The 1153433-nt window shown below is 40.1% G+C and overlaps 2 protein-coding genes and 3 pseudogenes across 2 annotated transcripts; 4 read left to right on the top strand and 1 right to left on the bottom strand.

The window, feature by feature from the left end:
• The first annotated feature begins 152148 nt into the window (after positions 1-152148).
• Positions 152149-700014, top strand: L3MBTL4 (L3MBTL histone methyl-lysine binding protein 4). The gene is given in 23 exon segments (XM_010587124.3): positions 152149-152179; positions 155881-155975; positions 203348-203452; positions 204675-204810; positions 207262-207353; positions 208966-209002; positions 209005-209119; positions 220859-220935; positions 257155-257240; positions 259611-259712; positions 259715-259741; positions 318945-318989; positions 318992-319067; positions 371279-371381; positions 475148-475197; positions 475200-475235; positions 475238-475319; positions 504690-504760; positions 578768-578778; positions 598128-598143; positions 678137-678306; positions 696549-696611; positions 699666-700014. Coding segments are annotated over 23 exon segments (1794 nt in total). The 3' UTR covers positions 699834-700014.
• Positions 568428-570793, top strand: LOC104845545 (protein disulfide-isomerase A6-like; annotated as a pseudogene).
• Positions 700015-785146: 85132 nt separating the features above from the next.
• Positions 785147-787941, top strand: TMEM200C (transmembrane protein 200C). Its single transcript, XM_023544185.2, has one exon. It carries the CDS (start codon positions 785235-785237, stop codon positions 787086-787088), a length of 1854 nt encoding a protein of 617 aa, XP_023399953.1. The 5' UTR covers positions 785147-785234; the 3' UTR covers positions 787089-787941.
• A 28669-nt stretch (positions 787942-816610) lies between these two features.
• LOC100668330 (retinol dehydrogenase 12-like) lies at positions 816611-817191 on the bottom strand (annotated as a pseudogene).
• A 116695-nt stretch (positions 817192-933886) lies between these two features.
• LOC111749644 (small ribosomal subunit protein uS14-like) lies at positions 933887-934056 on the top strand (annotated as a pseudogene).
• Positions 934057-1153433: the final 219377 nt, after the last annotated feature.

The raw sequence follows: 1153433 nt of genomic DNA on the forward strand, positions 1-1153433 counted from the left end.
TAAAGCTTCTGAGGTTAAAGCATGAAAGCCACTTACCGTTAACTGCCACAGTTTACTAGCTGAGAAAACAGAGACCTGAATGTATCTGGTGATTATCCTTTTTTAAAATTTTTTCTACTTAGGATAAAGCGCCTCTGTCTAGCATTTAACGGTGTGCCTGGTATTTGTTCTAGACCATTATCTCTGTAAGATTTCATAGAAAACAGCCTCTTCATCTTCATAGGAATCATGGGAAACAAAGTCTTCTGTAGTTTACGTAGATGAGTGCTTTAGTTGGGCATCAGGGTGCTGTGACTTACCCAGTTTTCCAGAAGAAAAAACAGACACACACACCCACCACGCTTCCCTCTCATTGTTCCTCTCAAAAAATTTTTAAAAAGCCAGAATAACTAGAATCACATGGCTGGCATGGTGGGGAAGACACAGTTTCCCAACAGAGGGGGGCGCTGGTACCAGGACAGAAGGGTACTGAGCAGACAAGCATGTGAGGCCTTCTAGTGCAGAGCTTGGTCCCATTCATAAAATTTGTTTTCTGCTACTTAGACCCTTTGTTTGCTGAAAACAGAAACCCACGAGAGGTAACCTAAGGTAAAAGGGGATACTTACTGGTAGGATCCTGAGGATCTTTGCTTATGGAATCCACGGTCAGGATTGCAGGTGGTCTGAGAAGTAGAACCAGGGATTGCACCTGTGGAGGACCCTGATTCTCCTTTTTCTCCTTCATTCTTCTGTCTCACTACAAGCTGGTATCTCAGTTCTACAAGATGAAAATAGGTTCACCCAACAATTCCCAAGTCTACATGTAATAGTCCAAATATCCACTGAAAGATCAACCTGATCTTAGGTCCAGGTACACATTTCTTGGGAAGGAATCTGATTTGTCCAGCATGGGTCTGGGCCTCTCTGGAAGAGTCAGCTTTTGCCAGGGACTAAGATCATGTGGTAAACACAGGACAACTCTGTGGTAAAATACAGATGGTGGGGATGGCAGAAGATGGGGCAGATCCTGAAAAAGGAATGCTGGAGGACAGTCCTGTAGACTGTCATACCATTTACACAGGAAGGACAACTGGATATAGTGTGGGAAGATCTGCATTTGAGTCTTGGCTTTACTGTTTCGAGCTTCAGTGGCCCCGAGCAATTCTCTCAATGGGGGTGTGGGTCTCAGTGTCCTCCTCATCAGTATAATACATTTAACATCTTGTCTGGTACTTAGTTAAAAGGTCAGTCAGGGCTATTGCTATTGCTCTGCTGCTATTGTATAATACTGATATTATTATCCTCATCATTACCAATTCTGTCTACTCAGTGTCATTGCTAAGAGCATCAAATCAGCTCCACACACATATACACATTAAGGTAATATTGCTTAATCACTATCTCATAATCTAGTGTCATCCTTATTCAGTTTCTCTCAGTTTACCTCTTTATACCATTTATTTTAAGTGATAAATATCCTTTCAGAGTTTATTAGCTTTTGTAAAATTTTTGAATGTTTGATATATAAGTTCCTAGAAAGGCAGAAACCTCTACAGTAGAGGAGGAAGTGATTTAATCTCCCGTCTCATCTGACTTTCTTAACATCCATCTTACAGAGTTCCACTTGTGTGTGAAGTGTTTTTGAGACAGAGTACTGCCTTTTACTTGCCAACTTGTTATTAGTATGTCATGTAGTGATTGTGAATTATCAACTCATACTTAAATAATTATGAAATACAATGAGAGGAAAGAAAGGAAAGACTACAATTCCAAATTTACACACTTCATGAAGCCATTATGTTTGCCTTCTTCTGCTTGCTGTGCACAGGGAGGAACATGGGGTGAGATGCAGAGAAGGCAGGCTCTGATGGAGAAGTAAATCTGTGAAACACAAGGTCTCTCTCTCTCTTTTTTTATAAGCATCTGTTTTGGTCATCTAGTGCTTTGACACGGAGTGTTGGAGTCGTTCTGTCCAACTCCCTGGAATATTTTTCAGAAATTAAAATTGTTTCAATATAAAATCCCCCTCAGAATTCCCTAGAACAAATAACTTACTTAGAATGCTATGTTAAAGTAGTTTAGTTCCCTATTTCAAATATGTTATGACTTAGCCCTCTATCTATGTACAAAAGAAAAGAATGTTTAGTGAAAATTTGTTTCAGCCATTTGCTCAGGAGTATACTAAGGAATTGTTTGGGATCTTGATGCATCATTAAATGTTGACCTAAGAAGTAAGTAAATTACAGAATTTTATATTTTAAAATAATTTCAGAATGTCTTAAATGGCTGGTTAAATAAGCTCTTAATGTTGTGGGACTGGGATATGAAAATAACTGGCACAGAATGGAAACATTAGATTTTAATTAGTAAATATGGAAAGACCAATATGCTTTTTTTTTTTTTGCAAGGCATTTTCGTGACCTGAAATCCTACTGGGATTATCAACTGGAATATTAAACAGCCTAGAAATAAAAATTGCAAGTAACCCACTCAGTTTATCATCATTTGCTTCTTACACTTGTGTACACAGTCTGTGCTTGTGCAAACCCCCAGGAATGCAATATATCCCGCCTTTTTTTTTGGGGGTCTGGCCACCCTGCTTTCCTGGGACTGTCCTTTAGTCTGCTTTCTGTGAAGATAGGGCAGCCTGTGTATTTGAAAGTTAAGTTTGGTGAGCATAGAAATTGTAAACTTAGACCACACGGGCTTTTTTATGCTGTACCAGGTAAGGTCTTACAGGGGCTTGGGTTTGGTTTGAAGAGAACAGGAAGATGAGTGGGAAAACCAGAGACGCTGGCATGATGTTTAAGAGATGTTTACTTTCTAATCTTAAAGCCTTAGGCTTTTGCCAGCTTTCTTCCTTTTTGGAAGAATCTTCTTTTGGTGCTGTTGTAAAACTTTGTTGGTTTTGGAGGAACCTGCTTTGGAAGTATGCTAACTGTAGTAATTCTTACCTGTGTAGACCAAAACTAAAACCAAACCTGTTGCTGTCAAATCGATTACGACTCATAGTGACCCTGTAGGGCAGAGTGGAACTGCCCCATCATGTTTCCACAGCTGTAATCTTCACAGAAGCAGACTGCCACATCTTTCTCCTGCAGAAGGGCTGGTGGGTTTGAACTGCCCACCTTTCAGTTAGCTGCCAAGCAGTTAACCTCTGTTATCACCAGGGCTCCTTTACCTTATGTAGACCCATTGCCATCAAATCAATTCCGACTCATAGCGATCCTCTAGGACAGAGTAGAACTGCCCCATAGAGTTACCAAGGAGCGGCTGGTAGATTTGAACTGCCGACCTTTTGGCTAGCAGCCGAGCTCTTAACCACTGCGCCACCAGGGCCCCTACCTATGCAGAGGGACTTCTAAATAGGCAGTGGGCTATAGGGCAGCGCTGGGTGGGCTTGTCCCGAGCCTGTTACCAACTAGCTGTGTGATCTTGGCCAGGGCTCTGAATTTGTTTGTGTTTTAATTTTTCTTGATCGAAAATAAGGAGATTGGATTGACCTGGCTTAGCACTACATAAACTGTGTTTAATTAAACACAAATTTATTTAATAAGCACTTAATTTTGTTAGTGGAAACGCTGGTGGCATAGTGTTTAAGAGCTATGGCTGCTAACCAAAAGGTTGGTAGTTCAAATCCACCAGGCACTCCTTGGAAACCTATGGGGCAGTTCTACTCTGTCCTGTAGAGTCGCTATGAATCGGAATCAACTCAATGGCAATGGGTTTAGTTTCTTCGGGTATTTTTTTAGTATTTCATCATAGAGATACAGTGCTCAAGGTTTCTCAACTGTATTTGTTGAGCTCTAAGGTCATATGTTGTTTTTATTCTTAGCTGCTGTTGAGTTGGCCACTGACTCGTGGTGATCCCACACACAATGGAACAAAATGCTACCTGGTCCTGTGTCATCCCTATGATCAGCTGGGGATCAGACTGTTAGATCCATAGGGTTTTCATTGGCTGATATTCAGAGATAGATTGCCAGGCCTCTTTTCCTAGTCAGTCTGAGTCTGGAAGATCCATTGAAACCTGTTCAGCATCATAGCAACAGGCAAGCCTCCATTGACAGATGGGTGGTGGCTACACAAGGTGCATTGGCCAGGATCAAATGGGTCACTTGCATGGAAGGTGAGAATTCTATCACTGAACTACCAGTGCGCCCAAGGTTATAGAGTGTAAGGGTTAAGAGCCCAGGTTTTGGAAATAGATTACTTTAAATCCTTGCTCTGCTCTTTATAAATTATATAACCTTGGGCAAGTTACTTAAACTTAGTTTCTCTGTGTGTAAAGTAGAGACCCTGCAGACTAGATAATGTATGTAAAGCACTTTGTAAACTGCCTTACAAATAGTAAGTGCCCGATAAATGCTAGCAAGTCTTAGAAATAATAGATTATGGTTCAATGCTGACATATGTATCACTTGGTTCTAATATTTTCAATGATGGTGATAGATAAAGAATTGTTTCCATTGTATAGAAAACAAATTAAAACATAGTTTGAAGACCTTGGTTATAAGGTAGTGATATTAATAAGTAGTAGAATGACTTGATTGGGGCTTCTGATTCTGTTTCTAGCTCTCATTGCTCCCCCCAGCACTGCTTTCTGTAACCTTCCTAGAAGTATATCGAACATTTCTTAGGTTGAGATTCTACAATACTGTCAGTATTGTAGACCTTCTTTTACACAAGTACCTGGAATGGAAGATTGAAGGACGTTGTCCAAAATAGACTTACCTAGTGTAAGTTAGACCTGGAAGAGGTCTTAGAGAGGTCATCTTCCGGGATAGTCCAGTCCATTCATTTTATAAATGAGGTCCTTAGCCCCCAGAGCAGTGAAGTACCTGGCTTAGAGCCACCTAATTTATAGTGAAATCATTTTCAGCACCACGATGGAGGGAAAAGGTGAGACTGTAGAGAGGACAGCACGTTTTGTGAAGTTTGTCCTGTTTTATCTGTCCATGACTTAGTTAAGGAAATTTTTTAGCAGCTGCAGTTTTGTGTCTTCACGTGGAACTGAAAGAGGACTGTGAGGTAATGAGATTATGTTCTGAACTTTGAAGCATTAAATGAAGTCAGCCTGAGATAAAGCTCTTAATAGATGGATGCATGAGTAATTCCATTTTGATGTTTGTAGCACAAGTTATGCATCTTACATAATCTGTAATGCTTAGGCAACTGATTTTATCCACCAAGTGACCAAAGAGTCCTGCTGGTCTCTGTCCTTTACGCATGTGGTTTGATTTTTCTCTGATGATTTTTTTCAAAAGCCCTGATTGCGATAATTGGGGCCCAGTTGTCGAAGGAAATTTGCGCAGTTGCTTCTGTACATGTAGCATTTTGATCAGGGCAATTTCAAATCAGGCAATTGGCATTTGGAGACCTCTCTCATTCATATTAAGAAGAGCCATCTTTTTCTTTTCAAGTCTTCAGTACCTGGAATTAGAATAGACTAGAGGTGGGGGATGGTGGGGTGGATGGTTTAATAGGAAAGATAGTAAAAATGCATTGAGCTGCAGAAAGGAAAGAAGGTACGAGTTATTTCACTTTTCAGGATTTTTGTTTACTGCTTTTACATATGACTAAATTTTTTCTTATCAAGTTTCACCCAATAAAGATTTAGGAATTTCACATAATCTTTCAAATTTTGATAAGAATGTAACCAAGAAAACATACAATAGTGCCCAAGACTCCAGCTTACAATCACCGTTTCTGTTTAAGATAAATGTCAGTTGCCATCAAGTTGGCCCCCAGCTCACGGCAGCCCCATGTATCACTGCCTAGGCCTTGTACCATCCCCATGATTGTTTGGGGATGGGACAGTTATGATCCATTGGGTTTCCACTGGCTGATTTTTGTAAGTAGATGACCAGGCCTTTCTTCCTAGTCTGTTTTAGTCTGGAAGCTCCGCTGAAACCTGTTCAGCATCATAGCAGAACTCAAACCTCCACTGACAGGTAGGTGGTGGGTGTGTTTCAGGTGCACTGGCCAGAATTTGAACCTGTGTCTCCTGTGTGGAAGGTGAGAATTCTACCACTGAACCACCATTGCCCCCTTAAGATAAATGAGATTTTTTAATTGCATTTTTGGGTTAGACTCAAGCATGCTAAAATGTTTCAAGTAGAAACTAATTGGATAAGAATGAGGTAAACTAAACCAAACCCATTGCCGTCAGGTGTATTTCAACTCAAAGTGACCCTATAGAGCAGAGAAGAACTGCCTCGTAGGTTTCCAAGGAGTGGCTGGTGGGTTTGCACTACTGACCTTTTGATTAACAGCCAGGTTCCTAACCACAGTGCCACCAGGGCTCCAAAACACATGCCCAAGGTGGGGCCTGAACCCATGACTCTGAGATTGAGCCTCATGCTCTGCCTATGGAGCTAACGGGGTAAAGCAAAAGGCAGATATGTTTAGATTGATCCAAAATACCCATTACTACCCCCACAAACAAACAGAAACAAAAAACTTCTATAAGAAGAGGATGCATGCATGGCTATTCCAGTTGTAAGTAAAAGCTTTGGCAGGATGCTGGCCTACACAGTGTTGGTTTGGATCTCCTTTCTGCGGGTTGGCCTGTGGCTTTCTTGTGAGTAGTTGCAGTGCTCTCTGCTTCCCCAAGGCAGTCTTTGGAGTGTAAATGTGTTCTTACACTAGCTCCTGGCATGGTGACTTTGTGCAGACACAGAGAATACTACACAACTATTTTGGACTTGACACAGTGGCTGCAACAGTGGGCTTAAGCATAACAATAATTGTGAGGATGGCGCAGGACCAGGCAGCATTTCGTTCTGTTGTACGTAGGGTTGCTCTGAGTCAGAACTGACTCGACGGCACCTAACAACAACAACATTTTGGATTTTAAAATACACAGACACAGAAAGTCCAGATGAATCAAATGGCTTTTATTAGTAAGTAGAAAGAGCTTAGAGAAGATGGTATGAGAGTGAGGTAAAGAGAATGAAGTTTAGGATTTTTAAAAGCTAAGATCCAGTATCAGAGCAGGGATGAACCCTAGTGGCCCCACCCGTGCTGCTAAGGTGGACTTTCCTTGTGGTCCCAGAGGAGTGGGAATGGCCAACCCCTGGGACGAATCCCGCAGAAATTGGTGAGTCACTTTGCATACACATAGTACTAAAGTAAGATCTCACTATTTTGATCTTCATAAATTTGAATTAAGAAAAGTAATTCACATGAGTATTAGGGGGGAGTACTAAAGCTTATCATTACCTAGCACACTGTTTAGTCCTAAATCTTGTAAGTTAACGGAGTTTTAATGTTAAAGGGGTTGACTAACGTGCAATTGATAGGCTTTAAGTCATTGTGATTCACTGATGGAAGGTAAGTCCTGTTCTTGAATGTAGTCAAAGACTAATTCTTTAGAATTATTCCACTGTCCAGACCCTTTATGGTCAGATAATTGTTTCCACTGGTGTAGTGTTCCTATATTGCTAAGCTTCTTTACAGTTACCGTCTATTTTTTTGAGTACTGAGGCTCTCTTTAGACAAAGTGGAAGGAGGTCACTGTTACCCAGCAGTTTGATTGGCTTTCAGGCTTTCTGTCTTAAAAACAGCAACAATAAAGACCCTTGCCTTATCACAGCCTTGTTGAAAACATTTCAAGTGAATGAAGAATTGAGTTATTTAAAATCTTTTAAGGCACTAGCTTTGTGTGTTCTTGACAGAATTCGTTGTTAAAAAATCATCTCTCTGATATTTTTGTACTTTTTGTTTCATCACATTTGCTTAACTGAAGTCCAGAGAATTCTTTCCTCATGCGTGATATTAAAATTCTGTAATAGGAACGCTTATTGAAAATGACAAGTGGAATGCGTATGTGATTAGTAGCAAGCAAATATACACAGCTCTTTTGCTTTAATCATGGTCTTTTGAAAGCTGCGGTTTTAGCACTACCTCGTGAACAGTTTTGTTGATTTGTATCATGCTGTGAGTTTTTTTATGAGTTATGTATTATGTGGGAAACCCTAGTGGTGTAGTGGTTAAGAGCTACAGCTGCTGACCAGAAGGTCAACAGTCTGATTCCACGAGGCGCTCCTTGGAAACCGTATGGGGCAGTTCTACTCTGTCCTACAAGGTCGCGATGAGTCGGAATCGACTCGACGGCAGTGGGTGTGGTGTGCGTGTGTGTGTGAGTTATGTCAATGGCAGCAAACCAGTCTGTTTTCCAGCAGATTTTTCAAGTGTGTGTTTAATAGAGGTGAAATAATGTGGAAAGCTTATGAAACAGAATGTGTCCATTAAAAAACAATTGCTCATTAAATTGCACGTATTTGTGATTAAGTTATATTTTACGTGCACTTAATTCATTTTGTTCATAAGCTGATCTTGCTCAGTTAGTTCATGCTAGAAGGTCACAGCAGGTATTTGATTTTTAAAATAAGAATTTATATAAACTGTATGATAATCAGCTTTTCTTCAGGAAGATATGAAGAACAATTTAGGAGAAAAATGGAACCTACAAAGGAAAATAACTCTGACAGTTAAAATGCCTGAAAGAAGTCTATTTTCAGTTTCTGCCAGCGTTAAGGCTTAGCAGCAGTGTCTCCTAGTCTTTAAGTCCTCAGCACATAAGGTGGGAAATGAGCAGATAGAGAAACTGTGTCAGCCTTGATACCGACTGCCTGGGCATTTCCCGGCAGAACTGAGGTCATTGCCTGTGTGCTGCCTTAAGGGCGTCTGTGGCTGCAAGGCTTCCTGGCCTCTGCCTTGGGGAAAGCAGGACTCATGAGGTGGGAAATTACCCTTCCCTCATTTTAGGGATTTCTGCATTTTTGTTCGTAAGAGAATGATCTGTGATTTTCTTGTAATGCTTTGTCAGGTACTAATATTAAGTTTATCATGGCCTCAGAAAATAGATTGGGAAAGTTATTCTTTCTTTTTCCCCTGAAAGAGTTTGTGTGAGATTTGTGTTGATTCTTCCTTAAATATTTAGAAGAATTCACCCGTGAAGCTCTCCAGGTGCTATCCAGCTTGCTTTCTTTACAGGACCATTTTAATAAAGGATTCATTTTACAGATACAGTAGTATTCAGATTTTTACATTGTTATTTAGTGTGAATATGTTTTGTTTTTAAGAAATATATACTTTTCATCTAAATTATCAAATTTCTTAGTGAAAAATTGTTCATGATATATTTTTATTCTCTTCTGACTGTCTGAAGGCTTTACAGTTGTTTCCCTCACCCTGATACTGTCAATTTCTATTTTCTGCCTTTTTTTTTTTCACTTGCTAGGAGCTTATCAGTGATATTAACCTTTTCAGAGAATAAACTTTTGGCTTTGTTGAGTTTCTATATTGTACATTTGATTTCTCTTTTATTGATTTCTATTTATTATTTTTTTCTTTTGCTTTGATTTAATTTTCTGTTTTATTTCTAACTTCTTGACATTATTGATTTTTAATCATTTTCTTTTTCTAGTATATTCATTTAAAGCTATCATTTCTTTCTAAGCACCACCTTTAGCTGCATCTCAAAATTCTGATATGTTTTTTATTATCATTCAATTCAACATATTTCTAAATTTCTGTTGATTTTTTCTCAGATCAGTGGACTATTAGAAATATACTGTACAATTTCAAGGCAGTTGAGGATATTATAGTTAAGTGTTCCTTATTGGTTTCTTGCTTAATTCCTGTGTGTTCAGAGAAGATACTTTATGAGCCAGCATATGGTCAATTTGGTAAACGCTCCATGTACATTTGAACTAAGTTTATGTATTTTCTTTGCTGGGTGCAGTATTCTGCACATAGTCATATTTTGTTAATTGTATTGTTCAGAACTTCTATAGCCTACTGAGTTTCTTTTTCGGGCGGTGAAGTGTCTGGTTGTTCTATAAGCTACCTAGTTACTGTTGTTAGGGGCTGTTAAGTTGTTTCCGACTTATAGTGATCCTATGTGACAGAGCAGAACTTCTTCATAGGGTTTCCTAGGCAGAGTTTCCTAGGCTGTAATCTTTACGGGAGCAGATTGCCAGGTCTTTTCTCCCATGGAGTGACTGGTGGGTTTGAACTGCCAACCTTTCAGTTAGTAGCTGAGCACTTAGCTATTGTGCTACCAGCGTTCCTTGAGCTACTTAGAAAACCAAATGCCAAACCCATTGCCTTTGAGTTAATTTCAACTCATAGTGAGCCTGTAGGACAGAGTACAATTTCCCCATAGGGTTTCAAAGGAGCAGCTGGTGGATTCGAACTGCTGAACTTTTGGTTAGCAGCGTTAGCTCTTAACCACTGTGCCATCAGGGCTCCAAGCTACCTAGAGTGGTTTGTTAAAGTCTCCTATGTGTTTTTGAATTTGTCTATTTCTTCCTTTATTTGTTAGTTTTTGCTTTACATATATTGAAGCTCTGTTATTGGGTACACACAGATTTAGAATTGTTATATCTTCATAATAAATTGATGCTTTTATAATTGTGATCCCCCCCCCCCTTTTAAAATCTCTGGTGATACTTCTTAAAGTCTACTTGGGTTTATATTAGTGTATATTAGTATATAATATAAATAGTGTATATTAGTATAGCTTTTTTAAAAAAATTTTTATTGTCCTTTAAGTGAAAGTTTACAAACCAAGTCAGCCTCTCATACAAAAACTTATATACACACCTTGCTATATACTTCTAGTTGCTGTCCCTCTAATGAGACAGCACACTCCTTCCCTCTGCTCTCTATTTTCTCGTCCATTCGGCCAGCTTCTGCCCCCTCTGCCCTCTTATCTCTTCTCCAGACAGGAGCTGCCCACATCATCTCATGTGTCTATTTGGTCCAAGGAGCTCACTCTTCACCAGTATCATATTCTGCCCCATAGTCCAGTCCAGTCCCTGTCTGAAGAGTTAGCTCTGGGAATGGTTCCTGTCTTGGGCTAAAAGAAGGCCTGGGGTCCATTTAGTCTCAGTCAGACCATTAAGTCTGGTCTTTTTACAGGAATTTGGGGTCTGCATCCCACTGCTCTCCTGCTCCCTCAGGGGTTCTCTGTTGTGTTCCCTGTCTGGGCAGTCATCGGTTGTAGCCAGGCACCATCTAGTTCTTCTGGTCTCAGAGTGTAGCTTTCTTTTGATTAGTGTTCACATGGTATGTCTTTTTACATTTTAAAACATTTTTTTAGCTCTTCTATGTCCTTAAAGCATCTGTCCTGTAAGCAACAGGACAGATACTTTAAATAAAAAGCTAGTATACACTGTAATTGTATTAAATAAAAAGCTAGTATACACTGTAATTGTATTAAATAAAAAGCTAGTATGCACTGTAATTGTATATAAATACTAGATATAAAAATACTTCAAGTGAATCATTTACAAGAATGAATACTTAAATAAGCTGCTAAAGAATATAGTTAGCTTTAGATTTTTAAAAATTCACACTGATAGCTTAAGTCTTTTAATTGGAGCATTTGACCCATTTTCATTTATTGTAATTATTGACTTATTTGTGTTCATATTTATTAACTATTGCTTACATTTTGTTTGACACTGTTTTGACTCTTTATGTCTGTTTTTACTAGTCCTTTAGTGGCTATCCTAGTGATTGAAAATCTATATCCTTACTTTATTAGTGTAAAACAATTTATTGCATAATTTGTCTTCCTTACAAAAAAAAAATTATTGCATAATTTGTCTTCCTTAGAAAATGTAAATTCCCTTTGACCCACCTACCTTTTGTATTATTGTTGATATTCATGTTAATGCTAGACATATAAAACTCAGAAGACTATAATATTATTATGTATCAGTATTTATCTTTAGTTACCCACATGTTTTGCTTCCCCTTTCTTTTCTTTTCTTCTTACATTTCTGTGTTGTGCCAGGGCTCATTTTTCTTCCTCCTGGAGAACTCTGATTATTCTAATTCTAATAATTATTATTTTAGTAGCTTTCGTCTGTCATTAAATTCTCTCAGTTTTAATTGGTCTAAAAATATTTCTGTTTTATATTTATTTTTGAAGAATATTTCCACTGGTATAGAATTCTTGATTGCATTTATTTTATTATCATCATTTTTCTAGCATTTAATAATGTCTTTCCACTGTCTTCTGGCTTTTATTGTTCCTGTTCAAAGTCAGATTTATGTCTTACTGTTCTTTGAAAGTAATTTGTCTCTCCTTTACTTTTTTTTTTTATAATTTTTTGTGCTTTAAGTGAAAGTTTACAAATCAAGTCAGTCTCTCACATATAAGCTTATATACACCTTACTCCATATTCCCACTTAGTCTCCCCCTAATGAGCCAGCCCACTCCCTCCTTCTAGTCTCTCCTTTTGTGACGATTTTGCCAGTTTCTAACCCTCTCTACCCTCCTGTCTCCCCTCCAGACAGGAGATGCCAACACAGTCTCAAGTGTCCACCTGATACAAGTAGCTCACTCTTCATCAGCATGTCTTTCCAACCCATTGTCCAGTCCCTTCTATGTCTGATGAGTTGTCTTTGGGAATGGTTCCTGTCCTGGGCCAACAGAAGGTTTGGGGACCATGACCGCCGGGATTCTTCTAGTCTAAGTCAGACCATTAAGTCTGGACTTTTTATGAGAATTTGGGGTCTGCATCCCACTGTTCTCCTGTTCCCTCAGGGGTTCTGTGTTGTGCTCCCTGTCAGGGCAGTCATCGGTTGTGGCCGAGCACCAACTAGTTCTTCTGGTCTCAGGATGATGTAAGTCTCTGGTTCCTGTGGCCCTTTCTGTCTCTTGGGCTCATAGTTATCGTGTGACCTTGGTGTTCTTCATTCTCCTTTGATCCAGTTGGGTTGAGACCAATTGATGCATCTTAGATGGCCGCTTGTTAGCATTTAAGACCCCAGACGCCACACTTCAAAGTGGGATGCAGAATGTTTTCATAATAGAAATATTTTACCAATTGACTTAGAAGTCCCCTTAAGCCATAGTCCCCAAACCCCCGCCCTTGCTCTGCTGACCTTCGAAGCATTCAGTGTACCCCGGAAACTTCTTTGCTTTTGGTCCAGTCCAGTTGAGCTGACCTTCCATGTATTGAGTATTGTCCTTCCCTTCACCTAAAGTAGTTCTTATCTACTAACTAATCAGTAAATAACCCTCTCCCACCCTACCTCCCTCCCCCCTTCGTAACCACAAAAGTATGTGTTCTTCTCAGTTTATACTGTTTCTCAAGATCTTATAATAGTGGTTTTATACAGTATTTGTGCTTTTGTCTCTGACGAATTTCACTCAGCATAATGCCTTCCAGGTTCCTCCATGTTATGAAATGTTTCACAGATTCGTCACTGTTCTTTATCGATGAGTAGTATTCCATTGTGTAAATGTACCATAATTTATTTAACCATTCATCCATTGATGGACACCTTGGTTGCTTCCAGCTTTTTTCTACTGTAAAAAGAGCTGCAATAAACATGGGTATGCATATATCTGTTCGTGTAAAGGCTCTTATTTCTCTAGGGAATATTCCGAGGATTTTTTATGGTAGTTCTATTTCTAACTTTTTAAGAAAACGCCAGAAAGATTTCCAAAGTGGTTGTACCATTTTACATTCCCACAAGCAGTGTATAAGAGTACCGATCTCTCCGCAGCCTCTCCAACATTTATTCTTTTGTGTTTTTTGGATTAATGCCAGCCTTGTTGGAGTGAGATGGAATCTCATCGTAGTTTTAATTTGTATTTTTCTAACGGCTAATGATCGAGAGCATTTTCTCATGTATCTGTAAGCTGCCTGAGTATCTTCTTTAGTGAAGTGTGTGTTCATATCCTTTGCCCACTTTTTGATTGGGTTGTCTTTTTGTGGTTGAGTTTTAACAGAATCATATAGATTTTAGAGATCAGTTGCTGGTCGGAGATGTCATAGCTGAAAATTTTTTCCCAATCTGTAGGTGGTCTTTTTACTCCTTTGGTGAAGTCTTTAGATGAGCATAGGTGTTTGGTTTTTAGGAGCTCCCAGTTATCTGGTTTCTCTTCGTCATTTTTAGTAATGTCTTGTATTCTGTTTATGCCTTAGGGCTCCTAGAGTTGTCCCTACTTTTTCTTCCATGATCTTTATCGTTTTAATCTTTACGTTTAGGTCTTTGATCCACTTGGAGTTAGTTTTTGTGCATGGTGTGAGATATGGGTCCTGTTTCATTTTTTTGCAAATGGATATCCGGTTATGCCAGCACCATTTGTTAAAAAGACTATCTTTTCCCCAATTAACTGACACTGGTCCTTTGTCAAATATCAGCTGCTCATATGTGGATGGATTTATATCTAGGTTCTCAATTCTGTTCCATTGGTCTATGTGCCTGTTGTTGTACCAATACCAGGCTGTTTTGACTACTGAGGCTGTATAATAGCTTCTGAAATCAGGTAGAGTGAGGCCTCCCACTTTCTTCTTCTTTTTCAGTAATGCTTTACTTATCCGGGGCTTCTTTCCCTTCCATATGAATTTGGTGATTTGTTTCTCCATCACATTAAAAAATGTCATTGGAATTTGGATTGGAAGTGCATTGTATGTATAGGTGGCATTTGGTAGAACAGACATTTTTACTATGTTAAGTCTTCCTATCCATGAGCAAGGTATGTTTTTCCACTTAAGTATGTCCTTTTGAATTTCTTGTAGTAGAACTTTGTAGTTTTCTTTGTATAGGTCTTTTACATCTTTGGTAAGATTTATTCCTAAGTATTTTATCTCTTGGGGGCTACTGTGAATGGTATTGATTTGGTGATTTCCTCTTCGATGTTCTTTTTGTTGATGTAGAGGAATCCAAGTGATTTTTGTATGTTTATCGTATAACCTGGGACTCTGCCAAACTCTTCTATTAGTTTCAGTAGTTTTCTGGAGGACTCCTTAGGGTTTTCTGTGTATAAGATCATGTCATCTGCAAATAGAGATAATTTTACTTTCTCCTTGCCAATCCGGATGCCCTTTATTTCTTTGTCTAGCCTAATTGCTCTGTCCAGGACTTCTAGCACAATGTTGAATAAGAGCGGTGATAAAGGGCATCCTTGTCTGGTTCCCATTCTCAAGGGAAATGCTTTCAGGCTCTCTCCATTTAGAGTGATGTTGGCTGCTGGCTTTGTATAGATGCCCTTTATTATGTTGAGGAATTTTCCTTCAATTCCTATTTTGCTGAGAGTTTTTATCATAAATGGGTGTTGGACTTTTTCAAATGCCTTTTCTTCATCAATTGATAAGATCATGTGTTTTTTGTCTTTTGTTTTATTTATATGGTGGATTACATGAATGGTTTTTCTAATATTAAACCAGCCTTACATAAACATAGCTGGTATAAATCCCACTTGGTCATGGTAGATTATTTTTTTGATATATTGTTGAATTCTATTGGCTAGAATTTTGTTGAGGATTTTTGCATCTATGTTCATGAGGGATATAGGTCTGTAATTTTCTTTTTTTGTGATGTCTTTTTTTTTACCTGGTTTTGGTATCAGGGATATGGTGGCTTCATAGAATGAGTTAGGTAGTATTCCATCATTTTCTATGCTTTGAAATACCTTTAGTAGTGGTGTTAACTCTTCTCTGAAAGTTTCATAGAACTCTACAGTAACGCCGTCCAGGCCAGGGCTTTTTTTTGTTGGGAGTTTTTTGATTAACGTTTCAATCTCTTTTTTTGTTATGGGTCCATTTAGTTGTTCTACTTCTGATTGTGTTAGTTAGGGTAGGTAGTGTTTTTCTAGGAATTCATCCATTCTTCTAGGTTTGCAAATTTGTTAAGCACAATTTTTTGTAATAATCTGATATGATTCTTTTAATTTCAGTTGGGTCTGTTGTGACGTGGCTCATCTTGTTTCTTATTTGGGTTATTTGTTTCCTTTCCTGTATTTCTTTAGTGAGTCTGGCCAATGGTTTGTCAATTTTGTTAATTTTTTCAAAGAACCAGCTTTTGGCTTTGTTAATTGTTTCAATTGTTTTTCTGTTCTCTAATTCTTTTAGTTCAGTTCTAATTTTTGTTATTTGTTTTCTTCTGGCGCCTGATGGATTCTTTTGCTCGCTTTCTATTTGTTCAAGTTGTAGGGACAGTTCTCTGATTTTGGCTCTTTTTTTTGTATGTGTGCATTTATTGCTATAAATTGGCCTCTGAGCACTGCTTTTGCTGTGTCCCAGAGGTTTTCATAGGAAGTGTTTTCATTCTTGTTGCATGCTATGAATTTCTTTTTTCCCTCCTTAATGTCTTCTATAACCTAGTCTTTTTTGAGCAGGGTATTATTGTTCAATTTCCATGTATTTGATTTCTTTTCCCTGATTTTTCTGTTATTGATTTCCACTTTTCTGGCCTTGTGGTCTGAGAAGATGCTTTGTAATATTTTGATGTTTTGGATTCTGCGAAGGTTTGTTTTATGACCTAATATGTGGTCTATTCTAGAGAATGTTGCATGTGTGCTAGAAAAAAAAGTATACTTTGCAGCTGTTGGGTGGAGTTTTGTGTATAAGTCTATGAGGTCAAGTTGGTTGACTGTAGCAATTAGGTCTTCTGTATCTCTGTTGAGCTTCTTACTGGAAGTCTTGTCCTTCTCCGAAAGTGGTGTGTTGAAGCCTTCTTCTAAAATTGTGGAGGTGCATATCTCAGTTTTCAGTTCTGTGAAAGTTTTTTTAAAGTATCTTGCAGCCCTGTCGTTGGGTACATAAATTAATATGGTTATGTCTTCCTGGTCAATTGTCCGTTTAATCATTATGTAGTGTCCTTCTTTATCCTTTGTGGTGGATTTAACTTTGAAGTCTGTTTTGTCAGAAACTAATATTGCTACTCCTGCTCTTTTTTGATTGTTGTTTGGTATATATTTTTTTCCATCCTCTGAGTTTTAGTTTGTTTGTGTCTCTAAGTCTAAGGTGTGTCTCTTGTAGGCAGCATATAGACGGATCGTGTTTCTTTATCCAGTCTGAGACTTTCTGTCTCTTTATTGGTGCATTTCGTCCGTTTACGTTAAGTAATTGTAGATAAGAATGTATTTAGTGCTGTCATTTTGATGCCTTTTTGTGTGTGTTGTTGACAATTTCATTTTTCCACTTACTTTTTTGTGCTGAGAAGTTTTTCATTGTAAATTGTGTGTTCCTCTTTTTCATAGTAGTTGAATTTATGTTTGCTGAGTCGTTATGTTTTTCTTGGTTTTTATTTTGAGTTATGGAGTTGTTATACCTCTTTGTGGTTACGTTAATATTTACCCCTATTTTTCTAAGTAAAAATCTGACTTGTATTGTCCTATATCGCCTTGTTTTCCTTTCCATATGGCAGTTCTATGCCTCCTGTATTTAGTCCCTCTTTTTGATTATTGTGATCTTTTACATATTGAATTCAATGATTCCCTGTTTTGAGCTTTTTTTTCTTTTTAAAATTAATCTTAATTTATTTTGTGATTTCCCTATTTGAGTTGATATCAGGATGTTCTGTTCTGTGACCTTGTGTTGTGCTGGTATCTGATATTATTGGTTTTCTGACCGAACAATTTCCTTTAGTGTTTCTTGTAGCTTTGGTTTGGTTTTTGCAAATTCTCTAAGCTTGTGTTTATCTGTAAATGTTTTAATTTCACCTTCATATTTGAGAGAGAGTTTTGCTGGATATATGATCCTTGGCTGGCAGTTCTTCTCCTTCAGTGCTCTATATATGTTATCCCATTGCCTTCTTGGCTTCATCGTTTCTGCTGAATAGTCTGAGCTTATTCTTATTGATTTTCCTTTGTAGGAGATGTTTCTTTTCTCCCTGGCTGCTTTTAAAATTTTCTCTTTATGTTTGGTTTTGGCAAGTTGGATGATAATATGTCTTGGTGATTTTCTTTTTGGATCAGTCTTAAATGGGGTTCGATGAGCATCTTGGATAGATATCCTTTCGTCTTTCATGATGTCAGGTAATTTTTCTGCCAACAGATCTTCAACTATTCTCTCTGTATTTTCTGTTATCCCTCCCTTTTCTGGAACTCGAATCACATGCAAGTTATCCTTCTTGATAGAGTCCCACATAAGTCTTAGGGTTTCCTCATTTTTTTAAATTCTTTTATCTGATTTTTTTTCAGCTATATTGGTGTCAACTCCCCTGTCCTCCGGGTCCCCCACTCTCCATTCCAATTGTTCGAGTCTGCTCCTCTGACTTCCTATTGAGTTGTCTAATTCTGTAATTTTATTGTTAATCTTTTGGATTTCTGAATGCTGTCTCTCTGTGGATTCTTGCAGCTTATTAATTTTTCCACTGTGTTCTTGAATAATCTTTTTGATTTCTTCAACTGCTTTATCAGTGTGTTCCTCGGCTTTTTCTGCAGATTGCCTTATTTCATTTCTGAGGTCATCCCTGATGTCTTGAAGCATTCTGTAAATTAGTGTTTTATATTCTGTATCTGGGAATTCCAGGATTATGTCTTCATTTGGGAAAGATTTTGATTCTTTAGTTTGGGGAGTTGTAGAAGCAATCATGGTCTGCTTCTTTATGTGGTTTGATATCAACTGCTGTCTCCGAGCCATCTGTAAGATATTGTAGTGATTTATTTTGTATTTGCTCACTGAGTCTTATCTTGTTTTGTTTCTTTGAATATACGTAGATGGGCTTCTAGATTGCACTGCCTTGATTGTTGTAGCCCTTGAATCACTATGTCCTATTACCAGGTGTTTTGGGGTATTACCAGATATATAAGCCTAAGAGTCTGTTCACTATTCTTGAGTAGAATCTGATTTTGGGTCATCAGTTGTGTGGTGCAGACTGTCACCTATCCACCTAGAGAAGTAGTGGTGATAGTTGAGTGCAGCAGGTTCTAGTAGTAGCAGGGGTTCACACTCCAGGGGGGATAGGATGCTGACAGGCTTCCCCCAAGTGCCAGTGAGGTAGGTGTGTGTCTATTCCTGAAGCACTTCAGTGGGTGGGCTCTGCAGCTGTACCTTAGGCACCCAGTGCAAGTACCTCCACAGATTGGTAGGTGTCACCATCCTTAGACCCCTAAGGCAGGAGGCTCGGTGGTCTGGGGGGAGCTTCAGCCCTCAGTTCCAGATTGTGGGATAGTGAGAGCTCTGTTGAATATGCAAAGATATCAGACCTGGGAAACTTGTCTTTCCAATAATCCCCTAAAAGAATTACAGTCAGATCCCTATCAGAATTGCCTTTGCATTATAATAGCCACCTTGTTCCCTATAGGGATGAAAGCCCAAGAGTGTGGATCTCATATGCTTGGCTCGAGTTGGTTCTGTATTTTTAGTCCAATTAGGGAAGGCTTTTTGGTCCCTGGGTTTTTTGTAGCTGCTTCTTTCAGTCCAGGAGAATGAGTTAGGAAAAGACCACAAAAGAAAGAAAAACCGCAGAGCACTTCACTCTCTGGCTCAGGAAATTCCAATGTTAATGAAGCTGCCTGGCTGGGAAGGGGAGGGAAGGGATCAGATAAATAGGAGAGAGTAGCACCCCAGAATATAGACAAAGTTACTTATCTTGTTTGGTGATGACTGTTTTATCTGAGATTCCTGAAGGGTATGTAGCCTGTGAGTTGGCTGGGTTGAGATTGCCCCCGGGGGTCAGGCCTGCATCCTGTGCTTGTGCTGTCCCAGAAGCTGTGGTCAGTTCCTCTGCTCCCAGCGCAAAGCCCAGTGCTAAGGTTCCCCGGCTGGGATGCCGCACTCCAGGCTCTAAAATCATTCGCTGCCTCCCGGTGACTTCTCCTCCTGTCAGCTGCCTTGCTGCGGTGCCTGCTTGCGCAGCCTGGGTTTCCCCCGAGGTCGCTTCTGGGGGCTAGGGCTGCGTCCCATGTTTGCGCCGTCTCAGGAAGCTGTGCTCAGCTCCCTTGCGCCCAGTCCAAAGCCCGGCGCCAAGGTTTTCTGACTGGAATGCCCGCTCCAGGCTCCGAAAGCAGTCGTTGCTTCCCCGTGGTTGTTCGTTCTCAGTCTCTGTCACTCAGGTCAACTCTTTAGATCTGTGTTTGATGGTCAGGGTTTGTAGATTGTCATGTATGTGATCGATTTACTTGTTTATCCAAGTCTTTGTTGCAAGAGAGATCCGAGGTAGCTTCTGCCTAGTCAGCCATCTTGGCCCTGCCTCCTCCCCTTTACTTTTAAGATTTTTTTCCTTAGGCTTTGTTATATTAGCAGTCTTATTAAGATATGCCTGAATATTGATTTTGGAGTTCACAGAACTTTTCTTTAAGGAAAGTATCTATTGAACTTCAACATATACATGTAAACATGTGTGCAGAACATAAGAACATAGGTGTTCACTTTGAGTTTTCACAAAGTATATCTGTGTATCTAGCAACTATGTTAACAGAGCGTTACTAGCCCCCAGAAGTCCGTTCTCATATCTCTTTCCAGATACTATGCCCTTCAAGGTGACAACTGTCTTGACTTCCAAGGGTTTAGGTTACTTTTAACTAGTATTGAATTTTATATTCATGGACTTGTGTCTGTGTCCCTTTTTTTCTGGCTTCCTTCAGTCAATATTAATTTGTGAAATTCATCCCTATTGATGCATATAGTTATCTTTTGTTCATTCTTGTGGCTGTACATGCTTATTCATTTTTTTGGATGAATATACCAGAATGTATCCCTTCTGCTATTGATGAACATTCAGTTATTAGATGTACACTTTGAAAATTCTTATACATGTCTTTTATTTAGTATGTGTATGTATTTCTGTTCTGGAATCATTGTTGGTAAGTCATAGAGTATACATATATTCAGCTTTACTAAATATTCAACAGAGCTTTGAGAATATGTAGTTTGATGTCTTTCATCAATTTTGGAAAATTCTTGACAGTTTTCTCTGGAAAAACTGCTTTTTACTTGATCTCTCACTTCTGTCCTTTTGGGACCCCAGTTACATGCATATTTTTCCACTGTGCCCTACTTATCTTTTATGCCCCTCTTCTGTATTTTCCATTCTTCTTCTCTGTTCTTCCAATTCAGTATTTTCTACTGACTTGTCATTCAGATTACTGCAGCATCTATCTGGTGTTAAACCCATCCATTAATTAGTTTGAGATACCGTATTGTCCAGTTCTACAATTTCCATTTTTTTTTTAATTCCAAATACCTGGTGAGATTATCTTTTCATCTATTTTTTACATCTTTTCCTGTTTTGTCTTGAACATGTTAATCATAGTTTAAAGTCCTTGACTGTTAACTCCAATATAGGTATCATCTGTGGGCCTGTTTCTTTTATGGTTTTCAGTCATATTTTCTTATCTCTTATCATGCATAGTAATTTTTGATTGAGTGCTAGACATTGTGTATAAAAATTTGTAGAGGCTTTAAATGTTAGAATTTATTATTATCTTTATTTAGGGAGGTTTTTACTTTTACCTCTGCAAAGCAGATAATTTGTGAGATTGACCAGTTTAATTCAGTTACGTTGAGATTGGGTTAGAGTTTTAATAAGCCTCAGTGTATCTTTGGTTGGTCCCTGTTCCTAAGGCATACCTCTTCAGGGCTTTGAACTGACGATCTCTTGTGTTTGGCTCTTTGCCTTATTGAGTCCTCAGTTCTAATTTTTGTCTTCATAGTAATGTGAGATTTTAGAAACTCAACTTTGATTTTTAGGTGCTTATGGCTTTTTTTTTTTTATGGCTTAGCTTTTTAGCTTCTCACTTTGCTAAGCATTAGAGTGAAATGGTCTTATGTTTGAGGGCCTTCAGTCTGCCAGTTTTGACCCTCTAGTCTCACAAGACCTTGTAAGCTTCACCAGGGCCCTTTACCTGTGCAGATACAACCAGTAAAATTTTGCTGCAGATTAACAATTTACCTCCATGAGGCTTTGTCTTTTTTGTAATCTTAACCTTTTTAGGTCTCATTACTGTCATAACTCTCTAATGACTTTATCAGCTTCATATTTTTTTGCCTTTTATTGTTGTTACTGGAGGAAGTATTGATCCACTGTGAAGTATTTCATCCTACTCGGATATCCTTAATAAATGTTTCTTATAAAATTTAATGGCTTTTAGGGGCACATGGTATCACAGGTGTGACCTGTAATTTTAAGCCTTTAACCACAAGACTTGAAATAATAAATGACTGAAAGTATCTGGAATTAAAGAATGAGAACCTGTGAACTTTGGAAGGATAACTCACATTTGATTGGGGATCTTAGCACATATTATTAGAGCAAAGAAGCAGGCATTATTCTTATTTCATAAACCTCTATTGATTTTAGATCAATCATGAAACTGTAATACACATGTAATTAGTGAGCTGTGGTAGCATATTATTTTTATCTCTAAAAGAGCAACTCATTTCTGAGAGCCTTGATAACTTAGAAAGACAAATATTAGAGATTTTTAATGGTTCAGAAAGGTTACATTTTCCTTTTAGTGCCTTGGGCCATGTTATGGATTGAATTGTATCCCCCCCAAATATGTGTCCTAAATCCTAATCTCTATGTCTGTGGTTATAATCCCATTTGACAATGGGTTGTCTTTGTTATGTTAATGAGACAGGATTAGTATAGGATGTGTCTTTAGTTAATCTCTTATAAAATATGAAAGGAGCAGATTAAGCAAGCAGGGGATTGGGAGAGGGTAGATGCCAAGCCACAGGAAGTTCTCCAAGGAGCCAGAAAACACCAGCTGAAGAGAGAAGGACCTCCTGCCAGAGCCAACAGAGAAAGCCTTCCCCTAGAGCAGGTGCCCTGAATGTAGACTTCTAGCCTCCTAAACTATGAGAAAATAAATTTCTGTTGTTAAAGGCATCCATTTGTGGTATTGCTGTTATAGTAGCACAGGATAACTAAGGCAGGCCATATAAAAAGGGTGAATTTCAGAAATAAATTAAATCCTCTTATTTAACCCCAAATAGATTTGACAGAGCAAAGATGAAAAGACATGATTGTCAGTAGAGAGCTAAAATTACATGACTAATATTGTAAGGAAACCAGCTGATACGTTTTTGGGAATCACAAGGAAATCTCGGCACCCCAGAACCAACCATACCTCCCACGAACTAGAAAGTATATTTGCTATGTATGATTTCCCTATCAAAATTATTGTATTTCATCTAATATAAGATGCTGTATATCCCTGGGTGGTGTAAATGCTTAACATGCTTGGCTACTGACTGAAAGGTCAGAGGCTCGACTCCAGCCAGAGGTACCTCAGAAGAAAAAACTGGTGACTTACTTCCGAAAAACCAACCATTGAAAACTCTGTAGATCACAGTTTAGCTTTGACACACATGGGGCCTCCATGAGTCAGTACTGATTCAAGGGCAAAAATTTTTTTTTTGTAAGCTGCTCCATTATTTATGTACCAGTAATAAGAAAAAGTATTGCCAATCAAACTATTGTGTATTTTATTACTAGAATTGATATTTTATTGAAAGAGTTCCTCTATGCTTTTTTTAACTTACATTTTTAAATTATTCATCACTCTTGCAAATACACAAAAGGAGAATAATAGCTTAATAAATTGGGTGGTATTTTTCTGCAAAATATGACATTCTACGTCTGAATCTACTCAGTCACTTTTGACTCAGTGTCATCAGTGTGTTTTCCCAAACAGTATCAACCTGTGTACTCTCAGAAGTGTTAATGTTGAAATCATTTCTTAAAAGAGTATTTCAATATTGTCTCTGGGATCTTCTTCCAAGCTTTTGGCATATATTGTTGGTGTATGTTTTGATGGTATCATCAAATGGTGTATCTGTTTCTTTTTCAGTGGGCTGCAGATGGTATGTTGATCAAAGCATCAAAGGGTTACAGTTATTCTATCCAGCCGCCAGGAGGAAGAGCCAAATCTGTGATCATAGGAACTGCAACCTGGCTGGCAGTGATTTAAGACCATCCTGATTTCAGAGGTGTTAACATGTGCTTTATTGTCAGTCAAATAAGGCATACATTGGAATAATTATGGCTTTAATTCATGATGTGTTCTGTATTTCTGGCCACAGATACACATGTCTTGTGGCAGGCAGACTGGAGAGAAAGGATGAGTTTAGTGCTCTGGTTGACATTAATATTTGATATTCAGGGGTCGTGAAGGACGATCATAGTAAGATTATTGACTGATTAGGAATGTACAAAGACACAAGAGACCCTGAGAGTGGATGACAGAAAAAAAGATGTCTTGCTTCCATTGATTAGCCTGGGAGGCTTGTGTAGTTTCTTCTGAGCATAGTTGGAGTTGGGCTTAAAGGTATATAAGCACGTGAGCATCTCCTCTCACACCACTGTCATCTTCCCCTTACATGATAATCTCTTATTCATGGACAATTAGGTACTTTTTTTTTTTTTGCATCAAAATTTCACTTACTTTCCCTTTGGCATCGAACCAAACCCATTCATTATTATCATTGATCCCTGCGTTTTTAGGGAGTCCCTGATTGGTGTAAGTGGTTAAGCTCTCAGCTGCTAACTGAAAGGTTGGTGGTTCCAGTCCACCCAGAGGCACCTTGGAAGAAAGTCTTGGTGACCTACTTCCAGAAAATCAGTTACTAAAAACCTTATGGAACACAGTTCACCCCAGACACATATGGGATGAGTTGGAGTCTCCTTGACAAAAACTGATTTACCTTTTTGAAGCATTAATTGATACTTTCATTTTGTGACATCTCTTAATTCCCTAACATTCTAAATGTCATTTTTTATTACACTTCAACTAATTAAAAATCATGCTGTTTTGAAATTGATATTGATAATTTGTTGAGGTCTTTTAAGGCAATGGGAAGAGCTCTAAGACATAACAAAACCTAGATTGGATTCAGAAGATATGATATGGTTAACATGTTAGAATAATGTTGGGATTACAGTCCAGATCTTGGTCAGGGTTTTAAATTGGGGGACTGTTTAGAGAATAGCTGTCCTCTTGCTATCGCTGCTACTTCTGCTTCCTCGTTGCTAAAATATTTATTTTTCTGGAATTTTTTTTTGGTTGCAAAAGTCAGAAATTCTACTCAAACAGGCTGAAGCAGAAAAGGGAAGTGGTAGTCTTACAACACTAAGAAATCTTGGGATGGTATGGGATCAGGTATGGCTGAATCCAGGGGCTGGTCAGTCTCGACACTTTGGGTCTGCTTTCTTCTGTGCTTGCTTTGTTGTCAGTGTAAGTCTCCATGTGGGCTCTGTACACATTCTCTTATTTAACAATCCCAGCAGAAAGATTCCTTTGCTCTGTTATTTTCAAAGTCTTAGAATTGAATCTCCTTGGTTTTGCTTAGGTTAAAAATATCTATCCCTGAACCAATTACTGTGGGCAGAGGGTAGCTTTGGTTGAATTGACTTTTTCCAGGTGGGTGGAGCCTACCCCTGGAACATGTGGATTGAGAGTGAGGGAGAGCTGGCCCCCAAAGTAAAAATGAATGAACACAGAAGGAGGAAGTTGGACTGGTTAAACCAATAGAGTCTCCTCACTGACACTGTTAGCAGAAGCCCTGTGGCCTTCAGCATGTGTAAGCCATTTGACCCTATATGAAAAAGAGGGGGAAAGTAAAAACTATGGTGGTGAATTTGAAACTAGATTTCAACAAGTAGCTACCTCATCTTAGCTCTAATTTTGCCAGGTCTGTAGGGTAATATTACTTCCCTTACTCAAAATTATGTTAGTTATATCTGAAGGGCAAGGAGCTGATGACTCAATAGGGGAGCAGTGTGTGAAGGTAGGAAGAGTCCTTCCCGGGAGCCAGCAGTCATGTGTGCTACTTTGAGCTGTGAGAACGTAGGTCAGTTATTTTTCTGCTGGATTGTGAGCTTCTGGAGGGCAAGGACTATGCTTGATCTGCTTTTAAAACAGCTCCTCTCTTTTCTTTCTTTTTTGTCGTTTCTCCTTCTAAACATCCTGTTGGTTATATCTTGGGGCCTCTTAATGTATCCTCAGTCTCTTTCATATTTTTTAGTACTTGATCTTTCTGTGCTTTACTGGATGATTTTCTCAGCTGATTCCAGTTTACTTTCATGTCTAAAAAGTATACTTATTTAACATATCTGCAGCAGTTTTTAAGGAGTAGTTGTTTTTTTTTTTAGTGGTTTAATGGTTAAGTGATTGGCTGCTAACCAAATGGTCTGTGGTTCGAACCTACCAGTTACTCTGTGGGAAAAAAGACCTGGCAATTTGCTCCCATAAAGATTACCACCTGGGAATCCCTATGGGGCAGTTCTACTCTGTCACATAGGGTTGCTATGAGTCGAAATTGACTCAAAGGCAAACAACAGCAGCAACAGCAGTTTTTATATACCACATTATGCATTTCATTTCTAGATTTTCTATTTATTTCTTTATCAAGTCTGCTTTTTAATTTTTTTTAGTAGTGTCCTGGCTTTGTCTTACAGAGCCTTTTTTTTTTTTTGTACTTTATCTCTTTACGAGTTTATACACACTTGTAATAAAGTTCTCTTAGACTTTTTCTACTATGAAGATGTCTAGGATGCCTGTTGTTTCTGCTGACTCTCATGTTGGTGGATTTCCTTGTGTACTTTGCAAATTTAGTTTTTGAGCTCCTCTTCAGTAAGAGTTTTTCTTGTACATGTTCTGAGAGTATTCTGGGTTGCTTTGGGGCACTTTTGCTGCTGCTGACACTTTTTACGTTAGTTTCTGATTTAAACTTTCTGCATTGCTGGGTAAGGGAAGGTGTGGCCCCATACCTACATATAGTACAAATTTGGGTTTCTGATTTCTTGATGATTCTTTTTTTCTACTAATGTTTTGGTGAAAGTGGCTCTCTTCTGTGCTACCTCCTAAGGTTTATTAAAGGTTTACTAGTCTTTCAGGACAACCTTTTCTTAGCTCCTGGCACTGTGAAAAAACCCAACCCAACCCATTGCTGTTGAGTCAATTCCGACTCATAGTGACCCTTTAGGACGGAGTTGAACTGCCCCATAGGGTTTCCAAGGAGCTGCTGGCAGATTTGACCATCCAACCTTTTGGTTAGCAGCAGTAGCTCTTAACCACTACGCCACCAGGGCTCCCTTGGCACAATAGACAGAGATCATTTCTAGCTCAAAGCCATGCTTGGGGCTTATGGCTTCAGTTCCTGTCCTCAGATGGGAATAAAAAGGAAAGTTCCTAATGTGTATATCTGACTTAGTTCACTTCAGTCTAGCTGTAGTGGCGCATTGGTTAAGTGTTCAGCTGCTAACTCAAAGCTCGGCAGTTCAAATCCACCAGCTGCTCAGTGGGAGGAAGACGTGGTGATCTGCTTCCTAAAGATTATAGCCTTGGAAACCCTTTGGGGAAGTTCTACTCTGTCTTACAAAGTCGCTTTGAGTCAGAATCCACATGACAGCACACAACATGGCACCTGAAGATTTTCCTTTCTTGGTAATCAAGCGCTCAGCTGTTTTATACAAATATTTTTATTAGAACTTTTAATATTTCTTCTTTTTCTCCTTGCTTTTCCTTTTTTTGAGGGGAATGGTCTTCCTTCATCTGCTCAGAATCTTGGCTTGGAGTCACCTACTTGATTTTGTATTTCTGTCTTTGAGGTTAGTTGTACACACACATGTATGTTTGCGGACATGCACGTGGACACACACATACTTAATTTTTAAAATTTATTTTTTTGCTTAGTAACTGCAAAATATTTTTCTAGTTGGAATCAAGAATTTTACAAAGTTAATGGAAGAAGCTAGATGTGGATGAGGTTTAATAAGACTGTGGGGTGCCTTGGTCTCTAGGCTGGGGAGTTAGATGTAGAACTTAGGACTGGAGGGTCTTTCTGATATAGTCTGGCTTCTTGCATGCCACTGTATCAGGTTAGAGAAAGTTTCTGTAGTACTAGTGTTTTATTTGCCTGGTGAAGATTCCAATTAATGGAATTTACAAATAGCTAATGTTCCTGAAATGTACTTAGTAGAGCCATATCCTAGTAACAAAAGTATCATGTTACGTCTGCAAAGAATGTATTTTCATGTCATTTAATGTGGTATGTGATTTTAGGTAGTGACCAGTTATGATTCAAGTGCCAAAGTATTAAAGATATTCCTGGAGGGAAATTTGTTTGAACAGTGCTTAGTAGTATGATATTAGGAAAATGTAATTTTGGCAAGGCTTTAGAGTGGCACTTGTTAGAAAATTTGTTTCAATGAATGTAGTCTGTTCTCTTCCCTAAGATATGAAGTGGTCTGTTGTTTAAATCTTAGATCCTAGGTCTCCTCTGCTCTCAGCTGGCCACGTGAGCAGAGACAAGTAATTCATTTAAACATTTCCTCACTGACTGATCAAAAATATATGTTAATATTACTCTTCTGCAGTGAACATATTTTTCTTCCATGTTGTAGTCAGAGGGAGCAACAATATGCTTTTTGTAAGGTGTAAAATTTTAAAGTTAGACAAACGTAATTGAATTCTACCTCAGTGCTTACTGGAGGTGTCACCTTGGCTTTTTAAATCTGTTAGGGCTGTTGTGAGGCTGTCGCCGTGTGAGTGGCATGAACTAAGTGCTTACTTAATAAATGGTAATTGCAAGCATGATGATATTTATGACTTTTGAAGTGCCACAGTTTTTTTTAAGGTTCTTAGCAAACGGTTGGTACTGAGGAAGTATGTGACTTTTCGATGACAATATTAAGAGGCAAATGAAATCTTCAATGAAATAAATGTGAGGACATACAATTCCTCTTATGTAATTAGTCCTGAATGTTGAATTTTTATTATAAATATTTGAAATCCACAGTGAAGTATAGAGAATAAGAAAATAAACATCTCCATGTTGACCACCCTACCAACTGTCAATTTGTCATATTGTGGTGGCTTGTGTGTTGCTGTGATGCTGGAAGCTGAACCACTGGTTTCAAATACCAGTGGGGTCACCCTTGGAGGTCAGGTTTCAGCAGAGCTTACAGACTAAGATGGACTGGGAGGAAAGTTCTGGTGATCTACTTCTGAAAACCTGGCCAGTGAAAACCTTACAGAAACCTTACAGAAACAGCAGCGGAACGTTGTGCGCTGCAGTGCCAAAGATGAGCCCCTTAGTTTGAAAGACACTCAAAATCAACTGGGGAAGAGCTGCCTCCTCAAAGTGAAGTCGACCTTAATGATGTAGACGGAGTCAAGCTTTTGGAACCTTCATTTGGTGATGTGGCACAACTTAAAATGAGAAGCAGCAGCTGCAAACATCGTTAATAATCAGAACATGAAATATGTGATGTATGAATGTAGGAAAATTGGAATTTGTCAAAAATGAAATGGAATGCTTGAGGAGAGATATCCTAAGCATTGGTGAGCTGAAATGGACTGGTATTGGCCATTTTGAACCAGACAATCATATGGTCTACTATGCTGGGAATGACAAATTGAAGAGGAATGGCATCACATCACATTCATCATAAAAAAGAACATGTCAAGATCTATCCTGAAGTACAATACTGTCAGTGATAGGATTCTATCCATACGACTACAAGAAAAACAAGTTACTGGGACTATTATTTAGATTTACGCATCAATCACGAAGGCCAAAGATGAAGAAATTGCAGATTTTACCAATTTCTGCAGTCTGAAATTGATCAAGCATGCTGTCAAGGCACATTGATGGTTACTGGTGCCGGGGTGAAAGTTGAAAACAAAGAAGGATCAGTACTTGGAAAATATGGCCTTGGTGTTAAAAGTGACGCCAGAGATAGCATAATAGAATTTTTGCAAGACCAATGACCTATTCATTGTAAATACCTTTTTTTCAACAACACAAATGGTGAATATACACATTAACCTTACCAGATGGAAAAACAGGAATCAAATTGACTGTATCTGTGAAAGAGCCAATGGAGAAGTTTAATATCATCAGTCAGAGCAAGGCCAGGGGCTGACTGTGGAAAAAATTATCGATTGTTCATCCGTAAGTTCAAGTTGAAGCTGAAGAAAATTAAAACATGTCCACAAGAGCCAAAGTACAACCTTGAGTATTTCTCACTTGAATTTAGAGACCATCTCAAGAATTGATTTAACACGTTGAACACTAATGACCAAAGACCAGATGAGTTGTGGGATGACATCAAAGACATCATACATGAAGAAAGCAAAGGGTCATTAATAAGACAGAGGGGAAGAAAAATGGATGTCAGAGAAGACTCTGAAACTTGCTGTTGAGTGTAGAGTAGCTAAAACTGATGGAAGAAATGATGAAGTAAAAGAGCTGAACAGAAGATTTCAAAGGGCAGCTTGAGAAGATAAAGTAAAGTATTATAATGAAATGTGCGAAGACCTGGATTTAGAAAACCAAAAGAGAAGAACATGCTTGGTATTTCTCAAGCTGAAAGAACTGAAGAAAAAATTGAAGCCTTGAGTTGCAATATTGAAGGATTGTACAGGGAAAATATTGAATGACACAAGAAGCATCAAAAGAAGATGGAGGAAAAGCCAACTCTTCAGACAGGGATTGGACTGGAATATCGGATGGAAAATGATACTGGTGAAGAACGAGCTTCTTGGATCAAGTAGACACATTAGACTATGTTGGCATCTCCTGTCTGGAGGGGAGATGATAGGGCAGAGAGTGCCAGGAGCTACCTGAATGGACATGGGGAGAAGAAGTGGAGGGAAGAACTGTGCTATCTCATTAGAGGCAGAGCAATTAGGAGTGTATAGCAAGGTGTATGTAAATTTTTGTATGAGAGACTGACCTGATTTGTAAACTTTCACTTAAAGCACAATAAAAATTAATTAAAAAAAAAAAAAGAAGATGGAAGGAATACACGTAGTCACTGTACCAAAAGGAATTGATTGATGTTCAAGCATTTCAGGAGGTATCAAATGACCAATGACTGATTTTATTGAAGGAAGAAGTCTAAGCTACACTGAAGGCATTTGTGACAAACAAGGCTTCAGGAATTGACAGAACAGCAATTGAGATGTTTCAACAAATGGATGCAACACCGGAGTCACTTACTTCTATATGCCAAGAAATTTAGAAGACAGCCACCTGGCCATCTGACTAGAGGAGATCCATATTTGGCCCATTCCAAAGAAAGGTGATCCAACAGAATGCAGAAATTATCAAACTGTCATCACACACGAGTAGAATTTTGCTAAAGATCGTTCAAAAGCCATGATGGAATATATTTCACTCCAGCTCATTCATTTGATCGTTCTTTTTTTTTTTTTTTTAAATTGAACTTTTTTTTTTTTAGATGAAGGTTTGTAGAACAAACTAGTTTCTCATCAAACAGTACACGCATTGTTGTATGACATGGTTAACAACCCCACGACATGTTAACACTCTCCCTTCTCAACCCTGGGTTCCCTATTACCAGCTTTCCTGTTACCTCCTACTGTCCAGTCCCTGCCCCAGGGTTGGTATGCCCCTTTAGTCTTGTTTTGTTCCATGGACCTGTTCAATCTTCGGCTGAAGGGTAAACCTCAGGAGTGGCCTCATTACTGAACTGAAAGGGTGTCCGGGGGCCATACTCTCAGGGTTTCTCCAGTCTCTGTCAGGCCAGCAAGTCTGGTTGCAGCTCATTCATTTGAAAAGCTATATAGTATTCCGTGATTGAATATATCACAATTTACTTGTCCATTTTCCTGTTGATGTGTGTTTGGGATATTTCCAATATGTTTTTATTAGAAAAAATTCCTCAATAAATGATGTTCTTGTGTGCACATGTGCAAGAATTTCTCTATATGATAATCTAGAAATAGGTGGTTCCTAAGTGTGCATGACTTCAACTTCTGCTTTGTTATCTACCTCCTCAGCCATGTGTGATGGGTCTGTTGCTTTATAATCTCCCCAACTCTTGATGAGAGGTACCTTTCCAATCACCTTTGTGGATGTAAGAGGATAAAAAAAAAAAAAAATTTTTTTTTTTTTTTTATAATATGCATTTCCCTGGTTACTGGTGATGTTTATTCTGAGTGTTGCCTGCTTACATACTTTAATAATTATATTCCACCCCCACCCTTGGAATCAAAAGATTGTGTGCTTTGTTACTGCAGGTAAATCAAATGAGGGTTGTTGTGAAGAGTAAATGAATTAATGCTCATAAAATGCTTAATGTAGTGTCTGCCTTATAGTAAAAACTAGTTACCATTGCCTGTAATGCTTATCATCAGTGCAGCAGAACGTCAGGTAGCACACTGGGCTCCCATTATGTCCTCCTCTCACCACTGCTCATTGTCATCATGCAGTTGGAGATTAAAAGCTTGCATATGTACCTGGTTGACTTTATAGCCTGAGGTAGGGATTAGCTTTTATTCCCGCTGCTCAGCATCCATCTCTCTAGATCATATGCTCTATTTTCCTTTTGAGGAATTATGAGAGATTATATTAGGTCCTGGAGTCCCTGGGTGGTGCAACTCGTTAAGTGCCGAGTTGCTAATCGAAAGGTTTAAGGTTCAAGTCCACTCAGAGTTGCATTGGAAGAAAGGCCTGGTAATTTACTTTGAAAAATAAGGCATTGAAAACCTTGTGAACCTCATAAAAATTAAAAGATTTTGCTCATCAAAAGACTTTACCAAAATAGTGAAAAGACAATCTATTGATAGGAGGATATCTTCAGAAACTATATATCTGATGAGAATCTAATAGCACAAAACATATGAAACTTTGACAATTAAATGACAAAAAGACAACCCAGTCATAGAGTGGGCAAAGGACTTGAATAGATGTTTCACCAAAGAGGACGTTCAGATGGCCACCATGCACTTGAAAAGATGCTCAACATCATTAACCATCAGGGAGATGCAAGTCAAAACCACAATGATACACAATTTCATTCCCACTAGGATGGCTTAGATTAAAAAAAAGAAAATAATAAATTTTGATGAGAATGTGGGGAAATTGGAACCCTTATCCAGTGCTGGCTGGGATGAAAAATACTACAGACATTGTAGAAAACAGTGTGGCATGGCAGTTCCTCAAAAAAATAAAAATAGCACTACCATATGACCCAGAAATTCCACTCCTAGATATATCCCCAAAATACTTGAAAGCAGAGACTTGTACACCAGTGTTCACTGCAGCGTTACTCACAATAGCCAAAAGGTGGAAACAACGTAAATGCCCATCAAAAGATGAATAGATAAAGAAAATGTGGTACAGTCATACAATGAATACTACTCAGCCAGTAGAAGGAAACAGAGTCTTGATACATGCTTCAGTATGGATGGAGCTTGAAGACAGTATGCTGAGTAAAGTAAGTCAGTCACCAAAGGACAAATATTATATGACCTCCCTTATATAAAAAAGATAACATAAGGCAAATGTATAGAGACCAAAGTTTATTAGTGGTTACCAGGGTTGGGAGGGAGAGGAAAAGGGGGTTAACAGATGACATTGATTAAGGGTAGGGTTACATAGCCAGTTACTGTAATTGCTGTCAATAAGTTGTAAATCTGTAAATAGTTGAACTGGTAAAAGTTGTGTGATAGACATATTTACAACAACAAAAAGTAGCTGCTGAGTCTGCATATGTACAACCAGAACCTCATGGGGTTTGGTTCCTTGGTTTAGAAGTTTAGAGTCATGGTTTTATGGGACATTCTAGTTAATTGGCCTAATACCATGTTTAGTGCTTCTGCTCTACCTCCTAGTTTGGTGAGTAGTGCCTGAGGTCTTAAAAGCTTGCAAGCAGCCATCCAAAGCACAATTAGTCTCTATTCGACTAGAGCAACAGAGGAAGGAAGGAGAGTCAGGAGTAGGAAGAGGATATGGAATGTGTGGCTACTTGCCTCCATGAACAACTTCCTTCTTTGCCTTGAGACCAGAAGAATTGGATGGTGCTTGGCTACCATTACTGACTACCTTGATCAAAGATTCAGTAGAAGAATCCTGATTAAAAGGGGAAATGGAGCACAGAATTTCAAACGCTCATGGATGCCAGACTTTCTGGAGCTATGGGAGCTGGATGAACCCCTGAAACTATTGCCCTGTGATAATCTTTAAACTTTAAACCAAAAATATCTGCTGAAGTCTTAAAACTAAAGTTTAGCTTAACTAGTAAAAAAATAATCTGCCTTGAGGATTATGTTCTTTTAAGAACTGTCTCAAAGTGATAACAGCAAGTCAAAAGATTAGATGGGAACCATGGGGGGCAGTGAGTTTATGTTAATGGAGAGGAACAACCTAGAAAAGGAGGGACAATGGTTGCACAACTTGAACGGTGTAGTCAGTGTTAATGAATTGTACACATAGAAACTGTTGAATTGGTGTACGTTTTGCTTTGTATATTCCCAACGATGACAACAAAATAAAGTAAAAAAAGAAAACCCTATGTAGCACTGTCCTGCTCTCACCACATGGGGTTTTCAGGAGTTGAAGTTGGCAAGATCGCGACTGGAACTGGTTGTTTTCTGTCCTCCATTTCCCCATTGCCTGGTCTGAGAGTGCAGGAAGGCGGTTTAGGTTTGGTCAATTGAGTGTTCTTCACAGTACTTAAGAGAGAGACGAGAGGAAGGGACAGGTGGAGCAGCTGTTCTATTTACTGCAGGGCCTTGGCTCAGAAGCAGCAGAATGACCTATTGACCGGGCCGTTCTAGTCCTGGGATGTTTGCTCTGTGTCCTGCTTCCATGATACCTTTGTTTCCGTCTGATCCTGCCACAGATGTTGAATCTGTGAGCCCTGGGTAGTCTTCCAGGAGACACGTTTTTGCTTAAGATAACCAGAGTCAGTGTCAGCTTCTTATGATTTGCATACTTATCCTCTGTCTCTGCTCAGCTTTCACATGGTGAAGCTGAAAATGCCAGGCTCACCTTACATCTCCTGTCCTAAGAGAGGAGCGGTGTAGAGGGCTCATGCCCTGGTTCAGTCACGGACCCGCCTTCCTTGAGAATAGCCTGATCTCATGGAGGCAGTGGGAGTAGCGTGTGCTCCCAGTCTATTCACCTCTTGCTCCGATTACAGGAGAAAAGCAGGAAGCCTTGCTGAGAAAAGGGATTTAGAAATAGGAAAAATGGACCATTCTGTTAGAAAAAAAAGTATCATGTGTATTCTTCTACTTATGTTTCTTTTTCTCTTCCTTCTTACATTAGATGACTAGAGTGTACCATTATAGGTGACACAAAAAATCCTGTAATATTTTATACATATAAAACAATTATTTTATATGTGTGTTTGAAATATAAAAAGATACACCTATGAACCCACCATCAAACTTAAGAACCATATGGTCATTGATACTGGTAATATGCCTCTGCTTTCCTCCCTGGCTGCTATTCTGAATTTTATGTTTATCATTTGTTTACTTTTTCAAAATGATTTGCTGCATAAGAATACATATCTAAGGTTCATATTATATGCTTTTGCCTTGGTTTTGTGCTTTTAAAAAGTGGTATATAATCCTCTGAATTGCTTTGTTCAGTCAACAACATTACCAATATTTATGTTTCTGTATATGTAGTTGCGGTTGATTCATTTTCACTATGTAATGTATATGAATATACCGTAGTTTATTTTTTTCAGATTCTTGTTGATGGATACTTGGATTGTTTCCAGGTTTTTTTTTTTTTTTCAACCTGATTATTATGAACATATCTCCTAATAGGGTGCAAATGCTGGAGTCATGGGGTCATAGGATTTGCCAGAACATCTTCAACTTCAAGGTCAAGGTGAATTTTCAGTCACTGAACCAGTTAATCCTCTACAAGCAGACTATTAGAGTTGCCATTGCTCCTCAATCTTGCCAACACGTAATATTGTCAGAGTTTTTAATTTTTTTCCTGTAATGGGTATGAAATCGTATCTTACTATGGTTTTATTCTTTATTTACCTGATTACTCATGGGGTTGAGCAGCTTTTTGTAAATTTCTGTGTGAAATGCATACTCATATTTTTACCATTTTTTTTATATGGATTGTTACATCTGTCTGCTGTTGCTGTAAAAAATACTGTACCAAAAGCTGACCCAAAACTCAATGTCTTAAAACAGCATACATTTATTGTCATGTTAACAGGTCTTTAGGCCAGTTGTAATTGGACTATTCTAGTCTGTGCTTGGCTGGACAGCTTTATAAAAGTCTTCAGGCTGTGAGTCAGCCTGTGAGTCAGTCCTGGGTGCACTCTACGTGTGTTCATTCAGAGCCCCACCCTGAAGCAGCAGAGGCTAAAAGTGGCATGTTCTTTTAATGGCAGATAATTGCAGTGTTACTCCTGAAGCTAATGAGTGGGGGCTGACCAGACCAAGCGGGACTTCCTGGGGGTCTGATATGACTAGGAGGCATGATATAATCTAGCATGGTCACGTGGAGAGGCTGATAAAAGCCCTAAACCCTGAGGCTCAGATGAGCTTTCTGGTTGGTGACCTTGCACAGGAGAATGTAGCGTGTCTCTCTCTGGGACATGGAAATTCCATGCCAGGACCCCTCTCAGACCTTACGTTATGTGTCTCTTTGTTTGTATCCTTTTTGCTTGTAGTAAATCTGTAGCCGTAGGTATGGTATGTTGCTGTTATTAGGTGCCTTCGAGCCTGTTCTGACTCATAGCTACCCTGTGTACTACAGAATGAAACGCTGCCCAGTCCTGCGCCATCCCTACAATCGTTGTTATGCTTGAGCCCATTGTTGCAGCCACTGTGTCAGTCCCTCTCATTGAGTGTCATCCTCTTTTCCGCTGATCCTGTATTTTACTAAGCATGAACTCTGGTGATGTAGTGGTTAAGAGCTATGGCTGCTGATCAAAAGGTCACAGTTCGTACCCATCAGGTGCTCCTTGGAAACTCTATGAGGCAGTTCTACTCTGTCCTATAAGGTTGCTATGAGTCGGAATCAACTTGATGGCAGTGGGTTTGGTTGGAGCCCTGTTGGTGCAGTGGCTAAGAGCTTGGCTGCTAAACCGAAGGACTGACAGTTTGAATCTACCAGCTGCTCCTTGGAAACCCTGTGGGGGAGTTCTACTCGGGTTTGTAGGGTTGCTGTGAGTGGCAGTCGACTTGACGGCAACAGACAGGCATGGCATAGTCTGTGAATTCTGTGAGTTGTTCCAGAGAATTAGCTACTCACAGGGGCAGTGAGAGCCAGCAAGGGCTGGTGTCTGTCTGTTTAGCAGTCTGAAAGATTTCCTTTTAACTTTTGTGCTCTAATGTAGCTCTGGTTAGCTAGGGCCAGGGAAGGGTTGTATGGGCACCTAGTCTGAAAGTGTTCATCTAACTTATGAGCTCTGACTCAGCTCTGGTTGACTAAGGTCAGAGAGAGAATGTGTCACTTGGGCAGCTGGTGATGAGGATGGAGAAATGAAAGGGTTTCTAGATCTATTTCCACACTTCGTAGTTTGGATTCGTGCTGATCCTTACCAAGCAGTTGGCAATGAATGTAGGATTCACTGACTTTGCTCCTTGCTTAGCGCAAGACACAAAATGTTACGATGGTCCACCAGTCAGTGAAGGGGCACATGGAGGTCAGGTGATCAGTGAAGGGTTAGCTTAGGCCTGTCTCTCAGTGGGTGCAGTGAGTCCCTGAACCCATCCTGTAGTGATTTCCCATGTTCTAGAATAAAGAATTAGAATTGACATACTTTGCAGTTGGCAGAATCTCTGCATTGATTCCCCAACTTGTTTACTGCGGGCTACTATGGTAGGGAGAGCCCTGGTGGCACAGCGGTTAAGAGCTTGGCTGCTAACCAAAAGGTCCACAATTCAACTCTACCAGCCACCCTTTGGAAACCCTATGAGGCAGCTCTACTGTGTCCTATAGGGTTGGTATGAGTAGGAATCAACTTGATGGCAACGATTTTTTTTTTTTTTTTTATGGTAGGGGAGGACAAGTGGAAGCCTCTTGTTTATTTTTTCAAAGGCAAATAATAAAGCAAAAGCAATACTGAATTCTGGAGGGATTGCCGAGATTAACGCCACCATTAAGGAACTGAAGTATGCAGGGGTCCCCATTCAACTTGCCTATTTGGCCTTTGCAGAAAACAGATTTTGTGGAATGACTGTGGATTACTGTAAACTTATCCAGGTGGTGACTCTAACTGAGCACATTCTCTAGGGTATGCAGTTATTGATGTGGCAGATCCTTTTTTCTTGATTCCAGTTGTTGAAGACCACCAGAATCAGTTTGCTTTTATCTGGCTAGTCAACAATACAGTTTCACTGTCCTACTTCAGGGATACCTCAGCTCTCCAGCTCTATAATTTGTCTGCAGGGACTTCGATCGCCTTTCCTTTCCACGAGACATCACACTGGTCCGTTACATTCATGACATCATGCTGATTGGACCTAAGTGAGCCAGAAGTAGCAACTACTGTAGATTTATTGGTTAGCCATTTCCGTCTCAAAGGGTGGAAAATAAATCTAACTAAAATTCAGGGACCTTCCACCTCAGTGAAATTTCAGGGGTCCAGTGGTATGGGAGCATGTAGAGAAGCTCCTTCTAAGGTGAAGGATAAGTTATTACATCTGGCTCCTTCTGTAACGCAAAAGGAGGTGCAAAGTCTAGTGGACTTCTTTGGATTTTAGAAGCAATATATTCCTTACTTGGGTGTGCAACTGTGACCCATTTACCAAATGACCTCAAAAGCTGCTAGTTCTTAGCGGGACCCAGAACAAGAGAAGGCTCTGCAGCAGTTTCAGGCTACTGTGCAAGCTGATATGCCACTTGAGAAAATCCAGTGGGAATTGAGGTGTCATTGGCAGTTAGAAATACTGTTTGGAGCCTTTGGCAGGCCCCTACAGGTGAATCGCAGCATAGTCCCTTAGGGCTTGGGAACAACGTTCTGCCATCGCAAAAGGATAAGTACTTTCCTTTTCCAGAAACAGCCCTTGGCGTGCTACTGGGCCTTAGTAGGGACTGAATGGGCCACCAAGTTACCATGTGACCTGAGCTGCCCATCATGAAGTGGGTGGACCACTTTTAGTTTTCGTTACCTCAGGGGAGCTGGACTCTTGACTTCGCTGCCTTTCTCTTGATGTGGGGCTGGCAACAGGCTTAGGCTTTAAGCTCACTGACCGCTTTTCATCTGATTTGCTGCTGGTTTGCAGAGAGGCATGTTTGGTTTATCTATTAGTGGCCTTGTTCTTTGCTAAGAGTAGAGGGGGTGTCTTGAAGAAAGGATCCATAATCCTGTCTTAGCTGGAAATTGTCAACAGTGAATTTTCGGAAATTTTTCTCTCTCAGGTTTGGAGACCTCATTATGGATCAGACTCTAGGAGATACCGTCTTATAAGGAAGTAGAAGATATTTGTGTACATTAGCCACTAAATACCTTTAGATGAAGTGTAAAATGTTAAATGTTGTTCTAGAAAGAATTCAGATAGGTAAACCTTAAACTCAACATCCTGGACTTACTACTATGCTAACATTCCCAGTCCCCAAGGTGGGATTTGTGTCTTTTGTATTGCTGCTGCTATGATTGTGTGTGTGTGTGTGTGTGTGTGTGTGAAGGAGAGGCGGGGGATAGGAATTATGTTGCTAATGTACCTGACTTTTCTACAGCTGCCCTGGTGATGGAAAGTACTCACATTTGTAGTTTAACTAGTAAAGTGATTTCTCACAAAAACAGCCTTGTGCATGATTGCTAAAGCCTTAGGGCAGCCTACAGAAGCCGATAAAAGCCATGATGTAACTTAAACAGTGCATGTGGGTAAATGAATAATTGTAAAGGCAAGATCAAAATTTCAGGGATAACTGGGTTTAAACATTTGCAGTTTCACACAACCCTGCGTGATACGCTTTGGACTGTGAATGTTGGGTTCTTCCTGTGGTATTATCGTAAGGCATTTGTAAGACATAGGAGTACAGAATTAATATACATCAGTGACTGTTAATTTGTTAAGATTCTAAAATAAGTAATAAGGGCATATAATACAAAAAATCATAAGAGTAGGTGGCTACCCTGATGTAAGTAAAGTGACAGTACAAAGCACCTAAATTAATTATTTCATGAATAAGAATCAGCACAAAGCTGGTTCTTATCAGGCAGAGATTAAATATATCCCAGATTTCCAGCCTCTTGAAGCTGCTGTACCAGTTCATCATCTCTGACACTAGCCACTTCCCCTCCCCTCAGCACTCTTCTTTGGGTTTGTAATTTGCTATAACATCTCACAGAACTCAGAAACTATACTTATAGTTAAGTGGTTTATTGGGATACAATTAAGGAGACAACTCAGAATAAGATGTAACTTGGAAGTAACAAGAATAACTTAGGAACAGGAAGCACACATGCAAGGTCTGGAAGACTCCCCCAAACTAGAGAGCACATCTCTCCCTTCTTTGGTGCAGGACAGCTTTCAACCAGGACAGCTCTCTCAGCTCCTGTCTGTTATCAGACTTCTCTGCCATCAGGCCATTCTACCATCAGCCTCTCTGTGTTAGTCTCAGAAATGAAAACAAAGGTTTTTTCTCACTCATGCTGCACATTCATCCCCATTCGGCTGTAGCTCCGCTCCATGTCACTGTCACCCCATGACACAGGCTAAGTAGCAGCCTCTGTTGGGACCTTGCCAAGCAAGAGAGAAGAGAACCTACCGAACCACTCATAGGTGCCAAAAGCTTATGCTCACAAAATGGCGTCTGTTACTTTAGCTCACGTCTCCTTGGCCAGAGCAAGTCACAAGCCATGCTTGAGATCCACAGGGTGAGAATGTGCAATTCTGTGCAGGGCAGGGAATTGTGTATGGAAGATCACTGAAGCAGTCTACCCCAGGAGTCTTTGAGAAGGATGGCACCTGTTATTTGGACCATATGATTAGATCATTGTAGGAGGAGAAAATATATCCCAACAGAAGAGAAGATGTTCTCTAGGGGAATTTTATTCTAAAATGCTGTCCCAATATATATTTACTTCAGATATTGTTATCGTTAGGTGTTGTCTAGTTGGTTCCGTCTCACAGTGACCCTGTGTACAACAGACCAAAACACTGCCTGGTCCTGTACCATCCTCACAGTCATTGCTACATTTGAGCCCATTGTTACAGCCACTGTGTCACTCCATCTCATTGAGGATCTTCCTTTTTTTCACTGACCCTCAACTTTACCAAGCATGATGTTCTTCTCCAGGGACTGGTCCCTCCTGATAACATGTCTAAAGTACGTAAGGTGAATTCTCACCATCCTTGTTTCTAAGAAGCATTCTGTCTGTACTTCTTCCAAGACAGATTTGTTCATTCTTTTGGCAGTCAGTGGTATATTATATTCAGTATTCTTCGCCAACACCGTAATTCAGATGTATCAGTTCTTGTTCAGTCTTCCTTAGTCATTGTCCAGCTTTCGCATGCATATGAGGCAATTGCAGATACCATGGCTTGAGTCAGGTGTACCTTAGTCCTTAAAGTGTCTTTTAACACTTGGAAGAGGTCTTTTGCAGCACATTTTCCCAATGCAATACATTGTTTGATTTCTTGACTGCAGCTTCCATGGGCGATGATCTTTACTGCATTTAGCATGATATTGCTTATTGGTCCAGTTGTGATACCTCAGATGGGACATGGATAAAAAGAAAGAAGAAAACTGTTTAGCTAAAGTGAGAATCAAAAACGAAGATGTTGTGACTGGAGCTAGGGAAGCTGTATCGTTAACTAGAAATATTTAGAACAGGCAGTTAGTAATGCTTCAAATAAAAAAGTTACTATCAAGGTGATAGCAAATATGTAGGAAAGGCATTGATGTGGGGATATCTTGTCAATGGAAAACCAAAGAATATTCTCTCTGGGGAGGTTAAAGGCCCTGAGAAGAGTCTGGTCTAAACTCAGATCGGTATAAGCTTTCTACTGAGCAGATGAGATAGGAAATAATGAACTCAGGCTTGTTCTGGGGAATGGACGCAAGGGTAGAGCATAAAAGTGAAACTAGAGACAGCGTTAAAACATGTTCTCTGTGTAGCACTGAGTTATGCTGAGTCAGACTGGACCTGTAAGTTGTGTCCATTGTGTGTTTTCCAGATTTCTGTGTTGTGCTTCCAGACAGTTCTAAGCTCCACACAGCTCACCCAACATGGGTGTGCTGGTTGCACACCATAGAAATTTATCAGAAGAAGGTAAAGGAATAAAGTTACAGAAATCCCGTTTACAGAGAAGTCATTGAATCCCTTGTGAGATAGCCGAGGACCTGCTGGCCCCTGAAGTGTCTTTTTTTTTTTTGAGGGGCCTTGATTCACTACTCAGAGCCCTGGTGGCATAGTGGTTAAATGCTTGGCTGCTAACCAAAAGACTGGCAATTCGAATCCACCAGCCGCTCCTTGGATAGGAACCCTATGGGGCAGTTGTACTCTGTCCGGTAGAGTCACTATGAGTCAGAATTGACTCAATGGCAATGAGTTTTCGGGTTTTGATCCAGTACTATCCAGATTGTAGGAGCGTATAATAATATTGATTTACTTGAAAGATACATGTTGAGTATCTATGATGTGTGAAGCTCTTTTCTTGGAACTGAGGATATAGCAGTGAATTAAAGGACAAAAGTATGAGACCTTATGAAGTTTTCTTTATAGCTAAAAAGTTTGACAAAAAGCGAAACAAGTATAGCATGTATGATGTTGGAAAGTTGCATGTCCTGTGGAGAGAATAGAGGGGAGAATGGGGATTGAGTGTTGTTGGGGGTGGTGGTACAATCTTAAAAACAGTGGATAGAGAACGCTGTCATTTAAGTAAAGACCTAGGGAAAGTGAAGGAGTGAGCCAGTCATGCATATGGGGGAAGAAAGTTCCAGACAGGGAGAAATGAGGTATGCAAAAGCCCTTAGGTGGAGCTTACTTGGTATATTCAAGGGACAGTCGAGGAGACCAATGAAGGTGCGTGGAACTTAGCAGAGGGGAAAAGTCTATATATTTGATACTGTGCCAAGAGTATCCGGTTAAGTTCATGTCAAAAGAAGTGTTCCATTTGTTTGGTTAGAATACATTCTGTGAATTGGCATTTGAAGGGATTACTTGAAACCTGTCTGTCTGTCAGTGTCTGTCTATCATCCGTCCCTTGTGTAATATTTGGTGGAAAGTTGTATTTGATTTCTTTTTTGTCTGACAGCAAATCTTATATGGGCTGTTAAAAGCAAACAAACAAACAACCAAAAAAAAAACCCAAACTAGTTGCCTTTGGGTTGATTCCACTCATAGGGACCCCGCGTGATTCAGAGTGAAACTGTGCTCCATAGGGTTTTCATGTCTGTGACCCTTTCGATGGGCTCAAACCTCCAGCCTTTCAGCTAGTAGCCCAGCTCTTAACCATTTGTTCCAACCAGGGATTTATATATAGGCTATAAGATATCTTTTATATTTTTTATTTAATATTCCAAAATCTAAAGGGAATACAATTATTACTAAATCATATTTTGATGCTTTTCCATGATGTGAACTATTTTCATTTTTTCCTGATATATAATAATATAAATACAGGTTTTCTTGTTGCTTTAAACCAGGTTTATTGAACTAATTGCCAGAAATTAGCAAGACAGATCACTTTGATGATGAGGAACAAAACCTCCATAGCCAGATGATTTACCTTTGCCGAGCCATGGGGGGTTATTAATTGTGAAAGGCAAGTTGCCTAGGCAGCGCTAGTGTCTGGTGCAATCATACTTTCCTAGAGGCATCGAGTCTAAGCTGTTCATTTGCATAGATGTTCAGAGTATTACTGGGAGCTAGGCATGATGAATTGTATTTACATTCTACAAAATGAATATAATGTTATTGAATTTGGTAGGTAAGTGCCTGTCCTGAGGACATAAATATCATCTGACTAGAAACAAAATGCATATAAAGAAGTTTTTTTTTTTCTTTCTACATTAAAGAAAAAGGGAAAGGAGTTGTTAAGTTTGAGAGCTATGCTCACTCCAGTCATACAGTGTTCCAAAAGGGGTAATGTATGGATCAAGTTCTAATGTCTATTAGACTTACTGGCTTTGAAGCTTCTCTGTAGTTCAGAGAGAGGTCTTTATGCAGCCCAGATAAACAGGCACATACTGGGAGCCAACTGTGTGCTAGGTATATATTGTTGTTAGGTACTACCGAGTTGGTTCTGACTCGTAGTGACCCTATGCACAGCAGAACAATACGCTGCCCTGTCCTGCGCCATCATCACAATCGTTGTTTTAGTCTATTGTTTTTTTTTCTTTAGTGTACCTTAGATGAAGATTTACAGAACAAACTAGTTTCTCATCAAACAGTACACACATTGTCATATGACATTTGTTAACAACCTTACGACATGTCAGCATTCTCCCTTCTCAACTCTGGGTTCCCTATTACCAGCTTTACTGTTCCTTCCTGCCTTCCAGTCCCTGCCCAAGGGCTGGTGCACCCCTTTAGTCTTGTTTTGTTCCATGGGTCTGTTCAATCTTTGACTTAAGGGTGAACCTCAGTAGTGACCTCATTACTGAGCTGAAAGGATGTCCTGGGACCATACTCTGAGAGTTTCTCTAGTCTCTGTCAGGCCAGCAAGCCTGGTCTTTCTTTTTGAGTTAGAATTTTGTTCTACATTTTCTCTAGCTCTGTCCAGGACCCTCTATTATAATCCCTGTCAGAGCAGTCAGTGGTAGTAGCCAGGCATCATCTAGTTGTGTTGGACTCAGTCTGGTGGAGGCCATGGTAGATGGTCCATTTGTCCTTTGGACTAATCTTTCCCTTGTGTCTTTAGTTTTCTTCATTCTTCCTTGGCCACGAAGGGGTGAGACCAGTGAAATATCCTAGATGGTTGCTCACAGGCTTTTAAGACCCCAGACGCTACTCACCAAAGTAGAATGTAGAACATTTTCTTCATAAGCTATGTTATGCCGCTTTAGCTGGATGTTCCCGAGATCATGGTCCCCGCAGTGCTGAGCCCAGCAGTTCAATCCCTCAGGGAACTTGGATGTCTCTATGGAGCTGCCATGACCTTGCCTTGCACAGGTTGTGCTGGCTTCCCCAATATTGTGTACCGTCTTACACTTCATCAGAGCTACCACTTATCTATTGTCTATTAAGTATTTTTCCATCCCCACCCCTCTCCCCCCTTGTAAACATCAAAGATTGTTTCTTGTTGTATGTAACCCTTTTCATGAGATTTTACAGTAGTGGTCTAATACAATATTTATCCTTTTGTGATTGACTATTTCATTCAGCATAATGCCCTCCAGATTCATCCATATTATGAGATGCTTCACAGATTCATTGTTGTTGTTTATCATTGCATAATACTAAATCATGTGTATGTACCACAGTTTGTTTATATATTCATCTGTTGTTGGGCACCTAGGTTGCTTCCATGTTTTTGCTATTGTGAACAGTGCTGCAGTGAATATGGGTGTGCATATGTCTATTCCTGTGATGACTCTTATTTCTCTAGGGTATATTCCTAGTAGTGAGATTGCTGGATCATATGGTATTTCTGTTTATGGCTTTCTAAGGAAACACTGCATTGTTTTCCAAAATGATTGTATCATTTTGCACTCCCACTAGCAGTGCATAAGAGTTCTCATCACCCTGCAGCGTCTCTAGCATTTATTTCCTGTTTTATTGATTCGTGCCAGTAATGCTGAGTGAGATGGTATCTCATTGTGGTTTTGATTTGCGTTTCTCTGATGGCTAGAGATCATGAGCATTTCCTCATGTGTCTGTTGGTTGCTTGAATGTCCTCTTTGGTGAAGTGTCTGTTCGTTTCCTTTGCTCATTTTTTAGTTGGATTATCTGTCTTTTTGTTGTAGAGGTGTTATAGGTTTTAGAGATTAGAACTTGGTCTGATTTGTAATAGCCAAAATTTTTTCCCAACTGTAGGTTCTGTTTTTACTCTTTTGGTGAAGTCTTATGATGAGCATAAGTGTTTAATTTTTAGAAGATCCCAGTTATCTAGGTTATCCTCTGGAGCTTCTGTGGTGTTGGCTGTGCTTTATATCCTGTTAATGCCATGTGGTAGACACTCTAGTGTTGATCCTATTTTTTCCTGTATGAACTTCGTGGTTTTTGGGTTTATATTTAGGTCTTTGACCCATTTTGAGTTAGTTTTTGTATATGGTGTGAGGTATGGGTCCTATTTCATTTTTTTGCAGATGGACATCTAGTTTTGCCAGCACCAGTTGTTAAAAAGACTGTCTTTTCCTCATTTGATGGACTTTGGATCCTTGTTGAAGATCAGGTGACCATAGATGGATGGATTTACATCTGGCTTCTCAGTTCTGTTCCGTTGGTCAATGTATCCATCGCTGTACTAGTACCAGGCCGTTTTAACTACTGTAGCTGTATAGTAGGTTCTGAGGTCAGGTAGTACGAGTCCTCCTACTTTATTCTTCTTCTTCAATAATGCTTTACTTATCCAGGGCTTCTTCCCTTTCCATATAAAATTAATGATAAGTTTTTCCATCTCTTTAAAGAATGTTATTGGTATTTGGATCGGTATTGCATTGTATCTGTAAATCCCTTTGGATAGAGTTGTCATTTTTACAGTGTTGAGTCTACCTATCCATGAGCATGGTATGTTTTTCCATCTATGTAGATCTCTTTTGGTTTCTTGCAGTAATGTTTTGTAGTTTTCTTTGAATAGGTCTTTTACATCCCTGGTTAGATTTATTCCAAAGTTTTTTTTTTTTGGGCATTATTACAAACGGTATTGTTTTGCTGATTTTCTTTTCATTGTTCTCTTTATGGGTGTCTAGGAATCCAACTGATTTTTGTATGTTTATCTTGTATACAGCTACTCAGCTGAATCTTTCTATTAGTCCTAGAAGTTTTCTCATGGAGTCTTTTGGGTTTTCTATGTATAGTATCATATCATCTGCAAATAGGGACAGTTTAATGTCTTTGTTACCAATTTGGATGCCTTTTATTTCTGTTTCTTGCCTTATTACTCTAGCCAGGACTTCAAACACAATGTTAAATAGGAGTGGTGATAAAGGGTATCCTTGTCTTGTTCCTGTTCTCAGGTGGAATGTTTTCAGCCTCTCTCCATTAAGAATGATGTTGGCCATTGGTTTTGCATAGATGCCGTTTCTTAATGTTGAGAAATTTCCCTCTATACCTACTTTATTGAGAGTTTTTCAGGAATTGGTGTTGGACTTTGTTGAATGCTGTTTCTGTGTTGATTGAGATGATCATGTGATTCTTTTTATTTATGTGGTGGATTATTTGATTGATTTTCTAATGTTGAGCCATCCTTGCATACCTGGTCTGAATCCTACTTGGTCATGGTGTATTATTTTTTTGATATGATGCAGAATTCTATTCACTAGAATTCTGTTGAGAATTTTTGCATCTACATTCATGAAAGATATTGGTCCATAATTTTCTTTTTTTATTGTGTGTTTGCCTGGTTTTGGCATCAGGGTTGTGCTGGCTTCATAGAATGAATTTGGAAATATCGCTTCCTTTTCTGTGTTCTGAAATAGTTTGAGTAGTACTGGCGTAGGCTCTTCTTGGAATGTTTGATAGAATTCTTCAGTGAAGCCATCTGGGCCAGGTCTTTTTTTTGTTGGGAGATTTTTAAATTACATTTTCAATCTCTTGTTACGGGTCTTTTCAGATTTGCAGCATCACTTTGTGTTAGTTTGGGTAGATGGTCTCTAGAAATTTGTTTCCTCTATGTTTTCAAATATGTTGTAGTATAGTTTTTCATAATTATCTGTTACGATTGTTTTTATTTCAGTTGGATCTGTTGTAATGTCCCCCATTTCATTTCTTATTTGGGTTATTCGCATCCTCTTCTGTTTTTCTTTTGTCAGTTTGGCCAGTGGTTTGTCAATTTTGTTGATGCTTTCAAAGAACCAACTTTTTTTTTTTTCATTCTTTCTATTATTTTACTTACTTTTTTCCCCCACTTATTCCTGCTCTGATCCTTATTATTTCCTTTCTTCTGGTGGCTGTGGGCTTCGTTTGTTGTTCTCTTTCTAATTGTTAGAGTTGTGTAGCTAATGTTTTGATTTTGTCTCTTTCTTCTTTTTTTAACGTGTGCATCTATTGCTATAAATTGACCTTTGAGTACTGCCTTTGCTGTGCTTCAAAGGCTTTGGTATAATGTGTTTTCTTTCTCGTTTGATTCTAGGAATTTTTTGATTCCACTTGTGATTTATTCTATTACCCAGTGGTTTTTAAGCAGGGTGTTATTCAGTTTCCATGTAATTTATTTATTTATTTTTCCTTGCTGTTTCTGTTGTTAATTTCTACTTTAAAGGCATTGTGGTCAGAGAAGATCCTTTGTATTAGCTCAGTGTTTTGGATTTTGTTGAGGGTTGCTCTGTGGCCTAAGATGTGGCCTATTCTGGAGAACATTCTACATGTTTTGGAAAAGAATGTGTACTTTGCATCTGTTGGGTGGAGTGTTCTATATATGTCTATGAGGTCAAGTTGGTTGATCATGCTCTTTAGCTCTTTTTTATCTTTGTTGAGTTTCTTTCTAGATGTTCTGTTCTTTACGGAGAGTGGTGTGTTGAAGTCTCCTACTATTATTGTGGAATTGTCTATTTCTCTTTTCAGTGCTTAGAGTTTGTTTCATGTGTTTTGGAGCCCTGTCATTGGGTATGCAGATGTTTATTATTGTTAAGTCTTCATGATGGATCATCCCTTTAACCATTATATAGTGCCCTTCTTTGTCTTTTAGGGTGGATTTTGTTTTAAATTCAGTTTTAATCTGAGATTAATGTTGCCACTCCTGCTCTTTTTTGGCAGTTATTTGCTTGATATATTTTTTCTATCCCTTGCTTTTTAATAAATTTATGTCTTCGTTTCTAAGGTGTGTCTCTTGTAGACAGTATTGATGGATCCTTTTTTTTTTTTCAATCCAATCTGTCACTCTGTGTCTCTTTATGGGGGCATTTAGGATATTCACATTCAGTATAATTATTGATAGGTGTGAGTTTATTGCTGTTATTTTGTCATTCTTTTTTTTTTGTGTGTGTGTTGCTGACATTTTCTTTGTCCTCCTTACTCTCCTGTGCTGAGGTCCTTTTGTTTGTGGATTTCTTTTGTTTTTGTACATTTTGTTTTTTTTGAGACTTTATGTCTTTCCTCTTTATTTTGATGAGTAGGTTTGTTAACTTTCTTTGTGATTACCATGAAATTTACTCTCATGTTCCTAGGTTTGAACCAGTCTATTATTACTTGGTATCACTTTGCCTTTCTCTCCATTAGAAATTCTATACCTATACCACTTATTTCCTCTTTTATTGTTCTCACATTGTTGTCATTTACAGATTAACCTTTCTGGTTCCCTGCTGCAATTCTTTTCATTTCGGATAGTCCTTGAGAGTTTATTTCCCAATCTGGGTGGTACAATCTTACATCATAGATTCAGGCTGTGGTCTGATATTGTTTGTTTTCAGACTGAAGGACTCCTTTTAATAATTCTTTTAAGTTTGGTTCTGTTATTACATATTTCCTTAATTTCTGTTTATCTGAAAATGTCCTGTTTTCACCATAAAATTTGAACTGAAGTTTTGTAGGGTATATTATATTTGGTTGGCAGTTTTTTTCTTTCAAGGTTTTATATGTGTCATCCCATTGCCTTCTTGCCTGCATGGTTTCTGGCAGATAATCAGAGCTTAGTCTTACTGTTTCTCGTCTGTATGTGACTTTTTGTTTTTCTTATGCTGCTCTTGGGATTTTTTGTCTTTGGCTTTAGTGAGCGTGATTATGATCTGCCTTGGGTTTTTCTTTTGAGGTCTATCCTATATGGGGTTCATTGAGCTCCTTGATGGTCAGCTTTTCATTTTACTTGATATTAGGGAAGTTTTCTCTCAGCATATCTTCAGTGATCCTCTCTGGTTTTTCCGTTTTCTCCCCCTGTCCTGGAACTCCGATCACACATCAATGTTTGGTTTTGATTGTATCCCACATAATTCTCAGGGTTTCTTCATTTTTCTTCATACATTTTTCTGATTTTTCCTCAAACACAGTGGTATCCAAGGGTTTGTTTTCAGTTTCGCTGATCTCGTCTTCCATTATTTCAAACCTGCTCCTTAGCACTTCTATGACACTATCCACTTCTGAAATCTTGTTGTTTATCTTTTGGATTTCTAATTGCTTTTTTTTTTTTGGTATGATTTCTAGTTGTGGATTTATTTTGGCATTTTGTTCCTGTATTTTCCTGAATTCCATTTTTTGTCTGTATTTTTCATGAATCTGTCTGTCTTTTCCATAAATCTGTCTATTTTTTTCTGCTTTTTGCTTTACCCCTTGGATTACTCTGAATATTAGGGATTTGAATTTTCTGTCAGGTAGTTTCAGTGCTTTTTTTCCTACTGGAAAGTCATCTAGTATTTTATTTTGGATACCTACTGGAGCCATCCAGTCTTTTTTTTTTTTAATATATATTTTGATACTGTCTTTGGGACATTCAGTAGTTATTTTCTTCATTTTTTTTTTTCATCCTGCTTTTCTGTTTTATTTGGTTATGTCTTACCAGGTGGGCTTTGGGTTCTTTGTTGTTCGTTTGTCTGTAGTCACAATACTTTTCACTTTTTTGTTCAGTGGGCAGGGCCAGTCACTTAACTATGGTGAAGCAGGGCAGGTCCAGCTAAAGGGAAAGGCTGTGATGGATTGTTTGTGGTACATACTAGGGGTGACAGGGTGGGCAAGGCATCAGTGCTGGGCAGGTCCTTGTAGGCCGTGCCTGTTCTGATCAGGGATGTGGTGTTCACTGCATGGTTCAGGCAGGCAGGAAAGAGGGAGGAGGTTATGATGTGTGGAGCTAATATGGGTATGAGAGAGAGGAGAAATAGGAGCCAAAACAAACAAACAGGCAAAGGAAAAATCAAGAGTGCTAAGGGAGCTTGCCATTGGAGTGTAGAGAAGAAAAACTGAGAAATGGAGAAAAGCAAAAAGGAAAAAAAATTAAAAGGGAAGAAGGAAAAAAATAAGTAGATAATAATTTGGAAGCAAAACACCCCCAGAGGTTGCACCAGTGAGGCTGCGAAGACCAGGGAAGTGGCTCTCAGGTTGCACAGTATAGCCTGGCTAGAGGGGGTATAGATGTCACACAGCACCTGGTATTCAGGAGAAAGGAAACAAAGGTAAGTGTAGAGCAACGAGAACTGAGAAATGAAGAAAGATAGAAAGGGAAAAGAAGGAAAGAAAGTAAAAAGAAATGCTCTCAGGGGTCTCTACATGGCTGTACAGATTGGGCGAGTGGTTCCTAAGCCATGCAGTAGAGCCCAGCTAGAAGGGGCTCCCCAAATGTGAAAAGAAAAAACAGACAAAACAAAACAGAGGAAAGCAAAAAAAAAAAATAAAAAGCCCCTGGGATCCCACCAGCTGGTGTCCTGGGCCTAATGAATCAAGCAGGGCTTCATAGCCTTTTAAGAAGAAGCAAAGATGGCACACAGAGCCAGGTGTCCGGGAGAATGGAGGGAGAGCTGGTGGGAAGCACAGAAGAAACCAAAAGAAATGGAGAGAAGCAACACCAGCTCAGCCTGTGTGGTTGGGCCGAATCTAAGCAACCTAGGTCCAAAGCAGTTGCCTCCCGACCAAGAGACTGCACCTAGTGGGAAGCAGAGGAGGCTAAAGGCGGGGGGAGGGAAGAGGGGTGGGAGTTAGGAAAGAATATATCACTCCCCTTGTTACCGAGTGTCTGTCTCCAGCTGGGAACTTCATGAAGCTGCTTTCTCGTATTCCCTTTCAGCTGATATCTTATGTGGGTGGGGTGAATCCAAGCAGCATGAACGCTGTACTCCCTGGCTGACTGAGCCACTGCAGGCAGCCAGGAAGCTCGGAGGTAGGGCAATGGGGGAGGATGGGGGTGCGAAAACATGTATTGCTGATTACCAGGTGCTCTGTCTCCTGCTGGGAACTCCATGAAGCTGCTTTCCTGTGCTCCCTGTCCACTGATCCCCAACAGGAGTCTAAGATGGCAAATCCATGCTGGATTAGGTGATATTGGACCTCTGCATGTATTTTTCCTGCTCTCTGTCCTCTGTCAGTTTCTTATTCCATTCCGTATCGGCTGAATTCTTTATCTCTTCATTTGACACTTTGTGTTCCTGGAATGATGTTTGTCTCTGTTTTATTAGTTTTTCAGGTCTTTGCTGTAGAGGGAAGGTGTGGTGCTTCTGTCTATGGCACGTCGTTGGCTGGAAGTGTGTTCGAGCCTATTGTTGTGGCTGCTGTGTCAATCCATCTCTTTGAGGATATTCCTCTTTTTCGCTGACCCTCTCATTTACCAAGCATGATGCCCTTCTCTAGGGAATGATCCCTTCTGATAACATGTCCAAAGTATAGAATGGAAAGTCTCACCATCCTTGCTTCTAAGAAGCATTCTGGATGTACAGCCAGAAGAAATAGGTATATATATATACAGTGGAAAATAAGGATCAATAATTCACAGTCCTTGTCATTGGGATGCTTATTGTCTCATGGGGGAGATGTGTTTGTAAGTAAAAAACGTACAGTTTTAGTGTTAAGTACTGTGGTAAGGTATGCACAGGTACTAGGAGCCGGAAGTAGGCAAGGATGGCTTTTCTAATGGAAATTAAGTCAAATCATGAAGGGTGAATAAGAGTTAGATTGGCTGAAAAATGGAGAGGTAGGTAGCAGGGAGGGATTCAGAGGTTGAGGGATGAGCAGAGTATCAGCTAAAAAGCAGTAGGCATATCATGTTCCAAGGAACCCTAAAATGTTTTATTGACTGTAGCACAACATTGGAGATGGTCAGAGTTAGTAGGAGTAGAGGACTTAGATGAATTCAAGAAATCTTTAGTAGATGAAAAACCAGCAAAACCTGGAGCAGCGTGTGGGGTGTGATGGGAAGGATGCATTAACTCCTAGGTCTTTGGGTCAGGCAAAGTCAGGGGCACCATTAGCCCAAATGATGCCTTTGTTTGAATTAGAAAAACAGGTATTTTCTTCTGAGCAGATGCAACCCCATGGCAGGGGGAATGGTGTGTGAGAAGAGGGGTTACCTCTACCTGCCCCTTTGCTGGGTAAGCTTGTGCAGTGCACAGTTTGAGCAACTGTGAGGGCCAACTCTGGGCAAATGGGTGGATGGTCTTTCCATCAGTCAAACAGGAAGAGAGAGTAGAACCAGGAAACAATGAGGGGGGAATGATGAATATGTGAAGTTTGTAGAATTTGGGGGTCATTGTTCAGGTGAAAATATCAAGGAAGAAGTTAGATACATGAAGCAGTTGGATATATGGTTCCAAAGCACTGGGGACAATAGATGATTTAGATCTATTAATTTTTTTCTAAAAACATGTCAGTTAAAATTATTCAAAGTGAATGACCTTTTGAATTATAGCTCCAGTGGTATCCATGTGGTAGTGGTGGTTGCTTCTTCAAAACAGTTGACCTACTTTTTCAAAAAACATTCAACCAACTTTTCAAATAACATCCGCTACTGTTTATTAAACCATTAAAAGAATGCTCCTTAGAAGTGAGGATGGTGAGACTTCGTCTCACTTACCTTAGACATGTTACAGGAGAGGCTAGTCCCTGGAGAAGGACATAATGCTTGGTAAAGTAGAGGGTCAGAGAAAAAGAAGTCCCTCAACAAGATGGATTGACACAGTGGCTGCAACAATGAGCTCAAACATAACGACTGTGAGGATGGTGCACGACGGGGCAGTGTTTTATCCTATTATACAGTAAAACTTGGGAAAGCCAGAACCCATGTAAGGTAGAAACCTGTCAGAGAAGGATAGCTCAAATATTTTCCACTAAAACGACCCATTGAAAAGTGGTAAGACTGCACCCTGTCAAAGGCAGAAAACTTGCAAGACCTGGAAAAGCAAGGCAGTCCTGTCGAGTTCCAGCTCTCACAGGTCACTATGAGTTGGAACGAGCTCAACAGTACCTAACAACAACAATATTAATATTTTGAAGAGGAGTCGTGATAAATTGGATTGGTAAGCATTTTCCTTATTTTCTTTGTTCCAGATTGCTGTGATATGCCTTGCATGACTAAGACCTTTTAGAAAGAACACCTTTGTTCTGACACCTGGGGACGGTCAGACCACGTGAGTACAGAGGCAGGTTTTGAGGAGTTCTTGTTGGTCATGACAGCTAAGCTCCAAACTAATACCTGTTTTCCTTGAGATACAACTTCTAAATGAAGTAGAAAACCCAGTCTTTTCCCCATTATTTTATCATTATATTGGGACTTAGAAAATCAACTGTGGGATTTTTCTGTCAGCTTGTTTATGAGATTACTTGTAACAACCAATTGTTAAGAAGTATAACTGAAAGATGTTTTCTTGTTTTTGTAGCTCTGAAGGGGCAAATAACCCCCCAAATTTTGATATGGCACTATATTACAGGAAAACGCCACTGAGGAGCGCTGAAATGGCAATGAAACAGCCCAACAGAAAGAGGAAACTTAGTATGACTTCCAAAGAGCATTTGAATCAGGATGGATGCTTGGTAAGATGTCAGCACCTAGACTCTTCCTCATAGCTTATGCTCATTGTTGAAATGCATAGTGTAATTGTACAGTTTGTATAACCATAATTGTGTTTTTCAGTCACTTGAAACTGGCAGCTTCTGGTTAAGCTTTCTGAATAATGGAGGAGAATATACATGTCATCAAAATCTGGTAATATCACCTTGGTTTATCACCTGTATGTCTAGCTGTTGTATTGTGGTGGCTTGCGTATTGCTATGATGCTGGAAGCTATGCCACTGGTATTTCAAATAGCAGCAGGGTGACCCATGGTGGACAGGTTTCAGTGGAACTTCCAGATTAAGACAGACAAGAAAGAAAGGCCTGGTGATCTACTTCTGAAAATTAACCAATGAAAGCCTTATGAATTGCAAGAGAATATTGTCTGACTCACTTGATTTGGACACGTCTTGAGGAGGGATCAATTCCTGGAGGAGGACGTCATGTTTGGTGAAATAGAGGCCCAGCAAGGGCAAGGAAGACCCTCGGTGAGATGGATTGGCACAGTAGCCACAGTGGTATACTGGAATGTGCTGGCAATTGTGAGGATGACACGGAACCTGGAAAGGTTTTGTTCCGTTGTACATGAGGTCGCCGTGAGTCAGAGTTGACTTGATGGCAGCTATCTATCTGTGTGAAGTCTAGTACATTTTAAAAGGTAATTTTGATTTTAAAGGTGAAACAAGTCTTTTTTCTAGTAAAAGACCGAGATGTTAACTGTAAGGGTTATGAATCTTTCTTGATTCCTGCTTTTGCAGCATACTGTGCCCCAGTGTCCATGGCCTATGCTAGTGGTTGGCACCTTGGATGAAGAAGATGAATGTGGGCTTTAGCCATATTGAGCTCTAGTGCCCTTTTACAAGAGTAGGAGTTAATGGAAGCCACAGTCCTGATGCCCGGGTACATGGGGTTTGATGAGTTCTAGGCGTTGAAGGAGACATTTCAGGTGGTAGTCAGACCTGAGGTTGGTTTCAAGATATTAAATACAGGCTTGTGTAAAGCTAATAGTGCTCTTTTCTCTGTATAAGCCTCACTGGGAGGTGGGGTGGTTAACATGGGGCCAACTTTATCACCACTCTTATTCAACATTGTGCTGGAGGTCCTAGCCAAAGCTATTAGGCTAGATAAAGAAAGAAGGGGTATCCAAACTGGCAAAGAAGAAGTTATCTCTATTTGCAGATGACATGATCTTATACACAGAAAAACCTAAAGAATCCTCAAGAAAATTACTGAAACTAATAGAAGAGTTCAGTAGAGTATCAGAATAAAAGATAAACATACATAAATCAGTTGGATTCCTCTACACCAACAAAGAGAACATCGAAGTGGAAGTCACCAAATCAATACCACTTACGATAGCCCCTAAGAAGGTAAAATATTTAGAAAGAAATCTAACTAGAGACGTAAAAGACCTATACAAAGAAAACTATAAGTCACTATTGCAAGAAACCAAAAGAGACCTACATAAGTGGAAAAACAAACCTTGCTCATGGATAGGAAAACTCAACATTTTAAAAATGTCTATTCTACCCAAAGTGATATACAGATACAATGCAATCCCAATCAAAATACCAGTGATATTTTTTAATGAGATGGAGAAATAAATCACTAACTTCATATGGAAGGGAAAGAGGCCTCAAATAAGTAAAGAATTATTGAAAAAGGAGAACAAAGTGGGAGGCCTCACACTACCTGCCTTTAGAACCTATTATATCGCCACAGTAGCAAAACAGCCTGGTACTGGTACAACAACAGATACACAGACCAATGAAACAGAATTGAGAATCCAGACATAAATCCATCCACCTGTGAGCAGCTGGTATTTACAAAGGCCCAAAGTCTGTTAAATGGGGAAAAGACAGTCTGTTTAACAAATGGTGCTGGCATAACTGGATATCTATCTGCAAAAAAATGAAACAAGACCCATACCTCACACCATGCACAAAAACTAACTCAAAATGGATCAAAGACCTAAATATAAAATCTAAAACGATAAAGATCATGGAAGAAAAAATAGGGGCAATGCTAGGAGCCCTAATACATGGCATAAACAGTATATAAAACATTAGTAATAATGTACAAACACCAGAAGAGAAATTAGATAACTGGGAGCTCCTAAAAGTCAAACACCTATGCTCATCCAGAAACTTCATCAAAAGAGTAAAAAGATTACCTACGGACTGGGAAAAAGTTTTTAGCTGTGACATTTCTGATCAGCATCTGATAGCTAAAATCTACACGATACTGTAAAAACTCAACAAAAAGACAAATAACCCAATTAAAAAAGGGACAAAGGATATGAACAGGTACTTTACCAAACAAGACATTCAGGCTGCTAACAGATACATGAGGAAGTGCTCACGGTCATTAACCATTGGAGAAATGCAAATCAAAACTAAAATGACATTCCATCTCACTCCAACAGGGCTGGCATTAATCCAAAAAACACAAAATAATAAATGTTGGAGAGGTTGTGGAGAGACTGGAACGCTTATACACTGCTTGTGGGAATGTAAAATGGTACAACCACTTTGGAAATCTATTTGGCGCTTCCTTAAAAAGCTAGAAACGAAACTACCATAAGATCCAGCAATCCCACTCCTTGGAATATGTTCTAGAGAAATAAGAGCCCTTACAGGAACAGATAATATGCACACCCATGTTCATTGCAGCACTGTTTACAATTGCAAAAAGATGGAAGCAACCAACGTGCCCACAAATGGATGAATGGATAAATAAATTATGGTATATTCACACAATGGAATACTGTGTATCGGTAAAGAACAGTGATGAATCTGTGAAACATTTCATAACATGGAGGAATCTGGGAGGCATTATGCTGAATGAAATTAGTTGCAAAAGGACAAATACTGTATAAGACCACTATCATAAGAACTCAAGAAATAGTTGAAACAGTGAAGAAAATATTCTTTGATGGTTACGAGGGTAGGGAGGGAGGAAGAGGAATATTTACTAACTAGACAGTAGACAAAATTTTTTTTAGGTGTGAAGGTAAGGGCAATATACAACACAGGGATAGTCCGTACAACTGGACTAAACCAAAAGCAAAGAAGTTTCCTGAATACAACCAAACGCTTTGAAGGCCAGAGTAGCAGGGACAGGGGTCTGGGGACCATGGTGTCAGGAGACATCTAGGTCAATTGGAATAGCAAAATGTATTAAGAAAACGTTCTGCATTCCACTTTGGTGGGAGATGCCTGGGGTCTTAAATGCTAGCAAGTGGGCATGTAAGATGCATCAATTGGTCTCAACCTACCTGGAGCAAAGAAGAATGAACATCAAAAACATATGGTAAAGATGAGCCCAAGAGACAGAAGAGACCACGTAAACAAGAGACTCCATCAGCCCAAGACCAGAGGAACTAGATGGTGCCTGGCTACCACCGATCACTGCCCCAGGAAACACAACAAAGAATTCCTGATGGAGCAGGAGAACAGTGGGATGCAGATCTCAAATTCTAGTAAAAAGTCCAGGCTTAATGGTCTGACTGAGACCGGAGGGGTCATAGTACCCTGACCCTTTGTTAGCCCAAGATTAGAACCATTCCCGAAGCCAACTCTGCAGACAGGAATTGGAGTAGAGTATAAGATAGACAATGATACTGGTGAGGAGTGAGCTTCTTGGCTCAAGTAGACACTTGAGAGTATGTGGGCAACTCCTGTGCAGTGGCGAGATGAGAAGGAATAGTCTACAAGAGCTGGCTGAATGGACATAGGGAATACAGGGTGGAGAGGAGGGATGTGCTGTCTCATTAAGAGGAGGGCAGCTAGGACTACACAGCAAGGTGTGTATTACTTTTTGTATGAGAGACTGACTTGATTTGTAAACTTTGAAGTAAAGCACAATTAAAAAAATAAATAAATAAAAACACATGTCTGTTGTACCCACAGGAGTTTCCTTCTGCTTGAAGGACAGAGTGGTAAGGAGAGGTCTGGCTGACAGAACACTGTGACTGGGCTGGTCCTGTGTGTGTGAGAGTGAAGCGTGATGGGGAGCTTCACCTGGACTTGACTGGCTTCCCTAGGCAGTGGGGCCCCTGTTCACCCTAAAGAGAAAAATCCTTGCCTTGAACGAAGTGGGTGGAGTGGCCCCTTTTTTGCAGGCTGGTCCTTTTTGCATCTGAGTTTGATACTTTGATTCTACTGCCTGAACATGTGTGCTTGCTCTTTTTTCAATGATTAAAAATACTTTTAATTCTGTAAAAAAAAAAAAAAAAAAATGGGGCTGAGGTCCAGTTCCCAGATAAGTTTTATCTCTTAGATTACTTCCAGGAGAGGTGAGAGCTCTAAATGTATCCCAGAAGAGAACTTGCTCCCTAAGTGGTTTGTTGAACCAGATTTGGACGGTCCTGAGCCTGTTTTAGCTATGTGAGGATACCTTTCCTCTTCCTTTGGTTTGCTGTGCCGCTCCCTCTGAGACAGATACGAGCTTTTCATGCGTTCAAGAGTTATTCTGGGATAGCGGTTCTTCAGGTGTGGTCCCTAGACCAGCAGCATCAGCATCACCCGGGAGTTAGTTAGAAATACAAATTTTGGGCTCTATTCCAGGCCTACTGAATCAGAGGTGGAGGCCAACAGTCTGTATTTTAATGAGCCCTCCAGAAGATTCTGACCGTTCTGGAGATTGAGAACCATTGTTCTAAGGAAATAGCTAGAAACTTCTCACCTTCTAAAGGAGCTGTTGTTAATCAACATTGGCTGCTGCGTTTTTCCTAAAATTTTTTAATTTAACATTTGAGACCCCTTCCCCACCATCCAAACATATTTTTTACCTTTTAGCAGCATTATTTTCCTTTTAGCTGCTAATATTGTCACTGTCCCCTGTCTGTACTTCAGTTACGTTGCTCTAAAACCTGGTCATTTAACCTTCACGTCTCCTCTGCATTAGCAAATATCACCATTTTCTCTTAAAGCAGACCTCAGTTTCTAACTTAATCCTGATGGTTTTACCATTATTTCTAACCCACATTGATTTTTTTCCTTTTGGAACTCCATAGTGCTCAGCACTTTATAGGTGATGTGTCGGCGTGCAGCCTTGGTTGGCTGGATTTCTGAAATACATGTCAAAAATATATGTTGATGATGTTTTTGGTTTAATGGCATCTGCTTGCAAATGGATTTCTTTGATCAGTAAAAAGAAAATGATATCTGCAAGGTCCATATTACTAATTTAAGTTTTGAGACTTTTGGAATGTATAATTATTTAAAGGATATTCATGTAGGATGATTGAAAAGACATGAAACTAAGACCTAACCTGTGACGTGCATTTAGGATGAATACCAAATTGCACTGTCAGTTTGGGGCTCATTGCCAGTTGCAACCCCCATTTCCATTAGTTGAATTTAACTGTCTAATACAGTAAACAGGTTCACGTCTGTGGGTACATTTATTGTGGAGAAAAGAAGTTTACTCCTGTCTAAATTTTGCTAGGTTACTTGAAATATCGATAATTTTTTTTTTTTTTAATTTTCTGTGTTACCATTCAAATTTTACAAGTGACATTTCCAGTGACCAAATAAAATAGCCTTGGAAGATTAAGCACCTAACACAGCAAACAGATAAACTAGTTGGGTGCTTCTGAGACAAGTGAAAAAATGCAGGTAATTTCATATCTTGGATATCTAATAATTTTTCACTGCTAGTATTAATATTGGTCAGTGACTGTCTTCCTAGACTAATACTTTATGTGTAATAGATGCTGTAGGATTTTGTAAATATTTATTTATGTTTATCATAATACAGGCATATGGTTATAAAGATCAAATAGTACGGACACATATTAAAATAAGAAGTAAATTCTCCGCCATGTCCCCTCACATGCACATTATACTTCCCCAGTTTTTTCCTAAAGGTGTCATTTAAATTTCTTCTACAGTTCTGCTTACAGTTTCTTGTGTGTCTATGTAGGAAAAAAACAAACAAAAGCAAAAAATTGGAAATCCTTTCTGCATGCATGCATACAGTAAACACATGTATTCCAGGTGGGCTCTCACTCTGCTTATTCTGGTCCCGTCTTTTCTTGCATTTAATGCTGTATACTTGGAGGTGCAGATCTTCTCATTCTTTTTAATGGCATCTATTATTCCATAGTACTATAATTTATTTGCTGGTATAATTGCTCTACGTAGTGAGCAGTGAAGCATAATTTATTTAAACAGTGGCTTACTGTAAACATTTAGGTTGTCTTTATCTTTTGTGGTTACATGTCATGTTGTCACCAGTGTTCTTATTCATGTATCTTGGTGTATTTTGCAGTTTATTCATAGGGCAAAATCTTATCAGTAAAATTGTTATACTAAAGGATATGTACATTGACTTTTTTATTTTTATTGTGCTTTAAGTGAAAGTTTACAAATCAAATCAGTCTCTCATACAAAATGTATATACACCCTTGCTATATACTCCTAATTGTTCTCCCTCTAATGAGACAGCACACTCCTTCCTTCCACTCTCTATGTGTCCATTCGGCCAGCTTATGATCCCCTCTGCTCTCTCATCTCCCCTCCAGACAGGAGATGCCAACATGGTCTCATGTGTCTCCTTGATCCAAGAAGGTCACTCTTCACCAGTATCATTTTCTATCCCATACTCTAGTCTAATCCCTGTCTGAAGAACAGGTTTTGGGAATGGCTCCTGTCTTGAGCTAACAGAAGGTCTGGGAACCATGACCTCTGGGGTGCTTCTAGTCTCAGACCATTAAGTCTGGTCTCTTTACAAGAATTTGGGGTCTGCAGCCCATTGCTCTCCTGGTCCCTCAGGGGCTCTCCGTTGTGCTCCCTTTCAGGGCAGTCATCAGTTGTAGCTGGGCACCATCTAGCTCTTCTGGTCTCAGGCCGATGCAGTCTCTGGTTTTTGTGGTCCTTTCTGTCTCTTGGGCTCATAATTTCCTTGCGTCTTTAGTGTTCTTCATTCTCCTTTGCTCCAGGTGGGTTGAGACCAGTTGCATCTTAGATGGCCACTTGCTAGTGTTTTTGGACCCCAGAAGCCACTCTCCAATAAAATATGTGGTCTCTAATTGGTATATAAAATATCTGATATTGAATAACCATTAGTTCCCATTCTGCCTCTCCCTCTGTACTTCTTAAAATCAAGGAATCTGGGTATAATTAGTCATTTAGGTACCTTGGGAGGTATAAATATGAGGCAGTATTTTTTAATAAGTCTTAGCAAATACTGTGGAGAAATTTCATTCAGTGACTGAGACTAGAAGCACCCCAGTGGTCGTGGTCCCCAGCCAGTGACTGTAGCTATACTATCAACTATTTGAACAAAACGAGAGCATTTCCTTCTCCCTGGCTGTGTCTGAATTTCAGTAGACCAACGGGAAAAAAAATTTCACAAGTTCGGGTATTTTTATCTGAAAAGTTAATTTTATTTATCCTCAGTTTATATCTTACATTGGATCAGAGCAAAAAGGAATTTGGAAAGTGGATTTGAAACTGCCGGTAGAATTCAAATAGTAGTTTGTTACTATAGTTATTAAATAGAATTCCAGTGTTTTCTACAGTTCATGAAACTAATACATATCACCCCTGGGGCACAGGTACCGTGTTCTTAGGGAAGAGGAGCAGCATGAGATCTGACATTAGTGCTCAAGGGACTCCTGTCTGTCAGTGAGGGGAAGGAAGGGGCACAGTCTGATAGTTCTGAGGTACTGATTTGAAATTGCCAACCACAAATCAGTCATTGAAAATCCTTTGCTTTGTTCCATTGATTAGAATTTGTAGAGAGGGAATTCTAAACACTGATTAATTAGAAACATTACTGCTGTCTCTAGTCAAAGTATATGATCTGTCTGGTGCCATGAGAGGGAAGGAACATCAGGCCTTTTTGCTTATTTTCCCACATCCTGATCCTCTCTTCCAGAATGATGGATTTTAAATTGGTGAATAGAAATGTACCATAGCAAAGACTTAGTTTATGTTCCATAAATCATTATCTCTTCTTTTTCAGAGGCCGTTTTTTTTTTTTTTTCCCCTTAAAGCTTTATTTTCAGTTTTCAGAACTAAAATTTGCAACCAGAGAAATCACAGTAATGGTTTTATTTTTCTCAATTCATATTGATTTCCTTAAGTGCTCTGTCTGGGAGGATAAGGTGAAGTGTTCATTTTTCCTTTTATTTTTTAAGTCATTCTATTTTATTAATAGTGGTCTGGACTTATTACCTTTATGAAATAATTAATTATCCCAGACGTAAACAAAGAATGGTAAAGTTAGCAAGAGCATTGAAGAACAGTTAATCCAGTCCGTTTATTTCACAGATGAGAAAGATCAGGTCCAGAGAACATAAGTCAGTTGTTCAAAGTTAGTTTTTTATGTGTGAGATTGGGATTTTCTGACTCCAAATTCAGCAATTTCCCTGCTGTATCGTATGATATTAATTCTTTTGTATATCCGTAAAGTGTTAAAAATGAGGCCATTAGATCACAAGAGAAATGCAAATTTGTTTTGAAATACAAAACTATGATTTTTGTGTGTGTATATATGCCTTGACTTATTTAGAGAACCTATTTTTTTATGGATAAAAAAAAAATTTTTTTTTTTTTATGGACATAGGAAGTATGGAAAATTTAACTCTGAAGTGGGAGGTAATGTTATTTTTGTAAGGTTAATTTTTTCTATCTGGGCAAAATTTCAATAGCAAATAAAGAAGTGTGAACCAAACACCCTAACTTACTGACAGACAGCATATTATATATTTTTATTTTTAATGTTACAATGATTATAAAAATGCTTCAGTAGCTGTCATGTTTACATAATCAGCTCTTAAATACTGTTTTTTGTTACCGTTTCAGTTTTTGCAGTAGAACCTTTCTGAGAAGAGAATTGTGTTGTTTTGAATTATGCAAATCTCTTTTGTGTTAAGTGGGTAAAGAGGGATGAAATTGGGGTAGAGAGCTACCATTGAAAATTAGATCCGATTCAGGAGTATTTCATTTCACATGCAGTGGAGTTGGGGTAAATGTGATTGATTACTGCTGCCCCTACTGACACCTCTACCCTGTAGAAGACTGAGGACTCCCACTCAGGATGTGTCCACGCGTCAAAATAGGCATCTTAACAAGATCCCAGCTGATTCATATTCATGCCGAAGTATGAGAAGCACTGGGTACATTTTATCAGTATGCTACTTATCAGTTGCACAAAGATAGCCATAATTAGCTTGGAGGTGAAATCTGTCAGGCAGAAAAGTACTTTCTCGAGCCTTATGGTCATGCCCTCATAAAGCAAATATTTGTTGAGTTAGGCTAGATGCCAGGCTTTGGTTTGGGGATGAGACATGATGGTCAAAGTTGTGTGTCACCTTGGCTGGGCCATGATTCTCAGTGGTTTGGCAGTTATGTAATGATGTAGTCATCTACCATGATGTGATTTGATATGATCAGCTAATCAGTTGTAAGGGGAATTTCCTCTGGGGTGTGGCCTGCATCCAACATACGTATGGATGTTCTGGCAGAGCTTGCTTGCTTGCTGTTGATCCTGCATCCAGCTTGTCATCATCTGACCTCCAGTTCTTTGGACTTGAACCAGCTGCCTGCCGATCTTGGAATATTTCAAATTCTGCAGCCTATGAGACAGTGGCCTGCCATCTTACCTGCTGATCTTGGATTTGTCAGTCTCCACAGCCCATGAGCTAGTGGCCTGCCATCTGACCTGCCAGTCTTGGGTTCATCAGTCCCTGCAGCTGACACCTAACACACAGACTTGGGACTTGGTAGCCTCTACAACTGTGTGAGCTGTTTCCTTAAGATAAATCTCTCTCTCTCTCTCTATATATATGTACATATGCGCATCACTTGTTTTGCTTCCCTAGAGAACCCAGCTTCAGACATTTGGTACCAAGAGTGGGGTCTGAAGGAATGAAATGGTAAGAATGGGTTTTCTAAATTGGTCCTCAAGTCTGACTAGTCGTAAAGGTGCAGATGAGTCTGCCTCCAGTAGTAAAGAGAGTGCTGATAACCTATGGCATGAGGTGGCAATGTTAATACTCAAAATATCACCACCAATAGATCAAGTATTGGTGAGAAGTGCGGCTCTGGGTGATCACAAGTTTGATACTTTTCTACAAGTTTGTCAGAATGAAAAGTATAAGGAAGCTGATTGATTGGTCTTATTATTACTAGACAAAGTAGTGAAAGAAAAAGATGAGCTCAGGGCTTCAGAGTCACAGCTCAAGTGCTGTGTAAAAGACCTCAAAGTTGCCACTTGTGCCTCGAAAGAAAGCCTTATTTCCTGTAATAACAGAGCTGATATTGCCAAAAAACAAACCCAGAGCCTTATCATAAGAGTGACTGAATTACAATGCTGATTGAATTCTCAAACTCAAATGATGTCTGAAGTTAAAGTGGGAGCATTGACTGGGAAGTTATGGGATCCTAAAAATTGGGATGGGGACACATGGGCAGATAATTAGGAAGCTGGGGACACTGAGCCCCTGTATTCCATTGAATCATTCCTGCCAACAGAACCAACCTCCTCACTCCCATCTGAAGAAATCATTCTTTTTTTTTTTTCATTTTTTATTGAGCTTCAAGTGAACGTTTACAAATCAAGTCAGTCTGTCACATATAAGTTTATATGCACCTTACTCCATACTCCCACTTTCTCTCCCCCTAATGAGTCAGCCCTTCCAGTCTCTCCTTTCGTGACAATTTTGCCAGCTTCCAACCCTCTCTACCCTCCCATCCCCCCTCCAGACTATCAACACAGTCTCAAGTGTCCACCTGATACAAATAGCTCACTCTTCATCAGCATCTCTCTCCTACCCACTGTCCAGTCCCTTCCATGTCTGATGAGTTGTCTTCGGGAATGGTTCCTGTCCTGGGCCAACAGACGGTTTGGGGGCCATGACCGCCGGGATTCCTCTAGTCTCAGTCAGACCATTAAGTCTGGTCTTTTTATGAGAATTTGGGGTCTGCATCCCACTGATCTCATGCTCCCTCAGGGGTTCTCTGTTGTGCTCCCTGTCGGGACAGTCATCAGTTGTGCCCGAGCACCAACTAGTTCTTCTGGTCTCAGGATGATATAAGTCTCTGGTTCATGTGGCCCTTTCTGTCTCTTGGGCTCATAGTTATCGTGTGACCTTGGTGTTCTTCATTCTCCTTTGCTCCAGGTGGGTAGAGACCAACTGATGCATCTTAGATGGCCACTTGTTAGCATTTAAGACCCCAGATGCCACATTTCAAAGTGGGTTGCAGGATGTTTTCCTAATAGAATTATTTTGCCAATTGACATAGAAGTCCCCTTAAACCATGGTCCCCAAACCCCCGCCATTGCTCCGCTGACCTTTGAAGCATTCATTTTATCCCGGAAACTTCTTTGCTTTTGGTCCAGTCCAGTTGAGCTGACCTTCCATGTATTGAGTATTGTCCTCCCCTTCACCTAAAGTAGTTCTTATCTACGAACTAATCAGTAAAAAACCATCTCCCACCCTCCCTCCCTTCTCCCCTTGTAACCACAAAAGTATGTGTTCTTCTCAGTTTATACTTTTTCTCTAGATCTTATAGTAGTGGTCTTATACAATATTTGTCCTTTTGCCTCTGACTAATTTCACTTAGCATAATGCCTTCTAGGTTCCTCCATGTTATGAAATGTTTCACAGATTTATCACTGTTCTTTATCAATGTGTAGCATTCCATTGTGTGAATATACCACAATTTATTTACCCATTCATCCGTTGATGGACACCTTGGTTGCTTCCAGCTTTTTGCTATTGTAAACAGAGCTGCAATAAACATGGGTATGCATATATCTGTTCGTGTAAAGGCTCTTATTTCTCTAGAGTATATTCCGAGGAGTGGGATTTCTGGGTTGTGTGGTAGTTCTATTTCTAACTATTTAAGATAACGCCAGATAGACTTCCAAAGATGTTGTGCCGTTTTACATTCCCACCAGCAGTGTATAAGAGTTCCAATCTCTCCACAGCCTCTCCAACATTTGCTATTTTGTGTTTTTTGGATTCATGGCAGCCTTGTTGGAGTGAGATGGAATCTCATCGTAGTTTTAATTTGCATTTCTCTAATGGCTAATGATCGAGAGCATTTTCTCATGTTATTTGTTAGCTGCCTGAATATCTTCTTTAGTGAAGTGTGTGTTCACATCCTTTGCCCACTTCTTGATTGGGTTGTTTGTCTTTTGTGGTTGAGTTTTGACAGAGTCATATACATTTTAGAGATCAGTCACTGGTCGGAGATGTCATAGCTGAAAATTCTTTCCCAGTCCGTAGGTGGTCTTTTTACTCTTTTGGTGAAGTCTTTAGGTGAGCATAGGTGTTTGATTTTTAGGAGCTCCCAGTTATCTGGTTTCTCTTCGTCATTTTTGGTAATGTTTTGTATTCTGTTTATGCCTTGTATTAAGGCTCCTAACGTTGTCCCTATTTTTTCTTCCATGATCTTTATCGTTTTAGTCTTTATGTTTAGGTCTTTGATCCACTTGGGAGTTAGTTTTTGTGCATGCTGTGAGCTATGGGTCCTGTCTCATTTTTTTGCAAATGGATATCCAGTTATGACAGCACCATTTGTTAAAAAGACTCTCTTTTCCCCAATTAACTGACACTGGGCCTTTGTCAAATATCAGCTGCTCATACGTGGATGGATTTATATCTGAGTTCTCAATTCTGTTCCATTGGTCTATGTGCCTGTTGTTGTACCAGTACCAGGCTGTTTTGACTACTGTGGCTGAATAATAAGTTCTGAAATCAGGTAGAGTGAGGCCTCCCACTTTCTTCTTCTTTTGTAGTAATGCTTTGCTTATCCGAGGCTTCTTTCCATTCCATATGAATTTGGTGATTTGTTTCTCCATCACATTAAAAAATGTCATTGGAATTTGGATCGGAAGTGCATTGTATGTATAGATGGCATTTGGTAGAGTAGACATTTTTACTATGTTAAGTCTTCCTATCCATGAGCAAGGTATGTTTTTCCACTTAAGTAGGTCCTTTTTAGTTTCTTGTAGTAGTACTTTGTAGTTTTCTTTGTATAGGTCTTTTACATCTTCGGTAAGATTTATTCCTAAGTATTTTATCTTCTTGGGGGCTACTGTGAATGGTATTGATTTGGCGATTTCCTCTTTGATGTTCTTTTTGTTGATGTAGAGGAATCCAAGTGATTTTTGTATGTTTATCTTATAACCTGAGACTCTGCCAAACACTTCTATTAGTTTCAGTAGTTTTCTGGAGGATTCCTTAGGGTTTTCTGTGTATAAGATCATGTCATCTGCAAATAGAGATAATTTTACTTCCTCCTTGCCAATCCGGATGCCGTTTATTTCTTTGTCAAGCGTAATTGCTCTGGCTAGGACCTCTAGCACAATGTGGAATAAGAGCGGTGATAAAGGGCATCCTTGTCTGGTTCCCGTTCTCAAGGGAAATGCTTTCAGGCTCTTTCCATTTAGAGTGATGTTGGCTGTTGGCTTTGTATAGATGCCCTTTATTATGTTGAGGAATTTTCCTTCAATTCCTATTTTGCTGAGAGTTTTTATCATAAATGGGTGTTGGACTTTGTCAAGTGCCTTTTCTGCATCAATTGATAAGATCATGTGGTTTTTGTCTTTTGTTTTATTTATATGGTGGATTACATGAATTCTTTTTCTAATATTAAACCAGCCTTGCATAGCTGGTATAAATCCCACTTGGTCGTGATGGATTATTTTTTTGATATGTTGTTGAATTCTATTGGCTAGAATTCTGTTGAGGATTTTTGCATCTCTGTTCATGAGGGATAGAGGTCTGTAATTTTCTTTTTATTGTAGTGTCTTTACCTGGTTTTGGTATCAGGGAGATGGTGGCTTCATAGAATGTGTTAGGTACTATACCGTCATTTTCTATGCTTTGAAATACCTTTAGTAGTAGTGGTGTTAACGCTTCTTGGAAAGTTTGGTAGAACTCTGCAGTAAAGCCATCTGGGCCAGGGCTTTTTTTTGGGAGGAGTTTTTTGATTACCGTTTCAATCTCTTTTTTTGTTATGGGTCTATTCAGTTTTTCTACTTCTGATTGTGTTAGTTTAGGTAGGTAGTGTTTTTCCAGGAATTCATCCATTTCTTCTAGGTTTGCAAATTCGTTAGAGTACAATTTTTTGTAATAATCTGATATGATTCTTTTAATTTCAGTTGGGTCTGTTGTGATGTGGCCCATCTCGTTTCTTATTTGGGCTATTTGTTTCCTTTCCTGTATTTCTTTAGTCAGTCTGGCCAATGGTTTATCAATTTTGTTAATTTTTTCAAAGAACCAGCTTTTGGCTTTGTTAATTCTTTCAATTGTTTTTCTGTTCTCTAATTCATTTAGTTCAGCTCTAATTTTTATTATTTGTTTTCTTCTGGTGCCTGATGGATTCTTTTGTTGCTCACTTTCTGTTTGTTCAAGTTGTACAGAGAGTTCTCTGAGTTTGGCTCTTTCTTCTTTTTGTATGTGTGCATTTATCGATATAAATTGACCTCTGAGCACTGCTTTTGCTGTGTCCCAGAGGTTTTGATAGGAAGTATTTTCATTCTCGTTGCATTCTATGAATTTCCTTATTCCCTCCTTAATGTCTTCTATAACCCAGTCTTTTTTCAGGAGGGTATTGTTCAGTTTCCAAGTATTTGATTTCTTTTCCCTGATTTTTCTGTTATTGATTTCCAGTTTTCTGGCCTTGTGGTCTGAGAAGATGCTTTGTAATATTTCGGTGTTTTGGATTCTGCAAAGGTTTGTCTTATGACCTAATATGTGGTCTATTCTAGAGAATGTTCCATGTGCACTAGAAAAAAAAGTATACTTTGCAGCAGTTGGGTGGAGAGTTCTGTATAAGTTAATTAGGTCAAGTTGGTTGATTGTAGTAATTAGGTCTTCCGTGTCTCTATTGAGCTTCTTACTGGATGTCCTGTTCTACTCTGAAACTGGTGTGTTGAGGTCTCCTACTATAATTGTGGAGGTGTCTATCTCACTTTTCAGTTCTGTTAAAGTTTATTTTATGTATCTTGCAGCCGGTCATTGGGTGCATAAATATTTACTATGGTTATATCTTCCTGGTCAATTGTCCCTTTAATCATTATGTGGTGTCCTTCTTTATCCTTGTTGGTGGATTTAACTTTGAAGTCTATTTTGTCAGAAATTAATATTGCTACCCCTGCTCTTTTTTGCTTATTGTTTGCTTGATATATTTTTTTTTCATCCTTTGAGTTTCAGTTTGTTTGTGTCTCTTAGTCTAAGGTGTGTCTCTTGTAGGCAGCATATAGACGGATTGTGTTTCTTTATCCAGTCTGAGACTCTCTGTCTCTTTATTGGTGCATTTAGTCCATTTATAGTCAGCGTAATTATAGATAAGTATTAGTGTTATCATTTTGATGCCTTTTTATGTGTGTTGTTGACAAATTTTATTTTTCCACTTACTTTTTTGTGTTGAGATGTTTTTCTTTGTAAATTGTGAGATCCTCATTTTCATAGTATTTGACTTTGTTTGCTGAGTCTTTACGTTTTTCTTGGTTTTTATTTTGAGTTATGGCGTTGTTATAGCTCTTTGTGGTTACCTTAATATTTACCCCTATTTTTCTAAGTAAAAACCTAACTTGTATTGTCCTATATCGCCTTGTATCCCTCTCCATATGGCAGTTCTATGCCACCTGTATTTAGTCCCTCTTTTTGATTATTGTGATCTTTTACATATTGACTTCAGTGATTCCCTGTTTTGAGCTTTTTTTGTTTTTGTGTTAAATTAATCTTAATTTGTTTTTGTGATTTCCCTGTTTGAGTTGATATCAGGATGTTCTGTTCTGTGACCTTGTGTTGTGCTGGTATCTGATATTATTGGTTTTCTGACCAAACAATTTCCTTTAGTATTTCTTGTAGCTTTGGTTTGGTTTTTGCAAATTCGCTAAGCTTGTGTTTATCTGTAAATATCTTAATTTCTCCTTAATATTTGAGAGAGAGTTTTGCTGGGTATATGATCCTTGGCTGACAGTTTTTCTCCTTCAGTGCTCTGTATATGTCATCCCATTGCCTTCTTGCCTGCATGGTTTCTGCTGAGAGTCTGAACTTATTCTTATTGATTCTCCCTCGTAGGAGACCTTTCTTTTCTCCCTGGCTGCTTTTAAAATTTTCTCTTTATCTTTGGTTTTGGCAAGTTTGATGGTAATATGTCTTGGTGTTTTTCTTTTTGGATCAATCTTAAATGGGGTTCGATGAGCATCTTGGATAGATATCCTTTCGTCTGTCATGATGTCATGGAAGTTTTCTGCCAACAGATCTTCAACTATTCTCTCTGTGTTTTCTGTTATCCCTCCCTGTTCTGGGACTCCAATCACACGCAAGTTATCCTTCTTGATAGAGTCCCTCATGATTCTTAGGGCTTCTTCATTTTTTTTTTAATTCTTTTATCTGATTTTTTTTTCAGCTATGTTGGTGTTAACTGCCTGGTCCTCCAGATGTCCCAGTCTGCATTCTAATTGCTCGATTCTGCTCCTCTGACTTCCTATTGCATTGTCTAATTCTGTAATTTTATTGTTAATCTTTTGGATTTCTGAATGCTGTCTGTCTATGGATTCTTGCAACTTATTAATTTTTCCACTGTGTTCTTGAATAATCTTTTTGAGTTCTTCAACAGTTTTATCAGTGTGTTCCTTGGCTTTTTCTGTAGCTTGCCTTATTTCATTTCTGAGGTCATCCCTGATGTTTTGAAGCATTCTGTAAATTAGTTTTTTATATTCTGTATCTGGTAATTCCAGGATTGTATCTTCATTTGGGAAAGATTTTGATTCTTTATTTTGGGGGGTTGTAGAAGCAGTCACGGTGTGCTTCTTTATGTTGTTTGATATCGACTGCTGTCTCAGAGCCATCACTAAGATATTGTAGTGATTTATTGTATATTTGCTCACTGAGTCTTATCTTGTTTTGTTTTCTTTCAGTATACATGGATGGGCTACTAGATTGTGCTGTCTTGATTGTTGTAGCCCTTGACTCACTTATGAAGTATTAGCAGCTGGTTTGGGCTGTTACCAGATATATGAGCCTGAGTCCATTCACTATTCTTGAGTAGAATCTGATTTTGGGTCATTAAGTGTGTGATGCACACTGTCACCTATCCACCTTGAGAGGTAGTGGTGATAGTTGTGTGCTCCAGATTCTAGTAGCAACTGGGGTTCACACTCCAGGGGGGGCAGGATGCTGACAGGTTCCCCCCAAGTGTCAGTGAGGTAAGTGTGTCTCTATTCCTAAAGCACCTTGGTTGGGCTCTGCAGCTGTACCTTAGGCCCCCAATGCAAGTACTTCTACAGATTGGTGGGTGTCACCCTCCTTAGACCCCTAAAGGAGGAGGCTAGGTGGTCTGGGGGGAGCTTCAGTCCTCAGTTCCCTGTTGTGGGTCAGTGAGGGTTCTGTTGAATATGCAGAGATATCAGACCTGGGAAACTTGTTTTTCCAGTAAATCCGCTAAAACAAATGCTGTCAGATCCCTATCAGAAATGCCTTTGCATTATAATAGCCATCTTGTTCCCTGTAGGGGTGAAAGCCCGAGACGGTGGATCACATATGCTTGACTAGAGCTGGTTCTGTGTTTTTAGTCCAATTAGGGAAGGATTTTTGGTCCCTGTGTTTTTTGTGGTTGCCTCTCACGCCAGAAGAATGGGTTAGGAAGAGAAAAACCACGGAGCCGTTCTCCTTCTGGCTCAGGAAATTCCAACGTTAATGAAGCCGCCTGGGAAGGGGAGGGGAGGGTTCAGAAAAACCGGAGAGAGTAGCACCCCAGAATATAGGCAAAGTTACTTATCTTGCTTGGGATGACTGTTTTATCTGAGATTCCCAAGGGTTGCATCACCTGTGTGTGCTGGCTGGGTTGAGATTGCCCCCGAGGGTTAGGCCTGCGTCCCGTGCTTGTGCTGTCTCAGAATCCGCGGTCAGTTCCTCCGCTGCCAGTCCAAAGCCCAGCACCAAGGTTTCCTGGCTGGGACGCTGTACTCCCGGTTCCAAAAACAGTCGCTGCCTTCCGGTAACTTCTCCTCCTGTCAGCCACTTCACTGTGCCACCCACGTGCACCGGCTGTGCCCCCCCCCGAGGTCAGTTGAGGGGGCTGGGGCTGTGCCCTGTGTTTGCTCCGTCACAGGATGTCGTGCTCAGCTCCCATGCATCCAGTGCAAAGCCTCGCACCAAGGTTCTCTGGCTGGGACGCTGTACTCCCGGCTCCAAAACCAGTCGCTGCCTCCCGGCGAGTTCTCCTCCCGCCAGCTGCGTGCCTGCACAGACCGGCTGGGCTCCCTCCCGGGGTCAGTTCAGGGGGGGTAGGGCTGCGCCCCATGTTTGCGCCATCACAGGATGCCGTACTCAACTCCCCTGCAACCAGTCCAAAGTCCGGCGCCAAGGTTCCCTGACTGGGACGCTGGCTCCAGGCTCCGAAAACAGTCACTGCTTCCCCGTAGTTGTTCGTTCTCAGTCTGTGTCACTCAGGTCAACTCTTTAAATCTGTGTTTGTTGGTCAGGGTTCGTAGATTGTCATGTATATGATCAATTCACTTGTTTTTCCGAGTCTTTGTTACCAGAGGGATCCAAGGTAATGGCTACCTAGTCAGCCATCTTGGCCCCCTCCTCTGAAGAAGTAATTCTTATCTTTGTCTGCTAAGCTACGCTCCCCAGTAAAACCATTTTCCCGCCCACCTCAATCAGATGAGATTAATCCTGTGCCTGAAGATTCTTTGTCTGAGGTATCACTTGAAGTGGCATGGGGCATTGCCTGGGGCATTGCCTGAGGTAGATGCCTTACAAGACATTGCTTAATGTTCCCAGGACCCTACCCTTCACCCATTTTTGCTTCTAGACCTATAACTAGACTTTAGTCCTAGCAAGCCCCAAAACGTGAAGTACAAAGTGTGATCCAGGAGGAGGTATGCTACACTCCAGAATAACTGCTTGACTTTCTTAATACGCACAAACAGAAATCCAAGGAATATGTAAGAGAATGGCTATTAAGGATGTGGGACAATGGTACAAGGGGTACAAAGTTGGATTAGCCTGAGTTTATTGATATGGGCCCACTAAGCACAGATTTTCCATTCAGTGTTTCAGCACCAGAAGTTAGGAGAGGATCTGATAGTTTATTTGGCTGGTTTGCTGAAGCATGTATTATGCAGTGGCCAAAGTACCAGACGTACTGTAGTATACTATAGAAGAAGGTATCTGAAGGCTTAGGGAAATTGGCATGTTAGAGTGGCTTTATCGGGTTAGACCCAGAGACCTACACGTGGAGTGCCCAGAGGGCATACCTTTTACCACAGTGTTGAATAGCAGGTTTGTAAAGGGAGCCCCAACATCTTTGAAGACTGCTGTGATTGCTATTTTATGTAAGTCAGATTTGACAATAGGATCTACCTTAACTGAATTAAGACACTGTCATGGATTGAATTGTGTCACCTCAAAATAAGTGTCAGCTTGGTTAGGTCATGATTCCCAGTATTGTGTGGTTATCCTCCATTTTGTGACTTTCCTATGTGTTATAAATCATTATCTTCGCCTGTGGTTAAAAAGGATTAGGGTGGGACGTAGCACTGTTGCTCAGGTCACATTCCTGATCCAGTGTAAAGGGAGTTTCCCTGGGATGCGGCCTGTACCACCTCTTTATCTTACAAGAGATACAAGGAAAGAGATGTAAGAAGAGAGTGGAGGACCTCATACCACCAAGAAAGAAGCACTGGGAGCACAGTGCATGCTTTGGACCCAGGGTTACTGCACAGAGAAGCTCCTAGTCCAGGGGAAGATTGGTGAGAAGGACCTTCCTCCAGAGCCAACAGTGAAAGAAAGCCTTCCCCTGGAGCTGACACCCTGAAATTGGACTTCTGTCCTACTAGACTTTGAGAAAATAAATTTCTCTTTGTTAAAGTCATCCACTTCAGGTGTTTCTGTTATAGCAGCACTAGATGACTAAGACAGACACCTTACTACAATGGGACTGATTGGACCCTGTGGTGGTTGGGGCCAAATGATGGCACTAGGCCAACAAAGACATGGTGGGCATCCTTACTGTAGCAGACAGTGGAGTCAAAGTACTAAAGAGAATAGTCTGACTCAGATGGACTTACAGAATTGGCTATTTAGTCATGGTGTCCCTAGGAGTGAGATAGATCGGAAATCTAAGTATTTACTTGATCTGTACAAGTGGAACAATTGTAGGTCAACTGAACAGCAATCTAACTCAAATTGCCAGAACAGAGAATCACAGTCCTTCAGTCAATTCCCAGGTTAAGCCAGTGTATCCCTTGAATGAAGGAGAGGCCAGATCCCTTCGAGGAAGAACCCCACCATGCTGCCAAAAGTTTATTCTGTTAATCTTTCTCCCAGCCTTCTGCAAAAGGATCTACAGCCTTTTACGAGAGTGACTGTTCATTGGGGAAAAGGAAATAAGACTTTTCAGGGATTACTGGATACTGGGTCCAAACTGACACAATTCCAGGAGACCCAAAACGTTACTGTGACCCACGAGTCAGAATGGAGGCATATGGAGGACAGGTTATTAATGGAATATTAGCTGAGGTTCATCTCACAGTGGCTTCAGTGTATTTCTGAATCCACCCTGTAGTGATTTCCCCAGTTCCAGAATGAATAATTGGAGTAGATATACTCAGCAACTGGCAGAACTCCCACATTGGATCTCTGGCAAATGGAGTAAGGGCTATTATGGTAGGAAAAGCTAAGTGGAAGCCATTAGAACTGCCCCTACTTAGGAAAATAATAAAACAAAAGCAATACTGCGTTCCTGGAGGGATTGGAGATTGCAGAGATTACTGCCACCATCAAGGACTTGAAGAATGCAGGGGTGGTAATTTCCCATCACATCCCCATTCAACTTGCCTATTTGGCCTCTGCAAAAAACTGATAGATCTTGGAGAATGACAGTGGATTACCACGTGGTGACTCAAATTGCAGCAGCTGTTTCAGATGTCGTTTCATTGCATGGGCAAGTTATTATATCTCCTGGTACCTGCAATACGCAGCTGCTGATCTGGCTAATGCCTTTTTTTTAATCCTGATTTTGAAGGAACACCAGAAGCAGTTTGTCTTCATCTGGCCAGGCCAGCAATACACCTTCATTGTCCTGCCTCAGAGGTATGTCAGCTCTCCAGCCTTATGTCATAATTTAGCCCACAGGGACCTTGACCGCCTTTCCGTTCCACAAGATGTCACAAGTCCATTACGTTGATGATATTATGGTAGTAAGGAAGAAGTGTCAGTGACTCTGGATTTACTGGTAAAACATTTGCATGCTAGAGGGTGGGAAATTAATCCCACATAGAGTCAGGTACCTTTCACTTCATTGAAATTCTTAGGAATGCAGTGGTGTGGGGCATGGCAAGATATTCTTTCTGAAGTGAAGGATAAATTATTACATTTGGCCCCTCCTACAACTCAAAAGGAAGCACAATACCCGGTTGGCCTCTTTGGATTTTGGAGGTAACATATCCCACACTTAAGTGTGCTACTCCAGGCTCTTTATTAAGTGACTTGAAAAAGTTTCATTTTTTGTGGGGCCCTGAAAAAGAGAAGGTCTGAAACAGGTTAGGCTGGTGTGCAAGCTGCTCTGCCATGTGGACTGTATGATCCAACTGACCCAAATGGTGGTTGAAGTGTCCATGGCAAATAGAGATGCTGTTTAAAGTATTTGGCAGGTCCGTATTGGTGAATCACAGCTTAGATCCTTAGGATTTTGGAGTAAAGCCCTGTAATCTGCAGATAACTACTTTCCTTTTGCGAAACAGCTTTTGTCTTGTTACTGGGCCTTACTAGAGACTTAAATCCTTAACCATGGGCCACCAAGTCAGCTTGTCGCCTGAGCTGCCCCTCATGAACTGGTTGTTGTGTGATCCACAGAATCATAAAGGTGGATGTGCACAGCAGCACTCCATCATTAAATGGAAGTGGTATATATGAGATCTGGCTCAAGCAGGATCTGAAGGCACAAGTAGGCCCAGATGCCCGTGGTCTCCACTCTGTTCACATTACCTTCTATCTCCCAGTCTGCACCTGTGACCTCGTGGGGAGTTCCTTATGATCATTTGACTGAAGAAGTGAAAACTGCCTAGTTTACAGATGGTTCTGTGTGATATGCAGGCACCACTCAAAAGTCGACGGTGGCAGCACTACATCCCCTTTCTGGGACCTCCCTGGAGGACAGTGGTGAAGGGAAATCCTCTGAATGGGCAGAACTTTGAGCAGTGGTTCACTTTGCTTGGAGGAGAAATGGCCATATATATGACTGTATACTGATTTGTCAGTGGTGGTCAAGGGATTGGCTGAATTGTGGTGAGGAGGAGGTATGGGGAAGAGGAATGTAGCTAGATCTGTCTGAATGAGCCAGATAATTGAAGATATTTGTGTTTTGTGTGAGTGCTCACCAAAGTGTGGCCTTGGCAGAGGAGGATTTTAACAGTGCAATGGATGGGATGGGATGATGCATTCTGTGGAAACCAGTCATCCTCTTTCCCAAGCCACTTCTATCATTGCCCAATGGGCTCATGAACAAAATAATCATGGTGGCAGGGATAGAAATTATACGCGGGATCAGCAACATGGATTTCCACTCACCAAGTCTGACTTATCTACAGCCACTGCCAAATGCATACTCTGTCAGCTACACAGGCCAAGTCTGAGTCGCCGATACGGTGCCATTCCTCAAGGTGATCAGCCAGCAACCTGGTGGCAAGTTGATTACATTGGACCACTTCTGGCATAGAAAGGGCAGTGTTTCATTCTTATTGGAATAGACACTCTGGGTATGGTTTGCCTTCCCTGCATGCAATGCTTCTGCCAAACCTACCACCCGTGGACTTACAGAATGTCTTATCCATCATGGTATGTATTACAGCATCACCTCGGATTAAGGGACTCATTTTGTGGCAAATGAAGTGCAGAAGTGGGCCCATGCTCATGGAATTCACTGGTCTTACCATGTTCTTGAAGCAGCTAGCTTGATAGAACTATGCAATGGCCTTCTAAAGACACAATTTTGGCACCAGCTAGCTGGCAGTACTGTGCAGGGTCAGGGCATTGTTTTCCAGGAGACTGTGTTTGCTCTAAACCAGCATCCAGTATATGGTGGCGTTTCTCCTGTAGCCAGGATTCGTGGGTCCAGAAATCAAGGGGCGTAAATGGAAGTGACAAATTCACTATTACCCCTAATTACCCACTCACAAAATTTTTGCCTCCTGTCCCCATGACCCTATACTCTGGGTGCCGAGTGGTTAGTTCCAAAGGGAGGAATGTTCCCACCAGGAGACACAACAATGATTCTATTGAACTAGAAGTTAAGAATGCTACCTGGCCATTTTAGTCTGCTCGTATCTCTGGATCAGCAGGCAAAGAAATGGGTTACCAAATTGGCTGATGTGATTGATTCTGAATCCCAAGAGGAAATCAGATTTATATTACATAATGGAGATAAAGAAGAATATGTCTGGAATATGGGAGATCTATAGGATGCCTCTGGGTACTATCATGCTCTGTGATTAAAGTCAGTGGAAAACTACAGCAACCCAATTCTGACATGACTACTAATTGTCCAGACCCTTCAGGAATGAAGGTTTGGGTTACCCTACCTTCAGAGAACCAAGACCAGCTGAGGGTAAAGGAAATACAGAATGGGTGGTAGAAGAAGGTAGTTCAAAATACCAGTTATGATCACATGACCCAGTTATAGAAACGAGGACTATAATTGTAATGAGTATTTCTTCCTTCTATGTGTGCATCAATTATTTTTGTTTTCTTCACTTATAAAATATGTATGTTGTATGCATGTTAGTTGTATCATGTAAGGTGTAAGTATGATTTTGTAATTGTCTTTATTTAGAGATTGTGTATGGTCTGAAGAGATGTATACAGGTTCTAAGTTGACAAGGAGTGGATTGTGATGGTTAAGGTTGTGTATCAACTTGGCTGGGCCATGATTCTCAGTGGTTTGGGAGTTACATAATGATGTAACTTGGCAGTTAGATGATGATGTAGTTTGACCATTATGTAGTGATGTAGTTCGGCTGTTATGTAGTGATGTAGTCATCCTCCATGATGTGATCTGCCAGTCACTTGTAATGGGAGTTTCCTCAAGGGTGTACGTGCATCCAGTACTTATATGGACGTTTTGGCAAAGCTCGCTCGCTTGCTGTGGATCCTGCATCCAGCTCGTCATCATCTGATCTTTGGTTCTGTGGACTTGAGCCAGCTGCCTGTTGCACTGCCTGCCAGACTTGTGATTTGTCAGGCTTCATAACCTGTGAGCCAATGGCCTGCCGTCTGACCTGCTGATCTTGGGTTTGTCAGCCCCTGTAGCTTCTTGAGTCAGGAATATCCTCCAGCGTGACCCCTGACCCATGGACTAGGGATTTTCTGGCCTCTACAACTGAGGGAGCAATGTCCTTGAGATAAATCGCCCTCTCTGTCTCTCTTTATGTATATATGTGTGTGTGTGTATGCTTCCCTGGTTTTTTTTTTTCTCTTGAGGACCCAGCCTGAGACTGATGGCTAAGATACTGTCTGCCTTAAGTAGGCTCTCTGAACTGGAGAGATAAATGAAGCATAATTTTTGTGCAGTGTGATAGGTTCAATAATAGAGATCTGTATAAGGCATGGCTGGGCTTCAGAGGGTTATCCAAGTTAATGTGGGTGGGGTGGAGTGGAAGGGGGAGGGTCAGAGAAAGCTTCTTGAGTTGACTCCTAAAGGATAAGTGGGAGTGTATTAGTTTTCTATTGCTGTATGAAAAAATTACCACACACTTAGAGGCTTAAAACACTCATTTCTTATCATCTTACAGTTTCTGCACAGCTTAACTGGGTTCCCTGCTCCGGGTCTTAAATGGTGAAATCGCAGTGTTAGTCTGGCTGAGTTCCTTTCTGGAGTTCCGAGTCCTCTTCCAGGCTCATGTGGTTGTTGGCAGAATTCAGTTCCTTGTGGTTGTGACACTGAAGTTCCTGCTTTCTTGCTGGCTGTCAGCTGCCAGAGGACACTGCAGTTCCCCCTCTCACAAGACAGCAGCCTCGTTCTTCAAGGCCAGGAGAATTTCTCTCTCCAGTCAGCTAAGACAGAGTCTCACATTTGTACCAGATTCAAAGGAGTGACTGTGCCATCGCCTTTGCCATATTTTGTTGTATAGAAGCAAGTCATGGTTCCACCCACATTCAGGAGGGGGTTATGTGAGATTGTGACTCATTGGGGTCACCTTAGACTGGCTGGAGGAGGGGTGGTAGGATGGAGAGGTGAGCACATGGAGGCCAAGGTGTGGATGCGAGAAGCTGCATAGTGTGCTCAGTGAACTCTGAGCAGAGGATTAGAAGAGGTTTAGAGTATAAGATGATGAATTTGCTTCTATGTATGTATATGTTGTTTTAGGTACTTGTAGAACAAACAGATGAAGACGTGCAGTGGGACTCTGGCACTGGACGTTTGGAACTTGTCTTCATGGTTCTGACACAGGAAGAGCAGGTCCTGCACAGCAGGTCAGGAAGATGCATGGTGGGATAAGGCCCTGGGGGAGAGCAGCAGCCTGGGACTGCTGTGCCAGGGAAAGGAGCCCAGCAGGGACCGTGAAAGGGGGCCCGGCTGTGCGTGAGGAGGGCACAGTGCTGTGTCTTCAGAGTCAACGGGTGAGGCTGTAAGGAGGAGGCACACTTCTGCATTCATTTGTCAGCCAGTCAGTCATTCAGCAAATAGTAAACACCCATCAAGTAGGGGGGAGTAGTCAGTACAAAAATAGACATTGAATATTGTATTTGCACCCTTAAAACACAGCAGCACAGTTCTTGGTACACAGTAATTGCTTAATAAATGCTTTTTAAATGGATGATTAATTCAATTAGGGTTTTAAAATTCTTTACTCTCCCCTCAGAATTCTTCAGGGAGTTTGCTTATTTGAGATGTATCTTCAATCAGTAAATACAAATAGGCAGGCTAATTTGATTTTTAAGTCTCTAGATACATTCTTAGCAATTTGACATCTGGCACAGTAACTGTGATAGCTGTTATTAATTGAGTCAGCCGTGTGCCATGTGCCGTAACAAGGACTTTATCCATGGGTATCTAACCCTTAAAACAACCCTGTAAAGAGGCTGTGGTTTTCTCGAAGTCTCAAACTAGGAAGCGGAGCCTCACAGAGATTAAATAACTTGCCCAGTGCCACACTGTTAGTAAGGGTTGAGCCTGGGATTTGAACCCTGAGCTGTCTCACTCTTAAATTGTACAGAAACAACACTCTCTTGGTGTGTGTAAAACGCTAAGCAGTGTGGAAGTATAAGGCTGAAACAATGGAGACGGTGTATGAGTGGGACAGGAATAGGAAGATAGACAAAGAAACCAAATAGAAAAAAAGTAGCATATAATTCACATATCTTAGATGAATGGGGAGAAGCATGCTGTTCAGTAAGCGGTGTTGGACAAGTGAATAGCCATTTGGACAAAAATATTGTGTCTTTACTTCATACCATACCCCAGCACAAATTCCAGATTTATCAAAGATTTAATTGTAAAAAATAATAAACCATAAATATAATTAGAAGTAAACAAAAGGGGAATTTTTTATCTGTGAGTAGGGAAGGCTTTTCTAACTATTACTGAAAATATATCAACCATAAAAGAAAAGTTTGGTAGTTTTATTTCTTCATACACCTCTCCATATTAAAAAAGCCCTGGAGCAAAGTGAAAAGAGAAATGACAAACCTGAAAAAAATAATCGCATTTCATATCATAGACAAAAGACTAATCTTCTTAGTTTATGTGGACCAAAAGATGAATAATCATTCCAACAGATACAAAAATTTCAGCCACCCCTCCATAATGAACTAAATGCAAATTAAAACGACACGGAGATACCACTTTTCACCTGTCATAGCAATGAAAATCCCAAACCTTCATGCCAAGCCCTGTTGACAAGGCTGTGGGAATGAGACACCGCTGCCCAGCTGGCCGGTAGTCAACTGAGGTAGCGCTATGTGGGCCAGCGTGGTGGCCTCTGTCAGCATGAGGAGTGCAGGTCTCTGAGCCTGAGCCAGCGGTTCCACTTCTGAGAGGCCGTTTCACGCACATGTGCAAAATGACAAGTGCTGAGAGTTCACTGCAGCATTGTATATCCTAGGCAGAGAGGGGAAACAGCTTGTAAACAGCTGTAGGCAAGGAAGCGGTGAACTGACTGACTGATGGCATGTGCATTGAGCAGGATCCTATGCAGCTGTGAGGAGGATGAGGAAGCATCCTATAGACGATGGGACAGAGCTCAGAGGCATTTCGTTAAGAGGAGATGTGCCACCTATAGCATACAGAAGCAAGAAAATAAGAATATATATTCATGTTTCTTTGTATTTTTATAAAGAAAACTTTGCGAGGATGTATTAGAAACTAAAAACAGTGGTTCCTGGGTGGGGCTCTCATGAATTGGGAAGATGGGGAGAAGGATGGGTCAGAAAATTTTCACTGTTATTTGTCTATATATATATTTTTTAAATCTGGGAACTATATGAATTCCTAAAATAAAATCAATTATATATGTGTGCGTATCTGTGTGTGTGTCTACACACACACACACACACACAGGGACCTCATGTGTTACAGAGTAAAACTGCCCCTTGGGATTTTCTTGACTGTAGTCTTGCAGAGTTGGAATCCACTCGATGGTAGCAGGTAATCTTGTGGTGGAAGCAGATTCCCAGGCCTTTCTTTGTGGCACCACTGGGTGGCTTCAAACCACCAACCTTTAGGTTAGTAGTCAAGCACAAGCCACATGGGGCTACCATGAGTCGGAAACTGACTTGAAGGCTGTATATATATATATATACACACACACACACACACAAAAGCAGAGCTAAGGTATCTCAAGAAATCTGTGAAAATCAATTGAAATCCTGGTGGTGTAATGGCTAAGTGCTACAGCTGCTAACCAAGAGATTGGCAGTTTGAATCCACCAGACGCTCCTTAGAAGCTCTATGGGGCAGTTCTACTCTGTCCTGTAGAGTTACTATGAGTCAGAATCGACTTGACAGCAGTGGGTTTGGTTTTTGGTTATATAAGCAATAGGAGCCCTGGTGGTGTAGTGGTTAAGAGCTTGACTGCTAACCAGAGGGTCAGCAGTTTGAATCTACCAGCTGCTCCTTGGAAATCCTATGGGGCATATATATATATATATATATACGTATATATACATATATATACGTATATATATATATATATAAAAGCAATTAGAGGACTTGGTGGTGCAGTGGTTAATGACTTGGCTAGTAACAGAAAGGTAGAGGTTTAAACCCACAGTAGCTCCATGGGAGAAAAGACCTGGTGATCTGCTTATGTAAAGATTTCAGCCAAGAAAGCCTTACAGTGCAGCTCTACTGTGTAACACATGGGGTTGCCATGAGTCAGAATCAACTGAATGGCAACAGCTTCTTTTTTCTTTTATGAGCAGTTTTTTGTACTGAAAAGTCCTGCATCCCAGGAATCCTTCAGTTCTAGGCCAACCAGGACAGTTGGTCACCGTAGCTGGAACAATCGTTAAAATGAAGCCTAAAAATCAGATTTCGGGTAATAGAATCAGAGCTTTAAACCAAGTTTTTAAAAAGAACCATGCAAGCAGTGATTTATGTTAATGGGGGAGGAACAGCTCAGAAAAGGAGTGTGACAGTGGTTACACAGCTTGAAGAATGTAATCAGTGTCACCAAATGGTATTTGTAGAAGTGGTTGAATTGGTGTATGTTTTGCTGCGTGTATTCTCAACATCAAAAGAACCGGCCATATGGTCTTTCTTCAAGAGTGCTACTTGGTGTGTTAGAACTGCCAGACTTGGAGCTAGCAGCCAATAGCAAATCTCTTGTGCCTGTTGTATCATCTAGTGCTGCGGTAATGTGAATGTCACGAGTGGATGGCTTTGACAAACAGAAATTTCTTTTCTCACAGTTTGGGAGGGTAGAAGACTAAATCAGGGCACCGGCTCTAGGGGAAGGCTTTCTGTCTCTCTTGGCTCTGGGGGAAGACCCTTGTTTCTTCAGATTGTTTCCTGCCTGGTTCCCTGGAGCTCTCTACGTGACTTGGCATCTGTCTTCCCCCATCTCTGCTTGCCTGCTTGCTGGTTTAATCTCTTTTATGTCTCAGAAAATATTGACTCAAGACACACTACACTAATCGTGCCTCATTAACATAACAAAGACAACCCGTTCTCAAATGGGATTATAACCACGGGCATAGAGGCTAAGAGTTTTTGCACGTATTTTTTGGGGGACACAATTCAACCCAGAACAGCTATGTTAGTCATAGCTTAAAAAGGCATGCCTCAAAGACATATAGGAATAAACTCTAGAAATGAGTATTGGCCATACTTACTAAATCCTGGTGCTTATTTTCAGCATCATCCATCAACTACTCAGAGGTTTGTGTAATTCACCTGTTAAATTTTCATCTTCCCCCATGACAATCAGTTTTTCTTGGAAAATAATCGAAATTGTTGCATATCGATATTTCTGAAAGTGACATTGAAGCCCAATAAAACTCTTCATTTGGGAGATTTTAAAATCAGCCAATTCTGTTCCCCAACTTTTAAGTACGCAATTATTGAGTTTTTATAGGTAGCATACGTTGTTTATGAGCACAAAAGTATGGGATGAAGACACCTACTTGAACACCCAGTTTCAGCATGCACATTGCTACCATGAGTTTCTTTAAATAGAGAGATTCACATCTGAATCAGATAGTAACCTTTATGTGGGGGACTGCGGTGAGAGTGTCTGACACGTTGGGAAGGTGAGTGTGGCCACCCTCCTGCCTGCTCTTGGGCTGGGCTGCTCCTCGTATTCGGTCTGTGGCTACTTCGCAGGAATCTCTTTTTTTTTTTTTTAATTGTGACATAAATATACATAAAAATTGGCCAATTCAACAATTTTTACATGTATAATTCAATGACATTGATTATATCCTTCACACTGTACAATTGTGATCACCATCCTTTTCTGAAGTATTCCACTACCATGAACATAAAGCCTGTGCTCCCGAAACAGTACTCCCCCTTTCCCCCCTCTCTCACCCCTGATAAGACTAGTAAGTTTTGGTTTCTACACATCTGCCTGTGTCGTATAAATGAGATCGTATAGTATTTGTCCTTTTGTGACTGACTGACTTCACTCAGCATAATGTTTACAAGGTTCATCCATGTCGTGGCATGCATCAGGGCTTCATTTTTCCTTATAGCTGGATAATATTCTGTTCAGGAACCTTTGAAGTCATTTGTCCATTCTATAAAGGTCAATCTAGTGAAAATTAGGTAATTAGGTAACAGTATCCTAACTGAACACTTAGAAACTGGAGTAGACCGATCAGGTTGAAAGTAAAGGCAGGAGGGGCTGTCTCTCTGGTGAAGCCCACAGTTCCCTCCGAAGGGCACCCCAGTACTTCCTCTTGTGTTGTAGGCGACAGAGAATTAAAGGTGTAATGAAGGACACTTGCTGTGTCCCAGTGGATAGCTGTGTGCCCTGTTTCAGTTCCACCCCAGCCTGGACTGGGAACCGGGGGTACTCGCTGCTGTGTGCTGTCCCTCCAGTTCCTGGGGCTTCCTCCAAATAGAGAAGTTAGTGCTCAGTGTTTCAAACAGTAATACAGAAACACGGTCTAAGCTACCTCTTCTGTGTTCTAGAAGCAAGCTAAAGAAGAAGGCCAGGGAGGGAGCAGCACTTTCAAGTTGTGGTAATTGTCTTCACCCATTACAGTTTAATTCACCATGAACAACTTTCCAGTGAAATTTTTGTTAGGTAGCGTTAGTTGTTTAGGTATGTTGATTCACATGTATAATCATGTGTCTACCATTTACTGACAGTGTGTTACATATTCGTCTGCAGACTTGATCTTTGTCATCTAAGATTTCCATGTGTATACATTAAGAAAAAGGCAGAAGCTGTTATTTCTCATTTCTTAAAAAACTTGAAGTAAAACAACTTCTGATTTGTAATTTTTCCTTGTGGACAAGAGAATGAAAAACGTTCCTGAGTTTATTTATTCTTTTTTGCTTAAGCTTTTCTCAAATGGGTTTGTTCTTCTAATGATTTAATTCATATTTATTTATTAAAGTAATGTTCTAGAGGAAACAGTACAATTGCTTTAAAGTTAATATCCCTTATTAAGGTTTTTAATACATCAGTAGGTTTTAGTTAACAGCTGTTTAATATTAAACTATTTTTCTGATACTTTAAATCAACAGGTGAAGACGCTTTTCCCCTGCATTATATATTCTGTATATTTTGTGATGATTGCTACACAAGCAGACAGCTGTTATTAATTTTTCCTAAAATATAGTTTAATGCCCAACAATGTTTGTGCTATGGGAAGGAAGCATTTACATTTGATAACTCTCCTCTAATTTTTAAAGTACTTCAAATATTTGTTTACTCAACTTTTTTTTTTTTAAATAATGGAAACAAGTAGGAATACTTTGCAAAAATGACAAACGTGAATTCAGGTATTTAAAGAACATTTTATATTGCTTTGTCTCGGGACATGATATTGAAAATTTGCCATCTTCCACCAAAATGACTTTTTAAGTAAAATTAAAGTTTTCTAGTATAAGCAAAATGTGCTACTCTTTTCTTCTTTTGCTGCCACTACAGAACCGTCACGTTCTCTGCTGAAAAAGCAAAACAGAATGCAGTAATTTGATAATCATGTAACTTGATGTTCATATCTATTGAAGTGTGCTTCAGTTATGCAACACCGGAATTTTAGAAATAAATTTGAACTGTATCTGGCTCCAACAGCAGGGTTTTTTTTAAACAACTTCTTTTCTTCTCAGAGAGAGGCAGTGATTGATGATGTTGTTGTTTCCCCTGCCACTATATTTTCACAGTAATGTAAATTGTTTCAGGTTTCCTTATTCCATGGTTGGAGCATTTATTCTAGAAAAAGAAAAGTAGACTTAGACCAACACTTCCAAAATGTCTAGTCCCCAAATCTAAGATTCTTTAGTAATTTTAGTATCTGTAGTTTCAGTATATCTGGGTATATGTTTATCTTACCTAGTTTTTCAGCCCTAATAGAAAATAATTTTTTGCTGTTGTTCTTTTACTGTTAGACTTGTTTCAAGCTAATAGTCCATTCTCAAAAGTTTAAAACTGCTTCGTTCTTTTCCAGCTCCGCTATTGGTATTGTTGATGTTTTCCCAGTTGTAGAAAATAAGTAAATGTTTAGAAATACGGTGAGATTTGGTTTTTGTATATAGATGCTACGAACTGCTACTTGGGATGCAAATTCAATTATCTGAGTGGCTGTAAAAAACGACTTGGGGGAGGTATCTGACCTCTTCGAACCCCACAAGGGGGAAGGAACACCAAGATCAACAGCCCAAGGCTGATTCCTATGAGGTGGTGGTCAGACATACCTCCTCTCTCTACCATCTCTACCAATTCTGATACCAACTGTTCTTCCCAAAGCATTCTCTACTGGGTTCGATAATTCATTGCAATGGCCACGCAGAACTCACAGACCATACTCATAATTATGGGGTGTATTAGGGAAGTAACAGTTCTATCAGGACAGCGTTTTCTCAGCTGTGCTCACAGGCATGCCTCTCCATGGCCCTCAGTCTCTGCCGAAAAGCATTCAGCTTTCTCGCTCTGTGGGCTGGGAAGCCCATCACCCCGTCTCCAGCTGCTGAGTCTCAGCTGCTAGTGGGTTCTTCCTCTCTGCTCTGGAATTGGCTCTCTTTTAAGGCAAAACTGACCAATCCCCTTGGTAGGCCACAGTTATTCTATCACACAATCACCATGGCTAGAAAGGCCACACACAAAAGTTATTAATCACATCTCAGTGGTTTTGAGGTAATTTATGTTTTTAGCACTTTTAACGGGAAAAAGGAAATTCTTCCTTAAACTATTGTCCTAGTGTTATAATTGGAATTTTCCCCTTATAGTTCAAGAAAATAGTTTAATCTTTTTTTTTTTTTGGTTGCTTGCAAATGAGAAGAAATTTAATCATTTACCTCATGTCTTAAAAATAATAAAAGATAAACAAAAACTGTGTATGTACATATATATATACTCATGAACAGAATACTTGTATTGAAAAATAGATACCTAATTCTTAGTAGCTATCAAAACAAAATTTGTTTTGTTTATTATAGCAGCAGCAAGTATTTCTTTGGAAATCATTTTAAAAAATAATTTTTTGAATGCTGAATCTGTGCCACTGAGATTCTTAGGTGCTTTACAACCTTTAAATGATGTGGGGTCTTTAAACTTCACAATAAACTTCCAAGGGAGGCTATTTAAGTAGATGTTACAGATGATGAAGTTCTGAGAGTCCGTTTGATTTATTTTGGGCAAGTGTAGCTAGTTAGTTAGTGGTGGTTGCAGGGTTAAGCCCACATCTAGCCAGTTTTAAGGCCTGTTGTCTTTCTGCTCCAGTGTTCTGCCTTATTGGTGCCTATTAAGACAAAGGTAGAGAAAGCTATAATCCTGGTAAGAAACGGGAAAGGAAAAGTAACTGCTAATAATGATTGTTGTTGTTTTGTACCGTCATATTGATTCTGGCTCATAACAACCCTATAAGACAAAGTAGAACTGCCCCTGATTTTCTAGGCTGTAATGTTTACGGGAAAAGGTTGCCAGATCAAATTCTCCTGTAGAGTGGCTAGCGGGTTAGATCCACTAACCTTTTAGTTAGCAGCCAAGTGCTTAACCATTGTACCACCAGGGCTCCTTAATTAAAGTGTGGTTGTGTGCCCCTGAGTCGATTTGGACTCATAGTGACCTTATAGGACAGAATAGAGCTGCCTCATAGGGTTTTCTAGGCCAAAATCTTGACAGGAGCAAATTACCAGGCCTTTTCTCCCACAGAGCTGCTGGTGGATTCAAACTGCCAATCTTTTGGTTAGCAGCCAAGGGCTTAACCATTGTGTCATGAGGGCTACTAATTAAAGTATTCCAAAAACAAAACAAAACTCATTGCTCTCTAGTCAATTCTGACTCATAGTGACCCTATAGGTATAGGACACAGTAGAACTGCCCCATAGGGTTTCCAAGGAGTGCCTGGTGGATAAGAACTGCCTACCTTTTGGTTAGCAGCCATAGCTCTTAACCACTACACCACTGGGGCTTCCTAATTAAAGTATTAATGGTGTCTAATTCAGCCCTCTATGGCCCTGGGGACTGGCTTGTCATGGATTGAATTATATCCCTGCAAAAATGCATGTATCAGTTGGGCTGGGCCATGATTCCTGATTCCTGGTATTATGTGATTTTCCTATTCCCTGTAAATCCTGCCTCTATGATGTTAATGAGGGAGGATGGGCAGCACTTGTGTTAGTGAGGCTGGACTCAACCTACAAGTTTGCATTGTGTCTTGAGGCAGTCTCTTGAGATATAAAATAAGAAGCCAGCAGAGAGAGAGGCGGACTTCATACCATCAAGAAAGCAGTGCCAGGAGCAAAGCGTGTCCTTTGGACCTGGGGCCCCTGTGCTTGAGAAGCTCTTTGACTATGAGAAGATTGATGACAAAGAATCTTCCTCCAGAACGGACAAGAGAGAAAGCCTTCCCTGGAGCTGACACCCTGAATTTGGACTTGTAATCCATTAGACTGCGAGAGAATAAATTTATCTTTGTTAAAGCTGTCCACTTGTGATACTTCTGTTATAGCAGCACCAGATGACTAAGACATGGCTGAACTAGGATTTCCCTGATTTTGTCATACCCTGAGATTTTTTTTTTCTTTTTTGGTTCTTGTGGAAACTCTCTGAGCTAAACAATTTCTAGTAATTTGAAAAATTTAGTCCTAAGAAAGGGCTTGTCTCAGTGAGTATTATTTGTTAATAATTGTGTGTGATGAAACTTATAAAATCAGCGTAGTCAATCGCTATGCAATTCTAGACCTGGAAGCCTTGAACTTTCAAGTGTCTGTAATAAAAACAGCTGATGATATCTTCAGGTGGTCTGGCTTTCCCCTTCTAAATTTATACTTGCTCTTCTTAACTAATAATAATATTTGGGTGAGTGTTGGGGTGAAGAGGACTTTATTAACATAAAACAGAAAAATCATAAAGGAAAATTAGGTATATGCACTTTTTTGTACATCAAAGAACCTTATAATAAAAAATTAAAAAGGAAATAACAAATTAGCAAATATTTTGTAACAACTATAACTGACAAAATGTCCATAATAGATAAAGGAATTAGAAAAAGTAAACAGATACACTAAGATCTCCATGCAAAAACAGGCAAAGGACATGAATAGATAATTCATTGGAGAGGAAATAAAAATGGCTAAAAATATATAAAAACATATTCAGGAGAGGCAGGGCCAAGATGGCGGAATAGACATTTCTGGTGAGCCCCCTTATAAAAAAGACCCTGAGAAACAAGTGAAACGAGTATATTTATGATAAGCTAGGAGCCCTGAACATCAAAGGCAAAGTTATAAAACCAACTGAGCAGCAGGGGGTGGAAGAGATGGTTCAGAAGCAGAGAGGAGTTACCAGACCTGAATCGCGGGGAGCCCTCAGGCTCCATTCCTGGGACCAGTGGTGGTGGGCTGGTACTAGCGTCCGGCTGCAGTTCCCTCAGGGAGGAGCAGCCAGCCATACAGCCTACTCACAACTCCAAAACCAGAGAAGAATGGCGCTCTCGGCAAAAGCTAAGTACTTGCGTATATTTTACCGTGCCCCCCGACCCCAAACCAGCTTCAGTGGCTGTTGATTTCCCTGGGCCTGAGATAGGCCCTGTTGAGCACCTAGAGACATCCTCCCAGCCTTGGAAAAGGAATAAATTCACAATTGGGGGAAAAGATGATTTGCCAGCTCCATTAACCTGGGGAGATAGGACAGAAGCGGCTCCTGTCCAGGCATAACGGTCCGTGGATTTTGAGTACCTTTCCCCCTTGCATGGACCTGTGTGGACCAATTTCAGGAGAATAGGTCCTTGTTGACAGACTACAACTGTTTCAGCTGTGTGGTGGAGAGATGGGTGTTTGACATCATTTTGCTTACTAAATAGGGTCCTCACCTACCCACATCGGGGCCTAAGGCTGGTGGATCCACTCAGGTACCCAGCCACCCACAACAGGGGTCCAAGGATAACTGGTACCTTCCAGTCCCTATAACCAAAAACTGTGGATGCCCATGGTCCATCTGCAAAACCCACTCACCTGTACGTTCTAGGAAAGAGGGACGCGCTTTCCTCAGAAACACTTGGGGGACAATTCTCAGCCCCTTGCCTTGTTCAGAGCATGATCCCCTGCTGCAGCGAGACACCAGTACCTACACCAATTAACCCTGTGCCTCTAAGACTGTCGGACAGAGCCTGTACCACACATTTGATGAGCCCTACCTGGACACCTGGGCTGAATCCATAAAAGCTGGTAACATCTCTAGTCATCTGGTGACAGGATGTCAGAGCTTCAAAGGTGAAAATAATCAAGTTAGCTCACTCAAGCAACCCATTTGGGCATATCAAAACAAAAGCAATAAGCTAGGATACAGTAAGCAAACATAAACTAATACAACAACTTATCGATGACTTGGAGACAATGGTCAATAACAAATCACATAAAGAAATGGACCATTATCACTTCAACAAGCTCTCAAAACAAAGAATCAAGGGATCTTCTAGATAAAAGTGCCTTCCTGGAATTACTGGATGCACAATACAAAAGATTAATATACAGAACCCTTCAAGACATCAGGAAGGAGATCAGGCAATATGCAGAACAAGCGAAGGCACACACAGATAAAGCAGTTGAAGAAATTAAAAAGGTTATTCTGGAACATAATGAAAAATTTAATAAGCTGGAAAAATCCATACAAACACAACAATCAAATTCAGATGGTTAAAAATAAAGTTACACAATTAGACAACTCAACAGAAAGTCAGAGAAGCAGAATTGAGCAAGTAGAAGGCAAAATTAGTGAACTTGAAGATAAAGCACTTGGCAAGAACATCTTGAAGAAAAATCAGAAAAGAGAATTAAAAAAAATGAAAAAACCTTAGGAACCCTATGGGACTCTTTCAAGAGAAATAACCTATGAGTGATTGGAGTACCAGAACAGGGAGGGATAACAGAAAATAACAGAGAGAATTGAAGATTTGTTGGCAGAAAACTTTCCTGATATCATGAAAGATGAGAAGATATCTATCCAGTATGCTCATCGAACTCCACGTAAGGTAGATGTTAAAGTCACCAAGACGTATTATAACCAAACTTGCCAAAACCAGAGATAAAGAGAGAATTTTAAGAGCAAAGTCACCTAAAAAGGAGAGTGAATAAGAATGAGCTCGGGTTACTCAGCAGAAACCCTGCAGGCAAGAAGGAAATGGGATGACTTATATAAAGTATTGAAGGAAAAAAATTGCCAGCCAAGAATCATATATCCAGCAAAACTGTCTCAAATATGAAGGTGAAATTAGGACATTTCCAGATAAACAGAAGTTTAGGGAATTTGTAAAAACGAAACCAAAACTACAAGAGTATCTTAGATTATAAAATCAATAATATCAGGTATCAACCCAAGACTGGAACACTGGACAGAGCAATCAGATGTCAACCCAGAGAGGGAAATCACAAAAATAAATCATGATAAAAAAATGCTCAAAACAGGGAAACAGTGATGTTGTTATGTAAAAGAAGACAACGTTAAAACAATAAAGAAGGCCTAAGTCATAGATTTTTCATATGGAGAGGAAAACCCAGCAAAAGTTAGGTTTAAATTTAGAAACATAGGGGTAAATATTAAGGTAAGCACAAAGGAAATGAACTATCCTACACTTCAAAATAAAATAGAGGAAAAAGATAGAGACTGAGCAGAAACAAAATCAATAATAAGGAATAAGAGGAAAAGACAATATATAAGGATAAACTACTCAGAACCAAAAATTAAGTGGGAAGAGGAAACTTTCTACAACATACAAAAAAAAAGACATCAAAATGATGGCATTAAATTCATACCTACCCATAATTATGCTGAATGTAAATGGACTAAATGCATGTATAAATAGAGAGTGGCAGAATGGATAAAAAAAAAACATGATCCATCTATATGCTGCCTACAAGAGACACACCTTAGACTTAGAGACACAAACAAAACTCAAAGGATGGAAAAAAAATATGTCAAGCAAACAACAATCAAAAAAGAGCAGGAGTGGCAATATTAATTTCTGACAAAATAGACTTTAAAGTTAAATCCACCATAAAGGATAAGAAAGGACACTGTACAATGATTAGCGGGGCAATATACCATGAGGCTATAACCATATTAAATATGCACCCAGTGACAGGGCTCCAGGATATGTAAAACAAACTATCAGCATTGAAAAGTGAGATAGCGCCATAATTATAGTAGGAGACTTCAACACACCACTTTGGGTGAAGGACAGGACACCCAAAAAGAAGCTCAATAAAGACATGGAAGACCTAAATGGCACAATAAACCAACTTCATCTTGTAGGCATATACAGAACACTCCACCCAACAGCAGCCAAGTATACTTTCTTTTGCAATGCACATGGAACATTCTCTAGAATAGACCACGTATTAGGTCATAAAGCAAGCCTTAGAGGAATCCAAAACTTTGAAGTATTACAAAGCATCTTCTCTGACCATAAGGCCATAAAAGTGGAAATCAATAATAGAAAAAGCAGGGAAAAGAAATCAAACACTTGGAAACTGAACAATACCCTGCTGAAAAACGACTGGGTTATAGAAGACATGAAGGATGGAATAAAGAAATTTATAGAATCCAATGAGAATGAAAACACTTCCTATCAGAACCTTTGGGGCACAGCAACGCAGTGTTCAGAGGTAAATTTCTATCAATCAATGCACACATCCAAAAAGAAGAAAGGGCTAAAATCAAAGAATTATCCCTACAACTTGAACAAATAGAAAGAGAGCAAGAAAAGAAACCCTGAGGCACCAAAAGAAAGCAAATAATAAAAATTAGAGCAGAATTAAGTGAAATAGAAAACAGAAAAACAGTTGAACTAACAAGTCCAAAAGCTGCTTCTGTGAAAACATTAACAAAATTGATAAACCACTGGCCAAACTGACAATAGAAAAACAGGAGAGGAAGCAAATAACCCAAATAAGAAATGAGATGGGCAATATTACAACAGACCCAACTGAAATTAAAAGAGTCATATCAGATTGCTATGCAAAATTGTACTTTAACAGTTTTGGAAACCTAGAAGAAATGGATGAATGCCTAGAAACACAGTACCTACCTAAAGTAACACAAACAGAAGTAGAACAACTAAATAGACCCATAACAAAAGAAGAGATTGAAAAGGTAATCAAAAAACTCCCAACAAAAAAAAGCCCTGGCCTAGACGACTTCACTGCAGAGTGCTACCAAACTTTGAGAGAAAAGGTGTTTCAGACCATAGAAAAGGACAGAATACTCCCAAAGTCATTCTATGAAGCCAGCATATGCCTGATACCAAAACCTGGTAAAGACACCACAAAAACAGAAAATTACTTCCCTATATCCCTGGTAAACTTAGATGCAAAAATCCTCAACAAAATTCTAGCCAGTAGAATTCACATCATATCAAAAAAATAATGCACCATGACCAAGTGGGATTCATACCAGGTATGCAGGGATGGTTCAACACTAAAAAAACAATTAATATAATCCAACAAACAGGTAAAACAAAAAATAAGAATCACATGATTTTATCAATTGATGCAGAAAACGCATTTGACAAAGTTCAACATCCGTTTATGACAAAACTCTCAGCAAAATAGGAATAGAAGGAAAAGTACTCAACATAATAAAGAGCATTTATACAAAGCCAACAGCCAACATCATCCTAGATCGAGAGAGCCTGAAGGCATTCCCCTTGAGATCGGGAACCAGACAAGGATGCCCTTTGTCACCACTGTCATTCAACATTGTGTGGAGCCCCCAGCCAGAGTAATTAGGCTAGATATAGAAAGAAAGGGCATCCAGATTGGCAAGGAAGAAGTAAAAGTATCTCTGTTTGGAGATGACATGATCCTATACATAGAAAACCCTAAGGAATGCTCAAGAAAACTACTAAACTAATAGAAGAGTTCAGCCGAGTATCAAGATACAAGCTAAACCTACAAAAATCAGTTGGATTCCTTTATGCCAACAAAAAGAATATTGAAGAGGAAGTCACCAACTCAATACCATTTACAATAGCTCCTAAGAAGATAAAACACGTAGGAATAAATCTTACAAGAGATGTAAAAGACTTATACAAAGAAAACTACAAAACACTATTGCAAGAAACCAAAAGAGACCTACATAAGTGCAAAAAAATACCTTGCTCCTGGATAAGGAGACACAATATTATAAAAATATCTGTTCTAAAAAAACGATCTATGGATACAATACAATTCTGATCCAAATTCCAATGACTTTTTAATGAGACGGAAAAACAAATCACCAACTTGATATGGAAGGGAATGAGGCAGCAGATAAGTAAAGCATTACTGAAAAAGAAGAATAAATTGGAAGGCCTCTACCTGATTTTAGAACCTATTGTACAGCCACAGTAGTCAAAACAGCCTGGTACTGGTACAACCACAGATACATAGACCAATGGAACAGAAGTGAGAATCCAGACATAAACCCATCCACATATGAGCTGAGCAGCTGATATTTGACAAAGGCCCCAAAACAGTTAGCTGGGGAAAAGACAGTGTTTTTAACAAATGGTGCTGTCATAACTGGATATCCATCTGCAAAAAAAATGAAACAGGACCCATACATCACACCATGCACAAAAACTAACTCAAAATGGATCAAAGACCTAAATAGAAAGTCTAAAATGATATAGATCATGGAAGAAAAATGGGGTAACTGTAGGAGCCGTAATACATGGCATAAACAGTATACAAAACATTCCTTACAGTGCAGAGGAGAAACTAGATAACTGGGAGCTCCTAAAAATCAAAAACCTGTGCTCATCCAAAGACTTGACCAAAAGAATAAAAAGATTACCTCTAGATTGGGAAAAAGTTTTTAGCTATGACATTTCAGATCAGCGCCTAATTTTTAAAATCTACATGATACTACAATAACTCAACTGCAAAGAGACATATAACCCAATTGAAAAATGGGCAAAAGATATGAACAAACAGTTCACTAAAGACATTCAGGTAGCTAATAAACACATGAGGAAATGCTAAGGATAATTAGCCATTAGAGAAATGCAAATCAAAACTACAATGAGATTCCGTCTCACTCCAACAAGGCTGGCATTAATCCTGAAAAAGACAAAATAATAAATGTTGGAGAGGTTGTGGAGAGACTGGAACACTTCTACACTGCTGGTGGGAATGTCGAATGGTACAACCACTTTGGAAATCGGTTTGGTGCTTCCTTAAAAAGCTAGAAACAGAACTACTATAATAACATCCGGTATTTCCACTCCTTGTAATACACTCTAGAGAAATAAGAGCCTTTACACGAACAGATATATGCATACTCATGTTCATTGCAGCACTGTTTACAATAGGAAAAAGATGGAAGCAACCAAGGTGCCTATCAATGGATGAATGAATAAATAAATTATGGTATATTCACACAATGGAATACTGTGCATCGATAAAGAACAGTGATGAATCTGTGAAACATTTCATAACATGGAGGAATCTGGAAGGCATTATGCTGAGTGAAATCAGTCAGTTGCAAAAGGACAAATATTGTATAAGGCCACTATTATAAGAACTAGAGAAATAGTTTAAACAGAGAAGAAAATATTCTTTGATGGTTACCAGTGGGGGGAGGGATGGAGGGAGGGAGGGAGACGGGTATTCACCAGTTAGATAGTAGATAAGAACTATTTTAGGTGAAAGGAACAACAACATACAGTACAGGAGAGGTCAGCACAACTAGACTAAACCAGAAACGAAGAAGTTTCCTGAATAACCTGAATGCTCCAAAGGCCAGCATAGCAGGAGCAGGGGTCCGGGACCATGGTTGTGGGGGACATCAAAGTCAATTGGCGTAATAAAATCTATTACAGAAACATTCTGCATCCTGCTTTGGAGAGTGGCATTTGGGGTCTTAAACAGTAGCAAGTGGCCATCTAAGATGCGTCAATTGGTCTCAACCCACCTGGGACAAAGGAAGATGAAGAAGAGCAAAGACAGAATGTAATTATGAGCCCAAGAGACTGAAAGGGCCACACAAACCGAAGAGTATATCAGCCTGATATCAGAAGAACTAGATGGTGCTTAGTGATCACCGATGACTGCCCTGACAGGAACACTGCAGAGAACCCCTAGGGAGCAGGAGAGCAGTGGTATGCAGAACCCAAATTCTCCTAAGAAGAGCAGACTTAATGGTCTGACTGAGATTAGAAGGACCCTGGTGGTCATGGTTCCCAGTCCTTCTATAAGCCTAAGACAGGAACCATTCCCAACACCAACTCTTCAGACAGGGATTGAACTGGACAATGGAATAGAAAACAATACTGATGAAGAATGAGCTTCTTGGACCAGGTAGACACGTGAGACTATGTTGGCATCTTGTGTCTGGAGGGGAGATGAGAAGGCAGAGGGGGTCAGAAGCTGTCCAAATGGACACAAAAAGAGTGAGTGGGGGGAAGGAGTTTGCTGTCTCATTAAGGGGAGAGCAAGTAGAAGTACATAGCAAGATATATATAAATTTTTGTATGAGAGACTGACTTGATTCATAAACTTTCACTTAAAGCACAATTAAAAAAAAAAACGTTAATTCTCACTAGATAGTAAGGAAATACAAATTTAAAAGTAAGAATAACATTTTCTAACCTACTGAAGTAACAGTAGTTAAAAAAAAAAAATGCTGTTGCCCCTTGCTGGTAGGATGGCCGACGTCTGGCGCTATTACTCGGGGTATGAATTGACTGTAGTTGTGTTAGCATACTGCTTGTATTTATCAACTGTGAAAACATAAATTTTCTTCAACTCGGGAAAGTTCCATTTATCAGAATTTCTCCTGGTGAAATAATCATATGCATTATATTTATGCATATGCTCCCTTTTGGTGAGAAGTTGGAGATAACCTAAATATCCAAGAAATTTTAGAACAGCTAAAACATTATGGTGCATTTGTGGGTGGGCAGTTATTTAGTCTCTAAAATGCTTTTGAGGAAATTTAAATTACATGGGAGGGAAAGCTTATGATAAAATACTAATGGGAAAAGGAATCCCCGGAGATTATGACATAGTCTTAAAGCTGCTTGAAAAAGAAACTCACATATCTATCACATAGAAAAAAGATGCTAACAATTGTTATTTCAAGTTGTGAGATAGAAATATATTTTCTGTATTTCCCAAGGGTTTTTTTTTTTTTTTTTTACAGTTGTTCTTGTTAGGTGCCATCGCGTCGGTTCTGACTCATAGTGACCCTTTGCACAACAGAATGAAACACTGCCCGGTCCTGAGCCATCCTTACAGTTGTTATGCTTGAGCTCATTGTTGCAGCCACTGTGTCAGTCCACCTTTTTGAGGGTCATCTTGTTTTCCGCTGACCCTGTACTCTGCCAAGCATGATGTCCTTCTTAGGGACTGATCCCTCCTGACAACATGTCCAAAGTATATAAGACGTAATCTCGCCATCCTTGCCTCTAAGAAGCATTCTGGCTGCACTTCTTCCAAGACAGATTGGTTCGTTCTTTTGGCAGTCCATGATATATTCAATATTCTTCGCCAACACAATTCAAAGGGGTCAGTTCTTCGGCCTTCCTTATTCATTGTCCAGCTTTCACATGCATATGATGCAATTGAAAATACCATGGCTTGGGTCAGGCGCACCTTAGTGTTCAGGGTAACATCTTTGCTCTTCAACACACTGAAGAGGTCCTTTGCAGCAGATTTGCCCAGTGCAATGCGTCTCTTGATTTCTTGACTGCTGCTTCTATGGCTGTTGATTGTGGATCCAAGTAAAATGAAATCCTTGACAACTCCAATCTTTTCTCCGTTTATCATGATGCGGCTTATTGGTCCAGTTGTGAGGATTTTTGTTTTCTTTATGTTGAGGTGCAATCCTTACTGAAGGCCGTGGTCTTCATTAGTAAGTGCTTCAAGTCCTCTTCACTTTCAGCAAGCAAGATGTGTCATCTGTATAACGCAGGTTGTTAATGAGTCTTCCTCCAATCCTGATGCCCCGTTCTTCTTCATATAGTCCAGCTTCTTGGATTATTTGCTTATCATACAGATTAAATAGGCATGGTGAAAGAATACAACCCTGACACACACCTTTCCTTACTTTAAACCAATCAGTATTCCCTTGTTCTGTCCGAACAACTGCCTCTTGATCTATGTAAGGGTCCCTCATGAGCACAATTAAGTGTTCTGGAATTCCCACTCTTTGCAATGTTTTCCATAGTTTGTTATAATCAACACAGTCGAATGCCTTTGCATAGTCAATAAAACACAGGTAAACATCCTTCTGTTATTCTCTGTTTTCAGCCAGGATCCATCTGACATCAGCAGTGATATCCTTTGTTCCACGTCCTCTTCTGAAACCGGCCTGAATTCCTGGTAGTTGCATGTGAATATACTGCTTCAGCCATTTTTGAATGATCTTCAGCAAAATTTCGCTTGTGTGTGATGTTAATGATATTGTTCTATAATTTCCACATTCAGTTGGATCACCTTTCTTGGGAATAGGCATAAATATGGATCTCTTCCAGTCAGTTGGCCAGAAAGCTGTCTTCCATAGTTCTTGGCATAGATAGACGAGTGAGCACCTCCAGCGCAGCATCTGTTTGTTGAAACATCTCAATTGATACTCCATCAAGTCCTGGAGCCTTGTTTTTCGCCAATGCCTTCAGAGCAGCTTGGACTTCTTCCTTCAGTACCATCAGTTCCTGATCATATGCCACCTCTTGAAATGGTGGAACATCGACTAATTCTTTTTGGTATAATGACTCTGTGTATTCCTTCCATGTTCTTTTGATGCTTCCTGCGTCATTCAATATTTTCCCCATGGACTCCTTCACTATTGGAACTTGAGGCTTGAATTTTTTCTTCAGTTCTTTCTTCTTGAGAAACGCTGAGCATGTCCTTCCCTTTTGGTTTTCCATTTCCAGCTCTTTGCACATGTCATCATAATACTTTGTCTTCTTGAGACACCGTTTTTTATAATTAGGATGTAATAATGTTACAATTAGGCAAAGTATTATTAAATGAAAGAACTTCTTAAAATGAATTAATATTTTGAATAGAGGGTATCTGTCCTTAGAGTTCTTTTTTTATTTTTAAATCTTTTATTTTGGAATAATTTTATACTTACAGAAAAGTGGCAAAGATAGTACAGAGATTTCCTGTATGTTCATTATCTAGGTTCTCGTAGCGTTATCATCTTAACGTAACTACTGAGCTTTTGTCAGAGCTAAAGAAATTAACATTGATACATCGTGGTTAACTATAGACTTTATTCAGATTTCAGCAATTTTTCTACTTAATGTCCTTTTTCTGCTGCCACATCCATCCAGAATATCACTTTCCACTTAAAATTGCATGCAGGTTTCTTTTACTGTATATTCTCTCATCTTGTTCTTATCAGCATCCAAGAAGTCACCAGAAACATCCAAGTTTCTTGAGAGCTACACTGTCTCCTTATATGCTATTAACTCCTTCTCTCTCTGCCATCTGGCATCTACACTCCTCATCCCATGGAATATATTCTTGATTGGCATACCATTGCCTCACAGAATGTCACTAAAACGTTGCTGATTGAATGAATCAGAGAACTCCCAAATCAATGGATACTTTCATGTTCTTGTTTTTCTTACTCTGTAGACCTCACTTAGATATTAACACGGAACTCATCTTCATTGCAGTACTGCCCATCTGTTTCTCCTGAACTTGCTTGTCTCTGAGAAGGCACTATCACTGACCTACAGTGAAACTGGAATCCTGGAGACATCTTTGATTCCCCTCCCTCCTTAACCCCTGACTCCAGCCAAACAGTTATCAAATTTTCTCCACTTATCCTCTTGATATCTGAAATAACCTCTTGGTTAAGTGCACTGGGTTTGGTTTTGGTTTGGTTAGCTTAGATTAACCCCTAGGCACTTTTTGATTGTTGCAACCATCTTTTTATATTCTTCCAGCTAAAATATATGTGGCATTCTTTGGTAGACTGCCTTATATCCCTTCTCGAGCATGTCACAGAGGCCTGTCATCATAGGGCCCTTGCCCGTCACCGTTGCTCCAACTGAACAGAATGTGTAGTCACTGGACCTGGTATCTGGAGGAATTTTTTTTTCTGCTCAGAGGGTCCGTCTTTGGCCTTATTGAAAGAGCTGGATCCTCAAAACATTGTTACCTTCTCTCATTTCCTTATTTTGTATTTTTCTCCCTATTCTATTTTCTCTCAGCATGTCCTCAGTCATTTGGTCTTTAAAAAAAATTCAGTTATATAATATGCCGTGCTGTCTCACCAAGGTAGGCATCTTTTAAAAAGGCAAATAATCAGGTCCAATCAGGCCAGTAGGATCTATTGTTTAGTATTCTGAAGTCATAATTTGCTAAAGCTCTGAAGTATTAATTAGCTAAATGGCCTGAAGAAGAATTAACACAGCTTCTAAAAGTGCTTAACTCACTTTCTGGGAATACTTTCAGCACTGGGGGATGTGCCTCATTAAGTGTTTGTAAAAGCATTGAAGATGGCCCCTTGAACCTCACCCCCGGAGTCTTTTGTTAGAGTAGCTAGTTTACTTCCTAGGTGTAATGACAGAAGTACTGGTTTGCAAAGTAAATATATGTCGGTGCAACTAATGTTTGCATTTTCTAAACTCTGTGAGAGTTCTGTTCATTTCCACGAAGGTAATTCCTTACCTAAGAATGGATGCAAACGCCAGAAAAGGGAACATCAAATCTATTTTACTTTTTTCAATTCTTATAGATGACACTTATTGCTGCTAAATGCACACTTAAATATTTATTTGGGTGCTTTGAACCTGGACAATTACATTTTCACTGAGCCGTGAGACTATCTTTGGAGGATAAGCAGGGGACTTCAAGCAATAAACTTTCTTGGAGGAGCACTTCAGTAATTGAATCATACTACTCTGTACCAAAGGGGCTTGGGTGGTGTAAACAGTAATTTCCAGTGTATATATTCAAATAATTTCCTTGATCTTGATACTGGCTTATAAATGAGCTGTCTATGAACTCTGTTGCCAAACCTCTCCTCTGAATCGGTGGTGTTAAGATTATCAAGGGAAAGGCACACCTTGTTGTTCTTCCTGAAGTAGGTCTGTAGAGATGTCAATGAGTAAAACAGTAGAAAGCACAAAAAGGGGACAGGGATCTGTATTCATAAAGGCTGTCTTATAATGGCAGTCAATATGGGCCATATTGAATGCTTCAATATATGAAAATGTAAACCAGATTAAAATTTTTACCTCATTAAAGAACTTCCTGAGAAGACTTCAGATAATTCATACGCCTGAGCTGACCCACTGACGAACCACTCTAATGGCAGCGCTGAGTCTCTAGTACAGCTGTAATTGGAGGCCCCTGGTGTATAATAGGAGCCCTGGTGGTGCAGTGGTTAAGAGCTATGGCTGCCAGAATGTCAGTAGTTTGAATCCACCAGCTGCTCCTTGGAAACCCGATGGGGCAGCTCTACTCTGTCCTATAGGGTTGCTATGAATTGGAGTCGACTTGACGGCAAAATTTTTTTTTTGTTTTATAATAATAATTTTGAACTCTGTGGAGAGGGGACTGAGTACCCTGATTTTTAGATTGATTTAGCAAAGGAAAATGTTGCAGAGTAGCACTGTGTTCTAGTTGAGACATTTGTGAAGCTGTATAGGCATCTTGGAATCCTAAGGGAAGGCTGCCATCAGCCAACACTTCCCACCAAGGTAGAAGACCCGTCTTCCCCTCCTTCAGGCTCGTTCTCTTCCTAAGATCAGGGACTTCTGTTTCATTTTGAGGTTGGACCAAAGGATTCTATTCCTGTATTGTGCTTTGCTCTTTTAAAGCATATTTGATTTTTCTTCAGCATAATTACCTTTTGCTACTGAGATTAAATCTGCTACTTTGGGTCATTTTAATGCTCCTTTGAACTTAAACTGCTACATGTGAGGTATTTGGACTGTGGCTTGTTTGCTGACATGCCTATTTTAAAGGACTGCTCCATTTCCCTGGGGTCTCTTAGCACTGTACACTGAAAGTGTTCTTTTTCTCTTTTAAAAAAATTGAAGTACTATCAAACTTACAGAAAAGTTGGGTTGTGGATTGAATTGTTTCCCCCCAAAATATGTGTTTACATCCTAGCCCCTCTACCTGTGGTTATAATCCTATTTGGGAGTGGATTTTCTTTGTTATGTTAATGGGTCAATATTAGTGTAGGATGTATCTTAAATCAATCTCCTTTGAGACATAAAAGAACAGATTAAACAAGGAAGCAAAAATGCAGAGATGGGGAAAGACAGATGCCATGCCACATGAGATCTTCGAAGAACCAGGAAACAGAAGCTGAAAGAAATAAGGACCTTACCACAGAGCCAACAGAGAGAGAAAGCCTTCCTCTAGAGCCAGTGTCTTGAATTTGGACTTCTAGCCTCCTAAGCTGTGAGAAAATAAATTTTTGTTTGTTAAAGCTACCCACTTGCAGTATTTCTGTTATAGCAGCACTAGATAACTAAGACAAGTTGCAAGTACAATACAAAGAAAAAGTTTCCCTGAATTATTTGAGATTAAGTGACTGACCTGACTCAGTGAGTTGGAATCAACTTGACAGCAACGGGTTTGTGTTTTGTTTTTTTTTTTTTTTTGGTTTTTGGCTGACCTGATGCCTCATCACTCCTAAATACTTTCGTATTCTCTATAAACAAGAACATGACCCTATACAGCTCCAATACGGCTATTAAAAGCAGGAAATTAACTTCAATACATTACTGCCATCCAGTCTTCAGACCCCCGTGCCAATTTCATCAGTTATCCCAAAATGCCCTTTTTAATTAAAAAAAGGACCAAGTTCAGAGCCACACGTTATGTGTGCCTGTAATGTCTCCTTACTCCTCTTCCATCTGAAAAGAGTCCTCAGCCTTTCCCGCACTTCCATGACCTCGATACTTTGGGAGATTATAGGTGAGTTATTTTATAAAATATCCCTCGTTTTGGGTTTGTCTGATATTTCCTTGTCGTTAGATTCAGGCTTTTTGGAAGAATATCACAGAAAAGTGCCGTGTTCACATTGTACCCGATCAGAGGGCACATGGTTTCGGTTTGTCTCCTATCTAATGGTAGCTCTGATCTCTTGATTAAGGGTGGTGTCTGCCAGTTTTCTCCACTGGAAAGTTATCCTTTTTTTGTAAGTTTTTTTGTAGGGAAGTAATTTTAAACTGTGATTATTCTAATTGTGACCAAACTTTCTATCTTCTTGTTTTTATTTATATCAATATTGGCTTATGAAGAACATGGGGAAATGATAGTGTTATGGGTTTGGGCTTTAGTTAGTTGACCAGATTCTATAAGGTATGTAGGATTATAAAAATATACAGACTTTTGGAAAACTGAAGAAATATATCAATTATTTTGTCCCTGCCACAGGACACTTTTACGTGTTCTTCCTGCCTGGAATGTCCCTCCTCTCTCAAGTTCCTTCTCTCGCCTAATTATAGTGTATATCTGTTGTTAATACCTCTTTATCCCTCACTTGTTTAGCCACTTGTTTAGGAAAGTGTTCCCTGATCCCTGAGACCAGGCTAGGCCTGCTATTACACATACTCATGGCCATGTATTTCTACGTTTTGTATTTTTTGATTCTTTCCCATTAGAATTTAAAACTCAGGAACATGTTTTCTAGATAAACTTCATGTGTACCTTTGCCCAGTGTTGGTTCATAGAGCCCGGCACATGGTAGGTCTCCATAAGTGCTTGCTGAATGAGTGACTGGAGAAAGCAGTTGATGAGGCTGAAAGTTGGTTTGGGCTTGGTGGAGAAGCACCTTGTTTGCTATGCTAAGCAGGTTGGGAGTTAACATTTTGGAGTTAACATTTTGAAGCTTTGTGGGAAGAGAGGGATAACTCTCGTGAATCACTGGAGTCTGATTGGGGAGAGGGAGCAGGTATAAGAGAAACTGAGAGACTGATGTTGCCAAGAGTTGATGTGATGGGCTTGCTTGACCATTACCACACCTGTGGTGACTGAGAAGAGGAGACAAAGGTATTCAGGAGGAAGGGTCCACAGGACTTGGTAAATGACTGACCACAGGTGAAGGAGGAGTTGGAGACTCTAGTGTGCATAGTGTCACTGACTTAAGGAACGCAGGGACCAGAGTTAAGGAGTAGCCCTGGATTATTCACATTCAGATTGGGGGCCTGTGGAACAGAGGGATCTGGACCAGAAGCTAGTGAGAGGGGATTTGGGGGCCATTGAGTAGGGGAACTGTGAGTACAGGAGGCCTCTGTGGGAGAACACATTGAGCAGAAGGAAGGCTGAGGATAGATTTCTCAGGTGGGGAGAGGAAGACTAATACAGAGCCCTCAGAATTACGGAAGGTTTTGTGGGAGAATGGGAATCCTCCAGGCAGGCAGGTCTCAGGGCTCGGGGAGGTGCTCTGTACCTTAGGGCCATTGAGAGCCCTGTGGAGTGCAGTATAGTTGGTACCCAGAATAAATCTGTTTGTGTGTAGATTTTGAAGCAGGAACCTATTTTCTAGATAAACATCTATTCTATAAAGCCAGGTTTTACAAGTTTCTGACACTGTATTTTACTTTTGTTATATGTTGATAAGTATGCTATCAAAAATAAACCTATGGTTTGCCATTCTCTTTCTGTTTTTAATTATTTGTGGCTGTCGTCACATTGTTTTTGATCTTAGGAGAAATTATTTTTCTTAGCCAGTTGTCATAATTAATTTTTTATAATAACAAATATGAATTTAATAGGTCAAGTTTTAATTTGACAAAGAAGCTGTATTTTATTGATAATTTTTTTAAATATAAAAAGGATGCTTGGGAATTGAAACCAGTTATTCAAATTGGTGCACGTTTATTGCTTATCAGGGTAATTAGTCTATGAAATAGACATTTATGCCAGAACTAACCCTTGAGAGAATCACATTTTTCATTTTTAAAGTGATTAGCTGGTTTATTGGATACCTTTTAGCCCTGAAATTTTATGGCTGTGTTTAAAACAATTTTTAAGAGTTAATATCATAAGTGTTGTATACAAAGAAAAACAGGATAGTCTATGGGCTCTTTGGTGCTGTCTGCGTGTCCTATTATAAATTAGTTCCTTGAACATCTGCTCAAAGAGGGAGGAAAATGTTAGTGATGGATACATTATCTTAGTTCTTTCATAATTCTATCTATAATGAACTTCAGTTCAGATTAGAAAATACAGTACCTACTGAGGAGCCCTAGTGCAGTGGTTAAGTGTTCAGCTGCTAACCGAAAGTCGGCGGTTTGAACCCACCAGCCACTCTGTGGGAGAAAGATGTGGTGGTCTGCTTCCATAAAGATTACAGCCTTGGAAATCCTGTAGGTCAGTTCTACTCTGTCCTGTAGGGTCACTATGAGTCTGAATCGACTCCACGGCAGTGGATTCTTTATGTTATAACTTGGAGAAAATACTGAAGGTGTTAAGGATTTCATTGTACTTGGATCCGCAATCAGTGGCCATGGAAGCATCAGGCAAATCTGGTGCAGAAGACCTCTCTGAAGTGTTCAAAAGCAAAGATGTCACTTGAAGGACTAAGGTACGCCTGACCCAAGCAATGGTGTTTTCAGTTGCCTCATGTGCATGTGAAAGCTGAACAATGAATAGGGAAAACTGAAGAAGAATTGATGCCTTTGAATTATAGTGTAGGCGAAGAATACTGAATATGCCATGGACTGCCAGCAGAATGAACAAATCTGTCTTGGAAGAAGTACAGCCAGAGTACTCCTTAGAAGTGAGGATGGCAAGAGTTGGTCTGAAGTACTTTGGACATGTGATCAGGAGGGACCGGTCTCTGGAGAAAGAAATCATGCTTAGTAAGTGAAGGGTCAGCGGGAAAGAGGAAGACCCTCAATGAGATGAATTGACACAGTGGCTGCAACAATGGGCTCAGGCATAACAATGATGGTGAGGGTGGCACAGGACCTGGCAGCATTTCCTTCTCTTGTGGGTAGGGTCACTGTGAGTCGAACTAACTCAGTGGCATCCAACAACAACAACATGTGATAAATATTGTGAAAAGCTAAATTTATTATTTTAGATTCTTATTTTCACACAAAATGTGATTATTTGGTCGGTTTTCAGTTATTGAGTATTTAAAAGTTTTTTGTTGGCAAATTTGAACAGATTACTAAATAATCAGGCCTTATTCCTCTTTTATAGTTACTATTATGCAGGTATTGCAGTTTATTGTTGTAAACAAATTACGTATTACCACAGACGTAGTGGCTTAAACAACACATACTTATTTTCTTACAGTTCTGCACTAAGGGACTGTCATTCCACAAGGATCACAAAGAATTCTCAGTGGAGAATACCACCAGATGAATGGAACCTCTGCACTGGTTGCTTTGAACACACTTTCCAGGAATTTAATTTTATGAAGCAGGTATTTTAGATATTTTTACTTAATATTTTTTAAAATAGTGTTAATTTAGCTCTCAACTAATAAAAGTACTCCCCTTTGCCCCAGAGGTCTGCTAATGAACTGAAATTCAGTGTTCCTTCAAGAATTTTAAATTTACGTTTACTGAAAATAACTAGTGTTTTGAAAGGTTAGCAAGCTGTAAAGTTAAGATACGATTTTTTTTTAATTTTTATGTGCTTTAAGTGAAAGTTTACGAATCAAGTCAGTCTGTCACATATAAGCTTATATACACCTTACTACATACTCCCATTTATCCTCCCCACTCCCTCCTTCCAGTCTCTCCTTTCGTGACCCTTTTGCCAGTTTGTAACCCTCTCTACCCTCCCATCTCCCCTCCAGACAGGAGATACCAACACAGGCTCAAGTGTCCACCTGATAGAAGTAGCTCATTCTTCATCAGCATTTCTCTCCAACCCATTGTCCAGTCCCTTCCATGTCTGATGAGTTGTCTTCGGGAATGGTTCCTGTCCTGGGCCAACAGAAGGTTTGGGGACCATGACCGTCGGGATTCTTCTATTCTCAGACGATTAAGTCTGGTCTTTTTATGAGAATTTGGGATCTGCATCCCACTGTTCTCCTGCTCCCTCAGGGGTTCTCTGTTGTGCTCCCTGTCAGGGCAGTCATCGGTTGTGGCCGTGCACCATCTAGTTCTTCTGGATTCAGGATGATGTGTCTCTAGTTCATGTCACCCTTTCTGTCTCTTGGGCTCATAGTTATTGTGTGACCTTGGTGTTCTTCATTCTCCTTTGATCCAGGTGGGTTGAGACCAATTGATGCATCTTTGATGGCTGCTTGTTAGCATTTAAGACCCCAGATGCCACACTTCAAAGTGGGATGCAGAATGTTTTCATAGTAGAATTTATTTTGCCAATTAACTTAGAAGTCCCCTTAGCCATAGTCCCCAAACCCCCGCCCTTGCTCTGCTGACCTTCAGAGCATTCATTTTATCCCGGAAACTTCTTTGCTTTTGGTCCAGTCCAGTTGAGCTGAGCTTCCGTGTATTGAGTGTTGTCCTTCCCTTCACCTAAAGTAGTTCTTATCTACTAACTAATCAGTAAGTAACCCTCTCCCATCCTCCCTCCCTTCCCCCTCTCATAACCACAAAAGAATGTGTTCTTCTCAGTTTATACTATTTCTCAAGTTCTTATAATAGTGGTCTTATAAGATATTTGTCCTTTTGCATCTGACTAATTTCACTCAGCATAATGCCTTCCAGGTTCCTCCATGTTATGAAATGTTTCACAGATTTGTCACTGTTCTTTATTGATGCATAGTATTCCATTGTGTGAATATACCATAATTTATTTACCCATTCATCCGTTGATGGACACCTTGGTTGCTTCCATCTTTTTGCTATTGTAAACAGTGCTGCAATAAACATGGGTGTGCATATATCTGTTCTTGTAAAGGCTCTTATTTCTCTAGGGTATATCCTGAGGAGTGGGATTTCTGGGCTGTATGGTAGTTCTATTTCTAACTTTTTAAGAAAATGCCAGATAGATTTCCAAAGTGGTTGTACCATTTTACATTCCCACCAGCAGTGTATAAGAGTTCCAATCTCTCCGCAGCCCCTCCAACATTTATTATTTTGTGTTTTTTGGATTAATGCCAGCCTTGTTGGAGTGAGATGGAATCTCATCATAGTTTTGATTTGCATTTCTCTAATGGCTAATGATTGAGAGCATTTTCTCGTGTATCTGTTAGCTGCCTGAATATCTCCTTTAGTGAAGTGCGTGTTCATATCCTTTGCCCACTTTTTGATTGGGTTGTTTGTCTTTTTTGTTGTTGGGTTTTAACAGAATCATATAGATTTTAGAGATCAGTTGCTGGTCGGAGATGTCATAGCTGAAAATTTTTTCCCAATCTGTAGGTGGTCTTTTTACTCTTTTGGTGAAGTCTTTAGATGAGCATAGGTGTTTGATTTTTAGGAGTTCCCAGTTATCTGGTTTCTCTTTGTCATTTTATTTATTAGGGCTCCTAATGTTGTCCCTATTTTTTCTTCCATGATCTTTATCGTTTTAGTTTTTATGTTTAGGTCTTTGATCCACTTGGAGTTAGTTTTTGTGCATGGTGTGAGGTATGGGTCCTGTTTCATTTTTTTGCAAATGGATATCCAGTTATGACAGCACCATTTGTTAAAAAGACTCTCTTTTCCCCAATTAACTGACACTGGGCCTTTGTCAAATATCAGCTGCTCATATGTGGATGGATTTATATCTGGGTTCTCAGTTCTCTTCCACTGGTCTATGTGCCTGTTGTTGTACCAATACCAGGCTGTTTTGACTACTGAGGCTGTATAATAAGTTCTAAAATCAGGTAGAGTGAGGCCTCCCACTTTCTTCTCCTTTTTCAGTAATGCTTTACTTATCCGGGGCTTCTTTCCCTTCCATATGAAGTTGGTGATTTGTTTCTCCATCACATTAAAAAATGTCACTGGAATTTGGATCGGAAGTGCATTGTATGTATAGATGGCTTTTGGTAGAATAGACATTTTTACTATGTTAAGTCTTCCTATCCATGAGCAAGGTATGTTTTTCCACTTATGTAGGTCCCTTTTGGTTTGTTGCACTAGTACTTCGTAGTTTTCTTTGTATAGGTCTTTTACATCTTTGGTAAGATTTACTGCTAAGTATTTTATCTCCTTGGGGGCTACTGTGAATGGTATTGATTTGGTGATTTCCTCTTCGATGTTCTTTTTGTTGATGTAGAGGAATCCAAGTGATTTTTGTATGCTTATCTTGTAACCTGAGACTCTTCTAAACTCTTCTGTTAGTTTCAGTAGTTTTCTGGAGGATTCCTTAGGGTTTTCTGTGTATAAGATCATGTCATCTGCAAATAGAGATAATTTTACTTTCTCCTTGCCAATCCAGATGCCCTTTATTTCTTTGTCTAGCCTAATTGCTCTGGCTAGGGACCTGTAGCACAATGTTGAATAAGAGTGGTGATAAAGGGCATCCTTGTCTGGTTCCCGTTCTCAAGGGAAATGCTTTCAGGCTCTCTCCATTTAGGGTGATGTTGGCTGTTGGCTTTGTATAGATGCCCTTTATTATGTTGAGGGATTTTCCTTCAATTCCTATTTTGCTGAGAGTTTTTATCGTGAATGGGTGTTGGACTTTGTCAAATGCCTTTTCTGCATCAATTGATAAGATTATGTGGTTTTTGTGTTTTGTTTTATTTATATGGTGGATTACGTTAATGGTTTTTCTAATATTAAACCAGCCTTGCATACCTGGTATAAATCCCACTTGGTTGTGGTGGATTATTTTTTTGATATGTTGTTGAATTCTATTGGCTAGAATTTTGTTGAGGATTTTTGCATCTATGTTCATGAGGGATATAGGTCTGTAATTTTCTTTTTATTGTAGTGTCTTTACCTGGTTTTGGTATCAGGGGTATGGTGGCTTCATAGAATGAGTTAGGTAGTATTCCATCATTTTCTATGCTTTGAAATACCTTTAGTAGTAGTGGTGTTAACTCTTCTCAGAAAGTTTGGTAGAACTCTGCAGTGAAGCCATCTGGGCCAGGACTTTTTTTTTTGGGAGTTTTTTGATTACCTTACCACAATCTCTTTTTTTGTTATGGGTCTGTTTAGTTGTTCTACTTCTGATTGTGTTAGCTTAGGTAGGTTGTGTTTTTCTAGGAATTCATCCATTTCTTCTAGGTTTGCATATTTGTTAGAGTACAATTTTTCATAATAATCTGATATGATTCTTTTAATTTCAGTTGGTTCTGTTGTGATGTGGTCCTTCTCGTTTCTTATTCGGGTTATTTGTTTCCTTTCCTGTATTTCTTTAGTCAGTCTAGCCAGTGGTTTATCAATTTTGTTAATTTTTTCAAAGAACCAGCTTTTGGCTTTGTTAATTCTTTCAATTGTTTTTCTGTTCTCTATTTCATTTAGTTCAGCTCTAATTTTTATTATTTGTTTTCTTCTGGTGCCTGATGGATTCTTCTGTTGCTCGCTTTCTATTTGTTCAAGCTGTGGGAACAGTGCTCTGTTTTTGGCTCTTTCTTCTTTATGTGTGCATTTATCGATATAAATTGACCTCTGAGCACTGCTTTTGCTGTGTCCCAGAGGTTTTGATAGGAAGTGTTTTCATTCTCGTTGCATTCTATGAATTTCTTTATTCCCTCCTTAATGTCTTCTATACCCAGTCTTTTTTCAGAAGGGTATTGTTCAGTTTCCAAGCATTTGATTTCTTTTCCGTGATTTTTCTGTTATTGATTTCCACTTTTATGGCCTTGGGGTCTGAGAGGATGCTTTGTAATATTTTGATGTTTAGGATTCTGCAACGGTTTGTTTTATGACCTAATACGTGATCTATTCTAGAGAATGTTCCATGTGCACTAGAAAAAAAGTACATTTTGCAGTTGTTGGATGGAGTGTTCTGTATAGGTCTATGAGGTCAAGTTGGTTGATTGTAGCAATTAGGTCTTCCGTGTCTCTATTGAGCTTCTTACTGGAAGTCCTGTCCTTCTCCGAAAGTGGTGTGTTGAAGTCTCCTACTACAGTTGCGGAGGTTTCTATCGCACTTTTCAGTTCTGTTAAAGTTTGTTTTATGTATCTTGCAGTCCTGTCATTGGGTGCATAAATATTTACTATGGTTATATCTTCCTGGTCAATTGTCCCTTTAATCATTATGTAGTGTCCTTCTTTATCCTTGTTGGTGGATTTAACTTTGAAGTCTATTTTGTCAGAAATTAATATTGCTACTCCTGCTCTTTTTTGATTGTTGTTTGCTTGATATATTTTTTTCCATCGTTTGAGTTTTAGTTTGTGTGTGTCTCTAAGTCTAAGATGTGTCTCTTGTAGGCAGCATATAGGCGGATCGTGTTTCTTTATCCAGTCTGAGACTCTCTGACTGTTTATTGGTGCATTTGGTCCATTTACATTCAGTGTAAATATAGATAAGAATGTGTTTAGTGCTGTTATTTTGATGCCTTTTTGTGTGTGTTGTTGACAATTTCATTTTTCCACTTATTTTTTTGTGCTGAGACATTTTTCTTTGTAAATTGTGTGTTTCTTATTTTCATAGTAGTTGAATTTATGTTTGCTGAGTCGTTACGTTTTTCTTGGTTTTTGTTTTGAGTTATGGAGTTGTTAGACCTCTTTGTGGTTACCTTAATATTTACCCCTATTTTTCTAAGTAAAAACCTAACTTGTATCATCCTATATCGCCTTGTTTTCCTCTCCATATGGCAGTTCTATGCCTCCCGTATTTAGTCCCTTTTTTTGATTATTGTGATCTTTTACATGACTTCAAAGATTCTCTGTTTTGAGCATTTTCCCTTTTTAAAATTAATCTTAGTTTGTTTTTGTGATTTCCTTTTTTGAGTTGATATCAGGATGTTCTGTTCTGTGACCTTGTGTTGTGTTGTTATCTGATGTTATTGATTTTCTGACCAAACAATTTCCTTTAGTATTTTTTGTAGCTTTGGTTTGGTTTTTGCAAATTCTCTAAGCTTGTGCTTATCTGTAAATGTTTTAATTTCACCTTCATATTTGAGAGAGAGTTTTGCTGGATAAATGATCCTTTGCTGACAGTTTTTCTCCTTCAGTGCTCTATATATGTCATCCCATTGCCTTCTTGACTACATGGTTTCTGCTGAGTAGTCTGAACTTATTCGTATTGATTCTCCCTTGAAGGAGACCTTTCTTTTCTCCCTGGCTGCTTTTAAAATTTTCTCTTTATCTTTGGTTTTGGCAAGTTTGATGATAATATGTCTTGGTGATTTTCTCTTTGGATCAATCTTAAGTAGGGTTCGATGAGCATCTTGGATAGATATCCTTTTATCTTTCATGATGTCAGGGAAGTTTTCTGACAACATTTCTTCAACTATTCTCTCTGTATTTTCTGTTATCCCTCCCTGTTCTGGAACTCCAATCATACGCAAGTTGTTCTTCTTGATAGAGTCCCACATGATTGTTAGTGTTTCTTCATTTTTTTAAATTCTTTTATCTGATTTTTCTTAAACTATATTGGTGTGAACTGCGTTATCCTCCGTCTCCACCACTCTGCATTCCAATTCCTCGATTCTGCTCCTCTGACTTTCTACTGAGTTGTCTAATTCTGTAATTTTACTGTTAATCTTTTGGATTTCTGAATGCTGTCTCTCTCTGGATTCTTGCAGCTTATTAATTTTTCCACTATGTTCTTGAATAGTCTTTTTGATTTCTTCCACTGCTTTATCAGTGTGTTCCTTGGCTTTTTGTGTAGATTGCCTTATTTCATTTCTGAGGTTATCCCTGATGTCTTGAAGCATTCTGTAAATTAGTTTTTTATATTCTGCATCTGGCAATTCCAGGATTGTATCTTCACTTGGGTAAGATTTTGATTCTTTAATTTGGGAAGTTGTAGAAGCAATCACGGTCTGCTTCTTTATGTGGTTTGATATCGACTGTTGTCTCTGAGGTATGTATAAGATATTGTAATGATTTATTTTATGTTTGCTCACTGAATCTTCTCTTGTTTTGTTTTCTTTCAATATACGTAGATGGGCTACTAGATTGTGCTGTCTTGATTGTTGTAGGCTTTGAATCACTTATTTCCTCTTACCAGCTGGTTTGGGCGGTACCAGAAATATAAGCCTAAGAGTCCATTCACTATTCTTGAGTAGAATCTGATTTTGGGTCACCAAGTGTGTGGGGTAGACTGTCACCTATTCGCTTAGAGGAGTAGTGGTGATAGTTGTGTGCACCAGATTCTAGTTGCAGCAGGGGGTCACATTCCAGGGAGGGCAGGATGCTGACAGGCTTCCCCCAAGTGCCAGTGAGGTAGGTGTGTGTCTATTCCTAAAGCACTTTGGTGGGTGGGCTCTGCAGCTGTATCATAGGCAGCGAATGCATGTACTTCTACAGATTGGTAGATGTCACTATCCTCAGACCTCTATGGCAGGAGGTTAGGTGGTTTGGGTGGAGCTTCAGCCCTCAGTTCCCCGTTGTGGTTCAGTGAGGGCTCTGTTGAATATGCAGAGATATCAGACCTGGGAAACTTGTCTTTCCAGTAATCAGCTAAAACAATTACAGTCAGATCCCCATCAGAATTGCCTTTCCATCATAATAGCCACCTTGTTCCCTGCAGGGGTGAAAGCCCAAGACTGTGGATCACAAATGCTTGTCTGGAGCTGGTTCTGTATTTTTAGTCCAATTTTGGGAAGTCAGGGAAGGATTCTTGGTACCTGGGTTTTTCGTAGCTGCTTCTCTCAGGACAGTTGAATGGGTTAGGAAAAGACAAAAGAAAGAAAGAAAGAAAGAAAGAAAGAAAAAAAAAAAGCAGCTGAACACTTCACTCTCTGGCTCAGGAAATTCCAATGTTAATGAAGCCGCCCAGTAAGGGGACGGGAGGGATCAGATAGATAGGAGAGAGTATACCCAGGAATATAGAGAAAGTTACTTATCTTGCTTGGGATGACTGTTTTATCTGAGATTCCTGAGGGGCGTGTCGACTGTGTGGGCTGGCTGGGTAGAGATTGCCCCCGAGGGTCAGGCCCGTGAATCCTGTGCTTGTGCTGTCTCAGAAGCCGTGGTTAGTTCCTCCGCTCCCAGTCCCAAGCTCAGTGCCAAGGTTCCCCGGCTGGGATGCCGCACTCCCGACTCCAAAATCAGTCGCTGCCTCCCGTTGACTTCTCTTCCTGTCAGCCACTTTGCCGCGCTGCCTGTGTGCACTTGCTGGGCTTCCCCCGGGGTCACTGCAGGTGGCTGGGGCTGGGGCCCATTTTTGCGCCGTCTCAGGATGCTGTGCTCAGCTCCCCTGTGTCCAGACCAAAGCCTGGCCACAAGGTTTTCTGACTGGGATGCTGGCTCCAGGCTCCGAAAACAGTTGCTGCTTCCTCGTGGTAACGTGTTCTCTCGTTAGCCCCATCAGTGTGCAGCCTGCTTGCACTGGCTGAGTCTCTACGGAGGTTACCCCAGAGTGCTAGGGGTTATGGCTGCGTCCCGTGCATACCCCACCTCAGGAAGCTGCAATCAGCCCCGCCACTCGGCACCAGGGAACCGCGGGGTCTCAAGGCTTTGGGGTGGGTCGCGGGTTCCAGAAGCGGTTGCTGGTTCAGGGGGCAGCTTTTTGCTCACCTGTCACTCAGATCAACTCTTTAAATCTATGTTTGATGGTCAGGGTTCGTAGATTGTCATGTATGTGATCGATTCACTGTTTTTCCGAGTCTTTTTTGCAAGAGGGATTCGAGGTAGTGTCTGCCTAGTTAGCCGTCTTGGCCCTACCTCCTAAGATACGATTTTGAAAAGCACTTATTGTAAACACTTGTAGTGTCAACAGAAAAAGTGAAATACAATATTTTAAGTATGTCCATGAACTGAAGTCCAATAGGGGATATCTCCACTAGAAGAAAATCTACATTCTGACTGACAGAAGTACTTAAGTTAATGAAAGTAGCAGTAACAACTGGAGATACATTCTATTTAATGGATTATTATTATTTTTTTTTTTTTTTATTAGATGGCTCTAGGATATGTAGAAGAAAAAAGTCAAGGGAAATATGTTGTTAATCATGTTATTAAGAGTATATTCCTATCTCAAGTAGATGGTTAATTAATTTGATGACTTATGGGGTGGTATTCATAGGACAGTATTTTACTATCAACCTCATAATGATATTAGGTTTTTTTACAGAGTCTCAGTGGTGAGAATTATTTTCATAGACCTGCTTGCCCCACAGCTACAACATGTCTAGGGGGAAATATCTAACAGTGGAAAATCTCCACACACTTCACCATCTACTGAATATTCCATTGAGAGCTTTGAGATTTCTTAGGTATTTAATCTCCTCTATTGATGGGTTTACTCGGGAACCCTGTTGAGCATTCAGCCCCGTTGTTGAAGTGACCTTCCATCTACATGAGAATTTCTTGTTCCACTGTCACCAATCCCACTTGACCTCTCACCTGAGATGTTAACTATTTCTTCTTTTTTACCTCCTCATCCTTTACTGCCTCCTTATTCTTCCTCTCCCCTTCCTCGTCCATCTCAGCCTCTTTTTTCCTTCTCCTCTTTCTCCACTTGCTCTTTCCTTGTATACTGATACACCCATCTGTCCTGATTTTACATCTTTTTTTTTTTTTTTAATTGTGCTTTAGGTGAAAGTTTACAGCCCAAGTTAGTTTCTCATAGAAAAGTTTATACACACATAGTTATATGACCCTAGGTGCTGATCCTGTAATGTGACAGACAGCACACTCCTCCTTTCCACCCCAGCTTTCCTGTGTCCATTCAACCAGCTCCTATCCCTTTCTGCCTTCTCATCTCACTTCTAAACAGGAGCTGCCCATCTAGTCTCGTGTATCTGTTTAAAATAAGAAGCACACTCTTCACAAGATCATTTTATGTCTTATAGTCCAGTCTAGCCTTTGTCTGAAGAGTTGGCTTCAGGAATGGTTTTAGTTCTGTGTTAACAGAGAGTCCAGGGACTATGTCTTCTGGGGTTCCTCCAATCTTAGTCAGACCTTTAAGTCTGGTCTTTTTACTAGAATTTGGGTTCTACACCCCACTTTTCTCCTGCTCTACCAGGGGCTCTCTGTTATGTTCTCTGTCAGGGTGGCCATAGGTGGTAACTGGGCACCATCTAGTTCTTCTGGTCTCAGGTTAATGGGGTCTTTGGTGTATGTGGCCATTTCTGTCTCTTGGGCTCACATATTCTTGTGCCTCTGGTGTTCTTCATTCTCCTTTGCCCCAGATGGGTTGAGACCATTTGATGCATCTTAGATGGCCATCTGCTAGCTTTAAGATCCCAGACACCATTCACCAAAGTGAGATGCAGAACCTTTTCTTAATATACTTTGTTATGCAAATTGACCTAGCTGTCCCCTGAAACCATGGTCCCCAGACTCACACCCCTGCTATTCTGTCCCTTGAAGTGTTTGGTTGTGTTCAGGAAACTTCTTAGCTTTTGGTTTAGTCCAGTTGTGCCGACTTCCTTGTATTGTGTGTTGTCCTTCCCTTCACCTAAGATAATTCTTGTCTACTATCTAGTTAGTGAATTCCCCTCCTTCCCTCCACACCCTTGTAGTCATCAAAGAATGTTTTCTTCTGTTTTCAGACCTTTTCTTGAGTTCTTATAATAGTGGTTTCATACAATATTTGTCCCTTTTGTGAGTGATTAGTTTCACTCAGCATAGTGCCTTCCAGATTCCTCCATGTTATGAGATGTTTCATGGATTTATCGTTGTTCTTTATTGTTGTGTAGTATTCCATTGTGTGAATATACCATAATATGTTTATCCATTTTTCCATTGATGGATACCAAGGTTGTTTCCATCTTTTTGCTATTGTAAACAGTGCTTCAGTAAACATGGGTGTGCATATATCTGTTCGTGTAAAGGCTCTTATTTCTCTAGGGTATATTTCAAGGAGTGGGATTGCTGAATCATATGGTAGTTCTATTTCTAGCTTTTTAAGGGAGTGCCAAATTGATTTCCAAAGTGGTTGTACCATTTTAATTCCCACCAGGAGTGTATAAGTGTATAAGACTTCTCTTGAATTGTGTTTTGTCCTTCCCTTCACCTAAGATAATTCTTAGCTACTATCTAGTTAGTGAATACCCCTCTCCACCCTCACAACCATCAAAGAATGTTTTCCTCTGTGTTTAAACTTTTTCTTGACTACTTATAATAGTGGCCTCATACAATATTTGTCCTTTCGTGACTAATTTCACTCAATATAATGTCTTCCAGATTCATCCCATGTTATGAGATCTTTTGTGAATTCCTCATTGTTATCCTTGCATAGTATTCCATTGTGTGAATATGCCATGATTTGTTTATCCATTTGTTCATTGATGGGCACCTAGGTTGTTACTATCTTTTTGCTATTGTGAACAGTACTGCAGTGAACATGGATGTGCGTATATCTATTCATGTGATGGCTCTTATTTCTCTAGAATATATTCTAAAGAGTAGGATTGCTGGATCATATGGTGCTTTTATTTCTAGCTTTTTAAGGAAGTGACAGATTTATTTCCAATGTGGTTGTACCATTTACATTCCCACCAGCAGTGTCCTAGCTTCTTGTTTTGTTTTGTTTCGATATCCCCAGATAGGGTGGTCGTGTAAGCTAGTTTCACTCTTGGTGTCTTTGAAGCTCTCATGTCCTGTCACTAGGTATGTGAGCCCAGGAATCTGTTTACTTTTTTTGTGTGGGTTCAGGTCAGATGTCCAGGTTGTCAGCCGCTGATTGTGTGGTGGAGGCTCTCACCTACAGTCCTAGATGAGCAGGGGTGATTAGCATAGGCATAGGTGCCTGGGTGCAGTAGGGGGTCATGTGCCGAGCAAGGCAAGGGGTTGACAGCACCCCTGTCTGGGTGGAAGGTGTGTCCCTCTTCCCTAGAGCACATAGGTAGAGGCGTTTCTAGCTAGATTATAGTCATCCAGTGCTGTTGGCTGTAAGGACTGGGAGGCACCACTTATTTTGAACCCCTGCCGTGGGTGGCTAGGTGAAGTAGGTGGACCCACTAGTCCTCAGGCTTCTGATGTGGATAGGTGATGACCTTGCTTAACGGGCAGGGTGGTTTCAAACGTCACAAATCTGCTACTCCGGCTTATAGCTGATGCAGTTGAAAAGAGACTTCAGGTATATAGCCTGTTGTACTGTGTTAATGAGGGCCTGCACTCTTGAAATAAGCCTACAGAGGTCTGTGCCAGGGTGACAGGCATTCAGTGTCTATGGACCCCTTATGCCTGTGCTTAGGCAAAGAAGCTGTGCCTGCCCTGAGTTCCTGGTTTGGGGCAGCTGGCAGATTATTTTTTCCCGTTCGTTAATTTGTTCTCTCTCCAAAGCTGGGAGGATGGCTCAGGACGTGTTATGAGTCCTACTTCTGATGCAAGGGGTGCAGCAATCACTGAAGCCACACTGAGACCTGGAGCAGAGTGAGGAGGGAGAAGGTAAATAGGAGACAGGTATTTCCCAAAGGGTTTTTTTTTCTTTTGATCTGCATGGTAGGTTAGACGCATGTACTTATCTTTTGCCAACCAAGTGCTGCTTTTTGCTGATTCTGGAGGCTTGAGCAGACTCTCTGTGCTTGGTCTCTCCTGATGTGGAAAATACAACCTGAGGGCGCCACTGCTTGCCTCACCCACATGTGCCAGCTGATCCAGCGTTCAGGGTGCTGGCGCTGTCAGGTCAGTTCTGGTAACTCCTTGCTGCTTCTGAATTGTCTCTCACTTTCCCTGCCACTCATTCTGATTTCTCAACTTTGTTTTTGATGTTCAGGGCTCCTAGATTGTCATATATAATTGATTCACTTGTGTTTTTGAGTCTTTGTTGTAAGAGGGACCACAAGAAACATCTGACTGCTCTGCCATCTTGGCCCTGCCTCTGGTTTTACTTCTTAATGCTTTCTGTTGTATCATTCTTTACTCTCTACTCTCCATTTAAATGTTGGGATTTGCTGTGTTTCAGTTATAACCCACTGCCGACTCATGGTCTTCTTTATTTCTCTAATTTAAGTAACAATTTACACTTTTTCTTTGGGTGATTTCTGTTATCATCTTTATACTACCCCAGTTATTTCTACCTAACAGCAAATTCATGTCTCAACTCCATGCTAGAATTAGAGTCCACCTGGTTATCTTTCATCCATCTAGCAATGAATTTTAATATCTTGAAGTTCACACCCCACTTTCTTCACATCTTCTCTTTGTTCTTGTTCAATTTCATTTAATGCTGTTATCATTTACCTGATGTCCTAAACAGGATGTTCTGTAGGCATCTTAAGCTTAGTTACTAAATGAGAAAGGAAAAATAACCTAAAATATAGAAGTTAAACACATAGAGTAACACATTTGAAGAACCTGAGGGAACTCAATGATTTTCTACCAAAATGAAGATTATCAAAATGCACCCAAGAAAAAGGTGAATTTTTGAATAGACCATACCACAGAAGAGACTGGAACGGTGAGGAGCAGGCGGGGTCACAGCTGAATTTTTCTTCACCTTTTGAAGAACAGATAATTCCAGTGATGTTCAGACTCTTCCAGAAGATAGAAGAATGAAAGTTCCCTTATGAAGTCAGAATAATTTTAATACTAAAACCTGAGGAAGATAGTACAAAAAACAAAACTCCAGACTATAGTTGCATATCACGTATGAATACAGATGTAGATTTCTAAATAAATGTTGGCAAATAGAATTCAGCAATATATATTAAAAGAATGGCATCCTCTTAGCTAGGAGGGTGTAGTTCAGAAATGAAACATGTTTCAATGTTATAAACTCTGCCGTAAGTATTCAAATATCAACAAATTAAAAGGGAAACGCTTCCCTTAGCAAAACCTCGTATTTAAAGGAGGATTGACTATAATAAAAATCATTTACAAAAATGTAAGAATAAATACACTAAATAGCAAAACATCAAAGCTATTTCAGTTCAAATCAGAAAATAGATAGGGAGGTCCACTATCACTATTAATATCCAGTATTGCCTTAGAGGTTTTAATAAATAAGCAGAATTAAATGAGTTATATAGGCATAAAATATGAAACTATACATTTTTGCAGATGATGTAATTTTATATCTAGAAAACCCATAAGAATCTAATTATAGGCTAGAATTAATACAAGAATGCTCACGTGGTTGGATATAGGATAAATATATAAAAAGTCATTAACTTCTGTATTTCAGTTATCAGCCATATTCAGCAATTTAGAAATTGAAGAGGGAAAAATATCCATTTAAAATAACAATATAGTATACAATATCTAGAATAAATAAACTAGAAATGTGAAGCACCTTTATATCAAGAAAATTAGAAAATCCTATTGAAGGATGTAAATTAATATCTGAACAAAAGGAAAGGCATACCACAAAATTCCAATTCTCTCAAAATTAACATTAAATTTAATTCCAAAATATAACCTCAACTGGTTTTAATTTAAATTGAATAAAACGATTTTATACATAACTCTCCAATGTTCTGATGATATAGTAATAGACAAAGAATCTGTGGAACAGAAAAGAGAAACTAAAAATAGATATGTGAGAATGTCATATAGGAGAAAGATGGCAAATCAGTTTAGGGGGAGAAAGCATGGATTGTTTAAAAAAAGGTTTTTTACAGGAATATTTTTAGGCATTTAAATCAGTACTCTAGAGGTGAAGCAGAACTTAATCGAGAGTGAAAGCCTCTAGTCTATAAAAAATGGTAGGCATATCAAAGTCAGTTTTTATTTAATCTGAAAATTTCTTTATTTCAACCTCACTTTTGAAGCATATTTCCATTGGATATAAAATTCTTACTTGACGTTGTTATTGCTTTCAGTGCTAAAGATGTCTTCTTAACTTCATTGTTTCTGATGAGAAGTCACCATTTCTAAAAATTTTCAAGCCCCTCTTTGCTAATGTTTCCTAACTGCCTTCTCTGCTTTATTTTCTTATTAACATTTATTTTCATCGAACATACTAATTTTTTTTGGTTTTATTTTGTTTATTATCCATCTTCACCCACTACAATTAACAGTGGTTTTTTAATGACAGGGATTTTTGTTTGGTTGTTTGGTGCTATACTATAAACTCTTCACACATAGTAAGCATTCAGTTAATATTTGTTTAATGAGAAATGAATGGATTGTATCCTTGTGTTATTTTCTTAGGGCTGCCATGGAAAGTACTTTGGTGGCTTAAAACCACAGAAATTTATTCTCTCACAGGTCTGGGAATAAAAAAAAAATAAAAATTGAACAAATAATAAAAAGAATTGGTCGACATTCAGCCATTTCAGGAAGTAGCATATGATCAAGAACCAATGGTACTTGAGGACGAAGTCCAAGTTGCATTGCAGGCACTGGTGAAAAACAAGACTCCAGAAATTGACAGAATATCAGTTGAGATGTTTTAACAAATGAAATCGATACTTGAAGTGCTCACTAGTCAATGCCAAGAAATTTGGAAGACAGCTGTCTGGCCGACTAACTGGAAGAGATCCATATACCTCCCCATTCCAAAGAAAGGTGATCCAATAGAATGCAGAAATTATCAACCAATATTATTAATATCACATGCAGGTAAAGTTTTGCTGAAGATAACTAAAAAATGGTTGCAGCAGTATATCAACAGGGAACTGCTGGAAACTCAAGTCACATTCTGAAGAGGACAGAGAATGAGGGATATCTTTGCTGATGTCAGATGGATCTTGGCTGAAAGCAAAGAATACCAGAAGGATGTTTTCTTGTGTTTTATTGACTATGCAAGGGCATCTGACTGTATGCATTATAACAAATTATGGACAACACTGCAAGGAATGGGAACTCCAGAACATTTGATTGTTTGCATGTGGAACCTGTACATAGGCCAAGAGGCAGTCATTCGAACAGAACAAGGAGATACCATATGGCTTAAAATCAGAAAAGGTATGTATCAGGGTTGTATCCTTTCACCATACTTATTCATTCTGTATGCTGAGCAGATAAACAGAGAAACTGGATTATATGAACAAAAATGGTACATCAAGATTGGTGTAATTACCAACCTGTGATATGCAGATGACACAATCTTGATTGTGAAAGCATTTACTGATGAAGATCCAAGACTACAGCCTTCACTATGGATTACACCTCAACATAAAGAAAACAAAAATCCTCACAACTGGACCAATAACCAGCATCATGATAAACAGAGAAAATATTGAAGTTGTCAAGGATTTCATTTTAGTTGGATCCACAATCAATGCCCATGGAAGGAGCAATCAAGAAATCAAATCACATATTATATTGGGCATGTCTGTTGCAAAAAATCTCTTTAAAGTGTTAAAGAACAAAGATGTCAGTTTGATGTGGACTAAGGTGTGCTTGACCCAAGTCATGGCATTTTCAGTTGCTTCATATGCATGCGAAAGCTGGACAATGGAGGGAGACTGAAGAAGAATTGGTGCATTTAAATTACGGTGTGGGTCCAGTGCACTCTAGAGGACAGAGACGTGCCTTCCTTGAAAAAGCTTGGGGTAAGGTTGTCAGCCCCCTGCCTTCCTCAGAGTGTGACACCCTCCTGCTACCAAAAACCTGTGCATAGACCAATCACCACTGCTCCTCTTAAGATTGTTTAGGTGAGAGCCTGCACCACATACTAGGCAACTGGCTACCTGGACACCTGAGCTGAATCTATACAAGAATAGTGAATGAACTCCTAAGCTCATATACCTGGTAACAGCACTAGCCATCTGGTGACAGGACATGAGTGCTTCATAGGCTCCAGTATTCAAGTTAGCTCACTCTAGTAGCTTGTTCGGAAGTAGCAAAACAAAACAAAGCAAGAAGCTAGGACACAGTGAGCAAACATAAATTAATAGAATAACTTATAGATGGCTCAGAGACAATAGTCAATATCAAATCACATAAAGAGTAGATCATGATCGTTTCAACAAACTCCCAAAACAAAGAATCAAGGAATCTTTGGATGAAGAGGTCTTCCTGAAATTATCAGATGTAGAATACAAAATATGCAGAACTCTTCAAGACATTAGGAAGGAGATCAGGCAAAATGGAAAACAATCAATCCAAGGATCACACAGATAAAGCAATTGGGGAAATTAAGAAGGTTATTCAAGAACATAAATTTAATACATTGCAATAATTCATAGACAGTATTTTTTTTTAAATCAGAAATTCAGAAGATTAACAATTTCAGAATTAGACAACTCAACAGAAAGTCAGAGGAGCAGAATTGAGGAAATGGAAGTCAGAATTAGCGAGACTGAAGATAAAATACTTGGCAACAATATATTTGAAGAAAAAACAGATTAAAGAATTAAAAAAAAAATGAAGAAACCCTAAGAATCATGAGGGACTCTATCAAGAGAAATAACGTATGAGTGATTGGAGTACCAAAACAGAGAGGGAAAAGAGAAAATACAGGGAGAATTGTTAAAGATTTGTTGGCAGAAAGCTTCCCTGATATTGTGAAAAATGAGAAGATATCTATCCAAGGTGCTCATAGAACCACATACAAGGTAGATCCCAAAAGAAAGTTGCAAAGACATACTATAATCAAACTTGCCAAAACCAAAGATAAAGAGAAAATTTTAAGAGTGGCCAAGGATAAACGAAAAGCCACCTGCAAAGGAGAGTCAATAAGAATAAATTTGGACTACTCGGCAGAAACCGTGCAGCAAGAAGGCAATGGCACAACTATATAAATCATTGAAGGAAAAAAATTGACAGCCAAGAATCATCCAGCAAAATTGTCTCTCAAATATGAAGGTAAAACTAGGACATTTCCAGATAAACAGAAGTTTAGGGAATTTGCAAAAACCAAACCAAAACTACAAGATATACTCAAGGGAATTCTCTGGTTAGCAAATCAATAATACCAGGTATCAACCCAAGTCTAGGACACAGGACAGAGCAACCAAATATCACCCTAGACAGGGAAATCACAAAAATAAATCAAGATTTAAAAAAAGCTCAAAACAGGGAGAGAGTGATGTCATTACGTAAAAGCTGACAACGTTAAATCAATAAGGAGGGACTAAATAAAGCAATCGTAGATCTTTCATATGGAGAGGAAGTCAAGGTGTTATAGGGAGATAAAAATTAGGTTTAAAATTAGAAAAATAGGGGTAAATAATAAGGTAACCATAATATAGTCTAACAATCCTACACATCAAAATAAAATACAAAAAAAACATAAAGACTCAGTAAAAACAAAATCAAGGACAATGAAAAAGAGGAACACACAATTTACAAAGAAAAACTACTCAGTACAAAAAAAAGGAAAAAAGAAACTGTCAACAGCACACAAAAAAGGACGTGCAAATGACAGCCTAAAAAAACAAAAAAAAAAACCTCATACCTATCCATAATTACGCTGAACGTAAATGGGCTAAATGCATCAATAAACAGAATGACAGAATGGATAAAGAACTTGATCCGTCTATATGCTGCCTACAAGAGACACACCTTACACTTAAAATCACAAACAAACAAAAACTCAAAGGATGGAAAAAAATACATCAAGCAAACAAAAATCAAAAAAAAGTAGGGGCGGCTATACTAATTTCTGACAAAATAGACTTCAAACTCAAATCTACCACAAAGGATAAAGAAGGAAACTATGTAATGATTAAAGGGACAATATACCAGGAGGATATTACCATTTTAAATATTTATGCACCCAGCGATAGGGCTTCAAGATACATAAAACAAACTCTTAACAGCACTGAAAAGTGAGGCAGACAGCTCCACAATAATAGTAGGAGACTTCAACACACAACTTTCAATGAAGGACAGAACATCCAGAAAGAAACTCGGTAAAGACATGGAAGAGCTAAATGCTACAGTCAACCAACTTGACCACGTAGACGTATACAGAACACTCTGCCCAACAGCAGACAAGTATACTTTCTTTTCCAATGCACGTGGAACATTCTCTAGACTAGACCGCATATTAGGCCATAAAGCAAGCCTTAACAGAATCCAGAACATGGAAATATTACAAAGCATCTTCTCTGACCATAAAGCCATAAAATTAGAAATCAGTAACGGAAAAAACCAGGGAAAAGAACTCAAACACATGGAAACTGAACAATACTTTGCTCAAAAACGATCAGATTATAGAAGAAATTAAGGATGGAACAAAGAAATTCATAGAATCCAATGAGAATGAAAACACTTCCTATCAGAACCTTTGGGACACAGCTAAAGGAGACCTCAGAGGTCACTTTATTGGAATAAATGCACACATCCAAAAAGAAGAAAAGGTCAAAATCAAAGAATTATCACTACAACTTGAACAAATAAAAAGAGAGCAACAAAAGAAATCCTCAGGCATCAGAAGAAAGTAAATAATGAAAATTAGAGCAGAATTAAATGTACTAGAAAACAGAAAATCAGTTGAAAGAGTTAACAAGACCAAAAGCTGGTTCTTTGAAAAGATTAACAAAATCAATAAACCACTGGCCAAACTGACAAAAGATTTGGAGAGGAAGCAAATAACCCGAAGAAGAAATGAGATGGGCCATATCACAACAGACCCACTTGAAATTAAAAGAATCATAACAGAATACTATGAAATATTGTACTTTAACAAATTTGAAAACCTAGAGGAAATGGCCAAATTTCTAGAAACATGCTATGTACCTAAAGTAACACAAACAAAGGTAGAACAACTAAATAGACCCATAACAAAAGAAGAGTTTGAAAAGGTAATTAAAAAACTCCCAACAAAAAAAAAATGCCCTGGCCCTGATGGCTTCACTGGAGAATTCTACCAAACTTTCAGAGAAGAATTACCAGCACTGCTACTAAAGGTATTTCAGAGCATAGAAAAGGATGGAACACTCCCAAACTCGTTCTATGAAGCCAGTGTAACCCTGATACCAAAACCAGGTAAAGACACCACAAAAAAAAGAAAATTACAGACCAATATTGCTCATGAACTTAGACACAAAAGCCTCAACAAATTTCTAGCCGATAGAATTCAACAACATATCAAAAATATATTCACCACGACCAAGTGGGATTCATACTAGGTATGCAGGAATGGTTTAACATTAGAAAAACAATCAGTGTAATCCATCATATAGATAAAACAAAAGACAAGAACCCCGTGATCTTATCAATTGATGCAGAAAAGGCATTTGACAAAGTCCAACACCCATTCATGATAAAAACTCTCAGCAAAATAGGAATAGAAGGAAAATTCCTCAACATATTAAAGGGCATTTATACAAAGACAACAGCCAATATCATCCTAAATGGAGAGAGACTGAGAGCATTCCTCTTGAGATTGGGAACCAGACAAAGATGCCCTTTATCACCACTCTTATTCAACATTGTGCTGGAGGTCCTACTCAGAGCTATTAGGGTAGATAAATAAAGGGCATCCAAATTGGCAAAGAAGTAAAGGCATCTCTATTTGTAGATGACATGATCATGTATGCCTTTTGATTAGCAGCTGTAGCTCCTAACCACTATGCCACTAGGGTTTCTAGACACAGACCAGTGGAATAGAATTGAGAACTCAGACTTAAACCCAGCCATCTATGAATAATTAATTTTCAACAAGGGTCAAAGTCCCTTCAGTGTAGCAGAAACAGTCTCTTTAATTTTTAGTGCTGGCAAAATTGGATATCCACCTGCAGAAAAATAAAACAAGACGCATATCTCACACCATAAACAAAAACTAACTAAAAATGGATCAAAAACCTAAATGTTAAACCTAAAATAAAAGTCCTGGAAGAAATTATGGGATGAAAACTATGGGACCTAGTCTTCCTTAAAAACAGGACAACAAACATAACAAATGTATTAATAGAAGAAAACAACAGGTAAATAGGACCTCATAAAAATTAAAAATATATGCTCGTCTAAGATTTATTAACGTAGTAAATGGATAGACTACAGACTGGGAAAAAATCTTCAGGAACAACTTACCTGGTTGTAAAAATGGTGTGGGGACAGTGTCTGCCTTCCTCCAACCCCACTAAGGGGAAGGAGAACCAAGATCAACAGCCCAAGGCTGATTCCTATGAAGTGGAGGTTAGACAAGCCTCCTCTCTCTACCATCTTTTCAATTCTGGCACCAACCGTCCCTCCCACAGCACTCTCTGCTGGATCCGATAATTCATTGCAGTGGCCACACAGAAGTCACATACCGTAATCAAAGTTATGGGGTTTATTAGGGAAGTAATGGTTACAATTCAGGCTTAAGAACACTCAGGATACAATTCTTCCATCAGGATAGCCTCTCCTCAGCTGTGCTCGAAGGCACACCTCTCCCTGGCCCTCAGTCTCTGCCTAAAGGCCCTCAGCTTTCTCTCTCTGTGTGGCAGAATCCTACTGCTGCTGTCTCCTGCTGCTGGGCCTCTGCTACTGGGGTCTCTCCTGCTGGTGTCTTCTTCTTTGGTGGTGGTGGGCTCCTCTTCCTGCTCTGGAATTGGCTCTCTTTTAAGGCAAAACTGACCAATCCCCTTGGTAGGCCATAATTACTCTATCACACAGTCACCTGGGTGGGAGTTACCAAGGTCATGGCTAGAAAAGCTACACACAAAAGTAATTAATTGCACTACACTGGTGTTATGAATTGAATTGTTTCCCCCCAAAAAGTGAGTGTGTGTTAGTACATGATTCCCTAGTATTGTGTGGTTGTTCACCATTTTGTCATCTGATGTGATTTTCATATGCGTTACGAATCCTGCCTCTATGATGTTAATGAGCCAGGATTAGAGGCAGTTATGTTAATGAGGCAAGACTCAATCTATAAGATTAGGTTGTATCTTAAGTCAATCTCTTATGAGACATAAAAGAGAGAAGGGAACAGATAGATAGGGGGACCTCATACCACCAAGAAAGCAGCACCGGGGAGCAGAGCACATCGTTTGAACCCAAGGTTCCTGCACTGAGAAGCTCCTAGACTAGAGGAAAATTGATGACAAGGACCTTCCTCCAGAGCCAATGGAGAAAGAAAGCCTTCCCCTGGAGCTGGTGCCCTGCATTTGCACTTGTATCCTCCTAGACTGTGAGAGAATAAATTTCTTTTTGTTAAAGCCATCCACTTGTGTTCCCACTTGTGGTTTTTCTGGCTGTTGTAGCAGCCCTGGATAACTAAGACATCTGGTAAGAGCCTAACTTCTAAAATCTATAGAAAACTGCAACAATTCAACAAAAAAAGGGACAAGCAACCCAAGCACAAAATGAGCAAAGGACATGAACAGAACCTTCACCATAGAGGACATCCAAGCAGCCAGCAAACATATGAGAGGATGTGCATGATCATTAGCCATTAGAGAGATGCTAATGAACACTACAATGAGATACCACTTTCCCTGGCTAAAATGGCACTGATTAAAAAAAAAAAAACAGGTAACAAATGTTGATGTGGATATGGGGAGATTGGAACCCTTATCCATTGCTGGTGGGACTGTAAAATAGTACAGCCACTATGGAAAACAGTATGGCACTTTCTCAAAAAAAACTAGAAACAGAACTGCGCTATGATCCAGCAATCCCACTCCTAAGTATATACCCTAAAAACCAAACCAGTCCCATCGCCAATGAGTTTATTACAACTCATAGCGACCCCACAGGACAAATTAGAACTGCCCCATAAGGCTCCCAAGGGTGTAATTTTTACAGAAGCATACTGCCACATCTTTCTTCCGTAGTGTGGCTCCTTGGTAAATATACCCTAAAAAAAAATAATGACACGAACAGGCATACGCACCTTTGTTCATTGCTGTTTTGTTCACAGTAGCAAATAAATGGAAACAACCAAAGTGCCCATCAGTGGATGAATGGGTAAGAAAGTTGTGGTACATACATACAATTGAATATTATGCAATCATAAAGAACAATGATAATTTCACAAAACAGCGTGGATGGACATGGAGGGCTTATTGCTAAGTGAAATAAGCCAAGCATATTAAGGCAAATATTGTATGATCCCTCTTTTTATAAAAAGACAAGAATAGATGTATACAGAGAGACCATTGTGTATTGGTGGTTACCAGGGAGAGGGGAAGAGGGGCAAGTAAGCTTTAGATCTTAAACCAAAGACCTGTTGCCGTCAAGTTGTTTCCGACTCATAGTGACCCTATAAGGACAGAGTAGAACTGTCCCATAGGGTTTCCAAAGAGTGCTTGGTGGATTCGAACTGCCAAACTTTTCTTAGCAGCCCTAGCACTTAACCACTACACCACCAGGGTTTCCACTTGAGGTCTTAAAAAAAAAAAAAAATTTTTTTTTTAATTTTTTTTTTTAGATCTTAGAGACTTGTTATTCTTGGTGCTGGGAAAAGTGGCACCGATCGTAGGTATCATGAGCGCAGCAGAATCAAAGTAAAAACAAGTGTTTCAATCTATGTGAATGGGTATAGACATATTGGTACATAGGTGAGAGCAGGTAGAAGTATCTACAGGTATATCTAAATACAAATATGTGGATGCAGGCACATATATTTATTGAAGACAAAAATACGGATACTCCTCTCGTAAGAAGGTAAGTCAAAGTATTGCTACAAAATCATAGAAACATTTATTAAACAAAAATATTAAAATGTGAAGCTATTGTTTCTTGACATATTCTCTGTCTAGGGCTATACACTTCTGAAAGCAGTATTTCCATCTCTGTAACCCTTCCCAGAAGAATTCTGCACTCTTCGATTTACATCATGTCAAGAACGGCAGTTTTGGCATTCTCGAGGCAATTAAATGGTGTTCCTTTTAAATGTTCTTTGAGTTTTGGAAACAAACAGTTGTCTGTAGGGGCAAGATCAGAGCTGTAGGGCGGATGGGGTAAGATTTCCCAATGAAATCCTCATAGGACAGCCCTTGCTACCCTCGAAGAATAAGCAGGTGTGTTGTGATGGAGAAAAATTCCTAGGTGCAAATTTTCTGATGTTTTTCTCACCGATGCGATTTTCAGTTTTCTTAAAACGTATTCATAGTTAGCTTCCATGATTGTCCTTTGTCCTTTGAGAAAATCTATAAAGATTACCCCTTTGGAGTTCCCCCCGAAAAAACAATTGACATAACCTTCTGAGCGGTCTTACCTCTTTTGGCTCATCTTTGGGGTCTTCCTGACCTTCATTAAAATGCATTATCCATCTTAAAACTGTTGTTTTATATGGAACAGCATTCCCATTAGCTCGTTACAGTTTCAGTGATTTGGGAAGATGTCCATGTGAATTTTGTTAAAAATTTGTTATTAGCCCTGACCTCAAAATCATTTTTTTTTCATGGCACAAAAAGTATCCTTTTTTTCGAAGGTGCCCTGTCAATACTAAGACAAGTGTATTACCAAGAGAACTTGTCTGCAGCCATCCACTGATCTCAGAGACATGTTTAAACATGTCCTGTTTGGAATAAACCCATTCATGTATGAACTGGAACCGTAGTAGCAATACTTTCTGACTTAGCGTTATATAAGCAAACACCTTCCAAGATTGGTTTCCTGAGTTTGAAAGCTAAGGATCATAGTGTCATGGGACAGTTCATTCAGTTGACACAACATGGTTCACAACAACCATGATCTGTGTCCTGGTGAGTTGAGTAGCCTCTGGGGTCTTAAAAGCTTGTCATCAGCCATTTAAGACACAACTGTGAGTCTCACCAGGTACAAAACAGTAAGACAGTAACCAAAAGGTCAGAGAAGAAACAAGCGTACACAAGCCACAACCTCATCTACCCTGAGACCAGAAGAACTAGATGGTGCCCAACTACCACCGCTGTTTTGACGGGTTCACAATAGATGCTCTCAGATAGAATGGGAGAAAAATGTGGGGAAAGAAAAAGCCAGAGAAGCTGGAACAGTAGAGAACATAGGACTCCCTGAAACTATCGCCCTGAGACACTCTTTAAACCTATAACCAACCGTATCCCCTGAGATCACCTTTTAGCCAAACAGCAGATTGGCTCACAAAATAAAGGATATTACCCGTAAGATCGGCGCTGTAGTTAAAAACCATCAGTATGAGACTAAAAGGTCTACAATTACTCAAATGCAAAGATGAGAAGGTAAGGGGGCAGGAAAACCAGAGTGCTGGAAATGGAACAAACGGAGCACAGTTAAAGAGAATGTTGACACATTGTGATAAATGTAACTAATGTTACTGAACAATTTTTGTGGAAATTGTCAAATGGGAACCTAACTTGCTGTGTAAACTTTCACCAAAAACTTAATAAAGTACTATTAAAAAAAAAATTGAGTCCGGCCATATGTCAGGTTGTGGGTGATATTTATGTGTCCACACGTGTGTCTCCTCTCTCTCTGCTGTTTGAGAGCAGTAGTCAAGTTCGTTGTATTTCACACCATGTTCAATATACATTTTGGTTAGATGATCAATGAATGATTTATAAATTCAGTTTTAGTGAGATGAAAAGCAGTTTGCATATGTAAGTGAAAAATATTTTAAGAAGAGCATTGAAAAGTTTTTGCTGAAGTGACAGTCTTATTAAAACGGGAGTTTGGAAGGTGCCATTGTCTTCAGGGAGCTGTTGCTGCATGGGCTTATTACCCAGCAGTGATAACTTGTTGAAGTTTGGAAAATTGTATCATTTCCAGTTGTTACCATGAAAGAAGGCACTATTTATAACAGCATGCTGTACAATTTGTTGGTCGCTACTGGCAGTTGTCCTTCTCACATATTATAATACGGTAACTGGTAAGCCTTATGCAGTGTAACTTCTGAAATGAAGTTGAAAGATTGGTGTGATGGGTTCTGTTAACAGCTAATGGAATTGGAAAGAGGATTGCTGTGTCAAGATTTACATGGTTTTACCCTTGGGAATGATAATTTATTCAATCTTCACCCCTTTGCTATTTTTAATTTTAGTTCAGAAAAGTGCAAAATAAGTATTGTGCAGTTTTCTAGAGCTATGTGTTCTTAATGCCAAAGTGAGAGGTTAGTCTGTTAGTGGTATTTCAGTCTGTGCCCTCTGGGGTGGGGTGAATGGGAGGCCGAGTGGGCAGAGTGTGGAGAAACCACATTTGGAGTTTCTAATATTGGAGCTCCTAATATAATATCTCTGGAAATGTCTAACAGTGCAGCACATAATACAGTATCTTGGGAAGTAAAAAGGGGGCTATGCTATAGAGAAATTGAGGGCTTGAAAAAGTTGAAGTGCTAGGTGACATCTATGGTTTCTTTCATATTTAAGTAGCATGCTATACTTCTTATGTCATGGATTTTTATGAGTTGAGAACAGAAGCAGAGGTGCACACACTTGGAAGAGTATTCACATAAAGAATTCAGAGCTGTTGAAATGATAAATTAGGACACAATTGTGGTTTTACATAACCTAAAACGTCCCTCGGGATTAAGGTGGATCTGGTCTGGGATATGTCATACTCAGTGTGTGAGCCCCTTTTGCAAATGTGCGATTGGCACATGATGCTGTTAGGCATGTGAGCACTTTGTAAAAGTTTCTTCTAAAACCAAGAGCGCTGTTTATCCCTGTGTTCTGAGTGTCAATCAGGACGTGGCGTGGCTCCAGGTGTGTGCTTGCTCGTTCATAGATTACATCATGGGGCACGCACCGTTAAGAAAAGCAGCTGCCACACCAGCCTTCAGTGCATGCAAACATTGCACCTTCCTTTCCTCACTTGTGTTCTGCTTGGTTCCTTTTTTTGCCATGCTGTTAAATTTGTTTTTCTCAGGTCTTGACCCTCCTGCTCCACTGTCCAGTTTGCAGTTGAGTTCTCTCTCCTAGCAGTGCTCTTCCTTGGACCATCATTTCTGCAATTGACCCCTACTGTGAATGGCCTGGTGGGCAGTCCTGCCTGGGTCCAGCATGGTCTCTGGTTCATCCCCTTTGTTTGTATAGTTCCTCCGGGCCAGCACCTGGGGCTGCAGGCAAGAAAAATCAGCATGGCCAGCAGAGGACACTGGTTCATGGCCATGGTTAAAAATAGAGGCGTGGTGCACATGGTGACTTATGATCCTGTTAGTAGCTAACAGCATGAGAAACTAAACACTTAGAAGCAATTTGTTTCCGTCTAGTAGCATTGCTTTGGTCAACAAACCTGGCTTCTGTCATCTTGTTTTTTTGACATTTTACCTTGTAATGTCTTACATTTTTTTCGGTGTTCTTTGCTTTTAATTTCTTGTCTTCGCTCTTACTAATCTGATGAACAGGCCAACAACCTTTTAGATGTCTGTAGAAGAACAAAGCACAGCTCAGTGGCTGGTAAAGTGTAAACGTGTCACCTTGGCAGGCACAGTTTGCCACTTTTGTGAAACAAGTTGCTGCGCTTTTTGCTGAGTGCACATTTGCTGAGGGCAAGAAGATCATGCACTTCAGGCTTGCAGATGAAGTTGAGGGAGTCTCCCTTGCCTTTAGGAGAAAGGGAACACCTACCACCTCAGTGCTGCTCATAAAAGAAGAGACTACATGGCTTATATCCACACAAGGGCACAGCTTTGCAGTTTTCTGTTTTTTAAGTCGAATCACCTGTGCTCTTGTAGGGGAGTGTCTCGGCCATGGTGCCTTGATAACCTTGCACATGTCCAGTGAGGCCAGTAGACAAGGCTTATCCTCAGGTGATCTGAGCCCTGTGATCCCCTGGAGCAGGAAGTTAGGAGGCTGGGAAGAAGCTGCCCCAGGTCATTTTCATTCACCTCCTACCTCCCCCAGGAGGCCTCCTGAGATGGAACCTCCTGGGTTCTGATGAGATTTGAGGCTTTTTACCTCAGCGCTTCTTGAAGAGCAGCTGCAGGCTGTAAAACTGCGTAACTGCCACATGAACTTGGCTCCTCAGCAGCAGGGTGTCCTGCCGCCCCAGCTGTAGCATCTGGCCCCTTTTGGTTTAGTGTTACCTCGTGCAAGGACATGGGGAGCTGGCACTTTCAGCTACTTTTGCTGTTCATGGGCATAATAAACTGTCTGAATCTTAAAAAGGGTTTGTTGTTTCTTTCCCAGCCTGTTAGCCTTTATTTATCTGGCCTTGCTCCACAAATCTTAACTGCCTTAACATAGCAATGTTGATTCCCTTGTTTCATGATGGCTTTTATCCATACATAAACAAGTGCATAATGCTAATGTTTTGTATGAGCTGTGCTTAACTAATACAAAGTAGCATTATATCATCTTCATAATTTTTTGGATCTTTGTTTTTGGATATTTAGATTTTTCCCCCAACTTTGTGCTCTTACAAAGGCCATATTTATGAACATTTTTAAAAATTGTTTTTTAGGATAAAACGTTAAACTTGGGATGAATAGCTCAATGAGTATTAATGTCTTATTTTTTCACTCTATGTATTGTCAACATGACCTTCAGGAGTTTCAGTCAGATTGACAGAGCCACCATCAGTGAATAATCTTACTGATTTCCCTGTGGACTTAATTTTATGGTGGTTCTGAGCTTAAAAGTTCCAAATTTAGTAGACATTTCTGCTATACTTTGTGCTAAAGTGAGGCAGTATTGTCTAGTGGGAAGGCATGGACTCGAAATTTTTCTAAATCCAGACTTTTCCAGTTGACCTCCATGAGCCTCCATTTTTAAAACTGTAAAATAGGGCTATGAATCTAGTCTTTGGTCTTGTGAAGAATAAATGGGAAGATACACACTCACGCATATGTACACACTACATACACATGTACACACCAACTACCTAAGTTAGTACCTGACGTCTATATGATAGCTGCATATGAAGTAGCAGATCATATACAATCAAACATATTTTGTGTGTTAAATATACTTCTGTTTGGCAGGAGGGCAATATTGGAAGGTTTTGCTGTAACCAGTGAGTATTGTGAAAAGAAGTGAGTTTACAAACCTGTATGTAGATCTAATATTCTATAAAGTATATGTTATACCTGTTGTATGAGAAAATGGAATGAAAATAGTAAATTCAGTGCTTGGAACGGTGCTATCTCATAATTGATTCCTTCCCTCCAGGAAACTGAGAGTTGGTCCAAGTAGTTATCTTTTGAATTCATTATTTTTTTCCCTAAATTTTATTTATTTTGTTGTCATTGAGAATACACACAGCAAAACATAACCAATTCAACAGTTTCTACATGTACAGGTTAGTGACATTGATTACATTCTTCCAGTTCTGCAACCATTCTAACCCTCCTTTTGAGTTCGTTTTTAAGGCTGAAAGTGCTATCCTGCCTGCTTTCCTTCCTTTTAATTCATCCAACAAATATTTATGGCCAGGTGTGATTATAGCTCCAGAGATACAATGATGATCAAGACCGACAGCCCCTCTTTCTAGGAGCTTGCGTTCTAATTCCAGCTGAGCAGCCTGGTTCATTTTAGCTAATGTGAGTCCCATGGAAAAGAATGAAACAAAGCGATGGGAGCCAGGAGGGCGATGGGATTCCTGTGCAATCAGTGATTAGGGAAGGTGCCAAGGCACGGGGAGCTTGGTAGCCCCTCATCTCACTTGTAGGCACCATATTACTGAGTGGTTCTTTGCTTTAGTAAAATATTTAACTCATTGTATGTTATTGTTTGATATTACGTATTCCTTTTCTAATAAATTTCAAACAGTTTATTGCATGCTTATAGGATCATAAAAGGAGGCTTCAGATATGATTTACTTCTGGTGAAATGATAGTATGCAACAACTGGAAATATGATTAGATTGAGAACTTACACATAGCCTTCTTAAGAACACAGCTGTTGTAGAAAATGAGAACAATTGCTTTAAAGGCAACATCGCTGTAATGTTTTTTGTAAAACATAATTGTAATGCAGTAAATTGCTTGTGTGAAAATTGAGAAGTAGAATAATCTTACCAAAGCATCTTCAGGGTTTTTCAAATTGCCTTCTCTGTTTAGCAAAATAAAACATCTCAGGTTGTGGTAGAAAATGGCAGCAAACCTTTTTTTTTTTTTTTTTTTTTTTATTAAGCTTCAAGTGAACATTTACCATTCCAATCAGTCTGTCACATGTAGGTTTACATACATCTTACTCCCTTCTCCCACTTGCTCTCCCCCTATTGAGTCAGCCCTTACAGTCTCTCGTTTCGTGCCAATTTTACCATCTTCCCTCTCTCTCTATCTTCCCATCCCCCCTCCAGTCAAGAGTTGCCAACACACTCTCCCGTGTCCACCTGATTTAATTAGCTCACTCTTCATCAGTATCTCTCTCCCCCCCACTGACCAGTCCTTTTCATGCCTGATGATTTGTCTTCGGGGTTGGTTCCTGTCCTGTGCCATCAGAAGTTCTGGGGAGCATTGTCTCTGGGATTCCTCTAGTCGCAATCATATCATTAGGTGTGGTCTTTTAATGAGAATTTGGGGTCTGTATCCCATTGGTCTCCTGCTCCCTCAGGAGTTGTCTGTTGTGTTCCCTGACAGGGCAGACATCGATTGTGGCTGGGCACCAACTAGTTCTTCTGGTCTCAGGATAATGTAGGTCTCTGGTTCAAGTGGCCCTTTCTGTCTCTTGGGTTCTTAGTTGTCGTGTGACCTTGGTGTTCTTCCTTTGCCTTTGCTCCGGGTGGGTTGAGACCAATTAATGTATTTTAGATGGCCGCTTGTTGGCATTTAGGACCCCAGGTGCCACAATTCAAAGTGGGATGCAGAGTGTTTTCATAATAGAATTGTTTTGCCCATTGACTTAGAAGTCCCCTCAAACCAAGTTCCCCAGACCCCAGCCCCTGCTTCGCTGACCTTTGAAGCTTTCGTTTTATCTCGGAAACCTCTTTACTTTTAATCCTGTCCAATTAGGCTGACCTTCCTTGTTTTGAGTGTTGTCTTTCCCTTCACCCAAAGCAGTTCCCATCTACAGATTGATCAATAAAAAGCCCTCTCCCTCCCTCCCTCCCTCCCCCCTTTGTAACCACATAAGTATGTGTTCTTCTCCGTTTTTTCTATTTCTCAAGATCTTATAATAGTGGTCTTATACAATATTTGTCCTTTTGCAACTGACTGATTTCGCTCAGCATAATGCCTTCCAGATTCCTCCATGTTATGAAATGTTTCAGAGATTCGTCACTGTTCTTTATCGATGCGTAGTATTCCATTGTGTGAATATACCACAATTTATTTACCCATTCGTCTGTTGATGGACATCTTGGTTGCTTCCAGCTTTTTGCTATTGTAAACAGAGCTGCAATAAACATGGGTGTGCATATATCTGTTTGTGTGAAGGCTCTTGTATCTTTAGGGTATATTCTGAGGAGTGGATTTCTGGGTTATATGGTAGTTCTATTTCTAACTGTTTAAGATAACGCCAGATGGATTTCCAAAGTGGTTGTACCGTTTTACAATCCCACCAGCAGTGTATGAGAGTTCCAATCTCTCCGCAGCCTCTCCAACATTTATTATTTTGTGTTTTTTGAATTAATGCCAGTCTATTTGGTGTCAGATGGAATCTCATCGTAGTTTTAATTTTCATTTCTCTAATGGTTAATGATCGAGAGCATTTTCTCATGTATCTGTTGGCTGCCTGAATATCTTCCTTAGTGAAATGTGTGTTCATATCCTTTGCCCACTTCTTGATTGGGTTGTTTGTCTTTTTGTGGTTGAGTTTTGACAGAGTCATGTAGATTTTAGAGATCAGGCGCTGGTCGGAGATGTCATAGCTGAATATTCTTTCCCAGTCTGTAGGTAGTCTTTTTACTCTTTTGGTGAAGTCTTTAGATGAGCATAGGTGTTTGATTTTTAGGAGCTCCCAGTTATCTGGTTTCTCTTCATCATTTTTGGTAATGTTTTGTATTCTGTTTATGCCCTGTATTAGGGCTCCTAGGGTAGATCCTATTTTTTCTTCCATGATCTTTATCGTTTTAGTCTTTATGTTTAGGTCTTTGATCCACTTGGAGTTAGTTTTTGTGCATGGTGTGAGGTATGGGTCCTGTTTCATTCCTTTGAAAATGGATATCCAGGTATGCCAGCACCATTTGTTAAAAAGACTATTATTTCCCCAATTGACTGACACTGGTCCTTTGTCAAATATCAGCTGCTCATACGTGGATGGATTTATATCTGGATTCTCAATTCTGTTCCATTGGTCTATGTGCCTGTTGTTGTACCAGTACCAGGCTGTTTTGGCTACTGTAGCTATATAATAGGTTCTGAAATCAGGTAAAGTGAGGCCTCCCACTTTCTTCTTCTTTTTCAGTAATGTTTTGCTTATCCGGGGGTTCTTTCCTTTCCATATGAAATTAGTGATTTGTTTCTCTATTCCCTTAAAGTATGACATTGGTATTTGGATTGGAAGTGCGTTATATGTATAAATGGCTTTTGGTAGAATAGACATTTTTACTATGTTAAGCCTTCCTATCCATGAGCAGGGTATGTTTTTCCACTTAAGTGTGTCCTTTTGAATTTCTTGTAGCAGAGTTTTATAGTTTTCTTTGTATAGGTCTTTTACATCCTTGGTAAGATTTATTCCTAAGTATTTTATCTTCTTGGGGGCTACTATCAATGGTATTGATTTGGTTATTTCCTCTTCGGTGTTGTTTTTGTTGATGTAGAGGAATCCAAGTGATTTTTGTATGTTTATTTTATATCCTGAGACTCTTCCAAACTCTTCTATTAGTTTCAGTAGTTTTCTGGAGGATTTCTTAGGGTTTTCCATGTATACGATCATGTCATCTGCAAATAGTGATAGCTTTACTTCCTCCTTACCAATCTGGATACCCTTTATTTCTTTGTCTAGCCTAATTGCCCTGGCTAGGACTTCAAGTACGATGTTGAATAAGAGCGGTGATAAAGGGCATCCTTGTCTGGTTCCCGTTCTCAAGGGAAATGCTTTCAGGTTCTCTCCATTTAGAGTGATATTGGCCGTTGGCTTTGCATAGATGCCCTTTATTATGTTGAGGAATTTTCCTTCAATTCCTATTTTGGTTAGAGTTTTTATCATAAATGGGTGTTGAACTTTGTCAAATGCCTTTTCTGCATCTATTGATAAGATCATGTGGTTTTTATCTTTTGTTTTATTTATGTGATGGATTACATTAATAGTTTTTCTGATATTAAACCAGCCTTGCATACCTGGTATAAATCCCACTTAATCAGGGTGTATTATTTTTTTGATGTGTTGTTGGATTCTATTGGCTAGAATTTTGTTGAGGATTTTTGCATCTATGTTCATGAGGGATATAGGTCTAAAATTTTCTTTTTTTGTAATGTCTTTACCTGGTTTTGGTATCAGGGAGATGGTAGCTTCATAGAATGAGTTGGGTAGTATTCCGTCTTTTTCTATACTTTGAAATACTTTCAATAGTAATGGTGTTAAGTCTTCTCTGAAGGTTTGGTAGAACTCTGCAGTGAAGCCATCTGGGCCAGGACTTTTTTTTGTTGGGAGTTTTTTGATTACCGTTTCAATCTCTTTTTTTGTTATGGGTCTATTTAGTTGTTCTACTTCTGAATGTGTTAGTTTAGGTAAGTAGTATTGTTCCAAGAATTTATTCATTTCTTCTAGGTTTTCAAATTTGTTAGAGTACAATTTTATGTAGTAATCTGATATGATTCTTTTGATTTCATGTGGTTCTGTTGTGATGTGGTCCTTCTCCTTTCTTATTCGGGTTACTTGTTTCCTGTTTTTCTTTAGTAAGTCTAGCCAGTGGTTTATCAATATTGTTAATTTTTTCAAAGAACCAGCTTTTGGCTTTGTTAATTCTTTCAATTGTTTTTCTGTTCTCTAATTCATTTAGTTCAGCTCTAATTTTTATTATTTGTTTTCTTCGGGTGCCTGATGGATTCTTTTGTTGCTCACTTTCTATTTGTTCAAGTTGTCGGGACAGTTCTCTGATTTTGGCTCTTTCTTCTTTTTGTATGTGTGCATTTATCGATATAAATTGGCCTCTGAGCACTGCTTTTGCTGTGTCCCAGAGGTTTTGATAGGCAGTATTTTCATTCTCGTTGCTTTCTAAGAATTTCCTTATTCCCTCCTTGATGTCTTCTATAACCCAGTCTTTTTTCAGGAGGGTATTGTTCCTTTTCCAAGTCTTTGATTTCTTTTCCCTAGTTTTTCTGTTATTGATTTCTAGCTTCATTGCCTTGTGGTCTGAGAAGATGCTTTGTAATATTTCGATGTTTTGGATTCTGGAAAGATTTGTTTTATGACCTAATATGTGGTCTATTCTAGAGAATGTTCCATGTGCGCTAGAAAAAAAAGTATATTTTGCAGCAGTTGGGTGGAGAGTTCTGTATAAGTCAATGAGGTCAAGTTGGTTGATTGTTGTAAGTAGGTCTTCCGTGTCTCTATTGAGCTTCTTACTGGATGTCCTGTCCTTCTCCGAAAGTGGTGTGTTGAAGTCTCCTACTATATATGTGGAGGTGTCTATCTCACTTTTCAATTCTGTTAAAATTTGATTTATGTATCTTGCAGCCCTGTCATTAGGTGCGTAAATATTTAATATGGTTATGTCTTCCTGATCAATTGTCCCTTTTATCATTATATAGTGTCCTTCTTTATCCTTTGTGGTGGATTTAAGTCTAAAGTCTATTTTGTCAGAAATTAATATTGCTACTTCTCTTCTTTTTTGCTTATTGTTTGCTTGATATATTTTTTTCCATCGTTTGAGTTTTAGTTTGTTTGTGTCTCTAAGTCTAAGGTGTGTCTCTTGTAGGCAGCATATAGATGGATCGTGTTTTTTTATCCAGTCCGTGACTCTCTGTTTCTTTATTGGTGCATTTAGTCCATTTACATTCAGCGTAATTATAGATAAGTAAGTTTTTAGTGCTGTCATTTTGATGCCTTTTCATGTGTGTTGTTGGCCATTTCATTTTTGCACATGCTTTTTTGTGCTGAGACGTTTTTCTTAGTAGCTTGTGAGATCCTCATTTTCATAATGTTTAACTTTGTGTTTATTGAGTCGTTACGTTTGTCTTGGCTTTTTTCTTGAGTTATGGAATTGATATTCCTTTTTGTGGTTACCTTTTTATTTACCCCTATTTTTCTAAGTAAAAACCTAACTTGTATCCTTCTATTTTGCCTTGTATCACTCTCCATCTGGCAGTTCAATGCCTCCTATATTTAGTCCCTCTTTTTGATTATTTTGATCGTTTATCTATTGATTTCCATGATTTCCTGTTGTGTGTATTATTTTGTTTATTTATTTATTTTTTAGAATTAGTCTTAATTTGTTTGTTTTTGTGCTTTCCCTATTTAAGTTGCGTTGATATCAGGACGTTCTGTTTTGTGACCTTGTATTGTGCTGGTACCTGATATTATTGGTCATCCGGCCAAACAGTCTCCTTTAGCATTTCTTGTAGTCTTGGTTTAGTTTTTGCAAATTCTCTAAACTTGTGTTTATCTGTAAATATCTTAATTTCTCCTTCATATTTCAGAGAGAGTTTTGCTGGATATATGATCCTTGGTTGGCAGTTTTTCTCGTTCAGTGCTCTGTATACGTCGTCCCATTCCCTTCTTGCCTGCATGGTTTCTGCTGAGTAGTCTGAACTTATTCTTATTGATTCTCCCTTGAAGGAAACCTTTCTTTTCTCCCTGGCTGCTTTTAAAATTTTCTGTTTTTCTTTGGTTTTGGCAAGTTTGATGATAATATGTCTTGGTGTTTTTCTTTTTGGATCAATGTGAAATGGGGTTCGCTGAGCATCTTGGATAGATATCCTTTCGTCTTTCATGATGTCAGGGAAGTTTTGTGTCAGGAGTTCTTCAACTATTTTCTCTGTGTTTTCTGTCCCCCCTCCCTGTTCTGGGACTCCAATCACTCGCAAGTTATCCTTCTTGATAGAGTCCCACATGATTCTTAGGGTTTCTTCATTTTTTTTAATTCTTTTATCTGATTTTTTTTCAGCTATGTTGGTGTTGTTTCCCTGGTCCTCCAGAAGTCCCAGTCTACATTCTAATTGCTCGAGTCTGCTCCTCTGACTTTCTATTGCGTTGTCAAATTCTGTAATTGTATTGTTAATCTTTTGGATTTCTACATGCTTTCTCTCTATGGATTCTTGCAACTTGTTAATTTTTCCACTATGTTCTTGAATAATCTTTTTGAGTTCTTCAACGGTTTTATCAGTGTGTTCCTTGGCTTTTTCTGCAGTTATCGTAATTTCATTTGTGATATCTTCAAGCATTCTGTAAATTAGTTTTTTATATTCTGTATCTGATAATTCCAGGATTGTATCTTCATTTGGGAAAGATTTTGATTCTTTTGTTTGGGGGGTTGGAGAAGCTGTCATGGTCTGTTTCTTTATGTGGTTTGATATGGACTGCTGTCTCCGAGCCATCACTGGGAAACTAGATTTTCCAAGTAGTCGGCTAAAAAAAAAATGCAGTCAGATCCCTATCTGAATTCTCTCTCTGGCTCCGGGTATTCGGATGTTAATGGGGTCACCTGGGGAGGGTGGGGGAGGGATCTGAGAGCTAGGAGTGTAGCACCACAGAATATAGAGCTGAACACCACGTTCACGCTCCGCCCGTTCGCCAAAATCCGGGCTGGATGGGTCCCTGGCTAGGACACTGCTTTCCTTGCTCGGAAACCAGTCACTTCCTCCTGGGGACTTCCTCCGGTGCGCGGCACTGCTCGTGGGCACTGGGTGGGCGTTTCCCGCAAGAACGGGTGGGCCCGCCCCCAGGGTTTATTCAGGCGATTATAATTGGGTCCCGCGGTCACGCCCCGCCCGTGCGTACGCCCAAATCCCAGCGGGATGACTTCCGGGTTGAGACGCTGCTTTCCCCATTCCGGAACCAGTCACTTCCTCCCGGGGACTTCTCCTTCTGGTGCGCCACACCTCTCGCGCGAACTGGGTTGGCGTCACCTGCACGGCCAGGTGGGCCCGCCCCCTGGGTCAATTCAGGGTAATAAAAATGGACCCCGCGCTCACGCCTCGCTCGTGTGCGCGCCCAAGTCCCAGCAGGATGGCACCCCGTCTGGGACGCTACTTTCCCGCTTCGGGACCAATCACTTCCTCCCGGGGACTTCTCCCTCCGGTGTGCCACACCTCTCGCGCAAACTGGGAGGGCGTCACTCGCACGACCAGGTGGGCCCGCCCCCTGGGTCAATTCAGGGTAATAAAAATGGACCCCGCGCTCACGCCCCGCCCGCGAGCGCCCAGTTCCCAGCGGGATGGCTCCCCGTCTGGGATGCTGCTTTCCCTGCTTTGAGACCAGACTCTTCCGGGGATTTCTCCCTCTGGTGTGCCACGCCACACGCGCGGACTGGGTGTGCGTCCTCCTGCACAAACGTGTGGGCCCTGCCCTGGGGTCACTTTAGGGAAATATAGTTGACCCCTCCCCGCCGCTCGCGCCCCGTGGGCTTCTCGCCTAACTCCCGGCGGGACGGCACCCCAGCTGGGAGGCTGTTCTCCCCCCTCCCAGATCAGTCACTGCCTCCCGGGTGCTTCTCCCTCCGGCTGCACTTCTACGCCGCCCGCGCCAACCTGCTAGACTTCCTCCTGGGATGGGTTCGGGGGGGAAGGAGTGGGCCCCCTTTCTGTGCCGTCTGCCCCCCTGGGCTCTGCCCCAGGTCGGGCTCCGAAGGTCACCTGCCTGGTGTGCTGGCTCCTGGTTCTGAAAACAGTCGCTGTCTGCCCGTATTTGTTCGTTTTCCGTCTCTAAGTCTGTGCTTGTTGTTCAGAGTTCGTAGGTTGTTATGTATGTGATTGATTCCCTTGTTTTTCCGAGTCTTTGTTGCAAGAGGGATCCGCGGTAGAGTCCACCTAGTCCGCCATCTTGGCCCCGGATCCGGCAGCAAACCTTTTAAGTGATGTGATGGACTAACAGACTGAGGGATTCTTGATGAAAATCACACTGTCGATGTCTCAGTATTGTAGGAAACAAAGTAGGAAAATCCATCAGTGCTGATTCTGTTAGTTTACTTCGATGATTAAATGCTTTTAAAAATTTTTGTACTTTAGTGAATTATTTGTTTTAGTAAATGTATTTTTTGCAATATGAAGTTAGGTAGTTGTGACTAAGAAATACTGGGTATTAATGTCCATGCTGTGGGCATCTATTTTTTAACTGTAAATTGGTAAGTTTTTTTCTTTATTACCTAGCCTTAAGTTACTCCCTTTTGTTGTCAGTGAGATATATGAATATTAATGGAAAAAAAATGTATATTATTCAGTAATTTTTCCTCTATAGAGCAGGGACTGGGCTGTATATTTTTTTCCCCAAACGTACTTCTCAGCCCATTAACGGGCTCAGAAAAAATTTGTTTAAATGATTAAAAGTCTACATGAATTCTTCCTGCAGAACTTGATGCGTTTTTGTATTTGTTATTCCATAAGGCGGAGCCCTGGTGGTGCAATGGTTAAGCACTCAGCTGCTAACTGAAAGTTTGGCGGTTCTAACCCACCAGTGGCTCTGCGGGAGAGAAGACCTGATGATCTGCTCCTATAAATATTTCAACCTAGGAGACTCTATGGGGCAGTTCTGCTCTGTCACATGGGGTCATTGTGAATTGGAATTGACTCAACAGCACACAATAACAGCAACAATTTCATCAGGTTACTTTATCAGACTGAGAGGTTTCAGATGTTTGACTCAGGAGTCCATCTTTCCACCTTTCACCACTGATGCTAATGTAGTCCAGAGCTTTTACCATCTATACCTTATTCTGGAACATTTTGCAGCAAGGTAAATATTAGAATTAATACATAACACTTATTGACCAGTATTCTCCACATATTCTCCAAGGATATATGTCTGTGTGTGTATGTATAGTTAAGTCATACTTTGTAGTAGAGAATTTTAAAAATGTAGAAAGTAACACATAAAAACATGTACATTAATCCTACTGCCTACATATAGCCACTATCAGTATTTTGATATTTCTTTCTAATTGCTTTCCTATGTGTTTGTGTATGTGTATATTTCTGTTCGTGCTCACATATTCATGGTTCATGGCACACAGAAGTGGCTTAATAAATATATCGAATGAATATTTTAGTTTATACATTAATTTATATTTTAAAGTTTAGGATTATGTAATATATACAGTTCAGTATCACTACTTTTTTCCTTTTTATATTTTTATTGTACTTTAAGTGAAAGTTTACAAATCCAGTCAGCCTCATATAAAACCTTATATACACCTTCCTATATACTCCTAGTTGCTCTCCCCCTAATGAGACAGCAGACTCCTCTCCACCCTGTGTTTCTGTGTCCATTCAGCCAGCTTCTGTCCCCCTCGGCTTTCACATCTCCCCTCCAGACAGGAGCTGCACACGTAGTTTCATGTGTCTACTTGATCCAAGAAGCCTACTCCTTATTAGTATCATTTTCTGTCTTACAGTCCAGACCAACCCTTGTCTGAAGAGTTGGCTTCAGGAATGGTTTGGGCTAACCTCTGGGGTCCCTCTAGTCTCAGTCAGACCATAAACCTGGTCTTTTTATGAGAATTTGGGGTCTGGATCCCACTGCTTTCCTGCTCCATCAGGGATTCTCTGTTGTGGTCCATGTTATGGCAGTCATCGGTTGTAGCTGGGCACCGTCTAGTTCTTTTGGTCTCAGGCTGATGTAGTCTTTGATTTATGTGGCCCATTCTGATTCGTGGGCTCATACTTACCTCTTGTCTTTGGTGTCCTTCGTTATCCTTTGCTCCAGGTGGGTTGAGGCCAATTTTTGCATCTTAGATGGCCACTTGCTAGTATTTAAGACCCCAGACACTGTTCTCCAAAATGGTATGCAGAATGCTTTCCTAATAGCATTTATTATGCCATTTGACCTAGATGTCCCCTGAAACCATGGTCCCCAAACTCCCACCCCTGCTACGCTGGGCTTTGAAGTGTTTGGTTTATTCAGGAAACAGCTTTTATTATAGTCCAGTTGTGCTGGCTTTTCCTGTACTGTGTGTTGCCCATCCCTTCACCTAGGATAGTATCACAATCAGAGACCTAGTGGCACAGTGGGTAAGAACAGCTGCTAACCATAAGGTCGGCAGTTCAAATCCACCAGTTGCGGAGGCAGAGCCAAAAGGCGGAGTAGTCATAGACTTCCTGTGGTCCCTCTTACAACAAAGACCTGAAAAAACAAGGGAATCAATGATATATGACAATCTAGGAGCCCTGAACATCAAAGGCAAAGCTGAGGAATCAGACTGAGCAGCAGGAGGAGGGAGGGAGAGTTCAGAAGCAGCGAGGAGTTGCTGGACAGCAGGAATTGGCACCCTGCATTTGCTGACGTGAGTAAGGTGAGGCAAGCAATGGTGGTCAGGGCACATTTTCCACGTCAGGAGAGACCGAGCAGTGGAGACTTCAGTCACTCCTCCAGAATCAGCAAAAAGTGGCCCTCTCGGCAAAAGATAAGTACTTGCATTTAATCTACCACGTGGACCAAAAAAACACCCCTTTAGAAAAAACTCTTACCCATTTAGCTGACCACCCCCTACTCTGCACTGGGTCCCGAGCTGACTTCAGTGATAGCTGCTTTCCCTAGGCTGGAAGTAGGATATTTTGTACACCCTGAGCCATCTTGGAGAAGGAGTAAATTAACAAACAGGAAGAAAAAATAATCTGCTGGCTCTCCTAAGCTTGAAACTCAGGGTGGAAACAGCTCCTTTGCCTAGGCACAGGCATAAGGGGTCCATGGACTTTGAATGCCTTTCATTCCTACATAGACCTCTGTGGGCCCATTTCAACAGCATAGGCCCTCATTAGCACAGTAAATAGGGTATATATCTGAAGTCTAACTTCAACTGTTTCAGCTCTGTGGTGGAGAGGTAGGTTCATGATGTTTGACACCACTCTGCCTGTTAAGCGGGGTCCTCACATACCCACATCAGGGGCCTGAGAACTGGCGGATCCGCCCATGCCACATAGCCACCCTCAACAGAGATCTAAGGATAAGTTGTGCCTCCCAGTCCTTACAGCCAACATTGGGTGCTGCAAAACTCATCCATCTAGTCGCCCTAGAGAACGGGACATGTTTTCCTCACAGACACTCAGGGCTGGTTGTCAGTCCCCTGCCTTGCTCAGTGTGTGCCCCCTACTGCAGCCAGATACCTGTGCCTACACCAATCACCCCTGATCATCTAGGATTGTAGGTGAGAGCTTGCACCACACACTTGGCAACTGACTACCTTGACAACTGAATCCATACAAGAAAAGTAAATGGACTCCTGGGCTCATCTACCTAGAAACAGCTCTAACTACCTGGTGACAGGATGGATGTTAGAGCTTCAAAGCCACCAATAATCAAGCTAGCTCACTTGAGAAGTCTATTTGGGGGTATCAAAACAAAACACGAAGCTAGGATACAGTAAGGGAACATAAAATAAGTAAATACAATAACATATTGATGGCTTGGAGACAACAGTCAATATTAAATCACATAAAGAGGCAGACCATGATGGCTTCAGCAGGGTCTCAAAACAGATAACCAAGAAATCTTCTGGATGAAGAGAGAGAGGTACAGTACAAAAGATTAATATACAGAACTCTTCAAGAGATCAGGAAGGAGAACAAGGCAAGGAACAAAGGAACACACAGATAAAGCATTAGAGGAGCTTAAGGAGGTTAGAGAAGAGCATAATGGCAAATTTAATAGGCTGCAAGAATCCACGGAGAGCAAAGAAATTTAGAAGATTAACAATGAAATTTCAGCATTAGACAACTCAATAGAAAGTCATAAGGGCAGAATTGAGGAACTGGAAGTCAAAATTAGTGAGATTGAAGATAAAGCACTTGACACCAACATATTTGAGGAAAAATCAGATAAAATAATTTTTTTAAAAATGAAGAAACCGTAAGAATTATGTGGGACTCTATTAAGAGAAATAACCTACGAGTGATTGGAGTACTGGAACAAGGGGCAATGGGGGAGATACCAGAAAATACAGAGAGAATTGTTGAAGATTTGTTGGCAGAAAACTTCCCTGATACCATGAAAGATGAGAAGATATCTATCCAAAATGCTCACTGAACCCCAAATGAGGTAGATCCCAAAAGAAAGTCACGACATATTATGATCAAACTTTCCAAAACCAAAAATGAAGAGAGAATTTTAAGAGTGGCTAGGGATAAATGAAGTCACCTACAAAGGAGAATCAATAAGACTAAGCTCAGATTGCTCAGCAGAAACCATACAGGCAAGAAGACAACGGGATAACATATATAAAGCCTTGAAGGAAAAAAAATGCCGACCAAGAATTATATATCTTGTAAAACTGTCTCTCAAATATGAAAGTGAAATTAAGACATTTCAGATAAACAGAAGTTTAGAGAATTTGCAAAAAACAAGCCAAAATTACAAGACATACTAAAGGGAGTTCTCCTGTTAAAAAGCAGTAACATCAGATAACAACCAAAGACTAGAACACAGGACTGAGCACCCAGATATCAACTCAGATATGGAAATCAGAAAAATAAATCACAGCCAAAATGCTCAAAACAGGGAAGTAGAGACATCATTATTTAAAAGAAGATAACATTAAATCCAGAAAGAGGGACTAAAAGATAATGTAGTCATAGATCTTTCATATGGAAAGCTAGTCAAGGCAGTAAAAAGAAATAAAAGTATGATTTAAACTTAGTTTTCTAAGTTTAAATATTAAAGTAAATGTTAAGGTACTCACAAAGGAAACTAACAATCCTACACATCAAAGTTAAAAAAACAAAAACATAAAGACTCAGCAAATACAAAAGCAACAACACTGAAAAACAGGAAAAGATAATATATAAAGAAAAACTACCTGTCACAGAAAGTTAAGTGGAAAAAAACCTGTCAACAACACACAAAAAAGGCATCAAAATGACAACACCATACACACCAATAAAGAGACAGAGTGTCAGAATGGATTAAAAAAAGCCTCACAATTTGTATATATACTGCCTACAAGAGACACATCTTAGACTTAAAACACAAACAAAAACTCAAAGGATGGAAAAAAATATATCAAGCAAACAATTAAAAAAAAAAAAAACAGAAGCAGCAATATTAATGTCTGACAAAATAGACTTTAAAATCCACCACAAAGGATAAGCAAGGACACTATGTAGTGATTAAAGGGTCAATATACCACGATATAGCCATAATAAATATTTATGCACCCAATGACTGGGCTCCAGAATACATAAAAAAAACTAACAGCATTGAAAAGAGAGATAGACAGCTCCACAATAATAGTAGGAAACTTCAGCACACCACTTTCTGTGAAGGATAGAACATCCAGAAAGAAGCTCAGTAAAGACACGGAAGATCTATATGCCCCAATCAACCAACTTGACCTCATAGACATATACAGAACACTCCACCCAACAGCAGCCAAGTACACTTTCTTTTCCAATGCACGAGGAATATTCTCCAGAATAGATCACATATTAGGCCATAAAGCAAGCCTTAGCAGAGTCCAAAACATCGAAATATTACAAAAACAGCTTTTCTGACTGTAAAGCCATAAATGTAGAAAGCAATAATAGAGAAAGGAAGGAAAAAAAAAAATAAAAAATATGGTAACTGAACAAAACTTGCTCAAAAACTACTGGGTTATAGAAGATGCAAAGGATGGAATAAAGAAATTCATAGAATCCAATGAGAATTAAGACAGTTCTTACCAGAACCTTTGGGACACAACAAAAGCAGTGGTCAAAGGGCAGTTCATAGTAATAAATGCACACATCCAAAAAGAAGAAAGGGCCAGAATCAAAGAATTATCCCTTCAACTCGAACAAATAGGAAAAAGAACAGCAAAAGAAGCCCTCAGGCTCCAAAAGAAAGCAAATAATAAAAATTAGAGCAGAAATAGAGAGTAGAAAAACAGTTAACAAGACCAAAGCTGGTTCTTTGAAAAGATCAACAAAATCCATGAACCACTGGCCAAATTGACAAAACAAAAACAGGAGAGGAAGCAAATAACCTGAATAAGAAATGTGGTGGACGATATCACAGCAGACCCAAGTGAAATTAAAAGAATCATAACAGGACACTATGAAAGATTGCACTCTAACAAATTTGGAAATGCAGAGGGAATGGAAAAATTTCTAGAAACTCAATACCTACCTAAACTAACACAAACAGATGTACAGCAATTAATAAACCTATGACAAAAGGAGAAATTGAAAAGGTAATTTTAAAACTCCCAACAAAAAAAAGCCCTGGCCCTGATGGCTTCATTGGGGAATTCTACCAAACTTTCAGAGAAGAGTTAACATCACTACTACTAAAGATATTTCAGAGCATAGAAAAGGATGGAATACCCCCAAACTCATAACCCTGATACCAAAACCAGGCAAAGACACTACAAAAAAAAATTACTAATATCCCTCATGAACTTACACAGAAAAATCCTCAGCAAAATCATAGCCAATAGAATTCAACAGCATACCAAAAACACAATTTACCATGAGCAAGTGGGATTCGTACCAGGTATGCAGAGATGGTTCAACGTTAGAGAAATATTGATATAATCCACCACATAAATAAATACAAAAAAGACAAGAACCAAGTGATCTTATCAATTGATGCAGAAAAGGCATTTGACAAAGTCTGACACCTATTCATGATAAAAACTCCCAGCAAAATAGGAATAGAAGCAAAATTCCTGAACATAGTAAAGGGCATTTATACAGAAGTAAGAGCCAACATCATCCTAAATGGAGAGAGTCTGAAAGCATTCCCCTTGAGATCAGAAACCAGACAAGGATGCCCTTTATTACCACTCTTATTCAGCATTGTGCTGGAGTTCCTAGCCAGAGCAATTAGGCTACAAAAAAAAATAAACGGGATTGAAATTGGTAAGGAAGAAGTAAAAGTATCTCTGTTAGCAGATTATGTGATCTTATACACAGAAAACCCTAAAGAATCTGCAAAAAAACTACTCGAACTAATAGAAGATTTCAGCAAAGTATCAGGAAACAAGATAAACATACAGAAGTCAGTTGGATTCCTCTACATCAACAAAGAGAACATTGAAGAGGAAATCACCAAATCAGTACCATTTACAATAGCCCCCAAGAAGATAAAATACTTAGGGATAAATCTTACTAGAGATGTAAAATACCTGTACAAAGAAAACTATAAGACACTACTGCAAGAAACCAAGAGCGACCTACATAAGTGAAAAAACATACCTTACTCATGGTTGGGAAGACAACATTGTGAAAATGTCAGTTCTACCCAAAGCGATCTATAGATACAATGCAATCCTGATCCAAATTCCAGTGACATTTTGTAATGAGATGGAGAAACAAATCACCCACTGCGTATGGAAAGGGAAGAGGCCCCAGATAAGTAAATACTACTGAAAAAGAAGAACAAGGTGGGACTTTAAAATCTATTATACCGCCATAGTAGTCAAAACAGCCTCGTACTGGTATAACAACATATACATAGACCAACGGAACAGAATTGAGAATCCAGACATAAATTCATCCACCTACGAGTAGCTGATATTTGACAAAGGCCCAAAATCCACTAAATGGCGAGAAGATTGTCTCTTCAACAAATGGTGCTGGCATAACTGAATAGCCATCTGCAGCAAGATGAAACAAGACCCATACCTCACACCATGCACAAAAACTAACTCAAAATGCATCAAAAACCTGAATATAAAATCTAAAACGATAAAGATCATGGAAGAAAAAATAGGGACAACGCTAGGAGCCTTAATACATGGCATATATAGCATACAAAACGTTACTAACAATTTACAAACACCAGAAGGGAAACTAGATAACTGGGAGTGCCTAAAAATTAAACACACATGCTTATCCGAAGACTTCACCAAAAGAGTGAAAGGACAACCTACAGGCTGGGCATGAATTTTTTAATATGACAAATCTGATAAGCGTCTGATCTCTAAAATATACAATACACTGCAAAACCTCAACAACAAAAAGACAAATAATCCAATTAAAAAATGGGGAAAGGATACGAACAGACACTTAAGCAAAGGAGACATTCAGGTGGCTAACAGATACATGAGGAAATGCTCACGATCAGTAGCCATTAGAGAAACGCAAATGAAAACTACAATCTTACCATCTTACCTCAAAAAGGCTGACATTAATCAAAAAAACAATAAATGTTGGAGAGGTTGTGGAGAGATTGGAATACTTATACACTGCTGGTGGGAATGTCAAATGGTACTACTTTGGAAATGGATTGGGTGCTTCCTTTAAAAGCTAGAAATAGAACTACCATAACATCCAGCAATCCCATGCCTTGGAATATATCCTAGAGAAATAAGATCATGTACACAAACAGATATATGCACACCCATGCTCATTGCAGTGCTGTTTACAATGGTAAAATGATGGAAGCAACCAAGGTTCCCATCAATGGATGAATGGATAAATAAATTGTGGTATATTCACGCAATGGAATATGACACAACAATAAATAACAACGGTGAGTCCGTGCAACATCTCATAACATGGAGGAATCTGGAAGGCATTATGCTAAGTAAAGTCATCGCAAAAGGACAAATATTGTATGAGACCACTATTATTACTATTATTAGAACTCAAGAAATGGTTAAAACACAGAACAAAACATTCTTTATGGTTACGAGCGTGAGGAGGGAGGAAGAGGGAGGGGTGTTCACTAACTAGACAGTAGACGAATTATTTTAGGTGAAGTGAGGGACAATACACAATACAGGGGAAGTCAGCACAACTGGACTAATCCAAAAGCTAAGAAGTTTCCTGAATACAGCCAAACACTTTGAGGAACAGAGTAGCAGGGGCAGGGGTTTGGGGACCATGGTTTCAGGTGACATCTAGGTCAATTGGCATAACAAAGTGTTTTAAGAAAATGTTCTCAGAAGAACGAGATGGTGCCTGGCTACAACCGATGACTGCCCTGATAGGTAACACAACAGAGAACCCCTGAGGGAGCAGGAAATCAGTGGGATGAAGACCCCAAATTCTTATAAAAAGACCAGACTTAATGTTCTAACTGAGACTGGAAGGACCCCAGTGATCATGGCCCCCAGACCTTCTGTTGGCCCAGGACAGGAACCATTCCCGAATAGAACTCTTCAGACATGGATTGGACTGGACAATGGGTTGGAGGGGGATGCTGGTGAGGAGTGAGCTTCTTGGATCAGGTGGACACTTGAGACTATGTTGGCATCTCCTGCCTGGAGGGGAGATGAGAGGGTAGAGGGGGTTAGAAGCTGGCAAAATGGACATGAAAAGAGAGAGTGGAGGGAGAAAGCAGGCTGTCTCATTAGGGGGAGAGTAATTGGGAGTATGTAGCAAGGTGTGTATAAGTTTTTATGTGAGAGACTGACTTGATTTGTAAACTTCACTTAAGCACAATAAAAGTTATATTAAAAAAAGGAAAATGTTCTGCATCCTACTTTGGTGAGTGGTGCCTGCGGGCTTAAAAGCTAGCAAGTGGCCGTCTAAGATGCATCAATTGGTCTCAACTCACCTGGGGCAAAGGAGAATGAAGAACACCAAAGACACAAAGAAAATATGACCCCAGGAGTAAGAAAGAAAGAACACCAAGGACACAAAGAAAATATCAGCCCAAGTGACTTCATCAGCTTGAAACTGGAAGAATTAGACGGTGCCAAGCTACTACCAGTGACTGCTTTGACAGGGAATACAACAGAGAATCCGTGGTGGAACAGGAGAAAAGTGGGATTCAGACCTCAAATTCCAGTGAAAACAACAGACTTAATGGTCTGACTGAGACTGGAGGGACCCCAGAGATCATGGCCCCCAGAATCTCTATTAGCCCAAAACTGAAATCATTCCTGAAGGCAACTCTTCAGAGAAAGATTATTCTGGCCTATAAGACATAAATGATACTGGCAAGGAGTGTACTTCTTAGCTCCAGTAGACACATGAGACTATGTGGGTAGCTTCTGTCTGGAGACAAGATGAGTCAGAGAGGAACAGGATGAATAGAAGGAGTGTGCTGTCACATTGTGGGGAGAACAACTAGGTCCACATAACAATGTGGGTATAAGTTTTTGTATGAGAAACTGGCTTGAATTGTAAACTTTCACTTAAATCAGAATAAGAAGAAAAAAAAAATTCACCAGCAGCTCCTTGGAAACCCTATGGGAGAGTTACAGCTCAGTCCTATAGGGTCACTATGAATTGGAATCGTGTTGATGGGAATGGTTTTGGGGTTAGTACTTGGTTTTTGTACTTAACCCAGAATACGCTCAAGATATTTTAGAAAATATTTAAAAAATAGTTTTGACCACTTCATAATCATATGTATACCTTTATTTAACCTTTCTCCTGTATTAATACTGTTTGTATTTTTGCTATAATAATGTTGCAGTACACATTTTTACCTGCAACTTTTATCAGTGCTTTGACTAGTTCCTTGGGATGCAATCACAGAGGCGAAATTACTGGAGCACAGAATATAGACAACACAATTATTAATCCTTTTTGCCAGATTTTTATTATTTAAAAATTGTATTTTTATTGAATTAGAGAGACTAGCTATTCATCCCAGAAAATTTGGAAAGCAGAAAAGCAAAACAGAAGGAGAATTGGGAAGAAATTGCTAATAATCCTGACACCTAAAGATGACTTCATTTAAGATTTTTATTTACAGACTTTTAGGCTTTTTAGATGTATTATATATTTTACCAAAGAAGATCCTTTTGTTTTCTAAAATGCTCTTTTTTCACTTAGTAGTATATTGTTAAATTGTCTATGTTTGTCATTAGGCAGTCTCCTACAATTATATTTTACTACCTATTATTAAAATAATAAGCACTTGGCTGCTATCCAAAAGGTCAGGTTAGCCACTGCTAACCAGTAGCTTCACAGGAGAAAAGACCTGTCCCCACAAAGATATACATCCTAGAAAGCTCTTTGGGGCAGTTTTTCTCTGTCATATAGGGTGGCTGTGAGTCGGAATCTACTCCATGGCACACAATTATTAAAATAATGCCTCTGTACAATGCATTTAACTGATCCCCTCTTGGTGGACCTTTAGTTTGTTTGCAGTGTGTAATTATCATGAAAAGTTCTAGGATAAGAGCTGTTTGCCTCTTAGACACATCTGCTGTGATTGCACTAAGACAGATTCCCAGAAGGACAGTTGCTAGTTCAAAGTGTATGAATATTTTTAAAGACTTGCCACATTGCCTTCTGACAGGTTGGCAGAATTTACATTCTCATCAGTTTTACATTCCAGCAAAAGGAGATACGAAAGTGAAGAGAGACTATAAAACATTGCAGGTCATTCACCTTAAAATTAGCCAAATCACCTTTCAGAAAACCTGTGCCTATTTGTTTATCTTTTGGAGGTATCTGTTTTAAGTGTTGTTCAGCAGTCTCCTTGAAGGAGAGATGTATTCATAAGCCTATTCTAAAACAGGAAGAGCTGAATATGGAGTGTGTCTTAGGCTGGGCTGTCTAGAGAAGCAAAACCAGTGAAACAGTTTTAGAGAGAGAGAGAGATCTATCTCAAGGAAATGGCCCTCTTGGGGTTATGGAGGGTAGCAAGTCCCAAATCTGTGGTTTAGGCATCAGGCTGGAGGCTTCTTCTGACTCACATGGTTTCAGGGATCAGACAACAAGCTGCTGGCTCACAGGGCTGCGGAAGCTGGCGAATCCCAGTATTGGCAGGTCAGATGATGATGAGGCAGATGCAGGATCCAAAGCAACAGTGAGTTTGCCAGAGTGTTCATATATATTGGATGTAGGTCACACTCTCAAGGAAACCTCACTTGCATCAGATACTTGTGTAAGGTGGTGACTCGAGTAAGGCTGTGACGAGTAAGCCTGTGACTTGAGTAAAGCTGTGACTTGAGTTGCGCCGTTAAGGGTGTGACTTAGGATGAACCCACGCTAATCCTGCCTCATTAACATATAGAAGTTTAGAATGGAGGACAATTATAGTAGATTCCAAAACACAATACTGGAAATCATGGCCTAGCCAAGTTGACACATAACATTTACCATCACAGAGCGGTTAAATGGTTTTCTTAAGCTCTCACAGAAAGTGAAAGAGAAGGCTCTTATTAGTTGCTGAATCTTCTGATCACATGCTTACCTGGCTTCAATTAAATTTTATTATTTTTCTGTCACTACTTGTTTTCAAAAAAGTCGTGGTGTTTTCTCTTCCAGTCCCTTCAGCGGCTGCACAGGACACGTGGTCTTGGGAGCAGTACCTGACAGCACAGAAGGCTATTATAGCAGCACCTGTGGAACTGTTTTCTAAGGTGAGCCACTGAAGGTGTTATATTTTTATGAGGAAGGAGCACTTAAGAAATTTAGGCAAAAATGAGCTCATTTGCCTAGATAGCTTACCAAATTAATGGAGTTTGTGCATATTCTTGGAAAACTACATAGGAAAGATGACCAGAGCCTTAGTATTGAAGAGTGTGGACTCTGGAGTGGGTGTAGGATCCAGAGCAACTGTCTAAATTGAAACTCAGTGCCACTGCCTGCCTGTGCTGTCCCTGCCTCAGTTTCCTCCTCTGTAAAGTAGGGAAATACTATACCTACCTCCTTGAGTTGTTGGAGGACTAAGTTATGCATATAAAGGAGTTAGAATGCAACATGCTCAGTAATTGTTAGTGTTTGTTTTTATTAGCTAATGTTTCTCAATTGGAAACCCTGGTGGAGTTATGGTTAAGTGCTATGGCTGTTAACCAAAGGGTCAGCAGTTCAAATCCACCAGGCACTCCTTGGAAACTATGGGACAGTTCTACTCTGTCATGTAGTGTCGCTATGTGTTTGAATTGACTCAATGGCAAAGAGTTTGGTTTTTTTGGAATGTTACTCATGCATATCCCTCTTAAGACCAGGTTAGAGGGATCTCTTTGATGTGTTGTATGGAAGTGATGGGTCAAACAAGACGTTGGAGGAGACAGTGAAATCCCTACAACATTCTGTCCATGACTGTGGAGATATACAGAACAGCCCACGTCAACTGTTTGACCAAGGAGTCAGGAACTCGGGGCTACAGGGGCCATCTTTACCCAAGAACCATGCCCTCTGCTGCCCTTTCTGTTCTTCTTGGTTTATGTTTTCGGTATTTAAGGGAACACTGATATGACAAGTTGCATCACAGTTGCATCATCATATTTAAGCATTTTAACCGGGAGTAACCCATTGCCACCGAGTTGATTCTAACTCATAGCAACCCTATAGGACAGAGAAGAACTGCCCCACAGGGTTTCCAAAGATCGGCTGGTGGATTCCAACTGCTGACCTTTTGGTTAGTAGCTGAGCACTTAACCATTGTGTCACCAGGGCTCCTTTAACCAGAAGTAGGAAGCTGCAGATAGATATGTAGTTATATCAGCACCATTTGTTGAAGAGACTGTCTTCTCCCCATTTAACAGACTTCGGGCCTTTGCCAAATATCAGTTGCTCAGAGGTGGATGTATTTATGTCTGGATTCTCAACTCTGTTCCATTGGCCTATTTATCTGTTGTTGTGCCTACTGTACCAGGCTGTTTTGACTACTGTGGCAGTATGATAGGTTCTAAAATCAGGTACTGTGAGGCCTGCCACTTTGTTCTTTTTCAGTAATGCTTTACTTATCTGGGGCCTCTTTCCCTTCCATATGAAGTTGGTGATTTGTTTCTCCATCTCATTGAAAAATGCCATGGGAATTTGGATCCAGATTGCAATGTATCTGTAGTTTTTTTACGCATTCTGCCACTCTCTGTTTCTTTACTGGTGCATTTAGTCCATTTACATTCAGTGTAATTATTGATAGGTATAAGTTTATATTTTTTTTTTATAAGTTTATAAGTTTAGTGATGTCATTTTTGTGTGTGTGTGTTGTTGACAGTTTCTTTGTTCCACTAAATTTTCTTTGCTGAGTTGTTTCTCTTTATGTATTTTCTTTTCATCTTTTTTCATTATTGTTGATTTTGTACTTGCTGAGCCTTTATGTTTTTCTTGTTTTTTATTGTGATGTGTAGGCTTGTTAGTTTCCTTTGTGGTTACGTTAATATTTACCCTTCTTTTTCTAAGTTGAAACCAGTCTTTTATTTCTATATATCCCCTTGACTTACTCTCCATATGAAAGTTCTATGACTACATTTTTTAGTCCCTCTTTTTTGTTTTAATGTCATCTTTTACATAATGACATCTTTGTTTCCCTGTTTTGAGCATTGTAGCTTTGATTTATTTTTGTTGTTTCTCTATGTGGTTACCTGGTTGCTCTGTCCTGTGTTCTAGTCTTGGGTTGTTACCTGATGTTATTGTCTTTCTAACCGGAGGGCTACCTTTAGTGTTTTTGTAAGTTTGGTTTGGTTTTTGCAAATTCCTAAACTTTTATTTGGAAGTGTCCTAATTTTTCTGTCATATTTGAGATACAGTTTTGCTGGATATGCAATTCTTGGCTGGCAATTTTTTTTTCCTTCAAGGCTTTATATATGTCATACCATTGCCTTCTTACCTGCATGGTTTCTGCTTAGTCTTACTGACTCTTCTTTGTAAGTGACTTTTTGTTTATCCCTAGCCTCTCTTAAAATTGTGTCTTAATCTTTGGTTTTGGCAAGTTTGATTATAATATGTCCTGGTGACTTTCTTTTGGGATCTACCTTGTGTGGGGTTCGATGAGCATCTTGGATAGATATCTTCTCATCTTTCATGATTTATCAGGGATGTTTTCTGCCAACAGATCTTCAACAATTCTCTCTGCATTTTCTGTTATCCACCTCTATTTTGGTACTCCAGTCACTGGTAGGTTATCTGTCTTGTTAGAACCCCACATAATTCTCAGAGTTTCTTCATTTTTTAAAAACTCTTCTATCTGATTTTTCTTCAAATATGTTGGTACCAAGTGATTTATCTGCAGTCTCACTAATTCTGAGTTCTAGTGCCTGAATTCTGCTGTCATGACTTCCTATTGAGTTGTCTAATTCTGAAATTTTATTGTAAATCTTCTGAATTTCTGTTTGCTGTCTCTATATGGATTCTTGCAGCCTATTCAGTTTGTCATTGTGCTCTTGTATAATCTGTCTAAGTTCCTCTAATACTTTGTTTGTGTGCTGTTTGGCATGTTCTGTGTTTTGCTTGATCTCCTTCCTGATGTCTTGAAGAGTTCTATATATTAATCTTTTGTATTCTACCTCCTGTAATTCTAGGAAGTTATCTTCATCCAGAAGATTTCTTGATTCTTTGTTTTGGGAGCTTGCTGAAGGCGTTGTTGTCTGCCTCTTTTTGTGATTTGAGATTGACTGTTGTCTCCGAGCCATCGATAAGTTATTGTGCTTATTTATGTTTGCTTACTGTGTCCTAACTTCTTGTTTTGTTTTGATATGCCCAAATAGGCTGCTTGAGTGAACTAGTTTGATTATTGGCATGTTTGAAGCTCTAACATCTTGTCACCAGGTGATTAGAGCTGTTACTAGGTATGTGAGCCCAGGAGTCTGTTCACTTATTTTTTCTGGATTTAGCTTAGGTGTCCAGGTAGTTAGTCACCAAGTGTGTGGTGCAGAATCTCATGTACAGTCCTAGATGAGCAGAGGTGATTGGTATAGGCACAGGTATCTGGCTGCAGTAGGGGGTCATGCGCTGAGCAAGGCAGGGGGCTGAGAACCACTCCTGAGTGTCTGTGAGGAAAGTGTGTCCCTGTTCCCTAGAGCACATAGGTGGGCGGGTTATGCAGCTGGACTATGGGCACCCAATACTGTTTGATGTAAGGACTGGGAGGCTGCACTTATTCTTGGGCCCCTGTTGCAGGTGGCTAGGTATCATGATCTGTCCTCAGGCCCCCGATGTGGGTATGTGAGGACCCTGCTTAATAGGCAGAGTGGTGTCAAATGTCATAAACCTGCCTCTCCACCATGTGGCTGGAACAGTTGAAGTTGGACTTCAGGTATATACCCTGTTGTACTGTGTTAATAAGGGCCTACGCTGTTCAAATGGGCCCATACAAGTCTATGCAGGGATGAAAGGCATTCAAAGTCTGTGGACTCCTTATGTCTGTGCCTAGGCAAAGGAGCTGTTTCTGCCTTGAGTTCCCAGCTTAGGGGAGCTGGCAGATTATTTTCCCCCCGTTTGTTAATTCGTTCCCTCTCTAAGGCTGGGATAATAGCTGAGGATGCATCCAGGGTCCATCTTCCAGCCCAGGGGATGCAGCCACCTGGGACCCAGTGCAGAGCAGGAAGGGAGCAGATAAGCAGGAGATACGTTTTTCCCAAAGAGGTATTTTTGAATCTGTGCAGTAGGTTAAATGCAGGTACTTATCTTTTGCTGATTGAGGGCCGCTTCTGGTTTGTCGTGGAGGGTTGAGCAGACTCTCTGCCGCATGTTCTTTCCTGATGTTGAAAACGCGTCCTGAACGACACTGCTTTTCTCACTGTGCTTGTGCCAGTAGAATCGGCCTGCAGGATGCCAGTTCCCACCAGGTCAGGTCTGGCAACTCCTTGCTCTTCTGAACCATTTCTCCCTCCCCCTGCTGTTCAGTCCAGTTCCTCAACTTTGCCTTTGATGTTCAGGGTTCCTAGCTTGTCATATAAAATTGATTCACTTGTTTTTTCGGGTCTTTATTGTAAGAGGGACTACAGGAAACGTCCAACTACTCTGCCATCTTGTCCCCGCCTCTAGTTTGTGTATATTTTTTAAGGTGAGTGGACCTATTTTAATTGCACACAGGTTCATTCCATATTTACAGGCCTATTTTAAATTTCTTTTTGTATAAGAGAAAGTAAAGTGTTTTATATCTTATGACTTATCTTACCATCAGGTTAGTAAGTATACAAGGACATAAACACCTTTTGTAAACATGGGAAATTTAAAAACATTTTCTCTTCATTACTAGTGAAATATGTCTTTCTTGCTTTGATTTAAACTTCAAAATATTATTTTCCTTTATTTTGAGGTTGGTATGCAATGGGTTGAGTTGTGTCCCCTCCCTCAAAAGGTATGTTCAAGTTCTAACCACTGATAACTGTGAATACGACCTTTTTTGGAAATAGGGTCTTTGAAGATATAATCAGATTAAGGTGAGTTTATACCGGATTTCCAGAAACAAAAAGGAAACCCATTGCTGTCAAGTTGATTCCTACCCGTAGTGACCCTGTAGGACAGAGTAAAACTGCCCCATAGAGTTCCAAGTGGTGCCTGGTGATTTTGAACTGCCGATCTTTTGGTTAGCAGCCGTAATGCTTAACCACTACACCACCAGAGTTTGCATACTGCCTTTCAGTGGGCTCTAAATCCAATATTGGTGTCCTTTTATAAGTAGAGAGAGATTTGGAAACACAGAGGTACACACAGAATAAAGATGACTATGTGAAGATAGAGGTAGAAATTGGAGTAATACAGCCATAAGCCAAGGAATGCCAAGGATGCTGGCAACCACTAGAATCTGGAAGAGGCAAAGTAGGACCCATCCATAGAGGCTTCAGAGTGATCATGGCCCTGCAGCATGTCTAGAACTATGAGAGAATGAATTTCTGTCGTTTGAAGCCATCTACTTTGTGGTACTTTGTTGTAGCAGCCCTAGTGTTCAGATCTTTCCCCTCTTACCTCCCTGCCAGTCCTCTAACCATCGACTGTACCTTCCTAAGCATCGTTTTCACCCTGATACCCACCATATCAAGTCCACACATTTCTTCTTTGCTTTTCAGGCCTGCTGTCTCTGACCCGCCCACAGTTGCGCACGTACACAGAGCTGTGCCCATGCCATCAGGCTGGTTATATGCAGGAGCTCCTGCCTGGGCTGCCTCCTCCTGATTGTTCCGAGTGGTTATCCAAGTTTGAAGGCCTTTGTGTCTATTCTTCCTTTGTAAACCTCACCAGTCCAGGTCCCGCCTCAGGATCCTCCTTTGTGGTGGTTAAGGTTGTGTGTCAACTTGGCTGGACCACGATTCTCAGTGGTTTGGCAGTTATGATGTAGTTTGACAGCTATGTAGTGATGTAATCACCTCCATAATGAGATCTGATGTAATATTATCACCTGCAAGATGAGATCTGCCATGAGCAGCCAATCAGTTGAAAGGGAGTTTCCTCGAGTGTGTGGCCTGCATCCAATATATGTGAACTTCCTGGCAGAGATTGTGGGCATTTGCTCTGCTCTGGATCCTGTAGTTGGCTCCTGTTCATCTGACCTCTGGTTCTTGAGACTCGAGCTTGCAGCTTACCTGCCAGTCTTGGAATTCGTCAGCTTCTGAGCCTGTGAACCAGAGGCCTTCCACCTGACCTGCCAATCTTGGGTTTGCCAGCCCCTGCAGCTACGCGAGTCAGGAGAAGCCTCTAACCTGACCCATAGACTCGGGACTTCCCAGCCTCTACAACTACGTGAACCATTTCCTTGGTATAAATCTCTCTCTTTATGTATATATATATGTATGTATCTGCTTCACTAATTTTGTTTCTCTAGAGACCCCAGCCCTAAGACACCCCTTTTCATGAAGCTGTCCCAGTCCATGACTCAGACCTGTAGACGTGTATATATGAGCAGCTGCCATCTGGTCATCTCACAGTGTGGAGAGGGAGGGGGCAATGTAGGAGCATCATGAAGACCCCATGCAAATGCCTCGTGTCACCTGGCCTTTAGCAGGCCCCAGTCTCCGCTTGCACCAGCCATGGCACTTTGGGAGCAAGTTGCGCCTGCAGCGTCGGGAGGTCTCTGACCTGAGGGTGCACAGCCTGTCTGATTCCAAACACTGTCCTCTCTGTTGACAATGAATGCCACTAAGTTTCATGTCCGTGTTGTCCTGTCACTGGCCTGAAGGCAAGCTCTGCTTTCTCTCCTCACATTCTGTGCTGAATTGTCAGACAGACAGATTAAACATGTGCTTGCCAATAAAAACCATTGTCGTTGATTCAGTTCCGACTCAGCGACACTCTAGGGCAGAGTAGAACTGCCCCGGAGGGTTTCTAAGGAGCGGCTGGTGGATACGAACTGCTGACATTTTGGTTAGCAGCTGAGCTCTTAACCACCGTGCCACCAGGGCTCCACTATGCGCTTAGGGGCCCTGCAAAGCAGGGACATACCCACATTTGTGAAATAATTTGATATTTCAGAAAAAAAAAAAAACCATCATGAGAAAGAATAGAACTCTCTTAGCCTTCTTTAAGCATCTTTCACCATTTAGGATATAGTTTTAACTTGAATTCCATTTTTTTTTAAATACTGTATTTGTTTATTGCTACTGTAACAGATTATCATGAATTTAGTGGCTTAAAACAACACAAATTTATTATCTTTCATTCAGAAGGTCAGACGTATCCACTGGGTTATGCTACACTCCTTCTGTAGGCTCTAGGGGAGAATCTGCTTTCTTGCATTTTCTAGCTTCCAGAGGCCCCGGGCATTACTTGGCTCATGGCCCTGTACCACTTGAACCTCTGCTTCCGTTGTCTCATTTCCTTCTCTGACCATTCCACCACCTCCTCTAAGGACTGCTGTGATTATATTAGGTCCACCTAGATAGATAATCACAACTGCAAAGACTCTTTTGTCATGTAAGGTGGCATATTCACTGGCCTCAGAGATTAGGGCGTGGATATCTTTAAAAAACAAAAAACAACCCATTGCTGTTGAGTTGATTTCTGTCCAACTCATGGTGACCCTGTGTGTTACAGAGTAGACCTGCCCCATAGGGTTTTCCTGGCTGTAATCTTACAGGAGCAGATTGTCAGGTCTTTCTTTCACGGCACCTTGGGTGGGTTCGAACTACCAACATTTAGGTTAGTAGTTGAGTGCAGTCTGTATGCCATTCTGCTGCCGCAGATACATCATCTTTTCATTGCTTAGGTCCTAATCTGTCCCTGCCACAGACCTCACTGGCTTCTCACTGATTGATTTCCTGTCAGATTATTCTGCTGTGACTTCTGCAACACCTTTTCTGTGGCAAAAGAATTTATAAAACATGTTCAATATCTCTATATATCATTGCTTACTTTTTCTGGCCGAAATGCATGCCTGCTTCTCCTTCTTGTCCACTGCTTCCTGAGTGCACACCGTCCACCCTATCATACACCACCTTTCCACGTGTAGGGTGTGCAGGCAGACCCAGCCTTCTCCTCGCTGCCCATACCCATCAACTCTACCATCTTGGAGGCTTATGCAACCTCATTGCTAGCAGTTTTACTCTTTGTTACTTCATTAGATTTGTGTGTTTGTGTGTGTGTGTGTGTTTGCTCACATTGCCAGCCTTCTGGCACCTTCTCACCTTTTCCCCTCCCCCCCGTCATGTTCTCATCTTTGTCACCCCTTTGCCTGTGTGACAGTCTTTCCAACTCTCAGAACTCTGAGCACCTCCACTGCAGGGACCTCTGCGTCCTTTTCAGTGCAGCCCATCTGCCCTCATGGCCATAATGTCTTAAGTCCACCTGGAACCCTCTGCAGTTTTGAACTTTAAATCTTACCAGCTGATCTTGTCCACTGTCCTTCTTGAAAGTTAGCTTACTCCCCGTTCTGCTTGCAATTTAGCTTTCTTTTCTCTTCTAAAGCTTTCCATTTAGAATACAAATACACTCAAGTCTATTCCCTCTTTAAAAAAAAAGAAAAGAAAAAACTGCCCCTTGATTCTGCATTTTTCTCTCTAGATCCTTTCCTTATCTCAGGTCAGCTTCTTGAGACTTTAGACTACATTTTCTCTTCTTGATTTTTTCACCTCTTCCACCTCCAGCCTCTGAAACTTTGCCTTACTCGCACACTGCCTGAAACCACTTGCTTATTCCCAGCCACTCCTTACCAGTCTTCTCAGAGTCCTTTCCTTGCTCTCGGGCTGAGTCTCAAGACCCCCTGTGCAGGGGCTCGCTGGGCTACCAGTCTACCTCCCTAGCATCCGCTGAGATGCAGCAGAGTCCCTGATCATCTCACAGCTCTTTCTTCTGAGCTGCAGACTAGGACCTATAGCAAGGTAGTGACTGCTCACCTGAGGGCACGGTTCTGTCATGCTCAGTACATCGAAAACTCAACTCATCTCAACCTCCGTCTGTAGAGTCTGCGTTTCCATGGATGAGGCTCTGTATCGCGGTACCTGTTCTATGGGTTTATTCCTTCCTCTCCGCTTTGCTCTGTGCTTGTGTGTTTGGCAGTCTTGTCTTCTCAGGTTTCACGTCTTAATTCTTCAGTCACTACTCTCCGCCTTGACCACTGCTGTCTTTATTTAGTAATTAGCCCTAAGTTCATTATACATTATAGCAAAAGCCTCCCAAATGGTCCCTTTCTATCCAGGTTGGCCCTACCTTTAACCTAACCCCACACTGTTGCCAGAGTGACCTCTGTGAAATGTGGGTCTCTCTATCACTTGTATACTTAGGGTTTTGACTGCTGCTTATGCCATTTGGGTGGTCACATGTCTGTATTTTGTCTCTTCAGTGGAATTGTAACCTCCCCAAATATGATGGACTGACTGGGTGTTCTTTTTTTTTTTTTTTAAAATATCCTTCTGCTTTATGGTTCTCTGGGAGAAGTACATTTCTGAGCCCCTATTACTTGATAGATGCTTTTACATCTGCTGCCTCAGTAAGTCCTTCCAGCTCCTTTCCCTCATTTTATAGAAGAAGGACGCCATGGCATACCTGTCTGACTCATATTAATAATACCACCCATTCTCAGAGATTTTTGAGGAATTACATCTGATGTATGTGAAGTGTCTAGCATACCACAGTACCAGACATGTAATTCAATTTATCGAATGCAAGGTATTTTAAAAATGACTCTTCTTTCAGATCATGTAGTCTTTTTCTCTCCCCAGAAGCTTCTTTGTGCCCCCTCTTGGTGGCGCCATGTTCTCAGACCTCTCCCTTCCTTCAGAGCATTAACCAGGGCCCCATCTCTCCACCTTCACCCTTGTGAGGACTTCCCCCTTTGACCACAGCTCCCCCTGTCCTTCACGGAGCATGGCTACCAGTGAGGGTGTTCCTGATGCTCTGAGCTGCGCAGAGCAGTCTGAAAAGCATTCACCATGTAAGCCTCATCTGATGTCTTAATGTTGGCAGATACTGGTACTCTGAAACCTTTGCTTTCTCATTGTGGTGTTATTTCTTCTCCCTCTTGCCTTCAGAGTTAATGGCTGATTAACTTTCTTCATGATGAAAACAGAAACATTTCCTCATTGGAGTCCCCTTTCTCTCTTACCACAAACAAAATTCCTGTATCAACTCTAGTATTTCCACTACTTCTTTCAGGGACGTCTTTGTTTTGGTTGCCCCCTTACACTGTTTTCTTGTCTTTAGTGCCCTCATACCCTGTCCCTCTCCTCCTCTTAAAATCAAGTATAATCTATTATTATTTTGGAAAGAAGTACTTTGTCTTGAACCCTGGTAAGAAAATTCCTGTCATTTATAGGATGGAGGAAAAACAAACAAACCAGTTGTCAAGTCAATTCCAACTCATGGCGACCCCATATGTTACAGAGTAGAACTACTCCATAGGGTTTTCTTGGCTGTAATCTTTATGGAAGTAGATCACCTGACCTTTCTCCTGTAGAACCTCTGGGTGGAATCAAACCATCAATCTTTAGGTTAGTAACCAATTGCAAACTGCCTGTGCCACCCGGGGACCTGTATCTATAGGATGAGGGGGGCAGTGTTTATCTTGTGAGGGGCTGGGAGTAGTTGGGAAACAGACACCTTCCTGGTTTAGCCTCCTAATTGTCCTAGGTGTAAAGACACCTTATTTGAACCCCTTCCTGTCCTCTCTTAGCCTTTCTTACTTGAAGTCCAAGAGAGAGAAATTACTCACTCATACTTTAAATTAAACATTTTCTAAAACACAGGCCTAAATTACATTAAAAAAGTAATTTTTCTAAATATGGTAGTACATTAGATAGAGTCTGAAAAACCTATGTGTGTGTGTGTGCCCATGTCTTTTGTTTGATCAAGTCTGGATTGTATTTAGCTCACAAGTGTACAAAGATGCTCCTATGAAGGATCCTGTTTGGTAGTACAGCTGTGAAACTATGGGACACCTAGAAACTTCCAACCCAAACTCAGCCAGATGTCAAATTTTTGTGCTGTGAACATGCTTAACTAATCATTTTGTAACCAGTAAGAACAGTGCCATAGTTTTAATGTAGATCCTTTTTAGACAATGGAAACCCCGGTGGCGTAGTGGTTAAGTGCTATGGCTACTAACCAAAAGGTCGGCAGTTCAAGTCCGCCAGACGCTCCTTGGAAACTCTATGGGGCAGTTCTGCTGCGACCTGTAGGGTCGCTATGAGTTGGAATTGACTTGATGGCAACGAGTTTGATTTTTGTTCTTTTCTTAGATAATACTGTGAATATGATTGCAAGCCAAGTGACGACCATGGGTACCTTTTTTAGTAGTTATATAAACTATAATGAAAGACCTGTTATGGATTCTGACATACTTAGAATCAATTATAGCCTCAGTTCATTTGCTCTTTTTATTTGTCTGAAGTGTTTGTGTGTTTACCTGTTTTTGTCTTCTGTATGTATTTTGTTGTCCCCAGTAACAGCTCCTACTACACTGGGTTTTAAGGCTTAAATTTTTAAACTTCATTGGTATTTAAAAATTCTCCCCCACAAAAAAAACATCGCTTGAGAGATAAGTGTACCTTAGCTTCAGATGTGTGGTCGGGTTGTAAAATGCAAGGCACAAGGAGGCCAACAGAGTCAGTGTATTTCAAACTAGAGCATAGCCTTATGATACACTCCTTTTCTGTGAAGCCATTAAAGCGGATTGATTTCTGGGGCTCTGAAGAACAGAAAGAATCTCCATTCATATTCATATTCATGTCTCATATCCTCTAATGTGTAAGCTCTGGAGCAAAATTGAGGATGCATCCTGGTCTCGTGGCTCAGATACATTTTCTCTGCTTAATTTACTTCTCTGAAATGATGTGATTCAGAGTGTCAGTGGGCTGTGGAATAGTGAGCAAGTCTAAAGGAGTGGGACCCTGATCAAGGCCGCGCTTCTGTTGGAAGGGCGGGTGGGGACTTAAAGTCTCATCAGGCTGCTTATCTGCAGTGCCAGCTGGAGGTCTGGGGTCCTGTTTAGAGCTATTCTGAAAAGAAGTTAAAAGAAGAAGATGGAGGCATTCAGAATGGGGAGAAGACAGTTTCCAGGGCTCTTCTCCTTTAGTTGAAGAGATTTATATTAGAAGTAGCCTTGTCTTTTTTTCCCCTGGGAGGGCTGAGTCCTTGAGGAGGGGGGAATTTTGGGTTTGTTTTAGAAATTATACTCAGAAGATTCTTGGAACCTACTCGGTGAGGGCCATTGAGTTCTCAGACGACTTCAGAAGTTATTTTAAGTTATCCGTATGCAGTTGTTGATTGTGTGTGTACTATGTGTGTTCTTTTTCATTCTTCATAAAAATATTTGTTTCTCGAAAGCTGCCCAAATCCAGCAGGCTTTCACCCACTCTGATACGTGCTTTCTTTTTGTTTCTAAAACTATAAATCAGCCAGTGGTTACAGTGATTGGAGCTATATATGTGTCTGCATATAAAAATATTTACTGTGCAGCCACACTTTTTACACTCCATAGGTTTTGGGGAAATGAGAATTTTTTCATCTGATATTTTAGAAGAATGGATTCACAGAAGCCAGTAAGAATTATATTTATTAATTAAAGTATACTTTTGTTGTGTCATAAATTCTGTGTTATCTATTTGTAGATGGCTCTTGTTATAATCTTGGCAGCAGTTTGGGATTCTGAGTTCAGAATTAACCTATGGAAAATGTTCAAAATAACAAGGAAGTAGTCTCTAAGATGAGAGTATAAAAATATACAAGCAGCCATCCTTCACTGCCATCTGAACTGAAACATTGCAGCAAGTTATATTTAATTATGTAGGTGATGATTTTCCCCCATTAGCACAAATAGATGGCAAAAATAGGAGTCCCTTTGAAAAAGTAGAATTTAAAGATTGCCTTGCTGCCTCGCCCTTAAAACCATGATGAATAGCTGTTGTAAACTGCCGTGTTCTGTGTATTGAAGTCTAAATAATATGTTAATCAGTGCATACATTATTGACAGTCTCCTTGAAGGACAGTCCTGTATGGCTCTTAATCTTTTTTTTTTTTTTTGGTCTCTAGACCCCTTTGAACACGTAATGAAAGCTATTGAGACTTTCCTTAAAGAAAAGCTTATATTCATTTGCACACAGAATTTTACATACTCTCTAGAAGGTTCTAGAATCCCTGAAGACATTGTAGACCCCCCTCATTATCATGTAATTTGAACTAGGATAGAATAAATATGCATTATTTATGTGATGTGTATGTGTGTGTATTTATATAAATATGTGTGTGTATATATACATATACATATATATATAAACCAAACCAAATCCACTGCTGTCAAGTCGATTCCAACTCATAGCGACCCTATAGGACAGAGTAGAACTGCCCGATTGAATTTCCAAGGAGTGCCTGGCGGATTCGAACTGCCGACCTCTTGGTTAGCAGCCATAGCACTTAACCACTATGTCACCAGGGTTTCCCATATATATAAATATAAATATAAATATAAATATAAATATAAATATAAATATAAATATAAATATAAATATAAATATAAATATAAATATAAATATAAATATAAATATAAATATAAATATACGCACACATACACACACATGCTTATTTTTCCCCTTGAGTTCTCCATCATCTCTGTGATTAAAACAAGAGGAAGCCAGAGAGGTTCTAATATTCTGTATAATTGCAATTGTTTGTTTACGTGAAAATCATAAAGCCTTCTTTAGGAAAAAGCAAGGAAAGAATTTTATATCCTTTTATAATTGGCCAGTGTCCTGAAGTGAATAGACTTTAACCATGAAAAGATTCATTGCAAGATATTCAGCAGACCATTGAGCTATGGTACTATACCAGAAAGTTAAATGTAAGGTACAAAAATGTGTTTGTGAAGTCTGTTATATCAGTAGATATTTTGGTAACATTATAAAAGTAAAAAGTATTACATAATGGAACATTTCTTTCACGTCTAAAACTGGGCATCAGTTTAAAATTCTCTGCCTCCCTTCCTTTCACCCTCTCCCTGCATGGCCGTCATCAAGTATTGCCCATTTTATGTCCTCAGCAGGCCTTGAACCTGGCCCGTCCCCACTTCCCAGCTCTGTGTCTGCATTGGGTGAGGTCTTTGTGGTCACTTGTCAAGGCCATTCTTGTGACATTCTGCAATGTGATATAACTTACTGTGTAGTTATGAGCACAGGCCAGGGTTTGAATTCCAGGTTTTCTATTGACAGCTGTGCAAATGGAGCAATTTGTGAACTTCTCCGAGCCTGTTTCCTCACACGTGAAATGGGGATTGTAATAGCTTCTACTACCTTGGGTTTTAAGGCTGAAATAAGCTGAGCTAGTTTTAGTTGCTGTACATGGCACACAGCAAATTCTCAATTAATGGTAGATACAAAGAGCCCCCTTAACTGTCATTCCTGCTTCTAGGCTTGCTACCTTTCTGATTAATTCTCCACACTGCCACTAATAACGTCTTCCTAAAATGTAAGAGTGGCTCTTTCTCCCCATTGCCTAAAACATTTTATTGGTGCTTCATTGACTAAAAATAAAGTAGAAGTTTTTTAGCAAGGCGTACAAGGCTTCTCTTAGCCTGTGTCTTGCCTACTTGCCTAGCGTCTTCATCACCTGATCATGTGAGTGTGCTTTTAAATTACAATGCCATTTAAAAGTCTAACGAGAAAAAGGTGAACCACTCAAAATAATTTGATGTGTATACTTTCAGATCTCTATATCTGTGGTTCTATAGATATGTATATCAAAAACCCAAGCCCATTGCTGTCCAGTTGATTCCAACTCATACTGACCCTGTAGGACAGAGGAGAACTTCCCCATAGGGGTTTCCAAGGCTGTAATCTTTATAGAAGCAGACTTCCATGCCTTTTTTCTGTGGAGCACTGGTGAGTTTGAACTGCCAACGTTTTGGTTAGCAGCTGGGGGCTTTAACACTGGTACACCAGGGCTCTAGATATTTATATAATGTTCTTATCAATAGTCTTTTTTACAAAGAATGACAGCATGTGTATGCTCTTGTAATACTTGCCTGTACTTATCAGTATGTTGTGACTAGCATGCCCCTCAGTGGATCCTGATCTGTGTCTTGCTTTCTTAATTGCTGTGTTGTTTTCCATTGTATCATGCCTGTTTCCTCGTCATCTAAAATTATTTGTGTATGTGGTATCGTGGTAGGAAACTATTTTAGTTTTTCTCCCGAGATGCTTAGTCACATGATCTAAAGTCATTTATCTTTGCTCTACTGATTTAAAATGCCACCTTTATTGTGTGTTCAATTCCTAAAGATGGAATTGTCCTCAAACTCCTGGCGCCTGGGGTTTACTTAATGGCCATATCACGTATACTTAGATTATCAACTTTAGATACTGTAAAATATCATAATACTTTTTAATTATAAAAGTTTAATAATTATGGAGAGTTTTTAGTAGTGAGGGTGATGGTATATTGCTTATAACTTCTCACAGTAATGCAGCACGGTGATTAATGGCCCCTTCACGAAAGCCAGAAGGTACCTACTCCATAGCCTGGGGCAAATTACATAATCTCTGTGCTGCAGTTTTCTCACCTGTGAATTGTGCATGATGACATCGACTTCTTATAGTTTTTAATGAAGATGGAGTGAGTTAATATTTATAATGTGCTCAAAACAGTGTCTGATGCAGAGGCTAAGTAAGAGTTTGCAGGATTAAAGGCCTTCATATATGGCTTGGTAAATGACAGCTTAGCCTCCATAGTGTTCCTTCTTATTCATTATTCTTCATTTCTGTTTAATGAAAACATTGTATTTAACCATTATAGATTGTTAGTTATGATAAGTGTTTGGTGGCTCTTCACATAGTTCTGGATCATCCTGGATATTCAGATCAAATGTAATCCCCAAATTTGAAGACTCTTTTGTTCCATCAAATGTTAAGTTGACAAGAATATCCCACTTAAAACTACTCAGCCAGTAGGAGAAATGAAGTCGTGATACGTGCTACAGTATGGGTAGAGCTGGAAGACATTATGCTGAGTGAAATAAGCCAATCACAAAGGACAAATACTGTATGACCCTACTTATATAAAAAGATAAAAAAAGGCAATGTGTAGAGAACTAAGTGTATTAGTGGTAACCAGAGAGGGAGAAGGGAGGTTAACAGTGAAGGAAGAATTGCAGGGTTGCACAGCTGATTATCGTAATTGCTGTCAATAACTTGTTTACCTGTAAAAAGTTGAATTGGCAAAATCTGTGTGATAGATATATTTACAACAATGACAAAATAAATAAAAAGAGTAGCTGCTGAGGCTGCCTATGTACGACCAAACACCTCATGGGATTTGATTCCTTGGTTTAGAGGTTTAGGGTCTTGGTTTCATGGGACATTCCAGTTAATTGGCCTAATGACATGCTTAGGGCTTCTGTTCTACCTCCTAGTTTTTGCATAGCGCCCATGTCTTAAAAGCTTGCAAGTGGCCATCCGTGGCACAACAATTGTCCTCTATTCACCTGGAGCAACACAGGAAGAAGGAGAGTCAGGAACATGAGAAGAATATGGAATTTGTGGCTAATTGCCTCCATGAACAACTGCCTCCTTTGCCATGAGACCAGAAGAACTGGATGGTACCTGGATACATTGCTGAACATTTTGATCAAAGATTCCATAGAAAAATCCTGATCAAAAGGGGAGAACGCAGAATAGGATTTCATTGGCGTTAGGATGACTAATGGATTCTAGACTTCTGGAGCCATGGAAGGTGGATGAACTCCTGAAACTATTGCCCTGAGATAATCTCTAAAACTTAAACCAAAAATTTTCCTTGAAGTCATCTTAACACCAAACAATAGTTTGGCTTAAGTCGTAAAAAAAAAAAAAAAAGTCTACCTTGAGCATTATGCTCTTTTAAGAACTGTCTAGGAGGTGGAGCCAATATGGTGCCCTAGACAGACACATCATACTGTTTCTATGCAGCAAAAACCAGAAAAACTAAGTAAAACAAAGCAAACGTCAATCCTGGAACCCTAACCATCAAATGAAGGGATAAAGAACTAGAGCAAACACTGAATGGGAGAAGAAACTGAAGAAAAACAGAGAACAAGTAGAGATTTGTAGTGGAGATCCTCTGCCAACTAACATGACACAGCGCGACCATCTTTAAGCACAGCCAGGAGTGACCCTGGACAAGGAGTTTGAGAAAGGAACTTCATGGAGCTCCCAAGAGGAGACACACACACAAAAAACATGTTGCCATCAAGTCGATTATGACTCATAGCCACCCTATAGGACGGAGTAGAACTGCCCCACAGAGTTTCCAGAGTGCCTGGTGGATTTGAACTGCTGACCTTTCGGTTAGCAGCTGTTAGCACTTAACCACTATGCCACTAGGGTTTCCAAAAAAAGGACCCTGTAACCAGAGAAAAACACTTTCTCATCCCTCACCCTTCTCCCCCATATGCCACCTCCACCACTTCCCAATGGGCCATGTTGTGCTGCTCAGCTAGAGAGCTACTGGCCCACTGCCAGCCTGGGTCCACCTTAAACCGACCTGCTGGCTTCTGCTGTGCCAATTTTTCCTTTATTCATTGTCTTTCTCCTTCCACCTAGCCTCATATGCCACCCCCACCCCTTCCCAAAAGGCCACACTGTGCCACCCAGCTAGAGACCTACTGGACTGCTATCACCCTGGGTCCCCACCACCCCCACCCGCTGACTACTGTGTGCTGTTTTTTCCCTTTCTTCCTTTTCTTTCTCCCTCCCACCTAGCCCCGTGTGCTACCCCACCTCTTCCTGACAGGTCATGCCATGCCACTCAGCTAGAGAGCTGCCAGCCTGGCCTCACCCTAGATCTGCCCTACTCGTACCCGCTGGCTCCTACCATGCCATTTTTTTTTCCTTTCTTCCTTTCTCCCTCCCACCTAGCCCCAGATTCCATCCCTACACATTCCTGCTAGACCACCCCATGCTACCTTGGCTAGAGGGCCACTGGCCTGCTGTCAGCCCAGGTCTCCTCCACCCCACCTGCTGGTTCCTACTGTGCCATTTTCCCCCTTTCCTTTTTTTCTCCCTCCCACCTAACCCTGTAAGCCACCGACATGTCTTCTTGCCAGGCCACATTGCGTTGCCTTGGCTAGAGCGCCACCAGCCCACTTCCACCCAGGGTCTGTCTTGCCCCCACCTGCTGGCTCCTGTCATGCCATTTTCCCCCCCTTCTTTTTCTTTCTCCCTCCTGCTTAGCCCTGTATACCACCTTTACACCTTCCCGCCGGACCTTGCTGCACAGCCACAGGTAGAGACCTACCAGCCTGTCACTGCCTGGGGTTCCACCTGCTGCCTACCCGCCAGCTCCCACCTCTAACCCTTCCTGCCTGGCCATGCCACACCACTGTGACTAGACAGCCATCAGCTGGGTCACTGGCTACTGCCACATAATTTTTTTCTTTTATTTTTTCTTTCTTTCTCTTACTGGCTCTCTCTGGGCTATTTTTTCCCCTTTTCTTCGTCTTCTTTCTCCCTCCCACCTAGCCCTGTATGCCACATCCCCCCCACACTGGCCCCCAGGTCTGGCCTGCCCCCACCCACTTGCTACCCTTTTTTTTTCCCTTGCTTCTTTCTTCCCCCCACCTAGCTCCTTATACCAGCCTCCCTCCCCACTGGCCCTCACTGTGCCGCCATGGCTAGAACATCCCCAGATCAGGCCTGCCACCACAACATGCTTACCTTGCTGCTCCCCTCTTGCCACTTGACCGCTGCTGAGCAGTGGGAAGTGAGCTTGTACCACTCCCCATCTGACACACCCACCTGTCTGGAGAGCAGCTATGAACACTCCCAACCACTGGACCAACATCAAGAGGCAGACAGTGCTTGCCCAGCCTGCCTTCAGCCATCGTGTGAAACTAGTATACAGCAAAGTATTCTCACCCTGCCTCCTGCTGTCCTGTACACCCGGTTAAGGTGGTGAGAGCTGTCATACCCACAAATGAGCAAGCAGCAAAGCATGCAAGGACCACCTGCCCTGACATATCAAAACAAAACAAAGAAACAAGATGAAACAAATGAGCATGCAATCAATAAATAAAGAAAATAATACTTTAATGTCTCAAAGACAGCAGATAATATTGAAACACAAAAGAAGGATGAGATGGCTGAGCAAATGACCAAAATAATCAGATCACCTTCCAGTAGAAAAAAGGCAGTGGAATACCTGAGATGGAATTCAGAAGACTAATATTTAAGCCTCTCCAAGAGATTAAGAAAGAGATCAAGGAAAACACAGACAAAACCAAGGAAAAAATAGAGAAAATCAAGGGAAACAAAACTAAAACCAAAGAAAACATAGCCCAAATCAAGGAAAACACAGACAAAGCAGCAGAATTGAGGAAAATAATACAGGAACAAAACATCAAAATAAATAAGCAATTAGAAATCATGCAAAAGCAGCAACAAAAAATCCGAAAGGTAAATAAAAAAATTTCAGGAATGGAGAATTCAATAGAAGGCCTTAGGAACAAATTTGAAACAGTGGAGAACATAATAAGCGAGAGAGAAGACAAATCCACAGACGCCACTTTGAGTAAAAATCAGAGAAAAGAATGAAGAAAACCTAAGAATTATGTGGGACACAATCAGGAGCAAAAATTTGCATGTGATCGGAATTCCAGATCAGGGGAAGAAAATGGAAAAGACAAAGAAGATTGTTGAAGATTTGCTGGTAGAAAACTTCCCAAATGTCATGAAAAATGAAAAGCTAACCATGTAATGAACCCCACATAGGACAGACCTTGAAAGAAAGTCACCAAGATATATTATAATTACTATTGTCAAAACCAAAGACAATCCTGAGAGAAGCTCGAGAAAAATAAAGTCACTTACAAATTGGACACAATTAGACTAAACTCTGATAACTTGAAATAAACTACACAGGCAAGAGTACAATGGGATGACATATATAAAACCTTGAGAAAAAAAAAATAGTGCCAACCAAGAGTAATCTGCAAAACTCTCTACTACGATGGCAAAATTAGGACATTTCCAGAAAAAGAGAAATCCAGGGAATTTGTAAAAACCAAACTTATAAGAACTATTAAAGGGAATCCTTCTGTAGAGAACCAACATCAGACAACAACTGGAGTCTAGGATATAGGACAGCATCAGCCAGAAACCAACTGAGTTAAAGAACACTCACTAATAAAACAAAGCTAAAAGACCTAAAAGAGGGAAACAGAGACATCAATCTATAAATGATGACAGTGGCAAAACAGTAAAAGAGGGAATAAATGATGTAAGTATAAAACTTTCAAATGGATAGAAAGTCAAAGAGTTATCAAGCAATAAAAGACTGGTTCAAATTTAGAATGATAAGGGAAATTCCAAGGTAACCACCAAGAAAGTTAACAAACCCACTCATCCAAAGAAAACAAAAGAAAAATAAACTGAGCAAGAGAATCTCAACAGACCCACAACAAGAGAAGAGATTGAAGAGGTAAAAAAAAAAAAAAACTCCCAACAAAAAAAGCCCTGGCCCAGATGGCTTCACTGAGGAATTCTACCAAATACTCGGAAAAGGGCTGACACCAGTACTACTCAAACTATTTCAGAGCACAGAAAAGGAAGGAGTACTCCTGAATTCATTCTATGATGCTAGATAAACCTTGATGTCAAAGCCAGGCAAAGATACCACACAAAAAGAAAATTACAGACTAGTGTCTGTGAAGAATATAGATGCAAAAATTCTCAACAAAATTTTAGCCAATAGAATTCAGTATCATTCAAAAAAATAACACACCATGACTGACTGGGATTCATACCAGGTATGCAAGGATGGTTCAACATTAGAAAATCAATTAATGTAGTCCATCATATATATAGAACAAAAGAAAATTATCACGTGATCATCTTAATTAATGCAGAAAAGGCATCTGATAAAGTCCAACACCCATTCTTAATAAAAACTCTCAATAAAATAGGGATAGAAGGGAAATTCCTCAATGTAATAAAAGGGTATCTATACAAAACCAGCAGCCAATGTCATTCTCAACTGAGAGAGGCTGAAAACATTCCCTCTGAAAATGGGAACAAGACAAAGATGTCCTTTATCACCACTCCTATTAACACTGTGCAGGAAGTACTAGCTATAGCAATAAGAAAAAGAAAAAAATGGCATCCAAATGGGAAAGGAAGAAGTAAAACTACCTCTACTCACAGATGATATGATCCTATATGTAGAGAACTGAAAGATTCCACAAGAAAACTACTGGAACTAATAGAAAGATTCAGCAGAGTAGCAGGATACGAGAACAACATAAAAAAAATCAGTTGAATTTCTGTACACCAACAAAGAGAACTTCAAAAAGGAAATCAGGAAAACAATACCATTTATAATAGCCCCTAAAAAAAAAAAAAAAAACTTAAGAAAAACTCTAACCAGGAACGTAAAAGACCTATACAAAGAAAACTACAAAACACTATTGTAAGAAACCAAAAGAGACCTATGTAAATGGAAAAACATAACACGCTTGTGAATAGGAAGACTCAACATTGTGAAAATGTCAATCCTACCCAAAGCAATATACAGATATAATGCAGTCTGATCCACATACCTACAGCATTCTTTAAAAAGATAGAAAAATTAATCTCCAACTTTATATGGAAAGGAAAGAGGTCCTAGATAAACAAAGTATAATGGAAAAAAAAAAAAGTATAAGGCCCCATACTGCCAGATCTCAGAATCTACTATACAGCAATAGTAGTCAAAACAGCTTGTTACTGGTAAAATGACAGACACATAGACCAATGGAATAGAATAGAGAACCCACAGGTAAATCCTATAGATACCTATGGTCAGCTGATCTTTGACAAAGGGCCAAAGTCCATTAAGTAGGGGAAAAGATGATCTTTTTAACAACAACAACAACAAAAAAAACCCATAGTGCTGGCAAAACTGGATGTCCATCTGTCAAAAATTGAAACCTACTTCACACCGTACCCAAAAACTAACTCAAAATGGATCAAAGACCGAAATATAAAACCTAAAACTACAAAGATGGCAAAAGAAAAAATAGGGACAATGCTCAGGGCATAACTAACAGTGCACAAACACCAGAAGATAAACTAGATAGCTGGGAGCTCTTAAAAATTTAAACACTTAGGCTCAGCAAAAGACTTCACCAAAGGTATTGGGAAAATTTTTTTAGCTACAACATATCCGACAAGTCTCTAACCTCTAAAATCTGGAGAATACTTTGAAACCTCAAGAACAAAAAGACAAATAATCCAATTAAAAAATGGTCAGAGGATGTGAACAGACACTCACCAAAAAGACATTTAGGCAGCTAACATTCACATGAAGAAATGCTCAGTGAGCAGCCAGCCATTAGAGAAATGCAAATCAAAACTAGAATGAGATACCATCTTGCCCTGACATTACTGGCATGAATCAAAAAAAAAAAAATGTCGGAGAGGTTGCAGGGAGATTGGACCTCTTATGCACTTCCGTTGGGAATGTAAAATGCTCCAACCATTATGGAAAATGATATGGCACCTTTGTAAAAAGCTAGAAATAGAAATACTATGTCACCCAGCAATCCCACTCCTAGGAATATGTCCAGAAAAATAAGAGCCATCAAATGAATAGACATATGCTCACCCATGTTCATTGCAGCATTGTTGACAATAGCAAAAAATGGAAACATCCTAAGTGTCTATCATCAGATGAATGGATAAGCAAATTATGGTACAAGCATACAGTGGAATACTGCTTAACAAAAAAGAGCAGTGATGAATCCAGGAAACATCTCACAAAATGGATGAATCTGGAGGGCATTATGCTGAGCGAGATAAGTCAGTCACAAAAGGGGAAATACTGTATGAGATCACTATTATAAAACTCAAGAAAAGATTTACATACAGAAAAAACAATCATTTATGGTTATGAGGAAGAAGATGGTTTGGGAGGGGAAATCACTAACTAAATAGTAAACAAGTTAACTTTAGTAAAGAGAAAGACAACACACAGTATTGGGGAGGGCAGCACAACTTGACCAAGGCAAAATTATATACACTTCCTAGACACATCCAAACACCTTCAGGGACCATATTACTGGGACTTAGAGCTGAGGACCATGGTTTGGGGGATGTCTAGATCAATTGTCATAGTTCATAAAGAAAATATTTTACATCCTACTTTGGTGAGTAGCATCTGGAGTCTTAAAAGCTTATGAGCAGCCATCTAAGATACATCTATTGGTCCCATCATGTTCGGAGTAAAGGAGAATGAGAAAAACCAAAGACATGAGGAAATTATTAGTCCAAAGTGCTAATGAACCACATGAACCAAAGCCTACACCACCTTGCACCCAGAAGAAAACTAGATGGTGCCCATGGACCACTCTGACAGGGATCATTGATAGAGAGTCCCAGACAGAGCGGGAGAAAAATGTAGAACAAAATTCAGATTCACAAAAAAAAAAAGACCAGAATTACTGGTCTGACAGAGACTGGAGAAAAACCTGAGACCGTGGCCCTTGGACACTCTGCTAACTCAGAACTGAACCTGCTCCCCAAGTTCTTCTTTCAGCCATAGATTGTTGTTGTTAGGTGGCATTGAGTCGATTCCAACAAATAGCGACCCTATGTACAAAAGAATGAAATACTGCCTGGGTCTGTGCCATCCTCACAATCATTGTTATGCTTAAGCCCGTTGTTGCAGCCACTGTGTCAATCCATCTTGTTGAGGGCCTTCCTCTTTTTCGCTGACCCTCTATTTTACCAAGTATGATGTTTGAGAGCGGGTTTCAGAGTCTCTTCTGACATCCGTTTTGGTCTTTTCTTTCTTTCTTGTCTTTTTAATGACCTCTTGCTTGTTTCATGTATGATGCCCTTGATGTCATTCCAGAACTGGTCTGGTCTTCCGTCATTAGTGCATCAAGTCTATTCTTGAGATGGACTCTAAATTCAGGTGGGATATATTCAGGGTTGTACTTTGGCTCTCATGGACTTTTTCTAATTTTCTTCAGTTTCAAGTTGAACTTGCATATGAGCTAGTTGATGCTCCGTTCTGCAATCGGCCCCTGGCCTTGTACTGACTGATGGTATTGAGGTTTTCTACTGTCTCTTTCCACAGATGTAGTCGATTTGATTCCTGTGTATCCTATCTGGCTAGGTCCACGTGTATAGTTTCCGCTTTATGATAGTGAAGAAAGGTATTTGCAATGAAGAAGTTGTTGGTCTTGCAAAACTTAATCATGCCATCTCCAGCATAATTTCTATCACCAACTACATATTTTCCAACTACCACTCCTTCTTTGTTTCCAACAGTTGCATTCCGATCACCAGTAATTTTCAATGCATTCTGGTTGCATTTCTATCAATTTCAGACTGCAGAAGCTCATAAAAATCTTCAACTTCTTCACCTTTGGCCTTAGTAATTGGTGCATGTATTTGAGTAATAGTTGTATTGACTGGTCTTCCTTGTAGGCATATGGATATCCTATCACCGACAGCATTGTATTTCAGGACAGATCTTGAATTTTTTTTTTTGTGATGAATGCGATGCCATTCCTCTTCAAGTTGTCATTCCCAGCCCTGTACACTATAAGATTGCCCAATTCAAAATGGCCAATACCAATTCATTTCGGCTCACTGATGCGTAGGATATCTATGTTTATGTGTTCCATTTCATTTTTGATGCTTTCCAACTTTCCTAGATTCATACTTCATACATTCCAGGTTCTGATTATTAATGGATGTTTGCTGCTGTTTCTTCTCATTTTGAGTTGTACCACATCAGCAAGTGAAGATGCCAAAAGCTGGACTCCATTCATGTCATTAAGGTCGACTCTACTTTGAGGAGGCAGCTTTTCCCCAATCGTTTTTTGAGTGCCTTCCAACCTGAGGGGCTCATCTTCTGGCACTATATCAGATAATGTTCCTCTGCTATTCATAAGGTTTTTACTGGCTAATGCTTTTAAGATGCAGACCATTGGGCCCTGCTTCCTAGTCTGTCCTAGTCTGGAAGCTCAGCTGAAATCTGTCTACCATGGTTGACCCTGCTGGTATTTGAATACCAGTGGCATATCTTCCAGCATCAGAGCAACACCCAAGCCCCCACAGAAGGACAAACTGACAGACATGTAGGGAGTCATAGGTTAGACAGGCCAATAAAACAAACAACACACACGAGGAATGTGTTTCTTAGTTCCATCAAGTATAGGAGATCAAATGGGCAACACCTGCCCGAAAGCAGTAAGGGACAGGAAACAGGAAGAATGGACACAGAAGACCCAGAGTGGAAAGGGAAAGTAGGAGAGTGCTGACACATTGCTGTCACAAAACAATTTGGATATAGATTTTTGAGTGAAAAACTAATATGTATTATAAACTTTGACCTACAATCCAATAAAATTAATATATATATATATAAATAAAAAGATGCAGAAAATCTGGACATGCTTAAAACTTGTGAAAATTAAAATTTAAAAAACACTCACAGTATATGGGATCAAATTGACAATAGCAACTGGAAAGATTACATTGGAACCTTAGGGGGCAGTGGATTTCTGTTCATTAGGGAAAAACAACTGGAAGAATGTTATTGATGTCACTAAATTGCACATGTAGAAACATTGAATTCGTGTTTGTTTTGCTGTGTATATTCTCAGCAACAACAAAATTAATTTAGAAAGAAAATTAAAAAAAAAAAAGAACTCACGAGACAACCAGAATGGGATTAATTAAAATGTTGGCGTGCTTTGAAAAATGTAATCAATGTCACTGAATAATTTGTGTAATTATTAAATTGGAACCTAATTTTCTGTGTGAACTCTCACCAAAAACTGTATATATATATATGAACATACACTTAAAACTTGAGGTGCAAGAGTTCCTAACTTACCTTTCCTTTTGGTTGTATTTGTCTGAAGAAAATATTTCTTCATCATCCCTTCTGCAGCATTTGAATTGTTTTGCACGTTACCAATAACATGATTGATTTTTTTTTTTTTTTCCTATTGAGTAAAATCAAACGTTTAAAATTCTGTGTGGTCGAGCTGATCATATGATAGCTTGTCCTGATGTCTCCCCCTTAATGTTTGAAACTGTGGCATTTGAGCTGTGAAGATACACATTTAGACAGTTTAAGATGCAGAAGATGTTGCTGAGATAAGCCATTTGAGCAGGCCATGAACTCATGGCAACGGTCTTTAAAGGTATTATTGGTCTTATAAGAAATTTTGTGTTTTTCTCTTTTGCTTATAAAATCTCCCATGAACATCTTTCCCTTTGACAGTCACCGTGTGCAAGTTTGGAAATCAGAAGTCTGCAGTCCTTGCCCAGTCTTTTGGATAGCATGCTAAAAATGTTTACCTCAGTGGCTACGATTGAACAGCATGCCCAATTTCCCCAGTTTCTGTCAACATTGAGTTAAGATCAGGAATATACTGTTGGCTGCCAACTCTTGCCTGTGAATCAAATGGAATGCTGATGAGTACTCCGATACTGTCTTTCATTTAGTGCATCAACACTTTTCTATAACACATCTAGCTGATGCTCTGCCAGAACTGATAACCACCCACCTCCTCCAGCCTATGGGGGCTCAAAAATAAACTTCACAAAGAATAATCTCTCTCTTTTTGTAATGTGGATTTTCAGAATAAAATGCTAACCAGAATTTCTCACATATTTCTACCAAGTGTCCAGGAACCGTTCACTATGCATGTTAGTGAATTTTTCCATTGATGGAGCAAAAGGTCTGCTGGTGCATACATGTGATGATAATCACTCTTACATGTTGTATTTCATAAAGGAATTTCGCCAATACTTTCTCAGCTTTTTGTGTAGCATGTCGCTTGTTTTCGTTTTCAAATGCTGTGACTCATTGTACAAGCTTTTTAGCAATAACACATAACTTGCATTTGCTTTTGTTATGAGGTATGAAACTTTGAGTGATGCATCTTTCCCTTCATTACTGACAAAATTCCTCACTTTCATATTAGAAAGCATTATTTTGCAACTGTTCTGGGAAAAGTAAATGGCAAAGCAAAACAATGTCTATCCCCAGAAGTGCTGGGTTTCTTGCTTTATGTGGAACAAACAATTGGCATACTCTCAGGAGACTTGGGTCCTTAGTTACACTCTGCTCTTAGACTGGTTGTGTGACCTTGAGGACATCTTGTAATCTCTGTTGGAGTGAGGTTATTTATCTGTAACCTCAGGTCTACAAACCTTATCACTTCTTATGACTGAATTTAATGGGCTTCTTGATTGCTTCAAGTGTGTAGTTTTATTTCCTTTTCTCACAATAAAAAATATAATTTTATAAACGAAGCTATCAAATGTGTTCCTAAAATATAAATTTTTTTTTTTTTTTAGGAAAAAAAAACAACTTTAAGAAATATGTCATGTCATGAATAAAACCGTTGAAGGCGTACTTATGAAAGAGGCTGATCAAAGCAGTGATGTTGCTCACTCAGTGTTGCCTTTCAGATTGTTAAAACGAATGCCATATTTTTTATTTGAAACCTTCCAAGGAATGCTGTGGTTGTTCTAGGTATATAGTGTTACTTGTGATATTAGGTAAAGCTTCCAAATGCTCAGTGGAGAAATAAGTTTGAAATGCTCACAAGGGTAACATTGATCATCTTAGCTCTTGGCTGTGGACGATTGCCAGTGTCTCAAATTTACCATTCATGGGTGACAAGAGGTATAGTCTGCTCGAGGGAATACTGTTGCCTCCCTGTCCTTGATTTTGCATCTTTCAGTTTTGTTAGTACATTAGAAAATATTCTCTTAGTTTCTATAGCTTCTTAAATTAACTTTTTATACTGTTAATGTACCCCCTTCATGGTGTCTCCTTCCCCTTTGCCTTTTTATCAATTTTGTGTGTATGTGTATGTGTGGAGTGTTTGGAGTTACTGAGAAATTTCAAAGCCATGAACAGGAGGTAGTCACACAAAACATGTTAAATACAATCTGCTGGAAAACAGAGTAGATGTGAGAAGAAGCCTAGGAGAGTTAAACACACATGACATTTATTTTTATAGAAGTAAAATACTCCTGAGAAATCATTCATTCTTGCCATTTCATTTTTGGGTTTTGTCATCTTTTAAGTTTTTCCTTGGAAGCTTCTAAAATGATGTGTGAATGTAACAAAGTTTAAAACATTTTGTAAGCCAATTCAGAAAGGCTCTAAAACAATTTCATGTTTGTATGTAAAAAGCCTTGCATTCAAGTATAAAAGAAGATTGAATGGTATCTGCACACAGTGGAGTACAGTGTAGCTGTAAAAAAAGAATGTGGACAATCTGTATGAAATGATACAGAGTCATTTCCAGTAGATATCATTAAATAAAGTCGAGTGCAAAAGAGCACATAAAGTATGTTGCCTTTTGTGCAAGAAAGAAGAAAAATAAGCAAAACATACATGTAACTGCTTTTCTTTACAAAAAGAAACTTGAAAGGGTAACCCAGAAAGCAATGAAGTTGGTTACCTATAAAAGGTGACACGGAGAAGGAGGTGGAAGGGGTGCGGGAAGGAGAGACAATCCTTTGAAAACCTTTTGGTATAGTTCTAACTTTTGGAAGTATGTTAATATTCAACATATTAAAAAAATCAAAATAAGTCATTGGAACTGAAAGTAAACTGAAACAAATGAGCCTAGTTCCAATTAATACCATAACTACCCTAATGGTGAAAAAGAACTAACCCATGTAGTTTATGAACAGTTTTTAACTACTCCATTCTCGGATGGGAAAGGGGAGGAAATTGCAAACAAACCTTGAACTCTTTTTAAGTTTGTTTATTATAGTCGTGTGAGTGAGACCATTCTGAACCTATTATAGATATTTTATAGGATTTAGTATATGAACAAATGTGTTGGTACTGTTAGAGGAGACATGCAAATATAGATGGAGGAAGGCAGAAAAAAATGCTGGGCTTGAATTGGAATTAGAGCTGTCCTTATGCATGGATTATGTATGTCCATACATAATATGTGTATGTATGTTTTGTGCATGTATAATTGTGCTTGTTTATGTATATGTGCATGCTTACGTAACTATATAGTGGAGAAACTGGACAACATTGTGATTGGGTGAGCACTGTGAACATCACCACTGAGGGGTGGAAGGCAGGAGATTAGTGAAAAGTATTGTATCAAAGTTAAATTTTTGAAGTTGTTAATTCAATAGTGATTATGTGAAAGAATGTTCACATTTTCAGGAAATGCACACTGAGGTATTTAGAGGTAAAGGGCTCGCAAATGGTTCAGAAAATTATATTTACACATACACACTCACACGCTTACATATACAAACACTCAGGAAAGAGAGAGCACACAAATGATCAAACAATTGGGGTAAAACGTTAATAAATGAATCTAGGTAAAGGCTATATATAGGCAGTCTCTGTACTGTTTTGTTTTTGCAACTTTTTTTTTTTCCCAAATAAAAGGATTAAAAAAAAACTTCAATCTAAAAAGGGCATTTAGTAGTTACGCAGTAATAAATAGCAAAACAGTGATTAAAAAGCAGCTCTAGATCTAATAGAACTGTATTTTAGTCATCATTTTCTGTTAGTATATTTATAAGTTTATTTGAAATTAAAAATGAATTTATTAGTAATGCTTGATCTGCTCACAACAGTTTGCTCAGAAATAAGGAAAATTGTTCAAGACTCTGGGAACAAAACCAGCCTTGAAAAAAAACAAGACTTTCAGCCAACATGGCACCATAGACAGAAGCCCCATGTCACCCCTCCACAGCAAAGACCCAAAAAACTAAGTAAAACAGAGACAAACTTCATTCCTGGAAGCTGAAATGTCAAATGAAGAGATAAAGAACCCAGCCAAACACCGAATAGAATAAGAAACTGACAGAGGACAGAGAGCAAGGAGAGATAAACATGCAAAGAGCCCTTATCAGTTTAAGGGGGGTGTTTCCACCATATTGGACTCCTTTTGGGGATTGACGGACAGGGAGCATGGGAAAGCAGCTTCACGGAGCTCCTGGCAGGAGACAGAGCACCTGGTAACCAGGAATATACACCCCATCCTCCCCCATTGCCCAACCTTCAAACTTTCTGGCTGGCTGCAGTGGCTCTGCCAGCCAGGAAGTACAATATCTGTGCTGCTTGGATTTGCCCCACCCACATTGGAGATCAGCAGACAGGGAGTACGAGAAAGCAGCTTCAGGAAGTTCCCAACAGGAGACACAGTACCTGGTAACACCCTTCCCTAACCCCTACCCTCGTTCCCCTCCCGCTTCCTCTGCTTCCCACTGGGTGCTGCAGTCTCTTGGCCAGGAGGCAACTGCTTTGGCCTCAGGCGGCTCGGATTCACCCGGCCCACACTGGCTGGCACCCTGAGCTGGTGTTGCTTCCTTCTGTCTCTTTTGGTTTCTACTGTGCCTCCCACCACCTCCCCCTCCTTTCTCTCAAACACTTGGCACCCTGTGCCATCTTTGCTTCTTCTTGAAAGGCCGTGATGCCTCACTCAACTGGGGAACTACTCTCTGGCCTGCAACACCATGCTAGTGGGATCCCTGGGGCTTTTTTTCTTCTTTTTTTGCTTTGTTCTGTTTTCTTTTTCTTTTTGTGGCTTGGGAACCCTTTCTAGCCAGGGTGTACTGCTTGGCTTAGAAGTCACTCCCCCAATCTGTGCAGCCGCATAGGTGGGATCCCTGTGGATGTTCTTTTTTTTCTCTTTCCTTCTTTTCTCTTTTTCCCTTTCTGTCTTTGTTCGTTTCTCAGTTTTTATCTCTCTATACTTACTTTCTTTTCCTGTCTCCTGAATACCTGGTGCTGTGTGACATTTATACCCCCCTAGCCAGGCAATACTGCGCAGCCTGGGAGCCATATCCCCAGTGTTTGTGGCCCCACTGGTTGGACTCCTGGGGACTTTTCTTTTCCGAATTTTTATCCAGTTATTTTTTGTTTTTTTCCTTTTTGCTTTTCTCGATTTCTTGGTTTCTCATCTCACCACTCCAATGGCAAGCTCCCTTAGCACTCTTTTTTCCCTTTGTTTTTGGCTCCTGTTTCTCTCTCCTCTTCTCTTCTTTCCCATACTCCTATTAGCTCCACACGTCACAACCTCTCCTGTTTCCTGCCTACCTACACCATGCACTGAACATCACACCCCCGAGCAACACAGGCATGGCCTACCAGAACCTGCACAGCACTGATTCCTGGCCTGCCCTTTTGGCCCTAGTATGTGCCACAAACAATCCATCCCAGCTCCACCCCGTAAGCTAGACCTGCCCTGCTGCATCATAGCTGAGTGACTGGCCCTGCCCATTGGACAAGGAGGGGGAAAAGTATTTTGACTAATGAAGAGCAAACAACAAAGAACGCACAGGCAGACTTCTCAGACATAACCACATAAACAAAAAATCAGGACAAAACAAACAAATATGCAATCAAGAAACAAAACAAAACAAAAACTACTGAATGTCCTGAAGATATAAAAAAATGTGAAAACATATTAAAAAACAGGACAGGATGGTCCCAGCAGGCATCCAAAATAAAACACCAGGTGACTTTCCAGTAGAAGAAAAGGCACTAGAACTGTCTGACAGGAAATTGAAATCTCTAATATTCAGAGCTATCCAAGAGTTGAAGCAAGAAGCAGACAAAAATGAGGAAAAAATAGGCAAATTTATGGAAAAGTCAGACAAATCCATGGAAAATACAGGAAAAAAAAAAAGGAAGAATTCAGGAAAATAATAGAGGAACAAAATGCCAAAATAAATTCACAACTAGAAATCATACAAAAACAACAATTAGAAATCCAAAGGATAACAACAAGATTTCAGAAATGGACAGCATCATAAAAGAGCTGAGGAGCAGGTTTGAAATGATGGAAGACAAGATCAGTGAAATAGAAGACAAACACTTGGATAAAACTCTGAGGAAAAATCAGCAAAAAGAATGAAGAAAAATGAAGAAACCCTGGGAATTATGTGGAATACAATCAAAAGCAAAACTTGGCAAGTGATCAGAGTTCCAGAACAGGGAGAGAAAATGGAAAATACAGAGAGGATCATGGAAGAACTGCTGACAGAACACTTCCCTAAAATCATGAATGATGAAAAGCTGACTGTTCAAGAAGCTCAGTGAGCTCCATGTAGCATAGACTTCAGAAGAAAGTCACCGAGGCACAACCTAATCACACTTGCTGAAACCAAAGACAAATAAAAAATCCTGCCAGCAGCTCTAGAAAAACAAAAAGTCATAGAGCGAGAAGAAACAATAAGACTAAATTCTGATTATTTGGCAAAAACCATGCTAGCAAGAAGGCAATGGGATGATGTATATAAAACCTTGAAAGAAAAATGCAAACCAGGAATAAATATATCTTGCAAAACTTTCATTCAAATATGATGGTGAAATTAGAACATTTCCAGATGGACAGAAATAAGGAAATATGTAAAAGCCAAACCAAACCTACAAGAACTATTAAAGGGAGGCCTTCGGTCTGAGAACAACCGACATCAGGCCACAGCCTGATTCTAGGATGCAGGATTGTACCAGCCAGATACCAACGTAGGAAATGAACTCTCAAGGACTCTCCAAAACAAAAATAATTGCAACAAGGAACCAGAGAGGTTAATTTGTAAATGTCAACAGAGTCAGAACAATAAAAGAGTGAATAAATGGTATAGATATAGAACTTTCTAATGGAGAGGAAGACAAGGTGATACCAAGTAATAATAGACTGGTTCAAACCTAGGAAGATAAGGGTAAGTTTCAAGGTAATCACAAAAATAGTTAACAAACCTATGTATGAAAATAAAGAAGAAAAACAAAGTCTCAATAAAAACAAAATCTACACAAACAGAGGAAATGAAAAAGAAATCCACAAAAAAAAAAAAAAAAACTCAGCACAGGAGAGTAAGAGGAACAAAGAAAATGTTAGCACCACAAAAAAAAGCACTACAAAGTGACAGCAATAAACTCACACCTATCAATAATTACACTAAATGTAAAAGGCATAAATGCATCCATAAAGAGACACAGAGTGACAGAATGGATATATATAAAAAAAAAAAGACCAGGGTCCTTCAATATGCTGTCTAAAAGATACACCTTAGAAACAGACACAAATTTATTAAAACTCAAAGCCTGGAAAAAAAAAATCAAGTAAATAACTACCAAAAAAGAGCAGGAGTGGCAATACTAATCTCAGCTAAAATAGACTTTAAAAGAAAATCCACCATAAAAGACAAAGAAGGGCACTGTATAATGATTAAAGGGACAATCCATCACGAAGACTTAACCATAAACATCTACACACCCAATATCATTGTTCCAAAATTTATAAAACAAACTCTAAAAGCACTGAAAAGAGAATTTGATAATTCCACAGTAATAGTAGGTGACTTCAACACACCGTTCTTGGAAAAAGACAGAACATGTAGAAGGAAACTCAACAAAGATCCAGAACAGCTAAAGAGCACAATCAGCCAACTTGACCTCATAGACATACATAGAACACTCCACTCAACAGCTGCAAAGTACACATTCTTTTCTAACGCACATGGAACGTTCTCCAGAATAGACCGCATCTTAGGCCACAGAGTAACCCTCAACAAAATCCAAAACATTCAGATAATGCAAAGTATCTTCTCTGACCACAAGTTTGTCAATGTAGAAATTAACAACAGGAAGAGTAAGGGGAAAAAATCGATTACGTGGAAACCGAATAACACCCTGTTTAAAAACCACTGGGTAATAGCAGAAATCAAAGATGGAATCAAGAAAACCCTAGAACCAAATAAGAATGAAAACACATCATACCAAAACCTTTGGGACACAGCAAAGGCAGTCCTCAGAGGTCAATTTACAGCAACAGATGCACACAGCAAAAAAGAAGACAGACAAAATCAAAACATCAGCTACACAGCTTGAACAAATAGAAAGAAAATAGCAAAAGAAGCCCACAGCCACCAGAAGAAAGGAAATAATGAAGATCAGATCAGAAGTAAATGAAATAAAAAAAAAAAAATAGAGAATAGAAAAACAATAGAATCAACAAAACCAGACATTGGTTCTTTAAAACCAGACTTTGGCCCTTTGAAAGAATCAACAAGATTGACAAACCACAGGCCAACTTGACAAAAGAAAAACAGGAGAGAATGCAAATAACCCAAATAAGAAATGGAATGGGGGAGAGGGGGGCCAAGATGGCGGACTAGGTGGACGCTCCCGCGGATCCCTCTTGCAACAAAGACTCGGAAAAACAAGGGAATCGATCACATACATAACAATCTATGAACTCTGAACAACAAGCACAGACTTAGAGACGGAGGACGAACAAATACGGGCAGACAGCGACTGTTTTCAGAACTAGGAGCCAGCGCACCAGGCAGGTGACCTTCGGAGCTCGATCTGGGGCAGAGCCCAGGGGGGCAGACGGCACAGAAAGGGGGCCCACCCCTTCCCCCCCGAACCCATCCCGGGAGGAAGCCTAGCAGGTTGGCGCGGGCGGCGTAGGGGCGCAGCCGGAGGGAGAAACACCCGGGAGGCAGTGACTGATCTGAGAGGGGGGAGAACAGCGTCCCAGCTGGGGTGCCCTGCTGTCCGCCGGGAGTTAGGCGAGAAGCCGACGGGGCGCGCGCGGGGGGGGGGGTCAGCTGTGTTTCCCTGGAGTGACCCCAGGGCGGGGCCCACGCGTTCGTGCGGGAGGACGCGCACCCAGTCCGCGCGTGTGGCACGGCACACCAGAGGGAGAAATCCCCGGAGGTGTCTGGTCTCAAAACAGGGAAAGCAGCATCCCAGACGGGGAGCCATTCCGCTGCGATCTGGGCACGCGCGCGCGCGCGGGCGGGGCATGAGCGCGGGGTCCATTTTTATTACCCTGAATTGACCCAGAGGGCGGGAATACCTGGTCGTGCGAGTGACGCCCTCCCAGTTTGCGCGAGAGGTGCGGCACACTGGAAGGAGAAGTCCCCGGGAGGAACTGATTGGTCCCAAAGCGCAGAAAGTAGCATCCCAGACAAAGTGCCGCCCTGCTGGGGCTTGGGCGCGCGCACGAGCGGGCCGTGAGCGCGGAGTCCATTTTTATTGCCCTGAATTGACCCAGGGGGCAGGCCCACCTGGCCGTGCGGAGGAACTGATTGGTCCCAAAGCGCAGAAAGTAGCATCCCAGACAGAGTGCCGCCCTGCTGGGGCTTGGGCGCGCGCGGGCGGGGCGTGAGCGCGGAGTCCATTTTTATCGCCCTGAATTGACCCAGGGGGCGGGCCCACCTGGCCGTGCGGAGGAACTGATTGGTCCCGAAGCGCAGAAAGTAGCGTCCCAGACGGGGTTCCGTCCTGCTGGGGCTTGGGCGCGCGCACGAGCGGGGCGTGAGCACGGAGTCCATTTTTATTGCCCTGAATTGACCCAGGGGGCGGGCCCACCTGGCCGTACAGGTGACGCCAACCCAGTTCGCGCGAGAGGTGTGGCGCTCCGGAAGGAGAAGTCCCGGGGAGGAAGGGACTGGTTCCCGAACAGGGAAAGCAGCGTCTCAACCCGGAAGTCATCCCGCTGGGATTTGGGCGCGCGCACAGGCGGGGCGTGACCGCGGGATCTAATTATAATCGCCTGAATAGACCCTGGGGGCGGGCCCACCCGTTCGTGCGGGAAACGCCCACCCAGTGCCCACGAGCGGTGCCGCGCACCGGAGGAAGTCCCCAGGAGGAAGGGACTGGTTTCCGAGCAAGGAAAGCAGTGTCCTAGCCAGGGACCCGTCCAGCCCAGATTTTGGCAAACGGGGGCGGAGCGTGAACGTGGTGTTCAGCTCTATATTCTGTGGTGCTACACTCCTAGCTCTCAGATCCCTCCCCCACCCTCCCCAGGCGACCCCATTAACATCCGAATACCCGGAGCCAGAGAGAGAATTCAGATAGGGATCTGACTGCATTTTTTTTAGCTGACTACTTGGAAAATCTAGTTTCCCAGTGATGGCTCGGAGACAGCAGTCCATATCAAACCACATAAAGAAACAGACCATGACAGCTTCTCCAACCCCCCAAACAAAAGAATCAAAATCTTTCCCAAATGAAGATACAATCCTGGAATTATCAGATACAGAATATAAAAAGCTAATTTACAAAATGCTTAAAGATATCACGAATGAAATTAGGATAAATGCAGAAAAAGCCAAGGAACACACTGATAAAACTGTTGAAGAACTCAAAAAGATTATTCAAGAACATAGTGGAAAAATTAACAAGTTGCAAGAATCCATAGAGAGACAGCATGTAGAAATCCAAAAGATTAACAATAAAATTACAGAATTTGACAACGCAATAGAAAGTCAGAGGAGCAGACTCGAGCAATTAGAATGTAGACTGGGACTTCTGGAGGACCAGGGAAACAACACCAACATAGCTGGAAAAAAATCAGATAAAAGAATTAAAAAAAATGAAGAAACCCTAAGAATCATGTGGGACTCTATCAAGAAGGATAACTTGCGAGTGATTGGAGTCCCAGAACAGGGAGGGGGGACAGAAAACACAGAGAAAATAGTTGAAGAACTCCTGACACAAAACTTCCCTGACATCATGAAAGAAGAAAGGATATCTATCCAAGATGCTCAGCGAACCCCATTTAAGATTGATCCAAAAAGAAAAACACCAAGACATATCATCATCAAACTTGCCAAAACCAAAGACAAACAGAAAATTTTAAAAGCAGCCAGGGAGAAAAGAAAGGTTTCCTTCAAGGGAGAATCAATAAGAATAAGTTCAGACTACTCAGCAGAAACTATGCAGGCAAGAAGGGAATGGGACGACATATACAGAGCACTAAACGAGAAAAACTGCCAACCAAGGATCATATATCCAGCAAAACTCTCTCTGAAATATGAAGGAGAAATTAAGATATTTACAGATAAACACAAGTTTAGAGAATTTGCAAAAACTAAACCAAGACTGCAAGAAATGCTAAAGGAGATTGTTTGGCCTGATGACCAATAATATCAGGTACCAGCACAATACAAGGTCACAAAACAGAACGTCCTGATATCAACGCAACTCAAACAGAGAAAGCACAAAAACAAACAAATTAAGACTAATTCTAAAAAATAAATAAATAAACAAAATAATACACACAACAGGAAATCATGGAAATCAATAGCTAAACGATCAAAATAATCAAAAAGAGGGACTAAATATAGGAGGCATTGAACTGCCAGATGGAGAGTGATACAAGGCGAAATAGAAGGATACAAGTTAGGGTTTTACTTAGAAAAATAGGGGTAAATAAAAAGGTAACCACAAAAAGGAATATCAATTCCATAACTCAAGAAAAAAGCCAAGAAAAACGTAACGACTCAATAAACACAAAGTTAAACATTATGAAAAAGAGGATCTCACAAGCTACTAAGAAAAACGTCTCAGCACAAAAAAGCATGTGGAAAAATGAAATGGCCAACAACACACATAAAAAGGCATCAAAATGACAGCACTAAAAACTTACTTATCTATAATTACGCTGAATGTAAATGGACTAAATGCACCAATAAAGAGACAGAGAGTCACGGACTGGATAAAAAAACACGATCCATCTATATGCTGCCTACAAGAGACACACCTTAGACTTAGAGACACAAACAAACTAAAACTCAAAGGATGGAAAAAAGTATATCAAGCAAACAATAAGCAAAAAAGAAGAGGAGTAGCAATATTAATTTCTGACAAAATAGACTTTAGACTTAAATCCGCCACAAAGGATAAAGAAGGACACTATATAATGATAAAAGGGACAATTGATCAGGAAGACATAACCATATTAAATATTTATGCACCTAATGACAGGGCTGCAAGATACATAAATCAAATTTTAACAGAATTGAAAAGTGAGATAGACACCTCCACATATATAGTAGGAGACTTCAACACACCACTTTCGGAGAAGGACAGGACATCCAGTAAGAAGCTCGACAGAGACACGGAAGACCTACTTACAACAATCAACCAACTTGACCTCATTGACTTATACAGAACTCTCCACCCAACTGCTGCAAAATATACTTTTTTTTCTAGCGCACATGGAACATTCTCTAGAATAGACCACATATTAGGGCATAAAACAAATCTTTGCAGAATCCAAAACATCGAAATATTACAAAGCATCTTCTCAGACCACAAGGCAATGAAGCTAGAAATCAATAACAGAAAAACTAGGGAAAAGAAATCAAATACTTGGAAAATGAACAATACCCTCCTGAAAAAAGACTGGGTTATAGAAGACATCAAGGAGGGAATAAGGAAATTCTTAGAAAACAACGAGAATGAAAATACTTCCTATCAAAACCTCTGGGACACAGCAAAAGCAGTGCTCAGAGGCCAATTTATATCGATAAATGCACACATACAAAAAGAAGAAAGAGACAAAATCAGAGAACTGTCCCGACAACTTGAGCAAATAGAAAGTGAGCAACAAAAGAATCCATCAGGCATCCGAAGAAAACAAATAATAAAAATTAGAGCTGAACTAAATGAATTAGAGAACAGAAAAACAATTGAAAGAATTAACAAAGCCAAAAGCTGGTTCTTTGAAAAAATTAACAAAATTGATAAACCATTGGCTAGACTGACTAAAGAAAAACAGGAAAGGAAACAAATAACCCGAATAAGAAACGAGAAGGACCACATCACAACAGAACCAAATGAAATCAAAAGAATCATATCAGATTACTACATAAAATTGTACTCTAACAAATTTGAAAACCTAGAAGAAATGGATAAATTCTTGGAACAACACTACTTACCTAAACTAACACATACAGAAGTAGAACAACTAAATAGACCCATAACAAAAAAAGAGATTGAAATGGTAATCAAAAAACTCCCAACAAAAAAAAGTCCTGGCCCAGATGGCTTCACTGCAGAGTTCTACCAAACCTTCAGAGAAGACTTAACACCATTACTATTGAAGGTATTTCAAAGTATAGAAAAAGACGGAATACTACCCAACTCATTCTATGAAGCCACCATCTCCCTGATACCAAAACCAGGTAAAGACATTACAAAAAAAGAAAATTTTAGACCTATATCCCTCATGAACATAGATGCAAAAATCCTTAATAAAATTCTAGCCAATAGAATCCAACAACACATCAAAAAAATAATTCACCCTGATCAAGTGGGATTTATACCAGGTATGCAAGGCTGGTTTAATATCAGAAAAACCATTAATGTAATCCATCACATAAATAAAACAAAAGACAAAAACCACATGATCTTATCAATTGATGCAGAAAAGGCATTTGACAAAGTCCAACACCCATTTATGATAAAAACTCTCACCAAAATAGGAATTGAAGGAAAATTCCTCAACATAATAAAGGGCATATATGCAAAGCCAACGGCCAATATCACTCTAAATGGAGAGAACCTGAAAGCATTTCCCTTGAGAACGGGAACCAGACAAGGATGCCCTTTATCACCGCTCTTATTCAACATCGTACTTGAAGTCCTAGCCAGGGCAATTAGGCTAGACAAAGAAATAAAGGGTATTCAGATTGGTAAGGAGGAAGTAAAGCTATCACTATTTGCAGATGACATGATCGTATACATGGAAAACCCTAAGAAATCCTCCAGAAAACTACTGAAACTAATAGAAGAGTTTGGAAGAGTCTCAGGATATAAAATAAACATACAAAAATCACTTGGATTCCTCTACATCAACAAAAAGAACACCGAAGAGGAAATAACCAAATCAATACCATTCACAGTAGCCCCCAAGAAGATAAAATACTTAGGAATAAATCTTACCAAGGAAGTAAAAGACCTATACAAAGAAAACTATAAAACTCTGCTACAAGAAATTCAAAAGGACACGCTTAAATGGAAAAACATACCCTGCTCATGGATAGGAAGACTCAACATAGTAAAAATGTCTGTTCTACCAAAAGCCATTTATACATACAACGCACTTCCAATCCAAATACCAATGTCATACTTTAAGGGAATAGAGAAACAAATCACTAACTTCATATGGAAAGGAAAGAATCCCCGGATAAGCAAAACATTACTGAAAAAGAAGAAGAAAGTGGGAGGCCTCACCCTACCTGATTTCAGAACCTATTATATAGCTACAGTAGTCAAAACAGCCTGGTACTGGTACAACAACAGGCACATAGACCAATGGAACAGAATTGAGAATCCAGATATAAATCCATCCACGTATGAGCAGCTGATATTTGACAAAGGACCAGTGTCAGTCAATTGGGGAAATAATAGTCTTTTTAACAAATGGTGCTGGCATACCTGGATATCCATTTGCAAAAGAATGAAACAGGACCCATACCTCACACCATGCACAAAAACTAACTCCAAGTGGATCAAAGACCTAAACATAAAGACTAAAACGATAAAAATCTTGGAAGAAAAAATAGGATCTACCCTAGGAGCCCTAATACAGGGCATAAACAGAATACAAAACATTACCAAAAATGATGAAGAGAAACCCGATAACTGGGAGCTTCTAAAAATCAAACACCTATGCTCATCTAAAGACTTCACCAAAAGAGTAAAAAGACCACCTACAGACTGGGAAAGAATATTCAGCTATGACATCTCAGACCAGCGCCTGATCTCTAAAATCTACATGATTCTGTCAAAACTCAACCACAAAAAGACAAACAACCCAATCAAGAAGTGGGCAAAGGATATGAACACACATTTCACTAAAGAAGATATTCAGGCAGCCAACAGATACATGAGAAAATGCTCTCGATCATTAGTCATTAGAGAAATGCAAATTAAAACTACGATGAGATTCCATCTGACACCAACTAGACTGGCATTAATTCAAAAATCACAAAATAATAAATGTTGGAGAGGCTGCGGAGAGACTGGAACTCTCATACACTGCTGGTGGGATTGTAAAATGGTACAACCACTGTGGAAATCCATCTGGCGTTATCTTAAACAGTTAGAAATAGAACTACCATACAAACCAGAAATCCCACTCCTCGGAATATACCCTAAAAATACAAGACCCTTCACACAAACAGATATATGCACACCCATGTTTATTGCAGCTCTGTTTACAATAGCAAAAAGCTGGAAGCAACCAAGATGTCCATCAACGGACGAATGGGTAAATAAATTGTGGTATATTCACACAATGGAATACTACGCATCGATAAAGAACAGTGACGAATCTCTGAAACATTTCATAACATGGAGGAATCTGGAAGGCATTATGCTGAGCGAAATGAGTCAGTTGCAAAAGGACAAATATTGTATAAGACCACTATTATAAGATCTTGAGGAATAGAAAAAACGGAAAAGAACACATACTTTTGTGGTTACAAAGGGGGGAGGGAGGGAGGGAGGGAGGTAGAGGGCTTTTTATTGATCAATCTGTAGATGGGAACTGCTTTGGGTGAAGGGAAAGACAACACTCAAAACAAGGAAGGTCAGCCTAATTGGACAGGATTAAAAGTAAAGAGGTTTCCGAGATAAAATGAAAGCTTCAAAGGATAGCGAAGCAGGGGCTGGGGTCTGGGGAACTTGGTTTGAGAGGACTTCTAAATCAATGGGCAAAACAATTCTATTATGAAAACACTCTGCATCCCACTTTGAATTGTGGCACCTGGGGTCCTAAATGCCAACAAGCAGCCATCTAAAATACATTAATTGGTCTCAACCCACCGGGAGCAAAGGCAAAGGAAGAACACCAAGGTCACACGACAACTAAGAACCCAAGAGACAGAAAGGGCCACTTGAACCAGAGACCTACAATATCCTGAGACCAGAAGAACAAGTTGGTGCCCGGCCACAATCGATGTCTGCCCTGTCAGGGAGCACAAGAGACAACTCCTGAGGGAGCAGGAGACCAATGGGATACAGACCCCAAATTCTCATTAAAAGACCACACCTAATGGTATGATTGCGACTAGAGGAATCCCAGAGACAATGCTCCCCAGAACTTCTGATGGCACAGGACAGGAACCAACCCCGAAGACAAATCATCAGGCATGAAAAGGACTGGTCAGTGGGGGGGAGAGAGATACTGATGAAGAGTGAGCTAATTAAATCAGGTGGACACGGGAAAAAAAAAAAAAAAAAAAAGAAATGGAATGGGGGACGTTACATCAGACCCAACTGAAATAAAAGGGATCATCAAAGAATATTATGAAAAACTATACTCCAAAAAAACTGAAAACCTAGAGGAAATGGACAAATTTCTAGAGACATACTACCTACCCAAACTAACAGAAAATGATTTTGAAAATCTGAACAGACCCATAACAAGAGATTGAAAAGGTAGTAAAAAAAAAAAAAAACAAAAAACTCCCAACCAGAGGAGAGCAGTGAGATGCAGACCCCAAATTCTCGTAAGACCAGACTTAATGGTCTGACTGAGGCTAGAAGGACCCTGGTGGTCATGGCCCCCAGACCTTCTGTTGGCCCAGGACAGGAACTATTCCCGAAGCCAACTCTTCAGACATGGATTGGACTGGACAATGGGTTGGAATGGGATGCTGGTGAAGAGTGAGCTTCCTGGATCAGGTGGACACTTGAGACTATGTTGGCATCTCCTGCCTGGAGGGGAGATGAGAGGGTAGAGGGGGTTAGAAGCTGGCAAAATGGACATGAAAAGAGAGAGTGGAGGGAGAGAGCAGGCTGTTTCATTAGGGGGAGAGTAACTGGGAGTGTGTAGCAAGGTGTATATGGGTTTTTGTGTGAGAGACTGACTTGATTTGTAAACTTTCACTTATAGCACAATAAAAATTATTAAAAAAAAAAAAAAGCTCCTGACTACAAAAAGCCCTGGCCCAGATGACTTCACTGGAGAATGCTACCAAATATTCAGAGAAGAGCTTACACCAGTACTACTCAAACTATTTCTGAACTCAGAGAAGGAAGCGATACTTTCGAATTCATTCTATGAAGCCGGTATAACCCTGGTACCAAAACCAGGCAAAGACACCACAAAAGAAGAAAATTACATACCAATATGTCTCATGAATATAGATGCAAAAATTCTCAACAAAATTCTAGCCAATAGAATTCATCATAATATAAAGAAAAAAAAAATACAGCATGAGCAAGTAGGATTTCTACCAGTTATACAAGTATGGTTCAACATTAGAAAATTAGTCAATGTAATCTACGACATGAATAAAAGGAAAGGAAAGAATCACATGATCATCTCAATTGGTGCAGAAAAGGCATCCAACAAAGTCCAACACCCATTCCTGAGAAAACTCTCAATAAAATAGATACAGAAGTAAAATTTCTCAACGTAATAAAGGGCATCTACACAAAACCAGTGGTCAACATCATTCTTAATGGAGAGAAGCTGAAAACATTCTCCTTGAGAACAGGAACAAGACAAGGATGTGCTTTATCACCACTCCTATTTACCGTTGTTCTGGAAGTCGTAGCTAGTGCAGTAAGGAAAGAAACAGAAATACAGGGAATCCAAATTGGAAATGAAGAAGTTAAACTGTCCCTATTTGGAGATGATATGATATTATACTTAGAAAACCCACAAGACTCCATGAGAAAACTACTGAAACTATTAGAAAGATTCAGCAGAGTTGCAGAATTTAAGACAAACATACAAAAATCAGTTGGATACCTATACACCAATAAAGAGAACAATGAAAAGAAAATCAGGAAAACAATATATTTTTTTCTTTTTATAATTTTATAATAACCCCTAAAAAAATTAAATACTTGGAAATAAATCTAAGCAGGGATGTAAAAGACCTGGACCAAAAAAAAAAAAAAACTGTAAAATACTACTGCAAGAAATCAAAAGAGATCTACATAAATTGAAAAACATACCATGCTCGTGGATAGGTAGACTCAACATTATGAAAATGGCAATTCTACGCAAAGCGATTTACAAATACAATGCAATTCCGATCCAAATTCCAGAAACATTTTTTAAAGAGATGGAAAAACTTCTTATTAACTTTATATGGAAAGGGAAGAACTCCTGGATAAGTGAAGCACTATTGAAGAAGAAAAATAAAATGGTAGGACTCTCACTACTTGACCTCAGAACCTACTGTACATCTACAGTAGCCAAAACAGCGTGGTACTGACACAATGACAGAAACATTGACCAATGGAACAGAATTGAGAATCCACAGATGTAAATGCATCCACCTATGGTCACCTGATCTTCGACAAGTGTCCAAAGTCCATCACATGGGGAAAAGACAGCCTTTTTAACAAATGATATTGGCACAACTGGATATTCATCTGCAAAAAAATGAAACAGGACCCATACCTCACACCATATACAAAAATTAATTCAAAATGGGTCAAAGACCTAAATATAAAGCCCAAAACCATGAAGTTCATAGAAGAAAAGATAGGATCAATGCTAGAGGTCCTAATACGTGGCATTAACAGGTTACAAACCACTAACCAACAACACACAAGCTCTAGAGGATAAGGTAGATAACTGGGCTCTTCTAAAAACTGAACACCTATGCTCATCAGAATACTTCACCAAAAGGGTAAAAATAGAACCTACAGACTGGGAGAAACTTTTTGGCTGTTATAAATCAGACAAAGGTCTAATCTCTAAAATGTACAGGAAAATCTAACACCTCTACAACAAAAAGACAAATCCAATTAAAAATGGGCAAAGGAAATGAACAGACACTTCACCAAAGAAAATATTCAAGCAGCCAACAGACACATGAGGAAATGCTCACAATCTGTAGCCATCAGAGAAACGCAAGTCAAAACCACAATGAGATACTATCTCAATTAAAAAATGGGCAAAGGAAATGAACAGACACTTCACCAAAGAAAATATTCAAGCAGCCAACAGACACATGAGGAAATGCTCACAATCTGTAGCCATCAGAGAAATGCAAGCCAAAACCACAGTGAGATACTGTCTCACCCCGGCATTTCTGGTACGAATCAATAAAACAGAAAATAAAAAATGTTGGCGAGACTTTGGGGAGATCAGAACTCTTATGTGCTGTTGGTGGGAATGAAAGATGATACAACCATTTCGGAAAAACGATATGGTGCTTCCTTAGAAAGCTAGAAATAGAAATACCATGTGACCCAGCAATCCCACTTCTAGAAATATATCCTAGAGGAATAAGAGCCATCACTGGAATAGACATATGCACACCCATATTCATTGCAGCGTTCACAATAGCAAAAAGATGGAAACAGCCTCAAGGCCCATCAGCAGATGAATGGATACGGAAACTGTGGTACAAACACACAATGGAGTATTATGCAAAGAGAAAGAACAAGATGAATCTGTGAAGCATCTCATAATGTGGATGACTCTGGAGGGCATTATGCTGAGTGAAATAAGTCAGTCACAAAGTGACAAATATTGTATGAGACCACTACTGTAAAAACTCATGAAAAAGTTTATATACAAAAAGAAACAATCTTTGATGTTTACAAGGGAAGGGAAGGGTTGGGATGGAAAAGCACTTACTAGACAATAGATAAGTGGTTGCTTTGGGCAACTTTGGTGAAGGGTAAGATAGCACACGATACTGGTGAAGCCAGTCTACCTGTACAAGGCAACGTCATGGTAGCTCCCTCAGGGACCGAATTGCTGGGCTTAGAGCTGTGAGGACCATGGTCTTGGGGAAAACCTAGGTCAATTGGCATAGCATATTTTGTAAAGAAAATGTTCTACATTCTACTTTGGTGAGCGGTGCCTGGCATCTTAAAAGCCTGTGAGAGGCCATCTTGGATAGTCCACTGGTCTCACCCCTTTGAGAGCAAGGAAGAATGAAGAAAACTAAAGACACAAGGAAAGGATTAGTCCCAAGGACTAGTGGACCACATCTACCACAGCCTTCACCAGACTGAGTCCAGTACAACTAGATGGTGCCCTGCTACCACCACTGAGTGCTCTGGCAGGGATCGCAACAGAGGGTCCCGGACAGAGCTCGAGAAAAATGTAGAACAGAATTCTAACTCAAAAAGAAAGACCAGACGCTGACCTGACGGACTGGAGAAACCCTAAGAGTATGACCCCTGGACACCATTTCAGCTCAGTAATGAAGTTACTCCTGAGGTTCACCCTTCAGCCAAAGATTAAATAGGCCCATGGCACAAAACAAGACTGAAGAGGTGCACCAGCCCTGGGGCAGGGACTGGAACGTAGGAGGGAACAGGAAAGCTGGTAATAGGGAACCCAGGGTTGAGAAGTGAGAGTGTTTACGTGTCGTGGGGTTGTTAACCAGTGTCAGGCAAAGACGTGTGTATTACTTGTTTGATGAGAAAATAGTCTGTTCTGTAAACCTTCATCTAAAGTTCGATAAAAAAAGAAAAAAATAAATTAAAAAAATATTAATGAATGGGAACAAATGAGAAAATACATTGTGAAAAATATTGCATTTACAATAACAAATATTAAAAGGTACCCAGAAATAAGTATAGTAGAGTATGTTGTAATCTTACTGGAAAATTTTTTTTAATTTTTGAAAATTAGAAATAATCAGATTAAATGGAGAACACATTCCTGAATTAGAAGAGTCAATATGATAAAAATTGTTCTCCAGGAAGAAAGGCTCGGTATAAGCACATGGATAGTGTGATGTAAGCAAATAATCCAAGTGTCATGGTTTGAATTGTGTCCCCCAAAAGTGTCTATCAACTTGGCTAGGTCATGATTCCCAATATTGTATGATTGTCTACCATTTTGTTATCTGATGTGATTTCCCTATTAGTTGGAAATCCTATCACTATGATATTAATGAGATGGATTAGCGGCAGTTATATCAATGAGGTCTACAAGATTAGATAGTGTCTTAAGCCAATCTCATTTTAGATACAAAAGAAAGAAGCAAGCAGAGAGACAGGGGGACCTCATACCCCCAACAAAGCACCACTGGGAGCAGAGCACATCCTTTGGACCGAAGGTTCCTGCGCAGAGAAGCTCCTAGACCACAGAAAGATTGATGACAAGGACCTTCTTCCACAGTCAACAGAGAGATAAAGCCTTCCCCTGGAGCTGGCGCCCTGAATTTGGACTTCTAGCCTACTGGACTGTGAGAGAATTAACTTCTGTTTGTTAAAGCCATTCACTTGGGGTATTTCTGTTATAGCAGCACTGGATGTCCAAGACACCAAGGAAACAGAATAAAGAAGCCAGAAGTAGACTCGCAACTATGTAGAAATATGACAAGGCAGAGGTGACTTTGCAGATCAATGAAAAGCATGGACTATTCAAAAAATTGTTTCAAATAATTTATTTTTCATATGAAAAAATTAGACTGCTACCTCACACCATAAAAAAAAAATAGAGACGTCAATTCCAGTTACATTATAGATTTAAATTCGAACAACAAAACTTTGAAAGTTTAAAAAAAATATGGGTAATGTATTTATGTAACTTAAGGCTTGGGAAGGTATTCATAGGCTAAATGTGCAAACCATATAGGTGATAATTGGTAATTCTTGATTGTATATATAGGCACACCAAGTGTTTAATATTTTTTTTTTAATGAAGATATTTCAATGGCTAAAGTTGTCTCTTGGAAACCCTGGTGGCATAGTGGTTAAGAGCTACAACTGCTAACCAAAAAGTTGGCAGTTCAAATCCACCAGGTGCTCCTTGAAAACCCTATGGGGCACTTCTACTCTGTCCAATAGGGTCGTTATGAGTCAGGGTTGACTCGAAACGGCAATAGGTTTGTTTTTTTCAGTTTTAAAGTCATCCGTTGAAAGTTCATAGGACCAATCCTTTCCAGAATATGAAAATGGTTTTCAGGTTGGGATGCGATTGGAAGACATCGATCCCCTACATCCGTCTGTATTCTGCATGCTTTCTGTAGCTGAGGTAAGAGATGGTGTCTTTGCCTGGGCCAACTGCACAGTGACAGAAAGAAAATTATCTAGAGAATAATGAATTTGAGTTTTTTCTATTATAAATAAGCTCAAGTATATTATGGAGTTATTTTGGGCAGTGATGGATGAAAATATGTTTCTTACTGACTCTTTTCTCCTCTGGAGATGAATTTTCTAATAAGCCCTTCATTAACTAGCAGGTAATCTTGGCTTAATTGGTAAAGAGTTTTCACCTGAGATTTATAACTATCAGTGGATCCCACAGTGTTGCTTTTGCCTGTTAAATGAGACAATTATTCAAGTTTTAGCTGAACTAGTGAGAAATGGGGATGGGAAATAGTTAAGCCTATGAATGATGTGTTTGTATAATATATACATTTTGTGAAAATTATATAGAATGGAGCCTTTGATGAAAGTAAATGGCTTATACAATGTAATACTAAACATTTTGTATTATTAAATCAAAAAAAGGTCTATATTTTTAATATCATGGGACATAGAACACAAATTCATTTACTTTACTGATTGGCTGTAGCTACTAAACTTTTTCAGCATGTGTACAGGATGTATTTCTCAGACTGTTTTATTATTCCCTTTATTGAGTATTGAAAAATACGGTGTTTTTTGCAAATAATGTGCCCGTGTAAATAACTTGCCCACACATATAATGCTCGGCATGGCGAGCATACGAAAATAGTGTGGTGGCATTTGTGCTGTCGGCAGAAATTAAAATAAAAAGGATAATGTGTGCCATTTGCATAAAAATACAGTATGTTTGATCAGTATGTTAAAGGTGAAGTAAAGCCGTGCCCATGTTGGTTTTGCTTAGTAGTTTAGCTTATTACCCTGTCTTGGGATATGAATCCAAGCCAGACAGCAGAAGATAGGGTTTCTGAAAAGAACATTTGACAGGCATTGAATTAATAAATAAACTAGTTAATTGATGAATATGTAAATTGACCTCAGATTCATAGATTGAGTAAAAGGATTTTTTTTTTCCTGCAGAGGATCTAGATATCTGAAAGACTGTGCCCATTTTGTCTTTTTCACATATTCATCATCCATAAATTTGTTCGCTAATAAAAACACACTTGGATGGAAGGATTGTGTTTTGTATGTTGTTGGCACTGAGAGTATATGAATATTTTGTGAATCTTGTATCCACTTCAAATGCATGACAATTAATGAGCGACTGCAAACATTCCATTTTGCAGGTGTGTGGATACCATCTGCAACTTTGCTTTGATGGTTATTTAAGTTGCTATGATTTTTGGACCAATGCTGGTTCCCCTGACATACATCAAGTGGGGTGGTGTGAAAAGACCAAGCATGAATTGCACATCCCCAATGGTAAGGAAACCCTGGGGCATAGTGGCTAAGTGCTATGGCTGCTAACCAAAGGGTCGGCAGTTCGAATCCGCCAGGCGCTCCTTGGAAACTCCATGGGGCAGTTCTACTCTGTCCGTTAGGGTCGCTATGAGTCGGAATCGACTCGACAGCACTGGGTTTGGTTTTGGTTTGGTTTTAACGGTAAGAATGCATTTACCAGTTGGGAAGAGAGTCTAATTTAAGTTTCATGTTAATAGCGTTTCATGAAATACTAAGGAGAGAGCCTGGTGTGAATTTATTTCCAAAATGAAAGTTTGAACCACAAAGAGCGGTAAGAAAAAAATGATAAGCACCCTTAAAATAAATACCTCTAAAAGAAAAGCACCAATGACTGGTTAGTTCAAATACTGCAATAAGATACCCAGGACAAATAAATACTGTGGGACTATTTTATTTTATATAAAGCTTTTAAACCCTTTAAGGGAGTTAAAGTAATATTTAAATCATGGTTGAAATGATATACTTCACTTTAATCAATGGTGCCACACTGTGAGGTAACTTGATTCACTGTAAATCATTTGTTTGAAAATGAGGAATCATGGAAAACAAGAACTATGAAAGCAGAAAAACAGTGCACCATCTGTTTTCTTTGGGTAGGAATGAAAACCCCATTTTATCTTTTGCTCTGTGTGGGAGGAACCTGGGGGGAGGCCGATGTGGCTGAAGCTTTCTCTGCTGTGGACAGCAAGGTGAGGGCTTGGTTAATATGATGCCGATGGGCCCGTTTCTGTGCTCTGCAACTTCTGTACAAGGTCTTCTACTTGGGTGTTAGACCATTCTGTGACTGGCAGTTCCTGGAGTCAGTGCATAGTCATTTGATTCTTAGTAGTTGTCTTAGGCTGGGTTTGCTGAAGAAGCAAAACCAGCAAAGCGTATATACGGAGAGGGAGAGAGAGATTTATATCAAGGAAATGGCTCATATGATTGTACAAGCTGGAAAGTCCCAAGTCTCTGGGTCAGGCATCAGGCTGGAGGTTTCTCCTGACTCACGTAGCTGCAGGGGCTGATGAACCCAAGATCGGCAGGTCAGACAGTAGGCTGCTGGCTTAAGGCTGTGAAGGCTAATGAACCCAAGATCAGCAAGTCAGATGGCAGGCTGCTGGCTCAAGTCCCAAGAACCAGAGTTCAGATGATGACCAGTCGAATGCAAGATCCGGAGCAGAGCAAAAGCCAGCCAGCTTTGCCAGAAAGTCTACAAATATTGCATGCAGGCCACACCCCCAAGGAAACTCTCTTTCAACTGATTGGTTGCTCATAGCAGATCTCATCATGGAGGAAATTACATTATGTCAGATCTCATCACGGAGGTGATTATATCATTACATAACTGCCAAACTACATCATAACTGCCAAATGGCTGAGAATCATGGCCCAGCCAAGTTGACATACAGCCTTAACCATCAAGTAGTCAACTCAGGTGTCCTTGGGACTTGTCCCTGAGGCTGACAGCTGAGTCCCTTAGATTTCTGGAGTTCATGGCAGCTGGTCACAGGCTACAGGCTTGTTCATTCATTGACATGCAAGCACTGGGACAGAACAGTGAATAAAACAGTAAAAGTCTCTGCCTGCATGGGGCTTTCATTCTAGAGAGGGAGAAGGATAATATATAGAGATAAAATGCAGTGTCTTGCAGTGACAGGGTAAGGGGTAGAAGGGGTTGCAGGGGCACCCCTTAGGGCAGAGTCTAGGATGAAATGAAATGAGTGACTGCTGGATCAGAGCCACAGGAGGGGAGAAGCAGGATGCAGTAGGCAAGAGTGTGCTTGGTGGGTGTGAGGGTAGCGAGGAGCCCGTGGGCTGGAGCAGAGAAGCCAGAAGAGAAGGTGGGCAGCGTGATGAGAGATGAAGCCATGGCCTAGCAGGCAGAGCCACTTTAGGGCATAGGAATGGGGAGGGTAACGTTTTTTTTTTTTTTTAAACTGGGAAACCTGTAAGGGTACGGAACGGAAAGCTAGAGCCACCTAGTCGTCCTTGGATTGTGAAGGGGTCAGTGTAACTACTCCACATGCCTGGAACCCGGGACAGTTGCTGCTTTGGGACCACTGGCGGTCACAGTGATGCAGCTTCCTTAGGGGTGGTGGCAAACTCAGGAACTTTTATGTCTCATCCCTTTGCTCATTTTGGAGGCCTCAGTGGGGGAGAGGCCTCCCATGAAGCCAGCCCAGCACCAACTCCCTGTCTCTATGAATATTAAACACTTGTAGGGAATGAAATGTATGACAGGAAATCACACTCAACAGTTTTGAATTTCATACATTAACAACATTGAAAGAACATGGAGGTTTTAATTTAAATGTTTTGTGGTCTGCTAAGGACATTGGGTTTATGACAGGACACAGAATAATAATAATGATTAAATACACGTGTGATTACATCTTATGGGTATTTACAGTAAATGTGTACTTTTGTTAGGTTATAGAAAAGATAAATTTGTTTGGATGGATTACTTGAATGCCTGCAAATTGCAAAATGCTCCCAAGAACTTATTCAGAAGCAGAAGCTCTGTAAGTATTTTCTCCTGTAGTGTGGATGAGATTTTTTCCCTGAGCTAATAATGTATCTTAAAATTCGGTGTACATTCTATTGTATTTTAATCCTTTAAGAAATTATGGAAATGCTTAGCTGCCTGTGATTTTTCTTACTTAATTTGTCACAGTGTTCTATGGGCATATCTTTCTTTTTCTTTAAAAGTGTAATCAAATACTTCAGTTTGATGAGAAAAGTTGAAAAACTTACATTTAGAGCCTGCTACAATTTAAGATATCTTTAGAACATGCGTTTCCCTTTTGCTTCCATGAGTTAGTCTTCTAAAATTAGCTTTGGTGTTTGAAACTAGTAGGTACTCAGGTAGACTTTGAATGTACCCATCCTAGATAGGCTTAAGTGCAGTGATAATGAGAGTAACTTTTCCTACAGATTCACAGGGTGTTCTCATGAGGATTGGGGTAGAGCATACTCCCAGTGCCATCTGTGTCCCAAATCTTTGGTGGGAAGTGAGAACAAGTTGCAGCCCCAATTCCTCTTAGCTCCTCTGTGGGCCCAGAGGCGATGCTGGCAGTTTGGGGAGGGGGCCAGGTGCAGTACATGTCATCTAGTCAGGGGTTGGCCTGGTTGCCTTCGCCATGTTGTGGAGAGCGCTCAGTGAACTTCTCAAATCTTCAGTTTCCTGATCTGTGAAATAATTGCTCAGTCTGTTTCATAGAAACATATCAATGTGAAATTGCTTTAAAAATATACTGTGCAAAAGGAAAACAAAAACTAGAGTTCAGTGTGCGTAGTAAATCAGTAGAGAAAAAAAAAAAACCCTTTAGTCCCCAGGAATTTTTTGTATACTTTCTAAATCCCAGAGTGGCTAATTGTCACTGTATAAAAAGTGGGTTTTGTTACTGAATTTTATTGTAAATCCTAGTTCATGGTTTTTAATAACCTCAATGTGATGTGCAGATGCTAATAAAGGATTTGTATTTTTTTTAACAATGATTTTATTCATGAATTAGTGCATGTGTTCCTTAAGTATTGAGAAAAACCACTATTTTCAGATTAAATAATCTAAATTATGGTTTTGGTGATAAAGGGCATATCTTTACCACTTTTCTAAATGGTGGTGTTTGAAAACTTTTTGAAAGCCTCTGAGGAGCAGAGAAAATTTGCTGTCTGGTGACAGAAATGTTTAAAGCCTTTTGAAGACAGGCCTGGTGATCTACTTTTGTAAGATCAACAGCCGTTAAAAACCATACGGAGCATAGTTCTACTCTGCCTCACGTGGGGTAGCAACTGGTTTGGTTTTGTGCATTTAGGTGTTTAGTAAACATCATATTTTAAAATCAATATAAACTATCCTGAGAAGTGAAATGGGAAAATAAAGATGATGAGGGAAATAAAGCCTACTTGCAGAGCAAAAGAGAAAAACACAAAGTCAAAGCTATTTCCTGTGTCTTTGTTAGAGCGAGCGGTAAACCGTGTAATAGTTTGTTGGAGTATTTCTCACTGGCATTGCCGGCTTAATTCCAGAGAGTAGATCTTTCTGATGCTAGGCATCACAGACATTTGACAGTGGCTTTTTATTCCTGCTTGGTGGTGTTTCTCTTTGTGCCTCTACCCCCTCTGCTGTGTCAGGACTGGTCAGTGCCCAGGGAGCTCCAGGTTGGGATGAAGTGCAGGCTGTGGACAGGAAGAGCCCTGCCTTGGTGTGTGTGGCAACCATAGCAGACATTGTCGAAGACCGCGTGCGGGTGCGTTTTGACAATTGGGAAGATAGTTACAATTACTGGTGAGAAACTGACCCTATGCATCGCTTTATTTTTGTGGGTTCATATGCCTGGTGTTAACTTATTTTCATTTCAGAACTGTCACTGGTCTTGCTGTTGTTCTTATAGTAATGACCATCAGGGACTTAGTGGTTGGCTTTTCACTACCTTTTCCTCCCCACGAATTGTTGAATTAAAGAGCCAGAGAACCTTTTCCCACCATTATATGAGTGGTTGCCTAATGAGGCCTCATCTGAAATAGTGTGAGCAGTTCAGGTCACCTCACTATGTTTTCTCTGGTTTGTAAATGAAGCATTTCTGTGAAGGGAAGTTAACAGCATGAAGCATTTTTTATTTCCTGAAAAATGTTGGTTAATGCAGCCTGTTACTTTTTAAAAGGGAAGATTCAGGGAGAATGGGAGGAATTATTTGGAAGCCTGTGGGGAGCAGAGAAAATGTTTGCTATGATACCATTAAGCTAGTACTACATGGATTAAAACCTAGAATATAGAGGTCGTGGCAAAAATAATTTTTGTAGCATTTCTTCACAGTATGCCCTGAATAATGGACCCGTCTCCTGCCTGAGGCCGTGGCTCTTTTTGTGCATGAAGAAGGGCCTGTCTTCTCCTTTGAACTAAGAAGCGGAGTGTAGGTTAAGTGTTATCTGTGTCTTGGTAGAGAGATTCTGGGTTCTATGAGAGAGAGAGGGAGGACATGTGCTGTCTTGTTGAGTCTGAGTGGGATGTCCTGTTAAAGTTTGGACTGGTTAGTTCACATCTGTCTTTGCTGCTACCAAGAAGTAGAGGAGGTTTTTTAAATTTTAATTTAATTTTGTTGTTGGGAATGTATACAGCAAAACATACACCAAGGCAACTGTTTTTACGTGTATAGTTCAGTGACATTGATTACATTCTTCGAGTTGTACAATTCTCACCTACCTTTTCTGAGTTGTCCCTTAAGGTTCCTGTCTGATATTTTCAGTTGCTGTTGTTGTTTCGATCTCATATAGATAGTTCTTAAAAGACCATAATGCACAAGGCAGGCTTTTTTTTTTTTTTTAACTAGTTAAGCTAAACTGTTGTTATTATTTAATTAAACTTCATTTTGTTCTTGTTGAGAATATACACAGCAAAACAAACCAACAGTTTCTACTGGAACAATTTGTTAACCTTGATTACGTTGTTCGAGTTATGGAACCACTCTCAGTCTCCTTTTCTGAATTGTTCCTCCCCCATTAACATAAACTCACTGCTCTCTAACTTTCCTATCTAAACTTTTGAGTTGTTGTTACCAATTTGATCCCAGATAGATAGTTCTTAAAAAGCATATGATTAAAGCAGACATTTTTTACTAGTTAAGCTAAATTATTATTTGAGTTTAAGAAGACTTCAGGGGTTATATTTGACTTAAAGTTTAAAGATTATCTCAGGCCAATAGTTTCAGGGCTTCATCCAGCACCTTTGGCTCCAGAAAGCCTGCAGTCCATGAGACTTTGAAATTGAGTTCCGCATTTTCCCCCTTTTGATCAGGGTTGTTCTGTAGAATCTTTGATTACAGCATTCAGTAACGGTAGCTGGGTACCATCCAGTTCTTCTGGTCTCATGGCAAAGGAGGCAGTTGTTCATGGAGGCACTTAGCCACATATTGCATATCCTCCTCCTATTCTTGACTCACCTTCTTCCTTTGTTGCTCCAGGTGAGTAGAGACCAAATGTTGTACCTTACATGCTTGCTTGAAAGCTTTTAAGCCCCCAGGCACCTACACAGTGAACAAGTAGGTGGAACAGAAGCACTAAATAGATCATTATGCCATTTAACTGATTGTCCCATAAGACCGTGACCCTAAATCCCTAAACCAAGGAACCAAATCCCATGAGGTGTTTGGTTGTACATAAGCAGCCTCAGCAGCTACTCTTTATTATTTTTCCTTGTCATCGTTGTAAATATACCTGTCACAGAACTTTTGCCAATTCAACTCTTTGTAGGTGTACAACTTACATCAAATAATTGGCTGTGCATCTCTGCCTTTAATCAATACGATGTTTCCATCACTGTTAATCTACCCTTTTCCCATTTCACCCGCCCCTGATAACCACTAATAAACTTTGATCTCTGTACATTTGCCTTTTCTGTCTTTTAATATAAGTGAGGTTATACAATATTTGTCCTTTTGATTAACTTATTTCACTCAGCATGTCTTCCGGTTCCGTCCACATGGTAGCATGTATCAAGACTTCATTTCTTCTATTGGCTGAGTAGTATTCCATTATATATGTGTACCTTATTTTGTTATCCATTCATCTGTTGATGGGCATTTAAATTGTTTCCACATTTTGGCTGTTGTAAATAGTGCTGCAGTGAACACTGGTGTACAAGTCTCTGAATCTCTGCTTTGAAGTCTTTTGGGTATATGCGTAGGACTGGAAGTGTTGCGGTCATATGGTGGGTCTATTTTTATTTATTTTTATTGTACTTTCCATGAAGGTTTACAGAACAGACTAGCTTCTCATAAAACAGTTAGTGCACGTATTGTTTTGCAACATTGGTTGCCAACCACCCAACATGTCAACACTCTCCCCTTCTCAACCTTGGGTTTCCTGTTACCAGCTTTTCTGTCCCCTCCTGCCGTTTCACCCTTGCCTCTGGCCCGGTGTGCCCGTTTAGTCCCATTTTGTTTTATGGACCTGTCTAATCTTTGGCTGAAGGGTGAACCTTAGGAGTGACTTCATTACTGAGCTAAAAGGGTATCCGGGGGCCATACCCCTGGGGTTTCTCCAGTCTCTGTCAGACCAGTAAGTCTGGTCTTTTTTTTGAGTCAGAATTTTGTTCTACATTTTGCTTCACCTCTGTCTAGGACCCCCTATTGTAATCCTTGCCAGAGCAGTCGGTGGTGGTATCCGGCTACCATCTAGTTGTGCTTGACTCAGCCTGGTGGAGGCTGTGATAGTTGGTCCATTAATCCTTTGGACTAATCTTTGCCTTGTGTACTTGGCTTTTTTCATTCTCCCTTGTTCCAGATGGGGTGAGACCAGTGGAGTACCTTAGATGGCCGTTCACAAGCTTTTAAAGCCCCAGACGCTACTCCAAAGTAGAATGTAGAACATTTTCTTTATAAACTGTTATGCCAATTGAGCTAGATGTTCCCTGAGACTATGGTCCCTACAGCCCTCAGCCCAGTAGCTGGGTCCCTCAGGGAGTTTGGATGTGTCTATGGAACTTCCATGACCTTGTCCATTGCCTTGTACAGGCTGGGCTGGGTTCCCCAGTGTTGTGTACTGTCTTATCCTTCACCAAAGTTACTACTTATCTATTGTATATATAGTGATTTTCTATCCCCACCCCTCACTTCACTCCTGCCCATCAAAGATTGTGTCTTTTTGAGTGTAAACCTTTTCGTGAGTTTTATAGTAGTGGTATCATATTTGTCCTTTTGTGATAGACTTATTTAACTCAGCAGAATGCCCTCCAGATTCATCCATGCTGTGAGATGCTTCATGTATTCATCCTTGTTCTTTATCATTGCATAGTATTCTGTTGTGTGTCTGTACCTTAGTTCGTTTATGCATTCATCTGTTGATGGGCATCTAGGTTGTTTCCATCTTTTTGCTATTGTGAACAGTGCTGTAGTGACCATGGGTGTGCATATGTCTATTTATGTGATGGCTCTTATTTCTCTAGGATATGTTCCTAAGAGTAGGATTGCTGGATTTTATGCTATTTCTATTTCTGGCTATTTAAGGAATGGCCATATCATTTTCCAAAATGGTTATATGCAGCAGTGCATAAAACCTCCAATCTTCCTGGAGACTCTCCAACATTTGTTATTTTCTGTTTTTTTTATTCGTGCCAGTAATGTCGGGGTGAGATGGTATCTTGTTGTGGTTTTGATTTGCATTTCTCTTTAATGGCTAGTGATGGTGAGCATTTCCTCATATGTCTGTTAGCCGCCGAATGTCTTCTTTGGTGAAGTGTCTGTTCATTTCCTTTGCCATTTTTCAATTGGATTATTTCTCTTTTTATTGTAGAGGTATTGAATTTTTCTGTAGATTTTAGATATTAGACTTTTGTCGGATTTATCATACCCCCAAATATTTCCCAGTCTGTAGGTTATCTTGTTACTCTTTTGGTGAAGTCTTTTCATGAGCATAAGTGTTTAATTTTTAGAAGATTCCAGTTGTCTAGCTTATCTTCTGGAGTTTGTGTGTTGTTAGTTATGGTTTGTATCCTGTTAATGCTGTGTTTTAGGGCCTCTAGCATTGATTCTATCTTTTCTTCTATGATCAGTTTTTGGTTTCATATTTAGGTCCTTGATCCATTTTGAATTAGTTTTTGTGTATGATGTGAGGTATGGGTTCTGTTTCATATTTTTGCAGATGGACATCCAGTTTTGCCAGAACCATTTGTTAAAAAGACTGCCTTTTCCCCATGAGATGAACTTTGAACCCTTGATTGTAGGTGTGTGGATTTACATCTGGGTTCTCAAATCTGTTTCATTGATCAGTGGATCTGTCATTGAATCAATACCAGACTGTTTTGACTACTGTCTGTCTTTGGTAGTTTCTGAGGTCAGGTGGTACGAGTCCTCCTATTTTATTCTAATTCTTCAATAGTGCTTTACTTACCCGGGATCTTTTCCCTTTCCATATAAAGTGAATGATTAGTTTTTCCATCTCTTTAAAGAATGCTGTTAGTATTTTGATCAGGATTGCATTATATTTGTAGATTGCTTTGGGTAGAATTGTCATTTTTACAATGTTGAGTCTATCTATCCACGAGCATGGTATGTTTTTCCATTTATGTAATTCTTTTTTGGTTTCTTGCAGTAGGGTTTTGTAGTTTTCTTTGTATAGGTCTTTTATATCCCTGGTTAGATTTATTCCTAAGTATTTTATTTTTTTTAGGGACTATTATAAATGGTATTATTTTCCTGATTTCTTTTTCAACATTCTTTTTATTGGTGTATAGGAATCCAACTGATTTTGGTATATTTGTCCTGGTACTCTGCTGAATCTTTCTATTAGTTCCAGTAGTTTTCTTATGGAGTCTTTTGGGTTTTCTATGTGTAGTATCATATCATCCACTAATAGGGATGCTTTCACTTTTTTGTTACCAATTTGGGATGCCCTTTAGTTTTTTTTTGCCTCTTGTTCTAGCTAGGACTTCCAACACAATGTTAACTAGAGGTGTGATAAAGGGCATCCTTGCCCTGTTCTTGTTTTCAGCCTCTCTCCATTAAGAATTATGTTGGCTGTTGCTTTTGCATAGATGCCCTTTTTTATGTTGAGGAGTTTCTCTTTTATACCTATTTTATTGAGAATTTTTTCAGGAATGGGTATTGGACAGTGTTGAATGCCTTTTCTGTGTCAATTGAGATGATCATGTGATTCTTTTATTTATGTGGTAGGTTACGTTGATTGATTTTCTGATGTTGAACCATCCTTGCATACCTGGTATGAATCCCACTTGGTCATGGTGTATTAGTTTTTTGATATAATGTTGAATTCTATTGGCTAGAATTTTTTTGAGAACCTTTGCATCTATATTTATGAGAGAAACTGGTCTTTAATTTTCTTTTGGAATATCCCTTCCTTTTCTTTGTTCTGAAATAGTTTGAGTAATACTGGTGTAAGCTCTCCTCTGACTGTTTTGTAGAAATCTCCAGTGAAGGCATCTGGGCCAGGGTTTTTTTTGTTGTTGTTGTTGTTGGGAGCTTTTTTTTTTTTTAATTACCTTTTCAGTCTCTTCTCTTGTTGTGGGTCTGCTTACATTTTCGACTTCAGTTTGTGTTATGTAATGTGTTTCTAGAAATGTGCCCATTTCCTTTAGGTTTTCAAATTTGTTGGGAGTACAGTTTTTCATAGTACTATGTTATGATCCTTTTTATCCCAGTTGGGTCTGTTGTAACGTCCCCCATTTTTTTCTTATTTGGGTTATTTGTGTCCTCTTCTGTGTCCTCTTCTTTTGTCAATTTGGCCAGTGGTTTGTTGATTTAGTTGATCCTTTCAAAGGACCAACTTTTGGTTTTGTCGATTCTTTCTGTTGTTTTTCTGTTCTCTCATTTATTTCTGCTCTGATCTTTATTATTTCCTTTCTTCTGGTGGCTGTGGGCTTCTTTTGCAGTTCTCTATTTGTTCAAGTTGTGTAGCAGATGTTTTGATTTTGTCACTTTCTTCTATTTTAATATGTGCACCTTTTGCTGTAAATTGACCTCTGAGCACTGCCTTTGCTGAGTCCCAAAGGTTTTGGTATGATGTGTTTTCATTTTCATTTGATACCAGGAATTTTTTGATTCCATCTTTGATTTCTTCTGTTACCCAGTGGTTTTTAAGCAGAGTGTTATTCAGTTTCCATGTATTTGATTTTTCCCCATGCTCTTCTGTTTTTAATTTTTACTTTGATGGCATTATCATAAGAAAAGATACTTTGTATTATCTCAATGTTTTGCGTTTTGCTGAGGGTTTCTTTGTGGCCTGAGATGTGGTCTATTCTGGAGAACATTCAATGTACACTGGAAAAGAATGTGTCCTTTGCAGCTGTTGCATGGAGTGTTCTATGTATGTCTGTGAGGTCAAGTTGGCTGATTGTGCCCTTTAGACCTTCTGTACCTTTGTTGAGTTTCTTTCTAGATGTTCTCTCCTTTACCGAGAGTGGTGTGTTGAAGCCTCCTACTATTATTGTGAAACTATCAATTTCTCTTTTCAGTGCTGTTTGAGTTTGTTTTATGTATTTTGGAGCCCTGTCATTGGTGCATAGATATTTATTATGGTTATGTCTTTATGATGGATCATCCCTTTCATCATTATATCATGCCCTTCGTGGTCCTTTATGGTGGATTTTGTTTTAAAGTCTTTTGTGTCTGAGATTAATGTTGCCACCCCTGCTCCACTTTGATAGCTGTTTTCTTGATATATTTTTTCCATCCTTTGATTTTTATTTGTATGTAAGGTGTGTCTCTTGTAGACAGCATATTGATGAGTCCTGTATTTTTATCCATTCTGTCACTGTGTGTCTCTTTACGGGTCCCTTTTTTTAGGCTATTTACGTTCAGTGTAATTGTTGGTAGGTGTGAGTTTATTGCTATCGTTTTGCAGTGTTTTTTTTATTTTGTGGTGCTGACATTTTCTTTGTTCCTCTTACTGTCCTGTGCTGAATTCCTTTTGATTGTGGATTTTTTGTTTGTTTCTTAAGTTTTTATAATTTTTGTGTTTACGAGACTTCCAGTTTTTGTTCTGTGTTTTGATGAGTAGGTTTGTTAAGTTTCTCTGTGGTCGCTTTTAAATTTACCCTTATCTTCTGAAGTTTGAGCCAGTCTTTTACTACTTGGTATTGTCTTGACTTCCTCTCCATTTTAAAGTTCTATGTCTACACCATTTATTCCCTCTTTTATTGTTCTGATATTATTATCATTTACAGATTTACCTTTCTCGTTCCCTGTTGTAAATCTTTTAGTTTTGTTGTATCCTTGAGAGTTCATTACCTAGATTGGTATCTGGTTGATGCAGTCTTGCATCCTAGATTCAGGCTGATGTTGTTGGTTCTATAACCAAAGGACTCCCTTTAAAATTTCTTTTAAGTTTTGTTTGGTTTTTACATATTCCCTTAGTGTCTGTTTATCTGGAAATGCTGTAATTTCACCATCATATCTGAGGTAGAGTTTTGCAGGATATATTGTTCTTGGTTGGCAATTTTTTTCTTTCAAAGTTTTATATATGTCATCCCATTGCTTTCTTGCCTGCATGGTTTCTGCTGAGTAATCAGAGTTTGGTCTTATTGATTCCCCTTTGCATATGACTTTTCATTTTTCTGAAGCTGCTCTCAGGAGTTTTTCTTTGTCTTTGGTTTTAGTGAGTGTGATTATGACAAGTCTTGGTGATTTGCTTTTGTGATCTGTCCTATATAGTGTTTGTTGAGTTTTTTGGATTGTCAGTTTTTCATCCAGCATTATATTGGGGAAGTTTTCTGTCAGCAATTGTTGAACGATCCTCTCTGAGTTTTCCATTTTCTTTTCCAGTTCTAGAACTCCAAACACTTGCAAATTTTTGTTTTATATTGCATCCCACATTGTCCTCAGGGTTTTCTCATTTTTCTTTGTTCTTTTCTCTGATTTTTCCTCAAAGTGGTATGCAAGAAATTATCTTCAGTTTTGCTGGTCCTGTCTTCATTGTTTCAAACCTGCTCCTCAAAGCTTCTATGACGCAGTCCATTTCTGAAATCTTGTTTATCTTTTGGGTTTGTGATCACTGTTTTTTTAATGATTTCTACTTGTGAGTTTGTTTTGACCTTTTGTTTCTGTATTATTTTCCTGAGTTCTTCCATTGTTTTATCTGTCTTTTCCATGATTTTGTCTGTGTTTTCTTCATTTTTGTTTCTTTTTCCTTCATCTCTTAGATAGCCCTGAATTTTAGAGATTCATATTCCCTTTCAGCGTAGTTTCAGTGTGTTTCCTTCTACTGGAAGATCATCTGGTGTTTTATTTTGGACTCCTGCTGGAACTATTCTTTTCTGTTTTTTTTTTTTTTTTTTTTTTAATATGTTTTGATATTATCTGCTGTCTTCAGGACATTCAGAAGTTATGTTCTTACTTTATTGCTTGTAGATTTGTTTGTTTTGTCTTGCTTTTTTGTTTTATTTGGTTATGTCTGAGCAGGTGAGCTGGACATTCTTTGTTGTTTGCTCGTCTGCAGGCACGATAGTTCTCACCGCCTTGTCCAATGAGCAGGGCCAATCTCTCAGCTATGGTGCAACAGGGCAGGACCAGGGGAGGGGGAGGGGCTGTGATGGGCCATTGGTAGCATGTACTGGGTATGACAGGGCAGAGCTGGGGGGGGGCAGTGCAAGGCAGGTTCCGGTAAACTGCACCTATGCCACTCAGTGGTGTGATACTCAGAGTGGGGTGCAGATAGGCAGGAAGGAAGAAGGAGGATGTGATGTGTGGAGCTAGGTGGGTGTGGGAAAGAAGAGAACGAGGAGAAAGAAACAGTTGCCAAGAAAAAGAAAGTGCTGAGGGAGACTTTCATTGGAGTGGCATAGACCCAGGGAAACGATGTGCTGGTGGCTTTCTCACTGGGTGGTGTGACACAGCCCATCAAGAAGGGACATATATGGCTCATGCAGCTAGGTGGGTGGGAGAAAGGGAAGGGAGAGAGAGATAAGAATGTAGATTTAAAAAAAAGAAAAAGAGAAAGGTACATGCACAGAGGTGGTCAGGATAAAAGGAAGCAAGATAGAAAGAGACAAGAAACTGAGAATAAAAAGAAGAAAAAAATGCCCCAAGGGATCCCACTGGAAGTGGCTCCCTAGTCAAGTTGTGCTTCACGCCTGTCAAGAAGGAGTAAAGATGGTACATGGTACAAGGTGTTCAGGAGAAGGGGAAGGAAGGAAGTTAGAGAGAGACAAGAAACCGAGAAAAGAAAAAAAATCTTCTGAGGGAGCCCACTGGTGTGGTGGCACAGACTGTGGAAGAGGCTCCCCAGATAAGTGGCACTGCATAGCCCATCAAGAAGCAGCAGAGATGGCGCACGGCTTCAGGTGTCCAGGAGAAAGAAAAGGGAGGGAGGTGGAGAGAGACAAGAAACTGGGAGAAGAAAAATAAAATGCCCCGAGGGAGCCCTGTGTCTTGGTGGCTCAAATCAGAGAAGTAGTTCCCCAGCTGAGCGGCACTGCGCAGCCCATCTAGAAGGAACAGAGATGGCACATGGTGCCAGGTGCTCAGGAGAAAAGAACAGAAGGGTGGTAGAGAGAGACAAGAAACTGAGAAAAAAAAAATACCCAAGGGAGCCCACTGGCTTGGCAGTGCAGAACTTGGACATGGCTCCCCAGCTGAGTAGCACTGCACAGCCCATCTACAAGGAGCAGAGATGGCTCACAGCACCAGGTGTTCGGGAAAACAGAAAAGAATAAAGTTAGAGAGAAGAAACCAAGAAATGAAGAAAAACAAAAAGAAAAAAAAATGCCCCCAAAGAGCCCACTGGCGTGGTGGCACAGACTGGGGAAGTGGTTCCCCATCCGAGCCACTGTCATGAAGGAGCAGAGATGGCACATGGAGCCAGATGTTTGAGAGAAGGGAAAGGAAGGAGGTGAGAGAGAGACAAAACAAAAAGCTGTGAAATGCAACAAAAAAATGGCAGTGAAGGAGGCAGCTGGTGTGGGCAGTGTGAATGTAAGTGGCAAGGAGCTGGTGTCTCCCCAGTTGAGTGGCCTCGGCCCTCCAGAAAGCAGCGGAGGCTGAGCCAGGGGAAGAAAGTTGGGAGATGGAAAAGCGTGTGTCACTGGTTTCCGGGTGTTCTGTCTCCTGCTTGGAGCTCTGTGAAGCTGCCTTCCCATATTCCCTGTTCCCTTTTCTTGGTGGCTGAGCTGTCCAAGATGGCAAAGCTGTGACTCATTAGCTGATAGGGGACCTTCATTCTGTAGCTCTGCTTGCTCTTTGTTCTCTGTTAGTTTCTTACTCCATTCGGTTCTTGGTTGAGTTCTTTATCTGTCCATTCGACGCTTAGGGTTCCAGAATTTTGTTTTTTACTTAATTTTTTGGGTCTTTGCTGTGGAGGTACGGCATGGTGCTTTTGTCTATGGTGCCATGTTCGCTCTGCCTCCAGTAGTTATATTTTTAGTTTTCTGAGGAACTGCCATGCTGTTTTCCACAACAGTTGTACCATTTACATTCCTACCAGCAATGGATCCAAAAAAGAAACAAACCAAATCCATTGCTGTCGAGTCAATTCCAACTCATAGCAACCATAGAGAACAGAGTAGAATCTGCCCCATATGGTTTCCAAGGAGCACGTGGTAGATTCGAACTGCTGACCTTTTGATTAGCAGTCGTAGTTCTTAACCACTGTGCCACCAGTGTTTCCAGCAATGGGTAGGGATTCCAGTTTCCCCACATCCTTGCCAACATTTGTTATTTTCTTTTTTTTTAAATACTTGCTATCCTAGTGGAAATGAAAATGCTATCTCATTGTGGTTTTGATTTGCATCTCTTTGATGGCTAATAACCATGAGCATCATTTCATGTGTTTGGTGGTCATTTGAAATGTTCTCTTCGGTGAAATGTCTGTTCAAGTCTTTTACCCATTTTGTGATTGGGTCATTTGTCTTTTTGTTGTCAAGTTGTCGAAGTTTTATAATATGTATTTTGGTTATTCTTGTCAGATATATGGTTTCCGAGGATATTCTCCCAGTCAGTAGCTTGTCTTTTCAGGATTTTTTGGAAAATCTTTTGATGAACAAAAGTTTTAAATTTTTATGAGGTCCCATTTATTTTTTTCTTTTGCTGTTTGGGCTTTTGGTATTAGATAATCCGTTGATGAAAGCTAAGGCTGTTGCCCCTCCTTGTTCTTCTAAGGATTTTATGGTTTTAATTTGCACATTTATGTCCTTAATCCATCTCGAATTTGTTTTCGCATATGGTGTGAGAGGCATGTGGAAATCCGATGTTCATTTTTATGCATGTGGAAATCCAATTTCCCCAGCACCGTTTATTGAAGAGACTCTTCTTTCCCCATCGAATGGACTTAGCACCCTTGTCAAAAATCTATACACATGTGTAGAAATAGCAGTTAAGGTCTTTGTCAAACATTTTTAAAAAATACTTTTAAACTTCAAGAAAGTTACTTAAAATAGAAGCTTGGTCACTCAGCTTACAACATATAGTACTAAAAATAACTTGTAATTCTGCTTAGCTATAAAGTAACATTTTAGCTTTACAGTAATATTTTTTGTGATACCTCTTAACGTCCAGAATGGTCATTACTCCTGTTTTTGCAGGTGTGATGTTAATAGTTCTTACACCCAGCCAGTTGGTTGGTGTCAACAGAATGGAAGAACTCTGATTGCACTGCAAGGTGAGTGGACCAGCTAGGTTGTCCCTGAAGTCAGGCCTGTGTGAATTAAAAGGCATATATTTTTTTGTTGTTAATGCCAACCACATTTCAGTACAAGGTGTATGATGAAAATACCATGTAAAATTCTTTTGATCACCAAGTGACCCAAATGTTTGAAATCTGCACATCCTTCTCTGTAATGAAAATGGACTGTGTTTATAAAGATGTATTGTTGTTGTTGTTGTCATCAAGTCGATTCTGAGTCATGGTGACTCCACATGTGCACAGTAGAGCAGCTCCATAGGGTTTTCAAGGCTGTGACCTTTCAGAAGCAGATCACCAGGCCTGCCTTTGGAGGTACCTCTGAGGGAGTTTAAACTGTCAACCTTTTAGGCAGTAGTAGAGCACTTAACCATTTGCGCCACTCAGGGACTCCTAAAGATGTACTGGGCATCCATTAAAAAAAAGTTGCTGCTTAGGGAATTTTATCCAACAAAATGAGTACTGTTGCCAAGGGCCAACATTTAAAGCCAGCTACTCCCAGTTACACAATTTATCTTGTAACTGAATTTATTAATGAACTACGAGATTATCAAGTATAGTTAATTTTGGAATGAAATGTAGAAATCTAAGAAGTGAGAATTAACTTCACAGTGAGTCTCCAGATTTGTCAGACTGCCTTTACCAAGCCAACTTAATGGCTTAGCCAAACACTGAAATAAGGACTCCTAATTGTTTACATTACATTCCCATTGTAGAAATATTTAGAGACTTGATCTATCAGATTTCTTTGGTTTTTAATTTAAAAATGAATTAATATAGTGGCTGTCTAATCTTGAATTTTTAAAATAAGCATTCCAGGAGAAGTCTATTTTCTTTAAATAAAAAATGCACAGGAGAAAATGTAGAGTAAGGATATGCTATTCTAGAGGTGAGCAAATGTGCCTTTTAATTTGAATGACTAGAGTTTTGCTGGTTTTAAATCTTTAAGTATAGAAAAACATTAGGATTTTCCATTAAATCTTGAATTTGGTGAAAAAATTTAAGAATTAAAAGCAATCAGCAAAACAAACAAAAAACCCCCAGTCTATTAAAAAATATCCAATTAGTCTTGGGAGGTTTTATGAAATATTTAACAATTTTCTCAAATGCTAGTTTTGACACATAGAGACAGATTTAGGGATGTTTGTCCCATTTCTCTGTAAAAATGATTAATGCTAACTTTAGTTCCTTAAAATGAGGTGAAATGTTTGTCAGGTCTGGAAACATGAAGTTTGAGTTGGTGTGCCTGGAGGTACATCATGTACCCCTTCCCACCTCTGTAGTGAGCACCTTCTCCACTGCTTCCACTGGTGCTCACCAGACTTCATGGACAGCCTCAGGTTTAAGTCCGTCGCCTTGTCTCTTGGTGCCATGTGAGTCTAGAAATATTCTGTGCAGCACATTAGGAGTTGGATATCCAAAGACTCACCATCATTGACATGAACCAAGGAGTAAGGGAGAAAACTTCTCACCGCCCGGAAGAGTCTGAGCTTCTAGGCCCTGCTAGGATGTGATAGGAGACTGTTTATAGTTCATAAAATCAATGATGTGGCCACAGAGCTCAATTCATGTTTGTAGCTTTCAGTGTAGAATTGATTGTTTATGAATAGAGTCTGCATGCTGAAATATGAGTTATAGTTTGACCATAGACTAATTTAGTAGGAGAAATTCTTCAGTGTCAAATGATCTTTTCTAAGAGGTTTAAAATTCTTGAGTGGAATTGCTCAAGCATATAGTAAGTCTATATTTAACCATTTGAGGAACTGCCAGGCTGTTTTCCACAGCAACTGTACCATTTCAGTCCCCACTAACAGTATGTAAGCGTTCCAGTTTCTCCACATCCATGTCAAAACTTGTTATTGTCTGTCAGTTTATAGCCATCCTAGTCGGTGTGAAGTGTTATCTCATTGTGATTTTGGTTTGGATTCTCCTAATGACTAATGATGTTGAGCATATTTTTGTGTGCTTATTGCCATTTATACATTCTTTTGAGAAATATCTATCAAATCCTTTGGCCATTTTTAAATTATGTCATCTTTTTATAATTGGGCTATAAGAGTTCATTATGTGTTCTGAATATTAGACCCTTCTCAGATATATGACTTTCAGGTATTTTTTTCTGTTCTGTGGTTTTTTTTTCTCCACTTTATTTACAGTGTCCTTTGAAGCAAAAAAGTTTTTAATTTTGATGAAATTCAGTTGATGTATTCTTTTGTTTGTGCTTTTGGTATATAACCATTGCCTAACCCAAGGTCGCAAAGATTCAGAACTATGCTTTCTTCTAAGAGTTTTATACTTTTAACTCTTACATTTGCGTCTGTGATGCATTTTGAGTTAATTTTTGTATACAGTGTGAAATAGGAGCCCTAATTTATTCATGCATTTATATAGTTACTCTACTATTATTTGTTGAAGAGACTATTCTTTCCTCATTGAATGGTCTTGGCACTGTTGGAAATCAGTTGACCATAGATGTATGCCATTATTTCTGGACTCTCAAATCTATTTCATTGGTCTATATGTGCCTCTTTACACCAGTACCACATTCTCTTGATAACTGTAGCTTTGTAGTAAGTTATGAAATCAGGAAGTGTGAGTCCATCTCTGTTCTTTTTTTTCAACATTGTTTTAGCTATTCTGAGTCCCTTGAATTTCCCTATAAATTGTGATATCAGCTTGTGAATTTCCACAAAACATTTCAGCTGGGATTTGATCAATTTGAGGAGTATTACCATCTTAACAACATTGTTTTCCAATCCATGAGCAGGGGATATCTTTTCATTTATTTAGGTCTTCTTTAATTTCACAGTAATATTTTGTAGCTTTCATTTTACAAGTATTGCACTTCTTTTATTAAATTTGTTTCAAAGTATTTTATTCTCTTTTATGCTATTATAAATGGAATTTTCTTTATTTTTTGTATTGTTCATTGCTGCTCTGTGGAAATACAATTGATTTTTGTATGTTCATCTTATATCCTGCAACCTTGCTGAACTTGTTTATTAGTTCTAATAATTTTGGGGTGGATTTATTAGAATTTTCTAGGTACAAGACCATGTCATCTACAGAGATAGTTTTACTCCTTTTGTTCCATTGGGATGCCTTTTATCATTTGCCTAGTTGCCCTGGCTAGATCCTCTAGCACAATGTTGATAGAAGTGGCAAGAGCAGACATCCATTCCTTGTTCCTGAATTTATGAGGAAAAGTTACAGTCTTTCACTATTAAGTATGATGTTAGGGATGGGTTTTTAGGAGAAGCTGTTTATCAGGTTTAGGAAGGTCTCTTCTACTTCTCATTTTATAGTATTTATGTCATGAAAGGGTGGTCCTTTATTCTACCAATATGGTGTTATTATGTTAATTGATTTTCATATGCTGGACCACTCTTATTTTCCTGGGATAAACCCCACTTGGTCTTTGTGTATAACCCTTTTTTACATGGGTTCAGTTTGCTAGCATTTTGTTGAAGATTTTTGCCTCTGTTTTCATAATCTCTTCCACTGTGTACATGTCTTTATTCATAATAGGGTATCTAAGGCAGCTCTGAGGGTGAAGGAAAAACATGAGGAACAAGAAATTGCAAAGTTCAGTTTTATAACTTGTTCATCCACAGGATGATCAATTATCTTAGGAGGAACTTGGCTGTGTCATAAAGGGGTCTCTTCTTATGGTACTGCAGGGGGCTTACCCTGCATGGTGACCTTCATTGAACCCTAGGCAATTTCTTACTTGGTAAGGTGATATGTAAAATGAGAATTTGAGTAGATCAGCCCTATAGTCAAGGTACAAACAAGATGGTGGAGTGCAATGAAAATATATACAAACGAGCCATGAGCAAAAATTGGGTGAAGGCAATTAAAGCTCAGCATTAACCAAAATTGCTTAAAGCTGGTGATGAGTAATGATCATTCTGGCCTGTAGGTTTGTGTGAAAACCTGAGGGCATCAAACATGTTGGATTACTGCTAACTGCATAAGGGAGAAAGAAATGAAGCCACAGATAGTCGGCAGGGTCCTGAAGCCACCTAATAGGATACTGTGTATCTTAGGTCGTTCACAAATGGGAATTTAAACATTAGGTTTTAAAAGGAAAATCAGCCATCTCAAATCATCTCCAGATATCCCTTCCCCTGAGACAAGCTGGAGCTAGGACTGCTTGATAAGTATGTACCTATATTTTTAGCATATAAATATAAGCAAAGGATAGAGAAATTAAGAATTGTTCATTTGAATAATTTGATTCAGGTAGTCGTTTGTCTCCAGCATTTGTTAGCTGTAGTTATTTTGCCAAAAGTTAATTTTTATTTTAAACTGCATTTTATGCCTATGGACTTTTACAGTAGATTTTATTTTCTTGTTGCAATTATATTGTCAAAAATGTATTTGCTATACCTGTCATAGCCTATGTATGTGTATGTGAGAGTATGTCTGTGTGCATGCATGTATGTGTGTATGCGCCTGTGTGTAGTTGTACTTCTGAGAGCAATTAAAAGTGCTTACAAGTAGAGCACCATATGCTGATGGGTATCGCTGCCCCTGACGTATGTGCAAATTTTCTTAGATTCCAGTTAAAAGAACCTACGGTGGGGGAGGGGAGAAGGCCAATTTTTAAAACATGTAAATTATAAAATAAATGTAAAGGTGCTTTTCACCAATGAAAATTTAAGGTGTTAGATATTCTCTTCGATATCTTTCTTGTGACAGCTTTGAAAAATATGGCAGGGCTTTCTCTTCCTTCAGGAGAAGCAGCCTGCTGGGATTTTAGCTGAAGTTACAGAATGAGAAAAAGGCGTTAGGTAGATCTGTATCAAACCCTAATACCACAAGCCTCACTGTTTGAAGAAGACAGGCTCCTCTAAGTAGGGTGGTTGGGCCTCACAGCGAGATCTTGATCTTCATTCAGGAGGGACAGGTAATGCCCCACTAAGAATCACCTCATTACAAATAGGGGTTGATCTGATCCTTTGGTTCATGTAAAATCGCCTAAAGCACAGCCCTAGGTGGTACATCATGTGGCTAGCTCTGTACGCTTAGGCATTAGATTGGCCTGTTAAAGACTGTTAAAATGATTATCAGCGGAAATTTAGATTTCTTGCTTTTTCCATTATCTTGAATGGTATTGCTCTTTAGAAAGTAATTCTGGTTGCTTTGTACATTCACGAAATTTTCAGTGCTCTGTGCTGCTTGGAGTGGCTTGTTTACCAGTTAAAACAGTATTGAGGAGGTTTTCTGAGTGTGAAAATCTGTTGTGTAATTGATGGCAGGACCCACCCACCCCCTCCTGCACACCCCAGGCAGGTAGGGGAAGTCTGCAGAGCCCTGAGGGCTGTGTGGGCCTGCTGACTGCACTGGGGGCCGCCTGCCCCTGGAGGAATGATAGGCCAGCAGAGAGCGCCTCTCCAGAGCACACACTGCAAGTACACCCAGATTCAGTTCAGTCCAGCGCTTGTTTCTTTAATGGCCTCTATGGGAAAACCAAATAAGAATAAAACATGATGCTTGCCCTGAAAGAAGGCATGTGTGTGTGTGTATGTGCATAAAACAGCTTTATTGAGATACAATTCATATATCATGTAATTCACCCATTGGAAGTGTATAATTCAAAAGTTTTTCAGTATATTTACAGTGTTGTATAACCATCACCACAAAAAAAATTTCTAACAATTTCATCACCCCACCTAAGAAATCCTATACCAGTCAGGCAGTTATCACACCTTAATCAACCCATCACCCCTGAAACCTCTGGCGACCGGTAGTCTACCTTCTGTCTTTATAGATGTGCCCTTTCTGGATACTTCATATAAATGTTGTTGTTAGTTGCTGTTGAGTCGATTCTGACTCATGCTGACCCCGTGCATGCAGAGTAGAACTACTCCACAGAGTTTTCAAGGCTTTGAGTCTTTGGAAGGAGATCACCAAGCCTGTCTTCCAAGGTGCCTCTGGGTGGGCTCTAGCCACCAACCCTTTCACCTAGTAGATGAGCACTTAACCGTTTGCTTCACTCAGGGACTCCTTCGCATAAATAAAATCATATAATGTGTGGCTTTTTGTATCTGACTTTTTTCAGTTAGCAGACTGATTTTTGGGTTCCCCCATGTTGTAACATCTATCAGGACATCACTTCTTTTTATTTCTAAATAATGTTCTGCTGTATGTATGTACCACATTTTTAAAATCCATTCATCAGTTGATGGACGTTTGGGTTGTTTCTACTTTTTGCTAGTATATATAATGCTGCTGTGAGGTTAGTGTACAAGATTTGGCTTGAACACATACATTCAATTCTCTTGGGTATATACTTAGAAGTGGAATTGATGGGTGATGTGGTAATTCTATGTATACCTTATTGAGGAACTGCCAGATTGTTTTCTGCACCAACTGTACCATTTTACCTTCTACTGGCAGTGGATAAGAGTTCCAATTTTTCTACATCCTTGCTAACATTTGTTATTGTCTGCCTTTGTTTATACCCACCTGAATTGTACATGTTGAGGTTGTTGAAATGGTGTATCTTTGACTATGAATGCTTTGACTAGAAAAAAAATTAAACAAAGCAACAACAACAGCAACAACAACAAAAAAAACAAGCAAACACATACATGCAGAACAAACAAGCAGATTGAACCCAGGCTCACATGTTGCATTTACTTTCATGTCTTGTTTGTATCTTTCATTCCGCAATAATTCTTCAGTCTTTCCTTGACTTTTATTGATTTGACACTTGTGAGAATTGGTGTTAGCTGCTGTTGAGCCAGCCCCCAACTCATAAGACACCGTGTACAATGGGATTGGATTGTGGTGATCTGCAGAGTTTTTTAAAACGCCCCCCACTTTGGGCTTGTCTGATGTTTCCTTGTGATTAGATCTGGGTTATGCCTTTGGAGGAAAACCACAGGAGAGATGTGGTGTTCTCGCTTTGATAAGGCGGAGCATGATTTCAGTCTATCCTGTTCCTGAATGTCAACTTTGGTCACTGGGTTAAAGTGGCATCTGCCAACTTTCTCTACTGGAAAATTACTCTTTTTCCCATTGTAATTACTAAATATTTGGTAGGAAGTTACTCTGGGATTATGTAAATATTCTGTTCCTCATCAAACTTTTACCCGGTAGTTTTTAGCCTCCATTGGTGCTTCTTGGATGAATTGTTAGTATGATGTTTGTCACATGGTGATTTTCTGATTCTGTCATTCTTTCTGTATTTGTTAGTTGGCTTTTCTTCTTCTAAGGAGCCCTGGTGGCATAGTGGTTTAAGTGCTTGGCTGCTAACCAAAAGGTCCGCGGTTTGAACCACCAGCTGCTCCTCAGGAGAAAGATGAGGCAGTCTGCTTCTGTAAAGAATTACAGCCTTGGAAACCTATGGGGCAGTTCTACTATGTCCTATAGAGTCGCTGTAAGTCAGAATCAACTTGATGGCAATGGGTTTTTTTTTTTTTTGGGTTTCCTCTTTTGCCATTATTTTGTTTATTTATTTTTTAAACTTGTAGTGGTATGGAGCTGTGGATTCCTGTTTTATTCATTGGGCTATAATCTGTTTCTGTCATTAGGAGGACCATTGATGAGGGAAGATGGGATGTGAAGATTAGTGAGCAATCTTCCTTGCCCTCGGGGCTGGCAGTCTACCCGGGACTGTTTGTTAAGTAATTAACTGTCACAGAGGTCCAGCAAGGCATTTACTCAAAGAGGTAACACCTGACCAGGAAGAGTAGGAAATGGTTCATGGAGAAAACGATATGATGGAGGTATTGCTCTGTCACAATTTCCCACAAACTTAGTGGTTTAAAATGACACAAATTTATTATCTTACCGTTCTGGAGGTCAGAAGTCTGAAATGAGTCCCACTTCAGTTTTGAAGTATTAATAAGGAATTAGTGGGATGGGTAGATTGAGGCCATTTTATGAAAGACCCTTAAAAGCCAGGATGAGGTGTTTATATGCAGAGCTGTGATGTGACTCTGTTTAGGAAGGATTTACGTGGTCATAGTAGGCCAGATTAGAAAGGAGGGACTTTCTACAGTATGTGAAAATAAGGAGAATGGGCTTTAACCAAAAGCAGAAAAAAACCAACGTTGTCATCGAGTTGATTCCGACTCATAACCAGGGCAGTGGATATGGGGCTAGGAGGACGTAAAACACTTGGGATTATTGTTTGATTTGGCAAGTGTCTGAACAAGAAGACACTTAGGAACTCTTTATTCACAGTTTCTTGTAGTCTGGCGGACTCTAAATTGATGGGCTAGAGAAATAAATTCGGTTCTCTTACCTACCCAGGCTCTATTTCTTCTTGTAAATATCCTGTTGTTCAACAGTAAATGTATTTTAATGTGATAACAGAGAGCCACCCAAAGGGGGGAAGATACTAAGGTTGTAGTGGGACAATTTCTGTGGCCATTTAATACAGCGTGAGATACTGTTGTAGGTAATTGTATCTGAATCTCGGTAGACAGTCTTATCCAGGGGTCCCGTGAGACAGCTTTACTGTGATTCCATTAGTAGGTGATACCTGCCACTGCTAGCACAGGCTGTCGTCATCTTTTATCTTGTTCTTAACTCGACTGCAGATCAATATCGCTGTTTCCCCATGGCATTTCACGCCAAGTGAATTCTCTACACATTTTATACAAACAGCGTAAAAAGATAGTGTTCTCTTTCTCTGTAAAGAGTGCTCAGTCAGCCAAGCTCTACACTGCAGGAATTAAAAGTTTATTTTATCATTAGATCTTTTATACTTTACACCAATGAAGTGAAGCAGTGGGCTTCTATAAGTTAAACTTCCTTAAAGTAAAAGTTAGGAATACTTTTTGCTTATTATAAAACTATAGGAAATCTGTAAAATATGAAACTTTATATTGAAAAAAACAAAAGTTTTAATCTCACAGAGTTTAGCGTTATTATTCTTTCATTTATTAAATCATTTTTTTTTTTTTACCTACATATAGTTAATTTAAAAAATTAGATCTCTGATCTTACTGGTCATGCTGCTTTTTTTCTTTTACTTGAAAATGTAATTTGAACATATTCCCTTATCTTTAAGTAGTCTTTGATTTATGACTACATAATTATCTATGAATATACTACAATTTATTTAGGTTTTTCCTTTGCGTTGGACACTTTTTCTAGTTCCAATAAATAATGATGTGGAGGATGACGTTTTAAAGGAATTGTTATATATATTTGTTATTTCTTTGTAGTTGTAAGTGAACTTATTGGATTAAAGAATATAGAAACAATTCTGAACATTTTGTAAATATTGCCAGATTACCTTTCGTAAATTCTTTTTCTAGTTTATCCTTTCAGCAATGTTAGAAAATTCAGACATGAGAAAGGAAAAAAAAAAGAACAAAACTAGATCTCTCAAAATACAGGTACGCTTTTATTATGTTAGCAAGGACCATATTTATTATTTGTTTTTCTCCCATTTTGTCCTCAAGTCCTGATATGTAAAAATGCTCAATAAATCATAATTTCTATTAAATGTTCACTAAAATAACTCATACACATAGTTGTATTACAAGTCTTATAAATGAAAAAAAACATCGGTTCTCTCCCATTCTCCTTTCCCCCAAATTCCTTCTATCGAGGGGCAAAAATGGTACTTTTGACATTTATGTCCATTTTCTCAAGCTTGTGTTTGTGCTGCTACATCTTGCTATGTGGAGCCCTGGTGGCGCAGTGGTTAAGCGTTCGGCTGCTAACCAAAAGGCGGGCAGTTTGAATCCACCAGCCGCTCCCTGGAAACTCTAAGGGGCAGTTCTACTCTGTCCTAGATGGTCGTTATGAATTGGAATCGGCTCAATGGCAGTGGGTTTGGTTTTTTTTAATTGTTAAATGCTGCTTACATTATTCAGTTTTACCTCTTCTACTACTCACCTAAGCAGTAACTTCCCAATGCATATAGTATTTCCTTAAAAAATTAATACAGGTATCCCCCACTTTTTGAAAGTTTGCTTTACACGACTTCACTTTTATGAAAGACCTACATTAGTACCTGTTTTCGCTAACAGAAAGAAATCTGAAGAGAATTTTTGCTTTTACGAAAAAAGGTAAAAAGTAGAAATAGCATTCAGTATTTGTTTTGCGGTGAGCCGTTAAAGAGGCAGTGCGCACCCCAAGCAGCCGGAGTGGCGTCTCCAAGCTCCTTCTCTGGGAACTACAGCCAGCATCTCAGCATCAAGCCGCCGTAGCTTTGAACTGTGTCTGTGAAACTACACTGTGAATACATTATTTCTAGTTTTACAAGCTCATATTTATGACATCATTTCTGCTTTTACTATATGTTAATGTTATTTTAGATTTTATGTGTTATTTGGTATGTTTTTATAGGTTATGATGTTTTGGGTCTGGGAAAGCTCAAAAATTTTTCCAATATAAATTAATGATAATTGCTTCTTAGCTTTATATGATTTGCGCTTAAGAAAGGTTTCATAGGAACATTCTTCTTTTGGATAATGGGGAAAAACATGTAATTATGTTTAAGAGTATACAATTAAAAAAAAAAATCAGAGTTTCATAGGATTACGTTTCTTTTCCTCATAACATTTTGTTTTCCCTAGAGTTGATAATTGCTTCATTTTTTGTCTGTATAGTTTTCTGTTTATATAGCACTAAGTCATCTTCACATTCCCCACTGGAATAGAATTCCAGGTTAAAAATAATTTTCCTCAGAATTTTGAGGAAATTCCCTTTCCCATTGCTTTCCAACTTCAAGTTAGTTTAATGTCATTACTGGTTTTTGTACATGACCATTATCCCCACTTACTATGTCTTTGGGGTCTTCTCTTTAAATCTAGTCGTCTGAGCTGTCACAGTGCTATGCCTTCATGAGGGTGTTTTTCATTCATTGTGTCAGCACTCTGTGGAAACTTCGAATCTGGAAAGCCTTTCCTTCATTTCTGAAAAATTATCTTGATTTATGTCTTTGATAAATTACTCCCATCTGTTTTGTTTTTCTGCAACTCCCATAATCTGGAAAATATAGCTCCTGGACTGGTCTTTTGATTATTTATTTTTTATCTTCAGTTTTCCATCTCTCTATGTCTGTTAACTTTATTGTCCGTGTTACATAATTTCTCAGGAATATTTTATTTTCTAGATATACCTGTCCCTTCCCCCCTTTTAAAAAGTCAGGTTTATTGAGGTATTATTTATATAGAGTTAAATTCATTCTTTTTTAGTCATACAGTTCAGTGAGTTCAAATAATGTGTAGAGGCCTGAAACACCTTAACAAGTTACAGAATCTTTTGATTACCTCCCAAAATTCTATCCTGCTCTTTTGTAGTCAATTCCCCCCTCCTACTCTCAGCCCCAGAAAACCATTGATTCCACTTATGTTCCTACAATTTTGCCTTTTCTAGAATTTCATATAATAGAATCATATCATATGTAGCTTTCTGTGTTTGGCTTTTGTCATTTAACGTAATACTTTTGAGATGCATTATTTTTTTGTGTATATAGGCAGCCTCCAGGTTACAAATGAGATCCGTTCCTATGTCTGTCTTTAAGTCGAATTCGTAGGTGAATCAGAACAGTTACATACGGGTCTGATTTAGTGTCAGTCAAATGTTAAGAGCCCTGGTGGCACAGTGGTTCAAGTACATGGCTACTAACTGAAAGGTCAGCGGTTCAAACCCACGGGTCACTCCTTGAGAGAAAGATATGGCAATCTGCTTTGGTAAAGATTTATAGCATTGGAAATTGTATGGGGCAGTTCTCCTTGTCTTATATGGATGCTATGAGTTGGAATTGACTCAGTAGCAGTGGGTTTGGTTTTGGAGTCAGATGTTTGTCTTAGTATATAGTATATGTTTTACGTTTGTATGCATATAAAGGAGGTCAGGTGGTATAGTGGCTAAAAGCTTGGCTGAGAGCCAAAAGATTGGCAGTTTGGATCCACCAGCTGCTCCTTAGAAGCCCTATGGGAGCAGTTCTACTGTGTCTTATAGGGTTGCTATGAGCTGGAATCCATTCTACAGCAATGGATTTTTATGCATATAAAACATTTAAGAAACACTTCACGAGTGTCACAAAGTAGTGCTTGCGTTTGTTACGAACCATTGTATTTAAGTTGGATTTTTTTTCTTTTTTATTTTTATTTTGTTTTAAGTGAAAGTTTACAAATCAAGTCAGCCTCTCATACAAAAATTTATATACGCCTTGCTATATACCCCTAGTTGCTCTCCCCTTAATGAGACAGCACACTCCTTCCCTCCATTCTCTATTTTTGTGTCCATTCAGTCAGCTTCTGACCCCCTCTGCCCTCTCATCTCCCCTCCAGACAGGAGCTGCCCATATAGTCTCATGTGTCTACTTGTTCTAAGAAGCTCACTCTTCATCAGTATCATTTTCTATCCCATAATCCAGTCCAATCCCTGTCTGAAGAGTTGGCTTTGGGAGTGGTTCCTGTCTTGGGCTAACAGAAGGCCTGGGGACCATGACCTCTGGGGTCCTTCTAGTCTCAGTCAGACCAGTAAGTCTCGTCTTTTTACAAGAATTTGAGGTCTGCATCCCACTGCTCTCCTGCTGCCTCAGGCGTTCTCTGTTGTGTTCCCTGCCAGGGCAGTCATCGGTTGTAGTTGGGCAGCATCTAGTTCTTCTGGTTTCAGGCTGATGTAGTCTCTGGTTTATGTGGCCCTTTCTGTCTCTTGGGCTCATAATTACCTTGTGTCTTTGGTGTTCTTCATCCTCCTTTGATGCAGGTGGGTCGAGACCAATTGATGCATCTTAGATGGCCACTTGCTAGCGTTTAAGACTCCAGACACCATGCTCCAAAGTGGGTTGCATAATGTTTTCTTAATAGATTTTATTATGCCAGTTGACCTAGGTGTCCCCTGAAACCATGGTCCCCAAACCCCTGCCCCTACTATGCTGGCTTTTGAAGCATTCGGTTTATTCAGGAAACTTCTTTGCTTTTGGTTTAGTCCAGTTGTGCTGACCTCTCCTGTATTGTGTGTTGTCTCTCCCTTCACCTAAAATAGTTCTTATCTACTATCTAATTAGTGAAAACCCCTCTTGCTCCCTCCCTCCCCTCTCTTGTAACCATTAAAGAATATTCTTCTCTGTTTAAACGGTTTTTCGAGTTCTTATAATAGTGGTCTCATACAACATTTGTCTTTTTGCAAGTGACTAATTTCACTCAGCATAATGTCTTCCAGATTCCTCCAAGTTATGAAATGTTTCACAGATTCATCATTGTTCTTTATCGATGCGCAGTATTCCATTGTGTGGATGTACCATAATTTATTTATCCATTTATCTGTTGATGGGCACCTTGGTTGCTTCCATGTTTTTGCTGTTGTAAACAGTGCTGCAGTGAACACAGGTGTGCATATATCTGTTTGCGTAAAGGCTCTTATTTCTCTAGGATGTATTCCAAGGATTGCTGGGTCGTATGATAGTTCTATTTCTAGTTTTTTAAGGAAGCGCCAAATTGATTTCCAAAGTGGTTGTACCATTTTACATTCCTACCTGCAGTGTGTAAGTGTTCCAGTCTCTCCACATTAAGTTAGATTTTTAATACAATAGGCTTTATGGCAGTTCGTTCTTAAGTACGAATGTCTGTAAGTCAGACATTCTTAACTTGGGGACTTATTGTGCCAGTAGTCTGTTCTTTTTTATTGTAGAGTAGTGTTACATTTTATGGACAATTTGCTTATTCGTTCTATTGAAGGATTTTGGGGTCATTTTCAGTTTTCCGTTATTATAAATAAAGCTTCTCTAAAGATTCATGTTCAGGTAAGCATTCCTTGGGCGAACATTTAGGAGTGAGATTGCTGAGTCTCATTTTTTTCTTTATAAGAAATTGCCCAAGTCTTTTCCATAATGGCTCCACCATTTTGTGTTCCCAGCAGGAATATATGAGCGTTCTAGTTGCTTTGCATCCTCACCACCACTTATCAGTTTTTAAAATGTTAGCCTTTTGATAAGTTTATAATGGTGTTTCATTGTCTAAGGTTGGGTTCTCTAGAGAATCAAAACCAGTAAAGCCTATAAATACATATATAAAGAAAAAAAAAGTTGTTTTTTTTTTTTTTTTTATAGAGAGGTTTATATCAAGGAAGTGGCTCACGTGATTGTAGAGGTTGAAATGTCCCAAGTCTGTGTATCAGGATAGAGGCTTCCCTCAATTCACGTAGCCACAGGGTCTGGTGAACCCAAGATTGACAGGTTGGAGAGCAGGGCTCCTGCTTTCAGGGTGCAAGGAGCAACAAATTCAAGATCTGCAGATAAGCTGATAGCTTAAGTCCCAAGAGCCGAAGGTCAGACGAACAGGAGGCAGTGCAGGATCCAGAGAAAGCAAAGAAGCCAGAACTGCTTATATTTGGATGCAAGCCATACCCCCAAGGGAACTCTCCCTCAACTGATTGGCTATTCACAGCAGATCACATGGGAGTGATCACATATAAACACTGAGAATCATGGTCCAGCCAAGTTGACACACAATCTTAACCATCCCATTCACTATGGTTTTAATTTGCTTTACTTAATGGTTAATGATCTTAAGTATCATTTTGTGTTTTTATTTACTATTAATATCTCTTGAGTGAAATGTCTATTGAAAACTATGTCCATTTTTTAAAAATTTGATTCTTTTCTTATTGTTGAGTTTTTAAAGTTCATATAAAGAATATATATAAAAACCTGGAATCGATCTCTTTACCAGATATATTTTGCAAGTATTTTGCCTTGGTTTATCGGTTGTCTTTTCATTTTCAGAAAAGTGTTGTTTGAAGACTAGAATGTATTTTGATGAAGTACAGTTAATCAGTTTTTTTTTTTTTCTTTCATGGTTCATTCTTTTTGTGTCCTCAGAAATCTTTTCCTGTCTCAAGGTCACAAATATTTTCTCCTAACTTTCAGTGAGATTGATTTTTGAGTGTTGAACTAAGCTTTCATTCCCAGAATGCAGTTCTTTCTGTTATGTATTATTAGATTTGATTTCTTAGTAGTTTGTTAAGGATTTTAACACCATGTTTGTAAAGGATATTGAACTGTGGTTTTCTTGTTATTTCTTTGCCTGGATAATGATGACTTCATAAAGGAATCAAGAAGGTATTCTTCACTTTTATAGTTTCTGAAAGAGAGGGCAAATCATTAGTATTGTTTATTCTTCAAATATTTGGTAGAATTCACCAGTAAAGCTATTTGGGCTTGAAGTTTTGTTGGTGGGAAGGTTTTAAACTATGAATTCAATTTCTTTACTAGATAAAGAACTATTCGGTCTGTCTGTTTTTTTCTTATGGAGTAAGCTTTGGTAATTAGTGTCTGTCAAAGAATGTGTCCAGTTCATCTGTACTATTAAATTTATTGGCATAAAGGTCATAATGTTGTTGGCGTTAGTTGTTAGTTACTGTCAAGTTGGCTCCAATTCATGGTGACCTTATGTGTAACAATGAAATGTTGCCCGGTCCTGCATTATTTCCGTGCATGATCTTTGATACATTTGAACCCATTGTTGAGGCTATTGTGTTAATCCATCTCATTGAGGGTTTTGCGTGTTTTAACTGACCTTCTACCAACATGGTGTCCTTTTGTAGCAATTGGTCTTTCCTAATGACGATCTCAAAGTAAGCAAGACAAAGGCTCACCATCCTCGCTTCTATGGAACGTGCTGGGTGTATTTCATAATAGTTCCTTATTATACTTTTGGTGCCTGTAAGATCTGTGGTTACGTCCCCTCCTCCTTTCCTAGTGTTGGTAATTTTTGTTTTCTCTAATTTCTTTCTTTCTTTCTTTCTTTTTTTTTTAATCTGTATGGCTAGAAGTTCATCGGTTTTATTAATGTTTTCAAACAATCAGCTTTTGGTTTTCATTGATTTTTTTCTTTTGTTTTCTATTTTCAATTTGATTTCTTAATATTTATTGTTTCTTTCCTTCTATTTGCTTTAAACCTTATGGGGCAGTTCTACTCTGTCCTACAGGGTTGCTATGAGTCAGAACCAGCTTGACAGTAAATAAATAAAAATAAAAATTTTAATTTTTTTTTAATAACAACAGCATTTGCTTTGGTTTTAATTTGTTTTCGTAGCTTTCAAGGTTGAAGCTTAGAGTATTGACTATAAACTTCTCTTAGTTTTCTATGGCTGCTATATCAAAATACCACAAAATGGGTGGTTTTAGAGAACAGAAACATGTTTTCTAACAGTTAGGAGACTAGAAGTCCAAATTCAGGGTGTGGCTCTAGGGAAAGGTCCTTCTTTGTCTATTTCAGCTTCTAATAGCTGCAGCGCTCCTTGGCATTCTTAGGCTTGTAGGTTCATCTGCCTCTGTCATCATGTATCATCTCTCCTTCCCTGCATGCGTGCCTCTGTGTCTATTCTGTTTTTTTATAAGATACTTCTCAGAAGGAATTAGTGTTAGGATCAATCCTACTCTAGAATGACCTTATTAAGATAACAAAGGAAATCCCCTATTTCCAAACAGGATCACATTCACAGGTGCAGGGGTTAGGATTACAATATATTTTGGGGGACACAATTGAATCCATAGCACTTATTTTCTAATATTAACATTCAATACTATAAATTTTTCTCTAAACATTGTTTCAGCTGCATCTCACCAATTTTGATGTATTCAGTTTTTATTTCTATTAAATTAGAAAACAATTTTTAGGACCTTTTTTACTGTGCTTTAGATGAAGCTTTACAGAGCAAATTATTTTCTCATTAAAGAGTTGATAAACATATTGTTTTGTGACATTGGTTGCCAACCCCATAGATGTGCCAACATTCTCCCATTTTTGACCTTGGGTTCCCTATTACCAGCTTTCCTGTCCCCTCCTGCCTTCTTGTCCTTGCCCCTGGACTGGAGTGCCCATTTAGTCCCATTTTGTTTTATGGGCCTGTCTAATCTTTGGCTGAAGGGTGAACCTCAGGAATAACTTCAGTACTGAGCTAAAAGGGTGTCTGGGGGCCATACTCTCTGGGTTTCTCCAGTCTCTGTTAGACTAGAAAATCTGGCCTTTTTTCATGAGTTAGAGTTTTGTTCTACATTTTTCTCCAGCTCTGTCGGGACCCTCTATTGTGATCCCTGTCAGAGCAGTCAGCGGTGGTAGCTCGGCACCATCTAGTTGTGCTGGACTCAGTGTGGTGGAGCATGTGGTAGTTGTGGTCCATTAGTCTTTGTGTCTTTGATTTTCTTCATTCTCCCTTGATCCAGATGGGATGGGACCAGTGGAGTATCTTAGATGGCCACTCACAAGCTTTTAAGACCCCAGATGCTACTCACCAATGTAGGATGTAGAACATTTTCTTTAAAAACTGTTATGCCAGTTGAATTAGATATTCCTGAATACCGTGGTCCCCAGCCCTCAGCCCAATAATTCGGTCCCTCAGGGAGTTTGGATGTGTCTGTGAAACATCTATGACCTTACCTTGGTTGAGTTTTGCTGACTTCCCCAGTACTGTGTGCTATCTTGCCCTTCACCAAAGTTACCATTTATCTATAGTTAGTGTTTCCATTAAAATATTTTTAAATTTTCCCTATGGCATTCTGTCTAACTTATGGGTTTTTTAGAAGTAGATTGTTTAATTCAAAAACATGTGGGTTTTTTTTCCTATATCTTTTTGTCACTTATCTCTAATTTCATTTTATTGTTTTCAGAGAACATCTTTGTATGATCTATATTCTTCTAAATATATTGAATTTGGTTTTCTATGTGACTTATTTTTGCTGTTAGAATATACAAAGCAGAGCATATACCAATTCAATAATTTCTAAATGCATAATTCAGTGACTTTGATTACATTCTTTGAGTTGTGCTGCCATTCTCCCCCTGCTTTTTTGAGTTGTTCCTCCCCGTTAACATAAGCTCATTGCCTGCTAAGGTTCCTATCTGATCTTTTCAGTTGCTGTTGTCAATTTGATCCCATATAGATAGTTCTTAAAAGAACATAGTGCTCAAGGCGAATGTTTTTTACTAGTTAAACTAAACTATTGTTTGGTTTTATGAAGATGTTAGAGGATACATTTGGTTTAAATTTTAAGGCACTAGGCAATGAACTAGGAGGTAGAACAGAAGGACTAAACATGTTATTAGGTCAGTTAACTGGGACAGCCCATGAAACCATGACCCTAAACCTCCAAACCAAGTAACCAAATCCCATGACATGTTTGGTTGTACGTAAGCAGCCTCAGCAGCTATTCTCTCTCTCTCTCTCTTTTTTTTTTGTCATTGTTATAAATGTGTCCATTACACAACTTTTATCATTCAACTTTTTAAGGGTGTGCTGCTTATTGACAGCCATTACATTAATCATCTGTGCAATCCTATCTTTAATCAGTGAGATTTCTCCATCACCAAAAACCTAAACTTGGTACTCCATAGCAGCATCTCCCCCCTCCCCTCCTCCCTCCTATGCTTGGTAACCACTAATAAACTTTGGTCTCTATGTATTTGCCTGTTCCTGTGTTTTTATAAAAGTGAGCTCGTACAGTATTTATCCTTTTGTGATTGACTTTTTTTTCACTCAGGATAATATCTTCCAACTCTATTCATATTGTAGCATGTATCAAGACTTCATTTCTCCTACTGGCTGAGTAGTATTCCATTGTATGTATATACTGCATTTTGTTTATCCATTCATCTGTTGATGGGTATTTAGGTTGTTTCTACTTTTGGTTATTGTGAATACTGCTGCAATGAACATTGGTGTACAAGTCTCTGAGTCTCTTCTTTCAAGTCTTTTGGGTATATACCTGGGGTGTGTCTTAGTCATCTAGTGCTGCTATAAACAGAAATACCACAAATGGATGGCTTCAACAAAGAGAAATTTATTTTTTCGCAGTCCAATAGTTTAGAAGTCCAAATTTAGGGTGCCAGCTCCCGAGGAAGGCTTTTTCTGTCGGCTCTGGAGAAAGGTCCTTGTCATTAGCCCTCCCTTGGTCTGGGAGCATCTCAGCACAGGAACCTCAGGTCCAAAGGACATGCTCTGCTCCTGGCACAGCTTTCTTGGTCGGATGAGGTCCCTACTCTCTGCTTGCTTCCCTTTCCTTTTATCTCTTGAGAGATAAAAGTGGTACAGGCCACAGCCCAGAGACATTCCCTTTACATTGGATCAGGGCTGTGAACTGGTAAGGGTGTTACAATCCCACCCTATTCCTCTTTAACATAAAATTACAATCACAAAATGGAGGACAACCACAGAGTACTGGGAATCATGGCGTAACCAAGTTGATGCACACATTTTTGGGGGGACATAATTCCATTCATGACAGGGTGTAATTGCTGGGTCATATAGTAGTTCTATTTTTTTTTTTTTTTTTTTGACTGACTGCCATTCTGTTTTACACAGCGGCTGTACCATTTTGCATTTCCACCAGCACTGGATAAAGGTTCTATTTCTCCCAGATCCTTGCAAACATTTGTTATTTTCTGTTTGTTTGTTTTAGTATTTTGTTTGTTCGTTTTTTAATCTTAGCCATTCTAGTGGCCACAGCATTGCCCTTGCATTTTCTTCTAAGAATTCTATAGTTTTGGTTTTCACATTTAGGTCTTTAATCCGTTTTGAACCTTTTTTTGTGCATGGCGCGTGAGGCATAGATCCTGTCTCATTTTTCTGCATGTGGAAATCCAATTTTCCCAACACTGTTTATCAAAGAGACTCTCCTTTCCTCACTGAATGGACTTAACACCCTGGCAAAAATCGGTTGGCCTTCAGTGTGTGGGCTTATTTCTGGACTCTCAATTCTATTCCGTTTGTCTAAGTGTCTATTGTTATACCAGTACCATGCTGTTTTGATTACTGTAGCTGTGTAGTATGTTTTAAAATCAGGACGTGTGGGTCCTCCTACATTGTTGTTCTCTTTCAGCATTGCTTTAGCTATACAAGATCTCCTGCCATTCTATATAAACTTGAGGATTGGTTTTTACATTTCTACAAAGAAGGCTGTTGGAATTCTGGTCAGGATTTTGTTGAATCTGTAGATTGCTTTGGGTAGTATTGACATCTTAACAATTTTAAGTCTTCCAGTCCATGAACAAGAAATATCTTTCCATTTATTTTAGCTGTTCTTTAATCTCTTTCAGCAGTGTTTTATGATTTTCGTTTGTTATAAGTGTTTCACATATCTGGTTAAATATATTCCTAGGTATTTTATGATATTTTATGGTGGTGTGTTTGTGATCACTAATTCAGTCTCTTCATGCGTTATGTGTCAGTTGAGAATTTCTATTTCCTTTTCAGTCAGCTTGTGTAGGTTGTTTGCTTCTAAGAATTTTTCCTTTTTTTTTTAAATTTATCTAGTTCGTTGCCATGTAGTTGTCCGTACTTTTCTGTCATAATTCTCTTTATTTGCATTGAGTCAGTTCTAATGTGCCCTCTTTCATTTCTTGTTTTGGTTATTTGCATCTTCTGTCTCTTTTTGTCAGTCTAGCTAAAGATTTGTCAATTTTATTGATCTCTTCGAAGAACCAATTTCCGATTTTGTTGATTCTTTGTATTGTTTTTCTGTTTTCAGTTTTGTTTATTTCTGCCTTGATCTTTGTTATTTCCTTTCTTCTGGTAGGTTTAAGTTTAGTTAGTTCTTCTAGTTCCTCAAGTGTTAGAGTTAGGCTGTTGCTTTCAGATCTTTCTTCTGTTTTCATGTAGGCATTTATTGCTAAAGGTGCCCCTTAGAGTACTGCCTTTTCTGCATTCCATAAATTTTGGTGTACTTTCATTTACATTTAACTCTAAGGAAATGTTATTTCTCTTTTGATTTCTTCCTTGACTCATTGCTAGTTTAATAATATGTTTGATTTCCATATGTTTGTGTATTTTCCAGTTTTCTTTCTGTTACTGATTTCTAGTTTCACCCCATTGTGCTCAGAGAAAATACTTTGAATGATTTCAGTCCTTTAAAATTTATCAAAACTTGCTTTGTGACCTAACATGTTGTCTTTCCTGGAGAATTATCCACGTGCACTGTAGTAAAATGTATATTGTGCTTTGTTGGCTGAAGTGTTCTATATATGTCTGTTAAGTCTAGTTGATTTATTGTGTCAATTAGGTCCTCTGTTTCTTAGTTGATCGTCTTTCTAGTATTGGAAGTAGTGTATTGAAGTCTCCAACTATTATTGGTATATTGAAGTCTCCAACTATAGTAATAGTTGTCCAGTAATCCAAAACAGAAAACAAAAATAAATCAGAAAACTAGTAGAAGGAATAAACAAAACCAGAAGTTGGTTCTTTGAAAAGATAAATAGAATTAACCAAAAAAAAAAAAGAGAAAAGATTTGACTATTTCTTCCTTTAGTTCTATCAGTATTTGCTTTATATATATATATATATATATATATATATATATATATATATGTATAATATATATGTATAATATATTTAAGTAATATATAAAGCAAATACTGATAGAACTAAAGGAAGAAATAGTCAAAACTTTTCTCTGCAATGTTGGGTGCATATATATTGAAGTTTTTTTTTTTTAACGACTTCGAATGTAGGCTTTCTTGTGAATGTTTTACCTGCATTTAAAAGAGTATTTATGTTGCTTTTGTTGGGTGGAGTGTTTGATAAATGTCAATTAGTTCAAGTTGTTTGAGTGTTGTTCATATCCTCTGTATCTTTACTGATTTTCTGTCTCCTTTTTCTATTGATTGATTACTAAGGGAGGATTATTTACAACTCCAACTATAATTACAGATTGGTGTATTTCTCCTTTTAATTTTTTTTTGTTTGTTTGTTTTAAATATATAAATATACAAACCCACTCCTCACTTATCAACACAGTTAGGTTCCAAAGCCCACATCATTATACAAAAAATTGCCAGTACGTAAAAGTGGAGGATTTTTTTTCCTGTTTTTATACCATTTGATTTTTTTAATTTAGAAAATATGATCCTAGAAATAATAACAGCTAAGATGTACTGATGTGCTCATCACTGTGATGAGTCCAGTTATGGATTCTTCCTCTGTGGATAAGGAGGTTTGGGGGAGACAAAGCTGGATAAATATGGGTTGTGTGACTGACTGGAGGTCCCTCAGCTTAACCACTTCACCTTCCTCCTATACTGGGTGACAGCTTCCCCCGTGGAGCCACCTCCAGGATCAACTTCCACCCCCACAAGCCCTGCATTCCGGATCCTGGAGCCTGCTCTGCCCTTTGAGCCTGGTGAGTCACTGAGGCTCAGGGCTTCCTGGGAGGGCACTGAGAGCCTGGCTACACACCTGGCCACACCGAGGTAGAGGCTTCAGGCCTAGTTTGCCTCACTTTAGGAGGGTATTAAACTTGCATACATTTCTTCCAAACACCCTCTCAGATGCCTCTTCCTTTCCTCCCTTCCCACCCCACAGCAGTTTTGAGCTGCAGGGCCTCCGGCCGCATAGGAGCTAGCCCAGAGCAGGTGCCTACTGGCTCAGTGCTGCCTGTACATCCACTCAGAGTCATGGCCGTGGAGGAGGCTGGCCCCACACGGCAGCTGGATGTGGTACCCCCACCGGCAGGAGGGAGCAGAGGGTTTGGGGCACTGTGGCCCAGCTTCCTGGATGCTGCCCAGAGACCTGCTTCTACAGAGTAGAACTGTGCTCCACGGGGTTTTCTTGGCTGTAATATTCATGGAAGAGGTTTGCCAGGCCTTGTTTCTGATGGGTGGGTTCTAACCACCAACCTTTCAGTGAGCAGCTGATCAAAATTGCTTGTAGCAATGGGCATATGTGGACTGCATGTAGTTGGTTCTTGCTCTCTTTTATCCAATCTGACTGTCTTTCTTTTAATTTGGGTGTTTAGATTATTCATATTTAATGTATTTATTAGGCATTATATGCTGTACATATTTTTATAGTTCTCATATAATTCTGTTGTATATGCATGCAAACATGTACACATATACACTCATACACCCATATGCTGATGAACCCATGCCCCTTTTTTGTTATTTTTGTGCTGTAAAATGAGATTACATTATGTATGTATTTGTGTATTTTTTTTTAAATGTTCCTCAACTGTGTTCCTGGTAGTTCTTTCTAAATCATTTGGTATAGTTCTCATTTCCTTTTTTTTTTTTTAATTTTTATTAAGCTTCAAGTGAACATTTACCATTCCAATCAGTCTGTCACATGTAGGTTTACATACATCTTACTCCCTTCTCCCACTTGCTCTCCCCCTATTGAGTCAGCCCTTACAGTCTCTCGTTTCCTGCCAATTTTACCATCTTCCCTCTCTCTCTATCTTCCCATCCCCCCTCCAGTCAAGAGTTGCCAACACACTCTCCCGTGTCCACCTGATTTAATTAGCTCACTCTTCATCAGTATCTCTCTCCCCGCCACTGACCAGTCCTTTTCATGCCTGATGATTTGTCTTCGGGGATGGTTCCTGTCCTGTGCCATCAGAAGTTCTGGGGAGCATTGTCTCTGGGATTCCTCTAGTCGCAATCATACCATTAGGTGTGGTCTTTTAGTGAGAATTTGGGGTCTGCATCCCATTGGTTTCCTGCTCCCTCAGGAGTTGTCTGTTGTGTTCCCTGACAGGGCAGACATCGATTGTGGCTGGGCACCAACTAGTTCTTCTGGTCTCAGGATAATGTAGGTCTCTGGTTCAAGTGGCCCTTTCTGTCTCTTGGGTTCTTAGTTGTCGTGTGACCTTGGTGTTCTTCCTTTGCCTTTGCTCCGGGTGGGTTGAGACCAATTAATGTATTTTAGATGGCTGCTTGTTGGCATTTAGGACCCCAGGTGCCACAGTTCAAAGTGGGATGCAGAGTGTTTTCATAATAGAATTGTTTTGCCCATTGACTTAGAAGTCCCCTCAAACCAAGTTCCCCAGACCCCAGCCCCTGCTTCGCTGACCTTTGAAGCTTTCATTTTATCTCGGAAACCTCTTTACTTTTAATCCAGTCCAATTAGGCTGACCTTCCTTGTTTTGAGTGTTGTCTTTCCCTTCACCCAAAGCAGTTCCCATCTACAGATTGATCAATAAAAAGCCCTCTCCCTCCCTCCCTCCCTCCCCCCTTTGTAACCACAAAAGTATGTGTTCTTTTCCGTTTTTTCTATTTCTCAAGATCTTATAATAGTGGTCTTATACAATATTTGTCCTTTTGCAACTGACTCATTTCGCTCAGCATAATGCCTTCCAGATTCCTCCATGTTATGAAATGTTTCAGAGATTCGTCACTGTTCTTTATCGATGCGTAGTATTCCATTGTGTGAATATACCACAATTTATTTACCCATTCGTCCGTTGATGGACATCTTGGTTGCTTCCAGCTTTTTGCTATTGTAAACAGAGCTGCAATAAACATGGGTGTGCATATATCTGTTTGTGTGAAGGGTCTTGTATCTTTAGGGTATATTCCGAGGAGTGGGATTTCTGGGTTGTATGGTAGTTCTATTTCTAACTGTTTAAGATAACGCCAGATGGATTTCCAAAGTGGTTGTACCATTTTACAATCCCACCAGCAGTGTATGAGAGTTCCAGTCTCTCCACAGCCTCTCCAACATTTATTATTTTGTGTTTTTTGAATTAATGCCAGTCTAGTTGGTGTGAGATGGAATCTCATCGTAGTTTTAATTTGCATTTCTCTAATGGCTAATGATCGAGAGCATTTTCTCATGTATCTGTTGGCTCCCTGAATATCTTCCTTAGTGAAATGTGTGTTCATATCCTTTGCCCACTTCTTGATTGGGTTGTTTGTCTTTTTGTGGTTGAGTTTTGACAGAGTCATGTAGATTTTAGAGATCAGGCGCTGGTCTGAGATGTCATAGCTGAATATTCTTTCCCAGTCTGTAGGTGGTCTTTTTACTCTTTTGGTGAAGTCTTTAGATGAGCATAGGTGTTTGATTTTTAGGAGCTCCCAGTTATCTGGTTTCTCTTCATCATTTTTGGTAATGTTTTGTATTCTGTTTATGCCCTGTATTAGGGCTCCTAGGGTAGATCCTATTTTTTCTTCCATGATTTTTATTGTTTTAGTCTTTATGTTTAGGTCTTTGATCCACTTGGAGTTAGTTTTTGTGCATGGTGTGAGGTATGGGTCCTGTTTCATTCTTTTGCAAATGGATATCCAGGTATGCCAGCACCATTTGTTAAAAAGACTATTATTTCCCCAATTGACTGACACTGGTCCTTTGTCAAATATCAGCTGCTCATACGTGGATGGATTTATATCTGGATTCTCAATTCTGTTCCATTGGTCTATGTGCCTGTTGTTGTACCAGTACCAGGCTGTTTTGACTACTGTAGCTATATAATGGTTCTGAAATCAGGTAGGGTGAGGCCTCCCACTTTCTTCTTCTTTTTCAGTAATGTTTTGCTTATCCGGGGGTTCTTTCCTTTCCATATGAAATTAGTGATTTGTTTCTCTATTCCCTTAAAGTATCACATTGGTATTTGGATTGGAAGTGCGTTGTATGTATAAATGGCTTTTGGTAGAATAGACATTTTTACTATGTTAAGTCTTCCTATCCATGAGCAGGGTATGTTTTTCCACTTAAGTGTGTCCTTTTGAATTTCTTGTAGCAGAGTTTTATAGTTTTCTTTGTATAGGTCTTTTACATCCTTGGTAAGATTTATTCCTAAGTATTTTATCTTCTTGGGGGCTACTGTGAATGGTATTGATTTGGTTATTTCCTCTTCGGTGTTGTTTTTGTTGATGTAGAGGAATCCAAGTGATTTTTGTATGTTTATTTTATATCCTGAGACTCTTCCAAACTCTTCTATTAGTTTCAGTAGTTTTCTGGAGGATTTCTTAGGGTTTTCCATGTATATGATCATGTCATCTGCAAATAGTGATAGTTTTACTTCCTCCTTACCAATCTGGATACCTTTTATTTCTTTGTCTAGCCTAATTGCCCTGGCTAGGACTTCAAGTACGATGTTGAATCAGAGCGGTGATAAAGGGCATCCTTGTCTGGTTCCCGTTCTCAAGGGAAATGCTTTCAGGTTCTCTCCATTTAGAGTGATATTGGCCGTTGGCTTTGCATATATGCCCTTTATTATGTTGAGGAATTTTCCTTCAATTCCTATTTGGGTTAGAGTTTTTATCATAAATGGGTGTTGAACTTTGTCAAATGCCTTTTCTGCATCTATTGATAAGATCATGTGGTTTTTATCTTTTGTTTTATTTATGTGATGGATTACATTAATGGTTTTTCTGATATTAAACCAGCCTTGCATACCTGGTATAAATCCCACTTGATCAGGGTGTATTATTTTTTTGATGTGTTGTTGGATTCTATTGGCTAGAATTTTGTTAAGGATTTTTGCATCTATGTTCATGAGGGATATAGGTCTAAAGTTTTCTTTTTTTGTAATGTCTTTACCTGGTTTTGGTATCAGGGAGATGGTAGCTTCATAGAATGAGTTGGGTAGTATTCCGTCTTTTTCTATACTTTGAAATACCTTCAATAGTAATGGTGTTAAGTCTTCTCTGAAGGTTTGGTAGAACTCTGCAGTGAAGCCATCTGGGCCAGGACTTTTTTTTGTTGGGAGTTTTTTAATTACCGTTTCAATCTCTTTTTTTGTTATGGGTCTATTTAGTTGTTCTGCTTCTGAATGTGTTGGTTTAGGTAAGTAGTATTGTTCTAAGAATTTATCCATTTCTTCTAGGTTTTCAAATTTGTTAGAGTACAATTTTATGTAGTAATCGGATATGATTCTTTTGATTTCATTTGGTTCTGTTGTGATGTGGTCCTTCTCATCTCTTATTCGGGTTATTAGTTTCCTTTCCTGTTTTTCTTTAGTCAGTCTAGCCAATGGTTTATCAATTTTGTTAATTTTTTCAAAGAACCAGCTTTTGGCTTTGTTAATTCTTTCAATTGTTTTTCTGTTCTCTAATTCGTTTAGTTCAGCTCTAATTTTTATTATTTGTTTTCTTCGGGTGCCTGATGGATTCTTTTGTTGCTCACTTTCTATTTGTTCAAGTTGTAGGGACAGTTCTCTGATTTTGGCTCTTTCTTCTTTTTGTATGTGTGCATTTATCGATATAAATTGGCCTCTGAGCACTGCTTTTGCTGTGTCCCAGAGGTTTTGATAGGAAGTATTTTCATTCTCGTTGGTTTCTAAGAATTTCCTTATTCCCTCCTTGATGTCTTCTATAACCCAGTCTTTTTTCAGGAGGGTATTGTTCATTTTCCAAGTATTTGATTTCTTTTCCCTAGTTTTTCTGTTATTGATTTCTAGCTTCATTGCCTTGTGGTCTGAGAAGATGCTTTGTAATATTTCGATGTTTTGGATTCTGCAAAGATTTGTTTTATGCCCTAATATGTGGTCTATTCTAGAGAATGTTCCATGTGCACTAGAAAAAAAAGTATATTTTACAGCAGTTGGGTGGAGAGTTCTGTATAAGTCAATGAGGTCAAGTTGGTTGATTGTTGTAAGTAGGTCTTCCGTGTCTCTATTGAGCTTCTTACTGGATGTCCTGTCCTTCTCCAAAAGTGGTGTGTTGAAGTCTCCTACTATATATGTGGAGGTGTCTATCTCACTTTTCAATTCTGTTAAAATTTGATTTATGTATCTTGCAGCCCTGTCATTAGGTGCGTAAATATTTAATATGGTTATGTCTTCCTGATCAATTGTCCCTTTTATCATTATATAGTGTCCTTCTTTATCCTTTGTGGCGGATTTAAGTCTAAAGTCTATTTTGTCAGAAATTAATATTGCTACTTCTCTTCTTTTTTGCTTATTGTTTGCTTGATATATTTTTTTCCATCCTTTGAGTTTTAGTTTGTTTGTGTCTCTAAGTCTAAGGTGTGTCTCTTGTAGGCAGCATATAGATGGATCGTGTTTTTTTATCCAGTCCGTGACTCTCTGTCTCTTTATTGGTGCATTTAGTCCATTTACTTTCAGCGTAATTATAGATAAGTAAGTTTTTAGTGCTGTCATTTTGATGCCTTTTCATGTGTGTTGTTGGCCATTTCATTTTTGCACATGCTTTTTTGTGCTGAGACGTTTTTCTTAGTAGCTTGTGAGATCCTCCTTTTCATAATGTTTAACTTTGTGTTTATTGAGTCGTTAAGTTTTTCTTGGCTTTTTTCTTGAGTTATGGGATTGATATTCCTTTTTGTGGTTACCTTTTTATTTACCCCTATTTTTCTAAGTAAAAACCTAACTTGTATCCTTCTATTTCGCCTTGTATCACTCTCCATCTGGCAGTTCAATGCCTCCTATATTTAGTCCCTCTTTTTGATTATTTTGATCGTTTATCTATTGATTTCCATGATTTCCTGTTGTGTGTATTATTTTGTTTATTTATTTATTTTTTAGAATTAGTCTTAATTTGTTTGTTTTTGTGCTTTCCCTATTTGAGTTGCGTTGATATCAGGACGTTCTGTTTTGTGACCTTGTATTGTGCTGGTACCTGATATTATTGGTCATCCGGCCAAACAATCTCCTTTAGCATTTCTTGCAGTCTTGGTTTAGTTTTTGCAAATTCTCTAAACTTGTGTTTATCTGTAAATATCTTAATTTCTCCTTCATATTTCAGAGAGAGTTTTGCTGGATATATGATCCTTGGTTGGCAGTTTTTCTCCTTCAGTGCTCTGTATATGTCGTCCCATTCCCTTCTTGCCTGCATAGTTTCTGCTGAGTAGTCTGAACTTATTCTTATTGATTCTCCCTTGAAGGAAACCTTTCTTTTCTCCCTGGCTGCTTTTAAAATTTTCTGTTTATCTTTGGTTTTGGCAAGTTTGATGATGATGTGTCTTGGTGTTTTTCTTTTTGGATCAATCTGAAATGGGGTTCGATGAGCATCTTGGATAGATATCCTTTCGTCTTTCATGATGTCAGGGAAGTTTTGTGTCAGGAGTTCTTCAACTATTTTCTCTGTGTTTTCTGTCCCCCCTCCCTGTTCTGGGACTCCAATCACTTGCAAGTTATCCTTCTTGATAGAGTCCCACATGATTCTTAGGGTTTCTTCATTTTTTTAAATTCTTTTATCTGATTTTTTTTCAGCTATGTTGGTGTTGTTTCCCTGGTGCTCCAGAAGTCCCAGTCTACATTCTAATTGCTCGAATCTGCTCCTCTGACTTTCTATTGCGTTGTCAAATTCTGTAATTTTATTGTTAATCTTTTGGATTTCTACATGCTGTCTCTCTATGGATTCTTGCAACTTGTTAATTTTTCCACTATGTTCTTGAATAATCTTTTTGAGTTCTTCAACAGTTTTATCAGTGTGTTCCTTGGCTTTTTCTGCATTTATCCTAATTTCATTTGTGATATCTTTAAGCATTCTGTAAATTAGTTTTTTATATTCTGTATCTGATAATTCCAGGATTGAATCTTCATTTGGGAAAGATTTTGATTCTTTTGTTTGGGGGGTTGGAGCAGCTGTCATGGTCTGTTTCTTTATGTGGTTTGATATGGACTGCTGTCTCCGAGCCATCACTGGGAAACTAGATTTTCCAAGTAGTCAGCTAAAAAAAAATGCAGTCAGATCCCTATCTGAATTCTCTGTCTGGCTCCGGGTATTCAGATGTTAATGGGGTCGCCTGGGGAGGGTGGGGGAGGGATCTGAGAGCTAGGAGTGTAGCACCACAGAATATAGAGCTGAACACCACGTTCACGCTCCGCCCCCATTCGCCAAAATCCAGGCTGGATGGGTCCCTGGCTAGGACACTGCTTTCCTTGCTCGGAAACCAGTCACTTCCTCCTGGGGACTTCCTCCGGTGCGCGGCACCGCTAGTGGGCACTGGGTGGGCATTTCCCGCACGAACTGGTGGGCCCGCCCCCAGGGTCTATTCAGGCGATTATAATTGGGTCCCGCAGTCACGCCCCGCCGTGTGCGCACGCCCAAATCCCAGCGGGATGACTTCCGGGTTGAGACGCTGCTTTCCCCGTTCCGGAACCAGTCACTTCCTCCCGGGGACTTCTCCTTCCAGAGCGCCACACCTCTCGCGCGAACTGGGTTGCCGTCACCTGCACGGCCAGGTGGGCCCGCCCCCTGGGTCAATTCAGGGTAATAAAAATGGACCCCGCGCTCACGCCCTGCCCGTGCGCACGCCCAAATCCTAGCGGGATGACTTCCGGGTTGAGACGCTGCTTTCCCCGTTCCGGAACCAGTCACTTCCTCCCGGGGACTTCTCCTTCCGGAGCGCCACACCTCTCGCGCGAACTGGGTTGGCGTCACCTGCACGGCCAGGTGGGCCCGCCCCCTGGGTCAATTCAGGGCAATAAAAATGGACTCCGCGCTCACGCCCCGCTCGTGCGCGCTCCCAAGTCCCGGCAGGACGGCACCCCATCTGGGACGCTACTTTCTGCGCTTCGGGACCAATCACTTCCTCCCGGGGACTTCTCCTTCCGGTGTGCCACACCTCTCGCGTAAACTGGGAGGGCGTCACTAGCACGACCAGGTGGTCCCGCCCCCTGGGTCAATTCAGGGTAATAAAAATGGACCCCAGGCTTATGCCCCGCCCGCGCGCGCCCAGATCCCAGCGGAATGGCTCCTCGTCTGGGATGCTGCTTTCCCTGCTTTGAGACCAGACACTTCCAGGGATTTCTCCCTCTGGTGTGCCGCGCCACACGCGCGGACTGGGTGTGCGTCCTCCCACACGAACGTGTGGGCCCCGCCCTGGGGTCACTTTAGGGTAATATAGTTGACCCCCCCCGCTCGCGCCCCGTCGGCTTCTCGCCTAACTCCCGGCAGGACGGCACCCCAGCTGGGACGCTGTTCTCCCCCCTCCCAGATCAGTCACTGCCTCCCGGGTGCTTCTCCCTCCGGCTGCGCCCCTACGCTGCCCGCGCCAACCTGCTAGACTTCCTCCCGGGATGGGTTCGGGGGGGAAGGGGTGGGCCCCCTTTCTGTGCTGTCTGCCCCCCTGGGCTCTGCCCCAGATTGAGCTCCGAAGGTCACCTGCCTGGTGCGCTGGCTCCTAGTTCTGAAAACAGTCGCTGTCTGCCCGTATTTGTTCGTTTTCCGTCTCTAAGTCTGTGCTTGTTGTTCAGAGTTCTTAGATTGTCATGTATGTGATCGATTCCCTTGTTTTTCCGAGTCTTTGTTGCAAGAGGGATCCGCGGTAGAGTCCACCTAGTCTGCCATCTTGGCCCCGGATCCCTCATTTCCTTTTTAATGTCTGCGTAATATTCCATGATGTGTTCAGTCAAAATTTATCTAGCATTTTCTCTGCTGATAACCATTAAGTTATAAAAATTCCTTTACTGATAGTTTTGTAGTATTTAGAATGTATTAGAGCTGAAAGTATGTGTTGATTCCCACATTTTTAAATTGGGAGTCTAGTATTCAAACTTGTGAATGAATGCTGAATGAAAGTTTACTTGCAAAGAAAAAAACCTATAGTAATTGGTATTTTTTAGAGGTAATGAAATGTTCTTTGTAGGAATAACAGCAGTTGGTTTCTCGAGAGTCACCAATTGGCTGGAAATACTTAGCAAATATTCTAGATGTTTATTGAGCACATAGAAGTATTTATTTTAGAAAATTAATGTTTTGATATACAATACCTACTTAAGTTTACTTCATAATTTCCTTGCAAAGCTAAAATTACAAAAGTGGGATATACAGTATAAATATATCTTTTATTTAATTGCAACATTAAACATTAACTTTTTTTTAGCCACACTAAGAATTATTATATTTTAAATGACATTATGCCATTTCCTGTAGATGAATTCTATTGGCAGAGAAAAGTATAATTAATTAAACATATTAGTTGAATGCCTGCAAAGTCGAGGACAGCTAGGAGCTGACATTATGACAAAGGACAATAAAGACATAAGCAACATGTGAGAGTAGTTAGGTCAGTCATAAAATATCATTTAATGGGATATTACATAGTAAGAGAAACTGAGAGAAAAACAGAAGCAAGATAACCAGGGTCTTTTTTTTTCCCCCCTATAATGTTAGGTATTTCACAAAAAAATAAATAATTTTAAATAAAAATAAATAAGTAAATAAAAGAAAGAGTGAGAGACAGGGTCATGACCCAATGTTGACTGTCTACCATTTACAAAGCGTTGTGTTAGGTTAGGCACTGTTGGAGCCAGGGGCATTTTGAAGACACTTAAAATGCCACGTCTCACTTTCCTGGTGAATAAAATGAGGAGTCAGGTGAAATGACCTCCTAAGTCCACCCAGGGTGTGTTTATGATCAATCTTCTGTTCTGGTTAAACCTTCTTAGTAAGACTCTTAGCAGATCCCCTTTTATTACTCAAGATTCTTGTCCATTAATTAAAAATTATTTGTTCTGGGATACCTGTAATTTCTGGTTCTCAATGTGATTATAGTTGTTATGCTTCTCTAGGCGCCATGGGACAGGCCACCCAGACCAGGACCTCAGGGACTTAAGGGCTCTACTGTTTGTTTGTGAACCCCAGTTCTTTAAAGAGAATGTTCCAATGGCAAAATTATGTCTCTGCTTAGGTTATTGTTCCTGGAAGAAAAATATTCGAGGATATCATTATAGGAAGAATTTACAACTAATTTCATACTTGAGTTCGTCTTTCCTTTTTTACATGGAACAAACAATTGAGGAGTATCACACTTCCCTTGTACAGATGCCACAAATACAAAGCATCATCCAGTCTGCTACTTGGAATCTTATCCAGAGTAATCCACCAGCAACATCCTCGTGTTCTAATCATACCTCTGATACTACCAGCACCAGCAGGAAAACAATTTTATATCAGAGTTCCATTTGGTATTTTGAAACTAGACCAAAATCGTTTTGGCTCATATCACTGTCATTCTTGACCACCACAATATTAAATGCGAACGTCTCAGGAAATATATTTCATTCATTCACCAAATATTCACCAAATATTTGTTGAGTGACAGCTATATTCTAGGCATTGTTCTAGGCTCTGAGGATATAACAGAAGAGTGAATAAATTTCTGTCTTAAGGTAGTTTATGTTCTAATGGGACAAGGAGAGATGACAAATGTGTAAAATATACAACGTGATAAACGTGATAGGTGGTGATAAACGCTATGGAGAAAAATAAGGGTTAGGAAGCGTGCATATATATGGGTGGGGTAGTTTTTATATAGGGAGTTCGGGGAAGGACTTAACCTGAGCAACGGCTTACAGGCAGTGGTGAGGTGGTGAGTCTTGAGGATCTCTGGGGAGAACGTACCAGACAGAAGAACAGCAAGTGCAAAGAACTGGAGGGAGGAGGTGCCTGCAGTATTGTAGTTACAGCAGGAATGAAGTGAAAGGGGATGAGTTCAGAGAGACACCAGGCCACGTCCTGCAGGGTCTTGTAGGTCACTGCAAGGACTTGCTTTTCCTAAGTGATAAAGTGAGCCATGGAATGACATGAATTTAGATATGTCTTAACTTTTTTTTTTTTTTTAAACTCAGTGTTACCCTTAGGCTTTTCCTTTCTTACTGTCATCCCCATATTTGCATCCTCCAGAGGATTTTTTTCTTGACTCTAAATCCTTTCCACTCCAAGCTCTGGAAATGGCTTCACCCTTCCCTGTCTCTGCACACAGGGCTGTCTCTGTTGCCCACCTTGAGGCTACCACTTCCCCTGCAGCTTCTGAAGGCGATGGACAGACTGTCCTTCCATATCCCAGCAGTCCCACTGCTTCTTCTAGAGCAGTTCTCCTCCCTGAGGGCCCAAGCTGTTCTACCCCCCCATACCCAGTCCCTCCTGTGTGTCATCTAAGGGCCTTTTAATTACTCCCTAACATTAATTGGAGACATTTATCACCTGGCTCTTCCTCCCACCCAAAGAAGTGCCAGCCCCATGGGGAAATTGAGGGGTCGTGTGACTGATGCCTTATGGTGTAATTCCTTGATATCATTTTCTGTGGCCTTTTCCCTTGCTTTGGTTTAGCCACCCATATTCACAGTTTCAGCTTTGACCTCATTGTTTCTTCAGTGATCCATCTCTGAAGTTTTAAATCCTAATTAGTGTGAATGGAGGAGGGGCATGAATAAATACATTGAGATGGTACATAGCCCAGTCTCCAATCAAGCCTTCTCTATTCCTGCCCTCTTTCTCCCTCTCTCAGTACTACTTACTGACCCCTAGAGGGAGCTCAGATTCTCAGTCTTGAGGCAAAGAGTGATGGCCACTCTTGAATCAAGGATGCTTTGGGTTACAATACTAGAGGGAAGTGGTGGTAAAAAAAAAAAAAAAATTTTTTTTTTAAAGTATGTGGGAAATAGAAGCAGACATAATTGTTCAAATTCTATTTCTTCCACTTCCTAACTATGTAACATTGGGCAAGCTGCCGAAACTCTGAGCCTCCCCTATAAGATGAAGATAAGAAGGTATCCATCATAGGTACATGTGAGGAGTAAATGACTTCATATAAGTGAGGTACTTAACACGATACTTGTCAAAAATGGAAGCCAGCAAAAGGTTGATTTTTGTTAAGCAGGTGATGAGCTTAAAGGCTGCTGTTGTCCTATGGGGTGTTCTCATGCATTTCCTTCTTGTTTTGACTAGGAATTTAAGTTTTGAAATGCTTCTGTCCTGTTGTTGCCACACTGCTGTGTGAAGGGGCTGCTCCTCACCCCTTCTTCTGTGCCCCACTTCTGTCCCCAAAGCCTAGTGGAATCCTAGCTGGTGCCGGGGGAAGAAGGTGGCAGCAGGTGTTGCAGGCCTCCTTAGGGCAAAAGACATTCTTCTCTTCCTTGGCTTCATTGGAGCAGAGGATGTGGAATGTACAGGTGATACGGGTGTCCTTGCATAGCTCCTTTCTGGAGGGTGGCACAGAACCAAATTCCACTTAAGAACAGTAGAAAACAATTGTCGTAGTATGCCAGCGGGTAGATTCCGGCTCACAGTGACCCCATGTGATAGAGTAGAGCTGCCCCATAGGATGTCTAGGCTGTAATCTTTATGAGAGCAGATCATCAGATCTTTCTCCTGTGGAGTGTTGAGTGTGTTGGACCCACCAACCTTTTGGTTAGCTGCTAAACACTTAACTGCTGCACCACCAATTATAGCCTATTATTTTCACTTGTTTATCATGAAAAGAGGAAAAAAGGATAGTGCTGCTCATAGCAGCACTCCAGGTCTCTTTAAGGGGCTAGATCACGACTAATTGCTGTCTCTTCTACTCACCTTACACACACTCAACTCTGGTATCTTTTCCCACCATTCCACTGACTCTGCTGGCCAGGCCTAGATATTCTTATTAATGTCTCAAGCAACTACAAAAATTAACCAGTTGAATATATCTTAAATAAATAGTTGGCCAATGATTAAATCAAGGTAACAATTATAGAATATAATTGTTCTTTGAAAATAAAAGTATGAAAAAAAGTAATTCATAAAAGCGTCTATAGCTGTACTAAGTGGCAGCAATGGCAAGTTCATAGTCTTAAGTGCTTTTATTATTTAAAAAAAGGAAAATATGTTTACAATTCAAGTTGGAGAAACAAGTCTTAAACCTAAGGGAGGTAGAAGTAAGGAAGTAGTAAGAGTAAAAGCAGTGAACAAATAATTAGAAAACAAAACGATAGAGCTGGTGAATAGCTCTCAGTACTTATTACTTGGAAAGGAAAGGAAAGAAACACGATAATACAGACAGATCTCTGACAAATCAGGAGGAAAAAAAACCACAAACGTAAAGATAAGAACCAGCTGGAAGAAATATTTTTAAAAAATTGAAGAGTACTTTGTGCAGTGTTTTACCAATATACTTATTTAAAATGCTATGATAAATTACTATTTTTAGAAATTATAATTACTAAGATTTAGTAGGAGCCCTGGTGGCACAGTGGTTAAAGCACTCAACTGCTAACTGAAATGTCAGTGGTTCGAATCTACCAGTTGCTCCACAGGAGATTTGGCAGTCGGCTTCCGAAAAGATTTACAGCCTTAGAAACCCTATGGGGCATTTCTACTCTGTCCTATAGGGTCACTATGAGTCGGAATCGATTGGACAGCAGTGGGTTTGATTGGTTTTTGGAAGATTTAATAATGAGAATAAAACCCTAACAGACCTAGAATTACTGAAGAATTAGAAAGATTGTCAGGGTCTTTTTACGTTAAAGATTTGAGTCCAGACAGATGTTTTTTCACACTTCTTAGGAGGCTTCCTGGTGGAGTGTAGGAGGATGACCTTGGCCAACTTACTTAACCTTGTTGAGTGAATGAACAAAGAAATGAATGAGTGCTTGCATGCCATCTCAGAGGTTATCATAAGAGTTGAGTGAGACAATATATGTGAAATTCTTAGCATAAGTCCTGCTAAAGAGTAAGCATTCAGTTAACAGTAGGTGTTACTATTATTGGATGTTTTGTAGTATATGGGAATCCATATATCAATGAGTGAATTTTTGGTATTTATATATATATTTTTCAGATTATCCTGATCCAGAAAAATTTTCCTGGATAGAATATTTGGAAGCTACTCAAACTACTGCAGTTCCTGCCAAAGTTTTTAGAATGGTAAGTTTTATACAGGTTTGGTTGTTGTTAGGTGTTGTCCAGTTGATTCTGACCCACAGAGACCCCATGTACAACATAATGAAACACTGCCCATTCCTGTGCCATCCTCACAATGGTTGCTATGTTTGAGCCCATTGTTGCAGGCACTGTGTCAGTCTATCTCATTGAGGATCTTCCTCTTTTTTGCTGACCCTCTGCTTTGCCATGCTTGATGTCCTTCTCCAGGGACTGGTAACATGTCCAAAGTACGTGAGACAAAGTCTTGTCATCCTTGTTTCTAAGAAACATTCTGGCTGTACTTCTTCCAAGACATATAGATATATACTCTTAAAGATGTCCATGTTGAGTTCTGCTTTTACTTTTTAAATTCAAGAGGTATTTTCATAATCAATTTGTTTCCTTTTTAAAGTAGGTGACTCGTTTGCTGTTGTTACTATGTACAAATGCAGATGATGGTTTCCCTCAATGAAAAACGCGGTAGTCCCAAACCAGAGGGACTGTTGAAAGCACTTAATCAACCCTTGCTGAATGAATCCTGTGTTTCCAGTTCTCCATATTAGCCTGACAAGTAGAACCTTTAGCAGTATCAGTTTTTCAGGGACTGTTTGAATGCCATAATAAAAAAGTTAATATATGCAGCCGTTGTATATATGGTTTTAGCCAATTTGTGGGAAACATTTGTATTAGAATTTGTTTTGATAAGAATACCAATTTTTAAAGTTCACATTTATGTTTATATACTTATTCCAGGTTGAACTAAGTATGAATTAAATTTTAAAGGAAACTGCATTGTTAATATAGTGGTTTTCAAACTCTGCTCCCTTTCAGCTTTAGGCTCCCCAACTCATCTTTAATCAGAATTTTATATATTGACCTTCTAAGTCGAGGGCACTGGGTTAAGTACTATTTTATTTACTGCTGGTTTTCTAGGGATAAGAAAGGATTTGAAATAAAATACTATTTCATTGTTTAAAAAATTGATTATAATATCATGGTCTTGGGGGAAGATGTCTAATCAAATTCAGAATACCCAAAGTGCCGGACTGCTGAAAAAGGTTCTAAGAATTGCAGAAATCCAATCAGCAAAATACTAGCTACTTGTAGACTCTGTCTCTCTGTCTCCCTTGCTTTCTTTCAGAACTTCATTTTACTTTTCCAAAGGAAAATTACAGGAAAATAAAATTATGAAAAGATTTAGTTCAAAAGGCCACTTCCAGACTTTGTCATGGAGTTTTTACAGATTCAGCTCAAGCTGTTTATCTTTATCTTTTACCACACTAAAAGGTTGCATTTGTTGGTTAGGGCAGTGGGCTTGGGAGAAGAGAAAGATTCTCAGGGACCAGAGACCTAGTTGTAGTCAGCATACTCCATTTAGCAGAGCACAATACTGTAGTAATGCATTTTAGAAAGAAAAAATGCACCAACCAGCGCTGCAAGAACCCAACAAAAGCTAAACCCACCGCCATCGAGTTGATTCCGCCTCATAGCGACCCTAAAGGACAGAGTAGAACTGCCCCATCGAGTACTGCAAGAATGCTCACCATATGTTGGAGAAAGATTTCACTATTAATTAGCCACGTATTATGAGGGTTTTTTTTTTTTTTCCTGTTGCCATATCTATACTGGAGAGTTCAATACATTTTCAATAACATCAGTTGAACACTTTGATGTATAACAGCTTTCAAAGTGAAACTTTTTGCCCACCTAAAAGAACAATCAGTTGTCTTTTGACTTTGATTTTTAACATTGAAATTGTGTTAGTTTCAATGGCTCGATAAGTCACAGTTTATTTTTTTTCCACTCCATTCTCTTTATCACTGCCTGTGTGTCAGTCATCATAGCCTCTTAGTTCATAGCATTTTAATAGTAAACTTTAATACAGCTCAGTACTCTTACGCTACGATGAAGTAACAAAAGCACAGATATGGCTTTAAAGTATAGTGTGGCATGCTTTTAAAACCTTCTACAGTTGAAATTATGCAGCTCTTATCTAAGTAAGCCTTCCTATTTATTCAACAATTTTGCTTTCTGGATCATATGCTCTAAAATTAAGCTGTGAGAATAGCCAATAATTTCTTAATTTATAAGATTAATTTTGGAAAAAGAGAAAAAAATCCACCCCAATAGATAAACTATAGTAAGATGCTTTTTGAACCTTGTTGTGATAATTAATGAATTTACTGTAATCTGTCTTTGTCTTTTTAGCTATCTTCAAAATGACTGAAAAATTATTTCTCCTCTCATAGACTTTTGTGAAACTGGATGAAATAATATGCCTAGAGTCCCATGTGCTCTTGAAACTAAATTTTAGTTTTATTAAAGACCTAAATATAAGAATCAAAACAATCATATTTCAGAAGAAATTCAGAGGAATATCTGAATTGTTGAATTTTTGCACATGGTTTTCTGCCCAACATGAGACTTGAAATTGTGGATAAACGAAACCCCAGGTTAATCTGTGGTGCTACAGTTATATAGATGTCGATGACCAAAGAATAAAGGTGCACATTTTATATTACTACACCGATTTTTTTTCCCCATGTTTCCTCTGCTTCCTCCACTCCTAGTCTCTTTACTTTCTCAAATTTTTAATTCATCTGCATAGCAGCTTTCTCGGGGGGAAAGGGAACACCATTCCGGATCTGACCTTGAAGACTGGCCTTGACTAAGATGGGACTAAGAGTAATAGATTCCCTGAGACAGACAGGCAGCGTAACCCACATACGAGGCTGGCTACGGAGGCTCTGATTTCTTGGCAGAGTAGAGAAATAAAACTCCAGCTGACTTCATTTCTAGTCACAGGTCTTTCGGGAGAAAGATTTCAAGCTTATATGCCTGTGAAGTGGGAAATCTGTACATTAGCCACGATTGAATTTGAGAGGAATTCTAATACATTCCTGTTTTAATTTCTGTTTAGACTTTCACTATATTTTTTTTTTCTTTAGAGCTTTTTTGTTGTTTTCAGCATTATCAGATTTGTTTGTAGATGCTGTCATTAAATACCTTACCAAGAACAATTAAGCCTTTATTTTCTAATTTTCTTTGTCAGAGCAAAAAAAATGAAAAGCATCTAAATCACTGTAGCTAAAACTAATGGGTAGATTTGGAAGAAAGAACTTGATGAACAGAATTCTATACTGTCCTGGCTGAAGACATCTGGTTTTTGTTTTACATATATATCTTTAAGATGAATTTTTTCTGTAACGAAAGCTTTTTATTTTTTTCTTATACAGAGAGCTGAAAGCATCTGTGGAATTCATTACATCATCTCAGAATATGACAGTTGAAAAATTATTTTCCACCCAAGCACAGTTTAGTTTCATAATAATAAAAAGACTGAAGTCGACATAGTTTTAGTAGGCACTACCCAGAAAGATACATTTAACTTTTATATACATTTGACGTGATTTGAAAGAAATCTTATTTGCTCTATCCCTAAATTGGAAACAATTTCTAATTCGTCTTATAGAGAATAATCAGTACATGTGTTTTGTCAACATTTGAGATGAGCATCTGGCTTGGCCACCGATTATTAGGAGTGCACCTTGGAAACGTCCTTTATTCTTCTGAAAAATGAAAACAGTAACTAACTGTATTAAACACTATTCAGGAATAATGTGCCATAAGTATTTTCTTCCTTATAGCTTGTTATTAATGTTTTATATTAAATTTAATTTTAAGCTCATTATTTAAATTCTTGTTTATTTTGCCTTTTTGTTGTTTCCTCTTAAGGTACTTGCTCTGGAAATGACTTTAGGTATCATAATTACATTGTAAACTCAGGCATATTTTGTGTTAATTTTACTGTGAAATTATTACTGTATTTCTAGGGAAAAATCTTAAAAGTATATCAAATCACATTTACAATTTTAATTTACAAACGGTTGCGATTTTTAACATACATATTGTAGTATTCGGTCAAACGTTTGTTGCCAGCTTATTATGTGAATACATTGAATTGACCTGGTCCCTTAAAATAGCATTTGAAAAACATTAGCTTCTACAGTGAGTTTATTACATTTCTTACTCACCACCTCAGCATTGATATTTTGAAATCTCCAAGCACTTAGCTGATCCTTCCAAAGAAATAGTTCACGTCTCCTCGTTCTTTTTTATTTCATGGCAGTTGCTTTGTCCTTTGTTGTAGGAAAAAGAGTTGAAAAGTACCTGGTGCCTCTGAAAGGATTAGAACCATAGTGGTTATTTCTGTTGTTACAGGCAAAATGAGACTCATTAAATTGGAAAGCACGTACACGCTCTAGGATTTTAGGGCTAAATTAAGACGCGTTTATGCAAGTGACACTACACACCCTATGGAACGATGCTTTCTAACATGTGAAATACCGTTCAGTCCATCAAAATACATCAACCGTGGAATGAACATAGTTGTTTTAGGGATTCACATCATGGCTCTGACTCTTATTCACTATGTTACTAACTTGCAGAAGTTACTCGACTTATTTGAACTTTCTTTTTCTGCAAATGATGGGGTTAGTAATACCTACTTCATAGGCTTGTTTTGAAAGTTAATGTGGCGTAATGTGAAAATTAATTACCTAATGAAGCAATGTGTGTAAAATTCCCAAAACAGTGTCTGGCTCTTTATAGGTACTTGAGTGGTAGCTGCTGTTGTTGTAAGTGGGTGCAGATACTCTGTGTAGCTCTCTCCTGGTTGTATGTATTATTTTTTTTTTTTTTTTGCGTTAACGAAGGGGCTTCATGGGAGGAGTTGCCCTTGGTAGAAGGACAAGGAACAAGACCACAGTCCTTGGTGAGAAAAGCAGGGAGGTGATTGTGGGATGATAATGTGAGCATGTGTGATTGCTCCGTGGGCTGCTTTTGATTGTGGGAGTAGAGAAAGGTGGCTCTAACAATAGCCACAGGAATGTTAGTGGTGATGATGATGGTGGTGATGGCATTTAGCCTTCCTCAGACATTGTTCTTAGGGCTTTGCATGCATTATTTCAGTTTCATAGCAACTGTATGATATATGTACTTTTATTATGCATTTTACAAATGAGGAAACTGAAGCACAGAGAGGTTAAGTAATTGGTCCAAGGTTATATGTTGTGTATGGCGGAGCCAGGTTTTAAACTCTGGCTTTCAAACCCTGTTTTTAAAACTCTAGAACTTAGTCTTCTCACTCTTTCTACTCTTGTGTTCTAATTTTTATCATAAATAACCCACTTCACAGTGGGAGAGTGGAATATAGGGAGTAGAGAACACCAGTAAGTACATCGCTGTTACTTTGTCTCTTGTGCCTCAGCCCGTATTCCCTACAGTTCCTGGATGTTTGTGTATGGGACTGGCATTCCCTGGTAGATCCAGTAAGGACTGAGTTTATTCCCTCCTGCCACTCCCAAATGTGTAGTTGGCCTTATGTATTTTATTAGGTATTTTTTTTATAACAGGGTTTTTTTTTTTTTTTGAGGTAAAATTCACACAAAATAAAATTCAGTGGTTTTGAGTATATTCAGAGTTGTGCAATCATCACCATGTTGAGAACATTTTCATCTCCCCAAAATGAAACCTCATACCCAACCGCTCACTTGCTTTCTGCCTTGATGAATTTGCCTCTTCTAGGCATTTTATATAAATGAAATCATACAATGTGTAGTGTTTCGTGATTGAGTTCTTTCACTTAGCATACGGATTTTAGGGTTCATCCATATTGTAACATGTGGCTGTACTTCATTTGTGTTGTGAATAATCCATTGTACGGGTATGCTTTTTGTTTATGCACTCATCAGTTGATGGATATTTGGATTGTTTTCACTTTTTGGCTATTATGAATATTGCTGCTATGAATATTTGTGTACAAGTATTTGTGTATGTTTTCACTTCTCTTGGGTATGTACGTAGTAGTGGAATTGCTGGGTCATCTGGCAATTCTGGAGCCCTGATGGTGCACTCAGCTGCTAACCGAAAGGTCAGTGGTCAAACCTACTAGCCATTCCATGGGAGAAAGATGTGGCAGACTATTTCCATAAAGGTTACAGCCTTGGAAACCCTATTGGGCAGTTTTCCTCTGTCCTGTAGGGTCACTGTGAGTCAGCATCAAGTGCACAGCAATGGGTTTGGGTTTGGTTTTTGGATGACAAATCTAAGGAGCCTGGTGGCACAACAGTGAAGTGTTTGCCTGCTAACCGAACTCACCCAGTGGCTCTAAAGGAGAAAGCACTGGTGATCTGCAACTCTGAAGGTTACAGCCTAGTAAAACCCTATAGGGCAGTTCTGCTGTGTCACGTGGGGTCTCTGTGTGTCAAAACTGACTTGACGACACCTAACAACAACAACATGGCGATTCTATGTTTAACATTTCGAGGAACCCCCAAACTGCTTTCTAAAGTGGCTTCACTGTTTTTATTTTACATCTCCATTGAATATGTAGGAGTGTTCCAATTTCTCATCCTCACCAACACTTGTTATTGTCTTTTTAATTGTAGCTGTCCTGGAGGGCCTTGTAAGCTTTAGATCCGGTGACTCCAACAGATCTTCGTTATTGCTGTATACGTTTTCACTAATGACGTCCTGGCCAAGAGAAGCGGGAAGGAGTGGTAGCAGGAATGGAGGTGGTCACAGTAGTGGGTGTAGTGGTGTAATACCAGGAGTAATAGGGGTGAGAAAGTAGAGTGAGAAGACCCAGCTATGGAATGTGTACTTTGTTCTAGGCATCTAGCCAACTATGCTATGTGTTGTATCTTTATCCTCACAACAGCTCATCCAGGCAGGTGCTGTTTGTTTTACAGTTGGCACGGTGAATTTAAGTAATTTGACCAGACACAGTTTCACAATTAGTAGTGGAAGAGCTGAGCTCGAATGTAGACATTTCTAACTCTCTACGTTTTTACCATTACCCTCTAGCTCTGATAAGCCATTGGAATTAGAGACCATAAATCCTCAGCGTTGGGGCTGGCATGGCTCTCGTAAGCCACTTGTACTAGTCAGACCAAAGTTCTGATTTTCATGCTGGAAATTTGAGTGAGTCTGGTTGTACATGGTCATTGATAGGTGAGTTGTGAGGCTTTTCTTGCCATGGCAAGGTTTTGAGATGCTCTTTTCCCTTGTGCTGATTACTAGGTTTATTAATTACCATGGTTACTCTCTAATAAATATTTATGATGTGCTCAGGGTATATCCTGTTCGGTTTACAGCCAGCTATTATGTTTAATAATGATTCTTCTGTTTGCCTGCACAGTGTGCTCCATTGTATCTGAAAGCCCATTACTGTCAGCTTATCAAGAAACACACATTAAATTACAATAGACTGATGGATGCTCTTTGGAAGTTTAGCTTTTATTTGGGAAAAAATGTATTCTTCTACAAATAAATGCAAAGGGAGGACTTAAAACAGAGTAATATTTGATAAATATTTACGCTCTGGGAACTGCAGCTAAGCTGTGAGATGAATTATAAATGAATTCCAAATAGATGCTTTTCGGAAGTTCTACTGAATCATTAATAAAAGTTGAGTCTCCTCAGCAAGTCTTTTCATATTTAATGCATTAACTGGATGTACTTGTGGCATTTGTAAATGAAGTGAGAGCATTGTGACCGAGAGAAATTGTCACGGTAAGTTGTCTACTTAAATGATAGAAACTATTTTGAATTTTAGGTCAGACCAATAAGTTTAAAGCTTTTGTTTGGAGAAAAAAAAAAAAAAAAAAACCTGCAGGTGCATTAGTGTAAAGCAGAAGTCCCAGTACAAGTCAGTGAATGCCCACTTTAATTCAGAGCTGCCTGTGCTTCTAGAAAGCCGCTTGACCCCTGTGAGTCCTAGTTTAATTATCTGTCAAAAAGGGAGCAGAATCTGGAATATATCATCTCACTTGCCAGACTTTCTAACTGGGATGCATTTCTGAAAATGGTTTTGAAACAGAATAGAACCAGAAACTAACATCAAATAGTGACTGTCCTTTGAGCTAAACTTCTAATTAATAGCCATGACAGTTTCACAGTGATGATGACTGTCTTCATTTGGGACAATTTTCAAAAATTAATGAAAAAATAATTTTTAGAGTAGGTAGAAGTATAAATTAATGTCATCCATAGTTCCAGAATAGTTGAAGCACAGAGAACTTCCTAGTTTACTGGTGTAATTTTAGTTATACCAGCGATACTGCCAATATTCATGATGGCTAACTCGAAGGTGGTACCTACAGATTGCTGCTGTGTGCTTTCCATTCACCTTTTCATGTAATCCTCCTAGTGACACTATAGGGTACGTATAGGTGAGGAAACAGTCACAGAGCATGCCAGTGACTGGCTGTAAGGTCACAACAGCTAGTATGTGGTAGATCCTGGTGAGAACCAGGTGGCTTGGTCTACGGCTGGTGCTCTTACCCCAGAGACCAGCACCTTTTTTCTGGAGAGGTCCGGATAGTAAATATTTCAGGATTTGTAGGCCAAATGGTCTCTGCCACAAGTACTCAGCTCTGCAAACAAAATGCAGTATAGCGCAAAAGCAGACATAAACGATATGGAAATGAATGAGTGTGGCTGTCCCTCAATTAAAGTTTATTTACGGACACTGAAATTGAATTTCATGTAAATTTCACATCATGAAATATTTTTTTGATTTTTGCCCCAGGTGTTTAAAAATATAAAAACCATTTTTAGCTTGTGGAGTTCACAAAAACAGGTGGTGAGGCCCCATTTGGCTCCTGGGCTGTAGATTGCTGACCCTTGTCTTAACAGATAATATTCCACTGATTAGACTCTGAGAATACCTGGCAGTTCCCTGTTGATGTACAGCTGCAGGCACTTTTGAATGATCTTCAGAAAAATTTTACTTGAGTGTGATATTAATGATACTGTTCGATAATTTCTGTATTTGGTTGGATCACCTTTCTTGGAAATAGGCATAAATATGGACCTCTTCCAGCTGGTTGCAGGTAGCTGTCTTCCAAATTTCTTGGCCTAGACAAGTGAGCACTTCTAGCGCTGCATCCGTTTGTTGAAACATCTCAGTTGGTGTTCTGTCAATTCCTGGAGCCTTGCTTTTTTTCTCTAATGCCTTCAGTGCAGCTTGGACTTTGTAGTGGTTAAGATTGTGTGTCAACTTGGCTGGGCCATGATTCTCAGTGTTTTGGTAGTTCTGTGATGTTATGGTCACTTCCCTGTTGAGATCTGATATGTGATCACCCCCATGATAGGATCTGCTGTGAGTAGCCAGTTGTTTGAAGGGGAGTTTCCTTGGGCTTGTGGCCTGCATCAAGTGTGGGCGGATGTTCTGACAGGGCTTGGGGGCTTTTTGCTTTTTCTGGATCCTGCTGCTGGCTGCTGTTCTTCTGACCTCCGGTTCTTGGAACTTGAGCTAGCAGCTTACCTGCAGTCTTGCCTGCCAGTCTTGGGATTTGTCCACCTTCACAGCCTGTGAGCAACAGCCCTGCTCTCCAACCTGCCGATCTTGGTTCACCAACCCCTGTGGCTATGTGGATCAGGAGAAGACTCTATTTTGACCCATAGACTTGGGACATTCCAGCCTCTACAACCACGGAGCCATATCCTTAATATAAGTCTCTCTCTCTGTATATTTTTTATGCTTTACTGGTTTTGCTTCCTTTAGAGAGCCCAGCCCAAGACAGACCTTTTCCTTCAGTACCATTGGTTCCTGATCATATGCTACTTAATGAAATGTTTGAATGTTGACCAATTCTTTTTGGTTTAGTGACTCTGTGTATTTCTTCTATCTTCTTTTGATGCTTCCTGCGTCGTTTAGTATTTTCCTCATAGAATCTTTCAATATTGCAACATAAGACTTGAATTTTTCTTCAGTTCTTTCAGCTTGAGCAATGCCGAGTGTGTTCTTCCCTTTTGGTTTTCTACCTCCAGGTCTTTACGTAAGTCGTTACAATACTTTGCTTTCTCTTCTTGAGCCACCCTTTGAAATCTTCTGTTCAGCTCTTTTACTTCATTACTCTTCCATTTGCTTTAGCTACTCAAAGTTCAAGAGCTAGTTTCAGAGTCTCCTCTGACATCCATTTTGGTCTTTTTCTTCCTTTCCTGTCTTTTTAATGACCTCTTGCTTTCTTCATGTATGATGTCCCTGACGTCATTTCATAACTTGTCAGTTATTCCGTCATTAGTGTTTAGTGTGTCAAATCTGTTCTTGAGATGGTCTCTAAATTCAGGTGGGATATACTCAAGGTTGTATTTTGGCTGTTGTGGACTTACACTTTGTACTTCAGGGTAGATCTTGAAATGTTCTTTTTGATGATAAATGCAATGCCATTCCTCTTCAATTTCTTATTCCAGCATAGTAGACCATATGATTGTCCAATTCAGAATGGCCGATACCAGTCCGTTTCAGCTCACTAATGCCTAGAATATCAATGTTTATGTGTTCCATTTCATTTTTGACAGTGTCCAATTTTTCTAGGTTCATACTTCACACATTTCAGGTTCCAATTATTAATGGATGTTTGCAGCTGTTTCTTTTCATTTTGAGTCATGCCACATCAGCAGATGAAGGTCCTGAAAGCTTGACTCCATCCACATTATTAAGGATGACTCTACTTTGAGGAGGCATCTCTATCCTACTCATATTTTAAATTCTTTCCAACCTGAGGGGCTCATCTTCCCATACTGTATCAGGCAGTGTTCCACTGCTATTCATAAGGTTTTCACTGGCTAATTCTCTTCAGAATTAGACCACGGGCCCTTCTTCCTGGTCTATCTTAGTATTAGTGGAATGAGGGATATCATTGCTGATGTCATGGATCCTGGCTGAAAGCAGAGAATACCAGGAAGATGCTTACCTGTGTTTTATTGACTATGCAAAGTCATTTGACTGTATGGATCATAACAAATTATTGATAACATTGCAAAGAATGGGAATTCCAGAACACTTAATTGTGCTCCTGAGGAACCTGTACATAGATCAAGAGGCAGTTGTTCCAAGAGAACAAGGAGACACTGTGTGATTTAAAGTCAGGAAAGGTGTGCATCAGGGTTGTGTCCTTTCACTATGCTTATTCAGTCTGATGCTGAGCAAATAATCCGAGAAGCTGGACTATATGAAGAAGAACATGGCAATCAGGATTGGAGGAAGAGGCATTAACAATCTGCGTTATATAAATGACCCAACCTTGCTGAAAGTGAAGAGGACTTGAAACACTTACTGATGAAGATCAAAGACCACAGCATTCATTATGGATTATGTTTCAACATAAAGAAAACAAAAGTCCTCACAACTGGAGCAACAAACAACATCAGAATAAATGGAGACAAGATCGAAGTTGTCAAGGATTTCATTCTACTCAGATCCACAGTCAGCACCCATGGAAGCAGCAGTCAAGCAATCAAATAACGCATTGCATTGGGCAAATCTGCCACAGAAGACCTCTTTGAAGTGCTAAAAAGCAAAGATGTTAACTTGAAGCCTGTCATGAATTGAATTGTGTCCCCTCAAAATATCTGCCAGCTTGGCTAGGTCATGATTCCCTTATATGATTGTCTTCTGATGTGATTTCCCTGTGTGTTGTGAATCCTGTCAGTATGATGTAATTGAATGGATTAGCGGCAATTATTTTGATGAGGCCAGCAGAATTGGATAGTGTCTTAAGCCAATCTCTTTTGAGATATAAAAGAGAGAAGTGAGCAGAGAGCCATGGGAACCTCATACTATCAAGAAAGCAATGCCCTGAGCAGAGTGTATCCTTTGGACCTAAGGTTTGTGTGCTGAGATGCTCCCAGACCAAGGGAAGATAGATGACAAGGACCTTCCTCCAGAGCCAACAGAGAGAGAAAGCCTTCTCCTGAAGCCAATGCCCCGAATTTGGACTTCTAGCTTACTGGACTGTGAGAGAACAAACTTCTCTTCATTAAAGCCATCCACTTTTGGTATTTCTGTTACAGCAGCACTAGATGACCAAGACAGACTAAGCTGTGCCAGACCCAGGCCATGATGTTTTCAGTCACCTCATTTTTCATATGCATGGTAAAGCTGGACGATGGATAAGGAAGACTGAAGAAGAATTGACACTTTTGAATTGTGGTTTGGCGAAGAATATTGCATATACCATGGACTGCCAAAAGAACAAATAAATCTGTCTTGGGAGAAGTACAACCAGAATGCTCCTCAGAAGCAAGAATGTCAAGACTGTCATATACTTTGGACATGTTATCAGGAGGGATCAGTCCCTGGAGAAGGACGTCATGTTTGGTAAAGTAGAGGGTCAGCAAAGAAGAGGAAGACCCTCAGTGAGATGGATTGACACAGTGGCTGCAACAGTGGGCTCAATCATAACAATTGTGATGATGGTGCAGGACCTGGGAGTGTTTAGTTCTGTTGTACGTAGTGTCGCTATGAGTTGGAACCAACTTGATGGTACCTAGAAGCTAACAACAACAGGCTCTGAAATGAAGTTAATAAATTGTTCTTTTCAGTGTAAGCAGTTTTATATTCTTGACTCATTTTTTCTAATACTTGATTTTTGAACCAAACGTTATGTATATTCGATTTTTAATCCACATTCCAGACTTAAAAGAAATATACTTTTTCCCACCATCCATTTTATTTGGTTTTCAATGTAAATGTAGTCAAGCCCCCAAAATGATGTATAATCTTTCTCAAATATAGTGGGTTTAACTAGAGTTGTGGTTTCCCAAAACTGTTAAGTAGAGACTTACCTTTCAAACTTTTCTTAAAGTCAGCGTATTCAGAACAAAAGTGTGTGTCCAAGTGAAGCACTGCCCTGGTGAGGAATTGGGTACCCCAGTCCTGTGCCCTTAGATGGCCTTCGTCCACCCATCCTCCCAGCCCTGGCCCTCAGAGCTAATGAAGTCCTGACATGTGATTATTTGGCTGGAGGCATCAGCTTAGTCATAAGCTAGCTAGAATGGAAATAGAACATTTCACAGTTTTCTATGCAGAACACCGTCTGTGTGGAAACTTCTTAAATAAAAGATGACGCTATAGTAGCACTGGTTGTTCTTCACCCTCGTTTTAGGGTTAGTCATTTCTCTGAGCGCCTGCAGAGTGCTGCTGTTGCTTTTCTGCAGGGAAGGTGCCCACACATGTGACCATAAATGTGGGATTCTGGTCAGATTCAGGGTACGTGGGTCTTTGAGTAAGGACTTCATTTCAGACTAACAGTTCTTAAGTTGATAAGACAGACTGTCCATTCTCGGTACTCTTGTCACTTCATTCCAAGCTAAAAAAAAGTACGAGACCCCTGCCCTGCTGCAATAATGAAGCTTCTTGTGTCTGAGACCTTCCGTCACAGTGTGCACTGGGGACTCACCGTGTTCCTTCTGATCAAACTTGAGGATATGAGGGGTTGTTCTTAGCTTGGGAGGAGACTTACAGGCCCTCTGCTGTTTTTCTGAGCGGAAGTGCACTGTTTCTGACTGGCAGCAGATTTAACATTCCCCATGCCCTTACTAACGCTGCTGCTTAGCTAATTATGCGGAGCAGCGTCTCCCTGTCTCCCGTCCTGCTCCATAGGCACTCTGTTCTTGCGGCTGGAAGAGCATCTATCAGAAATAAATGAAAGAACAAAAACGCCGTGGGAGAGACTGACTTAGCAAGACGGTGAGCACATTTTTTGTCCTCTTGTTCCAAAATCTCTATGTCGTTTCTTGTGATGTAAGGAATGATGATAGACTCAGAGAAAGGATATTCTTCTTCGAGACAGGAATGAGTAGATTGTGATAGCAGATGAATTTATTTCCAAAATGTAGCTGTATTATTTTCCTATTGCTGCTGTGACGAATTGCCACAAATTTAGTGGTTTAAAATGACACAAATTTATTATCTGACAGTTCTGAAAGTTGGAAGCCTCAATGGGCTAAAATCAGGGTGTCAGCAGAGCTGCATTCTTTCTGGAAGCTATAGGAGATAATCGTTTCCTTGCTGCTTTCAGCTTCTACAGGCCACCCACATTCCTTGGCTCATGGCCCCTTCTTCCGTCTTCAAAGCCAGCAGTATCACATCTTCAAACGTCTCTGTCTGTCACTTGTGCTTCCCTCTTTTAAGGACCCTTGTGAATTACCCTTGACCCATCCTGATAATCCAGGATAATCTCCCATCTCAAGATCCTTATAGTCCCTTTCACCATGTAAAGTTACATATTCATGGGTTCCGGGGATTAGGACATGGACATTTTTGGGGACTTATTCTTCTGCCTCCCACAGTAGACCCCAAACCAAACCTACTGCCATCGAGTCAGTTCTGACTCATAGCAACCCTATAGGACAGAATAGAACAGCTTCATAGGGCTTCCAAGGAGAAGCTGGTGGATTCAAACTGCTAACCTTTTGGTTAGCAGCCAAACACTTAACCACTTCGCCACCAGGGCCTCCCACAGTAGCTCTAAGTTAAAATATTCAGTGAAAAGAGGTAGAAGTGATGAGGCCTACCATGCAATCAACAGCTGTTATTTATTAACAGGTGGGCGGGACCATTCCTACCTGCCTGAGCCGTGGGCTGTGTGTACAAGGTTAAGACATGGAACATACTCTTGTAATCTAGTTGGGGCGATAAGATAGAATCACAGTTAAAAATAATAGCATGCTGCACCAACCGGCCCTCACTGTGGAAGTTCATCACAGAGGCAGCTCCATTGTGAGCACTGCTGCCAAGGGCAGATGGCTTCTCAAGGAGAACACTCTTCCTTCTCTGTCACATGCCTTGTTTTATCTGTACTTCCAAACACCAAATGTCTTCATTTACTATGATATAGATACAAAGGATACTTTAATCAGCTTTAATGCGTGTGCGTGCACACACACATGTATGTATATACATTTTTTTTTCTTTTTAAAAATTGAAGTCCCCTTGGGCAGATGTGCATAAAAAATCTTTATTTTCAGGCTAGTATGGTTGCAGGGAGAAGATGGAGGCAGGAATAGCAGGCGGCCTCTGTGGACTGGGCTTGTGAGTCACCAGGCTTTGCTTTGATTTAGGGGCCATCACAGCTCAGCTCAGGAGATAGAGAAGGAGGGTCCACAGCTTAGGCAGCTGTTGCAGACCTCCTTCTTCTTCTGCTGCAGCTTCTTAGAGGCTTCTTCACAGCATATGCAGACCCAGGACTCCATCAGAGGAGCTGTGGCAGAACCAGCCCTGGGCTGTAAAAACGATGGGACCAGGCTGCATTCATGGCCACTGTCTTCCCTCAACCCCAGGGGTGCCTGTTGATAGTAAAGAAGGGGTGTACAGATCCAGCAATCTCTAAGGATGGATTACTATTTCAGGGTTGTTGGACTGAGAATGGGACCCAGAGGTGAAGCTGGAGAGGATGGCAGCCCGGTGAACAGGCCCAAGAAGCGTCCAGGCAAGTTTCCACTTCCAGGATCCAGGGCAGGCCTGTGGCCATTGAGTCTTTGTTCCTGCACTGGTTGGGACATTCCAAAGATTTGGTGCAGGTGAGGGCTTTCTGAAGCCTTTGTAGTCAAAGAGTGGTCCAAGGATTGGCAGCACCAGCATCACCTTGAGCTGGTTAGAAATGCCCCACCCCAATCCTACTGAATTACAATCTGCATTTTAACCAGATCCCCATTTACATGTATGAACATTTACATTTGAGAAGCCTGCCCTCAAACATGAATAGGGAATACGTGTTTACTACTAGGGCAGGTGGTCTGGCTGCCCCCCACCCTGGTTTTTAATACTTTTCTCTATATGGGTTGAGGAGGTGGTAGGTGCGGTTGTGCTTCCTCCATAACGAGGTAGGGATGGGTGGCTGCTTTTGGCTGTGAATTCAGCAGAGATCAAGATCTGCCCTGAGGAGCCATCCCACCTATGACACTGCTTGTAAGACAAACCTTATCTGCTAATATACTGTGGAATTTGGTTCCCAAGGTGAGGATTATGTTAGAGCTTCAGAGGCTGGCACCCAGGCTTTGGGTCACTAAAGGAATGACAGGAAAAGTTCCTCCTCCCCTGGGGTTTCCCTCTGCTCTTTTGGGGGGTAATTTCATTGCAGATTCTATATAGTGACATTCCCCTGGTTTTCCTCTACCTGTTTGTTCAATTTTAGTCTTCTTTGTTGTCATCTCTCCTCTTCTTGACTGTTAAATGTTGTTCCTTGTTGCACTGCCTTATCATTCCAGAGCTTTTGCTTTTCCCTCTCTATGCTGGTGGATCTGAAGCTGGACTGTATATTTAAATCACCCAGCAGGCGGCAGTCTTTTGTAAAGCTCCCCTACCCGGACCCATTGCTCTCAAGCCCATTCGGACTCATAGTGGCCCTATAAGACAGTAGAACTGCCCCACAGAATTTCCAAGGAGCACCTGGTGGATTCGAACTGCTGACCTTTTGGTTAGCAGCCATAGCACTTAACCGCTACACCACCAGGGTTTCCATAGGTGATTTTAATACAGTGCCTGAGCTGAGAACCACAGTTCTACTCTCTCCCTGAGTAAGCTTATCCATACTCTTGGTTTTTTAGTACCTTTATTTGCCAACAAATTTCAGATTTCTTTTGCCACGATCTCTCCTCCATGCTCCTGAGTCAAATATTAACTGTTACTTGACATCTTTTGTATTTTTCACAGGCTACTCAAACTTAGGCCCCAGGCTACTCAAACTTAGGCCCCAGGCTAAGCTCCTCAATACACATAACCAAATCTGTTTCTCCCTAGGCTTCTGCAAATTTGCAAATGACAGCCTTATCTACCAGGGTGCTCAGACGAGAAACCTGGGAGTCACTCTTAAAATATGCCCTTCCCAGAACTACCACATCCTATTGTTAACCACCACATCCTATTGATTCTAACTCCAAACTCTATTTACCCAGTCCACCTTCATTACCATCACCCTAATTATCATCTCGGAGCTCTGGTGGCGCATTGGCTAAGAGCTTGGCTGCTAACCAAAAGGTTCAGCAGTTTGAATCCACCAGCTGCTCCTTGGAAACCCTTTGGGGGAGTTCTACTCTGTCCGATAGGGTCAGTATGAGTGGAAAGTGACTCGACGGCAACAGATTCGGTTTATTTATCATCTCACCTGGACTACTACAGCTACCTCTAAGCTGGTCTCCCTGCATTCACCCCAAGACCCTGTTGAATCCATTCTACACGAAGCTGCCGAAGTGATCTGAACAATGTGATCTGGATCACAAGACCACTTTGCCTAAGAAGTTCAGTGTGTTAGGTAAGAAAGAATCAGTTCTTTTAATGAGACCTACTGGATTCTGCCTAACCTAGTTCTAATGTATTCCTCCAGCTTGCCTTATTCCACATTTTATCACCTTTAGAAAGAACTCAAATTTGGAGAAAAAGGGAAGAATAGCAGGATTTGACCAGTGACTTTTGACTTTAACACTTTTTCTTTTAAATTGAGAATGATATTTCACTCCCAGCTTTATGTGAATGGCCACACCCCTGTCTTCTACCTCTGAGAATGCTATGATCCTTCCTTAGAACATCAGCTGTATTCCACACCCGTGTAGGCAGTCACAGCTACTTCACGACCAACTCCTCCAAACGGCAGCTGACAGAGTTCCTCAGAATTGGTTGTCAGGTGCATCTTGATCTCAGAATCACTGCAATGTGGTTCAGGTTTGAGGGGATGCGCATGATAGAATCAGGGAGCTAGAATGATTCCTTTTTCTGGTTCTTTCAACAAAGCCTGGTTTTGTGAGGTCAGCAGATTTGTTTTACTAATAAGTGGAAGTGAGCTTAATTTTCAATGTACCAAATTTGTAAATGGGCAGAGAAGTTTAAAGCAAATATGGAGCTAATTTTAGGGCCCTTAAAATCAATGTCTGTAGGCTGCCTTCAAAGGTTATTGTATAAAGAGCCTTCAGTGAAGCAGATACTGTCCCTTTGAGCACGAGTGCAGCGAAGTTGACATTTGCATTGTCGGTAAACCTTTTTCCATGTGTGTTGTCTTTTCATTCTGTTTTCAGTGCCCCTCTGAAGCCCCTCACTTCACTGAGAATGTATGTTTGCCCATTCTCACATAGCTGCCTATTTGCAGATTTCTGAGTAAGCTCAAATTTGATCCTTCAGCCAAAGAAAAATAGAGAGCTGTCCGAAAGGTCTGACTTTAATTTTATCTCTGCACATGTCCAAGTAGATTCTAAGCCTGCTCTTGCAGTCCTGCTCCATTTCCCTAATCAGTTCATGTATCCACTTTCCAAGAAGACTCTCTCACATCTGTCTTCATACCCTACTCCTCATTCCCTCTAATGACCCTGCTTCTCATCCACTGAGAAACTAGAAGAAACTCACAGTGAACCTGCTCGTCTTCCCATGGCCACATCAGCCGTTCTACCTACTCTGAGTAACTCGGTGCTGCAATGAGAGAATTATCCCCACACCCATCTAAAGCAGTTCCTTATCCCCTTACATGAAGTTGATCTTCATCATAAGACTTACGAGCATCTGACATTAGATTACGTATTTGTTTATTTATTCCTTTAAAGCTTGTTTTACCCCTAGGGTGTAGCCTCTTGGATGAGACACTTTTTCTTTCCTGATTACCTAAGTGCTCTGTTGATAACCTCAGTGCCTGTAGAACAGCTCTTGACATTTCGTGGGTGCTCCATAAATATTTGCTGAATGAATAAATGAATTTACATGAGTTAAAAATAAAAGTGTACTGATATTTATTGGCAGTAGATTACCATTTATTAAGGATTGCTTATTACTTATTCCTTATACGAAACAAGCACAGGCACTAGCCTTTGGCATTAACTAGATGCCTGCTACATATTCCCTCACGGAAGTGTAGCTGTTATAATAACATGGAAAATTGGATTAATTGGTGCTACTGTATTTACTAATGTATCTTTGATAAGCTATATGCTTATTATAAGCATGGCTAAGAATTATATAGTACTTGAATAATCAAAACTGTGCATTATTTCATTGTATATGATGTTTTCACCCTTAGAATATTGACATAGTGAATCATGGCAGAGTTATAGAAGTGTCATAGAGTCATAGCCCATAATGAGGCCATTATGCTAATAATGTATGACAAACAGTGCAACTGTGGAGTAGTAATGGATGCATAATGGATAATAAATGGTTGGGATTCTGAACAGTAATGGTTGCTAGTGATTTTCTAGTAGTAATAACCTCCTTCTCTTAAAATAAATGTAACTTTAATGTCAAAAGCTGCCAGTGGCAGGAAGGGTCCAGATTGCTTTTTGAGGATGGCCCATTTCACTCTGCTGAGCCTCTTCATCCAGAAGCCCCAGCTAGCCTCCGGGCTGCCCAGCCAATAGGCGAGCTCCTCTTGTAGCCTATGCCCACAGTAACCAGCGTTTCTACCACGGTCTATTCGTGTAATGTACTTTAATACATAGGAGACCCCCAAGCCCCAAATTGATATATCCTGTAGTATATGAAATATATCCCATCTTCTCAGTGGCTGATAGTTTCTCATTTGCATCTAAGATCCCCAGATGAAAAGCAATTTCCCTGCAGATGCCTGGCTGCTGCCTTCAGGAAACATGCAGCATTGGCCTCTAGGACTGTAACCCTAGCTCCCGTGCTCACTAGTCCCTCCTGTCATCGAGGCTTCATTGGTGGCTTCTGCTGGCAGCAGCCTCCTTCCAGGGGGTGACTCTTCCCTCTGCTGACATTGCTGCCTTCCTGCCTGGGCCCCCTCCAAGCCCTGTAGCTGCCCTTGACCTGGGTGTTGAGGTGAGATAATTTGTCCATCCTTACCTTCCATGAGGGAGACCTGTGTTCAATTCCCGGCCAGTGAACCACAAGCACAACCATCACCTGTCTGTCAGTGGAGGCTTGAGTGTTGGTGTGATGCTGAACAGATTTCAGCAGAGCCTCCAGTGTAAGACAGACTAGAAAGAAAGCCCTGGTGATTACTTCCGAAAATCAGACAATCAAAACCCTTGGATCACAACCGTCTGATCTGTAACAAATAATGGCACAGGTCTGGCAATATTTCATCCCATTACGCATGGAGTCATCATGAGTTGAGGGCCGCTGTATGGCAGCTAACAACAATCACCACCCATAATCCAGATTGGCACTAAAACTGAGATCTCTTCTGTTGGAGTGCATTTTAATATTTCATCTAAGTTGCCTCCATAGGCTGCATTTCTTCAAGAATAAGTTCACAGCAGACCCCTCTGGCCCCAAATGTCCACCTCCTTGTCCTTAAGATTTCCCTTTTGTTTAGGGTTGTGGATGGCATGGCTGAAACCTCCCCCTAGCCCTGCCATTCCTCCCACCTCATGGTTGTAGGGCTCAGTTCCACTTTCTCAGACCATGCTACCCACTTGTCCATGAAGTGAACTGTACCCATGTTTATCACCTATACGCTCTGTATAGTAATCAAATCATCTAGGGGAGTGCTGTTCGATGGAACTTCCTGCAGTGATTATTCTCTCACTGCTCCCTTCAGTGCATTAGCTGCTGGCCACATGTGGCTCTTGAGCACTTGAAGTGTGGCTAATGTGCCTGATTTAATTTTAGTCAACCTTAATTGATTTAAATCGAAATATCCACATGTGGACAGTGACTGTCACACTGGATGGTACAGCTGTAGGGAACGTGGTGGCAAGTAGACATGGTGGCTAGTATGTGTCTACATAGGAAGACCCTGTAAGGTGTGGGGACAATGACCTGCTGCAAAAAGCTGATGGTTTACTGGATATGGGGTCATCTGCCCTTATGCTGTCATCCTCTATGTCAACTGTGTCTTAAGGTCAGGTATCTGTTGTCTAGGAGTCATTGGATGGCACATATGGTTAAGACTGACTACTAACCACCACGTTGGTGGTTCAAGCCCACCCAGAGGCTCCTGGGTAGACAGGCTTGCAATCTGCTTCCTCAAGGTCACAGCCTCAGAAACCCTATGGAACAGTTTTACTCTGTACATGTGGGGTCACCATGAGTGGGAATTAACTCGATGGCAACTGTTTTGGTTTTGGTTTGAATCTGTTGTGTCTTTAACATTATTAGTGACTATCAAAGCTTAAAAGATTGAATATACAAGTCAGATGAGAGTTGGGAAACTGGTTAAACATTAAGTAAAAATAATAATTACTCAGTGATGAATCCTGAAGCTTAAAAACATCTAAATTAACCTTTCTATTTCTACTTGAAAATATTTTTTCAGGATTGTAAACATCATAATAAGTAGATGTAGCCTGGTCAGGCTGAGAGAATATGCCTGCAGTTCAGCGATTTAATAATTACTCTCTGATACCACGTGCAACCAGCCTAACTCTCCCTGATGACATCGAACGTCCTGGTGATCACACAATGAGCACAGTGCTCGCTTTGGAAAGGCTGAGGGACCTTCACTGAATACTGCTTACAAAGCATGGTCATTTATTTTCAGTTTAAACTGATTTGGAGAATTTTAGATTTAGACTATTTTTGGAGTGAGTTTCATTTTGCTAAAGCTCCAAGTAGGTGGTCTGGAGAAAGAAACAGACCACGGAACACATAAGAAAGAGACATGATAGAAACTAAGGTTTGTAGACCTGTGTAGTTATTCATTTATTTTAAAATATTTACTATGGGGGTGGGGCCAAATGGCGGCATAGTCTGATGCTTCCCGTGAACCCTCTTATAACAAAGACCCCAAAAAACAAGTGAAAAGATTACATTTATAACAAGCTAGAAGCTTTTTAGAAGCCCTGGACATCAAAGGCAAGTTAGAAAACAGACTGAGAAGCAGGGGGAGGGAAAGACGATTCAGAAGCAGAGAGGAGTTGCTGGACCTGAATTGCTGGGAACCCTCAGGCACTGTACTGGGAGCGGCTGTGGTGGGCTGCTGGGAGTGTTTGGCCGCAGTATCCTCAGGGAGAAACATCCAGCTGCACAGCCTACTTATACCTCCAGAACCATTGTAGAATGATGTCCTCGGCAAAAGCTAAGTACTTGCAAATATTTTACTTTACCCACTGCCCTGAAGCTGGCTTCAGTGGCTGTTGATTTCCCTTGGCCTGAGATAAGTTCTGTTGCATACTCTGAGCCATTCTTCTGGCCTTGGAGAAGGAATAAATTCACAATTGGGGAAAAGATAATCTGCCAGCTTCACTAACCAGTGAAGCTCAGGACAGAAGCGGTCCTGTCCAGGCATAAACGATCCATGGACTTTGAGCACCTTTCCCTTCTGCATGGACCTGTGTGTGCCTATTTCAGGAGAATAGGCCCTTGTTGTCAGACTGCAACCATTTCAGCTGTGTGATGGAGAGGTGGGTGTTTGATGTTTGACACCACTTTGCCTATTAAACAGGGTCCTCACCTACACACATCAGGGGCCTAAGGACTGGTGGCTCCACTCAGGTCACCCAGCTATCTGTGACTGGGGTCCAAGGATAACTGGTACCTCCCAGTCCCTACAGCCAAAAGCATTGTGTGCCTAAGGTCCATCTGCAGAACCCACCCACCTGTATGCTGTAGAGAACAGGGACACGTTTTCCTCATAGACACTCAGGGGACGGTTGTCACCCTCTGCCTTGTTCAGAGTGTGACCCTCTGCTGCACCCAGATACCAGTACCTACACCAATCACCCCTGCCCCCCCCCAAGACTGCAGGACAGAGCCTGTACTACACATTTGTTGACCAACTACCTGGACACCTGAGCGGAATTCAAACAAGAAAAGTGAATGGAGTCCTAGGCTCATATACCTGGTAACAGCTCTAGCCATCTGGTGACAGGATGTTAGAGCTTCAAAGGTGAAAATAAGATAGCTCACTCAAGCAACCCATTTGGGATATCAAAACAAAACAAAGCAAGAAGCTAGGATACGGTAAGCACACATAAAATAAACTAATACAATAACTTATAGATGGCTTGGAGACAACAGTCAATATCAAATCACATAAAGAAGCAGACCATGATCGCATCAAGTTCTCAGAACAAAGAATCAAGGGATCTTCTGGATGAAGGTGCATACCTGGAATTACTGGATGTAGAATACAATATACAGAACTCTTCAAGACATCAGGAAAGGAGATCAGGCAATATGCAGAACAAGCCAAGGAACACACAGATGAAGCAGTTGAAGAAATTAAAAAGGTTATTCAAGAACATAATGAAAAATTTAATAAGCTGCAAGAATCCATAGAGAGACAGCAATCAGAAGCACAGATGATTAACAGTAAAATTACAGAATTAGACAACTCAATAGAAAGTCACAGGAACAAAAATGAGCAAGTGGAAGGCAGAATTTGTGAGGCTGAAGATAAAGCACTTGCCACCAATATACTTGAGGAAAAGTCAGATAAAAGAATTTTTAAAAAATGAAGAAACCTTAAGAATCATCTGGGACTCTTATCAAGAGAAATAACCTACGAGTGATTTGAGTACCAGAACAGGGAGGGATAACAGAAAATACGGAGAGAATTGTTGAAGAATTGTTGGCAGAAAACATCCCTGATATTGTGAAAAATGAGAAGGTATCTATCCAAGATGCTTATTGAACTCCACATAAAGTAGATCTTGAAAGAAAGCCACCAAAATATAACCAAACTTGCCAAAACCACAGATAAAGAGAGAATTTTAAGAACAGCTAGGGATAAATGAAAAGTCAAATACAAAGGAGAGTCAATAAGAATAAGCTCGGACTACTCAGGTGAAACCATGCAGGCAAGACGGCAATGGGATAACTTATATAAAGCAGTGATGGAAAAAAATTGCCAGCAAAGAATCATATATCAAGCAAAACTGTCTCTCAAATATGAAGGTGAAATTAGGACATTTCCAGATAAACAGAAGTTTAGGGAATTTCCTCTTTGATGTTCTTTTTGTCGATGTAGAGGAATCCAAGTGATTTTTGTATGTTTATCTTGTAACCTGAGACTCTGCCGAACTCTTCTATTAGTTTCAGTAGTTTTCTGGAGGTTTCCTTAGGCTTTTCTGTGTATAAGATCATGTCATCTGCAAATAGAGATAATTTTACTTCTTCCTTGCCAATCTGGATGCCCTTTATTTCTTTGTCTAGCCTAATTGCTCTGGCTAGGACCACTAGAACAATGTTGAGTAAGAGCGGTGATAAAGGGCATCCTTGTCTGGTTCCCGTTCTCAAGAGGAATGCTTTCAGGCTCTCTCCGTTTAGAGTGATGTTGGCTGTTGGCTTTGTATAGATGCCCTTTATTATGTTGAGGAATTTTCCTTCAATTCCTATTTTGCTGAGTGTTTTTATCATGAATGGGTGTTGGACTTTGTCAAATGCCTTTTCTGCATCAATTGATAAGATCATGTGGTTTTTGTCTTTTGTTTTATTTGTATGGTGGATTACATTAATGGTTTTTCTAATGTTAAACCAGCCTTGCATACCTGGTATAAATCCCACTTGGTTGTGGTGGATTTTTTTTTTTTTGATATGTTGTTGAATTCTATTGGCTAGAATTTTGTTGAGGATTTTTGCATCTATGTTCATGAGGGATATAGGTCTGTAATTTTCTTTTTTTGTGGTGTCTTTACCTGGTTTTGGTATCAGGGATATGGTGGTTTCATAGAATGAGTTAGGTAGTATTCCATCATTTTCTATGCTTTGAAATACCTTTAGTAGTAGTGGTGTTAACTCTTCTCAGAAAGTTTGGTAGAACTCTGCAGTGAAGCCGTCCGGGCCAGGGGTTTTTTTTGTTGGGAGCTTTTTATATTACCTTTTCAATCTCTTTTTTTGTTATGGGTCTATTTAGTTGTTCTACTTCTGATTGTGTTAGTTTAGGTAGGTAGTGTTTTTCCAGGAATTCATCCATTTCTTCTAGGTTTTCAAATTTGTTAGAGTACAATTTTTCATAATAATCTGATATGATTCTTTTAATTTCAGTTGGGTCTGTTGTGATGTGGCCCTTCTCGTTTCTTATTCGGGTTATTTGTTTCCTTTCCTGTATTTCTTTAGTCAGTCTGGCCAATGGTTTATCAATTTTGTTAATTTTTTCAAAAGAACCAGCTTTTGGCTTTGTTAATTCTTTCAATTGTTTTTCTGTTCTCTAATTCATTTAGTTCAGCTCTAATTTTTATTATTTGTTTTCTTCTGGTGGCTGATGGATTCTTTTGTTGCTCACTTTCTATTTGTTCAAGTTGTAGGGACAGTTCTCTGATTTTGGCTCTTTCTTCTTTATGTATGCGTGCATTTATCGCTATAAATTGACCTCTGAGCACTGCTTTTGCTGTGTCCCAGAGGTTTTGATAGAAAGTGTTTTCATTCTCGATGCATTCTGTGAATTTCTTTATTCCCTCCTTAATGTCTTCTATAACCCAGTCTTTTTTCAGGAGGGTATTGTTCAGTTTGCAAGTATTTGATTTCTTTTCCCTGATTTTTCTGTTATTAATTTCCATTTTTCTGGCCTTGTGGTCTGAGAAGATGCTTTGTAATATTTCGATGTTTTGGATTCTGCAAAGGTTTGTTTTATGACCTAATATGTGATCTATTCTAGAGAATGTTCCATGTGCACTAGAAAAAAAAAGTATACTTTGCAGCTGTTGGGTGGAGTGTTCTGTAAAAGTCTATGAGGTCAAGTTGGTTGATTGTAGTAATTAGGTCTTCTGTGTCTCTATTGAGCTTCTTACTGGAAGTTCTGTCCTTCTCTGAAAGTGGTGTGTTGAAGTCTCCTACTATAATTGTGGAGGTGTCTATCTCACTTTTCAGTTCTGTTAAAGTTTGTTTTATGTCTCTTGCAGCCCTGTCATTGGGTGCATAAATATTTAATATGGTTATATCTTCTTGGTGTGTTGTCCCTTTAATCGTTATGCAGCGTCCTTCTTTATCCTTTGTGGTGGATTTAACTTTAAAGTCTATTTTGTCAGAAATTAATATTGCTACTCCAGCTCTTTTTTTTGATTGTTGTTTGCTTGATATATTTTTTTCCATCCTTTGAATTTTAGTTTGTTTGTGTCTCTAAGTCTAAGATGTGTCTCTTGTAGGCAGCATATAGACGGATAGTGTTTCTTTATCCAGTCTGAGACTCTCTGTCTCTTTATTGGTGCATTTAGTCCATTTACATTCAGCATAATTATAGATAAGTATGCGTTTAGTGCTGTCATTTTGATGCCTTTTTGTGTGTGTTGTTGACAATTTCGTTTTTGCACTTTTTTGTGCTGAGACGTTTTTCTTTGTAAATTGTGTTCCTCATTTTCATGGTAGTTGAATTTATGTTTGCTGAGTCATTATATTTTTCTTGGTTTTTATTTTGAGTTATGGAATTGTTAGACCTCTTTGTGGTTACCTTGATATTTATCCCTATTTTTCTAAGTAAAAACCTAACTTGTATAGTCCTGTATCGCCATATGGCAGTTCTATACCTCCTGTATTTAGTCCCTCTTTTTGATTATTGTGATCTTTTACATAATGACTTCAATGATTCCCTGTTTTGGGCATTTCTTTCTTTTTAAAATTAATCTTAATTTGTTTTTGTGATTTCCCTATTTGAATTGATATCAGGATTTTCTGTTCTGTGACCTTGTGATGTGTTGGTATCTGATATTATTGGTTTTCTGACCAAACACTTTCCTTTGGTATTTCTTGTAGCTTTCGTTTGGTTTTTGCAAATTCTCTAAGCTTGTGTTTATCTGTAAATGTTTCAATTTCACCTTCATATTTTAGAGAGAGTTTTGCTGGATATATGATCCTTGGCTGGCAGTTTTTCTCCTTCAGTGCTCTGTATATGTCATCCCATTGTCTTCTTGACTGCATGGTTTCTGCTGAGTAGTCTGAACTTATTCTTACTGATTCTCCTTTGTAGGAGACCTTTCTTTTATCTCTGGCTGCTTTTAAAATTTTCTCTTTATCTTTGGTTTTGGCAAGTTTGATGATAATATGTCTTGGTGATTTTCTTTTTGGATCAGTCTTATATGGGGTTCGCTGAGCATCTTGGATAGATATCCTTTTGTCTTTCCTGATGTCAGGGAAGTTTTCTGCCAACAGATCTTCAACTATTCTCTCTGTATTTTCTGTTCCCTCTCTGTTCTGGAACTCCAATCACACGCAAGTTCGTCTACTTGATAAAGTCCCACATGATTCTTAGGGTTTCTTCATTTTTTTAAATTCTTTTATCTGATTTTTCTTCAACTATATTGGTGTCAATTGCCTTATCTTCCACCTCCCCCACTCTGCATTCCAATTGCTCGATTCTGCTCCTCTGACTTTCTGTTGAGTTGTCTAATTCTGTAATTTTACTGTTAATCTTTTGGATTTCTGAATGCTGTCTCTCTATGGATTCTTGCAGCTTATTAATTTTTCCACTATGTTCTTGAATAATGTTTTTGATTTCTTCAACTGCTTTATCAGTGTGTTCCTTGGATTTCTCTGTAGATTGCCTTATTTCTTTTCTGAGGTCATCCCTGATGTCTTGAAGCATTCTGTATATTAGTTTTTTATGTTCTGCATCTGGCAATTCCAGGATTATATCTTCATTTGGGAAATATTTTGATTCTTTAATTTGGTGAGTTGTAGAAGCAATCATGGTCTGCTTCTTTATGTGGTTTGATATCGACTGCTGTCTCCGAGCCATGTATAAGATATTGTAATGATTTATTTCATATTTGCTCACTGAGTCTTATCTTGTTTTGTTTTGTTTCAGTATACCCAGATGGGCTACTACATTGCATTGTCTTGATTGTTACAGCCTTTCAATCACTTATGTCCTATTACCAGCTGGTTTGGGCTGTTACTAGATATATAAGCCTAAGAGTTCATTCACTATTCTTGAGTAGAATCTGATTTCGGGTCACCAAGTGTGTGGTGTAGAGTGTCACCTATTCACTTAGAGGAGTAGTGGTGATAGTTGTGTACACCAGATTCTAGTAGCAGCAGGGGGTCACACTCCAGGGGAGCAGGATGCTGACAGGCTTCCCCCAAGTGCCAGTGATGTAGGTGTGTCTCTATTGCTAAAGCACTTTGGTGCATGGGCTCTGCAGCTGTACCTTAGGCACCCACTGCATGTACCTCTACAGATTGGTAGGTGTCACTACCATCAGACCCCTATGGCAGGAGTCTAGGTCGTTTGGGTGGAGCTTCAGCCCTCAATTCCCCGTTGTGGGTCAGTGAGGGCTGTGTTTAATAGGTAGAGATATCAGACCTGGCAAACTTGTCTTTCCAGTAGTCCCCTAAAACAATTACAGTCAGTTCACTATCAGAATTGCCTTTGCGTTATAATAGCCACCTTGTTCCCTGTAGGGATGAAAGCCCAAGACTGTGGATCTTATATGCTTGGCTAGAGCTGGTTCTGTATTTTTAGTCCAATTTTGGGAAGTCAGGGAAGGATTTTTGTTCCCTGGGTTTTTTGTAACTGCTTCTCTCAGGCCAGGAGAATGGGTTAGGAAAAGACAAAAAAACAAAAACAAAAAAAAAAAACACAGAGCACTTTACTCTCTGGCCCAGGAATTTCCAGTGTTAATGAAGCTGCCTGTGAAGGGGAGGGGAGTGATCAGATGGATAGGAGAGAGTAAAACAAAAAATAAACTTCTATAGGGCAGTTTAGGAGAGAGTAGCACCCAGGAGTATAGACAAAGTTACTTATCTTGCTTGGTGATGACAGTTTTATCTGAGATTCCAGAGGGTCGTGTAGCCTGTGTGCGTTGGCTGGGTCGAGATTGCCCCTGAGGGTCAGGCCCGCATCCTGTGCTTGTGCTGTCTCAGAAGCTGTGGTCAGTTTCTCCGCTCCCAGTCCAAAGCCCAGTGCCAAGGTTCCCTGGCTGGGACGCTGCACTCCAGGCTTCAAAACCAGTTGCTGCCTCCCGGTGGCTTCTCCTCCTGTCAGCCGCGTCGCTGCGCTGCCTGCTTGCACTGGCTGAGATTCCCCCGAGGTCACTTCTGGGGACTAGGGCTGCGTCCTTTGTTTGCACCATCTCAGGATGCCATTCTCAGCCCCCCTGTGCCCAGTCCAAAGCCTGGCGCCAAGGTTTTCTGACTGGGACGCTGGCTCCAGGCTCCGAAAACAGTCGCTGCTTCCCCATGGTTGGTCATTCTCTCGTTCGCTGCGTCAGTGTGCAGCCTGCTTGCGCAAGCTGAGTCTCTACCGAGGTAACCCCAGGGGACTAGGGGTTAGGGCTGTGTCCCGTGCCTGTCCTGCCTCATCAAGCTGCTCTCAGCCCCGCCACTCAGCACCAGGGAACCGTGAGGGCTCAAGGCTGTAGTGCTGGTCGCCGGTTCCAGAGGCAGTTGCTGCTTCAGGACGCAGCTTTTTGCTCACCTGTCACTCGGGTCAACTCTTTAGATCTGTGTTTGATGGTCAGGGTTTGTAGATTGTCAAGTATGTGATCGATTCACTTGTTTTTCCGAGTCTTTGTTGCAAGAGGGATCCAAGGTAGCTTCTACCTAGTCAGCCATCTTGGCCCCGCCTCCTCAGAAAATATTTTTTGAACGTTACGAGAGCAGGGAGGGAGGGAGAGTGGTTTTCACTAATTAGGTAGTAGATAAGAACTATTTTTTGTGAGGGGAAAGACAGCACACAATATAGGAGAGGTCAGCACAACTGGTCTAAACCAAAAGCAAAGAAGTTTCCTGAATAAACTGAATGCTTCAAAGGCCAGCATAGCAGGGGCTGAAGTTTGAGGCCTATGGTTTCAGGGAACATCTAAGTCAATTGACATAATAAAATCTATTAAGAAAACATTTTGCATCCTACTTTGGGGAGTGGCGTCTGGGGTCTTAATGCTAGCAAGCGCCCGTCTAAGATGCATCAATTGGTCTCAACCCACCTGGAGGAAAGGAGAATGAAGAACACCAAAGACACAAGGTAATGATGAGCCGAAGAGACAAAAAGGGCCACATAAACCAGAGACTGCATCAGCCTGAGACCAGAAGAACTATATTGTGCCCAGCCACAACCGATGACTGCCCTGACGGGGAACACAAGTGAGAACCCCTGGGGGAGCAGGAGAGCAGTGGGATGCAGACCCTAAATTCTTGTAAAAAGACCAGACTTAATGGTCTGACTGAGATTAGAAGGACCCCAGAGGTCATGGTCCCTTGACCTTTTATTAGCCCAAGACAGGAACCATTCCCAAAGCCAACTCTTCAGACAGGGATTGGATTGGACTATGGGATAGAAAATGATACTGGTGAAGAGTGAGCTCCTTGGATGAAGTAGACGCATGAGACTATGTGAGCAGGTCCTGTCTGAAGAAGAGATGAAAGGGCGGAGGGGGGCAGCAACTGGCTGAATTTATGTGAAAATAGAGAGTGGAGGAAAGGATTGTGCTGTCTCTTTAGAAGGAAAGCAACTAGGAGTGTATAGCAAAGTGTATATAAGTTTTTGTATGAGAAACTGTCTTGGTTTGTAAACTTTCACTTAAAGCATGATAAAAATTTTTTTTTAATTATCCTGTAGCCAGCGTTCAGAGCATAACATATGATGCAGAAATAAGCCAAAAGACTCTGTTAACCTTGAGATCTAAGTAAAGAGTCGCCAAAGTGACATATATTGAGAATAGTGCAGAATTTCTGACTTTTGAAGTAGTGTTTTATCTTTCCCTGAAAAATATCAGAAATCTTGTTATAAACAGGGAATAAATCAGATCAGCACACCAGAAAACAAAACAGAGAAATGGAGCTAAAATAAAGTACACACATCGAGCATGAGTGTTGGCCACCTGAGGTAAGCTTTTGTGCAGGCATTATGTTATTCTCAAGTTGTGTTCTTCATATTTCCTTTGAAAATGTGTCTAGTAAGAATAATATGATTTTTCATCAGCAATAAAATATCCACAAAGAGAGACTGAAGAAACATGAAAGCAATATTTAGATGAGCTTAAGAGATCACAGTGACATCAAGGAAGAGAAAGAGGATCAAAGAAATAGGCTGAAGGAAGAGCACTGAAAGGAGGTGAGCCAAGGATGTGAAAAAGAGGCACAGCCAGCCAACCCCGAGCTTAGAAATTGTTCTCTAGAGCTATGTGTTCTTTGTGTGTCTTCTCCTTTAAATGTGTCTCAGGGCAGCGGTGATAGCAAAGGAGTTTATACCTCCAGAAATTGGGGTCTTGAAGTCCAGGTCACTAAGTTGAAATGGATGCAGAAACACAGAGACAGTCTTTCATCATGTGTGTGTCTAGTTATTATCTATTTGGTTCAGAATTTGAACCAAAGCCCCAAATGTTGAGAATAAAATTGTATGCATTCAGTGTAAAGTTACGAATCAAGGGATATTGTGGGGTAAAGGACTTAGTTTTACCCTAAGTAAGGTGACTTTTGTCCTTGGCTCTGGAGAAATAACCCTTGGAGTAATTGAGGTGCCTTGATCTGGGACTTCCAGGACACACCTGAGACTCTGCTGGTGAGTGGGAGCTGGCCAAACCAGAAGAGACCTGGGAGGCTGATATGAACTTGTCTCAAATGTCATGATTTAGCCTGTTCTGCAGCATTAGTCGATAAGTGCTCTGAACATGAAGGCTTGGAGAGCTTCCTGGTTTATGAGAACATCCATTCTTCTGGGAGGAACATGGAAGCTTTGTGTTGGGAACCTTCCAAGACCTTGCTCTATGCATCTGTTCATTTGTATCCTTTTTGGCTATGATGAATCTGTGTTCATAAGTATGGTATAAAAAAAAAATGGTGTACTCTGCATGAATTCTGTGAGTCATTCCAGCAAACTGTTGAACCCACAGGGGCAGTGGGAACCAGCAGATCAGAAAGTAAGAATGCCAAGCTTGCCTCTGGCATTCCAAAGGAGTAGTGAGAAACCAGTCCCAAATAGGTAGCCAGCAGGTTAGAATGTTGCGGTGTTATGTGGATTCCCCAAATGTGCAACTGGTGTGACCATTTGGCAGTTTGAAGGATCATGTCCTTCTAACTTGTGAGCTCTTACCCAGCTCTGGTGGCTAGGGCCAGAAACAGAGTGCCTTGGGGGAGTGTGTCAATGAGGATGGAGAAGTAGGAAGGTGTGGACCGGATCAGTCTCCAAATTTGGGGGGTTGGATTCATGCTGATCCTTACCATGCAGATCTGTGGAAGAGGAACTGTAGCTAGGCCCTGATCAGGGTGGTCGTCGCCCCTGTGGGAGAAATCAGTGTCCGCGGAGCCATCAGTGATGCTAGCATCTGCCTGGGCGTGCATTGGGCACCAGAGCTGCTTATGGTGGGACCGAAGATGGAGAACCACCCAGAAAAAACACATGAGCTAGAGGCTAGGAGTCTGGCAGGAGGAAGGGCCCGAGGGTGGTCCGGGCATTGAATAAAGAAGACTAGATGAGCAGTCCCCCGTGGGGGCAGCATACTGTGGGGGCTTCTCATCTGCTGACCATGAGCGTCTACCAGAATACCTTCTTCCGTCATCTTTCGTGGGCTGGTTTGCAAAAAATTCTTTAAAATTCCATTTTGTTATTCTCCTGCAGGAAAACCAAGCTGGGTGGAATAGCTAATGTGGCCAATCAGATAAGCAACAGCATCTATAGAAATTAAACTGAGCAGAGGCAGGGGCTGCATGAAAGTTTTAAAATGTTTTCCCCTCAGCTACAAAATAATTTGAACTTAAAATAAATGCATCTGCAATAAAAATAAAGTTCTACTGTTTTTCAACTGCAAACATTTTGGCGAGGCTTTTTCTGAATTTACTCTTTGCTGACTTTTGTGTGTATGCTTCTCAGACAGTCTGAGACACAGCTTCATCCCGGCCTCTGCCCCACGTGGAATTGGTGTCATGTAGCAGAATGCAGCTTCTGTCAGCCCACGCAGTGTGCGCTTGCGGCAGCAGACGGCCACATCTCCAGGGGTTAGGGGCACAGTAGGGGCTCAGCAGCATCCAGGTGGCAGGGAATTCCAAGGCAGTGCCCACTGCCAAGGGCCCAAAATTCCAAGGCAGTGCCCACTGACAAGGGCCCAAAGATCCCCCTGCATGTTCGCCTGGGGTGCACTCAATTCCAGAACCAGACATTGCCACATACACTGACCAGCAGCTCAGACCATGGCCTCTTGGTGAATTGTATTACTCCCAACCCAATGTCACCTCCGAAGGTTTCTTTTTATGGTCTTTACATGATACCATCATTGAGCGCCTCCCCTGGGACAGGCACTTTACATACATCACCGCCAATCCTGACCTTGCACTTGGGCAGATTCAGCATTATCACTTCCACCATGTATGAGTATTTTGCCCAAGGCCACTCAGCTGCAAAGGGCAGAACTTGGAGGAGAAGAAAGATGGTGGGTGTTTTAGGGCCTTTGGTGTGTACAGTGGCTTCCGGATCTGATGGTTACTGGGCTTCAGCATTTTGGGCTCTTGCCTACCTGCAGATCTGGGCAGGGCTCGAATGCTGGGCGAGCTCAGGGTTCCTTTGTGGCTTGTGCCCCGCTGCATTTCTTCTCTATGTCCCCCAATAGACAGGATGAGGTACAGGAGCTCTGTGTCTGTTGCTGGTTCTTTGGCTATCTTTTTGATCTGACTTGCAGCTGAGAGTTCAGGACCATGGTGCCTGGGCTGGGGAAATAGAGACCTTTCTGGTGGCTGTTCTGGTTATGCTGGAGTACTGTAGTTGTGAATTATACCATTGTTTGGGCTATAGTCAATTAAATAGGTCATTTCCGTCTGTGCTTACTTTTAAATTGGTAATAACTGATGCTTCAGTTCTGTATGGAAAAAAATATTTTAAGAAGAGGAAAAGATTACAGCTAAGGTTGCTTTTAGCAGCCTACATACAGAGCTCATTCCAAAGATGGCATTTGAGCCAGTTTCCAGAGTGGGGTAGGCCCCTGTGTCTACCGTCACCTACCACCTTCAGGAAACACCCTCATGGAGTCACTTTCCTCACTTGGGTTGTGGGATATTTACTTGTTTTGGTGGCAGTGTGAGCAGGTGTGCTACTGACTTTGAAGAAACACGACGCTGATCACTATGTAGTGGGAATTTAACATTCACTGGTACCGAGACTTTGACTTGTTTTCTTCTAGTGAGGAAGGATTTAAATAGGCTCAAATCTTTTTTCCTCTCCTTAACTTAATTTTGGAAAGCTTGTCTGGAGGGCATTTAGTGAGGCATACTTCATCTCAGTTCCACAAAACTGCAGTGAGCCCTGCCAGCTCCAGCTGAGTCCCATTATGTATTAGCTGAGGTCAGAGGCCTCATTTGTCCCTCTTCTCTGGTGTGCTTTTGGCCAAACAGCAGGAGCTAGGAGCCATACAGTGAAATTGTACTGATGAAAGAGTATTTAAGAATGTTCACAAGAGTGGCCCAGATGCTCGGAGTATGACCCAGCCTTCCCTGTCTGTCCCGGTACCCACTCCTCACTATCCCGGCCCCCCCAACTCGCAGCCTTGCCTCAGCTCACTTCTGTGGCTTTGATTGCCGTGTGCCTTTTAGCCCCATTCTTCCCAGTTTGGTCAAGAAACCCAGGATCCCAGGCCACCTCTCAGCTTTCCCCAGCCCTATGCTCTGTGTCCTCTGGAGTTCACAGGCTATCAGCAGAATGACCCCCTCAGCTCTCGTCTGACCCTCCTCCTCACTTTCTGCTCCAGTCCAAGCCTGGCTCCCCCACAGGGTACTGTCTCCTGCAGCCTCCTATTGGGGCCTGGGGTCTGGGATGGGAGAGTCATCTGCTTTGCTCCTCATTGTCATTTCCAGGCCTTCTCCCTTCCTCGCCTTGAAGTCCTCCAGCTTTGAACCTCATGTCATCAAACTGTATTAGCCACTACTCCTCATACTTGCAGTCCCCCACTAATGCCCCTCACTCCCTGGCTATTTTAATGGCTGTCTCACTGTCACTCTTCAGCAGTACTCCAGCCTTAATTCTTGGTGGTTTTAGCATACATGTAGGTGATCCTTCCAGTGCCTGTCTTCTCAGTACCTTAAACTCCTCTCTTTGGGTTTTCTTTTACTCCATGCTACATTAGACGCTGGCCGTGTTGTCATACCTTAAAAAACAAAACAAGAGGCGGGGCCAAGATGGCGGACTAGGTGGACGCTACCGCGGATCCCTCTTGCAACAAAGACTTGGAAAAACAAGTGAATCGATCACATACATAACAATCTTCGAACTCTGAATAACAAGCGCAGACTTAGAGACGGAAAACGAACAAATACGGGCAGACAGCGACCGTTTTCAGAACTAGGAGCCAGCGTACCAGGCAGGTGACCTTCGGAGCCTGATCTGGGGCAGAGCCCAGGGGAGCAGACAGCACAGACAAGGGGCCCAGCGCTACCCCCCCTGAACCCATCCCAGGAGAGAGTCTAGCTGGTTGGCGCGGGCGGCGTAGCGGCACAGCCGGAGGGAGAAGCACCCGGGAGGCAGTGACTGATCTTGGAGCGGGGAGAGCAGCGTCCCAGCCGGGGAGCCCTCCCGCCAGGAGTTTGGCGGGAAGCGGGCGGGGCGCGAGCGGGGGGGGGGTCAGCTATGTTTCCCTAAAGCGACCCCGGGGCGGGGCCCACACGTTCGTGCAGGGGGACGCCCACCCAGTTCGCGCGTGTGGCACGGCGCACCGGAGGGAAAAGTCCCCGGGAGGAAGTGACAGGTCTTGGAGCAGGGAGAGCAGCGTCCCAGCCGGGGAGCTGCCCACTGGGATTTTGGCGAAAGCGGGCGGGGCGTGAGCGCGGGGTCCAATTATATTCCCCTGAATTGACCCAGGGGGTGGGCCCACCTGGTCCTGCGGGTGACGCCCACCCAGTTCACGTGAGCGGTGCGCGCACCGGAGGGAGAAGTCCCCAGGAGGAAGTGACTGGTCTCGGAGTGGGGAAAGCAGCGTCCCAGCCGGGGAGCTGTCCTGCTGGGATTTTGGTGAAAGTGGGTGGGGCGTGAGCACGGGGTCCAATTATATTCTCCTGAATAGACCCTGGGGGTGGGCCCACCCGTTCGTGCGGGAGACGCCCACCCAGTTCGCGCGAGTGGTGCCGCGCACCGGAGGGAGAAGTCCCTGGGAGGAAGTGACCGGTCTCGGAGCGGGGAGAGTAGCGTGCCAACCGGGGAGCCGTCCCGCCCGGATTTTGGCGGACGGGGGTGGAGCGTGAACGTGGTGATCAGCTCTATATTCTGTGGTGCTACACTCCTAGCTCTCTGATCCCTCCCCCACCCTCCCCAGGCGGCTCCATTAACATCCAAATACCCAGAGCCAGAGGGAGAATTCAGATAGCGATCTGACTGCATTTTTTTTTAGCTGATTACCTGGAAAATCTAGTTGCCTAGAGATGGCTCGGAGACAGCAGTCCATATCAAACCACATAAAGAAACAGACCATGACAGCTTATCCAACCCCCCAAACAAAAGAATCAAAATCTTTCCCAAATGAAGATACAATCCTGGAATTATCAGATACAGAATATAAAAAACGAATTTACAGAATGCTTAAAGATATCACAAATGAAATTACGATAAATGCAGAAAAAGCCAAGGAACACACCGATAAAACTGTTGAAGAACTCAAAAAGCTTATTCAAGAACATAGTGGAAAAATTAATAAGTTGCAAGAATCCATAGAGAGACAGCATGTAGAAATCCAAAAGATTAACAATAAAATTACAGAATTTGACAACGCAATAGAAAGTCAGAGGAGCAGACTCGAGCAATTAGAATGTAGACTGGGACTTCTGGAGGACCAGGGAATCAACACCAACATAGCTGAAAAAAAAATCAGATAAAAGAATTAAAAAAAATGAAGAAACCCTAAGAATCATGTGGGACTCTATCAAGAAGGATAACTTGCGAGTGACTGGAGTCCCAGAACAGGAAGGAGGGACAGAAAACACAGAGAAAATAGTTGAAGAACTCCTGACACAAAACTTCCCTGACATCATGAAAGACGAAAGGATATCTATCCAAGATGCTCATCGAACCCCATTTAAGATTGATCCAAAAAGAAAAACACCAAGACATATTATCATCAAACTCGCCAAAAACAAAGATAAACAGAAAATTTTAAAAGCAGCCGGGGGAAAAGAAAGGTTTCCTTCAAGGGAGAATCAATAAGAATAAGTTCAGACTACTCAGCAGAAACTATGCAGGCAAGAAGGGAATGGGACGACGTATACAGAGCACTGAACGAGAAAAACTGCCAACCAAGGATCATATATCCAGCAAAACTCTCTCTGAAATATGAAGGAGAAATTAAGATATTTACAGATAAACACAAGTTTAGAGAATTTGCAAAAACTAAACCAAGACTGCAAGAAATGCTAAAGGAGATTGTTTGGCCTGATGACCAATAATATCAGGTACCAGCACAATACAAGGTCACAAAACAGAACGTCCTGATATCAACACAACTCAAATAGGGAAAGCACAAAAACAAACAAATTAAGACTAATTCTAAAAAATAAATAAATAAACAAAATAATACACACAACAGGAAATCATGGAAATCAATAGATAAACGATCACAATAATCAAAAAGAGGGACTAAATATAGGAGGCATTGAACTGCCAGATGGAGAGTGATACAAGGCGATATGGAAGGATATAAGTTAGGTTTTTATTTAGAAAAATAGGGGTAAATAATAAGGTAACCACAAAAAGGAATATCAATTCCATAACTCAAGAAAAAAGCCAAGAAAAACGTAACGACTCAACAAACACAAAGTTAAACATTATGAAAATGAGGATCTCACAATCTACTAAGAAAAATGTCTCAGCACAAAAAAGCATGTGGAAAAATGAAATGGCCAACAACACACATGAAAAGGCATCAAAATGACAGCACTAAAAACTTATTTATCTATAATTACCCTGAATGTAAATGGACTAAATGCACCAATAAAGAGACAGAGAGTCACGGACTGGATAAAGAAACATGATCCATCTATATGCTGCCTACAAGAGACACACCTTAGACTTAGAGACACAAACAAACTAAAACTCAAAGGATGGAAAAAAATATACCAAGCAAACAGTAAGCAAAAAAGAAGAGGAGTAGCAATATTAATTTCTGACAAAATAGACTTAAAACTTAAATCCACCACAAAGGATAAAGAAGGACACTATATAATGATAAAAGGGACAATTGATCAGGAAGACATAACCATATTAAATATTTACACACCCAATGACAGGGCTGCAAGATACATAGATACATAAATCAAATTTTCACAGAATTGAAAAGTGAGATAGACACCTCCACATTTATAGTAGGAGACTTCAACACACCACTTTCGGAGAAGGACAGGACATCCAGTAAGAAGCTCAATAGAGACACGGAAGACCTAATTACAACAATCAACCAACTTGACCTCATTGACTTATACAGAACTCTCCACCCAACTGCTGCAAAATATACTTTTTTTTCTAGTGCACATGGAACATTCTCTAGAATAGACCACATATTAGGTCATAAAACAAATCTTTGCAGAATCCAAAACATTGAAATATTACAAAGCATCTTCTGAGACCACAAGGCAATGAAGCTAGAAATCAATAACAGAAAAACTAGGGAAAAGAAATCAAAGACTTGGAAAAGGAACAATACCCTCCTGAAAAAAGACTGGGTTATAGAAGACATCAAGGAGGGAATAAGGAAATTCTTAGAAAGCAACAAGAATGAAAATACTTCCTATCAAAACCTCTGGGACACAGCAAAAGCAGTGCTCAGAGGCCAATTTATATCGATAAATGCACACATACAAAAAGAAGAAAGAGCCAAAATCAGAGAACTGTCCCTACAACTTGAACAAATAGAAAGTGAGCAACAAAAGAACCCATCAGGCACCAGAAGAAAACAAATAATACAAATTAGAGCTGAACTAAATGAATTAGAGAACAGAAAAACAATTGAAAGAATTAACAAAGCCAAAAGCTGGTTCTTTGAAAAAATTAACAAAATTGATAAACCATTGGCTAGACTGACTAAAGAAAAACAGGAAAGGAAACAAATAACCCGAATAAGAAACGAGAAGGACCACATCACAACAGAGCCAAATGAAATTAAAAGAATAATTTCAGGACTTCCCTACGTGTCACAGGCCCTCCCTCCAGGGATCTGAGGGCTGTGGAGTGCAGGGCACTCTGTCCTCCAGCCCCTGCCCACATTCTCCTGTTCTGCTACCACCAGCAACACTTGGCTGGGAGAGAAGTGACAACCAGCTCAGTGTCTGCAAAGCCCCAGATTCCAGCATGCAGTTTGCCCGTGCGGCTCCTAAAGCCCCCACTGGCTGCTGGTTCTCTGCAGAACCCTTCTGCCTGTGGCAGGTGGGATCTCTGCTTCCCCACATGCAAACCTAGCAAACTCCCCGGGATGGATGAAGCAGCAATGACCTTTGCTCACTTAGGAAAGGGCCCCTTTTCTCTGGAATTCATATCATTTAGACTTCTTTACATCTGCATCTCCTCAATTAGTTAAAAAAAATATATGGTTTATAACTTTTTTGTAAGTTTCTAGACATTTCCTAGTTTTATTACTTCTAATTGGCCTACCCTGACAACATCCTAGCCAGAAGCAGAACTCCCTAATGTGTCTATTGCAGTTTTTAATTATTAAAATTGCCATCTTGTACCATCTGTGTGAGGTTAGTGGACCAGTCCATGAAATGTGTGGGGTTAGGGGACGGTGTGTGATCTGTGTGGGGTTAAGGGGACGGGGTGTGATCTGTGTGGGGTTGGAGGGACGGTGTGTGATCTGTGTGGGGTTTGGGGGATGGTGTGTGATCCATGTGGGGTTGGGGGGACGGTGTGTGATCTGTGTGGTGTTTGGGGATGGTGTGTGATCTGTGTGGAGTTAGGGGGATGGTGTGTATCCATGTGGGATGAGGGAGCGATGAGTGATCCATGTGGCGTTAGGGGGATGGTGTGTGATCCGTGTGGGGTTAGGGGGATGGTGTGTGATCCGTGTGGGGTTGGGGGGATGGTGTGTGATCTGTGTGGGCTTAGGGGGACAGTGTGATCCATGTGGAGTTAAGGGGATTGGTGTGTGATCTGTGTGGGGTTTGGGGGATGGTGTGTGATCCGTGTGGGGTTGGGGGGATGGTGTTAGGGGGACAGTGTGATCCATGTGGAGTTAAGGGGATTGGTGTGTGATCTGTGTGGAGTTAGGGGGATGGCATGTATCCATGTGGGGTGAGGGAGCGATGAGTAATCCCATGTGCGGTTAGGGGGACGGTGTGTGATCTGTGTGGAGTTAGGGGGATGGTGTGTGGTCCATGTGGAGTTAGGGGGACAGCGTGTGATCCATGTGGATTTAGGGGGATTGGTGTGTGATCTGTGTGGAGTTAGGGGGACAGTGTGTGATCAATGTGGAGTTAGGGGGATGGTGTGTGCTCTGTGTGGAGTTAGGGGGACGGTGTATGATCTGTGTGGAGTTAAGGGGACAGTGTATGATCTGTGAAGGCAAGCAAATTGTTTCTGACTTCAAATTCCAGGTTCTAGGCACCAAAGTTAGAAAAGTGGGAGAAGGCAGGGAATGAATGGATAAGTTTGAACTATTAGGTGTATATGTGCTGAAATATTAAAAATTGTTTCTGCCTGGACAAAAATGATTTTTTTTTTTTTGGCTTTTGTCTAAATTAAGTTACGTAGAAAATAAGCCCTAGGTGATTATATCTTTGTGTGATGGTTTTAATGTATATTGTGTTTAGCTGTCATGGCATGTACAGTTTTAGAGGGTAGAAGCCAGGTTGTGAACCTTTTTTTTTTTCTCTCTACGAAGAGGAGTCCTGTGGACATCCAGTATTTTCCAACAGAAATAATTTAGGATTCTGATAATTGAATTATGAACAAAATTATAAAAATGAACAAAAATTTAATTATAAACAACCTTTCATTCTCTGTTACTTGAAAGTTATTTACTGGCTTGAACGGTACTTATTTTCTCCAGAAATTTAATCCGTTTTCAGAACATATTGTTCTAGTTGTGGCACTTAGTCATTTATACATGAAAAAAAGAGAAGGCCCCTGTAGTCGAGTGGATGAATTACCTGTTTCAGAGCGTTACAGTACATGGAAATATGAGGAATTTGCACAGAATTTTAAATTTGTAAAACCGTTTTAAGCTCCATCTCCTTGTTCCGTAGAAGCAACATATATTTATTTTAATAACTCACTGTACTTTATAGGACATGAAAATAATCCATATGTAAATGAAATCTACTAAACCTAGATTTTATTGTAAATAGAGCCAAGATCAGCATCTATTATGATTTGACTTTTTAGATGGAAATCTTTGAATTTGAATAATGTTGCAGCCAATACAGTTTTTTTTTAAAAGAAACTATGCAAACCATTAAAAAGGAGACAGCTCAAACATATTTGCGAAAAGCAAGCCTCTAGGCCTTGCATGCATTTACTCTGAGTATGAATAGAAAGTAATAGCAGCTTTCTACATGAACTTTGATTTTCACCCACTTCATCTGTACCCAGATTAGAGCAGAGGACGCAGAGAATTATTGATTCAAAGGTCTTGAGCTTCATTTCTTGCCTGGTGTCTGCCCCCATCCCCACATTTTGGACCTTGGCATCACACATAGCAGTGCCATCTTTAAGATTTTGAACTTGGAACCGCAGTTTGTGAGCATAGTCTTCTATCCAATTAGCTCTCCCTGTTGCTTCTCTTGCCCTGCAACCTCACCCAGACACCCACCCAGGACCCCACCCCACCCCTCACCAACTCTCCAGGTCTGTCAGCTTTCCCTGGGAAAGCTGACAGTACATCACTCAGCTCCTGTGAACTCTTGTGAGAACTTTTAACTCCCTCCATGGAGCGCTCTGCATGTGCCCCCCTTCCCCCTCCCCCACCTTCTTCAGCCCTTCGTCTACCATAAGAACAAACATCAGCTGAAAGAATAGGGCCTTTGCCAATTTCTAATTTGCTGTTGCAACATGTCTTCCTGATCTTGGACCACTCTCTGCCTCAGCGGAAGATCTTGTCTCCTGTCTGACTGAGAAACTAGAAGCTCTCTCAGTTTATCTCCCCTTCACTTTAGCCATACTTACTTTTTCTTAAGCACCTCAGAGAAAGCTGTCACTTCTCTTTCCTGAGACTAAGTTTCACTTATTTATCCCATTGTCCTCCACTTTTAGTCACATCTTCAATCCCTCTCTTTCTGCAGGGCCTTACAATTACTATACAATCCAGTTTCTGCAGTCCTAAACACATCCTTCCTTAGGAAGCTCCACTGCTGTTATCATTGCCACCATCATTGCAACATGGGCATTTTAAATTTTTAATGTGTCTTCTCTGTGGCATCAGCACATTTGACCACATGGGACTTGTTGAAATAGACCCCCTTGGCTGCTTCTTCACCATTCTGTCTCAATTCTCCACCTCCTCATCTTAGAGTTCTTTATTGCTTCTTATTCCTCTGCCAACTTTTTAATAGAATTCCTCAGGATTCTTTATAGACTTGTATATCCATCAGGTCGTGTGGAAGGAGATGGCACAGCGTACACACTTTAGTGAGGAGCCATTTACAAAGTTTTGGGCAGGACTGAGAGACACCAATAAGAAATGGGGCGGGGCAGCCTGGAGAAAACTGGAGCTGTAGAAGACCCACAAGGCAGGAGCTGGGCCTGAGCTAGGGGAACTGAGCCACTGCCCACATGTAGCCCAGCAGTTTGGGGGAGGCCTGGGAGTAAATACCCTGACCTCTCTCCCCTCCTGTCCTTCTGAGTCTTCCTGATCCTTCTCTTTGGCCAAAACCCAATCAGAAACCAGAGGGCAAGGGAGCCCCCTGATGGCATCCGTAAGAGTCAGTCTCCCTCAGCACAGTGTGGATCTAGAGGGCAGATGAGAAAATATCCTATCCTGTACTGTGCATTTCTCTGTCCAATTCTCACTGTCTTTTTTTTTTGTCAGCACACATACGCCCCTGGCTTCAACTGCCACCTATATGCTTGTGACTCCTAATTCTATGCCTGATCTTTCTAAAGAGAGATCCTGGAACTGATTTCCATTTTCTGCTGGACATTTTTGCTTGCATATCCTGAAGGCATTTCCAATTTAATATGATCAAAATGGAATTCATTATATTCCTCCTTCAACAAAAAATAAGCCAAACCAAACTAAACCGAAGAAAGATCAAAACCCCACTTCTTTTCCTGTATTTCCAGTCATTAAGTAGCTTCCTCATGCTAAGAATTTGTTTTCACTTTTATCAAAGTTATACTCACACAATGTGGAAAAAGTCAATTCTAGAAGTTTCTATGTGGAAAACTTGTCCCAAGGCCCCCTTCTCCCATAATTTCACCTCTGCAGAGTAAACCACTTTTCTTTATTTTAGATAATTATTATAGTACTTATCCCTGTGATGAAAAACATAGGCTTAGTTTGCAACTGCCTAATTTTTATGTGGGATTCTTGCAATGTGGAAGGTGGATGGAGCGCATTCCTCCCATCCCTTCATGTATACATGTTCTTCCCTTCATCCATTCTCTCAGTGTAGATAGACTGTGATTTCGGTATATCAAGATTCTTATTTACCCACAACATATTAGTGGTTATAACCAAGAGGAACATGTATCCACTTTGTATTCTAAAAGAGTAAATGGCTTCAAAGAATTTCCAATTCATCCACATCTCTTCAAGTATCATGTTTCTTAAAATAAAAAAAGTAGATAGTTCAAAAGATAGAACTATAAAATAAATGGATAAATCACTAGGCTTAGATTAAACTTAAATGAATCCTTTAGATGTATTTGTTTGATGATGTTTATATAATTTTAATATGTGTATTTGAATTTATACTATCACTTATTCATTCATTCATCCAAAAAATTGTTGTTGCTGTTAGTTATTGTCAGAAGGGCTCTGACTCATGGCAACTGTGTGTACAACAGAACAAAATGTTGCCTGGTCCTGTGCCATCTTCATGATCACTGAAGTCCAATCTTGTGGCTACTATGTATTTTGAGTGCCTTCCAATCTAAGGGACTCATCTTCCACTATATCAGACAGTATTCTATTGTGAGCCATAGGGTTTTCATTGGCTAAATTTTGGAAGTAGGTTGCCAAACCTTTCTTCCTAGACTGTCGTAGTCAGGAAACTCACTGAAACCTATCCACTGTGGGTGACCCTGGTGTTATTTGAAATACTGGTGGCATAGCTTCCAACTTCACAACACTCAGGCCACTACAGTATGACAAATGGGTGGTGGATCAAACAAATAGAATGCTAAAATACTCCAGTAAATATGCTCTGGATATTATCTAGTACTAGAGACAAAAAAAAATTTGGAGATAAAGTGTCCTCAAAAAATAGTCAAAATACTATAACAGATGTGAAAGTAGAACCAGAAAATTAAAGACATTCTTGAATGATCAAAATCTCTTTTATGTGATTAATTTAGATCTTGATATCAATAAAATGTATGTTGTACTAATAGTTAAATTATAAGAATTGATAGCAAGAATATGTAATTTATCTCTGACATCAAAAATGGTATAGAAATAGTGCTCACAATGCATTCAGTTCATAAGTATACATATGTATGTGTGAATGCCTATGTGTATTATGTATATATATGTATGTGTGTATCTATCTATGCATATGTATGTATGTATATCCACCACTCGTCTGTCAGTTTGTGGTCCTCTCATGGCTTGCATGTTGCTGTGATCCTGGAAGCTATGCCACCAGTATTTCAATTACCAGCAAGATCACCTATGGTGGATGGGTTTCAACAGAACTTCTAGGCTAAGACAGACAGGAAAGAAGGACCTGGCAGTCTGCTTCTGAAAAAATTGGCCAGTGAAAACCTTATGAATAGCAGTGGAACATTGTCTGATATAGTGTTGGAAGATGAGCCCCTCAGGTTAGAAGGCACTCAAAATACAACCCGGGAAGAGCTGCCTCCTCAGAGTTGACCTTAATAATGTGAATGGAGTCAAACTTTCAGTACCCTCATTGGCTCATGTAGCATGATTCAAAATGGGAAGAAATAGCTGCAAACATCCATTATGTTTTCTAGATTTATACAAAGTATAAATCTAGAAAAATTGGAAGTCGTCAGAAACGAAATGAAATGCTTCAAGATCGATATCCTATGCTGCACTGGTCTCACCGCTTTGGGAGCAAGGAATAATGAAGAAAACTAAAGATATGAGGAAAGAATTAGACCGAAGGACTAATGGACCACATCTATCATGGCCTCCACCAGACTGAGTCCAGTACAACTAGATGGTTCCCAGCTACCACCACTGACTGCTCTGACAGGGATCACAATAGAGGATCCTGGACAGAGCTCGAGAGAAAAGTAGAACAAAATTCTAACTCAAAAAGAAAGACCAAACTTGCTGGCCTGACAGAGAGTGGAGAAACCATGAGAGTATGGCCCCTGGACACCCTTTCAGCTCAGTAATGAAGTCATTCCTGAGGTTCACCCTTTAGGCAAAGACTGAACAGGCCCATACAACAAAATGAGACTAAAGGGGCACACCAGCCCAGGGGCAAGGACTAGAAGGCAGGAGGGAATAGGAAAGCTGAAAATAGGAAACCCAAAGTTGAGAAGGGATAGTGTTGGCATGTCCTGGTGTTGCTAACCAATGTCATAAAGCAATATGTGTACTAAGTGTTTAATGAGAAACTAGTTTTTTCTGTAGACCTTCATCTAAAGTACAATTTAAAAAAAGAAAAAAAAAGATTGCAACCTTAGAAACCGTATGGGATGCCTATGAGTCGGAATCAACTGGACGGCAGTGAGTTTGGGTTTTTTATCGTTCTAAAGAGTAAAGTGGTGGATCAACGTCTTTGGTTATGCTCTTAACGAGAACTTAACAAAACAGCTAAGTGACTTGGTAGCTTGCCTAAGAGTTATTTATAAAATTAGTAGGTGAGGAATACTGAATTATCAGACTTTAAAATTCTGTGCACTTATTCTGTGCACACACCATGTGTGTGAAGGAGCACACACTAATAAGAAGCAAAGTAAAATCTGGCATTTGTATCATTGTACTTGCTGAATAGTTGATGGAGCGTATCTGCATTTATTGGGGTAGTTGGTGGGGGAAGCTAACCACCTTATAAATAAACCACTTTATGAGTTAAAAAAAGATTGATATCCTAGGCATTAGTGAGCAGAAATGGAGTGATACTGACCATTTTGGATTGGACAGTCATTGGTCTTCTATGCCAGGAATGACAGATTGAAGAGGAATGGTAGTACATTCATTGTCAAAAAACATTTCAAAATCTGTCCTGGGATACAACTCTGTCAGTGATAAGGTAATATCCATATGCCTACAAGGAAGACCAGTTAATATGAATATTATTCAAATTTGCACACCAACCACTAATGCCAAAGATGAAGAAATTGAAGATTTTTATCAACTTCTGTAGTCTCAAGTTGATCAAACATGCAATCAAGATTCACTGATAATTACTGGTGATTGGAATGTAAAAGTTGGAAACAAAGAATAAGGATCTGCAGCTAGAAAATATGGCCTTGGTAATGGAAACAACACCGGAGATGGCATGATAGAATTTTGCAAGATCAATGACATTTATTGCAAATACCTTTTTTCAACAGCATAAATGGGGACTATACATGTGGATCTCACTGGATGGAATTACAGGAATCAAATAGACTACATCTGTGGGAAGAGTCAATGGAGAAGCTCACTGTCATCAGTCAGAGCAAGGCCAGGGGCCAACTGCAGAACAGACCATGAATTACTCTTGTGCAAGTTCAAGTTGAAGCTGAGGAAAATTAAAACAAGTGCTATAGTACAACCTTGAGTATATCCCACCCGAATTTGAATACCATCTCAACAGATTTGATGCACTGAACACTAGTGACAGAAGATCAGACGAGTTGTGGAATGACACCAAGGACATCATACATGAAGAAAACAAAACGTCATTAAATAGGAAAGAAAGAAAAGACCAGTTGGGTGTCAGAAGAGACTCTGAAATTTGCTTTTGAACAAGAGCTAAAATGAAGAAGGGATGAAGTAAAAGAGTGGAATGGAAGATTTCAAAGGGTGACTCGGGAAGACAGAGTAAAGTATTATAAAGAAATGTGCAAAGACCTGGAGTTAGAAAACCAATAGGGAAGAACATGCTTGGCATTTCTCAAGCTGAAAGAACTGAAGAAAAAAATCCAGCCTCAAGTTGCAATATTGAAGGATTCTGTGGACAAAATATTCCTGGGTAATCCATTCAGTTAAGTATTTGACTACTATCAGAAAGGTTGGCATTTCAAACCCACCCAGAGGCACCTGAGAAGAGAGGGCACAGCCTTGAAAACCCTATGGGACAGTTCTACTCTGTATACATGGGGCCACCATAAGTCGAAATCTCCTTGGCAGCAGCTAATAACAACACCATAAACATATTACCTTTCCATTTTGCTGATGTTACCTGTGTATACATTATGTAGTCACATACATCATTATATATGCAGTACATCATCTTATCCATTGTGTTAGTCAGCGTTCCTTATCTAAATGTCTGCATAATGAATTCACACCGGGGGAAATTTTCTAACTTTAACTGGTATGATTTTTTTTGTTTGTTTTCATATTATAATGAGGATTGTATAACATTTCCCTTTTCCACTAGTTTACTGGAAATTGAATGTTTATAGCAATAATCCTTAGACTATGTAGATTGCTCATATGTCCTACCTTACATGGGATAGTTCTGGATTATGCTTGTTGTAATTTTGTAATTATTAATACTACTATGAGTCAGAATCGACTCGATGGCAACCGGTTTGGTTTTTGGTTTTCACTCTCAAACATGTCCCGTTTGGACAGTAAGTTATATGGTCTCTTTAGCTGTAACCATCTTTTTGTCTTTTACATGCCTCATGCCCTGTGATTCTTATTTCAAAATCCTATCTTTTATTGTAGCCAGCTCCGGTCCTTTTTGAGTTGGCAGTTTATAAATAATAAGAGTACAAATGCTATGTGATTTATTAGAAAAGCCTTGATGATTTGATGTAGGATCCAAGGTGGAAATTCAGAGTCCAGAATCTCAGGACAAATTGCAGGTGCATATTGTGACAATTTCCATCAAAAGGGCCGCTGTCCTGAAAGGAAGATGAAGGACAGTGCCTGGTGAATAAGCATAAAGGAAATGGTCTTTAACTTGACACAATAAAATGTGTGGTGTGTGCCATCACTGTCCAGCTTGCTGCTTCAGTGCTGAAAATTTTATGAACTTTATGGCAGGGCCTGTAAAAACATTTACGTTAGTTATAACCATAAACTGATCTGCAAATTGTTTGTACTCACCTTGCTTATGAAGGAGGTTTTTCCTCCTGAAATATCACCCACAGACATACACTCACAGAGCCCCAATTTTGACTGCTTTTATGCCCAACCCAGATGAAATACTTGAAGATTTTCTAGTAAGAAATAAGACCCTAGGGAATCTATTAAAATTTGACATTTGTATTTCTTATGGTAATCTTAAGGGAAAAATGAGTTGTATTTATCATTGTAACCATAGAAATAGAGAAATGGAAACTATATAGACATTTATCACAGATGTTAACATTACAGTTGAATGTCTTTTCCATCAGGCCTTCAATCAGATTTCTCTTGGACTTCACGTCTAACAAAAGTAAAACAGGTTTATGACTTTTTTAAAAAATTAAATTATTCTTGATTGCTTTAGATAGAACCATGGGGTTCTATATAACATCTTGGTGGCAAGTTCAATTGATTAACAAGTCTGTTTGCATGTTAATACCTTAATGAAGCATTTTTTAAAGGTTTACTGAAAAAACACCTTCAGTAGTATAATCTAAGATGTGTGTTTAAAAATGCAGATTTCCAGGCATCCAGTGAATTAGAATCTTCCAGGCAGTGGGCTGGATTTTGCTTACTGAATTTTGAAAACCATTGCCCTTAGAAGGAAGATTAATTTGGACATTGACCTTGAAAAATGAACAAGTTTGGAAAAGCCATAATGAAAAGTATTAATTTTCCAATTTTAATGATTAATAGTTTTGTTTATAATAATTACTATGGGCATGGACTAGAAAGGAGATGGAGACAATTGTATCCATAACAGAGAGGATGGGTTTTGGGGAAAATAAGCAGGGAAAGGGAACTGAGATAATTTACCAAAATTGGGTGTAGGTAAGTGAAAAGGACCATGGGGCAGCCAATTGTTGCCAAAACACAGAAGGTAGTTTCAGGCTCAGGGCCTGGGGTGGAGAAGTTTTGGAGTCACAATGATTTAGAAATGCCAACCACATTTCTTAATCCCTATGCGTCTGGTGGCACAGTCGCAGTGGTTAAGAGCTCGGCTGCTAACTAAAAGGTGGGCAGTTCAAATCCACCAGCTGCTCCTTGGAAGCTCTCTGGAGCTGTTCAATTCTGTCTTGTGCGGTTGCTATGAGTCAGAATTGACTCAACGGCCACAGGTGGTGTTTTTTGTTTTGTTTTGTTTTGTTTTGTTTTGATGCATCTCAATAACCTCAGATGTAAAATGGGGTGATAACAACATGTGAGACTATAAGTAAAATGTGTACAGTTAATTCTATTACAGTTCCTTTCCTCATGCTCCCTAACCCTCCATGCTTACCTGGAGACAGGTGAACAGAGTGATTCCATGTGGGCTTAACTTTTTGAAGTGGAAGAGTATAGGTAGTTCTGGAGTGAATCCCTGCATTGTTCCATTTTCTTTTCTTTTCACTATGAAAGTACTTTTATGTTTTTAAAATGTAACTTACCTCTGCTACAACAGAGTTTTAGTTATTGTCATCCCAAATATCCTCATATTTTATTTTCTTGTGTGGAGCTCTCAGTAGACAGTTGGCAGCTGAAGTCCTGGTTTTGCCATTGACTAACAGTATGATCTTGGCAAACCTCTTAACCCCTCTGAGGCTCCTATTCATCGTCTAGGAAAACAGTATAATGTGAAGATTAAATGAAAAAAGAAAGGGAACAAATGTGTCTCCTACAACTATACTAGGAATATATAAATGTACCATAAAAGTGAGTTCCCTGCCCTGCCCAGCACTCTTGGACTGTGGCTAATGTTTTGCTGAGATGAGGTATAAGCATGCCTGTCGTGCAGTAGAACAGATGTCTGGCCTCAGTGCTATCCTACACCCCCATGCCATCCCTCCATAGACCCCTGAATCATAGGAAGTAAAATGAACTGTAGCATTATTGGCACCAGTAGTTATGAGTAATAGATATCAAGATAACATATTAAAACTCATTACTTCCTAGAATTTAATTTGAAGCTAAGTCTAGTTAACTGAAAATGCATTAAAGCTAGAAGAGTACAGAAAGGGTAGAGCCTGTTTCTGAATAAGATAACATCATATATATGCTTATGATTGTTTCCTATATACATTTAAAATAGATGTGAGACCTCTGACAATAAAATGCACACATCCAATAAGCCTGTTAAAATGGAAATTAAAAATTTAAAAACCATATAGCAGGAGCAAACAAACATAATGCCCACTTAAAGAAAACAAAATTATTGTGATTGAGCATTGAATTTAGCCTCAGTGTTTCTAAATAACTTGTTTATCTTCCAACTACTTAAAGGAACAACTAGGAGTGATAATGGCAGGCATATGTTTTGTTCGGCAAATATATTTGACCACTAAAAATGTGCAAGCCACAGCACTAGTGTTACGGAAGTGTTCCAGAAAGAGTGAAGATGAGTAAGACATAGTGGTAAACCTCGAGGGGTTAAGAAAAAGTCCCTGGAGTGTACAGAGAGAGGGCAGTAGGATGTCAGATGGTAAGTGATAATGAATTGGGGGAGGCAAGGCAAGAAAAACAGTGTCAGCCCAGATGATTGATAACATTGCATTTGTGCTAAAGAGTTTGCCCTTGATTTTTTTATATTTTTAATCTAATTCTTAAATTTCCACTTTATTTTACCAGTCGTTAATAACTAATGCATATAATGCCATCAGGAAGCATTACTCTTTAAGGATAAAAACTTGAGACAGTGGTTGATTAAGTGGTCTGACCTTTGTTTTCTACTTTATCAAAGCCAGTTCAAGAAGAGTTATATGTATCCTTTACTTTATGAAAACCCAAATATGTGAAAAAATAGTTTTCAAAATACTTTGCTGTACAAGAAGGAGTCTCTATAGACTTTCTTTAAATGCCAGTTTCCTCTCTTGACCATCTGGTTAGAATGTTAATGATTAGATTTTTAGTCCAGAGTTATGAAAGATTCAGAGATTTGAAAATATCATTCATAAAGATATATATGGTATATGTCTGTCTATCTGTCTATTTATCTATTACTTATATATAATTTCCAAATTTAGACAACCTTTGTAAGGGAAAAAAGAAAGAAATCACATCATTGAATTAGGAGGACTATTTTTAATTCTCATAGTTTCATTGCAAGCAATTATTTACACCCTTGGAAAGAATAATGTAATTTAGTATTTCTTAGTGAATATAAGAGAAAAAGTTGAATGTAGCACAAGAAAACATGGTATCTACTGTCAAAAGTTTTTTGAAAAAGATACTTTTACTTTTTCAATTTTAGAGCTAAATTTCATAGTAGGATTCCCAGGCCTGGGCACAATGGCTGAAATAGGAAGGCCTTGCTGAGCTGTTTGGTCTGTCTGAAATGTATGTGCTTAAAAATGGTTTTCTTATTTTTGAAACATAAAAAAATTACACTGCATTTAAAAGAGAAAGACATTGCAATTTAATAGGTTTAAATATTAAAGCTTTTTCTTATTTTTTCATTTCTCAATTATGCATATACACATAAGCTTCTTTCTACTGGGAAGCCCAAAGCAGCAGACATCATTCTGAAAAAGAATATTTAATTCCCTGGTACTGACAGTATTATGGTGCTTGGTTATCTCTAGAATGCTAAAACATCACGATAATAAAAAACCAGAATAGCCACATGACAGTATCTACATGTAGAAATGTTCTTTTAAAAAATAAATTAATTTCAGCAATGAGATACGATTTCACTCCCACTGGGATAAAAAAAGAAGAAAAAACATGGAAAATAACAAATATTGCCAGGATGTAGGGGAAATTGAAACTGTTTTCTGTTGCTGGTGGGAATGCAAAATGGTACACCCATTGTGGAAAACAGTGTGGTGTTTCCTCAAAAAACTAAAAATAGAATTACCGTGTGACCTAGCAATTCCACTTTTAGGAATATACCCAAAGAACTTGAAAGCAGCGACGCAAACAGACATATATACACCAGTGTTCACTGCCACATTATTCACGGTAGCCAAAAGGTGGAAACAACCTAAATGGCCATCGATGGATGAATGGATAAACAAAACATGGTACATACATACAACGGAATACTAGTCAGACAGAAAGAGAAATGAAGTCTCCATTTATGCTACAACATGGATGAAGTTTGAAGACATTATGCTAAGTGAAATAAGTCAATCACAAAGGGACAAATATTGTATAACCTCACTTATAGAAAAAAACAAGAACAGGCAAATGTATAGAGACCAAAGTTTATTCATGGTTACCAGAGGTGAGAGGGAAGGGGAATGGAGGATTTTTTGCTTATGGAGCACTGAGTTTCGGTTTACCATGATTGAAAATTTGTGTTGATTAAGTGTAGGGTTGTACAACCTATTAATGCAATTGCTGTCAATAAGTTGTGCAACTGTAAAAAGTTAAATTGGCAAGAGTTGTGTGATAGATGTATTTACAACAACAACAAAAGAGTAGCGGCTGAGGCTGCTTATGTATAACCAAACACCTCGTGGGATGTGGTTTCTTAGTTTGGAGGTTTACAGCATGGTTTCATAGGACATCCCAGTTAATTGGCCTAATATTGTGTTTAGGACTTCTGTTCTATCTCCTAGTTTGTTTCTTAGTGCCTGGGGTATTAAAGACTTACAAGTGGCCATCCAAGATACAACAATTGGTCTCCTATTCACTTGGAGTAACGGACAATGAAAAAGAGTCAGGAATAGGAGAAAGAAATGCAATGCGTGGCTAATTGTCTTCATGAACAACTGCTCCTGTTGCCCTGAGATCAGAAGAACTAGATGGTGCCCAGCTACTGTTTCTGAACATTTTCATCAAAGATTATATGGTAGAATACTGATCAAAAGGGAGAATATGCATAACAGAATTTCAGATTCTCATGGAACCAGACTTTCTGGAGCCATGGAGGATGGCTGAACCCCTGAAACGATTATTCTGAGGTAATCTCTAAGCCTTAAACCAAAAATATCCCCTGAGGTCTTCTTAAAACCAAACAGTAGTTTGGTTTAACTAGTAAAAAATGTCTGCCTTGAGCATGGTGCTCTTTTAAGAACTATGTCTATGGGATCAAATCGACAACAGCAACTCAAAATATTACGTAGGAAACTTAGGGAGAAGTGAGCTCGTTAATGGGGGAGGACCAATTCAGAAAAGGGGGGTGAAAATGGATGTACAACTTAAAGAATAATCAGTGTCACTGAATTATACATGTAGAAATTGTTAAATTGGTGTATGTTCATTGTGTATATTCTCAACACCAACAAAAATAAAATAAATTATTTAAAAAAATTAACTTCAGGACTGATGTCAACAAAATGATGGAGTATTGTTGTTGTTATTAGGTGCTGTCAAATCGGTTCTGACTCATAGCAACTGTCTTAGACCGGGATCTCTAGAGAAGCAAAAACAGTAAAGTGTATAAATACATATAAAGAGAGATTTATATCAAAGAAACAGCTCGCACGATTGTAGAGGCTGGAACATCCTAAGTCCGTGGATTAGGACAGGGGCTACTCCTGATTCATGTAGCTACAGTGGCTGGCAAACCCCTGATCAGCAGGTTGGAGAACAGGGCTCCATTTACAGGCTGTGAAGATCAAAGAATACAAAGATCCATGGATAAGCTGATAGTTCAAGTCCCAAGAACCAGAGGTCACATGAACAGGAGGCAGCCACAGGATCCAGAGCAAGCAAAAAGCTGGAACGTCTGCTTATATTCAGATGCAGGCCACATCCCCAAGGAAACTCCCTTTCAGCTGATTGGATACTCACAGCAGATCCCATCATGGGAGTGATCACATATAAACACTGAGAATCATGGCCCAGCCAAGCTGACACACAGTCTTAACCATCACAGAGACCCTGTGTACAATAGAACGAAACACTGCTCTGTCCTGTGCCATTCTCATGATTGTTGTTATGTTTGAGCTCGTTGTTGCAGCCACTGTGTCAATCCACCTCATGGCGGGTCTTCCTCTTTTTTGTTGACCCTCTACTTTACCAAGCATGATGACCTTCTTCAGCGACTGGTCCCTCCTGGTAACATGTGCAAAGTATGTGAGACGTGGTCTCACTATCCTTGCTTCTAAGGAGCATTCTGGCTGTACTTCTTCCAAGACAGATTTGTTCGTTCTTTTGGCAGTGCATGGTATATTCAATATTCTTCACCAACACAATAATTCAAAGGCGTCAATTCTTCAGTATTCATTATTCATTGTCCAGCTTTCACATACATATGACGGGATTGAAAACATCATGGCTTGGGTGACTTCTTTGCTTCTCAATGCTTTAAAGAGATCTCTCGCAGCAGATTTGCCCAATGCAATGTCTTTGATTTCTTGACTGCTGCTTCATGGCTGTTGATTGTGGATGTAAGTAAAATGAAATCCTTGACAACTCAATCTTTTCTCCCTTTATCATGATGTTGTTTTTTGGTCCAGTTATGAGGATTTTTGTTTTCTTTTTGTTGTCATGTAATTCATACTGAAGGCTGTGGTCTTTGATGTTTATCAGTAAGTGCTTCAAGTCCTCTTCACTTTCAGCAAGCAAGGTTGTGTCATCTGCATAATGCAGGTTGTTAATGAGTCTTCCTCCAATCCTCGTGCCTCACTTTTCTTCATATAGTCCATCTTGGATTATTTGCTCAGCATACAAATTGAATAAGTATGATGAAAGGACGCAACCCTGACATACATCTTTCCCAACTTTAAACCACGCAGTATCCCCTTGTTCTGTTCAAATGACTGCCTCTTGATCCATGTGCAAGTTCCTCATGAGCACAACTAAGTATTCTGGAATTCCCATTTTTCACAATGTTATCCATAATTTGTTATAATCCACACAATCTAATGCCTTTGAAAGTCAATAAAACACAGGTAAACATCTTTCTGGTGTTCTCTGCTTTCAGCCAGGAGCCATCTGACATCAGCAGTGATATCCCTGGTTCCATGCCCTCTTCTGAATCCAACTTGAATTTCTGGTAGTTCCCTGTCCATGTACTGCTGCAGCTGCTTTTGAATGATATTCAGCAAAATTTTGCTTGCATGTGATATTAATGATATTGTTTGATAATTTCTGCATTTGGTTAGATAACCTTTCTTGGGAATAGGCATAAATATGGATCTTTTCCAGTCGATTGGCCTGGTAACTGTCTTTCAAATTTCTTGATGTAGATGGGTGAGCACTTCCAGCACTGCATCCATTTGTTGAAACATCTCAATTGGTATTCCATCATGATGGAGTAGGTAGGCAGCTTCAAAAGCTTCAAATGCCTGTCCCTTCATGGAAGCATCAAAAAACAAACAGGAACAGTAAGAACCAACTTTATCAGAACTCTGGAATGAAGTGAATGCTGAATCAAGAAAAAGGCACCTTTAAAATGGAAGGAAAGCTTTGTGGTATTTTTACTTCCCCATGTCCCCCCCCCCCCCCGCCCCGGCTTGGTGGCAGTCTTGAAAATGGCAGCTTGCATTCTTAGTGTGGTGCCCTTGTCCCTTGTTCTGGAGGGAGAAGAGCAGATCTTATTTACAAATTACTGTTTTTGACTCTTCTAACCTGTCTGGGGGTAACTGAAGGACTTACACAAGGTACTGTTTTCTGTTTTGCCTAACTCAGAACTCACCCAGGATACAAAAGTAGTGAACATTCCTTAAAAAGGTGAACAAAAGCCCACAGCCACCTGTGGAAAAAGATTTGAATTCAGATATACACTAGACAGCCAACAGATTGGGAGGAAGAGCTGGGACAGAGTTGTTGGTTTTTTGTTTGTTTTTGTAATTAAGGCATTCCGAAGTGCCATGTATACTGGGAATTTAGAAAACCATATGCATGCCCATGGCAGGATGCATGCTCAAAGAAGACTAGAGAGGACCTTAAGCTTTCACCTTTGGGTGATGTCTGTGTAAGCAGGAAATAAAGGTTAAGGCAGAGTTGTAAGTGACTGGGCTAAGGGTTGAAGAAGTGCTTCATTACAGAGCCAACCAACGAAGACTGTGGAGGTGGATTTTTTTTTTGGGGGGGGGTGCGGGTTTTGGGGAATGTTAGTTTTTACTCCAGACATTAGAGGATATCTCTGTAAAAACTTTAGCTGAACACAAAGTAAAGGAACAGACTTCAGTGACCACAAATGATAAGGAATGCACTCTTTGCAAAATAGTTTGGAAAAGTTATTAAACAAACAGGTGACAACAGCCTTTAAAAATTAAGAACAGAAGGCACTAGGAAAGGGGGAGAATGTGATTTTCAGAGTAACCACATTAAAAAAAACCCAGTGCCATCGAGTCAAATGGGTAACCACATTATAATATTAAAATGTCCAGTTTTCAATCAGAAAATCACAAAGTGTACAAAGAAACCAGAAAATAAGGCCCATCTAAACAAGTAAAATATATTGTCAGAAACAAATCCTGAGGAAGCCAAGACATTGGAATTACTAGACAAAGATGTTAAATCAACTGTTTTAAATACTTAAGAACCAAAGGAAATCATGGACGAAGCACTAAGGAAATCGGGACAGGAAAACAATGTATGAATAACAATAACATGAGAATATCAGTAAAAACACAGATTATAACAAAGACACAAAAAGAAATTATGGAACAGAAAAGTATAACCACAGAAATGACAAATTCACTAGAGTTGCTCAACAGTGGATTTGAGTAAGCAGAAAAAAATTCAGCAAACTCAAAGGTAAGAAAATTATAATTACCTGGTCTGGAAAGCAGAAAAAAGAATGAAGAAAAGTAAACAGAACCTAAGGGACCTATGAGGTACCAGGAAGCAGACCAACAAATACGTAATGGTTTTCCCAGAAAGAGAAGAGAGACTAAGTGGTGGAAAGAGTATTTATAGAAATACTTGCTGAAATGTTCCCAAATTTGATGAAAGATGTAAATCTACACGTTAAAAAAGCTCAGTGAACTCCAAGCAGGATAAACTTAAAAGAGTTCCACACAGAGGCACATTATAAGCAAACTTCCAAATACCAAAGACAAATAAAGAATCATGACAGCATCAAGAGAGAAGTGAGTTATCACAAATAAGGAATTCTCATTAAGAGCCATTTCTCATCAGAAATGGTGGAGGCCAGAAGGCAGTGGAATGGCATTTTTAAAGTTTTGAGAGAAAAATTAGGTGTCAACTAAAAATTCTTTGTGTATAAAAGCTAGCCTTCAAAAATGAGGGTAAAAGTAAGACATTTCTAGATATTAATAAGCTTAGAGAATCTATTATCAGTAGATCCACCCTACAAGAAATGCTAAAGAGATCACTTCAGTTTGAATGAAAGGACACTGGAGTGTAACATGAAGCTGAATGAAGAAATGAAGGTCACCAATAAAAGTAACTACCTAGATAAACATAAAAGCTGTATTTTTTGTTTAAAATGCCACTTTTTATTTCCTACATGATTAAAAAGATGAATACATAAAATGTAATTATAAACTATGTCATTAGACATACAATGTATAAAGATGTAATTTATGACAATATGGGAGGGGTGGTATTGACAGCAATAATATATGTTGTCAGTTGTTTAAGTCAATGGAGGGGGTGTGTAGTGTAGGTAGCCCCTGACTGGATGTATTCTTTGAGTTACAAAGATCAGCACTTGTGACCATCCACGTTTTTCTTTGTACATCTTATCATGTACTACATAGTGTTGCAGCAAGTAACTTGCGTGATCTCATCATTCTCGAATGTTCACTCGCAGATGTTCGATTTTGTGATTACTGTTCAAAATATGCTGTGTAGATTTAGTTTTCTAAAGTAAGTCGGGGGCTTCAGTTGCTTGAAAACATGGACCAAATGCTGATCACTTTGCTAAAGTCAATAGGTAGATTCGGGAAACAGTGAGATGTGAGCACGAAATATAGGAAGAAAGAAAAGAAAAGAACCATACAGACAACTCTAATTTTCTGACTAGAAATGCTGTCCCCATTACCAGGGATAATCCAGATAATCCAGAACCTTCCACAAGTAGAGTTACTACCACAACTGACAAAACAGCAACATTTTCCAACTTTTCTTCATTATCAGAGTAAATTTTTATGATTTCTGTATTTTTTTTTTTTACATATGTATGTGTTACAGATTGAATTATGTCCCCCCAAAATGTGTGTCAATTTGGCTAGGACGTGATTCCTAGTATTGTATGATTGTCCGTCATTTTGTCATCTGATGCGATTTTCCTATGTGTTGTAAGTCCTACCTCTATGATGTTAATGAGGCAGAATTAGAGGCAGTTATGTTAATGAGGCAGGACACAATCTACAAGATTGGGTTGTGTCTTAAGTCACTGTCTTATGAGATATAAAATAGAAAAATGAGCAGAGAGACAGGGGACCTCATACCACCAAGAACCAAGAGCCAGGAGAATAGCATGTCTTGTGGACCCTGCTCTGAGAAGCTCCTCGACTAGGGAAGATTGATGACAGGGACCTTCTCCAAGAGCCAACAGAGAGAGAAAACCTTGCCCTGGAACTAGGACCCTGAATTTGGACTTCTAGGCTACTGGACTGAGACAATAAAATCTCTGTTTCTTAAAGCCATCCACTTGTGGTATTTCTGTTATAGCTGCGCTAGATAATTAAGACAGTGTGTATATGAACAGATATATGCACACCCATGTTTACTGCAGCACTGTTTACAATAGGAAAAAGATGGAGGCAACCAAGGTGCCCATCAGCAGATGAATGGATAAATAAATTATGGTATATTCACACAATGGAATACTGCGTTATCTTATGTCTTTCTGTATTTCATTTATGTTTCTCTAAATGGAATTGTTTGTATTTGTTTTGTTTTCCAATTAATTGTTGTCAGTATATAGAAATACAATTGATTATTTTATATTGATCTTGAATCCTGCAACCTTGCTAAATTCTGTCATTATTGGTTTTAATTTTTTTTTAGGATTTTCTACACGACAATCGTGTCATCTGAGAATAAGGACAGTTTTATCTCTTCTTTCTGACTCAATGTGATACCATTGATTCAGTTTTCTTGTCTTTGCCCTGCTGTACAGCATTAACTAGAAGTGGTGAGAACAGATAACACTTTCTTCATTCCAATATATATCCTCATTTAGTATAGTGTTAACTATAGGAGATTCACAGGTGTTCTTTATGCAGTTGAGGGAGTTTCTATTTCTAGTTTGCTGACAGTGTTTATCACTGAGTATTGAACTTATTAAGCCACTTTTTCTGTATCCATAGAGATCATCGTATGATTTTTCTGTGTTCTTTTATGTAATGAATTGGTTACAATTAGAGTGTTAAACTAGCCTTGCATGTTTTCTTAGGTTTTCTATTTTTTGGTGCTCTTTATTCATTCCTCTAGATCTCACTTTCCATGTGATATCACTTAATTTCAATTTGAAGAACTTTATTTAGTATTTATAGTAGTGCAATCACTATGTGCCTATCTGTTTGTTGTACTGTGGTGACTTGTGTGTTGCTATGATGCTGGAAGCAATGCCACCTATATTTCAAATACCAGCGGGGTCATCCATGGCGAATGGGTTTCAGTGGAGCTTCCAGACAAAGACAGACTAGGAAGAAGGAACTGGCAGTTTACTTCTGAAAAAAACTGGCCTGTGAAAACCTCTCGAATAGCAGCAGAACGTTGTCTGATATAGTGCGGGAAGATGAGCCCCTCAGGTTGGAAGGCACTCAAAACATGACTGAGGAAGAGCTGCCTCCTCAAAGTACAGTTGACCTTAATGATATGGATGGAGCCAAGCTTTCTGGCCCTTCACTGAGGTCTTGTAAATAACCCCACATAGACTTTGGCTCACCCCTGTTGCAACACCCCCTTCTCCTGTACCTTGCCCTCTAATTTCCAGCAGCTTTGGCAACTCCAAACTGTACGTTGTGTCTCTTCAGCACAGCGTGACTGCTCTGTTTATGGTTCTCCTACCTCTGCTGCAATCAGGGAATTTTCTCCAGGTCAGCATTAAAGCTGACTCTCGGGTTCACCTGGGTGTTCATCTTCCTTTACGTAGAGATTGCGTTTCTGTGCTGCCTGTTGTTTCATGTCTATAAACAGTCACTTCATGTATTTTGTCCAGTTTTCTAATATTAAAGTGAGAGGGCACTTACACTTAGGCCAGAAGCCGAAGTCTGGTAGAAATATTATGAGACCTATTGCTAAGATCAGAAACCCTGGTGGTGTAGTGGTTAAGACCTACGGCTGCTTAACCATAAAGATACACAGTTAGAATCCACCAGCGGCTCCTTGGAAACCAGTGGAGCAGTTCTGCTCTGTCCTATAGGGTTGCCATGAGTTGGAATTGACTCAATGGCAATGGGTTTGGTTTGGGTTTTTTGTTGTTGTTGTTGTTATTTTTGCTAAGATCACTGGTTCTCAAAGCTTATCTTGCATCAGATTCGTTTGGAGGTTTTGTTAAAACAAATTGTTAGGTCCCACCCCTTAAGGTTTCTGATTCTGTAGGATTGTATTGTGACCAAAAATGTTGCATTTTTACACATGACCAAGTGATGCTGCTGCTGCTGTTCCAGTGATCACACTTTGAGAACCACTTGTTTAAAAAATGGATCTTGAGAAAAAAATTAAGACTTTATTTAGGACTCAATGCATACACATTTCCTTTTTTGTGTGCCACATGTCCTACATAATATCTTTGTGTTTTAGTTGTTTTATTATAGTTCTAGTTATCTTGCTCTTTTTATTCAAAGTGTAATATTTAAAAGTTATGAGGTTTTTGGTTTGTTTTTTTGTTTTTTTTGCATTGAAAAGGATAGTCTCCGTTTGTCAGGAACAGAAAATAGGTAGGAGAGTAAGTAGAGTTACATAGTAATGAACTCTTATCATCCTTATTTTTTATTCTGTACAAATTGTCGCTTCCATCCAGATGTGAAACTCTTGGGACATGGAGAGGAAAGATTAAAATTTGATAATATATTTCAGAAGTAAATATTTGACTTTTGTTTCAGAAATTGGGCTATATTTTTATTATCCCCAGAGCTGGTCATAAATGTGTATGTCATGTATATTTGTGTGCCTTGGAAGTAAGATACAAAATAGTGCTAAATTAGGTTTGTTTTGATCTCTTACCAGTAAAGTGTCCGGAACTTGGGCTCTGTCTCTTCTTGGAATGTTCCCAATAGTTTACACTTTGCCCTTTAATAGCTATTACAGTCCTTCTGCCCCAGTAGCATATCTTGTCCATCCTGTTTGTCTTCGTTGTTCCAGTGGGCCCGCCTAAATCAGTTGACCTTTGCAAAGATTTGGGAATGTCTTACTTCTTCACACTCCAATCCATGGTCTTCCCATCAGTGTAAGGCTTGTACTGATGTCAATTTGGTGGCTCTTCTCAATGATGCTGCTGACATGGTTCTTGCAGTGACCTCCCAGACAGTTGTCCAGGAGAGAAGTGTCATCTCAATAACATGACAGTGTTTTTCTTAATTGGGAAAATGGATTGCTCTTCCCCTTCAAATTCTAACAGATCCCTGGCAACATTTTTGTTTACTATACTAAGTTCTCTGAAAACATGGCCCAGTAGCCTTTGGTGGCTAGATTAGAAGGCTGGAGGCGCTCCTTGGAAACTCTATGGGGCAGTTCTACTCTGTCCTATAGGGTCGCTATGAGTCAGAATTGACTTGACGGCACTGGTTTTTATGATAGCACATTTTACAAACTGTTTCAGCTGTAATGCCTGGTTAATAAAGTTTCGACCTCACTTTCAGAGATGTGTTTGTATATATTTTGATGCAAGGATAGTGCAATACTAATTTATCAAAGTGTATGTTTTAACAGGTTCGTTTTGATGGCTGGGGCCATAAATATGACTACTGGATGGATGTGTAGACAGCCCTGACATTCACCCTGTTGGGTGGTGTGATGTCACAGGGCATCCGCTGGAAGTACCACATCATGAGTGTTGTGCTTTTGTGTTGCTTTTAAAATACTTTAGCTTGAATTCCAGCCTTCATGTTGCTTATATCTGAATGCTAAATATCAACTAAGTGAATTAATTAATCACCACTACAGCTACACTGAAAGCCAATTATTCACAATTAAGCCTCAAAAAGCATACTATGTATAAATGAAAAGTAATAATCATTAAGAAATTGTTTCAATAGTGTTGTCTGAAGGAATCTTTATTTTCTACGTTTACATAGTTTGGAAAATGACCCAGCAGGTCCAATTCCATCTAATCTTGGCCACCCGGCTTTTAGCTGAAGTCAATTTTGTTTTTTTAAATGCTCTATCTTAGTTAGGAAACCCTGGTGGCGTAGTGGTTAAGTGCTACGGCTCCTAACCTAAAGGTCGTCAGTTCAAATCCACCAGGCGCTCCTTGGAAACTCTATGGGGCAATTCTACTCTGTACTGTAGGGTCGCTATGAGTCGGAATCGACTCAATGGCAGTGGGTTTGGTTTTATGGGTATCTTAGTTAACTTTATTTTTTAGATTAGAGTACAAAAAGTTTTAGAAAAAAACAACTGTTTTGGATTTCAACAATTTCTTGAGGTTTTTAGTTGTTAAAAAAAAAACCTCCATTATTACTGGTATCTTCATTATTTCTGTCTTTCTAGATACTTAAAGAGGAAATTAACCATTCTTCAAGTTCTAATGAAAAGCTTGAACTTCTTATCCTTTTGTCTGCATGATCCTTCTCATCTAGGTAGTCTGACATGATGAACAACTAGTTCTCGACACATGTGCAAGCATTCTTCAGTCTTAGGTTTGATTTTTTCCCCTCACTGCTTCTCTTGCCCTCCCTTGGCTTCTTGTGATAAAGCTCATGTTACTCTGTTAGTTGGGATGGCTTACATTGAGCCAGCCTGATGCTTGAAACATAGACCTGAAAGGACAAGCTGTATCTTTGAAAGAATCCATAATTTCTTGTAGAAGTAGGAATAAACCCTGACTTATTTTTTAATACTTACTGTATTTTTATGCAAATAATGCGTGCCTTCCTCATTTGTTTGCCACCCATGCCTTCCTGCTGTGAGGTATTTTCATAAGCACTGCTGTGCCAATTTTTTTTTTTTAACATGTTGTGTAACTTTCTCAAGTAGGAAAGATTCCGACCAAAGTCTTTATATGTAAATTCCATATTTTAGGTATAGACACAGCTCTCTTTACCCTTACCTTACCTTGCTTGCCCCTTTGCCAAGCTGCCTACCTGGCTTCTCTACCTAAATGTCTTATAAGTATCTCGACATTTATGTATCAAACCTGAATTCCATCCCAAGCCAGACCTGCTCTTCATACGCTTATTCCCATTTTTCTCCTAAATTCCTGCTTCTTACTGCAAAATCACTTCAGACTCCCCCCCTTATTGCCCCTTTCTTGTCCTGCACATCCAATAAGTCAGAGAGACCTGATGATTCTCTTTCTTAATTTCTCTAGAATCCGTCTCCCCCTCCATGTCATTGCTTTACTTAGGGTCCTAATTATAGTTACAAATGATTCTCAGCATATGAACTCCAGCTTGCTAGTGAGTGACACAGGCATTCCCAGTGAGCCTAGAGTGCATCCAAAAATGCAGATTCTAGAGGTAGTGTAGCCTAGTGGTTAAAAGTATGAAATCTAGAGTCAGAATGCTTGGGTTTGAATCTTGCTTTTACTTAGCTGTGTGACTCAATGTTCCTCAGTTTCCTCATCTATAAAATGGAGAAGAATATTTGTATCTATCTCATACATTTATTATAATGAAATGAGTTACAGGGATGCATAGTGTTTCAAAAACTGCTTGACTTACAGTATGTGCCCAGTTAATGTTAGCTGCCATTAATCAGGAAATGATATTGCATTCTATAGGTTTTCATTTTTACATGAAACTATGTTAAAATGGGTTACCAAATTTGAAATTGAGCTAAAATAAATATGTGACCAGAGTTTTCCAAATATTTCAATTCCGCTTTCTCTAAGAAGTTTGGCTTTTATGCATTTTAGGCAATATTACAAGATTCTTGGTTTGTATGCTCACACTCAGCTAATGGAAATCCTTACAATTTTGGGGAAAGGTAACTTGTAATTGTCTGTCTTCAATTGGTCAAGCTTTTCTGTAGCTGCTGTCCTTGCTTTTTTGTTATAAATTTCTGTTTGTTTAGATTAATCATTATTAATTTGGTTTGCTGTGGGTTGTTTGGTTAATACTACAGCTCATAATGATGCATATTTGCATCATTAGTATTTATGTGTTATTAATTTTTAAATATTTAGGCTACAACCACATGCTTGTAATGTGGTTCAGTCTGAACCATCCCCCTGCCTATTGTTAAAAAAAAAAAAGATACATACATAAAATTCTACTCCAGAATTAGTCCTGTGTTGTTTATCACAGAATTCTTTTTCCACTGTAATGTGGAAACAAAATGCCCAGTTGCACCAACACAACAAAGTTGGAGGATGTAGAGTTGCAGTAGCTGCCTGACTGTGCTTTCTTATTTCTTTCCTATAGTTTTTGTTCATTGCGTATAGTGTGTCAGCTCCGACTCAAGGTGACCTTACGTATAACAACAAAATTTGGTCCAGTCCTGTGCCATCATTACTGTGTTTGAGCCCGTTGTTTCAGCTGTTGTGTCAACGCTCTCACTGAAGGTTTCCCTCGTTTTCACTGACCCTCTACTTTGCCAAACATGATGTCCTTTTGTAGTAATTGGTCTTTCCTGATGAAGTGTCCAAAGTAAGCAAGCTGAGGTTTTAACCATCATTACTTCTAAGGAGCATTCTTGTTGTATTTCTCCTAAGACTAAGTTGTTCTTTTGGGAGTCCATAGTACATTCAGGATTCTTCACCAACATCACGATTCAAATGTGTCAACTCCTCTTCTGTCTTCCTTACCCATTGCCTAGATTCCTCATCATATGAGGCAACTGGAAAGACCGTGGTTTAGGTCAGGTGCGCTTTAGTCATCAAAGCAACATCTTTGCTTTCTAATACTTTAAAGAGATCTTTTGCAGCAGATTTGCCCAGTGTAATATGTCATTTGATTTCTTGACTGCTGCTTCTACGGACATTGATTGTTGATCCAAATAGAAGGAAATCATTGACAACTTCAGTTTTTTCCTCCATTTCCTGTAGTAGTCTGTGTAAAACCCAAATTTCACCACATTATCTCCATTCTTAAAGCTCTTCATTGGCACCAGTATCCTAGAGGCATCCCATTCCTTTGCATGTACACAAGACACTTCACAATCTGTTTGTTCACCTCCACACCTGAGTCTTCCATGATTTGTCACCGAGAACCCTATATTTACACAGTATGGAATTAGTCTCAGGGCCTTGAATGTTGGCCTCCTAAAGATTTTAAAGACAGCATACCACTTTCCTGTAGCTTCTCTCTATAACTTAGCTTCCTTTATAGAAAAACCCTACGCCTTGGATGTGTCAGTGCCCTGTCAGAAGAATTGGCAGGAACATTGGCTCTGAGTATGAACTGCATATACCATCTTGACTCTAGCCTCTATCTATGGGTAATATTTGTACAAACAATACATCCAATCATCTTTTATTGCTGAGTGCTATTTTAAGTCAAAGGACCAGTCTTACCTACTTATGTAATTCAATATCACTATAATGTCTAGTAACTTTGATAATCAGATAGATGTAATTACATTTTTGTAAGTAGAGCTATAAAACCAGAGAAACAGTATTTCATCATATATGAACAGATAAAGTCATCTGACCAATATTAATATTTAGGTATTTTTCAGATATTTTTCTATAGTTTTATCTATGTGATTCTACAGTTGCCTTCAATACTTTATTATATATAATATGATTGTTTTATTGATCAAACACTGCAAAGGCTACTAAAAGTTCAGGGCTTGGAAAAGTCTTGGAGATCATCTAATCTCCTCTGTCATTGTATGAAAGAGAAACCTGCCTTGAACTTTATTTTACAGATTTATTCTAGTGAATTTTACAAAAGATAATCACAGCAGATTGCCTACTAGTGGTATTCTGTGAAAATAAGAGCAAAGAAAATATAAAGAAGATAGTTTTTGATCTATAATTCTCACCTTGTTTTTCTTTATGAGTATTTTTCCTTTGATGCTTTTCCAGCATATGTGTAGCTTGATGTTGTAATAAATGCCTTGGAAACAAAGGAAGAAAAATGCACGTGTATACGCTTTTTGCCTCTCTCCAGTGAACTCCAATTTATGTACGCAATAGGATAAAAATGCAGAGCCACCTATGAACAAGTGAAAACCAAATGCACATTGGCCAACGTGGTCTTAAGGAGTGAGCAGGATGCCATGGAGTTCATCCAGCAAGGCCTATTGGTAGGGTTTTCTGAGGCAGATTCAGAAGAGCCCTGTGGGCCTGGAGGAGTGGAGCGACAGTGAGTCCTCGCAAGGAGATGGAAATGGCATGAGCGTAAGCAGCATTAGAAATTGTTGGTCCTCAGGCAAATTTTATTAAGTAAAATCTTATGCTTTTTGAAATGAGTGGCAATCCCATTAGTTTGTTTCTATTTTCCTAATGTCATTTAATCAATCACATTTATACTCATTGCAGGAATTGAGCCAAGATATGGGACATGCTGTAGCTCCAAGCTTCTGCAGAAATGCTTTTGTGGTATATTTCAGCCAAGACACTAATATTAAATCATTAAGCCCTAATATAAGGGCACTAATGGCTCAGTGGTAGAATCCTCACCTTCCATGCGGGAGATGCAGGTTCTGTTCCTGGCCAGTACAACTCAGGTGCAGCCACCACCTGTCTTTCAGTGGAGGCTTGCTTGTTATAATACCGGACAGCTTTCAGCGGAGCCTCCAGACTCAGACAGACTGGAAAGAAAGGCCTAGCAATGTACATTAAAAAATCAGCCAGTGAAAACCGTATGGATCACAACAGTCCAATTCCATTGTGATTAGGATTGCCATTGTTGCCGAACCCTAGGGTACATATTTGCTCTGAAGTGACAAAGAGCTGACATGCAGAGACAAGACCTAGTGGGGGTGTGGTGTGTCCCACGGGACGGCTCAGGCTCTCCAGGGATTGCTGTATGACGTGCCCCAGAGCCATCCCCTGTGCAGGTGGCCATCACATTAAATGAGGCTGGCCTCACCATCTCTGATACGAGCACCTTGCACCATAGACTTGATTGGAACAAAGCTGCTCTCTCAGCTTGGGTATGAAAACAAGTAGCACAAGAGAGATGGTTTTATTCGTCTTCTCAGAAAGTCCAGGCCAACCTAGAAAAAGTGAAACAGGCCGCTCAGCCATATCTTGAATAGTACCTGAGCCAATTTTTTTTTTCCTTCTTCTTTCTTCCTTCTCTTCTTTCCCTCCCCTAGCCCATCCTTGCCTCCAAGTAAGATCCTGATGTTAGCTCCCCAAATGGATAAGTGTTAACCAATGTTTCCTCTAGGACTGTAGAAAACAAGTGACATTGATCTAAGCCTGTCAAATTCCCCTAGCCCATCCCTGCCTCCAAGTAAGATCCTGATGTTAGCTCCCCAAATGGTGAAATGTTAACCAGTGTTTCCTCTAGGACTGTAGAAAATAAGTGATATTGATCTAAGCCTGTCAAATAAGATGAAGGGTGGCACTAGCCACCCCCTGAGCCGATGGGATAATGGCAGGAAAAAATCGACGTGTGTGAGATACAGCCACCCAAACCAAATAGAAGAAAGACAATGCGCATTCCAGAAGTCCCTAAAACTTATAGCCCCTTTTCCCGTAAAAACCGGAGCTGACCAGTAGTTCGGGGAGACAGATGACTTTAGGAGGAGATCATTCCCCTCTGTCTCCATATGTAACTGAACACCACTCAGGTTCTTGTCCTGTCTTATTAGTCAGTTGAAATAAGACAGACACTAATTGCAAGGGAAACAAAGTGCCAAGTTTATTGTCTGCGCATACAAGGAGTTCATAGGGTCTAGCAACCATAAGGCTACGTGCTCACAGTGTAAAGGGGCTGAGGAGCTTTTTGTTTCCTTTGGCGTTGGGGGTTGGGTTTGGTACCCGGAATCTTCTGCCCTTAGTCCTCCCATGCCCATATTTGGGGGTCTGGATATTAAATCATCTTCTGTAGGATGTGCATGTAGTGGGACCCCTTGCTTCTAAAATGGAATTGGGTGAAATCATGGGCTGGGAAATATCGTTCTTCTGGTGACAATCGGGTCCTGGAGTCGGTTGAAGGATGTGATTTCTTCAATCTGCGCGTGCTTCAAGGTGTAGCTCGGGCTAGTTCAGTGGATGGAGCTACTACCTGCTGTGACTTCCTGAAAAATGTTGCTCAGAAGAAGCTTGTGGTTAGCAAGACAAAGAAAGGGGGGAAGGGGTGTTGATTGGGGTTTTCAGTCCCTCTTCTAATATACCCAAAACCAAACCCAGTGCCGTCGAGTTGATTCTGACTCATAGCAACCCTACAGGACAGAGTAGAACTGCCCCGTACAGTTTCCAAGGAGCCCCTGGCAGATTTGAACTGCCAACCCTTTGGTTAGCAGCCATAGCACTTAACCACTACGCCACCAGGGTTTCCCCCCCTTTAATAGGTTCCTTTTAATCTTAAAAAAGGGGGGGATTGGGGTGGAGGTCTCATCTTCCATAACTTCTTCATGCTGAAAAGGGGTGAAGTTAGGGGCCTTCATGGAACCTCTGTACTGCGTCTTCTTGGGAGATGGGCTGGAATCCTTGACTGCTACCATTTGGAAATGTAACTTTTCAAGTCTGGAAGAAACAAACTTTATGAGACAAAAATACAAGGGCCAAATAGAAGAAGAGCGAGGATCATTCAGACTGGGGGGACTAGGGGCCAGTTGTGAAAACCACCCTCCCTTTAAGTTGCTGGTAATGCCAGGCAGATTGCTGGTGGATATGAGGGTGATTTGTAGCCTTTTTAACCAAGGTGCTTGTTCAAGAATGTGCTGAATATTGATCTCTACTTTGGCTGAGTTATTAATATATGTACAGCAGGCGGTATTAGCCATGGCACACACTCCTCCTTCTTTACTGAGAAGGAAGTCTAGCGCCATAGTGTTGTCAGTGCCCATGTTAGAAGGGAATCTAGGTATGGTTGTTGAAGCTTGATGGAAGTTCCTATTTCATTAGCAATGCTCCAGGGTGTAAGTGAGATTGGCAAGCATGAGCTCATGATTTAAAATGCCTGCCCAGGGCACTGCCAGGTTGAATGATTTTATTGCCCAAAAGATAGTGTTATCTAAAATCCTTCGTTTTGTCGGGGAGATTTTATCACTTCCTGATGCTGCTATTAAACATAGTTATGGGCAGTAGTATGTGGGCTAGTGCACACCGTCCATTTGTGAGGAAGGGGTTTAGACAATGGGTGGCTACAACTTGGAGGTCATCTCGCCTAAAACCAAAAAAAACCAAACCCAGTACCATCGAGTCGATTCCGACTCATAGCGATCGTCTCGCCTAGGGATATGCAATTGGGGAAGTGAGGATTGCCCATAAATGAAGATGTATCCAGGTGGGGCACATGTCTGATGACTATTTAGGGTGATGTTAGTTTGGTTATACCAGGAATCAGTACCTACACACCCTGGTAGGAGGCCTGGGGGTCTCCAAGTTCTTCTTAGCTGACATGCAGGCTCCCAGAGTTTCTGGAGGTTCTTATTAGCACAAGTCTGGGACAGCTGGGCCCAGTTTCTGGGATACTGAGGTACTAAGGCCCAAGGATGTGCCCCTCGTATTAAGTATTTACAAGGCATTGGTTTACAGTCATTTCTACAAACATTTCTACTGTGGTTAATACAAGCATGAGTTGTATTTGGGGAACATGATATAGAGTTCCGGTCTGACATCCGTTCCCAGGTTTTATCAGTAAAGGTGAAGGGGTCAGTAAGCTGGGAAAGTGTATGGTTCCAAATTAGGTTTTTAGTGATCTCACAAGTAGACTGGTTCCCCTGGGTGTAGTTATAAAAGTCAGTCACTTTAAAACACAGATATTGCTGTGGTATGTTAAGGAGGGTCACGATGAAAATTGGGGTAAGGGTATATATTGAGGCTCTCTCTCCTTGGACTACCTGGGGTGCATTTGACAAATTGGTTACAGGGACACTGGTAGGTAGGCCACGCCCCTCACTTTGGAGATGTTGATGTCAAACCCAACAACTTTTGAGATTGCCCCCAGTGGCGGCAGCCTAAGAAATTTGAATAACAGTATTTTCACCCCATGGGGAAAGTAGGGTTTTGAGTTGGGTATTAGAGGAGGCAGTAACAGGTCTCCCACTTTAGGCCAAGACAAAATTAAGGGTTAGGCTGAGCATCATACCCTTAAGAATAGTAGAGGCAGTTAAAAAGAAGTATTAAACAGGTTATATGGAAGGTTGATAGGGGTGTTTGAAATAGAGCGTCTCAGGCAAAAAACCTATTTTCACTTATCTCTTAAGGGTTATTTTTCTTGAACAGCCACCTGAGTGTTCTGCTTTCCAGGGAGTGTCACAGCAAACTGTTTTCTGTGTTGCTAGAAGTTCTGGTCTCAGCAACAGGTGGAGCCTTCTTTATCTAGGTGTAATGGACCCAAAGCCTCACTCCTTCTAGTTTTACAGAAGAGTGGGTGGTTAATAAAACAAGGTAGGGTCCCTCCCAATGCTTCCTGTAGGCCACGATCTGTCTCCCAGTGTTTAAGGAGAGCCCAGTCACCCGGTTGCAAAGGATGGAGAGGGATATCAGAAGGAAAGGACAGAGCTTTTTCAGAGTATTGAGTTATTGAGGAATGAGCTGCCTGCAAGGCTTGTAGGTAAGCTCGGATTGAGGCCTTTTGTTCTAAGTGAGGGTCCCAATCCTCCCGCCTTAGGAAGGGCCTCCCATATAACATTTAAAAAGGGCTTAATTTAAGCTGGCTTCTAGGAGCAACCCTTATCCTCAAGAGAGCCAGTGGCAGAGCCTTTACCCAAGGTAGGTGGGTTTCTTGACACAGTTTGGCAATAGTCTTTTTTTAAGGTGTGGTTCATCTTTTCTACTTTTCCTGAGGATTGGGGCAGCATGTAATTGCCATTTAACTCCCAATGCAGAGGAGATGGAGTGTGTCATTTCAGCCACAAAGGCCGGCCCATTGTCTGATTGGATGGAGGCCAGGAGCCCAAACCATGGGATCATTTGTTCTAACAAGGCCTTTGCCACTTCTGCAGCTTTCTCTGTCTTGCAGGGGCAAACTTCAACCCAATTTGTAAAGGTATCTACCAAGACTAGTACGTATCTCAGGGCTCCAGGGGCAGGGGGTATGACTGTAAAGTCTACCTGCCAGTCTTCTCCTGGCTATTGTCCTCTATATTGTGTTCCTTGAATGGGGAGTAGCCGTGTGTGTCGCGGGTTGTTCTGCGCACAAATTTCGCATCTGCAAACTATTTCTCGGATGACACAGGTCATTCGAGGTCCTGCCATTACGGGTCTAGCCCAGTTTTGAGTAGCTTCCACTCCCCAGTGGGTACCTTCCTGGAGAGTTTTGAGGATCATCCACAATTGTCCCTCAGGTATATATACCTTGCCCTCAAGATTTTTATATCAGTGTCCTTCTTTTTCAGTGAACCCCCACTCTTCCTTCCTTTTTCTGTCTTTGAGGGTATAAATGGGCTGAAGGTCCCTTAGGGGGTCCATGGGAATAAGGGGACATGCCTGGGGCAAGCTTACCTGTCATGCTGCTTGTTTGGCGGCTTGGTCAGCAAAGTTGTTACCCTGGGCCTCTGGAGATGTCCCCTTCTGGTGTCCAGGGCAATACACAACTGCTACTTCAGTGGGTAGGAGTACAGCCTCCAAGAGTCCTTGTATTTGTTGTCCATGTTTAATTTCTTTCTTGTTAGCTGTTAACATTCCCCTCTCTCGCCAGATGGTGCTGTGGGCATGTACCACAGAGAAGGCATAACGTGAGTCAGTCCAAATTGTGACCCTCTTACCTGTGGCCAAGTGGAGGGCCCTGGTTAAGGCTGTTATTTCTGCCTTTTGAGCCAGTGTCTCAATGGGTAGGGGTTTGGTTTTGATCACCTCTGGAGTGGGTTTGATGGTGACAACTGCATACCTAGCATGTCGCATACCCTCTTTTACAAAGTTGCTGCCATCGGTGAACAGCTCTAGGTCTGGAGCCTCTGGGGGCTGGTCTCACAGCTCTGGACGACTCGAGAAGACCTCTTCTATTGTCTCGACACAATCGCGTTGTTGGTTCCTGTCCAGTGATGGTGTGGGGAGGAGGGTGGCAGGGTTCAAGGTGGCATACCTTCAGGGTGATCAAGGAGTTGTCCAGTAAAATGGCCTGGTACATTCCCATCCTATTGGTAGTTAACCAGAGTCCACCCTTTTGTTCTAGCAGAGTCAAAAGTGCATGAGGGGTGTTTACTACCATGAGCTGTTGCATAGTCAATTTTTCAGCTTCCAGGATTAGATCACAAGTGGTTGCCGCTGCCCTAAGGCAGGCAGGCCGGCCCTGGACTACAGAGTCTATCTGTTTTGAAAAATATCCTACCAGTCTCTTCAGGGGCCCCAGCATTTGTGTGAGGCCCCAAGAGCAACTCCTTGTCTATCATGTACATAGAGCTCGAAAGGCTTGGTCAGATTTGGGAGGCTGAGGGCGGGGGCCCTCATGAGGTAGGCTTTTAGTTCTTGAAATGCCTGTTGGCACTGGTTTGTCCATATAAAAGGATCACTATCTGCTCTCTTTGTGGCCTCGTATAGGGGTTTTGCAATGAGTCCAAAGTTAGGTATCCAAATTCGGCAGAACCCTGCCATCCCCAAAAACCCTCGGAGTTGCCGCTTTGTTGAGGGGACCTGAGTTTGGCAAATCACCTCTTTACAGGCTGAGAGGATAGTTCTTTGTACCTCCGTAAGGGAGAAGCCTAGGTATTGGACCTCTTGGCGGGTAATCTGGGTCTTTTCTTTTGAGACTTTGTAGCCTAAGGCTGCCAGGTGATTCAGGGTTTTAATTGTATTTTTGTCTGAGGCCTCTTTATTGGTGCTGGCAATCAGTGGGTCATCAACATATTGAAGAAGGACCTCCTCCTCTATAACTTTTGGAGATCTCTCCCTAGGATTTCCCCAAAAATAGTGGGGCTGTTTTTGAACCCTTGGGGCAGCACTGTCCAACGATACTGAGATCTTTGCCCACTTTTGTTCTCCCACTCAAAAGCAAAGATTTCTTGAGAATATCTTTCAAGGGGGATGCAGTAGAAGGCATCTTTTAGATCTAAAACGGTGAACCATCTGCTGTCTCCCGGGAATGCAGATAATAAGGTATATGGGCTGGGGACCACAGGGTATATGTCACTTATGATCTGGTTGAGGGCTCTCAGATCTTCTACAAACCGATACTCTCCAGTTGGTTTCTTCACCGGGAGGATCGGGGTGTTGTAGGGAGATTGCCAAAGCTGGATCAATCCATGCTTCAGGAACTTGCCTACCACCTCCTGGAGTCTGTCTTTTGCTTCTTTCCTGATGGGATACTGTTGCAGGCAGGGATGGGAGCCCCTTCTTTGAGCCAGATTCTAACAGGTTGGGCAGAGACTGCCCGTCCTGGGAGTCTGTTAGCCCACACACAGGGGTCTACCAGCCCTTCCCAGTCTTTTTCTGGGGAGAAGTTCTCACCATAGGGCCTTCAGGTATTAGTGAGGAATGCCTGTAAGGCCATGCTTGTTCTGGGGGTACGCTTACCTCAAGTGCTGGTGAAGCGAACGTGACCTGGGCCTGTAATTTGGTTAGGATGTCTCTCCCAAGCAGGGGGATAGAGAATTCTGGGATATACAGGAAGCAATGCACCAATTGGTGGGCCCCTGCTTTGCAGGTCAGGGGTTTCAAGAAATTCCATTTTTCTGGTCATCCTGTAACTCTTATATGTTGAGTTTTTTTTTAGATAGAGGGTCCAGGGCTTGGTTCAAGACTGAGTGTGTAGCCCCAGTGTCCAGTAAGAACTCAACTTTTTCTGGCCCCACATGCACAGTTACCCAGGGTCCTTTGGGGGAGATTTTAACTGACCCCTTAAGGGGATCAATTGTATTCCCTGAGCCCCACCACTGTGAACTTGGGTCTTGACTCACCACCTGGCATTCCCTCTTCACATTCCCTTCATACCTTCTTCTCCAGGGGCATCCTTATTGCCAGTGGCCCTCCTGTTTGCAATATGTGCACTGGTTTGGGCCCAAAGCGGGGCGGCCTCTCGGCTCCCTGGGCTTCTCTGAGTGGTCTCTTGGCTCTCTCTCTTGGCGTTGGGGAACTTGGGTCTGGCCTGTAGGTGCTGGTTGCGTCAGGGCCGCTGCCAGGAGGGTGGCCTGTCGTCTCATTTTTCTGTCTTCTTTTTGTTAAGTGTCCTGGTCCCTGTTGTTAAAAACTCGAAAAGCAATTCCTACCAACTGAGATATTGGCATACCCGGCCCCCCTTCTATGTTTTGGAGCTTTTTCTTGATGTCCGGAGTGCTCTGTCCGATGAAGATCACGTTAATCCATCCGCTGCTTCTCTTGTGCTTCTGGATTCAGGTCCGTGTGTTGTCGGAAGGCCTGAAAGATCCTTTCAAGAAACTCAGAAGGATTTTCTTTAGGTTTTTGTACTACTTCATATATTTTAGAGAGGTTTTTTTTTATTTTTGAGCCCCCTCTTTTAGACCTGTTAGTAGACAGTGTCGGTAGTGCCTCAGACTGTTCTGTCCTAGTTCCTGATTGGGATCCCAGTTGGGGTGCTGCCCTGGCATGGCTAAAGATGCTTCTTGTTTAACTGGGTCCCGTAGGTTCTCAGTATGTTCTCGCTCTACCTGTTGCCTAGCTTTTTCTAGTGTCATTCTCTTTTCTTCTGCCGTAAGGAGGGCCTCCATTAGAGCTTGGCAGTCTGCCCAGGTGGGCTGGTGGGTGTTCAAAATGGAGGAGAACATATGCATCTTTAGGGGGTCCTCTCTATAGGTGGGTAAATTGTTTTTCCAATTAAACAGGTTTGAGGTGGTAAAAGATACATGGATGAGAGTGTATCCCTGTGGTTGACCGTCTGCAGTGCTCCTGACTGGAGCCTGCCTTTTAATGGAAATTGGCCTTCACTGGTTGAGGATACAGGTGGCTCCTGGCTGAAAGACAGACCACTACAGGGTGGGAGTGGGAGGCTGTCCCTACTGCTGGGCTTGTTTCCCTTGGCCCACTTCTTCCTGTGGCCTGAACCCCACTCCCTGACATTCTAGCCCCTGGTCCTGGATCAGTGGGGGCCCTGTGGGGAATCTGAGGATAGAGGAGTTGATATGGGGGAGGGGCCGAGAACAGGATCCTCCTCCAATTGTGGGAGGACGGGGTGGGGTGGGTGCTGCTTTTCTTTAGGCTTTTGTCTTTCCACCTTTGGACCATAATTTTACACTGTTTTTGTAGACCCTTGTTACTATAGAGGCCCATAAAGATCTGTACATAGGGGATCTCATCCCACTTTTCTTCTCTTTTACAAAATAAATCTAGCTCTAAAATGGTGCTGTAAGCTATAGAACCCCCAATTGGCCATTCTTGTTGATTCCTTAATTGGTACTGGGGCCAAGCTACATTACAAAAGAAAATTAATTGCTTTTTCCTCGTTCTCTCAGATTTGAAAAAATTCCAATGCTTTAAGACACATCCTAAGAGGGAGTCACAAGGTATTGAACTTCTATTCCCCATTTAGATATTTACCACTACTAGATTTCTGTCTCTTGTATTTAATTAGGGGTCTGACACTACAGCCCCTAACCCAAATGAGGCTGGAATTTCTTTTTTTAAAAAAAAAAAAAGAAAAAAAACTTTAAGGCTATGGAGGGACTCTCAAGCTTGTCTTCTTGGGCTATTCCCAGACTGAGACCTACATCTACAACCCACAGCTAGAGTTGGTAATTCTTGGGATTACAGTCTTCCCAGGGGTGAAAAACCAGCCTTTTCCACATGGAGAGGAAATAAAAGACCGAGAGCAAAAAGAGAGGAGAGTGGATACTAGGATGAGAAAGGGGAGAAGAGTTTTCTGAAAAAATGCAGAAGGACTTAAACCCCTCTAGATCACCAACAGGGTGAGGGCCTCTTAATTAGGCAAGAGTGGGTCCCAGTGGGTCACAACCCCTATTTCCCTTGTTGTTATGGGGTCTGGTCTTAGGACTGTGCTTGGCCACCCTCTTCTTGCCTAATTCCCTGAGACCAGTGGAACAACCTGGTTGAGTGCGCTTACCTGAAGTTAGAGGCCTCTCCTGTCCAGTTTCTGTTCCCGAGCTGAGGTGGGGACCCGGCGGACTTCCTCCCAAGCTTGAATCGTGGTGGCCGTCCAAGACTCCTTGCCAATCAAATAAGATCGAGGCGCACCTTAAGGGGTATTGGGGGTCAGGATACCCACCACCCGGGTTTTGCAGTTGGCAGTCCTGGTGGAGTCTCCAGAATTTGTAACCAAATGCCACTCGGGTTCTTGTTCTGTCTTATTAGCCTATAGAAATAAGATGGACACTAAATGCAAGGGAAACAGAAAGTGGCAAGTTTATTGCCTGCGCATACAAGAAGCGAGTGGGGTCTAGCAACCATAAGGCCATGTGCTCAACATCTAAGAGGGCTGGGTAGCTTTTTGTTTACAATGGTGTCGGGGTTGGGTTTGGTACCTGGAACTTTCCACCCTTAGCCCTCCCATGCCCATATTTGGGGGTCTGGATATTAAATCATCTTCTGTAGGATGTGTATATAGTGAGACCCCTCGCTTCTAAAATGGAATCAGGTGAAATCACAGGCTGGGAAATATCATTCCTTCTGGTGGCAATCGGGTCTGGGGGTCAGGTGAAGGATGTGGTTTCTTCAATCTGCGCATGCTTCGAGGTGTAGCTGGGGCTAGTTCAGTGGATGGAGCCTCTACCTGCTGTGACTTCCTGAAAAATGTTGCTCAGAAGAAGCTTGTGGTTAGCAGGACAAAGAAAGGGGGGAAGGGTGTTGATTGGGGTTTTTACATATACTGGTATATGTAATGAAGTTTTTGCTACCCACCTCACCCTTGTGTCACGAATTGGCTGTTTGTGGCAGGCGGCTCTAACTCGTGAAATTGCGTGGCCCCTATGGGGTGCTCCAGCCGTTTGAGTCATGGTGGCAGGGCCTGGGCCTGATCTACAGTTCTCCTGCGAAGCGGCTGGTGGGAACTCTGTTTGTCCCCAGAGGCTGTCCCCAGAACTGGGCTTCCCTGCAGCACCACTGGTCCCCAACCGCACCAAAGAGATGGGTAAAGGGAAGACCTAACCAGGATTCTGAGGTGAGTCTGTGACCTTCTCCCTGTTGGACTCAGGGCCGGGGTGGTTAGGGCGGGCTAACGTGGCTCCTGGAACTGGACCTGGGCCCTTGGTTTCTAAGGCGAGTAGCCCCTTGGATAACTGTCCCCGTGAGTAGGATCGCTAGGAAGGACTCTTGGTGACTGTAGAGTTGGGCAGGCATATGAGTGTGTAGCGGCCGTCCGTTTTGTGTTTAGATGTTGTCTGTCTCTGGTTGGTGCACCCTGGATTTGGGGAGTGGATATAGACGTCTCTATCGGTTTAGATGGGGAGATTGAAGCCCCTCCATCTGACATGCGGGTAGGAGGTATCTGGAGGATTGAAGTGAAGATTCAGACATTCCGAGTAATGTGTTAGACCTCACTAAGATTATCCTCATTCCCCCTTTCCTTCCTGGCTTGTCTGGTCTGAGCGCTCTCTGTTTGTTCATCTTATGGGTAAATCTTATGTGTGACCGAGGTTGTCTGGGAGTTTGAGGCTGCCAAGATCACCTCTGTAACCTGGCTGGCTGTCTGGGAGGTTGAGACTGCAAAATTATCTCCGTTGCCTCTGTCTGTGTCTTATGTGTAATTTATGTGTGATGCATAAAAAATAATTGGCGAAAAAAAATTCAGGGTGAATTAAAACATACTTTTAGAGACTCCTGAAGGTTTATTGATTGGGCTGAAAAAAAAAAAAAAAAAAAGGAGAGCTGCTTGGGGAGAACAGATTTTCAGTCTAGACTGGGATTTGAATCACAATACAGAGAACACTCAGGGCAGAGTGTTAAGATTTAAAAGAAAAATGGCTCTCTCCCAGAGCTGAGAAAACTCTTGGCTACAGTGTGTGAGACACATAAATTACTATTAGACTAAAAGAAAAGCTGGTGGTATCAACAACCCATAAAAATAAAAAGCTAGGTTCTTAAAAAAAAAAAAATCTTAGGAACAGTTAATTGGACAGAATGAAAAATCAAGAGAACGTACTAGGAGGTTCACCCCTAGGGTTCAATCTTAAATATTGGAAATTCTGAAATTCATTTCTTACAGTCAATTAAAAAAAGCTTAGCTTCAAAAACTGAAAGAAGTACAGGGTGAAAAGTCTCTTGGCTAGTAAAACTGACCTGCCAAGTTTACTCTAACTGAGATAAGGAGAAAAAAAAGGGGGGGGCAGCTTTCCTAACTGCTGCGTTGCAGGCTAAAGACTATCCCCCAAAAGAACAAAGAAAAGGAGGGAGACAAAGGCCGCAGGAGCAGAGAAAGCCCAGCAGCCCTCTGGAAAGAGACCAGTGCAGGTGATGTAAAAAAAAAAAAAAAAAAATTATGTCTTAAAAGAGAAGTAACAGTTCTAGAACAGCAAAAGAGAAAGAAACTCTTATCTTTTGCCTTTCAAAATGCCTAGGTGCACTTAAACATATATAAATGAATTAGGATGACTCCCTCCAGTCCCGTTTGTTTTTCTCCAGTCCCCAGTCTTCCTAACTAAGAATTGATGGATTCATTTACAAAATTGCTAAAGAGCTTTGGTACTTACTGGGTAAATAACCTTTCAAAATGCCTTCATCAATTTAAACTTTTTTTTTTTTTTTAAATGAATCAGAATGACCTAATCTTGACTTCTACCTAGAGTTAAAAGGCAGGTAGGGCAGGGCAAGATTAGGCCTTCTCAGCCCCCAGCCCTAGTCTCCAGGGTGTTATAGCTCCAGGGAGCCTTTTAAAAGATTCCTTTCAACCAGGTAGAGACTCTTTTAAGACAAAAGATAAAGAAAATTGCTGTTTTACTATAGTTATCAGAAACTGGGTGGATCCCAATCATAAAAGAAAAAAAAAAAACTGTAAACAAGTTCTCTCTATTGTAAGAGAACTTTAAGAAGCCAAAAAGAAAAATATGTATGTGTGTATTTGGGTCTGCTAACAAGTGAGTTAATTTTTGCCATTTAAAGGGATATACCATAAGAGATATACAACAAAGAACGTTTAAGAGGTTTATTGAAAAAAAAAAGAAATTCACTTGATAATGGTCAAAAGTTTTATCTGTCTGACTAAAGTTTAATGGTTTAATTTATGATATTTTTAAGAGCTTTAATGTTAATGTTAAGAGCTTTAATTAGGTTTCTCACTGGTAAAATAACAATTTTCTTTGATTACTGCGTTAAAGAGTTAATCTCTTCTGTTTGTAATCTGCTTCAAAGACAAAGTTTCAGTCTGTCATTAGAATAAAGATTTCTGAGTCAGAAACCAAGGCATAATATGGCTTTAGGAAAAAGAAACAAAACAAAACAAAACTAAGGTTTTACTTTAAGATTTTTGGTTAAGTATTGTTTCTTGGTAACTTACGATAATCTGACAAGTTGGGAAGCCACAACATTTTTATAAAGAAAAAATGCTAAAAAGGTTTACTTAACGTGTTATAAATTACATAGAACATGTTATTAAAATCATGAGAAGTGCCTAATTCTTTCTATTTGGGTTAAAACTTATATGTTAGCATTTCCTCTTATGTTTTTGCCTAATATTAGACAACAAACATGTAATATTATGCCATAATATTATTATTTCTTTATTGCTCACCTGGTGGCAGATGTATTTATTTATTTTAATCTAGCGTCGTTAAAGCCAATGGTTTGACTGGAGAATTCACATCATTTACCTATGAAGTTATTTTTGTTACTATTCAGGTATTTTGAAACTTGATAATCTTGGTATATTCTTAATATGTATGATATTGTCTCAAGATTATTATGTTTTATATCTGAAGCTCTATACTTTTATCTAAAGTTTTTTTTTTCTTTTAACTGATTTTTGTTTGGCCTTTGTGTTGTGCTTGTAATTGATTTCTATCAGGTCTTTCACTATTAAAAATTGTGTTTATAAATTAATCATGACCATATTAAGTTTTGTCATCTGCACATGAGTTTTTACTTTACTGATTTCCTGAAAACATTTGACCAGAATATCTCAGCAAAAAAGATGGACTATTAGACTTATGAAAAAGACTGACTAGACTCAATCAAGATTTCCAGAACTCCTGTGCAAAAGTTGATGAGTTTGCAAACTGCAGTCGATCCAGAATCACTTAGAACAAAAATTAACTACGTAAGACTGAGTAAATGAAAAGATACTATGAGTTGCATGTAAAAATACTGTTGATGTTTTAAAGTCTTTGTTTCTAAAAATAAGAAATGCTTAACCATTTTCCTCCTGTTACCAGATTAGGTGGGCTTACACCCACCAGATTATGGTCTGTGCCCTGGAACAGTCAAGCCAATGAAACATACTCCAAGTTAGAAAGAGTGAGAACGTTTGTTGAAGAGATGTGTATATCACCTCGGACCCGGCACGGACACGAACTGTCTCTGTGGAGTCTCGGGGAACAATTTTACATTAGAGCTTGTGTGGGGTTTTATAGGGGTTAAAACTGTCTTTGTAGCCCACAGATGGCTGAAAGAGTTTTTCATTGCAGAACGGTGACGGGGACTCTGTCAGACTAAAGAGACAGAGGCCAGGAACATCGCTTTATCAGGCTAAAGACATAACAGACACTTGGGCTCTAATCTCCATGTGCGGGGTTCTAAGTTTCAGATAGGTAAAGCAAAACAAAGTTGTTTACATCAAATTAAAACAAAACAAAAAAAGCCATTAACAGAGGTATGTGAAAGAAAAGACAGAAAAAAGAAAAACTTGTGTTTATCATGGCGTTAGTTATGTCAACCTCTCGGTTGCCCCTTTTGGAAAAAAAAAAAAAAAGTACTAGAGAGTATTAGAGTCACACTCCTTTCTCCTAAATTATCTAACTAGTGAGTTTAAATATTACAACTCTTGAATTGGAAGTTCCTGTTAATAAATTTAACAAAGTTGTAAATATCGTACCAGAAAAGTGTCTGAAATTTGACCTATGATTTTACAAATGAAAATAACATTAGATTTCCTATTAGCTCTCTTGAGACAGTTTTGTGCCTTAATAAATAATTCTTGCTGTATTTATATTAATACACAAGCTGAGGTTTTGCCAAATATAGCTGCTGCTGAGGCACATGAAAAACAGTTACTGATGGTGCTTATGCATAAACACCTCATGAGATTTGTTTCCTTGGTTCAAAGACCTTAGAGTTATGGTTTTATTAGTTATTTCAGACGATTGGCCCAATATTATTGTTAGTGTTTCTATTCTATCTCCCGATTCGCTATATGGTGCCTGAGATCTTAAAAACCAGATAGTGCCCAATTACCATTTATTAAACATCTTTGATCAAAGATTCCATAACCAGATTATGATCCAAGAAGAAAACTATGAGACAGTTATATGTAATTCTCCTAGAATCCAGATTTCTGGCTTTCATGGAGGTTGGGGCAACCTTCATAGGTGTCCTTTTGAACCTCAAGCTTTAAAAAAAAAAAAAAAACTGATTCCTGAAGCCACTTTGAGTCAAACGGTTGTCCAGATAAACTAACAAGACCATTTTGCTCTGGGCATTGTATTTTTTTAAAAAAGAATTCAGTCTGTTTTGAAAAACTAACTCCGAAGATCAGAGTGGGAATTATGTTTAAGGTAAATCAATAATCGGTTTAGTCAGTCTTCAAAACAATGTTGTATGATGAAATACCTGTCTAATGTTTGTAATCAAACTCTCACCTTCTTGCTATACAAAGAATTACATATCTTAAAGAAACCAGGCTCTCACAAGAGAGAGACCTCGTGGCTCAGACTGCATTCTGTCTTAGGTTTCACTTCTGCTTCTAAATAAGTGACCCATGACTGTTAATAGGTAAACTAAGGAGGGGGAGCTTGCCCTTGAGAAGAAAACTTAGTATGTTTTAAGCAAATTAACAAGAAACCTCCAACAGGAGAAATCCATCCTGTATTATCTTGCTAATCATGTATTCTTTAATAGAAACTTGTTTGTCACATGTAAATTTTGTATACTTTCTGTTTTCTCTAGACAAACTTTGTGTGCTTTATAAATATGTTTTTGTGTGTTAGATCCAACTATACTCATTGAAATGATTCCTTTCTAACTAATAGTGAATTTATGTGGGCAACCTCTTATTTAGATTCCTGGCAAATGAGTGGGCAATGTACTTTGAGAACTTTAAGATTATCTTTAGATATTCATAGTAAATACTAGAAAGGTAATGTTAATTTGTTACCCTTTATAAAACGAGAGTCCATTGGTCCAACACTCAGGGTATGGTTGGTAACTTTAATTCCTACTTATGGTATATTTGAATTAGAGAAATCTTTAAGAAGTTTATCAGTCACTTCGGGACAAATAACAGACAAAGTTGCTAGTCGGGTGGAAATAGAACAGTGGTCTCTGACCTCATTAAGCCAAGGTGACATAAGGTAACAAACAGCCTTAGATTTTTATTTATGGGTCCAAGAAAGTGTGATATGTGCTGTAGCAAATACCTCTTGTTGCATTTAGATAAATAACACAAGAGAAGAACAGGATATACAAATAGAATTGGACAGCAAGCTAATTGGTTACACACTGTAACACCCTTACAAATACCAGATTTATTTGCAGTACTACAAATAATATTCTTAGTCTACATCCTGATAGTATTAGGCATAATAAAACTTATCTTCTATTGTCTTACACACCTAAAAGACAGAAGAAGGTCTTGGGCTGAATGTCGATGTACATTGAGTTTGCTCACTTTGGCAATGCAACTGATGAGAACATCACTCTTAACATCCTGGTGAAGAGCCAGATGGTATCCAGTGGAAAACCAGCACCGTGAGTTTAAATAACCTGCCATGGCCTCCGTCCAGGTATTGATCATCGATGTAGTATCTCCAATCTCAGATCACAAGGAGGGAATGATTTAAGAAATAATATTAGAGTCATTATTCCCTGTCCTTAAACACAGAGAATGTGACCCAGCTGGAGCTGGAGCTGGGCTCACAAGGACTCACAAGGACACATCAACTGGGCCCTGAGGTATAAAGACAATAGGTAGGATAATCTTAGAAAATGTCTTTTAGGGAATCTTTCACATAAGCCTGAACACAAAAGACTTTCCACACTTATCTTTTTCTATTAACATTTAGTAAATAGAAATTTGTTGGACCAATGAAGACCCTCCTGACTGTCCTTACTGAAACCTGTACCAATGATCATTAAAAAAGGCAATTCAAAATAGATCACAGTTTCTAGCCAATTTGCGAAAAGGTGAAGCTTTCAGTGGTTTTGCTCATTTTATACCCTGTAATATTCTTAAATGGAAACCCTGGTGGCGTAGTGGCTAAGTGCTATGGCTGCTAACCAAAGGGTTGGCAGTTCGAATCCGCCAGGTGCTCCCTGGAAACTCTATGGGGGGCAGTTCTACTCTGTCCTATAGGGTCGCTATAAGTCGCAATCAACTCGACGGCACTGGGTTTGGTTGGTTTTTTTAGTATTCTTAAAACTTGAAAAGACATGACTCTGGCAACATGCTTGTCTGCTTCCTACTTTTGCCTTTTTTAAAAATATGAACCAGTGAAAAGACTTAAGTGGCTATTCAAGAGACAAAACAAAGACCGATAAATAAGTATCATAAAAATAAGTACTATAGAAGTATTAAGAATTGTTTTTGTTCTAGCCCGTTTACTAATTCCTATTTTAACCTTTGCTTGTGTTGCTCCTCTCTCCAGACAAGCTTATGTGTCTTGGTGTATGCCTTGATGAGTTGGTGCCTTCTCCCCAGAAGGGTAGAGTCATTTCAAGTGACTCAAAAGTTCCAGCTCCAAATGATGGTTGCTCAGAAATTTCAACCCATCCCCCATCTATAAGAGAGACAATAGCCTAATAAAGGGCCACTATATTTTTATAGATCCAAGAGAGGTATAACAGTTTAACTCAGACAACACAAGAGTTCCACTTCTCTAACCCTTAGGCCTCTGCGCCCCCATCCAGCAGGAAGCAGCTAGAGAGAGACATGGCACCCTGTTTCCGAAGATTGAGAAACCTACAACAAAAGGAGGATATTGAAACAGGCTGCTCAACCATATCTTGAACAGTACCTAAGCCATCTTTTTTTTTCTTCTGTTTTCTCTTCTTTCCCTCCCCTAGCCCATCCCTGCCTCCAAGTAAGATCCTGATGTTAGCTCCCCAAATAGTTAAGTGTTAACCAATGTTTCCTCTAGGACTGTAGAAAACAAGTGATATTCATCTAAGCCTGTCAAATAAGATGAAGGATAGCGCCAGCCACCCCCTGAGCCGATGGGATAATGGCAGGAAAAAATACCAAACATAAGAAAGAGAGTGCACATTCCACAAGTCCCTAAAACTTATGGCCCCTTTTCCCTTAAAAACCTGAACTGACCAGTAGTTCAGGGAGACAGATGACTTTAGGAGGAGATCATTCCCCTCTGTCTCCATGTACCAGTATATCTACTAAAGTTCTTGCTACCCACCTCACCCCGTCTCAAGAATTGGCTGTTTGCAGCAGGTGGCTCTAACTCACGAAATTGCGGTAACAAAAGCACTTTATCCTTGGCAGTCACCAAAGATATGGGCATAGGATATAAGCTGACGGATCCTGAGAGCTCCTCAGACCCAAGCCTAGCTGGAAAGTGAAGGATTTGCACAGCTTGTAGTGGACAGAGGTGGGTCTATGGCCTTGGTCAAAATGTCCTACCTCGCTTCCCACATCCTACAGTATGTGCTTTTATAAATATTTGGTTAGATACTCCCACAGTACTCTCTTCTCTGAACCAGAAGGGATCACCCAGCTGGTGTGGGGTTGTGACCTGGGCTTGGCCCAGGGACATGCTGAGAGTGGGCTTGTCACTCTGTCTTACAGCATTAGCACTGTCACATGGCCTGCTGCGAAGGTACTGACACTGCAGCACAGTCTGTACCTGGAGAGTCTGCAGCGATGTCACATCCTCTGTGACAGTCAGCAGCTCACAGGGCATGCAGCTGTTCCAGGGCAAAAACTAAACCTTACCTGTCCATAGAGAGGAATCCCTACTGGGCCTGGGAGGAATCTGCTGCTCATGCCTCAACTTCCTCCAAGGAGTATATACTAGGCAGCTTCCTTCAGGTCTGCTGTGATCCTAGCTGTTTGCTCTAGTCTCCAGGTCTATCCTTACATGGCCCTCGATCTTGACCCCAGGCTTATGCTAACCTACCAACCATCTTGGAGACTCCTTGCCTCCTCACTGAGGCATTTGGGAACTTCTGGGCCCCTCCATAACCCGCACAGGCTGTGCTGAGGTAGAAGCATGGCCTTGGGCTCATTGATCTGGCCACTGGCCACTGCCACATCATCACCTTCAACCATGTGGCAGAAGCCAAGTGACATCTTTTCATAGAGATGAACAGCTACCCTTAGTATAGCCAGGAAGCAAATAGCTAGCTGTTGGCCCACCCTGTTTGGGTGCTTCCTATTCATAAATAGATGCGCACTCCAATGCCAGACTTAAGAGGGGGATAATGAGAACAAAGGAAGAGTGAATGTGAGTACGTACAACTCTGGCCATCTTGTCTTTCTTTTCCCTCTCATAGGTGCCACTTACTCCCTTCTTTCAACTTCTTGAACAGAGCCCTTTCTGCCCAGGGCCTCTGCATATGCTGTCTCCTCTGCCCACAGTGATATGTCTGCCCTCCTAATGGATGACTTTTTTTCACCTTTAGAGCTCTCTCTGGTGATCCCTTCTTAGAGAGGCCTTCCCTGGCCACATTATCTACAACAACCCACCAATATTATTTTCCATTTCACCACTTCATTTTCTCCATGATTAGTTTAGTTGTCTGTTTCCACGCTTGCAGTCAGTAGCTCCCTGAGTGAGGACCATGAGGATGCTGTCTGTCAGGGTTTTTACAGTGTCTGGCTTCCAGTAAACATGAGTCTGTCTAGTTACCCATCTCAGAGGTGGTTTATAAATTATGCCAAACCAACACACATCTCTAGAGACCTCCTCATGCTCTTGCCTGTACCTTTACGGAGTGAATTCTCGAGTAGTAGCTATGGAATTAGTCTAGTCAGGCATAGTAGGAGAGACATTAGGCAGAAGAATCCCCAACTGCTAATAAAGGAAAACTTTCATAAATATGAAGTTGACAGGCGGAAAAAGGAGATCTCCTAACTGGCTTCCATGTCTAAATAATTTTGTCATTGTTCTTTCTTTAGCCTCTGATTTATAATTAGGAGTAATTATGATGCTTGATTACAAAGTAAATTAAATGAAGCATTATTAGGAAGTTAAATTGTATATTAATAGAATAATGGTATAAAAACAATAATATAGGTACTCTTCATAATTCATATTAAAGATCTTGAGAACATTGCTAATTTATTTAACTGTTAAACGTAAACAAGCATAATAGAACATAACTTGATAAAAGATAGAGTTCATTTTTATCCTGTTTGTTTCATTACACAGCAGATGAATAATACAGCAAAATGACTTGTAAGTATACAGTATGGCCTGGTACATTGTTTATCCTGTTGAGTAAGATAAAATACTTACTCTGTGTTTAGAAATAAATGATTAATGACACCCTTTTTGTGAGCATTTGGGACCCTGTGGAATTAGAAAGGTTTTGTTCAGCCAGAGACGGGAAATTCACTGAAATGATAAAATCAGAGTTAATGAAGTTACAGTCTAGCTTTGGGAAAATAAATATGATGATGGGTATCATTCTGATGAAAAATTAAAAAGATTGTTAACTTAGCCGTGTAACAGCAGTTTTCACTTTTCCACTTTAAAGAGGATTTCATAAGGAATTTTTAGTTCTTGTTCTTCCAAAATATAGCAAGCAAGTAATCAGCAGTTATAAGAGTCCCAGAGTACTCATTGACTTAATAGACAATTACAGCACATGGTGTTAAAAAAAAAAAAAAAGCTATTTTAGAAGTCCCTAATTACAGATTTACATGATAGACTTATCAAGGAAAAATAATACATTTCAGAATGTACTTACAGTCTTAATGATATTATCTAACTTAAATGTTCCTTATTGAAGTTCTGTCCTTGGGTGCTCTACCTTCTGGAGGTGTAAGGACAGAATTCATCTGCAGGCAGTCCCTGGTTACCAATGGGATCCGTTCCTAACTGTCTTTAAAGCTTGAAGTCAGATTTGTAGGTAAGTTGGAACAGGTGCATAAAGACTCGAGGCCTTTTCAGTTTGAAAGCTGCAATGCCGAAAGTGAAAATGCTTGTGATGAATTTGTGGCAAGGAGGGGTTGGTTCAGTTGTTTCAAAGTGAGAGCAAATCTGCATTACATTAAGGAAGAAGTAGGAGTTGTCCATAAGTAGGACGTTAGTAACCCAGGACTTACACTGTACTTTGTTCTAAACTTGTTCTTTGGGTGCCTAGTGCTGGCTCCAAACAGTTTTGCAGACCCTTGCCTCATCATAGCTGGATGACTCCATTCACAGTTGGTCTCTGTTCACAGTTAAGATGCGATGTGACAAGAATGGGCATAGCACTCTGTTTAGACACTAAGAGATTGTATGTAAACAAGGCACAGCTGTGTAAAAATTTGCAGCCATGTAAAAATGCAATACTCACTGACTTCTAAAAGTAATGGGATGACTTGGGCTTGACAGTAAGCGAAAGAGATTCTCAGCTGCTTCCCTCAAGTTTTCCCTTGTCCTTGATGACTCTTGTTTCTCTCTCTGCCTAGCCTTGGAACTTTTGGAGATAGCTTTATACGAGCTGGAGGATCTCCCATGCTATTGATTTATGACTGTAGGTTTCACGGAACTCAGCATAGGGGTGTTTGTGGGGATCCTGGGTGGGGCAGGAGACTTTCAGGAATTGCTCAGAAAGAGTTCTGAACCTATTCAGAAGACTGTACTGCCTTCCAGGGAGAGGAGGGGCCCGGACTGCATTAATTATACTCTTTCTGCTACATTGCCCTGTGGTGCCTAAGTAATGGATATCTTGAGTGATTAACTGTCTGCCTGAAAATATTACTTGAGGAAAGGTTTTGCCATTTCAGACGGTAGTACTTCTGTTGTAATTTAATAAATTTTTATTTGATATCTCTAACATACTGAACACTGTTCTAGGACTGGGAAAGTCCTGTGGGACATACTTCTGCCCTGGTGCCACAGGTGACAAAGGCACTAAAAAGCCACAGTTTAGAAAACCACAGAAAGCCAAAGCTGGGTGATGCCGTGGTGAAGACATCACAGAAGGCCAGTATGGAGATGTTTGGCTACTGCATGCATGAGTATTTAACGCTAAACAAACAAACAAAAAAAAACTAGGAGATGAAAATTCTCCTCCCAAGGATACTTTTTCCTATTCTCACCAGTGGCTTGTCTTTCAAAATTGGGGATATGAGTGGGAGTGGAAAGAGGGTGAGGGCAACTCCGGGTTTGGCTTTAAGGACAAGCTTTAGTGATATTAGCACCTAGGGAAATGTTTTGTTTCTTTGTCTTTTATGGTATTAGACAGATGAAAAAAAATACTTGTCAGTTTTGTTTTATAAGTAGATGTATCCTTAAATGACTTCTAGGAATGAAGATAGAATCAAATTTTTTTTTATAAATGTAAAAGAAACATTATGCATTTGTATTATGAAAGAGAGCTATATAAAGATTGATTTTCTTTTTTTTACATTTCACTCTGCATTCCTAAGCAACGAAGAATCAAGAAGTTGAAAATGTATACAAACCTAAAGTTCAGTGAACACAGCACATGACAGACTTAGAGAAGGGAAAACCTTAGAGCATATTTGGGGACTCAGAGCCTTTGGCTTCTATGTTACTTTTCAAATATGCTCTGATATTTACTTCACACCAAACAGTAAACATTAGAATTTTTTCCCTTAGCAAAGCGTTAAGCTTTACTTCAACACAAGATTACTGCAGTTATGAGATGGCAGAGTACTTTCCATAAGTCGTGGGGTTAACAGCTGTCGGCACCTGTATATTCAGCAGTCGTAACCATCGATTTTTTCTTCCAAGACCTCCTCCCAGGATCTATGTACTTAGGAGCTTCTCCTTCTAGGGGCTGCGCCACACAGCCAGGGACTTTGGCCAGCCAGTGGCCTTGCCCTGCTGTACCTGACACGGCCTCTAGACTTAACGTCTGGAAGTTCGGTCTTCAGCTCCATTTCACCCACCCTTTAGCATTCTTTAGAACACTTCTGATTTTACCTCCATCATCCGTTCACAAACATTTTCTGTATGTGATGTTATTTCTGTGATTGCCAAATAGTTGAAAGTCGTTCAGGGTGAGGACATGGCTGCTGGTAGCATATCACTTCTCCTCCTCCATACTGACCTCTTCATCAATACAATACTCTCCTTGAACCCACCCCATTGTCCTCATTGTTGCTTTACTTGACTGTTTTCCTGAACATTAAAAGCTTTTATTGTCCTAAGGAATTGTAGAGCAGAGTAAAAAAGTATGGTTATGGAAATTTTCATTTTTTAATGTGCAGTGTGTCTTTTTAGACTGATAGGAACATCTATCATTGTCTTTGAAGTCATCATTCTCTTTATCATGGCTGCAGGCTTGTTTTGTAACGGAAATCATTAGAATAGGAGAAGAATCTTTTTATGTGATACCTGCGACCAAACTTTAAACCATGCCAGGCATCCACAGAAAATTCAGTGACATCGTGGAGTCCCTTCTTATTCTAGGGTTAGGTTCGAAATTCAGTGAGTAATACAAAATTGCTGAAAAAGTTTGTCTCTCACTAAGCCCAGCATGGCAGATTATTCCTTCATCATTGACTTAGATCGTTGATATGTGTTAAGCATTAGGGGAAGTCATTGGCTCGAGTTGAGGGTCATCCTGTATGAAAAATACATATTTTAAACTGCCCAGACCCTTCCAGGGTTAAGAAACAGCTCATGTCAGGAGAAACCCAGTAGAACTAAGGAAAGGAGCAGCAGCCCCTAAGTCCCATCACATGCTCCTTCCCAGATTCCATTGTTGGGCAGTGTGCTGGGATCACCTGTAACTGCAGTCACCTTTATACTTTTCTTTACCTTCTTTTCTCCCCTGGTGTATGTATTTGAATTTTCATATATGCTGGAACTCTCTTTTATTTCAGATCTTTAACTACCTTGATATGCATGGCTATCATTTAAAGCTAGGAATGGTTGAGGAAAGAAGGTTTGTGTGTATCAGTTACTTATTGAACAGAGTAGCAGAGTGAATAGAGTATGGATCTGCAAGTAAAGAATCTTGAACTCTTGTCCTGAGTGCCATAATATGATTTATGAGCTGGCACAAATAGTTTGACCTCCTAAGACTTAATTTCCTTATTTGCAAAAATAAGTGGATGTACTGGGCCAGTGGCTCTCAACCTGGGCGGAGTAGGGTACACTTAAGAAGGTTTACAAGCTGACCTCTGGAATTCTGATTTTGTGAGGCCTGGGCATTTATATATTTAACCATCTTTGAGGCCCTTGTGCCTCTGTATGCCAGCAGTAGGGTCTCTGTCCCTTCCCTGATAGCCTCCTTCTGTCCTTCTGTGTCCTTGGCCTATGACCTTGTGGGGCCTTGTCTGTGATTGTCCTGCAGCTTTAGACTACTGAGTCTTGGTAGTCGTGTGGTACATCATGCTGTGGGTGCTCACACAGCCACAGGCCAGTTAGAATTTGAATGTTCAGACCACAAGGTAGGAACTTCCCCTCTTCTCTGAGTGGATTGCCTTTATATTGAGAATAAAGTGAACATTGTTATTTGCTGTTTTGATGGGCAGCCTTGCCTATAGGAACTCTAGTTTTGTTGCATTTTTTTGCAGGGAGCTCCCTTTGGGCAGCACTAATAAACACACTCAGCAAGGATGTGTTCCTCTCTGTCAGTTCTACAGTCCAGGTGAATCCACAGCTAGTAGTGAATAAAATGGTGCACAGGCCTTAGAGGGAAGGTGACTGGCTATTTCCATTCCATTCAAGAATCTATTATAGACATCAGGGAAGGGGATTTCTTTCTCATTAGAAAGTTTACTCCCAACTCCAGCTCATTCAGTAGGGGAGTGTTATTAATTGTAGAGCTAGGTTTAGGTTAGAAGCCCCAAGGAGAAAATGTAATTCGAATGATATGAAAGGAAATGAAGATCCTCTCGAATGACTCCCAGTGTTCTTTTATTGAGAAAGGCCAAATGCTTATTAGTAATGAAAACTCCTAATATGGTTAATTTGTGGAGGGCTTATGGCTGCCATAGTTACTGTTTTAGATGTACTTCCCAGGTTGCTGAAAGGATGTTATATAGCCACCCCACTTTGGAGTCTTAGGTTGGCAGTGTTGTTGATTCTTCTAAAGAATTTATATGTGTTTGGTTATGAGAACATAAGATGTTTCTGTCAGCAACTAGTCAGTTTGATTTTAAGTCAGCAAATTCTATGTGACACCTTCAATGGAAACAGAATTTATTAACTAATTTTCTCTTTTGGTAAAAGGGGAAAAGAGCAAGAATCTGGAAAAACTCAAAAACAATTCATAAGTAACCATGATATATTTAAAATTTCAGGCCTGTTCCCTATCTCCCTTCATCTGAATAAGAAAAATCATAGGAATGAGAAGGGCAATTTGTCCTCCTTTTGGCTTGAGTTTAGTGTCACTTTGAATGAGACAATATGGAGAAAGAAAGACAAGGAGAAGGAGAGAGACAGAGCGTTTTGCAGCATTTCCACTTATGTTAGATGGGAACACTTCATTTATGTAAACCAAGTACCAAATTAGTTCTTTTTAATAAAAAGAGGGCTAGTTTCATATAAAAGACAAGCTAAAGGAAGTTCAGGGAAACAAAGTAGTTTAGTTTTTAATAATATTTTAGAGAGATTTAGAAGGTGTGTATAAAACGTAATGTTTAGAAGACCAGTGCATCTATTTTGATCACAGATTCTTATTCTTATAAATAATTGCTTCTTTCAATTTCTGAATTATCTTGGAATTTAGTTATCTTAAATATTATGGTGGTAATTTCCTAGTAAAGAATTTTACTTAGAAAATAAGTAGCAAACAAATATAAGGTTACAGAAATGATTCTGAGTGACAGTTGAATAACTAGAGTTATATCATTATTTCCATACCTATTAATTGTATAGTCTTAGGGATGTCACTTAAGGCTAATTTCTACCTGGCCTACCTCGTGGGCTGTTATGAGACACAAATGATATAATATCTGTAAATTGTTACACTAACACAAAATGGAATTTTTATAAACGTAATGAACTCGGTAATGGATTTATTCTTCAGGGCCCATATCCACACAAAATGGAGTAAGGCTGCCTGGTGAAATAATATTTTTGTTAAATATTTTTAGATGCCATATTACCGTTAAGCCCCTCAAAACAAGGTAATCCATTCGGGGAAGGTATATTTCTATTTGGTTTTGTTACATGTAAATCAACACATATTTTGGTGCCAGTAACCCCTAACGTTCTTTTCTACTTTTCAAATTCTGTACTACTGTGTTATTTATGTGGGCCACTCCCAATTTTTTCCCATCCATAGCTCACCAAAGAGGTTGTTCTCCTGGAGTTTTGAAAAGTTAAAAACTGGGTTCCAAAACAGTCCAACATTTTAGGCAGTATTATTCCTTTGGATAATATAAAAAGAACCTGTTTTTGTATGTTTAAATAGTTGTGGTATAAATCTTTTAAAATACTAGTATGACATCCTTGAATGGAGAGATATTTCAAATTAAATATACATTTTCCCTCTGTTCTTTAGTTCTGTTATATCTACGCATCAGTTAACAGCATATATGTACCTCTTCACTGTCTTACCCTAATCCTAACAATGATCCATGCAGTACACAACCGATCTAAGACATTTTATCCAGGATATTGTTACTGTTCACAGCGGCTGGTGTGTCTGTCCCCAGCTCATGGGGACCCCATGTGCAGTGCGACCAGACCTTTATCCAGGTGCTTCAGGTTGAGTCATTTCATTTTCCATCAAACTCCTGTTCTTCTTGATACAGTACTCTGATTTAAACAGATCTTCCTTTTCTGTGATCTTTGTATAATCACATAATTACCCACTGTATTATTCTTTCTCTTATTTACAGCTCAACATATGATTTAAAAAAAAAAACTAGTTACAGTGGAGTTGATTCAACTCATGGCGACCCCATGTGTGTCATAGTAGAACTGTTCTCAGTCGGGTTTTCAGTGGCTGCTTTTTTCAGAAATAGATTGCCAGGCTTTTCTTCTGAAGTATCTCTGAATGAACCTTAAAGCTTCTGATTAGCAGCTGAGTGCTTAACTGTTTGCACTACCCAGGGATTCCTCAACATATTATAAATATATTGCATTATATTTTGCTAAGAAAATCTTTGCCTTCATTGAAGAGCTGGTCTGTGGCTTAGTTTTTTGTTCTTTTTTTTTTTAAAGAACCCATTGCCATGGAGTCAATTCTGACTTGTAGTGACCCTGTAGGACAGGGTAGAATAAACAAAGCCTGAAACGTTTCTCTTTTATCCTAACCTCCAGGATCCTGAACCACCTTGAGCATCAAGCAACTGTATTAGCCCTTCTGTTTAACATATTCTCTTCCTCCTCTTGTTCTGCCTCGATTATTTTACTTGCTAGTTTATTACCTTATATCTTTTGTTATAAACTGCCTAAAAGTCTTACTGACAATAGATGACGTGTGTCTTAGTTTGGTAGTACTGCTATAGCAGAAATATCACAAGTGAGTGACTTTAAGGAACGGAAATTTATTTTCTCACAGTTTGTTGTTGTTAGTTGCCTTCCAGTTGATTCTGGCTCACAGTGACCCTATGTGTGTAGAGTAGAACTGCTTCATAGGGTATTCAGGGCTGTGACTTTCCAGAAGCAAGTAGCCCTCCCTGTCTTTCAAGATGCCTCTGGGTGGGTTTGAACCACCAACCTTTCAGGTAGTAGTCAAGCACTTAACTGTTCGTGCTACCCAGGGACTCCTTCTCACAGTTTAGAAGACTAAAACTCTGAATTCAGGGTACTGGCTTTAGGGGAAGGTTCTCTCTGTCTGATCTGGGGGAAAATCCTTGTCTCAGCTTCTCTAATATACTTCTCCAAATTCCTTCAAAATCTCCAGGTGGCACTTATCTTCCCCCCTTCCTGCTTGGTTGCTTCTGTACCTATTCTGCTCCTCTTATATCTCAACAGTGATTGGTTTAAGACACACCCTACGCTGATACAGCCTCATTAGCATAACAAAGAAAACCCTCCTCCCAAATGAGGTTACATCCCCAGTATAGGGGTAGGATTGAAGTAGAGAAAATGCATTTCTTTAGAGTTTTAAAGTTAAAGTACACAGAAAATATTTTCTCATTTGTTTTAGTATAGCTGTATAAGCTGTGATTAATCTCTAGTCTTCGGTAAATGGTGCAGGTTCTGTTCCAGATATAGCTGAGCAGCCTGTTCCACTCTTAACAAACACCCTAATACCTTACAACGTGTTTTCTCCTGTTCACAATGGGTGACAGAGCTTGACATAACTAACGCCATAATGATGCTCTAACTAATCTCTAGACATTTTTTTATTGCACTAGTTACACCGGTCTCTTCCAAAGGAGTGTGGAGCTCTCTCAGCTCCTGTGGCTTGGTCTCTCTTCTTCTATTTTTTGTTCTCTTGAGAAATGGCCTTCAGCCTGCAAAACGGCAGAAAGGCTGCCTGACATTTTTAATCTACAACTTTCTTTCTTGCTCCCTATCTCAGCCAGACTGGACTTGGCAGAACAGTTCCACTAGCCGAGAGTTTTTCCAGCCTGTTACAAACATACAGATTAGAGTGCAGATGCCTGACATGCATATCTTTAGTTTAAAAAAGAGTTTCTTGTAGTTGTTTTGTGATGTATAAGACCATCGGTGGACTACATGCTCAAAACATTAGGTAACCCTGATCTTCACCATATAAAACCCTCCCATCAACCCTTTAGGGTAGACAGAATTTGGGAGAAATTTAACCCCCTCTGTCTCTTAGATGCTGGTGTTCAGTAAAGCCCTCTTGCTGCTTACCTCCGCCTGTCTCAGTATTGGCTTTGTGGCAGGTGGCTTGAATCTGGGATTTGCGGTAACGGGATTTACAACACATGTTTTGGAGAGACACTCCTCAATCCCTAACAATATATAAATTAATTGAGTAATGAAAATAAGAAAATCTAGATTTCTGGTTCCCCTTCTTTGAAGAACTCATCTGCTGCCTACTTTTCAATAATGAACAATGCCTAACATACTATGTTGCTCTTTTTACTTTATTTATTTTTTTTTTTTCCCCAGGAAGCTTTGTCAGCTCTTTGGAAGAGACTTACAGAAAACTCTTTGCTGCTGTTGCATTTTTCTTATATATTTGTTTTATGTGGTAGAAAAACTATTATTGTTATTATTTTCACTGGTCTTCCTTAGGATATTTCTAAATGTTTTCCTGGATTAGGTAGATGGTTAATTTACCTTCCTTTTCATATTTTTAGAAACTTTTTTTTTTAATTCCTTTTTGCATTTTCATTTCACAAAACTATTGTTCTGTGTTATTTATACATCAGGAAACCTGACAGCCTGAAATCTAAGTACAAGCAGCCGTGGTGTTTGGTTATTGTAAAAGTAGTGGTAGTGTCAGAATTTGCCTAACTCCAGGGGGAGAGATGAGAAGCAGCATGAGGTGCAGGTCAGACATACCCTCTCTCCAAACTTTTTATCAATTCAGACACCAGCCGCCCCTCCTGCAGCACTCTGCTTCTCTGCTGGATTGAATAATTTGTTGGGAACTCACAGATCATACAGTTATGGGGTTTAATAGGAAAGTAACAGGTTACAATTCAGAATCAGGATCAACTTGGAAGTAACAGGAGCAACTCAGGGTACAGTTCTTCAATCAGGACAGCTTCTTCTCGGCTGCTGCCACTGGGCCCTGTGCCGGCCCTTGCTGCTGCTGGTACGTGCCAGAGGCACCCCACTCCTTGAAGAAGCCTCCTACCCAAAGGCACTCATTTGTCTTGCTCCATGGGTCAGACTGTCAGCTGCAGCCGTCTGCCGGTCCTGTGCTGCTGCAGTCTCCAGTGTTACAGCTCCCCAGTGTTACAGCTTTGTCTCCTGGATCTAAGAGGCTCTCGACGCAGGGACTCTGGGTCCAAAGGACACACTCCATTCCCAGTTTTTCTTCTTGATGGTAGTGAGGTCTCCCCCTCAGCCTCTGGGGTTAGTTCTTTTTAAGCCTAGTGGGATGGCAAAACTGGCCAATCCTCCACAAGGATTCCACAGACCTTATTTGCATAGTTCCAGCCAGTCATTTAACAAGAATTATACAACCATGGCTAGAAAGCTCATATAAAAGTGATCCATTGCACTATTTTCTTCTTCTATTTGAGAAACTCATTATTTTAGCCCAACAAGTGTTTACTGTCCCTAATTTCATTAGGAGATGGAGAATAGGCATGATTAACCTATAATTTCAGTTTGAAAGATATGCTTATTATTTGTTTTCTCCAACATTCAAAGATAATTATTTCATTAAATCTTAGCAAACTACAGTATAAATTTTCTTGGGGTAGGGGAATGTGGGGGAAAAAAAAATAGAACAGTAACGTAAAAGTTTCCAATCCCAAATAAAGAATAGTGAAAGCTTAATTATTTGAAATGACAGCATGTGTGTATTTGAACAGTTGGCTTTTTTTCTCAGTTCTGGATTTAATGCTCTTGCTCCCCTTGTGCCAGTCTCAGTCTCAGCTGAGGAACTTGCTGCCTATTGCTGAGAAAATGAAAGATGTCGGTGAAGGAGTGTGCCACCTGTGACCACCAGGCCCACCAGAGCACCTGCCTCTGGGCTCACGTAGCTAGCCTTTCCTTCGTTGGAACTGATGAGTTTCACTGGGGCACTGGCCCGTCATTCTGTGCCCACTCGGAGACTTTTTCCTCGTTCTGTTTTCACTTCTTACATTATCAAATGCTCCCTCTACTGAAACATCCCCAACACCACTCAAACAAACAATAATCAAATACTTTCTTGACCGTAAACCCATTTGAGCCACCACCTTTTATGGCAAAACTCCTTAAAAAACTGTTTAAACTATTGGTCTCTTCTTTTTTCCGGTTTCCCCTTGGACTTGAGTCAGTCTTGTTCCCCCCTTTTCTCTGAAAACACTCTTGGCACACAACCCCGCCTATCTCCAAACCCAGTGGCCAGTGCCCAGGCCCTAACATCTCAGTGTCACTGTGACCAGCAAAATAGGTGCACTACCTTCCCAGGTCTTCTCAGATGTTCTTTTTCCTCCATCCCTGGGTGTAACTTCTTGGTCTCTCACTCCACTTCTTTCTCATCTCTACACGTTGACATTTCTCAGAGCTCAGTCCTCAGCCTTCTCTTCTCCATCGACAACCAGCTTCCTAGGGAATCTCCTCTGCCCTGTGTCTTTAAACACCATGTGTGACATCAGCTGTTCCAGTGACTCCCAAGCACATACTTCCAGCCCCAACCACAATGCAGAACTTACACAAGTTCTTTGGAAGTTCCCTGTAGAAGAAGCACGAACTCCCCAAAGAACAGGGGCTCGATAACCATGTTCCCACTGATGGAGTTGCTCCCCAACTCCATGCTGTTCAGTGTCTTCTGTCACCCTCAGAATAAAGAGAACCCTTTCGTTTTGGCCCACATGATAGCATCTCTTGCGTCCCTTCTTTCACTCATGTGGTTCCAGCTACCTTGACCTTCTTTCTGCCGTCCCGGGACATCTTCTGTCTTGCTTGTGCAGGATTCTGCTGCAGGGTCAGATTGTCTTCCCTGACTGCTGGCCTTCATGAGCTTCCCACCGACACCCATAGCACTTGTTCTTATTATTCCACCTTATATATCTTCATAGCGCCATAACCTTCTGATGTTGTATTACAGTTCTTACTGATTATTTACTCTCTGTCTTTGCACCAGAACGTAAGCTCCAACAGAATTGGGCCTTTCACTTTGGTTTGCTGCCATATCCCTAGCACCTGGAGTACTATCTGGTACATAACAAGCAATGACTCTTAAAATGAATAATTCTGTGTAGTTATTTTATTTAAAAAATAAGAAATGGGGTATCTTTACTTCTCTGTTATGACATTTAAATCTGTTTCACTTTTCAAAGAAGCAGTGTTTATATATCATCTAGTGGATATCACCACTCAATGCTAATGTCATTTCTATATAAAAAAAGTTTGGTAAGTGCATCAGGTCAAATTGAATACTTTTTCAGCAGTAGGTAGTGTTGAAATAAGTGTACAAATGCTGCCTCTTGATCCTCACTTCCTGATGTTGGCCAGTGTAAATCTGGAACCTCATCCATGTATTTAAATGAGTGGATCATCTTAATTTCCTTCCATCAGTGTCAGCACTGTCATACTGCTCCAGGTCATCTCTAAACCAAGTGAAAACAACAGCTCTGAGAGGAAGCTGCTTCCTGCTCAGGAGGAGGGAGGTGAGCTCACTCCGACCTGTAGGGGATGGAATAAAAAGCCTCTCATTTACATTACTCATGGTGCCACTTTGGGCCATTTTTGAAACAAGAAAGGACAGTTTCCTTTCACATTTCTAAAGATGAGTAAATCTCTCATTTCTTGATTTTCCCTTGCTATTTTACATCATCTTTACATGATAATAGGTCTAATACCCACATGAAACTTTAGGATTGTGTGTGTGTGTGAGTGTATTTTAATGGAAATTACTTGATTTCACAAAAGGGAAAACGAAATAAAATTGTTTTATCATAGGAATTTTTCAGCTACAAGTAACACAAAAACCTGTTTACAATGGCTTAACCAGAGAGAGAAGCCATGGTGGTACAGTGGTTGAGAGCTTGGCTGCTAACCAAAAGGTCAGCAGATGGAATCAACCAGCCACTACACTCCTTGGAAACCCTGTGGGGCAGTTCTGCTTTGTCCTATAGGATCAGTATGAGTCGGAATTGACTCAAGGGCAATGGGTTTGGATTTTTTGGAATCAGAGAGAGAGTTATTCTTCCTATATGATAGCATCACTGAGGTATTGGCTCAGGTCTGGCAAGGCCATGGCCCAGGCTCAATCTCTCTTCATTCTCGGTCTTCCTCGACACTTGTGCTTTTGTCTTTGAACTTGACATCTCATGAGCATTTACATCTGCATTGTAGGAAGGTCAAAGCAGCACCAGCCTCATCCTTACTGTCTTAGTCATCTAGTACTGCTATAACAGAAATACCACAGGTGGATGGCTTTAACAAACAAATTTATTCTCTCACAGCCTAGGAGGCAAAAAGTCCAGATTCAGAGCACCTCTTCCAGGGTGAGACTTTATCCCTCTGTCAGCTCTGGAGGAAGGTCCTTTTTATCAATCTTCAGCTGGTCTAGGAGCTTCTCAGCACAGAGACCCCAGGTCCAAAGGATCCACTCTGCTCCTGACACTACTCTCTTGGTGGTATTAGGTCCCCCTGTCTCTGCTTGATCCCCTCTCATATTTCTCAAAAGAGGTTGACTCAAGATACAATCTAACCTTATACATTGAGTCCTACCTCTTTAACATAGCTGCCTCTAATCCTGCCTCAATAACATCATAGAGGTAGGATTTACAACATGTAGGAAAATCACATCAGATGACAAAATGGTGGACCATCACACAATACTGGGAATCATAACCTAGCCAAGTTGACGCACATTTTTGGGGGACACAATTCAGTCCATCACTTACGTTTGACTAGGAAAAAAAGAGGCTGTTATGGACATCACTGCAGTGCCTTTCCCTTAGGCCTTAATCTCCAGAACAGTGTCTAATGGCCGCGTCCTACTGTAAGAGAGGCTGGAAAGTGAACATATGTTGCTCGGCACCTTGCTGGCCTCAACAAAATCAAGGAAGGAGGGTAGGAAACTAACAGCATACTTCCACGTGAATGGGTCCAAGGAGGACCTCTTACTACAAGGTTATGCTGGTATTTAGTATTATTCATTATTCACATAACTTCCAGTTTGCAAGAGTATTTTCCCTTTCTTTTTTGTCCTTGCAAAAAGAACATTGCCATTAGATTTGTTGCTGCCTGAGAAAAATTTTCATAGAAAAGTTGGAATAAATTAGGAGTTATTCATGTTGCTTGATATAGTGAATATTTCTAAGTGTTTAGAAATAGAAGACTGGAGATCAATTTTAGACAAGCTCTGCTCTGAAATGAGAATGAAATAGTGATTATCTTGTACAATTGTGGTGAGGATCTATTGAAATAACCTATACATAAATGCTTTGCTTCCAGGTGTCGATTGTTGCCATTACTAATTATTCATGCATCGAACAAATTTTTATTGAGTATCTATTATATGTAGGTGCTAGACATACAATGGTAAACAAATTGTTGTTGTTAGTTGCCATTGAGTTGGCTCCAACTCATGGTGACCGTATGTCTAAAAGAACAAAATGGCGCCCAGACCTGTGTTACCTTGGTGATCATTTGTATGTTTGAGTCCATCGTTACGGCTATTGTGTCAATACATCTTACTGAGAGTTTCCCTTGTTTTCATTGGCCCTCTACTTTACCAAACGTGGTGTCCTTTCCTAGTGATTGGTCTTACCCAATAATGTGTCCAAAGTAAAAAAAAAAAAAAAAGTAAAGGAGTCTGTTAATTTGTTATACTGTGGTGTCTTGCCTGTTGCTATGATACTGGAAGCTATGCCATCAATATTTCAAATACCAGAAGGGTCACACATAGTGGACAGGTTTCAGTAGAGCTTTGAGCCTAAGACTAGGAAGAAAGGCCTGGCAACCTACTTATAAAAATTAGCCAATGAAACCACTATGATAAACAAGTTAATAAGGTAAATGTCCTCATTCTAGTGAAGGGAGACAGTGATAAAAAATGAACTAGGAAGATAATTTCAAGTAGAAGCGGTAAAAAAGAAGATAAAAAGGGGAATATGACCAGTGAATGAAGATCAAAGAGCGCAGCCTCCAGTATGGATTACACCTCAACATAAAGAAAACAAAAATCCTGACAACTGGACCAATGAACAACATCATGATAAACAGAGAAAAGATTGAAGGTGTCAAGGATTTCATTTTACTTGGATCCACAATCAACAGCCATGGAAGCAGCAGTCAAAAAATCAAAAGACACATTGCAGAGGCGGAGCCAAGATGGCGGACTAGGCAGATGCTACCTCGGATCCCTCTTACAACAAAGACACGGAAAAACAAATGAATCGATCACATACATAACAATCTACGAACCCTGAACAACAAACACAGATTTAGAGGCGGAGAACGAACTAATACGGGGAAGCAGCGATTGTTTCCAGAGCCTGCAGCCAGCGTACCAGTCAGGTACGGCACAAGCACAGAGAGCTCCTCCACCCCCCTGAACTAACCCCGGGAGGGAGACCAGCCGGTTCCGCGGGCAGCGTGGGACGCAGCTGGTAGGAGAAGTCCCCGGGAGGCAGTGACTGGTCTTGGAGCAGGAAGAGCAGCGTCCCAGCTGGGGAACCGTCCCGCAGGGATTTGGACTGGACGCAGGTACGGCATAAACACGGAGAGCTGCTCCACCCCCCTGAACTAACCCCGGGAAGGGGCCCAGCCGGGTCGCGTGGGCGGGGTGGGACGCAGCCGATAGGAGAAGTCCCCGGGAGACAGCGACTGGTATTGGAGCAGGGAGAACAGTGTCCCAGCCGGGACACTCGGTCACGGCACAAGCACGGGGAGCTGCTCCACCCATCTGAACTAACCCCGAGAGGAGGCCCAACTGGTTTGCGGAGGCGGCAGGGCCACGCGGCTGGAGGGACGAGAAGTCCCCGGTAGGCAGCGAGTGATTTTGGAGTCGAGAGTGCACCGTCCCAGTAGGGGAGCCTTGACGCTGGGCGTGGGGCTGGAAGCGGAGGATCTGACCGTGACTCCAGCGGGCCAGACCCCCCAGGGGCAATCTCCACACAGCCAGCGCACATAGGCGACGCGCCCGCGGGAATCTCAGATATAATAGTCATTCCAAGCAAGACAAGCAACTCTGGCTATATTCTGAGGTGCTACTCTCCTATCTCTCTGTTCCCTCCCCCACCCTCCCCAGGCGGCTTCATTAACATCTGAATAGCCTGAGCCAGACGGAGAACTCTGATAGGGATCTGACTGCACTTTTTTTTTTAGCGGATTTTCTGGAAAAACTAGTTTCCCAGTGATGGCTTGGAGACAACAATCCATATTGAACCACTTAAAGAAGCAGACCATGACAGCTTCTCCAACCCCCCAAACAAAAGAATCAAAATCTTTCCCAAATGAAGATACAATCCTGGAATTATCAGATACAGAATATAAAAAACTAATTTACAGAATGCTTAAAGATATCACAAATGAAATTAGGATAACTGCAGAAAAAGCCAAGGAACACACCGATAAAACTGTTGAAGAACTCAAAAAAATTATTCAAGAACATACTGGAAAAATTAATAAGTTGGAAGAATCCATAGAGAGACAACCTGTAGAAATCCAAAAGATTAACAATAAAATTACAGAATTAGACAACGCAATAAGAAGTCAGAGGAGCAGACTCGAGCAATTAGAATGCAGACTGGGACATCTGGAGGACCAGGGAATCAACACCAACATAGCTGAAAAAAAATCAGATAAAAGAATTAAAAAAAATGAAGAAACCCTAAGAATTATGTGGGACTCTATCAAGAAGGATAACCTGTGGGTGATTGGAGTCCCAGAACAGGGAGGGGGGACAGAAAACACAGAGAAAATAGTTGAAGAACTCCTGACACAAAACTTCCCTGACATCATGAAAGACGAAAGGATATCTATCCAAGATGCTCATCGAACCCCATTTAAGATTGATCCAAAAAGAAAAACACCAAGACATATTGTCATCAAACTCACCAAAACCAAAGATAAACAGAAAATTTTAAAAGCAGCCAGGGAGAAAAGAAAGGTCTTCTTCAAGGGAGAATCAATAAGAATAAGTTCAGACTACTCAGCAGAAACCATGCAGGCAAGAAGGGAATGGGACGACATATACAGAACACTGAAGGAGAAAAACTGCCAGCCAAGGATCATATATCCAGCAAAACTCTCTCTGAAATATGAAGGCGAAATTAAGATATTTACAGACAAACACAAGTTTAGAGAATTTACAAAAACCAAACCAAAGCTACAAGAAATACTAAAGGATATTGTTTGGTGAGAGAACCAATAATATCAGATACCAGCACAACACAAGGTCACAAAACAGAACGTCCAGAAATCAACTCAAATAGGGAAATCACAAAAACAAACAAATTAACATTAATTCAAAAAAAAAAAATACACATAACAGGGAATCATGGAAGTCAATAGGTAAAAGATCACAATAATCAAAAAGAGGGACTAAATACAGGAGGCATTGAACTGCCATATGGAGAGTGATACAAGGCGATATAGAACAATACAAGTTAGGTTTTTACTTAGAAAAATAGGGGTAAATAATAAGGTAACCACAAAAAGGTATAACAGCTCTGTAACTGAAGATAAAAGCCAAGAAAAACGTAATGACTCAACTAACATAAAGTCAAACACTATGAAAATGAGGATCTCACAATTTACTAAGAAAAACGCCTCAGCACAAAAAAGTATGTGGAAAAATGAAATTGTCAACAACACACATAAAAAGGCATCAAAATGACAGCACTAAAAACTTATTTATCTATAATTACCCTGAATGTAAATGGACTAAATGCACCAATAAAGAGACAGAGAGTCACGGACTGGATAAAAAAACACGATCCATCTATATGCTGCCTACAAGAGACACACCTTAGACTTAGAGACACAAACAAACTAAAACTCAAAGGATGGAAAAAAGTATATCAAGCAAACAATAAGCAAAAAAGAAGAGTAGCAATATTAATTTCTGACAAAATAGACTTTAGACTTAAATCCACCACAAAGGATAAAGAAGGACACTATATAATGATAAAAGGGACAATTGATCAGGAAGACATAACCATATTAAATATATATGCACCCACTGACAGGGCTGCAAGATACATAAATCAAATTTTCACAGAATTGAAAAGTGAGATAGATACCTCCACAATTATAGTAGGAGACTTCAACACACCACTTTCGGAGAAGGACAGGACATCCAGTAAGAAGCTCAACAGAGACACGGAAGACCTACGTACAACAATCAACCAACTTGACCTCATAGACTTATACAGAACTCTCCACCCAACTGCTGCAAAATATACTTTTTTTTCTAGTGCACATGGAACATTCTCTAGACTAGACCACATATTAGGTCATAAAACAAACCTTTGCAGAGTCCAAAACATCGAAATATTACAAAGCATCTTCTCAGACCACAAGGCAATAAAACTAGAGATCAATAACAGAAAAACTAGGGAAAAGAAATCAAATACTTGGAAAATGAACAATACCCTCCTGAAAAAAGACTGGGTTATAGAAGACATCAAGGAGGGAATAAGGAAATTCTTAGAAAGCAACGAGAATGAAAATACTTCCTATCAAAACCTCTGGGACACAGCAAAAGCAGTGCTCAGAGGCCAATTTATATCGATAAATGCACACATACAAAAAGAAGAAAGAGCCAAAATCAGAGAACTGTCCCTACAACTTGAACAAATAGAAAGTGAGCAACAAAAGAATCCATCAGGCACCAGAAGAAAACAAATAATAAAAATTAGAGCTGAACTAAATGAATTAGAGAAGAGAAAAACAATTGAAAGAATTAACAAAGCCAAAAGCTGGTTCTTTGAAAAAATTAACAAAATGGATAAACCATTGGCCAGACTGACTAAAGAAATACAGGAAAGGAAACAAATAACCCGAATAAGAAACGAGAAGGACCACATCACAACAGAACCAAATGAAATTAAAAGAATCATTTCAGATTATTATGAAAAATTGTACTCTAACAAATTTGAAAACCTAGAAGAAATGGATGAATTCCTGGAAAAACACTACCTACCTAAACTAACACATTCAGAAGTAGAACAACTAAATAGACCCATAGCAAAAAAAGAGATTGAAACGGTAATCAAAAAACTCCCAACAAAAAAAAGCCCTGGCCCGGACGGCTTCACTGCAGAGTTCTACCAAACTTTCAGAGAAGAGTTAACACCACTACTTCTGAAGGTATTCCAAAGCATAGAAAATGACGGAATACTACCCAACTCATTCTATGAAGCCACCATCTCTCTGATACCAAAACCAGGTAAAGGCATTACAAAAAATGAAAATTATAGACCTATATCCCTCATGAACATTGATGCAAAAATCCTCAACAAAATTCTAGCCAATAGAATCCAACAACATATCAAAAAAATAATTCAGCCTGATTAAGTGGGATTTATACCAGGTATGCAAGGATGGTTTAATATCAGAAAAACCATTAATGTAATCCATCACATAAATAAAACAAAAGACAAAAACCACATGATCTTATCAATTGATGCAGAAAAGGCATTTGACAAAGTCCAACACCCATTCATGATAAAAACTCTTACCAAAATAGGAATTGAAGGAAAATTCCTCAACATAATAAAGGGCATCTATGCAAAGCCAACAGCCAATATCACTCTAAATGGAGAGAACCTGAAAGCATTTCCCTTGAGAACGGGAACCAGACAAGGATGCCCTTTATCACCGCTTGATTCAACATCCTGCTTGAAGTCCTAGCCAGGGCAATTAGGCTAGACAAAGAAATAAAACGTATCCGGATTGGCAAGGAGGAAGTAAAGTTATCACTATTTGCAGATGACATGATCTTATACACAGAAAACCCTAAGGAATCCTCCAGAAAACTACTGAAACTAATAGAAGAGTTTGGCAGAGTCTCAGGTTATAAAATAAACATACAAAAATCACTTGGATTCCTCTATATCAACAAAAAGAACACCGAAGAGGAAATAACCAAATCAATACCATTCACAGTAGCCCCCAAGAAGATAAGATACTCAGGAATAAATCTTACCAAGGATGTAAAAGACCTATACAAAGAAAACTACAAAGCTCTACTACAAGAAATTCAAAAGGACATACTTAAGTGGAAAAACATACCCTGCTCATGGATAGGAAGACTTAACATAGTAAAAATGTCTATTCTACCAAAAGCCATCTATACATATAACGCACTTCCGATTCAAATTCCAATGTCATATTTTAAGGGGATAGAGAAACAAATCACCAATTTCATATGGAAGGGAAAGAAGCCCTGGATAAGCAAAGCACTACTGAAAAAGAAGAAGAAAGTGGGAGGCCTCACTTTACCTGACTTCAGAACCTATTATACAGCCACAGTAGTCAAAACAGCCTGGTACTGGTACAACAACAGGCACATAGACCAATGGAACAGAATTGAGAACCCAGACATAGATCCATCCACGTATGAGCAGCTGATATTTGACAAAGGCCCAGTGTCAATTAATTGGGGAAAAGATAGCCTTTTTAACAAATGGTGCTGGCATAACTGGATATCCATTTGCAAAAAAATGAAACAGGACCCATACCTCACACCATGCACAAAAACTAACTCCAAGTGGATCAAAGACCTAAACATGAAGACTAAAACGATAGAGATCATGGAAGAAAAAATTGGGACAACCCTAGGAGCCCTAATACAAGGTATAAGCAGAATACAAAACATTACCAAAAATGATGAAGAAAAACCCGATAACTGGGAGCTCCTAAAAATCAAACACCTATGCTCATCTAAAGACTTCACCAAAAGAGTAAAAAGACTACCTACAGATTGGGAAAGAATTTTCAGCTATGACATCTCCGACCAGCGCCTGATCTCTAAAATCTACATGATTCTGTCAAAACTCAACCACAAAAAGACAAACAACCCAATCAAGAAGTGGGCAAAGGATATGAACACACATTTCACTAAAGAAGATATTCAGGCAGCCAACAGATACATGAGAAAATGCTCTCGATCATTAGCCATTAGAGAAATGCAAATTAAAACTACGATGAGATTTCATCTCACACCAGCAAGGCTGGCATTAATCCAAAAAACACAAAATAATAAATGTTGGAGAGGCTGCGGAGAGATTGGAACTCTCATACACTGCTGGTGGGATTGTAAAATGGTACAACCACTTTGGAAATCTATCTGGCATTATCTTAAACAGTTAGAAGTAGAACTACCATACAACCCAGAAATCCCACTCCTGGGAATATACCCTAGAGATACAAGAGCCTTCATACAAACAGATATATGCACACCCATGTTTATTGCAGCTCTGTTTATAATAGCAAAAAGTTGGAAGCAACCAAGGTGTCCATCAACGGATGAATGGGTAAATAAATTGTGGTATATTCACACAATGGAATACTACGCATCGATAAAGAACAGTGACGAATCTCTGAAACATTTCATAACATGGAGGAACCTGGAAGGCATTATGCTGAGCGAAATTAGTCAGAGGCAAAAGGACAAATATTGTATAAGACCACTATTATAAAATCTTGAGAAATAGTAAACCTGAGAAGAACACATACTTTTGTGGTTACGAGGGGGGGAGGGAGGGAGGGTGGGAGAGGGTTTTTTATTGATTAATCAGTAGATAAGAACTGCTTTAGGTGAAGGGAAAGACAACACTCAATACATGGAAGGTCAGCTCAATTGGACTGGACCAAAAGCAAAGAAGTTTCCGGGATAAAATGAATGCTTCAAAGGTCAGCGGAGCAAGCACGGGGGTCTGGGGAACATGGTTTGTGGGGACTTCTAAGTCAATTGGCAAAATAATTCTATTATGAAAACATTCTGCATCCCACTTTGAAATGTGGCGTCTGGGGTCTCAAATGCTAACAAGCGGCCATCTAAGATGTATCAATTGGTCTCAACCCACCTGGAACAAAGGAAAATGAAGAACACCAAGGCCACACGACAACTAAGAGCCCAAGAGACAGAAAGGGCCACATGAACCAGAGACCTACATCATCCTGAGACCAGAAGAACTAGTTGGTGGCCGGCCACAATCGATGACTGCCCTGACAGGGAGCACAGCAGAGGACCCCTGAGGGAGCAGGAGATCAGTGGGATACAGACCCCAAATTCTCATGAAAAGACCAAACTTAATGGTCTGACTGAGACTAGAGGAATCCCGGCGGCCATGCTCCCCAGACCTTCTGTTGGCACAGGACAGGAACCATCCCCGAAGACAACTCATCAGACATGAAAGGGACTGGTCAGCGGGTGGGAGAGAGACGCTGATGAAGAGCGAGCTAATTATATCAGGTGGACACTTGAGATTGTGTTGGCAACTCTTGTCTGGAGGGGGCATGGGAGGATAGAGAGAGAGGGAAGCCAGCAAAATTGTCAAGAAAGGGGAGACTGAAAGGGCTGACTCAAGAGGGGGAGAGCAAGTGGGAGTAGGGAGTGAGATGTATGTAAACTTATATGTGACAGACTGATTGGATTTGTAAACGTTCACTTGAAGCTTAATAAAAGTTATATAAAAAAAAAAAAGACGCGTTGCATTGGACAAATCTGCTGCAAAGGACCTCTTCAATGTGTTGAGGAGGAAAGATGTCACCCTGAAGAATAAGGTGCGCCTGACCCAAGCCATGGTATTTTCAATCACATCACATGCATGTGAAAGCTGGACAATGAATAAGGAGGACCGAAGAAGAGTTGACGCCTTTGAATTGTGGTGTTGGCGAAGAATATTGAATATACCATGGACTGCCAAAAGAAAGAACAAATCTGTCTTGGAAGAAGTACAACCAGAATGCTCCTTAGAAGCAAGATGGCAAGACTGCACCTTATATACTTTGGATATGTTGTCAGGAGGGATCAGTCCCTGGCGAAGGACGTCATGCTTGGCAGAGTACAGGGTCAGTGGAAAAGAGGAAGACCTTCAACGAGGTGGATTGACACAGTGGCTGCAACAATGAGCTCAAGCATAACAGCGATTGTAAGGATGGCGCAGGACCAGGCAGTGTTTCGTTCTGTTGTGCATGGGGTCGCTATGAGTTGGAACCGACTTAACGGCACTTAGCAACAACAACAACATGACCAACAATGGTCTCTCTGAAGAAGTGATATATGAGCTGAGAACATTTTTCTTGAGATCTAATTCACTAAATATCCATGTTACAAGTCAGATATTATTGGAGAAAACTCAATTATTATCTGGAGAAAAACACTAATTTGATTTATAGATAGGTTACCATTATCCAAGAGGCAATAATAGGACCTGTTGTAGAATTTACAGATGTCTTTTCCCCAAGGGGTAGCTCTCTGTCTAACCCACCATTGAATCAACCCGTTATGCTTCATCATACACAATTTAATAAGAAAGTTGTTAGGTTTGGTGCACTTTTATTGCATGTTCTTCTTGATTTCTTCTCTGTTTTGTCCCTTGCTGTGATTCTTAATATAATAATAACTCTTCTCCCGAGAGTTGAGGTCATACCTTTCCTAACAGCTCTAACAAGGGGAAAATTATGGCAACCCTTAGAGATCTGGAGATGAATATGCATTGATAAATACTGAGAATATAATTTTGAATCTTAGTTTAATCAAGTGTATGAAAACAGTCCGGAAAAAAAACATTTAATAGCATTCATTGAGAGTTCATTGCCGGTGGGATGTAGTCTAAACTAAGTTACATCTGGGCTGGCTGGTGCAGAGTGTTTTTTGTTTGTTTGCTTCCGGGTTTAATGTTGACGGTTTTCGTGATGGTGGCCTTGGTAGTGTAGTATAAGACAGTTTGGAGAAAAGTCTTTTTATATTCTATAGTTGTTTCTTAGCTCTTATATTCCTTTATTACTGATTGACGCAGCATGTTTCTTAATTGGGGACCTGTTCACAATTTTTAAACATCAGTTCCTCTGATTTGTTCTAATTATTTTTGCATATGAATAGGACATCTCTTACTCCTCTATTCCTCCCTCAAGGTGTTTTGCAAAGTCATGAGGACATAGTAAATGTCTAAGACATGCTTTCTTATCATTCAGTAAATGCAATGAAAATATATGTGAAGTGTACATATTTGTCCTAACATCACCACACTATGGGACCTAGCCTCAGTCAGTATTTTCATGCAACATAATCAGACTGTAATGCAATTTTTTGGATTATTTGTTGACCTCTTTTTTATATTATGAGCATTTCCAGGGAAGAACTATGGAATACTCATCTATTCATTCACTAAGCATTTACGGAGCACCAAGTATGTGTCAGGCTAGGCAAAGTGTTGGGAACTGGTGAACTAGACTTAGGCTTGCAGCTTACCATCTAACAAGAGAGGTAGACAAACAAATGCTTAATTTGTAGGCAAGGTAAGTTGTATATAAAGTGGAAACCTACACTATTGTTGGAAATTAGCCTGAGGAAGTGAAATATAAGCTGTGACCTGAAGGATAAGTAGGAGTTAACCAGGATAACAGATGGGAAGCTCATTCCAGTATATGCAAATGCCTTGATTATGAAAGACCCTTTCGGGGTCTAGGAATAGGAGGAGGCCAGTATAGATGGAGACTATTGATAAGGAAGAAAATTGAGTTAGACATATCTGAAGAGTCAGATCAGGTAGGCCAGGCTGAAGATCTTGGACCTAGTGAGAACCCACTGAAGGTCTTTAGCAGGGAAGTGACATGATTAGATTTGTGTTTTGAAAATATCACTCTGGTTGCAAGATGGAGAATAGATTGCGATGGGTAAAGAGTGCCTGTTGCAATTCTCCAAGCAGGAGACTGGAGAGTTGACTTCAGTTAGGCTGGTCACAGTGGTGAAAAGAGAAATTAGGTTTGGTGCAGATTAAAGAAATATGTGAGGAACTGAAGATTGATTGGAAGTTGAGGTGAAGTGGAATGAGGGAGAAGGGATGTCAAAGATAACTTCCAGGTTTCTGGCATGGATAGTAATGTGACTTATTGAGGTGAGCACCTCTAGAGGAGGAGAAGGAACAAGGTGGGGCACAAGACACCAAGTCCCGAAGATGTTGGGTAGAAAGTTGGATATACTGGACTGGAACTTAAAGAATGTCTGCCCTATAGTCTATGAGTATTTATAACATCTGGTTGGTGAATAAAACTGTAGAAATAGATATCACCCAGGGAGTTAGTATAAAATGCAAAGAGAGCCCAGAAACAAACTTTGAGGTTCTCTGACATTTTAAGGCGAAGTAGAGGAGATAAAACTGGCAAAGAAGATTACAAAAGAATGTTCGTGTACAGAAAGGAAACTATGAGCATGGTATCACTAATTGTTACAGTGGATAGTGACAACTCGTGAAGGAAATAACCAAATGCAATGACTATTTCCATGTGATTGAATACGATCCACTCTAAGTAGTGCATGTCAGACTCAATGCACAGAGGTAATTAGAACCTTAGAAGACAAATTGAAGTGGTTTGAGAAGTGAGATGTGAGGAAATAAAGATAACTTATTTGAAGACACAGGAGACTATCTGGGCAGCTCCTATGTGGAGGGGAGATGTGAAGGCTGAGGGGACAGAAGCTGGCTGAATGGACAAGGAAACACAGGGTGGAGAGAAGGAGCGTGATGTATCATTAGGGGGAGAGCAACTAGGAGTATGTAGCAAGGTGTATATAAGGTTTTGTATGAGAGACTGACTTGATTTGTAAACTTTCACTTAAAGCACAATAAAAATTAAAAAAAAAAAAACTTATTTGAGAAGTTTGACTATGCAGCAGAAAATGGAAACTAGAAAATGTTTAAATGTTGGTAGAAAGAATTCAGTAGACAGAATGACTGAAATATATGATTGCCCAAAGATTCTGGAGAACATGAGGTGGATGAGATCCTCATGTGTGTGTGGAGGCATTTGCTTTGGTGAGGAAGAATGCCCCTGCATTGTAAGGGGAAGGAAGAGAGGAAATGACGACACACAGGTGGGTGGTTTTAGGTTGAAAGCCACGCTCACAGAGCTCCGTTACTGGCTCTTATTTTCCAGTGAAGCAGGAGGAAAAGCCAGCTGCTGAAAGCCAAAGAGTGGAGGGCAGTGGAAAGTTAGGGAGAGTGTAGGAGAGCCCAAGTGACGCTGAAGATGGCAGTGTCTTGGTAACACCTAGTCTGCACTGTTATGTCATTTTTTTACCAGCAGGACTTGGTTATGCAAAGCACAGAAAAGCAGGATGGTTCAATTGATCCATGTTTGGGTTTTATTTTACTAGGAAGGTGTGATAAAAAGTCACAGAGGCAAGAGAGTTTAGGTTATTTGCAATAGAGTCAAATAATAATTGACAGAATGAAGTTAGACCAGAGAAAAGTGTTATGATGAGAGGGCACTGATGATGAAGGGAAATTAATGGCCTCAAATGGTTGCAAACCATTGCAGGTGGGGCACCTGAGTAAGCCATCTGGAAGGACATGAATATGTGGTCAGATGGGATGTTGGTTAGTGATTTTAGAAGCAGTCCATTTGGGCAATGACAAGATCGAGAGGACTTCCTTTGGGTCTTTAGCCCAGATAGATTCACAGAAGAGGCCACAGGAACTGAGATGGTTGCTGATCTTCAAGGGGAGCATATTGGACGTGGGTATCGAGGGCAACTAGGGTGATAACAGCAGGAGCTGGGGCTGAGTGGGTGCCAAAGTCTCACTGAAGGATATGGAAAACAGCAGTTAGATGGACGAGGTCAGTGAGAGGGTGGATGTGATGGAGCCCAGTGTCATTAACCTCAGAAGAACAGGGGTTTTCTAAGAGTGTGAGAGAAGTGTGGTCTAGAAGAGGCACTGGGAGGAAGAGAGGGCACTGACGTCTCTACCGATCCTCAGGTACATGCAGTGTGAGAAAATAAGAGGGCAGCAGGAAGCTATCTCTTCAACCAACAGCTATGCTTAAATTAGAGCTGGAAGATGGAGAAAATATTGAGACTAGGATGAGAAAATAGGGAGTTTGTTGGCTGGAAACTGAGGTCCAAGAGCTGTGGAGGGAGAAAGAAGGTACAGGATTGTCAGGGAAGTAAGGCCAGAACAGTATGACAGTGTGGAATGGGACATTCCAGAGGTTTATACCTGTGTGTGTGGACTAAGACAGAACAAGGTGTCTTAGGCATCTAGTGCTGCTGTAACAGAAATACCACAACTGGATGGCTTTAACAAAGATAAATTTATTTTCTCACATAGGATAGAAGTCCAAATTCAGGGTGTCAGCTCCAAGGGAAGGCTTTCTCTCTCTGTCTGCTCTGGAGCAAGGTCCTTGTCATTAGTCTTCCCTGGACTAGGAGCTTCTCTGCACAGAAACCCCGGGTCCAAAGAACGCACTCTGCTCCTGGCACTGCTTTCTTGGTAGTATGAGGTCCCCACTCTCTGCTTGCTTCCCTCTCCTTAAATCTCTTGTAAGATAAAAAGTGGTGCAGGCCACACCCCAGGGGAACTCCCCTTACATTGGATCAGGGATGTGACCTGAGCAAGGGTGTTACATCCCACCCTAATCCTCTTTAACCACAGGCAGAGATTTACAACACATAGGAAAACCACAAAATGGAGGACAACTACACGGTACTGAGAATCATGGCCTAACCAAGTTGACACATTTTGGGGGAACACATTTCGATCCATGACCCAAGGTATGGGAGTTTTAATCCTCATAATCTTTAGAGGTAGATTAGGCCTGGCAGAATTCACTGCTGACCTGGAGTGGTTAGAGCATGGTCCAGGGTCAGATGGTTCTTTCTGCAGCTAGCTTCGACATATGTGAATGAGCCTGGATAGGGCCACTCTCACTGACGACAGCATGCTCTGTGTGTTAGCTCAGGTTTGTTCAGCATTTTGGGAATCCTTGCTGTGGTGGGGTGAGCCTCAAACCAGACCTCACGTCCTGAGCTTGTAGCTGTATTGTTAGGATTAATGCCTGAAAGAAATAAATGAATATACTCATACTTGTTTCTTTTTTAATTTTCTTCAATGTGTATTCATTTTCTTCTGTCTCTGATATTAGTTGCTGTTAGTGTTATTTATTACAGCAGGGATATTTTCTGTCTAAATCATTTTATACAACATTGTTAGTACCCAATAAGTACTTTTTGATAATGGCTTGTTTTTCATTTGTAAAGTCTCAATTAAGATCATGTACGTATTTTAGCCTTTCCAGTTCTTCATTGAGGGTATTTTCAAGTAGGGTTCTTTTACTTCCTGAAGGACCAAATGATGTGAAAATCCTGCCAGGTCAAGCTGTTTGTCCCACTCCAGGGTGCCAAGGAATAGGCCATATCCACCATCCATGTTATTCAAGACATCACAGGTAAAACTTTTTCTTGTTTAAATTATTCCAGGGATCAATTAAAACACCGTGCAGATTAACAGCTGCACAAAGGAGCACAAGTGACTCTCTTGGAACCAGATGCCTCCTGTCACACTCCCTTCTCTGTGTTCTAAGGCCCTTCCTAGAGCCCCCTTTGATTCCTGAGTCACCTCCCAGACCCACCTCAGTCCTTTGTCCTCTGTCCTCCGACAGTTTTCTTAACAGGCGTGTCCTTCCTCAGACACATGACCCATGCTGTATCCACCCCACCCCTGAACTGTCTCCACACAACTGCTGAGTCTCGCCTTCTTCTGGAGAAATTACAGAGCCTCTTGTTTTTATCTTGCACATTTCTCTTTTTCTTACTTATTTGGAGGTGAGATAATTCCGTGAAACAACAGAAGAGGAAAAGTACGAAGTTATATGGCAGAATATGCCCTTGTTCTAAATGTTTGAAAGTAATATGCAGGAGTGAATGCTTATAAGGAAAGTGAGTACAAGTGAATGCGCAAGTCCTCGCTCCTTTTCTGTCTGCATCAATAGGCAAAATACTGCCTAGATGAATTATTCATATTGGTGGTGTAGCAACAGAATATGTAAGTTAAGTCTGAACAGATTTGTTGTTGAATTAGTCAAACTCACAAATATACAAAACAAACATCATAGATAAGTATAAAGAGAAAAAAATAAGTCTTATAATATGTGAAGCAAGAAAACGTTTGTTTGAATAAAATAAGACCCAGTTGGGCTATAGGAAGGCCTTCTTTATGAGGTAGCTATAATCACTAGAAGATAAAACAGTTCTGAATGAATCAAAACATATGTTCCTACAGGAAATAATGGTAAACATTCCCACATAGCATATATAAATATGTTATATATGTAAATATAATGTTAATAATGAAAAGAAAATAATATAGTATCCATAAAAAAAAAATACATTGAAGAAATGCCAACACATTGGTAACTTGTACAAATCTGCGGGACTCATGGATTACGAGTATGGAGCTGGACCTGATGGGGATGTCAGTGTGGGATGAGGACAGGCAGGAAGGAGAGAAAAGGGCATACAGAGGGAGAGAAAGAGACAGGACAGAGTCCCATAATTGCGAGGTGGTTTTCTGTACTAGGTGAGGACACTGTTGGAGCTATAGAGCTGCTTTCCAGACATCACCAAGGATATGTGGCTATAGAGAATCTTCAGGCATTTTCTATGTTGTTTTAATATCTAGAGCTGAGATGGTAGCTACTAGTCACATGTGTCTATTCATAAATTTAAGTTAATTAAAATTAAATCTTCAGTTACTCAGTCACACTGACCACTTTCCAAGTACCCGATGACTGTGGCCAGTGGCTGCCACGTTGGACACCACAGAGTATGGGCCATCTCCATCACCACAGAATGTTCTGTGAGACAGCACTGAGAGAATTTAGTATGTTCAAATATCATTGAAGTTTTTTTTTTTTAATTTTTATTGTGCTTTAAGGAAAGATTACAAATCAAGTCAGTCTCTCACACAAAAACTTATATACCCTTTGCTACATACTCCCAGTTGCTCTCCCCCTAATGAGACAGCCCGCTCCCTCCCTCCACTCTCTTTTTGTGTCCATTTCGCCAGCTCATAACTCCCTCTACCCTCTCACCTCCCCTACAGACAGGATATGCCGACATAGTCTCAAGCGTTCACCTGATCCAAGAAGCTCACTCCTCATCAGCATCCCTCTCCAACCCATTGCCCAGTCCAATCCCTGTCTGAAGAGTTGGCTTTGGGAATGGTTCCTGTCCTGGGCTAACAGAAGGCCTGGGGACCATGACCTCCGGGGTCCTTCTAGTCTCAGTCAGGCCATTAAGCCTAGTGGTCTTTTTATGAGAATTTGGGGGTCTGCATCCCACTGCTCTCCTGCTCCCTCAGGGGTTCTCTGTTGTGTTCCCTGTTAGGGCAGTCATCGGTTATCCCAGGCACCATCTAGTTCTTCTGGTCTCAGGCTGATGTAGTCTCTAGTTTATGTGGCCCTTTCTGTCTCTTGGGCTCCTAATTACCTTGTGTCCTTGGTGTTCTTCATTCTTCTTTGATCCAGGTGGGTTGAGACCAATTGATGCATCTTAGATGGCCACGTGCTAACATTAAGATCCCAGACGCCACTCTCCAAACTGGGATGCGGAATGTTTTCCTAATAAGTTTTATTATGCCAATTGACTTAGATGTCCCCTGAAACCATGGTCCCCAAACTGCAGCACCTGTCACGCTGGCCTTCGAAGCATTCAGTTTATTCAGGAAACTTCTTTGCTTTTAGTTTAGTCCAGTTGTGCTGACCTTGCCTGTATCGTGTGTTGTCTTTCCCCTCACCTAAAGTAGTTCTTATTTACTATCTAATTAGTGAATACCCTTCTCCCCCACCTTTGTAACTATCAAAGAATATTTTCTTCTCTGTTTAAACTATTTCTCGAGTTCTTGTAACAGTGGTCTTATACAATATTTATCCTTTTGCAACTGACTAATTTCACTCAGTATAATGCCTTCCAGATTCCTCAATGTTATGAAGTGTTTCACAGATTCATCACTGTTCTTTATCGATGCTTAGTATTCCATTGTGTGAATATAACATTATTTATTTATTCATTCATCTGTTGATGGACACCTTGGTTGCTTCCATCTTTTTGCAATTGTAAACAGTGCTGCAATGAACATGGGTGCATATATCCATCTGTGTAAAGGCTCTTATCTCTTTAGGATATATGCCAAGGAGTGGGATTGCTAGATCTTATGGTAATTCTATTTCTAGCTTTTTAAGAAAGCAACAAATCGATTTCCAAAGTGGTTGTACCATTTTACATCCCCACCAGCAGTGTATAAGTGTTTCAGTCTCTTCACAGCCTCTCCAACATTTATTGTTTTGTGTTTTTTGGATTAATGCCAGCCTTGTTGGAGTGAGATGAAGTCTCATTGCAGTTTTGATTTGCATTTCTCTAATGGCTAATGATCATGAGCATTTCCTCAAGTATCTGTTAGCTACCTGAATGTCTTCTTTAGTGAAGTGTCTGTTCATATCTTTTGCCCATTTTGTAATTGGGTTATTTGTCTTTTTGTAGTTGAGTTTTTGCAGTATCGAGTAGATTTTAGAGATCAGGCACTAATCGGAAATGTCATAGCTGAAAACTTTTTCCCAGTCTGTAGGTAGTCTTTTTACTCTTTTGATAAAGTCTTTAGATGAGCATAGGTGTTTGATTTTTATGAGCTCCCAGTTATCTAGTTTTTCTTCTGCATTGTTAGTAATGTCTTGTATACTCTTTATGCCATGTATTAGGGCTCCTAAAGTTCTCCCTGTATTTTCTTCCATGATCTTTATAGTTTTAGATTTTATATTTAGGTCTTTGATCCATTTTGAGCTTGTTTTTGTGCATGGAGTGAGGTATGGGTCTTGTTTCATTTTTTTGCAGATGGATATCATTATGCCAGCACCATTTGTTAAAAAGATTGTCTTTTCCCCATTTAACTGTTTTGGCGCCTTTGTCAAGTATCAACTGATCATATGTGGATGGATTTATGTCTGGATTCTCAATTCTGCTCCATTGGTCCATGTATCTGTTGTTGTACCAGTACCAGGCTGTTTTGACTACTGTGGTGGTATAATAGGTTCTAAAATCAGGTACAGTAAGGCCTCCCACTTTGTTCTTCTTTGTCAGTAATGCTTTGCATATCTGGGGCCTCTTTCCGTTCCATATGAAGTAGGTGATTTATTTTTCCTTCTCATTGGAGAATGACATTGGAATTTCAATCAGAATTGCATTAAATCTATGGATTCCTTTTGTTAGAATAGACATTTCTATAATGTTAAGTCTTCCTGTCCATGAGCAAGGTATGTTTTTCCACTTATGTTGGTCACTTTTGGTTTGTTGCAGAAGTGTTTGGTAGTTTTCTTTGTATAAGTGTTTTAAAACTCTGGTAAGATTTATTCCTAAGTATTTTATCTTCTTGGGGGCTACTGTAAATGGTATTAATTTGGTGATTTCCTCTTTGGTGTTCTTCTTGTTGGTGTAGAGGAATCCAATAGATTTTTGTGTGTTGATCTTGTATCCCGATGTTCTGCTGAACTCTTCTATTAGTTTCAGTAGTTTTCTGGAGGATTCCTTAGGCTTTTCTGTGTGTAAGATCATGTCATCTTCAAACAGAGATAATTTTACTTCTTCCTTGCCAATCTGGATGCCCTTTATTTCTTTATCTAGCCTAATTGCTCTGGCTAGGACCTCCAGCATAATACTGAAAAAGAGTGATGAAGGCATCCTTGTCTGGTTTCTGAACTCAAGAGAAAAGCTTTCAGACTCTCTCCATTTAGGATGATGTTGGCTATTGGCTTTGTATAAACGCCCCTGATTATGTTGAGAAATGTTTCTTCTATTCCTATTTTGCTGAGAGTTTTTTTTATCACGAATGGGTGTTGAACTTTGTCAAATGCCTTTTCTGCATCAATTGATAAAATCACGTGATTCCTGTCTTTTGTTTAATATATGTGGTGGATTACATTAATTGTTTTTCTAATATTGAACCATCCCTGCATACCTTGTATGAATCCCACTTGGTCATGGTGAATTATTTGGTATGTTGTTGAATTGTATTGGCTAGAATTTTGTTGAGGATTTTTGCATCTAAGTTCATGAGGGACATAGGTCTATAATTTTCTTTTTTTGTGGTGACTTTACCTGGTTTTGCTATCAGGGATATGGTGGCTTCATAGAATGAGTTTGGGAGTATTCCGTCCTTTTTTATGCTCTGAAATACCTTTAGGAGTGGTGGTGTTAACTCTTCTCTGAAAGTTTGGTAGAACTCTGCAGTGAAGCCATCGGGACCAGGGTTTTTTTTTTTTTTTTTTTTGGATGGGAGTTTTTTAATTACCTTTTCAATCTCTTCTTTTGTTATGGGTCTGTTTAGTTGTTCTACCTCTGTTTGTGTTAGTTTAGTTAGGTAGTGTGTTTCTAGGAATTCATCCATTCTTTCTAGGTTTTCAAATTTGTTAGAGTACAATTTTTTATAGTAATCTGATAATGATTCTTTTAATTTCAGTTGGGTCTGTTGTAAGACCACTGAACTCATTTCTTATATGGGTTATTTGCTTCCTCTCCTCTTTTTCTTTTGTCAGTTTGGCCAGTGGTTTATCAATTTTGCTGATTTTTTCCAAAGAACTCGCTTTTCATCTTGTTAATTCAACTCTTTTTCGATTTCCTATTTCATTTAGTTCTGCTCTAATTTTTATTATTTGTTTTCTTCTGGTGCCTGAGGGTTTCTTTTGTTGTTTTCTTTCTTTTTGTTCAAGTTGTAGGGATAATTCTTTGATTTTTTGACTTTTCTTTTTGTGTGTGTGCATTTATTGATATAAATTGACCTGTGAGCACTGCTTTTGCTGTGTACCAAAGGTTCTGATAGGAAGTGTTTTCATTCTCATTGGATTCTATGAATTTCTTTATTCCATCCTTAATGTCTTCTATAATCCAGTGTTTTTTGAGTAGGGTATTGTCCAGTTTTCAAGTGTTTGATTTCTTTTCCCTGCTTTTTCTGTTATTGATTTCTACTTTTACGGGCTTATGCTCAGAGAAGTTGCTTTCTAATATTTTGATGTTTTGGATTCTGCTAAAGCTTGCTTTATGACCTAATATGTGGTTTATTCTAGAGAATGTTCCATGTGCACTAGAAAAGAAAGTATATTTGGCTTCTGTTGGGTGGAGTGTTATGTATATGTTTATGAGGTCAAGTTGGTTTATTGTGCCATTTAGATCTTCTGTGTCTCTATTGAGCTTCTTTCTGGATACCCTGTCCTTCCCAGAAAGTGGTGTGTTGAAGTCTCCTACTATTATTGTGAAGCTGTCTATCTCACTTTTCAATGCTGCTAGAGTTTGTTTTATGTATCTTGCAGCCCTGACTTTGGGGAAGCAAATATTTAATGTGGTTATATCCTCATGGTATATTGTCCCTTTAATCATTATATAGTGTCTGTCCTTATCCTTTTTGATGTTTTTAAATTTAAAATCAGTTTTGTCAGAAATTAATATTGCCACTCCTGCAGTTTTTGATTGTTGTTTGCTTGATATACTCTTTTCCATCCTTTGAGTTTTAGTTTGTTTGTGTCTCTAAGTCTAACATGTGTCTCTTGTAGGCAGCATATAGATGGATCATGTTTTTTAATCCATTCTGCCACTCTCTCTCTCCTTAATGGTGCATTTAGTCCATTTACATTCAGGGTAATTATGGATAGGTATGAATTTAGTGCTATCATTGTGATGTCTTTTTTGTGTGTTGTTGACAGTTTCTTTTTCCCACTTAATTTTACGTGCTGAGTAGATTTTCTTTATGTATTGTCCTTTCCTCATCTTCGTTGTTGTTGATTTTGTTTCTGCTGAGTCTCTATTTTTTTCTTGTATTTTATTTTGATGTGCAGGATAGTTTGTCTCCTTTGTGGTTACCTGATTATTTACCCCTAGTTTTGTAAGTTTAAACCTAACTTTTATTTCTTTGTATCGCCTTATCTTCCTCTCCATATGGAAGATCTATGACTACCTTTCTTAAAAAAAAAAAAATTTTTTTTTAACCTTTCTTAGTCCCTCTTTATTGATTTAATGTTGTCTTCTTTTACATTATAGCACTGCTTATTACCCTATTTTGAACTTCTTTTATCTTTATTTATTTTTTTGATTTCTGTGTCTGTGTTGACTTCTGATTGCTCTGCCCAGTGTTCTAGTCTTGGGTTGATACCTGATATTATTGATTTTCTAACCAAAAAACTTCCTTTAGTATTTCTTGTAGTTTTGGTTTGGTTTTTACGAATTTTCTAAACTTCTGTTTATCTGGAAATGTCCTAATTTCACCTTCATATTTGAGTGATAGTTTTCCTGGACATATGACCCTTGGCTGGCAATTTTTTTCCTTCCATTTTTTATATACATAATCCCATTGTCCTGCCTTCTTGCCTGCATGGTTTCTGCTGAGTAGTCTGAGCTTATTCTTATTGACTCTCTTTAGTAGGTGACTTTTCCTTTATCCCTAGCTGCTCTGGAAATCTCCTAATTCCACCTTCATATTTGAGGGGCAGTTTTGCTGGATATATGATTCTTGGCTGTTAATGTTTTTTTTTTTTCCTTCAGGTTTTTAAATAAGTCATCCCATCGCCTTCTTGCCTGCATGGTTTCTGCCAAGTAGTCCAAGTTTATTCTTTTTGGCTCTCCTTCATACGTGACTTCTTTTATCTCTAGCTGCACTTAAAATTCTCTCTTTATCTTTGGTTTTGGCAGGTTTGATTATAACATGTCTTGATGACGTTCTTTTAACATCTACCTTATGGGGAGTTCAATGATCTTCTCATCTTTCACGATATCAGGGAAGTTTTCTGCCAACAAATCTTCAACAATTATCTCTGTATTTTCTGTTATCCCTCCCTGTTCTGGTACTCCAATCACTTGTCAGTTATTTCTCTTGATAGAGTCCCACATGATTCTTAAGTTTTCTTCATTTATTTTTAAATTCTTTTATCTGATTTTTCTTCAAATATATTGGTGTCAAGTGCTTTATCTTCAATGTCACCAATTCTGCCTTCCACTTGCTCAATTCTGCTCCTCTGACTTTCTACTGAATTGTCTAATTATGTAATTTTATTGTTAATCTGAATTTCTGAATGCTGTCTCTCTATGGATCCTTATAGCTTATTAAATGTTTCATTATGTTGTTGTATAACCTTTTTAAGCTCTTCAAGTGTTTTATCTGTGTATTCCTTGGCTTGTTCTGCATATTGTCTGATCTCCTTCCTGATGTATTGAAGGATTCTGTATATTAATCTTTTATATTCTGCCTCCGGTAATTCCAGAAAGTTAGTTTCGTCTAGAAGATCCCTTGATTCTTTGTTTTGAGAGCCTGTTGAGGTGATCATGGTCTGTTTCTTTATGTGACTTCATATTGACTGTTGTCTCTGAGCCATCTATAAGTTATTATATTAGTTTATTTGTTTCCTTACTGTATTGTAGCTTCTTGCTTTGTTTTTTTTGATATGCCCAAGTGGGTTGCTTGAGTGAGGTAGATTGATTATTTTCACCTTTGGAGCTCTGATGTCCTGTCCTCAGATGGCTAGAGCTGTTATCAGGTGTATCAGTCTAGAAATCCATTCACTTTTCTTGTATGAATTCAGCTCAGGTGTCCAGGCAGCTGATCATCAAGTGTCTGGTACAGGCTCTATCCTATAGTCTTAGTGGGACAGGGGTGATTAGTGTAGGTACCGGTATTTGATTGCAGCAGGGGGTCACACTCTGAACAAGGCAGGGAGCTAAGAATCGTCCAAAAAGTGTATTTGATGAAAGTGTCCCTCTTCCCTAGAGCGTACAGGTGAGTGGATTCTGCAGACGGACCATGGACACCCAGTGTTTTTGCTTGCAAGGACTAGGTGATACCAGTTATCCTTAGACCCCTGTCGCGGTTGGCTGGGTGAACTGAGTGAAGCCACCAATCCTTAGGTCCCTGATATGGGTAAGTGAAGACCCTGTTTAATACGCAAAGCATTGTCAAGCATCAAACACCCACCTCTCCACCACACAGCTGAAACAGTTGTAGTCTGCCAACATGAGCCTATTCTCCTGAAATAGGCCCACACAGGTCCATGCAGGGGGGAAAGGTACTCAAAGTCCAGGATCATTTATGCCTGGACAGAAGCCGCTTCTGTCCTGAGCTCCGTGTTAGTGGAGCTGGCAAATTACCTTTTCTCCCTGATTTGAATTTATTCCTTTCCCTGGGCCTGGAGGATGGCTCTAGGTGCTCAACAGGGTCTATCTCAGGCCCAGGGAAATAAACAGCCGCTGAAGCCAGCTTGGGGGCAGGGGGCATGGTAAAATATACGCAAATAGTTAGCTTTTGCTGAGAGCGCCGTTCTTCTCTGGTTCCGGAGGTGTGAGTAGGCTGTGTGGCTGGCTGCTTCTCCCTGAGGAAACTGAGGCTGAATGCTAGTACCAGCCCACTGTAGCTGCTCCTGGGAATGGTGCCTGAGGTCTCCCAGAGATTCAAGTGTGGTAACTCCTCTCCGCTTCCGAACCGTCTCTTCCTCTCCCTGCCCCTCAGTTCATTTTCTAAGCTTGCCTTTGATGTTCAGGGCTCCTAACTTGTCCTAAATATACTCGTTTCACTTGTTTTTTTGGGTCTTTATTGTAAGAGGGCTCGCCGGAAGTATCTGTCTATTCAGCCGTGTTGGGTCCTCCTCCTGACTCCTAATATGCAAATTTTTCTAACTTAAATTCTTTAGGAAACTCAGGCTAGGGATGATTACAATAGCACATTTAGGGTTCTGGGAGAATGAAGCCACATTTTGAAATTCTCATCTCTTTGCCCATTTCCTTTATATATAAGAGGCAGAATGTATAATGACAACCCTTGGGTGTGTTAAGGCAAATTTCTAGCAGGGCTGTGTGTGTGTGTGCAAATATATGCACGTGTGTGTGGTATTCTCAGCAAATACTGACAAAGATATGTACTGCAGAGGAACATTATAAAAAATTAAAAGTACAATAACAGAAATAACATGAAAACAAACTCCAGAGATTATGGATACTATCAAAACAATTTTTACCCTACTAATTAAAAAAAAAAAAATTACAAAAGAGTTTAAAGAAATTCTTAAGTTATACCCACAGTTACATTAGTAAGCTGACTAAATTGGTAAATGCCATGCAGAATGTGATTGCCTAGTGAGTTAAAAACAGAATTGGTAGTTTAAAGAAAATCAACATATTAAATGTAAATGAATATAGTCAGTGAATGAGTAACTCTAGCAGCTCAAAGGTAAACTTCTTAAGGAGAGATTTATCACTAAAAATGATTAAATGGTTAAAGCCAGAGAGGAACGTCAGTGCCTTACTAGGGCTAAGCTTTCATTATCTGTGATCCCCACTATCTAATAACTGCCTGGCAATCAAAACTAACTCCACCCAGAAATCAGTCCTCATCCCTTAGATATAAAATTGTGGTAAATTTAATAATTTGGATATCTACATTCCCTTCCATAAGTAAGTTAGAATTTACTTACCTGGTGGTTGGAATGTCTCATAAACCCTACATAAAAATGCAAGTTAAGGAAAAATCCTGTTCCCTTATTTTTATATTTTCCATTCCAGACAGAAGGTACTGCAGGTATTCATTGTGTTTTATTTTTCATTTATAAGACATCAAAATCCTTAAGCTTTAGAAGACCTTGTTCTTACCTCCACGGGGCCTGCTCTGGCATAACAAGGTCTGGAATTGGATAAAAGCCCTGACCCACTTACAGAGGGTCACCCTGAGCAGCTCTGTGCATGTGTGTGTGGGGAGGAATGGTAATGTCTCTCACCTTTGAGCTCCCTAAAATGCCCCAGTGTTCTGACTATTACATGAGTTCATTATAAGGCTTTTTTTTTTTTTTTTTTTCTAAGCCTTGCAGAATGCCTTTCTTTAATCTCTAATTTTATGCCCTTTTAGTTTCTTCAGGAGTTCTGAGGCCAACATTTAGAGGCCACTTGCTGGATAAAAATCATGTCAAATAATCTCAATATTATTCATAATTGTTGTTAGTTGCTGTAGATTTGATTTCAACTCATGGTGACCCGATGTGTGTGGAGTAGAAAGGCTCCATAGGATTTTCAAAGCTGTGACTTTTTGGAAGCTGATTGCCAGGACTTTCTTCCAAAGTACCTCTGGGTTGGTTTGAATAGCCAACATTTCAGCTAGCAGTTAAAGGCTTAACCATCTGCACCACCCAGGGACTCTTATTCATAGTTAGGTAATACAAATAAAAACAACAATTAGACACTATTTACAACATATGGGAAGAGTAAAACTTCAAAGCAGCTGCTGGAAAAAAGTGGGGTGCCCCCACTGTGACTCTGTGCACAGCCTTCTCAGAATCCAGCAGGAAGGGGTGAGTCTGCTACATAGAACGGTGTAGGAAGCAAGTCAGCTTAAGTCAAGTGGAAGAAGAGGCCCTGCATGAGCTGCATGACAACCTTAGGGGCCTGCCCGGACATGATATTTGTTATTTTGGCACAAGTGCCACAGAAGGAATCCCTGGTGGTGCAGTGGCTAACTGCCTGGTTACTAACTGATGGAACCCGCCAGCTGCTGTGTGAGAGAAATAGGTGGCAATCTGCTTCCGTAAAGACTACAGCCTTGGAAACCTAGGAGGTATTTCCACCCTGTCCTATAGGGCCACTATGAGTAGGAATCAACACAAAGGCAATAGGTTTGGTTTGGGTTTTGGCCAAAGAAGGGTAAATTCCGGAAAGGTCCAAGGGCAGATTCACCAAAACGTTATGCCTGGGAGAAGCTGGTCTGGCTACCATTGAGGATCGTGATTCACGTTTGGACGAAGGCACTAAGATTGCCAGTTATTTCATCTGGAAATAGTTGCGACTCAAAAATCTTCAGTGAGGAAGCGGAGCCAAGATGGCGGAGTAGACAAATGCTTCCAGCAGGCCCTCTTTACAACAAAGACCCAAAAAGCAAGTGAAACGAGTATATTTATGACAAGCTAGGAGCCCTGAACATCAAAGGCAACCTTAGAAAATGAACTGAGGGGCAGGGAGAGGAAGAGATGGTTCAGAAGCGGAGAGGAGTTACAGGACCAGAATCACAGGAGCCCTTAGGCACCATCCCCTGGAGTGGAAGTGAGGGGCTGACACTAGCATCCAGCCACAGTTTCCTCAGGGAGAAGCAGCCAGCCACACAGCCCACTCACACCTCCGGAACCAGAGAAGAACGGTGCACTCGGCAAAAGCTAAGTATTTGTGTATATTTTACCGCGCCTCCTGTGCCCAAGCTGGTTTCAGCAGCTGTTCATTTCCCTAGGCCTGAGATAGGCACTGTTGAGCACTGAGAGCTCTCCTCTAGGCCCTGGAGAAGGAATGAATTCAAATCAAGGGTAAAGGTAATTTGCCAGCTCCACTAACCGGGGAAGCTCAGGACAGAAGCGGCTTCTGTCCAGGCATAAATGATCCATGGACTTTGAGTACCTTTCCCCTCTGCATGGACCTGTGTGGGCCTATTTCAGGAGAATAGGCCCTAGTTGGCAGGCTACAACTGTTTCAGCTGTGCAGTGGAGAGGTGGGTGTTTGATGTTTGACAACGCTTTACCTATTAAACAGGGTCCTCACCTACCCACATCAGGGACCTAAGGATTGGTGGCTTCACCCAGTTCACCCAGCCACCCGCGACAGGGGTCCAAGGATAACTGGTATTGCCTAGTCCTTACAAGCAAAAACACTGGGTGCCCATGGTCCATCTGCAGAACCCACCCACCTGTACACTCTAGTGAAGAGGGACATGCTTTCTTCAAATACACTTGTTGGACAATTCTCAGCTCCCTGCCTTGTTCAGAGTGTGACCCTCTGCTGCAATCAGGTACCAGTGCCTACACCATCACCCCTGCCCCTCTCAGACTGTAGGACAGAGCCTGTACCACACACTTGATGATCAGCTACCTGGACACCTGAGCTGAATTCATACAAGAAAAGTGAATGGACTCCTAGATTGATATACCTTATACCAGCTCTAGCCATTTGGGGACAGTACGTCAGAGCTCCAAAGGCAAAAATAATCAAGCTACTTACTCAGGCAACCCATTTGGGCATATCAAAACAAAACAAAGCAAGAAGCTCCAACACAGTAAACGAACATAAATTAAACTAATACAGTAATTATACATGGCTCGGAGACAACAGTCACATAAAGAATATCAAGTCACATAAAGAAACAGACTGTGATTGCCTCAACAAGCTCTCAAAACAAAGAATCAAGGGATCTTCTAGATGAAAGTAACTTCCTGGAATTACAAGAGGCAGAATACAAAAGATTAATATACAGAGCCCTTAAAGGCATCAGGAGGGAAATCAGGCAATTTGCAGAACAAGCCAAGGAACACGCAGATAAAGGAACTGAAGAAATTAAAAAGATTAATCAGGAACATAATGAAAAATTTAACAAGCTCAAAAAATCCATAGAAAGAAAATAATCAGAAACTCAGAAGATTAAAAATAAATTACAACAGTAGACACCTCAATAGGAAGTCAGGGGAGCAGAATTGAGTAAGTAGAAGGCAGAATTTCTGAAATTGAAGATTAAGCACTTGACACCAATATATTTGAAGAAAAATCAGATAAAATACTTAAAAAAAAATGAAGAAACCTTAAGAATCATGTGGGACTCTTTCAAGACAAATAACCTACGATTGATTGGAGTACCAGAACAGGGAGGGATAACAGAAAATACAGAGATAATTGTTGAAGATTTGTTGGCAGAAAACTTCCCTGATATCGTGAAAGATGAGAAGATCATTGAACTCCCCATAAGGTAGATGTTAAAAGAACGTCATCAAGACATGTTATAATCAAACCTGCCAAAACCAAAGATAAAGAGAGAATTTTAAGTGCAGCTAGAGATAAAAGAAGTCACGTATGAAGGAGAGCCAAAAAGAATAAACTTGGACTACTTGGCAGAAACCATGCAGGCAAGAAGGCGATGGGATGACTTATTTAAAAACCTGAAGGAAAAAAAAAAAACATTAACAGCCAAGAATCATATATCCAGCAAAACTGCCCCTCAAATATGAAGGTGGAATTAGGAGATTTCCAGAGCAGCTAGGGATAAAGGAAAAGTCACCTACTAAAGAGAGTCAATAAGAATAAGCTCAGACTACTCAGCAGAAACCATGCAGGCAAGAAGGCAGGACAATGGGATTATGTATATAAAAAATGGAAGGAAAAAAATTGCCAGCCAAGGGTCATATGTCCAGGAAAACTATCACTCAAATATGAAGGTGAAATTAGGACATTTCCAGATAAACAGAAGTTTAGAAAATTCGTAAAAACCAAACCAAAACTACAAGAAATACTAAAGGAAGTTTTTTGGTTAGAAAATCAATAATATCAGGTATCAACCCAAGACTAGAACACTGGGCAGAGCAATCAGAAGTCAACACAGACACAGAAATCAAAAAAATAAATAAAGATAAAAGAAGTTCAAAATAGGGTAATAAGCAGTGCTATAATGTAAAAGAAGACAACATTAAATCAATAAAGAGGGACTAAGAAAGGTTAAAAAAAAATTTTTTTTTTTTTTAAGAAAGGTAGTCATAGATCTTCCATATGGAGAGGAAGATAAGGCGATACAAAGAAATAAAAGTTAGGTTTAAACTTACAAAACTAGGGGTAAATAATCAGGTAACCACAAAGGAGACAAACTATCCTGCACATCAAAATAAAATACAAGAAAAAAATAGAGACTCAGCAGAAACAAAATCAACAACAACGAAGATGAGGAAAGGACAATACATAAAGAAAATCTACTCAGCACGTAAAATTAAGTGGGAAAAAGAAACTGTCAACAACACACAAAAAAGACATCACAATGATAGCACTAAATTCATACCTATCCATAATTACCCTGAATGTAAATGGACTAAATGCACCATTAAGGAGAGAGAGAGTGGCAGAATGGATTAAAAAACATGATCCATCTATATGCTGCCTACAAGAGACACATGTTAGACTTAGAGACACAAACAAACTAAAACTCAAAGGATGGAAAAGAGTATATCAAGCAAACAACAATCAAAAACTGCAGGAGTGGCAATATTAATTTCTGACAAAACTGATTTTAAATTTAAAAACATCAAAAAGGATAAGGACAGACACTATATAATGATTAAAGGGACAATATACCATGAGGATATAACCACATTAAATATTTGCTTCCCCAAAGTCAGGGCTGCAAGATACATAAAACAAACTCTAGCAGCATTGAAAAGTGAGATAGACAGCTTCACAATAATAGTAGGAGACTTCAACACACCACTTTCTGGGAAGGACAGGGTATCCAGAAAGAAGCTCAATAGAGACACAGAAGATCTAAATGGCACAATAAACCAACTTGACCTCATAAACATATACATAACACTCCACCCAACAGAAGCCAAATATACTTTCTTTTCTAGTGCACATGGAACATTCTCTAGAATAAACCACATATTAGGTCATAAAGCAAGCTTTAGCAGAATCCAAAACATCAAAATATTAGAAAGCAACTTCTCTGAGCATAAGCCCGTAAAAGTAGAAATCAATAACAGAAAAAGCAGGGAAAAGAAATCAAACACTTGAAAACTGGACAATACCCTACTCAAAAAACACTGGATTATAGAAGACATTAAGGATGGAATAAAGAAATTCATAGAATCCAATGAGAATGAAAACACTTCCTATCAGAACCTTTGGTACACAGCAAAAGCAGTGCTCACAGGTCAATTTATATCAATAAATGCACACACACAAAAAGAAAAGTCAAAAAATCAAAGAATTATCCCTACAACTTGAACAAAAAGAAAGAAAACAACAAAAGAAACCCTCAGGCACCAGAAGAAAACAAATAATAAAAATTAGAGCAGAACTAAATGAAATAGGAAATCGAAAAAGAGTTGAATTAACAAGATGAAAAGCGAGTTCTTTGGAAAAAATCAGCAAAATTGATAAACCACTGGCCAAACTGACAAAAGAAAAAGAGGAGAGGAAGCAAATAACCCATATAAGAAATGAGTTCAGTGGTCTTACAACAGACCCAACTGAAATTAAAAGAATCATTATCAGATTACTATGAAAAATTGTACCCTAACCAATTTGAAAACCTAGAAGAAATGGACGAATTCCTAGAAACACACTACCTACCTAAACTAACACAAACAGAAGTAGAACAATTAATGCACCCATAACAAAAGAAGAGATTGAAAAGGTAATCAAATCACTCCCAGCAAAAAAAGCCCTGGCCCTGAGGGCTTCACTGCAGAGCTCTACCAAACATTCAGAGAAGAGTTAACCCTACTGCTACTAAGGGTATTTCAGGTATATAAAATGACGGAACACTCCCAAACTCATTCTATGAAGCCACCATATCCCTGATACCAAAACCAGGTAAAGACACCACACAAAAAAAGAAAATTACAGACCTATATCCCTCATGAAGTTAGATGCAAAAATCCTCAGCAATATTCTAGCTAATAGAATTCAACAACATATCAAAAAATAATTCACCATGACCAAATGGGATTCATACCATGTATGTAGGGATGGTTCAACATTAGAAAAACAATAAACCAGTGCCGTCGAGTCAATTCCGACTTATAGCAACCCTATAGGACAGAGTAGAACTGCTCCACAGAGTTTCCAAGGAGCGCCTGGCGGAGCCAACATCATCTTAAATGGCAAAATCCTGAAAGCATGCCCTTTGAGATCCGGAACCAGACAAGGATGCCCTTTATCACCACTCTTATTCAACATTGTGCTGGAGGTCCTAGCCAGAACAATTAGGCTAAATAAAGAAATAAAGGGCATCCAGAATGGCAAGGAAGAAGTAAAAGTATCTCTATTTGCAGATGATATGATCTTATACACAGAAAACCCTAAGGAATCCTCAAGAAAACTACTGAAACTAATAGAAGAGTTCAGCAGAGTATCAGGATTCAAGATAAACATAAAAAAATCAGTTGGATTCCTCTACGCCAACAAAAAGAACATCAAAGAGGAAATCACCAAATCAATACTATTTACACTAGCCCCCAAGAAGATAAAATACTTACGAGTAAATCTATCAGAAATGTAAAAGACTTATACAAAGAAAACTACAAAACACTTCTGGAAGATACATAAGTGGAAAAACGTACCTTGCTCATGAATAGGAAGACTTAACATTGTAAAAATGTCTATTCTAACACAAGCAATCTATAAATTTAATGCAATTCCAATCCAAATTCCAATGACATTTTTTAATGAGATGGAGAAAGAAATCAGGAGCTTCATATGGAAGGGAAAGAGTCCCTGGATAAGTAAAGCATTACTGAAAAACAATAACAAAGTAGAAGGCCTTACTCTACCTGATTTTAGAACCTATTATACTGCCACAGTAGTCAAAACAGCCTGGTAGTGGTACAACAACAAATACGTAGACCAATGGAACAGAATTGAGAATCCAGACATAAATCCATCCACATATGAGCAGCTTATGTTTGACAAAGGCCCCAAAGCAGTTGAATGAGGAAGAGACAATCTTTTGAACAAATGGTGCTGGCATAACTGGATATCTGTTTGTAAAAAAATGAAAGGAGACCCATACCTCACACCAGGCACAAAAATGAACTCAAAATTCATCAAATACCTAAATGTAAAATCCAAAACGATAAAGGTCATGGAAGAGAAAATAGGGACAAAGCTAGGAGCCCTAATACATGGCATAAAGAGTATACAAAACATTACTGACAATGCAGAGGAAAAACTAGATAACTGGGAGCTCCTAAAAATCAAAACATGTATGCTCACCCAAAGTCTTTGCCAAAAGGGTAGAAAGTTTACCTAAACACTGGCATAAAGTTTTTAACTGTGACATTTCCGATCAGCGCCTTATCTCTTAGTTCTACATGATACTGCAAAATTTCAACTACAAAAAAAACAAATAACGGAATTAACAAATGGGCAAAAGATATGAACAGGCACTTCACTAAAGAAGAAATTCAGGTAGCTAACAGATACATGAGGAAATGCTCACCATCATTACCCATTAGAGAAATGCAAATCAAAACTTCAACGAGATTCCATCTCACTCCAACAAGGGGGGCATTTGTCTAAAAAAACGCAAAGTAATAAATGTTGGAGAGGTTGTGGAGAGGCTGGAACACTTACACACCACTGGTGGGGATGTAAAATGGTACAACCACTTTGGAAATCTATATGGCGCTTCTTTAAAAAGCTAGAAATAGTACTACCGTAGCATCCAGCAATCCCACTCCTTGGAATATATCCTAGAGAAATAAGAGCCTTTACACCAACAGATATATGCACACCCATGTTCATTACAGCACTGTTTACAATAGCAGAAAGATGGAACCAACCAAGGTGCCCATCAGTGGATGAATGGATAAGTTATGGTATATTAGCACAATGGAATACTATGCATCGATAAAGAACAGTGATGAACCTGTGAAACATTTCATTATGTGGAGGAATCTGGAAGGCATTATGCTGAGTGAAATTAGTCAGTTGCGAAAGGACAAATATTGTATAAGACCACTATTATAAGAACTCAAGAAATAGTTTAAACCAAGAATAAAATATTCTTTGATGGTTACAAGAGGGGGGAAGGCAGGGAGGGAGGGAGGGGGTACTGGGTAATTTGATAGTAGATAAGAGCTACTTTAGGTGAAGGGAAAGATCACATACAATACAGGCGAGGTCAGCACAACTGGAGTAAACCAAAAGGAAAGAAGTTTCCTGAATAAACAGAAGGCGAAAAAAAAAATTTTTTTTTTTTAAAGGCCAACATAGCAGGATCAGGGGTTTGGGTATCATGGTTTTGGGGGACATCTAAGTCAATTGCCAGAATCAAATCTGTTAAGAAAACATTCTGCCTCCCACTTTGGAGAGTGCCATCTAAGATGCATCAATGGATCTCAACCCACCTGTAGTAAAGAAGAATGACGAACATCAAGGACACAAGGTAATTACGAGCCCAAAAGACAGAAAGGGCCCCATAAACCAGAGACTACCTCAGCCCGAGAGCAGAAGAACTAGATGGTGCCTGGCTGCAAACAATGACTGCCCCGAGACGGAACACAACAGAGAACCCCTGAGGGAGCAGGAGAGCAGTGGCGTGTAGACCCCAAATTCTCGTAAAAAGACCGGACTTAATGGTCTGACTGAGACTAGAAGGACCCTGGTGGTCTTGGCCCCCAGACCTTCTGTTAGCCCCGGACAGGAACCATTCCCAAAGCCAACTCTTCAGACAGGGATCGGACTGGACAATGGGATAGAAAAAGATTCTGGTAAAGACTGAGCTTCTTGGACCAAGTAGACTCTTGAGAGTATGTTGGCATCTCCTATCTGGAGGGGAGATGTAATGAAAGAGGGGGTTAGAAGCTGGTGGAATAGACACGAAAAGAGAGAGTGGAAGGAAAGAGCGGGCTGTCTCATTAGAGGGAGAACAATTAGGAGTATATTTTAGCAAGGTGTATGTAAATTTTTGTATGACAGACTTGATTTGTAAACTTTCACTTAAAGCACAATAAAAATTTTAAAAAATGTTTGCACATTCCAAAAGAAAAGTTTTTTGTTGTTGTTGTGTTTCTTTTTTTTCCCCTCCATTTGTCATACATGTGCCCCTTTACCAAAGACGCATCGTTCTACAGGATGCTTTTTGGAGTCTCTAATCCAGAAGATTCTTGGGCTGGCATTCTTACATTAAACAAAAAAAAATACCTCCAGTTTTACTAAAGGCTTATATAAAATAACAGGACTTACACGCTGACTTCTGTTTTCAAAGCCTTCGAGGAGCTTGAAAGTACAGAGCTTTGCTTTAAGGAAGATGGCTATTTCAGCTGCTTCACTATAAAATGCTTCCAGGCAGTGAAGTGCTTGCAAGTAGTGAATTTTGTTTCTACCATTTCATGTCAGAATTTCTGATCCTAACATCAAAGACTTAGCGTTTTGAAAAGAAGCAAACGGTCTTTTTAAAATAAGTTATTAGCTTCTTATTTTGCACAGCTGGCAAGGAGGACTATAATACAGATATCGCTAAAGGCATTTGAAAATAATATATCGCTTTAATAGATCAGGTGGACCCCTTGATGTCCTTTTTAGATGAATTTCAGGCAGTTATTTTCATTTTCATTGAAATAGGCAAGGGGTTAACAATAATATCCAAAACTGTTTGCAATTTATGTAGAATCTGCATAAACTATTAATTGAAAGAAATTGCATCAGTTCTTATCTGTATGAAAATAGAACTTTTGGCATACAATTAGCACACCATTTACATTTTATTTAAATGAATTTATGTAGTGAATAAAATGATGTAGGTGTACTTGTTAACATAGAAGTGTTTAAAGGTGACAGTATTTGGACTAAAAGGAATAAACTACTTTGGAGCCAGGGTCAAAGATTAGACATGAAGTTATGTCTTCTAATGAGTGGAACATTGAAAATCTTGGTCTGTCTCATTGTCATTAAGCATGTAAAGGTGATTTATTCAAGAACTAATAATTATATTCTTTACCTAGAGAGCTAGATAGTTTTACAACTTAGAACTTCTTGCCCGGTGCTCCTGTGAAGGATGCAGGACACATATGCTCGTGAGTCACACCTTAAAGAGTGCAAGTAGAGCAGGAGCAGCGACCGCTTAGAAGAAGATGTGTCAGTTAAGTCTAAGAGGCTTTTGGTGTCCTTCATGATAATGTACAGCATTGTCCCCAGCCTTCAGTCATGGTTGTTCTGGAGTCATTTTGTCAATTCAGTAACGATGGAAGTTGTTTCAGATATTTTCTCTTCACACCTGTTCCCCTACTTGCGTGCATGTGTGCATGTGCGAGTGTGCTTGTGTCTCTATTCATGTTCAAGGCTCAGACTGGCCCGAGTTGGACTTCCAGACCAGACATTTACAAATTATGTAATTTGTGACCAATTATTCCACTGTTTTTAGCCTCACTTTCCTCATCTGTAAATGGGAGCCTTGTGCAGTAGAAAAGAGTAAATTCCACAAACAACACAAGTTTTTATTCACTAAATATTATTGAAAGCATAACTGCAGGAAATATAAGGAGAAACACAATACTATTAGGAGACCTTAACTCATCCATGTCTGACTGATAGATTCAATAGACAAAATCAAGGATAGAGAGAATCTGAATAACATGGTTTTTTTAAAAAGAAGATTGACTGAAAGATATATACCAAACAGAAACAGAATAAACCTACCTAAAAGCTATTTTGAAACCTTGGCTAGCTAGTAGGCCACAAACAACTCATGAAATTCTGAAAACTAACAACTTCAGACCTATTTTCTGATCAAAATGCAAATAAAAGAAGAAATTTTGGTGAAGAATCCCAATCACCTGGAACACTTATGCAAACACATGAATAAATATAACTTAAGCAATTATAGGATCAAAGGAGAACTCAAGTTGGAATCTCAGCAAATCTAGACCTAAGTGTCATGATATAACTAAAGATACAACTTTTGGGATACCACTACACACATGTTCATAGGTACAGTTTTATTCTACTTAACAAGAAAAAATGAAAGGGAACATTCAACTAAAAAATTATAAAAGTAAACAAATAGGAAATGGACAGAAATGTTAAATTAAAAGTTGAAAAGAATTAATCGGAACACAGAAAAACAGGAAAATGGTAAGAGTACCCACCCAAGAGTTGGCTCATCGAAAAGCAAAACAATAATACTATTTCTATAGCACAAGCTAGTTCAACCATGTAAACAAAAAAAACATAAAGTACAAATACTTAAAATTAGGGATAAAACTTTTATAGTCGAAAATTCAATTAAATTAAAATTCAATCAAAACAGTGATAAGCAGTCTATTTGAAAAGCTGTGAAATCATTTGAATTTCTTTTTAGTAATATAAGTTCCTAAAACCAAAACACAATTAAATACAAAACAAAATGAAACCAAAGCAGGCAATCGTGAAAGAAAAGTGAGAGTTACTTCTCATATTCACCCCATCTCTTCCTCCCTTCCCTTCTCATTACCAAAAGAGTTTTGAGTCTAGATGGCTTCGTAGGTAAATATTTTAAAACAACATTTAAGACACAAGTAGTTGTAATATAATTTAGATATTGTCCAGGAATAAAGAAAAAAAAAACTTACAGATATACACATTAAAAAAAAAAAAAAAAACGTTGCAATCAAGTCAATTCCAACACACAGCAACCCTGTAGGACAGAGTAGAGCAGTCCCATAGGGTTTCCAAGGAGAGGCTGGTGGATTTGAACTGCTGACCTTTTGGTTATTCAAGAACAAAACTTATGTTTTTGAAAAAGAGGATATACAGGATATACAGGTACAATAGCATGTCCTTCCCTTTCCTGAGGCATTAAAATATACTAACAGTGATTGCCTTTGGGAAGAGGGATGAGAGATGTCCTTTTCCTTTCTTGAATTTTTTCATATTATTTGCATTTTCTTACCATCTATGAATATTACATTTTTAGTGTAATAGGGGATTACTGAAATAAGATTATGTGTTTTTTTTCTTCATTGTCTATTTCTGTATTTAAAAAGATTGCTGTTCACTTTATAATTTAAATAAGAGTATTTATTTAGGTAATAATCTTATAGGTCCTTAAGGTATTTTCTTAAATTGGCTTCTGTTTTCATGAAGGATATATTCTGTTTACTGATTTGCCAAGAATTGTATGGAAATTCAAGAGAAAGATTGAAAAGTGACCTTTAATATTTTGCTATAAGGAAGGAAAGGAGGCAAAGGGCAACATTAAATCCAAAATAAAAGGAAAAATGAAATAACACCATACTTAGCAAAATATGTAACAATATCGTTGAGGAAATTATTTTGGACAGTCAGTGCATTGCTCCGAGAATCCAGGCCCCCCCTGAAGAAAGAACATAGATGAGCTCTTGGGTTTCTTGCTGTCCCATCGCTCTGTGCATAGTGGCATGTTTTAAACATGATCGCTCTGTGCATAGTGGCATGTTTTAAACCATTGCCCTCATTTTTACTGAGGTTTGCGGGAACCCTTCTCAGGCTCTTGATTTCAAAGACGTATCTCCTAATATTCTCAGAAGTAGCCTTTTCTCCTCAATGAACACCTTTCCTCTGCCATCCTCCTTCCTCTTGGTTTGGTTTCTCATTGGTAGCCCTGGTTGCATCCCAGTGCATGGGACCTGGAGAAGCAGCCTACTCCACTTGCCTTTGGATCCTCGTAGCCTCTGCCCTGGGCAGGCTCCAATTCCTTTTGCTTAGGTACCGCTCACCTCTAAAGCTCTTCCCAGTGCTGTCAGACTCATCGGGTGGTCTGTTAATCAACTTCCCCCCACCCCACCCGTGAAGGCAACCCTTCCAGAGACCTCTGTCCTCCTCCTGCTCTGCCTGCACTGGTTTCTCTCCAGGCGGCTGCAGGGCTCTCTTCCTGGGACTTTCGTGCCTTCTAGTGTGGGTTAGTAGGGATTCCTTTTGCCCCCCTTCTACTAGCTCCTCTATTTCCTGGATTCTGAGTCTTCTCTTCCCTGGTGTATTTTCAGCCTTTGGTAGCTTTTTGGGGAAGAGTCGTGGAAGATTATATTTTTGCTATATCTAAAGTAACATTAATCTCTCCTCAATCATAATAGTTAATTTAGTTGTAGATAGATTTCTAGTTGGAAATCTTTTTCCTTCAGAATATTGAAAGCAGTACTCCATATTCTCTAAGTTTGCCTTTGATCCCTGAGAAGTCTGCTGCCCCTCAAATCTCAAACCATAGAAACCATTGCTCTTTCTCTCCCAGCTCACTTTCCTCTTGAGAATTGCAGGTACTCCCTGTCCAAATGTGGAGGGCCTTCTCTTTATTCCTACTGTTCCGAAATGTCACAAAATTGTGCCTTGATTTGGGCCGTTTTTAGTATTCCAAGCCCTTGGTGGGCTCTTTCAGTCTGGAAATTTACACCTTTCATTTCTAGGAACTTTTTTATATTATTTCTTTAATAATATATCCTCTTCTCTATTTGCAGTTTGCCCTCTGGCTGGTACTTTCCTATCTTCAAACGCCTTGTCTTTTTATTCTATCTTTCGAATATTTCCTCAGTTTTGTCTTCCAGCCCTTCAATCACACGTTTTAATCGGTTTTGTTGTTGTTGTTGTTGTTGTTTTTTCAGTTTCTGAGAATTTGTTCTTCCTGCTTGGTTTTTATTGCATCCTGTTCTTTGCAGATCGAAATTGTACATCTCATCTCTCTAATAGTGTTGGAAGTTTATTTTTTTCCTTCACTCCAAGCATTGACTTTTTCTCAAGGACTTTTGTTTTAGTTTTTGGATTGATTGCTTGGTTTCCTTTCATCCTATTAAAGGCATTTCTCAGACCCTGGCAGTTCTTCCCGGTATGTGCATTTTTGAGAATGAGGTACCAAGCTTTTCATGCGAGCTTGGGGTTTGTGGCTAGTGGCTCCTTGTAATATAGTATATTCAAAAGGATTCCCAAAGGCATGGTTTTGATTTTATCTGTACAAAAAAAACCCAAAACCAAGCCCACTGCTGTCGAGTCAATTCTGACTCATAGCAACCCTGTAGGACAGAGTACCACTGCCACATAAGGTTTCCAAGGCTGTAATCTTTATGGAAGCTGGCTGCCACATCTTTCTCCTGAGGAGGGGCTGGTGAGTTCCAATCACAGACATTTCAGTTAGCAGCCAAGCACTTAACCACTATGCCACCAGGGCTCCCATTTATCTGTGCCCAAACAAAACTAAACCCATAACCATCTGGTTGATTCCGACTCATAGCGACCCTATAAGACACAGTAGATCTGCCCCATGGTGTTTCCAAGGAACAGCTGGTGGATTTGAACTGCTGACGTTTTGGTTAGCAACCAATCTTGTAACAGCTGTGCCACCAGGGCTCCATTTATCTGTACAGTACTTCTTAATTTATTGTCACATGCAATGAAACCAGGAGCCCTGGTGGTGCAGTGGTTAAGTGCTTGGCTGCTAACTGGAAAGTCGGTAGCTCGAACCCCCAGAACCCACCAGCCACTCCACGGGAGAAAGATACGGCACTCTGCTTCCATAAAGATTACAGCCTTGGAAACCCTGTAGGGCAGTTCTGCTCTGTCCTAGAAGATCGCTATGAGTTGGAATCGACTCCAGGGCAATGGGTTTGGTTTGGTTTTTGGTTTGCAGCAGCGAAAGCTTTCATTTTGCCAAGAGAGCACCTCAGTGACATGTTGTATCTGTCTGAATCCTTTGTCATTTGACCTATTATTTCCTTTGACTTATGTTATCTCAGAGTGAAATTGAACTGGGTGCAAATTTAAAAATAAACTTGCAGATTCATTTTTACTTTATTAAGTAAAAGGAAAAAGAGTATCTGACTTTAAAAATCACTTGTAAGTTTCAAAAAATAACTCAATTAACTATACAACTTAGTAAAACCATTGATAAAGTAACCAAATATCTGTCTGTGGATCTTCAAAGCACTTCTGTCCATTACTATAAAATTCTTGAAGGTTAATATATAGGTCCAATTTTACTGAACTGAGAATTTAAAGGTTTTTTTCAAGTTAAGTAAGAAAATTACATATGGAATGCTTAGTTTTGCAGGAACTGGGGCCTTGATTTCTAAAGATACTATATTCTTCAACACATTCCAATGATTTTATTAAATACAAAATTCCAAATTATATAAATTGCCAAGGTATGGGAACTGTATCCTTATTTTGATCTAAGCAGACGTGGCTTTGCCTTATTTCTGTGTAAGAGCAGTATTTTAGCAATTAACAGAGGGCAAAATGACAATATCTCATAATTTTCCAATCACCTTGAAAACTAAAATCAAAATAAAATATGGACAAGGAAAATGCATTCTCTCAAATATTAGAAATAGTACCACATGTAATATTTTAAAATTGCTGCCTCGTTGTGAGCTTGTTGCATACTCAGTGTTAGAAGTTTAGAGAATATAGAGAAGCATTAGAGAAAATAAACAAAACCAGTCATAATCACACAGTGACGTTGTTGTTATTCGGTGCTGTCGAGTCACTTCCAACTCACAGGGACCGTATGCCCAACAGAACGAAACACTGTCCAGTCCTGCACCATGCCCACAATCTCTGTTATGCTTGAGCCCATTGTTGCAGCCACTGTATCAGTCCATTTCGTTGACTCTTTTTGGCTGACCCTCTACTTTACCAAGCATGGTGTCCTTCTCCAGGGACTGATCCCTCCTAACAACATGTTCAAAGTATGTAAGATGCAGTCTCGCCATCCTTGCTTCTAAGGAGCGTCCTGGTTGTACTTCTTCCATGACAGATTTCTTCATTCTTTTGGCAGTCCATGGTATATTCAATATTCTTTGCCAACACCACAATTCAAAGGTGTCAATTCTTTTTCTGTCTTCCTTATTCATTGTCCAGCTTTCACATGCATATGATGCGATTGAAAATACCATGGCTTGGGTCACACCCACCTGTCTTCAAGGTGACATCTTTGCTTTTCAATACTTTAAAGAGGTCTTTTGCGGCAGATTTGCCCAATGCAATACGTCTTTTGATTTCTTGACTGCTGCTTCCATGGTCGTTGATTGTGGATCCTAGTAAAATGAAATCCTTGACAACTTCAATCTTTTCTCCCTTTATCATGATGTTGCTTATTGGTCCAGTTGTGAGAATTTTTGTGTTGAGGTGCAATCCATACTGAAGGCTGTGGTCTTTGATCTTTATCAGTAAGTTCTTCAAGCTCTCTTCACTTTCAGCAAACAAGGTTGTTAATGAGCCTTCCTCCAATCCTGATGCCCCATTCTTCTTCATATAGTCAGCTTCTCGGACGATTTGCTCAGCATACAGATTGAATAGGTATGGTGAAAGAACACAATCCTGATGTACACATTTCCTGACCTTAAACTAAACAGTATTCTCTTGTTCTGTTCAAACAACTGCCTCTTGATCTATGTACAGGTTTCTCATGAGCATAATTAATTGTTCTGGAATTCCCATTCTTTGCATTGTTATCCATAATTTGTTATGATCCACACAGCTGAATGCCTTTTCATAGTCAATAAAACCGAGGTAAACATCTTTCTGGTATTCTCTGCCTTCATCCAAGATCCATCTGACATCAGCAATGATATCCCTGGTTCCACATCATCTTCTAAATCTGGCCTGAATTTCTTGCAGTGTCCTGTCGAGATACTGCTGTAGTGTTAGGCCTAAAATTTGTTTTGTCTTTTCCAGGCTATTTTCCACATACGTACACATATGTATTTTTCATGAGTAAAACCAAACACGATATACAAATTTGTGTTATTTGCTTTTCATTAAATTATCATACGTAGTTTCTGATTTTGTTAAAAATTTTTCAAAACGTCAATCAGATTTTATATTGTTTGGCTTATAAATTTCATGCCCATCCTGTCTGTGTTATGGATTCTGTAGTAGTTAGCAATGACTGTGTGTCCAGTATTTTCCCATCTCCTCTGCTTTGTCTCATATTAATAGTGCCAAACCAAAATTCTTGTTTTTTGAATATTCATAAAATATTTTTGCCTATTCTATTATTTTTAGCCTTTCATGCAACTTTATCTAGGTAAGCATATAATTGTCTTAAAAATAAAATACAGTTTAATAAAATAATCTTTTCCTGATGGTAGTAGAGTTTAACCTATTTGCTGTTATTATTGTAATTATTACATAAATTATACATATGTTGACTTGTTTTATGCCTTCAATATTTGGTTGCTTTTTGTTTAGTGTATGTGGGCAGGGGAGGGCCTTCTTCCCTTTCTTCTTCCCTTCCCTTCTCTTCCTTCCTTCTTTAGGAGAACATTTTGTTTGGTGATAACTTCTGGTTTAGAAGGAGGTCTTTCTTAATTCTTCTAGTGGCTATCCTAAAGTTTTTCAGATGTGTTACTGAATTTACATTTACTTAACTATTAAAATTATTAGAAGAACATTAATCTTTGTCTCTTAGAAAAGATGAAATGCTAAATGCTTTTGACTTTTGTTCCTTAGCACAACATAATTTGAATCTGAGTTTATATACTTCACTGTTTGCTTCCTTTCCATTTTTTGAGCAATATAGTTCAATTCTTGGAAATTTTGCAACAGTACTTAAAACAATCATACACATTTATTTCTATATATTCTCATAATTGCAGTTGTAACTGCCAGTCCTTTTCAGCCACAATTTCCTCTATATTTCTTGATTTAAAACTTTTATTTCCAGTCCCAGCGCAGTTTTCAAGTTTTGTTTTAGTTTGTCAACGGAACCTGCATATTATATTTAAAATCTTCTCACATCAGAAAATGCATCTCATCCATGGAAGCAATTGGACAGGAGACAGATGTTTTGAATCCAGATATTTTTCTTTCAGAGTTCTGTGGTGGTTGCTTCATGTCATCTTATTGAGGTGGTGGAAAAGTCTAACACTGATTGCTTGTCCTTCAGGGTTTGCCTGACCTTTTATCAAGTTTCCTTTCAAAACAGTTTTCCTGTCCCTTTCTGCCTTCTCATCTTTGATTTGGGCAGGTGTTGCCCATTTGGTCTCATGTATTTGATTGAACTAAGATGCATGTTCCTCAGGTATATTATTGTTTATTTTATAGACCTGCTAACCAAGAGGTCGGCAGTTCAAATCCGCCAGGCACTCCTTGGAAACTCTATGGGGCAGTTCTACTCTGTCCTATAAGGTTTTTATCTAATGTCTGGCTGAAAGGAGGACTTTAGGAGTGGCTTCAGTTCTCAGTTAGCAGGGTGTTTGGGAGCCGTAGTCTCAGAGCAATCTCTGTTAGTCCAGTAAGTCTGATTTTGTGTGTGTGTGTGTGTGTGAATTTTAATTTTATTCTATATTTTTCCCTAGCTGTATCCAGAACCCTCTATTGTGAGCCCTGTCAAGCTGTTAATGGTGGTAGCTGGGCACCATCTAGTTCTTCTGAGCTGGTGGAGGCTGTGGTTCATGTGGTCCATTAGGCCTTTAGGCTAATATCTCACTTGTGTGTTTGGTTTTCTTCATTCTCCTTTGCTCTGGATGTGATGGGACTAATAGATGTATCTTAGATGGCTGCTCGCAAGCTTTTAAAACCCCAGATGCTACTCACCAAAGTAGAATGTAGAATGTTTTACTTATGAACTATGTTATGCCAATTGACCTAGAGATCCCGAGACAATGGTCCTCAGCCCTTAGTCCCAGTAATTCAATCCTTCAAAGTGTTAGGATGTGTCTAGGAAGCTTCTACTGCTTTGCCTTTGTCAAGTTGTGCTAGCTTCCCCTATATTGTGTGTTCTCTTTCCCTTCACCAAAGTTACCACTTATCTACTGGCTAGTTAATGATTTCCCCTCCCCACCAATCCCCTCCCTTGTAACCATCAAAAATTGTTGTTTTTTTTTTTTTTCTGTGTGTAAACAATTTCTTGGGATTTTGTAATAGTGGTCTCATACAATATTTATCCTTTTGTGGTTGACATATTTCACTCAGAATAATGCCCTCCAGATTCATCCATGATGTTAGATGTTTTGCAGATTTGTCATTGTTCTTTATAATGAACTCCATTAGTATTAGTATTCCATTGTGTATACGTACCATAGTTTGTTTATGCATTCATCTCTTGATGGGCATTTAGGTTGTTTCCATCTTTTTGCTATTGTGAATAATGATGCAATGAACAAGGGTGTGCATATGTCTATTCCTAGGAGTTGGATTGGTGGATAGTATGGTACTCCTATTTCTAGCTTTTTTAGGTAGGCACTATATCGTTTTCCAAAGAGGTTGTACCATTTTACATTCTCATCAGCAGTGCATAGTAGTTCTAATCTCCTTGCAACCTCTGCAATATTTGTTATTTTCCTTTTTTTTTTTTTAATGCCAGTAATGTCAGGGTGAGATGTTATCATATTGTAATTTTGTTTTGTAATTCTCTATGTCTGATGATCAAGACTATTCCTCGTGTGTCTGTTGGCCACCTGAATGTCTTCATTGGTGAAGTATCTGTTGATATATCCTTTGCCCATTTTTCAAATGGATTAGAGAGGCGGAGCCAAGATGGCAGAATAGACAGACACTTCCAGTGAGCCCTCTTTACAACAAAGACCTGAAAAAACAAGTGAAACGAGTATATTTATGACAACCTAGGAGGCCTGAACATCAAAGGCAAACTTAGAAAACGAACAGAGGGGCAGGGGGAGGAAGAGATGGTTCAGAAGCGGAGAGGAGTTACCAGACCTGAATCGCGCAGAGCCCTCAGGCACCATTCCCGGAGCTGCTCTGGTGGCCTGGTACTAGTGTTCAGCTGCAGTTTCCTCAGGGAGAAGCAGCCAGCCACACAGCCTACTCACACCCCCAGAAACTGAGAAGAATGGAGCTCTTAGCAAAAGCTAAGTACTTGCGTATATTTTAACACGTCCCGCTACCCCCAAGCCGGCTTCAGCAGCTGAATTCCCTGGGCCTAAGATAGGCACTGTTGAGCACCTAGAGCCATCCTCCTGGCCTTGGAGAAGGAAAAAATTTGCATGTGGGGGAAAGATAATTTGCTAGCTCCACTAATGAGGGGAGCTCAGGACAAAAGCAGCTCCTGTCCAGGCATAAACGGTCCATGGACTTTGAACACCTTTCCTCCCTGCATGGACCTCTCTGGGCCTATTTCAGGAGAATAGACCCCAATTGTCAGACTGCAACTGTTTCAGATGTGCGGTGGAGAGGTGGGCGTTTGATGTTTGACACCAATTTGTCTATCAAACAGGGTCCTCACCTACCCACATCAGGGGCCTAAGGACTGGTGGCTCCACTCAGGTCATCCAGCTATCCGTGACTGGGGTCCAAGGATAACTGGCACCTCCCAGTCCCTACAGCCAAAAGCATTGTATGCCTAAGGTCCATCTGCAGAACCCACCCACCTGTATGCTCTAGAGAATAGGGACGCACTTTCCTCACAGACACTTGGGGGATGGTTGTCACCCTCTGCCTTGTTCAGAGAGTGACCTCCTGCTGCACCCAGATACCAGTACCTACACCAATCACCCCTGCCCCCCATGACTGTAGGACAGAGCATGTACCACATACTTGGTTATCAGCTACGTGGACATCTGAGCTGAATTCATACAAGAAAAGTGAATGGACTCCTGGACTCATATACCTGGTAACAGCTCTAGCCATCTGGGGACAGGACATCAGAGCTCCAAAGGCGAAAATAATCAAGCTAGCTCACTCAAGCAACCCATTTGGGCACATCAAAACAAAGCAAAGCAAGAAGCTACGACACAGTAAGCAAGCATAAACTAATACAATAACTTATAGATGGTTCAGAGACAACAGTCAATATCAAATCACATAAAGAAACAGACCATGATCAGCTCAACAAGCTCTCAAAACAAAGAATCTAGGGATCTTCTAGATGAAAATGCATTCCTAGAATTACCAGAGGCAGAATACAAAAGTTTAATATACAGAACCCTTCAAGACATCAGGAAGGAAATGAGGCAATATGCAGAACCAGCCAAGGAACACACAGATAAAGCAATTGAAGAAATTAGAAAGATTATTCAGGAACATAATGAAAAGTTTAATAAGCTGGGAAAATCCATAGACAGACAGCAATCAGAAATTCAGAAGATTAATAATAAAATTACAGAATTAGGCAACTCAATAGAAAGTAAGAGGAGCAGAATTGAGCAAGTAGAAGCCAGAATTTCTGAGCTTGAAGATAAATCACTTGGCACTAATATATTTAAAGAAAAATCAGATAAAAGAATTAAAAAAATATGAAGAAACCTTAAGAATCACGTGGTACTCTTTCAAGAGAAATAACCTACGAGTGATTGGAGTACCAGAACAAGGAGGGATGACAGAAAATACAGAGAGAATTGTTGAAGATTTGTTGGCAGAAAACTTCCCTGATATTGTGAAAGATGAGAAGATATCTATCCAAGATGCTGATCGTACTCTACATAATGAAGATGTTAAAAGAAAGTCATCAAGACATTTTAAAATCAAACCTGCCAAAACCAAAGATAAAGACAGAATTTTATAAGCAGTAGAAATAAATGAAAAGTCACCTACAAAGGAGAGTCAATAAGAAGAAGCTCGGACTACTCGGCAAAAACCATGCAGGCAAGAAGGCAATGGGATGACTTATTTAAAAAACTGAAGGAAAAAAATTTCCAGCCAAGAATTGTATAGCCAGCAAAACTGTCTCTTAAATATGAAGGTGAAATTAGGACATTTCCAGATAAACAGAAGTTTAGGGAATTTGTAAAAACCAAACCAAAACTATAAGAAATACTAAAGGGAGTTCTTTGGTTAGAATATCAATAATATCAGGTATCAACCCAAGACTAGAACACTGGGCAGAGCAATCAGAAGTCAACCCAGAGAGGGAAATCAAAAAAACGAAGCAAGATCAAAAAAAAAAAAAAAAAGAAAGCTCAATTGGATTATTTAGCTTTTTGTTACTATTTATGTGTTGGATTTTGTTACTATTTATGTGTTGGATTAGATTGGTTGATTTTCTAATGTTGAACCATCCTTGTATAATAAAATTTTTTATTTTTTTTTTTTACTTGGCATGAATCCCACTTGGTCCTGGTGTATTATTTTTTTGATATGATGCTCAATTCTATTGGCTGGTGTTTTGTTGAGAATTTTTGTCATCTATATTCATTCATAAGAGACACTTTTTGTTACTGTTATTTCTATAAATTTTGGAGATTAGACCCCTGTCGGATATGTTATAGTCATTTTTTTTTTCCCCGTGTGTGGGTTCTCCTTTTATTCTTTTGGTGAAGTCTTTAGATAAACATAAGTGGGTAATTTATAGTAGCTCCCATCTGGTGTTTGTGCATTGTTAGTTATGGTTTGTATTATATTTATGCTATGTATTTGAACACCTAGCATTGTCCCTATTTTTTCTTCCATGATCTTTTTTGTTTTAGGTTTTACATTTAGGTCTTTGACCCATTTTGAGTTAGTTTTTGTGTATGGTGTGAGATATGGGGTCCGTTTCATTTTTTTATGGATGGACATCCAGTTTTGCCAGCACCACTTGTTAAAAAGGCTGTCTTTTCTTCATTTAACAGAATTTGGTCCTTTGTCAAAGATCAGCTGACCATAAATGGATAGTTTTATGTCTGGGTTCTCGATTCTGTTCCATCGATCTATGTGTCTCTCATTGTACCGGTACCAGGCTGTTTTGATTACTGTGGCCGTGTAGTAGGTTCTAAGATCAGGTAGTGTGAGGCCTCCTACATTGTTCTTTTTCTTCAGTACTGCTTTGCTTTTCTGGGGGCCTCGTTACTTTCTGTATAAAGTTGATGATTAGTTTTTGCATCTCATTAAAGAATGCTGTTGGTATTTGAATTGGGATTGCATTATATCTGTAGATCACTTTGGGCAGAATTGACATTTTCACAATGTTGAGTTTTTCTGTCCATAAGCATGGTATGCTTTTCCATTTATGTAGGTCTCTTTTGGTTTCTTGCAATAGTGTTTTGTAGTTTTCTTTGTGTAGGTCTTTTACGTGCCTGGTTAGATTTATTCCTAAGTATTTTATCTTTTGGGGGGCTAGTATGTATGGTAAAATTTTCCTGATTTCGTTTTCAAAGTTCTTGTTGTTGGAGTATAGGAATCCAACTGATTTTTTATGTTGATCTTGTATCTTGCTACTCTGCTGAATCTCGCCATTAGCTCCAGTAGTTTTCTTGTGGAATCTTTGGGGCTGTCTATATATAGGATCATATTATCTGCAAAAAGGGATAGTATTACTTCTTCCTTTCCAATTTGGATGTCCATTATTTCTTTTTCTTGCCTTATTGCTCTAACTAGGATGTCCAGCACAATGTTAAATAGGTGATAAAGGGCATCCTTGCCTTGTTCCTGTTCTCGGGGGAATGCTTTCAGCCTCTCTTTCTAGGAATTTGTGCATTTCCTCTAGGTTCTCAAATTTGTTGAAGTACAATTTTTATGGTATTCTCCTTTTTATTTTATTTGGGTCTGTCGTAATATCCCTTGATGTATTTCTTATTTGGGTTATTTGCTTTTGCTCCTGTTTTTCTTTTTTAGTTTGGCCATTGGTTTACCTATTTTGTTGATCTTTTCAAAGAACCAACTTTTGGTCTCATTGATTCTTTCTATTGCTTTTCTGTTCTCTGTTTTGTTTATTTCTGTTCTAATCTTTATTATTTCCTTTCTTCTGGTGCGTATGGGCTTCTTTTGCTATTCTCTTTCTATTTGTTCAAGTTGTAGCCTAACATTTTGATTTTGGCCATTTCTTTTTTGATGTGTACATTTATTGCTATAAATTGACCTCTGAGCATTGCCTTTGCTGAGTCCCATAGGTTTTGGTATGATGTGTTTAAATTTTCATTTGATTCCAGGAACTTTTTTATTCCTTCTTTGGTTTCTTCTATTACCTAGCTGTTTTTAAGCATGATATTATTCAGTTTCCATGTATTTGATTTTTTTCCTTGTTCTTCCTTTTATTGATTCCTACTTTTATGGCAGTGTGATCAGAGAGACTGCTGTGTATTATTTTGATGCCTTGAATTTTATTGAAGGTTGCTTAGTGGCTTAAAATGTGTTCTGTTCTGGAGAAAGTTTCATGTGCGTTGGAAAACAATGTATACTTTTCTGCTTTTGTGTTAGAGTGTTCTATATATGACTATGAGGTCAAGTTGGTTGATTTTCGCCTTTAGATCTTCTGTATCTGTGCTCAGTTTCTTTCTAGATGTTCTTTCCTTTACCAAGAATGGTGTGTTCAAGACTTGTACTATTATTGTGGAACTGTCTGTTTCTCTTCTCAGTGTTGTTAGAATTTGTTTTATGTATTTTGGAGTCCTGCTTTTTGGTGCATAGATATTTATTGAGGTTGTCTTCTTGGCAGATTGTCACCTTAATCATTATATAATGTCCTTCCTTGTCTTTTATGGTTGGTTTTCCCTTAAAGTCTATTTTATCTGGGATTAGTATTGCCACTCCTGCCCTTTTTTGGTCACTGTTTGATTGATATATCTTTCCTTTCTTTGATTTTTAATATATTTATGTCTTTGTGTCTAAGATGTGTCTCTTGTAGACAGCATATTGGTGAGTCATGCTTTTATATCCATTCTACCACTCTTTCTCTTTATGAGTGCATTTAAGTCATTTACAATCACTGAGATTTTCGATAGGTATGAATTTATTTCTGTCATATTGTTGTGCCTTTGTGCGTGTGTGTGTGTGTGTGGTTCTGATGTTTTCTTTGTTACTCTTACTTTCCTGTGCTGAGTTCATTTTGTTTGTGGATTTCCTTTTCTTTCATTATTATTGAATTTCTATTTACTGAGTCTTTATGCTTTTCTTCTTTTTTATCCTGATGAGTAGATTTAACTTTCTTTGTGGTTACTTTGCAATTTTCCCTTATCTTCCTACGTTTGAACAAGCCTTTTGTTACTTGATATCCCTTGACTTTCTCTCCATTTGAAAGTTTCATACCTGCACCATTTATTCCCACTTTTATTGTTTTGATTTTGTCATCAGTTAGAGTGACACTTTGTTTCCCTGTTTTAAGTCTTTTAGCTTTGTTTTATTACTGAGTGTTCTTTATCTAGGTTGGTATCTGGCTGATACTGTCCTGTTTCCTAGACTTTGGTTGTTGTCTTATGTTTTTTGTTCTCTAACCTGAGGCCTCCTTTTAATATTTCGTGTAAGTTTGCTTTCATTTTTACCAATTCCCTGAATTTATGTTTATCTGGAAATGCCCTAATTTTTGTCATCATATTTGAGAGAGACTATTGCAGGTTATATTAATCTTGGTTGGAAGCTTTTTTCTTTCAAGGTTGTGTATATGTCATCCCATTGCCTTCTTGCCTGCATAGTTTCTGCCAAGTAATCAGAGCTTTGTCTTATTGTTTCCCCTTTGTAAGTGACTTTTCAATTGTCTTCAGTTGCTCTCAGAATTCTTTCTTTGTCTTTGTTTATGGAAAGTGTGGTTATGACATGACTTGGTGACTTTCTTTTTTCTAGTCTCTCTTACATGGGGTTCGTTGAACTTCTTGGATGGTCAAATTTTTGTCTCTCATGATATTTGTGAAGCTTCCTGCCAGCAAATCTTCAGTGATCTTCTCTGTGTTTTCCATTTTCTCCCCCATTCTGAAACTCCAATCATGCAAAACTTTTTGCTCTTAATTCTGTCCCACATAATTCTTAGGCTTTCTTAAAAGTTTTCTTCTTTCTTTTCTCTGATCTTTCCTCAAACAGATTTGACTCAGTCTCACTGATTCTGTCTTCTGTTGTTCCAAATTTGCTCCTAAAACCTCCCATTGATTTGTTCATTTGTGAAATTTTGTTGTTTATCTCTTGGGTTTCTAGCTGCTGTTTTCTAATTGTTTATTTATCTTGATGTTTTGTTCTTGTATTATATTCCTGAATTCTCCTATTATTTTGTCTGTGTTTTCCTTGATTTTGGCTATGTTTTCTTGTTTGCCTGTGTTTTCCATGATTTTGTCTATGTTTTCTGTGGTTTTGTCTGTATTTTTTTTTTATCTCTTTCTTAATCTCTTGGAGATCTCTAAATATTAGTCTTTTGAATTCCACTCCCTTTTCTTCTACCAGAAGACCATCTGATTCTTTATTTTGAACACTTCCTGGAGCTGTCTTGTCTTGTACTTTATTTGTTTTGTATTGTCTACTGTCTCCAAGACATTGGGGTATTATTTTCTTTATTTGTTGATTGTATATTCATTTGTTTCATCCTAATTTTTGGTTTTGTTTTAATATGTCAGGGCAGGACAGCCAGGCGTCTTTGCTGCTTGCTCACCTGTAGAAACGATAGCTCTTATCACCTTGTCTGGTGGCAGGCAGGGTGAGTTCACTTTGCTGTAAACTGGTTTGGCGAGGTGGCGGAGAGCAGACTAGGCAGGCACTGTCTGCCTCCCTGATATTGATCTAGTGGTGTGGAAGCATTCACAGCCCTTTGCTGGATATATGTGAATATCTGATGGGGATCATGTGGACTCACTTCCCACCATTCAGCAGCTGGTCAAGTGGCAGAAGGGGAGGGGCTCTGTGGGTCCATGGTGGCAGGCCTTAGTTCCAGGGGCTCCCTAGCCATGGTACCATGGTAGGGGCTGGTGAGTAGGGTGGGTAGCATACCTGGCTAGGTTGAGGGGAGAATGATGGGATGTGTGGGTGGCATCCAGGGCTAGGTGGGAAGTAGAAAGGAAAGAAAGGGTAAAATAAATGAGGGCACAGTGGGGCCCAGCAAGTGGGGGTTGGGCATATCTCGGGCAGCAGCATGCTGGTACATCTGTGGTACTCTATCCATGGTGGCACAGTGGGGGCAGAAGTAAGGGTAAGAGGTCGCTAGGTGGGAGGGACAAAGAAAAGAAAAAAAGAGAAAACAAAGGGCAGCACAGTAGGGTCGGCCAGTGGGGTTGGGTGGATCAAGAATCCATTAGGAAGAGAAGGAAGTTAGTTTATGGGGCTTGGTCCATTACCTGTTGCTATCAAGTCCACTCTGACTCATAGCAACCCTGTAGGACAGAGTAGAACTGCCCCATAGAGTTTCCAAGGAGCACCTGGTGGATTTTACCTGCCCACCTTTTGATTAGCAGCTGTAGCACTTAACCACTGCACCACCAGGGTATCCATGGGGCTTGGTGGGGGGGGGAACTAATATAGGAAATAAAATGGTATTGTGATGGAAGTCAGTTGGTGGGGCTGGGGCAGACCCAGAGCTGTGGTGTTCTGGTGCCACTCTAGCTGCAGCAGTGCGGCAGGAGCTGGTGGAAAGCAGGAGGAGGTTGTGTATGAACCTAGGTGGGAGGGAGAAAGAAAAGGAAAAAAGGTAAAAGAAAATAGAAAAATGGTAGCACAGTGGGGGCCAGCTAGTGGGGGTAGCCAGTCCTTTGGGCTGGTAGAAAGGGAGAGGAGGTGATGTACTGGGCTAGGTGGGAGCAAGAAATAAAAGAAAAAAAAGGAAGAAAGGAAAAATATAATGGCTGCATGGTGGGGGTCATGGGTGGGGGTGAGGCGGACCCAGTGCAGTGGTAGATCAGCGTGCTGGTGGCTGTCTAGCCGTGGTGGCATGGCAGGATCTGGCATGCAGAGGGGAAGATGGTATAATACAGGGCTATATGGGATGGAGAAAGAAAAGGAAGAAAGAGAAAGCAAATAAATAAGCCAGGCTGTACAGTGGGGGCTGGTGACTGGGGGCAGGGCATACCTAAGGGCCAGTGGAAAGGGAGGAGACACAGCTTATGGTGACAGGTAGGAGGGGTAAAGAAAGGAGAGAAACTAAAGAGAAAAAGAAAATGGTGGCACAGTGGGAGCCAGCGGGTGGGGCTGGGGTGGACCTGGGTTGACAGCAGACCACTGGTTCTCTAGCCACAGCAGTGTGGCTGGGTCTAGTGGCAGGGGGGTGAAGTGGTGTATGGGGCTAGGTGGGAGGGAGAAAGAAAAGGAAGAAAGAAAAAAGAAAATAATAAAAAAAGTGAATAAGTAACCTGGCAGCATGGTATAGGCTAGTGAGTGGCGGAAGGGTGGACCCAAGGGCCAGTTGTAAGGGAGGGGAGGTGACATATGGGCTAGGTGGGAAAAAAAAAAAGGTGGGAGGAAGATAAAAAAGAAAGAAGAGAAAGGAAAGAAAGAAAAAAAATGGCGATGTAGCTGAAGCTGGGCAGGGCAGACCCAGGGTGGCGGTAGGCTGTTGGCTCTAGCTGAGGTGGCACAGCGTGGCCCAGCAGTAAGGTAGTGTATGGGGTGAGGTTAGGGAGAAAAAAAGGAAGAAGGTGGGAAAAAAATGGCACAGCAGAACTGGTGGGTAGGGGTGGGATGTACTGGGCATGACAGTGGGCTGGTGGCTCTCTAGCTGTGCAACACAACGTGGCCTGACCAGAAGGGGTTGAGGTGTATATGGGGCTAGGTGTGAGGGAGAAAGTAAAGGAAGACGGGGAGGGGGGGGATGGTGCCGCGGGACCAGAGGGTGGGAATAGGGCAGAACTGGTATGGTAGCGGGCCAGTGGCTCTCTGGCCAAGTGGCTGAGCGTGGCCTGTTGAGAAGGGGTAAAAGTGGCGTATGGGGCAGAAGGGTGACTGGTGAAAAAGCATGTTTCTCTGGTTATGTGGTGTTCAGTCTCCTGTTGGTAGCTCTATGAAGTTGCCTTCCTGTATTCCTTGTCTGAGGTCATTGCTGGTTGTGTTCCAAGATCACAACACTGTGCCATGTTACTTGGCAAGAGGACCTCCACTCCATATTTCTCCTTGTTCTCTGTATTCTGTCAATGTCTTCTTCCATTCAGTGTTTGATCTAATTCTTTATCCCTTCATATGATGCTTAGGGTTCCAGGATTGAAGTTTATATCTGTTTTACTTAGTTTTTTGGATCTTTGCTGCAGAGGAACAGCATGGTACTTCTGTCTATGACACCATGTTGGCTCTGCCTCTTGACTTTAAGAATCTAGTACACTTGTTAATCCCAACACATAAACTTTCCTGGAGTGGACTGTATAAAACTTCTGCATTTCTCCATTTATTTTTTCAAAATTAAAGCAGTTCCAAATGTGCTTAGCCCTTAATTAGAGGTGATTTAAGAAGATTCCTTATAATCAGGTAGTGAAACAAAGGACAAGTTCACATCATCTCTGGGCCTCGGTTTTTTCTTCTGCAAAACAAGATGATGGATTAGGTGATTTCTCATTTCAAGTTATGGTATCTGTGATACGGTTTACCCCAATAATGTATGTCAGCACAAATCTATAAGATCTACAGCATTCTGCCTGGATAAGACTTATGCCAACTCCAAGTAATTTATTAATATGTGAATTTCATTGTTTATTACTGTGTAAGTACCTGGAACCCAAGATTTATGTTCTGAAGGTAAAGCCCTTAACTGCAAAATTAATTTGCTGTGATTTCCTGAATTTACTCAAATTGTTAAAGAATTTATTTTAGTTAATCTTGATGCATGGAAAACTCTGGAATGTGAACTAAAAGTGACTCTTTTTTTCCCCCAAGAAATAACACCCCTAATCCTAGGAAGTGTGTTACTTTCTATACTGTCTTTTTATAGATAAGTTAGGATTAAATAAATTTTTGCAAACTCTATTTTCTTAATGTTTAGATAAGCACCATTATTGAAAACACAACATGTGAATGAAGATAATGTTGATAGTACAACTTTTTTTCTGGAAGTTATTTGCAGTGACAGACTATAACAAATAGGGTGGACTAGACTGTTAAAGTTTTTCCCTTTGGAAAGAGACTATTGTATAAGACAGTAATAACTATAATAATAATACCTTACATTTGTATACCATTTAACTGTTTACATGTTTTCACGTGCATTATCTTATTTAATACATTGAATAAGCAGTTCTGTGATGTGTTATTATCCCTATTTCCTGAATGAAAAAAGTGAGTCTTGGACAGTTGTGTCTTCCCATCAGTACACAGCTCGTGAATGGCAGGGTTTATGTAAACTTAGTGTTCTCCAACTGCTCGTCGGGTGCCCTTTCTCCTGCTCTCAGATACCTGTGTGCAACTGGAATGGTAGTTGGAATTCTGGCTCTCGCTTACAGGTTAGAAAGGTTTAAGGTCAGAAATAAATTGACACTAAACTGCACACAAACCTACTATATTGGCTCTGGATGATCAGCTGTTGAGTAGACTGTTACAAAAAAAAAAAAAAAAGCTTTTCTCTTGAGGCAAGAGCAATATGAAATGATCCTCAAGATTCCATTCAAACTATAAATTTCCCAGCTGCAAAATATACTTTCTCTTTCTCTCTCTCTCTCTCTCAAAGACAACAGTGGTCGTTACTTATAATTTGTTACAGATAATAGAGACAGATATAAACTACTTGGATGTCTACCTCCATCCATCTCGGTATGTAGAGTTGTTAAATTACTCCTAGTAAAACATGAAATATCAATACGAAGCTTACAAAACTTTAGTTATGGGATATTGAGTATGATGGTTTTAGTTATCCCATTGACTTGATTGTTCTCATTTTTATGTTATAATAAGTATGGCATCATACTTCAATTTCTGTTACTACCGTTCAGTGATTCCATATGTCAGATTTAATATTTGTTTGCCTGTCTTTCTGTAGAGGCAGATGGGAGAGGTGCATTGTCTATTTATAAGAACTAGCTTTTTTGTAAATTCCTTAAGTGATAACTATGGGTATGGTTGAGGGGGGGTTAGGATTGCATTAGAAAGGCCAGAGTAATAATCCAAAGTAAACAATGCTGCACCGTGTGAAATGATCGTGGTGATCACTAAAATAGACACAAGGGCATTGGCCTCAGTTATCATACCTGCTGCTGAAGGTTCAAGTCTGAACCAGGAACAGATAATTCTATATGCAATAAATAGAGAAGCTTTGATCTTAGGGGGCTTTTATACAATGTTAAAGACATCGATTACATAGTAAATACCAAAAGTAACCTCAAAAGTATTGTAATTCTATTCCTAGTCATATGCCCAAGAGGAATGTGTACATAAATTCACTAAAAGACACATACCGGAATGTTCATAGCAGCACTGTTCATATACCCAAACCTCTAATCTTCCCAAATGTCCATGCAGAGTAGAATGGCTGAATTGTGGTATAGTCACATAAGGGAATGCTACACAGCAATGAGAATAAATGGGCTCTAATGACAGACACACTACAACATGGTTGAAGCTCACAAACATTGACTGAAAGAAGCCAAACATAAATGGTAATAGTGATTCCTGTGATATAAAATACAAAACCAGGCAGAACTGATATTCTGTATTAAAGTAGGACTGTGAGTCCCTTGAGGAAGAGTGGCTGAGAAAGGGGCCTAGAGTGGCTCCTGGGGTCATGTTCTGTTTCTTGATGTAATATTTTACAGGAATGTGCTCAGTGTGTGAAAACAACTTACAAATTGTGCATTTTGTGTGTAAGTCCTACTTCAATAAAAAAATTGCAAAAACATTTAGTTACCTCAATAATATTGAAGTAGCCTTCTTAGCTAACATTACTCCTAATTTTCCACAAGCTGACCCTCTACATTTGGTAGACCTAGCAAGAAGCTGAAATGTAAATTAGTAATGCTGAGCTAGAGGAAACTGTCCAATCATTCCTTCATCTCCATAGACATCTAATAACAACCCAGGGAAAACAATCATAGCCTTGTGAAGGCTTGCTAACCAGCTCAGGGCTGGTGGCCACCTCCACGGCGTCCCCTCCTGTAGGCTGAGTAAAGCCCAGCAGAGGGAGTGGAACCGTGTCTGTTCCATTTTAAGACCTCACTGGAGTTTCACAGTCTACAGTCCTTGTTTTAGGGTTTAATCTGCTTCACATGCCTCTATCATAGATTATAATGAGTGAGCAGAAGAGAGGAGAACGTTTTAATTTTTCCAGTTAGGAATGAGGAGACTTCACTCTTAACCCTGTTTTCTGGGGTACTTTCCCTGTTGTTGTTGATTTGTTTTTGCTTTCTTTTCACTTAGCTTTTGGAAGGGTGGGGGTTGTGTATGTGGGAGTAGAAAAAGGACAGTTCCTTCTAGTAAAATTGATATTTCATGAAAAAATGTGGTCTTTATCCTGTAACTAAACTTGGATACACATACCTCCCACATGCCTGAGAGGCGTGGAGTCCCCTGCAAACTGATGGCTCTCAGGCGAGATTCTGTGCTATTTAAACGAGATGATAAAATAGATGATAGAATCTCTAAAGAATAAAACAGCATGCCTCACTATTCTGAGTGTTTCCTGAACAGGGATCCACATGTTACCAGCCTAACACCCTACTTCCTTTTCTCATCCCAACCACCCACACGTATATCTAAGAATTCTTTGGTGGTAATTCACAAACACTAAAAAAGTCTTTTTAAAAAGAATGAAAAATTATGTTTTGTCGGGCAGCAAAATGATACTGTATCCTGAGCATAAGAAAACCCTCTAAGATTTTACCTGCTTGTATGCACCCTTGGTGGTGGGTCAGTTGTTTTCACAATCCTGTTTTTCCAGCAACTCATGATGCCCTTGATAGTGGCTCCAACAGCTTCTACTTTCTATTCACAGATACAAGTGCTAAGGAAGGGGAAGGATGACCCAGTAAGCAAAGTAAGAAAGTGTTTAGGGCATCAATAAAACAGGTCACCAGCCGTCCAAAGCAAAAACCCATAGTTGCCAAGTGGACAGGACACAAGGAAAATCAAATGTTGCAGTGGAAGGGAACTGGCAGGGTGCTAAATGAAATTGATACCATTTTATAAATTTTGTATATACAGTAACAATTATATTTTCTTTTTCATTTTGGACCAATTGAGTATAACCTCATGCTCACTTCTTTCTCATTGACCATATAAGAACACGCCAGTGGCAGCATACCCACGTGACTCCTGACATACCTGGCCCTGCGTAAAGTGAGCCAAAACACGTCTTCAGATTGAGCATACCCTTGTATTTGTATCTTGCTCTTTGTGATTGTGCTTCCCCCTGTGGGGTATCAGCAGTAGTCCAATGGACTTTGAAGATTCAGCATCAAAGGGCAGAAAGTGAGTGCGCGAGTTTTTGAGTATTATTTGAAGACAAAAGATACTCATGTAGATCTGCAAAGAGCCCGTCAACAAACATCTTAGGACAAACAAATGAAATTATTTCTGAGTGCCTTCTAAGTACTATTTCATTTGACTCTCCCAGACCTGAAGAACAAAATTACGTGGTCTGAATCATTTTTTTTTTACTTACTAATTTTCAAATGAAAACATTTTGTGTTTAATGTTCCAATTGTAAATTTTATCTTATAAATTTTACTTGCTTTATAAACTTTATTTTCAATTATTCAAATATATTTGCTATGGTAGAACCAAATTTAAAAAGTGATATACTTTTATATCTAGGTAAAATGAAATGGCAATAACTAAGTAGAAAGCAAAAATGAAAGCTTGCAGAAGATAAAAAGAAAAGAATTTGTGAATCCCTAAAGATAATTCTAAATTAACTTCCTTTTAAAAATGTAATGAATCAGAAGAGACTTCTTTCATTGAATGTTCGAGTTTAATGGATGAAAATAGTTGTAGTAGTACCACTAATGCTTAAATTACTAATAGCAATACGGATATAACAGAATTTGTTCTGAATTCTGCATCCATTCCTTGCTGTAGTAAAAAAAATTAATAATGTTGTGCAAAGTGAAACTCTTAGAATCTGAAACTGTCACATCTGCAGACCCCATAAATAACAGAAATACAGGTCCTGCTTTGTGGAATAATTTTTCTTCTGACGATGTAAATTTTTGGATTAAAAGAAAGCCAAGTGATTATCGGCATCACAGTGGACCATTTGAAAATTCATGTCAAAAATTTCTGGATGGTTCACAAACAAGGTTCTGTAGATGGAGTGCATTTCTAGGGTTCAGAACCAATGGTGAAAATTATAAGAGGGAGCAACTACTGTATTCTCTGTCTGCTGACTCAGTATGTTGTTTTGATTGCAAACTATTCAGTTCTAAGTCGTTTAATTCTCAGTTTGCTATGGATGGACTACCGATTGGTGTAACTCAAATATGATTGATAAATATGAAAACAGTTCAATTCACAGAGATTGTATGCTGTCATATTTAAACCGAAGACATGGTTTGGCTTAACTCATGAACTGGAAACACAAATTAATGAAGAACATCAGTTTTGGAAAGGTTTTTTTTTTTCTTTTTTTTTATTGTGCTTTAAGTGAAAGTTTATAAATCACATCAGCCTCTCATACAAAAAGTTATATTATGCACCTTGCTGTGTACTCCTAGCTGCTCTCACCCTAATGAGACAGCACACCCCTCTCTACCCTGTATTCCCCGTGTCCATTCAGCCAGCTCCTGTCCCCCTCTGCCTTCTCATCTCACCTCCAGACAGGAGCTACCCACATGGTCTCATGTGTCTACTTGAACCAAGAAGCTCACTCCTCACCAGTATCATTTTCTGTACTATACTCCAGTCCAATCCCTGTCTGAAGAGTTGGCTTTGGGAATCCTTCCACTCTTGGGTAACAGAAGGCCCAAGGACTATAACCTCTAGGGTCCCTCTAGTCTCAGTCAGACTGTTAAGTTTGGACATTTTACGAAAATTTGAGGTCAGCATCCCACTCTTCTGCTCCATCAAGGATTCTCTGTCGTGTTCCCTGTCAGGGCAGTCATCGGTTGTAGCTGGGCACCATCTAATTCTTCCAGTCTCATGCTGATGTGATCTCTGGTTTATGTGGCCCTTTTTGTCTCTTGGGCTCATATTTACCTTGTGTCTTTGGTGTTCTTCATTCTCCGTTGCTCCAGGTGGGTTGAGACCAATTGATGCATCATATGTGGCCGCTTGCTAGCCTTTAAGACCCCAAATGCCAGTCACCAAAGTGGAATGCAGAATGTTTTCTTAATACATTTTGTTATGCCAATTGACCTAGATGTGCCCTGAAAACATGGTCCCCAGACCCTCATCTCTGCTACTCTGGACTTTGAAGCATTCGGTTATATTCGGGAAACCTCTTTGCTTTTGGTTTAGCCCAGTTGTGCTGACCTCGCCTGTATTGTGTGTTGTCTTTCCCTTCATCTAAAAGAGTCCTTGTCTACTGTCTAATTAGTAAGTATGCCTCTCCCTCCCTCCCCACCCTTGTAACCATCAAAGAATATTTTCTTCTGTGTTTAAACTATTTCTTGAGTTCCTATAATAGCAGTTTCATACAATATTTGTCCTTTTGCAGCTGACTAATTTCACTCGGCATAATGTCTTCCAGATTCCTCCATGTTATGAGATGTTTTACAGGTTCATCATTTTTCTTTATTGATACATAGTATTCCATTATATAAATATACCATAAATTATCCATTCATCTATTGCTGTGCATTTTGGTTACTTCGATCTTTTTGCTATTGTAAACGGTGCTTCAGTGAACATGGGTGTGCATATATCTGTTTATGTGAAGGGTCTTATTACTCAAGGATATATTCCAAGGAGTGGGATTGCTGGCTTGAATGGTACTTCTATTTCTAGCTTTTTAAGGGAGCACCAAATTGATTTCCAAAGTGGTCGTACCATTTTACATTCCCACCAGCAGTATGTAAGTGTTCTAGTCTCTCCACAACCACTCCAACATTTGTTATTTTGTATTTTTTGGATTAATGTCAGTCTTGTTGGACTGAGATGGAATCTCATTGTAGTTTTGATTTGCAGTTCTCTAATTGTTTTTTTTTGTGTGTTTAATGCCTAAAGATCGTGTTCACTTTCTCATGTATCTGTTATGTTAGCTGCCTGAATGTCTTCTTTGGTGAAGTGCCTGTTCATATCTTTTACCCATTTTTTAATTGGGTTGTCTCTTTGTTGTTGAGGTTTTGTAAAATCATGTAGATTTTAGAGATCAGATGCTGATTGGATTTGTCCTAGCCAAAAACTTGTTTCCAGTCAGTAGGTAATCTTTTTACTCTTTTGGTGAAGTCCTTGGATAAGCATAGGTGTTTGATTTTTAGGAGCTCCCAGTTATCTAGTTTCTGTTTGTGCATTGTTGGTAATGTTTTGTATACTGTTAATGCCATGTATTAGGGCTCCTAGCATTGTCCCTATTTTTTTTTCCATGATCTTTATGGTTTTAGATTTTGTATTTAGGTCTTTGATCCATTTCGAGTTAGGTTTTGTGCATGGTATGAGGTAGGGGTCTTGTTTCATTTTTTTTCAAATGGATATCCAATTAGGCTAGCACCGTTTGTTAAAGAGACTGTCTTTTGCCCATTTAATGGACTTTGGGCCTTTGTCAAATATCAGCTGCTCCTATGTGGGTGGATTTATGTCTGGATTCTCAGTCCTGTTCCATTGGTCTATGTATCTGCTCTTGTACCAGTACCAGGATGTTTTGCCTGCTGTGACAGTGTGATTTGTTCTAAAATCAGGTGGTATGAGGCTTCTCACTTTGTTCTTCTTTTTCGGTAATACTTATCCAGAGCCTCTTTTCCTTCCATATGAAGTTGGTGATTTGTTTCTCCATCTTGTTAAAAAGTGTCATTGAAATTTGGATCAGGATTGCATCGTATCTGTAGACCGTTTGGGGTAGAATAGACATTTTTACAATGTTGAGTCTTCTTATCCATGAGCAAGGTATGTTTTTCCACTTATGTAGGTTTCTTTTGGTTTCTTGCAGTAGTGTCTTGCAGTTTTCTTTGTATAGGTCTTTTATGTCTCTGCTTAGATTTATTCCTAAATATTTTATCTTCTTCAGGGCTGTTGTAAATAGTATTGATTTGGTGATTTCCTCTTGGATGTTCTTTTTGTTGGTGTAGAGGAATCCAGCTGATTTTTGTATGTTTATCTTGTATCCTGATACTCTGCTGCACTCTTCTATTAGTTTCAGTAGTTTTCTGGAGGATTCTTTAGGGTTTTCTGTATGTAAGATCATGTCCTCTGCAAAAAGAGATATTTTTACTTCTTCCTTACCAATCTGGATGCCCTTTATTTCTTTTTCTAGCCTAATTGCTCTGGCTAGGACCTCCAGCATAGTGTGAAATAAGAGTTGTGATAAAGGGCATCCTTTCTGGTTCCTGTTCTCAAGGGGAATGCTTTCAGACTGTCTCATTTAGGATGATGTTAGCTGTTGGCACTGTATAAATGCCCATTGTTATGTTGAGGAATTTTCCTTCTATTCTTATTTTGCTGAGAGTTTTTTATCATGAATGGGTGTTGGACTTTGTCAAATGCCCTTTCTGCATCAATTTATGAGATCATGTGGTTCTTGTCTTTTATTTATGTGATGGATTACATTGATTGTTTTTCTAATGTTGAACCAAACCTACATACCTGTATGAATCCTGTTTGGTCATGGTGAACTATTTTTTTTTTTTTTTTTGGTATGTTGTTGAATTCTATTGGCTAGAATTTTGTTGAGGATTTTTGCATCTAAGTTCATAAGGGATGTAGGTCTGTAATTTCCTTTTTTTGTGGTATCTTTACCTGGTTTTGGTATACTGGCTTCATAGAATGAGTTATGGAGTATTCCATCCTTTTCTGTGCTCTGAAATACCTTTAGGTGTAGTAGCGTTAACTCTTCTCTGAAAGTTTGGTGGAATTCTCCAGTGAAGCCGTCAGGGTCAGGACATTTTTGTTGGGAGTTTTTTAATTACCTTTTCAATCTCTTCTTTTATTATGGGTTTATTTAGGTTTTTTTTTTTTTTTCTTTATCTCTCTTTGCCTTAGTTTAGGTAGGTAGCGTGTTTCTAGATATTCGTCCATTTCTTCAAAGTTATCAAGTTTGTTAGGGTACAATTTTTCATAGTAATCTGATATGATTCTTTTAATTTCAGTTGGGTCCATTGTGATATTGCCCATTGCATTTCTTATTCAGTTATTTGCTTTCTCTCCTGTTTTTCTTTTGTCAGTTTTGCTAATGGTTTATTGATTTTGTTAGATTTTTTCCAAGAACCAGCTTTTGGTCTTGTTAACTCTTTCAATTATTTCTCTGTTCTTTATTTCATTTAATTCTGCTCTAATTTTTATTATTTGTTTTCTTCTGGTGCCTGAGGGTTTGTTTTGTTGCTGTCTTTCTATTTGTTCAAATTGTAGGGATAATTCTTTGATTTTGGCCCTTCTTTTTTTGGATGAGTTCATTTATTGCTATAAATTGACCTCTGAGCACTGCTTTCACTGTGTCCCAAAGGTTCTGATAGGAATTCTTTTCATTCTCATTGGATTCTATGAATTTCTTTGTTCCATCTTTAATTTCTTCTATAACCTAGTAGTTTTTGAGCAAGGTGTTGTTCAGTTTCCAAGTATTTGATTTCTTTTCCCTACTTTTTCTGTATTGATTTCTACTTTTATGGCTTTCTGACCAGAGAAGATGGTTTGTTATATTTTGATGTTTTAAGGCTTGTAATATATGGCCTATTCTGGAGACTGTTCCATTTGCTTTGGAAAAGAAGGTATGCTTAGCTGCTATTGGGTGGAGTGTTCTGTATATGTCTGTGAGGTCAAGGTGGTTGATTGTGACATTTAGATCTTCCATGTCTTTATTGAGCTTCTTTCTGGTTGTTCTGTCCTTCATCAAAAGGGGTGTGTTGTAGTCTCCTACTATTATTGTAGAGCTGTCTATCTCGCTTTTCAATGTTGTTAGAGTTTATGTATCTGGAAGCCCATTTGTTGGATGCATAAGTATTTATTATGGTTATATCCTTCTAGTGTATTGACTCTTTTATCATTATATAGTGTCCTTCCTTATCCTTTGTGGTCGATTTTACTTTAAAGTCTATTTTGTCAGAGATTAATATTGCCACCACTGCTCTTTTTTGATTGTTGTTTGCTTGATATATTTTTTTCCATCCTTTGAGTTTTAGTTTGTTTGTGTCTTTAAGTCTGACGTGTGTCTCTGGTAGACAGCATTAAGACAGTTTGTGTTTTTTTATCTATTCTTCCATGCTCTGTCTCTTTATTGGTGCATTTAGTCCATTTACATTCAGCGTAATTATGGATAGGTATGAGTTTAGTGCTGTCATTTTGATGTCCTTTTTTGTGTGTTGTTGACAGTTTCTTTTTCCACATAATTGTTTGTGATGAGTAGATTTTCTTTACATATTGTCTTTTCCTCTTTTTCATTGTTGTTGATTTTGTTTTTGCTGAGTGTTTACGTTTTTCTTGTATTTTATTATGATGTCTAGGATTGTTAGTCTCCTTTGTGGTCACCTTAATATTTACCCCTATTTTTCTGCATGTAAACCTAACTTTTATCTCTTTATATTGCCTTGACTTCCTTTCCATATGAAAGATCTATGACTACATTTTTCAGTCCCCTTTATTGATCTCACATTGTCATCTTTGACATAATGACATTGCTCTTTCCCTGTTTTGAGCACTTTTTTATCTTTATTTTTGTGATTCCCATATCTGGGTTGATATCTGGTTCCTTTGTCCTGTGTTCTAGTCTTGGGTTGTTATCTGTTGTTATTGACTTTCTAACCAGAGAACTCCCTTTATAATTTCTTTTGTTTTTGGTTTGGTTTTTACAAATTCCTGAAACATCTGTTTGTCTTGAAATGTCCTAATTTTGCCTTCATATTTAAGAAACAGTTTTTTTTTTGAATATATGATTCTTGGCTGGCAGTTTCTTTTTCCTTCAGTGGCTTATATATGTTGTCCCGTTACCTCCTTGCCTACATGGTTTCTGCTGAATAGTCCAAGCTTATTCTTATTGACTCCCCTTTGTAGGTGACTTTTTGTTCATCTGTAGCTGCTCTTAAAATTTTCTATCTTTGGTTTTGGCATTTTGATTATAAAACATCATGGTGACTTTCTTTTGGGATCTACCTTATGTGGGGTTCAATGAGCATCTTGGATAGATATCTTCTCATCTTTCACAATATCAGGGAAATTTTCTACCAACAAATCTTCACCAATTCTCTGTATTTTCTGTTTTCCCTCCCTGTTCTGGTACCACAATCACTCGTAGGTTATTTCTCTTGATAGAATGCCACATAATTCTTAGTATTTCTTCATTTTTTAAAAATTCTCTTATCTGATTTTTCTTCAAATATATTGTTGCCCGGTACTTTATCTTCAGTCTCACTAATTCTGACTTCCATTTCCTCAGTTCTGCTCCTCTAACTTCGTATGGAGTTGTCAAATTCTGAAATTTTATTGTTAATCTGAATTTCTGATTGCTGTCTTTCTATGGATTCTTATAGCCTATTAAATTTGTCAGTATGGTCTTAAATAACCTTCTTAATTTCCTCGACTGCTTTATCTGTGTGTTCCTCAGCTTGTTCTACATTTTGCCTGATCTGTTTTCTGATCTCTTGAAGAGTTCTGTGTATTAATCTTTTGCGTTCTACCTCTGGTAATTCCAGGAAGATCTTCTTGTGCAGATGATTCCTTGATTCTTTGCTTTGGGAGCTTATTGAAGCAATCATGGCCTGCTTCTTTATGTGATATGATATTGACTGTTGTCTCCGAGCTCTCTATAAGGTATTGTATCAATTTATTTTATGTTTTCTTACTGTGTCCTAGTTTCTTGCTTTGTTTTGTTTTGATATGTCCAAATAGGCTACTTGAGTGAGCTAGCTTGATTATTTGGGGCTTTGAAGCTATAACATCCTGTCCCCAGATGGCTAGAGCTGTTAAAATGTATAACAGCCTAGGAGTCCATTCCCTTTTCTTGCATGGATTCAGCTCAGGTGTCCAGGTAGTCAGTCACCAAGTGTGTGGTGCGTGCTCTCTCCCACAGTCTTAGTGGAGCAGGGGTGGTTGGTGTAGGCACACATATCTGGTTGCAGCGGGGGGTCACATTCTGAGCAATGCAGGGGGCTGACAGCTGTCCCCTGAGTGTCTGAAGAGAGCTCATCCCTGTTTTCTAGAGCACACAGGTTGGTGCGTTCTTCAGCTGGACCTTGGGCACCCACTGCTTTTGGCTGTAAGGACTGGGAGGCACCACTCATCCTTAGACCCTTGTTATGTGTGGTTAGGTGGCACGGGTGGAGCTATCAGTCCTCAGACCCCTGATGTGAGTAGGTGAGGACCCTGCTTAATAGACAGAGCAGTATCAAATGTCAAAACCTCCCTCTCCACCTTACAGCTGAAACAGTTTAAGTCAGATCTCAGGCACATACACCTTTACAGTCTGCCAACAAGGGCCTAAGCTGCTCAAACGGGCCCACACAGGTCCATGCAGGGTTGAAAGGTATTCATTGTCCATGGACCGTTTGTGCCTGGACAGGAGCCACTTCTCCTCTGAGTTCCTAGTTTAGGGGAGCTGGCAGATCATTTTTCCCCCATTTGTTAATTTATTCCTTCTCCAGTGCCAAGAGAATGGCTCAGGGCATGCAGCAGAACCTATCTCAGTGCCATGTAAATTGACAGCCACTGAAGCTGGCTTGGGGGCTAGGGCAGAGGGAGGAGGTGTCAGATAAATGGGAGAGAGTTTTTTTGCAAAGGGTAGTATTTGGTCCCCACAGTAAATTAGACACAAGCACTTATCTCTTTCTGAGAATGCTGTTCTTTGCTGATTCCAGAGGCGTGAATAGACTCTGTGCGGCTTGTTCTCTCTCCCTGAGGAAACTGTATCTTGAAAGCTACCACCAGAGGATTGTGCCTGAGGGGTGCTGGTTCCCACTGAGTCAGGTCCGACAACTCCTCGCCACTTCTGAACTGCCTTTCCCTCTCCCAGCCTCTCAGTCTGACTTCCTAACTTTGCCTTTGATGTTCAGGGCTCCTAGCTTGTCATGTATATAATGGATTCACCTGTTTTGGGGGGTTTCTGTTGTAAGAGGGATTGCCTGAAGTGTCTGACTACTCCGCCATCCTCAAAAGCTGTTTTGCAATGCATTGTTGTTGTCATTATAGTTATCACTGAATGTAGACTATCTTTTTGAGGAAGAAATGAGATGTTTGGGTCCCCACAAAATGGAAATTTTGGGGGTTTACTTGAACTTTGATACCTTTTTGGCAGGTCACATCTCAAAATATGGTAGCACAGGGGAGGGAAACCCATCGTATATATCTAAAACAATGTGCGCAGAATTAATAAACTTAATAAACGATAGTGTTCAATCAACTATTTTCAGTATAGCTTGATATTTCAGTTTGTGGATTTCATTCCTGATCTTTCTCATATGGGTCAGCTAAGTATTGTTTTAAGATACATGTCTTGAACAGATGGAAAACCTCTTGAGCAATTTATCACGTTTACTAGCTTAAAAAGTCATACCAGTGAAGCAACTGCAAATCAAGTATTTCACTATTTATGTAAAGTTTACAAAATTGATTTTTTTAAGTGCAATGGCCAGTCCTATGATAATACTGCCAATATATCGGGGTGTTGTAAAGGTATGCAACAGAAAATTTCAGAATATAATGAATATGCCATTTTCCTACTATGTGCTGTGCATTCACTTAATCTTGTAGGATGTAGTGCAGTAGATTGTTGTCTGGAAGCAGTTGATTTTTCTTCTACTGTTCCATTTTTTGCCACCTCTACTCACCGATGCGCAGTTCTTAAAATGTATTTAGGCAATGATCGAGTATTACAATGTCTTTTTAATACACTTTGGAAAGTGCATGCTGTAGCAACAAGTGCAATCCTGGAATCATACACTCAGAGTCCACGTGCCTTAGAAAATATTGCCGAAGATCAGACATAAAAAGGAGATACTAAAAGAGAACCTGATAACATCACCAATAAAATGCAAACACTAGAGTATGTATTCATGTTGGTTATGTGGAATAATAAATTGTAGCATTTTCATCAGACAAGTCAAGCTCTCCAAGATTCAGAAGTAAATTTAAAGATACGCACAGCTCTCTACCAGTCATTAACAGTGTATTTACATAACTTAAGAGAAGATTTTGAAAATTTTGAAAACACAACAAATACTGCCAAATACTAATTATCAAGCAGTTCACCATTGCAGAAGCATGAGAAGGAAACATGTAAATGACAGAAGTGCTCCAGAAGTTTCATTGAATGCCAGAGAACAATTTCACATAACCACGTATTACAGCATCATTGGATCTTATCATACACACTTAAATCTTGTATGATAAGAAGTGAGAAAGTATATGAAGTTCTTTCAAATAGATTTTCCTTCTTAGGAATGTGGATATTTCTGATGAAGAATGCATGAAAGCATCCAAGAAATTAGGGCAGGCCTATCCTGATGACTTAAACAGAAAACTTTATGGAGACGTGAGACAATTTCATTCTTACATGAAAACTAAGTTTACAGATTCAGGAAAGAAATTTTACTCATGTAGGCATGCATGATTCCAGAATAAAAGATAAAATACAATGTATATTTCCCAATACTGAAATTACTTTACATATACTCATAACTTGAATGATCACAAACTGCACAACAGAAGGCGCGTTTTTGTCCCTAAAGAGACTCAAAAACCCTCAGCATACAACAATGATTCAAGAAAAACTCGATTCATTATCCTTATTATGTATAGAAGCAGATATTGTTTGGCAGCTTGTAATGAAATCATTGGAGAATTTGTAAGAGCAAACAGGATATTTGCAAATAGAGTGGAAAGGTTTTTAATTATAACATATTAGAAATGAAAGATCTATCTGAAAATAAAATATAGTAATTTGTTGTAATATTTGTTTTCTGATCACTAAATTTTCTTTTATGATGTCTTTTGATTTGATCATTTATAATTATAGCATTCATTATGAAACAAGCATCAAAATTGAAACATGAGCTGTTTAAAGCAAAATTGGTGAAAGTCAGTTTTTCGTTGTGGGAGATCAACAGAATTTTACATTGATTATTGAAACAACTAAATTCACTGACTCATTTTCTTTATTTTAGAGTATGTGGAAACTTCTTTTTGTAGGAAATGTGTTGTATATAGTAAAAAAAAATACCCCACATCCACTAAAAAATTTATAGTCCAGTTCATCTCATTCCACTAAAATGACTTACACCACTTTTGCATTCAATCACTAATATTATAGTTACATTTAAAAAGAAGTTACATCATGGACAACTAAGACACGTGTGTGTGTGTGTGTGTGTGTGTGTGTGTGTGTGTGTGTGTGTAAAACTCACATATCCCCTTCAAATGCCTGAGTAAGCGGAGGAGGGGGCACCACAGATTATCAGTGTTAGGGCCCTCATGTGCTTGAATCTAGCCCTGGCTAAGGATTTTTGCACAGTTTGCCTATCATATTTCTAAACAGTCAAGTCAGTAGCTAGTGGTAAAAGAAACTCAAGCTCTCTCTGTCACTATCTGTGACCTCGTGTAATTAATATTGTTGATGGCTTGTGGAAATGCAGTGATTGGCTGTCTACATTCTAACCCAGTTTAGATGTGTATTAGCCTTGTCATGGAAGCTCTTTGAAGGGAAGGAGACAGTTCTGGTAACAAAATAGACTGTACTGACTTCACTAAAGGTCCTGGATAAATATATTTATGTAATCGTACCTTGATGTAAACATTTGTGCCTAGCTTTGAAGCACTACTCTTCTCTAATACGTGTAAACAAATTGCAAAACCCTGAAAGAATTAATAACTATGTTCATTTTTTAAATATTTAATTTTTGGTGAAAATATATACATAGCATAACATACAGTTTTTCATTGATTTCTCCATGTACAATTCAGTGACATTGGTTACATTCTTCACATTGTATCATCATTCTCACTGTCTCTACCCAAATTATTTCATCACCATCAACTTAGACTCACTGCCCCCTAAACTTCTCATCTATGCTTTATAGTTACTGTTGTGAATTTGGTCTCATATAGATAACTCTTTAAAGAGGCGCAATGCACAAGACAAACATCTTTTAGCAATTGAGCTGGACTGTTATTTGGTTAACGATGACTTCAGGGGATATTTGCAGTTTAAATTTTAAAGATTATCTTGGGGCAGTAGATTTGAGGGTTTCTCCAGTCTCAATGGATCCAGTAAGTCTGGACTCTATAGGAATTTGAAATTCTGTTCTACATTTTTCCTCTTTTGATCAGAATCCATTTACTGAGCTCTTGAATAAAATGTACAAAATAGCCAGGCACCATCCAGTTCTTCCGGTCTCCTGGCAAAAGAGGCACTAGATCATGGAGGCAATTATGTCTACAGTCCAGTTCCTTCTTCAGTTTCTGGGCCTCCTTCTTACTTTGCTGTTCCAGGAGAATAGAGACCAGTTGTGCCTTGCATGGTCACTGGCAAGGTTGTAAGACCTCAGGCCCTACTCATCAAACTAGCAGATAGAACAGAAACATTAAGAACTGTATTAGGCCAATTAACTAGATTGCCTCTCAAAGTCATGACCCTAAGCCCTCCAGCCAAGAAAACTAATACTACGACATGCTTGGTTGTACCTAAGTAGTATCAACAGCTGCACTCCCTTTATTTTCAGGTTTTGTTGTTGCTGTGAAATTATATATAGCATATCCGCTGCCATTTCACCCTTTTTCTGGTGTACAGTTTAATGATTTTCAGTAAACATTGGTCAAGTTGTGTAACTATTGTCCTTAATGAAGGTCAATTTTCCCCATCGCCATAGGGAAAACCCCACTATTTCCCAGAGAATGATTCTCTCTCTCCCCTCTCCTCCCCCTGGTAACCATGAATAACCATTGGTTTCTATGTATTTACCTATTCTTATCATTTCATATAAGTAAGATCATATAATATTTGCCCTTTTGTAATTATTTCACTCAGCATTTGTGTCTTCATGGCTCATCTAGGTTGTAGCATGTCTCAGGACTTTATCTCCTTTTATGGCTTAGTAGTATTCAGTTGTATGTATATACCAAATTTTGTTTATCCATTCATCCGTTGATAGGCGCTTAGGTTGTTTCCATCTTTCTGCTATTGTGAATAGTGCTACAGTGAACATAGGTATACATATGTCTGTTCTTGTTGCTACTTTTAGATTCCTACAGTATATACCTAGGAGTGGAATTGCTGGGACATACGGTAGTTCTATTTTTAATTTTTTGAGAAATTGCCTTACTATTTTCCACAATGGTTATACCATTTTGCATTCGCACCGGCAATGCATAAGGGATCTCCCCACAGCCTTGCAAAATTTGTTATCTCCTGTGTTTTGATCATTGCCGTTCTAGTAGAGGTGAGATACTTTTGATTTGCATCTCTTTAATGGCTAATGATGGTAAGCTTCTTTTCATTTGTTTGCTGGCTGCTTGAATATCCTCTTTGGTGAGGCATCGGTTCCACTTGTTGTTCAATTAATCACTTCTACTTAACAGTAATTAAAAATAAGGTCACCTAAGTAACCAATGAAAATTTTATGTTGCCTGTCAAGGGTTTCTTCTGAATGGAATAGCTATGCACCTCAGAGAAAAATGCTGTAGGAATTCATGACTTGTAACAAGGTAGTTAAGTGTGATGGTTAAGCATTTGGCTGCTAACTGATAGGTCAGCGATTCAAACCCACCCAGAAGCTCCGAGGGAGAAAGATGTGGCAGTCTTTTTCCATAAAGACTTCAGCCTTGGAAACCATATAGGGCAGTTATATCCTGTCCTATAGGATCACTATGAGTCGGAATCGACTCAAGAACAACCATTCTTATATATTCAGCACTGTGCTACACTTAAGACTATAGCAGTAAGTAAGATATATCCTTGTTTCTAGGAGCTCACAGCCTAAGAAAGAAGAGAAATAGATTTATGAATATTTATAATTATTTTTAAATTATAAATTTTATATTTAAAGTATAATTATACCCTGGTGGCGTAGTGATTAAGAGTTTGACTGCAGACCAAAAGGTCGGCAGGTCGAATCCACAGGAGCTCCTTAGAAACTCTATGGGGCAGTTCTACTCTGTCCTATAGTGTTGCTATGAGTCGGAATCAGCTCAATGGCAACGGGTTTGGTTTTTGGTTTATATATACCCACTGCTGTTGAGTCGATTCCAACTCATAGCGACTCTCTAGGACAGAGTAGAACTACCCCATAGAGTTTCCAAGCAGCGCCTGGTGGATTTGAACTGCCAACCTTTTGGTTTGCAGCCATAGCACTTAACCATTATGCCACCAGTATTTCTGGTTTATATATAGAATTTTTAATTTATTTTTAATCATTTAGCATGTGTGCATATTTGTGCTTTTTTTAATATATAGAATATGTCTAACAAAAATAATAATAAAAGTTTAAATGTGAACAAATCTATTTATATTTAAAAACAAAAGTATTTCCGTAACTTTTCCCCATCCCTCCCCTGCCCATCACCACTAGACATCCTCAAAGAATGGTTTGTTCCTCTCCTTCTCGCCTGCCCCCTCGCTGCTGGTTTCTGTGCACCTCCACTGCCCCTGCCATGACACCATCTACCTCGTGTTGCTGAACCTTGTGGTCATTTCTAAGCCTTTCTACTTCCTGTTTTCTGCCATACTGGAGAAGTCTATTTCTCTCCAGGTTGACTGCTACTATAGTTGCTACTGACTTCTCTTTCCTTGACATTACCTTCCATGCCATTTCTGTGACATTACCTTCTCTTGCTCTTCTGTCTCTTTCCTCAGTCTTCCTTGTGGATTTCTCTTACTTGACCTGCCTGTGAAGTGCTGTTCCTCTGCATTCCCTCTTAGGATGTCCTCTCTGTCACTCCACTTCAGTAGTGTGCAACACTGGCTTTGCAGCTGGAAAGCTTTCACCTGGAAAGCTTTGAACAAATTTGGGTGCCTGAGCCCCACACTCAGAGACTCTGGTGTGATTAGCTTGGGGTGGGACTCAGGCATCAGGGTCACTTTAAAGTTCTCTGGGTGATTCTGCTCTGCAGGAAGGCTGAGAACCATTCTGTGCTTGCTCACTCAGCACACCCGCCTTGAGTCCTTCTGTGGCTACATTTATCACCACGGCTTTCATTACATCAGATGCCGTGGCCTCCAGTTCATACCTCCTGCCCAAGTCACTCTCTTGAGCAGAGAGCCATATACCCAGTTGCCCAGTGAGCATCTTCTGGGTGCGTGATTGGTGCCTCAGGTCATTATGCTCAAAGCTGAACTCATCTTCCCTACCAGAACCCACTCACTTTTTTCTGTTCCCGTTTCAATGAATGGTATGATCATTTATCTAGTTAGACGTAAATTATAAAGTGGAAAAACATTCTTAACCCACTTCCGTCTCTTATTCCTGATATTTAGTCAATCACCAAATCCGGTCCATAGATTCTGCTTCCTAAATTCTTCTCAGCTTTGTCAATTTCTCTCTAGTTTCATGGATGCTTTAGTTCAGTCATGCCCATTGTCACTCAATTGAACCACTCAAAGCCTTTGATTGGGTACCAGTTTGTGTTCCTCAATGGAGTCAGGCTACTCTTTCTGACATGTAAATAGGACCATGTCGCTGCTCTGTTTTAAAAACTTGCTTCTCCTGATAGAAATCATCTTGCCATGTCTATCTGCCACTTCTTGGAGATTTCCACAGTTGGCTGTTGTCAGTGTTAGGTGTGACCTCACATGGCTCCCACGACTCTGCCCCCTGCCCCCGCTGCCACTGTACCTGTAACACTCTTGCAAGTGTCAGCTGACGCACTGGGCAGTGATTATGAAGGTGGGCAGGAATGTTAATCTTCAGCGCGCCCTACATCCAGGAGGACATGAGTAATGGAAAGTAATAGACAGCTTGAATGAGTTGAAAAAAGATGTAAGAAACATAATGTAAAGAAATACATAATGGAAGAAATTCTCCAAGTAAATCAAATGTCAAGTATTCGTTGAACAAGAAATGATACAATTTTGTTTCAGCGATATTCTTGACTATTTATTCCACAGGCTTTGATTGAGCTATGACTTTGTCTAAGGCACTATGACAGAAGCTGCAAGAAGTAAAAAAGGAAAAGGAAGAGTACAGACACTCAGGAGCCTGTAGTCTTGTAAGGCTGAAAATACATTAATACCAGGAAAAAAAGGAAAAAACAAAAGTCGTTTCCAGTTCATGGTGACCCCATATGTGTCATGGTAGAAATGTGTTCTATAGGGTTTTCAATGGCTGGTTTTTCAGAAGTAGATTGCCAGGGCTTTCTTCTGAGGCACCTCTAGGTGGACTTGAACCTCCAACCTCTCAGTTAGCAGCAGAGTGTGTTAACCATTTGTATCACCCTGGGACTCCATATGAAGAACAGATGGTTTAGATCAAAATAGAAAATGATGAGTATATTAGAAGAAGCATAAATAAGTATTTAGGGTTTGAGTGTAGAGAGAGATTAATATGAGATGCAGCGATCACAGAAAGCTTCCTGGAGGCAGCAAGGTCTGTACTTGAGTGGAGTTGGCCAAGTGCGCTGTGTGGAGAGGGTGGAAACGGTTTCCTGGCAGAGGGGAAGTCTGGCTTGCTCCTCAGCTCCTTAAGTTTTAACTCAGTAGGACTACACACCCAAACACATATAAGCATTGTCTTTCCGTCCCCTGCTTTTATCTATCATCATCTGAAATACATTTTTTTTACTTTTTTTTTTTTTTATCTTAGAGTATGTGTGTGTGTGCATGTGCGCTAAAATATAAGCTCCTGGAGCACAGGGATCATTGCCTTGGTGTTCACTGCTGTGTATTGAGTGCCTAAACCAGTGCCTGGCACACAGTAAGTGCTCAATTAATATTGGAAAGGAGGAAGGCTTCCTGGAGGAGTTGGCATTTGCATTTGGTCTTAACATCCAAATAGGTAGGATAAGGAGAGTACATAGGTGATGAAAATGTAGTTCAGATGGAGGGATCCTGCATACTTGCCCTAAGTGTGCATTGGAATAATTTCAAGCACCTTACTTCATGTTTACTATTATCTGGGCTTTAAAGATCCAGATTTTGAAAAAAATAATTATGACAGTAAATTCATCTGAGTTTTTTCATGATTAATTTTTGTTGTTAAGTGCCATCAAGTCAATGTCAACTCATAGTGACCTCATGTGGCAGAGTAGAACTGCCCCATAGGGTTTTCTAGACTGTAATCTATAGGGTCTCTGTGAGGTGGAATCAACTCAACAGTATCTTTACAGGAACAGATCGCCAGATCTGTCTCCTGTGGAGCTGCTGTGGGGGTTTGAACTGCCAACCTTTTGGTCAACAGCTGAGTGCTTAATGGTTGTGCTGCCAGGGCTCCTTTCATAATCTATAGTAGGTCATACAAAGGAAACTGCCCCAAGAGTGGAACAGAGGAAATCAGTGGTGTTAATCTTGAAATAGGTGAATGTTTTTGAGAAGTCTTTTTCCATTTTAATTCCCTATTGGCTGTATTTACCAAGTAGGGGAAAATTACACTTGGAGCCTATGAGCGCCATTTTCAGATAGTTTATTTGCAATTCTTTCAGTATTTTGGAAGTGAAGTGTTATATAAGTTGTTACTCCTTGTTTTTCATTTGCTTTTTTTTTCCACAAACAGTGCAATTACATTTGCATCATAGTTTTACTTTCAATGCAACAAAGCTTTATGCTTGTGTTGTACAATGTAGCATTTTAATATTTTGAATTTTTTTTTTTTTAGTGTTTTTTCTCTTCCATCATGGTTTCTAAAAACAGAGTTAATAGTTACCATTTTGGTTTATAAATATGTCAGTCTTTAATGCTTATCAGGTAATACACAGACATGTACTCAACATGAGATGGTAATTCTTTATCTCTCTGAAGGACTTCTGTCCATCTCCTTTTGTTTTTGTTGCCAGTATGTCTGCTTTTTGTAAATTATTTTCTCCTAGTTTATCTCTCCTGAAGTTGCTTTATGGGAAATGTTGAGAGAAGGCTACATTCTACAAACAAGTTGAATTCAGTGTGAAAGGCTGGTGATTTGTACTCTTTTCCTTTATTGATGTGCCGGAGGGTTAACCAGGCACAGCTCCTCAGCACTAAGGGGAAAAGTCATCATTTTCTGTGTGCATTCCGAGACAACACAGAGACAATTTCCCACCTCATTTGTTATGTAACCTGATTACTTCTAAATCTACTAAAATCCAAAAAGGATCTGTTTTATCAATCATACACCTTAAAGATTACCACTCATTAATTTGAATTTGAACTCCATTGGAAGAGACATCCTCTTCAAAAACCGATTTCTTTTTACATAAACATATCTAAGACATCCTGTGCACTGCAGTGACATCTGTGAGAGCAGGACTCAAGGGGACTGCCTCATTTTTCCCAGTCTCACGAGTTTTCTGCGTTTGACAGGGTGCAGTCTTATCACTCTTCTACCGCTCATTTTAGTGAAAAACACTTGAGTTTTCTTTCTCTGACAGGTTTCTGCATTACACAGGTTCTGGCTTTCACAGGTTTTGCTGTATATTCCTTGTTATATGCTGCCATGTTTTAAATGTAATTTACATTTTAATTGCATTTTAGGTAATTCTTAAAATTCAGAAAATAATACTTTTCTCCATTTGCTTCAGAAATTTATGTGGACATTCCTTGCTTACTTAGAGGTGAGTTAGTCTTTCCGCAGGTTTACCCCTGTGGAACAAAACTGAGACCTAGGGAGTGAGCAGAAAAAAAGTGTCAGTGCAAGCAGACAACATGCATCAGGCCCAGGTACTCCATTCACAGGCTACTGAAGAGGACACGCTCAATTTAAACACTTGCGAAGATGGGGTTAACTGCGTTCCTAGCCCAGTAACGAGAACTGAAGGAAAAAAAGGGAAGGGGACTTTTAGGTGTAGTAATTACAGAGAAAAGGAAACATCCTCAATTATCAAGAGACATAAAAATTGGGACCCATCCATTTTTAGAAAGAAGTTTAAAGATACATATTACTGTCTTAGGAGTCCCTGGGTAGCACAAACGGTTAAGTGTTCAACAACTAGCCGAAAGATTAGTGGTTCAAGCCCACACAGAGACACTTTAGAAGAAAGGTCTGGCAATCTGATTCCAAAAGTTCACGCCTTGAAAACCCTATGGGGCAGTTCTACTCTGCGCACACAGAGACGCCAGGAGTTGGAATCAACTCAGCAACTAACAATGACGACAATGTTAGTTTAGAAACAGAACAGAAAGTTTTCACCAAGTGTGTGCTCACATCTATTAAAGTGGGGACCATAAAGTACCTACTGTAGACTGAGGTGGACTTAGCACAGAGCCACTCCATACTGAACACTCAACAAATGTAAGTTATTATTATTGTAGTCATATTGGTGTCATCATCATTATTATTCTTCAATTATCCAAAAATTCTCTTCTGTAGAAGATTCCAAATCAACATGTTTAAAAGAAAAAAAGCATGCGTGTGTGTGTGTGTGTGTGTGTGTGTGTGTGTGTACTCTTATCTATGGGATTGTTCCAGAAATAGAACTATGAGAAATCTGTAGTAAGCCTTCTGAGGACTGTTCTGACAGTGACACAAGCCGTTAGTTCAATTACACATTTTCTGTGTGTGTGTTTGCAGTGGTCAGGGAATTTGGGTTCTAGCATTGCTATGCAAGTAAGCATCTCTATGAGTTAATTGTGTAATTTTCCCTAATTAGAAATGTGTTCAGGAGCTGAGAGGAAAAAGGTAGACCAATACTCATCAGTTCACATCCCAGAGAAACTGAACCAGGTGACTCTTGTAGCAGGCTATCTCTTATTTTCTATCTCCCTCTCGATTGCATTTTCAGCTTTCTTTTATGGATTCTTCATCTCTAGTCACATTTGCTCTGCTAGTGGTACCCTGAAAGTTCCCATCTCTGACTTCTTACTCTGAGTAAACCAGTTTTCTCTCTCTGCTTGCCTGCAGAAGGAGTCCAGAATTATACTACCGGCCCTGCCGCTTGAAATGTTAGAAACAAAGTACATCATCTAACCCTGAAAATCAGCATCTCTCTGTTACTCATCTTTATAATCACACTCATGAATTTTTGTTCACTGTTTTCTTTAACAACTTCAGAATCTTGTAAGTTGCCAAGTACTGCTGACTGTGTTTCTACAGTGTGTGTCAGAATCAACTTTTCCTTCTGCTCCTGCCAATCTTGTCCAGATCCTCATTCATGGTCTCCAAAGTTTGCTCAAACCATCCCTCAGGTTAATTCTATGAGCCAGAGCTGTTAGGATGATCTTCCAGACCTTTGTCTGGTCACACTCAATTCAAAAACTTATTATGTCGCCAATCAATGGAGAACTCTTAGCCAGAAATTAAGGATTCCTTCTCCCTTGACTCCCCCATATTTTAAGGACGTGTCCTCCACAGCCCTGTTCCGTGGCCCATTTCATCTTGCTTCTCTGTCTCCACCCTTTAAACTTGCTGAGGACAATCCTATTTTAAAAACCTACCCCCATCCCCTCTTCTGCAACAAATTCAGAAACAGCAGCAGTAGAGGGAGAACAATTTTATAAAAGCCTTTCCTTCCTATATTTTATTTATTTAATGAGATAATGTAGATGCATGATTGTGTACTTATCATAATGTTTAGTCACATATTAAATGTTCAGTAAGTATTGTTATCGTTATTATATCATTATGTAAGTACATGATATACTATATGTAATAACAGTAAATAATGACATGCATTGCTTTTGCTTTATAGATTTTTTAATTTATTTTTGTTTTTTTGACCCTTTATGTCATAGACTTGAGGTAGGATCTTTGCCATACCTTGCGTGTCTGTAACGTGTGATATAGTGTTGTGCATACAGTGTGAATTTTGTAAATATTTGTAAATTGAATAAAATTTCAGAGTTTTTGCTTTCTATGGTGGACCTCAACTAAAACAGGATATGGACACTTGTGTTAGGTAAAGTGTTGTGTTAGGCTTAGAGATGCAAATCAAGTGTGTGTCTGTGTGTTTGACTGAATTTAAAAATTTTTTCATTTACAAATAAATTAAGGAGAGTGACATCAGCAAAAATGGTAGAATAGGTAGCTTCAAAGGCCCATTATCTATCCCTCTATAGAAATGTGGAAAGATCATGCAAAAACTACCAGAATCAACTTTATCGGAACTCTAGAAAACTGTCAACGGTTCACAGCAATTAAGCAAATATTTAATTAATAAAAAGGCACCCTAAATGCAGTAGGAAAATTTTTTGGTATTTTCACTTGCCTTTTTTTTTTTTTTTTTTTTTTACCTGTCCCCCTCTTAGTTTTGGTACAGTCTTGAAGACAGCAGCTCATGTTTCCAGTGTGGGATCTTGATCCCTGTTTCCATGTGGAGCAAAGCAGACCTATTTCTCAAAGAATTGTATTTGTGTGTTTGGACCAGTTTGGGGATCACCTAAACAACTGATCCAGTGAGTTTGCCTTTGCTTCACTTTATTTGGAACAGAAAAGAGACTACTCACAGGGCATTTCTTGAAACCGTTGTAAGACAAGTAAACAACCCACTGTGACCTGAGGCAAAAGATTATATTTGAGGAAAACAATATGTTTTCCTAAAGTACATGGAAAGCCTAGGCAGAAAAGCTGAGGAAATAATTTCTTTGGGAAACTGGGATATACTGGGAACTTTAGAAAGCCACATGCATCCCCAAAACAAGATGCATGCTCAGAAAAAAACTAAGAACCTAAGCTTTTACCTTGGCCTGATCGCTAGGCTCAGTGAAAGCAGGAACTGAAGGGTAAACAGAATTTTAAATGGCCTGGCTGAGCATTGAAAAAGTGCTCACAGAGCCCATCTGCAAAGACTGGAAGAGTTTTTTTTTTTTCCTTTACTTCTTTTACTTTGTTTTTTGTTTGTTTTCCTGTTTTTACTTTATTTTTTACTCTAAACATTTGAGGAAATCTCTGTCTAAATACTAGCTGAACATAAGCTAAAGGCAAAGAGACTTCAGAGATCACACACAGTAAAGAATGCAGTCTCTTAAATACTTTAGAAAAGGCACTACAAAAACAAATAATTATAACCCACAGCAAGCAACAAAAGTAAACTCTAAGGAGGGGGAAGAATCTTATTTCCAGAGTTACCACACTATAATATTCAAAATATGCAGTTTTTAACAAAAAAATTACAGCATGCAAAGATACAAGAAGGTATGGCCCATTCAAAGGAGAAATCAAGAGACACTGATCCTGAAGAAGCGCAGACATTGGATTTACTAGGCAAGACTTCAAATCAACTGTCTGAATTATGCCCAAATAGCTAAAGTAAACCACGAATAAAGGACTAAAGGAAACCAGAAGAATGATGTATACACAAATAGAAAATATCAATAAAGAGTTAGAAATTATAAGAAGGAACCAGCTGGAAATTCTGGAGTTGAAAATAACAGAAAAAAAGTCACAGGAGGGTTAAAAAAAGCAGATTTGATCAGGCATAAGAAAGAGCCAGCAAACTAGAAGATATATCAGTTGAAATTATCCAATATGAGAAGAAGAAACAAATTAAAAATGAACAGAGCCTAAGAGACTGTGGGACACCATCAAGTGTACCAACATATACATAAGAGGAGTCCCAGAAGGCAAAGAGAGAAAGAGGTGGAAAGAGTATTTGCAAAAAATAATAGCTGAAAACTTCCCAAATTTGATAAAAGAAATTAATCTCTGCATCCAAGAAGACTAATCAACTTCAAGAAGGATAAACATAAAGAAGATATCCCTACCAAGACACATTATAATCAGGGCTTTGAAAGACAAAGAATCTTGAAAGCAGCAAGAGAAGCAACTTGTCACATACAAGGTATACTCAATAAGATTAACAGCCAGTTTTTAAGCAGAAACCATGGAGGCAGAAGGCATTGGGAAAAGTGCTGAAAGAAAAATAAAAACTATCAACCAAGAATTCTATATTTAGCAAAACTATCTTTTTAAATAAGGAAGAGTTTTAGATATTCTTAGATAAACAAATATGGAGGGAGTTCATCTCTTGTAGACAACAAATGATAAAGGAAGCCCTTTAGGCAGAGATGAAAGGACACAGTAATATACAGTAATTCAAGGCTGTATAAAAAAATTAAACAACTCCAGTAAAGGTAGCTATGTAGGTAAATACAAATGCCCATTTTACTAGGTTTTTAGTTTGTAACTTCTTTTTTTCTTTTCCACATGATTTAGAAGACAAATGCATGAAATAATAATTATAAATCTTATGTTAGTGGACACACAATGTATAAAGACATAATTTGTGACAACAACAACATAAAGGGGTAGGGACAGAGGTGTATAAGAGCAGAGTTTTTGTATACTATGGAAGCTAAGGTATTCATTCCAAATAGATTGTAATAAGAGTTTAATTGTTTAAACTCTTAAGAGTTTAATTGCAGTCTCCAGAGTAAACACTAAGAAAATGAAAAATATACAGAATAGGAAATGAGAGAAGAATCCAAATGGTACATGACAAAAAATGAACTAAAGAAAAAGAAGACAGTAATGGACGAATGGAAGAATAAAAACATATAAAACATATAGAAAACAAGAGTAAAATGTCAGAAGTCCTTTCTTATTAGTAATGACTTTAAATGTGAATGGATTAAAGAATCAAAAAGCAGAGATAGAATGAATAAAAAACATGATTCAACTGTATGCTGTCTACATTAAAGCATAAATAAATTGAAAGTGAAATATTGGAATAGGATATCTCATGCAAATAATAACCAAAAGAGAGTTGGCATGGCTACACTAATATTAGACAAAATAGACTTTAAGTCAAAAATTGTTAGAAGACATGTGAAGGATATAATATATATTGATAAAAGGGTCAATCCATTAAGAAGATACAACTATACATCTGATAACAGAGCTCCTTTATATATGTGTATATATATATATATGAAGCAAAAATCAACAGAATTGAAGGGAGAAATATTTCTACAGTAATAGTTGGAGACTTCAATACCCATCTTTTAATAATGAAGAGAACAATTAGACAGAGGCCCAATAAGGAAAGGTAAATAAAATAAAAGGAAAGGTAGGGCTTAAAAAACATTATAAACCAACTAGACCTAACAGACATATTAGAACACTCCACCCAAAAACTGTAGAATACACATTTTTTTCAAGAGTACATGGAACATTCTGTGGGATAGACCTTACATTAGGTCACAAAACAAGTCTAAATAAATTTTAAAAGATTGAGGTCATTTAAAGTATACTTTGGAATAAACTATGAAGAACAGAAGGGAAACTGGAAAATTCACAAATATGTGGAAATTTAAAAACATACTCTTAACCAACCAATGAGTCAAAAACAAATCACAAGGTAAATTAGAAAATACATCGAGATGAATGAAGACAAAAACATACCATAACATAACGAAGTAAAACATACCAAGATTTATGGAATGGAAGGAAAGTAGTTCCCAGAGGGAAATTTATAAACACCTACATTAAAAAAGAAAGAATGAAATACCTCAAATTAGTAGCCTAACTTTACACCTAAAGGAACTAAAATGGAAGTAATCTAAACCCAGAGACAGCAGAAGGGAGGCAATAATAAAGATTAGAGGGGAGATAAGTGACTTAGAAAATAGAAAAACACTATAAAGCAAAAACTGATTTTTTGAAAAGATCACCACAATTAACAAAACTTTAGCTAGACTGTCTAAGAATAAAAGAGAGAAACTCAAATTACTAAAATCAAAAATGAAAGTGTGGATATTACTGCCAACCTTTCAGAAATAAAAAGCGGTTTAAGAAAATACTATGAATAGTTGTCTGCCAACAAATTAGATAACCTAAATTCAATGGACAAATTCCTAGAAACGCACAAACTACCAAATTTGACTCTAAATAAAAATGGAAAATCTGAACAGACGTACAAGTGAAGAGACTGAATTGGTAATCAAAACTTCCCAACAGAGAAAAACCTGGGACCAGATGATTTCACTTGTGAATTCTGCCAGTATTTAAAGAATTAACATGAATTCTTCGCAATCCTTTTCAAAAAACTGGAAGAAGAGAAATGACTTCTTAACTCATTCTACAAGGCCAAGATTACCCTGATGCCAAAGGCAAAGGCATGACAAGGAAAGAAAACGACAACGTTCTTATATCCCTTATGAATATAGATGCAAAAATCCCAAACAACTAGCAGACCGATTTCAGCAGCGTAATGAAGGGTTATATGCTGTGACCACTTTTGATTTGTTCCAGAATTGAAAGAGTGGTTCAAACAAAAATTAATCTATGTAATACCCCACATTAATAGAATGAAGGGATAATACATGATCTTCCCAGTTGATGCAGAAAAAGCATTTTACAAACTTCAACACCCTTTACTGATAAAAACAATTTAGTGATAAAAACTAGGAATAGAAAGGAATTTCACCAGTCTGATAAAGGGAATTTATGTAAACCCCACAGCTTAGTTCCTGAGATGAGCAACAACACAAGGATATCTGCTTTCACTACTTCGACTCAATATGGTGCTGGACGTTGTATCTAGAGCAGTTAGGCAAGAAAAAGAAATAAAAGACATTCAACTGGAAAGGAAGAATTTAAATGATCTTTAATCTCAGTTGATAAGAAAATTCCAAAGACTACAAAATACTACTAGGGCTAATAAATGAATTCAGCAAATTTGTAAAATCAGTTGTGTCTTTAAAAAATCATTTTGTCTCTGTACACTTAGCACTGAACAATTCATAAAGGAAATGAAGAAAACAATTCCATTTACTGTAGCATAAAAAATGTAGTATAAATTTAACCAGAGAGGTGCAAAACTTGAATACTGAAAACAACAAAACATTGTTGAAAGAACGTAAAGAGCCCTAAATAAATGGAAAGACATTCCATATTCATGAATTGGAAGACTTAATATTGTTAAGATGTCAGTAGTACCAAAAGTGATCTACAAATTCGGTGCAATCTCTACCAAAACCCAGCAGCCTTCTTTTGCAGAAATGGAAAAGCTGATCCTTAAAGTCATATGATATTGCAAAAGGCCCCAAATGGCCAAAACAATCTTGAAAACAAGGAACAAGGTTGAGGATGCACACTTACTGCTTTCAGACTTACTACAAACTGCAGTGATAAAAGCTGTATGGCACTGGCGGAAGGACAGACGTACAGACCACTGGAATAGAATTGAGATTGACTGATTTTCAACAAAAGTGCCAAGACCATTCAAATGCGGGAAGAATAGTCTCTTCAACAAATGGTGCTGGCATGACTGGAAATCTACATGCAAAAGAATGAATTTGGACCCCTACTTTACACCGTATACAAAAATTAACTCAAAATGGACAATGACCTAAATGTAAGAGCTAATCTTCATTACCTTGGATTTGGAGTCTTAGCTATGGCAATGGATTCTTAGATATGACACCAAAAGCATGAACAGAAGGGAATATAGATAAATTGAACTTCATCAAAATTAAAAACTTTTGTACACCAAAGGATATTATAAAGAAAGGGGAAAAAAATCTGCAGAATGGGCGAAAATATTTGAAAATCTAGCACATATAAAGGACACTTACAACGCAGCAACAAACAACCCAATTTAAAGATGAACGATGGAATTGAAAGACATTTCTCCAAAGAAGTATATAAATGACCAAAACAAACAAAAACCACATGAAAAGATGCTCAGCATCATTAGTTACTAGGGGAATACAAATCAAAACCACAACGAGGTTCCACCTTACATCCACTAAGATGGCTGTTATTTAAAAAGTGGAAAATAACATATTGGCAAGAATGTGGAGAAGTTGGAACCTGCGTTTATTGATGGTGTTAATGTAAAATGATGCAGCCACTGTGGAAAACACTTCGGTGGGTCCTCAAACGTTACGTAGAATTACCATACAGCCCAGCAATTCTACTCAGAGGCGTAAAACCAAAGGAATTGAAAACAGGTACTCAAATAAATAAACTTATATATGAATGTTCATAGCAGCACTATTCACAATAATAGCCAAAAGGTGCAAACAACCCAAATGTTCAACAACTAATGAATGAACAAAATGTGATATACATATAATTGAATATGACTCAGCTGTAAAAAGGAATGAAGTACTGATACATGGATACATACGTACACTGATACATACGTGAGTGAACCTCAAAAGCATCACGCTAAGTGAAAGAAGTTAGTCACCAAAGGTCATATATTGTATGATTCCATCATATGAAGTGTCCAGAGAACACAAGTCTCTACAGATGGAAGAGCCCTGGTGGTGCAGTGGTTAAGCATTGGGCTGCTAACCAAAAGGTCAGCAGTTCAAATCCACCAGCCACTCCTTGGAAACCCTTTGAGGCGGTTCTACTCTGTCCTATAGGATTGCTATGAAATCGGATTTGTGGTTGCCAGGGATTGGGGGAAGGGAGACTGGACAGTGCCTGCTTAATGGGTATGGGGTTTTCTTTTGGGGTGATAAAAATGCCTTGCAACTTAATGTGGGTGGTGGCTGCACAATACTGTGAATGTTCTAAATACCACCAAATTGTACACTTCAAAATGGTTAATTTTATGTATGTGACTATCACTCCAACGTAAAAGAAAAAACAAAAGACAAATGTTAGTACTGGGCTATATGATCTTTTTCTGGCAGAAAGTCAGGACTGTATTTTCTCCTCTGTTTTCTTCTCTATTCTCACAGTTTTATAAATTACAGCTTGTTCCAATAAAAAAAAAATATCCAGATGGTCAATTCTTCACATCACATTTAATTCCATGCAGAAAATGTGCCTTTGTTTCTAAAGAATCTCTTCTTTACCACCTGTTCTATTCTTGTGGCAACTCAGTGCATTTGGGAATGAAATTAAAGAACTCAACGCAACACTAAACAATCTGAATTTCCTCAACATATTCTAATTTCCCTACTTGTTCTCCATATATAATGAACATTACCAAAGATGTTATAAAATAGGTTAATATCATCAACATCCATTTGGCAAAGCACCTTGCATGCACAAGGCCCTGTGCCAGATATCGTATCATTTCTATTTTCTCTAATGTATTCAGAGAAAAATCTAGCCCCAGAGGCAGTTTGGCATAGTGATTAAAAGCCCAGACCCTGGCATCAGGCTGGATTTGATTTCTAACACCACCATTTCTTAGCTGTGTGACTTTGAATGACTTACCTAACCTCTCTGTACCTCAGTTTATTCATCTGCGAAATGCGGACAGTAATAATGCCTACTTCATAGGGGCGTTCTGAGGATAAAGTGATTTAATATCTAAAGAAAACTGAAATCAGGATTTGTTGTTGTTTTCAGTTGATTCCAACTCATGGCAACCCTATAGTGCATAGTGAAAACATAGAACTATATAGCCTGTTGTTAATGTTATTAATATTCGACTAATTAAGTTGTGTTTTGATAGAGTCTTTAATTTTGTTATAATTTTACTACCTGAATTTCATTAGAAATAAAGCTGTCCCTTGATATATTTTAGATTGTTGTTTGTTGTTCGTTGCCATTGGTCAATTCTGACTCATGGCGACCCCATGTGTGCAGAGTAGAACTGCTCCATAGAGTTTTCAAGGTTGTGACCTTTTGGGAACAGATCACCAGGCCTGTCATCTGAAGTTTGAGCCACCAACCTTTAGGCTACTAGTTGAGCCCTTAACTTTTGCACCACCCAGGGACTTAGCCTGATAGTGTTATAAACTATTTTACATACCAATTCTCAGTAACAAATCATTAAAATACAAATTATTTGAATAATATTTTTAAATAGATTGTGGTAGAAAAGGCAGTTTTAATCACATTTCCCTGAAAGAAATAGAAGTCTCCCTGAACTTTACTATCTCAGGGTTGTTTTAAAAACAAAAACGACACAGCTGTTTTTAAGCAACTCCTTTCAAGATTTAATGAAAGACTCCTAATGTCACTTATTTCTAATTAAGACAGTATTGTTTTACCCACACTGAATTAAACTACACATTTGCCTGTGACCTGTTACCTTAACTAATTTAGAGGAAATAGAACAGGCAATCAACTTTTTAAATTTGAAACCTGCCTATACGTATTTGAAACTACAAATGAGTTTTTATTTGCAGACTATAAAGTGATAACAGGTCAACTTTAGAACAGAGGTCCCGAATGCATACTCTAAGAGCCCTGAGATCCTTGCTTAGGGAAGAGAGAGGGCAGCCAGGCTTCTGCAAACCCTCTAGTATCTATCAGGGTTTGGGACTACTGTTCAAGCAGCTAAAAGGTGCTTTGTTCTCTAACATGGGGAGTTTGATTTTCCTTTTACATAACACAGACTACTTTTACATAACAGAGCTCATAGGTGTGTCAGGTTAACTGAAAATTTATCGCTTTGAAAAAGAACACTCCCAAACAACATTTGAGTGCCTTTGTTGACATTGTTAGTATCAGCGTTTAATGCATGTCACATGTTTGTGGGTGTATACAAATATAAAGATATGCAAATGTATCCTCACACCTATCCAAATAACTTTTTACAGTTTTGTTTAAATTACGTACATTGAATTTAAAGGCTTACAAATAGTAAAAACATTTTATTATGGTCCATGAGCCAAAATGTATACTTTTTACTTACAGAGATGTGTGGGTGCACGTGCCTGTGTGCTTGGAGCATTTTGAGTAGAATCATTCTCCAGGTGCCCCTTGGATAATTGTCCTAGAAAATAATTTCACTTCCATGTGATATTCTGTATAAAAACAATGCATGCTTATAAAAAAAGAAGGAAAATATATTTTAAAGACATTTGCAGAAATTAAATGTATTTCAAATTGGAATATTTCAATTAAAAATGCACTTGGCAAATTAAGCTCTAAAAAATAACCTTGACACATTCTTAGCACTTAAACAAAATATTAAAATGAAAAGGTAAGAATAACTTATGTATAAACCCATCTCCATTGAGTTGATTCTGACTCATAGCAACCTTTTAGGACAGAGTAGAACTGCCTCATAGGGTTTCCTAGGCTGCAGTCTTTATGGAAGCAGACTGCCATCTTTGTCCTGCAGAGCAGCTTGTAGGTTCGAATCGCCAACCTTTCGGTTAGCATTCAAGCATTTTAACCACTGTGCCACCAAGACCCCTTAATTTATATATTAAAAAAAATCTGTTGCCACCAAGTCGATTCCGACTCATAGAGACCCTAAAGGACAGAGTAGAACTGCCCTATAGGGTTTCCAAAGAGCACCTGGTGGATTTGAACTGCCAGCCCTATGGTTAGTAGCCATAGCTCTTAACCACTATGCCACCCAAAAATATTCATTGTAATAATAGAAACACAAACTTATCACTATAATTGTCCTGATGGAATCAACAATGGAACATGTTAATCACTTCATTTGTTTAACGGACTGCTTAATATTAACTGTGTAGATAGTGTTCTGAAAGAAATTTTTAAACTGTATATTCTACTCGTTAAATCTTCTCCATGAACAAATTATACAATTTACATGCTTAGTACATTATGTTGGGTTCAGCTTAAAATTTTTAAAGGCCATTAGTATGCTATTTAGTATACTGTAACATTCTTTGACAGTAACTTTTTTCCTTAGAAATTTCTACTAACCATACACTAAAATATTTCACAGGAAAGGGAGTACACACATACACACGCACACAAACTTCATTCTTGATGGCTTTTTCCTTCCTTGCCTATTGTTGTGTGCTGTCGATTCCAACTCAGCGACCCTAGAGGACACAGTAAAACTGCCCTATAGGGTTTCCCTATAGGATTCAAACTGCCAACCTTTCGGCTAGCAGCCTGAGCTCTTAACCACTGCGCCACCAGGGTTCCTGCTTAGTTTGCTCTAAATATTACCTATAACAGAATAGCTCACATAACATTATTGTGCAAACTCAATGAAAGGGTACTTCCTAATGCATGTCAGTTAAATGTCACATCTTAGATTTGACTTTTTACTAGCAGGAGAGACATTAATGAAATGACTAGCTTCATAGCTCCAATGAAACAAAAGCAAATGGATATTGGATTTGATGCTCCTCTATTTCTGTGTGCACCAGCTGCGGGGTTTCATATTCTTGGCATGTAGCCTAGTCTTTAACAGTTTCTAATTTGTGAATATTTCCAAAACCACCTCAGGAGCCCAGTGAGCTAAATTGATAGGGGCTACAGCTTCCCTAGAGAAAGAACTGGTTCACCATCTCTGTAGTTGGGTAATTGTTGTTACAACTGGACGATGAGTAAAGATTTGAGAAAGCAAGAAAGGTTTGGTTAATTTTTCTAGAAAGTACAGAGGCAGCACTGAGAATAAAGGACTTACGTAGGATGGTTAGCGAGGGCACGGGAAAAAGAGGAACCAACCTGGGCTGAGTGCGGAGAAGTTGTGTAAAGAAGAGAGATGAGCGATTTAGAGCAAGTTCTATGCTTATTGAGATATTTGAAGTCTTTCCGCTCAGTATTATGTTTGCAATTCTGCTTTGCATCCCTGTAAGTGACATCCATAAATAGACAAAATTTTTCCTCTCTTTTAATATCTGGTGTTTCTTTAGAAAATAATAGCTGCTGAGAGCACAAGGTAGCCCCAGTCTTCCTCAGTTCACACTGATGTGAACAATTATGACTCCGACTCTAAAAATCTTACTTACAGGGGAGAAGAGAGATGTATACAACCAACAGTATAACAAGAAAACTAGTCATAAAAGTTGGAAAGTGTGTGTTTAACCTGGAGAGCAGTGGTTATTCTGATGTGGCTAAAGCTTAGGTTTTATGGCCAGTGAAGACAGAGATGAGCTTGGGAAGGTAACCTGGGTCAGACCAAGAGGTCTGTGAATGCCATGCTAAGAAATTTCACCTTGGGTCCAAGAACATTTATAACAAGTGGAAGGAGGAAAGAAAGAAACAATGGCTCCTTTCTGAAATGCATCTGCAGTACGAAAACTGAATTCCTATAAATAACAGTAACCTGAATAAAGGGAAAAATTAGAATGGAAAGAAATAGCACTTATCGAGTGCACCTATGCCAGATACTGTATTAAGCACTTTGTATCCAATGTAACTCTTACATTGACACAGCAAAACCAAACCAAACCAAACTCACTGCCATCAAGTCAATTCTGACCCATGGCAGCCTGTAGGACAGAGTAGAACTGCCCCACAGGGTTTCCAAGGCTGTAAATCTTTACGGAAGGAGACTGCCACGTCTTTCTCCCATGGAGTGGCTGGTGGGTTTGAACTGCCAACCTTTCCATTAGCAGCTGAGTGCTTAATCACTGCACCACCAGGGCTATTATTCATTTTACTAATGAGGAAACTGATCCAGAGACTGCAAGGATTGGTATAGGAGCAGGACTGACACTCGACTTGGCTTGTCTGAAATGTGTTTTTGCTACCACAGGGCTCCTAGGCACTGTACTTGAATGGAATAGACTCTTTTTTTTTATTAAAAGTGAGGAAGAAAGAGGATTGCTGCCCAGGAGGACCCTTCAGTAAAGTTTCTTTTTTTTTTTAGTTATTTTATTGTGCTTTAAGTGAAAGTTTACAATTCCAGTTAGTTTCTCATACAAAATTTTATACATAGTTATGTGACCCTAGTTGCTCTCCCTATAATGTGGCACTCCTTTCCACCCTGAATTTCCAATGTCCATTCAACCAGCTCCTGTCCCTTTTTGCCCTCTCATCTCACCTCTGGACAGGAGCTGTCCATATAGTCTCAGGTATGTACTTGAGCTCAGAAGCACACTCTTCACAAGTATCATTTTATGTCTTACAGTCCAGTCTAATCTTTGTCTGAAGAGTTGGCTTCCGGAACAGTCTCAGTTCTGGGCTAACAGAGAGTCGGAGGACCATGTGTTCCAGGGTCCCTCCAGTCTCAGTCAGACCATTAAGTCTAGCCTTTTTACTAGAATTTGAGTTCTGCACCCCACTTTTCTCCTGTTCCATCAGGGACTCTCTGTTGTATTCCCTGTCAGGGCGGTCATTGGTGGTAGCAAGGCACCATCTAGGTCTTCTGGTCTCAGGCTAATGGAGTCTCTGGTTTATGTGGCCCTTGCTGACTCTTGGGCTGATATTTTCCTTGTGCCTTTGGTGTTCTTCATTCTCCTTTGCTCCAGGTGGGTTGGGACCAATTGATGCATCTTAAATGGCCCCTCGCTAGCTTTTAAGACCCCAGATGCCACTCACCAAAGTGGGATGCAGAACATTTTCTTAATAATCTTTGTTATGCCAATTGTTGGAAACGCTGGTGGCATAGTGGTTAAGTGCTATGGCTGCCAACCAAAGGGTCGGAAGTTTGAATACACCAGGCGCTCCTTGGAAACTCTATGGGGCAGTTCTACTCTGCCCTATAGGGTCGCTATGAGTTGGAATCGACTCGACGGCACTTGGTTTGGTTTTTGGTTTATGCCTATTGACCTAGAAATTCCCTGAAACCATGGTCCCCAGACCCCTGCCCCTGCTACTCTGTCCCTCAAAGTGCTTATACAGGAAACTTCTTAGTTTTTGGTTTAGTCCAGTTGGGCTGACTTCCCTTGAATAGTGTTTTGTCCTTCCCTTCACCTAAGATAATTCTTGTCTACTATCTAGTTAGTGAATACCGCTCTCCCTCCCTCTCTACCCTCACAACCATCAAAGAATGTTTTCCTCTGTGTTTAAACTTTTTCTTGACTACTTATAATAGTGTCCTCATACAATATTTGTCCTTTTTTGACTAATTTCACTCAATATAATGCCTTCCAGATTCATCCCGTGTTATGAGATCTTTTGCGAATTCCTCATTGTTATCCTTGCATAGTATTTCATTGTGTGAATATGCCATATTTGTTTATCCATTTGTTCATTGATGGGCACCTAGGTTGTTTCCATCTCTTTGCTATCGTGAACAGTGCTACAATGAACATGGATGTGCATATATCTGTTCTTGTGACGGCTTTTATGTCTCTAGGATATACTCCAAGGAGTGGAATTGCTAGATCGCATGGTACTTCTATTTCTAGCTTTTTAAGGAAGCGCCAAGTCTATTTCCAAAGTGGTTGTACCATTTTATATTCCCACCAGCAGTGTATAAGTGTTCCACTCTCTCTACAACCTCTCCAACATTTATTATTTTGTGTTTTTTGAATTATTGCTGGCCTTATTGGGGTGAGATGGCATCTCATTGTAGTTTTTGATTTGCATTTCTCCAATGGCTGATGATCATGAGCATTTCCTCATGTATTTGTTAGCTACCTTAATGTTTTCCTTAGAGAAGTGCCTCTTTATATCCTCTGCCCATTTTTTAATTGAGTCATTTGTGTTTTTGTTGTTGAGCTTTTGCAGTGTCTTGTAGATTTTAGAGATCAGATGCTTATCAGACATGTCATAGCTAAAAACTTTTTCCAGTCAGTAGGTAATCTTTTTACTCTTTTGGTGAAGTCTTTGGATGAGCATAGGTGTTTGATTTTTAGGATCTCTCAGTTATTTAGTTTCTGTTGTGGTGTTGTGCATTGTAAGTAATGTTTTGTATGCTGTTTATGTCATGTATTAGGGCTCCTAGCATTGTCCCTATTTTTCTTCCATGATCTTCATCATTGTAGATTTTTTATTTAGGTCTTTGATCCATTTTGAGTTAGTTTTTGTGCCTGATATGAGGTATGGGTCTTGTTTCATTTTTTTGAAGATGGATATCCAATTATGCCAGCACCATTTGTTAAAGAGACTGTCTTTTCCCCATTTAACAGACTTTGGGCCTTGATAATATCAGCTGCTCATATGTGGATGAATTTTTATCTGGATTCTCAATGCTGCTCCATTGGTCTGTGTATCTTTTATTGTACAAGTACCAGGCTGTTTTGAGTACTGTGGCGGTATAGTATGTTCAAAAATCAGGTAGTGTGAGGCTTTCCACTTTGCTTTTCTTTTTCAGTGCTCCTTTACTTATCCGGGGCCTCTTACTTTTCCATAATAAGTTGGTGATTTCTTTCTCCGTCTCATTAAAAAATGCCGTTGGAATTTGCATTGGGATTGCATTGTGTCTGTAGATCACTTTGGGTAAAATTGACATTTTCACAATGTTGAGTCTCTCTACCCATGAGCAAGGTATGTTTTTCCACTTATGCAGGTCTGTTATGGTTTCTTGCAGTAGTGTTTGTAGTTTTCTTTGTATAGGTCTTTTACGTCACTCGTTAGATTTATTCCTAAGTATTTTATCTTCGTGGGGGCTATTATAAATGGTATTGATTTGGTGAATTCCTCTTCGAAGTTCTTTTTGTTGATGTAGAGGAATCCAACTGTTTTGTTTATATTGTATCCTGATACTTTGCTGAAATCTTCTAAATAGTTTTCTTGTGGATTCTTTGGGGTTGTCTGTCTATAAGACTATATCATCTGCAAATAGAGATACTTTTACTTCTTCCTTACCAATTTGGATGCTGTTTATTTCTTTTCCTAGTCTAATTGCTCTGGCTAGAACGTCCAGCATAATGTTGAATCAGTATTGATAAAGGGCATCCTTGTCTGGTTCCTGGTCTCAAGGGGAATGCTTTCAGACTCTTCATTTAGGATGACGTTGGCTGTTGTCTTTATATAAATGTCCTTTATTATGCTGAGGAATTTCCCTTCTATTCCTATTTTGCTGAGAGTTTTCATCATGAATGGATGTTAGACTTTGTCAGATGCCTTTTTTGCATCAATTGATAAGATCATGTGGTTCTTGTCTTTTGTTTTATTTATGTGATTCATTACATTGATTGTTTTTCTAATGTTGAGCCATCCTGGCATAGCTGGTATGAATCCCTTTTGTTCATGGTGAATTATCTTTTTGATATGTTGTTGAATTCTACTGGTTAGAATTTTGTTGAGAAATTTTGCATCTATATTCATGACGGATATTGGTCTGTAGTTTTCTTTTTTTGTGGTGTCTTTATCTGGTTTTCATTTCATGGTTATGCTGGTTTCATAGAGTGAGTTTGGAGTGTTCCATCCTTTTCTGTGCTCTGATATACATTTAGTAGTAGTGGTGTTAACTCTGATAGTTTGGTAGAGTTCTCCAGTGAAACCGTCAGCGCCGAGGCTTTTTTGTTTGTTTAATTACTGTTTCTATCTCCTTTTGTTAATAGGTTTATTTAGTTTACTATCTCTGTGTTAGTTTAGGTAGGTAGTGTGTTTCTAGAAATTTGTCCATTATCTCTAGGTGTTCAAGTTTGTTAGTGTACAATTTTTCACAGTATTCTGTTATGATTCTTTTCATTTCAGTTGGATCTATTATGATATCATTTCTTACTCAGGTTATTTGCTTCCTTTCCTGATTTTCTTTTGTCAGTTTGGCCCATGGTTTATCAATTTTCTTAATGTTTTCAAAGAACCAGGTTTTGGTCTTGTTAACTCTTTCAGCTGTTTTCGTATTCTCTGTTTATATAATTTTGCTCTAATTTTTAATATTTCCTTTCTTCTGGTGCCCAGGGGCTTCTTTTGCAGCTTCTTTCTATTCATTCAAGTTATAGGGTTAATGTTTTGGTTTTGGCCCTTCCTTCTTTTTGGATGTGTGCATTTATTGCTGTAAATTGACCTCTGAGCATTGCTTTTGCTGTGTCCCAAATGTTCTGACAGGGTGTGTTTTCATTCTCATTTGATTGTGTGCATTTCTTTATTCCATCCTTAATTTATTCTATAACGCTGTAGCTTTTGAGCAAGCTGTTGTTCAGTTTCCATGTGTTTGATTTCTTTTCCCTGCTTTTTCTGTTATTGATTTCTACTTTTACAGCTTTATGGTAAAAAAAGATGCTTTGTAATATTTTGATGCTTCAGATTCTGTTAAGGCTTGCTTTATGACCCAATATGTGGTCTCTTCTGGAGAGTGTTCCATGTGCTTTGGAAAAGAAAGTATACTTGGTTGCTCTTGGCTGGAGCCTACTGTATATGTCTATGAGGTCAATTTGGTTGATTGTGGCATTTAGATCTTCTGTGTCTTTATTGAGCTTCTTTCTGGGTGTTCTGTCCTTCACCAAAAGTGGTATGTTGAAGTCTTCTTCTATTATTGTGGAGCTGTCTGTCTCTCTTTTCAATGCTGTTAGAGTTTGTTTTATGTATTTTGGAGCCCTGTCATTGGGTGTATAAATATTTATGATGGTATAGCTTCCTGGTGTATTGACCCTTTAATCTTTTTTTTTTGATATCTTTTGAGTTTTAGTTTGTTTGTGTCTTTAAGTCTAAGGTGTGTTTCTTGTAGGCAGCATACAGATGGAATTTGTTTTTCTTATCCATTCTGCCACTGTCTCTTTTTTTTTTTTTAATAACTTTTATTAAGCTTCAAGTGAACGTTTACAAATCCAATCAGTCTGTCACATATAAGTTTACATACATCTCACTCCCTACTCCCACTTGCTCTCCCCCTCTTGAGTCAGCCCTTTCAGTCTCTCCTTTCTTGACAATTTTGCCGGCTTCCCTCTCTCTCTATCCTCCCATCCCCCCTCCAGACAAGAGTTGCCAACACAATCTCAAGTGTCCACCTGATATAATTAGCTCACTCTTCATCAGCGTCTCTCTCCCACCCACTGACCAGTCCCTTTCATTTCTGATGAGTTGTCTTCGGGGATGGTTCCTGTCCTGTGTCAACTGAAGGTCTGGGGAGCATGGCCGCCGGGATTCCTCCAATCTCAGTCAGACCATTAAGTTTGGTCTTTTTATGAGAATTTGGGGTCTGTATCCCACTGATCTCCTGCTCCCTCAGGGGTCCTCTGCTGTGCTCCCTGTCAGGGCAGTCATTGATTGTGGCCGGGCACCAACTAGTTCTTCTGGTCTCAGGATGATGTAGGTCTCTGGTTCATCACTGTCTCTTTATTGGTGCATTTAGTCCGTTTACATTCAGTGTAATTATTGATAGGTATGAGTTTAGTGCTGTCATTTTGATGTTTTTGTGTGTGTGTGTTGTGGACAGTTTCTTTTTTCTCCTTAGTTTTCTATACTGAGTCATTTTTCTTTATGTATTTTCTTTACCCCTTTTTCATTGTTGCTAATTTTGCATTTTCTGAGTCTGTATGTTTTTCTTTTTTTATTTTGATGTGTAGGTTCATTAGTTTTCTTTGTCGTTACCTTAATATTTACCCCTGTTTTTTTAAGTTTAAACCAATCTTTTCTGTCTTTATATCACCTTGACTTCCTCTCCATATGAAAGATCTATGACTACTTTTTTTAGTCCCTCTTTTTTGTTTTAGTGTTTTCATCTTTTACATATTGTTGTCTGTTTCCCTATTTACAGCATTTTAGCTTTGATTTATTTTTGTGACTTTCCTATCTGGTTGATATCTGGTTGCTCTTCCCTCTGTTCTAGTTGTGGGTTGTTATCTGATATTACTGAATTTCTAACTGGAAGACTCCCTTTAGTATTTCTTGTAATTTTGGGTTGGTTTTTACAAATTCCCTAAACTTCTGTTTTTCTGGAAATGCCCTAATTTTGCCATATATTTGAGAGACAGTTTTGCTGGATATATAATTCTTGGCTGGCAATTTTTTTCCTTCACGGCTTTATATATGTCATCCCATTGCCTTCTTGCCTGCATGGTTTCTGCTGCATAGTCCAAGCTTAGTCTTATTGATTCTCCTCTGTAGATGACTTTTCATTTATCCCTAAGTGCTCTTAAAATTCTTTATCTTTAGTTTTGGTAAGTTTGATTATAATATGTGTTGGTGACTTTCTTTTTGGATCTACCTAATGTAGAGTTCGATGAACATCTTGCTTAGCTATCTTCTCATCTTTCACAATATCAGGAAGTTTTGTGCCAACAAATCTTCAACAATTCTCTCTGTATTTTTTTTTTAATCCACCCTATTCTGGTATTTCAATCATTCATAGGTTATTTCTCTTGATAGAGTCCCACGTAATTCCTCAAGTTTCTTCATTTTTTAATTTTTTTATCTGATTTTGCGTCAAATAAGTTGGGGTCAAGTGCTTTATCTTCAGTCTCACTGATTCTGACTTCCATTGCCTCAGTTCAGCTCCTGTGACTTTCTATTGAGTTGTCTAATTCTGAAATTTAATTGTTAATCTTCCAGATTTTGGTTTGCTGTCTCTCTGGATTCTTGCAGCCTATTAAATTTGTCATTATGGCCCTGAATAGCCTTTTTAAGTTCTTCTGTTGTTTTGTCTGTGTGTTCTTTGGCTTTTTCTGCGTTTCGCCTGATCTCCTTCCTGATGCCTGGAAGAGTTCTGTATATTTATGTTTTGTATTTTGCCTCTGGTATTTCCAGGAAATTCTTTTTCTCTGGAAAATTTTTTGATTCTTTGATTCAGGAGCTTGGTGAAGCCATCGTAGTCTGCCTCTTTATGTGATTTGATATTGACTATTGTCTCCAAGCCATTAATGTTATTATATTTATTTATTTTATGTTTTGCTTACTGTGTCCTAGCTTCTTGTTTTGTTTTGTTTTGTTTTGCTATGCCTAGATAGGCTGCTCGTGTGATCTAGTTTGATTATTAGTGCCTTTGAAACTCAAACATTCTGTCACCAGGTGGTCAGATATGTTCCTAGGTATGTGAGGCTAGGAGTCCATTTACTTTTCTTGTATGGATTCAGCTGAGGTGTCTAGATAGTCAGTCACCAAGTGTATGGTGCCGGCTCTGAACTACAGTCCTAGACAGGCAGGGGTGATTGGCTTAGGCACAGGTATCTGGCTGCAGTAAAGGGTCACGTGCTGAGCAAGGCAGAGAGCTGACAGCTGCCTCTCAGTGTCTGGGAGGAAAGCGTGTCCCTGTTCCCTAGAATGAGTAGATGGATGGGTTTTACAGCCAGACTATGGGCACCCCATGCTGTTCGCTGTATGGACTGGGAGGCACCACTGATTCTTAGAACCCTGTTGCAGGTGGCTAGATGGTGTGGGTGGAGCCACCAATCCTCAGGCTCCTGATGTGGGTAGGTGAGGATTCTGCTTAATGGGCAGAACAGTGTCAAATGTCACAAACCTGCCACTCCACCATGTAGCTGATACAGTGAAATTAGGCTTTAGGTATATAGTCTGTTGTACTGTGCTAATCAGGGCCTACACTATTGAAATAGGTGGCACAGGTCTACGCAGCAGTGAAAGGCATTCAAAGTTCACGGACCCCTTATGCTTTGCCTAGGTAAAGGAGCTGTGCCTGCCCTGAGCTCCCAGCTTAGGGGAGTTGGTAGATAAGTTTTTCCTGTTTGTTAATTTGTTCCCTCTCCCATGCTGAGATAATGTCTCAAGGCATGTGATGGGTCCTACTTCTGACCCAGGGCAAGTGGCAATCAGGAATTGCTGAAGCTGGCCCAGGACCAGTTTAGAGCAGGATTAGAGGTTCTCTGCAAACGGGATGTTTTTTGATACTTGCAGTAGGTTAGACGCAGGTACTTACCTTTTGCTGATTGAGGGCCACTTCTCACTCATTCTGGAGGATTGAGCAGACTCTCCACCACTCAGTCTCTTCCAACATGGAAAATGCATCCCAAACGCCACTGCTTGCCTCACCACGCTCATCGGCCTGTCTGGCCTGTAGGTTCCCAGTTCCCAATGGGTCAGATCTGGCAACTCATCACTGCTTCTGAACCATCTCTCATTTCCCCTGCCAGTCAGTCTGATTGTTCAACTTTGCCTTTGATGTTCAGGGCTCCTAGATTGTCATATATAATCAATTCACTTGTTTTTTCAGGTTTTTGCTGTAAAAGAGACCACAGGAATCATCTTTCTACTCTGCCATCTTGGCCCCGCCTCTCAATAAAGTTGTTTAATATTAAAAGGATAATTAGGGGACTTCCTTTTCTGGAAAGGTGGAGTAATTGTACTTTTCTCTATTCCTTCCACTAAAACCTTGGAATTATATGTATAACAAACATAAAAAGACTATGAATGGTGGAGAATAAAAGGTAGACCAGTTAGTTACCTCAGGACCTGGAGAACAACACAGTGGTGAGTTCCCTGGGTTTCCATTCCTCATATATCCTTCACAGGTTGTAGGAGGAGCCCACAACCTGGAAAACTCAGTGGTAGTGGCAAATAGAGCCCCAAGAAAATCCTGGTTTCTCTCCAGGAAGGGAGAAGTATAGCAAGACAGAGCACTTTTAGACAATAACCACTGTAGTCCAGCCAGACACCACAGAAAAACTGTGGCCCCACACCCACCAGTAAAAACTGGGTGAGGACCCCAGCCTCAGTCACCCCTGCTGAGGTGGTGTCAGAACAGGCTAAAAGGAGGCCAGGGCTTTCCTCTGTGCCTGGTAGGACTTCCCCTGCGTGTCACCGGAGACCTTCTGGGGAGTCTAGGCTTACATGCCCACCCAGCAGTAATGAGATGCCCCTCCCCATCTTCCCTGGGGTTATGTCAGAGGTGGCCTAGTGGAGAGCCAGAACTTTCACCAAGGCTTATCATTAAGGAGGACACCCCCTCTACTGTGGTGTCAGTAGAAAGGTAAGGATACACCCCTGATCCTCCCAGCCAGGGCAATATAAGTGGACAGCTAGGAGAACAAAGACTTCAGCCTCCATCTGGCAATAACGAAGCCGTGCACCCTTCCCCTGCTGGAGCTGTGTCTGAGGAGTCCCGCTAACATAATTGTCCAGGCTTCTATCAAAAATTACTCATCACAGAAAGAACCAAGAAAATCTTAACTTGAACAAGAAACGACAACCAACAGAGATGCCAACAAAGACACATTGTTAGACATAGATATTAGAATTATCTGACAAGAATGTTAAAGCGGCCACCATAAAAATGAAGTTAAGCAATTATGAAAACACTTGAAATGAATGAAAAATAGAAAGTCAGCGAAGAAATAGGAAATCTTAGGAAAGAAATGGAAAACAAAAAAAACCAAATGGAAATATTCAAGCTAAGAAAAAAATAACCAAAATAAAGGGATTATTAGTATTGTATTTCATATCAGAATGGGCCTTTTTTATTATGGTAAGATACACACCCCCCATCTGGATCAAAGGAGAATGAAGAACATCAAGGACACAAGGTAATTATGAGCCCAAGAGACAGAAAGGCCACATAAACCAGAGACTACATCAGCCTGAGATCAGAAGAACTAGATGGGGCCTGGCTACAACTGATGACTGCCCTGACAGGGAACACAACAGTGAACCCCTGAGGGAGCAGGAGAGCAGTGGGATGCAGACCCTAAATTCTCATAAGACCAGACTTAATGGTCTGACTGAGACTAGAAGGATCCCAGTGGTCATGGCCCCCAGACCTTCTGTTGGCCCAGGACAGAAATCATTCCCAAATCGAACTCTTCAGACAGGGATTGGACTGGACAGTGGGTTGGAGAGGGATGCTGGTGAGGAATAAGCTTCTTGGATCAGGTGGACACTTGAGACTATGTTGGCGTCTCCTACCTGGAGGGGAGATGGGAGGGTAGAGGGGATTAGAAGGTGGTGAAATGGACCAGAAAAGAGAGAGTGGAGGGAAGGAGTGTGCTGTCTCATTAGGGGGAGAGCAACTGGGAGTATGTAGCAAGGTGTATATATGTTTTTGTGTGAGAGACTGACTTAATTTGTAAACTTTCACTTAAAGCACAATAAAAATTAAAAAAAAGAGATATACATCCCCATGTGTCTGTCAGTTGGTCATACCATGTGGGCTTGCATGTTGTTCTGATGCTGGAAGCTATGCCACTGGTATTGAGATAAGAGCAGGGTCACCCATGAAGGACAGGTTTTAGCTGAGCTTCCAGACTAAGACAGACTAGGAAGAAGGACCCAGCACTCTACTTCTGAAAACAATTAGCCAGTGAAAACCTTATGAATAGCAGTGGAAGATTGTCTGATATAGTGCCGGCAGGTGAGCCCCCAGGTTGGAAGTCACTCAAAAGACTATTGAGTGCCTCAAAGTAGAGTCCACCTTAATGACGTGGATGGAATAAAGCCTTCGGAACTTTCATTTGCTGATGTGGCATGACTCAAAGTGAGAAGAAACAGCTGCAAACATCCATTTTAATTATTGGAACCTGGAATGTGCAAAGTATGAATCCAGCAAAATTGGAAGTTGTCAAAAATGAAATGGAACACATAAATATAGATATCCTAGGCATATAGGGTCACTATGAGTTAGAATTGACTCGACAGCACTGGGTTTGTTTGGGTTTAGGCGTTAGTGAGCTGAAATGGACTGGTGTTGGCCATTTTGAATTGGACAGTCATTTAGTCTACTATGCTGGAAATGACAACATGAAGAGGAATGATGTTGCATTCATCGTTAAAAAGAACATTTGAAGATTGATCGTGAAGTACAGTGCTCTCAGTGATAGGATAATATGCATACTCCTACAAGGAAGACCAGTTAATATGACTATTATTCAAATTTACGCACCAACCACTAAGGCCAAAGATAAAGAAATTGAAGGTTTTTACTAGCTTCTGCAGTCTGAAATTGATTGAACATGAAATCAGGATGCATTGATAATTACTGGTGATTTGAATGTGAAAGTTGGACACAAAGAAAAAGGATTGGTAGTTGGAAAATATGGCCTTGGTGATAGAAACAATACTGGAGATCACATGATAGAATTTTGCAAGACCAACGACTTCTTCATTGCAAAAACTTTTTTCACAAACGTAAACGGTGACTATACACATGGACCTCACCAGGTGGAACACACAGGAATCAAAATGACTACATCTATGGAAACAGATGGTGGAAAGCTGAATATCATCACTCAGAATGAGGCCAGGGGCCGACTGTGGAAAAAGACCATAAATTGCTCATATGCAACTTCAAGCCGAAGAAGAAAGAAGAAAATCAGAGCAAGTCCACGAGAGCCAAAATACAACCTTGAATCTATCCCACCTCAATTTAGAGACCATCTCAAGAATAGATTTGACATGTTGAATACTAATGACCGTAGACCAGACAAGTTGTGGAATGACCTCAAGGATATCATACATGAAGAAAGCAAGAGGTCATTGGAAAGAGAGAAAAGACCAAGGTGGACGTCAGAGGAGACTCTGAAACTTGCTCTCCAACGTTGACCAGCTAAAGCAAAAGGAAGAAATGATAAAGTGAAAGAACTGAACAGAAGATTTCAATGGGTGGCTTGAGAAAGGAAAACAAAGTATTATAATTACATGTGCAAAGAGCTGGAGATAGAAAACCAAAAGGGAAGAAACAACGTTTCTCAAGCTGAAAGAACTGAAGAAAAAATTCAAGCCTTGAGTTGCAATTGTGAGGGATTCTATGGGAAAAATATTAAACAACGCAGGAAGCATCAAAAGAAGGTGGAAGGAATACACAGAGTCATTATACCAAAAAGAATTAGTCGATGTCCAACCATTTCAAGAGGTAGCATATGATCAGGAACTGATGCTAACGAAGGAAGAAGTCCAAGCTGCATTGAAAGCATTGGTGAAAAATAAGGCTCCAGCAAGTGACTGACTATCAATTGAGATGTTTCAACAGATGGATGCTGCGCTGGAAGTGCTCACATGTCTATGCCAAGAAATATGGAAGACAGCTTCCTTGCCAACTGACTGGAAAAGATCCATATTTATGCCTATTCCCAAGAAAGATGATCTAAGCGAATGAGGAAATTATCGAACAATGTCATTAATATCACACGCAAGCAAAATTTTGCTGAAGATCATTTAAAAGTGGCTGCAACCGTATATCGACAGGGAACTGCCAGAAATTCAGGCCAGATCAGAAGAGGATGTGGACCCAGGGATATCACTGCTGATGTCAGATGGATCCTGGCTGAAAGCAGAGAATACCAGAAGGATGTTTACCTGTGTTTTATTGACTGTGCAAAGGCATTCGACTGTGTGGATCATAACAAATTATGGATAACATTGTGAAGAATACGAATTCCAGAACACTTAATTGTGCTCATGAGAAACCTGTGCATAGATCAAGAGGCAGTTGTTCAGACAGAACAAGGGGATACTGAGTGGTTTAAAGTCAGGAAAGGTGTGCGTCAGGATTATATCCTTTCACCATTCCTATTCAATCTGTATGCTGAGGAAATAATCCGAGAATCTGGACAATATGAAGAAGAACAAGGCATCAGTATTGGAGGAAGGCTCAATACCAACCTCTGTTATGCAGGTGACACAACGTTGCTTGCTGAAAGTGAAGAGGACTTGAATACTTCTTGATGAAGATCAAAGAACATAACTTTCAGTATGGATTACACCTCAACATAAAGAAAACAAAAATCCTTACAAATGGACCAATAAGCAACATCATGATAAATGGAGAAAAGATTGAAGTTGTCAAGGATTTCATTTTACTTGGATCCACAATCAACAGCCATGGAAGCTGCAGTCAAGAAATCAAAAGACGCGTTGCATTGGGCAATCTGCTGCAAAGGACCTCTTTAAAGTGTTGAAAAGCAAAAATGTCACCTTGAAGACTAAGGTGTGCCTGACCCAAGCCATGGTATTTTCAATCACATCATATGCACGTGAAAGCTGAACAAGGAATAAGGAAGACCAAATAAGAATTGACGCCTTTGAACTGTGGTGTCAGCAAAGAATATTGAATATACCATGGACTGCCAAAAGAACAAACAAATCTGTATTGGAAGAAGTACAACCAGAATCCTCCTTAGAAGCAAGAGTGGCAAGACTGCGTCTTACATACTTTGGACATGTTGTCAGGAGGGATCAATCCCTGGAGGACATCATGCTTGGTAAAGATTGGGGTCAGCAGAAAAGAGAGGGACATGATGCTTGGTGAAGTTCAGGGTCAACAAGATGGATTGACACAGTGGCTTCAACAGTGGGCTCAAGCATACCAATGATTGTAAGGGTGGCACAGGACCAGGCAATGTTTCGTTCTGTTGTGCATAGGGTCGCTATGAGTCAGAACTGATGGGACAGCACCTAACAACAGCAATATCATTCATATCACATGGAAGTAAAATTTTACTGAATATCATTCAAAAGCAGCTGCAGCAGTATATTGACAGAGAACTGCTGGAAATTTAGGCTGGATTCAGGAGAGGACATGGAACCAGGGATATCATTGCTAATGTTAGATGGATCTTGGCTGAAAGCAGAGAATACCAGAAGGATTTTTACCGTTGTTTTATTAACTATACAAGGGCATTTGACTGTGTGGATCATAACAAATTATGGATAACATTGCAAAGAATGGGAATTCCAGAATACTTAATTGTGCTCATGAGGAACCTGTACATAGATCAAGAGGCAGTTATTTGGACAGAACAAGAGGATACTGAGTGGTTTAAAGTCAGGAAAGGTGTGCGTCAGGGTTGTATCCTTTCACCAACCTATTCAATCTGTACGCTGAGTAAATAATCTGAGAAGCTGGACTATATGAGGAAGAACAGGGCAGCAGCATTGCGGAAAGACTCATTAACAACCTGTGATATGCAGATGACACAGCCTTACTTGCAGAGACTGAAGAGGACTTGAAGTACTTACTGATGAAGATCAAAGACCACAGCCTTCAATATGGATTACACCTCAACATAAAGAAAACAAAAATCCTCAAACTGGACCAGTAAGCAGCGTCATGATAAATGGAGAAAAGATTGAAGTTGTCAAGGATTTCATTTTACTTGGATCCACAATCAACAGCCATGGAAGCTGCAGTCAAGAAATCAAAAGACGCATTGTATTGGGCAAATCTGCTGCGAAAGACCTCTTTAGAGTGTTGAAGAGCAAAAATGTCACTGTCATGGATTGAAGTATGTCCCCCCAAAAATGTATGTATCACCTTGGTTAGGCCATGTGTGGTTGTCCTCCATTTTGTGATTGTAATTTTATGTGGAGAGGATTAGGATGGGATTTTAACACCACCCTTACTCATGTCACCTCCCTAATCCAAGGTAAAGGGAGCTTCCCTGGGGCGTGGCCTATACCACCTTTTCTCTCTGAAGAGATAAAAAGAAGGGGAAGGAAGCAGAGATTTGGAGACCTTATACCATCAAGAAAGCAGCACCGAGAGCAGAGCACATCCTTTGGACCTGGGGTCCCTGTGCCTGAGAATCTCTTCAACCATGGGAAGATTGAGGACAAGGACCTTCTTCCAGAGCTGACAGAGAGAGAAAGCCTTCCCCTAGAGCTGAGACCTTGAATTTGGACTTTTAGCCTACTTTACCATTAGGAAATAAATTTCTCTTTGTTAAAGCTATCCACTTGTGGTATCTCTGTTATAGCACCATTAGATAACCAAGGCAGTTACCGTGAAGATTAAGGTGTGCCTGAACCAAGCGATGGTATTTTCTATTCTATCAGATGCATGCAAAAGCTGGACAATGAATAAGGAAGACGGAAGAGGAATTGATACCTTTGAATTGTGGTGTTGGCAAAGAATTTTGAATATACTATCAAGTGCCAAAAAACAAACAAATCTGTCTTGGAAGAAATACAACCAGAATGCTCCTTGGAAGCAAGGATGGTGAGAATACATCTTACATACTTTGGACATGTCATCAGGAGAGATCAGTCCCTGGAGAAGGACATCATGCTTGGTAAAGTACAGGGTCAACAAAAAAGTGGAAGACCCTCAATGAGATGGATTGGCACAGTGGCTGCAATAGTGGGCTCAAGCATAACAATGATTGTGGGCATGGCGCAGGACCAGACAGTGTTTTGTTCAGTGTCCATAGGGTTACTAAGAGTCGGAACCTAAAAAGAACAGCAACAACAAGATACACACAAAATAAAAATACCCATTTTAACCATTTTCAAGTGTACAATCTGGTGGCATTAATCACACTCACACTGTTGTGCAGTTATCACCATAATTTGTTTCCAAAACTTGGCCATCACCCCAAACAGAACCTCTGTACCCAGTAAGCAAAACTCTCATTCCCCTCCCCACCAACCCATGGTGACCACTAATCTACTTTCTAGTTATGCATTTGTCTGTTCTGGATATTCCATCTAAATGAGATTATGCAATATTTGTCGTTTTGTGTCTGACTTATTTCACTCAATATGTTTTCAAGGTTCATTCATGTATCAGGACTTCATTCCTTTTTTTGGTGAAATCATACTCCATTGTATGTATATGGAAATGGTGGCTGGATAGTGATTAAGAGCTACAGCTGCTAACCAAAAGGTCAGCAGTTTCAATCCACCAGGCACTCCTTGAAAACCCTATGGGCAGTTCTACCCTGTCCTGTAGGGTGAGTATGAGTTGAAATCAATGATGGCGACAGCTTTGGTTTTTGGGTTTTTTTGTACACATATACCACATTTTGTTTACCCATTCATCTGTTGATGGACACTCGGATTGTTTCTACCTTTTGACTATTGTGGATAATGCTTCAGTGAACATTGGTATAGACTAGGCCTTTTTAAATTAAAAATTCGTGGGCATTTAATTTGTGCTGGTCACTGTATCAAGCCCTTGTATGAATTATCTTATTTAATTTTCACAAAAACTTCTATGAGGAAGAAAGTATTATCACCATTTTATAGATGAATTAGTGAAAGACAAAGAGGTTTTAGTAACTTGCCCAAAATTTTAAAACTAGTAGCTTTAATCCAACTTGCTCTAGTTCTTAAAGTCTATGCTCTTAATCACTATAACTTGTCAGATTGTAATGCCTAATTTGAGTAGTAATTCTCTTCCAAACTCCTAATTGAACATTTCAGCAAGTTCAATAATATCTAGGAAGATTTCACAGGCTGAATTACTCCAGAGAAATAGAAATCTAGAATCAAATTTATTTCATCCAACTCTTTGAACTTTTTGAATTCTATAGATGTAAGTTTCTTTTAACTCTTCTTATGAAATGTTTAATATTCATATTTGTTTTTTACTGTATATGCATTAATTTTTCTAGCACTTGAAATGACAAATAAGTGAAAGTCAGCTATTTTATGAACAAAAGTTAGTCAGAATTAGGAATGTGCCTGTAATATATCTTGACTGCCTTCATTTTAAAGCCATAAGAATTTGAAGAAAATATACCCTAAGACCTTAGAATTGTATATGTATTGATTGATTTTTTTCTCATCTCTGTCTATGAGGATAATATAATAGAAATTGTGTCCCATCTTCAGTAGATAATAGAAAACTATAGTGGTTCTACCTTCTTGGTCTCTATTGCAACATGCATCATTTGTACTTGATTTTAATCTTCATAGAAGTAAAATCAGCAACAATTTGTCATACATTAGCTTTTAAAAGTTATTATGAAAGTGCTATTCCACAATTTCAATAATCTGCATTAAGGTATTTATCATGTCTTTTGGTGCTATTTATCCAAAAAATCAGTTTTTTCTTAAGAATAAAAGATGTGCATTTAGCATTTTTACACTGTGTAAATTTAGACTACCCACATAGTAAAGACAATAGAATTCTGAAAAGCAGTGAGTTATTTTTATAAAGGAAAATGGCAGTGAGGACGAACAGTGTTCAGCTCTTACCAGGAAATAACATGTGGGGACACATGGCGGGGGCAGGAGGGCTGCTTTTCTTTTCTGACAGTTGCGATGGGAGCAGGAGCACCTTACCAGTCACCTCAGCAGAGCCCACCTACCAGAGGATGGGACCCACAGAATAGGGCTCTTGCTGTCACCATGGCCCAGGCCACCTGTGAGGCAGGCCACACTTGCTTGTCTTGCTCATTCTCACTTTCATTGCTGAGCCCCTTTCTTGCCAATTCCTAGCACCCTCTCGTTTGTTAATAACATCCCTTCAGTGCCTCCTTGCTGCCCTCTGTTTCTGTGAGGCAAACCCCTCAGACCTTCTCTTCATGAACGCTCACAAAGGAAGCTGCCTTCCAGACACTCAAACAAATAATTCTTCATCTCTTTGGAAGATAGACAAAAAGACTTTTAGAATCTAGCCCCCCAGCTATGATATGACTCTTGTATATCATCTTATCTAGGTCTTAGGAGGTAAAGAATGTGGTTGGCTTGTAAAATAATTGAAGCTAAGGTATAAAATACATTATGCCTCACCTAAAGGTAAGTTGGAGCCCTGGTGGTGCAGTGGTGAAGAGTTTGGCTGCCAACCAAAATGTTGGCAGTTCTAATCCACCGGCTGCTCCTTGGAAACCCTGTGGGGCAGTTCTACCCTGCCCTGTAGGGTTGCTCTGAGTTGGAACTGACTTGACGGCAATGGGTTTTTGTAGAGATGAGTTAGTTACATTTCTAAGAAAATTCTTTAAAATCTAAATGTGCCTCTCATTCCTGGGATATGAGAGCATATTCCTGGATAAGTGCGCCTCCTGGGAGCTGTTTCTGTTTTGGGCAGCTTCACTTTTCAGAATCAGGAGGAAGGTTGTCAACAACTTGACACTCCTGAAATACTGCTGACTCTGGTTTTTCATTGATATTTTGAAGTGTAGCACTCAAGAGGCTATTTTTTCTTAGCCTTTTCCTTAAATATATAATGCTTCCCAGCCTTTTTAATGTCATGTCACAGAGAGAAAATGATCATCAGTATTTGGGAATGAGAGGGGATTTGGAGCCCTGGAGGAGGCTACTCTCAGCAGGAAGACCTGGTCTGGCAATGCAGGTACGCCAGGCCATACCTGGCCACCCAGAGGTTGTGTAGTGGCACACGGGTTTGGGAGCTGCTGGCGGATAAGCTGTGATAACTCAGTTATGATCTCCATGTGCAAACTGTCCATCTCCCAGGATGGACAGAGCATGTCCCATTGTTTTCAGCAGAATAGAGTATATAGAGTCAGGATCTAGACCTGCCTCTTGGGTGTGAGGAAATGGATGCATTGTTCGTAAAGAAGATAATGTAGTTGGATAAGCAGAAGTTGGTGTCCCAGGGGTTTGGCCACCAGTAGTCATCATCTGGATTCTTGTAATTTGGGCCAGATGGGAGGAATCCAAGATGAAGGTAGGGATGAAAATCAGCAGGCAAAACACGGTAACAGGGAGTTCAGGGCGGGAAGCACTTAGACCAGCCAGGTGGCCTCTGGGCAGTGTGTCCTCCCATGCCCAAGTTGGGATTAGTAAGAAGAAAACTTGTCATGGGAAGGAGGCAAGAAGAATAAAGGGAAGACTTAAGGCTTCAATGTTTGTAGGGCCCCTGAGTTCTAGTCAGGCCAGTAGAAGAGGCATGTGGGAACAGGGACCGAGGCAGATGCCAGGTGAGAACTGGAGTCCACAGGCTGACAGAACTCAGGGACAGGGCTGAGCACAGGCACCAGAACTGGGCTATGCTTCAGGCGTGAGCCTGTGGGCTTAGAGTGAGTAGCTGGGATTGGTGAGTTGGCCCCTGCCTCCAACCAGGATTGTCCCTGGCAATGTGGGAAAACCGAACCAATGGTGGTATCGCTCACTTCGTGCTGAGAAAGGATGAAAGGGAGGAAGATTCAGAGGCTGAGACTCTCCCGGGCCTGCGCAAAATGCTAGGATCCCACATTTGGCTTTCCATGCTGCTGCTTCCCAGCCTCTATCCCCGTTAAAATGAGATGGCAGAACAATTTCAGGAATAAAATAGCTGCTCTTAAAAAGAGAGCCGGACAATTTTTTTAAGGAAGAAAAATATACTGATACAGTTAAACTTTCCGTTTATCCTCAGATGTTAAAACTTAAATATTCTTTAAAAAAAAAACCAGTGTTTTGAATTACAATCTTTTCTATGTTTCCTTCCATCATGGGGTAAGAGTGCCACCAGGACCCCAGGTTTAGATCTGTCAAAAAAGTTCTCGTGTAAAAGTTTGTCTGCAACCGTCTGGCAGCTTTCTGCTTACTGAGCATATCCCGCTGCCTGTTCATTCTGTTTGGCTGTTGATGAGTTGGGGCTGACATGTTTTGTAAATTTTTTGGTTTGAATATGAAATATGCATTTGAAAATGCAGATATTCTACTGTCTTTGACTGTTAAAAACTACCATTTCATATGGCTCAGCCTCATGGTTCCTGCTGTTTCTTCTTTTCCTGCAAACAACAAACGCAAATCGAATTAGGGCGGGAACGGGCAAATGGTTTGCTCAGTCACAAGAGCCAAGCCTCTAGCAAAGGCATTACTGCTCAGGACACCCCTCTCAGCCTGCGAGTTTTAAGCTTGCTTATCCAGGCCTATAAGGAGCCTAAATTTGAATATGATTCTTCTCTATCAGTCAGAAACTGACATTTTTCCCTTGGTCAACAAAGCTTTAAGTCAGAGAAATTTCAGCTTATGTCAGAAATTTTCTAAAGAGACTATGTCTTTTAGAACCATTTTCCCCCAATACCTGGTTTAATTCAAAACTTCAAAAGTAAGTTTAAAATAGTTTCATCTCCCCTAGGACATATGCTTCAACTGTTTTTTGTTTTCCCATGTGTATAGATTTGTACTGAATCATGTAAGTTCTTAAACACACACACGTGTGCATACAGGAGTGAGGGTCTGAGTTTGCAAGAAGGCAGACCAAGGTTCAGGATGCCATCTGCTTCTCTAAACAGCGTAAGTAAGCACAGTGTTGGAATGCAGGAACTTGTTCACAGCAGAATCACAGAGCACGGGTTAAAATCTGTTCAATTATATCCAAAAGCCCCTCCCTGCTTCTTTTGTATTTTGTTTTTTCTCCCATCTTTGCCTTCTTTCAGGTTCTTCGCCAGCATCTTCTTCTGCAAAGTAGGTTTGTGTCATTTAATATGTTCTTTTGAACCTCAAATTTTACTCTGATCTGTATAAACTGGAAATGGTCCTCACAAGCCTTTCCTCAGGGAATTGGAATTCCATCCTAGTGATGCCCTGGGGCCTTGCCTTTAGTTTTGCATACCTTATTATCAGAGAGATAAAGAGGAGCAAGAATGAAATCAGGCAATATGGAGTAGTTAAATGACTTACCACCCCTTTGCCTTGGAGTCAATTCTGACTCGTAGCGACCCTATAGGACAAAGTAGAACTGCCCCATCGGGTTTCTAAGAAGGGCCTGGTAGATTTGAACTGCTGACCTTTCTGTTAGCAGCTGTAACTCTTAACCACTATGCCACCAGGGTTTCTGGTGAAATGGCTAGAAGGCCTGATTTATGAATGAAGATAGAGGGAATCGACATTTCATAGCTGAAGGGTACTGAGCAGGAGGGTCTATGGTCACTGTCCACAAACACTGTACAAATAAGCCTTCTGAAGAGACAGCATTAGTGCCATACTGCATGAATCAATTAGGAGTGATGACAAGAAGTTAAAGAAAAGAAAATTCATGGCCATAATGATCATTAAAAACTCTCTAATTGGACGTATGTATTAGATGGATAGCTTCTAGCAAAAATTCTGAGTGATGGTGTCTTAATAAAAGCTCCACAGTGCTCTAGATCAACATTTCTCAGTCTCCCTTAGGTTAGCCTGATGTCTTCCAATTATTCTCCTCAGACCCTAAATCTCCTTGTTACGGCTTAAACAGACTCCCTCTTCCTGTTACTGGAGACAGGACTTGGTCACAGAGTGGCTCCTTCCCCAGTACTCTAGTATATGCTGACACATTTTCCCCTCACCGTTAAACCAGGCAGACCAAACACTTTTTTGACTTATAAGCACTTGCCCCTGATTCTCTTTGCACAAGCATTATGGCATGGTTTCCTTGACTTTTTGTTTTGTTTTTTTAATTTCATGGTGTTAAACACCTTGTCCTGCTTCTGCCGGCCTGATTGGTGCTAATAATTAAATGAACTATTTTGGGGCTTCCAAGAAAGTGCCAAGTGACCTTCAGAAATTTGCTTAGCCATTTAATCCTATCTTCTTACCTGTAAAATAAATACATTAGTGCCATCTTCAGGTTGTTAGTAATAAATATTAGAAATAATATGTGTAAAACACCTTGTGTTATAATGGACCTATCATATACACTCAATAGGTGGTTGCTGTTTGTTGTTAGATGCCATTCAGTTGGTTCTGACTTATAGCCACCGTATGTACAACAGAACGAAACACTGCCTGTCCTTGCGCTGTCATCACCATCGCTGCTATGTTTCAGCCCATTACTGCAGCCGCCGTGTCAGTCCATCTTGTTGAATGTCTTCCCCTTTTTCAGTGACCCTCTTCTACCTTACCAAGCATGATGTCCTTCTCCAGGATCTGGTCCCTTCTAATAACATGTCCAAAGTACGTGAGAGGAAGTTTCGCTATCCTCACTTCCAAGGAGCACTCTGGCTGTATTTCTTCCAAGACAGACTTATTTGTTCTCCTAGCAGTCCATGGTGTATTCAGCATTCTTCCCAACACCATAATTCAAAGACATGAGTTCTTCTTCCGTCTTCCTTATTCATTGTCCAGCTTTCATATGCATATTAGGCGATTGAAAATATCATGGCTTGGGTCAAGCACACCTTAGTCCTCAAGGTGACATCTTTGCTTTTCGACACTATAAAGAGGGTTTTTGCAGCAGATTTGCCCTATGCAGTGCGTCGTTTGACTTTTTGACTGCTGCTTCCATGGGTGTTGATTCTGAATCCAAGTAAGATGAAATCCTTGACAACTTCAGTCTTTTGTTTTTTTTTTTAATTATTATTGTGCTTTAAGTGAAAGTTTACAAATCAAGTCAGTCTGTCATACAAAAATTTATATACACTTTGCTATATACTCCTAATTGCTCTCCACCTAATGAGACAGCACGCTCCTTCCCTCCACCCTCTCTTTTCATGTCAATTCAGTCAGCTTCTAAGCCCCTCTGCCCTCTCATCTCCTCTCCGGGCAGGAGATGCCAACATAGTCTCATTTGTCTACTTGATCCAAGAAGCTCATTCTTCACCAGTATCATTTTCTATCCCATAGTCTAGTCTAATCCCTGTCTGGAGAGTTGGCTTTGGGAATGGTTCCTGTCTTGGGCTAACAGAAGGTCTAGGGACCATGACCACCCAGGACCTGATAGTCTCAGTCAGACCATTAAGTCTGGTCTTTTTATGAGAATTTGGGACCTGCATCCCACTGCTCTCCTGCTCCCTCAGGAGTTCTCTGTTATGTTCCCTGTCAGGGCAGTTATCAGCTGTAGCCAGGCACCATCTAGTTCTTCTGGTCTCAGACCGATGTATTCTCTGGTTTATGTGGCCCTTTCTGTCTCCTGGGGTCATAATTACCTTGTATCTTTAGTGTTCTTCATTCTCTTTTGCTCCAGGTGGATTTAGACCAATTGATGCATCTTTGATGGCCGCTTGCTAGTGTTTAAGACCCCAGACACCACTCTCCAAAGTGGGATGCAAAATGATTTCTTAATAGATTTTATTATGCCAGTTGACTTAGAAGTCCCCTGAAACCATGGTCCCTAAACCCCTGCCCCTGATACGCTGGCCTTCGAAGCATTCAGTATATTCGGTAAACTTCTTTGCATTGGTTTAGTCCAGTTGTGCTGACCTCTCCTGTATTGTGTGTTGTCTTTCCCTTCACTTAAAATAGTTCTTATCTACTATCTAATTAGTGAAAACTCCTCTCCCTCCCTCCGCCCTCTGCTAACCATCAAAGAATATTTTCTTCTCTGTTTTACAATTTCTAGAGTTCTTATAATAGTGGTCTTATAGAATATTTGTCCTTTTGCAACTGACTAATTTCACTCAGCATGATGCCTTCCAGATTCCTCCATGTTATGAAATGATTCAGTTTCATCATTGTTCTTTATCTGTAGTACTCCATTGTGTGAATATACCATAATTTATTTATCCATTCATCTGTTGATGGGCACCTTGGTTACTTCCATCTTTTTGCTATTGTAAACAGTGCTGCAGTGAACATGGGTGTGCATATATCTGTTTGTGTAAAGGCTCTTATTTCTCTAGAATGTATTCCAAGGAGTGGGATTGCTGGATCATATGATAGTTCTATTTCTAGCTTTTTAAAAAAGTGCCAAATCAATTTCAAAAGTGGTTGTACCATTTTACATTCCCACCAGCAGTGTATAGTGTTCTAGACTCTCCACATCCTCTCCAATATTTATTTATTTTGTATTTTTTAGATTAATGCCAGCCTTGTTGGAGTGACATGGAACCTCATTGTAGTTTTGGTTTGCATTTCTCTAATGGCAAATGATCGTGAGCATTTCCTCATGTATCTGTTAGTTCCCTGAATTTCTTCTTTAGTGAAGTGCCTGTTCATATCTTTTGCCCATTTTGTAATTGGGTTGTTTGTCTTTTTTAGTTGAGTTTTTGCATATCATGTAGATTTTAGAGATCAGGCACTGATCAGAAATGTCATAGTTAAAAACTTTTTCCCAGTCTGTAGGTAAATCTGTTTACTCTTTTGGTGAAGTTGTTGGGTGAGCTTATGCGTTTGATTTTTAGGAGCTCCCAGTTATCTAGTTTCTTTTCTGCATTGTTGATGATGTTTTGTATACTGTTTATGCCATGTATGAGGGCTCCTAACATAGTCCCTATTTTTTCTTCTATGATTTTTATCATTTTAGATTTTATATTTAGGTCTTTGATCCACTTTGAGTTAGTTTTTGTGTGTTACATAAGGTATGGGTCTTGTTTCATTTTTTGGCAGATGGATATCCAGTTATGCCAGCACCAAGTGTTAAAAGACTATCTTTTCTTCATTTAACTGACTTTGGGCCTTTGTCAAGTATCAACTGCTCATATGTGGATGGATTTATGTCTGGATTCTCAATTCTGTTCCATTGTTCTATATATCTGTTGTTGTACCAATACCAGCCTGTTTCAACTACTGTGGGGTTATAATAGGTTCTAAAATCAGTAGATTGAGGCCTCCCACTTTGTTCTTATTTTTCAGTAATGCTTTACTTATCTGGGGCCTCTTTCCCTTCCATATGAAGTTGGTGATTTCTTTCTCCAACTCATTAAAAAATGTCATTGGAATTTGGATCAGAATTGCATTGTATCTATAGATGGCTTTTGGTAGAATAGACCTTTTTTCAATGTTAAGTGTTCCTATCCATGAGCAATGTTTGTTTTTCCACTTATGTAGGTCTTTTTTGTTTTCTTGCAGTAGTGTCTTGTAGTTTTCTATGTATAAGTCTTTTACATCTCTAGTTAGATTTATTCCTAAGTATTTTATCTTCTTGGGGGCTACTGTAAATGGTATTGATTTGGTGATTCCTCTTCGATGTTCTTTTTGTTGGTGTAGAGGAATCCAATTGATTTTTGTATGTTTATCTGCTGCACTCTTCTATTAGTTTCAGTAGATTTCTGGAGTATTCCTTAGGCTTTTCTGTGTATAAGATCATGTCATCTGCAAATGGAGATACTTTTACATCTTCCTTGCCAATGTGGATTCCCTTTATTTCTTTATCTAGCCTAATTGCTCTGGCTAGGACCTCCAGCACAATGTTGAATAAGAGTGGTGATAAAGGGCATCCTTGTTTGGTTTCCCGTCTCAAGGGGAATGCTTTCAGACTCTCCATTTAGGGTGATGTTGGCTCTTGGCTTTGTATAAATTCCCTTTATTATGTTGAGGAATTTTCCTTCTATTCTTATTTTGCTGAGAGTTTTTATCATGAATGGGTATTGAACTTTGTCAATGCCTTTTGTGCATCAATTGATAGAATCATGTGGTTCTTGTCTTTTGTTTTAATTATATGATGGGTTACATTAGTTGTTTTTCTAATGCTGAACCATCCCTGCATACCTGATATGAATCTCACTCGGAATTATTTTTTTGTTTTGTTGTTGAATTCTGTTGGCTAAAATTTTGTTAAGGATTTTTGCATCTAAGTTCATGAGGATTATATGTTTGTAATTTTCTTTTTTTGTGGTGCCTTTACCTGGTGTTGGTATCAGGGATATGCTGGTTTCGTAGAATGCGTTTGGGAGTATTCCGTCCTTTTCTATGTTCTGAAATACCTTTAGTAGTAGTGGTGTTCATTCTTCTCTGAAAGTTTGGTAGAACTCTGCAGTGAAGCCGTCCGGGCCAGGGCTTTTTTTTGTTGGGAGTTTTTTGATTACCTTTTCAACCTCTTCTTTTGTTATGGGTCTATTTAGTTGTTCTACTTCTGTTTGTGTTAGTTTAGGTGACAACTTCAGTCTTTTCCCTGTTTATCATGATGTTGCATACTGGCCCAGTTTGAGGATTGTTGTTTTCTTTATGTTGAGGTGTAATCCATACAAAAGGCTGTAATCTTTGATATTCATCAGTAAGTGCTTCAAGTCCTCTTCAGTTTCTGCAAGCAAGGCTGTGTCATCTGCATGTCACAGGTTGTTAATGAGTGTTCCTTCAGTCCTAACGCCCCATTCTTCTTCATATACTCTGCCTCCTTGGATTATTTGCTCAGCATATGGGTTGAATAAGTACGGTGAAAGGTTACTACGATGACTTTAAACCACTCAGTATTACCTTGTTCATTTCAAATGACTACCTCTTGGGCTGTATACACGTTCCACATGAGCACAATTAAGTGTTCTGGAAATCCCATTCTTCTCAATGTTGCCCATAAGTTGCTATGATCCACACAGTCAAATGCCTTTGTGTAGTCAATAAAACACAGGTAAACATCTTTCTGGTATTCTCTACTTTCAGCCAAGATCCGTCTGATACTAGCAATGATTGTCCCTTGTTCCACATCCACTTCTGAATCTGGCATAAATTTCTGGCAGTTCCTTATAGATATACTGCTGGAACTGTTTTTGAATTATCTTCGCAAAATTACACTTGCATGTGACATTAATGTATTTTTCAATAATTTCATCATTCTGTTGGATCATCTTTCTTTGGAATTGGCATGTATGTGGACCTCTTCCAGTTGGTTGGCCAAGAAGCTGTCTTCCAAATTTCTTGGCATAGATGAGTGAGCATTTCTAGCATCGTATCTGTTTGTTGAGACATCTTAGTTGGTATTCCTTCAATTCCTGGAGCCTTGTTTCTCACCAGTGCCTTCAGTGCTTCTTGGACTTCTTCTTTCAATACCACTGCTTCTTGATCATATGCTACCTCCTGAAATGGTTGAATGGTTTGGTATGGTGACTCTGTGTATTCCTTCCATTATCTTTTGATGCTTCCCAGGTCATTCAATATTTTGCTTATAGACTCCTTCAAGATTGCAACTGGAAGCTTGGATTTTTTTCTTCAGTTCTTTCAGCTTCAGAAATGCTAAGCATGTCGTCCCCTCCAGGTTTTTTTCACATTTCATTATAATACTTCACTTTGTTTTCTCAGCCTGTCCTTTGAAATCTTCTGTTCAGCTCATTTACGTGATCATTTCTTCCTTTCGCTTTAGCTATTCTGTGTTCAAGAGTAAGTTCCATTGTCTCTTCTGACATCCGTTTTGATGTTTTCTTTCTTTCTTGTCTTTTTAATAACTGTTTTGCTTTTTTCATGTATGATGTTCTTTGTCATCCCACAAGTCATCTGGTCTTGGGTCATTAAGGTTCAGTGCATTAAATCTATTCTTGAGATGGTCTCCAGATTCAGGTGGGATATACTCAAGGTCATATTTTGGCTCTTGTGGACTCATTTTAATTTTTTTCAGCTTTAACTTGAACTTGCATATGAGCAATTGCCGGTCTGCTCCTAAGCCAGCCCCTGTCCTTGTTCTAACTGATATTGAGGCTTTCCATTGTCTCTTTCCACAGATGTAGTTGATTTGATTCCTGTGTTTTCCATTCAGTGAGGTCCACCTGTATAGTTGCCGTTTATGTTGGTGAAAAAATGTGTTTGCAATGAAGAAGTCATTGGTCTTGCAAAATTCTGTCATGCAATCTCCTGCATCATTTCTATTACCAAGGTCATATTTTCCAACTACAGATTCTTCTTCTTTGTTTCCAACTTTCTCATTCCAGTCACCAGTAATTGTCAATACATCTTGATTTCATCAATAGGTGGTATGTATTTTTTAATTTAAGTGGTATTTATTGCTTTTTCACTAGAGTGTATATTCTCTAAAGTGCTAGAATGTAGCAGATGCTTAGGTAATTGATTGTTGACTCAATAACTGAATAAATGCATGAACTAATGAATCAGTACCGATTTTTATAAACTGTGGAACATGAAGGTAAAGATGTCCTCCTGTCTGCAGCAAAGGCTGCCGATCCACCACGGTGCTGGTACAGATTCACCGTACAGGGTGGGCCTGGCTGGTATCATCCTAATGGCTCGGCCCCCAATTCCAGAAGGTCTGTTCTAGAGAAATGCTAGTACTAAAGTTCTGGGGTTAGATTGCTTACAGCTTCCTCCTCCCCCCAAAATTCAATCTACTTTAAAATAGAGGAAAAACTGCACTGGCCCTTCATTTCATCACAACCTTAAAAAAGCAAAAGGAAACTTAAATTTACTCAGAATTTATACTGCACTGTGTATCAGCAAATTTGCAGTAAATGAAAAGGCAGTCCCTAAAAGAGAACCAGCTGCCAAGATGTGGATGCTTTTGACTTGGAGCTCTTCTAGATGTAGGTAATGAAACAAAATGATAAATACAGGAGCTACCAGTTAATGGAGAGAGAGAGAAAGAGCGTGCGAGTGTGTGTGTATGGGGGGGGTGGTGGTGGTGATTTCTCATGCTCATTACAAGCCTTATAGATCAGATCACATTTTCCTGACATTTCTCTGGTGAGAAACTGTGAAGCTCAGAGTTAAGTATCTTCCCCAGAGTGGCATACAGATGATCTCCAGGCGTGTCTGTGCTTTACCTCCTCCGCAGCAGCAGAGGAGGCATGGGCCTCTGTAGATGCAGGCACATGGGTGCAGAAATCTAATGGAAACTGCTGATCGATTGGGGAAGGAACCAGAGAATTTGCTCACAGTCAGGTCACAAGAACATCCAGGAGCAGGCATCCAGGGTTTGAGGCTCTACCCTTTCACTTACAAGCTGTCCCTTCACACAAGTTCACTATCTGTAGAAATGAAATGCAGATATAATATTGCTAGATAAACGAATATTAAGAAATGAAAGTGTAATGTTGTCTGATACTGGTGAATATTTTTAGTGAGTGTTTAGTGATATAGGTGGGCAAACCAGGACATAAATATTTGAGGATATAACTTTGGAGTCAACTGTTATATGATGTATTTTCCTTGCTCCATTGGAAGCACATCTTTATGCTATTCCTAAATTTGCAAAATTGTAAAAGCCATATGGGCCGATGAAGCTACCTTTGCTGACCAGTGTGCAGGGTCCAGAACCTGAGGTTTGCTCAGACAAAGGACAACATAGAAAGAAACTGTTATTTGAGTGTGTCCAGTGAGAGAAGAATGGCTCTATTCAGTTTTTAAATATTGGCTTTAAGTCTGTTCCAATGACAGAGAATCCCTGATTTATCACTAGAAACTGACAGCTGTGCTTTTGTTTTTATACAAACCAGTGCTTTTGGCTGCCCATATTCAGACATGAACTTGAAAAAGGAGGCAACGCTTATGATCATCTCAGAGAACAAACACGTGAAAATTTGGATTAGACTCCTCACATTCAGAATCGAAAAACCTCGGTAGTTTGAATTTCAGTGGAAAACATGAAAAGGTGACCAGCCAGCCCAGGTAAGAAACTTTTTGAAAGTGTGAACCAGAAAATAAACCACATAGAACAGTAAAAGAACCAATCTGTATTTCTCAAATAATTATTTTTATTTCTGGATATTATTATGTTTACTGGGGCAGAGAATTCATCTAAGCCTTGGTCTTTTGATCTTCATTTTTACAATATTTTCTATTGCTTCCTCCTCAAAAATTGGAATTTTCCTCTTTCTGAATGTATGTATTGTATGTAAGCAATAGAAAGACTATCTCATCTGTAAGATTCTATGATTCCCTTTTCTCTTTAAAAGCCTTTTTTGTTCTTTAGACTCATCTCCTAGCTGGTACCTCTTTTGGCACATGGACAGATATTTGTCTTAGTTATGCTGAGATTTCCTCTCTTATCTGTTACTTGTCTCTTGTCAGCTTTAATCCAGATGTACCTCACAGAAGGTTTCTTCTTGCTCTAAATACTTTCCATTTTGATTTGTTGATAACACATCATCCTTTTTTTTCCTAAATGTTAACTTATGATTTGAAGTATCAGTTTTTATTTACATATGATTTTCCCTAAGGAGCTGTAAATACAGCCTTATTTGACATATTTTTAACACCTTTTCTCCAAAGAGCTCCATTAAAAAAAAACTATAAACATGTGAGAATCTAACATGAGGTAAAGAATTGGAGATCAGACAGAGACTGAGCCCAAAAGCTGGGCAGAGGGTGAGAAGCAGGTGGTTTTAACACCACACTGTAGGCAGAAGGCAGTCACGTTCAACCGTGAAGGACTCTAGAGCCTCCTTGTGCGAGCTTCAAAGGAGCTGCTGCTGAGGGGCTGCCGTTCCTCCAACACCTTAGAACTTTCTTTTTCTCTCAGCCAGTGTAAAATGGAAGTGCACACGCCTCTCTGTGGATGAGGAGTTTCAGCTATAACACCTCTGTCCCAACAAGAATCCCAAGGATATCCCCAGGGGTCTCTTCTTTGGGAGGATGTGGCTCACAGGATACTCCTATCACATGGATTTTACATCCAAGATTGTGTGCATTTTTTTTCCATGCAGATGTTACATAGCACTTGGGTGACATTTCATTTTTGTCAGATAGCGTCTATTTTTCACTTTGACGGCTCCACACATGGCCGTGTGGGTCAGCTCTCCTCTGGCGTTATCTATTTCCTGTGAGTACGCATGCCTCTATTTTTGTAGCTGCATCTTGCGTTTTCATCATTGGTTATACACCCACTCCTCTTGTTGAAACTTCACAGGGTCTAGTTGTTCTTTTCTGCTATTTCACACCCACACTGTTTACAATTTTAAGTAGTTGAGAGCTTGAACAGCCTTTCCATTTACTGGTGGGGGAAGAATTTTTTCCCTTTTTTTTTTTTTTTCAAAAAGTGTTTCCGAAGCAACAATATTTTCAATGGGTAATTAAACGATGGGGAATTTTCTATGGGGAATTAAACGATGCAGAGGCATCAAAAGAAGATGGAAGAAATACACAGTCATTATACCAAAAAGAATTAGTTGATATTCAACCATTTCAAGAGGTAGTGTATGATCAGGAACTGATGGTACTGAAGAAAGAAGTCCAAGCTGTACTGAAGGCATTGGTAAAAAAACAAGGCTCCAGGAATTGATGGAATATCAGTTGAAATGTTTCAACAAACGGAGGCAGTGCTGGAAGTGCTCACTCATCTATGCCAAGAAATATGGAAGACAGCTTCCTGGCCAACTGACTGGAAGAGATCCACATTTATGCCTATTCCCAAGAAAGGTGATCCAACCGAATAAGGAATATATAGAACAATGCCATTAATATCACACGCAAGTAAAATTTTGCTGAAGATTATTCAAAAATGGCTACAGCAGTATATCGACAGGGAACTTCCAGAAATTCAGGCTGGTTTCAGGAGAGGACTTGGAACCAGGAATATCATTGCTGATGTCAGGTAGATCCTGGCTGAAAGCAGAGAATACCAGAAGGATGCTTATCTGTGTTTTATTGACTATGCAAAGGCATTCGACTGTGTGTATCAAAACAAATTATGCATACCATTGCAGAGAATGGGAATTCCGGAACACTTAATTGTGCTCATGAGGAACCTGTACATAGATCAAGAGGCAGTTTTTCAAACAGAACAAGAGGATACTGAGTGGTTTAAAGTCAGGAAAAGTGCATGTCAGGGTTGTATCCTTTCATCATACCTATTCAATCTGTATGCTGAACAAATAATCTGAGAAGCTGGACTATATGAAGAACAGGGCATCAGGATTGGAGGAAGATTCATTAACAACCTGCGTTACGCAGATGACACAATTTTGCTTGCTGAAAGTGAAAAGGACTTGAAGCAGTTACTAATGAAGATCAAAGACTACAGCCTTCAGTGTGGATTGCACCTCAACATAAAGAAAACAAAAATTGTCACAACTGGACCAATGAGCAACACTGTGATAAATGGAGAAAAGGTTGAAGTTGTCAAGGATTTCATTTTACTTGGATCCACAATCAACAGCCATGGAAGCAGCAGTCAAGAAATCAAACACGGAGGCGGGCCAAGATGGTGGAATAGCCAGATGCTTCCGGCGAATCCCTCTTACAACAAAGACCCAGAAAATCAAGTGAAACGATTTTGTTTATGACAAGCTAGGAGCCCTATAGGGTTGCTATGAGTCAGAATCGACTCGAAAGCAACAGGTTTGTTTTTTTGGTTTAGGAGCCCTGAACAGCAAAGGCAAACTTATAGAATGGACTGAGTGGCAGGGGGAGGGAGAGTCAGTTCAGAAGCAGAGAGGAGTTCCCGGACCTCAATCACTGCTATCCCTCAGACACCATTCCCAGGAACAGCTGCAGCGGCTGCTAGTAGTGTTCGACTGCAGTTTCCTCAGGAAGAAGCAGCCAGCCTCACAGTGTATGCACACCTCTGGACCCAGAAAAGAAAGACACTTTCGGCAAAAGCTAAGTATTTGCGTATATTTTACCGCCCCTCCCAAGCCAGCTTCGGTGGCTGTTGATTTCCCTGAGGCCCAATTTAGTGCCCTGAGCCATGCTCCCCAGCTTGAAGAAGGAATAAATTCACAACTGGGGGAAAAGATAATTTGCCAGCTCCACTAAACTGGGAAGCTCAGGACAGAAGCGGCTCCTGTCCAGGCATAAATGGTCTTCAGGCTTTGAATACTGTTCCCCTCTGCGTAGATCTGTGTGGGCCTATTTCAGGGGAATAGGCCCGTGCTGGCAGACTACAACTGTTTAAGCACTGTAATGGAGAGGTGGGTGTTTGATATTTGACACTGCTTTGCCTATTAAACAGGGTCCTTACCTACCCACATCAGGGGCCTGAGGACTGGTGGCTCCACTCAGGTCACCCAGCCATCCGCTACAAGGGCCCAAGGATAACTGCTACCTCCCAGTCCTTACAACCAAAAGCACTGAATGCCCATGGTCCATCTGCAGAACCCACCCACCTGTACACACTAGGGAACAAGGACGTGCTTTCGTCAGAGACATTCGGGGGATGATTCTCAGCCACCCGCTTGTTCAGAGCATGACTCCCTGCTGCAACCAATACTGGTACCTACACCTAACACCCCTGCCCCTCTATGACGGTAGGACAAAGCCTGTACTACACGCTTAATGACCTGGACACTTGAGCTGAATCCAAACAAAAAAAGGGAATGGAATCCTAAGCTCATATACCTGATAAAAGCTCTGGTCTTCTGGTAACAGGACATCAGAGCTCCAAAGGCAAAAATAATCAAGCTAGCTCACTCAAGCAACCCATATGAGCATACCAAAGAAAACAAAGCAAGAAACTAGGATACAGTAAGCAAACATAATAAACTAATACAATAACTTATACATGACTCAGAGAGAACAGTCAATATCAAATCACATAAAGAAACAGACCATGATGGCTTCAACAAGCTCCCAAAACAGAGAATCAAAGGATCTTCTGGATGAAGGTGTCTTCCTGGAATTACCAGATGTGGAATTCAGAAGATTAATATACAGAACTCTTCAAGACATCAGGAAGGAGATCAGGAAATATGCAGAAAAAGCCAAGGAACACACAGATAAAACATTTGAAGAAATTAAAAAGCTTAATCAAGAACATGATGAAAAATTTAATAACCTACAAGAATCCATAGAGAGACAGCAATCAGAAATTCAGAAGTTTAACAATAAAATTGCAGAATTAGATAACTCAATAGAAAGTCAGAGGAGCAGAATCGAGCAAGTGGAAGGCAGAATTGGTGACCCTGAAGAAAAAGCACTTGGCACCAATCTATTTGAAGAAAAATCAGATAAAAGAATTTTCAAAACAGGAAGAAAACTTAAGAATTATGTGGGACTTTTTTTATATCAAGAGAAATAACCTTACGAGTGATTGGAGTACCAGAACAGGAACGGATGACAGAAAATGTGAGAGAATTGTTGAAGATTCGTTGGCAGAAAACTTCCCTGATATCATGAAAGTTGAGAAGATATCAATCCAAGATGCTCATCAAACTCCACATAAGTTAGATTTTAAAAGAAAGTCACCAAGAAATATTATAATCAAACTTGCTAAAACCAAAGATAGAGAATTTTAAGAAAAGCTAGGGATAAACAAAAAGTCACCGACAAAGGACAGTCAATAAGAATTAGCTTGTACTACTCAGCAGAAACCATGTAGGCAATGCGATAACTTATATAAAGCATCGAAGGAAAAAAATTGCCAGGCAAGAATCATATATCCAATAAAACTGTCTCTCAAATATGAAGGTGAAATTAAGACATTTCCACATAAACAGAAGCTTAGGGAATTTGTAAAAACCAAACCAAAACTACAAGAAATACTAAAGGGAGATCTTTGGTTAGACGATCAGTAATATCAGGTATCAACTCAAGACCAGAACGCTGGACAGAACAATCAGATGTCAACCCAGACAGGGAAATCACAAAAATAAATCAAGATTAAAAAAAAATACTCAAAACAGGGAAACAGCAATGTTATTATGTAAAAGAAAACAACATTAAAACAATAAAGAGGATCATAGATCTTTCATATGGAGAGGAAGAAAAGGTGATACAAAGAAATAAAAATTAGGTTTAAATTTAGAAAAATAGGGATAAATATGAAGGGAACCACAAAGGAGACGAACTTTCCTACACATCAAAATAAAATACAAGAAAACAATATAGACTCAACAGAAACAAAATCAACAATGAAGAAGAGGAAAAGACAATATATGAAACTACTGAGCACAAAAATTAAGTGGGAAAAAGAAACTGTCAATGACACACAAAAAAAAACATCAAAATGACAGCACTAAACTCATACTATCCGTAATTGCGATGAAAGTAAATGGACTAAATGCACTGATAAAGACACAGAAAATGGCAGAATGGATAAAAAACATGAGCCGTCTATATGCTGCCTACAAGAGACACACCTTAGACTTAGAGACACAAACAAACTATAACTCAAGGGATGGAAAAAAATATATCAAGCAAACAGCAATCAAAAACGAGCAGGAGTGGCAATATTAATTTCTGGCGAAATAGACCTTAAAGTTAAATCCACCACAAAGGATGAGGAAGAACACTATATAATGATGAAAGGGACAATATACCAGGAGGATATAACCATATTAAATACTTATGCACACAATGACAAGGCTGCAAGATACATAAAACAAACTCTAACAACATTGAAAGGTGAGATAGACAGCTCCACAATTACAGTAGGAGACTTCAACACACCATTTTCGGTGAAGGACAGGACATCCAGAAAGAAGCTCAATAAAGACACAGAAGTTCTAAATGCCACAATCAATCAACTCCACATTATAGACATATACAAAACGCTCCACCCAACAGCATCCAAGTATACTTTCTTTTCTAGTGCACATGGAACATTCTCTAGAATAGACCACATATTAGGTCATAAAGCAAGCTTTGGCAGAATCCAAAACATCGAAATATTACAAAGCATCTTCTCTGACCATAAGGCCATAAAAGTAGAAATCAACAACAGAAAAAGCAGGGAAAAGAAATCAAACACTTGCAAAATGAACAATACCCTGCTCAAAAACGACTGGATTATAGAAGACATGTAGGATGGAATAAAGACATTCATAGAATCCAATGAGAATGAAAACACTTCCTATCAGAAACCTTGGGACACAGCAAAAGCCGTGCCCAGAGGTCAATTTATATCTAAAAATGAACACATACAAAAAGAAGAAAGGGCCAATATCAAAGAACTTTACCTACAACTTGAACAAATAGAAAAAGAGAGCAACAAAAGAAACCTTCAGGCACTAGAAGAGAGGAAATAATAAAAATTAGAGCAGAACTAAATGAAATAGACAAAGAAAAACAATTGAAAGATTTAACAAGACCAAAAGCTGGTTCTTTGAAAAAAATTTAAAAATTGATAAACCGTTGGCCAAACTGACAAAAGAAAAACAGGAGAGGAAGCAAATAACCAGAATAAGAAATGAGATGGGCAGTATTACCTCAGACCCAACTGAAATTAAAAGAATCATATCATATTTCTATGAAAAATTGTACTCTAACCAATTTGAAAACCTAGAAAAAATGGATGAATTCCAAGCAGCACACTCCCTACCTAAACTTACACAAACAGATGTAGAACAACTAAATAGACCCATAACAAAAGAAGAGATTGAAAAGGTAATCAAAACACTCCCAACAAAAAAAAACAAAAACAAACAAAAAAAAAAGCCCTGGTCCGGATGGCTTCACTGCAGAGTTCTACCAAACTTTCACAGAAGAGTTAACACCACTACTACTAAAGGTATTTCAAAACATAGAAAAGGACATTCCCAAACGCATTCAATGAAGCCAGCACATTCCTGATACTAAAACCAGCTAAAATAAAATTTAAAGACACCTCAAAAAAAGAAAATTATAAACCTATATCCCTCATGAACTTAGATGCAAAAATCCTTAACAAAATTCTAGCCAAGAGAATTCAACAACATATAAAAAAAATAATTCACCATGGCCAAGTGGGATTCATACCAAATATGCAGGGATGGTTCAACATTAGAAAAACAATTAATGTAGTCCATCATCTTTTTTTTTTTTTATCATATAATTAAAACAAAAGAGCCACAAGATTTTATCAATTTATTCAGAAAAGGCATTTGGCAAAGTCCAACACCCATTCATGATAAAAACTCTCAGCAAAATAGGAATAGAAGGAAAATTCCTCAACATAATAAAGGGCATTTTTTATACAGAGCCAACAGTCAACATCATCCTATGTGGAGAGAGACTGAAAGCATTTCCCTTGAGATCAGAAACCAGACAAGGGTCCTCTTTATCACCACTCTTATTCAACATTGTGCTGGAGGTCCTAGCCAGAGCAATTAGTCTAGATAAAAAAAAAATAATAAAGGGCATCCAGTTTGGAAAGGAAGAAGTAAAACTATCTCTATTTGCAGAATACATGATCTTATACAGAAAAAACTCTAAGGAATCCTCAAGAAAACTACTGAAACTAATAGAAGAGTTCAACAGAGTATCAGGGTACAAAATAAACGTACAAAAATCAAGTGGAGCCCTCGACACCAACAAAAAGAACATCGAAGAGAAAGTGACCAAATCAATACCATTTACAGTAGCCACGAAAAAGATAAAATATTTAGGAATAAATCTTACCGGAGATGTAAAAGACCCATACATAGAAAACTACAAGACACTACTGCAAGAAACCAAAAGAGACCTACATAAGCGAAAAAACATGCCTTGCTCATGAATGGAAGACTTAACATTGTAAAAATGTCTATTCTGCCTAAAGCAATCTATAGATACAATGCAACTCCAATCCAAATTCCAACGACATTTTCTAATGAGATGGATAAAGAAATCACCAACTTCATATGGAAGGAAAGAAAAGAAGCCCTGGATAAGTAAAGTGTTACTGAAAAAGAAGAACAAAGTAAGAGACCTCACTCTACCTGATTTTAGAACCTATTATACTGCCACAGTAGTCAGAACAGCCTGATAGTGGCAGAGCAACAGATGCATAGACCAATGGAACAGAATTGAGAATGCAGACAGAAATCCATCCACATATGATCAGCTAATATCTGACAAAGGCCCAAAGTCAGTTAACTGGGGAAAAGACAGTCTTTTTAACAAATGGTGCTGGCAGAACTGGATATCCATCTGCAAAAAAATGAAACAAGACCCATACCTCACGCTATGCACAAAAACTCACTGAAAATGGATCAAAGACCGAAATATAAAATCTACAATGATAAAGATCATGGAAGAAAAAATAGGGACAACTCTAGAAGCCCTAATACATGACATAAACAGCATACAAAACATTACTAACAATGCAGAAGAGAAACCAGATAACTGGGAGCTCCTAAAAATCAAATATGTATGCTCATCCAAAGACTTCACCAAAAGAGTAAAAAGATTACCTACAGACTGGGGGACAATTTTTAGCTATGGCATTTCCTATCAGTGTCTGATCTCTAAAATCTATGTGATACTGGAAAAACTCAACTACAAAAAAGACAAATAACCCAATTAACAAATGGGCAGAGGATATGGACACGTCACTAAAGAAGACATTCAGGTGGCTAACAGATATATGAGCAAGTGCTCACAATCATTAGCCATTAGATAAATACAAATCAAAATTACAGTGAGATTCCATCTCACTCCAACAAGGCTGGCATTAATCCAAAAACACAAAATAATGTTGGAGAGGTTGTGGAGAGACTGAAACACTCATACACTGCTGGTGGGAATGTAAAATGGTACAACCACTTTGGAAATCGATTTGGCGCTTCCTTAAAAAGCTAGAAATAGAACTATCATAGGATCCAGCAATTCCACTCTTTGGAATGTACCCTAGAGAAATAACAGCCTTTACACGAACAGATATATATGCACATGCATGTTCATTGCAGCACTGTTTGCTATAGCAAAAAGATGGAAGCAACCAAGGTGCCCATCAATGGATAAATGGATAAATAAATTATGGTATATTCACACAATGGAATATTTCACATAGATAAAGAACAATGATGAATCCATGAAACATTTCATAACATGGAGGAATCCAGAAGGCATTATGCTGAGTGAAATTGTTGTTGTTGTTAGGTGTCGTCGAGTCGGTTCCAACTCATAGCGACCCTATGCACAACAGAACGAAACACTGCCCGGTCCTGAGCCATCCTCACAATCATTGTTATGCTTGAGCTCATCGTTGCAGCCACTGTGTCAATCCACCTCGTTGGGGGTCTTCCTCTTTTCCGCTGACCCTGTACTCTCCCAAGCATGATGTCCCTCTCCAGGGACTGATCCCTCCTGACAACATGTCCAAAGTATGTAAGATGCAGTCTCACTATCCTTGCCTCTAAGGAGCATTCTGGCCACACTTCTTCCAAGACAGATTTGGTCCTTCTTTTGGTAGTCTGTGGTATATTCAATATTCTTCACCAACACCACAATTCAAAGGCGTCAACTCTTCTTTGGTCCTCTTTATTCATTACCCAGCTTTCACATGCATATGATGTGATTGAAAATACCGTGGCTTGGGTCAGGCGCACCTTATTCTTCAGGGTGACATCTTTGTTCTTCAACACTTTAAAGAAGTCCTTTGCAGCAGATTTACCCAATGCAATGCATCTTTTGATTTCTTGACTGCTGCTTCCATGGCTGTTGATTGTGGATCCAAGTAAAATGAAATCCTTGACAACTTCAATCTTTTCTCCGTTTATCATGATGTTGCTCATGGGTCCTGTTGTGCGGATTTTTGTTTTCTTTATGTTGAGATGTAATCCATACTGAAGGCTGTGGTCTTTGATCTTCATCAGTAAGTGCTTTAAGTCCTCTTGACTTTCGGCAAGCAAGGTTGTGTCATCTGCATAACGCAGGTTGTTAATGAGTCTTCCTCCAATCCTGATACCCCATTCACTTTCATATAGTCCAGCTTCTCGTATTATTTGTTCAGCATACAGATTAAATAGGTATGGTGAAAGAATACAACCCTGACGCACACCTTTCCTGACTTTAAACCAGTCAGTATCCCTTTGTTCTGTCCGAACAACGGCCTCTTGATCTATGTAAAGGTTTCTCATGAGTACAATTAACTGTTCTGGAATTGCCATTCTTCGCAGTGTTATCCATAGTTTGTTATGATCCACACAGTCAAATGCCTTTGCATAGTCAATAAAACACAGGTAAACACGCTTCGGGTATTCTCTGCTTTCAGCCAGGATCCATCTGACATCACCAATGATATCCCTGGTTCCACGTCCTCTTCTAAAACCGGCCTGAATTTCTGGCAGTTCCCTGTCGATATACTGCTGCAGCTGTTTTTGAGTGATCTTCAGTAAAATTTTGCTTGCATGTGATATTAATGATATTGTTGTACAATTTCCACACTCGGTTGGATCACCTTTCTTGGGAATAGGCATAAATATGGATCTCTTCCAGTCAGTTGGTCAGGAAGCTGTCTTCCATATTTCTTGGCATAGACAAGTGAGCACCTCCAGCATTGCATCTGTTTGTTGAAATATCTCGATTGATATTTCATCAATTCTTGGAGCCTCGTTTTTCACCAATGTTTTCAGAGCAGTTTGGACTTCTTCTTTCAGTACCATCGGTTCCTGATCATATGCCACCTCTTGAAATGGTTGAATATTGACTAATTCTTTTTGGTACAATGATTCTGTGTATTCCTTCCATCTTCTTTTGATGCTTCCTGCATCATTTAATATTATGCCCATGGAATCCTTCACTATTGAAACTCAAGGCTTGAATCTTTTCTTCAGTTCTTTCAGCTTGAGAAACGCTGAGCATGCTCTTCCCTTTTGGTTTTCCATCTCCAGCTCTTTGCATATATCATTATAATACTTTGTCTTCTTGAGACGCCCTTTAAAATCTTCTGTTCTTTTACTTCATCGATTCTCCCTTTTGCTTTAGCTGCTCAATGCTCAAGAGCAAGTTTCAGAGTCTTCTCTAACATCCATCTTGGTCTTTTCTTTCTTTCCTGTCTTTTCAGTGACCTCTTGCTTTCTTCATGGATGATGTCCTTGATGTCATTCCACAACTTGTCTGGTCTTTGTTCACTAGTGTTCAATGTGTCAAATCTATTCTTGAGATGGTCTCTAAATTCAGGTGGGATATACTCGAGGTCATATATTGGCTCTTGTGGACTTGCTCTGATTTTCTTCAGTTTCAGCTTGAATTTGCATATGCGCAATTTATGATCTGTTCCACAGGCAGCCCTTGGCCTTGTTGTGATTGAGGATATTGAGCTTTTCCATCATCTCTTTCCACCGATGTAGTCAATTTGATTTCTGTGTGTTCCATCTGGTGAGGTCCATGTGTATAGTCGCCGTTTATGTTGGTGAAAGAAGGTATTTGCAATGAAGAAGTTGTTGGTCTTGCAAAATTCTACCATTCAATTTCTGCCATTGTTTCTATCACCAAGGCCATATTTTCCAACTACTCATCCTTCTTCTTTGTTTTCAAATTTTGCATTCCAATCGCCAGTAATTATCAATGCACGTTGATTGCATGTTCAATCAATCTCAGACTGCAGGAACTGATAAAAATCTTCTATTTCTTCATCTTTGGCCCTAGTGGTTGGTGCGGAAATTTGAATAATAGTCGTATTAACTGGTCTTCCTTGTAGGCGTATGGCTATTATCCTATCACTGACAGCATTGTACTTCAGGATAGATCTTGAAACGTTCTTTTTGATGATGAATGCAACACCATTCCTCATCGAGCTGTCATTCCCAGCATAGTAGACTATATGACTGTCTGATTCAAAATGGCCAATACCAGTCCATTTCAGCTCACTAATGCCTAGGATATCGATGTTTACACATTCCATTTCATTTTTGATGATTTCCAATTTTCCTAGATTCATACTTCGTACATTCCAGGTTCCGATTATTAATGGATGTTTGCAGTTGTTTTTTCTCGTTTTGAGCCATGCCACATTAGCAAATGAAGGTACTGAAAGCTTTACTCCATCCATGTCATTAAGGTCGACTCTATGTTGAGGAGGCAGCTCTTCCCCAATCATCTTTTGAGTGCCTTCCAACCTGGGGGCCTCATCTTCCAGCACTATATCAGACAGTGTTCTGCTGCTATTCATAAGGTTTTCACTGGCTATTGTTTTTCAGAAGTAGACTCCTGGGTCCTTCTTCCTAGTCTGTCTTAGTCTGGAAGCTCAGCTGAGACCTGTCCTCCATGGGTGATCCTGCTGGTATGTGAATACCAGTGGCATAGCTTCCAGCATCAGAGCAACACACAAGCCCCCACAGTACAACAAACTGACAGACATGTGAGTGAAGAAAAAATGATTGAAATTAGTCAGCTGCAAAAGGACGAATATTGTATAAGACCACTATTATAAGAACTCGAGAAATAGTTTAAACAGAGAAGAGAATATTCTTTGATGGTTAGGAGAAGGGGGAGGAAGGGAGGGAGGGAGAGGAGTTTTCACTCATTAGATAGTAGATAAGAAGTATTTTAGGTGAAGGGAAAGACAACACACAATACAAGGGAAGTCTGCAGAACTGGATTAAACCAAAAGCAAAGAAGTTTACTGAATAAACTGAATGCTTCGCTTCGAAGGCCAGCGTAGCAGGGGCGGGGGTTTGGGGATCATGGTTTCAGGGGACATCTAAGTCAATTGGCATAATAAAATCTATTGAGAAAACATTCTGCATCCCACTACGGAGAGTGGCGTCTGAGGTCTTAACCGCTAGCAAGCCGCCATCTAAGATGCATCAATTTGTCTCAACACACCTGGAGCAAAGGAGAATGAAGAACACTGAAGACGCAAGGTAATTTTGAGCCCCGAGACAGAAAGGGCCACATAAAGCAGAGACTATATTAGCCTGATACCAGAAGAACTAGATGGTGCCTGGCTACAACTGATGGCTGTCCTGACAGGGAACACAAGAGTAGTGGGATGCAGACATCAAATTCTTGTAAAAAGACCAGACTTAATGGTCTGACTGAGACTAGAATAACCCCAGAGGTCATGGTCCCCAGACCTTCTGTTAGCCCAAGGTAGGAACCATTCCCAAATCCAACTCTTCAGACAGGGATTGGACTGGAGTATGGGATAGATAATGATACTGGTGAAGAATGAGCTTTTTGGATCAAGTAGACACAGGAGACTGTTAGCATCTCCTGTCTGAAGGAGAGGTGAGAGTGTAGTGGGGTAGAAGCTGGACAAATGGGCATGAAAAAAGAGAGTGGAGGGAAAGTGTGTGCTGTCTTATTGGGGGAGAGCAATTAGGAGTATATAGCAAGGTGTTTATAAATTTTTGTATGAGAGTCCGTCCGACTTGATTTGTAAACTTTCACTTAAAGCCCAATAAAAATTTTAAAAAAAGAAATCAAACAACGCATTGCATTGGGTAAACCTGCTGCAAAGGACCTCTTTAAACTTTTGAAAAGCAGGGATGTCACCTTGAAGACTAAGGTGCGCCTGACCCAAGCCATGGTATTTTCAATCACATCATATGCATGTGAAAGCTGGACAATGAATAAGGAAGACCGAAGAAGAATTGACGCCTGAATTGTGGTGTTGGCGAATAATATCGAATATACCATGGACTGCCAAAAGAATGAACAAATCTGTCTTGGGAGAAGTACAACCAGAATGCTCCTTAGAAGCAAGGATGGCGAGACTTCATCTTACATACTTTGGACATGTTGTCAGAAGGGATCAGTTCCTGGAGAAGGACATCTTGCTTGGCAAAGCACAGGGTCAGCAGAAAAGAGGAAGACCTTCAACGAGGTGGATTGCCACAGTGGCTGCAAGAATGAGCTCAAGCATAGCAACGATTATAAGGATGGTGCAGGATTTGGCAGTGTTTTTTTCTGTTGTGCATAGGGTCCCTTGAGTCAGAACCAACTTGATGGCACCTAACAACAACAGTAAGTAGCTGATCCGGACTGAAACACAGACCTTCTGATTAAGTCCAGTGTACTTCCACACACACCCACACACCAAACTCATTGCCTTCAAGTCGATTCTGACTCATAGGAACCCTATAGGACAGAGTAGAACTGCCCCACAGGGTTTCCAAGGAGTGGCTGATGGATTCAGACTGGCCGCTTATTGGTTAGCAGCTGAGCTCTTAACCACTCTGCCACCAGGGCTCCATTTCCACTATAGTAAACTGATAATAGCGACACGAAAAATAGCAACAGTGATATCTGGTATTAATATCAAACACTTAGCATGATATTAAACAATTTATATACTTTATGTTGTTTAATTTTATTTCATCCTCACAATAGTCCTTTATGTAGTATTATTATTATGATTTTAAGTTTAGGTATCCAAAGCTTCAGAGAGGTCTAGCAGAGTTTCCAAGATCACACAGAGAATCAGGAGTAAAGTCGGGATTTGAGTACAGAACTGCCTAACTCCAAGTCCTCTATACATTTCACCTACATTGATCTAGCCAAAAAGTTACCATTTTAAGGCTTTGAAAATGCCTCACTGGGTTTATATTTAGACTACTTTCTACTTCTAAGGTTCTCAGGGTCATCTCATAACGCATTTTTGTGTTTTCGTGAAATAGAACTATGGACAGAGAAGAATATTACCGTGTTTCCCTCAAACTGTTTATTCTTATTAATGCTATATATATGTATTTCAAAATCTTCCACCATGCACACATATCATTCTAATATATTAAAAGTTTCTATCTGTAGCAAGAGGATAAAATTATAGTCATTAAAACAGTCTCACCCTCGAGAAAATTACTTTGCCATATAACTGTGCCCCCCTGTATTTTCTGTTGGCTGGTTTCCTTGGGCCTCAGTAGGACATTGTTTCAGCATTTTCCACCTACTTAGGTGTTCTTTAATAACTTCTTTTGCCTCCCCAAAGCTGTGTTTAATGTATTCTAATTCACACAAATGACAGAACCACCATTAGTTAAAATAGCTGTCATATTCAATCAATGATATTGAGAAAACCTAAGAAAATACCTAGCAAAGCTCACTTTGTTTTTCCTAATGCTTGCCATATTACAAATTGTATGCATTTCTCTAAGGCCTATGTTGGCAATAAAAATGACTGGGCACATTATAGTAATCAGAGAGAATGACATGTAGTGGAATAGTTCCTTAATAATCTTTATTATAAATTGCACTGCCATAGGCCAACTAGTTTATTTCCACTACTTAAATTAGCTATAACATAAATACCTTCTATGAGGTTCATCCTCAGAATTATAGCACTGTAAGTTGGTTGTTCCTTATTAAATCTTTCAAGTCAGTAAACAGATTTTCTTTAATCCGTCATTCTTTTTTTTATATAATTTTTATTGTGCTTTAAGTGAAAGTTTACAAATCAAGTCAGTCTCTCACACAAAAACCCATATACACCTTGCTACACACTCCCAATTACTCTCTCCCTTCACTCTCTCTTTTTGTGTCCATTTTGCCAGCTTCTAACCCCCTCCACCCTCTCATCTCCCCTCCAGGCAGGAGATGCCAACATAGTCTCAAGTGCTTACCTGATCCAAGAAGCTCACTCCTCACCAGCATCCCTCTGCAACCCATTGTCCAGTCCAATCCATGTCTGAAGAGCTGGCTTCGGGAATGGTTCCTGACCTGGGGCAACAGATGGTCTGGGGGCCATGACAACCGGGGTCCTTCTAGTCTCAGTCAGACTATTAAGTCTGGTCTTATGAGAATTTGGGGTCTGCATCCCCCTGCTCTCCTGCTCCCTCAGGGGTTCTCTGTTATGTTCCCTGTCAGGGCAGTCATCAGTTGTAGCCAGGCACCATCTAGTTCTTCTGGTCACAGGATGATGTAGTCTCTGGTTCATGTAGCCCTTTCTGTCTCTTGGGCTCGTAATCGCCTTGTGTCCTTGGTGTTCTTCATTATCCTTTGACCCAGGTGGGTTGAGACCAATTGATGCATCTTAGATGGCTGCTTCCTAGCATATAAGACCCCAAATGCTACTCTTCAAAGTGGGATGCAGAATGTTTTCTTGATAGATTTTATTATGCCAGTTGACTTAGATGTCCCCTGAAACCATGGTCCCCAGCCCCCTGCCCCTGCCACACTGGCCTTCAAAGCATTCAGTTTATTCAGGAAACTTCTTTGCTTTTGGTTTAGTCCAATTTTGCTGACCTCCCTTGTATTGTGTGCTGTCTTTCCCTTCACCTAAAGTAGTTCTTATCTACTATCTAATTAGTGAATGCCCCCTCCCACCCTCCCTCCCTCCCCACTCTCGTAAGCACAAAAGAATGTTTTCTTCTCAGTTTAAACTATTTCTCAAGTTCTTATAATCGTGATCTTATACAATATTTGTACTTTTGCAACTAATTTCACTCAGCATAATGCCTTCCACGGTTCTCCATGTTATGAAATGTTTCACAGATTCCACAATGTTCTTTTTCGATGCGTAGTATTCCATTGTGTGAATAATTTATTTATTCACATAATTTATTTATCCCTTCATCTGTTGATGGGCATCTTGGTTGCTTCCATATTTTTGCTATTGTAAACAGTGCTGCAGTAAACATGGGTGTGCATATATATCTGTTCGTGTAAAGGCTCTTATTTCTCTGGGATATATTCCAAGGAGTGGGATTGCTGGATCTTATGGTAATTCTATTTCTAGCTTTTTAAGGAAGCGCCAAATCGATTTCCAAAGTGGTTGTACCATTTGACATTCCCACCAGCAGTGTAGAAGTGTTCCAATCTCTCCACAGCCTCTCCAACATTTATTATTTTGTGTTTTTTGGATTAATGCCAGCCTTGTTGGAGTGAGATGAAATCTCATTGTAATTTTGATCTGCATTTCTCTAATGGCTAATGATCGTGAACATTTCCCCATGTATCTGTTAGCTACCTGAATGTCTTCTTTAGTGAAGTGTCTATTCATATCTTTTGCCCATTCTTTAATTGGGTTATTTGTCTTCTTGCAGTTGAGTTTTTGCAGTATCATGTAGACTCTAGAGATCAGGCGCTGATCAGAAATGTCATAGCTAAAAACTTTTTCCCAGTCTGTAGGTAGTCTTTTTACTCTTTTGGTGAAGTCTTTGGATGAGCATAGGTGTAAGATTTTAGGAGCTCCCAGTTATCTAGTTTTTCTTCTGCGTTCTTAATAGTGTTTTGTATACTGTTCGTGCCATGTATTAGGGCTCCTAAGGTTGTCCCGATTTTTTCTTCCATGATCTTTATCATATCAGATTTTATATTTAGGTCTTTGATCCATTTTGAGTTAGTTTTTGTGCATGGAGTGAGGTATGGTCTTGTTTCATTTTTTTGCAGATGGATATCCAGTTATACCAGCACCATTTGTTAAAAAGACTGTCTTTTCCCCATTTAACTGTTTTGGGGCCTTTGTCAAATATCAACTGCTCGTATGTGGATGGATTTATGTCTGGATTCTCAGTTCTGTTCCATTGTTCCATGTATCTGTTGTTGTACCAGTACCAGGCTGTTTTGACTACTGTGGTGGTATTATAGGTTCTAAAATCAGGTAAAGTAAGGCCTCCCACTTTGTTCTTCTTTTTCAGTAATGCCTTATTTATCCGGGGCCTCTTTCCCTTCCATATGAAGTTAGTGATTTGTTTCTCCATCTCATTAAAGAATGTCCTTGGGATTTGGATCGGAATTGCATTAAATGTATAGATCGCTTTTGGTAGAATAGACATTTTTATAATGTTAAGCCTTCCTATCCACAAGCAAGGTATGTTCTTCCTCTTATGTAAGTCTCTTTTGGTTTCTTGCAGAAGTGTACTGTACTTTTCTTTGTATAAGTGTTTTACATCTCTGGTAAGATTTATTCCTAAGTATTTTATCTTCTTGGGGGATACTGTAAATGGTATTGATTTGGTGGTTTCCTTTTTGATGTTCTTTTTGTTGGTGTAGAGGAATCCAACCGATTTTTGTATGTTATCTTGTATCCCGATACTCTGCTGAACTATTAGTTTCAGTAGATTTCTGGAGTATTCCTTAGGCTTTTCTGTGTATAAGATCGTGTCATCTGCAAATAGAGATACTTTTACTTCTTTCTTGCCAGTCTGGATGCCCTTTATTTCTTCATCTAGCCTAATTGTTCTGGCTAGGACTTCTAGCACAATGTTGAGTAAGAGTGGTGATAAAGGGCATCCTTGTCTGGAACCCGATCTCAATGGGAATGTTTTCAGGCTCTCTCCATTTAGGGTGATGTTGGCTGTTGGCTTTGTATAAATGCCCTTTATTATGTTGAAGAATTTTCTTTCTATTCCTATTTTGCCAATAGTTTTTATCATGGATGAGTGTTGAACTTTGCCAAATGCCTTTTCTGCATCAGGTGATAAAATCATGTGATTCTTGTCTTTTGTTTTATTTATGTGATGGATTACATTAACTGTTTTTCTAATGTTGAACCATCCCTGCTTACCTGGTATGAATCCCACTTGGTCATGGTGAATTATTTTTTTGATATGTTGTTGAATTCTCTTGGCTAGAATTTTGTTGAGGATTTTTACGTCTACATTCATGAGGGATATAGGTCTATAAATTTCTTTTCTTGTGGTGTCTTTACCTGGTTTCGATATCAGGGATACGGTGGTGTCATAGAATGAGTTTCGTAGTATTCCATCCTTTTCTATGCTCTGAAATACCTTCAGTAGTGGTGGTATTAACTCTTCTGTGAAAGTTTGGTAGAACTCTGCAGTGAAGCTGTCCGGACCAGGGCTTTTTTTTTGTTGGGAGTGTTTTGATTACCTTTTCAATCTCTTCTTTTATTATGGGTCTATTTAGTTGTTCTACCTCTGTTTGTGTTAGTTTAGGTAGGTAGTGTGTTTCTAAGAATTCATCCATTTCTTCTAGGTTTTCAAATTTGGTTGAGTATAGTTTTTCATAGTAATCTGATATGATTCTTTTAATTTCAGTGGGGTCTGTTGTAATATCACCTCTCTCATTTCTTACTTGGGTTATTTGCTTCCTCTCCTGTTTTTCTTTTGTCAGTTTGGCCAGTGGTTTATCAATTTTGCTGATTTTTTTCAAAGAACCAGCTTTTGGTCTTGTTAATTCTTTCAATTGTTTTTCTGTTTTCTATTTCATTTAGTTCAGCTGTAATTTTTATTATTTGTTTTGTTCTGGTGCCTGTGGGTTTCTTTTGTTGCTCTCTTTCTATTTATTCAAGTTGTATGGATAATTCTTTGATTTGGGCCCTTTCTTCTTTTTGGATGTGTGCATTTATTGGTATAAATTGGCCTCTGAGCACCACTTTTGCTGTGTCCCAAAGGTTCTGATAGGAATTGTTTTCATTCTCATTGGATTCTATGAATTTCTTTATTCCATCCTTCATGTCTTCTATAATCCAGTCTTTTTTGAGCAGGGTATTTTTCAGTTTCCAAGTATTTGATTTCTTTTCCTGTTATTGATTTCCACTTTTATGGCTTTATGGTCAGAGAAGATGCTTTGCAATATTTCAGTGTTTTGGATTCTGCTAAGCCTTGCTTTATGACCTAATATGTGGTCTATTCTAGAGAATGTTCCATGTGCACTAGAAAAGAAAGTATACTTGGTTGCTGTTGGGTAGAGTGTTACGTATATATCTACGAGGTCAAGTTGGTTGATTGTAGCATTTAGATCTCTGTGTCTTTATTGAACTTCTTTCTGGATATCCAGTCCTTCACCAAAAGTGTTGTGTTGAAATCTCCTACTATTATTGTGGAGCTGTGTAGCTCACTTTTCAATGCTGATATAGTTTGTTTTATGTACCTTGCAGCCCTATCACTGGGTGCATAAATATTTAATATGGTTATATCTTCTCAGTGTATTGTCCCTTTAATCATTATATAGTGTCCTTCCTCATCCTTTCTGATGGATTTAAGTTTTAATTTGTCAGAAATTAATATTGCCACTCCTGCTCTTTTTTGATTGTTGTTTGTTTGATATGTTTTTTCCATCCTTTGAGTTTTAGTTTGTTTGTGTCTCTAAGTCTAAGATGTGTCTCTTGTAGGCAGCATATAGACGGATCTTGTTTCTTAATCCATTCTGACACTCTCTGTCTCTTTATTGGTGCATTTAGTCCATTTACATTCAGGATAATTATGGATAAGTACAAATTTAGTGCTATCATTTTGATGTCTTTTTTTGTGTGTTGACAGTTTCTTTTTCCCACTTAATTTTATGTGTCGAGTAGATTTTCTTTATATATTGTCCTTTCCTCATATTTGTTGTTGATTTTGTTTCTGCTGAGTCTGTGTTTTTCCCTTGTATTTTATTTTGCTGAGTAGGGTGGTTTGTCTCCTTTGTGGTTACCTTATTATTTACGTCTATTTTTCTAAATTTAAAGTAACTTTTATTTCTTTGTATCGCCATATCTTCCTCTCCATATGGAAGATGTATGATTACATTTCTTAAAAAAAAAAAATTAGTCCCTCTTTATTATTTTAATGTTGTCTTCTTTTATATAATAACATTGCTGTTACCCTGTTTTGAGCTTTTTTTTTTTATAATCTTGCTTTGTTTTTTGGATTTCCCTGTCTGGGTTGACTTCTGGTTGCTCTGCCCAGTGTCCTAGTCTTGGGCAGATACCTGATATTATTGATTTTCTAACCAAAGAACTCCCTTTAGTATTTCTTGTAGTTTTGGTTTGGTTTTTACAAATTCCCTCAACTTTGTTTATCTGGAAATGTCTTAATTTCACCTTTATATTTAAGAGACAGTTTTGATGGATGTACGATTCTTGGCAGGCAATTTTTTTCCTTCAATTTTTTAAATATGTCATCCCGTTGCCTTCTTGCCTGCATGGTTGCTGCCGAGTAGTCCAAGCTTATTCTTATTGGCTCTCCTTTCTAGGTGACTTTGTTTATCCCTCGCTGCTCTTATAATTCTCTCTTTATCTTTGGTTTTGAGAAGCTTGATTACAATACGCCTTGGTGACTTTCTTTTAAGATCTATGTTTTGTGGAGTTCGATGAGCATCTTGGATAGATATCTTCTCGTCTTTCACAATATCAGGGAAGTTTTCTGCCAACAAATCTTCAACAATTTTCTCTGTATTTTCTGTTATCACTCCCTGTTCTGGTACTCCAATCACTTGTAGGTTATTTCTCTTGACAGAGTCCCACATTAATCCATCATTCTTTTCTCTCACTTCTTGCTGTGTAAATTACTCTGCTTTGGTGGGCATCACCTGCTCAGTGTCCCCACCCACTAACCTTTGCATCCACAGCATTCTTTTTATTCCTGACATTACACCTTCGTTCCCATCTTTTGTTGATCCTTTACACCTGCCTGAATCTTTCCATTCTTCAAGGTTCATCTCTTTCTTGAAGCTTTCTGTAGCAATGTAAATCCATGTAAGCTGCTCTGCATTTCTGACACTTAGTATAGTATAAGGAAACCCTGGTTCCGTAGTGGTTAAGAGTTTGGCTGCTAACCAAATGGTTGGCAGTTTGAATACAGCAGGCACTCCTTGGAAACTGTATGGGTTAGTTCTACTGTGTCCTATAGGGTTGGTATGAGTTGGAATTGACTCAACAGTAACGAGTTTGGTGTTCTTTTTTTGTTTTGTTTGTTTTTGTTTTAGTATAGTGTAATGGCTAACCCATGAGAGACACTCAACAGTTAAATGGATTTTGAGTAACCACTCTATGCCAGGGACAGTGCTAGGCCTTGATATGCAAAGTCTTATCCCTTGTTCCCCAGCATTTTGATCCTTTTGGTCGATAGTTTTGTGCCTACATGTGTCTTTTTAATACTTACTGGGTGTGTGCCTTGACATCTCATTAGATTGCATGTAGGCAGCTAAAGGGTAAGAACCAATTTTAATTATGCTTTTGTTTTTCTTTACTATGTGGTTCTATTCTATCCTAGAGGGTCACTATGAGTAGGAAGTGACTTGACGACACCTAACAAAAACATCATTCACATTATAGGTTCTCAGTAAATCTAAGTAGATTGATTCTGGTATGTACAAGACTTCTCTCAAAGCCTCAGTTTCTTCACCTGTAAAATGGATATAAAACATGAGGCTTATATAAGATTTTGAATATAGGCATATAGATGTAGACAGAGATATAGATATGCTATAGATATATGACTTGACAGCAACTAACATCAACAACACAGATGTGTGAGTAGACCTATCACATACTGGGAACCTGTTGGGGCAGTGGTTAAGAGTTCAGCTCCTAGCCAAAAGGTCAACAGTTCAAATTCACCAGACACTCCTTGGAAACCCTACAAGGCAGCTCTACTCTGTTCTATAGGGTCACTGTGAGTCAGAATTGACTCGACAGCAACGAGTTAGGTTAGGGTTTTTTTTTTTTCTTATCACATAGTAGAGGCATTGTTGATCTTAAAGCCTTGCATTTAGGCCAGTTCGAGCTGCCCATATCACACATCTCAGCCCCAAGCACAGAAATTTACACCTTTATTATTTAGTCTGAGGTAATGCTAAGGATCTGGAACTAAATTAAACCTCTTAATCAGGTGAGCAGAGATCCAAACACCAGGACAACCCAGAGTCCTCCTGGGCCTGCAGAGGGTTGTGGAAGCAGGAAATTCCCAGGCCACTCAGAGAAGCTCCCTCCAGCTTCCCACTTCCAATCTGACTCTGAGGAACCTCAGTCTCAGAAATGAGAAAGGACTGAAAAGATTATCTAACCCAGCTACCTCTGTGTACAAATAAGGAAACCAAAGCCCGGGAGCTCCATGCTCTCCAGCACCCCGGGCATTGCCTGCTCACTCTTCCGTACTGCTCCTACCCCTAACTTCAACTCCTGGGATGGCTTAGAGTGGAATCTGTTTACAACATAGGGATAGATAACCCAATAATGCTCATCTTATTGAATTCAGGGTTGTGTCCATAGCCAGGTTCTAAAATTAGGCATATTCATTCATTTATTCACGTTCATTTGTTGAATAAATGTTTAGAGCAAGTACTGTTTTAAACCCAAGAATTAGAATAGTGAACAAAACAAACAAAAATCCTTGTCTTATTAAGCTTACATTTAGTGATGAGGAAATCCTCAAGCTAGAAGATGGCAGAACAAGGATTTCAGCTTAGGTGAGATGACTCTGGTTCCTGCATACTTGGCAATGGGCATATTGATCCACTCATTGCAACAAAATTCATTAATTCAGCAAATATGTAAAGAACTTCTACTAGTGCCAAATGGCATGTTAGGGTGCTGGTGATACAGTGTTGAACAAAACAATTCCATCCTTGGCTGGAACATATTTTCAAGAAAAAAATATAAACCATAAATGAACAGAAAATGTATAGAGTGTGATAAATGCCATGAGAGAAATGACAAGAGGGAGGGTAAACTCAAAATGTTTTCTGCAGTTACCTACCTTAGCACCCTAGAGATGGTAAGCAGATCCAACCATCCAGAAAAGAAAAGAAAAAGGCTCTGCTGAACATTTTGCAAACTGACAATGAAATGAGCAGTGTCAGGATAGCTCAGGGATGTAGACAGAACTGTGATCAGACAAAGGAGTCACCCCTTCTTGGTCCCACCTTCCTTATAGCTCTGTATTTTCTAAATAAATTTACAGTTTTGCCAAAATATTATGAAATCACCAAGTTATGACTTGAAAATGCTTTAAGAAATTATTTTTCTGAGTTGATTTTCATTAAGATATTTCATGATTTATTGTGAGCCTCTGGATTTCTGGAATCCTGCCTTGGCCCAGGCTCTTGATAATTAAATGGTACAGAACAGCATGTGCTAAAATGCCTGTGTTCCTGCAGAAAGGATACATTGGTGTCCTGGACCCCCAAAAAACAAAGCTTTGCTCTCCAAGCATCAGTGGGCATTTTTTTTTTTTTCTCGTGGGCATTCTTTGTCTGGCTTTAAAATATTTATTGCCTTTTTATTAATTACGTTACAAATAGTAAAGTTTGGACATGTAACAATTATTTTTTCCTCATTAGTAAAGCAGTGTTTATTTATTATAGGAAAATTAGAAAATACAGAATAGCAAAAATAAAAAAGTTAAAAACATCAATAATATCTCTACCTTTTTCTATTAAACAGCATAACTTATAGGCTTATAAAAAAATAATAAAATGCCCACCCAAATGATTAAGGAAATATTCTTAAATTTAAAAATTGAACTATTTCCCCACTCTTCAACTCTGATTCTGCCTCCCGAGATGGCTAGCACTAATAGCTTGTCATGAACCCTTCTGCACCTCTGCTAGGCTTCTGCACACATAAAAAAAAAAAAAAAACTAGGCTTCTGCACACATACATATGTAGATATGCGGTCACTCTTTTTTGTTAATCTACAATATGCTTTCTTTAATTAAACAATATGTCATGGACAACTTGGCATATTGACACAAATGATTCCAGTGCGTCATTTTTTTAAATAACTGTATTATAGTCCATGGAAACCTTGGTGGCATAGTGGTTAAGTGCTACGGATGCTAGCCAAAAGGTCGGCAGTTCGAATCCACCAGGCGCTCATTGGAAACTCTATGGGGACAGTTCTACTCCGTCCTGTAGGGTTGCTATGAGTCAGAATCAACTCGACAGCAACGGGTTTTATAGTCCGTGCAGCCCTGGTGGCACAGCGGTCAAGAGCTATGGCTGCTAATCCAAAGGTTAGCAGTTCAAATCCACTAGCTGCTCCTTGGAGACCCTATGGGCCAATTCTAATCTGTCCTATAGAGTCACGATGAACTGGAATCGGCTAGACAGCAGTGGGTTTGGTTTGGTTTGTCATAGTCATGGCGTAGATATATCTTAACATATTCAACCCATTTCCCTATTGATGGATATTCAGGTTGTTTCCAGTACTTTCGCTCTCATAAACAAGGCTGCAATAAACATTCTCATATGTGTTTCATTGTTTACCAATGCTTTATAATACAATAGTTTTAAAAGTTAATTACTTTTTATTTACATTCTAGACATTCTTTAGACTGATAGAGCCTTGCATGTCTTTGGTCTATTTGCTTTATTATAATTAAATAAATCCATGTATATAAACCTACATGCATATAAGAATATGTAACATAAATACTGTATACATACAAACACAAATACAGTCATACATGTGCATGTTCATAAATACATACATACATACAAGGAGAGCTCCTGGAGCCCTTGTAATTGGCTCCAGCCCACATTTCCCACCTTGTTGCACCCCAAACCCCATTACTAATCTCACCCCTGCCTGCCCACATGTTCAGGCCTTTGCTTTGTCATCCCTCCTGCCTGCAATTTCCTCCTCCTACTTTTTCTGTAGTAAAAGTTTGTTTTGGGGCCTAGTTCAGATTTCATCTCTTGAAAGCTTTTCCTAATCTCTCCCACCTTTCAAGCAGAATCATCACCTCCTACTCTGTTATCCCAAAGTACATCTTTTATCTCTTCATTATGGCTCTTTTCTCAGTCTGCTCTGTGTGAAAGTTGGCAGCGGTCACATCTGTATCCCCTGACAGATCCCAAGTCTCTTGGTGGCAGAAACCATCTCGGCCGAACGCGGCATGTTTGTGCAACAAGAGCACAAAGAAATGTTGATTGAACTTGGAAAATCTGCCTAAAAGTAAGAGAGTCTGAACCCAATGCTTGCCTTTCAAGCCCTATTATAACTGTTGTTAGTGTTGTTGTTAAGCACCATCGAGTTGATTCAAATCATAGCGACCCAGTATAACAGAGTAGAACTGCCCCATAGGGTTTTTTAGGCTATAATCTTTTCAGAAGCAGATCGCCAGGTCTTTCTGCCACAAAGCTTCTGGATGCATTAGAATTTGGTTAGCAGTCAAGAGCTTAATCGTTGCACCACCAGAGCTCCTTAAGTTATAACTAAATACTGTTTTAAAGGCAGTTTTGGGAAAGGGTAGCAATGTAAAATAATCACTTGCTATTTTCAGCCTTATGTAGTCTTTTCTTTAATTCTAGAAGTCAGCAAACTTTTCTGTAAAGGGACAGACAGTAAATGTCTTAGGCTTTGAGTCACAGCTACTCAACCCAGCCACTGAAGTGCAAAAGCAGCCGTAGACAACACCCAACTGAATGCGCATGGTAGTGTTAGTAAAACTTCTACAAAAACAGGTAATGGGCAGGATATGACTTGTGAGCTGTAATTTGCTGACTCTTGTCCTGGGAGGTATCTAGGTACAGTTAGGCTAATCTGGGTTCAATTCAAATTCTGGCTCCAATTCTAATTCTGGCTCTTCCACTTATTCTGTGACTTTGGGCAAGTTACCCTCTTTCTTTCTCAACACATAAATATAAGATTAATATTACCTTCTTTTTTTTTTTTTCTTCATGTTAGGTACCGGGGCCTAGAATTTAGTGATCCATAAATGGGAGCCACTAATAATGTCTTGTTAGGAAGAGTGAAAGCATAGGAAGAGGGCCAGAGGACATGTAGCCCTTTCAACTAAAAGGAGCAGAAGCCTCAGGAAAAGGCAAGATGAAAAATAGCTAGCAGATGCTGTTGGATGAGAGGACCAGTTTCCCCATTAGAATCAGGTATAAGCAAACAAACAGGTATCTTGACACGTGCAGCAGCAACAGCAGTACTATTAACAAAAGATTTGGAAGCTTGTCTAGGGTGCCTGGAGCTATGAGGACTATATGAAAAGTATGTGCCAGGCTCTAGGGAAAATTACTGGTGAAATATTAGTACCTGAACAGTCAGGTGGCATTACTTTTTTAGCTAAAATACAAACAAAGTACCAATCTTTGGCACATTACTAGCCTAGTCATCTCCAAACCTTTTTACCAGCTATATGCAATAGATTATTTCAAGATGCAAATGCTTCAATGGTTTTCCACTGCCAACAGGATAGTTCCAACACTTGAGAAGAGCAGGCGAGGCTCTCCACAGTTTGACTCTGCCTTATTCTTTTAGTCTTTTCTTTGTTTCTTCTTTTCCTTGCCCAGTGCAAATGCTTCAGCCAAAGGATTTGATTAGCTTATTAATGTCTCCAAAATACTTCTCCCTCCCATTTTACTTGTGCTAATTCCATTTCAGTTCCTGGGTACTTCTCTACACCCTAATTCTCTAGACCTTTATAAACCCATTGGTCATCCTCATCCCCATTTCTTGAAGACCCAAGCTGGCCACATCACCCTCAGAAGTCTCTGACCAGCCCAGTGCCAAGCAGCATCACCACCTCCAGGAGCATTACTGATTGTCCCTGTCCTTGCTCTGCCCAATGACATCTCCTTATCAGTGCCGTCTGTAAATGTTCATTGAACCCTGTGTTACTGGAAGGTGGCATGTAGAGTAGAAGACGACCTGGGTTTGGAGTCCAGAGATGTGCGTTTGAGTCCGACCTCCACCATCTACTCACTGTGTGCCCCTAAAATGGGGCAGATTACTTACTACCCCTGGGTCTCAGTTTATTTATAGAGTATGTGTGAGAATGAAATGAAGTTAAGATGAAGAGCGTGAGAGTCCTCAGAAGGTGCCACAGTCACTAGAGAGACTAGGACATGGTAACTGAATTTGCACTGGGCCTGGGCTTTGCCCTGGCACATCTTCCTAGTGATGTAATAATCTTGAAAGCAAGAACTATACCTGTGGTTAATCGCAGTGTTTGGCATTAAGGAAAAAAAGCCACTCAATCAATGGATTTAATTTATTGTTAAATTACTTTTAAAAATGCCCTCCAAGTTATTAAGGCAGATTATCTTCTGTCTTTTAAATGTTGTAAAGTAGGAACTGAGGTCTTCTTCATATTGGCATGTATTGCAGAAAAATAACGTGATTTGAAAAGTGTTCAAAATCCCATAAAATGTGTGAATTTGGAGGGAAATAGCCAAAGATTTGCCAAAAATATATAAATAGACCTAAAATTATTCTTTTTTTCCATCCTGTTCTTTGAGAAATGCCCCCACTGGGCTGCTCAGAGTGCTTGTTTCACTTACTGAAGGGGCTTGCTGCTTGTGTCTAAGCCTTCCTATTATAGTTTCTGCCCTTGCCTACAAGACGTGAATCCATCCTGATGAGATCTAGTGAATATATGGAAAATTGTAATATGAATTACTGAAAATATCCCACGTTTTTATACTTTACATGTCCATGGTACACAAGAGTTTGTAAACTGTTTTTGAATGCTTTGTTTCACTAATTGTTCAGTACAGCATTGTGAGGCAGGTCCTGCCTCCATTCTGCAGATTGGGAAGCTAAGACTCAGAGAGTTTAAATAGACTTTCTGGGTCCTAGACTTGGTGAGCGGGTGCTGGGACAGGAGCCCAGGTTCCTAGCATCAACTGTACTGGACTCTCCAGTGCACACAGGTGATTAACTGACTGCGGTGCCTGTTTGCCACAATGTGCCAAGATGAGATTTGAATAAATATTTATTCTTTCTCAGTTTCTTGCCTTATTGATAAATAGCCTTAACTGTTAAAAGCTATCTAACTGGTCAATAGAATGTGTTCTACCATGACATACAAGTTTATAGAACATATAGGTAAAATCACCTCAGATTATGTACACATTACATAGGTTTCAAGGTAAGATTTTGGTAACTGCATCAGCTTCCTCCCTAAAACAAAAATTGAAACAGTGCTGTGTGCCTAAGTCAAAAGATTGTCAGTGAAGATTAAAGTGAGAGCCCAAATGTAAATTAAATATGTACATGTGCAAACCGAGGTACTATAATTTTCATTAAAATCATAAGTATATACCGATAAACTAAAATTTATAAACTATCTCAAGTTCTGTCTACCTAAAATTAATTACTGGGCGATTAACAGCACTGGAAAAGTTTCATTTTAGGAACTTCCAGATTCATTATAAAGTATGAGCCTCAAGTTTTAATAAAGTTACATGATGAAAGAGTTACAAAATTAGACTTAACTGCATTTTAAGTTAATCAATTCTCTGACATTCAGCAGTGTAACTAAATTACTTCATACAGTTGTTTGAGCACAATGTCTATAATCTTCTGATTAAAATAATAAGCACTAAAATTATTGAAAACTCTGGTGGCATGGTGGTTAAGAGCTACCACTGCTAACGAAAAGGTCAGCAGTTCAAATCCACCAGGCGTTCCTTGGAAACCCTATAGGGCAGATCTACTCTGTCCTATGGGGTGCTATGAATCAGAATTGACTCTATGGTAAAATTTCTTTTTTTTTTTTTTTACCACACCATCACTCCCTTTCCCCCTACCCCTTATCTCTTTTAGCTTCTTCTCAGAATCCCAAGAGATTATTCTCCAGACGGCTCTGGAAACTCTTTGCTGTAATAGAATGGGGAAAACAAAAGTGTATTTTTTTTATCCTGAAGAAAAGCTCTAAGATGGCTCTGTGCTGCAAAATACCTGCTAATTCACTATTGTTTACCCTGTGGTTTCTGTTTAAATTTGTGCTAGTATCATGATTTGTTCCTGCCTCATTGGATAATGAATATAGATTTTATTTCTGTTCTTTGCCCAGACTTGTACAGCAGGCAAAGTGTTTGAAAATCAAAGAAAAAGAAGATATTGATTTGGATAATCTCTTCAGAGGTAAAAACAAAACAAAACAAAAATCTAGCAAGAGCACTACATATACTGTTTGTTGGTATTTATCATTTTCCAGTGGGAGAATGATCGAAAGAGCCTGAATAGAAGCCAAGAGATGCGTTCTATTCCCAATCCTGAGAATAATAAATTCCATCACTGCACTTCTCTAAACCTCAGTTTTCTCAGTCTTAAAATAAAAGGAGCAGTCTCTATCATCTCTGTGATTCCCACTCCTGATGGGACAAGTCTAACCCTACTGAAGTAAAAGTCTGTCGGCCATCTACAGAGGGCATGACAGGGAGCTAGAGCGTCGGCCATACTTGTGTAAGTGGCACATGGTGTGCCTCCCTAGTAAGGCAGACAAGAAGGTCATTCGAAAATGAGGCTAACATCAAAACCTGAGGGACTTGTTAGGGTATAGAAAAAAGCGAATTGCATGTTTTCATTTATTATTATTATTTTTCCAACGAAGGCTCAACATAGACAGAGTTTTATCTGTAACTTTTGAGTTTGTTTTGTAGCAAGCTGAGGCATTTTCCCTTGGTTATGTTGTTTTAGTGCAAAAATTTTTAATTTGGTCGGATAAAAACATTAGTAATTTGTAATGACTGTCCTTGTGTCTTCAGCCATCGTGGTTCTATATAAAGTCTGTGTCTCACAGAACACTGTAGATCTGTTTATGTTCTAAAGAAAAAGAAAATTAGTCAGTGAGTTTTCTGCTGACTTGACCGAAAGTGCAACAAATTAGCCTAATGTGGTGGTACTGTACTTCATCTCCAACACAATCACCCACTCGGCTTTTCTGAAGAGAAAAAGAATATACTTGACAGTCAGTGAACAAAGGGGCTGCGATTTCTGTGAGCAATGCTTAATTATTTTTGCTCATTTCAGTGAGGGACGAAGCTCAGCTTCTGGTTAGAGAACTCTTGATTTCATCTCAGCCATAAAGGGAGGAAACTCTCGCTCAGAAAATGGAAGGCAATGAAGTCAGTTCGGTTTCATTTACATCTACACCTTTGTCCCCAACCAGAAAAATTTCTGTGTGATATAACCAGAGTTGAGCCTCACTTTACATAAAGTAAAATAAATAACTTTGATATTCAGAAACTGTCCCAATAAGAATGTTCTAAGCCATTTTACCAAGGCTTCAGTCTGTAAACAGCATGTTTTGGGAACATGTAAGAGTTTCTAAAAATGCGTCAGTGTTTTAATTCATCTTTTAACACTTTTGAAAATATCTCCGTGGAGTAATTACAAACACATTCCTGTGAAAACAGATACTCAGTCAAATTTGTAGTTCCCATAGTAAAAGTAGTAATCATCTTAAAAGGGATCATCCTATAAAAATCAGTCAAATTTGTAGTTCACATCGTAAAAATAGTAATCATCTTAAAAAGGATCATCCTATAAAAATAGAAAATATTGCTAGCAAAATTCATTTGTATAATTTAATTCTTTGGTATGCACTTGTTTTTGTCTGCATCACTTACAGGACGTTTATAAGCATATAAGCATATGCTTGACTTTATCCGTGCATTTACTGTGCTCTTTCATTTAAATATTTCAATTTCCTCATCAGGAAGGACTATGTTAACAGATACAGAAGTAATGTCAGAATAGCATGTGGTACAGTAGCCTGCCTTATACCTCACACGCAGTTGCCTGTAGGACCCATAACGATCTCTTGTTAAAGAAATTCTATCAAGAAACTGCTCCAGGAGAACAGTGGGGTGCAGACCCCAAATTCTCATAAAAAGACCAGACTTAATGGTCTGACTGAGACTAGAAGAATCCCGGCGGTCATGGTCCTCAAACCTTCTGTTGGCCTAGGACAGGAACCATTCCCAAAGACAACTCATCAGACATGGAAGGGACTGGACAATGGGTTGGAGAGAGATGCTGATGAAGAGTGAGCTACTTGTATCAGGTGGACACTTGAGACTGTGTTGGCATCTCCTGTCTGGAGGGGAGATGGGAGGGTAGAGAGGGTTAGAAACTGGCAAAACCGTCACAAAAGGAGAGACTGGAAGGAGGAAGCGGGCTGACTCATTAGGGGGAGAGTAATTGGGAGTATGGAGTAAGGTGTATATAAGCTTATATGTGACAGACTGACTTGATTCGTAAACTTTCACTTAAAGCACAATAAAAATTATTTTTTTTAAAAAAAAGAAACTGCTCCATTCCATAAAAATTTACAGGATTTATTTTGTACCTGCTTTTTACTCTACCCTTTTGTTATGCAAGGTGCTTCTTCCTCATATTGGACTAATCCCAACACTGTAATTTAAGTTAATTTTCTCTGATTCTAACCTTGATGAGACAAAATAATGAGAATAAATATGTTGCTACTGTGACAAAAAAAAGTTGCCATGGAGTTGATACCGACTTATAGCAATCCTATAGGACAGAGCAGAACTGCCCATAGGGTTTCCAAGGAGCAGCTTGTGGATTCGAAGTGCCAACCTTTTGGTTTAACAGCTGTCATGGATTGAATTGTGTCCCTCAAAAATGTGTGTAGCAACTTGGCTAGGCCATGATTCCCAGCGTTGTGTGGTTGGCCATCATTTTTTCATCTGATGTGATTCTCCTACGTGTTGTAATCCTACCTCTATGATGTTAATGAGATGGGCTTAGCAGGAGTTATGTTAATGAAGCAGCACTCGGTCCACAAGATTGGATTGTGTCTTGAGGCAATCTCCTTTGAGACACAAAAAAGAGAAGCGAGCAGAGAGACAGGGGGACCTTACACCACCAAGAAAGCAGCACCGGGTTCCTTTGGACCTGGGGTTCCTGTGCAGAGAAGCTTCTAGTCCAGAGGGAGATTTATGACAAGGACCTTTCTCCAGAGCCAACAGAGAAAGCCTTCCCCTGGAACTGACACCCTGAAATTGGATTTCTAGTCTGCTAGACTGTGAGAGAATTAACTTCTGTTGGTTAAACATCTACTTGTGGTATTTCTGTTACAGCAGCACTCGATGACTAAGACAGCAGCTGAGCACCTAACCATTGTGCTCCAGGGCTCCTGTGACATTGAATGGTTATTTAATATTTCCCTTTAATTTTTTAAGGCTATAAATCTAAGCATAATTTAAAAACCTTGCCTTTTTAGGGGGGCAGGGGGGTCTGGGCATAAAAAAAATAAAGAATTATTTATTTATTTATTTTTAATAAATACCTTCATTCATTATACATATTTTTTAAAAAAGGAAAATGAGCTAAAATGTGTTCTCCATTTCCCCCCAAAGGGGAAAGATTGTGATGTTAGAAGCTCTGTGTATACACACCCATGTGCACACGCAGCTGCTGCTCTTCCTGTGTTGGCATGTTTTAAACTTTTAGTTGGAAACATCTTTTCCTCTAAAGGACTTTGTTCCCCACAATATTTATGCTTATCAGATATAATGAAAATATTTCTAATGCTACCCATTATTTTCAAGTACAGTTCTGAAAATTCCCACATTTTTTTCCTTTCCCATCCATACTAATGTATAAAAGTAAGATTGGATGGCAGAAATTTTAATCAGTTTATAATTATACAAATTTGTTGAGGAAAGTATGGTTATCTAAAAGAATGGTAGTAAAATTGGCAGAAGTAAGTTCGAGTTTGTTTTACTAGCTGAAGCTTTACAAGTAAGCTTATTGAGCATCACATCCAAGCTACAAACAACGGTAATTACCCTTCGTGCTTTTTGTAAAGTAAAATAATGCATTCACATATAGCTGAGAGTGCAGCTCTCCCAGGTTCCCTTCTCCAGAAGCGAGCTGAACATCTGTGCAGGTACCTTTAAGGTTTTTCCATTTGCTCAGTGAGTATCCCACAGACAACGGTGCTAAATCTCCTTTGAACACAGGTTGAGTGAAGCTAATTAAAGTCCACTTGCATTAATTATAAATGATCTGCTCATCTAAATGATATGTCCTCTGTCCCTTAGATAACTCTAGAACCACAGATCTAAAATTCAGTTGCTTGGCGACACAAATAGATACCGCTATGAAAGATACCACTTCTCACAACTCCAGGAGACTGCTAAAAAACTCTTTCATTCTTTTTTTTTTTTTTTACTATTCATTATTTTTGGTTTCAAAAGTAAGACTAATGCTCATTGTAAAAAAGAAAAAATCCAAAAATTTCATAAACAAAAAATGAAAATTGAAAGGGATAAACATTAATAAATCCTCCATAGATTTATATTGGATATGATAATTCATCTTGTTTTTTCTTTACCGGTACAGAATCATAGTATATTTGGTGATCTACAATTAGCTTATTTTCGATTATTAATAAATCATGATTGTCTTTCTAAATCAGCACATATATATTTGTCAGATTCTTTTTTTTTTCATAAAGCACACAAGAGGTGACACCAACCTGACCATCACTCAGATCAAGAAACAGAACATGATTGGAAGCCCACTTTATACCCTTTTCCAAGTTCTGCCTCCTGCCACGGTAACCACTGTTCAGATTTCTATCACTATCAGTTTTGCCCCATTTTGAACATTTTATGATTGCAATCATTTCTATCTGATTTCTTTAGCTAACAATAAGTTTGTGAGATCTATCCAAATAATGGTTTGTCTTTTATCATTGTTGTATATTATTCACTTTCATAAAGATACCACAATTTAGCGGAGCCAAGATGGCGGACTAGGCAGACGCTACCTTGGATCCCTCTTACAACAAAAACACGGAAAAACAAGTGAATCGATCACATACATAACAATCTACGAACCCTGAACAACAAACACAGATTTAGAGACGGAGAACGAACTAACACAGGGAAGCAGCGATTGTTTTCAGAGCCTGGAGCCAGCGTACCAGTCAGGTACGGACGGCACAAGCACAGAGAGCTGCTCCACCCACCCTGAACTAACCCCAGGAGGGGGATCAGCCGGTTCCGTGGGTGGCGTGGGACGCAGCCGGTAGGAGAAGTCCCCGGAAGGCAGTGACTGGTCTTGGAACGGGGAGAGCAGCGTCCCAGCCGGGGAACCGTCCCGCCGGGATTTGGACTGGACACAGGTACGGCATAAACACGGACAGCTGCTCCACCCCCCTGAACTAACCCCGGGAGGGGGCCCAGCTGGTTCCTGCAGGCGGCGTGGGACGCAGCCGGTAGGAGAAGTCCCCAGGAGGCAGCGACTGGTATCGGAGCGGGGAGAACAGCGTCCCAGCCGGGACACTCGGTCACGGCACAAGCACGGGGAGCTGCTCCATCCACCTGAACTAACCCCGGGAGGGGGCCCAACCGGTTTTCAGAGGCGGCACGGCAACGCGGCTAGAGGGACGAGAAGTCCCCGGGAGGCAGCGACTGATTTTGGAGTCGAGAGTGCACCGTCCCAGCAGGGGAGCCTTGACGCTGGGCGTGGGGCTGGAAGCGGAGGATCTGACCATGACTCCAGCGGGCCAGACCCCCCGGGGGCAATCTCCACACAGCCAGCACACATAGGCGACGCGCCCCGCGGGAATCTCAGATATAATAGTCATTCCAAGCAAGACAAGCAACTCTGGCTATATTCTGAGGTGCTACTCTCCTATCTCTCTGTTCCCTCCCCCACCCTCCCCAGGCGGCTTCATTAACATCAGAATAGCCTGAGCCAGAGGGAGAACTCTGATAGGGATCTGACTGCATTTTTTTTCAGCAGATTTTCTGGAAAAACTAGTTTCCCAGTGATGGCTCGGAGAAAACAATCCATATCGAACCACTTAAAGAAGCAGACCATGACAGCTTCTCCAACCCCCCAAACAAAAGAATCAAAATCTTTCCCAAATGAAGATACAATCCTGGAATTATCAGATACAGAATATAAAAAACTAATTTACAGAATGCTTCAAGACATCACAAATGAAATAAGGCAAACTGCAGAAAAAGCCAAGGAACACACTGATAAAACTGTTGAAGAACTCAAAAAGATTATTCAAGAACATACTGGAAAAATTAATAAGTTGCAAGAATCCATAGAGAGACAGCATGCAGAAATCCAAAAGATTAACAATAAAATTACAAAATTAGACAACGCAATAGGAAGTCAGAGGAGCAGACTCGAGCAATTAGAATGCAGACTGGGACATCTGGAGGACCAGGGAATCAACACCAACATAGCTGAAAAAAAATCAGATAAAAGAATTAAAAAAAATGAAGAAACCCTAAGAATCATGTGGGACTCTATCAAGAAGGATAACCTGCGGGTGATTGGAGTCCCAGAACAGGGAGGGGAGAGAGAAAACACAGAGAAAATAGTTGAAGAACTCCTGACAGAAAACTTCCCTGACATCATGAAAGACGAAAGGATATCTATCCAAGATGCTCATCGAACGCCATTTAAGATTGATCCAAAAAGAAAAACACCCAGACATATTATCATCAAACTTGCCCAAAGCAAAGATAAACAGAAAATTTGAAAAGCAGCCAGGGAGAAAAGAAAGATTTCCTTCAAGGGAGAATCAATAAGAATAAGTTCAGACTACTCAGCAGAAACCATGCAGGCAAGAAGGGAATGGGACGACATATACAGAGCACTGAAGGAGAAAAACTGCCAGCCAAGGATCATATATCCAGCAAAACTCTCTCTGAAATATGAAGGCGAAATTAAGATATTTACAGACAAACACAAGTTTAGAGAATTTGCAAAAACCAAACCAAAGCTACAAGAAATACTAAAGGATATTGTTTGGTCAGAGAACCAATAATATCAGATATCAGCACAACACAAGGTCACAAAACAGAACGTCCTGATATCAACTCAAATAGGGAAATCACAAAAACAAACAAATTAAGATTAATTAAAAAAAAATACACATAACAGGGAATCATGGAAGTCAATAGGTAAAAGATCACAATAATCAAAAAGAGGGACTAAATACAGGAGACATTGAACTGCCATATGGAGAGTGATACAAGGCGATAGAGAACAATACAAGTTAGGTTTTTACTTAGAAAAATAGGGGTAAATAATAAGGTAACCACAAAAAGGTATAACAGCTCTGTAACTGAAGATAAAAGCCAAGAAAAACGTAACGACTCAACTAACATAAAGTCAAGCACTATGAAAATGAGGATCTCACAATTTACTAAGAAAAACGCCTCAGCACAAAAAAGTATGTGGAAAAATGAAATTATCAACAACACACATAAAAAGGCATCAAAATGACAGCACTAAAAACTTATTTATCTATAATTACGCTGAATGTAAATGGACTAAATGCACCAATAAAGAGACAGAGAGTCACAGACTGGATAAAGAAACACAATCCATCTATATGCTGCCTACAAGAGACACACCTTTGACTTAGAGACACAAACAAACTAAAACTCAAAGGATGGAAAAAAATATATCGAGCAAACAATAAGCAAAAACGAAGAGGAGTAGCAATATTAATTTCTGACAAAATAGACTTTAGACTTAAATCCACCACAAAGGATAAATAAGGACACTATATAATGATAAAAGGGACAATTGATCAGGAAGACATAACCATATTAAATATTTATGCACCCAATGACAGGGCTGCAAGATACATAAATCAAATTTTAACAGAATTGAAAAGTGAGATAGATACCTCCACAATTATAGTAGGAGACTTCAACACACCACTTTCGGAGAAGGACCGGACATCCAGTAAGAAGCTCAACAGAGACACGGAAGATCTAATTACAACAATCAACCAACTTGACCTCATTGACTTATACAGAACTCTCCACCCAACTGCTGCAAAATATACTTTTTTTTCTAGCGCACATGGAACATTCTCTAGAATAGACCACATATTAGGTCATAAAACAAACCTTTGCAGAGTCCAAAACATCGAAATATTACAAAGCATCTTCTCAGACCACAAGGCAATAAAACTAGGGACCAATAACAGAAAAACTAGGGAAAAGAAGTCAAATACTTGGAAAATGAACAATACCCTCCTGAAAAAAGACTGGGTTATAGAAGACATCAAGGAGGGAATAAGGAAATTCATAGAAAGCAACGAGAATGAAAATACTTCCTATCAAAACCTCTGGGACACAGCAAAAGCAGTGCTCAGAGGCCAATTTATATAGATAAATGCACACATACAAAAAGAAGAAAGAGCCAAAAGCAGAGAACTGTCCCTACAACTTGAATAAATAGAAACTGAGCAACAAAAGTATCCGTCAGGCACCAGAAGAAAACAAATAATAAAAATTAGAGCTGAACTAAATGAGTTAGAGAACAGAAAAACAATTGAAAGAATTAACAAAGCCAAAAGCTGGTTCTTTGAAAAAATTAACAAAATTGATAAACCACTGGCTAGACTGACTAAAGAAATACAGGAAAGGAAACAAATAACCCGAATAAGAAATGAGAAGGACCACATCACAACAGAACCAAATGAAATTAAAAGAATCATTTCAGATTATTATGAAAAATTATACTCTAACAAATTTGCAAACCTAGAAGAAATGGATGAATTCCTGGAAAAACACTACCTACCTAAACTAACACATTCAGAAGTAGAACAACTAAATAGACCCATAACAAAAAAAGAGATTGAAACGGTAATCAAAAAACTCCCAACAAAAAAAAGCCCTAGCCCGGATGGCTTCACTGCAGAGTTCTACCAAACTTTCAGAGAAGAGTTAACACCACTACTTCTGAAGGTATTCCAAAGCATAGAAAATGGCAGAATACTACCTAACTCATTCTATGAAGCCATCATCTCCCTGATACCAAAACCAGGTAAAGACATTACAAAAAAAGAAAATTATAGACCTATATCCCTCATGAACATAGATGCAAAAATCCTCAACAAAATTCTAGCCAATAGAATCCAACAACACATCAAAAAAATAATTCACCCTGATCAAGTGGGATTTATACCAGGTATGCAAGGCTGGTTTAAGATATGAAAAACCATTAATGTAATCCATCACATAAATAAAACAAAAGACAAAAACCACATGATCTTATCAATTGATGCAGAAAAGGCACTTGACAAAGTCCAACACCCATTTATGATAAAAACTCTTACCAAAATAGGAATTGAAGGTAAATTCCTCAACATAATAAAGGGCATCTATGCAAAGCCAACAGCCAATATCACTCTAAATGGAGAGAACCTGAAAGCATTTCCCTTGAGAACGGGAACCAGACAAGGATGCCCTTTATCACCACTCTTATTCAACATCGTGCTGGAAGTCCTAGCCAGGGCAATTAGGCTAGACAAAGAAATAAAAGGTATCCGGATTGGCAAGGAGGAAGTAAAGTTATCACTCTTTGCAGATGACATGATTATATACACAGAAAACCCTAAGGAATCCTGCAGAAAACTACTGAAACTAATAGAAGAGTTTGGCAGAGTCTCAGGTTATAAAATAAACATACAAAAATCACTTGGATTCCTCTACATCAACAAAAAGAACACCGAAGAGGAAATAACCAAATCAATACCATTCACAGTAGCCCCCAAGAAGATAAAATACTTAGGAATAAATCTTACCAAGGATGTAAAAGACCTATACAAAGAAAACTACAAAGCTCTACTACAAGAAATTCAAAAGGACATACTTAAGTGGAAAAACATACCTTGCTCATGGATAGGAAGACTTAACATAGTAAAAATGTCTATTCTACCAAAAGCCATCTATACATTTAACGCACTTCCGATCCAAATTCCAATGTCATATTTTAAGGGGATAGAGAAACAAATCACCAATTTCATATGGAAGGGAAAGAAGCCCCGCATAAGCAAAGCACTACTGAAAAAGAAGAAGAAAGTGGGAGGCCTCACTCTACCTGATTTCAGAACCTATTATACAGCCACAGTAGTCAAAACAGCCTGGTACTGGTACAACAACAGGCACATAGACCAATGGAACAGAATTGAGAACCCAGACATAGATCCATCCACGTATGAGCAGCTGATATTTGACAAAGGCCCAGTGTCAATTAATTGGGGAAAAGATAGCCTTTTTAACAAATGGTGCTGGCATAACTGGAAATCCATTTGCAAAAAAAATGAAACAGGACCCATACCTTACACCATGCACAAAACTAACTCCAAGTGGATCAAAGACCTAAACATAAAGACTAAAACGATAAAGATCATGGAAGAAAAAATTGGGACAACCCTAGGAGCCCTAATACAAGGCATAAACAGAATACAAAACGTTACCAAAAATGATGAAGAGAAACCCGATAACTGGGAGCTCCTAAAAATCAAACACCTATGCTCATCTAAAGACTTCACCAAAAGAGTAAAAAGACCACCTACAGACTGGGAAAGAATTTTCAGCTATGACATCTCCGACCAGCGCCTGATCTCTAAAATCTACATGATTCTGTCAAAACTCAACCACAAAAAGACAAACAACCCAGTCAAGAAGTGGACAAAGGATATGAACACACATTTCACTAAAGAAGATATTCAGGCAGCCAACAGATACATGAGAAAATGCTCTCGATCATTAGCCATTAGAGAAATGCAAATTAAAACTACGATGAGATTTCATCTCACACCAGCAAGGCTGGCATTAATCCAAAAAACACAAAATAATAAATGTTGGAGAGGCTGCGGAGAGATTGGAACTCTTATACACTGCTGGTGGGAATGTAAAATGGTACAACCACTTTGGAAATCTATCTGGCGTTATCTTAAACAGTTAGAAATAGAACTACCATACAACCCAGAAATCCCACTCCTCGGAATATACCCTAGAGATACAAGAGCCTTCACACAAACAGATATATGCACACCCATGTTTATTGCAGCTCTGTTTACAATAGCAAAAAGTTGGAAGCAACCAAGGTGTCCATCAACGGATGAATGGGTAAATAAATTGTGGTATATTCACACAATGGAATACTACGCATCGATAAAGAACAGTGACGAATCTCTGAAACATTTCATAACATGGAGGAACCTGGAAGGCATTATGCTGAGCGAAATTAGAGGCAAAAGGACAAATATTGTATAAGACCACTATTATAAGATCTTGAGAAATAGTAAAAAATGAGAAGAACACATACTTTTGTGGTTACGAGGGGGGGAGGGAGGGAGGGTGGGAGAGGGTTTTTTATTGATTAATCAGTAGATAAGAACTGCTTTAGGTGAAGGGAAAGACAACACTCAATACATGGAAGGTCAGCTCAATTGGACTGGACCAAAAGCAAAGAAGTTTCCGGGATAAAATGAATGCTTCAAAGGTCAGCGGAGCAAGGGCGGGGGTCTGGGGAACATGGTTTGCGGGGACTTCTAAGTCAATTGGCAAAATAATTCTATTATGAAATCATTCTGCATCCCACTTTGAAATGTGGCGTCTGGGGTCTTAAATGCTAACAAGCAGCCATCTAAGATGCATCAATTGGTCTCAACCCACCTGGAGCAAAGGAAAATGAAGAACACCAAGGCCACATGACAACTAAGAGCCCAAGAGACAGAAAGGGCCACATGAACCAGAGACCTACATCATCCTGAGACCAGAAGAACTAGTTGGTGCCCGGCCACAATCGATGACTGCCCTGACAGGGAGCACAGCAGAGGACCCCTGAGGGAGCAGGAGATCAGTGGGATACAGACCCCAAATTCTCATAAAAAGACCAAACTTAATGGTCTGACTGAGACTGGAGGAATCCTGGCGGCCATGCTCTCCAGACCTTCTGTTGGCACAGGACAGGAACCATCCCCGAAGACAACTCATCAGAAATGAAAGGGACTGGTCAGTGGGTGGGAGAGAGATGCTGATGAAGAGTGAGCTAATTATATCAGGTGGACACTTGAGATTGTGTTGGCAACTCTTGTCTGGAGAGGGGATGGGAGGATAGAGAGAGAGGGAAGCTGGCAAAATTGTCACGAAAGGAGAGACTGAAAGGGCTGACTCAGGAGGGGGAGAGCAAGTGGGAGTAGGGAGTGAGATGTATGTAAACTTATATGTGACAGACTGATTGGATTTGTAAACGTTCACTTGAAGCTTAATAAAAGTTAATTAAAAAAAATAATATTTTAAAAAAACAAAACAAAAAAAATTAAGAAACATTTGGGAACAAATTCATAGCAAAGAGTGGAAAATTTTGTTAGTATTTGCAAATATGAATCACTTTTTTACATAGATGCAGATGCATTAATAATTGTGCCAGCACTTGGAAGTAAAATTGCATTCAAAGGAATAAGTTTGTACATTCTTAAATACATCCCACGTATAATTGCTCAATACAAAATGTTTCTCCCATGCCTGTTTCCACTACTTTTAAAAGAACACCAACATTCAAAATTTAATCGGGTACTAAATTGTCATGTCACAAATTACCTAGTCACACGTAACTTTTAGCATCAAATAAAGAAGCATTCACAGCAAATATTTCTAAGGTTAAATGTTCAATGCAATAATATATTAAAAATAATTTGGGGTTTGTGTGAAAGAAAGCCTGATGTAGCTAAATTGCCCTCTGATTAGAAAGTGAAAATGAAATAGATGCCTAAAGAATAATACAGTAAAAATTCTTTACTTATTTTAAAAAAAAAAAAAAGATACCACAATTTATTTTCTCATTTTAATATTGTTTCCAGTTTTGCCCTCTTACAAATGTGCCACCAGGAAAATTCTAGTATGTGGTTTGGTGGATATAATATGGAATTCTGTAGGGTATATACCTAAAGAATTTCTGGGTAATTAGATTTCCATAAGTTCAACTTTCATAGATAATGTCAAACATTTTTACAAAGTGATCATACCAGTATATTGCTAATAGCACTTTATGGAAATTCCAGATACTCTACATCCTTGCCAGTGACTAGGATTTGTTGGTCTCAATTTTAGCCATTCTTTTGAGTTTACAGTGCTATTTAATTATGCTTGTAATTTTACATTTCCCTATGGTCTAAGGAGCTTGAGTACACCTTTATGTTTAGTGGTCATTTGAATATTCTCTTTTGTGAAGTACCTTTTCCCCACTTATCTTTTAGATTGTTTTTATGCAGGAGTTTTTTATATCTGCATATGAGTCTGTTGTCCAATCAACATCTCCTCCAGTTTATGGTTTACTTTTCCGTTCTCTTCCTAGTGCCTTGTGATGAACAGAAATTCTAAATGTTAATATAGCCCATCAATCTTTTCTAATTTGGTTAGGACTTTTAGCATCTTGTTTAAAAAAATAAAATTTGCTTACTCTAAATTCATGAAGATATTCTATCTTTTATTCTAGAATCATATTTAAATCTACAATACAGCTGGAATTGATTTTTTTTCCCCCTTTGAGAAAAGTTTACAATTCAAGTCAGTTTCTCATACAAAAACTTATACACACATTGCTATGTGACACTAGTTGCTTTTCCTACAATGTGACAGCACATTCCTTCTCTCTACCCTATATTTCCCGTGTCCATTCAACTAGCTCCTGTTCCCCTCTGCCTTCACATCTTGCTTCCTGACATAGTCTCATGAGTCTACTTGAGCTAAGAAGCACACTCCTCACCAGTATCATTTTATGTCTTATAATCCAGTCTAATCTTTGTGTGAAGAGTTGGATTTGGGAATGGTTTTAGTCTTGGGCTAACAGTCCGGGGGCCATGACCTCTGGGGTCTCTCCAGTCTCATTCAGACCAGTCTGTTCTTTTTGCTAGAATTTAATGTCACTGTTTTCCTCCTCCATCAGGGTATCTCCGTTGTGTTCCCTGTCAGAGCAGTCATTGGTGGTAGCCGGGCACCATCTAGTTCTTCTGGTCTCAGGCTGATGTAGTTTCTGGATTATGTGGCCCTTTCTGTCTCTTGGGCTCCTATTTTCCTTGTGACTTTGGTGTTCATTCTCCTCTGCTCCAGGTGGGTTGAGACCAATTGATGCATCTTAGATGGCCACTTGCTAGCTTTTAAAACCCCAGACACCATTCACCAAAGTGGGATGCAGAATGTTTTCTTAATACACTTTTTTATGCCAGTTGACGTAAAGGTCTCCTGAAACCGTGGTCCCACAGTGTCGAATAAGAGTGATGATAAAGGGTGGCCTTGTCTGGTTCCTGTTCTCATGGGGAATGCTTTCAGACTCTCTCCATTTACAATGATGTTGGCTCTTGGCTTTGTATAAATGCCTTTTATTATGCTGAAGAATTTTCTTTCCGTTCCTATTTTGCTGAGAGTTTTTATCATGAATGGGTATTGGACGTTGTCAACCGCCTTTGCTACATCAATTGGTAAGATCATGTGGTTCTTGTCTTTTGTTTTATTTATGCGATGGATTACATTGATTGTTTTTCTAATGTTAAACCATCCCTGAATACCTGGTATGAATCCCACTTGGTCATGGTGCATTATTTTTTTGAAAACTTGTTGAATTCTGTTGGTTAGAATTTTGTTGAGGATTTTTGTGTGTAAGTTCATGAGGGATATAGGTCTGTAATTTTCTTTTTATTGTGGTGTCTTTACCTGATTTTGGCTTCATAGAATGAGTTTGGGAGTATTCCATCCTTCTCTATGCTCTGAAATACCTTTAGTAGTAGTGGTTTTAACTGTTCTCTTAAAGTCTGGCAGAATTCTCCAGTAAAGCCGTCAGAGCCAAGGCTTTTTTTCTTGGGCGAGGGGGAGTTTTTAAATTACCTTCCAATCTCTTTTTTTTGTTATAGGTTTATTTAGTTTTCTCTCTGTCCATTTTCTGTTAGTTTAGGTAGGCAGTGTGTTTCTAGAAATTCATCCATTTCTTCTAGGTTTTCAAATTTTTTAGAATACAGTTTTTCATGGTATTCTGTTTTGATTGTTTTAATTTCAGTTGGGTCTGTTGTAATATTGCCCATCTCATTTCTTTTTTGGGTTATTTGCTTCCTCTACTGTTTTTCTTTTGTCAGATTGGCCAATTGTTTATCAATTTTGTTGATCTTTTCAGAGAATTAGCTTTTGGTCTTGTTAACTCTTTGAATTGTTTTTTGGTTCTCTATTTCATTTAATTCTGCTCTAATTTTTAGTATTTGCTTTCTTCTGGTGCCCAAGGGCTTCTTTTGCTGCTCTCTTTCTATTTGTATTTGTTTCTATTTGGTAGGAATAATTCTTGGATTTTGGCCCTTTCTTTTCTTTGGACGTGTGCATTTATTGCTATAAATTGACCTCTGAGCACTGCTTTTGCTGTGTCCCAAAAGTTCTGGTAGGAAGTGTTTTCATTCTCATTTGACTCTTTGAATTTCTTTATTCCGTCCTTAATTTTTTCTATAAACTAGTAGTTTCTGAGCAAGATGTTGTTCAGTTTCCATGTGTTTGATTTTTTTTCCGTGCTTTTTCTGTTTTTGATTTCTGCTTTTATGGCTTTATGGTAAAAAAAAGACTGCTTTGTAATTTTTCGATGCTTTGGATTCTGTTCAGGCTTGCTTATGACCTAATGTGGGATCTATTCTGGAGAATGTTCCATGTGCATTGGAAAAGAAAATATACTTGGCTGCTTTTCAGTGGAGTGTTCTATATATGTTTATGAGGTCAAGCCGGCTGATTATGGCATTTAGATCCTCTGTGTCTTTATTGAGTTTCTTTCTAGATGTTCTGTCCTTCACCAAAAATGGTGTGTTGAAGTCTCCTACTTTTGTTGTGGAGCTACCTGTCTCTCTTTTCAATGCTGTTAGAGTTTGTTTTATGTATTTTGGAGCCCTGTCATTGGGTGCAAAAATATTTATTATAGTTACATCCTCCTTGTACATTGACCTTTTAATCATTATATAGTGTCCTTCCTTATGCTTTGTGGTGGATTTAGCATTAAACTCTATTTTGTCAGAAATTAATATTGCCACTCCTGCTCTCTTTCGATTATGGTTTGCTTGATACTTATTTTCCATCCTTTGAGATTTAGTTTGTTTGTGTCTTTAAGTTTAAGGTGTGTCTCTTGTAGGCAGCATATAGATGGATTGTTTTTTTTAATCCATTCTGCCACTCTCTGTCTCTTTATTGGTGCATTTACTCTGTTTACATTCAATGTAATTGTGGATAGGTATGAGTTTAGTGCTGTCATTTTGCTGTCTTTTTTTGTGTTGTTGACAGTTTAATTGTTCTGCTTAATTTTCTGTGCTGAGTAGTTTTTATTTGTATGTTGTCTTTTCTGCTTTTTCATTGTTGCTTTTTGTCTTTCCTGAGTTTTTTTGTTTTTCTTGTTTTTTATTTTGATGTGTAGGATTGTTAGTTTCCTTTCTGGTTACCTTAATATTTACCCCTATTTTTCTAAGTTTAAACAAAACTTTATTTCTTCGTATCGCCTTGACTTCCTCTCCATATGAAAGATGTATGACTACATTTTTTAGCCTCTCTTTTTTGTTTTAATGCAGTCACCTTTTACATAATCACACCTCTGTTTCTCTCTATTGAGCATTTTAGCTTTGGTTTATTTTTGTGACTTCCCTATTTGGGTTGATATCTGGTTGCACTGTCATGTGTTCTAGTCTTGGGTTATGATTTAATGTTAGTGAGTTTCAAACCGGATGACTCCCTTAAGTATTTCTTGAAATTTTGGTTTGGATTTTGCAAATTCCCTAAACTTCTGTTTATCTGAAAATGCCCTAATTTCACCATCATATTTGAGAGACAGTTTTACTGGATATATAATTCTTGCCTGGCAATTTTTTTTTCCTTCAATTTTTTATATAAGTCATCCTATTTCCTTCTTGCCTGCATGGTTTCTGCTGAGTAGTCCGAGCTTATTCTTATTGACTCTCCTTTGTAGGTGACTTTTCGTTTATCCCAAGCTGCTCTTAAAATTCTCTGTTTATTTTTTGGTTTTGGCAAGTTTGGTTATATTTCTTGGTGACTTTCTTTTGAGATCTACTTTTTGTGGGGTTCGATGAGCATCTTGGATGGATATCCTCTCATCTTTCACAATACCATGGAAGTTTTATGCCAACAGTTCTCTCTGTATTTTCTGTTATCCTCTTCTGTTCTGGTACTCCGATCACTCGTAGGTAATTTTCTTGCTAGGATCTCACATAATTCTTAGGGTTTCTTCATTTTTTTAAATTCTTTTATATGATTTTTCCTCAAATATGTTGGTCTCAAGTGTTTTACCTTCAATCTCACTAATTCTGACTTCCATTGCCTCAGTTATGCTCCTATGACTTTCTATTGAGTTGTCTAATTCTGAAGTTTTATTGTTAATCTTCTGAATTTCTGGTTTATGTCTCTGTATGGATTCTTGCGGAAACCCTGGTTGGCTGCTAACCAAAGGGTTGGCAGTTTGAATGCTCCTTGGAAAACTCTATGGGGCAGTTCTACTCTGTGCTATAGTGTTGCTATGAGTCAGAATCAACTCGACGGCACTGGGTTTTGGTTTTTTGGATGGATTCTTGCAGCCTATTAAATTTGTCATTATGGCCTTGAATAACTTCTTTATTTCTTCTACTGCTTTTTCTGTGCGTTCCTTTTCTTGTTCTGCATTTTACCTGATCTCCTTCCTGATCTCTTAAGGAGTTCTGTATATTAATCTTTTGTATTCTACCTCTGATAGCTCTAAGAAGTTCTCTTCATCTGGAATATTCCTTGATTCTTTTTTTTTTTTTTTGGAGCTTGCTGAAGCCATCATGGTCTGTCTCTTTATGTGATTTTATATCGACTGTTATCTCTAAGACATCAATAAGTTATTGTATTTATTTATTTTATGTTTGCTTACTGTGTCCTAGCTTCTTGTTTTGCTTTGTTTTGATATGCCCAGATAGGCTGTTTGAGTGAGCTAGTTTGATTATTGGCACCTTTGAAGCTCTAACATCCTTTCCCCAGGTGGTTAGAGGTGTTACTAGGTATATGAGCCCAGGAGTCTGTTTACTTTTCTTGTATGGACTCAGCTCAGGTGTCCAAGTAGCCAGTCACCAAGTGTGTGGTGCATGTTCTCACCTACAGTCCTAGACGGGCAAGGGTAATTGGTGTAGACACAGGTATCTGGCTGCAATAGGGGGGTCACATGCTGAGCAAGGCAGGGGACTGACAACCACCCCTTAGTGTCTGTGAGGAAAACCTGTCCCTATTCCCTAGGTGGGTACATTTTGCAGCTGAATCATGGGCACCCAATGCTGTTGGCCCTGAGAACTGGGAGGCACCACTTACCCTCAGACCCCTGTCAAGGGTGGCTAGGTGGCATGGATGAAGCCACCAGTCCTCAGGTCCCTGATGTGGGTAGGTGAGGACCCTGCTTAATAGGCAGAGCGGTGTCAAACCTCATGAACCTACCTCTTCACTATATAGCTGAAACAGTTGAAGTTAGACTTCAGGTATATATCCTGTTGTACTGTGCTAATGAAGGCCTACACTGTTGAAATGGGCCCACACAGGTCTATGCAGGAGTGAAAGGCATTCAAAGTCCGTGGACCTCTTATGCCTGTGTTTAGGCAAAGGAGCTGTTTCTGCCCTGAGTTCCAAGCTTATTGAAGCCAGCAGATTATTTTTTCTTGGTAAACTCTACCAAATATTTAAGTAAGAAATGATTCTCATTCTTTACAATCTTTTTCAGAAAATAATGCAAAGGGAACACTTCCTAACTCATTCTATGAGACCAGTATTATCCTAAAATAAAAATGAATTTAAAAAAAGCATTACAAAGATAACTACAGATCAATATCTCTCATGAGCATAGACACAAAAATTCTCAACAAAATATTAGCAAGTTGAGTCCAAGAATGTATAAAAATAAGTATAAATATGACTAAGTGGAATTTATTTCAGGTATGCAAGGCTGCCTCAACATTTAAAAATCCATTAGTGTAATTCATTACATCAATAGGCTAAAGAAGAAAAAAAATCATATGATCATATCAATTGGTGCAGAAAAATATTTGATAAAATACAACACCCATTCATGATAACTCAACAAACTAGGAATAGAGAAGAACTTCCTCATCTTGATAAAGAACATCTACCCCCCCCCAAAAAATACCCCTACAGCATAAAATCATGCTTAATGAGAACCTAGATACTTTCTGCATAAAGTGAGGAACAAGGATTCTCCTCTCACCACTCTTATTCAACATTATACTGGAAGTCTCGTTGTTAGTTGCTGTCAAATCAATTCCAGCTCATGAAAACCTCATGTGTTACCGAGTAGAACTGCTCTATAAGGTTTTCTTGTCTATAATCTTAATAGGAGCAGATCATTAGGCCTTTTCTTCCATGATACCACTGGGTGGGTTTGAACCACCAACCTTTAGGTTAGCAGTTGAGAAGAAACCACTTGTACTGCCTAGGGACCTACTGGAAATCCTACCTAATATTACAAGAAAAGATGAGGAAATAAAAGGTATATACAGAATGGGAAGGAAGAAATTAAACTGTCTTTGCAGATGGCATGACTATATATGTAAAAAAAAAAAAAATGTAGAAAATCCAAAAGTAAAAAAATTCCTGGACCTAATATGCAATTATAGAAAATTTGCTGGATACAAAGGTAATATACAAAAGTCAATTTCTGGGACGCAGGGCCAAGATGGAGAAGTAGTCAGACACTTTCAGTGATCCCTCTTACAACAAAGATCTGGAAAAACAAGTGAATCAATTATACGTATGAAAAGCTAGGAGTCCTGAACATCAAAGGCAAAGTTGGGAAATCAGATTGAGCGGCAAGGGGAGAGAGAGACAGTTCAGAAGCAGCAAGGAGTTGCTGGAACTGACTCCGTGGAATCTGGCACCCCTCAGGCATGATCCTCTGGCACGACCATGGCAGGGCTGGCGGTAGTGTTCAGGATGCAGTTTCCTTAGGAAAGAGAACGAGCTGCACAGTGTCTACTCACACCTCTGGAATCAGCAAAGAACAATGCCTTCGGCAAAAGATAAGTGCTTATGTCTAATTTACTATGTGGATCAATAGGATCCCTTGCAAAAGAACTCTCTCCTATTTATCTGATCCCTCTCCCCTTTGCCTAGCCCCCAAGCCAGCTCAGTGCCTATTAATTTCCCTGGGCCTGAGATAGGTCCTGCTGCATGCTCTGAGCCATTCTCCTGGAGTTGGAGAAAGAACAAATTAACAAATGGAGAAAAATAATCTGCCAACACCTGTAAGCTGGAAACTCAGGGCAGAAACAGCTCCTGTCCAGGAAGAAATGCTCCATGTGCTTTGAATGCTTTTCAGCACTGCATGGACCTGTGTGGGCCCATTTCAGAAGCTTAGGCCCTTGTTGGAAGACTGCAACGGTGTATGTGCCTGAGATCTGACATCTACGGTTTCAGCTGTGCGGTGGAGAGACGAGGTTTTGACATTTGACACTGCTTTGTGTATTAAGCAGGGTCCTCACCTACCCACATCAGGGGCCTGAGGACAGGTGTCCCCACCCGCACCACCTGGCAACCTGCGACAGGGGTCCAAGGATAAATGGTGCCTCCTAGTCCTTACAGCCAAAAACATCGGCTGCCCATAGCTTGGCTGCAGAGCTCACCCACTTGTGCGCTCTAGGGAACAGGGATGAGCTTTACAAATACTCAGGAGATGGATCTCAGCTCCCTGCCTTACTCAGAGCATGACCACCTGCTGCAACCAGATACCTGTGCCTACACCAATCACCACTGCTTCTCTAAGACTGTAGGAGAAAGCCTGCACCACACAGTTGGTGACTTACTACCTGGACACCTGAGCTGAATTCATACATGAAAAACAAATGGACTCCTAGGCTTATATACCTGGTAACACCTCTAGCCTATGGTGGCAGGACTTTAGAGCCTCAAAGTTTCAAATAATCAAGCTAGCTCACTCAGGCAGTCTATTTGGGCATATCAAAACAAAACTAAGCAAGAAGCGAGGACACAGTTATCGAACATAAATTAATACAATAACTTATATATGGCTTGGAGTCAACAGTCAGTATCAAATCACATAAAGAAGCAGACAATAATCAGTTCAACAAGCTCCCAAAACAAAGAATCAAAGAATCTTCTGGACAAAGATATATTCCTGGAACTACCATGTATAGAATACAAAAGATTAGTATACAGAAGTCTTCAAGCAATCAGGATGAAGATCAGGCAAAAAACAGAACAAGCCAAGTAACACACAGATAATGCAGTTGAGGAAATTAAGAAGGTTATTCAAGGGCATAATGACAAATTTAATAGCCTGCAAGAATCCGTAGAGAGACAGCAATCAGAAATTCAAAAGATTAGCGATAAAATTTTAGAATTGGACAACTCAATAGAAAGTCACAGGAGCAAAATTGAGGAAGTGGGAGTCAGGATTAGGGAGATTGAAGATAAAACACTTGGGACCAATATATTCAAAGAAAAATCAGATAAAAGAATTAAAAAAAAAAAAAAGGAAAAAACCCTAAGAATCATGTGGGACTTTATCAAGTAGAATAACCTACGAGTGATTGAAGTACCAGAACAGGGAGACAGAGCAGAAAATACAGAGATAATTGTTGAGTATTTGTTGCACAAAACTTCCCTCATATCATGAAGGATGAGAAGATATCTATCCAAGATGCTCATCAAACCCCACATAAGGTAGATTCCAAAAGAAAGTCACCAAGACATACAATAATCAGATTTGTCAAAACCAAAGATAAAGGGAGAATTTTAAGAGCAGGTAGGGATAAACAAAAAGTCACCTACAAAGGAGAGTCAATAAGACTGAGCTAGGACTACTCAGCAGAAACCATGCAGGCAAGAAGGCAATGGGATGACATATACAAAACATTGAAGAAAAAAACTGCCAGCCAAGAATCATATATCCAGTAAAACTGTCTCTCAAATATGAAGGTGAAATTAGGAGATTTCCAGATAAACAGAAGTTTAGGGGATTGGCAAAAACCAAACCAAAACTACAATACTAAAGGGAGCCCTCTGGTTAGGAAATCAATAATATCAGATAACAACCCAAGACTAGAACACAGGACAGAGCAACCAGATACCAACTCAGATAGGGAAATCACAAAAATAAATCAAGATAAAAAACACTCAAAACAGGGAAGCAGCGATGTCATTATGTAAAAGGTGACAACATGAAATCAATAAAGAGGGACTAAAAAATGTAGTCATAGGTCTGTCATATGGAGAGGAAGTCAAGGCAATATGAAGAAATAAAAGTTAGGTTTAAACTTAGAAAAATCAGGGTAAATTCTGAGGTAACCGCAAAGAAGACTAACAATCCTACACATTAAAATGAAATACAAGAAAAACATAAAGACTCAGCAAAAATGAAATCAACAACAGTGAAAAAGAGGAAAAGACAAAATATAAAAAAATCCTACTCAGCACATAATATTAGGTCGGAAAAGGAAACTGTCAATGACACACAAAAAAAGACATCAAAATGATAGTACTAAACTCATACCTATCCAGAATTATGCTGAATGTAAATGGACTAAATGCACACAAAAAAAAGTTTGTCTATCTGTTGCCTTCAAGAGACACACCTTAGACTAAAGACACAAACTAAAAGGATGGAAAAAAATACATAAAGGAAACAACGATCGAAAAAGAACAGGAGTGACAATATTAATTTCTGACAAAACAGACTTGCAAACTAAACAACACCTTGCTCAAAAATAACTGGGTTATAGAAGAAATTAAGGACAGAATAAAGAAATTCATTGAATCCAATGAGAATTAAAACACTTCCTATCAGAACATTTGGGACACAACTAACGCAGTGCTCAGAGGTCAATTTATAGCAATACATGCACACATTCAAAATGAAGAAAGAGCCAAAATCCAAGAATTATCACTACAACTTGAACAAATAGAGCAACAAAAGAAACCCTCATGTACCAGAAGAAAGCAAATAATAAAAATTGGAGCAGAATTAAATGAAATAGAGAAGAGGAAAAAAAAAATGAAAGAGTTAACAAGACCAAAAAGCTGGTTCTTTAAAAAAAAAATTAAAAATCGATAAACCATTGGCCAAACTGACAAAAGAAAAACAGGAGAGGAAGCAAATAACCTGAATAAAAAATGCAATGGGCAGTATCACAACAGACCCAACTGAAATTAAAAGAATCATTCAGATTACTATGAAAAATTATACTCTAACAAATTCTTGAAAACCTTGAAGAAATGGACGAATTTCAAGGAATACACCACCTACCTAAACAAACACAAACAAAGGCAGAACAACTAAATAAACCCGTAACAATAGAACAGATCGAAGAGGTAAGTAAAAAAAAAACTCCCAATAAAAAAAGCCCTGGCCCTAACGGCTCCATTGGCGAATTCTGTCAAACTTGCATACAAGAGTTAACACCACTACTACTAAAGGTATTTTGAAGCATAGAAAAGGACGGAATACTTCCAAACTCATTCTCTGGATCCAGCATATCCCTGATGCCAAAACCAGGTGAAGACACTACCTCCATCCCTCACAAACTTAGATGGAAAAATCCTCAACAAAATTTAACCAATAGAATTCAACAAATTTGCAAAAAAAGAGAAACTAGATAACTGGGAACTCCTAAAAATCAAACACCTATGCTCATCCAAGGATTTCACCAAAAAAAGTAAAAAGATTACCTATAGACTGGGAAAAAGTTTTTGGCTATGACAAACCCAATCAGTCTCTAATCTCTAAAATATGCATGATACTGCAAAAACTCAACTACGAAAAGACAAATAACCCAACAACATTATGGGCAAATGCCATGAACAGGCACTTCACCAAAGAAGACATTCAGGTGGCTAACAGATACATGAGGAAATGCTCAGGATCATTAGCCATTAGAGAAATGCAAATCAAAACTACAATGAGATACCACTTCACCACAAGAAGGCTGGCAATAATCCAAAAAAGATGAAATAATGTTGGAGAGGTAGTGGAGAGACTGGGACACTTATACACTGCTGGGGGGAATGTAAAATCATATAACCACTTTGGAATTCGATTTGGTGCTTCCTTAAAAATCTAGATATAGAATTACCATATGATCCCGCATTCCCACACTTTGGAATATACACTAGAGAAATAAGAGCCTTCACAGGAACACATGTGTATGCCAATATTCATAGCAGCACTGTTTGCAATAGTGAAAAGATGGAAGCAACCAAGGTGCCCATCAACAGATGAATGGATAAATAAATTATGGTATATTCACATAATGGAATACTACACAACAATTAAGAACAATGATGAATACATGAAACATAACATGGAGGAATCTGGAAGTCATTATGCTGAGTGAAATTAGACAGTTGCAAAAGGAGAAATATTGTATAAGACCACTATTATAAGAGCTGGAAAAATAGTTTAAACACAGAAGAAAGTATTCTTTGATGGTCACGAGGGTGGGGAGGGAGGGAGAGGGGTATTCACTAATTTGACAGCAGACAAGAACTATTTTAAGTGAAGGGAAAGACAACACACAGTAGAGGAGAGATCAGCCCCGCTGGACTAAACCAATAGCAAAGAAGTTTCCTGAATATAACTGAACATTTCAAAGGCCAGAGTAGCAGAGACAGGGGTCTGGGGACCATGGTTTCAAGGGACATCTAGGTGAGTTGGCTTAAGAAAATGTTCTGTCTCCCGCTTTGGTGAATGTTGTCTGGGATCTTAAATGCTAGCAAGTGGCCATCTAAGATTCATCAATTGTTCTCAACCCACCTGGAGCAAGGGAGAATGAAGAACACCAAAGACACAAGGTTAATATCAGCCCAAGAGACAGAAAGGGGCACATAAACCAGAGACTACATGAGCCTGAGACCAGAAGAACTAGATGGTGCCTGGCTTCAACGGATGACTGCCCTTACAGGGAACACAACAGAGAATCCCTGATGGAGCAGAACAGTGGGATGCAGACCTCAAATTCTTGTAAAGAGTCCAGACTTAATGGTCTGACTGAGACTAGAGGGACCTCAGAGGTCATGTTCCTGGGACCTTTTGTTAGCCCAAGACTGAAACCATTCCCGAAGCCAACTCTTCAGACAGGGATTGGACTAGACTACAAGACAGAAAATGATACTGGTGAAGAATGAGCTTCTTGGCTCAAATAGACGCATGGGATGATGTGGGCATCTCCTGTCTGGAGGGGAGAGAGAAGGCAGAGAGGGACAGGAGCTGGTTGAATGAAGGTGGGGAATACAGGGTGAAGAGGCGTTTGCAGTCTCATTATGGGAGAACAGCTAGGAGTACCTAGCAAACTGTATATAATATTTTGTATGAGACACTGACTTAATTTATAAACTTTCACTTAAAGCACAATAAATTAAAAAAAAAATCAAACTCAAAAAAAGAAAATCAATTGTTTTTCTGTGTATTTGTGTGTGTTAGCAATGAACAATTGGAATTTGAAGTTGAAAACAATACTGCTTACATTAGCACCAAAAACAGTAAAGCACTTTGGAATAAATCTAACAAAACTTGTGTAAGTTCCATTTGAGGAAAGCTATAAAACTTGTATGAAATAAATCAATGAAGATCTAAATGAATGGAGAGATATTCCATGATCATAGATAGGAGACTCAATATTCTTAAGATCAGTTTTCCTAATTTGATCTACAGATGCAACACATTCCAATCAAAATCCTAGCAAGTTATTTTGTGGATTTTGACAAACTGATTTTAAAGTTTATGTGGAAACAGAGAAGACTCAAGAATAGCCAACACAATACTGAAGAGAAAGAACAGTCAGAGGATTGAGACTACCCAACTTTAAGACTTACTATGAAGCTATAATGATCAGCACAGTTTAGTACTGGAGAAAGAATAGACAAATAATTTAATAGAACAGAATAATGATCCTAGAAATAGACTCATACAAATATGGTCAACTGATCTTTGACAAAGGAGAAAAGGTAATTCAATAGAGAAAGGATAGTCTTTTCAACAAACAGTCCTGGAACACTTGACAACTGCATTAAGAAAGAGAGAGGGAGAGAGCGAGAAAAAGAAAGAAAAATCAATCTAGACACAGATCTTAAAACGTTCATAAAAATTAACTCAAAATGGATCATAGACCTAAAATTAAAACTATGAAACTTCTAGAAGATGACATAGGAGAAAATATAGGTGACCTTGGGTTTGAAAACAAATTTTTAGATACAACATCAAAAGCATAATTTATGAAAGAGAAAACTGCTAAGCTGGACTTCATTAAAATTAAAAACTTCTGATCTACAAAGACACAGACATAGAATGAGTAGACAAGACATAGACAGGGAAAATATCTGCAAAATTCATATCTGATAAACAGCTTGTATCTAAAACATACAGAACATTCTTGTAAGTGAACTATAAAGGTGGGGCCAAGATGTTGGAGTAGTCAGACACTTCCATTGATCCCTCTTTCCACAAAGACCCGAAAAAACAAGTGAAACGATTATATTTATGATGAGCTAGGAGCCCTGAACATCAAAGGCAAAGTTCGAAAACAAACTGAGTGGCAGGGGGACAGAGTGATGGTTCAGAAGCAGAGAGAAGTTACCAGACCTGAATCTCCGGGAACCCTCAGGCACCATTCCCAGGAGTGAATACTACAGGCTGGTGGTAGCGTTCAGCCTCAGTTTCCTCAGGGAGAAACATCCAGTTGTACAGCCTACTCACACCTCTGGAACCAGAGAAGGATGGCGCTTTTGACAAAAGCTAAGTACTTGCGTGTATTTTACCACTTCTCCAGCCCCCAAGCCAGCTTTACTGCCTGTTGATTTCCCTGGGCCAGAGATAGCTCCTACTGAACACCCTGAGCAATTCTTCTGGCCTTGGAGAAGGAATAAATTCACAACTGGGGGAAAAGATAATCTGCCATCTCTACTAGCCTGGGGAGCTCAGGACAGAAGCGGTTTCCGTCTAGGCATAAATGGTCCATGGACTTGGAATAACTCTCCCCACTTCATGGACCTTTGTGGGCCTATTTTAGGAGAATAGGCTCTTGTTGGCAGACTGCAACTGTTTCAAGTGTGCTGTGGAGAGGTGGGTGTTTGACATTTGACACCACTTTGCCATTAAATAGGGTCCTCACCTACCCAAATCAGGGGCCTAAGGACTGGTGGCTCCATTCAGGTCACCCAGCCACCCACGACAGGGGTCCAAGGATAACTGGTACCTCCCAGTCCTTACAACTAAAAGCATTGGGTGCCTGTGGTCCATCTGCAGAACCTACCCACCTATGTGCTTTGGGGAACGGGGATATGATTTCCTCACAGGCACTCGGGAATGGTTATCAGCCCCCTGCCTTGTTCAGAGCATGACCCCCTACTGCAACCAGATACTGACCTGTACCCACACCAATCACCCCTGCCCCTCTAAGACTGTAGGACAGAGCCTGTACCATACATTGATGACCAACTACCTGGACAACTGAGCTGAATCCATACAAGAAAAGTGAATGGACTCCTAGATTGATATACCTGAAAACAGCTCTTGCCATGTGGTGACAGGATGTTAGAGCTGCAAAGGCAAAAATAATCAAGCTACCTCACTCAAGCAACCTATTCAGGTATATCAAAACAAAACAAAGCAAGAATCTACGATATGGTATGCAAACATAAGATAAATTAATACAATAACTTATAGATGGCTCAGAGACAGCAGTCAATATCAAATCACATAAAGAAGCAGACCCTGATCGCTTCAACAAGCTCTCAAAACAGAGCATCAAGGGATCTTCTGGATGAAGGTGCCTGCCTGGAATTACTGGATGCAGAATACAAAAGATTAATATACATATCTCTTCAAGACATTAGGAAGGAGATCAGGCAATACTCAGAACAAGCCAAGGAACACACAGAAAAAGCAGTTGAAGAAATTAAAAAGGTTATTCAAGAATGTAATGAGAAATTTAATAAGCTGCAAGAATCCATAGAGTGACAGCAATCAGAAATTCAGAAGATTAACAATAAAATTACAGAACTAGACAAATCAATAGAAAGTCAGAGGAGCAGAATTGAGCAAGTGGAAGGCCGAATTGGTGAGACTGAAGATAAAGCACTTGGCACCAATATATTTGAAGAAAAATCAGATAAAAGAATTAAGAACACTGAAAAAAAACCTAAGAATCATGTGTTACTCTATCAACAGAAATAACCTACAAGTGATTGGAGTACAATCACGGGGAGGGATGACAGAAATATAGTGAGAATTGTTGAAGATTTTTTGGCAGAAAATGTCCTTGATATCCTGAAAGATGCAAAGATGTCTATTCAAGATGCTCATCGAACTCTACATAAGGTAGATAGTAAAAGAAAGTCAACAAGACATGTAATAATCTAACTTGCCAGAACCAAACATAAAGAGAGAATTTTAAGAGCAGCTAGGGAAAAATGAAAAGTCACCTATAAAGGACAGTCAATAAGAATAAGCTCGGACTACTTGGCAGAGACCATGTAGGCAAGAAGGCAATGGGATAACTTATATAAAGCATTGAAGGAAAAAAATTCCCAGCTAAGAATCATATATCTAGCAAAACTGTCTCAAAAATATGAAGGAGACATTAGGACATTTCTAGATAAACAGAATTTTAGGGAATTTGTAAAAACGAAACTAAAACTACAAGAAATACTAAAGGGAGTTCTCTGGTTAGAAAATCAATGATATCAGATAATCAGCCCAAGATTAGAACACTGGACAGAGCAATCAGATGTAAACCCCGAAAAAACCAAACCTGTTGCTGTTGAGCCAGTTCCGACTCATAGTGATCCATAGGACAGAGAAGAACTGCCCCATAGAGTTTCCAAGGAGTGCCTGGCGGATTTGAATTCCCAACCTTTAGGTTAGCAGCTGTAGCACTTAACCACTACGCCACCAGGGTTTCCAGATGTAAACCCAGATAGGGAAATCTTAAAAATAAATCAAGATTAAAAAAATGCTCAAAACAGAGAAACAGTGATGTCATTACATAAAAGAAGACAACATTAAAACAGTAAAGACGGACGAAGAAATGTAGTCATAGATCTTTCATATGGAGAGGAAGACAATGCCATATAAAGAAATAAAAGTTAGTTTTAAACTTAGAAAAATAGAGGTAAATATTAAGGTAACTACAAAGAAGACTAAAAACCCTACTCATCAAAATAAAATACAAGAAAAACAGAAACTCAGCAGAAACAAAATCAACAACAATAAATAAGATTAAGGGGCAGTGTATAAAGATAAACTACTCAGCACTAAAAATTAAGTGGGAAAAAGAAACTGTCAACAACACACACACAGAAAAAAAAATCAAAATGACAGTACTAAACTCATACCTATCTATACTTACGCTGAATGTAAATGGACTAACTGCACCGATAAAGAGATGGAGAGTGGCAGAGTGGTTAAAAAAAAAACACGATCCATCTATATGCTGCCTACAAGAGACACACCTTAGACTTAGAGAAACAAATTAAAATTCAAATAATGGAAAAAAATATATCAAGCAAACAACAATCAAAAACAAGCAGGAGTTGCAATATTAATTTCTGACAAAATAGACTTTAAAGTTAAATTCACCACAAAGGATAAAGAAGGACAGGACACTATGTAATGATTAAAGGAAAAATATACCAGGAGGATATAACCATATTAAATATTTATGCACTCAATGACAGGGCTGCAAGATACATAAAACAAACTCTAACAGCATTGAAAAGTGACATAGACAGCTCCACAATAATAGTAGGAGACTTCAACACACCACTTTCGCTGAAGGACAGGACACCCAGAAAGAAGATGAATAAAGACACGGAAGATCTAAATGCCACAATCAACCAACTTGACTTCATAGACATACACAGAACACTACCCAACAGCACCCAAGTATACTTTCTTTTCTAGTGCACATGGAACATTCTCTAGAATAGACCACATATTAGGCCATAAAGCAAGCCTTAGCAGAATACAAAACATTGAAATATTACAAACCATCTTCTCTGACCATAAGGCCATAAAAGTAGAAGTGACAGAGAAAGCAGGGAAAAAAAATCAAACACTTAGAAACTGAATAATACCCTGCTTAAAAATGACTGGGTTATAGAAGACATGAAGAATGGAATAAAGAAATTCATTGAATCCAATGAGAATGAAAACACTTTCTATCAAAACCTTTGGGACACAATGGAAGCAGCACCCAGAGGTCAATTTATATCAATAAATGCACACATACAAAAAGAAGAAAGGGCCCAAATCAAAGAATTATCCCTACAACTTGAATAAATAGACAGAGGACAACAAAAGAAACCCTCAGCTGCCAGAAGAAAAGAAATAATAAAAATTAGAGCAGAATGGAATGAAATAGAAAACAGAAAAATAATTGAAAGAGTTAACAAGACCAAAGCTAGTTCTTTGAAAAAATTAACAAAATTGATAAACCAATGGCCAAACTGAAAAAAGAAAACTAGGAGAGGAAACAAATAACCCAAATAAGTAATGAGACGGGCAATATTACAACAGACCCAACTGAAATTAAAAGAATCATATCAGATTACTGCAAAAAATTGTACTCTAAGAAATTTGAAAACCTAAAATTGGATGAATTTCTGGAAACACACTACCTACCCAAACTAACACAAACAGAGGTAGAACAACTAAATAAATCCATAACAAAAGAAGAGATTGAAAAGGTAATCAAAAAAGTCCCAACAAAAGCCCTGGCCTGGACAGCTTTACTACAGAGTTCTACCAAACTTTCACAGAAAAGTTAACGCCACTACTTCTAAAGGTATTTCAGAGCAGAGCAAAGGATGGAACACCCCCAAACACATTGTATGAAGCAGCATACCCCTGGTACCAAAACCAGGTAAAGATACCACAAAAAAAAAAATTACAAACTTATATCCCCCATGAACTTAGATGCAAAAATCCTCAACAAAATTCTAGCCAACAGAATTCAACAACATATCGAAAAAATAATTCAACTAGACCAACTGAGATTCATACCAGATATGCAGGGATTGTTCAACATTAGAAAAACAATGTAATCCATTGTATAAATACAACAAAAGACAAGAACCACCTGATCTTATCAATTCATGCAGAAAAGGTATTTGACAAAGTTCAACACCCATCCATGATAAAAAGTGAGCAAAATAGGAACAGAAGGAAAATTCCTCAACATAATAAAGGACATTTATACCAAGTCAACAGCTAACATCATCCTAAATGGAGATAGTCTGAAACCATTCCCCTTGAGATCGGAAACAGACAAAGATGGCCTTTATCACTACTCTTATTCAACATTGTGTTGGAGGTCCTAGCCAGAGCAATTAGGCTAGATAAAGAAATAAAGGGCATCCTGATTGGTAAGGAAGAATTGAAAGTATCTCTATTTGCAGATGACATGATCCTGTACACAGAAAACCCTAAAGAATCCTCAAGAAAACTACTAAACTAATAGAAGAGTTCAGCAGAGTATGAGGATACAAGATAAACATACAAAAATCAGTTGGATTCCTCTACACCAACAAAAAGAACATCCAAGAGGAAATTACCAAATCAATACTGTTTACAGTATCCCCTAAGAAGATAAAATACTTAGGAATAAATATTTCCAGAGATGTAAAAGACCAGTAAAAAAAAAAACTACAAGACAGGACTGCAAAAAACCAAAAGAGACCTACATAAGTGGAAAAACATACATTGCTCATGGATAGGCAGACTCAATATTGTAAAAATGTCTATTCTAACAAAATCGATCTATAGATACGAAGGAATTCTGCTCCAAACTCCAATGACATTTTTTAATGAGACAGAGAAACAAATCACCAACTTCATATGGAAGGGGAAGAGTCCTTGGGTAGGTAAAGCATTGCTGAAAAAGAAGAACAAAGTAGGAGGCCTCATTCTACCTGATTTTAGAACCTATTATACCGCCACAGTAGTCAAAACAGTTGGGTATTGGTACAACAACAGATACATGGACCAATGGAACAGAATTGAGAATCCAGACATAAATCCATCCACATAGGAGCAGCTGATATTTGACAAAGGCCCAAAGTTAAATGGGGAAAAGACAGTCTTTTTAACAAATGGTGCTGGCATAACTGGTTATCCATCTGCAAAAAAATGAAACAAGACCCATACCTCACACCATGTACAAAGACTAAATCAAAATGGATCAAAGACCTAAGTACAAAATCTAAACCAATAAAAATTATGGAAGAAAAAATAGGGACAACTTTAGGAGCCCTAATACATGTCATAAATAGTATACAAAACATTACTGACAATGCAGAAGAGAAACTAGATAACTGGGAGCTCCTAAAAATCAAACACCTATGCTCATCCAAAGACTTCACGAAGAAGAGTAAAAACATTACCTACAGACTGGGAAATGGTTTTTAACTATGACATTTCTGATCAGTGTCTGATCTGTAAATCTACATGATACTGCAAAAACTCAACAACAAAAAGGCAAATGATCCAATTAAAAGATGGGCAAAGTATATGAACAGGCAGTTCACTAAAGAACACATTTAGGTAGCTAAGAGATACATGCTGAAATGCTCACGATCATTAGCCATTAGGGAAATGCAAATTAAAACTATGATGAGATTCCACCTCACTCCAACAAGGCTGGCATTAATCCAAAAACACAAAATAATAAATGTTGGAGAGGTTGTAGAAAGACTGGAACACTTATACACTGCTGGTTGGAATGTAAAATGGTACAATCACTTTGGAAATCAATTTGGTGCTTCCTTAAAATACTAGGAATAGAACTGGCATAAGATCCTGCAGCCCCACTCCTTGGAATATATCCTAGAGAAATAAGATCCTTTACACGAACAGATATATGCACACCCATATTCATTGCAGCACTGTTTACAATAATAAAAAGATGGAAACAACCAAAGTGCCCATCAACAGATGAACAGATAAATAAATTATGGTATATTCACATAATGGAATACTACACATCGATAAAGAACAGTGATGAATCTATGAAACATTTCATAACATGGAGGAATCTGGAAGGCATTAAGCTGAGTGAACTTAGTTGCAAAAGGACAAATATTGTATGAGACCACTATTTGTGGAGGGAGAGGGGTTTTCACATATTAGATAGTAGTTAAGAACTATTTTAGGTGAAGGGAAAGACAGCACACAATACAGGAGAGGTCAGCACAACTGGACTAAACCAAAAGCAAAGAAGTTTCCTGAATGACCTGAACGCTTTGAAGGCCAGCGTAGCAGGGGCAGCGGTTTGGGGACCATGGTTTCAGGGGACATCTAAGTCAATTGGCATAATAAAACCTATTAAGAACACATTCTGCATCCCACTATGAGCGTAGCACTTGGGGTCTTAAGTGCTAGCAAATGGCCACCTAAGATGCATCAGTTAGTCTCAACTCACCTGGAGCAAAGGAGAATGAACACCAAAGACACAAGGTAATTATGAGCCAAAGAGACAGAAAGGGCCACATAAACCAGAGACTACCTCAGCCTGAGACCAGAAGAACTAGATGGTGCCCAGCTATAACCAATGACTGCCCTGACAGGGCACAAAACAGAGAACCCCTGAGGGAGCAGGAGAGCAGTGGGATGCAGACCCCAAATTCTCATAAAAAGACCAGACTTAATGGTCTGACTGAGACTAGAAGGACCCCAGAGGTCATGGTCCCCAGACCTTTTGTTAGCCCAAGACAGGAGCCATTCCCAAAGCCAACTCTTCAGACAGGGATTGGACTGGACTTATTTTTTTTTTTTTTTATGGGATAGAAAATGATACTGGTGAAGAGTGAGCTTCTTGGATCAAGTAGACACATTAGGCTATGTGGGCAGCTCCTGTCTAGAGTGGAGATGAGAAGGCAGATGGGGTCAGAAGCTAGGCAAATGGACACAAAAATAGAGAGTGGATTGAAGGAATGTGCTGTCTTATTGAGGGAAAAGTAACTAGAGTACACAGCAAGGTGTATATAAATTTTTTTATGAGAGACTGACTTGATTTGTAAACTTTCACTTAAAGCAAAATAAAAATTAAAAAAAAAAACTGAACTATAAGAAAATAAACAACCCAATTAAAAATAGGGCAAAGATCTGAACAGACACCTCACCCCTTACCCTGTTAACATTGAGATGGCAAATAAACCTGTAAAAGAGTTCTCAGCATATTTATCATTATGGAATTGCAAATGAAAAGAACAATGAGATACCACATACATCTATTAGAATGGCTAAAATCTAAAACACTGACACCACCAAATACTAGAGAGGATTTGGAGTGAGAAACTCTCATTAATTGCTGGTGAGAATGCAAAATGTTATAGCCATTTTGGAAGACATTGTGGCAGTTTCTTACAAAGCTAAACATAGGGTTATTAATGGACCCGGAAATCATTCTCCTAGGACTTGAAATGATGTTTGGAGGTCCACATAAAACCTGCACACAAATGTTTATAGAAGCTTTTTTCTAATTGCCCAAAATTGGAAGCAACTAAGATGACTTTCAATAATAGATAAACAAAATGGTACGTCCATGCAATGGAATATCATTCAACAATAGTCTTAATTTCCTAGTGCTGCCGTAACAGAAATACCGCAGACGAGTGGCTTTAAAGCACAGAAATTTATTTTCTCATAGTTAAGGAGGCTTGAAGTCCAAACTCTGGGCACAAGCTCTAGGGGAAGGCTCTCCCTCTGTTAGCTCTGCGGGAAGACCCTTGTCTCTTTGAGCTTCTGTAGCCCCAAACATTCCTCAATTTCTTGGTGAACTTTACATAGCGTTTATCTTTCTCCATTTTGCTTGCTTGTCTCTATGTCTATGCTGCTCCATGTAACTCAGCAGTGATGAGGTTTAGAACACAACCTACATTGATATTGCCTCATTAACATAAAAAAGAAATTAGGGGGGAGCACAACTCATTCCATTAGAGTGATAAAAAGAAATCAGCTAGCAAGCCACAGAAAGAAATGAAGGAACCTTAAATGCATATTGATAAGTGAGACAAGCCTGTCTGAAAAAGATACGTACTGTACGATTCCAAATCTATGACATTCTGGAAAAGGCGAAACTATGGAAAAGATAAAAAGATTTTCAGAGGTTGGTGGCCAGTGGGGGTGAAGTGGAAGAGAGAATAGGTAAAACTCGGGATTTATAGGGCAGTGGAACTATATATATATACATATATATTTCTGTATGGTAGTGTAATTGTGGGCACATGACATCATTTGTCAAAACTCATAGGACTGTACAACATAAAGATTAAACTCTAATGTAAACTATGGACTGTAGTCAATAATAATGTATCAACATTGGTTCTTCAGTTGTAACACATGTACCACACTAATGCGAGGAAACTGGGGAGAGGAAGGAGCTCTGGTGGCACAGTGGTTAGGAGCTCGGCTGCTAACCAAAAGATTGGCAGTTCGAACCCACCAGCCACTCCAAGGGAGAAAGATGTGGCAGACTGCTTTCATAAAAGTTTACAGCCCTGGAAACCTTATGGGGCAGTTCTACTCTGTCCTATAGGGTCACAGTTGACTCTATAGCAGTGGGCTGGGTTTGGTTTGGATTGGGGGTTGGGGGGGGCAGTGGTTCGTAAAAGGCATATGGGAACGCTCCATACTATCTACTCAATTTTTCTGTAAACTTAAAATTTCCCTTGAAAAAGTTTCTTCATTTAAAAAATTAAAAAGCAGAATGTAAGTACTCAGTGTCTTTGTAATGACTCAGCAGTGTTTGGTATACCTGAACTCACTGCAATGTTTCAGGTACTTGGGCCAGTATAGAGGAAAGGGGCAAGCTGGAGTAAGGGAGAGAGATAGGAAATTATTTGCAATAGGCCGAAGAATGATTCTAAGGGTAGGAGGTTGACAGCCACAGTTAACTCAAGAATAATATTCTGACAATTAACTAGAAGGAAACTAATGGCATAATAGAAGTAGTAATGAATATTCTCCGTTTTAGCCTAGAAAATTTTCAACAGTGATTATAAACATTTGCAGTGCTGTAAGACAACATAAATGATGTACTGTTTCTTGTGTTGCATGGATAATTGCCATCTCTTCTTAATAGTACCATCCTGCAGGCAACCTGCTACTTTTCTTTAGATGTGAATTAAAACATAATCATAAAAGTTTCAAGATAGACTAGAATTAATAAACATTTCTCATTAAAATGGAGTAACCTTACCTTGCAAAGCAAAGTAAATAACAGAGGACTTTTCAAAAAAAAAAAAATTTTTTTTTTTTTTATCCCAAGTTGGAGAGTAGCAGAGATTAGAGGTGTTAAGATGAGGGATATTAGAGGTGCGGAGAGTCAAATGATTGTTGTGCTTCCCTACCAAATGCACTGAAACACCCATACTCACAAGGCCTGCCGGAAGCTGCCATCATAGGCAGCTAGTAGCGCGCTAAAAAGTGAGAGGAAAATTCCTGGAAGTGAGCTGAGAGGTCTGGGTGTCCTCTTAGCTAGGATATCATGGGCTTTTTTTTTTTTTTTAAACTTCATTTTTAGTATATTCCATATTATTTTTCAAAAAAAATCTGCTTGCCCTTGTTTTCCTGCAAATTCCTTTCCCATCAAGTTCCCAAAGCAAATAAAAATGAGAAAGCCAATTCCCTTACTGGAATCTAGACACCTTTTATAGTTTATGGATTCTAGAGAATGGTATTATTGACAAAATATTTTGAAAATTTAAATGTGGAGAAAAGTTATAGTGCAAGACCTTTAAAAAAAGTCTGAGTAAAAATAAATCAGCTTTAATAAGTAAATACTTATTTTTAGTTATAAGGCTTGAGGGACTGACAACTCTGAACACTAAGTTCTACACCCCCAAGTCTGGTGTGATGTGGGCAGCCATGCCATAAGCTTCCTCAGAGTATTCCAGAAATAGCCCTCTCAGGATGGAATCAGTCTCTAACACATCCTCGTCTCCACACTGACACCATTTCTGGTTACATTACAATGCAGCTACACCTTCCCAAATCACCCCAGACTAGATCTAGATATATATATATCCGGTCCCTTAAACAAGGTTGTGGAACAGTAATGGTATACCAGTTGTCAAGCTGAGGGTTCTCAACTTGTTTACCATTCAGAGCAGTGGAAGAGTAGAGAACCCAGAGATGACCACAGAAATAGATTGTATTTCTGGAATAGAATTAGAGCTTTGTGTTCCAATGCTGCGCAGTATTGTTTCTCCAATGCCTAAATGAGATTTCTAGATTCTGGACTCATCGTTCTCAGGCCAGATAGTTGGAGATCCTATAACTTCACCTTCTTCCCAGTGTCAGACCAATATGTATGTTTGACCCGAAGGATGTGGTCATTCCCATCCTTAGATTCCCTGAATACATAGAATTGTGTGGGTGTGTGTGAATGTAGTGGATGTCCCCAAAGCAAAACAGTTCTTGCCTTTATTCCTCTTTATTTCTCCCAGAGCACTGCCAGGTTTTGTCTTTTTTGCTTCTAATTTTAATGCTAAAGGGAAATATACCCAGTCTAGAGACATCTGCTCGAACTTTCACCTTCAAATTTATCTCGAACCAAAGAGAAAAAGACCCTACATTTTGCCAATAGATTGGTAATAGGAGATACTTGTTGGCCTTGATGATAGGTACTGGGGGTTTGAAAAAAACTGCCCTGATGTAGTCTCCTTAGGGAAAACATACCTATTTATAAGAAAAAAATTCCTAAATTTAGGGTTTATACTCTACCTGTTCCGGAAATAGTAAAGAAGAGCCCAGGTCTTATTCTAAAAATACATCAGAAAGGCTAGACAGGACAGAAAGTTCAAGATACTGGAGGAATTTAGGGAATGAGGCCATGAAGTTCATTTTCTTAAAAGTCTTCATAATAACCGTGAAGTAGAAAATGAGAGTTGTTGGGGGCTCCAGTACACTTGAGTTTTTGTTTTTGTTTTGTTTTAAAGTCATACTGATCTATTACATAAGTTGGGCTACACAAGAAATTTTCATCTCTTTATAAAATGAAGGGAGAGCTATTAAAGTGAGAATTTCACATAAGGGGCATGAAACATTTCAGTCAACATGAAAAATAGGTATGTGAAAAATACTTGAAATATGGATAGTGTATCAATTAGGTATTTGGTTGAGTCACTCTTAAGTACATCACTTCTTGTTGCCATAGTTACCATTGCCTTGTGGGGGGTACATTGTTACCATTTATGCCATAAACAAACAAACAAAAACAAACCTATTGGTGTCCAGTCCATTCTGACTTCTTTATGCCTTGTTGTTGTTGTTAGGTGCCATTGAGTCAGTTCCGACTCATAGTGCCCCTACAGGACAGAGTAGAACAGCCCCATAGTGTTTCCAAGGAGCAGCTGGTGGATTTGAACTGCCGACCTTTTGGTTAGAAGCCAAGCTCTTAACGATTGCGCCATCAGGGCTCCTTATGCCTTAGACTTTATTAGCAAAGATACCAGTTTATTCTATTATTTGCATGGTTCTCCCTCATGGACTATTTTCTTATGCTTTTCCTCATTTATTTGTTTTCCTTTTTTGAACAATTTTAGACGATGCAATTTTTCCTTCACATTTTGAATGCCAAGCCTTTAGTGGTTTTGATGTGCAGAAGTTCAGGTTATAATATACTTATAACACACACATTGTATTCCATCATACTAGAATTTTTAATTGTTTTAACTCATATATGGAAGAATATTTATTTATAACAATATAATCGTAAGAAGTATGATTGTGCCCAGGGTGGCGCAAATGGTTAAGTGCTTGACTACTAGTTGAAATGTTGGCGGTTCGAACCTACCTAGAGAGAGGCTGCCTGGATGACAGGCCTTGTGATCTGCTTCCAAGAGGTCACAGCCTTGAAAACCCTGTGGAGCACAGCTCCACTGTGAAAAACAGGGGGCTACCATGATTCGGAAATTGACTCAATGGCAACTAACAACAACAACCATAAGAAAGTATATAATAACATAAGTATTTAAGAAAACTTGAAACCAAAAAGAAAAATTCTAAATTATTGTAGATGTAGCTATTTTGATGACTTTTTGTTCGCATTTGGAAACCCTGGTGGAGTAGTGGTTAAGTGCTATGGCTGCTAACCAAAGGGTTGGCAGTTCAAATCTGCCAGGCGCTCCTTGGGAACTCTATGGGGCAGTTCTACTCTGTCCTATAGGATCGCTATGAGTCGGAATCAACTCGACGGCACTGGGTTTTTTGTTTGTTTGCGTTTATAAATATGAGAATTTTTAAAATGTATTATGTGTTTTCCAGTGCTGATGGGTTGTTGTCTTTCATACACTTTTACCTAGATTTTATTCTGTAACTATGAAAGAGACTTTTATTTTCAACATTTCTTAGCAGCAGCATCAAATCACAGCTCTTAATAAGCTCACTGTGATAGTAATGATAATAATAACAGGTTCATCTAGCTCTTCCTGTATTGTAAAGCAGTTTCATGTGTATGTTCCCATTTCCCTCTAAAGAATTATGGTTCCCATTTTGCTCTGGAGGCAGTTGAGACTCAGAGTGGGTGACTTACCCAAAGTCCCACAGACAGAGTTATGACTTCAGTTTCCTTCTGAATTTCCAAACCTTTCACCGTGTCCCACTGTTTCATCACGGCGCAGTCTCAGAGTTAACTGATGGGTTGGTTTAGTGGAAGTAACATCAGAAGAGGTGCATATGTCACTTTGAGCACTAGCTCAGCCACACACTCACTGCCTCAGAGTTGCTAAGCCATTTACAACGTGAGCCTGAGTCTCCTTACCTGTCAGATGGAGATGTCTCTACCTCTCAAAGTAGCTCAGTGAATCAAAAGAGAAAATTGATATGAAAGAACATTAAAAATAAACCATTATATATATGAAAGTATGACCAATACTCAAATAAACATTTTTCTGTACACTAATCACAGGTGGCTTGATAACAGTTTGGATTTGACCTGAATGGGTGCCTTGTGCCTGGGTGGGCTCCAGGTGGGGTGTGTGCTCTCAGTGCTATGGGAGCTCCCGCAGCCTCATGGCTCACTGCAGCACTGGGAGCAGCCTTCATCGAGCTGAGGGGTTTTCCTCTGGTTTCTTCCTGGAGATGTTTTCTATTTTATTCTCTGGAACTACTGAGGGAGGAGAAAAGAGAAATACAGATGCCCCTAACCCGTGCTCAGACATCATGAAGAAAAATGTTAAAAGCTCAAAACTTTTGTTTCCTGACTATTGCTGAGTTCTCACTCAGACATAAAGGAAAACTTTGCAGAAACTTCAGTAATTTTGCTCTATGCTGAATAGATTGGCATTGGAGTCCGAAGTCAAAAGCCATTTCAATGTCTCTGACATTCTTATTCTGTTTGATGACAGGCTCTCTTTCCTTAAGAAGAATGCCTTTCTGCTTGGCCAGAAATTTCTCCTTGGAGATGATGGAATCGCTGTCTTACTATTAATAAATTTCACAGCCCAAATCCTTTTTGTATTAAAGAAATGTGGCCGTATCTACCCAGAGCCATGCTTTAAAACAAAACAGAGGAAACCACCACTACCCGGAAACTTGGAGGTGTTTTCAGCCTTGCTGTTAAGTGCACCTCAGATAATTGCCTCTAGCCACTTGCAGAAGCAATTTCTTTCATAGTTGGTATTGATGGGTTTAAAAGAGAAATACAAAGTTTCTGCATACAGAGAAGAGGCTGAAAATAAAAGTTTAGTCGTCTGTTTTTCATATATATATCCTGAAGTACAGTGGAAAGATCTTTACCTGGGTGTCTAAGAATCTGGGCTCCAACTCAGTCACTGTTTCTGTGCCATTGTACAACCCTCCCCTGGGATGTCTGTCAGGTGATGGATTGGCCTTTGCTAAATCACAAGTTTTTGTTTTTTTTTTAATTGTTTCTTTGATGTATGTTTCTATTAAAAGTTTTTTTTTTCATTTCTGTAAACACTGAAATAACAAGTTTTTGAAGTAACCCTGGTTTGTTATTTTACTGTTTAGCCTTAAAATTAAGACTGTTTCCTGACCAGTCAGTCTAGATCACCACCATCACTCCTCAAATCTGCATCTTGAGTATACTGCCAAAGGAACTTTACTTTCACATATACTAGCTCACGCAAATGGTTCCTTGTCTCAGTGGTCATGGCAATTTAGAATGAGCTGCTTAGAATGCTACACCTCTATCTAGCATTCAGCAACTTTTAAGCCTAGTGATTTTCAAGGTAACTTGGTATGGGTGAAGTAAACATGATAATACCAGATGTCTTCAAACAATATAAATTAATCTTGAAATGAATGCCAAAAATATTAGAAATAATTAAATCACTTTCTTTGGGGGCTTCATTCTACTAGAGGTTAAGCCTCTTTAAATACCATGAACCTCTAGAAAATTACCAATTCCTTAGAAAAGTTGTAGTTGGTTAAAATGGTTTCTTCCTCATATATATCTCGGCTGACATAACTATCACTGAAAACAGGAGAGAAGTGTAATTTAAGTTGCTTCTCTAACAGTAGACAGCCCTGAGGTATCTATTCATACTCTCACATATTTCTGAAGGAAAAAGGTGTATGCCCTTAGAAAGCATTTTGAAAACAAGTAGTTTTCAAACTGTATTTTAGTATCTTTTAATAGAATCATATGGAATAACCTTAAAACTAAAACAGATAAAAGCTGAGCTACTGGGAAAGGGAAGAGCCTGAAGACAACCTTCTTGGTGTTGGCTACTGGCCATGCAGGGGTCTTGTGGCATTTCCACAGAACCATTTCTGTGGAAGTCAGCATTATGCTAGACATGGGGCTGCCACAGTGAAGGAAGCAGAGCTGGCCTCTGTTGTCACGGAGCTCATAGTCTCAGGAGAGTGACTGACATTAAGCACGTGAGGTGGCAGCTGAGATAAGTGCCAAGAAAGAGCAGCACAGGGTGTTACAAGGCCAGGCAGGGAAAGCTTCTCTGAGGAAGTGACAGGAGGGGCAGGGACAGATCTGAAGGGTACAGGAGAAGAATATGGAGTGGAGGAGGGGCAGAAGACAAGGGGGGAAAGGAAGGATGTTTTCTAAGTGTTGCCATTAGCTGATCATGTTTGAACTCAGGTTGTCTGCAGATCCCTCAGGCTAGGCCACCACATTGCACTGCCTGCTCTGGTGAGCCGGGCACTGGAGTCGGGGTGGGGCAACAGGGATGTGTGGGGTGATCTGTTTGCCAAAAAAAATCAATGTGGAGATGGGGGTGGAGTCAGATGTCTTAAGCCATCACTTCTTGCACTAAGATTGAAAGTCTCAGTAGGAAAGATGTTGTCACTAGAACAGGCAAGCACACTGAGAGCCTTTGCAAATAGTGCAGACAGAGCAGCCTGAGTGCAAGGACATTTGGTGTGGAAGAGCAGTGGAGGAGGCGCTGGCCAGCACCTCATTCAGAGCTTAACAAGACTAAAAATTAGGCTTTACTTTCTACATCCTATGTAGTCCAGGTAGCCTTTCTTATATATGTCATCATTTTGTGCCCACAGGCTGTGAAATTTTTGTAGGTGGAAAACCAAATTATATTTGCATCTTCTGGGCCTAGCCTGGTGCCAGTCTGCAGTGGACATTCAATACATGTTCAGAAGATGAATAGTGTAGCTTTTTTGGAACAAAGTCCCGTGCCCATGGTCTGCTGAGTGTTTATTGCCTTAACAAATTTATATTTCAGCCATTCTAACAGATGTTTGTTGTACCATGGTGGCTTTTTTGAGTGTTGCTGTGACGCTGGAAGCTATGTTACTGGTATTTCAAATACCAGCAGGGTCTCCCTGGTGGACAGGATTCATCAGAGCTTCCAGACTAAGATTAGGAATAAGGACCTGGGGTCTACTTATGAAAAAATTAGCTGGTGAAAACCTTATGAATAGTAGCGGAACATTGTCTGATATAGTGCAGAAAGATGAGCCCCTCAAACTGGAAGACACTCAAAATATGACTGGGGAAGAGCTGCCTCCTCAAAGTACAGTCGACCTTAATGACCTGGATAGAGTAAAGCTTTCATGACCTTCATTTCCTGATGTGGCATTAGTCATAATGAGAAGAAACAGCTGCAGACATTCATTAATAATCGGAACATGGAATGTATGAAGTAAAATTGGAAGTCAGAAATGAAATGGAACACATGAAGATCAATATCCTAGATATCGAAGAAATGGACTGATATTGGCCATTTTGAATTGGACAATCATGTGGTCCGCTATGCTGGGAATGACAAATTGAAGAGGAATGGCATAGCATTCGTTGTTAAATGGAACATTTTAAGTTCTATCCTGAAGTATAACACTTGGCAATAGGATAATATCGATACACCTACAAGGAAGACCAGTTAATATGCATATTGTTCAAATACACCCACCAACTATTAATGCCAAAGATGAGGAAATTGAAGATTTTTACCAACTTCTGCAGTCTGAAATTGATCAAACGTGCAATCAAGATACATTGATAATTACTGGTGATTGGAATTCAAAGGTTGGAAATGAAGAAGGATCCATCGTTGGAACATATGTCCTTGGTGATAGAAAAGATGCTGGAGATCACATGATAGAATTTTGTAAAAACAATTTATTCATTGCAAATGCCTTTTTTCAACAACATAAACCACGACTATACACCGGGACCTCACTGGGTGAAAAACACAGGAATCAAATTGACTACATCCAGAGAAAGAGATGATGGAAAAGCTCCATATCGTCATCAGAACAAAGCCGGGGGCAAATTGTGGAAAAGACCATCAATTGCTCATATGCAAGTTGAAGTTGAAGCTGAAGAAAATTGAAACAAGTCCATGTAAACCAAAGTATGACCTTGAGTATATCCCATCTGAATTTGGAAAGCATCTCAAGAACAGATTTGATGCACTGAACACTAACGACTAAAGACTAGATGAGTTATGGGATGATATCAAGGACATCATATGTGAAGAAAGAAAAAGGTCATTAAAAAGACATGAAAAAAAGAAAAGACCAAAATGAATGTCAGAAGAGACTCTGAAACTTTCTCTTGAATGTAGAGCACCTAAAGCTAATGGAAGAAGTAAGTAAAAGAGATGAACAGTAGATTCCAAAGGGCAGCTCCAGAAGACAAAATAAAGTATTATAATGAAATGTGCAGACTTGGAGTTAGAAAACCAAAAGTGAAGAACACACTCGGCAACTCTCAAACTGAAAGAACTGAAGAAAAAATTCAACCCTGCAGTTGCAATATTGAAGGATTCTATGGGCAAAATATGGAATGACCCAGGAATCTTCAAAAGAAGATGGAATAAATACACAGAGCCACTGTACCAAAAGTAATTAGTCATTGTTCAGCCATTTCAGGAGGTAGTATATGATCAAGAACTGATGGTACTGAAGGAAGAAGTCCAAGCAACACCGAAGACATTGGTGAAAAATAAAGCTCCAGGAATTGATGGAATACCAGATGAAATGTTTCAGCAAAAAGGTGTAACACTGGAGGTGCTCACTTATTTATGCCAAGACATTTGAAAGACAGCTACCTGGCCAACTGACTGGAAGATATCCATATTTGTGCCCATTCCAAAGAAAGTGATCCAACAGAATGTGGAAATATTGAAAAATATTATTAATATCACAAGCATATAAAACTTTGCTGAAGATCACTTAAAAATGGTTGCAACAGTACGTCAACAGGGAACTGCTAGAAATTCATGCAGTGTTCAGAAGACATGGAATGAAGAATATCATTGTTGATGTCAGATAGATCTTGCCTGAAAATAAAGAATACCAGAAAGGTCTTTATCTGTGTTTTGTTGACTGTGCAAAGGCATTCGACTATGTGAATCATTATCAAATTATGTGTAACACTGAGAAGAATGGTAATTCCAGAACACTTAATTGTGCTCGTGAGGAACCTGTCCATAGACCAAGAGGCAGTGGTTCTAACAGAATGAGAGGATAGATACTGCATGGATTAAAGTCAAGAAACTTGTGCATCAGGGTTGTAACCTTTCACCATACTTATTCAATCTGTATGCTTAGCACATAATCAGAGAAGCTGGACTTTTTGAAGAAGAACGTGGTGTCAGAATTCGTGGAAGACTTGTTAACAACTTGTGATATGCAGATAACACAACATTGCTTGCTGAAAGGGAAGAGGACTTGAAGCACTTACTGATGAAGATCAAAGACTACTGCCTTCAGTATGGGTTACACTAAAGAAAACAATAATCCCCACAACTAGAACAATAAGCAACATCATGATAAATGGAGAAAAGATTGAAATTGTCAAGTATTTCATTTTACTTGGATCTATAATCAACACCCATGGAAGCAGCAGTCTGAAATCAAAGGACGTATTGCATTGGGCAAATCTGCTGCAAAAGACCTCTTTAAAGTGTTGAAAAGAAAAGATGTCACTTTGAGGACTAAGGTGCTCCTGACCCAAGCCATGGTATTTTCAATCACTTCATATGCATGTGAGAACTGAACAACGAGTAAGGAAGACCTAAAAAGAATTGACATCTTTGAGTTATGGTGTTGGCAAAGAATATTGGATATACCATGGACTGCCAGAAGAACGAACAAATCTGTCTTGGAAGAGCTACAGCTATGGTTCTCCTTGGAAGCAAGGATGGTGAGGCATCATCTCCTGTACTTTAGACATATTAGCAGGAAGGACCACTGCCTAAAGAAGGACATCATTCTTGGTAAGGTAGAGGGTCATTGGAAAAGAGGAAGACCTTCAACAAGATGGGTTGATACATTGGCTGCAACAATGGGCTCAAGCATAGCAATGATTGTGAGGATGGTGCAGGAACGGGGAGTGTTTCCTTCTGTTGTACATAGGGTCGCTATGAGTCGGAACCTAACAACAAAGCAGATGTTTTATTAATATGTATAAATAGATTACAACTGGTCTTGACTATCTTAAACCAAAAACCAAACCCAGTGCCATCAAGTCAATTCTGACTCATAGCAACCCTATAGGACTGAGTAGAACTGCCCCATAGAGTTTCCAAGGAGCGCCTGGCGGATTTGAACTGCCGACCCTTTGGTTGGCAGCCGTAACACTTAACCACTACACCACAAGGGTTTCCTAACTATCTTAAGATATATATGTAATACACATATGCACATATATATAATATATGTTCCAACTCATAGCAACCCTGTAGGACAGAGTAGAACTGCCCCATGGGATTTCCAAGACTGTAACATTTATGGAAGCAGACTGTCACATCTTTCTCCCATGGAGCAGTTACTGGGTTTGAACTGCCATCTTTTCAGTTAGCAGCCGAGCCCTAACCACTGCACCACCAGTGCTCCATTAATTTAAAAAAGAAAATTCTTTTATGCAGTCATGTATATGTATAAAATATATATATATATATATATATTTTTTAAAGAGCCAGCACTAGCTGAAAGTACTTATGAAAACTCCTTATAACATTTAAAAATAAGAAGACATAATACATATGGACAGAATGAGAATTACATGTTCATATATTGGATTTGTTCTTTCAGATGATTCATTTGTTGTGGGGAGTGTAAACTGACAGAACTTGCTATTGGAATACCCTAAATTTTAAATGGTTCCTGCCTTGTCATCTGTCATGCACTGTAGATTAGGGATTTGTGGCATTCAATTTGCATAGCATGCTATGGGGCCTTTGCAGTGTATTTTCCTGTTTGTTGGCTTGTTCTTTCCCCGAAAACTAGCAGTGTCAGAATTCTTTATGTCCATTAGCCTACTTACTCAATGAGTCCTGAAGCAGAAAAACTCTTCACTATTAGCATAGTAAGAAAAAAGTTAGCCACTTGCAGAACTTAAATGGAGATTGTTTAACCTCAGAAAGTTAGATGGAAAAATACATGAGTTTTGTAACTTAATGTCCTTTCAGCTATGAAGGTCAGTTGACTTTTTGCCATTTGCTTAAATGTTTGAAAACTAATCTTTATTACTTCACAAGAGGCTTATAAACTGCAATAAGCCCATTTGTGCATTGTGACCAGCATCTGGCAAGAGGTAGGCACCCATACATATTTATTGTAATCCAATATACTGATTAATTGAAAGTTAGCTACATGTCAACTGCCATATTCTGAAAATTGCAATTAATTTAATACTGAAAATATGCTGAGCTTACTTGTTTTGTGACTCAGAAACCACTCCACAGACTCATTAGTGCTTTAGAGCCATTGTTTTAACATCACTTTAATTGTATCGATCCATATGAAAGTGCCAGCTGATAGAAATTTCCAATCAATAGTATGCTCCCAGTACCTATCTGTATTCCTAACTTTTAAACCAAAACATCAAAGAAAAAATGCTAATGAAGTTGATTTAAAGGCAAGTTTTTATTTATTGCTGAGTGTTTCTCTAAACTACTGCCAATTGCTTTTCAAAGAACTCCAAAATAGAGATTTTATAATTGAACAACGCGATGTTAGAGAAGTCATAAGGGAAGCTGATGAGGGATCTGCCACTGAGCACGCTGGCCAATAAGTACCTTCAGGATTTAACGAGACACAGCCTCAGGCCCTTCTGGTGTTTCTGGCAGCCACAGCTGCAACCTCCCTTTTTTTTTTTAATGAATCTCCCTCTGAGTGCTGCTTTTGCTGTATCCCAGAGGATTTATTTTTCCCTTTTCTTTTACACTTTTTTATTTTTATTGTGAAAGTTTACAAATCAACTCAGTCTCTCATACAAAAATTTGTATATACCTTGCTATATACTCCCAATTGCTCTCCCCCTCTTGAGACAGCCCACTCCTTCCCTCCACTCTCTCTTTTCATGTCCATTTGGCCAGCTTCCAAACACCTCTGCCATCTCATCTCCCCTCCAGACAGAAGATGCCAACGTAGTCTCATGTGTCTACTTGATCCAAGAAGCTCATTCTTCACCAGTATCATTTTCTATCCCATTGTCCACTCCAGTCCCTTTCTGAAGAGTTGGCTTTGGGAATGGCTCCTGTCTTGGGCTAACAGAAGGTCTGGGGACCATGACCACTGGGGTCCTTCTAGTCTCAGTCAGACCATTAAGTCTGGTCTTTTTATGAGAATCTGGGGTCTGCATCCCACTGCTCTCCTGCTCCCTCAGGGGTTCTCTGTCGTATTCCCTGCCAGGGCAGCCGTCAGTTGTAGCTGGGCACCATCTAGTTCTTCTGATTTCAGGCTGATGTAGTCTCTGGTTTATGTGGCCCTTTCTGTCTCCTGGGCTCATAACTACCTTGTGTCTTTGGTGTTCTTCATTCTCCTTTGCTCCAGGTGAGTTGAGACCAATAGATGCATCTTAGATGGCCGCTTGCTACCGTTTAAGACCCCAGACGCCACTCTCCAAAGGGGTATGCAGAATGTTTTCTTAACAGATTTTATTATGCCAATTGACTTAGGTATCCCCTGAAACCATGTTCACCAAACGCCTGCCCCTGCTACGCTGGCCTTCAAGCATTCAGTTTATTCAAGAAACTTCCTTGCTTTTGGTTTAGTCTAGTTGTACTGACCTCTCCTGTACGGTGTGTTATAGTTCCCTTCACCTAAAATAGTTCTTATCTACTATCTAATTTGTGAATACCCCTCTCAATCCCTCCCCTCCTCATAACCATCAAAGAATATTTTCTTCTCTGTTTAAACTATTTCTTAAGATTTTATAATAGTGGTCTTATACAATATTTGTGCTTTTGCAAATGGCGAATTTCACTCAGCATAATGCCTTCCAGATTGCTCCATGTTATGAAGTGTTTCACAGGTTCATCACTGTTCTTTACAGATGTGTAGTATTCCATTGTGTGAATATACCATAATTTATTTACCCATTCATCCGTCAATGGGCACCTTGGTTGCTTCCATCTTTTTGCTATTGTGAACAGTGCTGCAGTAAACATGGGTGTACATATATCTGTTCGTGTAAAGGCTCTTATTTCTCTAGGATATATTCCAAGGAGTGGGATTGCTGGATCGTGTGGTAGTTCTATTTCTAGCTTTTTAAGGAACTGTCAAATTGATTTCCAAAGTGGTTGTACCATTTTACATTCCAACCAGCCGTGTGTAAGTGTTCCAGTCTTTCTACAACCTCTCCAACATTTATTATTTTGTGTGTTTTGGATTAATGCCAGCCTTGTTGGAGTGAGATGGAATCTCATGGTAGTTTTGATTTGCATTTCTGTAACGGCTAATGATCATGAGCATTTCCTCAATTATCTGTTAGCTACCTGAATGTCTTCTTTACTGAAGTGACTGTCTTCTTTACTGAAGTGACTGTTCATATCCTTAGCCCATTTTTGAGTTGGGTTATTTGTCTTTTTGTAGTTGAGTTTTTGCAGTATCATGTAGATTTTAGAGATCAGGTGCTGATCAGAAATGTCATAGCTAAAAAATTTTCCCAATCTTTATGTAATCTTTTTACTCTTCTGATGAAGTCTTTGGTTAAGCATGAGTGTTTGATTTTTAGGAGCTCCAGTTATTTAGTTTTTCTTCTGCACTGTTGGTAATGTTTCTGCCATGTATTAGGGCTCCTAACGTTGTCCCTATTTTTTTTTCCATGATCTTTATCATTATAGACTTTATATTTAGGTCTTTGATCCATTTTGAGTTAGTTTTGTGCATGGCATGAGGTATGGGTCCTGTTTCATTTTTTTGCAGATGAATACCCAGTTATGCCAGCACTATTTGTTAAAAAGACTATCTTTTCCCCCATTTAACTTACTTTGGGCCTTTGTCAAATATCAGCTGCTCATATGTGGATGGTTTTCCGTCTGGATTCTCAATTCTGTTCCATTGGCCTATGTATCTGTTGTTTTACCAGTACCAGGCTGTTTTGACTACTATGGCGGTATAATAGGTTCTAAAATCAAGTACAGTGAGGCCTCCCACTTTGTTCTCCTTTTTCAGTAAAGCTTTACGTGTTTGGGGCCTCTTTCCCTTCCAAATGAAGTCAGTGATTTCTTTTTCCATCTCATTGAGAAATGCCACTGGAATTTGGATCAGAATTGCATTGTATGTATAGATCGCTTTTCATAAAATAGATATTTTTACAATGTTAATTCTTCCTATCCATGAGCAAGATATGTTTTTCCACTTACGTAGATCTCTTGGTTTCTTGCAGTAGTGTTTTGTAGTTTTCCTTATATAAGTCTTTTACATCTCTGACAAGATTTATTCCTAAATATTTTATCTTCTTGGGGGCTAGTGTAAATGGTATTGATTTGGTGATTTCCTCTTCGATGTTCTTTTTGTTGTTGTAGAGGAATCCAACTGATTTTTGTGTGTTTACCTTGTATCCCAATACTCTGCTGAACTCTTCTATTAGTTTCAGTAATTTTCTGGAGGATTCCTTAGGGTTTTCTGTGTATAAAATCATGTCATCTGCAAATAGAGATACTTTTACTTCTTCCTTACCAATCTGGATGCAGTTTATTTCCTTATCTAGCCTGGTTGCTCTGGCTAGGACCTCCAGCACAATGTTGAGTAAGAGTGGTTATAAAGGGCATCCTTGTCTGGTTCCTGTTCTCAAGAGAAATGCTTTCAGTCTCTCTCCATTTCGAATGATGTTGGCTATTGGCTTTGTATAAATTCCCTTTATTATGTTGAGGAATTTTCCTTCAATTCCTATTTTGCTGAGAGTTTTTATCATGAATGGGTGTTGAACTTTGTCAAATGCCTTTTGTGCATCAATTGATAAAATCATGTGATTCTTGTCTTTTGTTTTATTTATATGATGGATTACATTAATTTTTTTTCAAATATTGAACCATCCCTGCATACCTGGTATGAATCCCACTTGGTCATGGTGAATTATTTTTTTTATATATTGTTGAATTCTATTGGCTAGATTTTGTTGAGGATTTTTGTATTTAAGTTCATGAGGGATATAGGTCTGTAATTTTCTTTTTTTGTGGTGTCTTTACCTGGTTTTGGTATCAGGGATATGTTGGCTTCATAGAATGAGTTTGGGAGTATTCCATTGTTTTCTGTGGTCTAAAATACCTTTAGTAGTGGTGTTCACTGTTCTCTGAATGTTTGGTAGAACTCTGCAATGAAGACTTCCAGGCCACAGCTTTTTTTTTATTGGGTTTTTTTTTATTACTTTTCAATCTCTTCTTTTGTTATGGGTCTATTTAGTTGTTCTACCTCTGTTTGTGTTAGTTTTGGTAGGTAGTGTGTGTCTAGGACTTCATCTGTTTTTTCTAAGTTTTCAAATTCTTTAGAGTACAATTTTTCTGTAGCAATTGGATATGATTCTTTTAATTTCAGTTGGGTCTGTTGTAATATCCTCCACCTCATTTCTTATTTGAGTTATTTGCTTCCTCTCCTGTTTTTCTTTTGTCAGTTTGGCCAATGGTTTATCAATTTTGTTGATTTTTTCAAAGAACCAACTTTTGGTCTTGTTAATTCTTCCAATTGTTTTCTGTTTTCTTCTTCATTTAATTCTGCTCTAATTTTTATTATTTACTTTCTTCTGGTGTCTGAGGGTTTCTGTTTTGCTCTCTTTCTATTTGTTTACATTGTAGGGATAATTCTTTGATTTTAGCCCTTTCTTCTTTTTTTATGTGTGCATTTATTGATATAAATTTTCCTCTGAGCACTGCTTTCACTGTGTCCCAAAGGTTCTGATAGGAAGTATTTTCATTCTCATTGGATTCTATGAATTTCTATATTCCATTCTTAATGTCTTCCATTTTTTTTTTAAATCTTTTTTGAGCAAGGTATTGTTCAGTTTCCAAGTGTTTGATTTCCCTGCTTTTTCTATTATTGATTTCTACTTTTATGGCCTATGCTTTGTAATATTTCAATGTTTTGGATTCTGCTAAAGCTTGCTTTATGACCTAATATGTGGTCTATTCTAGGGAATGTTCCATGTGCACTATAAATGAAAGTATAGTAGACTGCTGTCGCATGGAGAGTTCTGTATATGCCTATAAGTTCGAATTGGCATTTAGATCTCTTGTCTCTTTATTGACTTTCTTTCTCGATGTCCTGTCCTTTACCGAAAGTGGTGTGTTGCTGTCTCCTATTATAATTGTGGAGCCATCTATTCACTTTTCAATGCTGTTAGAGTTTGTTTTATGTATCTTGCAGCCCTGTCATTGGGTGCATAAATATTTCGTATGTTTATATCCTCAAGGTATATTGTCCCTTTAATCATTATATAGTGTCCTTCCTAATCCTTCGTGGTGGATTTAACTTTAAAGTCTATTTTTCAGGAATTAATATTGGCACTCCTGCTCATTTTCAATTGTTTTTTGCTTGATATATTTTTTTCCACCTTTGAGTTTTAGTTTGTTTGTGTCTCTGAGTCTAAGGTGTGTCTTGTAGGCAGAATATAGATGATTTTTTTTTTTTAATCTGTTCTGCCACTCTCTGTCTCTTCATCAGTGCACTTAGTCCATTTACTTTCATAGTAATTATGGATAGATATGAATTTAGTGCTCTCATTTTGATGTCTTTTTTTGTGTGTTGTTGACAGTTTCTTTTTCCCACTTAATTTTTTGTCCTGAGTAGTTAATCTTTATATATTGCCTTTTCCTCATATTCATTGTTGATTTTGTTTCTTCTGATTCTCTACTTTTTTCTTGTATTTTATTTTGATTTGTAGGATAGTTTGTCTCCTTCATGGTTACCTTAATATTTACCCCTATTTTTCTAAATTCGAACCTAAATTTTATTTCTTTATATCGCCTTGTCTTCCTCTCCATATGAAAGATCTATGACTACATTTATTAAAAAAAAATATATATATTAGTCCCTCTTTATTGTTTTAATATTGTCTTCTCTTACATAATAACATCACTGTTTCCCTGTTTTGTGTGTGTTTTTTACCTTGATTTATTTTTGTGATTTCCCTGTCTGGGTTGATATCTGATTGATTGCTCTTTCCAATGTTCTAGTCTTGAGTTGATACCTGATATTATTGATTTTCTAACCAAAGAAATCCCTTTAGTATTTCCTGTAGTTTTGGTTTAGTTTTTATGAATTCCCTAAACTTCTGTTTATCTGGAAATGTCCTAATTTCACCTTCACTCTTGAAAGATAGTTTTGCTGGATATATGATCCTTGGAAGGCAATTTTTTTCCTTCAATTTTTTAAAATATGTCATCCCATTGCATTCTTGCCTGCATGGTTTCTGCCTAGTCGTACAGGCTTATTCTTATTGACGGTCTTTGTAGGTGACTTTTCGTTTATCCCTAGCTGCTCTTAAAATTCTCTCTTTATCTTTGTTTTTGGTAAGTTTGATTATAATATGTCTTGGTGACTTTCTTTTAAAATCTACTTTATGTGGAGTTCGATGAGCATCTTGGTTAGATATCTTCTCATCTTTCACGATATTAGGGAAGTTTTCTGCCAACAAATCTTCAACAATTCTCTCGTTTTTTCTATTATCTTTCCCTGTTTTGGTACTCCAATCACTTGTAGGTTTTTTCTCTTGATAGGGTCCCACATGATTCTTAAGTTTTCTTCATTTTTTTAAAAATTCTTTTATCTGGTTTTTCTTCAAATATATTGGTGCCAAGTGCTTTATCTTCAAGCTCACCAGGTCTGCCTTCCACTTGCTCATTTCTGCTCCTCTGAGTTTCTACCGAGTTGTCTAATTCCGTAATTTTATTGTTAATCTTCTGAATTTCTGATTGCTGTCACTCTCTGGATTCTTCCAGCTTATTAAATTTTTCATTGCTCCTTAACAATCTTATTAATTTCTTCAACTGCTTTATCTATTTGTTCCTTGGCTTGTTCTGTGTATTGCCTGATTTCCTTCCTGATGTCTTGAAGGGCTCTATGTATTAATCTTTCGTATTCTCCATCTGGTTATTCAGGAAGGCACTTTCATCTAGAAGGTCCCTTGATTCTTTGTTTTGAGAGCTTGTTGAAGTGATCATGGTCTGTCTCTTTATGTGATTTAATATTGACCGTTGTCTCCGAGCCATCTATAATGTTATTGTATCCTAGCTTCTCGCTCTGTTTTGTTTTGATATGCCCAAATGGGTTGCTTGAGTGAGCTAGCTCTGACATCCTGTCATCAGATGGCTAGAGCTCTTATCAGGTATATCAGCCTAGGAGTCCTTTCAATTTTCTTGGATGTATTCAGTTCAGGTGTCCAGGTAGCTGATCATTAGGTGTGTGGTACAGGCTCTGTCCTACTGTCTTAGGGGACAGGGGTGATTGGCGTAGGTATGGGTATCTGGTTGCAGCAGGGGGTCACTCTCTGAACAAGGTGGGGGCTGAGAATCATCCCCCAAGTGTCTCTGAGGAAAGCACTTCCCTGTTCTCTAGAGCATACAGGTGTGTGGGTTCTGCAGACGGACCATGGGCACCCAAAATTTTTTGCTGTAAGGACTGGGAGGTACCAGTTATCCTTGGACCCCTGTCGTGGGTGGTTGGGTGACCTGAGTGGAGCCACCAGTCCTTCGGCCCCTGATATGGGTAGGTGAGGACCCTGTTTAATAGGTAAAGTGATGTCAAACATCAAACACCCACCTCTTCACCGCACAGGTGAAGCAGTTGTAGTCTGCCAATAGGGGCCTATTCTTCTGAAATGGGCCCACACAGGTCCATGCAGGGGGAAATTCCATGGACCGTTTATGCCTGGACAGGAGCTCCTTCTGTCCTCAGCTCCCCAGGTTAGTGGAGCTGGCAAATGATCTTTTTCTCGAATTGTGAATTTATTCCTTCTTCAAGGCTGGGAGGATGGCTCTAGGCACTCAACAGGGCCTATCTCAGGTCCAGGGAAATCAACAGCCACTGAAGCCAGCTCGGGGGCAGGGGACCTGGTAAAATATATGCAAGTAGTTAGCTTTTGCTGAGAGCGCCGTTATTCTCTGGTTCCGGAGGTATGAGTAGACTGCGTGGCTGGCTGCTTCTCCCTGAGGGAACTGTGGCTGAATGCTAGTACCAGCCTGCCACAGCTGCTCCCAGGAATGGTGCCTGAGGGCTCCCAGAGATTCAGGTCCAGTTACTCCTCTCTACTTCTGAACCGTTTCTTTCTCCCCCTGCTGCTCAGTCCATTTTCTAACTTTGCTTTTGATGTTCAGGTCTCCTAGCTTTTCATAAATATAATCATTTCACTTGTTTTATCCAGTCTTTGATATAAGAGAGCTCACTGGAATCGTCTGTCTATTCCACCATCTTGGCCCCCTGCCACTTTCAATTGTCCCTACTATTAGGATTCATCCTGCAAAGCCAGGAATGTTTAATACAATGTAATATGAGCCATTGCTGAAACACAGGGCACTTAGGACACCAGGGTCCATTAACATGGCACAGCACCCCCGAGATACTTTTCCATCTGCTGGGGTCCTGCATCCTTCAGACATCCAAGCCAAATACAGTCAGATGGGCTCCTCCCCTGGATGAGGCTCAGCATCACCACCAAAACCATAGAATAAATTCACCCACTGGTGAAATTTTCAAGAAAGGGCTGAATTCATCCATGCATCTATCACACCAAGGAAATGCACCAGCATTTTGCTACCTTCTTGTTGCATGAGAGTATGAATGTAGTCTGTGATGGCCTTGATGGCATTGCATTGCTCCAGGGCTGGGGAGATTGCAGTCAGAATCCTCAGGACTGGCCACCAAATCAAGTCGGCAGCGTGTGTTCTGCTGAGCTGTCCTGTATTGAAGATGTAGTGTGGAGCACCACACACTACACCTTGCTTCATGTCAATCTGAGAAGCAGGACACAGATCAACATCAGGGCTCTGACAACCACATGTGGATCTCAGAAGCAGCTGTGACCCTCACCTGTCATGTCTGTTTCCCCCAGAGACCCAAGACCGGAGGAAAGTAAGTATCGTGGCATTGAAAGAGATGAACTCTGTTATTGTGTTGATGTCCATGTCCTGAGTCTTTTATATGTAGTATATTAGGAAGATTTCTAAGACTTTTAAGAGTAAGGCAGTACATATTCTACAACAGAATTTTCTGTTTAATTCCCTACCCATACCCCACATTTTCAGCAGATCGCCTACTGAGGGAAAAAACCCCTACCCGTTGCTTTTCCTCCCTTTCTCCAGAACTCATTTGCAGACTCATGTTTTTGCCCTAAGAGAAAAAAAAAAAAAAACCTGAAATCATACACTTCACAGCACAGCCCCATGGAGCTACTGGGGAACAACATATATTTTATTCAAAGAGCAAATCTGAGAGATCTTATACACACTGGAGTCAGATTATATTTGCATTTCAGGAAATATTATTTGGCAATGATTTTACTGAGTTGCTTAAAATTAGATACTTTAGAAATTAATGTACATAGGTATTAATAGAGAGTATCATAATTTATAAAGCCTGAAGAACTTTGCTCTGAAAGTTGTAAAAATTGCACAATGAAGTTATTAATATTTTTCATCACGTAAGGACTACAAGGTTAATTGCTTTTCAGAATGATGAGACTAACTAGTTTTCACACAGCTTCTACTTAAAGGAAAAAGCTAGGACTAGATTAGCCAGCCTTTTATATAGTCCTAAAGAATCTCTCTGACATACTATGTAGAAATATACAGGGAGAATAGAATTTGGTGAGAAGTCAAGTTATGCAAAGTTCAGGAAAAGAGTATAGAGAATTAACTTTGAGCCCTTCTTTGATCCAATGTCCTCCAAATAAAAGAAAAAAAAATTATAGAATTTATTGAATAGAGTCCTGTCTAGGCACTTTGTAAAGTTGTTTCATTTGGTTTTTTGTTTGTTTTAAGTTTGGTCTCTTAATATGTTATACCAAATTTGGTAGTATGAGTGTAGTGGATAATTTTGCAGCTCACTTACTTTAGACATGTCATCAGGAAAGACCAATTGCTGGAAAAGGACATCATGTTTCGTAAAGTAGAGGGTCAGCAAAAATGAGGGAATCCGTCAATGAGATGGATTGACACAATAGAAAAAGCTATGGACTCAAACATACCAATGATCATGAAAATGGCCCTAGACCATGCAGCATTTCATTCTGACAGCCCTAAGGTTAATGAGTTGGAGCTGACTTGACGGCACCTAAAAACAGTATTCAAAATGTTATATTTACTGCTTTCCTGAAATTTTTTTTGGACAGTATTTTGTTAGCTCATATCTTGATTGGTTAAAAAGTTACATTAACAGGTACAGAATGTGGTAGAATTGTATAGGTGTTACGTGCAATTACAAATATGGCTTATTGCTCACAGTTACTTTTCTGAAACCACACTGTACTAATACAAGTTGAAGAGTTTCTATTGCTGTTTTCTCTCTCTCCTATTCTGAATGATAATCAGAAGAATGCACAAAGGAAGAGTGCAAAGCTTGTCAAGCTATGGTTCTGGCTGTCAGCTGGATCTGTTGTTGGGGGTGGTGGAGGGATACAAGTTCAGTTACAGGCAAATCTACTGTGGAGACTTAGACTGAAAACAATAATAACAACGACACGTTCAGGTAATTGAAAGCAGAGCCAGTTCTGTGGTCTTTGGGGGCAAAATGTACTCTACTGTTCAGGCACTTGAGAATGGGAAGATGTTTAAGTGAAGGTGAGAAAGCCCACTATGTGCCAGCTCTATAGATGATTCCCTCACTTATTCCTTACAACCGTGTAAGTTAAGTTGTATTATCTTATGTATTTATTATTTAAACAAACAAACCATGGAAAAATTGCAGTGTACAGAATGTAGATAATCTTCCTGGGGCCACATAGCTAATGAGTGAGAGACACCAGAGCCGATGCTTGGTCATTCACCATAAAGACCAGCAGGACTGGGTCATGTTCGGAGGGATTGTCTGGCTGCAGAGATCGGGGTGGCCAACATGTGTTACACCTGTTGAGAAACACCTCACTGAGTGCCATCTTGAGGCAGAGTGGGAGCTGGAGTAGCCAGTGCCCCACCACCTTCACATGTGGTCGTGGCATGATGTCAGACTCAAATGAAAGATGTACATATTCTCATCAGAGTGTTCTCACTCTGCTTCAAAGAACTAGTGCCATATATCAGTGTTAATGTTCTCTTAGTGCATTCTTATATGGCTTTTTCTTACAGCAGTCATCTGAGCACTTGCATCCAAACACAATTCAAAGCCATGCCAACTCCATGGGTCGCCTGAAAACAAGAGCAATCATATCCTCTACTACTGCTCTTGAGAAAACATCCATACTTAGCTTTGATTCAATGAAAGTAAATTACAAAATAATTAACCTAAGGGAGGCTCTCACTCTAAGATCAGCCATTCAACAATTTATGGAACAATTACTGTGCACCAGGCACTGTGAGTTTCAGGCAGTCAACCAAACTAGCGAGGTCAAAGGAATAATGTTTTAATTAACAAGCTCTGGAAAGTCCTGGTCATTGGAAGTGAGATGAAAGAATGCATTGTTTTGTAATTTAACTCAAAAACTTAAGTCTTTATCTCCATTGTGGCTAAGAGTGGGGTTCATTTATACAGCCCATTTATAGAGAGCTTAGCAACACTGTGTTAGGTACTGGGGTACCTAATGAGCGAAACCAAGTACAGTCCCTGTCTTCATTGAACCTTGTCTATTTGGGGAGACAGGTTAATCAAACAACCATATTAAAAAAAAAAAAAAAAAAAAGCCTGTGCCTGTGGCAAGTGCTATAAAGAAGAACCTATAGGAGGCTTTGAAAAGCTTATTTATTTCAAGAGGATTTGATGTAATTGAGGAAAGAAGATGAAATTTCTGAGGAAGTGACCCTTAGAGCTAAGAGTTAAGTGATGAGCAGAATGTAATGAGGCAAGGGGAGGGAAGAAGGAATATAACAGCAGAGGGCAGTAAGTACCAAAGCCCTGTTGAAGGGGAACAATAGAATTGGGACTAAAAGAAAGCTTCCTTTGAGTGGAGAGAGTGAACAGTTGTGAAGAGAGCAAGGTTCTAGATGAGCCTAGAGAGGTGAGTTGGGACCAGACCATATTAGAGAATTTGGTTTTTATTTCTAAAGGCAATGCCAAGGCATTGATGGATTTAAAGCAGGTATAATGAATTGTAGGGAACTGGGCAGAGAAAATGCAAGTCGATGAGTTAGAAAACTTGAAATTTTCCAGGACAGAGGTGATCACAGCCCAGCCTTGTGGTGTGGGAGAGATGAAGAGAAGAGAATATACCCAAGGGGTAAACCTCCACAGGACTTAGATATTGGGGGTGAAGGACAGAAGGCATAAAAGAAGACTTGGACCATTGATTAGATGGTAGTGCCTATCAATGAAATAAGGAAGCTAGAAAAAGACCAGGTTTGGGATTAGGGCAGTGAGGGGTGAGAATATGAGTTAAGTTTTAATATGTGGACTTTTGAGAAAGCCAAGGGGAAATGTCAAGTAGCAGGTATACGAGTCTAGAGCTCAGAGGTGAAGTGTGGGCTAGAGGTTCACATCTATGGTGTCATGGATTGTGTCCCCCATAAATATCTGTCCACTTGGTTAGGCCATGATACCCAGTATTCTGTTGTTGTCCTCCATTTTGTGATTGTAATTTTATGTTAAAGAGGACTAGAGTGGGATTTTAACACCCTTACTAAGGTCACATCCCTGATTCAATGTAAAGGAATTTCCCTGGGGTGTTGCCTCACCACCTTTTATCTTACAAGAGATAAAAGGAAAGGGAAGCAGGCAGAAAAGGGGGGGAACTTACACTACCAAGAAAGCAGTGCCAGGAGCAGAGTATGTCCTTTGGACCTGGGGTTCCTACACAGAGAAGCTCCTTGTCCAGGGGAAGACTAATGACAAGGACCTTCCTCCAGAGATGACAGAGAGAGAAAGCCTTCTCCTGGAGCTGACACCCTGAATTTGGACTTGTAGTCTACAGACTGTGAGAAAATTAATTTCTCTTTGTTAAAGCCATCCACTTGTAGTATTTCTAGATGAATAAGACATATGGGTAGCCTGCATAAAGGTGGCAATCGAACTCCTGGGTGAGATCACCTAGGGAAAGGTATAGAGGGGAAGGAGCCTTTGGGTGGTACAAACATTAAGCACTCAGCTGCTAACTGAAGAGAACCTTGGAGCAAAGACCTGACAATTTGTTTCCAAAAAATCAGCCACTGAAAAGCCTATGGAGCACAGTTCTACTCTGACACATATGGGGTCGCCATAAGTCAGAGTCCACTCAACAGCAACTTGTATAGAGGGAGAGGAGGAGCAGGTCTGGACCCAACTCTAACACTTAAAGACTGGTTCGAAAGGCATAAGATGTAAAGGAGATAAAGGGGGAAAAGACTGTTCAGAGAGGAGAAAGGAGAGCCCAGGACTGTCATGGCTGCCTAAAGACTATTTTAAGAAGGAAGGAGGAGGTCAAGTAAGATGGAGACTGAAAAGTATATGTTGGACTGAAAATACAGGATGTTGGATGGAATGACACTAAGGTCATTGAGGACCCTAGTGAAAGCTGCAGGTGTAGTCATCGGCCAGGCTTAAGTGCATGAACAGGTGTGTGAGAGGTATAGACAGGAGACAGCGAATAACGTAACTTATTCAAGAAGTTTGGCTGAAAAGGTCAGGAGAGACAGTGAGGACTGGAGGCAGATGCGGCATCTATGAGATTGTGTGTGTGTGTGTTTGCTCTTTAGGTGGCAGACACTTGGGAGTGTTCTAGAGCCAATGCGAAGATCCTGGTGAGAAGAGAGTCAGAATTTACAGAGGATCCAAGGGATCACGGAGGCTGTAAATTGAGCAGGCACAAGGAGATGGGGTTAGCCATGGGTGGGAGGAGGCACAGCGTCTGTAAACTTGGGCTGGGGAAGATGAAGGCAGTCCAATTTGGTGGGTTCTATTTTCTCTGCTGGGAGGGCTCAGGGAGGCACAGTTGGGGAAATCTAAATGGGCGGGCTGAGGCAAGTGGAAGTTTGAAACAGCCTGCTGGAGAAAGTTAAGGCAAACTTACCACAGCAGTGTGGTAGGGCTGCAGGGCAGTGAGGAAGGTCTCCGTGGGGTTGGTGGTTACGAATTTATAATGAGGCCAATCTGCCCTTTTTCTCTCTCTGCAGGCACAGAGAATATGGGTAGCTAGATTTTTCCCAGACTACAGCTTGGGCCAGATGGTTGCAATGAAAAGACAGAGAGGTAAGGGGACATGGAGTATTTCCAAGACATTAAAAATGTCCATAGAATCTGAGCAGAAAAACGAGGAAGGTGAAGAAAGTAGTCCAATAGATGGAGAGGAATTAGGAAGATGAAGTAATCGAAGACCCCTGGAGGCCCAGGCATTCACTTGTTTGGAAATAGGGATGACAAGGTGGATTTAGTCTCCATAGTCACTTGGAAGCTGGTGGGCACTGAGACGGACAGCTGGACAACTGTCTCCCTGGGCCAGGGTGATGGTGGGCCCAGAAGCTGCAGGCTCTGCAGGCTGTATGAGCAGAGTTAACAAGGACCCCCGGCTGCATACTCAGGTTTGCTTTGGTGACCATGGCCCCCTTGCTTCTACATCTGCAAACAGCATGGACTTGGGCAGGCAACTTACCCTTTCCAAACCTCAGTGTCCTCATCTGGATACAGGTGTTAGCCGTGTAGGCTTCCCACAGTTTTAAGGACTGAATAAGGTTATGGGTGTAAAACAATACTTGATACCTGAGAGGGAATAAGAAAGTTCAGTGGCTGCTGTTTTCTGTTGTGACACAAACATTTTCTAGGCAAACTGCAGGTTTTGTTGTTGTTGGGTTTTTTAATTCTAGCATTCAAGGCCAAGAAACATTTTGAATTTTGTAGAAATAATGTGATTTGTAAAGACATTGTTATGTTGACTTAATCTCCTACCCTGGGACTCTAGAGTTGAGAGCCAGGAGGTCTGCTGTGGGAGGGCCAGAATGAGGGTCGGTGATCCTGCAACAGGTGTCCTGTGAGCAGCTGTCTTTTTCACACTAGTATTAATTTAGGTTATTTTCATAAACCTCAAAATGGAAGTGTCAGACACTGAGTGACTTAGGCCATCAAAGGGCCCTTTACCTCAAAAGAGGAGGTGTGAGTGAAGGCTTCACTCATGTAATGATTGTTTGCTTAACCTGTCGCCACACTCAGCAGAGATGGGACTGGGTTCTATCTTTCAATATTCAGATTCACAGTAAGTGCACAAAATTGTTTGTTGTCTGGAGTAGACTATAATTAGTAAAATGTCCATTTCTATAGTAAGCTAGAGCAGAATTTATCAGCCTCAGCACTATTGATGTTTTGGATCAGGTAATTTTTTCTACGGGGGCTATCCTGGGCATTCCAGGATATCTAGCAGCATTCCTGGCCTCTCCCCACGAGATGCTAGTAGCGTACACACACACATACACACATAGCACCCCCAGTTGTGACAATCAAAATATCTCTAGACGTTGCCTCCAAACGTCCCCAGGAAGAGGGAAGAGCAAAATTGCCTCCCATTGAGAACCACTGGATTAGAGAAGATCTTTAACATAATTTATTGTGTTTTTTTGTTTGTTTGTTTATTATACTATTTGCAAAGAAAGTTTGAACTATAACCCAAAATATTTATTTTATTGTACTTTAGATGAAGGTTTACAGAACAAAGTAGTTTCTCATCAAACAGTTAGTACACACATTGTTCTATGAGATTGGTTAACAACCCTGCGACATGTCAACACTCTCCTTTCTCGAACCTAGATTCACTATTACCACCTTTTCTCTTCCCTCCTGCCTTCCAGCACCTGCTCCAGGGCTGGTGTGCCCCTTTAGCTTTGTTTTGTTTCATGGGTCTGTTCAGTCTTTGGCTGAAGGGTGAACCTCAGGAGCGACCTCATTACTGAGCCGAAAGGGTGTCCAGGGGCCATACTCTCAGGGTTTCTCTAGTCTCTGTCAGGCCAGCAAGTCTGGTCTTTCTTTCCGAGTTAGAATTTTGTTCTATATTTTTCTCCACCTCTGTCTGGGACCCTCAATTGTGATCCCTGTCAGAGCAGTCAGTGGTGGTAGCTGGGCACCATCTACTTTTACTGGACTCAGTCTGGTGGAGGCCGTGGTAGATGTGGCCCATTAGTCTTGCGGAATATCTTTCCTTGTATCTTTAGTTTCCTTCATTCTTCCTTGCTCCCGATGGGGTGAGTGCAGTGGAGTATCCTAGATAGCCCTTCATAGGCTTTTAAGACCCCAGATGCTACTCACCAAAGTAGGATGTAGAACATATTCTTTATAAACTCTGTTATGCTGGTTGAGCTAGATGCTCCCTGAGACCATGGTCCCCACAGCCCTCACCCCGGGAATTTGATCCCTCAGGGAGTTTGGATGTGTCTATGGAAGTACCATGACCCTGCCTTGTACAGGTTGTGCTGGCTTCCCCAGCATTGTGTACTGTCTTATCCTTCACCTAAGTTTCCACTTATCTATTGCCCATTAAGTGTTTTTCCATCCTCAACCCTCCCCTCTCTCGTAACTGTGAAAGACTGTTTTTGTATGTAAACCTTTTCATGAGTTTTTACAGTAGTGGTCTCATATAATTGTCCTTTTGTGAATGACGTATTTCACTCAGCATAATGCCCTCCAGATTCATTCATGTCATGAGATGCTTCACAGATTCATCTTTGTTGTTCATCATTGCGTAATACTCCATTGTGTGTATTTACCACAGTTTACTTATCCATTCACCTGTTGATAGGTATCTAGGTTGTTTCCATCTTTTTGTTACGGTGAACAGTGCTGCAGTGAACATGGGTATGCATATGTCTATTCGTGTGACAACTCTTATTTCTCTAGGATATATTCCTAGGAGTGGGATTGCTGAATCATGGCATTTCTATTTCTAGCTTTCTAAGGAAGAAGCCATATTGTTTTCCAAAATGGTTGTATCATTTTGCATTCCCACCAGCAGTGCATAAGAGCTCCGATCTCCCCACAGCTTCTCCAACATTTCTTACACCCTGTTATATTGATTTGTGCCACAAATGCCAGGGTGAGATGGTATCTCATTGTGGTTTTGATTTGCATTTCTCTAATGGCTAGAGATCGTGAGCATTTCTTCACGTGTCTGTTGGCCACTTGAATGTCTTCTTTGGAGAAGTGTCTGTTCATTTCCTCTGCCCCATTCTTTAATTGGATTATTTGTCTTTTTGTTATAGAGGTGTTGGATTTTCTTGTAGATTTTAGAGATTAGACATTTGTTTGATTTGTAATAGCCAAAAAGTTTTTCCCAGTCTGTAGGTTCTCTTTTTATTCTTTTGGTGAAGTCTTTTGATGAGCATAAGTGTTTAATTTTTAGAAGATCCCAGTTACCTAGCTTATCCTCTGGAGCTTGTGTGTGTGTTGTTGGTTGTGGTTTGCATCCTGTTAAAGCCCTCTATTAGGGCCTCTAGAGTTGGCCCTATTTTTTCTTCTATGAACTTCATGGTTTTTGGCTTGATATTTAGGTCTTTGATCCATTTTGAGTTAGTTTTTATAAATGGTGTGAGGTATGGGTCCTGTTTCACTTTTTTTTTTTTGCGGATGGACATCCAGTTTTGCCAGCAGCATTTGTTGAAGAGACTGTCTTGGGGAGCACAGTGTGCAGTGGAGCTCAAGTGGCAGCTGAGCAGGACTGGACTTGGGGCGCTCAGCATAGCTCACCTAGTGCTTGGTCTGGTGAGCTATACCTTCTTCCTAGCAGTGAGTGGTCTATATTCTTCCAATGATGATGTAATTGAATTAATGCCATCAAATTTCAACCAAGAAGTTATTCAAAGTGATAGTTTGTGGCTTGTAGAATTCTATGCTCCATGGTGTGGCCACTGCCAAAGATTAACACCAGAATGGAAGAAAAGTAAGAACTGCATTAAAAGATATTGTAAAAGTTGGTGCAGTTGATGCAGATAAGCATCAGTCCCTAGCAGGGCAGTATGGCCTTCAGGGATTTCCTACCATCAAGATTTTTAGATCCATCAAAAACAAACCTGAAGATTATCAGGGTGGCAGAACAGCTGAAGCCGTTGTAGATGCATCTCTCAGTGCTGTAGGACAGCTGGTAAAGGATCGTCTTGGGGGAAAGAGTGGTGGATACAGTTCTGGAAAACAAGGCAGAAGTGAAAGTTCAAGTAAGAAAGACGTGATTGAACTGATAAATGACACCTTTGATAAAAACGTTCTTGATGTTTGGATAGTCGAGCTTTATGCTCCTTGGCGTGGACACTGCAAAAATCTAGAGCCAGAATGGGCTGCTGCACCTACAGAGGTAAAAGATCAAACAAAAGAAAAAGTGAAACTAGCAGCTGTAGATGCTACAGTTAATCAGGTGCTAGCCAGCCGATATGGGTTTAAGGGATTTCCTACAATCAAGATTTTTTTCAGAAAGGCGAGTCTCCTGTGGTTTACAATGGCAGCCGGACAAAATCTGACATAGTTTTACGGGCCTTAGATTTGTTTTCTGATAATGCCCCACCTCCTGAGCTGCTTGAGATAATTAATGAGGACATTGCCAAGAAGACTTGTGAAGATCATCAGCTCTGTGTTGTGGCTGTGCTGCCCCACATTCTCGATACTGGAGCTGCAGGCAGAAATTCATATTTGGAAGTTTTTCTGAAGTTGGCAGAAAAATACAAAAAGAAAATGTGGGGGTGTCTGTGGGCAGAAGTTGGAGCCCCGTATGAACTTGAGAACGTGTTGGGGTTTGGAGGGTTTGGATACCCGGCCATGGCAGCCATCAATGACGCAAGATGAAATTTGCTCTTCTGAAAGGGTCTTTCAGTGAACGAGGCATTAATGAGTTTCTCAGGGAGCTCTCTTTTGGGCGTGGATCCACAGCACCTGTAGGGGGTGGGGCCTTCCCTAATATAAGTACAATAATAGAACCTTGGGATCGCAAGGATGGTGAACTTCCTGTGGAGGATGATACCGATCTCAGTGATGGGAAGCTTGATGACTTAGGGAAAGATGAGTTGTAAGATGCGCAGCATAAAAACTCGGTTTTCTCTTCTTGGGAGCAGATTTTGCCAGCAGTGAAGGAACATTCTTAACAATCAGATGGATCTACCAGTGGCCTTTTCTACCAAGACGTAATGCTTGATTGGTCATTTGAAAACACTGCAACGGTGAACTTTTGCATCTCAAGAAAACATTGAAAAAATTCTATGAATTGCTGTAGCCAGTGAATTGGGTTGTATTCTGCCAAATAATATCTTGAAGAAAACCGATGGTTTGTTGAAACATTTTTTCCATCCCTCTAACTGCTGCCTGAGTGTTCTTTGAGGCTGTTTCTTATGTTTTTTAATGTTTTCCTTTCATTTGAATATTAATAGCTTTTTTCCATTAAAGAATAAAACAAATATTTTGGAGAATGCTGATAAATGTGTGAAATTAGTGTCCATATCATAAATTCAGAGTCTTCTGTTTAGCCAGTAAATTAATATCATGAAGTGATGTCCCAGATGTCTTTCGTCCTTATAAGCTTTTTTAAAAGAAAAAAAAAAAGACTCTTTTCATCAAGTGATATTATGTGAATACCTGCCACAATACAGATTTTGTGTGTTCTAAAATTTCAAATTCCATTTGTAAACGTAAAGCAATTTTTAAAGTATGGTAGACAATGGATTGTCATTTGAGAACTGATTTCATACCCAGTATTTTTTCTTTGGGCTATCACTAGTGACTGTTTGGGAATATGAGCTCCTGGTGTTTTATATTCTTATCAAACTCTCAAAATATTGAGACAAGAGATACAGCAGCAGGTTACTAGTTTATAGGTAGTTCACATTAATGTAAAACAGAAAAATGAAAAGCTAAACAATAAAGACTGAATCATGTTAGAATTTAAGTGAAGAGGCAATTCAAAGGACTGAGAGCAATTTCTTTATTGAAACTTAAAATAAATAAATAAATACAACTGTACCTAAAAAAAAAAAAGACTTCTCTCCATTTGATGGACTGTGGGCCCTTGTCAAAGATCAGGCGACGATAGGTGGGTGGATTTACATCTGGGTTCTCAATTCTGTTCCCTTGTTCAAAGTATCTGCCGTTGTACCAGCACCAGGCTGTTTGACTACTGTAGCTGTACAGTAGGTTCTGAGGTCAGGTAGTTCGAGTCCTTCTACTTTATTCTTCTTCAGTAGGGCTTTACTTATCTGGGGCTTCTTCCCTTTCCGTATAAAATTAATGATAAATTTTTCCTTCTCTTTAAACAATGTTGTTGGTATTTGGATCCATATTGCATTGTATTTGTAAATTGCTTTGGGTAGAATTGTCATTTTCACAATGTTGAGTCTAGCCATCCGTGAGCGTGGTATGTTTTTCCATTCATGTAGATCTCTTTTGGCTTCTTGCAGTAGTATTTTGTAGTTTTCTTTGTATAGGTCTTTTACATCCCTGGTTAGATTTATTCCCAAGTATTTTTTTTTTTTTTTTTTTTTTTAGGGGCTATTGTATTGTTTTCCTGATTTCCTTTTCATTGTTCTCTTTACTGGTGTTTAGGAATCCAACTGATTTTTGTATGTTTATCTTGTATACAGCTGCTCTGCCAAATCTTTCTATTAGTTCCAACAGTTTTCTTGTGGAGTGTTTTGGATTTTCTATGGATAATGTTATATCATCCACAAATAGGGAGAGTTTAACTTCTTCATTACCAATTTGGATGCCCTTTATTTCTGTTTCTTGCCTTATTGCTCTAGCTAGGACTTACAACACAATGTTAAATAGTTAACACAATGTTAAGTAGTTAACACAATGTTAAATCGGAGTAGTGATAAAAGGCTGAATGTTTTCAGCCTCTCTCCATTAAGAATGATGTTGGCCGTTGGTTTTTGTATATATTCCCTTTATTATGTTGAGAAATTTTCCTTCTATACCTATTTTATGGAGAGTTTTTATCAGAAATGGGTGTTGGACTTTGTCGAATGACTTTTCTGCATCGATTGAGATGGTCATGTGATTCTTTTTCTTTTTATTTATGTGGTGCATTATGCTGATTGATTTTCTGATGTTGAATCATCCTTGTATACCTGGCATGAATCCTACTTAGTCATGTTGTATTTTTTTTTATATGATGCTGAATTCTATTGGCTAGAATTTTATTGAGAATTTTTGCATCTATATTCATAACAGATATTGGGCAGTAATTTTCTTTTTTTTTGTGGTGTCTTTGCCTTGTTTTGGTATCAGGGTTATGCTGGCTTCATAGATTGAATTCGGAAGTATCGCTTCCTTTACTATGTTCTGAAATAGTTTGAGTAGCACTGGTGTAAGCTCTTTTCTAAATATTTGGTAGCCTAGGGCTTTTTTTTGTTGGGAGTTTTTTTTTTTTTTTGATTACCTTTTCACTCTCTTGTTACGGATCTGTTCAGATTTTCAACATCATTTTTTGTTAGTTTGGGTAAGTAGTATGTTTCTAGAAATTTGTCCATTTCTTCTAGGTTTTCAAATTTGTTGGACTATAGTTTTTCATAGTACTCTTTTATGATCCCTTTTATTTCAGTTGGGTCTGTTGTAATGTCCCCCATTTCATTTCTTTTTTGGGTTATTTGCATCTTCTCCTGTTTTTCTTTTGTCAGTTTGGCCAGTGGTTTCTTGATTTTGTTGATCCTTTCAAAGAACCATCTTTTGCCTTTGTTAATTCTTTCTATGGTTTTTCTATTCTCTATTTCATTTATTTCTGTTCTGATCTTTATTAGTTCCTTTATTCTGGTGACTGTGGGCTTCTTTTGCTGTTTTCTTTCTATTTGTTCAAGCTGTGTAGCTGATATTTTGATTTTGTCCCTGTCTTTTTGATGTGTGCATCTAGTGCTATAAATTGACCTCTGAGCACTGCCTTTGCTGTGTCTCAAAGGCTTTGGCATGATGTGTTTTCATTCTTGTTTGATTCTAGAAATTTTTTTTTTTTTTTTCCATCTCTGATTTCTTCTATCACCCAATGATTTTTAAGCAGGGTGTTATTCAGTTTCCATGTAATTGATTTTTTTTTTCCTTACTATTCCTGTTGTTAATTTCTACTTTGATGGCATTGTGGTCAGAGAAGATCCTTTGTATTATCTCAGTGTTTTGAATTTTGTTGAGGGTTCCTCTGTGGCCTAAGATGTGGTCTATTCTGGAGAACATTTCATGTGGGTTGGAGAAGAATATGTACTTTGCAGCTGTTCAGTGAAGTGTTCTATATATGTATATGAGGTCAAGTTGACTGATTGTGCTTTTTAGCTCTTCTGTATCTTTGCTGAGTTTCTTTCTAGATGTTCTGTGCAGAGTTGAAGTCTCCTACTATTATTGTGGAACTGTCAATTTCTCTTTTCAGTGCTGTTAGAGTTTGTTTTATGTATTTTAGAGCTTTGTCATTGGGTGTGTAGATGTTTATTATGGTTAAGTCTTCATGATGGATCATCCCTTTAATCATTATATAGTGCCCTTCTTTGTCTTTTATGGTGAATTTGTTTTAAATTTTATTTTATCCTAGATTAGTATTGCCACTCCTGCTTTTTTTTGGTAGTTATTTGCTTGATACATTTTTTTTCTATTCTTTAATTTTTAATAAATTTGCATCTTTGTTTCTAAGGTGTATCTCCTATAGACAGCATATTGATGGATCCTGTTTTTTTTAGTCCTATCCATCACTCTGTGTGTCTCTTTATAGATGCATTTAGGCCATTTACATTCAGTATAATTATTGATAGATGTGAGATTATTGCTGTCATTTTGTAGTGCTTTTTGTGTGTGTGTGGTGCTGACATTTTCTTTGTTCGTACTCTCCTGTGCTGAGTTCCTTTTGTTTGTGGATTTCTTTTTCATTTCTTGTGTTTTTGTGTGTTTTGTTTTTATCAAGACTTTATGTTTTTCTTCTTTATTTTGATGAGTAGGTTTGTTAACTTTCTTTATGGTTGCATTGAAATTTACCCTTAACTTCCTAGGTTTGAACCAGTCTATCATTACTTGGTATCACCTTGCCTCCCTCTCCATTAAAAAGTTCTTTTCCTACACTGTTTATCCCCTCTTTTATTGTTCAGACATTGTTATCATTTACAGACTGATTTCTCTGGTTCCCTGTTGCAATTCTTTTGGTTTTGGATAGGCCTTGAGAGTTCATTTCCTAAGTTTGTATCTTACTGGTACAATCTTGTGTCCCAGGTTCAGGTTGTGGCCTAATCTTGTTTGTTCTCAGATCAAAGGACTCCCTTTAATAATTCTTATAAGTTTGGTTTGATTTTTACATATTCCCTTAATTTCTGTTTATCTGGAAATGTCCTAATTTCACCATCATATTTGAATGAAAGTATTGCAGGATATATTATTTGTGGTTGGCAATTTTTTTTCTTTCAAGGTTTTATATATGTCATCCCATTGCCTTCTTGCCTGCATGGTTTCTGCTGAAAAATCAGAGCTTAGTCTTGTTTCTCCCCTTTATGTGAGTTTTTGTTTTTCTTGAGCTGCTCTCAGGACTTTGTCTTTGGTTTTAGAGAATGTGATTATGATATGCCTTGGTGCTTTTCTTTTGGGGTCCATCTTATATGGGGTTCATTAAGCCTTTCTTCCAAGATCCCTCTGGGTGGACTCAAGCCTACAACCCCTCAGTTATCAGTGAGCGCATTAAATGTTTGCACTATGGAGGAATTCTACAATAGAAACGTAAATAACTCAAATTAGAAAATACTGCTTGTGGGGAGAAAGATAGCAAGCATGATTAGAGTATGTAGATAAAATAATTTTAAGTTTAATACTTAGGCAATAATAAAACTGAATATTTTTTAAATGTTTCAGAAATGCTTTTTCTTCTCTGGAAAAATCTCATTTTTCCTTAGTGTGCAGCTAAGTTACTTTCTCTGGAGAAGCCACCTGTGAATATGGCACTTGTACCATTGTCCTTGTATAGACCCTTATTATTATTTTTTTTTTAATTGTGCTTTAGGTGAAGGTTTACAGCTCAAGTTAGTTTCTCATACAAAAATTTATATGCATATTGTTATGTGACCCTAGCTGCTCTTTACATAGTGTGACAGCACACTTTCCCTTTCCACCCCAGATTTCCTGTATCCATTCAACCAGCTCCTATCTCTTTCTGCCTTCTTATCTCACCTCCGAAGAGGAGCTGCCCATTTAGTTGCATGTATCTACTTGAACTAAGAAACACATTCTTCACGAGTATCATTTTGCGTCTTATAGTCCAGACTAATCTTTGTCTGAGGAGTTGGCTATGGGAATGGTTTTAGCTCTGGGTTAACAAAAGAGTCCGGGGGCGTGTCTTCTGAGATTCCTCTAGTCTCAGTCAGACCATTAAGCCTGGTCTTTTTTACTAGAATTTGAGTTCTGCACCCCATATTTCTCCTGCTCCATCAGGGACTCTCCAAAGTGTTCCCTGTCAGGGCAGACATTGGTGGTAGCTGGGTACCATCTAGCTCTTCTGGTCTCAGGCTGATGGAGTCTGTAGTTTATGTGGCCCTTTTTATCTCTTGGGCTCATATTGTCCTTGTGTCTTTGGTGTTTTTCATTCTCCTTTGCTGCAGGTGTGTTGGGACCAATTGATGCATCTTAGATGGCCATTCACTAGCTTTTAAGACCCCAGACACCACTCACCAAAATGGGATGCAGAACGTTTTCTTAATAAACTTTGCTATGCAATGGTTTTTTTATGCCAATTGACCTAGATGTCCCCAGAAACCATGGTCCCCAGGCCCCCACCCCTGCTACTGTGTCCCTCAAAGTGGTTGGATGTGTTCAGGAAACTTCTTAATTTTGGTTTAGTCCAGTTGTGCTAACTTCCCCTGTATTGTGTGTTACGCTTCACTTCACCTAAATAATTCTTGTCTACTATCTAGTTTGGTCTAGTTTCGTGGGTTACTATCTAGTTGGTGAATTCCTCTCTCCCAGGCCCTTATTTTTTGCAGTGGCTTTATTAAAACAACATAACACTACATTTGTTTGCTAAAACATGAAAATTAATACTTGCTAAACAGTCAGACAGCATGCATATATGTGCTTCTGCTTTCTTCCATTTCACAATCTACTTCTCCCTGACTGTTTTTTGTTAGCTGCTGTCCTATCACCCAGAAGTTTGAGAAGGCTAGAAAATATAATATTGATTGGTGAATAGGTAATATATGCACTTAGAACAAAATTCATAAGGTACCAAGGGTATAGAGTGAAAAGTAAGTCCCTCAGCCCTGCTCCTGTCCTTCCACCCCCACTTACCTTCCCTAAGGTTGATCACTCTTATCTTTTTCTTGTGTCTTTCTCCATAGATACTCTCCCTTTATTTCAGTATATTTGTGTGTCTGTGAGTATACACAAGTAACGGCATACCATACGTATTGTCAAGCGAGGCCCTTTTTTTCATTTAGCAGTGCAACTGACACAGGTTTCCTACCAGTGCATAAGGAGCTACTGCATTTTTTTTTCCTACATAGAAATGCCATAATGTGTTTGACCAGTCCTTTTTTGACAGCCATTTAGCTGATTTTGAATGTTTGCTATGTAAAGAATGCTGAAGAGACTGTTTTCTGCATTCACTACTTCACACTTGTGAGCCTATCACAGGATAAATTCTGGAAATAGAATTCCTGGCCAATGGGTATGTGCATTTTAATTTTGATAGCGAATGCTCAATTTCTCTGCCTAAAACTTGTACCAGTATATTTCCACCAGCAAAGTGTGAGAAGGCTCACCTTTTCACACATTGTGTTCAGAAGCTTTTTTATCTAAACAATCAAATGAGTGAAAAATGGTATAAAAAAGTGAAGGTGAGCATCTTTCCAACTATTTAAGAGCCGTTTGTATTCATTTTTCTGTGACTGGTTGGTTAAATCCTTTGCCCATTATTCTTTTTAGTGTGGCTCTATGTGTACATACATAGAGGAATTAGCCAGTTTTCTGTAATGCAAATTGTAAATGTTTTCTCAGCTTATCATTTATCTTTGGACATGCTTATAGCACTTCCATCACTTATACAATGGCTGCTAATCAAAGGGTCAGCAGTTTAAATCCACCAGGCGCACCTTGAAAACTCTATGGGGCAGTTCTACTCTACCCTATAGGGGCTCTATGAGTCAAAATCAACTTGATGGCAACAGGTTTTTTTTGAAAGCTATACATGTATGGTTGTGGACAGACTTTTATTATTGACATTTTCTGTGAGAAAAATAACTTTGTTTTTGCTTGTCTGAAACTCTGTAAATCCCAACCCACTTTTTCTTGTGAAAATAATTATTTTGATGACATGATTTCTGGATTTCCTATTAATATAATGCTCCTTTTATGTGCTAAGCCTTTCTGTATTGTTTAATCTCCTCTCAACAACCCCGTGAGATGGTACGACTCCATTTTCCAGAATAGAAGACTGAGGCCCAGGAAGGACAAATAACTCAGCCAAGATTACTTAGCAGGCAAAACTTAAGGCTGTTGAGTCCATTCTGACTCATAGTGATTCTGTAGGACAGAGTAGAACTGACCCATAGGGTTTCCAAGGCTGTAATTTTGTTTTTTTTTAATTTTTATTGTACTTTAAGTGAAAGTTTACAAATCAAGTCAGTTTCTCATACAAAAATTTATAACACCTTGCTATATACTCCTAGTTGCTCTCCCCCTAATGAGACAGCACACTCCTTCCCTCCACTCTCTATTTTTGTGTCCATTCGGCCAGCTTATGACCCCCTCTGCCCTCTCATCTCTCCTCCAGACAGGAGCTGCCCACATAGTCTCATGTGTCTACTTGATCCAAAAAGCTCGCTCCTCACCAGTATCATTTTCTGTTCCATAGCACAGTCCAGTCCCTGCCTGGAGAGTTGGCTTTGGGAATGGTTCCTGTCTTGGGCTAAAAAAAGGTCTGGGGAACATGACCTCCGGGGCCCTTCTAGCCTCAGTCAGAACATTAAGTCTGGTCTTTTTACGAGAATTTGGGGTCTGCATCCCACTGCTCTCCTGCTCGCTTAGGGGTTCTCTCTTGTGTTCACTGCCAGGGCAGTCATCGGTTGTAGCTGGGCACCATCTAGTTCTTCTGGTATCAAGCTGATGTAGTCTCTGTTTTATGTGGCCCTTTCTGTCTCTTGGACTCATAATTACCTTGCGTCTTTGGTGTTCTTCATTTTCCTTTGCTCCAGGTGAGTTGAGACCAATTGATTCATCTTAAATGGTGGCTTGCTAGCATTTAAAACCCCAGACGCCACTCTCCAAAATGAGATGCAGAATGTTTTCTTAACAGATTTTATTATGCCAATTGACTTAGATATCCCCTGAAACCATGGTCCCCAAACCCCTGATCCTGCTACGCTAGCCTTCGAAGCATTCAGTTTATTCAGGAAACTTCTTTGTACTGGTTTAGTCTAGTTGTGTTGACATCTCCTGTATTGTGTGCTGTCTTTCCCTTCACCTAAAATAGTTATCTACTATCTAATTATAATATTAATTATACTAGCTAATTATTGCAAACCCCTCTCCCTCCTTCCTTACCTCCCCCCCTCTCATAACCATTAAAGAATATTCTTTTCTCTGTTTAAACTATTTCTCCAGTTCTTGTAATAGTGGTCTTCCACAATATTTGCCCTTTTGCACCTGATTAATTTCACTCAACATAATGCCTTCCAGATTCCTGCATGTAATGAAGTGTTTCACTGATTCAGAATTATTCTTTATCGATGTGTAATATGCCATTGTATTTATATACCATAATTTATTTATCCATTCTTCCATTGATGGGCACCTTGGTTGCTTCCATCTTTTTGCTATTGTAAGCAGTGCCGCAATAAACATGTGTATGCATACATCTGTTCCTGTAAAGGCTCTTATTTCTCTAGGGTGTATTCCAAGGAGTGGGATTGCTGAATTGTATGGTAGTCCGAGCTCTAGTTTTTTAAGGAAGTGCCAAATTGATTTCCAAAGTGATTCTACCATTTTACATTCCCACCAGCAGTGTATAAGTGTTCCAATCTCTCCACAACCTCTCCGACATTTATTATTCTGTGTTTTCTGGGTTAATGCCAGCCTTGTTGGAGTGAGATGGAATCTCATTGTAGTTTTGATTTACATTTCTCTAATGACTAAAGACCGTGAGCATTTCCTCATGTATCTGTTTGCTACCTGAATGTCATCTTTAGTGAAGTGCCTGTTCATATCTTTGCCCATTTTTTAATTGGGTTATTTGTCTTTTTGTAGTTGAATTTTTGCAGTATCGTGTAGATTTTACAGATCAGATGCTGATCAGAAATGTCATAGCTAAAAACTTTTTCCCAGTCTGTAGGTAATCTTTTTAATCTTTTGAAGTCTTTGGATGAGCATAGGTGTTTGATTTTTAGGAGCTCACAGTTATCTAGTTTTTCTTATGGATTCTTAATAATGTTTCGTGTACTGTTTATGCCATGTATTAGGGCTCCTAACATTGTCCCTATTTTTTCTTCCATGATCTTTATCCTTTTAGAGTTTATATTTAGGTATTTGATCCATTTTGAGTTAGTTTTGTGCATTGAGTGAGGTATGGGTCTTGTTTCATTTTTTTTGAGATGGATATCCAGTTATGCCAGCACCGTTTGTTAAAAAGACTGTCTTTTCCCCATTTAACTGTCTTGGGGCCTTTGTCAAGTATCAACTGCTCATATGTGGATGGATTTATGTCTGGAATCTCAATTCTGTTCCATTGGTCTATCTGTTGTACCAGTACCAGGATGTTTTGACTACTGTGATGGTATAATAGGTTCTAAAATCAGGTAGAGTGAGGCCTCCCACTTTGTTATTTTTCAGTAATGCTTTACTTATCTGAGGCCTCTTTCCCTTCCATATGAAGTTGGTGATTTGTTTCTTCATCCTATTAAAAAACATTGGAAATTGGATTGGAATTGCATTGTATCTATATTTGGCTTTTGGTAAAATAGACATTTTTACAATGTTAAGTTTTCCTATCCATGAGCAAGGTATGTTTTTCTACTTATGTAGGGCTCTTTTGGTTTCATGTAGAAGTATTCTGTAGTTTTCCTTGTATAGGTCTTTTACGTCTCTGGTAAGATTTATTCCTAAGTATTTTATCTTCTTGGGGGCTACTGTAAATGGCATTGACTTGATGATTTCCTCTTTGATGTTCTTTTTGTTGATGTAGAGGAATCCAACTGATTTTTGTATGTTTATCTTGTATTCTGATGCTCTGCTGAACTCTTCTATTAGTTTCAGTAGTTTTCTTGAGGATTCCTTAGGGTTTTCTGTGTATAAGCTCATGTCATCTGCAAATAGAGATACTTAAACTTTTTCCTTGCCAATCTGGATGCCCTTTATTTCTTTATGTAGCCTAATTGCTCTGGCTAGGACCTCCAGCACGAGATTGAATAAGAGTGGTGATAAAGGGCATCCTTGTTTGGTTCCCGATCTCAAGGAGAATGCTTTCGGACTCTCTCCATTTAGGATAATGTTAGCTGTTGGCTTTGTATAAATGTCCTTTATTATGTTGAGGAATTTTCCTTCTATTCCTATTTTGCAGAGAGTTTATCATGAAAGAGTGTTCAACTTTGTCAAAAGCCTTTTCTGTATCAGTTGATAAGATCATGTGGTTCTTGTCTTTTATTTATATGATGGATTACATTAATTGTTTTTCTAATGTTGAACCATACCTGCATACCTGGTATGAATCTCACTTGGTCATGGTGAAATATTTTTTTGACATGTTGCTGAATTCTGCTGGCTAGAATTTTGTTGAGGATTTTTGCATCTAAGTTCATGAGGGATATAGGTCTGTAATTTTCTTTTTTTGTGGTGTCTTTACATGATGTTGGTATGAGGAATATGCTCGTTTCATAGAACGAGTTTGGGAGTATTCCATTGTTTTCTGTGCTCTAAAATGCCTTTAGTAGTAGTGGTGTGCACACTTCTCTGAAACTTTGGTAGAACTCTGTTGTGATGCCTTCCAGGCCAGGTTTTTTTTTGTGTGTGTGTGGGGGGGGGGTGGAACAGTTTTTTAATTATGTTTTCAATCTTTTCTTTTGTTATGGCATTATTTAATTTTTCTAATTCTGTTTGTGTTAGTTTAGGTAGGCAGTGTGTTTCTAGAAATTCATCCATTTCTTCTAGGTTTACAAATTGGTCAGAGTACAATTTTTCATAGTAACCAGATATAATTCTTTTAATTTCAGTTGGGTCTGTTGTAATATCACCATCTCATTTCTTATTTGGGTTATTTGCTTCCTTTCCTGTTTTTCTTTTGTCAGTTTGGCCAATGGTTTATGAATTTTTTAAATTTTTTCAAAGAACCAGCTTTTGGTCTTGTTAATTCTTTCAATTTTTTTTTCTGTTCTCTAGTTCATTTAATTCTCCTCTAATTTTTATTATTTGCTTTCTTCTGGTACCTGAGGGTTTCTTTTGTTGTTCTCTTTCTATTTGTTCAAGTTGTAGTGATGTTTCTTTGGTTTTGACCCTTTCTTCTTTTTGTATGTGTGCATTTATTGATATAAATTGACCTCTGAGCACTGCTTTCGCTGTGCCCCAAAGGTTTTGATAGAAAGTGTTTTCATTCTCATTGGATTCTATGAATTTCTTTATTCCATCCTTCATGTCTTCTATAACTCAGTCGTTTTTGACCAGGGTATTGTTCACTTTCTAAGTGTTTGATTTCTTTTCCCTGCTTTTTCTGTCATTGATTTCTTTGTAATATTTGAGTGTTTTGTATTCTGCTAAGTCTTGCTTTATGACCTAATACGTGGTCTATTCTAGAGAATGTTCCATGTGCACTAGGAAAGAAAGTATACTTGGTTGCTGTTGGGTACAGTGTTCTGTATATGTCTATGAGGTCGAGTTGGTTTATTCTGGCATTTAGATATTCTGTGTCTTTATTGAGCTTCTTTCTGGGTGTCCTGCCCTTCACCGAAAGAGGTGTGTTTAATCTTCTACTATTATTGTGGAGCTGTCTATCTCACTTTACAATGCTGTTAGAGTTTGTTTTATATATCTTGGAGCCCTGTAATTGGGTGCATGAATATTTAATGTGATTATATACTCCTGGTATATGGTCCCTTTATTAATTGTATAGTGTCCTTCCTCATCCTTTGTTGTGGATTTAACCTTAAAGTCTATTTTGTCAGAAATTAATATTGCCACTCCTGGTCTTTTTCGGTTGTTGTTTGCTTGATATATATATTTTTCCATCCTTTGAGTTTTAGTTTGTTTCTCTATGTCTAGGGTGTGTCTCTTATAGGCAGCATATAGAGGGTCATGTTTTTTAATTCATTCTGCCACTCTTTGTCTCTTTATCGGTGCATTTAGTCCATTAACATTCAGCATAATTATGACTAGGCATGAGTTTAGTGCCGTCATTTTGATGTCTTTTTTTGTGTGTTTTTGACAGCTTCTTTTTCCCACTTAATTTTTCGTGCTGCATACTTTAACTTTATATATTGTCTTTTCCACTTATTCATTGTTATTGCTTTTGTTTCTGCTAAGTCTCTGTTTTTTTTCTTGTATTTTGTTTTGATGGGTAGGATTGTTAGTCTCCTTTGTCGTTACCTTAATATTTACCTCTATTTTTCTAAGTTTAAACCTAACTTTTATTTCTTTATATCACCTTGTCTTCCTCTCCATATGAAAGATCTATGACTACATTTCTTAGTGCCTCTTTATTGTTTTAATGTTGTCTTCTTTTACATAATGACATCACTGTTTCCCTGTTTTGAGTGGTTTTTTATCTTATTTATTTTTGTGATTTCCCTATCTGGTTTGACACCTGTTTGCTCTGTCGTGTGTTCTGGTCTTGGGTCGATATCTGATATTATTGATTTTCTAACCAGAGAACTCTCTTGGGTATTTTTTGTAGTTTTGGTTTGGTGTTTACGAATTCCCTAAAGTTCTGTTTTTCTGGAAATGTCCTAATTTTGCCTTCATATTTGAGAGACAGTTTCAGCAATGGGTTTGTATAGCATTTTTTATATATTTTTTCTAATCAAATATATCAGTCTTCTTTTGTGGATTCTATTTTTATAACATACTTAGAAAGGGCTTTACTTTTCCTAAAAAAAAAAAATCTACCATGGTTGCTTGGAATGCTTTTATTGTTTCATTTTTTTGGTTTCAAATATTGCTCCGTTTGGAATTTACATTCGTGTAAGGTGTGAAGGAGGGGTTCAGCTTACTTTTTTCTTGATGCCTATCTAGTTGTCCCTGCACTATTAAATGAATAGTTTATATTTCCTCCAATGATTTGAAATTTCACATTTTCATATGTTAAATTCCCATATGTATTTTATTTATGTGCATTGTTCTATCTATTCATGAGTTAGTCCACATTAATTGCTGTGGCTTTACACTACCCGTTACTTACCCATTGCTGTCGAGTCAATTCTGACTCATAGCAACCCTATAGGACAGAGTAGATCTGCCCCATAGGGTTTCTAAGGAGCTCTTGTCAGATTCGAACTACCGACCATTTGGTTAGCAGCCGTAGCACTTAACCAACATGCCACCAGAGTTTACACTAGGTTTTAAAAATCTAAAAAGCAGCTAATCTCCTCTTATCACTGTTATTTTTCAGAATTTCCCCAGCTATTCTTGCATATTCAGTTTTCCCAGTGAACTTCAGAATTAGTTTTTCTGGTACCAAAAAAAAAAAAAAAAAAAAATTACTTTTGGTAATTTTTTTTTTGGATTCTCATAAATTTATGATTTAACTTTAAATTTGCACATTTATGAACATTATAAACCTTTTCCATTACACAAAAATTGTCTTTCCTTTAAGAGCATTTATAGCCTTCTTCATCCACCACTCATCTGTCAGTTTGTCATGCTGGGGTGGCTTGTGTGTTGCTGCAATGCTGGAAGATATTCCACTGGTATTTAAATACCACCAAGGTCACCTATGGTGGACAGGTTTCAATAGAACTCCCAGACTATGACAGACTAGGCAGAAGGATCTGTGGTCTACTTCTGAAAAAATTGACCAATGAAAACCTTATGAATAGCAGTGGAACGTTGTCTGATATATTGCCCAGAAATGAGCCACTCAAGTTGGAAGACATTCAACATACAACTAGAGAAGAGCTGCCTCCTCAAAATAGAGTTGACCTTAATGACATGGATAGAGTAAAGCTTTTGAGACCTTCGTTTGCTGTTGTGGTATGACTCAAAATGAGAAGAAACAGCTGCAAGTAACCATTAATAATCAGAACATGAAATGTATGAAGTATGAATTTAGGAAAATTGGAAGTCGTCACAAATAAAATGGAACACATAGAGATGGATATGCCAGGAATTAGTGAGCTGAAATGGACTGGTATTGGCCATTTTGATCTACTATGCTGAGAATGACAAGTTGAAGAGGAATGGCAGTGCATTCATTGTTAAGCAGAACAGATCAACATCTATCCTGAGGTACAACGCTGTCAATGATAGGATAATATTCATACACTTACAAGGAGAACCAGTTAATATAAGACTATTCAAATTTACTTACCAACCACTAATGCCAAAGATGAGGAAAATGAAGATTTTTACCAACTTCTGCAGTCTGAAATTGGTCAAACATGCAATCAGGATGCATAATTACTGGTGACTGGGATGCAAACAATGGGAAAAAAGGAAGAGGATTGGTAGTTGGAAAATATGGCCTTGGTAATAGAAATGACACTGGAGATCATGTGATAGAATTTTGCAAGACCAATGACTTCTTCGTTGCAATACCTTTTTTCAACAACATAAACAACAGCTATATATGTGGACCTCACCAGTTGGGATACACAGGAATCAAATCTTTTACATCTGTGAAGTGAGACAATGGAGAAACTCAATATCATCCGTCAGAACAAGACCGGGGTAGACTATGGAAGAGACTATCAATTGCTCATATGCAAGTTCAAGATGAAGCTGAAGAAAATTAAAACAAGTCCACGAGAGCCAAAGTATGACCTTGAGTGTATCCCACCCGAATTTAGAGACCATTTTAAGAATGGACTTGATGTGTTGAACACTAATGACCGAAGACCAGACAAGTCATGGGATGACATAAAGAACATCATATATGAAGAGAGAAAGAGGTCATTAAAAAGGCAGGAAAGAAAGAAAAGACCAAAGTGGATGTTAGAAGAGACTGAACTTGCTTTTGTACGTAGAATAGCAAAAGTGAAAAGACAAAATGACCATGTAAACAAGCTGAACAGAAGATTTCAAAGGGCAGCTCCAGAAGACAAAGTATTATAATGACATGTGCAAAGACTTGGAGTTAGAAAACTAGAAGGGAAGAACACACTCAGCATTTCTCAAGCTGAAAGAACTGAAGAAAAAATTCAAGCCTAAAGCTGCAATTTTGAAGGATTCTATGGGCAAAATATTGAATGTCACAGGAAGCATCAAAAGAAGATGGAAGGAATACACAGAGTCACTGTACCAAAAAAGAATTGAGGGACATGCAACTATTTCAGAAGGTAGCATATGATCAAGAACCAGTGGTACTGAAGGAGGAGGTCCAAGCTGCACTGAAGGCACTGGTGAAAAACAAGGCTCCAGGAATTGACAGAATAACAATTGTTTCAGCAAACAGATGCGGTGCTGGAAGCCCTCAGTCATCTATGCCAAGTCATCTATGCCAACCAACTGGAAGAGATCCATATATGTGCCCATTTCCAAGAAAGATGATCCAACAGAATGTGGAAATCATCGAATAATATCATTAATATCACACGCAAATAAAATTTGCTGAAACCATTCAAAAGTGGCTATAGCAGTACATCAACATGGAACTGCTAGAAATTCAAGCTAGATTCAGAAAGGGACTTAGAATGCGGGATATCATTGTTGATGTCAGATGGATCTTGGCTGAAAGCAGAGAATATTAGAAGGATGTTTACCTGTGTTTTATTGAATATGCAAAGGCATTCGACTGTGTGGATCGTAATAAATTATGGATAGCATTGTGAAGCACGGGAATTCTGGAACACTTAATTGTGCTCATGAGGAACCTGTACATAGATCAAGAGGCAGTTGTTCAAACAGAACAAGGGGATACTGAGTGGTTTAAAATCAGGAAAGGGGGGCATCAGAGTTGTGTCTTTTCACCATACTTGTTCATTCTGTATGCTGAGCAAATAATCCGAGAAGCCAGACTATATGAAGAAAAACACAACATCAGGATTGGAGGAAGCCTCATTAACAACCTGCAATATATAGATGACACAACCTTGGCTGCTGAAAGTGAAGAGGACTTGAAGCACTTACTGATGAAAATCAAAGACTACAGCCTTCAGTATGGATTGCACCTCAACATAAAAAAAAAAAAAAAAAGTTAAAGAAACTAAAAATCCTTATAACTGGACCAATAAGCAACATATTGATAAATACAGAAAATATTGAAGCTATCGAAGATTTCATTTTATTTGGATCTACAGTCAAGGCCCATGGAAGCAGTGGTCAAGAAATCAAAGGGCATATTGCATTGGACAAATCTGCTGCAAAAGACCTTTTTTTTTTTTATGGTGCTTTAAGTGAAAGTTTACAAATCAAGTCAGTCTCTTATACAAAAACTTATATACACCTTGCTAGATACTCCTAATTGCTCTCCCCCTAATGAGAAAAGACCTTCTTAAGTTCACTTTGAAGACTAAGGTTTGCCTGACCCAAGCAATGGTATTTTCAATTGCCTCATATGCATGCAAAAGCTGCACAATGAATCAGGAAGGTGGAAGAATTGATGCCTTTAAATTATGATGTTGGTGAAGAATGTTGAATACACTGTGGACTGCCAGAACGAACAAATCTGTCATGGAAGAAGTATGTACGGCCAGAGTGCTCCTTAGAAGCGAGAATGGTGAGACTTAGTCTCATGTACATTGGATATGTTATCAGGAGGGATCAGTCCCTGGAGAAGAACATCCATCCTGCTTGGTAAAGTAGAAGGTCAGTGAAAAAAAGGAAGACCCTCAATGAAATGTATTGACGCACTGGCTGCAACAATGGGCTCAAACGTAGCGATGGTTTTGAGGATGGCGCAGGATGGGGCAGTGTTTTGTTCTGTTGCACAAAGGGTCACCTAACAACAAAACTAAAATAGAATAAAACAAAAGTGGTAAACTGCTACAACAAATGGAATCATTTCTCACTTGCTACGCTCTAACTAGTGTTGTTTGTATGTAAAGGCTGTTGATTTCTATATATTAATTTTACCCAGCGACTGTGTCAAATTCTTTTCTTCTTTGTAATTTTGTGTGTGTGTATAATTATTTTGAATTTTCCAGGCCAATAAACATGTCGTCTACAAAGAATTATCGTTTTACTTAATGAAATTTGTTTTATTCTATTTTTTCCTTAACTGAAATAACTTAAAGATGCTAGGCCGGCCTATGTAAGCAACCTCTCTGGCAGGTACAATATGGCTCCTCTGAAATTCCGGGGACCGCGTCTCCCACATAACCAACCAGGGCTTATTACTGCTTTCACTCAATTCTGCCTTTACTTTTATTTCAGTTTTGTTAGGTTATTTTCTTATTTACTGTTTTGTTCCTAAAACAGTAGCATAGAAGGTGGCCCCAGATTTAATGATCTGAACTCTGTAAGTTTCCTTACAAATTCTGTTAACATTCAGAGAGGAAAAATGTTAAGTTGCAGAAGGTATTAAGCTTACTCAATTTAAAATATATGGGCTACTATTTTAATATCGAGCACATTTTACTGTAGTCTCATCTGAAAATTAGCAATCTTCTGAGAAAGCAAATTAATTTTTTTCTTTGTTCTATAACTTAATTCAGGGGGACTACAGTATCATAATGCCTTTGAGTCTCATCAGTGTAAACGTTAGCTCTTTTACTGATGAGTGGACATACAAGTTAATTAAGATTCCTGCTTGAGAGAATATTAATAATCTTAGTTTTAGTGCAGTGAAATTCAACATACGGTGAGGAAAATTAATGCAAAAGAGTTATGGATTTGATCTTAGCTGAGAAACCCATTCATTGTTCAACACTTGGCAAATCATTTAATCCCTCTACTTTGATATTTTAAATTTGTGAATGTGAATATTTTTAAATATTCATAAAACCGCTTATATTTGTAGCTGTACAAATATGAAGTCATTATTTACAATTATTATGAATCCTCACTACTCAACCCTTTTATTGATGCTATTACTCAACTATTGGTTATTTTGATCCCAGTATGGTGTTTTGGATAAGGAAACTGGGTAGCTCTTTATGACTTCCCCCATATCCTTCAGCAGATTGAAAGAAAGGCTAGGATAAGAACCCACAGCTTTAGGATTTTAATCAGCTGCTAATTTTAACTTAACTGTAAACTCATCACACAGCCTCCTTGCAATTTATTGTCTAGTTACTTTTCAGAAAGTTCTTAAGGATTACTTCTTACCTCTTGCTAAAGCCATTGTAAATTGGAAATGTTAGATAATATAAATGCCAGTAGACCTCCAAGGTATAAGACACTGGCATTATAAAGCACTGTGAAGATTTTTAAAATATTTTAACTAAGGAAGATAAACCCTATTTGAAATAATAATCGAAAGGGGCACCAACCAAGATTTCCTTTGAATTATATAAACCAAACCCTTTTCCTTTCCTCTAAGCCAGCACTCTAGTATTTGCTCCTGTTCTTTTTTGTACTTTCTTATGATGTCCTATTTTAACATCCCTAGGACTGGAAATCTCACCATTTCAATGAAATAGGTTGACACAGTGGCTGCAACAATGGGCTCAAACATAGCACCAATTGTGAGATGACAGAGGACAAGGCAGTGTTCCTTCCTTTTATACACAGGAGCGCTATGAGTAGGAATCAACGCAAGAGCACTAACAACAAAACTATAAAAAAGTCCACAGCAAAAGGGTCAGTGGGAGGAAAAGCCACGTGTTATAAGTGAGTTAATATCACGATGAAGCTACAAACTTGCTGAGTTCTTATTTTTCTTCAGCTGACATAACTTAAGTGCTACTGTACAACCAACCATTGTTAACCCACCAGGCATCAGAATGGGAAGAAAATATTCACCGAGAGTTTAAAATACAGAATAGAAATCCTGATCAAACTAATGAGCAGTATGAAACTACATAAAGTAAAGGTTTAGAAGAGTAAAACAGAGCGAATGTTTTCAGAAATGGGCAAAACTGAAGCAAAGGCACACACAAATGAAATAATCAGACTGTGGTAGCAGGAAAGGACTCAGGTTTGTCTTGAGTTTATGATTCATATTGAAAACATCAGATGAAGCTTAGGTTCATTCCATTAGATAGTTGAGGGGATGGGAGTTAGCTGAAGCCCTGTCTGATTTTAGAGGCCCCTCAGGGTAGAGGCAAAGGAGTGCCCATCTTTTCTTAACCAAGGATCTGTGATATTCAAGCATATGTGTTTGTCACCTGGAAGATCAGGGCTGCAAATACTCAATGGAGGATTCATTTAAGTATTTCTACTCTAGGATATCATTTTTCCAGGATTTTGTTTTGCTTTGTTTTTACCAGAACCCGTGTTTTTCTAATAACCCTCTGCAAAATGGTAATTCTCCTGAGGCATTTGGAGGGACACATGAGGACAGTCACCCTGAGGAAGAGAGGTGGCCTGAAGGGGCAATCACGAGTAAATCAGGAGCAGAAAAGAAGCTGCTTGGAGGAGAAGGAGAGGAAGAGAAATTATTTTTAAACACCCTCTGTGATTATTTAGCTAAATGCAGGAGGCGTACTGAACTTTATTTTCAACTATATGACCTTTTCACAATCATAAAATGCGTACCCGAATGTGCCAGAATGTGCAGTAGTTTTAATTAACAACCCTGTCGTGTAAAACCCACAACCAAACTGTGAATATGAGTTAAAAAAAAAAAAATTTATTTGAGTAATTAGAAAAAAGAATCGTAAGCAGCATTCTTCAGCTGAGTTTATCCTGGCTGTTTTGGTTTTAACTAGGGTAGGACAAAATATATATATGTATGTATGTATAAACACCATCTGGTTTCATTTAATGGTTAAAAAAATGGACGTGACCAACATTAATTAACAGAGGCACCATTTTATGTACTGGTACCTTTAAGACAGTGTACCTTACAGGGGAAAATATAGGTGGTGTGTGTCATTTTCTCTGTGGGCTTCAGTGACCATGATTTCGCAAGGCAATATCCTAGAATATGTTAGGAAATATAAGCAATGACAGGCTCATTTTGTATCTTGTGCCCTGAAAAGGCATTTATGTAAATATAAGTAGTATATTTACAATATAAAAATAGTTGGAAATGCAGGCTCTTCAGTCAGGTTTTGTGAGATGATAGTAAGAGAAGGAGAATTAGGAATCCCTTAATTTTGCTGTGATTATTAACTCTGTATATAAAAAATGCATGGATATGCCCTCCTTTTAAGAAATTCCAATAGGTGACTATCCAAACTTTAAAATAAGTTAAGGTACTTGCGAACACTGCCATCAAATAAGAAGTATAGAAGAACATAGAGGAGAGTATAACAATTATCAATTTTACATATCTGATAAATTGAGCTTATCTCTGAAAATCTATGATACCATAGCAATAAAAAAAATAGTGCCCTATTTGGAAAATGTTGATTCGTGAACAACTTTGCAGGGATGCATCTGTTGCATAAAGTGGGGGTATAGTTTTTTAATCTTGATGCGATTTTTTCCAGTGTAGGAACTATGATACAAATAAGCCATGCTGGTAGGTTTTTGGAAACCCTGATGGCGTAGTGGTTAAGAGCTACAGCTGCTAACCAAAAGGTTGGCAGTTCAGATCCACCAGGCACTCTTTGGAAATTATGGGGCAGTTCTACTCTGTCCCATAGGGTCGTTATGAGTTAGAATCAACTCGACGGCAACGTGTTTGGTTTGGTTTGGTTTCGGTGGGTTTTTAAAATGAGAGTAGCAGACTTGTAAGTGTAATAATTATGTATTTGCAAAGGTACTGTGTTGGCATGGAAAGTGCATTGGGTTCAAATCTTGAATCTACTACTTTTAAACTACACAAATGTGGGCACAGTACTTAACTTCTCTGAGCTCAGTCTCCAGCTCCATACATTAGGAATAACCGCCCTCTCCCCATGCGACTGTGAGGACCGGGTAGCGATATGTGAAGGGTATAGCCCAGCTCTGGGCACGTAGGTTAATGTGGTTATCACTCTATATGGAAATAATTTTCAGTTAAAAGTACTTTAAATACTTCTTCCATGCAATTTTAATAGATTACAAGCCCTCCCCCTTCTTTTTAAGTATTACCCAAAATGCAATAGATGAACGGGTGGATGGTTGGATGGATGGATGGGTGAGTGGGTGGGTGGGTGGGTGGGTGGGTAGATGGATGGATGGATGATGGATGGGTGGGTGGGTGGGTGGGGGGATGGATGGACGATGGATGGATGGATGCCATGTAGTCAGATCCAACTCATGGCAACCCCCATGTACAACAGAAGAAAACACTGCCCAGTCCTGCACCATCCTCATGATCTCTGGCATGTTGGAGTTCATTGTTGCATCTGTTATGCCAAACGATCTCACAGAGGGTCTTCCTCATGCTTACTACGTAGTACTTGACAAAAAGTGGTACTTAATAAATACTCAGAGCATGTTGGATTATTTAATCCTAACTAATTTGTTGTCTTATTTCTTAGAAAACTAAATATTAGCTAAATTCTTCCACAAGAATTTAGCTATTTATTTCTACATTTTTTGCTGGAATCTTTTTCATTCTCTCCAAAGGAAAGAGAAGCTGAGACACTTCCCGTAGATTTTTACTTTCTTTTTCATTTGCGGTTTAAGGACTATAAAAAACAGAGCTTTCTTTTATCTTTCTGCGTATCTTAAATTAGTGCACTTAGATGCAGAGATCATTCTTCACTTTTCTCATTTTTCCTGTTTTTATTGTCATCTCCAAAGTAATAAGCACAACTGTTCTCAGTATATTCTTTCTCATGGAAGTCATTATGCCTAGCCACATAAGTGATTTATTGTAAACTTTTAATATAGCCATGTCTTTATTGAAAATGAACAGGAACAATTGCACAGGGAGACAGTGACCTTGCTTGGATTGAGCCCTGACCACCCGCCAGGCACACCTTTTGCAATGTTTTGCAAGTTTAATCTCACTTAATCCTCCCAGCTTTCCACTCGCCCTGACTTTACCAATGAGTAACCTGCAGCTCAAAGAGATTAGTCACAAGGCTAGAAAGTGAGGATGGCAGGAGTCAAACCCAAGCAATACGACCCAAGAGTCAGCATCTTAACCACTGTGTGCTGCTGTCTGGTAAGTTATCAGTGGGGCCTCTCCCAACAGAAGGTACAGGTAAATGTTCATAATACCCGTTGATTTCTGAAAGTGGAAGAAAGTAAAACATTTTGAAATATACAAACTCTGGGTTTAACTCCTAGCTCCCACATGTGTAGCCAGGTCACACTAGGCCAAATCATTTAATCTCTTTGTGCTTTATCTGCAGAACAACAAAGAAAGATAGTACTTTCCTTACAGAGATGTTGTTGGGATTGGATGAGCTCATCCATATGAAGCAGGCAGAAGAGTGACTGGTGCACAAGTGGGTGGTGAGGCTGTAAAGGCTGATTTTGAAAGAACTTTTAAGCAATGCTTAAGAGCTTCAGTTATAATCTGTTGGCAGTAAGGAATAATTAAGTTTATAAACTTACCCAGGAGTTACATGATCAGATTTTTGGTTTTGAAAGATGAATTTAAAAGCATTATGGAAAAAAAAAAAAATTATGGAAGATGTAATAAATGACAGCGAGACCAGAGCCAAGGAGACCAAGTAGGAGCCTGCTCCTGTGGCCCACTTCTATTCATAAGGTTTTCAGTGGCCAGTTTTTTCAGAAGTGAACCACCAGGTCCTTCTTCCTAGTCTGTCTTAGTCTGGAAGCTCTGCTGAAACCTGTCCACCAAGGGTGATCCTGCTGGTATTTAAAATACCGGTGGCAAAGTTTACAGTATCACAACAACACACAAGCCGCCACAGTAGGACAAACTGACAGCATAAGTTGGTAGCGTATGATCAAGAACCAATGGTACAGAAGGAGGAAGTCCAAGTTGCACTGAAGGCATTGGCAAAAAAACAAGCCTCCAGGAATTGACAGAACAACAATTGAGATGTTTCAATGAATGGATGCGGTGCTGGAGGTGCTCACTTACCTATGACTAGAAATTTGGAGGACAGCTGCCTAGCCAGCCAACTGGAAGAGATCCATATTTGTGCCCATTCCAAAGAAAGGTGATCCAACCAAATGTGGAAATTATTGAACAATGTCATTAATGTCACACACAAGTAAAATTATGCTGAATTTTGCTGAAAATCATTCAAAAGCAGTTGCAGCAGTACATCAACAGGAAACTACCAGAAATTCAAGCCAGATTCAGAACAGGATGTAGAACGAGGGATGTCATTGACGTCAGATGGATCTTGGCAGAGAATACCAGAAAGATGTTAATCTGTGATTTATGGACTACGCAAAGGCATCCAACTGTGTGGATTATAACAAATATAGATAATATTGCGAAGAATGGGAATTCCAGAACACTTACTTGTGCTCATGCGGAACCTGTTCATAGACCAAGAGGCAGCTGTTCGAACAGAACAAGGGGACACTGCATGGTTTAAAGTCAGTAAAGGTGGGGACCAGGGTTGTATCCTTTCACTATACGTATTCAGTCTGTATGCTAAGCAAATAATTTGAGAAGCTGGACTATATGAAGAAGAACGGGGCATCAGGGCTGGAGGAAGACTCATTAACAACCTGAGTTAGGCAGATGACACAATCTTGCCTGCCGAAAGCAAAGAGGACGTGAAGCCCTTATTGATGAAGATCAAAGACCACAGCCTTCACTATGGATTACACTTCAACGTAAAGAAAACAATAATCCTCACAACTAGACCAATAAGCAACATCATGATAAACAGACAAAATATTGAAGTTGTCAAGGACTTCATTTTACTTGGATCCACAATCAATGCCTATGGAAGCAGCAGTCAAAAAATCAAAGGACGTATTACATTGGGCAAATCTGCTGCAAAAGAACTCTTTAAAGTGTTAAAAAGCAAAGATGCCACTTTGAGGATTAGAGGTGTGCCTGACCCAAGCCGTGGTATTTTCAGCTGCCTTGTATGCATTTGAAAGCTGCACAATGAATAAGAAAGACTGAAGAATTGACGTCTTTGAATTATGTGGTCGAAAGAATACTGAATATACCATGGACTGCCAGAAGAACAAACAAATCTATCTTGGAAAAAATACAGTTGGAACAGTCCTTGGAAGCAAGAATGGTGAGACTTCATCTCATGTACTTTGGACATGTATCAGGAGGGACCAGTCCCTGGAGAAGGACATCATGTTTGGTAAAGTGGAGGGTCTGGGAAAAAGAGGAAGACCCTCAGTGAGATGGATTGACACACTGGCTGCAACAATGGACTCCAGTATAACAACAATTGTGAGAATGGCACACACAGGACCAGGCAGTGAACTCAAGGGCACTGAACAACAACAACTTGTGGCCCAGGCTAGAGATTAAATAAAATTTTTAAGTAGGATGATTGGTGGTTCCATAGATACTGTACTGGAAGGGTTGAAGCGAATTAGTTGTCGGTTTAGTATGGAGGTAAGGAAATAAAGTAGTTACACATGATCTTGAGGATTCCAGTAGCCAGGTGTATGGTGATATTATTAACTGAAAATAGAAAATATTACACAAGAAACAGATTTTATGGTGAAGATAATGAGGCTCATTTAGGACATGCTGAATTTTAGATTTCCTACGAAAGAATCTTAGAGAAAATATCAGAAATTGGCTCTGCAGTTCAGAAGCTAAGTCTGAGATATGGATCAAGATTTGGGACCTATAGGAAGGTGGCAGATGAAAACCCAGGGGTAAAAGACTACCAGTCAGTCTTGACTCTGGTTAGCATCACTAGCAATATCCCCATCACAATGGCGCTCATAGTAGGTGCTCAGTAAATGTTTATGGAAGGAAGGGTAAGAGAAAAGGAGGGAATGACTAGAGAGAAAGTGTAATACCCTAAGAGAAAGGGGAAAGAAGAGGAGCATGGTAGGGGCAGTGAAGAGCCAACCAGGAGACAGAAACAAAACTCAGGAACAAAGGAGTGTCACAGTACGGCTTTGCTTCTTAATTTACCTTTATATGTCTTTATTGAATAGATCAATTTTTTTCCCCTTTTTTCACTCCTCCAAAATAGTCTGAATACTGCTATTTAGTCACTTCAGTGCAGAGTCCCATGAAAAGCAGGGTGTCCTCCACTGGAGGGTAGTTTATGGAAGGGAAACACTGTCAGAATGTCTGTCCGGAGTTCCTAGAATTTACACCTACCAATTGTGCAAGGTATTGTGCTTCCCAGCATGTTGTATCTTTGAAAATAAGTGACTCATGGTTCTAGCTCTTTGTCTCCTTTGGAACATTTTTTCATTATACCTTTCTGAATGTGTTCACCAAGCATTATTCTACCCTGCACATATACCTGTTGGCAGCATCTCTCACAGCTGTATGGAAATACATTGAAAAAAGAAAAAAATAATAATAGAGTTTCATCGTGCTCTGGATTTCCATGAGAACACTTGGGTTTAAGGTGTGCCTTTGCCACTAACAAGCTCCCCAGCCCAGTACTAAGCCCACACCAGGCCAGCTTCACTGCCTTTACGCATGCCACTGACATTGCCCTCCTCAAGGTGACCACTGACCTCCACGTTGCAAAGTCCATTAAACTTTTCAGGAATTCATTTACTTGACTGTCAAAGTGCATTTGCTCCTGTAAGGCCAGCCTACCATCTTGAAAAATTCTACTCTGGCTTTCTAGACATGACCACTGTCCTAATTTTTCTTCTCCCTGGCCTTTCCTTCTTTCTCATGTTCCTTTGCTGCCTCTTCTTTCTCTGTCTGACTTTAAATATTATTCCATGGAGCTCTCTTCTCTACCCAACTCTGAGTAATCTCATTCAGTCTTTTGAATAATGATTTCCGAAGTTCTATCTCCTGCCCATATCCCACTTATCTGCTTAATGAACACATTCCCTTGGGTATACCCCAGACATATTAAACTAGTCCAAAACTAAACTTATTATCTTATATTCCTAGCCTACTTCTACATAGGTGTTTCCTAAATCAGAAAAGGACTTCACTGTCTATCCATCACCCAAGCCAGAAAACGAGCATCATCCTTGACTCCTGTCTATCTTTAATTACCCATATCCAATCAGACACCAAACCTATGGATTCTGCCCTCAGAGTCTTCTACCCATCTACACCACCACTACTCACCTTGACTACAAGACTATGTTTTCTTATCTGGTCTTCCTGTCTCTCTAGTGACTCCCCTTATGTTATTCTTCCCTTTGCAGTTAAAGTGGTCTTTTCCCTCATTAGACCTTTCCTGCCCACACATCTCTGGCCCCACCACTTCCTTTCCTCCCTCCCTCTGTGGGATAGGAACCCCTGCTCTGTAATTTCATGAACCCTGTGATTCCTGTGCTTCTCTTATCATAGCATTGATCATACTCTATTTTAATTGATTGATTAACTGTCCAGTTCTCCTCTACAGTGTTAGTTCCAGTGGGGAGGGCATGTCTGTCTTGTTCATCCCTTTATCTGCAGAGCCTAACTTAGGATCTAGCACCCAGTAGGCATGTAGGACTTCTACTGGGTAAGTGATGCTTCCTGGGAATGCAAAGATTGACAAGAAGACATGTATCCTGCCTTTAAAGAACCATGATGGTATAAGAAGAAAGACTTACAAGCAATTGTCACATACTAGATAAAGTAATGGCAACCCAGACACAATCCAAATTACACAGAAAACAGAGTGGATAACTTTGTCTAGATGACTTGAGTTAGCCTTTAAAATGTGAAAGAGCCAGCATAAGGTGGTCACCATAGTAGAAAGAGATCTGATTTTGGACGTGGGTCTGCCACTACTTAGCTGTTTTATTTTAGACAAGTTACCTAACTTCTCTGAAGCTTAATTTCCTGCTCCAGAAAGTGGGATATTACCTCACTCCACAGAACTGTTGCAAGGATTAAATAGAGAAATTTGTTTATTTTCTGAAGTGAGTTTAAGTGCTTTTTATTTACGTAGAGAAACTTAAATGACATATACAAAGTATGGCACCTAGCAGGTGCTCAATAGATAATTGCCCTTCTATCATTTGGACAAATTTAAATTCGTTGATCCAATGCTTCTTGAATGAATGTACCTGAAGGCTAATGAGAAAAAAATAGTCTATTTCTCAAATGTAGCTAAAATTACAACTTCAGCCTGAGTTTATGTGAGGGAAGTTTCTAAGCTATAGCCTAATAACGTAATTTATGATTTACCTCCATTAAGCTGTAATGCACTATTAAGAACCAAGGGACAGGCTTTATGCTAGAAAACTCCTTTTAATATGGCCTAGGGGATTATTTGCTGTTTTGCATTTGTGGTTAGTTTTGCTAACATTGGGCTATCTTTATTCATCCATTTTGATTTTGTATGATATTACATAATAAGCTCTCTTCCCTGGACCTCAACCTCACCAGCCTGGTCTGCTCAGGGGGGTGTACTTTAAAAGTGCAAAATCTGTAGCTATCTTTGTGCCATGTACTATGAAATGTAATTCTGATCAAAAAGATAGGTAATATCCATGTACTACATTTTATTTCCTTGAGAAAAGAGCCATGCCTTCTAAGCCTACTCTTTGCGATGTTGGTGATCTGAAATATCTGAGTACTTTAATCCTAAGAGGTAATATCATGAAATTTCTGTCACCCACTTTCATAGCACTTTCAGACTACCAACAAGTTGATTTCAGTTGATGTGGGGTCCCTAAGATGATGATAACTCATTAACTGGCATGCTTTGCTTAAGGAAACTTTACTGGAATCTTTAACATTGTGCTAATCAAAATGTCTGCTCTCAGATTTCTGTCAAACCTTTTAGAGCACAAGCATGGCATTGGTTTGAAGTTCCCTAAGGAATTATCCAGTTATCTAAAAATTAATGTGCCTGTTTAGATGTTCAGAAATGGACTCTTTACCAGAAGAACAAATTACCCTTAGAATTCAGGGTGGGGAGGGAATATTAGGACTTTTTTCTGTTGTAGCACATATTTAAAATCACATTGCACACTCGCAACACATAGTATCTCCCTCACTAGTGGATGTCATAGATGCCACTGAAGTCTTTAGTAAATACTCAGTGATAATTGCCATTCCTGAATCTACCGATAGCTATATTAAGACTTAAATTTGACTCTTGGTAGGTAGGAAAAGGACAGACATATCACCCTTAATTTCAAAACCTCTCATGGTTCCACGTAGCCCAAGAAGTGGTATTCAGCCTTGGTGGATATCAGAATCACCTGTGTAGCCTTTTCTTACGTACGCATGCTCATGCCCCACCTCAGCATAAGTTAGAAATCCCTGGAGCAGAGGCCAGACATATGTATATTTTTTATTTCCACAGTGATTTGGAAATGCAACTAAGGGTGAGAATTACTGCCCTGTGACTAGCATTCAAGAGTCTTCATAGGCAGCCTTTGATCCAATTTCCTGTCTTCCTCTCCCTCTGTGCACCCAGGACTCTAATCCAATCAGTCACTTGCATACCTCCATGTCCATGTCATCTCTACCTATAATGGATTGAATTGTGTCCCTCCAAAATATCAACTTGGGTAGGCCATGATTCCCAGTGTTGTATGATTGTCCACCATATTGTCATCTGATGTGATCTTCCTATGTGTTGTAAGTCTTTGTGATGTTGATGAGATGGGATTAGCGACAGTTGTGTTGATGGGGTGGGACTCAATTTACAAGATTAGTTGTGTCTTAAGCCAATCTCTTTTGAGACATTAAAGAGAGAAGCAAGCAGAGAGACATAGGGACGTCATTGAGAAAGCAGCACCAGGAGCAAAGCGTGTCCTTTGGACCGGAGGTTTCTGCACGGAGAAGCTCCTAGACCAAGGACAAGGACCTTCCTCTAGAACCAACAGAGAAAGCCTTCCCCTAGAGCTGACACTCTGAATTTGGACTTCCATGCTTCTAGACTGTGAAAGAATGTTTCTCTTTGTTAAAGCCATCCACTTGTGGTATTTCTGTTATAGTAGCACCGGATGACTAAGGCACTACCTCAGTTCTAACCCACCACCTCCCTCTTTTTCTATCTACTGAAAGCCTACACTAGTAAGGACTTGCATTTTGATATGATGCTGAACAGGTTTCAGTGGAGTTTCCAGACTAAGACAGACTAGGAAAAAGGCCTGGCAACCTATTTCTGAAAATAAGCCAATGAAAACCCTATGGATCACAACATCCTGGTCTACAACCAATCATGAGGATGGTGCAGGATGAGGAGATGTTTTGTTCCATTGTGCATGGGATCGCCATGACAGTAGCTCGTCAATAGCTAACAACACAGCAAACCTTGATCACATAAGAAAACCCGGGAACATCTGAAGAAGTCCTATTCCCAATACTCCCTCCCCCCAGAGATTCAGGTTCAGCAAGGATAGGGTCCAGGGGGGTCTTATAAAGGTAAGTCCTCCAGTCAACTCAGAGGCAAAATGGCCTCCATTTTGAGGAGCGCTCTTTAAGCTATAGGGTGTCTATAAGTCGTAACTGACTTGATGGCAATGGGTTTGGTTTTGGTTTTTGGTTCTTTATGCTTGCTTTTGCACAGCCCTTCCCTAGTTGCAGCGTGCTGAATCCATTGCCCCTCCCTTGCTCCCATGGGCTTTTCCATCCCACTAATGTAACCACTCAACGTGACATTAGGGGCTGTTGCTTCCTGTCTGGTACTTCATAGGAATGGGATCTTCCAGGGCAGGGGCCATGTGGTCTGATTGCTGTGTCCCTGGTGCTAAGCTCAGTGCCTGGCGCCATTCAGACAGTATATGCTAAATAGATGGTAGTGTTTCGTGACAACATGTATTTATAATTTAAAATTACAGTGTAAATGTAGCAGAAGTAAATGAAACACCGCAGCTGCTACTCTGTGACTCAGTGTCGCTACTGAGAGTGAGCACTCTCCTCCCTGGTGAGGCCACTGTGCTGCAGTGTTGCCCATGCTGCCACTTCCCTAGAGGGGTCTCTGATCACAGCAGATTCACAACATCCAGCTTGAATTTAAACGGCATTTACGTTTTGTATTTTACGTGTCTCTTTCACTGTAAACTTTTGGAATAAATTTCTAAAGGGACAAAAATGCAGTCTTCTGTCAGGCATCACATGGTTATAGCTGTTCTTTGTTTTTTGACAAGTTTCTATGCAGGGCAGGGCCAGGATTCTGCTGAAGGCATTTGTGTTTGCCTGATGCCCCTGTGCGCCAGGTAGACCCTGGGCTCCACCCTACAGATACCAACTCAGATGGGCCCTTTGCCTCACTCTTCTAGGGGAAAATGGGAGGATTTGGTGCAACTCGGGCCTCACTGGCCTCTCCAGCCTCTTCACTCCTCACCACTGACCAGCCATAGGGCTCATCACAGCTCTCCATCTGGAACTTTCTCTCTGCCTGCAGTACCCCCTCTTCACCTCCCTTTCCTTAATGCCTCACCCTCAGTTCTCAGCATAGCTGTCATCTGCACTAGGAGAACTTTCTTAATCTTTCTTCAACTGATTAGGGGCTGTCTATGCTCTCCCAATGCACTGAGCCCAGCATATTGAAATTGCCTGTTTACTTTCTGACAACTCCCATTACTTCCTAAAAAGCATCTTGAAGGCAGGAACTATGTCGTAAAACCAAAAAAAAAAAAAAAAAAATTGCCATCGAGTCGATTCTGACTCATAGTGACCCTACAGGGCAGAGTAGAACTACCCCATAGGGTTTCCAAGGAGTGGCTTGTGGATTTGAACTGCCACCATTTTGGTTAGCAGCCAAGTTCTTTAACCATATCATAGTCACCTTTTTTTTTTTTTTTCCTGTTACCTCATACTGTTCCTGGCATGTGGTAAGTATTCAATAAATATTTGTCAAATGAATAGTACAGAACAAGAAGCCAAATTCAGAAGTGGCAACATCAACAAGGGTTGTTGCTCCAAGACAAGGGAGGGTCTTCAGAGCCAAGCAGAACCACACTGCACCTAATAAACCAAGTGGTTCTGGCTGAGCTGTGTGCATTCATTCTGGCCATCACAGACCACAACACCATCTTTCTAATTCCATCCATATGAAAAGTATTTGAATTAAACACTGTGGAGTAATCAAAGGGTAAAAAGACATGGCCCTTGCCCTCAAGTTGCTTACAAGGAAATTAGGGCAATAATCACACAGGGCCATATGTGATAAAAGCTGAATGGTGCCCAAGGAGTAAGCATTATATTATTGACTCCCCATTATCTTCAAGATCACAACCTGTCCTTCTATACCCACCTCCATCAGGCCTCCTCCAGATGCTCTGCTACAAGTCTATTTTTCTGACCAAGTGGGTCTGTTTTTTGCTCTCCAGACAAGCCCTGCTCATTCCCTTCTCCACACCTTTGCATACAGACTCTCCATCAAGTCCACTGCTGAGTGACGCCTGTCCTGACTGCCCCATGCAACAGCAGCCAGTCCCTGCCTGGAAGCCTAGAGCACTTATCTTCTGCAACACTCAGAGGACACTCAGCGTAGACTGTACTTAGTTATGATGTACTTTGCGTAAATTCTCTCTCTTCTCAAGGACCATACTTTTTGTCTAAGTTCCCAATAGAAGCCCTGGTGGTGCAGTGGTTACACGCTTAGGTGCTAACCAAAAGGTTGGCAATTTGAACACACCAGCTGCTCTGGAAACCTTATGCAGAAGTTCTACTTCAACCTAGAGGGTCACTATGAGTTGGAATCAACTGGACAGCAAGGGATTTTTTTTTTTAATTTCCAATGCCCAATGCACAGTAGGGGCTCAATAAATACTTGGATATGGTGACCACTTCTGAAAGTAGAGGTCTTTGAAGATTCCCCAAGGACACAATGCAAGGAGAGGTGGTGAGTGGCTCTTCTCCGCCACCCCTAGAAATATAAGGCCTGAGTCCATGGTTTTGGCACAGGGTAAAGAAGGGCAGCACTGAGCATGGTTGGGAACCCCGCCTTTGGAAGCTTCAGAAGCAACACGTTCCCTGACTCTCCTCCCACATCACCAGCCCATCCTTCTTAGACTCCTTTACAGATTCTTCTTCCTCTGCCTGCCATTGAAGTTTGAGTTCTTCAGGGCCCTCTACTTTGACGGGCCCTCGCCTGCTCTTTTTTACACTTCCTTTTAGGGGATATCATCTACTCCAGGGCATCAGTTAGCAATCTACCTGCTAAACACTTTGAAATTTACCTGTATATCCAGCTACGTCTCTCTCCTGAGCAGCAGACCCTGAGCAGCTGTTTGTTGGACGCCTGCATTTGTTTGTCTGCAAATCACTTCTCCTCCTCACAAACCCTTTCTTCTCCCCTTGTCTCTGGGTCAGTGAATGACACCTCTTTCCACCAAGTCCCCAAAGCCACAAACCAGAGAGATATCAATGATATTTCCCTCTTTTATCTACATTATCCCACTTCCTCGAGTCCTGTTGACTCTACCTTTTGATTCCTATATCCATACACTTCTCTCCATTCCTACATGATAACCTGAATGGAAGCCACCATAATTTCTCACCTTGATTACTACAGGGCTAGTCTTATTGTTCCTCCTGTTTCCACCTTTGCTTTCTCTAATCCATTCTCCACACTACAAGCCAGAGGGATTTTTTTTTTAATTGTACTTTAGATGAAGGCTTACAGAACAAACTAGCTTCTCATTTAACAGTTAGTACACATATTGATTTATAACATTGGTTAAAAACGCCATGACATGTCAACACTCTCCCTTCTCAACCTTGGATTCCTATTACCAGCTTTCCTGTTGCCTCCTGCCTTCAAGTCTTTGCATCTGAGCTGGTGTGCCCCTTTAGTCTCATTTTGTTTTATGGGCCTGTCTAATCTTTGGCTGAAGGGCGAACCTCAGGAGTGACTTCATTACTGAGCTAAAAGGGTTTCTGGGGGCCATACTCTTGGGGTTTCTCCAGTCTCTGTCAGGCCAGTAAGTCTGGTCTATTTTTATGAGTTAGAATTTTGTTCTACATTTTTCTCCAGCTCTGTCTGGGACCCTCTATTGTGATCCCTGTCAAAGCAGTCAGTGGTGGTAGCCGGGCACCATCTGGTTTTACTGGACTCAGTCTGGTGGAGGCCATGGTAGTTTTGGTCCATTAGTCATTTGGACTAATCTTTTCCTTGTATCTGTAGTTTTCTTCGTTCTCCCTTGCTCCCAAAGGTGTGAGACCAGTGGAGTATCTTAGATGGGTGCTCACAGGCTTTTAAGACCCCAAGCACTACTCTCCAAAGCAGAAGGTAGAACATTTTCTTTATAAACTATGTTATGCCAATTGAGCTAGATATGCCCCAAGACCATGGTCCCCAGAGCCCATAGCCCAGCAGTTCGGTCTCTCAGGGAGTTTGGATGTGTCTATGGAGCTACAATGACCTCACCTTGTACAGATTGTGCTGGCTTCCCCAGTATTGTGTACTCTCTTACCCTTCACCAAAGTTTCCGTTAATCTATTGCCTATTGTTTTTCCACCCCCACCCTTCCCCTCCCTCATAACCACCAAGGATTGTTTCTTTTTGTATGTAAACCTTTTCATGAGTATTTACATTAGTGGTTTCATACAATATTTGTCTTTTGTTATTGACTTATTTCACTCAGCATAATGCCCTCCAGATTCATCCATGTTATGAGATGCTTCACAGACTCATCATTCTTTATCGTTGCCTAATACTCCATTGTGTGTATGAATAACACTTTGTTTATCCATTCATCTGTTCATGGGTATCTAGGTTGTTTCCATCTTTTTGCTATTGTGAACAATGCTGCAGTGAACATGGGTGTGCATATGCCTGTCCGTGTGACAACTCTTATTTCTCTAGGTTATATTCCTAGGAGTGGGATTGCTGAATCATATGGTATTTCTATTTCTAGCTTTCTAAGGAAGCCCCATATTGTTTTCCAAAATGATTGTATCGTTTTGCATTCCCACTAGCAGTGCATAAGATTTCTGATCTCCCTGAAGCATCTCCAACATTTGTTATTTCCTATTTTATTGATTCGTGCCAGTAATGCCAGGGTGAGATGGTATCTCATTGTGGTTTTGATTTGCATTTCTCTAATGGCTAGAGATCGTGAGTATTTCCTCACGTGTCTGTTGGCTGCTTAAATGTCTTCTTTGGTGAAGTGTCTGTTCATTTCCTTTGCCCATTTTTTAATTGGATTATTTGTCTTTTTGTTGTAGAGGTGTTGGATTTTCTTGTAGATTTTAGAGATTAGACCTTTGTCTGATTTGTAATAGCCAAAAAATTTTTCCCAGTCTGTAGGTTCTCTTTTTACTCTTTTGGGGAATCTTTTCATAAACATACGCATTTAATTTTTAGAAGATCCCAGTTATCTAGCTTATCCTCTGGACTTGTGTGTTATTAGTTGTGATTTGTATCCTGTTAATGCTGTGAATTAGGGCCTCTAGCATTGATCCTATTTTTTTCTTCTATGAACGTCATAGTTTTGGGGTTTATATTTAGATCTTTGATCCATTTTTAGTTTTTGTATATGGTGTGAGGTATGGGTCCTGTTTCATTTTTTTGCAGATGGACATCCAGTTTTGCCAGCACCATTTGTTAAAAAGACTGTCTTTTCCTTATTTGATGGACTTTGGGCCCTTGTTGAAGATCAGGTGACAGTAGTTAGGTTCTCTATTCTGTCCCATTGGTCAATGTATCTGTCATTGTACCATTGCTAGGCTGTTTTGACAACTGTATAGTACTTTCTGACATCAGGTAGCACGAAACCTCCTACTTTATTCTTCTTCTTCTGTAGTGCTTTATTTATTCAGGGCTTTTTTTCCTTTCCATATAAAGTTAGTGATTAGTTTTTCTATCACCAGAGGGATATTTCTGAAAGTCAGATGTAACTGTGTAATGTTTCTGCTTGAAGCTCTTCATAGTGTCTGCCTTCCTCTTAGGATAAAGTCAAGATTTCCTGAAAGGACCTCCATCATCAATTCCCCTCCAGCCTCTCCTTCTCCATTCTTGCCATCTCTCCTGCTCCCATATCCCAGCCCTAAGCTTCAGCCATAATCATTCTTCATGGTTGGATTTCTCCATACCCCTCTCACCTCCAGGCCTCTACTGATGAATGCCCACCCCTACCTGCCACCTCTCTGCTATCTTATGCACACATCCTGCACCTGGCTAACTCCTATTGACCAGATTTGATCTCAGGTTAGAGCTCGCATACCTGGAAGCCTCCTCTGGCCTCATGATCTGGGTGGGACATCGTTTTCTCTGCTACCATCGCTTCTCTGCTTCTCTCATGGATCTGGTCATGCTGTGTTATGGTGGCTTGTTTAATTTTGTGCTCGGTGACAATCTGTCTAAAGGATGAATGGATGTGTGACATGTGTACTGAAAAGCTAGTTTCTCTGGAAAGAAATCTACTTTGAAGAAGAGAGAACACATTCTGGAGAGTTTAATAATGGCATGGTGAAATCATAAGGGATGATGGTAAAAGCATCACAAAGTGTTTTATTTTTAAAATGCATTATATTTGTGTAACTCTTGTCTTTATCAGGCACCTTTAAAAATCAGTTTGGGCACACTAAGCTCGCAACAACTCCATATGAGGCAAAAGAAGCAGAAAAGATTAGCCTTTGTTTACCGAAGAGACAATCAATGCCCAGAGCGATGAAGCCTCTGGCTTGTGGTCATAATGTATTTGCTGAGCTGGGACTAAAAGGAAGTTCTCCTCGCTGACCATCCTGCCACCACAGACCATGTGCCTAGGCTCCTTGCCCTTAGGCTAATTACCAGAAAACAGGTAACTGTTTTCTCTCTACAAGGAAGGTCGTTGGTTAAGAGTAAATGGTTGAGAAAGCATATCCTAAGAAAAGAACAAACATCAGATCAATCCCTTCTATTTATTCAATCATTTAGCAAATTATTTTGATTATTTGATATATGTCTAATACGTTCTAGGTACTGGGGATAGACTGGTGAACAAAAATGGAAGCTTTTCTGCCCTCATGTACTTTCAGTGGGAAAGATAGACTTTAACCAAAAACATGGGAAATACTGTGAAATTACAATTGTGAGAAGAGCTGTGAAGGGCAGGCATGTGTGGCACCTCAACAGCAGATAACAGAGATATTTGACTAAGTTGAGGTGTCTGAGGACATACTGAGGAATAATAAGTGTTTACTTGGCAATTGTGGGCCTGGGAAGGACCATAAGCAGAGAAGACTGTGTAAGACTGAGCAGGAATCTACTAGTTTCATGGAAGTTTAAGGATCAGAAGAAGAGCACAGATCCTCATCATGATGAAATAATGAAAGAGATTAACTATTTAGGTTAAAGTTTTTTATACATTCATTCTGAGTTAGCATAAGACTGGTGTCTCAGCCAATTATAGCTGAAAAGTTAGTGGAAGAACAAGAGAATTCAAGAAGCTGTAAGAAAATAAAAATGGCACAGAAAAGAGCATATGAATTTTCTCTTGATTATTGCCTTCAGACTTTAAAAAACTCCCATTGCCAGTGGGCAGGTATCTGTGTGCCTCTGGGTGCTTGTTGAAAGTCACTTTGGGCTGGGACATTTCTCCTGGCAACAGAATTGAACCTGAAGGGGCCTTGTAGATAGTGGCTGCTGAAGCCTGTTGCTTTGGTTCCCCTTCGAAGAGGGAAATATGTTTGGGTCATCTATCTGGTCACTCTGATCCATCAACCATGAAAAGAATGCCCAACCTGAGGAGCTGTGTATAAGGCAGATTTCTGGCATCTGCAGTGGGAAGGGAAGACAGGAGAAGAGAAGAGAAGAGAAGAGAAGAGAAGAGAAGAGAAGAGAAGAGAAGAGAAGAGAAGAGAAGGGAGGGGAGGGGAGGGGAGGGGAGGGGAGGGGAGGGGAGGGGAGGGGAGGGGAGGGGAGGGGAGGGGAGGGGAGGGGAGGGGAGGGGAGGGGAGGGGAGGGGAGGGGAGGGGAGGGGAGGGGAGGGGAGGGGAGGGGAGGGGAGGGGAGGGGAGGGGAGGGGAGGGGAGGGGAGAGCTGGAACCCAGAGGGGCAGGGTGGCATGCAGAGTAAATGCACAGCTTGCCTCTAGAAGTACATAGACCCAAAAGAAGTGCCATGTGTCCTCAAGGATTCTTACAGAGTTTAAGATTAAAAAATGCCAGGACTGAGAGGCGGAGCCAAGATGGCAGAATGGACAGATGCTTCTGGCGAGCCCTCTTTACAACAAAGACCTCAAAAAACAAGTGAAACGAGTATATTTGTGACAAGCTGGGAGCCCTGAGCTTCAAAGGCAAGCTTAGAAAACGAACCGAGGGGAAGGGGGAAGAAGACACCCTTCAGAAGCTGAAAGGAGTTACTGGACCTGAATCGCGGGGAGCCCTCAGGCACCATTCTCGGAGCAGTGGTGGCAGTGGGCTGGTACTAGCATTTGGGCACAGTTTCCTCAGGGAGAAGCAGCCAGCCACACAGCCTGCTCGCACCTCTGGAACCTGAGAAGAACAGCGCTCTGGGCAAAAGCTAAGTTCTTGCGTATATTTTACTGTGCCCTCCCTACCCCCAAGCCGGCTTCAGTGGTGGAATCCCTGGGCCTGAGATAGGCCCTGTTGAGCACCTAGAGCAATCCTCCTGGCCTTGGGGAGGAAAAAATTTGCAATTGGGGGGAAAGATAATTTGTTAGCTTCGTTAACTGGGGGAGCTCAGGACAGAAGTGGCTCCTGTCCAGGCATAAACTGTCCATGGACCTTGAGCACCTTTCCCTTCTGCATGCACTTGTGTGGGCCTATTTGGGGAGAATAGGCCATTGTTGGCAAACTCCAACCATTTCAGCTGTGCAGTGGAGAGGTGGGTGTTTGCTGTTTGACATTGCTTTGCCTATTAAGCAAGGTCCTCACCTACCCACATCAGGGACCTAAGGACTGGTAGCTCGACTCAGGTCACCCAGCCACCTGCAACAGGGGTCCAAAGATAACTGGTACCTCCCAGTCCTTACAACCAAAAATTTTGGTTACCCATGGTCCATCTGCAGAACCCACCCACCTGCACGCTCTAGGGAACAGGGACACTTTTTCCTCAGAGACACTTGGGGGTCAGTTCTCAGCCCCCTGCCTTGTTCAGAGCGTGACCCCCTGCTGCAATCAGATACTGGTATATACACCAATCACCCCTGCCCCTCTAAGACTGTAGGACAGAGCCTGTACCACACACTTGATGATCAGCTACCTGGAAACCTGAGCTGAATTCATACAAGAAAACTGAATGGACTCCTAGACTGATATAGCTGATAACAGCTCTAGCCAGCTGGGGACAGGACATCAGAGCTCCAAAGGCGAAAATAATCAAGCTAGCTCACTCAAGCAACCCCTAGGGGTATACCAAAACAAAACAAAGAAAGCAGCTATGACACAGTAAGCAAGCATAAACTAATACAATACCTTATAGATGGCTCGGAGACAACAGTCAGTATCAAGTGACATAAAGATACAGACCATGATCACTTCAACAGGCTCTCAAAACAAAGAATCCAGAGTTCTTCTAGATGAAAGTGCATTCCGGAATTACCAGATGCAGAATACATCTGCATACAGAATACAAAAGTTTAACATACAGAACCCTTCAAGACATCAGGAAGGAAATGACACAAAAAAAGCCAAGGAACACACAGATAAAGCAATTGAAGAAATTAGAAAGATTATTCAGGAACATAATGAAAAGTTTAATAAGCTGGAAAAATCCATAGACAGACAACAATCAGAAATTCAGAAGATTAACAATAAAATTACAGAATTAGTCAACTCAGTAGAAAGTCAGAGGAGCAGAATTGAGCAAGTAGAAGCTAGAATTTCTGAACTTGAAGATAAATCTCTTGACACTAATATATTTGAAGAAAAATTAGATAAAAGCATTAAAAAAAATGAAAACCTTATGAATCATGTGGGACTCTATCAAGAGAAATAACCTACGAGTGATTGGAGTGCCAGAACAGGGAGGGATAACAGAAAATACAGAGAGAATTGTTGAGGATTTGTTGGCAGAAAACTTCCCTGATACCATGAAAGATTAGAAGATATCTATCCAAGATACTCATTGAACTCCACATAAGGTAGATCTTAAAAGAAAGTCACCCAGACATATAATCACACTTGCCAAATCTGAAGATAAAGACAGAATTATAAAAGCAGCGAGAGATAAACAAAAAGTCACCTACAAAGTAGAGCCAATAAGAATAAGCTCAGACTACTCGGCAGAAACCATTTAGGCAAGAACGTAATGGGATGACATATTTTAAAAAATTGAAGGAAAAAAATTGCCTGCCAAGGATCATATATCCAGCAAAACTGTCTCTTAAATATGAATGAGAAATTAGGACATTTCCAGATAAACACAAGTTTAGGGAATTTGTAAAAAACAAACCAAAACTACAAGAAATACTAAAGGAAGTTCTTTGGTTAGAAAATCAATAATAACAGGTATCAACCCAAGACCAGAACACTGGGCACAGCAACCAGAAGTCAATCCAGACAAAGAAATCCAAGAAAACAAAACAAGATTATAAAAAAAAAAGCTCAAAATAGGGTAACGGTGATGTTATTATATAAAAGAAGACAACATTAAAATAATAAAGAGGGACTAAGAAATGTAATCATACACCTTCCATATGGAGAGGAAGATACGGCGATATAAAGAAATAAAAGTTAGTTTTAAATTTAGAAAAATAGGGGTAAATAATAAGGTAACAACAAAGGAGACAAACTATCCTACTCATCAAAATAAAATACAAGGGAAAAATAGAGACTCAGCAAAACAAAATCAACAACAACAAATATGAGGAAAGGACAATATATAAAGAAAATCCTCAAGAAAACTACTGAAACTAATAGAAGAGCTCAGCAGAGTATCGGGATACAAGATAAACATCCAAAAATTAGTTGGATTCCTCTACACCAATAAAAAGAACATCGAAGAGGAAATCACCAAATCAAGACCATTATTTTTTTTTTTTCCAAGAAGATAAAATACTTAGGAATAAATCTTACCAGAGATGTAAAACACTTCTACAAAGAAAACTACAGTACACTTCTGCAAGAAACCAAAAGAGACTTACATAAGTGGAAAAACATACCTTGCTCATGGTTAGAAAGACTTGACATTATAAAAATGTCTATTCTACCCAAAGCGATCTATACGTTTAATGCAATTCTGATCCAAATCCCAAGGACATTCTTTAATGAGATGGAGAAACAAATCACCAACTTCATATGGGAGGGAAAGAGGCCCTGAATAAATAAGGCATTACTGAAAAAGAAGAACAAAGTGGGAGGCCTTACTTTACCTGATTTTAGAACCTATTATACAACCACAGTAGTCAAAACAGCCGGGTATTAGTACAACAACAGATACATGGACCAATGGAACAGAATTGAGAATCCAGACATAAATCCACCCACATATGAGCAGTTGATATTTGACAAAGGCCCTGAAACAGTTAAATGGGGAAAAGACAGTCTTTTTAACAAATCATGTTGGCATAAGTGGATATCCATCTCAAAAAAATGAAACAAGACCCACACCTCACTTCATGCACAAAAACTAACTGAAAATGAATCAGAGACCTAAATATAAAATCTAAAAGGATAAAGATCATGGAAGAAAAAATAGGGACAATGTTAGGAGCCCTAATACATGGCATAAACAGTATGCATAAGAAAAACTAGATAACTGGGAGCTTCTAAAAATCAAACACCTATGCTCATCCAAAGACTTCACCAAAAGAGTAAAAAGACTTCCTACAGACTGGGAAACAGTTTTTAGCTATGACGTTTCTGATCAGCACCTGATCTCTAAAATCTACATGATACTGCAAAAACTCAACTGCAAAAAGACAAATAACCCAATTAAAAAATAGGCAAAAGATATGAACAGACACTTCACTAAAGAAGACATTCAGGAAGCTAAGAGATACATGAGGAAATGTTCACGATCATTAGCCATTTGAGAAATGCAGATCAAAACTACAACGAGATTTCATCTCACTCCAACAAGGCTGGCATTAATCCAAAAAACACAAAAGAATAAATGTTGGAGAGGCTGTGGAGAGATTGGAACACTTATACACTGCTGGTGGGAATGTCAAATGGTACAACCACTTTGGAAATCGATTTGGCACTTCCTTAAAAAGCTAGAAATAGAACTACCATATGACCCAGAAATACTACTCCTCAGAATATGTCCTAGAGAAATAAGAGCCTTTACATGAACAGATATATGCACACCCATGTTTATTGCAGCACTGTTTATAATAGCCAAAAGCTGGAAGCAACCAAGGTGTCCTTCAATGAATGAATGGATAAATAAATTATGGTATATTCACACAATGGAATAATACACATCGATAAAGAACAATGATGGATCTGTCAAACATTTCATAACATGGAGGAACTTGGAAGGCATTATGCTAGGCGAAATTAGTCAGATGGAAAAGGACAAATAATGTGTAAGACCACTATTATAAGATCTTGAGAAATAGTTTAATCTGAGAAGAACACATTCTTTTGTGGCTATGGGGGGGGGAGGGTTATTTACTGATTAGATTGTAGATAAGAACTACTTTAGTTGAAGGGAAGGACAACACTCAATACAGAGGAGGTCAGGACAACTGGACTGGACCAAAAGCAGTTTCCTGAATAAACTGAATACTTCAAAGATCTGTGGAGCGATGGCAGGGGTTTGGGGACTATGGCTTCAGGGGACATCTAAGTCAATTGGCAAAATAAATTCTATTAAGAAAACACTCTGCATCTCACTTTGAAGTGTGGCGTCCGGGGTCTTAAACGTTAACAAACGACCATCTAAGATGCATCAAATGGTCTCAACCCACCTGGATCAAAGGAGATTGAAGAACACCAAGGTCACAAGGTAATTATGAGCCCAAGAGACAGAAAGGGCCACATGAACTAGAGACTACATCATCCTGAGACCAGAAGAACTAGATGGTGCCCGGCCACAACCGACGACTGCCCTGACAGGGAACACAACAGAGAACTCCTGAGGGAGCAGGAGAATGGTGGGACACCGACCCCGAATTCTCATAAAAAGACCAGACTTAATGATCTGACTAAGACTAGAAGAATCCCGGTAGTCATGGTCCCCAAACCTTCTGTTGGCCCAGGACAGGAACCATTCCCAAAGCTAACTCAGCAGACATGGATTGGACTGGCCAATGGGTTGGAAAGAGATGCTGATGAGGAGTGAGCTACCTGCATCAGGTGGACACTTGAGACTATGTTGGCATCTCCTGTCTGGAGGTGAGATGGGAGGGTAGAGGGGGTTAGAAACTGGCAAACCGGTCACGAAAGGAGAGACTGGAAGGAGGGAGTGGGCTGACTCATTAGGGGCAGAGTAAGTGGGAGTATGTAGTAAGGTGTATATAAGTTTATATGTGAGAGACTGACTTGATTTGTAAACTTTCACTTAAAGCACAATAAAAATTATGAAAAAAAAAAAAAAAAGCCAAGACTGGTAGTGTTTACCTGTTTGGGAATATTCTGTATTCCATTGCCATGAATCAAGAAATGGTCATTTCCGTTAATTTCTGGCAAAACACATTAAAATAATATGCTTGTGCATGTTTTCAAAAGTTATTTTCTACAGCCAGGGCTTGAAACCTGAAGGTTTTTGTTGTTGTTGTTTTTAACCACCTCTGTGACAATGTACCTTGTTTCACAAGGTTTTTGCTTGTTTTATTTTCCCCTTACTGGTCTATTTTTTATGACAAGTAAACATAACTTTAAATTTCCCGTTGCACTTGCTGTGTCCCTGTCCCTCAACTCTTTGTCTTCGCTGTCATGTGGTCTTAACCATGTGGTGTCCATGGCCCTGTAATCTGCACAAGGTGTCAGTGGCAGTCACATGGCCCTGCAGTGGAGTCCTGAGCTCACAAGAAAATGCCCACTCTTGCTGCTATTCCAGCCGTGTGCCTGCACATGGTCTCTTTGTAAGGAAAACTTGCTCAAAGTGCTTAAGGCTAAAGTACAATAGAAAAGGTTGCTGCCCAGAAGCAAAGAATTAGAAAAGCAGCCAGACCATTGTTTAAACAAGTAATGACTATTTTTTCTCTAGTTAAGAATCTCTTTAACAACTGTCCTCCAGCCAATCATCCTGTTATTTTGCGCCATGTGTTTGTGTTGTAACAGGAATGTGAACATAGGGGAAATGGTTTCACCACTGAGCTGCTGTCCTCCATGCCTGAAAGGTCACTTGTATTTCTCAAACCGCTGTGTCCACTTTGAGCTGGCCTGGTCAGTAGATGGTGAGGGTGGTGGAAACCGAGTGTTGACACCCAAAGTGTGTTGGTATGTTATTGCCTTCCCCAGGGTAAATCAAGGCTGGGAATACATGAGGAGCAGTCATTTTTAATAGATTGAGAGGGAAGTAAAAAAGCCATTGATGGTCAGGAACTATGATAACGAGGAAATAAAAATTCAGTCACGTATCAATCAAAATACAAGCAAATCACCAGTTTATACGTTGCCCTTGTCACCTGCCCCTCCCCCGCTTTTCATTGGACGTCAGATGTCTGCACACAAAGATGTTGACCTCACCAGCAAATACTGCAATTATGCTGAGATGACAGAAGAGAATCTACTTCTACCTCTTGATCTGTTGTATTTTTTCTGTCTTCCTAAATATGCTATTATGACTGACAGACTAAATGAGGACTTGTCACATGCCACTTTAGCTTGTTTCCTTGTATATTTTCAGCCTACATTAAAAACACATATAGTAGTAATTAAATATTCTTTAGAAATAATCTCTTACTGGTAATGGGCTTTTCGGTTTCCCCAATGAGACACCTTAACTTGATAAACTATTCTGTTGGCAGCAGTAATAATAACAGAGTCAGCATAATTGTAAACCCTCCTGGTGCTCATACTTTGAAAGTAATTATCCAGGCTGATTTTCTCCTAATGTTGGAATAAGGAGGCCAAAGTTAGCAGGGTATCTGAAAGACTCCTTCATTCTGTCTTTTAGGATGTCGTTTGATGAATGGGACGTGATTCCAAAGCAATGAACACCTTATAGAAATGCTCTGGCTGCTTTAGGGCCTCACCTCCTGCTCATTTTGCTGAGTTTGAACTGGTGGTGAGGCCAGGTTGCGTATAAATCCAAAGGAAAGATACTGAGTTTCACTTTGAGATGAAAAATTTTCCATATCTTTTACTTCCATTTTCCCTTTTAAAAACTTAGGAGTTGTTCAGGGAAAAATATATTATATTATGTAAATACAAGGAGACAGATGGGTTAAAGGGGGAAAGAATATTTCCATTTTAGCTCAGCTTTGCAAATCTAGGCCAACACTGATAAAAACTGAAGAAACAGATTGAAACCAGATCTGTCTTAAAAGAGAAATGCTGCAGTATTGACTCCAGCAGCAACTGGCTTTGGCCAGAAGAGCCACGTGCACTGGCTCAGAGAGGCTGCTTTCCAACTACACTTGTTCAGGGGCGAATTTTGTTTTTGCTTTTTTAATCATTTGAAACATTACTGATCAAAATGAATCATGAATGATATTTTACGTGAAACTTGGAGGAAGTTTCGAAGGCATACAACAGATCATCTCAGAGCTGTTAGATCCGTCTTGTTCGTCCTGCAGTTCCTACTAGATTAGCAACATCTTAAAATCTAAACTCTTACTTGGTAACATTTCATTAGCACTTCTTGCTCCATGTTCTGGCTTTTAAATTTTAATGACTGTCTTATAAAAAAAGGGAGAGTAGCGACTTCTTAATCAGAAATGTATTACTTTCGATTCACTGTCTTAAGCAAAAAAAAAAAAATTTGTTGAATAACCACCAAAACCAAACCCACTACTGTCAAGCCAATTCTGACTCTTAGTGACCCTACAGGAGAGAGTAGAACTGCCCCATAGGGTTTCCAAGGCTGTAATTTTTACACAAGCAGACTGCCAATTCTTTTGGTGGGTTCCAACCTCTGACCTTTTGGTTAGCAGCCAAGTGCTTTAACCCCTGCGCCACCAGTGGTCCTCCCATATTGTTGAATAGCTAGTCATAACTAGAACTTGAAAGAATCATGGAAAACATGACGAGGATAGAGAAGGCAAACACTGAAAATAAAGAGCCAAAAATAAGAACTGTAATGGAGGAGTGAAGTACCTTTTTGTATTATTCTGGATGAGAAATGACTAAGGAATAACTGAAATACTTTAGGTCCCTAAATGAGTCATAGATGAGATGGTGGACAACTTTGTTCTTTGTCTCGATTAAGAATAGAACTGAAGCAAATAGACTTAGGACATCAAAGATAGCTGATGCTCTAAGAATCCTGGCCTACTTGTGCATAAATTGGCTTCTTGGACTTGGCTTGAGTGTTTACTGTGGGAACACAAGCATTGTACTGTGGCAAGTTAGAGAGCCCGCAAAGCCTGGTGAATGTGGCTGTGCTCTCAGGCTCCCAGGGGTCTCTCTTTGGCCCTGACCACAAAGCCTTCACCCAGTCCATCTTATTTTCCCTGAGGATTGGGGCCGCCTCGTCCTTGGCCTGGTCCTGGGCCTGGCAATTGCTCATCTCCAAGGTGTGCCCAGCACTGACACTTCCTGTGCTCACAACCTGGTGCCCAAGCTCCTGAACTCACTTCCTGACCTGACTCTGATTGCCAGAGACCTTTAAGCCCTGCCTGATATGCTGCCTTTTGTAACCAGAAAATCTCTCTGCAAGTCTGCTCACCCAGCTTTCTACCCTCAGCTGACTCAACTCCATTTCTGCCATCACCTCTCGCTTCCCCAGGTCTGCATGGCTCACCACACCTGTGTGCCACCCCTGCCCCAGGACTTGTGCTGAGAGGTGAACACTACTATTGATGGCAATACAAGAAGTAATGCCCAGCCCTCTAGGAGCTGTCAAACCCTGAAGCAGTCTCCTAAGAGAGGGCTGTAGAAATAGGAGAGGCTCTCACATGTCTGAAATGGTTTATGTACAGCCTGTTATAGGACACAAGACTAGCTGGTGTCTGGCCCTCCAAGTTCCTAAATATCAAGCTTTATAAATACGTTGGCTAAGAGAAAGGCCAAATTATAACAAGCAGAACCCAGCATGGGAATGTATACAAAATCCTCACCCATGGATAAAGATTTGAACCATCTCATATCCTCCGTTGTCGAGGAGCCTGTATATGTCTTTGTGTCAGATGCACATGGACCCTCCTTGGGCTGCAGCATGCCCCTGAGGGCAGAAGCCAAATCTAGGGCCAGGCCGTAGCCACCCCGCGGAGGAAGAGTGGGGCACAGAGAGGAGCACAGAGCCGGTGTCCTGCATTCTGTGCGGGATACCGTCCCATTCTCAGACTGCAGGGGTAGGCTCCTGGGACCACTCACCCACTCAGGTAAGAGAAAGCTCGACTTTTAGTATGTGTCTTTCTAAATCAGGAAATAAGATAAAAAATGAATCATATTTCAAAGGTACTACATACAGCCCTGGAGGCACGGTGGTTAAAGCAATCCCCACCTCTAACCAAAAGGTCGATGGTTCAAAGCTACCAGCAGCTCCACAGGAGAAAGATGTGGCAGTCTGCTTCCATAGAGATTTATAGCCTCAGAAACCCTATGGGGTCACTATGAGTCAGAATTGACATAATGGCAGTGGGTTTGGTTTGGTATGGTAAAGCCAGACACAAAACATAACAATCTTAGCATTTTCTTTTGCCTTTATAATTTAATTTTTGAATAGGCCCGTTCTAAAGAAAGGTGATCCGACAGAAGGTAGAAATTGTTGAACAATATCATTAATATCACGCTCAAGTAAAATTTTGATGAAGATAATTCAAAACAGTTGCAGCAGTCATCAACAGGGAACTGCCAGAAATTCAAGCCAGATTCAGAAGAGGATGTGGAATGATGGATATCATTGCTGAGGTCAGATCTTGGCTGAAAGCAGAGAATACCAGAAAGATGTTTACCTGTGTTTTATTGACTATGCAAAGGCATTTGACTGTGGGATCATATCAAATAATGGATTACATTGCAAAGAATGGGATTTCTAGAAGACTTAATTGTGCTCATACAGAATCTGTAAAGGGGCAGTCATTAGAACAGAGCAAGAGGATCCTGAGTGGTTTAAAATCAGTAAACATGTGTGTTAGGGTTGTATCCTTTCACCATACCTATCCAGTTTGTATGCTGAGCAAATAATCCAAGAAGCTGGACTAGATAAAGAAGAACGCTGCATCAGGATTGGAGGAAACTCATTAGCAACCCGTGATATGCAGATGACACAACCTTGCTGAAAGCCAAGAGGACTTGAAGCACTTACTAATGAAGATCAAAGACTACAGCCTTCAGTATAGGTTATACTTCAACATAAAGAAAATAAAAGCCCTCACAACTGGTCCAATAGGCAAGATCATGATAAACAGAGACAAGATTGAAGTTGTCAAAGATTTCATTTTACTTGGGTCCACAATCAACACCCATGGAAGCAGCAGTCAAGAAATCAAATGACACATTGCATTGGGCAAATCTGTTGCAAAAGACCTCTTCAGAGTGTTAAGAAGCAAAGATGTCACTTTGAGGACTAACGTGTGCCTGACCCAAGCCACGATATTTTCAATCACCTCATATGCGTGCAAAAGCTAGACAATGAATAAGGAAGACTGAAGAAGAATTGACGTCTTTGAATTATGGTGTTGGCAAAGAATATTGAATATACCATGGACTGCCAAAGGAATAAACAAGTCTGTCTTGGAAGAAGTACAACCAGAGTGCTCCTTGGAAGCAAGGGTGGCAAGACTTCATCTCACGTACTTTGGACATGTAGTCAGGAGGGACCAGTCCCTGGAGAAGGAAATCATGCTTGGTAAGGTAGAGGGTCATTCAAAAAGAGAAAGACCCTCAAGGAGATGGATTGACACAGTGCCTGCAACAATGGGCTCAAACGTAGCAAGGATTGTGAGAATGACACAGATCCGAGTGGTGTTTCGTTCTTTTGGACGTAGGTTCGCTATGAGTCGGAACCAACTCAGCAGCACCTGACAACAACAACAGTGTATCACATGATATAATTTTAAAAATGCCTAAAAAGGTACATGATGAGAAGTCCCCCACCTGCTGCTGTCTTCCAGCCACACAGTTCCAACCCCCGCCCCCCACCCACCGCATATGCCACTCTTGTCTCTGGCGTAGTCTTCTTTAGTTTCTTTATGTGTAAGCAAGCAAATGTAAGTATATTTTCTTATCCCTTTCCTTTTTTAAAAAACACAATAAGCAGTATACTGTATAAACATACTTATTTTTTTTTTTTCCCCTTAACTATCTCCTGGGGATTTTCCCACATTAGTACTTAGAGAACCTCTTCTCAGCACCCAGAGAGTACTTTTTGGCTGCATAGTAATGTTCCATTGACTAGATAAGCCATTATACCACTAGTGTTCTATTGTGGATATTTAGGCTATTTTCTATCTTTTGCTATTACAAATAATGATGTAATGAATTACCATCTACACATGTCATTTTGCACTTTGCATCTGTGCTAGTAGGTCTATAGGATGAATCCCAGTAGTGAAGTAGCTAAATCAAAGGGAATACACATTCCTTACTTTAGTAACAAATTGTCCTATCTACACAATACACTGATTCATATTCCCTCTGGCAAGTTTTCTAATTGCCTGTTTCTCAATACCAACAGAGAATGTTATCAAACATTTAGACTTTTTGCAAGCATGATAATTGAAAAATGCTATCTTAGTGTAATTTTAATTTACATTTTTTATTATGAGTGAAGTTGAGCATCTTTTCAAATGTTTAAGGATCATCTGTTTCCTTTTTAGTGAACTCTGCCAATTTTTCTGTTGTGATATTAGTCTTTTACTCACCAATTTCTCAGAGCACTTTATCTTTATGTATTAGGAAGATTAGGACTTTGTCCATGATGTGAGTTGCAATGCTTGTTCCTGTTTTGTTATTTTGGTTTTACTTACGAGTATTTTGTTGGTTGGTTGGTTGGTTGGTTAGTCAGTTGGTTTAGGTTTGCCCTGTCCTTATTTATCATTTTTTCTCTTTTGGATTTGATGACACAATTAAAAAAAGGCTTTCCCAGACCATGGTTGTAAAAGAATCTGGCTATATTTTCTTCTAGTATTTTTTTTTTTTATTATTGTTTACAATCAATATTTTATCCACTTGGAATTATCGTGCTTGTATTGTATCATGGTGTGTCATGTTTTTTTTTTTTTTTTGTCCTGTAAGCTACCCTGTTGATTCAACACTGTTTATCAAATAGTCCACCATTTCCTCACTAATCTGAGATGCCACCTTAGCATACAGTAAATTTCTGTAAGTACTTGGTTTATTCATGAGCTTCCTATTCTGTTCCATTACCTGTGTCACATTATTTTAATTATTAAAGTTTTATAACATATAATAATCTAACAACATGATATATCGGGTCGGTCAGTCATGCCTCATTGCTAGTCTTGTTTATCTGTTTGTTTATTATTGTCCATATTAACCTCAGAATTACCTTGTTGGTATATTTTTGGGATCATGTTAAACGTATTAAAGTAACGTAAGAAGTGAGACCTGTATGATACTGATTTTTCTTCTCCAAGAACATGCTGTGTATTTTAGTGTGTTCTACTTTTCTTTTGTGTCCCTCAGTAGTATTTTAAAGTTTTATTAGTATAAATCTTGCACATTTCTTAAGTGTATTCCTAGGTATGCATAATTTTTTGGTGACTTTTATAAATGGTCTCTTTTATCACACCTTCTAACTAATGGTTATCTGTGTATACAAGTACTTTTGATACTAGTGCTTTAATTTTGTACCCTGCTAATTTACTAAATTTTCTCTTTTCTGTAGTTTTTCAGTTGAGTCTCATGGTTTTTTCAGTTTACAATTAACCATCTGCAATAATAATGATTTTATCTTCTGCTTTCCAAATGTTATACCTCTGATACCTTTCTCCTGTCTAATGGGGTTCACATGGGCTCAAGTGGGGCAATGATACTTATAATTAATAATAATGGTGATAGTAAGCATCCTTCTTGTTCACAAATTTACTTGAAATCATTCCAGTTTATCCCTTTTAAGCATGAAGCTGACTTTTGGACTACAATAGAGACATTTTTTTTATCTTAAAGAACTGTAACAAGTTCCTTTACTGAGTGATTTTATCAATAATGGTTGTGGAATTTTGACAAATTTCATTTAATTGTCTATGGAGATGATCATATGCTTTTCTCCTTAGGCATTTTAATATGAATATATTCTCTGTTACTAAACTGTCCTTACATTCTTGGAATCAACCCCACCTTGTCATGTTGTATACTTCTATACACCAATAGTTTACGTAGGATTTCAGCATTGATATTGATAAACAAAAATTTCCTGTAGTTTCATTTTATGTGTATGTGCATGCCATCTTTGTCAGATTTAGGTGTCAATATTCTACTTACTTTATAGAATGAATTTGGGAGTTTTTCCTTTTACCTGTTCTCTGGAATAATTTTAAATACCACTGGGATTTTTTCCTCTTTAAAAGTTTGATAGGGCCACTGTGAAACCACCTGTACCTACCTAGAGCTTTTGAGGGAGTAGAGAGTGAGGGTAGGTTTTTGAGACTATTGTCTGTTTCTTCTATGAAAAACATCTATCTGTTGAAATTTTCTACCTCCTCTAGAATTCATTTTTGGTAAATTATATTTTCCCAGAAAATTACCTACCCATTTTATCCACTTTCAAATGTATTTGCATAGAGTTGAGTATAAGTAGTTTGCATGTGAGTGAGTGTGTGTGTGCGGTAAATATATACATAACAAAACATTTGGCATTTGATTATTTTTTATATGCACAATTTAGTGACGTTAATTATGTTCATCATATTGTTCAGCCACTACCACTTATCTATTTCCAGATTTTTCCAACACCCTTAACAGGAGCTCAGTGTCCCCTAAGTAATGAGTCAGCCTTTGTCCCTTGTGTCCACCCCTGGTAACCACTAATAAACTTTGGTCTTTATACACTTGCCTATTGAGTATAATAATTCAGCCACAAAAGGACAACCATCATATGACCTCACTTACATGAAATATCTGTTTGTTTGTTTTTTTTTAATTTCCTCTGTTTCTGTGATTGTTTCCCTCTTATCATTCTTATTTTCTGTTTTTATTTTATTTTTTTGAAGTCCTTCATATATGGTCTGATTGCTCTTTTTTGTGTGTAATTCTTCTGAAATTTAAGATTTGTGTTTTTGTTCAAATGGTCACCATTACAATTTTAATTTTATATAAAATGTTTAGCTTTCTTTTTCTGGAAAGGACATTATCTAATTGTTTCCTGCTGTAAGTAATCATAAAATCAATATGCTTTCTCCTCCTCCCCTCCACACCAGATTTTAGTCAATGTTATCTAACTGAGGTTTACCTTTGTACCGTTAAATATGTGTTTACTTCTGTTTTTTGATTTTTTTGTCTTTAAATAATACCCTTTGACTCCCCATTCTTATATATCAAGCCATTAGAGAACAAATTCCACCTCTTACCTTACCCCCCTTGCTCTTCCCATGTTCTTATGGTCAGAGCATGTGTTGTTACACCATTCTGTCGCCATATCCTCTTCTTTTTGTTTTAGATCTACCATTAAACCTATTCAGTGCTCAGCACTAGTCCTCTTACTGAAGTTTTCCTCTTCTAGTGATATTTTCAAGAAAGACTAATGGGACCAATATTCCCTGAGTCCCTTCATGTTCAAAACTATCTGTAGCCTGTATATTTGAAGGACAGTTTTGCCAAACATAAAATTCTTGTCATACACTTTTTTGTCTTTTCCATTGAGTATTTTATAGAGTTAGGTTCACTGTCTTCTGTTTTTGAAGGTTTTGAGGAGATCTCTCAGGTTTGTCAGGCTGCCCAAATGAGTCATTTTCTTTAACTCTGGTAATTTTACTAAGATAATCTTGTTACTGAATTCTGGTTCATCTACTGTTGGCACATGATGGAGCCTTCCAGTGTATGAATTCAACTATATTCAAGCATATAAATTCAAAATGCTTAGGAAAGTTTTAAAAATTACATATTTAAATATTTGTTCTGTTTCAGTGTTTCGGTTTTTCCCCAGAGACTGGTTATATATTTGCTGAAACTCATTTTTCTTTTCATCATTTTTTTTCCTAAATTTTATTTTTGTTGTTGTTGAGAATATACACAGCAAAACAATACACCAACTCAACAGTGTATACATTTACAGTTAATTGACATTAATTACATTTTTCAAGTTGTACTAATTATATTCTTCGAGTTGTACAAGCATTCTCACTCTCTTTTTCTGAGTTGTTCCTCCTTCACTAACCTAAACTCACTGCCTGCTGAGGTTCCTATTGAATCGTTTGAATTGCTATTGTCAGCTTGATCCCATATAGACAGTTCTTTAAAAAAGCATAATGCTCAGGGCAGACCTTTTTTTACAATCTAAGCCTAACTATTGTTAGATTTTAAGATGACTTCAGGGGATACTTTTATACTAAGGTTTAAATATTAGCTCAAGGCAATAGTTTCAGGGGTTCATCCACCCTCCATGGCTCCGGAAAGTCTGGGATCCATGAGAATGTGAAATTCTGTTCTGTATTTTCCCCCTTTTAATCAGGATTCTTCTATGGAATCTCTGAGCAAAATGTTCAGTATTGATAACCAGGCACCTTCCAGCTCTTCTCGTCTCATGCCAAAGGAGGCAGTTGTATATGGAAGCAGTTAAGCCCACATTCCATGTCCTCCTACTATTCCTGACTCTTTCTCTGTTGCTCCAGGTGAATAAAGACAAATTGTTGTGCCTTGGATGGCCTTTTACAAGCTTTGAGACCCTAGGCACTACACAATGAACTAGGAGGTAGAACAGAAGCACTAAACACGTTATTAGGCCAGTTAACTGGGATATACCGTAAAGCCATGATAGTAAACCTCCAAACCAAGGAACCAAATCCCATGAAGTATTTGGTTGTACGTAAGCAACCTGAGTGGCTCTTTTTTTTTTTTTTTTTTTTGTCATTGTTGTAAATATATTTATCACACAACTTTTGCCAGTTCTACTTTTTATAGGTATACAACTTATTGACAGCAATTACAATAATCAGTTGTGCAACCCTGCCCTTAATCAGTGTGATTTTTCCAACACCATTAACCCTTTCTCATCCCTCCTGTCCCTGCTAACCACTAATAAACTTTGGTCTCTATACATTTGCCTTTTCTTGTCTTTTTATGTAAGTGACGTCATATAGTATTTGTCCTTTTGTGATTAGCTTATTTAACTCAGCATGTATCAAAACTTCATTTCTCCTACTGGCTGAGTAGTATTCTACTGTGTATGTGTACCACATTTTGTTTATCCATTCATCTGTCCATGGGCATTTAGGCTGTTTCCACCTTTTGGCTGTTGTGAATAGTGCTGCAATAAAGAGTGGTGTACAAGTCTCTTTTTGAGTCTTTGCTTTCAAGTCTTTTGGGTATGTACCTAGGAGAGGAATTGCTGGGTCATATGGTGGTTCTATTTTTACCTTTGTGAGGAACCACCACACTGATCTCTACAGTGCCTGTACCATTTTTTATTCCCACCAGCAATGGATAAGTGCTCCAATTTCCCCACGTCCTCGTCAGCATTTGTTATTTTCTGGTTTTTCTTTTGTTTTGTTTTTTTAGGGAAGTGAAATGGTATCTTATTGTGGTTTTAATTTGCATGTCTCTGATGGCTATAACGACTCTGAGCATTATTTCATGTGTTTGATGGCTATTCTAATGTCCTCTTTGGCGAAATGTCTATTCAAGTCCTTTGTGCTTTCTATAATTGGGTTGTCTTTGTTGTTAAGTTGTCGAAGTTTTAGATTCTTGTTGGATATATGGTTTCTGAAGATATTTTCCCAGTTGGTGGTTTGTCTTTTCACTTTTTTTGTAAAATCTTTTGATGAACAAAAGTTTTTAATTTTTATGAGGTCCCATTTATTTTTTCTTTTGCTGTTTGTGCTTTTGTTATTATACTAGATAATCCATTGTTGAAAGCTAGGCCAGACAGTGTTGCTCCTGCTTATTATTCTAAGAATTTCATGGTTTTAGTTTGCGAATTTAGGTCCTTAATCCATTTTGGATTTGTTTTTGTGTATGATGTTAGCCATGGATCCTATTTTTCTGCATGCAAAAATCCAGTTTTCCCAGCACCATTTATTAAAAAGACTCTTCTTTCTGCATTGAATTGACTTAGCACCCTTGTCAAAAGTCAGTTGACCATAGATGTATAGGTTTATTTCTGGACCCTCAGTTCCTTGGTCTATGTGTTACATCAGTACTAGGCTGTTTTGATTACTGTAGCTGTGGTTAAGAGCTATGGCTGCTAATCAAAAAGTCAGCAGTTCAGATATACCAGGTGCTCCTTGGAAACCTTATGGAGCAGTTCTACTCTGTCCTATAGGGTTGCTATGAGTTGGAACCGACACAAAGGCAATGGGTTTGGGTTTTTTTTTTTTTTTAATTTATAGTATGTTTTAAAATCAGGAAATACGAGTCCTCCTACTTTGTTCTTCTCTTTCAACATTGTTTTAACTATTTGGGGCCTCTAGCCAGTTAATATAAAGTTGAGAATTGGTTTCTCTATTTCTGTAAAGAAGGCTGTTGGAATTTCGATCAGGTGGAAATTAGTCTTTTTTTTTTTTTTAGGCCTTATTTCAATTTCCTTTTACTTTTATCATTTATGTCCCTTATGCCTCTTATTGTGTATTATGCAAGACCTGTTCTCCCTATTTGTTCCTCTGGTTTGAGCTTCATTCCTGTTATGGTTTTATTTGTCCTCCTACTTTCTTGATCCTGCTTAGCTGGGTTTCACAGACTTGCCATCTCTTCCTTGAATTTTTGCATTTCTGCTCTGTGTTTTTCATTCATAGGGATAATTGCTTCACTAAGCTTTTTTTTTCTAAACACATATCAATATGTTTAATTATTCTTTTCATCTCCTAAGTGGCAACATTTTTCCTGAGGGTATTCTTAATCTGTAATAGCATCCACTGGTTAATTCCACATTTTTTTCGTGGCATCTTTGTAACAATGCCATAACAACTCCTGTTCTTTTTTTTTTTTTAGATCATTCACTATAGCTCTCTGCACACATTTCCACAGTATGGGGCCAAGCTTCACAACTAAAACTTTTCAACATTTTACCTGACAGTGATACAGACTGCTTCCTGAAAACATGGTTGTTAGTTGCCACTGAGTCAATTCCGATATTGGCTACCCTACTTGTGCAACATAGAACTGCTGCACAGGATTTTCAAGGCTGTGACCTTTCAGAAACAGATCACCAGGCCCGTCTTCTGAGGCACTTCTGAGTGGGTTCAAACTGCCAGCTTCTCAGCTAGTAGTTGAGAACTTAATCGTGTGTGCTACTCAGGGACTCATTACAAACATGGCTGGTTGGAAAGACTCTTTGTATTGCCCTGAATCCTCTAACTCTCTGAACCAAACTGAGTCCAGAAGGGCTTCTTCCACCAGCCCTGCTCACCCAATGTCCTGTCCCCACTTTTGCAAGCAAGGGACAAGCAAGGAAGCCTTAGCACTCTGGAATTGGGCTCTTACTGCCACCACTGGGCCCCTCTTCCTCCCCTTGCAGGATTTCTGGCCAATCACAGTTTTCTCTGGCACCTCTTGCATATGCATTGGAACCTGGAGACTATATCTGTCTCCTAGTTTTACTGAAAATAGAATTTATAGTATTTTGTTTGTTTATTTTATTTGTTGTGTTAGTGTGACTCCAGAAAGCTAATGGGAAATGCTCACAGCTGCTTTCCTTACTGGTTAGCATGTTTAAAGCTACCCTTTCTTTTGTGTAATTCAACGCATCTTTATTAAGCACAGTACACTCATTAGGCACCACAGAGTGCACAGAAGAAGTAGCCTTTTGTTGAGGGGGGTAGAGACGGGAACAACTACTACAGATTCAAGATGACAGGGATAAGAGCTACTTTACAAGTTTGAACTAAGAAATTCAGAAAAGGGCAAAAGAATAATTTCATTTTGGGGAATCAGAGAAATTTTATGGAGAAGATAGCATTTGAACTGGGCCTAAGTAGTGGGTAAAATTTCAACTAATAAAAAGAAAAGACATTCCCAATGAGCAAAACCCATCATCAAAAGCACAGCAATAGAGGCAGGGCCAAGATGGCAGAGTAGTCAGATTCTTCCTGTGATTCCTCTTACAACAGAGACCCCAAAAATAATTGAAACAGTTATATTTATGACAAGCTAGGGGGGAGGGGCCTAAACATCAAAGGCAAAGACAGAAAACAGACTGAGTGGCAGGGGAGGGAGAGACAGTTCAGAAGCGGAGAGGAGTTGCTAGACCTGAATCACTGGGAATCCTCAGGCACCACTTCTGGGAGCAACTTCATTGGGCTGGTGGTTGCATTTGGCCTCAGTTTCCTCCGGGAGAAATAGCCAGCCACACAGCCTACGCACACCTCTGGAACCAGAGAAAAACAGTGCTCTAGGCAAAAGCTAAGTACTTCCGTATATTTTACTGTGCCCCCAGTCCCCAAGCCAGCTTTAGTGGCTGTTGATTTCCCTGGACCAGAGATAGGTTCTGCTGAGCACTCTGAGCCATTCTACCAGCCTTGGAGAAAGAATAAATTCAAAATTGGGGTAAAACATAATCTTCCAGATCCACTAACCTGGAGAGCTCAGGACAGAACCGGCTTCTGTTCAGGCATGAATGGTACCTGGACTTTGAATACTTTTCTCCCCTGCATGGACCTGTGTGGGCCTATTTCAGGAGAATAGGCCCTTGTTCACACACTGCAACTGTTTCAGCTGCGTGGTGGAGAGGTGGGTGTTTGATGTTTGACACTGCTTTGCCTATTAAGCAGGGTCCTCACCTACCCACATCAGGGACCATAGGACTGGTGTCTCCACTCAGGTCACCCAGCCACCCACGACAGGGGTCCAAGGATAGCTGGTACCTCCCAGTCCTAACAACCAAAAGCATTGGGTGCCCACGGCCTGTCTGCAGAACCCACCCCTCTTTGTGCTCTAGGGAACAGGGATGTGCTTTCTTCACAGACACTCGGGGGACAGTTGTCAGCCCCCTACCTTATTCAGAGCATGACCCCCTGCTGCATCCAGATTTTAGTACCCACACCAATAACGCCTGCACCTCTAAGACTATAGGACAGAGTCTGTACCACACACTTGATGACTAACTACCTGGACACCTGAGCTGAATCCATACAAGAAAACTGAATAGACTCCTAAGCTCATATACTTGATAACAGCTCTAGCCATCTGGTGACAGGATATTAGAATTTCAAAGGTGAAAATAATCAAGTTAGTGCACTCAAGGAACCTATTGGGGCATATAAAAAAAAATAAAGCAAGAAGCTAGGATACAGTAAGCAAACATAAAAGAAATTAATACAATAACTTATAGATGGCTTGGAGACAACAGTCAACATCAAATCATATAAAGAAACAGGCCACGATCTCTTCAAAAAGCACTCGAAACAAAGAATCAAGGGATCTTCTAGATGAAGGTGCCTTCCTGGAATTACTGGATGCAGAATACAAAAGATTAATATACAGGACTCTTCAAGGCATCAGCAAGGAGATCAGGAAAGAGATCAGGCAATATGCAGAACAAGCTAAGGAACACACAGATAAAGCAGTTCAAGAAATTAAAAAAGGTTATTCAAAAACATAATGAAAAATTCAATAAACTGCAAGAATCCATAGACAACAATCATAAATTCAGAAGATTAACCAATTACAGAAATTACAGAATTAGGCAACTCAGTAGAAAGTCAGAGGAGCAGAATTGAGCAAGTGGAAGGCAAATTGGTGAGATTGAAGATAAATCACTTGGTATCAATATATTTGAAGATAAAGGAGATAAAAGAATTTTTTAAAAAATGAAGAAACCCTAAGAATCATATGGAAATCTATCAAGAGAAATAACCTACTACTGACTGGAGTACCAGCACAAGGAGGGATAAGAGAAAATACAGAGAGAATTATTGGACATTTGTTGGCACAAAACTTCTCTGACATCGTGAAATGAGAAGATATCTATCCAAGATGCACATCAAACTCCACATAAGGTAGATATTAAAAGAAAGTCAACAAGACATAGTATAATCGAACTTGCCAAAACCAAAGATAAAAAGAGAATTTTAAGACCAGTTTTGTTTTTTTTTTTCTTATAGGTATAAATGAAAAGCCACCTACAGAGTCAATAAGAATAAGATCAGACTACTCGGCAGAAACTATGCAGGCAAGAAGGCAATGGGATGACTTATATAAAGCATTGAAGGAAAAAAATTGCCAGCTGAAAATCATATATCCAGCAAAACTGTCTCTCAAATATGAAGGTGAAATTAGGACATTTCCAGATAAACAGAAGTTTAGGGAATTCTTAAAAACCAAACCAAAACCACAAGAAATACTAAAGGGAGTTCTCTGGTTAGAAAATCAATAATATCAGGTATCAAACCAAGACTAGAACACTAGATGGAGCAATCAGATGTCAACCCAGATGGGGAGATCAAAAAAAAATCAAGATAAAAAAATGCTTAAAACAGGAAAACAGAGATGTCATTATGTAAAAGAAGACAATATTAAAACAACAAAAAGGAACTGAGAAATGTAGTCATAGATCTCTCATACAAAGAGGAAGAAAAGGGAATATAGAGAAAGGAAAGATAGGTTAAAACTTAGAAAAATACAGATAAATATTAAGGTAACCACAAAGGAGACTAACATTCCTACTCATCAAAATAACATACAAGAAAAAAACAGATACTTAGCAGAAACAAAATCAACAATGAATAAGAGGAAAAGACAATATATAAAGATAAACTACTCAGCACAAAAAAATTAAGTGGGAAAAACAAACTGTCCAAAGCACAGAAAAAAGACATCAAAATGACGGCATTAAACTCATACCTATCCATAATTACGCTGAATGTAAATGGACTAAATGCACCAATAAAGAGACAGACAGTGGCAGAAGGGATAAAAAAACACAACTGGGTTATATGCTGCCTACAAGAGACATGCCTTAGACTTAAAGACACAAGCAAATTAAAACTCAAAGGATGGAAAAAATATATCAATCAAACAACAATCAAAAAAGAACAGGAGTGGCAAAATTAATTTCTGACAAAATAGACTTTAAAGTTAAATCCACCACAAAGGATGAGGAAGGACACTATGTAATGACTAAAGGGACAATGTACCAGGAGGATATAACCATATTAAATATTTATGCACCCAATGACAGGGCTGCAAGATACATAAAACAAACTCTATCAGCATTGAAAAGTGAGAGAGACAGTTCCACAATAATATTAGCAGACTTCAACACACCACTTTTGGTGAAGGACAGAACATCCAGAAAAAAGCTCAGTAAAGACATGGAAGATCTAAAATGCATAATCAACCAAATGATCTTATAGACATATACAGAACCCTCTACCCAAAAGCAACCAAGTATACTTTCTTTTCCAGTGCACATGGAACATTCCCTAGAATAGTCCACATATTAGGTCATAAAGCAAGCCTTTTCAGAATCCAAAACATTGAAATATTAAAAAGCATCTTCTCTGATCATAAGGCCATAAAAGCAGAAATGAATAAGAGAAAAAGCATGGAAGAGAAATCAAACACTTCCAAACTGAATAATACCCTGCTCAAAAAAGACTGGATTATAGAATACATAAAGGATGGAATAAACAAATTCAAAGAATCCAAAGAGAATGAAAACACTTCATATCAGAACCTTTGGGACACAGTGAAAGCAGTGCTCAGAGGAAAATTATATCAATAAATACACACACCCAAAAAGAAGAAAGGGAAAAAAATCAAGGAATTATCCCTACAACTTGAACAAATAGAAAGGTAACAACGAAAGAAACCCTCAGGTACCAGAAGAAGGCAAATAATAAAATTCAGAGCAGAATTAAATGAAATAAAATAGAGAACAGAAAAACAATTGAAAGAGTTAACAAGACCAAAAGCTGGTTCTTTGAAAAAAATTTTAAAATTTTATAAATCATTGGCCAAACTAACAAAAGAAAAACAGGAGAGGAAGCAAAAAAACCCAAATAAGAAATGAGATGGGCAATATTACAACAGACCCAGCTGAAATTAAAAGAAGCATATCAGATTACTACAAAAAATTGTACTCTAGTAAATTTGAAAACCTAGAAGAAATGGATGAATTTCTAGAAACACACTACCTACCTAAACTAACACAAACAGAGGTAGTACAACTAAATAAACCCGTAACAAAAGAAGAGATTGAAAAGGTAATCAAATAACTCCCAACAACAACAACAAAAAAAGCCCTGGCCCTGATGGCTTCATTGCACAGTTCTACCAAACTCTCAGAAAAGAATTAACACCACTACTCCTGAAGGTATTTCAGAGCATAGAGAAGGATGGAATACTCCCAAACTAATTCCATGAAACCAGCATATCCCTGATACCAAAACCAGGTCAAAACACCACAAAAAAGAAAATTATAGACCTATATCTCTTAAGAACTTAGATGCAAAAAATCCTCAACAAAATTCTAGCCAATAGAATTCAACAACATATCAAAAAAAAAAAAAAAAAAATTCACCGTGACCAGGGATGCAGGGATGGTTCAACATTAGAAAAACAATTGGTGTAATCATCATATAAATAAAATACACAAGAACCACATGATCTTATCAACTGATGCAGAAAAGGTATTTGACAAAGTTCAATGCCCATTCATGATAAAAACTCTCAGCAAAATAGGAATAGAAGGAAAATTCTTCAACATAATAAAGGGCATTTATGCAAAGCCAATAGCCAACATCATCCTAAATGGACAGAGTCTGAAAGCATTCCTCTTGAGATCAGGAACCAGACAAGGCTGCCCTTTATCAGCACCTTTACTCGACATTGTGCTAGAGGTCCTAGCCAGAGCAATTAGGCTAGATAAAGAAACAAAGGGCATGCAGATTGGTAAGGAAGAAGTAAAAGTATCTCTATTTGCAGATGATATGATCTTATACACAGAAAACCCTAAAGAATCCTCAAGAAAACTACTGAAACTAATAGAAGAGTTCAGCAAAGTATCGGGATAGAAGATAAAGATACAAAAACCAGTTGGATTCTTCTACACCAACAAAAAGAACATCGAAGAGGAAATCACCAAATCAATACTATTTATAGTAGCCCCCAAGAAGATAAAATACTTAGGAATAAATCTTACCAGAGATGTAAAAGACCTATACAAAGAAAATTATAAGACACTACCACAAGAAACCCAAAGAGACCTACATAAGTGGAAAAACATACCTTGCTCATGGATAGGAAGACTTAACATTGAAAAATGTCTATTCTACCAAAAGCCATCTATAGATACAGTGCAATTCCGATCCAAATTCCAATGACATTTTTTAATGAGATGGAGAAACAAATCACCAGATTCATATGGAAGCAAAAGAAGCCCCAGATAAGTAAAGCATTACTGAAAAAGAAGAACAAAGTGGGAGGTCTCACTCTACCTGATTTTAGAAGCTGTTATATTGCCACAGTAGTCAAAACAGCCTGGTACTGGTACAACAACAGATACATAGACCAATGGAACAGAATTGAGAATTTAGACAAAAAATCCACCCACATACGAGCAGATAATATTTGACAAAGGCCTAAAGTCAGTTAAATGGGGAAAAGATTAGTCTGAACACATGGTGCTGGCATAACTGGATATCCGTCTGCAAAAAAAATGAAACAAGACCCATACCTCACACCATGCACAAAAACTAACTCAAAATGGATCAAAGACCTAAATATAAAATCTAAAACAATAAAGTTCATGAAGGATAAAATAGGGACAACTCTAGGAGCCCTAATACATGGCATAAACAGTATACAAAACATTACTAACAGTGCAGAAAAGAAAGTAGATAATTGGGAGCTCCTAAAAACCAAACACCTATGCTCATCCAAAGACTTCACCAAAAAAATTAAAAGATTGCCTACAAACTGGGAAAAAGTTTTTAGCTATGACATTTCTGATCAACATCTGATCTCTAAAATCTACATGATACTGCAAAAACTCAACTACAAAAAGACTACCCAATTAAAAAATGGGCAAAGGATATGACCAGGCACTTCACTAAAGAAGACATTCAGGTAGCTAACAGACACATGAGGAAATATTCATGATTATTAGCCATTAGAGAAAAAAGCAAATCAAAACTACAATGAGATTCCATCTCACTCCAACAAGGCTGGCATTAATCCAAAAAACAAAATATTAAATGTTGGAGAGGCTGTGGAGAGACTGGAATACTTATACACTGCTGGTTGGAATGTAAAATGGTACAACCACTTTGAAAATCAATTTGGTGCTTCCTTAAAAAGCTAGAAATAGTAGTGACATAGGATCTAGCAATCCCACTCCTTTTAATACATCCTAGAGAAATAAGAGCCTTAGCATGAACAGATATATGCACACCCATATTCACTGCAGCACTGTTTACAATAGCAAAAAGGTGGAGGCAACCAAGGTGCCCATCAACGGATGAATGGATAAATAAATTACGGTATATTCACACAGTGGAATACTACACATCGATAAAGAACAGTGATGAATCTGTGAAACATTTCATAACATGGAGGAATCTGGAAGGCATTATGCTGAGTGAAATTGGTCAGTTGCAAAAGTACAAATATTGTATGAGACCACTATTATAAGAGCTCAAGAAATAGTTTAAACAGAGAAGAAAATATTCTTTGATGGTTACGAGAGTGGGAAGGGAGGGAGGAAGGGGGTTTTCACATATTAAAAAAAAAAAAAAAGGTGAAGGGAAAGACAGCACACAATACAGGAGAGGTCTGCACAAATGAACTAAAGCAAAAGCAAAGAAGTTTCCTGATTAAACTGAACGCTTCGAAGGGCAGTGTAGCAGGGGCGGGGGTCTGGAGACCATGGTTTCAGGGGACATCTTAGTCAATTGCCATAATAAAATCTATTAAGAAAACATTCTGCATCCCACTTTGGAGAGTGGCATCTGGGGTCTTAAATATTAGCAAATGACCGTCTAAGATGTATCACTGGGTATCAACCCACCTTCATTTTCCAGGAAAGGAAAATGAAGAACACCAAAGACACAAGGTAATTATGAGTCCAAGAGACAGAAAGAGCCACATAAACCAGAGACTACATCAGGATGAGACCAGAAGAACTTGATGGTGCCCATCCACAACCAATGACTGCCCTGACAGGGAACACAACAGACAGCCCCTGAGGGAGCAGAAGAGCAGTGGGATGCAGACCCCAAATTCTTGTAAAAAGACCAGACTTAATGGTCTGACTGAGGCTAGAAGGACCCCAGAGGTCATGCTCCCCAGACCTTCTGTTAACCATTCCCAAAGCCAACTCTTCAGACAGGGATTGGACTGGACTATGGGATAGAAAATAATACTGGTGAAGAGTGAGCTCCTGCATATGAGACTAAGTGGGCAACTCCTGTCTGGAGGGGAGATGAGAGGTCAGAGGGGGCCAGAAGCTGGCCAAATGGACATGAAAATAGAGAGTGGAGGGAAGGAGTGTGCTGTCTCATTAGGGGGAAAGCAATATAGTAAGGTGTATATAAATTTTTATATGAGAGACTGACTTGATTTGTAAACTTTCAGTTAAAGCACATTAAAAATTGAAAAAAAAAAAAGCAGAGCAATAGAACCGTGTGGGCATTTTCAGGGCACTGTGAGAATCTGGCTGCGCTGGAGTTCAGGACCCGGAGATGGAAGCGAAGTAAGGTGAGGCAGTCGTGAGACAGGAGAGGCAAGGGTCTTGAGTGCCATGCTAAGAGGTGTCTTCTTTATAGAGAATTTGGGAGTGGTGTTAATTCAGTGTGTTGCCTGTTCTGTTTTGTTTTGATTCAGAGGATAGTGACATGGCTAGATTTGTACCGGAGAAAAACTCTGGAAGCAGATTGGTAGAGAATTAGAAGTAGAAGCGGCTGAGGACAGAGGCCATGGTGGGCTACTGCAAGTGGTGCCTGGCTGGTATGCTGACTGGAGAGAAAGGAGGGGACAAAACCAAATCACCATGCCTGTCCACTGAATAGAAAGAGGAGTTTAGGGCTGGAGGGAGGACTCAAGCACCGGCTTAGACTGAGAGGCAGGGTGACCTGGTTTTGTTACTGGCGATTTTAGTGTTACTTCCTTTTGCCCATTTGAAGGATCTATGGATTTAGTATGTGGATAATGCCTAAATCCTATTCCTTGTAAAGATATTCCTGCTGCCCACAAGTCCCCACCCCCCTGTACCCTGGTGATCCCAGTGTACTTTCAGATACTTCACTGAGTCTTCATCTCCGGCCTTGAAATGCTTAGTTCCTAGCATTTTGAACGTGCTTCACCATCTCCACTTACGTTAATTCAGAACTAATGGACAAGGTCAGGCGTTTGCCATGGAAAAGCTTCCTCTGGCACTCGTTTCAGGGATGGTTAACAGAAAGCAAATTCTGGAGGCTGAAATCCCAGAGTGTACCTGAGAAGACCAAAGCCAGGGCATGTGCGGACTCCCTTTCCTGGACCTTCATCCCAAAGCCATGCTTCTCATGGGGATTAACCCGTGCCCTGTTTGATAGACAAGAATCCCTCACCTTCTTTTAAAGAATATTGAAAATTCAGAATCACTAAAATAGCATTGCTTAAAATCAATGGAATCAGTGGGTAAGCCACCACACCCAGCACCACCCCCTCCTCTACCCTCTTATCGATCCCTGTGCTTTGGTTTGATGGTTTTCTGTTACTCGGTCTCAGCTTTCATTTACTGCACTTGTTCTTGAGCTCTGTCCTGGGAACACTACATTCGCTCTCTTTGGACAGATCTGTGTCTGCCCAAGAGTGAAGGTACACCCTCTGTGATACAGGTGAAATGAGTATTCGAACATCATTGAAAGTGAAAAGAAAAGAGCAAAGCTATGTTCATGTCCAGATTGCCTAAGAATACATTTCATGTACCTGGAACTTGGCTGAATTCTGAGTTTCCATTTTTTTATTTTCATAAATGAAATTTTCATAAATTAGAAAGGCCATCTTATAAATTTTCACAAACATTGCATCTGTATAAAACATGTTGAACTGAAAAGAAAAAAAGTTTCAGACATTGGTCTCCAGCATTCACCGTCTCTGAAAATAGGGGTTCAAGTCCCATGTTACAATGCAGTAGAACACAATGGCGGTTGAGGCCAGATTTCATCAAATCCAGGGAGCCCACTGCTGTTTTATTTTACAAATCCGTGATTGCATCGTCACCTTTTGAGTCACTGCAGGCACGGTCGCCTCTGCGGAAAGCACAGATGGTGACTGTCAGACCCATGCATCAAGCCTATATCCCTTCTGGGTGTGGCCATTTTCTCTAGCTGGAATTCTGAATCTAGTTGGAGTTTGGAATTCAGCTATTTTCCAACCATATTGAAAATTAGTTTAGGATCCATAAGTACACTTTTGGAAAATCATGTTTCTGGGTACACCTCTTCTAATGATAACATCATCTCAGTAAATCAAGATGATGAAAGGGATACCTACCTCAGTTTAGGAAAAAACCTGAATTGGGGAATGTTTGTAAAGACGTATAAATGTGTTATATCTAAAGAGCCAGAAAGATCATGTATTTGTGTGTGAAAGAGAAAAGTGGCTATTTCGAGGCTATTGCAGATTGCAAAACTGGCGCTAAGGGGTAGAAGTTTAAGGCTGTAATTTTGTCTCAATCTAAGGAAGGTGCAGCTAGTGTTCATGGCCATGCGTGGGTGGAGCCGGCTGCCTCCTAGAAGTCAGGCCCTGTTGCAGGAGGTGGTGGGCTGGAGAGAGGCTCCTGCATCAAAAAATCCCCAGGATGCCTTTTACTCCAAGAGGGCAGCACACTGAGTGATCACTGGCATGGAGTCTGAGGCCACACTGCCCAGCTCTAATCCTGCCTCCACCATTTACTGGCTTTGACACCTTGGGCAACTTCCTTTACCCCTCTGTGCCTTAATGTCCTTACCTGTAATGGGGCTGGTAATTTTGAGGTGTTTATATTTGGAAAAATAAAAACAAAAACTTGAGCAATTATTGGCAGGTACATGGTAAGTATTATTTAAGTGTCCATTTAATATAAGAAAAACATTCTCTAAGATGTTTGAGAGATGCCAAAGAAGATTTTTTTTTTTTTTTCCTTGAATCAACCCAAAGGCAATAGGTTTTTTTTTTTTGGTTTTGTACTAAGCAGCTCTGGGGTTAACTTTACCCAGAGAATTTGATCTTTGTCCTTGTTTCCTAAGAGATAATTTCTAAAACCTTGGAATTTTCCTAGTAATCGTATTAAGTATCTTTGATGAGGGCTCCAGATCACACCTAACCTAACAGGTTATGCTAATGAGATAACTCTGTAGGTGAGGGCTGGCCAGGCCAGAAAGACTCACCTCACCTCAAGATATCCATCTATCTCAGGGGGAGATGCTGGAGTTCGAATTACCTAAGGACATCACCAATAAAAGCTTTAGTCACAGAAGCTCTGTGGAATTTCTGGTTAGTAAAAGATGCAGTTGCTCCTGGGAGGGTAGTGCACCCCTTTTTTGGGACATAGAAACTCTGCATTGAGAACCGTCTCAGACCTTGCCCTATACCTCTCTTCATTTGTATCCTTTTTGCTGTAAGAAGCTATAATCGGAAGTATACACTCGCCATGAGTTTTGTGAGTCATTTTAGCGAATTATTGAACTCGAGGGCATAGTGGGAGCTGGCAGATCAGAAATGATGGGACTCCTGGGGACTCCTGAGCTTATGGCTGGCATCCTGAAGGGGCAGTGGGAAAACCCCACATTTGTAGGCAACAGATTAGAAGTAAGGGAGTGGTGAGGACCCTCGAGCTTGTGGCTGGTGTTTGAGTCTTGAGCATACTGGGCGGTCTGGAGGAATGTACCCTTTAACTTGTGAGATGGGACCTAGCTTCGGGTGCTGTTCCCAGCAGCAATTGGGAGCCAAATTGAATTGATTTGCTTGGTCCCTTCAGTTTGGTGTCAGAGACTTAAGAAGTAGAATTTGACTTTTTTACACACAGCAAACTAGACATCAAAGAAGCAGCAGTAAACAAGATAGACACAAGGCCAGCCTTCAGGCAGTTTACAGCTTACATGGGAGAGACAAGCAAATAGGTGACCAGAGTACTGTGAGAAGTGCTTCCCTGACAGAGATCATTGCGGATGGAGGGGACTCACTCAAACTACCTGGAACCTGGTGGAAGGGCTGCTTGCTGGAGAAAGTGCTAAAAGAGGAGCAGGAGCTGAGGGGAGGGGACTTGTGTTCCTGGAAGAGGACAAGGTTAACTGGAAATCCTGGGCTGGCCCATGTCTTCCTCCCAGTGTCCTCTGCCACTGGTCTCTTTGAAGCTCTGCTGACTTCATTCAGGACCAAGGTTCCTTTAAGCTGCTGATTTATTTTTTACTTAGAGTTAAGATCCTAAAAATTCTTAGTACAAAAACATGTTTGTTTGCTTTTAACTTTGTCCGGTGAGAAGGGTACTCTACTGGAAGCATATATAACCTTTCTGAATTGTTGCAAATTCCATTCATGTGTGGTCTGAATAAAACTATTGGGGGAAAACGTAGTATTTATTCATGTTGTGTCCTTGAAGAAAATAATGATTATAAACACAGTTCTACTTTTTCATGATTTTTACTACCTAGGTTGAAATAATCAAAGGAATTGTGTGATAATTATTAAAATGCACAATTTTATAAAATTTTTGATTGAAAACTCTCAATGAACATGCTCTAAAAAATGTGCTCAGGCTCCAGTTGCCATTGAGCCAACTCTGACTGATAGGAGTTCCGTGCGTGTCAGAGTAGAACCGTGGTCTGTCGTGTTTTCAAAGGCTGATTTTTCTGAAGTAAGTCACCAGGCCTTCCTTCTGAGTAGACTCCAGCCTCCGACTTTCAGTTAGCAGCTGAACACATTAACAATTTGTACCACCCAGGGACTCTGTTCCCAGGCCAGCCCATCATATTTTAGTTTGGAAATTAAGGTTGACGTATCAAATGCTGTATCCCTACCCAAAGCAGTGGGGATATACTCTTTCAAACTCAATAAACTTTTTAAAACTTTTGTTACTTCAATATGTGGAGGCCTGCTGTTCAGGTGAAATCTAAACATTCAGTTCCCAACCCGTTTTCTTCCAGGCTTATCTTTGTCCCCAGATTTGCCTTGAGCATCTGTCTCGTTTGGAAAGACATGGCCATTCTTGGAGACATGGAACTCTATTGAAAGGCTCATATGGAAAAAGTTCTGTATGAAAACAGAACGGTGTCCATAAGAGAATTCCTCACACATTACAAATGCACTGGAACTACTCTGATAAGAACTCAGTAAAGAGAACAACGGCCATGAGGCCACCAGAGCTGCCTTTTCTCGGAATCTCCAGACACAATTAACTGCTAAAAATGCTCTTAGTCTCATGTTCCACCAACCCATCTTCTACCTCCAACTTGTTCTTTCTAGAACTTAAGTCTGATAGAGTTCTCCATACATAAGTCTCTGTCATGGCTCCCCATGAGCTTCAGGGAAACATTCAAACTGCTTAGTGTGGAGTCAGGATTTCCATTCTCTGGCACCTACCTTGCCTTTCAGCCTCATGTGCCACATCTTTCCCCACAGGAGGGCATGCTCTCACCTTATCTTGACACACAGGCTCCTCAAATATAGTACTGTTCCAGGAACCAAGTTGTCCCTATCCCTGTAAGACTCCAATCCCCACACCCACAATAAGCTTCTATTCCACCTTTAAGCTCCAATCAAACATCTCCTCAATTCAATCCATAACATTCCACCCTTTGCCCCCCGCCCAATTCATGCCCTTCCAACATGCAAAAGCACATTTACCCTATCACAGTATCCCAAAAGTCTTTTGTCACTCTAAATCCAAAATCTTATCTTCTAAATCATTGGGATGATTCTTCTGAATTATATAAATCAAGTAAGAATGAGAATCTGGATATAGTCCATCTCCATTCTTTCCATTTCTGTTGTTGTTGTTATTAGGTGCCAGCAAGTCTGTTCTGACTCATAGCGACCCTACGTATAACAGAACCTGAGAAATTTAGATATGAGTTATCTGTCTGCAAAATACAATGGGGGAACAAACACAGGGTTGTTGTCGTTGTTAGTTGCTGTCGAGTTGATTCTAACTCATGGTTGACCCCATGTATGGGAAAAATCACTGACACCAAGCAAGTCAAAACCTAGCAGAGCAAATTTGATCAGCTCTCAAGTCTTGAAAATAATCCCCTGTTCTCCAGGACCATCTGGGCAATGGCTCCACCCTCCAGACTCTGGATGGAGGCCTCTCCACCCTGGGCATCAGTCCTGTCTTCTAGACCCACTGGGACAGCAACTTTGCTCCCTCAGCTTTGGACAGCCCCATTCTTCTAGTCCATCTGAGTGGCAACACTACCCCCTCAGCCCCAAGTGGCTCTGTTACCTAACCAGCAGCCCCACACTCTAGAACCAAGGTAGTGGAGATCTGACTCTTTGAAATGGAGATGGTGGTTCCACCCTTTTAAATGAAGGCACCTCTGCCCACCATGGTCCCTCCTACAGTTCTACTGATCTCCAGTCTCTTCAGGATAGTGCCTGCTTTTCTTGGAGGACAACAGATGTTTGCAACCAAGTCATTCCTCTGGCCCATTTCCTGCCTGTAGAATTCCAGGAGTCAGGCAGCTTTCCTTCCTTTTGTATTGTCTCTGCCCCTTTATGCTGCAGTGGTTGCATAGATCCATCAGTCTCAGGCTTAATCTCTTGAAAAAAATAGAGTAGCCATACCCTTAGCAAAAGTCTTTTCAGGACATATTTCCTTAGTTTGTACAAAGAAATTCTCCAAGTCTTTAAGTTCTGGTTTCATTTTGAATAGTTCATTTTTAAGCCCATCTCTTTCCTCTTGCATTTTACTATCGGTGGCAAGGAGAAACCACATGGCCTCTTTAAGATCTTGCTTAGAAATCTCCTCAGCCAGATATCCAAGTTCATCACTTGCAAGTTCTATCTTCCACCAGACATTCGAACATAATTCAGAGAAGTTCTTTGCCACTGCCTGAAAAGCATCAGCTTCCCTCCAATGTCCAATCACATATTCATCATTTTCTTTTAAAGTGTTGCCAGAAGCAATTTAATGTCACATTTCTGGCAACGTTCTGTTTATGGCGATAGAAGTTTTCATCACAGCTCTCAATTCTTTCTGAGCTCTAATCAGAATTGCTCTTAATGTCCATAATTCTACCAACGGTCTCTTCAAGGGAAACTAGGGCCTCAAAATTCTTCCAGATTCTATCCATAACCCAATTCCAAAACCACTTCCACATTTTACATATTTGGTACTCGCCGGTACCAAATTTTGTTTTAGTTTCTTAGTACTGTTATAACAGAAATACCACAAGTACATGACTTTAACAAACAGAAAATTTATTTTTTCACAGTTTAGGAGGCTAAAAGTCTGAATTCAGTGTGCTGGCTCTAGGGGAAGTCTTTGTCAGCTCTGAGGGAAGGCCCTTGTTACTTTTCAGCTTCTGTTTCTGGACAATCTTCATGTGAGGAGGCATCCATTTTCCTCCATCTGTGCTTTCTTGCTTCTGTGTCTAACCTGCTCTTTCATCTCTCCACATCCTATACTGATTAGGCCTCATTAACATAACAAATAAAACCCTATTCCCAAGTGAGGAGCCCTGATGACGCAATGGTTGAGCACTTGGCTGCTAACCAAAAGGTCGCAGTCACTCTGCATGTGAAAGATGCGGTAGTCCGCTTCCATAAAGATTACAGCCTTGGAAACCCCACGGGGTAGTTCTTCTCTATCTTAGATGGTCATTTTGAGTAGGAATCAACTAGACAGAAACGGGTTCATTCTCAAATGTGATTACATTCACAGGTTTAAGGGTTTGAATTTACAACACATATTTTCAGGGGACACAATTCAATCCATAACACCCACCTGATGAGCTTCTATTTCACCTTTAAGTCCCAATCCAGCAACCCTCCATGACCACCTGGGTGGGTGTGGTCATCCCTCCTTTCCCATCCTTGGACCCAGTGCATGAGGCTCATTGCACTTATTGTTCTGCCGCAATCAATTCACACACAGGCCTTTCCTGCTGGGCCATGAGTTTTTTGAGGGCAAAAAAATAATACTTGTTCCTTTTTGTATTCCATGCACCTGGCGTAGGGTTGGATGAATGAATGCATTGTTGGTAAAAGTCTAAAAGTCTAGAGCTCCTGGCTCTTCTGTAGAGGTCCCTGGACAAAAGGTGGGAGACAGAGGAGGAAGTGCCACCTGTGCAGTGGAAGGAACCCAGCCAGGACACCAGGCTCCCTCCAGGTCTCCTGAGGACTGGCCTGGCCCAGTGCTTGAGTGGATTCAGCCCCAGAATAGGATAGCCAGGGTCGAAATGCTCAGATGACCTGGTATTTTATAGCTGAGCAGGACTCCAGAAATATTTCCAAAATTTTTAATGTAGCTAAAGTTGATATACTAAAATTTTATTATAGAAATTTTAAAGATAGGGCTAGCTAAGGAAAAAGTATTTTTATAATCCCCTGCTATTATAAATTCATTTTATTTACGCCACTGGATATGAATTTTTCTTAGTTTGCAGTACCTCGATTGTCCTCCCCTTTCCCCACTCTGGTTATAGAATGGTGTAAGTGTGAGAATAAGTAAACATGTAAACATTATAGCAGTTCTGGCATAGTATAGACAGAAGAGGCCAGGCCTCAAGTCATGAACTTGCAGTGTGACTGGTGGCAAGTCATTCCAAGTCAATCAACAGAACCTTTAAATGCCTAAAAACTGCACCACCTATACATCTCGGGGTTGCGGTGGGGGAAGTGAATAAGAGATAGGCTCTGCCCTCCAGAAACTTAATATCCATCCACTCGTTTGCTTCGCATGTATTTGTTAAGCCCCTACTGTGTGCAAGGCCCAGAGCTGAGTGCCAGGTGTACAGCCGTAGGGACACAGAAAACAGGTGGACACACACATGTATGGATATATGGACAGGCTTTACATTGACGACTGACTGCTCTGGACCTGGGTGATTCAAGATGAATGAGAATTTTGTCTAGCAGCCTAATGTTTATCTGTCTTATCTACAGAAAAAGAGTTGGCTAGGTAAATGAGTATTATATAAGTGAGATTGCTTTAAAATACTTTTAAAAACTTGATTGTTTTTAAGGATGAAATGCAAATGCTGACTTGAACTAAATATAATTTGTGCTTCTTATTACAAAAATAATAATTTGGAAGCTACTAGCAAGAGCTGCGAGTCTATCATACAAGACCCCTCTGACAGCCATAGAATCGTTTTTATTGTGTTGTATGTTATCACATAGCCCAAAATTCCACTGGAGTCTAATTACTCTAGAATGATTTTATGACTGTTGGAATTCAGCTGTGTGTGCCACAGAGCTGCTCATCCACAGCTGTCCTCTAGTGCCACAGCTGTAATGGAAAACCTCTTTCCTCCAAAGCCCACTGAATTGCTGAGGAGCTGTGATGTCCTGGCAAGTTCAATGCTGGCCGTTTTGGGAAGATTTTCCTGATTAGGGGTCTGACAATTGCCAGAGTAATTCATGTGATGACTTTAGACAAGAAATTTCATAATTTTAATAGCTTACCATGTCTTCATATTTTAATATAATTATGTTTAATTATATATTACGGTATGCATTGGCTCAGGTTTGTATCTGGGTCTGAGTAGAACACAGCTAGTGGAAAATTTTCCTCCAGTTTGTTTTTGACAAGGAATTAAGTCCTGAAGTGAAACCGAATGCAAATCCAACAAGCAGTCTCTTGCCAGAGAAAATATTGGTGTAATATATTTGAATGGCCTAGTTTATCCGTTCATTTGGCTCACTCCCTATATCAAACTCTGGCTTAGATTTATTTCACAAGTTCTGTTCCTCACCTTTCCACTTACCTACTGTTAGCAATTTCTGTTTTTGTTTTTTAAACTAAAAGGCAGTCTGAGTGAGGGGGATGTTGGAAACATCTATTAAGTAATGCCGTTCATTATAGTCACTGTTAAAAGTAGAGGGAGAGGGAGTTGGCAGTAATGGCCACATGAGGTTTGGGGGGTTTGTTGATCTGTGTTGCCCATAGTGGGTTAACTTCTAGACATGAACATCAAGGGCTAGAGTGTAGCTGGCTCCTGTTTAGCCTGCCCCTCGCTGAGCAGCGTTAATGAGTTGTTTGATACCATTTCACACTGCTGAGGTCTGGCCAGGATTGAATGAGAGCAGGCACAGTGGAAAAGTGTTCGTGTTAATGTGAATTTGGGTGGACTTCCACCTCGGTCTCCTTTGAGAAGGAAGTAAGCCCATGCTGGAGTGCCCTCCCACTCTCTCTGTTCCCAACATTTCTCTTCTTACTTTCCAGCATCTTTACTCTTCCCCAGAGAAGTCAAGACAGACTGAGAGAAGAGAGCAAAAAGGGAGCCACTCAGACGCTTCCTCGTCTGAAGCATTTTTAAGAGCACAGAGGCAGCTACTCTTCAAAGACACTCTTGAGGCTTAGTTACCTTCTTCTTGTTGTTGTTAGTTTCAATCAAGTCAGTTCTGACTCATGGTGGCCCCATGTGTTACAGAGTGGAACTGTGCTCCACAGGGTTTTCCTGGCTGTAATCAGTGGAAGCAGCTCTCCAGGCCTTCTCTTCCTTGGTACCACTGGGTGGGTTCAAACTGCTAACCTTTAGGTGAGTAGTTGAACACAAACAGTCGAGCTCAAACTGTTTGCACCACCCAGTGACCTTGTATTGTTTTTGTTGTTGTTGTGTGCCATCAATTCAATTCCGACAGATAGGAACCCTATAGTACGGAGTAGAGCTACCCCACAGGGTTTCCTAGGCTGTAATCTTTACAGGAGCAGATCACCAGGTTTTTTCTCCTGCAGAGTAGCTGGTGTGTTTGAACCGCTGATCTTTTGGTTAGCAGTTGAGCACTTACCCATTATGCCACCAGGGCTCCTAATTACCTTGCAAGCCTCAGCAATTCAGCAAGATCTCAAAGGCATCGTAAACAGACAGGTCCAACCTTCTACATTCACAGAAGGTGGTACCTACTGGCCTTTGCATTTAGGGGTTTCTTACTCCCTGGTCTGGAAGGGGAGATGGCAGGAAAAAGGAGTCACTTTTGACATTTGTGTACTGCTTAATAATATTTGGGGTGCTATGAGTCGGAATCCACTCGATGGCAACGGGTGTGGTTTGGGTTTTGGTATCCCATACAAGGACCCCTGGTGGCATCATGATTAAGAGCTTGGCTGCTAGCCAAAAGGTCAGCAGCTCAGATCCACCAGCTGCTTCTTGGAAAACCTATGGGGCAGTTTTGCTCTGCCATATAGGATCACTATGAATCCGAAGTGACTCGACAGCACCTAACGACAACAACAACGATCCCATACAAATGATTTAATTCTCTTAACAATCCTGTCACATAGGTGTTAGTAGTTCCATTTTCCAGAGAAGAAAATGGAGGCTGAGGAAGTCAGACATCTAAATGACGTCTGCACAGAGACTGCACGGTGGAGCTGGAGTTTGCAGACAGGCTTGTTGACTCAAGTCCAGTGTACTTTACACTGCCCACTGCATGTCACAGCCGGGGAAAGAGCTGGGTCATTAGCACGATCACAGCCAGACACACACACTGTGGTAGCGCCCGAGATAAGAAAGGCTTTTCTGCACAGAACTGTTTGTTTTGCTTTTAGCAGAATTTCACAGTGCCTATTTTGAAAGTGTTGCTTTAGGATACACTAGGAAAGGAAAAACATTTAACAGCTATCAGAAGGAAGGTAAGGGAGAGGAAACCTCCAAGCTCAAGGCTCCCAGGGAAAGTTTATTAAAGGTTACCCATCCTGTGACACAGCGCCCAGCCACTAACATGTGAACTCTAGAGATGAGCAAACAGAACATGATGTTACTGGAAAGAGCAGTGGTCCAGAAGTCGGGTGCTGGATTTTGTTCCTGCCTCTACCATTTGTTGCTCTGTGACCACTGACAGATTAGGCAACCCGTGCATCAGTTTGCTCATATGAAAATGGATCTGTAGTATCGCATAAGATTTCTGTGAAGCCCAAATACCCTAATCTATGAAATGCACTTTAAACCTAGGAAAGACTATATAGGCAGAAGGTATGATCATTCGTATGTATGTACCTGTCCGCTGTCTGAGTGGAGCAGATTAGAGGCATGATCTCTTTGAGCCTCTCTCACTGCCTGCTTATTTTACCCTCAGGTGAACCAGCTGCTCCCCCAATCCAATTTTTGTGGACTGGCTGCATTCTGTGACCAGGTCACTCTTGATTTCCAGACCTAGGCCAAGACTGCATTATTGCTCAGTGCCCTTAGTTGCTGGCTGATCCCAGATCCACCTGCTCTAGTCATACCTCCCGGTCTATGCCCCTCCCTGAACCTCACTACCATCCTCCACCCTCTGGACCCCAACTGCAGACAGTCCGTCAAGTTCGCTTCTGTCCAGGTGCAATTTGCAGTGTCCTCCCAACCCTCACTCTTTTTAATCTGCATGATGTTCTTTGCAGGCTGAACTGCCTCTCTGATCTCATGTCCTCTAAAATCCACCCTATATCCACCACACCTCGAGTCATAAACACCCCACCTCCCAGGAGGGTGAATAACTCCCTCACTGTGTTATCTCCCTAGAGTCTCACCTGCAGACCAATGTTTGCCTGTTTGTTGATGGCATTCCTTTACAAGTTAAATACCCTTCCATTCCTTAATAAAGGCAGCGTAACATACTGGTCAAGAGCCAGGCTCGAAAGCCAGACAGCCTAATTGTGAAACCCAGCTCTGCCACTTTGTAGCTGTGCAATCTAAGAAAATTCCATTCCCTCTCTGCACCTCATTTTCCTCACCTAAAATGCTTCAGACTCACCTGGCATGGAGTAAGTACTGGATAAGTGCTGGACCTTATAAGATGGGATCACTAGGCAAAGGGAACAAAAGGAGCAGAAAGTTTTACCCAATATTTAATAGTATATTCTTTGCCTCTAGTCCCAGGCCCAGGGATTATTTTGCACCTACAACATTAAAATATAAGTCTTATCATCTTACCGCCAGGGCTGTTTCAGATTAGCCTTAACTAAGTCTCCATCTCCTGGTTTCCAGCTGATTCCACTATGATCCTCTTTGCCATTATTTCCTTTGGTTCAATTCATTATGTACTTCTTTCCCAGCTTGCATTTCTCCTTTGTGTCTTCACTCTTGCACCTAGCTCTCTCATTTGAACTCTAAGTGGGTAAAAGCTTTTTACTTAAATTTCAGAGCAGTTTATATATAGGCTGCTTAGTTTTAGCCACCAGGTAAAAGCTTTCATTAAATTGTTCTTCCTTCCCATAGTGCTCTGATCTGGAGCTCTGAGAAATGAGGAAAAGTTGAGGATTACATTTTTCTCATCATTAAGAAAGCTTAGTTTGAGGCCCAAGCAGAGTTTTCCTTCTCCCTGCCTAGAATTGGCCAATAACCTACATCCATAATTTTTTCCTGTGAGAAAAAATCCCCTAAAGACACCTGGATCATCATCCATGTTTCAAGAAAGCTGAAGTCCAAAGATAATTCAGAAGCAAGGTTCAGGTTCACTCTGAACGCAAATGATTCTAGCATATCAATTAATTTTTTCACCACGAAAGAAATGCAAACATAGCAGCAATAGCCATCTATGACAGAATAATATATTAAAATGGCAGAGGAGAGGAAGTGGGGCCAAGATGGCTAACTAGGCAGAAGCTTCCGCTGAACCCTCTTGCAACAAAGACCCAAAAAAACAAGTGAATCGATTACATATATGACAATCTACGAACTCTAATCATCAAACACAGAACTAAGTGACAGGAGAGCAAGAGACCGCGCAGAAGCAGCAATGAGTTGCAGAGCCCACACAGCGCCTCAGCTCCGATTCCTTGGTGCTGTTCTTTGGTGCGAATGTGGCGAAGCTGATGGTAGCTTACTGAGATGTGGCAAGCACAGGACGCAGCTCTAACCCCCAGGGGCAATCTTAGTGGGGACCCAACCAGCATACACAGGCTACACACGCTTCTGAAATCTGAGATAAAACGGTGCTCTCAACACAAGATAAGAGATTTTGTCTATTTTTTTTTTACCACACATGGATCTAATAGCTCCTTCTAAAGTACTCTCTCCTATCTATCTGATCCCTCCCCTCCTGACCCCAGCCGGCTTCATTACAATTGGAATTCTCTGGGCCTGAGGTAGAAGCGACCTGCTTTTTCTGACACATTCTCCTGCCCTGGGAGAAAAAGCAAATTAACAAACAGGGAAAAATACTTTCCTAACTCCCCTAAACTGGAAGTCCAGAGCAGAAGTGGCTCCAGTCCAGACATAAGCGATCCACAGACTTTGGCTTTCACCCCTACGTGGAACCAGGTGGCTATTATAATGCAAAGGCAAATCTGTTAGAGGTCTGACTGTAATTGTTTCAGCTGTGCCGTGGAGAGGCACATTTTGGAGGTCTGATACCGCTCTACCTATTAAACAGAGACCTCACCTACACACAGCATGGACCTGAGGGCTGAGGATCCATCCACACCACCTAGTGACCAGCAAAAGGGGTCTGAGCTTAGTGGTGCCTACCAATCTTTAGAGGGATAAGCACTGGGTGCTTATGGTACAGCTGCAGAGCCCACCCACCAGAGAGCTCTAGAGAACAGAGACGCTCCTTCCTCGTTGACACTCGTGGGAAGGCTGTCAGCACCCTGCCCTCCTCAGAGTGTGACCCCCTGCCACTACCAGAAACCAGTGTATACAACCATCACCACTACTCCTCTAAGATAGTAGGTGAGAGCATACACTACACACTAGGTGACCAACTATCAGGACATCTGAGCTGATTCTATTCAAGAATAGTGAATGGACTCATAGGCTCATATAACTGGTAACAGCTCTAACCATCTGGTGACAGGACATTAGTGCTTCAAAGGCTCCAATAATCAAGTTAGCGCACTCTAGTAACCTATCTGGGTATATTGAAACAAAGCAAAACAAGAAGATAGGACATAGTGAGCAAACATAAAATAAATTATTATGATAACTTACAGATGGATTGGAGACAGCAAAACCAAAAAACCCACTGCCATCAAGTTGATTCTGACTCACAGTGACCCTATAGGACAGAGTATAACTGCCCCACAGAGTACCCAAGGAGCACCTGGCAGATTCAACCTGCCAATCTTTTGGTTAGCAGCTGTAGCACTTAACCACTACACCACCAGGGGTTCTACTTGGAGTCAACAGTCAATATCAAATCACATAAAGAAGCAGACCATGATTGCTTCTACAAACTCCCAAAACAGAGAATCAAGGTCTCTCCCGGATGAAGATGTATTCCTGGAATTGCCAGATGTAGAATACAAAAGATTAATATACAGAATGCTTCAAGACATCAGAGACAACATCAGGAATGAAATCAGGCAATGTACAGAAAAAGCCAAGGAACACAGATAAAGCAGTTGAAGAAATTAAAAAGATCATTAAAGAACATAATGAAAAATTTCATAAGCTGCAAGAATCTATAGAGAGACAGTATTCAGATATTCAAAAGATTAACAATAAAATTACGGACTTAGACAACTCAATAGGAAGTGAGAGGAGCAGAATTGAGGAATTGCGATGCAGAATTGAGGATATGGAGGATAAGGCACTTGGCACCAATACATTTGAAGAAAAATCAGACAAAAGAATTAAAAAAAAAAAAATGAAGAAACCCTAAGAACCACGTGGGACTCTACCAAGAAGAATAACTTGCATGTGATTGGAATTCCAGAATAGGGAGGGATAACAAAATACAGAGAGAATTTTTGAAGATTTATTGGCAGAAAACTTCTCTGACATTGTGAAAGATGAAAGGATATCTATCCAAGATGCTCATCAAACGCCATACAAGGTAGATCCCAAAAGAAAGTCACCAAGACATATTATCATCGAACTTGCCAAAACCAAAGATAAAGAGAAAATTTTAAGAGCAGCCACAGATAAACAAAAAGTCACCTACAAAGGAGAATCAATAAGAATAAGTTCAGACTACTCGGCGGAAACCATGCAGGCAAGAAGGGAATGGGATGACATACGTAGAGCATTGAAGGAGAAAAATTGCCAACCAAGAATCATATATCCAGCAAAACTCTCTCTAAATTTGAACATAAAATTAAGTCATTTACAGAGAATTTGCAAAAACCAAACCAAAACTACAAGAAATACTAAAGGGAATTCTCTGGTTAGAAAATCAATAATATCAGATATCAACATAACATAAGGACACAGAACAGAGCATCCTGATATCAACTCAGATAGGGAAATAAAAAATAAAATAAGATTAAAAAAGCTCAAAACAGGGAATTGCTGATGTTATTATGTAAAAGATGACAATAATCAATAAACGGACTAAATACAATAGGCATAGATTGTCCATATGGAGAGGAAATCAAGGTGATATAGGGAGATACAAGTTAGGTTCATACTTAGAAAAATAGGGATAAATATTGAAGTAACCACAAAGAAGACTAACAATCCCATACTTCAAAAATAAAAACCAAAATAAACATAAAGACTCAGCAAAAACAAATTAAACTAAAATGAAAAAGAGGAGCATGCAATTTTCAAAGCAAAACTTCTCCACACAAAAAAGTAAGTGGAAAAATGAAACTGTCAACAACACACAAAAAAGGCATCAAAATGACAGCACTAAACTCATACCTATCTACAATTACTCTGAATGTAAATGGACTAAATGCAACAGTAAAGACATAGAAAGTTACAGATTGGATAAAAAACATAATCCAGCTATATGCCGCCTACAAGAGACACACCTTAGACTTAGAGACAAAAACAAACTAAAATTCAAAGGATGGATAAAAATATGTCAAGGAAACAACAATAAAAAATGAGCAGGAGTGGCAATATTAATTTCAGACAAAATAGACTATAAAGTTAAATCCAACACAAAGGATAAAGAAGAACACTATATAATGATTAAAGGGCCAATATACCAGGAGGGTATAACCATATGAAATATTTATGCACCCAATGACAGGGCTGCAAAAAAAAAAAAAAATTTTTTTTTTTAAACAAGATACATTAAAAAAAAACTCCATCAGCATTGAAAAGTGAGATAGCTCCGCAATTATACTAGGAGACTTCAACATACCACTTTCAGTGAAGGCCGAGACATCCAGAAAGAAGATAAATAAAGACACAGAAGATCTAAATGCCACAATCAACCAAATCAACCACATAGGCATAAACAGAACCCTCCACCCAACGGCTCCAAAGTATACTTTCTTTTCTAGTGCACATGGAACCTTCTCTAGAATAGAACACATATTAGGTCATATAGCAAGCCTTTGCAGAACCCAAACCATTGAAATATTTCAAAGCATCTTCTCTGACCATAAGGCTATAAAAGTAGAAGTCAATAACAGAAAAAGCAAGGAAAGGAAATCAAACACTTGGAAACTGAACAATACCCTGCTCAAAAAAGATGGGGTTATAGAAGAAATTAAGGATGGAATAAGGAAATTCATAGAATCCAATGAGAATGAAAACACTTCCTAACAGAACCTTTGGGACACAGCCAAAGCAGTGCTCAGAGGTCAATTTATATTAATAAATGCACACATCCAAAAAGAAGAAAGGGCCAAAATCAAAAAACTGTCCCTACAACTTGAACACTTAGAAAGAGAGCAACAAAAGAAACCCTCAGGCACCAGAAGAAAAAAAAATAATAAAAATTAGAGCAGAATTAAAAGAATTAGAGAACAGAAAAATGATTGAAAGAGTTAACAAGACCAAAAGCTAGTTCTTAGAAAAAATTAACAAAATTGATAAACCGTTGGCCAGACTGACAAAAGAAAAACAGTAAAGGAAACAGCAAAATTGATAAACCATTGACCAGACTGACAAAAGAAAAACAGGAAAGGAAACAAATACCCCAGGTAATAAAGGCAATATCACAACAGACCAAACTGAAATTAAAAGAATCATATCAGATTACTACAAAAAACTGTGCTCTAACAAATTTGAAAACTTAGAGGAAATGGATGAATTCCTAGAAACACACTACCTACCTAAACTAACACAAAGGTAGAACAACTAAATAGACCCATAACAAAAGAAGAGATTGAAAAGGTAATCAAAAAAAAGAAAATTACAGATCTATAGCCCTCATGAACTTAGATGCAAAAATCCTCAACAAAATCCTAGCCAACAGAATTCAACAGCATATCAAAAAACTAATTCACCATGATCAAATGGGATTCATACCAGGTATGCAGGGATGGTTCAAGATTAGAAAAACAATTAATGTAATCCACCACATAAATACAACAAAAGACAAGAACCACATGATTTTATCAACTGGTGCAGAAAAGGCATTTGACAAGGTCCAACATCCATTCATGATAAAAACTCTCAGCAAAATAGGAATAGAAGGAAAATTCCTCAACATAATAAAGGGCATTTATACAAAGCCAATAGCCAGCATCATCCTAAATGGAGACAGTCTGAAAGCATTCCCCTTGAGAATGGGAACCAGACAGGGATGCCCCTTATCACCACTCTTATTCAACATTGTGCTGGTGATACTAGCCAGAGTAATTTTGCTAGATAAAGAAACAAAGGACATCCAGATCGATAAGGAAGAAGTAAAAGTATCTCTAATTGCAGATGACAGGATCTTATACACAGAAAACCCTAAAGAATCCTCAAAAACAAAAGAAACTACTGAAACTAATAGAAGAATTCAGCACGGTATCAGGATACAAGATAAACATACAAAAATCAGTTGGATTCCTCTACACCAACAAAAAGAACATCAAAGAGGGAATCACCAAATCAATACTGTGTACAGTAGCCCCCAAGAAGATAACATACTTAGGAATAAATCTTACCAGAGATGTAAAAGACCTATACAAGGAAAACCACAATATACTACTGCAAGAAACCAAAAGAGACCTACATAAGTGGAAAAACATCCTTGCTCATGGATAGGAAGACTTAACACTGTAAAAATGTCTATTCTACCAAAAGCCATCTATAGATACAATGCAGTTCTGATCCAAATTCCAACAACATTTTTTAATGAAATGGTGAAACAAATCACCAACTATATATGGAGGGTAAAGATACCCCAGATAAGTAAAGCATTACTGAAAAAGAAGAGCAAAGTGGGATGCCTCACTCTACCTGATTTCAGAACCTATTATACTGCCACAGTAGTCAAAACAGCCTGGTACTGGTACAACAACAGATACACAGACCAATGGAACAGAATTGAGAATCCAGACAAATCCATCCACATATGAGCAGCTGATATATGACAAAGGCCCAAAGTCAGTTATTTGGGGAAAAGACAGTCTTTTTAACAAATGGTGCTGGCATAACTGGATATTCATCTGCAAAAAATGAAGCAAGACCCATACCTCACTCTGTGCACAAAAACAAGCTCAAAATGGATCAAACACCTAAATATAAAACCTAAAACAATAAAGATCATGGAAGGAAAAAAAGGGACAACGTTAGGAGCCCTAATACATGGCATTAACAGTATACAAAACATTATTAAGAATGCAGAAGAAAAACTCGATAACTGGGAGCTCCTAAAAATCAAACGCTTGTGTTCATCCAAAGACTTCACCAAAACAGGAAAAAGGCTACCTTCAGACTGGAAAAAAAAGGTTTTAGCTATGACATTTCTGATCAGTACCTGATTTCTAAAATCTACGTGATTGTGCAAAAACTCAACTACAAAAAGGCAAATAATCCAATTTAAAAATGGGCAGAGGATATGAACAGACACTTCACTAAAGAAGACATTCAGGCTGCTAACAGATACACAAGGAAATGCTCAAGATCATTAGCCCTTAGAGAAATGCAAACCAAAACTACAATGTGGGGCAGAGCCAAGAGGCAGAATAGACAGATGCTTCCGGCAAGCCCCATTTAGAACAAAGACCAGAAAAAACAAGTGAAACGAACATATTTATGACAAGCTAGGAGCCCTGGGCATCAAAGGCAGGCTTAGAAAATGAACAGAGGACTAGGAGGAGGAAGAGATGGTTCAGAAGCAGAGAGGAGTTATTGGACCTGAATCGCGGGGAGCCCTCAGGCACCATTCCTGGAGCCGCGGCAGTGGCCTGGTACTAGCATTTGGCTGCAGTTTTTTCAGGGAGAAGTAGCCAGCCACACAGCCTACTCACACTTCTGGAACCAGAGAAGAGCTGTGCTCTCGGCAAAAGCTAAATACTTATGTATATTTTAATGCGCCCCTCACTCCTAAGCCAGCTTCAGCAGCTGAATTCCCTGGGCCTGAGATAGGCACTGCTGAGCACCTAGAGCCATCCTCCTGGCCTTGGAGAAGGAAAAAATTTGCCATTGGAGGAAGAGGAAATTCGCCAGCTGCACTTACTGGGGGAGCTCAGGACAGAAGTGGCTCCTGTCTAGGCATAAACAGTCTGCGGACTTCGAGCACCTTTCACCTCTTCATGGACCTGTGTGGGCCTATTTCAGGAGAATAGGCCCTTGTTGGCAGACTCCAACCATTTCAGCTGTGCAGTGGAGAGGTGGGGGGTTGATGTTTGACATTGCTTTGCCTGTTAAACAGGGTCCTCACCTACACACATCAGGGGCCTAAGGACTGGTAGCTCCATTCAGATCACTCAGCCACCCACAATAGGGGTCCAAGGATAACTGGTTCCACCCAGTCCTTACAACCAAAAACACTGGGTGCCCATGGCCCGTCTGCAGAACACACCCACCTGTATGCTCTAGGGAACAGGGATGCACTTTCCTGAGAGACACTTGGGGGTCGGTTCTCCACACCCTGCCTGGTTCAGAGCGTGACCCCCTGCTGCAACCATACTGGTACCTACACCAACCACCCCACCTCTCTAAGACTAGGATATAGCCTGTACCACACTTGATGATCAGCTACCTAGACACCTGAGCTGAATTCATACAAGAAGTGAATGGACTCCTAGACTGATACACCCGATAACAGCTCTTGCCATCTGGGGATAGCTCCAAAGGCGAAAATAATCAAGCCAGCTCACTCAAGCAACCCATTTGGGCATATCAAAATAAAACAAAGCAAGAAGCAACGACACAGTAAGCAAACATAAACTAATACAATAACTTATAGATGGTTCAGAGATAACAGTCAATATTAAGTCACATAAAGAAACAGACCGTGATCACCTCAACAGGCTCTCAAAACAAAGAATCCAGGGATCTTCTAGATGAAAGTGCATTCCTGGAATTACCAGAGCCAGAATACAAAAGTTTAATATACAGAACCCTTCAAGACATCAGGAAGGAAATGAGGCAATACACAGAAAAAGCCAAGGAACACACAGATAAAGCAATTGAAGAAATAAGAAAGATTATTCAGGAACATAATGAAAAATCTAATAAGCTGGAAAAATCCACAGACAGACAGCAATCAGAAATTCAGAAGATTAACAATAAAATTACAGAAGTAGGCAACTCAATAGAAAATTAGAGGAGCAGAATTGAGCAAGTAGAAGCCAGAATTTCTGAACATGAAGATAAATCACTTGACACTAATATATTTGAAGAAGAATCAGATAAAAGAATTAAAAAAAAATGAAGAAACCTTAAGAATCATGTGGGACTCTATCAAGAGAAACAACCTATGAGTGATTGGAGTACTAGAACAAGGAGGGATAACAGAAAATACAAACAGAATTGTTGAAGATTTGTTGGCAGAAAACTTCCCTAATATCGTGAAAAATAAGAAGATATCTATCCAAGATGCTCATCAAACTCCACATAAGGTAGATGTTAAAAGGAAGTTACCAAGACATATTGTAACCAAACTTGCGAAAACCAAAGATAAAGAGAGAATTTTAAGAGCAGCTAGGGATAAACAAAAAATCACCTACAAAGGAGAGCCAATAAGAATAAACTCAGACTGCTCGGCAGAAACCATGCAGGCAAGAACGCAAGGGGATGACTTATTTAAAAAGTTGAAGGAAAAAAATTGCCAGCCAAGAATCATATATCCAGCAAAACTGTCTCTTAAATATGAAGGAGAAATTAGGACATTTCCAGATAAGCAGTAGTTTAGGGATTCGTAAACACCAAACCAAAACTATAAGAAACATTAAAGGGAGTTCTTTGGTTAGAAAACAAATAATATCAGGTATCAACCCAAGACTAGAACACTGGGCAAAGCAATCAGAAGTCAACCGAGACAGGGAAATAAAAAATACAAAGCAAGATTAAAAAAAAGAAAAGCTCAAAACAGGGTAATGATGATGTTATTATATAAAACAAGACAACATCAAAACAAGAGAGACTAAGAAATGTGCTCATAGACCTTCCGTATGGAGAGGAAGACATGGTGATACAAAGAAATAAAAGTTAGTTTTAAATTTAGAAAAATAAGGGTAAATAATAAGGTAACCACAAAGGAGACAAACTATCTTACTCATCAAAATAAAATACAAGAAAAAAATACAGACTCAGCATAAACAAAATCAACAACAACAAATATGGGGAAAGGACAATATATAAAAATAATCTACTCAGCACATAAAATTAAGTGGGAAAAAGAAACTGTCAACAATGCACAAAAAAAAGACAACAAAATGATAGCACTAAATTCATACTTATCCATAATTATGCTAAATGCACCAATAGAGAGACAAAAAGTGTCAGAATGGATTAAAAAACAAGATCCATCTATATGCTGCCTACAAGAGACACACATTAGACTTAGAGACACAAACAAACTAAAATTCAAAGGATGGAAAAAAATATACCAAGCAAACAACAATCTACAAAGAGCAGGGGTGGCAATATTAATTTCTGACAAAATAGACTTTAAAGTTAAATCCATCCGAAAGGATAAGGAAGGACACTATATAATGATTAAAGGAACAATATTTCTTTTTTTTTTCATACCAAGAAGATATCACCATATTAAATATTTATGCACCCAATGACAGGGATGCAAGATACATAAAACAAACTCTATCAGCATTGAAAAGTGAGAGACAGTTCCACAATAATATTAGCAGACTTCAACACACCACTTTCGGTGAAGGACAAGACATCCAGAAAGAAGCTCAATAAAGACACAGAAGATCTAAATGCCACAGTCAACTAACTTGACCTCATAGACATATACAGAACACTCTACCGAAAAGCAACAAAGTATACTTTCTTTTCTAGTGCACATGGAACATTCTCTAGAATAGACCACATATTAGGTCATATAGCAAGCCTTAGCAGAATCTAAAACTTCAAAATATTACAAAGCATCTTCTCTGACCATAAGACCATAAAAGTGGAAATCAATAACAGAAAAATCAGGGAAAAGAAATCAAATACTTGGAAACTGAACAATACCCTGCTCAAAAAAGACTGGATTATAGAAGACATTAAGGATGGAATAAAGAAATTCATAGACTCCAATGAGAATGAAAACACTTCCTATCTGAACCTTTGGGACACAGTGAAAGCAGTGCTCAGAGGTCAATTTATATCAACGAATGCACACGTCCAAAAAGAAGGGCCAAAATCAAAGAATTATCCCTACAACTTGAATAAATAGAAAGACAGCAATGAAAGAAACCCTCAGGCACCAGAAGAAAACAAATAATAAAAATTGGAGCAGAAATAAATGAAATAGAAAACAAAAAACAATTGAAAGAATTAACAAGACCAAAAGCTGGCTCTTTGAAAAAAATCAACAAAATTGATAAACCATTGGCCAAACTGACAAAAGAAAAACAGGCAAGGAAGCAAATAACCCAAATAAGAAATGAGATGGGCGATATTACAACAGACCCAAATGAAATTAAAAGAATCAGATTACTATGAAAAATTGTACTCTAACAAATTTGAATTCCTAGAAACACACTACCTACCTGAAATGGATGATTTCCTAGAAACACACTACCTACCTAAACTAACACAAACAGAGGTAGAACAATTAAATAGACCTATATCAAAAGAAGAGATTGAAAAGGTAATCAAAAAACTCCCAACAAAAAAAAAAAACCCTGTTCTGAACTGCTTCACTGCAGACTTCTACTAAACTTTCAGAAAAGAGTTAACACCACTACTACTAAAGGTATTTCAGAGCATAGAAAGGAAGGAATACTCCCAAACTCATTCTGTGAAGCCACCATATAGTTGATACCAAAACCAGGTAAAGACACCACAAAAAAAGAAAATTACAGACCTATATCCCTCATGAACTTAGATGCAAAAATCCTCAACAAAAATCTTGCCAATAGAATTCAACAACATATCAAAAAAATAATTCACCATGACCAAGTGGAATTCATACCAGGTATTTTTTATGGAGTATTCAACACTAGAAAAACAATTAATGTAATCCATCACACAAATAAAACAAAAGACAAGGATTACATGATTTTATCAATTGATGCAGAAAAGGCATTTGACAAATTTCAACACCCATTCATGATAAAAACTCTCAGTAGAATAGGAGTAGAAGGAAAATTCCTCAACATAATAAAGGGCATTTATACAAAGCCAACAGCCAACATCATCCTAAATGGAGAGAGCCCTAAAGCATCCCCTTGAGAACAGGAACCAGACAAGGATGACCTTTATCACCACTCTTATTCGACATTGTGCTGGAGGTCCTAGGCAGAGCAATTAGGTTAGATTAAGAAATAAAGGGAATCCACATTGGCAAGGAAGATGTAAAATTTTCTCTATTTGCAGTCGACACGATCTTTTACACAGAAAAGCCTAAGGAATCCTCCAGAAAACTACTGAAACTGCTAGAAGAGTTCAGCAGAGTATCGGGATACAAGATAAACATACAAAAATCAGTTGGATTCCTCTACACCAACAAAAAGAACATCGAAGAGGAAATCACCAAATCAATACCATTTACAGTAGCCCCCAAGAAGATAAAATGCTTAGGGATAAATCTTACCAGAGACGTAAAAGACTTATACAAAGAAAACTACAATATACTTCTGCAAGAAACTAAAAGAGCCCTACATAAGTGGAAAAACATACGTTGTTCATGGATAGGAAGACTTAACATTGTAAAAATGTCTATTCTACCAAAAGCGATCTATACATTTAATGCCATTCCAATCCAAATTCCAATGGCATTCTTTAATGAGATGGGGAAACAAATCACCAACTTCTTATTGGAAGGGAAAGAGGCCCCGGATAAGTAAAGCATTACTGAAAAAGAAGAGCAAAGTGGGAGGCCTTACTCTACCTGATTTTAGAACCTAGTAGTCAAAACAGCCTGGTACTGGTACAACAGATTCATAGTCCAATGGAACAGAATTGAGTATCCAGACATAAATCTATCCACATATGAGCAGCTGATATTTGACAAAGGCTCCAAAACATTTAAATGGGGAAAAGACAGTCTTTTTAACAAATGGTGCTGGCATAACTGGATATCCATTTGTAAAAAAATGAAACAAGACACATACCTCACTCCACGCACAAAAACTAACTCAAAATGGATCAAAGACCTAAATATAAAATAAAATGATAAAGATCATGGAAGAAAAAATAGGGACAATATTAGGAGCCCTAATACATGGCATAAACAGTATACAAAACATTACTAACAACTCAGAAGAAAAAGTAGATAACTGGGAGCTCCTAAAAATCAAACACCTATGCTTATCCAAAGGCTTTACCAAAAGCGTGAAGAGATTAGCTGAAGACTGTGAAAAAGTTTTTAGCTATGACATTTCTGATCAGCAGCTGATCTCTAAAATCTACATGATACTGCAAAAACTCAACTACAAGAAGACAAATAACCCAATTAAAAAATGGGCAAAAGATATGAACAGACACTTCACTAAAGAAGACATTCATATAGATAACAGATACATGAGGAAATGCTCACAATCATTAGCCATTAAAAAAAAAAAAACCAAACCCACTTCTGTCGAGTCGTTCCGACTCATAGCGACCCTATAGGCATTAGAGAAATGCAAATCAAAACTACAATGAGATTCTATCTCACTCCAATAAGGCTGGCATTAATCCAAAAAACACAAAACAATAAATGTTGGAGAGGCTGTGGAGAGATTAGAACACTTCTACACCGCTGATGGGAGTGTAAAATGGTACAATCACTTTGGAAATCGATTAGGCACTTCCTTAAAAAGCTAGAAATAGAACTAGCATATGATCCTGCAAACCCACTCCTTGGAATATATCCTAGAGAAATAAGAGCCTTTACATGAACAGATATATGCACAACCATGTCCATTGCAGCACTGTTTACAATAGCAAAAAGATGGAAGCAACCAAGGTGCCTGTCAATGGATGAATGGATAAATATAGTATAGTCACACAATGGAATATTAGGCATCAATAAAGAACAATGATGAATCTATGAAACATTTCATAACACAGAGAAATCTGGAAGACGTTATGCTGAGTTAAATTAGTCAGCTGCAAAAGGACAAATATTGTTTAAGACCACTATTATAAGAGCTCAAAAAATAGTCTAAACAGAGAAGAAAATATTCTTTGATGGTTACAACAGCCGGGAGGGAGGGAGAGTGGTTTTCACTTATTAGATAGTAAAAAAATTAGATAAGAACTATTCCAGGTGAAGGGAAAGACAACACAGTACAGGAGAGGTCAGCACAACTGGACTAAACCCAAAGCAGTTTCCTGTATAAACCGAATGCTTCAAAGGCCAGTGTAGCATGGGTGTGGATTTGGGGATCATAGTTTCAGGGGATATCTAAGTCAATTGGCATAATAAAATCTATTAAGAAAACATTCTGCATCCGACTTTGGAAAGTGGCGTCTGGGGTCTTAAACCCTAGCAAGCGGCCATCTAAGATGCATCAACTGGTCTCAATCCACCTGGAGCAAGGAAGGATGAAGAACACCAAAGACACAAGGCAATTATGAGCTTAAGAGGCAGAAAGGACCAAATATGCCAGAGACTACACCAGTCTGAGACCAGAAGAACTAGATGGTGCCCATCCACAACTGATGACTGCCCTGACAGGAAACAAAACAGAGAACCCTTGAGGGAGCAGGAGAGCAGTGGGATGCAGACCCCAAATTCTCATTAAAAGACCAGACTTAATGGTCAGACTGGGACTAGAAGGACCCCGGAGGCCATGGTCCCCAGACCTTCTGTTAGCCCAAGATAGAAACCATTCCCAAAGCCAACTCTTCAGACAGGGATTGGACTGGAATAAGGGATGGAAAATGATACTGGTGAAGAATGAGCTTCTTGAATCAAGTAGACACATCAAACTATGTTGGCATCTCCTGTCTGGAGGGGGGATGAGAGGGCAGAGGGGGCCAGAAGCTGCCCGAATGGACACGAGGAGAGAGAGTGGGGGAAAGGACTGTGCTGTCTCATTAGAGGGAGCGCAATTAGGAGTGTATAGCAAGGTGTATGTAAATTTTTGTGTAAGAGACTGACCTGATTTGTAAACTTTCACTTAAAGCACCATAAAAATTAATTAAAAAAAAAAAAAAAGGTAGGGGAGGGGAAAACCCATAAATCTTCCTTTTCTGTTCATAATCTGAAGTGGAATTGCCTCTGAAATGTTTTGAAAGACATTTTTTCAAATATTGAGTTATATGAAGGATTCCGTGCATCTTTACAGCGACATAATTATGTTTAGCATATTCTTTGGATTTATATTAATCGGTCATCATGTCCAGCTTTGAGTGACATAGTGGAACTACTAAACAGAGAGAGCTGTGAAAATGAGTGAAGAGAAACTTTTTTCTGTGGTACATGGACGTTAGAACTATAGCGGTAAGGGGGCAGTATTCAAACTCAAGGTACAGGCAGCACTAGCAGACTTCGGAGCCGTGGCTCTGATTGCTTATCCTTGCATCAGGAGGTAAGTTAATATGCCTTCTACATTTACATGGTCTTTAATAGGTTTCAAATGATACTGCTATTCCCAGGCTAGAATAATAAAGCCTGGCATAATAAAGTCTCACCATGTAACAGAGGAGTATTTAGTATGAGGATATCTGCCTTAATGAAGACCAAAAGATGAGGTGCAGTTTTCTTCCCTGGAGAGTCAGGTTATTTGGGAAGCAGGAGGGGTCGTTTGGCCTCAGAAACTTGCTGTTTTTCATTTATTTCAGGCATATTTTCCATCCCGGCTATTGTGTTCTGTCACCACTCAATCTTGTTCTCAATGTTTTCTCTTTCAACTGGTTTATTAGAAGCTCTGCTGACTGTTTCTAAATATTACCCATCACAGCAAATGGGGTTTTGAAAAGTGTGGTGACAGCTTACCTGAATCAGTCTTCCTCTAACACTGGCTTTTTCAAAATTCTCTTATTTTCTAACACTGTTTTTTTTTTTTTTTTTTTTTAACTCCCCACCCACCCACACAAACACACAGATATTAGCAGCTTGCCTTTTATTCTTGACAACTAAGAAAAAGGTTCCCTTGTTTTAAATGTGGATATTACCACCTTCCGTCTCTCATTCAGTAACAGCAACCTTACCTTCCATATGACAGAGCAATCCTTAAACATACAACCCTTAAAACATGACCTCATATTAGGGACACCCCTTCCATGATATCTTCAAGCAGGAGGTAGTCTTTAGAGAAAATTACTGATTCTAAATGCAGTTATTTCCAGCAGCAGCTTAAGCAAGGCTTTGTATACAAGTATTATTTATTGAGAAAGGGCTTTCCATGTCATTACAAGTAAGAAGTCCCCTTCATATTGGAAATGAAGCCCTTAATTTATGACAGACTGTGCTTCCTTCTGATATTAGCGACACAAGGCTCCTACAACAGTCTCATCAATTTTTCATATTATTGTCTCTCAGTGAGATAGATTGACACAACAGCCACATCAATAGACTCAAATAATACCAACAACCATGAAGACGGCACAGGACCGGGCACCCTTTCCTTCTGTTATACAAGAGGTCGCCATGAGTCAGAGCCAACTCAAAGGCGACTAACAACAACATAGAAGTAAAAGACCAAAGGAAGCTGGCGTCTCTCTGCTGAGATGACGAAGCCTTCAGCCAATTTCCTCGACTGCCTCTTGTTTATTAATTGAATTCCTGATGTGGTAGGTTTGAACTAGCTACTTAGAAGTAGAGAGCATTTAACTAATTTAAAAATACAAATTTTCAAATTCTGTACCTTTTTTTGATGTATTCTCATAAATGGGGAACAACAGTTAATTAATTCCAAGACAAATCATACCATCTATTATTCCACGACAGTCCCACCCCCTGAGCACGCATGTGATAAATGTGGAAACTTTGGTTCAGTCTCTTGTATACTTTTTTAAAATGGAAATGAGATAGGCTATCATTTTGGCGAGATACTATAAATGTGTAAAATGAGCATCTGAAACAAATGCGTGCTGTAAAGACAATAGGATCCTAAACTTAATTCTTCTGGACTGTAATATATCCTGGTTTGTTTTTAAAATTGCCAAGGGTCTATTTCTCATCTGCCCTTTCTAAAGCCCTGCCAATTGACTTTGTCGGGGTATTTTCCATGACCTCCGATGGACTGTATGGAGCCCCAGGTTTCTGAATGGTTTTGTCTTCCTCTAGCTCCATGTTTCCACACGGAATTCTAATTGAAGAATGTGAATTTCAGGTGACAGAGACCCTGCCTCAGCCTCATTCAATGTTCTTGGCTCATAAGCTAGCATATCATCAGAAAGCCGTGTCTGACTGTGTCAGTAGCTCAGCAGGCCTAGAAATCAGTGCTGCACAGTGCAAGGGGACCTCCCGGCTGAAATGAAGAAAGGGGACTGCTAGCGGCAGGCAATCAAGGAGCAGTCAGAGAAGGGGGTACGGGGCAGGGTGGCCGGAAGCAGCCACAGATGCAGGAAGGAAGGAGCACCTGGGCAGGAGGGGGCTGCATAGGCCATGCTCAGATTGGAGTTGGTATTTCCAACTGCTTTTGAAACATAAGGTTGAGATGCAAGCAGATCCTATTCCTTCACTATCCCTTTGCTTCAGAGTTTGTTTTTAACTTGTGCCAGGTACTTGTTCCTTCCGTTTAATTAAACGCTTGGTGGTTTTTTCTTTCCCCTTTTTTCAAAACATAAAAGTAAAAAAATAACAGCTGTGAAAGCTTTCTGTTTTCCTGAATGCTGATAAGTTGGAAAAGGTCAGATATATTATCTGTGCATACTGGCATCAGATGATATTTATTTTAGTGGAGAAAATAGATTACTGAACATAATAGCTTGTGTAGAGCTTGGAACTGAGTTTCTGACAAGATTGAGTCATGTAATGAAGAGTAGCAAATTTTGGGGTGGTTTTGTCCATCTCCAGAACAAATGGATTTTCTTAAATGTTGGTGTGATTTAGTGTTTCTTTTTTTTATTATTATTAACTTTTATTAAGCTTCAAGTGAACATTTACAAATCCAATCAGTCTGTCACATATAAGTTTACATACATCTTACTCCGTACTCCCACTTGCTCTCCCCCTATTGACTCAGCCCTTTCAGTCTTTCCTTTCGTGACAATTTTGCCAGCTTCCCTCTCTCTCTATCCTCCCATCCCCCCTCCAGACAAGAGATGCCAACACAATCTCAAGTGTCCACCTGATATAATTAGCTCACTCTTCATCAGCGTCTCTCTCCCACCCGCTGACCAGTCCCTTTCATGTCCGATGAGTTGTCTTCGGGGATGGTTCCTGTCCTGGGCCAACAGAAGGTCTGGGGAGCATGGCCGCCGGGATTCCTCTAGTCTCAGTCAGACCATTAAGTATGGTCTTTTTATGAGAATTTGGGGTCTGCATCCCACTGATCTCCTGCTCCCTCAGGAGTTCTCTGTTGTGCTCCCTGTCAGGGCAGTCATTTTTTTTTCTTTTTATATAATTCCAAAATTTTAAAAATGTTGAATTCTATAAAATGCTAATGATTTCTTTTACTAACATCACAAAGAAGGCTAGCCTTAATTTTATCTTCTATTTTACCAATGTATTTTCCAACCTTCACAGCCCATTTACTCTCTGTAATTAGCACAAGGGTGTGGCCACTTCCAGGGACCCAAAAAAGCTGAGAGAGAAAGCTCATGCTAAAATGTTGAGAGCATGACAGCACACATTTGTATTTGTGTGTACAGAGGGGCTCATCAGAAGGTAAGTAGCAGGGGAATTTGGAATGGGCTCAGTTGTCTGGGCAGACTTTACCAAGCAGGGACTGCCAAGGATGTCTGTCTTCCCTGGTCAGCCTGTACTACACGAGGGTGTACAGCGCAGGAGGGAGTGAGAATTAGCCAACCCCAGAGCTGTGTGAGAAGCGGCCTTTCTAAGAGTTCACAGCTGAGTCTTGCTTCTATGAGAAGCAGGAAAAGCATTGGAAATATGTACAACTCCTAAAAGAAGCAAACCTCCCATAAGCTGCTTTCTCATTGAAGTTGTCCAAAAAAATGAAATGTGAAAAGAAGTTCACAATCTAATTTATTTATGTTTTCAATAAAAGAAAAACCCACAACTAAAAGGGAGCAGTTGGTTTTACCTCATGGAGGGGCAGTTTTGCTTCCCAAAATGAGCAGAAAGGCACATTCTGGGTAAAACACACGCAGTCTCCAGGGGTCCTGTTCTGGGCTGGAAGGCTTCTCTGAGAAACACCTTTCAAATGGACAGAGCTCCTCAGCAAAGCGGGTGGGGCAACAAGCCTATAAGAAAAGGCTGGCTCCTGAGACACCCAAATCTGTCACTTGGACCTCACAGGCCTTTCCAACGCAGACTGATTTATTTCATTTATATCTGTAAGCACGTCAGCACCTCCACAAGGGGAGACCTTGGCACCACCTCGGAGCCAGCATCTGTGCTATGCTCATTGCCAAGGAAGGGGGCTGTTCTTGGTGCCAGGGAGGAAGATGGTGAGCACATGCTGTGTGAGCCCCCAGTGCTAGGCCCAGCCCCGCTGCTTTTTACCTCCTGCCAAGCGCAATACCAGGTTCCTTTTCATTACCATCTTTTACGTGTAGCTTTTATCAAAAAAAAAATTTTTTTTTTATCAAGTCTATGTGGGCTCCAGGTAGAGTCCCTAGAAGCATGCTTATTTTGAGGTAAGTCAGACAATACTTCAAAGGATCTGTTTAGAAGTGCAGATACTTAATGCTGCAACCTAGAAGCTTTCCTTATTAAAGAACAGGCAGCTCTGTTTTTCCAAGAATGATCAGGGAACTACCCCACCTCCAGGTGTCACTTGTACCTTCAAGCTGTCTGCCTTTAGGCAGGAATGCAAAGGCACTGACCAAAAGAATCCTGACTAAAGGACTGGAGGAAAAGAGGAACGAAAAAGGAATGCCCTGTGTGGTGGAGAGAGCAATGGCACTGGCACAACATCCCAGCGCTGCCCTTGCCACTGAATAACTTTTGCCAAGTTACCTGGTGTCTCTGAGGTGGCTGCATTATTTGTAAGGAGGGTCAATAGCCCCACCTCCCCCCACCCCTCAGTAGAGTCCTGTGCAATAACACGCACGGAGAGTTTCCCAGCGTTTGTTGGCCCCTTGGCCCATTCTGACCCCAGGAGCAAGTCCAGCCAGTGCTGGCAGAGCTTCTGTGAGAGATGCTTGCCCATGGTCCTGGCATCGTGGGTTCATCCCACTGGGCTCCACTCATGGATCTGACTGAGCCCTGCTGGGTGAGAGCATAGAAATGTGCCCTGAGCTAGCTGTGCCTCCCTGTGCCCAAGAGACCTTGGACTCACACTGGACCTGGGGGATCTTTTGACCTGGGGGTCTCTGTAATTGAGTGGAACACCCAAAGACTCCTTGCTCAAACATGTGCCCACTGGTTGAAAAGAGGGCAGTACAGAGAAAAAGACCATGTGGTACAAAGAGTCACCCATAGAGCTGTCTAGCGTTTTGCCACTGGTTACACTGTGCTGCCACTCCAAGGGTGGGTGCCCATACCCTGCTGTACACTGAAAGGGTTCACTTCTAAATTCGTTTGCCACAAGGAATTATTGCTCCTTCCATCCAGTACCTCCACCTACTATTGGAATAACAGCACATGGAAGCTATTTCTTTACATACTGTAATGTTTTCTTTTGTGTCATATTCACATGTGTGTAAAGATGACGGTAGGGCCTTTTCAATTTTTCATAATGATCAACACAGCTTGTCATTCCTGTCACTGCAGGTGTAGACTCAGGAGTTTCCTCAGTGAGATGGTCTGACACCACAGCTGCAACAATGAACTCAAACATACCAACGATCATGCAGATGGAGCGGGATGGGCAGTGTTCCCTTATACATAAGGTGGCCATGAGCTGGAGTCAAAGTGATGCAAAGCGGTGGGGAGTTACAAGTCACACAAAGTCCACTGTGAAAAGAGCGACTCCAGCTCTCTGGTCAAGTAGATGGTATTGTGTTCATTTATAAATAACTGGTCTCACCTTTCAAGGGAAGGAAAGTGGTCTTGCAGAGTACAAAAATGTATGCTGGGTGATTTAGTTGTAGCATTCAATCAACAGAAGTTAATTAATGATGTCTCAAACTGTATGAAGCAGATATTAAGCTAAAAGGTTATCCGTCAGACATCAAAAAACATGCCGCAGTGTTGTCTTTTATTAGACAACTAATATATCAAATGTTAATACAGGTTTCTCTGCGTTTTTGTTAAAATGAAACCAGGAGATATCATCTTCAGGAGTATCAGACTAAGGCACTAGTTAGATTCCAAATCACAGTCAATTCCCAGCTTCTTCAGTAATGAGCATATTTGGCAGATGAGTGTCCACAGGATGGAAATTCGTTGTTTTCACTGGCACGGACTAAGTTAACATTTGCCACTGCATCATTTGTCTCTGCAGGAAAATTCCTCAGATGGTTCCACAGTACCATCATGTATTAAGCACCTGTGCTATGTTGTACCATGTGTCAGATGTCCGCTACATTGTGGGATTATGAGGGTGGATTGGAAATGATTGCCCTTGACGTTACACTCTACTAGACAAGAGACTGAACAGTAAGCAGACAACTTCAGTGTAGGGTAGCAAGTGATGTGGGTCCTAAAAAGCAGCCTGAGGAGGCAGGACCCACCCCTGCCACACTTAGGACAGGCTGGCAGAGATGATGAGGCCCAGGTTGGAAAGGGGTGAGGTGGTCTGGTCAGAGTGTTTCTGGAACAGGGCCTGGGGACCCAGGAACCCTGAGTCTCTAGACCTAGGAAACCCTGTGGATAGACTTCCTGGGATTGGAGCCCCTTCAAAGAGGTGCGTACTAAAGTAACATCAAAAGAAGGAACTAAAACTCGGCCTTCAGGAGTAAAAGCTGAAAGCTAAATCCCTTCATGGAGTAGGGGACTGATTGCTCCTCTAGGAAGGGTGACATATTTGCCACTTCCTGATTAGTAACTGTTTTATTCCATCAAGATCCAGTTGTGTTCGGCAGCAAGCCCCTTAGACAGAGCCTTCTTGGAAACAGCAGGGCAGAGGATGCCAGGGAGGGCTTGGGAGGAGTACACCCTAAGGACAGGAGAAGATCGTGGAAGTCCCTGAAGGAGGAAGGAGCAGATTTAAAGATTCTGTGTCTAAAGATTAGACCAGACTATAAGACATAAAATGATACTGGTGAGGAGTGTGCGTCTTAGCTCAAGTAGACACATGAGATTATGTGGGCAGCTCCTATCTGGAGGCAAGATGAGAAGGCAGAGGGGACAGGAGCTGGTTGAATGGATGTGGGAAATACAGGGTGGAGAGAAGGAATGTGCTGTCACATTGTAGGGAGAACAACTAGGGTCACATAACAATATGTGTATAAGTTTTTGTATGAGAAACTGACTTGAATTGTAAACTTTCACTTAAAGCACAATAATAGTGGTGGGATTACATGCAGCTTGGGTTCCTGCTGAGTAAACTGTTAGAGGAGAAGCGAAGTCTGCCCTCTCTGAAGAGAGGGGATGCTCCATGTAGGGAAGGGGCAGAACTGCGGGTGGTGGGTGGGCCAGGGGATGCACAGGCCTGAGCCATCACCCACCTATGAGGAGGTTCTTCTAGTCCCCAGAGACTCATGGAAAGAGGTCAGCATGGAAAGGTCATGCCCAGTGAAGGGAGGACTAGAGTGAAGGGAGGGCCTGTGAGCTGGGTTGTTAAGTGTTCCCAGGACGAGTGCACATGACCAGAGGTGGGAAGGTCAGTTGGTCAAGAGCAGAGAGGTTGGAGTGTAAAGCTCGAGGGAAGCCAGGCTTTTCACGATGATCAAATAGGAATGCTTCAGAAATGGCAGGTGGGAGTCTGGAGCCTGCACAGTTCTTGTTCCCTAATTCCTTGCCTGCCAATACCCATGAACAACAGCAGCTGGGTTACCACACACCCTGTAGTATTTCGTGATTTGGGATCTGAAGTGACACTTTTAGAGAAAGTGGCTCTAAATTTGTACAGCTCCTAACCTAGTTTTCGAAGTCATTCTTTGCTTTTGTAGTAAACAAACAAAAGGAGTCCCTACTTTCCTTTGCACACATTCACTTATTCATCTATTCATCCAGTCAGCCGATATTTATTGAATACTAACTGTGAGCCAGACAGCATTCCCAGTCTCATGACTAATAAATGGTAAAGCTAAGACAAGAACTTCAGTGGTCTGTCTACAAATAAACTTAACTACTATTGAAGACTGTCCATATCGCAGGTCTTCCTGTCTTCTGCCATTCTTGGGGTGGTTGTGGCTCCTTGGAATACAGACTACCTCAAGCCACATTATCTTTAGTTCAACAAGAGTAATGTTAATTCAATCCAGCCACCTAACCACCTCCAGCACATAAGGCAGCTTCTGAGAAAGGCAATGGGCCAGTACCATCCAATAGAAATATAATGCAAGCCACATATGTAAGTTTAGTTTTCTAGTAAAGCAAACCGAACCTGTTGCCATTGAGTCGACTGTGACTCATAGTGACTCAATAGGATAGAGCAGAATGCCACATAGGATTTCCAAGGCTATAAATCCTTACAGAAACAGACTGCTGTATCTTTTTCCAGGGCAGAGGATGGTGGCTTGAAACAACTGACTTTTCGGTTAACAGCCTAGTGTTTAACGACTGTGCCTCCATGGATCCTAATTTTCTAGTAACCATATTTAAAAAATAAAAACAAATAAAATTAATTGCATGGAATACTTTATTTAATCCAATATACCAAAAATATTATTTCAGCATTTAATCAAGATAAAAATTATCACTGAGATATTTTACATACTTTTTTTTTTTTACAAACCATCAAAATCCAAGATATATTTTATACTTAGAGCACATTTCCATTTTCCTTAGTCACATTTAAGGTGGTCAACAGCCACATATGGCTAGTGGCTACTGTATTGGTCACTGAAGATCTAGAACATCCAAGTTTCTTCTTTCAACTTCTGACTCTCTCGATAGTTCACCAGACTGTCCCTGGCAGATCTCTGAATTTCCTGTGCTTTATCTACTATGTTCGCATAAAATCAGTAGAGAGGAAACAAGCTGTGATGAGGGATGACGAGTAACTATGATTATAAAGCACTCTGCAGGCCTGAGTATATGAATTCTACGTAGGAAGGGTATGAGAACACAGAATATAGTACAGCGAACAGATCACGCCACGTGATTTAGTAGCAGTTATGATTAGACATATAAGAAATAGCCCACCATAAATCAAATGTTCTTAAGGAGCCTATGTTCCCAGGCAGGCGTAGAAGGTTTTGCTGATCATGTTTGAGTTTCCCATGTTCTTTTGCTCTTGCTTTGGTGATGTGGAGAGAGAGAAAAAGAAGAACGGAAATGAGGAGGGACCGAGTGACACCCAGAGCATCAAGATCAAAAGATGAAGTATGCAGACCACGAAAACAGGTGATCATGAAAAAGATTACCAAGTGAAAAGCCCGGTTTTTGAACATTTCCTTGCATCTCGGGCAGGAGTCGGTTCTGGAGTCCACTGCTTTGAACAGAGTAACTTCTGAGTATGTGCTTCGTAAGTTGATATGATACAGTTGGTGACTACCACAGATTAGACACATTAGGCAAGAGAAAAATACATAATTGGATATCAGGATGCGTTGCAATTGTATTTTGTTGTTGTTTCCTCCTTTTTGGAGCACGGAACACAGTGGAATTGGTTATTTGTGAAATGGGTCTCTGTTTTTAGTGGAAATCAAAATAACTGGAGGTCCAGCCAGGCAGGCTCTGGCTTACCATTTATGACTCACGTGCTTCAGTTTTGTTGTATGACCCTTTTTTGAAGAAAAAGCCATATTTTTAAGGAACATTTCCATAAACGATTGTTTTTTTTCCTTTTGTGGGGGTAGAGCAACACTGAGAAGGACGTGTGAGAAGGCAGAGAAGAAACCAGGGACCTACTTCCATGTTCTTTTCAGCTGTCACCTTTTGTTTCTAAATATTTCTTCAAAATTTGTGGAATTGGGAAGTAGACAGTGCCGTGTCATCATTTTACCCAAGACACAGCCCATATGTCGCACACCATCGCCACCGGCCCAGGCTCTGCTGTCTCCACAGACAGGAGAAGATGTGCCTTCCCCTGGCTAGGCTTTCCCCATCTTGGTGGCCGATCGCACTTACCATCCCACATACCACTGACTCATTTTTGTATGTCACATCAGGGAGTCAGTTGGGTTCCAGCATGTTATTGCCCCTGCAAGGCAAGGTGATGACTTACTCTTTTGGGAGACATAACTATTTCCTCCTCCTTGTAAGTTGCTGAAGAGACTGAGATAGGAGGCCAAATCTTCCAGACTGCTAGTCCAGGACCTCCTTGGATCCTGGCTTTGAATATAGAGCTGAGGATGTCAGCCCTGGGAAGCTGAGCATACTCTTAAGTCTCTAAGTACCTTGACTGAAATCATTAAACACTTCGTTATAATTTTTTTAAAGGCATAAAACCCAAAAGAAATACCCAGTGAGAGAAAAGTAGTAGTAAAAAAATCTTCTGGCCAAACTACTCCACAAATGCCCAACAGCCAGGGGCAGATTATCCAATAGGCAAGGTGAGCACCGTGCTTACCTTGCTTACCAGATCATTTGTTGTGAACAGTTTCACATTTTTTCACCACATCAAAGATTCTGCTTGTAGATATGGCTGGCCATCTGCCTGTCTCCCAACCTCACAGCGTCTTCCTATAGAATCAAAGCCTCTTCTCAAATTTACAATCCCTGATAAGGGCAGATGACCCAGTAAGTAAGGTAAGCACGGGCTTACTTGTGCTTACTTACTAATTTGTAGTGAACAACTTCACGTGGCTTTCACCCTGCCAGCAGCTGAAGTGACAAGTCTTTTGAGCTCTGTTTTCTGGAAGGGGAAAGCACCTTAAATGTAGGGATAGCTTTATTTACTCTCACTCACACATTGGTGTTAGAGGCAGAGCAGATTATATATACGTTTCTTTGTTTCTTTTTTCTCGCATAATAAGCGTCTGGATTCATTACATGTTCAAAACCTCCACTAGGGGCACTGCTTTTGCAGACAGAACTTCCTTGGCTGGCCTTTAAGAGGAAACCCTGATGGCATAGTGGTTAAGTGCTGCAACTGCTAACCAAAGGGTCTGTAGTTCGAATCTGTCAGGTGCTTCTTGGAAGCTCTATGGGGCAAGTCTACCCTGTCCTATAGGGTCGCTATGAGTCGGAATCGACTCGACGGCAATAGGTTTGGTTTTTGGGTTTTTTTTTCTTTGGCCTTTAAGAGTCTTACAAAAAACAAAGAATTAACCCCAGTGCCCTCGAGTCCATTCCGACTCATAGCGACCCTATAGGACAGAATAGAACTGCCCCATAGAGTTTCCAAGGAGAGCCTGACGGATTCGAACTACGGACCCTTTGGTTAGCAGCCGTAGCACTTAACCACTACACATCCAGTGTTTCCTTAAGAGTGTTGGGTAGGACAAATTCTCGTAAAAAGACCAGATTTAATGGTCTGCCTGAGACTAGAATGACCCCAGAGGTCATGGTCCACAGACCTTCTGTTAGCCCAAGACAGGAACCATTCCCAAAGCCAACTCTTCAGACAGGGATCGGACTGGACTATGGGATAGACAATGATACTGGTGAAGAATGAGTTTTTAGATCAAGTAGACACATGAGACTATGTTGACATCTCCTGTCTGAAGGGGAGATGAGAGGTAGAGGGGGTTAGAAGCTGACCAAATGGATTGGAAAAGAGAGAGTGGAGGGAAGGAGAGTGCTGTCTCATTAGGTGGAGAGCAATTAGGAGTATATAGCAAGGTATTTATATATTTTTTGTATGAGAGTTCAACTTGATTTGTAAACTTTCACTTAAAGCACAATAAAAATTAAAAAATAAAAAGAGGAAAAAAAAAGAGTGTTGGGTACAATCATTACTGCTGTAATGAAGTGCACGAGTTACCCAGCTGGGCAGACCATTCTGCCCCCATTTATAGTAGACTTTCTTTTCTAATCTGGAAGCCTCTTTTTATGCAATGTGTCCCAAGAGAGACTAGTCTGATCCTTTCGATTTGGTAAGAATAATTTCTGAGAACAGTATCCCAATATGTACTTTCGTCACAGGCTATGTTCTTCAAGTTATGTTCTTCATGATAGTAAAAAAATCTTTGGGCCAAACTACTCACATGTCCAACAGCCAGGGGTGGATTATCCAATAGGCAAGGTAAACATGGTTCTTATGTTCTTCAAGCCCAGCACAGCCCATGTCATATTAGCTTCTCACTGTGAGCAGCTCATATGACATGGGCTGTGCTGGGCTTGGTAAAAAATTAAAATCAGTGTGTTCACATTTTCTAAAAATTGAAAATATGCTGATTTTTAAGTGGCTAGTTTAAAAAGTTTAATTCTGTACACAGAATTTAAAATAATGCAAATCACCCCCAATTTTAAAAGTCTGAATAGTCACATAGTTTTGAAGCTACAAGCCGAGTGGATTTTACAGTGATGAGGCAGTTCACCGTGTTGAGGGGAAGCAGATGCCCTCCCTTCATGGAACCTGCTCGTTTCCTTCCACTGCAACTCCTACAGATGACTTTGGGGACCACAGCACTGCCTCTCCAGGACCACTAGGGTGTGAAATCTGAACATGGCGCTGAACAGCCTGAATTTCAGCTTGAGATGTGTGGGCACATCTGGCCACGCTGGCTTAGGAAACTTTATATGTCCCTACATTCACTATTGTTACAGCTTAAAGTATCTTCATATCTTATCATAGTGTATGCTATCTAACATGGATTAAACACTTACTGTGTACCAGAAGCTGTTCTCATCACAGCTACTCAGTTAGGTACGAGTGCTATTATTACCCCACTTAAAAGATGAAAAACCCTGATGCATAGAAGTGAAGTATCTTATCCAAGGTCACTCAGCTAGTCCGTGGAGACAAAGATTCAAAACCAAGCCTGCACTCAGGCCCTGCATCACCATTTGCCTCTGGGGCGAGCTCATCCAAGTTGTCTTTCAGCTAGACCTGAATATTCCACCTAGGAGTCATTGGCTTTGGAAAAATTATTGGCCGTCGTTAGTTGCCTGACTCATGGTGATCCCATGCACAACGGAATTAAACACTGCCAAATCCTGCGCCGTTCCCATGATCAGTTGCAGATTGGCCCATTGTGATCTGTAGGGTTTTCGCTGGTTGATTTTCAGTGGTAGATCCCCAGGCCTTTCTTCCTAGTCCATCTTAGTCTGGAAGTTCTGTGGAAACCTGTTCAGCATCAGCAACACAGAAGCCTCCGCTGGTGGCGGGCTGTGCATGAGGTGCATTGGCGAGGAATTGAACCCACGTCTCCTGCATGTTGTTGTTGTTGTTAGGTGCCGTCAAGTTGGTTCCGACTCATAGCGACTCTGTGTGCAACAGAAGGAAACACTGTCTGGTCATGTACCATCCTCACAGTCGTTACGCTTGAGCACATTGTTGCAGCCACTGTGCCAATCTTTCTCGTTGAGAGTCTTCCTTTTTTTCACTGACCCTCTAACCCTGGTGATGTAATGGTTAAGTGCTACAGCTGCTAACCAAAAACATCCTCTTCTGAATCTGGCTTGAATTTCTGGTAGCTCCTTGTCGATGTGCTGCTGCAGACACTTCTGAATGATCTTCAGCAAAATTTTTCTTGCCTGTGATATTAATGATACTGTTCAATAATTTCTACATTCAGTTGGATCACCTTTCTTGGGAATAGGCATAAATATGAATCTCTTCCAATCAGTTGGACAGGTAGCTACCTTCCAAATTTCATGGCATAGACAAGTGAGCACTTCCAGCACTGCGTCCATTTGCTGAAACATCTCAAGTGGTATTCCATCGATTCCTGGAGCCTCGTTTTTTGCCAGTGCCTTCAGTGCAGCTTGGACCTCTTCCTTCAGTACTGTCGGTTCCTGATCATATGCTACCTCCTGAAATGATTGAATGTCGAGCAGTTCTTTTTGGTATAGCGACTCTGTGTATTCCTTCCATCTTCTTTTGATGCTTCCTGCATCATTTAGTATTTTCTCCATAGAATCCTTCAGTATTGCAACTCAAGACTTGAGTTTTTTCTTCGGTTCTTTCAGCTTGAGAAAAGCCGATTGTGTTCTTTCCTTTTTCTATCTCCAGGACTTTGCACATGTCATAATACTTTACTTTGTCTTCTCAAGCCACCTTTGAAATCTTCTGTTCAGCTCTTTTACTTCATCACTTCTTCCTTTTGCTTTATCTACTCAGTGTTCAAGAGCAAGTTTCAGAGTCTCTTCTGACATCCATTTTGGTTTTTTCTTTCTTTCCTGTCTTTTTAATGACCTCTTGCTTTCAACATGTATGATGTCCTTGATGTCATTCCACACCTCATCTGGTCTTTGGTCATTAGTGTTCAATGTGTCAACTCTATTCTTGAGATGGTCTCTAAATTCAGGAGGGCAAGGCTGTACTTTGGGTCTTGTAGACTTGTTCTAATTTTCTTCAGTTTCAACTTGAACTTGCATATGAGCAACTGATGGTCTGTTCCTCATTCAGCCCCTGGCCTTACTCTGACTGATATTGAGCTTTTCCATTGTCTCTTTCCACAGATGTAGTCTATTTGATTCCTATGTATCTATGTATGCCATCTGGCAAGGTCCACATGTATAGTTGCTGTTTATGTTATTGAAAAAAGGTGTTTTTTTTTTTTTTTTCAGATTTCAAAAAGATCTCCTGCACAGAAGGCAAGAATTCTGCCACTGAACTGCCACCCTCCCCCTTCAGACAAAAAGTTTGATTTAATAGGGACACACACCCGTTCCTGTCGACTTGACGCTGAGTCATTGCGACCCTATAGGGCAGAGTGGAGTTGCCTCATATGGTTTCCAAGGAGCACCTGGGTAGATTCGAACTGCTGACCTTTTTGGTTAGCAGCCGTAGTTCTTAATCACTACACCACCAGGGTTTCCAATAGGGACACAATTAACTATTTTCATAAGCCATAAATAGCATAAATAGCATAAAGCCAGCCTGCCGTCAAGGGTACAGCATAAAGCTAGAACTCCCCACCTTTTTTGTGGCATAAAGGCCATCTTACTACCTGCTCTGAGGTTCCACTTCGGCCACTTCCTGGAGTCCAGGACTAGTAGAGACAATGACAAGCAGTGGCCTGAGGAGCCACAGTTCTGCTCAGCTGCTGGCAGACACATTTAGGTATATTTCCAAGTATATGCCTCTGCACCCAAAGCAGACAATTTGCTTCCAAAATTATGGGGTGGAAAAATTTTCTGGTTGGGAGCACACAGGTTTTTACTTTTTACATTTTTGATGCCTTCAGCCGTTATTTCTGAATCACATGAATCTGATAACCATTGCTCAACATCTTTGTATCTCCAAATACATAGGATTCATTGTATCTTTTCCGAGTCCTGTATATTTTGGGAGCTGAGTGATTGACTTACCCAGGGCATGGGCTTAAGATACATATTTTTTTTGTTTGTTTGGGGGGGGTTTGTTTGTTTTTTGGTTTGTTTGTTTTCAAGCCCATGCTATTTCAGCAAAATCCACCAACTGGTTAATGCAGTGATTCTTTTTCAAAGTAAAGCCTGGCTTTGGCTCAGATCTTAATCCCTAAAAGTGCATAGCTTTAACCCTTGGTCTCCCAGTAAAGCCCTTGGCTATTTCTGCATCATTGGAACTGCAGACTTGCTCTCTCATGATGCTTCCACCCTAGGTTCCGAGGGCTTGTTTTGTGCATGTTCCTTGCCCAACCTGATAGGTTTATTAAAGAACATTCACATTTGCAAACATACTAAGTTTTCTAAGAAAATTTGAAGTTTTCCTTTAAAACCTACAGCCTTACCTACTGTTGGCTGAACTACAAGGAGAGAGGTAACCTATTTACATACCAAAAAAGTCAGTGTTGGACGATCAGCATTAGGGATGAGTTTGCTTGCTACTGAAGCATAAGCATTTGGGAGAAGCTGGCAATTTTGCTGTCTCTAATTTTTTTTTTTTTTTTTAATCTGTATAGACAGCGAGCATTGGTCTGGGCCAGCCACAATAACAGTATCTGACAGAGAAGGCCGGTGATTGACAGCCCCTTCATCTAGAACCTTCCTGATTATGAATGGGTTTGTGACTGTGTGACTGTGGAGTTCAGGTCAGCCTCATCCACTAAATACTGTAATTAATTTGAGGTGGGAATATTTGCATAAAGCAACCTCATCTTTTCAGATGCTGTTAGTACAACACAAACCGTCATAATAGACCTTAAATTATGTCCCTACTGCTGATTTAACCTGCTATTTGCATTAGAAAAGATAGATTTTTAGAGGGCTTAAAATATTTCCTTTTGTGTTCTTTCTTTTCAAAGTCTTTTTAAATATCAACAGTGTTATTTTGCTAATGTGTGTTGAAAGTATCTTAAAAATGTCTTCTTATGAAGATACCGGCTTTCTCTGAAATTTCAATAATATTTTTGCTCTTTATCTATTTGTAGATTCAAAGCAAATAATTAGGGATAAACATAAGAGTGAACACACTCTCAAAGATAGGCAACTAATCCGGAGAGGCTGTTGATAACTGTGACACTGGGGAGAGTCAAGATCCAGTTGAAGTTTTTCTCCTTGGTAATAGCAGCCAGCTACTGGCAGGCAAGCAGCAGCTGTCCTTGGTGCCTTAGGGTAGTGGTACATTCAGAGCTTCTGCTCAGAAAAGACAGAGCCTCACTAAGGGTGCCCATGCCAAGGCGGTCTCAGCTCAGCTTCAGCTGCTCACCACAAGTCCCTGGTGGCACACGTTTTCACCAGGGTGAAGTCATCTTGCACTGCTGGGGACCTACAGCAGCAGCTGGCATCATCCCAGGCCCTCCCTGGGGCTCCTGTGCTGCATTTTATATGCAGTATCACCCCAGGCACTTATGAAGCCAGATGTGGGCCTGGGCTCGCCCATCTTTAGGGAGGTATAAAGCAATTTCCAAAGGGAAACTGTTCTTTGTGTACACCCATCATTGATAGTCCAGTCTGCCAATCAGCTCAATATTCACATCCTGTGTGGTCCTATGATTCCTGTGACTCCTGATTTGAAGAGAAAGAAGCCCATGGCAGTGACAAGCTGGTTCTTCCTTGGCCATTAAGCCGTAACTTACAGAGATGATTTAGTTAGCAAACGGTCACCATCTTCTGGGCCTAAAGTAGCATGTGTTTTTAATGACCACTGTTTGGAAGCAGGCCAGTGGTACGGGATGTGCACAGGGCTCCTGGCAGTGTTACGACAGGTGCTGTAAGACCAGACGTCAAGGGTTTGACTGTGTCTGCACTTCTGGGCCTCAGTTTCCCCCACATCATGAGGGACTGACAGCACCAACAATCACGAGCCACAGAACCTGGGCTTCCCTTTGTTCTGCCTATTTTTTCAGAGTACTGAGCAGAGCATAGGCAGCAGACGCTCCACCAGTTGGTCTTCATGGCATCCATGTCAACCCACCCTTTCCAGGACCTTCCCCTGGGCAGAGATCAGCACTGCAAGCTGCTTTCCAGTGTGGCAGATGTACGGGCCAGCAAGGTGGCCCACTGGACTGCGGATGTGGCGAACGGCATTATGGGGCCTAGGATGCACTGCTTAGCCCATGGCCGAGGGTCTCTAACATGGGCAGAATGGCCCACACTGAGGGTTTCCAACACGAGTACAATGGCCCACACTGAAGGTCTCTAGCATGCGTAGAATAGTCTGCGCTGAGGATCTCTAACATGGGTAGAATGGCCTGCACTTAGGGTCTCTAGCACGGGTAGAATGTCCTGCATTGAGGGTCTCTGTCATGGATTGAATTGTGTCCCCCAGAAATATCTGTGGTCTGTGTTAGGCCTTGATTCCCAGTATTGTGAGGTTGTCCTCCATTTTGTGATTGTAATTTTATGTTAAAGAGGATTAGGGTGGAATTGTAACACCACTCTTACCCCAGTCATGTCCCTTCACCACCTTTTATCTCTCAAAAGATAAAAAGGAAAGGGAAAGGAGCAGAGAGAGGGACCTCATACCACCAAGAGAGAAGTACCAGGAGCAGAGCACATCCTTTGGGCCTGGAGTCCCTGTGCAGAGAAGTTCCTAGTCCAGGGGAAGATTGATGAGAAGGCCAACAGGGAGAGAAAGCCTTCCCCTGGAGCTGACACCCTGAATTTGGACTTCCAGCCATCTCTTTGTTAAAGCCATCCACTTGTGGTATTTCTGTTATAGCAGCACTAGATGACTAAGGCAGTCTCTAACATGGGTAGAATGCCCCATGCTGAACGTAACACGGGTAGAATGGCCTGCAGTGAGGATGTCTAACAGGGATAGAATGGTCCGCACTGAGGGTTTCTGGCACGGGTAGAAGGTCTGCACTGATGTTCTCTAACATGGGTAGAATGCCTTCTTTCTAAGCACTGAAACTACTATGTCAAGTTTAAGACCTGTATCTGTAGGAGGGAGCAGGCATGGTTGTGAGGAGGTGAGGCAGGTTGGCTGTCTGGTGGCCCTTTGGTTTTGGACCTGCTTGTCCTTGCTTCACACCAGCTCCAGCTCTGTCATGGTTTGCCACTGGTCTCATTTAAGCAGAGGGGCCTCGCCTCTCAAATTGCACAGCACAGATTTCATTTGGGGAAGCACAGCGGTATGAGCACCTCGACTTTGACCCCACAAACCTGTGCTACTCCCCAGTCCAGGGGCCTGCTGCTCCCTGTCAGGCTCCCTTGGCTGCAGCCCCAGGTGGCCTGCAGGGTCACATGCACCCCCCACTCCCAGCTGCTCTGCACCGCCAGTTTATCCATCCTAAACCACAAGAAGATTTGGTCAACCTGAGGTTTATTTTTAAAGTGTATTTGATCAAAACATTGCCCAAGGTGCTGTACACGGGGAGAAAAAAAGGATCAGATTTTAATATAAGCATGCCTTATCATATTGGTTTTTAATAAGAATCAGTTAAGCCCCATTGCTTACTGTAATATTGTAGAAATGCTTTGCATTGATAGCAATTTTCTTTTATGGAATGCAGACTCTGATGGAAATTCCTTTTGATGAAGGTATTGTTTTCACTTAGTCAGGTCTTAGGTAAGTTTTTTGTTTTTTAATGAAGGCAAGACCTAGTCCACTCAGAACAAGGAAGGAGCTGGAGCTGAGATCTCACAGCTGTTCATGGACTCCCTTTCCTGCCCAGGACAGGCGAGGGAGCGAAGGCCCAGCTCCCTCTCCCTAGGCACCTGCAAAGCACACCCTGCACAGACACTACGGACCACACCTCCCTCCCTCTCTGTCCAGAGGCCCGTGTGGTCCTGGAAGCAGGGTTAGCTGTCCTGTCCACCCCAGGCGCTGGCTGGGCATTATAGGATGACTAAAATGTGATCCTGCCCATAAAGCCTCTAGAGTCTGCCCCTTGTTCACCAGTTTACAAAGCGGTGAGTTCCATGACCCAGCAGGCTGAGTAAAAACCTATTGGGGCTAAATCAGATTATGTATGGATTTGCCCCTGAAGCATTGAACACCACGGGAAGATCAGCGGGGAACTGAAGTTCTCTCTTTTCTTAAGACAGAGAGCGGCTGCTCTTCCCATGCCTGTGGCTGTGCTCTTGGCCTCCAGCCCTATCACTGTCCTGCACAGAGTGATGGGGGGAGAGGGGCGCTGCTCTGCCCGCAACTTACCACATGAAGGTGCTAGAGGAGATGAACTCCAAGGCCCTCTGCCTCCGCAGACAGTGTAGTTAGAGGAGCAGGAGTGAATGTGTAGAGAAGGAGAATTCTGGGCACGTCTCCCCTGCTCTCTAAATAACACCATCCTGCAGGATTTTCTCTGCCCTCCCCTGCAGCCCCCCCCGCCACCACCACAGTCTCACAGTCCTGCTCTAACACCCAGCAACGGCCACTGCCCATTCCCACCCCACGTGTCCTCCTGCTTTCACTGTCACCTGCACTTGCAATGCCCCGCTCCCACTCAGCAGAGCCCCACCAGGCAGCTGTTTGGTGCTCCCCCCCGCAAGTCCCTGTTTCCTCCTGAGAACCTCAGTCCCTGCACATACACCGGCTTGTCTGTCCCCTGCGGGGTGAGCAGACCTTATCTCACCCGTCCTGGTGCTTCAGAGCCTCTCACTCTGCCTGACAGTACAAACCCAGTAAAGGCTGGCTGAGTGGATGTTTGATGACAAGGGGGTTGCTCCCTGGATTTTGAAGCAAAAGTAGACTGCCTATATCTAGGTGAGAGAAGACAGCAGAGGGAAAAACAAAGGCGTGTATGTGCAGGTGAGGGCGCAGGGGTGGCAGTATGCTGTATCTCTACTAACAATAATGAAGATAATATTAACATCACAATAATGAGGTAAATACTGTAGTTTTCCCATTTTACAGATGAAGAAATTGAGGCACGAGGAGAGTAAGTGTCTTGCCTAAGGCTGCACGGCCAGAGACAGGTCCTAAGTGTGACTTAGCCACCATGCACACTGTGGAGTGGGATATCCCAAAGAACTAACAAGGGTGAGGAAGGTAGACGACAAGGAGGCCCCAGAGCCAGGCCCAGGGGTTGGCATATTAACTCAGCCAGCACTTGGGGCCGTATTATGTTCATATGCAGAAAATCACTTTGTGAAGATGATGCTTTAGGTAAACGGGATCACTAAAGATAGGAAACAGTACGAGTGAAAAAAGGTGAGGAGAGGGAGACGGCAGGACATCATCGCAGCAGCCCTGGTGTGGAAAGATCAGGCCTGGGCTAGGAGTTGCACTAAGAAGGAAGAAAGCCTGAATTTAGTAGAAGTTTTAAAGTCAAAAGCTATAGTCCTGGGGAATAGATTAGATATAGCAGACGAAGACGAGAAGTGGGCCAAATGTGATTTCATTTATAGTCTCAGCACTCCACAGTTTAGCACTTAATTGGGATAATGATATGTGAGAGCTAGCAGACCCATAGAGTTCATTTGGAAGAATGGAAAACAGTGGTGTTACTGAATTAAAAGGAACTTTGGAGAAAAGAGGCCACTTTGGGGTGTGTGATAAGATGGTGAACTTATGATTCAACACGTTGAGTTTGAGGTCCCTGTGAAGTCTATCAGTGCATGCAGAACTCTCTCAGCAGCTGGAAATACAAGGCCAGTGTCATTAACACGTGAAGGCCAGAATCACTGAGTGAGAGCTCTCTGTGGAGGAGAGGCCCAGCCTCTTCTGACAGGCACTGAGCAGAAAGGCCAGGACACATGGTTGGAAGAGCAGTAGGGGAAGAGTAGATGGAAGGGGGCTGTCTTAGGCTGGGTTCTCTAGAGGAGCAAAGCCAGTGAAGATTTATTTCAAGGCAATGGCTCACACAGTTGCGGAGGCTGGCAAGTCCCAAATTTGTGGATCAGGTGGCAGGCTGGAAGCCTCTCCTGACTCACATGGTTGCAGGGGCTGACGAACCCAAAATCTGTAGACCAGGTGGCAGGCTGCTGGCTCACAGGTTACCAGAACTGGCACATCCAAAATCTGCAGGTCAGGCAGCAGGCCGAAGGCTTCTCAAATCCCAAAACCAGAAGTCAGAGAATGATAGACAAATGCAGGATGAAGAGAGAGAGAGCTTTGCCAGAACATTTGTTTTTATATCATGAATGCAGACCACACACCCCAAGGAAACTCCTCTTCCAACTGATTGGCTGCTCACATCAGATCACAAAATAGGAGGTGACGCCTAGTGTCTGCAAACCACTGAGGATTATAGCCGAGCCAAGTTGGCAAGTAACAGTAACCATCACAGGGGCTTCTGAGGAAGAGTGGGAGGGAACTGGTGAAAGAAAATTTTCTTGGGCAGGTTAATCACTAGTGTTAGATGTGGAAGCCAGATTTAGGTCAGGTTCCTGAGGGGCCACGGAGGTGGCTTCAGGGTTTTTGTGAGAAATAGTATGTGTACAGTATGCGCATTTTTTTTCCTCAAGAGGAGGGCCAGAGCCTTCTTAGCTTCTCCAGGGGTACCAGCATCCAAAGAACAGGATATTAAACAGCAGATAGGAAATGGGGGGGATTGGGCTGATGAGTTTGGTAATGAATGAAAGCTACAGATTGGGAGATGATTAAAGGGAAGTACCTGCTGCAAGTATTATTAAGTAAAAAGGAAGCGACTCCTGGGGAGAGAGACTGAGGATGCTATCAAGAATTATTATGACATTCCTTAAAACTTTCTAAATTCTCTATAGAGGGTATGTATGGAATCTCTGCCACTTGAAGAGGCCTTAGAGATTTTACAGATAAAACAAGAACCAGAAAAACTAAGTGTCTTGCCTAAAGTCACCCAGCTAATCCCCAGTGTTGCAGTTCATACTGCTTCACCATGCTGCCATTACCAGTTCTGGATGCATTCCGAAGAAAGCAGTCTGATTATTCCACACTATTTAATATAGATTAGTATTTATATCTCCCCAACTAGATGTCCCTGAGAAAAAGGGCCACGTCTTAAATTTCTTTCTTCGTCCTGAAAGTCTGTAGCATGTTTTCTGGCACCAAAATAGGTCTTCGAGAATAATCTTTGATTGGCTGAAGTGATGGGCTTTGTGATTGTTCTGATTGTATCTTTGAAAATGAGGCAACTCTCCAAATGAGTTTACTTATGGGGCATTCCAGAGAGTACCAACTGACAACAGAGTCTGAGACTGCTACAGATGCCACAATAAAAATGGTGAACAGGATAGTGATGATTTGAAAAGGCAGTTCAGGGCTGAGCAGCACTGTGTATGGGGTGGTGCCTTTTGTGCTCTGTTAGTCTGAGTGTATTGTAGAGGGGTCCCAGGAGCCAGGGGCAGAGCATGTTGGAAGAGAACTTACGCTTCCTGTGCTCAGTGCCATTCAGTGAAGCTTAGAAAGGACCTATAGCAGCAGATGGAGTGAAAGGACACTCCATTTGTCTGCTCCCTGGCCTAGGAGCCAGACCTCTGTGCTGCTTTATGGGAAATGTGTAGAGAAGCCAAGCACAGGCCCTTGTGACCCTCCCCAGAGCCCTGTGTTGCTATGGGTTGTTTCTACTAGAGCACTTTTTTTTTGAAACAACAGGTAGGCTGTGAAGTCAATGTAGTGGTTATAAAATGAAAGACAAAAATAACTAGGATAGCTGAGGGTACATAATATGTATAGTAAAGGCTGCTGTTTTGTAGAACTCGTGTTTTGACTGTTAGAGATGTGTATGGGTATGCACACACTTAAGGTAATGTATAGGTAAGGGGTGCTTCTGGGTCATTGTACCGAGTTTGTCATGTCCGGTACAAAAGTATAAGCTTTTAAGAGTAGGGTTTAAAATATTGTCATCTTAGAGAGGGGCAGGGACAAGATGGCGGAATAGACAGACACTTCTGGTGACCCCTCTTACAATGAAGACTCAAAAAAACAAGTTAAACAAGTATATTTATGGCAAGTTAGGAGCACTGAACATCAAAGGCAAGATTAAAAAACGAACTGAGGGGCAGGGGGAGGAAGAGACAGTCCAGAAGCAGAGAGGAGTTACCGGACCTAAGTCACTGGGCACCCTCAGGCACCATTCCCTAGAGTGGCTGCAGTGGGCTGATACTAGCCTTTTGCCACAGTTTCATCAGGGAGAAGCGGCCAGCCACACAGGCTACTCACACCTCCAGAACCAGAGAAGGATGGCACTCCTAGCAAAAGCTAAGCACTTGTGTACATTTTAGGGCACCCTCCCGTCCCCAAGCTGGCTTCAGCAGCTGATTTCCCTGGGCGTGAGATAGGCCCTGTTGAGCACCTGGAGCCATTCTCCGGGTCTTGGAGAAAAAATACATTTGCAATTGGGGGAAAAGATAATTTGCCAGCTCCACTAACTGGGGGAGCTGAGGACAGAAGCAGCTCCTGTCCAGGCATAAATGGTCCATGGACTTTGAGTACCTTTCCCCTCTGCAAGGAGAGTAGGCCCTTGTTGGCAGACTACAACAGTTTCAGCTCTGCGGTAAAGAGGTGGGTGTTTGATGTTTGACATTGCTTTACCTATTAAACAGGGTCTTCACCTACCCACATCAGGGACCTAAGGACTGGTAGCTCCACTCAGGTCATCCAGCCACCCGTGACAGGGGTCCAAGGATAAGTGGCACCTCCCAGTCATTATAACCAAAAGCATTGGCTGCCCATGGCCTGTCTGCAGAACCCACCCAACTGTACGCTCTAGGGAACAGGGAAATGCTTTCCTCAGAGAAACTTGGGAACGATTCTCAGCCCCCTGCCTTGTTCAGAGTGTGACCCCCCTGCTGCAACGAGATACCGGTACATACACCAATCACCCCTGCCCCTCTAAGACTGTAGGACAGTGCCTGTACCACACACTTGATTATCAGCTACCTGGACACCTGAGCTGAATTCATACAAGAAAAGTGAAAGTATTCCTGATCTGATATACCTGATAATAGCTCTAGCCATCTGGGGACAGGATGTCAGAGCTCCAAAGGCAAAAATAATCAAGCTACCTCACTCAAGCAACCCATTTGGGCATATCAAAACAAAACAAAGCAAAAAGCTACCACACAGAAGCAAACAGAAAATAAACTAATACAATAACTTATAGATGGCTCAGACACAACAGTCAATATCAGGTCACATAAAGAAACAGAGCACAATCACCTCAACAAGCTCTCAGAACAAAGAATCAAGGGATCTTCTAGATGAAAGTGCCTTCTTGGAATTACCAGAGGCAGAATACAAAAGATTAATATACAGAACCCTTCAAGACATCAGTGAGGAAATCAGGCACTACGCAGAACAAGCCAACAAACACAGAGATAAATCAGTTGAAGAAATTAAAAAGATTGTTAAGGAACATAATGAAAAATTTAATAAGCTGGAAAAATCTATAGATAAACAGTGATCAGAAATTCAGAAGAACAATAAAATTACAGAAGTAGACAACTCAATAGAAAGCCAGAGGAGTAGACCTGAGCAAATGGAAGGTAGAATTTGTGAACTTGAAGATAAAGCACTTGGCCCCAATATATTTAAAGAAAAATTAGGTAAAAGAACTTAAAAAAAAATTAAGAAAACTTAAGAATCATGTGGGACTCTATCAAAAAAAATAACCTATGAGTGATAGGAGCATCAGAACAGGGAGGGATAACAGAAAATACAGAGAGAATTGTTGAAGATTTGCTGGCAGAAAAATTCCCTGATATCGTGAAAGATGAGAAGATATCTATCCAAGATGCTCATCAAACTCCACATAAGGTAGACTTTAAAAGAAAGTCACCAAAACATAAACAAATTTGCCAAAACCAAAGATAAAGAGAGAATTTTAAGAGCAGCTAGGGATAAACAAAAAGTAACCTACAAAAGAGAATAAATAAGAATAAGCTTAGACTACCCGCCAGAAACTAAGCAGGCAAGAAGGCAATGGGATGACTTACATAAAAAACTGAAGGAAAAAAATTGCCAGCCAAGTATCATATATCCAGCAAAACTGTCTCTCAAATATGAAGGTGAAATTAGGACATTTCCAGATAAACAGAACTTTAGGGAATTCGTAAAAACCAAACCAAAACTATAAGAAATACTAAAGGGAGTTCTTTGGTTAGAAAATCAATAATATCAGGTATCATCCCAAGACTAGAACACTGGGGAGAGCAATCAGAAGTCAACCCAGATAGGGAAATCACAAACATAAATCAAGATGAAAAAATGCTCAAAACAAGGAAACAGCAATGTTATTATGTAAAAGAAGAAAGCATTAAAAGAACAAAGAGAGACTAAGAAATGTAATCATAGATCTGTCATATGGAGAGGAAGACAAGGCAATACAAAGAAATACAAGTTAGGTTTAAATTTAGAAAAATAGGGTAAATAATAAGGTAACCACAAGGGAGACAAACTATCCTACTCATCAAATAAAATACAAGAAAAAAATTAGAGACTCAGCAGAAACAAAATCAACAGCAACGAATATGAGGAAAGGACAATATATAATCTACTCAGCACATAAAATTAAGTGGGAAAAAGAAATTGTCAACAATGCACAAAAAAAGATATCAAAATGATAGAACTGAATTCATACCTATCCATAATTATGCCGAATGTAAATGGACTAAATGCACCAATAAAAAGACAGAGAGTGGCAGAATGGGTTAAAAAACATGATCCATCTATATGCTGCCTACAAGAGACACACCTTAGACTTACAGGCACAAACAAACTAAAACTCAAAGGATGGATAAAAATATATCAAGGAAACAATCAAAAAGAACAGGAGTGGCAATATTAATTTCTGACAAAATAGACTTTAAAGTTAAATCCATCATAAAGGATAAGGAAGGACACTATATAATGATTAAAGGGAAAATATAACCATATTAAATATTTATGCACCCAATGACAGGGCTGCAAGATACATTAAAAAAATTATATCAGCATTGAAAAGTGAGATAGACAGCTCCACAATTATACTAGGAGACTTCAACATACCACTTTCAGTGAAGGACAAGACATCCAGAAAGAAGCTCAGTAAAGACACAGAAGATCTAAATGCCATGATCAACCAAATAGACCACATAGACATAAACAGAACCCTCCACCCAACAGCTCCAAAGTATACTTTCTTTTCTAGTGCACATGGAACATTTTCTAGAATAGAACATATATTAGGTCATAAAGCAAGCCTTTGCAGAATCCAAACCATTGAAATATTTCAAAGCATCTTCTCCGACCATAAGGCTATAAAAGTAGAAATCAATAACAGGAAAAGCAAGGAAAGGAAATCAAACACTTGGAAATTGAACAATACCCTGCTCAAAAAAGATGGGGTTATAGAAGAAATTAAGGATGGAATAAGAAAATTCATAAAATCCAATGAGAATGAAAACGCTTCCTATCAGAACCTTTGGGACACAGCGAAAGCAGTGCTCAGAGGTCAATTTATATCAATAAATGCACACATATAAAACAAGTAAGGGCCAAAACTAAAGAATTATCCCTACACCTTAAACAAATAGAAACAGCGCAACAAAAGAAATCCTCAGGCACCAGAAGAAATCAAATAATAAAAATTAGAACAGAACTAAATGAAACACAAAACAGAAAAACAATTGAAAGAACTAACAAGACCAAAAGCTGGTTCTTTAAAAAAATCAACAAAATTGATAAACCACTGGCCAAACTGGCAGATGAAAAACAGCAGAATAAGCAAATAACCCAAATAAGAAATGAGATGGGTGATATTACAACAGACCCAACTGAAATTAAAAGAATCAAATCAGATTACTATGAAAAATTGTACTCTAATGAACTTGAAAACCTAGAAGAAATGGACAAATTCCTAGAAACACACTAGCTACCTAAACTAACACATACAGAGGTAGAACAACTAAACAGATCCATAACAAAAGAAGAGATTGAAACGGTAATCAAAAAACTCCCAAGAAAAAAACCCCTGGCCCGGACGGATTCACTGCAGAGTTGTACAAAACGTTCAGAGAAGAGTTAACACCACTACTACTAAAGGTATTTCAGAGCATAGAAAAGGACAGAATACTCCCAAACTCATTCTATGAAGGCAGCATATCCCTGATACCAAAACCAGGTAAAGACACTACAAAAAAAAAAAAAAAAATTACAGACCTATATCACTCATGAACTTAGATGCAAAAATCCTGAACAAAGCTCTAGCCAATAGAATTCAACAACATATCAAAAAAATAATTCACCATGACCAAGTGGGATTCATGTTAGGTAATAATCCATCACATAAACAAAACAACAGACAAGAATCACATGATTTTACCAATTCATGCAGAAAAGGCATTTGACAAAGTTCAACACTCATTCATGATAAAAACTCTCAGCAAACTAGGAATAGAGGGAAAGTTCCTCAACATAATAAAGGGCATTTATTAAAAGCCAGTAGCCAACATCATCCTAAATGGAGAGAGCCTGAAAGCATTCCCCTTGAGAATGGGAACCAAACAAGGATGCGCTTTATCACCACTCTTATTCAACATTGTGCTGGAGGTCCTAGCCAGAGCAATTAGGCTAGATAAAGAAATAAACTGCATCCAGATTGGCAAGGAAGAAGTAAAAGTATCTCTATTTGCAGATGATATGATCTTATACACAGAAAACCCTAATGAATCCACAAGAAAACTACTGAAACTAATAGAAGAGCTCAGCACATTGTCAGGATATAAGATAAACATACAAAAATCAGTTGGATTCCCCTACACCAATAAAAAGAACATCAAAGAGGAAATCACCAAATCAGTGCCATTTACCGTAGCCCCCAAGAAGATAAAATAAAAAAATACTTAGGAATAAATCTTACCAGAGATGTAAAAGACTTATACAAAAAAACTACAAAACACTTCTGCAAGAAACCAAAAGAGCCCTACATAAGTAGAAAAACATACCTTGCTTATGGATAGGAAGACTTAACATTATAAAAATGTCTGTTCTACCAAAAGTGATCTACAGATTTAATGCAATTCCTATCCAAATTCCAACGACATCCTTTAATGAGATGGAGAAACAAATCACCAAATCCATAAGGAAGGGAAAGAGGCCCCAGATAGATAAAGCATTACTGAAAAAAGAAGAACAAAGTGGGAGGCCTCACTCTACCTGATTTTAGAACATATTATACCGCCACAGTAGCCAAAACAGCCTGGTACTGGTACAACAGATACATAGACCAACGGAACAGAATTGAGAATCCAGACATAAATCCATCCACATATGAGCAGTTGATATCTGACAAAGGCCCCAAAGCAGTTAAATGGGGGGAAAGACAGCCTTTTTAACAAATGGTGCTGGCATAACTGGATATCCATCTGCAAAAAAATGAAACAAGATCCATACCTCACACCATGCAAAAAAACGAACTCAAAACAGATCAAAGACCTAAATATAAAATCTGAAATGAGAAAGATCGTGGAAGAAAAAATAGGGACAATGTTAGGAGCCCTAAGACACGGCATAAACAGTATACAAAACATTACTAAGAATGCAGAAGAAAAAGTACATAACTTGGAGCTCCCAAAAATGAAACACCTATGCTCATGCAAAGACTTCACCAAAAGAGTAAAAAGATTATCTACAGACTGGGAAAAAGTTTTTAACTATGACATTTCTGATCAGCACCTGATCTCTAAAATCTACATGATAACTGCAAAAGCTCAACAAAAAAAGAATACCCAATTAAAAATTAGCAAAGGTTATGAACTGGCACTTCACTGAAGAAGACATTCAGGTAGCTAACAGATACATGAGGAAATGCTCATGATCATTAGCCATTAGAGAAATGGAAATCAAAACTGCAATGAGATTCCATCCCAGTCCAACAAGGCTGGCTTTAATCCAAAAAACACAAAATAATATATGCTGGAGAGGTTGTGGAGAGACTGGAACACTTATACACTGCTGGTGGGGATGTAAAATGGTACAACCATTTTGAAAATCGATTTGGCACTTCCTTAAAAAGCTAGAAATAGTAGTACCATATGATCCAGCAATCCCACTCCTTGGAGTATATCCTAGAGAAATAAGAGCCTTAACAGGAACAGATATATGCACACCCATGTTCATTGCAGCACTGTTTACAATAACAAAAAGATGGAAGCAACCAAGGTGCCCATCAATGGATGAATGCATAAATGTTGGTATATTCACACAATACCACATATTGATAAAGAACAATGATGAATCCGTGAATCATTTCATAACATGGAGGAATCTGGAAGGCATTATGCTGAGTGAAATTGGTCAGTTGCAAAAGGACAAATATTGTATAAGACCAGTATTATAAGAACTCGAGAAATTGTTTAAACAGAGAAGAAAATATTCTTTGATGGTTAAGAGAGTAGGGAGGGAGGGAGAGGGGTATTCACTAATTAGATAATAGATAAGAACTACTTTAGATGAAGGGAAAGACAGAACAAAATACAGGCGAGGTCAGCACACTGGACTAAACCAAAAGCAAAGAAGTTTTCTGAATAAACTGAATGCTTCAAAGGCCAGCGTAGCAGGGGCAGGGGTCTGGGGACCGTGGTTTCAGGGGACATGTAAGTCAATTGGCATAATAAAATCTATTAAGAAAACATTCTGCATCCCATTTTGGAGAGTGGCGTCTGGGGTCTTAAATGCTAGCAAGCAGCATCAATTGGTCTCAACCCATCTGGATCAAAGGAGAATGAAGAACACCAAGGACACAAGGTAATTATGAGCCCAAGAGACAGAAAGGGCCACATAAACCAGAGGCTACATCAGCCTGAGACCAGAAGAACTAGATGGTGCCCGGCGACAACCAATGACTGTCCTGACAGGGAACACAAAAGAAAGCCCTTGAGGGAGCAGGAGACTTAAATAGTCTGACTGAGACTAGAAGGACCCCAGTGGTCATAGTCCCCAGATCTTCTGTTGGCCCAGGACAGGAATCATTCCCAAAGCCAACTCTTCAGACAGAGATTGGAATGGACAATGGGATGGAGAGGGATTCTGGTGAGGCGTGAGTTTCTTGGATCAGGTGGACACTTGAGACTGTGTTGGCATCTCCTGTCTGGAAGGGAGATGAGAGGGTACAGAGGGTTAGAAGCAGGCGGAATAGACAGGAAAATAAAGAGTGGAGGGAGGGAGCAGGCTGTCTCATTAGGGGGAGAGCAAGGTGTATGTAAGTTTTTGTATGAGAGACTGAGTTGATTTGTAAACTTTCACTTAAAGCACAATAAAAAAAAATTTTTTTAAATTGTCACCTTTATAGCAAAGTGGATTGCACATAGGAGGAGTTTGGCAAATGAGTGAAGGGTGGTCAAGTGAGTTGCATGAAGCTGCATGGACAGGATGTGATACATCTTTGCACCTTTACAGCCACATCTGTGCTCGGTGCACATAGGGGTGCTTTTATTTCTTATACATAAAGCACCATATGTAAATTGCCCTAGCCTCCACCGAATGCACTCTAAATGTTCATTAACTTTAAAAGATGGCAGTCACTTTAAAAGCAGTCTTTACACAGGAGGGAATGTTTTGAAAAATTCAGGGTACTGCTAAGCACAGCAGCCTCATACAACTGGGCCCTTTAAAAAGGACAAATGACAAACTCTGCTGTTAAAAAACGAGACCAGGGCTGGAAGAATGGTCCCTAGTGGACTTGCAGCCGGTACAATCAGGCTCAGAGCCACAGCTCAGCAAGATGGAGCAGCCATGGTCGGAAATATTCCAGCCACAAACAAGGTCTGCCGCCCTCTGAGAGGATGCCGGGCAAGTAGGTCGTTGAGGGGAAGGAATTTGGGTAAAGTAATGGGCTCATCTAGGTGCCTGGGAAGTGTCATCCTTCTTAGTATCCCAAACTGCTGCCTCAAACCTAGAACGTATTCCATGGCCTTCTCTAGGGGACCGCCCTGAGAGGTGGGACCCCCGCATGTCAGCCCCACACGCCGCGGCGCATTTCCTGCTGCAGGACATCCCGGCGTCGAGGCGCACATGCATCAGTCTGTCCGTCTGTTAGCGGTTTTCTCTGAGCTACAAGGAAAATGGTGTCAGTTTCCCTTTGGCAGAATTCTCTTCCCTCCAACCAATCCAAACAAAGCCAGTGCCGTGGAGTCCATTCCGACTCATAGCGACCCTATAGGACAGAGTAGAACTGCCCCATAGACTTTGCAAGGAGCACCTGGTGGATTTGAATTGCCGACCTCTGGGTTAGCAGCTGTAGCACGTAAACTCTAGGACACCAGGGTTTCAACCGCAGTTCTCCAAATTTTACTGCAAAGTTGAAGGGAAAAAAATTTCTTGCGTTGAAGGAGAAGATGATAGGGAAACTTTTTTATATTGCTCTGCGGTGTTTCAAAGCACACCACTTTACATTCATAAAATTTGAACTAAAATGAGCTTTGTATATATTACATATAATATATATTGTATATTATGATATATAAGAATAATATAATTTATTCTTAGGGGAAATAAATAATGACTCTGAATAAGGATGGAGGCCTTCAGATTTTTTTTTAAAAGTATTGGCCAGGAAAGTATCCCTTAGTAGATTTCATGGAACTTGTTCTTTGGAAAAAAACAGAAGGATTGACTAGAATCAAAATTTCTTTCCAGAAACACGGAGAATTTCAGACAAGTGGTTAAGCAAACTCTCTGTAGATGCCCTCAATCTCTGAGAAAGTCAGAAAAGAGCAGCACTGGTTCCGTTTACTCTTCGGGTTGGCTTACCACATTGTTTATTCCCATTAAAAAATCCAATCTACTGGTAACATGGACAGTGATTTCTTGGCTGACAATACTGAGGAGGGGGGATGGGATTCTTTTTCATTTGTCCAGAAAAGAACATTTGAACATATGCAACCCATTAGGGCAACTCGCTGGGCTTTTGCTGTGCACAGACATCCTCTGAGCGTGTTTTTAAAAAGCAACTGTCTCTCCAGCCACTTCATTTACCAGTGGGAAACCAGGGTCCCTGTTGCTGACATAGCTTCCCACTGGAGCTATTTTTAATTCGTTTTTCCTACGATGCCTTTTCCTCCTTCAGAAGAAACAAGGAAGGGTAATCTCAGGAGAGCCTTCTTTTGGGCCAGTGGTTCTCAAGCACCAAGGGATATTTGACAACATCTGGAGGTATTTTTGGTTGTTGCAACTTGGATGGCGGTGGAGGGTTGTTAAAAAAAAAAAAAAAATTTTTTTTTTTTTTTAGTGGGTAGAGGCTAGGTATGTTGCTGAACATCCTACAACACACAACAGCACCCACAACAAAGAATCATCTGGCCCCCAAATGTCAGTAGTACTGAGGCTGAGAAACCGTGCTTTAGAGCATTTTTCCTGGACTCAGCTTTGATTCTTTTTGCACCAGGTCCTACCTGTCACTAGATCCTAAAGCTGTCAGCTCTGCAGGTCTCCAGCCTCCAGCTCTTTGCTCTCTTGAGCTTCCAGATCCAGTATTTCCCATGGGAGTGCTTGCTGCAGGCACGTCCCTGCCCAACCCAGCGGCTCCAGCCTGAATCCATGCAGACACTGTGAGGTCATCTCTCAACTGTATCAACTGGGAGCTTTAAAAAATATACCCAGAGCCCCAGCCCCAACCCAGCCCCACCAATCTGAAATCTCTGGTGGGTGAGACCTGGACTTGAGTGGGTTTTAAAGCCCTCCAGGTGGCTCCAGTGTGTAGCGGCCGTGGAACACCCCCTCCAGGGCTCCCTGCTGCTGGCTGGTAGACATGCAAACCTCCTGGCGGTCTCAGCCCCTCACTCCCTTTCTTGTCCTCAGCTCTGCCAAGCTGGACTCCTGTGGTTCCATGTTCACTGTGCAGCCCTGCTTCCAGGTTTGCTCCTGTGATTCTCTGTGCCTAGAGCACTTTCTCCACCCATCCGCCCAAAACTGCCGCTAGTGGAAATATGGTGCACCCATCAACACCCACCTCAGGGCCACCTCCTTGTGATACCTTTCCTGAGGAGTAATCCATTTGTTTTAAAAGCGCATATTCCTTATATCACTCTAATGGACTTTAACTTCGGACCATGTAGAGTGATTTAGAGGCTTTTTCCTCTACCCTGCTACCACTAATCCAACAGTAGGCTCATTGGAAGTGCAGGCTCGGCCGGCTCCTGTGTACAGCCTTGCCAGCATCCCACCTGCTGCGGGCACACAGCGGTGGGTGGGGCAAACCTATTGGTCAAGAAAGCAGCCTGGGGGTAGTGGAGTGCTGCCCCACCCCGTACTGCTCAAGACCCTGTCCCCAAAAAATACTTCTGTTGGCTATACTCAGATGACGTCAGAGCTGGCCTCACCTCCCCATGTTTACCATGTCTGAACTGGTCATTTTTAGGCTTTAATAAGCTGCCTGAAAATTCCACACACACACCGCTCCATGCTTTTGGCTCACTTGGAAAAGAGGAAGCCTTATTAACTCAGCAAATGGGTCCAGCCTGGAGCACCAGGTTCTCAACTAAAGCAGCTCGTAATTGCTGAGACAAAGGCTGGCAGGAGGCACACTGACACCCCCAGGTGCTTCTCTGGCTTGATATCTTATTTCATGGCAGTATGATAATTGCTTTCCAAGGTTTTTTAAATCTTGGTCATCCCATACTTTAGAAGGAAGGTGTAAAATGACATAGTGTCAAGAGGTGAGTGAAGCAGGCGCCAACCTGCCGATTGCCTCTAAAAAGATGTTCTGACATCGTCATATCCACACAAACTAAATATAGCTGTGAGACAAGGCGGGACAGAGCTCTGGGTATGAGCACTTAGGTGTTGTCAAGCCCCGTGGGTGCTGGCCCGTTACTACTCTGTTACCTTGAATATCGGTGAGCACCGTGAGGTTCTCTTCTGCAGCCTGGAAGGCACCAGCCTCCTGTAACATCTCCTTTGGGGATTCCCCAGGGAGGTGAGGGGTCCCAGAGCTCTTTGCTTGTGGAACCTGTTGAGGCAGGGCCCTGACCTCTCTGGCCGTGTCACATGCCTTCCCTGTCGGAGATGGGACAAGAAAGGAGCATATGCACAGCTCAGCTGACACAGGGCAGAGAACCAAAAAGAAACACCAAGAAGACTCTCCCATCTTGTTATGAATTGAATTGTTCCCCTAAAAAACATGTGTTGAAATCCTGGTCCTTGTACCTGTGAATATGATCCTGTTTGAATAATAGGGCTTTTCTTTCGTTATGTTAATGAGGTCATACTAGTTTAGGTGTGTCCTAAACTTAATCACTTCTGAGTTATAAAACAATCAGAATAGACAGAGAGACACACACAGGGGAAGACAGATGCCAGGTGAAAATCATCTGCAAGCCAAGCAATGCCAAGGAGCCAAAGAGCACCGGGCTACCAACAGGGAAGGAATCAACATGGCTGAGACCTGATTTGGACTTTTAGCTTCCAGAACTGTGAGAAAATAAATTTCTGTTCTCTAAAGCCATTCACTTGTGGTATTTGTGTTGCAGCAGCAGTAGGTAACTAAGACACGCGTATAAATACCCTTCCCAAGGTACCACTTACTATTGCTTTCCAGCTTGTCTTTCATCCCATGCAGCAGTGCCAGGCCAGCCAGAAATGGCAAAGTCCAGCTGTCATTTTGGCTGTTTATCACATTTGTTCAGTTGGCTCTCCAGAAGAAATCTATTGGTAACACTTGGTGGCTTCCTGAACTTATAGCTGGGCCTTCGCCTGTTATCTGTCTTATTAAAAAAATTGAGGCATGTGTAGACGGAGGAGGAGGAAAAGGTAAGGGTGGGAAATTGAGCTGCAGGAGGCGGCATCCCCATAACTCTGAATTTGAAGTCAGAAGACCAGAGTTCCAAGACCGTGCCTGCCACTCACTGGCTGGGTGAGTTAGTAAACCTCTTAGAGTTTCAGCTGCATTGTCTTTTACTTGGGACTATCACCTCTGCATAGATGTCTTATGTCCCTGTTGTTTGTGAGGCAGTGTATGAGGGCCTGGAGATGGTGCATAGATAAGACACAGGACCACTGCCCATGAAGGGAAGCCTCTGAAGTGAGGAGACAGGTCCTCATCTCCAGGCAGTCATTAAAGTAACTGCTCCTGCACAGGCCACCAGCCCTGCCCTGCCTGCCTTCACAGGTGACTGGGAGGGTCAGGTGAGACAATGTTCAAGAATGCCAAAGCTCCACACAGACAGAGGCTGACAGCGTTACAGTGATAACCATAACCCTAAGTAGGTCAGCCTGGCGATTACACGTTGGGGAAGATCCTGGAGGCTGGTCTGTTTCCTGAGCTGGCGAAAACTAATGTGATTTGATAGTTCCTATTTAAATCCCAAGTGTCTGAGGGATTTGAAGTATAATTTTACTCACATGCTGAATTACTACAGCCCAAGAAATTATTTCAGCTGCATGTTTTAAATTCAGCTCTTCATTTTCCACTGTAGGTAGCTGGGTTCGTACAGTCCCTTATGGGCTGTGAAGAGCATGCCAAGTGCTTCAAGGAAGAGGTAAGAAATAGAAATTATATGTGTTTCTTTACTTCTAGACCCAGAAGTGCTTTTCTTCAGTGTAAATAAAAGCATGTGGTATGGGTGGAGGACAAGAAAAAGGAGGATCCAGGCAGGAAAAGAGCCCACGAGTCGAGTTTGGAACAAAGGGAGCTCAGCCTCCATCTTCTGGTTTTCCTGTGTTGCTATGTTTTGTCACAGAAGATTGGGCATCTCATTCTTGCATGCTTGGCCCATACCACATGCTCAACAATATATTATTTGGTTGAAGAACAAACAGACAAGGTACTTTAGTCTTACCTTGGTGGGGTGGGGGGGCATAAAGTCTCTGCACTGGTTACTTTAAGCCACACTGGGGGGAGCCAAGAATCCCCCATGGGCTGCACCCAGGGAGAAGAGAGGCTTAGTATACTCCAGAGAGAAATTGTGCCATCCTGTCTGTCCCTGCCCTACATCTGCTTCAAGAGGGAGGCAGAGAGGCCACAAAATCCTTCTAGGGGTTGTCTACGTCCTGCTTCCTCTCAGTTAGGAGTACATTGAATTGCCTAATATTTGTCCAGAAATTAGTATCCACAGCTATAGGGGCCCCAGAAGAGACTCCACCCGCTGCAGAATAACAATACAAATAATGATAGTTATTGTTTCTTGGGGGTTGCCATGTACCAGGCTCTGTGTTAAGCATTTTGCATAATTGTCCTTTGATCATCACAGTAACTCTACCAAGGCAGATTGCCAGTGTAGAAACTAAGGCTCAGGAAGGTTAAACAGCGCAAAAAGGGCAGAGCAGGACTCTAACCCATATCCATCTGATTCCAGAGCCTCAATCATTGCTTTAGAACCCTCCAAGAAAACTACTACTGTAGACGCAGTGCACAGCTCTCCCTCTCTAGAGTCCAGAGCTTAGTTCCAAGTTCTCTTTGAATTTTGGGCCCTAGATCCCTCGGAACCTGGCAAGCTCTCTCTCCAGGGAACTCAGGGTCAGGGTGTTTTCCATCTGTGGGGCTGCCTACAGGAACGTGGGGTTTATATGGTTCAGCCTGAGCCAAGGAGGGCTCAGGTATGGCTGGCCTATCCTTACATGTGCAGTTCACTCTGTGCCTGGACTTGAGTCTGTCCACATGGTAAGGTAGAAAGAGTGCCTCTTTCCAGGTCATGTTGCTCAAGCTTGGCACTTACTTACCAGCAAACCACCCAGCCTCTCTTCTCCATCCTAAAAGCACAGACTCATTTGAGGAGACATTTTAAAGATCAGGGATAGTATGTTTACAACAATGATTGTGAGGATGGCACAGCACCGAGCTGTGTTTCATTCTGTTGTACATGGGGGTCGCTGTGAGTCAAGCCCACTCGACAACACCTAACAACAACAGCAACAGCCCAGTTCTTGTCTCAGAGTTGGCATTTAATAAATGGCAGCCATAGAGAGCACAGGGTCTCCTCTGGGATCCAACCAGCCTATCCTGAAATACGAACTTAGCCACTTGTACACCATGTAACCTTGGGCAAGACATGCATCTTGTAATTCCAGGTTTCCTCATCTACTTTATGGGGTTGTTGAGAGGATCAAGCACATATAAGTAATTATAACATTAGTTGTTATCATCATCATCACCACCATCATTATCTTATTCATATGACAACCAGCTATATATTTGGTCAGTGAATTTTGTCTGAAAAAGAGGAGCTAAACCCAGGTTAGCATCTGAAATTAGGGAGATTCTCTCCTTTGCTATTGGAAATATGCTCTTTACCCCTTGAGAAAGGTATCCTGTCTTCTAAATGAATGATTCTCCATCAAACATTGTATCATAAACACATGGGAACCTTTTAAAAACTTTTTTAAAGCTTAAAATCTTTTAAAACTTAAAATGTTAAACCCCACCCCAGAGGCCTAGGGATAACACCCTACCTCAGTGAGAGAAATACCTGTCAAAGAGACTTTGACGCTGAGGAGTTGTAGTGTTAAATTTAGAAAGGCTTGAACCATGGTGCTTGGTTCCTGGAGGGGAAAGGTCTTTCCATAGAAAACCCTTTCGTTTCTGCCTTCCTGGTTATGGGACCAGGAATCATTCCAACCCAGTCAAGTTAAGGGCACTCCAACAGTCCCCAGAACTAAAACTGAAATTGTGTCTGGGCCTCCAGAAGCTGAGGGACCACAGTACATCTGGTGGCCACTGGCTGTCCTGTGGACCTCAGGAAAGCTATTAACTTTCAAACAATGGTATGTTTTTAAAATTAACAAATAAGACATATATTTGTATGTTTTTCTTCTTGTAATTATATTTATTATAGTAAAAATTTTAAATATGGGAAATTTAAAATAGGAAAATGAAAATTAACCACTATTCCACCAGCCAAAGATAACTTCTTTTGGCATTTAACTAAATACTTCAAATATCTTAATTATGCATATGCATACATGCATATTTAATTTACAGATTAAAATTGAGATCTTTCTATATCGTCATATCAAGCTTTGTTGCTTAATAGTTCATGAAAAATTTCCCATGTCATTAAATGTTTCATTAAGGTATGAATTTTGGTGACTGAATTTTAGAATTTCGGTATACCATCCTATGATTATGCCATAATTTATTTACTTTTGCTGTTGTTAGAATCTGCATTGTTTTCAATATTTCATTATTAAAAATTATGCTGGAATGTACACATTGCACATTTTTCTCTTGAGAAAAATTCCTGGAGATGTACTTGGTAGATGAAAGTAAGTTATTTTTAAGTCTGCCAATAGAAATTCAAGCCAAGATTTTAAAAAATCCTAATATAAATTTAGCCTGGTAACAGTTAGTATACTTTGAATTCATATATAATAGAGTGAACACCTTTTTAGTTTAACTTAATTTTAAAGTTCTGAAAAATAAAAAATAGAGTTGACCAGTCCATGCTGACCACACAGTGTGAGGCAAGCTCTCTTCTCTGTTGCTGCTGAGCTCTCTAGTGAGGTTCCTTGTCATCCAGCGGAGCACCCAGGAGTTACCTGTGAAGAATACAGGCATTAATGGTAGGATATTTTTATTTGTTCTTATTTATTTGCAGTAGATTGATGGCAAAGCCTTCCTGCTTCTGACACAGACAGACATTGTCAAGGTGATGAAGATCAAACTTGGCCCAACCCTGAAGATTTATAATTCCATCCTGATATTTAGGAATTGCCAGGACCTCAGTGAAGAAGACACTGCCTTAGGCCAAGGCATCCGTGGGTAAACATATTCACTGACCTTTTCCTGGCACCAGGACCTGTGTTCTTCCAGCAATAAAATTGGTGTGAATTGATTTGATTTTAACGTTCCACACAGTCATATCCATATTTAATCTGGACATTTTAAAATGTCAGTGGTTTATGTTCAGAAGATTGTGATGACTGACCAAGTGCCAGCAGCTCAGAGGCTTAGGCAGGTGGATAGGTTTATCTTCGTCTGTGGTGGATCCTTTCAGCTTTGATGTGTTAAAACAAACAGACCAAAGAAGCCCACACACACACACCTGTATTCTTTTCCTTCATCCATGAAAGAAACCATTTCCCCTTTTGCAAGCCAAAAACTCTCAAGTGGTAAAATATTAGAAAAACAATTCATAAATACACTGTTGATGTATTCAACAGAAAGACATCTGAGCTTGGCTCGGATCTGCCATCTGGGTGTCAGGGAATCTAAGAGATGGAGGCCTCGTGCTTTAAAAAGACTCCATGTGAGATTTCTGTGTACTTTACTTAGGAAAGTGTGAATCTTAAAAAAAAATAAAAGAAAGAAAGAATCACATGTTTTCCTGATTCATTAATTCTCCTTTTTGTTCCCTTAACCATTTCTTGGTTGTGATGCAAAGGTCTCCTAGAGCTTACAAACTGGGATGATCTGAGAGCCGTCAGCCCAGACATTTAGCAAAGCTGGTGAACCCTAATGAGGACCCTCCACCAGAGCGCCCTCTGTAGGACTGAGAGAGCCTCGTCATGACCCCGGTTAGTACTGGCTAGTGGGCCAGACACCCACCTGTGCGTGAATCCCTCAGGAGAATTGATTGTCCTGTGATCTGGCTGAATCTATGTAATGAGGAGCTGTGTTATATCTTAAAAATAGAGTCACACTATTAAAAAGAGAGATCTCTAAAGTGGGGAGCTCAATATCTATTACTTGAAAAATTCTGATTTGTTATCAGACCTCATTTGATTTCTATGAGTGATGTATCTACGACCTAAGTTGTGTGGAGTTCACGGTTTTGAAAAACAAGTGCTTCTTTTCTTACATCTGTAGTAAGAGCTACAAGTGCCCTCATGGAATTGAAGATCCATCATTTTCTAGTGGGAAGGGAAAGAGTAGATAAAAGAGACTGAAGCAAATCATACCCATTTGCTTCATTAAGAATGTTATGATTTTGGGAAGTTCATTCTGCTTGGAGAATTTCTCAAATTTCAGGTCAATGAAGAAAAAAAAGTTCTTCTCTAAGGGGCATACATATATTGCATTTCTCCAGATTCCTTACCTAGATGGGATTTTAATATATTAGTGGTTGATGTAAATTTTTGTTCCTGTGTTTTGTCTTTGTAGATTGTCATTTGCAATTAAAATTCCTGCTTCCGCTATGTAAAAAATTTAATATATTTTAAGTGATAATAAATAGAGAAAGCCCACACCTCATTGCCTTAATGACTGTATTATTATGATCTGCACTCACACCACATACTGGAGGGGTTTTTTTGTCAGCTATGAAGGAAAGAAGTCGGCCATCTTCGAATACCATGTTTCCTGGGATACATTTCCTTAGGGAAGTAAGATAAAAAAAAAAAAAAAAAAGATTAGGTGTAAATAATTAGAGAAATTAAATTGAAGAGGTTTTTTAGGTAAAAAGAACCTCAAATTGCTCTTTTTATATACTCCATGGACGATGTATGGAGATTTGTGGTTTGTGTATTTAATACATGTCATTTAAATAGAAGAATCTAGAACAGAACAGACAGTAGCTAATTGAATTGGGGTTCAGCTGTTGTGTCCTGGAAGAAGTGTGATCATATAGGAGGAGCTTGATCCAAGCATCTAGCTACCTGCTGGACACCCCCCCACCACCCGTTATGTCACCCAAATACCTCAAACTTGACATTTTCAAAGGGAACTCAAATCATCCCACCCTAGTATTCCTCACCTAAGTAAAGGATACCATCATCCCAGTAGCTGCTCAAGCTTGGAAATTAAAATCATCCTTGACCCTTTCTTCCACCTCCTCTCCCAATCCAAGCAATCTGCAAGTTTTATGGGGTCTACTTTTTTTTTTTTTTTTTTATAGCTGTATCTTCCAAACAGGATACTTGGGCCCTCCATTGCCATCTCCTCCTTAATTCAGATGACCATTGTATATTGCCACTTCTGCAACAGCCTGATAACTAGTCTCCCTGCCTTCAACCTGATTTCTTTCTTTTTTAATACTGAAGCCAGGGTGAACTTACAAAAAGTCAACTCTGAACATTTCACTTCCCTGCTAACAACTTGTAACGGCTTCTTTTTGTCCTTTCAGTGAATTCCAAATATGACTTATAAACGCGGGTGGAATGCGGGTAAATAACAGCTAGCTCTCCAAGAAAAAAAAAAAAAAACCTGATTTATAGCATTGCCAATTTCTGTGGTATAAATTTTTCCACCATAGCTGATGTCAGCATGACACACCGAACATAGTGTTGGGAAGAAAAAAGGGATGTGGTTAATCAGCAATCACGAGCTGACCCAGTCTGCCTCCAGCACACCACTGCAAGCACTCCACAGTCTAGCCCCTGCCTACCTCTTCTGTTTTCTCTCTCTTTACTCTCTTTCACATTCTATGCTCCATTTATACTGAACTTCTTTTTCTCCAAACTTGCCCTGCTCTTATGTCTCTTAGCCTTTGCGTATGCTAATCCCTTTGCCTAAGGTTTACTCTCCTCTGCCACTTCCACTTCCTCAATAGAATCTTCCTTGATACCTAAACTGTTAGGTCCCTAATTTACTTTATGAACTCACCTCTGCCTATACCTCCCCACATGTTGCTCTTTGCTCTTTATTATTGTACTTGCTTGTTTTTCCTGCCAGTCTAGAAGATCTGTGAGGACAAGAGTCATAAAGGCCTTCTTCATCATTTATTCCTAGCATTTGGCATACTGTCAGGCATTTAAATGGTACACAATATCTGTCGTATCAATGAATAAAGCAAGCCAATCAAACTTAAATCCAAATCCCAGCTCTGCCATTTCCTAAATATATATAACTTCTCCATAAATAGGAAAATAATGCCAAAACTGTGTTTTCATTTTGATTTGACTTTGAGGATGTGTACATATATGGGAATTTAAATGACATAATGTGTGTATGTGTATTGTTGCATGCCAACAAGATTTGGACCCCTAGTGACCCTACAGGACAGAGTACAACTGCCCCATAGGGTTTCCACGGCTGTAATATTTACAAAAGCAGACTGCCACATCTTTCTCCTGCAGAGCGGCTGGTGGGTTCAGACCACTGACCTTTTTGTCACCAGACAAGCACTTAACCATTGCACCACAAGGGCTCCTTTTATATATCTGTCTTGGAAAATGTACAGCCACAATGCTCCTTAGAAGTAAGGACGGTGAGACTATATCTCACTTACTTTGGCCATGTTATCAGGAGGAACCAATCCCTAGTTTACATCATGCTTGGTAAAGCAGAGAGTGAAAAAGGAAGGCCCTCAATGAGATGAATTGACACAGTGGCTGCAACAATGGGCTGAAACGTAGCAATGACTGTGAAGACGGCACAGGATCAGAAACTGTTTCATTCTAGTATGCATAGGGCCACTGAGTCAGAACTGACTCAGTAGCACCTAACAACAACTATATGTATACACACACACACACACACGTGTGTGTATGCTGTCGAGTCGATTCTGACTCAACAACCCTATAGGACTCTTGAAATACGGCTGGAGGAGGTAAAGTATAGTGAAAGTACTGAGCTTTGGAGAGAGACCCAGGTTTGAATCTTGGGTCCTGTGGCTTGCCAGACGATGATCTAGAAGCATTTCTTAAGCTCCCAGCAAGTGACCGATTTGCCAGATCTATTTGTTTTTGTTTTTGAAATGTTGAGTTTTTGCTGACTGCGTTAAGTTTTGCTTCATACCATTTTAAGGAATATTCAATTTGTTTCTGCAACTCCCAGAGCAGAAGAATATATTCTTAAATATGAAACATTCATATGACTATATTCTTAATATTCAAGAATATATTCTTATGAACATTTTTCTTATAAATATATTCTTCTTAAAAATTTATTCATGAAGAATATATTTGCTAACAGATTCTTGAATATTCAGAATTCTTACAAATGTATTCTTCTTATGAATAAATATATTAATGAATAATATATTCAAAAGAAATATTCCTTCAAAAATAGACTCATATCCTGCTCTCTCAGCCCCCCTCTCTTCTCAGTTTATAGCTTCAGCAGGAAGTTGGGAAAGAGACAAATAGTTCTTAGTGGTTAAGAGCTTGGCTGTTAATGAAAAGGTCAGCAGTTGGAATCCACCAGTTCTACTCTGCCCTATAGGGTCACTGTGAGTCAGAATCGACTCAATGGTTTTTTGGAGGAAGACAGGTCAAAAACTGGCCAGCTAAAACTCAAGAGTTTAACAAGTTTATTGGTGATTTCCCCTGTACCCCCAAAACTCTGTACCCATTACGGAGGGCAGTAACGTACCACTCTTCCTCTTCCGGGCCCCCGGTATCACTAATCTACTTTGATCTCTATGTATTTGCCTATTCTAGATATTTGACATAAGTGAGGCTATACAGTATATATCCTCTTATTTCTGGCTTATTTCATTCAGCATAATGTTTTCAAGATCCATCCATGTTTAGCATGTATCAGGGCTTCATTCATTTTATGGCTGAATAATATTCCACTGTAGGTATATATTTGTGATGAGCGATTTATCTTGGTGAAAATGTCTGTTCCAAATCTTGGGGCCATATTTTTCTTTCAGGCAGATGATGGATTTTGAATCCAGCACTCAAGGAAACGTACCTCTGCCACCTCCGTATACCTAGGCTGGGATCTGCAAGGATGTCCAGAGGCCGGTAAAGTCAGCTGTGAAAACACAGCTCTATTTAGTGATAATAAGGAATGGTGAAAGCATGCAGTGTCCCTCCCTCCAGTGCTGCATCTTGTTGAGGGCAAAGCTGCAGAGTCCCAGTGGTCATATGTTGAAGGTGGTTCACAGGATTGAGATAAAGATGGAGAAAAGCCAGGGACAAGGGATATACGTGGAAAATTTTTTAAACTACCATTAAAAAAGGGAATGGTTTTAAGAAGTGTCTGTATGGGATCATATTGTCAACAGCAACTCAAAAGATTAGATAGGAACCATAGAGGGAGGTAAGTTTATGTTAATGAGGGAGGAACAACTCAGAAAAGGAGGATGAGAATGGTTGCACAACTCAAAAAATGTAATCAATGTCACTAAATTGTACATGTAGAAATTGTACATGTTGAATTGGTATATGTTTTGCTGTGTGTATTCTCAACAACAACAAAATAAATAAAACTTAGAGGAAAAGAAGGAAATGGAAAGAAAAAGGTGATAGAAATAAGACTTTTGAGTTTAAAATGTTGTTGTTAGGTGCTGTCAAGTCGGTTCCAACTCATAACAACCCTATGTACAACAGAATGAAACATTGCTTGGTTCTGCACTATCCTCCCAATTGTTGCTGTGTTTAAGCCCATTGTTGCAGCCACTATGTCAATCCATCTCTTTGGAGAATCTTCTTCTTTTTTGCTGATCCTCTACTTTGCCAAGCATGATGTCCTTCTCCAGGGACTGGTCCCTCCTAATAACATGTCCAAAGTATATAAGACGAAGTTTCCTTATCCTTCCTTCTAAGGAGGATTCTGGCCATACTTCTTTCAAGACGGAATTAGTTCATTCTTCTGGCAGTCCGTGGTGTATTCAATATTCTTTCACAACACCATAATTCAAGTACATTAACTCTTCTCCGGTCTTCCTTATTCATTGTCCAGCTTTCATATGCATACAAAGCGACTGAAACCACCGTGGCTTCGGTCAGGCATGCCTTAGTCCTCAAAGTGACATCTTTGTTTTTCAACAGTTTAAAGAGGTCTTTTGCAATAGATTTGCCCAATGCGATATGATTGATTTCTTTGACTGCTTCTTCCATGGGCATTGATTGTGGATCCAAGTAAAATGAAACTCTTGGCAAATTCAGTATTTTCTCTACTTATTGTGATGTTGCTTATTGGCCCAGTTGTGAGGATTTTTGTTTTCTTTATGTTGAGGTATAATCCATACTAAGGCTGTAGTCTTTGATCTTCATCAGTAGGTGCTTCAAGTTCTCTTCACTTTCAGCAAGCAAGGTTGTGCCATCTGCATATTGCAGGTTGTTAATGAATCTTCCTCCAATCCTGATGCTCTGTTCTTTTTCATAGAATCCAGATTCTTGGATTATTTGCTCAGTGTACAGATTGAATAGGTATTGTGAAAGGGTACAACCCTGATGCACACCTATCCTGACTTTAAACCACACAGTATCCCCTTGTTCCATCCAAACAACTGCCTATTGATCTATGTGCAGATTCTGCATTAGCACAATTAAGTGGTCTGGAATTCCCATTTTTCAAAATGTTGCCCATAATTTGCTATGATCCACATAGTCACATGCCTTTGCATAGTAAATAAAACGGGTAAACTTTTTGGTATTCTCTGCTCTCAGTCAAGATCCATCTAACATCAACAAGGATATTCCTCATCCCATGTCCTCTTCTGAATTGGCTTGAATTTCTGGTAGTTCTCCATCCATGTACTGCTACAACCGATTTTGAATGATCTTCAGCAAAGTTTTGCTTGCATGTGATAATGATTTTGGTTGTTAATTTCCATGTTTTGTTGGATCACCTTTTTTGGGATGGGAACAAATATGGATCTCTTTCAGTCAGCTGGCCAGGTAGCTATCTTCCAAATTTCTTGACATAGATGAGTGAGCACTTCCGTTGTTTCATCAGTTTGTTGAAACATCTTAATTGGTATTCCATCAATTCCTGGAGCCTTGTTTTTTGCTAATGCCTTCAGTGCTGCTTGGACTTCTTCCTTCAATACAATCAGTTCTTAATTACATGCTACCTCCTGAAATGGTTAAACATTGACTAATTCTTTTTGGTACGGTGACTCTGTGTATTCCTTCCATCTTCTTTTGATGTTTCCTGCGTTGTTTGATATTTTGCCCATAGAATTCTTCAATATTGCAATTCATAGCTTGAATTTTTTCTTCAGTTCTTTCAGCGTAAGAAATGCTGACCATTCAAGAGCAAATTTCAGACCCTCTTCTGACATCCATTTTGTCTTTTTTTTCCTGTCTTTCTTCAAGTATGATGTGTAATGTCCTTGGTGTCATTCCACAGTTCGTCTGGTCTTTGTTCAGTGTGTCAAGTCTGTTCTTGAGATGGTCTCTAAATTCAGGTGGGGTATACTAAAGGTCATATTTTGGCTCTCGTGGACTTGTTCTAATTTTCTTCAGCTTCAAATTGAATTGCATATGAGCAATTGATGGTGTGTTCTACATTCAGCCCCTGGCCTTGTCCTGACCGATGATATTGAACTTTCCACAGATGTAGTTGATTTGATTCCTGTGTATTCCATCTGGCAAGGTCCAGATTGTATAGTTACTGCTTATGTTGTTGAAAAAAGGTATTTGTGAAGAAGCAGTCATTGGTCTTGCAAAATTCTATCATGCGATCTACCATATCCTTTTTGTCACCAAGGCCATATTTTCCAACTACTGCTCTTTCTTTGTTTCCAGCTTTTGCGTTACAATCACCAGTAATTATCAATGCATCTTGATTGCACGCTTGATCAATTTCAGACTACAGAAGTTGGTAAAAATCTTTAATTTCTTCATCTTTGGCATTTGTGTTTGATGCATACTGAATAGTAGCCTGATTCTGATCTTCCTTGTAGGTATATAGATGTTATTCTATCACTGACAGTGTTGTATTTCAGGACAGAATTGAAATATTCTTTTTGATGATGAATGTGACGTTGTTCCTCTTTGTCTTTACCACTATAGTAGACCATATAATTGTCTGATTCAAAATGGCCAACACCGGTCCATTTCAGCTTACTAATACCTAAGATATCAATCTTTAAGCATTCCATTTCATTTCTGACAACTTCCAATTTTCATGGACTCAAACTTTGTGCATTCCCCATTCCTATTATTAATGGATATTTGCAGCTGTTCCTTCTCATTTTGAGTCATGCCACATCAGCACAAGCACATGAAGGTCGTGAAAGCTTGACTCCATCCATGTCAATAAGGTTGACTCTACTTGGAGGAGGCAGCTCTTCCCCAGTCATATTTTGAGTGCCTCCCAACCTGATGGGGCTCATCTTCCAGAACTTTATCAGACAATATTCCACTGTTCTTCATAAAGTTTTCGCTAGCCAATTTTTCAGAAGTAGATCGCTAAGTCATTCTTCCTAGTCTGTCTTAGTCTGTAAGGTCCGCTGAAACCTGTCCATCATGGCCGACCCCGCTGGTATTTGAAATACTGGTGTCATAGCTTCAGGCATCACAGCAACACACAAGCTACCACAGTGCAATAAACTGACAGATGAGTTGGTGATGAGTTTATAATGCTGAGTTAATTAGAAAAGCAAACCTTAAAAGATCTGCTTCTTTTTTCTCCATATAGTCCTATTTCTTGGGATCAAACTAATGGTTTTGTACTCTGTCTTGCCTACAAGGCAATACCATTAATTTCCCATTTACCTCAGTTTGAAATGAGATTGTATTCCCTTTGATTTAGGAATTTAGGCATCAAAGAAAATGGATGAATACAGAACACAAAACGGTGAGAAATCCCAGGTTAAACCCAGGTGTTCCCATCATGGTTGAACTGCAACTGATGGTGTCATGTTAAATACTCACCAGGACTATTTGAAGTACAGCAGCCTGTCTTACTGTGAAATGTTGGGGCCTCAAAGGCCTTTTAGTAGGAAAAAAATCCCAAGAGCTATTGTCTAATATTAAACCCCCTCGCCCCCAAAAAACCTGTTGCTGTCTAGTCAATTCTGACTCATAATGACCCTATAGGACAGAGTAGAACTGCCTCATAAAGTTTCCAAGGAGCGCCTGGTGGATTCGAACTGCCGACCTTTTGGTTAGCAGCTGTAGCTCTTAACCACTGCACCACCAGAGTTTCCTGTCTAATATTAGCACAATTTAATTCAAAAATAATTAAACAAAAGCTGTTTCTGCAGGACCTGTACCTGAAAATGCCTGAGTCGCTTCATTAGCTAGTTGTGTTGTCAGTTTTTCTCTATAAATTGTTCCATGATTTGAATTAGTGTCTGCTCCTCTGAAGTTTCCTTCAGAAGGCAGTGGAGATTTGGTGGTGGTTGTTTTGTTTTTCCCCTAAGAAGAAACAATTCGAATTTCATTTGGCCTGGCCTCGCCAACAAAAAGTGACAAGCCAGTCAAAAATTAGTTTATTACAAAAAAGACTCACTCAGGATACTTGGTGATTAGCTTTTTTTTTTTTCTTCCTTCATATTTCAACTGGCTGTTTCAACATCACCAGTAGTCCTGATTTTTATGCAAAGTTGTCCTCCAGAACAGCCAATTTTCTGTTTCTGTATTTTTCTTTCTTTCTTTTTGGATTAGAGTTTCCCTTGTTGCTATGAGTTTGAAACCTGAGGTTATCCTTCCTAGGCCCTCAAAGAGATCCCCCCAACTCCACCCAACCCAGGCCTTTTAGGCTGAGGTTAAAAGTCTAGGAAAGTGGGAGAAGAAGTAGCACAGGTACACATCCATATTGATTCTGAAGTTTTCCTTGAATGAATCAGTAAATTCACCTAAACAGGTGTTCCCGTCTTTGGAAATGGTGGAAATTATTAAATTAATTCATTCAACAAATGTGTATTGAGAGTCCACTATGTACCAAGCACGACTGGCATTTGGGATGTACCAGCAGACGAATCAGATAAGAATCCCTCCCTTCATGGGGCTTACATTCAAGTCAGTGAATACAGACAATAATAAATATAAAAATAGGAAGATAAATACAGGGAGGATAAAGAGAGAAAAATCTAGGGTTTTATGATCTTACGGCTTCTCAGAGATCATAGACAATATGATCAGGTAGGTGGGTCATTTGGAGGAATTCCCTGGCATTTAGGTACATGTGGACTGTCCACACAACTAGCTGCTATCTGTCCACACAACTAGCTGCTACCTGTCCACACAACGCCACATTCCTGCACATATCCAGGTGTTGCTATGATTCTTTCTAGGCCTTTACTCATGCTCTGTGTTCTAAGTCTTTGTTCATGCTCTACCATTGTTCTCATATCTCCCCACAGGACCTAGAACAATCCTCAGCACACAGGGCCTCTCAACACATATTGCCAAATGACTAGCTCAGTGGTGTGAATTAAGTACCAGTCTGATGTTAGTAGTTAGTAACCTGTTACCTGGCAATTTTTAGAGTTTCCCCCTTTCCCCAGATTCTAAGTAGCAATTACCAAGAAATAATCAGAGATACTTATAATGTGATTAATTAAAATTGTCATCAGGCAGGTAATTTTAAATACTGCCATACTTTAAATACGGGCTCATTAATTTTAGCTCAGTGGTATTCTAAAATTTATTATGTATACAGAATAATTTTAAATATGGATTTTTTTACACAGCTATGTTTGGTAATCCTGCCATCCAGAAAGGTTACCCAACTAATACTTAATTCTCACAGCCCTCCACTAGGGTAGCTAAAAATTAATAATATGATTTGAGAGTATGATACTGAACTGAAAAGGATAACATCTTGATGAGATCTGTTTGTGAAGAAAGGGACAAGACTTAAGCCATTAGGTGAATCTACATTAAGTACCTAGAATAGATCAAATTACAACCGTTGTCATTGCCCCCAGAGGAATAATTTGTCAAAATAATCTTTTTTGGTATATGTTGACTTGAAACTTGATTAGACTTAAAGCATGCACAATTTTAGGAAAAGCAATCTTTTTTTTTTCTCAAGAACTGTAAGTTTTCTTCTAAAAAGTCTACAAGTTAACTACACAACCAAAAGTAACAATGATGAGTCCGTGAAACATATTAACATGGATGGACCTGGAGGGCATAATGCTAAGTGAAGTAAATCAAGTGTATAAGGACAAATATTGTATAATCCCTCTTTTATAAGAAGACAAGAACAGATACATTTAGAGAGACCAATATTCATTGGTGGCTACAGGAGAGAGGACGGAGGAGGGGAAAACACGGTTTAGACCTCAGAGACTTGTTATTTGTGGTGATGGAAAAGCTGGCACCGAATGTGGACGTAGAGAGCACAGCACAACCAAAGTAAAACTGAGTATTTGAGCACGCAGGGATAGGTATAAAAAAAAATAGACACAATTAAAGAGAATGTTGACACACTGTGATAAATCTAACTAATGTCAATGAACAATTGGTGTGGAAAATGTCAAATGAGAACCTAACTTGCTGTGTAAACTTTCACCAAAAACTCAAAAAAAAAAAAAAGCCTACGAATTATAAGAGTTTGACAAGAACTGAGTTTGGAGTTGGGGGAAAACACCAATTTTGCATGTTTGGGTGGTTGCTTGAAACTTTGAAAATTCATTTGAAACTTGTGGCCACTCTAAGCAGACATGAGTTGACAGAAACTTATTTCACAATTCAATCTATATTATGTGCAGACAATTGGAATATATGCCTTCAGTAGGAAAGAGTAAAGAAATAAAGAACTCACTAACTTAAAAACTTTAAATTCAAAGTTGTGCACTCCCTATTTTACTAGTTTTAAGCCGGTAAAGGTATTTGTTCCATAAATCTGTTTTGCCATCTTTTTCCATTCCCCCATAGACAATCAATCATTACACACGTCCATCCACATACATTTCCCAACCTCGATGTGGATCTCAAAATAAATTATAGTAATAGATAAAAAGAACATGACTTGAACAGTTGGAACATGTGATTATAGTCTTTTCCATTATCCCATTTCCGAAGAATCCCAGTGAAAGCAACTATACAAGCCCTGTCAGGGACCCATGCAAAACAGGCCTTTGAAGGGTTATGTCCTGTAAAATTTCTACTCCTCTCAGTGTCTAGCTGAAGCTGGGTAAATAGAAGCTAATATTTAACAACTGTGTCGTGCGTAAGAGGCGCTCTATACATTTTATTGAAGAAATAAATATGTATTTTTTGAAATCTAGCTTATCATTCAAGCTTCCGCTGCATGTGTAAGATAGCTGATCCATCGCTGTTCCCATAACATCATCTGTCATGTATTTTTGAAGACCCTAATGAAGCCATCCTCAGGCTTTTCTTTTCCAGACTAAATCCCCCTTCCTTTGGGCTATTTATATAGGTTTCTACTTTGATAATTTGAAGCTTTGGCTCTACTATTAATTTTTTTTCTAATCTTCCTCCCCACCTATGCTCATAGCTATCTGCTCCAGTAGAAAGCCCTCTTGTTATCTCTACCTGATCCTTTAGAGCCAGCTGTTGTCACTGTGACCTATGGCTTGTTTCTGCTAAAAGTTAATGATGCTGTAGATATATTTACTCTCAGTCCAGGTCAACTCCTGCAAAAGTGTAATCTGTGTGACACGAGGCGAAAACAGCTTTAGAAAGGTGTTGATTCATGCTGCAGTGACTTGCCAGAACCAGCATACCAGGCCCTGAAAGGCTAGGAAAGAACTTCCAGGGACTGTTATTTTGTAAAATATCACACAAAACAAGCACCTAAATTTAGTGAAAAGGTGTTAGACAAATTAAGAATCGAGTTTTCAGCCATGAGTATGTTACGTGAGTACCTCTACTGTGTTTCCCTATGTTTGAAGACTTTTCCACTTGACCCATTTCATTTTGTTTCCGCCCCATCTGAATTTCTTTCTTACTTATAGTTAGTACCACATAGTTTAAGCAGCTCTGATTTTTTTCTGCAGCACCTTGCCCAGGGGAACATAGTAAGTACTCAGTAATTAATTGCTCAGTTATATAAAGTTGGTTGTGCAGAGAATTGAAAAAAAAAATTTTTTAAGAACTTACCTTCAATCTAGGAACTATTAATGAAATAACTTCCTTTGCATAAAGCTAATGCATATTAGCCAATTTTGTTGTGGTTCTATCCTTTATGAGTAATATAAATTTGGTCCAACGTGATCTGGCATAACATAGCTGTGACCAGAATCAGTATAGCCTACTCCAAACCAAGCATACTCTTCCCTTGGGTGAGTACGTTAGCAAAGAAGGAAGCCCTGTCTTAGTTGTTAAATTGAACTTGGGATGTTCATCCAAGTACCCTTGGTTTATTCTACCTAGAGTAATTATTTAATTAGGAGTTTGGAGGGGAAACAAGAAAAATTAGTTAAAAAAATAGCTCTAGGGAAAACTAAGTAAAAAAAAAAAGTAAAGCTTCACTTAATTAAGTCAATCATGTATTCATTCTTTCATTCAGCAAACATTTAGTGAGCATCTGCTTACTTCAGGCGCTGTGCTCATCACGTAAGCACAAGTGATTACATATGGAATTTTTTATATTTGAATGTTTAATTAATGAATGACTGAATGTCCAAGTAAATGAACAAAAGTAAGAATCAGAATATAATTTTAAAACTATGAAAAACAATTCATACTTCACAAGATTTTTGATAAAGTATTTCAGAAAGTCAGAAATGTTTGAAGAGCTTCATCTTAGATCACAACCTGGTACACATACATAGCTATTTATATACACATGTATGTGGGGCCCAGGTCTTGCAGTGGTTAGGAGCTTGGCTGCTAACCAAAATGCTGGCAGTTCGAATTTACCAGCCCTACTTGGAAACTCGATGGGGCAGTTCTACCCTGTCCTATAGGGTCACAATGAGTCAGAATCAACTCAATGGCAACAGAATATTTGTATGTATATACACACACAAGTTTCTGTTCAATCATTGTTTTTAAATTCTGGTCCCAACTCCTTGAATTGATTTCATAACTAATGAATGAGTTGTGACTAAAGCTTTGGAAAGCACTGCCATGGCTTACTCTACAGCAGTGCTTCTCAGTCCTGGCGGCACAGAAGAATCATTGATGAGTTTATAAAAACTAAGGGTGCTTATGCCCTACCCCAGACCAATGGAATCAGAATCTTGGGAGGTGAGGCCTGAGCTTTGGAGTTTTATTTTAAAACTTCATCTGTGACTCTGCAGTCCCTGGGTATGGCATACAATCGACATGCTCTGCTGTGAATGAAAAGGCTGGAGTTACCGTCGGAAGAAAGGCCTGACGACCTACTTCTGAAAAATCAGCCACTGAAAACCCTGTGGAGCTCTGTTCTACTTTGACACACATAGAATCTCCATGAGTCGCAATCAACGTAATGGCAACTGGCACTATGTGATTCTAATGAACTCTGAAGATCAGGGATTGTTACTCAGCATGATCGGAAAAATTCTTTTAAAAAACCGCCATTTTCAATCATAAAAATAACGTATGCACCTACTGAAAAATTCAAATTGTACAGATGGTTAAAAAATGAAAACTAAATCTCTGACTCAACCCTTTGCCCCTCACTCTCACTGCCGAGAGGTATATTTCTTGTAGATCTTTCCAAAAAAAGTGGAGCAGATACAGGAAATTACAGGAATCTATATCGTTTCCTTAGTTCATGTTTCCAGATAACTTTCATATTATATTTTCAAATTATAAAAATTATTTTCAGTATTTTGATGAGGATTACATTGGACTTACAAATTAATTTAGAATAAATTGAACTGCTTACAGTGTTGTATCTTCCTATCTGAGAATACAATAGATCTTTCCATTCATTGAATTTTATTTTAGGTCTTTCAGGAAAGCATCACAGTTTTGTTTTTGATTTGTTTATTTTTAGGTCCTACACATTACAGTTTTTTTTAGGTCCTACACATTTTTCGAGGCCTCGTGACATAGTGGTTAAGAGCTATGGCTGCTAACCAAAAGGTCTGCAGTTCAAATCCACCAGCCACTCCTTTGAAACCCCTATGGGGCAGCTCTATTCTGTCCTATAGGGTCACTGTGAGTCAGAATCAACTAGATGGCAACAGGTAAAGGTAAAAGTACACGTTTCTTGGAGCCCTGGTGGCACAGTGGTTAAGAGCTCAGGCTGCTAACCAAAAGGTCAGCATTTCAAGTTCACTAGCCGCTCCTTGGAAACCCTATGGGGAAGTTCTACTCCATCCTATAGGGTCACAATAAGTCAGAATCAACTCAATGGCAACCGGTGTACAGGAACACATTTCTTATTAAATTTATACCTAGGCATTTTATCTGTTTTCATGCTATTATAAATGAGATTATTTACTCCATTATATTATACAGCTAAAGATTATTTATTGAAATGCTACTGATGTTGGATATTAATTTTGAAACCAGTCCACCTAGCCAAGTTATCTTCTGTTGTGAACAGTTTCTCCCAGTGGATCCTTTTGCATTTTCCAGGTAAACAAGTACATATATTGTCTGTAAATAATAATAATTTTGTTTCCTCAGTTAACGTATCGATGCCTCATATTTTTATCTAATTGCATTGACTAGTACTTCCAGGACAATGAATGCTTGCAGAAATTAACATCTATTATAAAAATGACATACCTCTAAGGATTATGTACTTGTCTGCCTGTCTGTGTGTCTGCATTGCATGTTAGACAGGATATACCTCAAACTTCCAGGCAGCCATTAGACTTCTAGGGGTGAGACACACACACACACTGGCAGCAACGATCCAATGGGTACTAAGTCCTTCTGTGATTGAGCCAGACACATGAGACACACAGTATTGGCAAAGTGAAAGCCATTATTATTATTTATAGAAAGCTAACAATATTTTTTAAAAAAACAATAAAAATAACAACAGATTCTCAAAGGAGAAATGCTTACCCTTCCCCAAACTACCGTGTCTATTCTTACGCCCCTGGGTAGGCACACTGTGGTTCAGATGAGATGCTGTGTCCATGTCATTGCTGCGTCTGGCTACCACCACGCTGCCTGGGAGGCCTGCATGGCTCCTGAGGGTTCTGCTCTCCTGCTGGGCCTTGCCTTGCTGGCAGGAAGACCCCTGCACAGGATCTCTGGAGCCTCTGCTTCTGGACCCTTCTAGGCCTCCGCAACAGTTCCCTCTATGCTCCCAGAGCCTGCCATGCTGCTGCTGGAGAGGGGGGGGTATAACCCCTGCACAGGCACACTCAGGCCTATAAAGTGAACAACATCCGTGAGGAAGTGCTTCTCAGAACAATCAACCACAAGAGACCAAAAGGGCAGCATTTGCCCAAAAATGAAATCTAAAAGGCAGGAAAGATGGGCAAATGGAAATGGAGAGCTCAGGAGGAAGTGGGTAGAGTGCTGTCCCATTGAGGGGATTGCAATTAATGTCGCAAAACAAAATGTGTATAAATTCTTGAATGGGAAACTAATTTGCTCTGTAAACTTTCACCCAAACCACAATAAAATGTTCAAAAAAAATTTTTTTTTTTAACTAGGTGTCCTTCATTTCTATTTGCTGAATTTGACAACCCTTGTTTTGTTTTAGGTTCTCTCATGATGTCAAATTTGGTAACAAATATTTTCCTAGAAAATTTTTCATTTAGGTTTTCAAAAATATTGACATAACATTGAGCAAAGTGGTCTCTTGAAATATTTCCTCGTTTCTAACTTTGTGTTTTCTCTCATTTTCTTTTTTGAGTCAGTTAGTGGTTTATTTATTTTATTGACTAAATTAAAAACAGTTCTTGGAATCGTTATCTGTGTTTCTGTTTTTCTCGTTTATTAAGGTTGACATTTATGTCTGCGTATTCCTTCCTCTTACATCCTCTAGGTTAATTTAGCAGTTTCTCAGCTAGAAGAGATTTGGGCTGGAGATGAAATTTTGGAATTCCCAGATTGTAGTTGATACTGCATTGAGTGAGTACAGGATGCGAAGAGAAGGGGCTGAAATAATCCTCAGGAAACCCCAGCATTTAAAGACCTAGTAGAGAAGAAGGAATTCAAAAGAAAGCCTGGGAAGGAATGGCCAGAGAAGCCAGACAATGCCAAGAAGGTCTTTCATTACTCAATCACTCTAAGTCTCAGCTTACTCATTCCTAAAATGGGAATGGTGTTCTCTGCCTTCTAGTATTAACAATGTTGTTGTTGTTCTTCTTCGGTGCCATAGAGTCATTTCTGCTTCATGGCAACACCACGTGACAGAGTTTTCTTGGTTGTAATCTTTACGGAAGCAGATTGCCAGGTCTTTCTCCCGAAGAGCTACTGGGTAGGTTTGAACCACCAACCTTTTGTTTAGCAGCTGAATGCTTAACGGCTTGCACCACCAGGGCAAATTCCCAACTTAGAGTTGCTGTTCAAGTATTATCATTAGCAATTAGCAATATTATTATTACGGGTGAGTGCTTCTGTTGCTCAAGTCCAAGTCTGAGTCCTGTTTGTTTGGCAGCTTCCCTCTTCCCTACTCTTCTTGGGTCTGACACTATTGCATGCCGGTCTCAGAGGCTCTCTGACTTCCCTCTACATTTACTTAATGCCCCAACAAGGACTCGCTGCCCTTGACTTTAGAAATGTACTTGCTGCTGCTGCCGCCGCTGCTGATTTTATTGCTACGGCTGTTGCCCTGCTCTTGGCCACCGGCACATTCCTGTTTAGGACTTGGTCTCCTTCACACTCATTGTTGTCTGCTGCCCTCTCATCTGTACTAAAGGCTTCCCTTTTTCTTTGGTCTTTGACTCTCAGGACTCACTATGTCACCTTCCTGGACCACACTGACCAGTGACAACACTAAAACCATCTTGCCTCATGACCAGTCCACTGTTTAGCCCAACATCTACTCTGGTCTTCGGTCTCTTAAGGCTCGAGGGCATGATTCTCTCACCTGATCTGAGATCCAAACAAACCCTGGCTGTCACTTCAGAACCCTGGAAGGAATTGTTTATCCTGCCCCATGACTTTGGACCTGAAGGAAGAGCTTCTGAATAGAAACATTATCTATCTAGAGAATAACAGAAACTTTTTTTTTTTTTTTAATGTGGTCTTGGCCATATTCCTCTTTAAGAGAAAAAAAAAAAACAAACCTCTTTCCCACAGCTGAAAGATGAAGCAATAAACAAATGGTCATCGCAAATATCCAGAAAGCATGGTGGCCGTGTTTCTCCTTCCGCTGGGAAGGAGAAAATTTCCTCTTAGCTTCTCACCTTTAGTCCTTTTGCCTCTTTTGTGGGAACATTGTAGATGCTACTTTCAGTCTGTTCTGATATTTCCATCGTGGACCATCCAGTGCAGTAGCCACTAACCACATGGGTCTATTTAAATTAAATAAAACTAATTCAATTTGAATGAGGATCAGTCACAGTAGCCACACATCCAATGCTCAATAACCACACGTGGCTTGTGGTTACCTTCTAGGTAGCACAGATGATAAGACACACTTCCATCACCACAGAAAGCTCTATAGGGCAGCCTGTCCTCAACTTTCACTTTGGCCATAGAGTCTAAGAACTTTACACAGTCACCTTGGAAAGCCAAAGTCAGGCAGATCAAACCTGGGTCCTGCCATCCTTATTCCAGGAATGACAACAGTTCCCTTCTCTTGGTGATTGAAAAAGCCCACTCCAGGAGCTTGGGAACGAAGGCATCAACCCAGACAATAGATCTTTTACTCAAAGTTTTCCATGTGGAAAGGAAGACATCATATTGTGTCCTTGGTTTCAAAAAACCAAACCTGTTCCCAGTTCCAACTCATAGAAACCCTTTAGAGACCCTGTAGGACCCCATAGGGTTTCAAGTAGAGACTGGTGCGTTCAAACTGCCAACCTTTTGGTTAGTAGCCAAGCTCTTAACCACTGTGCCACCAGGGCTCCCCTTGGTTTCAAGGCTCCCTTTATAGTATGAAGAGAAAACAGAGGAGGCAATCATCTGCATTCCCCTCTCCATTCCCCCTCTCCGTCTTAGAGCTGAGAAGCAGGCTTAAGAACAGAGCTCTTTCCTCTGCATCCAGCCCACCTCTAGCTTCTAGGAGGGAAGGGCAACAACAGGTTTTAAAAAAGGACAGAATCATCTTGTTCTGTACGGGATACTTTTTTCTCAGTCACATGGACAAAAGCCATCACCTACAGCATCAGCTTTGTCAAAGCAGGGGCCATGCTATATGCAGCCTGGTGGACCAGCACCTTGAGTGCAGGTGGAAGGGACAGTCTTGAGTCTGTCCCCTCTGGCTTCTACCCTCCCCTTTCAGCTCCTTGTCTATCCAAGTTGGAAGCTGGCCAAGCCTCCACTCCTCTGAACACTGAGCTCCTCATTCAGCCCCAGTTCTCCTCTCAGCCATGAGCCCCAGCACAGAGCCACCTAGTCCCCTCAGGAAACCAAAAATAGCAAAAGTTGCTGCCATCTGTTTTGCCTTGGGAATGGGTCCCTTCTGTGGAGGGGCACTGTATGGCACAAAAGAGAGAGTCTGGCCTCCTGGAATTTTACAGGAGCTTGTTTTCTCCTATTGTGTACCTCTGAGGATGTTTTGCTGCTAGTGCTGCTTTGGCTTACAGTAATAATAATGACATTAATGACATAGCAGTACTTTTCACTCATTAATTCACTTTTCACAGCAACTCATGCAGTGGGTACTTCCACTACCCTTATTTTACAGGTGGGAAAATCGTCACAGGCAAGTTATATCACCTGCTCAGGGTTACACAGGTAGTGAGTGGGATTTGAACCCAGGTAGTCTGGGCATACTGGCCCTACTAGTAAGTACTGCAACAAAGTGGGGCTGAAGGAATCCCTGAGAAAAATAGCAAAGTTTTCTTCCTCTTCTGCATTTTGAATTTTTTTTTTTTTTAATGATCTGGCTCAGATAATTGGAAAATGTTGCTAACAAACCCCATCAGGGCCAGTCAGCCTTGGACAGAGGAAATTTTGTAATGGCAGGCCACATACCGTACTCCCAGCCTCAGCAAGTTGACTGGAGGATGTGCACAGGGAGAGACAGGAAGGGGTGGGGACAGTGCAGTCCAAAGCCTCACTGCTCCTAGGGAAACAGATGGTACACGGTTTATTGATAGGGCAGTACTGGCTTACACAGGCCTCCCTAAGTGGTACAAACAGTTAAGTGCTGGGCTGCTAACTGAAAGGTTGGTGGTTCAAACCCACCCAGAGGCACCTTAGAATGGTGATCTACTTCTGAAAAAGCAGCTGTTGAAAATCTTATAGAGCACAGTTCTACTCTGACATACATGGGGTCACCATGAGTCAAAATCGACTAGACAGCAACTAGCTGGTTTTGGTTTTAATTTTGGCTTATACATCCATTAGGATTTTCTGGGTGGTACAAACAGTTAAGCACTCGGCTACTAGCCAAACGGTTGGCTGTTCGAACCCATCCAGAGGCACCTCAGAAGACAGGCCTGGGAATCTGTTTCCCAAGGGTCACAGCCTTGAAAATCTTATGGAGAGATTCTACTCTGCTCACATGGGTCACCATGAGTCAAAGTCTACTCAATGGCAACAACAATACATCCATTGATTCTACAAATACTGGCTGACACGCAGCGGGTGCTAGGTGTTGTGTTCAGCTTCAAGGGGTAATAATGTCAGTTATCATGGGGCCAAGCACTATGGTGAGCCTTACCTCAGCCTCCAGCATATAAGCATGGGTTTTATTCCAAGAGACCCCTTCTCCTCTGATGGTTTTTCTTTGGACCAATCTCTTCAAATGGCTTCCCCAGTCAAGCTCAGCAGCAACAATAGTGAATTCTACAGACTTGGTGCTCAACTGACAACTTCTACATGGCTGAGTGACTAGGCGAACACAATTGTGCTGCACCCCTCCATCATGTATGGTAGTGTTCCAGGATTTTTAGTAGCAACCGCACTGACATTTTGTTGCTATCTACTTCCCTCTCACCATAAGCTGATGTACTTAGATTCTCACATCATGCCTTTGAAAACTGTACTACAGAGCTCTGCTGTGCAGGCTGCTTCCCCTAGGCCACATTCAAAGACAAGTCACAGCATCAAGTCCATTTTTAAAGGGCCTGGGCAGAAAGTGCATGGTCCCACAGCTTTAGAGACTGCCTCAGCAACTGAGCCTGCTGCCAGCAGTGCCTGGGCTCCACCAGGAGATGGCCCTGCCTTTTCAACAGGCATCAGTAGGTCTGGGCCATCGGGAAGCCAAAGCCTGAGATCTCAGTGAGGCTTTTTACCTACCAGAGGATGGTTTGTCTTTTCTAGCCTGCTGGGCCCGCTTCAAATGCAGTGGCAGTTCCGTGGCAGAATCCTTGTCTTCAACGCAGAAGACCTGGGTTCAATTCCTGGTCAATGCACGTCATGTGTAGCCACCACCCATCTGACAGTGGAGGCTTGCATGTTCCTTTGATGCTGAACAGGTTTCAGTGGAGCTTCTAGACTAAGATGGTCTAGGAAGAAAGGCCTGAAGGTCTACTTCTGAAAATCGGTTATTGAAAACCCTATGGATCACAAAGATGCAATTTGCAATTGATAATGAAGATGAAGCAGGACTGTATAGAATTTTGTTCCACTGCATGTGGGGTCGCCGACTCCAAGGCAGCTAATGACCACAAACCTGTCATGTGAGCAGGAATTCCACAGGCAGTGTAAGTAGCACCACTTGCCCAGGGAGATTGCTGCCTCTCATTTTTCTGTTAAAACTCGACAATCCACTGAGAGATTTCATACCATAAAAATAGAAAGCAATTCTATATGTTAAAAACAGTAATAAAATTAACACCAGGAAAACATTTGCTAAAATAGAACTGCAAAGAGGTTGTAATATATAAATACGTCTTCAAAATGAGTAAGGCAATGACTAATGTAACACAGAATATTGGGCAAAGGACATAAATGACAGAAAGTAAAATCATACTTAGCCATAAGAGAAAATACCCAATATTAATAGTAATCAAATACATGTCAAAAGTTCAACTAATGCAACATCACGTCTTGACTGACATAGTCATAAAAGATTAATAGAGGGTGAGCCAGTGGACAGCAAGATGGACACGCTCACACCACCCTCTCCCCTGATATAAGGTCAAACTTCCCCAGAGGTATGCCTAGCTTCTTGTCTATCTTTCCTGACTTCCAGTAACACAGCTCAATGCACAGCAATAAGGCATTCTCCCTGACACTTTATGGAATCAAGGAGCCCTGGTGGTGCAGTGGTTAAGGACTCAACTGCTAACCATAACGTGGCTGTTGGAACTTAGCAAAAGAAGGGGAAATCTGCCTTGGTAAAGATTACAGCTTAGGAAACCCTATGAGGCAGTTCTATTCTGTCCTATAGGGTTGCTATGAGTCGGAACCAATGGGTTTGGTTTTTGGTTTTGGTGGTACCAAGGGCAGCCAGTGGTCTCCTGCTGTTGAGCCCAAACCAAACCAACCCTTATTTTTAAGCCTCATACCCTCAACTTCGGTAGCCCTCCCCTCCCCACCTCCCCATTTTTTTGGCCACTGCTTTGCACTCAGTCTCTTTAAAGGCCTCTCTCCCTCAGCCTGTTCACGCTGGTCTCCCCCATTGATCAAACTCTATGGGTTCTCACTGGGTCAGCTCGTCGACCTGTTCTAAGGCCTGTGCTGCCAGAAGGCTGATCATTTGGCCCCACTTCGCACCAAATAGTCTCTCAATAATTGCTCAAAGTATATTTAAAGGTAACAATTGCATAGACATCCTCCTCAGAAAGCAGATTATTGATTATCTGTTGCTCCTTCAGACTCTCACCTCCTCACCCCAGCTAACCTACCAAAATATTCCTCCCTGATGGAGGTTCTTGAAAATACAGTTTTTCTCCATCTTGTTGGCAACATTTGCCACCCTTTCTGTATTGGGGTCGCAGATCACTGCCTGGCCGGCTCCTCACTCCATCTCTGTAGATCAGTGGCTCCCGAATCTGTAGGCTTCAGCCTGTACTCACTCCTCCAGCCAGACCTGTAGATGAGAGAGCTTACTTTGCTTCCACTTGTGTTTCCTCTTTAAATTCGGTATATTCAGAACTCAACTCAACTTACCCACCATCCTCCACACTGCACAGGTTCGGCCAGCTTCTTTTCCTATGGCCTCTTTCTGCATGGGTGGCACCCCCATCCACCCACTCTGTAACTCCACACTTGTCTGCCATCGGTCCCCATGTCTAATCAGTCACTGAATCGTGTTGACGTAGTTCTCTCAATAACTTGGGAACTGTCCCCCTCCAAACACACTGCTGATCCCCCATTTAAGTGATAAGTTTTCTCACCCAGATGACTTCTGCAGCCTCCTGACTGTCCTCCTGTGCCCAGCCCTCCCCCCTTGTATATGTTCTCCACTCTGCAGCCAAAGTGACCTTTATACAGTACAGATTTGATCCCATCCCTCTCCTACTTAAAACTTCCAATGGGTCCTTATTGTCCCAAGATAATGTCCAAACTCCTCAAATGCCTTAGAAGGTTCATGCAATTCAACCTTACTCATCTTTACAGACTTTTCTCTGACTACTTATAATCCAGCATTGTTGTTGTTGTTAGCTGCTGTCCAGTCAATCCTGATCTATTGAAAACAATGTGCTACAGAGTAGAACTTCTCCATACAGTTTTCTTGCCTGTATTCTTGACAGAAGCAGATCGCCGGGCCTTTTCTTCCACGGTACCACTGAGTAGGTTCGAACTGTCAACCTTTAAGCTAGCAGTCTAGCGCAAAGTCTTTCACCACCCAAGGCCCTTGTTATTGTTCTTAGTTGCTGTTGAGCTGGCTCCAACTCATGGTAACCTCCTGAACAATGGAAAAAAAAGTTGACCAGTCCTTTGTTATCTTCATGAGCATTGGTAGGCTTACGTCCATTGTTGCAGCCACTATGTATTTTGAGTGCCTTCCAACCTAATGGGCTCATCTTCCAGGGCTGTATCAGACAATATTTTATTGTGATCCAAAAGGTTTCCACTGGCTAATTTTCCAGATGTAGATCACCAGACCTTTTTCCTACTCTGTCTTAGGCTTGAAGCTCTGCTGAAATCTGTCCACCATAGGTGACCCTGCTGGGATTTGAAATACCAGTGGCATAGCTTCCAGCATCACAGCTACATGCCACCACAGTAAGACAAACTGACACATGGGTGGTAGAATCCAGCATTACTGAGCTTCTTTCAGTAACTTTCAGTAGCTTGAAAGCACCGTACTCTCTCAAAATCTTTGTGCATCTTATTTCCACTTCCAGAAACACTCTGTCCTATCCCACTCCTAAGTTCTCCTGGAAAATCCTTACTGTTTTTTAGGCCTCAGGTTGGATGTCATTCTTTCTGCAAGCCTTCCTGGGCCCCCGTTGTCAGTGCCTGGTGTACCTGCCATGTTGTCCAACCAGGAACTTTCCACATCTCAGCTTGTGGTGTGTTGTACTGTGTCTCTAACCTTTCTCTGTTACCTACTGGACTGTGAGCTCCCTGAAGGTTCCAACCAGTTTTGCCTCCTTCCTCGCTAGGCACAGGGCCCAAGACAGAGCCCAGGGCCCAAGACAGAGCCCGGCACTGCTATCAACCAAAATTCACTGAAAGAACAAAAGTAATGTTACAAACTTCTAAGATGTTCTAAAAGAAACTTCTAAAAAAAAATCTGTCTTAAGGAAATCATCAGAAATATGGATCAATGCTTCTGCACAAGTATGTTTAAAAAATTTTATAACTGAACAATACTGATAATACTCAACAGAGGAACAACATTCCAGTTAATTTTGATGTATCCATGAGAAATAATGCTATGTAGCTGTATGGTATTTCCTGTCCTGCAATATTAAAGGAAGAAAAAAAAGCAGGATATAAAATAGTATATTGCAATTTAGTAATATTTTAAATCTGTATAAGAAAAAGGCAGGAAAGGGATTCCCAAAAATGTTAATAATTTTTACCTACTAAGTAATGGAATCATGGGTCATTTATATTTTTTCTATGTACTTTTCTATATTTTCCAAATTTCCTTAATTGAATGCTAATTAGCAATATTTTTGTAATTGGAAACATACATGTGTGCCAGTTGACATATACGAGCACGTGCCCTTGGGCTCTGCAACATCGAAAGATAACACTCGGACGGCAGGACTTTGGGTCCCACTTTGGGACTGACTCCCCTGGGGCAGCTGTGATCCTTCAGTGGATAGTGCCCACCACATCAAAATTCTGCTGCACTCTTCCTCGGAGTTCCTTATTAAGTCCAGAGACCAACACCAATACCTTCATCTGCCCCTCTGTACCTGAACACTCAGGGACCTCTGTTCTCATTAGAGAACTCCTCCCCCTTTTCAGCTGGCCTCATCCAAAGCCCAAGCCCACAGCCCCCAAGTTCTTCCATTGCTCTTGAACCAAGCTTGCCTTCTTTTTCAGTCTTTACCTTTTAAAAAACAGCTCAGGGACAGCAGACTCTTAGAGTTGAAAGGTACCTTCTGGATCATCTATAGTAACTTCTTATTTTGCAAATGAGGAAACTAAGATGATCCACAAAAAGAAACAGTAAAGCTTAATCCACATCATGTGTCTGGGGGTTATATCTGCTGACATGTTATGTAATGGTTTAATATGGTCTCTAATCTGCTTCTCTTTAAAAATTATCTGATTCTTTTAAGAACTGAAACTTTAACGTGTTGATTAACCGTGTGTCGTTTACCCAGGGTGGGCCTGAAAGGAAAATGGAGAGTTTGGGGCACTGACACCCAGGTTACATTCTACAAAAATACAACCAAGAAACAAATGGGAAGGCGGAAAACCATACCCCATGAATTACTAAAGGGTCCTACTTCCTTTGTAGCATCCTGAGATCCAGTTAGTTCCGTTGGCTGCCCTGGTGCCTCAGACTTTTCTCTCCTCTCTGACTCTAGCTTCTGTCATAGCTGACCCTAAAACCTTCAGTGATGCTTCCAGCTGGGACCCTGACCCAGGTCTACACAGAGCCCTGCAACGTGTGATATGGAAGGTGTGTCTGCCAGTGCTGAGGGTGCTCTCCTGTCAACACAGAAGCTGCCAGCACCAGCCCTGATGATTCCCTCTTCTCCCAGTGTCTGGCACTTTCATTTTTATCTGTCTTCTGCTGTAGTCCGCTCTCCCCAGGCTTCCACATTAGCCCATGGGACCAGGTCTGGGCAATGCAAGACACAGACAACTGCCGTATTCAGAAGCCCTTGCCCTCCAAAACTTGCTGTAATCAATCAAATGTGTGCTGCTCAGTGATCCCTTTATTCTGGCTGCCTTCTTTTCCACGGTTCTCCTTGGTTTCTCGTGGTTCCTCTTTGGCAGTTCTACTCTGCTCCAGTCCTTCGGCCATACCCAGAAAGGTCTAAATCCTGAAGTGCTTCCAGCAATCATTCTTGCTGCATCAACTAATCATTATACCTGTGATGGGTCAAACATTAGGGGTGATGAATGTTCCCAAAACCCCTTGGGCCTCTAATGAGGGTTCTGACTTTGCTTACCCAAGCTCACCTCTCCAACTACCCTCCAAACATGGTTGCAAGCATGGTCCTTAGGCTTGTGTGGTACATCCAGCATCAGGAGAAAGGGAATAGGAAGAGGGTTGGCATCCACGTAGGAAATGGGAAGAACTTACTGACGTTTGAGAAGAAGAGGCTTTTAGGAAGAGCTATTACATGCAATTTGCATTATTTTTTAAAATGTTTCATTTGTTTGTTCTCATGGTGGGTTTTTTTGTTCTGGAGAATCTGTCATATTGGATCATGTGTGGAGCATGTGGCTTATGACTTCAATAGGGTTACATATTGTTTGTTGGAAAAATACAAGTGAGCATGCAGAATGGTTTGTCCCTGTTTTCCCCCATAGTCTCTCTATGCCAAATAAGCATAATAATATGCCATGTCTACCATGTTACTTGCATTTGGGGGCAACATGGTAGGAATCAGTGTGAAATTAATAACCTTCTTAAGAAAACCCCTAACAATTTTGTTGAGGACCATTGTAGACATGCTACAGAATAGATCTGAGAATTGAACTTCAAAACCAGTTGTTGGAACTCAAAACTTGGTTGTGGCCTGCTTTTCTCATCAGCCAAGAGGATATAAGCCACTAAGATATTGTATAGAGCTTTCTAGTTTCTCAAGTGATTTCATATATATTAAAAAAAAAAAAAAAAACCTGAATATTCAGACAGCCTGGGAGGACAAAAAAAAAAAAAAGGCACGTATTATTACCTAGATTTGGAGATGATGAAACTGAGGTTCAGGAAGGTGTTAAATAACTTGTTCAAGTTCATGTGGCCAGAAAGAGCTACTGATGATGATGGGAAAAAATTGTCGAGAATCTAGATGAGCCAAGTATCACCGAAGCCCTGATGAGATTCCATTGAATGACTCAAGTGCCTTTGATACTGTCAAAAGAGCGGGAGTCCTTATTAGTTGATTGTTAGAGGGAAAGAAGCTATTTAGATTAATGTAGATTTTCAGGCCTGGAAAGAGGGAAATCAAGTTGCTGTTAATTTACCACTTTATGCAGCATTTCCATAATACTTTGGCACCTCCCGTCTCATATTGACAGCTATATCATCACAAAGACATGGAAAGTATGAGATCACTGCTATAGCTTGGGGTCTTAGTAATGATTCATAGCAGTGGAGAGATATTTCTGAAATTATCAACCAGGCTGGAGGAGGAGGTTGAAAATTTTCAAGCCAGGAACTTTGCAAAGTTGCTGACGATAGACTTTACTGCCAAACTGTATCTTTACACCAAAGTCATTTGAGTCTACATTGACAAAAACAGGGAAAAACTGTTCTGAAAATTTTTCTAGTAGATTGCTACAAAAAAAAAAAAAAAAAATGCTTGCGATCTTGTGATCATGATGCCTGTAACCTAAAGAGCACAGCCATGCCAAACCCCAGTTGGCTATTGGGTTTCATGTATGAACTGGGTGTAACAAAGGGAACAGGGTTTCTCTCTTCTTCGAATACATTATCATCTCAAAATTATTTGGAAAATTTTTCATTAAATACATCAACAGTTAAAGGCCTGGTTAGGATCCAAATATCTGAGGTGGACCCTATTTCTGTACTAACTTGCAGCATGACCTTGGGGATGCCCTAAAAATCTATCTGGGCTTCACTCAGTCTACCCGAAACTCAGATTCCTCCTCCTCTTTCAGGAGAGGATAAAAGGGTCATGGCCTATAGGCCATTTTTTGAAGATGTGGAAGTAAGCAATCAGATGAAAAGCAAGAGGTGATTATCTGCATACACCTGGAACATTGGCTCTGTCTCTTCACTAGTTGACTGTGAACCTACCATGTCCCTTCTCTTTGTTTTCAGGCTTACTCACCTGCTACCTTCTCCTTCTTGAAGCTTTTCCCACCCCCAAAATTGATCATGTCATCTGTCTCTGCATTCAGCTCTTTTTGTCTTTATTTCTAATTTAGAATATACGTTATGAAACCCGTCTTTTATTTGTGGCAGAAGTACATGAAATCATATGAATTTACAACGTCTTCCTCCTTTATCATCTAAGGAGGGTGGGGCTTCCAAAAGATCCTTGCTCTGCCAAGCTCTTGAGAATATCTGAAGAAGTGGGAGGATAGGACCAGAACGAGGAGGATAAAGAAAGTAGAGAAGGAATGAGAGGAGTAACATCCAGTGGCTGCTATGGGAGTAATAGTTTGGGGGAAAAGAAAAAAAATATTCAAAGAACATTTCTAGAAAGCTTTTCCGTATGGTATGAAATGTAATTCCTACCTTAGTCTTTTTGTGCCCACCCTTCAGAAGCCTTTAATAAGAACCTTCAGTGTGTGTGTGCATATTCTGATGTAATAGTGTTCTGAAACTGACTTTAAGGTGACCACAGGCAGCCTGGATATATATAGTATTACAGAAATTCTCTTACATATTTTTGCTTGTGCGCACCTTGTCTCTCTCTGAATTAAACACTTCTTGAGGAGTATTATGTGTAAGCTTATACAATTATTTTCTGCATTTACAATCTTACCATTGCTGTCAAGTCCATTCTGACTCATAGCCACCCTTTGGACGGGGTAAAACTGCCCCAAGGAATTTACAAGACTGTAATCTTTACAGAAGCAGACTGCCACATCTTTCTCCCTCTGAGAGGCTCTTAGGTTTGAACCACCAACCCTTCAGTTAGCAGTCGAGCACTTAACCACTACACTACCAGTTCTCACTATTGTTACGTCTTGTGAGACACTGGTTAAGAGCTCATCTGCTAACCAAAAGGTCAGCAGGTCAAATCCACCAGACTCTCCTTGGAAACCCAAGGGGCAGTTCTGCTCTGTCCTATAGGGTTGCAATGAGTTGGGATCGGCTCAACAGCAATAGGTTTTTTTTTTTTTTTTTTTTTGGTTTACATATGATTAATACTCATTAAAATTTTTATGCCTTGATTGGCAGAAAAATCTTGTATGTCAAGAATTATTATAATTTGGTACAATGAGAAGCCAATATTTTACAACATAAGAGATTCAACAACTTCTTTAAAAGGACACATTTTTGTTGGGATTTTTTAAAAAAGATACTCTAACGACTAGGAATAACTGTGCCCTTTTTTAACCTTGGGGGAAAAAGCTTAGTATTTAGTCTTATTGAAGAGAAGCAAAAATGCACTAAGCTACTGTGTACAACCAGTCAAACTGTGCACAGCAAGCAGAGCTGTCCCTGAAGTGGCCCTCCTTCTGCTTTGGAAGGTTGTTTTAGGGGAAATTAACTCTGGGCTAAAAGGATTCTGATGGGCGCAGTGGTGGTTCAGTGGTAGAATTCTCAACCTTCCGTGAGGGAGACCAGGTTGGATTCCAGCCAATGAACCTCATGCACAGCCACCACCTGTCGCTCAGTGGAGGCTTTCCTATTGCTATGATGCTGAACAAGTTTCAGCAGAGCTTCCAGGCTAAGATGGACTGAGAAGAAACTCTTGGTGATATACTTCCGAGACTCAGCCAGTGAAAACCCTATACGTGGATCACATTGGATCACAACAGTCTGAGCTGAAACTGATTATGGGGATGGTGCAGGATCGAGAGGCATTTTGTTCTGTGGTGTGTGAAGTAGCCATGGGTCGTGGGCCAACTCAATGACAACTAACACCAAGAAAAGGATTGTGAGCAGTGGTATAGTGGCAAATCCTTAACAACCAGCTGTAGTGTTTGCCAGTTTTCATGGTGTAAATATTCTCATCAGGGCTGATTTCGAGCTACCAATGTAACATCACTGAATGTGGAAATGGAAAGACATATGTGCACAATCAGCTCTTCCGAGCCAGTGAAGTTGGCTCCAGCACACCCTGATTCTAAGATTGTCCTCTGTAAACACCCAAAGAGCAAGACTGCAAGTTGCAGAGAAAGGTGTTTTGTTTTGTTCAGAAACATGAGATTGAGACTTAGGAAAGTTACATAAGGCACCAAGAATTATTTTTTAAAACATTATAGGAAGAATAAAAACATGAAATAAAAATATAACGCCTGTCAACAAGCTAAGAAAATATACTCACTTACAATGTTATATTTGCAAAGGCTTCTTGAATTTCATGAGCCCACCAGGCTAATGTGAGTGTACCAGAAGATCCAGAACATCAAAATTACAGATTTTCAAGACCTCAAGGTCATTCAGCTAGCTCCTGTGAGACACGCGGTTTTATTCTGGTTAGTGTAGAACAGGAATGCGCCAGCATCTGAACTTAGGTCAATCATCTGAAGGTTTCTTCTCTGCTTGGCCTGAATCCTTTTTCTTCTGATACTCCATTAGTACCCTTTTCTGTGCCTTGTTTCCCCCCAAGGCCTAACTAAGATGTGCTAACTTGCTCAGGTCTGCTGACCCACAAAACTGGGAACAAACTCAAAACAATTGAGGGCTTGTTGCAAGTCAATTTACTTTGTCTTTTAAAGCAATCTATTTCTGGTATGGGTATTGCAAATGGGGTGTGTGTGCGTGTGTGTGTGTGTGTGCACGTAGGCACGTACCTCCCATGCACCCCACCCCCAGCCTAATCCCTTACCTACCACAGGGATAAGAGATATGAATGGGAGGGATGAGGGCTCACCAAGGGTTCTTATTCATTTTGATAAGACTGGCCCTTTTCTAATTAATTAACAGAGGTGCTTACTCTAAAAGGTTATAAATACTTCTTTGCTAGGATTCCTGCACAATGATAATTCCTATAAAAGCTACAGAAAGCAGGGCAGCTCCTGTCCAGAAGCTAGATAACTGGAATCTTCTAAAAATTAAACACTTAAATGCTCATCAAAAGACTTCACCAAAAGAGTAAAAAGAGAACCTACAGACTGGGAAACAGTTTTTGGCTATTACAAATCAGACAAAGGTCTAATCTCTAAAATCTATGAGAAAATCCAACACCTCTACAACAAAAAGACAAATAATCCAATTAAAAAATGGGCAAAGGAAATGAACAGACACTTCACCAAAGAAGACATTCAAGTGGCCAACAGACACATGAGGAAATGCTCTTGATCACTAGCCATTAGAGAAATGCAAATCAAAACCACAATGGGATATCATCTCACCCTGGCATTATTGGCACGAATCAAAAACAGGAGGTAAAAAATGTTGGAGAGGCTGCAGGAAGATCAGAACTCCTATGCACTGCTGGTGGGAATGCAAAATGATACAACCATTTTGGAAAACAATATGGTGCTTCCTTAGAAAGCTGGAAATAGAAATACCACAAAGTCCAGCAATCCCACTCCTAGGAATATATCCTAGAGAAATAAGAGTTGTCACACGAATAGACACATGCACACTCATGTCCGTTGCAGTATCATTCACAATTGCAAAAAGACGGGAACAACTTAGATGCCCATAAACAGATGAATGGATAAACAAACTGTGGTACATACACACAATGGAGTATAATACACAACGATAAAGAACAATGATGAACCTATGAAGCATCTCATAACATGGATGAATCTGGAGGGCATTATGCTGAGTGAAATAAGGAAATCACGAAAGGAAAAATATTGTATGAGACCACTACTGTAAAAACTCATGAAAAGGTTTACACACACAAAAAAACCAATTTTTGATGGTTACAATGGAGGGGAGGGTGAGAAAGGGAAAACACTGAATAGACAATAGATAAGTGGTAACTTTGGTGAAGAATAAGACCGTACACAATACTGGGGAAGCCAGCACAACCTGTATAAGGCAAGGTCATGGAAGCTCCATAGATACACCCAAACTCCCTGAGGGACTGAACTGCTGGGCTGAGGGCCGTGGGGACTGTGGTCTCAGGGAACATCTAGCTCAATTGGCATAACATAGTTTATAAAGAAAATGTTCTACATTCTACTGTGGTGAGTAACGTCTGGGGTCTTAAAAGCCTGTGAGTGGCCACCTAGGATTCTCTACCGCTCTCACCACTTCAGAAGCAAGGAAGAACAAAGAAAACTAAAGATACAAGGGAAAGATTAGTCCAAAGGACTAATAGACCACATCTACCACAGCCTCCACCAAACTGAGTCCAGTACAACTAGATGGTGCCCAACTACTACCGCTGACTGCTCTGAAACAGACCAAAATAGAGGGTCCTGGACAGAGCTGGAGAAAAATGTAGAACAAAATTCTAACTCAAAAAGAAAGACCAGACTTGCTGGCCCGGCAGAGACTGGAGAAACCCTGAGAGTATGGCCCCCGGACACCATACAGCTCAGTAATGAAGTCAATCCTGAGGTTCACCCTTCAGCCAAAGATTGGACTGGTCCATAAAACAAAACAAGACTAAAGGGGCACACCAGCCCTGGGGCAAGGACTAGAAGGCAGAAGGGAACAGGAAAGCAGGTAATAGGGAACCTGGGGTTGAGTAGGGTGTGTTGACATGTTGTGGGGTTGTTAACTAATGTCATAAAACAATATGTGCACTAACGGTTTAATGAGAAACTAGTTTGTTCTGTAAACCTTCATGTAAAATACAATAAAATAATAATAATAGATCAAAAACCACTTTTTAAAATACATAATATTATGTATGTTTATAATATTTTATATTGGCTTCAAGCTCTTCTTCCTGTATTGAAACAGAAGTATCATAAACAAAGTTTATATTATTTTCCCTGAATATATTGCCTTCCACTTGCCCACACTAGAACGCATTTGCTATTTCTCTACCCACTCACGAAACCTCATGAGATCTTACTATGGTTTATCCTTGTCAGATTGACATTTCACTTCCATCTTTAATTTTGGAGATCTCACTGTGAACTCTCTGATTCAAATCACTTTTAAAACTATTAAATAAACTCAACATTTTCTATTGGCAGAAGCAACTATTTTCCCTTAACTTTTGTTTCTTATTAAGCTAATTCTTTATATAAAGCAAAACAAATACTACCCCCACTTCACTTCCTGGCTGGTGGCAAATGTTTTAACTACCCCCCTCTTTTTCATCACCATTCCTTCACTTGTTAGGGGGAAACATTGTATAAAGGAAAGATCAGATTATAGAGTCAAATTCACCTTCTCTGGCATCTACTAGTGGCCTGACTGCAGGTCAGTTTCTTAGCATCTCTGAGCTTCACTTTCCTCATCTGTAGAGTGAAGATAACATGTCAATCTTAATGGAAAGAAGTGACGATTATATAAAATAAAGTATATCAAATGTCAAAATGCCAAGTAGAGTGGCTGGTATAAAGTAGGTTTTCAATAAATACAAAATATCCTTATCAGCATCTATTTGCAGCAAGATTCTGAAAAAGAATATGTTGTCTACATTAACTTATACTCCAAGGATGCAGAAAACTTGTTTTTTTTGTTTTTTTACTGCCCTCTCGGGTTCAATAAAGCAGCAACATACCGTCATTTTCAATGTTAGTAGATAACGATGACTCATTTCAAACTCCAAGAAACATGGAGGCTTCATGTTCCACATAAGCAGTGGTGTCTTTTAAAGCTACTTTGAGGTGTTTGAAAGGAAAGAAGTTAGACTCTGGAGTAATTATGGTGAGCAGCAATGAATCCTGTAGAAGTGTTGATTCCAAGCCCTGGGTCACCAGCGAGGTCCTTCACAAACCAGGTATGAGCTATGTGTGTGACTCACTGGAGGCAGGGACGTGCTGTCCAGCCAAATTTCATAATAATGTGTTCAAAGGGCACATTTAAAATATATGAAATGTATATGAAATACAGTCATTGAGAACTGTAAATATTATAAGCCTCAAGCTAAAACAGGCAGGCTTAATAAAGAAGCACAATAGAAATTCAGACTAGGAGGCAGCCCAAAATGGCAGCGTAGTCAGACGCCTCAAAATGTCCTCCTTACAACAAAGACCTGAGAAAACAAGTGAATCAGATATAGATGACAACTTTGGAATCTCGAGCGTCAAAGACAAGGCTGCAGAATCAGAACGAGGGCCAAAAGGAAGGAGAGAGTGTACAAGAACAGCAGATACAGAGAATTACAGGCTGTTGGTGCCCTGCCAGCCAAACCTGCACAATGCAGCAATGTTGAGACAAAGCAAACAGCATTCCCAGCTGAAGCCCCCATTACTTGGTGCAGCTAAGCAGGAGCAACTCTGCACTGAAATCCAGAGCCAGGCAGGAGTGCTCCCTGCCCTGTGAAAGTTAAGTGCACTTACTTCACCCACCATGCCCCCCATAAGCCCCAGTGTCAGAGGCCCTTAGACTTGTGGTATGCCCCCAACCCCATCACTCATCCTCCCGTTGCCCCTGAGCTGGGGGCCCATAGTACCTGTGGACTGGTAGGGCCTACCACTTTGCCCAGACACTGGCTCCAGGGCCCCACAGAATGGCATCTTTCCCTCTTCTGCCCATGCAACCGTGCTGGGGGTCTGTGATCCAGCAGTGCCCAATTCTCAGCCCAGACACCCATGCCAGCAGCCCATGAAAGGGAAGTGCCTCCTCTTCTGCCCATCCACAAACACCAGGAGGCTGTGGTCTGATGGCACCCCTCCTCTGCGTACCCACCAAAGCTAGGGGCCTACAGACTGGTGGGACCTGCTTCTTGGCCCAGCCACCTGATCCAGGGACTGTGGAACAGTGGCATCTGCTTCCACCTGGATGCCGGCACTGGGGGTTTGGGGACCAGTGGCACCCACTCTCCCACCCAACCAAATGCGCCAGGGGCCTGAGTATCAGCAGCACCCACTCTGATACCCAGCAGCCCACACGAGAAACCAACAGATGGAGGCACCTGTTACTCTACCCAGTCACTGGCACTGGGGGCCTGCAAGCCAGAGGCACCCACTCCTATACCCAGCCACCCATGCTGGGGCTTGCAAACCAGCACCACCTCCCACTACCTCCAGCCACCTGCAGCAGGGGCCCAAGGACTGACAGCACACCCTCCCCCATGTTGTGCTCCAGCAAACAGAGGCATGACCTCTTAGCAGGCACCCATGGTCTGGTGGCATCCCCCTTGCCTTTCTCCCTACAATGTCTCCCTGCAACCTGAGGCTTGTGCCTGCTCCGGCCACCCCCATACAGCCCTGCCTGCTCAGGTTCCTTGGTGAGAGTTTCCTAGCACCCACCTGGTAATCAACAACCCAGGCACCCTTTTCCCAGCCATCCAGCAACCAACAGTGCACACACAATACCCAACCCAGAAACCAGTGAGAATGCTCCCTGCACCCACACTCAGGTGACCAGCTGGACAGGCACATCACCTCATCAGCAATGCCAGCTCCATCCTCAGCCACCCTGCAAGACCAGCAAAGAGAGACCTGTGCTCACACACCCAGCTGCTGCCCTACCCACCAGGAGACAGGTGGTGAGAGCTCTGGAGCAACAAAACTACTGACCAGAGTAGCACACATACCCTACCTACTTGGATATATCAAAACAAAACAAAAACTCAGGATGTAGCAAACAAATGTACAATAAATAAATAGATCAATATAATAATGTCTTAATGCCTCAGAGACAGCAGGCAATATTGACTCAGATAAAGAAGCAAGACAAGATGGCTCCAGCAGGTTATCAAAATAAGGAACCAGAAAACCTTCCAGAGGAAGAAATGGTAATGGAACTACCTCACAAGAAATTGAAAAGACTAATATATAGAGCTCCCCAAGAGTCAAGGAAAACACAAAGTAATAGAAGAATTCAGGAAAACAATGCAGGAAAAAAAAATGGCAAAGTAAATAGATAATTAGAAACCATACAAAAACAACTTAGAAATCCAAAATATTAACAATAAAATTTCAGAAATAGACAACTCAATAGAAGAACACAGGAGTAGAATTGAATCAATGGAAGATAGAATCAGCAAAATAGAGGACAAACCCTTTGACATCAATTTGTTTAAGGAAAAATCAGAAAAAAAAAAGAATGAAGAATATTTAAGACCTATGTTGGCCTCTAATAAGAGGAAAATTTATGCATGATCAGAATTACAGAACAGGAGGAAGTGGGGGGGAGGGAAGCCATAGAGAGAATTGTCGAAGAATTGCTTGCAAAAATCTTCCCTAATATAATGAAACACAAGAAGATAATCCAACTAAGAAGCTCGACAAACCCCATACAGGGTATGTCCCAAAAGAAAGTCACCAAACCATATTATAAACAAACTTGCCAAAACCAAAGACAAAGAAAGAACCCTGAGAGCAGCTCAAGAAAAAGGAAAAGTCACCTACAAAGGGGAACCAATAAGACTAAGCTCTGATTACTCACTAGAAACCATGCAGGCAAGAAGGCAATGGAATGACATAAATGAAACTTTGAAAGAAAAAACCTACCAACCAAGAATTATATACCCAGCAAAATTGTCTCTCAAACATGATGGTGGAATTAGAACATTTTCGGATAAACAGAAATTAAGAGAATTTTTAAAAACCAGATCAACCTTACCAAAAATATTAAAGGAAGCCCTTCAGACAGAGAATCAACAATATCAGACAATGACCTGAGATTAGACACAGGACAGCATCAACCAGATACCAACAGATAAAGAATTCTCAAAAATGGAACAAAACTAAAAGACTAAAAACAGGAAATGAGAGATGTCAATCTGTAAACAAAAACAATGTCAAAACAAAATGGGGGGATAAATTGTATAGTTATAGAACTATCATATGGATAGGTGATATCAAGAAATAAAACACTGCTTTAAACCTGGGAAAATTAGGTAAATTTCATGGTAACCACAAAGAAAATTAACGAAACTACTCATCAAAATAAAAAAGAAGAAAAACATAAGGACTTGGTGAACACAAAATCAACAATGAAAAAAAAAGAAATCTAGAAGCAAAAAAACACTCAGCAGAGAAAATTAAGCAGAAGAAAGGAACCATCAACAGCACACACACACGCACACACAAAAGACAAGAAAATGACAGCAGTAAACTCATATCTATTATGATCACACTGTGTGTAAACGGCTTAAATGCACCAGTAAAAAGTCAGACAGTGGCAGAAAGGATTAAAAAACATAACCCATCAATATGCTGTCTACAAGAGACACACCTTAGGCATAAAGACATAAACAAACTAAAACTCAAAGGATGGGAAAAAATATGTCAAGCAAACAATAAACAAAAAAGTGCAGAAGTGGCAATATTAATCTTTGATGAAATAGATTTTAAGCAAAATCCACCATAAAAGATAAGGAAGAATATTATATAATGATTAAAAGATGAATCCACCAAAAAGACATAACCATAGTAAATATATATACACCCAATGACAAGGCTCAAAAATGCATAAAACAAACTTTAAGGGTATTGAAAAGAGAAATAGACAGTACACAATAATAGAAGAAGACTTCAACACACCACTTTCAGTGAAGGACGGAACAACTAGAAAGAAACTCAACAAATAATACAGAATATCTAAAGTCCGTAATCAACCAACTTAGCCTCATAGACATATACAGAACGGTAGCGTAGTATACATTCTTTTTCAATGCACATGGATCATTCTCCATAATAGATCACATTTTAGGCCACAAAGCAAGCCTCAATAAAATCCACAACATCGACATAACAAAGCGTTTTCTTTGATTCCATGTTATAAAAGTAGAAATCAATAACAGGAACAGAAGAAAAAAAATTAAATACATGGAAACTAAATAACACTTTGCTGAATAACCACTGGATAAAAGAAGAAATAAAAAATGAAAATTAAAAAAATCGTAGAATCAAACAAGAATGAAAACACAATATACCAAAACCTTTGAAACACAGCAAAAGCAGTGCTTGAAGTTCAATTTATAGCAATAAACACACACACGAAAAAAGAAGAAAGGGCCAAAATCAAAACATTAACCCTACAACTCAAACAAATAGAAAGAGAACTGCAAAAGAAGCCCATAGTCACCAGAAGAAAGGAAATAATAAAGATTACAGCAGAAATAAATGAAACAGAGAATAGAAAAACAATAGAAAGAATCAAGACCAGAAGTTGTCCTTTTGAAAGAATCAATAAAATTGACAAACCACTGGCCAAATTAACAAAAAAAAAAAAAAAAGGAGAAGAAGCAGACAGCCCAAGTAAAAAATGCAATGGGTGACATTACAACAGAATCAATTGAAATAAAAAGGATCATAACAGAATACTACAAAAAATTGTACTCCAACAAATATGGAACAGAATTGAGAACCCAGATGTAAACCCAACCACCTATGGAGAGCTGATCTTTAACAAAGGGCCAAAGTCCATCAAATGGGGGAAAAGACAACCTCTTTAACAATGGTACCTGTAAAACCGGATGTTTATCTGTAGAAAAATGAAACAGGACACATATCTCACACCACACACAAAAACTAACTCAAAATGGATCAAAGACTTAAATATAAACCCTAACACTATAAAGATCATGTAAGAAAAAAATAGGGCCCTAATATATGACATAAATAGAATACCAAACATAAATAAAAATTCACAAACAGCAGAAGGTGAATTAGATAAATGGGACCTTCTAAAAATTAAACACTTATGGTCATCTAAAGACTTCTCCAAGAGTAAAAAGCAAACCTTTTTTTTTTTTTTATAGACTAGGAAAAAAAAATTGGCTACGACATATCTAACAGGGTCTAACCTCTAAAATTTACTGAAAACTTCAACACCCCAACAACACAAGGACAAACAACCCAATTAAAAAATGGGCAAAGGCTATGAACAGACACTTCACCAAAGAAGACATTCAAGCAGCTAACAAACATGTGATGAAATGCTCAAGACCATTAGCCATTAACCCATTGCCATAGAGCTGATTCTGACTCACAGCAACTGTATAGGTCAGAGTAGAGCTGTCCCACAGGGCTTCCAAGGAGCAGGTGGTGAATTCTGAAGTGCTGACCTTTTGGTTAGAGCCAAACGCTTTACCACTGCACCACTAGGACACCCACACTAAGGCCCCACCGAGCCATTAGAGAGATGCAAATCAAAGCTATGAAGAGATACCATTTCACACTGACAATAATGGCACTAAAAAAAAAAAAAACAAACAGAAACTAAAAAATGTTGGTGAGGTTGTGGAGAGATTGGAACTCTTATATGCTAATGGTGGGAATGTAAAATGGTATAAACACTATGGAAAACAGTATGGCACTTCTTTTAAAAGCTAGAAATACCATATGATCCAGCAACTCCACTGCTAGGTGTATACCCTAAAGATATAAGAGCCATGACACAAGTGGGCATGGGCATACCCATGTTCACTACAGCATTATTCACAATAGCAAAAAAAATGGAAACAACCTAAGTGCCCATCAGTGGATGAATGGATAAATTGTGCTATATACACACAATGGAATACTATGCAATGATAGAAAATAATCACAAATCCATGAAACATCTGACAATATGAATGAATTCGGAGGACATTAGGCTAAGTGAAATAAGTTGATCGCTAAGGGCAAATATTGTATGAGACCACTATTACTTAAAAAAAAGAAAAGGGTTACATGCAGAAAAATGATTCTTTGATAGTTACCAAGGATGGGAGGGGAAAGAGGGGATTATTAACTAGACGGAAGACATATATTAAGATTGGTGAATGGAAAGGCAATATGCAATATGGGGGAAATCAGCAAAACATGGCCAAGGTAAAGAAAGACACTGAGGGGTAGGAAAGAATAAAGGGCAACTAGTTTTTTTTTTTTATGTAATTACTATAACAGACAATCCTGCAACAACAGCATTAACAAACAATAATTTATGAATGGATACATCGGTAGATAGGTATGCTGAAGAGGTGTGGGAGGATGTACTTACGTAAATGTAGGTGCTGCATGTATATTGATATAGACAAAGAGGACACAAGGGGCACAGTCATGGAAACTTCTTAGAAATAACTGAACACCTTGCAGAATGAAGTTCCTAGGTGAGGAGATGAAGGACCATAGACCTGGAAGACATCTGTGTGAATTGGCACAACATAGTTCATAAAGACAATGCTCTGCATCCTACTTTGGTAAGTAGCATCTGGAGTCTTAAAAGATTGTGAGCAGCCATCTAAGACAAAGCTATTGGTCTCTTCCTGTGCAGGGCAAAGGAGAGTGAAGAAAAGGAAAGACTCAAAAGACTAATGGGCCACATGAACCACAGCCTACATGACCTGAGACAAGAAGAACTAGATGGTGCCCAGCTACCACTACTGACTGATCTGATAGGATCATGACAGAAGGTTCCGGGCAGAGTGGGAGAAAAATGTAGAAAAAAAAATCAAATTCGCAAAAAAGACCAGACGTACTGGTCTGACAGAGACTGGAGGAACCGCCAAGATTATGGCCCTAAGACAGACACCCTTCTGACCTGGAACTGAAGCCATTCCTGGAGACCGCCTTTCAGCCAAAATAGACAGCCCCATAAAATAAGCAATAACACCCAAGAGGAAAGTCCTTAGAACAATCAATTGCATGACATCAAAAGGGCAACACTTGCCCAAAAAGGAGATATAAGAAGGCCGGAAGGGGTAGAAAATCCAGATGAAAGGCAATGGGGAACCCAGGGCAGAAATGAGGAGAGTGCTAACATGTTGTGAGGAATGCAACCAATGTCATGGAACACTTTATGTACAAACTATCAAATGGGAAATGAATTTGCTCTGTGAACTTCCACCGAAATCACAATAAAAATTATATTTTAAAAAAAACCAATTCTTTCAAATATCTAACTCAAAATAAACTCACTGACCAGGTACATGTTGTTGTTGTTGTTGTTAGGTGTCGTCGAGTCTGTTCCGACATAGAGCGACCCTATGCACAACAGAACGAAACACTGCCTGGTCCTGTGCCCCCTTACAATTGTTGTTATGCTTCAGCTCATTGTTGCAGCCACTGTGTCAATCCACCTTGTTGAGGGTCTTCCTCTTCTGCTGTACTCTGCCAAGCATGGTGTCCTTCTCCAGGGACTGATCCCTCCTGACAACATGTCCAAAGTATGTAAGAGGCAGTCTCGCTATCCTTGCTTCTAAGGAGCATTCAGGTTGTACTTCTTCTAAGACAGATTTGTTCGTTCTTTTGGCAGTCCATGGTATATTCAATATCCTTCGCCAACACCACAATTCAAAAACGTCAATTCTTCTTCGGTCTTCCTTATTCATTGTCCAGCTTTCACATGCATATGATGTGATTGAAAATACCACGGCTTGGATCAGTTGCGCTTCTGTCTTCAAGGTGACATCTTTGCTCTTCAACACTTTGAAGAGGTCCTTTGCAGCAGATTTGCCCAATGCAATGCGTCTTTTGATTTCTTGACTGCTGCTTCCATGATGTTGACCAGGTACATAGGATGCAATAAATATTCATGAATAAATGATGAAACACACACATACACACACACCCTGTCATGGATTGAATTGTGTCCCCCCAAATTATGTGTATCAATTTGGCTAGGCCATGATTCCCAGTATTGTGTGATTGTCCATCATTTTGACATCTGATGTTTTATAAATTCTATGTTTTGTAAATCTTACCTCCATGATGTTGCTGAGATGGGATTAGTGACAGTTATGTTAATTAGGCAGAACTCAATCTACAAGATTGGATTGTGTCTTGAGCCAATCTCTTTTGAGATACAAAAGAGACGCAAGCAAAGAGATATGGGGACTTAATAGCACCAAGAAAGATACAGTGGGAACATAGCACCTCCTTTGGACCTGGGGTCCCTGCACTGAGAAGTTCCTTGACCAGGGGAAGATTGATGACAAGGACCTTCACCCAGAGCCAACAGAAAGAGAAAGCCTTCCCCCAGAGCTGGTGCCTTGAATTAGGACTTCTAACCTCCTAGACTGTGAGAGAATGAATTTCTCTTTGTTGAAGCCATCCACTTGTAGTATTTCTGTTGTAGCAGCACTAGATGACTAAGACATAAAAGAAATTCAGACTAAAGCCCAGGATGAAGTCCTCTCCCACTTCTCATATGCCTGAGCTCCAAAAATTCTCAGATGATGCCCCAGGAAACAATCTAACCAGAGTGCTTTAAAAAAAAAAAAATTTTTTTTTCTCCACTTACATAAAAATGTGCGGTATGGAATAAATAGTATCAAATTTTAAATATGACTTCATACCTGTTATTGCTGCCTTTTTGCCACATTAAGCTTGGCGTAGTACAGAAATTTCCAGTTACTTCTTGAAAGGCTAACATCTCTCTGCTCAGCACTTACTGTTATTTCTCAAATGTTTATGAAACTATTATCCCATCTCACCTTAGGGAATTTTCTTCTATGAAACTATATTAATTTTTCTATTATCCTAGAACATGTGCACAGGTAAGAATTTTGTGAAACTGTAATGAAAAATGTTCTGGTATTGGTAAACAGCACTGAAAACAGCCTTTCCTCCACATAAAGACATGTTGGGTTTTTTCTAAAAATCAGATAAAAGCTATGGCTTTCCCAGTTAAATATTACCCTTAGCTAAGCACCAATAACTTTCATTATTAGAATGCACTAAAATAAGTCCTTCACCACTTCTTCCCACCCACAGCCCCTGGAAGCTTTTAAGGAGTCATAACCCAGCTGTCACTGTGGTTTTTCCCAGCATCTTAAGAACTGTATCAGATTCACTTACACTCCCTGAGAAAGTCTGAAGCCATCACCAAGATACCTGTGAATTCCTGAAGGTCTTGTGTTCTTGTGGCCACTTTTTCACTTGTTGTGTTTGCTGAACAGATGTGAAATTCAGCTCCTTCCTCAGTCCAAATATACACACACATCATGTATAAAAACTGACTTTATTGAAGGCTAAAGGATCACGAGGAAAGGTCACATATTCGAAGTATTTCAAATGACATGAACCATTTGCCATTGAGTTGACTCCAACTTATGGTGACCCCATGTGTGTCAGGGTAGAGCTGTGCTCCCCAGAGTTTTCAGTGACTGGTTTTTCTGGAAGTAGATCATCAGGCCTATCTTCTGACGCACCTCTGGGTGGACTTGAACTGCGAACCATTCAGTTGGTAGTCAAGTGCTTTACCTGTTTGCACCACCCAAGGACCTCAAATGACGTAGCACCCAGTGTTACACCCTGTTCTTAAATATCCTTTTGACCACCCTCTCCTACCAAAGAGGCTTCTCACTGACTCTTTCCTCACCTGTTAGCTGGCCTCCTCTCCTCATTCCCACCCCCTGACTTCCTGGAGTGCCCTTGAATTCTTCCCCCAAAATCTTCCTGCCTGTTTGCAGAGCACTCGGCCCTCCCCAGGTCCTGTTCTCAACAGACAATAGCACCATAAGGTTGCTCGGACCCAATTCCTCAGAAAGGCAATGTGTTTATAAATGTTACTGGACCATTACAAACTACACATTTCTACTAAGATTTTTATTTAAATCATTTTTTAAAAACATTCTACATCTTTTTTTTTTTTTATCAGAGATCGTCAAATGTTTGTACAGCTTATAAGGCTTCACTCTCACATTTTACAGATGGAACAAATAAACTTATTTACTCCCCAAATGAAAACTTTAGAGAATAATATACTCTTTCTCACACAATTTGTCTGGTAGCTAAATTGACTGCAGTAACCAAAAACCAACCCAGTTGTTGATGAGTCAATTCCAACTCATGGCAACTCCATGTGTGTCAGAGCAGAACTGCCCTCCATAGTGTTTTCCAGAAGCAGATCACCAGGCCTTTCTTTCAAGGCATCTCAGGGAAGACTCGAACTTCCAACCTTTCAGTCAGCAGCTGAGGGCATTAACCATTTGGATTGCCCAGAGATTTCAACTGCAGTAACACCATCAGTAATTCTCTCTCCTTTATAGTTCCTGTTTGTGGTGCCATGAAGCTTTCCCAAATCCTGATGAATAAATGCAGAGCCTCATGTGGCCTTGAAAGACTTAGAAAACAGGCTCTTCCATATTTGAGGGGCAAGGAGCTGCCGTTAATTAAAGTCTAACTCTGTCCTAGGTATTTACATCTACTAGAGCTTTAAAGTTAGTATGTGGCTAGTTTTGAGAAATGTTTCAAAAGTACATGTTTAAAGCTATCTCAGGATACACTTGTAGCATTGCTTTTCGTTGTTTTTATATCTAGCAACTTTTTTTAAAAAAAATAAATTGCCCCCATTGAATGGTTTTTTGTTTTCATGCTAACATAGATTCTTTTTGCAGGTTTTCAAGTATCAAGACCAAATTCTAATATGAAACTCTTTCATGGACCACTATTAATTGGAAAATACCTGTTATGACTTTAGCAGGTAATTGGAAAATTCCAGTTATGACTTTAGCAACATTTTAAATGGAATGTGTGCTTTATTCATCACAGTGGTGCTGATCTGGCTGCCCCATCCCTGCAGATTGGATTGTTAAGAGAGGACTCTCTGAGGAGTTGACATCTGAGCTGAGACTTGAAGAAGCTGCTGTGGGAAGATCAGAGGGAGAGCAAGTGCAGAGGTCTGAAGGTGAGAATGAGCTTGGTGTGTTCAAAGGTGAGGAAGAATGCCAGCGTGGCTGGGTTGTAATGACGAGGGTTAGTGCTCTCGAGGCGGCCAAAGACCAGAGCTATAGGGTTTTGAAGCCAAGGTAGGAAGACTGGCCTTTATTGTAAGTGCAATGGGGAATTACAGAGGCATTTAAGCAGGGAAGTAGCATTGATCTGTTTTTAAAAGATTACTTTGGCTGCTGAGAGGAGAAAGATTGTAGGTGGCAGAGGAGAAAGCAGGAGATCTAGCAGGGGGTACTGCCCTAGTCCCAATGGGCAATGGTGGGGCTTGGAGAAGAGTAGGAGCAGAGAGGGCAGACACAGAGAGAATGGGGGATATAAGCCGTAATGTGTGAACCACACACCACAGCACCAAATGTGTGCTGCAGTGATACTGCATGGATGGGCAAGAACCAGAACCTAGTCCACATATTCAGTTGTGCATATGGAGTCCCTAGGTGGTGCAAAGAATTAACATGCTCAGCTGTAACTGAAAGGTTAGAGGTTCGAGTCCACACAGAGGCACCTCAGAAGAAAGGCCTGACAACTTCCAAAAAACCAGCCATTGAAAACCCTATGGAAGACAGTTCTACTCTGACTCACATGGGGCTGCCGTGAGTTGGAATCAACTTCACAGCAAGTGTTTTTTGGTTTATAGAGACATTAAAAAAACATAGGCATCCCCTAATAACACCAGACCCTCTCTCCCGGGAACCACTGTTACAAAATACTGCAGTAGGCCTAGCAGGAGTCACATTTGCGCTTTACATCACTAAGTGAACTTTTCCAAGTGTCACATGAACAATCTTCATCTGCAGAATATTGGAGGTAATTCACATCAGTGCCTGATGAGGTTTAATTAGTTAATGCTTGCAGTGTGGTTAAAAATGAAAAATGTTTAAATGTCAAATATGACTCCATCTAATTGTATTGTAAGTACTTATCTCCGGAGCTTGCTAAAACTCCTCTTCTAACCGACAGTTATTCTCCAGGGACGGCAGGGAAAGAGGAGCAGCTTCTGCTCACTACAATCAACAGGCCATCTCTCGCTTCATACTGTCTTCCCGGAAGGATATAGGAATCGAGTCCCAGGGAATGAGCCTGTGTCAGATGGATGTTTTTATGAGCAGATATAGACACCCACAGCAACACCACACTATTTGCTATCATCAGAGGATGAATTTTTCCAGATAACTCTCTACCTCTAAGCATCAAATGATTTTAAACTAATTTTGATGGCCATCTCTCTTAATTGCAGGGCCACTTTCCTATGCACACATTTATTAGTATGAGGTAGCCTTTCTTTCACTTCTCAGGGTCGCTATTCCACCAATCAGTACTGTGCTGAGCTGTGAATGAGTGATAGCTCCAGAACCTGTTGGATTCTTGAGCATTGGTTACCACTAAATAGTCTTTCTTTTGAGTCCTTTTTGTGGCTTTTCTGACTTTTCTCCTACAGCCAAGCTAACAGTTGTCATGTATTGTAACGGTCATTATTTTTGTTCCACTGATTCCCTATTTGTTATTTTTCATCTGCTGTAGGCTGAATAACTAGTTAATAAAGACTCTGGGAGCTGTGTGTGAAATAAGGAGTAAGGGAATTTAGTGCTATGAGATGAGCCAGCTCTATACAAAGTAAGTGCTTAGACTTCTTAGGATCTCTGTTAGGACCATGTGGAAGACTTTTGAGCCTTGGCATGACTTTATAAATGAAAAAGAGAACTAAGAGGGATTTATCATCACCACCCACTCTTACTGTATTAGTCTCCCCTGGCTGCTGTAACAAATTACCACAAACTTGCTGGCTTAACACAACACACATTTATGATCTTACAGTGCTAAAAGTCAGGAATCCCCAGTGGGTCTCACTGGGCTAAGATCAAGGCATCAGCAGGGTTGTGTTCCTTCTGAAGAATCTGATTCCTTGTCTTTTCCAGCCTCTAGAAACTGTCCACATACCTTGGCTTGTGGCCTCCTTTCATCTTTCAAGCCAGGAGCAGCATTTTCAAATCTTCGACGCTGACATTCTGCTTTCATTATCAAATCTCCTCTCACTCTTTTATGGACCCTGATGATTACACTGGACACACCCAGATAATCCCATATAATTTCCCCATTTTAAGATTCTTAATCACATCTGCAAAGATTCCAGGTGGAAATAGGACTTGGACAGTTTTTGGGGAGGGGCATTATCTTACCACACTCACTAGAAGTGAACCTCTTTAGTATTGTGTTGGACCAGGAAACAGGTAGCAGTTTATAACTTAAAAAAAAAAAAAAACTAAGCAAATTCCTTAGAGCTCAAAATGACCCAACATAATCTAAACCACTTAAGGGACTGGAGCGATTATTGCTCTGTGTTTAAGTCAGGAGGTAAGGATTCATCTCTACTTCTTCTCAAAGTGTAGGGGTTCAGAGGGCCTCTAACCTCTATGACACCATTACAGGTCCATTCAGGGAGGCTTACCAGACACCCAAGTGGCCCCAGTGCTGTTTGGAGTAGATCCTGGACACAAACCCTTGGTTAGTTTGTGGGGAGAAGTGGATGCTGGGCGGTGTGCCTTTCTTCTGGTGACCAGCTGACTAGAGGCACTTGGGCCCTACATTCCAGTATACTTGGCTTCTTGTCAAGCCTACATTCAGTACAGAGACAGCATAAGTAGGTCTGTGTTAATAATCATGTGAATTGCATAATGGAATTCTTCTAAAAGTTGGGTAATTGAATAAAGAAGTATTTCAGATTTACCCTGAAAGAGGAAAAAATCAAGACACACAAAACTAAAGCTATACTTTCATTTATTTACACAGTTGTATGGGGTGCCACAGGGAAACACTGGTGGCATAGTGGTTAAGTGCTACAGCTGCTAACCAAAAGGTTGACAGTTCGAATCTGCCAGGCACTCCTTGGAAACTCTACGGGGCACTCCTACTCTGTCTTATAGGGTCGCTATGAGTTGGAATCAACTCGACGGCAGTGAGTCTATGGAGTGCCACACTGTGGGAGACACAGAGGTGGGTAAGAGAGATAAGGTCTCGGCCCTCATTGGGTTTATAGCTTCATTTGGAGAGGCAGACTCCAATAAGCAAGACAAATAAGAAACCTGTTTGGAGATTGTCATTATGATCACGAAGTGAATAGACAGGGCTAGTGTTGCTGACTAGTTGAGCTTCAGGGAAGGCCTATCTAAGGTTAAAAAAAAAAAAAATTAAACCCATTGCTGTCAAGTCAGTTCTGACTCGGGGCAGTTAATTAATCTGAGCTCTAAAGGATCAGTAGGCAACTGTGTGAAGAGCCAGGGAAAAAATGCAAAGATACTGAGGCAGAAAAGAGCTGAACTTGTTGAAATAATATTTTAAAGCTCAGTTTGCCTGGATCATAGGGGACAAGAGGCAGAGGGCATAAGGTAGCAGGGGTCAGATCAAACACGGCCTGAGAGATCCAGTTTTACGTGAAGATAAATAGGAAATCATTAAGGAATTTCAGGCAGAGGAATTTTATGAAGAGTCTGACATTTTTCTAAGACCATCTGGCTATTGTATGGAGATTAGATTGGACAGGAGCAAGCCTGGAAGCAGGAAGACCACAAAGTTAGCCAACACCATCACCTAGGTGAGATGGCAGATGATGATCATGGTGATGAACAGCAGTGGGCATATCCAAGGTCATGTTCTGAAAGTGGAATTGACAGGAAATGCTCATGGGTTGAGTGCAGGGGTGAGGAAAATTGAAGAGTTAGATGTGATTCCTCTATTTCTTTAGCTTGTTAACTGAATAGATGGTAGTGTCATTTGTTAAAAGAAAGATTAGGGGGGAAATAAGTTTGTGGGAGAAAATTAAAAATTCTTGTTTGGATTTTAAATACTAAGGGACCTGTTGGACACACAAGTTGAAATGTCAAGTAGGCAGTTGGATGCAGAGTCTTCAGCACTGGAGGAAGTCGAATGCAAACTTGTGTGTGATGTAGCACTGCCTCCTGTGTTATCATGCCTCCTTCCCCGGGCCCCAGTCTGGATGATGCAAAAGGTTAATGCTCTCAGCTGCTAACAAACAGGTGGGAGGTTTAGGTCCACCCAGCGGCACCTCAGAAAAGGCCTGGAGATCTACTTCTGAAAAATCAGTCACTGAAAATCCTGTGGGGCACAGTTCTACTCTGACACATAGGGTCGCCGTGAGTCAGAGTTGACTCCAAGACAACTGGTCTGGTTTTATGTTTTTTTCTCAGGTCTCACCCTTTGCCTGCAGTACTTTCTAACAAAGTCACGGCACTTCCTGGGGTGACCCAGGATTGCTAGTTGATATCCCTGAATGTTAAGAATCTATTTGGCTCTTAAACCCCAGAGTCCTTGGCAAGCACCAGTATTACTGAATGCTCAAAGCCCTCTCCTTCTTCAGGTACTTGTGTGTACCAAGTTTCCGGCACACAGAAAGCACACAAAGTTTATTAAATAAATGGTTTATTTTAATCAGCTTACTTTCTTACTGGGGTGGGAATGGGAAATAGGATTATCAAGCCGGAGTCTAATTTTCCCTCAGGTAAAGAAAAGTGATTTCAGGATTTGCAGGCTAGACTAGTGCTTCTCAGACTTCAGGGTTTCTATGAATCACTGAGAGCAGTGGTGGTTCAGAGGTAGAATTCGCACCTTCCGTGCAGGAAACTGTGGTTCAATTCCTAGCCAATGCATCTTACACACAGTCACCTCCTGTCTGTCAGTGGAGGCTTGTGTGTTGTTATGATGCTGAACAAGTTTCCGTAGGGCTTCCAGACTAAGAGGGACTAAGATTAAAGACCTGACAATCTACTTCCAAAAATCAGGCAATGAAAACTCAATAGATCACAACGGTCCTATGCGCAACCAAACAGGGGGATGACGCAGGCCCACGCAGCACTGAGTTCCATTGTACATGGGGTCACCAGGAGTTGAGGGCTGACTTGATGGCAGCTAACAACAACAGGAACTGTTGGGGGTCTTGTTAAAATGCAGATTCTGCCTGAGTAAGCCTGGGGGAGTGCTTGAGATTCTGCATTTCCAATAAGCTCCAGGTATTGCTGAAGCTACGGGCTCTCAAATCACACTTGGAGTAGCAAGGGAATATACTTTATGTGGAGATCTTCCATTTAATCAGGCAACCTTTTCTGAAATGGACAAGATTAAGTAAGGAAGGCTTCTACAACCAAGTATGACCACTGAGACCTTTGTCGGCTGTGGACGTCAACTGCAATTATTTTTGGTATTATCATTTGACACTCAACATCCATTGCCTTGTATTGTTAATTCTCATTCCATGCCTATGTATCTTATTTTCTAAACAAAACTAAAAGTGCCTAAAGATCAGGGACAAAGCTCTGTAATTTTTTTTTTTAATATCTATCCCCAACACACCGTTCCCATACCTTGTACAAGGTGACTGCCCCAGAAATATTTGTTGACAGATTATTGAAGGATTCCTCTGGTAGGGACTATGGACCCATTAGCATTAGTCAGGCTCACATAGAGACGGCAACTTGGCTTTTGTCCTGAGGCTTAAATTGAAATCAGATAGATTTATAGTTATTCCTACAAGCAATAAAGAGAATGTGTGTGTCTGTTAATAATCTGGGTTAATTGCATAACGGGATTCTTCTAAAAGTTGGATAATTGAATAATTAAGTAGCTCAGAGCACCTGGATGAGTAACTGCTCCTCAGTTACAAAAGGATTGCATAGAACTATATGTTCATATTAAAAACAAATTAGATGATAATCATGAATATTATCTGAAATAACAAAGTAACAGTGAGTAGCTGCATGATGTGAATTATCTGGAACATTTTCATAATTGTTCTTTAATTAATTACTCCATATTTAAAAGCTTTCCTGCCTTTCAGTATGCATGGCAGCATGATATTGTATTTCCTTCCCAGAAAGCACTAACAGTGGAACAGCTTGTTTGGTGTAGTATGGCAAAGAAAGGAATGTTTAGTCATGTAGGGAAGCAATCTATGTGTGGCCTCCACTTGGAAGTTGGAAGTGAATGACACACTGTAATTACTATGAAGACTATTGTCTAGGTGACCACCATCACGCCAGGGGCCATCACTTTTCCCCTGTGCTCACTGAGAAGGGAGTTTTTGGCATGGCAGCCAGGGCAAGGCCACCCAAGAACCCTGACTAGCTCTGGCCTCTGTCCAGCAGCATCTCCCTGGGATGCTACTCAAATGGTGGCCCCATCCCAGTGACAGCTGAGAGGAAGTGTCGCCACAGCTGACTTTTCTCATTGTTCACACTGTCAGTTACTCTGTCAGTCATTCTTTAATAGACACTTTCGAAGCCTCTATTCTGAGTTGAGTGCTGTGCTATGCTCTAGACAGAGATGTATAGACAGGGTCTCCATCCTTAGGGAGCTCGGAATCCACTAACATGTAGCTCTGAGAGGGGATGGGTCTTTGGTTTGCTCACACTGTATCCCTAAGTCCAAGAGGGTGCTTGGGTTACAACAGGTCTTCAGTAAGTATTTCTCAAATGAATGCATGAATGGATTGATGGACAGATGGATGAATGGGTTTACCGAAGAATACAGATACATAAATGATTAACTTCTAGTTAATGCTGTTGTCATTAGGTGCCATCGAGTTGGTTCCAACTCACAGCGACACTACGTACAACAGAATGAAACACTGCCTAATCCTGCGCCATCCTCACAATCATTGCTATGCTTGAGCCCATTGTTGCAGCCACTGTGTCAGTTCATTTCATTGAGGGTCTTCCTCTTTTTAGCAGACCCTGTACTTTGCCCAGCATGATGTCCTTCTCCAGGGACTGGTCCCTGCTGATTAACATGTCCAAAGTACTTGAGAGGAAGTCTCGGTGTCCTCTCTTCCAAGGCCCATTCAGGCTGTACTTCTTACAAGAGAGATTTGTTTGTTCTTCTGGTAGTTGGTAGTATATTCAACAGTCTTCAACAACACCATAATTCAAAGGCGTCAATTCTTTTTTGGTCTTCCTTATTCATTGCCCACCTTCCCCACGTATACAAGGCGATTGGGAATACCTTGACTTGGGTCAGGCACACCTTAGTCCTCAAAGTGACATCTTTGCTTTTTAACACTTTGAAGAGGTCTATTGCAGCAGATTTACCCAATGAAATACGTTGTTTGATTTCTTGACTGCTGTTTCCATTGGCATTGATTATGGATCCAAGTAAAATGAAACCCTTGACAACTTCAATATTTTCTCCATTTATCATGATGCTGCTTATTGGTCCGGTTGCAAGGATTATTGTTTTCTTTATGTTGAGGTATAATCTATACTGAAGGTTGTAGTCTATGATCTTCAACAGTAAGTGTTTCAAGTCCTCTGCACTTTCATCAAACAAGGTTGTGTCATCTGCATATCATAGGTTGTTAATGAGCCTTCCTCCAATACTGGGGATGCATTCTTCTTCATATCGTCCAGTTTCTAGGATTAGTTGCTCAGCATACAGATTAAATAAGTATTGTGAAAGGATACCACCCTGACACACGCCTTTTCTCACTTTAAACCATGCAGTAGCCCCTTGTTCTGTCTATGTACAGGTTCCTCATGAGCACAATTACTTGTTCTGGGATTCCCATTCTTTACAATGTTATCCATAATATGTTATAATACACACAGTCGAATGCCTTTGCAGAGTTGATAAAACACAGGTAAACATCCTTCTGGTATTGCCTGCTTTCAGCCAAGATTCATCTGACATCAGCAATGATATCCTTTGTTCCAAGTCTTCTTCTGAATCCAGCTTGAATTTCTGGCAGTTTCCTGTTCATGTACTGCTGCCACTACTTTTGAATGGTTTTCAGCATAATTTTACTTGTGTGTGATATTAGTGATATTGTTCAATAATTTCCACATTCTGTTGGATCACCTTTCTTTGGAATGGGCATGAATATGGATCTCTCCCAGTTGGCTGGCCAGGCAACTGTTTTCCGATTTTTTCGTACAGATGAGTGAGCACCTCCAGCGCTGTGTCCATTTGTTGAAACATCTCAGCAGGTATTTCATCAATTCCTGGAGCCTTGTTCATTGCCAGTGCCTTCAGTGCTGCTTGAACCTCTTCCTTCAGTACCATTGGTTCTTGATCATATGATACCTCCTGAAATGGCTGAACGTCGACCAATTCTTTTTGGTACAATGACTTGTATTCCTTCCACCTGCTTTTGATACTTCCTGCGTTGTTCAATATTTCCCCTATAGAATCCTTCAATATTGCACCTCGAGGCTTAACTTTTTTCTTCAGTTCTTTCAACTCTCGTGGACTTGCTCTAATTTTTTTCAGCTTTACTTTGAATTTGCATATGAGTAGTTGATGGTCTGTCCCTCAGTCAGCCCCTGGCCTTGCTCTGACTGATGATATTGAGTTTTTCCATTGTCTCTTTCCACAGATGTAGTTGATTTGATTCCTGTGTATTCCATCTGGTGATGTCCACGTGTATAGTCACTGGCTGTGTTGTTGGTAAAAGGTATTTGCAGTGAAGAAGTCATTGGCCTTGCAAAATTCTATCATGTGATCTCTGGCATCATTTCTATCATCAAGGCCATATTTTCCAATCACTGAGCTTCTTCATTGCCAACTTTCACATTCCAATCACCAACAATTATCAACACATCTTGATTGCATGTTTGTTCAATTTCAGGCTGCAGAAGTTGGTAAAAATCTTCAGTTTCTTCATCTTTGACCTTAGTGGTTGGGACATAAATTTAAATAATAGTTGTATTACCTGGTCTTCTTTGTACTCATATGGATATTACCCTATCACTGACAGCATTTCACTTCAGGATAGATCTTGAAATGTTCTTTTTGACAATGAATGCAGTGCTGCTCCTCTTCAATTTATCATTCCTGGCATAGTAAAACATATGATCATTTGATTCAAAATGGCCAATGCCAGTCCATTTCAGCTTCCTAATGCCCAGGATATCAATCTTCAAGCATTCAGCTTCATTTTTGGCAATTTTCAGTTTTCTTAGATTCATACTTTGTACAGTCCATGTTCCAATTACTAATGGATGTTCGTAGCTGTTAATTCCCACTTTGAGTTATGCCACATCAGGAAATGAAGGTCCCAAAAGCTTGACTCCATCCACATCATTAAGGTCAACTCTACTTTGAGGAGGCAGCTCTTCCTCAGTCATATTTTGAATGCCTTCGGTTTCATGTTCAGGCACTATATCAGACAATGTTCCACTGCTATTCATGAAGTTTTCACTAGCAAATTTTTTCAGAAGTAGACCACCAGGTCCTTCTTCCTAGTGTGTCTTAATTTGGAAGCTCAGCTGAAACCTGTTCACCAAGGGCGATCCTGCTGGCATTTGAAATACTGGTGGCAAAGCTTCCAGTATCACAGCAACATGCAAGCCACCACAATACAACAAACTGGCAGACATGTGGCAGAACTGACAGACGTGTGGTTTTATGTAAAAACAGCTATAAGTGATGAAGCCCTCACAATGCTATGTCCCAAGGACTCTGTATATTATCTATTTAAATCTTTATAACCACCTGTGAGTACTTGTGATTACTACCCCACTGTATATGTGAGAGCATGATGTAAAGAAGGGAATGCAGTACACCCAAGCTCACATAGTTTGTTAGTGATAAAGTGAGAATTGAAAGTTCGGTCTGCTAAGCCTAGAACTCTTAACCACTATACTATACTACTCTCTCTCCTAATAGCCAGGAGCTTCCAAATTATGGGTTCAAATTGAAAAAGAAAAAGCAGTGAATAATTTTCTGCCACGGGACATGCAAAATCAAGTTAGCAAAAGCCATTTCTACCCTGTTGTTAGATGGCTCTACGTTCCTCAGGATTTTCCTGCTGTCTGAGCCCTAGGAAGAACCAGTGAAGAAGACCTGAGCTGATTCCTCCATTCCTCCAAAGTTGAGACAGGTGTGCTTTCCTACTGATGATGTCTATTAGTAAGTAGAAGTCAGGTGATGCTCATTTTTCAAGGTAAGCTACAATAGAAAACCTCACATTAGCAGTTTTTAATATCTAAAATCTGCTACTGAGAGCAGAATTGGAGAGTAAGGGCATATATTTGCCAAGATTTGTATTGATGAATTCAAAATATAATAATATTCATTGAGTATGATTTTTTGGTAATACAAGCTTACTAATAAGAAGAATACAATTCTTTTGAGGGGATAGGATTTCACTTAACTGGGGTTCAAAGTTAGTGTTTCATATCATCAAATCAATTACAAAGGTTTACGTGTAAAAACTATTTTTAGCTTGCAAGATGAGGGTGGCTAGCTGGATTTGGCCCTGGAGCCCAGAGTCCAGCAGTACTTAGATGACCCCTCAGCTAGACCTGAGAATTTATTAGAAATGCAAATTATAAGGCCGTATTCCAACCCTACAGAACTAGAGGCTCTGGGGGATGGGGCCCAGCAATCTGTGTCTTAACAAGCCTTCCAGGTGATTTTGATGCACGCTAAGGCTTCAGAAGAAAGCACTTGCTGTCATGTTGACTCTGACTCATGGTGACCTCCTGTGTGTCAGAGTAGAACTGTGTTCCATAGGGTTTTCAGTAGCTAATTTGTCAGAAACAGATCACCAGGCCTTTCTTTCGAGATGCCTCTAGGTGGACTTGAACTTCCATTCAGGTACTCCAAAGCTTAAGAACTACTCATTTAAAGCAAATGTTGAAGGGCCAGACCTTGGCCCACTTGCCCTGTTATTACTATAGAGTGTGTCACAATCATACCCTTCAGCCCTACCTTCCTATTATGGTTATTTTAACGTGTTTGGGTGTATAATTTTATTTTGAAAATAATGTATGTAGTTAGGCAACCCACTTAAGAAACATGGCATGCCCATGTCCACTCCGAGATTTCTGAATAGAGAAGAAGCCTCAAACCAACCCTGGAAGGAGAAACACTGCCACACTTTGGTTTCGGTAGGTGCCCTAGAGATGAGTAATGGAAGCTGTGACTTTCCACCCCTTCAACTGCTACCTCGGAGCTACCTCCGGCCAGTGAGAAATAAATGGAGCTTCAACATAGGCGCAGTTTCTTGATTGAATTTGTGGTCTCAGTGCTATAATCATTTCACACAATTTGTAAATAATATTTCTGTAGCAAACTCAGGAGGAAGAAATATAGAGATTGTCTCCTGGGTTAATTCTCACTCTGACTCACCTTTTTCTGTCTTAAATTCTGCCTCAATTTCTCCAAATGTACAATGGAAATAATCAAATCCCACTGACAGGGTTGTCTTGAGAAAAAAGGTAGGTTTGTGAAGGTCTCTAGAGCTGACAAATGCTGAGGATTATTATTAGATGTTATTTCCTAACAAACTGACAACATGATGTTTACGCTGACAGAAAGAGTACAGAGAAGCTATTATTCATGCAGTATCTCTCCTGTGACTAACCAGAACAGTTCATTGTCCATCTGGCACCTTTTAGGTACACTGAAATTTTCAATAAAACATCAAATAGCTCTTTAGACTCACTGGGCAAGATGCTTCTGCAAGCATTTTAAATAGGTTCACTACTAGGCAGCCAGGCAATGGACCCCACACCCGTCCCTTATCTGAAATTCAGATCAGTTGAGTCACTTGGGGGTTAGGCAACAAAAGGAGGACTGGAAGGGATAGCATCTTTAGGAAGGCTTGGGTAAGTCTTTTAGGAAGTAATGTCCAGATGGTTCCTGTTAATATCAGTTAACTGATCAAATTAACTAGATAATACCTATTGTTGTTAGCTGTAGTCAAGTTGTTCCCAACTAATGGCAACCCCATTCATACACAACTAAACACTGCCCAATCCTGTATCATCCCCTGATCAGTTGTGGATCAGACTGTTGTGATCCATAGGCTTTTCACTGGCTAAGTTTCAGAAGTAGATCGATAGGCCTTTCTTTGTAGTCTGTCTTAGTCTGGAAGCTCCACTGAAACCTGCTCTGCACCAAAGCAACACACAAGCCTCGTTGACAGGTGGGTGGTAGCTGCACATGAGGTGCAATGGCCAGGAATCAACCTGTATCTCCCCATGGAAGGCTAGAATTCTGCTGATGAACCACCACTGCCCCCTAGATGTCACCTAGGAAGTCATACAGAGCCAAACTCAAGTGGACAAAAAACCCAAAAGTGGACAAGAGGTGAGATTTGTAACTTTCTTGTTTAGACAAAACCAAGATATTGGAAGGGAGCCACATATTCTCCTACTTTTAAAATGTTGCCTAATCCATCCCCTAATCCATCAGCTGATCTTTGATAAAGGCCCAAAGTCCATTAAATGGGGGAAAATGCAGTCTTTTTAACAAACAGTGCTGATGAAACTGGATAATCATCTATAAAAAAAAAAAATGAAACAGGGCCTATACCTCACACCATACACAAAAACTAACTCAAAATGGATCAAAGACCTAAATATAAAACCTAGTCATAAAGATCATGGAAGAAAAAATAGAGACAACAGTAGGGGCCCTAATACATGGCATAAACAGTATACAAACCATACCTAACAATCACAAATACCAGAAAAGAAAATAGATAACTGGGAGCTTCTAAAAATTAAACACTTATGCTCATCAAAAGACTGCAAAAAGAGTAAAAAAAAAAAAGAACCTATAGTCTGGGAAAAAAACTTTTGACTATGACATATCCAACAAGGACCTAATCTCTAAAATCTCTAGAATACCTCAACACCTCAAAAACAAAAATACAAATAATTCCATTAAAAAAATGGGCAAAGGATATGAACAGACACTTCACCAAAGAAGGCATTCAGGAGGCTAACAGACACATGAGGAAATGCTCACAATCTCTAGCCATTAAAAAAAAAAAAAAAAAGCCATTAGAGAAATGCAAATCAAAACTACAATGAGATACCATCTCTCCCCAACGTTGCAGGTAGTAGTCGAAAAACAAACAAACAAAACAGAAAATAACAAACGTTGGGGAGGTTGTGGGGAGATTGGAACTCTTATGCACTGCTTGTAGAAATGTAAAATGGTACAACCATTGTAGAAAACAATATAGCACCTGCTTAAAAAGCTAGAAATAGAAATACCATATGAGCCAGCAATCCCACTCCTAGGAATATATCGCAGAGAAATAAGAACCACCACACGAATAGACATATACACACCCATGTTCATTGAGGCATTATTCACGGTAGCAAAAAGATGGACACAAACTAATTATCCATCAACAGATGAATGGATCAACAAATTATGGTACATAACACACAATGGAATACTATGCAATGATAAAGAACAATGATTCCGCAAAACTTCTCACAACCTGAATGAATCTGGAAGGCATCACGCAGATTGAAACAAGTCAGCTCAAAAGGGCAAATATTGTATGAGACCACTATCATAAAAACCCAGGAAAAGGTTTACACACAAAAAAAGTGTTGCCTAAGACAAGCAAGGAACTCTGAGGGGGCAGAATCCTGTTCCTTCTCAGGAATCTTGTTCCAAACCTTAGCCTAGTAGGATACATGCACAGGTAAGGTACGTACACACGAGCACGAAACATTTGAGGACTGAAGGCATTTTTAAAGGAGACAGAAATGGAGGAGGTGAAGGAGAGCTTAGGAAATGCTTTCTGAGGCAAATACTCAGCTCTGCAGCTACTCCAAAAACCAAGCAAGTAAGAGGACAACTTGTCTTACCTGGCATCGAAACAGAAGAAAATAAAAAGGGAAAAGAAACTTTGATGATTTAAAGTAAACAAAGGAATCCATAGAATCAAGAGGAGTATAAAATACCTTAAAAAAAAATTTACAAGGACAAATCCATAATTGTCTCCAAAACTTTTATATTAACAGATGATACTGGACTATCATTTTCTAATCGTCACTTCATGCTGTGCTGGGTACTTAGATTGTTAGCATTAGTGATGCATGTATTTTTATATTCTGTTATTTTGTTATGAAACCAAAAATTTTAAAAGGGAAAGCACCTCCATCTATTTCCAGTGGTAACCTGGGTGCCTTTTAAATACTAACTTGTTTAGGCTAATTCTATCAGGTTCTAAACATCTCTGAGAATCTCCTATCCTTGTGCTTATGGCAAGTAAACCATTGCTTATTGATAGATAAGTAATGCATTTGTCATAATTAGCTTCCTGACTTGTTTCCAAGTAGTGATACAGGCACTGGTTAAAACTTGGTTCTGGAAAAGACTAAGAGTTTTCTAGGACTAAGTTCTAACACAGGTTAAGTAAACCTGCTTCATTCCTAGCTTCAGAATCCTTAAATTGCTTTGGCTAAACCATAGAGCTTTGGGTGCTTCCATTTTTTCATTCGTAAATGGATTTGGTATTTTATGAAACCCTGGTGATGCAGTGGTTAAGAGTGCAGCTGCTAACCAAAAAGTCAGCAGTTCGAATCACCTTGAAGCTTGGAACTCCTTGGAAGCCTTATGGGGGCAGTTCTACACTGTCCTATAAGCTTGCCACGAGTTGGAATTGACTTGATGACAATGGGTTGGTTGGTTGGTATTTTCTATATTATACTTAGATCAAGTATTCCTCCACAAGATTAATATGTCCTTTTTTTTTTTATAATAGTTACAAAAGGTATCAATGGTCAGTTTAGAAATGTTAGATAAAAATGAAAAATACTCAAAGAGTATTTTTATATCACCCAAGATATAATTGCTCTTATAATTTAATGTTAATTTAATTTAATGTTAATTTAAGGCTCTTATAATTTACACTTTCCTTGATGCTGGGCTCCATCAAATGGAAAACTAAAACTCTGAGAAGCCAGGGCTTGTCTTAGGTAAAATTGCAAACGTGGCGTATCCTTTCCATTTTGAGTTAAGGAACGCATTTGGATGCAAGCTACAAAAATAAAAACAAAAACTGATCAATAGTGGTTTAATTATGATGGTTTTTGTTTGTGTGTTTCTTACCTAACAAGAAATCTGAAACTGACAAGACAGGGCTGGGGTACAGGCACAGGGATGCTCTGGTGGTGTAGTGGTGAAGTGCTATGGCTGCTAACCAAAAGGCTGGCAGTCCAAAACCACCAGGCGCTCCTATGGGGGCAGTTCTACTCTATCCTATAGGTTTACTATGAGTTGGAATCAGCTCGACAGCAAAGAGTTTTCTGGGTTACCCTGAACAAGTTGGCTTGTAAGTACCCTTTTACCAAAAACATAGAAGCCTTCTCAGAAACCACCCTCTGCAGATTCTGGCTTAAGCCACGCAGGCCAGAGCTGGCTCACATATCCACTCCGCACTGCAATGCGGGAGAAGATGAATTATCTGGCTTCCCAGCCTCTAGCATAGAAGAGAGCAAGGGAGGAGGGGTGTAGCAGTGACTCGGAGGTCAGCAAACAGCAGTGTCTATTGCATACGTCTATAGATTTCCAAATTCATTTATATTCGTCCTATAAATATATACTTACATGTATTTATTTTTTAAAAATTCTAGCATACTTTTTTCACTTAATATATCATGAACATTTTGTATCAAAATTTTCTTTTGTTACTCTATGACCTGCAGAAAAAAACAGCCTGCTGTCTTTTTTTGTAAATAAAGTTTTATTGGAACACAGTCACACTCATTCATTGACATACTACCTATGGCTGCTTTTGCACTACAATGACGGAAACCCTGGTGGTGTAGTGGTTAAGAGCTACAGCTGCTAACCAAAAGGCTGGCAGTTCAAATCCACCAGGCACTTCTTGGAAACCATATGGGGCAGTTCTACTCTGTCCTATAGCATCACTGTGAATCAGAATCGACTTGATGGCAATAGGTTCGGGGTTTTTTTGGCAGAGGTGAATACAGTGACAGAGACCAGATGGCTGGCAAAGCCGAAAATAGTTACTGGCTGGTCTGTTACAGATAAAGCTTACTGACCCCAACTCTACGGCTCCATTTTTAATGGATGCCGAATGCCAGTACAGTGAGTGGATAGCCCGTAAGTTATCTAACCAGTTCTCTGCTTTTCAGCATTGAAGTTGTTCTAGTTTTCACCAGATGAACTATGAAGGGAAAAATGAAAAAAAAAAAAAAAATCTGTTGCCGTCAAGTTGATTCTAGCTCATAGCAACCCCTTGTGTTACAGAGTAAAACTGCTTCATAGGATTTTCTTGGCTGTAATCTTTATGGAAGCAGATTGCCAGGCCTTTCTTCTGCAGTTCCACTGAGTAGGTTTGAGCCACCCAGGACCTAGGAAATAAAACAGTGATGAACATCTATGTACATGAAGTTTTGCACATACTTCTATTTTTATAGGAAGAGAAGAGTATTGTTTAGCAGTTAACAGCGTGTTCTCTGGAGGTTAAACGCTTGTGTCCAAATCCTGTCTCCACCAATTATTAACTGTGTGACGTTGGATGTGTTACTAAACCTCTCTGAACCTCAGTTTTCTCATCTTAAAACTTACCTCAGGACTTTTGTGAGGATTATGTTAGTTAATACATGTAAAGTGTTTAGAAAAATGCCTGGCACACAGTGAGTGCTACATGTGTAAGCTATTGTTGTTATGATTTTGTGTCATTGCTATCATTAGTAGCAAGTTAAATTCCAAAGAGTAGAATTGTTCAAAGAACAGGATGCAAATGTGTTTTCCTAGTTCCTGAGCAACGATGAGTATTATCTTTTCGAAAAAAGTAAGGTTTTTTTTTTTTTTTGTTACCACTTTGATAGGTAAATAATTGCACTTTATTGTTGTCTTAAATTACTAATTCTTACTAGTGAAATTAATCACGTTCATGTCTATTCAATCTTTGAATATCTTATTTTATGAATTGCCTGTTTTTCTCTTCCTGTTTTCTGATTGCGATCTTTATCTTTTCTTAGGAATTAGGGAAAATTTTATGTATTAAGGATATCAACCTTTTGGTGTTTATATTAAAATTTTTCCTTCAAGTTTTCTTTTTTTATTTCAGTATTCTTTATGATATCGATTAACTAAGCATTAAAAATTTTCTATAGTGCAAACCGTCGATTTTTTCCTTTATGACTTCAGGCTCTGCTTCCTGGTTGGAAAGATTCTCACCATCCTGAGATCCAATATATATTCACTTGCATTTTTTAATGGTCTAATTTTTTACTTTTAAATGTTTAATTTAATTCATCCGGGATTGATTCTGGAGGTAGTGAGAAGTGGGGATCTCTTTTATTTTTAACTGAATAGCCATCCAATTGTCAGAGCAAGATTTATTAAAAGTTCTTGGCCTGCTGACAAAAACCTGTCTCTCATTGATTTGTCTATCTATATATTTTAAAATTATCTGTGCTTGGCTTGTACTTTTAAAATTATGATATTAATAATCTCTACTTTTAATTTTCATACTTTTAAAATAAATTTGTATGCATATCTATTTTTTCTTTAACAAAATTTTAACTTTCATTTAAAAATAATTATAGATTCACAGGAAGTTGCGAAGCTAGTACAAAGGGGCCCCAAGTACCTTTCAACCAGTGTCTGTCTCCCTGTGGTTACATAACTACAGTACAATCTAAAACCAGGATATTGACATTGGTGCAATGTGTGCATACAATTCTGTGCCATTTTATCACATGTGTAGATTTGTGTAGCCATCACCACAATCAAGATGCAGAATTGTTCCTCATCTAAGGATCTCCCTTTATAGTCACACCCAGCCCCCTACCCCCACCACCATTTGTAACCCCTGACAACTACTAGCCTGTTCTCTATCTCTACAATTTTGGTACTTAAAGAATGTTATATAAATGAGATTATACAGTATGTACCTTTTGAGAAACAATATACTGTGGACTTCCAGAAGAACAAACAAACCTGCCTTGGAAGAGGTATAGCCAGGATGCTCCTTAGAATGGAGTATAGTGAAACGTGTCTCAGGTACTTTGAACATGTTATCAGGAGGGACCAATCCCTGAAAAAGGACAACACGCTTGGTAAAGCAGAGGGTCAGTGAAAAAGAGGAAGACCCTCGATAAAATGGATTGATGCAGTGGCTATAGCCATGGGCTCAAACACAGCAGTGATTGTGAGGATGGCACAGGACTGAGTGACATTTTGTTCTGTTGTACATGCAGTCGCTGAGTCCTAACTGACTCTATGGCACTTAACAACAACAACCCTTTGAGGATGGCTTTTTTCACTCAGCATAATGCCCTTAAAACGCATTCAAGTTGTTGTGTGTGCCAATAGTTTGTTCCTTTTTATTGTTCAGTAGTATTCCACGGCATGGATGTACTACAATTTTTTTTAACTATTCACCTATTGAGAAATATTTTGGTTGTTTGTAGTTTTTGACTATTACTTATAAAGCTGCTATAAACTATTATGTACAGGATTTTGTGAGGACATCCGTTTTCTTTTCTTTGGAATAGTTACCCAGGAGTGTGATTGCAGGGTCATATGGGAAGTGTATGTTCAGTTTTTTAAAAGCAACTAAACTATTTTCAGAGTAACTGTACCATTTTTACATTTACATCAATGTATGAGAAATCCAGTTTTCTCCTCATCATCATTGGGTATTACCACTGTTTTTTAAAATTCTATCTTAGTTGTTCTATAGGAGTTTGGTGATAACTTATTGTGGTCTTAATCTGCATTTCTCTAATGGCTGATGATGTTGAACATCTTTTAATGGGCTTATTTGTCATCTATATATCTTCTTCAGTGAAATGTCTGTTCATGTCTTTTGCCCATTTTCTAATTGGATAGGTTTTTTTGTTTTGTTTTTATTGATGAGTTTTGAGATTACTTCTAGATACAAGTTCTTTGTCAGATATGTGGTTTACTCTCAGTACTTAGCTTATCTTTTTTACCCTCTTGACAGAATCTTTTGCAAAGCAAATTTTTTTATTTAAATTAATGAAGCCCCAATTTACTCATTTTTTTTCTTTTATAGATCATGCTTTTGGTGCCATGTCTAAGAACTCTTCACCAAACCCTAAGTCCGACTGGTTTTTTCTCATGTGTTCTTTTGTTTTATAGTTTTACATTTAAATCTGTAATCCATTTTTATTTAATTTTTAAGGTGTGAGGTTTTGGTCTAGGTTTGTTTGTTTACTTGCTTATAATTAATATAGACTATTGGGTTCTTATTTTATTCAATTACTGTTACTTATTTTGTGTATAACTTTAACCTAGAAATTCCACTTCTAAGATTTTTCCAAAGGGGAATAATAATTACTGTCCTATCACTACTTTTTTTTTTCTCCTCTAAAAGGGCCTTGGCTAGTCATACCTCTTTATTCTTACATAGAAACTTTAGATTTTTTTTTCCTTTTACTTTATTGGGGCATAATTTACATGCCATAAAATTCACCTACTTTGAGTTGGAATCGACTCAACGGCGCTGGGTTTTTTGGGTCTCCCCCAGCCAGAGGAGACCACTAATCTACTTTCTGTTTCTATAGATTTGCCTTTTCTGGACTTTGCATATAAATGGGGTCATACATTCTAACATGTGGTCTTTCGTGTCCGGTTTCATTCACTTAGCATAATGTTTTCAAGGTCCATCCACGTTGTAGCATATACTTCATTCCTTCTTATTCCTGAAGAATATTCCTTTAGGTGGGTATACCACATTTGTTTATCCATTCATCAGTTGGTGGGCATTTAAGTTGTTTCTACTTTTTAGCTAATATGAATAATCCTGCTATGAACAGTTTCTGCAAATTTTTATGTGGACATATGTCCTCACTTATTTTAAGTACCTAGAATAATGTTGATGAGTTAAAAGAAACCCCAGTCAGATTTTGATTGCAATTATATTAAACTAAGGCAATAATTGACATCTTTATCATATTACTCTTTACATTCAGAAAAAAATGACATATTCCTGCATTTATTCGCGTGTTCTTAAAACATCCTTCTGATTCTTCTACTTATGTTCTTGTTGTTAACTACTGTTGAGTTGGTTCCGACTCACAGTGACCCTATGTACAACAGAAGGAAACACTGCCTGGTCCTGTGCCATCCTCAAGATCATTGCTATGTTTAAGCCCATTGTTATAGCTACTATGTCAATCCATCTCATCAAGGGTCTTCCTCTCTTTCACTGACCGTCTACTTTACCAACCACGATGTCCTTCTCCAGGGACTAGTCCCTCCTGAAAACGTGCCTAAAGCACATGAGACGAAGTCTCTCCATCCTCACTTCCAAGGAGCAGTCTGACTGTACTTTCTGCAAGACAGACTTGTATATTCCTCTGGAAGTCCATGGTATATTCAATATTCTTTGCCAGCATCTTCACCAGCTCTTTGATTAATAGGGTGCCTTCCAATATTTCTAATTTATTTTTATATAATCCCCTCTTGCCCACCAATGCATTCACTGTCTTGCACATGGAAAGTGTGTGATAAATACTTGCCAGTCACTCCTTGGGCGTTATGGATGTAGCAGTGAACATAAAGAGGCTGCTCTCATTGAGTATACTTTCTAGTTTAATGAAGGAACGATTTGACCAAAATCTTAAAATAACAGAGTGATGAAGCAGTGACAGAAGGGCAGTGAGTGAGAATGAGAAGTGGAGGAAGCAGTGCTCTAGGTAGAGGTCACAGCCATCTTCTGGACATGGGAGATCTCTGAGATGGAAATGGTCCACTTTTTTTTTTTTAATTTTTATTTTGCTTTAAGTGAAAGTTTACAAATCAAGTCAGACTCTCATACAAAAATTTATAAACACCTTTCTATATACTCCTAATTGCTCTCCCCCTAATGAGACAGCAAAATCCTTCCCTCCACTCTCTCTTTTTGTGTCCATTCGGCCAACTTCTGACCCTCCCAACCCTCTCATCTCCCCTTCAGACAGGAGATAACAACATAGTCTCTTCACCATATTATTGTCTATCTCATAGTCCAGTCCAATCCCTGTCTGAAGAGTTAGCTTTAGGAATGGTTCCCGTCTTGGGCTAACAGAAGGTCTGGGGACCATGACCACCAGGGTCATTCTAGTCTCAGTCAGACCATCAAGTCTGGTCTTTTTATGAGAATTTAGGGTCTGCATCTCACTGCTCTCCTGCTCCCTCAGGGATTCTTTGTTGTGTTCCCTGTCAGGGCAGTCATCAGTTGTAGCTGGGCACCATTTAGATCTTCTGGTCTCAGGCTGATGTAGTCTCTGGTTTATGTGGCCCTTACTGTCTCTTGGGCTCATCATTACCTTGTGTCTTTGATATTCTTCATTTTCCTTTGGTCCAGGTGGGTTGAGACCAATTGATGCATCTTAGATGGCCACTTGCTAGCGTTTAAGACTCCAGACATCACTCTCCAAAGTGGTTTACAGAATGTTTTCTTAATAAATTTATTATGCCAATTGACCTAGATGTCCCTTAAAACCATGGCCCCCAAACCCCCGCCCCTGCTACACTGGCCTTTGAAGCATTCAGTTTATTCAGGAAACTTCTTTGCTTTTGGTTTAGTCCAGTTGTGCTGACCTCTCCTGTCTTGTGTCTTGTTTTTCCCTTCACCTAAAGTAGTTCTTATCTACCAACTAATTAGTGAACACCTGTCTCCCACCCTCCCACTCTCCCTCCTCTCATAACCACAAAAGAATGTTTTCTTCTCAGTTTAAACTATTTCTCAAGTTCTTATAATAGTGGTCTTATACAATATTTGTCCTTTTGCAACTGACTAATTTCACTCAGCATAATGCCTTCCAGGTTCCTCCATGTTATGAAATGTTTCACAGATTCCTCACTGTTCCATTGTGTGAATATACCATAATTTATTTATCCATTCATCCATTGATGGGAACCCTTGGTTTCTTCCATCTTTTTGCTATTGTAAACAGTGCTGCAATAAACATGGGTGTGCATATATCTGTTCGTGTAAAGGCTCTTATTTCTCTAGGATATATTCCAAGGAGTGGGATTGCTGGATCGTATGGTAGTTCTATTTCTAGTCTTTTGAGGAAGTGCCAGATCAATTTCCAAAGTGATTGTACCATTCTATATTCCCACCAGCAATGTATAAGTGTTCCAGTCTCTCCATTACCCCTCCAACATTTATTATGTTGTATTTTTTTGATTAATGCCAGCCTTGTTGGACTGAGATGGAATCTCATTGTAGTTTTGATTTGCTTTTCTCTAATGGCTAATGATCATGAGTGTTTCCTCACATATCTGTTAGCCACCTGAATGTTTCTTTAGTGAAGAATCTGTTCATAGCCTTTGCCCATTTTTTAATTGGGTTGTCTTTTTGTAGTTGAGTTTTTACACTATCATGTAGATTTTAGAAATCAGATGCTGATTAGAAATGTCATAGCTAAAAACTTTTTCCCAGTCGGTAGGTAATCTTTTTACTCTTTTGGTGAAGTCTTTGGATGAGCCTAGGTGTTTGATTTTTAGGAGCTCCCAGTTATCTAATTTCTCTTCTTCATTGTTAGTAATGTTTTGTATATTGTTTATCTAAGTATTAGGGCTCCTAGCATTGTCCCTAGTTTTTCTTCCATGATCTTTATTGTTTTAGATTTTATCTTTAGGTCTTTGATCCATTTGGAGTTAGTTTTGGGGCATGGTGTGAGGTATGGGTCTTGTTTCATTTTTTTTTTTTTTTTGCAGATGGTTATCCAGTTTTGCCAGCACCTTTTGTTAAAAAGACTGTCTTTTCCCCCATTTAACTGATTTTGGGCCTTTGTCAAATATCAGCTGCTCATATATGGACGGATTTATGTCTGGATTCTCAATTCTGTCCCATTGGTCTATGTATATGTTGTTGTACCAGTACCAGGCTGTTTTGACTGCTGTGGCGGTATAATAGGTTCGAAAATCAGGTAGAGTGAGGCATCCCACTTTGTTCTTCTTTTTCAGTAATGCTTTACTTATCTCTTTCCCTTCCATATGAAGTTGATGATTTGTTTCTCCATCTCATTAAAAAATGTTAGTGGGATTTGGATCGGAATTGCATTGTATCTGTAGATGGCTTTTGGTAGAATAGACATTTTTACAATGTTAAGTCTTCCTATCCATGAGCAAGGTATGTTTTTCCTCTTTTGGTTTGTTGTAGTAGTGGCTTGTAGTTTTCTAGGTATAGATCTTTTACATCTCTGGTAAGATATATTCCTAAGTATTTTATCTTCTTGGGGGCTACTATAAATGGTATTGATTTGGTGATTTCCTCTTTGATGTTCTTTTTATTGGTGTAGACGAATCCAACTGATTTATGTATGTTTATCTTGTATCCTGATATTCTGCTGAACTCTTCTATTAGTTTCAGTAGTTTTCTTGAGGATTCTTTGGGATTTTCTGTGTATAAGATCATGTTATCTGCAGATAGAGATACTTTTACTTCCTCCTTACTAGTCTGGATGCCCTTTATTTTTTTATCTAGCCTAATTGCTCTGGCTAGGACCTCCAGCACAATGTTGAATAAGAGTGGTGATAAAGGGCATCCTTGAGTGGTTCCCGATCTCAGGGGGAATGCTCTCAGACTCTCTCCATTTAGGATGATGTTAGCTGTTGGCTTTGTATAAATGCCCTTTATTATGTTGAAGAATTTTCCTTCTATTCCTATTTTGCTGAGAGTTTTTAATCATGCATGGGTGTTGAACTTTGTCAAACGCCTTTTGTGCATCAATTGATGAAATCATGTGGTTTTTGTCTTTTGTTTTATTTATATGGTAGACTACATTAATTGTTTTTCTAATGTTGAACCATCCCTCATACCTGGTATGAATCCCACTTGGTCATGGTAAATTATTTTTTTGATATGTTGTTGAATTCTGTAGGCTAGAATTTTGATCCATATTTTTTTAGACTCGCACGCACATAAGGTTCTGTCTCAACTCTTCAGGTCCATAGTGCTGGGAAGAGGGGCCATGGAGAAAAGCAAGTCTGTGCAGTCTTTGCTAACTGTAGGACAAGAGAAGATAGGTGAGCCACACTCTCAGAAATAAAATGATGCAGCAAATCAAATGAGACCTCCATTTACAATTTGATAAATTTGTAAGATTTTGTTGCTGTTTTTATTAATTGCTGTCAAATTGGCTCTGACTCACAGCCATCCTATTTACAAAAGAACAAAACGTTGCCTAGTCCTGTGCCAACTTTACAACGGTTGGTGTGCTTGAGTCCACTGCTGTGGCCACTATGTTTTAGAGTATTTTCCAACCTAGAAAGCTTATCTTCCAGCACTATATTGGGCAATATTTTGTTGTGATTTATAAGGTTTTCATTGGCTGATTTTTGGAAGTCGATTGCCAGACGCTTTTTTTCCTAGTCTATCTTAGGCTGGAAGCTCTGCTGAAACCAGTCCACCATGAGTGACCCTGCTAGTAATGAAACACTGGTGGCAGAGCTTCCAGCATCATAGCAACACACAAGCCACCACGGTATCACAAACTGACAAATGGATGGTAGTAAGATCCTGTAATCCCTGTAAATTCCTCAGTTGTATTATTTACATGTGTATGCTATTGACTATGTGATTGACCGCAAAACTCTGAAACATGTTGCTACATTAGTTTGGAGGATGTGAGAAAGGTGGTAGGCAGGAAGAAACATTCCACTCTGAGAATGCTTTGAGGAGAGAAAAGTTTCAAGGGGTAGAGTGGGTGGTAGTAGCTACCAAGAGAAGAAGGACAGCTGCGTGCCTGGTGCCTGGTGAAAAGCCCACAGAGGCTGCCTAGATGTGGAAGGGCCTCTGGCACAGGAAGAAGATGAGCTTCCCTCCAGATGCCTAGAGCTGGTGGCCTTTCCGCCTGAGCCTACAGGGTGGAGGGTCAAGGTAGCAGCCAGCTCAAAAGCTTCCTAGAGAATTTTGGAGTCCATGTTCATCCACCTCTTACAAAGACACAGCAATGAAAGAGTACCAGATAATAGAATAGAAAGAACACCTCTGATAAAATGCCCAAGATAAAAATATGATAGAGGTATTTGAATTAGACATGTATTACTTGATTTATGTGGACAAATATTTCAGGAAATGCTTCTTCAAAAATGGATTCAATAGGATTAAACCCTTTCTCTATCTTAAAACAATACAGGTCCCCAGGTACTTGTTCCTCTGCAGACGGTGAGATCTTCAATACAAATAACCAGAAGAGAAATTCCCCTGGTGATCTTGAACCTTCTGCAAGTTCACTAATGATCAGGAGAAGGCAGTAAACAGTACCCCAACTAATGTTGAGACAGAAATGAAGGAGGTGTCATAGATACCCATAAGGATAGACAAATAATAGCAAAGGATTTGCTTGAATAAAGAAAATGAGCTAGGAAAAAAAGTGAGATTCAAATGGGGAAAATTGCCAACTAATACTTCTGGGTATTGTTCAGAGAAACAAGGTCATTAATGAGCTAGAGAAACCTGAAAAGCAGCATTGTTGAAAGAGACAAGAATGGACAGTGAAAAAGCAGGTAGGCATTTGCAGTGTGATGTTGAAGGTCAACATGTTAAGTGACAAAAGCAAAAATAACGGCCAAAGACAGAGACTCTTAGTTACCTAACCAGCATAACTAAGACCATGTTTTTAAGTTATATTCCTGAAGAAAACTGGTGTTACATACCCAGGTCAAGGAGTCCCATGGCTCCAATAGAATGATTGTGTTTTTTTTTCCATTTTTAGGGGAAAATTTTTTTATCAGACAAAAGTTTCATAATTTTAGGTTTTCATTCATAAATATTTCTTAAATTTTTGGTGCTTACTACGTTTTTATGTAAGAATCTAATGTTAGGTGGTTTGCAATTGATCTGTAATCATACATAAGTATTTCATGATGCTCCAAGGTGAACTTTGAGATTTTCAGATGTCCCGTATCCTGAAGAGGTCTGAGAATCACTAATCAAAATGAAGGCAGGGCTCAGAGTAATAGAAACCCATAGCCAACAGCTTCTCTATGTTTCGAGAAACTGTAATGATGCTGTGTTTTGTGTAAACCAACATTCTAGTTACACAAGAGATGTAGAAAACAACCACAGCCTTATGGACATTACATAAATATCTTACCCCCAGTTTGTTTAGCTTTAAGGGAGAACATCATGCTTGGTAAAGTACAAGGTCAGCAGAAAGAGGAAGACTCTCAACAAGGTGGACTGACACAGTGGCTGCAACAATGGGCTCAAGCATAATGATTGTAAGGGTGGTGCAGGACCAGGCAGTATTTCGTTCTGTTGTATGTAGGGTCGCTATGAGTTGGAACTGACTCGATGGCATCTAACAACAAGAACAACATAAGGGCTCAGAGGACAGGAAGGAATCCTGACAAGTCATCTAGTACTTTCTTCTAATCCTATCATTCAATACCAAATATTCAACAATATGCACTATTTAGACCAGTGTGTTAATACGTATTATATCTAAGAGGTTATGCAATATGCCCTTCAGATTTTTATGGCTGCAAAAGCAAAGAGGGAATCAAATTATCTAGTTTCATTTTCTACATCCTTTAAATAAATAGGACATTTTCAAATCTCCATCTTACCTCGTGAAGTGAAGATATCACCTAAAAAAAGGGTAAGAAAATCATCGTTTTGACGTGGTTTAGAAACTGTCTTGCTTAGAGATGGGTGGAGAGACTAGCTGACTTTTTTATGTCTCTACATGCTGGCAGTTTCTGAGTGGTGCAAAAGGTTAACACACTTGGCTGCTAACCGAAAGGATGGAGGCTTGACTCCACCCAGGGGCACCTCAGAAGAAAGTCCTGGTGATCTTCTTCCAAAAAAATCACCATTGAAAATCCTACTGAGCACCGTTCTACTCTGACACACAAGAGGTCACCACGAGTCAGAGTCCAGGAAGCCCTGGTGGTGTAGTGGTTAAGAGCTACACCTGCTAACGAAAAGGTCGACAGTTTGAGTCCACCAGGCACTCCTTGGAAACCCTATGGGCAGTTCTACTCTGCCCTTTGGGTTTGCTATGAATTGGAATCAACTCAGTGGCAACGGGTTTTCTTTTTTTTTTTTTTTGGTGACATGCCAGTAGAGATGGGAATAAAACATCAGGGAGCTAGTTCCATTGATGAAGTCATGGACTTAGTAACTTCCTGGGATTTAGAAGCATGAACTTCAGCCCAACCACCTCTCCTCATCTGTGCCCTTCAGCTTTGGCAAGCAACTGGAGCAAGCCCTTTACTGCTTACAAAATGAAGCTACAGATCATCTCTGAGTTCTCATACTTCTAAAGTAAGCCATTAAGCAAATATACTTTCTGATGAGCAGGCTCTTAAAATGACTGCTGCAAATTATTATCTCCTTTGAATTGTGGATTCTGAGTCTTGGTCACATATGTGTATAGTCTTAGTCTGGGTTCTCTAGAGGAGCAAAGCCAGTGAAATGTATATATAAATGTGTATAGAAAGATTTACTTCAAGGAAGTGGCTCATGCAGTCGTTGGGGATGGCAAGTTCTAAATCTGTGGGTCCAGCAGCAGGCTGAAGATCTCTGCTAGCTCACAGAGTTGCAGAGACTGGCAAATCCATAATTTGCTGGTCAGGCAGCAGGCTGGAGACACCTGATGAAGCCTAAGGTTGTGGGGACTGGTGAATTCAAGATCTGCAAGTCAGGAGACAGGTTGGAAACTTCTGCAGACTTAATGTCCCAAGAACTGGAGGTCAGGAGACAAGAAAAGTGCAGGGTCGAGAGAAAGAACATTGCCAGAACATCCATTTATATACTGGAGGCAGGCCATGTCCCCAATGAAACTCCCATTTCAATTGCTTGGCTGCTCATACCAGATCACAAAATGGAAGATGATTACATTATGTAAGAGCATATGCCAAACCACTGAGAATCAAACCCTAGCCAAACTGACACACAACATTAACCATCACAGTCACCCTTTGTCAACTTGGCACCTATAAATGTCTCCTTAAACCATACATAATCTCCAAATAAAGACAATTATAAAATCATACTCCCAGCTAACATGATATAGCTAATAGTGAGTGCAACCAAAAACACACTAACCCGTTTTATATCTAGTGTTTTATAATAAGTAATGGGATAAGGAAGGGAAGAAAATAAAGATACTAGACATATGTATTTTATATGTACATACACCGACACATATAACAAAACAAGGAAGAAATACTCATAACAATTACTGTCTTCATTTCTGCAACTCGTCCCCGTGGTCACAGCTAGTGTTTAGAATTACCTTCTTCCACTACCCATTCCATATTCCCTTTACCCTCAGCAAGCACCTCAGCTGGTTGTGGTTCTCTGCTTGGTGGAGTGACCAAACCTTCATTTCAGATGGGAGTAGGCCATGAGTAGTCATGTTGAAATTGGGTTACTATAGTTTTCCATTGACTTTAATCACAGGGTGTGGTAGTACTAATAGATATCCTAAGTGATCTCCTGTGTTCCAGACATACTCTTCTTTAACTCCATTCTGTAATATCAATCTGATTTCCTCTTTGTAATCAGGATCAATCACATCAGCCAATATGGTAACCACCTTTTTTGCCTGTTGATCCAGAGGCACAAGGAGCCCAAAATGTCCGAGTGGCATCCTTAACTTCCAGTTCAACAGAATCCATATTTTATGTCTCCTGGGGGGAGCATTCCTCCCTTTGGAGCTAAGATCAGTACACCAGCAGAGCATAGGGTCTTGGAACAGGAAACAAAAATCACGTTAGTGAGTCACTACAGGTAATATTGAATGGTGTCACTCCCATTTCCACCCCTTGCTTCCTGGACCCCTGAATCCTGGCTATGGGATAATTAGCACCATATATTGGACACTAGGAAACCCTGGTGGCATACTGGTTAAGTGCTACAACTGTTAACCAAAAGGTCGGCAGTTCAAATCCACCAGGTGCTCCTTGGAAACCCTATGGGGCAGTTCTACTCTGTCCTATAGGGTCACTATGAGTCAGAATTGACTTGATAGCAATGGGTTTGGTGTGTTTTTTTTTTTTTTTTATTGGACACTAGTTTAGAGCATACACAGCTTCTTGGAGAACATTGCCCCAGCCCTGCAAGGTACTGCCACCTAAGTACAGGGCTGCCCAAAGCTGCAGGAGCAGAGTTGCTGTCCCAGTGGGCCTGGAAGGCAAGGCTGACCCCCAGGGCCAATAGGCCTTCACCCAGAATCAAGAGAGTGTGGCCAGCGCCCAGAGTCTGGAAGGTGGGGCCCTTGCCCAGATGGTCCCAAAGAACAGAGAATGATTTTCCAGCTTTGAGAGCTAATGTCATTTGTTCTGCTGGGTTTTGGGCTTGCTTTTTTTTTTTTGGTGCTTTAGCTCTTCTTTTCCTTTGATTTCTCCTATTTGTAATGGAAATATCTACCTTGTGCTATTCCACCACTGTACTTTGGAAGCAGGTAACTTGTATTCTAGATTTCATTTACAGACGAAGAAGAATTTTGCCCCAGTATGCCTAAAGGCTCACCATATTTGATTTTAGATTCAGAAGATGAGATTTTGGACCTGGAATTGATTTAAGACTTTTGGGATTATGTGACAGAGTGAATGTGTTTTGCATGTGGGAAAGACATAAATTTTGGAGGGCAAAAGGGTGAAATATTATGGATTGAATTGTGTCCCCCAAAAGTATGTGTTATAAATCCTATGGTTGGAAACCCTGCTGGCATAGTGCTTAAGTTCAGCAGTTCGAATCTACCAGGCGCTCCTTGGAAACTCTGTGGGGCAGTTCTACTCTGTTCTATAGGGTGGATATGAGTCAGAATTGACTCAACAGCAATGGGTTTTTTTTTTTTTTGGCTGTACTTACCACACTGGGTTTGTGGCTCTATCTCATTTGGGAACGGGTTTTCTTTGTTATGTTAATACGGCAGTATTAGTGTAGGATGTGTTTTAAGTCAATCTCTTTTGAGATATAAAAGACCAGATTAAGCAAACAAACCCAAAGGGAGGGGAAGATACACACCACATGATCACTGAGGAATCTAGGAATAGAAGCTTAAAAGAGACAAGGACCTTCCCCCAGAACAGACACAGAGAGCTTCCCCCTGGAGTCAGCACCCTGAATTCAGATTTCTAGCCTCCTAAACTATGAGAAAATAAGTTTTTGCTCATTAAAGCCACCCACTTATGGTATTTCTGATATAGCAGCACTAGATACCTAAGACCTGTATTTATCTCTGTAAATGAGCAAAACATCATTTCCTTGGGAAAAAAGTGGTGCTGTAATGCTGATTGGTACCAAATTTCCAGAAAGCATAATTTTTCCATTATTGCATTAATACCAATGTTATCAAAATCCAGACTACAAGTGATTGAAAGGACTTTGAAAGAAATCTGTGACATGGCTCCGCTTTTGTGAGGTGAATATATTAAGCTCTTAAACAATTTTCTGTAAATACTTAGAATTCACTCTACAGACCTTTCCACTGCCAAACCCTGATCCTTGGAGAGAGTTTGGATAATAATAAAAATCAGAACTATTTGGAATTACTGTCTTTGCCTTTTCTGCATATCATTTCCCAATATACCATACCAATATTTTGCCTCTATAGAAAGCTGTGTACTCACTTTACTTTGCCTGTCAAGAAGTGATGTGGGCATCTTTCTTGCTGGAAAAGAAATATTTGTGTTGCTTTTCTGATGTAATGATACATCTATCTTCCTTCGTATAAAGAAGATAGCTCAGATTGTTGTCAGTAAGATTTTCTAGAAATTCAAAACTAAATTTAGTGTAAAATATGTTGTGTGCTTTTCCCCTTCAGGAAAAAAAATTTATATAAGTATTATTTTGGGTTCATTTTAATCATTTACCAGGTCTTTTTTGATTCTGATAAGATCAGAAAAGCTTTGTTGGATAAAAATATGCTATCGGTACTGATCGATTGGTTTATTTACTAGACTTACATATATGCTTCGTGATGGTAATTTGGGGGAGGCAGTTTTCTCTTTTGCTGTGACTCAGTATTGACACCCCCAAAGCATATAAAAGTATTACAGCTGTTACCATTGGGTCATCCAAAAAGTGTGTGTAATGAAAACAATAATTGCATGACACTCCTGTGAACGTGAAGTTTAATTTACTGTGGTCCTTTGGTCCTGTAACAATTTTGAGCCCTAAACATTATGATTCTTTAGTTACGTGTTTGATAATTCAACAGTGGGGATTCTAAAACCAGATGCCCAACCCCTAAATTCCTCAATAGTGGAGCAAACTGAGGGACTTACAGGATGGTCCCAATGACATGAATGCGTGATTTGAGGAACCTAAGGCTGCTTTGCAACACAATTACTCCAGCAGTGTCAAAGCTCAGAAGACAAGGAGGTGAGATGGGGAGGCCAGGAAGCTGCTGCAGCCTGGCTGGGCCTCATTCTTAACTACAGCAGTTCTGGGAACCTCTCCTTGTCTTTTGGATCTGACCCAAACTGTGCAGGCAGCATTGCTCCGTTGCATCTCCAGGACCCAGCGTGGTGCCTGGCACATGATGAACACTCTACAAATATTCCTCTCCATCTCACAACCACTACCATCTGAATCATGTTCTGTAGGCCTCATTCCTGTTTTCCAAGCAATACCTACAGTGGTGGTACCATAATTTCTGTGTAGAATAAGTTATGGACAGGGATCATTGGATGGGGATCTCAAGGATCTGGTCTTTAAATAACATTTACACAGCAGGTACACACTTTTTACTTAAATATGTTCACCTTTTGTAGGGACGATGGACATTATGGGGGACCAGAATGCCCCTCCCCATTTTGCTTCCCAATGCTGTCACTGGTTATCTCATTTCTTCCTCAAAACCACCTGCAAAGAGAGGAACGATAAGGTACCCTTTACAGATAATACAAAGAAACTCAGAGACCTTAAGGATCGTGGTCAATGTCACAGAGCTAGGAGTGTCAGAGTTACTGAATTCAAAGAGTCATCCAAGAGTAGACTAAATTTAGTCTTCTAGAAAGCTGGGTTTAGACCACAAATCCACCAAATCTGTTTCCTAGATAGATGCATGAACCTGCAAAAGCCACCAAGTTTTAACTTTCCTCTTCTCTTTGGGCTAACAAACATGCTGCTGCCCTAACCTAGGTAAGAAACACATATGGCCACAGATACATCTCCAGGTTCTCCCTCTCTCTCAACACACACCCACACACACACCCCAAGCCTCAGATTGCAAAATGGGGATCAGGTAAATTCTGCCACATCATCCCTAAAACCACAGGGTTGAGGAGAACCACGCTTCCCAAACTTAATGTGCATACAAATCACCTGCACATCGTGTTAGAATGCAGATTCTGATTCAGCAGGTTTGGGATGGAGAGCAATACTCTACATGCTAACAAGCTCCCAGGTAATGCTGATGCTACTGGTCCTTGGACCACACTTTGAGCAGCGAGAGACTCAGGGATTTTAAGGTCCATTCCTGCTCTAAGCTCTTAACACCTTTGTCAATGGCATTCTTGGCTCCCTATTACCTGGGCCATCATGTCTTCCCTGCCACCTCATATGGCCTCTTTCACCTGTCAGAGAGGCTGTGTCCAGATCATTAGTGCTCACAATCCCAATCCCATCCCTTTATTCCACTTATTCAAATCCATACCAGGTGAAGGGTGGGCGCAAACCCATGAAGCGTTCTTTAACTAGTTCTTTCTCCCAAAGATTAAAAAATTTTTTTTTCCTTAAGTCCACTAGCACTTAGAGTTTTTACCCTCTTGCCTTACATTGGTTACTAATTATTTTGTGATGAATCCAACTAAATACAGGTTAATAAGACCATGTCTCCTACTTATCTTCTTTCCCCAAGAATACTTTGAAATGGTCAGCTCATTTTTAGCCTTCAGTTCTCACTGCAAATGTCACCCCTTAGTGTGTCCTTCCCTGAAAGTAACCAAAGCTATCTAAATCTCTGTCTTTACCTCTCTTGCTGTCCCCTCCAACCAGTCACAGCACCCTCTTTTAATTCTTTGTAACGATCAAGTTTTGAAATTTTCTCATTTGTTTACTTGTTTATTATCTGCCCCCTAATGGGGGGGGCTTTGTTTACACTGTTTACCACTTTACCCCCAGTGCTTAGAATGGACTATAACATGGTTGTGGTTGTTAGCTGCTCTCGAGCTGGCCCCGACTCACGGCAACCCCACGTACAACAGAACAAAATGTTGCCTGATCCCATGTTGTGGTTATTGTGTAGCGCCTTCCAAGCTAGGGGGCTCAACTTTCAGCACTATATCAGACAATATTCCATTATGATCCAAAGGGTTTTCAATGACTAATTTTCAGAAGTAGATTGCTAGGCCTTTTTGTCCTAGTCTGCTTTAGTCTGGAAGCTTCAATTAAACCTGTCCACCATGGTATTTGAAATACCGGTGGCACAGCTTCCAGCATCACAGCAATACACAAGGTAGCACCGTAGCACAAAATGATAGATGCGTGGTGGATAACATAGTAGGTGCTCAATAACTGTTTGTTGAATGAGCAAATGCAGGGGTCACAGTGCTGGGGACATAAAAGGTGCCTACAAAAATGCTTATTGGATGAATCAGAGACATGTCACCCAATTACTAACCTTGGAACCTTAGGTTTCTTTACTTTTGAAAACTAGTTTTCTTCCTGTGTTTCCTCTTGCCTGCTGCACACTCACAGCAGCTCACATCACATCTAATTTTGAAATGAGATCAGACATGTGAGTTGCTATTAGCTCTCAGTAGGACAAGTCATCTATCCACAGTGCTTGTGGATTATACGGAATAATACGAACAACATTAGTTTGGACATTTAGGACATGTTTTGGGAACATAGGTCTAATTTAGCTGTGAGTCTCTTCTTGGCTGTTCCATTGATGGGGCCATCTCTGCAAAGCCCTTATCAAGCTCAGCTTTGATCTGCTTTCAGGCCTGCCAACACACCCTAATTTCTCATCTGGGACCTCAATTATTTAGTAAGGCACACACTGCAGCTTCAGTGATGTACATGGAAAATAGTCGAAAATTCAGGCCACAGAGGAAAACTGAATGTACAAAAATGAACCTACTTACTAAAGAAAACCATCACTGATAGGTCTGTACTTGAGAACTTGGTTATTTGTAATGTTGAGCGAGGTTGAAAGCAGAAACGAAGCTGTCTTTGCCACATGTCATTTATCTGGAATGGAGGTAGAAGCCTGTGTCTGATCCTTTCTAAAGAAGGGTCCCTAGGCTTTGCATCGTTTTTCTCTTGTACTTTGTGATGGGAGCATTTGGGTTTGGCCTTTTTGATCTCTCTCAGAAACACAATAAATGGGATTGATTATGACCTTGGCACTAGTATTAGTTTACCTTTGGTTTCAAAACTGAAGTTTTTGAAAATGATACTGAGTTCTATTTTTTTCAGAGGTTCCTTTATAGGACCCTGGAAAGTGGAGGCAGAGGCAGGTACCTGTCCCTCTAACACTGAAGTGTTCGATGCGGAAGAGCTAGCGACACAAACCACGCACCCTTCTAATTATAAGGAACCTCAAGGCCAGGCTTGGCCCAGCTCTGGAAGCACCATTCTCAGCTGTCTGAGTTCTGGTGCTCTGTCCATGCTTTGCTGTGTGTCTTCTTTTCCTGCCTATTCTGTTCCAAAGAAATCTAAAGAGGTTTCAATTCACTGTTGTATTTCATGTTTTCTGTTTTATCAAGCTTTCTTGTCCTTTATATGTGAGGCTACCATGGTATGTTGTGGTCGTACTGCACATAAAACAAACACATCAGGTCCAGTTAAATTAAAACTTTAGATAAAATTAGTTTCTAACTGTAATTACATCCTAAGCAGCATTTTTATTTGCTAGATCTGACAAGTCTATTTGTATGTTTAGTCATGCTTTGTTTGTTGTTTTGTTTTCTACTGGGGGACATGAAGAGGGCTAGGAGGGGAAAGGGAACAGGAGGAATGAAGTGATCAGTTCTCTGCCTTTAAGCTTTGTGACCCTGGTGGCACAGTGCTTAAGAGCTCAGCTGCTAACCAAAAAGACAGCAGTTCAAATCCGCCAGCTGCTCCTTGGAAACCCTGTGGGGCAGTTCTGCTCTGTCGAATTGGGTCCCTATGAGTTGGAATCAACTCGATGGCAATGGGTTTGTTTTTTTCTTTTTTGGTTTGTCTTTAATAACCTTTTTTATTATGTACAGATGCCATAAAAAAAGACTCCAGAGTTCTTTCTGTAAAATCCTCAAACTTCTAGACTGAAGAATGTCCTCTTGGACACTGGGGGACCAGTTACTGGAGGACCAGTCTTTTGACAGTAGAGCAGCATACGTTTGAAATCTGGGTTCATGAGAAAAATGAAGTTAAAGGGTCCCTGTTTTATTGCAAAAATGGACCAAGTAGCAATGGAGAAAGTGTTTTCACCCTGCTTTAGAGCATGGCCTTGAGTCTATGCCACGTGGGTAGGCATAGCTCAGTCATCATGGTTTATTCTGTAACTTCCATTCTGTATTACAGGAGAGATAAAGGGTTCCACTGGAAACAGAAGTGGTATGTTTGATTTTCTCTGATACCCTGAGCTGAAAACACAGAAAATTACTGAACATGACAGTGATAACACTCGGTTAAATAGAACAGTTCAAAGTTCCAAAGAGCTCAGTTTGGAAGCAAGCCTTTGGATAATAAACCATGAATTCTGTCATCAGCATAAGAAAAAGCTAGCTATGTCCCAAGGCCCCAATGTCTAGAAAAAGATTCTTTGCCTCACCAAATCCCTCAAATGAGCTTTAAATGTGCAAATGATGGTTATACTTTATGCAGAATTTTGAAACTATTGGCTTCTTACTCCACCTAACATCCTAATGAAGTTCTGCAATATTATCCCTGTTGATGCAGCTCAGCAAACAGAGGGCTGCCAAGGATCTGGGTTGCCACCCATGGCCCCTGGCAGCCAACTGTGTAATGAAATGAGATCTCAGATCCAATCTTTGCACAAAACACCAGATGATTGTTGGGATTTGAGAAATCTGGAAGCTTGGAGCCAAAAAGCCTTTAGAAAGTGACAACTAGACCTAGTTATTTCTCCTTTGCAGTACTTTCTCTAAAAGGAAACACTCCAATGTGAGGTTTAAAACTTTGTCTTTATGGTGGCTTGTTTTCTTGCACCTAAATCAGAGGAGTAGAGAGAGAGGAGATGGGCTCTGAACACTCAGACCAGATTCACTATTTGCTTGAAAAGGTGGCAAAGGCCACTTCTGAAAAAGACAGGTGCAGGGGTTTCCGCTTCCTGGGGTCCCACCATCTCCATCCCCACCTCATATACCACTGGCCACGTTTATATCATTAAACTAGTAAATTGTGTATCTTTGTTTTTTTTAAAGAGTGAATACTCTAGATTTGAACACAAGCTTTGTGCTTTGAGGAACAATTCTGTAACTGTGATTATGGGTAGAAAAGCCCCAGGCCCCCGTGGGGAGTCTGTTGACCCCTGAACAGTAAAACGCTGAGTATACAACATACCCCGTCCCCCCTGCAAAAAAAAAAAAAAAAAAAGTTTCCGTCCGGATTCCTCAAATCAAGCTGCACTTGCTTTATTTGCTGTACTGTTGCTTTCTTCCTGAGTCCTGGCTGTCTCATTTCCATAGATAATTGAAATCTTTCTTACTTTTCTCAATACTCCATAGGGAAATTCCACTCTGAAATTCTCTTTTCCCTGTCATTTTTACTTTCGGTTGAGAGGACAGGAATGAGCTGGGAATCAGGAGCTCTCTCTCCCTTTTTAAATGACGTAGGGAGTCTGGACATCCTCCCTACCCCTGCTCGCTTTGATTCTAACCCTGATTCCTGGAGAATTAGACGGTTTTCCTTTTAATGCTGGATGACTACCACACAGGGTCGGCGCAGGCGGGGCGGCGAAGGAAGAGCCTCAGCTGCCGCGTCCGGGGAGCCGCTGCAGTCCCGGGGAGGCTCCGCGCAATGCCCGGCTCCGCGGGAGCGGCGCTGGCCTTAGGCGGAGGCTTCCTGCGAGTCCCGCGAGCCGCCGGGCTCGGGGGGCAGCGCCTCTGAGCCGGGGCTGAGTTTGCTGGGGGACAACTTACTGTACTCGTTGGGCATCCACGCCGCAAACTCCCAAGTGGGAAAGGGAAGGAAAAAAAGAAAAGGCTGTGTGTCGTGTGGAAGAGTACAGGCAACAAAAGAGGAGGGCGAAGAGGGGAGCGAAGGTGGGAGGGGAACGGGGACTGCCCCTTCTCTCACCCACGCGCGCCCCCCGGGGCGGACAGGGAGACCCTCGGGGAGGCGAGCTCTCAGCAGCCCGCGGCTCAGACAGGTAGTTGGGAAACAAAGAACTGCGCTCCCGGCTCCGGCAGGCAGCGGTCCCGGGCGCCCTGGAGGCGGGGACTGGGCCAGGCCGAGGGTGCGCCGCGCCCGGCCCCCGCCGCGCCGCGCCGCCTAGCTCCCCCGCCCGGCCCGAGCGCCCCGCCGCGTCCCCTCGCGCGCCCCCGCGCCTCCGTCGCCGGGACCGGCTCTCGGGAGGGACAGGCGGGCGGCCGGAGCGGAGGAGGCGGGGCGGGGGGCGGCGCGCCCCCGAGCGGCGGAGTCGGGCCGGGGACCGACTGCCATCCTGCCGCAATTTCCCTGTGTCATGGCTCCGGTATCTTAGCAACCGCCGCGAGTTCGGCCGCCGCCGCCGCCGCCGCCGCCGCCGGGGGCTCAACTCCGCTCGCGGAACCCGGCGCGCCGCAGCCACACAAAGAGCGCGCGAGCCGGCGCGGCGGCCGCAGGGTCTGGCGTGCGCCGCGGGGGAGCCCGGAGCGCGGCGAGCGGGAGTGGAGAGAGGAGCGGGAGAGGACTCCGGGCAGCATGCAGCCTGGGGAGAGCCTGACACTTCTTGGAAACTCTTGGAAATGGCTCCCGCCAGCGGACCGGAGAGGGCTGCAAGCCTCCGGCGGGCGCTCGCCCCCTGTGCACAGCTGAGTCGCGGCCGGAGGGAGGGCCCCGAGGCGCTGGCCCCGCACCCCGCCGTCGACTCGGGCTGAAAAAGTTTCTCCATGGTTCCTTTGTGTCGCCGGAGCGCCCGGTCGCCGGCCCCGAGCTCGCCCAGTCCCCCTGGGTAAGTGAGCGATATTGTTTGCCTATAGTGCTGCCATTTTGAGCAGGCTGTCAGTCCTCAGCCCCCCAGTCTCTCCTCCCCACCCCTTCTGTCCTCCAGCCTCAGCCCCGAGCTGGGGTTCGGGGAGTCATTTGCTTGTGCGGGCTACACGGGATACGCTGCCCAGAAAAAGCGAGTTCAGGATCGCCCTCACTTCGCTGCTTATCTTCTTTCCAGAGGTGCACTCCCAGCTGCTGCACTCATGTGACTTCAACATAAATAAGCAGACCAGAAAGAAGGGCAGGGGTTCACTGCCCGGCCGGCCGAGGAAGGACGAGAGGGGCGAGGACCTCAGAGGGGTCCCGGGTACGGCAGGGCGCTCCTGGCTCAGCCTCAGACACCGAATGGGGCCGCATCCATCATGAGCGGAGAACTTGACTGTCTCTCTTGGAAGCAGTTGTATTTTTAGACATCCCTCCTTTGCTTCCCCCATCCTCCATTGCTTAACCACAGAAAGACCAGCACCAGACAGTAAATTGCAAGGGCAGCCAACCTCTACTGCTAAGTTTGTTTTCCTTTATTAGGCAGGAAGAACAGCCTCAAAAGTGGGTCTTCCGTGGCATCTGACCTTTTGTTAGTATTTCATGTCAAATGGTGATAGATTAAAAAGGAGTACAGCCTTCTGCCAACGCAGCTGAAGGAATAATAAACTAGGGAGTTAATTACTAGCTATTAAACTAATTTTAAAGATCTTCTGTAAACGATTGTTGGAATCCATTCCAGCCTTCCTTACATTCTACCCACAGCCAAAGCTGCCTTGCTGAGGAGAACCATGAGTGTTCTCCTCCAAGACACCCAGCATCCTCATGCACCCTATGAATGTCCCAACCATGCTAGCCCTTCGCCCTCTGCCAAATGAGTCTCTCGGGTTGCTTCTACATGTCTAGCACGTAAAGTCTAAGACCACAGATCTCCAGATGACATTAAAGATGCTGGAGTCTAGGGGTCACTAAAGACAGCGGGTTCTATGTTATAACTTACATAATAAAGGTGCTGATTTTGGGGGGATACAAAGGATGGACAGTAAGCTACTGTTTTTTTTTTATAATCTGCTTGTACTTAATGGTGCAGCTTCTTAAAATTTTAAAGGCTTACAGATATATTCTACTAACCCTCCTCTCTAACCTACCTACTGTTTCTCTTTATTGAAAACCAACTAAATTCCAAGGAGATACTGATTTTCAAACACTGTAAAGAGCTGATTACCGTTTGCTTTTCTGTTGGTGAAGGAAAGATCCTGCCTATATTGACATAATGGAAGGAATCAAGGGCCAGAGCTCTTCACTCAAGCACCAATTAAAAACAGAATTCTACCTAAGTAACTCTATATTTTCCAGGGATAATTTATTCTAAAACATGATTTTATAAAAAATAAAATACCGAAAGGCTTGTGAGTGATATCTAAGCTGTTCAGGTTCATATAATGCCCTGAATTTTAGCATCTGGAGGGAGGACAACCAATGGAACAGAAATGTTTTACTCTGGCAGTACAGCAGGACTGAAATACTTAGAAGCTGACAGAAACCACAGATACGCATCTGTGCATTTACTTACCTGACTTTATTATAAACAATTAAACTTTCTGTCGGGTAGTCAGGTAGTCCATTGATTGTGCCACCCTTCCTTCCAAAAAATGACTTTATGAGAAAACGGTGAAGAAAACAGCTTTTACTTGGAGAAATATCCTTCTACAAATCATCGTTAATGTGTAGATCCCTGTACCTACTTAACTGTCTACTCATTTGAGTACTGGGGTTCTGAAAAGTACACACTAATTGGCAAAGTAATAAGGGGTCAGAAAGCTTTTTATGTCAGAGTGGTTTTTTTTTGTTTTTTTTTTTTTGTAAAGATTGTGATTTTCCTACATGAGAAAAAGATCCTTCTCTTGGAGATTCCAGGGACTTTTCAAATTCCCCAATGGGAACAAGCACATGATACCTTTAAGGGAGTTCCTTTGGGGGAGGAGAGGAGGTTAGAAAGCTGTTACATAACCAGCCACCTAAATTTTCCACGCCAAGAAGCTGTCCAGATGTTGCAAAGTAGAGGTGAGGAGAAGGCTGAGTGGAGATGCTTGCCTTTAGCTGTAGGAGCCGTACTAGGTGGCAGAGGGCTTTGTGAAGGGATTTATTGTCAGAATATTGAAATATCTTTGTTTTCCCAGCAATGAACTCTATTAATTATCTGAAATAAACCGTGTGCCTGCCAGTATATGACCTTTACTTTTTATCCAGTGAAATGAATTCCTTTTCATCTTTTATAAAGATAAAATAATCATTTTGTGAGTTTCAGTGACTCTAGGGCCCACAGTGACAAATTCTTTGGCTTAGTTAGGGATTTGAAACTCTAGCCCAAGTCCTGGTGGCAGCTCTCTTGGGAAATCGTCCGAGTTTAACCGGACAAAGGGAAAGGCTCTTGTTAGGAAAGTCCTCAGCCACTACTTTGAGTCCCCACATTGAGTTGTTACAAGCGGTCAAAAGAACTCTCTTGGGCGCCAGCCAGGAGGGTCTGAAATGAAAGACGCTGGGCTATTACCTACTGTGGGGGCGGGGGGGGGGGGATTAGAAAGGCGTGCTCTCAAATTGCTTTATCACCTTCTGTCGTCAGTTATTCCAACAGTGCGTCCCTTCCCTAATCCATCTCCCCCACTCCCGTCTCTGTATACTACCCTTCCCATTAGTGGGTGGGGGGCACACATGGGGTGGGATCTGGGAGCGGGGCAATTGCTGCGTGTGACATGTTGCTGCAGCCAAGCCTACACCTTCTGACTGTCTTCCTCTGCTTTGCAGCAGGAGGAGGTGGTGGAACAGCTAGTGGGCAGCAGGCGCCCCCCCTGCACACGCCTTCACCCCAGGGGCTAGCCCCGCACTGCACGGGCTCACCATGATTGCCACCGGCGGCCTGCTGAGGATTTCCGCCAGAAAACAGGATCCCCTCCGCCCCCCGAGCCAGGTCCCGAAGCGCAAGCGGAAAGCCAAGAAGAGGCGCAAGAACGATGTGGTGGTGGTGAAAGGCAAGCTGAAGCTCTGCTCCATCTCCGGGCTCATCGCCCTCTGCGGGATCCTAGTGCTGCTGGTGGGCATAGCCATGGCGGTGGTGGGCTACTGGCCCAAGGCCAGCGGGGCCAATCGGGAGGGGGGTAAGCAGTTGCCGCCCTCGGGCAGCGGCCACCGCGCCGCGACCACGGCCAACAGCAGCAGCGGGAGCAGAAACCGGTCCAGGAGCCACCCGGAGGCTCAGGGGGGCGTCAACTCCAGTTTGGGGGGCGCGCCCAGAAGCACGCCTCCGGCGCAGGCCACCGCCCCCTCCTCTTCCTCGGCCTCCTCCACGTCTGTGGGTTTCTTCTTCCGCGTCTTCTCAGGCTACCTGCACTCTGACAAGCTCAAGGTCTTCGGGCCCCTCATCATGGGCATCGGCATCTTCCTCTTCATCTGCGCCAACGCGGTGCTTCACGAGAATCGCGACAAGAAGACCAAGATCATCAACTTGCGGGACCTCTACTCCACCGTTATCGACGTGCACAGCCTCCGCGCCAAAGACCTGGCGGCGGCCGCTGCCGCCGCCGCCGCCTCATCCCCGGGCCCCGCCTCGGCGCCCCCGGGGGCCTCGCCGCTTAACGGCTTTCTCAGCTACGTGCAGTCGCGCGGCCTCGAGCTGAAGCCCGGCGGCGGCGGGGACGCCTTCGGGGCGGCGGCGGCGCTGGTCAGGGGCGCGTGGCCCCACCCGGCGACGCGGGGCGGGGGGGCAGGAGGCGCTGCGTCCCCTCCCGACCTGGCCTCGTCGCCGCGCTGCCCGCGCGAGCCCCCCAGCCTGGCCGAGGCCGTGTACAGCATCTACCGCGAGCGCTCGGGTGTGGCAAGCCGTCGCCGGGCCGCCGCCGCTGCAGCCGCCGCCGTGGCCGCTGCCGCCGCCGCCGCCAGCAGCAGTAGCAGCCCCGCGCACTGCAGCCCCCCCGAAGGCTGGGGGCGCCCGAGCACCGCCAGCTCTCTCGTGGGCTCCTCGCTGAGCGCCTTCGCTCTGCAGCCCTCGCCAGGGGACCGCGACGGGGCGGGGGAGGGCGCGAGCTGCAGCTGGCAGATGCCTCCTGGGGAGCGCGGCTCCAGGGAGATCCCGCGCGGCAAGCTCGACCTGAGCCTGACCGACCTTCGCGGCGCCGGGCACGGCGCGCACTGGGAGCAGGGCGGGCAGAGGGAGCCCGAGGGCGCGGCAGCAGTGCGCACCGCCGGGGCCCCCGGCGGCCGCCTACCCAGGACCGGCAGGTACGCGGCCCCGCGGCGCCGAAGCACCAGCGGGCTCCCCGACTACCGGGCGCCGCCGTCGCCGGAGCCCCCGCCCTCCCCGCGCAGCGCGGACCTGGACACCAGCCTTTTGGCCAAATCCGCCTCCCCCTCGCCTCCCTTAGGGCCGGCGGACTCGCTCCCCGCCAGGCGGAACTCGCTGAGCTCCCAGTCGGATGACCCGTCCAGCAGCAATAAGGGCTACACCCCACTGCGGGAGGCCGTTACCTCCTCGGAGTCGGTGGTGGACGCAGGAGCCAGTAAAAGCCAAGACTTTGTGGGCGCCACCTCCCCAGGTGTGAAACAAAGCCCCCCGGAGGATCCCAGCCAAAAGCCTCCCACGGTAGAGCAACCTCAGCCAGTCCAGAGGCAGTTTACAAACAAGGAGAAACTCCTCATGATTTCCCGGGCTCGTGCCATAGGAATTGAAGACGGAGAGCTGGAAAGTACTGGCATTTAGGGAAAGGGAGCGAGGGCTGGGAGCAAAGTCAAGAGGGAAAAAGAGAGAATGAGGAACGCCCACATGAATCCGTGCATTTAACAGTTCTCTCTTTCCTTTGTTGACTCTCTGAGGAAATCATACAATACCCAAAGAGCTGCAGAAAGTTATCCTTGAATTGCATTCACAAGATTCCTGTAGATAACTCCAAGCAATTTTTAAAAACCAAGCAAACTAGTCTTTTATGTCCGATGGTGATTGTATGTTTCATGAAAACCAAATGTATTAAAAGGTCAGCAATCTAGTTCATTAGATAAAATTCTCTTAATTTTCTTAGGACCAGAAGAATATATTTTTGACAGTAACTGTGCACTTTACTCCAACTTTTATTTTTGATCCCTAATTCCCCAGCCCCTCTATTCTGCTGATGGCTTTGTGCATAGCTGCTTGTGAATGACAGGCTTTTCTCTCCTCCCTTCACGGAGCATAGAGAGATTTGTCTCAGTTCTCCTAGAACTGATCTTACTAAATGAAGTCAAAGCCAAAAGCGTGAGTACGTCAGGAAAGAACTCTTTCCTTGCCCCTTGCCCTACCCACCCTGCTCCCGAAGGCCTCTTTATTTTTTAAAAGGGTATTTGCATTTTGCTACTAGGGTATTTTGTGGAGACCGAAGGGGACCAGGATCTAGAAGAACAGTTAATATTCCTAAGTTCACAATATCAAGTCCATGATGCTTTATTGAGTATTATCTCACCTGTATTTGAAAAATAGCATTAATATTAAAAATATTTTTAATAAAAAAAGTTTCCAAACAGTTAAACATAATATTTGCTTCATTTTGCCTTGAAAATAATGCTGCTAAAAGCTCGTTAAAATTTTACCAGTTCACTTGGTAAGTCTAAAATATTTTTCAGTGCCATATGACTGCAGGTATCTTCCCCCAAAGTGCTCAGCCCCATCAGCACTCCATTCATTTTCAGTATTTTGCACCTTTTAAATATAGGGTTTTATTTAGCACTTGGGAGTTTCTCCTTCAAATAGAATGAAAACCTTAATAGTTTTCTATAAAACATCAAGTTTACCTGAAAATATTAATTTACAGAGCACCAGGCTTCATATTTCCCTTCCCATCCTCTTGTGTCTGTTTGATTTTGATTTTAAGTTCATATTCTTAAACCCATAGCCTACACAGGCTAAAAGGTAGATGGTTTACACTTGATTTTATTAAAAGTCTTTGAATTCGTTTTCAAGAACTGTATGGAAATAATTTACAATTATTCCATCTGTGAGCTGGGAATCTGGGGAGTGGTATTCCGTACTTTCTTTAGGCCATTCGGGGGTTCAGGTTGTGCTGTTACATGGAGGCGAGGTGATCAGTCCAAGAGGCTAAAATGCTGACTTTAAAGGAAAAGTCCAGTCAAATATGTGGTCATGTTGGTCCACATGAGTAAAGCCGTGGGTATAGAGAAAAGACTGCAGATTCAGAGCTGAGACTGGACCCCAGCTCTTGGCCTTTGCTAGCTGTGTATTCCTGAACAAGTCACACACTCTGGGTCTCAGCCACACTATCTATAAAGTAGAGATTACTATACATACCTCAGAAACCTGGTGATGCAGTGGTTAAGAGCTTGGCTGCTAACCAAAAGTGGGCAGTTGGAATCTACCGGCTGCTCCTTGGAAACCCTATGGGACAGTTCTACTCTGTCCTGTAGGGCTGCTGTAAGTTGAAATCAACTCCATGGCAAGGAGTTTGGTTTGGTTATACATACCTCACAGACTTAGGAGGGAAATAGAACAGGGTGGCAGGGGGGGTAGTGTATACAGCCTAGCAGAATACTTGGCCCAGAGTATGCACTCAATAAACGGTGGTTACTGTAATTATTATCATCATAGTATGTCATCTGCATGCTGTAGAAAAGGCCTTCCCTCAACCTGAGCTCAAGAAAGCCTAGGCTAAAATCTGAAATATCCACTTGTCTACATAACAGTAGACAAAGCTCTTTTATCCTCTAGGCCTCTGGTGGAGAATATAATCTCTATGATCCCCTTTAGTCCTAAAAGCTTAACTTAAATTCAGGGTGTTGGTTTTGTCCTGGATATAATCATTCACATTTGTACACCTCTTTGAAAAGAAAGCATTCACTTCGTAAACTACCATTTCATGTAGCATTTTGTAATTAATAATAAAAAAAAACCATTGCCGCCGAGTTGATTCGTACTCATAGCGACCCTACAGGTCAGAGTAGAACTGTCCCATAGGGTTTCCCAGGAGCAGCTGGTGGATTTGAACTGCTGACCTTTTGGTTAGCAGCCAAGCTCCTCACCACTGCGCCACCAGCGCTCCTTGTAATTAGTAGGACCTAATTCATTCCCAGACTGGATGTGCATTAAGCTGATAACTCACTTGAAGGCTGTGAATTCATTTATTTGCCTTTTCTGTATAGCAAAAGAAGGAGCCCTGCTGGTGCAGTGGTTAAAGCGCTCAGCTCTATCTGAAAGGTCGGCAGTTTGAACCCACTAGCTGCTCTGTGTGAGAAAGATGTGGCAGTCTCCTCCCATAAAGATTACAGCCTTGGAAACCCTAGGGAGCAATTCTGCTCTATGCCATAGGGTGGCTAGAAGTTGGAGTCGACTTGAAGGTACTGGGTTTGGTTTTCTGGTATATAGCAAAAGCGAGTTTCTACTAGTAACAGTGACAAACAAGTGTAATGATACCACCTGCTACTGTTGCTGTTAAGTTGTTTTTGACTCCTAGCGACCCCATGTGATAGAGTAGAACCGTCCCATAGGGTTTTCTTGTCTGTAATCTTTATAGTCTTGACAGGAGCAGATTGCCAGGTCTTTCTCCCACAGAGCTGCAGGGTGGGTTCGAATTGTCAGCCTTTTGGTTAGCAGCCAAGCGTTTAACCTTTGCACCACCAGGGCACCTCCAGGGCATAGGTAGTGTTAAATGTCAGCAGTCCCAATTGCTTTATCACACCTTCAGAGCATTTCAAATTTCTCTGGTTTTTCTTCTCTATTCCCTTGCATACTACATAATTTATATGCTGAAAACATTTACAAGTTATTTAAAAGGAAAAACAAGCTCTGGCGTCTAAATAGCTGTTTCTGGGTCCTCAGAAAATGTACTGTATGACATTTAGCAAATGATAAAACCACTCTTAGCTAACCTAAAGGGGAGAGGACACAATATTTGTCCCTTACAAACTTTGGAAAATTAGTTCAACCAGTTGTAACTATACTGCCAGGGAGCCCTGGTGGCGAAGTGGTTAAGTGCTCAGCTGCTAATTGAAAAGTCAGTGGTTCGAACCCATGGCCACTCCTCTGGGAGAAAGATGTGGCAGTCTGCTTTTGTAAAGATTACAGCCTTGGAAACCCTATGGAGCAGTTATACTCTGTCCTATAGGGCCACTGTGAGTTGGAATCGACTCAAAGGCAATGGATTTGGTTTTTCGTTTGGTTAACTATATTTTCTAGTTATGTTAGCCAGATTAAATACCTTCCATCTCACATTGATATCATAGACACAGACACTCTGAAATTCAAGAACTTCAGCAAACCAATTTAGTTCAGTATCAAGTAGTATCTATCTTAACCACTGAGCAATTTAACTGGATTACTTATTATTTTTTTTCTGAAGAAGTTCAATTTTCCAAATCTTGGGTGGAGCCCAGGGTTTCATCAGACCTCAGAAGACTCCTTAGTCAGGACCATAGTAACTCACCATCTCCCCCTTTTGCAGGAGCAGAGATCTGCAATGGGAATGCTAAATTGTACTCAGTACTTACTGTGGGCCAAGTACTGTTGTACATTCTTTCAAGTAGGATGATTATTATCCTCATCTTACAGAGGAAGACACTGAGGTCAGAATGATGGAATACTTGCCCAGGGTTAAACAACTGGTAAACGGTGGGGAAAAAAAGCCTGGATTTATAGAGAGTTTAGGGGATTATCTGGACCTGTTGGCAGATGCTGAGCTGAGACTGGCATTTCTGGAGGCCATCATAATACTGTCCAACTTCTTAGCATCCTGGTAGGTCCTTTTCTGGAGACAGTGCTTAGAGATACACAGAGAAGTGTTAGAATGCATAAGAAGAAAGGCTAGAGTCTTTGAACTGGGCATAAGCAAAAAAAAAATTTTTTTTTCCGATGTGACCTTACACATGTTGTGCCCATCTGTAGGACTATTTGAAGGGATCTTAGAGATGAATCCCCTGCCCCCTTTATTTATAGACGAGGCTGCTAAGAAGTAGAAAGATAGAGCAATTTGTTCAAAGGCATACAGCAATGACAGGGCTAGAATATTAAAATAATTCCAACAACTGGCAAGGCTGTTTAGTTTTTATATTTACCCTGATTTTCTGTTATGTACTCCCTGGGTGACCAGGGGCAATCTACTTAACCTCCATGGCTCAATTTCCTTTTCCATACAGTGGGAATAATAGTGGTACCTACCTCCTAGGACTGGAGTGAACGTTAAATGAATTGATGTACATGTAAAGTACTTAAAACAGGCTTGGTACCTAGAGAGTGCTCTAAGAAGTTTATTAGTTTTGTTTAAAAAAAGAATCAGGTGCTAAACAGATAATATTATTTCATATGGCTTTCCTTTTTATTAACAGAATATTTTAAGTTTAAAAATGTAAAGTGTGAGCATTTTGATTCAATGTGTGAGGTCCCCATGTATTACTGTGTGACTTGGAGGAGTAGCTTAACACTGTACCTGGGTTTCTGCCTCTGTAAAATGGAGGTAATAAATAGCATTTGACACATAGAATTAATTACTTAAAGGAAGACTACATAAACTAATATACCTAAAGAACACAGAATAATTCCTGGCATGTATAAACACTCAGTAAATGTTAACTACTATTATTAAGGCAAAATACAGAAAAGTAATTAGTAGGCTAAATTTACTACTCAGCTGTTAGAGACAGCTGTAAACGTACTGTACTAAAAAGTCTTTATAATTTAGGTGTATCAGAAAGAAAAAAAATAGACCCTAAAAAATGAGGACTCAGGCTGCTACAATGCCCCCTGGTAGAAAACAAACTAGCAAGGGCAAGATGCGTGCACGCCATGATCCCATCGTAATATTGAGAATAACGAACGAATGCCTACACTGGCTTACTTGGCTGTCTTTGGCCACCATTATTCTGTTTCCATTTATTGAGGCTGGCCACATCACGAAGTCTCCTTCTGTTAGAGGAGGGGGCTGGAAGAAAGACTTGGTGAAGACCCAAAGTGAAGATCAGGTGCTGTTTGATTTATTTAAATAGTCTAAACAAAATTTCGTCTGCACTAGTTTTCTCTTTAGTCATTTCAAGTTCTTTTTACCATAAAAATAAATTTTTGAGTTTTTTTTTCCTGAACTAGAGAACATTAAAAAAAAAAAAAGAAAGCCTTCAACAACATAAAATTTAGTACAAACAAAGCATTTGTACTTGTATTTTGATCAGAATAGTCTTTTTGTTAGGTTATAAAAATACATTTTAGTCAATTTGTAAGTAAGATATTCTTGTTTTAAGAACTGGAGTTAAAGAGTTGCTATTTTAACTCATTAATGACAAATAAAGGACAGTGTTGATATTTTAGAGTTTGTTTTTATAGACTGAGGCTATTTTATTATTATCATTTGGCTGAAAATCACTGGGTGAAAATTTAGATTAAGTTTTTGAATGATTAACTCTACAAAGCATCCTAAGAATTTTTGTTTTTTCTTTCCAGGGAAATCATCTTTGAGGTGGTTTTTTTTCTTCAAAAAGGAATGCATTTCTTTAAATGGATATGGAAACGATACGTTTTTTCTAATACACCACAAGTTGGCCAGTCCATCTGCACTAACAACTTTAGTTAAAAAGCTACCCGCAGCTCTCCAAAGACTGGACGAGCTACTTATTTTCTGTGTGCCATCTGTTTATCTGTGTTGGGGCTGTCGGGTCCATATGGGCTTGAGCCTGAGCAGGAGTTAGTAATGCCCGCCATCCTGGAGACATAGAGGGTTCAGCCTTTACCCTGGAGCCAGGAGCACTTTAGGGTTTCTATTGGGCCACTGACCATCTGAAAATATATTGTTATTCAACTTTAAATGGCTCCCAACCCTTGCCCCATCAGTAAGCCCAGTCTACGACATGGCCCTGCATGGCAAACAATTCATTACTAAGATTACGTAATTTCTCTGCTTATGAGGTTGCAAGTCAAAGACTAAGGAAGCTCCTACAGATTCACTGGAGTATCACAAAGCATGTGCCCCTCTCAGCAAACTGTGCTGCTGACCCTACATTGTGACAAAGGCCCACTAAGGGAGAGAAAGATGACCGTCAGGACAAGGGAGGGAAAGAAGGGGTGGGTGTGGGGATGAAAGAAAAAGTAAACCCTGTGAAAAGGAAAAAAAAAATAAAATAAAATAAAGTTAGACTAAAGTTGCTAGGAAAGCTACATGTCTCCCAAATGAGCCCTTGGTTTCTATCGTTAGTCAACCATTTTGTATATAGACAAGTGTCTCAAAATGAAAAATCACAGTATTTTTTACTCCTTAGAAAATATTCTTTCAGCAAATGCATGACTAGAGATTAGTCTGTATATTTGCAATATCTAAGAATTCCGTATAATGTACTATTGACACAATCCCACTTGATATTAATAATTGCTAAACACCTAATAATTTTTGATAACGGACAAGAAACGTATGGGCAAATTTACAAATAATTGCTTCTAAGTGGAGAAAACTCAATTCTGTTTAAACTCTACCTTAATCTAGGGTCACAATGGGGCCAGTTCTGCTCTGTCCTATAGGGTCACTATGCGTCAGAATCACCTCTACGGCAACCAGTTTGGGTTTTTGAGTCAGAAGCAACTGTGTGGCACACAACAACAACAATAACCCTTTTAAAGGAAGAAAATCTGAAAGTTATTAGCTACTGGTGTATTCGGTCAATTGAAGCAATGGGGGCCAAAAAACCTACTTTGTCTTTGATTTTTGACTATTGTCATCGCTTTGTTTTATCTGGATAATTGCCTTATTTCTATGTTTTGTATAGACAGAACCTAAAGAACAGAATTTCACCTGTGGCTGAAATTGGCTGTGGCTCGAGCTGCTTCGCCTTTGGTAAAATACATGAGTTCTCAGACCAGTTCAAGATACATTTTTAAACTCTATCGTGAGTCAGGTAGGTGCTGTGCTAGGTGAAAGGGCTTAAAACATGAATTAGATACAATTTAGATCACAAGATCTTGCAGTAGCATTTTCTTGAGACAGGCACAAACCCAATAATTTGAACACAATGCAAGTGTTACAAGGGAGCTACAATACGGCCACTAGAGCTGAGTCTTGAGAAGTGAAGAAAATGTCAGCTAGGTGCCAGAAGGTGGGAAAGGTGTGTTGAACACTGGATCAACATGAATAATAGCATGGAGGCAAATCACAATTTAACAAGCTAGATTTTCATGACATTTGATTTTTCCTTAATATCCCCACAATAGCAGGCAGGGTGTGAGGTGTTTTTTCTGGTGGGAAATACGTATGTGTAGACAGATAGATACAGATATGTATGTATGTGTGTATATATATTTACCTATATACAATGGGTAAATGTAGGTAAATATATATACATACGTCACTGGGTTTTGTTACATACAATGTACACACATATATTTTGTAAGTAGTAGAAGCACATTTAAAATTTAGATTAAAGTGATTGTCATTAAAATACTCAAAATATGTATTTCCTACCTTTACATATTTAATTATTTTCTATAACTGACCTCTACCAGCAGAACGTCTTAACTGAGAAATATCAGGAGTACATGGAACAAACTATATTCTTACTGAATATAAGCTACCTTTATGAGCAATAATGATTTTTGCTGAATTAGAAGTTATTTTTAAATGTTTATATCTTAAAATCGCCATTTCATCTAAAATTTCAAGTTCTAGAAGTTATTTCTCTAGATGTGCGCACGGAAGGATAAAGCTGTGAGGACAATCTGTAACTGTGCACAGCCGTTTGCATCTCCCCCAGCATCGGGAATGACACCGTGGAAATCCATGCGCTGTAAAGGCTGGGGACTGCATCAATTCTGGGCTATTCTATTCGACTGTGGAGCATTTGTATAGACTCTAGACATAACTGAATGTATTTCTACAGATCTCATCATCAATTCGCAAAACATCATATTCATCAGAGCAAAAATAATTTATCTTTGTTATTAACAAGCATCCCATTCCTAGTATTCCTCACATAAGTGTTCAGAGTAAAAGAAAAGATTACTTAAGGCCCAGACGTCCTGTTGCAAATGTGCGAAAGTATTCTTTATGGCTTGGCATCAAAAGTGTTCTTTATGGCTTGCCTTTGGATTTCTAAACAGCCAGTCATTCCATGGTAGTCCCTGAAAACAGATCCAGCCCTAATGGTTTTGCCACCTATAAATGCAGTCTAATGCTTTATTCATAAGCTAAGTTGCAAATTAAGAATATAGGGGGAAAAAATCTGCTTTTTGATACAAATATTCTACTAAAGTAAAAAAAAAAGTATTATTTGGTTTGTTTGAACTCCCCACATAATTCTGGGTGTCGTCAAAATCTTTTTAGTGCATAAACAGAGCCAAGGCAAAAAATATAAAATGTATTTTTTTTTTCTCTCCACTAAAGCGAGAATTTTGCAAAAGTACTTTCCATCAGAGATAAAGTTCAATAGCTAATATCTGATAATAACAGATATTATCATAGCAGTTTTATTGTCAGAGACACTAAATAAATCTTTCATAGAGATGTATTTACCGGTAAAAGGTTTAAAATTTGAAAATACTGACAGATACGTGCTCTGGTTAATATGGCAGAGTAAATGATGTCAGGAAGCAAACAGAATTCTTGATAAAAAGCAAGAAAATTCAAAGGACTAATTTGGTGACCTAAATGCTAATGCTTCTATAAGCACACGTCTCAACGTGTTTGGAGCACTAAGTATGATTTCATTGCTTACACTTTTGATTGTACAATTTCTTCCATGTGTATTCCTAATTTCATCTCAGCTTCATCCCTGAGAACATTTCTTGATTTATTAGTCTTGCCTGGAATTACTATTTTAGAAAAAATGAATGCATTTCTACTACTAATAATAATTATATTAATAACAATAATAGGCTTAAAGGAGACCAAAAAGTAATTTGAGTACTTTACTAATAGTATAGAATTGTTTGCTCTCCAACTTTTTATATCTTATCAAATAAAGAGTACATTGAATGATATCTTCTTGAAACACGTGCTTCTGAAAATCCAAACACAGTAAAAATGCACGTTTGCGACCTCCCAACTCCTCAAAACCTAGGAATGCTGGACACTGAAAATTTTCTTTTATTTACAGAGTATATTTTGCCTAAGTCAGTGATATGAGAGTGAATGCTTTCCAAGATTTCTTTTATTATAGCTTGAATGAAAAGAAAATTCAATTAATGCTGTAACTGCCTGAAAAAAAAAAAATGCCAGCTTTGATTAAGCCAATGGCAATTAAACATAACATTTAAAAATAAATTGAACAGAGCATCTGGCTAGCCTGCAAGTATGAATCATCTTCCATGGAGGTACCAAATCATAGTAAAAAATAATCATAAAAAAACAAAGTGATATGAAAAAAAACAAAGTATTTCAGGCATGATTAGGGCCATGAGTGAAAATAATCCAAGTTGATGTGTGGCAATTTCTAATGCAATATAATTTTAGAAAATTATTTACTCATTGTATAAATGTGACGTGCCTGAAAAATGTTAATTAAATTGGTTTGCACAATGGTTGAGATGTATAATTATTTAGCTATGCTCACACAATCATTTAGAAGGAAAATTGTAAGTTCCAGTTCTACAAGGCTGTTTTGGACTACACAGCCCTGGAACTGGGATGGTTGAGTGTACAGCCTTTTCCATATGCTGAAATTGATGAGGTCCCAGAGGGACCCCAGGCCTGCCTCACTCTTCTCTTATTCCATTTGTGAACTTTAGGAAGAACCACCTCAACAGCAGTATAGGTCTATACCTCTAATGATTTCTCTTTTCCCCAACATCTTTGAGCATACTTAATTCATGAAAGAAGGACCATGATAAAATAGAAGGTTGAGTCTCAGAATGAATAATCCAGCCAGGGGGTCCTTTGATTTTATGTGCATGCCTTACAATCTTCAAGGTGGAGGAAGAAGGAGGCTGTTGAGAAGATGACCCGCACGGTCTCCTACAATCCTGAACATTTTTATCACAATGTCCTCAAACCGATATGAGTACCTGAGACTGATTTCAGAGTCTCAGCTTAGAACTGTAGATTTGGGAATCAGGCTGTTGAAATGAAAATTAGGATTGATGATAGAAGTATTAATGGAAGGATACCTGGGATTTTGAGTTGCAAAAGTTACATATGGAAGGAGAACTCAGGGGTGTGATTAGCGTGTGTGTGCACCCAAGAGTGCATCAGTGAACCCACTGAAACATAAAGCAAGGTCTTTGAAACTTACTGCTTTATTTTGAGGTCTCTGAACAAAAAGAAATACTTTTGAGAATAAATCACACGGCATAGTAAGGAAAACGTTTGCTTCAAACAGATAATAGGACTGACAGCCATGTATGCCGTAGTCGTATGACATGAACTTCAACCTTAAGAAAATCAACAAAACTTAAATTCTATATCCAAGAATTCTGTCAAAACCCAGACTGACTAATAAACTTGCTCATATTTACAGTAGCAAAGCAGATATGTAAGACTCAGTGAAGAATTGCATGGTCAGTTTTTATATCATGGTTTGGTTTTCATATCAAATAGTTTACATTCTGATTATGTCTATCACAGTCAATATTGTGAGTATAAACAAAGACCTGAGTATTTTAGAGCTGTGGACCTTGCCAAGTGGGCTTAATGAGACCTCCTCTGCCAAAAAAAACTGAAAGTGAGGTGAACCAAACACATGTCAGTTTTACAGGCGCTGGAATTGATTTCAAACTAAATTTGCATAATTAAATTAAATCAAAATGGAATAATTCATTATGCAACTAAGTTGCTGGGTTTGAATATACAGAAAAATTTCCCCCTATACTCTAATTAGAAAATTCAGAGGTGGTCAAAATAATGTTGAAGGAGCGTATGTCTGTTTGATGCCAGTCAGGGGGTATATTTAAGGGAAGATTGGCTATGGAGGCTGTTCAAAGAACTCTTCTCAAAGTGTAGCACCATAAACATTCGTTTGTGGAGAGCTTAGACACGTGAAGTAAACTAGATTTTCTCTAGTCTTCATAGAACTAATCAATGGATTTCTTCTTGAATTTCATAGTGGGATATAATCTTTGTTAATAAACAAGAAAAACAGCAATAGCAACACAAATTTTATCTTACTCTATACTGTATTATGTCTAGGGAAGCTGATTTAAATAGTATCTCCAATTTTCACTTCAATGTTTGGTCTTCCTTAGACCACAATAAGACCAAGACTGGGCCTAATTAGCATAAAAATGGTGGAAATTGTATTACTGTCAAAGGACAAATCAGTTAATTTAGGTTGAAAGCAATCTGTCCTGTTTTATCTTTACAGAACACCTGTATCAGTCATTGCCAGATCGTCCCTCAACTACGTGTTAGATTGCTAGGGCTCTAGTGAGCAGTTTCAAAACCGTTTTAAATCGAGGCGTCAGTATGTAAGATATATCAACACCCCATTTTCAGATTTGGTGTAAAATCACATTCTCAGGCTTTTGTCCCTAGGTGACTCAGAGAGCTTCATTTTGTGCGGGTGTGCGCGCGGGCGCGTCTGGCGGTCTAAAATTGTAGATTTCCCTGCATCTTGCTCCCCCTACTGCTTAGTAGGTGTATATGCTCCTTAAAATAAAAATAAATACTCTGTGTCACATGCTTTTTCTGTAAAATGAATGCTCTCCTCAGCCCCCTACCAAAATGCAAGGTGATCTAGAGAATTAGTTGTCCTTCCTATCACCATTATTCCCATCAATAACATAAGCTCCCTCTGCATTCTTCTTGAATTCTCTTTCTCATGTGGCTAGGCACACATCTTGACAATGTGAACAAATGCCCAGCGCAAGCTCGCTGCCAATTTTTCTTGACCAGAATAACAGGCAGTGCTGATACGCCTCCCACCACTGTTCCTTCTCTTCATCCATTCCGTTCAACGAGCATTTATCATAAACCTGTTTTTCAGAACTTGTGTTTAACAGTGAAGATACTCAGGTTAAAAAGCTGTGCTTCTTGACCTTGAAATGCCATAGTCTGGTGGAGGACACCGATATATGAACACATAATTTCAGTGTGTCACAAGGGGAGAGGCATTTTATATATATAGCGTAGTCATTAAGAATATGCTTTATACAGCTCTGAGTCCTAAAAATTTTCTCACCTGCAAAATAGGCTGATACTTATATCTACTTCAGAAGGTTTTTGTGAGGAATAAATGATATATGGTGTCTAAGGCCTTATATCTGGCATGTAGTAGGTACTCAATAAACACCAGCTGTTATTATTACTAGTCAATAAGAGTAGTGGCATCTTTAACAATTATCTAGGTTTTTCATAGAATGCATTCTTCCCTCAATCACTCACTACTCAGAAATTCTTTCACCTGGTTTGATATAGCATTTTGAATAAGTCAGGGATCAATCAGGAAGCAGAAGCACTATAACTATGGGACAAGGGATTTGGTATAGGAATTAGACCTTGCATGGTTGTAGTAGCTGTTGGGGAAGTGAACATCCAGGAAGGAATTTGGAGTATCAGAGAAGGAGTCCCCGACCTGAGAAGCCAGGCACACCCCGCCACTGAAATGGAACTGCAAGGGGAAGACCAGGGCTTCGAACCAGGAGGAAATGGTTCAGTCATGGAGTATGAAGCAAAACTGGAACAGACCCAAAGTTTTAAAATTTGGGTGAACTGGAACAATAACCAGAGTGGGAAAAATTATGGGTTGAAGCCCTGGAATAGGAGACTCTGAAGAGGCAGTGTGAGCCCTTTCAGGAGCCTGATGCATGAGACTGGATTACTGGCAGGACACACATTCAAAGCTGTGTGGTCAGCCGCCATCTCTGAATGAGGCGACACTGTCTTCGACTGTGCTCAAATTCCCACGAGGAAGAGATCTGTTGCTATGCAATGCTTACACTGTCCTTATTTTCCTAGAGGGAGATTAACTTCTAGTAGAGCTTCAGCCTGTAATTTTTACTGTTCAAGTTATGGTTCTAGGTCACTCAAATTTTAAAAATTTGGGTCTGTTCCAGTTTCACTTCCTTGGCGATGACTGAACCAGGCAGAGCTGGTTCAAAGCCCTGGGGAAGAATCATTGGGAAGCTGTGCTTTTGGGTAGCTACCACCTCTGTGGGTCCACCACCAAGCATCTGGTGAGAAGTTGGGGCTGCTGTTGTTGCACAGGGTCATCAGTTAGGAAGAAGAGTTGGACTTGGTGTGGAGTGTAAGCCAGGCCTGAGTTTTTTTCCTTCTCAGTCAGTTTATCATAGGAAACATTACATAGGTATGATGGTGTAGGGTCAGTTTAGCCAGCTAAAAGCAAATTGCATCTAATGGTATTTCCTAACAGGTATAGAGAAAAAGTATTTGCCAGATCAATAGCTGTAGACTAGATGTCTGGGGATGTGTTTATTAGCTCCAGTAATGGAATCCATCTGGAACAGTATCTGCAATTAGAACTACCACTTGATTAAGTTTACAATGATCTTATCATTTTCCAAAATCTGTCCATCTTTCGCAGAGGTCAATTGTGTTTGCTGAAGGGATGTGGTAGGAATCACCACCTTGCATCTTCTAAGTCCCTGATGGTGACATTGATTTATGTAATTCCTCTAAGAACTGCATATGGTCTCATTGGAATCTGCCCATATTCCCCCATCTGAATCCTCCAGGTCCCTTTACTTCTCAATGAATAACCTAGCTTTAAAATAAACTACTCTACGAAGTTGCAAATTCAATTTGCACTGCAATTCAGCCACCTGCGAGATTAGACTTTTGGCTTTTAAAAATCCTGACCCTGCAGTTAAAGGAGATAAGGGTTTCTTTAAGAGCACTCAAAGCCTTTAAAATGCTGGAAACTTAAAGCCCTGAGATCATCGTTTTCTCTTGCTAAAATTTCTAGCATGCTTAGAAGCAGCCAACCAACATCATTATACTCCTTATTTCCACTAAAATGTTTTATGGCAGCTGCTACTTGATCACCCAAAGCCTTGTCTATTATAGGCAATTAATCACAAGTGGTAATTTGAATAACTATTTCCTATTGAACGCTGTGGACTATCAGGGCCTCCTTTACCCACTGAAAACCAATCATTAGTGCTTTTAGTTCTAATCAAATCAGAGAACCCATTCAAGAGCCCCATCTTTTAGATTCTGTTCCCCTGGGACCTCTTCCAGTGCCAATAATCATCAATGAGAGTTCAATCTGAGAAGAACTACTATAATTTATGGAATAAGATATTTTTTGTAGGAATTAGAACTTATCTAATTGTGGGAAGAAGAGCTGGATGTGGAGTGGAGGAGATTAGGGATAGACAAACCTGCCAGCATCTCTGCATCTGCCTGTCACCCACACCTTTGGTGTCCTTCCAAGAGTGATGGTAGAAGCTTACTTACATCTTCTGCAAATTGGTTTTTTGGCCTTTTCTAGCCTGGAAACATAACAGAAGGAGATTCTAAAAACATAGGTCGAGTTTTACAAAAGCAGAACAGTATTAATTGTGACCATGAAGATGGCCCTTACTACAGACTAACTAAAAACTGAATTTTAGAATCTGGACCAAGTTGTTATTTTCCTCTTATGTTAAGATATACGTAGTTTTGGTGTCTTTTCCCATAATAATTATAAATTAGTAGAGAAAGTCTAAGTTTTTCAAGAACGGTTTTAAGGGCACTGGCAAGAAATATCTCCTTTCTGTCATAAATCTTAACACGAAAAATGAGTCAATCAACAGTTTGAAAATATTTCTTTAAAGGAAAATTCCTTTTAATGTTTTTTTTTTTTTTAATTTTCAAAGTTTAGGTTAACATGCAAGAAAGGAGAAAATGGTTGAGTAAGAATTGTGTATAGAAAGGAAGATGTGGTGTAATCTTAGAGATTATAAATGAAAGCGTTTCTAGGTGTCTTGATCTTTTAGAATCCCTTCTCCCTTTGTCGTAGTGGTTAACAGCTACGGCTGCTAACCAAAATGTTGGCAGTTTGAATCCACCAGGTGCCTTGGAAACTCTATGGGGCAGTTCTATTCTGTCCTCTAGGGTTGCTATGAGTCAGAATTGACTCGATGGCAACGGGTTTTTCGGTTTTTCTCCGTTCGTATAGTAATTGTACCAATACGAAATAAATCCAATTACAGTAAAAGCTACATTACCTTTCTTGTGAGGTGAAAAGTATAGAAACAAGAATATGTAGAATCCCCAGTGAGAACAGATGGAATAGGTAGTGAGTAGTATAATTTGGCAGCAAGGGAATGTTTAATTTCTCTCATTCCCGTGAAAATTTGTCCAGAGATTTCATGACTAGAGATTATTAGCATGACGCACTTTAAAAAGATATTAAGTATACTTCTCAGTATGAATCGATTATATCAGATGCATTCCCCTAACTACCTGAGCATTAGGGGAAAACCAAATTAAAAAAAAAAAAAAAAACACTGTTTTTGAGTAGATTGCAACTTATAGTGACCCCATAGGACAGAGTAGAACTGCCCCACAGAGTTTCCAAGGAGAGCCTGGTGGACTTGAACTGCCGACCTTTTTTGGCTAGCAGCCATAGCACTTAACCACTCCACCACCAGAGTTTCCTAGAGGAAAACAGAGGTTGTAAATCTGAAGGGTACCTTAAGAGGGGTGATGGCGTAGAAGGGGATTTTTAATTCATCGAAGATTACGGCAGCTGTCTTGGGGAGTAAAATGAAAAAGGAGTGTTTTAAATACCACTTGGAATAGCTGCCTCACTTAGGAGAACTCCTTCCTCCATAGAAACACCCTTAACCTCAGGAGGGTTGGTGGGAGGGGATAGTGTCCAAACCTAAACGACACGACTTTGTTTTCTTGGCCGTAACTAGTCAATCTAGGGGTAGACACCTGGCCCAAGCTTGGCTGAAAATGGCTGAACTCATTTTATAGCATGAGAATTAAATAGACTTCGCTGTTTACATAGTATAGTTATACGTGCACATGTAAAAGTTCCATGCAGTAAAGCTGCTGTATACTAATAAAACCAAAAAGAAAAAAAAAGTAAAACTTTAAACTATTTGTGGCTAAGTAAGGCCACAGCACACAACAACAACAAGCTGTTCTTCAGAGGGGAAAACAATTAAGCACTCAGCTGAAAAATTGGCAGTTCAAGTCCACCCAGAGGCATATGCAAAGACAGCCCTGATGGCCTGCTTCCCGAAGGTCATGGCTTTGAAAACTCTATGGAGCAGTTGACTCCGCACACATGGAGTCGCCATGGATCAGAACTGACTAGACATCAACCGACAACAAATTGTTCCTCTCTGTATTTTTTCCATCATTCAGGTATAGCACCCAGCTTTCACTGCCTGTTTGCTGTGTCTTTCTGATTTGAAATGGGCCCCCTTTCATTAGAGTCTCCATTACAAATTTTCTCCAAGTACAGAATGTACATAATAACAGTCCCACGTCAGCTCACTGCTCAGTTTTGCCTCTTCCAGTAAACAGAATGGGGAATGCCTGCTGTCAGTTGTTCACTGCCCCAGAGTGTGTGTCTACTGTGCTCTGCCTCTCTGTCTGGGGGTCAGTCTAAGTGCTTTCTCCATTCTTACTATGCTGCAAGCGTGGGAGCATTATATGGGCCATAGCTTTTGGTCGGAAGAATGACTAGCCTAGCCTTGGTAACTCCCTGAAAACAGCAGGAGAGAAGTAGTTACATGCCAGTGGTTCACTGCCTTCTGCTATGGATTGAATTGTGTCCCCCAAAAGAATATGTTGAAGTCCTTACCCCTGGACCTGCGAAAGTGACTTTGTTTGGAGATAAGTTCTTCCTTTGCAGATGTGATCAGGTAAGTTAATGAGGCCATACCCTGCCAAACTGCCCAGCGGCTACCAGAAGCTTGGAGAGCTAAGAAAGGATCCTCCTTTGGAGCAGACAGAGCATGGCCCTGCCAGGGCCCTGAATTCAACTTTCAGCCCCCAGAACTGTGAGACAAACTCCTATTCTTTCAAGCCACCTGCTTTGTGGTATTTTGTTAAGGCACCCCTAGGAAACTAAGAAGCCTTCTGATGTCAACTGCCTTCCTTCTGATGGACGGTCAGTGGCTGGTAGTCTGAATGCCCTGACCAGCTGGCTCTGGCAAAATGGCGTCAATCAGCCAAAGACTAGAATCTTTCCCCATTTGAAAAGCAAGGAACACAAGACTGAAACTTGCATTTTGTTAGAGTCCTATGTCCGCCTGGAGATTTTTAAATGTTAAATAATTTTGAATTCACATGATTTCATTGTTACTGCATTATCAGGCTGTCCAGGTTCTTGAAGAATTATCAGAGGTATGTGGCTTGAGGAGTCAGTTTTAACCTCTTCAGCACCACATGCATGGATTAAAGATCTAATGTGGCCCCTGAATTCAAAGGCTTCCAGTTGGGTGAATAACATGTGGGTATACTACACAGCCCCTGAAAAGGCAAAGAACATGTTAGCAATTTCAGTGCCCAAGGATGCTCCTGCCTGATAGAACTTAAGAACCTAAACCAATACATTACTGAAATTCATTACACCAAGGCAAATATTACCATAGCCCAGTTTTGAAGAAAAACAGAAGTAAGCAAGTATCTCGTGAGCAGACTTATAAACCTAGATTAGGAAATAATTGTAGGTACAAGGTGGTAGGGATATGAATCAATGGGAAGAGTTGATGGGAGATGGAGAGAAAAAGTGAGAAAGAAAAGAAAAAGGGGCTTTTTAAGCTTTCAAAGGAAGTTCTTATTTGTTGTAACTATTTCTATAGCTGCTACATTTCCGCTGTGTTGTATTTATAGACACTCAAAAGAGACTCTCTTTTTTTTCATGTGTAGGTTCCAATTAAAATCTGGCAGCAATTCATCAGACCCGTGAAGGCGCATTAGCAACATAGATAACTCTGGCAACTTGGCTCCAGCTCCCAAAACTCAGCTTCTTGTTCAATGAACAATAGATAGCAGAGCGCTTTATTTATGAGGTAAGCAGTGAAAGGGCTTGCCCATGGGACACAATATCCTGGCAGAGTCTTGGTGGTGGCTTTCACTGTTGACCTCTCCATTTGTCCAGCCCCCAAAGCAGAAAGTTCTACCCTGATATTATGCTCCTCCATTATTGAGCAGAAAATATTATTTTCTGTAGGATATGAATTTTTCCTCTCAGTTGTTTGCAGTTCAGTGGTTCTTGGCAACATCAAAGAATTGAGACAACAAAATGGGCTGCTTTCTGAACATAAAGATGCTGGGTTCTTTAGTCTCTTTCAGGAAATAATGGTGTCAGCAACACCTCTCAGGTGAGATTATCCTCATTACAAAGAGCCCTGATGAGCTGGAAAAAAACTAAGTTGTTATAGCATAGGCACATAAACCATGTTCAAACAGAAACACATCTAGCATTTGGAGATATTTAGAGATATTAAGATTTGCTATAATTTTGTAGGAGTCCCTGTGTGGAAACTCTGGTGGCGTAGTAGATAAGAGCTATGGCTGCTAACCAAAAGGTTGGCAGCTCAAATCCACCAGGTGCTCCTTGGAAACCCTATGGGGCAGTTCTACTCTGCCCTATAGGGTCTCTGTGAGTCAGAATTGACTCGATGGCAATGGATTTTTTTTTAATCTGGGTGGTGCAGTTAACGTGCTTGGCTACTAACAGAAAGCTTAGTGGTTACAGCCCACCCAGAGGTGCCTAGGAAGAAAGGCCTGGTGATCGGCTTCTGAAAAAACTGGCCACTGAAAACCCTACAGAGCACAGTTTTATTCTGAGACACATGGGGTCACCATGAGTTGGGACTGACTTGACAGCAACTGGTTAACCGTATGTCAGATATTTGAGGAAAGGAACGATGAAGTATAAGAAAACCCTGAAAATTAAGAATTGGGAAGAAATGACTGTTTAAATAATAAAGAGCCCCCATATGGAATGCTACTCCACAAATCTGACCCCAAACCTTGTGTTACTTAGGAGTATCACAAGTGGTAGATTTTTACGTTTGTGAATAAAAATGAAGAAATTCCAACCCCAACAAATTGTAAAATGCCTCTTCCATTTCCACTCATGTTCTGAACATCTTTTTCTGTGTCTTCTGAACTGATCACCAGTAGCATGTGCTGGGTTCATTGAGGCAGATACAGGTCCATGAAGATAACTGTGGGAAACAAGAAAAAAGACAAGCCAGTGCTTCCTACTGCACGTGAGGGTCCAAGTACAATGGTGCTCTTCACATTTCTCAGAAGAGAGGCATATGAGCCCCTCCACAAATAGGAATGTGCACTTGCTCCAGCCAAATGAGTTAGCCCAGGTAGGGATGTTATCTTGTACAGGCAGATTAGTATCTGTGTTCTGGAAAAGTAGGGGCTGATCCCAAGTACCAGACAATACATCTAAAGAAAAATTAACAGTTGTAGTCGATCAGTGTTTCCCAACTGGGGGTGATTTTGCCCTCCTGAGAACATTTGGCAATGTTCGGAGACATTTTTGGTTGTCACAACTCAAGCGTGGCAGGTGCTACTGGCATCTAGCAGAGGCCAGGGATGCTGCTAAACATCTATTAAAATGCACAGGCCCGCCTCTCTCTCTCCACGCCCCAAACAATTTTTTTTTGGCACAAAATGTGGATTAAAGCTCAGGATGAGAAACGCTTCAGCATATTAAATATGGCTACAAATGCTTTGCAGCTTCTTCCATCAAGAGATGGAGTCTATTTTCTCACTTGCGACTTATTCTCACTAATAAGATGTGGTGGATGCGACGTTGTTCCAGCTGCAGAGCAGAGGTTTCAAGGGGCTCTTTAGTTTCTGCCTTTGTTTTCTTAGGATGCTGCCTTGAGACCACCCTCCCAGGAGGAAGGCCAGGATGAAAGTCCATGTAGGCAGAAAGACTTGGCTGTGCCAGCTGCGCCTCAAGAGCAGCCAAAGCAGCCCCCAGCCAGCCACAGAGCAGTGAGAACTAATACATTGTCACTTTAAGCCACTGAGGTTTGGGCGGTTGTGCTGTGCAGCAACAGATGACTGAAACAACTCTGTTGTCGTTACTAGTTGCTGCTGAGTTGTTTCTGACTCATGACAACCCCATATGTGCGGAGTAGAAGTGCTCCGTAGGTTTTCCAGGCTCTGACAGTTCAGAAGCAGATTGGTAGGCCATGTTTCCAAGGTGTCTTTGGGTGGGTTTGAAGAACCAACCCTTCAGTTTTCAGTGAGTAGTTCAGAGCTTAATCATTTGGGCTACCCAGGGACTTCTGAAACAATGCTAACAAGAGATAATTTTGGTATGGCTGGAGATTATTTTCCCCGGCGTTCTCCAGCCAATGATCCAGCAGGTACTCACTGAGGTCTACTGAAGGGTTCCAGAGACTGCAGCATCTACATCCATCACTACCTCCACCTCCACGACACAAACAAACCAATCCAATCCTGCTGGGATTTCTGGGAAAGTCACTTCTCACTGGTGAAAAACATCCTAACTACCACTGGGCCCTCTTTCCCCTCTTACCCTTCACATTGAATCAGCAGCAATTGGGGTTTGTTGAGGGGAAGATAAAAGGATAGAAAAACCACCAGCACAGGTCTTAAACGCTAGCAAGCGGCCATCTAAGATACAGCAATTGGTCTCAGCGTACCTGGAACAAAGGAAAGTGAAGAACACCAAAGACATGTGGTAAAGATGAGCCCAAAAGACAGAAGGGGCTCCATAAACCAGAGATTGCAATAGCCTGAGACTAGAAGAACTAGACAGTGCCTGGCTACCACCGATCACCGCCCTGACAGGGAAAACAACAGAGAATCCCTGAGGGAGCAGGAGAACAGTGGGATGCAGATCTCAAATTCTCATGAAAAGACCAGGATTAATGGTCTGACTGAGACTGGAGGGACCCTGACCGTCATGGTCCCTGGACTCCTTTATTAGCCCAAGATTGGAATCATTCCCGAAGCCAACTCTCCAGGCAGGGATTGGACGGGACTATAAGACAGACGATGATACTGGTGAGGAGTGAGCTTCTTGGCTCAAGCAGACACTTGAGACTTTGTGGGCAACTCCTGTCTGGTGGTGAGATGAGAAGGAAGGACAGGAGCTGGTTGAATGACACGGGGGATACAGGGTGGAGAGGCGGAATGTGCTGTCTCATTAGAGGCAGGACAGCTAGAAGTACATGGCAAAGTGTGTATAACTTTTTGTAGGAGAGGCTGACTTGATTTATAAACCTTCACCTAAAGCACAATAAATACATAAATAAAGCGGGGGGGGGGGGACCCACGAGTGCAGAAATAACAATTCCTGGTAGACTGTCATGTGGTTGCCTTCCACTTACATTCCTTCGCTGTGTGGTTCTCTGGAAAATCCCAGAAAAGGTTACGACTCCACTCAAAAACATTAGGAGAAGGAGTGGATTACATTCTTTAGGAAGGTTGTGTGTCTATGAAGGCAATTCTTTGAAATAACTCACACCTAGGCCGCCTGTAGGGTTAGCAAGATGCCCAGAACCAGGCCCAAGGGTCTCAGAGGGGCTGTGGATGAAAAACAGCTCTGGTCTGTTGTCAGACAGAGGCTCACAGCTCCACCAGAGCTGATTAAGTTCACCTTCTGTTCTCAATATCTCTCTTCCCTTCCAGCCCCCTGGCCAGTTAGAAGGTTCCTTAAGCCAGTCTCCTGGTCGAAAATTGCGAAGCAGAAGAAAGCAGACTTCAGGGTCCCACCACCCCTACCCCCAGCACTATTCTACGTCTCACTTAAGCAGGACTGTTGAGCGCTGGCTGCCAAGTCGTCTGTAAGTAAGTTGTTTCCTCATTAACGCAAAGTACCTTCCAGGGCTTGGGACTACGCGTGGACCAGCGACGCGTCTAGTTCTGGAAAGCACGTTAATTGGAACAGCTGAAGGAACCATGGTTAATGGCGGTCACTCAGCTCTGCTGGGCTCTGTGCTGCGGCGCTGGATGGAGGGACGGGGCAGCGCAGCCTCTTCACCGAAAAGGCTCCAAAGGGCAGGGCGGTGGGTAAGGGGCCTCCCTGATATGGGGTAAGAGGGGCATACGAAGGGCCCGGGAGCAGGGCCATGGAGCAGATGGACAATTGACTGAGGGAATGAGACGCTGGGTAACCCCTTCCAATCCTGCTTGGCATTCGTAATCAGGCCGCTGTCAGTGTCCGTATGGATTAGAGATTCCCAACCCTGGCTGCTCTTTAGAATTGTTCGGAAAATTTTTTTAAATCCCGAAGCTGGGCCCCACCCCCAGGAGTCTGATTTAAACGGTCTGAGGCAGGGTCCTGGCATCGGTAGCTTTTAGGTGCTTCCAGATCATTCTAAAGTGCTGAGTTTTGTTTGTTTGTTGTTTTCAGATCGAAACTGCTATTCTCATTCTGTCTTCTGGGTTGAAGCTCTAGCCTTCTGCAGCCCGGGACGGCTCACTGCGCCTTATAGTCTTAGCAGCCTCTCCAGAAGAAACTCAGAGACCTGCTGCGCCCTCTAGTGTCAGCCAGGATACTGTACAGCTCATGAACCATAGCCATTGAAGACAAATTAGAATGTACAGATACACAAAAGAAGAACATCAAAATTATATGTTAACAAGTTTTCAGAATTTCTTAAAATTGTGATTTAGGTGAATTACTTTCTCATTAAACAGTTAATACACAAATTGTTTTGTGACATTGTTTACCAACCCTGTGATGTGTCCCTATTTCCATTCCTGTCCCTTCCTGCCTTCTTGTCTTTGCTTCTGGGCTGCTGTGCCCATTAGTCTTGTATACATGATTGAACTATGAAGTACGTCCCTCACGTGTATTGTGGTTGGCCTTATATACCTGTCTAATCTTTGACTGAAGGGCGAACCTCAGGAGTGTCTTCAGTCCTGAGTTAAAAGGGTGCCCTGGGGGCCATACTCTCTGGGTTTCTCCAGTATCTGTCAGACCAGCAAGGCTGGTCTTTTGTGTGTGTGTGAATTTGAATTTTGTTCTGCATTTTTCTGTCTCTCTGTCCAGGACCCTCTATGGTGATCCCTGCCGGAGCAGTCAGTGGTGGTAACTGGGCACCATCTACTTGTTCTGGGCTCAGCCTGGTTGTGATAGCTGTGGTCCATCAGTCCTTTGAACTAACCTTTCCCTTGTGTCTTCGGTCTTCTTATTCTCCTTTGCTCCAGCCAGGATGGAACCAGTAGATGTTATCTTAGATGGCCACTCCAAGACTTTTAAGACCCCAGTTGCCACTCACCACAGTCAGCTGTAGAACATTTTCTTTATAAATTTTGTTATGCCAATTGTGCTAGATGTCCCCCAAGACCACGGCCCCCAGCCCTCAGCCCAGTAGCTTGGTCTTTCAGGGCATTTGGATGGGTCTGTGAAGCTTTTATGACTTGGCAGAATTTTTTGATAAAAGATATTCTTTACAAAAATATGAGCAGACTGCATATGCTGTCTTCTTAAGCTCTCACCATACCATGAATGTATTTTCATGTAAATAAATTTAATTCTATATTATTTTAACTGCCTATACAATTTAATGGTATTCTACACAACAGTAGTAAAATATCTAACATTTATTGAGCACTTACTGTATACCAGGAACTCTACAGAGTATTTGACATGGATAATATCATTTTATATTCACGGCACCCTTACAAAGTAGGTGCTATGATTATTCCCGTTTTACAGATGAGGATACTGAGTTAGAGAGATTAAATAATTCCTCTAAATGATGGACCAAAATCAAAAGTAAACACTTCATATTGCCAGGTAGACGATATTAGATCTGCCCCTTATTATTGTCGTATTGGTCGTGTCCTTTGGGGAGAGGGTCAAATTGTATTGTCAATTTCTCTCAATCTTTCTGTCTCTCTTTCTCTCCTTCCCTCCCTCTACCTCCCCCCACCCCCCCACCCCCACATGTTTGTGGTCATCAGATTGTTTCCTTATTTCCTTTTGATGGATTCTTGGAAGAATTAATAGATCAAAAGGTATCCACTTTAATGTTTTTATACCTATTAAACTTTTCTCCAAAAACTGTCCTTCTACACTTTCAGTGGAAGGCTAATGGGTCATGTGCTTGTGCACTCTTGTCTTATAAAAATTTCTCAGCTTCAATTTCTAATACAGTAAATATTGATAATATAGGACCCATGTAAGAAAAAGCTCTTTAGGGTCCTCAGTAATTTTCAGAGTGTAAAGGATTCCTGAGACCAAAAATTTAGAGCATTGCTGCACTGCCTGAGTACAAATTTCTATGGGTGAAACTCCATCAACCCGTTCTCTGACCCCTTCTTTTTGGTCCACAGACTCCCCTGGCTGCCCCATTCTTTCCTGTTGAAAGGGCCCTTTGATTAGTTTGCATTTTCACCCCTCATTCCTTGGGTCAAACCCAGTGATTCTCTAAGTAGTTGGTCTAAACTCTGTGTGATACATGTCTAGTTATCCTTTTATTTTCAACTTTTCCATGCCTTTATGTTTTATATATGACTCTTCTAAACAGCATGGAACCTGATTTTTAAAAATCCAACCTTTTTAATCTAACAATCTCAGTCTAAGTGGGGAGTTTAATCCATTTAAATGTGTGATTCTAACCTTGTTTATTTCTTTAAATTTGTATTGTGAACTGTATTCTATACAAGGAGTACAAAGAGCACATTCGTATGGTTTAAAGAATAATTAGAAGAATATCTGTACACCAACTGCTTGCTTTAAGAAATCGAACTTATCATTCATTACCCTAGATATTCCCATCCCAATTACTACTTCCCCTAAAAGTCCTAGATTTTGTTATAACTATTAACTTGCTTTTTTTAGTTTCTCCACCTATACATGTATGCCTCTTCAACGCAGTCTTTAGTTTTGTGTTTTTTAACTTATAAAAATGCAATTACACTGAATTTATTCCTCTGTATACTTTCTTCTTAAACTCAACTTTACATTTTTAAGACCATTCATGCTATTATTGAAACCCTGGTTGGCAGTTTGAATCCACCAGGCGCTCCTTGATAACTCCGTGGGGCAGTTCTACCCTGTCCTATAGGATGGCTATGAGTCAGAATCCACTTGACAGCAATGGGTTTGGGGTTTTTTTTGGTTTATGCTGTTACGTGAAGCTATAGCTTACTCAGTTTTTGTTGTGTAATAGCCTACCCTGTGACTACCAAAATTCATTTATCCATTGTGTTGATGGGCATTCGGATTACCTTCAATGTTTGTTTATTATCTGTGTTTGTTCACTCATCACAGATACTGATATGACCAATGCTCCTATGAGCATACGCCCGAGTGCACACGTGCAGGATCTAGGAATGGAATTGCAGACTCTAAGTTCTGCATATGGTCTGTCTTACCAGGCAGTACCAAACTCTTTTCCAAAATGGTTCCACGAATTTATACTCCCATCAAAATTTACGAATTTTTTTTGCTCCCAATCTTCAGCAATTCCTGCTATTTGGTTTTTATTTATTTATTTTTGCCAGTCTTCAGGATGAGAAATAATACGTTATGATATTAACTCTAATTTCCCTTGATTAATAATAAGGTTGAGTATCTTGTCATTTGTGATCTTTTTGTGTTTCCTTTTCTGTGAAATGGCTGTTCTTGTCTTTATCCCCTCTTTTTTAGGCAGGAGTTCAGCATTTGGACAATTTCTTTTGTCCACTATGTGTGTGCCAAATTTCTTTTTGCAGTTTGTAGTTAGTATTTTCACTGACCTCGTGATGTCTTTTCAAAAACCAAAAGCTTATAATTTTAATGTAGTCAAATTTATCAATCTTGTCTTTATAGTTTGTGTCTTTTATAAGAAATATTTCTCCACCCAAAGCCAAAAAAGACATTTTCTTGTATTATCTTCCCAGCACTGTAGAGTTTAATCTTTCACACTTTAGACTTTAATCCACATGCAAATTATCTGTGAAAGTAGGGATCCAATTTCCTCTTTTATGAATATAGATAGCCAGTTGATCTAACATCATTTACTGACTAGCCCATCCTTTCTCCAATGATCTAGAAAAAAAAAAATCCCAAAAAACTTTTCATTCTTTTTTTTTTTGGTTAGGTTCCATGGAGTCATTTCCAACTAATAGTGATCCTATGTACAACAGAATGAAACACCACCTGGTCGTGCGCCATCCTCACAATTATTGTTATGTTTGAGCCCATTGTTGCAGCCACTGTGTCAATCCATCTCATTGAGGATCTTCCTCTTTTTTCGCTGACCCTCTACAGTACCAGGCATGATGTCCTTCTCCAGAGACTGGTCCCTCCTGACAACATGTCCAAAGTGTGTGAGACGAAGTCTCACCATCCTCTTTTTAATGAGCTTTCTGGTTATACTTCTTCCAAGACAGGTTTGATTCTTCTGCTGGCATTCCATGCTATATTCAATATTCTTCACCAACTCCATAATTCAAAGGCATTGATTCTTCATCGGTCTTCCTTATTCATTGTCTAGCTTTCACATGCATATGAGGTGATAGAAAACACCATGACTTGGGTGAGGCACACCTTAGTCCTCAAAGTGACCTCTTGGCTTTTTAACACTTTAAAGAGATCTTTTGCAGCAGCTTTGTACAATGCAATGTGTTTCTTGATTTCTTGACTGCTGCTTCCATGGGCATTGACTGTGGATTCAAATAAAATGAAATCCTTGACAACATCAATATTTTCTCAGTTTATCATGATGTTGCTTATTGGTCCAGTTGTGGGGATTTTTGTTTTCTTTATGTTGAGGTATAATCTATAACGAAGGCTGTGGTCTTGGTCTTCATCAGTAAATATTTCAAGCCCTTTTCACTTTATGCAAGCAAGGTAGGGTCATCTGTATATGGCAGTTTGTTAATGAGTCTTTCTGCAGTCTTGATGCTGCATTCCTCTTCATGAAGTCCAGGTTCTCGGATTATTTGCTCAGCATACAGATTGAATAAGTAAGGTGAAAGGATACAACCGTGAGGCACAGCTTTCCTGACTTTAAATCACACAGCAGCTCCTTGTTCTGTTTGAATGACTGCCTCTTGGTCTAGGTCCAGGTTCCTCACGAGCACAATTAAATGTTCTGGGATTTCCATTTCTCACAACGTTATCCATAGTTTTTATGAACCACACAGTGGAATGCCTTCGCATAGTCAATAAAACACAGGCGAACATCCTTCTGGTATTCTCTGCTTTCAGCCAGGATCCATATGACATCAGCAATGATATCCCTTGTTCCACGTCCTCTTCTGAAACTGGCCTGAATTTCTGGCAGTTGCCTGTCGATATACTGCTGCAGCCATTTTTGAATGATCTTCAGCAAAATTTTACTCCACATCCTGTTGGATACCTTTCTTTGGCATGAGTACAAATATGGGTCTTTTCCAGTCAGTTGCCCAGGTAGCTAGCTATCTTCTAAATTTCTTGGCATAGATGAATGAGCACTTCTAGTGCTGCATACTTTTGTTGAAACATTTCAATTGGTATTCTGCCAATTCCTGGAGCCTTGCTTTTTGCCAGTGCCTTCAGTGCAGCTTGGACCTCTTCCTTCAGTACCATTGGTTCTTGATCATATGCTACCTCCTGAAATGATTGAATGCTGACCAATGGTTTTGGGTACAGTGACTCTGTGTATCCCTTCCACCTTCTTTTGATGTTTCCTGTGTCATTTAGTATTTTCATAATAGATACCTTCATTATTGCAAATTGAGGCTTGAATTTTTTCTTCAGTTCTTTCAGCTTGAGAAATGCCCAGCGCGTTCTTCCCATTTGGTTTTCTAAACCCAGGTCTTTGCACATTTCATTATAATACTTTACTTTGTCTTCTTGAGCTGGCCTTTGAAATATTCTGTTCAGCTATTTCACTTCATCATTTCTTCTTTTTGCTTTAGCTACTCTATGTTCAAGAGCATCTTTCAGAGTCTCTTCTGACATCCATTTTGGTCTTTTCTTTCTTTCCTATCCTAGTGACCTCTTGCTTTCTGCATATATGATGCCCTCGTTGTCATTCCACAGCTCCTCTGGTCTTCAGTCATTAGTGTTCAATGTGTCAAACCTACTCTTGAGAAGTTCTCTAAATTCAGGTGGGATATACGCAAGGTCATATTTGGGTCTTGTGGATTTGTTTTAATTTTCTTCAACTTCAGTTTGAACTTACATATGAGCAATTGATGGTCTGTTCCACAGTTGGCCCCTGGCCTTGTTCTGACTGATGATATTGAGCTTTTCCATTTTCTCTTTCCACACATGTAGTCTATTTGATTCTGGTGAGACCCACATGTATAGTCGCCATTTATGTTGTTGAAAAATGGTATATGCAATGAAGAAGTCATTGCAAAATTCTATCATGCATTCTCCGGCATCATTTCTATCATCAAGGTCATATTTTCCAACTACCAATCTTTCTTCTTTGTTTCTGTCTTCCACATTCCAATCACTAGTAATTATCAATGCATCTTGATTGCACGTTTGATCATTTTCAGATTGCAGAAGTTGATAAAAATCTTCAATTTCTTCATCTTTGGCCTTAGTGTTTGGTGTATAAGTTTGAATAATAGTCATATCAATTGGTCTTCCTTGTAGCCTTATGGATATTATCCTATTGCTGACAGAGTTGTACTTCAGGATAGATCTTGAAATGTTCTTTTTTATGATGAACACAATGCCATTCCTCCTCAGTTGGTCATTTCTGGCATAGTAGACCATATGATTGTCTGGCTTAAAATGGCCAATGCCAGTTCATTTCAGATCAGTAATGCCTAGGCTAGGATATCGATGTTTATGCATTCCATTTCATTTTTGACTATTTCCAATTTTCCTGGATTCCACATTCCTATTTATTAACGGATGTTTGCAGCAGTTTCTTCTCATTTTGAGTCATGCTGCATCAGCAAATGAAGGTCCCAAAAGCTTGACTCCATCCACGTCATTAAGGTCAGCTCTACTTTGAGGAGGCAGCTTTTCTCCAGTCATATTTTGAGTGCCTTCTAACCTGAGGAGCTCATCTTCTGTCACTATATCAGACAATGTTTCACTGCTATTCATAAGGTTTTCATTGGCTAATTTTTCTCAGAAGTAGACTACAAGGTCCTTCTCCTAATCTGTCTTAGTCTGGAAGCTCAGTTGAACCTGTCCACCATGGGCAACTCTGCTGGTATTTGAATACTGGTGGCATAGCTTCCAGCATCATAGCAACACACCAGCCCCCACAGTACGATAAACTGACAGATGTGTCGGGTTTCATTCACTTAGGCTGTCTTTAATGTTTTTCAATAAAGTTTTATGATTTTCTCCATATATTGATTACACATATTTTATTAGAGTTAATTAAAAGTATTTTAATTTTGTTACTATAGATGGCATATTTAAAAAGTTTTTATTTTCCAACTGATTGTTGCTCATTTGTAGAAATGAATTAATGCATCATATACTGATGCAGTCATTGAAGTACTTGGCACTCAGGGGTTCCAGACCCTCAGCCAGGGCACAGTGCAGGCTAGTCTACACCCATTTCTGCACTGACTTGATTAATGGGAAGAAGAGCCTCCAGAGCAGGCACAGGAGGAAGGAGTGCTAGAATAGCTGGGAGCGAAAGATGTCCGGGTGCACTGCGTAAATGGGGACCCCAGTGCCTTGGAGCTTCTTGGACAGTTCTTGAGAAAAAAAGCACATTTTCCAGTTTGCTGTGGCAACAGGCAAAACCTGGCTGTAGCACTTCTCATTCTGGAGGTCACGGAAGTGAAGCTTGCCAGCATGGTGGACCACTGATGATAGGTTCACCACCTATACAGGAGCAGACCCTTTTAGCCCCTGCAGGGGCAGATGGGTGAGAAAAAAGTGGCCCAGGTGGTTGACTCACAGGGGAGTCTCAAAGTCATCAGCTGTCTTGAAATACGGACACATCTTCACTCCTGCATTATTGATCAGGGAGGCTGGAGAAGACAAAGTATTACAATGACATATGCAAAGACCTGGAGTTAGAAAACCAAGAGGGAAAAGCATACCTGGCATTTCTCAAGCTGAAAGAAGTGAAGAAAAATTCAAGCCTCAAGTTGCAGTAGTGGAGGATTCTATGGGCAAAACACTGAATGATGCAGGAAGCATCAAAAGAAGATGGAAGGAATACACAGAGTCACTGTACCAAAAACAATTGGTAGATGCTCAGTCACTTCAGGAGGCAGCACATGGTCAAGAACCGATGGTACTGAAGGAAGAAGTCCAATTTGCACTGAAGACACTGGCAAAAAACAAGGCTACAGGAATTGAAGGAATACCAATTGAGATGTTTCAACAAGCGGCAGCAGCTCTGGAAGTGCTCACTTGTCTATGCCAAGAAATTTGGAAGACAGCTACCTGGCCAATCGACTGATCCATATTTATGCCTAGTCCAAAGAAAAGTGATCCAACCAAATGTGGAAATTATTGAGTAATATCATTAATATCACACGGAAGTAAAATGTTGCTAAAGATCATTCAAAAGCGATTGCAGCAGTGCATTGACAGGGAACTGCCAGAAATTCCAGCCAGATTCAAAAGAGAGTGTGGAACCAGGGTTATCATTGCTGATGTCAGTTGGATCCTGGCTGAAAGCAGAAAATACCTGAAAGATGTTTACCTGTGTTTTATTGACTATGCAAAGGCATTCAACTGTGTGGATCATAATAAATTATGGATAACATTTCAAAGAATGGAAATTTCAGAACACTTAATTGTGCTCATGAGGAACCTGTACATAGGTCAAGAGCCAGTCATTCAAACAGAACAAGGAGATACTGCATGGTTTAAAGTCAGGAAAGGTGTGTGTCAAGGTTCTATCCTTTCACCACATTTATTCAATCTGTATGCTGAGCAAGTAATCCAAAAAGCTGGGCTACATGAAGAAGAACATAGCACCAGGATTGGAGGAAGACTCATTACCAACCTGTGATATGCAGATGAGACTACCTTGCTAGCCGAAGGTGAAGAGGACTTGAAGCACTTACCGATGAAGATCAAAGACCACAGCCTTCAGTATAGATTACACTTCAGCATAAAGAAAACAAAAATCCTCACAACTGGACCAATAAGTAACATCATGATAAATGGAGAAAAGTCTGCAGTTGTCAAGGATTTCATTTTACTTGGTTGGATCCACAATCAACACCGATGGAAGCAGCTGTCAAGAAATTAAATGACACGTTGTATTGGACAAATCTGCTGCAAAAGACCTCTTTAAAGTGTAGAAAAACAAAGATGTCACTTTGAGGACTAAGGTGTGCCTGACCCAAGCCATGGTGTTTTCAATCACCACATATGCATGTGAAAGCTAGACAATGAATAAGGAAGATGGAAGAATTGACCCCTTTGAATTATGGTGTTGATGAAGAATACTGAATATACCATGGATTGCCAAAAGAATGGACAGATTTTTCTTGGAGAAGTACAGCCAAAATGCTCCTTAGAAGCAAGATTGGTGACACTTCGTCTCATATTCTTTGGACGTACTGTCAGGAGGGATCAGTCCTTGGTGAAGGACATAATTCTTGGTAAATGAGAGGGTCAGGGAAAAAGAGGAAGACTGTCAGTGAAATGGATTGACACAGTGGCTGCAACAATAGGCTGAAGCATAACAACGATCATGAAGATGGTGTAGGATGGGCAGTGTTTTCTTCTGTTGTACATAGGGTTGATATGATTTGGAGCCCATTTGACAGCACCTAACAAGAAGGAAACCGTGGTGGTGTGTAGTGGTTAAGTGCTACAGCTGCTAACCAAGAGGTCGGCAGTTCAAATCCACCAGGTGCTCCTTGGAAACTCTATGCGGCAGTTCTACTCTGTCCTATAGGGTTGCTATGAGTTGGAATCGACTTGAGGGCAGTGGGTTTGGTATTGGTTTGGTTAACAACAACAACAACAACATGTTGATACAAATTTTTACTGACCTTCCTAACCTCTTATTAATTTCAGCCATTTCTATAGATTATTTTGGATTTTCTTTGAGAATTTTATTATTGTCAGAGAAAATACAGGTAGTCACTGACTTACAAGGGGTTCCTTTCCAAAGACTCTGTCGTAAATCAGTTCTAATGCAAGTTGAATACCTCATTTTTTTCTTTTTTTAGTTTTCATTATTATTGCCTTTTATTATAAGTATCTTTATAAATCTGATCTTTATAAACATTAATATGAACTTACAGATATATTTTAACATTGTATGTAGTACTTACTGTTAACCATAAACCAAAAAAACCAAACCCTGTGCCGTTGAGTCGATTCCGAGTCATAGCAACCCTATAGGACAGAGTAGAACTGCCCCATAGAGTTTCCAAGGAGCTCCTGGCAGATTCAAACTGCCGACCCTGTGGTTAGCAGCCATAGCGCTTAACCACTATGCCACCAGGGTTTCCTTGCTAACCATAAGATGTACCAAAAAAAAAAAAGCGTGCTTCATTCGTCATAACTCGAGTACATTTTAAGTTGGGGACTATCTGTAATGAGTTTTGTATTCTCCTTTCCAAACATGCCCACGTTATTGTTTTATTTTATTTAATTTTTACTTACTTCATTGTATTAGTTGGACTCTCCTGTGCAACTTGAGAGGGCATCTTTGTCTTGTTTTTGAAAGTAAAGGGCATTTTTTCAATACCTCGTTATTAAGCTCAGGATTGTTATAGGTTTTCTGTAAATGCCTTTATCAGGTTATGAACATTTGCAGAATAGTTATTATGGAAAAACAGTTTTATTGAATATTTTTTCTTCCTCTATTGAAATGGTGATATGATTTATGGGAATCATTTTCATAATGTTAAACTAACCTTACATTCCTGAAATAAACCCATCTGGCTCAGGATACATTATATTTTTTATGCATGCATAATTCAGTTTACTAACATTTTGTTTACGATTTTTTGATTCGTTACTTTCCTTTTTTGTGTCATTATCAGGTTTTATATCAAGATTATTGTTGTTTTTAGCTGCCTCCAGTTGCCCCCAACCCTATACATGATGGAACAAAATGCTGTCCAGTCCTGTGCCCTCTCCATGATCAGTTGTGGACTGGACTATTGTGACCCATAGAGTTTTCATTGGCTGATTTCTAGGAGATCACCAGACCCTTCTTCCTAGTCTGTCTTAGTCTGGAAGCTCTGCTGAAACCCGTTCAAGATCATGGCAACACTCAAACCTCCGCTGACAGACAGCTGGTGACTGCACATGAGGTGCATTGATTGGGAATCAAAGCTGGGCCTCTTGAATGGAGGACGAGCCTTTATTCTCTGGAACTGTTTGTGCAAGACTGGAATGAATGGCTCCTTTAGTTTACCTGTAAAGTCAAATGGAACTGAAGGTTTCTTGGTGAGAAAGTTTCTGTCTGGTGATTGAATGTCATTAACGATTGTAAGAATATTCAGATTCTCTATTTATTTTAGAGTGATTGTGGAAAGTTGTAATCTTAAAAATTAATACATTACATCTAAAATTTAAAATTAATAGGCTTATAGTTGGCCACAGTACATCCTTAAGTATCTATAGTTAAGTCCCCTTTCATGCTAACATTTCTTGTCTTCTTTCTCTCTCCTTGATTAACCGTTTCAGAAGTTTGAGGTTGATGTTTCTCACCTTTATGTATGTTTTCTGTTATATTAATTGTGGCTTTTATCTTTACCTTCCTTCTTTTTACTTCCTTTGTGGCTAATTGGCTGTTTTTTTCCCCTAGCTTTTTCTGTTAGATGTTCAGTGTCTTAATTTTGACCTTCTTTCTTTTAAACGAAAGCATTAACCAAACCCCAAACCAAATCCATTGCCATTGAGTCGGCTCCGACTCATAGCGACCCTATAGGACAGAGTAGAACTGCCCCATAGAGTTTCCAAGGAACGCCTTGTGGATTCGAACTGCCCACCCTTTGGTTAGCAGCCGTAGCTCTTAACCACTATGCATCCAGGGTTTCCAAATGAAACACTATAAATTTTCTGGTAAGTGCCACAGCATCACAAATTTTTTCACATACTACTTTTGTCTCTCCTTTGACACATGAGTTATTTAGAGGTTTTTAAAATTTCCAAACATATGGAATTTTTATAGTTTTGTTTTTGTTAATTCTTAATGTAATTGCATTTTGGTCAGAGAGTGTGGTTTTTGTGATGTCAATCCTTTTTATCTGTTGAGGCTACCTTTATGGTCTCACAGGTGATTTATTTTTTTAAATGTTCCCATGCGTTTGGACGAATGTGTATTCTTTAATTGTTGTGTGGAATATTGCATGTATCCAAACTTGTAAATTGTGTGTTTAAACCTTCTACATCTTTACTCATGTTTTTGTCTTTCTGAACTGTTACTTTTGGAAAGGGTTGTGTTAAGATCTCCTACCACACATTTGTTGATTTTTCCTCCTAGTTTTGGCAAGTTAAAAGAATCATGCCTACGATTTTAGAATTTTACATCTTCCTGAAGAATTGAACATTTTATTATTTTGAAGTGAAGCTCTATCTCTAGTAATGCTTTTTGCTTTAGCTCATTTATTTAATATAGCTATGCCAAGTCTCTTTGGGTTAATATTTAAATATCTTTTTGGTTAATAATTATCTGGTGTATCTTTTTCCATTCTCCGTGTGTGGATCTTTGAGTCCTTATGTTTTTAGTGTAAACAGCATATAGCTGAATTTTGTCTTTTAATTGGAGCACTCAGCCCATTTACATTTACTGTGATCACTGATATATTTTTGTTTATTTTTCCTGTTAATAATTCAGAAAGCTGGACTATTTGAAGATGAATGGGGCATCAGGATTGGAGGAAGACTCATTAACAACCTGCGTTATGCAGATAACACAACCTTGCTTGCTGAAAGTGAAGAGGACTTGAAGCACTTACTGATGAAAGTCAAAGCCCACAGCCTTCAGTATGGATTACACTTCAACATAAAGAAAACAAAAATTCTCGCAACTAGACCAATGAGCAACATCACGATAAATGGAGAAAAGATTGAAGTTGTCAAGGATTTCATTTTACTTGGATCCACATTCAACACCCTTGGAAGCAGCAGTCAGGAAATCAAAAGATGCGTTGCATTGGGTAAATCTGCTGCAAAGGACCTCTTTAAAGTGTTGAAAAGCAAAGATGTCACCTTGAAGACTAAGGTGAGCCTGACCCAAGCCATGGTATTTTCAATCACATCATATGCACGTGAAAGTATGGAAGACCGAAAAATTGACACCTTTGAACTGTGGTGTTACTAAAGAATATTGAATATACCATGGACTGCGGAAAGAACAAACAAATCTGTGTTGGAAGAAGTACAACCAGAATGCTTCTTAGAAGCAAAGATGGTGAGACTGGGTCTTACATACTTTGGACATGTTATCAGGAGGGATCAGTCCCTGGAGAATGACATCATGCTTGGTAAAGTACAGGGTCACCAGAAAGAGGAAGACCTTCAACGAGATGGATTGACACAGTGGCTGCAACAATGGACTCAAGCATAACAACTATTGTAAGGATGGTGCAGGACAGGGCAGTGTTTTATTCTGTGGTACATAGGGTCACTATGAGTTGGAACCGACTCGACGGCACCTAACAATAACAACATATTTGACTCATTTTCTATTTCTTTCTCTCCCACCATCCATTTCCTTCTTTACTTTGGTTTTAATGTTAGCCTGCTTCCTGCTTCTCTCTTTCTAATTTCAAATTTGACATCATTATGGTTGCATACGATAATATTTTCTTAGTTTTATCCACATATTTTTCCATGCTTCTGCATGACTTTTATTCTTGTGTTTTAGATTTTCTTTATAAGGTTCACTTTAAGTACATTTTTTAGGATTTCTTTTAGTGTGGGTTTTGGCTAGTAAACTTGGAAAACCATCAGTTTTTATTTTGCATTTATTCTTGAAAAATGTTTTCTGTAAATATAGAATTCCAGATTGCCAGATTTCACCACACCAAAGTTCCTATTCCATTGTCTTCTTGCTTCATTGCTGTGCTTGAGAAGTAAGCCATTAGTCTAATTTCCAGTTCTTTGTAGATCTTAGTTTTGCCATTTCTCTCTGATTTGCTTAAAATCTTCTCTTTTTGGTATTATGGAGTTTTATTATATGTCTATATGCATTTAAAAATATATATATATGCACATAATGTTTGAGATTCACTAGGTTTCCTAGATCTGAGGACTGATGTCCCTTAACAATTCTGAAAAATTCTCATTCCTTCTCCAAATTTTGTTTCTGCCTGATTTTATCCCCCTGAAACTTCAAATAAATATGTTAAACCTCACTCAACTGTTCCTATCTCTTGATATCTCTTCTGTACTTTTCAGCTATGTCTCTCTACCATAGTCTCGATAATGTTTTAGATTATCTTCTCATTTCACTGACTTTGTCAGTAGTGCAATTTGTTTAATATGTCCAAGTTTTTAATTTTTATTCATTACAACTTTTATTTCTAGGAGTTTCATTTGGTGCTCTTTCAAATCTACCTGATCATTCTTATTTTTTAAACATATTAGAGTTATCATATAATCTGGGTATGATAGCACCAATATCTAAGGTCTTTGTAGATTTCTCTCTGTTGTCTTTTGATTCTGTGGTTCTCATTCATAAGTGCTGCTTTTGACTGCACGCTGCTCGTTTTTCTTAGAATTTGATTGGTAGGAATTCTTTGAGGCTTGAGTTAAAGTTGAGGTTCTTCCAGTGAGCATTCGTTTGCTCTGTCTGATGCTTGAGGACACTGCTAATGCCATTCCATTCTAAATTAAGCTATCTGTATGAAGTCTGTTTGGACCTCATAGGCAATATGAACTTGGGTCAAAAGATTTTACAAAGGCAAGCTTATGGGCATGAATTCTCAGGGAGAGATTTCCTCCCTTCACCCAGCACCAAGGCCAAGACAGCATGTTTCATTGCTGGTCTCTTCTGTGTGGTGAGATTTATTACATACTAACCTTGAGTCAGAATCAACTCAATGGCACTGGGTTTTTCTGGGAAGCTTGGGACTGAGAGTGTAACTCTCTGCAAAGTTTATGCAAAGGTCTAACATGAAAATCTAATAAGATTTTCCTACTGTGGGCAGTCCCCGGGATCTCATGTATAACTCCTGTACAGTGGCCAAAGGAGAGGCATAAGTTCTCTAGATTCTGCAGACTCCTTCAGGGTAAAACTGGCCTAGGTGTCCCCTTATCTTTTCATATTTATGTTTTTACTCACCTTTTGGGATCTGTAAATTTCTTACTCTTATTGCATCCCATACTTCATATTTCATGCATTTAAATAATTTATTTTTTATTTATGCAAAGTCTACTTGTTCATATTGAGAAAGTCATCCTGGTTATCGAATTTGTTATACAGTCAGAAGTAGGAATCTTAGGCTTGCCCTAATCTATTTTGTGCCTTCTCTTTGTCCTGCTCTTCCTGTGATTTTTTTTCCATCTCCTTTGCCTTTTTCTTTTTTGATTTTTTTTCCATTTGACCCTATACTTGTTTGAAGGTGGTTGTTTCTACTCTTGTAGTATTTACCCTCAAAATGTTACCATCCATAACTATCTTAATCCAAAACCAATTATCCCTCTCCAACTTATATAATATTTTTATCAGTATTTTAGCGTACTATTTAACCACACAATTTAAATATTTCTGTTTTAAACAGAAAATATTTGTTTATATCTACATATGTTTAACTTTACTCCTCATTTCTTCTTAAATTTTAAACTTTCCTTCTGGGATAATTTTCAAACATTACTTTACTTGAAATAGATTTTCTTGAAATATAACTTTAAAAATCCCTTTGATAAAGTTCTGGTAATCATAAACTCTGTTTTTGTTTATATAAAAATATGTCTTTATTTCACTGTTGTTTTTGGAAGAAACTTTTGCAGGGTGTACAGTTCTGAGTTGGCAATTATTATTTTTGTCAGTACTTTCAAGATATTATTCCCCAGTCTTTTTGCTCCTATAATTTCTGTTGAGATCTTTGCAGTCAAATTGTTTCCCTCTGTGTCCCCTGTGTGCTATTATTTTTCTTCTTGAACACTGACTAAATGTATGTTAGGCCTTCCCATTCTGTCTTCCATATCCATTAATCTTTTTTCCCCAAAATTCTTAGTGCTACATCCTGGGTAACTTAGATTTATCTTGATGATGTTTATTATTTATTTTCCTTCTTCTTTAAGGAGGTGCAAAACTTACGTTTTAAATTGAAGTACAGTACTACTTTTCTCCTCATCTGTATATCCTATTTAAACCAAAAAAAAACCCCAAACCCGTTGCCATCGAGTCAATTCCAACTCATAGCAACCCTATAGGACAGAGTAGAACTGCCCCATAGAGTTTCCAAGGAGTGCTTGGCAGATTCAAACTGCTGACCTTTTGGTTAGCAGCCATAGCACTTAACCACTATGCCACCAGGGTTTCCATATCCTATTTAGGGTACGATTATTTCAATAACTATATTTTTATATCATCTTCATGTTATTTTTGATAGTTTCTTGTTCCTGCTTTTTTTTTTTTTAAATTCTAGACCTTATTCAAACAGTTGTTTTATAGTCCAAATCCAGTCATTCTGATAATCTTAGATTTTTTTTAAAGAAGTGGCGTGGTCTATATGGGTTAATTGTTTTAGCTAACTGTCACTCGTGGTGATTTATTTCCTTGAATGTGTGACGATTATATACACTGTGACTATATGAAACCACATAATCCATAAATTTTGAGCTTTGGGGTTGTTTCCTTGCCTGGGGATGTTCCTAACATGGGTCCACTTGAGCTCCTTTCATCTCCAAGTTTAGACACCAAATCTGCTATTGGTGCTGGATTTGCCCCCGAACCAGCCCAGGTTTTGGTTTACCTATAATCAAGTTCACATTCATTTTGTTGTTGCTTTTTTTTTGGAAAATGTGGTGTTTTTGTTTGCTTCTTTGGCCACCAAAAACTCCTTGTTTGCTTAAGAGCCTAGCAGTGCTTGAAAAAGTGTGCTTGTTGTAACCTATTCTGAACCTAATTGTTCTTGAGCTGACAGACCCTTCACAATGTCTAGTCCACCATGTTGGAAGTCAGAAGTCTAATAAATGGTAGCTGTTATTATTATTGTTGATTCTGAAAACATCGGTTCTATACCACAAAGCTACACAGAATCCAGATTGTCATGGATTGAACTGTGTCCCCCACAAATACGTGTATCAATTCGGCTGGGCCATTATTCCCAGTATTGTTTGATTGTCCACCATTTTGTCATCTGATGTGATTTTCCTATGCGTTGTAAATCCTGCCTCTATGATGTTAATGAGATGGGATAAGCAGCAGTAATGTTAATGAGGCAGAATCAATTTACAAGATTAGATTGTGTCTTGAACCAATCTTTTTTGAAATATAAAAGAAAGATGCGAGCAAGAGACAGGGGGATGTCATACCACCAAGAAAACAGCACCGGAAGCAGAACGTATCCTTTAGACCTGTGGTTCCTGTGCGGAGGAGTTCCTAGTACAGGGAAAGATTGATAAGTGCCATCCTCCAGAGCCAACAGAGAAAGAAAGCCTTCCCCTGGAGCTGACACCCTGAATTTGGACCTCTAGCCTACTAGACCGTGAGAAAATAAATTTCTCTTTGTTAAAGCCATCCACTTGTGGTATTTCTGTTATAGCAGCACTAGATAACTAAGACTCAGACCTTGAGTGTTGAGAAGTTCATAAACAGTTATTCAAAGAGACAGGCAAATATAACTGATTGTTGTCGAGTCACATAGGCCTTTGAATCAGCATTTTCAAAATTAGATTTAGGTCTATATAATATAAACTTGTTTTGTCAAAGCTGCCATTTTAGATTCCAATGACAGAATTTGGTACAGAGTAAGCAGTGTATAATTTAAAGTTGTTCAAAAATGTACTGATGACCCTTATACCATTGCTTCCTGGGGGCAGCAGTCCTTCTGCCAGCTCACATCAAAATATATGTTTAGCATGGAGGGATTATGACCTTTTTTCTCTCCAAGTTTATTTCCTTCCTCCTCCTTCCTCTTTATTCTCTTCTTGCTAGCTGATATAATCATATGTAAATCTTAAGTTCAAACTTCAAAGGAAAACAAACCATTAGGAGTTAAAGTGGGTCTTGGTCAAAGGATCTTAGTTCCTCCAATACCAGAAATTTCCAAGACAGAAAAGAACGTGTCTTTTCAATGAAACTGGGATGGTTTTGTAGTGTCTTCTGAGTGCTAGAATATGTCATCCATTTGATGTTCTAATAATAAGATGTGCCCTTCTCTTTTCATTCCTCTCAGATATGAATTATTAAAGGCTTTCTTATTGTCCCACTGTAAGTCCTGTCTATAATGTAGAACTCGTCTTGAAAAAAAAAAAAACTGAAAGTGGCAAAAATAATGCATTTGGAACTTATGATTTCTGCCAATAGTAAAACCATTTCTTGTACTTTTGTGCAAAAACATTTCCCCTCCAGTTTTATTTCCATCTTATGCACAAGGTAATTACCCTTCAGAGGCACCCACAGGGAGAGGCTGTGAGAATGTCTATAATTTTTAATGCATTTGCCTCTACACTTTCCTTCCGACATTCTACTAAGTAGAGCACATCTGCCATGAAACATCAATAGATGATAATGGCATTAAATATTAGACACTGTTTTCCGCCTTTGAGAGTGATCATCTTATACAAAATCCTCAGATGGTGTACGTGGATGGGACAGCAACAAAAATCTTTATGAACCACAAACTACTACTTGTAAAACCAGCCCAAGGCTGAGCTGCTGGCATCTCGGGAGCAGTCTGCCACCTGCTGTTTTTCCAGTTGGAACAATTGTTATGATACTGTCTCTCAATAATTGTTTGAATGGAAACTTGAAACCATATATTTTCTGATTAGAAACAACCTTCAAAATTTGTGAAACTTATCCATCCAATAGTCAATAATTCACAATGAGAGAAAAAAGTAGGATACCTCTAAGCCTTGTATTGCTTCTTCCAATACAATAATATATATGCCTTTACATATACATTATAACTGAAAATGTAAATTTTTAACCTGTTTTACATTCACTTTGAAATTTTTCCCTTTTTTTTTTTTTTTTTTATAATTTTAAGCCCTTGAAAAATCTCAGGGACAGTTGATTTTCCTATTAGTGCCATCTGCTGGCCTGGATATTCTGACTGGATTCTGGTTTGTAAGGTTCAATACACTGAAGAAAACTGAGAACAGGTTTTCAAAGTAATGAAAAAAATCTTCACTCAGAAATTGTGTGAAAGTATTTTAATTTCATATGTAACTGTATTTTGTCATAATAGAATTCACAGATGCTTTTTATTCAGCTCCAAACCTATAATTATCATGACTTCAAGTAATTCACATGTATATTCACATATATTTTTATACATTGCTATAATGTGTTAAAGCTGATAGGTTGACTTTTATATTTCCCTGCTAGTTATATGATTTTGGGAAACTAACATTAATGTTTAGTTAAATAATCTTTAAGAAGCAAATTTCAAGGCTATATGAAAAAACTGATTATTTGAACATTTTATATGTGGTTAAATTAACTCTTTCCAATCTCGGAAAATAACATTCATGTCTGTTTCATATGCTGCTAAACAGGTAGGTTTTGAACTGGTGAGTCTTGGATACTTTCATTGTCATAGCTAGTTATCAGCGGGGTTTTTTCCTTCTGGTTTTCTGCAGTCTATGACTGATGACTTCTAAAATCCCAGATATTCATCAGTTTTGTTTATTGCATTGTTACACATAGATTTCTACCAGTGATTTGTAGGAATTCATAACTTAGGTGGCTTTCAAACAAAGGGGGCATTTCTCAGTCCTTGTACTTGCATCTAACTTCAAAAGATGCCCAGTGGTTGGCTCATGCATCTTTGGCAGGCTCACCCTCTCAGTGGTTAGCTCCACGCTGGAACTCATTCTCCCTTTTCTCTGCTCACTGATGAGGTGTAATTTGTGTTGATTCAACTCTTCACAAATTGCCATCTGTCAGGTTTGCTTTTTCTAACCCCTCACCTCCTTCCTTCACTACATTTGGCAGAAACTCGGGTATTGGCTGGGAGCAAAGTTGCCTCATCAGTAAGGAAGGTCTAATTTGAAACTCACACCTCACTCATGAATTGCCTTCTTTTCAATCTCAGCTGTGGCAATATTTTCGTTTCGCTTTTCTTTGTCCTCTGCTGCACAGAAAATAGGACAGCAACATCTACTGACATCTCTGGCTTCTGGAACTGGATTGAGAGGCATTTTTGGCAGCCATATCTTCCAAGTAATCTGTTTTTGTTGGTATTCTCTGCTCTTGTCTCATGCTCCAGGATTTAGAGAGATCAAATATTCACAGTGATAGCACTCATATTCCTGCTTCTCTTGTGCCTGGATCACGGATCAATGTTACTAAAGATCTCAGACCCAAAGTGGCTGTCTTTATATTCTTTATATAGATCTATATGAATCTTCCTACACCCCTGGTATATAAAAAAAATAGGTTGAGTTATTTAACACTAAGTAGACAGTAGGCAAGCATCATTTGATGAATAAAAGGCATGATGAAAATCTCTACGTAGACTGACTAAAATTAAGCATAAGTAAATCTTAATTTCTTTATAAGTTCTTTCCCTAAGCCAAGGTTTCTCAACCTTGGTACAACTGACATTTTGGGTCAATTCATTCTTTGTAATGGAGGGCTACCCTGTGCATTGTGGGATGCTTAGCAGCATCCCTGGCCTCAACTTCAGATGCCATTAGCACACCTCCAAATTATGACTAGCAGAAATGTCTTCAATCATTGCCATGTGTCCCCTTGGGGGCACAATCGTGTCCCTACTGAGAACCACTACCCTAAGTTGTCATTCCATGTGAACAGTAATGACTTATCAATGAAAGAAAATACCATAATATGAGGTAATATCCAAAAGTTCAGGTGGTTTTAGTTGGTTTGCAGATCGTACCACTGTCAGAGAAATGTCAAAGCACTTCAGACATGGCACAAAAACATAGAACTTAAAACTGGAGAGGAATATGGACATATTTCTTCCAGAAATGGAGAGCTCAGAGGTAGCTCATGATCACAAACTCTGGACATTCTTGTGGCACAATTCAAGGCCTGAACACAGGTCTCAATAGGCAAACGTTCTAACAGACTTGTTCCCAAACCCTGGGAGTCTCATGGGCTAGAACAACTTAGCAAATGTTTTATGAATTTGTCAGCTTTTTATTGGGCCAAGTATTAACTTTACTTATCAGCACCATCATTTTAGGTTATGAAGGAATTTAAACTCCGAACATTAAGACTATAATCTCAGAATAAAGATGGCCCTTTACATTGAATAAATTGACCTTAACATTACACATTTCTTATTTTTATCATATTACCAGGCGCCTATGAAAACTTCTTCATGGATTGCTGCTAGTGTATAACCGCTGAGCTACTGGATAAATTCTGAGTGATAAAAGGAGGGAAACATCACTCAATGGACTATGTTGATGTCATGGTTGTTGGGCGTTAACCTTCTGAGTGTACCCCTTGTTAAGCATTTCCTGGAAACAGAGCCCCTACACTCAAAGCATCCATCAAACTCCAGCGTATGGTAGCTCTGTTACAATGTCCAGTCTGACTCAGATTAACCATGAGGGTATTAAATCCTTTTTAGTTCTAGGAAAGCTTTTTCAATGGACATGTCAATACACACAGTAGTATTCTATTACAAGAGATTTCCTTACTTCCTGGTGTTGAATATACCACAAGCTAAACCATGCTCCTGAAATATGAAAACCTATACAATCAAAGCCTCATATAACATGGTTACTTCTGAAACAGTAGTGTATGTCTGGTCCAAACTCTTGTGTTACAGAGGAATTGTGTTCCACACTCACTCAGATTGTATCATAGCTGCCCCTTAAAATAGTACCTTGCTCAGTAATTTTAGGCTAAGGGAATCACCCATGCCTTTCATGGTTCTTAGAGACAATACGTTAGAGCAGTTAAAAATGTGGATGACAAGACCTCACTAAGCCTCCATTTTTCTATCTATAAAATAGGGTTAACAATAGTTCCCATTCCTCCTAAGTTTGTTATAAGGCATATGAGACTCTAGATATAAAGCATATGGTTCAGCATCTGCCATATGGCAGCAAGTGCTCAATAGCCCTTAGCTGCTGGTACTTTATGATGGACTTATATAATAAGTGTTGTTGCTTCCAGGCTACCAGGTGAGAGTGATGTGTGTTCATCAAAAACTTCAATAAGGTTATCTCAAAAGTAGAACAAATAAAATCCACACATAAGAAATGAGATTAGCGTTCCTAGAGGCAGCCCAAGAAATTCCAAATGCATGATAGAAGAGCTAATGGAGGTAAAAATTACTGCAATTTTGCAGAAAAAAGCAATTTAAAAGAAAACGAATCAATATGTTATAAAAAAAATCCATTGCCAACAAGTCGATTCCGACTCATAGCGACCCTATAGGACAGAGTAGAACTGCCCATAGAGTTTACCAAGGAGCACCTGGTGGATTTGAATGGCCGATCTTTGTGGTTAACAGCCATAGCTCTTAACCAGTAGGCCACCTGGGTTTCCCAGTATACTGCAGCTTAGCTTAAAAGATCAACAGAACATCCAAAGTCATCCTGGAATATAAAAAAAAGAGGAGGAGGAGGCTGAGCAGCAAGGATTTTTGTTTCTTTCCAACAGCAACCAGGGCTGAAGCACCTTACCAAGCAAAGACACCATCTCCTGCTACTCGGGTGGGCAGACAAGGAAACGCTGCACCAGACTGTCAAGGCTCAGTTCCCGGAGTGCTAAGATCCTTGGCTGCTTTGATCGTGCTCACCCAGCCACCTTCGGAGCATCATTGGCTCCCTGTGCAGACTTCCTACTGGGAGAATATGTACTGGCATGGCTGTTATAAATGGTGTGGTCCTCCTGGGAGTTATAGGGCTCACTGTCCATTACACCTTTGCATGCTTTGAGGGTTTGGTAAGTACATGATCCTTTGGGAAATGCTGCAAGGATTAGAAGAAGCGCAAGACATTTGAAGACTGTGATTCTGCCTCCCTGGACTACAGCTTCCTATGCCCATTGCCATTCAGTCCATTCTGACTCATAGCGACCCTATAGGACAGAGTAGAAGTGCCCCCATAGGGTTTCCAAGGAGCAGCTGGTGGATTCCAACTGCCCACATTTTGGTTACCAGCTGAGCTCTTAACCACTGTGCCACCACTGTTCCACAGATTCTTATAGGACTACTGAATTTAAGCAATCTCTATATCCAAACCAGTTTCTGTCAGGAAGATTCTGACTCATGGCGACCCCATGTGTGTCAGAATAGGACTGTGTGCCATAGGATTTTCAACGGCTGATCTTTGAAAAGTGGATTGCCAGGCCTTTTTTTTTTTTTTTTTTGAGGCACCTCTGGTGGACTCGAACTTCCAGCCTTTTGGCAGCTGTGTGCATTAACAATTTGCGCCTCCCAGGGACTGCAATCTCTCTATCAGTAATCTCTATATTTCTTCAACCCCTAAATATTTTGCTGCTTACCAGTTGGGTTGGGAGCATCCTATATTAAACCTAACTTACTTATAAATATAATCACTCACTAATTAAGGGAGGATTTTCAATTTTTGAATGTGGTTGTTCCTCTCCCTTAAACAGTAAGACATTTAGAAAAAAATTAATTACTCGGTCTGCATATAAACTCAACGCATTCCAGAAGAATTGTGAGAAAACTCTCTTCTCTCTTCAGAGGGTGAAAGATAATCAGAGGACCTAAAAAAAAGTTTCTATAAAAGGTATTGGAAGTCTGTCTCGAAAACACAATTTTCATGCAGTGGATACCTATAAGAGGAAATTCAAAGCTCACGTTTTGATTAAACACACATACACACACACACACAAGCGTTAAAGGTAGCAGAGAGTATCAAAAATATTTTGAAAGTGTTGATAATCAGAAAGGTAAATCAAAATAGAAATGTAACAGCTACTAGCTATTAGTCCAGAAGATCAACTAAAATAGCACCACAGAGTGTGCCATCATTGGAAACGTCCATAGAGATTGGAGATTGGAGTTGATATTCTTTCTTGTTGCATAACTCCAATGACCCTCCAGAAGCTTATGCCCTATAGCCTAGTCTGACGATCTTCTAGAAGTCCATCAAGTCTTAGTTGTAAAATGAACAAAAAACTTGCGAGTTTGCTGGTAGCCTAAAATGAGTCAAAGTTACCTACGCTACAGGTCAAAGAGCATTTGTCTCAAGAATATCATTGAGGTTAAAGGGGTGAATGGATATGACATGATGCTCTTCAAAAGATTGCTTGGTGCCTTCTGTTTGGGTAAGTGGAGAGCCTCTCAACTGGAAGAAGAGCTGTCCAAGGGGTTTTCCATCTTGGCTGCACATTAGTGTTTTTACAAATCACTGATGCTTAGAGACTCTGCATCCAATGTAGAAAGTTACGAAATCCCATTGCTTTCCTTCCAACAAGAAAAACTAACCGGATAAACAACAAAATCAGAGTTTTTTTGTTTGTTATTAATGAATAGAGATCTGAAGACATCAGAAAACTTTCAATTAAGTTCAATTTCCAAAAGTGACAAGCCACTGAGAGGAGATGAGAGAACCATAATTGCTCTGATACCTGGCAGAGCTGCAGAAAGAACTACACAGACAGAAGGAGAAATAAGGAGAAGCCAGCCAAATTCTTCATGAGCTTTTAATGTTCACAAGTGGGCTGGTTCAAATGATGAGAATTCCAAGGGCCCCAGCCACAGGGCCAGACTTGACCCACCTGCAACTCTTTCCCACAGGTCTTTGCTGAATGCTTGGGGGAGTGTAGGGTCTTTGTTGCAGCAACAAATCACCACAAGTTTAGTGACTTAAAACAATACAAATGTATTATCTTACAGTTGTGTATAGAAGTCCAACACAGATCTCAGTGGGCAAAATCAAGTTGCTGGCAAGGCTGTGTTCCTTTTGGAGGTGCTGGAAAGAATCCATTTTCTTGCCTTTTCTAGCATTTAGAGGTTGCCCAGGAGCCCTGGTGTTGCAGTGGTTAAAGTGCTCAACTGCTAACCAAAAGTTCAAACCACTAGCTGCTCCTCTGGAGAAATATGTGGCAGTCTGCTTCTGTAAAGATTTACAGCCTTGGAAACCCTATGGGGCAGTTCTACTCTGTAGGATCACTGTGAGTCGGAATCAACTTGATGGCAGTGGGTTTGCCTTTTGGTTTGGTTTTGAGGCTGCTCACATTCTGGGGCTCATGACTCTTCCTCTGTCTTTCAAATTAGATCATAGCATCTTTCTGACCTGTTGTTGTCATCACATATCTTTCTCTGACTCTCTTCTTCTGCCTTCCTTTCATTATGTATTAGTCTATAACCCATAGAATAAAATGAATATTCATGAGCTCAGACTGATATAAATAGTTGAATAAGTAAATAAATGAGGGGTAAGAGATAGCTCTTTCTTAAAGAATTTCAGTGAATCAATGTAGAAAAAAAATTAAGAAAATTATTTTTAGAACACCACGTTAAGAACCATTGCAGACAAGACCCACGAACAGATGCTAAAATTACTGGGCAAACATCTGAGGAGAAACAGAATATTTGCACAGTCTCAAAGTATCTCCCCAAGAAATTTGTTAACTACAAATAGTAACACTGTGGTGGAGAAAACGGAAGGTACAACCTCCACGGGGTGATCAAGGTTATCATCACCAGGAATCAGACATATCACCATTAGGTATCTCGGTTACAATAAATAGAGAAAGGTACATCACTTTTCTAGTTTTTGCCAAAAATGTATAACCTCTATCTAATCATGAGAAAACATCAGACAAACTCAAATTGAGGGACAATCTACAAAAACCAATACTCTTCGAAGTGTCTAGGTCATGAAAGTCAAGGAAAGACAGAGGAGATGTCACAGATTGGAGACTAAGGGGACCTGGCAACCAAATGCAATGAGGGACCCTGGATTGGGTCCTGGACCAGGAAAAGAACATACCTGGAAAAAAACAGTGCTCAACTAATGTCTACAGTTTAGGCATTAATAGTAATGTACCAATGTTAATTTCTTAGTTTTGATAATTGTACTATGGTTATACAAGATGTGAACAGTAGGGGAAGCAGGGTGAAGGGTATACAGATTCTCTGTACTATTCTTGCAACTTTTCCATAAGTCTAAAATAATTTCAAAATAAAATTAAAATGGTACAAAAAAGATGTCTGAGGATATAGTGGAAAAGGTTGACAACACGCCTCAAGAAAAGGAGAATTTCCACAAAGACACATAAACTATAAAAAAAAAAAGGCCAAATTGGAAACGTCAGAACTAAAAAATACTGATGCCTGGGTTTTATACCTCAGAAATCCTGATTTAATTCTTTTGAGACAGTGCAGGCAGTTGTAGTTATGTGTGTGTGTGTAATTTAAAATTTCTTAGGTAATTCTAATTACGACCAAGGTTGGGAACTACTGGGCTAGCCTAACCAAATTAGCGTTAATAAACAAAGAAATCATAAGACCACCCCACATCTGAAGATTCCCCAGAAGGACAAGAATTCACAGGAAGAAGCATATAGCTGCACTTGGGGCTAAGATTTATTACAACATGGTAAGGACTATCAGCTGAATCATAAAAGAAAAAAGCAGGGCAGCGTCTGGAGGAGCCTGGGTGCAGGCTTCCTAATACTCTCTCCTTCCTCTAGGGGGCACACCTGAGCTTGCTCCTTTCTCGAAAAAACAAAAAAACAAAAAAAAACCAATGCCGTCAGTTGATTCCGACCTATAGCGACCCTATAGGTCAGAGTAGAACTGCCCCATAGAGTTTCCAAGGAGCGCCTGGTGGATTAGATCTGCCGACCCTTTGGTTAGCAGCCTAGCACTTAACCACTACGCAAGCAGCAATGAAAAATGCAGCAACACTTAATGTGATGGTTCTGCCCGGGGTTAGTCACGCAGACCCCCTCTACCTAGCACGTAAAAAATTTCCAGACTCCCAGAAAGAAAGCAGGTGTTTAGCATAAATGCATTGTTTATACAAACAGTTTAGGCACAGAGAGCCACCTTTATCACTGAGGGGAAGTTTTATTTCAGTGTAGGGAACTGTTTACCAGCAAAGTTCCCAGACACCAGGCGGGTTTGTGGGGTCCAGGGGGGCAGATTACCCATTAAGTAAGGTAAGTACCAGCTTACTTGTGCTTACTTACTAATCTGTAGTGAAGAGTTTCACATCTTTGATGTGGTGAAAACCATGTGAAACTTCTCTGCAAATTAGTAAGTTAGCACAGGTAAGCCTGTGCTGAGATGTGGTGAAAACCACGTGACACTGTTCACTACAATCAGTAAATAAACACAAGTAAGCCAGTGCTTGCTTTGCTTACTGGGCTGTCCGCCCCTGTCAGGGATTGTAAATTTGAAAAGAGGCTTTGATTCTGGAGGAAGGTGCTGTGGGATTGGGAGAGAGAGAGAAGACAGCCATACCTAGAAGTAGAATCTTTGATGTGATGAAAAAATGTGAAATTGTTTACTACAGATGAGTAAGTCAGCACAAGCAAGCCCGTGTTTACCTTGCTTACTGGGAAATCCACCCCTGCAAGGCGCCACTTGCACGCTGGATTTTTTAAGAAGACTGGTCTCAGGCCTGCTGTGTTGACTCTTTTCTGCACATATAGTTTTTTATAGTAACACATCACCATTGCTAACATTTTACTGAGCACTTAAGAGGACAGTCACTGTGCTGTTTTACCTACATTAGCTCATATAACCCTTACAACAACCCAATGAGGTGGGTGTTGTCTTCATTTTTACAGCTGAGAGAATTTGAGGCTTAGACAGGTTAAATAATTTACCCTACCATCACACAGTGAATAGATAGTTAGCCACTGTCCAAACTCACACTTCAGTTCTTGCATGTACTATCCTGAATCTTGAATTTTTTTTTCATTGAAATTGGAGATAAATAATAGCATGATGGCTCTCAAAGGATCTAAAAAGAAATAATGTAAAATCTATTTTTTCTGTTGGTATTACCAATGTAGGCAGTTTTAACAAAAAACTAAAAACACCAAACCCATTGCCACAGAGTCGATTCTGACTCATAGCGACCCTATAGGACAGAGCAGAACTGTCCCACGGGGTTTTCAAGGAGTGCCCAGTGGATTTGAACTGCTGACCTTCTGTTAGCTGCTGTAGTTCTTCATCACTACGCCACCAGGGTTTTCATTAAAGAAGGGCCTAAAAGTATATCGATAGATACTGTATTTGAAGAATCGCCTTTAGGGGTTTCCTGAATCTCTTTTCCACATCACAATAGTATATGAAAAGATCACTTTCCCAAATTACTGACAATTGGCCTATTTTGTATTTTTTTTTTAAGAAAGTATCTGGACTTTGGCTTTTCATATATTTTTTACTTCCTCAGGTTGATTCAATGGCAACGGGTGTGATTTTTGGTTTGGTATCCTCACACCACATGACTTTTTTTATAAGCAGTTACACTACATATAACTCAAGCTGCTGACAATTCTAGTAACCCATTACAAAATGTGTGCCTTCCACGTCCTCTCCTGTAATCTTATTTCAATAAACTTTATGCTCAAATTTATTACCAACACACCCCATCTATATCGGCAACTGATAACCAAAATGTGAAAGAGAGGCCACTCTGCTCTGGCCAGGAGCAAACTCTCTCCTTTGCCTTGCTTGAGTCCTAGAGGGCACCAGCACCTTTCCCTGGCAGCTCAAGAGCAGGAGATAGCAAGGTGACTCAGGTGGCCAGGCTGCCTCCTGAAAACTTTCAAAGGGGATTGACCCTTTTGTTCTGCTTTTTGGGTAGAAACTTCTCCCATGAGGAAAGCCACGGTGGTTGCAAAGTTTATGCCACGTGAAGCAAAGAAATCTCTTCTGCATCATAGCAACACACAGCTTGTGTGGGTAGTCGGTGTGCATGAGGTGCACTGGCTAGGAATCAAACCCAGGACTCCTACATGGCAGGTGAGAATTCTACCACTGAACCACCAATACCTCAACTAAAAGGTAGCCTTAACGAAATAAAGAGTGCGAGGTTCCAGAACAGGGGTTGGCAAGCATTTTCTATAAAGTGCCAAATAATAAATACTTTAAGCTTCGCAGGACACAAGTACTCTGTCTCAATGACTCACCATCTCTGTTGCAGTGCAAAGGCAGGCTTAGATAATATGTAAACAAATAGGCATGGCTATGTGTCAATAAAACTTTATTTACAAAAACATTGCAGGTTGGATTTGGCTTGCTAGCTGTAGTTTGCCAACCCCTGTTCTAGAACAGTAGCAGAATTTGCTGTATGTGTTTTTTCTGCCACTATTTTAAGATAAAGAAAAAAAAATTTTTTTCTTTATCTTAAAATACCCAGGGAATATTAACTCCTTTATTCATGTTGTACCCTATTATTCCTACCTTGAGTGCAAGCATAGTTCCCATACCCAAATGCTAGAATTTACAGATATGAAATGCATGAGTTTGGCTTACATATGATGGATACCAGTGTCAATCACTATTAAATATAGAAATGTAGATAGAGCCTGTGCATGTTAATCAATAGCACAAGAGCCATCTTCTTTGGCACACTGCCACATCCTATATGGAGAACAGCTGGGATCTGACTGCCTTTGCAAAATGTAGTGAGGTACAATGACAAAAGAGCTATATCCAGATGCCTGTGCACTGTAATACATCTGAAAAGAAGCTAGGTTGTAGAATCAACAGCATTCACGTGGGTCCTACAATTCAGATATTCTTTGGAGACCAAAATTTACAAATACAAGCAAAATCTGAACAAGCCTTTATGTTGACAGCAGCTTTTTTTCTAAATGCAGTCTGAATTTCAAAATGTAGCTGTGCTTATTCTGTGATTGATTTGCATAAAATAACTCTATGAATGCCATACATTATTTGAATTTTAATTATAGGTGTCTTGAGTATTCCCCTTTTGCATGAAAATGATAAGCAGTTGCATCAAACAGTGATAACAACCAGTAGATGGCATCATAATAGCTAGAACAGTATTTTGGACTATTTTTAACATTAGACTTGCTGATTTATGAGGGCTTGCCCTCTGATGTTATTTATATTGGATCATTTTGATTTTTAGCCTTACTTATCACAGCTGAATTTCAAACTTTCCATTCAACAAATTCTGAAAAGTGTTAAAAAAGAAAAGAAAATCTCTCAAGTTGAACCTTGAGAGTGCACTTATGTGCACTTCCACATAATAAGCAAACTAATGCTATGAATTTTCAAAATGGGTTATCATTTAAGACATTAAACACTCAACATGGACATTTCAAATGCAGTTAGTTCTTTCTGAATGAATAAAGCCAAGTTGCTAATTGCTGGACGAGGACCAAAAGATATAATGAGTGCAACATCAAACACCCTCCAACTTGGATAAATGCCATGGGAGTCAATTGAGTTTAAAAGTTTCACAAATAACTAAATCACTGAATATGATAGACCAAAAGCAGAAAACCAACAGATTGAATTCTGTTCCTTAGAGTTTAATTTGTTTTTTTAGCCAACCATTTAGCTTTTTGCAATTGCAACAAACTACAGTCATTAAAAAACATACTGGGTGGAGCCAACATGATGCCCTAGACAGGTGCACCATGACATCCTTCTGCAGCAAAGACCAGAAAAAGCAAGCATAACAGATACAAATTTCAATCCTGGAACCCTAAGTAGCAAATGAAGGGATAAAGAACTAAACCAAACACCAAATGCAAGAAGAAACTGACAGAAGGCAGAGAAAAAGATACAGAATGGAGGTCTCATGCCAACTAATACAGCATAATGTTGCCACCTTGAAGCATAGCCAGCAACGCAACCCTGGACAGGGAGCACAGAAAAGTAACTTCACGGAGTTCCCAGAAGGAGACAGGGCACACAGTAACCAGAGAAACACGCTTGCACACCCTTCACCCTTCTGGTGAGTAGAGAAGCAAGAACCTCCTCTTCTTGCAGCCCCCACTGCTGGGGTCCACAATAAAACCCCCACCCCCGCCAGCCCACTCCACCCCCTACTGACACACAGCTTTTTTTTTTTCTCTTCTTTTTCTTTCTCCCTGCCATCATCTAGCACTATACCCAACCTCCCTCTCTTCTCACTGGCCCCTGCCATGCCACTGGAGTTAAAGAGCCACAAGCAAGTTGTCACCTGGTTCTGCCCAGCTCCCACCCACCATGTTGCCATTTTTTTTTTCTTTCTTTTTTTCTCTCTCCTACCTAGGCTCTGTGTGTCACCTCCCCTCCCTTCCCAGGTCTGCCCTGCCCATACTCACCTGCTTGCACCACGCTGCCACTTTTTAAAAATTTATTTTATTTATTTTTTTTCTTCCTTTTTTGTCTCCCTCCCACTTAGCCCTATACACTACCTCCCTCCTTCCTGTCAACCCCCACCATGCCACTGCAGCTAGGGAGCCACTGCCCCATCCCCACTTGCCAGCTCCTGCCATGCCAGCCTCCCTTCTTCCCTTCACACCATACACCACCTCCCTCTCTTCCTGCCAACCACCACTACCACACTGCAGCTAGAACATCCCTAGTGCTCAGGCCCACTGCCACGCTGGGTCTGCACCACCACTCCCCTCCCACCACTTGACTAGCTGCAGAATGGTGGGAAATGAGCCCATACCACTACACATCCAACACCCCCAGCCATCTGGTGAGAGGCTGTGAGAACTCTCACGCTGCTGGGTCAATATCAGAAGGCAGACAGTGCCTGCCCAGTCTGCTCTCAGCCACCTTGCCAAACCAGTGTACAACAAGGTGGGATCACCCTACTTGATACTGCCCTGACTACCCAGACAAGGTGGTGAGCGCTATCATGCTCACAGATGAGCAAGCAGCAAATCACAACTGGCCCACCCACCCTAACGTATCAAAACAAAACAAAAAAAGGATGAAACAAATGAACAATCAATAAATAAAGAAAATAATACTTTAATGTCTCAGAGACAGCAGACAATATCAACACATATAAAAAAAAGCAGGACTAGATGGCTCCACCAAGTGACCAAAAGAAAGAACCAGATAACTTTCCAGTAAAAGAAAAGGCTGTGGAACAACCTGATATGGAATTCAAAGGACTAATATTTGGGGCTTTCCAAGAGGCTAGGAAAGAATCAAGGAAAACACAGACAAAACCAAAGTAAAATAATCATGGAAAGCACAGACAAAACTAGTGAAAACATAGCCAAAATCAAGGAAAACACAAAGTAATAGAAAAACTCAGGAAATTAATACAAAAACAAAATGTTAAAAGAAATAAATGATTATAAATCATACAAAAATGCCAGTTAGAAATCCAAAAGATTAACAACAATATTTAAGAAACAGACAACGCAATAGAAGGCTTTAGGAGCAAATTTGAAACAATGGAAGACAGAATCAGCAAGATAGGAGGCAAATCCATGGATGTCACTTTGAGGAAACATCAGAGAAAAGAATGAAGAAAAATGGGTAAAATCTAGAAATTATGTGGGACACAATCAAGAGCAAAAATTTGTGCATGGTTGGAGTTCCAGAACAGGGGGAGAAAATGGAAAACACAGAGTAGATTGTTGAAGATTTGCTGGTAGAAAACTTAACAAATATGAAAGATGGAAATCTGACCTTCCAAGAAGCTCAATGAACCCCGTGTGGGATAGACTCCAAAAGAAAATCACCAACATTTATCATAATCACACTTGCCAAAACCAAAGAAAGAACTGTGAGAGTAGCTTGAGAAAAATGAAAAGTCACTTACAAAGGGGAAACAAGACTAAGCGCTGATTACTTGGAATAAACTATGCAGGCAGGAGGGTAATGGGATGACATATAAAAAACCTTGAAAAAAAAAAGACTACCAACCAAGAATAATATATTCTGCAAAACTCTCTCACAAATGTGGTAGTGAAATTAGGACAATTCCAGATAAACAGAAATTAAGGGAATTCACAAAAACCAAAGCAAACTTACAAGAAATATTAAAGCAGTCCTTTGGTTAGAGAACCAATAACACCAGACAACAACCAGAGTCTAGGACACAGGACAGCATCAGCCAGATACCAACCTAGGTAAAGAACTCTCAATAATAAAATAAAGCCAAAAGGCTTAACACAAGGAAACAGAGACATCAGTCTCTAAATGTAAACAATGTTAAAATAATAAAAGGGTTAATAAATAATGTAGATATAGAACTTTCAAATAGAGAGGAAGTCAAGGCAATATCAAGTAATAAAAGGCTGGTTCAAACATAGGAAAATAAAGGTAAATTTCAAAGTAACCACAAGGAAAATTAACAAACCTATTCATCAAAATAAAAGAGAAGAAAAACATGAAGGCTCAGTAAATACGAAATCTATAATAATGAAAGAAAAGAAAATCCACAAACAATAAAAACTCAGCACAGGAAAGTAAGAGGAACAACAAAAAAAGTCAGCGCCACAAAAAAAAGCACAATATGACAGCAATAAACTCATACCTATTGATAATCACACTGACTGTAAACGGCTTAAATGCACCTGTAAAGAGACAAAGAGTGGCAGAATGGATAAAAATAAAAATGACTCATCAATATGCTGTCTACAAGAGACATACCTTACACAGAAAGACATAAATACATTAAAAATCAAAGGATTGGAAAAAAAAAAATACTTCAAGCAAACAGCAACCAAAAAAGAGTAGAAAAAATAGACTTTAAGGCACAATCCACCATAAATGACAAGGAAGGACATTACATAAAGATTAAAGGGACAATCCACCTAGAAGATATAATCTTAATAAATATATATGCATCCAATGACATGGCTTCAAAATACATAAAACTCTAACAGCACTGAAAAGAAAATTACACAGTATGTGATAATAAGTAGGAGAATTCAACACACCACTCTTGATAAAGAACAGAACATCTAGAAAGAAACTCAAGAAAGATACAGTTGTGGATTGAATTGTGTCCTTCATAAATGTGTGTCAACTTGGCTCAGCAATGATTCCCAGTATTATGTGATTGTCTGCCATTCTGTCATCCGATGTGATTTTCCTATGTGTTGTAAATCCTATCTTTTTGATGTTAACGAGGCAGGATTAGAGGCAGTTATGTTAACGGGCAGAACTCAATCTACAAGATTAGGTTTTGTCTTAAATTAATCTCTTTTGACATATAAAAGACAGAAACTAGCAGAGCGACAGGGGGACCTCATACCACCAAGAAACAAGAACCTGGAGAATAGAGCATCCTTTGGACCCACAATCCCTGGGCTGAGATTGATAACTTCCCCCAGAGCCAACAGAGAGAGAAAGCCTCCCCTGGAACTGGCACCCTGAATTTGGACTTCTAGCCTCCTCGAGTGTGAAAGAATAAATTTTTCTTTGTTAAAGCCATCCACTTTTGGTATTTCTGTTATACATCATCAGATAACTAAGGTAAAGAAGATCTAAAGGCCGCAATCAAACAACTTGACTTTCTAGACATGTATAGAACACTCCACCCAACAGTAGCAAAGTAGACATTCTTTTCCAGTGCACATGAAACATTCTTCACTATAGACCACACTTTAGGCCACAAAGTAACTTTCAATAAAATCCAAAACATGGAAATAATACAAAGCATTCTCTCTGATCACAATGCCATAAAAGTAGAGATCAATAACAGGAAGAGCAAGGAAAAAAATTCAAATACATGGAAACTGAATACATTTTGCTTAAAAACAACTGGGTAATAGGAGAAATCAAAGAACAAATAAAAAAATTCCTAAACTCAAATAAGAATGAAAACACATTGGGACACAGCAAAGGCAGTGCTCAGAGGTCAATTTACATCAATAAACGCACACATCAAAGAAGAAAACAGGCTCAGATCAAAATGTTAGTTCTACAACTTGAACAAATAGAAAGAAAACAGAAAAAGAAGCCCAAACACACCAGAAGAAAGGAAATAATAAAGATTCTCCCACTTGTAATGGAAACCTTTACCTTTTCCTGTACTACCATTGTACTTTGGAAGCAGATAGCTTGTATGCTAGATTTCACAGATGAAGAGGAATTTTGCCCCAGAATGGAATTTGGACTTGGAGTTGATTTAAGACTTTGGGGATGATACAATGGGGTAAAGGCGTTTTACATGTGTCAAGGGCATGAATCTTTGGGTGCCAAAGGGTGGAACGTTATTACTGAATTGTGTACCCCAAAAATGTGTGTCAACTTGGCTAGGCCATGATTCCCAGTATTGTGTAGTTGTCCTCCATTTTGTGATCTCAAGCAATTATTCTATGTGTTATGAATCTGAACCTCTATGATGTTAATGAGGCAGGATTAGAGACAGTTATGTTAATTGGGCAGAACACATTCTACAGGATTAGGTTTTATTTTGAATCAATCTCTTTTGAGATTAAAGAGAGAGAATCAAGCAGAGAGAACAGAGACCTCATTACCACCATGTAAGAAGATCCAGGAGTGGAGCACAACTTTTGGACTCAAGGTATCTGTGCTGAGAAGCTCCTAGACCTAGGAGAAGATTGATAACAAGGACCTTCCCCTAGAGCCGACGGAGAGAGAAAGCTTTCCCCTGGAGCTGGTGCCCTGAATTGAGACTTCCAGCCTCCTATACTGTGAGAGAATAAACTTCTGTTTGTTAAAGCCATCCACTTATGGTATTTCTGTTATAGGAACACTAGATAACTGAGAAACCATCTTATCCCAACATTACTAATAAAAAACAAAATAAATGTTGGAGAGGTTGCAGGGAGATTGGAACTCTTATGCACTGCTGGTGGGAATGTAGAATGGTACAATCACTGTGGAAAATGATGGCACCTCCTTAAAGCTAGAAATAGAAATAGACAGTCCAGCAATCCCACCACCAGGAATATATCCTAGAGAAACAAGAGCCATCACAGGAATAGACACATGCACACCCATGGTCATTGCAGCACTATTCTCAATAGCAAAAAGATGGAAACAACCTAAGTGTCCATCAACAGGCAAATGGATAAACAAGTTATAGTATGGAATATTACCCAACAATAAAGAACAATGATTAATCTGTGAACATCTCACGACATGGATGAATCTGGATGGTGCTATGCTGAGTGAACTAAGTCAACCACAAAAGGACAAACACCTTATGAGGCCACTGTTATAAAAACTCAAGAAAATGTTTACATACAGAGAAAAACAATCTTTGATGGTTATGAAGGGCAGGAGAAGAAATCACTAACTAGAGAGCCAAACCTCACTGCTGTTGAATCAATCATGACTCAAACAACCCTATAGGGCAGAGGAGAACTGCCCCATAGGGTTTCAAAGGCTGTAAATCTTTACAGAAGCAGACTGTCACATCTTTCTCCAGTGGAGCAGCTGGTGGGTTTGAACTGTTGAACTTTTGGTTAGCAGCTAAGCACTTTAACCACTGCACCACCAGGGCTCCTTAACTAGATAGCAGTAGACAAGTGTTAACATTGGCCAAGGGAAAGACAACACATGGTATAGGGTAAATCAGCACAACTTGACCAAAGTAAAGTCATAGACGCTTCCAAGACACATTCAAACACCTCGAGGGACTGAGTTGCTTGGGCTGAGGGCTGGGGACCATGGTACAGGAATATCTAGGTCAATTGACATAACATAGTTCATAAAGAAAAATGTTCTACATCCTACTTTGGTAAGTAGCATCCTGGATCTTAAAAGCTTGCAAGTGGCCATGTAAGATGAATCTATTGGTCCCATCACATATGGAGCAAAAGAGAATGAAGAAAAGCAAAGACAAAAGGAAAATTAGTCCAAAGGACTAATGGACCACATGAACCACAGACTCCAACAGCTTGAGCCCAGAAGAACTAGATGATGCCTGGCTACCACCACCAAACACTCTGACAGGGGTCACAATAGAGGGTTCCAGACAGAATAGGAGAAGAATGTAGAACAAAATTCAAATTCACAAAAAAGGACCAGGCTTACAGGCCTGACAGAGACTGGGGGAACCCCTGAGACTGTGGCCCTCAGACATCCTGCTAATTCAGAACTGAAGCCCACTCCTGCAGTCCACCTTTCAGCCAAAGATTAGACAGGCTAGTAAAACAAACAATAACACATGTGAGGAACATATTTCTTAGCTTAATCAGGTATTCAAGACCAAGTGCAAAACACCTGCCTAAAAGCAAAGACAAAAAGGCAGGGAGGAACAAGAAAACTGGATGAATAGACATGGGGACCCTGGGGTGGAAAGGGGGAGAGCACTGACAAATTATGAGGATTGCAACCAATGTCACAAAACAATTTGTGCTTAAATTTTTGAATGAGAAACTAACTTGCACTGTAAATTTTCATATTTACAAAGCATGATACAATTAAAACATAAAATTAATTTTATTATAATAAAGCTACAAAAAAATCCATTTTCTTATGCACCCTCAATAGAACTTTATTTTACTACATACAGATAATATTCTTCTAAGACTAGGATCCACTTGGGTCAAGGATAAAACAGATATTTCTTATTATGCATTTTCTAGGCTGTGATCCACCTATTTTGGTGTTTGAGTTTGAATTAGATTGATTGCATAAATAACATAACACTCTTGGAAGTGTGAAGGAGAGGGGTCTTCAGGAAAAGGAAAATCTAATCAGAAACTTGTTTCTTACTTTAATCATGAGCTGTAAAAACAGCCAAATCCCATGTCATGCTGCAGTAAAGGCTACATCAGTGCTTCATATAATATTTATAGTGTAAAAGAAGCCCTGTGGTCTGGCTCAAATATGACATTAATCTTTCTCCTCTCCTCATCCCTCAGTCTCTCCTCCCACCACACTCCCACCCTCACCTCGGCTAAATGTACTCCCTGGTCCTTTCCGATTATGGAGGCAACTGATGATAGAGTATTGTTGGAATAAGAGATGGAGACCACAAAACAAATATAGCATCACACTGGATCCTAGGGAAGCCGCATTGTGCCTTTTAAGTAGGGGGACAAGCTGTCCCATTTTGCCCAGAGAGAGGGCTTTCCTGAAGTTGGAACTTTCAGTGTTAAGACGAGAAAAGTCCTGGACAAACCAGGACAAGCTGGTGACTCTATTTTTAAAACACTTACAGCCTCAGCATATAAAGGAGTCATTCAAAATATTTATTATAGAGGCAAGGCCAAGACAGTGGAACAGCCAGATGCTTCCAGCGATCTCTCTTACAACAAAGACCAAAAAAAAAAAAAAAAAAAGTGAAACAATTATATTTATGACAAACTAGGAGCCCTGAACATCAAAGGCAAAGTTAGAAAATAGATTGAGAGGCAGGGGGAGGGAGAGATGATTAAGAAGCAGAGAGGAGTTGCCAGACCTGAATTGCCAGGAACCCTCAGGCACCATTCCCGGGAACAACTGCAGTGGGCTGGTGGTAGCGTTTGGTGGTAGTTTCCTCAGGGAGAAACAGCCAGCCACACAGCCTACTCACATTTCTGGAACCAGAGAAGAACAGCGCTTGCGGCAAAAGCTAAGTGCATGAGTATGTTTTACCGTGCCCCGCAGGCCCCAAGCTGGATTCAGTGGCTGTCAATTTCCCAAGGTTCTGCTGTATGCCCTGAGCCATTCTCCTGGCCTTGGATTAGGAATAAATTCACAATCAGGGGAAAAGATAATTTGCCAGCTCCACTAACTGGGGGAGCTCAGGACAGAAGCAGCTCCTGTCAAGGCTTAAATGGTCCATGGACTTTGAATACCTTTCCCCCCGCATGGTACCGTGTGGGCCTATTTCAGGAGAATAGGCCCTTGTTGGCAGACTGCAACCATTTCAGCTGTGCAATGGAGAGGTGGGTGTTGGATATGTGACACCGCTTGCCTATTAAACAGGGTCCTCACCTACCCACACCAGGGGCATAAGGACTGATGGCTCCACTCAGGTCACCCAGCCACCTGCAACAGGGGCCCAAGGATAACTGGTACCTCCCGGTCCTTACAACCAAAAACATTGGGTGCCCATGGTCTGTCTGCAGAACCCACCCACCTGTATGCTCTAGGGAACAGGGATGTGCTTTCTTCATAGAAACTCAGGGGATGGTTCTCAGTCCCCTGCCTTGTTCAGAGCATGATCCCTTGCTGCAACCAGGTACTGGTACCTACAGCAATCACCCCTGGCCCTCTAAGACTGTAGGACAGAGCCTGTACCACACACTTGATGATCATCTACCTGGACACCGGAGCTGAATTCATACAAGAAAAGTGAATGGACTCCTAGAATGATATAACTGATAACAGCTCTAGCCATCTGGTGACAGGACATCAGAGCTTCAAAGGCGAAAATAATCAGGCTAGCTCACTCAAGCAACCCATTTGGGCATATCAAAACAAAACAAAGCAATAAGCCAGGAAACAGTAAACAAACATAAAATAAACTAATACAATGACTTATAGATGACTCAGAGACAGCAGTCAACATCAAGTCATAAAAAGAAACAGACCATGATTGCCTCAACAAGCTCTCAAAACACGGAATCAAGAGATCTTCTGCATGAAGGTGCCTTCCTGGAATAACTGGATGCAGAATTCAAAAGATTAATATACAGAACTCTTCAAGACATCAGGAACGAGATTAGAAAGGAGATCAGGCAATACACAGAACAAGCCAAGGAATGCACAGATAAAGTAGCTGCAGAAATTAAAAAGGTTATTAAAGAACATAATGAAAAATTTAATATGCTGCAAGAATCCATAGAGAGACAGCAATCAGAAATTCAAAAGCTTTATAATAAAATTACAAAATTACACAACTCAATAGAAAGTCAGAGGAGCAGAATTGAGCAAATGGAAGGCAGAATTGCTGAGCTTGAAGATAAAGCACTTGGCAGTAATATATTTGAAGAAAAATCAGATAAAAGAATTTTAAAAAATGAAGAAACATTAAGAATCATGTGGTACTCTATCAAGAGAAATAACCTACGAGTGATTGGAGTACCAGAACAGGGAGGGAGAACAGAAAATACAGAGAATTGTTGAAGATTTATAGGCAGAAAACTTCCCTGATATCATGAAAGATGAGAAAATTTCCATCCAAGATGCTTATCGAACTCCACGTTAGGTAGATTTTAAAGAAAGTCACCAAGACATATTACAATCAAAATTGCCAAAACCAAAGATAAAGAGAGAATTTTAAGAGCAGCTAGGGATAAAATTATTCTTAATCAATAAGAATAAGCTCAGACTATTTGGCAGAAACCGTGCAGGCAAGAAGGCAATGGGATGACTTATATAAAGCACTGAAGGAAAAAAATTGCCAGCCAAGAATTATATATCCAGCAAAACAGTCTCTCAAATATGAAGGGGAAATTAGGACATTTCCAGATAAACAGAAGTTTAGGGAATTCGTAAAGACCAAACCAAAAATACAAGAAATACTAAAGGGAGTTCTTCATTTAGAACATAGAGTTCTTCAGTTAGAACATGAACAATATCTGGTATCAACCCAAGACTACAACACTGGACAGAGCAATCAGAAGTCAACTCAGACAAGAAATCATAAAAATAAATCAAGATTAAAAAAATGCTCAAAACAGAGAAACAGCAAAGTTATTATGTAAGAAAACATTAAAACATTAAGGAGGGACTAAGATCACAGATCTTTCATATGGAGAGGAAGACAAGGTGATATAAAGAGATAAAAGTTAGGTTTAAACTTAGAAAAATAGGAGTAAATATTAAGATAACAACAAAGGAGACTAACTATCCTACTTATCGAAATAAAATACAAAGAAAAAAAAGAGACTCAGCAGAAATAAAATCAACAGCAATGAATAAGAGGAAAAGGCAATATATAAAGATCAATTACTCACCACAAAAAATTAAGCGGGAAAAAGAAACTGTCAACAACACACAAAAAAAGACATCAAAGTGACAGCACTAAACTCATACATATCTATAACTACGATGAGTAAAAATGGGCTAAATGCACCAGAGATAGAGAGTAGCAGAATGGATTTAAAAAAAAAAAAAAACACAATCCATCTATATGCTGGCTACAGGAGACACACCTTAGACTTAGAGACACAAACAAACTAAAACTCAAAGGATGGAAAAAATATATCAAGCAAACAAAAATTAAAAAAAAAAAAAGAGCAGGAGGAACCTTTGGAACACAGCGAATAAATGCACACATACAAAAAGAAGAAAGTGCCAAAGTCAAAGAGTTATCTCTACAACTTGAACAAATAGAAAGAGAGCAACAAAAGAAAACCTCAGGCACCAGAAGAAAGCTAATAATAAAAATTAGAGTAGAATTAAATGAAATAGAAAACAGAAAAACAATTGCAAGAGTTAACAAGACCAAAAGCTGGTTCTTTGAAAAAATTAATAAAATTGATAAACTATGGGTCAAACTGACAAAAGGAAAACAGGAGAGGAAGCAAATAACCCAAATAAGAAATGAGATGGGTGATATTACAAGAGACCCAACTGAAATTAAGAGAACATATTAGATTACTACGAAAAATTGTACTCCAACAAATTTGAAAATCTAAAAGAAAAGGATGAATTCCTAGGAACACACTACCTACCTAAACTAAAACAAACAGAGGTAGAACAACTAAATAGACCTATAACAAAAGCAGAGGCTGAAAAGGTAATGAAAAAATTCCCAACAAAAAGAGCCCTGGTCCAGACAGCTTCACTGCAGAGTTCTAACAAACTTTCAGAGAAGAGTTAACACCACTAATACTAAAGGCGTTTTGGAGCAGAGAAAAGGACGAAATACTCCCAAACTCATTCTATGAAGCCACCCATATCCCTGATACCAAAACCAGGTAAAGACACCACAAAAAAAGAAAATTACAGACCTATCTCCCTCATGAACTTAGATGCAAAAATCCTCAACAAAATTCTAGTCAACAGAATTCAACAACATATCAAAAAAATAATTCACCACGACCAAGTGGGATTCATACCAGGTATGCAGGGATGGTTCAACATTAGAAAAACACTCAATGTAATCTGTCACATAAATAAAACAAAAGGCAAGAATCACATGATTTTATCAATTGATGCAGAAAAGGCATTTGACAAAGTTCAACACTCATTCATGATAAAAACTCTCAGCAAAATAGGATTAGAAGGAAAACTCCTCAACATAATAAAGGATATTTATACAAAACCAATAGCCAACATCACCCTAAATGGAGAGAGCCTGAAAGCTTTCCCCTTAAGATCTGGAACCAGACAAGGATGCGCTTCATCACTACTCTTATTCAACATTGTGCTGGATGTCCTAGCCAGAGCAATTAGGCTAGGTAAAGAAATAAAGGGCATTCAGATGTCAGGAAAAAGTAAAAGTGTCTCTATTTGCAGATGACATGATCTTATACATAGAAAACCCTAAAGAATCCTCGAGAAAACTATTGGAACTAATAGAAGAGTTCAGCAGTGTATCAGGATACAAGATAAACATACAAAAATCAGTTGGATTCCTCTACACCAACAAAAAGAACATTGAGGAGGAAATCACCAAATCAATACCATTTAAGGTAGCCCCCAAAAAGATAAAATCCTTAGGAATAAACCTTACCAGAGGTATAAAAGACCTATACAAAGAAACTACAAGACACTACTGCAAGAAACCAAAAAAGACCTACACAAGTAGAAAAACATACCTTGCTCATGGACAGGAAGACTTAACATTGTAAAAATGTCTATTCTACCAAAAGCCATCTATAGATATAATGCAATTCCGATCCAAATTCCACTGATATTTTTAATGAGATGGAGAAACAAATCACCAATTTCATATAGAAGGGAAAGAGATAAGTAAAGCATTACTGAAAAAGAAGAACAAAGTGGGAGGCCTCACTCTACCTGATTTTAGAACCTATTGTACCACCACAGTAGTTAAACAGCCTGGTATGGGTACAACAACAGATACATAGACCAAGGGAACAGAATTGAGAATTCAGACCTAACCCATCCGCATATGAGCAGCTGATATTTGACAAAGGCCAAAGTCAGTTAAATGGGGATAATACAGTCTCTTTAACAAATGGTGCTGGCATAACTGGATATCCATCTGCAAAAAAATGAAACAAGACCCATACCTCACACTATGCACAAAAACAATCTCAAAATGGATCAAAGACCTAAATATGAAATATAAAATGGTAAAGATCATGGAAGAAAATATAGGGACAATGCTAGGGGCCCTAATACAGGGCATAAACAGCATACAAAACATTACTAACAGTGCAGAAGAGAAGCTAGATAACTGGGAGCTAAAAATCAAACACGTATGCTCATCCAAAGACTTCACCAAAAGAGTAAAAAGACTACCTATAGACTGGGAAAAAGTTTTTAGCTATGACATTTCTGATCAGTATCTCATCGCTAAAATGTACATGATACTGCAAAAACTCAACTACAAAAAGACAAATAACCCAATTAAAAAATGGGCAAAGGATATGAATAGGCACTTCACTCAAAAAGACATTCAGGTAGCTAACAGATAGGTGAGGAAATGCTTATGATCATTAGCCATTAGAGAAATGCAAATCAAAACTGCAATGAGATTGCATATCTTTCCAACAAGGCTGGCATTAATCCAAAAAACACCAAAATAATAAATGTTGGAGAGGTTGGAAAGAGACTGGAACAGTTATACACTGCTGTTGGGAATGTACAATGGTACAATCACTTTGGAAATCAATTAAGTGCTTAATTACAAAACTAGAAATAGAATTGGCATACAATCCAGCAATCCCACTCCTTGGAATATATCCTACAGAATTAAGAGCCTTTACATGAACAGATATATGGGTACCCATGTTCATTGCAGTACTGTTTACAATAGCAAAAAGATGGAAGCAACCAAGGTGCCCATCAACAGATGAACGGATAAATAATTTATGGTATGTTCACACAATGGAATACTACACATTGATAAAGAACAATAAATCAGTAGAACATTTCATAACATGGAGGAATCTGGAAGGCATTATGCTGAGTGAAATTAGTTGCAAAAAGCCAAATATTGTATAAGACCACTACTATAAGAACTGGAGAAATAGTTTAAAAAGAGAAGAAAATATTCTTTGATGGTTACAAGAGGTGGGAGGGAGGGAGAGAGGGAGAGAGGTTTTCACTAATTAGATAAAAAAAAATTAGATAGTAGATAAAAATTATCTTAGGTGAAGAGAAAGCCAACACACAATATAGGCGAGGTCAGCACAACTGGACTAAACTAAAAGCAAAGAAGTTTCTTCAACAAACTGAATGCTTCAAAGGCCAGCATAGCAGGGGAGGGGGTTTGGGGACCATGGTTTCAGGTGACATATAAGCCAACTGGCATAATAAAATCTGTTAAGAAAATATTCTGCATCCCACTTTGGAGGGTGGCTTCTGGTGTGTTAAATGCTAGCAAGTGGCCATCTAAGATGTATCAATGGGTCTCAAGCCACCTAGAGCAAAGGAAAATGAAGAACACCAAAGACACAAGGTACTTATGAGCCCAAGAGACAGAAAGGACCACAGAAACCAAAGGCTGCGTTGGCCTGAGACCAGAAGAGCTAGATGGTGCCCAGCTACAACCAATGACTGCCCTGACAGGGAATGCAACGGAGAGTCCCTGAGGGAGCAGGAGAGCAGTGGGATGCAGACCCCAAATTCTCTTAAGGAGACCAGGCTTACTGGTCTGACTGAGACTGGAAGGGCCCCAGAAGTCATGGTACCCAGACCTTCTGTTAGCCCAAGACAAGAACCATTCCCAAAGCCAACTCTTCAGATATGGATTGGACTGGACTATGGGATAGAAAATGATACTGGTGAAGAATGAGCTTCTTGGATCAAGTAGACACATGAGACTATGTTGGCATCTTGTGTCTGGAGGGGAGATGAGCGAGTAGAGGGGGTCAGAAACTGGTTGAATGGACAAGAAAATAGAGAGTGGGGGGAAGGAGTGTGCTGTCTCATTGGGGGAGAGCAAGTAGAAGTATATAAAAAAAACAAAAACCAGTGCCGTCGAGTAGCAAGTTGTATATAAATTTTTATATGAGAGACTGACTTGATTTGTAAACTTTCACTTAAAGCACAATAAAAATTTAAAATAAAAAAGGAAGAAGGTGAATTTACCAAAAAGTATAAGAAAAAAATATATATTTATTACAGTCTAGTCACATAAAAAGTCATAGGGGCAAGACAAGACATTGGGCCGTATTAGTGAAATCTACCTCTACAGAGACACAGGTCAGGGGTTAATTCCCACAAGAGCCAGAGAGCTTTTCTATGATTCCAGACTTCTCCCTTAATCCCAACCACCTAGGCTTATAGGTTTAGGGATGGTGGGACTGGGCTTTAGAGAGCTAATAACTCAAGAACTCAATAAAGATATTTGGGACAGCATTTGCAATCATAGATTCTACTGGCACTATTCCTATGGTACTGCCCATGCTGTAATACTCACTGAAAACTCACGTATACTCAAAAGAGTAAATCAAAGCAGGTGAAACAAGAACTCAGTCATAAGGACTCAGTCAATGTACTTACCTTTCTTTTCAGTGGAGACGAACTGGATGCTTGAGGGATGTCAGGCGGGGCTTGAATCTCTGCTGCCTATGAGGTCTGTGTGGATTTCATGAAAAGATCTCTCTGTGACTCCTACTAATCAAGTGATTTACAGTCAGTTACTCAGTGCGGTGGAGGCGGTATCTTCTTATTCCAAAAATTTAATCAATGGCAACACCTGATTGAGCAATTGACCAGCCATAGTTTTCAAAAGGTCTCCTGTTATTGTACACCGAAAACTCACAAGTAGAGTCATCCTAATTAGTATGAGTAGCGCCACATAAAATGACTTTGTTTTAACAAAGTCCCCCCCGATGGACACATCCTTACCTACGGCCATGCAGAGAAAGCAGAGGATTTCACTCTAGCCTGTATTATGTTCTAAGCATTTCACCTCTGCATGAAGCCAAAAAAACAAACCCATTGCCATCCAGTGGAGTTGAGTCAAGTAGATTCCAACTCATAGCAACCCTATAGGACAGAACAGAATTGCTCCATAGGGTTTCCAAGGAGCAGCTGGTAGATTCAAACTGCCAACCTTTTGGTTAACAGCCAAATGCTTAACTGCTGTGCCTCCAGGCTCCCACCTCTGCATACTTGCCCTAAAACCCCTCACCTTTTATCTGCCACTCACCTTCCCCAAGATCAGCACCAACTCAGGGACTTTCACTCATTAGAGCCTCTTCTTGCCATGAGCATCTGTGTTTCTCATGGGAACCCCAAGCTAGCGCTCCTCTTTGTGTAGGATGCATGCTCATGCACAGAGGCCCTGCTACAAGTGGCAGATTGGCTGTGTAGGCAGCAGTTTCATAGCACCCAGAAATAGGTTCTGCAGTATATGCAAATGCAAGCTATGGGTGCAGCAGAATGGGCCTCTAGGTTCAAAAACAGCCATTCTATTCAAAGGACAGAATTTTTTTTTTTTTAAGCACTAAAGGATTTTAAAAAAAAAAAAGCTCTTCTCATGAAAAGTGCCTTCTCTCCTAACCAATCTGAAATTTCCACCAGTACTAGGTCATTGGTGGCTTCTTAAAAAGCCTTAAGTAGCTTAAGCAGATATGAAAACATGCTCTCCTGGAATGGTAATAAGGAACAACTTATATGGAGTTATTCCAGAGTTCAAGAGAAAGAAAGAGCAAAAGAACAAATTTTCACTACAGGTCCCTATGAGCAGGCATTGAAAAAACAGTTCCAGGTAGCTAATAACTAGGAGATTGCTGGCACAGGTACAGGTAATTCAGTGGACAATTTTATCAAAGGCCATTGGCACCCTTTCTCTTTTGTCTTGTTGCTGTTAGTTGTTGTCTAGTCAGTGATGTTTTGTATAACAGAACAAAATATTGCCTGGTCCTGCCCATCTTCACAACTGTTGGTATGCTTGAGTCCATTGTTACGGCCACTGTGTTCAGTGCCTCTCAACCTAGGGGGCTCATCTTATAACACTGTATTGGACAATATTCTGTTGTGATCCATAAGATCTTCGTTGGTTGATTTTCTTCATTATATCTACTGCTTCATTAGTAGATCGCCAGGACTTTCTTCATGGTCTGTTTTAGTGGAAGCTCCACTGAAACCTGCACATCATGAGTGACTCTGCTGGTATTTGAATAGCTTCCAGCATTGTAGTAACCTGCAAGCCACCACGATATGAAAAACTGACAGATGGTTGGTGGCCTTTTGCCTTTCTTCCTTATAAGAGGTGGGAGGAATGATACTTGATGCAGACTTACCAACCATGGTGCCACAGTGGTGCAGGAACTTTAAGTAAAATGTCTTCCTTCATTACAATTTTGAATCTATTTAGCTCTAGCCCTTGAGGAGAAAAGGACTTTTTTGAGAGCTGGCTACCTGTAAAGAAAATATTTACAGCCTAGTAATATTAAAATCAATCTGCCAACATTCTTTCAATTTTTTAATTGGAGAAGAGTGATTGTGGTTCACCATTTCTAGAGGTTAAATCATTTTATGAAAACAGTATGGTGGAATAATTAAGAATTCAAGCTCTGAAGTCAGACTATCTGGGCTCAAATCCTAGTTCAAACATTTGGTAGTGTGTGTGACCCACAGTTATTTGTAGTTCAGTTTGTAAAATAAAGATATTGCTGGTTCCTATGACAGGGGATGTTTTGAGTATGTGTCAATACATGCCTAGACAAGCAAAAATTCTTGGTAGTTGTTATCGTCATTGAAATCATCACTCTTGTCTTGGTTTGGGTGGAGGTTCTCCCTAAGACAACAGAAAAAAAGACTTATTCCTGGAGGAAAGGAAAAATGAAGCAGCAGTCATTTTTGACAGTACTGAGTGGGAGAAGGTCTTTAGTAAGTGGATATTATACAAGTACTGGCTGCACTTATTGCTTAAGCAATGTCTTAGGCTGGACTCTCTAGAGAAGCAAAACCAGTAAAGCATATAAATATATATGTAGAGAGAGATTTATATCAAGGAAATGTGCTCACATGGTTTTAGAGGGTGGAATGTCCCAAGTTCATGGGTCAGGACAGAGGCTTCTCTTGATTCACATAGTCACAGGGGCTGGAGAACCCAAGATCGGTAGGCCAGAGAGCAGAGCTTTTGCTAACAGACTGCAAAGGTTGATGAATCCCAAGATCAGCAGGCAAGACAGCAGTTAAGCTGCTAGCTCAAGTCCTAAGAGCCAGAAGTCAGAAGAACAGGAGCGAGCTGCAGGATCCAGATGGAGCAAAAACCCATGAGCCTTGCCAGAATGTCCACTAAAACTTGATGCAGGCCACACGCCCAAGGAAACTCCCTTATAACTGACTGGCTACTCACAGCAGATCCCATCATAGAGGTGATCACATTATATCAAATCTCATCATGGAAGTGATCACAACATCATATGACTGCCAAACACTGAAATCATGCATACGACTTTAACCATCACAAACAACAATAAATCTTTTATTTTCTGGGGTCATTTTATTTAAAATATTTTGTTCCAGTATTGCTAAAACTTTTGGAATACCTCAGAAATTTCAAAACTACGTAATCTAAACAACATCTCCCAGATGGCCCTTTCATGCAAAGGAAGCACAAAATTCCTATAAATCCTCATGTTCTGATATTGTTTTAAATATATTACAACCTCAGTACACTTTCCATTTGCACCTGCCTGGTCTTTTGCCAGATTTCTTCTGGGTTACACAATTCTGGTTCACTCTGATGAGACAACTGTGCTCAGGAATTACTTGACTCTTTAGAAGTTCAAGTCTATTTCTTCCACTGAAACAGCAGAGAACGTTGGACTTTTATCAAGTAGCTTAAAAAATTGAAGGAAAAAAATTGCCTGCCAAGAATCATCTATCCAGCAAAACTGTCTCTGAAATATGAAGGTGAAATTAAGACATTTCCAGACAAACACAAGTTGAGGGAATTCGTAAAAACCAAACCAAAACTACAAGAAATACTAAAGGGAGTTCTTTGGTTAGAAAATCAATAATATCAGGTATAAACCCAAGAGTAGAACACTGGCCAGAGCAACCAGAAGTCAATCCAGACAGGGAAATCCAAAAAACAAACCAAGATTATAAAAAAAATTTTTTAAAAGCCCAAAACAAAGTAACAATGATGTTATTATATAAAAGAAGACAACATTAAAATAATAAAGAGGGGCTAAGAAATGTAACCATACACCTTCCATATGGACGGGAAGATACAGCAATACAAAGAAATAAAAGTTAGTTTTAAATTTAGAAAAATAGGGGTATATAATAAGGTAACCACAAAGGAGACAAACTATCCTACTCATCAAAATAAAATACAAGGGAAAAATACAGACTCACCAGAAACAAAATCAACAACAACAAATATGAGGAAAGGACAATAGATAAAGAAAATTTACTGAGCACATAAAATCAGTTGGGAAAAAGAAACTGTCAACACACAAAAAAAAGACATCAAAATGATAGCACTAAATTCATACCTATCCATAATTACCCTGAAGGTAAATGGACTAAATGCACCAGTAAAGAGACAGAGAGTGGCAGAATGGATTAAAAAACAAGATCCGTCTATATGCTACCTACAAGAGACACACCTTAGACTTAGAGACACAAACAAACTAAAACTCAAAGGCTGGAAAAAAATATATCAAGCAAACAACAATCAAAAAAAAGCATGAGTGGCAATATTAATTTCTGACAAAATAGACTTTAAAGTTAAATCCATCAGACAGGATAAGGAAGGACACTATATAATGATTAAAGGGACAATACACCAAGAAGATATAACCACATTAAACATTTATGCACCCAATGACAGGGCTGGAAGATACATAAAACAAACTCAAACCACATTGAAAAGTGAGATAGCTCCACAATAAAGCAGGAGACTTCAACACAGCACTTTTGGTGAAGAACAGGACATCCAGAAAGAAGCTCAATAAAGACACAGAAGATCTAAATGCCACAATCAACCAACTTGACCTTGTACACATATACAGAACACTTCACCCAACAGCAACCAACTATACTTTCTTTTCTAGTGCACATGGAACATTCTCTAGAATAAGCACATATTAGGTCATAAAGCAAGCCTTAGCAGATTCCAAAACATTGAAATATTAGAAAGCATCTTCTCTGACCATAAGGCCATAAAAGTAGAAATCAATAATAGGAAAAGCAGGGAAAAGAAATCAAACACTTGGAAACTGAACAATACCCTGCTCAAAAAAGACTGGATTATAGAAGACATTAAGGATGGAATAAAGAAATTCATATAATCCAATGAGAATGAACACATTTCCTATCAGAACCTTTGGGACACAGCAAAAGCGGTGCTCAGAGGCCAATTTATATCAATAAATGCACACATCCAAAAAGAAGAAAGGGCCAAAATCAAAGAATTATCCCTACAACTTGAACAAATAGAAAGAGAGCAACAAGAGAAACCCACAGGCACCAGAAGAAAACAAATAATAAAAATTAGAGCAGAACTAAATGAAATAGAAAACAGAAAAACATTGAAAGAATTACCAAGACCAAAAGCTGGTTTTTGAAAAAATCAACAAAATTGATAAACCACTGGCCAAACTGACAAAAGAAAAACAGGAGAGGAAGCAAATAACTGAAATAAGAAATGATAGGGGCGATATTACAACTGACCCAACTGAAATTAAAAGAATCATATCAGATTACCATGAAAAACTATACTCAAATAAATTTGAAAACCTAGAAGAAATGGATGAATTCTTAGAAACACACTACCTACCGAAACTAACACAAACAGAGGTAGAACAACTAAATAGACCCATAACAAAGAAGAGATTGAAAGGTAATCAAAAAACTCCCAATTAAAAAAAAGCCCTGGTCCTGACAGCTTCACTGCAGAGTTCTAACAAACTTTCAGAGAAGAGTTAACACCACTAATACTAAAGGTATTTCAGAGCATAGAAAAGGACAGAATACTACCAAGCTCATTCTGTGAAGCCACCATATCCCTGATACGAAAAGCAGGTAGAGACGCCACAAGAAAAGAAAATTATAGACCTATACCCCTCATGAATGTAGATGCAAAAATCCTTAACAAAATTCTAGCCAATAGAATTCAACAACATATCCAAAAAATAATTCACCACGACCAAGTGGGATTCATACCAGGTATGCAGGGATGGTGCTCCTTGGAAACTCTACAGAGCAGTTCTACTCTGTCCTATAGGGTCGCTATGAGTCGTAATCAACTAGATGGCAGTGGGTGATGCAGGGATGATTCGACATTAGAAAAACAATTAATGTAATCCACCACATAAATAAAACAAAAGACAAGAATCACATGATTTTATCAATTGATGCAGAAAAGGCATTTGACAAAGCTCAACACACATTCATGATAAAAACTCTCAGCAAACTAGGAATAGAAGGAAAATTCCTCAACATAATAGAGGGCGTTTATACAAAGCCAACACCCAACATCACCCTAAATGGAGAGAGCCTGAAAGCATTCCCACTGAGATCGGGAACCAGACAAGGATGCCCTTTATTACCACTCTTATTCAACATTGTGCTGGAAGTCCTGGCCAGAGCAATTAGGCTAGGTAAAGAAATAACCCAGAAACCAAAAGGAAGAAACAAAGGGCAACCAATTTGCAAGGAAGAAGTAAAAGTATCTCTATTTGCAGATAACATGATCTTATACACAGAAAACCCCAAGGAATCCTCAAGAAAACTACTGAAACTAATAGAAGAGTTCAGCAGAGTATCAGGGTACAAGATAAACATACAAAAATCAGTTAGATTCCTCTACATCAACAAAAAGAACATCAAAGAGGAAATCGCCGAATCAATGCCATTTACAGTAGCCCCCAAGAAGATAAAATACTTAGGAATAAATCTTACCAGAGATGTAAAAGACTTATACAAAGAAAACTACAGTACGCCTCTGCAGGAAACCAAAAGAGACTTACATAAGTGGAAGAACATACCTTGCTCGTGGATAGGAAGACTTAACATTATAAAAATGGCCATTCTACCAAAAGCGATCTATACATTTAATGCAATTCTGATCCAAATCTCAAGGGCATTCTTTAATGAGATGGAGAAACAAATCACCAACTTCTTATGGAAGGGAAAGAGGCCCTGGATAAATAAGGCATTACTGAAAGAGAAGAACAAAGTGGAGGCCTTACTCTACCTGATTTTAGAACGTATTATACTGCTACAGTAGTCAAAACAGGCTGGTACTGGTATAACAACAGATACATGGACCAATGGAACAGAATTGAAAACCCAGACATAAAGCCATCCACATATGAGCAGCTGATATTTGACAAATGCCCCAAAACAGTTAAATGGGGAAAAGACAGTCTTTTTAACAAATGGTGCTGGCATAACTGGATATCCATCTGCAAAAAAATGAAACAAGACCCATACCTCACTTCATGCACAAAAACTAACTCAAAATGGATCAAAGACCTAAATATAAAATCTAAAATGATAAAGATCATGGAAGAATAAATAGGGACAACATTAGGAGCCCTAATACATGGCATAAACAGTATACAAAACATTGTAAAGAATGTAGAAGAAAAACTAGATAACTGGGAGCTCCTAAAAATCAAACACTTATGCTCATCCAAAGACTTCACCAAAAGAGTGAAAAGACTACCTACAGACTGGGAAAAAGTTTTTAGCTATGATTTTTCTGGTCAGCTCCTGATCTCTAAAATCTACATGATACTAAAAAAACTCAACTGCAAAAGGACAAATAACCCAATTTAAAAAATGGGCAAAAGATATGAATAGACAGTTCACTAAAGAAGACATTCAGGTAGCTAAGAGATATATGAGGAAATGCTCATGATCATTAGCCATTAGAGAAATGCAGATCAAAACTACAATGAGATTTCATCTCACTCCAACAAGGCTGGCATTAATCCAAAAAACACAAAATAATAAGTGTTGGAGAGGCTGTGGAGAGATTGGAACTCTTATACACTGCTGGTGGGAATGTCAAGTGGTACAACCACTTTGAAAATCAATTTGGTGCTTCCTTAAAAAGCTAGAAATAGAACTACCACATGATCCAGCAATCCCACTCCTTGGAATATATCCTAGAGAAATAAGAGCGTTTACACGAACAGATATATGCACACCCATGTTTATTGCAGCACTGTTTACAATAGCAAAAAGATGGAAGCAACAAAGTTGCCCATCAACGGATGAATAGATAAATAAATTATGGTATATTCACACAATGGAATACTAAGCATTGATAAAGAACAGTGAGGAATCTGTGAAACATTTCATAACATGGAGGAACCTGGAAGGCATTATGCTGAGTGAAATTAGTCAGTTGCAAAAGGACAAATATTCTATAAGACCACTATTATAAGAACTTGAGAAATAGTTTAAACTGAGAAGAAAACATTCTTTTGTGGTTACAAGATGGGGGAGGGAGGGAGGGTGGGAGGGGGCATTCACTAATTACATAGTAGATAGGAATTAATTATGTGTAGGGAAAGACAGCAGGCAATACAGGGAGGTCAGCATAACTGGACTAAACCAAAAGCAAAGAAGTTTCCTGAATAAACTGAATGCTTCCAAGGCCAGCATAGCAGGGGTAGGGGTTTGGTGACCATGGTTTCAGGGGACATCTAAGTCAATTGGCATAATAAAATCTATTAAGAAAACGTTCTGCATCCCACTTTGAAGAGTGGCATCTGGGGTCTTAAACGCTATCAAGCAGCCATCTAAGATACATCAATTGGTCTCAACCCACCTTGATCAAAGGAGAATGAAGAACACCAAGGACACAAGGTGATTATGAGCCCAAGAGACAGAAAGGGCCACATGAACCAGAGGCTACATCATCCTGAGACCAGAAGAAGTAGATGGCACCTGGCAACAACCTATGACTGCCCTGACAGGGAACACAACAGAGAACCCCTGAGGGAGCAGGAGAGCAGGGGGATGCAGACCCTGAATTCTCATAAGACCAGACTTAACGATCTGTCTGAGACTAGAAGGACCCCGGTGCTGATGGGCACCAGACCTTCTGTTGGCCCAGGACAGGAGCCATTCCCGAAGCCAACTCTTCAGACATGGATTGGACAGGATAATGTGTTGGAGAGGGGTGCTGGTGAGGAGTGAGCTTCTTGGATCAGGTGGACACTTGAGACTATGTTGGCATCTCCTGCCTGGAGGGGACATGAGAGTGTGGAGGGGGTTAGAAGCTGGTGAAAGGGACACAAAATGAGAGAGTGGAGGGTGAGAGCGGGCTGTTTCATTAGTGGGAGAGTATTTGGGAGAGTGTAGCAAGGTGTATATGGGTTTTTGTGTGAGAGGCTGACTTGATTTGTAATCATTCAGTCAAAGCACAATAAAAATTATTTAAAAAGGAGTGAATTAAGAAATATTTAGAATCAAAACCTCTGGGATGCAGAGAAAGCAGTTCTCAGAGGGAAATTCATAGTAATAAAAGCTTACATTAAAAAAGAAGAAAGATCTCAAATCTATAACTTAACACGACTTGAACAAATAGAAAAGGAAGAGCAAAAGAAGCCAAAACTACCAAAAGAGAGGAAATAATAAAGATCAGAGCAGAAATAAATGAAATAGAAACATAGTAGAAAGAATCAAGAAGATCACAGTTGGTCAATAAAACAAACAACTAGCTAGACAAAGGGAAAAAATAAGAAGATGCAAACACATACACACACATACACACACAAAGAGGTTTAGGTAAATGCTATGTTATAGGTAATTTTGCAACAATTACCAAAATACATGTATATGTATAAAACCAAAAAACCCATCATAAAGTCGAGTCTGAGTCAGCCACCCTGTGGGACAAGGTATAACTGCTCCATAGGGTTTCCTAAGAATTGTCTTCATGGCAATGGGCTTTTCTTTTTTTTTTAATCTTTACAAAAGCAGAGTTCCACATCTTTCTCCTGTGGAGTGGCTGGTGGATTTGAAATGCCGATCTTTCGGTTACCAGCAGAGAACTTAACCATTGCACCGCCAGGGCTCCTTTGTACAAACATATGTGCATAATATATGTATATATATGTGCATGTGTGAGTGTGTAATAAAACAAATAAGGGTCTCAGGAACTGATACTTTTTAGACATAACCAATCACCTTATGGGATTAGTTTCCTTGGTTTGAAGATTTAGGCTCATAGTCTCCTGGGACAACCGGGTCAACCGGCATAATAGAGTTCGTAAAGTTTATGTTCTATACCCTCATCCTGTGAATAGCATCTGGGGTCTTAACAGCATGTGTATGGCCATCTAATATATAACTACCCATCTCTACTCATCTGGAGCAAAAGAGCAAAGAGCAAGAAGGAAACCCAAGACTCATAGAAGGAATCTGTTTACAGGACTACTTGTCTACCTGAACCATGACCTCTTCGACCTTGAGAATAGAATAACTAGGTAGTGCCTGGCTACCACTACCGAACGTTCTGATTAGGACCACAATAGATGGATCCCGGTAGAAAGGGAGAAAAAATGTGGAACAGAATTTCAAATTAAAAAAAAATCCAAACTTAATGGATCCATTGAGAAAGGAGGAATTCCTGAGACTATTACCCTGAGGTATTCTTTAAGCCTTGAACCAGTACTATCCCCTCAAGTCACCTTTTAGCTAAATAGCAAGTTAGCTCATAAAGTAATAAATGTCACCCTTGAGTACTGTACTCTTTTAAAAAAACACCTATATGAAACCAAATGGTCAGCCAATACTCAAAAAGGTTGGGTTTAACATCCAGCATACATAAAGAACTTCTACAACTCAATGATAAAAACACAATGCAACTAAAAAAATTAGCAACAGACATAAGTAAACATTTCTCCAAAGAAGATATACATATGGCCGATAAGCACACAAAAAGATGCAAATCAAAACCACAATGAGATACCACTTCATTCCCACTAGGATGGCTATTATCAGAAAGATGGAAACTAACAAGTGTTGGTGAAGATGTGGAGAAATTGGAACCCTCATGTATTACTGATGAGAACATGAAATGGTGCAGCTTCCGTAGAAAACAGTTTGGCAGTTCTTCAAAAAGTTAAACATATCCTTATGTTTCAGGAATGACCCGGCAATACCACTTCTACTTCTATATCCAAAAAACTGGAAAGCAAGGATTCAAACAGATACTTGCAGCATTATTCACAACAACCAAAAGGTGGAAACAACCCAAATATCCATCGGCAGATAAATGGATAAGCAAAGGTGTCATATCCATAAAATGGAATAGTATACAGCCATAAAGAGAAATGAAATTCTGATATAAAGAACACAGAAGAAACTTGAAAATATCATGCTGAATGAAATAGTTCAGTCACAAACAGGTAAATATTGCATGATCCCACTTATACAAAATTTCTGGAATAGGCAAATGCATAAATACCAAAGTTTATTTCACCACTCATCAGTACATTTGTAATACTGTGGTGGCTTGCATGTTGCTATGATATTAGAAGCTATGCTACCAGTATTTCAAATACCACCAGAGTCACTCATGCAGTCAGGCTTCAGCAGAATTTCCAGAACCAAGACTGACTAGGAAGAAGGACCTGGCAGCCTACTTCTGAAAAAAAAATTGGCCAGTGAAAACCTTATGAATAGCAATGGAACAGTGCCTGATAAATAGTGTTGGAAGATGAGCCCCTCAGGTTGGAAGACATTCAAAATATGACTGGGGAAGAGCTGCTTCCTCAATGTAGAGTTGGCCTTAATGACGTGGATGGAGTAAAGCTTTCAGGACCTTCACTTGCTGATGTGCCATGGTTCAAAATGAGAATTAACAGCTATAAAAATTCATTAGTAATTGGAACATGGCCTGTACAAAGTAGGAATCTAGGAAAATTGGAAATTGCCAATAAGAAAGCGGAATGCTTGAAGATTGATATCCGAGGCATTAGGAAGCTGAAATGGACTGGTATTGGCCATTCTGAATCATCTAATCATATGGTTTACTATGCCAGGAATGATAAATTGAAGAGGAAGAGCATTGCATTCATCGTCAAAAAGAACAGTTCAAGATCTATCTTGAAGTATGACACTGTCAGTGAAAGGATAATACCTACATGCCTACAAGGAACATCAGTTAATACAAATATTATTAAAATTTACATGCCAACCACTATGCCAAATATGAAGAAATTGAAGAATTTTATGAACCACTGCAGTCTGAAATTGATCAAACATGCAATCAAGATGCATTGAAAATTACTGGTGGTTGGAATGCAAAAGTTGGAAACAAAGAAGAATCAGTAGTTGGAAAATACGGCCTTGGTGATAGAAACAATACTGGAGATCACATGATAGTGTTCTGCAAGAATAATGACTTCTTTGGAAATTCACCCACTTGGCACTTATCGTTATGTTAGGTTCCAAAGGCCAGGTCCTTACACCAAAATCGATGCTATACAAAAATGCAAGATGAGCATATCAGACCACAAAATGGAGAATTACTACATCATTACATACCTGCCAAGATAAATCATTATATAATTGCCAAATTACATCATTACATAACAGGCAAATTAGGTCATTACATAACTGCCAAATTACATGATTATATAACTGCCAAATTACATCATTGCACAACTGCCAAAGACTGAGAATCACAGCCCAGCCAAGCTGACACATAACGTTAACCATCACTACAAGCCTTACTCTCTCCTTGCACCTTGGCATTAGTTACCCCCAGAAGCATGACATTAAGGTGCAAAATAATAAGATAGAAGGTTTTTTATTATTGTTGTAAATGTGAAATATTGGATAACAAGACAGTCAATAAGTAAGGAAATGGCGTACTTTTTGTCAACAGCACAAACGATGACTATATACATGGACCTCGCCATATGGAATACACAGGAATCAAGGAGACTATATTTGTGGAAACAGACAATGGAGAAGCTCATTATCATCAGTCAGAACAAGGCAAGGGGCAGACTGTGTAACAAACCATCAATCGCTCATGTGCAAACTCAAGTTGCAACTGAAGAAAATTAAAATAAGTACACAAGAGCCAAAGCACAAACTTAAGTGTATCTTGTCTGAATTCAGAGACCATTTTAAGAATAGTGCTCATTCGGAACTTGTATGTAGATCAAGAGGCAGTCATTCATCCATCTACGGATGGATAACCAGAATGTGGTACGTACATACAAAGGGATATCACGCAACTAGAAAGAATAAGGATGAGTTTTTGAAACATCTTATTATGTGGATGAATCTGGAGGGCATGATGCTGAGTGAAATAAGTAATCACAGATGGACATATTTTGAATGATTTCATTTCTATATAAAGACAAAAATAGAAAAAAAAGAGTGTCATTTGAACAGAACGAGAGGATACTGGGTGGTGTAAAATAGGAAAATGTATGTGTCAGGGTTGTATCCTTTCACCATACCTATTCAATCTGTATGATGAGCAAACAACCTGAGAAGCTGGACTATATGAAGAAAAATGCAGCATCAAAACTGGCGGAAGACTCAGTAACAACCTGCATATGCAGATAACACAACCTTGCTTGCTGAAAGTGAAGAGGACTTGAATCACTTACAGATGAAGATCAAAAACTACAGCCTTCATTATGGATAACACCTCAACATAAAGAAAACAAAAATCCTCCAAGCAAGCACCCATACCTCACTCCATGCACAAAAACTAACTCAAAATGGATCAAAGACCTAAATATAAAATCTGAAACGATAAAGATCATGGAAGAAAAAATAGGGACAATGTTAGGAGCCCTAACACATGACATAAACAGTATACAAAACGTTATAAAGAATGTAGAAGAAAAACTAGATAACTGGGAGCTCCTAAAAATCAAACACTTATGCTCATCCAAAGACTTCACCAAAAGAGTGAAAAGACTACCTACAGACTGGGAAAAAGTTTTTAGCTATGACATTTCTGATCAGCATCTGATCTCTAAAATCTACATGATACTAAAAAAACTCAACTGCAAAAGGACAAATAACCCAATTAAAAGATGGGCAAAAGATATGAATAGACAGTTCACTAAAGAAGACATTCAGGTAGCTAAGAGATATATGAGGAAATGTTCACAATCATTAGCCATTAGAGAAATGCAGATCAAAACTACAATGAGATTCCATCTCACTCCAACAAGGCTGGCATTAATCCAAAAAACACAAAATAATAAATGTTGGAGAGGCTGTGGAGAGATTGGAACTCTTATACACTGCTGGTGGGGATGTCAAATGGTACGACCACTTTGGAAATCGATTTGGCACTTCCTTAAAAAGCCAGAAATAGAACTACCACACAATCCAGCAACCCCACTCCTTGGAATATATCCTAGAGAAATAAGAGCGTTTACACGAACAGATATATGCACACCCATGTTTATTGCAGCACTGTTTACAATAGCAAAAAGATAGAAGCAACCAAGGTGCCCATCAACGGATGAATGGATAAATTATGGTATATTCACACAATGGAATACTAAGCATTGATAAAGAACAGTGATGAATCTGTGAAACATTTCATAACATGGAGGAACCTAGAAGGCATTATGCAGAGGGAAATTAGTCAGTTGGAAAAGGACAAATATTGTATAAGACCACTATTATAAGAACTTGAGAAATAGTTTAAACCGAGAAGAAAACATTCTTTCGTGGTTACAAGATGGGGGAGGGAGGGAGAGTGGAAGAGGGGCATTCAAAAAAAGAAAAAAAAAATCCTCACAACTGGACCAATTATCAGCATCAGGATAAATGGAGAAAATATTGAAGTTACCAAGGATTTCACTTTATGGGATCAACAATCGATGCCCATGGAAGCAGCAGTCAAGAAATCAGATGACTGGGCAAATCTGCTGCAAAAGACCTCTTTAAAGTGGTAAAAGCAAAAGCTGGACAATGAATAAGGAAGACTGGAGAAAAGTCTGGTGAAGAATATTGAACATACCTTGGACTACCAGAAGAGCAAACAAATCTGTCTTGGAGGAAGTACAGCCAGAATGCTCCTTAGAAGAAAGGATGGGAAGAGTTCTTCTCTCATACTTTAGACATGTCATCAGAGGAATCAGTCCCTGGAGAAGGACATCATGCTTGGTAAAGCAGAGGGTTAGTGAAAAGAGGAAGACCCTCAACAAGGTAGATTGACACAGGTGATGCAACAAGGCGCTCAAACATACCTACTATTGTGAGGATGGTGCAGAATCAGGCAAATTTTCATTCTATTATACATGTGATTGCTACGAGTTGGAGCTGTCATGATGGTACCTAACAACAGCAAAGCTTGTTAGTGGAGGGGAGGGAGGAATAGGGATTTATTGCTTAAGGGGTACTGAGTTTCCGTTTTACGTGATGAAAAACTTTCAGAAATTGGTAGTGGTGATGGTTGCATAACATGGCGAACATAATTAATGCCGCTAAATTCTACACTTAAAAATGATTAAAATGCCTAATTTTTAAAAATTTTTTCACCACAATAAAATTTTTTTAAAGATTTAAATTTAATCCTCACCACAAAACTGATGGCACATATTACTACAGAGGAAGAAAATGAGGGTCATAGAATTTAAGTGCCCCTGGGTGTCTGTCAGTTTGTCGTACTGTCGGGGGTTGTTTGTTGCTGTCATACTGGAAGCTATGCCACCGGTATTCAAATACCAGTAGAGTCACACATGGCAGACAGGTTTCAGCTGAGCTTCCAGACTAAGACAGACTAGGAAGGAGGGCTCGGCAGTCTAATTCTGAAAAGATTTAGCCAGTGAAAACCTTATGAATAGCAGTGGAACATTGTTTGATATAGTGCCCAAAGATGAGCCCCTCAGGTTGGAAGACACTCAAAAGACAACCGGGGAAGAGGTGCCTCCTCAAAGCAGAATCAACCTTAATGAAGCGGTTGGAGTCAAGCTTTCGGGATCTTGATTTGCTGATGTGGCATGACTCAAAATGAGAAGAAACAACTGCAAACGTCCATTAATAACCAGAACGTGGAATGTACAAAGTATGAATCTAGGAAAATTAGAAGTCATCAGAAATGAAATGGAACCCATAAACATTGATGTTCTAGACATTAGTGAGATGAAATGGACTGGTATTGGCCATTTTGAATCAGACAATCATATGGTCTACTATGCCAAGAATGACAACTTGAAGAGGAATGATGTTGCATTCATCATCAAAAAGAACATTTCAAGATCTATCCTGAAACACAATGCTGTCAGTGACAGGATAATATCCATACGCCTGCAAGGAAGACCAAATAATATGACTATTATTCAAATTTATGCACTAGCCACTAAAGCAAAAGTTGAAGAAACTGAAGATTTTTACTGACTTCTGCAGTCTGAAATTAATCAAACATGCAATCAGGATGCATTGATAATTACTGGAGATTGGAATGCAAAAGTTGGAAACAAAGAAGAAGGACAGGTAGTTGGAAAATATAGCCTTGGTGATAGAAATGATGCCAGAGATTGCATGATAGAATTTCGCAAGCCCAACGACTTCTTCATTACAAATACCTTTTTTCACCAACATAAACAGCAACTATACACGTGGACCTCACCAGATGGAATACACAGGAATCAAATCAATTACATCTGTGGGAAGAGACGATGGAAAAGCTCAATATCATCAGGCTCTAGGAATTGACAGAATACCAATTGAGATGTTTCAATAAACAGATGCAACACTGAAAGTACTCACTCATCTACGCCAAGAAATTTGGAAGATAGTTACCTGGCCAACCAACTGGAATAGATCTGTATGCCTATTCCCAAGAAAGGTGATCCCACTGAACATGGAAATTATCGAACAATTTCATTAATATCACATGCAAGTAAAATTTTGCTGAAGATCATTCAAAAGCAGCTGCAGCAGTATATTGACAGGGAACTGACAGCAATTCAAGTCAGATTTAGAAGAGAACATAGAACTAGGGATATCATTGATGATCTCAGATGGATCTTGACTGAAAGCAGAGAATACCAGAAAGATGTTTACCTGTGTTTTATTTACTATGCAAAGGCATTCGAGTGTGTGGATTATAACAATTTATGGACAACCTTACGAAGAATGGGAATTCCAGAACACTTGTGTTCATGAGAAACATGTACATAGACCAAGAAGCAGTTGTTCGAAAAGAATGGGGGATACTGTGTGATTCAAAGTCAGGAAAGGTGTGTGTCAGGGTTGTATCCTTTCACCATATCTATTCAATCTGTATGCTGAGCAAATAATCCAAGATACTGGGCCATATGAAGAAGAACAGGACATGAGGATTGGAGGAAGACAACACCTGCTGTATGCAGATGACACAGCCTTGCTTGTTGAAAGTGAAGAGAGCTTGAGGCATTTACTGATGAAGATCAAGGCCACAGCCTTCAGTATGGTTTACACCTCAACATAAAGAAAACAAAATTTCTCATAACTGGACCAATAAGCAACATCATGATAAATGGGGAGAAGATTGAAATTATCAAGGATCCCATTTTACTTGGATCCACAATCAACACCCATGGAAGCAGCAGTCAAGAAATCAAAGACACATTGCATTGGGCAAATCTGCTGCAAAGGACCTCTTTAAACTGTTGAAAAGCAAAGATGTCACCTTGAAGACTAAGGTGTACCTGACCCAAGCCATGGTGTTTTCAATCGCCTCAAATGCATGTGAAAGCTGGATGACGAATAAGGAAGATTGAAGAATTGATGCCTTTGAATTGTGGTGTTAGAGAAGAATATTGAATATACCATGGACTGCCAAAAGACCAAACAAATCTGTCTTGGAGGAAGTACGACCAGAATGCTCCTTAGAAGCAAGGATGGCAAGACTACCTCTCACATACTTTGGACATGTTATCAGGAAGGATCAGTTCCTGGAGAAGAACATCATGTTTGATAAAGTAGAGGGTTCGCGAAAAAGAGGAAGACCCTCAATGAGATGGATTGGCACAATGGCCACAACAATGGGCTTAAACTTAACAACGATTGTGAGGATGGCACAAGACTGGGCAGTGTTTTGTTCTGTAGTACATAGGGTCGCTATGAGTTGGAACTAACTCAATGGTGCCTAACAAAAATGACAACAGAGTTTAAGTGATTTGCTCAAGGATGCTTAGCTAGGACGGGGAAGAGATGAAGTCCTCTGCCATGTCTTATTGACCCACATTCATTTAAACTGGGGAATGTTCAGATAATTGCCTTGGTGCTCTTTCCAGCTATAGAAAAAGGGAACACATAATGTAAAAACAGTTCAACAGTAAATGGAATTTTTCTATATTTCATTGCAGGGTGAAAAAGAGCAGCAATCAGGCCTGGGGGACAAAGGGGACTCACTGATTGGTTATTCCCTCTTTCTTCTAACTTTAGGGCAGTTCAAGAGATTACTCATTTTCATTTGTAGTCATGCAGCAATCTTTAACAGGGATGTGGAGGGGAAGTGGAGAATTTCATCGTGATGTTTCTTACAAATAAGAATGCTTTAGAGATATTAACATGTGAACTTTAAAAAAAATTCAAAAAAAAAAAGAAAAAGTTGGAATTCAAGCCTTGGATACAACCTGATCATTTGGGGTGAACACATTGTATGCAATGGACCCTCCTGTAGCTTTTGAAGGTGGCCAGTCTAACAAATGACCCCTCGTGGGCCTCCGTGGAGTCCTGCAGAGTAGCCCTTAGACTGCTCATTTGAGGCCTCGTGTGGAAAAGTGGGGATGTTACAACTTCTTTTAAAATGAATTCTGCTAGGTAGTTTTAATCTCATGAGTTGAGAAGCCAAAAATGAGAAGTGAAACTTTTTTTTCCTATAAAGAAACTTTAATATGCATTTAGTAAAAGAGGCAAGGGTGAAGACTAACTTTTGAGAAAAGATGTTGAAGAGAGAGCCAAGAGAAATGATCTTTAATTATTTTGAAAACAAAACAAGAATGTGAAGCCTCCTATGGCAGTTCCCTCACCCTCATAAGCATCTCCTTCAGTGGTGAGCAGGCGAAGGCAGGGAGGAACTGAGAAACCAGGGCGACTCTGGAGCTGAGCCCAGTGGTCAAGGGGGGGGGGGGAAGTTGGCCAACACAAGATTTGAGGAATGATCTCCTATCTCCTCTTTCTCCTCTGCCAACTCAGCTATCCCTGCTGAAATACACAGAACAGTTTTCTCCTGATGTGTCAGGGTTCAGAAGAAATAACCTCAAGAATACTGTGAAGATGGCGTCTCACCTTTCTCCCCCTATGGCTCTGTGAGTGCTGGTCTAAAACCCAGAGCTTGGGTTGAGGAGGTGGGCTAGTCAGTGTGAAATGAGGACTAGCAAAAGCAAACGTTTACTGCTTATTGACTTTGTAGCCACAGACTCTCCTGGGAAAAAAACACCCTTCTGGAGATATAAGCGGTAGATGGACAGCTGATACTGAGATTGTCTGACACTTGCCAACTCTTTCTGGGCAGTCATTCACTGGAGTCTGTTAGAGGAAAGCTGGGTTGTGGTTCCCATTGTAAAGATTATGATTTCAAAATAACAAATAGAGCTGTAACTTTTTTCTCAGGGATATTTTAATCAACGCATCATAGCTACTTCGTGGGATATAAGTAGTGCAAACCTACCCTGTAGTCCGCCTGTAAACATTGCCATTGAGTCAATTACAATTCACAGCGACTTATGTCTCCCTGTCTGTGGGGCAGGCGGTTATTTAGGGAGAACAAAGGAACCATTTCACGTTCATCTAGTGGAGCCACAAACCCCACCATTGCTTAGTTGCTCACTCTCAAAATAGTACGCAGCCCTGGAAGAGCACTATCTGAGTCACTGCAGCCAACAAGCAAAAGGCCTTCTGCCTTAGCTCCACTATCCAGGGGGCCTTGAGCAGCAGCGTGCACAGGAAGTGGCCAACAGCTGAAATCCCTCTGGCTTTGGCCTTCTGTGCGGACAAGAGGTTCCCAAGGGGTCGTGATGGCCCAGAGGGGTTCTGCAGAGGAGGAGAGCCCAAAGCTCCACATTCCACAGCATGCCAAATAGTGTTTCTCAAGAACACTGAAGACATTTACAAGTTCCTTCTTTTCCTTATAAGGATACCTTTTCTTGTTTCTGCAGAGTGAATATTACATTAAGGTATGGCCTCCAAAAAAAGTACTTAAGATCATATACGGACCAAGACTGATTTTGCACAAAGGACAAATCAGTGTAAGATACCTGCACCTGCTGGCATTTGCTCCCTTTTTTTGCATGCCTTCACAGATATCACTCAGATGGGACAATCCCATGAAATGTCACATTATGTTTACTTTAAAAAAGTCCTTCTTCTTTAGTTTTTCTCTGTCCCAAGGCCAAAATAACCCTTGACATACACCTCCAGAAGGAGAATCATCAGACACCTGAAGGCTACCAGGTTGCCCTTCTTTCCTGGGAGACAAAGAAAAGCAATGGTTCATTAAATTACCAGGGACTCAGAAAGGAGTGCTCATTCTTAAGGAATGCATGAAAACCCTCAGTCATAAGACTGTGAACAAGTCTTCCTGCCTGCTACCACTGCCCAAAGGCCTTCAGCTGGTCTTCAATGGGTAGACATGCAGTGTGTCTACACAAACATGGGGCACCCTCCTAAAAGAATGCAGATGCCTTTTGCCTATTAATGAAAGGATGCACAAGTCATTAAAGGCCAGGAGATAGACCAGAGACTAGGATTTTCCAATCAGAACTAATCCCTCCAGGCATATAGCATTTGATACATCAAAGGCTTAATATTTGATACATCAAAGGCCTTCTGAGTAATTCTCCTGAGGAATCAAAAAACTGTGCTAATGAATGTATGAGCTCTGTCTGTGGTTTTAAATCAGAACTTTTTTCTGGCTTGGGATAAACTTTTCCATTTGATGGAGGAAGTATCTGCATATGTGCTATGATTTAAGATGATCCAAGAGAACCAGTTGCTCCCGAATACCTTCCCTGCCAGCTTACCATCCCTGCATTAGTTAGGCTTTTAGGTTAAGCTTTGAGGCTCCCATTAAGATACATGTTACCCCAGACACACAACAGATAGAACACATTCACCCATTAATGTTTTCCGATAGATTCATTAGCTCTTCTCTCTCTTAGGTGGCATCGAGGGGCTGGGACCCACAACAGATGCCTTTTGATGGAGCCTGATTAGGCTGTAGAGGTTCATTACTTGGGGGTTTTGGTCCCTGAGGTAAGGGAAAAATATCCGAAGGGAATGAACAAAATGTGTTCCATTCATGCAGCAAAGAGAAATGAAGGCCTGATACATGCTACATCATGGATAAACCTTGAAAACATTATTATGCTAAACAAAGTAAGTCACACATAAAAACTTGTTGACCAAACCTGTTGCCATTGAGTCAATTCCAACTCATACCGACCCTTTAGGGCAGAGAAGAACTGTCCTGTAGGGTTTCCAAGGAGAAGATGGTGGATTCAAACTGCCAACCTTTTGTTTCGCAGCCCTAGCTCTTAACCACTGCCCACCAGGGGTCTTCAGACAAAGAACAACAAACAAAAGGACAACTATCATAGGATTCTACTTATGTGAATGCAGTGGTTAAGCGCTAGGGCTGCGAACCAAAAGGTTGGCAGTTCGAATTCACCAGCTGCTCCTTGCAAACCCTATGGGGCAGCTCTACTCTGTCCTATAGGGTTACTATGAATTGGAACTGACTTGACGGCAATGGGTTTGTTTGTTTGTTTGTTTATATGTAATATCTAGAAAAGGCAAATGCACAGATACCAAAGTTTATTAGAGGTTACCAGGGGCTGGGGGGTAAGGGGGATGGGGAGTTAATGCTTAAAAGGTACAGAGTTTCTGTTTGGGGTGATGAAAAAGTTTTGGAAGTAAATAGTGGTGATGGTTGCACAAAATATAAAATAAGATGATTTTTTAAAGTGACTCTGCTCAGTGGAGGCAGGCTGATTCTTATATCATTCACATAATTCTTGATTTTAAGACTCCAATAGAGACAGGGTTTTGGAGGACACCTTCCTTTTCTCTGTCCATGCCTAACCACTTTGAGTCTTCACCCTTTCCGGCCACACCAGCATTTTATGAAGACTTTCTACAACACGAATTACATTGCATCAGCTCTGCTGTCCTTCTGACTGCTCTCCCTGCCCTCTGCAGCCTGAAATTGTAAAGTCCCCATGCTCCCAAGCACCTAGTACAATGCTGGCCCATGGGAGTCACTCAAAGTCTTTTTGAATGAATAAATAATCATCCAGCGAAAAAGAAGACAAAAGAAGAGTTGATGTGTTTGAGGAGTGGTGTTGGCAAAGAATATTGAGTATGCTTTATGGATTGCCAGAAGACCGGAGAAATCAGTCTTAGATGAAATCCAACCAGAATGTTCCTTAGAAGTGAGAATGGAAAACCGTCTTGCATATTTTGAACAAACCATCAGGAAAGACCAGTCCCTAGAAAATGACGCCATCTGCCTGCTTTTCTGTCTGTCTGCACTGCATCTGCAGACAGGCTGTGCCTCAAATTTCCAGCAGCCATAAGAATTTTAGCAATGAGACACGTACACCCACTGGCATCAGCCATTCCATGGGTGCTACATTCACCTGTGGTGGAGCCAGACACCAGACACACAGTGTTAGCAAAGTGAAAGCCATTATTATTACTTAGAGAAAGCCAACAGTATACAATAATAAGATTCTCAGAGGGAAACCACTTACACTTCCTCAAATTACCCAAGTCTGTCCTTACGTTGCTGAGTAAACACGCCATGGTTCAGGTCAGATGCTGTGTTCACGTCATTTCTGCCTCGGGCTACCACCACGCTGCCTGGAGGGCCTGCCTGGCTCCTGGGGCTTCTGCTGTGCTGCTGGGGCTCACTGAGCCTTGTCTCACAGATGGGAAGACCCCCTGCACAGGATCTCCTGAGCCTCTGCAGCTGGGCTCTTTAGGCCTCTGCTATCTAGGCTGGAAAGGTTCTTTCTTTTGCTGCCATGCCATGTGGGCCGAGCTGCCCAAGGGCTCCCACCACGCTGCCTCAGAGGTTGAGGGGCTTGTTGCATGGGGCATACTCCGGCCTCTGCCCTGTATGGGCAAGCGTTACAGCCCTATAGCAGCAGACAAACTACCTGCATGGAGATGCCTACCTCTCTCTTCGTAGGGCAACCAGCCCACCACCACTGTGTCACTCTGTGAGATTACCAGCCCACCATCTCTCCATCTTCAGTGTTACAGCTCTCTCTTCTGGGTCCAAATAATGCTTTCTGCTCCAGACTCTTCCTGACGGTAGTGAGGTTCCCCTGAACTTCTGTAGGATTGGCTTTTATATAAGGCTAGCAAGATAGCAAAACCAACCAGTCCCCCAGCTGGACCACAAGGGATTTTCAAGCCACTGTTTGCATCAGTTAAGATTGTATTGCAAGATTGTGGCCCAGACAATCATTTTGTGAGAGTTACAAGACCATGACTAGAAAGGCCATATAAAAGCAATTCATTGCACTGCAGATATCATGTCTGGTAAAGTAGAAGGTTAGTGAAAACAAGAGAAATGCTCAATGACATGGATTGACATAGCCACAACAATGGGCTTAAACATATCAAAGATCATAAAGACGACAAAAGACTGGATAATGCTTCATTCTATTGTACATAAGATCACCTTGAGTTGGAGATGACTTGATAGCATCTAACCATAACAATAATTTGATAAATCCAGATAGAATCAGATAATTGTGGTCTTCCAACATCTCGAATGAGGATAACTTCTTTTTCTTTGACAATGGGGATATCTCAGCAAGGCATCCCTCTGCACATACCATGCATTTGTTTGAATTGTATCTCCTGGGTAGGAGAAGATGCTACCTGGCGTATAGCTTGGTCAATTGGATTTCAGCCCCGGCACTTCCCCAGATAGGCACTTCTGTGCAGAAACACACTGTAAAGGGTGCACAGCAGTCTGCTCTCAGCTCTCCTATTGTTTTTGTTCATGAAGAGACCACTAACCACGAATCTGACCACACTGAATTTAGCACTAACCTCTGAAGAGTTTTACTTATATATATAAAAAACTTATGTCGTTTAAAATATATATCTCACCTGATCCAAATACCAACAGCATTTTTAACAAGATGGAAAAACTAATAAACTAATCACCAACTTTATATGGAAAGGAAAAACCGAAGAAACCATTGCTGTCGAGTTGATTCTGACTCATAGTGATATTTTAAGAGAAGGTGGAACTGCAGCATAGGGTTTCCAAAGAGCAGCTGGTGGATTTGCACTGCTGATCTTTTTGGTTAACAGCTGCACTCTTAGTCGCTGTGCCACCAGTGCTCCATGGAAAAGGAAACAGCCCCAGGATAAGCAAAGCATTATTGAAAAAAAAAGTAGGAGACTTCACACTACCTGATCTCAGAGCCTACTATACAGCTATAGTAGTCAAAACAGCCTGGTACAGGTACAAGGACAGGCACATAGACCACTGGAATAGAATAGAGAGCCCAGACATAAATTCATCCACCTATAGTCAGTTGATCTTTGACAAAGAACTGAAGTCCATTAAATAGGGAAAAGACAGTCTTTTTTAAAAATGGTTCTGGCAAAACTGGATGTCCATCTATAAAAAAATGAAACAGTACCCATACCTCACATCATACACAAAAACTAACTCAAAATGGATCAAAGACATAAATATAAAACCTAAAATGATAAAGACCATGGATAAAAAAGTAGGGACAACATTAGGGGCCCTAATACATAGCATAAACAGAACACAAACGATAGCTAACAATGCTCAAACACCAGACTATAAACTAGGTAACTGGGGGTGTCTAAAAATTAAATACTTATGCACGTCAAGAGACTTCAACAAAAGACAAATAAGAAAGCCTACGCCCTGGGAAAAAATGTTTGGCTATGACGTACCCAACAAGGGTCTAATCTCTCAAAATCTATAGAATGCTTCAACACCTCAATAACAAAAAGACAAATAATTTAATTAAAAAATGGTCAAAGGCTTTGAACAGACACTTCACCAAAGAAGACATCATTTAGGCAGTTAACAGATACATGAGGAAATGCTCCCAATCACCAGCTGTTAGAGAAATGCAAATCAAAACTACAGCGAAATACCATCTCACCCCAACACTACTGGCACTAGTCAAAAACAAAACAAACAAAAACCAGAAAATAATAAATGTTGGAGAGTTGTGGGAAGATTGGAACTCTTATACACGGCTGGTGGGAGCATAAAATGGTACAACCTCTATGGAAAATGATATGGCACCTCCTTAAAAAGCTAGAAATACCAAACAATCCAGCAATCCAAGTCCCAGGAATATATCCCAGAGCAATAATAGCCATCACATAAATAGGCATATGCACACCCATGTTGACTGAAGCATTATTCGCAGCAGTACCAAAAAGATGGAAACAACTTAAGTGTCCATTAACAGATGAATAGATAAATTATGGTACATAACATGCAAGGAAAGAACAATGATGAATCCATGAAACATCTCACAACATGGATGAATCTGGAGAGCATTATGCTGAGTGAAATAGGACAATCACAAGATGGCAAACACTGTTATGAGAACACTACTATAAAAACCCACAAAATGGCTTATACACAGAAAAAAACAACTTTTGGGGTTATGAGGGAGGGGAGGGATGAGGAAGGGGAATCACTAAACAGATAGTAGACAAGTGTTAACTTTGGTGAAGGGAAAAACAACACACAATATAGGGGAAGTCAGCACAATTTGACTAAGGTAAACTCATAGAAACTTCCTAAACACATACAAACACCTTCAGGGACTGAATTAATGGGGCTGAGGGCTGGGGACCAGGATCTTGGGGGTTATCTACAACAATTGGCATAACATAGTTCATAAAAAAATGTTCTGCGTCCTACTTTGGTGAGTAGCATCTGGGGTCTTAAAAGCTTGCGATTGGCTGTCTAAGATACATCTATTGGTCCCATAATGTTCAGAGCAAAGGAAAATGAAGACAACCAAATACACAAGGAAAATATTAGTCAAAGAACTAATGGACCACATGAACCATAGCCTCTACCAGCCTGAGCCCAGAAGAACTACATGGTGCCCAGCTACCACCACCTACCACTCTGAGAGGGATCACAATAGTTGGTCCTGGACATAGCAGGAGAAAAATCCAGAACAAAATTCAAATTCACACAAAAAAACCCAGACTTACTGGTCTGACAGAGACTGGAGGAATCCCTGAGACTATGGCCCCAGACACCCTGCTAATTCAGAACTGAAGCCACTCCCATAGTACCCCCTTCATCCAAAGATTAGAATTAGACAGGGCTATAAAATACACAATAAAATACACAATAACACACAGGAGGAACGTGCTCCTTAGTGCAATCAAGTACATAAGAGGCCACATGGACAGCACCTGCCCAAAAGCAAAGATGAGAAGGCAGGAAGGGACAGGAAACCTGGACAAATTGACACAGAGAACCCAGGGTGGAAAGGGAAAGGAAGAGAGTGCTGACACATTGAGGAGATTGCAACCAATCTCACAAAACAATTTGTGTATAAATTTTTAAATGAGAAAGTAATTTATACTGTAAACTTCCACCTAAAACAATAATTTTTTTAATTGTTATTTTTTAAAAAATTTTATTGTGCTTTAAGTGAAAGTTTACAAATAAAGTTGGACTCTCATACAAAAATTTATAAACATCTTGCTATATACTCCTAATTGCTCTCCCCCTAATGAGACAGCATGCTCCTTCCCTCCACTCTCTCTTTTTGTGTCCATTCAGCCAGCTTCTGACCCCCTCAACCCTCTCATCTCCCATTTAGACAGGAGATGCCAACATAGTCGCATGTGTCTGCTTGATCCAAAAAGCTCATTCTTCATCAGTATCGTTGTCTATCCCGTAGTCCAGTCCAATCCCTGTCTGAAGAGTTGGCTTTGGGAACAGTTCTTGTCTTGGGCTAACAGAAGGTCTGGGGACCATGACCTCTGGGGTCATCCTAGTCTCAGTTAGACCATTAAGTCTGGTCTTTTTACAAAAATGTGGAGTCTGCATCCCATTGCTCTCCTCCTCCCTCAGGGGTTCTCTGTTGTGTTCCCTGCCAGGACAGTCATCAGTTGTAGCCGGGCACCATCTAGCTCTTCTGGTCTCAGACTAATGTAGTCTCTGCTTTACGTAGCCCTTTCTGTCTCCTTGTGTCTTTGGTGTTCTTCATTCTTCTTTGCTCCAGGTGGCTTGAGACCAACTGATACATCTTAGATGGCCACTTGCTAGCGTTTAAAACCCCAGACGCCACTCTCCAAGTGGGATGCGGAATGTTTTAATAGATTTTATTATGCCAATTAACTTAGATGTCCCCTGAAATTATGATCCCCAAACCCCCACCCCTGCTACGCTGGCCTTTGAAGCGTTCAGTTTATTCAGGGAACTTCTTTGCTTTTAGTTTCATCCAGTTGTGCTGACGTCTCCTGTATTGTGTGGTCTTTCCCTTCACCTAAAATAGTTCTTATCTACTATCTAATTAGTGAAAACCCCTCTCCCTCCCTTCCTCCCCTCTCTCATAACCATCAAAGAATATTCCCTTCTGTTTAAACTATTTCTCGAGTTCTTACAATGCTGGTCTTATACAATATTTGTCTTTTTGCAGCTGACTAATTTCACTCAGCATAATGCCTTCCAGATTCCTCCATGTTATGAAATGTTTCACAGATTCATCATTGTAAAACAATAAAAGTTTTTTTTTTAAAAAATGTATATTTCAAAGACTCTGAAATAACATACTGTTTATATGAATCTGTGGAAAGGAGAATATCAGTGTAAGAGCACACTATGCCTCTTTCAAGTTTAAGAACACACCCCTACAAACACACCCATCAGTACAGGCTTACACCAAAGACTCAGACGACCATGAATGTTAATTTACACACGTTTTAATTAAAACACTTTGGGTCATGAACATGGTAAGTCACAGAAAGTGTTGCTCTCCTGTAAAAACATCAGAGCGTGATTTCTCAGCTACTTAATTTCTACCACTGTAGAAACAGAGCAACCAGAAGGGACGCCATTCTGGTTTTTGTGAACATGGAGCATAGAATATGATTGGAGTCCAATCATCCCATCTCACCTTTGACCCAGGAGCACCCTAAGAGTCAATAGGAACCCCACAGCACACAGAAAGGGAACAAAAACACAGGGCCTAGACCTGTAGTGTTCACAGAGGCCTCCTGGTCTCCCAACAAGGGGGCTTGGCCTCTGATCCCCATAAAGAAACGAGATTTCATTTTCTAAGCATGACGCTTTTTATTTCTTTTTCTGCTAGAGTCTTTTGCATGTAGTAGTGTATTTGACCAATGTATTAGGTTCCACTTATATTCTCTTTCCTGAGGCTTCATTGTTATTGCTGTTGCTGATGTTAGGTGCTGACGAATTGATTCCGCCGACTCATAGTGACCCTATGTACAACAGAACGAAACGCTGCCTGGTACTATGCCATCCTCACAATCATTGCTATGTTTGAACCCATTGTTGCAGCCACTGTGTCAATCCATCTCATTAAGGGTCTTCCTCTTTTTCGCTGACCCTCTACTTTATCAAGCATGATTTCCTTCTCCAGGGACTGGTCCCTCCTGATAACAGGAGGAACCCCTGTGAGAGGAAGTCTGACCATCCTTGCTTCTAAGGAGCATTCTGGTTGTACTTCTTCCAAGACAGATTTGTTAGTTCTTCTGGCAGTCCATGGTACATTCGATATTCTTTGCCAACACCACAATTCAAAGGTGTCAATTCTTCTTGCTTCATTGTGGCAAAGAACTGTCCACCCTATTAATTTATGGATGAAGGGAAACTGTTCCTTAAACTGTTCCTTATCAAACACACACCCCTTTGTTGTTTTAAGTGTATCACACTGCCTTTTCCTGTCCCAGCTCGTGCTGTCTATTCCCCTATACCATTTGGAAAAAAAACATTTGCTGCCTATCTGTTCTCAGCTCTTCACAAGCTTTAATCGTAAGCTCTCATTCCACCTGAGAGCTCTTCTCACTATTCTCTCAAATGACGTGATGCTAAAAATGTGATTTAATGTTCACTCTGTGTGTACAGACACATAGACACTGTGCAAGCCAAGGACAGATAGGTGGAAAAGACTTCTCATTTATCTTCCATAATAGAGCCTGCAGAGGTCTGGGGCACCCACTCGGAGTCAACACAGGGCCTCCCTGCATGCCTATGCTGCATCGTTTAAACGTTTGAAAAATTAGGATTATTTCACAGCCCCTTTAGAAAACCCAAGGACCTGAAGTTTGCTTAATAAAATTAGCCTAGAGCACTGAACTCAAGATTGGAACAGTTCTACAGAACTGGTGATAACTGACACACTGAAGGGCCTATTTAAAATAGAAGCTCCAAGAATTTCACAGCCACCATTTTTTTCTTGTCATTTGTCTTAAGAAGCTATGAGAATTGCAAAAAATCCCCAAGCTCATAGTTTAGAAATGTACACCTAAGATCACATTCACATGCTAGTTCCAAAATGATTAAAATTGATTACTTGCTGGTCATTAAAACTTGCCATATATTCATCAAATTCCTTGATCATCATCTCCCCTCTCCTTGATACCAGAAACATGGGGGCTTCAGTTCCATTAAGAAAGAAAAACCTGCTTTGACAGGTTTTTCTCTACTGCTGCTAGGGGTGCTCCCAACCTTGCCATCTAATTGGCTATTGCCTGGTGCTAGATGACAGATAGAGCAACAAAAACACGGAGCAGTCCCCGCTGGGACAACTCTTTGTAAAGTGAATTAATGGCCAAGGGAACAGTATGGTTTTGCTGAGCCCCCTCCCCTCAATCCCTAATTCACTGGGCTAGGAAATTAACTATTTTCAGAATGCTGAAGGTTCCACCCATACATTGCATTGACAACTTGCTGCTCCATGGACAGGCATCAAGAAAGAATTTGGACCTAATACTAAGCGTCTCATTTTTCCTCTGTTTTATGGTACACTAAATTTGAAGAATGCTTCATTTGTGTCCATGATCATAAGCATACAACACCCTGATACATACTCTGTGAGAATTCATGTCAAGAACGCATGCTGAATACCACGCCAAAAAAACGAAGGGGAGCCAAGAGTTTCACCTACCTATATTTCCTCAGATGACTTTTTAAAATGTCTGAGGTTGAGAAAACACAATGAGACCAAATTTGTGTATAGATTACAGAAGAGCTCTCACTTTTGAACATAATCCTCAGTCTTGAAATGAACAATGGCAATGATGACATGCATTGACCTCTTGGGGATCAGGGCTCTCCACGGTTTGGGAAATTTACTGTATGTGAATTCCTGAAGTTCTTCAATTTTATCCAGAATCTACATAGCTACACAGGAAGAGAAAAATAAATAAGTAAAGCCTACGTCGCTTCAATCATGAAGTACCTTATGTGGTCAAGACAGGAGAAGGATTCAAACAAAAGTGAACGGGTATCAGTTTACTGGGAAAAGTGAATGGTACAGGATTAGGGACCAACCAGCAGTAGTAACTGACTTGGAGGCTCTTAAGGCGAGCAACCACCTCGTGTACAAAAGTATGGGAAAGAGCAACGGCATAGCCAACACTCATCCACTCAGGGCTTGGAGGGGTAGAAAACCTGAAGGGCAGCCATCCAAAATGCTCAATTGAGGGGGGTTCCTGAATTTAAATATAGCTTAGTTTTAAATACTAAGTGTTTTTTTTTTTTTTTGGTTTAGTTTTAAATGGGAAATGATTAGCTGCCTTCCCTGATAGACTCTTTGCGGTTCCAGGAGATGGTTTTCATTGAAAGGAACCAGATAATGAGTATAAAGGGAGAAGCCACTGCTCACTGCCTGAATCTCCCTCAGTATTGATCTTCAGGAAACCCTGGTGGCATAGTGGTTAAGTGCTATGGCTGCTAACCAAAGGGTCAGCAGTTTGAATCCACCAGGCGCTCCTTGGAAACTCTATGGCAGTTCTACTCTGTCCTATAGGGTCGCTATGAGTCGGAATCGACTCGACAGCAGTGGGTTTGGTTTTGGTTACTGATCTTCAGGGTTCTAGTTCTCATCTGCAAGCAATGGCTATCATCCCATCGGTACAAGGAAGCTTCCCTGTGATATGGCTTGGATTTCAGGTTCTGATTTTAATGCACAAATGAATCTGTTTAAAGCAGCTTGTCCAAGTACCTGGAACCTGTACACATAAACCTCTTCCTGAGAATAACCACCCGTATTTAACAGAGGTAACTGTGCACTCAGCAGATTGATGGCTTTCTGAATTCTGGAGAGAAATAGATTCACCTGGCCCCAAATATTGTCTAATTTCCTGGATTGTTCAGCTCAAAGTCCTTTCTTTGGGTTAAAACAATGTCTCCTAAAGACTTAAGCTAAAATGCAAATATGTTACCTGGGAGGGAAAGTACTCTAAATTATTCCCGTTTACTAATGCGTTAGCAAGGATTAGCCTTTTGGATTAGAAATTATCTCCTTCAAAAGCTGTGTCCTAAAAGACTAAAATAGACACATTTGATTTATTGTTTGGAGTGGAGGAGGGGGCTTAAGATAAGATCTAGCACCCCAAATTTTCACCAGAGAGGGCAGTGGCCCAACGGAGCCTTGGCTGACCAGGTCCTGCCGATTAGGTGCTTTTGTATATCTTAGTTCATTTTTATAACAGCTCTGTGAGATAGGTTTCAGCAGCCCCAGTTTACAGAGAAGGAAATTGAGACACAGTTATTTTAAATAACTATACTCAGGTAATTAGAGGCAGAGCCAAGAGTTGCTGTTGGTTACCATGCAGTCGTCTCCGACTTGTGGAAACGTTCTGTACAACAGAATGAAACAGTTCCATGCCATCTTCACGATCAGTGGAATGTTTTAGTTCGTTGTTGTGGCAACTGCGTAGAGCCTTCCAACCTAGGGGGCTCATCTTCCAGCACCACTTTGAACAATATTCTGTTGTGATCCATACGGTTTTCAGTAGCTAATATTTGGAAGTAGATTGCCAGGTCTTACTTTCTAGTTTTAGTCTGGAAGCTCCACCATGGGCGACCCTGCTATCACTTGAAACACCAGTGGCATAGCTTCCAGCATCATAATAATACAAAGCCAAGCTCTGGTTTCTTAGACTCCAAAGCCAGTGCCCCACCAACTGCCTGAAGGTGCTGGAGGGCTACCAATGAATACATAATTCGATAACAACAGCTGCCTTCCCCATTCTTCCAGACACCACAGAGGAAGGAGGCAAAGTGAAGACAACTGCAAACTCCCAGACAATTTGAGCTACATGCAAGGCTTGTATAGAGACTTCTTATCAAGGTACTATTTTTTTTTTATTTCATATGACTTTCTGGGGAGATGGAAATGCTCTGTATCTTGATCAGAGTGCTGGTTAAACATTTATCTAACTCCTCCAACAGTACACTTAAGATCTGTGCACTTTACCACATACAATTGTATTATGAAAATGAGTCATAGGCTTTTGTTAAATTGAACATTTCCAGGGCCAAGTTCAGGAGCCTGCGCTAGCCCTCGCTGTCTTTCCTTTTTGTTCAGAGCAGAGAAGAACAATTTCCTCAGTTAAGAGAATATAATAGCTCTTCAAGACTTGTGCAAGCTACCATAGGTATCAGGAGAATGTATTTTTAAGAGTACGTTGGAGTTTGTGCTCCTTCTGCTATTTTACACCTGAACCTACTGACAAGCATAGCAGGAATTTTTACATAAAAATGTGTCTGTGATGATGGCCGCAACAATATAATGAAAATCAATTTTAATTTGATAAGCATTAATTTATAATTCAACATCCAAAGTAAATTCATGCATCCTTTGAATGTCAAATTATTTAAAAAGCAATGCTAATCAGATTCTCTTTTAAAAGTCTAAGTTTGCTGAAATAAGACTTTTAGTGCAATGTTCGTAGAACAATGTAATTATCGTGGTCTCATACAGTTGCCTATTAATTGACTATTGAAATTGAAAAGCATTCCCATAATTAATATCATGCCATTTTCCGATTATAAAGTCGATACAGTGAAACCGATGCATCTTCAAAAGCCCTTGAAGGTAGTAGTTTGCTTTGGGGAATGTACTCTTTTCTGAGACTTCCAGGCTGGTTGCCTGATCAATAGTCAGATTTTTGAATCCTATGCCCAGAGGGAGTAAAGTGAAAACGGAATGAAAGCACTGTTTCAAGCCCATCTTGGAACAGGTTAAAAAAGGTGAAATCTGGGGGGGGGGGGGACCCAGTGCGAGTAGATGCACTACAGAGTTTACCCAGACAGCTCAAGGCAAGCCGAAGCTGAACAGCATACCAAATACAATCGAAGCTCTTACTCCTCAAAAGTGTTAAATTCACCATCTACCACTTAAGATGACAAAGCACAGACAAAAAAGATAGTGACAAGTTCCGTGCAATTTAAAGAATGCCATGTTAACCGCCTGCTTCTCCCTGATGAATACAAGCCCTTTCATTTGGCCGAAATAAACCACAGAAACGGTGTGTCTTAGATTATATTCCAAAAATAAAGGCTCAGAAAGCTCGAAAAAGCTCTGAAAAGGGAGTGGGAGTAGAGGACTGGCTTATTATCATTAAAATCTTACCTATCACTTATTCAGAAACAAATCCATTTGGTTACACAATTTCGATCCGCATCCTGGAAAAGCAGGAGCTGAGCTCTGAAACAACAGGACAGAGCAGTTGAGCCATGAGTGATGGAGAAGGGGGCGATGTGCAACGCACAGGGTGCTGTCCAGGTTGTAGAAGGAAACTGGAGCTCTGTGCCCTTGGACAGTCCTACAGGCAACTGGAAAGGCAGAATTTAAGAAAAGGCTGGCTCTTCCATTTAACACTCAGAGAATGATTGTCAGTGTTTGGGTTCAAGGACAAAGCAGTTCACAGTATCCCAGCTCCCAGCAAGCTGGATGTGGGGGGCAGAGGTTAGGAAATAATGAGACTTGGATTCAGGTTTTGAATTTGCTACTGTGCTGTTTGACTCTGAGCACCTTGCTCTACCCCTGGAGACTTCAGTTTTCTCCTCTACAACTAGAGATATCAAGTCAGATGATTTGTCAGGCCCCTTTTTTTTTTTTTTTTTCCTGCTCTAATATTGGATACTGATGTCTTTTCTCTGGTGGTGTAGTGGTTAAGAGCTACGGCTGCTAACCAAAAGGTCGGCAGTTCGAATACACCAGGTGCTCCTTGGAAAGCCTATGGGGCAGCTCTGTTCTGTCCATTAGGGTCACTATGAATCGGAATTGACTCGACGGCAACGGGTTTTTTTTTTCTCAAGGAGATAGAAAAATGAACCCTGGAAATGCACTAGTTGATTCTATGTACAACAGAACAAAACACTGCCCAGCCTTCCACCACCCTCACAACTGTTATGCTTGAGCCCGTTTTTGCAGCCACTGCATCAATCCATCTCGTTGAAGGTCTTCCTTTTTTTTGCTGACCCTCTACTTTACCAAGCATGATATCCTTCTCCAGAGACTGGTCGCTCCTGAAAATATGTCCAAAGTATGTGAAATGAAGTCTTGCCATCCTTGCTTCTAAGGAGCATTCTGGCTGTAGGTCTTCCAAGTCAGATTTGTTCGTTCTTCTGGCAGTCCATGGTATATTCAGTATTCTTTGCCAACTCCATAACTCAAAGGCATCAATTGTTCTTCGGCCTGGAGAAGTGAAAAAACTTTTCCAGCATCAATATACTTTCTCCTTAGTCTACTTCACAGATTCTCATGTCCCTCCACCTGGCTTCTACGCACATCTTCTCTCGAGAAAATACTGACTAACAGTTCTCATTCAACATCTCTGAAAACTCAAGTCTTCATTTCTTTCTTCAGGTCAAACTCAATGTTCTTGCCAAGTCAAGAGACCTTTTCCATAAATGTGGATGGTCTTGTGCCATTCAATTTTAGTAAGCAGCACATAGGGCTAAGCCATTAACTTCTCTATTCAATCATGGAAATTAAATTTATGTCCCCCCGCATACCATACCCTGTCCCATTACCTAAGATGCAAAATTTGTTTGAAAGATTACAACACAGATGGCAGATGAGTGAGTAGTAATAAATAAGATGTCCTGGAATAATCATAGAATGTTACAACATTTCCAGTACAAACATTTTTCCTCTCAGAAATTGCAAAGCATTTTCTTTTAGGCTTCACGCCAGTTCTCTTTACAGAATATTAAACTGGATCTGTTGAGATTTAATGTGCCTGTCCATCAGATTAGATTTTGCACCAGCCACCTTCCCCAGCAAAGAAGGGTCAAGCCCAACATTACTCTTAAAAATTAAGGTTGAAATCCGAGATAGAGAATATGTCAGCCACTTACATCAAAAAAAAAAAAAAAAAAAAGCAACTCCTAAATGAAAGTATAAAGCAGAAGAGTGTAAGAAGGACATGATTTAATTTTAATTGTGGTCTTATATAGACTGAATCATTCTAAAACCACTCAAAGTCCCATGGTGAGGGCAGATCCTCTCCTTATTAGACAAATGGCCATGTATAAACACAGAGCTTAAAATACTGCATTCTAAATAGTGATAAATCTACAAATAAACTAACTAGAGAAACGCCTCTCAAACTTTTATATGCAAAAGGATCACTGGAATTATAATTAACAATAAAGATTTCTAGATATTCCAGCCTTTTCCGATTCAGTAGAACCTAAGAATCTGCATTTTAACAGGCATCCTAGTGATTTTCCTAGTGATTTTGAAGCATGAGATCCAAATACACCACTTTTACAGACAGTGGCCTATTTCATGCAATGTTTTTCTTTCAATAAAGTGATTCCTTTTTTTTTGAACTGTCAATTTTTCTAACAGTTCTAACAGTTTTTTTTCTTTCAAATCAGAACCAAGTCCATCAGGCCATGTGTCCTGACTTTTGGCTAGAAAATACGGTCAGTATAAACGGTGGCACCATCTCAGCTTTGAGAGGAACAAAGATTTACAAATGGTGCCCTAAAACCAGAACTCACCAGGGCGAGGATGTGAATTTTCTAATTTACTTAGAGGGGAAGGTAACCAAAGTTACATTTCCCAAATCTGGTTTGAACATCTGGAGTTTAAACATACTTGTCTCTTAAGACACTTCATTCTTTTATCCTCCCCCACAAGCTCTCATTAAAATATCATTACATTCTTATATGTTATATGACTCTATAGCAACATTGAACTTTATCATTTAATCCTGCATTTCATTTTATTATGAAAGTGTTATATAAATTCAGTTCCAACATCATCTTCTCATGAATTACAACATCAATATCCAAATCTACAAACCCCTTTGCATTCTGGGTCTTATGCCCTATTTTCTACCTGATATTTACCCATGGATACCTCCCAGGCATTTCAAGCTTAACACTGAAATCATTGCCTCTTTGGTCTCCAGACCTGCTCATTTTTCTCAACCCCTGTCTAGCGAATGTTACAGGCATCCATGCTGCATTTAAGCCCAAAACGTGAAAGTCAAAATAGCCTTTTTTACCAGGTCCACTTTGTCCTTTCCCTTAAATCTCTGTGGGATCAATTCTCCTTTTCCCTGTCCTAATGACACTGCTGTGGTTCCAGGACTCTCCTCTTCTCACCTAGACCAGTGTTCCTCAATCATTAACATGCGTATGAGTTACCCGGAGAGTTTGTAAAAGAGATTGCTGGCCCCACCACCAGAGACTCTGATTCAGGAGGTCTGGGGTGAGCTCAATAATCTGCATCTCCAACACATTCCCAGGTGGTACAGATGCTGCCCGCTCAGGGGCCACACTTTGAGCAGCATCAGTATCCCTTGGGAACTTGGTAGTGTACACCTCAGTCTCAACTCCTGCGCAGATCTTTTCACAGGGCACCTGCCACATTCCTCTCCTCTTGCTCTCCATTTGCAAAGTCACTTGCAGAAGCTTTAGTGTTGCCCTGCCAGTGATGCCCGTTAGGAGAATTCACCCACCACATGAAGAGTGCCAGCTCCTGTTTTAACATCTCCTGGAATTCTGGGCCTCCTGAAACAATGGGGAGGACAGGTTTCTTCCAACTTTGCTTTTGCTCTATCTGCATGCAGAATTTTATCTGTTTTCTTATACAAATGATCCTGTACAGCCCAAATACCTATTTTTGGGTAGGATGGAAATGGGTTGGTAAGTGGAATCAGAGGAGAGAATATGGTTTGCCCCTTAGAAAACTGCTCTTTGGGGGAAACTCTGGGCCTTATTGTTCTACCAGAAAGTCCTGACTGAGTCAATGTCCAACAGAGGAGGGGAAGAGGGAGGAAAAATATAATGGCTCCCTTGAATTTTTCTTTGAGAAATGTAATGGGGACTCTACCAGGAAAACATAAATGAATCATTACGATGGTGATTGTCAAGGATTGAATTATGTCCCCCCAAAAATGTTTGTATCAATTTGGCTGGGCCATGATTCCCACTAGATGACCAAGACAATGGTTAGGTAAGGCTAGGAAATGCAAAAGGGTATCTAAGTTCATACTTTTTGGTAGGAAGGTGGAATGGTTCAGGTCTTAAGAATATGAGTTTTGGTCAAAAATTATTCAGGTTTATATACACCAATAGTGAGAAATCTGAAATGGAAATTAGGAAAACAATTCCGTTTATAATAACATCTAAGAGAATAAAATACCTAGGAATAAATTTAGCCACGGATGTGAAAGACTTATTCAATGAAAGTTATAGAACACTGCTGAGAGAGATTAAAGAAGACCTGAATAAATGAAAAGATGTTCTATGATCATGGATTGAAAGACTTAATATTTTTAAGATGTCAGTACTACCCAAAGCAGTCTACAGATTCAATGCAATTCCAATCAAAATTCCAATAGCATTCTTTACAGAATTAGGAAAACCAATCTTTATGTGGAATAGCAAGAGGCTCTGAATAGCTAGAGCAATTTTGAAGGAGAAGAACAAAGGAGGATTAACATTTCCTGATCTCAAAACATATACAGCTACAGTAATCAAAACAGTCTGCTACAGGTACAGTAATAGACACAGAGACCCGAGGAATTGAATTCAAAATCCAGAAATAAACCCACACATCTCTGCTCAACTGATTTTTGACAAGGGTTCCAAATCCATTCAATAGGGAAAGAAAAATCTCTTCAATAAAAGGTGCTAGGAAAATTGGATTTCTACATGCAGAAAAATGAAACAAGACCCATGCCTCACACTATACAAAAAAACAAATTCAAAATGGCTACCATGTACTGGAGGGAGGGGGAAGGGGGAGTTACTGCTTGTGGAGCACTGCATCTTTGTTCCTGGTGAGGGAAAAATTGCATTGATTAAGGGTAATGGTTGTACAGGCAGTTAATGTAATGATGTCACTAAATTGTACACCTGTAATAAGTTGAATTGGTAAATGCAGTGTGATATATATATATTTTACAACAACAACAGAAATAGGAAGAATAGCCACTGAGGCTGCTTAGGTACAACAAAACACCTCATGGGATTTGATTTCTTTGTTTGGGGGTTTAGGGTGTGGTCTTGCAGGACAATCCAGTTACCTGGCCTAATGTCATTTTTAGTGCTTCGTTCTACCTCCTGGTTCATTGTGTAGTAGTATCTGGGTCTTAAAAGCTTGCAAGTAGCATTCAAGTTACAACAATTGGTCTCTATTTGCCTGGAGCAACTAAGGAAGAAGAGTCAAGATCAGGATGTGGAATGAAATGCATGGCTGATTGCCTCCATGAACAATTATTTTCTTTGCCATGAGACCAGAAGAACTAGGTGGTACCTGGTTACTGTTACTGAGGGTTTTGATCAAAGATTCTATAGAATAATTCAGATCAAAAGGGAAGAAAATGTGGGCAGAATTTCAAATTCTCATGGAACCCAGATATTCTGGAGCCATTGAGGCTGGATGAACCTCTGAAACTATTACCCTAAGATAATTTTTAACCTTGAAACCTTAAACCAAAAATATCCCCTGAAATATTATTTAAACCAAGTCCTAAGAGTCTAGCTTAACTAGTAGAAAATGTCTGCCGTGAGCGATGTGCTGTTTTAAAGAACTATTTATATGGGATCAAATTGATTAGACAGGAAGTGTAGGAGGAAGTGAGTTTATGTCATCAGGGGAGGAACAAACTGGAAAAGGAAGGTGGGAATGGATGCACATTGGAAGAGTGTAATCAATGTCACAGTATTGCACATGTAGAAAATTTTTTTTTTTTTTTTTTGCTGTGTATATTTTTTAACAACAATTAAAAAAAAGAATATGAGTTTTAGGTTCAGGCTAAAGAATACTTACTAAGAATACTAGTAAGTCATCTACTTATTGAATATTTACTATGTGCCAGGCACTGTGAATGTAGAATCAAATGAGGTACAGTCCTTCTTCCATCTCTTTCTAATCCTTCACATTTGTCTACTTGAGCCACGAAGTTCACTCCTCACCAGCATCATTGTCTATCACATAGTCCGGGCCAATCCATGTCTGTAGAGTTGGTTTCAGGAATGGTTCCAATCTTGAGCTATCAAAAGGTCCAGGGACCATGACAGTCAGGGCCTGTGTGGTCTCAGTCAAACCATTAAACCTGGTCTTTTTTATGGGAATTTAAGATCTGCATCCCACTGTTCTGCTCCATCAGGGATTCTCTGTTGTGTTCCCCGTCAGGGCAGTGAACCTGGCTGTTCTTTGAGCTTTGCTGCTGCAGCTTCACAGCACCTTTCATACTTGACCAATAATCCTTGCATGACTCCTCTAAAAATCTGTGGTTTTCCTGTGGCACAGCCACAAGTCCAGCCTCCTCCTTGTGTAGATCAGGACATGTCTTCTCCTCCCATGGCATCACAGCTACCACCTCCTTGTGCAAGCTGTGCTCACGTTCAACAGATTTCAAAACTGTCTTATACCTGTTCTTGCTACATCTCCTGTTTTATCTTCCCCAACTGAGACTGGTGGGGAAGGGACTGGTAATACCCTGGCAACTTCTTCCAGTTCTCTCTCCTGCCATGAGACTTTCCTACTTTCCTTTTCCAAGAGCGTGAATTCTATGCTTGACTCTCTTGCACCTGTTCTTGCCTTAGAATTCTCAGGTCTTTGTCACAGATTTGCTGCTATATTCCACTTGGGCCTTTCGAGTCTTCTTTTTTTTTCACTTTCTCTTGGACCAGCTCCTTAGCATGACTCTACTAAATTGGTGCTTCTTCTCAAGGGCCAAAGAATTTTTCCACTTGAAATTCTTTCTCCTTAGCTTGAATAAGGTGAAACTCCTGGTGAGTAACATTATGGCTTTCCTGGTTTGAACATGAAACTACTTCAGATGTTCTTGCTGATATTTCTTTAGGTGGCTCTTCACGCCACATTTATTGCCCAAGAGTCTCTATCCAACGTATTAGCCTTCTGTAATTTTCATACCTTCAATCTTTGGTTGGGTAAAATAATATGTTTGGCATTCAAATAGGCAGTTCTCTTTCTCTCATATTTATACATTTCCCCAAGGCCCAATACAAGGCATCATACACTAGTGAAATTAAAGTCAAATGACTTTGTGTTCAAATCTTACTCTTATTTCTGTTATAATTTAGAAAAGACCTTAAATTTCCCCCATAACTCTTGGCAGATGTAAAATCTTCAAAGGCAAGAAACGTATCCCATTTACCTTTGTATTTACAGTGTCTGACATAATTGCTGCTCAGTAAATACCAATTGAAATGTGAGATAAACTATATACAAAGGACATGGTTATTAAAGTCTATATAAATAGAAGAATGTACAAATGAAGAATTTACTTGAAACTACTTTGTAAACTGTAAAGTACTGGAGATTTTGACTTCTGGCATGAGCACATGGGAGCTCTGCTGGCCTGCTTCCCAATGAAACTGGTGAAAATTATTAAAATCAATCATTTCAAGCCTCTGGGAATGTCCCAAGGGCAAACAGAAGATGAAGAAATGCCTATCTAAGAATATTTATAAAAATTTATAAAGAAAGGTGAGAGTCTGTGATATTTGAATTGAGGTCCATCCTTCCTTTCTCCTAGTTCAGTTAAGTGGAGACTCCACACCAGACTGCTGCAGCCAAGAACATAGTGTTCCCAGTCAATGCACTCTCTTCATGGGAGGAGCAGGAATTCAGTGTTTCTCTTCCTGGCCCTAGCTCTCTGTTGCTGAGGCTAAGCTCCAGGTAAGTACGGTCAGGAGGTGGTGGGGCTCCCTGCTTTCACCTAGTCCACACTCATGAAATGAAACCTCTACCTTGGTAAAAAAAAAAAAAAAAAAAAACATGCTGAAAATACTGGATCCTTGATCACATTGACCCTGGCTTAAGAGGCAGTGGTTTCAAGCAAAGAGAGGCTAGCCAAGGGTACCCCAGGTTTCTGTTCCTGTTTCCACCAAGTGATCAACCCTTGCAGCAGGGGTGTCATTCAGAGGGAGGCTTGTCATTGCCCTCAGCTACAGATCTGGAGATTTTCCCTGGGGAGAGAAGCAGGCCATAAAATAGATGGCTCCTACTCTATTTCTATTTCCAAATAAACTGATTTTATTTGCAACAGGGTATGGAGAAGTTCCAGCCTAAGGATGCTCTCAAGAACAGTGGGAATTGTGGTGAAAAGCAATTGGGAGGAGATCCATGGTTAATGAAGATACTGCCTAGAGTGTATGCCAGCTAGTTTTTAAGACAGAACCAAGGAATATGACAGCTCAGGGAAGTCTTCTTGAGGTCAGAATAAATATCAAACATTGATTCCAGAAACTAATCCATCAAGGAGTCATAGTTTTAATGAATAAGTTTGTAAAGCAATTTATAACCTATTGAAAACAATAGAGCAATCAGGCAGAAATTAGTGAACAGCTGAGTGTAATCATAGAACAAGAGGAAAATAGCCTTACCAATATCACTGTCAACCCAGGGTGACTGTGGACATAGGGAAAGCTGCAACTCCCTTGGGAGCAACATCAGAGGTTTAACACTGTGAAGGCAGAGGGAAAGAAATAGACTTCACTTGATAATCCAGCCAGTCACTAGAAAATAAACAAGAAAATAATAATAACAAACTCTGGAGGAGGGGGTACCAATACCCAGAGTTACCACAGTATCTTCTCTAGAATATCCAGTTTTCAACAAAAAATTATGAGGCATGCAAAGAAACAGGGAAGTATGCCTCATATATTAGAAAAAAAAAAGCAGGCAACACAAACTTCCTGTGACAGTGACTAGATGTTGGATTAAACAGAAAGACTTCAAAGTAACCACTGTAAATAAGTTAACAGAACTAAATGAAACCATGATCAAAGAAGTAAAGTATGACGAAAATATCGTATCAAATAGAGAATAACAAAAAGAGAAATTATTAAAAAATGGAAATTCTGGAGTTGAAAAGTACAATAGCTAAAATAAAAAATTCAGAAGAAAGGTTCTATGGTAGATTTGAACTGGCAGGGGAAAGAATTAGTTATTCTCTTAGATTGATGGAGATCATGCAAATTGATGAACAGAGAGAAAAAAGAATGGAAAAAAAAAGTGGGATACCATGAAGTGCACCAACATAGGCGCAGTGGGAGTAGTAAAAATAGAGGAGAGAGAGGAGGAGAAAAAATATTGAAACAGATAATGGTTGAAAAGTTCCTAACTTGCTGAAAAATAATGACCTACACATTAGGAAGTTCCATGTTCTCCAAGTAGGATAAACACAAAGAGATCTACAAAGAGATCCACAAACAAACACATCATAGTAAAAATGCTGAGTCAAAAACAAGAAAAAAAAAAACCTTAAAAGCAGCAAGAGATAAATGACTTGTCACTTCAAGGGAATCCCAATAAGATTAATGGCTAACTTCTCAGCAGAAACAATGGAAGCCAGAATGTGGTGGGATAACAGATTCAGAGTGTTCAAAGAATATGAACTGTCGACCAGGCATCCCATATCCAGGAGAGCTACCTTCCAAAAATGAAGGCAATATGAAGACTTTCCCAGATAAACAAAACCAAAAAAACACAAAAAAACAAACCCATTGCATTCGAGTTGTTTCCAATTCATAGCAACCCTATAGGACAGAGTAGAACTGCCCCATAGGGTTTCCAAGGAGTGGCTGGTGGACTTGAACTACCAACGTTTCAGTTAGCAGCCAAATGCTTAACCACTGTGTCACCAGGGCTCCAGATAAATAAAAGCTGAGAAAATTTGTTGCTAGCTAACCCACCTTACAAGAAATACTAAAGGAAGTTCTTCAGAGTGAAAGTAACTGACCCTAGACAGGAACCTGAATCCATACAAAAAACACTGGTAAGACTCATTACGTAATTAGAAAACCAAAAACCAAACCCACAGCTGTCGAGTCGATTCTGACTCATAGCGACCCTATAGGACAGAGAAGAGCTGCCCCACAGAGTTTCCGAAGAGTGTCTGGCGGATTTGAACTGCCGACTTCTTGGTTGGCAGCCTTAGTACTTAACCACTACACCACCAGGGTTTCCATGTAATTATAAAGGACAGAATAAATGCATATTTACTCCCTTTCTTCCCTTGACTGATTACAAAAGCAATTGTATAAAATAATATGTATATAATGTACTGTTGGACCCATAACATACATAAACATAGGATTTGTGTAATATAGTTGCCAATAACAGCACAGAGGAAGTGAGTGGGAGCAAAGCTGTATTGGCCTAAGGAAATGACTACAGACAGTAAAGTAGTATTTATAATAATAAATTGTTAATGATAATACCACAAAAAAGGAGGTGAAAGGAATGAGTTTTATAGGAGTAATGTTTATATTCTATCTCAATAAAACTCATATGAAAGTTCATATTATTTCTTTCTTCCTGAATTACACGACTGTTAAAGAGCTAATTATGCAGTGCGATCATAGCACTCAGAAATCAACTTTTTTTATGCTGAGAGAAATCATTAAGATCGTAAAATACATTAAGACCTTTGGGAGTTAGAGAATTAATTTTATTATTGTTACGCAGGCTGTGTTATTTAAAGTCGAGAGATAATTGGTTCTATTTTACTGAAAATCTATAGTCTTTATATTAGCTTTAATGGTTTCTTATCTTAGTAGAAGGATAATTTAAGGGAACAGTGTGTTCAGCTTGTGGTTTGATAGTCCTCATAAATATGTTCCAGTTTGTTACACTTTGCACATGTCATCTTCTTCTAAATATATCACATTATGTAATATTTACAGTATTCTTTTCAAAATGTGAGATGAAATAACTTTGCAGAAATAAGAGAGAACCTCCATATAGGGTTGGAATTGTAGTCACAACAACACAGAAAAAATTTTCTTTATCTTCAAACTTAATGATTTGTTCCCTTTGATCAGAAGATTTTGGTTTGGTAGCAGATTTTAAACCTAAATAAGTGCTTGTCTCTTCTAGAAAATGATGCACAAAGAAGAAATGGAGGAGAGTTAGCACATGGCATGATACTTGCTTTCAAATATTTCTGTAATATCAGCTTCCATAAAGGAAAGCTGGCCACCATTCTCCTCTCTGTCCATGATCATCTGAAAATAAAAAGATAAAATGATGCTTCAAACTAGTTTTTCTAGAAAGATGTCCAGATAGCTCCACATGTGGAAACCTGTGTCTTTATTCCCCGGGTAAAACCTTTCATTAGCTGTGGAAATTACAGTCTTACGCAAGGGTAGAATATTTAGTGATGATATACGCTAATGATAATTAATGTTAAATGGTGTCCTGAGAATGACTTCACAATTTTTCTGTTTTAATGTTCCCGAATCCTCAGCCAGTGCTCGACAATCCCTGAATAAAACAACATTCAAGGAGCTGAAATATCTAATCATTGACTGACCTAATCTTATATTACTCTAATATGACAAGGAAGAGATCTTTACACTTCACACTTTAGAGATGTGGAAAGTCAAATAGAGACTATTTAATTAATTACGAAAACAACCCAGTAAATAACGGCTTCTAAATTCTACCCAGTTACGGACTGCTTCTTCATTCCTTGCCTGAAACACAAGATCCATATGCTGCTGCTTTCCTTTCCTTTGGAAAATGTGATTTTTCTGAATTTATTACTTACTGACTTTTTAAAATATGTGGCATAATCTAGAGGAAAATAAATAATGAGCTTTCCCAGTAACTTAAAATCTCTTGGCCAAAGGGTCTTGAATCAAAGCAACTCAGGCGAAATCAGATGAAAAGATCACAGACAAACCAGGTAGGCATTTGAGAATCTGGGGAGAGTTAGTGTGATGTAGGGTGGCCCAGGAGTCTGACCTGCCTACCGGGCAATCTGAACTCATTCCCTAGATACACTCTATTGGTTCTGAAGTTGGATGTTTGCTGATTATGAAATAATTGATTGACAATGACAACAATCTACGTTTCTTTTTACTTGAAGCAGTCAGTTGGAAAACATTCACTACCAGTAAGAGTTTTAGGAAGAATTGATAAAGTACCATGAACCGGCACTATTAAATAGAATTTCACATGAGATTCAAGCATGGAGTTGTAAGGAACCTTAGAAGCTATCAAGTGCACCCCATTAAAGTCAAGTAGCTTGACCTTGGTCACACTGCTGGCTCTAAGAAAGGGACCCAGGTTCCATGACTCCTAGAGGAGGCTCTTACCACCTCATCACCAGCCTCTTGCATATAAACATGGTTCTCACAATGTGGACCCTGAACCAGCACCTTCAACATCACCTAGGAAGCTATTAGCAATGCAAATTTTAGAGCCTCAACCTTGAGCTGCTGAATCAGGATCTGGGGTTGGGGGGAGGCATTTGAGAACCACTGCTAAATACCATGGCAACTGATATTCCTAATAAAGACTTCACACATAGCAAGTTACAAAGCACTTCCTGAAACAAAGATTCTAATTGCATACCATACAGGTTTAGTATGCAAGTAAGTAGTCTTGCATCATAGTGGCTTGAAAAATGCCTGCACTAGGGGAGGTTTGATGACTACAAAAACCCGTTGCCAGTCAGTCATAGGGACCCTATAGGACAGAGTAGAACTGCCCCATAGAGTTTCCAAGGTGCACTTGGTGGATTTGAACTGCCAACCTTTGGGTTAGCAGCTGTAGCACTTAACCTCTATGCCACCAGGGTAAAAAAAACGCAGATGGAAAATTCACTGCATTTGTAACTACCACGTAACCTTGGGCTTCTTAAGGTAAGCTGTTAATTCAGAGAGTTGACAAAACACTTTATTTCCAGTTAATGAATTGTTGACTGTCATCACCATAGGAGCTGGCATCTTAAAGTAAACACTTGAATTAACTCAGAACACTGTCTACTCCTTTTCTCTCCTGTTAACCTCCCCATCAGCCCAGGGCTGTGGTCTTTTTTAATAAAGCCCATTGTTAAAAGAAAGCTTCGCTTCATCAACTAAGCTCCTGAATTTTGTTATTTAACCAGTAAGTTCTATCCTGACAACTTTGCAGACACCAGTTTGCCAGGGGATTTCTGCCTTTAATTCACCCACTTTAGCTCATTTGAGAAACACGTTTTCAGCAAGTTTTCACTCTATTTCCACATTGTCTGATTTAGTCAAATCAGCCACTAGAGGCTTATATGGGATTAAAACATTAGCATTCTCACACATCCTGGCCCACGCATAGATGCTCTATCTAGCTACATTCAGGTGACAATGCAAACTACTGGAGCGCTAATGACACCCCAGTGACTGCCTTCCTCTAAACTTGGCCCGCCTGATGGAATGAGGCTAACCAAAATAGAAAACCGTGTGTTCAAGTTATACAGAGTAGGAAAGACAGCCATCTTGTTTACCCCTAGCTTTAACCTTAGAGAGTTGAGTTTTCGCTTTATTCATCTGGGGAGGGTGATGCATGACAAGGTTTTATCTCAGGTACTTCAGGTATCTTCTGCAAGCTCACACCTCACTTTCCATCCGCACTGCACGTCCTCACCTCCATCTGCATAGCCTCCCAGGAGCGTGTCTAGCTGATTGGTTTTCACAGGGAACAAACAGGGGTCTCCTGCCACCAGAATGTGGGCTGGCTGAATAAACCAGTATGAAAAGCCAAAAAGGGAAGTATTTGGTAAGATGAACTATGTTCAAAATATGGTCAAGGCAATCAGGTTTGTTTAATTTACGGAGAGATGGAGGGCTTGATTTTATTAGCAAGATGCCCCAAGTATCTTGTGGATAAAGTATCTTATGCTCCATTTAAGACTTTTTAATCTTGAGAATTATACACTGAGGGCTGGTCTGGTTCAGCTGCTGGAGATGACGTTTTGACAAATTCAGGGAGAATGTTTAATAAAACAGCTTTGCAACATCCGCACAGCTGCTGTCCCATCCACTCCGCCTCCACTTGCCACTTCTTCATCTTCTACTCTTCTGTCCTTGTCACTAGATTGATAAGAATTTCTTCATGGCGGCATTTCTGTCTAATGCCTTATTTATGTTCCTGCAAAACCTTACATTCTGCAAAATGTGCTAAAAACCAAAAAACTTACGGGAGAAACAGAGTTAAAGCAGACCATTCAAAACCTATGGACATTTGTAATCAAAGAAGTAACAAAACAACGGTAATTCAAACTAAAATGCTAAACCAAAAAAAACTGTTGCCATTGAGTCAATTCTGACTCTTAGAGATCCTTTAGGACAGAGTAGAACTGCCCTGTAGGCTTCCCAAGGAGCAGCTGGTGGATTCGAACTGTGGACCTTTTGGTTAGCACAGTGAAATCTCCACTGGCTTTTGTACCTAGACACAAAGTCTCAGCATCATTGTAGCTTCACACTGGCTCATGCTTCCCCCCTCAACATGCAAGTACCTGAAGACCTTTGTTTCTGATAGAGACCAACTTCATCAACTTAAAAACTATGACCTGGGGTGAGGGGTAGCCTTCATCCATCTGTTTTTGCTGACACAGGAAAAACACCCCTGTAACCTCTTCATCTGCATTTGCAGCTTCCCCAGATAGCTTAATACAGTGTACTCGTTCTCAAAGTGTGGTTCCTAGACCAGCAGCTTCAGTATCAGGTGGGAACTTGTTAGAAACAAATGTTTTAGGCCATACCCTAGACCTACTACATCAGAAACCCTGGGGGCAGGGAGAAGCTGAGAGGGAGGGTGCTGAGCAATCTATATTTAACAAGCTTTTCAGGTGACTCTGGTACACATAAGGTTTCGGAACACTGGCCTAGTGGAAAATGTCACCGTTCTTGAAGCCACTATTCCAGCCACTTTTTACATAAGGCACTTCTGCATGATTTCAGCTTTTACTTGAGGTCTCCATATATTAAGACCAAAAGTCTTAATTTAAGTCTCTAAGTCCAATTGTGAGAAGGAAACCCTGGTGGCATAGTGGTTAAGTGCTACAGCTGTGAACCAAAGAGTCGGCAGTTCAAATCCACCAGGCGCTCCTTGGAAACTCTATGGGGCAGTTCTACTCTGTCCTATAGTGTCGCTATGAGTCGGAATCAACTCGACAGCACTGGGTAATTGTGAGAAAGCTGATTCCTGATCATCACATTATCACACTGAAAAAAATCACCTATTTGCCAGCATCAACACAATGTCTGTGGTAAGCTAACATCAATTCCTTACTTATCAATTGCATATGAACTAAGTTATTAAAGAATCTCATATCGTCCTCATAGCTAAACAGGCTGGATAGGACAGAAGTGTTGGGTACAGTGGTGAGAGAATTGGCTTTAGAGTCCAGTTGAATTGTCTAAAGAGTCGCCTGGTCTTCCAGAACCTCTCCTCCTTCATCTGCAAAGTGGGTATAGTAACCCGTGCATCACGGAGTTACAGAGTGTGTCAATGAGGTGAAGTATGTGAAATGTCTAACATACTCTTGGTGCTTAAGTAAGTTCTAACTTGCCTTCCTTCATTATTTTCCTTGTACAGTACTTTTTTATGAAAATAAAATAAAATAAAACCTATGAGACAAATACATCTGTGGAGATCTAACACCTGATTTCCTTCAGTATTGACTTTTTGTGTGTATCTGATTTTTGCTTGTCCTGACGCTGATGTCAAGTGGGCAGTGTGGATCAAATTAAAAGAAAAACTCAAGCTAACAGGTAGAATAGAGGGTTATTGCAGCACTGTCTACAAATCACCAACAGATGCTTTGGAAATGAGAGAAGTCATTTAATAATTGTGAAGATGCCCCAAATATTCTAATATTATAAAGGTTGTTGATGACTTACACAAATAATACAAATTTCTTTTAAATGCCAACCAGTTTTACAGTAGTTACCCAAGCCATGGTATTTTCAATCTCTTCATATACATATGAAAGCTGGATGATGAATAAGGAAGACAAAAGAAGAATTGATGCCTTTGAATTGTGATGTTAGAGAAGAATATTGAATATACCATGGACTGCCAGAAGAACAAACAAATCTGTCTTGAAAGAGGTATGACCAGAATGCTCCTTAGGAACAGTGATGGTGAGACTTCGTCTCTTGTACTTTGGACATGTTATCAGGAGGGATCAGTCCCTGGAAAAGGACATCATTCTTGGTAAAGTAGAGGGTCAGTGAAAAAGAGGAAGACTCTCAACAAGATGGACTGACACAGTGGCTGCAACAATGGGCTTAAGCATAACAAAGACTGGGAGGATGGTGCGGGACCAGGCAGTGTTCCGCTCTGTTGTACATAGGGTCGCTGTGAGTTGGAGCCAACTTGACAGCACCCAACAACAACAACAACAGTGGAAGTCCCTGGGTATTGCAAATGGTTAAGCCCTCAACTACTAATTGAAAGTTTGGCAGTTTGAACCCACACAGAGGTGCCTCAGAAGACAGGTCTGGCAATCTGCTACCAGACCGATCTGCTTCTGAAAGATCACAGCCTTGAAAATCCTAGGGAGCACAGTTCTACTCTAACACATATGGGGTCACCAGGAGTCAGGATAGACTTGATGGCAACTAACCATAGTGGGAGTAATAATTAGAGTAGTAATTCCGGTAATAATAGTAGCAACACTTTGAAGTTTTAACTATAAGAGCAAAGGCAAAATCTGTTATGTTTACAACTATATTCCCAGTAGATCCTTGGATGGCACAGATAGTTTCTACTCAGCTGCTAATCAAAAGTTGGGCAGTTCAAACCTACCTAGTGATGTTAGAAAGCTCTCGTGATCTGCTTCCTTAAAGATTACAGCAAAGAAAATGCAATGGAGCTCAGTTCTACTCTGTAACGTGAGCTGGAATTGACTCAATGGCAACAAGTTTGGTTTTTTAATTTTATTTCCAGTGACTAGCACAGCACCAAGAACAAAGTACGTGTTCAATACATGCTTGCTGAATGAATGAATGTCATATTTTAGGTAATTTGAAGTAATTTCACACACCTCATTTCTATACACCATTACTTAATGGGCTGAGAAGCTATTAATTCTATTTTACAAATAAGTAAGGCTCAGAAATGTAAAGCAACAGACACAAAAACTCAGAAGAGTAAAGGACTAGATGTCAAAACAAGCTCTTTTGAACTTCACAACTTACACAGAAGTTACAGAGACATAATATGATCTGAAATAGTCACGGTCTACAAATGAGTTCCCTTCCACACGTGGCTTCCGTCTCCTTGAAGTCTGTATTTGGTGCTGCTGCGCAGATGGCTGCCGACATATGCTCGGACAAAAACATTGGGATCAGGGGTTCTTTACTGAAGCGTTCAAGAGAAGAAAAGAGATAGTGAATTGTTTTTCCCCTTTGGGCTTAGAGCTGAGTTTGCCTGATAGCATATTATTTTTATTTAAAATAAACAATTCAAGAATTTCTAGTAAAATAGGTGGCTGTAAGCATATTGCCATTCCTCTGCCCTCAGGGCTAGCCCAATGAAGCTGTGACATTAAGGTAGGGTTGTTTCCATCCTCTTCAGAAGCATCTGCGATGTCATTTTTTGTTGTTAGACAAATCAGCAATCTAAAGAAATGTCAGGCTACAAATAGATCATCCATAATTCATTAGTACAGGTAAAATAGGGGTAACTTCCCCAGTGAGAATAAGCTAGGAGGGCTTGTGGGCAAGAATGATAGAGGAATCGAGTAACTGAGTAATGGCTAGGAGATGAGGAACTCCAAAAGGCATAAAATCTTAAGCCATAGAGAAGTAGCTGAGTAGTCATGGGACATAAAACGGTTGCACCTTCACAAATAATAAGGAAGGCAATGAAATACACACACATACACTCAAGTGGAAAGTGTGAAAAATTATTTAGGCAACTTAATCTAGAATGTTCTTGTTTATTTTCTTAGGGCCAGTAAAGATAGGCTATTTAAAAAAAAAAAAAAGATAGGCTACTATAGTAGTGAGTAAAACCCTATTTTGGTCCAGTGTAAAATTATATCCAAGTGTGAAGGATAGTTTATTTGGAACTTATACTCAAGAATTCTTTCTCCCAATCTCTTTGCTTCAGAAGATATTTTATGAAAGTAATTTTTAATTTTTAATATTTTACTTTGGCGGAAAGATGCAGTTCCAATGGGGAGGCCTGGATTGCTCTGAGATCCTTCTGAGCTGACCAACCAACATCTACTCTTGCTGGCTTTTGTTATGGTCTTGCTGACCCAGAGGGCTTGATTTTAGTTAGACTGGGCAATCCTACCATCTCAGTATGCCTTTCGAAACAGTAAAAAGAACCAGAAGTAGTTAAAATTTAGAAAGTGCATTAAATATAGTGTATTTAATTCTGAGACACTGGGGAGATTTTTTCTTGGAGCTAAGAGCTGATCTCGCTGGATAGGAAAAAAAAAAAAAAAGAAAGTATTATTATCTCCCACTCTGGCTCATTTGAAGATGAGGAAAATCTTGTTCGATTTCATTCAAATTATGCTTTGGCTCTGTGTGAATGATATATACTATTTGAGAAAATGAGGGAGATGATTGCCTCTCCGTTAATAGCCTGTGGCGAGATGTGTGTGTGTGTTTGTGTGTGTGTGTGTGTGTATGCTCCTGAGGGTGCTTTTTACAAAAGGGATGGCTTATTTTTGCAAAGACCGTGGTAAAGATTGTGGTTTAGGGAATATGAAGAGTTTTATAGTCCAGTTTAGTAGGTGTAACCTTAAATAGTAATTGATTTGTGGTGCGATTACTGTTTTGATTAATTTCGCTTTTCCCTGAACACAAGAAGTGGTGGGAGGACTGTGTTAATAGCCTTTTAAATTACCGTTTTGTGTTTTTGGAGCTTGAGTCGAAAAGTCCTTCTAAATCACTAAAGTATGTATGTCAAAGTCAAGGATTTTATTCCGTTTGGTTTCTAATTAGAGTTAAAAGAGGGCATGTCAGACGCTTTAAAGTAGCATACATTGAACAAAAATACTTTCGTCCCGAACTTTCACCCCGATGATGATGAGAATTTGTTCTTAGAAACAAATAGGAGGCACTAAAAAAAACAGTTCTACCAGTTCAAGGAAAAATTCCAGTGCAAGTCAAGTGCAATTTTGATGACTATTTTCCTCCCCACCTGACACCTCTACCCTTTCCGTGGTCAATTATTATCGCATTGAGCAGCTCTCTGTAAAGCCACTAATCCTCCTGTCCTGCCTCCACCCCCACTGAGCCCTCTCTTCCGGCACATTCTCTCAATCAAGCCTAGCACTCTCTAGAGCAATGGCAGTCAATGGGTGTGGGCAGAGCAGCACACCACCCTCCTGGAACCCTGACTAAAATGTTGGTATTTCAACAGGCCCTCCAGAGCAATGGTAGGAATGCCTTTAGTGGTGGTAATTTCCCTCGTTGTGGTAAGGCAAGAAAACATCAAGCAGCAGTTCATTTTAGAACTTCTTCCATTCATTCATTCATTTACTTATTCATAGTCATTCATTTATTTATTCATTCAACAAACACTTACTGAGCTTGTTAGTTTCCCGTTGTGGCTATAACAAATCGCCACAAACTTAGGAGCCTAAAACAACACAAATATATTTTCTTAAAGATTTGGATGTCAGAAGTCTGAAATCATCTTCACTGGGCTAAGGTCAAGATGTCATCACAGCTGAATTGCTTATGGAGGCTCTGAGGGTGGCTCCTTGCCCTTTTCAGCTTCTAGTGGCTGCCTTTATGCCTTGGGTTGTGGTGCCTCCTCCAACTTCAGAGTGCCTCACTCCAATCTCTGCTTCTCTCACAGTGTCTTCTCCTCTGACCCTATAGGGATGGTTGTGATTGCTTTGGGCACACTCAGATGATCCAGGATAATCTCCCCATGTCAAGATCCTTAACTTATCACACCCGCAAAGTCCCTTTTGCTGTGGAATGTAATATCCACAGTTACGGGAATAGGACCTGGACATATTTGGGGGCCATTATTCAGCCTACCACGAGTACTCTGTGCAAAGCGTGGTGCGTGGTGCCTGCTACGAACAATCCAAAATCAATCAGATTCAAGCCTATCCCAGCCTTGCTTAAGTAAGTATGATTTAGTAAGAAAGATGAGATATATGGATTAGTAATAGACATAAAGTGGTTTAAGTGTGTTAAGATCAATATAGACAGCAAGCCTTGGGTGTCCAGAAGGGAGAAAAATTGTTTCTGGGTAGGGCAAATGGAAGGCTTCTGCCCAAAGCAGCATTGGAGCCTTGAATGAAAAAAAAAAAAAAAAAAGGCACTAGTAAGGACCAGAGAAGCCAGGAAGAGAATCAACACAGAGTTGTTGGCGGACGGCTGGACAAATCAGCCGTAGAATTTTGTGGGAAAAGTAGTGAAAAGTAAGTTTTAAAGGAGAGCCCTTGAGCTAGGTGAGGGTTTAGATGATGTCTGGCAGCTGTTCACAGAGGTGTGTTATAGAAAGATCGTACTGGTGGCCGCAGTGTGGGCTGCAGTATGGACATCAGGCCAGAGGCCATCCTTGCCAAGGTGCATGCCCAAAGCCAAGCATCTCCGTCCAGGGTTTCCAGGGGCTGAAGATTTGGGATGGTCATTAACCCCTTCCCTTTCTAGAGATCATTTCTTTCCCATATGCACATCATGTGTGTTGAGATCCTTCATGAGGTGAGCTGACCACCAGCAATCTGACAGGAGAGACCAATAGATCAGGAATTTAATTATTAGAGTGACTTAGGTGGAAAGGTTGCAGTCTAACTGGGTTTCTGTTTACATTACAGAGATTTGATTTGTAATCTGACTCAATTAGCCAGAAATTAAATGCACCTCAAGGCAGAAATATCATGGATGTAAATACTCTCTCCCAGCTTTGAAAACAACAAAACAACTCAGTAAAATGACAAGTTTCCATGTCTTTCTGCAGAGCCTTCTTTAGGGAGGCTCCACCTTCTCACCGGGCTATGAAGGGTCCCCTTCTTGGCTCCCCATCCCCTCTCTGCCCCCATTCTCTCCTAAAGCAAAGTTTAAAATGCCATTCCTTCCATAATACTCATGAGGGATACTTACAGATAACATGATAAATTATTCCCTGCTAATATCTTGGCAGTTACTCCAATGTGCTTAACTGCTATTTCAATACAGGTAGAATAAAAACTGAAGCAGCCGTATTTCCTCACAAACTATCCCACTATCAACTGACTTTATGATTACACAAAGCAGACGCCTTTGGAGAAGTTCTCCTCTTTGCGATACAAAAGCAAATAAGATTCCATTAAAACACTGAAGTGTGTTTCCACTCCTCATAGGAGGGAGTTGGTCTTGTTAGTGTCACCTTCAGACAAACCTAGGAGGGGGAGGCTGCAACCAAACACACTTATGATTGAGATCGCCACCTTCAGGGCTCTCAGGTGACCCAGATGCCCTGACTTTTCCCGGAGCAAAGACGTCTCCTCCTGAACAGCTTTTCTCTGTCCTCACCACTGCAGAGCAGGACCTGAGGTGTTGAAGTCTGAACTGTGACCACTGACAAAGCCACCTTAGAGAGAGGGGTACATTTCTGCAGATGAACTACGCATAGCTACAGTTCCTCATGATGCACCTCGTCCCAGTTCTCTAGCACCAGGGACCGTATTAACATTGTGGGTCCCTCCTTGCTATTTCTTCTTCCTAGACCCCATAGTCTTCTCCCCTGCCTCAGGGAGAGTGAGGTACAATTCAGACCCTTTTCTTCTGGAGTGTACATTGCCACTTGGGGACAGTGGGTGCTAACTCTGAGTAGTGGGCATGAGGAGACAGGACTCTGTACTGTGGTTCTTCTAGAGTGGAAGGCTAGGTGCTGGGAAGCACATGGAGGAGGAAGCCCCAGCCCCCATGCTGGGGTGGCATCAAACATTCAGGGGTTAGGACTCAGTCCTGACCCTGGTCTTACATCAGCTTCTGGCTGATCTGCTCCACTCCCACCAAAGCTGAATTGTTTCCTTAAGTCTCCTTTTGACACCTGGACCTTGAGCCCATCTGGTCTGGTGCATGCCCACCCCCTCCCCCACAAGTGCCTCATTCATCATCCCCATTCTACTTTCTGTTTTATCCCCAGTTCTCTTGCCTTTGTTCCTAGGCTTCTCTCTTTACCTCTGCCTTCTACCACCCTGCATTCTCTTGGAAAGAAAGAATTTTACTAGCTTCTGGATCTCTACAGCCTTGCCCCCTGGCATCGCTGCATGATCTGCATAGCTCCTGCCTTCAGAGTCCTAAACTCGGAGAGCTGTACCTACTTACCCCCAACCTTTGAGCTCAGAACTGTCTGAGACTCCAGGACCCATTCTGACTTTCAGCAGAGGGACGTATACAGAGCCCTTTTAACCCAGATCTCTCTAGACACAAGCCTTCCTGCCTAACACACCCTTATTCAAATCTTCCAAATGGTGGCTCATATCTGGAAATATCAACTATCACACTTTATAATATTCTTGTTGAAGGTCATTGGGGAAGGACAGAGCATTTTTGGCTCAGGTAGACTCTGGCTCTGTCCCTCCTCAGAATATTAGCAGAAGAGTCATAAGAAATTATTTTGAAGCACTTGATCTCCATAGCTGACACCAAGAGGTTTCTTTGTAAGTAGGTGATCGTGGTTATAAAGAGACATAGACATGGTCCAGCCATTCCCACTTAAGGGCATTTGGCAAAGCTTGAGCAATGCACAGAGATCCTAGTACTAATTCTGCCCTTGACTGTATGACCACGGGGAGAGTCATTTAATCTCTCTGGGCCTCAGGCTCCTGGAAAGTGTAGTGGGAGGGGATTAGATAATCACTAAGGCTTATTCTAGCATAAAAATATTGTCATGCCACGAATTTCCATCAGTAATCGTTGTGGCTGAACTATAGCTAAACTGGATGTAGGGCAGGTGTGTACTTCTTACATGTCTGCTGATGGCCCCTCCCCCTTTCCTGCCCAGCTACAGGCCAGAATTTGAATCGACTTGATGGCACTGGGTTACTGGGTATCTTAAAAAGAACAAACTCAACCAATAATGTAACTTCCCATCTAAAAAATGAGTAAACTAAACCCAAAATAAGCAGAAGGAAGGTAATGATAAAGACTAGAGGAGCCCTGGTGGCACAACAGTCAAGAGCTTGGCAGCTAACCAAAAGATTGGCAGTTTAAATCCACCAGCTGCTCCTTGGAAACCCTATGGGGCTGTTTTACTCTGTCCTGTAGGGTCACTATGAGTTAAAATTGACTTCAGTGGGTTTGGTTTTTTGTTTAACATACTTAGTGGTGGAATAATGGTTGTTTTCCCCCTAACATTAGGAAGAAGATAAGGATATCTGCTCCTGACACTTCTATTCACTGGAGGTTGTATTATACTGGAAGTTCTAGCTGGGGCAATTAGGCAAGAAAAATAAATTATCCAGATCGGAAATGAAGAAGCAAAACTGTATCTAGTCACAGACAGCATGATCTTATATATAGAAAATCTTTAGAAATTCACTAGGAAACTATTAGAACCAATAAACAAGCTCAACGATGCTACAAGACACAATATCAATATACAAAGATCAATTATATTTCTATACACTAACAATAAAACAAAAAAAGCAAACCCTTTGCTGTCGAGTTGACACAATGAACAATCCAAAAATTAAATTAAATAATTCCATTTACAATAGTATAAAAAAGAATAATTATTTAGGAATAAATTTAACAGAACAAATACAATATTTTTGTGCTGAAAACTACAAAAGATCATTGAATGAAATTAAATTAAAAAAAATGGAAAGACAGCCCATGTTTATAGGTTGGAGAACTTAATATTGTTATATGGTAATACTCCCCAAATTGATTTACAGATTCCATACAATCCTTATCAAATACCTTGCAGGCTTTTTTTGTACATGTTGACAAGTTGAACCTAAAATTTATATGGGAATACAAGGGAGCTAGAATAACCAAGAAAATCTTGAAAACAAAGAACATTGGAGAATTAACACCTTCCAGTTTCAAAACTTATTATAAAGCTACTGTAATCAGGACTGTGTATTACTGGCAAAAGGATAGTCACATAGATAATGGAAAGACTTGAGAGCCCAGAAATAAATTCATATATCTATTTCCAATCAACAAGGGTGCCAAGGTCATTTAACGGGGAAAGAATAAAAAGAACAGCTTCTTTGACAAATGGTGCTGGGACAACTGAATATCAACATCCTAAAGAATGAAGTTAGGCCTAGTAACTCAGAATGGATCAGAGACTTAAATTAAGAACTTAGAAAACATAGGAGTAAGTCTTCATGACCTTGGATTAGGCAACGTTTCCTTAGATATGACATCAAAAGTGTACACTACAAAAAAAAAAAAGATAACTTGAATTTCATCAAAATTAAAAAACTTTTGTGCTTTAAAAGATACCACCAAGAAAGTAAAAAGACAACTCACAAAATGGGAAAAAATAATATATGCAAGTCATATATCTGATAAAGGTCTAGCATTCAGGCTATATTAGGAACTCTTAAAACTCAACAATAAAGTGACAACACAATTAAAAAATGGGCAAAGAATTGGAATGGACATTTTTCCAAAGAGGTTATACAACTGGCAAAGGATTTGAATAGACATTTCTCCAAAGAAGCTACCCAAATGACCAATAACCACATGAAAAGATGCTCAACAACTTTAGTCATTAGCAAAATGCAAACCAAAACCACCACGAGATACTAAACCAAAAACAAATCAAACTCAGTGCCATCAAGTTGATTCCAGCTCATAGTGACCCTATAGGACAGAGTAGAACTGCCCCATAGAGCTCCCAAGGAGCACCTGGCAGATTCAAACTGCTGACCTTTTGGATAGCAGCTGTAGCACCTAACCACTACACCACTTATTAGCCTACTTCACACTTATTAGCCACTGGTTGCCATCAACGCCACCTGTGTCAGAGTAGAACTGTGCTCCACAGAGTTTTCGACGGTTGATATCTCAGAAGTAGATCACCAGGCCTGTCTTCTGAGATGCCTCTGGGCGGACTTGAATCCCTAATCTTTCAGTTAGCAGCAGAGTGCGTTAACAGTTTGCACCACCTAGAGACTACTTCACACACTTAGGAAGGCTGTAATAAAATAGTTGGGTAATAAAAAGTATTGGAAAGAATATAGAGGAATTGGAACCCTCATACATTGCCGGTGGGACTGTAAAAATGCTTTGGCTGCCTAGAAAACAATTTGGCAGTTCCTTAAAATGTTAAACATACACTCTTAGTTATATGCCCAAGAGAACTGAAACCATATGTCCACACAAAAACTTGTACGTGAATGTTCATAGCAACATTATCCATAACAGCCAGAGAAGAAAATAATCCAAATGCCCATCAACTGATAAATGGATAAACAAAATGTGGAATATGCATACAATGGAATATTATTCAGTCATTAAAAGAATGACATTCTGATACATGCTCCACGAATGAACCTTGAAAGCATGTTAAGTGAAAAGTCAGACTGTATGATTCCATTTACATGAAATGTCCAGAACGGGCAAATTCTCAGAGACAGAAAGCAGATTAGTGCTTATCAGGGGCTGGGAAGAAGGAGCCACGGAGTACGGCCGCTAAGGGTATGAGGACTCTTTTTAGGGTGAGGAAAATGTTCTGGACTTAGATAGTGGTGATGGCTGCGCAACTCTTTGCATACACCAAAAACCACTGAAATGCACACATTAACAGGGTGAATTTTATGGTATGTAAATTGTATCTCAATAAAGCTGTCGTTAAAAATAAGCCTCCAGTGGCTCCCCACTCCCTACAGTACAATGTCCAGCTCTAAATCTTGGCAGAGTTAGGCCTGCCCATCTTTTCCATTTACTCATCAGTGGCTCCCACCCAAAAATGGTAGGCCAGCAAAGTCCAGATCCTTGGAGGCCCCAGAACCCACTAAGCTTTCACTCCGTACCTTGTTGTTGTTGTTAGGTGCGGTCAAGTCGGTGACCCAATGTACAGCAGAACAGAACACTGCCCTGTCCTGCGCCATCCTCACAATCTCTGCCTTAAAACACTATCATACCCTGTTATGGGATGTTCCTCCCCTTCTTGCCAAATTGGCATTTTCTTCTCTTTTAAAAAAATTTTTATTATAATGTCTTTCAAGCACACAGAAGAATAGAAAACTGGTACAATGAACACCCATCTCCTAGACCCCACAATTGTTGACATTTTACCATATTTGCTTTTTCCTGTGTAATTCTCTAGTGTCATTTAATGCAAAGTTCAGGCTTCACATTAACCTGTCATCCCGAGTATCTCTTGTATATTTATTCTCCAAACCAGACTTCGGCATGAAGGAATTATATTTGGTTTTATGTCTCTTAATAATTCTTTTTAATAAGGAGCCGTGGTGGCTCAGTGGTTCAGCACACTGGCGCTAACCAGAAGGTTCATGGTTTGAACCCACTACCGCCCCCTGCAGGAGAAAGATGCAGCAATCTGCCTCCATAAAGATTTACAGCCTTGGAAACCCCACGGGACAGGCCTACTCTGTCCTATCAGATCTCTAGGAGTCAGAAATGACTCACTGGCAGTGGGTTTGGTTCAAGTTTTCTTAAAAATCTAAAACAGCCCTCTCACCACCCTCCCCTGTTTTTTAGAATATTAGCTTGTTTAAGAGACTGCGCCAGGTGTCTGGTAGAATGCTCCCGAGTTTGGATTTTCATGACTGTTTATTTTTTATGTCATTTGTAAAGAGTCTTTATAGGGGATGTTGTGTACTTCCTACCACATCTCATCAGGAGGCACAGGACGTTCGGTCACTCCCTTGTTAGTGCACATGTTTGCATTCAACCCACAACACTCCTCTCTTCATGGTGACCCCATGCACAACACAACAAACTCTGTCCAGTCCTGTGCCATCCCCGTGATAGGTTGCGGATTGGTCCGTTGTGATCCACTGACTGATTTTCAGAAGTAGATCTCCAGGCCTTTCTTCCTAGTCTGCCTTAGTCTGGAAGCTCAGCATCATAGCAACAGGCAACTTCCACTGACAGATGAGTGGTAGCTGTGCTTGAGGAGCATTGGTTGGGAATTGAACCTGGATCTCCCTCATGGTAAGTGAGAATTCTTCAACGGGATCATTACTAGCTGTGTGTGTGTGTGCGTGCGTGACTGCGTGCATGCGTGTGTGTGTGTTGGGGGGTTGTATTTTGACGTAAAGTTAATTCAGGGCTATAACTCTGGCATGCTTTCTTGTAAAGTAATATTATTTCCCAGGTTCCTCAAGGATAAACACTGTGTTAGCCACTGAGACATGACAGGATGAGTGGAAGATGGCTCTTTCCTCAGGGATAGCCTGCTGAGAACTCCAGCAATGTGTGCGTGCCAAGTGCGCTATCGTAGGTGTACACAAAGCTGCTGCCTCCCAGGGTCCTGCCACACCAGTAGGCCAGTGAAGACAGTGCTTAATTAAACAATGCCGAGGGCCTGATTGGGGCCTACCCAACCTCCAAAGTCCACATTCCCAGGACAGTGCTGTCCGCCCAGGAAACTCCCTGAGCCTGCCCTTCCCTGCCTGGGGCTCTGTACCTAGGGTATGCCGTGCAGAAAAGCCGAAGGCACAGAGGTGGAAAATCAATAAAATAATTGGTGACTATTCCTTGAGAAACATAGGCTTTGGCTCCAGCTGTCCCAGTGTTTACGCCTTGTAAAAAATTGGTACCTACTGCACTCCGACCAGGTATGCCTGCTGGCATTAAGTCAAGCCCAAAATCCACCTTGCTTTCCAGTGCTTACCTTGCTTAGCCAATCATCTGTTGAGAACAATTTCACATTTTTTCACCACATCCAAGATTCTGCTTCTAGCTATGGCTGGCATCTGTCTCCCACCCAAGCCCACAGCTCCTTCCTACAGAATCAAAGACTCTTTTCAAATTGACAATCCCTGAAAGGGGCAGATGGCCCAGCAGGCAAGGTAAGCATGGGCTTACTTGTGCTTACTTACTAATCACATGCTTCTTCACCTGCACAAATAGGAATAATCACATGAAATTGTTCACTACAGATGATCTGCTAGGCAGAGTAAGCACAGCGCTGCTAGTAATCCGGCCCTGTTGCTTTCAACTCAGTGAGCTGTATGGAACCGGAATAGCGTGAGCTCAAAATTCCAGTACTCTGTGGTCAGCAGAAAACCTGAAGCAGCTGCATCGGATTCAGCACAGACCTGGGGCTTGCTTTGGAGCCCGCATTTGAGACCCCACTTTCATTCTGTGCTGCACACCAACCCCAGTCCATGGCCTTCACTCACCACTCAAATCTCGTGCAGGAATATCTACTGACTACTTACATCTGTAAGGCCAGTCTGCCAGGTTTGCCTCCTGGTGGCCCAATCAGAATCAGAGCTCGGTCTGTAATTGCTGCAAGAGAATGTGCTAGAGAAGGGAAGCCAGCCCAATGTGTACAATTATGGCAGCAAGTAAACACGAGCATTCCTGCAGTTCCTTAATCCTATTGCAATCCAACTTGGAGCAGCCAGCATTTCCCTGGTACCATTGCTGGGACATGCACCCTTTCAACAGGCAATTCCCCAGCACAGCTGGAGATGCCCAATGAGGAAAGTGAGGAAATCATTGCAAAGGGCTCTGGTCCCAGGAATGACCTAAATACTGGCTTTGCTCCTGATGAAGGCATGCTGATGGCTTCTTACACATATCTTTCATCATCATTAGTGGGCCCCAGTTCTATTCTCTAGATACGGATATAAAAACAACTGAGTGAGTCGAGAGAGCTGAAGAGACACAATTCAGCTGACAATCACAGAGACACAAAAAAAGACAGTAAATAAAAGATGATAATATGAAAGCAAAGCATCTGAGAGCCAGAGCCCAGATGGCAAATTTTGATCTCTATTACGTGCATTCTCACCACCACTGAGGACACGCCAACCATGTTCCCTATCAGCACCAAGCCTCTTACTTAACATTCATTCCAGGGAAGCATCTTTCAGACATGCTCTTTTTATTACCAGGTGGCAAGATAAATGGCTCTTCAGTAAATCAAGGCACAGAGCAACTCTGTAAAATCTTTATTTTTATAATATTCATCTTCCTACTTCTGATGAAAGACCAAAATAAAGTCCAAGTTGTCTGACAGAATGCTGTTCAGCCCTGAAAACTAGAGTCCTACTCACTGTATTGTGTGTGATGTATATTTTTATTACTCAGGAGCTTGCATTTAAAAGTTAAGTGGCTGCCCATTCTCATTCTTCCTGACAGAATAGCTCATGACTATCAGGAGGGAAAAGCCCTATGTATTATGACTTTCATTCTCTCTATGGTCATCAAAAATGAATTTCCCCTGGCAAACAGTTTATTTTGCGAATGAGTTTAAGTGATTCATAGGCTGCTGAAAAATAGCATCTTGAAATTTATTCTGAAACATACTGCTTTATAAACTTAGTTCATACATATGGCATCTCCCAGGCAGACATTCAAGGACACTGAGATCCATAAGCTTGTGGTAGTGCCAGGGTTGGAAGCTGTCCTGGAAGTGGCTCTGTGGTGACCACTGGGAAGTAACATCTCTCAGGGCAGCAACAGGACAGGCTCTAGGCAGGGGTTTGTATGGGATTGATCCAGAAATCAGTGTTGACAGAATCTGTACAAATAGCAGAGAAGATACAAAAAAAAAAAAAAAAAACAACCAAACCAGCTGCAGTTGAGTTGATGTCAACTCATGGGGAACCCATGTGTGTCAGAGTAGATCTGTGCTCCACAGGGTTTTCAGCAGATAATCTTTCTGAAGTAGATCACCAGGCTTTTCTTCCAAGAGACACTTCTGTCAATTTGAGGCACCAACATTTTTGTTAGTAGCTAAGCACTTCACCATTTGCATTACCCAGGGACTTCAAGAGAAAATAAGGGGGCCCCTTTTCTCCCTCATTCTCTTTATTCCCAGTCCAAAGACAAAAAAGGGCTATATTCAATGTTTTGAGTTTTGTAAGAAAAAGTTCAAATAATTTTCAATGATTCACAGAGCTAAATTCATATATCATCTGGAGTAGAAAGTGCAAGAGTGCAGATGGCCAAACTCAGAAAGAGAGTGAAGTTCAGTAACTGCAAGCACAGGATTGTACACCTGGAAATGGAAGGACAGTAATGGTGGCAGAACTGCTATGGGACAGGACATTGCAATTTGGGCAGGAAAGAGAGGAGGCTGTTGGACGTTTAAGTCACCCAGGAATCAGGCTATGTAGGGGCATGAGCTTCCTTGGTCCTTTGAGAGACAGTAGAGTCCCGTGGAGAAACAATTTCTCTGGACCCACCTCATTTTGCCTCCATAACCAGTTACTGTCCTACTCATGGTGACATAATGTGTGTCAGAGTAGGACTGTGCTCTGTAAGGTTTTCAATGGCTGATTTTTCAGAAGTAGATCTACAGGTCTTTCTTCTGAGGTGTCTCTGGGTGAGCAGGTCAACCATTTGCATCATTCAGGGACTCCTTTTACCTCTATAGGTTTCCATTTTCCTTGCTACCTGGTTGTTGAAGGGGCCCATAAGGGGGCACTGTAACAAACTTTTTTTCTATTCCCACTTCTGAAGACAGGGAATGTGGCTAAGAACAGTGAATAGGAGCAAATTATCTAAAACAATAAAAACAAAATAGTAATAGCAAACTTTTATTAAGCACTTGCTGTATTCTAGGCCCAAGTTAAGTGCCCTGTATGCATTATTTATTTTACAATTCCTTATATACATATTTGTCTTGGTTATCTAGTGCTGCTATGACAGAAATACCACAAGTGGATGGCTTTAACAAAGAGAAGTTTATTCTCTCACAGTCCAGTAGACTACAAATCTGAATTCAGGGCACTGGCATCCTCTCTCTGGAGGATGGTCCTTGTGATGCATCAGTCTTCCCTTGGTCTGAGAGCATCTCAGCACAGGAACCTCAGGTCCAAAGGATATGCTCTGCTCCTGGCACTGCTTTCTTGGTTGTGTGAGGTCCCCATGTCTCTCTGCTCTCTTCTATCTTTTATATCTCAAGAGATTGGCATAAGATGCTATCTAATCTTGTATATCTCATTAGTATAATTGCCACTAATCCATCTTGTTTCATCATAGTGATAGAATTTACAACACATAGGGAAATCACAGAAAATGGTGGACAATCACACAATACTGGCACTCGTGGCCCAGCTAAGTTGACAGATATTTTGGGGGACACAATTCAACCCATGACAATATTCCTTATTATATGTACTATGATTATTCCTACTTGTGCAGGTGAAGAAGCAATGTCAGGTGACTTCCTTGCTCAAAAAGACACAGGTTGTCCATCAAGGAGCCAGGACATGAAGCAGACCTGTCTACCTCCAAAGCCCAAGGCTTTTCCCCTCCAGGCAGCCTCTAAAGCTGGAGAAGTGCTTCTTCTGGGTGGGGACTGGCTCTGTAGAGCACCCAGTATCTCTGGCACCAGGCAGGACTGGTGAGGGCTAGGAACCTGCAAGATGTGTTTAGAGGAGACTGGAACTCAGCTCTTCGCATGTCTCCTCCATTCCTCATCTGCACACTGTTCTCAGCCCCAAATCTGAAGAAAAGTGAAAGGAAACTGAATCATTGAACTAGAGGAGGAAGGGTCTGAGATTCTGGAAGGGGATGGTATCATTTTATTGTCTTGGAGGTCTGGTGGTGCAGTGGTTAAGAGCTACCTTGAACTCCAGCTGCTAACCAAAAAGTCAGCAGTTCAAGTCTACCTACCACTCCTTGGAAACCCTATGGGGGAGTTCTATCCATCCTATAGGGTTGCTATGAGTCAGAATCGACTTGACGGCAATGGGTTTGGTTTTTTTTAGGTATGAGAAGGGATTTTATCCATGTGACAAAGAAGGCCATTTCTCAATCCCCAATAAGGGAAGAACAGCAAGAGTGCATGTTTAATTTGCAACCTTAAGGAACTGACGGAGAAGAAAGCATTTCGTGACCCAGTTGTTGACCACTGGAGGAAGCTGCCAGAAAAAGCAAAATCTCCTCTGAGCCTCCTGACAGGAGAGAACATTTCTGCATGTCAGTGTGTTGGTGCTTATTGCAACACTGGAAAATTTTAAATCAAAAATGAGATTTCCAGAAATGTGTTTTCCTAAAATCTTTACACGGGTGTGCTATTAATATGGAAATGAGGAGAGAGTTTAATCATGTTTGACTGTTTGCTGGAAAGAAAGCAAACTTGCTGATATGCTAAGTGTCATCAGATTTGTTAAATGGGGTCAGGATTATGGGGCTGATGTGGGACTGATGGATTTCACTGCTTATTATCCCTATTGAGTGGATGGAATAAATTCAGTGTTGAGGTAGGCGAGGCCAGGAGGGCTTGCACCTGCACCTCCCTTCTGAGAAGCACTTGACCTTGGCAGCGACTGGAAGGTAGTTCAGCACCCACTTGCTCCCCTTTCCCACCCCCCAGCCCTGCCCCACCCACCACAGGGTGATCCAGGCTACAAGTAGAAGGACACAGATGGAGGATGGGTCATGATTTCTCACCCGTGTACAGTTGATTACTGCTCACCAAGTGTTTCCACATCCGTTGTCTCAGTCAACCCTCTCAAGCCTCCAGTGAGAAAGACAAGCCAGATATTTTTATCCTGCCCATTTTATCAATAAATCAATGAGGCCCAGAGAGGTTAAGAGATTTGTCCAGTGGTACTCAGCTAATGAGGCACAGGCAGAAACCAAGACTCCTGCTCCATGACACCACAGTGCTACTATCCCATTCCAGGGACCCACTGCAGACCCGGCTCCTGTTCCATCCGATGCTGGGCCTCCAGCCCCAATTTAGACTCGGCTTCATACATGTTCTGGGCCTACTATTGCTCCCAGCCACAGGGGAAGGAAGGACCTTGGGGTGACGCAGAACAAGCCTCCCTTCACAACAAATATTTATTAGGTGGCCATCATGTGGCTTTGTGAGACCATTGTGAGCAGGGAAGTAAAGTTCCTGCTCTTATGGAGTCTCTAATCTAGGGCTGTACTCCTCAAACTTTAATGTAGGTCTAAACCAGAAAAACAAATCTGTTGCCTTCAAGTCAATTCTGACTTATAAAGACCCTGTATGACAGAGTAGTTTCCAAGGAGCACCTGGTGGATTCAGACTGCCAACCTTTTGGCTGGCAGCCATAACACTTAACCACTACACCACCAGGGTTTCCAGTGTAGGTCCAGGAACCTTGATAAAAGGGAGGTTCTCATTCAGCAGGCCTAGGCTGGGCCTGAAAGTAGGCATTTCTAACAGGTGGTGCCAATGCGGCTGGTCTGGACCATGCTTTGAGTAGTGAGGGCCTAAGACCTAGTGGGGAAGCAGTCAGGTTAACAGAGTCACAATATGTGATACACGCTACAACTGGGAGTTTATAGGATAATCTAAGGACACAGAATGTTGTTGTTGTTGTGTGCTGTTGAGATGATTCTGGCTCATAGTGACCCTATAGAACAGAGTAGAACTATCCCATAGGGTTTCCGAGGCTGCAGTCTTTCCTGGAGCAGATCACCAGGTCTTTTCTCCCATGGAGCCATTGTTGAGTTTGAACTACCAACCTTTCAGTTAGCAGGTGAACACTTAACTGTTGTGCCAGCCGGGCTCCTTGAACACAGAATAGGGACATTACTTTCGAATTTGGGAGTCAACTGTTTTTTTTTTTTAGGTGAGGCAAATGCTCAACTGCTAGCAGAAAGGCCAACTGTTCAAGTCTCCCAGAGGCACCTTGGAAGAAAGGCCTGGTGATCTACTTCTGAAAAGCAGCTACTGAAAACCCTATGGAGCACAGTTCTACTCTGAAGCACATGGAGTTGCCATGAGTTAGAATGGACTCACTGGCAACTGGTTTGGTTATTACTGATTTATTTGAGATCTGGGAGGACGAAGAAGGCTTCCTGGAGCAAATGGAGACTAAATTGATGACTAAAGCTGGAGCAAAAATTAGCCATGCCAAGGGTTACAGTGAAAGTGGTTGTCCACTGTAGGCCATGAGATCTGCTTGTGCAAAGTACCATAAGCAAGAAAGAGAGCGTGCAGCTTCCATGGTTCTAAAAGTTTACCTGAAGGAAGATACCAAAAGACAGCCAGGAGGGTGAAGTGGGACACAGGACAGATCCAGGGCCATGACAAAGGAGTTGGGCTGTAGCTCAGGGCAGTGTGCCCTATGGAAGGCTTTCAAGCAGGAAACGGAAGCGATACGGTTTGCATTGTTGAAGCTCACCCAGGCTGCCGTGCAGAGAATGGATGAAAAGAAGCCAGGCCACTTGCAGGATGCATTAGAAGGTTTTGTTCTGGGATAGGTGGGAATGCTGGTGGCCTAAACCAGCCTGTGGCTATAGGGTTGGGCGAGATGGGTAGATTGGAGATGTATTATGTAGAATATTTACTCAACTTAATGACTGCTTAGATGAGATATATCAGGGCTGGTGGAGATGACGGTGGTAAAGGGGAAGCTCCAGGGTACACCCTTGACCCTATTCTGAAACCAGGAGCTTGCTTTTTTGTTCCTGTGACTAAGCTGTTGCTTATCTCGTGATGGTCTTTGTTGTACCCTCTGAAATATGTACAGGGTTTCTTTCTATAGGTCTTGTTCTTACCTGTCCTCTTGGGAACTGAAGTCCTGTGTCTGCTATTTGTCTGCCCACTTCCTGCCTGTGGCTGTTTCACAGCTTACACCTCTGCCTGTAACAGCTTCCAGACTCTCTTCATGGTATCCACTTGTCCATCTCAATTTTCTCCATCCTGAACTGCTCGCCTCTAAGTCCCAGCCTTCCCAGATCAAACACATCTTGCCATTGCCTGATTGGGCCAGGACCCCGAAATATATTCATTCAGAGTGCTGCTTAAACTAGGATTAATGGGTTAGATTCCCAAGCCAGGAAATATGTCTTAAGCTATGTCAACCTCTTAATTACATATTAGCTTTATTTACTGTCAGTTATGAGGAAGAGAACACTTCTCCCACTGAGAGTAAATGTCTCTCTGCTGTCTCCTTTGGGGCCTCCTTGTTTCTGCTGATGACTTTATTAAAAGGTAAGAAAATGGAGCCTGCTCATTAGCATCACAGCATGAGTTGCATTTTTGCATGAACCTTTTGAGATCACTTCTGAAATCATAGAGTGAGAAGAACCAACTAAGAGACCAGGGACGGATAGTCATTCAACTTTCCAAGGTAGAGAGTGTAGGTGCAGGGACTAGGCAATGGTATAAAAACATATAATTAGAAATGCCAACAGCATGAAAAAAGGCCATTGCTGTAACCCCCAGCCTCATGAAACTGCATTTCCTGCATATGTGTTAGGATCTGGAGATGTGGAGGATAACTCCAAGAACACAGAAAACAGTAGAAGGCCACTGCAGACTTGCATTCTACCTGGTGAGCCTGGCAACAGTTTCATGACTCTGAGTTCAAGAAACACGTAGCAGAGAAGACTGTTTACTACCTACTCAAAAAGTGTCTTCAGACTCTTCGGTGCTAATGGTAGATCGTCAGCTTTTAATTTCTCCCCCAAACTCTGGCCTTCCTTCTACTCCATCATTAGGGTAATGAACTGCTCATGACATGGCTTTTTTTTTTTTTTAAATAGGTTTTCTCCATTTTGAAACCAGAAGATAAAAGCCTTTAAATAAAAGAAAAAAAAAAAAAATGCTCCCTGTGATTTTTTACAAGTAGCACTTCTTTTTAGAATCATAACACTTTGACCTCCTAAGCTGGAGGAGAAATCACTTTGTTGAATGAAGGAGAAAATAACAGGCAGCCACAGCTGCTAGACTTTCCCCAGCACAATCTCTGCATTAGGGAAGCACGCTTTCTTTCTCTGAAAGGCCATGGTGCTAGAGCTGTGCAGAAGGAGCTTCAGAGCCACGAGGTCATTGTGGCTGCATCTGCCTTTCCAGGAGTCTCTGGGGCCTGGTCAGGTGTAATATCCCAACACAGCTACTGGAAAGGATGGTATTCATTACATCTTCTTACACCGAATACCTACCTTCTCTTCTCAGACTCAATAAATATGAGAGCATGGTTGGAAACAAGACAGGCATACACAGAGCCATCAAGTCCTGAGAAAATAGAAGATCCTGTGGGAGATTCCAGAGTCCTGGTGGTGCAGTGGTTAACAGCTCAGCTGCTAACGAGAAGATCAGGGATTTGAACCTACCAGCCACTCCTTGAAAACCCTATAGGGGCAGCTCTACTCTGTCATACAGGTTCGCTAAGAGTTGGAATCAACTTGACAAGCAACAGGTTTGGTTTTTGGTTTGGTGGGCGATCCCAGTCACAGGTGAGAAGATGCAGCTGGGAGGAACAGAGGAGGCTGGCAACAGGAAAAAGGCTGAGATGGGCAGAAGAGCAGCTGGTGTCAGGAGGCTTGAGGGGGCTGCAGGTGGCATTTTGACAGGTGTGAGGGAACATGACAACAGATATCTGGTGGCAGCTCCTTGGAGGCCTGCAGCAAGTAGGCATGGCCAGCCAAAGGGTGGGGTGAGCAGACGCAAGAGCCCACAGGAAGGCTGGTAAAAACAAGGCAGACCCCTAGGGTCAGACAAAACTGGGAACTAGTCAGAAGACCAAGGAAAACGCTCATATGGCCCAAATCAATGGGTGCGGTGATTTATCATTATCATTTACTGACAGGTAGTAATGGTGGTATTAAACTAAGGTAACCTCAGTTTAGATGAACAAATAATTAAAGTTGGCAATAGAATGACCGTAGTTAATAAATTTTCTAAAAAGTCTTTCCCTGTTCATGGATCCATAATCAAAGAAGAGTTTTTAATTAAGATATAAATTCCAGGTATTGATAATATAGGTGAAATGTAAAGGATTCAAGAAATATGTATTGCTTACTATGTATCAGGTACTGATGGGATACAAAAATGAATCAGTCAGGGTCCCTTGCTCTTGAGGCTCTTGCCATCTGGAGGAGATGACTTGAAAATATTTGTAAATCAAGAGCAAATAGGAGAGAGAAGCAGAAAATATAACGAAGCCGTAGTAAAGTTTTTGAGGAGGCAATGGAGAATAAAAATTGGGAAGAGCGTTGACCTTTAGACAAAGAGAACATCCCTTTGTCTGAAAATGAAAGGAAAGAATTAGGAGCGGGTTTCAATATAAACAAGTTTGTAGTTGAAATTGTTCATGCTCTATTGCCTTCATTTTCCTGATAAAGTAGGAGGAAGGCAGTTTGCTAAGGGTAAAAGCATTGAAAGGGGGGAGGGACGGCTAGCTAGCTTGAGGCAAGTGGAAAACAAGTAAAGTGGTGGTTGACAAAACAGAAAGAAATTATCTGCACTGGAGGCCCAGCCAAGAGAAAAAAAAAAAATTTTTTTTTTTTTTAGGAGACCACAAATTTGTAGTGGCACCAACCTGTTGGTTGAGAAACCCTCTCCAGTAGGGCTGGCAAACTGGGTATGGTAGCAGATGATTTAAGGAATGAGTTCATTGTTGAGGGTTTGTTGGACAGATGAAAGAGAAGGAAAGGGGTACAAAGGCGTTAAGCATGCTCATTCTCTATTCCCAACTCTGTGCTGTATTGGAAAGAAAGAGGCTGCAGGAGTAATAGGAAAGTGTAGGCACCAGCGGCCTCTAGACAGAGAAGAGCAAGTGGTGGTAAGGAGGCATGGGAGTGGGAAGTGAGGTCAGGGGTTCTGAAGTGAGGCAGTTCTAAGCAATGTCAAGTTCCTTGGTGTTTGTCTAGGTATAAGTGACTGAAGTGGAGAGGAGGAGGAAGTCACTGGATTTGAGGCTCTTACAGAACAAGGCCAAGATGTTGGATGGACCACCCGCTAGGTACTAAAGTCATTGCTGATGCTAGCAGGACAAAGTTCAGAAAAAAAGCCTGTGGTCGGGCCTCTAGCATGGGAACGAGTGACTGGGAGGCTGGTAAACAGAAACAGCAATGAGGGGTAGGGAGTGATGAATTTATCAACAACAGACTGGCAGGCTAGAACCTGTCTGGGGAATCTCCTGCCTTAGAAGGTGGAAGTTGCCTTTCACGATGAAATCTGGGTCACTTTCTCAGACTCCCTTGCAAGTAATGTAAAAGCATGTGACAGGACTTGCCAGTGAGACACAAACTTGCAGCAGGGAGCTCAAGCTTGTGCCCTCCACACAGAAGCCATGCTGAGAAGGGATGGTAGCTGAATTCCCCACCCAGTCGCTAGCTCAGAGGCACAGGTGCGGATGGCAGCCTCCAGGAGTACCCGGTGCTGAGCTTGAGCACCAGTGGGTTTTTGACGGACCGCTTCCGCACAGTGGTTTTGGGTATTACTCCTGGTGGTGTGGGTTGTGGGCCTGGTTGTCCAACCAAGACCTTTACCTCACCCCACTACACCACTCCCACCCCCACCCAGTGTCCTCTAAATAAATTCATTTTCAGCTTGTGTCAGTTAGCCCGTTCCTGTTGATTACACCAAGGGTCCTGACTAACACTGAGATACAGCCAGGCTGCAAGCACCTCAAAGGAGGAAGGGTTTTCATACAAGGATGCTTGTGTAGTAGTTTGCAGGAGGATTTGAAAGGCAGGGACTGCTGATTCTGATTTGAACTTGGAAGCCAGGCTTGGTTCCGTCCTCTTAGATCCTCTTTGTGCCCTCATTCCAATGTCATTCTGTGCTTCCTCTGTGCTCTCTGGAGGGCATCGCTTTCTCTAAAGCCCTCTGAGGTGGAGACGATCTGTGCTCCCATCCTATAGTTACCTGGAGGTAGGATACATCATGTCTGGGCTCTGAGCAGGTCTGGGTGGTGGTGCCTGGGGTGTCTGGGTTTAATCAGTTTCGTCTCAGTATCCGGAGAATACTGTCTATAACATTGCTGGAGTTCCTCTTCAGGTGCTATGCTACAGAGTGTGGCTAGCCTTCTCCACCAATCTGAGCACCAGGAGATGGACCCTTGATGGTTAATTTTATGCATCAACTTGCCTAGGCTATGATTCCTAGTGGTTTCCGTGTGTGTGCGTGTGTGTGTATGTGTGTGTGTGTGTGTGTGTGTTGGCAACCATGGTGGCGTAGTAGTTAAGAGCTACAGCTGCTAACCGAAAGGTCAGCAGTTTGAATACACCAAGTGCTCCTTGGAAACCCTATGGGGCAGTTCTACTCTGTCCTATAGGATTGTTATGAGTTGAAATTGACTCGATGGCAACAGGTTATATGTATGTATGTGTGTATATTTATATATATATATACACACACACACAGAGAAAGTGTTCTTTTCAACATACCACTCACGTCCGTGCCAATTAAACGCAAGCAATACTTATTACATGCCCATTATCCAGGAGGCACTGTGCTAACTAAATGCTGGGGAGACAACAGCGAAGGCAACACAGTTTCCCTTGACGGGAGCTCACAGTCTATCAAGGGAGACAGGCAATCCTATTACAGAGAGACAAGAGAACAATCTGAAAGTTGTGTGAGCCCAAATGATGCGTGGCTGTGTCAGCTGGCCCTTTCTTTGTATCACAGCAATGCACCTAGAAGAGGGTTATCAGTCTATTTTTCTGAAATTATTTGAAGCCCATATTTTAATGATATTTCTATTATTCTCTCAATTCCTTTCCCCATTTGCTATTTCAGAAATTCATGCTGGAGTCCAGACCAGCTTAAAATGTTAGCAGTGGAGTTCTCTGCCAATGCAAATTACTACCGTGATATTGTCCACAAATGCGTCCTTCAAAATGCATTCTTGGAATACATTCTGTAGCTGGGTGGGAGGGCTTTATAGTCCTTCCTGGATGTAAGCTGGAGAAGAATGCCTTCTCCAATAATGGCTGCCCTGAAGACATTTCTTCATTCCAGGTGATGATTTCTTGTTTCCCACCATCGACAACCTGCCCAGATTCTAAAGCTGGGGTTAAGAATGTCCCTTTATGACAAAATGCTATCTCTCCAGATTTTTGCCATTTAACTAGTTTATCTGTGTGACACGTGGTTTCCAAAATCATTTGAAAATGAAAAGTCTTTTAAAATTTTACGTATTTTGACCTTGAAAGTAATCTCCTTTGCCTACTTCTTAAATAAAACCATTATCCACATTCTAGTCTTCATTCTTTTGCTTTCTCTCTCCCTATTCCTGGGTAATCTCCTCCACAGAAGCTTATAAGATATTGAAATTTGGAAGGAACATTGACATCATCTACTGTAATGGTATCAGGATTGGAGGAAGACTCATTAACAACCAGTGTTATGTAGATGACACAATCTTGCTGAAAGTGAAGAGGACTTCATCTTACTGATGAAATCAAAGACCACAACCTTCAGTATGGATTACACCTCAACATAAAGAAAACAAAAATCCTCACAACTGGACCAATAAATGACATCATGATTGAAGTTTTTAAGGATTTCATTTTACTTGTATCAACAATCAACACCCACGGAAACAACACTCAAGAAATCAAAAGATGCATTGATTGGGCAAATCTGCTGCAAAAGATCTCTCTGAAGTGTTGAAAAGCAAAGATGTCACCTTGAAGACTAAGGTGTGCCTGACTCGAGCTGTGGTGTTTTCACTTGCCTCATATGCACAAGAAAGGTGGATGATTAGTGAGGAAGACCCAAGAAGAATTGAAACCTTAGAGCTGTGGTGTTGGTGAAGAATATTGAATATAACATGGACTTCCAAAAGAACGAACAAATATGTCTTGGAAGAAGCACCAACCAGAATGCTCCTTGGAAGCAAGGATGGAGAGACTACGTCTCACAAACTTTGGACATGTTATCAGGAGGTACAAGTCCCTGAAGAAGGACATTATGCCTGGTAAAGTGGAGGGTCAGTGAAAAAGAAGAAGACCTCAATGAGATGGATTGACACAGTGGCTGGAACAGTGGGCTCAAGCATAACAGTGATTGTGAGGATGGTGCAGAACATGGCAGTGTTTTGTTCTGTTGTACATGGGGTCACTATGAGTTGGAACTGATTCGACGGCACCTAACAACAACTGTAATGGTTTCTGACATTCTTTTGCTATTCTCAATGAAACCCTTTCTGCGTCCTCTCATACCTACACAGCTGTCCCTGAGGCATCCCAGTGACGTCCTAAGCACGGCTTCTCAAAGTAGGTCAGCATCAGACTTTCCTGGGGTGCCTGTGAGAAAACACAGAATTCTGGGCACTACATCTCCACCTCACCATCTACTGAGTCATACTTTTAGTCTGAGGCCTGGGAATTTTCATTTTACTAAACTCCTCGCCTGAGTCTCATAGTTATAAAATTGCAAACCATTGCCATCCGAGAGCAGATTTTAAAACCTTCTGCTCTGGGTCAAGGAGTCCCTGGGTGGTGTTGATGATTAATGAGCTCAGCTGCTAACCTAAAGGTTGGAGGTTCAAGTCCACTCAGAGGAACCTTGGAAGAAAGGCCTGGTGACCTAGTTCCAAAAAACAGCCCTGAAAACCCTATGGAGCGTCGTTCTACTGTAACACACAGGTCGCATGACTAAGAGTAGATTATTTTACAAAGGGGAGTCTTAGTTCTGAGGAATGGAGCCAAAGCCTGACAGACAGAGCACAGCTTCCTTATCATCTCCACGTGAAAGTCACTGAATCCACCTTATACCCCTAGCTGGTCACTTTCCGCTGCCTGCCGGGGCTTACCCAGTGCATTTCACACTTCAGCGTCAGACTGAGTCTGTGTTCCATCCTGCTGCACCACAATCTCAGCATCAGCAGCCTCTGGAGGTCTCAAGCCTGGTCTCTAACCTGAAGTTGTGCCTCTGACCCAAGACTCAGGCGGCCCCCTGGTCCTTCTTGAATTCCTGGTCAAAGTCGGTCTCTTAGCATTGTCACCCTATCAAAACTGCACTCATCTTTACAGATTGTTGAAAAACACCACCCTCCAGAGAACCCAGCAACCCCTCTGAGCCCCACCACACTCACTGCTTCATGAACACCTCCATCCATGGCCCTCCCCAACAGGCTCAGTGCTGCGCATTAGCCCTCTTCTGTCTTGGTTGAACATTGGAACTACCTAGGACCTTTGGATGGCAAGACTATGTCTCATATACTTTGGACATGTCGTCAGGAGGGATCAGTCCCTGGAGAAGGGCATCATGCTTGGTAAAGTAGAGGGCCAGCGAAAAAGACGAAGACCCTCAATGGGATGGATTGACACAGTGGCTGCAACAATGGGCTGAAGCATAACAACGATAGTGAGGATGGTGCAGGACCAGGCAGTGTTTTGTTCTGTGGTGCATACAGTGCCCATACCAGCTTTCAGCAACAATAGATGTAAAGACAGAACTATTTATTGAGTATTGTTTAGCTACTTAGGAAGAAAGGTATTGCTAAGAAAAATAATTTTGTGAGACAGAATTTCCAAATTATTTTGAGGACTACGGTGGTTAATGTTCTGTGTCAGCTTGGCTGGGCCATGATTCTCAGCAGTTTGGCAGTTATGATGTAGTTTGGCAGTTATGGAATGATACAGTCACCTCCACGACGAGATCTGATATAATGTAATCTCTTTCATGATGGGATATGCTATGAGCAGCCACTTAGTGGAAAGGGAGTTTCCCTGGGGGTGTGGCCTGCATCCAATATATGTGGGGTTTCTGGCAAAGCTTGCTGGCTTTTCTCTGCTCTGGATCCTGTGTTTGGCTCCAGGTCTTGGGACTTGAGCCAGCAGCTTGCCACCTTACGCGCCAATCCTGTATTCATCGGCCTTCACAGCCTTGAGCCAGCAGACTGCTGTCTGACCCCTGCAGCTCCATAAATCAGTAGAAACCTCCAGCCTGATGCCTGACCCACGGACTTGGGACCTTCCAGCCTCTATAACTATGTGAGCCATTGCCTTGATGTAAACCTCTCTCTGTATATATACATACACAATACATATATGTATATATATATATATATACACACACACAATACATATATACTATGTATATGTATATATGTGTATGTATATTTTTATATATATATGTGTGTGTGTATATATATGTATATATATACACATTTAGAACCAAAAACCAAACCTGTTGCAGTTGAGTCAATTCCAACTCATAGCGACCCTATAGAACAGAGTAGAACTGCCCCACAGAGTTTCCAAGAGCACCTGGCAGATTCAAACTGCTGAACTCTTGGTTAGCAGCTGTAGCACTTAACCACTACACCACCAGGGTTTTCTAGGTGCTTTATGGACATGGTTAATTGTTTAAGAGCTATGGTGAGACTGGCTTGGATGTTATTTCACACTATTTTTTCTTTCCTCATCTGTTTTTAACCAGGACATTGAACTGCATAATAATATAGTACTTCTTTTTGTGAAAGAGGCAAAGAGCCTTTGCATATCTGCAGAATTTTATAACAGACATAAACTGAAGACCTCTTTTTTTAAAGTACCGATATTATATTCTACCCCAAAGCCATTAAATGGTTCATTCTTCACCTGCCCTAAGCCAAAATGCCAAGCCATCATCCTTACTCACAAGCCCCTGTAGCTTTATAATGGCAGCAGTGGGGTCAGTTACAAAGGCAAGACCCCCCAAAAAACTAAATCCAGTGCCGTAAACTCATAGCGACGCTATAGGGTAGGATAGAACTGTCCCATAGAGTTTCCAAGAAGTGCCTGGCAAATTTGAACTGCCATCTCTTTAGTTAGTAACCGTAGCACTTAACCACTATACTGCCAGGGTTTTCAAAGGCAAGATAATCTCTGTAAACTACTTGAGACATCACATCCAAGACATAAACTCCCTAGAGGCTGCCTTTTCCGCGAGAGGGTCTGCTGCTTACCATTCCTGTTTTGGCAGAAATTAAGAAAGTGACACGACTGTCACGATTTTCCAGTCTGAAATTTGAAACCAGATAGTGATAAATCAATTCTCAAGGCATACATTCCATTCATGAAAGTGGAAAAAAATACTAATAATAATCCTGAGAATTCCTGGTTACTAGCTTAAAAATGAAAACTTACCAACGAATCCTTGAGTCTCGAAGATTTTGAAACGTCTCCTATACTATTACTCACCTAGAAACTGGTGCTAAACTGGATGACACATCTGTCAGGTTTGGCGAGACCTCAGAAAAAGAGGAGGGTGGGGCTGAGGCTGGAGTTCAACAAGTCTGAATAGCTCTGTTAGAAAAGCTCTCAGATCCCTGTGAAGCTGAATATAAAACACTGAGCTTCTCTTGGGCTCTTGTCTTTAATTCTCTGGTCCCAAGAGAATCATCTTCTTTCCCCAATCTAATCTTCCCAAGAGGAGGAGAAAGCAAGTGTATCGTGTGACTCAGGATGGGCTAGGGAAGACCTTGAAAGAGTGAAGATAATATCCCACCCCTGAGGCAGGCAAGGAAGCCCTTGTGGCATAGTGGTTAAGTGCTATGGCTGCTAACCAAAAGGTTGGTGGTTCAAACCCTCCAGGTGCTTGTTGGAACCTGTATGGGGCAGTTCTACTCTGTCGTATAGGGTCTCTATGAGTAGAGTCAACTTGATAGCAATGATTTGGTTTTTTGGGGTTTTTTTGGTGGAGGGGTTGGGGAGCAGGCAGAAAAGGGTGATAGCTAAGCACTCCTGCTCTAGAATCAGACTTTTCCCCCATCTGTATAACTTGACTTACTTAGAGGATTTAAGTCTCTGTATCCTCTTCTGTTTCCCTGTCCCTGTACTGTTAGTATGAAATGAGATGGTCACATAAAGCACTTAGTACAACGCTTGGCACATAGTGAACACTTCGTAATTATCGGGAATTTAATTACTTCATCTTCTCAGTGTTTAACAGTTAACATTGTGAATATTGGGGGCTTACATGTCGTGTAGTGGTTAAGTGCTATGACTACTAACCAAGAGGTCGGCAGTTCAAATCCACCAGGCGCTCCTTGGAAACTCTATGGGGCAGTTCTGCTCTGACCTATAGGACTGCTATGAGTCAGAATCGACTTGACGGCAGTGGGAGTGGAGTACATTTTGGGTAAATGAACGTTGTATGAATGACACTGGGTTGATCACTGTTGGAGCTGGTTAGTGGACTTCTCATAGTCTTCAGAAATTTTTATGAATACAGGCAATCTGAGTGCATAAGCCTCTTCACTATTCATGCCCTCAGCACCATTACATGTACATGTGTATTCATCCACCTGGGCTGGACTTAGTCGAATGTGCAGGTAGTGCAAATACGCTCAGCTGCTAACAGAAAGATCAGAGTTTTGAACCCACAGAAAAGTGCCTCAGAAGAAAGGCCTGGCCTTCTACTTCCAAAAGAAGTCACCAGTTGCTGTTGAATCTATTCCAACTCATGATGACCCGGTGTGTGTCAGAGTTGAATTGTGCTCCATAGGTCTTCAGTGGCTTATTTTTGGGAAGTAGTTTGCCAGGCCTTTCTTTTGAGGCACTTCTGGGTGGACTTGAACTTCCAACCTTTCAGTGAGCAGCCAGGCGTGCTAAGCATTTGCACCACCCCGGGACTCCTATGCACGTGATATTTTGTGGTATTCCCAATATGAAATCCAGAAAGCATGCCAGAACCTACTTCTCTGGGACAGATCTCCTTTTCCTGGACTCCCTGGCTCGTGAATATCAAAAAATTATTGAAAGCCTACTATGTGTCAGACACTGGAGATACAAAGACAAATGAAATGCAGTCTCCACCTGGAGTGGTCTAGAGCCATGAGGAGCACAGACTTGTAAAATGACAAGTACAATAAAATAAGTTATGCACATGATTGGGGAGATAAGGAGGGCCAATTCTAACTGAAGAAATTCGAATAGGCTTTGATGGAGTCTTGAGCCCTTGAACCGACTGTTGGAAGAACCTTGTTTACCAGGCAACAGGGTGAGAAAGGAAAATAGGATTAGTCAAGACAGAGTTGAAGCACAGAAGAAAGAAACAGCCTGCCTTCTACGGACGTCGGCAAATACTTTGGCTGAGGTGGAGGGTGCGCGTGTGTGGATGGGGCAGAGGCTTTAGCAATCTTCCCTGTCCCCTCATCTCCGTTTGTCCCCCTCTACCAGTCAGGATGCTTGGTTACATGCACCAGAAATGAACTGTGTCTGTTCTAAGCAGAAAGGGAGTTTAAGGATTTCCTACATGGAAAAGGCAGATTGAATACTGTTCCCTACTGAAACTCCACGAAAATAACAGAAAGACAGTAGGGATTGTTTAATGGTATAAACACACAAAGACAAACAAAATGGGAAAATAGATAATATTTTTAAAATTGCCCTGCAGAAATATAGTCAATTGACAAAGGAGCAAAGGCAATGCAATGGCCAAAAAAAAAAAAAAAAAGCCTTTTCAATAAAAGATTCTGGAATAACTGGACATTTACATGTAAAAAACTGAATCTGGACACAGGCCTTACACTTCTAGCAGGAATTAATTCACAATGGATCATAGAATTAAATATAAAAGAAAAACAAAACTTCCGGAAGATAACGTAGGAGAAAATCTAGGTGACCTTGGGTTTGACAATAATTTTTTAGCACAATCCATGAAAGAAAAATTTATAAATTAGGCTTTATTAAAATTGAAGCCTTTTGCTTTGGCACATCCCTCAAAGCAAGATGGGTTACCAGCAGCTCTACTGGAGCCACCTGTGAAAACTCGGCTAGGGTTCCCGTTCTTGCTGCGTGTGCTCAAAGCGGCACAGTCTGATCCGGAAACATGGCCTTGATATGTGTGGTCAGTGTTTCTGTCAGATGCAAAGGATATAGGTTTCATCAAGGTGGACTAAGTGATCATCCTTGAATGAATTATCCAAGACATCTACACAACAATGGAAACAATGCCCTACAACTTTGTATATAAAATAAAAAATCTTCAATTGTGACTGTTTTAATGTGAATGGAATAATAAATTGGTTACTAAAAGAAAAGAAAAAATTAACACTCTTTCTCTCCAAAAGACACTGTTAGAAGAATGAGAAGACAAGCTGCAGGCTGGAGAAAAATCTTTGCAAAATACATATCTAATCAAGGACTTGTATTTAAAATATACAAATATTATTAAAATTCAGTAATAAGAAAAGAAGCCAACCCAAACAAAAAATGGGCAAAAGACCTGAACAGATACTCACCAAAGAAGATATACAGCTGGCAAGAAAGTATATGAAAAAATGGTCAACATCATATGTCATTAGAGAATTGCAAATTAAAACAACAATGAGCTAGCACTACACACTTATTAGAATGATTAAGACCCAAAACAATAATAGTATCAAATGATGGCAAGAATGTGGGGCAACAGGAACTCTCATTTATTGCTAGTGGAAATGCAAAATCATACAGGCACTTTGGAAGACAGTTTCTTATAAAGCTGAACATAGACTTATCGTAAGATCCAGAAATTATGTTCCTAGGTATTTACTAAAAATGAGTTGAAAACTTATGCCTACACAAAAAACTGCATACAAGTGTTTATAGAAGCTTTATTTATTATTATCCAAAATGGAAAGCAACCAAGATGCCCTTCAATACATGGATGGATAAACAAACTGGTACATTCATACAGTAGAATATTATTCAGGGATAAAAAGAAATGAGTTATCAAGCCACAGAAAGACATGGAGGAAACTTAAGTGCATGTTACTAAGTGAAAGAAGCCAGTCTGAAAAGGCCACGTACTGTATAATAGTGGCTCAGTGGTTCAGAGCTCAACGGCTAACGAAAAGGTCGGCAGTTCAAACCTCCCAGAGAGAACACTATGGAGACAGGAAACTGTTCAATGGTTGCCACAGGTTCCCACCCAAACTCTCAAATCATTCTCAAACTCTTCCAAATAATATAAGAGGAAAAACTTCCTAAATCATTGTCTGAGGTCTGCATTACTCTGACAGCAAAGCCAGATAAAGACACTACAAGAAAAGAAAACTACAGACCAGTATCTCTCACGAATACAGACGCAAAAACACCTCAACAAGATACGAGCAAATCAAATCCAAGAGCATATTTAAAAAATTACTCACCATTACCAGGTGGGATGTATCCCAGGAATGTAAAGGTAGTCCAACGTAAGAAAAATCAGTATAATACACAACATTAATAGACTGAAGGAAAAGAATCCATGTAATCATCTCAATTGACACAGAAAGGTATTTGACAAAATTTGATACCTATTATTTTTTTTTCTTTTGTTTAATGATAAGAACACTTATCAATCTAGGAATAGAAGGAAAATCCCTCAACATGATAAAGGGCATTTATGAAAGACCTCCACCACTTGTCTGTCAATTTGTCATACTGTGGTGGCTTGTATGTTGCTGTGATGCTAGAGGCTATGCCACCAGTATTCAAATATTAGCAAGATCACCCATGATGGACAGGTTTCAGCAGAACTTCCAGGCTAAGACTAGGAAGAAGTACCTGGTGATCTACTTTTGGAGAAAAAAAAAAATAGCCAATGAAAACCGTATATATAAAAACAGAACATTGTCCAATATGGTGCTGAAAGATGAGCCCCTCAGGTTGCAAGGCACTCAAAACATGACTGGAAAAGAGCTGTCTCCTCAAAGTAGAGTCAGTCTTAAAGGCATGGATGGAGTAAAGCTTTCGGGACCTTATTATGCTGAGGGGGCATGACTCAGAACAAGAAGTAATAACTGCGAACATCTATTAGTGATTCAAGGAAAATTGGAAATCATCAAAAATAAAATGGAACATTTGAAGATTGATATCCTAGGCATTCGTGAGGTAAAATGGTCTGGTAGTGGCCATCTTGAATGGGACAATCATGCGGACTACCATGCCAGAAACAATAAATTGAAGAAGAATGGCATTGCATTCGTATTCAGAAAGAACATTTCAAAATCTATCCTGAAATACTATGCTGTCAGTGATTGGATATTATCCATATGCCTACAAGGAAGACCAGTTAATATGACTATTATTCAAATTTATACACTAACCACTAATGTCAAAGACGAAGAAATTGAAGATTTTTATGAACCACTACAGTGGGAAACAATCAAACATGTAATCAAGATGCACTGATAATTACTGGTGATTGGAATTCAAAAGTCGGAAACAAAGAAGGATCAGTAGTTGGAAAACACGGCTTTGGTGACAGAAACGGCACCAGAGATCACATGATAGAATTTTGCAAGACTAACGACTTCTTCGGAAACCCTGGTGACATAGGGTTAAGTGCTATGGCTGCTTACCAAGAGGTCAGCAGTTCGAATCTGCCAGGCGCTCCTTGGAAAGTCTATCAGATCTACTCTGTTCTGTAGGGTCGCTATGAGTCAGAATTGACTCGACGGCAAAGGGGGGTTTAATGACTTCTCCATTGGGAATGCCTTTTTTCCACAGCACAAATGACAACTCTATACACATAGACCTCGCCAGATGGAATACACAGAAATCAAATAAACTGCATATGTGGAAAGAGACAATGGAAGCTCAATGTCATCAGTCAGGACAAGGCCAGGGGTTGACTTCTGAACAGATCATCAATCATAGTATTCAAGTTCAAGTTGAAGCTAAAGAAAATTAAAACAAGTCCACAAGAGCTAAAGTATGACTTTGAATAAATCCTGCCTGAATTTAGAGAACATCTTAAGAATAGATTGGATGCACTGAACACTGAAGACCAAAGACAAGAAGAGTTGTGGGATGGCATCAAGCACATCATACATGAAGAAAGCAAAAGGTCCTTAAAAAGACAAGAAAGAAAGAAAAGACCAAAATGGATGTCAGAAGAGACTCTGAAACTTACTCTTTAGTGCAGAATAGCTAAAGTAAACAGAAGAAATGACAAAGTAACAGAGCTAAACAGAAGATTCCAAAGGGTGGCTCAATTGCTTGAGGTAGATTATTATAACGAAATGTGCAAAGTTAAAACCAGAAGGGAAGTTAAAAACCAAAAGGGAAGAACACGTTGAACATTTCTCAAGCTGAAATAACTGGAAAAAAAAAAAAAATTCAAGCCTCATGTTGAATATTAAAGGATTCTGTGGGCAATAACAAGCCCTGGTGGCACAGCAGTTAAGTGCTCAGCTGCTAACCAAAACATCAGCAGTTTGAATCCACCAGCCACTTCCTTGGAAACTCTATGGAGCAGACCCTATAGGGTCTCTATGATTCAGAATCAACTTAATGGCAACAGGTTTTCTCTGGTGGCACAGTAGTTAAGGTGCTCAGCTGCTCTGGGGGAGAAAGATGTGGCAGTCTGCTTCCATAAAGATTTACAGCCTTGGAAACCCTATGGAGCAATTCTCCTCTGTCCTATAGGGTCACTATGAGTCGGAATCTTCTCGACCACAGTAGGTGTGGTTTTGGTTTGATAAGCAATAAATTGAATGAGGCAGAAAGCCTCAAAAGAAGATGGAAGGAATGCATAGAGTTACTGTACCAATAAGAATTGGTCAATGTCAACCATTTCAGGACGTAGCATGTGATCAAGAAACAATGGTACTGAAGGAAGAAGTCAAAGCTGCACTGAAAGTATTGGTGAAAAACAAGGTTCCAGGAATTGACAGAATACCAGCTGAGATGCTTCAACAAAAGGATACAAAAATGGAAGTGCTCACTTACCGACCCCAAGACATTTGGAAGACAGCTACCTGGACAACCAACTGGAAGAGATCCATATTGGTGCCCATTCCAAAGAAAGGTGATCCAATGGAATGCAGGAATCATCAAAGAATAACATTAATATCACATGCAAGCAAAATTTTGCGACAGATAATTTAAAAATGGCTGCAGCAGTGCATTGACAGAAATTCAAGCTGGATTCAGAAGAGGACGTGGAACAAGGGGTATCATTGCTGATGTTAGGTGGGTCTTGACTGAAAGCTGAGAATACCAGAAAGATGTTTACCTGTGTTTTATTGACTATGCAAAGGCATTCAACTGTGTGAATCATAACAAATTATAGATAATATTGCAAAGAATGCGAATTCCTGAACACTTAATTGTGCTCATGAGGAATGTGTACATAAACCAAGAGACAGTTGTCTGAACAGAATGAGGGGATACTTTGTGGTTTAAAATTGGAAAAGTTGTGTGTCAGGGTTGTATCTTTTCACCATACCTGTTTAATCTGTATACTGAGCAAATAATATGAGAAGCTGGACCATTTGAAGAAGAACGGGGCATCAGGATTGGAGGAAGACTCATTAACAATCTGCACGTGTAGATGACACAACCTTGCTTGCTGAAAGTGATGATGACTTGAAGCACTTACTGATGAAGATCAAAAAGAGTACAGACTTCAGTTTGGATTACACCTCAATTTAAAGAAAACAAAAATCCTCACAGTAAGCCAATAAGCAACAGCATAATAAACAGAGAAAATATTTAAGTTGTCAAAGATTTCATTTTACTTGGATCAACAATCAAGCCCATGGAAGGAGCAGTCAAATAATCAGGCTACTTACTGCATTGAGCAAATCTGATGCAAAAGACCTCTGTAAAATCTTAAAAAGCAAAGAAGTAAATAGACTAAAAGAGACTCACCCCAAAGTGTATCAACAAGACAAGTGAGAACATTGAAGACAAAGAGAACATTTTAGAAGATTCTAAAGGGGAAAAAAAATGGGTTACAAAAATCAGGAATCTCTGGTTGGCGCAAAGTGTTAAGCGCTTGGCTACTAGCTGAAAGTTTGTCACTTCAAATACACGCCTTAGAAGACAGGCCTGCAGATCTGCTTCTAATATGTGACAGCCATGAAAGCCCTGTGGAGCGCAGTTCTAGTCTGCACACATGAGGTTTTCATGAGCTGGAATTGACTCAACAGCAACACACAAGAATTAGAATGGCATCAGGTTTCTTAAGAGCAGTGTGGAAGATAGAAGACAATGTGTCAACGTTTTCAAAATTCCATGCTAAAAAGTTTTCAGACGTAGAATTCTATTCCAAATGCAGCTATCAAGTGTGAAAGAAAATGTTTCAGAAATGTTAGCTCACGAGCTGTTTCTTAAGAAGCTACTGGAGGATTTGTTTCCTCAAACAGCAGAGAAAATCAAGAAAAAGGGGTGGTGGGGGGCGGGAAACAGTGTCTAGGAAACAGGGGATCTAGAACCAAAAAGAGAGAGAAAGACAATCAACCTCCAGGAGGACAGTGAGAAGGGTCAACTAGAAAGCAACTAGTCGAAGAGACTAGAGAAGAGAATGGGAGTTTCAGAAGGCATGTCTCCAAGAAAAGGAAATAAATAGAAAAATCAAATGAATATATTTCCTAATGTGTTTAAACGTATTGAGAAGAGATGTACAGTTCTGTTAACAGACTTGGCAATACAATGGATACATAAAGTCCTATGCAAAGGAATAAATGAGGCAATTACTAACTTCTGATGTGGGGAGTTGTTAAGAAAGACATGGTCGTCATGATATAGGATATGCACCAAAAAACAAAACCAAACCCAGTGCCTTCGAGTCGATTCCAACTCATAGAGACCCTATAGGACAGTGTAAAACCGCCCCATAGAGTTTCCAAGGAGCGCCTGGCGGATTTGAAGTGCCCACCCTTTGGTTTGCAGCCGTAGCACTTAACCACTACACCACCAGGGTTTCCTAAGGATATGCACAGTTATAAATACCTTACATGTTCCTAATAATATAAACTTAAAATTTAACCAAAATCTAAATAAGTTTCATTGTGAGGATGGGGGTAAGGATGTGTGTGTGGAGGGTGGGGGAGGTGGCCACCATTTTTCATAATAAGTAATTTAGAATTATTTAACTCTTGAAACTATGCACAAAAAGCTTTGCTGCAAGAAAAAATTGGGGCCTTTATTGGAAGGATCACAGACTCTTCGATAGGCTGGAGAAGTAGTGTCTTAGTTACCTAGTGATTCTGTAATATGAATACTACAAGCAGGTGGATTAAAAAAAAATTTTTTTTTCTCACAGTTCTGAAGGCTAGAAATACAAACCAGGGCATTGGTTCTAGAGGAAGGTCCCTCTTGTTGATGTACCCTGGCATTCCTTGGCTTGTAGAGTTCCTCATGTGGTCTCTTCCTCTGTGTATTTGTCTCTTTTCGTGTCTGTTTTCCCTTTTCATAAGACACTGCTCAGAAGGCATTAGGTTTAGGACCCATCCTATTCTGGTATGATCACATTAACATAACAAAAGAAAAATCCTATTTCCAAAACCAGGTCATATTCACAGGTAATCCATAACAAGCAAGCTTGGAAAATGGGTGGGAATTAAGGGGGCTCTTAGAGGTTAGGGAGTAAGAACAATCTGGCCAGGAAGCTGCCTCATCACTGAACCCCTCCTCTTCATCCTGCGATCAGCTGTTTCTTAGATTTGATGTCAACTGGCCAAGCCTAGGTACCCAAACCCTGGCTACCAGAGGGTGGGGAGAGGTAGAATTTCTCCTCTCAGCTTTCAAAGTTAGAAGACGGATCTGCATTTTAGCAGTGAGGCACTCCTCCCATTGGGGAATGAAAACTAAAGGCAGGTAGAGGGATTGAATTGTGTCCCTCAAAAACGTATGTTGAAGTCCTGGCCCCTGTACCTGTAGATGTGATCCTGTTTGGAAATAGGGTTTTCTTTGTTAGGCTAATTAGGTCATACCTAGGTAGATGGGGCCTAAGTCTAATCACTTCTTAGTTACGAAGAGTGCAGAAGAGATACAGAGACATGCACGAGGGAAGATGCCACATGAAGGCGGACACACAGCAGCTACGTCTGCAAGCCCAGGAACCGCAGAGACTTCCAGCTACTAGAAGCTGAAATAGACAAGGAAGGGCATACCCCTAGGGACACACCCTGACTTGGACTTCTAGCCTCCTGAACTGTGAGAAAATAAATTTTTGTTCTTTAAAGCCGCCCACTTGTAAGACAGAGGGGTATAAAAAAAGGCAATTTCTACATGTTTTTTTAAATTGGGGACAGCAGTGTTTGCAGGCTTCTTGCATGTACGAGGTCATCTCTCGATCCATGTCCGGGGCCTCCGAGGGTGAGGTGATGTCCAGTAGGAGACACGGGCTGCTGTGGGGAAAGTCTGCTCAGGTGTGTCCCCTGCAGCCTCTTGAATGGCTTCCTTTCATCTGAGAGGACCCCTGACGGGAGAGGGAAAGGAGACTTGCCTGGCCTGGAGAGAAGGCCTAAAGGGTGTGCCTTAGCTCAGATGAAAGAATAAAGAGGCTAGTGATAGGGGCTGTCCAGGAATTAAAAGATTTTTTTTAAGGGATGAGAGTTGGATATAAAAACAAGAAGAAGAATTAGATAGCTCTGTTCTTTAGATAGTATTCAAGGAAATATAAATCCTTTTATTTTGTCTTGCATCCTCATTCATTTATTTCCTCAGAGTGGTGAGTATTATTACCTTACTTACTGGGAGAAAAATGGAGGCAAGGATCCCAAGAAAACAGGAAATCCCAGCCTGACAGACAGGAAATGAATCTTTAGTGTGGGATTTAAGATTAGAGTCATTTTCTTCTGTTCTCTGCCCTGCCCAAGACCACAGTGAACGTAAGGACACTTATGTTTGATTCCCAAGCAAGACACAGGGAGAATGTGTCTACTTCTCTTCCTAGGAAACCCTGGGAGTCCAGGGTTTGTTCATGTCAGGGGCGACTCAAAGGAGCAATTTTATTCTGTAAAACTTACTTTCATTGGAAGAACATTTTGTTTTTGATGTTCTTTGCTGTCATTAATTCATTGAAAAAATATGCGTTGAGCATCCGTTGTGTGCCAGACCCCTGTGCCAGGTACTAAAATACAAAAATGAATAAGACCAGGATTATCCATGGACTCAAACATACCAATAATCATGAAGATGGCACAGGACTGGGGTGATGTTTCATTCTGTTATACATAAGGTCACCATGAGTCACAGTCAATTCCATGGCCAACTAAAAACAGCAACAAGAATCCTTGCTTCCAGAGCTTATGGCCAATTGGAGGTGACGACCCAGAAGCAGAGAATTATAACACAATGAGGTTGGCATGTTGTTATTGTTAGGTGCCACCAAGTCTGTTCCGAATCATAGTGACGCTATGCACAACAGAACGAAACACTGCCCGGTCCTGAGCCATCCTTACAATCGTTGTTATGCTTGAGCTGTTTCTTGCAGCCACTGTGTCAATCCACCTCATTGAGGGTCTTCCTCTTTTCCACTGACCCTGTACTTTGCCAAGCATAATGTCCTTCTCCAGGGACTGATCTCTCCTGACAACATGCCCAAAGTATTTAAGACCCAGTCACGCCATCTTTGCTTCTAAGGAGCATTCTGGTTACACTTCCTCCAAGACAGATTTGTTCATTCTTTTGGCAGTCCATGGTATAGTCAATATTCTTCACCAACACCACAATTCAAAGGTGTCAATTCTTCTTCGGTCTTCCTTATTCATCGTCCGGCTTTCACATGTATGTGATGCAATTGAAAATACCATGGCTTGGGTCAGGTACACCTTAGTCTTGAAGGTGACATCTTTGCTTTTTAACACTTTAAAGAGATTTTTGCAGCCAATTTGCCCAATACAATGCATCTTTTGACCTCTTGACTGCTGCTTCCATGGGTGTTGATTGTGGATCCGGGTAAAATGAAACCCTTGACAACCTCAATCTTTTCTCCATTTAACCTTATGTTGGTTATTGGTCCAGTTGTGAGGATTTTTGTTTTCTTTTATGTTAAGGTGTACACCATACTGAAGGCTGTGGTCTCTGATCTTCCTTAGTAAGTGCTTCAAGTCCTCTTCACTTTCAGCAAGCAAGGTTGTGTCATCTGCGTAATGCAGGTTGTTAATGAGTCTTCCTCCAATCCTGATGTCCCATTCTTCCTGATATAGTCCAGCTTCTCGGATTATTTGCTCAGCACACAGATTGAATAGGTATGGTGAAAGAATACAACCCTGACACACACCATTCCTGACTTTAAAACCAATCAGTATCCCCTTGTTCTGTCTGAACAACTGCCTCTTGATCTATGTAAAAGTTCCTCATGAGCACAATTAAGTGTTCTGGAATTCCCATTCTTCGCAATGTTATCCATAATTTGTCTTGATCCACACAGTCAAATGCCTTCATGTCGTCAATAAAACACAGGTAAATATCTTTCTGGTATTCTCTGCTTTCAGCCAGGATCCATGTGACATCAGCAACGATATCCCTGGTTCCACATTCTCTTCTGAAACCAGCCTGAAGTTCTGGCAGTTCCCTGTTGATACACTGCTGCAGCGGTTTTTGTCCAGCTTTTGAGTGCATATAAGGCAATTGAAAATACCATGGCTTGGGTCAGGCATACCTTAGTCCTCAAAGTGAAATCTTTGCTTTTTTAACACTTTAAAGAGGTCTTTTGCAGCAGAACACAACTCATCTGTCAGTTTGTCATACTGCGGTGGTTTCTGTGTTTCTGTGATGCTGAAAGCTATGCCACTAGCACTTCAAATACTAGCAGGGCCACCCATGGTGGACAGGTTTCAGTGGAGCTTCCAGGCTAAGACAGACTAGGAAGAAGGATATGGAGGTCTACTTCTGAAAAAAATTGGCCAGTGAAAACCTTATGTATAGCAACAGAACAGAATGGGGCTGGGGGGTACACAAGAAAAAAATTACTCTTTTAATTTCCTTTTTAATTCAACCAGTGAGTAGAGCACTCTTATTTTTAGGACCAACTTCTGGGAATCCCTAGTGGATATGAGATAAGTGTTATTGAGAAAACCTGGTGACGTAGTGGTTAAGTGCTATGGCTGTTGACCAAAAGGTCGGCAGTTAGAATCCACCAGGTGCTCCTTGGAAACTCTACGGGGCAGTTCTGCTCTGTCCTATAGGGTCGCTATGAGTCCGAATCAACTTGACGGCAGTGGGTTTAGCATGTTTGAGATCTGCTTCCCTAAAGAGCTAGCATTCTTTGCTCATCCTTAATCTTAAACTGCTGTTAATTGGGAATGGGATTCAGTTTCAAGGTCTCATTTTAACTGTACATGTTTCATTGAGTTAGAGGTTGGATGGACTGTTCTTTCACACAGGCTTCCAGGTGAGAGATTAGAAGGGAAGTAGATGCCGGGAGAAGAGGATACCGAGACTGGAGAAGCCAAGGACTCCAGCAGGTAGTTCTAAGGTAGTTTTCCTCTAATCAGAAGTACTTAAAAAAAAGTTGCCGTTGAGTAAATTCCAACTCATGATGAACCCATGTGTGTCAGAGTAGAACTGTGTTCCGTAGAATTGTCAATGGCTGATTTTTTTGAAAGTAGATCACCAGGCATTTCTTCCAAGGTACCCCTGGGTGGACTCAAACTGCCAACCTTTCAGTTAGCAGCAAATGCGTTAATTGTTACAACACCTAGGGGCTCCTTCATAAGTACTTAGGCATTGAAAAAATGTCCTAACAGCTTGAAGACATTTGCCATTGGGGGTGACATATGTACCCCAGGGTTATAGAAATAACTGGAATGAGCAGAGCAGAGTATGGTTTGTTGAGGGAAATAACACATTACAACTCCGACTTTGGGGTTGGTAATGACAGCAGTAAAGCAGATGTGTTAGATGAAGGTACTTCATAGTCCACTGGTTCCAGGAACCCATTTAATGTAATTACACTTTTAAAAAAAGTTACAGCCAATTGCAGGCAAGAAAAATAAAAATTTACAACTTGTGTTTTCACATATACACACGCAATCAAAATCTCACATTAACTGTCTACCATAAATTTCCCCGTTTCACCTCTAATAATCTGGAAGCCTACCCAGTCAGACTCAGCACTGCACAGAGAGCCATGTTCCTTGCTAAACGAGATGGCTACTAGGAAAATAATTAGATTGCTATCAGCAGAGAAGCCTGGGACAGAATGGTCAGTTCTGCTGTTCTTCCTGTAATGAGGATGCTGGGAGCCCAGCTGGATCTGATATTGGGACTTTTGGGTACCGAGAGCACTCAGGTAAGTGCACCTTTCCAGTCCAGTTCACACAGAGATAGCCGAAAGAATGACAGGAGCCTAGTGTTACAGTCTTGGAACTCTTTGCTGAACCTGGAATTAACCAGGAAACCAACGTAGAGAGCAATGCATTTGATCAGAACAAGCTTAGAAGATTACTCAGAATGGCACCACAGTATTCATCCACTACAATTTCCATGCTGTCAGAGGTAAGTAGAGTGAATTTGAATAGTCTAGACATGATGAATCTATCGCTTATTACTGTAAAATGATTCTTGTGAAAGAACAAAATGCCTTTCAGTTAGATATAGAACAAGCTAGTGTGGGTCTGAGACACAATTAAGTATTTTATTCTGACAAAGACAACTGGAAGTGGAGATTTGAAGCTCTTATTTAGTTAAACAGAATCCCAAGTCCATAGAAACAATCCCGTGGGAAACTTGGCTGAAAATATTCCGTGACCTTTGATTACAAGCTCAGTTACTCTTCTAGCTATTTGCTCAGCCCTGTGCCTCAGCAAAGGACATTTCAATATTAAATCTTCCACAAGGCCTTGAGTGGCCTTACCCTTTTGTCATAACTTCTTTCTTCCTTTTCTATTGGGGAGACTCTTAGCCGTGTGTCTGCCCAGATTCTAGGTGAGGAGAGCAGGAGAGTTCACTTTCACCTCCATTGGGCTGTCCAGTCCTGTAGGGTTTCAGTGTCCTGGATTTGAAAATGCCAAGTCTGCCTCATAAAATTCATCAGTTGTCTGAGAGATGGGCCCAGCCATTTATACTCCATTGACATGTGATAGGCCCAAACATTTAAGCATACCCATAGCTCTCATTCTATATCAGCAGCTTCTTGGGTGACCTATTCCCAATACTCAGGTAAACACAGATGTTATAATGAATAATCCTCACATTCCAAATAGATACCATTTCTCCTATTCCATTTAAACACGGTCCCTTCATGCCTTGGGATATGAAAGCAAGGAAAACCAGTAGCAAGTATGGGAAATCTGGTCTCAGGGTAACTTTGATAGATCTGTCACTGGACTAGGTGGGTCTGTTTACACCACACTAGCATAAGGAAGAGTGATTCAGCCCATCCAAGTCATGGTTATACATGTCCATTCTCATTTACAAGGAAGAAAATATGTGACTGTCACGGATTGAATTATGTCCCCCACAAAGATGTGTGTATCCATTTGGCAGGGCCATTATTCCCAGTATTGTGTGATTTTCATAAATGTGGTAAATCCTTCCTCTATGATGTTAATGAGGGAAGATGGGTGGCAGTTGTGTTAGTGAGACAGGACTCAATCTATAAAATTGGATTGTGTCTTGAGGTAATCTCTTGAGATATAAAAGAGAGAAGCAAACAGAGAGACTGGGGAGCTCATACCACCAAGAAAGCAGTGCTGGGAGGAGAACATATTCTTTGGAGCCAGGGTCCCTGTGCAGAGAAGCTCCTAGTCTGGGGCAAGGTTGATGAGGAGGCTGACAGAGAAAGCCTTGCCCTGGTCCTGACACCCTGAATGTGGACTTTTAGCTTACTTTACTGTGAAGAAATATATTTCTCTGTTAAAGCCATCCACTTGTGGTATTTCTGTTATAGCAGCACTAGATGACTAAGACAGTGACATGTCGTTACTTAGTCACAACAACAATAAAATAAAACCCATTTACCATAAGTTGATTCTAACTCACAATGACTTCATGTGTGTCAGAGTAGAATTGTGCTCTGCAGGGTTTTCAATGGCTGTGATCTTTCAGAAGTAGATGGCCAGGGCTTTCTTTCAAGGTGCCTCTGGGTGGACTCAGACCTCCAGCATTTTGGGTGACAGACAAACACTTTAACCATTTTGCCACCTAGTGACTCCAAACCAGTTGCCATCAATGAATGATTTATGGTGACCCCCTGTGCATCAGAGTAGAACTCTGTTGCACAGGCTTTTCAATGGCTGATTTTTTGGAGGTAGATTGCCAGGCCTTTCCTCTGAGGTGCCTCTGAGTGGAATTGGACGTCCAGCCTTTCAGTTAGCACCCAAGCATGTTAATTGTTTGCACCGTAATTACACAGTATGTCTTTCCCACAGTGCTTAGAGCACTGCACAGTGAGAGGTTAGATGTTTAGAAAGTTAACCTAAATTAAAGCCAATGGGTCACAGGATACTAATTCAGAGAATTGTTGCTGTGGCAGAGTGTCCCCTGACCCAACACCGGCCACAGTTTTGTATGAGGCCATGTTTAAATGGAATGGGATGGTGGCGTGGACTCCCAGCCAGCCCGGCTGCCAGTTGTCCCCTTTTGGAACCCAGTCTAACTTCTTGCCAACCAATCCCAGCCCACTCGTAATATTTGAATTTTTACTTTTTCTTAGTTGTGTTCTTTTATTTCACAAAATCTTGAATTTGTTCATTCTCTGACACTGTTTTCTAGATTTAGAATTCATCTTGACAACTGAATTTCCCAGAAAACTGTGTTATTATAGATTATTAATTATCATAGTGTTGTCAGCAAACTAAGTTGACAAACACCCAAAAAAAAAAAAAAAAAAAAATCCATTGCCGTCGAGTCCATTCTGACTCATAGTGACCCTACAGGACAGAGTAGAACTGCCCCATAGAGTTTCCAAGGAGCACCTGGTGGATTCAAACCGCCAACCTTTTGTTTAGCAGCTGTAGCTCTTAACCACTACACCAGCAGGTTTTCTGACAAGCACAGTGCCATTAAAAATCAATTCTTAAATACTTTTGATCATTGAGAAGCCAAACCATCAACAAGAAACCATTGTATTATGTTCAATAATTGCTCTCTTATGACCCAATAGTTTAATATTGCTTTAGTTATCTATATTTGCATAACAATATCATCACAAACTTAATAGCTTAAAACACATACATTTATTATTTCACAGTTTCTGTGGGTCAGGAATATAGGCAGGAATCAGAGTCTCTCATAAGGCTGTAACCAAGATGCCAGCTAGGGCTAGGGTCTCACCTGAAGCTTGTCTGGTTCATAGCAGGTTTTATTTTCTGTGGCCTGTCAAACCAAGGGGTTCAGTTCCTTCCTGGCTATAGGCCGTAGCAGCCCTCAGTTCTTTGCCTTGTGGGTCTCTCCATATAACAGCTTACTTGCAAGAGAGAGAGTCAATAGAATCTACGAGCAGGAGGAAAGTTACAATAGAATGTGACATAATCATGACAGGGACATCTCATCAGCTTTGCTGTAATTTATTGAATGGGTCCCGCCCATAACTGCAGTGATGTACAAGGGCATGTATACCAGTACAGAAAGACAATTGGGAGCTATCTTAGAGCCTGTCCACCATGGGGATATTCAGAAAGAATAAAAGATTTTATTTCTTTAGGAAAGCCCCCTTTAAAAATTTAGGTCTAAACCAACCCCCCCCCCAAAAAAATGGGTGGAGCTTATTGTTTGCAGTAGCTAGAAAAATTTTGCTGCTGGAGAAAGAAAGCAATAAATATACATGATCTATTAATAGTGGAGGCGATAAGAAGAGAAATTAATTCACTTTTATTTGCAAAGAAGTAAGAACAAGTGAGACAGAGCAATTCAACACATATTTATTGACCATCTATATAACTAGTACTCTGCCATGTGCTATGGAGAGTGGGGAGATTGTGGAAGTTCAAAGAAAGACAAAAATAAATGAGGCGAAGCCAAGACGGCAGAATAGACAGACACTTCTGTCAAGCCCTCTTTACAACAAGGACCCGAAAAAACAAGTGAAACAAGTATATTTGTGACAAGCTGGGAGCCCTGAGCATCAAAGGCAAGCTTAGACAATGAACTGAGGGGCAGGGGGAGGAAAACTCCATTCAGAAGTGGAGAGGAGTTACCGGACCTGAATCGCAGGGAGCCCTCAGGCACCATTCCTGGAGTAGCAGCGGTGGAGGGCTAGTAATAGCATTCAGCTGCAGTTTCCTCAGGGAGAAGTAGCCAGCCACACAGCCCACTCACATCTCTGGAACCTGAGGAGAAAGGTGCTCTAAGCAAAAGCTAAGTACTTGTGTATATTTTACTGCGCCACCACCACCAAGCCGGCTTCAGTGGCTGAATCCCTGGGCCTGAGATAGACCCTGGTGAGCACCTAGAGCCATCCTCCCAGCCTTGGGGAAGGAAAAAATTTGCAACTGAGGGGAAAAGATAATTTGCTAGCTCCCTTAACTGGGGGAGCTCAGGACATAAGCGGCTCCTGTCCAGGCATAAACCGTCCATGGACCTTGAGCACCTTTCCTTCTGCATGGACCTGTGTGGGCCTATTTCAGGAGAATAGGCCCTTGTTGGCAAACTCCAACCATTTCAGCTGTGCAGTGGAGAGGTGGGTGTTTGAAGTTTGACATTGCTTTGTCTATTAAACAAGGTCCTCACCTACCACATCAGGGACCTAAGGATTGGCAGTTCCACTCAGGCCACCCAGCCACCTGCGACAGGGGTCCAAAGATAACTGGTACCTCCCAGTCCTTACAACCAAAAACTTTGGTTGCCCATGGTCCGTCTGCAGAACCCACACACCTGCACACTGTAGGCAACAGGGACACATTTTCCTCAGAGACACTTGGGGGTCGGTTCTCAGCCCCCTGCCTTGTTCAGAGCATGACCCCCTGTTGCAATCAGATACTGGTATATACACCAATCACCCCTGCCCCTATATTTTTTTTTATATCCCTCATGAAAGGAAACCCTGGTGGTGCGGTGGTTAAGTGCTAAGGCTGCTAACCAAAGGGTTGGCAGTTCAAATCCACCAGGCACTCCTTGGAAACTCTATGGTGCAGTTCTACTCTGTTCTGTAGGGTCGCTATGAGTTGGAACTGACTTGACGGCACTGGGTGGTTCTGGGTATGCCTCATGAATGTAGATGCAAAAATACTCAACAAAATTCTAGCCAATAGAATTCAAAAAAATAATTCACCATGACCAATTGGGATTCATACCAGGTATGCAGGGATGGTTCAACATTAGAAAAACAGTTAATGTAATCCACCACATAATTTTTTTAAAAAAAAGACAAGAATCACATGATTTTACCAATTGATGCAGAAAAGGCATTTGACAAAGTTCAATGATCATTCATGATAAAAAAAACTCTCAGCAAAATAGGAATAGAAGGAAAATTTCTCAAAATAATAAAGGGCATTTATACAAAGCCAACAGCCAACATCACCCTAAACAGACAGAGTCTGAAAACATTCCCATTGAGATCGGGAACCAGACAAGGATGCCTTTTATCACCACTCTTATTCAACATTGTCCTGGAAGTCCTAGCCAGAGCAATTAGGCTAGATAAAGAAGTAAAGGGTATCCAGATTGGCAAGGAAGAAGTCCAAGTATCTCTATTTGCAGATGACATGATCTGATACACAGAAAACCCTAAGGAATCCTGCAGAAAACTACTGAAACTAATAGAAGACTTCAGCAGAGTATCGGGATACAAGATAAACATCCAAAAATTAGTTGGATTCCTCTACACCAACAAAAAAAAATCAAAGAGGAAATCACCAAATCAATGCCATTTACAGTAGCCCCCAAGAAGATAAAATACTTAGGAATGAATCTTACCAGAGATGTAAAAGACTTATACAAAGAAAACTACAGTACACTTCTGCAAGAAACCAAAAGAGACTTGCATAAGTGGAAGAACATACCTTGCTCGTGGATAGGAAGACTTAATATTATAAAAATGTCCATTCTACCAAAAGCAATCTATACATTTAATGCAATTCTGATCCAAATCCCAAGGACATTATTTAATGAGATGGAGGAACAAATCACCAATTTCATATGGAAGGGAAAGAGGCCCTGGATAAATAAGGCATTACTGAAAAAGAAGAACAAAGTGGAGGCCTTACTTTACCTGATTTTAGAACCTATTCTACCACCACAGTAGTCAAAACAGCCTGGTACTGGTACAACAACAGATACATGGACCAATGGAACAGAATTGAAAATCCAGACACAAAGCCATCCACATATGAGCAGCTGATATTTGACAAATGCCCCAAAACAGTTAAATGTGGAAAAGACAGTCTCTTTAACAAATGGTGCTGGCATAACTGGATATCCATCTGCAAAAAAATGAAACAAGACCCATACCTCACTCCATGCACAAAAACTAACTCAAAATGGATCAAAGACCTAAATATAAAATCTAAAACGATAAAGATCATGGAGGAAAAAAGAGGGACAACATTAGGAGCCCCAATACATGGCATAAACAGTGTACAAAACATTCTCGAGAATGTAGACGAAAAACTAGATAACTGGGAACTGCTAAAAATCAAACACCTATGCTCATCCAAAGACTTCACCAAAAGAGTAAAAAGACCACCTACAGACTGGGAAAAAGTTTTTAGCTATGACAACTCTGATCAGCACCTCATCTCTAAAATCTACATGATACTGCAAAAACTCAACTGCAAAAAGACAAATAACCCAATTAAAAAATGGGCAAAAGATATGAACAGACACTTCACTAAAGAAGACATTCAGGTAGCTAACAGATATATGAGGAAATGTTCACAATCATTAGCCATTAGAGAAATGCAGCTCAAAACTACAATGAGATTTCATATCACTCCAACAAGGCTGGCATTAATCCAAAAAACACAAAATAATAAATGCTGGAGAGGCTGTGGAGAGATTGGAACACTTCCACACTGCTGGCGGGAATGTCGAATGGTACAACCACTTTGGAAATCAATTTGGTGCTCCCTGAAAAGCTAGAAATAGAACTACCACACAATCCAGCAATCCCACTCCTTGGAATATATCCTAAAGAAATAAGAGCATTTACACAAACAGACATATGCACACCCATGTTTATTGCAGCACTGTTTACAATAGCAAAAAGATGGAAGCAACCAAGGTGCCCATCAATGGATGAATGGATAAATAAATTATGGTATATTCACACAATGGAATACTATGCATCGATAAAGAACAGTGAGGAATCTGTGAAACATTTCATAACATGGAGGAACCTGGAAGGCATTATGCTGAGTGAAATTAGTCAGTTGCAAAAGGACAAATATTGTATAAGACCAGTATTATAAGAACTTGAGAAATAGTTTAAATTGAGAAGAAAACATTCTTTTGTGGTTATGAGAGGGGGAGGGAGGGAGGGTGGGAGAGAGACATTCACTAATTAGATAGTAGATAAGAACTACTTTAGATGAAGGGAAAGAGCACACAATACAGCGGAGGTCAGCACAATTGGACTAAACCAAAAGCAAAGAAGTTTCCTGAATAAACTGAATGCTTTGAAGGCCAGCGTAGCAGGGGCAGGGATCTGGGGACCATGGTTTCAGGGGACATCTAAGTCAATTGGCATAATAAAATCTGTTAAGAAAATAAATACATAAATAAAATAAATGATACCCAGTCCTTTTTTTAAAATCAAGTTACTTATAACAATAAAAACAAACACTTCTATTGATTTTACCCTATTCTAGGTAAGTATCTAACAACTTTATATGTATGAATTAATTTAATGTTCAAAACAACCCAATAAATTAGGCCAGGGGTAGATTAACCAGTAAGCAAGGTATCACATTTGATGTAGTGAAAAACAGGTGACATTGTACACTACAGATTAGTAAGTAAGCACAAGTAAGCCTGTGCCTACCTTGCTTATTGGGTAATCCGTCCCTGAAGTAGGTGTTATTATTCCATGAAGATGAGGAATTTAAGACACAGAGAGATTAGTGACTTGCCCAAGGTCACAGAGCCAGTAATTGAAAGAAATTGTGACTCCCAAGTTCATACCCTAAACCAGCCCATAGGCCAAATCTGGCCAGGTACTTGTTTCTGTAAATAAAGTTTTATTGAAACACAGCCATGCCCATTTGAGTACATATAGTCTATGATTTCTTTTGGACTATAATGGAAGCGTTGAGAAGTCACCCACATGGCCAAAAAAGCCTAAAATATTTACTATCTATCCCTTTACAGAAAAGGTTTGCCAACTCCTGCTATAAACCACCACAGCACAATGCCTTTTTTAGGGGAGAGATAGACATATACCCAGACATCTAAAATACAAGATGGAATATGAGCTACATAGAGGTACAAAGAAAACAGAGTAATGTACTGTGTCTACCCTGGATATGGTGTTGGTAGTGGTGGGGTGTGTGTGTGTGTATGTTATAAGGTTCTCTAGCCGTAAAGCTGGTGTAATTTCTTTAAAAAATGGAAGCAAATATAGCATAGGTAAAGACTTAGGTGGGGTTAAAGACTTAGGATAGTTAGCTTCAGCAGTTTTACATAAAAAGATTTGTTGGGATAAAGATTTATATCCTGCAGTACTTACCACAAGTAACTACAAGGCTACGGTGTTTATGCAAATAAATTAGTAAAATATAATTAAACATCTTGATTTTAAAAAGTCAGTTTTTCCCCCTAAAGTTCAGCACCCATATGTGAAGTAGCTTCAGAATCAGGCAAGTGGCAGGTAAAGATCATGTGAAGCTTGAGACTCCAGGTTTTATTGAAACACAAATGTTTCAGATATGACACTGTTGTGAGTTCTAAAAAGGACATTAGCGTTAAGTACTTAAGGCCTAGATTAAGAAAAAGCAGATTAGTACTCATGGCACCCATCAGTTCCTGCCTTGTTGAATTTCTTTAATTCTTGCTCCTAAGTAGAGTTTTCTTATTTATTCATCACTTAACTCATTCATACCAAGAGATTCAACCAAGGGGTTGAATAAATCAACCATTTAGAACTGGTTGATTATTTGCTTTGGTCTCCTCCTTCCCTCGGTCACTTGCACAGGGTGTGAGCTGCGCTGCAGGGCTGGCTTTTTGTAATGTCTGATGCCACAGTTCACTGCTGGGTGCTACAGTCTCAAACAGAAATAACCATCCTCCCGGCGGGTATTCCTTCAAAATGCAGTTTATTGCTATGATGGTAAACATCGCATGGAAGTAAAGCTGAAAATAGGAAATTTAATAAAACAAAACACTGTTTGACTATCTTTCTCCAGAGCTTCAGAAATAGCTGAGAGTTTCATAAGCAGTACGTAGCAGCACACCAGCATATCCAAACGACGGATAAGTATTCCATGCCCTAAGCTTTCCCTTGGTGGTTGTAACTACACGGTTTCACTGCTTGCTGGATTGTTATTACACAATTCCTGCCTCATTGGTCTATTTTGCTATCACTTAAATTCTTCTGGTTTTAACTTGGATTCTATGTTTTTGGCACAAGGGAGTTAAGTTAAATGGGGTTGAAGGTACTTGGAGTCAATTGAAGTCAAGCAGAGTGAGATATGTATGAAGGTTATAGGATCAGAACCTCACTTGCCAGAATAAAATCTCATAGTTTGCACATTTGCTGCCCATAGGCATTTTTAAATGCCTTAGCTTTCATCATACCCCAAGCTTGTCTCAGCCACACTCCTTTCCATTCCTCACGGCACACTTCTTTTTATTAAATACTATCACATGTTCAAAGAAAACTTCTGACTATGCCTAAAAATTATAGACACACCTCTTGGCAAAGCAGGTGTTAATTGAGTCATTGTATAAGTGCTATGTTTTCACCTGCTTCTTAATTCTCCAGGATTTCTTTCCATTTCACTTCACATAAATGAAAGGATGAGGCTTATCCAGGAGGCCTGAGTTTAATTCCTCATTAGAGTCTAGTTCTACCAGAATAAATGGAGGCAGGAATCAGGAGAGTGACTGACCCACACAGTAGAACACTTAATTTTCTTCTAAGAAATGGAATATTAATGATCTGTAGACAAGCTTAAATACAAACCTTTTCCACTTCTTTCCTCTGTATGTATCTCTTTCTTTCTCAGAGAAGCTTAACTTTAATATTAAGGGAATGCCCGCAAATGAAAAAGATATCAGAGGAAAGCACAAAGTACCAGAAGACTACTTAAAGGGTGGGACCCAGTGAAAAGAAAACAAACCCCACGGAGGATCAGCACACTAGCTGACTGGTCAGACCTCTCAGGTAGTATATTCTTTAATCTCTGCTTGCTGAGACATCCTGTAGCTTCCTAGTTTCCAAGAATAAAATTGGATTATTCACATTTTCTGTTTATCTGCAAGACTTTATCAAAATATGCAAGTAAGAAAACTCTGTTTAGTTCATCCACCATTAGGCACCTGTATTCTACTTAGTATTTTGCATTGTGTCTCAAAATATTGATCCCCTTCCCTCTATGCCCCTTTCTATAGATAGCTCCCTATGAGAAGATTGGAGATCTTTGCCCCATTGAAATCATGCTGCTTCCTGTGGCTGACAAAAGTAAGTAAAAATGATTTGTGCTCCTTCTGAGCAGAAGCTTTAAAGCCCATCTCACGGCTGCACCACACTCTCACTTCCTTCTTCCAAGAGACAAGCAATGTTGAAATAGGGACTATTGAGACATCCTGGGTCTCACATGGATGTGTAATGTGAGCGGGAAATAAACCTTTACTGTTAGAAGCTGCTGAGATTCTGAGGGCATTTGTTACTGTAGTATAACTAGGCTGGCTGATATATATATAATTTGGCAACATTTATGAAGTATTTTCAGAGATTCAGCAGAAGTCTCTCTCGTCTGCAGAGTTTGCCTTGGGCCTCCTCTCACACAGCTTGGTAAGTATTGCCTCTTCTTAACCACCCATCCATGCATTCGTCCAATCAATCATTCAACAAATATTTTTCATTTCTTGATCATTGACCATGTGTCTGGCACACTGCTAAGACAGAGGAATAAAACATGGAACAGAGAGGTAAGGCCTCTGCCTCTGGTGGTAGACGGACAGTCAACACCACATTAATAAATATATGATCACTATTTTTCAAACTACTATGAAGGCAAAATAAAGGGCTCAATGAAAGATTATACCATGGGCGCTCAATTTAGATTGAGCAGTCAAGGAAGTTTGTTCAGTGGGTCAAAAGTTGAGACTTAAAGGCAAGGTGAGTAGAAGTTGGCAAGGTAGGTGCACGAATGTCCCAGAAGCAAGGAAAGCATGTGTAGGTACTTCGGAGTAAGAAATAATTGTGCGTTTGAAGAACAGAATGAAGATCAATGCAACGAGCAAGGAGGTTCAAAGGTAAAAGTGGAAAGATAGAGCAAGATTCCAAAAGGTAGGGTGACCACATGCCCTGGTTTTTCCCAGTCAGTCCCAGTGTATGCTTGTTGTTACCACTAACAAGACCCCCTTTCTCTCTCTCCCCAATGTGGAAGATAAACTGTACAGTCACTTCACTTGTAGGACATTTTAAAGATTTTCTATTTTATGCCAAGAGCAATGGGAAACCTTTGTAGAGTGAGTTAATTAGATTAGTATTTTTAAAATATAACTTTGACTGTTATGTGGAAGATGGCAAGAGTGAAAAATGGAGACCAATGTGGAGACTGTGGACATAGAGTAGGAGGCAGATAGTGGTGGAGTCGGAGAGCAATGAAAAGATATGAGCTGTGTGTTTAATGGCCAAACCAGCTGCTGTTGAGGCGACTCCGACTCATGGCAACTTCATGTGTGTCAGACAGAACTGTGTTCCATAGGGTTTTTAAAGGCTGATTTTTTTTTTTTTTTTTTTTTTTTTGGAAGTAGATCATCAGGCTTTTCTTCTAAGGCTCCTCTGGGTAGACTTGAACCTCTAGCCTTTCAGTTAGCAGTTGAGAGCATTAACCTTTTGCAAGGTCTTCTTTTATTTTTTCTTTATTGCTAACTGCAAGAGCACAAGGTGAGCCTCCTCAGATGAAGTGGCAAAACCATCAACTTCTGTTTGAGATTATTCCCATGCCAAATTCCACTTTTACCTTCAATGTCTCCATGTTTCTATGAAAGAGAAATGAGTTAATGTATATCATCAACCCACCACCCGTCAGTTTGTCATAATGGGGTAGCTTACATGTTGCTATGATGCTGGAAGTTATGCCACAGGTGTTTCAAATACCAGCGCGGTCACCCATGATGAAAAGGTTTCAGCAGAGCTTCCAGGCTAAGATGACTAGGAAGAAAGGCCTGGGGATCTACTTCTGAAAATCAGCCAATGAGAACCCTATAGATCACAACAGAACATTGTCTGATTACCAAGAACTGGGCAACATTTCATTCTGTTGTACATAGTTGGAGCCAACTCAAAGGTAACTAACAACATAAAATCAAGATTTTATTTTTCTTGCATCTTCATGTTCCCCTTTTTCTCTCTCTCCATTTCTTCGTTTCTTGGCCCATTCTCTTCCTCCTCCTTCAGAATACTCATTAATCACTTTCTATCTTTCTCTACACTTTTCTTAGGGAATATGGAGAAAACATAAATAATAAACACATAAAACATAAGTACTCAAAGAATATGTGCATATTATGTTATTAGTGCGTTTCCATTTAATTGAGTAAAAAAAAAAACCATTGCCGTCGAGTCAATTCCAACTCATAGCGACCCTATAGGACAGAGTAGAACTGCCCCATAGGGTTTCCAAAGGTCCGCTGGTAGATTCGAACTGCTGACCTTTTGGATAGCGGCTGTAGCATTTAACCACTAAACCATCAGGTTTTCCTTAATTTAGTATATATTTTATTAAATAATAGGTACAATTACTCTGAATGAATAAATTATTGAGATATTTCTTCCTCCCATTTATTGATCAGACTCCCATTAGATGATGCCAGAAAAGTTTGGTGTCTAGCCAATATAGGTTGTAAACAGGTGGGTAGGAAACAACGGAAAGATGAAATCTCCTAGAAATGTGAAAGCACCTCTCTCAACTTCACTTTTGTAAGAAAATGAAGATAGACCAATCATTTCTAAGTAATATCTAATTTTATTACTCTATGATGCCACTCTAAGAAATTAATCTGAAGGTTATCACAAAATACTCCAAAAGTAGCTGGAGCTCAAGTACCAGACCTTAAATAGCCTAGTAATTCATTTGGGTTTGAAGCTGGTGAATTTTTACTGATCTGCATGTCATTAGTGAAAAAGGCATGTCTTGCAAAGAAAAGGCAACTAAGCAAGAATAAAATGTTCCTGTCTTTCAAATTTAAGAAAGGAAAAGACTGATAGTTCTTTGGCAGTAGTCCCAAGTCCGTGGGTTAGGATAGAGGCTTCTCCCAATTCACACAACCTCAGGGGCTGGCAAACCCACGATCAGTAGGTCAGACACCAGGACTCTTGCTCACAGGCTGTGAAAATCCATGAATCCCAAGATCAGCAGGCAAGACTGTAGGTGAGCTACTAGCTCAAGTCCCAAGAACTGGAGGCTAGACAAACAGGAGCCAGCTGCAGGATCCAGAGTGAGCAAAAGCCAGTGAGCCTTGCCAGAAAGTCCACTTATATTCGATGCAGGCCACACACCCCCAGGAAACTTCCATTCACCTGATTGGCTACTCACAGCAGATTCCGTCATGGAGACAGATGATCACATTATATCAAATCTCATCATGGAAGTGATCATGTCATCATACGACTGCCAAACTACATCATAACTGCCAAATCACTGAGAATCATGGCTCAGCCAAGGTGACACACAGCCTTAATGATCACTCTCACTCGTGAAAGTCCACCAATCCTGGACCCACCCTTCCTAAAACTACGTAAGATCAGTGGCTTACTTTGTCCAGAGAAGACCGTGCCTTACAAATATAGCTCTTTCTTAGCAAGCAACACATTCAAAAGATTACTTGTGCTCTTTTTCTTCAAGACACATATCTTGGAATTTCTTGGACTTGCCTCAACACATGTGTCTGAGATTTCTTCAAAATTGTGTGTAATTTTGTTCTTCTTAAACAGAGGAAATTTGTTAATGATGTAACTACATCTGATTTTAAAAATTAACTTTTATATATAACTATAATAAAACCAAAACCAAACCCATTGTCGTCAAGTAGATTTCAACTCACAGCAACCCTTTTAGGACAGAGTAGAACTGTCCCATAGAGTTTCCAGAGAGCAACTGGTGGATTTGAACTGCCAGACTCTTGATCAGCAGCCAAGCCCTTAACCACTGTGCCACCAGGGCTTCATATATAACCACGAAGACCCACATTTTAAAATCCTATTCACAACAGATATTCAATTTTGACCCAAAAAATAGAGAAACACCATAAGTTTTAAAGAAGACAAACTCATAAGAGTTTGGGAAATTTGGACCAGCAACATGATTTACCTTTGAGCAGTCGTCATTTATCATCAAACAGAAGAAGGTATTCAGGTGGTCTGTTTCCACAAGGCAGGAAACAAATGGAGCCTGAGAACTGGAGAGGAACGAATCCAGGCAAGAAGGGGTGCAAAAATTTGGTAAGTTCTTTCCTGGTCTTAAAAAAAGTATTCCTAAATTCCTCAGCTTACTCTTCAGACATGAATATTTTTATGCTGTTTTAATTTTCTAAAATTATTTCCTCTTGTTTCCACTTCATTCTGCAGTAACATTACCTTGTCAGCTTGTCCTGACTCTGGTATAGAAACAAGACAAGTGGACAGAGAGAAAGGGGAGTGTTCACTGAATCTCTACTGAGGACCAGCCCCCCTGGGGGATTTCCAAAGGGAGATGAAAATTCAAGGGGAATGCTAAAGTAATATGAATTTAAACAACTTTTCAAAAGCTTCCCCCTTTCAAATTAACAAGTTAAATTTATCACATTCCCTGTTAGCAAATGTGCCAGGAAATGGTCACTCTTAGGGTCTTCTGATGCAAATATAAAATAGTAGGTTTCTAGAGGACAATTTTTGTAATGTTGATCAAAATGGCTTAAAAGGTGCACAGCATTTGAGGCAGCAAAATTCCCTGTATATGTGTGTCCTAAGGAAACAGTAATGTAGAGGAAGTTCTCACCTAGAATAAGGACTGAGAGGACTTACTTCACAATGCTAACAGTGCTTATATCTGCTTTGTGGAATTAATGTGATTTTTCATATCTTCAATTTGCTTATCTTCTGAATTTTTGAGAGAACTTGTTTTGTTTTTTAATAAAGGTAAAAACGTACATAAGAAAAATCAGAGGGAAATTCATGGAGAGATTATGTCCCTCCTAGTGTTATTTTCATCTCGGGTAACATTTTCCTCCTGGTAAGAATGACCTTCACAGTTATACTGATGCTAGGGGAGTAACTGGGAATTTTAGGTCAGATAGGAGGTGAGGGGGTTCCCATGGAAGCAGATGGGTAAGAAATTAGAATAGGCAACTTGATCCTTCTTGTGGCCTCACTATTTAATTCATACTTGTGCTTGGGACGAGTCAAGTATTGGTAAGTAGTAACCAGTTGCCCCCCACCTGTATGTCAGTTTGTCATACTGTGGGGGCTGGTGTGTTGCTCTGATGCTGGAAGCTATGCCACTGGTATTCAGATACCAGCAGGGTCACCCATGGAGGACAGGTCTCAGCTGAGCTTCCAGACTAAGACAGACTAGGAAGAAGGGCCCAGCAGTCTACTTCTGAAAAGCATTAGCCAGTGAAAACCTTATGAATAGCAGCGGGATATTGTCTGATATAGTGCTGGAAGATGAGCCCCCCAGGTTGGAAGGCACTCAAAAGATGACTGGGGAAGAGCTGCCTCCTCCAAGTAGAGTCGACCTGAATGACGTGGATGGAGAAAAGCTTTTGGGACCTTCATCTGCTGATGTGGCATGACCCAAAATGAGAAGAAACAGCTGCAAACATCCATTAATAATCAGAACCTGGAATGTACGAAGTATGAATCTAGGAAAATTGGAAATCGTCAAAAATGAAATGGAATGCATAAACATCAATATCCTAGGCATTAGTGAGCTGAAATGGACTAGTATTGGCCATTTTGAATTGGACAATCTTATAGTCTACTATGCTGGGAATGACAACTTGAAGAGGAATGGTGTTGCATTCATCGTCAAAAAGAACGTTTCAAGATATATCCTAAAGTACAATGCTGTCAGTGATAGGATAATAGCCATACGCCTACAAGGAAGACCAGTTAATATGACTATTATTCAAATTTATGCACCAACCACTAGGCCCAAAGATGAAGAAATAGAAGATTTTTATCAGCTGCTGCGATCTGAAATTGATCAAACATGCAATCAAGATATATTGATAATTACTGGAGATCGTAATGCGAAAGTTGGAAACAAAGAGGAAGGATCAGCAGTTGAAAAATATGGCCTTGGTGATAGAAACAATGCTGGAGATCAAACGACAGAATTTTGCAAGACCATCTTCTTCATTGCAAATACCTTCTTTCACCAATATAAAGGGCAACTATACAGATGGACCTCGCCAGACGGAACACACAGAAATCAAATTGACTACATCTGTGGAAAGTGACCATGGAAAAGCTCAATATCATCGGTCAGAACAAGGCCAGGGGTCACCTGTGGAACAGACCGTCAATTGCTCATATGCAAGTTCAAGCTGAAACTGAAGGAAATCAGAGCAAGTCCACGAGAGCCAAAATACGACCTTGAGTATATCCCACCTGAATTTAGAGACCATTTCAAGAATAGATTTGATACATTGAACACTAGTGACCGCAGACCAGACGAGTTGTGGAATGACATCAGCGACATCATCAATGAAGAAGGCAAGAGGTCACTGAAAAGACAGGAAAGAAAGAAAAGACCAAGATGGATGTCAGAGGAGACTCTGAAACTTGCTCTTGAGCGTCAGGCAGCTAAAGCAAAAGGAAGAATTCATGAAGTAAAAGAACTGAACAGAAGATTTCAAAGGGCCTCTCGAGAAGGCAAAGTAAAGTATTACAATGACATGTGCAAAGAGCTGGAGATGGAAAACCAAAAGGGAAGAACACGCTTGGCGTTTCTCAAGCTGAAAGAACTGAAGAAAAAATTCAAACCTCAAGTTGCAATAGTGAAGGATTCCATGGGGAAAATATTAAACGACGCAGGAAGCATCAAAAGAAGATGGAAGGAATGCACAGAGTCATTACACCAAAAAGAATTAGTCGATATTCAACCATTTCAAGAGGTGACATATGATCAGGAGCCAATGCTACTGAAGGAAGAAGTCCAAGCTGCTCTGAAGGCATTGGCGAAAAACAAGGCTCCAGGTATTGATGGAATATCAATTGAGATGTTTCAACAAACAGATGCAGCGCTGGAGGTGCTCTCTCGTCTATGCCAAGAAATATGGAAGACAGCTTCCTGGCCAACTGGCTGGAAGAGATCCATATTTATGCCTATTCCCAAGAAAAGTGATCCAACCGAATGTGGAAATTACAGAACAATATCATTAATATCACACGCAAGCAAAATTTTGCTGAAGATCATTCAAAAATGGCTGCAGCAGTATATCGATTGGGAATTGCCAGGAATTCAGGCTGGTTTCAGAAGAGGACATGGAACCAGAGATATCATTGCTGATGTCAGATGGATCCTGGCTGAAAGCAGAGAATACCAGAAGGATGTTTACCTGTGTTTTATTAACTATGCAAAAGCATTTGACTGTGTGGATCATAACAAACATTGGATAACACTGCAAAGAATGGGAAGTCCAGAGCACTTAATTGTGCCCATGAGGAACCTTTACTTAGATCAAGAGGCAGTTGTTCAGACAGAACAAGGGGATACTGATTGGCTTAAAGTCAGGAAAGGTGTGCATCAGGGTTGTATTCTTTCACCATACCTATTTAATCTGTATGCTGAACAAAGAATCTGAGAAGCTGGACTATATGAAGAAGAATGGGGCATCAGGATTGGAGGAAGACTCATTAACAACCTGCATTATGCAGATGACACAACCTTGCTTGCTGAAAGTGAAGAGGACTTGAAGCACTTACTAAGGAAGATCAGAGACCACAGCCTTCGGTAAGGATTACACCTAAACATAAAGAAAACAAAAATCCTCACAACTGGACCAATAAGCAACATCATGATAAACAGAAAAGATTGAAGTTGTCAAGGATTTCATTTTACTTGGATCCACAATCAACAGCCATGGAAGCAACAGTCAAGAAATCAAAAGATGCATTGCATTGGGTAAATCTGCTGCAAAGGACCTCTTCAAAGTGTTGAAGAGCAAAGATGTCACCCTGAAGACTAAGGTGTGCCTGACCCAAGCCATAGTATTTTCAATCACATCATATGCATGTGAAACCTGGACAATGAATAAGTAAGACCAAAGAAGAGTTGACGCCTTTGAATTGTGGTGTTGGCGAAGAATATTGAATATACCATGGACTGCCAAAAGAACGAACAAATCTGTCTTGGAAGAAGTGTGGCCAGAGTGCTCCTTAGAAGCAAGGATGGCGAGACTGCATCTTACATACTTTGGACATGTTGTCAGGAGGGATCAGTCCCTGGAGAAGGACATCATGCTCGGCAGAGTACAGGGTCAGCGGAAAAGAGGAAGACTCTCAACAAGGTGGATTGACACAGTGGCTGCAACGATGAGCTCAAGCATAACAACGATTTTAGGGATGGCGCAGGACCAGGCAGTGTTTCATTCTGTTGTGCATAGGGTTGCTATGAGTCGGAACCGACTCGACGGCACCTGACAAGAACAACAACCAGTTGCGGTTGAGTCAACTTCAACTCATAGAGAACCCATGTGTGTCACAGTAGAACCATACTTTATAAAGTTTTCAATGACCAATTTTTCAGAAACAGATCACCAGACATTTCTTCCACGGCACCTCTGGGTGGACTTGAACTTCCAACCTTTAGTTAGTAGACAAGCACATTAACTGTTTGAAGTACCCAGGGACTCCTCAATCTATACATATTCTTCAGGAATTTAAGATAAAAGGGATAAGACGGCACTTTGCCATAGGCATAGGGCCCAGTTTCCACTTGGTTCCTGAACTCCTTTCCTTTCAGTTGGTTCTAAGGACCTTAGGCCCAGAGCTACTGTCATGGCTAGGTAATTCCCTCCTCATTTAGGTGTTTTTCTTTGCCGGGTGTTTCTTTGGTTCTATCTTGCTCCTGAGGAATCAATAAGCTATGTATGCAAACCAGATCTATGGGGCTGCACAGCTGCAAAGGCCCATTGATATTTTGTGGTGAGCAAATCACGTTTTTAAAGCTCAGCTGTTTGAAACATGCTGAATGCAAAAATCATTGGTGAGTTACAATGTGTTAAATGACTCTAATTAAATGCCACACAGTCCATGATATTTCGTTGCAAAAATTATAGTGGGAGCACCTAAAGTGGTGAATGCTACATTATTTATCTCTTTATACAGAACTGAGAGAGAATCGTACAAAAACAGCTTTCAAAGATGAGTGCATTGAAGGAAGAGCTTTACTATTTGAATTCTTTTGGCCTCTTTATAACCTTTAGTGAATGATTTTTGTCAATATTGTACATTGTCTCCATTCTTTTCTTCTATTTAACAGAATAGGGAGAAAATTACTTTTAAACAAAATCTCCAATAGATGATAGTTTCTAGATAACTGGGCTATTGTTTGGGTGTTTTTACATCAAAGCAGTTGTGAAAACAAGGCATGAAATGGTAAACTTTCATTGAGTTCAGCAAAAGATGAGCAGCTTGGGTGAAGAGAATTCGTGGTCAGTTACTGGAAATGCACTTTACCTTTCTCATTTAAATAAAGACTTCTGAAATTTTCTAAGACCTTTTTCTGAAGGGAGAGCAGACTTTGCAAGGCTGAACAGGGCTGCCCTCATGCTTTCTACTCATTCACTGCAGTTTCTTAAGTCATTCCTCTGTAATTCTTGCTGAGGCAGCCTTTTGTAAGTTTAGAGGCATCCTTGGCACGTAGTCACTAATGTTCACCACCACTATAAAACCTTTGTCTCTTTTGGAGGCAAGTTTCACATTACCGGTTCATGCTGGAACAACCTCTTATTAGGATTTTCCTGCTTTGTACCCAGAAAGCTACATTTAATATAAACTACTTCCTTTCATTGTGCATGACTCTGAGTTTGGCTCTATTTCCACTAAAAATCTATGTTGGGAGGACTAGTCATTAATAATTTCCATATATGACTGAATGAAATTTTTAGCTTATTCTTAAATACAAATCATAAGATTGATATTTATTTTTCAGCAAGGCCAACTTATAATATTCTATTAACACATAATTTATGAGCCTGATTTAACAAAGTTTTTAGTGCAGTCAATTATTCACATTGTCAGTAGACATTCTGCTTGAGTAACAGCCATGGTATTCAGCTACTATGGGTGATAAATGTTCTGGGTTCCAGTCCTGTTGCTGCCATTGGCTTTCTAAGCTAATCTTTTTATCTTCGTGTCCTCAAAGAGAAAGTATGGCTCATAAAGCCAACTTGTCCTCAAGGATAAAGAAATAATGAACAAAATTATTGAAAAATGTTTTATAAAATAGAGCACTATATTGCTTGCTACATCCTGAACTTGAAACTCCATTTTAATTCCAGATTTGGAGGCAAGAACTTTTGTCTCAGCTGAGAAAACAATTTCCATACCTCACTTAACACAGTGGTTCTCCACTTAGATTTCCCTGGGACACTTTTAAGGTATACAGGTGCCCAGGTCTCACACTGAATCAGGTTCCTGGGCACCCTCTGTGGGATTCTTTATCCCCTTTCAAGGGTAATAAAGAGTCATTCACCAAACACTATCTTCTCTGAATGGTGCTAGTGTTTGACATGCATATTTTCATTCAGTCTTCACAACAACACTGTTAGTCTTATTTTTGTTGTTGTTAGTTGTCATTGAGTCATCTCCAACTCATGACGACACCATTACTGTGGCAACCTACTACAGAACAAAACATTGCCCAGTTCTGCACCATCTTCGTGATCACTGGTATGCTTAAGTCCATCGTTACAGTCACGGTGTATTTTGAGTGCCTTCCAACGTAGGGGACTCATCTTCCAGCACTATATGGGACAATATTCTGCTGTGATCTATAGGGTTTTCACTGGCTAATTTTCAGAAGTGGATCACCAGGCCTTTTTTCACAGTCTGTCTTAGTCTGGGAGCTCCACTGAAACCTGTCCACCATGGGAGACCCTGCTGGTACTTGAAACACTGGTGGCATAGCTTCCAGCATCATAGCAACATGCAAGCCACCTCAGTATGACAAACTGACAAACAGGTGGTGGAGCCTTATTTTACAGATGAGGAAATAGATATTTAGGATTCAGATGCTGTCAAGCTTGCCCAAGATCACAACCTCAAAACGCAAACTAGAATATAACAAGCTCTATATTTCCCCAGACCCTAGGTCTGTTCCTCTACCACTCTGCCTCCATAAACAAGGGTTTACATATCTGGCCGAGAAGAAGACATTGGCAAAGAAATAGAAGTAGACAGCAATGTTTTAATACCAACCCTGGTCCCTCTGTTCTTTTCACCTGAATTTCTGGATTCTGTGAACTGCCAGGGAGTTCTCCAGGAAAGGCTACCTCTGGACTGACTGCTGATGAGTCAGGACCCAATGTGGCTTATCTTTGCCAGGTTCTACAGCTCTGGGTAGACAAATCAAAGGTTCATAAAAAATGCCATTTGAACACAGGGATCTGTTTAAGCAAGATACTTCCATGCGTAGCCAATAGTCACAATGATTTGCTGATCTGGTTTCAAAAGATTCTACTGAAATGAAAACGCCTCACAGAACAGATGGAATCCTAAGTCTCTGTCCATAATGTAGTAAATATTTATAACAAAACGTTTATTTTGATGCTTAAATTTGTGCTGTGACGCACTTGAAAGCAGTGAGAGGTTTTTTCCAAAAGGCATTTGTTTGGTTTTAAAAAAGACGTGTCTGTGCTTTTTGGTTACATTACAAGTCTTCCCAGGGAGAGGAAGAAGATTGTCAGCAGGGACCAAGCATTTATGGGGCAGAAGGTAAGAGTGAGATAAAGGTAAGTGTTGTTTATAAGGGCATGGGGGTCATTAATGAGAGAAAGCCTTAACAGGAAGACAATTAGAAAAGCGCAGTGGAAAGGCACAGCCTTTGCAACTAGAGAACTCTGGGTTCAAATCCTAACTTTGCCCTCTAGAAAGAAGTATTTACTTACTAATTTCTAACCTTATGCCACATACTAAAAAAAAAATTCAACCATTAAACCACAAATTCCTCATGTACAGCCACCACTCAACCTTCAATGGAGGCTTGCTTGTTGCTATGATGCTGAATAGGTTTCAGTGGCGCTTCCAGACTAAGTCAGACTAGACTAGGAAGAAAGACCTGACTATCTACTTCCAAAAATCAGCCAGTGAAAACTCTATGGATCACAAAGGAATATTGTCAAATCTGCAACTGATTATGGGGATGGTGCAGAACAAGCAAGAGATTTGTTCCATTGTGTATGGGTTGCCATGAGTCAGGACCAACTTCATGACTGTTAACAACAACAACAACAATCCTGTGCCAGATATTGAATAGGCATGAGGGATAGAGAGATAAATAAGGACTAGTTCCTATAAGCACACAATCCAGTAACATATATAAATTTGAAACCTTTATTTTATGACGGTTAAGTACAATGATAATGATCTACATAGCTACCAGGAAGGCAGAGAGAAGGGGTATCTAAAATGCCAGAGGGAAGGGACAGGTCAGGGACTGTTGATTTTGGGTGAGTTAATCTCTCTAAGCATCAGTTTTCTCAAGCTGATAATAACTATCTTACTGGATTGTTGTGAGCATTAACTTAAATAATTTATATACCTGGCATATAGTAGAATTTCTGTAAATAGTTATGATGTCTGTAAACATGGTAGCAATGACAATGATGATGATGACATTAAGAACAAGTGGGTCAAAGAACAAGGAGCTGGAACACATCCTAGAGAAATAAGAGCCTTTACACGAAAGGATATATGCACACTCATGTTCATTGCAGCACTGTTTACAATAGCAAAAAGTTGGAAGCAACCAAGGCGCCCATCAACAGATGAATGGATAAATAAATTATGATGTATTAACACAATGGAATACTACACATTGATAAAGAACAATGTAGAATCCATGAAACATTTCATAACATGAAGAAATCTGGAAGACATTATGCTGAGTGAAATTAGTCAATTGCAAAAGGACAAATATTGTATAAGACCACTATTATAAGAACTGAAGAAACAGTTTAAACAGAGAAGGAAACATTCTTTGATGGTTACGAGAGGGGGGAGGGAGAGGGGTATTCACTAATCAGATAGTAGATAAGTTTTATTTTAAGTAAAGGAAAAGACAATACACGATACAGGATAGGTCAACACAAATGGAGTAAACCAAAAGCAAAGAAGCTTCCTGAATAAACTGAACACTTTAAAGGCCAGAGTAGCAGGGGTGGGGGTTTGAGGACCATGGTTTCAGGGGACATCTAAGTCAACTGGCATAATAAATTCTATTAAGAAAACATTCTGCATCCCACTTTGGAGAGTGGCATCTGGGGCCTTAAAGACTAGCAAGCGGCCATCTAAAACTAAGATGCATCAATTGGTTTCAATCCACCTGGAGCAAGGAAGAATGAAGAACACCAAAGATAGAAGGTAATTATGAGCCCAAGAGACAGGAAGGACCACATAAACAGAGACTACATCAGCCTGAGGCCAGAAGAACTAGATGGTGCCTGGCCACAACCAACGACTGCCCTGACAAGGAATTCAACAGAGAAACCCAGACGGAGCAGGAGAGCAGTGGGATGCAGACCCCAAATCTCATAAAAAGACCAGACTTAATGGTCAGACTGGGACTGGAGGGACCCCAGAGGTCATGGTCCCCAGACCTTCGGTTAGCCCAAGTCAGGAACCATTTCTAAAGCTGACTCTTCAGACAGGGATTGGACTGGAATGGGGGATGGAAAATGATACTGGTGAAGAACGAGCTTTTTAGATCAAGTGGACACATGAGAATATGTTGGGATCTCCTGTCTGGAAGGGGGAAGAGAGGGCAGAGGAGGCCAGAAGCTGCCCAAATGGACATGAGGAGAGAGAGTGGAGGGAAGAACTCTGCTGTCTCATCGGAGGGAGAGCAATTAGGAGTGTAAGGTGTATGTAAATTTTTGTATGAGAGGCTTACCCGATTTGTAAACTTTCACTTAAAGCACAGTAAAAATTAACTTAAAAAAAAAAAAGCTCAACAGCAGCATACTATACCATTAAAAAAAAAAAAAAAAAAGAACAAGGAGCTCTGCAAGTGCAGTTTTCTCCCTCTAAAACTGGTTAGTGTCCATGTCTCTTCTATGCTCTGAGCATGTTGCACCGCCACGACTCTTAGTTGCGTTAACGCATAAGCTCCCCAAGGTCAGGAAGCAAAATACTCTCTTATGAACCACAGTTGCCCCAGGACTTAGGCCAGAGCCTAGCTCATTCTAGTCTCTCCATACACGTTTATGGAAGGAAGGAAGTAGAAGGTGAAGGAAAAGATAGAGAAACAGATGAAAGAATGAAAGGAGAAGTCCGGTGTAATCACTATTCTGTGACACTATACCTCCTGCTCCCTTACTTCTATTTTATGTCTCAGAAGCGTATTCCATGATCAACTCATCACCCTTTACACATTCTCTAACCAGACACCTGCACAATCTCCATACTGACTTCCTTTTTGTCTCTTATCGTTTTCCTTTTCTCTCCTTCCTATACTTACCAAACCAAACTTGTTGCCATTGAGTCAATTCTGACTCATAGTGACTTAATCGGACAGAGTAGAACTGCCCCATAGGGTTTCCAAGGAGCAGCTGGTGGATTCGAACTGCTGACCTTTTGGTTAGCAGCCAGGCTCTTAACCATTGTGCCACCAGTGCCACATACTGAACTGTATGACCTTATGCACATTATTAATCTCTTTGAGTCCCATCTGTCAAGTGAGGCTGATAAGTACAGTTCTACACAGCAGACTGAAATGTGCATTTAGATCACTTCTACCTAAAATTCAATTAAAATTATAGTGAACATGTGTTGAAAGGGGGAGTGATAAACACACAAGAACAAAGGTGACAGCAAAGAAGAATTGTTAAAAATTTTTTGGAATTTGGAAATTTCATGGAACAAAGATAATTTGGCTGAAACTTAACCCTGCAAAGGGGAAACCAATAATAGCTAGCTGGCCTGGAGAAACGTTCAGAAATTGGAGGCACCTGGTACCTCTGAAGGTGAAGGTATGGGGTGAGCCTTAAAAAAAAAAAAAAGGAGGATTTTTTGAAAGTCTTTACAAACAGCACCAAATCTCCAGATCCTTGGCCCATGCGGTCAGGCTACTCCCCTGCCACACCCTGGCTGAAATCAAGACTTCTCTGAAGAGCTTGAGCCACAGAGGTTCTGGGCTTGGGCACCAGGCAGGTGAAGGGTGTGGGTAAGATGCAATGCTAAACTAGGAGGACTAGATCAAAGTCTGCATGTTGGAGTGTGACACTCCCCAGCCTGGTCCTCAGGCTGACACCACCAGGAAGGAAATTCCAGGATTCCTCTAGTGAAAACTCAGCCAAAGAAAAAAGATCTACAGAGACGGATTCAGGGGACCTCCAACAAAATGGCATAGTCCCCAAAATCACCCTGCAGCAAATTTGACTGATGGGCAATTCTCATCCACACTAAAAGAGCTTCTAACCAGCTAGTAGTGTCTCACTTTTAAATAAAAACAGACAACCAAGAATCCCCAGACATTTGAGGAAATCTACTAACATGAAAGACAAAAACCAAACAAGCAAGTTGGAAAAAAAAAAAAAGAAAAGAGCTTTGAAGGAATAGATATAATGTAGTAATAAGAAGAAAACTTCAAAAAATTATCATTAGTATACTCAGAGGGATGAGAGAATACAAAGGAGCAATGCCTTCAAAATTCTAAGGGAAAGGCATACCCAAACTAGAATTCTGTACGCAGTGAAAGTGTCAGTCAACTGTAGGAGCAGAATGAAAATAACTTCAGACATTCAAGGTTTCAAAATTTTACCTCTAATGAATCTTTTCTTAATTAGTCACAGGCTGTCTTCTAACAACAATAACAGCAACAACAACAAAAAGTGGTGGGGGGGGCCAAAGAAAAAGCAAGATGAAAACAATGGCTCTGACACAGGAGAAAAGGTGATGGGAGGATGGTAAGAGAAGTCCCAAGATGGCACTTGTGCCTTAGGGTAGGAAATGTCCAATCCAGATTGTAGGAAAATGTGAGATCCAGCAGGAATATCCTCAAATAATTTTTTTTGAAGGAAACTGGTAAGTTGCCTGATGTAATGTATCTTGAGGAGATACACTGATACGTTGGAGATGAATTAGTGATAAGTTCATAGAAAAACAAACGAATAAATAAAATCATGGTAGTACTAACTCCAGATGGGGCAAAAGCTGTAAAATAAAGAAGTAAAATCATTGTTTGCCATATGGCTCAGCTATGTCTAATATATATGCATATAAAATGTGTTGAATACTTATTTAACCAAAAACTGACATAATTCCCACGAAAGGATGGGCAAAGAGGTTGTACATGGAGTGGCAGGCAAAAGAAGGAGAGCTAAATCCTTAGTAAAAAAAAGAAAAATCAATATATTGTCAATAAAACTGAAAAGTGGAGAAGTCACAGTGTGAACACAATATTTAGAAAAATGGAGATAAATGCCAGAAGAAACAACTAAAAGGTTTGGAAAGGATTGCTTCTTTTGAGAAGAAGGAACAGGGAAAGAAAATTCTATTTTCAGATATTATAACCCTTGTAGTACTATTAAAATCTGTCTTGGAGGAAGTACAGCTAGAATGCTCCTTAGAGCATTAAACTTTATAGCACTACTATATTGGCAGTGCCGTGGTTAAGAGCTACGACTGCTAACCAAAAAATCGGCAGTTGGAATCCACCAAGTGCTTCTTGGAAACCCTATGGAGCAGTTCTACCCTGTCTTATAGGGTTGCTATGAGTTGGAATCGACTTGATAGCACTGGGTTTAGTTTTTTGTTGTTGTTCTATTAAACTTTAAGTTTATGTATGTATTATTAAAATAAGTATTAAATTTATAATGCATACAAAGTTCCTAGCAATTGTACTACACAACAGGGACTCGAAAAGTGACTATAGTTGTTAATGTTTTGTCATTTAAAGCAGCCCCAGCTGTGAATCCTGATCCTCCAACCTAGGGTTGGCACAGAGCCCTGCCAGCATTGGTGGTTAATTGAGGTGGCTAAAGCGCTTGGCTACTAACTGAAAGGTCAGCAGTTGGAACCCACCAGCCGCTCTGCAGGAGAGACATGTGGCAGTCTGCTTCCACAAAGATTTACAGCCTTGGAAACCCATGGGGCAGTTCTACTCTGCCCTACAGGGGTCACTATGAGTCAGAATGGACTCCACAGCAACGTGTCTGGCTTTGGGTTTAAGCTTCGTGTGGGCAGGAGCAGACACATTTGCATTGCCATCCTAACTTTGCCCTCAGAAATGTGTCTTTGCAGATGTCACCTCTGAGCTTTTCTTTCCTCATCAGTGACACAAGATGGTTGGACAAGATGAAACCTGAGTTTCCATACAGCTTTACTCCTGATCCCCCCGTCTCTCTCAATCCATAACTATAAATACCAGGGGAAGACTAAGAAGAGGGCTCTGATTCAAACATACCTGGATTCTGGCCCCAGCTCGAGCTTGTCCTGTAAACTCGGGCCAGTATTTGACCCCCAGGCCTTAATTTCCTTCTCATTAAATGGGCAAAATAACTATACCTTTCCCAAGTACTTAGTCCCAAAGTTGTGGGGGTTGAATGGAATGATGGAGGTGAGGGGTTAGCCACACTGTGGGCACACAGTTTGTTTCCACAAACTAACATTGATAGATGTCCTCCCTTCCCTTACAATAGCTGGAGGCGATGGCGTAGGAGGGGCTGGGAGGGCTTCTAAGACAGAGAAGCCTCCTGCGCTCAGCCTAGAAAGTATGCTGAGTCCTTGGCTGAGGAGCTGGGGATGGCGGTGAGGTTGAGCAGTGGCAGGGCAAACTCTTGTGCCTGAAAGGACATGGTTAAAGAAAACAGCGATGATAGGGACTACAGGTTCCACAAAGGCAAAATAGATTTTTTAAGAACGTGGTGACTGGCTCTAAGGGAACCCGAAGGAGAGTGAGTGAATTTGTCGCAGCTCTGTCCTTATGGATTGTCAAGAGCTATACACACACATGCTCACACACACCTACACTTACATACACAGTCACATCCAGTCATGTACATGCTCACACATACACACACATGCTTACACACTGTCTTAAACCCACTCATGCACACACACACACAGCATACACATGCACACACACACACCACATGTGTACTCACATACACTCATAGATACACTCACACACAGGCTAACACACAGGTGTTCTCTCTCTCTCTCTCACACATGCACACACACACACACACGGAGTTCTATCCAGGTTTGATTCATTAGGTTGATGGCTCTAGCAAGGTTAGTCATTGTTCATCATTCATAAAACGTCATAAATGCCTAAGCTGCTTTACCACGGGTGAAGCACTGCTGGATAATAATAACCACACAGAAAGCAGTTCTGCCCTGAGAAGCAGACAGTATGAAAGCCTGACAAATGAAGGTTAGGACAGGGCCATGCCAACTTCTAGGAATGCCGCACAACAGCACTTAGCAGGGAGGTGAACTAGTAACGGTCCAGGTTTTCCAGGAAATTTTTGAAGTTTTAGGAGTAGAGTGCTAAAGTTATGTAAGGTTATTGTTATCTCAGTTTTTTTAAAGAGAGAGAGAGAAAGAGCAAATAAGTGTGATGCAGAGCTATATATTTCCTGGCATCTGGAAACTGTTTATCCAATCCAGAGATTCAACGCAGCTTCTGATGGCCAGGTGCCTCCCTTTGGGAAGGGAAACAAAGGAGAGGGCATTTCACATGAACCAGGCCCATTCTCAATACTGCACTGCCTTCTGTATTGCTTATAAAAACTCTCAGTTAGTTGGGCCCCATTTTCCTAGTCACAGAGGGGTTATGTGCTGTCCCCAGAGCTGAAACTGTACCCAGGTCCACCTGACTCTCCACCCTTCCTAATACACCATGCTCTTTGCTAGTCACTAGACTCTGAGTATAATAAATTTAAATATGCATCCTCTCCGTAATCTCCCAGGCTAACTATTCACTCACTCAATTCCAAGAGGAAAAATCTATGGATGTACAAAAATTGAGTCAGGGAAGACACTCAGTACAGCAGGTTATGTTGTTACCAGTTTTGCTCACAGACTGTAAGATAGGTCAAGAAGGCAGGAAGCCATCCTGGGCTGCTTGGCTCAGTTGTTCATCTGTTGGTGTGTAGCATGAATGAGGTGGTAATTTCAGGGCCAGTCTCTGGGTGCAGGGTAAGGGGGCAGGTAGCCTGATACTCTATAGTACTGCTTAGAGGAGTGCAAGGCAAGTAATCAAAACTGTGTTTATTGATAGTCTAATGGATCCACCCTAGACGAGGCCCTGCAAATGTGTGTGACATTTATTACCATGAAAGAATTGTTCAGGGATGGCGGATGGACCAAAAGCACAGGCACAGCACACAGCTGCTCAGGAGGTACAGCTTTGGAGGCAGTAACAATGGAGCCCCCAGATAAACGTACTCGTCAGCTGGTTGATCCCTGAAATTCCATGCTGAGAACGCCATCTCTTTAGCTTCATTCATTCATAATGTTTGTTTGGGCCACATTCTGTGTCAGGCCCTATGTTAGGGTGGGGACACAGAGGGCAAGATGAGAATCTGCCCACGAGGAGCTCATTATCCAGGGGAGAGACAGACAAGTCCATAGGCGATTAAAATATAGGAGTCAGCCATGGGAAGCAGGATGGGGTGGCTGGATGTGCCAGATGACGGGAGATCCTGGGAGCATGATCTTGGCCCAACATTGCAAGGAGTTCAGAAGGGCAGAGCACCTGTGTGAGTCAGGTCCTGAGTGCCTCCTGTGCTGGGCTGAGGACTCTGGAAGGGAAAGTGTTAAGCAAAGGAATGATATTATCATATATATGTTGAAAATGCAAATCAGGAAAAATATAAGGATGTTGGACTGTCACCTGTTAAGTCACTTCAATTCTAACATGATAAATATCCCTAGAAGGGGTAACTATGTTTAAATATTACATATTCCTTGGGGTAAATAAAGGATTCAAGTACTAATATGTGTGGGAATGCCACCACAGGTCTGCACACCTGAGGCAGATGGGGAGTAACTGAGGAAGGACAAGGGGAAATAGGTTGCAAAGTGACAAACTATTATCTTGCCAGGCCTATTAACAGCGGGGCATACTTGCATAAATTCATCTTATATTTTACCTACCAGAAGTTATTATTTCTTGAATTTCAAACTCAATTTTAATCAACAATAGAGTATTTATAACAGAATTAGCCTTACCTGAAACATAAAATTTGAAGGAAGTGCTAGTACCTTTGGTTTAGGCTTATATTCAATCAACCACAAAAATGATTTAAGTTGAATTTACTCATGCAAAAATTATTTTTTAAAAGAGTGGTTAAAAGTCTGTCAAATCATTGTTATACTGCCTATGACTGTTTGTGGCATAGTTTTCCAAAGGTGTGGGTTTGTACAGGAAGCACAGCCTCAGTGCAGGGATAGAGGAAAAGTCAGCGTTTGCAAATATTAACCAAGCATCCACTACATAGCAGGCACTATGCCAGGCCCTGAGGACACAGCAGTGAACAAGACAGTCAGTTGGAGACCTCATGGATCTTACACTCTAATTAGAGAAACAGACAAATCCAATTAAATAAAAAAGCAAGTAAAATAATTAGCACTGCAAAGGAAAAACCAAGGGATATTCTGTGTGGGATGATAAAAAAAAATTTGGAAATGGATAGTGAAGATGGTCACTCAACATGGTAAACGTAATTAAGGTCACTGTATTGTACACTTAAAAATGGTTAAAATGGCAAAAGCTTTGTTATATGTATTTATCACACACAAAAAAATTTTTAAAGGAACCGTTTAATAACAGATAAAATGCATTGACGCCAGCTTCACTTAGAAAGGCCAAGAACAGCTTCAAGAGGAAGAGATATTTAAGCTGAGAACTGAACAGAGAACTAGCTGTGGGAATTTTGAGGGACAGCAATTGGAGCACAGAAAAAACTATGTGCAAAAGAATATGATCATTGCCATGCTTGAGATATACACCAGGTGCAGAAGGTCAGGGGACAATAGCAGCCAAAATCATGGAAGACAGACCCCAGAGTAACTGAAATGCCAGTCCTCACACTAGTGGCTTTGCAGCTGTGGAGATCTTTGGCTCTGTGACAGTGGTATAGAGTCAGGTGTTAACATGACTATATATCTTCTGAATTAATGAACACAAATGGTCATTCCCTTTGGTGGGCTATACTGTAACACTGTCTTTCGCAACTTGGGAAAAACAAACAAATGGACAATGTTGAGGGTTAATTCTGAGGGATCCAATATCCCATGATGATTGTAGGGAGAGAATCGGCAAGAGAAAACCATGGGGAGAAAGACCAAGCATCCCTGGAAAATTCAGATGAAATGATAGGTCTGTCCTTTTATTTTTTCTGAATTGATGACATTGCAAGTGAATTTAATTTTATCTCCAGAGATGAAGGAGTTCTGTAGTCTTTTTATTTTCCTTAAAAAAAGAAAAAAATCCACCTCTCTCTGGCTCCAGATTGCTTAGCCCACGGGAAATGGTACTGTGCTGCCAGGAGGTAGGAGGTTCCAGGGAAATAAGTAGAGCAGAAACTTCTCCTGAGGTATAGATGTCTTTCTACATCTGAGATTCAGAAAAGGAGTTCTCAAAATGCATGTGAAAAATAAAAATCTACTTCAGTTTGAACTTAATCACAGAAATGAAAGAACTCTGATTCTCTACAAGTTTATTCTACATTTTCCTCACTTCTCAAAAAACAAGACTTGTATTTCCATCTGGAGGGGTTATTAATTTTAGGAAGTATATTATTCTCCATTTGGAAGCTGAGTCCTGGCTTTCTCAAGGCAAAAAGCCATAACCTTTCCAACAGGTCACAGTGAACATCAGAGCTTTAAGGCCCCATTTAGGTCATAGAGTTCTGAAAGGAGCTTCATTTTCATTCTAATATGGCCATAAAATTGGAAACTAAATAGCATCCCATATGAAATATTAGGAGGTCACACAAAGAAAAAAATTTTAATTTCTTTCTCCCAAAATGTTTTCTCTAACCTTTAAGTCTTCTAATTTTCCCCTGATTCTGTAGGATTGTGAGGCGTAACTACCTAAAAAACAAAAAAAACCAAACCCAGTGCCGTCGAGTCGATTCCGACTCATAGTGACCCTATAAGGACAGAGTAGAACTGCCCCACAGAGTTTCCAAGGAGCGCCTGGAGGATTCGAACTGCCGACCCTTTGGTTAGCAGCCGTAGCACTTAACCACTACGTCACCAGGGTTTCCAATAACTACCTGTCATCTCCTAAAAGCTGACGTTTCTATAAGTCAGGCGAAGTGATATGTGGATCTCGTTCCTAATGGATCTCTCCAGGGTAAGAAAGTACTTTTGCTAGAGAAGACTTAGCCTTTCTTGCAAAGGCTTTTTAGAGGCTATTCCATTTCAAAATGAAAATCTGACATCACATCAATAAGGAGCTCGAAACCATTTACATTTGGCGCTGTCAACATCACAACGTGTCAGAATAATGAAAAGCTCCATGCCTCTGACTGAAAGCTGACATTCTGTCCTTCATGGACAACTTCCTTGCCATAGAAGGAAATGAAGAAATAATTTCAGAGTTCCTATTGATCTGGCATTGCATTGACTGTCTGCTGAGCCAAGCTATTTATTGACTAAATGCTAGCCGGCCACTTCTAATTAGCTCAGCTTTCCCGAGCAGACATTAGAATATGACGAACAGACACCATCTCTGAATCTCTGAAGCGGCCACAGAGCTATCTAGACGACCCCTAAGAGTCTTTCTTATTTTCCAATCATGTCCCAAGAGCTAAAAGACAGCGTTTTATTCTTACTCAAAATCACCCACTTCCTGGGGGAATTTGAAATCTTTCTTTGGAACAAATTGTTGACCCACATGAAATGAAAGTTCGTTCTTTCTTAGAGTCAAGTGGTGGGGTTCATAGAGTGAGACCAAGCCTTTTTCTATGTCAGGATCTCCTTTCCCTTCTAGTTATTGACCTCGTTTCAGTAACATTCTCTTGGAAGCCACTTTTGTCTGCTCAGAGTCACTCTTTGAAACACTTTAGAATCTCAAAGTGAATCAGAGAACAGCCCCAATTTTTTTTTTTTTTTGGTAAACTCTGTGTTGGATTATTAGTTACATACAAAAAAGGTCCAAATTGTATGTGCAAATTCAGATTCGTTTTACAAAGTGAACACACCTGTGCAACCAGAACACAGATCAAGAGGCAGAAGCTTACCAGAACCCCAGAAGTCTCTCCTGTCATTTCCAGTCACTGTCCCCCTCAAAGATAACCTATATGCTGGCTTCTCATGCCACAGGTTAGTTTTGCCTACTTTTGAACTTTATATATTAAAAAAAAACACAGCTGTCAAGTCGATTTCCGACTCATAGAGTCCCTATAGGACAGAGTAGAACTGCCACATAGAGTTTCCAAGAAGCACCTGGTGGATTTGAACTGCTGACCTCTTGGTTAGCAGCCGTAGCAATTAATCACTACGCCACCAGGGTTTCCTTGAACTTCACATAAATGGAATAAAATAGTATGTTAACTTTTGTGTCTAGCTTCCTTCATTCAACATTCTCTTTGTAAGATTCAACCAAGAACAGAGAATTTTGTGATAAAGATACTCAAGAGGTCAAAAGATGATAGCTGGTGGCCCAGTGGTTAAGGTGATCAACTGCTAACCAAAAGGTCAGTGGTTCGAAACCACCAGTGGCTCCATAGGAGAGAGATGTGGCAGTCTGCTTCTGTAGAAATTTCCAGGCTTGGAAACACTATGGAGCCACTATGAGTTGAAATTGACTTGAGAGCAGTGGGTTTCGTTTTGGATTTTTAGGGTATATATAATAACGTGTATATAGGCTTTTTGCGCTTTTTTTGAGAGGTATTATTGCAAAGAAAAGACCAAAACCCTGAGCCTTTATTAGCAGAAGGTTAGCACATACCAAACTAGTGCAGATAATACTGAACAGAATACATTGAGTAAGTAGAAACTGCTGCCATGTCAGATTACTTCAGGAACATTCAAAAGGCTGTGTAGGTCCAAGTTCAACTGAATAATAGTAAGAACTCACACAGTTTCAAGTATGACATAAATGTGTTCCTATCCTTGGTATTACAGTGACCCACTGCTTTAAAAACTTCGCAAAATTCTTCCAAGCTTCTTAAATTCCCGGCAGCTTAGAGCCACTATATAAATATTCGCAGGATTTTCCAAGGCAAAATTGCTGCTTTTCTTGGCTTCCAACAAGCAAACCAACAACAGGCTTTACTGGAATAAGATCCAAAGCACAATCGTATTGAATTTGAACATCAATTTTTAAAAGCAACCCTTTATCATTTCCAGAGCTAATAATCAGAGAAACAGAATATTAATGAGACTATGTCAGATGGGTTAGCTCTGTATTTGGGATTTGCTTCTGCTTTTAAAAATAAAACAGCCTACAATACATAAAAATAAGTTCTCCTTTGTACTGTATAACAAAAATCAAAATTCATGGCAATTAAATCAGGCTTCCTCATTTCGGTAGAGGGAATGTTTTATTTTTCTTCTTGCCTGAAAAAAAGGCATAAAAGGAGATCTGTAGAAAAGCTCCCCTAGTCTGAACTAGTGTTTGAGACACCAATATGAATACAAGGTAAAACTAAAACAAGATGGAAAATCCAGAATTAGCGTAGTGTCAACGCCAGTTGTATCTCAAAAATTACCAAGGAGCACAGTATCTCTGGAAGAGGCCCGTTCACTTGTTCACTCAGTCAATCCTTCCTTTACAAACACCTGTTGTGTACCTACCGTATATCAAGCACTAGTTGGTAATAGTTTGCCAAACAAATAAAGTTCCCTGCTATAGGAGCTAAGTGCATACCTGGGACCAGCTGGTAAACAGGCTTTCTGGGGGAAAAATCCCTGATTTTAGCGTTTACCAAGCTCCATGGTATAAATATTTCCACAGGGCCAATTTCAACACATCAGTGTGAAGTCACTGAAGTGCAGTTGGGATGAGCTACACAGATCTGGCTCTGTCAGCTGAAAGGAGCCAGTTCCAACACACCACCGCTTTTGGTGTTGGACAAATTTGTGCTGGAAACAGGATAAAGACAACATAAACGGCACTGGACGTTCTTATCTATTAATCAAAGAAGGCTGAGTGTACATTCTAGGACTTTAAAAGTTTACATATATAGTGTCTTGTTGAGGTCTAGAAGAAGCTGAAATGCACGTCATGGTTTTCCAAGAAGAAAGCAGTGTGAGCAAAACAATCACCCAAGTGTAGTGATTTGCTAGAATGTCAAAAGATTTGATGGCTCCAAAGTATCTTCCTGTGCCATTGTGCAATGATGTCTGAAATTCCTGTCATGGGAATCACTCTTTGAGGATACACTACTGTGTCTCAGAAGGGCCAGGTAAAATGCCCGTGCTCCCTGAGTGAGGCTGCCAGTGTAGCACCGGGTAAACAGGCAGCTCAGCATAGTGGGCAGAGGGTTGACCAAGAGGCTTGTAATAACTGACTGTGGGATATGTGACAGGTCACTTTACATTTCCAGGCCTTCGTTTCCTCTTGGACCAGACGACATTGTTGTTGTTCATTCATATCTGACATGCTTCAAATCGCCTCCATATCAAGGACCCCCTGCCTGGACTAAGACATCAGGTGATGAGCTGCTCTATGCCATAAGAGCTGATTCTTTGACAGCTTTGCTTTGTCTTGCTGAGATTGGAGACCAGATCTGGTGGCTGAGGTGGATGACTATTTATTGCTTGAAAATGTTATTATTTTCTGTAAATAACTTACTAAAATCTTGGTATTAAATACGACTTTTCTCTCAAGGGTTGTGTGAAGATCATCAGCTCTTATTAATCCTTTGTGGACAGTTCTTGAGCTTTGTACACAAGGACACCATGCAGATATCGACATCGAACTCTCTGGTGCCTAAGAAGGGCAGCATGAAAAGGATAAGATGCCATGTTCCTTTATTAGTGAAATTAAACAGAAGTGTAAGAGAAATTTCCACAGATTTGAATACCATGAGTCAAGGCAAATCATTCGATTAAAATATCTTGATACAATAGAATGGACCTGGATTTTGACTGAGTTTTCTGGCACTCCTTCCCAATACATTCTCCAGCTGCACAGTCTATATGACTGCATTTTTATCGTCCTCTTAATTGTCTTAAAAGTTACAGCCTAGTTGTCACAGACCAGAACTCATTTGGTCAGCAGTAATTAGCTACAGAGCTGTGCTAATTTCATACTGCTCATCATAATTGCCCCCCAAATCACAATAGACCCAGATAATGCCTAAAACTCAGCCCAAGCAGACTTTTATCAGCCCTTAAGTGCCTTTCCCAACTTGGATCCAAGAGGACTCTTAACACAGATATGCGATTGCCCTCATTCTTAATGCCTGTTTGGAGGAACACAGATTTTGCTAAATCTTATTTTTAAAATCTCTGAAATTAAAACAAACAAACAAAAAACCTTACAGCTTTCTCTGCAACCACTTTAAAGCAAAGAAACCTTTTTTTCTAAATACTTGCCTACTGCTGGTGAGGAGGCGTTTTGCCATCAGAGGAATTTTTATTCAGCTTTAAAGTCTTGGCAAACTGAAGCTGCGCAGAGCCACTTTGAGTGAGCTGGCGACAGGACGTGTCTGATGGCCAGTTGGTGTTTGATCCCCAGAAGAAGGAATGGGAACATTGAAACTAAATCGTCAGGGTGAAGGTCATTTGAGGTCTTACAACCCTAGCTGCATCAGAATTTTTCCCTTAACGGTGGAACACATAAACGAGAATATTCATAGAATTGATGGAGCAAAATGGGCTTCCATAGACAGTGAAACGTCTTCCTGCATCTATTTATATTTATATCTTAATTGTCTTTTTTTTCTCATCATGAAAGAAATGCAAGCTTGTGAAACTGAAAACGGCAAAAAATATAGGAAATAAAACAAATGTTTCTTGTAATCATACACCTCAGAAATAGCCACAGTTATTATTGTATTATTTTATATAGACTTCCCTGAGTTTTTATACAGACATTAATATATACTAAAGTTACCATTACTATTTTACAAAGTAGATTATACCATGTTATGGATTGAATTGTGCCCCCCCCAAATGTGTTGAAATCTTAATTCCTAATCCCTGCACCGGTAAAGTGTCTCTGGTTGGTGCAAATGGATTGTTCCTGGCTGCTAACTGAAAGGTTGGAGGTTCAACCAACCCAGAGGTGTTGTGGAAGGAAGACCTAACAATCTGCTTCCATAAATGTTATGGCCAAGAAAACACTATGGAGCAGTTCTACTCTGTAACACATGGGGTCGCCATGAGTCAGAATTGCCTCTATAGCAATGGATTTGGTTTGGTTCAGTACAATAAACATGACCATATTTTGAAATAGGGGGTTTCTTGTGTTATGTAATAAAGTCACACCAGTGTAGGGTGGTTCCTAAACCTAACTATTTCTGACTTATGTAAAGAACACAATAGACACAGAAACATTCACAAGGAGAAAACGCCATAAGAAGACAGACACACATGGCAAATGCACCTATAAGCCAAGGAATGCCATGGATTGCTGGCTACTACAAGCTGAAATAGAGAAAGAAGGGCCTCCTCAGACAGCCACAGACACCAACTTGTGGAATTTTTTGTTACAACAGCAGTAGGTAACTAAGACGTACTATCCATCCATCCATCCATCCATCCATCCATCCATCCATCCATCCATCCATCCATCCATCCTTCCATCCTTCCATCATCTATCTATCTTTCTATCACCATTTACAACTTGCTTTTTCCCCAGTTATCCTGAGCATCTTTGTATGTTGGTCCATGATGTTCCTCCCATCTTCTCTAAGGCCTGAACAGAAGTAACCTTCCTTTAGAATATATGCATCACTGTCATTTCTTTTCCAGGTAAACATGGGGCAGGCAGTGTCCATTTCACTGATGGGTAAAGTTGAGGTGCTGAGAGGTTGCCTTCCCCTGCCCCTCCCGGAGCCCAGAGCCACTTGAAACCTAATGCCCAACAGGGGTTGAAACCCTCCTGCCTTGGACTTTGACACAAGTCTCCTTCCCCAGTGCCAGCCCATTACCTCCCGTCTCTTGAAATATAATAAGTTAAAATGGTCACTTTTGAACAGGCTAAGCTGTGCTAACCATAGAATGATTTTGTAAGTTGCTGCCAAAAGGGATACTCAAATAATCATTAAACCACAGGGGATGGCCATTCACCCCTGCAAGAACTAAAAATAAACCGACTAGGTTTTCTCTGCTCCATTCTGCTGTAGAAACTCAAAGCTAATTGTGGACACAATTGCTTAGGAACAGGCCTTTGGAAATTATGACTATTTATCATTTCCTGTTTAGACACAGAAGCCATTTCATTCTCTATTGACGGGGAAGCCAGCACTCCTTTCAGAGTGAGTAAAAGCCCTACTTAGGGGACACTTGAGACTGCTTCAGTAGGAGGAGGTTGGAGAGCATCTGTTTACACACACCGCAGGGTCTGGCTACACTGACCGCTGCGGCTCGTGGCCTTGTCCCTGTACCTCTCTGCCTGAAGTGCCCAGCCCTCCCTTCCCCATATGAGAATATATACTTAATAAGACTCAGCTCATAGGCTTCCTCTTCTCTTTAACCTTGAACCTCTCCTCCTTTCCGCTTCTCTTGGGGCCTGTATGGATCACTCTTCTCCTCCCAGCTTTCTCTGTTTCAGGTCCTGGAAACCCACTGCCTGTTCAGTTCTACCACTGATTAAGCCCTGCCCAGAATACCTCCTCAAAGACTCTGGACCTTGATATTACAGTGTTATTTTTATTCTCTACCTGCACCTTATACATCAACATATTTTTCTTTTCTTTTCCTTTTTTTTTCAGGGTATGAAAAGGTTTATTACTCATACAATGATGCTTTCTGGAGAAATTGGGGCAGACTCCCAAGCAGGTCCAAAAATGTCTTGAAAGACCAAGAAGGGGTGACTTGCATTTTAGGGTGAGGATGGAGCTTACATGGCTTGCATAATTTGACAGTACCAAAGGAAGTAGCTTTCAACTCTTTTACTTCATCATTTCTCTTTTTGCTTTAGCTACTTGACATTCAAGAACAAGTTTTGGAGTCTCTTCTGGGGTCCATTTTGATATTTTCTTTCTTTCCTGTCTTTTTAATGACCTCTTGCTTTCTTTAGGAAACCCTGGTGGCATAGTGGTTAAGAGCTATGGCTGCTAACCAAAAAGTCAGCAGTTCGAATCCACGAGGTGCTCCTTGGAAACTATGGGGCAGTTCTACTCTGTCCTATAGGGTCGCTATGAGTCGGAATTGACAGAAGCAAGTTTGGTTTTCTTTCTTTGTTTGTTTGTTTCTTTATGTATGACGTTATCCCACACTCCTTTGGTCTTCAGTCATTAGTGTTCAGCACACCAAATCTATTCTTGAGATGGTCTCTAAATTCAGGTGGGATATACTCAAGGTTGTACTTTGACTCTCATTGACTTGTTCTAATTTTCTTCAGTTTCAACTTGAACCTGTATAGGAGCAACTGATGGTCTGTTCCACAGTCTGCCCCTGGCCTTGTTCTGACTGATGATATTGAGTTTTTCTATCGTCTCTTTCCACAGATGTAGTTGACTTGATTCTTGTATATTTCATCTGGTGAGGTCAACATGTATAGTCGCTGTTTACGCTGGTGAAAAATGTATTTGCAATGAAGAAGTCGTCGATCTTGCAAAATTCAATCATGTGATCTCCAGCATTACCAAGGCCATATTTTCCAACTACCGATCTTTCTTCTTTGTTTCCAACTTCTGCATTCCAATCTCCAGTAATTATCAATGCATCCAGATTTCATGTTCAATCAATTCCAGACTGCAGAAGTTGGTACAAATCTTCAATTTCTTCATATTTGGCCTTAGTGATTGGTAGGTAAATTTGAATAACGGTCATATTAACTGGTCTTGCTTGTAGGTATATGGATATTATCCTGTCGCGTTGTACGTAAGGGTAGATTTTGAAATGTTCTTTTTGACGATGAATGCAACACCATTCCTCTTCAAGTTGTTATTCCCAGCACGGTAGACCATATGATTGTCCCATTCGAAATGGCCACTAATGCCTAGGATATCAATGTTTATGGGTTCCATTTCATTTTTGACAACTTCCAGTTTTCCTAGATTCATACTTCGTATATTCCAGGTTCCTATTATTAATGGATGCTTGCAGGTGTTTCTTCTCATCTGGAGTCATGCCACATCAGCAAATGAAGGTCCCAAAAGCTAGACTCCATCCACGTCATTAAGGTCAACTCCACTTTGAGAAGGCAGCTCTTCCCCAGTCATCTTTTGAGTGCCTTCCAACCTGAGGGGCTCATCTTCCAGCACTATATCAGACAATGTTCTACTGCTATTCATAAGGTTTTCACTTGCTAAATCTTTCCAGAAGTAGACTACCAGGTCCTTCTTCCTAGTCTGTCTTAGTCTGGAAGCTCAGCTGAAACTGATCTGCCATGGGTGACACTGCTGGTATTTGAATACACATGACATGTGAGAGAAAGCAAGAGGTCATCAAAAAGACAGGAAAGAAAGAAAAGACCAAAACTGGGTGTCAAAAGAGACTCTGAAACTTGTTCTTCAACATCGAGTAGCTAAACCAAAAGGAAGAAATGATGAAGTAAAAGACTTGAACAGAAGATTTCAAAAGGCAGCTCAAGAAGACAAAGTAAAGTATTATAATAACATGTGCAAAGACCTGGAGATGGAAAAACCAAAACAGAAGAACACACTCTTCATTTCTCAAGCTGAAAGAAATGAGGAAAAAATTCAAGCCTTGAGTTGCAAAATGGAAGGATTCTATGGTGAAAGTATTAAATGACTCAGGAAGCATCAAAAGAAGATGGAAGAAATACACAGTCACTATACCAAGAAGAATTGGTCGATGTTCAACCCTTTCAGGAAATACCATATGAGCAGGAACCAATGGTACTGAAGGAAGAAGTCCAAGCTGCACTGAAGGCATTTGTGAAAAACAAGGCTCCAGGAATTAACAAAATACCAATTGAGATGTTTCAACAAATGGATGCAGCACTGGAAGTACTCACTCGCCTATGCCAAGAAATTTGGAAGACAGCTACCTCACCAAGCGACTGGAAGAAATCTATGTTTATGCCTATACCCAAGAATGGCGATCCCACTGAATGCAGAAATTATTCAATAATATCATTAATATCACACGCAAGTAAAATTTTGCTGAAGGTCATTCAAAAGCAGCTGCAGCAGTTTGTAGTCTGGGAACTGCCAGAAATTCAAGCTGGATTCAGAAGAGGACATGGAACCCAGGATATCATTGCTAATGTCAGACGGATCTCTGCGGAATGCAGAGATACTAGAAGAATGTTTACTGGTGCCTTGTTGACTATGCAAAGGCATTAGACTGTGTGAATCATAACAAATTATGGATAAAATTGGAAAGAATGGGAATTCCAGAACACTTAATTGTGCTCATGAGGAAACTGTACATAGATCAAGAGCCAGTCCTTCAAACAGAACATGGGGATACTGCATGGTTTAAAGTCAGGGAAGGTATGTGTCAGGGTTGTATCATTTCACCATACCTATTCAAGCTGTATGCTGAGCAAATAATCTGAGAAGCTGAACTATATGAAGAAGAATAGGTCATTAGGATTGAAGGAAGGCTCATTAACAACCTGCGTTATGCAGATGACACAACCTTGCTCCCTGAAAGTGAAGAGGACTGGAAGCACTTACAACCTTCAGTATGGATTACACCTCAACATAAAGAAAACAAAAGTCCTCACAACTGGTCCAATAAGCAACATCATGATAAATGGAGAAAAGACTGAAGTGGTCAAGGATTTCATTTTACCTGGGTCTACAATCAATACCCATGGAAGCAGCAGTCAAGAAATCAAATGATGCATTGCAATGGGCAAATCTGCTGCAAAAGACCTCTTTAAAGTGCTGAAAAGCAAAAATGTCACCTTGAAGATTAAGGTGCACCTGACCCAAGCCATGGTGTTTTCAATGGTGTCCTATTCATGTGAAAGTTGGATGATGGATAAAGAAAATTGAAGAAAAATTGACGCCTTTGAATTGCGGTGTTGGAGAAGAATATTGAATATATCATGGGCTGCCAAAAGAAAGAACAAATCTGTCCTGGAAGAAGTACAACCAGAATGCTCCTTAGAATTAGGGATGGCAAGACTACATCTCACGTACTTTGGACAAATTGTCAGGAGGGATCAGTCCCTGAAGAAGGGACTGATCATGTTTGCAAAGTAGAGGGTCAGCGAAAAAGAGGAAGACCCTCAACGAGATGGATTGACACAGTGGCTGCACCAATGGGCTTAAGCATAACAATAATTGTGAGGTGAGAATGGCGCAGGACCACACAGTGTTTTGTTCTGTTGTACAAAGGGTCGCTATTAGTTGAAACTGACGTGATGGCACCTAAAAACAACAACAAAGGAAGCAGCATGTGAGCTTTCTTACTGGCTTGTCCAGTTATAGAGCAAGAGGGAAAGAAGTAGGAATGGGGCTCAAAACATATTTTTATTTTCTATTAGTCACCAAGCTCTTCTGAGCCCATGCTCCCTGCATCATTGTAATATAGCATTTCATAAGTGCTGTCTTGAGCAGTTTTGAGATCATGGCTAAGGGGCTGTTTGCTAAGCCCACACCCCAACTCCTTCCTTGTCAGGTTCTAATATTTCTGGGCTATGACACACAGAGGCCCCCAGATACCCAAGACCCAGGGATGGCTCCTTCCTCTTTGGACCCATAGAATTACTAAAATTACCCACTCCCCAAGGAGCCTGCAAAACCTGGCTAACCCCACACCACTTCCATACATAAGGCTTCTCCTACAACTCCAGCTCACTGCCACCATCTCCCCAAATGCAACCCCAGTGTGGCCTGCATAGCCTTGTCTTGTTTGAAGCTTTAAGTAATAAGTCTGCCTTTCATCTATCTGAGTGCCTTTGTGTTGTGTCCCACCATCCAAAGAACCTATAATCCTGCCTAATATCTTATGATAATGAAATAAACATCCGCGCCCTCCCTACTTGAGACTAAACCCATATCATCACAACCCAATTTCTTGCAACAGATCCCTCCACAGATGCCTTACCTTCAAGTTCCTCCTCATATAAGACAACCATACACTGCCTTTGAGAAATCACCTGAATCACATCTCTACTCACACCCTTTCTTGGTTTTCAGGCTTCCAGTAGAGCCCCATCCTTGTCTTCATTGGTTTGTTCAACAGATACTTGTTGGTGCTAGTGACAGAGACTTTGAACATAAATAATATCCCAGTCCCTCTCCACAAGATCCTCACAGTTTAAAGAGTGGGAAAAGCAAAGCCTGGGGATGGGTACATGAAAGAGGAAAGCCTGAGTGCTGAAGTGGCACGAAACCCATCAGGGGAATCAGGGAAAGCTCAGAGGAGGTAACACCAGAGCCATGTCCTGATAGAGGAATGGAATTTGGGCAGGTGACAAAGGTGGCGTGGCCCTCACAAGCTGACCTCAACCCCAGTTTCTGACTTCATCTCCCACTGGAGCCTCCCCTCCAAGGTCATTCTACTGGCTGTCTCTCAGCATGCCTTGCAAGTTCTCAGTTTACATTTCCCCTTAGAAATCCTCACTCAGATGTGCCCACCTAATTTCTACTCATTCTCCTTCCAATCTGAAGCCCTGGTCGTGCAGTGGTTAAGAGATTGGCTGCTAACCAAAAGGTCAGCAGTTTGAATCCACCAGCCACTCCTTGGAAATGCTACGGGCCATTCTATTCTGTCTTATAGGGTTGTGATGAGTTGGAAATCAACTCAACAGCAACGGGTTTGGTTTGATTTTGGTCTTCTTCCAATCTAAACACCCTTGTGCAATCCACAATCAGCCTTCCTCCTCCCTTCCACACGAATTTGTTCATTCTGCAGGTATTTAACAAATTTTACTGAGTGTTTCTTTGTACCAGGTTGTTAAACATCAAAAAAGACTTAGCCCCTACCTTCCAGCATCCATCATCTGTTACTTTAACCGGCTGACTTCCACAACTGGATATGGGCCACTTATATTTCATGTAACAGTTAAATTGTTTTAATCATACATCTGATTCCCATCTGTTGGTTAGCTTCTACTTTTACTTCCTCATCCTTCTTGTCTTTCTCCTCTTCCCCCTCCCTATTCTTCATTCCTGTCATAATTCGTGTCTTTTTCACTCAGGCATTTGTCACACTCTGTCACAATAGTTACGAGCATGGTGCAGGACCAGGTAGTGTTTCATTCTGTGGTACATGGTATCACTACGAGTTGGAATCCACTCAATGGCCCCTGACAACAACAATCTTGTAATACTGATTTTCTTTATTTACATGTTCTTTCTCTAACAACGTTGTTAACTCCTATTGGTCAGGTTGGTAAAAGTGATCAACTGCTAATCAAAAGGTTTGCTGTTCAGAACTACCAGCAGCTCCTCAAGAAAAAGATGTGGCAGTCATCTTTAGAGATTTACAGCCTCGGAAACTCTGTGGGTTCAGTCACTATGAGTCAGAGTCGACTGGATGCCAGTGGGTTTTTTTTTTTTTTTTTTTTTTTTGGTTTAATGCCTAGCAAAGTGCTTAGTAGATATTTATTCCAGAATATTTTGGGGCTTGCAGCGTGGCAGCCACTCACAGTTAAGAATCTTGCCCTTTAGGATCCCAGCTTAATGGGAGTATAGAACATGTATGGACAGGGTGCCTAGAGCCAACCTGATGCCTTTACCCATCCAGGAGAGGACATGAAGCCTCTGCCAAGACATCCCCCTGCTCCTCCACGGTTCCCACACCCTAGCAGCCCACCAAGCCACGGCTTCTAACTGTGATTTGGCCTGACCATGCTATGGCCCTAACCACAGTTTGAATTTCGTGCCAGAATCCCACGCATGTGTGAACTAGGATTTTAGAACATGCTCAGGACGTCAAGCGCTGTGTCCTCAATCTGTCCTCGGGCCTGAACATCACTGACATGGTTCAATATCTGGACCTCCGGCCTACAGGCAGAGAGCTCCGGGCACCAAACCCAACCCCCAGATGCCATTGAAAATAAAAAGCTCCCCAACACTCACAGACAGGGAACACATGGTCTTTCGGCTGCTAGGCCCTACATTGCTCCTTATTTACACAAACAGTAAATTTCCACTTTCTGTTTCCCTTGCAACTGGTGGTGTGACATCCACCTTATTTCAATCAGTTAAAGTACAGGACAAGAACCCTCATTCAGTTACAGACTGAGGGCAGAACAACAGCTCTGCCCTGGTGACATAGCATTGCCTGTTAGGAGTGGGTGAGGACAGTAGCATCACCACAACATGCACAACCTCAGTCTGGCCCATCTCTGACTGCCATCCCAATTTTCCCTGGACCTTCTTCACTGGTCTTTCCTATTCTCTGGCACATTCAACTACCATAAATGTGCACTGGTGTTCTGCTGCTCAGAGCTGGACTTATTGGCACAAGTCACTAATTCAATAAATTCCTTTTATTACTAAGCCAGTGTAACAGTGATTTATCTCAATATCGCAAATCATTTTGACTCTCACATATACTTAAGTTATAAACAATGTCAGGAAAAGATCTCATTTTCCATAAGTAGTAATAGTCAGGTTTAGAAGTTACAGGATAATATTTTATAGAGAAAAGTTTGAACTCTGTCATTCCCTTCCTGACCCTGGAATAAGTAACACAAAAATAACAGGTTTTTTAAATTTTCCCATTGTCTTCAGAAGACGTTTCAATGAGAACAGCTTCCTTTTTCCTCCAAAGCAGATATTTAAATTCCTTAGACTTTAGGAAATATTTTTGAAAGTTTTCACTTTATTTTGGTTGAGAATTGCTCACGAGCTGATGTTTAAATCACATTTAATTGAAACAGAAATTCCAAGTTAAATTTCTTCTGGATTCTGCTCTATATTGCCAAAGTCTTAATGAGCCTTATATGAAGAGCCTTGAGACTGGATATATTAATAATAATTTCAGCCATGGTCACATCTGTAGAAGAGTAACTACTGCAGTGGTTTATGAGAACTGTTTCTGCTACATGTAAAAGTAGATAGATAGATAGATGAATAGATAAGTCGTGTTGAAATGCAACTAAAAGCCTAATCATTATCAGAACATTCTGGCAATTTTCCTTTTGCTTGTCGTTTTTTTTTTTTATAAATTCAACTTCCCGAATCAAACACAGAAAAAGGAGAACTAATGATAACCTCGACCTGCACTTTACATGTCGTACCTTTAGCAGAAAATCATATTTTAAGAAAGCAGAGTTGCTGTAGGAGAAACATCTGTTTATTTATAAATCAATGGAGGAAAAAACAATAAAATTCGGTGAGTGTTAGTCAAAAAAATAACCTTTCTTCAAGAAAACATTTCAGTGTATCAGTTTTATTTCATTGCTAATGGGGTGATTCCAACTGAGAAATATTAAAACTCATTTCCCATTACCACTGCTAATCAGAATACGGAGTCACACATGCTGATGATTTTGACAAATTTATGTTGCTGATAAAATGAAAATCCTATTTGTTTGCAACCAAATACTGGGTTATCACTGCCTTCATAACTTGAGGGTTGAATTTCACTTCTTTTCAAAACTCTGAAACTCAAGAGCTATATTTTCCCTCTTATCTAGGATCATAATCAGCAGGGGGATTATTTCATAGTGCTTTGTAACATAGCTGTATCAGCTAATGTGGCTGATAGCATGAAGCAAGGTTAATTTGATTGATAACGTGGCAATATCCAAATGGCTGAATATTTTAGCATTACATTTACTGGAAATTTGAAAGCATTCTTCTTTTCCTATCTTACTTCTGATTAGAAAATATCCCAAAGTTTTACTGTTTAACCTTGTGGCTCTGACCTATTCCCTCAAGCGTTTAACTAGTCCCTTTGGCTCTGGCCGGTGACTAATTCATAATGAGTACAGAGCCAGACTCATTTTGTTTTATGAGGAGAGAGGAGGGAGATGATTTTCCACAGTGCAGCCACTGTTTGATTTGTTTTTCCAGCATTTCCCAGAAGCTCTAGCCTTTTAATGCCCTGGGAAAGGCAAGTTTATTTTTGTGCCTGGCAGAGCAGCTCGTGAGCAATGGGGAAGTGTGCCCCAGGTGCCAACTGGGCTTGCTGCTATCTGAGAAAGGGCAGTTTGCACAGCCAGGCATCTTCTTGTCCAGATTACGATTTTAATGCAGGCAGAAAGCACCCACCAGGGATAGCTTGCAACAAGATGCTGGTTCCAAAACCCAGAATGAAATCTAGGTTTCACACATCACAAGAACCATTCTGACCAGCAGGTCTCCTCCCTCATGTTCACTGACGCTCAGCAGCCCTAGACACAAGGAGCTAGGCAACAGGGGTGCATTAACTCACTGTACATTCAGCCAGCAGTGATTTAGCAGCTTCTTGAATAAGACCCAACTCCTTCCTTCCAGGAGCCCACAATTGGAATCATTCAGAGCAGAGTTCAGACTACACAGCTGGTTTGTCACTGGGGCCATTTTAGGATGACTTTCTGATGTGCATGGTATTCTGAAAAGAGAGGTGGAGTGGAAATAAATAAAGAAAAATTAAAAAAAAGAAAAGAAGACATAAATAACCTGCCGTGGAGTAAGACAGTGCCTGAGATCCAGCTCCATTGTCTTCACAGCATTGGGTAGCAAGGGTGCACGGATCAACACAGCAGCCTGTGATCTGCAAGCTCCAGCATCAGGGGGCTTGATAAGTGGACAGTTACCACCTTGATTGCGCTCCCCATATAGACCTTTAAGCCACAGGGTAACTGACATGTATTAAATGCCAGCATGCACGTAAAATGTACCGTTCATTTAACCATCCAAACAGTTTTTCTGGCTGTTGTTACAATCCCATTTTGCAGGTGAGAAACTGAGATTAATCAAATTTCCTGAAGTGTCAAACCTAATAAATATGAGAACCAAGACTTGATCTCTAAATTATGTCTTTACTTTTTCATCTGAAGTGAGTTGCCTACCCAAGAGGACATAATAGATCCCCAGCAAGCACTGGGCATTTATTCTCAATTTTCTAAGGAATAGGACAGTGCCCTATATACCCATAATTCTATGGATCAACCCACTGGGGATTTTTCCAAACCACACATGGTTGAACTAAACTGGTAGTTAGAGGCTGGCTCTTCTCTTTCCCACATAGGTGGATATGCCTGGGTTGCTGGGCCATCTGCTGCCCCAGCCCCTGCCAGCCCAGGGTTTCTCTCCATCTCCCTTTGGCAGTTCCTATTCTTCCCTCCCCTCTTTCTTCCAGTCCAGTGGCCTTTGCCATTTCATGCCCTTCTTGAGGCTTTTGGTTCCATCCCAAATAGTCTACATCCTTGCTTCTAAAGACTACTCTTGTCAGGCCAACACATTAAAGCCCGAATGTCTTGGTTTCATACAGCTGCTATAACAAAATACCACAAAGTAGAATGGCTTTAAAGGACAGTTCTGGAAGCTAGGAGTTTGATTTCAGGACATCAGCAAGACCATGCTTTTTCTGTCTGCTCTAGGGGAAGATCCTTCCTTGCCTCTTCAAGCTTGATAGCCCCACACATGTCTTGGCTTTTCTTGGCTTATAGATTTATCTTCACAACGGTGTTTTCCCCCTGCATGACCCTGTTTCTGTGTTTTTTCTCCCCTTTTTACAAGACACCACTCAGAAGGAATTAGGACCCACATGTTGTCTTAACTGACAACATCTTCCAGGAAAGATTGTATTCTCAAACAAGGTCACGTTCACAGATACACGGGTTAGGACTTCAACATTTCTTTTTGGGGGACACAATTCAATCCATAAAACATAAATATATTAAGTTTTAGAGCCAACAGATCTGCAAATTATGGCTGTGCCACATACCATCTGATTGACCTTGGTCAAGTGGCTTTGAGCCTCAATTTTCTCATCTATAGAGGGACATAGTAATGCCAGTCTCATAGGGTGGTTACATAGACTCAGTGAATTTGCTTTTCCAAAGAGCACAAAGGCCACCACATTGCACCACACCAACCTAGGATGTGGATAGTGCCCCCAGGGGCTGTGCAGGGGTTGTGCAGTGCAAGCCTGTACAACTGTAGATGACAGTCCTACCTGAGATCCGTTAAGCATCAGTAAGTGTTACTATACTTTCTTTCTTGTTGATAGCTGCTTTAAAGTTCAAATTGTAACAGATCCTTAAAGTCTTCCACTTGGGGTCAGGAGAGCAGTTTGGGTCTACAGCACACACTGGATTTTTAAGCAAATAACACGCTTAAAATCTTTTTTGTTTGTTTGTTTGCTGACTGCAAACAAAATACCCTGTGAGGTATTTTCATAAGAGGGCCGTACTATTTTTTTTTTTTAACAGCAACATATTTTTTAAAAATTGGCATAGGAGTGCATATTGGCATAACAGTGGTTACAAAAGTACCTCTCAGAGGGGAGGGCATGGCTGGCAAACAAACGTAGAAGACACACGTTATTTTCGTAAAAATATGGTAATTATAAAAGGTTTGAAGAAAAATAGCTTCACTGTCCCTATGCCTGTAAATATTTAAGGGAAACTTTTGTGTGGAAAAGCAGATGGCTAGGAGATGCGTAAGTGTGCATATAGAGGAGCAAAGTTTCTTTAACATTTTTTTAAATTTACTTTGTTCTTGTTGTTGAGGATATACACAGCAAAACAAACACCGATTCCAGTTTCTACATGTACAATTTAGTGACATTGATTACATTCTTGAGGTTGTGCAACCATTCTCACCCTCTTTTTCTAGTTTTTCCTTCTCCGTGAGCATAGACTCACTGCCCTCTAAGGTTCCTATCTAATCTTTTCAGTTGCTGTTGTCAAATTGATCCCATATAGACAGTTCTTAAAAGAGCATAATGCCCAAGGCGAACCTTTTTTACTAGTTAAGCTAAACTATTGTTTGATATTAAGAAGACTTCAGGGGATTTTTGGTTTAAAGTTTAAAGATTGTCTCAGAGCAATAGTTTCAGAGGCTTGTTTTTGTTTTTGTTTATCTTAGCCATCCTAGTGGGAGTAAAATGACACCTCATTGTGTTTTTGATTTGCATCCCTCTGATGGCTAATGATGCTGTGCATCTTTTCATGTGTTTGGTGGCAATTTGAATGTCCTGTTTCGTGAAATATCTGTTCAAGTCATTTCCCCATTTTATGATTGGGTTATCTGTCTTTTTGCTGTTAAGTCATCAAAGTTTTATATATATTTTGGTTGATTCTTGTTGGGTACATGGTTTCCAAAGATATTCTCCAAGACCGTAGCCTGTCTTTTCACTTTTTTGGTAAAGTGTTTTGATGAACACAAGTTTTTAATTTTTATGAGGTCCCGTTTATTTGTCTTTTGCTGTTTGCATTTTGTTATTATATTAGATAATCCATTGTTAAAAGCTAGGCCAGACAGCGTTACTCCTGCTTTTTCTTCTAAGAATGTTATGGTTTTAGTTTGCACGTTGAGACCTTAATCCATTTTTTAATTTGTTTTTGTGTCTGTTGTGAGGCATGGATCTTGTTTCATTTTTTTGCATGTGGAAATCCAGTTTCCCCAACACCATTTATTGAAGAGACTCTTCTTTCCCCATTGAATGTACTCAGCACCCTTGTCAAAAATCAGTTGACCATACATGTGTGGGTTTATTTCTGGACTTTCAACTCTATTCCATTAGTCCATGTGTCTATTGTTATACCAGTATCAGGCTGCTTTAATTACTATAGCTGTATAGTATGTTTTAAAATCAGAAAGTGTGATTCTTCTTGCTTTGTTCTTCTCTTTCAACATTGCTTTAGCTATTTGGGGCCTCTTGCCATCCATAAAAAGTTAAGGATTGATTTTTTTATTTCTGTAAAGAATACTATTGTAATTTTTTACATTGAATCTATAGATTGCTTTGAGTAGTACTGACAACAATATCAAGTCTTCCAATCCATGAACATAGAACACCTTTCACTTTATTTAAGTATTCTTTAATCTCTTTAAGCAGTGTTATAGTTTTCATTGTTTAAGTCCTTCATGTTCCTGGTTAGATTTATTCCTAGGTATTTTATTCTCTTAGATGTTATTGTAATTGGAATTGTATCCCTAATTTCCCTTTCAGATTTCTCATTGCTGATGTATAGAAACCCAAATGATTTTTGTTTATTGACCTTGTACCGGCAACTTTACTAAATTCCTTTATTAGTCCTAGAAGTTTTCTTGTGAACTATTTGGGATTTTCTACGTATAGGATCATATTATCCACAAATAGAGATAATTTGACTTTTTTCTTTTCCAATCTAGATACCTTTTATTTCTTTTTCTTGTCTTATTGCTCTGGCTAGGACTCGTAATACAATATAGAATAGAAGTGATGAGAGTGGGCACCATTGTCTTGTTTCCCTTGAAAGGGGAAAGCTCTCAGTCTTTCTCCATTAAGTATAATGTTTTCTATTGGCTTTTCATATATGCCCAGAATCATACTGAGGAATTCCCCTTATATTCCAATCTTCTTTAGGGTTTTCATCAAGAAAGTGTGTTGAAATTTATCAAGTGTTTTTCTGCATCCATAGCGATGATCATGTGATTCTTTTCCTTTGTTTTATTGATGTGGTATATTACATTGATTGGTTTTCTAATATTTAACCATTCCTGCATTCCTGGAATAAGTCCCACTTGGTCATAGAGTATGACTTTTGTAGTATGCTGTTGGATTCTGTTTGCTAGTAGTTTGTTGAGAATTTTTGCATTTATATTCATAAGTGACATTGACCTGCAGTTTCTTTTCTTGGGAAGTCTTTGTCTGGTTTTGGTATTGGGGTTATGTTTGCTTCCTAGAATAAATTAGGGGGTATTCTTTCCTTCTCTATCTTTTGGAAGAGCTTAAACAGTATTGGTGCCCATTCTTCTCTAAATGTTTGGTAGAATTCCCCAGTGAAGCCACCTGGTCAAGGATTTTTTTTGTGCGTGCATGTGTGTGGAAGGTTTTTGATCATTGGTTCAATCTCTTCACTTTTTATGGGTCTGTTGAAACTTTCCATTTCCTCTTAAGTCAGTTCAGGAAAGTTGTGTGTTTCTAAGAATTTATCCATCTCATCTAGGTTATCCAGTTTTTTGTCATGCAATTGTTCATAATATTCTGTCATTATTCTCTTTATTTCTATCAGGTCAGTTGTAAGGGCCCCTCTTTCATTTCTTATTTTGCTTATTTGCATCTTTTCTCTCTCTCTCTTTTTTTTTTTTTTTTTTTTTTTTGCTTTTATCAATCTAGCCAAAGGTTTGTCAGTTTCATTGATCTTTTCAAAAAACCAACTTCTGGTTTTATTGATCCTCTCTATTGCTTTTCTGTTTTTTATTTTATTTATTTTTGCTCTGTTCTTTGTTATTTCCTTTCTTCTTGTAGGCTTAGACTTAGTTTGATGGAGTTGTCAAGTTAGACTGTTACTAACAAACTGTGTCAAGAAAATGGCCCACATGGTTGTGGAGGCTTACAAGTCCAAAATCCATGGGTCAGGCAAAAGCTTCTCCTGACTCACATGGCTGCAGGGGCTGAAGAATCCAAACTGGCAGGCCAGAAAACAGGCTGCTGACTCGAGTTCCAAGAACTGGGGGTCAGACAATGACAAAATCTAGAGTGAGAGAGAGAGAGCCCTGCTGGAGCACCCACATATGTATATTGGATGCAGTCTACACCCCAGGAAAGGGCATGACTTGAGTAAGGATGGGACTTGAGCCACACCCTCCTGCAAGGCTATGACTCAAGATACACCCCACACTAATCCTGCCTTATTAATATAGAGGTTAGGATTTACAACACATAAAATGGAGAATAATTAGGATAATTACATCAGATCACAAAATGGAAGACAACAACACAATACTGGGAATCATGGCCTAGCCAAATCTACGCACAATACCAACCACCAAATCTCATTAGGGTTCCATACACCTTATGTACATGGTCCCATCCAATCATTGTGTGGGAGTCACAAAAACCATGGCTAGAAGGGCCATATTAAGTGATTCACTGCATCACAGTCTGTTAAGTCTAATTGGTTTATGGTATTATTCAGGTTCTATTTCCTTGTTGATCTTCTTTCTAGATGTTTTGTCCAATATTGAAAGTGGCACAAATATTGAAGTCTCTATTATTGTAGTACTATTTCTCCCTTCAATTCTATCAGTGTTTGCTTTATTTATTTAGGTGCCCCAGTGTTGGGTGCATATATATTTATGATTGTTAAATCTTCTTGATTAACCAACCCTTTTATCACTATATAATGTCCATCTTTATCTCTTCTAGCAGATTTTGTCTTACAGTCTACTTTGTCTGATATTAAGATTGCCACTCCAGCTCCCTTTTGGGATTTGCATGGAATATTTTTTTCCGGGCTTTCACTTTCAACTTATTTGTGTTCTTATGTTTAATCTGTGTCTCTTGTAAACAGCATATAGTTGGATCATTTTTTTTAATCCATTCTGCCATTCTCTGCCTTTTGATTGAAGCATTTAGACATTCACTATAATCACTGATAAGCAGTGACTTATTTCTGCCATTTTGCTATTTGCTTTTTGGGTGTCTTAAGCCTTCTTTGTCTTTGTCCTTTGCTACTGCTTTCTCTTGTGTTTTGTTGGATTATTGTACTGTGCCTTTTTGGTCCCTATCTCCTTTCCTTTTGTGTTTTTTGTGTTGTTTTGTTTTTTACATATTTTCTTAGTGGCTAACATGAATAGTACATTCAATGGTTTGTATTTATAACATCTTAGGGTAATTTGGCACCAACTTAACTTCAGTAACATATAAGAAATTCTCTATACCATCCCTCCCCCCACACCCCCGCTTTTCTTTTTAGTTGTCACTAATTACATCTTTATATTTAATAACATAATTTTAATCTTGCTTTTTATTTATCTGTTATTATTAACATCTGTTATTCTTTCATTTGCTCATTTGATCAGAGTTCATCCTCTCACAAGATACACTATTAAATTCATAGATTCAAGACCTATTTCCAAGCAAGTTTGGGGACATTCCTTCTGAAGTCTGAGAGAACGTGCCCCAGTGGCTCACACGCCACCCTCATTGAGCTCAAGACTTCACTCTTCTCCCTGAAGCTAAGTAAAACCAAATAGCTTACCTGGAAATACTGGAAGACCTTGCAAATATCATTGCCATCCTAAGCCTCTGTCGAGATGTTGTCTTTGTTTGCCTGAACTAGGCTCCTCCTTTTGTTTGAACCCTGGTTGTTGCATGTAGAGGTTGAATTCATTAGGGAGTGATCACAGATAATTTTGGCTTCCCAATGGTATCTAAATGTATTGCTGATGTTCAATGAATATTAATAAATAATAACAACCTTGGGCTTGAGTAAGGAAATTGAGCCTCCAGCACAATGAGGCCAGAAAAGCTAAATTACAAATTCTGAAGTCTTCTTCAGTCATTAATGAAGATTAGAAAGCTAGCTGGCAATATGAGAAAAATGAAGCAATCTTTTATACCCAGGCCTACAAATGCCTGAGATGATTTAATTTTACTGGGCCTTCTTTGTTTTGTTTTATTTTCTTTGTGTTTGGGAATAGAACCCTAACTCAGAGAGCCATAAAGAAGAGTCATTAGAAATAACAGCTGAGAAGATCCACCTGTTACTTCCCAAGCTAAACTTCACTACTCCCCTAAATATTCAGGAAATGCACAAGAGGTTAATGGCTTGTGGAGAATACGACAAAGAGTCTGGCTAAAAATTTTAAAAAGAATTATCCAGACTAAGGAGCTTTTTTGTTCCAGCTCTTTATACCAAAAAGTTGGAATGGCTTGTTCCATTTTCTAGAAATACTTTTTTCTGCAATTTTCTGAAGTTTTTCTCATCTGAATTTAGAGTAGGGTTTTTTTTTTTATGTGTATCATTATTGCTCTTATTCTTTCTAGCTGCCACGGAGTCAATTCTAACACCTAGAGACTCCATGTGTGTCAGAGTAGAACTGTGCTCCATAGCTTTTACAATGCCTGATATTTCAGAAGGGGATCTCCAGGCCTTTCTTTCCAGAAGCCTCTGGGTTGACTCAAACCTCCCAGCCTTTCAGCTACCGGGTGAACGCATTAACTGTTTGCATCACCCAAGGACTCCGTTTTACTCCTACTATTAAAGAAATGTCTTATACTTGGATACCTTTTAATAATACACAGTTTTATAGAATTGACACCTTTCAGCCACTGAGGAAGTGTCTCTCCAGGCAAAACGAACTCAAACCCCTGGGGGAGATGAATTAACCTGTCAGTTTAGAGATGGAAAAAACTGCTTTTAATCAGAGATGGTGGAGAGGAGAGATAAAGATCAGAGATGGGGGAGGTGGGGCCAAGATGGCAGAGTAGTCAGATGCTTCCAGTTGTGTTTTTTACAGCAAAGACCTGAAAAAAAGAGTGACTCTATTACATATATGACAAGCTAGGAGCCCTGAACATCAAAAGCAAAGTTCAGAAATTGAACTGAGTGGCAGGGGAAGGAAGAGACTGTTCAGAAGCAGTGAGGAGTTGCCAGACCTGACTTGGGGGGATCCTGTGCCCCTCAGCCCCAGTAGCCAGGCATGACTAGGGCAGGACTGGTGGTAGCATTGAGGAAGCTTCTTCCTTAGCCACAGAGAGCCAGCAGAATCAGTGAAAAACAGTTCTCTTGGCAAAAGATAAGTGCCCACACCTAATTTACCAAGCAGATCAAATAGCACCTTTTTTGAAAGAACTCTCCCATTTATTTGACCCCTCTCCCTTTGGCCCCATGCCCCAAGCCAGCTTCAGTGACAGTTGATTTTTCTGGGCCTGAGATAGGTCCTTCTGCATTCCCTGAACCATTGTCTTGGGCTTAGAGAAGGAACAAATTAACAAATGGTGAAAAAATAATTTCCGGACTCCCCTAAGCTGGGAGCTCAGAGCAGAAGTGACTTCAACAAGCTCCCAAAACAAAGAATAAAGGACCCTTCCAGATAATGAAATCTTCCTGGAATTACAAGAGGTAGAATATAAAAGATTAATATACAGAGCTCTTCAAGAGATCAGAAAGGAGATCAGGCAAATGTAGAACAAGATAAGGAACACACAGATAAAGCAGTGGAGGAAATGAAGAAGGTTATTCAAGAGCATAGTGAAAGAATTTAATCAGCTGCAAAAATTCATAGACTACAATCAGAAATGCAGAAGATTAACAACAAAATTTCAGAATTAGACAACTCAATAGAAAGAGGAGCAGAATTAAGAAGTGGAAGGCAGAATTAGTGAGACTGAAGATAAAACACTTGGCACCAATATATTTGAAGAAATACAACATAAAAGAATTTTTTTTTAAATGAAGAAATCCTAAGAATCATGTGAGACTCTACCAAGAGAAATAACCTATGAGTGATTGGAGTACCAGAACTGGGAGAGAGAACAGAATACAGAGAAAATTGTTGAAGATTTGTAGGCAGAAAACTTCACTGATATTGTGGAAGACGAGAAGATACCTATCCAAGATGCTCATCTAAACCCACACAAGGTTGATCCCAAAAGAAAGTCATCAAAATATATAGAATCGAACTAGCCAAAACCAAAGATAAAAGGAGAATTTTAAGAGTGGCTAGGGATAAACAAAAAGTCATTTACAAAGGAGAGTCAATAAGAATAAGCTCAGACTAAACCAAAAAACCAAATCCAGCGCCGTTGAGTAGATTCCGACTCATAGTAACCCTATAGACATAGTAGGGCTGCCCCATAGAGTTTCCAAGGAGTGCCTAGTGGATTCAAACTGTCAACCCTTTGGTTAGCATCTGTAACACTTCTCCACTACACCACCAGGGTTACTTGGAAGAAACCATGCAGGAAAGAAGGCAATGAGATGACTTATATAGAGCCTTGAAGGAAAAAAATTGCCTGCCAAGAATCATAAATCCAGCAAAGCTGTCTCTCAGATATGAAGGTGAAGTTAAAACATTTCCAGATAAACAGAAGTTTAGGGAATTTGCAAAAACCAAATCAAAACTACAAGAAATACTAAAGGGAGTCCTCTGGATAGAAAATCAATAACATCAGATAACAATGCAAGACTAGAACATAGGTTGGAGAAACCAGATATCAACCCAGATAGGGAAATCACAAAAATAAATCAAAATAAAAAATGCTCAAAACATGGAAAAAGAGACATCATTATGTAAAATATGACATTAAATCAATAAGAAGGAACTAAAACATGTAGATCTTTCATATGGAAAGGAAGTCACGGCGATACAGAGAGATAAAAGTTTGGTTTAAACTTAGAATAAAAGGGGTAAATAATAAGGTAACCGCAAAAGAGGCTAACAATCCTACACATCAAAACAAAATACAAGAAAAACATAAAGACTCAGCAAAAAGAATGAAAAAGAGGAAAAGATAATTTATATAAAAAAAAAATACTGCACAGCACAAAAAATTAAGTGTAAAAAAGAAACTGTCAACAACACACAAAAAAAAAACATCAAAATGACAGCACTAAACTCATACCTATCCATAATTACGCTGAATGTAAATAGACTAAATGCACCAATAAAGAGACAGAGAGTGGCAGATGGATAAAAATACAATCCGTCTATATGCTGCCTACAAGAGACACACCTTAAACTTAAAGACAAAAACAACTAAAACTCAAAGGATGGAAAAAAATATATTAAGCAAACAACAATCAAAAAAGAGTAGGAGTGGCAATACTAATTTCTGACAAAATAGATTTTAAAGTTAAATCCACCACAAAGGATAAGGAAGGACATATATAATGATTAAAAGGACAATATACCAGGAGGATATTACCATATTAAATATTTACAAACCCAATGACAGAGCTTCAAGATACATAAAATAAATGCTAACAGCATTCAAAAACAAGATAGACAGCTCTACTATAACAGTTAGAAACTTCAACACATCACTTTTGGTAAAGGACAGAACATCAACAAAGAAGCTCAAAAAAGACACAGAAGATTTAAATGCCACAATCAACCAACTAGACCTCACAGACATATACAGAACACTGCAACAGCAGACAAGTATACTTTCTTTTCCAGTGCACATGGAACATTCTGTAGAATTGACCACGTTAGGTCATAAAGTAAGCCTTAACAGAAACCAAAACATTGAAGTATTGCAAAGCATCTTCTCTGACCATAAGCTGTAAATGTGGAAACCAATAACAGAAAAAGCAGGGGAAAGAAATCAAACACTTGGAAACTGAACAATACCTTGCTCAAAAATGATTTGGTTATAGTAGAAATTAAGGATGGAATAAAGAAATTCATAGAATCCAATGAGAATGAACACATTTCCTATCAGAACCTTTGGGACACAGCAAAAGCAGTGCTCAGAGGTCAATTTATAGAAATAAATGCACACGTCCAAAAAGAAGAAAGGGCCAAAATCAAAGAATTATTCCTACAACTTGAACGAATAGAAAGAGAGCAACAAAAGAAACCGTCAGGCATGAGAAGGAAGAAAATAATAAAAATTAGAGCAGAACTAAATGAAATAAAAAAGAGAAAAGAAAAACAATTGAAAAACTTTGGAAGACCCAGAGCTGATTCTTTGAAAAGATTAACAAAGTCAATAAACCACTGGCCGGACTGGCAAAAGAAAATCAGGAGAGGAAGCAAATAACCCAAATAAGAAATGAGATGGGCAATATCACAACAGACCCAACTGAAATTAAAAGAATCATATCAGATTACTACAAAAATTCGTACTCTAACAAATTTGAAAACCTAGAAGAAATGAAAAAATTTCTAGAAACATGCTACCTACCTAAATTAACACAAACAGAGGTAAAACAAGTAAATAAACCTATAACAAAAGAAGAGATTGAAAAGGTAATTTAAAAACTTCCAACAGCAACAAAAAAAAGCCCTGCCCCTGACAGCTTCACTGGAGAATTCTACCAAACTTTCAGAGAAGAGTTAAACCACTACTACTAAAAGTATTTCAGACCACAGAAAAGAAGGGAATACTCCCAAACTCATTCTATCAAGCCAGCATTTCCCTGATATCAAAACCAGGTAAAGACACCACAAAAAAAGAAAATTACAGACCTATATCCCTAATGAACTTAAGCACAAAATTCCCAACAAAACTCTGGCCAATAGAATTCAACATGTCAAAAAAATAATTTACCAAATGGAATTCATACCACGTATGCAGGGATGGGAAATCCTGGTGGCATAGTGGTTAAGTGCTATGGCTGCTAACCTAACAGTTGGCAGTGCAAATCTGCCAGGTGCTCCTTGGAAACTCTATGGGGCAGTTCTAGTCTGTCCTATACGGTCGCTATAAGTCAGAAGTGACTCGACGGCAATGTTTTTTTTTTTTTTTTTTTTAATGCAGGGATGATTCAACATTAGAAAAACAATCAATGTAATCCATCATATAAATAAAACAAAAGACAAGAATCACGTGATTTTATCCATTGATGCAGAAAAGGCATTTGACAGAGTCCGACACCCATTCATGATAAAAACTCTCAGCAAAATAGGAATAGAAGGAAAATTCCTCAAGGTAATAAAGTGCATTTATTCAAAGCCACCAGTTAAAATCATCCTAAATGGAGAAAGCCTGAAATCATTCCCCTTGAGAGTGGGGACTAGACAAGGATACCCTTTATCACCATTCTTATTCAACACTGTGCTGGAGGTCCTAGCAGGAGCAATTAGGCTAGATAAAGAAATAAAGGGCAACTAAGTTGGCAAAGAAGAAGTAAAAGTATCTCTGTTTGCAGATGACATGATCTTATACACAGAAAACCCTAAAGAATCCTCAAGAAAACTACTAATATTAATAGAAGAGTTCAGCAGAGTATCAGCGTACAAGATAAACATACAAAAACCAGTCTGATTCCTCTACACCAACAAAGAGAACATCGAAGAGGAATCAATAAACCAATACCATTTACAGTAGCCCCCAAGAAGATAAAATACTTAGAAATAAATCTAACCAGAGATGTAAAAGACCTATACAAAGAAAACTACAAGACACTACTGCAAGAAACCAAAAGAGACCTACATAAGTGGCAAAACGTACCTTCCTCAAGGATAGGAAGACTCAACATTGTAAAAATCTCTATTCTGTCCATAGAATCTATAGATACAATGCAATCCTGATCCAAATACCAATACATTTTTTAATGAGATGGAGAAACAAATCACTAACTTCATATTGAAGGGAAAAAGGTCTTGGATAAATAAAGCATTACTGAAAAAGAAAAACAAAATGTGAGGCCTCACACTACCTGATTTTAGAACATATTGTACTGCCACGGTAGTCAAAACAGTCTGGTACTGGTATAACAACAGATACATAGACCAATGGAACAGAATTGAGAATCCAGACATAAATCCATCCACATATGAGCAGCTGATACTTGACAAAGGCCCAAATACTATCAAATGGGGAAAAGATAGTCTTTTTAACAAATGGTGCTGGCATAACTGGATTTCCATCTGCAAAAAAAAATGAAACAAGACCCATACTTCACACCATGCACAAAAACTAACTCAAAAATGGACCAAAGAACTAAATATAAAATCTAAAATGATAAAGATCATGGAAGAAAAAACAGGGACAATGCTAGGAGCCCTAATACATGGCATAAACAGTATACAAAGCCTTACTAAGAATACACAAACACCAGAAGAGAAACTAGATAACTGGGAGCTCCTAAAAATCAAACATCTATGCTCATTCAAAGACTTCACCAAAAGAGTAAAAACATTACCTACAGAATGGGAAAAAAAAATTAGCTATGACAATTCCAATCAGCCTCTGATCTCTAAAATCTACCCGATATGGCAAAAATTGACAATAAAAACACAAATAACCCAATTTAAAAAATGGGCAAAGGATATGCACAGGCACTTCACCAAAGAAGACAGATACATGAGGAAATGCTCACGATCATTAGCTATTAGAGAAATGCAAATCAAAACTACAATGAGATACCGCCTCATCCCAACAAGGCTGGCATTAATCCAAAAAAACACGAAATAGTAAATGTTGGAGAGGTTGTAGAAAGACTGGAACACTTATACACTGCTGGTACAGTGTAAAATGGTACAACCACTTTGGAAAACGATTTGATGCTTCCCTCAAAAGCTAGAAATAGAACTACCATATATCTAGTAATTCCACTCCCTGGAATATATCCTAGAGAAATAAGGGCCTTTATACGAACAGATTTATGCACACCCATGTTCATTGCAGCAGTGTTTACATTAGCAGAAGGATGTAAGTGACCAAGGTGCCCATCAACAGATGACTGGATAAATAAATTATGGTATATTCATGTAATGGAACATACTGCAATGATTAAGAACAACGACGAATCCAAGAAACATCTCATAACATGGAGGAATCTGGAAAGCATTATGCTGAGTGAAATTAGTCAGTTGCAAAAGGACAAATATTGTATGAGACCACTATTATAAGAACTCAAGAAAAAGTTTAAACACAGAAGAAAATATTCTTTGATGGTTACGAGGGTGGGGAGGGAGAGAGAGGGGTATTCACTAATTAGTAGGCAAGAACTATTTTACATGAAGGGAAAGACTACACACAATACAGGAGAGGTCAGAACAGCTGGAGTAAGCCAAAAGCAAAGAAGTTTCCTGAACACAACTGAACGCTTCAAAGGCCGCCAGAGTAGCAGGGTCGGCGGTTTGGGGACCATGGTTTCAGGGGACATATAAGTCAATTGGCATAATAAAACGTATTAAGAAAATGTTCTGCATCTCACTTTGGTGAATGGAGTGTGGGGTCTTAAACGCTAGCGGGTGGCCATCTAAGGTGCATCAACTGGTCTCAAGCCACCTGGAGCAAAGGGGAATGAAGAACACCAAAGACATAGGTAATGATGAGTCCAAGAGACAGAAATGGCCACAAACCAGAGGCTACATCAGCCTGACACCAGAAGAATTAGATTGTGCCTGGCTACAACCGATGACTGCCCTAACAGGGAACACAACAGAGAACCCCTGAGGGAGCAGGACGACAGTGGGACGCAGACCTCAAATTCTCATAAAAAGACCAGACTTAATGGTTTGAGACTAGAGGGACCCTGGAGGTCATGGTTAGCCCAAGAGTGGAACCATTCCTGAAACCAACTCTTCAGACAGAGAATGGACTGGAACATAAGAGAGAAAATGATACTGGTGAAGAGTGAGCTTTTTGGCTTAAGTAGACACGTGAGACTGTGTGGGCAACACCTGTCTGGAGGTGAGAAGAGAAAGCAGAGGGGGACAGCAGCTGGTTGAATGGACATGGCGAAGACAAGGTGGAGAGGAGGAGTGTGCTGTCTCATTAGGGGGAGAGCGGCTAAGAGTACATAGCAAGGCGTGTATATATTTTTGTATGAGAGACTGACTTGATTTGTAAACTTTCACTTAAAGCACAATTAAAAAAAAAAGATCAGGGAAGGTATTGTAGAAAAACTCCATTGGAATTAGACGTGGATGGGTGGTTAGATCCGGTCATGTGGATGTAGAAGACATAGACATTGCACAGAACAGCAACAGCGCAAAAGCTTTTAATGACTTTCCACTGTCCTGGACTCCTGTAAGTCATGGTAGGTGCTCCACTTCTTCTCTGACCACTTTCTCCTTGTCCACTAACCTTGACTCATTCTAGCCTTCCTTCCAATTCCTTAAACATTACAAGTCTGTCGCCATCTCTCTGGGATGATCTTCTTCCGTATCTTCATGTGGCTGTCTCCTCTTCATCTGGGTCACCTTTCAGCCTTTCCTGGGCAACCAAGCCAGCCCTGCCTAGGCATTCTCTATCCTATTGCCATATTAAGTGCTCTCTGTAGCACATATCACTAGTCAAAACAGTCTTAGTTCTTTTATCGCACATTTCCTGTAAGCCCTTGAGAACTGAACATTGTCTGGCTTTTCATTACTGAATCTTTAACACCTAGAATAACGTTTGCTGTAAACTCTCATTGAATGAGTGAATAAATGAAAGGAAGGAAATGCAAGGAATGAATGAAAATCCAAGTAGTTCACAATGCATACGGTTTAGTCTGGATCAAAAAAGTCATGGGAGTTGTGGTTGGAAGGTTAGATTGAGACCCACTTTTGGTGGGTCTTAGATGTAAGTCAGTGAGCTCAGGAGAAAGGTCCACATGGCAGAGTGTGGCACACAAAACCTACCTGCTATACACCGGCAGGATCTGCAGCAAAGAATATAACACTGGGAGCCAATGCATGCTTCAGCCTCAGGAGTGGCATGACCAGAACCAGGCTTAAGGAAGATTAAAGTAGGGCTAGAGTATAAGGAGGAACAGTAAGAGGAAGTGAGAATAATAGTACTGATAATAAGACAACAATGTTAGCCACAATTTACTGAGGATTTGCTGTGTGCCAGGCCCATTGTTAGGCACATTCACTACACCATCTCACTTGTCCTTGTGCATGAGATGGGTAATAAAGTCCCTATTTTACCTCGAAAGAAATAGAATCATGAAGAGGCTAAGTAACTTGCTCAGGGTCACGCAGCTCCAAAGAGTGATGGAGCAAAGCATTATCTGAAGGGAAGTATTGTAGTTGTCAGTGCTTTCCACCAGGTATTTCTGGCTGCCATACTCCAGCACTCTGCAGTTGGGCTTGCTGTGGCCAGTGAGGTGTAAGAGGAGGTGATAAGTGTCACATCTAGATAGAAGCTTTGAGAGTCTGTGCCCAATTCACCCGAGGTCTCATCCTTCTGTAACAGAGACCAGGAACACTCAGGCGGCTGTTCTGGCAGCCTGGGTCCTGGAGTCTTTCTTGCAGAGTGTAGACCCTGGCCAGCCTGTGAAGGACATACAGCCTGGGTTACTTTAAGCCACTGAGATTTCAATGGTTGCTGTTTTTTTAACATGACAGAATCCAACCTACTTGGAGTTGCAATAGTGCTCCTTGGACAAGAAAAGACTTGTAGTCGCCTCAGAAGGACACCTCCACAGAAGTAGTGTGCATGGTGATTGACTCATGTTGAAGACCTGGCCGCAACCTTTTTTCTGTTACTGTCTATCATCACCCTTCTTTTTGAGCTTTTGGTATAGAAGATTGAGTTACTCTCACTTCTCTGTAGAAAGCACATGTCTTAGTTTCCGTGGGCTGCTCTAACAGAAGTACACAAGTGGGTGGCTTTAGAGAACAGAAACATATTTCCTCATGGTTCTGGAAACTAAACATCAAGGTCTACAGCCATATTGATCCCTTCCCTGTAGGTAGTCCCAGGTGATCCTTGTTTCCTGGACTTTAGATGATCCTTATATGGTATTTCTCCCAATGTGTGTGCATCTCTCTGTGTCTACCCCGCTTTTTTTATAACCCAGAAGTGATTAGATTTAGAACCCACCCTACTTAGGTATGATCTAATTAACATAACAAAGAAAATCTATTCCCAAATAGGATCACATCCACAGATATTAAAAAAAAAACTTTGTTGTCAAGTCGATTCTGACTCATAGGTACTCTATAGGACAGAGTAGAACTGCTCCACAGGGTTTCCAAAGAGCAGCTGGTGAATTTGAACTTCCAGCCTTTTGGTTAACAGCCAGATGCTTAACCAGTGCACCACCAGGGCTCCTCCACAAATATAGGGGTTAAGATTCCAACAAGTATTTTGGGGGACACAATTTAATCCATAAGAGTGTATTATGAACATTGGCCTATGCAAGTCTCTTATTTCATTTGTGCTCCTTCATTCTGATCCTGAAATACATTTGTCCTTAAATATGCACGTATCCTTGTAAAACATTTTTTTATTTGTATTGTGCTTTAAGTGAAAGTTTACAAATCACGTCAGTCTCTCATACAAAAATTTATATACACCTTGCTATATACTCCTAGTTGCTCTTCCCCTAATGAGACAGCACACTCCTTCCCTCCATTCTCTATTTTCATGTCCATTCTGCCAGCTTCTGACCCCCTCTGACCTCTCATCTCCCCCGAGACAGGAGCTGCCCACATAGTCTCATGTGTCTACTTCATCCAACAAGCTCATTCTTCACCAGTATCATTTTCTATCCCATAGTCCAGTCCATTCCCTGCCTGAAGAGTTGGCTTTGAGAATGGTCCCTATCTTGGGCTAACAGAAGGTTTGGGGACCGTGAACTCTGGGGTCCTTTTAGTCTCAGTCAGACCATTAAGTCTGGTCTTTTCACTAGAATTTGAGGTCTGCATCCCACTGCTCTCCTGTTCCCTCAGGGGTTCCCTGTTGCGTTCCCTGTCAGGGCAGTCATCAGTTGTAGCCAGGCACCATCTAGTTCTTCTGGTCTCAGTCTGATACAGTCTCTGGCCCTTTCTGCCTCTTGGGCTCTTCATTACCTTGTGTCTTTGGTGTTCTTCATTCCCGTTTGCTCCAGGTGGGTTGAGACGAATTGATGCATCTTAGATGGCAGCTTGCTAGCGTTTAGGACCCCAGATAGCACTCTCCAAAGTGGGGTGCAGAATGTTTTCTTAATAGATTTTATTATGCCAATTGACTTAGATGTCCTCTGAAATCATGGTCCCCAAACCCTGCCCTGCTACACTGACCTTCGAAGTGTTCAGTTTATTCAGGAAACTTCTTTGCTTTTCGTTTAGTCCAGTTGTGCTGACCTCTCCTGTATTGTGTCCCTTCACCTAAAATAGTTCTTACCTACTATCTAATTAGTGAAAACCCTTCTCCCTCCCTCCCCACTCTTGTAACCATCAAAGAATATTTTCTTCTCTGTTTAAACTATTTCTCCAGTTCTTATAATAGTGGTCTCATACAATATTTGTCCTTTAGCAACTGACCGATTTCACTCAGCATAATGCCTTCCAGATTCATCCATGTTATGAAATGTTTCGCAGATTGATTCATTGTTCTTTATCGATGCATAGAATTCCATTGTGTGAATATACCATAATTTATTTATCCATTCATCCATTGTCGGGCACTTTGGTTGCTTCCTTCTTTTTGCTATTGTGAACAGTGCTGCAATGAACATGGATGTGCATATATCTGTTCGTGTAAAGGCTCTTATTTCTCTAGGATATATTCCAAGGAGTGGGATTTGTAAAATATTTTTATGAGTGTGTGTTTTTAATTTGTATAATTGGTACTGTGCTGTAATTCTTGTTCTGTTCTTGAGGTGTATTATTATTATTATTTTACTCAACACTGTTTTAAACTCCTTCCATATTGCTGTGGCCACATTTGGTTCATTGCTCCCCATGGCTTCTTAGTGTTGTATAGTGTGTACCCACCACCTGTCACCTGTCCTCACTTCTGATGATGGGCACAAGATTTTTACCCACTCTCCTCTCCTACCAGCAACACCTTAATGAAATTCAGCAATAACTGCTCTGGAATATGCACATAAGGGGAAGTGACTTGGTTATAAGTTAGGGTTTACTTAATTCCACTAAATACTACCAAATAGCTTTTCAAAATGGCTATATAACTTTATACTCTTACTGGTGGTGTCAAACAGTTCCAGTGTCTCACATGCCAATCAACCCTTGCTTGTATCCAGATTTGTAAAATGTTTTGCCCGTTTCATTGTCTGTCACTAGCTTGCTAACTAAAAGTCACCTTGAGGAGCCTGTGAACTGGCTTTGTGTGGTGCTGGCCAGCACAAGATCTCTGCTAGGGGACAGTCTTCTGGAATGCAAGGATACTCTGTCCAGGCAAACGGATCTGCCCAACAGACACCATGGTTTCACTGGATGTGGCCCCTGGAGTTAGGGGCTCTATGCTGTTTGTTGTGTCATCCCAGCACTAATGTCTGGTCACAGCAGGTGCTCAAGAGATATTAATGGCTTTATTGAAATTACCACAAAAGATTCAGTAACTATTTCAGGACCCTATTAAATTATTCAGTGTAGGCTGAAAGACAGTATGAGATTTCCCAAGACACTCAAGTCCCCAGGTGAATTCTCTTCAACAGGGAGTATAATGAGCCATACATTTTAATTATTCCAAGGACACACTGCCCCACCATGGCTCTCTGAGTGAAGCACGTACCCCAGCCTGGTTTCAGTGGTTTTGGTTTTGGTGCATGAGTTCACCCATTCCCCATTTCCTTCTTTCTTCTTCCCTTCCTCAGGCCGTTTGAACCAAAATGCCTCCTTCAACTTACAAGTTAGATATGAGCAGATTTAGAGGTTCAGATTATGAAACAAACAACAACAGCAAGAAGCACAAAGCCAATCTCTCAGGAACAAAATACCAGAGTTTGGGCTTCCCTGAGCATGGGCCATCACTGGTGTGAGCAGGCGCCCCCAGGCCTGTCTACTCCTCGTTGATGAGGGGCAGTGTCACATAGATATGAGGATGTGTATTTTTCCAGCTTAAATGTTATTAGCGCAAATACTAGGTAGAGAATCCTGGGAGACCATTTGGTGCCACTGTTGGCTTCCTCCCAATCCCTCCTCAACTGTGGCCTGTAGGGCCATTGGTTAATGTGCTCAGGTCGCTCGATTCACAAGCAGCCTCCCACCTTCTCCTCTGTATCTGACAGTGTCACCAAAATGATGCATTTGGTTAAAAACAACTCAGCAAATTTGGGAGTGCAGCAAAACCTTGATTGAAAAAAATGTTTTATCAACAGGTATTTTGATTAATTCCATGTTGTAAACTCACAGTTGAGAAAAGCTTTTGGTTTCAATCCTAGTGATTGAAAATATTTCTGAAGTGAACTTGCCGTTCTCCTGTCTTAGCAAGCACAGAAGAATGAACCCAGTGGGATCCTTCTTTGATGACTGAAGTTCAGCAGTAATTCTTGGGCATCGTTCCCAAGTACTGATTGTAAGATTATTCATGTCGATTAAGAAGAAGCAGAAACTGGGCTGGATATGGACAAAACCCCGTACACTCTAGGAGCTGAGATCTAAAACTAAATCACTCCATTTCTTTTTTAATTTTTTGCTTTTGAGGGTGTAAAAGGGTGTTCAGTTAACTGAAGTGCTTCATAAGTTGGATCAGAGATAAGTTTTTGTTCTTATTTAGAATCATAGTGAAAACTTTTCAACTTATTTTCTGGTTACACTAATGTCGTTTTTCAGGTTCTGAGTCCATAGATTCATGTTCTTCTTCAGAAGAAAGCACATCATAAAACTAATCAATGTTGTCCATAAGAGTATTAAGTGTATTTTTGTACATTTATTCATATTGCACAGATAGTGAAAATGCTGACTATTTAAACACTCATAATTTTTTAAGAAAATAACCTTAATTTACCTAAACGTGCATTTCAATCACCCAGTAATTATCAATGCATCTTGATTGCATGTTTGATCAATTTCAGACTTCAGAAATTGGTTAAAATTAAAAAAAACTTCAATTTCTTTATCTTTGGCATTGGGGTTGGTGTGTGATAATAATTTCGGTCTTAGGGACACAGTTTAGAATGATGGACTGAGGTCTGGTTTTGAAGCCCAACAGAGCTGAGCAAAACTGCAGCTTTGCCCTGTTATGTGGTTGAGGGAAAGTTATGGAAACTTTCTGAGCCTCAACTTCACACCTGAAAACTGAAGATAAAAGTCCCTCTCTATGGGACCAGGGTGGAGATTAAAGGAGATATGGGTATAAGTGTCCTGTGTCTAGTGGTTGGTGAAGAAAAGTTAGGTCTCCCCCATGACTTAAACTAGGATAATATCATAGATTATATTCACCAAGACAAAATAATCTTTCTACATGCCCTAGAAAAGGGGCATTGTCTGCTCAAGCCATACCTGCTGCAGGCTCCATTTTGGGGAAGCCATCTGTATTAAGGGACCTGGGTTAGAAAATTAGAAGGCTTGATTTAGAGAACTTGCAGCCTTCGTAAACCGCCTGCTCCTGCCCCTCCACACTGGTTTTTTGAAACAATGTATAAGGCCGCTGCTGCCAAACTGTCGAGGGTGTGAATTTCTCAGATATTTTCACACAAAAATCATCTGTCTCTCCTTTTTTTTTTTTTTTCGCTTATATCCCACAGCGACAAAAGTAATTGCAACATGATGCTATAAACCGAAACTTGTGCTAGCATAGGTTAAAAAGAAATAAGTAATGAAATGATGGAACCTTCTTAAGACAGGTTGCTTTACTATCGGGCTCATTTTCTAATATCTGACTGCAGAGAGCCAAAACGTGTTATAAGCAGGCTTTAAACCGGGCCTCACACAAGTTCTCAAGCCTGAGCCCCCCCGCCTCCTGCAGAACAGTGAATTCAGGAGGAGGTAGAGGTGCTTTCTGGGGCCCCTACTGTTCCCCCACCGTAGCCCTCAAAAGCTAAGAGCACAGGCTGTCCATCCTGGCGTGTCCTAAATCCCCAAACTGTGACTTGGAGAGGTTTTTTCTAAAACACACTGCTTCCCTCTTTCATCTGCCTTCAAAGAGTTTGAAAACATGTTTATGGGTTACTTCTGTGGAACCTATTAAATTAGAAGGCTTTTCTCTTAATATAACAGGTAGATTGAAATTTGAGTAATTTCATGGTCTGCAAAGACAGTGAAATGCTCATTTAATTCAGTAAGTTATGGTATAATATGTGTTCACAAAGCAAATGCATATTTATCATGAAAAAGAAATTACTCTGTGGAGGCAACAATGGTGGCAGTAGAAGAATCCTGGCTTCCCTGCTCGGTGATAATGAAGCCTCCTAAAGCTGCCTCTCATGCTGGGCCTGGCTTAGGGGACCAGTGTAAGCTCCAAGGAGCCAGGAAGGGAGGCCTGGCCTAGAGGACCAGTGTTAGCTCCAAGGACTCAGGAAGGGAGGCCTGGCCTAGAGGACCAGTGTTAGGTCCAAGGACTCAGGAAGGAAGGCCTGGCCTAGAGGACCAGTGTTAGCTCCAAGGACTCAGGAAGGGAGGCCTGGCCTAGAGGACCAGTGTTAGCTCCAAGGACTCAGAAACGGAGGCCTGGCCTAGAGGACCAGTGTTAGCTCCAAGCACTCAGGAAGGGAGGCCTGACCTAGAGGACCAGTGTTAGCTCCAAGGACTCAGGAAGGGAGGCCTGGCCTAGGGGACCAGTGTTAGCTCCAAGGACTCAGGAAGGAAGGCCTGGCCTAGGGGACCAGTATTAGCTTCAAGGAGCCAGGAAGGAAGGCCTGGCTTAGAGGACCAGTGTTAGCTCCAAGGACTCAGGAAGGGAGGCCTGGCCTAGACGACCAGTGTTAGCTCCAAGAGGGCAGGGACCTTTTAGGATCAGATATATCCAGGATTGAATTTAGCACGACCTGTGGGCAAACACTCCCTTGACAGTTGCTCTTGAAGGGTAATGATTATTAATAACATCTGCTGTTTCTGGAGGGTCTACTGTGAGGTGGGAGTTGTCTTGGTCACTTTATATGCATTATCTTATTTAATCCTTACAACAGGTCTGTGACATTGGGGTTATTGTTTTAGGGGCTAATACTTAGAAACATTTAGGAAGTCCAAGGCATTTAATCCTTGCAACAATTCTATGAAGTGGGGACAGTTATTCTCCCTGCTTTGCCCATGAGAAATCTGAGAGCTAAGAGGCCACACAACATGCCCGGAGGTCCCACAGCTGGCAAGCAACAGAAACCCTATTAAACGTAGTTCAACTGAACACCAGAGTCAGGGCTCTTCACCTCTGCCTAATCACACAGCCCAGGCTCCCACCAGTGAGGTGCCACAGGGCAATGGAACAAGCTGTGCTGTGAAAAAACCAGGGGAAGGCAGGGGCTGGAGGAAACTCATCCAGCCACAGAGACCAAGGAGCAAGGAGAAAAGAAGTAGCTCAACGAGCTCAATGGCAGCCTCTGCATGCCCTCGTGTGTGAGTATGCTTTGCAGGCGGATGTGTGTGTGTGCACATGTTTGTACGCGTTTGTACATGCGTTTATGCACGTGTACGGTTGTGTGTATGTGTGTGTGCATGTTGGGGTGGTGATAAAGACTGTGGAGGTTGTGATGGGGGTGGTTGGGAGGTCGCAACAATTTCAGTCCTAACTTTGGAAATAAGTATCCTGTTTCCAGAGTGGCTAGTCTCTAATGGCAGAGTCTGAAGCCAAAAAAGGAAGGTGTTTTCTTTTCCAGAGAATTAAAGCCATTGGACACAAAAATTAGAAGCTGACCTATGTCCCAAAATTGCACAGAAAATTTTTTAACATGGTAATTTATTTTGAAATTTCAAAATAAATTTGCTATCTGCAATTGCTCAAATTCCGTGTGTATAATTTATTACTCCAAAATGGAATGTGAGTTACCAGAGGCCTGAGTACAAATCCCTGTTAATGCCCATTCTTGCCCCTCTGCACTCCCTGTTCCAGGCACCCCTGACCTCACCTCCCAGCCCCCGGCAGTTGTTGGAGGACACCCTCAGATCAGGATGCCTGCTCTGTGCATCTGAGGGCTGGGCCACAAATGCAGCCAGTGGTGCCCCAGGAAGCAGCCCTTGTCCAGTGCTGACAGGAGCAATGCCAGGTCCTCTGCTGGTTGGGAGAGTGCAAAGGGTGCTGTACACTTCTCCCAGAAGTGTACCAGTTGAATGTAGCTTCAGTGGTCCTGGCAAGCGGTAAGCTGCTCATGAACGCAACCTTCATCGTCTCCCTTTCCTTCACTTTCTCGTGGTCCCAATTCCCCACCAGGGCTTCCTAGGATCAATTCCATAATAAACTCCCTGCCTGGAATCTTTTTTCTTTCTTTCTTTCTTTTTTATTGCACTTTAGATGAACGTTTACAGAACCAACTAGTTTCTCATCTAACAGTTCATACACACATTGTTCCATGACATTGGTTAACAACCCCAAAACATGTCAACACTCTGCCTTCTCAAACCTGGGTTCCCAATTACCAGCTTTCCTGTTCCCTCAAGCCTTCCAGTTCCTGCCCCTTTAGTCTGGTTTTGTTCCATGGGCCTGTTCAATGTTTGGCTGAAGGGTGAACCTCAGGAGTGACCTCATCACTGATCTGAAACTGTGTCCAGGGGCCATACTCTCAGGGTTTCTCCAGTTTCTGTCAGGCCAGCAAATCTGCTCTTTCTTTTTGAGTTAGAATTTTGTTCTACATTTTTCTCCAGCTCTGCCTGGAACTCTCTATTGTGATCCCTGTCAGAGCAGTCAGGGGTGGTAGCCGGACCCCGTCTCATTGTACTGCACCCGGTCTGATGAAGGCCGTGGTAGATGTGGTCCATTAGTCCTCTAGACTAATCTTTCTCTTGTATCTTTAGTTTTCTTCATTCTACCTTGCTCCCAAAGGGGTGAGACCAGTGGGGCATCCTAGATGGCTGCTCACAGGCTTTTAAGACCCCAGATACTACTCACCAAAGTAGAATGTAGAACAAATTCTTTATAAGCTATGTTATGCCAGTTGAGCTAAATATTTCCCAAGACCTTGGTCCCCACAACCCTCAGCCCAGCAATTCAGTTCCTCAGGGAGTTTGGATGTGTCTATGGAGCTACCGTGACCTTGCCTTGTACAGGTTGTGCTGGCTTCCCCTGTATTAGGGAAACTTCCCAAAGCTTCCACTTACCTATTGTCTGTTAAGTGTTTTTCCATCCCTCCCCCTCCCCTCCCTCATAACCATCAAAGATTGTTTCTTTTCATATGTAAACCTTTTAATGAGTATTTACAGTAGTGGTCTCACACAATATTTGCCCTTTTGTGATTGACTTATTTCACTCAGCATAATGCCCTCCAGATTCATCCATGTTAGGAGATGCTTCACAGATTCATCATTGTTCATTATCATTGCGTAATACTCCATTGTGTGTATGTACCACAGTTTGTTTTTCCATTCGCCTGTTGATGGTCACCTAGGTTGTTTCCGTCTTTTTGCTATCGTGAACAATGCTGCAATGAACATGGGTGTGCATATGTCCATTCATGTGATGACTCCTTTGTCTCTAGGGTATATTCCTAGGAGTTGGATTGCTGGATCATGTGGTATTTCTATTTCTAGCTTTCTAAGGGAGCACCATATCATTTCTGAAAATGGTTGTATCATTTTGCATTCCCACCAGCAGTGCCTAAGAATTCCGATCTCTCCGCCATCTCTCCAAAAAAAAAAATTTGTTATTTCCTGCTTTTTTGATTTGTGCCAGTGATGCCAGGGTGACATGGTATCTCATTATGGTTTTGATTTGCATTTCTCTAATGGCTAGTGATCTCGAGTACTTCCTCATGTGTCTACTAGCCACTTGAATGTCTTCCTTGCTGAAGTGTCTGTTCATTTCCTTTGCCCATTTTTTAATTGCATTGTTTGTCTTTTTGTTATAGAGGTGTTGGATTTTCTTGTAGACTTTAGAGATTAGACCTTTGTCTGACTTTAACAGCCAAAAATTTTTTCCCAGTCTGTAAGTTCTCTTTTTACTCTCTTGGTGAATCTTTTGATGAGCGTTTAGATGTTTAATTTTTAGAAGATCCCAGTTATCTAACCTATTCTTTGGAGCTTGCGTGTTGTTGGTTGTGATTTGTATCCTGTTAATGCCGTGTATTAGGGCCTCTAGCGTTGATCCTATTTTTTTTTCTATGAGCTTCATAGTTTCGGGCTTTATATTTAGGTCTTTGATACGTTTTGAATTAGTTTTTGTGTATGGTGTGAGATATGAGTCCTGTTTCATTTTTTTGCAGACCAGTTTTGCCAGCACCATTTGTTAAAAAGACCATCTTTTCCCCATTTGATGGCCTTTGGGTCCTTGTTGAAGATGAGGTAGCTGTAGGTAGATGGATTTACATCTGGGTTCTCAGTTCTGTTCCATTTGTCAACGTATCTGTCCTTGCACCAGTACCAGGCTATTTTGACTACCGAAGCTGTATGGTAGGTTCTGAGGTCAGGTAGTGTGAGTCTTCCTACTTTATTCTTCTTCAATAGTGCTTTACTTATCTGGGGCTTCTTCCTTTTCCACATAAAGTTAATGATAAGTTTTTCCACCTCTTTAAAGAATGTTGTTGGTATTTTGGTCGATACGGCATTGTATTTGTAAATTGCTTTGAGTAGAATTGTCACTTTCACAATGTTGAGTCTACCTATCCATGAGCATGGTATGTTTTTCCATTTTTGTAGATCTCTTTTGGTTTCTTGCAGTAGTGTTTTGTAGTTTTCTTTGTATAGGTCTTTTACATCCCTGGTTAGATTTATTCCCAAGTATTTTATTTTTTTAGGGGCTATTATAAATGATATTGTTTTCCTTATTTCCTTTTCATCATTCTCTTTATTGCTGTATAGGAATCCAACTGACTTTTGTATGTTTGTCTTGTATCCTGCTAATCTGCTGATCTTTCTTTTAGTTCCAGCAGTTTTCTTATGGAGTCCTTTGGGTTTTCTATGTATAGTATCATATCCTCTGCAAATAGGGACAGTTTAACTTTTTCATTACCAATTTGGAGGCCCTTTATTTCTGTCTCTTGCCTTAGTGCTCTAGCTGGGACTTCCAACACAATGTTAAATAGGAGTGGTGATAAAGGGCATCCTTGTCTTGTTCCTGTTCTCAAGGGGAATGTTTTCAGCCTCTCTCCATTAAGAATGATGTTAGACGTTGGTTTTGCATATATCCCCTTTATTATTTTAAGAAATTTTCCTTCTATACCTATTTTATTGAGATGTTTTATCAGGAATGGGTGTTGAACTTTGTCAAATGCCTTTTCTGCATCCACTGAGATTATCATGTGGTTCTTGTTTTTCCTTTTATTTATGTGGTGGATTATGTTGATTGATTTTCTAACATTGAACCATCCTTGCATACCTAGCATGAATCCTACTTGGTTGTGATGTATGATTTTTTTGATATGATGCTGAATTCTCTTGGCTAGAATTTTGTTGAGAATTTTTGCATAGATATTCATCGGAGATATTGATCTGTAATTTTCTTTTTTTGTGGTGTCTTTGCCTGGTTTTGGCATTGGAGTTATGCTGGCTTCATAGAATGAATTTGGAAGTATAGCTTCCTTTTCTATGTTGTGAAATAGTTTGAGTAGTACTGGTGCGAGCTCTTCTCTAAATGTTTGGTAGAATTCTCCAGTAAAGCCATCTGGGCCAGGGCTTTTTTTGGTTGGGAGGTTTTTTTTGTTTGTTTTTTGTTTGTTTTTAATTCCCTTTTCAATCTCTTCTCTTGTTATGGGTCTGTTCAGATTTTCAACATCGTTTTGTGTTAGTTTGGGTAGGGAGTGTGTTTCTAAAAATTTGTCCATTTCCTCTAGGTTTTCAAATTTGTTGGAGTATAGCTTTTCATAATACTCTGTTATGATCCTTTTTATTTCAGTTGGGTCTGTTTTAATGTCTGCCATTTCATTTCTTATTGGTTTATTTGCATCCTCTCTTATTTTTCAGGGTTTGGGTTTCCTATTTTTTTTTTTTTTTTGTCAATGTGGCCAGTGTTTTGTCGACCTTGTCGATCCTTTCAAAGAACCCAACTTTTGGTTTTGTTGATTCTTTCTATTGTTTTTTCTATTCTCTATTTCATTTATTTCTGCTCTGATCTTTATTATTTCCTTTCCTATGGTGGCTGTTGGCTTCTTTTGTTGTTCTCTATTTATTCAAGTTGTGTAGCTAATGTTTTGGTTTTGTCCCTTTCTTCTTTTTTTGATGTGTGCTATAAATTGACCTCTGAGGGCTGCCTTTGCTGTGTCCCAAAGGTTTTGGTATGATGTGTTTTCATTCTTGTTTGAGTCTAGGGATTTTTTTTTATTCCATCTCTGATTTCTTTTATTACCCAGTGGTTTTTAAACAGGGTGTTATTCATTTTCCATGTAATTGATTTTTTTTTCTTACTCTTCCTGTTGTTAATTTCTACTTTGATGGCATTGTCGTCAGAGAAGATACTTTGTATTATCTCAATGTTTTGGGTTTTTTTTTCAGGGTTGCTCTGTGGCCTAAGATGTGGTCTATTCTAGAGAACGTTCAATGTGCTTTGGAAAAGAATGTGTACTTTGCATCTATTGAGTGGAGTGTTCTATATATGTCTATGAGATCAAGTTGGCTGATTATGCTCTTTAGCTCTTCTGTATCTTCAGTGAGTTTCTTTCTAGATGTTCTGTCCTTTACCAAGAGTGGTGCTTTGAATTTTCCTACTATTATTGTGGAGCTGTCAATTTCTCTTTTCAGTTCTGTTGGAGTTTGTTTTATATGTTTTGGAGCCCTGTCATTGGGTGCGTAGATGTTTATTATGGTTAAGTTTTCATGATGGATCATCCCTTTAATCCTTATGTAGTTCCCTTCTTTGTCTTTTATGGTGGATTTTGTTTTGAAGTCTATTTTATGTGAGATTAGTATTGCCACTTTTGCTTTTTTTTTTTTGGTAGCTGTTTGCTTGATATATTTTTTTCCATCCTTTGATTTTTAATAAATTTACGTATTTGCTTCTAAGGTATGTCTCTTGTAGACAGCATATTAATGGATCCTGTTTTTTAATCCATTCTGTGTCTCTTTCTGGGTGCATTTAGGCCATTTACATTAAGTGTAATTATTGATAGGTGTGAGTTTATTGCTGTCATTTTGTTTTTTTTTTGTTGTTTTTTTTTTTTGTGGTGCTAATATTTTCTTTGTCCCCCTTACTCTCTTGTACTGAGTTCCTTTGTTCGTGGATTTCCTTTTCATTACTTTTGTTTTTGTAGATTTTGTTTTTATTGAGACTTTATGATTTTCTTCTTTATTTTGATGAGTAGATTTGTTAACTTCCTTTGTGGTTACCTTGAAATTTACTCTTATCTTCCTAGATTTGAACCAGTCTATTATTAGTTGGTGTCACCTTGCCTTCTTCTCCACTAGAAAGTTCTATGCCTACACTGTTTATTCCCTTTTTTATTGCTCTGACTTTGTTGTCATTTATAGATTAACGTCTCTGGTTCCCTGTTGTAATTCTTTTGGTTTGGGATAGTCTTTGAGAGTTCATTTTTTAGGTTGGTATCTGGCTGGTACAATCTTGCATCCTAGATTCAGGCTGTGGTCTGATGTTGTGTGCTGCCAGACTGAAGGACTCCTTTAAATAATTCTCATATGTTTGGTTTGGTTTTACATATTCTCCTAATTTCTGTTTATCCAGAAATGTTCTAATTTCACCATCATATTTAAACAAAAGTTTTGCAGGATATATTATTTGTGGTTTTCAATTTTTTTTCAGCATTTTATATATGTCATCCCATTGCCTTCTTTCTTGCATATTTTTTGCTGAATAATCAGAGCTTAGTCTTATTGTTTCTCCTCTGTATGTGAGTTTTTGTTTTTCTTGAGCTGCTCTCAGGATTGTTTCTTTATCTTTGGTTTTAACGAGTGTGATTATGATATGCCTTTGTGTTTTTCTTTTGGGCTGTATCCTATATGGGGTTCGTTGAGCTTTTTGGATGGTCAGCTTTTCATCATTCATGAAATTAGGGAAGTTTTGTGTCAGCAATTATTCAGTGATCTCTGTGTTTTCCATTTTTCTCCCTGTTCTGGAACTCTGATAGCTTATAATTTTTTTTTTTATTTTGATTGTATCCCACATAATTCTCAAAGTTTCCTCAATTTTCTTCATCCTTTTTTCTGATTTTTCCTCAGAGTTGTATCCAAGTGTTTGTCTTCAATTTTGCTGATTCTGTCTTCCATCATTTCAAACCTGCTCCTCAGCCCTTCTATGATGCTGTCCACTTCTGAAACCTCCTTGTTTTTCTTTTGGATTTCTAATTGTTGTTTTTGTAAGATTTCTAGTTGTGACTTTGTTTTGGCATTTTATTCCTGTATTATTTTCCTGAATTAGTCCATTTTTTGGTCTGTATTTTCCATGAATTTGTCTCCCTTTTCCATTAATTTGTCTATTTTTCCTCATTTTTGTCTGCTTTTTGCTTCAACTCTTGGATAGCTCTGACTATTAGATTTGAATTCCACATCATGTAGTTCTAGTGCCTTTTCTTCTACTGGAAAGTCATCTGGTGTTTTATTTTGGATGCCTACTGGAACCACCCTTTCCTTTTTTAATTTGTTTTGATATTGTCTGTTGTCTTTGGGACATTCAGTAGTTATTTTCTTTGTATCTTGATTGTAAATTTGTTTGTTTTGTACTGCTTTTTGTTTTATTTGGTTATGTCTGAGCAGGTGGGCTGTGCATTCTTTGTTGTTTGCTAATCTGTAGTAGCAATACTTTCCACCTCCTTGTCCAATGGGCAGAGTCACTCTCTCAGCTATGGTGCAGCAGAGCAAGTATATCTGAACGGGAGGGGCTGGGATGGATTGTTTGTGACACTTGCTAGGGCCAACAGGGAAGGCCAGGAATCAGTGGGCAGGTTCTGGTAGGCCATACCTGTGCTGCTTGGGGGTGTGATATTCAGCACGCAGTACAGGTAGCCAGGAAAGGGGGGAAGGTTGTGATATATGGGACTAATATGATATGGAAAAGAGGAGAGAGAAATAGGAGCAAAAACAAAGACCGAAAAAAAAGAGTGCTAAGGAGTTGCCTTTGGAGTTGAGAGATGAGAAACCGAGAAATGGAGAAAAGCAAAAAGTGAAAAAAGGAAAAATATTAACTAGATAAAAATTTGTAAAAGAAAAAAAAAAGCCTCCAGGAGTTCCACCAATGCAGCCAGCCACAAAGACCAGGAAAGTGCTTCTGAGGCTGCACAGTATAGCCTGGCTAGAGGGGGTATAGATGTCACACAACACCAGGTATTCACGAGACAGGGAAAGAAGGTAAGTATAGACTGATGAGAACTGAGAAATGAAGAAAGACAGAAAGGAAAAAAGAAAGAAGAAAAAATAAAAAAGAAATGCCCCAGGGATTCCACTTACAAGGCTGCATGGATTGGGGGAGTGGCTCCTAAGCCATTCAGTGCTGCCCATTCAGAAGGGGCTCTCAAGTGCAAAAAGAGAAAGAAAACAAAGAATATAAAACAAAACAAGCACACACACACACACGAAAGCCCAGGGGTCCCACCAGCGTGGTGTCGCAGGCTGGGTGAGTGGTTCTCCAGCCGAGTGGGGCTTCACAGTCTTTCAAGAAGAAGCAAAGATGGATACAGAACCAGGTGTTTGAGGGAAAGGAGAGGGAGTGGTGGGAGGCATGGGTGAAACCAAAAGAAACGGAAAGAAGCAAGACCAGCTCAGGGACCCAGCCAGTGTGGGCAGAGCGAATCCAAGTGGTCCAGGGCCACAGCAGTTGCCTCTGGGCCAAGAGACTGTGGCTGGTGGGAAGCAGAGGAGGCCAAAAGAGGGGAAGAGGGGAAGTTAAGAAAGCGTATATCATGCACTACTGGGTGCTCTGTTTCCTGCTGGGAACTTCGTGAAGCTGCTTTCCCATACTCCCTGTCCACCAATCTGCAATGTGGGTGGGGTGAATCCAAGTGGCACCGATGCTGCACTTCCTAGCCAGCTGAGCCACTGCAGCCAGCCAGAAAGCTCAGCGGTAGAGCAGCAGGGAGAGGATGGAGGCTGGGAAAGCATGTATCGCTGGTTACCAGGTGCTCTGTCTCCTGCTGGGAGCTCCGTGAAGCTGCTTTCCCATGATCCCTGTCCGCTGATCCCCAAAAGGAGTCCAAGATGGCAAATCCATGGTGCGTTAGCTGATAGGGAACCTCTGCACGTATCTTTCTTTGATCTTTATCCTCTGTCAGTTTCTTACTCCATTTGGTGTTTGGCTGAATTCCTTACCTCTTCATTTGACACTTTGTGTTCCAGAAATGACGTTTGTCCCTGTTTTACTTAGTTTTTAGGGTCTTTGCTGTGGAGGGACAGTGTGGTGCTTCTGTCTATGGTGCCATGTTGACTGGAAGTCCTCCCTGCCTGGAATCTTGTGTCAGTGTTCAGTTTTTGCAAGGAACCAAACTAAGGTGACGTGCTTTTAAATCTTCGGTAGTAAGCTCCTACATCAGTGACTTTCAAAGCACAATCCTAAGCACACCCGGAAACTTGTTAGAGATTCAATTCTTGGGCCCAGCCCCAGACCTACTGAGTCAGACGCTCTGGGGGTTGGCCCAGCAACCTGTGTTTTAACTAAGAGCTCCAGGTGATTCTGATGCATGCTGAAGTTTGAGAATCACTGGCCTAGACACACACAAAACAAAACTAAATCTGTCACTGTGTCAAGTCAATTCTGACTCATGGCAACCCCAGGCGTTACACAGTAGAACTGCTCCACAGAGTTTTTTTGGCTGTAATCTTTACAGGAACAAATTGCCAGGCCTTTTTTCTGGGTGCTGCTGGGTGGTTTGAACTGCCAACCTGTAATTTAGCAGGGATTGCAAACTGCTTGTGCCACCCAGGCCCCTTAGACACAAAAAAGCATTCATTTACTGCATAAGTAGAAGAAGAAAGAAAGGAAAGAATGGAGGGAGGGAGGGAGGGAGGGAGGGAGGGAGGGAGGGAGGGAGGGAGGGAGGGAGGGAGGGAGGGAGGAAGGAAGGAAGGAAGGAAGGAAGGAAGGAAGGAAGGAAGGAAGGAAGGAAGGAAGGAAGGAAGGAAGGGGACTATGCCTTAGTCACTGACCAGTCAGCTTAAGCCCTGTACACCTCATGCCTTACCAGAGAAGTTCGAAGGGCCTTTCAGTCTGCACAAGATAAAGAGGAATTCTTCTGTCACAGGTAAGAGTTTTTCCTGTGATTTAGTGGTGTAAATGGCTAATGCACTTGGCTGCTAACTGAAAGGCTGGAGGTTTGAGTCCACCCAGAGGCATCTCAGAAAACAGGCCTGGTGACTGCTTTCAAAACTTCAGCCATTGAAAGCCCTACAGAACTCAGTTCTACTCTGACACACGTAGGGTCATGAAGAGTTGGAATTGACTTGAAGGCAAATGGTGTTAAGCAAGTAATGGAGGTGCAAATTTAGATGGCTGCATGGGAATGATTCATCTCTTCAAACACTGCGTTATTTAACAAGGTCTGGTCTTCACTTAGGATTAAGTTGCTGACACTCAAAGCCCGTTTTCTTTATTACTCACCTCTTCTGGGATTTGTAGTTTCCTTTTTCTAAGTACCAAAATCATCCTTCAGCTCTAGAAAAAGATTACCCTGTCAATTAGCAAGTGTGGCCTGTTATTTTGTATTAGAAGTGATCACAAATATAGGTTTGTATGTCATTCAGAGGCAGCAAGGCTACCCACGACTAGGAAAGACGAAGCTCTGAGGCCTGTACTAAGCTCTGAGCAGATGCTTTCGATGACTGCTTTGCTGCTCCCCATCCCACCGCCTTCCAATACACCAAGAAAAAGAATTCAAAATTGATGGCCAAGGACAGAGTTCAGAGAGAATGAGTAGGGCCGAAGAGCCCTGCAGTGGCAAATGTCTGAGAAGGTGATGAAGTAGTGTGAAGGTAAGGCTTAGGGGAAGTCAGGAGAGAGGGAAATCACAAGCACAGGGATTAAATGAGTGTTTTTCTCTCACATCTGGTGTGGACCCAGGGGCAGATTAACCAGTAAGCAAGGGATGCACAGGCTTACAGTAACCAAGGTGCACATGGGCTTAATTTTATTTCCTTACTAATCTGTGTCAATTTCATATGGGTTTCACTACATCTTTGATGTGGTGAAAAATAGGTCAAACTGTCCAGTACAGATTAGTAAATTAGCACAAGTAAACCCATGCATACCTTGCTTATAGGGTAATCCACCATGGACCCCTCTTGCAGAGTGCTTTTCTAAAAGGAAAAATCAAGGGGACCAACGAGGAGCCTCTCAGCTGCAGTCCAGGACCGCTTTGCCCATCACCTCACAGCCACAGAGCTGGCATGTCTTGCAGGATGAACATGGAGACTTCACTACCCACACATGTGTGGCTTTGGCAAGTTTCTTTCATCTCTGGATCTCAGTGTGGATCAGCAGTTCTCACCACTCTTGCAGACCTATGATTCTTTAATTTCAATAACTCTTTGCCACAGAATCTTCTTTGTAGGGTAAGTGGCAGTAGAACTACCTGTGCAGGTGTAGCCCTGGGCAGACCTGAGAATCGGGTGCTTGGCTCCAGTTCCCCAGCCTTCTCTTCATGCCGCTCTGCTCACTGGCTCTCCATTGGCCTTGGACCAACCTTAAAGTTCCCTCATACTGGAAGAACTTCCTAATGCTGGGTCTCAGGTGTCTTGCAGGCTGATTAGTGACACAATCTGCCCCTTGCTTGAACATCACTCCCTCTGGGACCCAGAGATCAATTGGCTCTTCTGACAGCAAATCCTGCCCCTGTGTTAATGGGCTAATGGGGGAGAGTAGTTTGCCTTTGGCCTTCTGACCACAGTGCCCCACATTTGTTGGATAGTCAGTCCATCAGTGATGCTAATGGGAGGCCAGGTCTCCAGTAAAGGCCTCAAAACACATGGGACAGGACCCCCCCCACACACACACATATGCACACGGAGCAGGTAGCCACATACTCTGCCTCTCTGTGAGAAAAGCACTAGTAGATATTGTGTGTGTGTGTGTGTGTGTGTGTGTGTGTGTAAGAGATGGCTGGTGTCTAGCCCTTGTTCAGGTGGACAATCTGAGGCCCAGGTATAAATGGGAGCATGATGTGTACTTGGCTTTTGTCAGGATGCGGGAGGACCACCAAAACCTTAAGAGGTTACCTCTGTGTATTCTCCCTTGGCCTTTCTTAGGGGGAGACAGTCACTCCAAACTCTGTGACCACTGGGGGAAAGCAGCTCTGGAAGTCTTAAGACTCCTGGACTGCTCTGTACTCAATTCATGCACGTTTACTTTGAAGTACCGAGCACGGTTTGAGACTCAGTTCAAGATCCCTTGCCTCTCCAGAGAAGATCCAGAATCGCACTCTGGCAGCGGTATTTTTATTTCAGATTACAAACTTTGCCACATTAACTGTCACCAACTCTTGCTACTTTTTCTTTGAAAGTGTTCTAGGTTCTGAAGTACTCTGCTCAGATGCTGTCTTAGTTATCTAGTGCTGCTCTAAAAGAAATACTACAAGCGGATGGCTTCAACAAACAGAAATTTATTCTCTCACAGTCTTGGAAGCTAGAAGTCCAAATTCAGGGCATCAGTTCCAGGAAAAGGCTTCTCTCTCTGTCAGCTCTGGAGGATGGTCCTTATCATCAATCTTTCCCTGGACTAGGAGCTTCTCAGTGCAGGAACCTCGGGTCCAAAGGACATGTTTTTCTCCTGTCTCTCTGCTTACTCCTCTCTTTCATATCTCTAAAGAGATTGGCTTAAGACACAATCTAATCTTGCAGATTGAGTCCTGCCCCATTAACATACTGTCACTAATCTTATCTCATTAACATCGTAAAGATAGAATTTACAACACATAGTAAAATCACATCAGATGACAAAATGGTGGACAATCACATAGTACTGAAAATCATGGCCTAGCCAAATTGATACACACATTTTTGAGGGACACAGTTCAATACATGATAGATGCTTTGTTTGACCCAGTGTCTATGGCTACAGATGTGTCTTTAGGACAAGAGACCCAGAAAATAACTGACATACCACCGCTGTGGCCATGGGAAAAGAAAGCAGGAGCACACACAGGAGAGAATAACATCATCACGTCTCTCTTGGAAGATGGACAAGGCAGGGCGTTTCTACGTGCAGAGCAGAACAGTATGTGTCCTATTTTGTCATTGGATTAGTTCGTCTCTTCTGTTCAAAGAAATTTCTTATGACAAATGGTCGATTAGTTAGTTGCAGCAATATTCTTTGATTGTAGCTGAGAGTGAAGGCTATGGAGTCAGTCTGCCTGAGCTCAAACTCTGCTCCCACCACTTGGAACAAAATACTTATCCTTTCTGTGCTTCAGTTTCCTCATTAAAAAGTATAAGTTTGAATTTATTGTATTTAGAATACAATGGAATTGGAATTTCAAATTGGTGGGGAGAAATGATGCCAAAAGGGAATGGCGCCAGAGTAATTGCTTATCTATTTGGATAGAATGTTTTAGAGTATTAAATGTAAAAACGAAATGAAGGAATAAGAAGATAATTCAAGTAAAAATATTTGAAACATAACAACAAAGGAAACATTTGCTAGACTTGACAGTGTAAAAAATTAACTTTATCAAAAAAATGAAATTAAAAGGCAAATTATAAGCAAGAAAAGAAAAAAAAAACCCTTTAAATATACATGTATAACAAATTGTTGCTATGTTTATGGGAAGACCTCATAAAATTATTAAGAAAACAATGGAAAATGGGCAAAAGACATGGATAGGAAATTCACAATAGAAGAGACATAGATGGAAAATAAATCCATGTAACTATTCCATTGCACCAAGAGTCAGAGAAATACACACTAACAATTTGCAATTTGCTATTACAATGAACAATAATAAATGAACAATAATAACCGGTACTGGTAAAGGTTTGGGAAAACAGGTATTTTCATACATGGCTGGTAAAAACATAAAGTTAGTAAAGAAAACATCTAATTTTAGTATAATTTCAACAAATATGTATTGAGCACATATTACAATGTGCCAAGCACTGTGTCAGACTTGCAGATACAGCAGTCATCAAGACTGTCGTTAATCCCTCGCTTCTTAGAATCTTCTTTCCAGTGGTGGGAGGTTGGAGGGATGGAGGGAGAAAGAAAATAGAGAGTAATTGCAACACACTTAGTATATACTAGTACTAATGATTTGACATTAATATTTAAAGTTCACAGGCTTAAAAGTCTGCCTAGCTGCAGAATTTCAGGGAGAACATCCATCCATATCTACTCCCATTCACTCTCATTAAATTTCTCCCCATTTTTTGGAGGGGAATTCTTGGAATGTTTCTCACGTGTTCAGGGGGGAAAAAAAATTGTCATTATTCCTCCGTTCCTATCTCCTAGTTATTCTCCTCTTCCCCCAAATTAATTGAGCAGGTGCTTCATCATTGCCACGGCTGCAGTGGCCTCTATAACAATTCTTCACTACCCATGGCAACCTTTCCGAATCCCTCCCAACCGTAAAATAGTGCCAAGGAAGACTCTGTTCTATTCAGGCCTTTCTTCTCAGAGGGGTAATGCCCTGCTCTATAAAGAAATATGGACCATCAGATTTCTGTAATCATAAAGCATCAGATGCTGGCTTTCTTCCCAGGACCAACCCTAGAGAAATTACAGAAGCTTGAGCAAAATATGGATTTCAGGCACATTTAAAAAGTGAGAAAAAGCCCTGGGGAGACTCCAGATTATTTTGAATTGATGTGTGGAGAAGGCAGGTACTGGAGGCAGCAGTGAGGCAAGAAAGTAAATGAAAAAGTTTAGGTTCTACTCTTACTTTCTCCCTGAGTTGTCCTGAAACAATCCTTGTTTGCTCCTTCTGAAAAAAAAAAAAAACAACAGCAACAGTCCAGGCCACTAGTATCAAGAGAGTTCTGTCAGGATAGCACTGCTGGGGTGACAAGTTGATAAAAAAAAAAAAAGAAGAAGAAGAAGAAAAAAAGGATCCATTACAACCCACAATTAAATTCTAGATGAGAGTAGTTGATGGGGGGAGGCAGAGGACTGGGGGAGATCAAAGGACAGAAAAGCTTGCTCAAATACTTGATTAGTTAGTGAGAAGATAAAGACATTGTTGAGTTTTTAGAAAAATCAATAGGGATAAATAATCATGAGTATAGTTTTAAGTTAAGGGTCAACCACATAAGAACAAAACTAGAAAGTGTAGCTTTTAAACCAGCAGAAGAAAACTCAATCTATCTAAAGAAAAAAAAAAAAAATGCGTAAATGTAAATGGAGTACATGAAATAGAATCGCAGGAACAATCCCTAATATAATAGTAATTGCAATAAGTGTGTGTTAAACTTGCATATTTAAAGATAGAAGTTTTCATATTGGCTTTAACAAAAACAGAAGTTAGCAGTATGTTATCTGAATACAATGTTTAAAAAAAGAAACAGAAAAAATAGTATAAGTTAAAACAGACAAATATGAGGTAAAATAAACCTTAATATTTGACAATAGAGAATATAAGTCAAAACCATCAAAAGGGACAAGGGTGTGTCTGATAAATGAAACATGAGAACAAGAAGATATAAGATGTAAGACTCATATATGCTCATACACCTAAATGTAGGCTTACACCGTATCAAGCAACAACTCACAGAACATCAGGATAAGATAGATAAAGCAACAATTTTAGTTATTTAAAACAATATTGGTCCAAATTTTTCAAAACTTTAAAGCATCAAGTTGCAGATTCAAGAAACTCTGAAAACTCCCAGGATAAATACAAAGATATATCTCAAAGTGCTGAAAAACAAAGACCAAGAGAAATATATTTAAGCCATCTAGAGAAAAAAAGACATTCTAGCTTCAACAGCTCACTTCTTGATGGAAATGATGTCATCAGAAAGTGTTAAAAGAAAATAGATTTCAATCCAGAATTCTTTACTCAGTGAAAATAGTCCATACATTTTTTTTTAATAGGCAAAAGATTTGAACAGACATTTTACAACATAAAATATATAAATAGTCAATAAACACATGAAAAAATGTCCTACATGATTGGTCGTCAGGAAAATGAATTGTATTATCAAAGGTGAATTATATTTTTTTAAGTAAAAACTGAGTGTTGTTGAGGTCATAGAGCAACTGGAACTCTCATTTAATGTTGATACAAAATATAAAATGATTCAACCACTTTGGGAAAAGGTTTAGCAGTTTTCTTATAAAACTAATCATAAGAGGATAAGTCAAAAAATATTGCTACTATGGTTCCAGTTCATACATGCACAGGGTTATTCCAAACAAAATGTGTTTAAACATGTCTCTGTGATCAGTGGATGGCTGCAGGCAAGTTCTCTCAGCAATATACTTGTCTTAGCCTCATTAGGGCACCTTCCAAAAAAAAAGGATAATTTTTGTGCCATGGAAAAAAAATTATTTTGAGGTCAGGAATAATACCAATTTTTTAACAAAACTCAAGTGGACATCTTTCCAAATCATTAAAGCTTTGCAACAAATTTGTGAGAATGCTGCCCCACATAAAACAACAGTTTTTAGACGAATCAAGCATTTTAAGGAAGGTCAGGAAGACCTCAAAGATGAGCCAAGAGAGGGAAGACTGCTCAGAAGATTACTGTGACTGTTTTGGGGGGTTTCAAAAGTTAATGTTGACAGATTTTCTCGAAGAACACAGGACAATCACTGGGGCTTATTATGAAGAAGTTTTAAGAAAACTGAAAGCTGCATTGATGAGAAAAAGATCAGGAAATTTGCACTGAGGAAATGTTTTCCATTACAACAATGACCCTGCTCATTCTTGGAGTGTAGCAAGGGCTGTCCAATGCGAATTTCATTGGGAAACCTTACCCCCTCCACCACGCAGCCCTGATCTTTTCCCCTTCAGACTTCTTTTGTTCCCAAAACTGCAAAGCACATTTAGAAGGAACTCGATTTGTGTCCCTCGAGGATGCCAAAACTGCCATTTTGACATGGTGTAAATTGAAGAGCGCAAAATTCTTCAGGGAAGGATTAGAGAGATGGAAACACCACCTTCAGAAGTATATAGACCTATATGAAAGATATGTTGAGAAACAACAGCTTCACATTTTGATACTTTGATTTAATAAAGGTTTCTATAATTTTGCAGCAATACTTTCTGACTTAGCCTCGTCCCAACCATTCTATTCCTACACATTTACCCAAGAGAAATGAAAACATGTGTTCACCAAAAGACTTGGATACGAGTATTCATAGCAGCTTTATTCATAAAAGCCAAAAACTCCAAATGGCCCAACTATCCACCAATAATAAAATCCAAAAACAAACTGGTAAATTCAAACAATGGAATATTGTTCAATAATAAAAAGTAACTAATCTTTACTGATGCTTGCAACATCATGGCTGAATCTCAAAAAACATTAAGCTGTTTAGAGCCCTAGTGGCACAGTGGTTAAGAGCGATGGTTGCTAACCAAAAGGTCAGCAGTTTGAATCCACCAGCCACTCCTTGGAAACCCTATGGGGCAATTCTCCCCTGTCCTATAGGGTCACTATGAGTTGGAATCAACTTGATGTCAACGGGTTTTCGTTTGTTCATTCGTTCTTTCATTTGTTTGTTTGAGAGAAGCTTTACACAAAAGAGTATGATTCCAATGCTATGATTTTTTTTTTCCACCATGAATAAGTTTTACCAATTTGGAATTTCATATAGAGAAAATTTTAAGCTTTATTAAAAAGCCATAGAAAATTTTAATTAAAAAATAGAGTGATTCCATTATTTGTTGTGGGATGATACCCAAATTAATCTACAAATTAAATGTAATATTAATAAAAAAAATCTCAGTAGTATTTTTTAACTCAATAAACTTAGTTTAAATTTTATATGGAAGAATAAATAAGAATAAGTAACTCAACTTTTGAAGGAAAGTAAAGAGTAAGCACTTGTCTAGCAGATTTCTTGAGACATTATAAAGCCACAGTAATAACAACATGTAATATTGGAGCAAGAACAGACAAATTGGCCAATGGAACAAAATAGAGGACTTAGAGACCGACCCATATATGTATGTGGAATCATCATACATGACAGACGTGCCCTCACAAATCAACTGGGGAAGGATGAATGGTTTAGTGGGCGAGGTTTGAGATACTGGTTCACTAAATGGGAAAAAAGAAAACTGAACCCCTTCCTGATTCAACTTACAACCTTGAAAACATTATTCTGAGTGAAATATAAGTCAGTTACAAAAGGACAAATGTTGTGTGATGTCACAGGGGACTACAAAAAAGAGGAAGACCCTAAATGAGATGGACTGACACAGTGGCTGCAACAATGGGCTCAAACATAATGATTATGAGGATGGTACAGGACCTGGCAGTGCTTCGTTCCATTGTACATGGGGTCGCTATAAGTCAGAACCGACTCAACAGTACCTAACAACGACAACAGGATTCTCCATTTCCCCATTTTCCTATTTTGGCCACAGTCCCTTGTGACCGAAACTCCCCTATTACATCAAGTCATGAAATGATACATTTAAATAATCAGACAAAATCTAAAGCCCCCTGTCATATCATATATTTTTTTAAAAAACAGAATATGTACAAGAAATTTATAATATTGTCTTATATTTAAAAAAAAAAAAAAACACTAGAAGAAAAAACACCAAAATGTGAACAACAGAAACAACCAGAATGTGATAAGATTATGTGTGTGTGTGTTTTTGCCTGTGTGGTTCTATATATTTAACAAAATTTATACATTGAGCAGATAGTACCTTTCTAGTTAGGTGGAAACCTGTTTCCCCCAGATGCACCAGGTGAAATAGGAACATTATTTTGAGTGAGTGTGTGACAGCATTGCTCTAGAGAAAAAGAGAAGGTGCTGGTAGGCTGCACCCATACAAAAAGAAACTCTGGGTTTAAACTCCTTTTGTATGCTCCACACTCCCGAACACCATGCTGAACACTCAATATACATTTAATTGACTTGGCTTGTTGATCCTGAAAGCACATATATGAGGACTGCAAAAGATTGAACCTCCTTGAAAGTGCATCTTTATGTTTACCCAGTGCCGTCGAGTCGATTCCGACTCATAGCGATCCTATAGGATAGAGAGTAGAACTGCCCCATAGAGTTTCCAAGGAGCGTCTTTATGTTTTATGTTTAAAGTCTAGCAAATACACACACACACACCCCTCTGGATTCTGGAAAGCCTGTGAATCGGCCTGTGACTTTGTCATTGAAGTGTGTACCAGTCATGTTTCTATTTTCACAGATGTCTCAGTCAGCTTTTTTTTTTTTTTTCTCAGTCAGCCAGTCTGTTCCTGATTGGGAGCAGAGGGACTTGATTCACTGAACTGAGAACATTTCTCAACTTAGACAAGCTTTCTCCTTAAATAAATGCCTTCTTATGGAAACCCTGTTGGCGTAGTGGTTAAGTGCAATGGCTGCTAACCAAAAGGTCGGCAGTTCAAATCTGCCAGGCACTCCCTGGAAACTCTATGGGGCAGTTCTACTCTGTCCTATAGGGTCGCTATGAGTCGGAATAGACTCGACGGCACTGGGTTTGGTTTAGGTTTTATGGTGCAACTGAAAATATTAAGTATCAATCTTTGCTTTTCCACTCTAAGATCTCATGTTTTATTTATTTTTATTTTCGGCAAAAATGAGATCTCATATTTCAAATGGTCCTTGTTACCAGATTTGAAATCTAACAAGCCACTTCTAAATTATGTCGCTAGCATTGTTAGAACAGAGGCACCATTCTAAGGCTGAAGTTCATTAGCTCTGGAGGTTGGATGAATGAAGTTCAATTTATCTACTCATGGCCTTTTTTTTTTTTAATCAATGGCTCTTTTTTTAGTGTGCACTAGTTTCCTTAGGAATTTTTACTTTGGAAAGGAGTCTGAACAGATGCCTCATATACGCGGAGAATGGACAGAACTAGAAAAACAGTACTGGATTTTCAACTTTTAAAGGGACAGTATGGCAAAACTGAATATTTCTCTATATTAATCAAGCATATATTTCACATGTATTTATAAAACATTTAGTCTTAAAGCAAAAACTGTACCAGATGCTGGGGTTTGAGGAGCACCCTGTTCTCCCTTCCTTTTTAGCTTTCCCTCCTGCCTTCCTTACGCCATCTCCCTTATTTCCACCTCTTGATCCTTCTCCAAACGTTTAACTGTGAAACTTCTACGTGCGTAGCAATGAGCTACCTGTTTTACCTGTTTTGAAGGTTTAAAAAATGATTGTTTCCTTGTTTACAGGAACATGGAATTTAATTAAAGTGTATACACAGAGCCCTAGCAGTGCAGTGGTTAAGAGCTCAGGCTGCTAACCAAAAGGTTGGCAGTTCGAATCCACCAGCTGTTCCTTGGAAGCCCTATGGGGCAGTTCTACTCTGTCCTGTAGAGTCACTATGAGGTGGAATCAGCCTGATGGCAAGGGGTTTGGCTTGTTGGTATGCATACACATGTGCACACACACATGAAAAGTTAAGACCCAATATATATACAACGTAAAAGCTTGATGGTATAAAATTACAAAACAGAAAGACATCGCAAGGTAGTAGTATAAAACAGGTAGAAATGAGCACTGCTGTAGACGGTCCAGAGAACAGGGAGATCACTCTTTGCTGGGGAAGGCTTTCCGTTGCCTCACCACTTAAGCAGATGATGGAACACCTGCACATGGCCGCACACCTAGTAAAAGGCAGAAATCTTGCTGACTTGAAATGGGCCACAAGGTTAGATTTTAGATGGAGTTTGGGGGTGGTCTCTTGGCCAGGTGGAGGTGAGCAGGAGAGGCCCACGCTCAAGAAGGCATATTGTGTGACTGTAGAAAATGATTATGCACCCTGACGGGGACAGAAGGTTCCTGCAGGAAAATACAAGAGAAAAAAAGCAGGCTTTTTGTCTGCCTCCTGGGGTCCAGTGACTGTGAATTCGCTGTCTGGACCTGAGCCCAGAGGGTTACGCTGGAAGAACTCATTTTAAAATATGGCACCAAAGCACACCTGGCTGGCACTGTATCTAGGGTGTTAGTGACAAGATTCTTCCATGGACCCAACTTACTCGGCAATCAGAATTAAGGGGAAAATAAAACCTCATGGGATCTGTCTCTGCGACAAGATGAATGAGGCCAAGACTACTTCATTGGGTGTCTATCAGACTCGAGGTTTAAACAGAGCCAATCATGGAATCCTTGCTTAAATCTAATCATACACTTTGCATCACTTTTCCATAGTTGATGCAAATTGAACACAAAAATTAGCTCACAGAAAGTATGGGACAATATGTTTCCTCCATATCTGTATCTTAAACCTTTCAGCCTAGAAATCATAAAGGTAGTTTCTGGAAGCTATTAAGTAACTATGGCTACCGAAAGAAACTTACACATTTTTAAAAATCTTCCTGGTGTCCTATCTAGCCCATCTTAGTAATATAAAGGAGTCTTGCAGAAAATGTCTAATTTTTAAAATACATTTTAGGCAGTCAAACCTAAATTTTCTAAAGACTTACTTAGAATACCTTATGGTGTTTAAAAAAAAATTTTAGGTAAACTGAAAAATTAACAAGCTCAAAAGCACTATTGGAAGTTTTTCCAAGGAAATTACACAGAAGCCACAGGATACCAGTAAGAGGCCTTAGAGGTGTATGTGTAAGAAGATATGGCTACTTTGCAGTAACGGGACAGTACTATGAACTTGAAATTAGACAAGAGGAGCTTAGACCCTGTCCAACCTGCACTGACAAAATTTCCCAAAACAATCAAATTCCTCAGGGTAAAAAGAGCAAATGCTGTTATTCCTCAATGCCCCACGCCCCGAGCAAGATGCAAGATACTACTGCTAATCATGGCACTTTTTGTGCTGAGTCTGAACGCAGCCTCAGAATCCTTCTCAACACAGCACTGCAGCAGGCAGTATGCATTTGTAAGCATTGTTACATGAGAGGGAATCTATTTGTCATTTCTGACACAGATCCATAACTGCATTATGCACATATACTACATTGATAGAGCAAAACATGGAATAAATGAACTAAAACAGCCCCCTGGAAGATGGCATACAGAGCCTGCTGTTCTCATTTACTTTTTCATACAACATCTGCCAAATATATGCAGAGGACCTACTAAGTTCTGGAGACACAGAAATGAAGAAGACTGAGTGCCTGCTCTCTCAGAATCTACATTCTGACATAAAAATGCCATGTTATTCTTATCAAAAACATATAACTACAAATGAAATAACGTTATTAGGCTGAATAATATAAAATTACCATTTTTATAGATCAACAATGATCAAATATCAGAGACTTCATGTAATGCAACCTATTGTTTAACCAGGTAGTCAGGGATTACTCCTCTGGGGTCCAAAAAAAAAAAAAAAACCAAAGCCAGTGCTGTCGAGTCGATTTTGACTTAAAAGGATTACTCAACAGTAAGAGGACCCAAGCATGCAAAGACCTGGAATAAGAGCACTCCAGGCAAGAAAAGAGCAAGTGTGCAGGCTCTGGGGCAGGAATACACAGGGTTGAGGGACAGAAAAGAGACCAACATGGCCGAATCACAGAAAACAAGAAGGAGACTGGCCGGAGCTATGGATGAAGAAAGAGATAAAGCTGAGGCCTCCACAGTTTTAGGTAAGGAGTTCGGCTTTTTCTAGATGCAGTAGAGGTTTAACCAAGGGAGCCATTTGATCTAATAAAAGCAAATTTTAGACGATTGCCATGGCTGTTGTACAGAGACTAGGTAAGGAAGAGTGGAAGAAGACTATTCAGTAGGATGGTGAAGTAGTCCAGGTGAGAGATGATGGCAATTGGACTAGGATGGCAATGGAGAGGAAAGGGAGGATGGTTGGATTTAAGACACTTTTTGAAGGTAGAACTAACCAACCTCATGCTAGCCATAGTGATTACAAGAGTAATAATAATCATCAAAATAATTACAAGAGTAATAATTACAGTCATAATAATTGTAAGAGTAATATAATCATCAAAGGCCACAAACAATTACTGTTTGTAGAGTGCTTACTCTGTGCCAGGCCTGTTGCTAAGCATTTTGCACACATTTTTCTTTTAATCCACACAAAAAGCCTATAAAGAAGATACTATTATTATGCACATTCTGCAGATGAAAGAACAACTCAGAAAAGTTAAATAGCTTGTCCAAGAACATATTAAGGTGGTGAAAATGGAATTCAAAACAAATACGTCTGATTCCCAAGGCAGAGTTCCAGAATACTCGAAGTCCTCCACATCAAACCAGAAGTCTATAGAGTAATAATCGTATATAATGGATGCGTAAGTTGGAAGATCTAAAGTCAGGAAAACTTCTATCAAAGGCACTTGAGAGTGAAGAAGGGATGGGAAGGAAGGACAACAGAGTTGGGAAATAAAATAAAACCAGCCCTTTAGCCAACTCTTCCCACAATCCACCAGCTGATAGAAATGGAAACTTGAAATGAGTGTGGTACAAAAAACCTAAAGCCTTCGACCTGAGAGTTCCTAGTTCACTAAGCACCAAGCTGTTTCTTTTCTTTACCAACCCCTTCATACTCTATAAACTTGCACTGATTTGCCAATCAGGTGAGCTTATTCTGTGAAATATCGCTTTAAAGCTTTAAAAAGCAAAGATGCCATTTTGATGACTAAAGTGGGCCTTACCCAAGCCATGGTCTTTTCAATCACTTTATATGCATGCAAAAGCTGGACGAGGAAAAGGGAGGGCAGAAGAAGAATTGGTGCATTCAGACTGTGGTGTTGGTGAAGAATACTGACTATACTCTGGACTGCCAGGAGAAGGAACAATTCAGTCTTGAAAGAAATACAATCAGAATGCTTCTTAGAAGTAAGGAAGGCAAGACTTCAGCTCACTTATTTTGGACAAGTCATCAGCAAAAATCTATTGCTAGAAAAGGACATCAAATATGGTAAAGTAGAGGGTCAGCAAAAAAGAGTGGAACAGCCTGACACAATAGCCACAACAATGGGCTCTAATATAGCAGCGACCGTGAAGATGGCACAGGACCGAACAGTGTTTTGTTCTGGTTGCCGTGAGTTGGGGTTGACTCGAAGACAACTAACAACAACATCCCATGCAGCCTCTCACCCTATCCTCTGCTGGTCTATTTTCTATAACTTGATACTCAGCTTCTTCCTGAGTTTCATCAGAGTTTGCAGGAAGCCATGCTGAACTTTACATGAAGACCACAATCAACCAACAATGACATCCTGGAATGCATCCAAATGACTTGCATTGAGTCAGGTTTTGCCCCCACACCGTGCCAGTGGGTTGGGTCTCGGCACATGCTGGATGAGTATGTTCCTTCATTCAATGGGAGGAATATTTTGAGTTTATGGAGTTTGCAAAAAGATGTACAAACAGGAAAAAAGATTACTTGAAATGACTCGTAGAGCTGCACAGTTTAGTGGAACCAAGGTATCCTGCATCAAACAAAAATGGAGAAGGTGTGTTTTTATCACAGAATTCTGCTTCCCAAGGGTAGGCAGGGCTACAAATGTCGGGGACCCTGAGAACACAGGTGTGGCTGAACCTGCAGGAAGGAGGGCAAGGGCCTCTTCCCATACACCCTCTGTTGTAGTTTCATCATTGAATTCAAGGGATATACTATGCTCTGCTCTCAATCATCCATACGTAATTGGATTATCTCCTCTGTGAATTACTCACTGTCACCAGCCCTGCACTTAACTGGAACTGACAGAGGACCTGGCCCAGGAGTTCAAGGCTAGCATGGAGGGCAGCGTAGGTAGGGTTTGTCTTAGTGTCTGAGCATGCGCATTGTGACTGAAGTCCACGGTCAAATAGTGAAGCATCAGGATACTCCTCTCCATGGAATAATCAAGGTCTTTTCCTTCCATGAGAATGGCACCCAATAGTTATTTTTATATACAACTAAATATAGCGCTCTTTTAACATTTGTTTGCAAGTCTAGTGCCTCTCTATTGAGACTAGAAAGAACTTTTGTTGTTAAATTGCTTCTCTGTGGGGGTTCCTAATAAAGCTTACTTAATATGAAAAATACAATTTCAATAATTGATGTATTACCAAATATTATCTATCAAAATTCCAAGTTCCATGTTTTATGCGTTTACATCAGACAGCAAAATTAATTACCTCAGTGCATTCAGAGGTCTTGGAACTTGATGGGTCAAGAGTCATGGAGAACCCAGGAAAACCTTGACTAGCGTGAAATGTTAACAGCTAATTATACATCTGAGCAAGAAAGATCAATATGGCACTGCAGAGTCTCATTCTCTAATTGCCTAGTGGAGCAGCAAAATGCCTCTTAAATGAAAAAGGTGGCTCACAAATATGATGCTAGGAATGTTGCTTCTGAAAGCAACTGGAGGCACAAGGCAAAAAAGCGCTTTAAGCAATGTGGGTTTTCACTTCTCTTGGTTCACCTCCATTATACTACTGACTCAGGCAAGTCATCGATCCTCTCAGTGCCAACTTCTTCACGTACAAAGATGAGGAGCCAATTTGGTGGGGCACGACCATCAACTATTACAATTGTATTGCAGCAAGAAATTCACCTCTTATTTTCTCTAGGCTTTGGAAGCTTGCTAAAATAATGTAGCTTCTCTTCAGTTACCCAGGATTTTTATAAAATCATAATGAGCGTTTTAAGTCTGAATCCATAAAATTGAAAAAATATTTTTCTTTCCTTCATTTGAGAAAGTACTGAAATGCAAGTTGCAGTGTAACTTTCATCCAAAATGAAGCTCTTCACACACTGAATTGTGCCTCATACTTTTGTAACAATCATTAGAAGATGTCATTTTTATAGCAATGCTTGGATCATTTCAATGGACCACTCCAATAAAGCTGCATAGGTGGGTCTGTACAACATACCCGTAGAAATACCCAGGGCTTAGTTCTAGATAGAACGATGTATTATTAGTCAGAGTGGAGTATTGCCGAAACAATACTGAAGCCACTGAAATCTAAGTGGCTTCACAATCAAAGGGTTTATTTGTTGCTCCTTGACTTCATGGTTGTATGGTGCCAGCAGGTGGGTGTTGGGGTGCTATGCTCCACGAGAGGACTCAGGCTCCCTCCATCTAGTGATTTGACATCTTCTGGAAACCCTGGTGGCACAGTGGTTAAGAGCTACAGCTGTTAACCAAAAGGTCGGTGGTTGGAATCCACCAGGCGCTCCTTGGAAACCATACAGAGCCGTTCTACTCCACCCTATAGGGTCTCTATGAGTCGGAATGGACTCAACAGATGGCAATGGGTTTTGTTTTGTTTTTAGTACAGGGGCACTCAAAGTCATCACTACTGGCATTTTGGGGTTAGTAATTTTTTGTTGTGAGGGCAGTCCTTTGCATTGTAGGATGTTTAGTAGCATCCCTGCTCTTTACATAGTAGATGCTACTAGCATCTCCCCAGTTATAACAACCATAAATGTCCCTGAATGTTCCCTGTGAAGGGTTATACAATGCCTTCAGTAGGGTTACAAAGTCACCACTGGTTGAGAAGCATTGCCTGGGGCCTCAGAGTCCTCAACTAGATCTTCTACACTCTGCCAGCAAATAAAGGAAAAGAGAAAAGGTACAGCCACTCTTAAATGCCTTAGCCCTAGTCACATCCTACTTGGGCTCACATTTCATTGGTGAGAACTAATCCCATAACCCACATAGAATCAAGGAGACAGGGAAATGTACTCTAGCTGAGTGCTCAGGGGAAAAAGAAGAACTGAAATTTGCTGAGTACCAGCCGTCTCTACCATAGATTGTAAGGAAGAGAAATGCAGACATACAAGAGGCACTTAGGACACAGAGAATGTTATTAACATACAAGCAGGTGTCTTTGGGCTTCCTCTGCCCCACCTTTCTTTTTTATTCAGTTCCTTCCCTCCCCTTGCTTTTCAAGAACTCCATAAAACCAAAAAGTTTTTCTAGATGCAGAATTGAGGAAAAAGTATAGAAGGAGAAGAAATATGCAGTCTAAGACAATGGGAGAAGTTTTAGGTTGACCATTGAAGGAGGAGATTTTCAGGGAGTCTGAAGGAGAGAGGGGTGGGAGGATTATGGTATATAAAGAAATTAGGCATGAGAGAAAATAGAAATTTAAAAGTACACCCTTCATGATATTTGAGAAATACAATTACAAGTTTCATTCATGCTGAAATGATTATTTAGTTGCTGGATTATGTTCCCTTGGCCACACATAATTCTGAGACTGGTCTCATGGGTATGCCTTCCAAACCCAAACCAAACTCATACTAGATGAGTTGACTTCGACTCATAGCACCCAAATAGGACAGAGTGGAACTGCCCCATAGGGTTTCCAAGGCTGTAAGTCTTTGAGGAAGCAGACTGCCACATCTTTCTCCCACAGAGCGGATAATGAGTTCAAACCTTTTGGTTAGCTGCTGAGCACTTAACCACTGCACCACCAGGGCTCCTTCATGCCTAGTGAAGGGTTACAATGCCTTCGATAGGGTTACAAATAACTAGTGCTTAAGTGCATGTAGGTAGTGAAATGGTTATATTAATCAAGGGTTGTTGTGTGCCTTCAAGTTGGTTCCTACTCAGAGCGACCCAGTGTAACAGAGTAGGACTTCCCCACAGGGCTTTCTCGGCTGTAATCTTTACAGAATTAGGTCACCAGGACTTTCTCCTACGGAGCAGGTGGGTGGATTTGAACCACCGACCTTTTGGTTAGCAGTTGAGTGCTTAACCACTGTGCCATCAGGGCTCCTTTATTAGTCAAGTAAAAGAATAAAAAATAGGGAAGCTTGGTCCTTGACTAGAGAACAAATATGCGTTTCCCTGTAGTCACTGGGGTCCAGAGGAAATCAAACATATGGTAACTAGCATGTGAGAGCCAGTATTAGAAGACAGGGTAGAGTTTTGGTGGTCCAGACAGGTAAGTACAGACTCTAGGAGGTCAAGTAGGCTAATGCTTCTCAGACTTTAAAATGCATATAATATGAATCACTGAAGAATCCTGCTTAAATGAAGATTCTGATTTGCATGTCTGGGATGGGACTTGAGATTCTGCACTTGTAATGAGTTTCTGGATGATGGTGCTGTTGTTGGAAGTAGAAAGACAATACGAACTCAAAATATAGGCATCAGGCTGACCCTGGTGAAAAGAGGCATTTGCCCAAGTAGACTTGGAACTCATATGCCTTTAGAACCAGAAGGAATCTTAGTTCTTTATACAATTCTTCTCTTTGTTAGAGGTGGTTCCAATATGTGTTAAAGGTGGTTCCAAGGTTTGTGAATATCTGAGGTTCAAGATATTTAAAGGTGAAAGGGAAGTAGGCTCAGAGTCTCCAGGTAGGCTACAGTGATCTACACTGTAGTGTAGATCAACACAGCATTTTTAGGAATAAATGCTGAAATATTCTCTCATTTCTCCTTTCCCAGCAAGAGATAGGCACTATAGTCCTTTATAGTGATAGGGCATTGCTCCTGAACAAGTTAATCTGTTTCCAAGCCCTTTTGACTTAAGTACTCACCAAGCCATGTAAGACTCTGATGATGTAACCAATGCTTGCTATAGCTAGACTTCTACCGCCAAATCCCTACACAGTTATCTCCTGACTCTGAACATTTGCCTTTAACGGGGGAGGGTGGGGAAGAATTCCACTCCATCTCTTCTTTAGCTGTTGAAAAGAATTTTATATAGAATTTCAAGTTAACTGCTATGGCTCTTTGCTCATGTTTAATCCTTCCTATATTAATAAAAACATCAGAATCAAATTCTATTTAGTTTCAGAGCAATTACAAAACAGCTAAATATTGATTGATACCCTAGGGATGTTTTCCCAAATGTCCATATTCGGAACTATGAAGAGACTCTCAATGATAAAATGTATACTTTGTAATCTGCTTCATTTTCCTCTCAATATCAGGGGTGATGATTCCCATTTCCTCATTCAATGTCATAACTGATCCGTTTGTCCAGATGATGAACTGCAATTATGTTTGTTTATACACCTTACTGCTATGCAAATTTCCCTCTTATTTATTCTCAGGCAACGACAATTGCCTGACAACCCAGATGATATGATACCATTGTCACTTATCATTATTAAATAATGTTAAAAATACATCTATTGTAAACATGAGAAACCCTGGTGGTGTAGTGTTTAAGTGCTACAGCTGCTAACCAAACGGTTGGCAGTTCGAATCCACCAGGTGCTCCTTGGAAACTCTATGGGGCAGTTCTACTCTGTCCTACAGGGTCGCTATGAGTCGGAATTGACTTGACGGCATTGGGTGGGTTTATTGTAAACATCAACAGAATAATTAAAAGAAAAACTTTGAAAAGTCCTATTAAAAATAGGAATTCAATGCAAAGGTTCTTTTTTAAAAAAAATGACAGGTAGCCTCAATCTAAGGTGTACTCTATGATGAGTAGAAACTGTGGACTCAGAACAGCTCCTCTTATGCTCTGAGAATATTGCCTCCATGTTTTATCAATTGGCGAGTTGTCCAAACAGGCAGAGATGTGTTATGTACACCCCCCAAAGATTCAGACAGCTACACAAGGAGCATAAACATAGGTACAGAAATTTGTGTTAAATCATCTAGCTTCTCTGCCTTTGTCCTTTGGAAAATACACAAGTGGTGGTGGTTACAAGCCTCCCACCCTGTGCAGAGGGGACACACACAAAGAATAAGCTTGTGGTGCTTTACCCAGCACTTAGAGAATCTATGGGTCTGTGGCCGCGTTGCGGTATTATTGATAATCTGGGGTCCTCCCTATCAAATTACACTGATATTTTTGTACGTTATCTTATAGGGACTTTTATATTAACAATTGCTGAGCACTTTAGGACTCCTATATCTATAATGATTATTAAAACAAGTTCTTATATTTTAAATCAAATTTGATATTATGACAGAGAAATAATTATAATCTTGTTTTTTAAAAGAAAAGAAAGTCCTTAGCTATTTAGGTGCCTAGTCAATTTAACTTAAATAAAGTACCATCTTTTATATTCGTTTTCCAAACATACCTAAGGGGATAATAATGTCAGATATTATCAAGGCAAAAGAAGAATCAAGACAATTTCTGATGAGCATAAATAAAGGTATGAGCTCCTCAACTTTGGGACAAATTCCCCTTTTATCAGCAGGTAAAACCCAGATGGATTTGCATGCTACCAGACGCTCTGCAAGATGTTATAGTGAAACTCCAGATCTCTTTAGGAAATTTGAGATTTTGGTGACTAGCGTTTTTCCCTTTCTGTTTCTAATGCTAGATAGATGAATAGAGATATACATGTATGAATGTGTGTGTGTGTGTGCATTTTTCAATGTCAGCAAGCTTGAAGAGGGCAGTATGGAGACCAGGAGAGGTGGAAGACAATCACTTGCATACAATTTACTTGATGAGTCTTTTGTGATCATATTTTAATAATTAGTCTCTTCTAGTGTTTTCCATTTAGTCCAATCCACAATCTTTCCCACCCTGTTTCAGAAAGCCATCTAATAACAATAAACAAATCATGCCTATATTTAATGAGAATGCTCTTTAGTCTCCTAATTCCTAGCCTCCTTGTCTCCATTAAAAGTGGGGACTGCATGGCCTCAACAATTCTGAGTCTATAATATTATTGAAGTTTGAAGACATAGGTGGAGAGAAGAGGAGGGAACCTAAATTCATATCTGTAGAATGAGGACGCTTCTCCTGCTAGAGAATGACCTGGTCTCTGGGTATTCTGGAGTCCAGGGAAAGGGAGGGGAGGGAGGGGGAAGGAGAAGGCTTCCCTCTAATTGCCTCCTGTTACTTCCCAGGCTCAGAGCCAGGCAAAGGTGGAGAAGAGTCTTCAGGCAAAGGCAACCAAATATAGAACATTCTGAAATATTTATTGCTTTTTTATGGTGCTATTCTGGGTGGTAAGGGAATAACCTGAAGGAGTACACAATCCAAGGAGAGAGATATAAAATATTTAACTTTTTTGTTTTTTAACAACCATCTCTAAAATTTTAACCATAAAGAAAAAAAAATTAAAGGGAACTTTTCTCGAATGCTAGTCACAGGGTCTTTTATCTCATGAGTAAGCTTAGAGGGATAAGAAGTCCATGTTCCCTGGTAGTTCTAGAGCACCCATGGCTGGTATCACAGAACACAACCCCCTGTGCTTAACGTCAGTCCTAGAGCTCAGCATTTGCTCTGACGGGCTCTCATATGCCTATAATCTTTTAAAGATTTGAAGTGCTTTCAGATTCACTTTATTCCCACTACTGGGTATCACTATACCATGCCTGTGTTAAAGGCTGGGAATATGGGGCTCAAGAAGGTGACTCACAACTTAATCACAGGGCATGTGAGCAGGACGAGCTGAAGCTCAGGTCCTCTGATTCTAAACCCAGCTTCAATGGCCTGGCCCCCAAAAAAACAAACCCATTGCCGTCGAGTCGATTCTGACTCATAGCGATCCTATGAGTTGTTATGAGTCCATGGCCTAGAGCACCATCTAAAGCCCTTTTGTAACAGAGGTGACTCCAGAAGAAGCCATCAGCCCAAAGCTTGCTGACGGAAAATCCTATGCTTCTTTTTGATTGCAACACTGTGAGTCATGCAAATACTTTAGTGAAGGTAATCACTGTCACTCTCTATCCTTATCTTTTACCTCGTATCTTCACAGTTTTTAGTTTTGATGTTTAAATCGTCACAAAATCACTATTTCCAAATATCTTCCTAATAAGATTTTTCTTGTAAATGGAGCATGTTTCTGAGTCCTCAGATTTTCCTATTACCCATTTCTAACCTCTTTGTAGGTAAGGCAGCTCTGTGCCTAGCACAGGGGCAGCAACCTGGGGTGGATGGGCAAGGGGGTCCACAGTACCCAGCCACACCTCAGAAAGGCCAAGACCTCCATTGAGGATTCCCTGACAGCATAGCCTCAACAGCCACAGAGGACGGTCCTGACACAAACACAACCCAGGGACTCTGGGAAGAGGACATTTTATCCTTTCACAATGCAGAAAGCATATCACTTGTGCCAAACTGAGGGGAAGGGAGGAGTATGGCAATTTAACTGAGAGTAGAAAGTCAGATAAAACTCTTTCCTCCCTTTAAAATTGGTCTCCTTTATCCGTTCCGCCTTCAGTCTTTCTCATTTCCTCTTACCCTTCTTTCCTTCTTTTCTCTCTCCTTCCTTTAAGCAGCAGAGCTCTTGATTCAAACAAAATTGCATTTTACAATGAAATGTGTAAAACAATTAAATGTTAACTGCTGTGATCAATGCAGTGAGTGTCACTGTCATTGAATTGTGTCCCCCCAAAATATCTGTCAACTCGGCTAGGTCGTGATTCCCAGTATTGTATGATTGTCTACCATGTTTTCATCTGATGTGATTTTCCTATGTGGTGTGAATCCTATCACTATGAAGTAATGAGATGGATTAGTGGTAGGTATATTGATGAGATCTACAAGATTAGTGTCTTCAGCCAACCTCTTTTGAGATATAAAAATGAGTGAGCAGAGAGACAGGGGTACCTCATACCAGCAAGAAAGCAGCACAGGGAGCAGAGTGAGTCCTTTGAATGGGAGATTACTGGGCGAAGAAGCTCCCATTCCAGGGGAAAATTAATGAGAAGGACCTTCCCCCAGAACCGACAGAGAGAAAAAGCCTTCCCTTGGAGACGATGCCCTTACTTTGGACTTCTATCCTGCTAGGCTGCGAGAAAATTATTTTCCTTTGTTAAAGACATTCACTTTGGTATTTCTGTTGCAGCACCACTCGATGACTAAGACAGTCACCCACTGAGGCTCGTTTCCTTCCTCTTCAGCTCCTGCACCCCACCACAGGGTGTTCGCCACATATGCACACACATGCATATACACATGCACGCACAGACACACACACATATTCGTGCACACATATACACACTTGTACACTCACACAAACATGCACTCACACACAGTGTACACATGCATACACCCACACATGCATGCACACACATGTGCACATGTACACACATGTGCATGCACACACTGTGCAGTGGGTCCTGACAGGCCTTTGAAGGCCTGAGAGCTCCTAGAGGGCTTGTCTGAGAACCACTGCTTTAGGATATTTTGGAAATGCCACTCAGAGTCCCTCCCACTGGGATAGGATCCAAAACTTTGAATTAACTTGTTTTGATCTGGGTATCCTGCCCTTCATTCACAGAATCCAATTTTCCCCTTAAACCTGAGAAGACATAATCCACACACAGCCATGTGGAGTAATAGGAACAACGCTTTCCAGACCTCATCAGAGATGGGCAGTGTCGTAAGCGCATAGCCGTGTGGTCCCCAGGAGGAGCTTGGCCTGGGAACGGTTTGAAGGAGATAACAGACGGGTCCTGGAGGTGAGGGGTACCTGCTGGTTCTGCCATAGAGTTCATCTTGACTAGGATGGTCCTGCCCTCACAAAGTTAAACTTTCATTCGCTGAGCTAGGCAGGACATTTGTTAGAGGACAGCCCTGCCCTGTCCCGGGCTATGGGTGCTAAATGCATTGTTGGCCACCTGGGACCAAGCTACACAGAGACACCAGGCCTCCTTGTTTGTGTTTGAAAGCTGCATCTACAACCTGCAACAGTTAATTTAGCATGAAAAATGCTGCATACAACATATTATTAAGCATGGCTCCCTGGAAAGGCTCATGAAGATGTGCTTTCTCCTTTCTCTGCAGGTCAGCTCTCCAGTGATCATCTTTTACATCCCATTCTGAATTTCGGGGACCAGGTGGCTGGTGCTGAAAGGTGAGTCACAGGCCTGTCCATTAGGCTGTGTTTTAAAACCAATTGCAGGATTTCCAGAAAAGTAACTTAAGGCCTTGTTTTCATTTTACATACATATGTGGGCTCCAGACCTGCCCTAGAGGAAGCTCTGGATGCAGAGAGAATTTATGACTATGACTGAGATGGAGGCAGAAAATAGTGTTTGCCAGCATCATGGGTTACCCCAAAGGTATCCAGCATGGATTAACAACTTTAATATTTCCTGCACTACCAATGCCTGAACCACCATGCTTCTAAAAAGCACTAGCAACCACCAGTCTTTCTTTCTTCTACCCTCAACTTTAGACTACTATTTTCCCTAGTTTCCATCTCATCAGCTTGTACAGGAATTCTACTTTCTACTCACTTTCTACTGCTGATGGTTAATAGGCTTTGGGCACCCTGTCTAAGCAAAGAACATCCAGCCCCAGTCCAACTCAGGATCCCAGATTCCACCCCGTGGTAATGTGGGTGCCGCATGGCAGGGGCAACAATGAGGCTGAAACAGTAAAGTCACTCCAGGAAGAATCCACAGGGTATTCTTGTTGACAGTTTTACTCTGGAGATGAGGGAAGGGCTTGGGGAAGGAAGGACTTCGGGAAAAGGTAAGAAGACAGTTGAAAATTGTGGTTAGTTGCCACTGAGTCAGCTCCACTCATGGCGACTCGTACAACAGAACAAAACATTGCCTGGTTATACACTATCTTCACGATCCTTGGTATGCTACAGTCCATTGTTGCAGCCACTGTGTATTTTTAAGTGCCTTCCAACACAGGGAGTTCATCTTCCAGCACTATATCAGAAAATATTCTATTGTGATCCATAGGGTTTTCATTAGCTAATTTTCAAAAGTAGATTACCTGGCTTTTCTTTCTAGTGTGTCTTAGTCTGGAAGCTCCACTGAAACCTGGTCACCATCGGTGGCCCTGCTGGTACTTGCAATACCAGTGGCATAGCTTCCAGAATCATAGCAACACACAGACCACCACAGTATGACAAATTGGCAGACAGGTGGTGGATACGAGGCATATACAAAGTGCCCTTCCTACATTTTTTAGTGATAAGCAATATTTAGGAGATAAAATGTAAGAAATAACCAGGATTCATTTATTGATTATGGCAAACTTTTTTTTAAGGCCTTTGATGTGGAATGTGGTACCAATTATTTCCAAAATCTAAAAGCCATATGAGAGATATGGGGTCAGAGTGTAGAGAGTTATAATTGCACTCAGGGTGTTACTTGGTTGACCTATGTTTTGAAAGATGGGTTCATCAGTGAGGCCAGAGGGCCTGGGGAAGTCTGTGAGTGAAAGAATGCTATCCATTTGGGGAACATGTTTAGGCTACCTGGAGCATAGCATTCATGGATGCAAAGAAGAGGACAGTGGTAGAAAAGATGCTGCAAAAGTAAGAAAGGGCTCTCTCTCTGTGTCATTCTAAGGAATTTGGACCTGCCATTGAAAAAATGAGCCTAAAGATTCAGTCCACATTTGAGAAATGTCATTTTGATAATTGTATAGTATACACAAGGCATTGAGTTCAGTGGTAGAATTCTTGCCTCCCATGCAGGACAGCCAGGTTTGATTCCCAACCAATGTACCTTACATGCAGCCACTACGTGTCAGTGGAGGCTTATGTGGTACTATGATGCTGAACAGGTTTCAGCAGAGCTTCCAGACTAAGGTGGACTAGGAAGAAAGGCCTGGCAATCTACTTCCAAAAATCAGCCAATAAAAACCCTATAATTCACAACAGTCCGATCTGCAATCAATCTTGGAGATGGCACAGGACCAGGCAGTGTTCCCTTCCATTGTGCATGGGGTTTCCATGAGTCAGGGTAGCAGCTAATAATAGTAGCTAACAACAACAACAGTATACACAGAAGTGGGGAGCATTTAGTGAGAAGGAATCAGTGAGAAAGTGATTGAAACAGATCATGCAAGACATGATAAGGGCTTGATCTAAGGTGGAGAGGAAGGGTTTTGTCTGAGTGTATTTTGAAAAGGAGAACTCAGAGAGCGTAGAGACTAAATGAGAGGCTTAAGAGTGAGAGAGGAGTCAGGATGACAGCAAGGGTGTTTGGCTTATTCAGTCAGTTGTATATTCTCTTCAAAGGCACAGGAGTGGATCAGAGTCACATCCTTCCCCATTCTTAGATCTTGAAAAGTATCATTGTAAGTTACCTCCCTTTCTTCACCGTTTCCAGAAAGAAAGACATAATGGCATTTCAGAACTCTCAAGAGAAGGGGATTCATTATCTTATTAATTCATTATATCATTTCCAAATAGGAGGAAGACTTAAGCTGAGCAGTTGAGTTTAGTTATATCAGATAAAAATGGCTACCCAGTGACTTATAGATACTGACTCAGTCTTCTTCGATCTGTCATTTCATTTATGAGAGAGGGTTGGGGAATGAACCAGAATCCTTTCTGCCTGAAAGAGATGTGAGCTGTTCTCTTGGAAATAACTGATCAATAAACACTTAAAGATCAAGACCTTGTCCCCATCAGTGTGGCACCATCTGTGAAGCTGGCACACATACAGAATAGGGCTCTTCTTTCCCTGCTAGGCTTCGGAGCCTACTCTCTCCCAATAATACAGCCCCTTGCCCTTGAATGTGTCCCTTTTCGGTTTAATTGTGTTCTTTGGCTCAAGAAATCCCACATAGTCTGGTGCAGCCCTGGCTCATCATCAATTGCTAATGGACACCACTGTGGTGTGAGCCCATCGCTGACCTGGTATGACTTGAAGTTTTTAAGAGTTGACTTGTAAACAAGTAAAGGGGAATGTTGGAACTTGGTCCACAGACCAAGTCAAATATTATGAGCTATTTCTGCAAGAGCAAATTGCTTGTGAAGTACCTGCTTAGGTGATTTTGAAAGCCTTTAAATTATTGGTTTATAAAAATGCTGTTTTTTCCTCAATTCTTCCATCTTCCAGAAACTTTTACATCTACTATAACCATTTTCTTCCTTTTTAAATCATCTTATCCTCTTTCTAGTTCACTATGTAACTCTAGGCTAAGAGAACAGAAAAAACCCGTCTTCAGCAATTGTGGTTACAGTTCCACCATAAATGTAGATTTCCAAAAAAATAAAAGGAAGTAGAATATAGTATAATTCTTCTAAGTCTCTCCCTAATTTTTATTGCACTTACTCTGGATATTTTTTTAGTACTGCAGGCATATTTATTATTATCTATTTCACTACTAGTTTTGGTTATTAAAAAGTGGCAGCCCTTACTTTAAACCCCATACCTAAGTCTTAGCCTGTTATAGTTTTGTGTCTCTGTCAGTGAGGCATAATTTAAGTGAGCATGCATGCTTATGAGATCCTCTTAGATAATGAATCCTTACTTCTTAAGAGTTCTGAAAAGATCTCTGAGATTGAACAAATCCACCATGTTTTTCATACAGTCTTTTTAGGGTTGCCAGGCTTAGCAAATAAAAATACAGGGTGCTCAGTTAAATTTGAATCTTAGAGAAATAACAAACACTTTTTTAGTAAAAGTATGTCCCATGTAACATTTGGGACACACTTACACCAAAAAAATATATGTTGTTTATTTGATATTCAAACTGGGTATACTCCATATTATCTGGCAAACCTACAGTTTCTGTAAATTGAGGGTTAATATACAAACCTAATAATTCTTCACTCCCTCATCATTTCATGTCTTTGTTTGTACAAGACACTTCCAGCTTCTGGAATATTTTCTTTTGAAAGATAGCCTTTCTTTATGTACAGCTAAAGAATGCTTTTGACAAGACACTGTCAGAAGGATTCTTAGTAAATAAGTATATAGATCACCCATACAGGATAAAAGCTAAAAGAGCCAGTAAGGAAAAATCTGAGTCTCCATAGACACATGGAGAGATGGTTTTCACTCTATATCATTCACTTCAAGCAAAAGAGAATGGTGATCCAATAGTCTAGGCCAAAACAGAGGTTAGGTTTAGATTCGCACAGTCACTCAAATGCTAGGGTCATTATCTAACACAATTCTTGGGCCATGAAGATCTTAATTTGCAGCTAGGACTATAATATCCTCTACATATGGGCATTCTGTAGCCATTTCCCTAAATTGCCTTTGACAGAGACAAAGGATTCCACTTATATTCCAATAAAAAATTGTTTTACTATTAGACAGGCCTTCTTAAGCATTTGTCATTTCACAAGGGGAAGCTAAAGAGAGCACTTAGCATTCTTTTCATAGGTTCCCACACACAAAAAAAAAGCTCCTATTTTTTTTTACTTCTGAATTCCTTTAGAAAGTTGCTTACCTTAATTTCCCCTTCTATGCCAAGATAAGAAGATTAAGGAAGGAAAAACAAACAAACAAAATAAGACACATGTATGAGGTTCTTTAGAGACCCAGAACAGTATAATTACTAAAGACATTCATATGGCATCCATTTACCCAACGCTTACTTTGTCATAATCCTATGATGACTTTTTGACTGACGCTTAGGATCATGCCATGTACCTGGAAGATGGAGCTCAACCCTCTGCTTTTAGGGATGAGAAACTGATGCCAAAAGAGGAAAACGTTGGCTCAGAGTTACATAATCAAATATAAAATAAGACTTCCAGACAACATGGTACCATAGGCAGAATCACAACACTGTCCCTCCAAAGCAAAGACCTGAAAAACTAAGTAAAACAGAGACAAATATCGCTCCTGGAACCCAAAGTGTCAAGTGAAGAGATAAAAAAACTCAGCCTTGCACCCAATGGAGTAAGAAACCTACAGAGACAGAGAGGGAGGAGACATACGCGCGGAGGTTCCCTATCTGCTAACACAGCACAGATCTGCCGCCTTGGACTTCTGTCTGAGATTGGCTGACAGGGAGTACAGAAAGTGGCTTCATGGAGCTCCCAGCAGGAGACAGAGCACCCAGTAACTAGCAATACACACTTTCCCACCCCCTTACCGTCTCCCTGCTGCTCTACCTCCGTGCTTCCTGGCTGGCAGTGGTGGCTCCCCTGGCTGGGAAGTGCAGCATCCATGCCGCTTGGACTCACCCCGCCCACATTGGAGATAAACCAACAGGGAGTACAGAAAGCAGCTTCACAGAGTTTCCAGCAGGCAACAGAGCACCTGGTAACCAGTGATATAGGCTTTCCTAACCCCCACCCTTCTTCTCTCCCCATGCTCAGCCTCCTCTACTTCCTGCCAGCAGTCTCTTGGCCCGGAGACAACTGATTCCACCCCTTGCCACTTGGATTCACCCCACCCATACTGGCCGGCTACCTGAGTGCCATGTGCCTGTTGTTGTTTTGGTTTCTTCCATGCCTCCCACCACCTCCCCCACTTTCTTTCAAACCCCTGGCTCTGTGTGCCATCTTTGCTTCTTCTTGAAAGGCTCTGAAGTGATGCTCGACTGAGGAACCACTCCCCCAGCCCAAGACACCACTTTGGTGGGATCCCTGGGACTATTCTTTCTTTCTTTCCTTTGTTTTGCTTTGTTATGTTCTGTTTTGTTTGCCTTCTTTTTCTTTTCACAGCTTGGGATCCCCTTCTAGCCGGGCTGCACTGCACAGCTTAAGAGCCACTTCTGCAGTTGGTGGGATACCTGGGGTCATTTATATTTTCTTTCTGTTTTTTTCTTCTATTTCCCTTTTTTCCTTTCTGTCTTTCTTCATTTCTCAGTTCTTGTCTCTCTATATTTACCTTCCTTTCCTGTCCCCTGAATACCTGGCACCATGTGATGTCTATACCCTCTCTAGTTAGGCTATACTGTAAAGCCTGGGAGCCACTCCCTGGTCTTTGCAGCTGAACTGGTCAAGCCCATGGGGGCTTTCCTTTTCTTTCTTTCTTTTCAACATTTTACCTAGTTAAACTTTTTTTTTCTCTTTTTGCCATTTCTTGGATTCTCATCTCTCCACTCCAATGGCAAGCTCTCTTAACACTCTTTTTTTTGCTTGTTTTTGGATCCTGTTTCTCTCTCCTCTCTCTCCTCTTTCCCATACCCCTATTAGCTGTACACTTCACAACCTCCCCCCTCCTTCCTGCCTACCTGCACCGTGCACTGAACATCACACTCTCTAGCAGCACAAGCATGGCCTACCAGAACCTGCCCAGCACCCATTCCTACCTGCCCTGTCAGCCCTAGTACATGCCACAAACAACCCATCCCAGCCCCTTCCCTTCAGCCAGACCTGCCCTGCTACACCATGGCTGAGCGACTGGACCTGCGCATTGGAATAGGAGGTGAAGAGTATCGTGGCCACATGTGAGCAAACAACAAAGAACCCACAGCGCACCTGCTCAAACATAATCAAATAAAACAAAAAAACAGGATGAAACAAACAGATCTGCAACAAATAAATGAATAAAATAACTAATGAATGTTTCAAAGACAGAAGACAATAACAAAACATGAAAAAAAAAAGGACAGGATGATTTCAGTAGATGTTCAAAATAAAACACCAGATGATTTTCCACTAGAAGAAAAGACACGAGAACTATCTGACAGGGAATTGAATCCCTAAAACTCAGAGCTATCCAAGAGCTGAAGCAAAAAGCAGACAAAAATGAGGAAAAAATAGACAAATTAATGGAAAATACAGGCAAAAAAATAGAATACTTCAGGAAAATAATACAGGAACAAAATGCCAAAATAAATTCACAACTAGAAATCATACAAAAACAACAACTAGAAATCCAAAAGATAAACAACAAGATTTCAGAAATGGACAGTGTCATAGAAGTGCTGAGGAGCAGGTTTGAAATGATGGAAAACAGGATCAGCAAAATTGAAGACAAACACTTGGATACAACTCTGAGGAAAAATCAGGAAAAGGAATGAAGAAAAATGAAGAAACCCTGAGAATTATGTGGGATACAATCAAAAGCAAAAATTTATGAGTGATTGGAGTCCCAGACCATGAGGAAAAAAAAGGAAAACACAGAGAGGATCACTGAAGAATTGATGACAGAAAACTCCCCTAATATCAAGAAAGATGAAAATCTGACCATCCAAGAAGCTCAACAAACCCCATATAGGATTGACCCCAAAAGAACATCACCAAGGCATAACATAATCACATTTGCTAAAACCAAAGACAAAGAAAAAATCCTGAGAGCAGCTCGAGAAAAACAAAAAGTCACATACAGAGGAGAAACAATAAGACGAAGCTCTGATTATTCGGCAGAAACCATAGAGGCAAGAAGGCAATGAAATGACATGTATAAAAGCTTGAAAGAAAAAAAAATTGCCAACCACAAATAATATATCCTGCAAAACTCTCATTCAAATATGATGGTTAATTAGGACATTTCCAGAAAAACAAAAATTAAGGGAATATGTAAAAACCAAACCAAACTTACAAGAATTATTAAAGGGAGTCCTTGGCTCTGAGAGCACACAACATCAGACCACAGCCTGAATCTAGGATGCAAGATTGTACCAGCCAGATACCAACCTAGGAAATGAACTCTCAAGGAATAGGCAAAACCAAAAGAACTACAACAGGGAACCAGAGAGGTTAATCTGTAGATGACAACAACATCAGAACAATGAAAGAGGAAATAAATGCTGTAGATATAGAACTTTCTAATGCAGAGGAAGGCAAGGTGATACCAAACAATAATGGACTGGTTCAAACCTAGGAAGGTAAGGGTAAATTACAAAGTAACCACAAAGAAAGATAACCTACTCATCAAAATAAAGAAGAAAAACATAAAGTCTCAATAAAAACAAAAGAGATGAAAAAGAAATCCACAAACAAAAGGAACTCAGCACAGGAGAGTGAGAGGAATAAAGAAAACGTCAGTATCACAAAAAAAAAAAAAGCACTACAAAATGACAGCAATAAACTCACACCTATCAATAATTACACTCAATGTAAATGACCTAAATGCACCCATAAAGAGACAAAGAGTGACAGAATGGATTAAAAAAAAAGGACATCAATATGCTACCTACAAGAGACACACCTTAGAAACAAAGAAGTAAATTTATTGCAAATCAAAGGATGGAAAAAAATATATCAAGCAAACAGCTACCAAAAAAAGAGCAGGAGTGGCAATACTAATCTCACATAAAATAGACTTTAAAACAAAATCCACCATAAAAGACAAAGAAGGGAACTATATAATGATTAAAGGGACAATTCCATCATGAAGACTTAACCGTAATAAACATCTGCGCACCCAATGACAGGGCTCCAAAATACATAAAACAAACTCCAACAGAATCAAAAAGAGTAACTGACAGTTCCACAGTAATAGTAGGAGAATTCAAAGCACCATCCTTGGTAAAGGACAGAACACCTAGAAAGAAACTCAGCAAAGGTACAGAAGAGCTAAAGAGCATAATCAGCCAACTTGATCTCATAGACATATATAGAACACTCCACTCAATAGCTGCAAAGTACACATTCTTTTCCAAAGCACATGGAACATTCTCTAGAATAGGCCACATCTTAGGCCACAGAGCAACCCTCAAAAAAAACCCAAAACATTGAGATAATACAAAGTATCTTCTCTGACAAAAATGCCATCAAGGTAGAAATTAACAACAGGAAGAGCAAGGGAAAAAATCAATTACACGGAAAATGAATAACACCCTACTTAAAAACCACTGGGTAATAGAAGAAATCAGAGACGGAATAAAAAAAATTTTAGAATCAAACGAGAATGAAAACACATCATACCAAAATTGACCTCAGAAGTCGATTTATAGCAACAGATGCACACATCAAAAAAGAACAAAATGACAAAATCAAAACTTTAGCTACACAACTTGAACAAACAGAAAGACAACAGCAAAAGGAACCCACAGCCACCAGAAGAAAGGAAATAATAAAGATCAGAGCAGAAATAAATGAAACAGAGAATAGAGTCAACAAAATCAAAAGTTGATTCTTTGAAAGAATCAACAAAATCGACAAAACACTGGCCATGCTGACAAAAAAAAAGAGGATGCAAATAACCCATATAGAAAGGAAATGGGGGCTATTACAACAGACCCAGCTGAAATAAAAAGAACCATAACAGAGTATTATGAAAAACTATACTCCAACAAATTTGAAAACCTAGAGGAATTGGGCAAATTTCTAGAATGACACTACCTATGCAAACTAGCACAAAATGATATTGAAAATCTGAACAGACCCATAACAAAGGAATTGATTGAAAAGGTAATTAAAAAAAAAAAAACTCCCCCCCTGAAAAACCCAGGCTCAGATGGCTTCACTGGAGAATTCTACCAAACATTCAGAAAAGAGCTTACACCAGTACTACTCTAATTTTTTGAGAACTTAGAAAAGGAAGCAATACTTCCAAATTCATTCTATGAAGCTAGCATAACCCTGATGCCAAAACCAGGCAAAGACACCACAAAAAAAGAAAATTACAAACCAATATCTCTCATGAATATAGATGCAAAAATTCTCAACAAAATTCTAGCCAAGAGAATCAGCGTAATATAAAAAAAATAATAATACACCACAATCAAGTAGGATTCATCCCAGGTATGCAAGGATGGTTCAACATTAGGAAATCAATCATTGTAATCCACCACATAAATAAAAGGAAAGAAAAGAATCACATGATCATCTCAATTGATGCAGAAAAGGCATTCAACAAAGTTCAACACCTGTTCCTGATAAAAACTCTCAATAAAATAGGTAAAGAAGGAAAATTTCTTAAAATAATAAAGGGGATAGATGCAAAACCAACGTCTAAAGTCATTCTTAATGGAGAGAGCCTGAAAACATTCCCCTTGAGAACAGGAACAAGACAAGGATGCCGTTTATCACCACTCCTATTGTGCTGGAAGTCCAAAAAAATAAGGCTAGAAAAAGAAATAAGGGGCATCCAAATTGGTAATGAAGAAGTTAAACTGTTCCTATTTGCAGATGATATCATACTATCATACTATACAAAGAAAACCCAAAAGACTCCAAGAGAAAGCTACTAGGACTAATAGATTCAGCGGAGTACCAGGATACAAGACCAACATATAAAAATGGGTTGAATTCCTGTACACCAACAGAGAGAACAATGAAAAGGAAATCAGGAAAACAACACCATTTATAATTGCCTCTAAAAAAATAAAATACTTGGGAATAAATCTAATCAGGGATGTAAAAGACCTATACAAAGAAAACTACAAAACACTACTGAAAGAAACCAAAAGAGATCTAAATAAATGGAAATACATTCCATGTTAACGGGTAGGTAGATTCAACATTGTGAAAACGACAGTTCTACCCAAACAGATTTACAAATACAATGGAACCCTAATCCAAATACCAGCATTCTTTAAAGAGATGGAAATGATTATCATTAACTTTATAAGGAAAGGGAAGAAGCCCCAGATAAGAAAAACAGTACTGAAAAAGAAGAATAAAGTAAGATGACTTGCACTACCTGACCTCAGAACCTACTATACAACCATGGTAGTCAAAACAGCCTGGTAGTTGTACAACAACAGATACATTGGCCAATGGAATAGAATTGAGAACCCAAATGTAAATCCATCCACCTATGGACACCTGATCTTCTACAAGAGCCCAAAGTCCATCAAATGGGGAAAAGACGGCCTTTTTAACAAATGGTGCTGGCAAAACTTGATGTCCATCTGCAAAAAAGATGAAACAGGACCCACACTTCACACCATATGCAAACACTAATTTGAAATGGGTCAAAGACCTAAACATAAAACCAAAAACCATAAAGATCATAGAAGAAAAAATAGGATCAAAGCTAGAGGACCTAACACAGGGTATTAACAGGATACAAACCACAGCCAACAAGACATAAACTCCAGAAGATAAGCTAGATAACTGGGATCTTCAAAAAATTAAACACTTATGCTTATCAAAAGGCTTCACTAAGAGAGTAAAACAAGAACCTACAGACTGGGAGAAAATTTTTGGTTACGACATATCCGACAAAGGTCTAATCTCTGAAATCTACAAGAAAATCCAACACCTCTAGAACAAAAAGACAAATAATCCAATTAAAAAATGGGCAAAGGAAATGAACAGACACTTTACCAAAGAAGACATTTAAGTGTCCAACAGCTACCATCTCACCCCAGCATTACTGACAAGAATCAATAAAACAGGAAATAGCAAATGTTGGACAGGCTGCAGGGAAATCAGAACTCTTACGCACTGCTGGTGGGAATGTAAAATGATACAGCCATTTTGGGAAACAATACAGTACTTCCTTAGAAAGCTAGAAATAGAAATACCATATGATCCAGCAATCCCACTCCTAGGAATATATCCTAGAGACCTAAGGGTCATCACATGAATAGACATATGCACACCCATGTTCATTGCAGCATTGTTCACAATAGCAAAAAGATGGAAACAACCTAGATGCCCATCAATAGATGAATGGATAATCAAACTGTGGTGCATACACACAATGGAGTAGTACACAGCGCTAAAGAACAACAATGAATCTGTGAAGCATTTTATAACATAGATGACTCTGGAGGGCATTATGCTGAGTGAAATAAGTCAATCACAAAAGGACAAATAGTGTATGAGACCATTACTGTAAAAACTCATGAGAAGGTTTACACACAAAAAGAAACAATCTTTGATGGTTACAAGGGAGTGGAGGGGTCGGAATGAACAAACACTAAATAGGCGATAGATAAGTGGTAACTTCTGTGAAGGGTAAGACAGTAAACAATACTGGGGAAGCCAGTGCAACTTGTACAAGGCAAGGTTGTGGAAGCTCCATAGACACATCCAAACTCCCTGAGGGACCAAATTGCTAGGGGGACCATGGTCTCTGGGAACATCTAGCTCAATTGGCATAACATAGTTTATAAAGAAAATGTTCTACTTTCCACTTTGGTGAATAGCGTCTAGGGTCTTAAAAGCCTGTGAACAGCTATCTAGGATACTCCACGGCTCCCACCCCTTTGGGAGCAAGCAAGAATGAAGAAATCTAAAGATACGAGGGAAAGTTTAGTCCAAAGGACCACATCTACCACAACCTCTACCAGACTGAGTCTGCTACAAGTAGGTGGTGCCCAGCTACCACCAGTGACTGGTCTGACAGGGATCATAATAGAGGGTCCTGGACAGAGCTGGAGAAAAATGTGGAACAAAATTCTAACTCAAAAAGAAAGACCAGACTTGCTGGCCTGACAGAGACTGGAGAAACCCTGAGAGCATAGCCCCAGACACACTTTCATCTCAGTATTGAAGTCACTCCTGACGTTTACAATTCAGCCAAAGATTGGACAGGCCCATAAAACAAAATGAGACTAAAGGGGTACACCAGCCCAGGGGCAGGATCTAGGAGGCAGGAAGGAACAGGAAAGCTGGTAATAGGGAACCCAAGGTTGAAAAGTGAGAGTGTTGACATGTCGTGGGGTTGTTAACCAGTGTCATAGAACAACGTGTGTTCTTACTGTTGAATGAGAAACTAGTTTATTCTGCAGACTTTCATCTAAATTACAATAAAAAAATTTAAAAATATATGAACTTTGGCATCAAAAGAAAATGTTCTACATCCTACTTTGGTGTGTAGTGTCTGGGATCTTAGAAGCTTACAAGCGGCCATCTAAGATACAACTACTGGTCTCTTTGCATCTAGAACAAAGAAGAGTGTTGAAATCCAAAGACTCAAGGAAGCAATTAGTCCAAAGGACTGATGGACATAGGAACCATAGGCTCTACTAGCCTGAAACCAGAAGAACTGGATGATGCCCAGCTACCACTACCAACCATTCTGACCAGGATCACAATAGAAAGTCTTAGTTAGAGTGGGAAAAAATGTAGAACAAAATTTGAATTCATAAAAAAGACCAGACTTATTGGTCCAATCAAGACTGGAAGGAACCCCCAAGACTATGGCCCTTAGACACCCTTCTAACTAGGAACTGAAGCCACTCCTAGAGATCACCTTTCACCCAAAATATAGACAGACCTACACAATAAACAATAACACTGATGAAGAAAGCACTCCTTAGAACAATTATCTATTTGAGACCAAAAGGGCAACATCTGCCCAAAAGCAAAGATGAGAGGGTAGGAAATGGCAGGAAAACTGGATGATCGGAAATGAGAAACTCAGGGTAGTAATGGGGAGTGTGCTGACACATTGTGGGGATTGCAACCAATGTCTTAGAGCAATTTGTGTATGAATTATTGAATGGGAAACTAATTTGCTATGCAAACCTTCACCTAAAGCACAATAAAATGTTAAATAAATATATGTGTATATAAAATAGATAGTTGTGTCTTACACCCAGGTTTCCTGAATGTTTTTCCCTGCAATTATTTCCATCGACTTTCTCTATACACATAAATGAAAGGTCATCCAGGTATGTTGTTGTTCAAAAACAAAAGCCTTCATCTGACAAAAGGAAGAAATCTGATTTTGTGAGGCTTCAAGGTATTCACTTCAAGTGCTTTGCCAGCAAGAGCTGGGTGTAAACCTGAGAACAGACCTTAAGCATTCAACTGTTTGAAGGATATAAAGCTGGTTAAGAAATCTGTTTCTAGAACAGATACTTGTGACCTTTCAGAAGGAAGGATGTAGTGATTTTAGGTGGCTTGGGATTTGGTGGAAAACCCTGGTGGCATAGTGGTTAAACAAATGGTCGGCAGTTCAAATCCACCAGGCACTCCTTGGAAACACTATGGGGCAGTTCTATTCTGTCTTATAGGGTTGCTATGAGTTGGAATCGACTCTACAGCAATTGGTGTGTGCAACAGGTGTGGAATTGGGTAGGACAGAGAGCTGTGGGAAGGGCCCTGAGAAGGTTGTCCTATCCAAGGACACCTCCAACACCCGCCATATCACTTGGGAGTTGCATTTTGGTCAAGTCATTTCTTTCTTCTACTACCCATCTGTCAGTTTGTTGTACTGTGGTAGCTTGCATGCTATTATGATACTGGAAGCTATGCTACCAGTATTTCAGATACCAGCAGGGTCACCTACAGTGGACAGGTTTCAGTGGAGCTTCCAGACTAAGATAGGCTGGGAAGAAAGGCCTGGTGATCTATCTCTGAAAATTAGCCAATGAAAACCCTATGGGTCATAGAATATCGTCTGAGATTTTGACTTGCTTACTTTAGACGAACCATCAGGAGGGACCAATTGCTGGAGAAGGAATATGTTTGGTAAAGTGGAGGGCCAGTGAAGGCAAGGGCAACCCTCAATGAGGTGGAATGACACAACGGCAGTGACAATGGACTAAAACATGCCAATGATCATGAAGATGGCACAGGACTGGGCATAGTTTCATCCTATGGTACATGGGGTCGCCATGAGTCAGAGCAGACAGTTTCATTTTAAAATGCAAATAGCCCTATTGTTGTTGTTGTTGTTGTTAGCTGCCGTCCAGCTGGTTCCCCATGTGCTCAGCCGTTGCACAAAGTCCCTTGATGGCGTATTTGTAGAACGAACTGCTCTACCCGTACTCCCAGGAAATATCACTAAAGGGTGCCTGCATGAAGCTCTTAAAACATAAAATAAGCCTAAGGATTAAATTTCCAACTTTTAAGATGTGGAAAATCAGAAAAATAAACAGCATATCTTTTAATTCTTTATGTTATAATTCTATCTAATAGGCACAAGTAAAACATCGTTAATATTTCCTATTTGATACTTACTGTATATAGGACACAAACAATCATGCCTTTCTGCCAGTATTTTAGCAGAATATAATCAGTCTGTGTGTGAACATATGTGGCAATTCCATAATGTTTTTGCCAATGCACTTAACACGGCCTATGAAACAGTTTGCTTCTATGTGAATTAAAATATCAAATAGTAACGCTTTGTGAAATCCCTCCCTGTGACCTCTAATACCCTGTCAAATTTCTCTGTAGTAGGAGAAACTGAAGAGAGGACTGGTGGTTGGACTGTATATGTTCTGGTGTTAACTTCTGAGATCTTGCATCAGCATTATAAGTTACAGTATTACTGATCTGGTATCCCACTTAAACCTGAGTCTAGGCCCATTTTGAAACTACAATTTATGCACTGCCTTTTTCCTCAAAAGAAAAGCAAAACAAGCTAATGGCTTATTATAAATGACTTTAACAGAAATATTTCCTTTTTTTTTTTTCATTTTTCTCCTGTGAAAAATCAATTCTAAAGGTCTCTGTCTAAGGTCAAACGGTTACGAAGCCATTTGAAAAGTCATTAGCTTGTTTTGGAAGTTGGAAATTGAGGTCCTTTTTTATTTCAACATAAAACAGGAAACATTTAATTCTCTATTTTCCTCTTTTCTATGCCGTAAAATACTCCCTTCCAAAAAAAATAAACCAAACCCGTTGCCGTTGAGTCAATTCTGACTCATAGCAACCGTATAGGGCAGAGTAGAGCTGCCCCATAGAGTTTCCAAGGAGCACATGGTGGATTTGAACTGCCAACCTTTTGTTTAGCAGCCATAGCACTTAACTATACACCATCAAAAAAAAAAAAAAATACCCAAGGAGCTAACAAAAATCGACACAAACCTAAAATTCCCCTCAAGCTGTAGGAATCAACTAATGGAAATGAATTTCTAGAAAACAACCTGTCTTCTTTCTTTATCTGCTATACAGTATATAACCTAAACACTATGGTAAAATTTCAGATACAGTTCTCATTGGACAGAAATAAAATAGTGCAATTTTTGTTATAAATTGGCTTCATCTCTGATGGGTATTTGGTGTTTTTCACAAGAATTCAAAAATACTTCCTTTCTGAGAACTTCCTGTTTCTGCCCTGACTTATTAATGGGTTATCTTGAATCAGTGTTTACTGTGACTCCTCCTGAAGTTCCATTTAGACTGTGTTTTACCACCAGGCCCCTCTAGGAAATAAGCCTGACAACTAAGATGGCAGTGCCTTGCTTGGATGTCACAATTTGGTAGCATAATACAAGGCTTTCCGGTCTCGCATTTAAGTAATGAAAGCCAACATCTGCTCTCCTTGGAGTCTAAGCAAATCACTCTTTACTCAGCAAAACTACCTTTTCTTTCCGCCTCCTAGACCTCTAGTTTTAATAACTAACAAGGAATACTTATTGCAATATTTGTAAAGCAAGGGTTTCTTGATGGATGCTAATGATTTCCAGATGTCCTAGTGTCTTTTTGCTCCTCTCTTCTTGATCTAGCATTTTAAACATTTCCTTTGGCATATTTAGGCTTTTATAACTAGAGTTCTTCCTTCATGAAGTGACCACAAAGTTAACTACATCTACCTCGAGTACTGGCAACACTGGCAAATACTGCAATACCTAATGATATAGCTCATATGAGGGTGAAACATCTATTAAAATAACACTAAAATAATCTTTACCCAAAAAGGTCCTCCTTACAGCCATATCTTGAGGGATCTAGTTGTACTTTTCCAAGGTAGTATGCCTATAGGGCATTCTGGGATAGAAGCAGAGGGCTGGTGAAGAAAGAAGGAGGACTGTGGTAGCCTGGGATGAACTTATCTGTGTGTCTCTGGCCAGTGAGGTGGGCACCAGTCCAAATCAAAAAGTTCAAACACAGGTATGGCACATTTAAGGTTGACAAAAACAAGTGCCAATATGCAGGGGAATGGTGAGGAAAAAGTGGGACACAGTAGCAGAAGTCTCCAGAAAATAGACATCTTCTAAAGCAGGCAGGTGGCAGCAAGCATTGTGGCTCTAAGGGCTCTAGCTAGTCAATGGGTTCAACCTCTAGTAAGGACCAGCAAGGGGGAGAGTGACTATCAGAGCCCCACCGGTGGGCTGGGACTTAGGAGAGAGTGTCAGTGCCCCAAAGGGAGTTTGATGGAAATCAAGAAGCAAGGCAGAAGTTCAGGCAGATGATATATACCTGAACATATGTGAGCCTCAAAAAAAAAAAAAATTTTTTTTTTTTTTCCTGTAGTAGGAGAAACTGAAGAGAGGACTGGTGGTTGGACTGTATATGTTTTGGTGTTAACTTCTGAGATCTTGCATCAGCATTATAAGTTACGGTCAACAGTTTGAATCTACCAGGCATTCCCTGGAAACCCTACGGGGCAGCTCCACTCTGTCCTATAGGGTTGCTATGAGTCAGAATTGACTCGACAACAATGGGTTTGGTATATATATATATATATACACGCAAGGGTAACAACGATTATGAGGCTAGGGAAGGACAGGGCAGTGTTTCGTTCTGCCCTACATAGGGTCACTGAGTCGGAACTGATTCGACGGCAACTAACGACAACATATGTATATATATTTAATTTTATTGTGGTGAAAATATACATAACAAAATGTACACCATCTCCATAATTTCTGCATAGACAATTCAGTAACACCAATTACATCTTTCTCAGTTGATATTTTTGAGTGTTTACTATCTACTCGACATTTGCTATTTTACTTAATCCTTGTACCATTAATAACAGCTAGCTTCTGCTGCACTGAGTATGTGCCATGCACAGTTAACATGCTTCCCATAAATTAATTCATTTAATACACAACCTGTGAGCAAATCCTATTACTATCCCTATTTTACACATGGGGAAACTGAGGCATAGGGAAGACATAATCCTCTAGGTGGGGCATAGGAACTTTTATTATGGACATTACAGACACAGAAAATGACGGTTGAAAAGGTGGGATAAATACCCTAGGTCACACACTAAGGGGTCAAATCAAGCTTTAAGGTCAGGATTCCAATTCCAGAGGCTGAGCTGGAATCACTGGGCAATACAGGCTCCTGGGAAAACTCCAAAAAGGCTTAGAAAAAAGTCACAGCTCAGTGTGCACACAGAGTCACTTAGTATTGAGCTCATGGCTTCAGAACAAATCCAAGCCACTTATAAACAGAGGGACAGACTACTTGCTCAGGATCTAGGTGAGCTGAGCACCGGAGCACAAAAGTGGAGCTAGGAGAAGGAACTCCCCAGGGACTCTGAGGAGCATACACTGAGACAAATGTTGTGGCACACATTCTTGGTAGGAAGCAGCATCAACTAGTTGCTGCAACAAGATAAACTATCAATTTCACTTTATTTTGATTCCCTTCTCCATTTAAAATTACATTTCCCCCGGTCTAGAAACTGTTTTCATTCCAGAAAGAGAATGCCTGGGAGTTGGCAGTATTATCAGTTTCATTCTATTCATAAATTGTCCGACTTTAAATACATATCCATCCAGCTTACTTCAGAGCATGAATCAGAATAAAATATGTTAAACCTTGTGATGATGTAATTTTTAACAATATATTATGTCCTACTGAGCCTCATGGAAAAAGTCTCTGGATCTGTGTTTTTGGCCCATCCCCATCTGATGAGACCTCAGATCATTGGTAACAGAATTTCACATCAAGGAAAAAAGTTAACAAAAAGCAGATAATACATGGTTAAAAAAAAAATGGAAAAAAAATGGATCAAATCCCTGTGTGGCCTAAGCCTTCTCATTTTGTGCTTTAAATTTAGTTTAAACAGAATGAGCTTAGTATATAAGTTTTTAGCCATGTTTAATATTCTGGAGGAATAGCCACTTTCAGTGGACTATTTATAGCAGCTGAAAGTACTTTGTATTACTCCCCTCTACGCAATCCACCACCCACCTGTCAGTTGCCATACTGTGGTGACGTGCATGTTGCTATGATGCTGGAAGCTAAGCCACTGGTTGTTTCAAATACCATCATGGAAACCCATGGTGGACAGATTTTGCAGAGCTTCCAGACTAAGACAGACTAGGAAAAAAGGCCTGGTGATCTATTTCTGAAAACTAGCCAATGAAAACACTATGGATCACAACTAAACATTGTCCAACTTGCTTGTTTTGGACACATCATCAGGAGGAATCAACCACTGGAGGGGGACATCATGTTCGGTGAATTAGAAGGCTGGCAAGGGAAAGAAAGCCCTGCAGTGGGACAGATTGGCACAACAGCCACAATGATGGGCTCAAACATATCGGCGATCCTGAGGATGACACTGGGCAACATTACATTCTGTTGTACATAAGGTCACCATGTGTAAGAGCGGACTTGATGGCCACTATCCATTAATATGCCTCTACATGTAGTAGTTACTGACATAAAACCAGAAGTACCTGCACAATGCAAGTGTGAATTTAGCATCATGGAAGGAGACCAATTGAACCAAATCCATCTGAACTTGACATACATGATCTGGTATATCGCAGTCCACCATAAGAACCCTCTTTGAACAGTATACTCAACAGATTCCACATCATTCACTAGAATGCTTGAAATGCCATTATAACATTGTTAATGTCATTTTGATTATGAAGGACAACAGGGTCTTATACTTTGTCTTATACGTTGTCTATCATCTGGGAATTTTTCTGCATTACAGAGAGCTACTAACCTTATGCAATTAGAATCAGACCTACAGCCTGAAAGAAATTAATTCAATTACACAAGTTTGGAAGAAGATTTTGATAGAAATGTATGATATATCTCAGCATTGGTATTCTACTATTTCTGATAAGACATTTACCAGACACTTACATTATGATGTCTTTTAATACTGGAAAATGGAAAATAGTCGAGGAAAAGTTGCAGGCTGTGAAAAAACAACAAGGTAGATTTCTCTGATATAATAAAATATTTTACCATTATGTCATTCTATACTTCAGAAGTTTCTGGGAATTACCCATGTTTCCAATATTTTTGGTAGTTTTAGAACATTTCCCCCTTCTCTACACTGAAAACACAATTCTCTAATTTCTCAAGCATTCGATGAATATAAAAGTCTTCCCATTCTTTTACACCATGGAGCAAGAGCTTTTTCAGGCAGAACCCTTTGCACTATTGACTTTGTTACAGCACTCTGTAATGGGAGCAATCCAAAACCAAAACCAAACCCACTGCCATCGAGTCGATTCTGACTCATAGCGACCCTGTAGCGATCCTATAGGACAGAATAGAACTGCCCCATAGAGTTTCCAAGGAGCGCCTGGTGGATTTGAACTGCTGACTTCTGTGGTCAGCAGCTGTGGCACTTAACCACTACTCCACCAGGGTTTCCATGGGAGCAATAGGAATGTAAAATTTCGAACATGAGGCCATCGTTATAGGTCCAGGAACATGGTCCTTCTTCTCTGTTTCCAGGACCCCTGGTGGCACAGTGGTTAAAGTTCGGCTGCTAACCAAGAGGTCAGCAGTTTGAATCCACCAGCCACTCCTTGGAAACCCCATGGGGCAGTTCTACTCTGACCTATACAGTCACTATTTGTTCGAACTGGCTCGATGGCAATGGGTTTGGTTTCTCTGTTTCCTGGTTTGTTGTTGACTGTCTACAAAGGAACCAGTAGTTAACCACACTAGCTCACATAGCTAATTCTCATATTCAGAAACCTTCCATGAACAGTTGTATTCTACAAATATTTAAACTCAGACTGAGATGCTGACTCCAGAAGTAAAAAGTATATGGGAAATAGGTCAAGAGTTGGTGTCCATCTCCATTATTCACAGAGGCCTTTTCTACCCCTACTACTTCTGTGTGACTGTGATCCGACTCTTGAGAAGTCTGTTTTAGCATCCACAATCATAGAAAGTGTCCTTTCAATAAGTAGAACAGAAACAGCTACAAGGGTAACATGATTTCAACTAGAAACTAGATTTGCCTCCAGAGGCTGAAAGCAGTCTGTGAATATTAAATTCTGCATATGGCTGAGAGCTCCCTTTCATTTACTGAGTCTGAAAGAGAAAACAAATGCATGTTTGGATTTGTAGGTCATTTATCCGTCATTAGAGGAATATTGTAATGCACCATATGTAATTCTTTAAAAGATTTCATAAAACAATAACCAAGAATAATATATGTCCTTAGATTTGCTCAATTTCATCCAGATATAGTATTTAGCATTATTACATCTACCTTTTATATCCTGAAATATTCCAAGTTTGACTTCAGCGAAACATTAAACATTTTTTCCATTATTTCCTTCCTCTTGTTGTAGGTGTTGTCGAGTCAGTTCCGACTCATAGTGACCCTATGTACAACAGAACAAAACACTGCCCATTCCTGCGCCATCGCCACAATCGTTGCTATTTTTGAACTCATTATTGCAGCCACTGTGTCAATCTATCTTGTTGAGGGTCTTCCTCTTTCTCGATAACCCTCTACTTTACCAAGCATGATGTCCTTCTTCAGGAACTGGTCCCTTCCGATAACATGTCTAAAGTGTGTGAGACAAAGTCTTGCCATCCTCACTTCTAATGAGCATTCTGGATGTACTTCTTCCAAGACAGATTTGTTTGTTCTTCTGGCAGTCCATGCTATATTTAATGTCCTTCACCAACACCATAATTCAAAGGCATCAGTTATTTCCCTACTTGTGAGCAAATATTTACTATGGTTTCTTATTGTCGAAGCTTTTCCTAAGAGTCTAGAGGATGTTTCTACAACTCTCTTGGAGTCCATTTAAAAATACAGGTGCCCAAGCCCCTACTTGAGTTGTACTGAATCAACATCTCTCGAGGTGGGGCTCAGGCACGTGTATTTGAAAAAGCCCTCATATTGTTCTGATGAGCACCCTGGTTGATAACACTGGCAATTTATAAATACCTGCTATTCAGATTGCATTTAATAACTACACATTCTTTAGAAATGTTTAGTGTACATATTAAATGATGGGAGATAATGGAGATTATAAAGATTATTCTTTATGCCTTTTGCATAAACAATGCCTCTTTTGCTGGCATGTAAAAATGAGCAACAATGTGAGAGCTTTATTACTATATCTGCTTTCTTGAAATCCTAGAGTAAGGTGCAATGCCATTTTTAAAAGCTCAGTATTGCTTTTCAGTTCATCAACCAAAGGCACTATTTTCACTTGTCCTCCCAAAGTCTATTTTCCAATTTCTGACTCTGTTTGCAGTTTGCACATACAATATATTCTTAAAATCCCTTTAAAAACTGCTTCCAGGTTCTCTGAACAGAACCCTGGAGAAATGCTACAAAATGCACATCATGAGTTCTATATGACATAGATTTTCTTTTTAATTCCATACTATATCTTTTTTTTTAAAGGCTGCTTTAAAAAAAATACTCTTTTCCTTCTATCACCACAAATAAATAATGTTTAGAAACTGTTTCAGATGCTCAGAGATCTGGGGAAATAGGAATCGTAGGAGACTTAGGCTTTGCAGCACACTATGACCATAGATTTTCTTAAAAGAAGAATACATCATCCAATTTTTAGAGAAGTTTGTATGTTCACAGTTCCTAAAATAGAATATTTAACTTAAAGTGTAACAGTGAAGATTAAACCTATAAAATGAGCTTAATATGGAGGCACAATAATTGGAGACTACACCATAAATATTATCCACCTGTGTCATATTAAAGTGTTAGTGAGGTCTCATTCCTCACAGTATTTAGATGAATTAAAATTGGAATCCTTATCCTAAGAAAATACTATATTAAACTCATTGTTTTATAGATTCTGGGTTCCAGCTGCCATTAATAGCTTGATCAAACTTACTCTCCCAGAGGCAACAATTACAAAATCTGGACAAGTAGAAAATAAAACAATTATTTGAACTACATAAAGTGACCAAAAGCAGGCAGGAACTGAAGGGGAGTCTACCCTTAAAAGATCAAATCATGTTGGTGAGATTTGCAATTGTTTGCTTGAGAGAATTCCCAATTCTCTGTGAGCAGCAGAAATCTGAAGCCTTACTGGCTTAAGGACAGAGGAAAGAGTTCAAGGCTCACAGAGGAACCTGTAGACTATTGGGAAAACTCTGGCAGGAAAAGAGACTTAGGATGTGAACAACAACAAAAAAATCTATGTACAAAAACCATTTAAATATTTGGCAGACTTCTAAACTAAGTTTGTACAGGGCAGATCTCAAGGAGTCTAGAAAAAAAAAAAAGCAGCAGTTGGAATATGAGAGAACAGAAAAGCTTATAGCTGTTGCACACCATATGGGGGTAGTTTGGAGTTTGAATTCAGCCAAGCTATCTTCCACTTAGAACAAAAGACACTCTTCATAAAAACATAGCGTAATCCGGAGCCTTTACAACATATCATTTATAATGTTGATCATTCAATCAAAAATCACCAACATGCAAAGAAACAAAAAAAGTGAAACATATTTAAAAAAAATAGTATCACAGATGATATGATACTGTACATAGAAAACCCCAAAAACTCAACAAGAAAGCTACTGGAACTAATAGAAGATTACAAGATTAACATACAAGAGTCACTTAGAATCCTCTACACCAACAAAAAGAACTTCAAAAAGGAAATCACACCATGCCCATGGATAGGTAGACTCAACATTGTAAAAATGTCAATTCTACCAAAAGCAATCTACAAATGCAATGCCATTGCAATTCAAATACCAATAGCATTCTTTAAAAAGGTGGAAAAACTAATCATTAACTTTATATGGAAAGGGAAGAAGCCCCAGATAAGTAAAGCACTGTTAAAGAAGAATAAAGTAGGAGGGCTTGCACTACCTAATCTCAGAACCAATTCTACAGCTCTGACAGTCAAAACAGCCTGGTACTGGTAAAAAATACAACAGATATATTGACCAATGGAATAGAATTCGGAACCCCCATGTAAATCCACCCACCTATGGTCACCTGATCTTCAACAAAGGTCCAAATTCCATCTCATGGGAAAAAGACAGCCTTTTTAACAAATGGTTCTGGCAAAACTGAATGTCCATCTGCAAAAAAGTGAAACAGGACCCATACCTCATACCATACACAAAAACTAATTTGAAATGGATCAAAGACCTAAATATAGAACCAAAACTACAAAGATCAGAGAAGAAAAAATAGGGTCAACTCTAGAGGCCCTAATGTTGTTGTTTTTAGGTGCCATTGAGTCGGTTCTGGCTCACAGCGATCCTATGCACAAAAGAAAGAAACACTGCCCAGACCTGCGCCATCCTTACAATCGTTGTTATGCTTGACCTCATTGTTGCAGCCACTGTGTCAATCCACCTCGTTGAGGGTCTTTCTCTTTTCCACTGACCCTGTACTTTGCCAAGCATGATGTCCTTCTCCAGAGACTGATCGCTCCTGACAACATGCCCAAAGTGTGTAAGACGCAGTCTTGCCATCCTTGCTTCTGAGGGCCATTCTGGTTGTACTTCTTCCAAGACAGATTTGCTCTTTCTCTGGCGCTCCATGGTATATTCAATATTCTTTGCCAACACCACAATTCAAAGGCATCAATTCTTCTTCGGTCTTCCTTACTCATTGTCCAGCTTTCACATGCATCTGATGCGATTGAAAATACCATGGCTTGAGTCACGTGCACCTTAGTCTTCAAGGTGACCTCTTTGCTCTTTGACACTTTAAAAGAGGTCCTTTGCAGCAGATTTGCCCAATGCAATGCGTCTTTTGATTTCTTGACTGCTGCTTCCATGGCTGTTGATTGTGGATACAAGTAAAATGAAATCCTTGACAACTTCAATATTTTCTCTGTTTATCACGATGTTGCTCTTTGGTCCAGTTGTGAGGATTTTTGTTTTCTTTATGTTGAGGTGCAATCCATACTGAAGGCTGTGGTCTTTGATCTTCATAGTATGTGCTTTAAGTCCTCTTCACTTTCAGCAAGTAAGGTTGTGTCATCTGCACAACGCAGGTTTTTAAAGAGTCTTCCTCCAATCCTGATACCCTGTTCTTCTTCATATAGCCCAGCTTCTCGGATTATTTGCTCAGCATACAGGTCGAATAGGTACAGTGAAAGAATACAACCCTGATGCACACCTTTCCTGACTTTAAACCAGTCAGTACCCACTTGTTCTGTCCAAACAGCTGCCTCTTGATCTATGTAAAGGTTCCTCATGGGCACAATTAAGTGTTCTGGAATTCCCATTCTTCGCAATGTAGAGGCCCTAATACACAGCATTAACAGGATAAAACTATAACTAACAATACACAAACACCAGAAGATAAGCTACATAACTGGGATCTTCCAGAAACTAAACACTTATGCTCATCTAAAGACTTCACCAAAAGAGTGAAAAGAGAACCTACAGACTGGGAAAAAAATTTTGGCTACAACATATCTGACAAAGGTCTAATCTCTAAAATCTACAGGAAAATCCAACACCTCTACAAAAAAAAAAAAAAAATAATAATCCAATTAAAAAATGGGCAAAGGAAATGAACAGACACCACCAAAGAAGACATTCAAGTGGAGAACAGACACACGAGGAATTGCTGGAGATCTCTAGCCATTAGAGAAATGCAAATCAAAACCACAATGAGATACTATCTCACTCCAACATTACTGGCACAAATCAAAAAAAATTGAAAATAAAAAATGCTGGAGAGGCTGCTGGGAGATTGGATCTCTTATGCACTGCTGATGGGAAATGTAAAATGGTACAGCCATTTTGGAAGACAATATGACCCTTCCTTAAAAAGCTAGAAATAGGAGGCGGGGCCAAGAATGCTGACTAGGTGGACGCCTACCGTGGATCCCTCTTGCAACAAAGACTCGGAAAAACAAGTGAATTGACCACATACATAACAATCTACAAACCCTGAACAACAAACACAGATTTAGAGACGGAGAACGAACAAATACGGAGAGGCAGCGATTGCTTTCAGAGCCTGGAGCCAGCGTACCAGTCAGGTGACCTTCGGCGCCCGATTTGGGGCAAAGCGCAGGGCGGCAGACGGCACAAACAAGGGGCCTAGACCTGGCCCCCAAACTCATTCCGGGAGGGGGCCTAGCCGGTTCGCGCGGGCAGCATGGCGGCACAGCCGGTGGGAAAAGTCCCCGGGAGGCAGTGACTGGTCTTGGAGCAGGGAGAGCAGCGTCCCAGCCGGGGAGCCGTCCCGCTGGGATTTTGGCGGGGCGCGAGCGCAGGGAGCAGCTCCACCCCCCTGAACTGACCCCGGGGGGGCCCAGCCAGTTCACGCAGGCGGCGTGGCGACGCAGCCGGTGGGAGAACGCCCCGGGAGACAGTGACGGGTCTTGGAGCGGGGAGTGTGGCGTCCCACAGGACGCGTGGTCGCGGCGCAGGCGCGGGGAGCTGCTCCGCTCGCCTGAGCTGACCCTGGGGGGAAGCCCAGCCGGTTCGTGGTGGAGGCGCGGTGACGCAGTAGGCGGGACAGGAAGTCCCCGGGAGGCAGCGACTGATTTTGGAGTCGGGAGTGCACCGCCCCAGGCTGGCAGCGGAGGATCTGACCGTGACTCCAGTGGGCCAGACCCCCCCGGGGGCAATCTCCACACAGACAGCACACATAGGCAACGCGCCCCATGGAAATCTCAGATATAATAGTCATTCCAAGCAAGACAAGCAACTCTGGCTATATTCTGAGGTGCTACTCTCCTATCTCTCTGATCCCTCCCCTACCCTCCCCAGGCGGCTTCATTAACATCCGAATAGCCTGAGCCAGAGGGAGAACTCTGATACGGATCTGACTGCATTTTTTTTTAGCGGATTTTCTGGAAAAACTAGTTTCCCAGTGATGGCTCGGAGACAGCAGTCCATATCAAACCAAATAAAGAAGCAGACCATGACAGCTTCTCCAACCCCCCAAACAAAAGAATCAAAATCTTTCCCAAATGAAGATACAATCCTGGAATTATCAGATACAGAATATAAAAAACTCATTTACAGAATGCTTCAAGACATCACAAACGAAATAAGGCAAACTGCAGAAAAAGCCAAGGAACACACCGATAAAACTGCTGAAGAACTCAAAAAGATTGTTCAAGAACATAGTGGAAAAATTAATAAGTTGCAAGAATCCATAGAGAGACAGCATGTAGAAATCCAAAAGATTAACAATAAAATTACAGAATTAGACAACGCAATAGGAAGTCAGAGGAGCAGACTCGAGCAATTAGAATGTAGACTGGGACATCTGGAGGACCAGGGAATCGACACTAACATAGCTGAAAAAAAAATCAGATAAAAGAATTAAAAAAAAAATGAAGAAACCCTAAGAATCATGTGGGACTCTATCAAGAAGGATAACCTGCGGGTGATTGGAGTCCCAGAACAGGGAGGGGGGACAGAAAACACAGAGAAAATAGTTGAAGAACTCCTGACACAAAACTTCCCTGACATCATGAAAGACGAAAGGATATCTATCCAAGATGCTCATCGAACCCCATTTAAGATTGATCCAAAAAGAAAAACACCAAGACATATTATCATCAAACTTGCCAAAACCAAAGATAAACAGAAAATTTTAACAGCAGCCAGGGAGAAAAGAAAGGTTTCCTTCAAGGGAGAATCAATAAGAATAAGTTCAGACTACTCAGCAGAAACCATGCAGGCAAGAAGGGAATGGGACGACATATACAGAGCACTGAAGGAGAAAAACTGCCAGCCAAGGATCATATATCCAGCAAAACTCTCTCTGAAATATGAAGGCGAAATTAAGATATTTACAGATAAACACAAGTTTAGAGAATTTGCAAAAACCAAACCAAAGCTACAAGAAATACTAAAGGATATTGTTTGGTCAGAAAACCAATAATATCAGATACCAGCACAATACAAGGTCACAAAACAGAATGTCCTGATATCAACTCAAATAGGGAAATCACAAAAACAAACAAATTAAGATTAATTAAAAAAAAAATAACAATACACATAACAGGGAATCATGGAAGTCAATAGGTAAAAGATTACAATAATCAAAAAGAGGGACTAAATACAGGAGGCATTGAACTGCCAGATGGAGAGTGATACAAGGCGATATAGAATGATACAAGTTAGGTTTTTACTTAGAAAAATAGGGGTAAATAATAAGGTAACCACAAAAAGGTATAACAACTCCATAACTCAAGAAAAACGTAACAACTCAACTAACATAAAGTCAAACACTATGAAAATGAGGATCTCACAATTTACTAAGAAAAACATCTCAGCACAAAAAAGTATGTGGAAAAATGAAATTGCCAACAACACACATGAAAAGGCATCAAAATAACAACACTAAAAACTTATTTATCTATAATTACTCTGAATGTAAATGGACTAAATGCACCAATAAAGAGACAGAGAGTCACGGACTGGATAAAGAAACACGATCCATCTATATGCTGCCTACAAGAGACACACCTTAGACTTAGAGACACAAAGAAACTGAAACTCAAAGGATGGAAAAATATATATCAAGCAAACAATAAGCAAAAAAGAAGAGGAGTAGCAATATTAATTTCTGACAAAATAGACTTTAGACTTAAATCCACCACAAAGGATAAAGAAGGACACTATATAATGATAAAAGGGACAACTGATCAGGAAGACATAACCATATTAAATATTTATGCACCCAATGACAGGGCTGCAAGATACATAAATCAAATTTTAACAGAATTGAAAAGTGAGATAGACACCTCCACAATTATAGTAGGAGACTTCAACACACCACTATCGGAGAAGGACAGGACATCCAGTAAGAAGCTCGATAGAGACGCGGAAGACCTACTTACAACAATCAACCAACTTGACCTCATTGACTTATACAGAACTCTCCACCCAACTGCTGCAAAATATACTTTTTTTTCTAGCGCACATGGAACATTCTCTAGAATAGACCACATATTAGGTCATAAAACTAACCTTTGCAGAGTCCAAAACATCGAAATATTACAAAGCATCTTCTCAGACCACAAGGCAATGAAGCTAGAAATCAATAACAGAAAAACTAGGGAAAAGAAATCAAATACTTGGAAAATGAACAATACCCTCCTGAAAAAAGACTGGGTTATAGAAGACATCAAGGAGGGAATAAGGAAATTCATAGACTGCAACGAGAATGAAAATACTTCCTATCAAAACCTCTGGAACACAGCAAAAGCAGTGCTCAGAGGCCAATTTATATCGATAGATGCACACATACAAAAAGAAGAAAGAGCCAAAAGCAGAGAACTGTCCCTACAACCTGAACAAATAGAAAGTGAGCAACAAAAGAACCCATCAGGCACCAGAAGAAAACAAATAATAAAAATTAGAGCTGAACTAAATGAATTAGAGAACAGAAAAACAATTGAAAGAATTAACAAAGCCAAAAGCTGGTTCTTTGAAAAAATTGATAAACCATTGGCTAGACTGACTAAAGAAATACAGGAAAGGAAACAAATAACCCGAATAAGAAACGAGAAGGACATCACAACAGAACCAAATGAAATTAAAAGGATCATCTCAGATTACTACGAAAAATTGTACTCTAACAAACTTGAAAACCTAGAAGAAATGGATGAATTCTTGGAAAAACACTACCTACCTAAACTAACACATTCAGAAGTAGAACAACTAAATAGACCCATAACAAAAAAAGAGATTGAAACGGTAATCAAAAAACTTCCAACAAAAAAAAGCCCTAGCCCGGACGGCTTCACTGCAGAGTTCTACCAAACTTTCAGAGAAGAGTTAACACCACTACTACTGAAGGTATTTCAAAGCATAGAAAATGATGGAATACTACCCAACTCATTCTATGAAGCCATCATCTCCCTGATACCAAAACCAGGTAAAGACATTACAAAAAAAGAAAATTACAGACCTATATCCCTCATGAACATTGATGCAAAAATCCTGAACAAAATTCTAGCCAATAGAATCCAACAACACATCAAAAAAGTAATTCACCATGATTAAGTGGGATTTATACCAGGTATGCAAGGCTGGTTTAATATCAGAAAAACCATTAATGTAATCCATCACATAAATAAAACAAAAGATAAAAACAACATGATCTTATCAATTGATGAAGAAAAGGCATTTGACAAAGTCCAACACCCATTTATGATAAAAACTCTTACCAAAATAAGAATTGAAGGAAAATTCCTCAACATAATAAAGGGCATCTATGCAAAGCCAACAGCCAATATCACTGTAAATGGAGAGAACCTGAAAGCATTTCCCTTGAGAACGGGAACCAGACAAGGATGCCCTTTATCACCGCTCTTATTCAACATCGTGCTAGAAGTCCTAGCCAGGGCAATTAGGCTAGACAAAGAAATAAAAGGTATCCGGATTGGCAAGGAAGAAGTAAAGTTATCACTATTTGCAGATGACGTGATCTTATACACAGAAAACCCTAAGGAATCCTCCAGAAAACTACTGAAACTAATAGAAGAGTTTGGCAGAGTCTCAGCTTATAAGATAAACATACAAAAATCACTTGGATTCCTCTACATCAACAAAAAGAACACCGAAGAGGAAATAATCAAATCAATACCATTCACAGTAGCCCCCAAGAAGATAAAATACTTAGGAATAAATCTTACTAAGGATGTAAAAGACCTATACAAAGAAAACTACAAAGCTCTACTACAAGAAATTCAAAAGGACATACTTAAGTGGAAAAACATACCTTGCTCATGGATAGGAAGACTTAACATAGTAAAAATGTCTATTCTACCAAAAGCCATCTATACATTTAACGCACTTCCGATCCAAATTCCAATGTCATATTTTAAGGGGATAGAGAAACAAATCACCAATTTCATATGGAAGGGAAAGAAGCCCCGGATAAGCAAAGCATTACTGAAAAAGAAGAAGAAAGTGGGAGGCCTCACTCTACCTGATTTCAGAAGCTATTATACAGCCACAGTAGTCAAAACAGCCTGGTACTGGTACAACAACAGGCACACAGACCAATGGAACAGAATTGAGAACCCAGATATAAATCCATCCACGTATGAGCAGCTGATATTTGACAAAGGACCAGTGTCAGTTAATTGGGGAAAAGATAGTCTTTTTAACAAATGGTGCTGGCATAAGTGGATATCCATTTGCAAAAGAATGAAACAGGACCCATACCTCACACCATGCACAAAAACTAACTCCAAGTGGATCAAAGACCTAAACATAAAGACTAAAACGATAAAGATCATGGAAGAAAAAATAGGGACAACCCTAGGAGCCCTAATACAAGGCATAAACAGAATACAAAACATTACCAAAAATGATGAAAAGAAACCCGATAACTGGGAGCTCCTAAAAATCAAACACCTATGCTCATCTAAAGACTTCTCCAAAAGAGTAAAAAGACCATCTACAGACTCGGAAAGAATTTTCAGCTATGACATCTCCGACCAGCGCCTGATCTCTAAAATCTACATGATTCTGTCAAAACTCAACCACAAAAAGACAAACAACCCAATCAAGAAGTGGGCAAAGGATATGAACACACATTTCACTAAAGAAGATATTCAGGCAGCCAACAGATACATGAGAAAATGCTCTCGATCATTAGCCATTAGAGAAATGCAAATTAAAACTACGATGAGATTCCATCTCACACCAGCAAGGCTTGCATTAATCCAAAAAACACAAAATAATAAATGTTGGAGAGGCTGCGGAGAGATTGGAACTCTCATACACTGCTGGTGGGATTGTAAAATGGTACAGCCACTTCGGAAATCTATCTGGCGTTATCTTAAACAGTTAGAAATAGAACTACCATACGACCCAGAAATCCCACTCCTGGGAATATACCCTAGAGATACAAGAGCCTTCACACAAACAGATATATGCACACCCATGTTTATTGCAGCTCTGTTTACAATAGCAAAAAGCTGGAAGCAACCAAGGTGTCCACCAACGGATGAATGGCTAAATAAATTGTGGTATATTCACACAATGGAATACTATGCATCGATAAAGAACAGTGACGAATCTGTGAAACATTTCATAACATGGAGGAACCTGGAAGGCATTATGCTGAGCGAAATGAGTCAGAGGCAAAAGGACAAATATTGTATAAGACCACTATTATAAGATCTGGAGAAATAGTAAACCTGAGAAGAACACATACTTTTGTGGTTACGAAGGGGGGAGGGAGGGAGGGTGGGAGAGGGTTTTTTATTGATTAATCAGTAGATAAGAACTGCTTTAGGTGAAGGGAAAGACAACACTCAATGCATGGAAGGTCAGCTCAATTGGACTGGACCAAAAGCAGAGAAGTTTCCGGGATAAAATGAATGCTTCAAAGGTCAGCGGAGCAAGCGCGGGGGTCTGGGGAACATGGTTTGCGGGGACTTCTAAGTCAGTTGGCAAAATAATTCTATTATGAAATCATTCTGCATCCCACTTTGAAATGTGGCGTCTGGGGTCTTAAATGCTAACAAGCGGCCATCTAAGATGCATCAATTGGTCTCAACCCACCTGGAGCAAAGGAAAAGGAAGAACACCAAGGCCACACGACAACTAAGAGCCCAAGAGACAGAAAGGGCCACGTGAACCAGAGACCTACCTACATCATCCTGAGACCCGAAGAACTAGTTGGTGCCCGGCCACAATCGATGACTGCCCTGACAGGGAGCACAGCAGAGGACCCCTGAGGGAGCAGGAGATCAGTGGGATACAGACCCCAAATTCTCATAAAAAGACCATACTTAATGGTCTGACTGAGACTAGAGGAATCCCGGCGGCCATGCTCCCCAGACCTTCTGTCGGCACAGGGAAGGAACCATACCCGAAGACAACTCATCAGACATGAAAGGGACTGGTCAGTGGGTGGGAGAGAGACGCTGATGAAGAGTGAGCTAATTATATCAGGTGGACACTTGAGATTGTGTTGGCAACTCTTGTCTGGAGGGGGGATGGGAGGATAGAGAGAGAGGGAAGCCGGCAAAATTGTCAAGAAAGGAGAGACTGAAAGGGCTGACTCAAGAGGGGGAGGGCAAGTGGGAGTAGGGAGTGAGATGTATGTAAACTTATATGTGACAGACTGGTTGGATTTGTAAATGTTCACTTGAAGCTTAATAAAAGTTATTAAAAAAAAAAAAGAATGAAATGGAAATTCCGGAGCTGAAATAAATAACTAAATAAAAATGTACCAAATGAGCTTAATAGCAACAGAAGAAAGGGCTAATGGATTTAAAGAAACTCTTCAATGGAAGGAGTAGAGAGGAAAATATTAAAGAAAAATGAACAGAACCTTAGAGACCAGTTGGACGATGTTAAGTGTCACAGAAGAAGGCAGAAATAATGAGATTTAAAAAAATTTTTTTGAAGTAACATCCAAAAGCTTCCCAAATTTTATGAAAGATATCCAATTACAGATCTGAGGTTCTCAGAGGACCCCAAGCAGAATGAACACAAAGGAAACTACACTTTGCACATCACAGCCAAACTGCTGAAATCCAAAAAGTAAGATAAAAATCTAGAAATCAGACAAAGAAAAATAATGGGGGAATAATGATAAGACTGATGAGTGATTTCTCATTAGAAACAAAAGAGGTAAAAAAATAACAGTGGAATGGTATCTTTGAAGTAATTAAAGAAAAAAAATTAAACACAAAATTTTATACCCAGCAAGTCTGTACTTCAAAAATGATCATGAAATATTTTTCAGGTAAACAAAAACTGTAAGAATTTACCTCCAGCAGATGTACATACAAGACATACTGAGTTCTTCAGGCTAAAGGAAAATGAGACTGATGTGATTTAGTCTTAAGGAAGGAACAAAGATCACTGGAAATGACTACAGATAAATGGATAAAATGCTACATCTTCATTTCTTTATCCATCACCCCCTCATCCATCCGTCCGTCCGTCCGTCCGACCGTCCGTCCGTCCGTCGGTCCATCCATCCGTCCATTTTATTATATCTCTATACATATATTTGTGTAGTGGCACAGTGGTTAAGAGCTATGGCTACTAACCAAAATGTCAGCAATTGTAATCCACCAGCCACTACTTGGAAACCCCATGCGGCAGTTTTACTCTGTCCTTTAGGGTCACTATGTGTTGGAATCAACTCAATGGCAACGGGCTACTGCTTATACATATATCTATACCTATACACACAAGTATACAATTTCTTCTTTTAATTTATTTAAAAGACTTACAAATGTTTCAAGCAACAACTATAGCATGATTTTACATTCTCTGATTTGGCTAAATCCAAAGGCTGTTTCCGTGAAGCTTTTAGTACACTGAATGGAAGCCATGAAGGCGTCTACCTTTAGTGAGTATTTTGTACTTTGAAACTTGCCATTCATGTAATGTCCAGATACACAGCAGAGTCCCTGAAAACTAAGACAATTTCTTGGTGAAAAATAAAAATCAACATTGCAGTCTCAGTTCTTATCAAGGAATTGGTAAACTTACTGGAGAAATTCTTGTTTCTGGACTCTGTAGAAATCAGATGTTCCACCCAAGTGAATTTTTTAATAACTGAGAGTTTACCACTTTAATTGTAAAATTAATGTTTCTAAAATATTTCTTCAGTCTTCAGTTAAGAGTATAATGAACCCAACTTAGCCTTTCCTTTATGCTTTAATTCATCCTTAAGGACTCCATGCCATTGAAGTTATTACGACATGCATGGCTTTTGGTCCCTCAGGCTGCTGTACTTTTTTAGTTCATATATTTCATTATTTCATCAATATCTTTATGTATTAATTCATTCAATGAGAAAAGAACATTCACTCTGCTAGATGCTGAAGGTACAATGATGAATAAAAATCATCATTTGAATAAAATAAAATCGTGTGCCTTCACAAAAATCTCACAGAGTGAGGGACACAGACAAATAAGAAGGCAATTTTACTAGACAATGTAAAGCCTTTGGAATCAAACAGTTGTGTGTTACTTTTTGATATGGATTTCTCACTTTTTAGCTGTGTGATCCTATAATGTTACTTAGCCTTTCTGGATCTGTTGCCTCATGTTTAAAAATGGGAAAATAACGGCTCCTTGTAGAGTTAGTAGGAAGCCTAGGTATGGTGCCTGCAACACATTAGGTATTTCAAAATGTAGATATCATTATCAAGCCTGATGATATTACAAGATGCTGTAAAAGTACACAGAAAACAAGAAAGATCTCCATAAAGTGTGTGGTATCATGTGTTTGTAATTCATCTGTTCCTGCCATGATCAATTGACAATTCTTTTTATTATACTTTAGATGAAGGTTTACAGAACAAACTAGTTGCTCATTAAACAGCACACATATTGATTTGTGACTCTGGTTAACAACCCCAGGACATGAATTGACAATTCTCGTTGTCATCAATATGCCTACCTCTATTTTTTTTTAATGCATTTATTCTGGTCCTTAGGAATCTAGTGGAGCAAGGCATATAAGAGCTGTCAGTATTGAGACAGAAGAAAGCAAGCTAAAATCCATTGTTTGTCACAACACAGGGAACTGGGCTTGTACCAGTAGAAGCTTTTTCTGGCCTGATTTAGTTCAAAGAAGCAGACGCAGCAGAGCTAAAAGGAAGTCACATCAACAAGCCATATATGTAGGAATCAGTCCCTTGTTGACACTGGAGAAGAAAGTCTCTGCATCGTCTTTATAGCTGCCTGTATTCGCTGGCTGGAGAGAAGTAAAGACTGAATAAAACACTCATACATGCAAGCATGCACACATACACATAACCATGGCTCAGAGTCTTACCCTACATAAACCTAGAGCACATCTATACAGACATACAATGGAGACAGATACTAAGACCCAGCCGAGACGCATCTTGATAGTTGAAAGAAAAGGTTGGATTTCATCCTAAAGGTCAATGATAGCCACAAAATGTTTGTGAGCAGAGAAATCATATGATCAAAATGATGTCTGACTAATATTCCTCCCATGAATGATGGAGCAATTGATTAAACTGTACCTTGCTATTATGATGATCTTCTAAAAAGTAATAGCAAAATACTTGAGGAAGTGATGTGGCATCACCAGGACATTTCAAGTCACCTCAGACACCACTAAGATATTTCAGCCTTTGAATAATAATACTGATGTTAAAAATAGGTAGTTAAATCTTACCCAGCACTAACTAGGCTGATAAGTCCTTTGCAAAGGGCTTTAAGTGCATTATCCTACTTAGCACTCACAGTAACCCCATGAGGTCTCTTCCCCATGAGGTAGGCACTATAAATATCTCCATTTCACAGATTAAAAAACAACAGCAACCACAACTTTAAGGGGATAAGATCTTGCCATGCCATGGCAAATAGCAAAGCTAGAATTCAAATCTGAGTCTATCTGGTCCAGAGCCTAAGCTTGCTCAATATTTTAGAGTTTCCTGCTCTATTGAGTTTGTCATACTGTGCTGAATTGTGTGTTGCTGTGATACTGGAAGCTATGCCACTGGTATTTCAAATACCAGCAGAGTCACCCATGGTGGGCAAGTTTCAGCAGAGCTTCCAGACTAAGACAGACTAGGAAGAAAGGCCTAGAGATTTACTTGCAAAAACCAGCCAGTGAAAGCCACAAAAGACTATTGTCCAATATAGTGCTGAAAGATGAGCCCTCTATGTTAGAAGGCACTCGAAACACACAGTGGCTGCAACAATGAACTCAAGCCTGCCAACAGTCATGAAGATGGCTCAGGAATGGGCAACATATCATTCTGCTGTACATGGGGTCGCCATGAGTCAGAGTGGGCTTGTTGGCAGGTAACAATAAGTCTATTGGGTAGACCTTCCTGGACAAGGAACTCTCTGCCAGCCTTTGTCCGTAACTCAAAGTCATCTGTGGCTCACCTTGCTCCTTTACCACTTGAACAAAATCGGCTTCCACTTTCTACACATTATTTTTACTGAAGATTCCTACCCTATCACTCCCCATTTGATCCAGACTTCTTTCGTACTGCCATTGAGATCTTCTTGAACATGATTTTCAACTTGTCAGAGCCCAGTTCAAAAACCCCTAAATATAAAATACAATCCCTCTTTGATTTAATCCTGTCCACTTGTCAGACCTCATCCTACAATAATGAATTTGGATGTCTTACCCACGCTCTCCCTGGCAACAAACTGTAGTCTGTTATTCCCTCTGCCCTTGAAGATATTTCCCTTCCCTTCTAGACTGGCCAGTCTCTGCCCATCTCAGAAATGTGCAATGACATGCTAACCTCCATGCTTCTGCTTGTGCTACTTCTGCTTGTACTGGAATATTCTTCCTCTTCTGCCCATTCAAATTCCACTTAATCATCACCTCTGGCTTGAGCCCACGTTTAGCTCTTCCTTCCCTGTCTCACTTCGTCAGCACTCACTGCCTGGTACAGTTCTGACTGTGCAGAGCTTATTGAACAAGATGTCCATTGGTAAAAATTGTTGCTACACATACATTTATAAACTATATAAATGTAATACCTTATGTACATCTTAAATGCACATTACAAAGCATCTACAAAAATAGAAATGAAAAAGGAGATGAAAGATTAACTTTTGGGTCAGATATTTTCTCCCTTTACCTCCAGAGATCTGTCTGGGAGCCCCCAGGATGCAGACACGCACTTTGCTGTCCATGGACCCGGCTACTCATGTGCCACTTCATCTTATCCAGCCAGCTTTTCTGGCTCAGTTTGTCATGTGTGCTTAGCTTATCTTCTTAAAAAATGCGTTGTATGTTCTCTAAGTCGATTGGCATAATAAAATGTATTAAGAAAACGTTATGCATCCCACTTTGGAGAGTGGTGGCCTGGGGTCTTAAACGCTAGCAAGCAGCCATCTAAGATGCATCAATTAGTCTCAAACCACCTGGAGCAAAGGAGAATGAAGAACACCAAAGACACAAGGTAATTTTGAGCAAAAGAGACAGAAAGGGCCACATAAACCAGAGACTACATTAGCCTGAGACCAGAAGAACTAGATAGTGCCCGGCTACAACCAATGGCTGCCCTGATAGGGAACACAACAGAGAACCCCTGAGGGAGCAGGAGAGCAGTGGGATGTAGACTCCAAATTCTCATAAAAAGACTAGACTTAAGGGTCAGACTGAGACTAGATTGACCCCGGAGGTCATAGTCCCCAGACCTTCTGTTAGCCCAAGACAGGAACCATTCCCAAAGCCAATTCTTCAGACAGGGGTTGGACTGAACTATGGGATAGAAAATGATATTGATGAAGTGAGCTTCTTGGATCAAGTAGACACATGAGACTATGTGGGCAGCTCCTGTCTGGAGGAGAGATGAGAGGGCAGAGGGGGTCAGAAGCTGGCCGAATGGACATGAAAACACAGAGTGGAGGGAAGGAGGGTGCTGTATCATTAGGGGGAGAGCAACTAGGAGTATATAGCAAGGTGTATATAAATTTTTTGTATGCGAGGCTGACTTGATTTGTAAACTTTCACTTAAAGCACAATAAAAATTAAAAATATATATATATATATTGTATGTCCTTAAGGGGTGTGAACTCTGACTGACATTTCCTTAGAGCTTTTCCAGTGATTAAAATAGAAAACCACATAGTTGTTGTTAGGTGCTGTCAAGTCAGTTCCTTCTCATATCGACCCTATGCACAACAGAACAAAATGCTGCCTGGTCCTGCACCATCCTCACAATTGTTGCTATGCTTGAGCCCATTGTTGCAACCACTGTGTCAATCCACCCCTTTGAGTGTCTTCCTCTTTTTCGATGACGCTTTACCTTGCCAAGCATGATGTCCTTCTTCAGGGACTGGACCCTCCTGATAACATATCTAAAGTACATGAGACAAAGTCTTGCCATCCTTGCTTCTAGGGAGCATTCTGGTTGTACTTCTTCCAAGACAGATTTATTTGTTCTTCTGGCAGTCCATGATATATTCAGTATTCTTTGCCAACACCACAGTTCAAAGGCGTCAATTCCTTTTCGGTCTTCCTCATTCATTGTCTAGATTTCGCATGCATATGAGGCGATTGAAAACACCATGGCATGGATCAGGCGCACCTTAGTCTTCAAAGCAACATCTTTGCTTTTGAACACTTCAAAGAGCTCTTTTGCAACAGACTTGCCCAACGCAATGTGTTTTTTTTATTTCTTCACTGCTGCTTCCATGAGTGTTGATTGTGGATCCAAGTAAAATGAAATCCTTAACAACCTCAATCTTTTCTACATTTATCATGATGTTACTTATTGGTCCAGTTGTAAGAATTTTTGTTTTTTGTTGAGATATAATCCATACTGAAGGCTGTAGTCTTTGCTCTTCATCAAGAAGTGATCCAAGTCCTCTTCACTTTCAGCAAGCAATGTTGTGTCATCTGCATATTGCAGGTTAATGAGTCTTTCTCCAATCCTAATGCTTCTCAGATTATTTGTTCAGCATACTGCTTGAGTAGGTATGCTGAAAGGATACAACCCTGACACACACCTTTCCTGACTTTAAACCAAGCAGTATCCCCTTGTTCTGTTCGAACAACTGCTTCTTGATCCATGTACAGTTTACTCATGAGCACAATTAAGTGTTCTGGAATTCCCATTCTCTGCAAAATTATCCATAATTTGTTATGATCCACACAGTTGAATGCCTTAGCATAGTCAATAAAACACAGGTAAACATCTTTCTGGTATTCTGTTTTCAGCTGAGATCCATCTGACATCAGCAATGGTAACCCTGGTTCCACTGTTGTTGTTGTTATTAGCCACCATTGAGTCAGCTCTGACTCATAGTGATCCTATGCACAAAAGAAAGAAACATTGCCCAGTCCTCCATCATCCTCACAATTGTTGTTATGCTTGAGCCCAGTGTTGCAGCCACTGTGTCAATCTACCTCGTTGAGGGTCTTTCTCTTTTCCACTGACCCTGTATATTGCTAAGCATGATGTCCTTCTCCAGAGACTGATCGCTCCTGACAACATGCCCAAAGTATGTAAGACGCAGTCTCGCCATCCTCGCTTCTAAGGAGCATTCTGGTATCTTCCAAGACAGATTTGTTCGTTTTTCTGGCACTCCATGGTATATTCAATATTCTTCGCCAACACCACAATTCAAAGGCATCAATTCTTCTTCGGTCTTCCTTATTCATTGTCCAGCTTTCACACGCATCTGATGCGATTGAAAATACCATGGCTTGAGTCACGCGCACCTTAGTCTTCAAGGTGACATCTTTGCTCTTCAACACTTTAAAGAGGTCCTTTGCAGCAGATTTACCCAATGCAATGCGTCTTTTGATTTCCTGACTGCTGCTTCCATGGCTGTTGATTGTGGATCCAAATTAAATGAAATCCTTGACAACTTCAATCTTTTCTCCATTTATCATGATGTTGCTCAGTGGTCCAGTTGTGAGGATTTTTATTTTCTTTATGCTGAGGCGCAATCCATACTGAAGGCTGTGGTCTTTGATCTTCATTAGAAAGTGCTTCAAGTCCTCTTCACTTTCAGCAAGCAAGATTGTGTCATCCGCATAACGCAGGTTTTTAATGAGTCTTCCTCCAATCCTGATGCCCTGTTCTTCTTCTTATAGTCCAGCTTCTCGTATTATTTGTTCAGCACATAGATTGACTAGGTATGGTGAAAGAATACAACCTTGGCGCACAACTTTCCTGACTTTGAACCAATCAGTATCCCCTTGTTCTGTCCAAACAGCTGCCTCTTGATCTATATAAAGGTTCCTCATGGGCACAATGAAGTGTTCTGGAATTTCCATTCTTCGCAAAGTTATCCATAATTTGTTATGATCCACACAGTCGAATGCCTTTGCCTAGTCAATAAAACACAGGTAAACATCCTTCTGGTAATTCTCTGCTTTCAGCCAGGATCCATCTGACATCAGCAATGATATCCTTGGTTCCACATCTTCTTCTGAAACCGGCCTGAATTTCTGGCAGTTCCCTGTTGATATGCTGCTGCAGCTGTTTTTGAATGATCTTCATCAAAATTTTGCTTGTGTGATATTAGTGATATTGTTCTATAATTTCCACATTCGGTAGGATCTCCTTTCTTGGGAATAGGCATAAATATGGATCTCTTCCAGTCAGTTGGCCAGGAAGCTGTCTTCCATATTTCTTGGCATAGATGAGTGAACACCTCCAGCACTGCATCCATTTGTGGAAACATCTCAATTGATATTCCATCAATCCTGGAGCCTTGTTTTTTGCTAATGCCTTCAGAGAAGCTTGGACTTCTTCCTTCAGTACCATCAGTTCCTGTTCATATGCTACCTCTTGAAATGGTTGAACATTGACTAATCCTTTTTGGTATAATGACTCTGTGTATTCCTTCCATCTTCTTTTGATGCTTCCTGTGTCGTTTAATATTTTCCCCATAGAATCCTTCACTATTGCAACTCTAGGCTTGAATTTTTTCTTCAGTTCTTTCAGCTTGAGAAAAACCGAGGGTGTTCTTCCCTTTTGGTTTTCCATTTCCAGCTCTTTGCATGTGTCATTATCATACTTTACTTTGTCTTCTCTAGCCGCCCTTTGTAATCTTCAGTTCAGTTCTTTTACTTCAACAATTCTTCCTTTTGCTTTAGCTGCTCGATGCTCAAGAGCAAGTTTCAGAGTCTCCTCCAACATCCATCTTGGTCTTTTTTTTCTTTCCTGTTTTTTCAATGACCTCTTGCTTTCTTCATGGATGATGTCCTTGATGTCATTCCACAACTATTCCAGTCTTCAGTCACCAGTGTTCAATGAGTCAAATCTGTTCTTCAGATGGTCTCTAAATTCAGGTGGGATATACTCGAGGTCATATTTTGGCTTTCATTGATGTGCTCTGATTTTCTTCAGTTTCAGCTTGAACTTGCATATGAGCAATTGACGGTCTGTTCCACAGGTGACCCCTGGCCTTGTTCTGACTTATGATATTGAGCTTTTCCATGGTCTCTTTCCACAGATGTAATCAATTTGATTTCTGTGTGTTCCATCTGGCGAAGTCCATGTGTATACCCACCGTTTATGTTGGTGAAAGGAGGTATTTGAAATGAAGTCATTGGTCTTGCAAAATTCTATCATTCGATCTCCAGCATTGTGTCTATCACCAAGGCCATATTTTCCAACTACTGATCCTTCTTTGTTTCCAACTTTTGCATTAAAATCACCAGTAATTATCAATGCATCTTGATTGCACATTCGATCAATTTCAGTCTGCAGTAGCTGATAAAACTCTTCTATTTCTTTATCTTTGGGCCTAGTGGTTGGTGTGTAAATTTGAATAATAGTTGTAATAACTGGTCTTCCTTTTAGGTGTATGGCTATTATCCTATCACTGACAGCGTACTTCAGGATAGATCTTGAAATGTTCTTTTTGACAATGAATGCAACACCATTCCTCTTGGAGTTGTCATTCCCAGCATAGTAGACTATATGATTGTCCAATTCAAAATGGCCAATACCAGTCCATTTCAGTTCACTAATGCCTAGGATATCAATGTTTATGCATTCCATTTCATTTTTGATAATTTCTAATTTTCCTAGATTCATACTTCATACATTCCAGGTTCTGATTATTAATGGATGTTTGCAGCTGTTTCCTCTCATTTTGAGTCGTGCCACATCAGCAAATGAAGGTCCTGAAAGCTTTACTCCATCCACTTCATTAAGGTCGACTCTACTTTGAGGAGGCAGCTCTTCCCCAGTCATCTTTTGAGTGCCTTCCAACCTGGGGGGCTCATCTTCCAGCACTATATCAGATAATGTTCTGCTGCTATTCATAAGGTTTTCACTGGCTAATACTCTTCAGAAGTAGACTGCCGGGTCCTTCTTCCTAGTCTGTCTTAGCCTGGAAGCTCAGTTGAAACCTGTCCTCCATGGGTGACCCTGCTGGTATCTGCATACCGGTGGCATAGCTTCCAGCATCACAGCAACACGCAAGCCCCCACAGTATGACAAACTGACAGACACATGGGGGCCTGGTTCCATGGCCTCTTCTAAATCCTGCTTGAATTTCTGGCAGTTTCCTGTCAATATACTGCTGCAGCTGCCTTTGAGTGATCTTCAGCAAAATTTTGCTTGCATACGGTATTAATGATATTATTTGATAATTTCCACATTCAGTTGGATCACCTTTCTTGGGAATATGCATAAATATTGATATCTTCCAGTTGGGTGCCGAGGTAGCTGTCTTCCAAATTTCTTGGCATAGGTGAGTGAGCATTTCCAGTGCTGCATCCATTTGTTGAAACATCTCAGTTGGTATTCCATGAATTCCCGGAGCCTCGTTTTTTGTCACTGCCTTCAATGCTGCTTTGACTTCTTCCTTCAGCACCATCGGTTCCTGATCATATGTTACCATCTTAAATCATTGAACGTCAACCAATTCTTTTAGGTACAGTGGTTCTGTGTATTGCTTCCATCTTCTTTTGATGTTTCCTGGGTCGTTTAATATTTTCCCTGTAGAATCCTTTGGTATTACAACTCGAGGCTTGAATTTTTTCTTCAGTTCTTCCAGCTTGAGAAATGCAGAATGCGTTCTTCCCTTTTGGTTTTCTATCTCCAGCTTTTTGCACATGTCATCACAATACTTTACTTTGTCTTCTCAACCCACCCTTTGAAATCTTCTGTTCAGCTGTCTTACTTCATCATTTTTTCCTTTTGCTTTAGCTACTCAACGTTGAAAAGCAAGTTTCAGAGTCTCTTCTGGCATCCATTTAGGTCTTTCTCTCCTGTCTTTTAATGACCTCTTGCTTTCTTCATGTATGCTGTCCTTGATATCATTCTACAACTCCTCTGTCTTCAATCATTAGTATTCAACTTATTATTTATAAAACGTCACTGAAATCCACAGCACTCTGTGGATGTGCTAGGCCTTGAAAGTTGTGGGTTACTGTTGGATCGTAACTCCTGGTCACTGCATAAAACAAGATGAGAGTGGTTCAGTTTTGTCTAATTTTAAAAGACATTGAGGCCAGAAGGGTGTCCAGTGTTACTTGAGAAGTTTCCAAAAGATGAGTCTAGCTTGGAGCCTATAATGGACTGAATTGTGTCCTCCCAAAATATGTGTCAATTTCATTAGAACACGTGTGGTTGGCCTCCATTTTTTGATTTTCCTATGTGTCGTAAACCATAATCTCTACCTGTGGTTAAAGAGGATTAGGGCGGGATGAAACACGTTTGCTCAGGCCACATCCCTGATCCAATGTAAAGGGAGTTTCCTGGGTGTGGCCTGCACCACCTTTTATCTTACAAGAGATAAAAGTAAAGGGAAGCAAGCAGAGGGTTGGGGACCTCATACCACCAAGAAAGCAGCACGAGGAGCAGAGCACTTCCTTTGGACCTGGGGTCCCTGAGCCTGAGAAGCTCCTCAACCATGGGAAGAATGCGGACAAGGATCTTCTTCCAGAGCCAACAGAGAAAGAAAGCTTTCCCCTGGAGCTGAAGCCTTGAATTTGGACTTTTAGCCTACTTTACTGTGAGGAAATAAATTTCTCTTTGTTAAAGCTATCCACTTGTGGTATTTCTGTTATGGCAGCACTAGATGACTAAGACAAAGCCCAAGAGAGAATAAAATATTTTACCACAAAGTGTCAAGTTAAGAATGGTGTGGTATTTTTGTTTCCTACTGCTTGGCTTCCTAGTACTGTTATAACAGAAATACCATAAGTGAGGAGTTTTAAAGAACAGAAATTTATTTTCTTATAGTTCAGGAGACTAGAAGTCTGAATTCAGGGTACCAGCTTTAGAGGAAGGCTCTCTCTCTGAAAGAAGATTCCTGTCTCAGCTTCTGTAAATCTGGCTTTCCTTGGTTCCTTGGAAATCACCATGTGGCATCTATCTTTCTCCCGTTTGTTCTTGCTTGTTTCCCTCCGTGTCCAGTCTGCTCTTTTTGTATCTCAAAAGTCATTAGGTTTAAGAAACACCCTATAGTGATATGACCTCATTAATATAACAAAGAAAACCCTATTCTCGAATGGGATTACATCTACAGGTATGGGGTAGGATTCCAACACACATTTTAGGGGGACACAATTCAATCCATAACACCCACCCACCTTCTCTGTCTCTTTTTGAACCCTGTATAGGTGTTCCTGGATTACCTGGAAGTTAGGCGTCCTTGTCTGAAGCATGTAGCATGTAGAAAAATAAAAGGTGATACCAAAGCACCTTAACCAACATCTAATGAACAATATAATGTTTTGAAATCATTTCTTCCTTTTAGTAAAAATATTGACTCAATCATTCCTCAGAATAATAGCCTCCATTGGGAAGTGCAGAGTATCTTATTACTAAGGCATGCTTTTCTTTCCTTTATTTTAATTTTTTTTCACATCTTTAAGTGTAGTCTTATGTTATTAAAAACTCCTGAAACATGTCTCATTTCTTTCCATTCTCCACCTCATGTTTTACACCTTTGCTAATTATCTGGGAGATGGAGAATATAGCACATAAGTGAAATTCGCCAGTGTTGACAAATTGGAGAGTTGCAAAGGGTTCAAAGGGAGGGTGGGAAGATGGATCAGAAAGAAAAAGTCACACCATTCTTAATAAATAATGAGAAAATGTCTAGCCACTGTCATGAGTGACTCATCTGAAGCATTAACACCCTAATTTAGACATACAATAATACAGGCAGGGAGAGTCTGTTTTCCATATTCCTTAGTGTAAAAAGCCAAGGGATTACAGTATTTCACTTTCAGTGAAAAGCAAGGGATGAATGCTCTTATTGACCTCTTGGTAACCACTTTAACAACCAACGCTGTGGTCTTACATTTGATTTTGGAAAGCAGCGTTTGGCCAGCGGGAGTCACTCTTCCGGTCCCTGGAGAATGGGCCTTGGAATGACACACACAGTGGGAGCCCCCTTCTCCTTTATTCTCCAGTCTGACATCATGCTAAGGCATGGAGCCTGGCTGCATTTGCAGGCACCCGCAGAATAAGGGGGATGCTCTCAGTTGTTAAATCCAAGTCAAGGACCAAGGGGCTACAAATCATTGGATTTTCCCTTTCCCTCCTGGAGGTCTGTGGGGCAGAGTGTACAAACATCCATCATTCTCACCATTATCACAATGTGACTTTTAATTTCCTACCCATCTATACTGCTGTCACTTAATAAGCAACTGCTCTGTAGCAGAAACCATTAATTCTATTCCTTGCAATCACATGGCAAAGCAGGCATTAGAATACCTTTTGCCCAGATGAGAAAAAACATTTTGAGGGATTAAGTAACTCACCCAGATTCACAGTTACTAAGTAGAAGTCAAGACAGAGTAAGTGTCAAAGAGAGATACCTTTGTCCTTATTTCGATTGCATTTCAACACAGGAGTCAAATATCCACAAAGTCCATTAATTAAACTTTAGGACAGTGGTAGAAACAAGAAGTTTAGTTTTATATGCATTTTTAATTGCTCTTTCTATACTGGGTTTCTTTAATTGTGACTAAAGATTCTAGTCTTGACAGAGGACTAACTTTGTGGCATGTAGGAGGTGGGAAAAAATAGAATTTAACTACAAGAAAAGCATCTTAAGGAAAAAAAAAAAAAAAAACTTCCTTTTCCAAGCACCTTTCCCACCTACACTTCAAGCCAAGCAGAATGTTACCAAATATCTTTTCCTAAAATATGCCCTTTGGATTCTGTCAAATCGTAATGTCTTAAAGAGCATAAAGAACTAAAAATTGAGGCTCTGTTCCAGGAGACTGGTCCTCAAAGTGTGGTTCTGAAACCATTTCAGGGGGCCTGTGAGGTAAAAGTTATTTCCACAATCATACTAACATGTTACTATCTTTTTTCTCTTATTCTCTCAGGACTGTAAAGTTTTCCAGGGGCTCCATGACATGTAATGATGTCATTGCTCTGACAGCTTATATTCTGATGTTTTAAAAGTTCCTCACTTTTACTGTCTAATACATAAATATTAATAGACTCGATGCACATAAACAAAAGCTCTTTGGGGTTCCAATAATTTAGAGTGTCAAAAGTTTGTGAAACCAAAAAGTCTGAGAGCTGCTGTTCCAAGAAATACTGGCTCATTCGGAGTTAGTATCTCATAAAACATCCTATAAGAAGGAACCAGGTCACCAGGTAGTGTACAGTGGGGAGACACAAGGGAAAGGAACAGTAGTTTCAGTATGCCCACAGACTGCCCTGAGGAAATCAGCTGGGATACACACCTGGCAAGTTTGCTGCACAAACAGTGGCAAACTGAAGGGATGGGGAAAAACAGCAATGGCCTATTCAAGATCTGAACATCCATTCAGAGGTAATGCTTAGCAAAAATGAGTGGGTATGAATGGGGAATTCAAAGGGAAAACTGGTCTCTACACAGGTTCAGTTTCCGGCCCAGGCCATTTGATCATGCACAATTACCTGGAAAGCAATCTAGGCAACGCCTCTCTGCGCTCTTTGACAAAAACAGAAGGGAAATCAGAGACAACTACCATGTCTGCCTGGCACTGGTTCATCTTTGCATTCAAACGACAGATGTGGAGAGATGCTGGCTTCACAGATCCCCCACCTGTTCAATCTTGCTGAGGGTGGTACTCCTAGAACAAGAGATTGGGTTCACTCTCAAAGTTGCCTCCTTCCTTGCCTTGCAAAAGCAGCCTGGTTTGTTTCTCTGGGTGTAATCAAATAGAACAACACCATGTCTGGAGATTTTGCTTGCAGCCAAAGTTGCAATTATCTGATAAAATAAAGAGAAGTAGCACTGATGTCCACTGCTAATTCCTCCAGAACTTTGGAAAGTTAAGAAGGGAATGAGTGTCCACTTCTAAGTGTTGAGTTCTGGGAAATCTACCTTCTAGTATTGCTCAATGTACTTAATACTAGAAGCCTTCTGCTATACTTCTAAGTATACTTCTCTATACTCCTAAGTAACAGCTGGGAAACTAAAAATCATTCTAAATCTAATCATTCCAGACAATGTCAGAAAACACTTTTTGTAGAAGGTAATTTTGAGTATCCAGAAATTCCAGGCACTTCTTGATTATCTGTGTGTTCTTATCAATCATCGATGCACAGAAAAGAGCTCTCAAAGAAAAGAAACTCTTATTATAGTCTACGTTGCTGGTTAACTCAAAATGATTCATGCTGTAGCAAAGAAAACCTGATCAAACCTTGCTCTGAGCTGCCTGAAAACATCCGGTTACGCAGGTACAATGTGCCCAAAATACATTTGATGTGATCTGCAAGCGGGAATCTATACTTGGGCAGTAAAATGGGTACACATCTGCACTTCAAACAAGAAGGCTATTTCAATCACTACGTGTGTTGATGTTCTAAAAGTGATCAAATCATGAACAGCAGAATTTGCACCCTGGATTGTCCTTGGTTTACAGGGGAACTAATTGCAGAATGGAGCCCTGGTGGCCCAGTGGTTAAAACTCAGCTGCAAACTAAAAGGCTGGTAATTTGGATACACCAGCCACTCCTTGAAAATCTGATGGGGCAGTTCTACTCCATCCTATAGGGTTGCTATGAGTCAGAATCAACTCGATGGCAATGGGTTTTTTATTTGCAAAACACTTTGTAAGATAATTAGTTTCCTTGCAATGTTTGTGTGGCTATTTGGACTGTTTGGACTCAGATCTAGGTATCAATTTGCAGAGTCAGGACCCTAAGTTGAGAGCACACGAGAAATATGACCTAAGAATCAAGGCTATGGTAAAAAGGGGGAAAAATGTACTATTTAAATGGTAAGCCTTTCACAATACTTCTTAATTAGGTTACCAAGCAGTATGTACAGTTACATTCAATTTTCATATTTTAAAAATACATGTAAGCATAAGCTAAGATCTGGAAAGATATAAACCAAGATGTTAACCTTAAACGGGTATATTCTCTGCATTTTTGGTAACAATCGTGTATTGCTTTAGAAATAAGAAAAGTTTTTTTTAATTTTTATTTCTAAGAAAGCTTGATCTACTGATGGCAAAAAGAAAAAGAATTAGATTTCTTCATCAAGTAAAGAAAAGCCAGAGGTAATTCATAATTAACTCTTGAATTTTATATGATAGAATAAAATCTCAAATAGCCCCAGTGGCCAAGTAAAGCTGTACTCTGAAGATTTTATAAATTCATAGGTCAGAAATTTAAAAGAGAAAATTTGATAGTGGGACAATCTGGGGATGGGGGATAGGAAGCCATGGAAAGATACATAGACTTATTTTAAATAAGAAATGGAACTTGCCAAATCGCAAACAAAATTGTCTTTAGTATAAAATGATTCTACAAATCTAAATTTAGTCTGCCAGGGATAAGCCAGCCAACAACTCAGGACATTAATTATGTTCCAATGTTTTAACCAAAATAAGTACAGGTTCGATTCTCTAAATTAAGGTATAATTTTATGTACGAAAGCCTTTTCAAAACTCAGTGAGGTGGGCAACTAACTCATGCCCTCAGAGAAATTGGAAACTATCTCTAGGACTTATAAAGCAGTGATATTTTTCTTCATCATTCAGTGTGTAGTCTGTATACACATATGTATACTTTTTATTAAAAAAAAAAAAAAACCTATCCACGATAAGGTATGTTGTTGTTGTTGTTGTTGTTAGTTGCATTTGAGCCAATTCGGACTCACGGAGACCCTGCGTGTGCAGAGCAGAACAGCTCGGTAGGGTTTTCAAGGCTGTGACCTTTCAGAAGCAGATCGCCAGGTCTGTCTTCCAAGATGCCTCTGAGTGGATTTGAACCACCAATCTTCCAGCTAGTAGTCCAGCACTTAACTTACTGAGTTAACACTTAACTGAAAAGTTAACTATTTGTACCACCCAGGAACTCCTATGATATGGTATACTGGCATTAAAAAAAAAAAAAGATACTAAATTACTTTGCTGAATTCTAAAGGTAGGTAATTATATATGCAAATCACAGCTATCAGCATATTGTTAGAAAAGTTATTCTAACATAACAGGCTACCTTAGTATAATAGTCACAATGCTTTTTTCTAATTTTATGAACCACAATATGATAAATATGTTGTAATGAGTGATAAAAAAAAAAAATAGAGTAACCAAAAAAAAAAAAAACCAAACCCACTGCCGTCAAGTTGATTCCGACTCATAGCGGCCCTATAGGACAGAGTAGAACTGCCCCATAGAGTTTCCAAGGAGCGCCTGGTGGATTTGAACTGCCAATCTTTAGGTTAGCAGCTGTAGCACTTAACCACTATGCCACCAGGGTTTCCTAGTGATAGATTAATAATGGAAAATAACTAGAGAAATGCCTTGAACTTAAAAAGGGCCTTACAACCACAGAGCTGTAAGGTTTGAACAGACACAAATGTTATTTGTCACTGTTTTCTCAATTTATGTAATGGGCTTATTCATCTAAAGGAAAAAGAGACCAAAATTACTGGTAGCCAGTTTGGAAACCCTGGTGGCGTAGTGGTTAAGAGCTACAGCTGCTAACCAAAAGGTCAGCACTTCAAATCCACCAGGCACTCCTTGGGAACTGTATGGGGCAGTTCTACCCTGTCCTACAGGACAGGGTAGAACTGGAATTGGAATCAACTCGACGGCAACGGCTTTTTGGTTTTTTAATATTACTTTAGGCAGGTTTTCCTGACATCGGTCAAGAAGTTGGCAAATGTCTCACTGATTTTCTCTATGGCCATGTTCCTAATAAATACATTTTGATGATGATAAAAATTATCTGGAAAAAAAAGAACAAAATCTCTCTTTGTTAATTAAATGTTAATGTTAATTAAATTAAATGAGATTTTCCAGACCCTTTTTCCATTTTTCCATTAAAAAGAGTGCTAAATTTGAGCTCTTGTGGGGGTCATCATTTTATACCCAAATTGGGAAGGGAAGACAAAGAAAGTGCCAATAAATATCTTTTACAATTTATGAATTGATAATCTAATACTAGATTGTAGATCTGGTACTTCTGATGTTGTACTATCTTTCTCAATGAAGGGAAAGTTGTGAGTCTTAATTATTTTGACCAGAACTTTCTTTTCTCATTATTGCATGATATAATTTAAATCAAGGAAGAATTATCCAAAATAAGGAACAAATTTGTGACCTAAGCAGTATGAATTAAGTTATTCTTTCAACCAAAAAATAACTGAGTGCTTAAAAAAAAAAAAAAAAGATCAGCTAACATAAATTGTTTCCCACGTGCCCAGAATTTTTCTAAACAGTTTACACATGTTAGCTAAGTTAAGCTTCACAATTTCCCAAGTAGAAGTGACCTATCAGTATCCCCATTTTACAGGTAAGGAAATTCAATGGGGGAAGTACATTGTTGGCACTTTTTAAGGATGTTGACATATAGAGGGATCAGGTAAATTACCCCAGGTCAGAAAGACAGAGCTAGAATTCAGCTCAGTCAGTGTGGCTCCAGAGCTAGTGAGATTTACCTTCTTTCTGGGTGTCAGGCTGTCTATTTGTTGTAGACAAGGAGGGAAACAAACCCTCAGGACTCCTGTCTTCGAGGAACTTACAGTCTTCTCAGGAAATCATATCCATCAATCATGCTTTGATGAAGACCAAAGACTGCATCCTTCATTACAGATTATGCCTCAACATAAAAATAATTCCTCACAACTGGACCAGTAAGCAACATTTATGGTAAATAATAAAAAAAAAAAAATTGAAGTTGTCAAGGGTTTCATTTTGCTTGGATCCACAATCAACACCCACGAAAGCAGCAGTCAAGAAATCAAATGACATATTGCATTGGGCAAATCTGGTGCAAAAGACCTCTTTAAAGTGTTAAAAAGCAGAGATGTCACTCTGAGGACTAAGGTGTGCCTAATTCAGACTATAGCATTTTCAGTTGCCTCATATGCATGCAAGAGCTAGACAATGAATAAAGAAAAATGAAGAATTGATGCCTTTGAATTATGGTGTCGATGAAGAATATTGAACATACCATGGACTGCCAGAACAAATAGATCTGTTTTGGAAGAAGTACAGCCAGAATGCTTCTTAGAACCAGCGATGGTGAGACTTTGTCTCATGTACTTTGGACATGTTATCAGGAGGGACAAGCCCCTGATGAAAGACATCGTGCTTGGTAAAGTATAGGGTCAGGGAAAAAGAGGAAGACCCTCAAAGATGTGAACTGACACAGTGGCTGCAACAGTGGGCTCAAATATAGCAACGATTGTGAGGATCATGCAGGACCAGGCAGTGTTTCGTTCTGTTGTACATGTGGTCACTTTTATGAGTCAGAACTGACTCGATGGCACCTAACCACAACAACAACAACAGTCAAGGCTGAGTGATAAGTGCTGGGGGATACATATGAGATCTCATTTAAACCGAGAGAGGGCAAGGAGGGTCAGACAAGTCCTCTCAGGGACAGGGAGTCTTCTATTGGACCTTGAGGGAAGACTAGGTCTTAGCAAGGTGAAGAGATGGGAAGAAGGAATCCAGGCAGGTAACACAGCAGGTGGGAATGAGAAGGTCTCTAAGTGGGCAAGAGTTCACTACAAGCCTGGAGCCCAAAGTGAGGACCATTTAGGTTGAGGAAGTAAGGCGGGGAGGGAGGGGTCAAAGCTGCTAGGTAGGCAGGTGGCAATCCCATATAAGATTATATTAAACCAAAAAACCTGTTGCCATTCTGATGCATAGTGGCCTTATAGGACAGAGTACAGCTGCCCCATGGGGTTACCAAGGAGCAGCTCATGAATTCGAACTGCTGACCTTTTGGTTAGCAGCTGAGATCTTAACCGCTCCTCCACCAGGGCTCCAGGGTTACATCAGGTGTCTTAATTTTTACCTGATGGGAATGAAAATTCTTATCATTAAAAAATATTGATCAAAAGAGTGATCCCTTTGGCTGCTATTTGGAGAATGGCTGGAGGGCAGCCCAAATGGCAAGTAAGACCAAGAGATCAGTTAGGAGGCAACTGCCAGCCCAGCAAGAGAAGATGGAAGTTTGGAAACTATGGCAGTGGACGAGGTGGACACATGCACAACACAATCAGAAGCAGGTCTGACAAAGCTGACAGGTGTCCAGGTGCCTCAGGTCCAGCAGGAATCTTTGCTATGGGCATCTAAACACAGGTTGAAAAGTTGAATATCCTTTTCTTACAAATTTTACATTCTGAGTTATCTTTTAAAAATAAACACTGTTCTTTTTATTGATCAATGATTTGTGAAATATAACACTAACGAGTTTGCTTAAAATCTGATGAGTGAACAATTCTCTGAAGCAATCTTTCCCTTTAAATTGTCACTTACACAGTATCTACTTAGGAAACCACTCATGGAAGTAGACTTATTTTAAATAAGAAATGGAACTTACTAAATAGCAAATAACATTGCTTTTAATATAAAATGGTTCTGAAAATCTAAATTTAGTTTACCAAAACTAAACCAGCCAACAATTGGTTCTTTATAGTTCCAAAGAAATTCTGCATGTTTTAGGGATAGCTGTGTGCAAACCTCTATCAAATCCCTTCTTATGCCATCTCAGGTCTGTCAAAAGTTCTGTGGATGATTCCACTGCCTATAAACAGCTGAATCAAGCCAAGCAAGAAATGATCATAAAAGTGATGGTTAGAACAGAAACAGAGACTGACAAGGTCTAAGAGCCATTTAGTCAAGATTATATATCTCTGTTACCACTGATGTTGGACAGTAATTTGCCTTAAGCTGAACTGGTTCAAATATATTTCATGGGAGTATTATAAAGATGTGTTAAAAGAATAATAAGTCAACCCTCAGACTACCAATTCTAGATCTATAAAATGTATATTCTATCAAGAAACCCTTTTCTGGCCCTGTTTAAAAGATTTTTTCTCTTCCCCCTCTTCCTCCTCTTCCCTAAACATAACACCAGTTAAAGGAAGCTCAACCTGTACTACCACAAATAAACTAAGGACTCGTCAGCCGAAATAGAGTTCGAGTTCATGAAAACAATCAAAGTGAAGACCTGATAGTGCATAATTAGTTCCTTTTATATTTCTGAGGGACCCAAATCTTAAAGACCTGAGCAGTACAACGGTGCCTGCTGAGGCGGGCAGTGAGGGGTGGAATCCAGCCAATTGTTTGCCCTGTTACAAGACAGTTGTGTGTCCATGGGAATGTATTCTACTGGAGGGGGAAGAAAGCTTCTAGCTTTCAGGAGAGGCAAACTTCAGCATTAGTGGTGGCCCTGCACCTAAACGCTGAATACAACAAAGGATATGATCATTACCCACTGCCTGAACAAAAAAGGGGTAGAGGAAGGTGGAGCCAACATGGCATCCTAGACAGCTGCACTTTGCCATCCCTCTGCAGCAAAGAACTGAAAAACTAAGTAAAAACAGATATAAACATCAATCCTGGAACCCTGAGCAAAATCAACCATAAAAGACAAGGAAAGACATTATATAATGATTAAAGGAATAATTCACCAAAAGATATAATCCTAATAAATATCTACGCACCCAATGACAGGGCTCCAAAATACACCTATTAGTTATCTAGTGCCGCTATAACAGAAATACCACAAGCGGATGGCTTTAACAAACAGAAATGTATTCTCTCACAGTTTAGGAGACTAGAATTCCAAATTCATGGCGCCAGCTCCAGAAGAAGGCCTGTTCTCTCTGTTCTGGGGGAAAGTCCTTATCAATATTTCTCTGGTCTAGGAGCTTCTCAATGCAGAGAACCTGGGACAAAAAGATGTGCTTCACTCCTCGCTTTTATTGCTTGGTGGTAATAAGGTCCCTCTCCTCTGTGCTGCTTCTCTTCTTTATATCTCAAAAGAGATTGACTCAAGATGCAACGTAATCTTGTACACTGAGTCCTGCCTCATTAATATAACTGCTTCTAAACTTGCCTCATTAACATCATAGAGGTTAGGATTTACAACACAAGTGAAAGTGACATCAGCTCACAAAATGAAGGACAAACACACAATACTGGGAATCACAGCCTAGCCAAGTTGACACACATTTTTGAGAGACACAATTCAATCCATAACACTCCACCCTTTGGCCCCCTCAAAATCCATGTCCTTGCCATGTGTAAACACTTTCACCCCATCATATCAACCAGAAAATCTTAAATCAACTTAAAATTCAAATTCTGCCCTGATGCAAAATTCCTCTTAATCTGTGAAATCTAGAAAACAAGTTATCTACTTCCAAAGAACAATAGTGGAACAGGCACAAGGTAGACATTTCCATTATGAATGGGAGGGAAAGAAGGGATAACAGGCACCGAGCAAGTCGGCAGAACACATTACATGAGCTCTCAAGACTTGAATATAACCCTCTGTTCTCTGAGACCATTTAGGCAATGGCCCTGCCCTCCAGACTCCGGGTGTTGGCCACACTTTCCAGATGCTGGCAGAGGCCTCTTGGCGCTGGGCTTCAGCTCTGCCCTCCAGGCCCACTGGGATGGCAACTCTGCTCACTAGGATTTGGGTGGCCCCATTCTCCTACTCTGTCTGAGTGGCAACCCTACCCCTTTAGCCCCAGGAGGCCCTGTTCTTCTGCCCCTTGGGCATGGAAGCCCCACCCCTTCAGGTTTGGGCAGCAGATCTGGCCCCATCCTGCTGGCACTCAGGAAAGGCAACTCCAGAGCTGAACTGGTGAAGATCTGACTCTTTGAAATCTAGGAGGCCATGGCCCCACACTTTGAGACCCAGGAAACCATGGTTTCACCTATTGAGACCCCAGAGGGCATGGTCCTACCCTTTGAGACCAAAGTGCCCCTGCTTCTCATGATCCTTGTCTCTTCAGCTTCTGTTTCCTGGTTCCTTGGCCTCTCAGCCCTCAGCACCTCAGGCCTCTTGGGACAACCTGGCATCTGCCCTGCTCAGGCAAGTGTTCCACTTCCACAGCTCTTTAACTCTACCAATAAGTGCTGGGGGCACCTCACTCTGCCAGTAAACCTGGACCCAAAGGCACCCAGCATTCTTGCTCTGTTGGTCAGCAAGCCCAGCTCCCCTGATAACTGCCTAGAGGCATCCCACTCCACCAGGAAGCCTCCAGCTCAAAGGCAATCAGCTCTCTTGCTAGCTGGGTTGGCTCCTGGGCTATCTTGTGTGGGTCTCCTGGATCTGCTGCTGTCGTTTCTCTGCTGCTGCTTCTAGCTGTCTACCCTGTCTCCAGTGTTACAGCTCTCCTAATTTCCTTCTGAGCCCTCACCAGAATTGTCTTCGATGTTCATAATTCCACTAACAGTATCTTCAAAGCAATCTAAGCTTTTACTACTAGGCACTTTAAAACTCTTCCAGCCTCTACTCATTATTCAATTCCAAAACTGCTCCTACACTGTAGGTATCTGTTAGAGCTGCATCCCCAATCTCCTGGCACCAAATTCTGTCCTAGTTATTGTCTTAGGCTGGGTTCTCTAGAGAAGCAAAACCAGTAAACATACACATATATAGAGAGAGAGATTTATACCAAGAAAACAGCTCAAGTGACTGTAGAGGCTGAAATGTCCCAAGTACATGTATCAATATAGAGGCTTCTCTCAATCCACGTAGCTGGAGGGGCTAGCGAACCCAAGATTGGCAGGTCAGAGAGCACAGCTCCTGCTCTCAGGCTGTGAAGATTAAGAATTCCAACATCTGCAGATAAGCGGATAGCTCAAATCCCGAGAAGCAGAGGTTAGACAAACAGGAGGCAGTGCAGGATCCAGAGTGAGCAAAAAAGCCAGAATGTTGGCTTATATTTGGATGCAGACCACACCCCCAAGGAAACTCCCTTTCAACTGATTGGCTACTCATAGTAGATTCAATCATGGGAGTGATCACATATAAACACTGAGGATTATGGTCCAGCCAAGTTGACACACAACCTTAACCACCAAGTTATTTAGTGCTGCTATAGGGGTTATAACAGAAATACCACAAGTGGATGGCTTTAACCAACAGAAATTTATTCTGTCATAGTTTAGAAGGCTAGAAGTTCAAATATAGGATGCCAGCTCCAGGGGAAGGCCTACTCTCTCTGTCACCTCTGGGTGAAGGTCCTTGTCATCAAACTTTCCCTGGTGTAGGAGCTTCTCAGTGCAGGGACCCCAGGTCCAAAGGACACATTCTACTCCCAGCCCTTCTTGCTTGGTGTTAATAAAGTCTCTCTCCTCTCTGCTCTTTTCTCTCTCTTCTATCTCAAAAGAGATTGACCCAAGATACAACCTAAGCCTGTAGATTGTATCCTACCTCATGCCATAACTGCCTTTAACCTTGCCTCATTAACATCATAGAGGTTAGGAATTACAATACATAGGAAAATTACATCAGATTACAAATGGAAGACAACCACAAAACACTGGGAATCAAGGCCTAGCCACGTTGACACATATTTTGGGGGAATACAATACAATCAATAAGTAAAACAAACCCTAACAGCACTGAAAAGAGAAATAGATAGTTCCAAAATAATAGTAGGAGACTTCAACACACCACTGTCAGCAAAGGACAGAACATCCAGAAAGAAACTCAGTAAAGATATAGAAGATCCAAAAGCCACAATCAGCCAACTTGACCTCATGGAAATATATAGAACACTCCATCCAACAGCATAAAGGTATATATTCTTTTCCAACATACTGGGAACATTCTCCAGAATAGACCACATTTTAGGCCACAAAGCAACCCTCAACAAAATTCAAAACATCAAAATAACACCAAGCATTCTCTCTGATCATAACACCATAAAAGTAGAAATCAATACCGGAAAAGCAAGGGGGAAAAAAAAAGGAAACTGAACAACACCTTGCTTAAAAACAACTGGGTAATAGAAGAAATCAAAGAAGGAATTAAAAAAAATTCCTAGAATCAAATAAGAATGAAAACACATCATATCAAAGCCTTTGAGACCTAGCCAAGACAGTGCTCAGAGGGCAATTTATAGCTATAAACACACACATCAAAAAAAAAAAAAAAAATGGACCAAAATCAAAATGTTAGCCCTGCAACTCACAGAAATAGAAGGAGGGCTGCAAAGGAAGACTTCAGGCACCAGAAGAAAGTAAATAATAAAGATTAGAGCAGAAAAAAATGAAATAGAGTACAGAACAGTAGAAAGAATCAACACCACCAAAGAGTGGTTCTTTGAAAAGATCAACAAAATTGACAAACCATTGGCCAAACTGACAGGAGAAAAACAGAAGAAGCAAATAGCCCAAATAAGAAATGAGATGGGAGACATTACAACATACCCAACTGAAATAAAAAGTATCATAAGAGAATACTATGAAAAAGTGTACTCCAATCAATTTGAGAACCTAGAGGAAACAAATTTCTAGAAACACACTACCTACATAAACTAACATAAATTGAGTTAGAAAAATCTGAACAGACCCATAAGAAAAGAGATAGAAAAAAAAGTCTGAACAGACCCATAACAAGAAAAGAGATAGAAGAGGTTAAAAAAAAAAAAAAAACTGCCCCCCCCAAGAAAAAAATCCTGGCCCAGAGAGCTTCATTGAAAAATTCTACCAAACTTTCAGAGAAGAGCTCACTCCAGTAATACTCAAGCTATTTCGCAGCATAGAAAAGCAAGGAATACTCCCGAACTCATTCTCTGAAGCCAGCATAACCCTTATACCTAAGCCAGGCAAAGACACCACAAAAAAAGAAAATTACAGACCAATATCTTTCATGAATATAAATTCTCAACAAAATTCTAGTTTCAGCATCATAACAAAAAAATAATATACCACAACCAAGTGGGATTAAGGTTGCTATGAGTTGGAACTGAAGTGACAGAAACGGATTTTTTTTTTGTATGCAAGAATGTCTCAACATTAAAAAATCAATCAACATAATCCACCACATAAATAAAAGAATCACATGAACATCTCAATCAATGAAGAAAAGGCATTTAATAAAATCCAACACTCATTCCTGATTTAAAAGAAAAAAAAAAACTCAATAAGATAGGAATAGAAAGGAAATTACTCAACATAACGAAGGGCATCTACACAAAATCAACAGCCAACATCATTTGCAATGGAGAGAGGCTGGAAGCATTCCCCTTGAGAAGAGGAACAAGACAAGGATGCCCTCTATCACCATTTCTATTTAACATTATGCAGGAAGTCCTAGCTAAGTAATAAGGCAAGAAAAAGAAATAAAGGAATCCAAATTGGAAAGGAAGAAGTAAAACTATCCCTATTCACAGATAATGTGTTACTATGCATAGAGAACCCCAAAGATTCCACATGAAAACTACTGGAACAAATAGATTCAGTAGAGTAGCAGGCTGTAAGAACAACATACAAAAATCAGTTTCATTCCTATATACCAACAATGAGAACTTCAAAGAGGAAATCAGGAAAACAGTACCATTTTATTTTTTTTAGGAGCCCCTAAAAAGATAAAATACTTATGCATAAACCTAAACAGGGACATAAAAGACCTATACAAAGGAAAGCACAAAACACTTGTGCAAGAAATCAAGAGACCTACATAAATGGAAAAACATAGCATGCACTTGGATAGGAAGACTCAACATTGTGAAAATGTCCCTTCTACCCCCATTCTACCCAAAGTGACCTACAGACAAAATGCAATCCAACAGCATTCTTTTTTTTTTTTTCTTCCAGAAAGGTGATTAACTTGTCCTGCTGCTAGCTTCACTTTAGGTGAAGGTTTATAGGACAAACTAGTTTCTCATCAAACAGTTAGTACACACATTGTTCTATGACATTGGTTAACAACACCATGACATGTCAACACTCTCCCTTCTCAACCCTGGGTTCCCTACTACCAGCTTTCCTGTTCCCTCCCCAGGGCTGGTGCGTCCCTTTAGTCTTATTTTGTTCCATGGGCCTGATCACTCTTTGGCTGAACGGTGAACCTCAGGAGTGACTTCAGGACTGAGATGAAAAAGTGCCCGGGGCCATACTCTCAGGGTTTCTCCAGTCTCTGTCAGGCCAGCAAATCTGGTCTTTCTTTCTGAGTTAGAATTTTGTTCTACATTTTCCTCCAGCTCTGTCCGGGAGGGACCCTCTATTGTGATCCCTGTCAGAGCAGTCAGTGGTGGTAGCTGGGCCCCATCTAGTTATACTGGACTGAGTCTGTTGAAGGCTGTGGTAGATGTGGTCCATCAGTCCTTTGGAATAAACGTTCCCTTGTATCTTTAGTTTTCTTCATTCTTCCTTGCTCCTAAAGGGATGAGACCAGTTGAGTATCTTAGATGGCCTGGCTGCTCACAGGATTTTAAGACCCCAGACTCTACTCACCAAAGTAGAACGTAGAACATATTTTTTATAAACTATGTTATGCCTGTTGAGCTAGGTGTTCTCCAAGATCATGGTCCCCACAGCCCTCAGTCCAGCAATTCGGTCCCTCAGGGAGTTTGGATGTGTCTATGGAGCTACCATGACCTTGCCTTGTACAGGTTGTGCGGGCTTTACCAGTATTGTGTACTGTCTTACCCTTCACCAAAGTTACCACTTATCTATTGTCTATTAAGTGTTTTTCTTTCCTCAACCCTCCCCTCCCTCATAACATCAAAGATTGTTTCTTTTTGTATGTAAACATTTTCATGAGTTTTTACAGTAGTGGTTTCACACAATATTTGTCCTTTTGTGATTGACTTATTTCACTCAGCATAATGCCCTCCAGATTCATCCATGTTAAGATTCACAGATTTGTCATTGTTCTTTATCCTTGCATAATACTTCATTGTGTGTATGTACCACAGTTTGTTTATCCATTCCTCTCTTGATGGGCACCTGGGTTGTTTCTTTTTGCTATTGTGAACAATGCTGAAATGAACATGGGTGTACATATGTCCATTCATGTGACAACTCTTAGGTCTCTAGGATATATACCTAGGAGTGGGATTGCTGGATCATGTGTTATTTCTAGTTCTAGCTTTCTAAGGAAGCACCATATCATTTTCCAAAATGGTTGTATCATTTTGCATTGCCACCAGTAGTGCATAAGTGTTCCGATCTCCTCGCAGCCTCTTTAACATTTGTTATTTCCTGTTTCATTGATTTGTGCTAGTAATGTTGGGGTGAGACGGTATCTCATTGTGGTTTTGATTTGCATTTCTTTAATGCCTAGTGATCGTGAGAATTTCCTTATGTGTCTGTCGACCACTTGAATGTCTTCTTTGGTGAAGTGTCTGTTCATTTCCTTTGCCCATTTTTTAGTTGGATTGTCTTTTTGTTGTGGAGGTGTTGGATTTTCTTGTAAATTTTAGAGATTAGACCTTCGTCTGATTTGTAATAGCAAAAAATTTTTTCCAAGTCTGTAGGTTCTCTTTTTACTCTTTTGTTGAAGTCTTTTGATGAGCATAAGTGTTTAGTTTTTAGAAGATCCCAGTTATCTAGCTTATCTTTTGGAGTTTGTGTGTTGCTGATTATGGTTTGTATCTGTGTAGGGCCTCTAGTGTTGACTCTATTTTTTCTTCTATGAACTTTATAATTTTTTTGCTTTATATTAGGTCTTTGAAGCATTTTGAATTAGTTTTTGTATATGGTGTGAGGTATGGGTTGTATGTCATTTTTTTGCAGATGGACATCCAGTTTTACCAGGACCATTTGTTAAAAAGACTGTCTTTTCCCCATTTGATGGACTTTGGGCCCTTGTAGAAGATCAGGTGACCATAGGTAGATGGATTTACATCTGGGTTCTCAATTCTGTTCCATTGGTCAATATATGTGTCCTTGTACCAGTACCAGACTGTTTTGCCTACCGTACCTGTATAGTCATTCTGAGGTCAGGTAGTGTGAGTCCTCCTATTTTATTCTTCTTCTTTTTTTTTTTTCTTCAATAGTGCTTTACTTATCCAGGGATTCTTCCCTTTCCATAAAAAGTTAATGATAAGTTTTTCCATTTCTTTAAAGAATGTTGTTGGTATTTGGATTGGGATTGCATTGTATTTATAAATCGCTTCAAGTAGAATTGTCATTTTCACAATGTTGAGTCTACCTATCCATGAGCATGGTATGTTTTTCCATTTATGTATATCTCTTTTGATTTCTTGCAGTAGTTTATTGTAGTTTTCTTTGTATAGGTCTTTTACACCCCTGGTTAGACTTATTCCCAAGTATTTTATTTTTTTTAGGGGCTCTTATAAATGGTATTGTTTTGGTGATTTCCTTTTCATTGTTCTCTTTATTGGTGTATAGGAATCCAACTGATTTTTGTATGTTTACCTCGTACTCTGCTGCTCTGCTGAATCTTTCTATTAGTTCCAGTGGTTTTCTCATGGAGTCTTTTGGATTTCCTATGTATAGTATCATATCATCTGCAAATAGAGACAGTTTTACATTTTCATTACTAATTTGAATGCCCTTTATTTCTGTTTCTTGACTTATTGCTCTAGCTAGGACTTCCAACGCATCCTTGTCTTCTTCCTGTTCTCAAGGGGAATGTTTCCATCATCTCTCCTTTAAGAATAATGTTGGCCATTGGTTTTGCATATATGCCCTTAATTATTTTGAGAAATTTTCCTTCTATTCCTATTTTTTTGAGAGTTATTATCAGCAATGGGTGTTGGACTTTGTTGAATGCCTTTTCTGCATCGATTGAGATGATCATGTGATTCTTTTCTTTCTTTTTATTTATGAGGTGGATTATGTTGATCAATTTTCTCATGTTGAACCATCCTTGCATATGTGGTATGAATCTTACTTGGTCATGGTACATTATTTTATTTTATATAATGCTGAATTCTCTTGGCTATAATTTTGTTGAGATTTTTCATCTGTATTCATCAGAGATATTGGTCTGTAATTTTCTTTTTTTGTGGTGTCTTTGCCTGGCTTTGGTATCAGGGTTATAGAATGAATTTGGAAGTATCACTTCCTTTTCTATATTCTGAAATAGTTTGAGTAGTACTGGTGTAATAATCTCTTCTCTGAATGTTTGATAGAATTCTCCAGTAAAGCCATCTGCGCCAGGGTTTTTTGGAGGGAGTTTTGTTTTTTTTTTAATTATCTTTTCAAGCTCTTGTTATGGGTCTGTTCAGGTTTTCAATATCCTTTTGTGTTAGTTTGGGTAAGTAGTGTGTTTCTAGAAATTTGCCCATTTCCTCCAGGTTTTCTATTTGTTGGAGTATAGTTTTTCATAATACTCTGTTATGATCTTTTTTATTTCAGTTGGGTCTGTTGTAATGTCCCCCGTTTCATTTCTTATTTGAGTTATTTGAGTCCTTTTCTGTTTTTCTTTTGTCAGTTTGGCCAGTGGCTTGTCGATTTTGTTGATCTTTTCAAAGAACCAAATTTTGGTTTTGTTGATTCTATCATTTTTCTGTTTTCTATTTCATTTCTTTCTGCTCTGATTTTTATTATTCCCTTTCTTCTGGTGGCTGTGGGCTTCTTTTGCTGTTCTCTTTCTATTTGTTCAAGTTATGTAGCAAATGTTTTGATTTTGTCCCTTCTTTTTTGATGTGTGCATCTAGTGCTATAAATTGACCTCTGAGGACTGCCTTTGCTGTGTCCCAAAAGTTTTGGTATGATGTGTTTTCATTCTTGTTTGATTCTATGAAGTTTTTGATTCCATCTTTGATTTCTTCTACTACCCAGTGGTTTTTAAGCAAGGCATTATTCAGTTTCCATGTAATTGATTTTTTTCCCTTACTCTTCCTGTTGTTAATCTCTACTTTGATGGCATTCTAGTCAGAGAAGATACTTTGTATTATCTCAATGTTTTGGATGCTGCCAATGTTGCTCTGTGGCCTAAGATGTGGTCTATTCTAGAGAATGTTCCATGTGCTTTGGAAAATAATGTGTACTTTGCAGTTCCAACAGCATTCTTTACAGATATGGAAACTCTAATTAACAACTATATATGGAATGGAAACAGTCCTTGAATAAGCAAAGCATCATTGAAAAAAAGAATAAAGTTGGAGGCCTCACACTATCTGATTTCATAACTTACTATACAGCCACGGTCCTCAAAACAGTCTGGTACCAGTACAATGACAGACACACAGACCAATGGAACAGAATCAAAAACTCAGACTTAAATTGATCTATGGTAAGCTGATCTTTGACAAAGGGCCAAAGTCCATTAAATGGGGAAAAGACAGTCTTTTTAACAAATGGATCTGGCAAAACTGCATGTCCATCTGTAAAAAAAAATGAAAGAGGACCCATACTTCACAGCATACACAAAAACTAACTCAAAATGGATCAAATACCTAAATATAAAACCTAAAGCAATAAAGATCATGGAAGAAAAAATAGGGAAAACACTGGGGGCCCTAATACATGGTATAAACAGTATACAAAGCATAAGTAACAATGCACAAACACCAGAAGATAAACTAGATAACTGGGAACTCCTAAAAATTAAACACTTAATGCTCATCAGACTTCACCAAAAGAGTAAAAAGAGAATGTACAGACTGGGAAATAATATTTGGCTATGTCATATCTGACAAGGGTCTAATTTCCAAATCTATAGACTACTTCAACACCTCAAGAACAAAAAGACAAATAATCCAATTAAAATATGGACAAAAGGTATGAACAGACACTTCACCAAAGGAGACATTCAGTTGGCTAAAAGACACATGAGAAAATGCTCTCAATCATTAGTTATTAAAAAAAAAAACAAACCAAACCTGTTGACGTTGAGTGGATTCCAACTCATAGAGACCCTATAGGACAGAGTAGAACTGCCCTATAAGATTTCCAAGGAGTGGCTGGTGGATTTGAACTACAGACCTTTGGTTAGCAGCCAAGCTCTTAACCACTATGATACCAGGGCTCCCATTAGCTATTAGAGAAATGCAAATCAAAACTATAATGAGATACCATCTCAGCCCAACATTACTGGCACTAATCAAAAAAAAGCCCAGAAAATAATGAATGTTGGAGAGGTTGTGGGGAGATTGGAACTCTTATGCACTGCTGATGGGAGTGCAAAATGGTACAATCACTATGGAAAACAATATGGCATCTCCTTAAAAAGCTAGAAATAGAAATACCATATGATCCAGCAATCCCACTTCTAGATATATAAAAAAAAAAAGATATATAGCCTAAAGAAATAAGAGCCACCACATGAATAGACATATGCACACTCAAGTTCATTGTAGCGTTATTCACAATAGCAAAAAGATGGAAACAACCTAAGCTCCCATCAACAGAAGAATGGATAAACAAATTATAGTACAGACACACAATGTAATATTATGCAATGATAAAGAACAATGATGAATCCAGGAAACATCTCACAACATGGATGAATCTGAAGGGTGTTATGCTGAGTGAAATTAGTCAGTCACAAAAGGACAAATTCCATATGAGACCACTATTATAAAAAACCCAAGAAAAGGTTTACACACAGAAAAAACAATCTTTGATTGTTACAAGGGAGGAGAGGGGTGGGGAGGGAAAATCATTAACTAGATAAGAGGTGGTAACTCTGGTGAAGGGAAAAACAACACACAATATAAGTGAAGTCAGGACAACTTGACCAAGTCAAAGTCATAGAAGCTTCCTAGACATATCCAAATACCTTGAGGGACCGAGTTACTGGGACTGAAGGTTGGGGACCATGTCTTTCTAGGGAGACATAATGGTCAACTAGCATAACATAGTTCATAAAGAAAATATTCTATATCCCACTTTGGTGAGTAGCATCTGGGGTCTTAAAAGCTTGCGAGCAGCCATCTAAGATACACCTATCGGTCCCATCCCATCTGAAAAAAAGAGAATGAAAAAAACCAAAGCACAAGGGAAATACCAGCCCAAAGGACTAATGGACCACAAGAACCACAGCCTCCACCAGACTGAGCCTAGAAAAACTAGATGGCCTGGCTACCACCATCCACTGCTCTGACAGGGATCACAAGAGAGGGTCCCGGACAGAGCAAGAGAAAAACGTAGACCAAAATTCAAATTCACACACACACACACACAAACAGAGTTAATGGTCTGACAGAAACTACAGTAACCCCTGAGACTATGGGGTAATTTTATGCCAATAGAAATCAATTAGAGAAAGTTGTTGCCTCCTCCTTTAGGAGCTGTGCTTCTGGTCCTAGGTTTTAGCTGTTTGAATGTCATTTAGTGATATCCTATAGCAAAAATAGAATTCAGGTAAATCTCAGCTAATGAAAATGAATATTACTAACCAGCTACAATACACAGATCTTCATAGCAAAGAATGTGGCTATATTTTTAAGGGAGAGAAGGTAAAAATCATACTGTTAATATTCATCTGTATTAATGTTTAAGTTAATAGAGATGCTAACAGCTGCCAACTTTAAAGCAGGCTTACATTGTGTTTTGAATACTGCTTTCTAAAATTTGGCAAGGAATTCATTTCTCGGCTAACTCAACTTATTGCCAAGTGTGTGTACTTTGCTCCAGATCAGAAAATAATCTAAACAGTTTCTATATTCCAGAGTGCTCTTTTCACAGGCTGGCATGCATCAAGCAAAGAAAGAACAAGGAAATGTCAATTCCTAAATCTTTATGATACACAGTTATGTGGAAGGTTTATTGATCAGCCAGAGTAGTTTGATATTTTGCTGCAAAGGGCAGAACTTACTCCAAAACTTCTGCTATCAGCAACTTTGTTAAATTTTTACTCATTATAATTTAAAGACTTACTTTAAAAAAAAAAAAAAAAATCATTCTGGGGCCGGTTCATGCCATGCCAAACCTAGCAAGTTCTGAAGTACAGAGACCTCACCAAGGATTCCACCGTTGTAAGTATTAGACTGTAACTTCTCTTAGGGGAAGGAGTCCATGGATGACACAAACAGTTAAGTACTCAGCTACTAACCAAAAGGTTGGTGGTTTGAATCCACCCAGAGATGCCTTGGGAGAAATCCTAACCATCTACTTCCAAAGGTCACAACCATTGAAAACCCTGTGGGGCAGTTTTACTCTGCACACATGGGGTCGTCATGAGTCAGAATCTACTTGACTGCAATGGGGTGGTTTGGTTTTTCCCTTAGGAGAAAAGCTGGTTAGGAGCGTCTGGTTGTAAAAGCACATGGATGGGTTTCACATCAAAAGTGTTTTTAAATGTTTTGTCATTATTCAATATAGGTAACCTGGTGAGGAGGAGGATGGTAGTGATGATGACGGCATCTTCATTCTTATGGTTCTTTGTAGTTTTCAAAGCTCTGGCTGCAAATTACTTCATTTAATCGTATCTGTTCTATGTACTGAAACCCTGGTGGTGTAGTGGTTAAGTCCTAGGGCTGCTAACCAAAGGGTCGGCAGTTAGAATCCACTGGCACTCCTTGGAAACTCTATGGGGCAGTTCTACTCTGTCCTATAGGGTCGCTGAGTCGGAATCGACTCGATGGCACTGAGTTTGTTTGTTTGTTTTGTTTTGTTTTGTTTTGTTTTTGGCTCTATGTACAAAGTACTCTATGCCATTCCCAATTCATGTAATGAAATTGAGATTCTGAGAGGGTAAGACTGAGAACATACAGCTAGTATGTATGTATGTATGTATATACAGCACTGGGGAAGAACTCGGAAGACATTTCAAGAAGTTATAACTTTATTTGACTTTTTGCCTCACATTTTGAAGTTTTCAGCAGCAGAACAGCAGCATTGGGAGGAAAAGATCAACGCTGCAGTGGCAAGTCTCCGCGTCGTGCATCGGTGGACATAGGATCCCAGCGATGAACTGTGCCAGCACTGTGTCAGTAACGATGGCTCCTCCGAGAAAACATACAAAGGTCTTCCCTGAAAGAGAAGCTTAACCGCATAAGCCAGCGGCCTGCTTTTGCAGAATGCAAAACCCATCTTGAAGGTTACACACTAATGAGACAAATTTAAGAGAAACAACTGTCTTTCCAACCATCCCATCATCTCATTAAGGATGTGCGGAAAACCTCTAAAAGTTAGAAGACCTAAGATTTCTGTCAAAGCTATATCTTTTATTCAACCGTCCAAGTTTTGTTGAAATATGAATTTATAGAAAATGAAAATAGCTATTTTTGCAATTTCAAATATGAATCACTGTATCATATGTCTGGTCTCCAGGCACAGTCATTAAATAATCGTAGGACTGGCCTTACTGAAACTTGCTTTCTAAACAGTTCTCAAATGTGCACTGGGAGTCCTCTAACATATGCAGAAAAAGATGCATTAAAATTTTGATGACTAATCGATGCTGAAAAGGTATCCAATGTGTACGAGGTTCCATTTTATTTTGTATAAATGTTTTCTAAAGACCTTTGGCTTATAAAGCATTAAACGGGACATACCCACTGCTGTCGAGTTGATTCCGACTCATAGCAACCCTATAAGACAGAGTAGAACTGCCCCATAGAGTTTCCAGGGAGCGCCTGGCAGATTTGAACTGCCGACCTTTTTGATTAACAGCCATAGCACTTAACCACTACGCCACCAGGGTTTCCATTAACTGGACATAGGCTTTAATAGTATCAGAAAGGCCTTTGTTTCCCTTGCGAGTGAGTGGCCACCTTTAAAAAAAAAAAAAAAAAAGGTACTAGATTTGAAATATTGTGAGCTCCCTTGGTGAGTATTTTCTGCTCCAAGAGATGTCTGTTTTCACAAGAAGATATGTTTAAAATCCTTTGTACGGAATACCTGATTTAAAACAATATGCTTGGAAATATTTTTAAAACTTTTCATTTTAATGCCTGGTGGTATATAATTTAGTCATTTGATCCAATAAATGGGCAATTGATGCCTAGTAGCACCGTGCTTCCAGATTACCTATTTTACTTCGTATTCATGAAACACATATTCTTTTCCTGTCTTTACATTTTTTATAACATTTTACTATGCTTTCCCTTTCATATATGTAGAACTCCTCTCTACGAAATCTTCAGGTTAACACCATTTGGCTTCAATCTCTCAAGTCACATTGGCAACAACTTAGAATGTGAGTGCATCTATAAAAAAAAAGTCTTAAATGTACTCGTGTTTCTATAATTTCATCTATTTATTTAACACTTATTGAGAGTCCATTGTATATCAGGCTTTGCTACAGGCACTAGGGATTTGGCAGTAAACAAAACAGGCTAAAATTCTCCATTTCATGGCGTCTATTTTTTGGAGAGGGGAGGAGGCACACAGTAAATAAAGGCAACATACGGCTCTAGATTAGATTGTTAGGTTACAGTCCACACTATAGAGGAAAATAAAGCAGATAAAGGAGAGATGGTGAGCTGGAAGGTGGAGGGAAGAAGTTGCAATTTTACATATGGTGGACAGAAAAGGTGTGGTGAAATTAATTCCTTTCTGTGGTCTTTCAGCCTTGGTTCTTCAAACTGCTGATCTTTTGGTTAGCTGCCATAGCTCTTAACCACTACACTACCAGGGTTTCCAAACCCTGAGGAATTACCTTTGTCCATAGAGTTTGTTATATTTCCTGTGTAAGCTGTAAAAAACTTGGTTTGATATTTTTTGTCTGGTCCTGGGCTGCTGCCTGTCCTGTGATTGGTATCTGCCTTGCAGAAATTGCAAATGAATTGCAGACTATGCAAATGAAGAGCCTGCAGTCTACTATGCAAACGAAGTGTCTGTGGCCTACTGAGAGGAGATCCATCAGTTCGTGACCCTGGTGGGAGGGCCATGCCTGGAAATTGACAAGGAATTTGTGTATATATACAGCCAACCCCACAGAGGTTTTTCAGACAGTAGGCAGACAGAAGCAGTAGGAAGAGAGAAGAGGTAAGAAACAGAGAGACAGGAAGCAAGGAACCTCCTAAAAGAGTTGTAACACAGGTCAAGGGCTGTAACACTGAAGATAGAGAGAGGTTGGGAAGAAGCCCTGTAGCAGAGTTGGTGACAATAGTCCTGGGGCAGGGTGGTGGGGGCTGCGACAGAGTCAGTGGTGACAGCAGGAAGGCTGAAGGTAGACAGACTTGTTCAGAGGGGGCCGAGAGGAGACCTCTCCTCGGGAGGCTAAGAAGAAGCCTGTCCAGAGGGGTTTGAGAGGAGGCCTGCATGGGTGAGAGGGGGCGTGCATGGTAGAGAGAAGGGCATGCTTGCTTGCATGGCTGAGAGATGCCAAGAGAGCTGTTTGGCACTGAAGCCTGATCCTGATCCCAAGTTGTACCCTGTTGCTTCCATAAAAAAATACTTAGCTGTAGTTATGGTCTGTGAGTTCTGTGTGGCCTTTGCAATGGATTATCAAACCCAGCAGAGAGGGAGAGAGTGCCGTGGGAGGGATGGCAGTTCCATGAATTGGTACAAAGTTTGGAGAGTAGAGGTATGTCTGACCACCACCTTGATCTGTATTTTTCCCTCTGAAGTTAGACAGGTTCTGATGCTACTCCTACCACCTCTATGCAGGAAGCTTCATTGAGGAAGAAACATTTGAACAAAGACCTGGAGGTGGTGAGAAAGGGAGTCATGGGACTTTCTGGGGAAAGACTGTTCCAGGTAGAAGGAATAGCAAGTGCAAAAGCATTGAGACAAGAACATGTCTGGCATGTTCCAGGAATAGCGAGGCAGTCAATGTGCCCAGAGTAAGGCATGGGGTGAAGAGTGGGAGGTGATGAGGTGAAGGAAGTATTAAGGGAAAGAGGAAGATTTGTTCAGATTTTATTTTGAGAAGGTGGAAGCCACTAGGCAGGAAAGTGAAATGCTATGACTTATACTTTGAAAGTGTTATTCAGGCTTCTTGGGTGACAATAGTGTTCAGGTGAGCAAGGCTGATGCAGGGACCAGTTAGGAGGCTATTAGAGTAATCAAGACAAGAGATGATGTTCACCTAAACCAGGGTAGGAATGGTGGAAATGGTGAGAAAGCACTGAATTCTGGACTTACTCGAATGTAGAGCAAACAGAATTTGCTACTGATTGGGTATGAGACACGAGAGAAAGAGTATTATCAAGGATGACTTCAGGATTTTGACCTGAACAGCTGTAAGGATAGAAAAGTCATTTCACTGAGGTGGTATCATCAGCAGCTGACGGGGCAGCAGGGTGAAGGACACAGCAGGGGGACCAGGGACTGAGGAGACTGGGGTTGAAGAGGTTGTGGTGGAGCCAGGGACCAAAGAGGTGGTAGGTTCAAGGAGGCAGCAGTCAGCACAAGGGTGAGGAGGTGGCTGAGGTGGTCAGAAGACTGGTTACATGAGATTGAGCAAACAGGTAGATATATTGAGGATAATGGGGGACGAATTTCTCACCATTGAAAAAGATATTTACAAATATATAGAAAGGGGGAAGGCTAGAAACTACTCTGATGTGCTGGGTTAGAATAGGAGGTATTGATATAAACTTATGGTATAGATATAAAACAAAACTAGGTGCTGTCAAGTCAGCTTCAACTCATGGCAACCCTACGTGGGTCAGAGTAGAACTGTGCTCCATAGGGTTTTCAATGGGTGATTTTTCAGGAGTAGATTGCCAGGCCTTTTTTCCAAGGCACTTCTGGTGGACTTATACCTCCATCCTAATGGTTAGCAGCCAAGCATGGTAGCCATTTGCACCACCCAGAGACTCTGATATAAATATACAGATAGAAATTACAGATATATCTCTATCTGCTTACATACATATATATTTGTAAGCAGACATATATATATATTTATATATATAAATAGACATAATGTGTATGGATGTGTCTGAACATGTATCATTTATCTCTTACCTCTGTTTGAGAGGGCCTAGAGGTTATAACACTCCAGTAGCAATGAGCATACTGAATGTCCAGGTCCCGTTACTAAAGACCATCCTCCAGTGAAAGAAACCAGGGCTCCTTGGAGAGCTAAATGATTCCAGGGCTGGGGCAGGGAAAGTACAAGATGAACCTGTAACATCTTGTGCCAGAAAATAAGAAGTGCCCAAAGAGTGATGGGAATATGTCAGAGGAACCTATGAGCTAGCTTGAAGAGGTGTCCACTGGCCAAATCTAGAACAATTTGAGTGTAAAATAAATAATTAAAGTAACAATATGATCCATTGAATGGAATAGGAATTCCTGAGTCTGTACTGAAATAAATAAATGTGGGGGAAAGGAAAGATTTTTTTTTTTAACTGAAGAATGCTATTTAATAAATGTAAAAGGAATCATGCAAATGGAAAATTGCCATTTGGCAACCATCATATTGGTGGTTGATTCAGGCAAGAGCCATCCTAAGACTATAGACTTAAAGTATATCCATACAAAATAGTTACCAATTACAAAGAAGAAAATGGCGGCTTTATAGTGGTGAAGCCCAATACCTACCAATTTGACCAAGTGATCCAGGTTAACATCACAATGGTGGGACCGCTGGACGTAGTGTCTTGTGAATGCTATCCATGGTCAGAGCACAGCATTGTTTCTTGGATATTCCTTACAAGAACGCATGGCTTGAGTCACACGTGAAGAAACATCAGATGGATCCATGTGGAGCGGCAATCCTGCAGAATGCAAGGGATATGCTTTGTGAAGCCATTAAGGTCCTGAACGACAAGGAAAGACTGAACAACTGTAGCAGATTAAAGGAAGTTAAAGACACTTTTCAATTAATTACATTTAATGTGTGATCCTGGATTGGATCCTGGACCAAAAAGGAAAAAGAGACATTTTGACAAGTTGGCAAAATTTGAATGGGTTCTATGGATTGGTTAATGGTGTTATCTCAATGTTGTATTGTGTTTACGCAGGAGGGAATACTGTTTTGGGGGAAATATATACACTAGAGTGCTTAACGATGAGGGCATCATGTCTGTGCTTGTTCTTAACTGGTGCAGAAAATGAATATTGATAATGAGTATCTACTATTGAGAGACTGTGTCAAATGTAAAATGATAACACTTTCAAATCTGGTAGAGAAAAATATAGGAATTTTTGTATCATTTTTTGCATATTATTGTAAACTTGAAATTATTTCAACATGAATTAGTAAAAAGGGGTTTCATTGGTCATTCAGTTTAATCCCATCTTTTTACAGAAAAGGAAACATTGAATGACAGAACTAGAAGCCTCCTTTCAAAGATGTGAGCAAACAGTAACATGTGAAAAAGATTTATGAGTTTTAGTTAGCAGGTAACTCAATGGGTATCAAGAATGTGACTGCCCATTCAAACTGTGTATGAGACTGCAGGTCGCACTAGCAGAAGCACCGCGTGTGCAACAGTGGTGTTTTCTGGAAAGACTGGGCTGGAGCCCTATATTCATATTTTAAGGAGGTCAGAGACAGTTTGGAGTGTAGGAGATGGTGAAAGCTTGTGAAACTAAGTCACGTCAGGGAAGTCTGAAGGAACAGGTATGTTTAGCTTGGACAAGAGAAGGCACAAAAGGGACAGGTTATTTGTCTGAAAAAATTCTGAAGGGCTTGTGAAATAGGGTTAGACATTTGTATGACCACCATGGATAGAAATAGGACCAACCTGTAAACAAGGTAGTGAGACACATTTCACCATAACGTAGGTCAGGGAGAGTGGGATTCTCAGGACAGAGATAGTTTAAGCACAGGCAGAACAGGCACTTGATAGAAATAGTCTACCACTAACCCAGGAGCCCTGGCGGTGCAGTGGTTAAAAGCTATGTCTGCTAACCAAGAGGTCGGCAGTTCAAATCTGTCAAGTGTTCCTTGGAAACCTTATGAGGCAGTTCTACCCTGTCCTATAGGTTCGTTATGAGTCAGAACTGACTCAGTGGCAACTGGTAACAATATCCAAGGAGTCCTTGGTGGTGTAAACAGTGTAAAAGGGCCTGGCAATCTACTTCCCCCCACCAAAAAAATTGTGATGGTAATCAATTGACAATATCAAAAGTGTCAGGTGAACTTTAAGCCCTTTTGAAACTGTGTTTACGATAATAGGTACAATTTATTGTATGACCTTTGTACAAAGTACTGCAGATGCATTATTTCAGTTAATCCTTATCACAGCTCTGTGGAGTCGGCTCCTCTATTTCCTTTTCACAGATGAAGAAACTGAAGCTTAGATAATAATGCGTCCCACGTGCAATTCAAAGAAATTGTACACGTAAGGGTTGGAGCCAAGATTCAGCCCTATGTTGGCTGACTCTAGAAGCCACTCTGGAAGTTTTATCTTCTACACTTTATCGCCTCTGTTGTTGTTAGTTGTCATTGAGTAGGCCTCTACTCAATGACCCCACGTACAACAGAACTTAATGTTGCCCAAAGCCATCTTCACCATCCTTGGTGTGCTGTAGTCCATTGTTGCAGTTCTAAATCCCAGCAATTCTCTTTTGTCTCCTCCAGAATCATACGGGCTCCAAACAGTGTCAACCAATTTCTCTGCTATCAACAGATTCTCCAACTTTCTCTTTCAATTCTTTTCTCAGTCCTCTCCTCCCTCCCACATAATACTTTCTCATTCACATGAGTCTTTAAGCTCCTTCCTAATATTAAGAAGATACATTTCCCTGAGGAAGAACTTTCCATCATATCTGTGCTAGGAACAATGCTCACAAAGAGAACTGTACTTTCCCAAGTTGTTGTACCTCACCAAAAAAAACCAAACCCATTGCCACTGAGTCAATTCTGATTCATAGCAACCCTATAGGATAGAGTGGAACTGCCTGGTAGGGTTTCCAAGGCTGTAATCTTTACGGAGGAAACTCTGGTGGCCTAGCGGCTAAGAGCTACAGCTGCTAACCAAAAGGTCAGCAGTCAAATCCACCAGAGCTCCTTGGAAACTCTATGGGGACATTTCTGCTCTGTGCTATAGGGTCGCTATGAGTCAGAATGGACTCAACAGCAATGGGTGGGTTTTTTAATCTTTAGGGAGCAGACTGCCACATCTTTCTCCCACGGAGCTGCTGGTAGGTTCAAACTGCTGACCTTTTTGCTGGTAGGTTTGAACTGCTGACCTTTTTGCTGGTAGGTTTGAACTGCTGACCTTTCACTTAACCGCTGCACCACCAGGGCTCCTTGGCTGTCAACACATGAGAGGTACACCTGGGTCAAAGATCACTGATGTCCTGCTCCCCACCCCCCCCCCGCCCCACTCATTTTTATCAAGTATACCTCCAGTTATTGAGTCAACTGCATTCAAACCCAGGCAAACTGCACCTTCATTCTACTCATTGTCCCACCTATCCACGGTCAAAGTTCGATTCATTAAACAAGCACTTAACCCGAGGTATTCAAATATCTTCTTGTGAGGGTTTTGCCACTGAACTATTACCCAAGTCTTCTTCAGTTTCCAGAAGGATGAGGAGTGCTTGCCTCCTCTGATAGAGGTCAAAGTAAGCACTTAACTGCAGGGAAATAAAGTTGTTTTTTTTTTATTATTAATTCCCAAAGTGAACCCAATATGTTAGAGTCTTATGCAGCAAAATGTTGCCTTGAAACGCAGGAATCTGGGGTTAGCAGTATCTCAAGTTACTAAGCAACGGTTAACAGGGAGTGGTTTCTTGACTGGTGCCAACTGTCCCCCACATGCCCTTGTGAAGGGCAACCTTCTGACTTCCTCCCTCCTGCCTCACAGACTTCCCCTGCAGAAGATTCTACAAAACGCGAGGCTGTGTGCGCCCAGTCTAGTCACATTTAACAGGGCTCCGTGTGCAGTCTCAGAACACGGGCCTTTTCCTAGTGGCCTACAAAACGTGCTATTTGAACAATTTTAAATCCTAGTAAACGAATAGGTACAGGGCAATGTGCCTTTTTCAGATTAGATACGCCCAGGAGTCAGCTGGTTCTGGTTGAGTGGAGGACTTTCTAGACTTGTACTTTTCATATTTTTATAATTTTTCTCCTCCGGAAGGCCTTATCAAATCAGTTTTCCAGAAAACCTGCCCTTAAAAAAAAATTGCCCTTAGTAGCTACTAATAAGGAAGAGTGAGTGAAACGTATGCCTGAAAGCCTGGGCAGATGGCGCATGAATCTCCGTCCTGGTCTTTGGGGTGGAGGTGGAAGGGAAAAGAAAGACAACGCTCCCTTTGTTTACTTAAAAGGACAAAGAGTTGTATAAAGCTCAGACTTGCTTTTTGCACAGGCAGGTGTTTTCAGGCCTGGACTTCTCAGGTCACAGAATCAAGCGCGCACGTGCCCGACAGCGATCAGCTTTCAGGCCGGGAGGTGACGTGGCCACGCACGGCCATGGCTTTGCTGGTGCTGGACCCCGAGGTTCCTCCAACAGCTGTGCAAGCTGGCGACGAAAAAACCGGGAGACTCGAGAACTTCCCTTTGCATGATAGCGTTTCACCTGAAGTGGATGAAGCTTAAACCAAAACAACCCCAAGCCACTTCCCTGCTCGCATCACTAGACGCTGGTGCTGTGATATTAACTCTTTTCAGAGAGAGCAAAAATTTAATACCAGCATAAGAAACGAAGTTACCAGGTCCCCTTAAGGCACAGGAAGGGGCATTTTTCATACCCCCTCTCCTTCCTCCAGTTCCCATCCCACACAAAACTCTGGGTGTGTGTGTACGCGTGCGCGCGTGCCAGACTCTCGCTGCTTGACAAGGACATAGCGGTTCCCAGAACCCGCAAGCTATAAAGCCTGGGGAGGCCCTGACGCCAACCCCACTTACCCAGCGCCGGGTTCCGGGGGCGCGAGCCCGGCGGGGCTGGACGCGGGGACCGCCCAGACACTGGCCGCAGCCAACCAGCGGCCACGGAGGCGGGCCGGGGCGTGGCGGTGCGGGTTAGCTCCGCGGGCTGTCACAAGCGCCCGGCGCGCGCTGCAGGTGGGAACTTAGAGGTGCTGCCACCACCTCTGCGGGAGAAGCCCGGGGTTTGGCGGCCCCTTCCCGCCTCTGGGACCCCGTTCCCGCCGGTAAGCCTGAGACGGGACTCCGAAGAAGCCGAAGGAGAGAGCCGCTGGACAGGGACCGGTGGACAGCCCTTCCTCTGTCCTTGCGCTACTTTTTTTCTTCGAAGAACGTTGTGCCTGAGGGTTGGGAACAGTCTCCGGGAGGTGCAGGAGAGGAAAGCTCCCAGCGACTCAGGTGAGCGCCTTTCCTTTCCAGTGCCCCATCGTTCCTCGCAGCCGGCGCAAGCTGGGAGCGGCAGCCCGGCCCGGGGGCAGAGGCCGGGGCGCCGGCGCCTGCCCTTGGCTCGAGGTCGATGAGGAAAAGTGCGAAGGGGCGACGCTGGCCGGGCCGGGGGCTTTCTACCCAGACCCTTCAAGGGAGTGCCTGGAAACGGCAGGGATTCCCGGACGGACACCCGGAGGCGAGGGACAGGTCCAGAGGTGCTTTCGAGGTGGCTGGAGGCTTTGCGTTCTGCTTTCGGTTGGACGGGATCGCCCCCGTGCGCGCCTTTTGGGAGCCGCAGCGGGACCGGGAGCGCGGCGCCTCTTAGCGAGCCCCCAAGCGGGCCGGGCTGGGCTGGGCGAGCGCACCACTCTGGCTTCTTGGAGCCCGGGAAGCCGAAGGACGTCATCCTTCTCTGTTCTGGCAACTCCGCCTCCCACCCCGCGCCTCCGCCCCTCTGCCCCTCCAACGCTGTGCGTTCGCAAACGCGTGGAGCGGCTGCTGTCCTCCCGAGTCTACCCGCTGGCTCTGAGTTGGGGCACCCCGAAGGCCCCGCTGCGCTGTCCTGCCGCCTAGTCTGCGCACGGAAACAAGTCGGGCTCCCCGGTTCGCGGCGCCTCAGTGCCGCCTGCCTCTCGCTGCCACAGGGGCAGCAGCCAGACCTCGCTCGCTCCGGGGATCTCAGGGAACCTCCTAGGCTGGTGCGAGGCGAGAGCCTCCGCTCGCATCTCAGCGTTGTATGTAGCCCCTGCCCTAGAGTGGCAGTGTCTCCGACTTGAGCGTCCGGCTCGCAATATGGGGCGCGGCCAGCAGGGAATGCGGGGTCTGCGTGTGTGTCGGCGGAAGGGCGAGTGCAGTCGTCGGGGCCTAGGCGCGGGAGCCGGCTTCTACCCGGCTACTCCCGTCTACCGGCCCCTCTCTTGCTCCCCGCTCCAGCTCCAAATTCCCTCCAAAAAAGCTTGTCCTGGGATTAAAATAATCTGGCCGAAAGGCGAGGGCGGGGCATCGAGGCGAAGGAGGTTTTCCAAGCCCAGGGGAGCGCCCCTGCGCGGGCATTTCGTCTTCCCTCCACTCGGCGGAGGCTAGTGGAGTCAGCCCGCGCTCCGGGGGAGGACGTCGTGTCCTTCGGCTAACCGAAGTTAACCGCAGCTAAGCATCCAAACTCCCCTCGGCGCGGCTGCCCCGGCGGCAGAGGATCTGGGGGCTGGTGGCGCCGGCTGAGGTCTTGAGTTGGCGGGCCGCGGTGAGGGGCGCGGCGCGAAGGTGGGCGCCCGCGCGAAAGCAGTGGGGCTTGAGTTCTGCAGCGCCGCGGAGGGCAGGCGGGGCGGGCGCTGCGGCTGGTCTGAAGGCCCCTAGCTCAGCTGGAACTTGAGGTCTTGGTGTGGGGCCCCAGGGGGGCGGTGCCTGGCGCTTTTTTACCGCCCTCGCGCTGCTGCTGCGAATTCGGATGCAGCTGCGCCGCGCCGGGGTCTGCAGCCCCATGTGTCCCGGCCGCAGTTTTCACTATCATTCGGCAGAAGGGAAGCCGCTGCTGGAGCTCTGGCGGGTGGAGGCCTCTGCGCCCGGAAAGCCTGGGTGCTGGCGGCGAGATTCTCTCTGGAAGGAGGGGCGGGTTCCAACAGGGACACGGAAAGGGGAAACACTGGCAGCGGGCGGGGAGCGCCGAGGCTCCCGAAGGCAAGGCCAAGCTAACCCCGTTGGGGGACCTCCTCCCGACCCTTGGCGCCGCTCTCCCGAAAGGAACCGAGTGTTAGAGGTTTCCCTTCCCCCAAGCTTCCCGACCACTCACTGTAATTCCGTTCCAAGTGCATTGGATTAAGACTGGGCCGGGAGAGGGCTGAAACCCATGAAATGAACGAAGGTAGAAACGACCGTAAACCTCAAACCTAATTTCGGGTTCAGTCTAAATTCCATTTGATTAGAAACAGACTCTAATATGAGAGAGCAGGGTCTGCGTGGGGGCCCCTATATTGCATTTATCGTAATGATGGTTATTGAAGCGCCAGGCAAGGTTTGCCCCAAGCTGAAAGTGTGCAGCGAATGGGGCTGGGTGTGCACTTACTTCCACACATAATTTTGAAAAGGGAAGATTCAAGTTCACGTTGATTTGAAATGACCTTGTAGGCTTCATTCTCCCTGTTCCCCTACCTGCCGTAAGCACTTCCCGGTAGGATCAATTACAGTTCAGACTTAAGTGGCACCAAGGGGTTAAAGATATCTTGTCTTGGAACGTTAGTTTCCAAAGCACACTCTCAGGTAGACTTCTTAGGGCACGTAGTAACCTTGGGGAAACATTCTCTGTTTTGAGGAGCACATTTTATTCAGATCAAGCTAAAGTTGTATACCTAGACCATGACCTCTGTGTCCCAGTAATACTGGAGCTATTTCCCTCAGGAGAATGTAATTTATTGAGGGGCTCTTGTCTTCCTCATCCTGTTATCTTCAGGGCCTGGCACATAGTAGGTGCTTTAATAACAAAACATAGGCCTGAAAAGGCATTTATTAATTCCTAGGACCAATCATTGTTAAAATAAGATTAAACTAATTACAATAGTCTTTTTGAGGGTTAGTATGAAGTGCTATATATATTTTAAAAGTTTGGGATTGATGACATCACTTTCAATAAGAAGGCCTTTAAGATATTAAGGAATTTAGAAATAACAGGATGCTAGGAATTTCATGGTTGAAGTCCAGTGGTTCAATCCTTCCAGAAACGGGGGTCTCACTACTTTCAGAAGCATTCTATTCCATTTAAAATAAATTTGTTATTTAAACATTAGGAATACAAGGATGACCATGACATGCTGTCTGCCCACCTAAAGCTTCTGCTCCAGATGGCAGGCCAAAAAGGGAAGTTATGATAAAGGTGCTGTTGCACACACAAGAGACAAAGGTTCTCAGTGAAGCACTCTTATGCTTTGAGCAGCAGCAGCAGGAAAGACTTCACTGAGGTGGGTCCTGCGGTTTGGCTGTTGAAGGAGGAGAAGTTCTCCAGGAGGACAATGTAAACAAACTAACAAGCTACCTGAAGGTCTGCCTGCATCTCCATTCATCCTTCCAGTTTTATCTCCTCAACTACAACACTCAACCCTCTCCCTCTCTTGTAAATGCACCCTTCATATATTTAAGAACTATCTCTATGCCTCCGTTTCTTCTCTCTTCCATGCCAGTGAGCCACAGATTTTTTATCCTACCTGCAGCCCCAAATTGCCCACTTTCCTCACTGAATGTTGGTATGCTTTTTCTGGACAAAAGAAGCAGAAACTAAAGCAGGGGATGATTTTCGTAGGATTGTAAGTCAAGGTTGGCCTGTGAATGGTTCATTAAAAAGATCCAGAGCACAGGATGAGTCATCGTCCATTCTGGCAGCTACTTCCTCATCTGTAACTAGAATAATAATTTTCGCCTACCACGCTGTGAGAATTAATTTATGACTTCAGAGCTCCCTGAGATCCTTGGAAGAAGAGCGTGAGACCTAGCACATGGGACATAGAATTTTCTGATTCAGAACTAGTTAACCAAGAATAGCATGAAACACAATTAATGAGAAAATATGACTTTCAATGGCAAGCTGGTAAAGAAGCTGGAAATTTTCAAGTATTGAACCATGATCTTCACAATAAAGATGCAGAAATACAGATGGCTTTTAGAAATAAAGATTTGTCATATTGCCAGGGAGTAGAACAAATGGCAGTGTAGTTGTCAAAGTAGCCACCAAATTGCTTAGGAGAAAAAAAAAGATTTATTTTACCTTAATGCTAGTGAGTAGTGTGTGTGGCTTTTATTTGGAGAGTTTGGTGTCATAAGGACGTGTCTTATCAAAAAGCAGGGCTGGTGGGTGTCTAGTGTAGGTGTCGCGGTGCCACAAGGATCACATAACTGAAAGCTAATATAAAGGACAATATCCTGGTGGGACTGTGGGAAGAATTCAAGACACAGGAGGGCAAAGTTCAGTGTCTTGGAATCCTCTATAATGACAGAGTGAGCAGCTAACTAGGTTAAAAGCAGTGATGAGACGCAATGAATGGTACTGAATGTAATTGGGGCCTATTAGGAAAGATTTCCATCAAGTAGAATGAGGGGGAATCAGGATTAGAGAAAAGAAATTAATGGGCAAAGGAATGGATGGTAGCACTTACTGGGAAGCTTTGAAACGAAAGGAGGGAGAGAGCTTTCATTTCTTGATGTGGTGGAAGAATAAGCATGTGAGGAAGGGTCTGTCCTCGCTTCTGGCTTCAGCACGTTATGTACATTCTCTGAGCTGTGGAGTCCTCATCAGTGAAGCGGAATGAAAAATGCGTTCTGGTGCAAAGAAGTCCCTAACAATCCGCAGACATCTTAGCACTCCGCCTGGCTTTAGGTGCCCCAGCAACAAACTTCAGCTTTTCAACAACCAGAAGTATAGGTTAGCTGGATGAATTATTGGGGGAGGGGGTGGAATTCCATTGCCATCAAGTCAATTCCAACCCATAGTTACCCTATAGGACAAAGTAGAACTGTCACACAGGGGTTCTAAGGCTATAATCTTTATAGAAGCAGACTGCCACATCTTTCTCCTGAGGAGCGGCTGGTGGGTTTGAATTGCCAATCTTTTGGTTAGCAGCCGAGCGCTTAGCCACTCTGCACCACGAAGGCTCCTTGCATGAATGATTACCAGATCTTTATTCTAACTCTCCAGCCTGCATTAGAAATATCTTCCTACATTTCCTTCTGCCAAGTAGATGTTTTTACCCAGCCCTTCTCTAATCACCTCAAGCCGAATGTGTCTAAACATTTCATCCATCAGTTTCATACTTCCCTCCAGTACCGCAGTACTACCACATCTTGGGTCACCCAGGCCTGAAACCTGATCTTCATTGTTCACTTCTCAGTCTTTTACATTGTCTTCCCCAGACATGCACACCACAGAATGTCAGTTGATGTGTTGTGGTAATGCCCATGGTTGCATCCTTTCCATTCATATTGCCACCAGCCTTACTCCTGCCCCTGTCCTCCCTACCTGGCAATCGCCCTAGACAACTCTCATCTACCTTCCCTCACCTCTGCTGCAGTTCAGTCCTTTTACAGTCTGCTTTGATTATATCCTTCCCCTGCTCCAAACTTTGTCTTTCCAGTTCCCTAAAAGATAAGATACAATTTCTTGAGATTTGAGTTCAGAGCCCTATGTTTGCTCTCCTACATCTATGTGTTTGGTGCTATTTTCCAGTGGCCCCACCAGGAAACCCATTGTACCTCTCACTATTTCATGTGTGTGCTTGTGGGTTTTATTTCTATGTCTTTTGCTGTTCCTATTTCCCCATGTGAAACACTCCTTCTCACACAATCTCCACCTTGAAATCCTACCAGTTCTTCAAGGCTCAACTCCAACACCAACTCCCACATGCAGATTTTCTTGGTCGTTCTCAGAAAGTCACTCTCCCTCAACCTCCCTTCTGCAGCTCTTCGCTTTTCTATGCTCATGGCACTAAGAATGTACGTATTCTTTAGTTTGTCCTTGTATGAGAGCTAGGACGCCATCTTGTTCATCTTTGCATTCACCACTAAGATTTGCCCAACTTCTCATTGAGTGAGGGATTGTCCAGCAATGTTTGAGAGGGGAAGCTGACAAAAGGAGAAAAGATTGTTCCAAACCTGTGCCAAGTCAGTATTTGGAAGAAGTAGCCAGCACTTGATCAGGTCATTATAGGCAAAGCGAAATAGACAATTATCTGGAAACTTCACAAACTTTTTACCCTCTCCCCCATTTTGTCTAATTGTGTGGGTAATTTAAACTTTAGTAACTGGAAGCTGGAAGACTACCTGGCTAGATTGACACAGTGGCTGTAGCAATGGGCTCAAACATAGCAACGATCATGAGAATGGTGTAGGACCAGGCAGTGTTTCTTTGTGTTGTACATAGGTTTTCTATGAGTCAGAACCAACTTGATGGCAACTAACAACAACAGCTGGAAGAATCTGTATAATTATTAAAATTCTTCATTGTAGAGATGAGGTTATGGTCATGTGAGCAGAACAGAATATGGAGAACCAAGCTGATAGTGATGAGGCTAGACAAAAAATAAGATCTGCCAGGAATGATGCCCATAAAGTGCTGAATGCATGCAGGGATCGGGGAGAGGATTCTGGGCTTGGGGTTTATGGATTTGTGTCACCCAGAATACTTTGTAGGGAGCTGTTCATCTGATTCCTATCATGGCTCCTTGATTTACAAAATACAATCATGTATGTGCTGATTAAGGAGCCCTGGTGGCACAGTGGTTAAGCACTAGACTGCTGACTGAAAAGTCGGCGGTTTAAACTCACCAACTGCTCCTCAGGAAGAAGATGTGGCAGTCTACTTCCGTAAAGATTTACAGTCCTGAAAACCCTATGGGGCAGTTCTACTCTGTCCTGTAGGGTCGCTATGAATCAGAATCAATTGGACGGCAATGGGTTTGGTTTGGTTTTGGTTTACGTGCTGATTAGCATGTATAATTGTTTAAGTATTTTGGATCTAGATATAGTAATTTTATTCAAATTTTTGAAAATGAAATTCCTTAATATTCCATGCTTTTTTTTTTTCCTGAGAATCAAAAGACTAAACTATTCCTCACGTGTGTACTACATGTTTGAGGAAAGGTAGAGAAACAAATTATTATGAAAAGCTTCCCACCTTTTACATTCCATGAACAGAAATGCTTCCAATCTTAAATATACAAGCCTTCAAACCTGAGAGGCTAAATCCATTCTCATTAAATTGTTATAAACAGTCCACTGCTCACTAGGAATGAGCAAAATAAGTAAATAAAACAAAACAGAGAATGATCAGATACTGAGGTTTTGGGTATTATAATTTAAAATTAGATACTCAAACCTCTTCTGAGATATGAGAAATTGGATAGCACTAAGTGATCAAGAGGTGTCCCTGGGTGGTGCAAATGCCTAAGCGCTCGGCCACTAACTGAAAGGTTGGTGGTTAGAACCCACCCAGAGGCTCCGCAAAAGAAGGTCCTGGCAATCTTTTTCCAAAAGATCACAGCCATTGAAAACCCTGTGGAGCACAGCAATACTCCGAAACACATGGGCTCGCCTTGAGTTGGAATTGACTCCACAGCAGCTGGTTTGGTTTTATTTTTTTAAAGTGATAAAGAGCTGTTGTATATAAGTTATATAGAGCTTGATGGATGGTATTTATGAAGTTTACATAAATATGTTACAAATTGGAATATTTTGGCCACATATTTGTGATCCACATCTGGACACTGACCCACGACCCAGTTCATCTGTCAGCTTGCTTAGCCTCTCTCAGCCTCAACTTCCTCACAGCAAATGGAATTTTATTCCCTACCTCAAAGAGAGGATTGAAAAAAAAAAAATTAAATAACATCCTGTGGTAAAATAAGGCACTGAAGTTATTATTAGTCTGATAGTTTTGTAAAAATCAGCATAATCCATACAAATTTCACTATCTCTGTGAATTGCTGGAGTGTCTGAGAGCAAAGTCAGTTTCCCTTATCACCTGAGGAGATTTTGAAACGGAACCCTTCAACGTAAAACTGCAGCATGGAAAATCCAACAGAATGGATTCAGACACAAATGTTTAATCGGAGGCTCATATTCACCTTTAAATAAAGAACTTCTTTCTTTCCCTCTGGCTGTTGTGACCCTATACACAACAGAACGAAACACTGCCCAGTCCTGCACCACCCTCACAATCATTGCTATGTTTGAGCCCATTGTTGCAGCCATTAATAGCCACGAAAACCTGCAGAGCTAAATAATGAAGCCAGGTGTCCACGTGTCAAACCATTTTGATAAAATAGAGAGGTCTGATTAAAAACCAAATGCTGTTAGAGATTAAGATACACCTGCATTCCAGGTAAAAACAGTGGTTTTTTGAATGTCGGATGCCCTTTTTAGGTTGTGCCGTGAACAAGAAACTAACATGCAAAATAAGAATATTTACAAATAGGTAGCCTGCAAATCCTAAAGAGCAGACTAAACATGGTGATACAATATAGACTGAGGGAGAGCCTTGTTATTATGTCCCATACACAGTGGGATACATAGTAATTGCTAGGCCAACTCAGCTGCACTCCACCACTCACAGGAACTCTGGATGCATAGAAAAATACCAGCTTTGGAGTCAAAGAGATCCGGATTCAAATCCTAGCTCATGCGTCTGTTAGCCGAATATCTAGGAGCAAATCACCTAATTATTCTGAGTCTTAGCTTCTTCCTCTGTAAAACAAGCTTAGCGGTACCTACCTTGCAGAGTTGTAAGAACTAGAAATAATGCTTATAAAATGCCTGGGACATAGTAAGTGCTCAAATGAGTGTACCCGTTCCTTTGTGTGTCATATGATATATATTTCATTAATATTTCATTCAATATAAAAAGATTCATATTTAACAAATGAACTTTTAATCTCAGCATTAATGTTTCAAGCTTTTGGTCCTGGCTGCTTATTTTTAAATCCTTTTTAAAGATAAGCTTTAAAAAAAAAAAATTTTTTTTTTTTAGCTTTAGTCCCGAGTATATGTAAACGTAATTTTCCCTTTGCCATTTTTCAATTTTTTTTAATAATCAAAGCAAAATGCAATTAGAAAGATAAACCTGATCATTTTACTGTAAAAACTTGTCTATACCTCGATGTCAGATAGAAATAATTATTAATGTGTATCATAGACATGTAACACTGTCTGCAATGTAGCCACTAAAATAATTTGTGCCGAATTCGGTGATCTACATTGATCTTGAAGTGATCTACATTGATCATTTAATTATCAAAATAACTATGTAAAACTGCTGTACTTTTATTTTTTCAAAGGGACAGAGCTTTTTTTTTTTTTTTTTTAAGAGCACTTTAATTTATACTGGATACAACAGATGTTTTCCATGTCCTAATATCTTGATGGTGGCGTAGTGGTTAAGAGCTACAGCTGCTAACCAAAAGGTTGCCAGTTTGAATCCACCAGCCACTCCTTGGAAATCCTATGAGGCAGTTCTACTCTATCCTATAGGGCCACTATAAGTCAGAATCGACTCGGTGGCAATGGATTTGTTTGTTTAACATCTTAATAAATATAAGACAGCTGGTTTCTTTGACTTTGCCCCCACCTTCAATGATGGTAATTTCAACCACAATCAGACTTCTTCCAACTAGGCTTAGGGATCCCTGAGAATCTCTCTCCTGCTTGCAAGACCAAACCCTCTCTGTGCTGCCTGGACCCCACCATATTTATTTCTATCTCTTCTGATGACCATAATGATATTTAACATCAAAGATTCCAAAGGCACCAAGGGACACCACTACTAAACCCACCGTGCCAAAGCCCGACAGAGTGTTCCCCACCTCACTGAGGTCTGGATGTGGGTGAAGGTTTGGATAACTGCTCAGGTTGCTGTGTGACCCTCACGCCCCAGAAGTCCCAGCTTCCAGAGGGATCAAGTACAAGCTGTGGGTGGACTCAGTGAGTGCAGCCAGGCAGCCGTTTCACTCAGGGCTCAGACAAAGTGTCTGGATGTGAGGATGGAGGCAGAGTGGGAGTGACTCCGTATCATACTCCGGGTTGGTTCCAGCGCCCACATGTGTTCGTGTAAAATGCCTGGCACATGGTAAATGCTCATGCAAGTGTACCCAACTTCTAAGCTTGTTAAGATATTCTGGAATTTATCAGATAGATAGTGGGGAACCATTGAAGTTTTATGCAGAAGAATGCTATGGAGAGAAGAGGTATAGGAAGATTACTGTGGCAATAGGTGGAGAACTTTTGGATGGCAGAAGACACGGGGATGTCAGATGGCCAGCTAGTAGGCTTTGCACTCAACATGCCTTGATTCTCTTTTCCCTTGACCTGGGTTCTTTCCCAGAAGACGCCTTACTTTTTCTGTTATGGTTGGATACTGAAATAACAAAAGCTAAAAAATGTTCTTAAATTGTTGGATGACTTAGATTTACTTTCCTTTCACAAAATTTGTGAACCCTGGGGACTATTATATGTTGTAACATAATCTACGTTGTATTTATAAAGGATGAGTAATTTGTGCTATTCTTAGCTATTTACTTCCTTTGAAAAATATTAAAGGTTGAAATGAATTAGGTAATGTAACAGTGGGGAATGCTGCTTAAGTGTGTGTGTGACCTGTTGTCAAACCTTTTCACTAGGTGAAAAAAGTATTATGTTTTGCTTTACGTGTGGTTCTTTTAGTATGTGAATCTACCTTGATCTGTTAGGTTTCTCCACATAGGATTTGGTTTTGACTGTAGCTTTGATCTCCATAGTATACAGTTAGAAGACGTCTAAGCAGGTTTCAGGAGACATAAGCAGTGATGTTGTTTTTCAGGATGTGGGCTCTTTGTCACTCAGTTTCCTGGATGACAGTTTATTGATTTTTATGATGAGGTTACGGTTGTTTCAGCTTTCCAATCTACAGCCCTGATGCATCATCGTAAATTAAAACCTTTTACTTTTTGAACCTGATGAACATAACATAGTGTAAACTTCATGATAGTTTTTACAGCTCAGCATTCTTGAAAACACAATTTTGGCATGAAGGAATGAAAATCTCTAAAATCTGAATTTCTTAAATAATAGTATAATAAACCTGCTGCCATTGAGTCAATTCTGACTTATAGCGACCCTATAAGACAGAGTAGAACTGTCCCATAGAGTTTCCAAGGAGCACCTGGGGAATTCAAACTGCCGACCTTTTGGTTAGCAGCCATAGCACTTAACCACTACGCCACCAGGGTTTCCAACAGTATATAAAAAAAGCACTGGTAATATAGGCTTTGTTCTCTGGACAATTGATCACACTGACCCAGCTGATGGCACTTAGTTAACCTATTGTTTCTCTGAATTGGCTCAGCCCCTTCACTGCTCAACCATGTTACCTAGAATCTCATTTTATTATTTTTCTCTCCTTTCACCTCACCCTGTGGATTTGGATGGATTCAAAGAAGTTCTCGGTAATCTTTTCAAAGTCTAGCAAGGCAATTTATAGTTCCCATGAAAATCAGTTAACATAAATTCATGACTAAAATACAACATATCTCTTAAGATACTTTCTCCTGGGCTCCATTTGGCATAAGGATGGGAATACTTGTTACATCTGACTAGCTGTTAGTCTAGAGAAACATAGCAGTCCACACTGGGCCTGTCTAGAATGTAGCAAGTGGCCCTTTTCTGCTCCACTCTGTGAGGTGCTTATATGATGCTTCAAAGATCAGCTGGACCAAACCACCAGTGGCCTCCTGTGGGAGGAACAGGTGACTTACTTGTGGAAATGAGTTGATCTGGGAAAAAAGTGGCTGACCAAAAAATTATTACTCTGACCTAAAGTACAGTTCTAGCAAGACTAAAGAGATGAGAATAGAAAAAAAAACATAAAAAGGAAGAGAACCATTTCCTTATACCACACTTTGCTGTGCTGTGTGTTGGCAGAAGTGAGTGCAGTATGCCATGGGCCCAATAGTGCAGAGTGCATGTGCTCGAGGAAAATCTGGGAGTGAGGTAAACGCACTCTTCCTCTTTTCTACCTGGTCCACTGACCCTGGACAACAACCTGGGCAAACAAACAAACAAACAAACAAACAAAAAAACCCACCATCTCTTTATAGTCAAAATTCAGAGTTTTGTAGGATTTTCCCTTTACATATAAATGAAAACCAAAATCAAACCCACAGCCGTGGAGTTGAATCCAATTTAGGGACTCTATTTTTTTTTTTTCTATAGGACAGAGTAGAACTACTCCATAGGGTTTCCAAGGCTGTACATCTTTACAGAAGCAGACTGTCACATCTTTCTGCCACAGAGCAGCTGGTGGGTTCCAACCGCCACCCTTTTGGTTAAGAGCCGAGTGCTTTAACCAGTATGCCACCAGGGCTCCTCTTTTACATACAGCCATATTATTTGTTCAGTAAGTACAAATAATTATAGTGACTTTACTCAGCATTGTGTTTTAAGTGGCTGGGCTAATCGGTGAGTTAAAAACAAAGAAAAATTTCTGACTTTATTAAACCTCTCCCTGTGCCTTCAGCAAGCAGTTGGATTGTACCTTGAACACCAAAGTGGGGTGCTTGTGAGCCTTTGAGTTGTACTAGTGCTGAAAACACTGAGTTCTGTTCTAAACACACGTTTCCTCGATTGTTGGATGGCTTTGTTGTTGCAGAGACAAGCTGAATTTGTCAGTATGGGGTTGCTTGTTCTAGATTTATGGTGTTGTTCTTAACAACTTTTTGTTGACTTTTTCCTCTTCACAAAGATACACACTGAATTCAGGAGTGTGGTTTTTTGGCATTGACCTACTGAAGTATCGGTTTACACATAATATGAAAGCCAGCATCAAAGATGTGGGGAAGACCAGGTCAATGACCTCCCTGTGCTTAGAAGCTTTTATTTTTCAGCTGCATTCACATGGAGGAGAAACTTGTTTCACTTGTGTATGCCCTTTAGACACAGACTGAACACTGTTGCTGATATAGTCTTTCCTTTCTCAGTCCGTGGTCTTCTCTTAAACTTTTTACACTTCCCCATAAGGAATGCATATGTATCTCATTCTTTTGGAGGTGTTGACACTACTTTTCTGAGTATTTTTCAAAGCAGCAGACAAGCAATGATCCAAGAGTAGTTTAATGGGTGTTGTGCATTTTGTTTTTTAGAGCATGGAAAAGCTCCTTTTCTTCAGCCTCTGGCTTTTTTAGCCCTAAGGGTGAAAAGATAAGCGTGATAAAAGGCAGAGACCTACTTTTTCAATATAGGCATTCCCCATTCTAAAGATGAGTCGTTTTTTTCCAAAAGTGCATTTGCAAGTAGTTGTTTGGAACTTTGAATCCTTTGCCCTGAGAGAAAATGTTAAAAATTATGGTTCGGTTTCTGGGCTAGCCCAGACAACTAACTGTTCGGCCTATCTTCTGAGTAACTTTTGCAACTATTAATACCAGTTGTGGGGCAAGAAGTGAAATGGTGCCTCTTGCACCTGTAGCCTTTGCTCCAGGGACAGCCTAAGGTTAAACTCTTCAGACAAGTGTATTGGCCTTGTACCCCCCTTTCTGAATCCCTCCTCTGTCTTCAAGTGCCTAGGTCACTGGGCCCTACTGCCCATGTGCTCATAGTCAGGCTTTCTTACTGTCTTAGTCATCTAGTGCTGCTGTAACAGAAATACCACAAGTGGATGGCTTTAACGAAGAGAAGTTTATTTTCTCATAGTAAAGTAGGCTAAAAGTCCAAATTCAGGGTGTCAGCTCCAGGGGAAGGCTTTCTTTCTATGTTGGCCTTCTTATCAATCTTCCCCCAGACTAAGGAGCTTCTCTGTGCAGGGACCCCAAGTCCAAAGGATACGCTTTGCTCCTGGCCCTGCTTTCTTGGTGGTATGAGGTCCCCCTATCTCTCTGCTCTCTTCTCTATTTTATATCTCAAAAGAGATTGGTTCAAGACACAACCCAATCTTGTAAATTGAGTCCTGTCTCATTAACATAGCTGCTGCTTATCTCATCTTATTAACATAGAAGCAGGATTTACAACATACAGGAAAGTCACGCTGTACCTACACGGGGAGTCATGGCCCAGCCCAACTGATACACACATTTTTGAGGGGGACATAATTCAACCCACGACACTTACTTTCCAAAATATACTCCTTCTCCAAATCTGTTACCTTCTCTCTCAGATAAAACTCTCGTTTTCTCAGTGTTGCTTATCCAACTTGGTAACAGTAGGAAAGCAATCTGACTGAAATAATTGTGTTTGTGTAAAGGATTGATAACCCCACAATCTTTCCACGCATTTTGCCTTTAAAAAAACTTAATGCGTTTTAACTGAAATCAAATATGGGTTGCTGTATTTACTTCAATTTGATATACATTTATCATCTTTCACAAACAAGGTACTCACGTAGCCCACAGGAGTATAAATGTGAATAAAATCTTATCATCTTATAGGGAGATGAGTATATGAGCATCAATAAACACAATGTAAAGTGTGATAATGATGAGTTTTAAAAGAGAATTTTATGAAGCTATCAGATCTTACAGGTTGCTGGAGGGAAGCAGGTAAATTGATACAACAACGTTGAAAATAATTAGGTATTATCAAGATTATTACATGCGTATTGTCCAACCTAGGAAGTCTACGTCTCATTACGTACCATTGAGAAACTCTACCTATGTGCACCAAAAAATATTTCAAAAATATCCATAATTGCAAGGAATTGGAAACAACGCAAATGTCTACAGACAAGATAATGGATAAATAATGACATATTCACAAAAAGAGATATTATACAGTCACAAAAGCGAATAAATGATCACATGGGTGAATCTTTATCAATGTTGATCAAAAACAGTTGCAGAAAATTACATAATATGACACCATTTTTATAAGGCTCAAAAACATGCAAAATTTAGCAATTCATTGTTTAGGAAAGTACCTATGTGGGGAGGCAGGAGGACAGAATAGTAGATGCAATGATATTGGCAATATTCTCATTATTAAGTTAGGTGTTGGGCTCTCACAGAGGTTCATTTTATTGTTATACTTCATAGCTTAAAGACGTATTTCATATACATGAAAAAAAATTACATAATAAAAACATTTCTGTGTATTTTTTAGTGACCACCCCAATTCTGGTAAACACCAAAAAAAGAACAGTTAATTCTGTTTGGGAGACTGGGGAAGCCTTCCCAGAGGAATGCAGTCTTCAAGGAAAAACAGGGCTTTGGGGTGGAAAGGACTGGGAGAGAGAGAGAAAGAGGAGAGAAGGCAGATGTGGCAGGCTTGCCATATAGAACAGTCTGAGCAATTTGCAGGTGGGCTTTGTGGGACCATGGGGAGCAAAAGCTGAACTTGCAAGAAGTGAGGGAAGAGACGTGACCTATTATTTCTGGGCAAGGCAGCCTGGTGAATGGGATGCCAGCAGCCGTCCTTGAGAGCCCATGAGATTACCAAGGCAGATGCACAGAATGAAAGGGAAGAAGCCCAAAATACAACTTGGAGGTGGTGGTGGGTGGAGGGGTGGCAGGGGGAAGGGTTGGAAACCAAAGAAAAGAAAACAAGGAAGCCCACTGGAAGGAGTGGTTGAGATTCAGAGGAGAACCAGAGGGCACAAAATTCAGAAATCCTAGTCAGAGGGTGTTTCAAACCCAGGAGGATAGGAGTCCACAGCACAGAAAATGACAAATGAAAAGCCACCAGGAGAAGAGGGCAGACAAACTCTAGGCAAAAGCTGAAGTTCAAGGAGTTTGTAAGAGAGGCATTTATGGAATTACCACATCCAATATCAGGAAAGTTTAAAACAAATCCTCAGTGGATGGAGGATTCTCATTTTTAGTATACTCATTAATTATTGCTCCTTGGAAGCTCTATGGTGTAGTTCTCCTCTGTCCTATAGGGTCACTATGGGTCGGAATCGACTCGACCGCGCTGGGTTTGGTTTTTGGAAACCCTGGTGGCATAGTAGTTAACTGCTATGACTGCTAACCAAAAGGTCAGCAATTCCAATCTGCCAGGTGCTCCTTGGAAACTCTATGGGGCAGTTCTACTCTGTCCTATAGGGTCACTATGAGTTGGAATCGACGGCAGCGGGTTTGGTTTTGGTTTTGGTCCATTAATTATAGGCTTCAATCTTCTGTATACATGTATTCTCTCTCTCTCTCTCTGTTAAAAAATATCTTTTTTATGCACATATATTATAGTTTTGTAAAAGTTGAAATGCTTCTGGCATGGCTGCTTGTGATAGGAAGAGAAAGGGGAAGAGGCAGAGAGACAGAACTGCCGTTTACTGAGGGCCTACTACTTACTGAATGTTCTGATCTAAGAACTAGGAATGCCTTAATTTCTGGCTCTACAACAACTCTGTGGTTTGTATTATTAATAGGTAACAAAGTCAAGGCTTAGATAAGGCAAGTTATTTGCCCAAGCCAAAGTCGATTCAAAAAGGACAGAATGTCTCTGGAACTGTGCTGTTTCCCTCCTTACTCCAATTACGTACACCGAGAAGGTCAATTCCATGCATTTTTTTTTTTGCTCAAGTTGTTTTGGTGTTTTATTATTTCAGTCTTGATGGAAGGTTCTAGTACCTTATCAGTTGCTTTCTTTTGGGAACAGTGTTTCCTTTATCTGTCAGGCTGTTCTATAGTCCCTAGAGAATGTACTTTGATAACAAGTTTGTTTGACTAGCTTTCCCTGGCTCCTCTCTGTGTTCTCTTTGCACATGGCTATAGATAAGTCTTTCCTCACTGATTTACAAACATCCAATTGTTTTCTTGTTATTAGAATCATAATCATGCTTTCAGTTGCTATTTATTCACGGAACTGCATATTAAAATAATTATTTTTATCTTCAAGTCATAAATTTTATGGTCAGAGTTTAACTCCATAGTTTCCTGCCTCTAGCTTCTTGCTGAAGCGAGCCATGAGGCTTTTTCCTAAGAGGGAGGGGAATGGAGAGGGGCTGGAGCATGGGTAAAGTTGCCAGCTCTGTCTGTGGGGAGAGCAAAGGGTTTCCAAGGAGCCCAGGGGGCCTTGCTGAGGTTAGAAAAACCTGTCTCTTGTAGCAGAAGCCATCTGCGTGGTCGTGTTCCCTTCTGTCCCCAGAGTGTCCCAGGAGCAGGAGCCCTTACCCGGATTAAAACCGAGAAATTTAAAAAGACATTTATTTTTAGTTCATTTAGAAATAACAATGACAAATCCATGCCATGTAAACACAAGAATGTTTATGAAAGTTAACTACATTTTCCAAAGCAATATAATTTAGGGAGAAGTGTGACCTTGAAAATCTCTTTTATGGCTGAATGAGGAGCAGAGATTGGACTCTCAGGTCTGCTTCTGCATTAGATACTGATAGTGATAATCCACAGTATGTAGCTTCTAGAAACTTCTACTATACACTCGAGAGAATGAAAGTGAATGGCAAACCATATCTTAGTATGATTAGAAAAATGCCTCATGGGCCCCCTGAGGAGGTCATAGGGGCTTTTCTGGGCTTCTGAATTGCACATTAAGTATTCCACCATTAACCACTGCTCCAGACACACTGGCCTTCCCTTGGTTGCGTGAATGAGCATTCCCCCTCCTGCCACAGGGCCTGGAAGGTGCTGCTCATTCCCTTTGCTGGAACAGGTGTTCTCCCTCTCCCGTTCTTCACCCTGTTGGCTTCTTCCCACGCTTCAGATATCCACTCTGGTGTCACTTCTTCAGGGATGCCTAGTTCTACTTTCATAAAACGGTTTTCCTTTACTTTATTGCATTTATCTCTATTATACATTCCTTAGCATAAGCAGTGACGTAAGGTCTGTTCCCTCCACTTGATTCTATGCTTCTTGAGGACAGGACCCTTTCTGATTTTGTTTAGTACTTTATCCTGAGAACCTAGCACAGTGCTTGACACACAGTAGATCCTCACTAAATATTTCTTGAGTGAATAAATAAACAAACCACTTTTGGATAAATATTTAATTATATATTTATGTTTCCTTCTCCCCACTTCCTCCACTCCCTATTTAAAAAAAAAAATGTTTTACATATCCTCAGTTAAACTAAATTAATTATGCCAAATATAATTATCAGGTCAGCTTGACTTTCTTTTTTTGCACTTTCAAGATGAAGTTGTAATATCCACATGCCTACAATAAATTATAGATTTAATTGTTGTGCAAAGCAAGATTCTGAAATTCTCTAATACAACATTGTATTTATTGGACTCACAATGAAATGTAGCTGGACTAGGGTGTGGTGTGGCACCAACTTGGAGCTGCTTGCAACACTACCTAGCAGCTTATGATGCAGTATACTGAGGGAAAGAGAGCACTCAGTTGAATTTTTAAAGTGGAGTTAAGTGAATAGTCAATGCATTCTGTTACATAGCTGCTATATATCACCACGAAGCTATATGAGGCCTTAACGCAATTCTAAACTCTTGAAGGGTTACAATAGAAATCTGTGCCTCTTTGTTCTTTTCGTGCAGGAGGGTAGGATTTGCTTTGATGACAAGTAACCAGAATATTAGAGAGCTGGAAGAAGGGATGAAGTTAGGAGTTCAAGGACTTCTCCACTTCCAGAAAAAGGGGCAAAGATGTTGACTTGAATACTGTTAAGAAGCATCCAGAACTATAGGGAAAATGATCTGACTCGATGAGTCTACACACACATGTATTTGCAAAATCTGCAATTACGAACTGCCTTCTATTTGCCAATTATTTAGAACATAGAGGGAGTTCTGCAAACTGCTTACAATTGAGTAGTAATTCCATTTCCTTCGGTTTAATTAATCCCTCTCTGTTGTAGGTTCTGGAATAATGTGGTAAACAAAGCAGAACACTTCTCTTATTCATGGTGCTTACATTCTAGTGTCAGAGACAGACGTAAATGTGTGATATACTGTCAGGTGGTTATAAGTGCTTGGGAGAGGTATCTAGGAGGGTGAGGGGCTATAGGATGGATGGCGGTAAAGACCTTTCCCAGGAGGTGAAATTTGAGCAGACTGGAATGAGGTGATAACTGGGGGAGAACCTTCCAGGCAGAGGGAGAAGCTGTGCAGAGACCTCGAGTGGGGGTGGGGTCAACATGCTCAAGGAACAGCAAGAGGCCAGTGGGTCTGGAGAGCAGTGGGTGAGGTCGGAGGCAGGAGGAAGTTTGACAGGCTGTGGTAAGGATTTCAAATTTGTTTCAAATATGATGTGAAGAGGATGCAAAATGATCTGACTGTTGGGAAATAAATGGAGGTAACAAGAGTAGAAGGCTTCAAGAAAGAGGTGTTAACTGATAGGGGTTGAGGGGCATGATTCAGACACTTGGGGGATGTGGAGGACCTACAGGTAGAGGGAACACAAACACCACCCATGAGAACTCATGTTTCACGTGATTTTCTGCTGTAAGAGTGTCTGTATTGATTTGAAGTATGAAAAGCAGTGTATATGGAGGAATGCACAGGAAACCAGTGAATGGGATGACCGACAGGAATAATGTGAGAGAAAGGTGGAAAGCCTCATTGAGGATACAGCATTTCACAGCCACGCCTCATTTCATTTCATCTCTACAATGACCCTGTTGGAAAACCAGAACATCTGTTCTTTTCTAGAGATGTTTGGTGGCTCATTCAAGGCACCCAGTCTCTTAAAGGACAACTGAACCCACACTTCATAGTCCCTATGTCCTACCTCTGTGGACTTGTGTTCTCCTCCTGGGAGATCAGCCCCCTGTGAGAGAGGCCCAGGTATACAGGGCGCAGTGAGAGAAACTGGACAGAAGGCCTTTGAAGGCTGATATTTAGGCTTATTTCCACCATACCCCAGTGCCCTCAAGTCGATGCCTCCACCATAGCATTTAATTTATGCACCAGTGTGTTCCCTTTTCTGATTCTTTGGCGAATAGCATTAGTTAGAGTCTGAGAGAAGGTCAGCTATATCTTCGGCCAGTAGAATTCAAGCTCGCATGCCTGCAATGAGAAGAAAATCCACCATTCACTACCAGGAGCAAGGAGAGTAGATTAAAAACACAACACTGGTTCACATCCCAAGTTATTAACTTTGAAAATATCTGAAGGACCTTAGGAAGACCTTGCATAGACTCTTTCCAAGGTGTCTGTGGATGAGGATAGAATGGGGAGGACTCAGGAGAGGGCAGCTTCCCTGTAGTCTTGGAGGGCTATGTGGTCGGTACTGACGACTGGCTCATTTGTGGTCTTGGTAGGCAGGGCTGTTATGATTGCTTCCAATGACCATTAGGCACCTACCCTCATCCTACCAGCTGCTGATAAACCATTTGCTGTCGAGTCGACTCCAACTTCTGGTGACCTCGCGTGTTAGAGTAGAACTCTGCCTCATAGGGTTTTTGGTAGCTGATTTTTCAGAAGTAGATCACCAGGCTTTTCTTTTAGGGACCTTTGGGTGGACTCAAACCTCCAACTTTTCTGTTAGCAGTTGAGTGCTGATGGAACGATCAGTTTCTTGAGTTAATAGCTGATGGTTCTATTAAATTTGCCGCCTTTATGAAACTTTACATCGGTTGTTTGCTTATTCATTCTTTCCTTTGAAGATTGGGTCTGCACAGGGCAGCCACATAGTTTCAACCAGCACTTCGATGGCAACTTTGGATGGGCCTGATTAGTAGTGTACATCTGTAAGCCAGAGGTCCTGGAGGCCTATGTGGACCTGAAGATCACAGGGTCCTTGCGTAAACTAGTAGCAGACAAGTTTTCCAAGGTGACTGTTTCTGTGGAAAGCCCATGATGCATGAGCTTTCAGTTTGGGGTGTTCCAGCTCCTTGAAAATGTATTTTATGTGATTTTATGCTGTGAAATTTCTTACCTCATAGAGCAATTATTGTAACTTGTAAGACTAACAATGCCTCCTAGAAATTTTTTTTTTAACTTTTATTGTGCTTTAAGAGAAATTTTACAAATCAAGTCGGATTCTCATACAAAAATTATAACACCTTGCTACATACTACTAACTGCTCTCACCCTAACGAGAGCACACTCCTTCCCTCCACTCTGTTTTCATGTCCATTCAGCCAGCTTCTGACCCCCTCTACCCCCTCATCTCCCCTTCAGAGAGGAGGAGCCCACATAGTCTCATGTGTCTACTTGATCCAAGAAGCTCATTCTTTACGAGTGTCATTATATATCCCATAGTCCAGTCCAATCCCTGTCTGAAGAGTTGGGTTTCGGAATGGTTCCTGTCTTGTGCTAACAGAAGGTCTAGGGAACATGACTTCAGGGGTCAATCTAGTCTCAGTCAGACCATTAAGTCTGGTCTTTTTATGAGAATTTGGGGTCTGCATCCCACTGCTTTCCTGCTCCCTCAGGGGTTCTCTGTTGTGTTCCCTGTCAGGGCAGTCATTGGATGTAGCTGGGCACCATCTAGTTCTTCTGGTCTCAGGTTAATGTAGTCTCTGGTTTATGTGGACCTTTCTGCCTGTTGGGCTCATACTTATCTTGTGTCTTTGATTTTGTTTCTGCTGAGTCTCTATTTTTTCCTCGTATTTTATTTTGATGGGTAGGATTGTTATTCTCCTTTTTGGTTACCTTCATATTTACCCCTATTTTTCTAAGTTTAAATGTAACTTTTATTTCTTTTTATCGCCTTGTCTTCCTCTCCATGTGAAAGATCTATGACTACGTTTCTTAGTTCCTCTTTGTTATTTTAATGTTGTCTTCTTTTACGTAATGATTTTGCTGTTTCCCTGTTTTGAGTGTTTTTTTTTATCTTGTTTTATTTTTGTGATTTCCCTGTCTGGGTTAACATCTGATTGCTCTGTCTAGTCTTCTAGTCTTGGGATGATACCTGATATTATTGATTTTCTAACCAAAGAACTCCCTTTAGTATTTCTTGTAGTTTTGGTTTGGTTTTTACGAATTCCCTAAACTTCTGTTTATCTGGAAATGTTTTAACTTCACCTTCATATTTGAGAGACAGTTTTGCTGGATTTATGATTCTTGGCAGGCAGTTTTTTTCCTTCAAGGCTTTATGTAAGTCATCCCATTCATTGCCTTTTTGCCTCCATGGTTTCTGCCAAATAGTCTGAGCTTGTCCTTATTGACTGTCCTTTGTAGGTCACTTTTTATTTATCCCCAGCTGCTCTTAAAATTCTCTCTTATCTTTGGTTTTGGCAAGTTTGATTTTAATATATCTTGGTGACTTTCTTTTATAATCTACCTTATGTGGAGTTCGATGAGCATCTTGGATTGATATCTTCTCATCTTTCAGGATATCAGGGAAGTTTTCTGCCAAAAAATCTTTAACAATTCTCTCTGTATTTTCTGTTATCCCTCCCTGTTCTGGTACTCCAATCACTCGTAGGTTATTTCTCTTGATAGAGTCCCACATGAGTCTTAAGTTTTCTTTATTTTTTTAAATACTTTTACCTGATTTTTCTTCAAATATATTGGTTCCAAGTGCTTTGTATTCAAGGTCACTGATTCTGCCTTCCACTTGCTCAGTTGTGCTCCTCTGACTTTCTGTTGAGCTGTCTGGTTCTGTAATTTTATTGTTAATCTTCTGAAATTCTAATTGCTGTCTCTCTATGGGTTCTTGTAGCTTATTAAATTTTACATTATTTTCTTAAATAACCTTTTTAATTTCTTCAATTGCTTTATCTGTGTGTTCCTTGGCTTGTTCTGCGTATTGCCTGATCGCCTTCCTGATGTCTTGAAGAGTTCTATATATTAATCTTTTGAATTCTGCATCCGGTAATTCCAGGAAGGCACCTTCGTCCAGGAGATCCTTTGATTTTCTGTTTCGAGAGCTCATTGAAGAGATCGTGGTCTGTTTCTTTATGTGGTTTGATATGGACTGTTGTCTCCGGGCCATCTATAAGTTATTGTATTAGTTTATTTTATGTTTGCTTACTGTATCCTAGTTTCTTGCTTTGTTTTGTTTTGATATGCCCAGATGGGTTGCTTAAGTGAGCTAGCTTGATTATTTTCGCCTTTGGAGCTCTGATATCCTGTCACCACATGGCTAGAGCTCTTATCAGGTAAATGAGCTTATGAGTTCATTCACTTTTCTTGTGTGGATTCAGCTCAGGTGTCTGGGTAGCTGGTCATCAAGTGTGTGGTACAGGCTCTGTCCTACCATCTTAGAGGGGTAGGGGTGTTTGGTGTAGGTACTGGTATCTAGTTGCAGCAGGGGTCATGCTCTGAACAAGGCAGGGGGCTGAGAACTGTTCCCTGAGTGTCTGTGAGGAAAGTGTGTCCCTGTTCCCTAGAGCATACAGGTGGGTGGATTCTGCAGATGGACCATGGGCACCCAGTGCTTTTGTTTGTAAGGACTCGGAGGTACCCATTATCCTTAGGCCCCTGTCTCAGGTGGCTGGGTGACCTGAGTGGAGCCACCAGTCTTTAGACCCCTGATGTGGGGAGGTGAGGACCCTATTAATAGGCAAAGCAGGGTCAAATATCAAACACCCACCTCTCTACCATACAGCTTAAACAATTGCAGTCTGCCATCAAGGGCCTATTGTCCTCAAATCAGCCCACACAGTTCCATGCAGGGGGAAAGGTATTCAAAGTCCACGGATCATTTATGCCTGGACAGGAGCCACTTCTGTCCTGAGCTCCCCTTGGGTGGTGGAGCTGGCAAATTATCTTTTCCCCCAGTTGTGAATTTATTCCTTCTCCAAGGCTGGGAGCATGGCTCAATGTGCTCAGATGGGCCTCTCTCAGGCCTGGGGAAATCACCAGCCACAGAAGCCGGCCAAGGGCTGGGGGCACAGTAAAATATACGCAAGTACTTAGCTTTTGCCGAGAGTGCCGTTCTTCCTTGGCTCTGGAGGTGTGAGTAGGCTGTGCAGCTGGCTGCTTCTCCCTGGGGAAACTGCGGCTGAACGCTACTATCAGCCCACTGCTGCTGCATCCGGGAATGGTGCCTGAGGGATCCCGGCGATTCAGGTCTGGCAACTCCTCTTTGTTTCTGAACCGTCTCTTTCTCCCTCTGCCTCTCAGACTGTTTTCTAACTTTGCCTTTGATATTCAGGGCTCCTGGCTTGTCATAAATATAATCGTTTCACTTGATTTTTTGGGTCTTTGTTGTAAGAGGGATCACCAGAAGCATCTGGCTATTCTGCCATCTTCATCTCCTAGAAACTTTGTGCTATGTAAAAAATTTTTTTTCTGGATTTCGATTTTAAAAAAAAGATAATAATACTACTTCTTTAGTCTTTTCTTTGAAGAAGCCAAATTCTGTGGTTCTGATCTGAAGCACCTCTAAGTTGGGTTATACATTCTAATCTTTGTTGTTGTCTAATTAGATTTATTTTAGTTAAATCCTTGGTGGGATATGTAACTCATTTTACTGAGTTTTCTGATTATTATGTTTAGTCAACCTAAGTCTTTACCTTGAAGCAGTTTTTTTTTCTCTATTTTAGTCCAGTCTTGCTTTAATTATTTTTATGTTCCTATACATTCATACAACTCTTTCATATTATCTTTCTGGAAACATCTATTGCATATTCAATTGTGGTTTTTATTTGTGAGTGTTTAATGAAAAGGTTAAAGAGAGATCCCTTTGGATCTCTTATGAATTATCTACCCTGTTTTTCTACAACTTACTCCATAATCCACCATGTCTTGGCAGTGGGGAAGTTTCTTGAAAGGAGGGAACTCTTATCAGCATGCTTAGTTTGTGGGTAAGTCACCTTCATTTGTTGGTTTATTCCTAAAATGTTTTTTCTCTCTCCCTTTTTTGTCTTCCTGTCTCACTGCTTCTTGGAACATGGAACATGGACCTGCCCATCTTCCGGAAAAATGTTATCTTGGGGCTTTGGAACATGAATAACATGGGTGAGTTCTGAATTTAATTTTTAAGCTGCTGATTTCCCTCTTTGTGGAAGAAGAAAAGTGCCAAATGCAATTGTTTGATGGAAAACTATCTTCTCGCACCCTGTGCTGTGTGCGGGCCTCGCCATATGTGCCTCTGTTCCAGCTAATCCTCTTGCATGTGAGGGAGAAATCCTGAGTCGTACTATTAGCAGGACCCAGACTCAAATGAAACAAAGATGAATTATTTTCAATGACAGAAGTTGCTATTTAAACCCTTGCTGTTGGTTTTCTTTCTTTCTTTTGGGTTATACCATCTTTAATAATAGTTCTTTATGACAAGCAATTTGAAAATACACCAGTGTAGCTTGAAACGGAGTTTTTTAAGGCTGTTCAGCTGTTTCTATAAATAATACACTTCATATCATCATATTTACCATTTATGACAGATAAAAATGTGATTATGTTTGTGATGTTGGCATTGTTTCTAATATCAACCCACCAGAAATGGTGCGTAGTTGAGGGGTTTACATTAAATGAGTCATGAGTCTTCTCAGGCCCATTAGTCTTTAATAGATGTTATCACCATTCAAGGTAGCAAAACTGTTCAATATCAAATTCCAACTTTTTTTTCTGAAACTGACCAATTATGATGTCCTGTGCTTTTGCATTCTGCATGAAGGTTCAGGCTTGGGAAAGAAGGTTGTACTTCTGCTGGTGGAATCCTTGCTGTGGAAAATGGAGGCTGGATAACAGGCAGCCTTTGACTACAAAAAATATATACTTTTAAATACATTTTTTTTCTGGCTCCTGAGGATGTGGGAAACAAGTGTGGGGGAAAGCCATTGAATGGCATAATATTATAGAAGAACTGGTTCCATACTTTTTATGCTTTTATTAAAGTATTTAGTATGGCTGACTCCTGGAAAAAAAGAAATCGGTCAAGATATTTCCTTAGAGAGTCAGTGTCTCGATTATCAATTCCACTTTTATCTTGAATCTTCTTCTCAATACATTTCAAACTACCGTGTCACTGTCTTAGCAGGCTGAGATGGCGGGATTTCACTTGCTGGAAGCAAAGACATTTGTTGTTGTCCTCAGTTATTTTTGAAATTTCTAAAATTGTATTGAATATTAGCATGAAATTTGGCATTGATGTTTGTGCGATTTTCTACTCTGGTGTAAGTGATTAGAGAGTCTTTATCTTAGATAATTTAGTTACCCATAAATATCCTTAGGAATGTGTGTCATTTGAGTTTAATCTGTTGAGCTGTGAGTTGTTGATTTGACACAATTACCACCTAATTAGCTGTTTTGCCTATTGGGTTATGTTATGATTCATCAGTTCCACATATAAAATTTCCTTTCTGGATTCAGGTTGAGTGTTTTTCTCTGTGCTCCTTCAGGTCTTTTCTTCTCCCTCCTTATGAATGATGACCAACTGCACGGTCATCCTGAAATCTCAATTTCTCTTCCAGTAAGAATCGGTAACCAGAACCTAATTTTTAAAACTGATCATGAGCCGAGTTTTGTGAATCTTCTTTCTGCCTGGGACCTAGGAAATCTTCTGAAGGTAACACTTTATTTGTGAGATGCTCAGGAAATCTTCAGAAACCTCTGATCCTAAAAATAGGAAAGTGCAAACAAAGATGTTTACTACTACTTCCCAGGCAACCTTGTGTCTGGGTCAGTGTGTCTTCCCACCAGCTCTCCGCCCCCTCTCTTTCTATGGCCGCCTGCTATTGAGGAGTCTTTTGATTTGGGGGTTATTTGCTTTTTTTATTTGTTTGGTTTTGTTTCATTTTTGGGTGGTGGGTTGGGGGAAGCTGGCTGTGCAGCCTAAATAGTTACTGGTTTGGCCAGTACTTTTTTTCTAAAAACAAGCTGGTAGATTCATCGTGTTGACCTGGTTCAGTTTCTGTGGTGTGCAGAACTGCAGAATTACCGTCACCTTCACGTTCACCATCATCTTCATCACTCAGTCTCTATCAGGTGCTGGTTTATGGACTTTACATGAGTCTCATTTAATTATCATTAATAACCTCAAGATACAGGAATTTTGTACCATCTAATTTGTAGGAAAAATTCAAGCCTCGAGTTGCAATAGTGAAGGATTCCATGGGGAAAATATTAAATGATCCAGGAACCAGGAAGCATAAAAAAAAAAGATGGAAGAAATACACAGAGTCATTATACCAAAAAGAATTAGTCGATATTCAACCATTTCAAGACGTGGCATATGATCAGGAACCGATGGTACTGAAGGAAGAAGTCCAAGCTACTCTGAAGGCATTGGCGAAAAACAAAGCTCCAGGAATTGATGGAATATCGACTGAGATGTTTCAACAAACAGATGCAGCGCTGGAGGTGCTCACTCGTCTATGCCAAGAAATATGGAAGAGAGCTTCCTGGCCAACTGACTGGAAGAGATCCATATTTATGCCTATTCCCAAGAAAGGTGATCCAACTGAATGTGGAAATTATAGAACAATATCATCAATATCACACACAAGCAAAATTTTGCTGAAAATCATTCAAAAAAGGCTGCAGCAGTATATTGACAGGGAACTGCCAGAAGTTTAGGTAGGTTTCAGAAGAGGACATGGAACCAGGGATATCATTGCTGATGTCAGATGGATCCTGGCTGAAAGCAGAGAATACCAGAAGGATGTCTACCTGTGTTTTATTGACTATGCAAAGGCATTCGACTGTGTAGATCATAACAAACTATGGATAACACTGCAAAGAATGGGAATTCCAGAACACTTAATTGTGCCCATGAGGAATCTTTACATAGATCAAGAGACAGTTATTCGGACAAATCAAGGGGATACTGATTGGTTTAGAGTCGGGAAAGGTGTGTGTCAGGGTTGTATTCTTTCATCATACCTACTTAATCTGTATGCTGAACAAATAATATGAGCAGCTGGACTATATGAAGATGAACAGGGCATCAGGATTGGAGGAAGACTCATTAAAAACCTGCGTTTTGCAGATGACACAACCTTGCTTGTTGAAAGTGAAGAGGGCTTGAAGCACTTACTAATGAAGATTAAAGACCACAGCCTTCAGTATGGATTACACCTCAACATAAAGAAAACAAAAATCCTCAGAACTGGACCAATGAGCAACATCATGATAAATGGAGAAAAGATTGAAGTTGTCAAGGATTTCATTTAATTTGGATCCACAATCAACAGCCATGGAAGCAGCAGTCAAGAAATAAAAAGACGCACTGCATTGGGTAAATCTGCTGCAAAGGACCTCTTCAAAGTGTTGAAGAGCAAAGATGTCACCCTGAAGATTAAGGTGCTCCTGACCCAAGCCACGGTATTTTCAATCACATCATATGCATGTGAAAGCTGGACAATGAGTAAGAAAGACTGAAGAAGAGCTGACACCTTTGAATTGTGGTATTGGAGAAGAATATTGAATATACCATTGAGTGCCAGAAGAACGAACAAATCTGTCTTGGAAGAAGTGCGGCCAGAATGCTCCTTAGAGGCAAGGATGGAGAGACTTTGTCTTACATACTTTGGACATGTCGTCAGAAGGGATCAGTCCCTGGAGAAGGACATCATGCTTGACAGAGTACAGGGTCAGCGGAGAAGAAGAAGACCCTCAAGGAGGTGGATTGACACAGTGGCTGCAACAATGAGCTCAAGCATAACAACTGTTGTAAGGATGGTGCAGGACCGGGCAGTGTTTCATTCTGCTGTGCATAGGGTCACTATGAGTCGGAACCAACTCGACGGCACCTA

Source organism: Loxodonta africana, chromosome 11, assembly GCF_030014295.1.
Source record: "Loxodonta africana isolate mLoxAfr1 chromosome 11, mLoxAfr1.hap2, whole genome shotgun sequence".
NCBI lineage: Eukaryota > Metazoa > Chordata > Mammalia > Proboscidea > Elephantidae > Loxodonta > Loxodonta africana.

Coding starts and splice junctions, on each gene's coding strand:
- TMEM200C (XM_023544185.2), top strand. CDS start 785,235: ATGATTGCCACCGGCGGCCTGCTGAGGATTTCCGCCAGAAAACAGGAT.